The 1,134,420-nt window shown below is 50.9% G+C and overlaps 6 protein-coding genes and 1 long non-coding RNA gene across 19 annotated transcripts; 4 read left to right on the top strand and 3 right to left on the bottom strand.

Annotated features, from left to right (window-relative positions):
* Window positions 1-963: 963 nt before the first annotated feature.
* On the bottom strand, window positions 964-53,182 carry POLR2E (RNA polymerase II, I and III subunit E). The gene is made up of 8 exons (XM_085638865.1): window positions 53,003-53,182; window positions 46,232-46,406; window positions 29,993-30,108; window positions 25,926-26,006; window positions 25,610-25,668; window positions 24,555-24,633; window positions 4,815-4,883; window positions 964-1,439 (listed from the first exon to the last, which is right to left on the bottom strand). The coding sequence occupies exons 1-7, from the start codon at window positions 53,057-53,059 to the stop codon at window positions 4,818-4,820; spliced, it is 633 nt and encodes a 210-aa protein (XP_085494991.1). The 5' UTR covers window positions 53,060-53,182; the 3' UTR covers window positions 964-1,439; window positions 4,815-4,817.
* A 102,453-nt stretch (window positions 53,183-155,635) lies between these two features.
* GPX4 (glutathione peroxidase 4) lies at window positions 155,636-166,752 on the top strand. Its single transcript, XM_085638860.1, has 7 exons — window positions 155,636-155,789; window positions 158,164-158,258; window positions 161,505-161,649; window positions 162,576-162,727; window positions 164,773-164,797; window positions 165,184-165,243; window positions 166,488-166,752. The coding sequence occupies exons 1-7, from the start codon at window positions 155,703-155,705 to the stop codon at window positions 166,518-166,520; spliced, it is 597 nt and encodes a 198-aa protein (XP_085494986.1). The 5' UTR covers window positions 155,636-155,702; the 3' UTR covers window positions 166,521-166,752.
* A 79,645-nt stretch (window positions 166,753-246,397) lies between these two features.
* Window positions 246,398-748,618, bottom strand: SBNO2 (strawberry notch homolog 2). Of its 5 annotated transcripts, XM_085639189.1 has the most exons (32): window positions 748,491-748,618; window positions 691,381-691,607; window positions 663,702-663,793; window positions 532,728-532,857; window positions 486,076-486,234; window positions 463,799-463,888; window positions 463,421-463,511; window positions 462,472-462,632; window positions 445,767-445,900; window positions 444,676-444,766; window positions 442,562-442,705; window positions 435,321-435,438; window positions 433,290-433,395; window positions 432,844-432,997; window positions 430,378-430,554; window positions 429,050-429,147; window positions 428,734-428,816; window positions 428,125-428,328; window positions 427,575-427,753; window positions 424,344-424,475; window positions 417,393-417,528; window positions 416,576-416,688; window positions 384,178-384,249; window positions 345,778-345,886; window positions 345,049-345,123; window positions 330,328-330,471; window positions 329,742-329,836; window positions 328,944-329,036; window positions 328,643-328,774; window positions 269,838-269,914; window positions 262,847-263,037; window positions 246,398-247,181 (listed from the first exon to the last, which is right to left on the bottom strand). In XM_085639189.1, the coding sequence occupies exons 2-32, from the start codon at window positions 691,504-691,506 to the stop codon at window positions 246,550-246,552; spliced, it is 4,338 nt and encodes a 1,445-aa protein (XP_085495315.1). In that variant the 5' UTR covers window positions 691,507-691,607; window positions 748,491-748,618; the 3' UTR covers window positions 246,398-246,549. The 5 variants fall into 5 exon arrangements, with proteins under 5 accessions (XP_085495315.1, XP_085495316.1, XP_085495317.1 ...); XM_085639190.1 differs by lacking the exon at window positions 463,799-463,888; XM_085639191.1 differs by lacking the exons at window positions 532,728-532,857; window positions 663,702-663,793; window positions 691,381-691,607; window positions 748,491-748,618 and adding an exon at window positions 499,596-500,106.
* Window positions 748,619-785,855: 37,237 nt separating this feature from the next.
* On the top strand, window positions 785,856-906,324 carry STK11 (serine/threonine kinase 11). 4 transcript variants are annotated; one of them, XM_085639563.1, is made up of 11 exons: window positions 787,310-787,725; window positions 814,555-814,638; window positions 817,509-817,598; window positions 822,765-822,897; window positions 826,139-826,275; window positions 826,887-827,014; window positions 853,074-853,131; window positions 855,631-855,768; window positions 856,895-857,088; window positions 903,341-903,576; window positions 904,918-906,324. In XM_085639563.1, the coding sequence occupies exons 1-10, from the start codon at window positions 787,445-787,447 to the stop codon at window positions 903,550-903,552; spliced, it is 1,455 nt and encodes a 484-aa protein (XP_085495689.1). In that variant the 5' UTR covers window positions 787,310-787,444; the 3' UTR covers window positions 903,553-903,576; window positions 904,918-906,324. The 4 variants fall into 4 exon arrangements, with proteins under 4 accessions (XP_085495690.1, XP_085495689.1, XP_085495687.1 ...); XM_085639564.1 differs by lacking the exon at window positions 855,631-855,768 and having other exon boundaries at window positions 785,856-787,725; XM_085639561.1 differs by lacking the exons at window positions 903,341-903,576; window positions 904,918-906,324 and adding an exon at window positions 887,041-888,257.
* A 30,241-nt stretch (window positions 906,325-936,565) lies between these two features.
* CBARP (CACN subunit beta associated regulatory protein) lies at window positions 936,566-1,045,949 on the bottom strand. Of its 6 annotated transcripts, none has more exons than XM_085637802.1 (10): window positions 1,045,927-1,045,949; window positions 997,992-998,063; window positions 981,712-981,857; window positions 966,125-966,186; window positions 960,771-960,936; window positions 958,542-958,722; window positions 958,050-958,202; window positions 953,508-953,700; window positions 943,592-943,772; window positions 936,566-939,760 (listed from the first exon to the last, which is right to left on the bottom strand). In XM_085637802.1, the coding sequence occupies exons 2-10, from the start codon at window positions 998,037-998,039 to the stop codon at window positions 938,476-938,478; spliced, it is 2,415 nt and encodes an 804-aa protein (XP_085493928.1). In that variant the 5' UTR covers window positions 998,040-998,063; window positions 1,045,927-1,045,949; the 3' UTR covers window positions 936,566-938,475. The 6 variants fall into 6 exon arrangements, with proteins under 6 accessions (XP_085493928.1, XP_085493924.1, XP_085493929.1 ...); XM_085637798.1 differs by lacking the exon at window positions 1,045,927-1,045,949 and adding an exon at window positions 1,031,773-1,031,994; XM_085637803.1 differs by lacking the exon at window positions 1,045,927-1,045,949 and adding an exon at window positions 1,031,773-1,031,994 and having other exon boundaries at window positions 960,771-960,933.
* Window positions 1,045,950-1,097,455: 51,506 nt separating this feature from the next.
* ATP5F1D (ATP synthase F1 subunit delta) lies at window positions 1,097,456-1,109,245 on the top strand. The gene is made up of 5 exons (XM_085639374.1): window positions 1,097,456-1,097,935; window positions 1,102,623-1,102,776; window positions 1,103,273-1,103,361; window positions 1,108,529-1,108,656; window positions 1,109,151-1,109,245. The coding sequence occupies exons 1-4, from the start codon at window positions 1,097,804-1,097,806 to the stop codon at window positions 1,108,649-1,108,651; spliced, it is 498 nt and encodes a 165-aa protein (XP_085495500.1). The 5' UTR covers window positions 1,097,456-1,097,803; the 3' UTR covers window positions 1,108,652-1,108,656; window positions 1,109,151-1,109,245.
* A 4,379-nt stretch (window positions 1,109,246-1,113,624) lies between these two features.
* On the top strand, window positions 1,113,625-1,114,343 carry LOC146772147 (uncharacterized). Its single transcript, XR_014972333.1, has 2 exons — window positions 1,113,625-1,113,754; window positions 1,114,249-1,114,343. It is a non-coding gene; the product is annotated as an uncharacterized LOC146772147 (long non-coding RNA).
* Window positions 1,114,344-1,134,420: the final 20,077 nt, after the last annotated feature.

Raw genomic sequence — 1,134,420 nt, 5'->3', positions numbered from 1 at the left:
TTTATCAGACTTTTAGGAGACACTTTAATTCGCAAGTGTGGGCAGATACTTGCCGTGCCGGTAAAGGGATCTTCATTGCTGGTTGAGACCCCTTTAAGGGCGGCCTCCAACCAGTGACATTTAAACATATCCCAGTTCCAAACATTGCCATTTGACAAAGCCACGGAAACAGATAGTCTGCACCTCATGCCATTATAGGTGTGACAGAAATACTTGCAAATCCAGAAGGAACCCTTCTTGTACCCACTACAGCAGGACATTAAATACTACGAAGTCTTATTACTGTTTACGCATCCAAATTATTTTACAGCATACAAACTACACATACAAACATGTTATGTACACAGTCGCCAGCTCAATATATGACAAGGCAGTTACAAAACGTGTTACAGCAATCTAAATTTGTAAATTCAATTCTTCGTATACATGTCCCATTTATTACCTGGTTTGAGTGAGTGTGGGAAAGTGCTGCCCCCACCCTCTGAAGAGTACTGGGCCTACAGACCATACCCCACAGTCTGAGGAATGAATGTGGAAAGTGCTGCCCCCACCCTCTGAAGAGCACTGGGCCTACAGACCATACCCTACGGTCTGCAGAATGAATGTGTCTTGCGGCCATACCATCACTCTCCAGCATTCACCTTGCCTCACAGTGTGCTTCTATGCACAAAACTCTCCCATGGAAGGTACCACTTGACAGCCAAGGAACAATCGAGTAGCTATAATGCCTGCGTGGGAGCTGTGACGCAACAACGGTGCCAGGACAGAGGGTAACAGCATGCAGGTTCCAGTATTAGACTTTCAAGAGAAGTGACTGAGGTGCCAGAGATGGGTCTTAGCTCAAGATCAGCAGCGGGGGTGGGGGGCACAGTTGAGCTAAAGGTCTAGAATACACACACCAACGAGTAACAACCTGCAGAATTTTCCCTGTCACCTAGGAAACAAACATTAAAATAACAATAATTCACAGAAAAAATAACTTTATTTTTGCATCACAATGAATAACTAAAATCCCTTAAAGAGCAAATAACTGAAATAAAACACAAAAAGGGAGGGAACTTGCACAATGTCTCTCTAGCTGCATAGAAGCAGCTTTGACAGTAAAAATCAGAGGCATGGAAAATTCAGAATCCAAAACACAATCCTGAAGTGTAGCAAGAGCTCTGGTGCACACCTGAAGCTCTGCTACCGCTCCCTTCAGATGGGCTCTTGTAGGCCAACATCAAGGACAGGGGAGGTAGCAGAGTAGCTCGAGTCCCATGTCTTTGAGCGAGGGAGATGGCAGCATCTGGGCAACTTCAATCCGACAATGCCTAATGGTTCAATTCGAGGTGTGTGGAGGGCAGGCAGCCTGCAACAGGATTTTGATGGAAGATGACAGGGAAGCAAGGCCGAATCAGAAATCCAGGTAGTTTGATATTCTTGCAAATAAGGCAGGACTGGGAAAGGGAGAAAAAAAATAGTTTATTTGCTAGGAATCTGTCCATGGCCGCCTCTAAAAAGGCTGCTTGTGACACTAACCTCACCTTTTATTCTCGAGGATGCCCTAACGTGGCTGGAATCACAATTACTATGTTTCTGTTAAAAAGTGCTATACACTTGGGGCAAGTCAAAAGTGGAGATGTACACCAACTACAAAAATACCAGTAAAAGTGCATCTGGAGCAATTCACTGCCCTTTTCAACTTCTTTGCATTCTATCAGCTGCTACTACCAACACTGTTCTCCTTAAGCATCTCTGAGCGCAAGCCACTTCGAGGTAGCAACAATCAAGCCACGATGCCAAATTAGAGCTTTCCTAGAACACAATTTTTGGGCACTATCAGAGGCTTAGAATAGGTTTAGCTATTTTTAATACCAAGCAGGAAGATTTCTGCTTACCTTTCATGCAGTCTTATTCCTAGCTTGACATTGAGAATCGTAGGAGTAGGAATGGGCCTGGGGGCTTGGCCCTGCCTCGCTGCTGAAGCGGTTCAGCACGAAGGCAGTACCATTTCTATGCGCACTGAGGGGTGTTGGTGCTCAAGCCCGCGAAAGAGCGGGTAGTTCCGCCGCCAGCTCACGGCTGAAATAAATCAAGCAGCAGGCGTGAAGAACACTTAGACCGTAATACGGCCAGATTTGCTGACATTGCATCGACTTGTTGAGCACCTGAGCATAGTGATGCCCTAAACACATGGATGCGGTAATGGCTGCCATAATCTGACTGAGGATTTTCCTCCTGGTGGTAAGACGGCCCTCTTCCCTTCAGAACTTGTAGAATACAGTGTTCAGAAAAATGTGCAACCGGGGGGACGAGTGGGAACAGTAGTGCGAGATCAGAATCTTTGAGGTCCAAACAGACCATCCAACTGAGAGGTCGCAACAGATCCTGCAGTAGATGGATATCCTTCATCTTGAAATGCACGTCTAAGATCCCATCATTGCTCTCACAGATTCCAAACCAGCCTGTAACCCCCACTCTTCATCTGTACCAGAACTATGTTGCGTACCAACCCTCTGTGGTGGGCTTCCAAGACACAAATTGCATCCTTGGCTAGTACCTCAGCAATCCACTGCCTCAAGTAAGTACGCTCTCGTAGGAGGAAAAAAGTAGCTGTCTGGTCTCACAGACTGTCTCAGTGTGCCGTAGCAGAGTTCAAATCCTCTGTCTATCACACCTAAGCATCTCTTGTAAGCAACTTCCAATATGTGCACAAGATGACATATTCTGCCCCCCAGAACATGTGAATCCAGAGTCAGCAGTACCTGAATATCATGCAACGGCTCTTCTTGTCTGCACGCCTCTATAACTAAATCTGTAGTTGCGGCCTCGTCCTCTTCTGGACCATGAGGGAAAAAAGGTATTGCTTCTCTCCCCCTCATGCTACCCACTTTTTCTATTGGTGGAATATACTAATTGAGGGCACTGCGAGTATGTATGGCCTGGTAATTGGCCCCAATATCACCCAGCCTGCACAAAGGCCATACTGGAACACCTTCAAAAATACCTGGGCCCCATCTAGAGCCGTGAAGTTTGTTACAAATTTTCCTAAGTCTTTAACACGGGTCATCAAAGAGCAGTGTGGTCACAACTGGGGGCCCCTCTGCCAATTTCGGATCAAAGCAGGGCGCAGTTCGCGTTACCGAACTGACCAACAGCCCTCTGCACCCAGCCAATCAATGTGTCCAGATTAAGAGAGTCTCCTGACTCCTTAGCCTGGTAGGCAAGTTCAAGAATCTTAAGAGCCTACACTAATCCATGAGCTTATCATGGCACGCTTTCCATGCCCGTTCAGTTCCTTTTTTGGGGTCCCCACAGAGAGTATGCACAAATGTAATCATGTTGGTGGTCAACATCCAGGTCTCCCCCACCATCCTCTGTAAGATGGGCCGAGGACATTTTGCATAGAGGCTGTTACAGACCACTGAGAAACGTTTCCAAAGCCTTGCTTGGATTCCCTCACTTCATGTGTGGGCACCCACTCAGCAGAAAGCGGATGCACTATATCCTCAGGGTCGAATGACCATACCCCCAATTGGCATTGAGGTATCATCACCAAGTTATGCTCGGAGATTTCCGTCTGGACCCAGAAAGCAGCCCTGTCGAGGGATCAGAAGGTTTGTGTGTCTAAATCAGTGCCCGTAGTAGAATGCCCAGACTGGGCATCACACACTCTACTGTGTAGGGCACTACATTCATGGCCCTGTAAGTACGGCTGTGAAAGCTTCTCCAGAACCTCAGAGTGGGGCCATTGCTTCTTTCCCCGGGTGATAGTTGGGTTAGATCTCATGGTACTCTTTGAAAGATCTGATAAGCCTGAAGAACATTTGTCCTGATGCCTCCGCGTGTAGTGCTTACATTTCTGATTAATGGGCTTCAATCCCAATGCCAGCGCTTGACTGACAGACTGCTGGACTGAATTGCACAGTGCTTTAATGAGGTAATCCTCTACATAATCATTGGCACCCTTCCCTTCAATATAGTCATACTATTTGTCGGCGTTGTAGGGTTGTGAGGTCTCTACTTTAGTCTGCTCTTCAGAGAAGCACCCAATGGGATAATATCAAGTGTTAGAAAGGGCAGACTACAGTATTTTACAAGGTCTGAGGTGGAGGGAGGCTGTTCTGGCCCTAGGAGAAAACTCTTCAATCAGATTATGGCAGCCCTACCACATCCACGCTTATAAGGAGTAACTGGGTTAAGTAATCACAAACTTGATGAAGTGTCAACAAATTCAGGCAGTTTTCCTCACTCCTACTGCTCAACTTATTTCAGCCGCGAGCCGGCAGTGGAACTATCCACTGTTTTGCAGGCTCGAGCGTGAACACCAACACTCCGTGCGCATAGAAATAGGAATGCCCTTGTGCTGAACCGCTTCGGCAGCGAAGCAGTCCGAGGCCCTGCTCCCATCGCACCCGTGTTTGTTATCGAGCTAGCAAGAAGACCGCACAGACGTGAAGTTGAAATCTACCCGTTTGGTATTAAAAACAGCAAAGCCTAATCCTCAAATCAGTGTCTTTAATAGAACTGAAAATTCTTGACGCATAAGCTAGACATTTTTTTATTCACAAGCATAAGCAATCTAACAAAGCTTTCAAGGAATAAAAGTATTACGTGTTCTTTGCCTTCCTGAGTAAGTGCAAAAGGTGAGCCCCGAGGACTTGGCTCAAAGCGGAAGGATGAGAGAGCAGCAGTATTAGGAAGTACACAACAGGGCCACATTCTAGCAAAGGTGAGGGCTATCATCAAAGCACAACAGGTACTTATCACGGGGACACAAGAGCAGATACTAAAACATGCAGCAACACATCTACATGACTCCAACCACGTACCCATCATTGCACCAAGCGGTAGGTGATGTATCGCCCTGCAGTCTCACTGGGCCGGATAATCTTCACCACCTAGGACAGAAAGGAGAGCAATCTTTAGAGAAGGTTCCCAAATCCTTATCGAGAGGCAATCTCAAACAACAGAGAGGGAAAAAACTTGTCTGAACAGCCATTCTAAACCACTCCATCACTAAAACATAGTGTGGGTAAAAAACACGGCTGCTAAAAAACACTGAACATGAGTAAAGAATGTCTGAGTGTATATTGGGAGAGCTGCAGTAAGGTGGACATGAAAGAGCACTCGCAGCCCACCATGAACATTAATCGGGGCTGTCCCCCACAAAATGGAGACCTTGGACTGATATCTTTCTCCGGCACTGTAATGTGGTTTGGAAACAGCAGAGCTCAGCTACTTAAGACGCCTCTCTGACATGGGGAGGGTCGCTCTGTCACATGCCAGTTACTGGAATGAGCTAAGTTGTACAACGAGAATAGAATGGATTTTTCTTTTGTGCTTTTTGCACCATTTAGCAGTTGTGGGTGCTTTAGTGTCGACAATAAATCACTTTACCTTCCGACCAAAGGTCACAATCAACCACATTGTAGATGCCATCAACATTTATTTATTTCCTGCCACTGGGTTTACACACATTAGTGGCACCAGGAGAGAAACATCAAAGATGCTCGGGTGACTTAAAAGTAGAGGTCAGCACTTCAAGTCAAAAGAGACGGACTCCAATAATCTTCTGGTATTAAAGCCCTTTCCCCCAGTGTTATTACCGGGACTGGAGAAACCGCCTTCAGCTTTTATCCGGATAACATGAATCATTACCATGGACTGATTCCAGTCAACACTGGCTGATGGGCTGTCCTTGGGCAGTCTATCATCACGCAAATAGGGTGATTAGATGTAGAGGCTGCCCGGGCCGCACCGACTGCAAAAACTGCGGTTGTGGATTACAAACAATAGTGAAGATTTTAAGTCATTGTCGACTGATTTACAGAAAAGATTCCCTGCTTATGTTTATTAAAAAAGTCTAAGGAGATATGTGAAGCTTCTTTTGTGACACGAGCCAAAGAACTCAACAATGCAGCAGGCAACTCAATACCTTTGGCTATAATGCACTAAAATTAGTACCCTGTGGCCACAAGTACGTCATGAGTCCTACGACCAATAGGAGATCTTAAAAACACATCCTAGACCTAAAGTCAAAACAAGAGGAATCGTAATGTGGAAAAGACCAAATTCAAATCTTCTGGTTTCCATCATGAAAAACTCCCAAGTCACATGTGGGGAAAAAAAAAAACAAAAAAAAAAAACGGGGGGGAAAAAACGAGCCCATCATTTGAGGAGATAACTTTGCTAACACAGGAAAACAGGAGCAAGACACAAACAATATTCTGTACTCTGGGGTGAATTAGCCATTTAATCCCAGGCTTGTGTGTGTAGTCCAGACCATCCCAAGCAAACCTAAACTTTATTCCAACAGACTACACCATGCTTTACAATCCCGAGGAAAATGTAACAGCAGAAGGATCAGTATGATAACTAGAAAAACATCAAAGCACAAGTCCGATCAGTTATAGTGCATCCCCTGCAGACATGACAACTCACAATGCAACAATTCACACAGGAGGTTGTTTCCATTTGATAACAGTAGAAGAACACGTGAATGCATGCCGACTACCTCAAAATGTCACCAATCCTGCCACTGCTGGTCGGGCACTTCTAGAGCATGATGCCAGGTTGGACAAATTGAAATAATTTCAGTCCTCCATGCGATTGTCAAAAAAATATCAGTGAGTTAGCCATGATGTAGCGAACTCATTACCTGCTAGAGTATGCAGTTTGTTCATTTTTTATGACAGCTGGGGGACGGGGCACCACCCCAAAGCTCTCCCTCTCAGGATATAGAAGGGAGAAGCCACTGTGCCACCGCTGGGGTCCTCGTGGAGGAACTCACGATTCTTTCAAAGAATCTACCTGCCACACCCCAATTAACATACAAGCTTTCAGGAGCATGGTATATTCCAAGAATTCCTAAAAGCAACATGGAAATCACAAACCAAGGTAGATAGAACCCAGAATAGACCACATTGAATGCTTCATAAAATTAAACCCAATTGGGAATCAGAGCCAGTGAGGAAGTTCGAAACCTAACGAGAGGTGGGGGTCATTCCACCTATCCCCTAATCGGTCGTAGTACATAAGAGGCTTATGATTTATGTGGACCAAGACATGATACACTTTTTGAGGGAAGAGGACTTTCTTGCACCTATGGGCCTCGGAGGCTGGTACTGGCACAAGCCTGTGCACCAGAAGAACAAGTAACTTACCTTTGGTAATGCCTTATCTGGTAGAGATAGCATCGAGAAGAAGATTACGTATCTTAAAATCCTCCCAAGTTGACAGACTGGATCCGGAAATTTTCTCAGCTGTACCTCTGCTTGTCAGTAGAGGACATCGAGCGAATCCGCATCAACGTCCTATCTTGAATGTGACATCAACGGAGTCCATATAAGACCACCCCAAGGCACTGATAATTTCTTCTGTGACTATTTACGCGGACACGCCTAAGGGAACAGTCTCTGGAAACTGTGTGCCAAAGGAAAAGAACTGTAGTCATATGCAAAGAGGGGATCTTGTAGACAACAGGGCCCTCAGATCACAGAGCGGGAGGATGGATAAGGTATCTGCGGCTAGATCCGGACTCGACCAGATAAGGCGTAACCGAAGGTAAGTAACTTGCTCATCTGATAGAGACATCTAGCTGCAGATTCCTTATCTTAGAATCAGATACCCACGCAATACCATCTATGGAGGAGGGGCAGAGAAGTGACCTCACAACAGAACCCCAATAGGAGAGGTCGGTCCAAAAGATAGAAGGGACCAGAATATCCAAACAATGATAGGTGAAGCAAGATGCTCTCCAAAAAGACTGATCTCCAAGGACTGTGGGTAGCCTGTAGGGAGTGAAGACCGTGATAAACACGGTACAAATCAGTAAAAGAGGCAACCCCATAAAGGAATGCAAGCTAAGATCAGGGATGCATAAGGACCAAGGACAATCGTCCATGTAGTCCAGGCTCAAAACCAAAAGGAAGGAGCATACATAGCGTACTAAGCCGCAGAAAAACAGATAGAACGAATGAAAAGCACCCACCGATCGTCAAGCAAACTATCCTGAGAAACCGCTTTGAAAAAAGAGACATCTAATCATAGAATGATGGAGGAAAGTTATGAATGCTGAAGAGCATGGATAGAAAAACAACAAGAAAGGTAAAAGAAACCGCTCCTATACTGAGAACCTTGATGTGAGAAAGTGCCATCTTTCTTGCATGGTATGCCCCCACTTTTTGCTAAATTGCTGAATGTACTTCGATTGAGTGTACCCTGGGTTCCTGCCAATCAGGTGCCCAGGGCCTATGTTCCTTCCTTAAACCACACAAACTCCAAATTGGCAAACCCTAGCCACATGTCAGCCCCTAGTAAATGGTACCCTAGGTACCCAGGGCCTTGTGACCAGGGAAGGCCTCTAAGGGCTGCAGCACTCATTGTGCCACCCTCAGAGGCCCTGTACCCTTACACACACACACTGCCCTTGCAGGCTGAGTGTCTGGGTGCAGGACAAAACAAAGAGTCGACATGGCACACATCACTGTGTACCATGCCCATCACCTACACTGCCAAGGCATATGCCAGCCACCCCTCTAGCTGGGTGCATTACGCCTATGGTGTGGGCACAGGAGCAGGAGCCCTGTGCCCCTACAGTACCCGGGTCCATTCCTGGGCACTGTAAGTGCAGTGCTGTCATTTAAGGATACATGGTGCTGAGAGCTTGTCAAACACGAGCTCCACAGCACCATACTGGCAACACTGAAGCCTGGGAAGTTTGGTATCAAACTTCTCAGCACATTGAACCCACACTGATGCCAGTGTGGGATTTAATGTACTAAGCACCCCAGAGGGCATCTTAGAAGATGCCCCCTTACAGCTAACTTGCAATCCACGTCTGCTCTGAGGCTGCCCAGGCTGCCACACAGCAGACACGTTGCTGGACCCCTGGGTGGGAGAGCCCCTGCTCTCCCGGGCCTGCAACAATGCACATCCTGGGTGAGGTGAGAAATCTCCTCCCCCAGGATGAGCAAAGGGAAGCTTCAAAGGCATGCCGCCAGTTGGAGTTTCCCCAGGCCACTGCAACCCCCCACTCTGGCGGGAAGCTTGGCCGGAAACCCCATACAAGGACAGGGGATGTGCCAGCCTGCCCACCCCACCCCTCAGGTGGGGGAGGCGAGGTGAAGCACATCTCCGGGCTCTCGCCATCTTGAAGATGGGAGGCCCTACCCTATCAGGATTAGGCTGCTGCCCCCCTCCCACAGGAGAGAGGCAGGATAGGGGGTGTACCCACCCCAGGACAAGGACCCATTGGTCCCTGGCCTTCACCTACCTGTAACGCCCCTAAATCTAGTATTTAGGGGCCCCCTGAACCTTCCTTCCCCAGATTCCAGATAGAACAAGCATTTACAATGCAATGGTCTCGGCATTGGTAAAGTTTGAGCTATTGGCATTGCTCATGACATTATGTTTGTTTATGTTTTTGTTTTTAAAACATTTAAAGAAACGGCATTGTCATGAGCAATGCCAATAGCTCTAACTTTAACAATGCCGAGACCGTTGCATTGTAAATGCTTGTTAAATACAACTCAGAGATGGATTGGTAAAAAGAAAGTAGTGCAAATGTGCGATTGTGCATTTTTGTGTTGGAGAGGGTGGTGCCGTAAGGCTAACAATCTGTAAAGAGAACTTAAAAAAATATCAAAGGATAAGGATGAACACGAGATAACATACTAGAAACGGAAGTGGGGCGGATAGGTCGTGAAAACAAGCATTAGACGGTTTAGGTTAAACCCAGGAATAAAGGCGATGATAATCGAGGCGTGCATCGGAAACGTGGTGAGGGGGCTCAAATAATACGTGTCTGAAGACAGATGGAAAATATGTGTCTTATTGGAAAGATGGAGGTATTGGTCTTATCCCTTATAAATTTAAATTAAAAAAAAGAGGCGCCGGGTATGGATGTTCTACGTATAATAGAGGGGTAGGGGAGAGGTATGGGCTGGATAGCGAGGTGGGGTGCGATGCCCAACAATTAAGACAAGTCAGTCACAGCGGTTAGTAGGTGGGAAAGAGGCACTAGGCCCGGAGAAGTGCCTTTTTGGACGTCTGTGCTGCTCTACTGGGTGCCAGAGAATGGAACTGTCCTAGGATTGGGTGATAAATGTACCTCTCAGACTCACCTCCACTATCTTCTCACACTGTGTGCCTTTGCCGGCACCGGGCCCGCCAAGGACGAACACCACCAAAGGCTTCATGACAGAGCTTAGGATACAGCGAAGACTGGGAGGAATGCGGGACAGCGAGCCGAGGATACTGTACAACATGCAGAGGCTGGTGAAAGGCGGCGCAGGACACACCCGAGGGAGGGGCGGTACACCCGGCCTCAGTGGAACCAGGAAACCAGAACAGAAACCGGCAGGCAGGAGGGCTACTAACATAGAAGAAAGACTACCACGAATATCCTGATTCTAGTGTGACAACAGGTCGGAACTATGTAAAGTTAAAATAGGAAGTCTGATGCGAATAGGTTAGATTTCCGCGACTTGTTACTATGTGTCAACTCATATTTGTCAATACACAGTACATGCAAGTTAAATTCAAAATAAAAATCAATCACTTGAAGATGTCCGCCGCTTTTCAAATGTTCATTAAAGAACCTTTTACGGCCTCCTTCGAGTCAGCCATGTTGGGAAGTGGCGATTTTTAAGCCACTCCCATAGAGCTCTGAACTGTAGAATGTTCGACCGATGCAGGGATACAAACCCGCTATTAATAGCAAGTGGCAGCAAAAATAAGCATGGCATACAAAAACATGGCAGAAGCTTGCACGGCACACAACAATGACATTGAGGAAGCACTTAAGGAGCTGTGTATCACCAAACCCATTGTAGAAATAGCAACAGAAAGACTTCAGTTTTAAACTCCTTCCAGTAACCAAAAAAAAAAACGTGAACGGGAACAAAAACTGTAAACGAAACATAGTTGCAAATTATACCCCACATGTGAGTCAATATGCTGCCGATGGTTGATGAAGGTCCTTAATTCCCACAAGCAGTTCCATTCTTCACTTTTTTCACTTAGCGTAATGTTCTGCCTATACGTAGAGCAGTTGCGCGGCATTAAATAAAGTCTCTCTCGCCGATCTCACCAATTCTCCATGAAACACAGCATGTAATTAATCAAAGGCGTGTGGGTAGACGCTTCATGAATACAAAAACACTTCCTGGACTCAACAATGCAAGGCAGTTCGCATTCCAGTCTTCGCCATTCATGACATCACTATGCAACATCGCCGTCTTCTACAAGCGCTGAGTTTACGTTCTTGCCCTTGTGCCAAAGGCTTGCTGAGTCGACACTAAATCGTCGAGTTGCGCATGGCAGCCTCACGGTGGATTCAAATTTCGCACAAACTCCACAACACAACAGTAAGGAGGCACACGCTGTAATGTTATGCACTCGCAGCCGTTATCTCCGATGGCTGCAAATTTAAATAAACACTCAGTCAAAGTTTGTTGGGCGCATATATGGACAGCACACCGCATCTATGCCAAACCATACATCGCCGAGAACTCACCCATATGTTGACCTCTAGTGCGTAGGTGGGGGGGGCTTCTGATTGTGGTAGTCACCTGTGAGAGTGAGACACGCTGACTGAGTCAGCCCCCTAGGGAGGGCGGGAGTGAGTGTGCGAGGGAGCTGAATGTTCCAGCCTCCTGGGGGAGGGGGCGGCTGGAGTATCGATTGCGACGAGGCAACAGCGGGTCTGAAGCCTCTAGGGACAGCCGGGGTGCACAGGAGTACCCCCAATACCGGACATACAAGAGCCAAGCAAATGCAAAAAAAAGACTGGTGGCAGCACAAATGTGAGCTGGCGGGTGCTGCGGCTATAGAATATTTTGTTAGGAAATTCATTCCCACCCTCCCAACCGCACGTAGAGAATAAAAAATAAATTTCCGTTTACCAGGGAGAAAATGGAGGCTGTCGGCTGGCAGTATCGGGGAGAGATGGAGAGATGAGGTGGGCGGAGAGGGGAGGGCTGTGATGGCGAGGGAGGGGTGAACAGATGGGACGCAGAGGAGAGGGCCGCAGCGGGGATGCCCAGCCGTGAAAGATGAGGGGGGCGGGGTTCGAACAAGTGAGGAGCGGAGCGGAGATCTTGAATATTAATTTGGCGCTGCGCGTCAGAACAGAGTAGCCCGTTTTTGCTTCAAACTGTATTTTTTTAGGCCGGACTGAGAAGTCAAAGCAGCCCTGGCAAATGATACCAGTCCAGCCCCCATGTGGTGCATAGCGAACGGAGGGCCCGCATAACAAATTGGCAAAGCGTGCACAGAGTAACCCCTGACGGAATAGAAGGGAAGTGGATTCGGACACACGCCACTTACTTCAAAAGGTACTGCGGGATGGCGCAGCCTTCGAGCTAAAAACGAATCCTTACGGGGGAAAGTTCACAGGAAATAAAATATTTAAAGGGCAGGAGCCGAGAGCAGGGGGAGAGGACACGCACACCACCGCCTTTCTCCGAGGCACAGCAGAAAATGCCTCGGAGAAAGGGAGTGTCCTTTTCGGATTGGGGGGCGTGTTTTGCTGTTGTCTCCTCCCTGAGACTTCTCGCAAAAAACACGCCCCCCGATCCGAAAAGGACGGGGCAGGATCGGAGTGACGGGACCTCTTCTCCAATGGCTGGCCAGCATTTACTAGGCCAGCCAATGGAGAACAGGAGAGAAGAGGGGCGGGAGCAAGCCCCTCTTCTAAAAGTCACTCAAAATCATTAAATCTCGCGAGCGAGACTGCGCAAGCGCAGCCTTCGCTAGCCGAGACCTAAAAACGACAAGAAGAGCAAGAAGAACAAAGACCTGCCCTGCAGCTGCTAAAAAGAGAAGAAGACACCAACTGCTTTGGCCCCAGCCCCACCGGCCTGTCGACTCTCGAACCTGCACCAGCGCGGCATCCCACGTGGCCAGCAACCTCACCAACCCCGGAGGACCTGGCTACCCTTTAGCTCTAAGCCCCTGGGACTCCCACGAGTAGAGGCTCTACTCAAGAAACCTACTTGCTATCCCTGGCACCAGCCCGGGACCGCGGACCCAACACACTCTGCACCAGCCAAGCCTGGCCAGTGCCGGAGTGGACAAAGACCCTGAGGACGACCCCACGGCGACTGTGACCCCGAGTCCGGCACCCAAGGACCCCCCTCGACATCCCGGAAGAAGCCTGCAGCCTCAGAACCAAGTGCCACCCCAGCCGCGACCAACCAGAGGGTAAGATTCCCGACGTCAAAAGGCACCCCTGCACCCGGCGCCCTGCGACCCCCTGTGCCCAATCCCGGGGTACCCACCTAACCTACAACTACCCAACTTACCTCTCGAAGTGGTGGTGGCACCTGAAACATCCTCGTCCCCGAGCCTGCAGCCTCTTTCCAAACCGGAACATTCCCATTGATTTCCATTGAGCGCCCTAAGGCTCAAAAGCACCCTGCACCCAGCCGCCCGAGTGGCCCTGGCAGTGCCCTCTCTACTCTAACCTACTTCCCCACTTGCCCTGAGTAAGTGACCAGGAGCCCAGCTCCCACAGCCGCGTGGCTTGCCAGACAGCAGCCACCAACCAAGGCCCCCCTATCCCTCATAGGATAACATTGGGCCCAACTCTCTCTGCACCCGGCCGTCCTGAAACCGCTGAGGGTGAACCAACTGTGCTTACCTGACACTGGGGGACCCCTGAGTCCATGCCCGGAATTTCAACATTACCAGTCGAGTACTTACCCTTAAACCGCTAACTTCATTTTCCTCATAGGGTAACATTGACTGGCTTTTTCTTCAAAAATCTTCTAAGTGTGAACTTTTCAAAACTGCAAAAATTCACCAAAAATCAGCCAAGTGACAAAAACGAATTTACTCACCTGCTCCTAGGTGAGCTCCCAGTGCTGGATCTTGGTGCCCAGCCCTGACTCTGAAAAGTGTTCACAACTATACTTACTTCTAACTCATTTTTCTCCCATAGGAAACCATTGTCTGCTTTTCTGTGAAATTTCTTCTAAGTGTCTACTTTTGCAAATTTGAAATATTCTTTTAAAATCGTACCATTTCTGCAAACGAAATTACTTACCTGCTTTTGATAAGGACCCCAGTCCTGGGTCTAGGCACCCAGTCCTGGATTACTAAAGTAACGATAAAGTACTCTACCTGCAATTCGAATTTCTTGCCATAGAGATCCATTGAATGTTTTCTGTGAAATATTTTCTAAGTGCTAACTTTTGAAATAGCTAAATATTATCTAAAAATTCTTACAGTTATTAAGTCGACTTTCCTCACTTGATTCTGAATACTGACCCCAGGCTGGTTCTAGGATCCAGACCTGGAATTCCAAAAGTAATCTGAAAAGTAATTTATTACAAATAACCTGAATTTACCATTGAGCTCAATGCATTGTTATGTTTAGGAAATAGGATTGTTTATTGCAACCAACTGTGACTGTTTTACACATTTATTGCTTGAAACAAAAGTATTTATATTCAACCTCTCATTCTGAGAAAGTATATTTTTATCCCCTTGTGGTTCTAAAAATAAAACAAGCATATATTTTATATATACAAATCATTGGCCTAGAGTTCAGTTATTGAGTGTGTGAAACCATTTGCTGACTGAGTGTGTACAATAAATGCTTTACACTGTCCTCTGGTACTGCCTTACTGCTCGACCAAGCTACCACTTTTGAGAGTAAGGTCATACCTAACTTTGACCTCTATCAGCCTCTGGGGGACTGTGGACTCTGTACACCCTGTACCTATTAGGGAACAGTATATACAGAGCCACTTTCTCACACTTGATAAATACCTAAGGCATCCTCCGGGATATGTAAAAGACACTTATTGAAGAGAAGGAAGGAAACCAACAACTACAGCTAAGAAAGTTGAACCAGGCCACCAAGAAGAATGTAGGTAAAACGCAGCGACTAATACCGTATAGAAGGTAAGACAACCATATGTGCAAAATATACACATTGTTGGACAGGCCACACGAAGGGCTGGCTCCCTCCCCGCATGACAGGGCCCCAGCCCAGGCCCACCAGGCGTGACCCACGAGAATCACCCGCACCCCGTCTCCCGACGGAATTCCTGCCCTCGGACCTCCATGTATCACGGACCCAAGCCACCACCGGCTTCCCCGGCCGGGTCAAGCCGCCATCTTGGGCCCTGCGCCACGAGGCCGCGTGGCCTCCATCCGACCCTAACCCTGGGCCTGGCCGGCCCCGACATCCCAGCACCACCATCCACCCAGGAGGTGAGCGGACCACTTGGCAGGTCAATGGGAGAACGAAGCGCCAAGGACTCTCCCCCGCCAGGTGCCGATCGCCTCCGGCTCCCCCAGGCGCTGGCTCCACCCCCTGCTGGGTGTCTGGACACCTTCATCCCGGACCCTCCGACCTCCAAGTGCGAGGGTCCGGACATCAAAGGGCGCCTGCCCTATAACTGGGGCAGCTCCGGAGCAGGGGGGCAGTTGTATCCTGGAGTCGAGAGACACCGAGAGAACTCAGCCTTGACGGACTACTGGCGCTGCCGTAGCCCTACCTTGCGAACTATCGTCCTGCCTGCTGGCGCTGCCGCGGCCTTCTGCAACATCCATCCGCGTCGGGACCTGCTGGCGCTGCCGCGGACCGTTGTAACGACCACCTTCACCGGGACCTGCTGGCGCTGCCGCGGACCGTACCTCGACCATCTCCACCGGGACCTGCTGGCGCTGCCGCGGCCCGTACCAGCTAAACCACCAAGCTCGAGGATTGTGAACTAACCACCATATCATCCGAACTACCAGACTGGTAAACAGACTGTCCCGCTACCCCTTTTTCCTATCTTGAGAGACTTAATCGAGGGGACCCCTGAGTCCAGACCTCCTTGTACCATTTCATCGTACCTTAAGAAGTGCATATAAAGAACGCTAAATCTTATCCTTGTGTGGTATCTGTCTGTGGGGGGGAAGTTATTTGTCTGTACGATCGCTGGAGACGGCTCTCCCCGGAGACCTCTCCCCTTGTCCTCGGCCGACCCTCCCGGTCCGTCTAACATTGGTGGCCAGCGGCGCGATCCGAATCAACGCGTAATCGTACAGAGAGTAGCTCACCCCACGACAAAACCACGATGTCAGCCAAAGATAGCGGTTCCACTGAAAAGTTCCAAATGGATAAGTTGGAAGAGTATAACCACCGCGAACTTAAACAATTCTGCATGGAACTAGGCATTGCTACCACCGGCCTGAGTACCAAAGATGATTTGAAGCACGCCCTTGATTCGTGGACAGAAACTGGGATCGCCGGACCCTCCGACCAAAACAGTGTCGCACCAGAGGGGAACGCCACGGCTCCCGAGGAGCGGGGAACGGGCCTCTCGCAGGAGGAGATCCAGGAAAGAGAAAGAACCAGACTACACGAATTGGAAATGGCACGACTCAAGATGGACGGTGAACTCAAGTTAGCCGAGCAGAAAATAAATCTAGAGCATCTGCGGCTCCGAGAAGAGCGAGAAGAAAAGCAAAGACAGAGAGAGCTTGAGGAAAAAAGAATAACACTCGAACACGAGCGCAAACTGGCGGAAATAGAACTTCGGAAACAGAATAAAGAACCGGGGATGCCTGAGCGACCGCACACCCCGGGGGCAACCGAGAAAAAAGTCCACATCCCCAAGGATGTTGTCCGAGAGTATGTTCGAGAAGACGACATACAACAGTGGTTTAAAGCCTACGAGATCGCCATGACCTCCCACCGGATCGACCGGAGTGATTGGGGAGCCGGACTATGGGGGAGGTTCGTCAACGAAGGCCGCGATGCCCTGCTGCAGCTCCCAGATCACCAAATGTCGTCCTACGACCACATGAAGGCTGCCCCCCTCACCCGCTACGGCCTCACACCTGAGATGTACCGCCAGAGGTTCAGAGATTGCACCCGGATCCCGGGTACAACTTGGGTGGAGTACGTCAACTATTTCAGCCGAGCCTTCGAGGGTTGGATCAAGGGGAGCCAGGTAACAACCTACGAACAACTCTTTAACCTTATGGTATGGGAACACCTGTCGAACAACTGTTTCGTCGAGCTCAGGCAGCACCTCCTCGACAGTAAACTGACTGACCCCCGGCAGCTCGCCGCTGAGGCTGATCGATGGGAAAGCACCCGAGTGGGCCGGAGAGGACCACACGAGCAAAACCGAAGCAACCAAGGCCAGCACCGTCCCCGGGGAGGAGGAGGAGGCCAGGGGCGAGGGAGAGACAGCCCCCCGGCCACAACCGTGACCAGCACCCCGCCCCCGACCGGCCGGGGCAACCCCCCGATGCGTCCTGGGTTCCGAGCCAACGTCACGTGCCACCGATGCCAGCGAGTCGGCCACTACGCCAATGACCCGAGCTGCCCGCAGAACCAAACACCAAGGCCCCGCCAGGTAGCTGCCGCCGCCCTGGGGGAAGAACGACTATCAGAGGAACAGGACGAGTATGAGCCGGCCCAGCAAGAGTGGGAACCGGCCGCCATGGTTCTAGCGTGTCTAGGGGGAAAAGACATGGTCCCGCGGGCTCCCCTACCCGCCAACACCAGGAAATACGGTCAGTGGGTGACCATTAATGGGCATCGGGCCGAGGCCTTACGTGACACAGGCGCCAGTGTGACGGCCGTCCGCTGTCACCTGGTGAAACCCGAGCAGATCCTGCCGAACATTCTCTGCCCCGTCCGCTCAGCCGACAACTCCGAAAGTCTGTGTCAAATGGCCTGCGTCCCCTTCGAATGGGGAGGGGTCTCCGGCCTGTTGAAGGTGACGGTCCGGGATGATGCCCCCGTGGACTGCCTCCTGGGGAATGACCTTGAGAGTTCCCCGTGGGCCACCGTCGAGAGAAGAGAGCACCTGGGGATGCTGGGCCTCCCGGACTGGGCCTGCGTAACCACCCGGTCCATGGCCGCCCGTGCCGTCCCCCGATCCGAAGAACCGGAATGGCCAGCACCTCCGCCCCCGGTCGCCCCAGTAGAAGACAACGACGAGGCCAACCCCCCGGAACCAACGATCGAAGGGGACCCGCAACCCCAGGACTTACCCGGCCTGGCTCAATGGCGTCAAGAAGGGGGGCCCACCCAGGAGCAGTTCCGCCAGGAGCAAAAGACCTGCCCCTCCCTCGAGGGACTCCGCCAACAAGCCAGCGCCCAGAGCGCAGGGGACTCCACCGGAACTCACTGGGTCTACTGGGATAACGACCTGCTATACAGCGAACAAAGAATCGCGGAGCTAGGGGCCGGTCGAGTACTAGTGGTACCTCTCCGCTTCAGAGACTTTCTGCTCAACCTGGCCCACGATGTACCCCTGGCTGGACACCTGGGCCAGGACAAAACTTACAGTCGCCTAGTAACCCACTTTTTCTGGCCGAAGATGAGGAACGACGTCCTGAACCACTGCCGGTCCTGCCCCACGTGCCAAGCCAGCGGGAAGAGTGGCCGTAAGCTGAAAGCCCCTCTACAACCCTTCCCAGTGGTCACTACCCCGTTCGAGAGGGTAGGGATAGACATTGTGGGCCCCCTGGACCCCCGCACGGCGCAAGGACACAGGTTCATCCTAGTACTGGTGGACCACGCCACCCGCTACCCCGAGGCGGTGCCCCTATGAACTGTGACCGCTCCGGTGGTTGGCCGGGCCCTAATGGGGATCTTCTCCCGGGTGGGCTTCCCCCGAGAAGTCGTCAGCGACCGAGGGACGAACTTCATCTCCAAATACATGAAGTCCCTCTGGCAACAGTGCGGGGTCACCTACAGATTCACGACCCCCTATCACCCCCAAGGGAATGGACTAGTGGAGCGATTCAACCGCACTCTCAAGGGGATGATTGGGGGATTGGAAGAGCCCCTCCGTCGCCAGTGGGATGTACTACTCTCGTGCCTCCTCTTCCCCTACCGGGAAGTTCCCCAGAAATCCCTCGGTTTTAGCCCTTTCGAACTCCTGTACGGGCACCCTGTGCGAGGGCCCCTCAGCCTAGTCAAAGAAGGTTGGGAGATGGCCCCCCTAAAGACCCCTCCAGACGTCTTCAAGTACCTCCTGGCCCTACGCAACCAGACTCGGCGCTTCAGGGAGCTGGCCAAGGCGAACCTCGAGGCCAGCCAGGAAGACATGAAGAGGTGGTATGATCACAATGCCTCCTCCGTCGAGTTCGAACCTGGTCAACAAGTGTGGGTGATGTCCCCCACCGAACCATGTGCCTTGCAAGATAAGTGGACGGGGCCCTTCAAAGTGGTCGAGCGCAAAAGCCCCGTCACTTACCTCATCGACATGGGGACCCCCCGGGACCCCCTTCGGGTCCTCCACACCAACAGACTCAAACCACACTTTGTGCGCTCAGAACTTAGCCTCCTGATGGCTACGGACAGTGGGGCAGAGGAAGACTCCGAACCCCTCCCGGATCTACTGAAGGCCCAGGAGAACGACGGTTCCGTGGACGGGGTCCGGCTCTCCGATGCCCTCACCCCAGAGCAACGCCAGGGCTGCCGGGACCTCCTGCTGCGGTTCGCTACCCTGTTCTCCCTCACCCCCGGGGTCACCCCTTGGTGCTTGCACGACGTGGACACCGGGGACAGTCCCCCTATCCGACACCGGGCCTATCGCGTACCAGATCGGGTACGGGCTTGCATACAAGAAGAAGTAGCCAGAATGCTCACGATCGGGGTCATCGAGCCCTCGGACAGTCCCTGGGCCAGCCCGGTTGTATTGGTACCCAAAGCTGCTGCCCCCGGCACCACACCTGAACTGAGATTCTGCGTCGACTACCGGGGCTTGAACGCTGTCACCCGGACCGACGCTCATCCTATCCCCCGGGCGGACGAACTGATCGACCGGCTGGGGGCCGCCCGCTACCTCAGTATCTTCGACCTAACAGCGGGCTACTGGCAGATCGGCCTCACACCCCGGGCTCAGGAACGATCTGCCTTCTCTACCCCCGATGGCCACTACCACTTCAAGGTCATGCCCTGCGGCATGAAGAACGCCCCCGCCACGTTTCAACGTCTTGTGAACCAGGTCTTGGCGGGGCTCGAAGAGTTCAGCGCGGCCTACCTGGACGATATCGCTGTATACAGCCGCCACTGGTCCGACCACCTCCTCCACCTCCAAGAGGTCCTACAGGCCCTCCAGCGGGCCGGCCTCACGATTAAGGCCGGCAAATGCCAAATTGGTCAAGGGTCCGTGACCTACCTTGGACACCAGGTGGGAAGCGGGCTGGTGGCCCCGCTGCAACTTAAAATTGCTGCCATCCAGTCCTGGCAGCCCCCCGTCACCCAGACCGAGGTCCGAGCCTTCTTGGGGCTCACCGGCTACTACCGGCGGTTCGTGAGGGACTACGGCAGCATTGTGGGGCCCCTCACGGGTCTCACGTCCAAAAACCAACCGAAGCGGATTAACTGGACCCCCGATTGTCAAGCGGCCTTCGAAAAGCTGAAGTCCGCCCTGTGCACCGCCCCTGTACTCCAGGCCCCCGATTACAGTCGGGAATTCGTGGTACAGACAGACGCCTCCGACCACGGCATCGGGGCGGTTCTTTCCCAAGTGAACCCCGAAGGTCATGACCAGCCGGTGGCCTTCATCAGCCGACGTCTCCTGGCCCGAGAACAGCGCTGGAGCACAATCGAGAGGGAGGCCTTCGCAGTGGTGTGGGCCCTCAAAAAGCTCCGGCCCTATCTCTTCGGTACCCACTTCCGGGTACAAACCGACCATCGACCCCTGCAGTGGCTGATGCAGATGCGGGGGGAGAACCCAAAACTATTGCGCTGGTCCATCTCCCTGCAGGGAATGGACTTCACCGTGGAGCACCGACCGGGCCAAGACCACGCCAACGCGGATGGCCTGTCACGCTTTTTCCGCCTCGACGAGGAGAGTCCCCAAGGAGATGGGTGACTCTCCCCGCCTTCAGCTGGGGGGGACGCATGTTGGACAGGCCACACGAAGGGCTGGCTCCCTCCCCGCATGACAGGGCCCCAGCCCAGGCCCACCAGGCGTGACCCACGAGAATCACCCGCACCCCGTCTCCCGACGGAATTCCTGCCCTCGGACCTCCATGTATCACGGACCCAAGCCACCACCGGCTTCCCCGGCCGGGTCAAGCCGCCATCTTGGGCCCTGCGCCACGAGGCCGCGTGGCCTCCATCCGACCCTAACCCTGGGCCTGGCCGGCCCCGACATCCCGGCACCACCATCCACCCAGGAGGTGAGCGGACCACTTGGCAGGTCAATGGGAGAACGAAGCGCCAAGGACTCTCCCCCGCCAGGTGCCGATCGCCTCCGGCTCCCCCAGGCGCTGGCTCCACCCCCTGCTGGGTGTCTGGACACCTTCATCCCGGACCCTCCGACCTCCAAGTGCGAGGGTCCGGACATCAAAGGGCGCCTGCCCTATAACTGGGGCAGCTCCGGAGCAGGGGGGCAGTTGTATCCTGGAGTCGAGAGACACCGAGAGAACTCAGCCTTGACGGACTACTGGCGCTGCCGTAGCCCTACCTTGCGAACTATCGTCCTGCCTGCTGGCGCTGCCGCGGCCTTCTGCAACATCCATCCTCGTCGGGACCTGCTGGCGCTGCCGCGGACCGTTGTAACGACCACCTTCACCGGGACCTGCTGGCGCTGCCGCGGACCGTACCTCGACCATCTCCACCGGGACCTGCTGGCGCTGCCGCGGCCCGTACCAGCTAAACCACCAAGCTCGAGGATTGTGAACTAACCACCATATCATCCGAACTACCAGACTGGTAAACAGACTGTCCCGCTACCCCTTTTTCCTATCTTGAGAGACTTAATCGAGGGGACCCCTGAGTCCAGACCTCCTTGTACCATTTCATCGTACCTTAAGAAGTGCATATAAAGAACGCTAAATCTTATCCTTGTGTGGTATCTGTCTGTGGGGGGGGAAGTTATTTGTCTGTACGATCGCTGGAGACGGCTCTCCCCGGAGACCTCTCCCCTTGTCCTCGGCCGACCCTCCCGGTCCGTCTAACACACATATATATACCTGAAGTAAAAGACATCTACAAGAGATCCATTTGAGAGATAGGTAAATAAATGCAGACACATACATCCAAGAAAAATTTATACAAGGATAAACATGCATATGGAAAAAACATAAATAATCCTGTGGACGCACAAGTCATTCAGGGTACAACAAAATTATTTCCACTCTTCCGAAGGTAACCCAAGTTCTCCGCTAGTGAGTGGGAGCACAAGTAGTGAAGAAACGAAGGACACTCCAAGAACAGAGGTAACCAAGGAAGGACAGAGATTATACATCCTACCATCGTGAAGAAGAAGGTACGACAGTAACTGAGGTGGAGATAGAAAGTCAATCTGGAAAACAGCAACATCATGCCGCATAAGAGTAGGAAGTGGAAGGCATCACACAGTACAGGAAACAAGGGCACCTGTCCAAGAACCAATGCCACCGAGGAAGGATACCAGCAGGCAGGAACAGGCTAAACAAAGATTAAACAGAATGTGGATAGTCTACCATGAAGAAGAGGAAAAGGATGAAAACAAAGGGCTGGTGGAAGCTAAGGGTAACAGATAGTCAATTTTGACAATCGCACATTGTCCAAACCATGGAAGCTTGAGACACAGGTAAGAAACCTGGCCAACGCTCCACGGAAACTTGAGAAACAAGCAATAATCCTAACCAAAATTCTAGATGAAACCTGAGAGTACAGAGTATGAGGGGAGCAAACCCCAGGAAGGGGGAAAAAAACGCCCTTAACATTAGCTGACAATACAGAAGCAGCAGAAATACGTAGTTGGACAGAAGGCAGGATATGGCCAAAGAAAAAGTAATGAAATAACAAAAAGGGGGGTGGAGGGGAAACAGAGCCTCTCCCAAAAGAAGGACAGAAAAAAGAGAAATTAAGCCGCCACATAAAATATGATGCAACAAAAGGCAGAAGTGGCATATAGAGCTATGAGGGAGATGATATCTCCACCTAAGAGGACGAAAGAAGATGCAGGAAGAAAGGGAAACCTAGCATTCTGTGAAATAAAGACACTAAGACATGGATCCAAACAATCAAAAGGACTGGTGCCCCAGGGGAACAGAACAGCAGACAACAGCTACCCCATGGGTGCAATGACATATGTATAAACCCCCCAGACCCAGAAATAGAATGAAGAGATTGAGAATAAGGTCTCATCTGGGTCAAAGACGCCCAGGCCCCAGGATAGGCGGTGAGACGCGGGGCGGACTCATGCCCTGACACTTCATCAGAAGAGCGGGGACCAGCGGTAGGTGACGTAGTTGGGAAGCGCCACAACTGACTGCCTACGTCAAGACTTACTTCCGGACGTCTAAGGAGAATGATGCCCGCAGGAAAGGCTCCTACAGCAGATGCGCAGATGGTCCATAGGGTGCAGGATGTAGGGGACAACAAGAAGACTTCGATGACTGATATCTGCACAGCAAGGAGCTTCATGCAATGTTCTCTTTGTGCCTTCGGTAGGAGCTGGGGAGAAGAGTCATGGTGCTCACCCAGACCCAACATGCAAATCGAGTGAGGGTCTGTGGTGGACATTTGTCATCCACAGGACCCAAGGATTCAACTCCGAGGACAATGGAGAAGGGTAGAAAAAGGCACACTGCTCCGACGAAAAAACGCCAAGAAGGCTGAGAAACGGCCGGAGGAACTCCATTGCAGATCCGTGCTGCTAGTGCAGAAAAGAAGGAACTGAAGCCAGCGTGTCAGAGGAGGGCTTATTTGGACTGCGTTGTGTCACATTCAGGAGACGAATCCCTGGATCAAGTCTGGCGCCTGGGGAGGATTCGAAGTTAAGTAGTCTGTGGTTAGATTTCTTTATCAGATGCACTCGCATTCCTTGGTGGCTGCCAAACACAATGACCTTTCTCAAAGCAATTCCTCTTGAGTAGAGGCAAGCTAGGAGGTTTACATCATCTCTTCCAATCCTTGTCGCCCCCTACAGGTAATTTAGAAAACAGATGTGGCTCCACGTTGTAAGCAGACCTACAACATGGTCCCAAAAAACTTTTAAACTTCATTGAAAGTCCAGAAAATCTGGGTTACGACTACACAGCCTCCACCATTTTCTAAAATGTTAACATCTTCCTTTTCTTTTCTCAGTGGATTATCGTCATAATGTGACACAAAAACTACCTGGAATGGTAGGGTGATAAAATAAGTTGAATAAATCTCAAATTCAGTCTATGAAGCAAAACTAGCAGAGGCTGAGGTAGAAGAACTGCTATATGGGGTGCAAAGGCTTTAAAGGTTCAGACAAAAGAAATACCCCATAGGTAATGCTAATCCCACATGGTCAGGTCCTGCCAGCAGTTAGAATAGTTAGAATGTCCTAAAAAGCAATCAGTACAAATGCTGAAATGTTAGCCAAAGCAGCAAGTGCATTCTGCACAGTGAACAAGAGCATATGCTGGTGGCCACACCATGGTGAGACATCAGCTTATCTACTTGCAGGGCAGCCCGCAGTTACTCACACCCCATCCAACGCCTTCCAAACAGGCCATCCTGCACTGGGCCTTCATCGTCCGCCAGGATCATTAACACAACAATACAAGCCCTGACAAAATGGTGGATCTCATGCACGCCCTGCACAAAGCCCTGCAGCGCACCTTACCTGGCCACGCTTTATGCCAAAGTATCGCGCCACAGGATCTCCGGCCTGTATTCTGGGAAGCTGAGATTCACGCAACTTGCTGGGAGAAACAGTTAAGGAAGACGATCAGAGTCTGACAGATCTGAAAAAGAGGGTGGAGAAGGTGGAGCCAAAATAAACAGACCCTCTGTCCGAACAGCTGATGCAACTGGTTGTCGGCTAAACTGTGATTCAAGTAGAAGGGAGGGAGGAAAAGCCAAATGAATAATCCTTTACTCATCAAAGTAAGTGGTCTGAACAAAGACACTCAGCATATTTAGAAAACCTTTCAACATTCCTGTGAATCACATCTTAAAACTCTGTTGTAAAAAAGTAAAGGCTACGTAACAGCTCATAAAACCACGAGGAACCCAATGGTAACAAGACAGAGCTGTACTTCCAAAGCACTGTCATATTATGCCGTTCCCCGACTATGAAATATGCACCACCCAGAAGCAGATGCAAAACAAGCAACAATCTCTTGTGTCTTGGATGCAACAAGCATCATGGGTATCTCAGCAGAAGCTGTTTGATGCCAGTACTGCAGTCTCACTGCACCCACCCAGGTGCCCGAAGAACTGTCATGTTTAAATTACTGGACAATACCAAAACAAAGTAGTAAAACATGAACGATTGAACTGATTTCATTAGATTGACCCACCTTCAGCTTAACAATCCTCTTCCCTGGCGTCATTTTGCCAACCAATGGTCGGAGCAACATTTCTCAGCATCCACTGAACTGATTCATCACAAAACACCCATGTTTGGCTTGGGAGAGGAGGCAGACGGAAATAATGGTTACCAGGATAACGCATAAAAAGCTGAATGAAGTAATGGGTGGGAAAATCAGCTAATGCAAATTGAATATAAGAACTATAAATGTATACCAAAGAAATCACAGTAATTAGCTTACTAAGAAATTGAAAAAGAGCCAGGAGTTCACTGCCAATTTCTTCCACCGGGGCGAAGAAAAAACAGGGCCTTTGGTTGATTTGAAAGCAAGCACATCACACAAGTCTGCAGCCCAAAAAGGATACTATCTCGCCAATAACTCTGTTACTTCTTCCTTTGTCATGACAACATGTTCTGGAACCAGCTAGAAGGAGCGAACAGAAAACAATAGTAAAAAAAAACACACAACAAGCAAATCAGTTGCTTTGAAGGGTGGAGGCTCCAAAACTGGCCATTTTGACATCTGAAGTTGAAAGAGGTAAAGCGGCCTCTTCTGCTATGCTCTATAACAGGCATGTGTGCCTCTTTGACTAAGATGCAGATCACACAAGCAGGTACTTGTCCCAGTATCGAACTTGTTAATCGCAAATAGGCACTGTGTTCACCAGTGACCTCACTCACCTCGTGCTCTGTGATGTTAATGAGCAGCTCCTGCTGCAGAAACTGTTCCAGGATGTATTTGGGAGCCATGTCCACCAGCGACTGCAAAGGAAAACGAGGAGGTATAAACACATTCATGTAGTGCACACAACCTTATGTTCACTGAAGCACTACATCTCCTCGCCTCCCAGGACATATTCATGAAACGTGCAAACAATCTATTGCTGATCCGAAACTCAAGAAAACAGACGGGGCAAGAACACAGAACTGCACAAGAAAGGTTCCTAAACACTCAAGCTTAAACAGGCCACAGCAGGGTGCAAGGCATTTCTAAATCCCAACTCCCCCAGCCACTCCCACTCAAGACAATGGATTAATTCAGAAAAACACTGACAGGTCAAGATTACAAAAAGAATTGAGCCACTGTCAACACAGCTTGTGTGCTATGGAAGCCACAAGACTGATACAGCAGTTGGACCGAAAGCGGTCTGTAAAGAAATGCCTCGTCCTGTACAGTCTCCCGTAGGCTTTTGGGCTGATGCTGCAGGTTTTTCAACTGAGAGTGCGCTAAGTCCTGCTAAGCAGACCCCAGTGCCTGTGCCCTCACCCTTAAAACAAGTCTGTCAAATTGGTTCATACCGAATAGGCTAAAGTAACTTACCTGTAAGTCCCTAGTAAATGGCACCCAGGGCTTACAAGTTAGAAACCCCCCAGCGTGCGAAGTGCAAAACAAGACTCCCAGGCTGCCATTTGCAGGCTGGAAGAGCAGTTTAAACTGCTCACTCAACTTTGCCAGTTAAAGTAATGGCAAAGCCAGACTTACCACTGGAATTTGTGCAAGTCCCTCCTATGGCAGGCCTATCAAGTCCTATGGCATGGTACAATAGATCTCACAAGCAGAACATGTGTTTTACATGCTCGGATAGTAAAAACGCGAAACTAGCATTTTTACTGTGGAAAAGCTTGGTTGCACAACTGGCAAGTTACACGTTGACCCCTCAGTTGTGCTAGGTTTGCAACGGTGCGACTAAAGTGGGTTACATCGATCCAAGGGAGCAAACAAATCGTTACATTAAGCCGGACTTAATTAGAAGGGTCGAAATTAATGTAAGAAGACGCAGTGTGCAACATTAGCAAGGTTGCTAGTTGTGTGTCTTTAGTCCACTGTGCCCACACTGGTTGCACACGGGGTCCTGTCGCTGAGACCACTTTCTGCCCGCATGGGGATAAAAGCTAATAACTCCCAGGAATGGATACAAGAGAGGGCTGATCTGGAAGCAGGAGTCATCTCCCTTCTGCAGGAAGTGAGACTGGTGCTGGCCCAGAGGCGAGCTTCAAAGGAGAACACTTGGGAGAATGGCTGCTTCATTGTTCAGGTACAGCTGGCACTTGGGACTGGACGGGACAACTGTAGCCAAACTGTGTTCCCAGAGATGTGTAGCTCGTCTTGGTAGCCAAACCTCTGGGTTGGGCTAGAGATGCACACGCTGGAAAAGGGGTCCTGCTATATTGGAAGTAAGCAGAATGGTGCATCCTGGACTGCCATACTTCGCAGGACGTGGTCATCAGGAGAGGGGGAACCTGGCAGTCCATTAGCTACCAACTGCATCCTGCCCTACTAGCCATTTTCTGAGCATAAGCAGGGCACCCCGAACTCCGATCTCGACTGGACTGGAAAGAGGACCGAAGGACTGCCCTGCTGCACCATGGAACCAGCAAAGAGAGGCTGCATCGGCGTGGACTGCCCCGCTGCACCAAGGAACCAGCAAAGAGAGGCTGCATCGGCGTGGACTGCCCCGCTGCACCAAGGAACCAGCAAAGAGAGGCTGCATCGGCGTGGACTGCACCCGACGCACCTGGAACCAGCAAAGAGAGGCTGCATCGGCGTGGACTGCCCCGCTGCACCATGGAACCAGCAAAGAGAGGCTGCATCGGCGTAGACTGCACCCGACGCACCTGGTGGCTAGCAAAGGCGAGGGACTGTGCCTGTTGTGCTCTGCTCAAGGGCAAGTGGTCTATAGATCCCAAGAGATTACAAGAGTCAGAGTGCAGCCTCCTATTCATAGCACAGGGACACAACAGCAGAGAAGCCTGCTGGGGCATGTTGGTAGCCCGAAATCTTTAACCCGCAAGCAACAGTCGCTGTGTAGCACTAGGGACAAGGACATGATGCACAAAGTTGCATCTAAGTTTGAGAAGCTCAGGAGTATCGCTGAAGTACACCTGGAACCTCCAAAGGACGAGTTATCAACACAGGAAGGATTGGCCCGTGACTGCAATAGTGGGCGACAGTGAGTCCAGTGGCGACTGGACTTCTGACAGCACCAAGAGGACTTCGAGGGACGTTGACCCTGCGACCTGGACCGCCTCAACATCTTCGTGGGTCGAGTAGTAGTTGCAGCCAGAACCACATTGACCGCATTGAATCCCCAACTCCCTTTGAGCATCTTCAGCATCCTTCATCCCTTGTATCAGGACCACTAGAATAGAAAAGCCCTGCTAAAGGATGAAAAAGCCTCAAACTGACTGGAGACGGCTTCACCTGCTGAGGTAACAGCCTCAATACGATCTCCACGTTAGACAACTTCCAGTGATGGCTCTTAAAGATCAAACTGAGCTAAACCATTAACCACCAAAAAGCACAAGTGTATTTTCCCGGCGCTTGGCTTCTCTATGCAGTATGCTTTGATAAAGACACTCCAAATGTCTGAATACAATTCTTTATGCCTCTGCCCAAGGACAGTTATCTGTATTTCAAAGCACTATACGTGTTCTTATAGGGCACTCGTCCTCTATAGCTTGTTTGGCGTATACTTCTGTGTACATCACCAATACATCTTTGTTTAGCAGTTTTAATGTTTTACAGAAGCCGGTCAGATGTTTTCCTACCAGTCACTCTAAAGATGGGGGGTCTCAGCAGGATGAGTCTTAATAAAGGCAAGAGGGAAAAGCACTAGAAGTCGAGGTAAGTAACATTTAACTAAAAACATCATCTGTACAAAGAATTTAGCTTCGACATTTTGAAAGCAGCCTGTAAAAAGAAAATTGCGACAATCCATAGCTGCATGATATTCATTCACAAACCCAACAGCAATTATAGCTTACGATTCAAGAGGGAAAAACAAAAAAGTGCAGCGTTTGTCCTTCCCAAATCGGTTGTTGTTATCCAGCTCAGTCACAGCAGTAAGAAAACTGTTTAACGATCAACAAATGTACTGATGTGCAGTACAATTCAGTATGTTGTGCAGGTGTGGGCGAACGCAGAAAAAGGACTCTGCCACAACAAAACAACAGCGCCACTCTTCCAAGATGTCCACGACCCAGACACCATCTTCTTGTGGTCGCATAAAGTGGAATGAGCTGGACCGGGAACGCCTCCTGAAGGGCTTTTGCTGCTTAGAAACAACACCTTAAAAAGCCTTTTCCACTACGCTCCAGCGCTCGCAGCCTTCCCAGCGATGTTTACAGAGTAAATTAAATGCACACACTACCACCTGTACGCGTGACCGAACGGTCAGACTCGTGGCCATTTCCTTAGAAGGTGTTTCCACAGCAGTACGGTGGGCCTTGAGCACGAGAGCGCCCTCTGTACATTACACACTCAGGTGAAGAAGCCCAGTCCCTCAATACCCGTCTGATATTGTTGCTGATGGCAAGCAGCTCCCTTCCCCATGAGCTAAGGTACAACAACATGTTACTTTTACCCAATGTAGTGGCACCCCATTGAACAACACAGGGTGGAACAACCCAGGGTGTATCGAAGGCTGAGTTGGTGCTTCCAGTATAAGCAGCAGCAATCTGACGATTATACAAAAATCTCAGCTGCAGCAAAATAATTTACTGACTTGCCTTGAAGGGTTCTTACCCAGCCCCAGCAGTGAGTAAGTTATCATCTTCTCAAGCTGTCCTGCGTGTACCCAGAGTGATGCTTCTTCCCCGGCCTCCAAAGCCATCGAAGCAGAGCACGGCCTGGGAGCACTTGCTTTCTCTAGGTTTCCCCGAGGTGTGGCTTTGGAGAAGACCCTCTTCATGTGCTACTCCTTGTCCTCTCCTCTTGCTGTTGTAACGGGGCAGCTAGAGCCGGTTACCTGCTTTGCTGAGGGAGTCATGCCGGTCTGGACCACGATCAAAGCCCTGGTGATGTTCTCTTCTTGCATGCGCTGGCAGTACATCTTGATGGTTTTGATGCCGACCTTGGGCTCCTCTGTGGAGAAAACAAGAGATTTGGTTATAGCACTGTTAGCTAAAGGGTAAGCACCCCATTTACACCTTCTGGGGTTACAGGCGAGAACAAGACGTTCAAGCACAGAAACCCGGGGTTACTTATGAAGAAAGTGGGGCACAGGATGTGAACAGGAAAACAAGGAAGGAGAGACACACAAGAAGCCCATTCGCGAGTTTGATAATCAGCAGAGCAATTCAGCGATGGGCACCGGTCGAACACGGTCACCACTAGTCCAACACTGAAGGGAGCTGCTTTTAGCGACCACACTGGTTTCCTCTCTCCTAATCACAGAACTACTTTCACAGTAAGGTACTCAATTAATTTCTTTTCTTTAACAGAGTCCTTACTATCAAGCACGGTCGCTGTTTTTCTTGCAATGCCTCCCTCTCGCTTCTCCATCTCCCAGCAGTCGTGTATTCCGGTCATGATATTTTAGCACTGCCCCCCCACCCCCGCCCCTCCATGGCAATCCAGCGCACACAGATTTCATATCCACGATTTCTCCACGTTACACGGCAAAGCTTTCATCAATCTAGAGTTCAACGCCCTGGGCTGCTGCCACCTCCTTCCCCAGACACATTTCAGACTTTCATAACCACAAGGTCTAGAATTTTGCTTAAATGATTACAGTTCCACCCATTGGCTATCAGCAGCCGCAGACCCACAAACCCCAGTTCTTTAAAACCCATTTAACACTGGACGAACACTGGTGACAGACTGTGCCCCACGGTTTACAGTGTAAACCGTGAGGCAGTCGGTCACCAGTGTTCGTCCAGTGTTAACCATGCTACTCTTGAGACACCATCATCGCACTTTTGCGTGGAGTGGAGACTGCCCCAAACATTTCATGGTGGAAGAGATTTCATAAACAGATTGTGCTTCATGAATAAAGGGTCGAAGCTACCAATGTAACATGTAGGGCACGGACATCAGACAAACCTACACAATATTCTCAAACACAGATATGTGTGAACTAGCCTACATATGCACTTTTTTAAAACAAAAAAAGTGCAGGTTGCAAGTATCAGTGGCAAGAGACCTCCTTAAAAGTCAACATTAAGCGGACTAAAGGTCACAAGTGCATCAGAAAACGCAGTTGTCATATTCTAATGTTGATACTAAGTACCTGTCTCTTGCATCATTAACGCAAAAGTAGCCATCTCTCTCCCTCTCCTTTCACTCCCCTTTTTTCGTCTTAATGTTATTTGTAAACTGATACTTAAAATAAAATAAAAAGAGAGACCTCCTTAAAAGTCACTCAATGCGTAGAAGCTTAAGGACCTTTGGCTGACTTCACAAGTCCCTAAAAACAGCCATTTGCAAACAGAGGGAAACCAGACACTTTATCAGAGCTTCCAGGACTGCCTAACGCGTCTGGCTTCAATGTGCTAAAACAGGATTAATGAAGGCAAGGGGCCTTCAATAACGCCTTGGTTTCAGATCTATGAAAAGCTAGGTTGGGATCGGTGATAAGGATGCCTTCATTGTGTCCTGCTATTCTTTCCATTTTATTACGGATATCATGAAGGTTTCAAGCTACAGGACGTTTACTTCACAAACACAAACAGTACTGTAATGAGGCAATAGCGCCTTCAATAGTGGTCTGCTCTCATGTCTATACGGACAGAAGATGGTACAAGTTGGGGAGGGGCGTGATATTAGGAATCCAGCGTGAATACATATAGAGTTTGTTGCACGAATGCGAGGCCTCTATGCACCATGCCTCACGCTGACTTTTCCTATTAAATTGCCAGCCGTACACCAGAAATGGCTTTAAAGTAATTGAATGCTTTTCTTCACAAATGGTTTTACTGTATTGCAGAATATTTATGTTGTGGACTTTGAAAGAGGAGCCAGGCCTGGTGCAGCAGAGAAGCTCAACAGTGGAAAACAGCCTCTTTAATCCGACAACAGGCGCAGGGAGGCTGAGGGGACAGTCACTCTGAGCAGCCACTCGTCCTCTTCCAGGGGGTTGGATGCGCAGTTACATTTTGCCCCCACATCTCAGGTCCACATTCAGGGAATCAATAAACATGCACACACTTCGGGAAGGGCACAGCGCCTGCGTTCTCTCGTGAATGGCAATACCACCAGATGAGACACAAACCGCCAGAGAAGGGCAGCTTTGGTTTCTTGGACAGAGAGCGAGTGTGGGGATTTGATGCAATGGGGATACAGGTTTTAAAATATAACACTTCAAAGTATTTCATTTTGTTTTAATCTTTTTAATAACATTTTTTTTAAAAATCAGATTCAAACCAGAGCTTCTGATCTCTACCACACAAGGTGTTGCGTTTCCGACACCGAGGCATTTCTGTTACATACATTGAAAATAATTATTTACAACTCACAAGCATGCTCTATTTAATCTACAATTAAAACATTTAAAGAATAGTTTTGGCTAATGCAAGAAATGGTGCGTTGGATTCAGCTCACCCCTTCTTGTACCAGCTCCCCACTTAACTCCTAGGCCCGTTGTGTGCAGGTTTCCCATCTGAGCATGCACTGAAGGCTCAGCTCAGAGAGGTCGCCGAGAGCCGGTGGTGCGGTTCATCAATAGAAGAGAACTGCAGAAAGCAGTAACAGAAACAATTGTGGCGTGATATGACATGATGTGATTAAAAGTAAGCCGCTGCCTCAGTCAATATGTGGAAGAGAGTCCACATCTGGTCGGATGAGGAACCTACCCCCACCGCCAGGTGAATAAATGAATGTAATTTGTAAAGCGCAAACTCATGCCTGAGGGCGTCTTGGCGATATAGAGGGCAGGTATGGATGCACAGCTGTTGGTAAAAAGATTTCTTGCAGAAGGTCGGGTGCCTCCTAGTCTTGTGAAAAGGGGCAGGGCTTCAAGGCCTTTCTGAAGGCGAGTAATGAGGGGGCAGCTTTTAGTATCAGTGGTAGGCTATTCCAGAGCACGACAGTGGTCCTGAAAAAGCACGTACCACTCCAGGTGGTCCTCTTAAATGGGGGGACAGTCATGTTCATAGCAGAACCAGAACGAAGAGTCCTCCCTGGGACATACCATTTGAGCTTCTGCTTGAAACGGACTGGTCCCAGTCTGTGCAATCCCAGTCTGTGCAGTGATTTATAGGCCAAGCAGAGGGCCTTGAAACTGCAGCGTTGTCCGACTGGTAGCCAGTGGAGTTGAAGGCCTTCTAGCAGATGATGCCACATGGCCCGGTAGCTGGCGCTCTCCATCAAGGTCTTCTGGTGAGCACATTGCACATAGCAGTCCAGAGTGAGCTTCACACACCAGCACAGAACCTCCTTGATGCCACTCTTAGCATGGAAAGATGGACTACACAAAAGCGCCGGGCACATTACCACGGCCATCCTGAACTGGGACATTGATTGGATGGTAAATTCAGTTGTAATTTCCTGCTTGAAACAGATTCCCTGTAATGCACTTATTGTGTGTGTAGTTGCAGTGAAGGAAAGGGAGAGCTTTCAACTTGAAGATGGTGGTACCTCATGCTTCGCTGCCAAGTGCCCGGCTGCAGCTGGTCCATGCAGCACACAAAGAGGAGTTGAAGGGCTTTGGATTGTCTGTCTGGTTGCACTTACAAGCTGAAAATGTGCTAGAAGAAGTACTGAGTGAAAAGGAAAGCAAAAGCAACAGGGGAGCGAACCACAGGTGGGACCGCTGAAAGGAGAGGGAACACAAACTCATTGGAAGGCGATTGGAGAAGCAACACAGTTATGGAAAAGTTGGGAGGCAGAGCAAAGAAATTAAAAATGAATGTAGTAAATGTGCTGCTTTTAAAGGAAAAGCTGCTTTAACAAGAAAACCTTTCAGTTTACTAAAAACTTCCTTACATCTGGTGATGCCACTGAAATCACTGCACCCCATGCATTTCAATGCACAACTGACTAGAAGGTGGAAGGATACACAAACGATCAAAAGCAGTTACAATTAGATTACTTCATTCAGCTGAGCTAAAGCGTGACTGACGAAGTCTCCGGCCAAATGCTCAAAGAGTCTGACCGAAGAAAGACCATTTAAAAAAGATGCAAAACCTAAGCCCATTCTATGTACACTGTAATCAACAAGTTTAACAGCTCTGTTGACACAGCACACACCTAAACAACTGCTCAGAACTGGTGTGAAACTCAAAGCTGACTGATCTAGCAGAGCATCCACACCACCCCATGAACATTGACGTAAAGATGTGTCAAGAAATTAAAACTAATCTCCTCAAGCAGAGGTGTCACAACAGCGACCGAGTAACTGCTCCTACAGCACCCTCGGCTATCCCTTTAAGTCCTGTAGATCTGTGTCAAGGTGCAACTTCATAGGTGCTTGTGATGTAGGCTTCAGAGCACCCTCCGCTATCCCTTATGGTGCTGTAGTTCTGTTTCAAGGTGTTACCTCAGAGGTGCTTGGGATGCAGGCTCCCAGAGTACCCTCTGCTATCCCTTATGGTGCTGTAGTTGTGTGTCAAGGTGTAACCTCAGATGTGCATGGGATGCCGGATTCAATAAGCACAACACAGTCAACAGACAGAGTACTTGATTGACAAAGACAGATCCAACAGCAAAAATACAAGTGAACAGAAATGTAAAAAAACAAATTTTTTTAAAAGGGAGGAAGGTTGGGCAGAGGTGGGATTAAATAAAAATGAATCAGTGTTAATCAAAAAACGGCAAACATGAAAATGGACAAAAATTAACTATTTTATTGTACAGTTAAATAACAAAAAGAAATCCGTAAAAAAGTGAAGTCCTTAAAAAATGACAAGCATTTATCTGATGGTTCCATTCAGTCTGGGTTTTCAAACAGACTGGCCTGTGACTAGCAGTACAGATCTAAAGATTTAAGAAGTGACTTTGAGTGCTCAAATACCATGGGATCAAATAATCCATCCTTCAGGAGGTTCTCCAAGTTCAGGCCCTCAAAGGGGCCAGGTGGGCTCGCTACACACCAGCTTGCAACAGAAAAGTATGCCTCTCAGGTTGCTTTGCAGCACTTGAGCCACACACTGGTTCCAATCCGAATCAATGAACCTGTCTTTACCAGGATGCACTGAGCACCTCTGAGGTGGGCACAAGCCAGTGTAGGCGATCTGCTATTACAGCAGATGGAGTAATACTGGCTCCTAAGAAGAGGAGTGCCCCCTCTCAGAGCAGCCGCTGCAGTGCCTCACCCTCGGACTGGCATCTAATGGAAGCAGGAATTCTCTTGTTTAGACTCTGGATTCTTCCCTTTCTTTACCAGACAGGTAGTTGGCAGGGATTGCCTGGCGCTAGACGGTCAAGCAGTCTGTGCTAGGATGAGGCCAGTGCTCACTGTTTCTTTTTTAATGCAGCAAAAAGGATCTCAGGCGAAGAAATTAACATGGTTGGACTCTGTTGACTGCCGGAGAGGTGGCATCAATTACAAGCCTTCTCTTAAGCCACTGGGCAAACTGGCATCAACTTAGGTGTGGCGTTGGCCGCCAGCATTTTGAATTTGTCAATGCTTGGTTGGTTACCTTTTCTACAAAACTTTATTGTTGAGAATGCTTCTGGACACTCAATTAAAAAAAAAACTGGGTAAAAGCAAAAATATTTTTGTACTCAAAAAGCAGAAATTGCCAAATTAGTCAATGACACTTAAGGGAACTACTTTGTGTGCGGATGTGCTCCATGTGAAAGAGCTGAATGCTGTCACTTAAGTTAGCCAATGGCTTTAGTCGACTGATCCATTTCCTATGATGTAATGATTGGGAAGGTTTAAAAGATAATCACACAATGAACCCCATTGGACTAAGAGGGCTGGCTGAAGGCTCCTATAAAGTATATTATATGTATAATTTTAGTTAAATAAAAAAGTCTAGGCCAGTGGTTCCCAGACATTTTACAAGCACAACCCACTTTAAAAAACATTTGCAACCCACCTGCCTTTAATGGACATTAGGCGGGCGATATATATATATTCCACACTCTTTCCATCCACGTTACCTGCACTCCAGCAAAATTTAACATAATTCACTTTTAAAACTCCTCTCTTTTGGCAGTCAGAGTAAGAAAAGTAAAAACCAATCCCATGAGAAAAGAGCAAGCAGCGATTTGTCAATAGATAATGCCAGACATTCAACTCCGTCTTAGAAACACCCAGCAAATGTGGCAAGATAAACACAGAATTTAAAGGCATCTTTATTTATTGCTCGTACTTTCTCGACCTATCGAAAATCCGCTCACTACCCACCAGTGGGTTGTGACCCACAAATTGGGTAACAGTGAATAAGCTAATGCAAGACCTGAAACTTCAGGAAGTAAGACAGATGCCACATGGCCACTTGCACTGACTGCGGGTCAACGATACAACATCCCAAGTCAGACCATTTTCAAGACTGGTTTATGGATTCATCTTTGTCTTAAAAACCACTCATTGGATATGTGCATTTAATTTCTTGCATTGTGATAGTTTGATTTTTAAGCTGGGGGAAAAAATATGGAGAAGACCAATGGACACAAAGCAAACTATTGTCTGAAGCTCAGACTGTTGCGTAGATTCTGCTCAAGCACAGAACTAGGCGCAGGAAACCAGGACTTCAGTGAATTGTGGTGTAACAAAAAACTCACCTCAGTACCTAGAACCCCTATCCGACTAGCATCAGTGTCTCATTCGTTTTCCGTACTATATCGAAGCTACCAATGATAAGACAACCCAGAACAAGCGACTTAGAATACTTTCAGGAATGGTGGGAATCAAGAACACCTTTTCGTTATTATTCTCATCTCAGTCCACAACATGAGTAATCAGAGATACGGAAAAGTTTAAAATATTTATTTTTAACTACGCGCTCTAAGATGCAGTATCTTGGCTAACATAAGCAAACAAATGATTAGAAATAAAACCATCAGCATTGTTACAATTCCATAGAAAACAAAGGGAGAAATCATATTATAATGATAGTGGAAACAGGTCCTATAATACCTGGTGTACCACCCTCCCCTGGCCAATAAGCTAGTTTTATAATGATAATAGAAGGTCTCTAGGCTTGAATGGGGAACCCCATACATCCAAGATCAGCTTAGGTGAATCACATCACACGATCAGCACTGCTCTCTGTGTCTGGAAAGGTTTTCTCCAAGAGTGCCAGAATCATGCATGCAATGCAATATTAAAGGCACCAGAGTTTCAGATATTTGCAGCTGTGTGCTTGTTGTGTCTAGAGCGTGGGCCGATCAACCTGAATTCAAAAGCACATTGTTATTTGACCTTGACGGTTTCTGCACACAGTGTTCAGACTAAGGTCGCGGTGCAAGTCTAGGGATGTGAAAATTGGACCGTTCTCATATGAAGAAAAAGCAAGCAAGCAGTATTACTTATAATAACAGCTACCTGCAGTGTGGTGTACAAAAGCAGCAAAGTGGAAAGATGGCGTTAACATCTAAAACGCTTATGCTAACATAGCAATGTGTGCAGTCAAAGCCCTGCCTTCACTACAAGACGTCAGAGCTCCCCGCAGCTAGAGGGATCAGTAATCGCTGTACCAGATGTATAAAATTCAGCACATCCACCACTTCTGCAGACTCTGCAGTCACCATCGCATTAGCAGCCTCCCACCAAACACTAAAGTCCCCTAAAATAACCCTTAATGGAATTTAGGACAGTACGCATGTGGTCTTTGTAAAACGAAGAACTATAGATAAACGAGCTGTGGTTGACGTACACCCAAGATCTGTCTACTGTACTTCTGTAAGATTCAAAGCCTCTGAATAATGTCCCACTCCAGGGCCTCAGTCTCTATTCACCGGTGCAACCAACACTTAAGAGGGTCTTCTGCAATTAGCCGTTTCTATTAATCAAGCCGTACTTTGCCAATCAAAGATAGGGCATGAAGGGAGTCTCCTTCATTTTGTCGCCGCCTGGTCGGCCTACCCCACCTTGTTGTAACCATGTCTTGCTGCATCTTGGGGAAACTTCAATGAGTGCACTGGGGCAGGAAAGCGTAGACTCTGTCCCTACAGGGCGAGTAGGTCAGGACGGAAGGCTCCGATTATGCTTCTGTTTCTTTACAGCAGTCAATAAGAGACATTAAAGTGAAAACTCTACGTTTCCCATGCACACCCATCAACAGTCCCATGTACCAATCATAGAGCCCTCAGCCATAAATAATCGCAAACTGCCATTTCACGTCCTCTTTCTTTGCTGCTCAGAAGTCAGTTAAATGCCTCATTCTCTATATACATGTTGATGAGTTTGATTACTGTTAGGTTATTGTTTTACATATTTCATGGTTAACGCCGTGTGCTAGCTTTAGTAAACATTTGGTCTCCCTCCCTTGTGTTTTCAGTGTGCGCATTCGTTTTCTCTTCAGAGTGCTGCACGCCGTACTGCCTTAGCGGGCGCTTTACTTCTGTTCTCATTTATTCTTGGAAGCACTCTTTGTCTCCTGACTCAGAGGCAACACCCGAGTGGAGTGGGGAGAAAGGAGGCGCTGGACTCTTCGGCTGCACACTCGTATTTCACTTTCCATGCTCTTTATCCAATTGCTGGCTTAGTCAGCGTGGCTTCATAAAACGCATCTGCAGCGCTTAACTCTCCACTTGTACCCCAGGCTTCTCCCCAGAGACACCATGATTGCAGTTTTCTCCAGGGTTGAAATCATTTTAGTAGGCGTCAGCCTAGAGTGCAGCAGGCTGCTCCCTCCACTCTCTATGTGTGTATGTTTGGATTTATATAGGTTTCTCTATACATTTCTCTTGCTTGCCTGGGGTTCGATTCTTGTGCACTACTCATTCTCTGATATTTGGGCTCTGCTCTCTGTGGTACAGCTGCTCACTGCTCTGTGGCATTGTGGTCCTGGATGACCCTTTTGAAGGAGAGATGGACCAGTACTACGATGAGACAGAGGGTTGACTGGAGCAGGAGTTTGTTGTACGCTAGAGCCCAGCGATTCAACTGTCAGTGAACAAGGCCTCAGTTGGGGCCTTGGCGCCTATTACACAACTGCGTGGTTGTGCCCACCAGCAGGTACAGATCCCTGTTCCTCCATCTCCGAGGTTAATGGCTGTCCGTCTCCCTGACAGGGCAATTCCAAAGCCTCATCAGTAAAGGGTCCCCTCTCAGAGCCTTTGAGAAGCTAGCGGACTCCCTTTTGGGAGGGGAGGGGGGTGGGTCATGCATATAGGGCACCTCCTGCCAACGTCTCAGCTCCTTCTCAAATAGTTGGGAAGTCAGATTATTTGGGTTTCAGTAGCTCCGACCAGGACAATGAGCCTGGTCCCAGCAAAAGAATGCGCAAAACTCCCTACAGTTAGCCCCAAAAACAACCCAAGGTGCTTGATTTTGAACTCACCACAGTGAGCCCCAAAAACAACCCAGGGTGCTTGATTATGAGCCAGGTGACATCATTTACCGTTGTTCCACCAACTGGTTCACTTCGTAAGAGTTGGCCGAATATGTGCAGTCCCACATATGCCAAAGATTTCCTAGGTCCAGACTATGCTTGGAGTGTCCCAGGCCAGATCTCCTCAGCAAAGTGACCGAACCCCCAGAGGTGGACCCAACTATGGTTACATTCCTTAAAAAATATTTCAAGGACCCCAAAAAGGGACTGAACAGGGCCTGGTGCGATTATCAGGACAAATTATTGGACGTTACTGTCCCTCGCACCAAGATCTTGGAACTGGTCTTCCAGGCCAAGGATGCTGCGACACCCATCGATCCCGATATCTTAGTGGGATGAGCTCAAGAAGCCACGTCTCAGCTAGAGAACGCTAACTGTGCACTCTCGACAGACCGCAGCCGATCCAACATTATGAAGATTGTCCTAAGTAGAATGAGCTGCCAACTTTAGATGCAGGTCTGGGAGCACAGGGTCTCCTGTTTGGGGCACCTTTTCTTAAGAAACTCTTCAAGTTTGTAGCAATGTACAGTTCGCCCACATTGTCCAGGGGTCCCTCAAGGTGGTCTTCTGCCAATCCCTTTTTGGAAGGGCTAGACACTTCAGGGGGCGTGCGTTCAGCTGAGGTTACTACCAAGGCCAAGAGCGTAATTATTACCCAGGAGGAACGGCTGGTGGGCAAGAAGCCACCAACAAATACATCTTTTACCCTTCACGTGCCCATGGCGTGAGGAACCGGCTCAGGAGAGGGCAGTACAGAGCAGCACAAGGATCCTGCCAAGAATATGGAGCTACAGGCGAAACGTATTCCTCATTTGGAGGTTTCTTTGGGGGGCAGAACTAGACTTTTTCTACACAATTGGCAACAGTTGAGCTAAGACTCCTAGGTCCTCGGGTCCATACAGGGATTCAAGTTAGAGTTCTACAACTGCCCTTATCAAAGATCCCCACCCAAAAGAATGTATTTTTCCCAACCAGAGAGATATTTCTTCACATAAGAAATTCAAACTCTCCTAGCGAAAGGGGCTATAGGTCTATGGACTCCTTACTGGTTTCTCAGCTCAATTTTTCTAGTGGAGATGAAAGGGGGAGGAGCGCATCTAGTGCTAAACCCCAAAGATTTCAAGGTCTGGATTTTATACCGGCATTTCAAGATGGACGGCATCCATCTTCTGCGGAACATTCCTCGAAGGAAATGGATGGTGCATTTGGATTTTAAGGATGCATACTTAACCTTTCCATTTTTTCTTCTTTCCATCGTTTTCTGCACTCTCTGTGGTTAGGGCAATGTTACGAGTTCAAAGTCCTTACCTTTGGCATTTGCTGCGCACTGTGGTGCTTCACAGCGTTAGTGAGGTTGGTGGAAGAGACCCTTCGGGCGAAGGGAGTGCGCTTGATCGTTTGTCTGGACATTTTTCTTATGGCACAGAGTCCTCAGACCGTCATGACATCCAGAATGGACGATTCAACTCCTTCAAGACCAAGGTTTCAATATCAATGCTCAGAAGTCGGTTCTTGTCCCAGCTCAACGCCTAGACTTCCTGGGGTTTCAGGTGGACTAGGTCTTAGCAAAGCTAGTCCCTTCCCCTTCAGAAGGTCGGAATACAATGAAGGAGTGGAGGTCTGCTGTGTGCAGCAAGACAAGGTCACTGAGAGCGATAGCACAGCTTGTAGGGCTTCTAGCCTCTTTGATCAAAGCAACTTTACCAGGTCCTCTCCACTACAGAACCCTTCAATGACTTAAGTTTGAGCATCTCCAGAAGGGCCTGTGTTATTCAGAACAGGTCAGTTTGTCGAAAGAGGCCAGGACAGAAATATCCTGCTGGTTAGATAACATGGAGGCCTGGAACAGCAGGACGATCTTTGGTTCTGCTCCAGACGCGATTATCGAATCAGACACAAGCGGATGGGGCAAGATGTGGACCCATCTCCACGGGGGAGGGGGAAGAATGATGTGCTGGTCAGAATGGGAACTCTCTCTACACATCAATTGTCTGAAACTCCTAGCGGGTTCTTTGTAATACAGAGTCCCTCCCCAGGGAAGACAGACTGTTGTATCCTTCTGCGAATTAACATCTCAGCAGTTCGGTATGTCAACAAATTAGGTGCAACCAGATCACGCCTCCTCGTAGAGATAGCCAAAGACTTTTGCCATTTTTGCCCTCAACCTCGGATTTCGGTAGCGGTGGAATATCTTCCGGGACAATGCAATACCATTGCGGATGGCACTCTTGCCACCTTCGGGATTACAGCAACTGGAGACTTCACCCGAAGCTCTTCAATGCGGTTCATTGAGGACAGCCTCATCCCCTAATCCTCTTGCGACACCTCTCGCTATTGGCATGGAGGGTTTCCAAGACAGACGGAGTTTGGCTGGCATTTCACAGAATGCTGCAACCTTCATCAGACATGCGTGGTCTGATAGTTCTCACAAACGTTACATCTGAGCCTGTAAGCGCTTATGTGGTTGGTGCAGTGAACGAAGTGCAGATCCAGTCGGAGCGGACTGTTGTCTAGTTATAAACATCTTGTCTTCTTTAGCATCTCTGGGTTTGGCTCATAGATCAGTTGATAATTTTAGACGTGAGATTTCAGTGTGGCATCTTCCAGTCAAAGGTAGGCCACTGGTGAGCATCCAGTGGTGTGCGGAGCCCGTGAGAGGTATTCAGCTGGGCCCACTGGTGAGCATCCAGGGGTGTGTAAGCCCGTGAGGGGAATTCAGCTGGGCCAGTGGGGAGCATCCAGTGGTGTGTGAGCCCCCGAGGGGTATTCAGCTGGGCCCACTGGTGAGCATCCAGTGGTGTGTGAGCCCGTGAGGGGTATTCAGCTGAGCCCACTGGTGAGCATCCAGTGGTGTGTGAGCCCGTGAGGGGTATTCAGCTGGGCCCACTGGTGAGCATCCAGTGGTGTGTGAGCCCGTGAGGGGTATTCAGCTGGGCCCACTGGTGAGCATCCAGTGGTGTGTGAGCCCGTGAGGGGTATTCAGCTGGGCCCACTGGTGAGCATCCAGGGGTGTGTGAGCCCATGAGGGGTATTCAGCTGGGCCCACTGGTGAGCATCCAGCGGTGTGTGAGCCCGTGAGGGGTATTTAGCTGGGCCCACTGGTGAGCATCCAGGGGAGTGTGAGCCCGTGAGGGGTATTCAGTTGGGCCCACTGCTGAACATCCAGGGGTGTGGGAGCCCATGAGGGGTATTTAGCTGGGCCCACTGGTGAGCATCCAGGGGTGTGTGAGCCCATGAGGGGTATTCAGTTGGGCCCACTGCTGAACATCCAGTGGTGTGGGAGCCCGTGAGGGGTATTCAGCTGGGCCCACTGATGAGCATCCAGGGGTGTGTGAGCCCGTGAGGGGTATTCAGCTGGGCCACTGATGAGCATCCAGTGTTATGTAGAGCCATGAGGGGTATTCAGATTGTCCAGACCCCCTCAGCCAAGATATTCAGTTTTGTGGGACGTCAATATAGTCCTTAAGTTTAATGGTGAATGACCTTCCACCACCCACACAGCTGCAGCCAGATAATACAAGGGTCAGAGACCCAACTCACTAGTGGAAACTTCAAAGAAAGAATGGGCAGAGACTGTCTTTTAAAATCAAGTGCTATGCAGGTATGGTTGACCTCAAAGCAAGGGCTTTGACCCAGGACACGGAAACCTTTGAACATCACTACCACAGCCAGCTCACAGTGGAAAGTTACCCACTGCCATACAGCAGATGAACAATAAGACTACTGCCGCACCCAGTGGCATCAGTACTGAAGGCTGACCATCACCTTATCGTGTGACCACCACCAAGAAAACAAGCATTAGCAAAGCCAATGATGCACAATGGCGTGACTACAAAATTAAGTAGATGCGCACATGCACATGTCTACGAAAGGACGCAGGCACCTTTTTCTGGTCAAGCCTGGGCAGGGCATGCACTGCTGCAAGGCATGCGGTATTCGAGCATCGACTTGAAGCCCCGAACCACTCCCCACCCATATTTTTTATTGGTTTGTGTCATTGTCCTTCGTAAACGCTGGCTTCCGATTCGTTAGTAGGCTGGTTAGTCCCGCCTTGGTACCGCCTTGTCTGTATTTGTTACCTCTCACAACGACTGGACCTTTTACTTGTCTTGTTACACGGTCTGCATTATCTTGGCTGTGAGTACTATTTGGTTAACAATTTGCCCCTTTTCCACCCACTACGTCGCAGAACGCCGCCCGCTTTTATTTTATTTACTAATGGTGGTCCACTTTTAACTATAGCAGCAGTGTTTATTTATTTTTGCAGCGTGGTCAGCTTTATGTATAGGGGCCGTGCTTACTTATTTATATTTGTTTGTTTACTAGCGCCCTTGCGGCACTTTCACATTCATGGAGGCCGCGCCCCTTTCTTTAGACAAGCCGCGTCTAAAGAAAGGTGTGCGGCCACTATTAAAGTAAAAGCGCGGCCAGGCACTTTTACAAAAAAGCCACCTGTTTGTCAACTTGACAAACAGATGCTTTTTTTTGTCACACGAACCCCATGCCGCGGTTTCACTTTAATGTCGGCCACAGCACTTTCTTTAAACGCGGCTTGTCTAAAGAACGGGGCACGGTCTCCATGAACGTGACGGAAGGGCACTAGTAAACAAACAAATATTTGCAGCGCATTAGGTCTAAGTTTGTGGCCATTTCAATGTAAAATCTGAAGATTACAAATGACAGTGTGCTACCACTTCATGCTTTAATTATATATCTATTAAAAAAGTGATCGTTTTTAAACATCATTTTAGAAACAGTCCTCCCCCACACTGGTGATAATGCTGTTAATGTACTAAGAGGCAAGTCCGGGGTCATGTGTATCATGTGGCTAGATTTGTATTATATATGGAAAAGAAGTTTAGCCTATCAAATCAAACAAGAGTTTTTCGTACAGCAGACATGCTTAACTTGCACATTTGAAGGTGCTCTGATATGTGATAATGAAGAAAATGGTGGCTTCATGAATTAAAATAGTTGCCCACGTTCACATCATTTAAAACCAGTTTATGGGTCAAAAGCATTACAAATAGGTTGATTAGATGATATAAAGTCACTAGACCTGCAGGTCTAGTAACATTTTTATGATTTTTCGAGGCCTGGAAGAAGATGGTTGAAAAAAGCGCTATGAAGCGGTAAGTGCTGGCCACGTAATAGCACTTTTTTTCCTACTGTTGAGATGGGAGAGGATTAACAAGGAGGGGATGGCGGGTGGGGGCCTGGACAAACAAGCAACGATGGCGAGCAGGGGAGGAAATGGGTTTTGGGAAATGACAGATGACTGGGAAGCAACAAAGATAAAAAGATGCAAAGACAGAGGAAATGTGTGGTGTATGTGCAAGCACGGATGGCAGGGAAGGGTGGGTGTAGTGGGGGGGAAGCAAAACAGAAGTGGTGGGTGGGAGGGGAAAGAAGCAACACAGGAAAAGAAAATCTCAATCACAGTGCAGACAAGTAAAATATGTAGCTCAATCACAGCATGGGCAGTGGAAAGACATTAACTAAAAAGAATCCATCGGTGCTTGGTCCGTGTTCCAAAGAAATAGGAAGTAGTGCCTGGGCTGTGCAGTCCAAGAAGAGTGACACTGAAGCCCAACAAATGGTAAACAATGGGCGAGCTCCTAGCCCTTTGTGTAAACAATATGGTCTGGCAAGCGAGAGCGCATGCTGCTGCCAGAGGACCAACCCTAAAAAGCAAGAAAATAAAGTGGCAAAGGCCTATGCCAAAGCAAAATGCAAGTTCTTGATATAGTCCACAGTAGGCTTTTGCCTACTGACAGCTAAGAGCTGCCGAGTTGAAGAATCCCAATGACCACCATCACAAGGTTTGAGGACTATCAGAACACCAGCATACTGTGCCAAGTCACCACAGAAGGAAAGACCCGTTAGAATACGGATATCACAAACAGCGTCATCAAAGAAACCATCCCAACACGGTGGTACTGCCACTGCTAGTACACAGCTGAAGGTTGTCCACTGCCACACTGGAGGAGAACTATTACAACAGTGACCAAAACCACACTTTACAACCATTGCTACATGGGATCAGAACAATTCCAAAGATACTTCTACCATCACCATTTGGGCAATAATCATGAAAACACCGATTTCTCTTGGCCACCAACACGCAGGAGGCATCCATTAGAACACCACTAGGGGAGAGTAGCAGCAGAGATGGGAGACAGCTAGAAAACACACCCCCTCAAGGTGTGCTGAAAGAATAGGAACAAAGTTGTTTCTAAACGTGAACAGTGGAAGGATACAAGTCATCCATTAAAAGTGACAGTAAAGAGGTTACGCTCCAGCTGATGGACAAACAATGATGGGAAAGCAATGCCATAAAATTTCAAGCACTGGCGAAGCCAATAGATCTCGCCTAAGGGCAAGCTATTGGCTTTGGCAATCAGGAGGGTGCAGGCCTTGACAAATCTACTCGCCCAATTGCGATCGCCGATCCCACTTTGTGCAAGAATCATTAAAACACCGATTTCTCTTGGCCACCAACATGCAGGAGGCATCCACCAGAACTGGTCTCAACTACAGTCAATTTAATGTGTTTTGTGTGACCACTTCTTATACCAATTTTTCTAACTGTTCTACGGAGTTTTAATGAAAGACTAAGAACAAGTGAAGTTTATATCCAGTTTGCTGTGGTCTGAAGTTCATCTGTGAACGAGTGTGCTATTTTCCACAATACAATGAACCACGAAGAGATTCACCAGAGAACAATGTTGGGACAATGAAGAATGTATAAAGGATCTTACCTGGAAAAAAGACAAACATCTGGTCTGTTGGGTCGTCATTGTGGGCCACCAGCACTGTGAGGTCAGTTCGTCTGGGACGCCCTTCGCTGGGTTTATCCCCAAACTGACCCTTAAACTCATCCAGGGTCTGATCCAACTCGTCCTGAGTCACCAAATAACCACGATCATGGCAGAGCTGTGGGGACCAAAGGTATAGTTTCAAAGAAGGTTGTGGTTAGCAGCAGAGACGGTGTCTGTGTGCGCAAGTTCAGTAAGGGGATGCAGCAGGAGAGTGTCACACGCTTTAGGTGGGAGGCTGCGTTTGAGGTTTTGGGAGCACCCCGATGCAAACTAGAATTACATAATTCTACCACATTATCTGCATATATATGGCTCTTCTACATACGTTTCAGATTTCAACTAAAAAAGTACTCTGGCAACAAAGGATTTTAAAAATGCTGCATTCACTGTAATGCTTCTCCAGACACTTAAAGTCAACTTATCTCTTACCTGCTGATCGCTGCTTTCAGGTATTAAACAGATGACCATTTTGCCCAGATGGCGTTAATATCACTAATTAGGGGACGGTGTGCATTGGTTTATTCTTGAAAAAAAATGTGGGGAATGTTCTGTAGTGTGAGGGCAGGGTTTCCCCCAAAGTGAAAATGCTTCTAAAATTACAAAGCAGTATCACATTATATAAGTGTGCAGTTTATTACAAAAAGCGGGCACTTGTAGATTCAGTTAACACTGTACATATTTTACACAAACTATTTTACTAGGTAGAAGCAGCAGTGTTAATAGGGTTTCTAAGCATCAATGCTAAAAACAAAAAAATGTATTCGGTTGTGATGATTAGCTTTTTAAAGAAAAAAAATGTAATGGTACATTTTAAAGAACCCATTGTATTTTCAACAGCATCAGAGCTCATTATACCAACTACATTAAACAAGCATTGGCATAGCCAATAGGTCTCGCTTTTGGGACCGTATAAGTATTTAGATAGGCAGCACAATATCCTTTGTGCAACAACATTAACTGTTGCATGGTTAAACACTTATAAGGCACCAAAGGCGAGACCTATTGTCTATGCCAATCCTTTTTATTTATTTGTAAAGGACAAGCAGTGCGATCAGGCTCCGACTGCCACTTAGAGGTAGACAGAGAGAGGTGTGGAGAGAGAGAGAGAGGTGGAAAGAGAGAGAGAGAGAGAGAGAGAGAGGGGTGTGGAGAGAGAGAGAGGTGTGGAGAGAGAAAGAGGCGTGGAGAGAGAGGGAGGTGTGCAGAGAGAGAGGTGTGCAGAGAGAGAGAGAGGTGTGCAGAGAGAGAGAGAGGTGTGCAGAGAGAGAGAGAGGTGTGAAGAGAGAGAGAGAGGTGTGGAGAGAGCGAGAGGTGTGGAGAGAGCGAGAGGTGTGGAGAGAGCGAGAGGTGTGGAGAGAGCGAGGTGTGGAGAGAGCGAGGTGTGGAGAGAGAGAGAGAGGTGTGGAGAGAGAGAGAGAGGTGTGGAGAGAGAGAGAGAGGTGTGGAGAGAGAGAGAGAGGAGAGAGAGGTGTGGAGAGAGAGGTGTGGAGAGAGAGAGGTGTGGAGAGAGAGAGAGAGGTGTGGAGAGAGAAAGGGGTGTGTAGAGAGAGAGAGAGAGAGGTGTGAAGAGAGAGAGAGGTGGGTGGGTAGAGAGAGGTGTGGAGAGAGAGAGAGGTGTGGAGAGAGAGAGAGAGGTGTGGAGAGAGAGGTGTGGAGAGAGAGAGGTGTGAAGAGAGAGAGAGAGAGAGGTGTAGAGAGAGAGAGAGAGAGAGGTGTAGAGAGAGAGAGGTGTAGAGAGAGAGAGGGGTGTGTAGAGAGAGAGAGAGAGGTGTGTAGAGAGAGACAGAGAGAGAGAGAGAGAGAGGTGTGTAGAGAGAGACAGAGAGAGAGAGAGGTGTGGAGAGAGAGAGAGAGAGAGAGAGAGAGAGAGAGAGAGAGAGAGAGAGAGAGAGAGAGAGAGAGAGAGGTGTGTAGAGAGAGAGAGAGAGAGAGGTGTGTAGAGAGAGAGAGAGAGAGAGAGAGAGAGAGAGAGAGAGAGAGGTGTGTAGAGAGAGAGAGAGAGAGGTGTGTAGAGAGAGAGAGAGAGGTGTGTAGAGAGAGAGAGAGACAGGTGTGTAGAGAGAGAGAGAGAGAGAGAGAGAGGTGTGTAGAGAGAGAGAGAGAGAGAGAGAGAGAGAGGTGTGTAGAGAGAGAGAGAGACAGGTGTGTAGAGAGAGAGAGAGAGGTGTAGAGAGAGAGAGAGAGGTGTGTAGAGAGAGAGAGAGAGGTGTGTAGAGAGAGAGAGAGAGGTGTGTAGAGAGAGAGAGAGAGGTGTGTAGAGAGAGAGAGAGAGGTGTGTAGAGAGAGAGAGAGAGGTGTGTAGAGAGAGAGAGAGAGGTGTGTAGAGAGAGAGAGAGAGGTGTGTAGAGAGAGAGAGAGAGGTGTGTAGAGAGAGAGGTGTAGAGGTAGACATGGACTGCAGGAGAATTAATTTCCTTGGATGCTGGGAGGCATGGAAGGCATGGCAAAAGCATCCCACTATAAGTTGCAGAACTCCGTTTGCTATTGTCCCCAGTGACTCAGCCATCATGCGTATTCTTTTACTCCTTGAGGCAAGCCTACGTTTTAGCATCTGCGAAATTTTCATTTTGGCTTTTTCCTGAAAATATGAAAGTTTACCTGGCATAAGGGAACGCTTTTTAAGTACTTACAGAGAAAAATAATCACATCACCACCAAGTTGGACCCTGGGCACAGTCCAGCCAAATTTTTAAAGCCAGAATGAACTTAACCATTCCCAGAGACACCCAGCTTCCAAGGCTGAAACTAGACGGAGGACAGGACAGAGGAAGACATAGGCTTAAAGTAATGAAACTTACTGGTAAGACTAAAACACTCATTCAGCTGAAAATGCTTGACTTTGACGACTGTTAACCAGTGCCAACGTCTGTGAGCCATGGATTGCCTCTACTACCCCTTGCACTATGCACTGTCCTCTCAACCCCCTCTCTCAGGAGTCATGAAGGCAGCAGCGAAAACATAAATAACCCGGATCTCAGTGCCTGAATACTCTCTGTAGCTTCCACTTACTGCAGTTTCTTCAACTCTCAGAAGCACAAGCAGGAAGTGGGATAAGGGAGGGGGTGGCAAATGGTGATCACTTTCGCGGCCGTTTTGATGTTCTCAGTGGCCGCGCGGATCACTGAGAACATCAAAGCCGCCGCGAAAGTGATCAGCAGGCAGACAAATGGTGCGCGCGCCCGGCGCACATGCACTGTAGTTGGGGGCCTGTTTGCACTTCCAAATCTCGCTTTCTATAGCTCTCGCCAGAGCAGCGCTAAAGCGCTGGCCCAGGCGAGACCTAAAAACGGGGAAAAAAGCCAAAGAATGTAACATAGTTAGCCTTCTCCTACCACCAAAGACACACTTATTTCTTCTTTCACATAAATTAGTCTGCATGGTCACCTACTATGCTCCTTTACTGCACCACATGTATGAAACTATTTTGTGGTCGCAAACAGGCCGATTCGCAGAATCGGCCTGTTTGCGAACGCGAACGAGGCTTTTCCTATGTATCAATCGCTATTTCGCGATTCGGTAACCTGTACCAAATCGCAAAATGGGTTTGAGATTCGGTATTTGGAAGGGGCGGTGTTTAGGGCGTCCCTTTCAAATACCCAATCGCAGCGGTATGTATGAATGTTTTGTGATGGTGAATGCGGTCGCAAAATATTCACATTTTACCATCAACTTCAAGTTAGTGGTAACCCATTCGCAAACGGGAAGGGGTCCCTTCTACTTTGGGAATGGTGGCGAAAACTTTTTTAAGAGCAAGCAGTGGTCCCATGGACTACCGCATGCGCATAAATACTGTAAAGAAAACTTTTAATCTTTTTCCTATAAATGCAACCCGTTTACCTTTAATGAAAACAGGCTGCAATTTTTTTTACCGATTGCTTAATTCAAAAGCAGTCATGGTGGTCTGCTGACTTTAGCAGGGCACCATTCCCATGATTTTAGCGATTCCTAGGGGGGGTCGCAAATTGCGACCCACCTCATTAATAATAATGAGGTAGGTCGATATGCGAACCACTAGGAATCGCTAAACGAAACTCCGAGTTTCATACATTAGGAATAGCGATTACCTAATTGCAAATCTCAGAAAATCGCAATTAGGTGAGCGCTATTCCTAATGTTGATACATGTGGACCCATAATTCCAGTGAACTGTGCTATGGGAGGTTCTAAAAATAACAAATGGGTATGTGGCATGGTGAAGCTGCGAGGCGTGGGCTCAAACTTGGGGGTTGTTGGGGTACAGTCTTGTATTACCCTAGCTATAAGAACACAGATGAATGTATGAAGTCTATATGATTTTAAGGCAAAGTCTATAGTAGCGGATCACCTACAGTTAAGCGGTGCAGCCTGGGGGTAGTACGGTTTAGGATATAGTGGGTATTGACGCAGGTTGCTTGTTACGCTGTCTATGGGAGTCACAGACAAGCGTGTTGCGGGCACAGTATAAGGATACAGGGACACAAGCTGGAAGTGGGGTACAGGCTTGTGATGTGGGAGGCATAACCTATAGGTTGTGGGGATGAAAAGTGTTGGTGGGCAAAGTATGGGGTTGTTGGAAGCACAGACTGAATCTGGTGGGTATAAAAATATGAGGAGGCCAAAGCTGAGGATACTGGGGCTACTATTTGCATGTGGTTCAGGTAGTGATCTACATGATAGAGACACGCGGTGCAGGTGGTGGCACGCACAGGGTGATGGAGTTGTGGTACCGGCTGAGGATAAGGGGTAATTGGTGATGGACACAGGATGGAGGAGTTGTGGCACAGACTGGGGATAAGCGGTGCAGGTGATGGTGGGCACAGGATGGAGGGGCTGTGGTACAGGCTGGGGATAAAAGGTACAGATGGTGGTAGGCACAGGATGGCGGTGGTGCTGTACCCCTTAGACACAACCTCTCTATCTTGTGCCACCACCTGTATCACAGACCCCCCCGCCCCACCCTCTGCCCACCACCACCTTTACCGCAGCCTCTCCACCCTGTGCCCATCACCTCCTGGGCCCCTTATTCCCAGCCTAGGCCAACCATCAACTGTACCACAACACTTTCATCCTGTGCCCACCACCCCCTGTACCCACAACCCCTCCATTCAGTGCCAAACACCATCTGTACTACAGCTCCTCCCCCCTAAGTCCACCACCACTTGCACCACAGCCCCTCATACTGTACCACAGCCCCTCCACCCTGTGACCACCACCACAGCCCCTCCAAACTGTGCCCACAACCACCTGTACCACAGCCCCTCCATCATGTGCCCACCACCTCCTGGGTCCCTTATTCCTAGCCTGGGCCCACCAGTACCCACAACCCCTCCAACCTGTGTCCATCAACACTTGTACCACAGCCCCTCCACCCTCACCACCTGTCCCACAGCCCCTCATCCTGTACCACAGATGTACAGGTGGTGGTTGGCACAGAATGAGTGGCTGTGGTACAGGTGGAGGGGGCACAGGGTGGAGGGGCTGGGGCACAGGTTGGTGGTGGGCACAGGGTGGAGGGGCTGTAGTACAGGTGGTGGGCACAGGGTGGAGGGGCTGTGGTACAGGTGGCGGGCACAGGGTGGAGGGCTGTGGTACAGGTGGCGGGCACAGGGTGGAGGGGCTGTGGTACAGGTGGCGGGCACAGGGTGGAGGGGCTGTGGTACAGGTGGTGGGCACAGGATGGAGGGGCTGTGGTACAGGTGGTGGACACAAGGTGGAGAGGTTGTGGTACAGGTGGTGGGCACAAGGTGGAGGGGCTGTGGTACAGGTGGCGGGCACGGGGTGGAGGGGCTGTTGTACAGGTGGCAGGCACGGGGTGGAGGGGCTGTGGTACAGGTGGTGGGCACAGGATGGAGGGGCTGTGGTACAGGTGGTGGACACAAGGTGGAGAGGTTGTGGTACAGGTGGTGGGCACAAGGTGGAGAGGCTGTGGTACAGGTGGTGGGCACAGGGTGGAGGGGCTGTGGTACAGGTGGTGGGCACAGGGTGGAGGGGCTGTGGTACAGGTGGTGGGCACAGGGTGGAGGGGCTGTGGGACAGGTGGTGGGCACAGGGTGGAGGGGCTGTGGGCCAGGCGGCGGGCACAGGGTGGAGGGGCTGTGGGACAGGCGGCGGGCACAGGGTGGAGGGGCTGTGGTACAGGTGGCGGGCACAGGGTGGAGGGGCTGTGGTACAGGTGGTGGGCAAGGGGTGGAGAGGCTGTGGTACAGGTGGTGGGCACAGGGTGGAGGGGCTGTGATACAGGTGGTGAGCACAAGGTGGAGGGCTGTAGTACAGGTGGAGGAGGGCACAGGGGCTGTGGTACAGGTGGAGGAGGGCACAGGGTGGAGGGGCTGTGTACAGATGGGGAAGGACACAGGGTGGAGGGGCTGTGGTAAAGGTGGAGGAGGGCACAGGGTGGAGGGGCTGTGGTACAGGTGGTGGGCACAGGGAGGAGGGGCTGTGGTACAGGTGGTGGGTGGAGGGGTGGGGGCACAGGTTGGGGGTAGGCACAGGATGAAGGGGCTGTGGTACAGGCTAGGGGTGGGCACAGGGGGAGAGGTTTGGGTGGACAAATATTGGAGGACCTGTGGTACAGGTGGTGGTGGGCAGAGGAAGGAGGAGCTGTGGTACAGGTGGTGGGCACAGGGTGGAGAGGCTGTGGTACAGGTGGTGGTGGGCGAAGGGGCTGTAGTACAGGCTGGGGATGGGCAAGGGTGGTTCCTGTGAATGGGGCTCCCTCCAGCTCTTCCCCGCACCTGCATGACAGTCTTGCGGATCTTCCAGAGCCGGTAAGTTTCCTCCTCGTCGTCCATGCTTGCCTCGGTTTTCCCTCTGCGCAGGCGCAGTCCGAAAACAACAAGTCACAAAAGCTACCGCGCAGGCGCACTGCTGCACAAGAACTACTGCGCAGGCGTAACTCACAGTTTACTCGAGCCACGGCGCAGACGTCAGACCACGAAATAGCGGAAAAACTGGCCTGATCCCAACATGGCTGACGACAACGCCAGGCGCGTTTTAGTGACGTTGAAGAACGGCCATGTTGGAAGTGGCGACCACTTAGCGCTACTTGGAACTAAGCGATGAAGCGCTACAATTCAACATTGTAGCGCTTTATTGACAATATTACCATTCAAGCAGTGTTAAAGTTTTGTTTGTGTACTATTTCATTAAATATGCTTACGACAGTTTATAAATAAATAACATATAATTATATATTCAACACAACTAAAAGGGAATACCATTCTTTTAGTATAGGACTGTATAATGACTTTTATAATTTATGAGAGCAGGTTTTCTTTCGGGTTGCTTAATTACGTGTGACCTGTCCTCTGTTTTCAGTGTGCTAATGTGTGACAACTGAATGGCTCCTTGTGTGACACACTGAGTGATACTTTACCACGGGTTAAACAACATGAAAATAGTCATGTCCATGTAGTTAGATAAAGTTCAGCCATTACCACCACATGTCTAATAATATGATCTATAGATTATTTTAAACTATGGCCATACACCTGAAATACTTATGCAAGGTTACTAACCTATGTCTATTTTTTTAAATGGTTATGGTTATACTTGTTGCATACCTATCAACTCACCCAAATTTTTCTTGTTCATTCCCCATTCATATAGAGAGATTACCCTCTTACACTCCTGACTTCACCTGCATGTTTAATTCAAGAGGTTTAGTATGACCTCTGCATCTTGGTCCCTTTGAGGCCATTTTTTGTTTGTCTTATAGTGGGAAAAGTCAGAGGTAGACTGAGATGGCACAAGCAGCCACCAGAATGTAAACAGCTCTTGTCTAAAAAGCGGGGCCAGACATACTCGATACAGCCTTTACACGCCATTTCATGGTCTTGCCATAGAACGCCTGATCCCACCTCACACAATATGAATTATTTACAAACAAGGATTCCAGCGGAAAGATGTTCCTCATCCCCAGACCAAAGCAATAACAAATATACCTTTTTCTCTCTGTACTTACCTGTTTTTGACAATCATTTGGACCTGTGAAGTGCACTGTTTTGTACTTTGATAAAGTGCATTTTTTATTCTTAACGCAACAGGCCCATAAAAAGTCAGATCATGTACGAATTACTACCACAAGGACGTGAAAGTAGGCATGAAGTTTGGCGCTGCCTGTCCTTCAGCATTAAGTCACAAGCTGGTATCCTCCATGCACGCCAAGAGCAATCCATGCATGTATGAGAACTTCTGCCAGTCAAGCCTTTATGTTTAGCTAACAGCTTGTTGCATTGTGGAACTTGCAGTTTCTCTTTTAAAATTGACTTTTTTGAAGATGTCACCCATGACAATTTTGACTACGTGACTTACTGTTAATGTTAAAGGAATTTGTAAAGTCTAAAAGCTGCCGTAATGGCATCCTAGCACTAAACAGAGATGGACTGAAGTCAAGCTCATAAACTCTGCTGTGATGAAAATAGATGCCTCTTAAGAAACTTTCTGAAACAAAAGTTGTCAGTGTTTTGTCTGAGATGGGCAAGAAGTGCTTCCAGTGTTTGGCTGCTAAGATCCTGTAGTGTAGTTCCTATATCCCTGATAGGCTCTGCGCATTGGAATAATATACACTATAGATTTGACATAGGACTGAGGTCAGTACGTCTCTATTGAGTACATTAAACTTAATTACTTGTGTGTGCCAGCTAACTCAGAGGTCACTAGAAACTTCTCGAATATACAAGAAGGGATTAGTTTCTGACAACCGCACAAACATGACAACTTTGTTTCCCTTAGAGTCGGAACAATCTCAGAACTGTGGAAACAATGGATAACAGTTTCACTCAGACAATCGTGCATGCTTCGTTTCTACAGAGTTGCATAGAAATAGAGAGACGGGCGTTTCAATAAAAAAGGGTTTATTGAACAGTCTTATTTCTCGTGCAAGAGATATGAACTGCTACAATCGTAAGACAGGCTGCGAAGTACAATATGTACAGAGTTAGCAGTAAGATAAAATAATACTGCAATAGCATGGTATGTAGTTATGACATATATTCATAAAATAAATACATAAAAAACACAGGCTAAAATGTGAATACTCATCTGATGCTTCTAAATTGTTCTACCCCAGTGTACCTAACCTAAGTGTAGTACAAGGTAAGAAGTAGGTGCTGTTTTCTAAAGTATAGCTAGCTATAGTTTAGTTTTGCCAAGAGTTGCCAAAAGTTTCTCTAAGTTCTAGTCTGCTCGTCTGCTCCATACCTTAGAATGTGCAAGGTTGGATTCTCTTTCCGGGACTCGATATCGAACACCCCGCAAGGGGAGTCAGCAACACTGGAGCTGGATTCTCTGCGAGGAGGATAACAGCATCTGGTCAGTGCATCAGGCGGGAACTCTATCTCCTTCCGAACTTGCTGTGGCGAACCGCAAGTAGGCAGTCGAACTTGATCGTGCCGGAACTCGTGGTTTGCCAGGTGTTTAGGAATGTCTGTATTGACGTAAAAGTCAGGCATCGGAACGTCATGAATGAACCCCTAAGGAATAGACGTTCATGCATACTAAATGAGTTCTTGGAGAAATCAATATCCAAGCAAGGGAAATTCCTAAAGGCTTAAGAGTCTGGTTTTCCAAGAACTCGTTGTGACGTGGATTGACGGATGTAGGAGACCATGCCTGTATTTGGTTAGCATGGATAAGAGCTGGATTTTCTATGCCTAAATAAGGGCAATATGAATTGTACCTATATAAGGGCATAAATCGGGAAACCTATATACGGAATCTAAATCTACATACAACAATCCTAGCTCCAGTTCGCTCATGCTTACATGATGGCGCCTTTAACCTGGCAGAAGAGGATAAGTGCAGCGATCTGCTGAGTTGATAAACAGACAAGTTAGTCTGAAAATAGTGAGGGCCTGCAGTACAAGATGGATGCTCAATAGACAGTCAGTGTATTTGGAGTCTAATTGGGAAAAGGAGCGCCATTCTGTGCAGACCAAAACTGTCGCGCATCGCGCAGATCTGAATCAGCTGCAGTCCGTGGATTTGTTTCTGCGTTCAGGTCGCTGCAATGATTTAGTCTCGACCAAACAGTGGCTTAGAAAACAAGATTGTGCAATTCGAGAGGCCTAAAAGCTTTCAGTGTTGTTCAGAAGCAGAAGCGGGTAAGCTTGTTAACTTGCAGATTCAAGGTAAAATAATTTCCAGCCAGACACCCAGACTCTCAACACAAGAATCGGGAGCTTGAGGAGTCCCCAGTTTTTAGGGCCACTAGGTGCATGACCGGACTTCTGTCGGACAGCCTGTAACAAGTAATTCCACCGTGTTGAGATTCATTTTTAAAAACTGTTGCTCATCTTAAATACAACGTCAGAGAGGCATTTTTTTTATTTCAACATTCTTTATTAGTTTTACAAGAACACATTAGCAATACTGTTACCGGGTTAGCATAGGTAAATCCAATTGTGAAAGCTTCAATCTAAGAAAGGAACCTAAATGAACCCTACTGGCCACAGTCAATGTCAGAGAGGCATTTTTAAACTTGTCCTGAGTGTAGATGGGTGGACCGTCCAGTCGGAGGATGAGTTGTGTATCATCCGCGTATGTCATTAAGGAGAAACCATCTGACCCAATCAAGAGTGCCATAGGAGAGTAGATTTATACTACACAGCGTAGGGCTGAGAGAAGAACCCTGGGGGGTGCTTTGCTCTACAGGTCTGGGTGCAGCCGCAGATACCAATCTCATGAAATTGAGTCACCAAGCTATCATGGGAAATAGTATCACATGCGGCTGAGGGGTCAAGGTAATGGAGCACCACTCGCGCCACCATCCAGTTACCCATCGACCACCTCGATCCGGGGATAATCGCACAGAGAGCTTTGTTTAAAGACAGACGGCAGACAGACAGAACAACTTCTGTACATTTCAATGTGGAACTGTTCTTAAACAAAGGGTACTGCTAGCTTTTGTGGTGGACATTTGAACGATGGAGCGTGTATCCTTGGCTGGGAGTTGGACGTTTGAACGATGGAGCGTTTATCCTTGGCTGGGAGGTGGGACGTTTGAATGATGGAGCGTGTATCCTTGGCTAGGTCCAATAAGTAGAAGTCAGAATTGTACACTACACGGCTTTAAGGAATGACAGATGATTCTCAGAGGGCCCAACTTATAAGGGGTGCCTGTAACGTGAGCAGGGCTCACCACACTAACAATTGATACCCCAATCACCAATGAGCAAAAATGCAGCAGGGTTGTAATGGTGTCACAGAGGCCAAACATGTCCCAAAAAAGGGCTCAACAAATATCTGACATAAGTGGTCTGTTCATTTAAAATTGTCTTTTCTTCGCCAACAGAGTAAAAATGCATTTTTGGCATTGAAGTTTCATTTCTCATACAGGCTGGCAGCAAGAAGCCTCAAATCACTAAAGGTACGCCATATATTTCAATGAAGGAAAATATTTTCAGAAATCTCAACTGAAGATGAAGTTGAGAAGCTGGGAGGGTGGGGGAGTCAGGGTAGGACGTGAGATAAGGGTGGGGGTGGACTTTGAGCTGCGGCACCTGCTAGGATCTCGTGGGAGTTCACTGTGGTGCTCTGTTGCTCTTGTAAAAAACACTAGTGCACCGTTGTTCACTCTCGTCACCAATTACCATCACTGTGCTGCACTTTTTGGAGCACCTACTTTTGGATTTTGGGTATTTGACGTTCATGTGTTTCCTGCATGGCCCGTTGTAGTTTTCCCTATGTTTGCCTAATTGTATACGTTGTAGGCCACATTTTCTTTTTGCACACATTCCTTTATAAACACGCTTGAGTTTGTGCCACGTTGTACTTGCACACAAAACCTGCATATGTTTTTGTGTTCTGTTCTTTTCCTGGCATTTAGTCTGAGCACCACCGACAAGGTCAAACAACAACGCCTTTTGTTATTCTCTGTGGTCAGGCACAAGTACCTGGACATAACACGAGAATGCAGCTGCTGTTTATGAGCACACGTCTTGTCCCATAACCGAGCACAAGAGTTTAAGTAGACACACTGAGCGAGAGTTCTGGAACAAGACTGCTACGTCAGCTGAGATGTAGAACATCCATCTGTGTATACTAAGGTACGGGGTCCGCCACTAATCCCAGAGAGCTATACATAATCATTTAGATTCAGTAGATGGGGGGGGGGTAGGATATTCTGTCTTATAACATGGCAGGGCTTTTTATGATATATAGTTTACTCACCATGCTAACAGTATTTTTAGTAGGCATTTGTTTTCTAATTGTGGCACGTATTCTGCATTTTGGGACACAGTAGTTTGAATAAATATTCTAAACTTCCTTTGTGTCTCTTGTTTATTTTATTGTGGACGAGTACGAATGAGAGAGCGAAAGGATGTGTCCTATTCTTGCGATCCCTGAGAGGGCCGAGAGTGGGGTGCCAATTCACTTGTTTCTCTGGTAAGGTTAGGAGGGCAAGTGAGGCACTACAGCTAGTCAGACTCATGCTCATTGGTGGTATGGTGACTCGGTCCCTACACGCGGATGTTCTATGATCTCAAGCATAGTTCTGTTCCTGAGCAGAATCCCTGCAACATCATAACACTATGCAATGATTCAATAACTTTTTATCCTTGTCTGCATGATTACACATCTTTTATTTCAAGGGGAAATAGGCTTAATCAATCAATCAATCATTTGTAAAGCGCACTACATACCTGTGAGGGTCCCAAGGCGATGGGGGGGGGGGGCGCTACAGATCGAACAGCCAGGTCTTGAGTGTTCTCCTGAAGGTCAGCAGGTCTTGGGTCTGTCGTAGGCTCAGTGGGAGGGTGTTCCATGTCTTGGCGGCGAGGTGGGAGAAGGATCTCCCACCGGTGGTTGTTCTTCAGATGCGTGGGACGGTGGCGAGTGAGAGGTCGGCGGAGCATAGCTGGCGGTTGGGGATGTAGAAGGAGATCCGTCTGTTGAGGTAGGCTGGGCCAGTCTTGTGGAGTGCCTTGTGTGCATGGATGAGGTGCTTGAAGGATATCCTCTTGTTGACGGGGAGCCAGTGCAGGTTTCTCAAGTGGGGGGTGATGTGGCCGTGTCGTGGTACATCAAGGATCAGTTGTGTCGAGGCGTTTTGGATGCGTTGTAGTAGTTTGATGAGCTTGGTCGGGGCTCCCGTGTAGAGGGCGTTTCCGCAGTCGAGTCTGCTGCTGACGAGGGCCTGGGTGACTGTTCTTCTTGTATCTGTCGGGATCCACCTGTAGATCTTGCGGAGCCTGCGGAGGGTGTTGAAGAAGGAGGAGGAGATGGCGTTGACTTGCTTGGTCATTGAGAGCGTTGAGTCGAGAATGATTCCCAGGTTGCGTGTGTGGTCGGTGGGTGTCGGGGCTGCCCCCAGTGCCGTCAGCCCAGGCTGAAGGGTTGGAGCCGAGGATGAGGACCTCCGTCTTGTTCGAGTTCAGCTTCTGATGGCTGATCTTCATCCAGTCGGCGACGGCCTTCATTCCTTCGTGGAGGTTCGCTTTGGCGGTGATGGGGTCCTTGGTGAGGGAGAGGATCAGTTGAGTGTCGTCGGCGTAGGAGATTATGTTGAGGTCGTGCTGTCGGGCGACGTGTGCGAGCGGGGCCATGTAAATGTTGAATAGTGTCGGGCTGAGGTAGGATCCCTGGGGTACACTGCAGATGATCTTGGAGGGTTTGGAACGGAATGGGGGGAGGCGGACGCTCTGGGTTCTGCCGGAGAGGAAGGAGGAGGCCCATTCCAGAGCCTTGTCTCGGATCCCTGCGGCGTGGAGGTGTGCGCGTAGTGTGCGGTGGCAGACGGTGTTGAAGGCGGCGGAGAGGTCTAGGAGGATGAGTGCTGCGGTCTCTCCGTTGTCCAGCAGGGTCCTGATGTCGTCGGTGGCGGCGATGAGGGCAGTTTCGGTGCTGTGGTTGCTGCGGAACCCTGACGGGGAAGGGTCCAGGATTCTGATTTCTTAGAGGTATCGGGTTAGCTGTCTGTTGACGATTTTCTTGGTGACCTTGGCTCGGAAGGGGAGCAGAGAGATGGGCCGGAAGTTCTTGAGGTCTCTTGGGTCTGCCTTGGGTTTTTTGAGTAGGGCGTTAATCTCAGCGTGTTTCCAGCTCTCTGGGAAGGTCGCGGTCTCGAGGGAGAGGTTGATGACGTTGCGCAGGTGGGGTGCGATGGAGCTGCTTGCTTTGTTGAAGACGTGGTAAGGGAATGGGTCTAACGGAGATCCGGAGTGGATTGTGCTCATGGTCTTGATGGTGTCATCGACGCTCACGCTGGCCCAGGCTAGCACGGGGTCGTGGTCGATGGTGTGCGGAGGGTCTGTTGTGTTGCTGTCAGTTGGGTCTGTCTGGGTGTTGAAGCTGTCGTGGATGTCTGCTATCTAGCGGTGGAAGAAGGTGGCGAGGGAGTCGCACAGGGCTTGCGACGGCGGGATGTCGTTGGTGTTGGAGCTGGGGTTGGAGAGTTCCTTCACGATGTTGAAGAGCTCCTTGCTATTGTGTGCGTTGTTGTCGAGGCGGTCTTTGAAAGATGTCCATTTGGCCGCCCTGATGAGGTGGTGGTGGTTGCGGATGGCGTCCTTGTGTGCTGCGTGGCTGTCCGGAGTTTGTTCACTGTGCCGTTCCTTAAAGGCTTAAAGCTTCCGCCGAGGAAACCGTGGCGATTCTGATGATTTCAGGGCATTGACAGAAGCTGGGCGGTCACGGCTGGTTGAGGAAGATTTCCAGGATCTCTTCAGCAGAGCTGCCGAAGAGCGCCATTGTTGTGTTGTGTTAAGAGGATGAGTGTAGCACAACAATGAGCCATAAGGGTATCCAGGTGCTGAGCAAGGTGGGCGATCGGCGACGGACTCCCGGGAAAGTGATCGAGAAGCAAGGTCTTCACCTTCCTGCGGAGCTGGGGAAGCAGGGGGGCTGTGAAGTGGAGTCGGAGGTCGCTCCAGGCTTTGGGGGAGATGAGGGAGAGGTGCGATCTCCTGCCCCGTGGCTGTGTATGTGGGGTGCGCGTTCAAGTGCGCGTCCTGCCGCGCAGAGGTGTCCGGGGGTTGACAGAGGTGTGTGCAGAGGCTTGGCTGTGCAGGCCGATGTTGTGTAGTGCTTTGTGTGTGTGCCTGAGGAGTTTGAACTGGGTGCCTTTGTGTATGGGGAGCCAGCGGAGGTCTCGGGGGTGAGGTGAGATGCTGTGCGCTTGGTTTCTTTTGAGTCAGCCTGCGGAATAAACACTTTTGTGACACATACTTTCCATATGAAGCACTGGCGGGTGACCAGGCATGTGCTTCAACAGACAGTTGCGCAACAGAGAACATTACACAAGTCCAGGACTTCAAACTGCATCTGCACTCGGGCATCGCTCGGATATTGGTGGCTTCGCCCTTTCTTCCTCTTTAGCAGCCGCCGTGTGACTGCTCTTTCGCCAGCTGTTGTGTGTCAGAGGCTGAGCCCTTGTTCCTCCCTGGCAGAAGGAGGATGAAGGGTGTCAAGGCGCTAGGACAAGCATGCCTGAACAGCGCGACTGCCCTCATATGCAGCTAAGTCCCTTCCTTGTCCTGGTACTAGGCCTGGCACCCTGGACACTCCCGTGTGTGGGTACCGTAGAATCGGGGGTGCATGGGCCCCCCACCTAACACCAAACAGCTTTCACTCCCATCAGCATCTGGGGTACAGCTGCTGCTGCTGCTTCCGGTTGTTGGCGGCATCACCTTTCGCCTCCATATGCCTCGTGTCTGCCTGCGACCGGAACCCCACCCGCAGCCTCGCTCCCTACAGTTTGGGGGTCCCGCACCAATCTTCTCCATGTCCGAGCCCACCACACCCCGGCCTCCAGAAGCTCTGCTCTCTGTCACCACCAGCCACTGCTGCCCTTTCCTGTCTGGCTTTGTGCCACTGCTGGCCGTTGCCAGGCCTGCCAGGGCCCCCTCCTCTGCCCCCGCGACCACCCGAGGTTGGCAGGAGGCCTCCAGGCAGGCTGAGATCTCTGCGCCCTGACACTGTGTAGACAGGGTTTAAGTGGGAAGAAATAAACTAGGGGGGTCTCTCAAAGGGGCGTGGCAGATTAAATTAAGGGCGTGGCTTAAAAACAGGTTTTCTAAAAATCTGAACTTGGCATAGTGTGCAGCAGACTGGCACTTGCTGCTTCAGTCATTGCATCCAGATATAAAACAACAAGTCAGGCGCGCAACCCCCACAGGGCTCAAAGGGCTTCAGCCCCCCCCCTCACCCCCCCTCGTGTGTGCCAGCCTGGGCTGAGACAGCTTCCCGGCACCCACACAGACAGTTTTTGAGCTGTTGTGGTGCCCGTCTTATTGCAGCCGCACCCGAGTGCTTACTTCACAGGTCTTTAAAAGACCATTTACTTGTTAAAGAGGCTTTGTTGTTTTTTCCACCCCTTCTTAGAGCCCCTGAATCTCCACTCTGCCTTTTGCTGGAAGAATTACCCCCCCCCCCCCACGAAATTTGTAGTAGCCTCCCCCCCTCCCCCCCCCCCCGAAATTTGGCTCTAGTTCCGCCTCTGCAACAAGTATCATCACACCTACAACAAGCCAGGACTATTGGCTTTGTCAACGGTTGTTGCATACGAGAAGTAAGAGGCGACTATGGCTTCGTTGTGTAGAATACTGATCACGCTTCAGTTGTGAAATGATGAGACTGAAAGAACGAGTCTATTTGAAGATACATCAGAGGCAGAGGAGGGGGGGGGGGGCTCTGCTGCTGGGGTGATAGTTTGTTTCCACCCTGAGGGTGAGGGCAAACATGGAGAGTCCGAGGGGGACCTGTCTGAGCAGCTGCTTTCAAGCAGGGCCCCGCCCGCTTGCAGCCCTGTGTGTGCGTTCGCCTGCGGTGCCCTTGCTTCTGCGGGGCACAGAGCACAGCTCCTTGTTTGCATCCCTTGGTCCAGGTGTTTCTGTGGTGAAAAGTCTGATAATTATTGTTTACGGTGCAGGCTGTTGCTGTCTTGCTCACACATCACCTGCCAGAGCTTTCCGGGAATCCGTCGAAGTGTCACTTCAGTTCATATAACCAGGGCCGGCTTTAGCACTGGTGGCGCCCTGTGCGACAATGCTTGTTGGCGCCCCCCGCCCCCATGACTACCTCAGCCGCAGATTCCTTCAGTAACACCCTGTAGCAGCGCCCCTCAAGCCTCCATATCCACTGTCTCTCAGATTCTTTTAGTTTTATAGCGCCACTCATACGAGTGGAAGGTGTCAGAGCACTTTACATCACACACACATTGCACAGACAATCATATGAGTGTAAATAATCAGTGGTCGAAGTGGGGAACTGTGGGCGGAGAATCAGAGGGCGGGAATAACCCGAGGATTGGATCAGTGGGCGGAGCCAGAGGTGTGGCCAGAAAGCGCAAACATCCCAATTTTTAGTATTTGTTTGGCTTTTCACTGACCAGTTACAGCTATTGCGACATTTAATTCAACCAAAGGATACACTTGATTATTTAAGGTTTAATATGAGTTACTGACATTAAAATACATTCACAAAGTGGGATTTGTTTCCAATCACAGAATGTCCCAAATACGCTTAAAAGTGGAAGCACACGCCATTTGTCTCCGAGTCCTTGGAGTTTCTGTCATCAGCACTTCTCCTCCCTATTTCCACAAGAGCAGTTCAAACATGAATGGCAAAATATCCTAGTTTGCAAATGTTTTCTATATAATTATGGGTCTGCCATATTTGCCACATTATACATAAGGCTCCCTGTTTTCCGTTTGTGCTCATTTCAACAGATAAATGCAGACAGAAAACATTTATTTTCGTGTCTGTGTTTATTTTTAAGTGCTGATAAAAACGGAAATTGGTTGCTCTTTGAGTAATTCTAAATACTGTCTGCCATGACTTCCAGGCCCATAGCTGCGAGGATTGATAGGTAGGGAGGTTAAAAAAGAAATGGATTTTGGTAAAGAGGCTTTAACAGCGGTAGATAAATATACACAAAGTTGATACTGAAGTTTGCATATTTTCATATAAGTGCATTGATATATCTTCAGTGGGTGCTCACAGCATTGAAACATGGCAGGCATTCAAGCAGGAGTGCACATTTATTAATTAAATAAATGTGAAAATATACTAATTTCAGTTTAATTTCTTCACAAAACCCCAAATAAATATGGATAAATACAGATAAAAGTGTCATAAACGAAATGGGAATAAATACAGACGGAAATGTCCCAAAAATAAATACAATAAAACCGGGAGCCCTAATTATACAATATCTGCAGCATAATCTGACAATTTTAACTAATAAATTGCTTGTAGCTCAAACTGATCAAAAGCTACTAAAAATGCGACTTGTGTTGCTGCACAGTGGACGGCCGTTTGCAAAGGTTGACTGGTCACCTTTCTCACTGCTGCATTTGTATGTTCCACTGGTACTAATAAGGAAACATCTTTGCAGAGACTGTTAGCATGAGTACAAATGTCAAAATAATAAAGTATCAGAAAATATACTGCATTATACTGCAGCCTTTTTTTGCTGCATAATTTAGTCAATACTGTAGCAGAATATTGTCCTCCGTTGCTGCATAATTCCAGTGGCCCCAAAGCAGACAGCATATGTTAAAAGTGCTTGTGCATGAAGCAGAGAGACTGTGAAGTTTGCGAACTTAGTTTCATGTGCGTGCAAATCCTACATTGCCGATCCCTGGTAAGTTGCAGCTACTACTGCTGAAACAAGGCCAATGGAGGTACCAATGGGTGAGGCGGACTGGCCTCAAGGGCAGGGCCGGCTTTAGCTATGGTGGCGCCCCGTGCAACAATGTTTGTTGGTGCCCCCCAATGACCACGGATTACTTCACTTCCACCCTTTAACAGTGCCCCTTAAGTCTCCATAACCACACTCTCTCAGATGCATTTAATTTGATTTACAATGCGGTTCATTTCAGCACTTTACATCACACACATTACACAGAGACAATCAATTATACGTGTGTAAATCACTGTATAGGAAATGTTACATAATACAAAGGACTACAAGGTGTAGGAGTCACATGACAATCAGACTAGTAGGCAGTATAGGTTAATGGCTCACTGTTCTATGTTAGGATTTTAACTTATGAACTGCTAGTAACGAAAGGATTTCTCTGACAAGAGCAGTAGCCCACTGACCTATTTATATTATGTGCACTTGGTGATCAGCATGGTACACGTTCTTTGCATCAGACACATTAACCATCGGCGCTACCTTTCCATGACTGAAAACTTCCACTAGACAAAACTCCGATCTCTCTCTAGAAGAAAATTAATAACTGGAGTTATCATGACATTTTTATTGTTGCCAAAAATTGCTGGAGGTCAGGAAGGAGGCAGCATGGGCTTTTAAAACCATAATAGACTTGTAAACACGATGCCCCCACCCAAAGTCAGCGCCTGGTGCAGTCACATTGGTTGCACCGCCCTAGAGTCGGCCCTTCTCAAGGGTCCTGTGACCTAAGTGACAGAATCACTTTAGCTCTAGGCTGTGCTGCTTCAGAGGCCTGCCTGCAAGACTGGAGGTGAACTTCAGTATGGATTGTGGCGGACAGGCCTTCAAGGTCAACCTACACTTGCCGCCACTTGGGTCCATCTGCTCGTGCTAAGCCACCAGGCCTTCTAAGGTCTTGAGGGGGCCTTCTTAGGCCTAGCATGGAAATGTGCTCCCTCAGGAGAGTGGTCTAGGGGACTGGTCACGAAGGCTGAACCTGGTTCCCCAGTTCTAAATTCGGCAGCTCGGACCATAGTGCCACATCCTCTCCCCTACTGAACATCATACTGCCCCACTGAGAGAAACTCGCAGGGCCTTCAACTACAACCCAATTGTGCCCGCAATAAATACCTGGATGCGACTCAGTTCAAATTATGCACTAGACACGAGTAATATGCTGCCTGGAAAAAAGTAACAACATCCTGGAAAAAGCAAACACTCACAGGGAATGCAAAATCAAGTAAAGCATGTGAAATGTAAACAGGAACAACATGGTTACTTTAACGCTTTTACACTCACTATTCAGAAATCAGTGAGTGCTTGTGCCTGAAAATTTAAGGACATGACTACAGGGCCCGGAAGGGACACGCTTCAATGTCCATTGCTTATATCCTTACAAAACATAAGCAGTATGGTTTAAAAAGACCACATCCGTGAACACCGAGCCGCAGTAGGCATTTTGTTTTCCAATCCACCCATCAATCAGGCCTCGCAGAACCTCCAGGATTGGTGCACCTCCCCAACCGGGGAAAACAATGCAAAGTAAGACAAGAAAACAAAAGTAGCGCTTCACTGGCAAACTCTGTATAGTGGCGCTAATGTGATTGTGTGTGAATAAAATCAATCTGGCTGCTTTGGACCACTCAGTCTCGCTTTATTTAAAAAAAAAAAAAATCCCTTCATATTTTGAACCTTTTATTCCCGAGGCTGCACTTTGGAACGGAAAAAGGTCCGAAAGAGACGACATTGCCATCAAAAGTGTTCTGTATTTTTTAATCCATTTAACAAGGGAACAAATCGACGGAAGGAGGAAAGAGAGGGTGAGAACCGTTTCTTGAAGTCACTGTTTCAGTAGGTGAGGAGGAGCGAGACAGAGGGGGAGAGAGAAGGGGGGGGGCAGCTGCCAGCGATAGAGCAGAAGTGGGCGCTGTCCTTGTCTTCTCTGGGCAAGAAGGAAAAGACAGAGTCGTTTTCCTTCTTGCCCACCCCGCCCCTCCCCGAACAGCCATGAACGCCGACCCTTATCTATGGGCTTTGGCTATTTCTGCCATCCTGGGACGCACGTTTAAAATAACAAGCATTTGCAATTCAAAAGGTCTCGCATTATTGAAGTTTGAGCTATTGGCATTGCTAAATAATGCAACACCAATAGCTCAAACTTTAATAATGCGAGACCTATTGCATTGCAAATGCTTGTTCTGAAAGGTACTGTGTTTTGTCATGTCTCTTCTCCTAATGCTGATTGTCTTTTACAGATAGGCGTTGACATTTTGTGTCTTCCAGCATGTCGTGGCTAAAAGTAATTTTCAGATCATTTCGGAGGACCCGTAGTTACTGTACTAGAAGAGTCTGATTTGAAATATATAAAATTGTATTTTTATTTCATTTTACGAGTTTATATATTGCATATCGTTGTTTTTAATGGCTGCAATAAAGCGTTCTTTTACGCTTTTCCAATGTTTTCATTATTCAATGTACATTTGAGATTGTGTTCGACATTCTAGGGAGTTCTGTAAAAGTGGACATTTTCTGAAACATTTGCGGCAATTACATCAATTACAGAGAGCGATAAAGCGAGATGTCGCAAGTATGATTCATTGTTAAACAGGTATAAATAATGGAAACCCAACATCCCACAATTAACAGTTTAAACTGTATCAGTTTTACAGTGCTGTCAAATGTATTGTAGACATACTGAACTGTAAATCACCGTAAGCACTAATTCGGTGCAAAATAATGGCCATATTTCCAAAAGAATTGTAAACTAGTGACAAGTCTTCATTTTAGAAGTAGTCTTGGCGCTATTTGTGTGAGTTACACAATGCTGTGTTGTCTTTTATAAAGATGTTCAGTGTGGTGAAGTCTCTGCCATAGATTTGTATCTCAGTGACTTAGTATGTTCTATTTTCTTCTACAATATTAGTAGGGCTTTGATTATCAGCAGAAACTCATTCAGTTACAGAATGAAAGCCAGGATTTCGCTCCTTTGATGGAGACATTCACTGTATCCGATCTAAGGATGCCCTGTGTTTATCGGCTGTCTCTGCTGTGACCGTACTGTGACAGTGTGTCTTGTCCTTGTTCACTGTTTTCCTTTATGAAGGGATTTGTTGCAGTCCACAAAGATGTGACCTGTTGAATGACAGCTCAATAAAGAGACTTTCAATATAAACAGCTGTTCTCAATGTTTTCATGTGGACGGCTGAGACTTATGCACAATTCACCACGGGGGTACAGTGAGGGAATACAAATACCGCCACTTGTTAGTTTAAGCACATACAATCTGCAGAAACACGGTATAAAGCACTATAAGAAAGCACGTTGCTGATATTATTCCATTCATAAACTTTATTTCGGCCACGAAGGCCATAAAAGCGACAATACATTACAACAATACCATGTCAAAGAGCAGAACACGTTTTGAACACCAAGATAAAATAGAATAATCAAAATGGAATATTCAAGTAATTAACAATTGGTGGAAAATTTCCTATGCTGCAACCATGCAGCATTTAAAAAACGTGAAACTGAAAAGACAATTGGGGGGTGGGTGTCATATTTTAAAACTCGCAGGGCGTTAACACAGTCTCTAAAGCCAAGATTTCTACAAATAGGCTTTACCCAGCGTTTCCTATGGGTGAGGTACGTTGGACAAAAAAAGAACACATGGTTTTCATCCTCCAATTTGTAACCGCATGCTGGACATGAAATGTTTTTGTTAGTGTCCCATCTGGAAGTAAAAGACCTGATTGGTAAGGTGCCCATTCTAAATTGTACATATAACTTCCTAGCAGCAGGGGGGAAGATCAAATCCAGAAATAGCTCCCTCCCATAGTTCGGTTTAATCTGAAGGAACTGGGCAGTCAACCTACCTATATTTGGGTTCATGTGCAAGCGTGATAAATGGAAGTGTCTAAACCGATCGGCCAAATTAGTTTTTGATACAGCTAGACAAGAGCTTTCTGGAGTATCCCAGAGTTCCTGAAAGCCAATCTTGGCACAGGTATCCCTCACATAGATTAACCAGGGGATATTCATGTATTTGATTGTGGGCCAGAGCCCCAAAAATTCATCTCTGTAGGTTTCCAGATCCGGGTTGGACCAAAGTCTCTTCCAATAGTGGAGGGGCCGCGCAGCCACCACCTCTTCAATGGGGAGCAGGCCCAAATCGAGCCTAATAGGGACCAACGGGGAACTAGAGGGTAAACTTAACAAATTCCTTATGAAGGAGTTTTCGACCCTTGATAGACTGTCGATTTTGGAGTGACCCCATAGTTCCGCTCCATAAGTTGAAGCAGCTCTGGCCTGGGTTTTGAAAATTTCTACCACTGGTGCAGCTGGTTTAGAAGCCAAACCTTTGGACAATCTAGCCATACCTCCTGTGATTTGAGTCAGCTTGAGGGTGGAATTGACAACCTCACCTCCCCATCCCAGATCTTCTTGTAGTGTGATCCCCAAGTAACCAAACGTTTTCACCCGTTCGAGGGGGATACCATTCAGTACTGGGTTGGGGCGAGTATGTTTAGGAGGGTTAAGAATCATAAATTTTGTTTTGGCTAAATTGATCTCAAGGCCCCTATCGCTACAGAAGTCTACAAAGCCATCTAGGATACGCTGAATACCCATAGGAGTGCGTGACAACAACAAGGTGTCGTCAGCAAACATTAGGGCTGGTACCTTGCCCGAGGCAAGCCTAGGGACATCAGTATCTTTTATGGCTAAAAGATGTTTTATGAGCCCATTGATGTATAGGCAAAACAGCGTGGGCGCTAACACACATCCCTGTCGAACTCCTCGATTGACAGGGAAGCGTTCAGAAAGTTCGCCATGCTTTCCACATCTGACCTGAGCAAAATTGCCCTTGTGAAGGCTCTTCAAGACATCTAAGAAATAGGTGGGAACATTAAGCATCTGCAGGACTGCCCAGAGCTTTTCTCGCGGGACCAGATCAAATGCTGATCTTAAATCAACAAAGATGAGGTAGAGGCTGCCACCCTCCACACTCACTGACTTCCAGTATATAAGCTGGAGGCGAAAGATCTGGTCAAGAGTTGAAATACTCTTCCTAAAGCCAGCCTGTAGAGTGCTTAAAACATTATTTTCTTCTTCCCAGGCCTGTAGTCTATTCAAGATTATACGCCCGAATAACTTTTGGGTTGTATCAATTAAGCTTATCGGGCGATAATTCGAAGGCTGTAAAGGACAGCCTTTTTTGTGGATTGGCACTATCTCAGCACCTCGCCAGGATACTGGTGGTTCTGCGCCGAGTAGGATGGAATTAAACAGGACACAAAGATATGGTACCCATATCATGGGTTCAGACCTAAAAAGGTCGCCTAATTATATTATTAATATGTGCTGAGAGAGCTCCACGCACAATGTTTGAGAGTTTGCTTCACCCCTCGGGACCAGGTGTCCGAGTTAAGCTGATTGTTGTCTCGTGTGAGAGTGTGAGTGTGCCCCACACACAGCTGGGGGATCTGACACACTCCTGCAGGATACTCTCATACACGAGTGAGGTCTGAGAGGTCTGACACCACAGAGAGGAGGGCGGGGCACTGATCAGTGTGAGGGCTGGTGGAAGTGTGGGTGGCACAGTGTGCATGGGCATGCTTCGGGTTCGAGTTGCTGCATGCAACACTTTTTTTATTTACATGCATAGCTATTGTACAACATTCACCCTGTTAATAAACAGGGCCGGGACACAGGTCTGACTCTTCCATATAAATTAAGTTCGGGTGTAAATTGGCGCTGCATTGATTCCTATGCCCCCCCCCCCCGCCCCCTCTGTGACTCCTCCTCACAGCTGACACCTCTTGAAGGTTCTCTGAAGCGCGGATTTCACACACCAGCTGTTTTTTCACAGTTTTATAAAGCTCGAAGCCTCGAGCTCGCCCCGAAGGTCTTGGAGGCCGTACATGAGCACCAGTTACATAATCAAGGACACATTCATCTTTTGTTGTCACAGGGAGAATAAGTGATTTGCTCAGAATCACAGGATGTTAAGGCGACGCCCAGACTCGAAGCTCCCAGAGTCAAGGGGTGCCCCACCCTCCTCCTCGCCACAGAGGGCGCCTAGAAGACCCAGGCTCCCGGGGTCAGGGGTGCCCCGCCCTAATCCTTGCCATAGAGGGTGCCTAGAAGACCCAGGCTCGTGGAATCATGGGGCGTAATCTAGCAAGCTCTCCAGAAAGTTTTTTTTTCCTCTCAAGAATTGTGCAGGCGGTGGTTTCACAAGAGGAACAAAGGTCGCGTTTCATAACCAGGAGCTGAGAGGAGTGAGGGCTTGACAATCTCTGCCCAGAGGAGGCGCGGCTGCTGGGCCACGAAGGAGGGGGGGCCATGCCAGGCAGTGTCAGGGTACGACGAGATGCCTCACTACACAACACTGCACAACAGAGACGTTTTAAGGCATAGATGGGTATTCACACACATTTTCCCAAGGGCCACAAAGTTCGGGCTGTGATGTGACCGAGGACGGCGTCGATGCCAGCGGGGTGGCAGTTGGCGGTGGGTGCAAGGGAAAAAGAGCACGACGTGAAACCAAAAACTTGATTTTGATCTCAGCTTCTCCACTTAACTAAATTGTGTGATCCTAGGCAACTATTTTATTTCGCTTTCCCATCTTTTTCTTCATTATCGCATATGAGGATCTAGAAAAACATAAGCTCAGGATGTTCGCGGTACAAAACCTTCTCCTGTGTTTGATTTAATACACTTTAGTGTTGTTCATGTGTAACAGGAACCCAGGCCAGGCAAAGAGCGAGCGCACATAACAACTGACTTGTCTCTTAGTTCATTATTGGCATTGTTGTCAGGGTGGGGGAGAAGAAGGAAAGATTGTAAATTCATTTTTGAAAACTATCACTTAAAAAAAATACTTCTCAATGCACTGCTAATCAGATGTACTAAGGTGAAACGGTTCTGCATGTTAATGAAAATCACTTTTTCAATTTTGAACAAATGTTATCATACTTTTACACTTTTGCTGCAAGATGTCTTTAAAAATGAAGGTGTTTCTAAATTTAAGGGGTGCAGAACACATTAGTTTCTTCCTTTCTTTAACTTGAATGAACCTTTACATAAATGCTTGCCTGTTTATTTAACATCTTTTTAATGTTGTAAAGAGCAGTCCAGTGCTGCTGTTGACTATGGGGTCGCATGTGAAGGACAGGAGGGCCGCATGCGGCCCCCGGGCCGTACTTGGAGCATCACGGTTGTAAGGCATGGGCACGGTGGGCTATGGCCCAGGGCCCCAGCCTTTCTGCCCCCCTCATAGAGGCAGCTCTGGTCTGTAGAGAGTCTTGCTCTGATACCTTGAGGAATTCTAAAAACAGATTGTTTTTATTGTGAATGATGTGTGAGAGTCTATTACACACATTTTTAATGCAGTGTTTATATTTCATGCAACATCCATAAAAAAGTTTCTTTTAGATCAAAACAGGACTTCACATATGAGAAAGGGGAGGGTGTCACAGAGATTTTTTGCAGTAATATTAATGAGCTGCTGCTGTGTTACAATATTGGAAACACACATCACTCTCCCCGAAAAAAGATATAACAACTTTAGAATTTGGACTAGTGTGCCTGTGCGCTGTCAGCGAACTAACCATAGACGGTATGAAAGAGCTGAAATTGGATCATAAAGTCAAAGCTTTTCCAAACCGAGGCCCACTAAATAAGTTCAGTCCGGGCCCCCAAAATCCTTAAGATGCATCTGCTGCACAAGCATGCTTCCACTCTATTGGAAATGGAAGTCTCTACTTGGCAGTGGCTTGCACCCTGTCCAAGTAGGCACCCTTAGTCTAGTCAGGGTAAGGGGATTACACACCCAAGATAATCCCTGCTCACCCCCTTGGTAGCTTGGCAGGGGCAGTCAGGCTCATCTCAGAAGCAATGTGTAAAGCATTTGCACAAAACACACACAGTAACAAGAACGTAGGCGATGTGATAGTGTGATAGTGACGCGATGGGATCAATACATAATGAGAGGGGACCTGACCCCTTAGTACCCAACTTAACTAGCTAACGTGCTTATCACCCATTGTGAAATAAATAAATAAAAAAATGTTTTCCTTTCTCCTCCCCCTTTTTCTCTTTTCTTTTTTTCCCCTCCCTAAAAAAGAATATGAATTTCTAAGATTGATTTCCCATATTTCCAAGTCTCTCCTTTGTTTTTACTCAATGACAGGTAAGATTCCAGAATAAGGCGTGTGATTAGGCAGTTCTAGTGTGTTAGGGTCATTTGGTCTAATTAAGCTTTCTGTCTATTTTTTAGAGAGCGTTTGGTCCTGATGAGAATCCCCACAACTTGAGGGATTCGAAACGCGTAGACCCCTTCTTCGCCTTGGGCTAATCATGCACTAAACAATCAAATTCAATATTCTTCAACTATTTCAATTTTGTCAAATACCATTTCTTGATGGCCTTCTTTCAAAATTGTTACTGATTGTCACAATAAAGTGTCCTATATGTATGATTGACAAGTATGTTTGTGTTGTTGTTTGATTGACTTCAGTATGTTAGTGGTTGTGTCGTTTTCATATGTCCATGTAATGTAAATATCAATGGTGTACTGTTTTTTCTATTTCTTGAAATGTTACAATTGTCTTAATGAAACCGTGCAAACTAATGAGTTAATCTAGTACCGAAATCAATTTTGATTAAAATCAACGGAAAAAGTGGTTGAGAGTGTAACTGTTCTGTTCAGAGCATGGTGAAAATTGTTTTCTTAATCCAGTGCAGCACTGGCATTACTTCTGTTGTGTTGATTATATATGACTTGGCCTTGCTGCTGTTTGAGTCAAAACCCAAGGTTGTTCCTAAGATTGTTTTCACTCTGTCGCACCATCAGCAGAGCAGGCAAAACTCCTGGTCCTTTGATCGGACGATCCTAGTTGAAGAAGAGGAAATCTGCTTCCTTGTGGCTGAGGCATGCATGTTCTTGGACATCAACATAAACTCAGCTTCAATAGTCACTGTATGGGAAGCATTGAAAGCTTTCCTAAGAGGCTGCATAACAAACAGAGCGTCTTATAGGTGTAAATCTTATAGAAGTGCAGTCTCTAACATAGAGCAGGAACTCAGGCAGATAGAGTTAAAATTCGGGTCACTCTCGGTAGAGGAACAGGAAAAGCGGGCAGCGCTGAAGGTAAAGCTTGAAAACCTACTTCAGGGCAGGGTGGCCAAGAGATGGGAGGCATCTAAGCTCTCACATTTTGAATATGGAGAGGCGGCCGGGAAAATCTTGGCCTGGAAAATAAAAACGGATCAGGCCAAGAAATATATCAAGGAAATAATAATGGTTGGGGAAGCTAGGGTCAGATCCACCACCACAGAAATAGGGATCGCCTTTCAGGAGTTATTTCAAAACATCTACAAGGAGGATATCGTCAATGATCATTCGGCTAGGGAGGCCAGGGAGGCATGGTTAGACCAGGCCCACGTCCCTACCTTTTCGTCAGTCCAGCGTGATCATTTGGAGACCAAAATAACCGAGGCCGAAGTTAGTTACACCATCAAACAACTCAAGCGAGCGAAAGCCGCAGGCCCGGATGGCATTCCAGGGGAGGTGTATAGTGCCTTGGGTTCAGTTATAGTCCCATCTTTGACTGCCCTTTTTAATGCTATATTCGTAGATGGTATGGTCCCGCCAGAATCATGGAACGAGGCCACTATCGTGTTGATCCCTAAACCTGGCAAGGACCCGGCCGACTGCGGGTCCTACAGACCAATCTCACTCCTAAACAACGATTATAAGATCTTTGCGGCTATCCTTGCAGGAAGGTTGGGGAGTGAGATCGGTTCAGTAATCCATCAGGACCAGAAGGGATTTATAAGAGGGCGACAGCTAGCAGATCTTACCCACGACCTGGTCGGAGCAATAGACATTGCTACCTCATTCGGTCTCCCATTGGCCACCTTCACCCTGGACGCCACCAAAGCTTTTGATAGGGTCAACTGGCCCTACCTGGCCGCGGTGCTGAAAAGATTTAATTTAGGCGATAATTTTCGTCGTGCCATCTCGCTTCTTTACAACGACCCAAGGGCCAGACTTTTGGTCAATGGAGTTCTTACTGAACAATTTAAAATTACGAGGGGTACCAGACAGGGTTGTCCGCTTTCCCCCCTCCTATTTAATATGTATATAGAACCTTTAGCTCAAATATTGAGAGATGATAACAACATTCCCTCTTTTGAGTTCGGAGGTTGGGCTAAGCGGATAGGACTCTATGCTGATGACATAATAATCTATACATCGGACCCTGTGCAGGCTCTCCCCGCTATCATCAAGAGAGCTAAGGAATTCGGGCAGATTTCGGGATACAAAATCAACGAAGGAAAGACTGAGGTAATGACCTGGAACATCCAAAACTTAAACTTGGCCGTTACTCCATTTATGCGCTACCTGGGAATCAGGATCACCCAGGAATTAGGTAAAATCGCTTACACTAATTTGGAACGGGTTTCAAGAGAATGTCGGGCATTACTAAAAGCTTGGGTCTTTCTTCCATTGACAATTTTGGGGAGAGTCAGTCTAGTAAAAATGTCCATCCTTCCCAAGTACACCTTTATTTTTAATACCATCCCTCTAGCTTTTGACCAGAAACAAATTTATAAATGTCAACAAGACATAAACTCCTTCATTTTGAATTATAAAGCCACCAGACTAGCCTGGAAAAAACTGAGAAGGAGGAGGTAGAAGGGGGGGCTCACACTCCCAGACCTACAATACTATGCCTGGGCATTTCAGTTATCGTACTCCAGGATGTTGTTGAAGGCTCCATCAACTGCATCGATTGGTAAAATGTTTAAGGCCATGCTGAATGGGGCTGATTTGCCACCTGAATTTTTTTGTTTTTAAATTTGGAGACCGGAAATTCTTCAAGAAGGTGAGGTTAAAGATCTTACTATCCTTGGCCAAGGTGTGGAAAGCGATCAGAGAAAGGGTGGGGTTGCCTTATTATTCTCGGTTCGCTCCAATCTGGGACTCGCCGGGGCTTCCTTTGTGTTTGAGGGACAGTCTTGCAACACCTATTAGAGAGGCAGGGATAGAAAGGTGGGGGCCAGCTGTTGGTGGAGTGGGCCTTGGTGGGTTGGGAGGAGCTATACAAGAAGGTTGGCCCAACACTTTCCAGATTTAAATACATCCAGTTAGCCAGCTGGTCCCGGGAATTGATCAGGAAAAAGACACATTTGGGGACGAGCTGCCACCTGGAAGAACAGTTGGTAGAATTGATCAGGAAAAAGACACATTTGGGGACGAGCTGCCACCTGGAAGAACAGTTGGTAGAGAGGCAAGTGGGGGGGAAAGAGGTAGCCTTTTGGTACTGGGCCATCTTGGAGGAGGTGGACGGGGACTTCACTTTACCCGACGTACAGTGGGGAGGGCCCACGGGGATGCAGTGTGAGGACATATGGATAAGATCTTTCACTCTCCTGTATAAACTGGTTAAGCCGGCCTGGTTGAGGCGGAATCACCTATTCACCCTCCATCGTGCTTACCTATCCCCGCAAAGGCTATCTAAATACCAGCCCGGGAAATCATGTAACAAGTGTAATCTTCTTGCAGCCTCTGATGTACACATGTTCATGGACTGTCCATCTATCAGTACCTTTTGGGAGGAAGTTAAGATCACGTTGGACTCTATCCTTAAGAAGAATACCCCTATTACTCTGCCGTTAATTATATTTGGGGTGGACGACAAAACCACAGGCCAGGCAAAGAGCTTTCTGTTTTACGCAATTCTGCTGGCTAGACGGCAGATTTGTAAATTCTGGGTAGACCAGAAGGCACCATCACACGCAGGTTGGCTAGAGTCTATATATGACACATCAAAGGTGGATATGGCCAGACCATGTCAGCAACGCAACCTCTCCTTTTGGAACCTGTTGGTCCAGTGGAAATAATTGGCTCCGTTGAGCCTCCGGGGTTTTTTCTTTTTTTTTTTTTTTCTCCGGGTCCGATGATTATGCCATCATACTCCAGGTGCCTTGGTGGTCTCTTTCGGAAGGCCTTCCAATTTAAGATGGAGTTCCAAGGGGTTGTGAGCCCTCATATATTTTTCCCTTTCCTCCCACAACATCATCCTCGAGAACGTCTCTCGCCGGTTTATACTCGTTTGATGTCAGGGTTTGGGATGGAATAGTATCTAGTTCCAGACGACATCTAAGGGGAGTGGCGTTTTTCATGGAGATAGTGGGGCAGGCAAATGAGGACAAAAAAAACAAAAAAAAAACACACACAGTAACACATTGAAAGCACTACAAATGGACACACACTAGTTTAGAAAAATGACCAATCTTTATCTAAGTAAAACAAGGCCAGAACAACCAAAATCCAACATACACAAGCAAAGATATCACTTTTAGAAGGTTCAAACAGTACAGTTAATAGAAAACTATGGATGCGTTTCTTTTTAGTACAAAGTAACTGAGTTGCTTCAAAATCAAAAGATGAAAACAGGCGTAGGGGAGATGAGGCACCGTAAACAAGGAAAGTGTGTCCATTCCTTATTGCCAGAGGAGGTGATGCATCGATTCCTTGCTGCAGTGAAGAAGAGGTGATGCGTCGATTCCGTGCTGCAGTGAAGAAGAGGTGATGCGTCAATGTCTTGCTGTCAGGGGAGGAGATGCATCAATTCCCTTCTGCCAAACCACGGTGATGCGTTGGCTTTTCAACCGCACTGCAAGACTGCAGCGGGAAAAACAGGCGATGAATGTCAGTGTGTGGATTTTCTTCTCTTCTTGGAGCAGAAGCCACCTCCAAGGGACCAGAACTGGAATTGGTGCCACTTGGCAGGTCAGAACTCCCAGCAGAGGAGTTCAGAGGCTGCAGATGAAGTCTTAGATGGCCCTGAGACTTCTTAACAGGAGGCAAGCAGTGGGCCAGCACAATACAGCAGCAAGCAGAGTGGCAGTTCCCCTCCTCCAGCTTCTCCAGCTCTTCTTCTTGGCAGAACCTCCTCTGAGTTCAGAAGTGTTCTAAAAATGTGGGGTTTGGGGCGTGGCCGCGCTGACAATGGAGTAGGACGTACCTTGCTGTGTCTCCGCTCTCTCGCTGCCAGCTAATGCCAATCCTATGGCATCGGGACCCGGGAGGGACACATCGAAACCACTCCAACCCCCTTGCTGCCACCTGCTGCTATCCAAGGGTGCTGGGGGGCCATTGAGGAAGAGCGACAACCGGATGACGGCCACCCGATGAATGATTGCGTCCGGGGCCGCCATCTTGCGGACTGTGTGGCGATGGCATACCACCTCCTGAGAGCCCAGAACTGACTCGAGCCCCTCTCCGTGGACCTTTTGGGGCACCCAGTGCCTCACCGTAACAGGAGGGGTGAGTGCTGTGCTCCTCATCGCAGCCTCCCCCGAAACCCGGGAGGCGGCCCATCTGGCCAGAACCACGCCGCCATCTTGCTGGGCCTGGTGGCAGGCCCCATTTGAGGTACAACTGGGCGTTGCCTGCCGCCTACTGGGAGCCCAGAGCTGACTAACGCTCGCTCCCTGGACCCTGTGGGGCACCTGGTGCCTGGTAGCGGCCGGCGGGGAGAGTGCCGTGCCCCTCATCGTCACCTCCCCCGAGCTCCGGGAGGCAGCCTACTTTGAGAGAAGTACGCCAACATCTTGCTGTGCCTGGACCTGGTGGCGGGCCCTATCAAAGGTGGATTGAATGCCTGGATGGGCCTCATACGGGGGTGGCCAGATAACCACGCTTCTTCCCCTGTCCCTGGGGGAGCGGAGTCAGGCTGGCCGCATCGAGGTGCGGTGTGACCCTCGTGAGAACACGTCGGAGGCCTGCTCCTCCCATGTCGGGGACTACCACAACGATGTGCCCGCATCGCTCCTGGGACCTTCTGAAATAGAGGTGAGTGGCCGGACCTACATACCTTTCCACTCCGGACTTGTTGCAGCAGCCCCTGCTGCGCCTGGATGCCCACCCCCCCGTCGTGGCCCGTGGTGTGCACAGGGATTCTCCCACTGGGGCCGGTCCTGAGGGGCCTGTGGTGGCCCCCGCCTCCCTGAAGGGTGGGTAGGAGTACAGCACCCAAAGTTTCTAGATGAGCTGGCCGCCTGGCTTGAACTGCTACTCTACAGGGGTGTGAGCCTTGCAGATAATGTAGGGGGCAATCAGCTGCTCTGTCTTCTGCCTGCCGGGGGAGCCGCTCTGGGATCCCCCTCTTCCCTGCCTCCTCCTGTGTGCCCCTGGGCTCCCCACTTGACTGCATCCTACAGACGCCCTGCAGTAAGCCGACCCATTAGGCTGCTCCGGCCTAGATCTCTATCTGGGGCCCCTCACCTGCCCAACCTCCAACTTTGTTCGCTGGTAGGTGTTGGGGACCCCCCTGCCGGTCGCCCCTCTGTGCACTCTAACTTTGTGTTCTCGACGAGGGGGCGGGGGCTCCTCGGTTCTCCTGGGCTCCTCGCTTCGTCAGCATCCATTAGCCTTCTGGGCCCCGACCGCGAGTGCACCAATAATAATTGCCCAGACTCCTGCCCTTTGCTGCGTGACCTTCGCTGAAGGACTATACTCAGCGGAGCACCCTGCAGATCATGCCCTGCACCAAAGCTTGCAAGGAGGCGTTGGTTGCTACATCAACAGACACTACAGTCCCCTCCATGTGGCTCAAATCAAGCTCCTCAACCTCGGTCCCCATGGACCCTCCACAGGCATTGGCCCATGGGGAGCCCAGGATGAGCCCCCACACGCAGGCCTTTATGACCAACTTCTCACAAGAAATAAAAACAGAGATAGGCTCCATCAAATCCGAATTCAAAGCCTGCCTCTATGAACTCAGGCAAGATGTTGTAGAAATCGGAGGCAGGGTCGATGACCTGGAACGTACACTAGACACACGCGGAGAGGACCAGGAGAACTTATGGTGCAACATATTGACCTCCAACGAAAGCAAGAAGACCTGAAAAACAGGAGCAGGATGAACAACCTCTGTATCAAGGGGGATCCCTGGGAGCGGGGAGAGGCCACACATCATGATATTCACGGCAGACCTTCTCCAGACAATTAGAGGTGACGATGACGCCTCTCGGCTGGCCTTTGCTCTGATCTTCACCTGGGAGGGCAAGCGCAGAAAACTCCTCTCCCTACCAGATGCTCAACAGCTCCTCCATATTCGGCGGCCTCCCGAGAGGCCAGTCCGACCCCGCCGCATGCCTCACGCAAGGACTCCATACACCCGGAGTGGTCTACGGTGCCGCCCCCAAGCACAGGCTCAATGTCAAGGGAAATTCATCCCTCCAAAACAAAGAAGATATTATCCAACACCTTTGCTCCATGGACGCAGCCCAGTCTCCTGCCAAATCCCCCCGGCCTCTGAATAAACACTAAGATGCTCACCCAGTGACAGTTACTCAACACAATGACTTCACTTGCCCTGGACCATTGACATGGCGAACTCCCAGTCCTGACAATGCACAGACCAGAGTTGAATGAAAGAAGCCTCTGCAAGGACATTGTCGACCTTAAGGGGGATCTTGTGCCCCCTCTGGGTCGCCCCTGTGGTCCTCACTCTCCAACCACAGGGTGACTCGCCTGTGGAATTACCTCGATGCTTAACTGGGTCCCCCGGATGGATACCCTCCCACTATGTTGTACACTGGCTGCCATGTTCGAAGACCACAACACACACAATGCATTCTCCCGCTCCCCCCATTCAACCTGTCCCTATGGGGGGGAAGTGACTTCCTCAGAATGGTCTTGGTCCCGACTAATGGGCCGTTCCAGGACTTGAATAGAGCTCTTTGGCCCTGTTGGCCTTACTGTATTTTTGTTGCGGATGCTCCCTTTCACCACTCTTTCTCTCCAATGGGGAAATGCCACCCTGCACGCAGCCGGATACACCGTACTGACTTTTTTGCTACCCCTCGTTCAACCCTGTGCCCCCCTGTAGTAGGGCTTCCCCCTGGACACGTAACTCATGATCAGATGGTTGAGGGGGCTGGGTCCCCCTCTCCCTGTTGTGGTAAGCCACCCCTATATACCACACATATTATGGAGCTTGCTTACATTGCTCCCCACAAGGAAAACATAACACAGATTATATTTCTCTCACTCAATGTGAAGGGCCTTAATGCCCCCAATAAGCGATGCCAGATTTGGAGAGACCTTCCACTACAATATCAAGATGCCATTTTCTTGCACGAAGCGCACCTCTTACACTCAGATACACATCACAGGGGCCCACCCCAAATGCCCGACCCTGTACTCGGCATCCTCTTTGTTCAAGACAGATGGCGTTGCCATACTTTGCAAAGGGGGCTTCAGCCTACAGGGGGCTTGGGTGGTGTAAGACTGGGAGTGATGCTATCTTAAAATGAAACCCAACTGGACACACAACCCTTTACCTTGATTAACCTCTATGCCCCAACCAGTCACAGGATAAGAATCTCAGGAACCTCTTCAAAGAGCTCTTTACACAGGAGGAAGGTCATCTACTCATTGGGGGGGGGACTTTAATTTGGTCTGGGATCCTGAGCTAGATAGCAGCACGGCCTCCTTCCAGGGCACAGGGGTGATGTCCGCAGCATTGAAAAGAGATATCACAAACTTGGGCTTGGTGGACACTTGGCCATATAAATCACCGGACGCCAAAGACTATACCTTTTTCCCCCAAATCCACCTCTCATAGTCACGCATCAATAACTTCTTTCTTTCACACTCGCTTATTCGGCCCCTCGATTTGGCACATATCTCAGATATCTATATCTCGGACCATGCCCACCTCAAGATGACCTTGAGGAGAAACAATGCGGCGACCTGTCCTCCGCCGCACTGGCGGCTTCCTCACAATGGGCCTCATGTAGGAAGCCAAATACCGGTCGGTACTGGCCGAAATTCGGTAAATATCCCGTTACCGACCGGTATTTAGGCATTTGCGATGTAGGGGGCTGATTTTCTGGATTCGGTATTTACCGATTCGGAAATTAAGAAATCGGTAACATACCGATTCGGTAAATACCGAATCCAGAAATGCTATGTAGGGAGCACTCTGAAGAGTGAAAAATAGATTTAAGAATTCGTTATTTACCACCAAATACAGGTTGGTGATAAATAAAGAATACCTTGCAAACATTAATATTTTGCAGATTTAAGAGTACCATGTGGCAGACATACATGCCCTTAGGGCATGTATGTGCGCCACATGTGCACACATGCAAGATTCAGGGGTGCAACAGGGTGACAATGTGACACCCTGCCACCCTTGCATATGCTCCCCCCATTACCGAATCGGTATTTACCGAATCGGTAATGAGGCATACCTTCCCATTGATTCCTATGGGCCTCCAGGCCCATAGGAATCAATGGGAAGGTATGCCTCATTACCGAATCGGTAAATACCGATTCATAATTACCGAATTATTCCGATTCGGTAAAATTTACCGAATTATTACCTACATCACATTTACCGATTCATAAATACCGAATCGGTAAAATTCGGTATTTATGAATCGGTAAATGTGAGGCTACCTACATATGGCCCCATATCTTACGTGACCTGGTCAATGTCAAAGAGATCCAGCGAGAGATCCTAGACTACTTCGAAGTGAATGCCTTAACTGACACTGTGAGCCACACTCTGTGGGATGCCTTTAACGTGACTATCTGTGGCACCATCATCTCAATTGTAATCGCTCGCTCTTGGGAGGCCCGGCTAGTTGAAGCTGGCCTGACTGAAGGTATCAAGGCCTTGGAACGACTGGACGACACTGCACCCTCGCGGCGGCATAAGAAGCAGATGTCCAAACTCCGGGGCCAACTGAGGGTCCTCCGGGTAAATAAGGCGGATCGCTCACTCCTTATGCTGAAGCAAAAGTATAATAAAGGGGGGGGGGGGGTAAAGTGGGCTCGCTCCTGGCCAACTTGCTCCGCACTCGAGTCAGTCATGCCCACATCTCTAAGATCAAAAACGAAGATGGCAATAGGAAACAACCGAAAACGACAAACAACAGGCATTCCACTGATTCTACTCTGCCTTATACCACCAGGCCGATATTACCCAGGAAAAAGTTGGCCCATTCCTCGCATCCTGCTCGTGGGCGCCTCTTGACCCTACCCACACACAAAGTCTGGAGGGCCCGATCACGTTGGCTGAAGTCCACCGGGCACTGAAAGACTTACCAGTGGGCACATCTCCGGGCCCAGATGGACTCACTGTCTCCTTCTATTATATGTTCCTACCTTAATTGCAGGAACACCTCGTTAATCTTTTCAACTCCTTCTCTGATGACACAGGCCTTACCCCCACGAAGTGCATGGCAGAAATAGCTCTTATCCCGAAGCCAGGGAAGGACCCCTCCCTCTGTGAGTCTTAGCGCCCTATGGCCCTACTTAACACGTATGTCAAGATCTATACCAAGATCCTGGCAAACCCTCTGGAGCCATAGCTACCTGGTTCGATAGATCTGGACCAAATCGGATTTATATGCCAGCATCAAGAGGTGGGTAGTATCCGTCAAATAGTACCCTTGGTAGAGTAGGTCCAGCGGCAAGATATTCCGGCGTGTCTCCTTTTCCATTGACACTGAAAAGGCCTTCAATAGGGTGGACTGGGCTTTCCTTCGAGCAATTTTACAAAAGATCGGGCTGGGCCCGCTTATGGTCTCCCAGATAATGGCACCCTACATCGCTCCCACTGCGCATTTCCATGTTAATGGTCTTCTCTCTCCCTCCATACACATTCAAAGAGGAACCTGAAAAGGCTGCTTGCTTTCCCCCCTACTCTTCGCCCTGGCAGTGGAACCATTGGCGACAGCCATACACGGGACACCCACTATCAAGGGTATCGCTTTTGGCGGTGACGAAGATAGGGTCGTGCTCTTTGTAGACGACCTTCTACTAACCCTGACTGAACCTTGGGACTCCCTGTCAGCATTGGTCTCGCTCCTCCACATCTATGTGCAGATATCAGGCCTCAAGATCTATATGGCCAAGTCACAGGCGCTGAACCTATCGCTCGCACCACAGGAAGTTCTTGAAGTGCAATCACACACCCCGTTCCAATGGGCGACACCCTCATTCCGGTACCTGGGCTTAAACATGACCTCCACATTGGCCTCATGGTCCCAAGCCATTTAGCCGGAGTGCCGGCGCTCTGTTTTGGAAGACCTGAGGCGCTAGAAACCGCTTCCCATGTCATGGCTTAGTCGTATTAATGCAGTCAAGATGTCCATACTGCTAAAAATCATGTATCTATTCCAAACTCGCCCAACACCCATCCCCCAAACTGCCATTACTCATCTCCAGAGGGAAGTAAACTCCTTCATTTGGGGAGAGGGCCGTCCGAGATTCTCCAATAAGCTACTTATCCTGCCCAGGGACTTGGGGGGACTTGCCTGCCCTAACCTGCTAGTATACTATTGGGCGTCACACCTCCGCTACACTTTGGAATTGGTGGTACGCAAACGCAAAAAACACTGGTTTCACATGGATCAGGCAGTGGCCTGTAGATCTCTCTGGGATTTGGCCCCGTTCCTGAAACAGACTCGACCATGCAGCACCCACATAGCCACCCCCACAAAAACAGTCCTAGACATCTGGGACAAAATAGCGATCCCCAAAGGCCTCACATCCTTCCAATACCCCACTGGCCCGTAACCCCAGCTTCCCCCCGGCCTTACAACCCCACTCCTTTCCGGCCTGGGGTGAAGGAGAGTGTTGCACTATCCGGGACCTCTTCGAGGGGGAGGCATTTTAAGACCTTTAACCAATGCAAAAAGGACTATCATCTCCCTGACATGACAAGATTGCAATACTATCATCTCCGACACTGGTTACTTACGCCAACTAACATGCAAGGGGCAACGCGACGGCTTACCCCCTTGGAGACGCTAGTGCGCTACTTTGATGGCACACGGGGACTGATCTCTCGCACATATCGGGTTCTACAGCACTCCACCCCTACACCCGGTTACTCTTATCAAACTCAATAGCATGCAGACTCCCCAGAGAGCATCTCCCTGGAACAATGGGAACAACTATGGCGCAACGTCCCTAGGATCTATAGAAGCATCCCCCAACGAGAAACATGCCTATAAAGTCATGACCCGCTGATATTACACGCCGACACGTCTACAGAAAATGTTCCTTACTTCCTCACCCCTGAGCTGGTGTTTTAACCCATCAACAGGGACTTTCATTCATATCTGGTGGTCTTGCCCACTGCTAACTCTATGCTGGAAAGAGGTCCTGAGCCACATCAAAGACACCGTGGGGTTTCCCATACCAAAAACACCTACAGGAGTCCTCATGGGTATCGACTGCAGCATCTAAAAGCCATGACACACTCTGACTGGCACCTTATCATGCACATGCTGGGGGCAGCTAAACAAATCCTCAACCTCCATTGGAAAAAACCCTCGACCCCACCCACTCCTTCATGGTTTACACGCCTCTGGCACATCATGGCGATGGAACTTTTAACCTGCTGCATCTCACACTCTGAACCCAAATTCACGTACACTTGGAAACCACTGCTAGAACATTTTTCCAAGCTAGAATACACTCCCGCTTTACCCCCCCCCCCCCAACGCCACGCCCTTCAGCTCTTCGAGGACGCTCTTCTACCTTGCAGAGTGGAACTCCCACCGTGAAGTAGCCTACCCCACAACAGGTGAGCGACCTTCTATCCACTCTCTTTCCCCCCTTGCCACATTGTGCCAACCCCTCTGCCTCTCTCATAACCCCCCATAGTAGCTTGCCAGGCCATAAGATACAGTGCCCCTGAGCACCCCCCGCATTCCTCCCCAATATTCCCAGTTGCCTAGTTTTGTTGAAGTGTCTCCCTGTCTTTATAACGCAACCTTCACACTCCAGGGCTACGTAAACTTGCTGTGAGTTTTGTACTGTGATATTTATCTATGTTTTACTATGAAGGACTAATAAAACAGATTTTCAGTTAAAAATGTGAGGTCTTAGCTCCAGTACTTATACCAGTTTCTGCCTTTGAAGTATGGTAAAGCAAGAAAATGCCCACTTTCTAAAAGTAGAAAGGAAAAACAACAGCTGGGTTGCACTCTGAATAGACGAAAATATGATACAATATAAACTTGAGAAACAAAGTAGTTTTCTAAAGTGTGCAGCCGCAGAGGAGGCTCCGCCCGGCCGCCCAACTTGAAGGGAAAGAAAAAACTAGGACTGGTGTCCTAGACACAAGGTGCGCTACTATTGTTCACTGGAATAGTGTAAACCAGTTACATTGGCTAAGTTCACGAACTTCAATACTATATATACAAAAACTGAATCCAAGAGCAACACCACTGTGATTGTTTCTCTTGGATTCAGTTTTTGTAGATATAACATTGAAGTTTGTGTACTTAGCCAATGTAACTGGTTTACACTATTCCAGTGAACAATAGTAGCGCACCTTGTGTCTAGGACACCAGTCCTAGTTTTTTCTTTCACTTTTCAAAAGTGGCATTTTCAAACACACAATTTAAAGACCAACTTTACTAAAATAGGTATTTTTACAATCTGAGTTCAGGGTGCCCAAATTCCAAACCTCCATCTCTTCTCAATTGATAGAGATAGTTCTTGCAGTAGTGAAAATAAACAATTGACAGTATTACACTATCAGGACATGTAAAACACACCAGCACATGTCCTACCTTTCACATACACTGCACCCTGCCAATGGGGATACCTTAGACCAGAGTTCTTCAATCTGTGGGGCGTGCACATCTCTAAAATCTTACCTTTGTTGTCTCACTGTCACGCCTCGCAAGTCTTCACCCATTTCAAATGGGGTTTATGTTTCTTGTAGAACTTTGGTAACAAAGGGTTGGAGGGGGGAGGGAGGGTAAATTGAGGAGGCACTACGTGCCCGTGCCTTTGTTTTGGTAAGAGCAGATGCATTAACCGTCTCAGGAGGGGGTTAATTCATATAGCTGAAATGCTTCAGCTGAAGTGGGAGGCAGGAAGTCTCCCTCCTCTGCTAAAACCGAAAGCAGAGCAACAGACAGTCCCGTTCGTTTGCGTTCGATTTCACAGCAGAGGCTCCTTGCCTCCAACTGCAGCGGAAGCATTTCAGCTCTACGAATTAATGACAGCACTTGATTTGTAAAATAATAAGTGCCCTGCTAAAGATTTCTCAGAAGAACGTGGTCAGTGCTATCAACGGTCGAGGTGGTGAATACTGAGGCTGCGTTGTCTTGAGTTCACCTCATGCCTCCCGCATTCACCGCCAGAACTGCCTGCCCCTTTACCTCACACTTTCACATTCATTTTCCTCCTTTTTCTCCCTTTGTCACTATCTTTTCGTTTTTCTCTTCCTCCTTTTCCCTTTTTGTATTTTCTCTCTTACTTGGGATCAAATTATGTTAAGAATAAATAAGTGCTAGTACCTAAAATGTGTGTTTGTGGGTCCTACCGGCAAACACTGGCTTGAAATAAAGACTGCAAAACTTTAAATGGGACAGAACTGGTAATTTGCTATAAAACCTTATATATTCAAGTGCGAAGTGCCTGCCCTGTTCAAAAGCAAGCAATACTTTTAATGAACCGATTTTCAATATATCAGGTACTGTTCAGCAGAAGTACATTACTCTACGTGGGAACAGATACTTCAAACATAACTACTTTTAGTGGCGTAGCACTGACAGCAGCCATGTATGCAACGAAGAGTACGTCACTTCCCAGCAGAACAGCAGCTCTTCTTTCTTGTACTTTTGGGGGGCCGTACATAAGCACCTGGTGTATGTTTCTAACCTCATCTGTTTTTAACCCCCACCAGTGCTTATTCATGTATAAATTAGTCGCGTAAATCAGGTGTAAAGTGTGAGGATCGCTGATGATGGCGAGCATGAGAGAGAAAGGGAAAGAGCAACTAAGTGAGATAGAACAGTAAAGAGACGAACGGTAGACGAGACGGAGTGTGATAGAGATCAAATGAAGGAGAGCTTCAGAGAGAGAGATTGCTCTGTTTTCCTATGCAGCGTGAAATGACAAAACGTGCTGTAGCAACCGCTATGTAAAAGCAAAATAACAATGCACTCTTGATGGACAGAATGCAGAACAATGTCATACATTCACCCCAGTACAGAGATCTGGGCCTAAATCCATCGTTTTTTTGCTCACCATGCCATTCCAGTTTGAACCCAGCCATATGCAAATCAGTCTTGACCCTGTGCCTCATGGGAACAGTCCAGCCCTAACTACCAAGACAGGTCCTCCCTGGACTGGAAAAAAGCATCCTAGGACCGGTTTCGGGGTTTCACCCCTCTTCAGCCAGGATAGCTTGATTCCAGTGGCATGGAGAGCACGGGACTCACGTCTGAGCATACCCGTCCATCACCACCCCCTTTTGTACCGCTCTCTAATTTCATGCCCTGAAGGTACTAATTCAATAATTAACATTTGCATTGTTAGTAGGCTGAGTTATGTTGAGTAGTTATTTAATAATAAGGTTATTAACCACCCAGAAGCACTTTAGGTTGTGCCACGCAACATACAGTGGCCCATAGTAACATTGCGACTATAGAACACAAAAGGTCTGGGCTAGATATCCAGAGTTGTGTGTCTTAGCTGTCACACACTTGGAGGTGTTAGGAATTACAAATACTCGGTTATGCAGGCATGAATCTTGGCTCATGCTCTCACAGCCGCAACACTCACCGGGACTCGAGAGATGAGAACAACACTCTGCGCCTAGTCAGAGAGGTAATTATATCATGAATACCATATGTGATGTGCAGACGCGTGTAGACCCGGCCCTGATAAGTAAGTGCCGGTGCTAAGCAGCGGAAAGCACCGGCACAAATAAAGCACTGAATAATGAATGGTGTACAGTATAACCAATGAGACGTTGAAACAAATAAGATATGCAGAAAGAAAGACTGGAACAAATATAATAAACATTAATATGTACTTATTGTCTGTGTGACTAAAAAAGTGAACTATTAATAGGTGCCTATAGTCAGTGTAGCTAAAAAGGAAGGATCATCTGTGGCATCCACAAGAGCATGGGTAGGGGGAAAAAGGAAGGAGTCATTGAGTTAAGAATGTTATTAAAGGCGCACAATACAGAGCACATGGGGAGCTAAATACAGTATGGATGTGTTCTGGAAAAACGTTATGGGTTTTATATACTCAGGGTGGGCTCAACTTGAGCTATATAGATAAAGCAAAATCATGAGTTGCTTGCAGGTTTGGGGGTTGTACGTCTTCAGAAAACTAAATGGCTGCTTCAAGTCCTGTCTGTGAAAGGGGACCAACATTTTAAAGCAGGAGCTTCAAAGTTGATGCTGGCCTTTCCAGACTTTAACTTCTCTGTAGGAATGTTTGCAAGTTACACTGCAGCTAAAATGAGTCTGTTCCTTGTTTTCGGTTTTAGCAGAGGAGACATCCTGCCTCCCACTGCAGCTGAAGCGTTTCAGCTTTACGAATTTAACCCCATCCTGGGAGGGTCAGGCCTTCCCAGAAAGGAGACAACGTTTTTTTTTAAATTACACAAGCAGACCCGCAACGCCCACAGGGCTAAAAGGGCTTCAAGTTGCCAAAATAAGAATTCCAGCCATTCGTTTAAACAGCCTGCAAATTGCTTGTCTTGACACTAAATATGGTAATAAATAAGAAGTATGTATTCATTAGTAATGTGACTTTTCTGTCTTTGTTCCCTTTTATTATCAGTCATGGATCATTCAGGCAGCCCTAGAACACTATTAAAAGTGCTTTCTATTTATATGTGTGTCACGGGGTCATCACGGAGGAAGGACGGGGTGGAGACATTAACAATTGTTCGTTTCCACCCCGGCCACAGGACGCAGACGGACCCTTTAAATCGGACTGGAGCTTCCCGGAGGCGGGGTTCGCTGATCCGGCATCAGCAGCAGCGGGCCAATCAACGAGGGGGCTGGCAAGTAAAGGAAGCCCGGAAGAACACAACTGCACGAAAGCCGGTGGAGGAGTCAGAACTGGAGAAAGGGAGTTCGAGTCGGAGAGAGGAGACGGAGAGAAAGGAAGAAGGTCGAGTGAAGGTGGAGGAGCAGGAGAGAGTGGAGCCGAGCAGACAGAGGTACCAGGAGGCCAACGACCACGCGACTCGCCCCGCCACGTTTCAGGAGGAGCGTGGCTGGGAAAGGTACGGGATCGAGTCTTGCGTTTTTCTTTTGCACGGGGAGGGACCGGGTAGTATAGGTTGGGGAGGTCACGGGGTGTGAAGGATGGTATGGAGGGGGGGTTGGAAGCAAAACACCGTGACTCGTTAATGGGCTGAGTAATCTGGTTTTATTGAGTTCAAACGCCTTTCTTTCTTTCTCTAGAAGGGTTCTGGACGTTGCAGGGTCGTCTGGCTTGTGGAAGTTCGGGTCAAGGGTTCCACCGTAGGGTCCGTCTCCTCGTCCGTCCGTTGCCCAGGGAAGAAACACACAGGGACACAAAGGTAAGTAGGCTTGAAGGGGCCGTAGGCGATTTGAGGAGGAAAGGATTGTGAGGGATCACCGGGGCTACCACCAACTGCCGTGCCTCACTTAACACAAAAGAAATAACAAGAAGTTCCTAGGCACAGAGGTGTGGTTGTGGGGTGAGTTCTGTTAACCAAAAAGAAAACCCAACACTCAGGCTCCCCGCATCTCCGTGACCTCCCTCGTACTAATCACCCTGTCCCTCCCCGTGATTGTGAAAGGCTCAAGATACGATCACGTACCTTTCCCAGCCACGCTCCTCCAGGAACGTGGCGGGGCGAGTAGCGTATCCGTTGGCCTCCTGGCTCCGTCAGCGACGCACCTCGGATTCCGCTCTCCTCTTCCGTCGTGGTCTCTCGCTCTCTGCTGCTTTCTCGCTCCTGCGCCGTCTCCTTCTCTCTGCTCTCGCTGCTCCCTCCGGCTTTCGCACTCTCCTCTTCTTCCGGGTTCCCCTTACGAGGGCTCGGGGCCTCTGATTGGACGGCGGCCTCTGACGTACTTTTCGTCGACTCCTCCCCGAGGGATTCTCTGGTTGGGTTAAAGGGACCGTACGAGTCCTGTGGCCAGGGCGGAAAGGAGCAGTCAGGTATCCCTCCAGCTCGTTCGTCCGTAGCAGTGACCCCGTGACACGGGGCTGTGTGAGTGTGGATTATTTTTTTTTCCTGTCTTTTTCAACTCACACTTAGTCTTTCTACTGCAGCACATCCTTACGTTTTTGAGCACAAAGATACGGTGGTAGCCCCCGGTGACCCCTCACTCCCGTACCCCTTGCAAACCCTGGGCAGCAGAACAAACGTCTCATCCGTGTGTTCCCGTGTTTGTTGTTTCTTTTCCCCTGCCTTCGGAGCCTCGGACGGGAACCACAACGGGAGGAAGAAAACCAACGCAGGGCTTGCAAAGCGGGAAGACTCCAACCCCCTCGGCTACTGTGAAGGAAAGACTGTCCAGCACTGATACACAATAAAAGAAACCTACCGTACACTGGTGTGCCGCAGCTCATTGTCCCCCTACCCTTGGTAACATTCCACAAGTGGCGAGCCAGATAGGAGCGTCGGAACCCCCGTCCGATAAAGGATGGAGGCCCTTATACATCAGATGAAGGAGGGCCAGGCCAAACTCGAGTGGGCCGTAGAAAAGACCTCCAGTCAGGCGGAGGCGGATCGCGCCGTGTTTACCTCGGCGATCCAGAATCAGGCCGACAATTTGCTGAAACTGGCCAAAGGACATGCCCAGCTTTTAGCCACGCTAGGACAAGGCAGGGCAAGTAACCCGCCTGGAACCATAGTCCCACTACAAAAGTTCGTGCCGGGAGACGATCCTTTGGCATTTTCTCTCAACTTTGAAAGGGCCGCGAGGGCCAGTGCTTGGCCAGGGGAACGTTGGCCTTTCTATCTCGCTCCTCTCCTGACTGAAGAAGCACAAGCGGTATACCAGATGGTGAATAAAGACAGGGCCACCACCTACACAGTGGTAAAACAGTACATCTTGGACCGGTTGGGTGTGGATGAAGAAACACACAGGATACGGTTCCGTCAAGAACGTGGAACCGAGGAGGAGCCTAGCGCGCATCCAAGATGGTCGCGTGAGCACAGGGCTCCCCGGACCCTCGCTGCTCCTCGGAATTTATCCTGACAATATCCTGATTTGGTTTCTGGAATCTGGGAGATGACGACCGGCTGAGCACGTATCTCTTTTCAGAAATTTAATTGGACCCGGGAATCCTGAGTTATCGTTGTTTGAACTTTTGGGACCCACCCGACGGAGGTGCCCGGGGCGAAGGTGGGCCGTGGGGCCGTGTCGCAGTTGAACAACAACGGCTGCGGCGCGGTGCCAGGGGCCGCTCGGCCACTTTCGGTTTCACTTTCAGACCTCAGGGGGCTGGCCGGTGGAGCGATTGAGGTGGCGGGGGGTTTCCTGGACCTCTGCACAAGGCTTTGTCTCCACCTGCCACTAGAGTGCCTATCGCCTTGGGTCCCCCCGCACCGCCATATTGTGGCTTCGGGTGAGGCGCTGGTTTCCAGGGCCGGTATCCCGGCTACTTTTGATCGGCGGTCCCCCTCGGGTTCCGTGGCCGCATGGGGGGCAGGGGGGGCCCTGAGGGGCGTAAAACTAAGGCCTCCCTCCGTGGAGGATCGGTCCAGACCAACAACATGGACCGCTACACTCAGGGCAGAGGCTCTCCTGGACCGGCCGGTCCCCCCTCAGACGCTGCCGGTGGTGGCACATCCGTCTCTTCGGAACTTTCCCTACAGGACATCATGGGCGCCATTGATGGCATCAGGGAGACTATCGCCACGCAATACGAGGCCCTGGCCCGCAAGATCGATACGGTGGCGATTGATGTCACCTTAATACGGGCGGACCTCTCCAAAACAAACGAGAGGGTTCAAACTCTCGATGCGCGGACCTCCACCCTGGGTGCGGATGTGTCGGACCTGCAGGCCGCGCTTGGCGACATCAAGGTGGTCAATGATCAGATGGCCCGGCGGCTGGAGGACTTCGAGGGACGGGCCCGACGCAACAACATCCGTGTCATCGGCATACCGGAGTCCTCCGACGACCGCCCGGTTGACCTCCTGGTCGAGGAACTCATCCTCCAACAGCTGACCCCTGCGGGCTTGAGTAAATTTTTTGCTGTTGAACGGGCTCATCGAGTTCCGGGCGGGCGGCCACGGCCGGGGGCCCCCCCGCGGCCTATCGTGGCCAAACTGTTTTACTACAGAGACCGGGATGCGATTCTGCAGGCCTCACGGGCTCATGGCCCGGTTCGACATGAGAACTCATCCATTAACTTTTATCCGGACTTTACTCAACTTGTCCAGAAACAGCGGATGGGATTCCAGGGGGTGAAACGCCGTCTTCGTGAGCTGGGCCTAAAGTATTCTATGCTCTACCCTGCCAAACTTCGAGTGGAACATGAGGATCGGACTGCCTTCTTTGACTCTCCTGGGGCCGTGAGTGACTGGTTGGACTCGCTGCCGGACAGAGGTGGCCGTCCCGGGCCCTCTGCGGGTGCCAACGGTGACGGGTCCCCTTTGGAGTGACTCTTGGTCCTTGGTTTTGCTAATTTGCACTGCTCAGCTGGGTTGTACTTCTTTGGTTTAGTGTGTTTTGCTAGGACCAGTATGGGGGGCGGGCGGGGACGGGTCCCTTTCCTCCTCCGGGGTCTTTTTGTAGACTGGGGTTAGTTGGGCGACAGGCACACTGCAATTTGGGGGGGTTTTTTGGCCCGCAGGGGTGCAGGGTGGGGGGAGTTGGGTGTTGGGGGGGGTGGGGGGGAAGGAGGGGTTGTTTTGTAGTGTGTTTTTTGTTTGCAGGGCGAGGTATTGATTTTCTTCCACCTTTGGGACTTGTGCTACTTGCGGGGGGACCTTTGATCTATTGGAGGGGATGGGGGGGGACGGGTTGAAGTTGATGTCATGGAACGTCAATGGGTTGGGGGACCGTATCAAACGGGGTGTAGTTCTGCAGTATTTGCGTCGTCTGACTCCTGATGTGGTGTTCATCCAGGAGACGCATCTGGTTGGTAATGTCTGCCATGCAATGAACAGGGGGGGATACCGCCTCGTGGCTCACTCTGGTTTCACAACTGGCTCCAGGGGGGTGGGCATTCTCCTGCGATCCTCACTTCCGTTGGAGATCACGAGGGTAGTCTCAGATGACAGAGGGCGTTATGTTTGTCTGACTGGGAGGTGGGAGGGGCATCCCCTTGCCCTGGTCTCAATTTACGTCCCCCCGGGCCTCCAGAACTCCACCTTCGCGGACTTGGGTCGAATGCTGCTTGAACTTCCGGATGGCCTTCTGCTTATGGGCGGGGATTTTAATTCGGTGGTTTCGGGTGACCTGGATCGTCACCCACCCAGGGCCCTCCCCGCTGCCCAGGCGTGGCTAGGTGGTCTGTTGGAGACCTTCGGCCTGGTGGATAGTTGGCGATTAATGCATCCGACCCAATGTCAATACACCTTTCACTCTGGGGCACATGGGAGTCTTTCTAGGTTAGATTATTTCCTTATGCCCGCGGCGCAGACGGGTCGAATTCGAGAGGTCAGGCACCTGGCGAGGGGTATCTCCGATCATTCCCCGCTGTGGCTTCTCTTTGACACCGAGTCGCGGTCTGCCGGGCGGATCGCTCCCATTAACCCGTGGTACCTGCGAGACCCTACGACTCGCGAGAGTCTGGTTAAGGCTATGGACCAATACTTTCTTGAAAACGAGGGGTCGGTGTTGTCTGCAATGTCCCTGTGGGAAGCCTTTAAAACCGTAATCCGCGGACACGCCCTCTCCCAGATAGTGGTGGCTAAGAAGCTTAGGAGTGAGGCGGTGGTGAAGCTGGAGACTGACATCTCGGGGCTGGAGTCGGCCTTGGAGGTGGGTGTCACTCCGGACGGGCTCCATGCCCTCAACCTGAAACAGTTTGAATACAGATCTCTTGTCACTGACGCTGCCAAAACTATGTATAGGGAGCAGCAGGGTCGGTTGTATGATGCCGGGGACAAGGCGGGAAAGCTGATTGCGTGGCTGGACAAGAAGGAGAGAGTGAATCGTGTGGTCCCGGAGTTGCGTGTCTCGGATGGAGTGTGTGTGACTGAGCCTGGTGAGATAGTGGAATGTTTTGCCGACCACCTCCGGACCGTGTACTCCCCGGTGACTGATAGGGATGAGGAAGATTCTCGCCTTCTACTGAGGGACATTGCTTTGCCTGGCCTTTCTGCCGAGGACCGTGAGCAGCTGGACGCTCCCTTGTCGGTAGATGAAATCGCGACCGCGATTCGGTCCCTTCGCTCGGGCAAGGCCATGGGCCCCAACGGTCTACCTATCGAATTATATAAGTTGCGCCCTGATAAACTAGCGCCCTTCCTCCGTCGTATGTTTCAGGAGTCCCTTGAGGCCGGTTCCCTTCCGGTCGACCAGCGACTGGCCACGATAGTCGTGATCCCCAAGGAAGGTAAGCCACGGGACCGCTGTGCCTCTTACAGGCCTATCTCACTGCTAAATGCAGAGCCTAAAATCCTGGCTAAAGTCCTTGCCAATCGTTTGTTGAGCGTCATCTGCGATCTGATTCATCCTGATCAATGCGGCTTCATCCCACATCGCAACACCGCCCTCAACTTGCGGCGTCTTCATGGCGCCCTTGCCAGGGCAGAGTACCTCTCCGAACCGGCCGTGCTGGTTTCTTTAGATGCCACGATGGCCTTTGACACCATCGAGTGGCCATTCCTCTGGGCTGTCTTGACCAAATTCGGCTTTGGGGAGGGATTTCTTGGCTGGGTGAAGCTTCTCTACACGGGACCCATGGCTCAGGTGGTGGTTAATGGGCTGGTCTCTCGGCCCTTCGCTCTCGGTAGGGGTACGAGGCAGGGGTGCCCGTTGTCCCCTCTGCTCTTTGCTCTTGCCCTGGAGCCACTCGCCGCTTGGCTCCGCTGGGAGCCCTCGATCAGGGGGATCCGGTGGGCCCCGGGCTTTGAGGATCGGGTCTCGTTATACGCTGACGATATCCTCCTGTATCTTACCTCGCCGCGGCAGTCGCTTACCGTTCTCTTCGACGTTCTGACTTCCTACGGGAGAAATTCGGGTCTCACGATTAATTGGTCTAAATCCTGTGTCTATCCTATCTCCGGTGGCCCCCCTCTCCTGCCACGTCGGCTTCCGATCCAAATATCGCTGTCCGGCTTTAAATACCTGGGGATACACATCTCGCTGGACCCGGTGGCTCGCTATGAGCACAATCTCCTGCTTCCACTTCGGCGTTTGAGGGAAGACACGGCTCGGTGGTGTAGGCTGCCCCTGTCCCCACTGGGTCGGGCCGCATTGTTCAAAATGATGTCCCTTCCCAGGTTCCTATATGCACTTCAGAACTCCTTCGACACCATTCCAGTGGCCTACTTTCGGGAAGTGGAGAGCCTGCAGAGGAGACTGGTGTGGGACGGACGGGCACGTATCGCCCTGGCCAAACTCACTCTCCCCTGGTACGACGGGGGCATCGCGCTTCCCGACATTCGCAGGTATTATTGGGCCTCACAGCTATCAGCCATTAACCATGCCACGTATGCGCCTGGCTTGAACCCGGCGTACGAGATGGATAAATTCCTGCTTCCCGGCGGTAACTATAACAGGGCGCTTTACTCCCGCTCGGCTGGACGGACCCTGACGGGCCCCACTAAGATCGCGGTACGGATTTGGAAGGCGGCCAATGTAGCCATGGGCTGGAGCGAGCGACTAACATGCGCTACTCCTTTATTTGCCTCCGACCGACTGGGAAGCCTCTGGACAACGAAGGGGTTTGACCGTTGGGACACGATTGGCATCAGTAGAGTGGGAGACTTATGGATGAAGGGCACGGTTAAGACCTTCGCGGCGCTCCAGAGCGAATACGAACTCACGGAAAAGGAGTTCTTCCGATACGCCCAGGTTCGGCACGCCCTGCTCTCTGTCTTTGGGGAGGGGACCAAGATCCCTGCCTCTTCGCCCCTCGAGGACCGCATACTTGATGGTCATGTCCCCGACAGTACTATCTCCTTAATTTATAAAAAACTCATTAATAATCGGGCGGACCTATTGGTGCGCCTTCGGGAGGCGTGGACGGGGGACGGGGTGGAATTAGACGACGAAGACTAGCAGTCCGCACTATCGTCCCCCAAGGAAGTTGCCATTCCAGCCCGTCTCCGTCTGGTCCAGCTAAAGATTCTCCACCGGGTGTATGTGACGGGCCCCCGTTTGGTCGCGATGGGATTCTCGGAAGATGGGCTCTGCAAGCGGGGGTGTGGGCTTAGTGCCACCTTTCTCCATATCCTTTGGGAGTGCCGGGAGGTGGCGGAATACTGGCGTCGGGTTCATGGGGTCATGGGACAAGTCACCGGGGTGGCGCTGCTGCCGGAGGTGCGTCGATGTGTCTTGAATGTGTGGGAGCCCAATGACTATAACGCGGCGCAGACGCGGTGGGCGGCCCTGGGCTACATGATTGCCAAGAGGGATATAGCGCAGCTTTGGGGCTCCCAGCGGCCGCCCACCGTGTCAGTATGGAAGGAGAACATGGACTGGTGTATGTTCAGGGAGAAGACTGTATATGTGGCCCGCGGTAAACCCGGGGCATGGGGTAGAATTTGGGGGCAATGGAACGTGTATCGTGGGGGTATCTGTACGCCCCCCCTAGTGGACACCGATATTGCCTTGTCCCCCTGACCCTTGATGGTTCCTTGCAACTGATTGTAATAATCGAATATAGATGTTCCTCTCCCGTTACCCCCCCCCGATCTATCAGTACTCCCTCCTGTTGATAGCTAATTGAAGGTTTGGAGTAAAGTCCCCCGGATGTAGCCTGACCCACGCTTTTTGCCCTTATGCCTCGCCTTTTGTTTTTTGTTGTTATTTATGTTAAATGTACGTCTCCTGTTTCTTTCGAGCTATCCTGAGCCATTTACGGGGCTGGGCCCCAGGTGTCGCCTACGGCCTTAACTAATGTACGATCCTTTCTGAATCTAGCGGCCGGCCCTGGTGGTTGTAGGCCCATGCTTGTAACTGATTTATTGTTTAATAAAAATGTAAAAAAAAAAATAAAAAAAAAGAACGTGGAACCTCGGGGGACTTACCAAAGACACTGTTTTACAAACTAAAGGAAGCAGCAGACCTCTGGCTCAAACCACAGGAAGCCAGCATGGAGGAAGTCATGAACAAGATCTACCTCGAACAATTCCTTGAGGCACTACCCCATGCAACCCAGCGCTGGCTGAAACAACACGCAGGGTTAACCCTAGAGCAAGCAATTGAAATGGCGACCTCTTACGCCAGAGCACAAGGCCGACCCCCCTTAAGAGAACCAGAGAAAAATATCCGAACAGCCGCCCCAGGGAAGCCAGAAAAAAAACCCTGAGACCAATACCAGAACCCCTACGTCCCCGTGTGTTTCGATCAGAAACCCCGACGTACTCAGGCCCCAATGTTATGCGTGTGGAGAGTGGGGACACATAGCGCAGTACTGCCACAGGAAAAGGGAAAAGGAGGAAGAACCTATGGACGTGAGCTATGAACCCCGCTCTATCCTTTTCGCCCAAGAAACCGGGCCTGTGTTCTATGTAAGTGTGTCTCTCAACGGGAGGGTTGTAAGGCCTCTCCTTGACTCAGGATGTAAACACTTGGTTGTGAAGCAGGAGCTGATAAACCCTTCTTGTCTTTTACCTGGGAGGACCGTACATATTAGATGCATACATGGGGATGTGAAAGAATACCCTTTAGCTAGGCTTTCCTTTGGTACCGATTTCGGATTACAGTCAGAGGTGGTGGTGGGGGTATTAGAGAGTCTCCCCGAACAGCTAATTATAAGGATAGACAACCCGTGTTTTGGCCCCCTGATGCGTGACACCCTGAACCCAACAAGACACAACATTCTTCTCACCCCAGAGCCCTGGGCTAGGGACAACCACTTCCGGACGGCCCAATTGAATGATGGCAGCCTCACCCACGCTTGGCAAAAAGCACGAGACCACCAAGACCTCCTGAATAGGGCGTATCCCACATTCATAGAGCAGAAGGGTCTGCTGTATCGACTGGCTAAACCTGATGCGGTCCCTCAGCTGTTGGTCCCTTTGGGATTCAGGGACCAAATCCTTTTTTTTGATCACGCTCACCTGTTGGCAGGACATTCCGGAGCAGAAAAGACGGGACAGGCCATCTTACAACATTTTTTTTGGCCTGGGGTGTATGCACAATTCCAAAAATACTGTCAGGAGTGTCAGATTTGTCAGAGACGTAGCCCCCATGTCCCCCCTCCAATTCCCCTACATCCCCTGCCCATCATTGGCACTCCCTTCGATCGGCTGGGGATGGACGTTATAGGGCCATTACCCAAATCAGGACGCGGACACCAGTATGCCTTGGCATTGATAGACTATGCCACAAGATATCGAGAGGCCTTCCCCCTCAGAGCAGCCACCTCCGCCGTCATCGCCCAAAGACTCGTGGAGGTGTTTTCACGCATGGGGTTCCCCAGAGAGATCGTTACCGATCAGGGTACACCCTTCGTCTCTAGACTACTGAGACAGGTATGCGACCAACTACGGATTAAACATATAAAAACATCCGTTTACCATCCTCAGACAGATGGGTTGGTGGAGCGGTAAAATGGAAGTCTAAAGCTTACCTTAAAGAAACTTCTGTCTGGGGATGGGAAAAATTGGGACCAACCACTCCCGCTGGCCCTGTTCGTTCTCCGTAGCCAAACTCAAGCCAGCTTAGGGTCGTCTCCCTTTGAGTTGCTCTTTGGCCGCAAACCTCGGAACTTACTCGAAATCATGAAGGACAGTTGGGAACGGGAGGGACTGCAGGAAGCCGAAGCATTACTCGACTATACCCGACAACTACAAACTAGGCTACATAAGCTCCGATCGCTGGCTCAAACCAGTTAGCCGTAACACAAATCAGACAAAAAACCTTCTACGACCGTGGCACAAAGTGGAGAGAGCTAAACGTAGGCGACTGGACTCTGGTATTATTACCCACTTCATCCCACAAACTAAAAAAGGAATGGCAAGGCCCTTTTAAGGTAATCCGAAAAATAGTAAAAACCACCTATATACTACAACTAGCAGGGAACAAAACACAAATGTACCACATCAATCTTTTGAAAAAGTGGTTAGGACCCCCTCCGTCCATGGCTCATACTGTGTCTATGGCCTCCTACATACCCCACACCGTCAACGACATCCCCACTAATCCGGATCTCTCGGCCTCACAAGGCGAGGAAATCCACTCTCTACTTCTTCGCTACTCCGATGTCTTCTCCGATCAGCCAGGGAGAACTCGCCTTGCGGAACACTCCATCCCCACCCCATCAGGGGTCATAGTAAAACAAAAACCCTACCGGATACCCGAAGCCCGAAGGTTAGCATTTCAGGAGGAAATCTCCCGAATGTTGAAATCGGGAGAAATAGTCCCATCACACAGCAATTGGTGCTCCCCAGTGGTCCTCGTGCCAAAACCAGATGGCAGCAGCCGGTTTTGCATCGACTTCAGGGCCGTAAACCGAGTGTCTAAACAGGACGCCTATCCCCTTCCTAGGGTGGATGAATTGGTAGAACGCCTTGGTGAGGCCAGGTATATAACAATGATCGACCTCACCAAGGGCTATTGGCAGATCCCGTTGGCCCCCGCTGACCAGGAGAAAACCGCGTTTTCCACTCCTTCTGGCCACTACCATTTCACAGTCCTCCCTTTTGGATTGCATGGGGCACCAGCCACTTTTCAAAGAGCCATGGACACCCTCTTGGCACCTCACCTGAATTATTCGGCGGCTTACCTGGACGACATTGTGGTGTTCAGTAAGACCTGGGAGGAACACCTGATACACTTGGGCGACATCCTTGGTAGCCTCAGACAGGCAGGGCTACACATCAACGCAAAAAAATCGAGGCTGGCCTTTCGGAAAGTCAAGTATCTGGGGTATCTCTTGGGGGAGGGACACATCGCACCCCAGACCGAGAAAGTGGCCGCCATAGAAGCCGTCCCATATCCCAAGACCAAAAGGGACTTGCGGGCTTTTTTAGGGTTGGTGGGCTACTACCGCAGGTTCATAGCCCAATTCGCTAATTTAGCGGGACCCCTTACCGATCTCTTGTGTAAAACGCACACCTCTCCCCGATTACACGCCCCCTCCGATCAGGAAGCCTATGCCTTTCAGGCCCTAAAGGATGCACTTACCTCCTCCCCTGCACTGATGACCCCGGACTTTGGTAAACCATTTATTCTGCAGACGGACGCCTCCGGCGTTGGGATAGGGGCAGTCCTCTCCCAACAGGACGGGGATGGAGACGAGCGTCCCCTTCTTTATCTTAGTCGTAAATTGTTTCCGAGGGAACAGGCGTACTCAACGGTGGAAAAGGAATGTCTGGCAGTGAAGTGGGGGGTGGACAAGCTCCGTTATTACTTGGAGGGCAGGCCCTTCGTTCTTTATACGGATCACGCCCCCCTTACCTGGCTACAAAGGAACCGTGGCCATAATGAACACATCCTCCGTTGGTTTCTGGCCTTACAGCCGTATCAAATAGACGTCCGTCATCAGAAAGGGGTGAACCAGGGGAACACTGACTTTCTCTCCCGATTTCCTTGTTCCCCTGATCGGGGTACTCCAGGGGGAGGGATATGTCACGGGGTCATCACGGAGGAAGGACGGGGTGGAGACATTAACGATTGTTCGTTTCCACCCCGGCCACAGGACGCAGACGGTCCCTTTAAATCGGACTGGAGCTTCCCGGAGGCGGGGTTCGCTGATCCGGCATCAGCAGCAGCGGGCCAATCAACGAGGGGGCTGGCAAGTAAAGGAAGCCCGGAAGAACACAACTGCGCGAAAGCCGGTGGAGGAGTCGGAACTGGAGAAAGGGAGTCGGAGAGAGGAGACGGAGAGAAAGGAAGGAGGTCGAGTGAAGGTGGAGGAGCAGGAGAGAGTGGAGCCGAGCAGACAGAGGTGCCAGGAGGCCAACGACCACGCGACTCGCCTCGCCACGTTTCAGGAGGAGCGTGGCTGGGAAAGGTACGGGATCGAGTCTTGCGGTTTTCTTTTGCACGGGGAGGGACCGGGTAGTATAGGTTGGGGAGGTCACGGGGCTGTGTGAGTCTGGATTCTTTTTTTTTCCTGTCTTTTTCCCCTCACACTTAGTCTTTCTACTGCAGCACATCCTTACGTTTTTGAGCACAAAGATGCGGTGGTAGCCCCCGGTGACCCCTCACTCCCGTACCCCTTGCAAACCCTAGGCAGCAGAACAAACGTGTCACCCGTGTGTTCCCGTGTTTGTTGTTTCTTTTCCCCAGCCTTCGGAGCCTCGGACGGGAACCACAACGGGAGGAAGAAAACCAACGCAGGGCTTGCAAAGCGGGAAGACTCCAACCCCCTCGGCTACTGTGAAGGAAAGACTGTCCAGCACTGATACACAATAAAAGAAACCTACCTTACACTGGTGTGCCGCAGCTCATTGTCCCCCCTACCCTTGGTAACATTCCACAATGTGATGTTCGAAGTATGCACAGACAAGTGCTGACAATACAGCGTTAGGTGACTGCTTATATTTGTACGGCCTGGGACATCAAAATAATGAGATGGCGACCCTAATCACAAGACTGGAAGTTTTTTGTAAGATCAGCACATTTACTTCCTCCACCCTCGATCCCTGGTTAATGCCATAACAGCAAAAGTTTAACATATCTGAAACCCTACGCTGCCGTCAATAACATGCTGAGTTACTTCAAGTGTAGGGAATGCACCCAGCATTTAGACAACTCAGTCCTCATTCTCGCCCTTCACATTCGCCCTGCACTCACAGCGATCCCATTGCACTCACTCTGATCCCCATGCATTCACACTATTCACCCGCTCACCCTGCACTCACAGTGATCCCTCTCCACTCACAATGCACTTGCGCTGTTCACCCTGTACCTCACCCTGCAGTCACACAAGCACACTTCTCAACCTGCACTCATGTGGCACTTCACTCACCTGTCCCCCTCACTGCTTAATCTGCAGTCTCACTCAAATAAGCCCATCCCTAACCATTCATTCATTCATCCCACTCTGCACTTACATCCGCTCCCAAATTGATATGGTCACTTCACGCACCCTGCAGTCACTCCTCTTACCCTACTCTCAAACTGTCACATGGCTCACCCTGCACTCACATGGGTACTCCTACCACCCACACAGCGCAGAGGGTTAATGTGCATGCTACAAAGAACGTGTACCATGCAGATCAAAGAACTGAGTGTGAGTAAACAATGAGTAGTAGTATAAAAAAATGAAATGTTTGCCCGAAAGGTGCTATAGAGAGATGAGGTGTATTGTTGGTGAGTGGTAGTGAGGACCAGTGCTAGGACCTGCCCTGGCTGGGAGTGTTAGCCCCCACCTGAAGTTCGGGTCTAGTTACGCCCCTGTACACAAGTATGGGCATGTCGTGCCCCTGTACACAAGTATGGGCATGTCGTGCCCCATCAAGATTTTTGTCCTAAATTACAAAAGTACATATTTACATGCACTGCAATTCAGCCTTTCAGGGGGGCCCTCGATAGAGACAGCTCTGTTTTTGCACTGATGGCCTGGAATAACTCCTAAACAGATTCTTGTAAATACCGTTTTGTTTCATTTCTTTGTTATGTGATTGATGTGAGAGAGTCTATTACTATTTGCAGAGAATTGTATTTGTTTCATGCAACAACCATAAAAAAGTTCATTTTAATCAAAAGGGGTCCTCACATATGAGAAACTGGAGGATATCACAGATATTATGCGCTGTAAAATTATTGGGCTGCTGCTTTGTTACAACAGTGAAAACACACATCACTATCTCTGAATATTAGATGTAAACACTTTTAGAATTTCGACCATAGCGCCTGTGCACCGTTAGTAGCCTGGCTAAAGAGGGTATGGAAGAGCTGAAAGTGAATCATTTCAACTCAAAGCTGTTCTGAACAGGGGCCCCAAAATGTTTTGGCCCAGGTCACGCAAAATCCTTAACATGTACCTGCCACCACAAAGTCTGTCAGACAACATTGATCTGAAGTAAAATAGGTAACATCATTAATTTATTATTACTTCTATTTTTTTTAAACATAAGCCCGACGTGTACTAAACCCCCACTGCTTCAGGCAAGCGACTTATCGTACCACTAAGGAATTCCCAATTAGGTGTTCATTCAGCGCCCTCTCTGTGGACTTTCACCTTTGTTTTCGGATCCATAAGTGGTTGGTGGGCAATTATCCCATTATAATGCTGCCTAAAATGTTTGTTAATGATTTCTAGAGAAGAATTGTTTCTCTTGTATGAGCTCTGAGCTAGGGAGTGCTCGAAAAATCTAACACTGTCTCCCTTACAGTTACTTTTTTGGCTGAAAATGTCTGCAGAATATTCAGCTTTGAGAGAAACTGCGATCAAAACTCTCTTGCCTTTCAGCTCATCCTATTTATGTGAGATTGGGTTGGTTCTCAGCACTTGCGATATTAAAAACTGAGTACCGTTCAAGACTGGATGTGGAGCACAACCTGAGGATGGCAGTAGCAAAAATCCATCCACAGATTGACCATCTCTGTGGCAAAAAACAGGCACACCCGTCACATTTATGTTGGTGGTGATATTATCAATCTATGCCATGTGTAAAGCAAAGCATCCTAGTAAAAATAACTTGCGCACATTTTATCTTGGAAAATTATGTTTTGAGACGTGTAGTAGGCTTCTGTCATTTCACCACACCCACTCACAAACCTGCAGTTTACTAAACACTCTTATTGTGGAACATTATTTGCCGGATATGGCCCGGGATATGCGCGCGGCGGTCGATTATGTAGTGTACCAGATTCCAGAAATTTCTGTCAGGCGGTGGGTGGGCCCAACATCTAAAAAAATTCAGCTGGGGGGCTCAACTTCCAAAAGTTTGAAGACCTCTGCTTAGAACTACCTTAGGGGTGCCTTACATGTAGAACAAGCATTGGCATAGCCAATAGTTCTCACTTTTGGGACCTTATAAGTATTTAGTTTTGCAGCACAATATCCTTGGTGCAACAACATCAAGTGTTGCATGGCTAAACACTTATAAGGTCCCAAAGGCGAGACCTATTGGCTATGCCAATGCTTGTTAAAAATGTTATCTTTTAAACAGGTTTTGCTCATTTTCCACCTACTTTCCGCTCCTTTGTCTGCAAAACTATTTAAATATGTTACTATCTTCACACCGCTCGAAGTGTGACAATAGTCGTGAGAAAAAAGTGTAGCTTACGCTGTAAATTGGAGGATACATTTATTCCATAAATGTGGACATTAGCAAACTGATACATCCTTGTCCACGTAAATCAAGTACCAGAAGAAGAGAGTACACAGAGTAAAGTACACAATACAAGGTAAACGCAGAGCACGTGCTACACGTACAAAACCGAGGACACAGAATGGGTGAAGGAATGAGTGGGCGTGGGAGTTTTAGTATGATGGGGGAAAAGGGATGAGTGGATCTCAGTGGGAGAGAAATGGGGAAGAAAGAGGGCAAGAAGCCGGTGTGTTCGATGGCTGGCGGAACAAGGAATGAAGAGTAAAGGGGGTGAAGGTGAGTGAAGGAAGGAATGGGCGTGGCTACGAAGGATGTGGTGAGGTTGTAAAGGAGGAGACGAGGAATGAGGGAGGCGAAGTATCACGGTGAGGATGGGGCGGGTAGTAAAAGGAGGGCATGAATGCACGAGGGAAGAAGCGTATGAGGGGCATGGAAGTGAGATGGGGACCCACTGAGGGCAAACTGATCCGCAGTGGCAAACTGCCCAGTGTACTAAAACGAAATGCAGCCCCCAGTCAAAAACAGAAGGTCAGAAGCAAATGGACAGGGGAAAGACACGCCGAAGATGCCAGGTCTGACACCCCCAAACAACGGTGTGCATGGGAATCCTCTGTAAACATCGCTGCTCATGTGTGATGGCTCCACAAACAATGCTGTGAATGTCTTAAACTTCTCTCAACCATAACAACAGCATACCCAAGTAAAAGCAGCGTTTTTCAAAGTGAATTAAAAAAAATCATGCTTTACCTACAGTTTTATGATTTTTTACCAAAGTCCATCAAGTAACACGTGGGTGCACTGGTGAAAATTAGTGAACATTGATCAAGGATTGCAGAGTTCACAATAAGTCTTTGCTATCAGCTTCCAAACACTTTGGACACAACACATACAAAGAGAAATAACTCGAAACTGCAACAATCTCAAGGGTTGGCCAGGGCTAGAACATACATGAGCCAAAGATGAAATGTAAAAACATGAAAAACGAATCCAGCCACTTCAAAGACCAATACAACAATAAAGCCTACGGTTATCTACGGTTGAGCCTTGGACAGAGCAAAGTCCTGCCCGGTAATGCGCGTGATAAGAGCAGTATTTGCAGAGCCCTTACGCATGAATGTTCTGATGCTGTCGTGTTGTGTGGACCTGCAATCCATGCATCGCCCCTCTCCCGCATGGATACTGAGATAGCCTCCAGACTGGCCTCCTACCAAATTACACCCAGGGCCAGCAGGCACATCTGCTATGTGACCTGAAGCTGAAAGGCAAAGCCCCCATGATGTCTGCTCTGAGGGGCCTTTCCCTGAAGGCCAGACTGATCCTAAACCCCTCTGTCTTGTCCCCAAATCATCACAGGACTGCATCCAAAGGTGAAACCTGATCAGGTAACTTCTGCAAACTCTCGATAAAAGGGGAACTTAAAGGCTTTATAGAAAGAATAGGACTTTATTCGCAAAGGTGATCAGTAGAACAGTAAAATGAAGCATGTACAGCACAATGTTTACAACAAAGAGCCCTGGGGCCAAAATTAAAGCACAGTCCGAGTCGTGGGGGGCGACAGCAGTTCGCAGGCAGGGCAACTAACATCAGGTGTTTGTAAGCCTCAGTCTTCAAGAGCAGCAGCACATTTCACAAGAGACATAAACCTTCACTGGCAAAACCAAGGGATCAAAGGGCAGACAGGGAGAGAGCCCTGATTACTCACCGATAATGCTCATTATTCTTAGTCCTGCTCGTCCTCGGCCCAGCCCTCACTAATAAGATATTGTCCAATCAGAGACAGGAAACACTTGCTGACCCCACCCACTCTCCAGCAAAGGGCTATAACGAACTCAACCATACCTCAGCACACCCTGAAACACCAAGCACCACAAAGGCCTGATATTGCGAGAGTGCGCGGGAAGCATGACTGGGTCGAGGAGGAGTAGGGCTGAGAGTACTGAGGATTACCGGTAAGTAATCAGGGCGTTACCTCTACGTCCCTCATCCTTGACTCAGTCCTCATTAATGAGGCATACCAAAGCACACCCCACAGATGAGGGACTCGGTCAATGTCAGAACCTGAAAGAAAACATCAACAGGGATATAAGCACACCCAAGTGATTTAATGCCACATCCAGAGAAAGCAGCAGATTACACAGGGGTAGACCCTCCCATATCCACGTCCTGCAACCCCTCATATCCAAATTCTTGGGACTTAACTAAGCACAATTTAAACTATAAGGTCTAATAAAAGTCAGTTCCGAAGCCCACCAGACAGCTCTGCATATTTCATCCACGGAAACTCAGTTAAAAGCTGCACATGTAGTGGAGAGCCGCCTAGTGAATCTCACTTGAATATTAGACATACAAGGCAAACCACAGCCCTGCTATGCCAAGAAGATGGTGTCCTTAATCCAACAACTGAGACTCACTTTAGGTACTGCTTTTCCACGTCCTGAAAATTCAAAAGTCACAAAGAGACTGTCAGAAGACCTGAAAGCAGCCGATCTGTCTACATACGCAGTTAATGCACGTTTAACATCTACTGTATGTAACAACTGTTCTTCTGGAGATGAAGGGGAAGGACAGAGACCAGGTAAGAATAGTTCTTGTGAAGAATGAAAATTAGAATGAATCTAAGGAATAAACCCGGCATACAATTGCAACCCAACTGCATCCTCCATGAAATGTACAAATGGAGGGGAAACACTTTAAAGCAGTCAAGTCTCCCAAGCGTCTGGCTGATGTGATAGCCACCAAAAATGCTACTTTAAAGAAAGAAAACTTCAAATCCACCAAAGGTAAAGGTTCAAAAGGAGGAGACTGAAGAGCGTGAAGAGCCAATGAAAGATCCCAGGAAGGTACAGAGGGTTTCACCGGAGATGTAGTAAAAGAAAAACTGCGAAACAGCCTAGACACCAAAGGCTCAGAACTTGTGGAAAAAGAAACTGAGTCCCTAAATGCACGTATAGCTGCCCACTGACCCTTTAATACAGACAGTCCATATCCTTTCTCAAATCCATCCATAAAAAATGTAGACTAGATGAGATAGCACAGGTAACAGGAGAAATATCATAGCAAGTACACCAGGTGACACAATTAGCCCAGTGTTATAATAAGAAGAAAGGGTAGAAATCCTTTGAGAACCTAGCACCAGAAATAGGGTCAGTGGGTGAACCTTCCTTCTGTAAGATCTTCCGCTCAACCTCCATACCGCAAGAGTGGGAGGTACTGGAAAGTGAAGACTCAGAGACCGTAACTGAGATGGAATCCGAGGAAGGATCCATGGAGGAAGAATGCGCATGCTCTTCAACAACGGGAACCATGATCTTCATGGCCAAGATAGGAGAAGCGCCCCTCCTTGTGCCTTTTCTCACTGGCTCTTTACCGGTAGCGCCTGAATGGGAGGAAAGGGTGGGTATGAATGAATGAGAACTGGAGGGCAAGGAATTGACACGACATCCACTCCCAAGGCCCCACTTACAGAGTCTTGGACCAGAACAGAGGTAGGAGCACATTGGTTGGAGAAGCAAAGAGATCCACCTTCGGATAGCTGAACTTCCTGCAGATCAAATGAAACATCTGGCTAGAAAATCTCAGATGCTGAGAGGAAGGAAACTTTTGGCTCAGGGAATGCACCACAACATTGTCCATGCCCTTGATGTGTTGAGTGGAGATGGACTGAAGATTGAGTTCTGCTCAATATGCTATCGATCAGGTCAGCTGATTAAGCGACTGGCTGTTAATGCTGCCTTGATGGTTGATGTAAGCCACAGTCACTGCATTGCCCAAGCGTATCACCACATTCCATCTCAACGGATGGGACTCAAAATACCGACGGGATCTCTCTATCGCTGACAACTCCCTCCACTTAGATAATCGTCTGATCTCTGATGGAAGCCAAAGAGCATAGACCGAAACTTGATCCATCGTGGCCCCCCCATCACAAGGAACTCACATCCGTTGTCACCACTATTGGAGGAGAAGGATGCATCACCATCCCCTTTTTGAGAGTGGACGAGTCCACACACCACTGTAGATTGAAAACAACATCTAGAGACACTGGAATCTCCAAGGTCATATCCTGAATGGGAAAGGTCACACATTTGTGTAGATACCACAGCAATGGCCTCGGGTCGCCTGGCCCATTGCACCATGGAGACAGAGGCCACCATTTGACCCTGTACTTCCATCCACTGATACGGTGTGTCAGTCTTTTGAGATGAGAGTTGTGACAGAAGTGATTGTAGGCACTGGATCCTGGACTGCGGAAGAAAGACTCTGCCCAGAACGGTGTTGAATTCTGCCCCAATGAATGTCCTCGGAGTTGCAGGCTGGAGACTGCACTTTGGGATGTTCCGTAGAAAACCATGAGTTTCTAGCTTAACAATGGTCTGTGCCAGATGTTGCTGCATCACTTGGGCACACGGACTCTGGAGCAACCAATCGGCCAGATATGGAAAGAATGAAATTCCCTAAAGATGCAGATGAGCCACCACTTTTGTGGATACCGTGGGCAAGAATCGCAGGCCGAATGGCAGGTCATAATACTGCCAATGGTGGCCCTGGACAGAGAACCTCGGGTACTGTTGAAACTTTGGGGGCATGAAGATATGCATCCTTGTGATCCAGTGTCGTCATCCCATATCCCACCTGGGTCAATGGAATGATGCATTGCAAAGTTTCCATCTTGAATGGTATTTTCTGTACAAATATGTTCAATGACTTGAGATTGATCACAATCCAGAAACCCCCAGGAATATGATGGAATGGACCCCTTATCGCTGCTATGTCACGAGAACCGGAACAATCACCTTCTTCTGAAGAGAAGAGACTGGATACCTGCATTCAATGCCTTTCGCTTGAATGAATTCCTTGGCGGCGCTATCTGCACTGTCCCTGATGACTGTGGAAGGGACAAGAACTCGATCCGATATCCCCATGTCAGAATGTTCAACACTCATTGGTCAGTTGTCATGAGATGCCAGTTTTTCAGAAAGTGACTTAGTCTCCCACTAACCTCTAGCGCCTCTCCAGCTGCGTCCTTGGCAGCATAGTCTGGAACGCTGCAGGAGGCCGGCTTAGTATATGGTGTACACTTATGTAAGTGAAGCACCCTGCACTAATCCAGACAACCCTTGTGGTGATTTAAGAGGTCTTAGACAACCTTAGAACGCTCTCTAAGTGGTAGATGTGGAGAGCAGCCTTCTGGCTTAGTCCAGAAGGAGTGTAAAGCAGTTTATTTTACCAGTACTTAATCTTAGGGCATAGGTTAAGTGAAAAAGAACTGCACAGTATAGTTATAATTTTTTTTATTTATTATAAACACTCACTACCACATTGCAACATCCCCTCCCTGGAGACCACAATACAAACAATACTTTGGAATTAGAACACATCAGTAGCGCAAATACACAGTGGTCTCCAGGGGGAGACCAAACCAAATAGTGGAATGCGAACCATGACCTAAATCGAGAATGGACCCAGAAGACATAGAAGATCCGGGGACCCAAGGAATTACACAAGGCGAGTATCTAGGAACCCCACGGAGGCCGTGTACAGAGTGGGAACACGACCGCGTGCTCAATGCAAGTCAATGGGTCAGTTGTGGTTGCAATTTTAAAGAAAAAGGACCCTTCCCAGGTGATCCTGAAGACACCCCGTGGAAGATGGAAGGTTGGAGAGTCACCCCAGCCGTGTATACCCCAGGAACCAGGATACCTACACCAGGAAAGCCGGGTGCACAGGTGCGAAGTGACGTCAGAAACCGGCATAGGCCACAATGGAGGACTTCAGGAAAGATGTCACTGGCGAAGAAGATGAAAGAGTCGGGTAGAATCCAAGGGTGGAGTGAGGAAGAGAAGTACCTGCAAGCAGAGGGGACAGAGTCTATGCCATTCAGGAGTGACCAGGAGACACAGAAGACGAATGCCCACTGATGTCGGGGATGCAGGAGAGTTGATGGTGCCCTTGAAGTTGCAGCTGCGCGGACCAGGGGACATTGAAGAAGACCAGGAGCTGTTCACGAGCTGTCCTACATCGAATGTCAAGAGCCAAGGGGTCAGTGTCCGGCAGGGGCACCAACAAGCCTTGGCCACGGCAACCAATGTAGTTATCGAAGAAGGTGTAGTGTCGGGACCAGCAAAGTCCAAGTGATTCACCATGAGCAGGTTAGTCAGAGCAGGCCCCATGCTTTCAGAGGAGCCCACTGGAGCCAAAGAAGACCCTCAAGTGGACACATGGGTCAAAGTCACAGGAGTCGCAAGAGGACCTAGAGCAGCTCACCAAAGGAAGAAGGCCCACGGTGCAAAGGATGCAGTGCAGGCGAAGATCTTGGGTGCAGGAGATGCTTCAGGATGGAGCTTCTTGGAGCCCGAAGATCTCTGGAGGAGAGAGTTAACAAGCCCTGGCAACAGAAAGTCAACGCAGTGCACAGGGGTTCTGCTCCAGTGGTACTGACGAGGTATACTGGCTTCAAATTTGCTGTGAAGACCGTGCAGGCCCGAGGAAGTTGCAGAACCACCACCTGTGTTGCTGAACCTTTCGGAGTGCGTAGGAGCTCAGGAACAGCAGACCAGTCAGCTTTGTTGCGGTGCCTGCAGATGGAGGGGAGTGACGCCTTCATTTAAAGGGAGATTCTTCTGAGTGTCTTGGATGTCCACAGGCCTTGTGAAGAACTCGTATGGAGCACAGACGTTGCAAAAGACTGGCAGGACGACGAGACCAGGAGCAGCAGGAGTCTTCCCAGTTGCAGTCTCGGTTCCCAAAGCGAAGTCCAGTGAAGTCTAGAGTGCCCAGACAGTTGAAGATGAAGTGGTTTTGGATCTGAATTTTGTCCCACGACGAATCTAGGGACCCACCCACAGGTAAGCCCTTAAGTGCCCTAAGGAAAGGGTTGGGATGATTCAGGGGTCCCTCCCAGAGGAAGGGCAGGACAGTGGGGAGGATACTCCCATGTCCTTTGTCCAGTTTCTCTCCAGTGCGGGAGTCAACGGCTCCCTGAACTGGTTCCAACTGGAGTATGCAAGGAGGGCATCAAGAAAAAGGAGTACGTTGAGCCTGTTCCAATTGACCCCAGGTGGTTAGCCTTGTGTGAGGGTTGATTGAAAGAGAAGTTCAGATCTGTTTCAGAGTAAAAGCGGAATGGTAGCGTCGAAGGTTAGGAACATTTACCCCACCAGAATCCTTGGATTGCTGTAGACGATATAGCGAACTTCTAGGCTTGAGTTTATTCCATAGGAAGTTGATTGAGGAACGGTTAATGATTGTAAAGAAAGATAGTGAGAGGATAACCGGGAGCACGGATGAGTAGAAATTGATAATTGGTAGCAGCATCTTTTTAATCGTTGCTAATCTACCCCACCAGGACAGAAATAATGGAGACCAGCCTTCCGGTAAAACAGTGATTTTCGTGATCATCTCATTGAGGTTCAATCTAATGGTTTCTTTAATGTTGTTAGTATATAAGACACCTAAACATTTAATATATTTTGAGCTCCATGTAACCCCCATGTCTTTAAACATATCTGGGAGGCAATATTTATTTAGGGGCAGGACTTCTGATTTATTTATATTTAGTTTATATCTGGAGACTGTAGAGTATTAATTTAATAAAGAGAGAAACGTCGGTACAGAAGAGTTTGGATTAGAGTTATATAATAAGATGTCATCCTCATATGCTGTAAATTTGATGTCAATATTTTTAAATTGAAAACTAGTAAACAGTGGAGAACGACGATTTTTTTCCAAGAAGGGTTCTAAAGCTAAAATAAATAGAAGTGGAGACAAAGGGCAACCTTGCCTAGTACCTCTTTGGAGGGAAAAATAGTTAGATTGATGACCGTTAACCCAAATAGAAGTGGAGGGGGCAGAGTAAAATAGCTGGATATAATGAATAATGTGGGGGCTGAAGCCGTGCCATTTCAGTGCTCCGAAGATGAACCCCCAATCAACTCTATTGAATGCTTTCTCTGCATGCAGAGTTATGCCAGCAACTGGTGAGTTCAACCTGGAAGCCAGATAAATTGTGTCAAGAAAAGTTCTAGAGTTGTCCGCAATGGGCCGAATCCCTAGGTCTTTGCGATGCATGGCGTACATGGCACCCGCGTTGCAGACAATTCACTTATACCTCAGCCGCGCACCACACTCACGCGCGTATAGACATAATCTACATTCCCTTGACCGACTGCCTTAGGCTCCAAGACGTTGTTATCCTCCCGCGGGGTATATCCTATCACTCTCCGGTGATGCTCACAGTGGGTGCTCCTCCTGCCTCAATGTGTCAGACCTGGAGATTGAAAGCTTGGTTCCTCCAAGAGAAGGAATTCCAGAAAGTGGTAGGGCGGGAACTCCAACATTATTTTCAGACCAAAGAAGGGTCGGTGTCGTTGCCGGGTGTCCTGTGGGAGCCTGGCAAAGCCACAATCCGTGGAGTCGCCAAGGGGCAACTCAAAACCCAGCGGCGAATGCAGCTGGACCAGCTCACCTTCCGCGAGGCACAGGCCTTACGCCTTGAGCGGTCTACCGCCATGAACCCTGACGCCTCAGAAGTGAGACTCCTTGCTCACATACGCGAAGAGATCCGAGAATTGTCGATGGATGTGGCTAAACTCCTCTGGCGCTCCTCTATCGCTAGAGTGTAGGGTTGGGGAGACAAGAACGGTTCCCTCCTCCATCGACTGGCCACCTACCCCAGAGCGAACCGTATAATCCCTGAAATCATAGATCGTGACGGTTCGGTATGTAATTCCTCAGCCGACATCGCCCAGGCCTTTGCTCTGTATTATCGCCAGCTATACGCGGCCCGGGCTCCCTCCCTGTCTCTCACAGACATGTTGCGAGCGGGAGACAGTCAACTCCCTCATTAGGTTCGGCCATTCAGGAGGACCTGGACCGCCCCATCACCCGTGAAGAGATTGGGGAAGCGATTGCTCTTGTTTCGTCCGGCAAGACGCCGGGTACGGATGGCCTCCCCCAAGAATATTATGCCCTGTTCCGTGAGACGTTGACCCCACACCTTGCCCAGCTATTCAATGAGGCAGTGGAGAAAGGTTCCTTTCCAGCAGAGACTGATGTGGCGACTATTGTGGTCCTCCCTAAATCTCAGCCGCCCTCGCCTCGGTGCGCGGACTATCGTCCCATTTCACTTATTAATACAGAGCTAAAACTGTACGCCACGATACTCGCTCAGCGCCTCAAACCCCATTTACACACGTTGGTCCATCCAGATCAATGTGGGTTCATGCCATCACGTGGTACCCAACATTGCTTGCGGAGGATTCACTCCGCTCTGGCCCATCGCAACCCCCTACCTCACACTCCTTCTGGTAGATTTTGAGAAAGCCTTCGATTCGGTAGATTGGGGGTTTTTAGATGATGTCCTGGCGGAGATGGGTTTCAGACCCCGCTTTTGTGGTTTCGTCCGCGTGCTGTACGCTCATCCGAGGGCGCGTGTCTTGGTGAATGGGGTTCTATCTGAACCCTTCCAGATCTGCAGGGGTATGAGGCAGAGTCCTACATCATTTGGGTTTGATTCATTCTCCTACCAGTACTTATCGAGATCATTATCCTAAACGTGTGCACAGGACCTCAATCACTGTATGAGGCAGGGCTGCCCCCTTTCTCCCCTGCTCTCCGCTCAGGTGATGGAGCCCCTGGCGGTCCTGATATGCTCTAGTGGACAGGTGCGGGGCTGGGAGTGGCCCAATACAGAAGCAGACAAAATCGCCCTCTATGCGGACGACATCCTGATTTACTTGGCTGACTGTGGACTTGTGGGTAGGGCGGACCGGAATAACAGGCAGGGAGGCCGAATATAGTGAGCAATGTCTCTGCTTTAATCAACAGCTGAACAGATATACAACGTCAGAATGGAGGAAGGGACGGTTGATTTGGCTGGTGACCCGGGTCGGTGTGGTGGAGCCGAGGTCGATTCTTGCTTCTCCTTTTCTCCCACGGTCTCCTCGGAATGGTACTGGAGCTCCACGGAGGCTTGAAAAAGGGAGAGAAGCGTAAGGGCTTTTAATCCGAGCGACACCGTCAGAATACTTCCACCGACACCCGAGAGTGAGGGTTTACGAAGGAGGGTAGTGAGGGCGGGACGGACAGGGGCGATGGAAGAGGTAAGTAAGAGAGGGGAGGGGATAGAGGTGCAAGGTGTTGGGTAGTGATTGGAATTTATACAGTGCTCGTGAAAAGGGGGATAAGTATACAGTGTCTTAGTGCACGTGTCTCCTATGCTATGTACAGTTCTATATTTACAAGAGGGCCACGGAGAAAGGTGACGTGTACTCACGTGCCCCGCCGCAACTCTCATCCGAGTTGCGGCCGCTCTCCAGCCTCCTCCTGAGGATGCCACCAGTCTTCCGTCCAGACGTCCTCGTCCTCTTCCTTGCTTCGGGCCAGCCGGGCTATGCCGCTCTCAGTCGGGGGTTCGTCGCTCTCCGTTGTCTCCTGCCACGAGTCGGTTGCTCCGAACGCCTCTCCGTCGTTCTCGGGGCCTTTTCTACCTTCCGGGTTGTTGTCTGGTGGGTCCCTTCCGGGGTCAGGGTCGGGTGCTTCCGGGTCGATCGAGGTCGTCCAGTTTCTGCGTCCGGGATGACAGGCGAGTGTTTCCGGTTTACCCAGTCCAGGAGGCGGTACCTGCAGGGAACGAGAAAGAGAGGGTGTCCTGTGTGACCGGGACGTTAATCGACCGGGCGCGGGGGACAGGATCCCCGCGCCCGGACATCGCGGTAATGGGGTACTTGTAGCCTCCTTTCCACATCCCCTTTCCCTAGCTGTCTTTCTAGTAGGGGGGCTGGGGAATGGATACCGGGACAGATAATCAGCGTTGCCCTGTTGTAGTCCTTTCCTGTGTACGGTTTTAAATCTAAAGGGCTGTAGGGAGAGAAACCACCGAAGGACTCGGTCATTGTGACCCCTATTACGGGCCATCCATTCTAGAGGGGCATGATCGGTGTATAAAATAAATTCACGCCCCTCCAGATAGTACCTAAGGCTTTCCACTGCCCATTTAATGGCTAGGGCCTCTTTCTCTATCACTGCATAATTGACTTCTCTGGGAAAAAGTTTCCTGCTAAGGTATAGTATTGGTCGTTCGATCCCTGTCGAGTCCTTTTGGGAAAGAACAGCCCCTAAACCCTGATCAGAGGCATCAGTCTGCAGGATGAAAGTCTGGGTATAGTCCGGGCTGACTAACACCGGTTCCGAGAGTAGGGACTGTTTCAGTCGTTCAAAGGCGTGGACCACCAGGTTTGAGGGATGTCGGAGTAGGTCTTCAGTGTTCGTGGATTTCTTCAACAAGTCCGTTAAAGGGGCCGCGGTTTGGGAGAAATTCGGGATAAACCTCCTATAGTACCCTAATAAACCCAGAAAGGCACGAAGGTCCTTCCGGGTTTGGGGAAAGGGGATGGCCTGAATGGCTTTGATCTTATTGTTCTGGGGCCGTATGAGCCCTTCCCCCAACAGGTATCCGAGGTATTTCACGCTCTGGGCAGCTAGGGTGGTCTTGGAGGGGTTGATGGTAAAGCCACTGTTTCCCAGAGAGGCTACCACAGAACGTAAGTGGTGTAAGTGCTGCTCCCAATTGTCGCTATAAATGACGATGTCATCTAGGTATGCCCCGGCATACCTTAGGTGGGGTTGTAGTACCAAGTTCATGGCTCTTTGAAAGGTAGCCGGGGCACCGTGAAGCCCAAAAGGCATCACCCTAAACTGAAACAACCCCTCAGGGGTGGAAAAGGCGGTCTTGGGTTTATCTGTTTCTTTGAGGGGGATTTGCCAGTAACCCTTGCAAAGGTCCAGGGTGCTTATGTACTTGGCTTTACCTATGCGTTCCACCATTTCGTCTACGCGGGGTAAGGGATAGGTGTCGAAGGCCGATATTTTGTTCACTTCTCTAAAATCTATACAGAATCTGGTGGAGCCATCCGGCTTGGGTACTAGCACTATAGGGGAGTTCCAGCTGCTATTGGAGGGCTCTATGATGCCCATTTTCAGCATTTGATTTGTCTCCTCTTTGATGATGGCTCTTCGAGCTTCCGGAATGCGGTAGGGCCGTTGTCTCACGGTTTTTCCTGGTTCCGTGTGGATGGCATGTTCGACAACGGTGGAGTGTCCTGGAAGGGAGGAAAAGACCATTTGCACCGAGGACAGGGTCCGCCTGAGATCCTGTTTGTTAGATTCGGGGAGGTCAGGGTCAATGCACACTTCAAAGGGAGGGGGTATTGTATTAGACAGGACAGGACGGGGTCCCTCCCACTTCTTCAAGAGGTTCACGTGATATATCTGCGTGACACCTCGGGTGGGTTCCGTTTCCACTTCATAGGTAACAGGAGTCACAGCTCTTAGTACAGAAAAGGGGCCCTGCCACTGTCCTAGTAACTTGTGGTCGGAAGAAGGCAATAGTAACAGTACTAGATCGCCAGGGCTAAACTTCCGGACTTTGGTTCCTTTGTCGTACTGCCGTTTTTGGGTGTCTTGAGCGGCTACCAGGTTTTGTCTCACAATGACCCTTATCTGTTCCAAGTGTGTCTTTAGGTTGTCCACGTACTCAGGTAAGGGTCGGGTTCTGTCGGGCTCGGCTTCCCACGCTTCCTTAGCCATATCTAAGAGTGTCCGTGGGGCTCTTCCATACAATAATTCGTATGGGGAGTACCCTGTGCTGCTTTGAGGTTTACACCTAATGGCAAACAGTGCCAGGGGAAGCATCTCCTCCCATCTTTTACTTTCGAGGCCCAAAAGCTTCTTAAGGGTTGTCTTAAGGGTGGCATTGTATCGCTCTACTAGCCCATCAGTCTGGGGGTGGTAGGCAGCTGTTCGTATTTGTTTGATGCCTAACTGGGAGCAGACTTGACGCATCAGGGAGGACACAAAGGGAGTCCCCTGGTCAGTCAATATCTCGCGTGGGAAACCAACCCTCGAAAAAATGGATAGGAGAGCTTTGGCAATGTTTTGAGTGGTGGGGTGGCGTAAGGGTACCGCTTCCGGGAAGCGGGTGGCATAGTCCACTAGTACGAGAGCATATCTACATCCGGACCTTGAGGGAAGCAAGGGGCCTATAATGTCCATGCCCACTCTTGTGAAAGGGACATCAATGATGGGGAGGGGTTGGAGAGGAACCTTGGGGGGCCGATACCGACTATTCCGTTGGCAGACCGGGCACTCCCGGCAATACTGTTTGATCTGTCCGTGTACCCCAGGCCAGTAAAACTTATCTAGGATGGTATGACCGGTTTTTTCATCACTGAAATGCCCTCCCAGCAAATGGCTGTGTGCTAGGAACAGTACTTTCTCACGAAACAACCCAGGGATAACCAGCTGGGGAGGCTGTTGGGGTCCTCCCTTTCTGTAGAGGAGTCCGTTTTTCCGGAAGAAATAAGGACCTACATGTAGGGGATCTTCAGCATCCAGTGCACGCGCCCATGCTTCCTGCAACACCGGGTCTTCTTGTTGCGTGGCGCGGAATTCCCTGTCGGTTTCCCATGGGTGGATATCAACTTGGGCAGGAAAGGCCATAGCGAAGTCCTTCCTTTCGTTCCTCTTCTGTCTTTTGGTCTTGGATAGTTTGACCGCTGGACGGCCCGGAGGGGGTTCCCGGGAAAACGGAGCTTCGGCCCACCATTTCCTCAGAGATTCGGTGGTGTCTTGAAGGAGAGGGGGTAGACCACTATAATCACTTCCCAATATCGCTTGTTCAGGGAGGTTAGGTATAAGGCCCACCGTCAACAGACTACCCATGTCTGTGGGGTTTTGGACATGGACCTGTGTGGTCGGATAGTGCTTGGTGTCGCCATGGACGCATTTAATAGCCACGGTACCGGTCACTGGACCGACCGGGTTAGGTAGTTCTTGGGGTCTTAGAACGCTTTGTCTGCAGCCGGTGTCGGCCAGGGCCATCATTCTGTGTCCTTCAATCCGCACTGGGCATCGGAACGGAGGAGGGGTGGTGTCAGCGGTGAGACATACATAGTTTTTAGCCATCCCTATGTCCATGGGCTCCTCCTTTTGAGGACAGACGCGAGCAATATGTCCGTACCCACCACAATGAAAACATTGGGGTCCAGGTGGATGGGGGCGAGGCAAGACAGGATAAGGCATGAGGGGAACAGGCTCGGGTTTCCTGACCACCTGAGGGGGTCGTGTGATCCGGGGTTGATTCCCCGGAGGGTTGCGGGAATGGTGTTCCTCCTTGGGTCGCTGGGAGTCCTGGGCTCTGCTGTAGGCGCTTGCTATTTCCACCGCACTGTCGAGCGTTAGTCGTGAATGTTGGCGTACCCACTTCTGGGTGGCAGGATATAATGAAGCCAGGAATTGCTCCAAGTATATTTTGGCTAGAATGTCTTCCTTAGTGGCTGTAGCCGACTTCAACCACCGATTGGCCAGATCTTGAATACGGAAAGCCAGAGCCCTAGGAGTTTCTTGGGGTCCTTCCCTTGCTTGACGGAGTCGGACCCTATATGTCTCGTCGTCTATCCCTAGTCGTTCCAGGATGCAGGTCTTGATGTCGGCGTATGGTGTTTGTCCCTGGATATTAGCCTGCTGGTAGGCGGCCTGTAGCTCTCCGGTCAATAGGGGACCTAAGTAGTGGCCCCACCGGTTTTCGGGCCAGGCCGCTGCCTGGGCTAGGCGCTCAAAGTTCGTGAAGAAGTAGTCGGGGTCCTCTCCAGGTACATATTTCTGTACCACGACTGAGGGCAGGGAGGTGACGGGTCTTTGTTGCCCCATGACAGTGGTGAGTTTCTCGAGGGCTTGGTCCTGCGCGGTACCCTGGCCTTTCAGCACGTCATGCAGCTGCCCCCTATCGTCTTCCGCTGTCTTGAGGAATCTCTCCATCATCTTCCCCAGTTGCTCCTGGCATTCTGCCAATTGTTTGACTGCGGCCTCCATGCCTCCGGACGATCCCACTTCTGACACCACTTGTGGACTTGTGGGTAGGGCGGACCGGAATAACAGGCAGGGAGGCCGAATATAGTGAGCAATGTCTCTGCTTTAATCAACAGCTGAACAGATATACAACGTCAGAATGGAGGAAGGGACGGTTGATTTGGCTGGTGACCCGGGTCGGTGTGGTGGAGCCGAGGTCGATTCTTGCTTCTCCTTTTCTCCCACGGTCTCCTCGGAATGGTACTGGAGCTCCACGGAGGCTTGAAAAAGGGAGAGAAGCGTAAGGGCTTTTAATCCGAGCGACACCGTCAGAATACTTCCACCGACACCCGAGAGTGAGGGTTTACGAAGGAGGGTAGTGAGGGCGGGACGGACAGGGGCGATGGAAGAGGTAAGTAAGAGAGGGGAGGGGATAGAGGTGCAAGGTGTTGGGTAGTGATTGGAATTTATACAGTGCTCGTGAAAAGGGGGATAAGTATACAGTGTCTTAGTGCACGTGTCTCCTATGCTATGTACAGTTCTATATTTACAAGAGGGCCACGGAGAAAGGTGACGTGTACTCACGTGCCCCGCCGCAACTCTCATCCGAGTTGCGGCCGCTCTCCAGCCTCCTCCTGAGGATGCCACCAGTCTTCCGTCCAGACGTCCTCGTCCTCTTCCTTGCTTCGGGCCAGCCGGGCTATGCCGCTCTCAGTCGGGGGTTCGTCGCTCTCCGTTGTCTCCTGCCACGAGTCGGTTGCTCCGAACGCCTCTCCGTCGTTCTCGGGGCCTTTTCTACCTTCCGGGTTGTTGTCTGGCGGGTCCCTTCCGGGGTCAGGGTCGGGTGCTTCCGGGTCGATCGAGGTCGTCCAGTTTCTGCGTCCGGGATGACAGGCGAGTGTTTCCGGTTTACCCAGTCCAGGAGGCGGTACCTGCAGGGAACGAGAAAGAGAGGGTGTCCTGTGTGACCGGGACGTTAATCGACCGGGCGCGGGGGACAGGATCCCCGCGCCCGGACATCGCGGTAATGGGGTACTTGTAGCCTCCTTTCCACACTGACCCCACTAGTTCAGGGCCCCACTGTCTCCGGATTCTCCAGTCTTTTGAACAAGCCTCCTGCCTCTGGCTTAATCTGGATAAATCGGTCTTGGTCCCCCTCCACATCTCCAGAGAATGCTTTGAGTGGCAGTCCGCCATACCGCTCCGCTGCCAGTCCTTCAAGTACTTAGGGATATGGGTGACCTTACTCCCTGAACTCAGCTGGGTTCTCAATGTCACTCCCCTGGTGAAGCGGGCTAAGGCAGACCTGTCGAAATGGCAACCACTGCCCCTGAACCCCATGGGAAGAATAGCGCTTTTTAAAATTATGATTCTTCCCAGGTTCCTCTACATGCTTCAAAATACTCCCCTTAATTTTCCAAGAGCGTGGTTCCGGGAGATTGACAGCCTGGCTTCCAAATTCCTTTGGGGGGAAGGGCAGGTCCCGATTGGCTCTGGGCATCTGCCAGATCCCTTCTTTTGATGGGTGGCTAGGGATGACCCATTTATACCTCTATTACCTGGCTACGCGTTTGCTTTCGTTGCATGACTGGTTTAACTGGGGATGGTCTGATCCGGCCTACAGGTTGGAACTCAGTGAGTTGGGCTCGTCCAACCTCCTATCGATGATGTACAGGGTGCCTGTCCAGTCTCGTCTGCCGGAAGTGACGTGTTCTGTGTTCTTGGCCTGGCAGGCCGCACTCCACCACACCAAATGGACTCGCACACTGACACAACGCACACCCTTGTGGAAGGGTACCTGGCTCAGGGAAGTCAATGGGCTAAAGGGTTTCCGGTCGTGGGACCTAATAGGTATTTCACAGCTGGGTGATGTTCGGGTGGGTGACCACATGCGCTCCTTTCGGGACCTTCAGGCTAGATACTCTCTGCATCACTCGCAGTTTTACAGATATTTACAGCTGCGCCACGCCCTTCAGATGCACCTCACGACTGGTACACGTCTCCCGGATCACAGCCCGCATGAGGCACAAATCCTGCTGGGGGACCTGGGGAGGGGAGGTATCTCCCGCATCGACCGGACACTCATTAACAATACCCCCACCTCACTTGATCGGCTGCGGACTCAGTGGGAGGAATGGGTGGGCTCCCTGGAGGAGGAAGACTGGCGCGATACGCTTATGGCGCCCAGGACGGTCACTGCCTCTGCCAGATTGCGTATGATACAGCTTTACTTCTTATATGCCGCCTATTTGACACCGGCACGCCTGCACCGCGCGGGGTTACAACCGACCCCCGCTTGCACGATGTGTGGTCATGAGCCAGCCGACTTTTTCCATATGGTATGGTCGTGCCCACGCTTGGCGCGGTTCTGGGGAGACATTGAAGAGGAACTCACTGAGGTACTCGGTTGGGAGATCCCACACAACGCGAAACATGCGATTTTGGGTATCATGGACGGGTCCAGGAATTAAAAATTATTTTACACTACAGCGATGGTGGTGGCGAAGAGGGACATAGCTTCTGTCTGGAAAAGTCCTGACCCTCCCACAGTGGGGAAATGGCGGGCCGGGGTTGACTGGTGTGCCACGCAGGAGAAATCAATGTATGCAGTGCGTGGCTGCCCCAAGAAGTACCGTAGGGTTTGGGGGAAGTGGTTGGGGGGCCTGGCTTAGTTTTGTAGGGGATGCTCCGAAATTGTCCTTTTGATTCTGTACGTAATTAACCTTGGATTGTCCAGATGGTTACACGCATCCTTTTGTTATCATGGCATCTTGATGATTGGCTGGTATTTTGTTAAAATCAATAAAAATGTGTTTATCAAAAAAGAGTTGTCCGCAATGGAACGACCATTTCCAAACCCTGACTGATGTTTTTCAACCAATTCGGGGATGAACTGATTGATGCGAAGAGCCAGTAATTTAGCAAAGATCTTACAGTCCATATTAATAAGTGAGATAGGTCTGTAATTACCACATTTAGATGAGACAACGCATTGCCTGAGTAAAGGAGCCTTGAGTCTTTCCCAGATTAGAAAGTGGTTGATAAGAAGCAATAACTTAGGAACTAACAGATGTTTGAAGTGAAGAAAAAACATACAGCAAAACCATCAGGCCCAGAGGTTTTGTCTTTTGGAAGGTGTAGAATGGCATAAGAAATTTCTTGTTCCCTAATTTGACAATCGAGAGAAGACAAGTCAACCAACTTATCTGGGGGTTTGGGAATGGATTGGAAATAGGCATCAATTTGATCACTTGAAGGTGAGGATTCAGGAGTGTACAACGTTGTATGGTATTCTGTGAAGCATTCTAGTATCTTGGAGTCATTAACATGCCTGACCCCATCGCCGTCCATAATTGCAACAATCTTGGATTTTTGTTTTTTAATTTTAAGGCCGTTGGCCAGAGATTTAACAGCCTTATTATGACCGCCATACAACTTCGCATTAATCTTAAGCAAACTGCCGCAAGCGCTATTCCAGGACTGTGTATTATATTGCAATTTATTTTTAATGAGATTAGACAGGGTATCTGAGTGATTTGAGGAGAAATAATGATGTTATAGGGTCTTAGATTGTTTTAAGAGTAGTGTTGAATCTCCAAGTGCCATCCTCTTTTTATTTGCAACAAAGTTTATTATAAACCCCTTAGCCGTGGCCTTAAATGCATCCCAAATAAAATTCATCTGTGAGACCGAGGGAAGACTGTTCTCGAAAAATTCCTGTAAAAAGAATGCAAATTGCTCAGTGAATTGGTTGTCAAGTAGAAGAGCATTATTAAATCTCCATCTGCGTGAAGTGGATATAGGAGGGGAATAGTCCAAATCTATTATTACAGGGGCGTGGTCAGAAATGAGTATTGAACCTATCTCGGCATGTGTCAAGAATTGAAGAGTGGGTTGTGTGAGAAATATGTAATCTAATCTAGAATGGGAATTATGTACTGGGGAGAAAAAGGAGAACTCTAAAACATCTGGGTGTGAAAATCTCCAAACGTCCACCAGCCCCCTAGAAGATATAGCTTTATGAAAGGTCCTGTGCATTTTATTTGGAACAAATCTAATTTGAGATTTACGATCGAGAAAAGGGTCCATCAGTTAATTACAGTCACCACTCACTATAAGATTTTCTGTTGCATGGGACGAAAGGAGAATAGAAAATGAATTCCCAAATTTTAAATCTATACCATTAGGACCATAAACATTGCAGATCGAGAATTGGGTATCATGGATCTTAAGGTTTAACAGAAGCCATCTCCCGTTCTCATCCTTAACTTCGGTTAAAAATTGTGTACATAACGATTTATGAAATAATATTACAACACCATTCTTATTATTAATGGATGGAGAGGTGAAAACACTCCCAACCCAAGGTCTGCGTAAAGAGGATATATCTTGCTCTTTAAGGTGTGTCTCTTGTAATAAGGCCACATGACATTTTAACTTTGATAAATGAGACAACACTCTCCGCTTCTTGACTGGGTTACGAAGACCCTTAATATTCCATGAGACAATACGCAAACCATTAATCGAAGCAGTATATAATAATCTAATAAGAAGTTAATTGTGAAACTGTAAAAGGTAGATATCACAACCCACCATAACAAATATGAAAAAAAAGCGGTAGAGGTTTGAGTACGCATGACTTCCAATATACAACAGAATATGACAAAAAGAAGAAGAAAAATGCCGGAGAAAAAATAGAAAGAAGTGGAAGAGATAAACATAATCATCCACATCACATGGATTGAGTGGACAACAAGAACAACTAATACAGCTTTTGTGAAAATAAAAAAGTTTGAGGTATAGTAATAGAATATAGAATAGAAAAAAAGTGGAAAAGAAAGATAAGAAAAAGATTGATGAAAGGACAAGAAGATCAAGAGGAGAACACGGCCTCCTCTGGTGTATACAGAGTAGGGGGATGACAAAAAGCCAAAGAGCTTTAGCCATGAGAATCAAGAACAAAAAAGACAATAATAATGAGAAGGGGGGAACAAGAGTAGTAGACAGCGCTCTGGAAGAAACACAGAGAAAAAATATATTTAGTAACAAACATTGGAAGAAGAATATGAGAATGAAGAAAACGTAACCAACACGGTACCACCAAGACTTACCATACATTAAGACAACAGCGCAGCCGAACAAAACGTGGATATTTGGATAAATGAACAATGTTGAACATAGACAATTCTATCTGAACAAGGGGAGGGTAGAGACTTGCATGAGAAAATGAGAAAAAAGCATGTTTAATGAGAGATATGAGATGGGGGAACAAGTGGAGTAGACCGAGCTCTGGAAAGAACACTGAGAAAAAATACATTTGGTAACAACAAACATTGGAAGAACGATATGAGAGTGAAGAAAACGTAACCAACACGGTACCACCAAGACTTATCATACATTAAGACGACAACGCAGCTGAACAAAACATGGACATTTGGAGAAATTAACAATGTTGAACAGAAACAATTCTATCAGAACAAGAGGTGGGTAGGGACCTGCATGAGAAAAGGAGAAAAACACATGTTAAATGAGAGATATGAAACAATTAAGATTTACTAAGTTCCATGTCTTCTCCTTTGTGAATTTGAATACATTTCTTGAGCTCCGCAAAAGTAATTGTCCTGTCTTTATATGTCACTTTGAAGAAGCAGGGATAGATAAGACCATAACGAGCGTTCATGGATCGAAGCGTAGGTCTGAGATCCAGAAATTCTTTTTGACGATTTTCCATAGGTCTTGAGACATATTGACTGAAAAAGATCTTCTGACCCGACCACAGCATTTGTTTTCGTTGTTTAGCTGCAGTAAGAATCATCATTAGATCTGAGTAATGAAGAAAATAGGCAATAATTCCTCATGGTCTGTTCGAGTTTGAGGCGTTGAGGGGACCAATCCTGTGTGCCCTTTGGATGTTGAGGTCTGTAGGTTTCGGCAAGCCTACTATTTTTGGTATATGCAACTTTAAAAAACTGATCATATCAGGACCTTCCAAAGACTCCGGTATACCATAAATTCGTAAGTTATTGCGTCTATTACGGTTCTCCAAATCTTCTGATAATTATTTTAGTTGAAGAACCTCCTTAGACAGAGTCTCCACCTTAGCAGCAACATCCTGAGTGTCACTGATTCTTTGTTCAACCTCAGAAAGTCTTGAATCCAATCCTGACTACTTATCTTCAATTCTTTGAAGTGTGGCAGTAGTATCTGCCATAAAAGGTCGTATATTTCTCAATTCGTCCATAATATCCTCTAGCGCAGAGGTCTTCAAACTTTTGTAGGTTGAGCCCCCCAGCTAAATTTTTTTAGCTGTTGGGCCCCCCAACACCTGACAGAAATTTCTGGAATCTGGTATATTACATAATCGACCGCCGCGTGCATATCCTGGGCCATATCCAGCAAATAATGTTCAACACAATAAGAGTGTTTAGTAAAGTGCAGGTTTGTGAGTGGGTGTGCTGAAATGACAAATTATTACACAGCTCAAACCACCATTTCCTAGATAAAATATGCGCAAATTGTTTTTACTAGGATGCTTTGTTTTACACATGACATTGATTGATAACACCACCAACATACATGTGATGGGTGGGCCTGTTTTTCGCCACAGACGGTCAATCTGTGGATGGATTTTTGCTACTGCCATCCACAGGTTTTGCTCCACATTCAGGGTCAGATCTACAAGGCACTTCTGAAGCACAGGGATGCAACATATTTACAAGAATATGACGTATCTCTGTGCTTCCCCTTGCGCTGGTGCTCAAACTGAAGCCATGTGCTAACGTAGGCATCCTTGCACAATGGTGCAAGGATGCCTGCGTCATGGGGAGATTGTTTTTGTGCAGGAAGAGGCACCTTCCTGCACATAAACAATCACTACAGGCATTTCCCTCTTTCAATGCATGCTGTAGAATGCAGCACGCATTGAAAGAGGGAAAAACGAGGAGAAATGAAAACATTTCTCCTCGTTGCGGCTCGCTAAGCCATCTCTAGGGTGGCGTAGCATTCAGACGCATTTCCTGTTTTACGATTCCTCGTAAATCTGGAGATGTGTCTTGTTCCATGGGTGTTGCGTGGGAACACCCACAGCAATACCCATGGAACAACCCTTCAACACAAAGTGCTGCTTGTGAAGGGGCCGTATTTACAAGGAGAGGAAAAGTCACACAGGGTGGCTTTTCCCGTCCTTGTAAATATGGAGGAGCCCCCTGCGCCACCAGTACTGTGGCGCAGGGCGCTTGTAAATCTGCCCCCTAGTCTTTAATACCGCAAGTGCTGAGAACCCAATCTCACATAAATAGGACGAGCTGAAATGCAAGAGAGTTTTGATAGCATTTTCTCTCAAAGCTGAGTATTCTGCAGACATTTTCAGCCAAGACAGGGACTGTAAGGGAGACAGTGTTGTCAGATTTTTCGAGCACTCCCTAGCTCAGAGCTGGTACACGAGAAACAAATCTTCTCTAGAAATCATTAACAAACGTTTTAGGCAGCAGTATAATGGGATAATCGCCCACCAACCTGTTATGGACCCGAAGACAAAGTTGAAAGTCCACAGAGAGGGCGTTGAACGAACACCTAATTGAGAATTCCTAAGTAGTACGATAAGTTGCTTGCCTGAAGCAGTTGGGGTTAAGGACACGTCGGGCTTATGTTTAAAAAAAATAGAACTAATAATAAATGAATTATGTCTATTTTACTTCAGAGCAATGTTGTCTGACAAACTTTGTGGTGGCAGGGACATGTTAAGGATTTTGTGTGCTCTGGGCCAAAACTATTTTGGGGGGACCTGTTCAGTACAGCTTTGAGTCTAAATGATTTACTTTCAGCTCTGCCTTACCCTCTTTAGCTAGGCTACTATTGGTGCACAGGCACTATGGTTGAAATTCTAAAAGTATTTACATCTAATATTCATAGATAGTGATGTGTGTTTTCACTGTTGTAACAAAGCAGCAGCCCACTAATTTTACAGCGAATAATATCTGTGACATCCTTCAATTTCTCATATGTGAGGACCCGCTTGGATCTAAAATAAACTTTATGGTTGTTGCTTGAAACAAACATTTCTCTGCAAATAGTAATAGACTCTCTCACATCAATCACATTAAAAAGAAATAAAACAAAACGGTATTTACAAGAATTTGTTTAGGAATGATTCCACGCCATCAGGGCAAAAACAGAGCTGTCTATCAAAGGGCCCCCTGGAAAGCTGGATTGCAGGGCATGTAAATGTGTCCTTTTGCAGTTTACGTCGAAAATCTTGATGGGGCACGACATGCCCATACTAATGTACAGGGGCGCAACTAGACCCGAACTTCGGGTGGGGGCTAACACTCCCAGCCAGGGCAGGTCCTAGCACTGGTCGCACACAGTGCAACAGTATTTTTCGGTGCCCCATTCCACATTTCCTCCTTCTCCATGAACTCCCTCACTACCACTCATCAACGATGCACCTCATCCCTCTTCATTTTGTTATAGCGCTACTCATTGTTTACTCACAATCAGTTCTGTGATCTGCATGGTACACATTCTATGAAGCAGGCACATTAACCCTCTGTGCTGTGTGGGTGGCAGGAGTGCTCATGTGAGTGCACGGGGAGCCACGCGACAGTTTGCTGGTAGGGTAAGAGGAGTGCCTGCAGGGTGAGCGAGGTGACCATATGAATTTGGGTGCAGATATAAGTGCAGGGTGGGACGAATGAATGTATGGTTAGTGGTGGGCTTATTTGAGTGAGATTGCAGATTGAGCAGTGAGGGGGACAGGTGAGTGAAGTGTCCCTTGAGCGCAGGTTGAGTAGTGTGCTTGTGTGATTGCAGGGTGAGGTACAAGGTGAACAGTGCAAGTGAATTGTGAGTGCACAGTGATCACTGTCAGTGCAGGTTAAGTGGGTGAATGGTGTGAGTGCATGGGGATCAGTGCGAGTGCAGGGTGAGCGTGAAAGTGAAGGGCGAGAATGAGGAGCGAGTTGTCTGAATGCAAGGTGCATTCCCCGACATTTGAAGTAACTCAGAATGTTATTGACGGCAGCGTAGGGTTCAAATGTGTTAAACTATTGCTAATATGGTAGTAATCAGGGATCAGGGTGGAGGAAATAAATAATGTGGTGATCCTGCAACAAACCCCCCGTCTTGTGATTAGGGTTGCCAGCTCATTATTTTGATGTCCCAGGCGGTGCAAAAATAAGCAGTCACCTAAAGCTGTATTGTCAGTACTTGTCCATGCATACTTTGAACAGCAAATATAAACAGAAATAACTTTTACTTGTGTTCTAGGGCTGCCTGAATAATTCATGGCTGATAATAAAAAGAAACATGCTTCTTTATTTACAGACAAGCAATTTGCAGTCTGTTTAAAAGAACACATGGCTGGCTGGCATTTTACGTGCCTGCCTGTGTAGTTTTAAAATAAACTTTGTCTCCTTTCTGGGAAGAACTAACCCTCCCAGGAGGGGGTTAATTCATAGAGCTGAAATGCTTCAGCTGCAGTGAGAGGCAGGATGTCTCCACTGCTTAGCCCCTTCCCTGCTCATGACGGAACCACTCCGTCATGAGCCACGGTTGCGCCGTGCTCATGAAGGAGTGGTTCCGTCATGCTGCGGCCGTTGGCCACCGCTCCACCCACGCGGCGCTAATTCCCCGCCTGTGCGGGCGATTAGCGCAGTGGGCGGGGACGTGACGGAACCACTCCGTCATGAGCACAGCTCAACCGTGACTCATGACGGAGCGGTTCCGTCACGAGCACAGCGCCACCGCGCTGACCCCAAACCCCCCCCCCCAGCGCCGTGGCGGAATTCCTGCCGCGGCGAAGGGGTTAAACTGAAAGCAAACCATCAGACAGGCATTGCAGCTGCAGTGCGAGGCTAGGAGTCTCCTCTACTATAATATCGAATGCGATGGTGTGTTCGTTTACCTTCAGTTTTAGCAGAGGAGACTTCCTGCCTCCTCACTGCAGCTGAAGCATTTCAGCTCTATGAATCAAACCCCTCCTGGGACGGTTAACATAACAAAAGCATGGGATCTTCGTGCCCCGTTGATTTTCCCTCCGTCCCCCCTCACTGGAGTTCTCTAAAAAGGCTTGCGACTCAGGGAACAAAGGTAAAATTAGAGTGGAGTGCGCGTCCCCCTAGGATGGTGTTGCGCCCCCCCAGGGGGGTGTTACCCACAGATTGAAGAAGTCTGCTCTAGTGGCAGAGGTGATTTGTTTGGAGAAGCAGGGTCCTTCTTAACCCTTTTATTGGCATTGGCACTAGACTTCTTGCGTCCCTTGGCATGAGAAGTAGCAGAAGCCTGATCTTTACTTGAATATTTATGCTCCATAACGGAAAACGCCAGAGAGCGATTGTAGGAGAGTAGGGTCTGCTATCCTATGGTCACCCCAAATTTTTGCTTTTTGCTTCACTGGTTTTTGACATATTGAGGCTGTGGGCCTGCCAATCAGACCCCCAGCCTGCTGTTCTCTCTACTAAATTACAACTATGCACCCTAGGTGCATAACCAATTGGAAGTGGATCACCCTGTCAGCCCCTGTACCAGTGTAAACTAGGTACCCAGGGCATTGGTGTACCCAAGGCCTGCCAGGGGCTGCAGCATGTATTATGCCACCCCAGACTTGGCCTAACAATTTGACACAACTGGCTGATCACTCAGCTGGGGTAAGTTGGTGTAATCACCTCTTACTTAGGTGTAGTATACCTATACCTAACCTTAAATGGGACACCTGGTAACCTATAAGTCACTCCTATGGCAGGCCTTAACAATCCTGAAGGCAGAGTGCTTGGTTCCATGTGAGATGGTGCTCTGGCATGAGCTGAGCCTGTCTGCAGTGGTCGGAACAACTTCCTTCTACTGTTTCCAGATATCGTCATACCATATACTCTTAAGTGCATTATGAACCTCGCGGTTAAATGCTATCTTTGGTTTGGCTTTATCAAAACATGTCGAGTAAGGTGTCATACGAATTGGAATACTAACCCCTCGCCAATTCTGGCGACGGGGTTAGCATTCCACCCTTCTAGAGGGACACGACATGTACAGTACCTGAAACCCGGGTAAAATCAGACATAGCCTCAGCTCCACAAAATGGATGCTGCCACCAAAGACACAAGTCTGCCCTCCTGCTGCTGGGAGTCCTTCCAGCTTGGGAGTTGTGGACAAAGGGTTTCCTGCCAGGGGAGGTGCGTGCACCACCCCAGACAGGATTTTGTGTATTGGTCAGGTAGGGCTTGAAAGAAACCAGACATGCCTGTGGCTCACAAGGAGCCTCGGTGCATATGCCAGTTCAAACCGGTCCTGGGGCACACCAGTCCCGGGCCTGGGGCGAGCTGGACAAAGGATTGGGGGTGTAACCACCCCCCTTCCTGGTCCCACCCATAGGGAGGGACCTAGCAGGTAGTCCGGCCCCTAGAATCCGCTTAAAGGTAGGAGCTGTGTCCTAAGACTTCAGACATCCTGGAATCAACTTAACACTAAGAAGAAGACGGGAACTTCGACGCTCTGCTGCACAGAGGACTGAAGCCAATCTCCCCTGTGGTCAGGGAGTGACCACCTTGCTAACGCAAGCACCATCCAGCGAATCAACGTCTGCTTTGCCGCCGCCTCCCGCCGGAGCCCGAGCCCAGAGACTGACAAGACCTGGACCTCCAGACCTCTGACCGCCCGATCCACAGTCCCTGAAAAGAGGAGACCCGTGGAGGCACCGAGACACGTGGAGCCAGCCATCTTGGAACGACTACGACAAGCTGACAAGTGCAACAACCGAGGCTCCCTCCAAGTTGTGCTTTGGGATCTGAGAAGCCCAACACCCGAGCAGCATCTGCACCAAAGGTGAGCCCTCCAGCATCTCCACGATCTGCGTGGGGCCCTTCTGCATTTTGCCACTCGACGCGCCTAACCGGTTGCTGGCCCGCTGGCTAGTAGCCATCTTGGCGACGAACTTCAAGAAATACACCGCTGGTCTGGTTGCTCCAGACTGGCCCTTGCTCCCCTCCAAAGGAGCAGTCCTTCTGACCTTGCTGGTCAGAGCCATCAGCTTATTTCATCTCCTACAACAATTGCTTTTGCCAAGGCTTGTGTAGAAAGGATGGATTGTAGTCACGAGGTAGGTTCAAGTAGAGGTTTATTGGTAAGTTACAAGTTAGTTCAAGATGGTAGTTACAAGTTCAGGATCTCAAGATCCCACCAGGAGCTGCATCTTTGCTGCTCAGCCTACTCCTCCAACTGTCATTCCTCCAGTCCACCAGGCACACCAACATTCTACACAGTCATCACGCACTCCAACATTCCATACACACATACTCATGCATACTGGCTGAGCAGCAGGAAGTGTAAGTACAACATATCCTCTTCCCTTGAGAAATCAACGAACTAAAAAACAGAACAAACTTTTAAGAGGGTAGCACCCATATGCAGAGGGCTTGTTGAAACATTGCAACCAAAAGAATATTTTAGGTGAAGAAAGGATGCAAGATGAGGAAGAACATTGAAGCTGCAAGAAAATAGGTACGTATTGCAAAAGAACAGAGAATGGAAAAGTGAGTGAAAGTATACAGCAAGGAAAAGAGTGCAAATGAGAAAATACGAACATAACATAGCACATCCCCTTCCCTTGGAAACATAAAGAAGAAGAATCCAGAAATTGGAATAAATGAGAAACTGCAAATATGAGATAAAGAGGGAAACATATTAGCAATTAACATGGAAATAAGATTTTCAGATGGAAAACGAGAATAGGAAGAAGGCTATCCTCTAAACCACTATATTAAATTCAATTTTAGCATGGAAATACTGTGCAAGCTTGGGAGAAGAGTTGATACCAATAAAGAATATAACCCAACTAGTCACCCACTTCAACACACCACGCACAAAAGAGGACAAAGTGTAGAACTTGGAGAATGGAGGACACCCGCGGAGTGTAAATTCCAAACCAATCACACTGTTCTACACGCCACAACCATATAAGGAACACTATGGAAAACTCAATGCATTTACTTAAATGCATACAAAATAAACAATTATAGGGTACACTGCCCATTGCGCACCAAAAAAACAGACAAAATATATATAATATATAGGGAACACGGCCCATAGCGCACCATAAATTTTAGAAAAGGATACACTGCCCATTGCGCTCCAAAATATATAATGTATGGGAAACACAGCCCAATGCGCACTAAAAATTTAAGAAAAGGGTACACTGCCCATTGCGCACTACATGTTACAATACTTGGCTAAACCACCAACTGCACAAGTATGCAGGGAAAACAAAACAAAAATATAGGTGTAAAGGAAAAATAACCCACACCGCTAGAAATTATACGGGTAATGCAAGTGTAAAATGGGTAAACGACCCACACTACTAGGCAAACAATCTTCACAAAAATTAGGCACACATGCTGTAAAAGGTGAAATCAGTGTAAAGGGTGTGCGCACCACCCACACCGAAAGATAAAAACAAGTATATAGAGACCAGCTCTAATACACAACTACCCTAAAGGAAACATCTAAGCATAGTGCCCTGAAGATAACTAGATCGGCCATAACATTAGCAAATAAAGCTCACATTAAATGCATACCACATATGCAACAACTCAATTAAAATATGAGTAAAGATAGAACAAAACACAGTGTAAATAACAGATTACCTGGTGTACTAAATAAGATGAAACTGAAGTACACCTCCCCTTACACACACTTGTCAAACACCTTAGAATGTCATTAAAACAAAACATAAGCCATTACAAGCAAATTAAATCGTAGTTCAAAACTCATGGCAGATGACTATCTATAAGAAAGGAAGAACAAACGCCGGTGAGCGAACTCTCTCACCCGAAAAGGCACGAACTGTCCCACGCCGATTTAAGTCCAATTCGCCTCATCTAGACATTTCCGGTGAGTAGCGTGGCTTGACTTCAAAACATCAGTGTTCACAAAGACTGTCAAAATGCTGGATTGAACGTGGACAGCAGATCGAGAGCACAGCGCAAGAGTGCTAACTTTGAAAGAATGCGAAGAGCTACGGAGCAAGACAATGAAGCTGACAGCAATCCAATTCCTCGGTGTTGAATGGAGTCAACGGTCAAAATAACTTTATTGACACGCAAAAGAAACGTGGTTGGCAGACATCGCATTGTGCGTGAAATTGCTGGGCACGAAGGAGAGCGCCAAACACAAAATGGCGGCACGCACCGGTGACGCCGCGCAGGATGGCTCCCGGCACCACCGTGCTGCAAAGCGTAATGCATTAGAACCTTGGAAACCAGCAAACGTCACAGAGGAAGCACAGCAGCTTCGCTGGACACTGGAAAGCGGTAGGGCTGCACGCGCAATATCCACACACAAGGTGAGCGCGCGGTGTGGTGATTTGAACTGGGCGATTAAACTGTCACATGTAGAGGGAACAGCTGGGGCCTGAATTAAAATCCAAAATTGGGCTTACCTCCATATGTCTGTAACATCACGACTTCAGTACTCATGTGAAGTCGAACACTCGGCAAACAAAGATAAAAAAAAAACGTACAGTGCAGATCTCGCCTCACCCACAGCGTCGCATTAACACTCCTTACACGAAGTGCCCCTTGCAAAGTCCTTGGCAAAATGTACGTAGACCAGTGTCTTCTGTAGATAACGGTTGATGAAAACATTGCCAGACTTCATGCTCTGTACCACTGTATGACCTAGATAAAGTTGTCTCTGAATGTCCAAACATGTAGCTAGATTCTGCTGACAACAGTGGTCAAAAACTCGCCAGTCCCTGCAGTCTTCACAGATGCCAAGATCACACCATGGCAAACTGGTGTAAGAAAATATGCCAGTCTTTGACGTATACTGGTTAGCGCTATATCCTTTCTTTTTTTCTCTTTTTTTAAAGCAGAAATCCATAACCACAAGGAATGTGAAGCGCCCTGGGTAGGCTGTCCAGATGGTGAAGGACACTGGTGGGATTTACGAGGGCGTTCTTTTCCTTGATCTTTAAGTTTCTTTTCTTTGAGTAGTTTCTTGAATACAGTTCGATAAAAATGTAAATATCTTCACCTTCAGTAGTCTTGTCACGCAGGGTTTCTTCCAGATCGTCGCCAATGTAGAAAGGATGGATTGTAGTCACGAGGTAGGTTCAAGTAGAGGTTTATTGGTAAGTTACAAGTTAGTTCAAGATGGTAGTTACAAGTTCAGGATCTCAAGATCCCACCAGGAGCTGCATCTTTGCTGCTCAGCCTACTCCTCCAACTGTCATTCCTCCAGTCCACCAGGCACACCAACATTCTACACAGTCATCACGCACTCCAACATTCCATACACACATACTCATGCATACTGGCTGAGCAGCAGGAAGTGTAAGTACAACAGCTTGTTTGCTTCGATCAAGTCGCCGACACCGCCGACAGCGAGAGCCTGCGTGGGACAGCTCGTGAACCGACTCCTGGACGTCGTCGACCTCCAGGGACCACGTGGCTGCAGAGACAAGCTACACCTTTCTTCCTGTTTGCACCCGACATTGCCTGGTACCCACCTGGTGCCACGCTGGTCACGGGCTAGTGACTGTGAACACTGTCCCCTCTGCTTACAGGTCTTCAACATCTCCGATCCACTCTTGGATCCACTGCATCTCTCCCGGACCGACCGCCTGCAGCATCTTTGTCTTCAGGCTCCACGGAACAGATAGAAGAAACCCGACGCACTTCGAGGCCTATGCACCCGCTTCCTGTGGGTGAGGTAAAGCTGGCACACCTGTGCCCAAGTGTAGTATTACATCTCTAGTGCCTGTGTTCCAAATCTTGAGTTCCTAGTCCATCCGGAAGATCCTCCTTGCAGTAACTTTGTACTTTTTACGCACCCATTGAAACCTATGGGAGCACGCGTGTGACTATTTGCTCTGCACACGCCACCCGTGGACCTCCTGGTCACTAACTGAAGTTAGCTCCTTGTAGGCCCAGTGATTCTAGAGGCCCTAGGCCTTTTCCCTTTTCTGTTCGTGGTACTTATACCACTATTTTAGTATATGGTTCGAGTGGCCACCAGGGCCTATCCATATAAAGTGCAACTTCTGTGTATTCTACTGTAATCTTGTTTGACGATTTGTGCTCCTGTGCTCATAAAGAGACTAGGGGTTACTTTGAGAAATAAATACATATATATTTTGAATATATATCTGTGTGGTGTCCTTTCATTGGTATAAAAGGGGGTTGCATTTGGTAAAACAGCTGGCTTAACACGTTTCACGAGTTTAGCCTCAAAGACTGCTTAGCCTACGCTACCACTAGGGCAGCTAGTCCGAAAAGGTTGACTTACAACCACACCATAAGGGTTGCTTGGCATGGTACAAGGTGATCACTTTAACTAGTGAGCATCATATACCAGGCCAACTTCTCACATTGGTGAGCAGCGGTTGGATTTGAGCTTGCTGTGTTTTACCATTGTAATCTCTTGGTTACCAATTGAAAGATCACATAGGTACCTGTAGGTACATATAAAACAAGATTAGATATACATAAGTTCTACTGAACTTAGTTGTTGTAGAGCAAAGGGAGTAGCACACCCTGACTACAACTACTAGATAGGTTTAGTAGGTAAACCCAAGTGTAGGTAGATTGCAACACATCCACCCACACTTAAGAGCAATGGCCGGGGCAGAGGGGTCCACTGTACCCATCTCTGTTGAGAGTGACCCCCAGAGGGCACCATCCAGCTTTGCTACCCTTAATCAGAATGAGCTCAGGCATTTGGCAACTCTTAGAGGCCTTAAACAGCCCAAGAACCCTACCTCTGCTGAGCTCAGAGAACTCTTACAGAATGATGAGAATCAGAGAGAACTCAGGAAAGCTTCCCAGTTAGCCCCCTTAGGGTCAGGAACAGGAGGCCCCCCTTCTGAAGATGCTACAGAGGTACCCAGTTCCAATAGCCATCCCTTAGATGAGAATCATACTACAGGGGAGGAAAGTGGTGAGGATACAGAAAGTAGTGATGATGAAGGGAGAACTAGCCCAGTGCCAAGTATTATACTTGGCCCAGCTAAACTAAGGCTATTGGGGATTGACAATGGGTTTACCCCATTGGATCTCCCCAGTGGACTTAACACAGGGCTTGGGAGGCAAAGGAATCGCTCAGGTGACTCCAATGCTTCTCATGGCTCTAGAGGCTCTCAAGGTCACTCCAGGAAAAGGATGACCACCCCTCAGAGGAGGGAACATGAGGCCAGAATGCAGGAAGCCCAGCTGAGGATCAGGAAGCAGGAGCTAGAAGTAGCCCTGATGGAAGAAAAACTGAACAAGGCTAGGCAACCTAGAGAGAGTGGGTCTATACCCACTGGTGGCAGCATTGTCCCTAAGGACAAAGATAGGGTCTTTGATAATAGGAACCTGTCTAAGGTTGTGCCCCCCTACAAAAGTGGGGATGACATCCACAAATGGATAACTGCTCTTGAGAGAGCCTGCAAAGTACAGCAGGTTCCTGAAGACCAGTGGGCAGCAATCCTCTGGCTCTCCTTTGAAGGAAGAGGCAGAGACAGACTCCTCACTGTTAGAGAAGAGGATGTCAGAAACTACAGAGTCCTAAAGAGTGTTCTGGTAGATGGGTTAGGCTTAACCACTGAACAGTACAGGTTAATGTTCAGAGACACCCAAAAGACACAGACTCAGGACTGGTCTGAATATGTTGAATGTGCCACTAAGGCTTTGGAGGGTTGGTTGCTGGGAAGTAAGGTATCTGATTTTACAGGATTGTATAATTTGATGATGAGAGAACAGATTTTAAATAACTGTCAAAACCAGCAACTGCATCAACACTTGGTTGACTCTGATCTGACCTCTCCCCAAGAATTAGGAAAGAAGGCAGACAAATGGGTCAGAACCAGGGTTAAGCAAAAGAACCAGAACCAGGGCCAAGGGGGTGATCAGAAGAAAACAGACCAAAAGGGTGGAGATCAGAAATCTAAAGACCAGAAGTCTTCAACAGGGCCCCAAACTACTGCTAAGGAGGGTGGGTCCCAACAACAGTCCAAAAAGAAGAAAGAAGGTCAAAAGAAACCCTGGTGCAATCATTGCAAAAATACAACTCACTGGACTAGTGATTGCAAAAAGGGTGGAGCCCCCAACACTGTTGCCCCTAAGGCACCTGCTCCCAGTACTACTGTTAGCAGTGTTGGTCCCCAGACAAAGGGTGTAGTGGGAATCACTATGGGAACTGAAGGAGATTCTGACTTAGACAGAACCCTGACACAGGCAGTCTTGATCTGTGATGGGGACATTGATTTGTCCCTGACTGTGAGCCCCAGTAACCTGGGCAAGTACAGACAGACTCCTTTAATTAATGACAAAGTGGCTCAAGCCTACAGGGACACATGTGCCAGTGTCACTATGGTGACACCAGGCTTTGTGGACCCTGGACAGTACATACCAGGTGAGAACTACCTGGTGACCAATGCCAGCAATGCCACTACTTCACATAGTGTGGCAGTTGTTAACTTCTCATGGGGAGGGGTAACTGGCCTCAAAAGGGTTGTGGTTAGTGCAGACCTCCCAGTAGAATGTTTGTTGGGCAATGACCTAGAGAGTTCTCTATGGTCAGAAGTGGAGTACAGGACTCATGCAGAGATGTTAGGTATATCATCACATGTCCTTGCTGTGACCAGGTCACAGGCCAAAAAGTGCCTCACTGAACCTCAGGTCTTGGATCCTGGAACAATGGACCAAGCACCTACCAAGAAGAAGAACAGGAGGGTCAAGGCTGTGCCTTCCCCCCTGCCTCAGAGTGATGATCAGCCTTCCCAGGAAGCTGATCTAGAGGACCCTGAAGGAACTGTCCCTGAAGAGCTTGAACCTGATCAGGTTGAGTTTCTGGGGACAGGGGGACCTTCAAGGGCTGACTTGAGGCAGGCTCAGTTATCCTGTCCCTCTCTTGAACCCCTCAGACAGCTGGCTGCTGCTGAGGCTGCTGGGAATGCTCAAGGTACCCATAAAGTGTATTGGGATGAAGGGCTCCTTTATTCAGAGGCTAGAGACCCCAAGCCTGGTGCTACCAGGAGGTTGGTTATACCTCTGCAATTTAGGGGCTTCCTTCTTACCTTGGCCCATGACATTCCTTTAGCAGGACACTTAGGCCAGAACAAGACTTGGGACAGACTTGTCCCTCACTTTCACTGGCCTCACATGAATGAAGATACAAAGGAGTTTTGTCGCTCCTGTGTTACCTGCCAAGCCAGTGGCAAATCAGGTGGCACAACAAAGGCCCCCCTAATACCACTACCTGTGGTGGGGGTCCCCTTGGAAAGAGTGGGAATAGACATAGTGGGTCCCATGGATCCTCCCACTGCATCTGGGCACAGATTTATACTGGTGGTAGTGGATCATGCCACCAGGTATCCAGAGGCAATTCCCCTTAGGACCACTACAGCTCCTGTTGTGGCCAGGGCCCTGCTGGGAGTATTCTCCAGAGTGGGGTTTCCTAAGGAGGTAGTATCTGACAGAGGTACCAACTTTATGTCAGGATACTTGACAGCTATGTGGAAGGAATGTGGTGTCAACTACAAGTTCACCACCCCTTATCACCCACAATGCAATGGGCTTGTTGAGAGATTCAACAAGACCCTAAAGGGTATGATCAAAGGATTACCTGAAAAGCTCAGGCGAAGATGGGACATCCTTCTACCCTGCCTTCTGTTTGCTTACAGAGAGGTCCCACAAAAAGGAGTTGGCTACAGCCCCTTTGAATTGTTGTTTGGGCACCCTGTGAGAGGCCCACTGTGTTTGGTGAAGGAAGGATGGGAGTTACCTCTCAAAAAGCCTAAGCTAGACATAGTGGACTATGTACTTGGTCTCCGCTCCAGGATGGCTGAGTATATGGAGAAGGCATCCAAAAACCTTGAGGCAAGCCAGGCCTTACAGAAAGCTTGGCATGACCAAAAGGCTGTCTTGGTTGAGTTTCAGCCAGGACAGAAGGTATGGGTGTTGGAGCCAGTGGCGCCAGCAGCACTCCAAGACAAATGGTCTGGACCCCATACAATCCTGGAAAAGAAGGGAGAGGTCACCTACTTGGTCGACCTAGGAACTCCCAGGAGTCCCCACAGGGTACTCCATGTTAACAGGCTTAAAGCATATGTTGACAGGGCAGACATGGGCTTGCTCATGGCTACAGATGAGGGACAGGAGGAAGAGAGTGACCCTCTCCCAGACCTGTTGTCTCAGAACCCTGAAGATGGCTCAGTTGAAGGAGTGACCCTTGGAGGCAACCTCACTACCCATCAGCAGACTGAATGTAGACAGGTTCTACAATCATTTTCACATATGTTTTCCTTGATACCTACTCAAACTGACTGGTGTACCCATGTGGTGGACACTGGTGACAGTCTGCCTGTAAAGAACAAGCTTTACAGACAACCTGACCACGTCAGGGACTGTATAAAGGCTGAGGTACATAAAATGCTGGAATTAGGTGTCATTGAACCCTCAGAGAGCCCCTGGGCTAGCCCAGTGGTTCTGGTCCCCAAACCTCACACCAAAGATGGCAAGAGAGAGATGAGGTTCTGTGTGGATTACAGAGGACTCAATGCTGTCACCAGGACAGATGCACACCCTATTCCAAGGGCAGATGAGCTCATAGACAAACTAGCTTCTGCAAAGTTTTTGAGCACATTTGACTTAACAGCTGGCTATTGGCAAATCAGATTAGCTGAGGAGTCTAAGGCCAAAACAGCATTCTCAACCCCAGGTGGGCACTACCAGTTTGTGGTGATGCCCTTTGGTCTGAAGAATGCACCTGCCACCTTCCAAAGGCTGGTGAACCAAGTCCTTACTGGGTTGGATGACTTTTGTGCAGCATATCTGGATGACATTGCTGTCTTTAGCTCCACCTGGGAGGATCACCTGATCCACCTGAAGAAGGCTCTTGAGGCTCTGCAAAGGGCAGGCCTCACTATCAAGGCTACAAAGTGCCAGATAGGGCAGAGTAAGGTTGTATATTTGGGCCACCTTGTAGGTGGAGGCCAAGTTCAACCACTGGAGAGTAAGATACAATCCATCAAGGACTGGTCCCCTCCAACCACCCAGACTCAAGTTCGAGCTTTCTTGGGCTTGACTGGGTACTACAGGAAGTTTGTTAAGAACTATGGGTCCATTGTGACTCCTCTTAATGATCTGACATCCAAGAAGATGCCCAAAAAGGTTCAGTGGACAGTAAGCTGTCAAAAGGCATTTGATGACCTGAAGGAGGCCATGTGCTCTGCACCTATCCTGAAAAGTCCTGACTACTCCAAAGAGTTTATTGTCCAAACAGATGCTTCTGAGTTGGGTGTGGGAGCTGTGCTGTCACAACTTAATGTAGATGGTCAAGACCAACCCATTGCTTTTATTAGCAGAAGGTTGACCCCCAGAGAGAAGAATTGGTCAGCTATTGAGAGGGAGGCCTTTGCTGTGGTGTGGGCCCTGAAGAAGCTGAGGCCATACTTGTTTGGCACTCACTTCAAGATTCAGACCGACCATAAGCCCCTCTTGTGGCTAAATCAGATGAAGGGTGAAAACCCCAAACTGCTTAGGTGGTCCATTTCCCTACAGGGGATGGACTTTACAGTGGAGCACCGGCCAGGTACTGACCATGGGAATGCAGATGGTCTCTCCAGGTACTTCCACTTAGGACATGAAGACGAGACTGGTCAAGGCTAGTTTAATGTCCCAGCGTTTGGGGGGGGGGGGGGGTTGTGTAGGAGAGTAGGGTCTGCTATCCTATGGTCACCCCAAATTTTTGCTTTTTGCTTCACTGGTTTTTGACATATTGAGGCTGTGGGCCTGCCAATAAGACCCCCAGCCTGCTGTTCTCTCTACTAAATTACAACTATGCACCCTAGGTGCATAACCAATTGGAAGTGGCTCACCCTGTCAGCCCCTGTACCAGTGTACACTAGGTACCCAGGGCATTGGTGTACCCAAGGCCTGCCAGGGGCTGCAGCATGTATTATGCCACCCCAGGCTTGGCCTAACAATTTGACACAACTGGCTGATCACTCAGCTGGGGTAAGTTGGTGTAATCACCTCTTACTTAGGTGTAGTATACCTATACCTAACCTTAAATGGGACACCTGGTAACCTATAAGTCACTCCTATGGCAGGCCTTAACAATCCTGAAGGCAGAGTGCTTGGTTCCATGTGAGATGGTGCTCTGGCATGAGCTGAGCCTGTCTGCAGTGGTCGGAACAACTTCCTTCTACTGTTTCCAGATATCGTCATACCATATACTCTTAAGTGCATTATGAACCTCGCGGTTAAATGCTATCTTTGGTTTGTGTTGGAAGGCGGACCCCGAGGAGTCGGTGAGACCACCAAGGGGGGGCCCTCTCACTGCACGAAGTAGCCGAGCGCTGCCGAGAAGTCTCCTGAGAGATCCTTCTCCTATCACGTACTAGCACAGTAACACCACCACACCGGACTCAAGGAGGTTGTCTCAAGACAAGCAATTCTTTATCATCAATAAAAGGTTACGAGTTCAATATTTACACGAAGGGATCGAGGGATCCACCAAAAGTCTCAATGTCTCTTTGGAAGGGTAGGGGTAGCGGGACAGTCTTTGGCAGGAGTGTGGTACGAGGGTACCTGGGGCCCAGTTCTTATCCTCAAGCTGGAGGACCTCCGATCTCGGAGGGGTCGGGCCGCGACGGCGTCAGCAGGGCTCTGGCGTACAGTTCGTGGAGAGCCGCGATTCAATCAGCAGGGCTCTCAAGATGGTTTCTGCTCAGCTCGAGCCGCGACGTCGTCAGCAGGGCTCCGAGGAAGGTTTCAGCGAGGTTGGGCCGCGACAGCGTCTGCAGGGCTCCGATGTTCCAGGTGGTTCAGAAAGGGTTCACAAGAAGGAGCCGCGACGCAGTCAGCAGGGCTCGTGATGGTTCCGGCAAGAGTTCTTCTCCGTAGGGTCAGCCGCGATTCGATCAGCAGGGCTCTCGACTCCGGGATACAACTCCCGAGCTGTGGTGGGGTCGCCCCAGATATAGGTCTGGAGCCCTTTGATGTCCGGACCTATGCGCCCGAGGGGGCGGAGTGGCCGGGTGGAGGTGGCCAGACGCCCAGCAGGAGAGGCGCCAGGCCCATGGGAGTTGCAGGGCGATCACACCTCGAGAGGGGAGGACAGTTGGGGGTCCCATCGATACTGTCCTCCGCCGGGGGCGATGAATGGTTCCTGCGGCACCCCCTGGCTAGTTCGTGGTGCCTCGATGTCGGGGCTTCGCTGGGGTCGCGGCCGGGTTGAGCGGGGTCGCGCCGGCTGGGGCACGGTGTGACGTGGATGCCAACAAGATGGCGGAGCCACGAGGAGTATGCGACCACGTGCAGCTCCGGGTGAAGGGCCTTGGTGCAGTCCAGACGGGTGGCCCGTGACGGCCGGGGCGGGGAACGGCCACTATCCAGGGGGTTAAGGACCACGCCACGAGGCCGGGTCCAACAGTTTGGCTTTATCAAAACATGTCGAGTAAGGTGTCATACGAATTGGAATACTAACCCCTCGCCAATTCTGGCGACGGGGTTAGCATTCCACCCTTCTAGAGGGACACGACATGTACAGTACCTGAAATCCGGGTAAAATCAGACATAGCCTCAGCTCCACAAAAAGGATGCTGCCACCACAGACACAAGTCTGCCCTCCTGCTGCTGGGAGTCCTTCCAGCTTGGGAGTTGTGGACAAAGGGTTTCCTGCCAGGGGAGGTGCGTGCACCACCCCAGACAGGATTTTGTGTATTGGTCAGGTAGGGCTTGAAAGAAACCAGACATGCCTGTGGCTCACAAGGAGCCTCGGTGCATATGCCAGTTCAAACCGGTCCTGGGGCACACCAGTCCCGGGCCTGGGGCGAGCTGGACAAAGGATTGGGGGTGTAACCACCCCCCTTCCTGGTCCCACCCATAGGGAGGGACCTAGCAGGTAGTCCGGCCCCTAGAATCCGCTTAAAGGTAGGAGCTGTGTCCTAAGACTTCAGACATCCTGGAATCAACTTAACACTAAGAAGAAGACGGGAACTTCGACGCTCTGCTGCACAGAGGACTGAAGCCAATCTCCCCTGTGGTCAGGGAGTGACCACCTTGCTAACGCAAGCACCATCCAGCGAATCAACGTCTGCTTTGCCGCCGCCTCCCGCCGGAGCCCGAGCCCAGAGACTGACAAGACCTGGACCTCCAGACCTCTCACCGCCCGATCCACAGTCCCTGAAAAGAGGAGACCCGTGGAGGCACCGAGACACGTGGAGCCAGCCATCTTGGAACGACTACGACAAGCTGACAAGTGCAACAACCGAGGCTCCCTCCAAGTTGTGCTTTGGGATCTGAGAAGCCCAACACCCGAGCAGCATCTGCACCAAAGGTGAGCCCTCCAGCATCTCCACGATCTGCGTGGGGCCCTTCTGCATTTTGCCACTCGACGCGCCTAACAGGTTGCTGGCCCGCTGGCTAGTAGCCATCTTGGCGACGAACTTCAAGAAATACACCGCTGGTCTGGTTGCTCCAGACTGGCCCTTGCTCCCCTCCAAAGGAGCAGTCCTTCTGACCTTGCTGGTCAGAGCCATCAGCTTATTTCATCTCCTACAACAATTGCTTTTGCCAAGGCTTGTTTGCTTCGATCAAGTCGCCGACACCGCCGACAGCAAGAGCCTGCGTGGGACAGCTCGTGAACCGACTCCTGGACGTCGTCGACCTCCAGGGACCACGTGGCTGCAGAGACAAGCTACACCTTTCTTCCTGTTTGCACCCGACATTGCCTGGTACCCACCTGGTGCCACGCTGGTCACGGGCTAGTGACTGTGAACACTGTCCCCTCTGCTTACAGGTCTTCAACATCTCCGATCCACTCTTGGATCCACTGCATCTCTCCCGGACCGACCGCCTGCAGCATCTTTGTCTTCAGGCTCCACGGAACAGATAGAAGAAACCCGACGCACTTCGAGGCCTATGCACCCGCTTCCTGTGGGTGAGGTAAAGCTGGCACACCTGTGCCCAAGTGTAGTATTACATCTCTAGTGCCTGTGTTCCAAATATTGAGTTCCTAGTCCATCCGGAAGATCCTCCTTGCAGTAACTTTGTACTTTTTACGCACCCATTGAAACCTATGGGAGCACGCGTGTGACTATTTGCTCTGCACACGCCACCCGTGGACCTCCTGGTCACTAACTGAAGTTAGCTCCTTGTAGGCCCAGCGATTCTAGAGGCCCTAGGCCTTTTCCCTTTTCTGTTCGTGGTACTTATACCACTATTTTAGTATATGGTTCGAGTGGCCACCAGGGCCTATCCATATAAAGTGCAACTTCTGTGTATTCTACTGTAATCTTGTTTGACGATTTGTGCTCCTGTGCTCATAAAGAGACTAGGGGTTACTTTGAGAAATAAATACATATATATTTTGAATATATATCTGTGTGGTGTCCTTTCATTGGTATAAAAGGGGGTTGCATTTGGTAAAACAGCTGGCTTAACACGTTTCACGAGTTTAGCCTCAAAGACTGCTTAGCCTACGCTACCACTAGGGCAGCTAGTCCGAAAAGGTTGACTTACAACCACACCATAAGGGTTGCTTGGCATGGTACAAGGTGATCACTTTAACTAGTGAGCATCATATACCAGGCCAACATCTCACAGCGATAGCTTTTCTCCAGTCACTAAGTAGCCGCCAAGGCTCAATTGGAACTAAATGCACAGCAGATGACTCAACAATCCATTGAAATTAGTCTTATTATGTGAATACTAATAAAGAAAAAGTCATCATGTGTGTGTGTGAAATCAGAAGGAACCAATATGAGTCTAAATACTGAATCCTTGAGGAGAACAAGAGAGTGAGCAATATGTGCTTATAAATGCATGTGCTCTTATTTTTGCCTGTTAGTCAATGTCTCTGATGCAGGAAGGTAAGGAAGAATCTCAGGTGCCCCGGCTCCTGAGGAGACTCGAGCTCAGGAGCCCTCAGAATGGAGGGCGATATGAGGAGCCCACCGGGAGTGGCAAGGCAAAAAGGTATCAATTAGACCGAATTAAGGTCTAATAACCTACCTCGCCGCTCCCAGGAGCCTCCCACGTTGTGTCCCATGCTGTGCGGCCGCGTAGTGCCGAAACAGTGTCCCCTGACGAACAAAGGTTTCTCAGTGCCGGGGAGGGACTTCAGCGAGCGGCCATCTTGTCTCGCTGCTGCCCGGAACTCCATGGTCAAGTGTCCCTTGAGATGACTCATCCGAAGAATTGAAGATGGAACTATCTGAATAAATATCATGTCCCACTGCAGCATGAGGCTACCCTTTCTTTGTCTTTAAAGGGGATAAATCTATTTGTTTGCTTTTCCTCCTCTCTCCCTCCTGTACTTCTCTTCTGAGATGGTGGCGAAGGAAAATCAGAGGACATACCGCAATCCTCACCACAATCAGAATGCGGGCAGACCCTACCACTTTTTTTTTTTGTCAAAATTGTTTTTATTAGCATCAAAAAAGAATGACAAACAGAACAGACCATGGCATTTGCATTATAACTGAATGGACCAGCAAGCGATGATGGAGACAATAACAGAGTACCGACCCTAAACGAACCCAGAAGAGGCGAGCTTCCCCAATAGTAACATACGCTAATGGAGGGGTACAGTAGAGCTGAAATAGGGAGGGGAAGCATGCCCGGAAATTACGCCCCGGGGAACTCCAGTGGGCGTCAATCTGGCTCTAACAGTCCGGCGCCGTTGGGTACTCAAAAAGTGAAGTCCAAACATCCTGCTGACACTGTGCCATGAAACTCCAAATCCGTTTTATAAACACCCCCAACTCCCCACAATCCCTCCCGCCCCACCCCATAAATCATAAGAGAGAAAAAGAGAAAAAGGAGAGAGAAGGAAAAGCAAGAGAGAGAGAGACAGGGGAGGAACTCAGGGAGGGAGCCCGAAGGCCCGGTGCTGGGGAGAGGGAGGGGAGAGGCCCATCCAGAGCGGAGATAGGACAGGGTCTCACCCAGGTGACCCTGCAACTGCGAAACATACGATCAGGAGATGCCACCCATAGCCGCTTCGGCCGACTACAGTTGGAACAGCCGTAAGCCGCTGAGCTGGGGCGGACAAACCGCCGCCGGCAAACCTCTAGAAAGGAAAGTCACCAGTGGACCCCACTTGAGCTCAAATGCGGCATAGTCCTCCCTGAAGATGGCCGCCATTCTTTCTAGACTCAGGAGTCTCCAAAGGCGGGCATGCCACATCGAGGCCGTGGGTGCCGCCTGCTTCTTCCAATTGGCGGCGATAGCTACCTTCGCCGCCCCCAAGCACAGCCACATCACGGCCTTATCCGCTCTGGTTTGGTAGCGCAGGGATGGATCTCGAAGGCCCAACAGCGCTGTCGCAATGGAGGTGGGGATCGGATACCCCAGCATAGATTTAATTTGCGCCAGGATCTCTTCCCAGAAGGGGCGGATCGTAGGACAGGTCCACCAGATGTGCTGAAAGTCCCCCAGTAACCCACAACCCCTCCAGCAGCGGTCAGAGGTGCCTGGGAAAATACACCGCAGTTTAGCTGGATATAGGTACCAATCCACCATTACTTTCATGTGAGCTTCTCGTAATTCGATCGAGTGGTTGTGCTTGGAGATGTCCGACCACAGAGCCTCCCACTCCCGTTCCTCAATCGGTCTAAGCATCACCTCTTCCCATTTAGCGGGGACGGGGAGACCACAGTGGCCAGAAGGTGGCCATAAAGAAAGGAGATTGCCCCCTTCATGGTTGTGGTAGTGCGCACAAATTTTTCAAACGGTTTCTGGGGCCTGTGGATCGCTGCCTGAATCTCCTGTGAGTGAAGCCAGTGCCGGAGCTGGAGGTATCTTTAGTGTTCATTTTGCGGAAGGCTAAAGTAATTCCTACATTCGGAGAAAGTCATCAACCGAGACCCCCTAAGGAGATGTCCGATCATTAAACAGCCCCCCTCCTCCCAAGCTGCGAATGGCCCTCTAGTGAACGCCGGCGGGAAGGCCGCCAGCCCATGAATGGGGGTGTGAGGGGAAGGGAAAGTGGTCCACCGGTCGTCCGGAGACAGGGAGTCCCAGACCCGCAACGTTGTTCTGGTGGGCGTGCTGAGGTACGCGTTATCCGGTCTATCTCGTTTCGGGCGCCACGCTAAATCCCAAATAGTCCGTCCCGCCACCGATCTGTCCATATGCAGCCAATGTTTGTCCGATTCTCTTTTCGACCATTCTATCAACACGCGCAGTTGCGCCGCCTTGTAGTAGAGGTGGAAGTCGGGGAGGCCCGCCCCGCCCGCAGAGCGAGGCCTCCGCAACATGGAAAATGACAGACGGGCTCTTCCCCCCTGCCAGATATAGCGGGAACATAGGGAGCGCATAGTCGAGAAAAAGGAGAGGGGGACATCAATGGGAAGGGCTTGAAACAAGTGGAGCAGTTTCGGCAATATTGTCATTTTAAGCGAATAAATACGCCACAGCCAGGAGATGAACAATGGCTTCCAGCGCGCTAAGTCAGCCTTAATGTGCGCAAGAAGGGGGGGGAAGTTGGCCTTATACAGATCTTCCACGGATGGAGTGAGCTGAACTCCCAGGTATTGGAGCGATGTAGTCGCCCATCGGAAAGTCGTGCTCTGTTGGAGGCGCGAGAGCTCTTCCCCCTGAAGCGTAAGATTGAGGATGTATGACTTGTCCAGGTTGATCTTGAACCCCGCCACCCGTTCATAGCGCCGCAGCTCTGCATGGAGAGTCGGGAGCGACGTGGAAGGGGGAGTGAGGGAGAGGAGAACGTCATGAGCGAATAGGGAGATCTTGTGGTCCTCTCCCGCGAACGGAATACCCGTTATCTGTGTGTTGTGTCGAATGGCCATCGCCAGGGGCTCAATGCTCAGGGCAAACAAAAGGGGGGATAAAGGGCAACCCTGTCTAGTGCCCCTAGAAAGGGTAAACAGAGCCGAACAAGTCCCATTGACCTGAACACGTGACGTAGGAATCCGATAATTGGCCTGAATCATTGCGATAAAGGCGTCTGCAAAGTCCATCCGACGCATGGTGGAGAAGAGAAAGCCCCAGTCCACCCGGTCGAACGCCTTTTCGGCGTCAAGACCAACCAGGAGGGCTGCCAAGCGTCTTTTAGAGGCTTTTTCTATGAGATGGACCCTACCACTTTTAAACCAGTGTGCGCCAGCGACAGCACATAACAAAAACACCCAAAACTGTCACTGTGCATGCGCCGAAGTAAAAAAAAAAAAACAATTTAACCATTAAGCTGCCGCAATAATGCACATGTGCGTAATGCAGCGAAACACAGAAGAAAGAACGCACGCCTCTGGCAATGCTGAGACCTGCAATGTGCGAGACGGCAAGATGCCAGCTGCAATACTCAGTGAACATGTTCCCAATGCCTTCGTCATGGCCGCATGCGGGGTAATCAACACTCTGTGCTGAAATCGGTCGCCTTCTTACCTAACCACGAAGTCTACGGAGGCCATCAACGCGTCCCGACTTTGCTCTGCCACTCCCTCAGTGGATTCAGGGGTCTCTCAAAGTCTTGCAGAGAGACACCCCCGAACCGAAAGGTGTAGGCGAAAGCCCGGCAGTCAACTCTATGTCCCTTGTTCCTCCTGTTGGAGACAGAAAAAAAAACAGCAGAATATGCTACGATAAGGTTGAGTTAGTTATAGACCTTACCTGGAGTGTGGGTGGGGTCAACAAGCGTTTCATGTTTTGTTTCCTGCCTCTGATAGGACAATATCTCATTAGAGAGGACTGGGTCGAGGGACGTAGAGGTAATGCAAGACTCCTCTCTCTCCCTGTCCTGCTCTTGTCTTGAAGTGACCTCTGGAATACTGTAGGTTATTCAATTGTGTCTGCAAGTACCCACTCCCAGTGACATCTGTGCCCACAAGGAAACAAGGGCAGCCTAGAACAAGGTAGGTTGTTGTTGGCAGAGCGGGCTGATGGATCAAGGGACATGGCAGCAGAGAGCAGCAGTGGCTCTTTCGGGACTTCTGAAGTAGGAAGTCATGGGGCTAAGTGTGACCTGAGAGAGTAAAAAACAGAGGAGCCCTGGAACAGGGTGAGAAACAGGGTGCCTTTCCTACAATAGGAAAGCCGCACCTGTACACAAAGTATGCAAGTAGGGTTGCCATCCACCTATTTTTTTTTTTTTTACCAGCACGACTTGTATTTTAATGTGCTGGCTGGTACACAAATTAGGAAAATCACCTGTAGCCGGTATTATTTCCCCTTATCAGTACATACGTTTAACAGTAAATATAGGAAGAAAGCTCTTTAAAATGTGTTCTACAGCTGCCTTAATAATCTTCGACGGATTATGAAAGTAAACAAAGACAGAAAAGCTATGTCAAAAATGAATACAGAGAATTTTCTATAATGTTCTATTTAATTACCATGTCTGGGCCTTTCCACAATCGTAAAACATGAACAAATGGCTGGTATTTTTCTCTGGAAAAGGTGGAAATCCTATCTGCAAGAGCATCTTTGGGTGTGTTAATGATTCCCTGTAGCACACGCTCTATCGCAGTGTTACATGATGAACCTCGGGTCTATGTGCACACACTCCTGCACTAGCATAAATCAAACCCCAGGACTCTGCTTATCACGCAAGAATGTGCTCTGCGTGCTCTTTGGATATGAGATGTGGTTGGTTGTAATATATTTCATACAGATGAAGTAATGACAGAAGCATAGGTTCTTCGTTGCTGCCCTACATGGCAATCGGAATAATAGTACGTAAGATGAAGTAATTAATAGGAAGTAATTTTTCTTCCAGTAAAGAACACTTCAGTCACTACTGAAGTAGGCACATGTTTTGCAGAAGGGCAGAAGGTGTGTGTAAGTTTCCAAGAAAAAAACTGAATGGAGAGTATAAGCTGGTCTGCCATCTTTGCTACCGATCTGAATCTCCCTTCCACTAGCACTCTGACATCCCTTGCCTTTCTAAACTCTTGCTGCTAATTCCACGCTTTTGCTGATTCTGTTTAGCCCTTCTGCCTTGACATTCTGCTTGCTCCATTTGTTAGCATGGTCACCCTCGTATTTGCTCAAATGGCCCACCATTCTGGTCTGTCCCTAGTCTGTAGAGCAGGCCCTTTGGCTACCGACTGATCCTCATTCAGTTGTGCGCTACACTGTTCATTTTAGAATCCCATGACCTAAGAAGTGGGTAGAGAGCTGAGGAAGGACAGAGAGTACCAAAGAAGAAAAATGCATTGTGTGATGTGTGAGTGGGGCAACAAAGACTGTTGAACTGGGTCCATCCAACACTAAAGTTTGCCCTGTTCTGGCCCCAGTGATGCTTAGCTTTCCTGTGGTTTTCAGGAATCATTGGCAGCACAGGTGTGCCGTGTCTCCATGAAAAAGGGCTGGAAAGGTACTGGTGAGAATGTCTCTCTCTACAGTACTGAGGGTGACCTAAGATGAATGCCCCATCCTCAGGAAGAAATAGTGTCCGTACCAAGTCACCTTACACCATCAACTAGTGCACATGTGACAACATTTTGTACATAATACGTCTGGGGATGGTGGAAGGTGTGGCGGGGTCTTGAGAAATGGTAAAGCATAACTCCACTGAACAAATTGCAGGACCCATTTGTCGGACGTTACTACCTCCCACTCTGGCCTAAAGTGTGGGATCCTACCTTTGTCAGGGTGACTGTATGCCGTCAAGGGCACTTTAAAGAGGCTTGAGGCATCAGCTAGGGGGACAGCAGACTGGGCTCCATGCTGTCCCTGTTGCTGTCTCCTATGGATACTGCGGCCATGAAAAGGCTGGAGTGATTGCTGCATCTGCTGGGGAAGTTGGTGGTAATAGAAGCCACTACCATAGCCATAGAGGGAGCAAAACTGCGGGTGTGGCTGGCATAGAGGAGAAGACAGCCCCAAGGAGTGGGCGGTGTCCCTGCTATCTTTGTTGCACTCCAGGGCCGAGTCTGCTTTATCCCCAAAAGTTGGGAGCCATCAAATGGCATGTCCATAAGACTGGCCTGGACATCACCCACAAATACAGGCATCCCTGTGAATGGCCACACAGGTGCCAATAGCCCTGTAGTATCCAGTATTCAGCGGATGGTGAACATGGCTCCATCACGATCATCTTGCATCTCCTTCGAAAGTATGGCCGGGCTTGTTCCGGGACTATGGGCAAAACTTGGGTCATGGGGTGGGAGATGAATCCTAAGAGGCAGCTGGCATTCCCTGAGCAAAGGGCCATACTGGTAGAGGAGAAAGTGCGCTTACCAAATGTCTCTATCTCTATCTTTTTGATTTCCTGGCAGGAGAAGTATTTGGAAATAGTTTGGGTTTACTCTGCTGGCCGATGCCTGGCACCACCAGGCTCAGAGGAGTGAGGTGCTGGGTGAGGAAAGCTGGGCAATGAGATCTGGAGCTGCACATGCGGGTCTGTGCAGGATTAGGCCCGGGTACCCAAGAGCGAATCAGTGAGAGCCTCATTGACTAGGAGTGGAGGCTCAGAATGTGACTCTCCAGACTGCTACATCTCAATGAGAACATTTATTTTAACTTCCTGGGTAGGAAGTTGAAGATCAAGAACGTCCAATTCGTCAGCTTCAGCTTTGCCCTTTGGCTATTTGAGTCTCCTAAATATCTTTGGGATTTTAGCATACCATACAAAGCAATAACTGTCCATGCATGGGATCTCTTTGCCAGTACTGCTTTATTTTTTGCTGCACCCATTTATAACTTTATTAAAAGCCACCTGTGAAAGAGGTAAGGCCCATAGTTGTTCCACATTGAACGCATCTATCGCCAGTTTTGAAATATTCATGTGCCTGCTTATGTTTATTATCGCATATTGCCTCCCAGACCACTGTCATAAGCGAGGAATTATCCCTTCTGATTTTGTGGCAGAATTTTAAATAAGCCCCTAAGCTATTTAGGTTCTGTCATTTACGTACGAACTCAAGTCGGATTTGTGCCGGTGAAGAATGCAGCGGAAGATCAAACAGGCGTCGGTAGGTCCCTGTCACTAGCTTATCTATGGTGTTGTCAGCACAACCTCTTAAGGTCTCTACTCCATATGCAAGAGTTGGCACATGTTTAACTGACATAATTTGTAATAGTTGGTTAAGGGGAAGCCCTTTTAACTTATTCTGAAGTATGGAAAATGCAGCAATTAATGAGTTGTTTCTTCTCTGTAGTGCAGCGCACTGGTTTTTACCCGTACCCCAGCATCTATTATAACACCCAGATATCTGTATTCAGTGACCGATTCTAATACAGTACCTTCCATTCTCAATTTTGGTCTTACAGCCAACCCTTTAGTCACCAGCATTGTTTTTGTCTTTTTTAAGTTAATCTTTAGGCCATGAGTGGAGGCGTACTGTGAGTTGGTACCGAATTCAGACTGAAGCCCTGAGTGGATCCAGAGGGTCCAACTGGCGCCGAGTGGGGACTCACCAGAGGAAGCCCAGTTAAGAGGCTTCTCATCTCCTTAGGTCCCACTGGCACACCAGAGGGAGCAGGTAATGTGTCAAAAATCCACAGCATGGCTTTGCAGAATTCCTCTATTTGCTGTAGCATCCCCAAGATCCACGGAAAATCTGTTTGCCATGAAACAAGGGTTGGAATCAACTCAAAGGAATAATGGCTTTGGGAGAGCTAACTGAAATCATGATGACATCTCGCACCTTTAAGCGAGACCAAGAGTGGCGGGATGAGGCCGAACCCCACTTGGACTTCTTGCACTTTGTCTTAGATTTGCCTGAGGACTTACATTGTGAAGACAGTCTGCTGTGGGAGCGACCTCTGGAGCAGGACTGGACCTACCCTTAGACCTCAATCGATCCCAGCGCAGGGTATTGTGGTGCTTCGCAACAAAGAGTTTTTCTTCCCGGTCTTCAGTGGCCATGGGGTTGTCATCCGATACCAGGCACAGGGAAACCACATGTGGGTCAGTAAAAGACATATATTTGAGACATTCGCTACAGGGTTAAAACCCTGTAGATTTGTCAAGTGACATAGTTCCTTTGCATACTGAGAATTTTTAGAAGAAATTGTTGATAGAAAGAGTCCCAAAGAGACAAATGTTAGCTCCAGATCCACGTTTGTTGGTGCGAAAAAAAAGGATTTGATGTCATTGCGCATGGATGGCGCCTATATAGGCCTGCACATGCCACAACAGGCACGGAGTGACGTGGAGCTGCTGGTGTAGCTTCAGGAGGTTGTTTGGGGGTATTACACACCCCTAAAATGTATTCTGTAGTAAATAGTTGGGTACACGTGCTTAGCGTGAGGTGTCTGTCGTATTTCAACTGCAATTTTTACATAAACACAGACAAAAACACACACACACATGATATCTCCTCTCTGTTTCAGGGGTCTAAAAAAATGTTGGTTAGTTTGAAAAATATTGTGTTTTAAATTGCTAACAATACACACTGACCATTAAGCACCCCGTATGCCCTGCTGAAAACTTTCCAAATCCAATCTGGCGCCTGAGGGAGGTGAGGAATCTGCGATTAGAAGTCTCTATCAGAATGATGGACTGGGTGCTTATCAGGAATGGCGTACCCACCATAAGTGGAGTCCCCAGGCAAACCCTTACAGTTGATAGGTGTAGGAAAGTGGATTTCTGTTGCCTGGCTTTTGATGCAACTTTGACAGTAGAATACTGGGTCCCGACTAACCAGGTTCCCTGTACCAGTGTTCTTTCCCTAAAACTGTTCCACAATTGGCACAACTCCAGACCTCCCGGTAAGTCCCTAGGAATTGGTACACCTGGCATCCAGGGCATTGGGACTGAAGAGAGTTCCCTAGGGACCCCTCACCAAGGCCATGCAAACTGCCACTGCAGACTACACGCCTTGGTGCAGAGAAAAACGACAAAGTCGACATAGCATACTGGAATTCAAAGACTGTATGAAATTACTACTAGTGACCTCATCAATTATGCTAACTAGTCCTCAGTCTTAAGATTTTTCAAAACTTGAGAAATCTCTTTTATGCTTGCTGAGCCCCACCCACCAGGAGTGTGCCCTGTTAACTTGGCCCTGAGCCCCCACCTACCAGGAGTGTGCCGTTTACTTGGCCCTGAGTCCCACCCACCAGGTGTGTGCCCTGCTTACTTGGCCCTGAGCCCCACCCATCATGAGTGTGCTCTGCTTACTTGGTCCTGAGCCCCACCCACCAGGAGTGTGCCCTGCTTACTTAGCCATGAGCCTCATCCACCATGAGTGTGCCCTGTTTACTTGGCCCTGAGCCCCCGACCGCCAGGAGTGTGCCCTGCTTAATTGGCCCTGAGCCCCACCCACCAGAAGTGTGCCCTGTTACTTGCCCCTTTGCCCCCTCCCACCATGAGTATGCCCTGCTTACTTGGCAGTGCCCTGCTTACTTGGCACTGAGCCCTCCCCCACCAGGAGTGTGCCCTGCTTACTTGGTCGTGAGCCCCACCCACCAGGAGTGTGCCCTGCTTACTTGGCCCTGTGCCCCAGCCCCAGGAGTGTACCCTGTTTACTTGGCCCTGAGCCCCACCCACCAAGAGTGTGCCCTGCTTACTTGGCCCTGAGCTCCACCCACCAGGAGTGTGCCCTGTTCACTTGGCCGTGAGCCCCACCCACCAGGAGTGTGCCCTGTTTACTTGCCCTGCAGGGGTAGACTAGTCCTTCGTCTGTGTTTGTGGTTAGCCCTTGGCACCCAGCTTCCGCAGGCTAGCGGCGGATCCGCCCCCTATCCGGTTTAAACCCCGCCCCTGGGTTCGACCTCTCTTCTGATCAGGTTTGGAAGCTCTGCCTGCCAATCCCCTTGGCCCCGCCTCCTCGCTGGGATTGGTCCCTGCCTGTCGCTGGGGGCGGTGCTGTGCTGCTCCATGTTGTCTTCTGTGGCTCGCGCAGTGAAGAACGGCGTTCTGCTGCTGGGCGCGAGCACCGTCGGGAGCCGAGCAGCCGCGAGCATGGTGAGGGTCGCGAGGCCCGCGCCGGTCATAGAGAGCGGTCTGCGCGGAGGGTGTAGAGCGGGGCAATGGGTGTGGGTCATAGAGTGGACAGTGGGACGGAGCGGGTCACGGGAACGGGAATAAACTTCGACATGGCTACCCTTGTGTGTTACTAGAAGGTGTTGACCCCCTAGGTGCCTGGTGTGGTGTATACACGCAGTCCATCCCCTTTGTGCCTGGTTGTACCATTTTGACTCGCCCATATGTGCCTGTCTGAAAAGTTTGCCCCCTTACCCCCATGTGCCTGGCTGAAAGGTTTTCCACCCCCCCCCCCCCTTGTGCCTGTTTGAAAGGTTGGCCCCCACCCCCCATGTGTCTATCTGAAAGGTTGGCCCCCACCCCCATGTGCCTATCTGAAAGGTTGGCCCCCACCCCCCATGTGCTTGTCTGAAAGGTTTGCCAGACCCCCCCCCCCCATGTGCCTGCTTGAAAGGTTTGCTTGCCCCCCCATTGTGCCAGTCTGTTTGAAAGGTTTACCACCCCCCCCCATGTGCCTGTTTGAAAGGTTTGCCAGTCCCCCCCATGACAGGTTTATCAGCCCCCCCATGTGCCTGTCTGACAGATTTGCCAGCCCCCCATGTGCCTGTCTGTAAGGTTTTGCGACACCACCCCCCCCCCCCGCACCCCCATGGTCCTGGTTGGAAGGTATATTTCCCACTACAATGTACGTGGCTGAAATGTATAGACCCTCATGTGCCAGGCTGTAAGTTATATGCCCCCATGTGCCTGAGTATAACTATATATATATATATATGTTGGAAGTGTAGACTCTCTCCCTTGTGCCTGGCCGTAAGTGCTAGCCCCTCCCGTGTGCCTGCCAGTGTGTCCTAGCCCCTCCCGTGTGCCTGGCCGGGGTGTGGTGGGCATGGCTTGGCAGGAAGGGTGTGAACGGACGCTGCGCCCATCCCGGGGTTGTCCGAGCTCCAGTAGGGGGTGGTTAGTAATGGCCCGAGCCTGGGGTGGGGAGTGATGGAAGACATTTGATGGGGCACCTGCAGCCCGCACCATCCACCTGCAGCAGGGGTGGGTGATCTGTGGGGCACGTCCTGGCAGTGCAGTGGGCACTAACGCAGGGCGCCTAGAAGCGGAGCTGGCCCTGCTGCAGAGGGCCGCACAAGGGGCCCGAGAGACGCGCTGGATTTTCTGGGTACATCAGTTATAATTGCTTTGTGTGTCGCTCATGTCTGTAGTATTCAGTTTTAGTTTTGTTTCTCGCTTCTTTGGTTACAGTTCCTCTGTAGTTTTTTTGCTTCCCCCCCCCTCCCGCGGGGTCGGTCGAGGATCCGCCTGCGGGTCCGGATCGCATCGCAGTAATCCCTAAACCGAGATTACAGATAAAGTGATTATGCGAAGACGTGAGCAGCACCGCGCCTGGAAACCATCACTAAGCACAAGACGCCAGGGGAGCCCTGCATGAACCCCCCCCCCCCCGACAGCCGCAGCTGTACCCATCGTCGGGGGGAGGGGAGGGGAGGGGAGGGGGGGGTGATTAGGCCTCCTGGGGGGGGGGGGCAGATTGTGCAGCAGGCCGTGCCGCCCCCCCCCCCCCCATCTCTTCTAGAGTTCGTCTCAACTGTGCTGAATCCACGGGCGAAGGGCCCGGCCCAGCTGTAGGGACTGGGGGCCCACGCATACATGGAGGCGGGGGCCGCATCTAGGATGCTGCGGGGGGGCTCTGCCCCCTCCAGAGGGGCGCACCTGCTGACTTAGGAGGCACCAGGGCGGGGTATTGTTGGCTCCTCGGAGGCTTGGCTTTTCTTTAGACTTCTCGTGAAATACTGTGCTGCGAAGCGCGGGGCCTCGCAGCGCCACTTCTCCACAGCTCTAAGTTGCCGTTGGCTTCACAGGCGTGGAGCCCTCTTCTGGGCCTGTGTTTTCGGGGTTGGTCTCGGTACTGGGTCCAGGTCTGGGGTGGGGGTTCTTGCAAAGGCAGCCTGGCGGCCTCAGACAGAACTGCCCAAGTGGGGCACCGTGGGCTCAAGAGCCCAGGCCTGGCACTGAAGAGACTGTGCCACTGTGTGGCATTATCGCTCTTTTGCCCTTTGGGGGGGGGGGGAGTCCAGTGGGCTTGGAAGACCCCCACGTCTAGAGGCCGCGCTCTTGGGTTCATGTGAGCCCACGGCTCTGTGGCTGGCAGAGCTCTAGGGGCAGCGATGGTTGTCTTCGCCAGTCCACTGGCCCCCTTGGCGAGGCCTCAGTGTATGAGTGATGCGCCCCCAGGCCCTCGCCTGACAGGGGGTTACCTGCTGTGTGGTTTGTGGCATCTGTTGGTGGCTGGGCGCGTTTTGATTGCATTTCCTTAGAGGAGCAGTGACCCCTTTTCTCTCCCCCACAGTGTGCCCAGGTGGATGACTGGAAGGCGGCCAAGTCCATCTACGAGTTCTCAGCCAAAGACATTGATGGGAACGAGGTGTCCCTGGAGAGATACCGGTGAGTGGCCTGTCCCCTTCGTCTCCTTTGCTTGCATCTCGCGTGTGCCTGAGGTGGGGGGGCCCTGCTGCTCTGCGGGTCCCAGGGTCCCCAGAGGTCTTGCTTGTGCTGGAGCCCCCACCGCTTGCAGTGAGTCGCGGGGGCTGTCCCACAGCGCTGGTGCTCGTGGAGTGAATGGGCTCTGGGTGGCGGGTTCATGCTTGTGGGTGAAGCGGGAGTCAGTCGAAGCTAGAGTGGGGTGGCAGGGGTCCTCTCCACCCTTGCTCAGATGATGCGGTGACGGGCACTGCGGCTCTGGGGGTGAGGGGTCCGTGGCACCGGGCAGTGTGCCAGTCTAAGTTGGATCGGAAGAGCTGACGCTGCTGCGCTGAATTCTTTCGAGTTTTAGATCCGTGGGCGGTTCCGCGAAGCCTGCATCCTGCTGCCAAACTGCTCCCTTCACGGCTGTCTGTCAGGTTTTTAGGTCTCGCCTGACCCAGCGCACGCGCTGGACTGGCGAGACTTTTTGTGAGGGCAAAAAAAAATGCTACCATGGCCAGCCTAGAGCTACAGTGCATGGGCGCGGGCGCGCGCCGCGCTTGAGCGCGATCACTGTCACTTTTGCGGCCGCTTTCATGTTCTCCGTGAGCCAATGCTTAACAAGCATTGGCATAGCCAATAGGTCTCGCCTTTGGGACCTTATAAGTGTTTAGCCATGCAACAGTTGCATAGCTAAATACTTATAAGGACCCAAAAGCTAGACCTATTGGCTATGCCAATGCTTGTTTTAACTGCTGCAATCTATTGAAGCCTCAAGGAGAACATCAAAGCGGCCGTGAAAGTAAAAGTAATCGCGGTAAAGCGCGCGCTCCCGCGCACATGCACTGTAGCTCTAGGCTGGCCTGGTAGCACTTTTTGGAGCCCTCTCAATAAGTGTCGCCAGACCAGCGCATGCGCTGGGTCAGGCGAGACCTAAAAATGTGTCCACACCTCATAACAAATGAATGTGTTGCAGGTCCACACACATTATAAAAAGTAATCAGCCTCACTAATCGCAAAAGACGTGCATTGTAGGTAACTGGCTGCACAACAACGTTGCCACCCGGATTCATGAATAAGCATGAGTTGGGCATCTGCCGGGGTCCTGCAATTTCAAAGGACTAAACAGCCACAGTTTAGCAAGTGGAGAGGACAGCGGGTGAGGACCGACCTTTCATCTCCAGGCTGCACAGCAAGAATTCTGAAGACTGGTCACATAGGGTCTACCCGGTGCATTTTAACACATGCCAGGTACAACCAGGGAGAAAGATATGTAGCAAATCAGAGGGCTCGAAAAAAGTGGACTGTATAGCACTATGAGAAAGTAGCTGGCATGTGGATCAGGTTGGAGGAATGGGTGATTTGCCGAGGCTTGCGTTAAAGTGATGTAAGGATACATACATGCACTGCATCCTTTAGCGCATGTGTTTTTATCATGAACGAACACCATCAAACAAATGTTTCCCGCAAATGTGCAACTGCTGGAATCTGTTTACCTCCAAGTGAACATTTCAACTTTGACCCACACTGTTTCAGTTTTTATTTTGCGCTGTTTCACAAATTCACATTTACAGTCCGTGAACATCACAAACGTTAAGCTGTGGATCTTTCATGTGCCCAAAGTACTAGCTACATTTAGATGGAATTCGTATAAAAATCCCTCCAGAAAATGAACCAGGTTTGAGCCTCGGAGTCAGCTTAACATCCTGTGATTCTGCGAAAATCACTTCATCTCCAAGCGAGACCTATTGGCTATGCCAATGCTTGTTGTTTTTTTCCCCTAGAATTACGAGCAAACCTGTTGGGGCAGTTTCAAAGCAAGACAGGTGGAAATAACCATGTGGATAAAAGTGGCTTGAAAAGATTACAGTAGTTTGAGCTCGGCATCTTTTCGGCGTTCTTGTAAGACGTAACCGGCTGGGGTACCTCCATCATGGAGGGGGCGTGGGGCCTCTGCGTGCTTTCTGTCTCCGTGGGGAGGACCGCAGAAGGTCTTTACACATTACATTTGATAGACACTCCAACTGGAAGCATCAATTGTCCCAGAGTGCAGTGCGTTCCTGGCATGAGTGCCCCTGGCTGCTCCAGAGCGGGGGCCCTGAAGCCAAGGAAAGGATCGTGCGCCCCCCACCCATAGCTCCATTTAATGCAAACGCTCGCTATAACCCAATGACCAGAGCAAGGCTTGCAAACACCTTGTGTTTTACATGGATTGGTTCATAACATATGCTCAATGTACAGAGAGGAACATGTTTTGCCCACAGAGGCCACTATGGCGAACTCTGCAGGGCGGGGGTAGGTGCCCGCTGCAGATGTCACTACACTCCAGTAGTGTTCCTGGAAACCTGTGCCTGGGACATCCTTCCACCAGCACTCGGAGAATGGGGAAAAAAGCCCAGAAGTCGGTTGAGAGAGAAGTATGGGCGAGACTTATTTCTTTTTAATTTGGGTGTTTTTGTGTGCATAGGGCTCCGAGTGAATATACAATGATAGGAAATTATTGCGGATTTGGGGATGTCGCGTTGTTGGATGTTATATATTTTACAGAAGTGCGTGTGTTGGGGGGGGGGGGGGGGGGTGACCGTGGGAGGAGAAATCTAGGCCTCTGAGGTGGCTGAGCCCAGACTGGGGGAGGTTTAGTAGGAGCTGAGATATGATGTAGGAGCCTCTGACAGACAGGGCGTTCATTACTTGGTGTTTGTTGTGTCCAGATTTGGTGTTCGTATTTTGGAATACGAAATCGGCAGGGATAGCCATGCGTGCTGGCTGGTGGTTTTTATCTGACTTCAGAAACATGGCATGTGAGGCTCAGCTTGTCCACATAAAACATACTCAACCGTGTGAAAAACAATGAAAAGGGCCTTGAACGCGAAAGGGGGCTCCGTAGTGTTGCTACTGTGAATCTGACTTCAGAAAGTCAAGTTCCCATCTGGCTAGTCACACGTGGAGGGCTCAAATCGTCATTTTCTTCTTTGAAGTGAACATACATGTTGTCGTGACACATGTGCAGTAAGAGTCGGAGATGCTCTGGGCATCTGCAGAGCCGACTCTCTGGGGCTCCAGGGGTTCCTGGCAAGGGTGGTACTTGTAAGGGCTGATGGTTCTGAACCTGCTTGTCTCATTGGCCACCCTATCTTTCACAGAGTGCTTAGAAGGTCCTTTAAGTTGAAGACATGCGCTGAACAAATGAAGGTTTGCTCTGACCGTTTCCTTTCCGCTTCCTTCTAGGGGGTTTGTTTGCATCATCGTCAACGTAGCCTCCAAATGAGGAAAGACCCCCGTAAACTACACTCAGCTTGCTCAACTTCACGCCACTTACGCTGAGAAAGGTTTACGGATCCTGGGGTTTCCTTGCAACCAGTTTGGTAAACAGGTCTGTAATGGTTGATCTGTAGGAGGGGTGGGGGGCTTTGAGGAGCTTGAGGGCTCAGCTTATGCTTGAGACTTTGATTAACTTACGTAGGCACTACACAACGATGAGGGCACCAGAGGGAAGTAAAGGTTAACCTGCTACATAGTGGCTTCTAGCGTTACAACAAACAAATGATGGACGGAATGCTGACAATGCAGACATTCTCCCCCAGTCAAGAGATCTGGGTTAAATCCATCGTTCTTTTGCCCACTACGCCTCCCCAGTTTAGACATGGCCATATGCAAATCAGTCTTGACCCTGTGCCTCATGGCCGATGACGGCTGATAGCCAGAAACCGGTCCTAGGATGTGTGATTCCGGCCCAGGGAAGACATGGCTTGGCATTTCGAGCTTGACTGTTCCCATGAGGCACAGGGTCAAGACTGATTTGCATATGGCCATGTCTAAACTGGGGTGGTGTAGTGGGCAAAAGAACGATGGATTTAACCCAGATCTCTTGACTGGGGTAGAATGTCTGCATTGTCAGCATTCCGTCCATCATTTGTTTTTTGTAACGCTTTTCGCCTTAAGTGTGATGGGTATTCCCAGACGTGGGACCCGTGCTCACTACGCCACTGGAGTCAAGCTATCCTGGCTGATGACGGCTGATAGCCAGAAACCGGTCCTAGGATGCTTGATTCCGGTCCAGGGAAGACATGGCTTGGCAGTTCGAGCTGGACTGTTCCCATGAGGCACAGGGTCAAGACTGATTTGCATATGGCCATGTCTAAACTGGGGTGGTGTAGTGGGCAAAAGAACGATGGATTTAACCCAGATCTCTTGACTGGGGGAGAATGTCTGCATTGTCAGCATTCCGTCCATCATTTGTTTGTTGTAACACATAGTGGCTTCTAAGCACATTGACTGATGCTTTTCTTTCTCCCCCAGGAACCCGGGGACGAGGCGCAGATTAAAGCCTTCGCTGCCGGGTATAATGTGCACTTTGACATGTTCAGCAAAATCGATGTGAATGGAGACGGTGCCCACCCTCTCTGGAAGTGGATGAAGAAGCAGCCCAAAGGCGGGGGATCCTTTGGCGAGTGAGTATGCGCAGTCTGTCTGCTGGTGCTCAGCAAGACCTGTTCTATGTTCCTTAAAGCAGAGGTCTTCCGAGGGTCCCAAATGGCTCCAGCCAATAGAAGGATTTACTCTGCCCCAGATTGCTGTGTTTCTAATGAAAGCACAGAGGCAGAGAGCCGCTCTGCGATAGGCCATCAGTAACCTCTCTCGTCACTCGTTGAGTCAAGTTCCTCTCACACTGTGGCTACCTTAACTCTTCTAGGGAGACCAGCGCTGCTGCTAAGATGGCAATCTTGTATGTGGCTGCTTTTTAAATGGGTTAACTGAACAGTAATTGCAGTGTTTGAACTGTTAATTATGCTCAGATCTGCAGATTGTATGGAAATTTTCTTTAACATTGTTTTTTTCATTCTGTTAGATTGGATGAAAGTATTTTTTTTCCGGGGGGATGAGGGTGGAGCGGCTTTGGGGGAGGGTGCACTACAATGTTTGTTTGAGGATTGCCCTAAAGGCTGGGCAGTTCTGTGGCACCAGTGATGAGGGTAGTGCAAACCTGTGGCCCCTGCTCTCCTACATCCAGGGTTGAATTGGGGAGTGCTACAGCACTTTTTAACCCCTGCGAGGGTCGCGGTTCCACCCGCTGCGAGGGTCGCGGTTCCACCCGCTGCGAGGGTCGCGGTTCCACCCGCTGCGAGGGTCGCGGTTCCACCCGCTGCAAGGTGCAAGGGTTGCGGTTCCACCCGCTGCAAGGTGCAAGGGTTGCGGTTCCACCCGCTGCAAGGTGCAAGGGTCGCGGGTCCACTCGCTGCAAGGGTTGCGGTTCCACCAGCTGCAAGGTGCAAGGGTCCACCCGCTGCAAGGGTTGCGGTTCCACCCGCTGCAAGGTTCAGGGGTCGCGGGTCCACTCGTTGCAGGGGTCGCGGGTCCACTCGTTGCAGGGGTCGCGGGTCCACTCGTTGCAGGGGTCGCGGGTCCACTCGTTGCAGGGGTCGCGGGTCCACTCGTTGCAGGGGTCGCGGGTCCACTCGGTGCAGGGGTCGCAGGTCCACCTGCTGCAAGGTGCAAGGTGCAAGGGTCCACCCGTTGCAGGGGTCGCGGGTCCACTCGTTGCAGGGGTCGCGGGTCCACTCGTTGCAGGGGTCGCGGGTCCACTCGTTGCAGGGTGCAAGGGTCGCGGTTCCACCCGCTCACATACATCCTCTCTTTGCTGCAAGAGACTGAACTGCGGTTACTCCATGTTACGGGTGTCCAATTTTGGCGTGAGCAAATATGTTTGGTGCGATGGCAGCAGCTCATCCTGTTCAAATACATCTGTATGTTGTGGTTGTAGCTCTGTATACATATTTGTATTAAATGTCATCGAAAGATGACCTCCAAACATGACTCTACTCTTGAGTTCTGAGGCTTATACAACTGTGCTGTTGCCTCTATGATCTTCAAAAGAAGAGAGCCGAAGTGAGCTGAGAAGTAGGAAGTAGTCTCTTGAGAGGGCGGTGTGATACGGATGACCAGGCAGGCACATTGGCTGGGGGGGGGGGGGGGGGGGGGGGCACTTTGAAGCTGTCTCTGTTCCTGGCCACGAGGGAGAAGTGGGGCTGGCTTCTGGCTTCTTGATCCATCCGGGTAGCTTCACCTCCATATGTCTCGGGGACTCTGCTGCTGGTGAGCCTTGCTGGGGGTGGCTGCTTGTAAAGTCTTGGCACTTTAGTCTCTTCGACTGTAATCCCACCTCCCTTTCGATCAGCAGCACCTCTTTGCCGTGGTGTATCCTTGGGGCCCCGGCCTCACGGTCTTCTTCCTGTTTGCACCAGTTCCTCCAAGTGCAGCCACCGAGAAGTCTGATGGAGGGGAGCTATGCACGATGCTCAGTCTGGATACCCTTGGAGATATCCTAATGGACGCTCCCACCAGATGCCCCCTCAGTATAGTGTTTGCTGTGGTCCCATTTACGGAGTAGGCGGGTACCTGGTTGGGTTGCCATGGGAGTACGCTGCTCTGCTTCATCGTGGGTTTGTGAATTAACTGTTTGCTTGTCAATGACTCTTCTTTCTTTCTTCTCCTCCAGTGCCATTAAATGGAACTTCTCCAAGGTAAGATTCAGTCACCCTGCCGCTCTGCTCTAATGAGGCAACTACCCTCCAAAACCTGTTTGTAAACTGAAGAAAGAATCTGGAGTTCTGTTTGGAATTTGTGCACATTGAGGGCCAAAGAAGCTGGTAGAGCAGGTTCAGCAGGCCAGTCCCACGCGAGGCTCGAATGTTGTCTGTCTGAGCTGTCTCCAGTCTGGATGTTTGGGTTAAATGGGACTCGGTGCCACTAAGCGAGCATCCTGAGCCGTTGCTCTACTCCCCTGTCCAGCAAACTGGACTCTTATCTCTCTCTCCCCCTCCCCCCCCCTCCCAGGGCCCCACCAGGATATCTTCAACCCTCCCTGCGGTAACCCTGCTTCTTTAACCCCCCTTTCTTTGTTCCCCAGTTTCTCATTAACCGTGAAGGACAAGTAGTGAAGAGATTCAGTCCAATGGATGACCCGGTGGTGAGCTTTCTGTTTTTACATTTCTGGGGCTTTGGAACAGACTGTCTGCAGCTTAATTTTGGGTTGGTGTGGGGTAAGAGGCGCAGCTGTAGCGGGAGGGAGGGTGGGGGAGCGGTGTGCAGCTTTCAGCGGGGGTTTTGCCGTGCTTGGTGAGCATGCTGGGTAACCGCTCTCTAACTGTAGGGGTGCATTGCAGGTGTGCAGTGTTTCATGATGGGGACCTAGCTGATGCATTGAGTATCTTTGTGGAGATTTCCCTGGGTGCAGAAGGTTGGAGGGGCTCACCTTGTAGCGTTTGTTTGGGTCAAAGAGGTGAACATTTCACCTGCTGCCCGCCAGCGCACTGGATGCAGCTCTAGACCATAATCCTGGCCTGGAGGTGCATCCTCAGCTTTGCTGCCTCTTTCTCCTGACCGTGCAGGTCTACTGCCTACTCCCTCTTGCCCTGCTGCTCTTAGCTGCACCTGCTGCTCTTCTTGCTTCTCCCAGCTGCACCTGCTGCCTGCAGCATGCAGTCTCCTTCCTGCTTCTCTCAGATGCACCTGCAGCATGCACTGTCTCCTTCCTGCTCCTCTCGGCTGCACCTGGTGCTGCAGCATGCACTGTCTCCTTCCTGCTCCTCTCGGCTGCACCTGATGCTGCAGCATGCACGTTCTCCTTCCTGCCCCTCTCAGCTGCACCTGTTGCTGCAGCATGCACGGTCTTGTTCCTGCTCCTCTCAGCTGCACCTGTTGCCTGCATGCGCTGCCTCCTTCCTGCTCCTCTCAGCTGCACCTGTTGCCTGCAGCATGCAGTCTCCTTCCTGCCCCTCTCAGCTGCACCTATTGCTGCAGCATGCACGGTCTTGTTCCTGCTCCTCTCAGCTGCACCTGTTGCCTGCATGCGCTGCCTCCTTCCTGCTCCTCTCAGCTGCACCTGTTGCCTGCAGCATGCACTCTCCTTCCTGCTCCTCTCAGCTGCGCCTGGTGCTGCAGCATGCGCTGCCTCCTTCCTGCTCCTCTCAGCTGTGCCTGCAGCATGCGCTGCCTCCTTCCTGCTCCTCTCAGCTGCACCTGGTGCCTGCAGCATGTGCTACCTCCTTCCTGCTCCTCTCAGTTGCACCTGGTGCCTGCAGCATGTGCTGCCTCCTTCCTGCTCCTCTCAGCTGCACCTGGTGCCTGCAGCTCTGCCTCCTTCCTGCTCCTCTCAGCTGCAGCTCCCCTGCCTCGCCCTCCAGGTTGACCTTCCTGTGTTTGTCTCCTCAGGTGATTGAAAAGGACCTCCCCTCTTACCTGTAGTGCTGCTCTTCTGCTACCACAGCCTCTTGTCTGCTTGAAGCTGGAGTCTTCGTTCTGCAGTAATGAAAGTCTGTCTCCAAACCGATGCCAGGGTGGGGCAGACCGGATGGTGCGTGGCGTGCGCACAGCGAAGAAGACTCTTTGCAGTAGCCAGGAGCTGCCATTTTCTACAGAAAAGAACTGATCATGTGATGAAGATTAGAAATAAAATGTGAATTATGGAACCTCTAAAGCTGCTGACGAAGTTTTACTGGGACAGGGACGGGGCCTCTGGAGTCTGTAGGTACAGAGGAGCTCTTGATCCGTTAAGATCTGAAGTATTGCAGCTCTGTAACTGAACGCAAAACTCCATGGTTGGATAGAAATGGTTTTCGCTCTTTCCTTTACTTGACCATTTTGGTTTCTGACACCAGGCACTAAGTTCCAAACCTGGTCCAGTTAAGAAGATTCCTTCATTCCCAGAAGTCTCTGCTTTCATGACCCTGAGAGCCAGTTAAGCCCTTTTGTACCCACGAGAGAGAGTTGGACAGATTCAGGGGACCCTCCTAGGGGAGGGGCAGGATAGACGGCTGGCTACACCCATGTCCTTTGTCCAGTTTCGTGCCAGAACAGGAGCAAATGGCTCCTCCTACCAGTTTGAACTGGACTATGCACAGGGACACCAAATGTGCCCCCAGCGCAGACTTCAAACACTGAGTGCACCAACCCAGCCCCAACACACTCAAGCCTGTCTGGGAGGTGTCACACCTCCCTGTGACAGGAAACCTATTGTCCAGGCCTCCCCTGCTCTAGCTTGGCTCAGCAGCAGGAGGGCAGACTTGTGTCTGTGGCTGGCAGCATCCATTTTGTGATGCCCAGGTCGAGAAAACTGGCACTGGGTAACCCAGTGACCCACAGTAGTTACTGGTGTGGAGGTATGATTCCAAAGTGTTTGATACCAAACATGACATGTTTCTAAGCAGCCGTTTTAAAGTTGGCATTTACCGCGAGGTTATAAGCACTTAAATATATATATGGTTGGGTGCATCACAGACAACCCTGGAAAATAGGTTCCGAAGGCTGCAGAGGGGCGATGCTCATGCAGGGGCACCCTGCCTTCAGGATTGATAAGGCCTGCCATAGGGGTGACTGATAGGTTTATATGTGCAGTGATTTTAGAATAGATTCAGGGAACCCATATCTAAGTAAGGGGTGCATGCACCACCTTCCTCTGGCTGCAGTAGCAGACCTGTGGTGTCAGTTTGAATGGCCTTTCAGGGGTGGCACAATACATGCTTCAGCCCTTGGGAGGCCTCTGGGGTACCATATACTAGGGGCTGATATGGGTACCCTAGAACCCAATCTGGAGTGTACATGAAATCGATTTAGAGGGGAAAGCAGATAGACTGGGGTCCTGAATAGCAGATTCCCAGTCAGTCTAAGTTGATGAGTGATACATCAGCAAAAAGTGGGCGTAACCATAAGAGGCAGATCCTACTCTCCTACAAAGCCATTCTTAAATCCTGTGCGATCTCATCATGTGAATGGCGTTGGAGGCATTGCCAATGCTGGGCCTCCTGTGGTCCGAGGTTCCACTGCGGGGCCTGCATATGCCATTTGGGACGGAGATGATGCGAACTGTTCAAGAAGCCACAGCACCAGCCTCACTGAACCACAACTGAGCTGGGAAGGAAATCCTACAATGAATGTCCTGGGGTCGATGTGGTGGTGGGAAGGCTTTGAAGGGAATTTTCTGTGTGGGGCACAAGTGGCGCTTTTGCTCACTGATGTAAAAACCCCAAGGAGGTCAGGAGTTCGGTTATCGTCTGGAGGTGGTGTATGACTGACTGCGGCAAAGCCTACCTTTTACAGTCAGTCATTGCGGTGTGGAAACTAGTGAATTCCTAACCAGTACTTTTACGAACACCCAAGTAGCCGTGTAAAGTCTGAAAAGGAGCGATGCAAATTGAAAGGGTCACTGGCCCACCTTGAATCGCAGATAATCCTGGTCGGCCTGCAGGAAGAGCGTATGGAAATACACGTCCTGCAACTCCAGGGACAGCAGTCCGTCTCCTGGGTTGAAAGGACATCAAACATCTGATAGCTCATTCACGCTGTTGTGATTTCCTAGCACATGGGCCTTGAGCGGACTGAGGGTCAGAGACGGGTGTCTGGACCAAATCCAGGGCCAGCAGATATGGTGTTGGCATGGAAGGAACCAGTGTGCATCCTGGTGCTAGTCTAGAATCCAGGAACAGTCTGTGAGGGCTAGACAGCAGGTCCTGAGCAGGTAATGGTATTGAGGGTGAAATCATCACCAGAAGTCTAACCGGAGATCCCTGTCGTTCCATGGGGCCTGACGCGTGAGAGGGAGCTGGGATTTTGCTTAGGATCTTCGGTGTGACCTCTTCATGACCTCTTGGAAGCCTACTATCTGCTAGGTTTACGACGGCTCAAGGAATTTACTGGGATTGGGTTAGATTTGGGCTACACTAGAGAAGTGCACTCTCTGTCTTGTTGCATGTGTGCCGTCTTGCTAGATTTTGAGTAGAAAGATGGGGTTGGGTTCCAGTTCACCTACTTGCGCTTATGTCTAGACTTGGACTCACTGCATGACTACGACCATACTGTGACTCAGGTCAGTGCTTCAACTGGGACCTCTTCTTATGGTTAGCGACATAGAGCTTCGCCTCTCGCTCACTCTCCTTCGAGTGCAAAAGGACACACTTGCCGCACAAATTAGGAGTTGTGAACAGAGCTCAAGTCCTACAAACTTACCTCCTGTGGATCAGTGGTAGACATCTGTTTACTGCAAGCTCAGCATAGCTTGAAGCCTGTCGTTTATGTGGGTTGTGGAAATGTAGAAGTCGTCGTAAGACTGATAAAGATGGGGGCAGCAGTCTTTGTTGAAGGGTGTGGAACGAAAGGAACTGATCTCAGGTGGCACAAGCAGCTCCAATCCATGATGTCTGGGCTGGTATGGAGCCACCTGCTGGCGCACCCAAGCACTGCTACAAAAAAGAAAAAAAAACCCACTCCAGCCTGGCACCTGGAAATATTCTAAAGGCAGCAAATTTGCTTTTAGAAGTATCCATCGTAATATATATATATATATATATATATATATATTTTTTTTTTTTTTACAAGGGACACAATACCCTTAGGAATACTAACCGCATCGAGAATATTTTCAGATATGTTAAAAATCGCCACCAAGCAGCATTTGGTGGTGGAGCAGGAGGGGGCTTTGGATGGATAACTGGACCTTAAGTCTATCAAATCACTCAAGCGCGCCATCATATCATCTTTGCGCAAACCGTGCTATTCAAACTGATTAACTTTCTAAAGCAAATGGACCCCATTCCTCCTGCAGTTCAATCCGTGACCCCCTGCGAGTCCTTTCCCAAATGTCATCGTTCCAGTTGATATGAATGAACTCGAGCCGCCAGAGGGCTCCAGCCACTCGCTCTCTTTCCTGGTTTGTTATGCAAGATCCATCCTGGAAATCCACATTGATCCAAAAAAAGGCCTCCTATCACAATACAGGCGTTCTCTCCAAGTGCCTACCAGGCAGACCAGATGCTGACCAGGAACAAAGGTCCAGTGCCTGAGCACTGCTGGCTACTGCTTTGTGGGAGCGCCGGCTACAGTGTGATGCATCTGGACCCAGGCACCCTTGCGGTTCATTCCACGGTCTGCCAACATCCATCTTGGGGTCACACTGGACCTTTCACGATGGCAAAGGTTCTCAAACCCATCCAAGTAACAGACGACTCGTTCTTCTCCTGCTGATGGACTTCACGCCACACCGGACCTTCCATCTCAGAGACTTATATATCTGAGCGACCATTGTGCCCAGGCTTGACTATGCTAATTGACATATGTGCTTGTCTAATTCCTTGGTAAAATTCACACCTCCAACATAAGTAGTGTTCTCAACGTACCTCACAACCTCGAATGAGCGACAAAACCTGATGTTTGAGAGACATGTTACACTGAAATCCTGAGACAGATGTGTGCACACATCTCCAGGAAAAAGACCTTCTAACCTCGCTGTCCACAGATATTCAAACACTGGAATTTCAGTACCTCGAGATGTGAGCTGGCTGAACCTTCTACCAATAAACCCTTCCTTACAGGAATCGCTCGCCGCATGCCTCTGAGACAGACCTCACCATCTCGGGTTGAGAAAGTCCCACCTTTCCATCGGTATCCTGGGCTCACATCTGCATTCACCTTGTTTGTAAGCCCTCACCTTTAGACTTCCTCCACCAGCACCCCCCACGCAGTTTTTACACTTGACTACATATGACCATTAAGGAAAAAATAACTTATCTGAAACACTGTTTGTAGCTCATAGCACTGCGGACAGAGGTCCGCAGACTATTGTTGTCTAGCGATGGGCTCGGATGATTACAAGGTTTTTTTTGTAGGATGGAAATACGTTTTGTGGTGACTTCCACTCCCTCCTCAGGCACACAAAATGTATGAGGGTTCTGAATAAAGAAACTGAACTGGCAGAAAGAAGCCGGTCATTATCCTCACACCCCCAGCACATGGAGCAATATCTGTAGAAAGAACCTATTCCTCTTTCAGTGTCGACAGTGGGTTCAAGATCAATCTCACGGGTTGGATGACTCCACTCTTAACAGCATTGAGGAATCAAAATAATTCCTAGCCTCATCCTGACCCTGCGACGGCCCATATAGAACCGCCTAAATCGAAGCCTGGTGAGATAAAGGGGCTGGCGTTTGGTCGCAAAGCAAAGAGATCCCACTATAGCTCCCACAAAACGGACCCAGGTCTGCAACCCAGACCCTCCGAAGATACACCGAGCGGGGAGGCGGAAGGAGTCGAGGGTCTTTTGGGCCTCTGGCCTATATTACGGCCATCGCCAATGAAGCCTTTGCCCCGATAATGACACGACTGGACAAGACTGGAGATCTCCTTGACGCACAAAATGCCCTCAAATGATGCATCTTCCCCTTATTACAAATGAACAACTCTTCATTGTAACGAGGTGACCAGGTCAGAATTTAAACTTCCCAGAAGTTCTGGGCTCTACACAGCTTGGAGAGCAGCCAGGCAGACAAACGCTGAAATCCACTGTCAGCTGGAAACCAGAGGACTGGAAAACCCCCAAATTCTTTACTCTGAGCAGGGCGTAGGCGACACTTCATGGGCCCAATGTAATAACGCAAGTATAGTTCCAACAAGACTTTGTTAGCCCACACAAGAAACTAAACATTCTCCAGTTACCTGCACAAGCCACCCCTCACATTGTGATTCTGAGAGGCGTTCCCCCCCCCATTACGAGGTGGTTCAAGTGAAGATTACGACCAATTGAAAAATAAGGTGGTACACTGGTTAACTAAAAACTCATGCAGCCTAAGAATACATCATAAATATATTAACCATTTGCGGAGAGTGGACTGTGTGGGGACCACTCCAAAAAGGGGTGCTCTCGATTGTGTGGTGGTAAATTTGAGAAGCGAGGCCTTGGCAAGACAGACTTTAGCAAGTTTACAACATACTAAACACCCGCAAAGCAGAATTGAAGCTTTTAGGCCGACCAGGGCCATTCAACGTCGCTCCATTCCTCCAGTGCATCTTAGCCCTTTGGCAGTGCCAATTTCTAATAGATTGGAACCCATTGCCCACCTGGACCCAATAGACTGACTCACCGCGGCACCTGTTGAGTCCATTCAAACTCCAGGGATAATATGAGCTGGGCTGCTAGATTCTTCACAGGTGTGGTTTGTAACGTGGCCTCTTGGAACATTGCCGGACTGCGGAACAAGGTAAATAATACGAACTGGAACAATCCCATACAAAACTGGGACATTATCTGTCTACAAGAATCTTGGATACAGTGGGAGGTTCATGTCAAGGCTAAAACATCTGGACTGGCCAAGTCCAGCTGATGCAAACCAGTAAACGATGACGCTACCTACGGCTACTTGCCTTCGCTGCACTGCTTCTGACAACGAGTACTGCAAGACCAAATGGTTACTTACCAGCAGGAGTGGTTTACAGGCGGAATTGTCTTCTGGATTCACATGCTGAGCATCTATTCAGTCATCTAATGGTTGGGTTTAAAATCGTGTTTTGACCTTTTTAAATAATATTTAAAAAGTACGTTGGCGTCGTCGACCACCATTCAGTGGTAGGTCCATCGCCTGTGGGACATTGGTGCTGTGACTTCCATTAAAGTACTGTTGACCGATCCAGTTTGTCCACTGGGAGGGATTCCTGCCCTGTAGACCACTGTTGTGTGATGCTGAGGACGCCAATGGCCTCTGTAGTTCTTAAATGGGCGATGGAGAGAGCTTCCACTCTCCCAGTCTGGTGGGGCCGGGGGTCATAGGCGCAGTACTCAACTCCACTTCCTGAGGTCTTCTGACATGCTGATGGCATGATCACAAATCCCACACATGCCTCTAGGTGTCTTTTCTTCAGGGGCGTCTGGCACACTCCTTAAATGTGGACACAATAGTGAAAGGGGACGGGGGCTTCCAGCACACAGTGTGTAGGCAGCATATCAACATCTGCTTCTGAAGGGTAGGCTCTATACTCAGAGTGCAGGCATAATACTCAGGGGTACTTCTAGGTGCCATACATAGGGTGTGGGGACTCGCAGTACCCTGTGGTACCCGTGCACATGGCGTGGTCAGTATACCCAGGCACGCTCCTAGCTGTCTATATCTGCTGGGGGTGTTTGGAACGCTAGCGCCTCTTCTGGCACTCTAATGGTCTGGCTCATCGCCAAGGTGCCCCTCTGGGTGTCGTCAGGAGGATGTGCGCAGAACAACAACATCAGCTTCTAAAGTGTCTTCTGGCATACTGATGGTGGGCACAATACCCTCATCTACCTCTGGGTCATATGCGGCGTGTGGACACGCCAAACGAGCTTTATTCGAAATATTAGCCATAAAAGCACAATACAAAAATATATTATAAAACACCAAATAGGATGTTATACAAAGTCTGAATGGGGAAATAAATTAAAACACGTTAAAAACTGCTAAAATAAAACCGTTTGGAGAACCATTAAAAACTCAGATAATAAAAATCATCAACATTTTTGAGTTTCTTTAAATAAAAAATAAAAAAAGGGGTACAAATATCAGACCACGGTTAATTTGTAGAAGCACTTGGTTCTGCCTATTAACTACTCCTCATTCACATACAGATACACAGAATCTGAGTCAACCTTATTTAGAGAGAAGGGAACGTGATCTTATGGCCCACGACCATCCCAAAACTTTTGCCAGCGCTATAACAGTGGGAGCAGACGTATCCGTACGTAAGATTCTTTCTGCTTCGTTGCACCTTCTAGTTCCTAATAGTTTGCGCCAGCCAGGCACGACGTGGCACAACATATCCTACGCAGGCAAACAATAGGTGTGCCAACGATTCTTTGCTTGCCGGGCATACAGGGCACAGATAATCACCAGATTTGTCCCATCTAGCAGTGAAGACTCTTAATGGCAACGAGCCCACCCTGAACTGAGAGTATAGCTTCCAGTCATGTGATTTTCTGATTAAATCCCAATATTGCCCCAAACTAGGGATTCATTTGATTTCCAGGAAAGCTCCAGTTAGGGTAGACAAATCGCTGTTTCTCAATATTATGTGTTACCATTTCCCAGTATATTTCTTTTAAAATCTTTTTCGTGGGAAAGTGGGAACTTGATGGATCATTCCAAAATGCTACCATGCCAATGCTTGATAAAGTGTCTCTGACTTCCCGTAGACATTTTATTTGATGAAGATTGGCTGCCCTTATTCTATCCTGAAAGCCCGCAGCATACAATGCCAATTCTAGGGTGGACCGAATTCTCCGCCAGTTTAAAAGGGGGCGTAGTTTTGCTATATCTGCAACTGATTTCCTACCGAGGTCATTCAAGAGCGGGCGCATTGGGGCACTCTGTGGAAGATTAGTGATTTTTCTTAAGAACCTGTTTTCTGCAATAGTGAGCTTTGATAGGTTCTCATAACCCCATAGCTCTGACGCATAAAGGGCGGGGCTGATGACTCTCAGGTTATATATCTGGAGTATCGGGCTGATTGGTTTTGACAATGAGCTGTTATGTTCGGAATGTAACACTCCCGCCAAGTGCCGCTGCTTGAGGGTTGCCCGATCAATTTGTGATTCCATTTCAAGTCTTCCTGGATATTAACCCCTAGATAGGTAAACTCGTTAACTTGCTCTCGCAAACGGTCATCCCTTTGAATGCCCCCTTTGAATGCTCTGTGCGGGTTAAATGTCATAGATTTAGTTTTCGACACATTAACTTCCAAGCCTCGTTCGGAGCAAAACTCCTCGAAAATAGTCAAGGCCCTTTGAAGACCACTTGGGGTCTTGGAAATTATTAATGTGTCGTCTGCAAACATTAGTATAGGGATTTTATCACCTGCTAACGTTGGAGCGTCAGTGGCGATAAATCCCACCCAGTTCACTATTCCATTAATGAACAAAGAGAATAGCGTGGGTGCCAATACGCAACCTTGGCGTACGCCTCTCTCAATTGGAAAAGGACTAGTGACATTGCTGTGTGAGCCCCATCGGATTTTAGCATAGTTGTTCTCATGCTGTCTAATATGGACACAGTACCCACATCTACTTGCGGGTGACATGCTGAGTGTGGACACAGTACCCACATCTATTTCTGGGTGATATTCAGATGGTGGACACAGTACCCCTATCTTCTACTGGAAGATAAGCTGTGGCTGAACACCGTAACCACAACTACTTCTGGCTGACATGCAAAGGGTGAACACAGTAACCACCTCTACTTCTGGGTGGTATATAGAGGGTGGACACAGTACCCACCTCTTCTGGGTGATATACTAAGGGTCAACACTGTATGCAGATCTACTTTTGGGTGATACAATGAGGGTGGACACAGTACCCACGTCTACTTCTGGGTGACATGCTGAGGGTGGACACAGTACCCACACCTACCTCTGGGTGATTTCCTGAGGATGGACACATTATCCACATCTACTTTCAGAATGATACACTGAAGGTGGACACAGTAACCACATCTACGTCTGGGTGATACACTGAGGGTGGACACAGTACCCACATCTTCCTTTGGGTGATATGCTGAGGGTGTATGTAGTACCCGCATCTTTTACTCAGTAATATGCTGAGGGTGGACACAGTACCTACATCTGCTTCGGGGTGATATACTGAGTGGACACAGCAGCCATATCTACTTCTGGGTAACACGCAGAGGGTGGACACAGTACCCACACCTACTTCTTGGTGATACACTGAGGGTGGACACAGTACCCACATCTACTTCTGGGTGATCTGCTGAGGGTGGACATGGTACCCACATCTGCATTGGGGTGATATACATAGTGGACACAGTACCCACATCAACTGCTGGGTGATTTGCAGGTGGTGGATATAGTACCCACATCTACTTCCGCGTGATATACTGAGGGTGGATGTAGTACCCACATCTTCTACTCTGTGATATGCCAAGGGTGGACACAGTACCCAAATCTACTTCTGGGTGATTTACCGAGACTGAACACACTACCCACACCTAAGTCTGGGTGATATGCAGAAAGTGGACACCGTATCCACATCTGGGTGATATGCTGAGGGTGAACGTAGTACCCATGTATACTTCTGTGTGGCATGCAGAGGGTGGACACAGTACCGACATCTACTTCTTGGCGATCTGCGGAAGGGGATTCAGTACCCACATATACGTTTGAGTGAGATACTAAGGGTAGACACAATACCCACATCTACTTCTGGGTGATACGCGGAGGGTGGACACAGTACCCACACCCGCTTCAAGGTGATATATTGAGTATGGACAAAGTACCCACAACTACTTCTGGGTGACATTCTGAGATTGGACACTACCCTTAACGTCTGGGTGATGTTCTGAGGGTGGACACAGGACTCACATGTATTTCTGGGTGATATACTGAGGGTGGACACATTACCCACATCTGGGTGATATACTGATGTTGGACAAGGTACCTCCGACTACTTCTGTGTGATGTACTGAGAGTGGACACAGTACCCACATCAACTTCTTGAGTGATAGTCGGAGGGTTGACACAGTACCCATATCCAATTCTGGACCATATGCTCTTCGTGATATTATGAGGGTGGACACAGTAACGACATCTACTTCTGGGTGATACACTGAGGTTGGACACGGTACCCACATCTATTTCAGGGTGATATGATGAGGGTGGATGTAGTACCCAGATCTTCTGGGTGATATACAGAGAGTGGACACATTACCCACATCTACTTCTGGGTGATATGCAGAAGGTGGCACAGTACCCACATCTACTTCAGAATGATACACTGAGGGTGGACACAGTACCCACATCTTCTACTGGGTGACATGCGGAGGGTGGACACAATACCTACATCTACTTCTTGGTGATCTGCTGAAGGAGGACTCCGTACCCACATGTACGTCTGGTTGAGATAATGAGGGTGGACACAATACCCACATCTACTTCTGGGTGATATGCAGAGGGTGGACCCAGTACCCACATCCGCTGCTTGGTGATATACTGAGACTGGCACAGTACCCGCATCTACTTCAGTGACAGAATAAATAAAACCGCCAATTCACAAAAAGTACTTAATAAAATATTAAAAGAATTTACTAGTCCTGCTTCATGCCAGTCTGAATACCCTGCTTCACAGGATTAGGTGGACACATTGCCCACGTTCTTCGAGGAAAATATCAACACTAGCCTCAGCTTATTTCCTAAACAGATATGTGAATATCATGACTACCGGTCCGACTACGATGACACACCCATCTCAATTTCTCTAAATGAATTCACCATATTCACACAAGAGGATCTTAGCACGCCCTCTCCAAGGTCAAATCAGGATCCCCAACCGACCCAGTCTCACCTCATATTTTGTCCATCATTGGACCATCTCATTTGGAAAGCCTCACTGACCTTATCAATCTATCCTTAAGTCACGCAACGGTTCCCACAGAATGGAAAGCAGCTATGGTTAAGCCTATTTTTAAAAAAAAAATACCGCAGACCCTAAGGAACCCAATAACTATCGGCCCATTTCTCTTATCCCTTTTTTCGGGAAAGTACTAGAGTCTTTAATCAATAAGCAACCACCCTTTACCCCTGATTAGACTGACCGTTTCATCTTCTCTCCACATATGAGATTTTCTTTAAATCCCTCACTCGACAGATCGCTAGCCTCTCCACTTTTAAACCCTCGTTCTTTTCCTTTTGCTTTTCCTCCCCTCGTGTACCTCTCATCCTTACCTGCACACTGCACCCGGGGCTAACAGCTACTTCCAGTGTGCCGCCCCCTACTTTCCTTTCAGCCCCCCCTAGCGCGCTTCGCCCTTCATTGGGCTGTTCGCATCATGGAGCGCGCAGATACACACACCTACAGCATCATTTGTCCCCCTAACCTCACAAAACAATCAGCCAAACATTTCAAGTATAATTTTATAAAATTGCACCCCGAAACACTCTTCACAGACCCTTTTTTCTCACCTCTTAGCGGGTTTACTACCACTGATTTCATTTTCCACACGAAACGAAGAGCCCAATGGAGAAAAGCATTCCTAGCTTCTCTCTCGATCTCCTGCACGAGGAAACCCGCGCATGGGACAGCCTTCGGTATCTCCCCCTCCCAACTCTTTCATGCGACAGCCACCATCACCATATACAATAATGGTACTATCCTCATTGAAGCCACAGACCATAATTTAAATCTCTTGGACAACATCTTGCCCATCATTAAAAACCTGGTGTCTAAACCCCAGCTGGCTACTCAACCCACTCCCTGCGGCAACACAGAACTGATAATTCCTCCCACCCCTCTACCTCCCTGCCCTCTTCCGTCCCCCACACAATTTACCCCTCCCGCACACCGCACTTCACCTCATCCTCACCACCCTGCTCGCCTGACACCCCCGCCCTGCATACGCCCCGGCCACCGCTGGCACCGGTGCCTTACGGCACTCCCCCCTGTACACCCCTACCATCCACACACCTCCCGTCACTGCACCCGACCCATGCACTCTACTGCCTAGCACGACTGAGGCAGCCTGCGTGCCTCCCTTAGATGGGGAACCTATTCCTCTGAAGCCCGCCGTTCCTCTACCCCTTTACAGCTTATCTCCCACTGATTCCATCTCCTCCGTCACCTCCCCTTTGCCCCACACGGCCTCTCCTGACACATATTCCCCTCAGCTCACTCACCCCCCCCCCCCCCCCCCCCAGACTGCGGGCTCATAACATGTCATCTCACCATCTTTCTGAAACCATGCTTCCTTCTGAGCAAGCCACTCTCCATACTATCGCTCCCTCTATCCCCACTCCCACACAACAGCAAGCCACCCCCACTACACGACCTCCCACACAGCCATTCTCATGCATAACACACCCTCCAACCTCTCTCTCATCCGCACCAGACCCTAGACTAGATGAAATTATGATCGCACTGCACCAAATTAAAGCGGAGCTTCATTCTTTCAAGGTGATGTTGTCGAGACAATCACTGCGCTTCACTCCCTCAAAGACCTATAAATTAAACGAGCGCTCGGACCTCATTTCATCCACCTCTAAAATGCCTCCACCCAGCTGGAAAACAGTTCCTTCCCACAACACACTAACACGCCCAATGCGCAGCATCAATCCGCTCTCGGAGAGCGATCTTCTCTCTCTTCTGCACTCTTACGAACCCTCCCTCCCCAACTCCTTTACGTCCTCTCAGATGACCACCCCGACTAACCCCCTCAACCCCTGCAGACTCGCTACCCACAACAACAGAGGAGTCAGTGATAATAACCTAAGAAGAGTCCCTCTCACTCAGGACCCCTCCTCTTCCCTCATCTCACCCCGTCTTAAATGCACTCTGCTAAACTGTAGATCGGCCTCCAGACACGCAGCCGACAAAGCTGACCTCATCATCTCTCAGGAGCTGGACATGTTATTGCTAACTGAAACCTGGTTAACAGAATCCTGCATCCCTCTCCCCGACATCCTAGTACCACCCGACTACGACATCATTAGATTAGACAGAACGGACACGATAGGGGGAGGTATAGCCTGTATACATCGTAGCAGCATCACCATAAACAGAGCCATATCGCCTACTTTCCCATCGTGTTAATAATCATGCCTGGACATTAGCTGCAATGGCAAACCAGTTTGCTCACTCCACATCATCTATCAACCTCCTCTTCATCGAACACCTCATGGACCTGATCTCTACTAACAATGGGTGGCAAAATACGCAGATATTCCTTGGCGACTTCAATCTCCATTGGAACGACAACAATGACGCAGCGGTCAACAGCCTCAAAAACGTCCTGGAAGATCTAGCCCTCATCCAATCCAGCAACAGCCCGACACACAATAAAGGTTCAACCCTTGATCTTATAATCTCCAAAAATGACGTCATCCATTTGGGGTCGATCCAACCCTGCGACTGGTCGGACCATCATATTATCGCCTTCTATATCAAGGAAACTACAAAACTCAACACAGCGCAATCCACAAAACCAAAGATCTGGAAAAGAGACTTGAAAACACTCAACCCCAACACACTACCCTCATCCAGCTACAACCTCCTCCAGCCCCCTGTAGGCACCTCTGACGTCCATGATCTCACCAACCACTATCTCAACGCTATGACCACGATAATTAATGAGGTAGCCCCCCTGCAACTTAAGAGAGCTCCCACTAAAGACTCCAAGCCCTGGTACAACGTTCTGCTTAATGAGGACAGACGAGCCCTCAGATCCTTGGAACGCAACTGGTGATCAGCCCCATCTGCTGATCACCTTAAAGTACTAAGGAATAAGAGAAATGCCAACTACAAAAAGATTAGGGCGCACTAAAGCAGACTTCTTCAGCCACCAACTAGACCAAGCAAAAAATCGTCCTAAAAAACTTTTCGATTTAATAAAAAATCAATCCAAGGACGCACCCCAACGGCTACAAGACCTAGCTCGCCCACAATCCAACTGTGAAGAATTCTCTACCTTCTTTAATCTGAAGACCGACAACATTATGAAGGATCTCCTCAATGACCGGTTACTACACACTGCTCCTCATACGGAAATCACCACCTAATTTCCAACCGCACCATGCCAACTCCCCCCTAAGCCTGGCCCAAAAAAAGAGGCAGCATGGCCTTCCTTTGACATGTACACTGAAGACGCTCTAGGCAAGATTCTCAACGCCCTGAAACCGGCCAATCACCTCATTGACCCTCTCCCTGCCAATGCAGTCAAAGACCTTTCACCTTGGCTTCTTCCACTTTGGACCAAAATCATTAACAGCTCACTTCAACAAGGCTGCATCCCGGACTCCCTCAAAGTAGGTCAAGTTTCACCTATCCTAAAGAAACCTACAGCTGACCCTACGGACCTTAACATCTATCGTCCCATATCCAATATTCCCACCTTGGCCAAACTTCTGGAAAAGTGTGTACACCGACAATTGACTAATCACATTGATTTCCTAAATAAACACCAATCAAGTTTCAGAGCTGGTCACAGCACAGAATCAGCCATGACACACATTATTGATGATGCGTTACAAATCCTTGACCAGAACGGATCGTGCCTACTCATCCTACTAGACCTATCCTCAGCCTTTGATACGGTCAAACACGAGAATCTGATAGAGCTTCTGAACCATAGAATGGGTCTATCAGGCACAGTGTTAAACTGGTTCACCTCCTTCCTTCATAACCGTACACAAAAATTCAAGGTCAACAAGACGCTCTCCAATTCCTTACCTGTAACACTTGGGGTTCCGCTAGGGTCCTCGCATTCGCCGACATTATTTAACTTGTTCATGGAACCTCTCACCGAAATTCTTCAGGCATCTAACGTACAATTTCATATGTACGCGGACGACACACAACTATATCTCAAGATCAACTCCCTAGAAGACATTAAGGTGCTTAACTCCACACTCAGGAACTCCCAGTCCTGGCTATCAGAAAACCATCTCAAACCTAACGTGCTAAAAACAGAATTCCTCCTCATAGCTCCACCTGCCAAAGTCCCCTTAATGCATGACTTGATCAAACAGCTTACCGCCTTCAACGTTCAACCAATCATCGTGGACTCAGCGAAATCTTTGGGAATTACTCTTTACAGCAACCTCACGATGCAAAAACACATTAGTAACGCTACAAAGGGAGCAAATTTCCAGATAAACACATTGAGGAAGCTGAAACCCTTCCTGCCAGTCGATGACTTCAAGCTGGCAATACAAGCTCTAGTTATCCCTCAAGTGGAGTACGGAAGTGTCTCCTTATGTGGCCTCCCAAAAGCTGCAACAGAGCCCCTAAGAGCTTCTATCAACGCTGCAGCAAGACTCATCACTGGCTCGAAAAGAAGTTCACACATTTCCCCTGACTTAAAAGCCTTGAACTGGCTACCATTTGAAGCTAGAATCCACCTAAAAGTTGCGTGCATGACGCATAACGCCTTACATCATATACTCCCAGCTACCTCGCGCAGAAACAGACGATCTCTGGTGGTCTAAGATCCACAAGGAGTGCCGAAAACCTATTACTGAAACCGCAAAGGTTCAACAAAAAGAAAACTTATAAACGATCCTTCTCAGAGATGGTGCCCAAAATATGGAACACACTTACCCCTGAAACCAGACTGAATGCCTCTACCGCATCTTTCAAAAAAGAAGTTAAAGCGTTTCTCATGGCAAAATGTACATGAACACAATCTATTCAGTCCCCGAGTTCTTTAGATCCTGTTATAATATCCCTTACTATGTTTAAGCCTCCTTCTCTATTTGCACGAAATGTTGTTTTATACGAGTGTTACCTGCACATTCTTGTTTGTTTAACAGTTGGTTGTAATGTAAAGCGCTCTGATATCCGCAAGGATCTTGTTCACGCTCTATAAAACTTTCAAAATAAATAAAATAAAATAAATAGAGAGCAACAAATGGTTGGAACCCTCCCAATCGGGTTTCCGTGTGGCTCACAGCATGGAAACATCGCTGATAGAGGTAGTAGATAACATTAGACTCACACTGGACAGTCAGACATGTGAATCGACTGTGGGAGATGGGACTCAGGGGAACTGCCTTAAACTGGCTCAGGAGTTACTTAACTGACCGTTCCACGACGGTTCATATTGGTAGCTTCGTCTCTCGTAGCCAACTAGTAAGTAAGTAAAAAATGTTTTGTTTTTGATTGATTAAAACCATTACAAAAATATATTCTAATAAAACATTTTGGTAAATTGATCGTAGAAAACTGATTGATAAGGGCGTCCCCCAGGGTTCAATTCTAAGTCCTATGCTCTTCAACCTATACGTGGCACCTCTAGCAAGAGTGATTTGATCTCACGGATTCAACACCGTGTCATATGCAGACGACACGCAACTACTGATCACTCTCGGCCCAGATTTAACTGACACCAAACTCTGATTCATAAAGTGCATGACCGGCATCAATACCTGGATGTTAACCAATCATTTGCAGCTCAATGCTAGCAAGACGGAGATTATCCTTTTTGGGAAAAACCCAAGCTTTATGGTCCAGTGACTGGTGGCCTTCCAATCTCGGCCCCTGTCCTTCTCCCAAACTGGTGGTGCGTAACCTTGGTGTGCAGATCGACAGCAACCTGTCCACGAAAGACCATGTTAATCATGGGACGGGCATCTGCTATGTTCTAATGCGTAGTCTTCGTAAGATCTTTCAATGAATCACAGTTGCATCTAGGATGCCGCTGGTTCAAGGCCTAATTATCAGTTGGCTCGACTACTGAAACGCCCTGATGGCTTCCATTACTGAAGAGCTTCTTACCAAACTGCAAGTGTTACAGAACACTGCCGCCAGACTTGTATTAAAGCACACGTTACTTACCTTCGGTAACGATCTAAATGTAAGAGACATTAGTTAGTGATAGATTCCTTACCTTAGAATATCCCCAGGCGTCAGACTGGATCCGAAAAGTTTTTGTCAGCAGTACCCCTGCGCGTCGGAAGGTGGCGTTGTGCGGCTCCGCATCCTTCGTAGGCGTCGAGATCGCCGGAATGACGTCACGGCAGCTACTTAGACGCCGCCCTTGCGCGCTGACTTCAGTTCTGTACACGACTTTCCGCGCCAGGAACGCAGAGCCATGAAAGATACTGACCACTGGTGCCATGAAACTAGGGCCCTGAAAGGGATGACCTTAACCCTAGAAATCAGTTCGCAGACCAGGGAGGATGGGCGGGCGCTAAGGAAGCTATCACTAATTAATGTCTCTTACAGATATATCGTTACCGAAGGAAAGTAACTTGGGCATCTGAAAGAGACAGGTTAGTGATAGATTCCTTACCTTAGAATAGATACCCCAGCAATACCAACCCCGGGGGTGGGTCTGCGAACCAAGTTCACACCAGAAAGTCACGGAGAACGGAACGGCCAAAGAAGCCGTCTCTCCTGACTTGGCTGTCCAGGCAATAATGCTTAGTAAAAGTGTGCAGCGAGGCCCACGTAGCTGCCTGACAGATGTCTTGCAGGGGGACACCACGTCCCAATGCAGTAGTAGCTGCTGTCGCCCCGGTAGAATGGGCACGCAACCCCAACGGAGATTCATTTTTAGCCAGAGAATAGCAGGCTTTTATACACAAGAAAACCCAGCAGGAGTTAGTCCTCTTGTGTACAGCCCAGCCTTCCTTGGTGCCTACGTAGCAAACAAAGAGCTGGTCATCCATCCAGAACTGTTGTGTGCGATTCAGGTCAAATGAGAGCGCATGTTTTGGGTCCAGACGGTGGAGCCTCTCTTCCTCTCTGGAAGGATGCGGAGGCGGAAAGAAAGTGGGCAAGGTGATAGTTTGCCCGATGTGGAAGGCAGTAACGACCTTTGTCAAGAAGGAAGGACTAGTGTCCGGATGAACAGACAGAAAAGGAGATTTACAGGAAAGAGCCTGGAGCTCACTCACGCGCCTAGCGGAGGTGATGGCAACCAGGAAAGCAGTGTTCAAAGTCAATAAACGAGGAGGACAATTGTGCAGGGGCTCAAAGAGAGCGCACATCAAATAGGTAAGAACCAGATTCAAGTCCAACTGTGGCATCACAAAAGGAATAGGAGGGAAAAGGTGAGTAATGCCTTTGAGAAATCTATTTACAACAGGGGACTTGAAAAGAGAGGGCTGATCAGGGAGCCTGAGAAAGGCCGAGATGGCAGAAAGTTAGCCCTTAATAGTGCCCAGAGCAGAGCCCTGCTGGGCCAAAGACAGAAGGAACAAAAGGACTTCTGAAAGAGGGGCAGAAAGAGGATCCACAGCCTTTGCTGTGCACCATGCCACAAATTTGTTCCACCTGCAGGTGTATACCGATTTAGTGGAGGGACGCCTGGCTGCCAGAATGATATCACAGACTTCAGGAGGCAAGTCAAATGGAATCAACTGTCGCCGCGCAATCTCCACGCAAGGAGGTGGAGGCTGGACAGGTTTGGGGGGAAGACCGCCCCCTGCTGCTGCGACAGAAGATCCTCGCGAAGAGGCAGTCGGATCGGGGGATCCAAGCTCATACTGAGTAGCTCAGGATACCATACTCTTCAAGCCCAGTCCGGGGCCACAAGAATGACTTAGGCCCGGTTGCACCTGATCTTCTTAAGCACTCTGGGTAGAAGTGGTATAGGCGGTAAGGCGTACAATAGACCGCAACTCCACTCGTGACGAAAAGCGTCACCGAGTGAGTGCCGCCTTGGAAATTCCAAAAGAAACACAATAGATGGACGGAATGCAGAACAAATCAAAACATTCACCCCCAGTCAAGAGATCTGGGTTAAATTCATCATTCTTTTGCTCACTATGCCACCCCAGTTTAGACCTGGCCATATGCAAATCAGTCTTGACCCTGTGCCTCATGGGAACAGTCCAGCCCGAACTGCCAAGCCAGGTCCTCCCTGGACCGGAAACAAGAATCCTAGGACTGGTTTCGGGGTTTCACCCCTCTTCAGCCAGGATAGCTTGATTCCAGTGGCACATTGAGCCCAGGACCCACGTCTGGGCATACCTGGCGCACTTAGGGCGAGAAAGCAAAAGACACACAAAAGATGGACGGAATGCAGAACAAATCAAAACATTCACCCCCAGTCAAGAGATCTGGGTTAAATCCATCATTCTTTTGCTCACCATGCTACCCCAATTTAGACCTGGCCATATGCAAATCAGTCTTGACCCTCTGCCTCATGGGAACAGTCCAGCCCGAACTGCCAAGCCATTTTTGAATTTGTAACCCCGAGTGGGCAGGGTATGCTCAGACGTGGGTCCCATGCTCTCCATGCCACTGGAATCAAGCTATCCTGGCTGAAGAGGGGTGAAACCTCGAAACCTGTCCTAGGATGCTTGTTTCCAGTCCAGGGAGGACCTGGCTTCGCAGTTCGGGCTGGACTGTTCCCATGAGGCACAGGGTCAAGACTGATTTGCATATGGCTGGGTTCAAACTGGAACGGCATGGTGAGCAAATAAATTATGGATTTAGGCCCAGATCTCTGTACTGGGTTGAATGTATGACATTGTTCTGCATTCTGTCCATCAACTGTTATTTTTGCACTGGAGATTCCAATGCGCATTACTGCTGACGTTGCGCGTTCTCTTCGGTGGCGAATAGATCTAACCAAGGCTCTCCCCACTGTTGAAAGAGACCTTGTGCACACCTCTGAGTGAAGACCCCATTTGTGATCCATCCTGCTGCTGAGTTTGTCCGTCCTGGCGTTCAAAAACCTACCAAGTGTTGAACCACCAAGGAAATGCCAAGCTTGTCCAGAGACGCACAGCCTCCTGACATAGGGCCCACAACCCCACCCCGCCTTGCTTGTTGCGGTACCACATGGCGGTGGTGTTGTCTGTGAACACCTGCACTACTCTCCCCTTGACAGAGGGAAGGAAGGCCTTCAGAGCAAGGAGGATCGCCCGGAGCTCCAGAAGGTTGATATGGAGCCTGGACTCCGCCGGAGACCAGAGTCCTCTGATCTCCGCCTCTCCCATGTGGCCGTCCCATCCCAGGAGGGACGCATCCGTCACCACTGTGTGCTCCGGTTGGGGAACGGAGAGTGATCTGCCGCTGACCCAATGCTGGTTCGTTAGCCACCACTGCAACTGTTGTGTAGTGCCCTCCGAGATCTGGACGTACTCGGACAGGTTGCCCTGATGCTGCGCCCACTGGAACTTCAGGTCCCACTGCAGAGCCCGCATATGCCATCTGGCATGATTTGTCAGCAGGATGCAGGAGGCCATGAGGCCCAGCAGCCTCAAGGTCATCCTAACCGAAACCCAGTACTAGGGCGAAAGATCGGAATCATAGCCCGAATGTCTCAGACTCGCTGTTCGGGAGGATAAATCGAAACTGCGCCGTGTCCAGAACTGCTACTATGAAGAGGAGCCTCTGAGAGGGAATCAGGTGTGACTTCGGCACGTTGATGGAGAACCCCAGCAAATGCAGGAGGTCGGCCGTAGTCTGGAGCTGGGAGCCCGTCTACAACAACCAGTCGTCGAGATAGGGGAAGACTGAAACCCCTGTCTGCGCAGATGAGCTGCGACCACCGCCATCACTTTCGTGAGCACCCAAGGGGCGTTGGTAAGGCCAAAAGGGAGCACGTTAAACTGAAAATGCTCGTGGCCTGACGTGAACCGCAGGTAACGCCGATGGGACGGCAGGACGGGGATATGAAAGTAAGCGTCCTGCAAGTCCAACGCTACCATCCAGTCTTGCGGGTCCAGGGCAGACAAGACCTGAGCCAGGGTTAGCATCTTGAACCTCTCCTTCCGGAGGAAGCGATTGACATTGCGGAGGTCTAAGATAGGACGCAGGACTGTGTCCTTCTTTGGAACCAGGAAGTAATGGGAATAACAACCACGACCTACTTCTGGCGTCGGAACACGCTCGATGGCCCCCTTGGCCAAGTGTACTGCAACTTCCTGCTGGAGAAGTGCCAAGTGATGCCTGGACATGCGGTGGTACTGAGGTGGCATGGCTGGAGGGGTAGTCTCGAAGGGGAGGGAGTAGCCCCTTCGAACTATCTGTAAAACCCACCTGTTCGAAGTGATGGTGCGCCAGTGGGGGAGGTGATGGCAAATCGTGCCGCCCACTGGCGTTTGGTGGGCCTGAAACACTGGACTGGGAAGGTCTGGAGGCAGTGGTGGTATGGGAGGTGGTGGACTGACCCACCCGCTGGCCCCGTGATGCACCTCGGCAGGTCCCACGTCCGCGGCTGCGCTGAAACTGTTGCTGCGCAGGCTTGTGACTCTGAAACGAACGTGTTTGGGCGCCCCTTCCTTGACCACGGAAGAGGCGAAAGGCAGAAGCCGAAGGGTTGCATGTAGCCGACAGGCCTAAGGACTTAACCGTAGCTCGCGAGTCCTTAAAGCGCTCCAACGCACTAGCAACTTTGTTGCCAAAAAGGCGAGTGCCATCAAAGGGCATGTCCATCAGAATGTTCTGGACACCCCATGAAAAGCCAGTTGTCCTCAGCCAGGTGTGACGGCGTAGCACCACTGTCGTGGAAATCGCTCTACCCAGCGAGTCAGCAGTGTCATGGCCACAACGAATCGTGAACTTGTCTGCATCTCTCCCCTCAGCAATAGCTTGAGAGAGCACCGTCCAGGCCTCCTCCGGACACTGAGGCAGCACCTGCACCACTGTATCCCACACAGAATGGGAATAACGTCCCAAGAGACATGCGGTGTTCACAGACCGCAACCCTGAACTGGCAGAAGAGAAAATCTTCTTCCCAAACAGCTCCAGTTTCTTGGATTCCCTGACCGGAGGCACGGCAGGGAATGCGCTCAGGGACGCAGAGGCTTGGATAACCAAGCTCTCAGGGGTAGGGTGTTGGGAGAGGAAAATGGGGTCGCACAGGACCGGGCGATGGCGTCGGGCCACGTTCCTATCCACAGGAGCCCGTGTTGGGCCTTGACCAGGTGCCAAAAAGAATGTCAGTAAGTGCATCATTAAAGGCAGCAGCGGCTCCGCAGGAGAAGCCGCCGGCCGATGCACTTCTGTTATGAGGTTAGTCCTAACGGCCACTGTAGGAAGCTCGAGGTGAAGAGCCTCAGCTGCCCTACGCAACACCACTGAAAAAGTACCAACCTCCTCTGTAGCCATGGTAGAAGGAGACAGTGCGCCAGGTTCTGGAGAGAAATCCAGATCACCTGCGTCCTCCAATTCCTCTGCCCAGTCTGGTTCTAACTCGCAATGGGCTGCGAGAGGGTTTGCAGATCCCTCCCAGTCCTCCCCGTCCTCCATAACCTGCAGAGCAGGTGGGAAAGGAGGAGGATGGAGAAAGGGATAGAAATTCACCATCGGCGTCGGAATCGGCATCGGTTGACACCGGTCCGGCACCGTCTCCACGTCGGGGTGGAAGCCGGGGCCGGCGTCGGCCAGGGGGCCGGCCGGCACCGGTGGCGCCATAGGCATCGATGTCGGTGGAGGTCGTATGAGATCAACCGGCATCGGCTGTGATCCACGCATGGATCCACGGGGGTTCTTGCGGCGCCGAGGCCGGAGACGAAGGAAGGCGAGGACCCCCAGTCGGGCCCCCGGGGCCTGAAGGCACACCGGCGGGGCCCGACGAGCCAAATAGGCGGGCCATAGCAGACAGGAATTCCTGCAGCTGGGCAGGAGTCGCGTACGGTCCCAGGAAAGGCGGAGCCGCGGGGGTGGCACCACCCTCAGCCGTGGCGCGCGTAAGGCTGGGGGAAGGCGAAGAGTGACGCCGCTTCTTTGACTTCTTGTGTTTCGTCTTACCTGACCCGAGTGTGAAGACTTTGTTGAAAGATGGTGGCGGCACTGCGACCAGTCGCTCTACCTCCCACAGGACCGGGACCATGAACAGCGCGGAGCTGACTCCTAGTCCTTCAAGCAACTTTCGGGACCGCTCCTGCAAAGTTTTCGGAGCCATGGCCCGGCAGTCGGGGCACGACGAGGGGTCGTGCTCACGCCCCAGGCAGTAGAGACACTCGCGGTGTGGGTCCGTCACTGACATCATGCGGGAAAAAGCCTCGCAAGACTTGAAACCGGGCATCCCTATACACCAGGAGTCACAGGCTCAAAAGAACAGAGACAAAAAGTCCCAAAAAACTCAAGTCAAAAATTGACTGGGGGTACCGCTCTCTCTGGATCTGCGCTTGCTGGCGCGGAAAAAGAAAGAACTGATGTCAGCGCGCGAGGGCGGCATCTAAGTAGCTGCCGCAACGTTATCCCGGCGATAACGATGCCTTACAACGGACGCGGAGCCGCCACCTTCCGACGCGCAGGAGTACGGCTGACAAAAACTTTCCGAATCCAGTCTGACGCCTGGGGATATTCTAAGGTAAGGAATCTATCACTAACGTGTCTCTGTCAGCTGCAAGACTGAGAACTCTCCACTGGCTTCCCATCAGAAAACGTATCCGGATTAAGATTAACTGTCTTGTTCACAAAACCATTCATGGGAATGGGACACGCTATCTTGCCAAAAAGCTTATCTGGTACCAACCCACCAAAACCTTTAGGTCCTCAACCAAGCACGTCCTCTGCCCCGCCAGGAATGGTGGAAGATCATTTTCTTACCTTGCCCCACTCTGTGCAATTTGCTCCCACTGCACCTATGTATGGAAACCGATCACAGACAGTTTCGGAGAAATCTAAAAACCTGGCTGTTCTGATCTCTCTTCTTCAGGCCATCGTCGTTCCCTCCTTCCGTCTCTGAGACCCATGGGTGATATGCGCGCTTAATAAAATCCTATGACTAGGACTATGATACACTGTGGGTGAACACAATTCCCACATCTACTTCTGGGTGAGATGTGGAGGGTGGAGACAGTACCCACTTGTAGTTCTGGGTGATATACTGAGTTTGTGGTGTACGGCTCCACCGTGCTTCTGGGTGTCTTGATAGCCTGAGGGTGAGGAGCAACAGCCCTCTATCACCTTTATAGCCTTGGAACACCAGCCTGAGATATCGATAGAAGCGTGACAACAAGATCCTTTACTGGTCATTAAAAACCAAAAGTTGGAAGAAGGTTGTCCAGAAAAAGCAAGCGGTGGCCTTAATATAATAATTAAGAAACATCTGTGTGTCAGCCCAGTTGTCAGAGTAGGATTATAATCCCCTGTAGCTCGTTGGATTAATTCACCAGGCTGGCATGTTTTGATAGCCTACTTTTCAAAAAGTGAAATGACTGACAGTACTAAAACATATGTCACATGAACCCTCTGCATAGAATGGGATTGTCAGTTAGGGCATCAATGCATACGCACTGGACGTGAGCTTCAGCACATTAATATTGGGTTTGGTGTCCAGGCTTCTGCCAGCGGCATCAAAGGTTTAAGGCTCTACTTGACGCCGACACATCCAGAACAGGCATCTCCCAGTCAATATGCCTTCGCTAAGATCCTGGCGGTATTGTTATTGCTCAAGCTGGAGCTGCTGAGATCTGCAGCATGAAACCTTTATGGATGAAGTTTGCCATCAGAGCCACATCCTCCTCTGTTTGGGACAATAATCTTGATAAACCAGATTGTTGCTTTCCAGTTTTAGAGACCGTACTTGTGACTGAATCTCCAGATTTCTGATTGAGTCCTGTAATCTATATATGGGTATGAAAACAGACCAGATCCATATCAGCTACTTGTTCTTTTCAGCTGAGGCCTCCTTCCACGCCGCAAGTGGAAGCACCTGCTGGTCTTTTCCAGCCAGGCCTGTGTGAAAGGTCTTCTTTCCAATAAAAACATTATTGTTGGAAACTTGATGCAAACTATCTGCTCAGAACCTTTCAAGACAATTAGAAGTCAGACTAATTAGTGACAGCGAAAAAAAATAATTTACACTTTTCAAAAACTTGGAAAAAAGCTCACATGATGTCTTCATGGATGACACTGAAATAAAAAATAAAAGCAAAATTCAGTTTCTTTTGTACAATCTGTCCGCGCCTTGCGCAATATACAAGTCATTGCTGGTTAATTAACTGCCTTAAAGCTCACCACCAAACCGCTCTGAAATTCAGTTTTTAAATAATAAAGATGATGTTACTTACCCAGTAAGCATCTGTTGTTGGCATGTAGAGCTGTAGATTCACATGCTTTGCATACTCTTGCTATCTAGTGTTGGGTCCGGATGTTTGCAAGTTGTTTTTCTTCAAAGAAGTCTTTCCAGTCACGAGGTAGGTGACGACTCCTTTCGGATATAGTGCGCATGGGCATCAACTCTATTGTTAGACTGTTTTCCCGCAGAGGGTGGGAATGGAGTGTAAAGTGGCGCATGTTAATCTACAGCTCCACATGCCAAGGACAGATGCTTACTGGGTAACTATCCGTTCGAGGCATGCATTGTGTAGACTATACAGCAGTACCCTTACAAAGAGGTGGCTAACCTGTGGTTGTAGTTGTCTGAAACAGTGTTTTAAGTACTGCTTGGCCTACTTTGGCTTGTTGCCTCACTAACGCATCTTCACAATAGTGTTTGGTGAATGTGTGCGGTGTAGACCATGTTGCTGCCCTGCAGATGTCGGCTTGGGGAATATTCCCTAAGAAGGCCATAGTAGCTCCTATTTTGCAAGTGGAATGCACTATAGGGGTAGTTAGCAAAGTTCTTTTTGTTTTCCCAGAACATGTCTGGATACATTTTACGATCCTTCTTGCAATGCCGGGTTTAGATATGGGCTCGCCTTTGTGTAGTGGAGAAAAAGCAACAAAAGGTTGCTTTGTTTTTCGAAATTCTTTTGTTCTTTCAATGTAAAATAGTAGAGCTCTTTAAACATCAAGAGTGTGTAGAGCTTGTTCTGCTACTGAATCAGGTTGAGGAAAGAACACAGTTAACTCAACCGAATGATTGATATGAAAGGCAGAAACTACTTTACGGAGAAATTTAGGAATGCTGCGAAGAACCACTTTATCTTTATGAAGCTGAAAGAAAGGCTCCTGTATAGTTAATGCCTGGAGTCCACCAACTCTCCTCTGTGAAGTTATTGCGACGAGGAAAGCATCCTTCCATGAGAGGCATTGTAATTGGTGTAGGAAGCTGGGTTTCTGTTGCAGTAACCCCCCCCCCCTCCACACTTTTGCACTTTGACTTAATGTGCCCTAGGTTCCTCCCAATTAGATTCCCAGGGCCTAAGTTCTTTCCCAAAACTGTACCTTGTACCCCCAATTGGCACCTCTCTGGCCACTGGTCAGTCCCTTGTAAAAGGTACCATGGGTACCAAGAGCACTGTGACCAGGGAAGGCATCTAAGGGTTGCAGCACTTATTGTGCCACCCTTAGAGGCCCTGTACCTTTACACACACACACTGCCCTTGCAGGCTGCGTGTTTTGGTGCAGAACAAATTGAAGAGTCGTCATGGCACACAGCCCTGTGTGCCATGCCTACAACCCACTGCCCTGGCATAGGTCAGCCGCAACTCTAGCTGGGTGCTCTATGCCAGTGATAAGGGTACAGATGCATGAGCTCTGTACCCCATACAGTGTCTAAGCCAACTCATAGACATTGTAAGTGCAGTGCTGCCATTAAGAGTATATGGTGCTGGGAGCTTATCATTACAAATTACACTGCACCATAATGGCTTTACTGAAAACTGGGACGTTTGGTATCAAACTTCTCAGCACATCGACCCACACTGATGCCAGTGTGAGATTTAATGAAAAATGCACTCAGAGGGCATCTTAGAGATGCCCCCTGAAAACGACCAGCCTCTGGTGGGTTCCCTGACTGGTACACTATAGCCTGCCAAAACGAGACAGGTTTCTCGACCCCTAGGGTGGGACCCTTCGCTCCCCGAGGCCAGAAACAAAGCCTTTCCTGGGCAGAGGTGTTCACACATCCCCCACGCCAGGAAGAGCAATCTGTGGCAAGGGAGCTTCAAAGGCCTTCCAGCCTTTGTAATGCAACCCCAGCCTCTCCTGCTATCAGGAGCAGGCCCCCTTCCCGTCTCCCCTCCTTTTCAGCGGGAAGACAGGCGGGAAAAAATAGCCAGCCCAGAAGGTGTGCCTACCTCTGCCAACTCCACATCTCAGCTGGGGGAGGCGAAGTGAAGCCCACTCTTCAGTGCCCACCATCTTGCAGATGGCAGGCACTCCCCAATCAGGATTAGGGATTGTGCTCACTCCCCCACGTGGAGTGAGCACACCGAGGGTGTAGTCACCCTTAGCCTATTGGCTACTGACCTCGAGACCCCTTAAACGCCCCCTAAATACTGTATTTAAGGGGCATCCCTGAACCAAGAAGACAGATTCCCGCAACCTAAGAAGAAAAAGGATGAAAGAAGACGCCCAGCAGAGGAGACTGCAGAGAAACACTGACTTGGCCTCAGCCCTACCAGCCCGTCTGCAGTTTCCGGAGATCCTGTGCCAAAAATTGTCTTGTCCTGTAGCCAGTCACCTCCAGAACCCCGGGGAGGACTGACTGCCTTCAACAAAGACTGGATCTCCTGTGCACAGTAGCTCTGTTCAAAACAACACCAAACAAAGACTCGAGCCTGCTGAGGAAAAAGAAACCCGACGCCTGGAACCACCACTGCACCCGTCGCCCACAGCCCAAGTTCAAGTCGCTCACCGCTTCCAGCGAGGTCCCCCAGCGCTCCAGATTCTGAGTCCACCATGGGCTGACCCCTCCAGGACTCCCCGACATCGCCTACAGGTTCTGCACAGAGACCCCCCCCACCGCGAGTGGCCCAGTAAGGTGAAATCCCACCTCAAAATCCAGCCGCCCTGTGCCCTGGAGAAAAGAAAAAGAGGTGCACCTACTTTCCCGAGCCCTCCAACTTACCTGCCCAGCTGTTGGTTCCTCCGGAAGTCTTCCTGGACCGAGCCTGCAGCTAAAAACCAAAACCGAAAATCCCCATTGTAAACAACACGGCACCCGACGCCAAAACAGCACCCTACACTCAGCCGCCGCTGCGGGTTCAATTTGTGTGCTAAACAGGATACCACTTTGCCCTGAGCCTAACACCAGTCCTATGGCTTTGGGAGGCCCAAACGACAGTGCCCCAGCATCCCCAGGCATCCCAACTTACCTCTCCAACCAATGGTCACCTCCAGAAGATCTATGTCTCCGGGCCTGCAGTCTTTGTTGAAACCAGACACTTCCCATTGAAAACAACAGGGCACCTGACGCTAAAACAGCACCCTGCACCCAGTGGCCCATGTGCCGCTGCGGGTGTACTTTGGGTGCTTACTCGGTTCCCCTTTTGCCCTGAGCCTAACACCAGAAGCTTTGCTACCACAACCCAGTGGCCTGCTCGTAAGCAGCCACCAGCTGGAGGCCACCTATCCCCCATTGGATAATATTGGGCCTCAGCACTCTGCACCCGGCCGTCCTAGTGCCGCTGAGGGTGTAACAAGAGTGCATCCTTGACCCTGGGGGAATCCTTGTTCTAACCCCAGAAACTTAAAACATTTTTCAAAGAAAAAACAGTCAATGTATTCCTAATGAGAGAAGTGAAGTTTTTGATTACCAGGTAAGTACTCGGTTTTTGGGTTAAGTGTGGAGTTGATTTGTATGGAAACCTAAAACACCTACAGCTGTGCAAAACTGATTTTACTTACCTTTTCTCTAGGAAATGTCCCAGTGTGATATCTAGGCATATCACACTGAGTAGAAAAAGTAACTTAAAAAGTAATCTAAAAACTTAACTAAAAAGTAAACTGTACAGTAATTTCAATACCTTGACTTACCTGTATTTTAAACAACTGCATTTGAACTTGCATTCACTTGTAAACACTGCATAATATTTTGCAAAGCATTTATTTCACTTACCTGTGCCAGGCTTGGCTTTATTCTAGAAGAACAAATTCCTTACCTTTGGTAACAATATATCTGTAAGAGACATAGATTAGTTATGGATTCCACACCTGAGAATTACCCGCAGGCATCAGACTGGATCCAGAGAATTTTTTCCTCAGCAGTACCCCTGCGCGTCGATAGGTGGCGTGGGTCGACTTCACGTTCGCGGTTGGCGTCGTGGTCATCAGAATGACGTTGCGGTATCTACTTAGACGCTGCCCTCGCGCGCTGACGTCAGTTCTTTAGACGACATTCCATGCCAGAAGCACAGAGCCATGCAAGACACAAACCACTGGTGCGCAAAAGGGAGTGCCTTACTCTAAAAGTCAGTTCGCAGAACAGGGAGGAGGGGTGGGTGGTGAGGAATCCATAACTAATCCATGTCTCTTACAGATATATCGTTATCGAAGGTAAATGACTTGGTCATCTGAAAGAGACAATTAGTTATGGATTCCTCATCTTAGAATAAATACCCCATCAATACCAACCCCGGTGGTGGGTCTGCGAACCGAGTTCACACTTCTGGAAAACCGAACGGCCAAAGAAGCCATCTCTCCGGACTTGGCTGTCCAGGCAGTAATGTTTGGTAAACGTGTGCAGTGAAGCCCACTTAGCCGTCTGGCAGATCTCATGAAGAGGGACTCCACGTCCCAAAGCAGTAGTAGCTGCCGTTGCCCAGGTGGAATGGGCCCCCAACTCTACTGGAGGTTCCTTTTTCGCCAAGGAATAGCAGATTTTTATACAAAGAACGACCCATCGAGAGATGGTCTGTGTTTGTACGGCCCGACCTTTCTTGGTGCCCACGTAGCCAACAAAGAGTTGGTCATCCACCCGGAATTGTATTGTGCGATCCAGATAGAAGGAAAGTGCACGTTTTGGATCCAGATGAAGGAGCCGCTCTTACTCTTTAGAAGGATGCGGAAAGAAGGTGGGCAAAGTGATTGTCAGTCCTATGTGGAAAGAGGTAACCACTTTGGGAAAGAAAAAAAGCCTAGTGTGAAGGACAACCTTGTAATGATGATCAGCCAGGAAGGAATATGCTACTTACCAGTATGCATCTGTTCTTGGCATGTAGAGCTGCAGATCTACACACTTGTGCATAGATCGCCATCTGGTGTTGGGCCCGGATGTTTGCTTTTGCTTTTACTCTTGGAAAGTCTTTGGAAGTCACGAGGTCGGTGACTCCTCCTTTGGATCGTATTGCGCATGGGCTTCGGCTCCATCCTCAGATTGTTTTTCGCTAGCAGGGAAATGATGGAGCGTAGTAATAAACAGTGAAGATGCTCATGTGTGTTGTATCTAAACAAGATAAACTGGAACAGATAAGGGGAGGCGGGTGCCCGTGTGTAGATCTGCAGCTCTACATGCCAAGAACAGATGCATACTGGTAAGTAGCATATTCCGTTCGAGGCATATGAGCTGCAGATTACACACTTGTGCATAGATTATATAGCAGTACCCACCCTTAGCGGCGACACTCGTATCCTGTTGCAGTGGTTTGAAATAATGTTTTGAGTACAGCCTGGCCCACACTAGCTTGTTGCTTAGTTTGCACATCTACACAATAGTGTTTGATGAAAGTGTGCAGTGTTGACCATGTAGCTGCTTTGCAGATATCATCTAATGGGATGTTTCCTAGAAAAGCCATTGAAGCCCCTATTTTACGTGTAGAATGGGCTTTAGGGGGAACGGATAGCGTTCGTTTTGCCTTGTGGTAGCAAATCTGAATGCATTTGACAATCCACCTGGCTATCCCCGATTTTGAGATGGGGTTGCCCTTGTGTGGTGGAGAGAAAGAGACAAACAGTTGTTTGGTCTTACGGAAAGGTTGTGTTCTCTCGATGTAGTAGAGTAAGGCTCGTTTGACATCTAATGTGTGGAGAGCTCTTTCTGCAACGGTAGAAATTACTTGCGGAAGGAATTTGGGGTTGGTACGAAGAACAACTTTGTTATGGTGCATTTGTAGAAAAGGTTCTTGAATGGTAAATGCTTGTATCTCACTGACCCTTCTGAGGGAAGTGATGGCTACGAGAAAAGCGGTTTTCCCTGTTAAAAATTGGAGTTCACATTTGTGCAGTGGTTCGAAGTGAGGCCCACCGGTGATTGATGGGAACGTTTGGAGGCTGCTGCAGAGGGGGCGCTGGTGGACTGGCCCACCCACTGGCCCCGTGACCCACGGCGGTGGGATCCACATCCTCGGCCTTGCAGAGGCTGCACAGCTTGCACAGGCCTGTGGATCTGGGTGGAACATTGCAAGGCACCCCTTCCTTAGCCACGAAAGGGACGAAAAGCAGACTGTGCTGAGCGGGAGGTGGAAGCAAGGCCTAAGGATCTAGCCGTAGCCCTAGAATTCAGTCAGTCAGTCAGTCAAAACAGTCTTTATTTCGAGTATTTCATCTTAAAAGACATATAAAATTCATCAAATACAATTAAAAAGTTAATGTATTATTTATAACAATTGAGACTAAAAACTATTTAATAAATAACAGGTTAAGATTAATAAAAAAGTATTAAACATACATAGACTTTGACTTGAAATTCATTCTACAGTTGGGGGTAATGCTACGCTATAGTATGTATAACCAGTGGTAAAATTTCATCTTTTCCGTATAAGCCACGCCCAACTAATATATTTGGCTAGACCAATGACCACAAGAGAGGATGTATCAGTCTTTAGGATCCTTCTAGCGGCCTGGGCTGATCTGACACCTAGTTCACGACACACAGGTCGCAGCCAGACTCGCCTAGGTTGGTAATATGCCGGGCATACAAATAAAAAATGATCTTCTGTTTCGACCAAATTTTTACAGGATGGGCATTTATCAGTGCCATTTAAGGACCAGCTAGAAGTAAAGGAACCTAAAGGAAGGGTACCAATTCTGAATTGGTGGTATAATTTCCGATCCAGCTTTTTGGTTATTACGTCCCAATTTACTTCTAAAGATGATTGATCCTTAATAGACAAATAAATTGAGGTCAGGGAACCACCAGTAGAAGGAGTAAATCGTTTTTGTGAGGCCCAAAGCCAGTATGCATCCCTATATATTTTTTTAGGGGGAAACACAGCCGACACAGGGTTGGACCACAAGTCACCCATGCCCATTTCTGTCAGAATAAGTTTGATTTCTGTGAGCCAACGAATTCTATGGGAGCCTCTCATATCCTTTACCTCATGCAGCGCTTTAGCATAAATGGATAGCTCCGGGGTAGTCCATAGGCGTCGCCAAAACGCCAGGGGCCTATACCGGATCATATCCTCTATGGGTTGGCAGCCCAGATCGAACAACAAGGGGATACGTGGGGTAGAGGGGGGTAGCCCTATCAATGATCTCAAGAAGTTGTTTTGGCCACCCTCAAGGAGTCAAGATTACTAAACCCCCATAGCTCGGCGCCATACATGACTGCAGGGAGGATTTTAGAACCATAAATTTGTATCACAGGTGCAATGGGTTTAGTGCAGGAATGCATATGTTCCTTTAATAAGGCACCACCAAGTTGGGAGTGCTTTAACCTAAGCAATTCTATCTGGGGCCCCCAACTTAGGTTATCACTAAAGGTGACCCCCAAATATGTAAATGTAGAGGTCTGTTCCAGCCTTGCACCACCAACTTAGGTTATCACTAAAGGTGACCCCCAAATATGTAAATGTAGAGGTCTGTTCCAGCCTTGCACCACCCATTTCAACCCTAGCTTTAACGGGGCGTGGGCCACGAAGAACCATAAATTTGGTTTTCCCCACGTTGACCTCGAGCTCATGTTCGCGGCAGAATAACTCAAACCTAGAGAGGGCCAATTGAAGCCCCTGTCGGGTTTTAGAAATGAGGAGCGTATCGTCCGCAAACATGAGCAGGGGCACTTTCATTCCTGCCAACGAGGGGGCATCAGTCGGGCAGTCAGAAAAGTATCTAGTTACTCCATTGATGAACAAGGAGAACAGTGTAGGGGCCAGGACACAACCTTGCCTGACCCCTTTAGACACTTTGAATCTCGTAGTCACTTCCCCAGGCTTACCCCATCTAACCTGTGCATATGTGTTAGTGTGCAATTTAACTAAAAGCCTCAGATATTCGGCAGGCATGCCCATCTCCCGAAGACCCTAGAATTCTTAAAGCGCTCGAGCGCGTTGTCTGCCTTATTGCCAAACAGGCGATGGCCATCAAAGGGCATGTCCAAAAGCCTATCAGGTGCAGCGTTAGAGAATGCGCCTTTGGATGTTGAGGCTTGGACTACCAAGCTCTCAGGGGAAGGATGGGAAGAGAGGAAAATGGGGTCACCTGGGGACGGGCGGTGGCTTCGGGCAATCATGCTGTCCACAGGAGCCCCTGTGTTGGGCTTGCAGCAAGTGCCCAAGAGGATGTCCGTAAAGGCCTCATTAAAAGGCAGCAGGGGCTCCGAAGAGGCCACTGCCGGTTGAAGCACCTCTGTCAGGAGGTTAGTCCTGACCGCCACCATAGGAAGCTCGAGGTTTAGGGCCTCGGCTGCCCTACGCAACACCACTGCGTAAGATGCACTCTCCTCCATAGCCACGGTAGAGGGAGATAGCATGCCAAGGTTTGGGGAGGTGTCCAGACCACTGGCCTCACCCAGCTCCTCTATCCAGTACGGTTCTTCCAACTGGTCTGTAAGAGGGTCCACAGACCCCTCCCAGTTCTCCTCACCCTCTCCTGTGAGCCACTCAAGATGGTAGGAAACATCAGGAGAGAACAGGGGTACAAAAGTACCGGTTGGCGCCGGTCCCGACATCAGACGATGTCGGTCCGGCTCCGCGTCCTCCTCGAGGGGGAGGCCCGGGTCGACTCTGGCTGGGGACACAACCGGCGTCGGAGGCGGAGGGGTGTTGTCACTGGATTCGGCTGCGGTGGAGGTGTCACGAGGTCAACCGGAGCCGAAGCTACCGACATCGAAAGCCTAGAGCCCCCAACTGAGTCTGCGGCCCCCGAGGGCGCGCCGGCGTAGTTGGACTGCCCAAAGATGGAATGTAAGGCTTCATAAAAGCTTCGATGCTGGGCAGGGGTCGCTCCGGGTCCCGGAAAGGGAGGGAAGGCCGGAGTCGACCCAACAGGCTCTGCGGGCAGAGCCGGACTACCTTCTGCTTCCCGCGTCGCCTGACGGACGGGGAGAATGCGAAGATCGATGATGCTTCTTCGCCTTCTTCTTGTGCTTCGACTTACCTGAAGACGAAAACTTCGACGATGAGTGGTGGTGGTGGCTCCGCGACCGGTCCCGCGACCTCCCTCTTGACTGGGACCTCGAACGGCGTGGAGCGGACTGCCGGGCCTCGAGAAGCTTTCATGACCACTCCCACAAAGACTTCGGATTCAATTTGTGACAGGAGTCACAAGCCTTTTAGCCGGTCCGAAGTGGCATCCGTCCGTGCACCAGGAGTCTATCGACTCAAAAAAGGTGTCGACAAAAGTCACAAAAACGGGAGTAAAAAAGCGACTCGAGGTACCACTCTCTCTGGATCTGCGCTGGCTGGTGCAGAAAAAGAAAGAACTGAGTCAGCGCGCGAGGGTGGAATCTAAGTTGATACCGCGACGTCATTCTGGCAACCACGACGCCAACGCGGAGTCGACCGATGCCACCAATTGACACGCAGGGGCACTGCTGAGGAAAAAATTCTCCGGATCAAGTCTGACGCCTGGGGGTAATTCTTAGATGAGGATTCCATAACTAATTGTCTCTTTAAGATATAAAATACCCTAATATTTTTATACAAATAAAATTGGTCTGAGTTCCGTCTTTGAGTGTGTGACATCATTTCCTGATTGAGTGTGCACAACAAATGCTTAACACTACCCTCTGATAAAGCCTTACTGCTCACCCACACTACCACAAATAGAGAGCAAGGTGCTATCTACTTTACCTCTGCCTACCTTTTGGGTTCCACTGGACTCTGTGCACTCTATACCTCATTTTGGTATAGTATATACAGAGCCAGGTTCCTACAATTGACACCTATGCATTTGTTCGAATGGTGGACCCATTATTGTTTTAAGGACTATGTTTAAGTTCCATACTGGTGCAGGTGGAGCTCTTGGTGGTATTGCTCTTTTTAGTCCTTCCTTAAAGGCTTTAATCACTGGTACTCTGATCAGAGATAAGTGTTGTCTGTTTTATAAGTATGCAGCTACTGCTGCTAAATGCAAGCAAATGGATGTATAGGCTAGTCCAGATTGTTGTAAATCTAACAAGTAACAGATGATGTTCTGTACGGAAGCATCGAGAGGATTGATATTGTTATTATTACAATAGATTTTAAAAAATCACTTCCACTTTGCTGCATGACATGCCCTAGTTGTAGGTTTCCTAGCTTCTTTTAGGATGTTCACACAGTCTGGTGGTAATTGCAAATAACCAAACTCTGTGACTTCAGGAGCCAGATCGCCTGGTTGAGTTCTTTGGGATTTTGATGCCGGATTTCTCCATGGCTCTGAATGAGGAGACTGGAGGTGAGAAGCAGCTTTTGGTGTGGAACCACTGACAGCTCCAGTAGAGTGGTGAACCAGGGTTGACGTGCCCATGTTGGAGCTATGAGAAATAACGTGAGGGATGTTTGCCTGAGCTTCTGAACTACCGGTGGAATGAGTGGGAGAGGCTGAAAAGCGTAGGCAAATATCCATGACCAGTTCATCCATATGGCATTGCCTTTGGAGAGCGGGGGTGGGAACCTGGGGGCGAAGCTTAGACATTTTGCGTTTTCTGCTGAGGCGAACTGGTCTATCTGAGGAAATCCCCATTCCTGAAAGTAGGGGAGGAGAACCTGAGGATGAAGTTCCTACTCATTTGCTGCTTCTGTGTGCTGAGAAGGTCTGCAATCTGATTATTTACTCCTGGAAAATGTTCTGTTAGTAGATACATGTTGTGATGTATGGCCCATTTCCAAATGGCTTGTGCTAGGCGTGATAGTTGGAGAGAGTGCCCCCCCCCCCATCCTGTTTTTGTATATAGTACATAGCTATCATGTTGTCTGTGCGGACTAGGACAGTTTTGCCTACGAGGTGAGTTTCAAAGACTTTGAGCACTAGAAACACTGCTAGTAGCTTTAGGTGATTTATATGGAGACTTTTGTCCTTTAGACTCCACAATCCTTGGATTGTGTGATCCTGTAAGTGAGCGCCCCATCCAGTGAGCGATGCGTCTGCTGTTAGCACTGTCTTTGGAACAGGGTCGATGAAGGGCCGCCCTTTGGATACATTTTGTGGGTTCCACCACTGCAGAGAGCGATGTGTGTGGCCGTTTACCAACACTAGATCGATTAATTGACCCTACGACTTGGTCCACTGACTTGCTAAACATTCTTGAAGGGGACGCATGTTAAGTCTTGCATGGGGTACGATTGTGATGTAAGACGTCATCATTCCCATCAGTTGCATGAAGACTCTGGCTGGTAATGAGTGGATGGGCTGAAACTGAGTGAAAAGAGACCGAATACTGTGAATTCTGGCCGCATTGGGAGAGGCTAGAGCTTTTTGAGTGTCTATCGTGGCTCCCGGATAAGTTTGTGTGTTTGAAGGCTGCAGATGTGACTTCAGCGCATTCACTGTAAACCCTAGTTGGTGTAGTAAGTGAATTGTGGCTTTAGTGTGTTGGAGACACTTCTGATAAGTGCTGGCTTTGATGAGCCAGTCGTCCAGATAGGGGGAAGACATGGATATGCTGTCTTCTCAGATGAGCTGCGACTACTTCCAAGCATTTGGTAAATACTCTGGAAGCAGTAGTGACTCCAAATGCAAGTGCTTTGAATTGGCAATGTTGACCTGCTATCATGAATCTGAGGTATTTGCGATGAGCAAGATGAATTGGAATGTAAAAATATGCGTCCTTTAAGTCCAGAGTAGACATAAAGTCGTCCTGTTGTAAAAGTGGGAGCAGTTGTTGAAGTGTCACCATGTGACAATGTTCTGACAGTATGTAGAGGTTCAGTTCTCTGAGTTCCAGAATAGGTCTCAAGGAGCTGTCCTTTTTGAGAATGAGAAAATACAGGGAGTCAACGCCTGATCCTTGATATTGTAATAGTATCAGCTCTATGGCTCCTTTTAGCAGGAGAGACTGGGCTTCCTGTTTGAGGAGGTGTAAATGTTCTGGTGACAGTTTGTGAGAACGAGGTGGAATGTTTGGAGGATTGGTGGTAAACTCCAGGCAATAACCATGTTGGATTATTCCTAACACCCATTTGTCTGTTGTAGTTTGCCAAAGGGGGGGAATTGTAGAAGACGTCCCCCGATAGGTGTTAAATGATCGGGAAAAGGGTAGGTAAGTCATTGCTTGTTAGAGGGCGGGGGTTACGTGGTGTCGAACCCTTTCCTCTACCCTTGCCGTTGTTTGCTCTGTATCCTCCTCTTACGAAACCTCTTGTGGAGGAAGGTTGTTGCCTTTATAGGAGGAAACATTGGTGACGGAAGATGTGGTCTTAGAACCCCCACGAGAAAAGGAGCAAAGAAAGGAGCCCCGGTTTGAAGAAGACTAGGGCGCTCCCATAGACTTGGCTCCCTCTGTGTCTTTTTTCATTTCTCTAATGCCTGATCAACTTCAGGCCCGAAAAACATGCTCTTTATCAAATGAAGTGTTCAAGATGAATTGCTGGACTTCAGGTTTGAAACCGGAAATCCTTAACCAGGCGTGTCTCCTGAGAAACACACTAGTGTTCATCTCTAGAGCTGCAGTGTCGGCAGCATCAAAGGCACATCTAATAGGAGAGGAGCTTCCCTTCTTGTACTAAATCCTGGGCTTTAGCTCTGTGCTCATCTGGGAGATATTGGAGCAATTGCTCCATTTCGTCCCAGTGCGCTCTATCATACCTGGCTAAGAGGGCCTGGGTGTTGGCGATGCGCCAATGATTAACCGCCTGGGCAGCTATTCGTTTGCCAGAGGCGTCTATTAATTTTGACTCTTTGTCCGGAGGGAGGCATCCCAGAGGTTTGTGAATTAGCCGGTTTACGGGCATTAGAGACAACAAGTGAGTCAAGGGGTAACAGCCTCTTGACGAAGACTGGATCAGAGGGAGCAGGCTTACACTTGTGATCTATTCTGGGAGTCAGAATGCGAGCGCGAACAGTTTTTGAAATGCATGTGTCATCCTGCCTTTGAGCATAGGGAGAGTCTGACTAGATCCTTGTGTACTACTCAAAGTTTCTAACAAGAAATTTTCTTCTAGGGATACTTTGTGTAGTTGCACCCCGTGATATTGTGGAGCCATGGAAGCAACTCTAAATAACCTACATAGTCGTCAGGAGGGGAATGCTTTGCAGGGTAAAGGTCTGGGTCATTCTCTGAAGGTGGATCAATAGTGGAGTCTTTCCAGGGATCTACAGGTAGCTGAATATCTCCATCATCATCAGGCTGTGAGGGTGGATAATCGTGTGGTGTTTCAATGCTGGAGAAGGTGGTGAAGGTGTAGGAGGGTTAGTACTGACATACTTATTTTTTTAAAGGAATCTTATATATTTTATGTTCTTTGACACAGGTTTGCGTTTGTGAGGCAGTTTGGTAAGAAGATGTTAATGTAAAGTTCCTTTTGTTTAGGATCCGATTTGTGGGGTAGTAAGTCGAGAATCGGATCCTGCAGCTTCGAAGGACATTTTTCGGTTTCGGTGCTGAGATGGAATGACTTTTCAGCGCGGAAGGTTTGGGCTCCGAAGCCGTTTTAAATTTCGGCATTGAGGGTTTCAGTTCTGAAGCAGTCTTCGGCTTTGAGCTCGAAGTGCCAGACTTTGGACGACTCGATCCTGAGCCGGAAGGCTTGACAATGGGTTTCGGCGCTAAGACGGAAGGCGGGGCATCAGAAACATCGTCTCAGTGCCGACCTTGGCCCGGAGGTGGGCTCAAAGCCTTTAGCTTAGTTTGAGTTGGATTTCGGGGCAAGGCAAGTTCGGTACTCACTGGACCTTGGCCCTGTGGTATGCCCTCTTCTATCTCAGAGTCTGATTCAGGAATCGATAAGGGCTGCTCTTCCTGTTCCTCTTCGGCCCCTTGTGCATTGAATTTTTCTTGCTTGGATCCTTCGCCGAGGATGTCCAGCATGTGCTCGATGTTTTGGCTTTGCATTTCACGATGTCGAGCCCGACAATCGCAGATAGTTTTCTTGGATTGAAAGGATCTGCACATGTCACAGTCTTTTTCATTGCGCTCTGGAGATTGCGCGCATATTTTACGTGGAACCGAGGGAAGATTTTGAATGGAGTCCGTTCCATTGACTGCGCGGTGGACCGACACGGTTAGGCCTGACGGCCTTCCACGAGTCTCCCGATCAAAATTTTAATTTTCCTCGACCGATACGATATGCGGAAAAGTGGGATACGCTGCCGAAATAATACCGAAGTGGGTATAGTGGATTGCGCACCGAAGGGCACCCGGAGAACGGTTTCAAACCGGATCACAGCCCAACCCAATGGCGGAAAAAAAAAAAACAATGGTGTTGATGCCCGTGCAAACTATCACCGAAATGAGGAGTCACCTTACCTCGTGACTGGAAAGACTTCTGCGAAGGAAACCAACTTGCAAACATACAAACCCAACACTAGATGGCAGGAGTATGCAAAGCATGTGATCTACACCTCACATGCATCGAACATAATATTACTAAAATAGAAATAAAACTGCAGAGCACTAACACCTGAAATTAACACTACAGCATGTAAAGTCACTTAAATCTGGTGTTGTACAAAGGGGTTCACTCAACATAGTCGTTAAAGATACTATGTTTCAGTTAATGCCTTAACGGTTGTCCTTCAAAAGTATCAGAGTGAAGCCATACGGAACCCCTAGATGGCAGATGTAAGCAAAGCATGTACCGTATATCAATTACAGATCCATGCTACAAAACATGGATGCGACTGCAACACATTCCTACAAATATTTTCTTAAGAAAATGTGTTTATTTTACTAGTTTTCTTTCAATATCTAACTAGGTTTGTCTTTCTGTGTCAGAGCGAATCAGTGCGGGGCAAGGCTCCGTACTTGAACACCGACACAAGGCGAACACCGATGAACTACAGTTCCCATTAACCTTTGCGGCACGTGTGCATGCAGGCAAGGACGTTACGAGGAAGGTAGCTTATAGAGCTTCCTGGCTCTGATTCGGTGCCGTTTATTCTTGGAGTCGGAGCTACGTCGGACAGATACACGTCCGATAAGGGTGCTAGGTGCACCAAACTCATTGTTTTTACAGCGGCTTGCTGTATTACGTATTGGAGAACCTATGTTGTTAAAGAGCTGCTCAGAAAGTGAGCGAGCGCATTTGCTTGAACCACTCTAAGACTTAATTGGAGGAGCATTCCTTGCCTGTTGACTGCTTTTACTCGTGGTTGCGAGCCGGATATTCCTGGGGCTCTGGCCGAGTGAAAGATATTGCATGAACCACTCCTGTTTACTCGTGTTGGCGAGCTTACAAATCCGTGGCTCATGCCAAATTAAAAGGTGAGAATACGTTTGTTTCTGTAGTACTCAGGATAAAGGTATTCAGCGATACGCTTTTACCCGCTGGTGGTGACTTTCCTTGTTCTCCTGGATTGGGGATTCATATATCACGCACCATAGGAATTAAGGTGCTGATTATTGCGTTTCATGGGCAAGACTATAATCTGATGTGACATTAAAAACAAGAATCGGATGATTGCCTTTTGATGTCTATATGGAATGGGTGTTGCCAGTATTTTCTCTGTTTAGCAGCAGGGGTTGTTTGAAAGTTCTAAGAAGGCACTGTCTCTTCACCCGTTACGATTAGCAACCACACCTAATGGGTATGTGAAGGAATATGCTACTTACCAGTATGCATCTGTTTTTGGCATGTAGAGCTGCAGATCTACACACTTGTGCACAGATCGCCATCTGGTGTTGGGCCCGGATGTTTGCAGTTTGTTTTTCCTCTTGGAAAGTCTTTGGAAGTCACGAGGTCGGTGACTCCTCCTTTGGATCGTATTGCGCATGGGCTTCGGCTCCATCCTCAGATTGTTTTTCGCCAGCAGGGAAATGATGGAGCGTAGTAATAACAGTGAAGATGCCCATGTGTGTGTTATCTAAATAAGATAAACTGGAACAGATAACGGTAGCCGGGGAGGCGGGTAGGCGTGTGTAGATCTGCAGCTCTACATGCCAAGAACAGATGCATACTGGTAAGTAGCATATTCCGTTCGAGGCATATGAGCTGCAGATTACACACTTGTGCATAGATTATATAGCAGTACCCACCGTTAGCGGCGACCACCCGTATCTGTTGCAGTGGTTCGAAATAATGTTTTGAGTACAGCCTGGCCCACACTAGCTTGTTGCTTAGTTTGCACATCTACACAATAGTGTTTGGTGAAAGTGTGCGGTTGACCATGTAGCTGCTTTGCAGATATCATCTAATGTGATGTTCCCTAAGAATGCCATGGAAGCCCCTATTTTTCGTGTAGAATGGGCTTTCGGGGGAATGGATAGCGTTCGCTTTGCTTTATGGTAGCAGATTTGAATGCATTTACCAATCCACCTAGCTATCCCTGATTTTGAGATGGGGTTGCCTTTGTGTGGTGGAGAGAAAGAAACAAACAGTTGTTTGGTCTTACGGAAAGGTTGTGTTCTTTGAATGTAGTAGAGTAAGGCTCGTTTGACATCCAGTGTATGAAGAGCCCTTTCTGCAACGGTCTGTGGTTGCGAGAAAAATACTGGTAGTTCTGCTGTTTGGTTTAGGTGAAAGGGAGAAATGACTTTAGGGAGGAATTTTGGGTTGGTACGGAGAACAACCTTGTTGTGGTGCATTTGGAGAAAGGGTTCTTGAATGGTAAGTGCTTGTATCTCACTGACCCTTCTAAGGGAAGGAGTAGTTTCTTACCTGTAACTCCAGTTCTGTAGTAGGGGTATCTCTGTTATAGTCATAATCTATGAATAATCCCCGCCCATGTGCGGGGACCCCGGAGCAATCAAAAATATCTCTTAAGCTGTCCCGCATTTGCAAACCTGCAAAGACACTTAAGAGACAGACAAAATAATACAGCCTAATCACCACAAGGCTGCACTGGCCAGCACTTCCTCTGAAGTGAACACAAAAGCCAAAATAAAGTTGAAATGTCATTTTTATTCCCATTTGACATGTTCCTTTATTATCACAAACTCCCTTCACCAAAATCCCTTTAAACAATAGAGAGGAAGGGGTGGACAGACAAGCCCTATAGGCTGTCATTATGTGTCTGCTAAAGGGATACCGTGCCTTTAAGAAACTCTCCAGAGACCCCCGGTATCCCAGGATGCACAGCCAACACAAGTTACTTTCAGTTCTTTTTGAAGGTGTATAACAACAGGCCTGATACCGTCAGGTTACTCCACCGGGGAGGAGGGAGGGTCGCTTATGACTATAACAGAGATACCCCTACTACAGAACTGGAGTTACAGGTAAGAAACTACTCCTTCTGTAGTAGGGGATCTCTGTGTATAGTCATAATCTATGAATAGAATGGCAAGCCCATCCCAACCAACAAGAAGCGGTGGAGTAAGACCAACCACCAACAAATCACTGTGCAAACAAATTCCTTAGCGAAGCCTGTCCAACCTGCGCATCTGCCCTAGCATCAGAGTCCAGGCAGTAATGCTTTGTAAACGTATGGACTGACTTCCAGGTGGCAGCCTTACAAATGTCAGCAATGGGAACATTCCTAAGCAAAGCGGTGGTAGCCGCCTTTCCTCTAGTCGAATGTGCTGTAGGCTTACCCCCTAATGTTTTATTAGCTTTTTGGTAACAAAGCTGAATACAGGAAACAATCCATCTGGAAATGGACTGTTTTGAGGTAGCTAAACCAGTTCTTACCGAACCATAATTAACAAACAGTTGATCCGACCTGCGGATATCTTTTGTCTTATCCAGGTAGAATTTCAACACCCTACGCACATCAAGTGAATGCAGAGACCTCTCCGCCGGAGAGGAAGGATGCTGAAAAAACGTAGGCAAAGTTATCATCTGATTCACATGGAAATCTGATATCACCTTAGGCAAAAATTTAGGATGGGTACGCATCACTACTTTAGAAGCATGGAAAACAGTATACGGCTCTTGGCAACACAGAGCCTGAATCTCACTCACCCTCCTGGCCGATGTAATGGCTACAAGGAAGGCCGCCTTCCAAGACAAATGCTGCAGCGAAGCCTTATGGATAGGTTCAAAAGGCTCCCTCATCAATCTAGATAACACCACATTCAATTCCCAAGGTGGAGAAGGCCTTCTAACAGGGGGAAACACCTTACGCAAACCCTCCAAAAAATCCTTAATCACAGGGATTTGAAAAAATGAGGTTTGAGAAGGGCCCTTCCTATACGCAGTCAGAGCTGCGAGATGAACCTTAATAGATTGGAAATTAAGCCCAGACTGAGCTAACTGCAGCAGATAAGGCAAAATAACGTCTTCTTTACAGGATGTAGGGTCAAAGTCCTTCGCCTTGCACCATAAGCAGAATCTCTTCCACTTATAGGCGTAGGAGGTCCTCGTAGACGGTCTCTTAGCCTCTTTTAAGATCTCCATACAGTCCTGAGGCAGGTTCAAGTGTCCATACTGCACTAGCTCAGGAGCCATGCTGCCAAACTCAAGGACGAGAGATTGGGGTGAACCATCTGGCCTCCGAACTTCGTGAGGAGGTCCGGCCGGCACGGCAGGCGCCGGTGTGGCAGAACAGACCGGTGAAGAAGGTCGGTGAACCACCATTGCCTCGGCCACTCCGGAGCAATCAGGATCATTCTGGCTCTGGATTGCGACAGCTTGATCAGCACCGCCGGAATCAGGGGAATGGGTGGAAAGGCGTAGAGAAAGCTGTTGGACCAGCTGATCCATAGTGCATTCCCCAGCGTCCCTGGCTGGTAGTACCTGGACGCGAAGTCGCGGCATTTGCTGTTTTCTGCCGTGGCGAACAGATCTATATCCGGAGTGCCCCATTCTGCGAAGACGTCTCTTAGCACGTCGTCGTTTAGCACCCACTCGTGGTTCTCTTGAACGAGTCTGCTGAGCGCGTCTGCTTGGGCATTCTGCACTCCCGGCAGGTGGGTCGCCGTGATCGTCAGATTCCTGGCCACCAGCCAGTTCCAGATCGCCTGTGCCTCCCGAGACAGGGTGCGTGACCGGGAGCCCCCCTGCTTGTTGAGGTAATACATGGTCGTAGTATTGTCCGTCTGAACCAGCAGGGAGGACGTCCTGAAGGAGGGATGGAACGCCTTCAAGGCCAAGTGTACTGCTCTGAGTTCCAAAAAGTTGATATGGTAGGTCGTCTCCATCTGCGACCATATCCCCTGAATCTGAAGAGGGCCCGAATGCGCTCCCCAGCCCTGGAGAGACGCATCGGTCACTATGGTCTGGGCCGGAATGTCCTTGTGAAAAGGGGTCCCCTTGCAGACATTCTCTGGGGAACACCACCATTTCAGAGACTGCCGAGCGTGCTGAGACAACTGGATCTTGTCCTCCCAACGCCCCCTCCTCTGGTCCCATTGATCCTCCAGACATTCCTGCAGGGGCCTCATATGCAGACGTGCATTGGGGGTGAGGAAGATGCAAGAAGCCATCGACCCCAGTAATGAAGACACCGTCCTCACCGTAGGAGAGCGGGCTGAGATGAGATGCAGAGCCTTCCCACGGATCGATAAGCGTCTCTCCTCCGAAGGACACACGCTTGCGGTCAAGGTATTGACTGAAGCCCCCAAGTACTGGAGACACTGCACAGGGATCGGCACTGACTTCGTCATGTTGATGTGCAGCCCCAGACGGTGAAGCAAAGCCGCCGTCCTGTTGAAATGGCACTGGGCTTCCTGATAAGTGGACGCTTTGATCAACCAGTCGTCCAGGTAAGGGTACACAAACACCTTGGTCTTCCGCAGGTGTGCCGCGACCACTGCCATGCACTTGGAGAACGTCCGTGGCGCAGACTTCAGGCCAAACGGGAGTACGGAATACTGGTAATGGTTGTTGCCTACCAGAAACCTCAGGAACTTGCGATGCTTCGGTGCGATCGGCACATGAAAGTAAGCGTCCTGCAGATCTATGGCGCACAGCCAGTCTCCTCGATGCAACTGAGGGTAAATCTGATGCAGGGACAACATACGGAACTTTTCTCGGCGGATCCACCTGTTTGCTTGACGCAGATCCAGAATAGGCCTGAACTCGTTCTTGTCTTTTTTTCTTACGAGAAAGAACCGTGAGTAGAGACCTTTTCCTTTTTGCCTCAAAGGAACAGCTTCTATCGCCTTCTTTTTTAATAGAACGTCCGCCTCCCGCTGGAGCTCCCGCACCATGTAAAGGGAGCGCACTGGTGGAATCTGTGGAGGCGAACTGGTGAAACGAAGACAGTAGCCATTGCAAACAATATTCAGCACCCACTTGTCCTGTGTTATTGTCCTCCACTCTGCCAGGTAGTGTTGAATACTTCCCCCCACCGGAGCGGGTAACGGATGAGGGGGAAGTAACTTTTCAGGGCTTCGACCCGGACGGGCCTTTGTTCCCCGCCGAGGACTGATGCTGGCCTCTGCCCCTCTGGCGCTTCTGAAAGGGCTGCCTCTGGTACTGCTGCTGTTGCTGGGGCTGTTGCTGGGGGCCCGACTGACGCCCTTGGCCCCTCTGCTTGGTGTAGCGCCTGCCCGAGGAACGGAAGGACCTCCTCTGCTCCTTAGGCCGCTCCAGCCCCACCGCCTTCAGAGTCTCCGCCTCAGCCTTCATGCGGGCCATCTCGTCATCCGCATGCGACCCGAATAACGTCGTGCCAGAGAATGGTAGATTGGCGATCTTCTGCTGCGCTTCCGGCTTGAGCGGAGTCAGCCGCAGCCAGGAATGCCTCCTCATATGTATGCCGTGGCAGTACCCATGGGCCGCCAGCAACGACACGTCCCCCGCCGCACTGATGATCTGATTAGAGACCATCATGCCCTCGTTCAGCACCTCTTGAAAATCCTCCCTCTTGTCTCTGGGCAGGGAGGCCGCGAACTGTTGCAGGGAGTCCCAAAGAGACCTGTCATAGCGCCCCAACAGAGCGGAGGCGCTAGCGGCCTTCATTGTAGTAGCCGACGTGGAGCACATCCTCCTCCCCAAGGAGTCCATTTTGCGACTCTCCTTATCCGGGGGAGCCGTGGAGGAAGGCGTCGTAGAGTGTTGCTTACGAGCCGCCGCCACGATAACAGAATCCGGTGGGGGGTCCACTCTGAGGAACGCCGGATCCGAGTCAGGGGCCCTGTACTTCTTTGACAGTCTCGAGGGCGCCGGCTTCACCACAGCCGGCGTTAAGAACACCTCCATCGCAGGTTCCTCCAGTCCTGGGACCAGCGGGAGGAGGGGGCGCGACAGATGTACTTTATGCAAAGTCTCAAAAATCACAGACGTAGTGGGAATAGGGGTAGTCACTGATATCCCCAACTTCGCAGCCCCTCTCAGCAACACCTCCTGGAACGTGGCAATGTCATCCACTGGAGAGACGCGGGTAGGAGGCGTCTCTGACAGCGAGGGCGAATACTTGCCAGCCCCCGGAGAGTACGTGCCCCTCGACCCTCTGGAACGGGACCGATACCTCCGTCTACCATGTCCAGAGCGAGTGGAGGATCTGCGCCTACTCCGTGATCGCCTGCGAGGGCGAGAGCGAGAGCGAGATCTCTGCCGGTGAGGGACCCTCGGGGGAGGAGGCGGTGGCTGCGGTGGTGAGGCAGGCAGCTGAGGCACGGGCAGAGGCAGCGGAGGAGGTGGAGGTGGAGGAAGAGGAGGCGGAGGAAGAGGAGGAGGCTGAGGAGGAGGAGGCAGTGCAGGCACCGGTGGAGGCGCCGGCGGAAGGTCGGGCACCGGAGGCAAAGGAGGCCGCTGGGTACGCAGCGGGGTCAGATGGTCTGAAGCCCCATCACTTCTAGCCGGAGAGCCCCCATCATCATTGTCCGGGCTCACGGCCACTCTCCTCTTCTTGGCGGGCCTGTCCCGCGGGGAAGCCACCGAAGGCGAAGGTCCGCGCCTCCCCGATCCCCGACTGGAGATCGTAATCACCGAGGACGTATTCCCCGATGTCTGGGACGTCGAACTGTACCTTGACCTCGAACGGCGTCTCTTCGCCCTCGACGACGAGTGCCGCCCCGCAGTCGATCGTCCTCTCGACGTCGAACCAAGTCTCCTCGACGTCGACCCATGCCTCCTCGGAGTCGAGCCCCGCCTTGATCGCCGTCGCCGGGGTGTCTGCCTCGACGTCGACTGTCTCCTCGACGTCGACTTCTGGCGTCTTGACGTCGACCGCCGGTGCCTCGGCGTCGACTGCTGCGATCTTGACGTCGATCGTTGGTATCTCGACGTCGATCGTTGATGTCTCGACGTCGATCGTTGGTATCTCGACGTCGATCGTTGATGTCTCGACGTCGATCGTTGGTGTCTCGACGTCGACCTGCGTCTCGGCGTCGACCGCCTCCGCCTCGACGGCGGGCGCCGGGATCTCGGCGTCGACTCCGTCAGCGTCGAGCCGTGGGTAGACGGCGGCGAGTGCAGTCCATGGGGCTCGGTACGACGTCGATGTGTTGTCGACGTCGACCGTGACACCTGCGACGGCGACCCGGTCCCGGGTCTCGCCGGCCCCTCCCTCGACGTCGAACGCCGAGGCTGCCGCGACCCAGTGCCCTGGATCGACGGCGAACATACCGGTGCCTTCTCTCTCGCCGTCGACGTCGTCGCCTTCGACGTCGAACGCGACCTACCAGCCGGTAGGTGTCGTTTCAGCTCCTTTTTCTGCCCGGAGGTCCCTCCAGGGGCTGAAGCATGGGCGGAGGAGGGGGAATGGGACCCTCCATGCCCTGAAGTCTCACCGGTCCTCTGCTTCTCCTGTCCCTGAAGGCGAGTCTTCTCCCGGTCCCTCAGGGTCCTTTTCGAAAAGGTGCTGCAGATGTCACAGGCAGCTGGGACATGTGAGGGCGACAAGCAGAGGATACACACCTCATGTGGGTCCGTCTTAGCCTTCTTCCTCCCACACTCAGGGCATTTATCGAATAAAGCCATGCTGAGAGTGGGCCAAAACTGCTCCAGATTGCAGGCAGTAGTAGACAAAGGCTTTAGACGTCGAATGAAACCACTTTTAATCCAAAAAATCCGATTTTAATCAATTAAACCACCCAAAAGGGTAGAGCTCAAGCTCCAGGGTCCTGCTAGCAGGAGCCGGAAAAAAGAACTGAAAGTAACTTGTGTTGGCTGTGCATCCTGGGATACCGGGGGTCTCTGGAGAGTTTCTTAAAGGCACGGTATCCCTTTAGCAGACACATAATGACAGCCTATAGGGCTTGTCTGTCCACCCCTTCCTCTCTATTGTTTAAAGGGATTTTGGTGAAGGGAGTTTGTGATAATAAAGGAACATGTCAAATGGGAATAAAAATGACATTTCAACTTTATTTTGGCTTTTGTGTTCACTTCAGAGGAAGTGCTGGCCAGTGCAGCCTTGTGGTGATTAGGCTGTATTATTTTGTCTGTCTCTTAAGTGTCTTTGCAGGTTTGCAAATGCGGGACAGCTTAAGAGATATTTTTGATTGCTCCGGGGTCCCCGCACATGGGCGGGGATTATTCATAGATTATGACTATACACAGAGATCCCCTACTACAGAAGTGATGGCTACAAGAAAAGCGGTTTTCCATGTTAGGAACTGTAGTTCGTATTTGTGCAGAGGTTCGAAGGAAGGCCCCATTAGCCTTGTGAGAACGATATTTAAGTTCCACACAGGTGAGGGTGGAACTCGGGGGGAATTATTCTTTTAAGGCCTTCCATGAAGGCTTTGATGGCAGGCACTCTAAAGAGTGATAGATGTTGCCTGTTTTGTAGGTAAGCTGCAATAGCTGCGAGGTGTAGTCGAATGGACGTGTAGGCTAGATTGCACCTTTGTAGGTGGAGTAAGTAGCCTATTATGTGTTGAATGGACACGTCCAGGGGATTGATGGTGTTGTTATGGCAATAAACAACAAATCGTTTCCACTTGGCAGCATAGCAGGCTCTAGTGGTAGGTCTTCTAGCTTCTCTGATGACGTTCATACAGTCAGGGGGAAGATTTAGGTACCCGAATTCTAGGATTTCAGGAGCCAGATCGCAAGGTTGAGCTGCGTTGGGTCCGGGTGTTTGATCTCTCCATGGTTCTGGGTTAAGAGGTGTGGAGAGAGGTGTAGTTTTTGGTGCGGTACCACTGATAGTTCCAGCAGTGTGGTGTACCACGGTTGTCTGGCCCACGTTGGAGCTACTAGGATTAGTGTGAGGGAGTGTTGTTGTAGTTTGTGCACCACTAGTGGAATGAGTGGGAGAGGCGGAAAAGCGTACGCAAATCTGCCTGACCAGTTCATCCATATCGCATTTCCTTTGGACAATGGGTGTGGGTATCTGGCGGCGAAGTTTGGGCATTTGGCGTTTTCGTGGGTGGCGAAGAGGTCTATATGTGGATGCCCCCACATTTGAAAGTACGGGTGAAGAACTTGCGGGTGAAGCTCCCACTCGTGGATCTGTTGTGTCTGCCTGCTGAGCAGATCTGCTACTGTGTTTTGGACTCCTGGGACATGCTGAGCTAGGAGAAAGATGTTCTGGGGTATTGCCCATCTCCATATGCTCTGTGCTAGGTGAGAGAGCTGTGGAGAGTGTGTGCTGCCTTGTTTTTGAATATAATACATGACTGTCATGTTGTCTGTTCGGATCAGGACTGCCTTGCCTGAAAGTTTGAAAAGATTTTAGGGCTAAGAAGATTGCTAGTCGCTCCAGATGGTTGATATGGAGTAACTTTTGTTGAGCTGTCCACTTGCCCTGTGTGGTGAGATATAGTAGATGAGCTCCCCAGCCGGAGAGCGATGCATCCGTTGTCAGTACTATTTGAGGAACCGGGTCCAGGAACGGTCGACCTTTAGAAAGGTTTGTGGTGTTCCACCACTTCAGAGAGCGATGGGTGCGACCGTCTACCAACACCAGATCTGTTAATTGGCCCTGGTTCCATTGGCGCACTAAGCACTCTTGGAGAGGACGCATCTGGAGTCTTGCGTGAGGTACTATGAAGATGCAAGAGGCCATCATCCCTATTAGTTGCATAAACACTCGAGCTGGAAGGGAGTGTTGTGCTATAAATTTTGTGCGTAGAGCTTGAATGCTTGCAGTCCTGATGGGATTGGGGTAGGCGAGCGCTCTTGAGGTGTCTATGGAGGCACCGAGGTATTGTTTTATGTGGGATGGTTGGAGATGGGACTTCTGGTGGTTCACTGTGAAGCCCAGTTGGTGGAGTAGTTGAATGGTGGTAGACGTGTGTTGTACACACTGATTGTATGACCTGGCTTTTATCAGCCAGTCGTCTAAGTATGGGAAGACGTGGATGTGTTGTCTTCGCAAATGTGCTGCCACCACTGCTAGGCACTTGGTGAATACCCTTGGCGCTGTTGTGACTCAGAACGGGAGCACTTTGAATTGGAAGTGCTGTCCGTCCACTACAAATCTGAGGTACTTCCGGTGAGCTTTGTGCACTGGAATGTGGAAATAAGCGTCTTTTAGGTCTAAGGTGGTCAAAAAGTCGTTTTGGGAGAGGAGCGGAAGTACCTGCTGAAGCGTCACCATATGAAAATGGTCTTGAGTGTATGTATGTGTTTAGGGGCCGGAGATCTAGGATGGGCCGCAGAGTCTCGTCCCTTTTTGGTACGAGAAAATATAGGGAGTAGACTCCCATGTTTTGTTGGTTGGTAGGAACGGGTTCTATTGCCTGTTTCTGTAGGAGGGAGATTAACTCCTGCTTTAGGAGTATTAAATGTTCCTGTAACATTGGGCGCTGCCTGGGTGGACTGTTTGGGGGGGTAGATATTAGTTCTAGGCAGTAGCCTGACCGAATTGGTAAATGCTACTTACCAGTATGCATCTGTTCTTGGCATGTAGAGCTGCTGCAGTCACATTATTGCATTGGATCGCCGCCTAGTGTTGGGTCCAGATGTTGCACGTTGTTGTCTTGGAAGAGTCTTCGAGATCTCACGAGATAGGTGACTCCTCCCCTGGACTACAGTGCGCATGGACAGCTCCTCCATCGTCAGATTGTTTTTTCGCCATTGTGGCAAAGATGGAGGATAGTAATAGAAAGAAAAGGTGTCCATGTAAATGTATCTAAATAAGATAGTACTGCAACTGTGCCCGGCACCAGGGAGGAGGGTGGGCATGTGACTGCAGCAGCTCTACATGCCAAGAACAGATGCATACTGGTAAGTAGCATTTACCGCTTGAGGCATATGAGCTGCTGCAGTCACATTATTGCATAGACTGTATAGCAGTTCCTCCTCTAGTGGTGGTTACCGGTGGCAGTTGCAGTAGTTTGGAAAGTGTTTTAAGGACAGCCTGACCTACAGAAGCTTGTTGATTAGCTTGCACATCAACACAATAGTGTTTAGTGAAGGTATGTATGGTAGACCATGTAGCTGCCTTACAAATGTGTTCTAAGGGGATATTCCCTAGAAAAGCCATGGATGCCCCCATTTTGCGCGTGGAATGTGCTCTTGGGGGAATAGTTATGTGCGTTTAGCTTTTTGATAACATATTTGTATGCACTTAACTATCCATCTGGCTATCCCTGCCTTTGAGATAGGGTTACCCTTGTGAGGTTGACAGAAAGACACAAACAACTGTTTTGTCTTTCGAAATGGTTTAGTTCTGTCTATGTAGTAGAGTAGGGCCCTTCTGACATCCAGTGTGTGGAGTGCCCTTTCCGCTACTGACTGTGGTTTTTGAAAAAAGACAGGTAACTCAATTGATTGGTTAATGTGAAAACTAGTTATGACCTTTGGTAGGAATTTAGGGTTTGTTCTGAGAACTACCTTATTTTGGTGTATTTGCATGAAAGGTTCTTGAATTGTTAGTGCCTGCAATTCACTTACTCTTCTGAGTGAAGTGATCGCTATTAGAAATGCCACCTTCCATGTTAGGAACTGTAATTCGCAAGAATGTAGAGGCTCAAAGGGTGGGCCCATAAGTCTAGTAAGTACAATGTTAAGATTCCAGACTGGGGAAGGTGGAGCTCTTGGAGGGATTACTCTTTTGAGCCCTTCCATAAACGCCTTAATAGGTGGTATGCGGAAGAGAGACACGTGTTGTCTGTTTTGAAGGTAGGCTGCAATAGCAGCTAGGTGTAATCTGATAGATGAATATGCTAGATTACATCTTTGTAAGTGTAGCAGATAACAAGGAATATGCTACTTACCAGTATGCATCTGTTCATGGCATGTAGAGCTGCAGAGTTGTACACTTAGCATAGATCGCCATCTGGTGTTGGGCCCGGATGTTTGCAGTTTGTTTTTGTTCTTTGGACAGTCTTTGGAAGTCACGAGTTTGGTGACTCCTCCTTCGGTCCGTACTGCGCATGGGCTTCGGCTCCATCCTCAGATTGTTTTTCGCCAACAGGGAAATGATGGAGCGTAGTAATAACAGTGAGAAACCCATGTGTGTTGTATCTAAATAAGATGGACTGGAACGGATACAGGTAGCCGGGGAGGCGGGTGGGCGTGTACAACTCTGCAGCTCTACATGCCAAGAGCAGATGCATACTGGTAAGTAGCATATTCCGTTCGAGGCATATGAGCTGCAGATTGTACACTTAGCATAGATTATATAGCAGTACCCAACCTTAGCGGCGACCACCGGTATCCGTTGCAGCGGTTTGAAAAAGTGTCTTTAGTACAGCCTGGCCCACACTAGCTTGTTGCTTGGAATGCACGTCTACACAGTAATGTTTTGTGAAGGTGTGCGGTGTTGACCATGTGGCTGCTTTGCAGATGTCATCTAAGGGTATGTGCCCTAGAAAAGCCATAGAAGCCCCTAACTTTCTAGTAGAGTGGGCTTTAGGTGGAACAGATAATGTTCTTTTTGCCTTTTGATAGCAAATTTGTATGCACTTTACAATCCACCTAGCTATCCCTGATTTAGAGATGGGGTTGCCTTTATGTGGTGGAGAGAAGGAAACAAACAATTGTTTAGTCTTCCTGAAAGGTTGCGTTCTCTGTATGTAGTACAGTAAAGCCCTCTTAACATCAAGTGTGTGTAAGGCCCTTTCCGCAACAGATTGAGGTTGCGAGAAAAAGACAGGTAATTCCACCGATTGATTGAGATGGAAGGGGGAAATGACCTTGGGCAGAAACTTCGGATTTGTACGAAGTATGACCTTGCTGTGATGTATTTGTAGGAAGGGTTCCTGTATAGTGAACGCTTGTATTTCACCAACCCTTCTAAGGGAAGTGATAGCTACGAGGAAAGCTGTTTTCCAGGTGAGGAACTGTAGCTCACATTTATGCATTGGTTCGAAGGGCGGACCCATTAGCCGTGTAAGAACTACATTTAGATTCCATACAGGGGAAGGTGGTGCCCTGGGAGGAATTACTCGTTTAAGGCCTTCCATAAAGGCTTTAATAGCGGGCACTCTGAACAGTGATAAATGCTGTCTGTTTTGTAGATAAGCAGCAATCGCTGCTAGGTGTAGGCGTATGGATGAATATGCCAGGTTACACCTGTGAAGATGGAGCAGATAGCATATGATGTGCTGTATGGATGCATCTAAAGGGTTGATTGTATTGTTACGGCAGTAAACTACAAATCTCTTCCACTTTGCGGCATAGCATGCTCGAGTGGTAGGACGTCTGGCTTCCTTGATAATGTTCATGCAATCAGGGGGAAGGTTAAGGTACCCAAATTCTAAGATTTCAGGAGCCAGATCGCAAGGTTGAGCTGAGCTGGGTCCGGGTGCCTGATTTCTCCATGGTTCTGAGTTAGGAGGCATGGGGACAGGTGCAGTTTTTGATGTGGTACCACCGAGAGCTGTAGTAGTGTGGTGTACCACGGCTGCCTGGCCCATGTTGGAGCTACCAGAATGAGTGTGAGGGAGTGCTGCTGTAGCTTCCTTACCACTAATGGAATTAGCGGGAGAGGAGGAAAGGCGTATGCAAATTTGCCTGACCAGTTCATCCATATTGCATTGCCTTTGGACAATGGGTGTGGGTATCTGGCGGCGAAGCTTGGGCATTTTTTGTTTTCGTGGGTGGCGAAGAGGTCTATCTGAGGATGCCCCCACTTTTGGAAGAATGGGTGAAGGACCTGTGGATGCAGTTCCCATTCGTGCAGTTGTTGCGTTTGTCTGCTGAGCAGATCTGCCATGGTGTTTTGTACGCCTGGAACATGCTGTGCCAGGAGAAAGATGTTTTGAGGAATTGCCCATCTCCATATGCTCTGGGCTAAATGGGAGAGCTGGGGAGAGTGTGTCCCCCCCTGTTTTTGGATATAATACATTGCAGTCATATTGTCTGTGCGAATGAGGACTGCTTTGGCCGAAATCTGTTTTTGAAAGGATTTTAGGGCTAGAAAGATCGCCAAGAGCTCCAGATGGTTGATGTGGAGCGACTTTTGCTGTGGCGTCCATAGACCTTGCATTGTGAGGTGTAAGAGGTGCGCTCCCCAGCCGGAGAGCGATGCGTCCACCGTTAGAATCACCTGAGGAACCGGGTCCAGGAACGACCGCCCTTTGGAAAGGTTTGTGGTGTTCCACCACTGCAGAGAGTGATGGGTGCGGCCGTCCACCAACACCAGATCCGTTAGCTGTCCCTGGGCCTGGTTCCACTGTCGTGCTAGGCACTCTTGGAGTGGACGCATGTGAAGTCTTGCATGGGGCACTATGAAAATGCAAGATGCCATCATCCCTATGAGCTTCATAAACACTTGTGCTGGAAGAGAGTGTTGAGGAAGGAACGTTTGGCGCAAGGCTTGTATGCTTGCGATTCTGGCTGAGTTTGGATAGGCAATACCTTTGGAGGTGTCTATAGTGGCCCCGAGATATTGCTTTGTGTGAGATGGTAGGAGGTGGGACTTTTGGTAGTTCACCGTGAAGCCTAGCTTTTGGAGCAGTTGGATGGTGCTGTTTGTATGTTGCACACATTGGTGGTAGGACGCGGCTTTTATCAGCCAGTCGTCTAAGTAAGGGAAGACGTGAATATGTTGACGTCTGAGGTGTGCTGCTAGAACTGCTAGACATTTGGTAAACACCCGTGGTGCGGTGGTGACCCCGAAGGGGAGAACTGTGAACTGGTAATGTTGACCGTCCACCACAAACCTGAGGTACTTCCTGTGAGAAGGGTGTATTGGAATGTGAAAGTATGCGTCTTTCAGATCCAAGGTAGTGAGAAAGTCTCCCTGACAGAGGAGCGGGAGGACTTGTTGCAGGGTGACCATGTGGAAATGGTCTGAATGTATGTACGCATTTAGAGGCCGGAGGTCCAGAATGGGCCTCAGGGTCCCGTCTTTTTTCGGTATTAAGAAATACAGAGAGTAGACCCCTAGATTTTGCTGATTGACGGGGACCTGCTCTATAGCGTGTTTTTGGAGGAGGGAGAGCACCTCCTGTTTGAGCAGTGTGGAATGTTCTTGAGACATTGGACGGTGCCTTGGTGGGATATTGGGTGGGGTAGATGTTAGCTCGAGACAGTACCCTGACCGAATAATTTGGGTCACCCATTTGTCCGATGTTATGGATTCCCATGCGTGGATAAAGTTTTGTAGTCTGCCCCCGACCGGAGTGGGATGGTCTGGGGGGAGCGGAGGGAAGTCATTGTGCGGGCGGGGTGGCAGAACGGGTGGTGTTAGTTTTGCCCCTGCCCTTATTGTTGTTGCCTCTGTAACCACCCCTTTGGTAGCCCTTTTAAAAGGTATTTTGAGGAGGGGACTTGTAGGAGGTAGAGGCGCTATCGGTGGAGTAGCCTCTGCCTGTGCTGCGAAAGGATGAGCGTCGAAAGGAGCGTTTAGGAGTCTGTGATTGTAACGCCCCCATAGACTTTGCTGTGTCTGTGTCCTTTTTCATCTTTTCTAATGCTTCGTCCACCTTTGGCCCGAAGAGATTTTGTTGGTCAAAGGGGTGATTTAGGATGGATGCCTGGACTTCGGGCTTGAACCCTGAGATCCTAAGCCAGGCATGACGACGAAGCAGGACACTAGTATTTATGGCTCTAGAAGCAGTGTCGGCTGCATCGAGGGCACATTTAATGGAGGTGTTAGTAATCAGCTTACCCTCCTGTATCAGGTCATGAGCTTTGCGTTTGTGTTTTTCTGGGAGGTGCTGTATAAGAGCCTCAAGCTCATCGTAGTGTGCTCTGTCATAGCGCGCAAGCAGCGCTTGTGTATTTGCAATGCGCCAGATGTTCGCGGCTTGTGAGGCGGTGCGTTTGCCAGACGCGTCTAGAAGTTTGGATTCCTTATCTGGCGGTGGGGCTTCTCCTGAGGACTGGGAGTTAGACCGCTTTCTAGCTGTGGACACAACTAGGGAATCTAAGGGAGCAGGGCCCTTAATGTATGTAGGGTCTGTGGGTGCCGCCTTATACTTTTTTTCTATTCTAGGGTTCAATACCCTGGCCCTGACAGGGTCTTTGAACACCTCTGCAGCATGCTTGGTGACACCTTTAAGCATGGGCAAGATAGCTGTGGACTTATCCTGAATGTCAAATGTATCCAGTAAGAAGTCGTCTTCCACTGGTTCACTATGCATTTCCACCCCATGGTAGTGTGCTGCTCTCTGCACTAAGTGGTGAAACCCTAAGGAGTCCTCTGGGGGAGATGGCCTGGATGGGTATAGGTCGTCCTGAGGCACATCCGGTATGTCAGGGTTTTGGTAGTCTTCCCATGGGTCTGGGGTCCCCGGTGGAGTGGGGTCCATTGGGGCATCCGCCGGGTCATAATCTGGATCCCCGTAATCCGGATCTGGGGACGGGGTCGGGGAATGATGAGGCAAGGGTGGCGGAGACCTGGGAGGGGGAGGAGGAGGTGGAGGAGGGGGAGGAGGAGGTAGTGGGGAGGGCACTCTGAGAGGAGAAGTAGCAGAGTCCTTCCGCTTGGGCGGTGGAGGAGGAGCCGGTGTGTCAAGACGTCTTTTCTTGACGACTAAAGTCAATAGCCCAGTCTTTGGATCCTTAAATAAGGTCTTTTGCAAAGGGTCTGGTGTAAAGAGGTCCAGTGGCACCGAATCGTCTGCTGGCGCCGATGTTTTCGGCGCCGAGGATTTTGATGGTTTCTCTGCGCCATGCCTTTTTGGAACCTCCGTTTTTTTCGGCATCGCAGTAGTTTTCGGCGCCGGAGCGTCGGTGCCGAGGGATTTGTGTTTGTGTTTTGTCGGCACCGAGAGTCCAGGCTTCGGCACCGGTGGCTTCGGAGTCGAGCTGGGCGTCACTTTCTTCGGTGCCGGACGGTGTTTTTCGGCACCAGGCGTCGGCTGGCTCGAGCCCGAGCTGCCGTGAGACTTCTGAGGCTTTGACACCGGGCCCGAAGGTGGGGTGATAGAAGCTGTGTGCTTGGTTTTACCCAGGCCTGCAGGCGAGGGTGTAACCTGAGTCTCTTTGGTTTTGGGCGCGGGGGTGGGAGGGGGTACAGTACTCACGACCCGCTGCGCCGGTGTGATGTCCTCCACGTCGGAGTCGTCGGCCTCGGAAGCGCTGACGACGTCTTCCTCCTGCTCGGTGTGTAGTTGCCCCGAAGCTCCGGCGTCGTCTCCGAAGATGTCCGGTGGAGCCGCGGTCGATGAGTGCGCCATGGTGCGTCGAGCTCTTCGATCCCGGATGGTCTTTTTTGATCGAAAAGACTTACAGGCGGGGCAGTCTCTAGCCTCGTGTTCTGGAGAGAGGCAAAGGTTACACACCTGATGGAGGTCGGTGTGGGGAAATTTAGACCCACATTTTGGGCACTTTTTGAACGGAGTCCTTTCCATCGGCCGGGACCGGAGTCGAGGAGGGCCCGAAGGCCGGTGTCGATGTGTGGAATGGAGAAAAGTGCCGCTTCGAGAGATGAAGATAGATGAAGAAACTTGAAGAACGAGGATTTTCCGTCGAGGCTGGAACCGTAGAAGTTCGAAGCCGGAGCACGAAGTATCACATCCGAGCCCGATGGCAGAAAAAAACAATCTGAGGATGGAGCCGAAGCCCATGCGCAGTACGGACCGAAGGAGGAGTCACCAAACTCGTGACTTCCAAAGACTGTCCAAAGAACAAAAACAAACTGCAAACATTCGGGCCCAACACCAGATGGCGATCTATGCTAAGTGTACAATCTGCAGCTCATATGCCTCGAACATTATGTTTTGGACAGAAGCGTCCAGTGGATTGATTTGATTATTTTCGCAGTAAATAACAAATCTTTTCCATTTGTTTGCGTAGCAGGCTCTGGTAGTGGGACGTCTTGCCTCTTTGATGATATTCATACAATCAGGAGGCAGGTTAAGGTATCCGAACTCTAAGACTTCAGGAGCCAGATTGCTAGGTTCATTTGATTGGGGTCTGGGTGTTGTATCTCTCCATGGTTCTGTGTGAGTTGTTTTGGAGAGAGGTGTAGTCGTTGATGAGGGACGACTGAGAGTTCTAGGAGTGTTGTGTACCATGGTTGTCGTGCCCATGTGGGAGCAACCAGGATCATCGTAAGTGTTTGTTGCTTTAGTTTGCGTACCACTAATGGAATGAGTGGGGTTGGCGGAAAAGCGTATGCAAATCTGCCTAACCAGTTCATCCATATCGCATTGCCCTTCGACTGCGGGTGTGGGAACCTGGCGGCGAAGGATGGGCATTTTGCGTTTTCTTTTGTGGCGAACAGATCTATGTCTGGGTGTCCCCATGCTTGGAAGAAGGGGAGTAGGACTTCCGGGTGAAGTTCCCATTCGTGGATCTGTTGACTGTGTCTGCTCAATAGGTCTGCAATCTGGTTGTTCACTCCTGGGAGATGTTCTGCTAGAAGATGGATGTTTTGTGGAATGGCCCATCTCTATATGCTTTGCGCTAGGCGTGAAAGCTGCAGAGAGTGTGTCCCCCCTGTTTCTGTATGTAGAACATTGCTGTCATATTGTCCGTCCGGACTAGGACAGTCTTGTTGGCTATGTGTTTTTGAAAGGCCTTCATTGCCTGAAATATTGCTAGTAATTCAAGGTAGTTTATGTGGTGTATCTTTTGGTGCGGTGACCATAGACCTTGCACTGTATGTTGAAGTAGATGGGCTCCCCACCCTGTGAGTGATGCGTCCGTTGTCAACACCACTTGTGGAACTGGCTCTTGGAACAGTCGCCCTTTTGAAAGGTTTTGTGTGTTCCACCACTGCAGAGAGCGATGTGTACGACTGTCTACCAACACTAGGTCCTTTAGTTTCCCTTGAGCCTGGTTCCATGCATTCCTGTATGGGACACATTTGTAGCCGAGCATGTGGGACTATGAATATGCAAGATGCCATCATGCCTTTGAGTTGCATAAACACTCTTGCTGGCAAGAGAGTGAGGTTGGAATCTTTGGATCAGTGCTTGAATGTTCTGTATCCTGGCTGGAGCTGGGTAAGCCTTTGCTACTGTGGAGTCTATTGTTGCTCCCAGATACTGCTGTATATGGGAGGGTTGTAGATGGGATTTGGGGTAGTTGAGGGAAAATCCCAGATTGTGTAATAGATGGATTGTGGTCACAGTGTGCTGCAGACATTGGTGATGTGATTTGGCCTTTATCAGCCAATCGTCTAGATATGGAAACACATGAATATGTTGTCTCCGTAGATGTGCTGCCACTACTGCTAAGCATTTTGTGAACACCCTTGGTGCTGTTGTTACCCCGAAGGGTAGGACTTTGAATTGGTAGTGCTGTCCCTGCACTACGAATCTGAGGTATTTCCTGTGCGCGGGATGAATGGGTATATGAAAGTATGCGTCTTTGAGATCTAGCGTGGCGAGAAAATCGCCTTGCTGTAGTAGTGGTAGTACTTGTTGAAGTGTGATCATGTGGAAATGATCTGAGTGTATGTAGTGATTGAGGGGACGAAGGTCGAGAATGGGCCTGAGGGAGCCGTCTTTTTTGGGGATTAGGAAATAGAGGGAGTAAACTCCTTTTCCTTGTTGCTGCAGGGGAACCGGTTCTATAGCGTGCTTTTGTAGCATTGCTAAGACCTCTTGTTGCAACAGTATGGTATGTTCCTCTGACATTGGTCTGTGTTTGGGTGGTATGTTGGGTGGGGTAGATGTAAGTTCCAGACAGTAACCAGAATGGATAATTTGCTTCACCCACCTGTCTGTGGTGATGGATTTCCAGACAGGTAGGAACTGTGATAATCTGCCTCCGACTGGTGTTAAGTGGTCTGGAGGCAGGTGTAGGAGGTCACTGTTTGGGAGTGGTGGAGGTACGGTTGTTGTTGTTACCTCTGCCTTTAGTATTGTTTCCTCTATATCCTCCTCTGCCTCCGACTGGTGTTAAGTGGTCCGGAGGCAGGTGTAGGAGGAGGTCACTGTTTGGGAGTGGTGGAGGTACGGTTGTTGTTGTTACCTCTACCTCTGCCTTTAGTGTTCTTTCCTCTATATCCTCCTCTGCCTCTGTGAAATGTGTTTTGAGAGGTAGTTTGGAAAGTTTGAGAGGTTTGTGTGTTATTCCCTCTCCCTGTACCTCTATAGGAGGATCTACGAAAGGAACGTTTGGATTGGTAAGACTGTAGTGCACCCATAGATTTAGCGGTGTCAGTGTCCTTTTTCATTTTGTCTAGTAGGACATCTGTTTCAGGCCCGAACAGGAAATCGTGGTTAAGGGGTTGATTGAGAATAGTGGTTTGCACCTCAGGTTTGAAACCTGATATGCGAAGCCATGCGTGTCTTCTTAACATTACGCTTGTATTGACTATTCTAGAGGCTGTGTCAGCTGCATCTAGAGCACACTTTATCGAGGCATTAGTGATGAACTTTCCTTCTTGGATAGGATCAGTTGCCTGTTTATATGGGTCAGGGAGATGTTGTAGCAGCTCCTCTAGTTTGTCATAGTGTGCCCTGTCATATCTAGCTAACAATGCTTGTGTGTTAGCTATTCTCCAGGTGTTGGCTGCTTGTGAAGCCACCCTTTTCCCTGAGGCCTCCAGTAGTTTGGACTCTTTTTCTGGTGGTGCAGCATCGCCAGTGGTTTGTGAGTTTGCCCTCTTTCGTGCATTGGCAGCTACTAAAGAGTCCAGCTGTAGTTGACCCTTGATGTATGTAGGGTCGAAGGGTGCTGCTCTATATTTCTTTTCCAGTCTAGGGTTGAGTATTCTAGCCCTAATGGGGTCTTTGAATATTTCTGGTGTGTGTTTTAAAACCCCTTTGAGCATGGGTAAAGTGCGGGCACTTCTTTCTGTGGTTGGGAAGGTGTCCAGCAAGAAATCCTCTTCCAGAGGGTCAGCATGCATATTTACCCCGTGGAAACTAGCAGCCCTGTCCACTAACTGATGAAAAGCAATGGTGTCATCAGGAGGGGATGGTTTTGAAGGGTATGGTGTGGGGTCCAGAAGAGGTGTGTTATCTGGTGAATATGGGTTTCCCCATGTGTCCAGGTTGGGGTTTGGGTCATCAGGATCGTCATAAGGGTCCTGTGGATCATTATCTGTGTCGTCATATGGGTCCCCAATAGGCTGTGGAGGCATGGGGGGTGTGTATGGCACATAAGGTAGAATAGGAGAGGGAGGAGGAGGGGTGACAGGCCTAATAGGAGAGGTAGCAATGTCCTTCCTCTTTAGAGGAATAGGAGAGGGTAATGCAGGATGAATTTTCCTCTTGTGGAGCACCACATGACCTGTGTTAGGGTCTATGATGATTGTTTTCTGTTTTGGATCGACAGGATCCGGAAAAAACAGCTCCTCCTCTGTATTTGGTGGTTACGGCACCGAAGATTTGTGGTGTTTTTTGCTGGGAGTCGAAGGGTTTGTAGGCTTCGGCTTATCTGGCTCCGGAACCTTATTTTTGGTCGGTTCGGGAGCTTTCTTGACTTCGATGTCCTTTTTCGGATCGGCCGTTTTCTTGGGTTCGATCTGTTTTTTAGGCTCGGTGACCTTTTTGGAGTCGTTAGTCTTTTTCGGGTCGATATTTTTCTAGGGATCGACCTTTTTCGACTCGAGAAGCTTCGGCTCAACGTTTTTGGGAACGGCCGAGTCTTTCGGCGCCGGAGCCGGATGTGTTTTTCTCGGCGCCGAAGGCATTTTGGGTGTAGGGAGATACGGTTTGCTCGGTCCCGAGCTACCGGAAGGCTTTTCGGTTATCTTCGGAGCCGGGCCCGAGGGTGGGGCTTCCGAAGGGATATTTCGATCGTGACGAAGGCCTTGTGGCGATGTCTTGACAGGAGCCTTATGTGGGGTGATTGGGACAGGGGCATAGGTACTCACGTGCTGCCCCGATGGGATTGGGTCATCTGAGTCCGATTCTTCGACTGTGACGAGCTGTAGATCGTCCGAGTCCTTGGCATCCGAGGGGTCGTCGAAGATATCGTCCGGTTCCAGTGCCGCTGCTTGCCGATGCATCGCTTGTCGATGGGCCCTTCGGTTCCTGATTGTCTTTTTGGAACGGAAGAGTGCGCAGGCTGAGCAGTCTTCTTCTCTATGCTCCGGAGATAGGCATCTGTTGCACACCGGGTGATGATCCGTGTGTGGGTATTTAGCACCACACTGGGGACATTTTTTGAAGGGGGTCCTTTCCATGGGCCCGAGGCCCGAGTGGCGTCGATAGGCCCGGAGGCCTGCGTCGATGGAAATATGAGAAATAAAGTCTCGTAAAGTTCTAGGGTATCGACCGGAGAGCAACCCCGTCGAGATACTTGGATTTGCCGTGAAGAGAGGTGAAAACTTCGGAGTCGAAGTTGGCGTCGCAGAAGTACATCCGAACCCGATGGCGGAAAAAAACAATCTGACGATGGAGGAGCTGTCCATGCGCATTGTAGTCCAGTGGAGGAGTCACCTATCTCGTGAGACCTCGAAGACTCTTCCAAGACAACAACGTGCAACATCCGGACCCAACACTAGGCGGCGATGTAATGCAATAATGTGACTGCAGCAGCTCATATGCCTCGAACATTTGTGTAACCCATTTGTCTGAGGTGATGATAGGCCAGACAGGAAGGAAATGTTGGAGTCTGCCGCCGACCGGAGTGGAATGGTCTGGGGGGAGCGGGGGGAAGTCACTGGGTAGGCGTTGTGGCAGAGCGGGCGTTGTTTGTTTTGCCTCTGCCTTTATTATTGTTACCCCTATAGCCGCCTCTTTGATAACCCCTCGTGAAGGTGGACTGAGTAGGGGATTTGTATGAAGTGGACGCGGTGTCTGAGGAGTAGCCTCTAGATGTACTTCGAAAGGAAGAGCGGCGAAAGGAGCGTCTAGGAGTGTGTGACTGTAAGGCTCCCATGGATTTCGCCGTATCCGTATCCTTCTTCGTTTTTTCTAGGGCCTCATCCACTTTTGGGCCAAATAGATGTTCCTGGTCAAAGGGATGGTTAAGGATGGAGGCTTGTACCTCCGGTTTAAACCCTGATATTCTTAGCCAAGCATGGCGACGGAGGAGGACGCTGGTATTGATGGCCCTGGAAGCTGTGTCTGCTGCATCTAGGGCACAGCGTATAGAGGTGTTAGTAATAGTCTTACCCTCTTGAATTAGTTTGTTGGCCCTAGCTTTATATTTTTCAGGGAGGTGGTGCATTATGCTTTCTAAGTCGTCATAATGTGCCCTGTCATATCTGGCCAATAGCGCTTGAGAATTGGCGATTCGCCACATATTGGCTGCTTGTGACGCAGTACGCTTTCCTGATGTGTCCAGTAGCTTTGACTTTTTGTCAGGTGGTGGTGCTTCGCCTGACGCCTGGGAATTTGCCCTTTTACGTGCAGTGGATACCACTAGAGAGCGCTGGCCCTCTGATGTAGGAGGGATCTGTGGGGGCAGCTTTGTATTTTTTCTCGATGCGTGGGTTAATGACCCTGGCCCTAATTGGGTCCTTAAAAACATCTGGCCCATGCTTTACCACTCCTTTAAGCATAGGTAATATGGAGGTAGACCTATGAGTGGTGTCGAATGTGTCGAGGAGGAAATCTTCCTCCACAGGGTCGGTATGCAAGTCTACCCCGTAATAGTGTGCCGCCCTTTGCAGTAGATGGTGGAACCCCAATGAGTCTTCTGGTGGAGAGGGTCTGGAGGGGTAAAGATCATCTTGTGGGACGTTGGGGATATCAGGGATATTGTAGTCGTCCCATAGGTCTGGTGATCCTGTAGGGGTGGGGTCCCCTGTGGGTAGGTCCTGGGGCACATCCCCTATGTCATCATATGGGTCCCCGTGATCATCATCGTGTGGAGAAGGGGTGGGAGAACAATGAGGTTGGGGTGGAGGTGGGGAAGGTGGAGGAGGTGGGGAAGGTATTCTGAACGGGGAGGTAGCAGAGTCCTTCCTCTTTGGAGGTGGAGCAGGCTTCTCCAAATGTCTCTTTTTGGTAGAGTGTCAAATGTCCAGTTTTTGGATCCTTGGTGAGTGTTTTTTGCAAGGGATCCGGTGTAAATAAGTCCGGCGAGGCTGGTCGGTCCGTCGGCGTCGGGCCGATGGCTTTTTAGGCTTTTCTGTGCCGGTTCGTTGTTTGGAACCTGGTTTTGGGAACCTCCGGACGCTTGGTTGGCGCCGAGATGGGTTTCGGCCTCGAAGTGTCGGTGCCGGTGGCCTTGTGTGCTTTGGTCGGCACCGAAGGTGGTGTCGGAGCCGAAGAGCTGGGTTTCAACCCCGAGTGCTTCAGTGCGGGGCTCGGTGTCGATATCGAGGTCGGCTTCTTTTTCGGTGCCGAAGTGTGTTTATCGGCACCGACGATAGGCTGGCTCGAGCCCGAGCCACCGGAAGACTTGCTTGGCTTCTTTACCGGGCCCGAAGGTGCGGAGTTGGAAGCAGTGTCCTTGGTCTTGCCTAGGCCCGGAGGCGAAGGTGTGACCGGAGCCTTTTTCTGTGCCGGCAGGGGGGGGGGGGGGGGGGGGGGGGATCAGTACTCACGACCCTCTGCGCCGGGGTGATGTCCTCCACATCTGAGTCGTCGGCTTCGGAAGCGCTGACGAGGCCCTCGTCGGTGTAACGCTCTGGAGCGTCGATGCCTTCTCTGAAGATGTCGTCCGGAATCATCGTCGAGGAGTGCGCCATAGTTCTTCTGGCTCTTCGGTCCCGAATAGTCGGTCGACCTCTGGAAAGGTTTGTGGTGTTCCACCACTGCAGAGAGCGATGGGTGCGACCGTCTACCAACACCAGATCTGTCAGTTGTTCCTGGGCCTGGTTCCACAGGCGCGCCAAGCACTCCTGGAGTGGACGCATTTGGAGTCTTGCATGGGGCACTATAAAGATGCAAGAGGCCATCATCACTATGAGCTGCATAAACACTCTTGCTGGGAGAGAGTGTTGACAGAGGAATTTTTGACGCAGCACCTGTATTTTTGCAATCCTGGCAGGATTGGGATAGGCTATGGCTTTTGAGGTGTCTATGGTGGCACCGAGATATTGTTTTGTGTGTGATGGTACCAGGTGGGATTTTTGATGGTTCACCGTGAAACCTAGCTGGTGAAGTAGTTGGACCGTAGCGGCGGTATGTTGCACACATTGTTGGTAGGACGTGGCTTTTATCAGCCAATCGTCCAGATAGGGGAAGACGTGAATATGCTGTCTTCTGAGGTGTGCAGCCACTACTGCCAGGCACTTGGTGAAAACCCTTGGTGCTGTTGTTACCCCGAACGGGAGCACCTTGAACTGGTAGTGTTGTCCGTCTACCACAAACCTGAGGTACTTTCTGTGAGACTGGTGTACTGGGATGTGAAAGTACGCGTCTTTCAAGTCCAGAGTGGTGAGAAAATCGTTCTGGGAGAGAAGTGGAAGAACCTGTTGGAGGGTTACCATGTGAAAATGGTCTGAATGAATGTAGGTGTTTAGAGGTCTGAGATCTAAGATAGTTCGTAGGGTCTCGTCCGTCTTTGGAATTAGAAAGTACAGGGAGTAGACCCCTAAATTTTGTTGATTTATGGGGACCTGCTCTATTGCTCCTTTTTGCAGGAGGGAGATCACCTCTTGTGTTAGTAGCGCAGTATGTTCTTGCGACATAGGGCGGTGCCTGGGTGGAATGTTGGGGGGTGTAGACGTTAATTCTAGGCAATACCCCGACTGAATAACTTGTGTCACCCATCTGTCTGAGGTGATTGTCTCCCAGACGTGAAGGTAATGTTGTAGTCTGCCTCCGACCGGAGTGGAATGGTCTGGAGGGAGCGGGGGAAAGTCATTGGGCAGGAGGTGTGGCAGAGTGGGCGGTATTTGTTTTGCCTCTGCCCTTATTATTATTGCCTCTGTATCCGCCTCTTTGATAACCCTTCGTGAAGGTAGATTGAGGAGGGGATTTATAGGACGTGGATGCACTGTCCGAGGAGTAGCCTCTGCCCGTGCCCCGAAAGGAAGAACGGCGAAAGGAGCGCCTGGGAGTCTGTGTTTGTAGGGCTCCCATAGATTTCGCCGTGTCTGTATCTTTTTTCATTTTCTCGATGGCTTCGTCTACTTTAGGGCCAAATAGATGATCTTGGTCAAATGGGTGATTTAATATAGAGGCTTGAACCTCTGGTTTAAACCCTGAGCCAGGCATGGCGACGGAGAAGGACACTGGTGTTTATGGCCCTGGAGGCTGTATCTGCTGCATCTAGGGCACATCGTATCGAGGTATTGGTTATTGTCTTTCCCTCTTGAATAAGTTCATTAGCCCTAGTCTTGTACTTTTCAGGGAGATGGTGCATGATGATCTCTAGCTCATCATAATGCGCCCTGTCGTATCGGGCCAATAGTGCTTGCGTATTGGCATATATTGGCTGCATGTGACGCAGTGCGCTTCCCTGACGCATCTAGGAGCTTGGACTCTTTGTCAGGTGGGGGTGCCTCGCCTGACGCCTGAGAATTTGAGCACTTCCTAGCTGTAGATACCACTAGGGCATCTAATGGTGCAGGGCCTTTAATGTAAGAAGGGTCTGTGGGGGCGGCTTTGTATTTCTTCTCTATCCGAGGGTTTAGGACCCTGGCCCTGACTGGGTCCTTAAAAACCTCAGGGGCATATTTAATTACGCCCTTTAACATAGGTAGAATGGCAGTGGACCTATGTGTATCGTCAAAGGTGTCTAGGAGAAAATCCTCCTCCACTGGGTCGGTATGTAACTCCACCCCGTGGTAGTGTGCCGCCCGTTGAAACAAATGGTGAAAACCCAAGGAATCTTCAGGAGGGGATGGCCTAGATGGATAAAGGTCATCCTGTGGGACATCTGGGATGTCCGGATTGTTATAATCATCCCATGGGTCTGGAGATCCAGTAGGGGTGGGATCTTGTGGCACATCTGCTGGATCATAGTAAGGGTCCCCCAAATCGTCTGGGACAGGAGACAAGGTGGGGGAACGATGAGGTGGAGGGGGTGGAGGTGGAGAGGGTGGAGGAGGTGGGGAAGGCACCCTAAAAGGAGAGGTAGCAACGTCTTTTCTCTTTGGAGATGGAGCTGGCTTGTCCAAGTGTCTCTTTTTTGAAGACAATGTCAAGTGTCCAGTCTTTGGATCCTTGGTGAGGGTTTTTTGCAAAGGATCCGGTGTGAAAAGCTCCTGTGACACTGGTTGTTCGGTCGGCGCCGAAGGTTTCGGGGCCGACGGCTTTTTAGGTTTGTCGAAGCCGTGCTTCCTTGGAACCTCCGTTTTTTTGGTCGGTGCCGAAGAGGGTCTCGGCACGGGGGTGTCGGTGCCGAGGGCCTTGTGATGTTTGGTCGGCACCGGAAGGGCAGGTTTCGGCACCGAAGGCTTTGGTGCTGGGTTCGGTGTGGAGATGGAGGCCGATTTTTTCTTCGGTGCCGAAGGGTGTTTCTCGGCACCGGTGCTCGGCTGGCTCGAGCCCGAGCTGCCGGAAGGCTTAATAGGCTTCTTTACCGGGCCCGAAGGTGGGGTGTGAGAAGCAGTGTCCTTGGTCTTGCCTAGGCCCGGAGGCGAAGGTGTGACCGAAGCCTTTTTCGGTATCGGCGTGGGAGGGGGAATTGTACTCACGACCCGCTGCGCCGGGGTGATGTCCTCCACATCTGAGTTGTCGACTTCGGAAGCGCTGACGAGGTCGTCGTCCTCCTGTTCGATGTCCTGCTGTCCCGGAGCTTCGACGTCGTCCCCGAAGATGTCGACTGGAGCGGAGGTCGAGGAGTGTGCCATGTTGCGTCTGGCCCGTCGATCTCGAATGGTCTTTTTTGAGCGAAAAGACTTGCAGGCGGGACAGTCTCGGGCCTCGTGTTCAGGGGAGAGGCAGAGGTTGCACACCTCATGGAGATCGATGTGGGGAAATTTGGACCCACATCGAGGGCACTTCTTGAAGGGAGTTCTTTCCATCAGCCGAGACCGGAGCCGGAATAGGCCCGAAGGCCGCCGTCGACCACCGGAATCGAAGAAGTGCCGAAGAGAAGATGAGTAAGATGATTTATATCTTTGAAGAAGCTCGATGAGCGAGGATTTGTGTGTCGATCGGTGAACTGGGAAGTTCGGAACCGGAGCGCGAAGTATTACATCCAAGCCCGATGGCGGAAAAAAACAATCTGAGGATGGAGCCGAAGCCCATGCGCAATACTAACCAGAGGAGGACTCCCCGACCTCGTGACTTCCAAAGACTTTCCAAGAGGAAAAACAAACTGCAAACATCCGGGCCCAACACCAGATGGCGATCTATGCACAGTGTATAATCTGCAGCTCATATGCCTCGAACAAAACATTTACAAAAGACACTGAAAGGAGCCAATAAAATAGATGGGTGGAGCTTAATGCCTATATCCTGAATACTTTGTGGACAATCAGTTAAAGATCCTTAATACATATTAGCACAATCACAATAATTGAAGGCAAGGAGATGTCAGAAAGAGCTTGTCATTGTACCAGGAGAGACAGACAGGTGCAGTTCTCTCCTCGAGGCGAGAGTGATTCATCTCCGCAGCTGAACTTGGAGGCCCAGCATATTCAATTATCATCAACACATCGAATAACTAACAGATGGATTGGCTTCATGTCCTTTGTGAGGCTTACTTGTAAACCAGCCCCTTTACCACAGAAATTCATCACAACAACTTATCGCCCTTCTGAGCTTATTAAGACTTTCTATCTTAAACCATCCTGACTGCCAGTACCCTCCCCACTATAGGTGCCCGGCTGGGCCCTATGTGAGTACCCTCTTTCCTTTTTCACCGCCACACGGTGCACACCACGTTATCTGACAGTCATACCCAGGTGCCCCTTCATTGCTAGATCCTGATGAGATCCCACATTGTCAAGTGGGTCGAAACGTCGTTGACTAAGTGAAGCGGGCCATTTGTCAGCTACTATTCCTGTATTTGTAGGCTGCGAGCACTCATCTATTGATTTAATGGTCGCTTTTGTAAATTTTTGATGAAACCTTGTTTTTATGTCACATTGAGTCACAACCTTGAATGAATATGCTACTTACCAGTATGCATCTGTTCTTGGCATGTAGGGCTGCTGACATTCATATCTGTGCATAGATCGCCGCCTAGTGTTGGGTCCGGATGTTTGCACGTTGTTGTCCTGGAAGAGTCTTCGAAGTATCCTGAGATAGGTGACTCCTCCTCTGGACCACAGTGCGCATGGGCATCCTCTCCATCCTCAGATTGTTTTTCGCCATTGTGGCAGTGATGGAGTAGATACAGAAAGTGATGACCATGCTTATAGTAATTCTGAGAGCTGCAGCTGCTACAGGCGCCGGGGAGGAGGGTGGGCGATATGAATGTCAGCAGCCCTACATGCCAAGAACAGATGCATACTGGTAAGTAGCATATTCAGTTCGAGGCATGTGGGCTGCTGAATTCATATCTGTGCATAGAATATATAGCAGTACCCTCTATTAGCGGCGGCTACCAGTGCCAGCTGCAGCGGTCTGAAAAAGAGTTTTGAGAACAGCCTGTCCTACAGCTGCCTGCTGTTTTGATTGTACATCTACACAATAGTGTTTGGTAAATGTATGTGTAGTGGACCAGGTGGCTGCTCTACATATATCATGCAAAGGAATGTTTCCCAGGAAAGCCATGGAGGCCCCTAACTTACGTGTTGAGTGGGCTCGTGGGGGAATCGTTAATGTGCATTTAGCTTTTTGATAGCAAATTTGAATACATTTAACGATCCATCTGGCTATACCTGCTTTGGAGATGGCGTTACCTTTGTGGTGTGGGGCAAAGGCAACGAAAAGTTGTTTTGTTTTCCTAAAGACTTTAGTCCGGTCTATATAGTACATGAGGGCTCTCTTTACATCCAGTGTATGGAGTGCTCTTTCTGCGACAGTTTGTGGGTTTTGAAAGAAAACAGGCAGTTCAATAGTTTGATTCATGTGGAACTGCGATATCACCTTGGGCATGAATGTGGAGTTGGTACGTAGTACGACCCTGTTGGCGTGAACCTGTATGAATGGCTCTTGAACGGTTAGTGCCTGGAGTTCACTAACTCTCCTCAAAGAAGTGATCGCTACTAGGAAAGCTACTTTCCAGGTGAGGAATTGAATCTCGCATGAGTGTAGAGGTTCGAAGGGTGGACCCATCAGGCGTGTGAGGACCAAGTTGAGGTTCCACATTGGAGCTGGTGGGTGGCTTGGAGGAATTACTCGTTTGAGTCCTTCCAAGAATGCTTTGATGGCAGGCACTCTGAATAAAGAGAGGTGCTGCCTGTTCTGGAGATAGGCTGATATTGCGGTCAAATGGACACGTATTGAGGTGTATGCCAGATTGCATCGGTATAGGTGTAAGAGGTAACAGATTATGTTTTGGATGGATGCGTCTAGCGGGTTAATGTTATTGTTATTGCAATAATTGACGAACCTTTTCCATTTGCTGCATAGCAAGCTCTGGTAGTGGGTCTTCTAGCTTCCTTAATGATGTCCATACAGTCAGGTGGCAGGTTTAGGTAGCCAAACTCTAGGACTTCAGGAGCCAGATTGCCAGGTTCAACTGTTGCGGATCTGGGTGTTGAATCTCTCCATGGTTCTGCGTCAAATGCGCGGGTTTGATCCGCAGCCTTTGATGCGGCACCACGGAAAGTTCGAGAAAGGTGGTGTACCATGGTTGGCGTGCCCATGTTGGAGCAACCAGGACGAGTGTTAGTGAGTGTTGTCTGAGTTTGCGTGCCACCAGCGGTATCAATGGTGCTGGGGGAAAAGCGTACGCAAATCTGCTGGACCAGTTCATCCATATCGCATTGCCCTGCGACTGCGGATGTGGGAACCTGGCGGCAAAGCTTTGGCATTTTGCGTTTTCGCTTGTGGCGAATAGGTCTATCTCTGGATGACCCCACTGCTGGAAGTACGGTTGGAGTACTGATGGGTGTAACTCCCACTCGTGCATCTGGTGGCTGTGTCTGCTGAGCAGATCCGCCATCTGGTTGTCCTTGCCGGGGAGGTGTTCCGCCATGAGGAACATGTTCCTCTGAATGGCCCACTTCCACATGCTCTGAGCCAGATGAGACAACTGTGGAGAGTGTGTTCCTCCCTGCTTCTGTATGTAGTACATGGCAGTCATGTTGTCCGTCCGGATCAACACGACTTTGTTGCACAAGTGTACTTTGAATGCTTTCATTGCCAGGAAGATTGCCATCAGTTCTAGAAGGTTGATGTGCATCTTCTTTTGTTGTATTGTCCATAGTCCCTGCACTGTGTAATTGAGTACATGAGCTCCCCATCCCTGGAGAGACGCGTCCGCTGTCAGTGTTATTTGTGGAACAGGCTCTTGGAACGGTCGGCCCTTGCAAAGGTTTTGTGGATTCCACCAATGCAGAGAGTTGTATGCCCGACCGCTCACCAACACTAGGTCTTTTAGTTGCCCGTGAGCCTGATTCCATTGACGTGCTAAGCACTCCTGAAGCGGGCGCATATGTAGTCTTGCGTGTGGGACTATGAAAATGCAGGAGGCCATCATGCCTATCAACTGCATGAACACTCGCGCAGGAAGGGAGTGTTGGGGTTTGAACTTGGAAATCAGCATTTGCATGCTGTTGATCCTCACTAAATTTGGCTGAGCTGTGGCTGCCAGGGTGTCTATGGTCGCACCTAGGTACTGTTGTACGTGTGCGGGTTGGAGATGTGATTTTGGGTAATTTAGTGAGAACCCCAGACTGTGAAGAAGGTGAATGGTGCGGGACGTGTGGCTGGCACATTGCTGGGCTGACTTTGCCTGAACAAGCCAGTCGTCCAGGTAAGGGTAGACGTGAATGTGTTGCCTCTTTAAATGTGCAGCCACAGTAGCTAGGCACTTTGTGAAAACTCTGGGTGCTGTTGTCACGCCGAAGGGAAGAACCTTCAATTGGTAGTGCTGCCCTTGAATAGTGAACCTGAGATATTTTCTGTGTGAGGGGTGAATGGGTATGTGGAAATACGCATCTTTGAGGTCTAGCGTGGCCAGGAAGTCTCCCTGTTTGAGCAGCGGGAGGACTTGTTGTAGGGTGAGCATGTGGAAATGCTCTGAGAGAATGTAGCGGTTGAGGGGTCTCAGGTCTAGTATAGGTCTGAGTGACCCGTCCTTTTTTGGTATTAAGAAGTACAGGGAGTACACCCCCGTACCTTGCTCGTGGATGGGTACGACCTCTATTGCGCCTTTTTCCAGCATACTTAGCACTTCCTGCTGTAATAGCGCTAAGTGCTCTGAGGACATAGGACGGTGTTTTGGCGGTATTGTGGGTGGAGTGGAGGTTAATTCTAGGCAGTAACCGTGTTTGATAATATCTTTGACCCACCTGTCCGTGGTGATGGAGTTCCACGTGGACAGGAACCTTTGTAGCCTTCCCCCGACAGGTGTTATGTGGTCGGGAGGAAGGGAGAGGGCGTCACTGTTTGTTCTTGGGAGAGGACATGGTATTGCCGTATCCGCGTCCTCTGCCCTTTGTGCTTGAGCCACGATATCCACCCCGGGTGTTTTTATCGTAGGTACTTTGTGTGTTACCCTTGTTGTAGGTTTGCTGTGACCCCTGTCCTCTACCTGCTCCTCTATTTCCGGGGCGACGAAAGGAGCCACTCCGAAAGGTCTGCGTTTGGAGAGCCCCCATGGACTTTGCAGTGTCTGTGTCCTTTTTTATTTTTTCTAGGGTGGTGTCAACCTCTGGTCCGAATAAGTAGTCGGGGTTGACCGGCTGATTGAGGATGTTATTTTGAACCTCAGGTTTGAATCCGGAGATTCGTAACCAGGCGTGTCGTCGTAACATGACGCTGGTGTTTATTGCTCTGGCAGCTGTATCTGCGGCATCCAGTGCACACTTAATGGATGCGTTCGTGAGGAGTTGTCCCTCCCTGATGAGGATCTCTGCTCCCTCTTTGTATTGGTCAGGGAGATGTTGGAGTAAGGTTTCTAATGTGTCATAGTGTGCGCGATCGTAGCGAGCTAGGAGCGCCTGAGTATTGGCAATACGCCATATGTTAGCTGCCTGGGCTGCAACCCGTTTGCCGGAGGTCTCTAGCACCTTGGACTCTTTATCCGGGGGAGGAGCATCTCCAGTTGTCTGTGAGTGCGCCCGTTTGCGAGCATTAGCGACTACGATGGAATCCAGAGGCAACTGGCCTCTAATGTACGTAGGGTCCCCAGGCGCCGACCTATATTTTTTGTCGATCCTGGGGTTTATTACTCTTGCCCTGGTGGGTTCTTTGAAAATGTCCTTTGCTGGTTTGAGGACACCTTTCAACATGGGTAGAGTTTTGATATTCCTTTCTGAGGATGCGAAAGTATCCATTAGAAAATCGTCCTCGATTGTGTCAGAGTGGAGTTGCACACCATGATTGGCCGCAGCACGTTCAATGAGGGCGTTGAATGCGGCAGTGTCCTCTGTGGGAGACGTTTTCGCGCCATATAGCTGCGTGTCCTGTGTATCCATAGGTGCACCCGGGTCTACAGGGTCATCCCAAGCCTGGTCAGGGTCCTGTTGGCCTTCAGGGTCCATCTCTCCCGGGTAGGGGACGTCGTCACCCATGTAGTCCTCCAAAACGTCGGTTTCGGAGTGTGCCGGAGAGAAGGACTGTGGATCTGGGTAAGAGGTATGGAGACGTTCGTAAAGAACTGGTTCAGAATCCGCTGGCAGCTTTTTCTTTAGCGGGATCCGGTAGGAGTCCAAAGCTTGCTCGGAAGATATTCTCCGCTTGTGGAGCATCATTCTGCCGGTGTCGGCATCGATGATGTGGGATGGTGACGTCTCCGTAGGAGAGTGTTCGGCAGGTGTGATCCTAGTGTGGGTGACACGTGTTCTGATTTCGAACAGTTTGGGCGCCGTGGATGGCGGCAGGCCAAAAGTGATGTTGGCTGGTGCTGGAGAAGCTTTTTGAGCTTTTTTCGGCTCGGAGCCTGACGTGTCCTGGAGGGCTGCCTTTTCTTTGATGCGTTGCAAGGACGCTGCAACTTGCCGCACCTGGAACGCCGACGGTTCTTTGGCGCCGAGCGGTTCTGTAGAGGCAGGCGTGGACTTCTTTGGGGCCACGGGGTCATCGAGTCGAGGAGAGGTAGTAGCTGTCGACGGCGTCGATGAATGGGCCTTCGGTGCTGCTTTCGAAGTGGTGTGCGACGCAGCGGCCATTTTGACCTTCGTGGCCGGAGCCGATTGTTTCGGTGCCGGGGGCCGAGGCGGTTTGGTGGTACCGATGGCCTTTTTCCGTGTGTCGGCGCCGACGTCGGCTGCTGCGAGTTCGTCACCGAAGTCCCGTTTGGTGCGGTCGGTGCCGACGGGTTTGGCTGGCGTCGAAGGTGTAGTGGGCTTCGATCCGACCAGTGTCAGTTTCAGTTTCGGTTTCTGTGGAACCGATACGACTTTTGGTTTCGGTTTCGAGGAAGGGAAACCAGTCGTTTTGGGTACTAATGGCTGTCGCTGAATGTCCGAGGCCGGGCCAGAGGGCGGGGCCGAAGAACTGCGGGATAGGTCTTGGGTAAGGCCCGAAGGCGATCCCTCGACCGGAGCCATAGACTGACGCATTGGGATATCCTCCGTCTGTACGGGTAGGCCTTGCTCGTCACCGGAGCTACTTTCTTCGGCCCCTAAGGCCTCATCGTAGTCTCCTACCTCGGTGTCGGCTTCTTCCCTGTGAAAGAGTTGTTCTTCTATGTCTTCTGATCCGGAATCATGTTCGGAAGCGGGGCTGGAGGGTAGGTTCTCCACGCCTTCCACATGTTCATCCTCGGCGCTGAAGATGTTGGTCGGGGCCGGTGCCGCTTGCTGCGCTTCAAGTCTTGCTGCTCGTCGATTCCGGAGTCTTTTTGGATCGGAATCGGGCACAGGCCATACATGTGGATTCGTCGTGATCCGGTGAAAGACATTTGTTGCACACCGGGTGGACGTCGACATGGGGATATTTCGCATTGCAAACAGGACACCGCTTCAATGGTGTCCTCGATTCCATCGTCGATGTGGGGTCGATGGTCGGATATAATGCGAAAAAGTTGTTCTTGAATTCAGTAAACTAACAAGTAACTGTCGATAGCGATCGGGAACAGTACCGACGCGAACTAAAGGCCTTTTGGCCTGAAAAATGTTTTCCTAACTTGAGTCAAGATAAGCACATCCGAACCCAATGGCGGAAAAAAACAATCTGAGGATGGAGAGGATGCCCATGCGCACTGTGGTCCAGGGTAGGAGTCACCTATCTCAGGATACTTCGAAGACTCTTCCAGGACAACAATGTGCAAACATCCGGACCCAACACTAGGCGGCGATCTATGCACAGATATGAATTCAGCAGCCCACATGCCTCGAACATATTGATTTCACAATCCCTTGGGACACCATGCACTGGATTTAAAATAATGTGTTTACATGATATAAAGCAACGTATTTTCATACCATTTCGTGCTATATGTCTCATCTTTCCAACATCTCCTTGCGTTCAATTATTGTGATTGTGCCAATAGTTAGGTATCTTTGACTGATTGTCCACAGGAACCGTTGTTTTCTGTTAACCTGTAAAGTACCCTGGTTCCGTGTGAGTAGGGTGTCCCTTGTTTTTTTCACACACAACCTATATCCTGAATACAGCATGTCTCGAAGAGACAGCTCAAGCGCTGCCTAGGCGAGACCTAAGAGGGACTTCACATGAAAAATAAAGATGCATTGACAATTTCTTGCCACTAGCTGTGTGCTTACAGTGCACAAGCAAGACAGAGCACACGGAAAATAGTGCCCAGAAAAATACAAGGCGTGGGAAACAAAATAAGGACAGATGTAATGAAATCAATGGCTGCGTCTTGGTAGCCTGAGTTGTTGGTGGGATGAGGGGACAATGTACAGATACCAGTTAGGCTGGGATGGGCTTAGTGTGGTTGCACTTGAGTAGGCAGTAGAGTCAAAGAGTTTGAGTCAGTAACGACCATGGGTGAAAAGGTCTCATACACTGCCAAACGCTGACAGAACAGTGAAATGGGAGAAAACTTGGTTACGTTACGTTAACTGGCAATAGTCTCTACTGTTATAGGGCATATGTCTCAGAAACCTAAGACTGCTCAAAAAACAGACTTCTCACCAACACACGCCATTCAAATCTTTACTGGGTAGATGCAAAAACATCCTTTGGATACAAGTAGAAAATGTTGGAATTATTAGTCAAAGGCACAGTTCCTAGAAACAGACAAAAACCAGAAAACAACCTTTACATATTTACAGTTCAACTTAATTATAAATATGTCTCGAAGCAGGCAACGGGTTTAAAAAAAAAGTGCCAGGAGTCGCCGCACAGTGGGGAATCTTTGTGTCACATTCTTTTTTTTTTTATATATATATAAAAATACATCGGATCAGTAGGATGAAGAACTGCGTTAGAAATAATTTACACAACAGTGACTTGAGTTGAAACCTGAATTATAGCGACAGAAAGAAGACAACTGCGCTAACCCTGTGGGGACGGCGAGTGCAGGTGCGGCCCCTGACCCTCTCTTTGGAAACTTCGTGTGAAGCTGGAGCAGTCTCGAGGGGCCACACCTTTTGTTTCCTGAGTTTAAAGCCTGTGGGTCATTTATTATTTTCAATCCAATATTGGTACAATGTGTAACTTACCACTTTGTTTTTAAAACAGCACTCTGCACATAAATAGAAATAAAATTAAATATCGATCATTATTAAAACATCCTGAAGGTTTCCTGTGAGTGTTGGGGTCAGGGAAGCTTATACAAAAGGGCTGCTAGGCATGATTACCAAGGGTCCTATGTACTGAAGGCACAGACGATAGCTTTTGGGCACAGACAGTCAGTAGAGTATTGCCAAATCAAGCGGGCACTAAAATGCCAACGGCTACCAGGTGATTCTTGGCACCAGTCAACACGCAAGTCCCCTCTCCACCCCAGCAGGGTCTCGCCAGAAGAGACCTTCTGTAGCGCTCCTCAGCCTGATCCCTTGACGAATTGAAGATGATCTTTCATGCAGATGCCAGGGTGCAGCTGAGGCAACGGTCCAGGCTTGCTACAGATGAGGTCAGATATGCAGATTCCACTGCTGTCGAACTGTCTGCTACTGGATGCTCCGATGTAGCGGCGGCTCTCTGTTAAAATGTATTGGGGGAGCGGCAGCATCCCAGACAGGGTGTGGATGTTTAAGGGTTTCTCGCACAACAAAGAAGGTATGTCTCTGAGCATGGGCGCCTCTGGGAAGAGATGATGCTTGGGTGCCACCCAACCACCAGGGGTCAGCTTAGAAAGAAGAGTTTATCCAGAAGGCCATCTTTTCACAACAGTGCAGAAGCTAATGCAGTAAAGGGTGGCTACGCTTTGAGCGGATCCAGAGATTGCACAGATTCCCCGTGGCTCCTCTGCTCATGTCAGGGCTCTGGTGATCAAACACAGAAAGCGATCCTTGGAAGGTTCGACTATGAGGTAAAGAGGGCTGTGCGTCTAGCTCTGAGGCCGTGACGGGCTACAATAACGCACTGACACCAAGGCACAGTACGAAGACTCCTTACAAACACACAATAATAATGCTATGGCAAAGTAGTGATTCTCTCACTAGGCAGCACATCTGGTGTGTGCGACACACACACTCACGCGCATCCCTTTTAGCCCCTATGTCTCATGTTAAAGCAGCATCCATGGGATGGACAGGATATCAGCTCAGAAGATGGGCTGGAGATAGAAGTAAACAGATGGTGCACATTCAGACAAACTGTGATACTACACCCCCTCCCTCTGATGGACCAGTCTGCATGCCACCCAGCAGAGGCAGACCCTGCTGGTGCCAAAGAGAACGTATTGGTGGCAGAGATTAGTAACGGAACCTCCTGAGAATTTACATCTAAGCGGAACTTCAGCAGACTTCTTCTTCCAAAATTTGCCTAAATGTTCCCTTTATTTCAGTATTACCGCTGTTGAGCGGCATATCTAGGATTTGCCTCCAATCCAGCTTGGCTAAAAATGGTTAAACACTAACTCATCAGAGCCTCATCATATCCTGTCTCAGCCTATTGGAAAGGTAATCAATTTAAGATTACCGGATCAGGCTGAAGGACATTCTGAAGAATTCACCTGAGCATCAATCCAAGAAGCATCAACTTGGCCTAGGAGACCTCAGATGTCTCTAGGAAGGCCTAGGAGCCCTCAGATGTCTCCATGAAGGCTTAGGAGCACTCAGATGTCTCCAGGAAGGCCTAGGAGCCCTCAGATGTCTCCGGGAAGGCTTATGAGCCCACAGATGACTCCTGGAAAGCTTAGAAGCAAACAAATGTCTCATGGAAAGCTTAGGAACCCAAGTATATCTCCTGGAAGGCGTAGAAGCCCACGGATGTCTCCTGGAAGGCTTAAGAGTTCAAGGATGTGTCTAGGAATGCTAGCAGCCCACTGATGTCTGATGGAAAGCAGAGGAACCCAAGGATGTCTTCTGGAAGTCTTAGGAGTGCACGGATGTCTCCTGGAATGCCAGATAGGGTTTCCAAAGCAATTAATGGGCACAAAGGTGGACCGGCTTCACAGGGCACATAGAGCCAGGACCATGGCTGGTTTTCACATGGCACCTAGAGATACGCTAGGCGGCTAGGTGTCAGTCTGAACCTTACAGGGCCACAAAACAGTACACCGCGCTGGGCTTAACAGGACTATAAAACAGGAGAAAGGCCAGGGAATTACAGGACAGAAGACAGACTAGCTTTACAAGGATCCATGGGGCATGAACCTGACTGGCATTAACATGGGACCGGAAGTAGGCTGTGCTTCACAGGAGACTAAGAAGGCAGGAGCCTTAGGGGCGGGTGATTGCTGTCTGGCCCAGTCAAGCCTGCTCCTTCTATTCCAGAGATGGATTTCAGAAGGAACATCAACCCAAAACGGCTCAATCTTTTCCTGCCACACTCATTCATGACCACTCAGTCTAAGCTAGTGGTGGCCCTTTCTTTGCCACAATCACCCAAGGCTGCTCCAGCTACAGCTGAGTTAAGGGGCCCTGCTGACAGGGTGACCCGAGACTGCATCAAGTTCTTCCAAAGGACCAGGGCTCCTGATACCACATTCAACCAAGACATCACCATCTATTCCAAGGGTGGGGCTCCTGCCAACTGGCCCATCCAAAACATATCATTCTGTTGCAGGGGTGGGGCTCTACTTATCCCACACTGAGCCATGATTGCTCGTTCAATGTAAGGGGAGCAGCAGCTCTCCCTACCATGTTCATCCAAGATTGTTCACCTGTTTCAGTGCTCCCACTACCACATCCATTCAGGACTTTTCTGTCTGTGCAGTGTCCATCCAAGACTGCTCAGTTTATTTCAGGGCTCCCTCTGTTACACTCCTCTAAGAATGCACCATCTATTCCAGAGGCAGGGCTCCCACTGTGCCATGCTGAGCAAAGACTGCCCGAGCCATTATAAGAGCGAGTCAATGCTCCTTGTCATGACTAGTCGAGACTGTTCACTTTAGCCTGACAGCAGAGCACCTGTTGCTGCGCTCGTCCAAGACGGTGCAACCCATTCCAGACGTCAGCACCTCCCCTTGACTTGTCCATACAAGACTGCTCTGCCTACTCCAGAGGTCCGGGCTCGACCTACTCCAGAGGTCCGGGCTCGACCTACTCCAGAGGTCCGGGCTCGAACTACTCCAGAGGTCCGGGCTCGAACTACTCCAGAGGTCCGGGCTCGACCTACTCCAGAGGTCCGGGCTCGACCTACTCCGGAGGTCAGGGCTCAGTGTGGATGGTGCTGGGACCGAGTCTTGTGGACATCTGCTCCACTCGCCCATGAAGGTCGGAGACTGCTAAGTGTTCGGTCAGAGGAAGGGAAAGGAGCACTGCCATCTTGAAGCAGGCCCCTTGGACAGGGATTGTTTTTTTTACCATTAAGGATCTAGATACATTTGTATACATATATAAATATATATATGTATTCATGTGTTTAAGTATATATATATATTTATAAATAAATTTAAGGAGCTATAGGTCCCCCCCCAAATATACAAATAACGCTGTTCGAAAGACAAGTTCCTCTGGCTCTCCCCTTGAAACAATGGATGCCCGGGGCTGCTGCGCATGGAGCCCATGGCCCAGGGGATGTTGCTGTACGCGAGTGTCTCACGGGCACTGGAATCAGCCAGCATCCCAGAAGCTAGCTAGTGTTTCGCCCCCAAACTGAATGACACTCTGTCGATCCAGGGCATCGTCCTGAGGGGGGTCGTTTAGTGTCCTCAACATTTCCTCTAGAATTTCCTTAAAATTTATGTCCTGGTGCACCGCATCCTCCTCTGCTGGCGGCTGCACCAGGTCCAGCGGCATGGCCAAAGGTTCATTCGGGGCCTGGCTCGGGAAGGACGTGTGACCCAGAAGGGTCTGCTGCTGGTTCGTGTAGGGCTGCAGGAAGTTGTATGATGCTAGAAGTCCATGTGACGTTGTGTGGGTCATGGCAGCCTCAGGCAGGAACTGGGGTGCTCCTGGCTCAGCCTTCCTCACCACCTCAGATGTGCATTCTATTGGGGGGCTGTAGGTCAAGTCTAAAACCTCATTCTGCTGCAAAAAGTGCCGAGGGTAGTGTGCACCTTGCGCCGGCTGCATCAGTTCCACCGACTGAGGCTGGAAGAGATGTGCTGGAAGAAGCGGGTAAGGTGGGGGCTTTGCCTTTTCCTTGGCGAGAGCTGCCTCCTGGCGCTTGCGTTTCACATTGGCGTCCATTCGCTTCAGCTCTTCTAGAACTCTGTTCACGCAGTTCTCTGGGATTTTGATACCTGAGGCAGAAAACATCACAAAGGTTGTTAAACAGAGATTGGGTGGGGGCAAATATAGTTAAACCAACCCTAAAATAGAAACAGCTCGGACAAGTAGTGAAGAACACATTAATAACTGTAAGACAAATCCTGCAAAGGACACAGCGTATGCACAGAAGGAGTAGTTTCTTACCTGTAACTCCAGTTCTGTAGTAGGGGTATCTCTGTTATAGTCATAATCTATGAATAGTCCCGCCCATGTGCGGGGACCCCGGAGCAATCAAAATATCTCTTAAGCTGTCCTGCATTTGCAAACCTGCAAAGACACTTAAGAGACAGACAAAATAATACAGCCTAATAACAATATGGCTGCACTGGCCAGCACTTCATCTGAAGTGAACACAAAAGCCAAAATAAAGTTTAAATGTCATTTTTATTCACATCTGACATGTTCCTTTATTGTATCACACTCCCTTCACCAAAATCCCTTTAAACAATAGAGAGGAAGGGGTGGACAGACAAGCCCTATAGGCTGTCATTATGTGTCTGCTAAAAAGGATACCGTGCCTTTAAGGAACTCTCCAGAGACCCCTGGTATCCCAGGATGCACAGCCAAAGCAAGTTACTTTCAGTTCTTTTTGAAGGTGTATAACAACAGGCCTGATACCGTCAGGTTACTCCACCGGGGAGGAGGGAGGGTCGCTTATGACTATAACAGAGATACCCCTACTACAGAACTGGAGTTACAGGTAAGAAACTACTCCTTCTGTAGTAGGGGATCTCTGTGTATAGTCATAATCTATGAATAGAATGGCAAGCCCATCCCAACCAACAAGAAGCGGTGGAGTAAGACCAACCACCAACAAATCACTGTGCAAACAAATTCCTTAGCGAAGCCTGTCCAACCTGCGCATCTGCCCTAGCATCAGAGTCCAGGCAGTAATGCTTTGTAAACGTATGGACTGACTTCCAGGTGGCAGCCTTACAAATGTCAGCAATGGGAACATTCCTAAGCAAAGCGGTGGTAGCCGCCTTTCCTCTAGTCGAATGTGCTGTAGGCTTACCCCCTAATGTTTTATTAGCTTTTTGGTAACAAAGCTGAATACAGGAAACAATCCATCTGGAAATGGACTGCTTTGAGGTAGCTAAACCAGTTCTTACCGAACCATAATTAACAAACAGTTGATCCGACCTGCGGATATCTTTTGTCTTATCCAGGTAGAATTTCAACACCCTACGCACATCAAGTGAATGCAGAGACCTCTCCGCCGGAGAGGAAGGATGCTGAAAAAACGTAGGCAAAGTTATCATCTGATTCACATGGAAATCTGATATCACCTTAGGCAAAAATTTAGGATGGGTACGCATCACTACTTTAGAAGCATGGAAAACAGTATACGGCTCTTGGCAACACAGAGCCTGAATCTCACTCACCCTCCTGGCCGATGTAATGGCTACAAGGAAGGCCGCCTTCCAAGACAAATGCTGCAGCGAAGCCTTATGGATAGGTTCAAAAGGCTCCCTCATCAATCTAGATAACACCACATTCAATTCCCAAGGTGGAGAAGGCCTTCTAACAGGGGGAAACACCTTACGCAAACCCTCCTAAAAATCCTTAATCACAGGGATTTGAAAAAATGAGGTTTGAGAAGGGCCCTTCCTATACGCAGTCAGAGCTGCGAGATGAACCTTAATAGATTGGAAATTAAGCCCAGACTGAGCTAACTGCAGCAGATAAGGCAAAATAACGTCTTCTTTACAGGATGTAGGGTCAAAGTCCTTCGCCTTGCACCATAAGCAGAATCTCTTCCACTTATAGGCGTAGGAGGTCCTCGTAGACGGTCTCTTAGCCTCTTTTAAGATCTCCATACAGTCCTGAGGCAGGTTCAAGTGTCCATACTGCACTAGCTCAGGAGCCATGCTGCCAAACTCAAGGACGAGAGATTGGGGTGAACCATCTGCCCCCCGAACTTCGTGAGGAGGTCCGGCCGGCACGGCAGGCGCCGGTGTGGCAGAACAGACCGGTGAAGAAGGTCGGTGAACCACCATTGCCTCGGCCACTCCGGAGCAATCAGGATCATTCTGGCTCTGGATTGCGACAGCTTGATCAGCACCGCCGGAATCAGGGGAATGGGTGGAAAGGCGTAGAGAAAGCTGTTGGACCAGCTGATCCATAGTGCATTCCCCAGCGTCCCTGGCTGGTAGTACCTGGACGCGAAGTCGCGGCATTTGCTGTTTTCTGCCGTTGCGAACAGATCTATATCCGGAGTGCCCCATTCTGCGAAGACGTCTCTTAGCACGTCGTCGTTTAGCACCCACTCGTGGTTCTCTTGAACGAGTCTGCTGAGCGCGTCTGCTTGGGCATTCTGCACTCCCGGCAGGTGGGTCGCCGTGATCGTCAGATTCCTGGCCACCAGCCAGTTCCAGATCGCCTGTGCCTCCCGAGACAGGGTGCGTGACCGGGAGCCCCCCTGCTTGTTGAGGTAATACATGGTCGTAGTATTGTCCGTCTGAACCAGCAGGGAGGACGTCCTGAAGGAGGGATGGAACGCCTTCAAGGCCAAGTGTACTGCTCTGAGTTCCAAAAAGTTGATATGGTAGGTCGTCTCCATCTGCGACCATATCCCCTGAATCTGAAGAGGGCCCGAATGCGCTCCCCAGCCCTGGAGAGACGCATCGGTCACTATGGTCTGGGCCGGAATGTCCTTGTGAAAAGGGGTCCCCTTGCAGACATTCTCTGGGGAACACCACCATTTCAGAGACTGCCGAGCGTGCTGAGACAACTGGATCTTGTCCTCCCAACGCCCCCTCCTCTGGTCCCATTGATCCTCCAGACATTCCTGCAGGGGCCTCATATGCAGACGTGCATTGGGGGTGAGGAAGATGCAAGAAGCCATCGACCCCAGTAATGAAGACACCGTCCTCACCGTAGGAGAGCGGGCTGAGATGAGATGCAGAGCCTTCCCACGGATCGATAAGCGTCTCTCCTCCGAAGGACACACGCTTGCGGTCAAGGTATTGACTGAAGCCCCCAAGTACTGGAGACACTGCACAGGGATCGGCACTGACTTCGTCATGTTGATGTGCAGCCCCAGACGGTGAAGCAAAGCCGCCGTCCTGTTGAAATGGTACTGGGCTTCCTGATAAGTGGACGCTTTGATCAACCAGTCGTCCAGGTAAGGGTACACAAACACCTTGGTCTTCCGCAGGTGTGCCGCGACCACTGCCATGCACTTGGAGAACGTCCGTGGCGCAGACTTCAGGCCAAACGGGAGTACGGAATACTGGTAATGGTTGTTGCCTACCAGAAACCTCAGGAACTTGCGATGCTTCGGTGCGATCGGCACATGAAAGTAAGCGTCCTGCAGATCTATGGCGCACAGCCAGTCTCCTCGATGCAACTGAGGGTAAATCTGATGCAGGGACAACATACGGAACTTTTCTCGGCGGATCCACCTGTTTGCTTGACGCAGATCCAGAATAGGCCTGAACTCGTTCTTGTCTTTTTTTTCTTACGAGAAAGAACCGTGAGTAGAGACCTTTTCCTTTTTGCCTCAAAGGAACAGCTTCTATCGCCTTCTTTTTTAATAGAACGTCCGCCTCCCGCTGGAGCTCCCGCACCATGTAAAGGGAGCGCACTGGTGGAATCTGCGGAGGCGAACTGGTGAAACGAAGACAGTAGCCATTGCAAACAATATTCAGCACCCACTTGTCCTGTGTTATTGTCCTCCACTCTGCCAGGTAGTGTTGAATACTTCCCCCCACCGGAGCGGGTAACGGATGAGGGGGAAGTAACTTTTCAGGGCTTCGACCCGGACGGGCCTTTGTTCCCCGCCGAGGACTGATGCTGGCCTCTGCCCCTCTGGCGCTTCTGAAAGGGCTGCCTCTGGTACTGCTGCTGTTGCTGGGGCTGTTGCTGGGGGCCCGACTGACGCCCTTGGCCCCTCTGCTTGGTGTAGCGCCTGCCCGAGGAACGGAAGGACCTCCTCTGCTCCTTAGGCCGCTCCAGCCCCACCGCCTTCAGAGTCTCCGCCTCAGCCTTCATGCGGGCCATCTCGTCATCCGCATGCGACCCGAATAACGTCGTGCCAGAGAATGGTAGATTGGCGATCTTCTGCTGCGCTTCCGGCTTGAGCGGAGTCAGCCGCAGCCAGGAATGCCTCCTCATATGTATGCCGTGGCAGTACCCATGGGCCGCCAGCAACGACACGTCCCCCGCCGCACTGATGATCTGATTAGAGACCATCATGCCCTCGTTCAGCACCTCTTGAAAATCCTCCCTCTTGTCTCTGGGCAGGGAGGCCGCGAACTGTTGCAGGGAGTCCCAAAGAGACCTGTCATAGCGCCCCAACAGAGCGGAGGCGCTAGCGGCCTTCATTGTAGTAGCCGACGTGGAGCACATCCTCCTCCCCAAGGAGTCCATTTTGCGACTCTCCTTATCCGGGGGAGCCGTGGAGGAAGGCGTCGTAGAGTGTTGCTTACGAGCCGCCGCCACGATAACAGAATCCGGTGGGGGGTCCACTCTGAGGAACGCCGGATCCGAGTCAGGGGCCCTGTACTTCTTTGACAGTCTCGAGGGCGCCGGCTTCACCACAGCCGGCGTTAAGAACACCTCCATCGCAGGTTCCTCCAGTCCTGGGACCAGCGGGAGGAGGGGGCGCGACAGATGTACTTTATGCAAAGTCTCAAAAATCACAGACGTAGTGGGAATAGGGGTAGTCACTGATATCCCCAACTTCGCAGCCCCTCTCAGCAACACCTCCTGGAACGTGGCAATGTCATCCACTGGAGAGACGCGGGTAGGAGGCGTCTCTGACAGCGAGGGCGAATACTTGCCAGCCCCCGGAGAGTACGTGCCCCTCGACCCTCTGGAACAGGACCGATACCTCCGTATACCATGTCCAGAGCGAGTGGAGGATCTGCGCCTACTCCGTGATCGCCTGCGAGAGCGAGAGCGAGATCTCTGCCGGTGAGGGACCCTCGGGGGAGGAGGCGGTGGCTGCGGTGGTGAGGCAGGCAGCTGAGGCACGGGTAGAGGCAGCGGAGGAGGTGGAGGTGGAGGAAGAGGAAGAGGAGGCGGAGGAAGAGGAGGAGGCTGAGGAGGAGGAGTCAGTGCAGGCACCGGCGGAGGCGCCGGCGGAAGGTCGGGCACCGGAGGCAAAGGAGGCCGCTGGGTACGCAGCGGGGTCAGATGGTCTGAAGCCCCATCACTTCTAGCCGGAGAGCCCCCATCATCATTGTCCGGGCTCGCGGCCACTCTCCTCTTCTTGGCGGGCCTGTCCCGCGGGGAAGCCACCGAAGGCGAACGTCCGCGCCTCCCCGATCCCCGACTGGAGATCGTAATCACCGAGGACGTATTCCCCGATGTCTGGGACGTCGAACTGTACCTTGACCTCGAACGGCGTCTCTTCGCCCTCGACGACGAGTGCCGCCCCGCAGTCGATCGTCCTCTCGACGTCGAACCAAGTCTCCTCGACGTCGACCCATGCCTCCTCGGAGTCGAGCCCCGCCTTGATCGCCGTCGCCGGGGTGTCTGCCTCGACGTCGACTGTCTCCTCGACGTCGACTTCTGGCGTCTTGACGTCGACCGCCGGTGCCTCGGCGTCGACTGCTGCGATCTTGACGTCGATCGTTGGTATCTCGACGTCGATCGTTGATGTCTCGACGTCGATCGTTGGTATCTCGACGTCGATCGTTGATGTCTCGACGTCGATCGTTGGTGTCTCGACGTCGACCTGCGTCTCGGCGTCGACCGCCTCCGCCTCGACGGCGGGCGCCGGGATCTCGGCGTCGACTCCGTCAGCGTCGAGCCGTGGGTAGACGGCGGCGAGTGCAGTCCATGGGGCTCGGTACGACGTCGATGTGTTGTCGACGTCGACCGTGACACCTGCGACGGCGACCCGGTCCCGGGTCTCGCCGGCCCCTCCCTCGACGTCGAACGCCGAGGCTGCCGCGACCCAGAGCCCTGGATCGACGGCGAACATACCGGTGCCTTCTCTCTCGCCGTCGACGTCGTCGCCTTCGACGTCGAACGCGACCTACCAGCCGGTAGGTGTCGTTTCAGCTCCTTTTTCTGCCCGGAGGTCCCTCCAGGGGCTGAAGCATGGGCGGAGGAGGGGGAATGGGACCCTCCATGCCCTGAAGTCTCACCGGTCCTCTGCTTCTCCTGTCCCTGAAGGCGAGTCTTCTTCCGGTCCCTCAGGGTCCTTTTCGAAAAGGTGCTGCAGATGTCACAGGCAGCTGGGACATGTGAGGGCGACAAGCAGAGGATACACACCTCATGTGGGTCCGTCTTAGCCTTCTTCCTCCCACACTCAGGGCATTTATCGAATAAAGCCATGCTGAGAGTGGGCCAAAACTGCTCCAGATTGCAGGCAGTAGTAGACAAAGGCTTTAGACGTCGAATGAAACCACTTTTAATCCAAAAAATCCGATTTTAATCAATTAAACCACCCAAAAGGGTAGAGCTCAAGCTCCAGGGTCCTGCTAGCAGGAGCCGGAAAAAAGAACTGAAAGTAACTTGTGTTGGCTGTGCATCCTGGGATACCGGGGGTCTCTGGAGAGTTTCTTAAAGGCACGGTATCCCTTTAGCAGACACATAATGACAGCCTATAGGGCTTGTCTGTCCACCCCTTCCTCTCTATTGTTTAAAGGGATTTTGGTGAAGGGAGTTTGTGATAATAAAGGAACATGTCAAATGTGAATAAAAATGACATTTCAACTTTATTTTGGCTTTTGTGTTCACTTCAGAGGAAGTGCTGGCCAGTGCAGCCTTGTGGTGATTAGGCTGTATTATTTTGTCTGTCTCTTAAGTGTCTTTGCAGGTTTGCAAATGCGGGACAGCTTAAGAGATATTTTTGATTGCTCCGGGGTCCCCGCACATGGGCGGGGATTATTCATAGATTATGACTATACACAGAGATCCCCTACTACAGAAACACCTTACGCAAACCCTCCAAAAAATCTTTAATCACAGGTATTTGAAAAAATGAGGTTTGGGAAGGGCCCTTTCTATACGCAGTCAAAGCTGCGAGATGAACCTTAATAGTCTGAAAGTTAACCCCAGACTGAGCTAACTGCAGCAGACAAGGCAGAATAACATCTTCTTTACAGGATGTAGGGTCAATGTCCTTTGCCGTGCACCATAAGCAGAATCTCTTCCACTTATAGGCGTAAGAAGTCCTCGTAGACGGTCTCTTCGCCTCTTTCAAGATCTCCATACAGTCCTGAGGTAGGTTCAAGTGTCCATACTGTACTAGCTCAGGAGCCATGCTGCCAAACTCAAGGACGAGAGATTGGGGTGAACCATCTGTCCTCCGAATTTCGTGAGAAGGTCCGGCCGACACGGCAGGCGCCGGTGTGGTAGAACAGACCGGTGAAGAAGGTCGATGAACCACCATTGCCTCGGCCACTCCGGAGCAATCAGGATCATCCTGGCTCTGGATTGCGACAGCTTGATCAGCACCGCCGGAATCAGGGGAATGGGTGGAAAGGCGTAGAGAAAGCTGTTCGACCAGCTGATCCATAGTGCATTCCCCAGTGTCCCTGGTTGGTAGTACCTGGACGCGAAGTCGCGGCATTTGCTGTTTTCTGCCGTAGCGAACAGATCGATATCCGGAGTGCCCCACTCTGCGAAGACGTCTCTGAGCACGTCGTCGTTGAGCACCCACTCGTGATTTTCTTGAACGAGCCTGCTGAGCGCATCGGCTTGGGCATTCTGCACTCCCGGCAGATGGGTTGCCGTGATCGTTAGGTTCCTGGCCACCAGCCAATTCCAGATCGTCTGTGCCTCCCGAGACAGCGTGCGTGAACGGGAGCCCCCCTGCTTGTTGAGGTAATACATGGTAGTAGTATTGTCCGTCTGAACTAGCAGGGAGTTCGTCTTGAAGGAGGGATGGAACGCCTTCAGGGCCAAGTGTACTGCTCTGAGTTCCAAAAAGTTGATGTGGTAAGTCATCTCCGTCTGTGACCACATCCCCTGAATCTGAAGAGGGCCCGAATGCGCTCCCCAGCCCTATAGAGACGCATCGGTCACTATGGGCTGGACCGGAATATCCTTGTGAAAGGGAGTCCCCTTGCAGACATTCTCTGAGGAGCACCACCATGTCAGAGACTGTAGAGCGTGTTGGGACAGACGAATCTTGTCCTCCCAACGCCCCCGCCTCTGGTCCCATTGATCCTCCAGACATTCCTGCAGAGGCCTCATATGTAGACGTGCATTGGGGGTGAGAAAGATGCATGAAGCCATCGACCCCAGTAAAGAGGCCACCGTCCTCAGTGCAGGAGAGGGGGCTGAGAGGAGGTGCAGGGCCTTCCAACGGATAGATAAGCCTCTCTCCTCCGAAGGACACACGCTTGCGTTCAAAGTATTGACTGAGGCCCCCAAGTACTGGAGACACTGCACAGGGATCGGCACTGACTTCGTCATGTTGACGGTCTCTTCGCCTCTTTCAAGATCTCCATACAGTCCTGAGGTAGGTTCAAGTGTCCATACTGTACTAGCTCAGGAGCCATGCTGCCAAACTCAAAAACGAGAGATTGGGGTGAACCATCTGTCCTCCGAATTTCAGGATCAGCACCGCCGGAATCAGGGGAATGGGCGGAAAGGCGTAGAGAAAGCTGTTCGACCAGCTGATCCATAGTGCATTCCCCAGTGTCCCTGGTTGGTAGTACCTGGACGCGAAGTCGCGGCATTTGCTGTTTTCTGCCGTAGCGAACAGATCGATATCCGGAGTGCCCCACTCTGCGAAGACGTCTCTTAGCACGTCGTCGTTTAGCACCCACTCGTGATTTTCTTGAACGAGCCTGCTGAGCGCATCGGCTTGGGCATTCTGCACTCCCGGCAGATGGGTTGCCGTGATCGTTAGGTTCCTGGCCACCAGCCAATTCCAGATCGTCTGTGCCTCCCGAGACAGCGTGCGTGAACGGGAGCCCCCCTGCTTGTTGAGGTAATACATGGTAGTAGTATTGTCCGTCTGAACTAGCAGGGAGTTCGTCTTGAAGGAGGGATGGAACGCCTTCAGGGCCAAGTGTACTGCTCTGAGTTCCAAAAAGTTGATGTGGTAAGTCATCTCCGTCTGTGACCATATCCCCTGAATCTGAAGAGGGCCCGAATGCGCTCCCCAGCCCTGGAGAGACGCATCGGTCACAATGGTCTGGACCGGAATATCCTTGTGAAAGGGAGTCCCCTTGCAGACATTCTCTGAGGAGCACCACCATTTCAGAGACTGTAGAGCGTGTTGGGACAGACAAATCTTGTCCTCCCAACGCCCCCGCCTCTGGTCCCATTGATCCTCCAGACATTCCTGCAGAGGCCTCATATGCAGACGTGCATTGTGGGTGAGAAAGTTGCATGAAGTCATCGACCCCAGTAAAGAGGCCACCGTCCTCACTGCAGGAGAGGGGGCTGAGAGGAGGTGCAGGGCCTTCCAACGGATAGATAAGCGTCTCTCCTCCGAAGGACACGCGCTTGCGTTCAAAGTATCGACTGAGGCCCCCAAGTACTGGAGACACTGCACAGGGATCGGCACTGACTTCGTCATGTTGATGTGCAGTCCCAGGCGATGAAGCAAGGCAGCTGTCCTGTTGAAATGACACTGGGCTTCCTGGTACGTGGAAGCTTTGATCAGCCAATCGTCCAGTTAGGGATACACAAACACTTTGTTCTTCCGCAAGTGTGCTGCCACCACTGCCATGCACTTGGAGAACGTCCTTGGTGCAGACTTCAGACCAAACGGGAGTACCGTATACTGGTAATGGTTGTTGCCTACCAGAAACCTCAGGAACTTGCGATGCTTTTGCGCGATCGGCACATGAAAGTAAGCGTCCTGCAGATCTATGGCGCACAGCCAGTCTCCTCGATGCAACTGAGGGTAAATCTGATGCAGGGACAACATACGGAACTTTTCTCTGCGGATCCACTTGTTTGCTTGACGCAGATCTAGAATAGGCCTGAACTCGTTCTTGTCCTTTTTTCTGACGAGAAAGAACCTTGAGTAAAGACCTTTTCCTTTTTGCCTCAAAGGAACAGTCTCTATCGCCTTCTCATTTAACAGAATGTCCGCCTCCCACTGGAGCTCTCGCACCATGTAGGGAGAGCGCACTAGTGGGACCTGTGGAGGCGGGCTGGTGAAACGAAGACTATACCCATTGCAAACAATATTCAGCACCGACTTGTCCTGAGTTATTGTTCTCCACTCTGCCAGGTAGTATTGAATACATCCCCCCACCGGAGCGGGTAACGGATGAGGGGGAAGTGACCTTTCAGGGCTTCGACCCGGCCGGGCCTTTGTTCCCCGACGAGGATTGATGCTGTCCTCTGCCCCTCTGGCGCTTTTGAAAGGACTGCCTCGGGAACTGTTGTTGTTGCTGGTGTTGTTGTTGTTGACCAGACTGACGCCCTTGGCTGCGTTGTTTAGAATAACGCCTGCCATAGGAACGGAATGATCTCTTCTGTTCCTTGGGTTTTTCCAACCCCACGGCCTTCAGGGTTTCTGCTTCGGCCTTCATGCGGGCCATCTCGTCATCCGCATGAGACCCGAACAACGTCGTGCCAGAGAAAGGTAAGTTAGCAATCTTTTGCTGCGCTTCAGGCTTTAAAGAGGTAAGTCTCAGCCAGGAATGTCTCCTCATGTGTACTCCATGACAGTACCCATGGGCCGCCAGCAATGACACATCCCCCGCTGCACTGATGATCTGGTTGGAGACCATCATGCCCTCATTCAACACCTCCTGGAAGTCTTCCCGTTTATCCCTAGGCAGGGAGTCAGCAAACCGTTGCAGGGAGTCCCATAATGATCGGTCATAGTGACCCAGCAGAGCGGAGGTGCTAGCAGCCTTCATAGTCGAGGCCGACGTAGAGCACATCCTCCTCCCCAAGGAGTCCATCTTGCGACTCTCCTTATCCGGAGGAGCTGTGGAAGAGGGCGACGTGGAATGTTGTTTCCTAGCCGCAACCACAATGACAGAGTTCGGGGGAGGGTCCACCCTGAGGAACGCCGGGTCCGAATCAGGGGCCCTGTATTTCTTTTGCAACCGTGAGGGGGCAGACTTCACCACGGCTGGTGTCAAGAAGACCTCCATGGCTGGCTCCTCCAGACCTGGAACCAAAGGGAGGAGGGGGCGTGATAGATGCGCCTTGTGTAATGTCTCGAATATCACAGAGGTAGGGGGAACTGGTACTGTCACTGAGATTCCCAATTTTGCCGCCCCTCTCATCAGAACATCTTGGAAAGTGGCAATATCATCCACTGGCGAGATTCTAGTAGGCGGTGTTTCCGATAACGTGGGGGAAATCCGTCCAGTGCCAGAAGAGTCCGAATACCTTGTGCCTCTGGATCGAGATCTATACCTCCGTCGTCCATGCCTTGTGTGAGTGGACGATCTGTGTCTGCTCCGTGACCTCCGGCGAGATCTAGAGCGCGATCTCAGTCTGCGTGGGGTCTTAGGAGCCACTGGTAGCCGAGGAGAAGGCGGGAGCTGTGGCACCGGAGGCAGCGGTAGCGGAGGTGGCGTAGGCTGCTTAGGAGGCGCAACTGGGAGCCGGGGGTCAGGCGGAGGAGGAGGAGGAGGAGGAGGAGGAGGCGGAGGAGGAGGAGGAGGAGGAGGAGGCTTCTGAGGCCGCGGCTGAGGCTGAGGTTGCGGCCGCGGTAGAGGCAGTGGCAGGGGGTCCATTGGAGACTCTCTCCGCCCATCACCCCTTGCAGGAGAACCAGGACTAGCTCTGTCCGGACTTCCGTCTACCCTTCTCTTCTTTGCGGGTCTACCCCGTGAAGAGGCTGAAGTGAACGAGGGAGAGCGTCCTCCTCTCCTAGATCCACGACTGGATATCGTAATCACTGAAGAAGTGTTACCAGGTGATCTTGTCCCCGATGTCCAACTGTGCGCCGACCTCGTACGGCTTCTCCTCGCCGTTGAACGCAAACGGCGTCCCCTCGTCGTCGAACGGCGTCCCCTCGACGTCGAACGGCGTCCCCTGTCTTTCCTCGCCGTCGAGCGCCTTCGTCTCGACGGCGAGCCTCTCGACGTCGACGGTGAGCGATGTCGCCTCGACGCCGATCTCCTTCGCCTCGACGGCGATCTCCTTCGCCTCGACGGCGATCTCCTTCGTCTCGACGTCCTTCGCCGGTGTCTCTGCGTCGACGCCGATCTATGAGTCGATGGCGAAGGAGACGAGCGGCCTCGCTTCGACGGCGAGCGGCGCTGCCTGTGGGGCGCAGTACGACGTCGATGGTGTGTCGACGTCGACTGTGAAGTCTTCGACGGCGACCTAGTCCTAGGTCTCGCCGGCCCCTCTCTCGACGTCGAACGTCGAGGACGCCGAGATCCAGAGCCCTGGATCGACGGCGAACACACCGGTGCTGTACACTCTCGCCATCGACGTCGTCGTCCTCGACGTCGAATGGAATCTGCCGGCCGGTAGGCGTCGTTTCTGCTCCTTTTTCTGCCCGGAGGTCCCTCCAGTGGCTGAAGCATGGGTCGAGGATGGGGAAGGAGATCCTCCATGCCCAGAAGTCCCACCTGTTCTCTGCTTCTCCTGTCCCTGAAGGCGAATCTTCTCTCTGTCCCTCAGGGTCCTCTTGGAGAAGGTCTTGCAGATGTCACATGTAGCAGGGACATGTGAAGATGATAAGCAGAGAATACAGACATCATGTGGGTCCGTCTTGGCCATTTTCCTCCCACACTCAGGGCATTTATCGAATAAAGCCATGTTAAGTAAAATAGAGTGGGTCAAACTGCCCCAAACTACAGGATGCAGCAGAGAAAGGCTCTAGACGTCGAATGAACAAACTTTTATCTTCAAAAAACCAATTTTAGTCCAAAACATCCACCCAAAAGGGTAGAGCTCAATGCTCCCGGGTCCTGCTAGCAGGAGCCGGAAAAAAGAACTGAAAGTAACTTGCTTTGGCTGTGCATCCTGGGATACCGGGGGTCTCTGGAGAGTTCCTTAAAGGCACGGTATCCTTTTTAGCAGACACATAATTACAGCCTACAGGGCTTGTCTGTCCACCCCTTCCTCTTTATTGTTTAAAGGGATTTTGGTGAAGGGAGTGTGATACAATAAAGGAACATGTCAGATGTGAATAAAAATGACATTTAAACTTTATTTTGGCTTTTGTGTTCACTTCAGATGAAGTGCTGGCCAGTGCAGCCATATTGTTATTAGGCTGTATTATTTTGTCTGTCTCTTAAGTGTCTTTGCAGGTTTGCAAATGCAGGACAGCTTAAGAGATATTTTGATTGCTCCGGGGTCCCCGCACATGGGCGGGACTATTCATAGATTATGACTATACACAGAGATCCCCTACTACAGAACCCCACAAACAGAAAATCAGGAAGAACAACATATATTACAGAATGTCTGCACAAAATTCAGGTGTCAGGTGTGAGCAGTGCAAGATACAGGCAAAACAGCACAGAACACAGCAATGCATCAGCAGAGGGAGGCAGCTAAGGGTGGAAATATCAACGACAACACCAGAGGAACCAGCCAGGAGGTAGAGGTGAAACAGCAAAGGCTGAATGAGAGGAACAGACCAGACAAACAGGTGAACGGGGGTAACAACAGAGGGGAAACAGCACAGACTGCAACAGATAAACTAACCCGGCAACAGAGGTGAAGCAACACAAGCAGAGTAGAAACAGCTTAAGCATTAAAGGGAAACAGCACAGGCATCTCAGGGCGAAATGTAGTGATGGCAAGAGAGGAACAGACCAGGCAGCAAATGTGGAAATTGTACAATCAGCCACAGGGAAACAGCTTAGACAGAGGAAGACAGCAACATACTTCAGAGTGGAAGCAGCTCAGGCTGAGGCAGAGGAGCAGGCAAGGCAGCAGATGGTAAACAGCGAATATTACAACACAGGACTCGACCAGGCAGAAAGAAGGCAGCAAGCACAGACTGCAAACAAGGAGCAAACCAAGCTGCAGAGGGTAAACAGCACAGATGGCCACAGAGAAACAACACAGGCAGCAGAGGGGACACAGTACAGATTACAATATGTATAGAACCAAGGCAGGAGAGGGGAAAGAGCAATGTCAGCAGAGGGGAAGCAGCACAAACTGCAATAGAGGAGGAAGCCAGACGGCAGGAGGGAAGCAATATACATGACAATAGAAAAAACAACCCAAGTAACTGAGGAGAAACATCACAGACGGCAACACAGGAATAGACCAAGCAGCACAGGACAAAGACTGCACCAGAGGAACAGCACAGACAGGAGGGACTGCAACAGATAAAGAGCCAGGGTAGAAGAGGAAAGACAGCAAAGACAGTGACAGACATCAGAGGAGAAACAGAACAGGCAGCAGAGACTGCAACAGATACAGAACCAGTGTAGGAGAGGGGACACAGCACAGACGGTGACAGACACCGGAAGAGAAACAACACAGGCAGCAGAGACTGCAACAGATATAAAACCAGTGTAGAGAGGGGAAACAGCGCAGACAGTGATAGACACCAGAAGAGAAACAGACACCGGAAGAGAAACAGCACAGGCAGCAGAGACTGCAACAGATACAGAACCAGTGTAGAGAGGGGAAACAGCGCAGACAGTGACAGACACCAGAAGAGAAACAGACACCGGAAGAGAAACAGCACAGGCAGCAGAGACTGCAATAGATACAGAACCCGTGTAGGAGAGGGGAAACAGCACAGACGGTGACAGACACCAGAAGGGAAACAACACAGGCAGCAGAGACTGCAACAGATATAGAACCAGTGTAGGAGAGGGGACACAGCACAGACGGTGACAGACACCAGAAGAGAAACAACACAGGCAGCAGAGACTGCAACAGATATAGAACCAGTGTAGGAGAGGGGACACAGCACAGACGGTGACAGACACCAGAAGAGAAACAACACAGGCAGCAGAGACTGCAACAGATATAGAACCAGTGTAGGAGAGGGGACACAGCACAGACGGTGACAGACACCAGAAGAGAAACAGCACAGGCAGCAGAGACTGCAATAGATACAGAACCAGTGTAGGAGAGGGGAAACAGCACAGACGGTGACAGACACCAGAAGAGAAACAGCACAGGCAGCAGAGACTGCAACAGATACAGAACCAGTGTAGGAGAGGGGACACAGCACCGACGGTGACAGACACCAGAAGAGAAACAACACAGGCAGCAGAGACTGCAACAGATATACAACCAGTGTAGAGAGGGGAAACAGCACAGACCGTGACAGACACCAGAAGATACACAGACACCGGAAGTGAAACAGCACAGGCAGCAGAGACTGCAATAGATACAGAACCAGTGTAGGAGAGGGGAAACAGCACAGACGGTGACAAACACCTGCATAGAAACAGCAGCCGAGGTAAGGGTCAAACAGCTGAGGCAACAACAGAAAAACAGCTCCTGCTCCAGAAGCTGGATTCCTACTTATATGGAAATTAGCTCATAGTGACTAGATTCCTTCCCATTTTGGAAGCTCAACACCCAGCAATGGGATTCCTCTCTCGGAGAAGCAGAGTAGACAGTGGTTAGATTCCTACCCACGGGAGAGCGGAGGACATAGTGAGATGAATCTGATGACTGGGTTCAAAGAACCCAGAGACCAGGGTCCTGCTCGTGAGAACCGAGCACACAATGATGAGATTCCTACCCAGAGGGGAGATGAGGACCTGGTGACTGGATTACTACACGCAGCAGCCAGCGACTCGACCTCAGCACTCACCAACTTGTTTCCTCTTCTCCTTGGTCCTGAGCCGTACAATCTGCAGGTAGCTGTTGCTGGTGACGTCCGATATAACCCCTGCAATCTTGCTCCAGACACGCAGCAAGGCTCCGCACAGCATGTAGTAGTGACGCAGACGCATACCCACAAAGCACTGCTTGCCCTCCTCGTTCTGCTTGCAGCTTCCATGCCTGGGGGTGGGCCACGAAAAGACAAGACATGAGCTCTACAGACCTGTCTGCTGCAGTGTAAGACACAATGGTGGTCAAGCATTCTGCACTATCCCCAAGGTAGCACTGAACACTCTACAACACACCTACATGCACATATATGTATCTTTGGACACACCGCTGCACTGCAAAATCAGCTCTTGCTAACACATTGTCATTTCCGCGTGGGGCCAGGGTCCCAATTTCTACAGCCTCCCTGAGCAAGAAGCCACACTGCAGAGCTAGCTCTCTGAAACACTCGCAAACACCGAGCGGGGGCTCCTCATCTATGCACTCAGTTGCTGCACTGCAAGGCTAGCTCTCAGAAACATTCGCAAACACCAAGCGGGGCTCCTCATCTATGCATTCAGTCGATGCATTGTAAGGCTAGCTCATAGAAACACAAACACCAAGCGGAGGATTCCTCATCTATGCACTATCGTTGCACTGCAGAGCTAGCGCACACAAACACCAAGCCGGGGCTCGTCATCTATGTACTCAGTCACTGCACTGCAGGGATAGCTCACACAAACACCAAGTGCGGAATTCCTCATCTATGCCCTCAGTCACTGCACTGCAAGGCTAGATCATAGAAACACAACCACCAAGCGGGGGCTCCTCATCTATGCAATCAGTCGCTGCACTGCAGGGATAGCTCATACAAACACCAAGCGGGGCTCCTCATCTACGCGCTCAGTCGCTGCACTGCAGAGATAGCTCATACAAACACCAAAAGGGGCTCCTTATCTATGTACTCAGTCGCTGCACTGCAAGGCTAGCTCATACAAACACCAAGTGGGAGCTTCTCATCTATGCATTCAGTCCCTACACTGCAGAACTAGATCACAGAAACACTCAAGGACACCTGTGGGGGTTCCTCATCTATGGAGTCAGTTGCTGCAGTGCAGAGCTAGCTCTCAGAAACACTCACAAACACCAAGCGGGGGATTCCTCACCTATGCATTCAGTCACTGCAGTGCTAGCTCACACTAACATTCTAGGATTTAACACCTCATTTAATTAACAGAGAAATGCACCGCGGGTGTCATTCTACGTCAAAGCGAAATGTGGACAATGTCTTGAAAACTGCGCTGTGGCCTAACTCATGCAGGAGAGAGATGAAAACTGACGCCACAACACAGAGAAACAACAGTTAAGCACATCCCAAGCACTGTCATTGAGGAACTCGGGGCTCCTTCCACAAAGGGTGCGCACGACCAGTCTAGCAAACGGCGGCGCAGAAGGAACTTTAAACATTTTAGGAATAAAACACAGTGGGATGCCCGAGCCACCCACCCCATCATCCATCCAACCTGCAACTGACTGTGGTTCTATCCTCTCTTAACATGTTCCCATGCAGCCTGAGCCTCTCTTAGCATTAAAAGGATAATGTTACTTACCCAGTAAGCATCTGTTCTTGGCATGTACAGCTGTAGATTCACATGCTTTGCATACTCCTGCCACCTAGTGTTGGGTCTGGATGTTTACAAGTTGTTTTTCTTCGAGGAAATGTCTTTCCAGTCACGAGGTAGGTGACTCTACCTTTCGGCGACAGTGTGCATGGGCATCGACTACATTGTTAGATTGTTTTCCCGCAGGAGGTGAGAATGGAGTTAGTAAGAGTAGAATAGAGACGTCCATGCGTATGTATATAAAGTAAGAGAGAACTGCAACAGGTATAGGTACCCGGGGAGGCGGTGGGTGCATGTGAATCTACAGCTCTACATGCCAAGAACAGATGCTTACTGGGTAAGTAACATTATCCGTTTGAGGCATGTGAGCTGTAGATCACAAGCGTTGCATAGATTATACAGCAGTATTCTCCCAAAGCGGTGGCTAACCTGTAGTCGCTGGAGTTAAATGAAAGAGTGTTCCAAGTACTGCCTGGCCCACATTAGCTTGTTGTCTCGCTAACACATCTACACAATAGTGTTTGGTGAATGTGTGCGGTGTCGACCATGTTGCAGCTTTACAAATGTCAACTTGGGGATGTTTTCTAAGAAAGCCATAGTAGCCCCTATTATGCGAGAGGAATGCAGTCTAGGGAGTATTGTTAAGGTTCTCTTTGCTTTTGCATAACAAATGTGAATGCATTTGACAATCCATCTTGCAATACCTGACTTGGATATGGGATTGCCTTGTGTGGTGAAGCAAAAGCAACAAAAAGTTTAGTTTTATGAAATGATTTTGTTCTTTCAATGCAATATAAAAGGGCTCTTCGAACATCTAAGGTGTGTAGAGCTTGTTCTGCCACTGAATCAGGTCGAGGAAAGAATAGAGGTAACTCAACCGACTGACTGATGTGAAAGGCAGAAACTACCTTAGGTAGAAACTTGGGGTTAGTACGAAGATCCACTTTGTCTCTGTGAAGTTGGAAAAAAGGTTCTTCTATGGTTAGTGCCTGTAGTTCACCCACTCTCCTCAGTGAAGGGATTGCAATGAGGAAAGCAGTTTTTCAACAGAGAAACTGTGGTTCACATTTATGCACGGGTTCAAAAGGTGGGCCATTTAACTTTGTGAGGACTATGTTCAGATTCCACACTGGTGCAAGTCAAAGTCTTGGTGGTATGACTCTTAAGTCCTTCCATGAAAGCTTTGATTACTGGCACTTTAAAAAGAGATAAGTGTTGCCTATTTTGTAGATACGCATCTATTGCAGCGAGATGTAGTCTGATAGAAGTGTAAGCTAACCCCGAGTGCTGCAAGTGTAAGAGATAGCAAATTATATTTTGTATTGAAGCATCAAGAGGATTGATGATGATGTTATTGCAGTAGATAACAAAACGTTTCTATTTAGCACATAACAGGCTCTTGTAGTAGGACTTCTGGCCTCTCTAATGATTTTCATACAGTCTGATGGGAGATTTAGATAACCAAACTCTATGGTTTCAGGAGCCAGATCGCTAGGATCAGTTGTTTGGAATCTGGGTGTCTGATTTCTCCATGGCTCTGTGTGAGGAGACTGGATGTGAGGTGCAGTTTTTGATGTGGAACTAGTGACAGCTCCAACAGGAGTGTGAACCACGGTTGACGGGCCCATGTGGGAGCTACTAGGATCAGTGTGAGGTTTGTTTGGCTGAGTTTCCGAACCACTAATAGAATGAGTGGGAGAGGCGGAAAAGCGTAGGACAATATCCCTGACCAGTTCATCCATAGTGCATTGCCTTTGGAGAGCGGGTGTGGGTACCGGGAGGCGAAGTTTGGGCATTTTGCGTTTTGGTGTGCGGCAAAAAGATCTATTTGAGGGACTCCCCAACTTTGAAAGCATGGGAGGAGAATTTGAGGGTGAAGTTCCCATTTTTGGATTTTCTCTGTCTGCTGAGAAGATCGGCAATCTGATTGTTCACTCCTGGGAGGTGTTCCGCTAGGAGATAGATTTTGTGGTGAATCGCCCACTCCCAAATATCTTGAGCCAAGCCCGACAGCTGGAGAGAGTCTCCCCCCCCCCCCCCCAGTTTTTGTATATTCATGTTGTCGGTACGAGCTAGGACAGCTTTGCCGACCAGGTGAGTCTGAAACGCTTTGAGTGCTAGAAACACTGCTAACAGCTCTAGATGGTTTATGTGGAGAGTTTTTTGCGGTTGACTCCACAGGCCTTGCACTGTGTGATGTTGAAGATGAGCCCCCCCCCCCCCCCCCAACCAGTGAGAGGTGTGTCCGCTGTTAGCATTGTCTGTGGAACTGGGTCTTCGAAGGGCCGTCCTTTTGATAACTTTTGAGGGCTCCACCACTGCAGTGAGCGATGAGTACGGCCGCTTACCAACACTAGATCGGTTAAAAGACCCTGTGATTGGTTCCACAGACTTGCTAAGCATTCCTGGAGGGGACGCATGTGAAGCCTGGCATGGGGAACAATCATGGTGCAAAAGGCAGTCATTCCCACAATTGCATATGCACTCGAGCTGGTAGTGAGTGAGTGCGCTGAAACAGGAGAACTAGAGCCTGGTTATTGTGAATTGTGGCTGCACTGGGGAAGGCTAGAGCCCTTTGAGTATCTAAAGTGGCTCCTAGATAGTTTTGAGTGTTGGAAGATGCGATTTCAACACATTGACCGTGAACCCCAGTTGGTGCAGTAACAACAGTGTCCTGTAAGTGTGTTGGAGACACTTTGGATACGTACTGGCTTTGATGAGCCAGTCATCCAAGTAGGGGAAGACATGAATGTGTTATCTTTGTAGGTGAGCAGCGACCACTGCAAGACACTTAGTAAAGACTCTGGGAGCAGCGGTGACTCCGAACTAGAGTACCTTGAACTGGTAATGATGGCAGCTACCACATATCTGAGAAATTTGCAATGAGCGGGATGTATTGGAATATGGAAGTACGCGTACTTCAAGTCTAGAGTAGACATAAAGTCGCCTTGTTGTTGGAGTGGGAGCACTTGTTGAAGCGTTATCATGTGAAAATGGTCTGATTGTATGTAAAGACTCAATTCTCTGAGGTCCAAGATAGGTCTGAGAGAACCTTCCATTTTGGGTATGAGAAAGTAAAAAGAGTATACACCCGACCCGTGGAATTGTAGTGGTACAGGCTCTATAGCTCCTTTCATAAGGAGAGACTCAACCTCTTGTTTTAGGAGGTGTAAGTGATCCGGTGCCAGTTTGTGTGACCTTGGGGGAATGTTTGGAGGATTGTTGGTGGTCTCCAGGCAATAACCAGAATGGATAATTTCCAGTGCCCATTTGTCTGTAGTTATTGATTGCCAGACGGGTAGGAATTGTGAAAGACGCCCCCGACAGGTGTTAAATGGTCGGGCGGGGAGTGTAGGCAAGTCACTGTTTGGTATTGGAGGGGGAGGCACGTGTGTTGGAACCTCTACCTTTGCCATTGTTGCCTCTGTAGCCCCCTCTGAAGAAACCCTTTGCGTTTGTAGGTTGTAGAGGCAGTGTCTGAGGAGGTATTCTTGGACCCTCCACGATAGAAGGAGCGCCGAAAGGAACCACGGCTAGAAAGTGAATGAAGAGCTCCCATAGATTTTCCCACCTCTGTGTCCTTTTTCATCTTTGCTAAGGACGTGTCTACTACGGGGCCAAAGAGGTGTAGCTTATCAAAAGGCGTATTAAGAATAGAAGCTTGAACCTCTGGTTTAAACCCTGAAATTCGTAACCAGGCATGCCTTCACATAAGAGAACGCTGGTGTTGATGGCTCTGGCCGCGGTGTCAGTCGCATCTAACGCACACCTGATGGAATTGTTGGAGATGAGCCGTCCCTCCCGCAGTAGGTCCTGTGCTCTGGACTTGTGCTCATCAGGCAGGAATTGGAGCAATTGATCCACTTCGTCCCAATGCGCCCGATCGTACCTGGCTATCATGGTGTCCGCTGCATCGAGCGCGCACCTGATAGAATTGTTGGAGATGAGCTGGTGTTGATGGCGCTGGCTGCCGTGTCAGCTGCATCTAACGCACACCTGATGGAATTGTTGGAGATGAGCCGTCCCTCCCGCACCAGGTCTTGAGCTTTGGACTTGTGCTCATCAGGCAGGAATTGGAGCAATTGATCCACTTCATCCCAATGCGCCCGATCGTACCTGGCTATCATTGGTGTCCGCTGCATCGAACGCGCACCTGATGGAATTGTTGGAGATGACTCAATTCGGAGCCGGAAGGCTTTAGGGTGTGTTTTGGTGCCGAGCCGGAAGGCGGGGCGTCAGAAACATGTTCTCGGTGCCGACGACTGTGGCCTGAAGGCAGGGGTGGGACCAGAGTCTTTTTCTTGGGCTGAGTTGGACTTTGGGGCAAGGGAGGATCGGTACTCACGATGCGCTGCCCTTGCCGGATGTCTTAGTTAGGCTCCCTTTGCTTCTTCGGCTCCTATGGAATCGTCGGTCTCTTGTTCCGAATCTTCTCCAACGAGGTACGGAATGGAACCGGTGTGTTGGCTCTGCATGTCGAGACTTCTAGCCTGGCAGTCACAAAGAGTCTGCTTTGATCGGAAAGACTTACACGTGTCGCAGTCCTCTTCGTTGTGCTCCGGAGATAAGCACAAGTTGCACACTTCGTGTGTGATTTGGTGCGCGGGAACTTCGCGTGGCACCGAGGACAGAATTTGAGTGGAGTCCGTTCCATCGACTGCGAGGCAGATCGACGCGGGTAGGCCCAACGGCCTTCTACGGCCTACCCGATTGAAAGAGGGATTTTGTAGTAAATTCGATACACGGAGAACAGAAATACGCGATCGAAACAATACCGTCGAGGGTAAGTGGATTGCGCACCGAGGGGAACCAGAGAAACGGTGTCAAACCAGAGCACAGCAATTCACATCTGAACCTGATGGCCGAAAAAAGACAATCTAACAATGGAGTTGATGCCCATGCACACTATCACCGAAAGGAGAAGTACATACCTCATGACTGGAAAGACTTCTTCAAAGAAAAACAACTTGCAAACGTCCGGACACAACACTAGATGGCAGGAGTATGCAAAGCATGTGATCTACAGCTCACATGCCTCTAACAGGGCAATCAACACAGGGCAAACACAGACGGAAAGAGTTTGTCAGTGATAGTCCTGTGGTGAAATGTCGGCAAATCCCACAGGACTCTCTCAGTCTGTCATGTTTAGAACGCGCATACTGAGAGAATGTTGTACATGCTCCTAACTCTCACACCCATGGGATTGCAGGTATGCTCTATCTCATTCATTTGAAATACGTCTATGCTCCACACAAAATACATCCTCTGTGCTCTCTGGGCTTTTGAAAATCCTTCAAATATGGACAGGTCACACGAAATAGGTTCTCTTGTACAAAAACTCTCACACATGCAGGCGACTCACATACTCACCATACAGAGTGGATGCAGTTCTTGAAAGAGAAGTCGTACTGATTGTCCCAGTGTTCCTTAGCTTCGTCTGCTGTGATCTACAACCAAAAAAAGATGTCCATGACCCCCTGGGATAAATGCATACCCTCTAACACCCTTTATCTCTGCTGACTGTAACCAACTTCACCCCTCCCACCATCCTAATGAGACTCGGGTACACACTCTCTACCTCATACCAGTTCACGTTAATTCCGCCGGCACCCCTTTGTCTACTGCATCATACGAGGAACACATTTGGACGCATAGCTTTGTGCCAGAAGGGGCCACACTACTATCGATCCAGAGGGTACGCGAGCACTGCCGGCTGAAAAGCACTGCACATGCACAGTGCTGCCCACTTCCAAGAACGCACACCAATGCTAACCCTGCAGATAGCTGGTTATCTTCTTGTACACCGAGTCCACCCTCTAGCACACGAGTCTCCTGGCACAATGGTACTCGCCCCGTACCTCATGACCACAGTAGTGTGACCCTAAACCCACTTACCCTCGGAAATACACCAAGCTGTATATATATAGGGTTAGATGTCTTGGGATTTAGGTAGGATATGATAGCATCAAAATGCTGACCTGGAATGTCAATAACTTATTAAATCTGAAGAATGGGGGAAATGATTTATAAATTTAGGGCACACAGGGATAAAGCTTGATCACTTCCGGAGAAGCAGCTAGCAAAGATTCTGGTGGTTTCGGCAGGCCCCTTTTGGTATCTCAAGGAGTTACGTCTGAATCTCAGAGTTCGACCGGGAAGACCATTATCACAGATATTAAATGAAATCTGAGGATTGGGACAGTCATTAGTGACGCTGATGGTCATAACTGATGCTCTGAGGCGTAAGGGAGCACCTTTCTCTAGCTCTACTGTTCATGATGGGTTTTGTTTCTCAGATGCATTCTGGGGCAGATTCTTTTGCTGCTGGGACCCATAATTGGGATGAATATTCCATGAAAAGGCAGGGGCTGCGTCAAAAGATCATGATGTGCAAGGCTTCGATGTCTATGATACCAACATCTTATCTGCTGGACTCTTGGGCAGCGAGGCGCCGGCCACGCAGGCTTTTGCTCATGAGTCTCTTCCTTCTATGCCGCAGTGATTCTCATTGGTGTCTCCCCAGTGGTTTCCCGCCCTATCTTCTAAATTGGAGCATTGACTGCTGGCGTCAGCCTGATTCTCAAGCCTGGCTTGGCGTTCGCAGGCCTGCAGACCTTGGCTTGAAAATTACAACAGTCCTCCTCAAAAGAACATTTCATTTCTCAGAAGGCAAAACAAATTGGAAACTGCACTGCCCTCTGTGGCACTGTGCTTATTGATTCCCAACTTCAAATTACTTCAAGGGGGTTGGCCTATCCTGAGTAAGTGCTATTGTACATTACCTCACTCATTCCCTCCGGTGTCACGGTTGTCTCCACATTTTATTCATTCTGAAGCAGTCCTATTGGTTGGGATATTTCAGATGTTACCATATTGCAATTGTCCTGATGAGACCGATATAAGCTAGCTAGGGCAGCAACCTCATCACCAGAGATCAGTAACAAACAAACCAGCAAAGGAATTATTATTTAATGGACTGATTTGTAGAACTCTAGGTGGTAGTTTGTTATGTAGACTTTTTATATTTTTCCATTGATGTATATTGTTTTGTGCTGAGCGTCACACTAAGGTCAAATTGCACTATCTTGGTTGTCTGCTTTTCTGTCCTTGTACGGACTCAGTAACTCATGAGATTAATTGCTTTTCATTTCATTTGTGGTGGTCTTTTGTGAATGGTCATAAAAGCATTGACTGCATGAAGTTATCTAACCTTTAAAATAGAGATTCCTTTTTAAATGTTACATATGAGAACCAGTGTTGCATATAAAGTGCTTTAGACCCAGGTCTCCAAGGGTTTAAAGGTCGCTCTTGTTGACTACTAAGTTTACACATAAAGCTAGCAAGGTACCCCTGCAACAAGAGACCATTTTCCCCCTCTCACCATGCTCCAGTGTTCATGGAAATTGGACTGGGCATTGGGAGCGTGAACACTAGTTGTGGGCTCAGACAGGAAGTGGAGAGATGACGCCCGTCCAGCAAACATAAAAGCAGATACACTCAGTTTAAAACAGTGCAGCACAAAAAAGCAACTATATCTGCCAAGTTCTAATCCCCAATGCTCAGAGTTAAAAGTATAATTAAATATATCAGAAGGGTGGGGAAAAACAACTGGTTATGCAAGGAGACTGCATGGGAAGTTTATGTTGGGACTCTTTTACGATTGGTGGAATGCGAAGACCTCCCGCCTCACCAAACCCGAGGTTCTCCTGCCTCATTAGAGGTGAGGAACCAACAGATGTCAATCGGTGAAGGCTCAGCAGCCTTCTTTGTCGGAAATCTCTAACTCAGGGCCGTAACTGTATAAACGGCGGAATGCTGGCCATATTAAGGAGAATTTACAGAGGTGGGACAAGCTGTATTTTTCAGTGATGGACAAACAATGCTTGTCAAAATATTTGTCGTCTTATCTGAGTTACTACATTTATTCCACAATTTGACAATCTGAGTTCGGACAAAGTCGATCCAGAAGATTAAGTCTTTAAGATCGGATTCATATAAGAACTTATGAAGTTATTTATCCTAAGTGCAAAGTTGATGCAAAGCATTGTGCATAGTGCAGCTGCACTTTCCGCACCAACGTCTTTCCTGATGAAATAGCTTTGCAAAAAATGTTATGTTGTAAAGTTTTCTATAGCGCTCGTATACCCGAAGGTGTCTTGGCGCTGTGCTGCATACGGGCGATCAGCGAGGCAGGGTGGATACCAAGTGGCCTGGGATTAGAAGAGCCACGTTTTTAATGCTTTCCTGAACTGTAGAAGTGTCAGGGAATTTTTCGGTTCAAAAGGGAGAGAATTGCATAGGTACACAATTTTGATGTTCACTTATTGGAGCAACAACCCAGTGGTAAGTATTACAGTGCTGCCATCAAACTGGAATAATATCTGTACAGAGTCCCGGGGATTTGTCCTGGCTGATTAGTTACCGACCAGGGAACCTATTACTTATAACCAGTTTGACACTATAATAAGATTTGGAAGACTAACGTTTTTAACTGGACGGTTTTATCGGTGTCCACAGAACGGGACTTGTGCACTGCACAAAAGAATTTCTCAGCATTTTATAATACAGTTTTAGAGCGTGAAGAGCTGACCTAGCGCTTATAGTGTTGTAGGCACTACACACTTTATGACTACTGGATAAAAACTTGCGGATCTCCGAAGTTCCTGCCCACTGCCGCATATGCTTTTGAGAATGAAGGAGACAAAAGAAACAATGCATGTATTTTTTGTACTTCTACAGTAGCTCGTGGGGTACATTAGTTCAAAGGAAGAAGGCGGGGTTCCCCAAACATGGAGAGCATTAAAGGCGACTTTTAGAACATTTTAATCAAGACAGAATGATTTCCAGTGTTCACCGGTATATAAATACTTCTGGATTCAAGGAAAACGAGAATGGATATTTATATTCACGTCGTGATTCCGATAGTCAGGCTGCGTGTCAGCTCAAGGTTTATTACAATGAGCTCAGCACTGGCTTCAACTGTCTTTACCGCTGAAAACTATCTGACAAAATATCCCCCAGATGAAAAACCCTCTTATCAAAGTGTCAGAGTTGGTTACGTGCTCGGTTTTGTTCATACATAGTTTAAATTCTTCTTGCCAAAAGGCTCTGCTGCTTTTTGGCTAGGTTTGCGCTACACAAATACCAGATACAAACATTTATGCTAACACATCTACCTACCTTTGTACTTGATTGATAGTGTACTTTCAGATTAAATGGTATGCACAATTGTATTATTTCCAAGCAGAAGAGACACACGTCATGCGGGTCCGCCACCGACATGTTCTGACGGCAGTCCCTACAGGACTTAAACCCGGACATCTCATCTGCACCAGAAGTCGAGTACTCGACAAGCAAGAGAAACAAGTCTCAGAAGGAATATGCTACTTACCAGTATGCATCTGTTCTTGGCATGCAGAGCTGCAGATCTACACACTTTTGCATAGATCGCCATCTGGTGTTGGGCCCGGATGTTTGCAGTATGTTTTTCCTCTTGGAAAGTCTTTGGAAGTCACGAGGTCGGTGACTCGTCCCTTGGTCCATATTGCGCATGGGCTTCGGCTCCATCCCCAGATTGTTTTTCGCCAGCAGGGAAAGATGGAGCGTAGTGATAACAGTAAAGAAACCCATGTGTGTTGTATCTAAATAAGATAGACTGGATCAGATACAGGTAGCCGGGGAGGCAGGTGTAGATCTGCAGCTCTACATGCCAAGAACAGATGCATACTGGTAAGTAGCATATTCCGTTTGAGGCATATGAGCTGCAGATTACACCCTTTTGCATAGACTATATAGCAGTTCCCAACCCTAGCGGCGACCACCGGTATTGATTATGCTACTTACCAGTATGCATCTGTTCTTGGCATGTAGGGCTGCTGACATTCATATCTGTGCATAGATCGCCGCCTAGTGTTGGGTCCGGATGATTGCACATTGTTGTCCTGGAAGAGTCTTCGAAGTATCACGAGATAGGTGGCTCCTCCCCTGGACTACAGTGCGCATGGGCATCCTCTCCATCCTTAGATTGTTTTTCGCCATTGTGGCAGTGATGGAGTAGATATAGTAAGTGATGACCATGCTATACAGTAATTCTGAGTGCTGCAGCCGCGACAGGCGCCGGGGAGGAGGGTGGGCGATATGAATGTCAGCAGCCCTACATGCCAAGAACAGATGCATACTGGTAAGTAGCATAATCAGTTCGAGGCATGTGGGCTGCTGAATTCATATCTGTGCATAGAATATATAGCAGTACCTCCCCTAGCGGCGGCTACCTGTGCCAGCTGCAGCAGTCTGGAAAAGAGTTTTGAGAACAGCCTGTCCTACAGCTGCCTGCTGTCTTGAGTGTACATCTACGCAGTAGTGTTTGGTAAATGTATGTATAGTGGACCATGTGGCTGCTCTACAAATTTCGAGTAAAGGGATGTTTCCTAGGAAAGCCATGGATGCCCCTAACTTTCGTGTTGAGTGGGCTCGTGGGGGAACCGTTAATGTGCGTTTAGCTTTGTGATAGCAAATCTGAATGCATTTAACGATCCATCTGGCTATTCCTGCTTTGGAAATGGCGTTGCCTTTGTGTTGTGGAGAGAAGGCAACGAAGAGTTGTTTAGTTTTTTCTAAAATCCTTTGTCCTGTCAATATAGTACATGAGAGCCCGCTTTACATCTAGTGTATGGAGCATTCTTTCCGCGACATTTTGCGGATTTTGGAAGAAAACGGGCAGTTCGATAGTTTGATTAATGTGGAACTGTGATATGACTTTGGGCATGAACTTGGGGTTGGTGCGTAGGACAACCCTGTTTGCGTGGACCTGAATGAATGGCTCCTGAATGGTTAGTGGCTGGAGTTCACTAACTCTTCTTAAGGAAGTGATGGCCACCAGGAAAGCCACTTTCCAGGTGAGGAATTGAATCTCACATGAATGGAGAGGTTCAAAGGGCGGACCCATCAGTCTGGTGAGGACCAAGTTGAGGTTCCACACCGGTGCTGGTGGGTGTCTTGGGGGAATTACTCGTTTGAGTCCCTCCAAGAAAGCTTTGATGGCAGGTACCTTGAATAAGGAGAGGTGCTGCCTGTTTTGGAGGTAGGCTGCTATCGCGGTCAAATGGATGCATATTGAGTTGTATGCCAGATTACAGCGGTATAGGTGTAAGAGGTAGCATATGATGTTTTGAATAGATGCGTCCAGTGGGTTAATGTTATTGTTGTTGCAGTAAATGACAAACCTTTTCCATTTGGCCGCATAGCAGGCTCTAGTAGTGGGTCTCCTGGCTTCTTTGATGATAGTCATAAAGTCAGGTGGTAAGTTTAGGTAGCCAAATTCTAAGACCTCAGGAGCCAGATCGCCAGGTTCAGTTGCTGGGGATCTGGGTGTTGAATTTTGCCATGGTTCTGCGTTAAAAATGCTGGTTTTATCCGCAGTCGTTGATGAGGCACCGCGGAAAGTCCCAGAAAGGTGGTGTACCACGGCTGGCGTGCCCACGTTGGAGCAACTAGGATAAGGGTCAGTGAGTGTTGCCTTAGTTTGCGCGCCACCAGCGGTATTAATGGTGCTGGGGGAAAAGCGTACGCAAATCTGCCGGACCAGTTCACCCATATCGCATTGCCCTGCGACTGTGGGTGTGGGAACCTGGCGGCAAAGCTTTGGCATTTTGCATTTTCTTTTGTGGCGAATAGGTCTATCTCTGGATGACCCCACTGCTGGAAGTACGGTTGGAGAACTGATGGGTGTAGCTCCCACTCGTGCATCTGGTGGCTGTGTCTGCTGAGCAGATCCGCCATCTGGTTGTCCTTGCCCGGGAGGTGTTCTGCCATGAGGAATATGTTCCTCTGAATGGCCCACTTCCACATGCTCTGAGCCAGATGAGACAACTGTGGAGAGTGTGTTCCTCCCTGCTTCTGTATGTAGTACATGGCAGTCATGTTGTCCGTCCGGATCAACACGACTTTGTTGCACAAGTGTACTTTGAATGCCTTCATGGCTAGGAAGATTGCCATCAGTTCCAGAATGTTGATGTGCATCTTCTTTTGTTGTGTACTCCATAGTCCCTGCACTGTGTAATTGAGTACATGAGCTCCCCATCCCTGGAGAGACGCGTCCGCTGTTAGTATGATTTGTGGAACAGGCTCTTGGAATGGTCAGCCCTTGCAAAGGTTTTGTGTGTTCCACCAATGCAGAGAGTTGTATGCCCGACCGCTCACCAACACTAGGTCTTTTAGTTGCCCATGAGCCTGATTCCATTGACGTGCTAAGCACTCTTGAAGCGGGCGCATATGTAGTCTCGCGTGTGGGACTATGAAAATGCAGGAGGCCATTGTGAGAAAGTGCCATCTTTCTTGCATGGTATGCCCCCACTTTTTGCTAAATTGCTGAATGTACTTCGATTGAGTGTACCCTGGGTTCCTGCCAATCAGGTGCCCAGGGCCTATGTTCCTTCCTTAAACCACACAAACTCCAAATTGGCAAACCCTAGCCACATGTCAGCCCCTAGTAAATGGTACCCTAGGTACCCAGGGCCTTGTGGCCAGGGAAGGCCTCTAAGGGCTGCAGCACTCATTGTGCCACCATCAGAGGCCCTGTACCCTTACACACACACTGCCCTTGCAGGCTGAGTGTCTGGGTGCAGGACAAAACAAAGAGTCGACATGGCACACATCACTGTGTACCATGCCCATCACCTACACTGCCAAGGCATATGTCAGCTACCCCTCTAGCTGGGTGCATTACGCCTATGGTGTGGGCACAGGAGCAGGAGCCCTGTGCCCCTACAGTACCCGGGTCCATTCCTGGGCACTGTAAGTGCAGTGCTGTCATTTAAGAGTACATGGTGCTGAGAGCTTGTCAAACACGAGCTCCACAGCACCATATTGGCAACACTGAAGCCTGGGAAGTTTGGTATCAAACTTCTCAGCACATTGAACCCACACTGATGCCAGTGTAGGATTTAATGTACTAAGCACCCCAGAGGGCATCTTAGAGATGCCCCCTTACAGCTAGCTTACAATCCACGTCTGCTCTGAGGCTGCCCAGGCTGCCACACAGCAGACACGTTGCTGGACCCCTGGGTGGGAGAGCCCCTGCTCTCCCGGGCCTGCAACAATGCACATCCTGGGTGAGGTGAGAAATCTCCTCCCCCAGGATGAGCAAAGGGAAGCTTCAAAGGCAGGCCGCCATTTGGAGTTTCCCCAGGCCACTGCAACCCCCCACTCTGGCGGGAAGCTTGGCCGGAAACCCCATACAAGGACAGGGGATGTGCCAGCCTGCCCACCCCACCCCTCAGGTGGGGGAGGCGAGGTGAAGCACATCTCTGGGCTCTCGCCATCTTGAAGATGGGAGGCCCTACCCTATCACGATTAGGCTACTGCCCCCCTCCCACAGGAGAGAGGCAGGATAGGGGGTGTACCCACCCCAGGACAAGGACCCATTGGTCCCTGGCCTTCACCTACCTGTAACGCCCCTAAATCTAGTATTTAGGGGCACCCTGAACCTTCCTTCCTCAGATTCCAGATAGAAAATTACAAGAAGAGCAAGAAGAACAAAGACCTGCCCTGCAGCTGCTAAAAAGAGAAGAAGACACCAACTGCTTAGGCCCCAGCCCTACCGGCCTGTCGACTCTCGAACCTGCACCAGCGCGGCATCTCTCGTGGCCAGCAACCTCACCAACCCCGGAGGACCTGGCTACCTTTTGGCTCTAAGGCCCTGGGACTCCCATGAGTAGAGGCTCTACCCAAGAAACCTATTTTTAACCCCTGGCAGCAGCCCGGAACCGCGGACCCAACACACTCTGCACCAGCCAAGCCTGGCCAGTGCCGGAGTGGACAAAGACCCTGAGGACGACCCCACGGCGACTGTGACCCCGAGTCCGGCACCCAAGGACCCCCCTCGACATCCCGGAGGAAGCCTGCAGCCTCAGAACCAAGTGCCACCCCAACCGCGATCAACCAGAGGGTAAGATTCCCGACGTCAAAAGGCACCCCTGCACCCGGCGCCCTGCGGCCCCCTGTGCCCAATCCCGGGGTACCCACCTAACCTACAACTACCCAACTTACCTCTCGAAGTGGTGGTGGCACCTGAAACATCCTCGTCCCCGAGCCTGCAGCCTTTTTCCAAACCGGAACATTCCCATTGATTTCCATTGAGCGCCCGAAGGCTCAAAAGCACCCTGCACCCAGCCGCCCGAGTGGCCCTGGCAGTGCCCTCTCTACACTAACCTACTTCCCCACTTGCCCTGAGTAAGTGACCAGGAGCCCAGCTCCCACAGCCGCGTGGCTTGCCAGACAGCAGCCACCAACCAAGGCCCCCCTATCCCTCATAGGATAACATTGGGCCTAACTCTCTCTGCACCCGGCCGTCCTGAAACCGCTGAGGGTGAACCAACTGTACCTACCTGACACTGGGGGACCCCTGAGTCCATGCCCAGAATTTCAACTCTGCCAGTCGAGTACTTACCCTTAAACCGCTAACTTAATTTTCCTCATAGGGTAACTGTAGGAAGGTGGATATCTGACTATGGTTACCCCCAACTTTTTGCCTAGTGTCTAGCTGGTTTTTCGACTTAGTTGGCCTGAGATCCTGCCATTCAGGGTCTCAGGCTGTCTGCTCTCTCTTTAAAATGGACTCCATGTACCCTAGGTACATTCCCAATTGGTAAGGATCACCTTATTGGACCCTGTACAGTGTACCCTAGGTACCCAGGGCATAGGTGTACCCTAGGCCTCCCAGGGGCTGCAGCATGTATTATGCCACCCCTGGTCTGGCCTTCCAATCAGACACAACTGGCTGATCACTCAGCTGGGGCAAGGTCGTGTAATCACCCCTTGCTTAGATATAGTATACCTATATCTACCTTATATATAGACACATGTGCACCTATCAGCCACTCCTATGGCAGGCCTTAAGAATCCTGGAGGCAGAGTGCTTGGTAACATGTGAGATGGTGCTCTAGCATGAGCTGAGCCTGTCTGCAGCTTTCGGAACCATGTCCTTATAGCTGTTCTATGATATAGCCTACCATATACTCTTAAAGTGCCTTATAATCTTAAACGGTTATGGTAACTATGGTTTGGCTTTATCAAAACATGTCGTGTAAGGTGTCTAACACTTTGGAATAATACCCCCATACCATTTCTGGTGATGAGGATATTATTCCTCCCTTCTAGAGGGAGAGACATGTTAAAATCCTACTTTGCTGTTTAACTCTAACCAAAGCCTCAGCATCACAAAATGGATGCTGCTGCCACGACACAAGTCTGACCTCCTGCAGCTGGGAGTGATCCCAGCCAGGGAGGCCTGGACAATAGGTTTCCTGCTTGGGGAGGTGCTAGCACCTCCCCAGACAGCCTTTAGTGTATTGGGGCAGGGTGGGCTGAAAGGAATGAGACATGCCTGGGGCACACAAGGTGTTCCTTGCATAGTCCAGTTCAAACCGGCGCTGGGGCACTCCAGCCCCAGCTCTGGCGCGAAACTGGACAAAGGGAAGTGGGTGTAACCACCCCCTCCCAGGTCCCACCCATAAGGCGTGACCTAGCAGGTATCCCAGCCCCCCAGATTAGTATAAGAGTGGGAGTTGGGCCTCAAGACTTTGGATTATCCTGAACCTGCAACTCGAACAGAAACTCTGGACCTTCGACATTCGACGAAAGAAGAAGACTGAAGAATCTCCCTTGTGGCCAAGGAGTGGCTACCCTGTGCAAACAGGCACCATCAAGAGACTACCCTTTGCTTTGCCCACGTTCTACGAGGAACCGACTGCAGAGCCCGACCAGAGCCTTGACTTCCAGACTTCTCCGACCCTGATCCATATCCACAGCAAAGCTGAGATCCGTGGAGGCGACGAGCGACGTGGGACCGGCTACCTGGGAAAAGTGGCTAGTAACTTCAAGCGCAGCTTCTGAGGCACCCTCGAAGTTGTGCACCGGGGATTGAGAAGCCCCAACCCCAAGCACCATCTGCACCGAAGATCAGCCCCCCACACTCCACGAGTCCTGCGTGGGGCCCTTCTGCATTTTCCTGCTTGCCGCGTCTGTCCGGTTGCTTGCCCGCTGGCTAGTGGCCTTTGTGACGACGCACCCTGAAATCTTCTGCGCTGGTTTGGCTCCTCCAGACTGGCTCCCGCTTCTCTGCAAAGAAGAAGCACCCCAGACCTTCCTGGTCTGCACCAGAAGCAAGTCCTCCGTTCTTCGTGGGTTCCGCTTGCCTTGGCTTGGTGAGTCCTAGTCCAACTTCGACGCCGCCGACAGCAAGAGCCTTCGTGGGACAGCTCGCCTCCTGGTCCTGGTCGTCCTCGACGCTTCCTGGTCCTCCTGGCTGCAGCGACAAGCTTCACCTTCACCTGCAATCTTCACGACATCGCCTGGTTCCTTCCTAGTTCCACGTGGTCACTGGCTAGTGACCTTGACTCTGTCCCTTCTGCTTGCAGGTCTCCTCTCTTCTTGATCCCAGCCTTGGGATCCACCGGACACTCTTCACTGACTGCCTGTCAGCATCTTTCTTCAGGCATCCATAGGAGTCGACGACGAAAACCGACGCATCTTCAACCCTATGCACCCGCAGCCTGTGGGCTAGGTAACTTGGGTACTCCGGTGCTCATCAGGATAGTGACTATCCTAGTGTCTAGTTTTCCAGTCTCGACTTCCTAGCTACTCCGGAAGTGTCCTAAATCTATCATTTTCTAAACTGTACTATTGCTAGTGACTTTTACGCATTACGCGTGAGTGTTTCCACTCTGCACACGAATCCCGTGGGCCTCCCACTTCCTAACCCACGCTAGTGTAGTGTAGCCCCAGCGATTCCCTAGGCCTAGGCCTATTCTATTTCCGTGACAGTGGTCCTTATACCACTTACTTAGTATATGGTTTGCGTGGCCCCTAGGGCCTAACTGTATTACTTACCTGTGTGACTTAATGTATGCTTAAATAAGACTGTGTTGTACTTGCCTCTAATCTCATAAAGAGTGCTGAGGGTTTGCTTAGAATAAATACACTTTATTTTATATATATATCTGTTGTGGTGTCCTTTCATTTGGTATTCAAGGGATTATATATGGTATCACAGCTGGCTTCACATGCCATTCAGAGTTTAGCCTAAGACTGCTCTTGTCCATGCTACCACTAGGATAGCTGGTCTATAAGGTTGACTTTACAACCAATCACCATAAGGGTATTTGGACTGATATAAGGTGTACACTAGAACTAGTGACATCATACATCAGGCCAACTTCTCACAGTAACATTGACTGGCTTTTGTCTTCAAAAATCTTCTAAGTGTGAACTTTTCAAAACTGCAAAAATTCACCAAAAATCAGCCAAGTGACAAAAACGAATTTACTCACCTGCTCCTAGGTGAGCTCGCAGTGCTGGATCTTGGTGCCCAGCCCTGACCCTGAAAAGTGTTCACAACTATACTTACCTCTAACTCATTTTTCTCCCATAGGAAACCATTGTCTGCTTTTCTGTGAAATTTCTTCTAAGTGTCTATTTTTGCAAATTTGAAATATTCTTTTAAAATCGTACCATTTCTGCAAACGAAATTACTTACCTGTTTTTGATAAGGATCCCAGTCCTGGGTCTAGGTACCCAGTCCTGGATGACTAAAGTAACGATAAAGTACTCTACCTGCAACTTGAATTTCTTGCCATAGAGATCCATTGAATGTTTTCTTTGAAATATTTTCTAAGTGCTAACTTTTGAAATAGCTAAATATTATTTAAAAATCATTACAGTTATTAAGTCGACTTTCATCACTTGATTCTGAATACTGACCCAAGGCTGGTTCTAGGAGCCAGACCTGGAATTCCAGAAGTAATCTGAAAAGTAATTTATTACAAATAACCTGAATTTACCATTGAGCTCAATGCATTGTTATGTTTAGGAAATAGGATTGTTTATTGCAACTAACTGTGACTGTTTACACAAATTTATTGCTTAAGACAAAAGTATTTATATTCAACCTCTCATTCTGAGAAAGTATATTTTTACCCCCTTTGTGGTTCTAAAAATAAAACAAGCATATATTTTATATATATAAACCATTGGCCTAGAGTTCAGTTATTGAGTGTGTGAAACCATTTGCTGACTGAGTGTGTACAATAAATGCTTTACACTGTCCTCTGGTACTGCCTTACTGCTCGACCAAGCTACCACTTTTGAGAGTAAGGTCATACCTAACTTTGACCTCTATCAGCCTCTGGGGGACTGTGGACTCTGTACACCCTGTACCTATTAGGGAACAGTATATACAGAGCCACTTTCTCACAGCCATCATGCCTATCAACTGCATGAAGACTCGCGCAGGAAGAGAGTGCTGAGGTTGGAATTTGGAGATCAGCTGTTGCATGCTGTTGATTCTCACTAAAGTTGGCTGAGCTGTGGCAGCCAGAGTGTTGATCGATGCGCCCAAGTACTGTTGTACGTGCGCAGGTTGGAGACTTGATTTTGGGTAATTTAGTGAGAATCCCAGACCGTGAAGAAGGTGAATGGTGTGGGACATGTGGGTGGCACATTGTTGTGCTGACTTGGCCTGAACTAGCCAGTCGTCCAGATAAGGGAAGACGTGAATGTTTTGTCTTCGCAGATGCGCGGCCACCGTTGCCAGGCACTTGGTAAAGACCCTGGGTGCTGTTGTTACTCCGAAGGGGAGAACTTTGAACTGATAGTGATTCCCTTGAATAGTGAATCTGAGGTATTTCCTGTGTGAAGGGTGTATTGGTATGTGGAAGTATGCATCCTTCAGGTCTAGCGTGGCTAGGAAATCCCCCTGACTGAGTAGTGGGAGAACCTGCTGGAGGGTGAGCATATGGAAATGCTCTGACAGAATATATAGGTTTAGGGGTCGCAAGTCTAGAATAGGTCTGAGCGAGCCGTCCTTTTTTGGGATTAAGAAGTACAAAGAGTACACCCCTGTGCCCTGCTGGTCGATGGGCACTACTTCTATTGCCCCTTTTGCGAGCATAGCAAGCACTTCCTGCTGGAGTAAATCTAAGTGTTCGGCTGACATAGGACGGTGCTTTGGTGGTATGTTGGGTGGAGTGGAAGTTAGTTCTAGACAGTACCCGTGCTGCATGATGTCCCTGACTCACCTGTCCGTGGTGATGTTCTTCCACGCGGACAGGAACAGCTGGAGTCGTCCCCCGACAGGTGTTATGTGGTCGGGGGGTAAGGAGAGGGCGTCATTGTTGGTTTTTCGGAGAGGACCTGGTGTTGCCATAGCCACGTCCCCTGCCTTTAGTGCTGGATCCACGATATCCACCTCTGTTGTTTTTGTCATAGGTGCTTTGTGCGCCACTTTTAGCATACTTCTGTTGTGACCCCTGACCCCTTGTTGTTCCCATATTTCCAGTGCGACGAAAGGAGCCACTACGAAATTGCTGAGTTTGCAGAGCCTCCATTGATTTCGCAGTGTCAGTGTCTTTCTTTATTTCTTCTAGGGTAGTGTCAACGTCTGGGCCAAATAAGAATTCTGTGTTAACTGGTAAGTTCAGAATACTGTTTTGGATCTCGGGTTTGAAGCCTGAGATTCGTAACCAGGCATGTCGTCGTAGCATGACGCTTGTGTTTATTGCCCTAGCCGCTGTGTCAGCTGCGTCAAGGGCGCATTTTATGGATGCATTAGTGAGGAGTTGTCCTTATCTAATGAGAAGCTCCGCTGACTCTTTATACTCATCTGGTAGATGTTGGAGCAGTGACTCCAGCGTGTCGTAATGTGACCTGTCATAACGTGCCAGGAGTGCCTGTGTATTGGCAATGCGCAGGATGTTCGCTGCTTTCGCTGCAATGCGTTTGCCCGATGTTTCTAGTACTTTTGACTCCTTGTCTGGGGGAGGAACATCACCAGTCGTTTGTGAGTGGGCTCTCTTGCGAGCATTGGCAACCACCATGGAGTCTAATGTCAATTGACCCCTAATGTATTTAGGGTCACCGGGTGCAGGCTTGTATTTTTTTTCAATCCTAGGATTTAACACCCGGGCTCTTGTGGTGTCCTTGAAAATGTCTTTGGCAGGTTTGAGAACCCCTTTTAACATGGGCAGAGTTTTGACAGTTCTTTCTGAAGATGCGAAAGTGTCAAGCAGGAAGTCTTCCTCAATGGCATCAGAATGGAGTCCCACCCCATGATGAGCAGCAGCCCGTTCGATGAGGGCATTAAATGCAGCTGTGTCCTCTGTAGGAGACGTTTTTATGTTATAGAGTTGCGCATCTTGAGTATGTGGCGCGACACTTTGGTCTGTGGGGTCATCCCATGCCTGATCCGGGTCTTGTAGGTGCTCGTCAGGATCTACGTCCCCAGGGTAGATGGAATCTTCCCCGCCATAGTCCTGTATTGCGTCCGATTCGGAGGGGGTAGGAGAAAAGGACTGCGGATCTGGATGGAAGGGTTGGAAGTGTTCTTGGAGCACTGGTTCCTGCTCCGCTGGCAGTTTGTGTTTAAGAGGAATTTTGTAGGGCTCCTCTTCCCTAACTGGCGTTATTTTGCGCTTGTGGAGCATTAACCTGCCAGTGTCGGCGTCGATAAATTGTGGCCCCGAAGAGTCTTGTTCTGTAAGGCCAGAGGTGGTGGACTGTGTGTGGAGGACACATGTCCGAATTTGAAATAGTTTCGGTGCCGATGCCGGTGGCAGCCCAAACGTAATGTTGGTGGGCTCCGAGTGCACTTTACAGGGTTTGGGTGTGTCGGGACCCGAGATAGAGTGGAGGGTTGCCCGGTCACGGATGCGTTGCAAAGATGTGGAGACCTGCTGCACAGTGAACGCGGATGGTGGTTTGATGGGCACCTTAGTAGTAGACATCGAGGCCAGCCCCGACTTTTTTGTAGGAAGGGGGTCACTGGTGTGAAGGGATGTATCGACAGTCGACGTAGTCGAGGACTTAGTCGGCGCCGGTGCGCTAGGCGTTGACGTAGCCGGGGCGGCCATCTTGACTGCGGAGGTTATGGCCTTCGATGTCGGCGCCGAAGGTCTCGGTGCCTTGCGGTGCCCGAGGGCGTGCTTTTTCTGGGTGTCAACCGCATCCGCTGCGGTGAGCTCGGCGCCGAAGTCTCTTTGTACGCGGTCGGAGCCAACGACTTTTTTCGGCGTCGGAGCAGTGGATGGTTTCGACGCCTTCAATTCGACCACCACCAGTTTCACTTTCGTTTTTGAAGGGACTGGAGCGATGGATGGTTTTGGGTTTAACAACCCGGTCGTCTTCGGTAATAGTGGCTCTTTCAGAGTGTTCGAGGCCGGACCGGAAGGTGGGGCCGAGGAACCATGTGTTTGATCTTGGGTAAGGCCCGAAGGCGATCCCTCGACCGGAGCCTGATAACGACGTACAGTTTCGGCCTCCGTTTCGACGGATTGGCCTAGCTCCTCAGGAGAGCTGTCTTCTTCGGCCCCGTAGGCCTCGTCGAAGTCTCCTACCTCGTCGATGGTTTCTTCACGTCGAAAGATCTCTTCGTCGTCGTCGTCCGATAGGGAATCGTGTTCTGAAGCGGGGCTAGAAACTACTTCTTCCACGCTCTCGGCGTCCTCGTCCTCGGTGCTGAATATGTTGGTGGGAGCAGGCGCTGCTTGCTGCGCCTCCAGCCTCGCTGCCCGTCGATTCCGCAGAGTCTTCTTAGAACGGAACCGTGCACAGGCCATGCATTTCGATTCGTCGTGATCCGGCGAGAGACATTTATTACAGACTGGGTGGACGTCGATATGAGGGTACTTCGCGTGGCATAACGGACACCTCTTGAATGGAGTCCTCGATTCCATCGTCGATCGAACTTCGAACCAACTGGTCTGAAAGTTGGAAGAGGGTGCGGAGCACTAAAGGTAGTAGTCGACACCGAACGGTAACTGTACCGACGAAAACTAAAGGCCTTTTGGCCTAAAACTGAGTATTCCTAAGTTGAGCTAAGATAGTCACATCCGAACCCAATGGCGGAAAAAAACAATCTAAGGATGGAGAGGATGCCCATGCGCACTGTAGTCCAGGGGAGGAGCCACCTATCTCGTGATACTTCGAAGACTCTTCCAGGACAACAATGTGTAATCATCCGGACCCAACACTAGGCGGCGATCTATGCACAGATATGAATTCAGCAGCCCACATGCCTCGAACCTGTTGCAGTGGTTTGAAAAAGTGTTTTTAGTACAGCCTGGCCCACACTAGCTTGTTGCTTGGTTTGCACATCTACACAGTAATGTTTAGTGAAAGTGTGCGGTGTTGACCATGTAGCTGTTTTGCAGATATCATCTAAAGGGATGTTCCCTAGAAAAGCCATGGAAGCCCCTATCTTTCGTGTAGAGTGGGCTTTAGGGGGAACAGATAGCGTGCGTTTTGCCTTGTGGTAGCAAATCGGTATGCATTTTACAATCCACCTAGCTATCCCTGATTTAGAGATGGGGTTGCCTTTATGTGGTGGAGAGAAAGAGACAAACAGTTGTTTTGTCTTTCTGAAAGGTTGTGTTCTCTGGATATAGTAAAGTAAGGCCCTTTTAACATCCAGTGTGTGTAGAGCCCTTTCTGCAACAGTCTGAGGTTGTGAGAAAAAAAACGGTAATCCTACCGATTGGTTTAGATGAAAGGGGGAAATGACTTTGGGTAGGAATTTTGCGTTGGTACGGAGGACAACCTTGTTTGGGTGCATTTGGAGAAAAGGTTCTTGTATAGTAAGTGCTTGTATCTCACTGACCCTTCTAAGGGAAGTGACGGCTACAAGGAAAGCTGTTTTCCATGTGAGAAATTGCAGTTCACATTTATGCAAAGGTTCGAAAGGCGGTCCCATTAGCCTTGTGAGAACTATATTTAAGTTCCACACAGGTGAGGGTGCTACTCTGGGGGGAATTATTCGTTTGAGGCCTTCCATGAAGGCTTTAATGGCAGGCACTCTGAAAAGTGATAGGTGCTGTCTGTTTTGTAGGTAGGCGGCAATTGCTGCGAGGTGTAGCCGGATGGATGTATATGCTAGGTTACACCTTTGTAGATGGAGTAAGTGGCATATGATGTGCTGTATAGACACGTCTAGAGGGTTGATTATGTGGTTATGGCAATAAACAACAAATCTTTTCCACTTTGCCGCGTAGCAGGATCTAGTAGTAGGGCGTCTAGCTTCTCTGATGACGTTCATACAGTCAGGGGGAAGGTTAAGGTATCCGAATTCTAGTATCTCAGGAGCCAGATCGCAAGGTTGAGCTGAGCTGGGTCCGGGTGTCTGATCTCTCCATCGTTCTGGGTTAGGAGGCATGGTGAGAGGTGTAACTTTTGGTGTGGCACTACCGAGAGTTCCAGCAGCGTGGTGTACCACGGTTGTCTGGCCCATGTTGGAGCTACAAGAATCAGTGTGAGGGAGTGCTGTTGTAGCTTTCGCACCACTAATGGAATTAGTTGGAGAGGTGGAAAGGCGTACGCAAATTTGTTTGACCAGTTCATCCATATCGCATTGCCTTTGGACAATGGGTGTGGATATCTGGCGGCGAAGCTTGGGCATTTTTTGTTTTCGTGGGTGGCGAATAGGTCTATGTGTGGATGCCCCCACATCTGAAAGAACGGGTGAAGAACCTGCGGGTGAAGTTCCCACTCGTGGATCTGCTGCGTTTGTCTGCTGAGCAGATCTGCCATGGTGTTTTGGACTCCTGGGACATGTTGGGCTAGGAGAAAGATTTTGTGTGGAATTGTCCATCTCCATATGCTCTGTGCTAGTTGAGAGAGCTGTGGAGAGTGTGTGCCGCCTTGTTTTTGAATGTAGTACATGGCCGTCATGTTGTCTGTGCGAATAAGGACTGCCTTGCCTAAAATGTGAGTGTAAAAGGATTTTAGGGCTAGAAAGATTGCCAGTAACTCCAGATGGTTGATGTGGAGTAACTTTTGTTGCGGCGTCCATGTGCCCTGCACTGTGAGGTGTAATAGATGAGCTCCCCAGCCGGAGAGCGATGCGTCTGTTGTTAAGATTATTTGTGGAACTGGGTCCAGGAACGGTCGACCTCCGGAAAGATTCGTGGTGTTCCACCACTGCAGAGAGCTATGAGTGCGACCGTTTACCAACACCAGATCTGTCAGTTGTCCCTGGGCCTGGTTCCATTGGCGCGCTAAGCACTCTTGGAGTGGACGCATCTGGAGTCTTGCATGAGGCACTGTGAGAAAGTGCCATCTTTCTTGCATGGTATGCCCCCACTTTTTGCTAAATTGCTGAATGTACTTCGATTGAGTGTACCCTGGGTTCCTGCCAATCAGGTGCCCAGGGCCTATGTTCCTTCCTTAAACCACACAAACTCCAAATTGGCAAACCCTAGCCACATGTCAGCCCCTAGTAAATGGTACCCTAGGTACCCAGGGCCTTGTGACCAGGGAAGGCCTCTAAGGGCTGCAGCACTCATTGTGCCACCCTTAGAGGCCCTGTACCCTTACACACACACACTGCCCTTGCAGGCTGAGTGTCTGGGTGCAGGACAAAACAAAGAGTCGACATGGCACACATCACTGTGTACCATGCCCATCACCTACACTGCCAAGGCATATGTCAGCCACCCCTCTAGCTGGGTGCATTACGCCTATGGTGTGGGCACAGGAGCAGGAGCCCTGTGCCCCTACAGTACCCGGGTCCATTCCTGGGCACTGTAAGTGCAGTGCTGTCATTTAAGAATACATGGTGCTGAGAGCTTGTCAAACACGAGCTCCACAGCACCATATTGGCAACACTGAAGCCTGGGAAGTTTGGTATCAAACTTCTCAGCACATTGAACCCACACTGATGCCAGTGTAGGATTTAATGTACTAAGCACCCCAGAGGGCATCTTAGAAGATGCCCCCTTACAGCTAACTTGCAATCCACGTCTGCTCTGAAGCTGCCCAGGCTGCCACACAGCAGACACGTTGCTGGACCCCTGGGTGGGAGAGCCCCTGCTCTCCCGGGCCTGCAACAATGCACATCCTGGGTGAGGTGAGAAATCTCCTCCCCCAGGATGAGCAAAGGGAAGCTTCAAAGGCATGCCGCCAGTTGGAGTTTCCCCAGGCCACTGCAACCCCCCACTCTGGCGGGAAGCTTGGCCGGAAACCCCATACAAGGACAGGGGATGTGCCAGCCTGCCCACCCCACCCCTCAGGTGGGGGAGGCGAGGTGAAGCACATCTCCGGGCTCTCGCCATCTTGAAGATGGGAGGCCCTACCCTATCAGGATTAGGCTACTGCCCCCCTCCCACAGGAGAGAGGCAGGATAGGGGGTGTACCCACCCCAGGACAAGGACCCATTGGTCCCTGGCCTTCACCTACCTGTAACGCCCCTAAATCTAGTATTTAGGGGCCCCCTGAACCTTCCTTCCTCAGATTCCAGATAGAAAAACGACAAGAAGAGCAAGAAGAACAAAGACCTGCCCTGCAGCTGCTAAAAAGAGAAGAAGACACCAACTGCTTTGGCCCCAGCCCTACCGGCCTGTCGACTCTCGAACCTGCACCAGCGCGGCATCCCACGTGGCCAGCAACCTCACCAACCCCGGAGGACCTGGCTACCTTTTAGCTCTAAGCCCCTGGGACTCCCACGAGTAGAGGCTCTACTCAAGAAACCTACTTGCTATCCCTGGCACCAGCCCGGGACCGCGGACCCAACACACTCTGCACCAGCCAAGCCTGGCCAGTGCCGGAGTGGACAAAGACCCAGAGGACGACCCCACGGCGACTGTGACCCAGAGTCCGGCACCCAAGGACCCCCCTCGACATCCCGGAAGAAGCCTGCAGCCTCAGAACCAAGTGCCACCCCAGCCGCGATCAACCAGAGGGTAAGATTCCCGACGTCAAAAGGCACCCCTGCACCCGGCGCCCTGCGACCCCCTGTGCCCAATCCCGGGGTACCCACCTAACCTACAACTACCCAACTTACCTCTCGAAGTGGTGGTGGCACCTGAAACATCCTCGTCCCCGAGCCTGCAGCCTCTTTCCAAACCGGAACATTCCCATTGATTTCCATTGAGCGCCCTAAGGCTCAAAAGCACCCTGCACCCAGCCGCCCGAGTGGCCCTGGCAGTGCCCTCTCTACACTAACCTACTTCCCCACTTGCCCTGAGTAAGTGACCAGGAGCCCAGCTCCCACAGCCGCGTGGCTTGCCAGACAGCAGCCACCAACCAAGGCCCCCCTATCCCTCATAGGATAACATTGGGCCCAACTCTCTCTGCACCCGGCCGTCCTGAAACCGCTGAGGGTGAACCAACTGTACCTACCTGACACTGGGGGACCCCTGAGTCCATGCCCGGAATTTCAACACTACCAGTCGAGTACTTACCCTTAAACCGCTAACTTCATTTTCCTCATAGGGTAACATTGACTGGCTTTTTCTTCAAAAATCTTCTAAGTGTGAACTTTTCAAAACTGCAAAAATTCACCAAAAATCAGCCAAGTGACAAAAACGAATTTACTCACCTGCTCCTAGGTGAGCTCCCAGTGCTGGATCTTGGTGCCCAGCCCTGACTCTGAAAAGTGTTCACAACTATACTTACTTCTAACTCATTTTTCTCCCATAGGAAACCATTGTCTGCTTTTCTGTGAAATTTCTTCTAAGTGTCTACTTTTGCAAATTTGAAATATTCTTTTAAAATCGTACCATTTCTGCAAACGAAATTACTTACCTGCTTTTGATAAGGACCCCAGTCCTGGGTCTAGGCACCCAGTCCTGGATTACTAAAGTAACGATAAAGTACTCTACCTGCAATTTGAATTTCTTGCCATAGAGATCCATTGAATGTTTTCTGTGAAATATTTTCTAAGTGCTAACTTTTGAAATAGCTAACTATTATTTAAAAATCATTACAGTTATTAAGTCGACTTTCATCACTTGATTCTGAATACTGACCCCAGGCTGGTTCTAGGATCCAGACCTGGAATTCCAAAAGTAATCTAAAAAGTAATTTATTACAAATAACCTGAATTTACCATTGAGCTCAATGCATTGTAATGTTTAGGAAATAGGATTGTTTATTGCAACCAACTGTGACTGTTTACACAAATTTATTGCTTGAAACAAAAGTATTTATATTCAACCTCTCATTCTGAGAAAGTATATTTTTACCCCCTTTGTGGTTCTAAAAATAAAACAAGCATATATTTTATATATACAAATCATTGGCCTAGAGTTCAGTTATTGAGTGTGTGAAACCATTTGCTGACTGAGTGTGTACAATAAATGCTTTACACTGTCCTCTGGTACTGCCTTACTGCTCGACCAAGCTACCACTTTTTGAGAGTAAGGTCATACCTAACTTTGACCTCTATCAGCCTCTGGGGGACTGTGGACTCTGTACACCCTGTACCTATTAGGGAACAGTATATACAGAGCCACTTTCTCACATTGGTGGATCAGCGGTGGGATACAAACTTGCATTTGTTGGACTACTTGGTTACCATCTGATCACACGACAGAACTCTTAAAAATTGCCTTTAGAATTCTGATTGGTTTTTCCAAAATTACTAAAAGTCTTGCTAGGGCCTTGCTTAAGTCCCATTAGAATTTTAGAAAAATAAAAGTCACTATAGTCAGGGTAGAGGGTTAGAACTGTCAGGTTAGAATGTCTCAAACAAACCCAGCTATTAGTGATAATAATAACATGGACCTGGTGGAGGAGCTCGACCTCACACCTTACTTACACTTGTCTTTCAAGGAATTGAGGTCCTTATGTAAACTCAAAAATTTACAAATGGTTCAGCATCCAACCAAACAAGGGCTCCAGGAGCTCCTGGCTGAGTATGCTAAAGACCACCCATCTGAACATGGTGATAGCCAGTCAGATGGGGAAAGGGAATCGGGGGAGGAGGATAGCAACCTCCCCATACTATTCCCTAGGGAGGAGATGGCACCCATACCCTCCAACTCAAGACATAGCATCTGGGCACCTAGAGACCACACAGGTGGCTCTGGTCCCAGAGACAACACTGGGGGACCCCCCAGTGAAGAGGACAGCCTTGTGAGGCTGGCCAAAAGAATAGATCTAGAGTCCAGGCTCCTGGCTCTAGAAAAGGAAAGGAGAGAGATGGGTTTAGCACCCATCAATGGTGGCAGCAATAATAAAAACAAGGATAGGGAGGAAACTTCTGACCTTAAAATCCCCAAAGGGATTGTCCCTAAATTTGAGGAAGGTGATGATATCACCAAATGGTTCACAGCCTTTGAGAGGGCTTGTGATATCAGGAAAGTAAAGAAACCTCTCTGGGGGGCACTCCTGTGGGAACTGTTCTCTGGTAACTGCAGGGACAGGCTTCTGACTCTCTCTGGGCCAGAAGCAGGATCCTATGACCTCATGAAGAAAGCTCTGATTGAGGGATTTGGATTCACCACTGAGGAGTATAGAATTAGATTCAGGGGGGCTCACAAAACCCAGACCCAGTCCTGGATTGATTTTGTAGATTTCTCAGTGAAGACACTGGATGGTTGGTTAGCTGGACATGGTGTGCAGGATTTTACTGGATTGTACAATTTATTCATGAAGGAACATATTTTGAGTAACTGCACAAATGAAAAGTTGCATCAGCATTTGGTAGACCTAGGTCTAATTTCTCCCCAAGAATTGGGAAAGAAGGCAGACCACTGGGTCAAGACTAGGGTGACCAAGACAACCACTGGGGGTGACCAAAAGAAGGTGGTCACAAAACCTCCCCAGGGGAAAGGTGGTGAGAATCCCCAAGATAAAAAGTCTGAGTCTTCCAAAGGGCCCCAAAAACCTGTTCAGGTGGGTGGGACCCAAACTACTCCCTATGTGCCCCAACCATATAGGGGGAAGAACTTTGATCCCTTAAAGGCCTGGTGTAATACCTGTAAGAAGCAGGGACACCTAACTGTATCTTGCCCCCAAAACAAAGCCCCTAAGGCACCCAGTACAGCCACTCCTGGGGCAGCAAGTATACAAATGGGATCAGAGGTGTACCCTGAGCAAATCTGGGAACACACTGAAGCAAGTTTAGTCTCCTTGGGAGAAGTGGAGTTTGCCACTGTGGCTGTGTGGCCCCCCAACTTAAAGAAATACTTACAGTACCCCTGGGTAAATGGAACTAGGGTAGAAGCTCTGAGGGATACAGGTGCCAGTGTCACTATGGTGAAAGACACACTGGTTTCCCCTGAGCAATACTTGATTGGGAAGTCTTACCCAGTCACCAACGCTGACAGTGTCACCACTAGTCATCCCATGGCCATGGTAACATTAGGCTGGGGGGGGGGGGTTACTGGCCTGAAACAGGTAGTGGTCTCTCCAAAGTTGCCAGCTGCATGCCTGCTTGGAAATGATCTGGAAACCTCAGCCTGGGCTGAAGTTGAGTTAAAAGCCCATGCAGCCATGCTGGGCATCCCTGAATTGGTGTGTGTGCAAACCAGAGCACAGAGCAAGAGGAAGGGTGAAAAAGTAGGTTTGGAGCCTGGAATAATGGCCCAACCAACCAAGAGGAAGGGCAAGGAGACTGGGGGACCAGCTTCTGTACAGCCAAACACTCAGAACCCCTCTCCCCCTGGAGAGGATGTAGATACCCCTGAGGGAACTGAGTCCATGGAGCTTGACCCTTACCAGGTTGAACTCTTGGGCCCAGGGGGACCCTCTAGGGAAGAGCTGTGCCAGGGCCAGCGAGACTGTCCCACTCTTGAAAGCCTGAGACAACAAGCTGCTTCAGAAGCCAGGGGAGATGTCAGTGGTACCCACAGAGCTTATTGGGAAGAGGGATTACTGTATGCTGAGGCAAGAGACCCCACTCCTGGAGCCACCAGGAGGGTGGTAGTGCCACAGAAGTACAGGGAGTTCCTCCTAACTTTGGCTCATGACATCCCCCTAGCTGGCCATCTGGGGCAATCCAAAACTTGGGAAAGGTTAGTGAGTCACTTTTACTGGCCCCAGATGCACCAAAAGGTGAAGGAGTTTGTCAGCTCCTGTGTTACCTGTCAGGCCAGTGGCAAGACAGGTGGCCACCCAAAGGCCCCCCTCATTCCACTACCAGTGGTGGGGGTCCCCTTTGAAAGGGTAGGTGTGGACATTGTGGGTCCACTTGAACCTCCCACAGCCTCGGGGAACAAATTCATTCTAGTAGTAGTGGATCATGCTACTAGGTACCCTGAAGCAATTCCACTTAGGACTACTACAGCTCCTGCAGTAGCCAAGGCCCTCCTGGGTGTCTTCACCAGGGTGGGTTTTCCTAAGGAGGTGGTTTCAGACAGAGGTTCCAACTTCATGTCTGCTTACCTAACACACATGTGGAAAGAGTGTGGAGTGCAGTACAAGTTTACTACACCCTACCACCCACAAACCAATGGCCTTGTTGAGAGGTTCAACAAGACATTGAAAGGTATGATCATGGGACTCCCTGAGAAACTCAAAAGGAGGTGGGATGTCCTGTTACCATGCTTGCTTTTCGCTTACAGGGAAGTGCCACAGAAGGGAGTAGGTTTCTCACCCTTTGAACTTCTGTTTGGTCATCCTGTAAGGGGACCACTATGTCTTGTAAAAGAGGGCTGGGAGAGGCCTCTTCAGGAACCCAAACAAGACATAGTGGACTATGTGCTTGGCCTAAGGTCCAGAATGGCTGAGTATATGGAAAAGGCATCCAAGAACCTTGAGGCCAGCCAGGAGCTCCAGAAGCACTGGTATGACCAAAAAGCTGCACTGGTTGAATTTCAACCAGGGCAACAGGTGTGGGTTTTGGAGCCAGTGGCACCAAGGGCTCTCCAAGACAAATGGAGTGGCCCTTACCCTATCCTAGAGAGAAAGAGTGAGGTCACCTATCTAGTTGACCTGGGCACTAGCAGGGCACCCAAAAGGGTCATCCATGTGAACCGCCTTAAACTCTACAATGATAGGGCTGACATCACCATGCTGATGGTGACTGATGAAGAACAGGAAGCAGAGAGTGAGCCACTCCCTGACCTCCTATCCTACAGCCCAAAAGATGGGTCAGTAGATGGTGTGATTTTCTCAGACACCCTCTCTGCCCAACAGCAGACTGACTGCAAGCAAGTCTTGCAACAATATGCTAGCCTCTTTTCCCTGACCCCTGGTCTGACAAGCTGGTGTACCCATGATGTGGACACTGGGGACAGTGCACCTGTCAAGAACAAAATCTATCGACAGTCAGATCAAGTCAAGGAAAGCATCAAAGCTGAGGTCAGCAGGATGCTGGAGTTAGGGGTCATTGAGCCTTCAGAGAGCCCCTGGGCTAGCCCAGTGGTTCTGGTCCCCAAACCTCATCAACAGGGTGAAAAGAGAGAGATGAGGTTCTGTGTGGACTATAGAGGGCTCAACTCTGTCACCAAGACAGATGCTCACCCTATCCCAAGAGCAGATGAACTGATAGACAAATTGGGGGCTGCCAAATTTCTCAGTACCTTTGACTTAACTGCAGGGTACTGGCAGATTGGCATGGCCCCAGGAGCAAAAGAAAAGACAGCATTCTCCACCCCTGATGGGCATTATCAGTTTACTGTGATGCCCTTTGGGTTAAAGAATGCCCCTGCCACCTTCCAGAGGTTGGTGAACCATGTCCTGGCTGGGTTGGAGTCCTTTAGTGCAGCTTATCTTGATGATATTGCTGTCTTTAGCTCCACCTGGCAGGATCACCTGATCCACCTTGGGAAGGTTTTAGAGGCTCTGCAGAGTGCAGGTCTCACTATCAAGGCATCCAAATGCCAGATAGGGCAGGGCACTGTGGTGTACTTGGGCCACCTTGTAGGTGGAGGCCAGGTACAGCCCTTACAACCCAAAATCCAGGCCATCATGGACTGGATAGCTCCAACAACCCAGACCCAAGTCAGGGCATTCCTTGGCTTGACTGGGTACTACAGGAGGTTTGTGAAGGGGTATGGGTCCATTGTGACCCCCCTCACAGAACTCACCTCCAAGAAAAAGCCCAAGAAAGTTAACTGGACAGTTAGTTGTCAAAAGGCTTTTGACACCCTAAAAGAAGCAATGTGCTCAGCACCAATTCTAAAAGCTCCAGATTATGCCAAGCAGTTCATAGTGCAGACTGATGCCTCTGAGCTAGGGATAGGAGCGGTCCTATCCCAGACCAATGATGAAGGCCAAGACCAACCTGTTGCTTTTATAAGCAGAAGACTACTCCCTAGAGAGCAGCGTTGGAGTGCCATTGAGAGGGAGGCCTTTGCTGTGGTTTGGTCCCTGAAGAAGCTGAGGCCATACTTGTTTGGCACTCACTTCCTAGTTCAAACTGACCACAGACCTCTCAGATGGCTAATGCAGATGAAAGGGGAAAATCCAAAACTACTGAGGTGGTCCATCTCCCTACAGGGAATGGACTTTGAAGTGGAACACAGACCAGGGACTGCCCATGCCAATGCAGATGGACTTTCCAGGTTCTTCCACTTAGACAATGAAGACTCAATAGGACAAGGTTAGTCTCATCACCTTTCGTTTGGGGGGGGGGTTGTGTGAGAAAGTGCCATCTTTCTTGCATGGTATGCCCCCACTTTTTGCTAAATTGCTGAATGTACTTCGATTGAGTGTACCCTGGGTTCCTGCCAATCAGGTGCCCAGGGCCTATGTTCCTTCCTTAAACCACACAAACTCCAAATTGGCAAACCCTAGCCACATGTCAGCCCCTAGTAAATGGTACCCTAGGTACCCAGGGCCTTGTGACCAGGGAAGGCCTCTAAGGGCTGCAGCACTCATTGTGCCACCCTTAGAGGCCCTGTACCCTTACACACACACACTGCCCTTGCAGGCTGAGTGTCTGGGTGCAGGACAAAACAAAGAGTCGACATGGCACACATCACTGTGTACCATGCCCATCACCTACACTGCCAAGGCATATGTCAGCCACCCCTCTAGCTGGGTGCATTACGCCTATGGTGTGGGCACAGGAGCAGGAGCCCTGTGCCCCTACAGTACCCGGGTCCATTCCTGGGCACTGTAAGTGCAGTGCTGTCATTTAAGAATACATGGTGCTGAGAGCTTGTCAAACACGAGCTCCACAGCACCATATTGGCAACACTGAAGCCTGGGAAGTTTGGTATCAAACTTCTCAGCACATTGAACCCACACTGATGCCAGTGTAGGATTTAATGTACTAAGCACCCCAGAGGGCATCTTAGAAGATGCCCCCTTACAGCTAACTTGCAATCCACGTCTGCTCTGAAGCTGCCCAGGCTGCCACACAGCAGACACGTTGCTGGACCCCTGGGTGGGAGAGCCCCTGCTCTCCCGGGCCTGCAACAATGCACATCCTGGGTGAGGTGAGAAATCTCCTCCCCCAGGATGAGCAAAGGGAAGCTTCAAAGGCATGCCGCCAGTTGGAGTTTCCCCAGGCCACTGCAACCCCCCACTCTGGCGGGAAGCTTGGCCGGAAACCCCATACAAGGACAGGGGATGTGCCAGCCTGCCCACCCCACCCCTCAGGTGGGGGAGGCGAGGTGAAGCACATCTCCGGGCTCTCGCCATCTTGAAGATGGGAGGCCCTACCCTATCAGGATTAGGCTACTGCCCCCCTCCCACAGGAGAGAGGCAGGATAGGGGGTGTACCCACCCCAGGACAAGGACCCATTGGTCCCTGGCCTTCACCTACCTGTAACGCCCCTAAATCTAGTATTTAGGGGCCCCCTGAACCTTCCTTCCTCAGATTCCAGATAGAAAAACGACAAGAAGAGCAAGAAGAACAAAGACCTGCCCTGCAGCTGCTAAAAAGAGAAGAAGACACCAACTGCTTTGGCCCCAGCCCTACCGGCCTGTCGACTCTCGAACCTGCACCAGCGCGGCATCCCACGTGGCCAGCAACCTCACCAGCCCCGGAGGACCTGGCTACCTTTTAGCTCTAAGCCCCTGGGACTCCCACGAGTAGAGGCTCTACTCAAGAAACCTACTTGCTATCCCTGGCACCAGCCCGGGACCGCGGACCCAACACACTCTGCACCAGCCAAGCCTGGCCAGTGCCGGAGTGGACAAAGACCCAGAGGACGACCCCACGGCGACTGTGACCCAGAGTCCGGCACCCAAGGACCCCCCTCGACATCCCGGAAGAAGCCTGCAGCCTCAGAACCAAGTGCCACCCCAGCCGCGATCAACCAGAGGGTAAGATTCCCGACGTCAAAAGGCACCCCTGCACCCGGCGCCCTGCGACCCCCTGTGCCCAATCCCGGGGTACCCACCTAACCTACAACTACCCAACTTACCTCTCGAAGTGGTGGTGGCACCTGAAACATCCTCGTCCCCGAGCCTGCAGCCTCTTTCCAAACCGGAACATTCCCATTGATTTCCATTGAGCGCCCTAAGGCTCAAAAGCACCCTGCACCCAGCCGCCCGAGTGGCCCTGGCAGTGCCCTCTCTACACTAACCTACTTCCCCACTTGCCCTGAGTAAGTGACCAGGAGCCCAGCTCCCACAGCCGCGTGGCTTGCCAGACAGCAGCCACCAACCAAGGCCCCCCTATCCCTCATAGGATAACATTGGGCCCAACTCTCTCTGCACCCGGCCGTCCTGAAACCGCTGAGGGTGAACCAACTGTACCTACCTGACACTGGGGGACCCCTGAGTCCATGCCCGGAATTTCAACACTACCAGTCGAGTACTTACCCTTAAACCGCTAACTTCATTTTCCTCATAGGGTAACATTGACTGGCTTTTTCTTCAAAAATCTTCTAAGTGTGAACTTTTCAAAACTGCAAAAATTCACCAAAAATCAGCCAAGTGACAAAAACGAATTTACTCACCTGCTCCTAGGTGAGCTCCCAGTGCTGGATCTTGGTGCCCAGCCCTGACTCTGAAAAGTGTTCACAACTATACTTACTTCTAACTCATTTTTCTCCCATAGGAAACCATTGTCTGCTTTTCTGTGAAATTTCTTCTAAGTGTCTACTTTTGCAAATTTGAAATATTCTTTTAAAATCGTACCATTTCTGCAAACGAAATTACTTACCTGCTTTTGATAAGGACCCCAGTCCTGGGTCTAGGCACCCAGTCCTGGATTACTAAAGTAACGATAAAGTACTCTACCTGCAATTTGAATTTCTTGCCATAGAGATCCATTGAATGTTTTCTGTGAAATATTTTCTAAGTGCTAACTTTTGAAATAGCTAACTATTATTTAAAAATCATTACAGTTATTAAGTCGACTTTCATCACTTGATTCTGAATACTGACCCCAGGCTGGTTCTAGGATCCAGACCTGGAATTCCAAAAGTAATCTAAAAAGTAATTTATTACAAATAACCTGAATTTACCATTGAGCTCAATGCATTGTAATGTTTAGGAAATAGGATTGTTTATTGCAACCAACTGTGACTGTTTACACAAATTTATTGCTTGAAACAAAAGTATTTATATTCAACCTCTCATTCTGAGAAAGTATATTTTTACCCCCTTTGTGGTTCTAAAAATAAAACAAGCATATATTTTATATATACAAATCATTGGCCTAGAGTTCAGTTATTGAGTGTGTGAAACCATTTGCTGACTGAGTGTGTACAATAAATGCTTTACACTGTCCTCTGGTACTGCCTTACTGCTCGACCAAGCTACCACTTTTTGAGAGTAAGGTCATACCTAACTTTGACCTCTATCAGCCTCTGGGGGACTGTGGACTCTGTACACCCTGTACCTATTAGGGAACAGTATATACAGAGCCACTTTCTCACATTGGTGGATCAGCGGTGGGATACAAACTTGCATTTGTTGGACTACTTGGTTACCATCTGATCACACGACAGAACTCTTAAAAATTGCCTTTAGAATTCTGATTGGTTTTTCCAAAATTACTAAAAGTCTTGCTAGGGCCTTGCTTAAGTCCCATTAGAATTTTAGAAAAATAAAAGTCACTATAGTCAGGGTAGAGGGTTAGAACTGTCAGGTTAGAATGTCTCAAACAAACCCAGCTATTAGTGATAATAATAACATGGACCTGGTGGAGGAGCTCGACCTCACACCTTACTTACACTTGTCTTTCAAGGAATTGAGGTCCTTATGTAAACTCAAAAATTTACAAATGGTTCAGCATCCAACCAAACAAGGGCTCCAGGAGCTCCTGGCTGAGTATGCTAAAGACCACCCATCTGAACATGGTGATAGCCAGTCAGATGGGGAAAGGGAATCAGGGGAGGAGGATAGCAACCTCCCCATACTATTCCCTAGGGAGGAGATGGCACCCATACCCTCCAACTCAAGACATAGCATCTGGGCACCTAGAGACCACACAGGTGGCTCTGGTCCCAGAGACAACACTGGGGGACCCCCCAGTGAAGAGGACAGCCTTGTGAGGCTGGCCAAAAGAATAGATCTAGAGTCCAGGCTCCTGGCTCTAGAAAAGGAAAGGAGAGAGATGGGTTTAGCACCCATCAATGGTGGCAGCAATAATAAAAACAAGGATAGGGAGGAAACTTCTGACCTTAAAATCCCCAAAGGGATTGTCCCTAAATTTGAGGAAGGTGATGATATCACCAAATGGTTCACAGCCTTTGAGAGGGCTTGTGATATCAGGAAAGTAAAGAAACCTCTCTGGGGGGCACTCCTGTGGGAACTGTTCTCTGGTAACTGCAGGGACAGGCTTCTGACTCTCTCTGGGCCAGAAGCAGGATCCTATGACCTCATGAAGAAAGCTCTGATTGAGGGATTTGGATTCACCACTGAGGAGTATAGAATTAGATTCAGGGGGGCTCACAAAACCCAGACCCAGTCCTGGATTGATTTTGTAGATTTCTCAGTGAAGACACTGGATGGTTGGTTAGCTGGACATGGTGTGCAGGATTTTACTGGATTGTACAATTTATTCATGAAGGAACATATTTTGAGTAACTGCACAAATGAAAAGTTGCATCAGCATTTGGTAGACCTAGGTCTAATTTCTCCCCAAGAATTGGGAAAGAAGGCAGACCACTGGGTCAAGACTAGGGTGACCAAGACAACCACTGGGGGTGACCAAAAGAAGGTGGTCACAAAACCTCCCCAGGGGAAAGGTGGTGAGAATCCCCAAGATAAAAAGTCTAAGTCTTCCAAAGGGCCCCAAAAACCTGTTCAGGTGGGTGGGACCCAAACTACTCCCTATGTGCCCCAACCATATAGGGGGAAGAACTTTGATCCCTTAAAGGCCTGGTGTAATACCTGTAAGAAGCAGGGACACCTAACTGTATCTTGCCCCCAAAACAAAGCCCCTAAGGCACCCAGTACAGCCACTCCTGGGGCAGCAAGTATACAAATGGGATCAGAGGTGTACCCTGAGCAAATCTGGGAACACACTGAAGCAAGTTTAGTCTCCTTGGGAGAAGTGGAGTTTGCCACTGTGGCTGTGTGGCCCCCCAACTTAAAGAAATACTTACAGTACCCCTGGGTAAATGGAACTAGGGTAGAAGCTCTGAGGGATACAGGTGCCAGTGTCACTATGGTGAAAGACACACTGGTTTCCCCTGAGCAATACTTGATTGGGAAGTCTTACCCAGTCACCAACGCTGACAGTGTCACCACTAGTCATCCCATGGCCATGGTAACATTAGGCTGGGGGGGGGGGGTTACTGGCCTGAAACAGGTAGTGGTCTCTCCAAAGTTGCCAGCTGCATGCCTGCTTGGAAATGATCTGGAAACCTCAGCCTGGGCTGAAGTTGAGTTAAAAGCCCATGCAGCCATGCTGGGCATCCCTGAATTGGTGTGTGTGCAAACCAGAGCACAGAGCAAGAGGAAGGGTGAAAAAGTAGGTTTGGAGCCTGGAATAATGGCCCAACCAACCAAGAGGAAGGGCAAGGAGACTGGGGGACCAGCTTCTGTACAGCCAAACACTCAGAACCCCTCTCCCCCTGGAGAGGATGTAGATACCCCTGAGGGAACTGAGTCCATGGAGCTTGACCCTTACCAGGTTGAACTCTTGGGCCCAGGGGGACCCTCTAGGGAAGAGCTGTGCCAGGGCCAGCGAGACTGTCCCACTCTTGAAAGCCTGAGACAACAAGCTGCTTCAGAAGCCAGGGGAGATGTCAGTGGTACCCACAGAGCTTATTGGGAAGAGGGATTACTGTATGCTGAGGCAAGAGACCCCACTCCTGGAGCCACCAGGAGGGTGGTAGTGCCACAGAAGTACAGGGAGTTCCTCCTAACTTTGGCTCATGACATCCCCCTAGCTGGCCATCTGGGGCAATCCAAAACTTGGGAAAGGTTAGTGAGTCACTTTTACTGGCCCCAGATGCACCAAAAGGTGAAGGAGTTTGTCAGCTCCTGTGTTACCTGTCAGGCCAGTGGCAAGACAGGTGGCCACCCAAAGGCCCCCCTCATTCCACTACCAGTGGTGGGGGTCCCCTTTGAAAGGGTAGGTGTGGACATTGTGGGTCCACTTGAACCTCCCACAGCCTCGGGGAACAAATTCATTCTAGTAGTAGTGGATCATGCTACTAGGTACCCTGAAGCAATTCCACTTAGGACTACTACAGCTCCTGCAGTAGCCAAGGCCCTCCTGGGTGTCTTCACCAGGGTGGGTTTTCCTAAGGAGGTGGTTTCAGACAGAGGTTCCAACTTCATGTCTGCTTACCTAACACACATGTGGAAAGAGTGTGGAGTGCAGTACAAGTTTACTACACCCTACCACCCACAAACCAATGGCCTTGTTGAGAGGTTCAACAAGACATTGAAAGGTATGATCATGGGACTCCCTGAGAAACTCAAAAGGAGGTGGGATGTCCTGTTACCATGCTTGCTTTTCGCTTACAGGGAAGTGCCACAGAAGGGAGTAGGTTTCTCACCCTTTGAACTTCTGTTTGGTCATCCTGTAAGGGGACCACTATGTCTTGTAAAAGAGGGCTGGGAGAGGCCTCTTCAGGAACCCAAACAAGACATAGTGGACTATGTGCTTGGCCTAAGGTCCAGAATGGCTGAGTATATGGAAAAGGCATCCAAGAACCTTGAGGCCAGCCAGGAGCTCCAGAAGCACTGGTATGACCAAAAAGCTGCACTGGTTGAATTTCAACCAGGGCAACAGGTGTGGGTTTTGGAGCCAGTGGCACCAAGGGCTCTCCAAGACAAATGGAGTGGCCCTTACCCTATCCTAGAGAGAAAGAGTGAGGTCACCTATCTAGTTGACCTGGGCACTAGCAGGGCACCCAAAAGGGTCATCCATGTGAACCGCCTTAAACTCTACAATGATAGGGCTGACATCACCATGCTGATGGTGACTGATGAAGAACAGGAAGCAGAGAGTGAGCCACTCCCTGACCTCCTATCCTACAGCCCAAAAGATGGGTCAGTAGATGGTGTGATTTTCTCAGACACCCTCTCTGCCCAACAGCAGACTGACTGCAAGCAAGTCTTGCAACAATATGCTAGCCTCTTTTCCCTGACCCCTGGTCTGACAAGCTGGTGTACCCATGATGTGGACACTGGGGACAGTGCACCTGTCAAGAACAAAATCTATCGACAGTCAGATCAAGTCAAGGAAAGCATCAAAGCTGAGGTCAGCAAGATGCTGGAGTTAGGGGTCATTGAGCCTTCAGAGAGCCCCTGGGCTAGCCCAGTGGTTCTGGTCCCCAAACCTCATCAACAGGGTGAAAAGAGAGAGATGAGGTTCTGTGTGGACTATAGAGGGCTCAACTCTGTCACCAAGACAGATGCTCACCCTATCCCAAGAGCAGATGAACTGATAGACAAATTGGGGGCTGCCAAATTTCTCAGTACCTTTGACTTAACTGCAGGGTACTGGCAGATTGGCATGGCCCCAGGAGCAAAAGAAAAGACAGCATTCTCCACCCCTGATGGGCATTATCAGTTTACTGTGATGCCCTTTGGGTTAAAGAATGCCCCTGCCACCTTCCAGAGGTTGGTGAACCATGTCCTGGCTGGGTTGGAGTCCTTTAGTGCAGCTTATCTTGATGATATTGCTGTCTTTAGCTCCACCTGGCAGGATCACCTGATCCACCTTGGGAAGGTTTTAGAGGCTCTGCAGAGTGCAGGTCTCACTATCAAGGCATCCAAATGCCAGATAGGGCAGGGCACTGTGGTGTACTTGGGCCACCTTGTAGGTGGAGGCCAGGTACAGCCCTTACAACCCAAAATCCAGGCCATCATGGACTGGATAGCTCCAACAACCCAGACCCAAGTCAGGGCATTCCTTGGCTTGACTGGGTACTACAGGAGGTTTGTGAAGGGGTATGGGTCCATTGTGACCCCCCTCACAGAACTCACCTCCAAGAAAAAGCCCAAGAAAGTTAACTGGACAGTTAGTTGTCAAAAGGCTTTTGACACCCTAAAAGAAGCAATGTGCTCAGCACCAATTCTAAAAGCTCCAGATTATGCCAAGCAGTTCATAGTGCAGACTGATGCCTCTGAGCTAGGGATAGGAGCGGTCCTATCCCAGACCAATGATGAAGGCCAAGACCAACCTGTTGCTTTTATAAGCAGAAGACTACTCCCTAGAGAGCAGCGTTGGAGTGCCATTGAGAGGGAGGCCTTTGCTGTGGTTTGGTCCCTGAAGAAGCTGAGGCCATACTTGTTTGGCACTCACTTCCTAGTTCAAACTGACCACAGACCTCTCAGATGGCTAATGCAGATGAAAGGGGAAAATCCAAAACTACTGAGGTGGTCCATCTCCCTACAGGGAATGGACTTTGAAGTGGAACACAGACCAGGGACTGCCCATGCCAATGCAGATGGACTTTCCAGGTTCTTCCACTTAGACAATGAAGACTCAATAGGACAAGGTTAGTCTCATCACCTTTCGTTTGGGGGGGGGGGGTTGTGTGAGAAAGTGCCATCTTTCTTGCATGGTATGCCCCCACTTTTTGCTAAATTGCTGAATGTACTTCGATTGAGTGTACCCTGGGTTCCTGCCAATCAGGTGCCCAGGGCCTATGTTCCTTCCTTAAACCACACAAACTCCAAATTGGCAAACCCTAGCCACATGTCAGCCCCTAGTAAATGGTACCCTAGGTACCCAGGGCCTTGTGACCAGGGAAGGCCTCTAAGGGCTGCAGCACTCATTGTGCCACCCTTAGAGGCCCTGTACCCTTACACACACACACTGCCCTTGCAGGCTGAGTGTCTGGGTGCAGGACAAAACAAAGAGTCGACATGGCACACATCACTGTGTACCATGCCCATCACCTACACTGCCAAGGCATATGTCAGCCACCCCTCTAGCTGGGTGCATTACGCCTATGGTGTGGGCACAGGAGCAGGAGCCCTGTGCCCCTACAGTACCCGGGTCCATTCCTGGGCACTGTAAGTGCAGTGCTGTCATTTAAGAATACATGGTGCTGAGAGCTTGTCAAACACGAGCTCCACAGCACCATATTGGCAACACTGAAGCCTGGGAAGTTTGGTATCAAACTTCTCAGCACATTGAACCCACACTGATGCCAGTGTAGGATTTAATGTACTAAGCACCCCAGAGGGCATCTTAGAAGATGCCCCCTTACAGCTAACTTGCAATCCACGTCTGCTCTGAAGCTGCCCAGGCTGCCACACAGCAGACACGTTGCTGGACCCCTGGGTGGGAGAGCCCCTGCTCTCCCGGGCCTGCAACAATGCACATCCTGGGTGAGGTGAGAAATCTCCTCCCCCAGGATGAGCAAAGGGAAGCTTCAAAGGCATGCCGCCAGTTGGAGTTTCCCCAGGCCACTGCAACCCCCCACTCTGGCGGGAAGCTTGGCCGGAAACCCCATACAAGGACAGGGGATGTGCCAGCCTGCCCACCCCACCCCTCAGGTGGGGGAGGCGAGGTGAAGCACATCTCCGGGCTCTCGCCATCTTGAAGATGGGAGGCCCTACCCTATCAGGATTAGGCTACTGCCCCCCTCCCACAGGAGAGAGGCAGGATAGGGGGTGTACCCACCCCAGGACAAGGACCCATTGGTCCCTGGCCTTCACCTACCTGTAACGCCCCTAAATCTAGTATTTAGGGGCCCCCTGAACCTTCCTTCCTCAGATTCCAGATAGAAAAACGACAAGAAGAGCAAGAAGAACAAAGACCTGCCCTGCAGCTGCTAAAAAGAGAAGAAGACACCAACTGCTTTGGCCCCAGCCCTACCGGCCTGTCGACTCTCGAACCTGCACCAGCGCGGCATCCCACGTGGCCAGCAACCTCACCAACCCCGGAGGACCTGGCTACCTTTTAGCTCTAAGCCCCTGGGACTCCCACGAGTAGAGGCTCTACTCAAGAAACCTACTTGCTATCCCTGGCACCAGCCCGGGACCGCGGACCCAACACACTCTGCACCAGCCAAGCCTGGCCAGTGCCGGAGTGGACAAAGACCCAGAGGACGACCCCACGGCGACTGTGACCCAGAGTCCGGCACCCAAGGACCCCCCTCGACATCCCGGAAGAAGCCTGCAGCCTCAGAACCAAGTGCCACCCCAGCCGCGATCAACCAGAGGGTAAGATTCCCGACGTCAAAAGGCACCCCTGCACCCGGCGCCCTGCGACCCCCTGTGCCCAATCCCGGGGTACCCACCTAACCTACAACTACCCAACTTACCTCTCGAAGTGGTGGTGGCACCTGAAACATCCTCGTCCCCGAGCCTGCAGCCTCTTTCCAAACCGGAACATTCCCATTGATTTCCATTGAGCGCCCTAAGGCTCAAAAGCACCCTGCACCCAGCCGCCCGAGTGGCCCTGGCAGTGCCCTCTCTACACTAACCTACTTCCCCACTTGCCCTGAGTAAGTGACCAGGAGCCCAGCTCCCACAGCCGCGTGGCTTGCCAGACAGCAGCCACCAACCAAGGCCCCCCTATCCCTCATAGGATAACATTGGGCCCAACTCTCTCTGCACCCGGCCGTCCTGAAACCGCTGAGGGTGAACCAACTGTACCTACCTGACACTGGGGGACCCCTGAGTCCATGCCCGGAATTTCAACACTACCAGTCGAGTACTTACCCTTAAACCGCTAACTTCATTTTCCTCATAGGGTAACATTGACTGGCTTTTTCTTCAAAAATCTTCTAAGTGTGAACTTTTCAAAACTGCAAAAATTCACCAAAAATCAGCCAAGTGACAAAAACGAATTTACTCACCTGCTCCTAGGTGAGCTCCCAGTGCTGGATCTTGGTGCCCAGCCCTGACTCTGAAAAGTGTTCACAACTATACTTACTTCTAACTCATTTTTCTCCCATAGGAAACCATTGTCTGCTTTTCTGTGAAATTTCTTCTAAGTGTCTACTTTTGCAAATTTGAAATATTCTTTTAAAATCGTACCATTTCTGCAAACGAAATTACTTACCTGCTTTTGATAAGGACCCCAGTCCTGGGTCTAGGCACCCAGTCCTGGATTACTAAAGTAACGATAAAGTACTCTACCTGCAATTTGAATTTCTTGCCATAGAGATCCATTGAATGTTTTCTGTGAAATATTTTCTAAGTGCTAACTTTTGAAATAGCTAACTATTATTTAAAAATCATTACAGTTATTAAGTCGACTTTCATCACTTGATTCTGAATACTGACCCCAGGCTGGTTCTAGGATCCAGACCTGGAATTCCAAAAGTAATCTAAAAAGTAATTTATTACAAATAACCTGAATTTACCATTGAGCTCAATGCATTGTAATGTTTAGGAAATAGGATTGTTTATTGCAACCAACTGTGACTGTTTACACAAATTTATTGCTTGAAACAAAAGTATTTATATTCAACCTCTCATTCTGAGAAAGTATATTTTTACCCCCTTTGTGGTTCTAAAAATAAAACAAGCATATATTTTATATATACAAATCATTGGCCTAGAGTTCAGTTATTGAGTGTGTGAAACCATTTGCTGACTGAGTGTGTACAATAAATGCTTTACACTGTCCTCTGGTACTGCCTTACTGCTCGACCAAGCTACCACTTTTTGAGAGTAAGGTCATACCTAACTTTGACCTCTATCAGCCTCTGGGGGACTGTGGACTCTGTACACCCTGTACCTATTAGGGAACAGTATATACAGAGCCACTTTCTCACATTGGTGGATCAGCGGTGGGATACAAACTTGCATTTGTTGGACTACTTGGTTACCATCTGATCACACGACAGAACTCTTAAAAATTGCCTTTAGAATTCTGATTGGTTTTTCCAAAATTACTAAAAGTCTTGCTAGGGCCTTGCTTAAGTCCCATTAGAATTTTAGAAAAATAAAAGTCACTATAGTCAGGGTAGAGGGTTAGAACTGTCAGGTTAGAATGTCTCAAACAAACCCAGCTATTAGTGATAATAATAACATGGACCTGGTGGAGGAGCTCGACCTCACACCTTACTTACACTTGTCTTTCAAGGAATTGAGGTCCTTATGTAAACTCAAAAATTTACAAATGGTTCAGCATCCAACCAAACAAGGGCTCCAGGAGCTCCTGGCTGAGTATGCTAAAGACCACCCATCTGAACATGGTGATAGCCAGTCAGATGGGGAAAGGGAATCAGGGGAGGAGGATAGCAACCTCCCCATACTATTCCCTAGGGAGGAGATGGCACCCATACCCTCCAACTCAAGACATAGCATCTGGGCACCTAGAGACCACACAGGTGGCTCTGGTCCCAGAGACAACACTGGGGGACCCCCCAGTGAAGAGGACAGCCTTGTGAGGCTGGCCAAAAGAATAGATCTAGAGTCCAGGCTCCTGGCTCTAGAAAAGGAAAGGAGAGAGATGGGTTTAGCACCCATCAATGGTGGCAGCAATAATAAAAACAAGGATAGGGAGGAAACTTCTGACCTTAAAATCCCCAAAGGGATTGTCCCTAAATTTGAGGAAGGTGATGATATCACCAAATGGTTCACAGCCTTTGAGAGGGCTTGTGATATCAGGAAAGTAAAGAAACCTCTCTGGGGGGCACTCCTGTGGGAACTGTTCTCTGGTAACTGCAGGGACAGGCTTCTGACTCTCTCTGGGCCAGAAGCAGGATCCTATGACCTCATGAAGAAAGCTCTGATTGAGGGATTTGGATTCACCACTGAGGAGTATAGAATTAGATTCAGGGGGGCTCACAAAACCCAGACCCAGTCCTGGATTGATTTTGTAGATTTCTCAGTGAAGACACTGGATGGTTGGTTAGCTGGACATGGTGTGCAGGATTTTACTGGATTGTACAATTTATTCATGAAGGAACATATTTTGAGTAACTGCACAAATGAAAAGTTGCATCAGCATTTGGTAGACCTAGGTCTAATTTCTCCCCAAGAATTGGGAAAGAAGGCAGACCACTGGGTCAAGACTAGGGTGACCAAGACAACCACTGGGGGTGACCAAAAGAAGGTGGTCACAAAACCTCCCCAGGGGAAAGGTGGTGAGAATCCCCAAGATAAAAAGTCTGAGTCTTCCAAAGGGCCCCAAAAACCTGTTCAGGTGGGTGGGACCCAAACTACTCCCTATGTGCCCCAACCATATAGGGGGAAGAACTTTGATCCCTTAAAGGCCTGGTGTAATACCTGTAAGAAGCAGGGACACCTAACTGTATCTTGCCCCCAAAACAAAGCCCCTAAGGCACCCAGTACAGCCACTCCTGGGGCAGCAAGTATACAAATGGGATCAGAGGTGTACCCTGAGCAAATCTGGGAACACACTGAAGCAAGTTTAGTCTCCTTGGGAGAAGTGGAGTTTGCCACTGTGGCTGTGTGGCCCCCCAACTTAAAGAAATACTTACAGTACCCCTGGGTAAATGGAACTAGGGTAGAAGCTCTGAGGGATACAGGTGCCAGTGTCACTATGGTGAAAGACACACTGGTTTCCCCTGAGCAATACTTGATTGGGAAGTCTTACCCAGTCACCAACGCTGACAGTGTCACCACTAGTCATCCCATGGCCATGGTAACATTAGGCTGGGGGGGGGGTTACTGGCCTGAAACAGGTAGTGGTCTCTCCAAAGTTGCCAGCTGCATGCCTGCTTGGAAATGATCTGGAAACCTCAGCCTGGGCTGAAGTTGAGTTAAAAGCCCATGCAGCCATGCTGGGCATCCCTGAATTGGTGTGTGTGCAAACCAGAGCACAGAGCAAGAGGAAGGGTGAAAAAGTAGGTTTGGAGCCTGGAATAATGGCCCAACCAACCAAGAGGAAGGGCAAGGAGACTGGGGGACCAGCTTCTGTACAGCCAAACACTCAGAACCCCTCTCCCCCTGGAGAGGATGTAGATACCCCTGAGGGAACTGAGTCCATGGAGCTTGACCCTTACCAGGTTGAACTCTTGGGCCCAGGGGGACCCTCTAGGGAAGAGCTGTGCCAGGGCCAGCGAGACTGTCCCACTCTTGAAAGCCTGAGACAACAAGCTGCTTCAGAAGCCAGGGGAGATGTCAGTGGTACCCACAGAGCTTATTGGGAAGAGGGATTACTGTATGCTGAGACAAGAGACCCCACTCCTGGAGCCACCAGGAGGGTGGTAGTGCCACAGAAGTACAGGGAGTTCCTCCTAACTTTGGCTCATGACATCCCCCTAGCTGGCCATCTGGGGCAATCCAAAACTTGGGAAAGGTTAGTGAGTCACTTTTACTGGCCCCAGATGCACCAAAAGGTGAAGGAGTTTGTCAGCTCCTGTGTTACCTGTCAGGCCAGTGGCAAGACAGGTGGCCACCCAAAGGCCCCCCTCATTCCACTACCAGTGGTGGGGGTCCCCTTTGAAAGGGTAGGTGTGGACATTGTGGGTCCACTTGAACCTCCCACAGCCTCGGGGAACAAATTCATTCTAGTAGTAGTGGATCATGCTACTAGGTACCCTGAAGCAATTCCACTTAGGACTACTACAGCTCCTGCAGTAGCCAAGGCCCTCCTGGGTGTCTTCACCAGGGTGGGTTTTCCTAAGGAGGTGGTTTCAGACAGAGGTTCCAACTTCATGTCTGCTTACCTAACACACATGTGGAAAGAGTGTGGAGTGCAGTACAAGTTTACTACACCCTACCACCCACAAACCAATGGCCTTGTTGAGAGGTTCAACAAGACATTGAAAGGTATGATCATGGGACTCCCTGAGAAACTCAAAAGGAGGTGGGATGTCCTGTTACCATGCTTGCTTTTCGCTTACAGGGAAGTGCCACAGAAGGGAGTAGGTTTCTCACCCTTTGAACTTCTGTTTGGTCATCCTGTAAGGGGACCACTATGTCTTGTAAAAGAGGGCTGGGAGAGGCCTCTTCAGGAACCCAAACAAGACATAGTGGACTATGTGCTTGGCCTAAGGTCCAGAATGGCTGAGTATATGGAAAAGGCATCCAAGAACCTTGAGGCCAGCCAGGAGCTCCAGAAGCACTGGTATGACCAAAAAGCTGCACTGGTTGAATTTCAACCAGGGCAACAGGTGTGGGTTTTGGAGCCAGTGGCACCAAGGGCTCTCCAAGACAAATGGAGTGGCCCTTACCCTATCCTAGAGAGAAAGAGTGAGGTCACCTATCTAGTTGACCTGGGCACTAGCAGGGCACCCAAAAGGGTCATCCATGTGAACCGCCTTAAACTCTACAATGATAGGGCTGACATCACCATGCTGATGGTGACTGATGAAGAACAGGAAGCAGAGAGTGAGCCACTCCCTGACCTCCTATCCTACAGCCCAAAAGATGGGTCAGTAGATGGTGTGATTTTCTCAGACACCCTCTCTGCCCAACAGCAGACTGACTGCAAGCAAGTCTTGCAACAATATGCTAGCCTCTTTTCCCTGACCCCTGGTCTGACAAGCTGGTGTACCCATGATGTGGACACTGGGGACAGTGCACCTGTCAAGAACAAAATCTATCGACAGATCAAGTCAAGGAAAGCATCAAAGCTGAGGTCAGCAGGATGCTGGAGTTAGGGGTCATTGAGCCTTCAGAGAGCCCCTGGGCTAGCCCAGTGGTTCTGGTCCCCAAACCTCATCAACAGGGTGAAAAGAGAGAGATGAGGTTCTGTGTGGACTATAGAGGGCTCAACTCTGTCACCAAGACAGATGCTCACCCTATCCCAAGAGCAGATGAACTGATAGACAAATTGGGGGCTGCCAAATTTCTCAGTACCTTTGACTTAACTGCAGGGTACTGGCAGATTGGCATGGCCCCAGGAGCAAAAGAAAAGACAGCATTCTCCACCCCTGATGGGCATTATCAGTTTACTGTGATGCCCTTTGGGTTAAAGAATGCCCCTGCCACCTTCCAGAGGTTGGTGAACCATGTCCTGGCTGGGTTGGAGTCCTTTAGTGCAGCTTATCTTGATGATATTGCTGTCTTTAGCTCCACCTGGCAGGATCACCTGATCCACCTTGGGAAGGTTTTAGAGGCTCTGCAGAGTGCAGGTCTCACTATCAAGGCATCCAAATGCCAGATAGGGCAGGGCACTGTGGTGTACTTGGGCCACCTTGTAGGTGGAGGCCAGGTACAGCCCTTACAACCCAAAATCCAGGCCATCATGGACTGGATAGCTCCAACAACCCAGACCCAAGTCAGGGCATTCCTTGGCTTGACTGGGTACTACAGGAGGTTTGTGAAGGGGTATGGGTCCATTGTGACCCCCCTCACAGAACTCACCTCCAAGAAAAAGCCCAAGAAAGTTAACTGGACAGTTAGTTGTCAAAAGGCTTTTGACACCCTAAAAGAAGCAATGTGCTCAGCACCAATTCTAAAAGCTCCAGATTATGCCAAGCAGTTCATAGTGCAGACTGATGCCTCTGAGCTAGGGATAGGAGCGGTCCTATCCCAGACCAATGATGAAGGCCAAGACCAACCTGTTGCTTTTATAAGCAGAAGACTACTCCCTAGAGAGCAGCGTTGGAGTGCCATTGAGAGGGAGGCCTTTGCTGTGGTTTGGTCCCTGAAGAAGCTGAGGCCATACTTGTTTGGCACTCACTTCCTAGTTCAAACTGACCACAGACCTCTCAGATGGCTAATGCAGATGAAAGGGGAAAATCCAAAACTACTGAGGTGGTCCATCTCCCTACAGGGAATGGACTTTGAAGTGGAACACAGACCAGGGACTGCCCATGCCAATGCAGATGGACTTTCCAGGTTCTTCCACTTAGACAATGAAGACTCAATAGGACAAGGTTAGTCTCATCACCTTTCGTTTGGGGGGGGGGGTTGTGTGAGAAAGTGCCATCTTTCTTGCATGGTATGCCCCCACTTTTTGCTAAATTGCTGAATGTACTTCGATTGAGTGTACCCTGGGTTCCTGCCAATCAGGTGCCCAGGGCCTATGTTCCTTCCTTAAACCACACAAACTCCAAATTGGCAAACCCTAGCCACATGTCAGCCCCTAGTAAATGGTACCCTAGGTACCCAGGGCCTTGTGACCAGGGAAGGCCTCTAAGGGCTGCAGCACTCATTGTGCCACCCTTAGAGGCCCTGTACCCTTACACACACACACTGCCCTTGCAGGCTGAGTGTCTGGGTGCAGGACAAAACAAAGAGTCGACATGGCACACATCACTGTGTACCATGCCCATCACCTACACTGCCAAGGCATATGTCAGCCACCCCTCTAGCTGGGTGCATTACGCCTATGGTGTGGGCACAGGAGCAGGAGCCCTGTGCCCCTACAGTACCCGGGTCCATTCCTGGGCACTGTAAGTGCAGTGCTGTCATTTAAGAATACATGGTGCTGAGAGCTTGTCAAACACGAGCTCCACAGCACCATATTGGCAACACTGAAGCCTGGGAAGTTTGGTATCAAACTTCTCAGCACATTGAACCCACACTGATGCCAGTGTAGGATTTAATGTACTAAGCACCCCAGAGGGCATCTTAGAAGATGCCCCCTTACAGCTAACTTGCAATCCACGTCTGCTCTGAAGCTGCCCAGGCTGCCACACAGCAGACACGTTGCTGGACCCCTGGGTGGGAGAGCCCCTGCTCTCCCGGGCCTGCAACAATGCACATCCTGGGTGAGGTGAGAAATCTCCTCCCCCAGGATGAGCAAAGGGAAGCTTCAAAGGCATGCCGCCAGTTGGAGTTTCCCCAGGCCACTGCAACCCCCCACTCTGGCGGGAAGCTTGGCCGGAAACCCCATACAAGGACAGGGGATGTGCCAGCCTGCCCACCCCACCCCTCAGGTGGGGGAGGCGAGGTGAAGCACATCTCCGGGCTCTCGCCATCTTGAAGATGGGAGGCCCTACCCTATCAGGATTAGGCTACTGCCCCCCTCCCACAGGAGAGAGGCAGGATAGGGGGTGTACCCACCCCAGGACAAGGACCCATTGGTCCCTGGCCTTCACCTACCTGTAACGCCCCTAAATCTAGTATTTAGGGGCCCCCTGAACCTTCCTTCCTCAGATTCCAGATAGAAAAACGACAAGAAGAGCAAGAAGAACAAAGACCTGCCCTGCAGCTGCTAAAAAGAGAAGAAGACACCAACTGCTTTGGCCCCAGCCCTACCGGCCTGTCGACTCTCGAACCTGCACCAGCGCGGCATCCCACGTGGCCAGCAACCTCACCAGCCCCGGAGGACCTGGCTACCTTTTAGCTCTAAGCCCCTGGGACTCCCACGAGTAGAGGCTCTACTCAAGAAACCTACTTGCTATCCCTGGCACCAGCCCGGGACCGCGGACCCAACACACTCTGCACCAGCCAAGCCTGGCCAGTGCCGGAGTGGACAAAGACCCAGAGGACGACCCCACGGCGACTGTGACCCAGAGTCCGGCACCCAAGGACCCCCCTCGACATCCCGGAAGAAGCCTGCAGCCTCAGAACCAAGTGCCACCCCAGCCGCGATCAACCAGAGGGTAAGATTCCCGACGTCAAAAGGCACCCCTGCACCCGGCGCCCTGCGACCCCCTGTGCCCAATCCCGGGGTACCCACCTAACCTACAACTACCCAACTTACCTCTCGAAGTGGTGGTGGCACCTGAAACATCCTCGTCCCCGAGCCTGCAGCCTCTTTCCAAACCGGAACATTCCCATTGATTTCCATTGAGCGCCCTAAGGCTCAAAAGCACCCTGCACCCAGCCGCCCGAGTGGCCCTGGCAGTGCCCTCTCTACACTAACCTACTTCCCCACTTGCCCTGAGTAAGTGACCAGGAGCCCAGCTCCCACAGCCGCGTGGCTTGCCAGACAGCAGCCACCAACCAAGGCCCCCCTATCCCTCATAGGATAACATTGGGCCCAACTCTCTCTGCACCCGGCCGTCCTGAAACCGCTGAGGGTGAACCAACTGTACCTACCTGACACTGGGGGACCCCTGAGTCCATGCCCGGAATTTCAACACTACCAGTCGAGTACTTACCCTTAAACCGCTAACTTCATTTTCCTCATAGGGTAACATTGACTGGCTTTTTCTTCAAAAATCTTCTAAGTGTGAACTTTTCAAAACTGCAAAAATTCACCAAAAATCAGCCAAGTGACAAAAACGAATTTACTCACCTGCTCCTAGGTGAGCTCCCAGTGCTGGATCTTGGTGCCCAGCCCTGACTCTGAAAAGTGTTCACAACTATACTTACTTCTAACTCATTTTTCTCCCATAGGAAACCATTGTCTGCTTTTCTGTGAAATTTCTTCTAAGTGTCTACTTTTGCAAATTTGAAATATTCTTTTAAAATCGTACCATTTCTGCAAACGAAATTACTTACCTGCTTTTGATAAGGACCCCAGTCCTGGGTCTAGGCACCCAGTCCTGGATTACTAAAGTAACGATAAAGTACTCTACCTGCAATTTGAATTTCTTGCCATAGAGATCCATTGAATGTTTTCTGTGAAATATTTTCTAAGTGCTAACTTTTGAAATAGCTAACTATTATTTAAAAATCATTACAGTTATTAAGTCGACTTTCATCACTTGATTCTGAATACTGACCCCAGGCTGGTTCTAGGATCCAGACCTGGAATTCCAAAAGTAATCTAAAAAGTAATTTATTACAAATAACCTGAATTTACCATTGAGCTCAATGCATTGTAATGTTTAGGAAATAGGATTGTTTATTGCAACCAACTGTGACTGTTTACACAAATTTATTGCTTGAAACAAAAGTATTTATATTCAACCTCTCATTCTGAGAAAGTATATTTTTACCCCCTTTGTGGTTCTAAAAATAAAACAAGCATATATTTTATATATACAAATCATTGGCCTAGAGTTCAGTTATTGAGTGTGTGAAACCATTTGCTGACTGAGTGTGTACAATAAATGCTTTACACTGTCCTCTGGTACTGCCTTACTGCTCGACCAAGCTACCACTTTTTGAGAGTAAGGTCATACCTAACTTTGACCTCTATCAGCCTCTGGGGGACTGTGGACTCTGTACACCCTGTACCTATTAGGGAACAGTATATACAGAGCCACTTTCTCACATTGGTGGATCAGCGGTGGGATACAAACTTGCATTTGTTGGACTACTTGGTTACCATCTGATCACACGACAGAACTCTTAAAAATTGCCTTTAGAATTCTGATTGGTTTTTCCAAAATTACTAAAAGTCTTGCTAGGGCCTTGCTTAAGTCCCATTAGAATTTTAGAAAAATAAAAGTCACTATAGTCAGGGTAGAGGGTTAGAACTGTCAGGTTAGAATGTCTCAAACAAACCCAGCTATTAGTGATAATAATAACATGGACCTGGTGGAGGAGCTCGACCTCACACCTTACTTACACTTGTCTTTCAAGGAATTGAGGTCCTTATGTAAACTCAAAAATTTACAAATGGTTCAGCATCCAACCAAACAAGGGCTCCAGGAGCTCCTGGCTGAGTATGCTAAAGACCACCCATCTGAACATGGTGATAGCCAGTCAGATGGGGAAAGGGAATCAGGGGAGGAGGATAGCAACCTCCCCATACTATTCCCTAGGGAGGAGATGGCACCCATACCCTCCAACTCAAGACATAGCATCTGGGCACCTAGAGACCACACAGGTGGCTCTGGTCCCAGAGACAACACTGGGGGACCCCCCAGTGAAGAGGACAGCCTTGTGAGGCTGGCCAAAAGAATAGATCTAGAGTCCAGGCTCCTGGCTCTAGAAAAGGAAAGGAGAGAGATGGGTTTAGCACCCATCAATGGTGGCAGCAATAATAAAAACAAGGATAGGGAGGAAACTTCTGACCTTAAAATCCCCAAAGGGATTGTCCCTAAATTTGAGGAAGGTGATGATATCACCAAATGGTTCACAGCCTTTGAGAGGGCTTGTGATATCAGGAAAGTAAAGAAACCTCTCTGGGGGGCACTCCTGTGGGAACTGTTCTCTGGTAACTGCAGGGACAGGCTTCTGACTCTCTCTGGGCCAGAAGCAGGATCCTATGACCTCATGAAGAAAGCTCTGATTGAGGGATTTGGATTCACCACTGAGGAGTATAGAATTAGATTCAGGGGGGCTCACAAAACCCAGACCCAGTCCTGGATTGATTTTGTAGATTTCTCAGTGAAGACACTGGATGGTTGGTTAGCTGGACATGGTGTGCAGGATTTTACTGGATTGTACAATTTATTCATGAAGGAACATATTTTGAGTAACTGCACAAATGAAAAGTTGCATCAGCATTTGGTAGACCTAGGTCTAATTTCTCCCCAAGAATTGGGAAAGAAGGCAGACCACTGGGTCAAGACTAGGGTGACCAAGACAACCACTGGGGGTGACCAAAAGAAGGTGGTCACAAAACCTCCCCAGGGGAAAGGTGGTGAGAATCCCCAAGATAAAAAGTCTGAGTCTTCCAAAGGGCCCCAAAAACCTGTTCAGGTGGGTGGGACCCAAACTACTCCCTATGTGCCCCAACCATATAGGGGGAAGAACTTTGATCCCTTAAAGGCCTGGTGTAATACCTGTAAGAAGCAGGGACACCTAACTGTATCTTGCCCCCAAAACAAAGCCCCTAAGGCACCCAGTACAGCCACTCCTGGGGCAGCAAGTATACAAATGGGATCAGAGGTGTACCCTGAGCAAATCTGGGAACACACTGAAGCAAGTTTAGTCTCCTTGGGAGAAGTGGAGTTTGCCACTGTGGCTGTGTGGCCCCCCAACTTAAAGAAATACTTACAGTACCCCTGGGTAAATGGAACTAGGGTAGAAGCTCTGAGGGATACAGGTGCCAGTGTCACTATGGTGAAAGACACACTGGTTTCCCCTGAGCAATACTTGATTGGGAAGTCTTACCCAGTCACCAACGCTGACAGTGTCACCACTAGTCATCCCATGGCCATGGTAACATTAGGCTGGGGGGGGGGGGTTACTGGCCTGAAACAGGTAGTGGTCTCTCCAAAGTTGCCAGCTGCATGCCTGCTTGGAAATGATCTGGAAACCTCAGCCTGGGCTGAAGTTGAGTTAAAAGCCCATGCAGCCATGCTGGGCATCCCTGAATTGGTGTGTGTGCAAACCAGAGCACAGAGCAAGAGGAAGGGTGAAAAAGTAGGTTTGGAGCCTGGAATAATGGCCCAACCAACCAAGAGGAAGGGCAAGGAGACTGGGGGACCAGCTTCTGTACAGCCAAACACTCAGAACCCCTCTCCCCCTGGAGAGGATGTAGATACCCCTGAGGGAACTGAGTCCATGGAGCTTGACCCTTACCAGGTTGAACTCTTGGGCCCAGGGGGACCCTCTAGGGAAGAGCTGTGCCAGGGCCAGCGAGACTGTCCCACTCTTGAAAGCCTGAGACAACAAGCTGCTTCAGAAGCCAGGGGAGATGTCAGTGGTACCCACAGAGCTTATTGGGAAGAGGGATTACTGTATGCTGAGGCAAGAGACCCCACTCCTGGAGCCACCAGGAGGGTGGTAGTGCCACAGAAGTACAGGGAGTTCCTCCTAACTTTGGCTCATGACATCCCCCTAGCTGGCCATCTGGGGCAATCCAAAACTTGGGAAAGGTTAGTGAGTCACTTTTACTGGCCCCAGATGCACCAAAAGGTGAAGGAGTTTGTCAGCTCCTGTGTTACCTGTCAGGCCAGTGGCAAGACAGGTGGCCACCCAAAGGCCCCCCTCATTCCACTACCAGTGGTGGGGGTCCCCTTTGAAAGGGTAGGTGTGGACATTGTGGGTCCACTTGAACCTCCCACAGCCTCGGGGAACAAATTCATTCTAGTAGTAGTGGATCATGCTACTAGGTACCCTGAAGCAATTCCACTTAGGACTACTACAGCTCCTGCAGTAGCCAAGGCCCTCCTGGGTGTCTTCACCAGGGTGGGTTTTCCTAAGGAGGTGGTTTCAGACAGAGGTTCCAACTTCATGTCTGCTTACCTAACACACATGTGGAAGGAGTGTGGAGTGCAGTACAAGTTTACTATACCCTACCACCCACAAACCAATGGCCTTGTTGAGAGGTTCAACAAGACATTGAAAGGTATGATCATGGGACTCCCTGAGAAACTCAAAAGGAGGTGGGATGTCCTGTTACCATGCTTGCTTTTCGCTTACAGGGAAGTGCCACAGAAGGGAGTAGGTTTCTCACCCTTTGAACTTCTGTTTGGTCATCCTGTAAGGGGACCACTATGTCTTGTAAAAGAGGGCTGGGAGAGGCCTCTTCAGGAACCCAAACAAGACATAGTGGACTATGTGCTTGGCCTAAGGTCCAGAATGGCTGAGTATATGGAAAAGGCATCCAAGAACCTTGAGGCCAGCCAGGAGCTCCAGAAGCACTGGTATGACCAAAAAGCTGCACTGGTTGAATTTCAACCAGGGCAACAGGTGTGGGTTTTGGAGCCAGTGGCACCAAGGGCTCTCCAAGACAAATGGAGTGGCCCTTACCCTATCCTAGAGAGAAAGAGTGAGGTCACCTATCTAGTTGACCTGGGCACTAGCAGGGCACCCAAAAGGGTCATCCATGTGAACCGCCTTAAACTCTACAATGATAGGGCTGACATCACCATGCTGATGGTGACTGATGAAGAACAGGAAGCAGAGAGTGAGCCACTCCCTGACCTCCTATCCTACAGCCCAAAAGATGGGTCAGTAGATGGTGTGATTTTCTCAGACACCCTCTCTGCCCAACAGCAGACTGACTGCAAGCAAGTCTTGCAACAATATGCTAGCCTCTTTTCCCTGACCCCTGGTCTGACAAGCTGGTGTACCCATGATGTGGACACTGGGGACAGTGCACCTGTCAAGAACAAAATCTATCGACAGTCAGATCAAGTCAAGGAAAGCATCAAAGCTGAGGTCAGCAAGATGCTGGAGTTAGGGGTCATTGAGCCTTCAGAGAGCCCCTGGGCTAGCCCAGTGGTTCTGGTCCCCAAACCTCATCAACAGGGTGAAAAGAGAGAGATGAGGTTCTGTGTGGACTATAGAGGGCTCAACTCTGTCACCAAGACAGATGCTCACCCTATCCCAAGAGCAGATGAACTGATAGACAAATTGGGGGCTGCCAAATTTCTCAGTACCTTTGACTTAACTGCAGGGTACTGGCAGATTGGCATGGCCCCAGGAGCAAAAGAAAAGACAGCATTCTCCACCCCTGATGGGCATTATCAGTTTACTGTGATGCCCTTTGGGTTAAAGAATGCCCCTGCCACCTTCCAGAGGTTGGTGAAGCATGTCCTGGCTGGGTTGGAGTCCTTTAGTGCAGCTTATCTTGATGATATTGCTGTCTTTAGCTCCACCTGGCAGGATCACCTGATCCACCTTGGGAAGGTTTTAGAGGCTCTGCAGAGTGCAGGTCTCACTATCAAGGCATCCAAATGCCAGATAGGGCAGGGCACTGTGGTGTACTTGGGCCACCTTGTAGGTGGAGGCCAGGTACAGCCCTTACAACCCAAAATCCAGGCCATCATGGACTGGATAGCTCCAACAACCCAGACCCAAGTCAGGGCATTCCTTGGCTTGACTGGGTACTACAGGAGGTTTGTGAAGGGGTATGGGTCCATTGTGACCCCCCTCACAGAACTCACCTCCAAGAAAAAGCCCAAGAAAGTTAACTGGACAGTTAGTTGTCAAAAGGCTTTTGACACCCTAAAAGAAGCAATGTGCTCAGCACCAATTCTAAAAGCTCCAGATTATGCCAAGCAGTTCATAGTGCAGACTGATGCCTCTGAGCTAGGGATAGGAGCGGTCCTATCCCAGACCAATGATGAAGGCCAAGACCAACCTGTTGCTTTTATAAGCAGAAGACTACTCCCTAGAGAGCAGCGTTGGAGTGCCATTGAGAGGGAGGCCTTTGCTGTGGTTTGGTCCCTGAAGAAGCTGAGGCCATACTTGTTTGGCACTCACTTCCTAGTTCAAACTGACCACAGACCTCTCAGATGGCTAATGCAGATGAAAGGGGAAAATCCAAAACTACTGAGGTGGTCCATCTCCCTACAGGGAATGGACTTTGAAGTGGAACACAGACCAGGGACTGCCCATGCCAATGCAGATGGACTTTCCAGGTTCTTCCACTTAGACAATGAAGACTCAATAGGACAAGGTTAGTCTCATCACCTTTCGTTTGGGGGGGGGGTTGTGTGAGAAAGTGCCATCTTTCTTGCATGGTATGCCCCCACTTTTTGCTAAATTGCTGAATGTACTTCGATTGAGTGTACCCTGGGTTCCTGCCAATCAGGTGCCCAGGGCCTATGTTCCTTCCTTAAACCACACAAACTCCAAATTGGCAAACCCTAGCCACATGTCAGCCCCTAGTAAATGGTACCCTAGGTACCCAGGGCCTTGTGACCAGGGAAGGCCTCTAAGGGCTGCAGCACTCATTGTGCCACCCTTAGAGGCCCTGTACCCTTACACACACACACTGCCCTTGCAGGCTGAGTGTCTGGGTGCAGGACAAAACAAAGAGTCGACATGGCACACATCACTGTGTACCATGCCCATCACCTACACTGCCAAGGCATATGTCAGCCACCCCTCTAGCTGGGTGCATTACGCCTATGGTGTGGGCACAGGAGCAGGAGCCCTGTGCCCCTACAGTACCCGGGTCCATTCCTGGGCACTGTAAGTGCAGTGCTGTCATTTAAGAATACATGGTGCTGAGAGCTTGTCAAACACGAGCTCCACAGCACCATATTGGCAACACTGAAGCCTGGGAAGTTTGGTATCAAACTTCTCAGCACATTGAACCCACACTGATGCCAGTGTAGGATTTAATGTACTAAGCACCCCAGAGGGCATCTTAGAAGATGCCCCCTTACAGCTAACTTGCAATCCACGTCTGCTCTGAAGCTGCCCAGGCTGCCACACAGCAGACACGTTGCTGGACCCCTGGGTGGGAGAGCCCCTGCTCTCCCGGGCCTGCAACAATGCACATCCTGGGTGAGGTGAGAAATCTCCTCCCCCAGGATGAGCAAAGGGAAGCTTCAAAGGCATGCCGCCAGTTGGAGTTTCCCCAGGCCACTGCAACCCCCCACTCTGGCGGGAAGCTTGGCCGGAAACCCCATACAAGGACAGGGGATGTGCCAGCCTGCCCACCCCACCCCTCAGGTGGGGGAGGCGAGGTGAAGCACATCTCCGGGCTCTCGCCATCTTGAAGATGGGAGGCCCTACCCTATCAGGATTAGGCTACTGCCCCCCTCCCACAGGAGAGAGGCAGGATAGGGGGTGTACCCACCCCAGGACAAGGACCCATTGGTCCCTGGCCTTCACCTACCTGTAACGCCCCTAAATCTAGTATTTAGGGGCCCCCTGAACCTTCCTTCCTCAGATTCCAGATAGAAAAACGACAAGAAGAGCAAGAAGAACAAAGACCTGCCCTGCAGCTGCTAAAAAGAGAAGAAGACACCAACTGCTTTGGCCCCAGCCCTACCGGCCTGTCGACTCTCGAACCTGCACCAGCGCGGCATCCCACGTGGCCAGCAACCTCACCAACCCCGGAGGACCTGGCTACCTTTTAGCTCTAAGCCCCTGGGACTCCCACGAGTAGAGGCTCTACTCAAGAAACCTACTTGCTATCCCTGGCACCAGCCCGGGACCGCGGACCCAACACACTCTGCACCAGCCAAGCCTGGCCAGTGCCGGAGTGGACAAAGACCCAGAGGACGACCCCACGGCGACTGTGACCCAGAGTCCGGCACCCAAGGACCCCCCTCGACATCCCGGAAGAAGCCTGCAGCCTCAGAACCAAGTGCCACCCCAGCCGCGATCAACCAGAGGGTAAGATTCCCGACGTCAAAAGGCACCCCTGCACCCGGCGCCCTGCGACCCCCTGTGCCCAATCCCGGGGTACCCACCTAACCTACAACTACCCAACTTACCTCTCGAAGTGGTGGTGGCACCTGAAACATCCTCGTCCCCGAGCCTGCAGCCTCTTTCCAAACCGGAACATTCCCATTGATTTCCATTGAGCACCCTAAGGCTCAAAAGCACCCTGCACCCAGCCGCCCGAGTGGCCCTGGCAGTGGCCTCTCTATACTAACCTATTTCCCCACTTATCCTGAAGAAGTGACCAGGAGCCCAGCTCCCACAGCCGCGTGGCTTGCCAGACAGCAGCCACCAACCAAGGCCCCCCTATCCCTCATAGGATAACATTGGGCCCAACTCTCTCTGCACCCGGCCGTCCTGAAACCGCTGAGGGTGAACCAACTGTACCTACCTGACACTGGGGGACCCCTGAGTCCATGCCCGGAATTTCAACACTACCAGTCGAGTACTTACCCTTAAACCGCTAACTTCATTTTCCTCATAGGGTAACATTGACTGGCTTTTTCTTCAAAAATCTTCTAAGTGTGAACTTTTCAAAACTGCAAAAATTCACCAAAAATCAGCCAAGTGACAAAAACGAATTTACTCACCTGCTCCTAGGTGAGCTCCCAGTGCTGGATCTTGGTGCCCAGCCCTGACTCTGAAAAGTGTTCACAACTATACTTACTTCTAACTCATTTTTCTCCCATAGGAAACCATTGTCTGCTTTTCTGTGAAATTTCTTCTAAGTGTCTACTTTTGCAAATTTGAAATATTCTTTTAAAATCGTACCATTTCTGCAAACGAAATTACTTACCTGCTTTTGATAAGGACCCCAGTCCTGGGTCTAGGCACCCAGTCCTGGATTACTAAAGTAACGATAAAGTACTCTACCTGCAATTTGAATTTCTTGCCATAGAGATCCATTGAATGTTTTCTGTGAAATATTTTCTAAGTGCTAACTTTTGAAATAGCTAACTATTATTTAAAAATCATTACAGTTATTAAGTCGACTTTCATCACTTGATTCTGAATACTGACCCCAGGCTGGTTCTAGGATCCAGACCTGGAATTCCAAAAGTAATCTAAAAAGTAATTTATTACAAATAACCTGAATTTACCATTGAGCTCAATGCATTGTAATGTTTAGGAAATAGGATTGTTTATTGCAACCAACTGTGACTGTTTACACAAATTTATTGCTTGAAACAAAAGTATTTATATTCAACCTCTCATTCTGAGAAAGTATATTTTTACCCCCTTTGTGGTTCTAAAAATAAAACAAGCATATATTTTATATATACAAATCACTGGCCTAGAGTTCAGTTATTGAGTGTGTGAAACCATTTGCTGACTGAGTGTGTACAATAAATGCTTTACACTGTCCTCTGGTACTGCCTTACTGCTCGACCAAGCTACCACTTTTTGAGAGTAAGGTCATACCTAACTTTGACCTCTATCAGCCTCTGGGGGACTGTGGACTCTGTACACCCTGTACCTATTAGGGAACAGTATATACAGAGCCACTTTCTCACAGGCACTATGAAAATGCAAGAGGCCATCATCCCTATCAGTTGCATAAACACTCTTGCTGGGAGAGAGTGTTGAGGTATGAATCTTTGACGCAAAGCCTGAATGCTTGCAATCCTGGCAGGATTGGGGTAGGCTATGGCTTTCGAGGTGTCTATGGTGGCACCGAGGTATTGCTTTGTGTGGGATGGTAATAGCTGGGACTTTTGGTGGTTCACCGTGAAGCCTAGCTGGTGAAGTAGTTGGATTGTAGTGGCGGTGTGATGTACACACTGGTTGTAGGACGTGGCTTTTATTAGCCAGTCGTCCAAATATGGGAAGACGTGAATGTGCTGTCTTCTGAGGTGTGCCGCCACTACCGCTAGGCACTTGGTGAATACCCTTTGTGCTGTTGTGACCCCGAATGGGAGCACCTTGAACTGGTAGTGTTGCCCGTCCACTACAAACCTGAGGTACTTTCTGTGAGCATGGTGTATCGGAATGTGAAAGTATGCGTCTTTCAAGTCCAGTGTGGTGAGAAAGTCGTTCTGGGAGAGGAGCGGAAGTACCTGCTGAAGTGTTACCATGTGAAAATAGTCAGAATGTATGTATGTGTTTAGAGGCCGGAGATCTAAGATAGGTCGTAGAGTCTCGTCTCTTTTTGGTATCAGAAAATATAGGGAGTAGACCCCTAAATTTTGCTGATTGGCGGGGACTTGTTCTATCGCCTCTTTTTGTAGGAGGGAGATTACCTCCTGTTTTAGTAACGTGGAATGTTCTTGTGACATTGGGCGTTGCCTGGGTAGAATGTTGGGGGGGAGGTAGATGTCAATTCTAGGCAGTACCCTGAACGAATAATTTGGGTCACCCATCTGTCTGATGTGATGGACTCCCAGACATGAAGGAAATTTTGTAGTCTGCCCCCGACCGGAGTGGGATGGTCTGGAGGGAGCAGGGGGAATTCATTGGGTAGGCGGTGTGGCAGAGCGGGCGGTATTTGTTTTGCCTCTGCCTGTATTGTTATTGCCTCTATAGCCGCCTCTTTGATAACCCCTTGTGAAGGTGGATTGAGCAGGGGATTTGTAGGAAGTGGACGCGCTATCAGAGGAGTAGCCTCTGCCCGTGCCCCGAAAGGAAGAGCGGCGAAAGGAGCGCCTAGGAGGGTGTGACTGCAGGGCTCCCATAGATTTCGCCGTATCTGTGTCCTTCTTCATCTTCTCGAGGGCCTCATCTACCTTTGGACCGAATAGATGTTCTTGATAAGGATGATTTAATATGGAGGCTTGTACCTCAGGTTTAAAGCCTGAAACTCTCAGCCAAGCATGGCGACGGAGGAGGACGCTAGTGTTAATGGCCCTGGAGGCTGTGTCTGCTGCGTCTAAGGCACAGCCTATAGAGGTGTTAGTTATGGTCTTACCCTCTTGAATTAATTCATTGGCCCTATTTCTGTATTTTTCTGGGAGATGGTGCATGATGGTTTCTAGTTCATCATAATGCGCTCTGTCGTATCTGGCCAATAGCGCTTGAGTGTTGGCGATACGCCATATATTGGCTGCCTGTGACACAGTGCGTTTTCCTGACGCGTCCAGTAGCTTTGACTCTTTGTCAGGTGGTGGTGCTTCGCCTGACGCCTGGGAGTTTGACCTCTTCCGTGCAGTGGATACCACTAGGGAATCCAGTGGCGCTGGCCCTTTGATGTAGGCAGGATCTGTGGGGGTAGCTTTATACTTTTTCTCTATGCGTGGGTTAATGACCCTAGCCCTGACTGGGTCTTTAAAAACCTCTGGCGCATGTTTTATTACCCCTTTGAGCATAGGTAGTATAGAAGTAGACCTATGTGCGGTATCAAAGGTGTCGAGGAGGAAATCTTCCTCTACCGGGTCAGTGTGTAGCTCTACCCCGTGATAATGTGCCGCCCTCTGAAGTAGGTGGTGAAAACCTAATGAGTCTTCTGGTGGAGATGGCCTGGAAGGATAAAGGTCATCTTGTGGGACGTCTGGAATGTCTGGATTATTATAATTGTCCCATGGGTCTGGGGATCCTGTAGGGGTGGGGTCTTGTGGCACATCCCCTGGATCGTAGTATGGGTCCCCCTGATCATCATGGTCTGGAGACGGGGTCGGAGAACGATGAGGCAGGGGTGGAGAAGGCGGAGGTGGAGAGGGTGGAGGAGGTGGGGAAGGCACTCTGAAAGGGGAGGTAGCACAGTCTTTCCTCTTTGGAGGTGGAGGCGGAGCTGGTTGGTCCAAATGTCTCTTTTTAGAAGAAAGTGCCAAATGTCCAGTTTTTGGATCCTTGGTAAGTGTCTTTTGCAAAGGATCCGGTGTAAACAGTTCTTGAGACAATGGCTGTTCGGTCGGCGCCGAAGGTTTCGGGGCCGATGGCTTTTTAGGCTTGTCCGTGCCGTGCTTTTTTGGAGCCTCCGATTTTTTGGTCGGCGCCGAGGCAGGCTTCGGCGCGGGAGTGTCGGTGCCGAGGGATTTGTTTGGTCAGTACCGAGAGGCTAGGTTTCGACACCGAAGGCTTTGGTGCGGAGCACGGTGTCAAGGTAGAGGCCGGTCTCTTTTTCGGTGACGAAGTGTGTTTATCTGCACCGCTGGCAGGCTGGCTCGAGCCCGAGCCGCTGGAAGGCTTATTAGGCTTCTTCACCGGGCCCGAAGGTGGGGTGTTCGAAGCAGTGTCTTTGGTCTTGCCTAGGCCCGGAGGCGAAGGGGTGACCGAAGCCTTTTTAGATGTCGGCGCGGGTGTGGGAGTGGGTATTTTACTCACGACCCTCTGCGCCAGGGTGATGTCCTCCACATCCGAGTCGTCGGCTTCGGAAGCACTGACGAGGTCCTCTTCGGTGTGCTGCTGTCCCGGAGCTTCGACGTCATCTCCGAAGATGTCGACTGGAAGGGAGGTCGAGGAGTGCGCCATGTTTCGCCTGGCCCTTCGATCTCGAATAGTCTTTTTGGATCTGAAAGACTTGCAGGCGGGACAGTCTCGAGCCTCATGTTCAGGGGAGAGGCAGAGGTTGCACACCTCATGAAGATCGGTGTGGGGGAATTTGGACCCACATCGAGGGCACTTCTTGAATGGAGTTCTTTCCATTAGCCGGGACCGACGCTTGGATAGGCCCGAAGGCCGCCGTCGACGTCTGGAATCGAATGTGTGTCGAAGAGAAGGTGATTGAGGAGATCAGGATCTGAACAATACCGCAATGAGCGAGGATTCCGCTTCGATCGTCGAACTGGAAATGTTCGGAACCGAAGCGCGAAGTAGTACATCCGAGCCCGATGGCGGAAAAAAACATTCTGGGGATGGAGCCGAAGCCCATGCGCAATACGGACCAAGGGAGGAGTCACCGACCTCTTGACTTCCAAAGACTTTCCAAGAGGAAAAACAAACTGCAAATATCCGGGCCCAACACCAGATGGCAATCTATGCACAGTGTATAATCTGCAGCTCATATGCCTCGAACATAAAGTTAAAATATTAACTAGGAGTACCGCTCTCTCTCGGATCCGTGCTTGCTGGCGCGGAAAAGGAAAGAATTGATGGCAGCGCGCGTGGGCGCATCTAAGTAGCTCCGAAGACATCATCTCGGTGAATACGACGCCAGCGACGTACGCGGAGCCGCACGACAACGCCTACCGACGCACAGGGGTACTGCTGACGAAAACCGAAAACTTTCCGGATCCAGTCTGACGCCTGGGGATATTCTAAGCTAAGGAATCTATCACTAATGTGTCTCTTTCAGATTGTTATGCACAATTGTATGATTTCTTTATAATGACTGAACACTGATTTATTAGCAACGTGTAAATTTATGAAAGGGCATGTATGCAAAATCAATAAATCAATGAAGCCGCCGCGCCTGCACTTACTCGTTGATATCGCTTGCTCAGATTGTCCAGGCTTTCGGCGTTATTCTGCTTTCCGATGTTCGGCTTGTATACAATGCAGCTGTTCCCCCACCGTTGCTCTGCCAGCAGAGTCGTGTACATGGCACCTCGCACCTAAAAACCAACAATGAACTGTTAGCATATTACACACACAAGCATACACCCACTTAGCACTTCCCGCCACTCATCCAGCTTTGCCTCCTGTTTGCAGATAGTGTTCCCTCCTCTGGACCCCAGGCCCTGAGAGGCTGCACTGATCTGGAAAGCTGAAACCATCACTCACCTTGTAGGAAATATAGAAGCCATCATGGGCCCCCGTCAGCTGCAATGACTTCTCGTACGCCTCCTCCCACTTCAGGCCTCGATCCACACTGATCTACGCACAGAGAAGATCAGAACGCATGTCAGAGCTAGGAGCAGGACTCCAGCTTCACTATAACACACTGCAACAACTCGTAGAGCAAACCAGTGTCACTCTGCAACCTGAGATCGGCCTCTAGACAATATACTGACGAGCCAGGGACTAAACCAGTACACAAAGTCCAGAATCAAAGTAAAAAACACTTTTGTGTTCCTATAATCCCGAGTGAACCCCTTCTGTGTGGACCCCTTGATCATTCACAGGCCCCGAAATGCCTTCCCACATCCTCGAAGTAATTCCCACACTACCCTCTGAACTTTGCGGGCTCCCTCAGTCCTTCCAAGCCCACACAAGCCACGCAACTTAAATCCTTCCTACCCCTCTCATTACTTTCTTGGCCCCTAGGCCATTTCTATGCCCCTGCACTGCTTCACATGCCTCTTCCAGTACTTCCCCCATCCCACATTACTTTCCGTGCACCTATGCCATTTCTATGCCCCTGCACTGCTTCACATGCCTCTTCCAGTATTTCCCCCGCCCCTCATTACTTACCGTGCACCTATGCCATTTCTATGCCCCTGCACTGCTTCACATGCCTCTTCTAATCCTTCACCTGACCATCACAACTTTCCATGCCTGAGTCCATCCCACAATCGTTCACCACTAGTTAGTGGCCGCCCAACAGAAATTAGCTCCAAGAAGTCATGCGGCTGTTCCTACCTTATAAAGCACAACCTGCCCATCCTGGGGATGCCCCGGAGTTAGGAAGATCTCATGGCTCTCTTCATAAATCTCATCCACCCCGGGGGCCAAATCTAAGGTGTAAAGACAGATTATTGAACAACATCACAGTCATCAAGCGTACACAAATCTACGAGGCACAGAGCATGAACTATGTTGATGAGAGACATACGGCTTGAACAACAGCACACGAGAGGGCAGGCCCACAGGGAGTGGAGCATGAATTATTAGTATTTAGAGTTTTATATAGTGCTAGCTAGACCCAAAGGTATCAGTGCGCTTTACATGTTACGTTTACAAGAGGTACATGAGGGGATTCGTAAGAGTCATAGTTGAACAATACAGCATTAAGTGGTTATAAAGTCACACAAATATAACACAAGGACGCATGGGCAGGAGTCCTGAGGACTCGATGACCATCTCAAGTGAATATAATCGCCATGCTGAACCGGTAATCGGAAAATGTAGCTGTACTTGGAAAATACAGTTTAAACATTGAAGCAATATCTAATATTGACTTCTTGACCAGCCCTGCCCTGAATTTAGATGCAGGATCATTCCTTACCCAGAATGCCCAGGTCGTATCTCCCCTCCTTCTTGTCTTTCTCGATCAGGTAGTCGAAGGTGTCCGTGAAGTACTGGAAGAGGCTGTTCTGCTTGTGCACCTCCAGCCCCAGGATACGATTCAGGAACTTCGTGAGAGAGCAGTCTGAAAGAGCAATGGAGAGAGAGGAGACGACAGCGATGAAACAGCAGCTCTTGGAGCATGGAGACAGCACCCGCACAGAGCTAGGAGACAGCAGTACTGGTGAGAGAGAGATAAGACAGCAGCGAAGAAGGGAGAAGAGAGGACAGCAAGTGCAGGGCAACAAAGCAGGAGCAATGGAGAGGGACAAGGAGGCATCAATGGAGAGAGACGAAAAGGCACCAATGGAGAGAGACAAGAAGGCATCAATGGAGAGAGACAAGAAGCCATCAATAGAGAGAGACGAGAAGGCATCAATGAAGAGAGACAAGAAGGCATCAATGGAGAGAGACGAGAAGGCAGCAATAGAGAGAGACAAGGAGGCAGCAATGGAGAGAGACATGAAGGCATCAACGGAGAGAGACGAGAAGGCAGCAATGGAGAGAGACTAAAAGGCAGCAATAGAGAGAGACGAGAAGGCAGCAATAGAGAGAGACGAGAAGGCAGCAATAGAGAGAGACGAGAAGGCAGCAATGGAGAGAGACAAGAAGGCAGCAATGGAGAGAGACGAGAAACAGTAGGACTTGGATAGCCAGAAACAAAGGAGCAGCAACGAGATGGCTGCAGTAGGGAGACCACTCAGCAGTAATACTGGGAGACAAGATGTCACCAACAGACAGCCAACAATGGGCCCACCATGAGGCGGTAACGATGGAGGGAAGGACAGCCCAGGAGCCGGCTGCAACGGGGAGAACACAAGACAGCATTAATGGGAGGCAAGGAACAAGTTACTTACCTGGAACAATCATTATGCTGCTTCAAGCTTTTCTAGAAACACATGCTTTGCATTATCCCAAATCTAGAGGTTTGTTCTTGTAAGAAACTGGGTTATTAGTTGGAGGGGTGAGTACCAACCTCAAGGAATAATCACAACCCCTGCCAGGGTGACCCTCAAAGTCAATGAATGAACCTAAGCTCAGCCCCCTGGTGTCGATGGCACCGAGCAGGCAGGGTTAATCTAGGGCAACGTATAAAGTATATATGCAGCGCTAAAACAGTAATAACGTTGAAATGCAAAACAATAAAAATACCAAACCAAATTGGAAAACAAAGAGTAAAACTCAATCAACAAAATGAGACAAAAATGACAAAATTCTAATGAAGGGAACCGGAGAGGCACATTCTTTAATTCTGAGTCAGAATTTCGCCTAGAAGCATTAAGCGCCAATGTTAGTCAATGGTCGTGGTAGACATGAACCTCGGCACAATTTGGATACACCAGCCAGGTTCATCCTGATCAAAGATTCTGCCTTCGAACTTTAGTGCTATAAGTTCATATATGCAAGAGGAGAGCACTTCTAAAGCCCTCGCAGGACCTCTGAGGAGGCAGCTAAAGACTAATACGGTGTAAGGCAGAGAACAACAGGAGGACCCAGATCAGGTGGAGTTGCCACTGCTCATCTGGCAATTGCAGGAAAGGCCTATTGTACCATGTTGTGTCGCTGGAGATCAGCCTTACGACCCTTGGTGTCCACTTTTTTGTCCTGAGTACAACAGAAGAGAGCAGGTCCAGTCCTTCAGGGCTCTTCTCAAGTCGCAGACAGCAGGTTCCGTCTTCTTCTGATCCTCCTCAGGTCCAGGAGTGTTCTGAAGTGGGTGCCTGGAGATGCCACATTTATACCCGGCACAAGCTAGTGGGAGGGGGAAACGGCCTTTACAACGCAGCTTAACCGCGCGTGCCGTTCCTGCGCAAGCGGAACAGCGCTTTCCTTAACCACGCATATGCCTTAATCACACTTCTCCATGGTTAAGGCAGTCAGTGCTCTAGATGCAGAGCGGATGGCAGGGAGAGGAACCGGAAGGACAGGGAGAGGAAGGGTCAGCATGCGTCTTATTAAGTAGGGATGTGGAGGGTGGGGGGGGGGTACATGTCGGCGTCATTTTAAGGGCTGGGGGCCGGTTTTATGGCTCAGGTAGGGTGGCTGGGTTCGGGTTCGTTTTTTGCGCTGCGGGCCAAGTTTTAGGACTCAGGGTGTGGGAAGGGGCAGTTTTCAGGACTGGGGGAGAGTTTTATGGCTCAAGGCGGAGGGAGCTAGGGTAGGGGTAATTTTCTGGTCTGGGCTGCGTTTTAGGGCTTAGGGTGGGAGATTGGGGTAGTTTTTAGTGCAGATAGATTGCAAGGATTGGGCTGGGTTTTAGAGCTCAGGGCAGTGGCTGGGGTAAGATCTTTACCACACATATAATCTTGCCTTTACAACGAAGTTCATTGTAAAGGCATGTGTGGTAAAGACGTGGTTTTTGTTAAGACCACGTTAATGTATGCATGGTTTAGGGACTCGTGGTTCCGTTATACAACTAGTGGGAGGGAATGAATCATGAGCACATACTAACCTATGGGGTAACATTTCCCAGGGCCACCCCTACTTACTCGGAGCATTTTCAAGATGGTAAAGTTATTTGGCCATACTAATGGGGGCAGGGGATGTACTATAGCAAGCCTAGAGTGCTCCCACATTTAACTGTAAAATCCAGTTTGAGAAAGTGACTGTGCCCACAATAAACCCAGAGACATTAGCCAGGTAGAAGAAACGTAGGGTTTTCATTTAAAAGACAATGGGTGCAGAGGAATTGCTGTGGCATCCAGTTTCCCTTCCTATCAAGTGTGCCCCAAGGGTTATATGTAAACCCAGCAGACCTGCCAAGCAGGAATTGACACTGTAATGTCAAAAAGGATGCACGCATCGCTCACCCTGCATATTGTGGGAAGTTCAGAGAAGTCATCTCTTCCCATTCGTGTCTGCCGATCGTTTGCTCCTGGGAGGCCTTTCACACCTTTTTCACTCCTACTCAAATGCTAATCCCTGGCTGACAGAACTTATAGAGTAAATGCAGATTTAGCCTCCAGGAACTTAAGGCAGAGTAAAGGTAACTTTCTAAAAGGAATATGCTACTTACCAGTATGCATCTGTTCTTGGCATGTAGAGCTGCAGATCTACACACTTTGCATAGATCGCCATCTGGTGTTGGGCCCGGATGTTTGCAGTTTGTTTTTCCTCTTGGAAAGTCTTTGTAAGTCACGAGGTCGGTGACTCCTCCTTTGGATCGTATTGCGCATGGGCTTCGGCTCCATCCTCAGATTTTTCGTCAGCAGGGAAAGATGGAGTGTAGTAATAACAGTGAAGAAACCCATGTGTGTTGTATCTAAGTAAGATAAACTGGAACAGATACAGGTAGCCGGGGAGGCGGGTGGGCGTGTGTAGATCTGCAGCTCTACATGCCAAGAACAGATGCATACAGGTAAGTAGCATATTCCGTTCGAGGCATATGAGCTGCAGATTACACACTTTGCCTAGACTATATAGCAGTTCCCAACCTTAGCGGCGACCACCGGTATCTGTTGCAGTGGTTTGTAATAGTGTTTTAAGTACAGCCTGGCCCACACTAGCTTGTTACTTAGTTTGCACATCTACACAATAGTGTTTGGTGAAAGTGTGCGCTGTTGACCATGTAGCTGCTTTGCAGATATTGTCTAATGGGATGTTCCCTAGAAATGCCATGGAAGCCCCTATCTTTCGTGTAGAATGGCCTTTAGGGGGAACGGAAAGCGTTCGTTTTGCTTTGTGGCAGCAAATCTGGATGCATTTTACAATCCACCTAGCTATCCCTGATTTTGAGATGGGGCTGCCCTTGTGTGGTGGAGAGAAAGAGACAAACAGAAGATTTAGGTACCCGAATTCTAGGATTTCAGGAGCCAGATCGCAAGGTTGAGCTGAGCCGGGTCCGGGGGTTTGATCTCTCCATGGTTCTGGGTTAGGAGGCATGGTGAGAGGTGTAGCTTTTGGTGTGGTACTACCGAGAGTTCCAGCAGCGTGGTGTACCACGGTTGTCTGGCCCACGTTGGAGCTACTAGGATTAGTGTGAGGGAGTGCTGTTGTAGTTTTCGCACCACTAATGGAATGAGTGGGAGAGGCGGAAAGGCGTGCACAAATTTGCCTGACCAGTTCATGCATATCGCATTTCCTTTGGACAATGGGTGTGGGTATCTGGCGGCGAAGGTGTAATAGGTGAGCTCCCCAGCCAGAGAGCGATGCGTCCGTTGTTAGTATTATCTGGGGAACCGGGTCCAGGAACGGTCGACCTTTGGAAAGGTTTGTGGTGTTCCACCACTGCAGAGAGCGATGGGTGCGACCGTCTACCAACACCAGATCTGTCAGTTGCTCCTGGGCCTGGTTCCATTGGCGCGCTAAGCACTCTTGGAGAGGACGCAGCTGGAGTCTTGCGTGGGGCACTATAAAAATGCAAGAGGCCATCATCCCTATTAGTTGCATGAACACTCGTGCTGGAAGGTAGTGTTGAGGTATGAATTTTTATCGCAAAGCCTGAATGCTTGCAATCCTGGCCGGATTGGGGTAGGCTATTGCTTTTAAGGTGTCTATGGTGGCACCAAGGTATTGTTTTATGTGGGATGGTGTTAGCTGGGACTTTTGGTGGTTTACAGTGAAGCCTAGTTGGTGAAGTAGTTGGATTGTGGTGGCGGTGTGGTGTACACATTGTTTGTATGAAGTGGCTTTTATCAGCCAATCGTCCAAGTATGGGAAGACGTGAATGTGCTGTCTTCTCAGGTGTGCCGCCACCACCGCTAGGCATTTGGTGAATACCCGTGGTGCTGTTGTGACTCCGAACGGGAGCACTTTGAATTGGTAGTGTTGTCCGTCCACTACAAAACTGAGGTACTTTCTGTGAGCGTGGTGTACTGGAATGTGGAAGTATGCGTCTTTCAAGTCCAGTGTGGTGAGAAAGTTGATCTGGGAGAGGAGCGGAAGTACCTGCTGAAGCGTTACCATGTGAAAATGGTCTGAGTGTATGGATGTGTTTAGGGGCCGGAGATCTAGAATAGGTCATAGAGTCTCGTCCCTTTTTGGTATTAGAAAATATAGGGAGTAAACCCCTATATTTTGTTGACTGACAGGAACGAGTTCTATTGCCTGTTATTGTAGGAGGGAGATTACCTCCTGCTTTAGTAATGTTGAATGTTCTTGTGACATTGGGCGTTGCCTGGGTGGAATGTTTGGGGGGGTAGATGTTAGTTCCAGGCAGTAGCCTGACCGAATTATTTCGGTCACCCATTTGTCTGAGGTGATGGTCTCCCAGACATGAAGGAAATTTTGGAGTCTGCCCCCGACCGGAGTGGAATGGTCTGGGGGGAGCGGGGGAAAGTCATTGGGTAGTAGGTGTGGCAGAACGGGCGTTGTTTGTTTTACCTCTGCCCTTGTTGTTGTTACCCCTGTAGCCGCCTCTTTGGTAACCTTTTGTAAAGGTGGTCTGAGTAGGGGATTTGTACGATGTGGACGCTGTGTCTGAGGAGTAGCCTCTGGATGCACTCCGAAAGGAGAAGCGGCGAAAGGAGCGTCTGGGTGGGTGAGACTGTAAGGTCCCCATGGATTTTGCAGTATCCGTGTCCTTTTTCATCTTTTCTAAGGCCTCATCCACCTTTGGCCCGAATAGATGTTCCTGGTCAAAGGGATGGTTAAGGATGGAGGCTTGTACTTCTGGTTTAAAACAAGATACCCTTAACCAAGCATGGCGACGGAGAAGGACGCTGGTGTTGATGGCCCTGGAGGCTGTGTCTGCTGCATCTAGGGCACAACGTATAGAGGTTTTTGTGATTGTTTTACCCTCTTGAATTAACTCGTTGGCTCTACTTTTATATTTTTCAGGGAGATGGTGCATTATGCTTTCTAATTCGTCATAATGAGCCCTGTCATATCTGGCCAGCAGTGCCTGAGTGTTTGCTATACGCCAAATGTTGGCGGCCTGGGATGCTGTGCGTTTGCCTGATGCATCTAGCAGTTTTGACTCCCTGTCAGGTGGTGGTGCATCACCTGACGCTTGTGAGTTTGCCCTTTTACGTGCCGTAGAAACCACTAAGGAATCTAGTGGCGCTGGTCCTCTGATGTAAGAGGGATCTGAGGGAGCAGGTTTGTATTTCTTTTCAATACGTGGGTTAAGGACTCTGGCTCTAACTGGATCTTTAAAAACTTCTGCCGCATGCTTTACCACCCCCCTTTGAGCATGGGCAATATGGAGGTGGACCTATGTGAAGTATCGAATGTGTCTAGGAGGAAATCTCCCTCCACGGGGTCGGTATGCAAGTCCACCCCGTGATAATGTGCTGCCCTTTGCAGAAGATGGTTAAACCCTAATGAATCTTCTGGTGGAGATGGTCTAGAAGGGTAAATATCGTCTTGTGTGACGTTGGGGATATCTGGTATATTGTAATCGTCCCATGGATCTGGAGATCCTGGAGGGGTGGGGTCTTGTGGCACATCCCCTGTATCATCATATGGGTCCCCCTGATCATCATCGTCTAGAGACGGAGTAGGAGAACGATTCGCTTCAGTGGGGAGCTCGGTGTCGAGATGGAGGCCGGTTTCTTTTTCGTGCCGAAGTGTGTTTCTCGGCACCGCTGATAGGCTGGCTCGAGCCCGAGCCGCCTGAAGGCTTACTTGGCTTCTTCACCGGGCCCGAAGGTGGGGTGTCTGAAGCAGTGTCTCTGGTTTTGCCTAGGCCCGGAGGCGAAGGCGTGACCGAAGCCTTTTTGGGTGTCTGCGCGGGTGTGGGAGGGGGTAGATTGGTACTCACGACCCTCTGCGCCGGAGTGATGTCCTCCACATCTGACTCGTTGCCCTCGGAAGCGCTGACGAGGTCCTCTTCGATGCGATGATTTTCCGGATCGTCGATGTCGTCTCCGAAGATGTCGACTGGAATGGACGTCGAGGAGTGTGCCATGTTCCTTCTGGCTCTTCGGTCCCGGAAAGTCTTTTTGGACCGGAAAGACTTACAGGCCGGACAGTCTCGAGCCTCGTGTTCAGGGGAGAGGCAAAGGTTGCATACCTCATGAAGATCGGTGTGGGGAAATTTGGACCCACATCGAGGGCACTTTTTAAATGGAGTTCTTTCCATGAGCCGGGACCGGAGCCTGGGCAGGCCCGAAGGCCGCCGTCGACGACTGGAATCGAAGGTTTGCATCGATGGGAAGGCGCGTTGATTGAAGAGATCGTGATCGAAACAATACAGCGATTGGGGTGAGTATTGCGCGTGTATCGTCGAACTGGAAGCTGTTCGGAACCGGAGCGCGAAGATTACATCCGCGCCCGATGGCGGAAAAAAACAATCGGAGGATGGAGCCGAAACCCATGCGCAATACGATCCAAAGGAGGAGTCACCGACCTCGTGACTTCCAAAGACTTTCCAAGAGGAAAAACAAACTGCAAACATCCGGGCCCAACACCAGATGGTGATCTATGCAAAGTGTGTAATCTGCAGCTTATATGCCTCGAACATATTTTTTCCTTAATATCTACTAGTATTCAATCAAAATCAAACTCCACCATTGAATTGGATTTTTAAAACTACTAAAAATAGTTGTTTAATTATTTTTCTAGCAAGTCCCATTCCCGAGATACACTATTAGGATTTTCTATCTCTTTGGTTTTCTACATAGGACAGCTAGGCCTGCCACAGTAAATTATAGCTTTTGTGTGCTAGTCACTGTAGGGACATGAACTTTAAATTTCTACATGTCCTACTTTTAAGTACCATGCACTCTGCCTTGGGGGAGACGAGGCCTACATAGGGATGAATTATTCATATTTTAAAAAGAAGTCCTGGCCGGCCAAAGGGTTTGTTTGACATGTCAAACTGCAGTTTTTATTCTGTCAAAATCCAGCTACAATGGGAGGCCTAATGTCATGTTTCACACTACAACTGTAGTGGATGGCACAATAGCTGTTATAGTTCAGTAGTGGAGTTTAACTTCCAGGCACTGGGGATCTTGTACCATATACTAGGGACTTATATGTAAGTTAAATATACCAATTAGGACAATTCCAATTTGACCGTGTTTAAAGGAGGGCACAGGGATTTTACTACAGGTTAGCAAGGGAAAAGTGCACAGAATTCTAAAGATAGCAAAAATAGTCCAGCAAAAGCCAAACAATATGGGGTGACCACGCTGAAAAGGTGGATTTCCTACAGCACTGAATGTTATCCTTGGTATTAAAGTGATACATTTGTAGCCGTTGACCGCAGGCAGCGTCTGAGTGACCGTAAACGCTATCTTCACAATGTATTTAACTGAAGGTTCAAGTTCTGGGTTAAGACTCATTATCTCGAATCCATGTGGCTTTGCATTTGTGATGAAAAATGTAGTGTTTTCAGCCAGAAGTGAGAAATGGATCTGTAGTGATCAGACGGGTGCAAATATTGATGTCTTTGGATGGTGAGAACGGGGCGGCGGCGACCCAGTGTCCAGAGGGATTTTAATTTATGAGCAGCAGCAAATCTCAAGGAGATGGAGTAGTCCTGGGGTTTAGTGTGGGTAAAGAAGAGAAGGTCTGTTTTCAGCTAGCCACATCGGTGTTTGTTTGCTCAACTTGTGCTTTAGATGGAGATTATTTATTCATCTTCAAGTGTTTACAATCTTTTACGGCACGTTTAGAGAGCTTTGGAGTCTGTGACAGTTGAAAGGGAACCGCCAGATTTAGAGTCTCGAAATCTTGAAAGGATGAACAGGGCGTTGCCATTGTGGAGAGGGAACACATCTATGAAATACAGGGGAGAGGGAAAGGTGGGACTAGTGTGACAGGCCATGTGAGAGGGGAGGGCGGTAACTGTGGTAAGTAAGAGACTGTCGAAAAGGCAGAGAGAGACAATGTGGGAGTCAGGTAACAAGAGGAGTGGTCAGTGAGATTGCAAGTTTAACAGCTAACTGATGAACAAAGGTCAAAGTTGATAGTCAAAAAGAACAAGTTACTAACCTTCGGTAACGATGTATCTGTAAGAAACATTAGTTAGTTAGATTCCTCACCTTAGAATATCCCCAGGCGTCAGACTGGATCCGGAAGATTTTTCGTCAGCAATACCCCTTGCGCGTCGCTAGGCGTCGTCTGCGGCTCCGCGTCCGTCGTCGGCGTCGTGCGCCGGGATGACGTCGTCGGAGTACTTAGACGCCGCCCTCGCGCGCTGACGTCAGTTCTTGTACATAGCCTTCCGCGCCAGGAACGCAGAGCCATGCAAAGACCGACACTGGTGCCAAAAATAAAATCTAGGGGCCTGAAAGGACAACCTTAACCCTAGATGTCAGTTCGCAGAACGGGGAGGATGGGAGGGTCGGTGAGGAATCTAACTAACTAATGTTTCTTACAGATACATCGTTACCGAAGGTTAGTAACTTGTTCATCTGAAAGAAACACGTTAGTTAGATTCCTCACCTTAGAATAGACACCCAAGCAATACCATCCCCGGTGGTGGGTCTGCGAACCAAGATCACACCAGAAAGTCCTGGAGGACAGAACGGCCAAAGAAGCCATCCCTCCGGACTTGGCTGTCAAGGCAATAATGCCTGGCAAACGTGTGTAGAGAAGCCCACGTCGCCGCCTGACAGATGTCCTGCAAAGGGACTCCCCGTCCCAAGGCAGTAGTAGCCGCCGTGGCCCGAGTAGAATGGGCGCGCAGCCCAACAGGAGGGTCCTTTTTAGCCAAGGAATAGCAGATTTTTATACACAAAACGACCCACCGAGAGATGGTTCGTTTGTGCACAGCTTTCCCCTTCTTAGCGCCCACGTACCCAACAAAAAGCTGGTCGTCCACCCGGAACTGTTTTGTGCGGTCCAGATAAAAGGAGAGCGCACGTTTTGGGTCCAGACGGTGGAGCCTCTCTTCCTCTTTGGAAGGATGCGGAGGCGGAAAGAAGGTGGGCAAGGTGACAGACTGCCCAAGGTGAAAAGGAGTCACCACTTTAGGAAGAAAGGAGGGACGAGGCCGAAGGACAACCTTGTCCGGATGAACAGATAGGAAAGGAGGCTTTGAAGATAAAGCCTGGAGCTCACTCACCCGTCTAGCCGAGGTGATGGCTACCAGAAAAGCAGTCTTTAGAGTTAGAAGACGAAGAGGGCAATTGTGAAGAGGCTCGAAGGGAGCGCACATCAGGAAGGTCAATACCAGATTCAAGTCCCACTGAGGCATTACAAAAGGGACAGGAGGGAACGTGTGTGTAATGCCTTTGAGAAAGCGTGTAACCACAGGGGACTTGAAAAGAGAAGGCTGATCAGGAAGCCGCAAGAAGGCGGAGATGGCAGCAAGATAACCCTTCAGGGTGCCCAGGGCAGAGCCCTGCCGGGCCAGAGAAAGAAGGAAGAGGAGAACCTCAGAAAGAGGGGCGGAAAGGGGATCCACAGCCTTTGCTGTGCACCATGCCACAAATTTGTTCCACCGGCAGGCGTATACCGACTTCGTGGAGGGACGCCTGGCTGCCAGAATGATATCACAGACTTCAGGAGGCAAGTCAAATGGCATCAACTGCCGCCGCTCAATCTCCACGCATGGAGGTGGAGGCTGGACAGGTTCGGGTGGAGGACCGTCCCCTGCTGCTGCGACAGAAGATCCTCCCGAAGGGGCAGACGTATCGGGGGATCGGTCAACAGACTGAGTAGCTCGGGATACCAGTATCTTCGTGCCCAATCCGGAGCCACCAAGATGACTTGGGCCCGGTCGCGCCTGATCTTCTTCAGCACTCTGGGCAGAAGTGGTATAGGCGGAAAGGCGTACAACAGACCGCAACTCCACTCGTGACGAAAAGCGTCGCCGAGCGAGTGCCGCCTTGGAAATTCCAACGCGCAGAACTGCTGACATTGCGCGTTCTCTTCGGTGGCGAATAGATCTAACCAAGGCTCTCCCCACTGCTGAAAGAGGCCTTGCACCACTTCGGAGTTCAGACGCCATTCGTGATCCATCATGCACCGGCGGCTGAGTTCGTCTGCTCTGGCGTTCAGAGAGCCCGCCAGATGTTGAACCACCAGGGTGACGCCCTGGTGTTCCAGCCATGTCCAGAGGCGCAGAGCCTCCTGACAAAGGGTCCACGACCCCACCCCGCCCTGTTTGTTGCAGTACCACATGGCGGTGGTGTTGTCCGTGAACACCTGCACGACACTTCCCCTGACAGAGGGAAGGAAGGCTTTCAGTGCAAGCCGGATCGCTCTCAACTCCAACAGGTTGATGTGGAGACGAGACTCCGCCGGAGACCAGAGGCCTCTGATCTCCGCCTCTCCCATATGGCCACCCCAACCCAAGAGGGACGCATCCGTCACTACGACATGCTCCGGTTGGGGAAGGGAGAGGCTCTTGCCCTTGACCCACTCGCGGTCCGTGAGCCACCACTGCAGCTGCTGTGCAGTGCCCTCCGAGATCAAGACATGGTCGGACAGGTTGCCGTGATGCTGGGCCCACTGAAACTTCAGGTCCCACTGCAGAGCCCGCATGCGCCGCCTGGCGTGATGCACTAGTAGGATGCAGGAGGCCATCAGCCCCAGAAGCCGCAACACTAGCCTGACCGAAACCCGGGATAGAGGCCGAAAGATGGGAATCAGGGCCTGTATATCCCGGACCCGCTGTTCCGGTGGATGGACCCGGAACTGCGCCGAATCGAGAACCGCTCCGATGAAGAGGAGCTTCTGAGAGGGACTCAAGTGTGACTTCGGCACGTTGATGGAAAACCCCAGCAAATGCAGGAGATCCGCCGTAGTCTGGAGGTGGGAGACGACTGCCTGGGGCGAGCCCGCCTTCAACAACCAGTCGTCGAGATAGGGGAAGACTGGGACCCCTGATCTGCGCAGATGAGCTGCGACCACCGCCATCACTTTCGTGAACACCCGAGGGGCACTGGTGAGGCCGAAGGGGAGCACGGTAAACTGAAAGTGCTCTTGGCCCACCGTGAACCGCAGGTAACGCCGGTGGGCCGGCAGGACGGGGATATGGAAATATGCGTCCTGCAAGTCCAACGCTACCATCCAGTCTCCAGGGTCTAGGGCAGCTAAAACCTGAGCCAACGTTAGCATCTTGAACCTTTCCTTTCGGAGGAAGGCATTGACGTTCCGGAGGTCCAAGATAGGGCGCAGGCCCCCCTTGCCCTTCTTGGGAACCAGAAAGTAGTGGGAATAACAACCACGACCTACTTCTGGACTCGGAACGCGCTCGACGGCCCCCTTGGCCAGGAGAGCCGAAACTTCCTCGCGGAGAAGATCCAAATGATCCCCCGAGATACGGTGGTGTTGTGGTGGCATGGCTGGAGGGGTCGTCTCGAAGGGGAGGGAGTAGCCCCTTCGGACGATTTGCAGCACCCACCTGTCCGATGTGATGGACCGCCAGTGGAGCAGGTGATGGCGAACTCTGCCGCCCACTGGCGTGGTATGGGCCTGAAAGCTCGGACTAGGAAGGCTTTGAGGCGGATGCTGCCGGGGTGGATGTGGGCTGACCACGTCGGCCTCCATTTCCGCCACGGCGGAAGCCACGTCCGCGACCGCGCGCAGGTTGGTTCTGCGGCTGGTGGCTCTGCGGACGTGAGGAGGCGCCCCTTCCTTGGCCACGAAAGGGGCGAAAAGCGGAGGTGTGCGCCCGCGGAGCCGAGAGGCCCAAGGACTTGGCCGTAGCCCGGGAGTCCTTAAAGCGGTTCAGCGCACTGTCCGCCTTCTCACCAAACAGGCGAGTGCCATCAAAGGGCATGTCCATGAGGGTGTTCTGGACATCCCCGGAAAAGGACGTGGACCGCATCCAGGCGTGGCGGCGGAGCGCCACCGTGGTGGAAATCGCCCGACCTAGCGAGTCCGTGGTGTCAAGCCCACATCTTATGGCGTGCCGTGCTGCATCCCTCCCATCGGCCAGAGCCTGGGAAAGACGCGTCCGGACCTCCTCCGGACACAGGGGCAGCACGTCCTCCACCGTATCCCACAGAGAATGGGAATAACGGTCCAAGAGACAGGCGGTATTTAAAGACCGCAGGCCCAAACTAAGGGACGAGAACAGTTTCTTGCCAAACTGCTCGAGTCTCTTGGAATCCCGGTCCGGCGGAGCGGTCGGGAAGGAGGATTGGGAAGTAGAGGCCTGGATAACCAGACTCTCGGGGGTGGGGTGTTGGGACAGGAAGCTGGGGTCGCCCGGAGCAGGGCGGTGGCGCCTGGCAACGTTCCTATCCACAGGAGGAACTGTGGAGGGCTTGGACCAGGTGCCCTGCAGAACGTCAGTGAGGGCCTCGTTAAACGGCAGCAGAGGCTCAGTGGAGCTTGCTGAGGTTTGAAGCACCTCAGTGAGGATGTTGGTCCTCACAGCCACGGCAGGCAACTCGAGCCCAAGGGCCTCAGCCGCCTTGCGCAGCACCACAGAAAATGCTGCACCCTCCTCCGAAGCCACGGTCGGAGGAGAAGTGAATCCAGCGTCTGGCGAGGTGTCCAGCCCGCTGGCCTCCCCCAGCTCATCTGCCCAGTCCTGAGAAAGCTGTGACTGAACAGCCAGAGGGTCCTCGAACCCCTCCCAGTCGCCCCCTTCTTCCGATTCCTGATAAACAGGAGGAATGATCGGAACCGGACTGTAGAGATGGTAGGTCTCTAGCGGCGTCGGATGCGGCGTCGGCGGACGCCGTGCCGGCGTCGGGTCCGGATGAGGGCTAAACTGGGGCGTCGGCGTCACAGGCGTCGGCGTCGGCGGCGCCGGTGACGGCGTCGGTGGTTCAGGCGTCGGCGCCGGTGGAGGAGTGACAAGGTCAACCGGCGTCGACTGGGGCCCAGGCATGGGCCCCGCGGGGACCTGCGGCGTCGAGACCGGAGTCGTCGACGGCGCCGGGGCCGGAGCCGCCGGCACGCGAGGTCGCCCAGTCGAGCCCGCGGGGCCCGAAGGCGCGCCAGCGGGCGTCGACGGCGGGGCCAGGCTCCTCATGGCCGAGAGGAAGGCACTGATCTCCGCCGGCGCCGCGTCAGCCCCAGGGACCGGAAGGTATGGGGGCGGACGCGGCACCTGCGGCTCCGCCGGAGCCGCGGGGGTGGAACCACTTGGACCCTCGGCCGAGTCGCGCGACCGGCGAGGGGAGTCCGAAGAGCGATGTCGCCTCTTGGACTTCTTTGAGTGTTTGGACTTACCCGACGACTTGGAGCCAGACGATCGATGGTGGCGTCGGCTAGGGCTCCGCGAGCGATCCTTGGACCTCCTCCTGGACCGGGATCGCGCACGACGCGGAGCCGAGCGGCGAAGCTCGAGAAGCTTGCGGGACCGCTCCCGCCTAGCCTTCGAAGTCAGGGCCTGACAGTCGTTGCACGACTCCGCGTCGTGGTCGAGGCCTAAGCAATAGAGGCACCGGCGGTGGTGATCGGTCACCGACATCAGTCGATGACAGTCTTCACAAGCCTTGAACCCAGGCATCCTACCGGCACCAGATGTCGACAGACAGGGATCAAAAATGATCAAAAAGATTTAGTCAAAAAAGACTAAAAGGGGTAGCTCTCCCGGATCTGCGCTTACTGGCGCGGAAAAAAGAAGAACTGACGTCAGCGCGCGAGGGCGGCGTCTAAGTACTCCGACGACGTCATCCCGGCGCACGACGCCGACGACGGACGCGGAGCCGCAGACGACGCCTAGCGACGCGCAAGGGGTATTGCTGACGAAAAATCTTCCGGATCCAGTCTGACGCCTGGGGATATTCTAAGGTGAGGAATCTAACTAACGTGTTTCTTTCAGATACACCAGGCAAAGACTGAAGGAGCGACGAGTCACACCTACCCTTTTCCACAGTGACACATTTGTATTTGGGCTCCCTGCAGCAGATTCCAACAGAGATCAGGCCTTGCTTCATCTCTGGGAATAAAAGAAAAGGAACAAACAGGTATCAATGGCCTGTAAAGTCAGCTGCAAACTGCAGTCAGCACACTAGAGCCCACACACCGTATGCTGCAGCCCAGGGACTGCACTATCACATAATGAGGTCCACAGACTACAGCACATAACAGCCTGCACTGAAACACGCTTCATTCTAAAACACTACAGCCCACACCGAGCATGTTGCAGCCCAGGGATTTTACAGCCACATAATGTAGACCACAGACTGCAGCACACAGCAGCCTGCACTGCACCATGACGCAAGCACACATTACATCACCACACGCACTGTGACACAGGCACACATTACATCACCACACGCACCGTGACGCAGGCACACATTACATCACCACACGCACTGTGACACAGGCACACATTACATCACCACACGCACCGTGACGCAGTCACATATTACATCACCACACACACCGTGACGCAGGCACAAAATTACATCACCACACGCACCGTGACGCAGGCACACATTACATCACCACATGCCCTGTGACACAGGCACACATTACATCACCACACGCACCTTGACCCAGGCACACATTACATCACCACACGCACCGTGACGCAGGCACATATTACATCACCATACTATCTTGCATAGATCGGGGGTCCTTCTCTCACCGAGGAAGAAAGCAGCGTCCCCACCAGGGTAGTTCTTGGGAGGAGGCACTTTGTTCTCTGCCTGCTGGAGGATAGCTGCAAGGATTCTGCTGAGAGCTCTGGAGCCGTACTGCGGAGAGGCAACATACACATGGAATCCACATAGGTAAGGGCAATTTAGGTAATGCAAAAAGCAATAGTGTCTACCCAACTGCAATCAGAGTAATGAGCATTCTCAAAAAGATGCTGAGAAGTGTGTGGCCACAGCGCTACACAAAATGAACACACTGGTAATATTTATAGATTGAGAAGAGGTCGGCATTAATCTTTGTTCACATAAAATGTATAACCTGCCAAAGTGTGTTGGAGTCCAAATAAGAACTTCACTAGAAAGAGACCAAAAGGATTAGTTACTTGCCTGTAATCCTAGTTCTCTTCCAGGGGTATCCTCATCAAAGTCATAAGCATTAGAATATTCCCATGCGCGGGACTCCGGAAACACTATATTATATGTGCTATATATAAGGGTGCTATACATAAGGGTACGAAAACTATTACCGCTATGAAAATGACGGAACCCACTGAGGGAACTACATGATCCAGCATGCTCCTGGGCACTAAGCCACACCCACTAAGGGCGGGGACAATATGAAAAGGCATGCTGGGTGCTTCCTGATGATTTCTGTGCAGCCGCCCCTGAGGAAGAAGTTAACACTTTGAAACGCGACGGACATTGACACATTAAATCTGGTGTGAATCAGCTGGTCGCCAGGTTAATAAACTACCGACAGTAGCTGAGTGCATCCGGGCTTGCTTGGGCAACTTTGACGGATAATCTATACGCGGCAGCCGTGCCGCGCCGGTTTGCACCATCTCAACGAATCAAGAGAGGCTGTGGGGGAAACGATTCCCTACTGATACAGCACTGCTGTTGGGGTATAAATGGACCAGTATTCCAACCGGAGCCTGTGAGAAAGTGCCATCTTTCTTGCATGGTATGCCCCCACTTTTTGCTAAATTGCTGAATGTACTTCGATTGAGTGTACCCTGGGTTCCTGCCAATCAGGTGCCCAGGGCCTATGTTCCTTCCTTAAACCACACAAACTCCAAATTGGCAAACCCTAGCCACCTGTCAGCCCCTAGTAAATGGTACCCTAGGTACCCAGGGCCTTGTGGCCAGGGAAGGCCTCTAAGGGCTGCAGCACTCATTGTGCCACCCACAGAGGCCCTGTACCCTTACACACACACTGCCCTTGCAGGCTGAGTGTCTGGGTGCAGGACAAAACAAAGAGTCGACATGGCACACATCACTGTGTACCATGCCCATCACCTACACTGCCAAGGCATATGTCAGCCACCCCTCTAGCTGGGTGCATTACGCCTATGGTGTGGGCACAGGAGCAGGAGCCCTGTGCCCCTACAGTACCCGGGTCCATTCCTGGGCACTGTAAGTGCAGTGCTGTCATTTAAGAGTACATGGTGCTGAGAGCTTGTCAAACACGAGCTCCACAGCACCATATTGGCAACACTGAAGCCTGGGAAGTTTGGTATCAAACTTCTCAGCACATTGAACCCACACTGATGCCAGTGTAGGATTTAATGTACTAAGCACCCCAGAGGGCATCTTAGAGATGCCCCCTTACAGCTAACTTACAATCCACGTCTACTCTGAGGCTGCCCAGGCTGCCACACAGCAGACATGTTGCTGGACCCCTGGGTGGGAGAGCCCCTGCTCTCCCGGGCCTGCAACAATGCACATCCTGGGTGAGGTGAGAAATCTCCTCCCCCCAGGATGAGCAAAGGGAAGCTTCAAAGGCAGGCCGCCATTTGGAGTTTCCCCAGGCCACTGCAACCCCCCACTCTGGCGGGAAGCTTGGCCGGAAACCCCATACAAGGACAGGGGATGTGCCAGCCTGTCCACCCCACCCCTCAGGTGGGGGAGGCGAGGTGAAGCACATCTCCGGGCTCTCGCCATCTTGAAGATGGGAGGCCCTACCCTATCAGGATTAGGCTACTGCCCCCCTCCCACAGGAGAGAGGCAGGATAGGGGGTGTACCCACCCCAGGACAAGGACCCATTGGTCCCTGGCCTTCACCTACCTGTAACGCCCCTAAATCTAGTATTTAGGGGCCCCCTGAACCTTCCTTCCTTAGATTCCAGATAGAAAATTACAAGAAGAGCAAGAAGAACAAAGACCTGCCCTGCAGCTGCTAAAAAGAGAAGAAGACACCAACTGCTTAGGCCCCAGCCCTACCGGCCTGTCGACTCTCGAACCTGCACCAGCGCGGCATCTCTCGTGGCCAGCAACCTCACCAACCCCGGAGGACCTGGCTACCTTTTGGCTCTAAGCCCCTGGGACTCCCATGAGTAGAGGCTCTACTCAAGAAACCTATTTTTAACCCCTGGCAGCAGCCCGGAACCGCGGACCCAACACACTCTGCACCAGCCAAGCCTGGCCAGTGCCGGAGTGAACAAAGACCCTGAGGACGACCCCACGGCGACTGTGACCCCGAGTCCGGCACCCAAGGACCCCCCTCGACATCCCGGAGGAAGCCTGCAGCCTCAGAACCAAGTGCCACCCCAACTGCGATCAACCAGAGGGTAAGATTCCCGACGTCAAAAGGCACCCCTGCACCCGGCGCCCTGCGGCCCCCTGTGCCCAATCCCGGGGTACCCACCTAACCTACAACTACCCAACTTACCTCTCGAAGTGGTGGTGGCACCTGAAACATCCTCGTCCCCGAGCCTGCAGCCTTTTTCCAAACCGGAACATTCCCATTGAGCGCCCGAAGGCTCAAAAGCACCCTGCACCCAACCGCCCGAGTGGCCCTGGCAGTGCCCTCTCTACACTAACCTACTTCCCCACTTGCCCTGAGTAAGTGACCAGGAGCCCAGCTCCCACAGCCGCGTGGCTTGCCAGACAGCAGCCACCAACCAAGGCCCCCCTATCCCTCATAGGATAACATTGGGCCTAACTCTCTCTGCACCCGGCCGTCCTGAAACCGCTGAGGGTGAACCAACTGTATCTACCTAACACTGGGGGACCCCTGAGTCCATGCCCGGAATTTCAACCCTGCCAGTCGAGTACTTACCCTTAAACCGCTAACTTCATTTTCCTCATAGGGTAACATTGACTGGCTTTTGTGAGAAAGTGCCATCTTTCTTGCATGGTATGCCCCCACATTTTGCTAAATTGCTGAATGAACTTCGATTGAGTGTACCCTGGGTTCCTGCCAATCAGGTGCCCAGGGCCTATGTTCCTTCCTTAAACCACACAAACTCCAAATTGGCAAACCCTAGCCACATGTCAGCCCCTAGTAAATGGTACCCTAGGTACCCAGGGCCTTGTGGCCAGGAAGGCCTCTAAGGGCTGCAGCACTCATTGTGCCACCCTCAGAGGCCCTGTACCCTTACACACACACTGCCCTTGCAGGCTGAGTGTCTGGGTGCAGGACAAAACAAAGAGTCGACATGGCACACATCACTGTATACCATGCCCATCACCTACACTGCCAAGGCATATGTCAGCCACCCCTCTAGCTGGGTGCATTACGCCTATGGTGTGGGCACAGGAGCAGGAGCCCTGTGCCCCTACAGTACCCGGGTCCATTCCTGGGCACTGTAAGTGCAGTGCTGTGATTTAAGAGTACATGGTGCTGAGAGCTTGTCAAACACGAGCTCCACAGCACCATATTGGCACCACTGAAGCCTGGGAAGTTTGGTATCAAACTTCTCAGCACATTGAACCCACACTGATGCCAGTGTAAGATTTAATGTACTAAACACCCCAGAGGGCATCTTAGAGATGCCCCCTTACAGCTAACTTACAATCCACGTCTGCTCTGAGGCTGCCCAGGCTGCCACACAGCAGACACGTTGCTGGACCCCTGGGTGGGAGAGCCCCTGCTCTCCCGGGCCTGCAACAATGCACATCCTGGGTGAGGTGAGAAATTTCCTCCCCCAGGATGAGCAAAGGGAAGCTTCAAAGGCAGGCCGCCATTTGGAGTTTCCCCAGGCCACTGCAACCCCCCACTCTGGCGGGAAGCTTGGCCGGAAACCCCATACAAGGACAGGGGATGTGCCAGCCTGCCCACCCCACCCCTCAGGTGGGGGAGGCGAGGTGAAGCACATCCCCGGGCTCTCGCCATCTTGAAGATGGGAGGCCCTACCCTATCAGGATTAGGCTACTGCCCCCCTCCCACAGGAGAGAGGCAGGATAGGGGGTGTACCCACCCCAGGACAAGGACCCATTGGTCCCTGGCCTTCACCTACCTGTAACGCCCCTAAATCTAGTATTTAGGGGCACCCTGAACCTTCCTTCCTTAGATTCCAGATAGAAAATTACAAGAAGAGCAAGAAGAACAAAGACCTGCCCTGCAGCTGCTAAAAAGAGAAGAAGACATCAACTGCTTAGGCCCCAGCCCTACCGGCCTGTCGACTCTCGAACCTGCACCAGCGCGGCATCTCTCGTGGCCAGCAACCTCACCAACCCCGGAGGACCTGGCTACCTTTTGGCTCTAAGCCCCTGGGACTCCCATGAGTAGAGGCTCTACTCAAGAAACCTATTTTTAACCCCTGGCAGCAGCCCGGAACCGCGGACCCAACACACTCTGCACCAGCCAAGCCTGGCCAGTGCCGGAGTGAACAAAGACCCTGAGGACGACCCCACGGCGACTGTGACCCCGAGTCCGGCACCCAAGGACCCCCCTCGACATCCCGGAGGAAGCCTGCAGCCTCAGAACCAAGTGCCACCCCAGCCGCGATCAACCAGAGGGTAAGATTCCCGACGTCAAAAGGCACCCCTGCACCCGGCGCCCTGCGGCCCCCTGTGCCCAATCCCGGGGTACCCACCTAACCTACAACTACCCAACTTACCTCTCGAAGTGGTGGTGGCACCTGAAACATCCTCGTCCCCGAGCCTGCAGCCTTTTTCCAAACCGGAACATTCCCATTGATTTCCATTGAGCGCCCGAAGGCTCAAAAGCACCCTGCACCCAGCCGCCCGAGTGGCCCTGGCAGTGCCCTCTCTACACTAACCTACTTCCCCACTTGCCCTGAGTAAGTGACCAGGAGCCCAGCTCCCACAGCCGCGTGGCTTGCCAGACAGCAGCCACCAACCAAGGCCCCCCTATCCCTCATAGGATAACATTGGGCCTAACTCTCTCTGCACCCGGCCGTTCTGAAACCGCTGAGGGTGAACCAACTGTACCTACCTGACACTGGGGGACCCCTGAGTCCATGCCCGGAATTTTAACTCTGCCAGTCGAGTACTTACCCTTAAACCGCTAACTTCATTTTCCTCATAGGGTAACATTGGCTGGCTTTTTTCTTCAAAAATCTTCTAAGTGTGAACTTTTCAAAACTGCAAAAATTCACCAAAAATCAGCCAAGTGACAAAAACGAATTTTCTCACCTGCTCCCAGGTGAGCTCCCAGTGCTGGATCTTGGTGCCCAGCCCTGACCCTGAAAAGTGTTCACAACTATACTTACCTCTAACTCATTTTTCTCCCATAGGAAACCATTGTCTGCTTTTCTGTGAAATTTCTTCTAAGTGTCTATTTTTGCAAATTTGAAATATTCTTTTAAAATCGTACCATTTCTGCAAACGAAATTACTTACCTGCTTTTGATAAGGACCCCAGTCCTGGGTCTAGGCACCCAGTCCTGGATTACTAAAGTAACGATAAAGTACTCTACCTGCAATGTGAATTTCTTGCCATAGAGATCCATTGAACGTTTTCTTTGAAGTATTTTCTAAGTGCTAACTTTTGAAATAGCTAAATATTATTTAAAAATCATTACAGTTATTAAGTCGACTTTCATCACTTGATTCTGAATACTGACCCAAGGCTGGTTCTAGGAGCCAGACCTGGAATTCCAAAAGTAATCTGAAAAGTAATTTATTACAAATAACCTGAATTTACCATTGAGCTCAATGCATTGTTATGTTTAGGAAATAGGATTGTTTATTGCAACCAACTGTGACTGTTTACACAAATTTATTGCTTAAGACAAAAGTATTTATATTCAACCTCTCATTCTGAGAAAGTATATTTTTACCCCCTTTGTGGTTCTAAAAATAAAACAAGCATATATTTTATATATACAAACCATTGGCCTAGAGTTCAGTTATTGAGTGTGTGAAACCATTTGCTGACTGAGTGTGTACAATAAATGCTTTACACTGTCCTCTGGTACTGCCTTACTGCTCGACCAAGCTACCACTTTTGAGAGTAAGGTCATACCTAACTTTGACCTCTATCAGCCTCTGGGGGACTGTGGACTCTGTACACCCTGTACCTATTAGGGAACAGTATATACAGAGCCACTTTCTCACAGAGCCCTACTAAGGGTACGAAAACTATTACCGCTATGAAATCGACGGAACCCACCGAGGGAACTACATGATCCAGCATGCTCCTGGGCACTAAGCCACACCCACTAAGGGCGGGGACAATATGAAAAGGCATGCTGGGTGCTTCCTGATGATTTCTGTGCAGCCGCCCCTGAGGAAGAAGTTAACACTTTGAAACGCGTCGGGCATTGACACATTAAATCTGGTGTGAATCAGCTGGTCGCCAGGTTAATAAACTACCGACAGTAGCTGAGTGCATCCAGGCTTGCTTGGGCAACTTTGACGGAATATATATATATATATACACAAGCAATTGCAGCCTACTAAACACCAGAGCTGAATCATGCCATAAGGATTCTCTACCATACATGAAAAACATGCATTAGAAACAGGAGAAACAATAGCAAAACTTGTTTTAGAAACTGTTTTAATGCTCAGCACACAGTAGAAATCCTCACAAATCACTGAAAGCATAGGAAGCTCCCAGGCTGCATTGCAAACACCCAGTCTAAAAAGACTGAAAAGCTAACTTGTAGCTGCATAGCAATAAACTGACACCGTGCCTTTAAGGCACACCTGACCCCCAGCTTCCCATCATGCCTCAGGGGTGACAGTTAGGTCAGTTGTTCTTTGCGGAGACTGAAAAAGCCATGGCACAAAGAGTTAACAACATCTTCAAAAGATAACCATCCTTTGCCCGGGGAGGCGGGAGGGCTGCTTATGACTTTGATGAGGATAGCCCTGGAAGAGAACTAGGATTACAGGTAAGTAGCTAATCCTTCTCTTCCAGGGGATCCTCATCAATAGTCATAAGCACTGAATAGAATAGCGAGCCTCACCTCATCTCCCTGCGGGCAAAGGGGAAAAAAACAGAAACATGATCAGTAGGCTTAGAAAGAAAAAACTAAGCTACCCAAATAGATTCCTCAAGGAGGCCTGGCCTACTTGAGCATCAGCCCTGGAATCAGATTCTAGGCAGTAGTGCCTCGTAAAGGTATGAACCGATTTGCAGGTTGCCGCCTTGCAGATCTCTGACATTGGGACGTCATGCAAGAAGGCAACAGTGGCCACTTTCCCTCTAGTGGAATGCGCCTTAGGAGGCACCGGTAAGGGCCTTTTCGCCAGCTGGTAAGCTAAGGTAATGCAGGACACAATCCATCTGGAGATGGATCTCTTAGCGGCTGGGAAGCTTGATCTGTATTCCTGATGCCCTTGGTACTTTCTAAGTAGAACTTAAGTATCAATCAATCAATCAATCATTCGCATTTATAAAGCGCGCTACTCACCCATAAAGGGTCTCAAGGTGCTGGTGGGGGGGGGGGGGGTCAGTGCTCGAAGAGCCAGGTCTTGAGCTGTCTTCTGAAGGAGAGGTGATCAGGTATGGCGCGAAGGTGGCTGGGCAGAGAGTTCCAGGTCTTCGCTGCCAGGAAAGAGAAGGATCTTCCTCCGGCGGTGGCTTTGCGGATGCGGGGTACGGCTGCCAGGGCCTGTCCGGTAGAGCGTAGAGTGCGCGGAGGAGTGTAGAAGGAGACGCGGTTGTTGATGAGTTTGGGTCCGAGGTTGTGAAGGGCTTTGTGTGTGTGGGTGAGGAGTCTGAAGGTGATCCTCTTGTTGACTGGGAGCCAATGGAGTCTCTTCAGGTGTCCGGAGATGTGGTGGTGGCGGGGTATGTCCAGGATGAGTCGTGCGGCAGCGTTCTGGATCCGCTGAAGTTTCCTCTGCAGCTTGGTGGTGATGCCGGCATACAGAGTGTTCCCGTAGTCCAAGCGGCTGGTGACGAGGGCGACGGTCTTCCTGGTGTCGGTGGGGATCCAGCGGAAGATTTTGAGGAGCATGCGGAGGGTGTTGAAGCATGCCGAGGTCACCGAGTTAACCTGTCTGGTCATGGAGAGGGATGAGTCCAGGATGAAGCCGAGGTTGCGTGCGTGGTCGGTGGGTTGGGGAGTGCTGCCTAGGGCGGGGGGCCACCAGGAGTCGTCCCATGCGGTGGGAGTAGGGCCGAGGATGAGGACCTCCGTCTTATCTGTGTTCAGTTTCAGCCGGCTGTCTGTCATCCAGTTTGCTACTTCCTTCATGCCGTCATGTAGTCTGGTCCTTGCGGAGGTGGGGTTGTCGGTGAGGGATAAGATGAGCTGGGTGTCGTCGGCGTAGGATATGAGGTCGAGTCCGTGTTTGCGTGCGATGTTCGCCAGGGGGGTCATGTAGACGTTGAAGAGAGTGGGGCTGAGGGAGGATCCTTGAAGTACGCCGCAGATGATCTCCGTGGCTGTGGATCTGAAGGGGGCAGGCGGACTCTCTGAGTCCTTCCGGAGAGGAATGAGACGATCCATTTCAGGGCCTTGCCTCTGATGCCGGCGTTGCTGAGGCGGCGTATCAGGGTGCGGTGGCAGACCGTGTCGAAGGCTGCAGAGAGGTCCAGGAGTATGAGGGCCATGGTTTCTCCCTTGTCGGTCAGGGCTCTGATGTCGTCCGTGGCTGCGATGAGGGCGGTTTCGGTGCTGTGGTTGGCCCTGAAACCGAACTGTGTGGGGTCGAGGGAGTCGTTGGTGTCCAGGGCGCTGGTGAGTTGAGCGTTGACGATTTTCTCAATCACTTTGGCGGGGAACGGTAGGAGAGAGATGGGACGGAAGTTTTTGAGTCCGGTGGGGTCTGCTGTGGGTTTCTTCAAGAGGGCGTTGAGCTCTGCGTGTTTCCAGCTCTCCGGGAAGGTGGCGGTGGTGAGGGAGGCGTTGATGACGTCTCGGAGGTGTGGTGCGATGATGTTGTCGGCCTTGTTGTAGATGTGGTGCGGGCAGGAGTCCGATGGGGATCCGGAGTGGATCGAGTTCATGACGCGGGTGGTCTCCTCGGTGGTGGTTGGGCTCCAGGTGAGGATGGTGGTGATGTCGGTGGCGGGTTTCGGGGGGGGGGTTCGCGTTGGTGGTCGTGAAGCTGTTGTATATATCGGTGATCTTGTGGTGGAAGAAGGTTGCAAGGGAGTCGCAGAGGTCTTGTGAGGGAGGGATGGGGTTGTTTTCTGAGTCCGGGTTGGAGAGCTCTTTGACGATGCAAAATAGTTCCTTGCTGTTGTGGGCGTTGTTGTCAAGTCTGTTCCGGTAGGCTGTTTTTCGTGCGGCGCGGAGGTGTTGGTGGTGTTGGCGGGTGGCGTCCTTGAGAGCTGACATGTTCTCCTCGGTCTGGTTGAGGCGCCACTTCTTCTCGCGGGCGCGGCATTCTTTCTTGGAGTCCTTGAGGTCGGGGGTGAACCAGGAGTTTTTCTTGTGGTTGTTGGTGTTGGCTTGAGTCTTCAGGGGGGCCAGGAGGTTGGCGCAGTCGGAGATCCAGCTTGTGAGGTTGTTGGCGCCTTCGTTGGGGTCGGTGGTGTTGGTGGGTTGGTTCTGGGAGAGGGTTGATGCGAGCTGTTCAGTGGGGATACGATTCCAGTGTCTTCTTGGTGGTTGCTGGGTGTGGTGGTGCATGGTGGTCTTCTTGAAGCTGAAGGGGACACAGCTGTGGTCAGACCAGTTGAGTTCGGTGGTGTGGCTGAAGGTGATGTGTTTGCTGGAGGAGAAGATGGGGTCGAGCGTGTGTCCGGCGTAGTGGGTGGGGGTGTTGACTAGCTGTTTCAGTCCCAGGTTGGCGAGGTTGTCCAGTAGGGCGGTGGAGTTGTTGTCGGTGAGGTTCTCCAGGTGAATGTTGAGGTCTCCTAGGAGGATGTAGTCAGTGGATGAGAGTGCGTGAGGGTTGACGAGGTCTGCGATGTCTTCGCTGAACTTGGTGCGAGGTCCTGGTGGTCTGTACATGAGGGTGCCTCTGAGGGTGGTCTTGGGGTCGCTGTGGATCGTGAAGTGGAGATGTTTGGCGTCGGGGAGTGAGTCGTCGGTGTGGGTCGAGATGCGGATGGAGCTTTTGTGTGCGATGGCGATGCCTCCTCCGGTGCGGTTGGTGCGGTCTTTCCGGATGATTTTGTAGCCGTCGGGGATGGCTATGGCGATGTCGGGTGCCGAGGAGGGGTTCATCCAGGTCTCGGTGAGGAAGGTGATGTCAGGGTTCGTTGAGTTGATGGATCGGGTGTTGACCAGGATGCAGTGGAGATTGCTTCCGGGGGAGTCGTTCTTGACGGGAGCGGTGTGAGTCCGTTGGCAGGTGAAGCGGCAGTTGCTGCAGGTGAAGGGTCCGTGGGTTCGTTTCGGGGTGGCGCGGTGGCAGCCCGGCGTGCGGCCGGGGTTGAGGTTGGCGAGGGTGGCGGAGTCGTAGGTCAGGCAGGGGTTGCGGGGGCCAGGGGTTCGGGCGCTGGGCGCGGTCCGGGCGCGGACGGGCGCAGACGGGCTTGCCTTCTTGAGGTCCAAGGAATGCAGCGACCGCTCAGACGGGGTCGCTAAATTCGGAAAAAAAGAAGGAAGGGAAATGGACTGATTAATATGAAAATCAGACACTACCTTAGGGAGAAAAGATGGATGCGCCCTTAAGACCACTTTGTTATGGTGAAAAACAGTGTAAGGCTTACTCTGCGTGCCGATGTAATGGCTACCAGAAAAGCGGCCTTCCAAGACAAATGCTGCAAGGAAGCTCTATGGATTGGCTCAAAGGGCGGGCCCATTAATTTGGATAACATCAGGTTCAGCTCCCACGGAGGAGAAGGGTTTCGAACAGGGGGATACACCTTCTTCAACCCCTGTAAGAAGTCCTTGACCACCTGCCTTTAGAAAAAGGAGGGCTGACTAGGAGATCTCCTGTACGCTGTAATGGCCGATAAATGGACCCTGATAGAAGCATACTTTAAACCTGATCTTGCTAAGTACAGAAGGTAAGGGAGAATGACATCCTCCTGCCCCTTCGTAGGATCAAGGTGATGTTCTCTACACCAAAGAAAAAACCTCTTCCACTTGAACGCATACGGCGCTCTCGTGGAGGGTCTTTTCGCTTCTTTCACAATACGCATACAATCAGGAGGCAGATTCAAATGTCCGTATTGCAGGACCTCAGGAGCCATGCTGCCAAGTTCAGTGAGGGAAGGTTGGGATGAAGAATCCTCCCGCCCATCTTGGTCAGCAGGTCCGGCCTGAAAGGCAGTCTCCTGTGTGGAAGTACCGACAGATGAAGAAGGTCCGGGTACCATCACTGCTGTGGCCAGTCTGGAGCAATCAGAATCATCGTCATGCTGGATCTGAGTAGCTTGGACACCACCTTCGGGATCAGGGGCAGAGGAGGAAAGGCGTAGGCATATGTCCCTGACCAGTCCCTGACCAGTCCATCAAAAGCGCATTCCCCCTTATCCCTGGACGGTGGAATCTGGACGCGAAGGCGTGGCATTTTGTGTTTTCGTCGTCTGCGAAGAGATCTATCTCCGGACGACCCCAACGATGGAAAAGGTCCGCCACCACCTCGTCGTGCAGCACCCAGTCTGGCTGATCTTCGAAGTGCCTGCTGAGTGAGTCTGCCTTGATATTTAGCTCTCCTGGAAGGTGCACTGCCACTACCGAGAGGTTCCAGGCGAGAAGCCAGAGCCAGATCGCCTGAGACTCCAGGGAAAGAGGACGTGACCGAGTTCCACCCTGTTTGTTTAGGTAGAATATGGTCGTCGTGTTGTCGGTCTGGACCAGGACCGAATCGGACTCGATCGCCGGTAGGAAAGCTTTCAGAGCAAGGTGGACTGCTCGGAGCTCCAGCATATTGATGTGGTAGGTCTGTTCCTTCGCCGACCACCGCCCTTGTATCTGAAGGCACCCCATGTGTGCCCCCCAGCCTTGCAGAGGCGCGTCTGTCACCACCGATTGCACTGGAAGTGGCTGGTGAAAAGGGACTCCCACCATCAGATTCCGCTGCTGAGTCCACCACGTGAGGGAGGATCTCGCCGTCTGGGAGAGACATATCTGATCTTCCCAGCGACCTGTTGACTGATCCCACTAGTCCTCCAGAGTTTGTTGCAAAGGCCGAATCCTCAGCCGTGCGTTGGGGATAAGAAAGATGCAGGATGCCATGGATCCCAGCAGGGATGCCACCTGTCGGACTGACGGGTTCTGCACCTGGAGCAGGAGTCTGCACTTCCGTTTCATTGAGGACAGTCTCTCCTCCGAAGGATACGCTCTTCCCACGCTTGTGTCCAGAACGGAGCCAAGGTAGTGGATGGTTTGGGTGGGCTGCTGCACTGACTTCTCCATGTTGACATGAAGGCCGAGATCGTGCAACTGTTGCAGACAGATCTGGAAGTCTTGCCTCACCTGCTGCTGGGATGGACCTTTCAGCAGCCAGTCGTCTAAGTATGGGTAGACGAAGAGACCTTTTCTGTGAAGACAGGCTGCCACCACTGCCATGCATTTGGTGAAGACTCGCGGAGCCGACTTGAGTCCAAAGGGCAGGATCTTGTATTGGTAATGCTTGTGGCCGACCACAAACTGCAGGTACTTGCGATGACGCTTTGCAATGGAAATGTGGAAGTACGCATCTTGGAGGTCCACCGAACACATCCAATCCCCTACTTGTAGATGTGGACATATTTGATGAAGTGCCAACATGCGAAACTTCTCCTTGACTATGACCTTGTTCAGAAGACGAAGGTCCAGGATCGGCCGAAATTTGTGCTCCTGATCTTTTTTGGGGACCAGAAAGTACCGGGAGTACACTCCCTTTCTAATTTGAGAAGGTGGAACCTTTTCGATAGCCAGCTTTTGAAGAGGGCCCTCACCTCCTTTCGAAGCAGCTGTAACTGGTGAGGACGGGACTTTTTTGGTGGTATGCCCTTTGGAAGCGCACGGAAACGAAGCGCATATCCATTGCGCAGTATATTCAGCACCCAGCGATCTTTGTGATGCCGTCCCACTCTGCCAGATGTTGTGAAGCACTTCCTCCCACTGGAGTGGGCAACGGCGGCGGAGGAAGCCACTGCTCATGACTTCCCTCCTCTCGCCGTGGTAGAGGACTGCTGTTGGTGGCCCCCTCTACCTCTGCTGGACTTTCCTCCCCGATATTGTGACTTTCCCTGGGCCTTATTCTGGGACCACTGAGGGGTTTGAACCCTCTGTTGAGGCCCCTTGCGCTGGGTGGGTCTGTAGCGGCGTCTGAACTCTTTCTTTTTCTCCAACCCAACCGCCTTGAGGGTGTCCAACTCGGTCTTCATGCGACCCATCTCTTCGTCCGCATGCGTGCCGAAGAGCGAAGAACCAGAGAATGGAAGGTTCAAGATTCTCTGCTGCGCACCAGGTTTCAGCCCTGTTAGTCTCAACCAGGACGATCTCCTGGCGCATACTCCATGCGCGTAAGAATGCGCTGATAGCACCGCTCCATCCGCCGCCGTGCTAATCGTCTGATTAGCCACCAAGGATCCCTCAGTGACTATCTCCTCGAAATCCTTCTGGTCCTCCTTTGGGAGCTTGGATTTGAACTGCTCCAAAGAGTCCCAGAGAGCTCTGTCATAACGGCCGAGCAGCGCAGCCGCGCTGGAGACCTTAAGGGATGCAGCCGCCGACGTGCAGGCTTTGCGACCCCACGAGTCCTGAGCTCTGCTCTCTTTATCTGGTGGGACAGAAGAAGTGAATATGCTACTTACCAGTATGCATCTGTTCTTGGCATGTAGGGCTGCTGACATTCATATCTGTGCATAGATCGCCGCCTAGTGTTGGGTCCGGATGATTGCACATTGTTGTCCTGGAAGAGTCTTCGAAGTATCACGAGATAGGTGGCTCCTCCCCTGGACTACAGTGCGCATGGGCATCCTCTCCATCCTCAGATTGTTTTTCGCCATTGTGGCAGTGATGGAGTAGATACCGTAAGTGATGACCATGCTATACAGTAATTCTGAGTGCTGCAGCCGCTACAGGCGCCGGGGAGGAGGGTGGGCGATATGAATGTCAGCAGCCCTACATGCCAAGAACAGATGCATACTGGTAAGTAGCATATTCAGTTCGAGGCATGTGGGCTGCTGAATTCATATCTGTGCATAGATTATATAGCAGTCCCTCTATTAGCGGCGGCTGCCCGTGCCAGCTGCAGCAATCTGAAAAAGGGTTTTGAGAACAGCCTGTTCTACAGCTGCCTGCTGTTTTGAATGTACATCTACACAGTAGTGTTTTGTAAATGTATGTATAGTGGACCATGTGGCTGCTCTACATATTTCCTCTAAAGGAATATTCCCTAGGAAAGCCATGGACGCCCCTAACTTTCGTGTTGAGTGGGCTCTGGGAGGAATCAATGTGCGTTTAGCTTTTTCATAGCAAATTTGAATACATTTAACGATCCATCTGGCTATCCCTGCTTTGGAAATGGCGTTGCCCTTGTGTTCTGGAGAAAAGGCAACGAACAGTTGTTTTGTTTTCCTAAAATCCTTTGTTCTGTCTATATAGTACATGAGGGCCCTCTTTACATCTAGTGTATGGAGCATTCTCTCCGCGACATTTTCTGGATTTGGAAAGAAAACAGGCAGTTCAATAGTTTGATTCATGTGGAACTGCGATATCACTTTAGGCATGAAAGTGGGGTTAGTACGTAGTACAACTCTGTTTGCGTAAACCTGTATGAATGGCTCTTGAATGGTTAGTGCCTGGAGTTCACTAACTCTTCTCAACAAAGTGATTGCCACTAAGAAGGCTACTTTCCAGGTGAGGAATTGAATCTCACATGAATGTAGAGGTTCAAAAGGTGGACCCATCAATCTGGTGAGGACCACATTCAGGTTCCACACCGGTGCTTGTGGGTGTGTCGGAGGAATCACTCTTTTGAGTCCCTCTAAGAAGGCTTTGATGGCAGGCACTCTGAATAAAGAGAGGTGCTGCCTGTTCTGAAGATAGGCTGCTATTGCGGTTAGATGTATACGGATGGAGTTGTATGCCAGATTGCATCGGTATAAGTGTAACAGGTAACAGATGATGTTCTGAATGGATGCATCCAGCGGATTAATGTCATTGTTTTTACAGTAAATGACAAACCTTTTCCATTTAGCCGCATAGCAAGCTCTGGTCGTGTGTCTCCTGGCCTCCTTGATGATATTCATACATTCTGGAGGCAGGTTCAGGTAGCCAAACTCTAAGACTTCAGGAGCCAGATCGCCAGATTCAGCCGTTGCGGATCTGGGTGCTGAATTTCGCCATGGTTCTGTGTTAAAAGTTTGGGTGTTAGCCGCAGTCGTTGAGGCGGCACCACGGACAGTTCTAGTAACGTGGTGTACCATGGCTGGCGTGCCCACATTGGAGCAACCAGGATGAGTGTCATTGAGTGTTGCCGTAGTTTGCGTGCCACTAGCGGTATTAAAGGCGCTGGGGGAAAAGCGTACGCAAATCTGCCTGACCAGTTCATCCATATCGCATTGCCCTGCGACTGTGGATGCGGAAACCTGGCGGCACAGCTTTGACATTTTGCGTTTTCCCTTGTGGCGAATAGGTCTATCTCTGGATAACCCCACTGCTGGAAGTACGGTTGGAGTACTGATGGATGTAGCTCCCATTCGTGCATTTGGTGGGTGTGTCTGCTGAGCAGATCCGCCATCTGGTTGTCTTTGCCCGGGAGGTGTTCCGCCATGAGGAACATGTTCCACTGAATGGCCCACTTCCACATGCTCTGAGCCAGATGAGACAACTGTGGAGAGTGTGTTCCTCCCTGCTTCTGTATGTAGTGCATGGCAGTCATGTTGTCCGTCCGGATCAACACGACTTTGTTGCACAAGTGTACTTTGAATGCCTTCATTGCCAGGAAGATTGCCATCAGTTCCAGAAGGTTGATGTGCATCTTCTGTTGCTGTGTCGTCCATAGTCCCTGCACTGTGTAATTGAGTACATGAGCTCCCCATCCCTGGAGAGACGCGTCCGCCGTCAGTATTATTTGTGGAACAGGCTCTTGGAACGGTCGGCCCTTGCAAAGGTTGTGTGGATTCCACCAATGCAGAGAGTTGTATGCCCGACCGCTCACCAACACTAGGTCTTTCAACTGTCCTTGAGTCTGATTCCATTGACGTGCCAAGCACTCCTGAAGCGAGCGCATATGTAGTCTCGCGTGCGGGACTATGAAGATGCAGGAGGCCATCATGCCTATCAACTGCATGAACACTCGCGCTGGAAGGGAGTGTTGTGGTCTGAACTTTTTTATCAGCAGTTGCATGCTGTTGATTCTCGCTAAATTTGGCTGAGCTGTGGCTGTCAGAGTGTTTATGGTCGCGCCCAGGTACTGCCGTACGTGGGCGGGTTGGAGATGTGACTTTGGATAATTCAGTGAGAATCCCAGACTGTGAAGAAGGTGAATGGTGTGGGATATGTGGCTGGCACACTGCTGGGCTGACTTTGCCTGAACAAGCCAGTCGTCCAGGTAAGGGAAGACGTGAATGTGCTGTCTCCTTAAGTGTGCGGCCACTGTCGCTAGGCACTTGGTAAAGACTCTGGGCGCTGTTGTTACTCCGAAAGGGAGTACTTTGAACTGATAATGCTGATCCTGAAGAGTGAACCTGAGATATTTTTTGTGTGATGGGTGTATGGGTATGTGGAAATACGCATCCTTTAAATCTAGTGTTGCAAGGAAGTCTCCCTGACTGAGTAACGGCAGAACCTGCTGGAGGGTGAGCATATGAAAATGCTCTGACAGAATGTATTGGTTGAGGGGGCGGAGGTCTAGTATAGGTCGTAAAGACCCGTCCTTTTTTGGGATTAAGAAGTACAGAGAGTACACCCCTGACCCCCGTTGTTCTATAGGCACGAGCTCTATGTCTCCTTTTTGCAGCATACTTAGTACTTCTTGCTGCAATAATGTTAAGTGCTCTGCGGACATAGGACGGTGTCTTGGTGGTATGTTGGGTGGATTGGATGTTAATTCCAGACAATAACCGTACTGGACAATTTCTCTGACCCACCTGTCTGTGGTGATGGATCTCCAGACTGGCAGGAACTGTTGGAGTCTCCCCCTGACCGGTGTTATGTGGGCGGGGGGCAGCGACAAGATGTCACTGTTTGTTATTGGCGGAGGACCTGGTGTTGTTGTGTCCTCGTCCTCTGCCTTTGGTGCTGGATCCACGATATCCACCCCTATTGTTTTTATTATAGGTACTCTGGGTACCTCCTTTACTGTACTGCTGCTGGGACCCCTGACCTCTAGCTGCTCCTATATTCCCGGGGCGACGAAAGGAGCCACTCCGAAACTGCTGCGACTGTAGAGCCCCCATAGATTTCACAGTTTCAGTGTCCTTTTTAATCTTTTCCAGTGTAGTGTCAACCTCGGGGCCAAATAAAAAGTCTGGTTTGACTGGTTGATTTAAGATATTATTTTGAATCTCAGGTTTGAAGCCTGATACTCTCAGCCATGCGTGCCTCCGCAACATCACACTAGTGTTGATTGCCCTTGCTGCAGTGTCAGCTGCATCCAGTGCGCATTTGAGGGACGCATTTGTAATGAATTGCCCCTCTCTGATGAGGAGCTCCGCTCCCTCTTTGTATTCATCTGGTAGGTTTTCTAGCAGTGTTTCTAGTGTATCGTAGTGTGACCTGTCGTATCGGGCCAGGAGTGCCTGAGTGTTGGCAATGCGCCAGATGTTTGCTGCTTGTGCTGCTACCCTTTTGCCTGATGTTTCTAGCACTTTGGACTCCTTGTCTGGAGGAGAAGCATCACCTGTAGTCTGCGAGTTAGCTCTCTTGCGAGCATTAGAAACTACCATGGAGTCCAACGGCAATTGACCCTTAATGTACATTGGGTCTCCGGGTGCAGGTTTGTATTTCTTCTCCATTCTCGGGTTCAATACCTGTGCCCTGGTGGTTTCCTTAAAGATGTCCTTAGCATGTTTAAGAACCCCTTTCAACATTGGTAGAGTCTTGACCGTTCTTTCTGATGTGGAGAACGTGTCCACCAGGAAATCCTCCTCCACAGAGTCAGAATGGAGTTCCACTCCGTGATTGGCAGCTGCCCTTTCAATGAGGGCGTTAAAAGCAGCAGTATCTTCAGTGGGAGATGGTTTGATATTATAAAGATGAGTGTCAGGAGCATCTTGTGGGTCACCTTGGTCAGTAGGGTCTCCCCATGCTTGATCTAGGTCTTGCTGTTGGTCATCAGGGTCATTATCCACAGGATAAGTGGTATCATCCCCAATATCATCCCCAATATAGCCCTCTCCTGCATCCTGTTCTGAGTGTGTAGGAGAAAAGGATGGTGGTTCCTGATGATAGGTGTGGAATGTTTCTACAAGCACTGGCGTCGAACCTGATGCCAGTTTCCTTTTTAGTGGAATCTTGTAGGAGTCCAAAGCCTTCTCTGGAACAATTCTCCGCTTGCGGATCAACAGCCTACCAGTGTCGGCGTCGATAAACTGGTCCTGCGAGTCCTCGACATCGGTTCTTTCCGTGGACACTGTTCGTGGTTGTTCGAGACTCCTCCTAAGTTCGAACATCTTCGGTGCCCCCGGTGGCGGCAATCCAAACTTGATCGGTGCCGGCGCCGAGTGAGCTTTGGTGACTTTGTGTGGTTCGGGACCCGTTTTTGGTTCGAGGGTCGCCCGTTCCCTGATGCGCTGTAGGGACTCCGACACCTGTTGCAACGTGAATGCAGACGGTGCTTTGGAACCGATAGGCTCTTTGGAGACAGGCCTCGACGCGGTCTCCGGTTTCTTCCCAGCCTTCGGGTTTTCGATCCGAAGTTTGGGATCGACGCCTTGTTGATTCGATATTTTCGGTGTTGACGTAGTCGGATCGACCACCGTGACCTTGGTGGTCGGTGCTCCAACCTTCGGTGCCATAGGCCGTTGAGTCTTCTCGGGACCGAGGGCCTTCTTCTGTGTCTCGGTGCCGAAGCCCTTTTTTGGTTTCTCGGTACCGAAGTCCTTCTTTCTTTGGTCGGCTCCGATGTCCCTTTTCTGTGTCAACGGATTGGAGGGCTTCGATGCCTTCGATCCGACTTGAACTAGTTGCACTTTCGGTTTCGATTTGACCGGTGCTGGTTTTGGTTTCGCTTTCACTGAATCGAATCCAGTCTTTTTTGATAGTGTTGGCTCTTTTGAAATGTTCGAAGCCGGGCCTTCAGGCGGGGCTGTAGAACGATCCGACTGATCTTGGGTAAAGCCCGCAGGCGATCCCTCGACCTGAGCCTTATCAAGACTGTGTCCTTCGGCCTCCGCATCGACGGATTGGCCTAGCTCCTCGCCCGAGCTATCTTCCTCGGCCCCAAGGGCCTCATCGTCCTCTCCTACCTCGTCGACGACGTCTTCGTCCTCGAAGATCACCTCATCATCGTCGTCAGATTGGGATTCATGCTCCGAAGCATGGCTCGAGTCTATCTCTTCGACGCTCTCGACTTCTTCATCCTCGGTGCTGAATATGTTAACCGGGTTAGGCGCCGATTGTTTGGCCTCCAATCTAGCCGCCCGTCGATTCCGAAGTGTCTTCTTTGACCGGAACCGGGCGCAGGCCATACACCTCGACTCATCATGATCCGGTGATAAACATTTGTTACACACCGGATGGACATCGATGTGTGGATATTTCGCATGACATAAAGGACATCTCTTAAAGGGAGTCCTCGATTCCATCCTCGAACGTCGATCGATGTTCGGACCGAAACTAGGTCCGAGAAGTGTGAATAAATCCGAGAACAAGTATAATAGTTTGTCGATACCGAACGCAAACAATACCGACGATACCTAAAGGCTTTTGGCCTTAAATAAAGTTTTCCTAACTTGAGCTAAGATAAAAAAACAATCTGAGGATGGAGAGGATGCCCATGCGCACTGTAGTCCAGGGGAGGAGCCACCAATCTCGTGATTCTTCGAAGACTCTTCCAGGACAACAATGTGCAATCATCCGGACCCAACACTAGGCAGCGATCTATGCACAGATATGAATTCAGCAGCCCACATGCCTCGAACATGACGATACAGCGTGAGTCTTCCTTGCCGCCGCTACTATTACCGAGTCTGCAGGAGGGTCCATCTTAACAAAGACCGGATCAGAGGTAGCCGGCTTATATTTCTTAAGGATGCGAGCCGGCACCGCTTTGATGGTTGCTGGAGTTAAGAAGGTGTCCATGACAGGTTCCAGGATCCCAGGAACCAATGGAAGCAGCGGACGAGATGCAGTCTTCTGATGCAAAGTCTCGAAAATCACTGTCGTCGTGACTTGTGGGACTGACATCTCAATGTTGAGCTTCTGAGCCCCCCTCTGCAGAACCTCATGCTAAGTGTTGATATCGTCTATGGGAGAGACCCTGGACACCGGGCTGTCTGATAGCGTGGGGGAGTAATCTCTCTTTGAGGATCGGGTGGAGGAAGTCGAGGAAGTAGATGGTGTTCTTCTACCTCGTCGATGATCATGGGCCCGTGATCTGACTGCACGATCATCTCGCCTGAGGGAGCTCGATCTATGGCGCTGTCTCTCAGGTGACTTCTCGCGTGCTTGCTTGGGAGGGCTCACTCTGTCCACTTCGTCCACCAATATTTGAAGCGGGGATCTATGCGCCAGACTGGCATACTCTTGCATCCTCCTTGTAGCCCCTGAGTCCTGCCAGTGACGTACGGGCAGCAGCCATCTGGGCGACAGTGGAACCGCAGAAGTGGTCTCGCGTTGTCTTGAAGGAGACCTGCGGACATGGCTAGCCACTTCCCTCCGTGAGAGACCTTGCGGAGTAGCTGACCTTGGAGAAGCCCTGGATGAATGAGAGGACGAATGGCGCGAAGCTGACTCCGTCACTAGGACCACCGATCCATCCTCAGACCTCACCGAGGCCTGTTTCGACGTCGAGCGTGCTCTCGACGTCGATCTGGGCTCCTGCCTTCCTGCTGGTCGGGCCTCTCGTGTGCTCGACGTCGAAAGCCGTATCGACGGCGACCTGTGCCGAGAAGAATGATGCCTCGACGTCGACTTCTGTGCGACGACGGCTGAGGGGCATTTCTCGCCCTCGAAGCCGAACGCCGTCGAGACGGCGACGGAGACCTCATCCTCGACGCCGATCGTCGCCTGGTTGACGACGGCGGAGGAGTCTTCGCTCTCGACGTTGATTGCTGGTGGAACTGCGACGACGCAAGTGAGCCTGCCCTCGACAACGGAGGGGTGACACTCCTCGATGCCGATCGTCAGCGGGTTGACGACGACGGAGGAGTCTTGTCTCTCGACGTCGATCGTCGCCGGGTTGACGACCGCGGAGGGGTCTTGTCTCTCGACGCCGATCGTCGCCGGGTTGACGACGGCGGAAGAGTCTTCGACGTCGACGACGTACCTTTTCTCGACGGCGAGCCCGCTGTCGAAGGTCTTTTCTTGGAAATATGACCCACCTGAAGATCTTTTGTCAGCGCCGAGCCCGACGCTGAAGCAGAAGGACGCGAGGACTTGCTTCTAGAAGGCGTTCTAGACCTCTTGGAGCCTTCTTCACCGGAGATCTTCCTCTAGATGGTTTACCTGCCAGGCCATACAGCCGAATTCTTTCCCTGTCCTTCAAAGTTCTTCTGGACTGGTTCTGGCAGTGAAGGCAGGTCGTAGGATCATGGTCCTTCGGTAGGATACAGACCCTATGAGAATCAGTCTTGGCCTTCTTTTTGCCACAAGAAGGGCAAGGGTCAAAAAGAGATGACATTTTAAGATATTAAAAAATGCCCAAACCTGTCAAAAAGGACAGCCTCTTACTTTAACTGATGAAAAATGTCGAAGTAAGGAATAAAAGTTGTGAAAAGTGAAAATATTTTCTGACAAAAGTCAGAAAAGAGTGGAGCTGCGTTGCCAGGATCCTTCCTGAAGGAGCCGGAAAGAACAACTGACCTAACTGTCACCCCAGAGGCATGATGGGAAGTTGGGGGTCAGGTGTGCCTTAAAGGCACGGTGTCAGTTTATTGCTATGCAGCTACAAGTTAGCTTTTCAGTCTTTTTAGACTGGGTGTTTGCAATGCAGCCTGGGAGCTTCCTATGCTTTCAGTGGTTTATGAGGATTTCTACTGTGTGCTGAGCATTAAAAGTTTCTAAAACAAGTTTTGCTATTGTTTCTCCTGTTTCTAATGCATGTTTTTCATGTATGGTAGAGAATCCTTATGGCATGAGTCAGCTCTGGTGTTTAGTAGGATGCAATTGCTTGTTTTGTTATATATATATATATATATATATATATATATATATATATATATATATATAAATATAAATATATGGATATATTTGTGGGGCACATATAATATAGTGTTTCCGGGGTCCCGCGCATGGGCGGGAATATTCTAATGCTTATGACTATTGATGAGGATCCCCTGGAAGAGAACACTAATCTACAGGGGCTATCTGAACTCATCTGCTTTCATTATCTGTAAGAGAATGAATATGCTACTTACCAGTATGCATCTGTTCTTGGCATGTAGGGCTGCTGACATTCATATCTGTGCATAGATCGCCGCCTAGTGTTGGGTCCGGATGTTTGCACGTTGTTGTCCTGGAAGAGTCTTCGAAGTATCCTTGGATAGGTGACTCCTCCCCTGGACTACAGTGCGCATGGGCATCCTCTCCATCCTCAGATTGTTTTTCGCCATTGTGGCAGTGATGGAGTAGATACAGAAAGTGATGACCATGCTTACAGTAATTCTGAGAGCTGCAGCTGCTACAGGCGCCGGCGAGGAGGGAGGGCGATATGAATGTCAGCAGCCCTACATGCCAAGAACAGATGCATACTGGTAAGTAGCATATTCAGTTCGAGGCATGTGGGCTGCTGAATTCATATCTGTGCATAGAATATATAGCAGTGCCCTCTTATTAGCGGCGGCTACCCGTGCCAGCTGCAGCGGTCTGAAAAAGAGTTTTGAGAACAGCCTGTCCTACAGCTGCCTGCTGTTTTGATTGCACATCTACACAATAGTGTTTGGTAAATGTATGTGTAGTGAACCAGGTGGCTGCTCTACATATGTCATGCAAAGGAATGTTTCCTAGGAAAGCCATGGAGGCCCCTAACTTACGTGTTGAGTGGGCTCGTGGGGGAATCGTTAAAGTGCGTTTAGCCTTTTGATAGCAAATTTGAATACATTTAACGATCCATCTGGCTATACCTGCTTTGGAGATAGCGTTACCTTTGTGGTGTGGGGCAAAAGCAACGAAAAGTTGATTTGTTTTCCTAAAGGGTTTGGTCCTGTCGATATAATACATGAGGGCCCTTTTTACATCTAGTGTATGGAGTGCCCTTTCTGCGACAGTTTGTGGGTTTTGAAAGAAAACAGGCAGTTCAATAGTTTGATTCATGTGGAACTGCGATACCACCTTGGGCATGAATTTGGGGTTGGTACGTAGTACGACCCTGTTGGCGTGAACCTGTATGAATGGCTCTTGGACGGTTAGTGCCTGGAGTTCACTAACTCTTCGTAAAGAAGTTATCGCTACTAGGAAAGCTACTTTCCAGGTAAGGAATTGAATCTCACATGAGTGTAGAGGTTCAAAGGGTGGACCCATCAGGCGTGTGAGGACCAAGTTGAGGTTCCACATTGGGGCTGGTGGGTGGGTAGGTGGAATGACTCGTTTGAGTCCTTCCAAGAATGCTTTGATGGCAGGCACTCTGAATAGAGAGAGGTGCTGCCTGCTTTGTAGATAGGCTGATATTGCGGTCAAATGGACACGTATAGAGGTGTACGCCAGATTGCATCGGTAGAGGTGTAATAGGTAACAAATAATGTTTTGGATGGATGCGTCTAGCGGGTTAATGTCATTATTATTGCAATAAATGACGAACCTCTTCCATTTGGCTGCATAGCAAGCTCTGGTAGTGGGTCTCCTGGCCTCCTTAATGATATCCATACAGTCAGGTGGCAGGTTTAGGTAGCCAAACTCTAGGACTTCAGGAGCCAGATTGCCAGGTTCAGCTGTTGCGGATCTGGGTGCTGAATCTCTCCATGGTTCTGCGTCAAATGCGCGGGTTTGATCCGCAGCCTTTGATGCGGCACCACGGAAAGTTCGAGAAAGGTGGTGTACCATGGCTGGCGTGCCCACGTTGGAGCAACCAGGACGAGTGTCAGTGAGTGTTGTCTGAGTTTGCGTGCCACCAGCGGTATCAGTGGTGCTGGGGGAAAAGCGTACGCAAATCTGCCGGACCAGTTCATCCATATCGCATTGCCCTGCGACTGCGGATGTGGGAACCTGGCGGCAAAGCTTTGGCATTTTGCGTTTTCGCTTGTCGCGAATAGGTCTATCTCTGGATGACCCCACTGCTGGAAGTACGGTTGGAGTACTGATGGGTGTAACTCCCACTCGTGCATCTGGTGGCTGTGTCTGCTGAGCAGATCCGCCATCTGGTTGTCCTTGCCGGGGAGGTGTTCTGCCATGAGGAACATGTTCCTCTGAATGGCCCACTTCCACATGCTCTGAGCCAGATGAGACAACTGTGGAGAGTGTGTTCCTCCCTGCTTCTGTATGTAGTACATGGCAGTCATGTTGTCCGTCCGGATCAACACGACTTTGTTGCACAAGTGTACTTTGAATGCTTTCATAGCGAGGAAGATTGCCATCAGCTCTAGAAGGTTGATGTGCATCTTCTTTTGTTGTTGTGTCCATAGTCCCTGCACTGTGTAATGGAGTACATGAGCTCCCCATCCCTGGAGAGACGCGTCCGCCGTCAGTATTATCTGTGGGACAGGCTCTTGGAACGGTCGGCCCTTGCAAAGGTTTTGTGGATTCCACCAATGCAGAGAGTTGTATGCCCGACCGCTCACCAACACTAGGTCTTTCAACTGTCCTTGAGCCTGATTCCACTGACGTGCTAAGCACTCCTGAAGCGGGCGCATATGTAGTCTCGCGTGTGGGACTATGAAGATGCAGGAGGCCATCATGCCTATCAACTGCATGAACACTCGCGCGGGAAGGGAGTGTTGTGGTTTGAACTTGGAAATCAGCATTTGCATGCTGTTGATTCTCACTAAATTTGGCTGAGCTGTGGCCGCCAGAGTGTCTATAGTCGCACCGAGGTACTGTTGTACGTGTGCGGGCTGGAGATGGGATTTTGGGTAATTTAGTGAGAACCCCAGACTGTGAAGGAGGTGGATGGTGCGGGACATGTGGCTGGCACATTGCTGGGCTGACTTCGCTTGAACGAGCCAGTCGTCCAGGTAAGGGTAGACGTGTATGTGCTGCCTCCGTAGATGTGCCGCCACAGTAGCTAGGCACTTCGTGAACACCCTGGGTGCTGTTGTCACGCCGAAGGGAAGGACTTTGAATTGGTAGTGCTGCCCTTGAACAGTGAACCTGAGGTATTTCTTGTGTGAGGGGTGAATGGGTATGTGGAAATACGCATCCTTGAGGTCCAGTGTGGCCAGAAAGTCTCCCTGCTTGAGCAGCGGGAGGACTTGCTGTAGAGTGAGCATGTGAAAATGCTCGGAAAGAATGTACTGGTTCAGGGGTCTCAGGTCCAATATAGGTCTGAGTGACCCGTCCTTTTTCGGTATTAAAAAGTACAGGGAGTACACCCCCGTACCTTGCTCGTGGACGGGTACGACCTCGATTGCGCCTTTTAGAAGCATGCTTTGCACCTCCTGCTGTAAGAGCGTTAAGTGCTCTGAGGACATAGGACGGTTTTTTGGAGGTATTGTGGGTGGAGTGGAGGTTAGTTCTAGACAGTAACCGTATTTGACAATATCTTTGACCCACCTGTCCGTGGTGATGGAGTTCCACGTGGACAGGAACCTTTGTAGCCTTCCCCCGACAGGTGTTATGTGGTCGGGAGGAAGGGAGAGGGCGTCACTGCTTGTTCTTGGGGGAGGACCTGGTGTTGCCGTAGCCGCGTCCTCTGCCCTTTGTGCTGGAGCCACGATATCCACCCCGGGTGTTTTTATCGTAGGTGTTTTGTGTGTTGCCCTTGTTGTATGTTTGCTGTGACCCCTGTCCTCTACCTGCTCCTCTATTTCCGGGGCGACGAAAGGAGCCGCTCCGAAAGGACTGCATCTGTAGGGCCCCCATGGACTTTGCAGTGTCCGTGTCCTTTTTTATTTTCTCTAGGGTGGTGTCAACCTCCGGCCCGAATAAGTAGTCGGGGTTGACAGGTTGGTTGAGGATGTTATTTTGTACCTCTGGTTTGAATCCGGAGATTCGCAACCAGGCGTGTCGTCGCAACATGACGCTAGTGTTTATGGCTCTGGCAGCTGTATCCGCGGCATCCAGTGCACACTTAATGGATGCATTTGTGAGCAGTTGTCCCTCCCTGATGAGGATCTCTGCACCTTCTTTGTATTGGTCAGGGAGATGTTGGAGTAGTTGCTCTAATGTGTCGTAGTGCGCTCGATCATAGCGAGCGAGGAGCGCTTGAGTATTGGCAATGCGCCATATGTTAGCTGCCTGGGCGGCAACCCGTTTGCCAGAGGTCTCTAGCACCTTGGACTCTTTGTCCGGGGGAGGAGCATCACCTGTTGTTTGCGAGTGTGGTGTGCCCTCTTGCGAGCATTCGCAACGACAATGGAATCCAGAGGTAATTGGCCTCTAATGTAAGTAGGGTCCCCAGGCGCCGATCTGTATTTCTTGTCGATCCTGGGGTTTATCACTCTTGCCCTGGTGGGTTCCTTGAAGATGTCCTTTGCTGGTTTGAGGACCCCCTTTAACATGGGCAGAGTCTTTATATTCCTTTCTGAGGATGCGAAAGTTTCCATTAGAAAGTCGTCCTCGATGGTGTCAGAGTGAAGTTGCACCCCATGATTGGCCGCAGCACGTTCAATTAGAGCGTTGAACGCGGCAGTGTCCTCTGTGGGAGATGTTTTTGCTCCATAGAGTTGCGGGTCCTGTGCATCCATAGGTGCACCTGGGTCTACAGGGTCATCCCAAGCTTGATCAGGGTCCTGTTGGCCATCAGGGTCCATCCCTCCGGGGTAGGGGACTTGGTCACCCATGTAGTCCTCCAACGCATCCGTGTCGGAGTGTGTGGGAGAGAAGGATTGTGGATCCTGGTAGGGTGAATGGAAAGGTTCGTAAAGAACTGGTTCCGAAGCCACTGGCAGCTTTCTCTTAAGTGGGATCCGGAAGGAGTCCAAAGTTGGCTCAGAAGTTATTCTCCTTTTGTGGATAATCATCCTGCCGGTGTCGGCGTCGATGATATGCGATGGAGACGTCTCCGCAGAGTGTTCGGCAGGCGTGATCGTGGTGTGGGTGACCCGTGTCCTGATTTGGAACAGTTTCGGGGCCGTGGATGGTGGCAGGCCAAAAGTAATGTTGGCTGGTGCCGAAGAGGCTGTTGGAGCTTTTATTGGCTCGGAGCCCGACGTGTCCTGGAGGACATTTTTGTTTTTGGTGCGTTGCGCAGCAACGGGTGGCACCTGGAGCGCCCTTGATTCCTTTGCGCCGACCGGTTCTGTGGAGGCGGGCGTGGACTTTTTCGGCGCCGGTGAGTCGTGGAGTCGAGGGGCGGGAATGGCCGTCGACGCCTTCGATGAGTGTGGCTTTGGTGGTGCCGTCGAAGCGGTGTGAGACGCGGCAGGTAGTTTGACCTTTGGGGTCGGAGCCGATTGCGTCGGTGCCGGGAGCCGAGTAGGTTTGGTGGCACCGAAGGTCTTTTTCCGTATGTCGACTCCGACGTCGGCCGCTTCAAGCTCGGCACCGAAGTCTCGTTTGTTGCGCTCGGTGCCGACGGGTTTTGCTGGCGGCGAAGGTGTGGAGGGCCTCGATCCGACCAGCGCCACTTTCGGTTTCGGTTTCAGTTGAACCAATACAGCTTTTGGTTTCGGTTTCGAAGAAGGGAAACCAGCCGGTTTGGGCATTAATGGCTGCCGCTGAATGTCCGAGGCCGGGTCCGAGGGCGGGGCCGAAGAACTGCGGGATAGGTCTTGGGTAAGGCCCGAAGGCGATCCCTCGACCGGAGCCATAGACTGTTGCACTGGGATTTCCTCAGTCTGAACGGGTAGGCCTTGCTCGTCATCGGAGCTACTCTCTTCGGCCCCTAAGGCCTCATTGTAGTCTCCTACCTCGGTGTCGTCTTCATCTCTGCGAAAGAGTGTTTCGTCGACGTCTTCCGATCCGGAGTCATGTTCGGAAGCGGGGCTGGAGGGTAGGTTCTCCACTTCTTCGACATCTTCGGTCTCGGCGCTGAAGATGTCGGCCGGGGCCGGTGCCGCTTGCAGCGCCTCGAGTCTCGCCGCTCGTCGATTCCGGAGAGTCTTCTTGGATTGAAATCGGGCACAGGCCATACATGTAGATTCGTCGTGATCCGGTGAAAGGCATTTGTTGCACACCGGATGGACGTCGATGTGTGGATATTTCGCATTGCATACAGGGCACCGCTTGAATGGTGTCCTCGATTCCATCGTCGATGTCGGGTCGATGGTCGGGTAAGATGCGAAAAAGTTGGTTCTGGAAGTTAGTAAACTAACAAAGATACTATCGATACCGATCGGGAACAGTACCGACGCGAACTAGAGGCCTTTTGGCCTGGAAAGAGTTTTTCCTAACTTGAGTCAAGATAAGCACATCCGAACCCAATGGCTGAAAAAAACAATCTGAGGATGGAGAGGATGCCCATGCGCACTGTAGTCCAGGGGAGGAGTCACCTATCCAAGGATACTTCGAAGACTCTTCCAGGACAACAACGTGCAAACATCCGGACCCAACACTAGGCGGCGATCTATGCACAGATATGAATTCAGCAGCCCACATGCCTCGAACACATCTTTTTTTTCTTTTTAAATATTCTTTTTATTACAAACACAACAGCAGTACATCTGGATACCATCAGATTACATATAATCCGACCAGTGTGTTTGAGGTTATCTATTGTCATCGCAGAAGATACAATATCTTCCACGGGTGACCCACGTCATATCTTTAATATTATAGCCATAACCCTCGGCATCTTTGCCACTGTCCCCAAATCTTTTCCCATTTCTTAGGGCAGCCTCTAGTTTGGTAGATCGTATGTTCTGCCAGCCAACAGAAACATCTTTAGACCTGTTACACATTGACTCTTCGCCCTGAAGAAGACTTATCACCAACTACACCAAAAGAGTGGTGTCAACCACTTTGTCAAAAAACAAACAAAAAAAAAAAAGGTGACATCTGCACTATAAATGTATTGAGACAATAAAGTGACAACATTAAGGCGATATGATACCTCCTTTTACTGATGTTCACAGGAAGAGGTGAGGTGTATATGAAGAGACAGAGAAAACAAGAGAGTTGAGAAAGCTTGCACGCTGTTGCTTCCTGTTCTGTGCGTACGTGCGACAGACACACAAGCAAGTGCTGCCAATGTAGTGCAAATGATGCTCTGAGAGAGTAACTTGCCTGCTGGTGCTGTAGCACAAGGACAGGCACTTCTGTTTGTGCAACGGCTGTGTGGCGCTTTCCCTAAGAAACGAAACGTTGCTTGTGCTGACTGTGATGGAAGCAAGACTGCAGTGGTGCATGCTTGGGGGGGGGGATGTTATGGAAGTGTGTGTGTGTAGCTCATAGTATACTGGCCATGCTGTTCCTGGCTTTTGTATACAGGAAGCTTGAAATAATTGTCAGCCGTGGCATACCTCTTCTTAGTAGGGGTGCTTGTACTTTTTTTGCCTCTGCTGTGTGTGGGTGAAGCTTTGATGGTGTGTGTATATGTGGGAGGTGGTTGCAAAACACACGTGTGAGCACGCACTGTTGCAGCTGCCAAAACTCTTCTTGTGATACATGAAGGATGGTCACAGCTTAGTGGTGCCCCCACCCTTTAATTAAGGTATCTGAGAGAAAGCAGATAAACTCCAAAGAGAAAATTTACGTACAAAGGACAGGAAATGACTTGTGCTTTAATCTCAACCCAAGATACTAGGAGATAACTCCATTATAATTTCCTCCTTGCCCAGAAGGGTGATAACAATACACCTACAAGCAGGAGACCTGCTCCTTCTTTGGACACTACAAAACAACTGAACTGCAACTACTATTTTATGCAATTTCATTACTAATGGTGAGATGGGATGACATTGCGATCAAATCTATGGTCAATACATGAACGACACCGTTTACTTGTTTTGCTCAAGTCAGACAGGGGGCTCGAGTATGACAGAGAAGCAAAGAGGACACAAAAGACGCTGGGCTCATCAGTGTTGCCTGAGAGAGAAGAGCAAGAGCTGGAGCTGGAAGACACAAGCAGACAGGACAAAGGGGAGCACTGAGAGCGGAGTGACTGGATTATCAACAAGTAGACTGGACTCTTGCCACGAGACAATACTGGACAAGAGCCAGGCCATACTTAAGGTCTCTCAAGAGCATATACTGAGATGAAGGCGACAAGCCCTGCAACAACATATACTTGTCCAAAGTTCAGGAGGGAAGATGAAGAACAAGGAAGTAATGCAGTTGAGCTATCCCCTGCTGTGCTCGCTTAGAGGTAGAAGGAAGAGAAGGGAGGTGCCATCGTAGGCTTCCTCAGAAACCAAGAGTTCGCACTAGTGTGTCCATACTGTCATCTCCTGGCCGGACGGGTAAGCCAACAGACCATACGCCGCACACCTCCTGTAAAAGAGTTGGTGCCTGTGAGAAAGTGCCATCTTTCTTGCATGGTATGCCCCCACTTTTTGCTAAATTGCTGAATGTACTTCGATTGAGTGTACCCTGGGTTCCTGCCAATCAGGTGCCCAGGGCCTATGTTCCTTCCTTAAACCACACAAACTCCAAATTGGCAAACCCTAGCCACATGTCAGCCCCTAGTAAATGGTACCCTAGGTACCCAGGGCCTTGTGACCAGGGAAGGCCTCTAAGGGCTGCAGCACTCATTGTGCCACCCTCAGAGGCCCTGTACCCTTACACACACACACTGCCCTTGCAGGCTGAGTGTCTGGGTGCAGGACAAAACAAAGAGTCGACATGGCACCCATCACTGTGTACCATGCCCATCACCTACACTGCCAAGGCATATGTCAGCCACCCCTCTAGCTGGGTGCATTACGCCTATGGTGTGGGCACAGGAGCAGGAGCCCTGTGCCCCTACAGTACCCGGGTCCATTCCTGGGCACTGTAAGTGCAGTGCTGTCACTTAAGAATACATGGTGCTGAGAGCTTGTCAAACACGAGCTCCACAGCACCATATTGGCAACACTGAAGCCTGGGAAGTTTGGTATCAAACTTCTCAGCACATTGAACCCACACTGGTGCCAGTGTAGGATTTAATGTACTAAGCACCCCAGAGGGCATCTTAGAAGATGCCCCCTTACAGCTAACTTGCAATCCACGTCTGCTCTGAGGCTGCCCAGGCTGCCACACAGCAGACACGTTGCTGGACCCCTGGGTGGGAGAGCCCCTGCTCTCCCGGGCCTGCAACAATGCACATCCTGGGTGAGGTGAGAAATCTCCTCCCCCAGGATGAGCAAAGGGAAGCTTCAAAGGCATGCCGCCAGTTGGAGTTTCCCCAGGCCACTGCAACCCCCCACTCTGGCGGGAAGCTTGGCCGGAAACCCCATACAAGGACAGGGGATGTGCCAGCCTGCCCACCCCACCCCTCAGGTGGGGGAGGCGAGGTGAAGCACATCTCCGGGCTCTCGCCATCTTGGAGATGGGAGGCCCTACCCTATCAGGATTAGGCTACTGCCCCCCTCCCACAGGAGAGAGGCAGGATAGGGGGTGTACCCACCCCAGGACAAGGACCCATTGGTCCCTGGCCTTCACCTACCTGTAACGCCCCTAAATCTAGTATTTAGGGGCCCCCTGAACCTTCCTTCCTCAGATTCCAGATAGAAAAACGACAAGAAGAGCAAGAAGAACAAAGACCTGCCCTGCAGCTGCTAAAAAGAGAAGAAGACACCAACTGCTTTGGCCCCAGCCCTACCGGCCTGTCGACTCTCGAACCTGCACCAGCGCGGCATCCCACGTGGCCAGCAACCTCACCAACCCCGGAGGACCTGGCTACCCTTTAGCTCTAAGCCCCTGGGACTCCCACGAGTAGAGGCTCTACTCAAGAAACCTACTTGCTATCCCTGGCACCAGCCCGGGACCGCGGACCCAACACACTCTGCACCAGCCAAGCCTGGCCAGTGCCGGAGTGGACAAAGACCCAGAGGACGACCCCACGGCGACTGTGACCCAGAGTCCGGCACCCAAGGACCCCCCTCGACATCCCGGAAGAAGCCTGCAGCCTCAGAACCAAGTGCCACCCCAGCCGCGATCAACCAGAGGGTAAGATTCCCGACGTCAAAAGGCACCCCTGCACCCGGCGCCCTGCGACCCCCTGTGCCCAATCCCGGGGTACCCACCTAACCTACAACTACCCAACTTACCTCTCGAAGTGGTGGTGGCACCTGAAAAATCCTCGTCCCCGAGCCTGCAGCCTCTTTCCAAACCGGAACATTCCCATTGATTTCCATTGAGCGCCCTAAGGCTCAAAAGCACCCTGCACCCAGCCGCCCGAGTGGCCCTGGCAGTGCCCTCTCTACTCTAACCTACTTCCCCACTTGCCCTGAGTAAGTGACCAGGAGCCCAGCTCCCACAGCCGCGTGGCTTGCCAGACAGCAGCCACCAACCAAGGCCCCCCTATCCCTCATAGGATAACATTGGGCCCAACTCTCTCTGCACCCGGCCGTCCTGAAACCGCTGAGGGTGAACCAACTGTACTTACCTGACACTGGGGGACCCCTGAGTCCATGCCCGGAATTTCAACACTACCAGTCGAGTACTTACCCTTAAACCGCTAATTTCATTTTTCTCATAGGGTAACATTGACTGGCTTTTTCTTCAAAAATCTTCTAAGTGTGAACTTTTCAAAACTGCAAAAATTCACCAAAAATCAGCCAAGTGACAAAAACGAATTTACTCACCTGCTCCTAGGTGAGCTCCCAGTGCTGGATCTTGGTGCCCAGCCCTGACTCTGAAAAGTGTTCACAACTATACTTACTTCTAACTCATTTTTCTCCCATAGGAAACCATTGTCTGCTTTTCTGTGAAATTTCTTCTAAGTGTCTACTTTTGCAAATTTGAAATATTCTTTTAAAATCGTACCATTTCTGCAAACGAAATTACTTACCTGCTTTTGATAAGGACCCCAGTCCTGGGCCTAGGCACCCAGTCCTGGATTACTAAAGTAACAATTAAGTACTCTACCTGCAATTTGAATTTCTTGCCATAGAGATCCATTGAATGTTTTCTGTGAAATATTTTCTAAGTGCTAACTTTTGAAATAGCGAAATATTATTTAAAAATCATTACAGTTATTAAGTCGACTTTCATCACTTGATTCTGAATACTGACCCCAGGCTGGTTCTAGGATCCAGACCTGGAATTCCAAAAGTAATCTGAAAAGTAATTTATTACAAATAACCTAAATTTACCATTGAGCTCAATGCATTGTTATGTTTAGGAAATAGGATTGTTTATTGCAACCAACTGTGACTGTTTACACAAATTTATTGCTTGAAACAAAAGTATTTATATTCAACCTCTCATTCTGAGAAAGTATATTTTTACCCCCTTTGTGGTTCTAAAAATAAAACAAGCATATATTTTATATATACAAATCATTGGCCTAGAGTTCAGTTATTGAGTGTGTGAAACCATTTGCTGACTGAGTGTGTACAATAAATGCTTTACACTGTCCTCTGGTACTGCCTTACTGCTCGACCAAGCTACCACTTTTGAGAGTAAGGTCATACCTAACTTTGACCTCTATCAGCCTCTGGGGGACTGTGGACTCTGTACACCCTGTACCTATTAGGGAACAGTATATACAGAGCCACTTTCTCACAGTGCCTGGTCGAGAGTGCAGCGGGTGTAATGAACCGTAGTGGGTGACGCTCTCGGCACAGGCTTGAGGGTTCCTTACTGCTGCTCCAGCTCTGGCCTCAGCAGCAGACACCGAACTAAGAAGCAACAAATGTAAACAAACCAAGGGCCTTGTCTGAATCCCGCGGGTATCATCAAGGTGAAGGGGGTGTGTGCACCAGGGCTGACAATGACTGGAGGCATTGTTTGCAGACAGTGAGTGAGTGTGGTTTGTGTGTATGTACACTGCACTTTGTGCGTGTGGAGTGTGTGCTTGTGTGGAAGCTGTGTCTGTCCGGAGACTGCGATTTGGCTGTGTGTGCACAAACTGTATGCATATTTACGTGTGAGACAGTGTGTATGAAGGCTGTAGGTGAAGAGGCTTTGTGTATACGAAGGCTGTGTGTTGAGGTGGTGTGTGCACGACTGTATGACTATTTAGGTGTGGAAGCGGTGTGTGAGGACACAACGTGCAGAGTATTTGTGTATATGAAGACTGTGGAAGCAGGGTGCGTACAGATTATATGTATCTTTGGGTGTGGAGGTTTTGTGTGTATTGGAGGCAGTGTGTGAGGAGACTATGCATGGAGTGTTGGTGTGCAGGAAGACTGAAGGCAGTATGTGCACAGAGTGAATGAATATTTAGGTGTGAAGTGATGTGTGAGGAGACTGTGCAGAGACTCTGTGTACAAAGATTGGGGAAGCTGTATGTGCGTGTGTTTACATGTGGAGGATTTCTGTGTATGGGGATGAGGAGATTGTGTCTATGCACAGAGGCTTTGTGTATATGAACACTGAGTGTAGTCATTATGTGCAAAGACTGTGTATGCATTTAGGTGTACAAGGATGTGTGTGTGAAGGCTTTGTGTAAGCAAAATCTGGTTGGAGGCAGTGCGCATAGACAGTGTTTAGGTGTGGACGCTTTGTGAGTGTGAAGGTGGCGTGTGAGGAGGCTGTGGAGGTGGTGCGTGAGAAGGCTGTGGAGCTGGTGCGTGAGGAGGCTGTGGAGCTGGTGCATGAGGAGGCTGTGGAGGTGGTGCGTGAGGAGGCTGTGGAGGTGGTGGGTGTGGAGGCTGTGTGTGAGGAGCCTGTGGAGGTGGTGTGTGAGGAGGCTGTTGAGGCGGTGTGGGAGGAGCCTGTGGAGGTGGTGTGTGGGAAGGCTGTGGAGGTAGTGTGTGAGGAGCCTGTGGAGGTGGTGTGTGAGGAGGCTGTGGAGGTGGTGCATGAGGAGGCTTTGGAGGCATTTTTTGAGGTAACTGTGGAGGCGGTGTGTGAGGAGGCTGTGTAGGTAGTGCGGGAGGAGACTGTGGGGGTGGTGGTGAGGAGGCTGTGGAGGTGGTGTGTGAGGAGGCTGTGGAGGTGGTACGTGAGGAGGCTGTGGAGGTGGTACGTGAGGAGGCTGTGGAGGTGGTGCATGAGGAGGCTGTGGAGGTGGTGCATGAGGAGGCTGTGGAGGTGGCGTGTGAGGAGGCTGTGGAGGTGGCATGTGAGGAGGCTGTGGAGGCAGTGTGTGAGGAGGCTGTGGAGGCAGTGTGTGAGGAGGCTGTGGAGGCAGTGTGTGAGGAGGCTGTGGAGGTGGCGCGTAAGGAGGCTGTGGAGGTGATGTGTGAGGAGGCTGTGGAGGTGGTGTGTGAGGAGCCTGTGGAGGTGGTGTGGGAGGAGCCTGTGGAGGCAGTGTGGGAGGAACCTGTGGAGGTGGTGTGGGGGAAGACTGTGGAGGTGGTGTTTGAGAAGGCTGTGGACGTGGTGTGTGAGGACCCCGTGGAGGTGGTGTGTGAGGACCCCATGGAGGTGGTGTGTGAGGAGGCTGTGGAGGTGGTGCATGAGGAGGCTGTGGAGGCACTTTTTGAGGAGACTGTGGAGGCGGTGTGTGAGGAGACTGTGGAGGTGGTGCGTGAGGAGACTGTGGAGGTGGTGCGTGAGGAGACTGTGGAGGTGGTGTGCGAGGAGACTGTGGGGGTGGTGCGTGAGGAGGCTGTGGGGGTGGTGTGTGAGGAGGCTGTGGAGGTGGTGTGTGAGGAGGCTGTGGAGGTAGTGTGTGAGGAGGCTGTGGGGGTTGTGTGTGAGGAGGCTGTGGAGGTGGTGTGTGAGGAGGCTGCGGAGGTGGTTTGTGAGGAGGCTGCGGAGGTGGTGGTGAGGAGGCTGTGGAGGTGGTGCGTGAGGAGGCTGTGGAGCTGGCGTGTGAGGAGGCTGTGGAGGTGGCGTGTGAGGAGCCTGTGGAGGTGGTGTGTGAGGAGGCTGTGGAGGTGGTGTGTGAGGAGGCTGCGGAGGTGGTGGTGAGGAGGCTGTGGAGGTGGTGCGTGAGGAGGCTGTGGAGGTGGTGTGTGAAGAGACTGTGGAGGTGGTGCATGAGGAGGCTGTGGAGGGGGCGTGTGAGGAGGCTGTGGAGGTGGTGTGTGAGGAGCCTGTGGAGGTGGTGTGTGAAGAGGCTGTGGAGGTGGTGTGTGAGGAGCCTGTTGAGGTGGTGTGTGAGGAGCCTGTGGAGGTGATGCGTGAGAAGCCTGTGGGGGTGGTGTGTGAGGAGCCTGTGGGGGTGGTGTGTGAGGAGCCTGTGGGGGTGGTGTGTGAGGAGCCTGTGGAGGTGGTGTGTGAGAAGCCTGTGGAGGTGGTGTGTGAGAAGCCTGTGGAGGTGGTGTGTGAGGAGGCTGTGGAGGTGGTGTGTGAGGAGGCTGCGGAGGTGGCGTGTGAGGAGGCTGTGGAGGTGGCGTGTGAGGAGGCTGTGGAGGTGGCGTGTGAGGAGGCTGTGGAGGTGGCGTGTGAGGAGCCTGTGGAGGTGGTGTTTGAGGAGACTGTTGAGGTGGTGTGTGAGGAGCCTGTGGAGGTGGTGGTGAGGAGGCTGTGGAGGTGGTGTGTGAGGAGCCTGTGGAGGTGGTGTGTGAGGAGCCTGTGGAGGTGGTGTGTGAGGAGCCTGTGGAGGTGATGAGTGAGAAGCCTGTGGGGGTGGTGTGTGAGGAGCCTGTGGAGGTGGTGTGTGAGGAGGCTGTGGAGGTGGTGTGTGAGGAGACTGTGAATGCAGTGTATGAGGAGCCTGTGGAGGTGGTGGTGAGGAGGCTGTGGAGGTGGTGCGTGAGGAGGCTGTGGAGGTGGTGTGTGAGGAGACTGTGGAGGTGCTGCGTGAGGAGGCTGTGGAGGTGGTGTGTGAAGAAGCTGTGGAGGTGGCGTGTGAGGAGCCTGTGGAGGTGGTGTGTGAGGAAACTGTTGAGGTGGTGCGTGAGGAGGCTGTGGAGGTGGTGGTGAGGAGGCTGTGGAGGTGGTGTGTGAGGAGCCTGTGGAGGTGGTGCGTGAGGAGGCTGTGGAGGTGGTGCATGAGGAGACTATGGAGGTGGTGTGTGAGGAGACTGTGGAGGTGGTGTGTGAGAAGCCTCTGGAGGTGGTGTGTGAGGAGCCTGCGGAGGTGGTGTGTGAGGAGCCTGTGGAGGTGATGAGTGAGAAGCCTGTGGGGGTGGTGTGTGAGGAGCCTGTGGAGGTGGTGTGTGAGGAGGCTGTGGAGGTGGTGTGTGAGGAGACTGTGAATGCAGTGTATGAGGAGCCTGTGGAGGTGGTGGTGAGGAGGCTGTGGAGGTGGTGCGTGAGGAGGCTGTGGAGGTGGTGTGTGAGGAGACTGTGGAGGTGCTGCGTGAGGAGGCTGTGGAGGTGGCGTGTGAAGGTGGCGTGTGAGGAGGCTGTGGAGGTGGCGTGTGAGGAGCCTGTGGAGGTGGTGTGTGAGGAGACTGTTGAGGTGGTGTGTGAGGAGCCTGTGGAGGTGGTGGTGAGGAGGCTGTGGAGGTGGTGTGTGAGGAGCCTGTGGAGGTGGTGCGTGAGGAGGCTGTGGAGGTGGTGCATGAGGAGACTATGGAGGTGGTGTGTGAGGAGACTGTGGAGGTGGTGTGTGAGAAGCCTCTGGAGGTGGTGTGTGAGGAGCCTGCGGAGGTGGTGTGTGAGGAGCCTGTGGAGGTGGTGCGTGAGGAGGCTGTGGAGGTGGTGTGTGAGGAGCCTGTGGAGGTGGTGTGTGAGGAGGCTGTGGAGGTGGTGTGTGAGGAGGCTGCGGAGGTGGTGTGTGAGGAGCCTGTGGCTGTGGTGGTGAGGAGGCTGCGGAGGTGGTGCGTGAGGAGACTGTGGAGGTGGTGTGTGAGGAGACTGTGGAGGTGGTGTGTGAGGAGGCTGTGGAGGTGGTGTGTGAGGAGCCTGTGGAGGTGGTGGTGAGGAGGCTGTGGAGGTGGTGCGTGAGGAGACTGTGGAGGTGGTGCGTGAGGAGACTGTGGAGGTGGTGTGTGAGGAGACTGTGGAGGCGGTTTTTTAGGAGACTGTGAATGCAGTGTATGAGGAGACCGTGTGTGCAGGCTTTGTGTGTCTTGGGGGTCTAGTGTGGCTGTTGCGGAGGCAAAAGCCCTCAGAGGTCTAAATGCCATAGATTTAGGAGATCAAGGAAGTAAACTCTGTGGCCCAGACTCCTGAAAGAGAAGTCATTGTTGTTACAATGCAGATTTCCACACTTCAAGCAACAGCTTCATACCTTATTCTCAAAGTTGTACTTGCTGAAGTCCCGGGACTCCGTTGCACGACGGTCCCCATGTGTTAAGGCACCCTAATGAAAGAGAGAAGCAGATCTGTGAAGACCCCAGTAAAGGAAGGAAAGAACATAATCCCCTGGCTCCAACACAAAGACTTAGATAGGTAGGAACAAGAAAAGGGAGGAAAATAGCCCCTCAGTGAGGGAGAGTAAGAAGGGTGAGATCTGGAACAAACAGTAACGACAAGGAAGGAAAGAAAGACATGATGAGAGAAAGATTCATAGTCAGTGAAAGAGAGAACCAGAGAGAAAGGCAAAGAACGACATACAGTTACACAGAAAGAAATAGAAGAGAGAGGTTAAGATAAAGACTGAGAGAGGGAGAGAGAGAGAGAGAGAGACGCGGAGGGAAAAACAGCCTAAAGGGAGAAGCATAGAGAAAGAAGAATGAGCTGCTTTTAGAGGGAGGAAAAAAGAAAAAAACATTACTCAAGGAAAGGAAGATCTAAGGAAGACAGACAGCCACGGTGAGGCAAAGGTTGAAGATAGAGGAAAAGTGGTGAGGCAGAGAGACGTAGGAGAAGGAAAGAACTGTCACAGATACTAATGGAAGAAAGTTGCCTGGAGAAAGAGAAAGAGCAGGAAGGAAGAGAGTAACGCGAACGAAGAACATTTAGGAAGAAAGCAGCTTTTAGAGAGGGGAAGGAGTCACATTAGGGACAAGGGGGAAGACAGCCATTTGCAGAGAGAGCAAGAAGCCAGAAAATAACCACCCACCTACCAGAGAGGGAGATGGGGCCTAATGGCGTTTATAGAGTGCGAGGAGGAACAGAAACCCTCTCCAGAGAAGGTGAGGGAAGTTAGAGCGACCTTATGAGGGAAAAGGAATGAAGATGGCTAAGAGCATGAACACGAGTGCACTGCAACACTCAGGAAAGTGAGGAAATATATAAGATTTCATACATGAAGATTGGAACTGCAATCAACACTAAAACTAAGATGAAGTAATGGTCAAAATTTAAATTTCAAACTTTTTTGCCAAACTGTTATTTTAACTAAAAGTTTCAAACTAGATGCTCTCAAAACATGTTTCAAACTGTTAGTCTATTACCCTCCCAATCCCAAACACACCACAACCACAGGAGAGACACCACACACCGAGAATGCAGCATGCAAACTACCACAAACCGAAAATGTAAGTGACCTGCCACATACAGAGGTAATGGAAGGGAGCAAGAACCACACACACAGAAGGTGCGAGGCAAGTTACTACAAACTGAAAATGTAAGTGACCCACCGTCACACATGGAAAATGGAAGCAAGCAAGCAACCACGTACAGAGACAATAGAATACAAGCTATCACAAACCGAAAATGTAAGGGACCCACCACACATGAAGAACGGAAGGGAGCAAGGAACCACACATGCACAAACAAATAAAGAAGGGGGCATACGAGCTACCAAAATGAAAATGTAAGTGACCCACCACACGGAGAGAATGGAAGCACAAAAGCACCCACACAGACAATGAAATGAACAAATAAGAGTGATTGAAAGAAGGTAAGCTGGCACACACAAAGAATGGAAGAAACAGGCCACCAAACAGTAACTGAAAGGATCAGTCAATCAATCAGATTTGTGAAGCCCGCTACTCACCCGTGAGGGTCTCAAGGAGCTGGGAGGAGGAGGGGGGGGGGGGGGGAAACGAACAGCTCCATGTTACCCAAAGAGCCAGGTCTAGCAGGTTGCGGGAGGGGGGAGACGTCTGATGCCGAGTGGGAGTTTGTTACAGGTCTTTGCTGCGAACTCGGAGTAGGCTCTTCCATCCGTTCTGGATCTGCCGATGCGAGGGGTTTCGGCGAGGTTGGTGGATCAGAAGCTTCTCTTGTGTGCGTAGAAGGAGACTCTTTCATTGAGGTACTGGGGTCTGGTGTTGTGGAGGGATTGCTAGGCGTGAGTGAGTAGCTTGAAGGTCACACTCTTCTCGACGGGGAGCCCGTGGAGGTCTCTTAGGTGCTGGGTGATTTAATCTTGTCGTGGGATGTCAAGGACGAGTCTGGCAGCGGTGTTCTGGATGGTTTGGAGTTTTCGGAGCAGAGATTTGTTGATTCTGAATTAAGAGGGCGTTTCCGTAGTCCAATCCAATTGAAGCAAGTGGAGGAGACGGCGTTGATCTGTCGGGTCATGGTGAGGGAGGAGTCGAGTATGATGCTGAGGGGCAAGGGCCGTGGGTGTGGGGGGATTTCCAAGGGCGGTGAGCCACCAGGTGTTGTCCCATTCGGAGGGGGTAGATCTGAGGACGAGGACTTCTGTCTTCCCCGAAATAAGCTTCAGGCAGCTGCTGCTCATCCAGGAAGTGACGTCATTCATTCCTTCCTAGAAGTTGAGTCTGGTGGTGTCGGGTTCCTTAGTGAGGGCGAGGATGAGCTGGGTGTCGTCGGCTTAGGATACTATGCTGAGTCAATGCTGTCTGACGATGGCGGCGAGGGGGGCCATGTAGATGTTGAAGAGCGTGGGGCTGAGTAATGATCCTTGAGGTACCCCGCAGCTTATCTCTGTGGGTTCGGAGAGTAAGGATTGGAGTCTGGTTCTTTGGGTTCCACCGGTGAGGAATGAGCGGATCCAGTCAAGGGCGATTCCCTGTATGCCGGCGTGGATTCTGGCGTGAGAGTGCGGTGCGGTGGGATACGGTGTCGAAGGCTGCAGGGGGTCTAGTAGGATGAGAGCCGCCGTGTGGCCCTGGTCGAGGAGTGTGCAGACATCATCTGTGTCGGCTAGGAGGGCAGTCTCGGTGCTGTGGCTGCTGCGGAATCTGGATTGGGAGGAGTCGAGGATTGTGAGAAAGTGCCATCTTTCTTGCATGGTACGCCCCCACTTTTTTCTGAATTGCTGAATGTACTTTGACTGAGTGTGCCCTGGACTCCTGCCAATCAGGTGGCCAGAGCCTATGTTCCTTCCCCAAAACACACAAAACCCAAATTGGCAAACCCTGGCCACATGTCAGCCCCTGGTAAATGGTACCCTAGGTACCCAGGGCCTTGTGACCAGGGAAGGCCTCTAAGGGCTGCAGCACTCATTGTGCCACCCTTAGAGGCCATGTACCCTTACACACACACACTGCCTTTGCAGGCTGGGTGTCTGGGTGCAAGACAAAACAAAGTTGACATGGCACACATCCCTGTGTGTCATGCCCATCACCTACACTGCCATGGCATACATCAGCCACCTCTCTAGCTGGGTGCCTTATGCCAATGGTGTGGGCACAGGAGCAGGAGCCCTGTGGCCCTACAGTACCCAGGTCCATTCCTGAGCACTGTAAGTACAGTGCTGCCATTTAAGAGTACATGGTGCTGAGAGCTCGTCAAACACGAACTCCACAGCACCATAATGGCAACACTGAAGACTGAGAAGTTTGGTATCAAACTTCTCAGCACATTAAACCCACACTAATTCCAGTGTGGGATTTAATGTACCAAGCACCCCAGAGGGCATCTTAGAGATGCCCCCTTAAACCTAACCTACAATCCACGTCTTCTCTGAGGCTGCCTAGGCTGCCACACAGCAGACATGTTGCTGGACCCCTGGGTGGGAGAGCCCCTGCTCTCCTGGGCCTGCAACAATGCACATCCTGGGCGAGGTGCTAAATCTCCTCCCCCAGGATGGGCAGGGGGAAGCTTCAAAGGCATGCTGCCTCTGTGAGCTTCCCCAGGCCACTGCAACCCCCCACTCTGGCGGGAAGCTTGGCCGGAAACCCCAAATAAGGACAGGGGATGTGCCAGCCGGCCAACCCCTCCCCTCAGGTGGGGGAGGCGAGGTAAAGCACATCTCCGGGCTCTCGCCATCTTGAAGATGGGAAGCCCTACCCTATCAGGACTAGGCTCCTGCCCCCCTCCTACAGGAGAGAGGCAGGATAGGGGGTGTACCCACCCCAGGACAGGGACCCATTGGTCCCTGCCCTTCACCTACCTGTAACGCCCCTAAATCTAGCATTTAGGGGCACCCTGAACCTTCCTTCCCCAGATTCCAGATTCCGAAATGCAAAGAAGAGCAAGAAGAAAGAAGACCTGTCCTGCAGCTGCTAAGAAGAGGAAGACACCAACTGCTTTGGCCCCAGCCCTACCGGCCTGTCGACCCTCGAACCTGCTCCTGCTCCAACCCGGCATCTCTTGTGGCCAGCACCCTCACAAACCCCGGAGGACCTGGCTACCTTTTGGCTCTAAGCCCCTGGGACTCCCATGAGTAGAGGCTCTACTCAAAACCTACTTCTAATCCCTGGCAGCAGCCCGGAACCGCGAACCCAGCACACTCTGCACCAGCCAAGCCTGGCCAGTGCCGGAGTGAACAAAGACCACGAGGATGACCCCACGGCGACTGTGACCCCGAGTTCGGCACCCAAGGACCTCCCTCGACACTCCTGAAGAAGCCTGCAGCCTCAGAGCAAGGAGCCCCCCCTACCGCTATCAACAGAGGGTAAGATTTCCCGACACCAAAAGGCACCCCTGCACGCGGCGCCCCACTTCCCCCTGTGCCCAATCTCGGGGTACCTACCTATCCTCCAACTACCCAACTTACCTCTCGAAGTGGTGGTGGCACCTGAAGAATCCTCGTCCCCGAGCTTGCAGTCTTTTTCTAAACCGGAGATTTCCCATTGAAATCAATTGAGCGCCCGAAGGCTCAAAAGCACCCTGCACCCAGCCGCCCCAGTGGCCCTGGCAGTGCAACCTCTACACCTACCTACTTCCCCACTTGCCCTGAGTAAGTGACGAGGAGCCCAGCTCCCACAGCCGCGTGGCTTGCCAGTCAGCAGCCACCAGCCAAGGCCCCCCTATCCCTCATAGGATAACATTGGGCCTAACTCTCTTTGCACCCACCGCCCTAGAGTCGCTGAGGGTGAACCAATTGTACCTACCTGACCCTGGGGGACCCCCCGAGTCTATGCCCAGAACCTCAACTCTGCCAGTCGTGTACTTACCCTTAAACCGATAACTCGATTTTCCTCATAGGGTAACATTGCCTGGCTTTTTCCTGAAATTTCTTCTAAGTGTGGACTTTTCAAATCTTAAAATATTCACCAAAAATCAGCCGAGAAACGAAAACGAAATTACTCACCTGCTCTTAGGTGAGCTCCCAGTGCTGGATCTTGGTGCCCAGCACTGACTCTGAAAAATACTTACAACTGTACTTACCCGTAACCCAATTTTCTTCCATAGGAAATCATTGACTGTTTTTCTGTGAAATTTCTTGTGTCAATTTCTGAAATCTTTAAATATTCTTTAAAAATCGTATAATATCTGAAAGGAATATGCTACTTACCAGTATGCATCTGTTCTTGGCATGTAGAGCTGCAGATCTACACACTTGTGCATAGATCGCCATCTGGTCTTGGGCCCGGATGTTTGCAGTTTGTTTTTCCTCTTGGAAAGTCTTTGGAAGTCACGAGGTCGGTGACTCCTCCCTTGGATCGTATTGCGCATGGGCTTCGGCTCCATCCTCAGATTGTTTCTTTCCGCCATCGGGCTCGGATGTAATCTTCGCGCTCCGGTTCCGAACAGCTTCCAGTTGGACGATCGACGCGCAATCCTCACCCCAATTTGCTGTATTGTTTTGATCGCGATCTCTTCAATCAACGCGCCTTCTCATCGGCACAAACCATCGGTTCCAGTCGTCGACGGCGGCCTTCGGGCCTACCCAAGCTCCGGTCTCGGCTCATGGAAAGAACTCCATTTAAAAAGTGCCCTCGATGTGGGTCCAAATTTACCCACACCGATCTTCATGAGGTATGCAACCTCTTCCTCTCCCCTGAACACGAGGCTCGAGACTGTCCGGCCTGTAAGTCTTTCCGGTCCAAAAAGACTTTCCGGGACCGAAGAGCCAGAAGGAACATGGCACACTCCTCGACGTCCATTCCAGTCGACATCTTCGGAGACGACATCGACGATCCGGAACATCATCGCACCGAAGAGGACCTCGTCAGCGCTTCCGAGGCCGACAAGTCAGATGTGGAAGACATCACTCCGGCGCAGAGGGTCGTGAGTACCAATCTACCCCCCCCCCCCCCCCCCCACCTGCGCCGACACCCAAAAAGGCTTCGGTCACGCCTTCGCCTCCGGGCCTAAGCAAGTCCAGAGACGCTGCTTCACACACCCCACCTTCGGGCCCGGTGAAGAAGCCAAGTAAGCCTTCCGGCGGCTCTGGTTCGAGCCAGCCTACCAGCGGTGCCGACAAACACACTTCGGCACCGAAAAAGAAACCTGCCTCCACCTCGACACCGAGCTCCACACCAAAGCCCTCGGGGTTGAAACCCAGCTCTTCGGTACCGACGCCATCTTCGGTACTGACTAAACCACACAAGGCCACCGGCACCGACACTTCCAAGCCGAAGCCCATCTCGGCGCCGACCAAGAGACCGGAGTGTCCCAAGCCGGGTTCTAAGCAACAAACTGCCGCAGAAAAACCTAAAAAGACATCGGCCCCGACGCCGACGGACCAGATAACCTCACCAGAGCTATTTACACCGGATCCCTTGCAAAAAACTCTCACCAAGGATCCAAAAACTGGACATTTGACACTCTCTACCAAAAAGAGACATTTGGAGAAGCCTGCTTCGCCTCCACCTCCAAAGAGGAAGGACTCTGCTACCTCTCCGTTCAGAATACCTTCCCCACCTCCTCCACCCTCTCCACCTCTGCCCCCTCCGCCTTCTCCACCCCTGCCTCATCGCTCTCCGACCCCGTCTCCAGACCATTCAAACCAGCGTCTTTCAAGTCCAGAGTGGTGAGGAAGTCGTTTTGTGAGAGGAGCGGAAGTACCTGCTGAAGCGTTACCATATCAGGCAGATGGTGGAGGAAAAATAAACTGCAAACATGCGGGCCCAACACCAGATGGCGATCTATGCAAAAGTGTGTAATCTGCAGCTCATATGCCTCGAACAGGATGTTCCGATGTAATGACTGCGTTGTAAATGTAGCATTGTCTGTGGAATGAATATGCTACTTACCAGTATGCATCTGTTTTTGGCATGTAGGGCTGCTGACATTCATATCTGTGCATAGATCGCCGCCTAGTGTTGGGTCCGGATGATTGCACGTTGTTGTCCTGGAAGAGTCTTCGAAGTATCCTGAGATAGGTGGCTCTTCCCCTGGACCACAGTGCGCATGGGCATCCTCTTCATCCTCAGATTGTTTTTCGCCATTGCGGCAGTGATGGAGTAGATACAGAAAGTGATGACCATGCTTACAGTAATTCTGAGTGCTGCAGCCGCTACAGGCGCCGGGGAGGAGGGTGGGCGATATGAATGTCAGCAGCCCTACATGCCAAGAACAGATGCATACTGGTAAGTAGCATATTCAGTTCGAGGCATGTGGGCTGCTGAATTCATATCTGTGCATAGAATACATAGCAGTACCTCCCATTAGCGACGGCCACTAGTGCCAGCTGCAGCGGTCTGAAAAAGGGTTTTGAGAACAGCCTGTCCTACAGCTGCCTGCTGTTTTGAGTGTACATCTACACAATAGTGTTTGGTAATGAATATGCTACTTACCAGTATGCATCTGTTCTTGGCATGTAGGGCTGCTGACATTCATATCTGTGCATAGATCGCCGCCTAGTGTTGGGTCCGGATGTTTGCACGTTGTTGTCCTGGAAGAGTCTTCGAAGTAGCCTTGGATAGGTGACTCCTCCCCTGGACTACAGTGCGCATGGGCATCCTCTCCATCCTCAGATTGTTTTTCGCCATTGTGGCAGTGATGGAGTAGATACAGAAAATGATGACCATGCTTGCATTAATTCTGAGAGCTGCAGCTGCTACAGGCGCCGGGGAGGAGGGAGGGCGATATGAATGTCAGCAGCCCTACATGCCAAGAACAGATGCATACTGGTAAGTAGCATATTCAGTTCGAGGCATGTGGGCTGCTGAATTCATATCTGTGCATAGAATACATAGCAGTGCCCTCTATTGGCGGCGGCTACCCGTGCCAGCTGCAGCGGTCTGAAAAAGTGTTTTGAGAACAGCCTGTCCTACAGCTGCCTGCTGTTTTGACTGCACATCTACGCAATAGTGTTTTGTAAATGTGTGTGTAGTGGACCATGTGGCTGCTCTGCATATATCATGCAGGGGAATATTTCCTAGAAAAGCCATGGAAGCCCCCAACTTGCGTGTTGAGTGGGCTCGTGGTGGAATAGTTAATGTGCGTTTTGCCTTTTGATAACAGATTTGAATACACTTAACTATCCATCTGGCTATCCCTGCTTTGGAGATGGCGTTACCTTTGTGGTGTGGGGCAAAGGCAACGAACAGTTGTTTTGTCTTCCTGAAGGGTTTAGTCCTGTCGATGTAGTACATGAGGGCCCTCCGTACATCTAGTGTATGTAGTGCCCTTTCTGCAACAGTTTGTGGGTTTTGGAAGAAAACTGGCAGTTCAATAGTCTGATTCATGTGGAACTGCGATATTACTTTGGGCATGAATTTGGGGTTGGTACGTAGTACGACCCTGTTGGCGTGAACCTGTATAAATGGCTCTTGAACGGTTAGTGCCTGGAGTTCACTAACTCTTCTTAGGGAAGTGATCGCTACAAGGAAGGCCACTTTCCAGGTAAGGAATTGAATCTCGCATGAGTGTAGAGGTTCAAAGGGTGGACCCATCAAGCGTGTGAGGACCAAGTTGAGGTTCCACATTGGAGCCGGTGGGTGGCTTGGTGGAATGACTCGTTTGAGTCCTTCCAAGAATGCTTTGATGGCAGGCACTCTGAATAGAGAGAGGTGCTGCCTGGTTTGCAGATAGGCTGAGATTGCGGTCAAATGGACACGTATAGAGGTGTACGCCAGATTGCATCGATATAGGTGTAAGAGGTAACAGATGATGTTTTGGATGGATGCGTCCAGCGGGTTGATGTCATTATTACCGCAATAAATGACGAACCTTTTCCATTTGGGTGCATAGCAAGCTCTGGTAGTGGGTCTTCTGGCCTCCTTGATGATGTCCATACAGTCAGGTGGCAGGTTGAGATAGCCAAACTCTAGGACTTCAGGAGCCAGATCGCCAGGTTCAGCTGTTGCGGATCTGGGTGCTGAACCTCTCCATGGTTCTGCGTCAAGTGCGCGGGTTTGATCCGCAGCCTTTGATGCGGCACCACGGAAAGTTCGAGGAAGGTGGTGTACCACGGCTGGCGTGCCCACGTGGGAGCAACTAGGACGAGTGTCAGGGAGTGTTGTCGGAGTTTGCGGGCCACTAGCGGTATCAATGGCGCTGGGGGAAAAGCGTACGCAAATTTGCCGGACCAGTTCATCCATATCGCATTGCCCTGCGACTGCGGATGTGGGAACCTGGCGGCGAAGCTTTGGCATTTTGCGTTTTCGCTTGTCGCGAATAGGTCTATCTCTGGATGACCCCACTGCTGGAAGTACGGTTGGAGTACTGATGGGTGTAACTCCCACTCGTGCATCTGGTGGCTGTGTCTGCTGAGCAGATCCGCCATCTGGTTGTCCTTGCCAGGGAGGTGTTCCGCCATGAGGAACATGTTCCTCTGAATGGCCCACTTCCACATGCTCTGAGCCAGATGAGACAACTGTGGAGAGTGTGTTCCTCCCTGTTTCTGTATGTAGTACATTGCGGTCATGTTGTCCGTCCGGATCAACACGACCTTGTTGCATAGATGTACTTTGAATGCCTTCATGGCTAGGAAGATTGCCATCAGTTCCAGAAGGTTGATGTGCAACTTCTTTTGTTGTGTTGTCCATAGTCCCTGCACTGTGTAGTGGAGTACATGAGCTCCCCATCCCTGGAGAGACGCGTCCGCTGTCAGTACTATCTGTGGGACAGGCTCTTGGAATGGTCGGCCCTTGCAAAGGTTTTGTGGGTTCCACCAATGCAGAGAGTTGTATGCCCGACCGCTCACCAACACTAGGTCCTTTAACTGTCCTTGAGCCTGATTCCACTGACGTGCTAGGCACTCCTGAAGTGGGCGCATATGTAATCTCGCGTGCGGGACTATGAAGATGCAGGAGGCCATCATGCCTATCAACTGCATAAACACTCGCGCTGGAAGTGAGTGATTGGGTTGGAACTTGGAGATCAGCAGTTGTATGCTGTTGATCCTCACTAAATTTGGCTGAGCTGTGGCCGCCAGAGTGTCTATAGTCGCACCTAGGTACTGTTGTACGTGTGCGGGCTGGAGATGGGACTTTGGATAATTTAGTGAGAATCCCAGACTGTGAAGAAGGTGAATAGTGCGGGACATGTGGCTTGCACATTGCTGGGCTGACTTCGCTTGAACGAGCCAGTCGTCTAGGTAGGGGTAGACGTGTATATGCTGCCTCCGTAGATGTGCTGCCACTGTAGCTAGGCACTTCGTGAAAACCCTGGGCGCTGTTGTCACGCCGAAGGGAAGGACTTTGAACTGATAGTGCTGCCCCTGAACAGTGAACCTGAGGTATTTTTTGTGCGAGGGGTGGATGGGTATGTGAAAGTACGCATCCTTGAGGTCCAGTGTGGCTAGGAAGTCTCCCTGCTTGAGAAGCGGAAGGACTTGCTGTAGAGTGAGCATGTGAAAGTGCTCTGAAAGAATGTACTGGTTCAGGGGTCTCAGGTCTAATATAGGTCTGAGCGACCCGTCCTTTTTTGGAATTAAGAAGTAGAGGGAGTACACTCCCGTACCCTGCTCGTGGATGGGTACGACCTCTATAGCGCCTTTTAGAAGCATACTTTGCACCTCTTGCTGTAAGAGCGTTAAGTGCTCTGAGGACATAGGACGGCTTCTTGGTGGTATTGTGGGTGGAGTGGAGGTTAACTCCAGACAGTAACCGTATTTTACAATATCTTTGACCCACCTGTCCGTGGTGATGGAGTTCCACGTGGACAGGAACCTTTGTAGCCTTCCCCCGACAGGTATTATGTGGTCGGGAGGAAGGGAGAGGGCGTCACTGCTTGTTCTTGGGGGAGGACCTGGTGTTGCCGTAGCCACGTCCTCTGCCCTTTGTACTGGAGCCACGATATCCACCTCGGGTGTTTTTATCGTAGGTGGTCTGTGTATTGCCTTTGTTATATGTTTGTTGTGACCCCTGTCCTCTACCTGCTCCCTTGTTTCCGGGGCGACAAAAGGAGCCGCTCCGAAAGGACTGAGTTTGTAGGGCGCCCATGGACTTTGCAGTGTCCGTGTCCTTCTTTATCTTTTCGAGGGTGGTGTCAACCTCTGGCCCGAATAAATAGTCGGGGTTGACGGGCTGGTTCAGTATATTGTTTTGTACCTCAGGCTTGAATCCTGAGATCCGTAGCCAGGCATGTCGTCGCAGCATGACGCTTGTGTTTATGGCTCTGGCAGCCGTGTCTGCAGCATCTAGTGCACATTTGATGGAAGCGTTCGTGAGTAGCTGTCCTTCTCTGATGAGCATTTCTGCGCCTTCTTTGAACTGGTCAGGGAGATGTTGGAATATTTGCTCCAGTGTGTCATAGTGCGCTCTATCATAGCGAGCAAGGAGCGCTTGAGTGTTGGCTATGCGCCATATGTTGGCAGCTTGGGCGGCGACTCTTTTGCCAGAGGTCTCTAACACTTTGGACTCTTTGTCCGGGGGAGGAGCGTCACCTGTCGTTTGCGAGTGTGCCCTCTTGCGTGCATTCGCTACGACGATGGAGTCGAGTGGTAATTGGCCTCTGATGTAAGTAGGATCCCCAGGTGCTGATCTGTATTTCTTATCAATCCTGGGGTTTATCACTCGTGCCCTGGTGGGTTCCTTGAAAATGTCCTTAGCTGGTTTGAGGACCCCCTTCAACATTGGCAGAGTTTTCACATGTCTTTCTGAGGATGCAAAGGTGTCCATTAGAAAGTCATCTTCGATGGTATCAGAGTGAAGCTGTACCCCATGGTTATTTGCAGCACGTTCAATAAGAGCGTTGAACGCCGCAGTATCCTCCGTAGGAGATGTTTTTGCCCCATAAAGTTGTTGGTCCTGTGCATCGAGAGGTGCACTGGGGTCTGCAGGGTCGCCCCAAGTTTGATCAGGGTCCTGCTGGTCATCAGGGTCTGTGTCTACATGGTAGGGGACTTGGTCATCCATGTAGTCCTCCAATGCGTCCGTGTCGGAGCGTGTGGGGGAGAACCGGTGTGGAGCCTGGTAGGATGAATGGAAGGGTTCATAAAGGAGAGGTTCTGATTCTACAGGCAACTTCCTTTTTAGTGGGATCCTGAAAGGGTCCAGTGGCGGCTCCGAAGTTATCCTTCGGTCGTGGAGAATCATCCTGCCAGTGTCGGCGTCGATGACGCGTGCCGGAGACGTCTCAGCAGGTGTGACCGTAGTTTGGGTGACCCGTGTCCTGAGTTGGAACATTTTTGGGATTGTCGACGGAGGCAAGCCGAAGGTAATGTTGGCCGGCGCCGAAGAGGCTGCTGGAGCTCCGATCGAACCGGAACCCGACGTGTCCTGGAGGACAGCCGTGGTTTTGCTGCCTTGCGTCGCACCAGGTCGTATTTGGGGCGCCTTTGAGGCTTTAGCACCGGCCAGGTTCGTAGAGGCGGCCGTGGATTTTTTCGGCGCCGGCGGTTCTTCGAGTCGAGGTGCAGAGATCACCGTCGAAGTCTTCGATACGTGAGGCTTAGGTGTCGTCGAGGGAGCGACGCGAGACGCAGCAGGCGTTACGGCCCTCGGTGTCGTTGGTGCCGGTAGCCGAGCAGGTTTGTCGGTGCCGATGGCCTTTTTCCGTTTGTCGACTCCAACGTCGCCCGCTTCAAGTTCGGCACCGAAGTCTCTCTTGGTGCGGTCGGTGCCGACGCGTTGCGCTGGCGTCGAAGGCGTGGAAGGCCTCGATCCGACCAGCGCCACTTTCAGTTTCGGTTTCGGTGGAACTGGAGCAGCTTTCGGTTTCGGTTTTGCGGTAGGGAAACCAGCTTGTTTATGCAATAATGGCTGCCGCTGAACGTCCGAGGCCGGGCCCGAGGGCGGGGCCGAAGAACTGCGGGATGGGTCTCGGGTAAGGCCCGAAGGCGATCCCTCGACCGGAGCCATAGGCTGTGGCACTGGTGTTTCTTCGGTTTGAACAGGTAGGCCTTGTTCATCATTGGAGCTACTCTCTTCGGCCCCTAAGGCCTCCTCGTCGTCTCCTACCTCGGTGTCGTCTTCACCTCTGTGGAAGAGTGACTCGTCTACCTCGTCCGATCCGGTGTCGTGCTCGGAAACGGGACTGGAGGGCAAGACTTCTAATTCCTCGACTTCTTCGGCCTCGTTGAAGATGTCTGCTGGGGCCGGTGCCGCGTGCTGCGCCTCGAGTCTCGCCGCTCGTCGATTCCGTAGAGTCTTCTTCGAACGGAACCGGGCACAGGCCATGCATGTCGATTCGTCGTGGTCCGGCGAAAGGCATTTGTTGCACACCGGATGGACGTCGATGTGTGGGTACTTCGCATTGCATACCGGACACCTTTTGAATGGCGTCCTCGATTCCATCGTCGAAGTAGTCGATGGACAGGTAAATGCGAAAAAAGTCGGTGCTGAAAGTTAGTTAACTAACAGAATTGTATCGAAACCCGATCGATAAACAGTACCGACGCAAACTAAAGGCCTTTTGGCCTCGACAAAATATTTTCCTAACTTGAGCTAAGATAGCACATCCGAACCCAATGGCGGAAAAAAACAATCTGAGGATGGAGAGGATGCCCATGCGCACTGTAGTCCAGGGGAGGAGTCACCTATCCAAGGATACTTCGAAGACTCTTCCAGGACAACAACGTGCAAACATCCGGACCCAACACTAGGCGGCGATCTATGCACAGATATGAATTCAGCAGCCCACATGCCTCGAACATGTGTGTATAGTGGACCATGTGGCTGCTCTACATATATCATGTAAAGGAATGTTTCCCAGGAAAGCCATGGAGGCCCCTAACTTACGTGTTGAGTGGGCTCGTGGGGGGATCGTTAATGTGCGTTTAGCCTTTTGATAGCAAATTTGAATACATTTAACGATCCATCTGGCTATACCTGCTTTGGAGATGGCGTTGCCTTTGTGTTGTGGGGAAAAGGCAACGAAAAGTTGTTTTGTCTTCCTAAAGCTTTTGGTTCTGTCTATATAGTACATGAGGGCTCTTTTGACGTCTAGTGTATGGAGCATTCTTTCAGCGACATTTTGTGGGTTCTGAAAGAAAACGGGCAGTTCAATCGTTTGATTCATGTGGAACTGCGATATTACTTTAGGCATGAATTTGGGGTTGGTACGTAGTACGACCCTGTTTGCGTGAACCTGTATGAATGGCTCTTGAATGGTTAGTGCCTGGAGTTCAGTAACTCTCCTCAACGAAGTGATTGCTACTAGAAAGGCCACTTTCCAGGTGAGGAATTGAATCTCACATGAGTGGAGAGGTTCGAAGGGTGGACCCATCAGTCGGGTGAGGACCAAGTTGAGGTTCCACACCGGTGCTGGGGGGTGCCTTGGGGGAATCACTCGTTTGAGTCCCTCCAAGAAGGCTTTGATGGCAGGCACTCTGAATAAAGAGAGGTGCTGCCTGTTTTGGAGATAGGCTGCTATTGCGGTTAAATGGATACGTATTGAGGTGTACGCCAGATTGCATCGGTATAGGTGTAAGAGGTAACAGATTATGTTTTGAATGGATGCATCTAGCGGGTTAATGTCATTGTTATTGCAATAAATGACAAACCTCTTCCATTTGGCTGCATAGCAAGCTCTGGTAGTGGGTCTCCTAGCTTCCTTAATGATCTCCATACAGTCAGGTGGCAGGTTTAGGTAGCCAAACTCTATGACTTCAGGAGGCAGATCGCCAGGTTCAGCTGTTGCGGATCTGGGTGCTGAATTTCTCCATGGTTCTGCGTCAAATGCGCGGGTTTGATCCGTAGCCTTTGATGCGGCACCACGGAAAGTTCCAGAAAGGTGGTGTACCATGGCTGGCGTGCCCATGTTGGAGCGACCAGGATGAGTGTCAGTGAGTGTTGTCGCAGTTTGTGTGCCACCAGCGGTATCAACGGCGCTGGGGGAAAAGCGTACGCAAATCTGCCGGACCAGTTCATCCATATCGCATTGCCCTGCGACTGTGGATGTGGGAACCTGGCGGCAAAGTTTTGGCATTTTGCGTTTTCGCTTGTGGCGAATAGGTCTATCTCTGGATGACCCCACTGTTGGAAGTACGGTTGGAGTACTGACGGGTGTAGCTCCCACTCGTGCATCTGGTGGCTGTGTCTGCTGAGCAGATCCGCCATCTGGTTGTCCTTGCCTGGGAGGTGTTCCGCCATGAGGAATATGTTCCTCTGAATGGCCCACTTCCACATGCTCTGAGCCAGATGAGACAACTGTGGAGAGTGTGTTCCTCCCTGCTTCTGTATGTAGTACATGGCAGTCATGTTGTCCGTCCGGATCAACACGACTTTGTTGCACAAGTGTACTTTGAATGCCTTCATGGCTAGGAAGATTGCCATCAGTTCCAGAACGTTGATGTGCATCTTCTTTTGTTGTATTGTCCATAGTCCCTGCACTGTGTAATTGAGTACATGAGCTCCCCATCCCTGGAGAGACGCGTCCGCTGTCAGTATTATTTGTGGAACAGGCTCGTGGAACGGTCGGCCCTTGCAAAGGTTTTGTGGATTCCACCAATGCAGAGAGTTGTATGCCCGACCGCTCACCAACACTAGGTCTTTTAATTGCCCGTGAGCCTGATTCCATTGACGTGCCAAGCACTCCTGAAGCGGGCGCATATGTAGTCTCGCGTGCGGGACTATGAAAATGCAGGAGGCCATCATGCCTATCAGCTGCATGAACACTCGCGCAGGAAGGGAGTGTTGGGGTTTGAACTTTGAGATCAGCATTTGCATGCCGTTGATCCTCACTAAATTTGGCTGAGCTGTGGCTGCCAGTGTGTCTATGGTCGCACCTAGGTATTGTTGGACGTGTGCGGGTTGGAGATGTGATTTTGGGTAATTTAGTGAGAATCCCAGACTGTGAAGAAGGTGAATGGTGCGGGACATGTGTCTGGCACATTGCTGGGCTGATTTTGCCTGAACAAGCCAGTCGTCCAGGTAAGGGTAGACGTGAATGTGTTGCCTCCGTAGATGTGCAGCCACAGTAGCTAGGCACTTTGTGAAAACTCTGGGTGCTGTTGTCACGCCGAAGGGAAGGACTTTGAATTGGTAGTGCTGCCCCTGAATAGTGAACCGGAGATATTTTCTGTGTGACGGGTGTATGGGTATGTGGATATACGCATCTTTGAGGTCTAGCGTGGCTAGGAAGTCTCCCTGTCTGAGCAGCGGGAGAACCTGCTGTAGGGTGAGCATGTGAAAATGCTCTGAGAGAATGTAGTGGTTGAGGGGTCTGAGGTCTAGTATAGGTCTGAGTGACCCGTCCTTTTTTGGTATTAAGAAGTACAGAGAGTACACCCCTGTCCCCTGCTGGTGGACGGGCACGACCTCTATTGCGCCTTTTTGCAGCATACTTAGCACTTCCTGCTGTAATAATGCTAAGTGCTCTGAGGACATAGGACGGTGCTTTGGCGGTATTGTGGGTGGAGTGGAGGTTAGTTCGAGGCAGTAACCGTGTTGGATAACATCTTTGACCCACCTGTCCGTGGTGATGGTATTCCACGTGGACAGGAACCGCTGGAGTCTTCCCCCGACAGGTGTTATATGGTCGGGGGGAAGGGAGAGGGTGTCACTGTTTGTTCTTGGGGGAGGACCTGGTATTGCCGTACCCGCGTCCTCTGCCCTTTGTGCTGGAGCCACGATATCCACCTCGTGTGTTCTTATCATAGGTACTTTGTGTGCCCCCTTTATTGTAGGTTTGCTGTGACCCTTGTCCTCTACCCGCTCCTCTATTTCCGGGGCGACGAAAGGAGCCACTACGAAATGTCTGCGTTTGCAGAGCCCCCATTGATTTCGCAGTGTCTGTGTCTTTTTTTATCTTTTCTAGGGTGGTGTCAACCTCCGGTCCGAAAAAGTAGTCGGGGTAGACAGGCTGATTGAGGATGTTATTTTGAACCTCAGGTTTGAATCCGGAGATTCGTAACCAGGCGTGTCGTCGTAGCATGACGCTGGTGTTTATGGCTCTCGCAGCTGTGTCGGCGGCATCTAGTGCACACTTAATGGATGCGTTTGTGAGAAGTTGTCCCTCCCTGATGAGGAGCTCCGCTGCCTCTTTGTACTCGTCTGGTAGGTGTTGGAGTAGGGTCTCTAACGTGTCATAGTGTGAGCGATCGTAGCGAGCTATGAGCGCCTGTGTATTGGCAATGCGCCATATGTTTGCCGCTTGGGCTGCAATCCTTTTGCCGGAGGTCTCTAGAACCTTGGACTCTTTGTCCGGGGGAGGAGCATCACCAGTTGTCTGCGAGTGTGCCCGTTTGCGAGCATTAGCAACTACGATGGAATCCAGAGGTAACTGGCCTCTAATGTACATAGGGTCCCTAGGTGCAGGCTTGTATTTTTTCTCGATCCTGGGGTTTATTACCCGTGCCCTGGTGGTTTCTTTGAAAATGTCCTTTGCTGGCTTGAGGACACCTTTCAACATGGGCAGAGTCTTTACAGTCCTCTCTGAGGATGCGAAAGTGTCCACCAAGAAATCGTCCTCGATTGTGTCCGAGTGGAGTTGCACTCCATGATTGGCTGCGACACGTTCAATGAGGGCGTTGAAGAACAAGTTACTTACCTTCGGTAACGATGTATCTGTAAGAAACATTAGTTAGTTAGATTCCTCACCTTAGAATATCCCCAGGCGTCAGACTGGATCCGGAAGATTTTTCGTCAGCAATACCCCTTGCGCGTCGCTAGGCGTCGTCTGCGGCTCCGCGTCCGTCGTCGGCGTCGTGCGCCGGAATGACGTCGTCGGAGTACTTAGACGCCGCCCTCGCGCGCTGACGTCAGTTCTTGTACATAGCCTTCCGCGCCAGGAACGCAGAGCCATGCAAAGACCGACACTGGTGCCAAAAAGAAAATCTAGGGGCCTGAAAAGGATATCCTTAACCCTAGATGTCGGTTCGCAGAACGGGGAGGATGGGTGGGGTCGGTGAGGAATCTAACTAACTAATGTTTCTTACAGATACATCGTTACCGAAGGTAAGTAACTTGTTCATCTGAAAGAAACACGTTAGTTAGATTCCTCACCTTAGAATAGATACCCAAGCAATACCATCCCCGGTGGTGGGTCTGCGAACCAAGATCACACCAGAAAGTCCTGGAGGACAGAACGGCCAAAGAAGCCATCCCTCCGGACTTGGCTGTCAAGGCAATAATGCCTGGCAAACGTGTGTAGCGAAGCCCACGTCGCCGCCTGACAGATGTCCTGCAAAGGGACACCCCGTCCCAAAGCAGTAGTAGCCACTGTGGCCCGAGTGGAGTGGGCGCGCAGCCCAACAGGAGGGTCCTTTTTTGCCAAGGAGTAGCAAATTTTGATGCACAAAACGACCCACCGAGAGATGGTCCGTTTGTGCACCGCTTTCCCCTTCTTAGCACCCACGTATCCAACAAAAAGTTGGTCGTCCACCCGGAACTGCTTTGTGCGGTCCAAATAAAAGGAGAGCGCACGTTTTGGGTCCAGACGGTGGAGCCTCTCTTCCTCTTTGGAAGGATGCGGAGGCGGAAAGAAGGTGGGCAAGGTGACAGACTGCCCAAGGTGAAATGGAGTCACCACTTTAGGAAGAAAGGAGGGACGAGGCCGAAGGACAACCTTGTCCGGATGAACAGATAGAAAAGGAGGCTTTGAAGATAAAGCCTGGAGCTCACTCACCCGTCTAGCCGAGGTGATGGCTACCAGAAAAGCAGTCTTTAGAGTTAGAAGACGAAGAGGGCAATTGTGAAGAGGCTCGAAGGGAGCGCACATCAGGAATGTCAATACCAGATTCAAGTCCCACTGAGGCATTACAAAAGGGACAGGAGGGAACGTGTGTGTAATGCCTTTGAGAAAGCGTGTAACCACAGGGGACTTGAAAAGAGAAGGCTGATCAGGAAGCCGCAAGAAGGCGGAGATGGCAGCAAGATAACCTTTCAGGGTGCCCAGGGCAGAGCCCTGCCGGGCCAGAGAAAGAAGGAAGAGGAGAACCTCAGAAAGAGGGGCGGAAAGGGGATCCACAGCCTTTGCTGTGCACCATGCCACAAATTTGTTCCACCGGCAGGCGTATACCGACTTTGTGGAGGGACGCCTGGCTGCCAGAATGATATCACAGACTTCAGGAGGCAAGTCAAATGGCATCAACTGCCGCCGCTCAATCTCCACGCATGGAGGTGGAGGATGGACAGGTTCGGGTGGAGGACCGTCCCCTGCTGCTGCGACAGAAGATCCTCCCGAAGGGGCAGACGTATCGGGGGATCGGTCAACAGACTGAGTAGCTCGGGATACCAGTATCTTCGTGCCCAATTCGGAGCCACCAAGATGACTTGGGCCCGGTCGTGCCTGATCTTCTTCAGCACTCTGGGCAGAAGTGGTATAGGCGGAAAGGCGTACAACAGACCGCAACTCCACTCGCGACGAAAAGCGTCGCCGAGCGAGTGCCGCCTTGGAAATTCCAACGCGCAGAACTGCTGACATTGCGCGTTCTCTTCGGTGGCGAATAGATCTAACCAAGGCTCTCCCCACTGCTGAAAGAGGCCTTGCGCCACTTCGGAGTTCAGACGCCATTCGTGATCCATCATGCACCGGCGGCTGAGTTCGTCTGCTCTGGCGTTCAGAGAGCCCGCCAGATGTTGAACCACCAGGGTGACGCCCTGGTGTTCCAGCCATGTCCAGAGGCGCAGAGCCTCCTGACAAAGGGTCCACGACCCCACCCCGCCCTGTTTGTTGCAATACCACATGGCGGTGGTGTTGTCCGTGAACACCTGCACGACACTTCCCCTGACAGAGGGAAGGAAGGCTTTCAGTGCAAGCCGGATCGCTCTCAACTCCAACAGGTTGATGTGGAGACGAGACTCCGCCGGAGACCAGAGGCCTCTGATCTCCGCCTCTCCCATATGGCCACCCCATCCCAGGAGGGACGCATCCGTCACTACGACATGCTCCGGTTGGGGAAGGGAGAGGCTCTTGCCCTTGACCCACTCGCGGTCCGTGAGCCACCACTGCAACTGTTGTGCAGTGCCCTCCGAGATCAAGACATGGTCGGACAGGTTGCCGTGATGCTGGGCCCACTGAAACTTCAGGTCCCACTGCAGAGCCCGCATGCGCCGCCTGGCGTGATGCACTAGTAGGATGCAGGAGGCCATCAGCCCCAGAAGCCGCAACACTAGCCTGACCGAAACCCGGGATAGAGGCCGAAAGATGGGAATCAGGGCCCGTATATCCCGGACCCGCTGTTCCGGTGGATGGACCCGGAACTGCGCCGAATCGAGAACCGCTCCGATGAAGAGGAGCTTCTGAGAGGGACTCAGGTGTGACTTCGGCACGTTGATGGAAAACCCCAGCAAATGCAGGAGATCCGCCGTAGTCTGGAGGTGGGAGACGACCGCCTGGGGCGAGCCCGCCTTCAACAACCAGTCGTCGAGATAGGGGAAGACTGGAACCCCTGATCTGCGCAGATGAGCTGCGACCACCGCCATCACTTTCGTGAACACCCGAGGGGCACTGGTGAGGCCGAAGGGGAGCACGGTAAACTGAAAGTGCTCTTGGCCCACCGTGAACCGCAGGTAACGCCGGTGGGCCGGCAGGACGGGGATGTGGAAATATGCGTCCTGCAAGTCCAACGCTACCATCCAGTCTCCAGGGTCTAGGGCAGCTTGTAACGCCCTGAACGTCTCAGGATCGTTTAACAGACACGACAATGAGGACGCAACCACTTGTGAAGGGTTAGTTCTTTTAATGAAGGCAAATAAAATACAAAGAACAAACAAAAGTTATAGTCACTGGAATCCTCCAGGCTAAGTACGTTACCAGCCCACAGCACGGATGGTCCTAACCGTCCTCTGCATATACGCCGATCCCGGCGTATGCCAACAGAGGGCAGAAATGAAATGGCCGACAATGCCAATCGGTAGGCTGTGAGGGGCACGAAGAGTGTTGGGGAGAATCGAGGAGTCAGGGAAACACCCAGCCGGGGTCTCTACCTGAAGGGAGCAGCCGCTCAACCTCTTCCTCAGACTGCACCGGGACGCGGAGTCACCTCCTGGTGATGCGTCACCGATACCCCAATCACAAGCAAGAAGACTGAACCGAGAGCAGCCGCTCGATCGATCCTGTGGACTTCCGAGTCTGTAACGCGGCAAACACCTCCTGGTGTGCGTTACAGCTGGCAGTCCCTGTGTCTCTGGTCGGGCTGGGAGTTACGACTCCAACCAGCAAAAGCGCCACTGCGCTTGGACTCAGCCGAGTCAAAAAGCGAAGCTCAATGGTTGACCGGTAGAGCTTCCGGGTCCTTCACAGGTGACGATGGGGCAAGACACGGCCCAGGGAGTAACGACTCGACCTACCTCCGTTCTTGCCTTACTGGAGCACCACTCCGGAACACTGCTCTTCACGAAGCAGGTACGTCGGTGTAAACACAATATCCGACAGCCTTGTACCTCCCGGTTCCTCCCTTTATAGGGCGTGTTTTCCTTGAGTTATGTAACAGCTCTCCTGTTTACATAAGGGCGTGTTTCCCTTGAGTTATGTAACAGCTCTCCTGTTTACATAAGGGCGTGTTTCCCTTGAGTTATGTAACAGCTCTCCTGTTTACATAAGGGCGTGTTTCCCTTGAGTTATGTAACAGCTCTCCTGTTTACATAAGGGCGTGTTTCCCTTGTATGACAGGAATTCTTGACAGTACATCCTCCCTCTCAGCGGCTCCCCACGGGTCCAGCGCTGGCAGGAAAACGCCGATGGAACAAGGAGACCAAGCGCGGAGCATGAACCCCTTCAGCCGGTTCCCATGAATGCTCCTCCGGGCCATAGCCTTTCCACGCAACCAGGTACCACAGCTTCCCCCTGCGCCATTTGGACGCCCGTATGCCCGACACTTCATACTCCACCTCCGACTCCACGCATACCGGCCTAGGTGTCCCAGACGGCTTGGAGGGTGCTGGTTTGAGCAATGATACATGAAAGACAGGGTGTATCCGCAATGACTGGGGCAAGCACACCTTCACGTTCACGGGACCCATACACTTGGTAATTCGATAGGGGCCCATGTACTTGGGATGGAACACACTGTTCTTTCGAAACCTCATGTTTCTTGTGGATATCCAGACGTAGTCTCCAGTGCGGTACAGTGGCCCGGGCCTTCTCTTCCTATCTGCCGCAGCCTTGTATCTTCTCTTGGCCTCTATTAGGACAGCCCTTGAGCGCATCAACGTGTCTTTTATGTGTGCCACCCTGTCCGCTGTGGCGGGAATCCTGTCCTCTCTGAACGGATGTAGAAATGGCAAGAACCTGGGATGTTGGCCATAGTTGCTATAGAACGGAGATGACTGTGTGGAGCTGTGAGTGGCGTTGTTATAGGCTATCTCTGCAACCCATAGCAAGTCGACCCATTCTTCCCTGCCCTGGTCCACAACACATCGCAGATACTGTTTGAGCGTTTGGTTCAGGCGCTCGGTTTGGCCGTCCGTTTGAGGGTGGTAGCTGGTGGACAGGGCGGTCTTAACATGCAGCGCAGTGCACCAAGTCTTCCAGAATTGCGCAGTAAACTGCGACCCCCGGTCCGACACGATCACCCCAGGTAATCCATGCAGTCGTACCACATTCTTTAGGAGTAGTGACGCCAATTCCCCGGCCGTAGGGACTCTCTTGCAGGGGATGAAGTGCCCCATTTTCGTCAAGTAATCCACCACCACCAGTATTGCCGTCATCCCCTGGTCTACCGGTAGGCCCACCACGAAGTCCAGTGATATGCTATCCCATGGTCTATCCGGGGTCGGAAGTGGATGTAAGAGCCCTTGGGTTCGGCCATGGTCGGCCTTCATGGTAGCACACGTAGGACACTCCTGTCCCCACCTCCTGACATCCACTCTCATGGTTGGCCACCAGAAATGCCGTCCCATGCTAGCCACCGTTTTTTCAAAGCCCAAATGACCTGCGCATGGAGAGTCATGGCACCAGATGAATGCTTGTTTCCTTAGCCTAGGCGTGGGTATCAATAGGCACCTGCCCTTCAGGGGTATCCCGTCCTTCAGCTGCCATTCTCTGTGACTGAGGAGCCACCTCCGCCATGCGAATGACCTGATCCCTCTCTTTATTCCCCTCAGGAAAGTATCCGGTTGGATAACCCCCAATACCATCCTCGGGGAAATGATGGAACGCTCGGTTGCAGGCAATGGTTCCTTAACTGCAGATTGACGGGACAGGGCGTCCGCCTTCCGGTTTTCCGTCCCCGGCCGATATGTGATGCGGAAGTTGAACCCCGCAAAGAAGATCATCCACCGCAGCTGCCTGGGAGAAAGGTGTCTAGTGGCCGTCATGAACTGTAGGTTCCGATGGTCCGTGTACACCGATACCACATGTCTTGTCCCCATCAACCAATGCCTCCATTCGGTGAAGGCGTCCTTGATTGCGAGAAGCTCCTTCTCCGCAATATGGTAGTTGCGTTCGGCGTCGTTGAGTTTGCGGGACATGTACGCAACGGGATGAAGCACCCCTGTGTCGTGGTTGCGTTGGGACAAGATAGCCCCCAGCGCCACATCCGACGCGTCCGCTTCCACCACGTAGGGGAGATCCGGATCGGGGTGAGCCAACACCGGCGCCTTACCAAAGGCGCTTTTCAGGGCCTCAAAGGCTTTGTTCGCTTCAGGGGACCAGACAAACTCCTTGGACTTCCTCAGTAGCTGTGTGATTGGGGCCACCACTCCTGAAAATCCATCTATAAACCGCCTGTAAAAGTTGGCGAAGCCAATGAAACTTTGGACGTCCTTCACGCTTTGGGGCACCGGCCATTCTTTCACCGCCTTGATCTTTCGTTCTGCCATCTCCTGTCCCTCTGGACTCAGCATCACTCCGAGGAATTCCACGGATGTGACGTGGAAGTCACACTTGCTGAGTTTACAAAACAGCATGTTTTCCCTCAGCTTTTGGAGCACAGCTTTGACGTGGTGTACGTGCTCCTCCACACTGGACGAATAGATGAGGATGTCGTCGATATATACGACCACGTAGATATCCAACTCCTCTCTGAATACCTCATTCAAAAAGTACTGAAAGGCTGCCGGGGCGTTGCACAGACCGAACGGCATGACGAGGTACTCAAAAAGGCCGAACCTGGTCTTAAAGGCGGTCTTCCACTCGTCTCCGTCCCTCATGCGCACCAGATGGTATGCCCCTTTCAAATCCAACTTGGTGTAGATACGAGCTTTCTTGACCTGTTCCAGAAGTACACTGATGAGAGGCAAGGGGTACCGATTTTTTATGGTTATCGCATTCAATGCCCTAAAGTCCACACAGGCTCTCAGCTCCCCATTAGCCTTCGGGATGAAGAAGAGTGGCGAGGCGGCCGGAGACTTGGACGGGCGGATGAATCCTAGCTTGAGGAGTTTATCCAGGTACCCCCGGAGATGCACGTTTTCAGGCTCCGTCAGGGCATACAGCCTGCCGCTGGGAACGCTGGCCCCTGGCACCAGGTCGATCTGGCAGTCAAACTGTCTATGTGGTGGTAGCACTTCCGCCTTCACCTCATCAAATACATCCTCAAAACTGTGATAAGCCTGGGGGAGAGCCACATCTTTTTCTGCCGCTGTAGCCACCGTCTGACTCCCGCTCTCATCTGCGTCAAGGGATTCCGTTCTTATTCCACAATGCAGGATGCAATACGGTGACGTCATTTCGATGCGATGTGTTGGCCAATCCACAAAGGGGTTGTGTTTCTGTAGCCACGGCAATCCCAATATGACGCCATATTGGGGCGCTCGGATGATGTTAAAATCGATTTGTTCCAAATGGTTCCTCCCATATCTCATCGGAAGGACCCCCGTGTGCTGTCCGATGGGCCCGTCACCAATCGCCTTCCGTCTACCGCATAGACGTCTTCGGGTACTGCTTTGGGAAGAAGCACTAGCCCTAGCCTGCATGCCTCGTTGTGGTCCATAAACATGCCAGTGGCCCCTGAATCCACCATGGCCACAACGGGTATCCACTGGTCATGCACTCCCATGTGCACCGTGATAAACAGGTGTCGTTGTCCCTTAGTGACCGAGTTGGAAAGTGAAGGGATGGATGAGTGACTCCGAGATGCCCCTTCTCTGGTCTTGGAGTCCTCTAGTTTTCCGCCGGTATGTCCACCACGGCTGTTACCGACCGGTTGGCCCGATAACGTGACGTCTTCGGTTTGGCAGGGCATTCACGTACGTAGTGGCCTTTTTTGCCACAATATAGGCACAATCCTTGTTTACGGCGTGACTCTTTCTCCGTGGCTGTGAGGCTCGCTCGTATTGCGCTGATGTCCATGGGTTCTCCCTTGGATGCGGTGGAAGTTTCAGGACTTCCCACCGTCACATAGGATGGAAGGGATTTTCCTTTTCTCCCATGATCCCCCTTTCTTTCACTTAGCCTATGTTCCAGCCGTAATACCAGGTTGATAAGGCCCTCACATGTCTTGGGTTGAGGGTCAATATGAGCCACGGCGTCCTTGAGCTCATCGCACAGCCCTTGATGGAAGAGCGCCGTCTGTTTAGCAACAGGCCACTTGGTTTCCGCAACCAGCCTTCGGAACGCGTTGAGATACTGCACCAGGTCGTTGGATCCCTGTCTCAACTCAAGCATTTCACGGTCCGCCGTGTACGAGTCAGCCCTTCTGTCGAATACCTTCAGGAATTCCTCGCGAAAAGCACCCCAATCACATAAGAGGGGGTCGTCCCTGCTCACCAGAGGTACGGCCCATTGTGCCGCGTTTCCAGCCAAATAGGATATAAGGAAAGCCACACGAGCCTGACTCGTGGGGAACGCCTTTGGTTTGCACGATAAATGTAGCGCCACTTGTGTGAGGAATACCTGCACTGTGTTAGGATCCCCACTGTACCTCTCTGGTGTTGCCAAGGGGATGGCTACCGGCATTTCCACTACTACCGCAGGGGTCTGGTTCGTGAGGGAGGTGCTGGGCGTGAGCGGGTCCAATTGGATAGCATCCAGTCTGGCTTTTACATCGGCTGTTTCTTGCCTAGAGGCAGCCACTTCAACTTGCATGGCCGCTAAAGCAGCCAGCACATCATCAAGTGTTGCCATGTCTGTTATCGACCGGGAGACAGTTAGTGTTATTAAGGTCGGATATTTTGTAACGCCCTGAACGTCTCAGGATCGTTTAACAGACACGACAATGAGGACGCAACCACTTGTGAAGGGTTAGTTCTTTTAATGAAGGCAAATAAAATACAAAGAACAAACAAAAGTTATAGTCACTGGAATCCTCCAGGCTAAGTACGTTACCAGCCCACAGCACGGATGGTCCTAACCGTCCTCTGCATATACGCCGATCCCGGCGTATGCCAACAGAGGGCAGAAATGAAATGGCCGACAATGCCAATCGGTAGGCTGTGAGGGGCACGAAGAGTGTTGGGGAGAATCGAGGAGTCAGGGAAACACCCAGCCGGGGTCTCTACCTGAAGGGAGCAGCCGCTCAACCTCTTCCTCAGACTGCACCGGGACGCGGAGTCACCTCCTGGTGATGCGTCACCGATACCCCAATCACAAGCAAGAAGACTGAACCGAGAGCAGCCGCTCGATCGATCCTGTGGACTTCCGAGTCTGTAACGCGGCAAACACCTCCTGGTGTGCGTTACAGCTGGCAGTCCCTGTGTCTCTGGTCGGGCTGGGAGTTACGACTCCAACCAGCAAAAGCGCCACTGCGCTTGGACTCAGCCGAGTCAAAAAGCGAAGCTCAATGGTTGACCGGTAGAGCTTCCGGGTCCTTCACAGGTGACGATGGGGCAAGACACGGCCCAGGGAGTAACGACTCGACCTACCTCCGTTCTTGCCTTACTGGAGCACCACTCCGGAACACTGCTCTTCACGAAGCAGGTACGTCGGTGTAAACACAATATCCGACAGCCTTGTACCTCCCGGTTCCTCCCTTTATAGGGCGTGTTTTCCTTGAGTTATGTAACAGCTCTCCTGTTTACATAAGGGCGTGTTTCCCTTGAGTTATGTAACAGCTCTCCTGTTTACATAAGGGCGTGTTTCCCTTGAGTTATGTAACAGCTCTCCTGTTTACATAAGGGCGTGTTTCCCTTGAGTTATGTAACAGCTCTCCTGTTTACATAAGGGCGTGTTTCCCTTGTATGACAGGAATTCTTGACACAGCTAAAACCTGAGCCAACGTTAGCATCTTGAACCTTTCCTTTCGGAGGAAGGCATTGACGTTCCGGAGGTCCAAGATAGGGCGTAGGCCCCCCTTGCCCTTCTTGGGAACCAGAAAGTAGTGGGAATAACAACCACGACCTACTTCTGGACTCGGAACGCGCTCGACGGCCCCCTTGGCCAAGAGAGCCGAAACTTTCTCGCGGAGAAGATTCAAATGATCCCCCGAGATACGGTGGTGTTGCGGTGGCATGGCTGGAGGGGTCGTCTCGAAGGGGAGGGAGTAGCCCCTTAGGACGATTTGCAGCACCCACCTGTCCGATGTTATGGACCGCCAGTGGAGCAGGTGATGGCGAACTCTGCCGCCCACTGGCGTGGTATGGGCCTGAAAGCTCGGACTAGGAGGGCTTTGAGGCGGATGCTGCAGGGGTGGAGGTGGGCTGACCACGTCGACCTCCATTTCCGCCACGGCGGAAGCCACGTCCACGACCGCGCGCAGGTTGGTTCTGCGGCTGGTGGCTTTGCGGACGTGAGGAGGCGCCCCTTCCTTGGCCACGAAAGGGGCGAAAAGCGGAGGTGTGCGCCCGCGGAGCCGAGAGGCCCAAGGACTTGGCCGTAGCCCGGGAGTCCTTAAAGCGGTTCAGCGCACTGTCCGCCTTCTCACCAAACAGGCGAGTGCCATCAAAGGGCATGTCCATGAGGGTGGTCTGGACATCCCCGGAAAATGACGTGGACCGCATCCAGGCGTGGCGGCGGAGCGCCACCGTGGTGGAAATCGCCCGACCCAGCGAGTCCGTGGTGTCAAGCCCACAGCGTATGGCGTGCCGTGCTGCATCCCTCCCATCGGCCAAAGCCTGGGTAAGACGCGGCCGGACCTCCTCCGGACACAGGGGCAGCACGTCCTCCACCGTATCCCACAGGGAATGGGAATAACGGTCCAAGAGACAGGCGGTATTTAAGGACCGCAGGCCCAAACTAAGGGACGAGAACAGTTTCTTGCCAAACTGCTCGAGTCTCTTGGAATCCCGGTCCGGCGGAGCGGTCGGGAAGGAGGATTGGGAGGTAGAGGCCTGGATAACCAGACTCTCGGGGGTGGGGTGTTGGGACAGGAAACTGGGGTCGCCCGGAGCAGGGCGGTGGCGCCTGGCAACGTTCCTATCCACAGGAGGAACTGTGGAGGGCTTGGACCAGGTGCCCTGCAGAACGTCAGTGAGGGCCTCGTTGAACGGCAGCAGAGGCTCAGTGGAGCTTGCTGAGGTTTGAAGCACCTCAGTGAGGATGTTAGTCCTCACAGCCACGGCAGGCAACTCGAGCCCAAGGGCCTCGGCCGCCTTGCGCAGCACCACAGAAAATGCTGCACCCTCCTCCGAAGCCACGGTCGGAGGAGAAGTGAATCCAGTGTCTGGCGAGGTGTCCAGCCCACTGGCCTCCCCCAGTTCATCTGCCCAGTCCTGAGAAAGCTGTGACTGAACAGCCAGAGGGTCCTCGAACCCCTCCCAGTCGCCCCCTTCTTCCGATCCCTGATAAACAGGAGGAATGATCGGAACCGGACTGTAGAGATGGTAGGACTCAAGCGGCGTCGGATGCGGCGTCGGTCGACGCCGCGCCGGCGCCGGGTCCGGATGAGGGCTAAACTGGGGTGTCGGCGTCAAAGGCGTCGGCGGCGCCGGTGACGGCGTCGGTGGTTCAGGCGTCGGCGCCGGTGGAGGAGTGACTAGGTCAACCGGCGGCGACTGGGGCCCAGGCATGGGCCCCGCGGGGACCTGCGGCGTCGAGACCGGAGTCGTCGACGGCGCCGGGGCCGGAGCCGCCGGCACGCGAGGTCGCCCAGTCGAGTCCGCGGGGCCCGAAGGCGCGCCAGCGGGCGTCGACGGCAGGGCCAGGCTCCTCATGGCCGAGAGGAAGGCACTGATCTCCGCCGGCGCCGCGTCCGCCCCAGGGACCGGAAGGTATGGGGGCGGACGCGGCACCTGCGGCTCCGCCGGAGCCGCGGGGGTGGAACCACCCTGACCCTCGGCCGAGTCGCGCGACCGGCGAGGGGAGTCCGAAGAGCGATGTCGCCTCTTGGACTTCTTTGAGCGTTTGGACTTACCCGACGACTTGGAGCCGGACGAGCGATGGCGTCGGCTAGGGCTCCGCGAGCGATCCTTGGACCTCCTCCTGGACCGGGATCGCGCACGACGCGGAGCCGAGTGGCGAAGCTCGAGAAGCTTGCGGGACCGCTCCCGCCTAGCCTTCGAAGTCAGGGCCTGACAGTCGTTGCACGACTGCGCGTAGTGGTCGGGGCCTAAGCAGTAGAGGCACCGGCGGTGGTGATCGGTCACCGACATCAGTCGATGACAATCCTCGCAAGCCTTGAACCCAGGCATCCTACCGGCACCAGATGTCGACAGACAAGGATCAAAAATGATCAAAAAAGATTTAGTCAAAAAAGACTAAAAGGGGTAGCTCTCCCGGATCTGCGCTTACTGGCGCGGAAAAAAGAAGAACTGACGTCAGCGCGCGAGGGCGGCGTCTAAGTACTCCGACGACGTCATTCCGGCGCACGACGCCGACGACGGACGCGGAGCCGCAGACGACGCCTAGCGACGCGCAAGGGGTATTGCTGACGAAAAATCTTCCGGATCCAGTCTGACGCCTGGGGATATTCTAAGGTGAGGAATCTAACTAACGTGTTTCTTTCAGATTGCAGCAGTGTCCTCTGTGGGAGACGTTTTTGCGCCATAAAGCTGCGTGTCCTGTGTATCCAGAGCGGCACCTGGGTCTACAGGGTCATCCCAAACCTGATCAGGCTCCTGCTGGCCTTCAGGGTCCATATCCCTGGGGTAGGTGGTGTCGTCACCCATGCAGTCCTCTACTGCATCCGTGTCGGAGTGCGACGGAGAGAAGGACTGTGGATCTGGGTAAGAGGTGTGGAGGCGTTCATAAAGAACGGGTTCCGATTCCACCGGCAGTTTTTGCTTTAGCGGGATCCTGTAAGAGTCCAAAGCCTGCTCGGAAGTGATCTTCCGCTTTCGGAGCATGAGCCTGCCGGTGTCGGCGTCGATGAAGTGGGACGGTGATGTCCCAGTAGGAGAGTGTTCAGTAGATGGGGGCCTTGTCTGGGTGACACGTGTTCTGATCTCGAATAGTTTCGGCGCCGTGGATGGCGGCAAACCAAAGGTGATGTTGGTTGGTGCCGAAGGTGCCTTTTGAGCCTTTCTCGGCTCGGAGCCCAACGTGGCCTGGAGGGCTGCCTTTTCTCTGATGCGTTGCAAGGACGCTTGAACTTGTCGCACCTGGAACGCCGACGGTTCTTTGGCGCCGAGTGGTTCCGTAGAGGTAGGTGTGGACGTCTTTGGAGCCACAGGGTCATCGAGTCGAGGAGAGGTAGTAGCTGTCGACGGGGTCGATGATTGGACCGTAGTTGCTGCTTTCGAGGTGGATTGCGATGCAGCGGCCATTTTAACCTTGGTGGTCGGTGCCGATTGTTTCGGTGCCGTGGGCCGAGGCGCTTTGGCGGTACCGATGGCCTTTCTCTTTGGGTTGGCGCCGACATCGGCTGCAGCGAGTTCGGCCCCGAAGTCCCTTTTGGTGCGGTCGGAGCCGACGGGTTTGGCTGGCGTCGAAGGTGTGGTGGTCCTCGAGCCGACCAGTGTTATTTTCACTTTCGGTTTCTGTTGAACCGGTGCGACGATTGGTTTCGGTTTCGTGGAAGGGAAACCAGTCTTTTTGGGTAATAATGGCTCTCGCTGTATGTCCGAGGCCGGGCCAGAGGGCGGGGCCGAGGAACTGCGGGATTGGTCTTGGGTAAGGCCCGAAGGCGATCCCTCGACCGGAGCCGTAGACTGACGCACTGGGATATCTTCTGTTTGGACGGGTAGGCCCTGCTCGTCACCAGAGCTACCTTCTTCGGCCCCTAAGGCCTCATCGTAGTCTCCTACCTCATCGTCGGCTTCTTCCCTGTGAAAAAGCTCTTCATCTACGTCTTCCGATCTGGAACCGTGTTCGGAAGCGGGGCTCGAGGGTATGTTTTCCACGCTTTCAACATCTTCGTCCTCGGTGCTGAAGATGTTGGTCGGGGCCGGTGCCGCTTGCTGCGCTTCAAGTCTCGCGGCTCGTCGATTCCGTAGAGTCTTCTTGGATCTGAATCGGGCACAGGCCATACATTTCGCTTCGTCGTGATCCGGTGAGAGGCATTTGTTGCACACCGGGTGGACGTCGATATGTGGATATTTCGCGTGGCAAACAGGACACCTCTTGAATGGGGTCCTCGATTCCATCGTCGATGTAGGGTCGATGGTCGGATCTAATGGATCCGAAAAAGTTGTTAAAGTCGCTAAACTAACCAGTAAACTGTCGATACCGATCGGGAACAGTACCGACGAAAACTAAAGGCCTTTTGGCCTGAAAACTAAATTTTCCTAACTTGAGTCAAGATAAGCACATCCGAACCCAATGGCGGAAAAAAACAATCTGAGGATGGAGAGGATGCCCATGCGCACTGTGGTCCAGGGGAGGAGTCACCTATCTCAGGATACTTCGAAGACTCTTCCAGGACAACAACGTGCAAACATCCGGACCCAACACTAGGCGGCGATCTATGCACAGATATGAATTCAGCAGCCCACATGTCTCGAACAAGCAAGGTGCCCACTCACACAGAGAATGGAAGTTAAAAGAGAGCAAACACTGCAATGAAAGGTGCAAGGGTACGCTCACGGTGAATGGAAGAAAGGAACACTAGCAGATGACAAGTGATAAGAAGCTGACACAAAGTAAATTGAAAGGAGCAGGCAATCCACCAAACACAATGGAAGGAAAGATGCCATTAAACACACAGAGACAAGGATGGAATGGGACGGCTACACATACACTCACACGCAGGAAGCGAAGCCACAACACGCTGAGAGGGAAGACACGCAGGAAGCGAAGCCACAACCCACGGAGAAGGGAAGAAAGGGAGAAATGTTGGTCAGAAAGTGGAAGGAGGTGAGAGAGAGTGATAAGGAAAGGAAGTGAGCCACCTAAATGCAAATGAAACTGACCAGTGGGAAGGAATAGGTGGAAAAGAGCCTCAGAGCAAAAAGTGGAAATTTACAATGTTATGTGTCATAATGACAACGGTGGACGAAAAGTCATGAGCGTGAAGTAGGGTTGAAAGTCAGAATCAGATATGTGTCAAAAGGAGGCTGAAAACAGTCAGCGCTCGCTGCATACTGCAGTGTGTCAGAAACCAAACCAGTCTTATGATGGGAAGAACTTACAAGGCTCTCCAGGCGCTTTGCTACAATCGAAGCGAACCTCCGCTCCCCCGCCAGCTCGGAGATCAGGAAGACGTACTCTGGGGCAGATACCTGGTTGGAGCGGTGAGTTCGACCTGAAGTGAGAGATGACAGAACACAGTGAATAGCAGCAAAGAAGTTCAAATTTAGGAGCTGGGAAAAACACTAGTACAAAACCCTAGAATGGGAGGCACTTGTCCTGCACCTATGAGCTGAAAAGACGTTAGTACACAGTTCTGGAGGGAATGCATCCCTTGGAAAAATGTGGATTTACTTATTCATTTAAAGAAGTTAAAATTAAGCAACAGAATGACCAAACACTATATGACTAGTCATGGAAAATGACAAAGCCACGCAGATAAAGGTTGGAATGAAGTAGCTATACCCAGGCACTAGAAGGAAGCGATAAAGTGTACATTCAAGCGCACTGTAAGAACTCCATCACAACGAAAGGCTGGAATGAACCCAAGCATTTCTAGCCAGGCCACGGCCCATCTCTCAGTCCAAGGCTTGGAATGAACTGCAAATGACTAGGCACTGGAAGCCTTAAACCAATGATTCCAATGAAATAAAACAATTAAACACCACATTCCATGTAGCAAACTGTACGTTTCAAAGTATGAAAAAACTTACTTTATATTTCCAAGTTGACAGAAAATACTAACGTCCAAGTAAATGCAAGGATCATACAGTAATGCGATATCAAATGATGAGACGCAGTTTGTGGTTTACTACCCACAGCACTCACAGTTTAACATGAGAGTAATTGACAGCCCTGCAAGGGAACTTACAGACTTACCAAACTGCTGTATAGCTCTGTCCGCGCTCCATGGTAACTCCAGGGTCATGTGCACTCGACGCCTCTGGTTTGGCACCCGGCGGTCGGCCTGCAAGGAGATACCCGAACTCGAAGCTTCTGAGATTATTGCTACAAGCTGAGAGAAGAGAAAGGGTTCAATTAGAAGCTAGAGAAAAATGAAGTGAGCTGGCAAGGGTGAGGTACGTTCAGGAGATAGCATGCTATTTCTATATGAATGAATGAACGAATGAATACATGCATGAATAGCTAGTAATGCTTGACAATATCCCTCTGGCTGCACCCTAGCTGACCAGAGCCGCTCAAATGCCAGCTTGCTGTTTGATTCACCAGTCATGTGCCACTTATGTTTTATGTGTATTTGTAAAGCGCACCCTCAAGAGTATCCTGGCGCAATTATTTTCCAGAAACTAACACACGCTGCTCCCTGCATATTGATTATGCTACTTACCAGTATGCATCTGTTCTTAGCATGTAGGGCTACTGACATTCATATCTGTGCATAGATCGCCGCCTAGTGTTGGGTCCGGATGATTGCACATTGTTGTCCTGGAAGAGTCTTCGAAGTATCACGAGATAGGTGGCTCCTCCCCTGGACTACAGTGCGCATGGGCATCCTCTCCATCCTTAGATTGTTTTTCGCCATTGTGGCAGTGATGGAGTAGATACAGTAAGTGATGACCATGCTATACAGTAATTCTGAGTGCTGCAGCCGCGACAGGCGCCGTGGAGGAGGGTGGGCGATATGAATGTCAGCAGCCCTACATGCCAAGAACAGATGCATACTGGTAAGTAGCATATTCAGTTCGAGGCATGTGGGCTGCTGAATTCATATCTGTGCATAGATTATATAGCAGTCCCTCTATTAGCGGCGGCTACCTGTGCCAGCTGCAGCAGTCTGGAAAAGAGTTTTGAGAACAGCCTGTCCTACAGCTGCCTGCTGTCTTGAGTGTACATCTACGCAGTAGTGTTTGGTAAATGTATGTATAGTGGACCATGTGGCTGCTCTACAAATTTCGTGTAAAGGGATGTTTCCTAGGAAAGCCATGGATGCCCCTAACTTTCGTGTTGAGTGGGCCCGTGGGGGAACCGTTAATGTGCGTTTAGCTTTGTGATAGCAAATCTGAATGCATTTAACGATCCATCTGGCTATTCCTGCTTTGGAAATGGCGTTGCCTTTGTGTTGTGGAGAGAAGGCAACGAAGAGTTGTTTTGTTTTTCTAAAACCCTTTGTCCTGTCAATATAGTACATGAGAGCCCGCTTTACATCTAGTGTATGGAGCATTCTTTCCGCGACATTTTGCGGATTTTGGAAGAAAACGGGCAGTTCGATAGTTTGGTTAATGTGGAACTGTGATATGACTTTGGGCATGAATTTGGGGTTGGTGCGTAGGACAACCCTGTTTGCGTGGACCTGAATGAATGGCTCCTGAATGGTTAGTGCCTGGAGTTCACTAACTCTCCGTAAGGAAGTGATGGCCACTAGGAAAGCCACTTTCCAGGTGAGGAATTGAATCTCACATGAATGGAGAGGTTCAAAGGGCGGACCCATCAGTCTGGTGAGGACCAAGTTGAGGTTCCACACCGGTGCTGGTGGGTGTCTTGGGGGGAATTACTCGTTTGAGTCCCTCTAAGAACGCTTTAACGGCAGGTACTTTGAATAAGGAGAGGTGCTGCCTGTTTTGGAGGTAGGCTGCTATTGCGGTCAAATGGATGCGTATTGAGTTGTATGCTAGATTACAGCGGTACAGGTGTAATAGGTAGCATATGATGTTTTGGATAGACGCGTCCAGTGGGTTAATGTCATTGTTGTTGCAGTAAATGACAAACCTTTTCCATTTGGCCGCATAGCAGGCTCTAGTAGTGGGCCTCCTGGCTTCTTTGATGATAGTCATACAGTCAGGTGGTACGTTTAGGTAGCCAAACTCTAAGACCTCAGGAGCCAGATCGCCAGGTTCAGCTGTTGGGGATCTGGGTGCTGAATCTCGCCATGGTTCTGCGTTAAAAGCGCTGGTTTTATCCGCAGTCTTTGATGAGGCACCACGGAGAGTTCCAGAAAGGTGGTGTACCATGGCTGGCGTGCCCACGTTGGAGCAACTAGGATAAGGGTGAGTGAGTGTTGCCTCAGTTTGCGCGCCACCAGCGGTATTAATGGTGCTGGGGGAAAAGCGTACGCAAATTTGCTGGACCAGTTCATCCATATCGCATTGCCCTGCGACTGTGGGTGAGGGAACCTGGCGGCAAAGCTTTGGCATTTTGCGTTTTCCTTTGTGGCGAATAGGTCTATCTCTGGATGACCCCACTGCAGGAAGTACGGTTGGAGTACTGATGGATGTAGCTCCCACTCGTGCATCTGGTGGCTGTGTCTGCTGAGCAGATCCGCCATCTGGTTGTCCTTGCCCGGGAGGTGTTCCGCCATGAGGAACATGTTCCTCTGAATGGCCCACTTCCACATGCTCTGAGCCAGATGAGACAATTGTGGAGAGTGTGTTCCTCCCTGCTTTTGTATGTAGTACATGGCAGTCATGTTGTCCGTCCGGATCAACACAACCTTGTTGCACAAGTGTACTTTGAATGCCTTCATGGCTAGGAAGATTGCCATCAGTTCCAGAAGGTTGATGTGCATCTTCTTTTGTTGTGTTGTCCATAGTCCCTGCACTGTGTAATTGAGCACATGCGCTCCCCATCCCTGGAGAGACGCGTCCGCTGTCAGTATGATTTGTGGAACAGGCTCTTGGAACGGTCGGACCTTGCAAAGGTTTTGTGTGTTCCACCAATGCAGAGAGATGTATGCCCGACCGCTCACCAACACTAGGTCTTTTAGTTGCCCGTGAGCCTGATTCCATTGACGTGCCAAGCACTCCTGAAGCGGGCGCATATGTAGTCTCGCGTGCGGGACTATGAAGATGCAGGAGGCCATCATGCCTATCAACTGCATGAACACTCGCGCAGGAAGGGAGTGTTGAGGTTTGAATTTTGAGATCAGCAGTTGCATGCTGTCGATTCTAACTAAAGTAGGCTGAGCTGTGGCAGCCAGAGTGTTGATTGTGGCGCCTAAGTATTGTTGCACGTGGGCAGGTTGGAGATGTGATTTTGAGTAATTCAGTGAGAATCCCAGACCGTGAAGAAGGTGAATGGTGTGGGACATGTGGGCGGCACATTGTTGTGCTGACTTGGCCTGAACTAGCCAGTCGTCCAGATAAGGGAAGACGTGAATGTTTTGTCTTCGCAGATGCGCGGCCACTGTTGCCAGGCACTTGGTAAAGACCCTGGGTGCTGTTGTTACTCCGAAGGGGAGAACTTTGAACTGATAGTGATTCCCTTGAATAGTGAATCTGAGGTATTTCCTGTGTGAAGGGTGTATGGGTATGTGGAAGTATGCATCCTTCAGGTCTAGCGTAGCTAGGAAATCCCCCTGACTGAGTAGTGGGAGAACCTGCTGGAGGGTGAGCATATGGAAATGCTCTGACAGAATATATAGGTTTAGGGGTCGCAGGTCTAGAATAGGTCTGAGCGAGCCGTCCTTTTTTGGGATTAAGAAGTACAGAGAGTACACCCCTGTTCCCTGCTGGTCGATGGGCACTATTTCTATTGCCCCTTTTGCGAGCATAGCAAGCACTTCTTGCTGGAGTAAATGTAAGTGTTCAGCTGACATAGGACGGTGCTTTGGTGGTATGTTGGGTGGAGTGGAAGTTAGTTCTAGACAGTACCCGTGCTGGATGATGTCCCTGACCCACCTGTCCGTGGTGATGTTCTTCCACGCGGACAGGAACAGCCGGAGTCGTCCCCCGACAGGTGTTATGTGGTCGGGGGGTAAGGAGAGGGCGTCACTGTTTGTTTTTTGGAGAGGACCTGGTGTTGCCATAGCCACGTCCCCTGCCTTTGGTGCTGGATCCACGATATCCACCCCTGTTGTTTTTGTCATAGGTGCTTTGTGTGCCACTTTTAGCATACTGCTGTTGTGACCCCTGACCCCTTGTTGATCCCCTATTTCCGGTGCGACGAAAGGAGCCACTACGAAATTGCTGCGTTTGCAGAGCCCCCATTGATTTCGCAGTGTCAGTGTCTTTCTTTATTTTTTCTAGGGTAGTGTCAACGTCTGGGCCAAATAAGTATTCTGTGTTAACTGGTAAGTTCAGGATATTGTTTTGGATCTCGGGTTTGAAGCCTGAGATTCGTAACCAGGCATGACATCGTAGCATGACGCTTGTGTTTATTGCCCTAGCTGCTGTGTCAAGGGCGCATTTTATGGATGCATTAGTGAGGAGTTGTCCTTCTCTGATGAGTAGCTCCGCTGACTCTTTATACTCATCTGGTAGATGTTGGAGCAGTGACTCTAGCGTTTCGTAATGTGACCTGTCATAACGTGCCAGGAGTGCCTGTGTATTGGCAATGCACAGGATGTTCGCTGCTTGCGCTGCAATGCGTTTGTCCGATGTTTCTAGTACTTTTGACTCCTTGTCTGGGGGAGGAGCATCACCAGTTGTTTGTGAGTGGGCTCTCTTGCGAGCATTGGCAACCACCATGGAGTCTAGTGGCAACTGACCCCTAATGTATTTAGGGTCACCGGGTGCATGCTTGTACTTTTTTTCAATCCTGGGATTTAACACCCGTGCTCTTGTGGTGTCCTTGAAAAGGTCTTTGGCAGGTTTGAGAACCCCTTTTAACATGGGCAGAGTTTTGACAGTTCTTTCTGAAGATGCGAAAGTGTCAAGCAGGAAGTCTTCCTCAATGGCATCAGAATGGAGTTCCACCCCATGATGAGCAGCAGCCCGTTCGATGAGGGCATTAAAGGCAGCTGTGTCCTCTGTAGGAGACGTTTTTACGTTATAGAGTTGCGCATCATGGGTATGTGGCGCGACACTTTGGTCTGTGGGGTCATCCCATGCCTGATCTGGGTCTTGTAGGTGCTCATCAGGATCCACGTCCCCAGGGTAGATGGTATCCTCCCCGCCATAGTCCTGTATTGCGTCCGATTCGGAAGGGGTAGGAGAAAAGGACTGCGGATCAGGATGGAAGGGTTGGAAGTGTTCCTGGAGCACTGGTTCCTGCTCCGCTGGCAGTTTGCGTTTAAGAGGAATTTTGTAGGGCTCCTCTTCCTTAACTGGCGTTATTTTGCGCTTGTGGAGCATTAACCTGCCAGTGTCTGCGTCGATAAATTGTGGCCCCGAAGAGTCTTATTCTGTAAGGCCAGAGGTGGTGGACTGTGTGTGGAGGACACGTGTCCGAATTTGGAACAGTTTCGGTGCCGAGGGCGGTGGCAACCCAAACGTAATGTTGGTTGGCTCCGAGTGCACTTTACAGGGTTTGGTCGTGTCGGGACCCGAGATAGAGGGGAGGGTTGCCCGGTCACGGATGCGTTGCAAAGATGCGGAGACCTGCTGCACAGTGAACGCAGTTGGTGGTTTGATGGGCACCTTAGTAGTAGGCGTCGAGCCCAGCCCCGACTTTTTTGTAGGAAGGGGTCACTGGTCCGAAGGGCTGTATCGACATTCGAAGTAGTCGAGGACTTAGTTGGCGCCGTTGCGCTAGACGTCGACGTAGCTGGGGCGGCCATGTTAACTGCGGAGGTTATGGCCTTCGATGTCGGCGCCGAAGGTCTCGGTGCCTTGCGGTGCCCGAGGGCTTGCTTTTTCTGGGTGTCAACCGCATCCGCTGCGGTGAGCTCGGCACCGAAGTCTCTTTGTACGCGGTCGGAGCCGACGACTTTTTTCGGCGTCGGAGCAGTGGATGGTTTCGACGCCTTCGATCCGACCACCACCAGTTTCACTTTCGTTTTCGAAGGGACTGGAGCGATGGATGGTTTTGGGTTTAAGAACCCGGTCATCTTCGGTAATATTGGCTCTTGCAAAGTGTTCGAGGCCGGACCGGAAGGTGGGGCCGAAGAACCATGTGTTTGATCTTGGGTAAGGCCCGAAGGCGATCCCTCGACCGGAGCCTGATGACGACGTACTGTTTCGGCCTCCGTGTCGACGGATTGGCCTAGCTCCTCAGGAGAGCTGTCTTCTTCGGCCCCGTAGGCCTCGTCGAAGTCTCCTACCTCGTCAACGGTTTCTTCACGTCGAAAGATCACTTCATCGTCCGATCGGGAATCTTGTTCTGAAGCGGGGCTAGAGACTACTTCTTCCACGCTCTCGGCGTCCTCGGTGCTGAATATGCTGCCCGTCGATTCCGCAGAGTCTTCTTAGATCGGAATCGTGCACAGGCCATGCATTTCGATTCGTCGTGATCCGGCGAGAGACATTTATGGCAGACTGGGTGGACGTCGATATGAGGGTACTTCGCGTGGCATAACGGGCACCTCTTGAATGGAGTCCTCGATTCCATCGTCGATCGAACTTCGATGTTCGGACCAAACCGGTCTGAAAGTTGGAAGAAGGTGCGGAGCACTAAAGCTAGCAGTCGATACCGAACGGTAACTGTACCGACGAAAACTAAAGGCCTTTTGGCCTAAAACTGAATATTCTTAAGTTGAGCTAAGATAGCACATCCGAACCCAATGGCGGAAAAAAACAATCTAAGGATGGAGAGGATGCCCATGCGCACTGTAGTCCAGGGGAGGAGCCACCTATCTCGTGATACTTCGAAGACTCTTCCAGGACAACAATGTGCAATCATCCGGACCCAACACTAGGCGGCGATCTATGCACAGATATGAATTCAGCAGCCCACATGCCTCGAACCTTTTAAAAGGATGTTTGACCATGCACTCTCTCCATGTGCTTCAGCACGCACTCATGCTAAGGGCTTTACCTTGAAATCATGCTCCTTGCTCTGGCATGCACTCACGCTCTGGGCTCTGCCACAAACTCAAGCTCCGAGCTCTTCCAAGAACTAATTTGCCTTGCTCTACCACACATTCATGCTCGGGGCTCTTACAGGCACTCATGCTCCATGCTCATCCAAGCACTCCAAGGAGTGTTCAGTCCTCACCTTCTCTCCATTCATAAATCGCTCTTTCTCCTTGAGGTTTATATTGTCTATAGACAAACTCTGCTCTGCTCGAGACTCAAAGGTGATGGAGCCGTCCGGCCGGCGAACCACGCGTCCTTTCCTGCCAGTCATCTAAAATGAGCAAATAAAGAGAAGTGCATAACAACTCATTTTCCAATCAGGACAGAAGAAATACTATTCGATTATAAGAGTGACCACTATGGGACCAAGAGCACTAACAACACTCTCCTTCACAGGCAGGAGTGGATAGAAGACGTCGATACTTGGCATCTACATGAGACAGGGTGGAGGAACAGAAGACCTAGCCTGGCCTTGGAAAGTTGTGCAACACTCCCCTGCTCACATTGTCCTTCCTTCCTTAGGATTTTTGCCACTGGACTCCAAAACTCGGTGATTAGACAGGAAGTGCTCCGTGCTGTGTGATGACGACAATAGAGTCACTACTTTGATAGGAAGGGGGTGCACAAAAAGAGTAACTCCTAACTATAATCGAGATGGCAGCTGCCTCCTCATGCCAGGCTAAAGAGTCATTGGCCTCAGTTGAATAAGAGTTGGTGGGGGCGGGAATAAAGGATCTTTTACCTGAACCCCTAATGAGGAGACAGCCTTCTGGAACTATCAGAGCATACTGCACCCATTCCTAAACCCTGAGGCCCCTCCCAGCTCCACAGTGCGTGCAGTCTGTAATGTGTGGTGCTACTTGTTGGAGTGTTGTGGGAGCAGGTGTGAATGGATTCCATGGATGTCACAAGCAAGGGGGTCTAGTTTCCAAGCAGGCTGCCTTTGCCCTCTGTGGATGTTACACCATGCCTGTCCCTTGGTCTATGGGACCTGGCCCCGAAACTGTAGGTATGTGTTGGGCCAGGAGACAGATATGCTCTACTATTTGCCTTGTACAGTACCCGAACCTGCCTTACCCACGTTCCTATAGTCATCTGGGTGTTCCGCAGGAATCCGGGAACCCGGGCCAATGTCATCTACAGAGAATCTACAAACCACCCTGAATATATAGAACCAGCCATGCTTGAGCCTGCCAGCCCAAACTATAGGATGATAGTGGAAAATATTTTGAAATTCACTGTGTCCTAAATTAATGAGTTTGGGATTTTGAAAGAAGAATGTAGCATGACTGACTTGGAGAGATATTAGCTGCTGCTAATACTTCCCTCTCCTTGGGACTCTTTACTTTTATGTTACCAGAATCTGCCGGCATATTGTGACTTAGGGCACTGAGAAAACGTAAAGCGGTCTCCCAGTGCATCTGACCCTTAAACATGGTGACCAATGAGCTTGTTTCCACCTGTGTTACTTAACCTCTCGTAAGACCACGGGAACACAGCACAGAAGATGCACTTGCAGACAAAAGTGAAAATGGGGTCTGAGGGGCAGATCTGAACTCTCCACATTGTATTGTAATTGCATTTATATAGCGCTTACTACCCCTGATGAGGTGTTGAATCGCTTCTTCAGCGAGTAGCACGCTACTCCTGAACCCATAAAGGATTAGTGGTGAATTAATATAGTGAAATATGAAAGTAATTTGAGTGGTGGATATGTTAGTCAGTTATTTGGATTGTAAAGGATAGTGGAGGGATAGTAGAGGGAGAAGGGTTGCATTCATATAGCGCTTGCTACCCCTGATGGGGTGTTGAAGTCGAGGAAGTCTAAATGGCGGTAGCCGCACTGCACCAAGCACGTCAAGGGAAACCCAAAATGACATTTTGCAAAGCCTACTTTTCACATTATATAGGTCACCCCTAAGTAGTGCCTTGAAGCCAACAGTCCCTTTGTGCCTAATATGCAAAAGCAGGACAAGTCCAGCAAGTCTCCACGGCGACCAGATTAGGAGCACACTGTCACTGTGGAAGCCGTAGTAGCCTGTCCCTTTTGGATGCCCACTTTTGATTATGAGCAGAATTTCCCAAGTTGGACTACAAAGCAGCTACAGAGCAAGTTGAACCACTGTTGCAATTACAATTCTAATTCAGCAGGGAGCCTAGATTTGTTTTCTAATCAAGCGTCTTTGGTGGTTTGTAAAATATAATACACCTCTGCCTGGGAACAACAAGTACATTTGGTAGAAGCCTCTGTCCTCCACAGCGACAGCACCAGCCACATTGAAGAGGCGAGGAATACTTTCCTGGGGATTCACCAAAGGCCTGGCCTGATCCGACAGGAAGGATAAGTGGGGCTGATCACTGGTTAATGACCTCACGAGGACACCTTGCTCGACAAGGACACCGCGGCCCTGGGTAAAGGCAGTCTGCTCTACAAGGACACCGCAGCCCTAGGTAAAGGCAGTCTGCACTACAAGGACGCCGCGGCCCTGGGTAAAGGCAGTCTGTGCTACAAGGACACCGCAGCCCTGGGTAAAGGCAGTCTGCTCTACAAGGACACCGCAGCCCTGGGTAAAGGCAGTCTGCTCTACAAGGACACCGCGGCCCTAGGTAAAGGCAGTCTGCACTACAAGGACGCCGCGGCCCTGGGTAAAGGCAGTCTGTGCTACAAGGACACCGCAGCCCTGGGTAAAGGCAGTCTGCTCTACAAGGACACCGCAGCCCTGGGTAAAGGCAGTCTGCTCTACAAGGACACCACAGCCCTAGGTAAAGGCAGTCTGCACTACAAGGACGCCGCGGCCCTGGGTTAAGGCAGTCTGTGCTACAAGGACACCGCGGCCCTGGGTAAAGGCAGTCTGGTCTACAAGGATACTGCGGCCCTGGGTAAACGCAGTCTGCTCTACAAGGACGCTGCAGACCTGGGTAAAGGCCGTCTGCTCAACAAGGACACCGCGGCTCTGGGTAAAGGCCGTCTATCCTACAAGGTCACCGCAGCCCTGGGTAAAGGCCGTCTGCTGTACAAGGACACCGCGGCCCTGGGTAAAGGCAGTCTGCTCTACAAAGACACCGCGGCCCTTGGTAAAGGCAGTCTGCGCTACAAGGACACTGCAGCCCTGGGTGAAGGCCGTCTGCTCTACAAGGACACAGCAGCCCTGGGTAAACGCAGCCTGCTCTACAAGGACGCCACAGCCGTCAATAAAGGCAGTCTGCTCTACAAGGACGCCACAACCGTCGATAAAGGCAGTCTGCTCTACAAGGACGCAGTGCCCCATTGAGATGGAAACTTTGCTTTACATCTAAATTACAGACCCACTTAGGAGTGAGATGCCCTGTTCCAGGAGAAGATGGCTCCTGGGCTCAGCAAGGAGCTCACCTCTGCCACATAATCGGGACCCCCGAACAGATCGATGAGCTCGTCCAGGGTGTTGAGAGGCAGGTCCTTGCCCAGCTCCTTCACCTTCATGATGAGATCTTGCTTCATCCGCTCCACATGCTCCAATGTGCTAGGCAACGAGTAGAAGTCCTTTTGAAAATTCTGCGTTGGCAGTCTGACTGCAGGATAGAGGAAATAAATCACATTAGGAGTCCAGAAAGCAGCTGTGCAATCCACTTACCCCTCCAGCCCCAGCCATTCCTCAGACAAAGAATGACCCATAGCAGCCATGGTCAGGGAGGCGCACTCCCCGGAGGCAGTTTACCTCTACTCCTACTAGAGTCGGTGTTCCACAATCCCTGTACGTGTATAAATGGGGCGCCCAAATTCCATTTCTAGCAGAGCTAATGCTATAAACCCCCCACCTTGGACAGTCACCGAGCTGCAGGCAATAGCTGGCTCCTCCGGGTCAGCTGTTATCAGTGGGATTCATGTCACATTTGTCTCCTCCTCTTCTTTACACACCCCTACCTCACCAGCAGCGTGTTACCTGGCTCCTCCAGGCTGCACCCATTCACGGTGTGATCCACGAAGATGACATCGTCATTGTCAAAGAGCGATTCTGGTGAGGAGTTGAAATCACTGTCAATCCCCAGCTCGGAGTCACTGCTGCTGTCGTCGCTGATTTTTATCACCCCAGAGCTCAGCTCGAAACCACCTTTCAGAACCTTTGCACATCGCGCCTTCTGACGCCCTGCAAAAAAGAGACTCGTAAACCAAGGAGTCCTTAGGGGCATCGTGGCTGACTCAGTTATGCTACGCATTTTAGTGATACCGGCCCCTAGAAGGACACCCTGAACAAACAGAAAATAGACATACATGGAAGTCTGGCATGAGGAGACACACATCCAACACACCTGTGAAGGAGGGATTCCATAAACACAACAATCCTGCCAAGGTGAGGGACAAGGAAAGAGACAAGCATTTTATTTAAGCGGGACATCCGTAGAAAGCTCATCAGGGTAGACACAGAGGGACAAAAGGAAGCCTTAACAGGAAGGATAGTGACATGAGCAGCAGTGTGCAAGGACAAAGGATGAGAAATGGCAAACTGAGCCCAGTGGCACGTCAGAACCTGGGACAGCAAGAGATCACTTACGTTTCCGTTTTGTTGCCGCTCCTTTCTCTCGCTTTTTCTTTGTCAGCGGAAAGTGCTTCTGAATTAATGACAGAAAGACGCCCCTGAAAGGAAGTTGCACATTTTAGTTCTGTGGCCTAGAGACTATCAGCCATCCCCAAAGTTAGGAAATCCCCACTGTTCAGTGTCCCCGAAGCTGCAAAGAGCACATTCCTGGGGCAACAATTTGTTCACTGCAGTGTGGATGAACATGGCGCCGGAGCACCATCTACAGACCCCGCCTCTGCCTGCTCAGAACCCCACCACCTTTACACCGAGCAAGTGAGAGCCTACGTACTCCGCAGCGGACACAAAGCAGCTGAGCTGCCCGTCGTTCTCGTCCAGGACCTCGCGGGTGCGCGCCTCTCCTGTAGACTGAAGACCAATGACGATGCACTGCGAGCAAAGAGAAAGACAAAGCACACGGTGAGGATCGGCCTCTGAGCACCCACCAGGCCGCTGAACCCTACTAGATACCAGTGTGATCACAGAAATGATTACACAATGTTGTTACCATCAACCTTAAACAACAAGCAGGTTCTCCACCCAGCTAACTCAGAGTAAGGCATTCTGAAATGAGGGAATATATACGATCAAACTATTTACTTGCTCAAAAATGTACTCCTATGAAGCATGAGATCTGAAACCAGCTCAAAGGAGGGGAGGACATACAGTGCTGAGGGGTTTAGGGGGGTGGGGGGCAAGATGGCCAGGCTAAGCTATAAAAGTTGATGTAAAGTCCTTCCTCTTTCATTCACAATTTGTGACCAAGAAATGCGGGAAACTAAGTTAAAAGCCACAGCAACGCAGTGATAGACAATGCTGTGTCTGTCTAGGAGAAGTACAGAAAGGTTGGACCTCAAGTTGACCCGAGACGCCCATGGGTGTTTGTTAGCGCTCTATAAATGTCAATAAATAAATAAATAAATAAATAAATAATAAAAATAAATAGTAATAAGGTGGAGTTAAAGCCCGCTCTCTAGTACTTTTAAAAATTAGTGACACTTAGGGGCCGATTCCAATGCGGTTTGGACGGCCTCCTTACGGCATTTGCTCCATCCGAATTGGATCAGGAACGTGTCTTTCCCACCGAATCGGAAAGGTTTCCGACTGACCGATAACGATGCGAGTTAGGCGTTATGAATATCCTAATCCGAACCCGAAGGCATTCGGAATGACCGAGCCGTACGGAGCAGACTCGTACATCTCTATGGGCCGTGTTTCTGAACAACCGATTACGATACTGGATTCGGACTGCATTTCCGAATCGTGCCGTCCGTACCCATGGGTCCCCCCCTTATCAGCCATGCACAGTGTGGCAGGCACCAGGGGGTGCCCGCCACAGGGTGCCCGATTTTCCCCAGCCACCCCTTTCTTTAATGGGATCCTATGCATTCGGTCGGAACATAGGCTCCCATTGAAGTCAATGGGAGTCCGACCGAATAGTATCTCGAAGCATCCGGATGCATCATAATCGGTCGGTCGGACTCTCCCAAATCCGAGTCGGTCAGAAACCATTCCTAAACCGATTCGGCCACAATATTTTCCAAACCGCATTAGAATCTGCCCCTAAGTCTTCAAAAACATGCACTGTCAAGCCAGACCTAAAAATTATGGCATTCTCACCTTGTCCTTGGCGAGCTGTTGTTTGGCCAGGGACACCAGACGTCTTACTTTGGCAGCGATGCAGAGGTACTTGAAGAAGCGCTGATGGGCTGACCAGAACTGACCCCACAAGGACTTGCGGGACTCCAGGCCAATGAGGTCAGCTGCCTGCTGGAAGACTGTGAGCGCCTCTGCCCACTGCAACAACATAATGAGCATGTCTGTTAACTCCACTAAAGCACACAGCATGTGGCAATAATGCATGACCATGTCCGCAATGATTGCCACAGCTCTCCGTGTGCGGTAAACATTAGTACACAAGCAATACCCATCACAACCCACAGCTATTCCTGCTAAAGTCCACACCACCTCTGCAATGACCACACCCACAATGTTTGCCCAACTCTCAGTGTGCAGCAGACAATAGTACACCAGTAATGCCCATCGCAGCACACAGCTCTTCCTGCTGAAACCCACACCACCTCTCCGATGACCAAGTCCGCAATGTTTGCCACAGCTCTCAGTGTGCGGCAGACAGTAGAACACCAGTAACACCCATCACAACACACAGCTCTTCCTGCTGAAGCCCACTGCAATACACAGTACATGCTGGCAAACCCAAAACACCTCAGCCATTACCATGTCTGCCATAACTCTCGGTGTCTGGCACTAATGCCCACCACAACGAGCGTACAACAGTAGTGTCCACTACAATACACAAGACATGGCATCAGTAATACGCATCACAACACACAGCCTGTACCAGAATTCAGAAAACTGTGAAGCGCTACAAAGTCACGATAAGAGCACAGTTCCTATCTAGTGCTTATGCAATGCATACAGGGCGCAGGCAGCAGGAGAGAGTGAAGAGGCGCCGCGACATGGGAATGGCAAGATTCCCAACTAGTGCTCATGCAATACACACAGGTTACAGGCAGCAAAAGAGAGCGAAGAGGCACTGAGACATGGGAAGGTCACGGTTCCCATCGAGTGCTCATGCGAAGAACAGAGCCTGCATGCAGCAGAAGACAGTGAAGAGTCACTGAGACATGGGAAAGGCACGGTTCCCATCTAGTGCTCATGTGATGCACACAGGTCGCAGGCTGCAGGAGAGAGTGAAGAGGGACTGAGATATGGGAAGGGCACGGTTCCCATCGAATGCTCATGTGAAGCATACAGATCGCAGGCAGCAGAAGACAATGAAGAGGCACTGAGACATGGGAAAGGCACGGTTCCCATCTAGTACTCATGCGATGCACACAAGTCGCAGGAGAGAGTGAAGAGGCACCGAGACATGGGATGGGCATGGTTCCCATCTAGTGCTCATATAAAGCACAGAGGTTGCAGGCAGCAGGAGAGTGTGAAGAGCAACTGAGACATGGGAAGGGCATGGTTCCCATCTAGTGCTCATGTGATGCACACAGGTTGCAGGTAGCAGTTGAGAGTGAAGAGGGACTGAGACATGGGAAGAGCACGGCTCCCATCGAATGCTCATGTGAAGCATACAGATATCAGGCAGCAGTAAAGAGCTAAGAGGGACTGAGACATGGGAAGGGCACGGTTCCCATCTAGGGCTCATGCGATGCACACAGGTCGCAGGAGAGAGTGAAGAGGCACCAAGATATGGGATGGGCACGGTTCCCATCTAGTGCTCATGTAAAGCACAGAGGTTGCAGGCAGCAGGAGAGTGTGAAGAGGAACTGAGACATGGGAAGAGCAAGGTTCCTGTCTAGTGTGCATGCGATGCACACAGGTCGCAGGCAGCAGATGAGAGTGAAGAGGGACTGAGACATGGGAAGAACACGGTTCCCGTCTAGTGCGCATGCGATGGACACAGGTCACAGGAAGCAGAAGAGAGTGAAGAGGCACCGAGACATGGGAAGGGCACGGTTCCTGTCTAGGGTTCATGCGATGCACACAGGTCGCAGGAGAGAGTGAAGAGGCACCGAGACATGGGATGGGCACGGTTCCCATCTAGTGCTCATGTAAAGCACAGAGGTTGCAGGCAGCAGGAGAGTGTGAAGAGGAACTGAGACATGGGAAGGGCACGGTTCCCATCTAGTGCTCATGTAAAGCACAGAGGTTGCAGGCAGCAGGAGAGTGTGAAGAGGAACTGAGACATGGGAAGGGCACGGTTCCCATCTAGTGCTCATGCAATGCACTCAGGTCGCGGGCTGCAGGAGAGAGTGAGGAGGGACTGAGACACGGGAAAGGCACAGTTCCCATTGAATGCTTATTGGAAGCACACAGGTCGCAGGCAGCAGGATAGAGTGAAGAGGTGCTGATCCATGGGAAGGGCACAGTTCCCATCTAGTGCTCATGCAACACTCACAGGCAGCAGAAGAGAGTGAAGAGGGACCGAGACATAGGAAGGGCAAGGTTCCCATCTAGTGCTAATGCAAAGCACACAGATCGCAGGCAGCAGGAGAGAGTGAGGAGGCACCGAGACATGGGAGGAGGTTGGGGAAGTGACAGGCACATACTCACCAGCAGTGCTGCCTTGTTGTACGCCTGTTTGTACTCCTCCTCGAGTGGGATCTCTTCTATCTGGAAGGTGACTCCAGAAAAGCTGAGCTGCCGAGCGATGTACATTCCGTTGACTTTCATGTCCATTGCAACAATCTCCATCGCGCCAACACCCCTGTGGACGAGAAGGCCAAGAAACAAGCAAAATACCATTAAACTGTGGAACACCCCAGGCAACAAAAGACCTGAATTCCTCACACTGCTTAGAGTGATGGGCTCGAGAAAGCTCAGAACGACCTCGCCAGTGCTGGCATTCAAGCCCCATATGGGCTCTCGGAAGCATCACACTGAGCCAGACTCCCCCATGAAGATAGTGACTAATGGTTGACTAATGATTGTGGGCAAAATGACAGAGCCAATGAGACAGCAGAAAACCCACAGGCAAACATACAAAAGCAAAGACTCACCTCTTCTCGATGGCGTGAAGGAACTCATCGAATGTCCTAAACGGAGTGCCCTCACCCCAGATCCCCAAACGGCTCATGTAAATCATGTTTTTTGGTTCAGAGGCACCTACGACGCAAGACAGAGGGTAAGAAATCAGCTGCAAGCTGGAGAGCATTAACCCTCTCAAACATAAAAAAACCAAATCTACACAACTCAAGAGATGAACTCAAAGAACTGGAAGAAGGAGTATTCGATCCAACTCTTGTTAACTCAAACACATCGCTTGGTTTTGTACACAATCTTTCTTCCTTCACATAAATAAAATCATAAAACCCCATCAAAGCATTCTTCATTCAGTCAACGGCTTACCTCCTTTTAACATCCATCCTTCGAGAGCTTCCCTGGCTTCCAACAGAAGCTAAGATGACGTTTAAAGTGGATGCATGATGTACCCAGAGATCCGCATGCATCGTCCTCTGTACTACACCAATTATCTCGCACTATCAGGAAGTTAGAAACATCTGAGAAGCAAGAGCCCTCTAACCGTGGAGGATCCGAGGCTCTAAACATCTCAAGCCTTAAACCAGCCCTTCCCTGGAGCAGCTTCGATACTATGCAACGCTCTACCAGCAATCATCAGAACTTCCCCCACCCTTGTGAGTTTCAGGAAACATCTAAAAATGCACCTGTTTCTTCAACATCTGAATAGCTAATTATTTATTTCTTCTAAATAGACAATAAATCTCCAAAATGAAGTTATTGCAGAAGCGTCTACATGTTCAATGCTGTTATCCAGTCGAGTACGTTATGGCTGCGGTTAAAATACCCTCGAACAGGGCCAGTGAGACTGTCCTGGCACAAAGAAAGGGTAACCAGTGATGGGCAGCGAGGCAGGTTCCTTGGATGAGGCCACTGAGTGTCAGAGGATTTACTTCAGTATCAAGATGGGTCTATGAACTGGGTCAAGAAATAGCCAAACTGCTTTTTGAGGAGGTTTCTCCTTCCGAAGCTCCAAAAATCCCAGAATGGAAAAACTGTAGTCAATAGAGAACAGGGGGAAAGCTCAAGACCCCCTGCCACCAGAGCTCTGCTCCTCTGGGAGTGCTGAGTGTTGGTGTGGGGCTGCTGCCTCACTCTGGGAGTGCTGAGTGTTGGTGTGGGGCTGCTGCCTCACTCTGGGAGTGCTGAGCGTTGGTGTGAGGCTGCTGTCTCACTTTCAGACTGTCACCTCACTGTGGAAGCTTTGCAGGTCTGGGAGCCACTGTTACTTCACTCTAGGAACACTGGGGCATCTGCGTGGTGGCTGTCTGACCCTAGGAACACTGGGGCATCTGCGTGGTGGCTGTCTGACCCTAGGAACACTGGGGAATCTGCGTGGTGGCTGTCTGACCCTAGGAACACTGAGGCATCTGCGTGGCGGCTGTCTGACCCTAGGAGCACTGGGGCATCTGCGTGGCGGCTGTCTGACCCTAGGAACACTGAGGCATCTGCGTGGCGGCTGTCTGACCCTAGGAACACTGGGGCATCTGCGTGGCGGCTGTCTGACCCTAGGAGCACTGGGGCATCTGCGTGGCGGCTGTCTGACCCTAGGAGCACTGGGGCATCTGCGTGGCGGCTGTCTGACCCTAGGAGCACTGGGGCATCTGCGTGGCGGCTGTCTGACCCTGGACGTTTTGCAGGTCAGAGTGCAACATCCTCTGGCTGTAGAAGCATGGGGAGGGACTGTGTCCGCTCTGTCTAACTGGGAGTGTTGGTCTGTGTCCGACAGCATCTGTGAGTAAAAGCTTTGTGTTCCTGACATAGCACATGGGGAGCATTGCAGGTCTGTCAGGGATCTCTTCTCCGTCCATGTAACTGCAGCGGTGGGCAGGGCCTCTGCGTTAATGCACTGTGTTGTGGATGTCATTGTGGGATGTTATTGGTCGTGTATAACCTTTTCTTATGAGGAGTCTGCGTGTTCCTGCTTTCTCCCTCAGGAGGGACTGCACATCTATGGGTGGCTGCCTAAACTTTGACTTCATCAGAATCACTAAGCGAGTTGGGTGACTTACCTGTGGCACTAGCGTACACCACCCTTGCCAGGGGCAGCTTGTTCTGAAGATCAAGCACCGCTTTACCCATTTTTGTAGAACTGGCATTTTTGGCTTTGTGGCATTCATCAAATACAATCTAGGAAAAAGAAGATTAAGGAGAACAAGGGATAAAATGAAGGGTAAACAATGAAAAACATGAACCAGAAGATGAAGGAGAACGCTGAAGACAAATACAGGGTAGAAAAATAGAAGGAATATGCTACTTACCAGTATGCATCTGTTCTTGGCATGTAGAGCTGCAGATCTATACACTGTGCATAGATCGCCATCTGGTGTTGGGCCCGGATGTTTGCAGTTTGTTTTTCCTCTTGGAAAGTCTTTGGAAGTCACGAGTTCGGTTACTCCTCCTTTGGTTCGTATTGCGCATGGACTTCGGCTCCATCGTCAGATTGTTTTTCGCCAGCAGGGAAAGATGGAGCGTAGTAGTAACAGTAAAGAAACCCATGTGTGTTGTATCTAAATAAGATAAACTGGAACGGATACAGGTAGCCGGGGACGCGGGTGGGCGTGTATAGATCTGCAGCTCTACATGCCAAGAACAGATGCATACTGGTAAGTAGCATATTCCGTTCGAGGCATATGAGCTGCAGATTATACACTGTGCATAGATTATATAGCAGTACCCAACCCTAGAGGCGACCACCGGCATCCGTTGCAGTTGTTTGGAACAGTGTTTTTAGTACAGCCTGGCCCACACTAGCTTGTTGCTTGGTTTGCACATCTACACAGTAATGTTTTGTGAAAGTGTGCGGTGTTGACCATGTCACTGCTTTGCAGATGTCATCTAGTGGTATGTTTCCTAGAAAAGCCATAGAAGCCCCTATCTTCCTTGTAGAGTGGGCTTTAGGGGGAACCGATAGCGTTCGTTTTGCTTTGTGGTAGCAAATCTGTATGCATTTTACAATCCACCTAGCTATCCCTGATTTAGAAATAGGGTTGCCTTTATGTGGTGGGGAGAAGGATACAAATAGCTGTTTGGTTTTTCTGAAAGGTTGTGTTCTTTGGATGTAGTAAAGTAAAGTCCTTTTAACATCCAGTGTGTGTAAAGCCCTTTCCGCAACGGTTTGAGGTTGTGAGAAAAAGACTGGTAATTCTACTGACTGGTTTAGATGGAATGGAGAGATGACTTTGGGTAGAAATTTTGGGTTGGTGCGGAGTACAACCTTGTTCTGATGCATTTGGAGAAAAGGTTCCTGTATAGTGAGTGCTTGTAGTTCACTAACCCTTCTGAGGGAAGTGATGGCCACTAGGAAAGCTGTTTTCCATGTGAGAAATTGGAGCTCACATTTATGTAATGGTTCGAAAGGGGGTCCCATTAACCTTGTGAGAACTATATTAAAATTCCAAACAGGTTAGGGTGGTACTCTGGGTGGAATTACTCTTTTGAGGCCTTCCATAAAGGCCTTGATGGCAGGCACTCTGAAAAGTGATAGGTGCTGCCTGTTCTGTAAATAAGCAGCAATTGCAGCGAGGTGTAACCGAATGGAAGTATATGCTAGGTTACACCTTTGTAGATGGAGTAAGTAACATATAATGTGCTGTATGGACACATTTAAAGGATTGATTGTGTTGTTGTGGCAGTAAACAACAAATCTTTTCCACTTTGCCGCATAGCATGCCCTAGTAGTAGGGAGTCTAGCTTCCCTGATAATACTCATGCAATCAGGGGGAAGGTTAAGGTATCCGGATTCTAGGACCTCAGGAGCCAGATCGCAAGGTTGAGCTGAGCTGGGTCCGGGTGCCTGATCTCTCCATGGTTCTGGGTTAGGAGGCGTGATGAGAGGCGTAGCTTTTGGTGTGGTTCCACTGAGAGTTCCAGCAGCGTGGTGTACCACGGCTGTCTGGCCCATGTTGGAGCTACTAGGATCAGTGTTAGGGAATGCTGTTGTAGCTTTCGCACCACTAATGGAATTAGTGGGAGAGGTGGAAAGGCGTATGCAAATTTGTTTGACCAGTTCATCCATATCGCATTGCCTTTGGACAATGGGTGTGGATATCTGGCGGCGAAGCTTGGGCATAGGTCTATGTGTGGATGCCCCCACTTCTGAAAGAACGGGTGAAGAACCTGTGGGTGAAGTTCCCACTCGTGGATCTGCTGCGTCTGCCTGCTGAGCAGATCTGCCACGGTGTTTTGGACTCCTGGGACGTGTTGGGCCAGGAGACAGATTTTCTGTGGAATTGCCCATCTCCATATGCTCTGTGCTAATTGAGAGAGCTGTGGAGAGTGTGTGCCCCCCTGTTTTTGAATGTAGTACATGGCAGTCATGTTGTCTGTGCGAATGAGGACTGCCTTGCCTGAAATCTGCGTCTGGAAGGATTTTAGGGCGAGGAAGATTGCCAGTAACTCCAGATGGTTGATGTGGAGTAACTTCTGTTGCGGCTTCCATGTGCCCTGTACTGTGAGATGTAACAGATGAGCTCCCCAGCCGGAGAGCGATGCGTCTGTTGTTAGGATTATTTGTGGGACCGGGTCCAGGAACGGTCGACCTCTGGAAAGGTTTGTGGTGTTCCACCACTGCAGAGAGCGATGGGTGCGACCGTCTACCAACACCAGATCTGTCAGTTGCCCCTGGGCCTGGTTCCACTGGCGCGCTAAACACTCTTGGAGTGGACGCATCTGGAGTCTTGCATGGGGCACTATGAAGATGCAAGAGGCCATCATCCCTATCAGTTGCATAAACACTCTCGCTGGGAGAGAGTGTTGACATATGAATTTTTGACACAGAGCCTGTATATTTGCAATCCTGGCATGATTGGGATAGGCTATGGCTTTTGAGGTGTCTATGGTGGCACCGAGGTATTGTTTTGTGTGTGATGGTACCAGGTGGGACTTTTGGTGGTTCACCGTGAAACCTAGCTGGTGAAGTAGTTGGATTGTAGCGGCGGTATATTGCACACATTGTTCGTAGGACGTGGCTTTTATTAGCCAGTCGTCCAGATACGGGAAGACGTGAATGTGCTGTCTTCTGAGGTGTGCAGCCACTACCGCTAGGCACTTGGTGAATACCCTTGGTGCTGTTGTTACCCCGAACGGGAGCACCTTGAACTGGTAGTGTTGCCCGTCCATCACAAATCTGAGGTACTTTCTGTGAGACTGGTGTACTGGGATGTGAAAGTATGCGTCTTTCAAGTCCAGAGTGGTGAGAAAATCGTTCTGGGAGAGGAGTGGAAGAACCTGTTGAAGGGTTACCATGTGAAAATGGTCTGAATGTATGTAAGTATTTAGAGGTCTGAGATCTAGGATAGGTCGTAGAGTCTCGTCTCTCTTTGGAATCAGAAAGTACAGGGAGTAGACCCCTAAATTCTGTTGATTTATGGGGACCTGCTCTATGGCTTCTTTTTGCAGGAGGGAGATCACCTCCTGTTTTAGTAACGTAGCATGTTCTTGAGACATAGGGCGTTGCCTGGGTGGAATGTTTGGGGGGTAGATGTTAATTCTAGGCAATACCCTGAACGAATAATTTGGGTCACCTATCTGTCTGAGGTGATTGTCTCCCAGACGTGAAGGAAATGTTGTATTCTGCTCCCGACCGGAGTGGAATGGTCTGGAGGGAACGGGGGAAAGTCATTGGGCAGGAGGTGTGGCAGAGCGGGTGGTATTTGTCTTGCCTCTGCCCTTATTATTATTGCCTCTGTATCCGCCTCTTTAATAACCCTTTGTGAAGGTAGATTGAGGAGGGGATTTGTAGGACATGGATGCACTATCCGAGGAGTAGCCTCTGCCCGTGCCCCGAAAGGAAGAGCGGCGAAAAGAGCGCCTAGGAGTGTGTGACTGTAGGGCTCCCATGGATTTCGCCGTATCAGTATCTTTTTTCATCTTTTCGAGGGCTTCATCAACTTTTGGGTCAAATAGATGATCTTGGTCGAATGGGTGGTTCAATATAGAGGCTTGTACCTCAGGTTTAAAACCTGAAACTCTGAGCCAGGCATGGCGACGGAGAAGGACACTGGTCTTTATGGCCCTGGAGGCTGTATCTGCTGCATTTAGGGCACAGCGTATAGAGGTATTAGTTATTATTTTTCCCTCATGGATCAATTCATTAGCCCTGTTCTTGTATTTTTCAGGGAGATGGTGCATGATGGTCTCTAACTCATCATAATGCGCCCTGTCGTATCTGGCCAGTAGCGCTTGCGTGTTGGCGATACACCATATGTTGGAGGCTTGTGACGCAGTGCGCTTCCCTGACGCGTCTAGGAGCTTGGACTCTTTGTCAGGTGGTGGTGCTTCGCCTGACGCCTGAGAATTTGAGCGCTTCCTAGCTGTAGATACCACTAGGGAATCCAATGGTGCAGGGCCTTTAATGTATGAAGGGTCTGTGGGGCGGCTCTGTATTTTTTCTCTATACGGGGGTTTAGGACCCTGGCCCTGACTGGGTCTTTAAAAACCTCCGGTCCATGTTTAATCACTCCCTTTAACATAGGTAGAATGGCAGTAGACCTATGTGCATTGTCAAAGGTGTCTAGGAGAAAATCCACTGGGTCAGTATGTAACTCCACCCCGTGGTAGTGTGCCGCCCTTTGTAATAGGTGGTGAAAGCCTAAGGAATCTTCAGGTGGGGATGGCCTAGATGGGTAAAGGTCATTCTGTGGGACATCTGGGATGTTCGGATAGTTATAGTCGTCCCATGGGTCTGGAGATCCAGTAGGGGTGGGGTCTTGTGGCACATCTGCTGGATCATAATAAGGGTCTCCTAAATCGTCTGGGACAGGAGACAAGGTTGGAGAACGATGAGGCAGGGGTGGAGAGGGTGGAGGAGGTGGGGAAGGCACTCTGAAAGGGGAGGTAGCAGTGTCTTTCCTCTTTGGAGGTGGAGGTGGAGCTGGTTTGTCCAAGTGTCTCTTTTTTGAAGACAATGTCAAATGTCCAGTTTTTGGATCCTTGGTGAGTGTCTTTTGGAGAGGATCCGGTGTGAAAAGTTCTTGCGACACTGGTTGTTCGGTCGGCGCCGTGCTTGTTTGGGACCTCCGATTTTTTGGTCGGTGCCGAAGGAGGCTTCGGCACGGGAGTGTCGGTGCCGAGGGCCTTGTGATGTTTGGTCGGCACCGAAAGGGCAGGTTTCGACACCGAAGGCTTTGGTACAGGGTTCGGTATGGAGATGGAGGTCGATCTTTTCTTCGGTGCCGAAGGGTGTTTTTCGGTACCGCTGGTAGGCTGGCTCGAGCCCGAGCAGCCGGAAGACTTAACAGGCTTATTTACCGGACCCGAAGGTGGGGTGTGAGAAGCGGTATCCTTGGTCTTGCCAAGGCCCGAAGGCGAAGGTGTGACCGAACCTTTTTGGGTATCGGCGTGTGTGTGGGAGGGGGTATTCTACTCACGACCCTCTGCGCCGGGGTGATGTCCTCCACATCTGAGTCGTCGGCCTCGGAAGCACTGACGAGGTCGTCGTCCTCTTCTTCGATGTTCTGCTGTCCCGGAGCTTCGACGTCGTCCCCGAAGATGTCGACTGGAGCGGAGGTCGAGGAGTGCGCCATGTTGCGTCTAGCCCGTCGATCTCGAATAGTCTTTTTAGAGCGAAAAGACTTGCAGGCGGGACAGTCTCGGGCCTCGTGTTCAGGGGAGAGGCAGAGGTTGCACACCTCATGCAGATCGGTGTGGGGAAACTTGGACCCACATCGAGGGCACTTCTTGAAGGGAGTTCTTTCCATCAGCCGAGACCGGAGCCGGAATAGGCCCGAAGGCCGCCGTCGACGACCGGAATCGAAGAAGTGCCGAAGAGAAGGTGATTAAGATGATTTATTATCTGAAGGAGCTCGATGAGCGAGGATTTTTGCGCTGATCGTTGAACTGGAAAAGTTCGGAACCGGAGCGCGAAGTATTACATCCGATCCCGATGGCGGAAAAAAACAATCTGACGATGGAGCCGAAGCCCATGCGCAATACGAACCAAAGGAGGAGTCACCGAACTCGTGACTTCCAAAGACTTTCCAAGAGGAAAAACAATCTGCAAACATCCGGGCCCAACACCAGATGGCGAGCTTTGCACAGTGTATAATCTGCAGCTCATATGCCTCGAACAAATAAAAACTATCTTAATCTGACAAGCAGTACACTCATACTTGCTGTGCAAAAAAAGTACTTTTTCATCTGAAGGGAAGCGCACAGTTGAAAGAACGGAAGTGACTGGTACATGTTGTGATGTAGTGTTCTTCAAAGAGGTATATATTCAGATCTTTTTTGACTGAACCAGGATTGTGGCGTTGGTGCAGCTTTTCTGTATAAGGCTGGCCTCCCCTTGCTGAGCACTGGTCTGAGGCAGGTCACCATAGATATTCTGTAACGTCCAGACAGGTACGCCTGCGCAGGCAGAGATGCAACACTGTCCAGACAGGTGCTCCTGCACCCAAGCAGATACAGTGACGTCCAGACAGGTACTGTAATGCTCAGACAGGTACGCCTAAGCCCATGCATATGCAGTGATGTCCAGACAGATACTGTAATGCTCAGACAGGTACTCCTGCGCCCGCAGAGATTCAGTAACGTCCAGAAACGTACTCCTGCACGCGCGCAGATGCAGTAATGTCCAGACACGTACTCCTGCGTCTGCGGGGATGCAGGATGCAGTAATGTCCAGACAGGTACTCCTGCGTCCGCGGAGATGCAGTAAAGTCCAGACAGGTACAGTAATGTTCAGACTGGTACTCCTGCACCCGCGCAGATGTAGTAATGTCCAGGCAGGTGCTCCTGAGGCCACGGAGATGCAGTAATGTCCAGCTAGGTACTCCTGGGCTTGCGGAGATGCAGTAATGTCCAGATAGGTAGTCCTGCGCTCGTGGAGGTGTAGTAATGTCCAGACAGGTACTCCTGCACCCTTGCAGATGCAGTAACATCCTGACAGGTACCCCTGCACTTGTGCAGATGCAATAACATTAAGACATGTACTCCTGCACCCGCACAGATGCAGTAACATCAAGAGAGATACTCCTGCTCCTGCACAGATGCAGTAACGTCAAGACAGGCACTCCTGCACCAGCACAGATGCAGTAATGTCCAGGTAAGTACTCCTGCGCCCATGGAGATGCAGTGATGTCAAGGCAGGTATTCCTGCACCACTGGTGATGCACTAATGTCCTAACAGGTACTACTGTGCCTGCGCGCCCCTCCCCAATTTGTAACATATTTTGCACCACACCAGTCACCCCACCCTTACCACAAGGTAAAAGTTTGAGAATCAGACAAGGTCAAGCAGCCCAAAGGATACGACTCCATTGAAGTTTTCTCCACACCAGTCCAAGATCTGCTTAATGCGGGTCCGGTGCTGCCCTCCGGCCTGGCTCTCACCAATCAGGGCAGAATAGGTGGCGAAGAGGGCTCCCTCTGAGGTAGCTGTGTTGCCATATTTTATCTGCAAAAAAAATATACAGGATATGATGAAGTCTCACACTGCCAATATCCAAGAATTCCTTACCCTACAGCTCCCCTCTCCAGCATCAATCACGAAGGCAGCCCTCACCCGCTGCACTGCTCTTTAGAGAGAGTCACCCACTGTAGCACTCCCAGGGCCATATCTTACCCACAAGCGATCTAGCCCGCAGCAGCCCTCCTCTCCTACATCCCCTCAGACCAGCTTCTGTCACCCACTGCTGCCATGTTAAACAGCAGCCAGTGTTCAAGTCAGACCCCGCTGGTGGCAGGTCTCGTCTAGGACATCAGATACCCAACATCAGACCTTAAAACTGCCCTTCCCTTGGGCTCCAGAGTTAGTTTCCTTGCACCGTGCTCCCTAGAAGGACAGAACGGTGTGCAGGGATGTCACAAAATCATACTTTGTCCCACCAACAACTACATTCACAGACACAGCCTGCTGGGTTTAGCCTTCAGTCAGCTCCACCCTTGGTCTCACAGTATGTAGACCCTGGACAGGTGGAGACAACAGAAAGGCTCGCAGTTAGACTAATGGAGAAGTCAGTGATCCTCAGATGCAAATATCTCTCTAAGTCCCTAAGCATAGTCAATGCTCCCCAAGGGCACAACATGTAACGCCGCCTCAGTAGACTATGCACCCGGGATAGCCCGTGCCCCGAGGCGATGCCAGCGCACTCTAAGATTAGTTTATATGCCCAGAGGTGTTGTCAGGGCACCCTAGGAATAGCTTAGGCACCCGAATGTGGCACCAATGTAGTCGGAAGTTCTGCCACCCCCAGGAGTAGTGTATGTACCCAGAGATGCAGGCAGAGCCTCTCAGGATTAGTGTATGTACCGGGAGGTGCCACCAGTGCAACCCAGGATCAGCCTATGTTGGCGGCCCTCGGGATTAGTGTATGTACCGGGAGGTGCCACCAGTGCAACCCAGGATCAGCCTATGTTGGCGGCCCTCAGGATTAGTGTATGCAGCAGACGTGCCACCAGTGCAACCCAGGATTTTGGCGGCCCTCAGGATTAGTGTATGTACCGGGAGGCGCTGCCAGTTTTTCCCAGCGTTAGCTTGTGCGCCAGAAATGCTGTTAGCGCCCCCAGAATTAGCCCATGCGCTCAGAGGTGCATTCAAGGCACTCAGGAATTGTCTGCATCTGAAGTTATGCTCACCAGGAGTAGTCCATGCATCCAAAGGTGGTGTGTGTTCCCCCCATGATTAATCTATGCTGCCAGACGTCCTGTTAGTGCCCATAGCAACAAAAAGATGATTGACGGAATACTGAACACTGCCAGACACTCACCCCCAGTCACAGGTCTGGGTTAGATCCATCATCCTTTTGCTGACTATGCCACCCCAGTTTGGACCACCCAGATATGTGACTGGTGGAGAGTGTTTGAAATGTTTCAACATCCCGTCCATCATTTTATTTTGTGATGTTGTCCTATCAGGGCCCCCCAAGCCTTTAAGTCCAGAGATGCCACCAGTGTCTCGCTGACTCACTCAATGCCCCCAGAGGTGCCGCTAATGCACCCCAGAATTAGTTTATATGCCAGGAAGTGGTACTGGCCCCTCAAGATTAGTCCATGCACCCAGAGATCCTGACAGTGCCCCCAGTATCCCATTGGCGCCTTCAGGGCCCCAGGGTCTGTTTATAAGTCCAAATGTGTTTCAATTGCATCCCGGGATTAGCCTGGACCCAGACATTCAACCAGAGCATTCAAGGATTAGTCTGTGCACCAAAATGTGGCAACAGTGTCCCTCAGAAATAGTCCACGTGCCCAGGGGGCCGCCAGTGCCACCCAGGATTAGTATATGTGCCCAGGGGGCCGCCAGTGCCACCCAGGATTAGTATACGTGCCCTGAGGTGCCACTAGCGCCTCCTGGAATTAGTATACGTGCCCTGAGGTGCCACACAGGACTAGTCTATGCCCCCAGATGTGTTGTCTGTGTTGCCATACCTTATTTAGAGCATGGACAGGGATTCCGGCTGCATTAATGTCCTTCAGGTCTCGTTCCGCGTCGTACTTCAGATCATTGGAGACACTGAACCTGCAAAGAAGAATCAAGGCGGCATGAGAGGTGCCGAGAAGGTGCACTGAGGTGTTCAGGACACTCGGCATCACTCAATGTGCAAACGTGGCATGGTGCCACCAAGAGACGGAGATATCAGTGAGAAGGCACCAAAGAGAACTGTGCCCTGGGCATCACTCAATGTGGAATCTTGGCATAGTGCCACATACAGAGGGTGATATAAGACAAGGGGGTCCCAATGGGACAGGTACCCCAGGGATAACTCAATGTGCTTTTCCTGCATGGAGGAACCTGCAGAAGATGGTATGAGGGAGGCCGCATCCAGGTAAGAGGTTCCTGAGGGAATCCCTTCCGGATGTGATGTGCCTGTGCACTGCCCCTAGAGATGAGGAAGAGTTGTATGAGTGATAAGTACCCAGAGGACTCTCACCTGGAGATCACTTAGGAAACCATCTATGCATGGCGCCTCCTGGTATTCGATGCATGAGATGGGTGACAAACCACCCTGGGGATCCCTCAGAGGCACTCCAGGCATGGTGCCACCTGGTAATGGTTGAATGAGAGGGGTGACAGACCACCCTGGGGATCCCTCAGAGGCACTCCAGGCATGGTACCACCTGGTAATGGTTGCATGAGAGGGGTGACAGACCACCCTGGGGATCCCTCAGAGGCACTCCAGGCACGGTGCCCCTGATGGAGAGAGAATGAGATGGCAGACTATGCATAACGCTTCCAAGACTTCACTGCAGGCGGGGCCCAACCATGCAGAGAGCCCACGGATATCACTGGAGGGGGCATAGCACTCCTTGGAGGGCCCCTGGGAACATGGGGGTGGGTGAAGCCGATGGAGCCTGCTGCATGTTCCCATTCCATAGGAGGCCGACCCTGCTCGAATCCCCCCAGGGGTGGGATAATGGGAGCCATCAGTGTCTGGTGATACCTCGCGCCCACTGTGAGGGGGAAACCAGCACGATACCTCAGAAGATTACTACAGGAACGAGGTCAATAATCCACTTACCAAAGAGATTTCTTCCTCCCCCTCAGGTAGTTTTCAAAGATGATGCCGGCTACGGTCCTTCCCTTGCCCACACCAGCGCCGTCTCCAATAAGGAACCCTGCCCGCTGTCCGCTGGGCAGGAGAACCTCGTGTTGCTGCAAATCCAAACCACAGATTAGTTTAAGGGGTGATCCCGCACACACTAGTTATGAGGCATTTTACTGTCCCCTAGGCCAGACGGAAGTAAGCTGGTCGGCACCAGCCCAACCACAGTGGAGTAGGGCACTGCCAGTTTGACTAGGACAAGGCAGGCTCTGCCCGCTGACACAAGCGAGCCGTGCCTGGCCCTTGTAAACCATGCTCTGAAGGTCTGGTCAGGGTGAGCAAGGCCTGACCGCAGCAAAACCATCTCTGTCATTCCAGACAAAGAAGGTGCAGGTCAGCTGTGAGCATACTAGCACAAGTGACAACGCTATAGTAGTGACGTGACTAAAGACAGCATTATAATTAGTTCTGTTGGCTACTAGTACCAAGCATCGTAGAAGAAGTTTGAGCACTGCTTGTAGTACAAGCACTTGTAGCAGTAGCAGTCCTCATAGGGGCGCTTGCAGTAGAAGCACTCATAGTAGCAGGAGTACCCTCAGGGGAGCTTCTAGTAGAAGCACCCGTAGTGGTAACAGTACCCACAGGGGTGCCTTTAGTGGAAGCACTCGTAGTGGTAACAGTACCCACAGGGGTGCCTTTAGTGGAAGCACTCGTAGTGGTAACAGTACCCACAGGGGTGTCTGTAGTAGAAGCACTCATAGTAGCTGGATTACCCTCAGGGGAGCTTCTAGTAAAAGCACCCGTAGTAGTAACAGTACCCACAGGGGTGTCTGTAGCAGAAGCACTCATAGTAGCAGGAGTACCCTCAGGAGAGCTTCTAGTAGAAGCACTCGTACTGGTAACAGTACCCACAGGGGTGCCTGTAGCAGAAGCACTCATAGTAGCAGGAGTACCCTCAGGAGAGCTTCTAGTAGAAGCACCCGTAGTGGTAACAGTACCCTCAGGGGAGCTTCTAGTAGAAGCACTCGTAGTGGTAATAGTACCCACAGGGGTGTCTGTAGTAGAAGCACTCATAGTAGCTGGATTACCCTCAGGGGAGCTTCTAGTAAAAGCACCCGTAGTAGTAACAGTACCCACAGGGGTGCCTGTAGTAGAAGCACTCATAGTAGCAGGAGTACCCTCAGGGGAGCTTCTCGTAGAAGCACCCGTAGTAGTAACAGTACCCACAGGGGGGCCTGTAGCAGAAGCACTCATAGTAGCAGGAGTACCCTCAGGAGAGCTTCTAGTAGAAGCACCCGTAGTAGTAACAGTACCCACAGGGGTGCCTGTAGCAGAAGCACTCATAGTAGCAGGAGTACCCTCAGGGGAGCTTCTAGTAGAAGCACCCGTAGTGGTAACAGTACCCACAGGGGTGCCTTTAGTGGAAGCACTCGTAGTGGTAACAGTACCCACAGGGGTGCCTTTAGTGGAAGCACTCGTAGTGGTAACAGTACCCACAGGGGTGTCTGTAGTAGAAGCACTCATAGTAGCTGGATTACCCTCAGGGGAGCTTCTAGTAAAAGCACCCGTAGTAGTAACAGTACCCACAGGGGTGTCTGTAGCAGAAGCACTCATAGTAGCAGGAGTACCCTCAGGAGAGCTTCTCGTAGAAGCACCCGTAGTAGTAACAGTACCCACAGGGGGGCCTGTAGCAGAAGCACTCATAGTAGCAGGAGTACCCTCAGGAGAGCTTCTAGTAGAAGCACTCGTACTGGTAACAGTACCCACAGGGGTGCCTGTAGCAGAAGCACTCATAGTAGCAGGAGTACCCTCAGGAGAGCTTCTAGTAGAAGCACCCGTAGTGGTAACAGTACCCTCAGGGGAGCTTCTAGTAGAAGCACTCGTAGTGGTAACAGTACCCACAGGGGTGTCTGTAGTAGAAGCACTCATAGTAGCTGGATTACCCTCAGGGGAGCTTCTAGTAAAAGCACCCGTAGTAGTAACAGTACCCACAGGGGTGCCTGTAGTAGAAGCACTCATAGTAGCAGGAGTACCCTCAGGGGAGCTTCTCGTAGAAGCACCCGTAGTAGTAACAGTACCCACAGGGGGGCCTGTAGCAGAAGCACTCATAGTAGCAGGAGTACCCTCGGGAGAGCTTCTAGTAGAAGCACCCGTAGTAGTAACAGTACCCACAGGGGTGCCTGTAGCAGAAGCACTCATAGTAGCAGGAGTACCCTCAGGAGAGCTTCTAGTAGAAGCACCCGTAGTGGTAACAGTACCCACAAGGGTGCCTTTAGTGGAAGCACTCGTAGTGGTAACAGTACCCACAAGGGTGCCTTTAGTGGAAGCACTCGTAGTGGTAACAGTACCCACAGGGGTGCCTGTAGTAGAAGCACTCATAGTAGCTGGATTACCCTCAGGGGAGCTTCTAGTAAAAGCACCCGTAGTAGTAACAGTACCCACAGGGGTGTCTGTAGCAGAAGCACTCATAGTAGCAGGAGTACCCTCAGGAAAGCTTCTAGTAGAAGCACCCGTAGTGGTAACAGTACCCACAGGGGTGCCTGTAGCGGAAGCACTCATAGTAGCAGGAGTACTCTCAGGAGAGCTTCTAGTAGAAGCACCCGTAGTGGTAACAGTACCCACAAGGGTGCCTTTAGTGGAAGCACTCGTAGTGGTAACAGTACCCACAAGGGTGCCTTTAGTGGAAGCACTCGTAGTGGTAACAGTACCCACAGGGGTGCCTGTAGTAGAAGCACTCATAGTAGCAGGAGTACCCTCAGGAGAGCTTCTAGTAAAAGCACCCGTAGTAGTAACAGTACCCACAGGGGTGTCTGTAGCAGAAGCACTCATAGTAGCAGGAGTACCCTCAGGGGAGCTTCTAGTAGAAGCACCCGTAGTGGTAACAGTACCCACAAGGGTGCCTTTAGTGGAAGCACTCGTAGTGGTAACAGTACCCACAGGGGTGCCTGTAGTAGAAGCACTCATAGTAGCTGGATTACCCTCAGGGGAGCTTCTAGTAAAAGCACCCGTAGTAGTAACAGTACCCACAGGGGTGCCTGTAGTAGAAGCACTCATAGTAGCAGGAGTACCCTCAGGAGAGCTTCTCGTAGAAGCACCCGTAGTAGTAACAGTACCCACAGGGGTGCCTGTAGCAGAAGCACTCGTAGTAGCAGGAGTACCCTCAGGAGAGCTTCTAGTAGAAGCACCCGTAGTGGTAACAGTACCCACAAGGGTGCCTTTAGTGGAAGCACTCGTAGTGGTAACAGTACCCACAGGGGTGCCTGTAGTAGAAACACTCGTAGTAGTAGCAATACCCACAGGGGCACTCCTAGTAGTAGCACCCGTAGTAGTAACAGTACCCACAAAAGTGTCTGTAGTAGAAGCACTCATAGTAGCAGAACCCACAGGGGTGCCTGTAGTAGTAGTACCCTCAAGGGTGCTTGTAGTAGATCACGCTTTTGGTGACTTGATATCACTCTCCTTCTTTCTTATTGGACTATGACTATAACTCTCTTTTCTTACTGGAATTTGGACATAACTCGGTGGTGGATTGTTCTCACTCTTTTAATAATAGTGGGTTAAAACTTTGATAACCCACTTTTGCTCTGATATAGATATAGAATGGTTAAATAATTTGTGTTTCTTCTTGGGATTTCAGCCCTGAAGAAGTCATCAGTGCATTATATTGCACGACGAAACACGTGTTGGCTGTTTTTGCTGTGTATTTGAACATCTAGCTGTGCCTAGAAAAGTTTTCCTGGTCCTACATTGTGAATTGGAAAGATTGAATAAAGACACTGACCTTGGATCAAGAATCTGTTGAACTTTCTCAATATATTATGGACTACTAAGTTTACCAATCGAGCGCTCAGGGAAGTTCTTTGAATGTTTTCAGTGACCCTTCAGAGGAAGATACTACAAGATTGAATTGGGAACCAATCTTTTTTTCCCTTTAGAGCACCACCTAGATTTTACATTGAATGTATACTTAACCCTTGACAAGAGTGGAGAGAAAAAATCAAAAGGAGGGAGTGGAGAGGTGTAAGAGTAGAATCATCCTCCTATATAACGAATAGTTTCTTACCTGTCGGTGTAGTTTTGCAGCTTGAAGATCTTTCTGGATTCACTATGCTGTGCATTATTCCGCGATCTGGTAGTTGGGTCCGGATTCGTAGTCTTTCTTTTTTTTTTTTCGTAGCCCAGGTGGGCGTCGACGTCCCACCATGTGGTGTACCTCTCGTGACGTCGGCGTGCTTCCTGCGGAAGTCCCACCTTTGGGGCGCCATCTTCAGGTTCTTTTTTCCCTTCCTTTCTCTCTCTTTTTTTTTTTAACCCTAGGCGTTAAGTAACTTCCTTATATATCCTTTCAGTTTTATCTTGTTATTTCAGTCTTTGTCCTTCCACCCTTTTCTCTCCTGCCTCATCTTCCTGGCGGAGGTGGGTGGGTTCTGTAGTGAATCCAGAAAGATCTTCAAGCTGCAAAACTACACCGACAGGTAAGAAACTATTCGTTTTGCAGTGTGAATCTTTCTGGATTCACTATGCTGTGCATAGATTTTGTAGCGGTTTGTTATGTCTGTGGCGGCTGGGTGGAAGATGAGTGTTGTTCGTTGAATATATGTTGAAGCACCTTCTGTCCTACTTGTGCTTCCTTGTTCACCTGTATATCCACGCAGTAGTGCTTGGTGAACGTGTGCACCGAAGCCCATGTTGCCGCCAGGCATATGTGTTGAATGGGTGTATTTGCCAGGAAGGCAATTGTTGCTCCCTTCTTCCTTGTGGAGTGGGCCTGTGGCCCCTCGGCTAGTTCTTGCCCCACCTGTTTGTGGCAGAATTGTATTGTTAGTGCAATCCATCGTGCGATGGTGCTTTTTGTCACTGGTCTACCCAGGAAGCTGGTTGCGAAGGACACAAAAAACTGCTTGGTTTTCCTGTGTTCTTTTGTCCTCTCGATGTAGTGCATCACCGCCCTTCTAGCTTCTAGAGTGTGCAGTGCCCTTTCTGCGCTTGTTTCTGGGTTCTGAAAGAAACCTGGTATTTGAATTGTTTGATTTATATGGAATGCTGACACCACCTTCGGCATGAAGTGTGGGTCCGTTCTCATCACGACTCTGTCCTTGTGTATCTGGATGTAGGGCTCTTGCAGCGTTAGCGCTTGCAGCTCGCTGAATCTGCGCAGCGAGGTTATTGCCACCAGAAAGGCTGTTTTCATAGTTAGCATTTGAAGGGAGGCCTTGTGAATGGGCTCAAAGGGCGCCTTCATAAGTTCCGTCAGGACTATGTTGAGGTTCCATGCCGGAGGCGGCATCCTCTTTGGTGGCGCTATTCTTTTTGCCCCTTCCAGGAATCTCTTTACTACCCGTGACATAAAGAAGCTTCCTCCTGTCTCACCTCGTGTGTAAGCTACGATCGCCGCTAGGTGGACCCTCAGTGACGATGAGCAAAGTTTCGCCTTTAGAAGGTGTGTGAGGTATCTAAGCACCGTTGATTCCTTTGTCAATTCATCTTGCAGTTTATTTTTGCTGCACCACATTGTGAACCTTTTCCACTTTTACCCATAACATTTCCGTGTTGTTGGTCTCCTTGCCTCCCGCAGCACGCGCATAGTGCTTGGAGGTAGTTTAAGGTGTGTGAACTCTTTGTCTTCAGGAGCCAAGCTGCCAGTCCGAGGCTCTCTGGCTCTGGGTGTAGAACCTCTCCGTTCTGCATGGAGAGCAAGTCCCTTCTTTTTGCGAATTTGTGTGGCGGTCCCTGTGCCATTTCCACTATTTGTGAGTACCATGTCTGTCTCGCCCACTGTGGTGCCACCAGGATCATTGTCATGTTGCTGGTCTTGCACTTGTTGAGTACCCTGTGTATCAGTGGTATTGGTGGAAAAGCGTAGGCAAATGTCCTTGACCAACTTATCCATAGGGCATTCCCCTGCGATTGTTTTTCTGGTTGTCTGGATGCGAAGTTTGGGCATTTTGCATTCAGGTGTGTTGCAAACAGGTCTATTGTCGGTGTACCCCCACCTTTTGAATAGCCTTTGCGTTTCCTGTCCATTGAGCTCCCACTCGTGGGATGCCGAGGTCGCCTGCTGAGCCAATCGGCTTCCACATTGTCCTTCCCTGGTAGGTGTATCGCCAGCAGGTCTATCTTGAGTGGGATGGCCCATCTCCAAATCTCTTGTGCCAGAGTTGAAAGGGGGAACGATTGTGTCCTTCCCTGCTTGTTGATGTAGAACATTGTGGTAGTATTGTCCGTCTGTATCAACACTTTTTGGTTACATAGTTGCCTCTGGAAGGCCTTCAGGGCTAGCAGTACGGTCTTCAATTCCAGGTAGTTGATGTGTCTGACCGCATCTGCCGGAGTCCACAGACCCCTCACTCTGAGCTTGTTCATGTGCGCTCCCCATCCTATCTGGGATGCGTCTGTGGTGATGGGCACAGTTGGGCTTGGTGGTGTCAAGGGCTTTCCTATAGTTATGTTCTCCCTGTTCCACCATGCTATCTCCTCTTGCACTGCGTGCGTAACAACCACTAGATCCTCCCAACTTCCGTTCGCTTGTGACCAATGTTGTTGCAGCCATTCCTGGAACGGTCTCATGTGAAGCCGTACATTGGGGACTAGGTGAATGCTTGACGCCATCATGCCCATGATCTTGCTCGCTGTTCTCACTGTCAGAGCTCGCCCCTTCTGGTAGAGACGCGTCTCCTTCAGCAGGGCTATCGTTCTTCTGTCGCTGGGCATGACTGTTTTGTCTAAGGTGTTGATCTGCGCTCCCAGGAAGATCTTCACCTGTTCTGGTTCCATTGACGACTTCCCCCAGTGTATTGAGAACCCCAGGTTTGTTAGTGTTCTTGCCACCCGCTCTGCGTGCTCCTCGCACTTGTCGCGAGTACTTACTTTGATTCGCCAGTCGTCTAGGTAAGGATACACATGAATCCCTTCCCTCCGTAGGTACGCTGCTACTGATGCAAGGCATTTTGTGAAAACCCTTGGTGCAGACTTTAGACCGAATGCCAGGGTTGTGAATTGGTAATGATACTGGTTGATGTTGAACCTTAACAGGTTTTTGTGGCGCCTGTTCATCGGGATGTGCAGGTAGGCATCTTTGAGATCCACGGTGGACATGAAGTCTCCGCCTTGTATTTGAGGTAGCACTTCTTGTAGCGATGTCATTTTGAATTTTTGCGTCTTTATGAATTTGTTTAGGAATCGTAGATCCAGGATGGGTCTTAGTGTTTCGTCCACCTTTGGGACCAGGAAGTAGTTTGAGTACACTCCCTTGTTCCTTTCTCTGCATGGCACTGGTTCTATGGCCTCCTTTTGGAGTAGTTGTTGCGCCTCTTCCCTGAGTTGAGCAAGCTCTTGACCAGAGCGTTGTCTTCTCTTTGGTTTCCTGTTTGGAGGCCTTTTCTCCAACTCTATGCAGTATCCGTGCTGTATGACGTTGAGTATCCATTTGTCTGAGGTTATTTTTTGCCATTGTTGAAGGTAAAGCCCCAGTCTTCTGCCTACCGTTGTTGTATGCTCATAGGCGCTTGTTTTGTGTACCCCCCTCACTGTGCTTATTTTGCGCTTCACCCCTCGGGGTATGCTGGGGGTGAGCGTCTCCTTACGTGCGAAGTCACTTAGATGAGGGTTGGTCTCCCCCTCTTCTTCTTTGGCCACGTCCGTTTCCCCTCCCGCGAAAGGACTGGCCTCGAGGCCGGTACTGCCAGTTCTGCTTCTGCTGTCCTTGTTGGCTGTGACTGTCACCCTGCTGTCCTTGCTGGAATGCTTGGTGTGACGTTCCCTGCTGGTTACCTCCCCTTCCGTAGGGTCTCCGAGCTGGGGTGCCTCTTCTCATCCCTCTGAACTGCAGGGCCCCCATGGACCTTGCCGTCTCGTTCTCCTTCTTCAGTTGGGAGAGCTTCTCGTCCACCGGTGCCCCAAACAGCGTTTCACCGTTGAAAGGGGTGTTTGGTATGTTGTTCTGGACCTCTTGTTTGAATCCAGAAATTCTCAGCCAGGCCAGCCTCCTTTCAGTGATCCCAATGGCCATTAGTCTGCTCGAAGTCTCAGCCCCGTCCAATGCAGTCTTAATGCATGAGTTGGCGATATTCTTCCCCTCCTCCACTAGATGGGAAGCCCTTTGTCGGTACTCTTCTGGGAGATGCTTGACTAGTTCCCCCATCTCATCCCAATGCTGGTACTGGTGCCTGTTCAGTAGCGCATTAGAGTTTGCCATGCGCCAGTGCATTGCGGCGTTTCTTTCTACCTTCCTTCCAGTGAGGTCCATCCTTCTGCTCTCCTTATCAGGAGGTGGTCCCGAGGTCGCCGGCACATTGGCTCATTTCCTAGCCGTGGAAGCAATGATGGAGTCGGCAGTGACCGATTCCTTGATGTAAGGAGGATCCTGCGAGGAGTGCTTGTACTTCTTTTCCGTTCTGGGCGTGATGGACCGGCATGTTGCTGGGTCCTTAAACGCCTCCTTCCCTTGGTTCATCACGCTTTGGAGCATGGGGAGGAACTGTCTCCTCGTCTGGATGGGGAGCAGAGTCTCGAATAGGAAATCTGCTTTCGGCTTCTCCTCGTCCAATTTCACCCCAAAAGCTGCTGCAGCGCTCTTGACGACCATGTTGCATGCCCCGATGTCGTCTGGCGGCGAAGGCCTCGAAGGATAAGTCTCCACGGGCTCTTCGGGATTTTCGGTGTCGATGTCCTGCCATTCCAGCTCCTGAGTCGTCGACGCGCCGAGCCGTAGAACGACTGCTGATCCTCTTCTTCATCTTCTCCCTCATAGTAGGGGCCTTCTTCCTCCTCTTCCGGATCCTTCGACAGCTCTTCGGCGTCGAATTCTTCTTGTTCCTCGATCTCGACGACCTCCGTCGACGGGATTGTTGGGATCTTGAATTTCTTCATTTTTTCGTTGAACTCCTTCTTCCTCTGTAGGATGCTCTCCATCTCCGCCTCGGCCTTGTCTTTCGTCACCGAGCGCCCCACCTCGTGGGCCTGCTTCGACGAACTCTGTCTTTCGGCGGCCTTCGGCACCTGGGAGTCCTTCTCGAAGGATCCGCTGGGTCTTCTGCCCTTGGATCCACTCGTGGTCGTAAAATTTTTCGGCACCGGTGTTCCTTTTGAGGACTTTGGCTCTGTTTTTCGAGAGTCACTTTCAGATTTTCGGGGCCCTTTCGGGGGTTTCGTACTCGACGTGTCTCTTACCTCTTCAGGCGTTTTCTTATCGGTCTCTGCGACCGTGAAGACATCAGGTCCTTCTGCGATGTTGTACTCATCGTCGGTGGAGAGGCCCAGATCGTACAGCGACAGGGCCTTACCCTTGCCTTCCATGTTGAAGTTGGCTCTCCTCTGTCTTTCTCTCACCCGGAGTGTCTTCGGCGTGAATGCGGAACAGGCGTTGCCGTCCTTGCTCTCGTGGTCGATCGGCAGGCAAAGGTTGCATACCGGATATTGGTCCTTCTGCGCGTACTTGTGGTGGCAGTTAGGGCAGAATTTAAATGGTGTCTTGTCCATTGCGCTCAGAGTCCCTGAGTGCGCATTTTCCTATGGGCGTCGAAGGATTTCGAGGATCTTCTCCTTCTTCGCCGTCCCGACTGTAATTCCTTCCTCTCTGTAGTCTTCTGTAAATTCTCCTTCGATGAAACTTGCGTATTTTCCTTCTTCCTTCGTTTAAAACTCTGGAGCTTCTCGATGACGATCCAGACTCAACGGCGGAAAAAAGAATCTGAAGATGGCGCCCCAAAGGTGGGACTTCCGCAGGAGGCACGCCGACGTCACGAGAGGTACACCAAATGGTGGTACGTCGACGCCCACGTGGGCTACGAAAAAAGAAAGACTACGAATCCGGACCCAACCACCAGATCGCGGAATAATGCACAGCATAGTGAATCCAGAAAGATTCACGCTGCAAAACTTCAATTAAACAAAGAGATTCTACCAATTTCCTTGTGTAGAAACATTATAATGAAGGTGGTGGATAGTTTGTGTTTGACCCAGAAGTTTATCATGGGAATCACTGTTTGTTTTTAAAATACCCCTCACACACTAAGAATCCCTTAGTGTCATGCTTCATCAAGGGGGTCTTCCCGTCCCTCTACGGGGCGGGGCGTTTTGAAACCTACAGAGATGTGGGAGCACTTAATAAAGTGAAAAAGGCTATGTGTAGTGCAGGAGCAAGAGTGATAGGGTCAAGAGAAATTAGTGGTGCAAGGTTCAAAGTTGCCTGGCTAGTGGAAAAAATAGACTTTATTCACTTCCCTAGCTGCAAGTACGAGTTACTTACTTTCGGTAACAATGTATCTGGTAGAGACGTTGTTGAGCCGCAGATTCCTTAACTTAGAATATCCCCCGGCGTCAGACTGGATCCCAAAAACTCTTTTGCAGCAGCACCTCTGCGCGCCGGGGGACGGCGCCACACGTCACTGCCCTGACGTCGGCCACGTATGTGACGTCAGCGAGGTCATATAAGTCCCTCCTGGCGCGCTGACGTAAGTTTTCTTCGGAGAAGCTTTTCCGTGACACAACGCGGAGCCACCAATAAAAAACTGTGAAAGTATGGGAACAGTGTGCGATGGATGAAAATCCATAAATAAATAAGGAGGATGGTGCAAGACACCATCGTAAAAGACAGAATCAGACACTGCCTACATATAAGTGAAAAAGCTGTGAGAAAGAACCTCGCAAGCTAAGCGACGACCCTTCCCAAGTGCAACAAGGGAAGAATATCCCAAGAGACAGAAATAGACTTAATACTATGCAGAACAACAGACAAAAATAGACTGTCAGTACCATGTAGAACTGTGCTGTCCAGCAAGAACGGAGCACAGAGAGAACAGTCCACCACAGGAAGGTATGAAAGTCTGGCACTGCCCCTATAGTAATGGAGGTCTGAAACAGAGGTGAACAGATCCCCAAAGAAGACTACTGTAGAAGAGACCAGAACCCTGAGCCATTAGAGAAGACGGGAAGGCAGCAGGAGAGAATAAGAAATGAAGAGGAATCTCCTGGTGAAGGTCAATCAAAAAGGCATCATTTTACAGGTAATAAACCCCTGAGAGGGAGACAACTGTACTATGGTAACAGAACACCCTGAGAGGGAGTGAGCTGTATTATGGCAAATCTCAAAGAGAAGCAACAATATGAGCACCCATGAGAGAAAAACCAATACCAACTGTAAAAGGGGGGCCAACGGAGAACCCCACTTGGCAAGGTCCTTGCAGAACAGGGAGCTGGGTGGGCATTAAGGAATCTGCGGCTAGACAATGTCTCTACCAGATACATCGTTAACGAAGGTAAGTAACTAGCACATCTCAGAGACATCTAGCCGCAGATTCCTTAACTTAGAATAGGTACCACAGCCATACCCCAAAGGGGAGGTGGGTCTGCAACAGAACAACAGAAAGCGCGAAGCATTTGAGCCGGCAACAGAGTGACGGACAATGGGGAAGGCTGTGGCGGAACAGCCAGACAGCAACCCAAATAGCTCGGAAGAGCAAAAGATAACGGGATGCAAGACATCCCAAAAATGCCATAATGGTGCAACAACATACCTGTATAAGCATGAGAAGTAGAAACGGCACCAGCCATATACCAGAACAAAAAAAAGAGAGCGGAAGAGGACCACTCTCAGCGTAATGGCGCACTTTGTGAACACCGACCAAAGGTCGAGAAGAAACATGAAGAGATGCAACCAGAGCCTACCAGGCCAACCCACGGAAGGAAGGCCGGAGAGGCTACAGCCAAGAACCAAAGGTCAAGAGATAGAATTAGCAATGCTCTTGGAATTGTAGGTGGAGGCAAGAAACACGCCAAGCGCATACCCAGTCCCAAAAGGGGGAACAGGGGCAAACAGTACAATCTCAAGCCTGGTGATGCAGGCCACCACAGAAGCATGACCAGATCAAACAGCTACAGAGACCATAAGGTGGCGTAGCTAAAATAAGCATAAGGCTGCTCGACTAGGCCGCGGTAAGACCAAGGTGAGGACCAACACACGAAATACACAATGCAGGGTGTAGATCGAGGACGACTGACATTAGAAGAGCCATCCCGCATGCCCAGCTGATACAATATAGCACAGCCGAAGGAAGGTGCATCGGAGGCACCAAAGTACTAAGGCGTAGAAACTGAGAAATAATCGCAGAATGTTAGACCACACCCTCCGACTGGAAGGAAAGTAACCCTTGTCCAGAAGAGAGAATTGTTCAGTAACCGAACACGAAGAAGGGAGCAGCGTAAACCCGGGGCCCACCCCAGCAAGCGGAACGCAAAAAGGGGCCTTTTTGGTAATGCCGGATGCATCACTGGAAAGGTCCCTGAAACATGGAGACTTCAGACCAGACCTTACAGAGGCGAAGAGTTAGGAAGAAGAGTACCCATGGAACTGGTATATATAGCTAATTACAGAATATATATAGCAAAAACGGGTAAATTAGCCACGACTATACAACATCGTTGCAGAGGAACACATCTGGTACCGTAATGGCAGACAGAAGCTGCCGTTAAAGCGTGATGAACACCCTGAAAACCTCAGAGGGAGGAGAATGAAGCAAGATGAACAATGAAGCAAAGATGACGTCAAGGCACCACATTGAGCACCGTACAACGACAGAGAAGAGCACCAGAGGACACCTAGAGGCCAAAGGAACTCTTAGGCCCAGTTGACATAACAGAGCTATATAATAGCAAACAAGTACGCCACACCGAGTATGTACCCCCGAACAACGGGGAACACGTTCATAATGGCAAGCCACAGTCAGAGGAACAATCTGTGGAACACTGCCACAGCATGTTAACCGCCAGTTGAAAACGCATAATGCATCCAAAGGATGCTAAATGAAAGGGTAATCACTTCCGACCATGCAAAAGGAAGACCTGAGGCTTACTATCAATCTAAAACACACAACACATCAAAAGGATGCCAAATGAAAAGGTACCACCCCAGAACAAACGTCTGAGGAACACAGACCTAAGGGGGGGCGAAAACCCGCAAGGAGGCGCTGAACAGCCGAGTCGGCGTGTGCATCAAACAATAAAACCCCATCAAAGGTTAAATCAACAAGTCTCTCCCAGATATTTTCTGGGAAGACGCTATCCCGTAACCAAGCATGGTGCCGCAAGGCGACTGAACCATCCATAGCCCGGCCTAAGGAATCAGCAGTATCCAAGGTGGAGCGGATTGTAAACTCAGCAAGGTCATGGCCATCCCGGAGAAGATGAAGGAGGTCAACACGAGCGCCTTTAGTGCTGGTGGAGAGCAAAGACTCTGCAGAGTCCCACAGGGCAGAGGTAGCACGAGTCAGGACACAAGCAAAGATGTTCTGACCCCATGACTCAAGCCATCTGGTGTTCAAAATCCGAGTGGCCAAGGAGACCACTCTGAGAAAAGCCGCACCAGCCTCGGTAGCCCTCCGAGGAGGGGATAGTAGCTCATCAGTAGGTGAGGGCTGTAAGCTAACCCTCCCAAGACAGTGAGGGTGCGACCTATGCCCAACTGAAGGGAGCCCCATTGACAAATGGGCTTCCTGATGAGGCTCTTGAGGAGGCGAGGAGCCTGCCGGGTGCTCTTGAGGAGGTGGGGATCCTGCCGGATCCACATACTCTAAGGGAGGCACAGGCAAGAATACATCCGGCGTCGCCGGGCGTTAGGGCCACGCCAAACTCTCTCCGGACGCTTCCGGAGAAGAGTCAACAACCCGGCGTCGAAGCGGCGCCAAACCTACTTTAGTAGGCGCTGATCGAGCTTCGTCCGGCGCCGACTCGACTCCATCCGGCATCGAGTCGGCTTCGTCCGGCGCCGAATTCAGGATAAGCTCCCCTTCCGAAGAAGGACAAGGCGCTTGAGCCAGGGATGCAAGTCTCCGGCGCCGCACTGGCGCCTACTCAGCCTCAACCAGATCCGGTCAAAAGGACGAAGCGGAGGCAGAGCCGGGGAGGCGACAAGCCCTCCTTCCAAAGAAGGAGAAGGAGCCGGGGATGCAAGCCTCTGGCGCCGCACTGGCGCCGCCTCAGCCTCAACCACAACAGTCTCCGATTCCGGAGAAAGAAGCAGAGGCAGAGGAGAGTATACAGCACCGGAACGGCGCCGACCCCTGCTCCGGACAGAGGGCCACCTGCCCAGAAGGCCGAAGCATGCACAAAGCGAGGCTTTGAGCACCAGCAACCACCTGCGACGCCACAGGCAGCCCCACGGGACTATGCGGCGCGTCAGGAGTGCAATGGGCCGTAGAGGGGGACCCAGCTGGGCCGCACCCTGACAACGCCATATGGATCAAGGAGGGGGACCCAGCCGGGTTGCACCCTGACGATACCACATCTCCGACATCCCTGGAGGTCAAAGGCTGATTTGACGCCGGGGGCAAACCCACCGGCGAGTCCGTCGGGGACCCCACAGGTAGCGGAGGCCCCGTGGACACCCCAGGGATGGGACAGGACACAAGGGAGGCCTGCAAAGCCGTGTCATAAGCCTTCATTTGGGCCCGAGTAGCCCCTGCACCCGGATAGGGCGACTGACGGGGGCGCACGTCCGGAATATTCCAGGAACCAGTGCCCCTGACAACAGATGAAAGGGAGGTAGAGGACCTCGGCGACCTGCGCCACAACTTACCAAGAAGTGGTGAACGACGGCCTCGGGCCCCAGAGGGCGATCGACGGCGAAACTGCGTTGAAGAGGTCGTGGGACGAGACAACTCCGACCGGGACAGTCGTGCCGAAGAAGCTCCATCTGGTGCTCCCGCCGGGACTTCGGCTTAAGGTGTTGGCAGGCTTCACAGTCCGCGGAGTCGTGGTGCTCGCCCAGACACCACATACAAATAAGATGCGGGTCTGTCGCGGACATTTGCCGCGAACAGGAAGTACAGGATTTAAAGCCCGAGGGCATCGCACACTGTTCTCGATCGAAAAAGGAGAGAGGAACCGCAGGCCTGAAAACAGGCCAGAGGAACCACACACTCCGGATCCGCGTTGCACGTGGAAAAGAAGGAAACTGATGTCAGCGCGCCGGGAGCGACTTATATGATGTCGCTGATGTCACTTTCGTGCACGACAGCAGGGCGGGGTCGGGTGGCGCCGAACCCCGTATCACAGAGGTGCTGCTGCAAAAGAGTTTTCCGGATCCAGTCTGATGCCTGTGGATATTCTAAGTTAAGGAATCTGCAGCTAGATGTCTCTATCAGATATGTTAAAATACTGGGGAAATGTAGGTGGTCTACTGTTATGGGTAGCCTCCTACTTGGTCAAGATGTTTCAAAAGCCATCCCTCTGGCTTTCTCTTCAGGACCGTGAGTGATCCCTATGTCCCTAAGAGTAGAGCCCGACACAGAAGTACCTGGTTACCAATATCAACTTGTGTTGTAGTAGAAGCACTCCTAGTAAAATTAGTACCCACAAGGGTACTTGTAGTAGAAGCGCTTCTAGTAGTACCCAGAGGGGTGCTTGTAGTAGATGCACCCGTAGTAGTAGCAGTGCCCACAGAAGTGCTTGTAAATTAAGTACTTTTATTAGTAGCAGTACCCACAGGGGTGCTTGCAGAAGAAGCACATATAGTAGTGGCAGTGCCCACAGAAGTGCTTGTAGAAACACGCGTAGTACAAACCGTACCCACAAGAGTGCTAGTAGAAGCACTTGAAGTAGTAGCAGTACCCACAAGGGTGTTTACAGTAGAAGCACTCCTAGTAAAAGTAGTACCCAGAGCGGTGCTTGTAGGAGAAACACCCATAGTAGTGGCAATGCCCACAGAAGTGCTTGTAGAATAAACACTTTTAGTAGTTGCAGTACCCACAGAGGTGCTTGTAGTAGAAGCACCTATAGTAGTGGCAGTACTACCCAAAGAAGTGCTTGTAGAAGCACTCGTAGTACAAACAGTACCTACATGAGTGCCAGTAAAAGCACTTGTAGTAGTAGCAGTACCCACATGAGTGCTTGTAGTAGAAGCACCTATAGTAGTGGCAGTACCCCAGGGAGTGCTTGTAGTATAAGTACCCATAGTAGTAACAGTACCCACAGGAGGGCATGTAGAAGCACCCTTAGTAGTAGCCGTACCCATCAGGGTATCGGTATCAGTACTAATAACCATAGCAGTCATACTTCTCGAACCAGCAGTAGAACTCGCAGTGAGCACATGGACTGATCGCTGCAGTCCCTCTCTTGGATACGTTGCCTGCAGCACCTTCCATGGGTGACCCTCTCCCACTCGCCTCAATAAGTATGATGCACTGTGGTCTGTTATGTGAGCTTTATGATGTAAAGCTATTTATTGAGTGCAATGACTGCCATGGCCATGGCACCTTGATCTGCCAGAGGTAGGAGTTTCAGGTACTGAAGAGTAGAGTCCGCCTAACAAGCTTTTGGATTCTGGCATGTTTACTTTCCTCGAGTAAGAATGAGTGAAGATTCCAGCATGCAGTGACCTGAATGGAGAACGCCCGAACACCCAATGTAGCTTTATACCATGGACACCACCACCCCAGACTCACAGAGCCTACACAAAACACTCCCACCACAAAAGCACACTTAGCACACTCAAAGTAAGGGGTGCTCAAGAAGACACACACATGAGCATGTGAGGAGCACGGACACCACACACACACACCACTGTCTACAGATCTAGGCCCACAGTCAGTACCATCGCCTTTTGATGCCCTTGCAAGCTGAATGCATCCTACAGACCCTCCCACACTGGCTGTCAGTCACACCTAGAACCAGAGACAGGTGCTCCTACCTGGCAGGCGTACACGATGGCCTCTAGCTGCAGAGCAGAGAGCAAGGTTTGGTCGAAGGTGCTGCTTGGGAGGGCGAGCTCGTAGGTGATGTCTGGTGGGGGGACGCTGGACAGGGTGCTGGTTTCCACCACCCGGTCTGGGTGCTGCTTCCCGATTTTGGCTGCAACGAGGAGCAAAGAGAAAGACTTAGGCTTGAAGGTGTACTTAAGAAAGAAAAGCTACTTTCCTGCAACAGAACAACCTAACCATGACAAAATCCTTAATCAGAACACCGCTATGGCGTTCCCAGACATAAGGTTTGAGCAGTCAAGCGTTTTTAGAGCTGTACTATCAGGTAGGACAGGCTTGCGGGCTGCTCATCAGAACAGTCATATGTTCTTAGAGCTGTACAATCATGTAGCGCAGGCCGGTTGGCTGCTCAGGAGGGCAATCAAACATTCTTAGAGAGTGCTCAGGTAGTAGAGGCTTGGGGGCTGGATGGTACAGTACAGAAACATGGTTGGAGCTGTACCATCAGGTAGGATAGACGCTTCCACTGAAAAGCTGCCGGTGCCAAAGGATTTGTTGAGCAGTAGCCTCACGTCCATAGGTCAGGGGTCTGCTTCGACTAGAGGATGATGCTGCCGGGCCAGCCTTCCTAGAGCTATATCCTAAAGTCCAATGCATTTAGGGTCAGTGCCCACTGGTGGCAGCTGCTAACAGTTAATCCAGAGGGTGTGATGACTTGAATCAGACTTGGCAAACAGACTGCAAAAGGGGGTACAGAGCAGCACTCTCTACAATTGCTAACTCGCCAAATCAGGAAAACTCCTGGGCTTTGCCGACCTTAAGCTGGGACACCTTCCATTTCTTGTCTGAAACAGACATTTTGTTGTTCAGACTGTGAAGCAAACATTAGTACAGAGAAGCACAAGAAACGACAACAGTTCACCTGACTCCAGAACTCACATTTTGAGGGCACATAATCCGAGTATGTCTCCGTATGACCCAATTCCTCAGCTTCCTCCTCCTCTTCTTCCTCTTCTGGTTGATACTGTGTCTGGAAAAGCAAGAAAGGGCAGCTGTCAGTGAGAGATGGCCCAGGTTCTGCATACCAGCAAGAATGCAAAGTGCTCAACAAAAGCGCAGACTTTGCGCACAACTCTTGAGTACCAGCTTTTAGGGGAGTCCCCTGCCGGTCCCATGACGCACATACTGCCCCTGCTCAGTCTCCATACGTGTGCCCATGTACTCCTGCAAAGGAACTGGCTGCCTTGTGCAAGATACACACCAGCACCCACCGCACAGCTCGCCTCCCCCCACCGCCACAGCCCTGCACGGTCTCACCTGGTAGCTGGCCAGTGGGGGGGTGTTTATGATTGCAGCCAGATCTTCCAAACTTTCCAAGCCCGAGAACTGTCTGCTGGGCGAGAAGAGCTGAAGCGAAACACACGAGAGTGTAAGCAACAAAGGAAGCACACTTCTTTCACATCGCTAAAGCTGCTCCATCAGATTCTGCAGCCCAGGAACTGGCACTGTGCTGCCAACCCCGAGCCCAGCTATGTACAATCAGCCCCAGCAAACACACTTCAATACATACCTTCATTTATGAGAACGCCCCCTTCCCATAATGAAGCATGAATTTGCTATTCTAACTCCCCACGCCACTTGATACTAGGGTAAGTTATTCAGAGGCCCAAAGTGACTGTTTCTGTTTGCACTTGTTTAATAGACTCGCTCAAAAGTATCTAACAGACAGCACTGGCGGCCCTTGTAGGGCCATGGTCCTCACACCAATGGCACTTGTCTGAAATTGTCAATATCTTTCAACACTATGAGGACCAGTCTGGCTCCACACTGTAGGTAACACTGCCACTGAGAGGTAGAAGTATATACAGCCGCTATGCAAGGTTCACAGAGAGGTAGAGGTATATACAGCCACTGAGTTAAGGTTCACGGAGAGGTATAAGTATATACAGTCGCCGTGGCAAGGTTCACAGAGAGGTATGAATATATACAGCCGCTGTGGCAAAGTTCACAAAGAGGTTTGAGTAAATTCAGCTCCTATAGCAAGGTTCCCGGAGAGGTATAAGTATATTCAGCCCCTGTGGCAAGGTTCACAGAGAGGTATGAATATATACAGCTGCTGTGGTAAGGTTCACGGAGAGGTTTAAGTATCTACAGTCACTGAGTTAAGGTACAGAGAGGTATGAATCTATTCAGCCCCTGTGGCAAAGTTCACAGAGAGGTTTGAGTATATTCAGCTCCTATAGCAAGGTTCCCGGAGAGGTAGAAGTATATTCAGCCGCTGTAGCAAGATTCACAGAGAGGTATGAATATATACAGCCGCTGTGGTAAGTTTCACGGAGAGATTTAAGTATCTACAGTCACTGAGTTAAGGTACAGAGAGGTATGAATATATTCAGCCCCTGTGGCAAAGTTCACAGAGAGGTTTGAGTATATTCTGCTCCTATAGCAAGGTTCCCGGAGAGGTATAAGTATATACAGCCGCTGTGGCAAGGTTCACGGAGAGGTATGAATATATACTGCCACTGAGTCGAGGTACACAAAGAGGTAGAAGTATATTTAGCCCGTGTAGCAAGGTTCAAGGGGAGGTATAAGTACATACAGCCACTGTGGCAAGGTTCTCAAAATAAGTATCTTGTTCACTAAGTGCGGACTTTGCTCCGTCTCCTAAGCACGCCTCTTCGTTATGCTTGGTATCGGATATGCCAATAATAGATCCCTGTGTAGAGGGCAAGTCAGCAACATTACCTCAGTCCCAAAGAGAAGCATGAGGCATATTAAATGAGGATGTTATGCTCCTAGACATAGATTTAGATCTATGCAGGAAGTATCTATACAGAATTCATGGACTTAGCGTACGTTTTAGGATTCTGTTGAGGTTAGGTGTGCTTCCCTAAATCCCCTTATGGCTAAATGGTATGTAATACCTGCTGAATGTAACTTATGCCAAAATGGGATCCAAGACCGGAATCACGTCCTTTTTGTCTGTCTAGGGCTTTTACTACATGGGTGAAAATGGCTGAGGCCCATATGCGTGCAGTTACCTATACGACCTGCCTCGGATCACTTAATGATTCCCCTAAAGAGAGGTTCTGCTAAATAATTTTATAGTTTTTTTAATTTATATTATTTCTGTTGTGTTTGTAGCACTCCTGAATATCAAGTGCATTTGTTCTGCTTGATCAAGTGTAAAATTGTATGTATTTTGTGTGGATCTCTTCGGAGTTCTGTAACATAAATAAAATAAACTTGAAACTATTTGAACATTTTACTGCATTAATATTCTACTGTATGAATATTCTACTGTGTGAACCTTCTGCCGTATGAACACTTTATTGCATTAATATTCTACTGTATGATTGTTGTACTGCACTGCATTAATATTCTACTGTATGAATATTCTACTCCTTGAACATTGAACAGTATGAACATTCTGCTGTGTGAACATTCAACAGTATGAACATTCTACTACATTAATATTCTACTGTATGAATATTCTACAGTGTGAACATTGAACTGTATGAACATTCAACAGTATGAACATTCTAATGTATGAACATTCTGCTGTATGATTGTTGTACTGCACTGCATTAATATTCTACTGTATGAATATTCTACGCTGTGAAAATTGAACAGTATGAACATTCTGCTGTGTGAACATTCTACTCCATTAATATTCTACTGTATGAATATTCTACAGTGTGAACATTGAACTGTATGAACATTCTACTGTGTGAACATTCTAATGTATGAACATTCTGCGGTATGATTGTTGTACTGCACTGCATTAATATTCTACTGCATTAATATTCTACTGTATGAATATTCTACTCCGTGAACATTCAACAGTATGAACATTCTGCTGTGTGAACATTCAACAGTATGAACATTCTACTACATTAATATTCTAAAGTATGAATATTCTACAGTGTGAACATTGAACTGTATGAACATTCAACAGTATGAACATTCTACTATATGATTGTTGTACTGCACTGCATTAATATTCTACTGCATTAATATTCTACTGTATGAATATTCTACTCTGTGAACATTCAACAGTATGAATATTCTGTGTGAACATTCAACAGTATGAACATTCTACTGCATTAATATTCTACTGTATGAACATTCTACTCCGTGAACATTGAACAGTATGAACATTCTGCTGTGTGAACATTCAACAGTATGAACATTCTACTACATTAATATTCTACTGTATGAATATTCTACAGTGTGAACATTGAACTGTATGAACATTCAACAGTATGAACATTCTAATGTATGAACATTCTGCTGTATGATTGTTGTACTGCACTGCATTAATATTCTATAGTATGATTGTTGTACTGCACTGCATTAATATTCTACTGTATGAATATTCTACTCTGTGAAAATTGAACAGTATGAACATTCTGCTGTGTGAACATTCTACTCCATTAATATACTACTGTATGAATATTCTACAGTGTGAACATTCTACTGTGTGAACATTCTAATGTATGAACATTCTGCGGTATGATTGTTGTACTGCACTGCATTAATATTCTACTGCATTAATATTCTACTGTATGAATATTCTACTCTGTGAACATTCAACAGTATGAACATTCTGCTGTGTGAACATTCAAAAGTATGAACATTCTACTGCATTAATATTCTACTGTATGAATATTCTACAGTGTGAGCATTGAACTGTATGAACATTCAACAGTATGAACATTCTACTGTGTGAACATTCTACTGTATGAGTGTTGTACTGCACTGCATTAATATTCTACTGCAGTGCTTTCCAAACGGTGTGTTGTGACACGTTAGTATGTCAGCTGCTGTCTGTAGGTGTGTCACACAATGCAGTCTAGGCAACGCGGTTTAGGCATCATGGAGGACACTCAAGTAAAATCATATACTTTGCTAGTAAAACTCAATTACTGTGTCGCGAAATGATGAATGTCTAAAAAGTGTGTCACCAACATGAAAACTTTGGAAAGCACTGTTCTACTGCATGAGTATTCTACGTTGTGAACATTCTACTGTATTAATATTGTACTGTATGAATATCCTACTGCATTAATATTCTACTGTATGAATATTCTACTGTGAACATTCTAACGTATGAACACTTTATTGCATTAATATTGTACTGTATGAATATTTTACAGTGGGAAGATTGAACAGTATGAACATTCAACAGTATGAACATCCTACTGTATTAATATTCTACTGTATGAATATTCTACTGTATGAATATTCTTCTGTATGAACGTTTTACCGTATGAACAGTTAATTGCATTAATATTATACTGTATGAATATTCTACTGTTTGAACATTGTACAGTGTGAACAATGAACAGTATGAACATTCTACTGTGTGAACATTCGACTATATGAACATTCTACTGTATTAAAACTCCACTGTATGAATATTCGCCTGCATGTATATTCTACTACATTAACATTCTACTATATTAATATTGTACGGTATTACTATTCATTAATAAAACGCAAAACACCGCCCAGAGACCCAGAGGGCAGCATCAAAGGGAGGGCAAAGGGCTGTGACCTAGAAGAGTTCCTGCCAGGTAAGATGTCTACAGGACATCATCGAACTGGTGATGGTGTATGCGGTCTCTTGTTTACAGGCCGCCACCAGTGGTGAGGAGGGAGCTCCAGAACATGCCCCAAACCAGAGAGGGAATGTTGAGGCATCAGAACAGAAGGTCCCCACAAGCCCACTGTGCCATCTACTAGGCTGACAAGGAACATAGCTTCAGGCCTACATGTGTAGCCTGACTGCTGCAGCTTTCAAAACTGCAGGCAAACTTGTCAAAATAACCCTTTTTGACTTGAACTCTACTTTTAAATACAGAGTATGTCACCTCTAAGAAGGCCTGGTAGCCCACAAGGTAGGGGAACATGCCAGAATGTACGGTTGGCATGTTCCTATAGTGACCAGGAATATTTGACGGAAAACAGGCCTTTGGGTTACCATGTAGTACCAGAGTGTACACTTCCTGCATTCTGTGTGTTTGAGAGCCTGGACATACGGCCTCTTGCCCATGACAGAAAGATCGTTACCTTGTGACTAAAATCCTATCCTACAGGTACTGTGAAGGTATTGTACGATAACAAACTGCGTATAAATAGAAAATAACTACATAAATCTGCTTATTTTTTATATCTGGCCAATAGTTTACAAAAACATTTGTTCTGGGAGAGTTATTCCAATAACCTTGAAAATATGTCTTAAGCCCTATGCAACCGGCTCCGACGAGTGTCAGAAAGTAATACATGATCGTGAGCGCTGCACTTTAATAACCCCTGGGATCAATTAGTGACTTCAGTTGAGATCTTTTCAAAGGGACAAGTCATCTTGTCAAGTTATAGGAAGCTTTTGCTTTCTCAATTTTAAATAATGTATCTGGCCACAACAGGCTCTGACACAGACTTTGGGAGCCTGTATGGGGTGGAAAGGATGAATTCAGGTCACTGCTGCTTAGTCAGCCTGAACTTTTCGTTTTTTAAACATAATTTAAAACTGTTTTTGTCAAAGTTTCTGCCCTGCATGATACTGATGTCATTCAACCTGGAAAGGAATGCATACCTGTAATACAGACAATAGGCACTAGGTGGCATCAAATTTAGAAAATTACTTGAGTTACTACATTTTCTATCCGCATCAGGAACAACAAAGTAATTATCAGAGTAACCATCCGCGATATGCCGGGGTCATGTACTGTTCTCATGAGCAAACACAAGAGACAACTAAAGCTATCAGTATCCAAACACTAAACTCTGTTTACAAGAAGGTATTGCACAGCAATGTTTGAGTAACAAACTTAGGGTGCTTCGAACAAAGCCAAAGCATGGTACCTGGTCGTACATAATGAAAATGAAGCACATGCATGACAATTTAAGGATTTCTTTTGAAAAAGAAGTTTGAAAGATTTGCACATACAGTGTGGAGTTTTGCACGCCTTCCTTTCAGTTAAGCAGATGAAGCTGTATCCTTGCACCAGTGCAAGAAAGCTAGAACTATATTTTATTGTATAGAAAGCTTCACTCCCACTATATCTTTTTGTGTTAATCTGTCTTTAGAGCCTGCATTTTGTGCAACTTCGCTCTTTCCTAGATGTTTCTTAATGCAGCCCAGGGAGAGTGAGCTTCCTTACTAGAGGCTCAGACTGACTATGTCTCCAAGCCCTATATCTTGCAGAGAGCCGGGAATGGCATTATCTGAGTAAAGAGTTGGAATAACAGACACTACTTATGACCACAATGACAGCCGAGTCGTTCTCCAGTCAGTAGCCAATGTGACATCCAACACTGAAGGGTAGCAAGAATGGTCACAAGTGGCAGAGTTTTGAGGGCTGCCCGGGGAGAGCCCAGCCCTGGGATCTCAGTCTCTAAAGACAGTTTAGCTTAACCCAGGCAGTCCTGCAACTACCAATGCTAGTCTGATGACACCCCCAACCTTACCACGATCTGATGGATGTATTTGGTTATATTGTATTGTAATTGCATTTATATAGCGCTTACTACCCCTGACGAGACCTCAAAGCGCTTTTTTGGCGAGTTGCACGCTGCTCCGGAACCCATAAAGGATTAGTGTTCAGTTAGTATTGTGAAATATGAAAGTAATTTGAATGGTGGATATGTTAGTCTGTTAATTGGATTCAGAAAGATAGCGGAAGGATAGAAGAGGGAAAGAGGTTTGCATTTATTTAGCGCTTGCTACCCCTGATGGGGTGTTGAAACACTTTTTCGGCAAGTAGCACGCTACTCTGGAACCCATTAAGGATTAGTGTTGAATTAGTATAGTGAAATATGAAAGTAATTTGAGTGGTGGATATGTTTGTCAGTTATTTGGATTGAGAAGGCTCGGGGAGGGACAGAAGAGGGAAAAAGGTTTGCATTTATATAGCGCTTGTTACCCCTGATTGTGTGTTGAAGCGCTTTTTTGGCGAGTAGCACGCTACTCTGGAACCCATAAAGGATTAGTATTGAATTAGTTTTGTGAAATTTGAAAGTAATTTGAGCGGTTGACATGTTATTCTGTTATTTGGATAGAGAAGGGTAGCGAAGGGATAGAGGGAAAGTGGTTTGCATTTATATAGAGCTTGTGAGGTGTTGAAGCGCTTTTTCGGCGAGTAGCATGCTACTCTGTACTTTGGAACCCATAAAGTATTAGCGGTGAATTAGTAAAGTGAAATATGAAATTTGAGAAGTGGACATGTTAGCCTGTTATTTTGATCGAAACAGATAGTGGAGGGATAGAAGAGTGAAGCATTTAGACTTTTTGTTTTGTTTTGGACGTCATAGCAGTAGTGGGAGGCTTGGGATGAGTAAAAAGGGATGTGGAGGGGAAGAGTCAGAGGGAAGAGTTTAGAAAGGCTTGTTTTGGGGATTGGTATAGTAAAAGAGGTGTCAGGTGGTGCAAGGAGGGGTAGAGTAAGGGAGAGTCTAGAAAGGGCTATTTTGGGAGTCATAGTAGTGGTATGGGGTTTGAGATGAACGAGAGAGTGGATGTAGAGGATATATTGATAGAGGTATAGGGTGAGAAATAGGGTAGTGCATTGAATATGCTGAATTAGAAGAAAGTAATAAATATATAGATCCATAAGTAGATTTAAAGTTTATAGATGCATAAAGGCGGTAGGTATATGTAGATTAAAGATATTGATAGAGTTAGAGGGTGAGAAATAGGGTAGTGCATTAGATATGTTTTTTTAAAAGAAAAGTAATAAATATATAGATCCAAGTACAAAGAAGGTATATAGAAGCATAAAGGAAGGAAGCAGATTAAATATGCATTAGATAAACTCTGGTTTTCATGTGTTGTACTTAAAAAAAATATATTTTTTATTTTTTAACAACATGTATACTCTACATGTTTATACAAAGCAATACACAAAGATAGGTACATATCTATAGTACAAATAAATGATTATATACAGAGGGATATGCCGTATATTTCTGTTTGCGTATGGTGCTGATGTGGGGAAAAGCCAATTCTTGATTAGTTTTCTGAAGATAAGGTGGTTGTCGGTGGATCTTATGTTGGGGGGTAAAGAGTTCCATAGTTTGGCTGCTTGAACAGAGAAGGATGTGCCACCCATATTTTTTTCTTGTATCTTGGGAATTTGAGGCGTGGTGCCACTCTAGACCGGAAGGTGCTTTGTTGAATGAATGCATTTGGTGATTTTATTTCTGATGAAGAGCGGTCCCATTCCATGTATCGCTTGTGGGTGATACAAAGCAGCTTGAATGTGGATCTTCTGGCAACCGGTAACCAATGCAGGGCTTTCAAGGCAGGTGAGAAGTGGTCTCGCGGTTTGATATGAGAGACTAGTCTGGCAGCCGAGTTGTAAATCCGTAGGAGTATTTTCATGGTCGTTAAAGGTGATCCGTGGTAGAGGCTATTGGCGTAATCGAGTTTGGACAGAACAAGGACAGAACAAGGGAGATGGTAGCCTGGACCTTGTGTGGAAATCCCAAATAGGGGAAGATTCGTGGCAGAGTTTTTATAGTGACAAAGCTTGATCTTGCTAGTTTGTCCACTTTGGCATTCATCAATAGCTTGGAGTCCATGGTCATTCCGAGGTTTCTTACTTCCTTCGATACTTTAGGCGGTGATCCCAGTTCATCGGGCCAGGCGGCAAGCGTAACATAATGTTTACAATCGCCACACGTGAGTATTTCCATTTTGGAAGCATTCAATTTGAGATGGCTCCAAGTCATCCACTGATCCACGGCTCTGAGACAACTGAAAATTGCAGAGTTTCCATTGTCTTTGGGGCATTCTAGTTGGAGGAGTATTTGTGTATCATCTGCATAGTTATAGCACATGAGGTGAAATGTATTGATCAGTACCGGTAACGACTTCATGTAGATGTTGAAAAGCATGGGCGAGATGATAGAGCCTTGAGGGACCCCTGTTTTTGTGGAGTACAGTTTGGACGAGAAAGGTGGGTATGGATGACATTAGTACTGTTGCGAAGGTAGGACGCAATCCAGTCTAGAGCAGTCTCCTCTATGCCGGCTTCGTGTTTTTGTTTCAGAGTGTCATGGTCTACCGAGTCAAAGGCAGCCGAGAGATTCCGCCACGGGGTAGCACAGCAACCCCGTGGCGGTCAACTGTGTTCTTCAGGTCATCCCAGATGGCAATGAGGGCAGATTCCGTGCCTCTTCCGGAAGGAATCCTGTTTGGAAGTCTGAGAGTATGTCATTCTCTTCAATGAATTGAGACATCTGGGCGAACACTGCTCTTTCTAATAGTTTGCCCAGGAAGGGTCCATTTGTAATGGGTCTGTAGTTGTCAGGGTTCAGCGGGCCCAAGTTTATTTTCGGCAGTAAAGGGCGTATGTGTGACTTTTTGAGTTCTTCTGGAAATGTTCTGGTAGTGAAGGAATCTATTGAACGGCGCTAACCTATCTGGCTGGCAAAATATTCAGAGTATCATTGGCACAGATTTGAATGGCAAGCTCCCTTTTATAGAGTGGTCTCACACTTATAATAAAATGGTATCCCCCACATTCCGAAGGAGACACAAAGGAACCCCACTTCACTGTGGTGCGCAGTAAGGAGCTGTTCCTGGAGATCTGCATGACCATGGGGACGGAGCGGTTAAAAGACAGCTCTTGGCACCTCTCACCATTGGACATTAAACACTTACAGAACAAGCACTGACAAAGCCAATATGTCTTGGCAATCCGAGAGCTACAGATGTAGGCAATGTAAATGCATTTGTACAGCCCTGGGCTGTTTTTATTGATATACACAAATGCGCGAACATTGCCAATGCCTGGGGCTGCCGCTTGCATTCACCTTAAGTGACGGTACATACATGCAACATTGTCAAAGTGGGAGATTTTTTTGTAAAAACGAGGGAATGTAGTTTCCCCATTTGTTTATATTGAAGCAGAGTAAATTGTAGGTGGGAGGGAGCAAAAATTAAAATATACTCTGGAGTGTGGAAAAGCGCCTCGATTGTCCAGGTTGCAGGTGGCGCTGTGGGTGTTCTGCAGCACAGGCTGCTGTATGTGCTGGGTGGTGAAAGAGGCTGCGTGCTTTGTTAAATCACAAAGGCCGTTTCTTCTTTTAAACCTATGTGCAGTGCCACCAGAATTATGCGGCACATTATGCGGTAGAGGCAGCTAAATGATGTGGCATGAAAAGGCATTATCTATGGTCAACGGGGTTCTCAATTGCATATTTGTTTGATTCATCCTCCCCCGTTGTCCTTAACTGGATTGAATTCGTCTTTAAAAGAGGAAGTTACTGTGCCTAACGTACCAACCAGTGGCAGATGCAGCTATCGGGTCGTATGTGTCAACGTCAGAAAACACGCTAACCATTCACATGGCTGCATATCTCTGCCCATGTGCGGCATCCATCCACAGCTTTAAAACAGAGACGAAAGGGCTGACAAAAAAGCTAATATTTCTGTACATACGACGAGCAACATTTCCTTTACGTTTTTTATACTTTGTAAAAGGAAATATACAGGCAAAAATATATTTGAAAAACTCGTTCTAGAGCAGGGATGGACTAAAAATTGGGAAAAAGACGGCTTCAATGATGTAAAATGTTTTATTTCTTTCCAATTAAAATGAGAAGGGAATAAGTGAGAGGAACTGAAAAGATGTGGCATCCCACAGCTCTGGCACAGGGGGCTGAACCAGGAGGCTGCGCGCGCAGCGTCGCACTGGAGCATAAGCATTGACCCCTGCAGTGGACACAAAGATTGTCTAAACTGGGGATTCCTCCGAGAGTCCACAGACAGCATGAGGCAAACGATGGGGGGGAATCGCAGAAGGTGTCTGAGTAGAGAGGGGGTAACAGAGGACAAACACCATCCCAGTCGCGCATAGAGGGGGCGCTGTGCACCAAACGTCAATGAAAGGGGTATAGATATGGACGTGGAGGTATTCACTATTTAGAGTACCCGTGCGGGCACTAAAGGCCGGATAGTGAATGCTCACTTAAAGCACTCGGCAAGGCAGGGGAGGCAAACGAAGGGTCAGAGGACAAGCTGCGGCTGGAGGGAGCTGGGAACAGAGGGGTCAGAAACTGGAGAGCGCTACAGCGGGGGGAGTACGTGGCTGATACTGGGACAACAAAGGCGCGACCAGCGCCTGTTCAAGTCCTGCTGCTGCAGAACGCGCGCACACACACGCGCACACACACACACGCATCAGCAGCTCCTGAACCCGAGGAGGAGCCGTACAGCTTCAGCACTCATTCCAGACCGTAATCCTAGAAATGAGTCATTCTCGCAGAATGCACAAGAATATCAAAATATACTGTGGAAAAGAGCGGTCGTGACAAGCACTGGGAGCCTCGTGGAAAGCACCGTTAAAGAACAATAAAAATGTAGCTGTTAGAAGGGCGTTCTCCGGGGGGCTTCGGAATACGTTCCTGACCACCCTTTGACCCACCTCTCCCAGAGTTAGGCCGAGCAAGGGCGGGGAGGCCCTTCCTGGAAGGGTCTCGTTCCTAGGATCGCACACGCTGAGCTTGCACTACCTGACAGAGGGACACCACACAGTAGTTCTTCGTAAGACAGTATACTTTATCAATAGTTTCAGGGGATCTTTATGATCCGAGATGCATTTATTAAATCAATGCCACAAGCGGCGGCGGTCTCGGGATAGGGGTATCGGGGTAGCGGGCCAGTCTTTGAATTCAGTGTCTCTGCGGAGTGTCCTTCGCACAGCTCCCAATCCTCGGGCTGGGGGATGTTGTTTCTCTCGGCAATCTCTGCCGATTCTCCTGGAGGGGAGCGCTGCGAGTCACTCAGCAGGCACAGGTGGTTTCCGAGTCGGGGAGCCGCGACAGCGTCAGCAGGGCTCAGATGGTTCAGAGTTCGGGGAGCCGCGACAGCGTCAGCAGGGCTAAGATGGTTCAGAGTTCGGGGAGCCGCAACAGCGTCAGCAGGGCTCAGATGGTTCAGAGTTCGGGGAGCCGCGACAGCGTCAGCAGGGCTCAGATGGTTCAGAGTTCGGGTAGCGTTCTTCGGTTCAGGGATCGATCGAGCCGCGACCAGGTCAGCAGGGCTCTTGTAGGTCCAGGTCTTCTCTGCCTCCCGTCCCTTCAGCACCCCTTGTTATACTCCCCCTCCTCTTTGAAGTCCGGAGTCCTCGCTGAGAGGGGTCTTGGTGCCTGGGGGCGGTGTGTCGGGATTTCCTGTCGCTCGGCCCTTTGATCTGTTCAGGTGGGTCTGGGAGGGACTCCAGACGCCCAGCAGGCGAGGCGCCCGCTCACCGGGGGCCTGGTAGCCGATCGAAACCCTCCTTGGGGAGGAGATCAGAGGTGTGACCGAGACGGCGTCTCCTGGTCTTGCTTGGGGGTTTCCCGCTCCCTCGGCCGGGCATGCGCGGTAGTGTTGTGGGTTCGGCTGGGGCCCCGGCCGGCCATCGGGTTTGTTGGGTCATGGAGGCCGGAAGTCTGTGACATCGGGGATCAGGTGCAGTTGCAGGGTTGCTTGCTGGTCGGGAGGGCCCACGCCACGAGGCCGGTCTCACACGTGCCCCCCCAGCTGAAAGGCGGGGAGAACTACCCATCCCCTTGGGGGTTCTCCTCGCTGAAGCGGAAGAATCGGGACAGGCCGTCAGAGCTGGCGTGGTCCGTCCCGGGGCGATGCTCCACAGTGAAGTCCATCCCCTGGAGGGAGATTGACCATCGTAGCAGCTTGGGGGTTTCTCCTCTCATTTGCATCAGCCACCGTAAGGGTCGATGGTCCGTCTGAACTCGGAAGTGGGTTCCGAACAAGTAGGGCCGCAGCTTTTGAGGGCCCAGACTACTGCGAAGGTCTCTCTTTCAATGGTGCTCCACCGCTGTTCCCGAGGTAGTAACCTTCGGCTGATGAAGGCTATGGGCTGATCTATGCCTTTGTCGTTGAACTGTGAGAGGACTGCCCCGATGCTGTGTTCTGAAGCGTCCGTCTGGTCCACAAACTCCTGAGAGTAGTCGGGGGCTTTGAGTACCGCAGCAGTACATATAGCGGCTTTCAAGGCGTCGAACGCTTTCTGGCACGGGGGAGTCCACTGTATCTTCTTCGGGTGCTTTTTGGAGGTTAACTCTGTGAGGGGGCTTGCGAGGCTGCCATAGTTCTTAATAAACCTCCGGTAGTAACCGGTGAGGCCCAGGAAGGCCCGGACTTCCGTTTGGGTCGTGGGGGGTTCCCAGGACAAGATGGCGTCGATCTTCGGCTGGAGGGGGGCGACCTGCCCGCTCCCCACCTGGTGCCCCAGATAGATCACTGAGCCTTGTCCAATTTGACATTTGCTGGCTTTGATGGTTAGGCCGGCCTGGCGCAGGGCCAGCAGTACTTGTCGGAGGTGCTGGAGGTGTTCGGTCCATTGGGAGCTGAATACTGCTATGTCGTCTAGGTACGCTGCGCTGAACCCCTCTAGTCCAGCCAGGACCCTGTTCACCAGTCGCTGGAAGGTGGCCGGGGCATTTTTCATTCCAAACGGCATAACCCTGAAGCGGTAGTGCCCATCTGGGGTGGAGAAGGCGGAGCGCTCCTTGGCTCCCTCAGTGAGCGCAATCTGCCAGTATCCGCAGGTTAGGTCGAAGGTGCTGAGGTAGCGAGCAGCCCGAGGCGGTCGATGAGCTCGTCTGCGCGGGGGATAGGGTGAGCGTCCGCTCGGGTGACCGCATTGAGTCCCCGGTAGTCCACACAGAATCTCAGCTCGGGGGCGGCACCAGGGGCGGCCGCTTTTGGGACCAGGACTACCGGGCTGGCCCAGGGGCTGTCGGAGGGTTCAATCACCCCTAGAGCCAACATCTTGGTTACTTCGGTCTGGATGCAGGTTCGGACCCGGTCAGGGACCCGGTAGGCTCGGTGTCTCACTGGCGGGCTGTCGCCGGTGTCTACGTCGTGAACACACCAGTCGGTGACCCTAGGGGTTAGGGAGAAGAGGTCTGTAAATTGTCTTAGTAGCTGGCGGCAGTCGTCGGACTGTTGGGGGGTGAGGGTGGATGACAGTCTCACCCCCTCCACGGAGCCATATTTCTCCTTAGCACACAGGGGGTCCGGAAGGGGCTCTGTGTCTTCTTCAGTCCCATCGTCGGTGGCCAGGAGCAAACTCAACTCCGTCCTCACAAAGTGGGGTTTGAGGCGGTTCACGTGGAGGACCCTGAGGGGGTTCCGAGGGGACTGAACATCAACTAGATACGTGACTTGACTCTTCCGCTCGACCACTTTGAAGGGACCAGTCCATTTGTCTTGGAGGGCGCAGGATTTCACCGGGGCCATTACCCAGACCTGTTGGCCCGGTTGAAACTCGACCAGCGTGGCATTCTGGTCATGCCAGCGCTTCATCTATTCTTGGCTAGCCTCGAGGTTTGCCTCGGCGAGCTCTCGGAACTTCCGGGTCTGGTTGCGGAGCGCCAGGATATAGCCGAATACATCAGGAGGGGTTCCTCGGAGAGCCGTTTCCCAGCCCTCTTTGACCAGGCTCAGGGGTCCCCGGACGGGGTGTCCGTAAAGTAATTCGAACGGGCTGAACCCCAGAGATTTTTGGGGGACCTCCCGGTAGGCGAACAGGAGGCAAGGGAGGAGGACGTCCCATTTCCGGCGTAAGGGTTCTTCGAGGCCCATGATCATCCCTTTCAGGGTCTGGTTAAATCGCTCGACTAGGCCATTCCCTTGGGGGTGGTATGGGGTGGTGAACTTGTACGATACCCTGCACTGCTGCCATAGGGACCTCATGTATTTGGAGATAAAGTTCGTGCCACGATCACCCACGACTTCGCGAGGGAACCCCACGCGGGAGAAGATCCCCATCATGGCCCGGCCTAGGACGAGGATGAATCGGTGACCCTGGGCGGTCTTGGGATCCAGGGGTCCCACGATGTCGATTCCCACCCGCTCAAAAGGGGTACTAACAACGGGGAAGGGTTGTAGCGGAGCCTTGCGCTTCCCACCACTTTTTCCGCTGGCCTGGCACGTGAGGCATGACTTGCAGTGGGCCTCCACATTCGCTCGCATTTTGGGCCAATAGAAGTGGGTAACTAGTCGCTGATAGGTTTTGTCTTGGCCTAAGTGTCCTGCCAGGGGTACATCATGGGCTAGGCCCTGGAGGAGACTTCGGAAGCGCAGGGGTACCACCAGTACCCGGGCTGATCCCAGCTCGGCCGACTTCTGTTCGCTGTACAGGAGGCCGTTTTCCCAATATACCCAGTGGGTTCCGGCCTGGTCGCCTGCTGCCTGGCCTTCGGCCTGCTGTCGGGGTCCAATGAGGGAAGGGTAGGTGGCCTGTTCCCTGCAGAATTCTTCTCGGGAGGGACCTCCCTCGCAGTGCCACTGGGCCATCTCGGGCAGGTCCCCGAGCTCGGTCAGTTGCTCGGGATCTGGATGCACTGACCCGTCATCGGGAACGGTTTCTTCTTCCGGAAGAGGGTCGTCGGGCTCGGGTGGCGGGTCCCGGTCCTCGGGGACGGCGACTGGATTCAGGGGTAAGGCCTCAACTCCCTCGGAGGAAGGCGATCGGGTAGTCATGGAGCGCGTGGTGGCGCATACCCATTCGGGTAGGCCCATCATCTCCAGATGGGCTCTTCGTTCCACTTGTCCCCACGGGGAACTCTCGAGGTCGTTGCCCAGGAGGCAGTCTGCGGGTTGGGAGGTTCGGACTGCCACTCTCAATTTACCGGTGACTCCCCCCCATTCGAAGGGTACCAGGGCTATCCGGCAGAGGCTCTCGGAATTGTCCGAAGATATGACTGGACAGAAAGCGTCGGGCAGGATCTGGTCTTCGGAGATCAGGTGGCAGTGGACCGCTGTGACACTCGCCCCGGTGTCGCGGAGGCCCTCGACTCGGTGACCGTTGACCGTCACTTGCTGTCGGTACTTCTTCGTGTTGGCGGGTAGGGGTGTTCCAGGGACCATCTCTCGGTCCCCTAGGGAGACCAGGGCCATGGCGGCTGGTTCCTACTCTTCGGAGTCTTCCATCTCTTCTCCTAGGGCTACGGAGGCCATTTGTCGGGCCGGAGGGGTTGTCGTTGCGGGTCGTTGGTACATGGGACACTGGGGGTCACTGGCATAGTGACCCCCAGTCTGTTGGCAGCGGAAATAGGTGATCTTGACTCGGGGTCCCGGCCTCCCCGGGGGCCCGGTGCTGGCTGGAGGTGGGGCTGGAAAGTGCGGAGGTTGGCCTCTGTGGGGACTGTGCTGGGAGCCCCCCTGGAATTCTCTTGGTCGGCCTTGGTTCCCTCCGCCCCTCTGGCGGGGGGGTCCCTGACTGTGGCGACCGTACTCTCCCACGGGACCCCGGGAGGCCCGGGTGTTCACCCATCGGTCAGCTTCGATGGCCAGTTTCCGAGGGTCCGTGAGCTTGCTGTCCAGGAGGTGCTGGCGTAACTCCACAAAGCAATTTGCGGACAAGTGTTCCCATGCTATTAGGTCAAACAGTTCCTCAAAGGTGGAGACCTTGCTGCCCTTGATTCACCCGTCCAAGGCCCAGCTGTAAAAGTTCACGTACTCTACCCATGTAGTACCGGGTATCTTCTTGCAGTCTCGAAACCGTTGCCGGTACATTTCGGGGGTGAGCCCATATCTGGCTACTAGGGCCTCTTTCATGTGACTGTAGGAGTTCAGCATCGTGGAGGGCAGGTCCAGCAGGGTATCTCTCCCCTCGCTCAGGAACCGGCCCCACAAACCAGCCCCCCAATCTTTCTGCGGAACTCGGTGGGAGGTCATGGCGACTTCGTAGGCCTTGAACCACTGCTGGATGTCGTCGTTCTTGTAGTATTCCTTCACCACATCCTTGGGGATATGGACCTTTGGTTCCACGGTGGAGGAGGGTGGTTGATTTCCCGAGGTTCTTGACTCCTCACTTTTGGCCTTGAGTTCGATCTCTTTCAGGCTGCGTTCGTGTTCTAGTTGGGAGTTTTCTTTCTTCGTGTTCTCTCTGGCGTTTCTTTTCCTCGAGTTCTCCTTGTAGACGTAATTGTTCTACGGCTAACTTTTTCTCGGCCAGTTTTAGCTCTCACTCTGTTTTCAGTTTCGCTAGTTCTAGTTCGTGGTTGCGGCCCCCTCTCGGTCCGCTAGCTCCTCCGGGGATAGGCCCCCCTCTGGAGCGCTGCTCCTTACCGGGATGCTTCGTGGCTCGTTTGGCGGCTCTCCTTCTGTTTGGGCCAGGCAAGCTCCTGCCTCGACCCAGGTCTTCAATGCTCCCTGGAAATCTTCTTTCATGCTTAATCCGGTGGTAGCGATTCCAAGGTCTTTGCAGAATTGTTTTAGTTCTCGATGCGTATAATATTCCAACTGGTCCTCTCAGAATGTCGGGCTTGTGTTGGTGCCTGCGGCACCTAGGGAGGTTTCTCCTTCCATCTCTTTTCGGTAGTGCGTCAGCCGTTTACTGCACGATCTCTAGGTGTCGGCTCGGATCCCGTCGTCTGCCACCAAATGTTAGAAGGGCGTTCTCCGGGGGGCTTCGGAATACGTTCCTGACCACCCTTTGACCCACCTCTCCCAGAGTTAGGCCGAGCAAGGGCGGGGAGGCCCTTCCTGGAAGGGTCTCGTTCCTAGGATCGCACACGCTGAGCTTGCACTACCTGACAGAGGGACACCACACAGTAGTTCTTCGTAAGACAGTATACTTTATCAATAGTTTCAGGGGATCTTTATGATCCGAGATGCAGTTATTAAATCAATGCCACAAGCGGCGGCGGTCTCGGGATACGGGTAGCGGGACAGTCTTTGAATTCAGTGTCTCTGCGGAGTGTCCTTCGCACAGCTCCCAATCCTCGGGCTGGGGGATGTTGTTTCTCTCGGCAATCTCTGCCGATTCTCCTGGAGGGGAGCGCCGCGAGTCACTCAGCAGGCACAGGTGGTTTCGGAGTCGGGGAGCCGCGACAGCGTCAGCAGGGCTCAGATGGTTCAGGGTTCGGGGAGCCGCGACAGCGTCAGCAGGGCTCAGATGGTTCAGAGTTCGGGGAGCCGCGACAGCAGGGCTCAGATGGTTCAGAGTTCGGGTAGCGTTCTTCGGTTCAGGGATCGATCGAGCCGCGACCAGGTCAGCAGGGCTCTCGTAGGTCCAGGTCTTCTCTGCCTCCCGTCCCTTCAGCACCCCTTGTTATACTCCCCCTCCTCTTTGAAGTCCGGAGTCCTCGCTGAGAGGGGTCTTGGTGCCTGGGGGCGGTGTGTCGGGATTTCCTGTCGCTGGGCCCTTTGATCTGTTCAGGTGGGTCTGGGAGGGACTCCAGACGCCCAGCAGGCGAGGCGCCCACTCACCGGGGGCCTGGTGGCCGATCGAAACCCTCCTTGGGGAGGAGATCAGAGATGTGACCGAGACGGCGTCTCCTGGTCTTGCTTGGGGGTTTCCCGCTCCCTCGGCCGGGCATGCGCGGTAGTGTTGTGGGTTCGGCTGGGGCCCCGGCCGGCCATCGGGTTTGTTGGGTCATGGTGGCCGGAAGTCTGAGACATCGGGGATCAGGTGCGGTTGCAGGGTTGCTTGCTGGTCGGGAGGGCCCACGCCACGAGGCCGGTCTCACAGTAGCGCAGAAACAATGTCCGAAATTGGCCGCGGCGGAGGTACTTGGGCGGGTCACTTGGGGAGCCCAAAACACGGAAGCGGCATGACGTATGCATGTCCTTGACAAATGGAGAGAATGAGGAATGGAGCGACAAGGCTTTCAGCCAATGGGAAGCTCATAGTGGGCTGTCTGCCCAGAAGCAGATACAGCAGGCCCCGGCTCGAGACTAGGCTGACCCGGTGCAGCCAGTATACCAGCAGCAGCACGTGAGCAGCCATGATGAGCAGAGTGGGCCTCATCAGGGCAGATGTGAGTGCATAGGTCAGACTCGCCCTCCTGCGCGTGCTGGCCCCGGGGAGGAGTCGGCAGAGGTGTGTGCCAGGTGCCATGAGCAGGCTTTGGGATGGGTCAGGCCTTCCTTAATGAAAGTAACAGACTGAGACCTGCGGCACCTGTCATCCATGCCCCGGGAGGACCCTGTACCGGGGTACAGAGTTTAATAGGCACCCCTCTTTTATTGAACATGTAATAAGTCTCTCAAGCTTGTGCTCGGAGAACGCATTTCACCTTCATCATCACAGCCTAGGACATATGGGGCTGTCTACCTGTCGATTCCGTTTTCCGCATTGCTGGGCAGGCAGACCAGGGGAAGTGGATGTGGAGCAGCAAGCACCCTTTGCATCAATGGGGAGAAAACATTTTCTGATTTTAAAGCTCAAATTTAACCTCAGACATCAATGGAACCAGCTCTCGCATGCGCACATTTTTATAATATGTCCAAAGAGAAGACGTTGGGCGCAGACGGATGCGGATCACGGTACAGATTCGCAATTTGGGTGGAGTGCTCACGTCGTTGGCGTTCAGAGCTGCTAGGGACTCCGCATTTCACCTGCTCACGTCGTTGGCGTTCAGAGCTGCTAGGGACTCCGCATTTCACCTATCACCAACACTGCTGAGCGTACCAAGGATCAGCTGCAGCCAGCGCAGCTAAAGACGAGTGTCACCTGCAGCCAGCATGGATAAGGACACCGGGCCTCACCTACCAACAAAGGCTCACCTGTAGGCAGTGCAGCCAAGCACACCTGTCTCACCTGCAACCAGTGAAGTCTCAGCTGATAAGGACAGCACGCCTCACCTACCACTAACAATGCTAAAGATACCGAGTCTCACCTGAGTTGAGCACAGCTAAGGAGCCCACCTACATCCAGCACTGCCGAGTACACCTGGTTTCACCCGCAGCCACACATGCTGAGGATCACCCGCAGCCACACATGCTGAGGATCACCCGCAGCCACACATGCTGAGGATTTCATGTCTCACCTGCAGTCCTCACAGCCAAGGGCACCTTGAGTCCCCTACAGCTAGAAAGGCTACCAATGCCATGTCTCACCCGCAGACAGCACAGCTAAGGGACGCCATGTCTCACCCGCAACCAGCATAGCTAAGGGACGCCATGTCTCACCCGCAGACAGCACAGCTAAGGGACGCCATGTCTCACCCGCAACCAGCATAGCTAAGGGACGCCATGTCTCACCCGCAGACAGCACAGCTAAGGGACGCCATGTCTCACCCGCAACCAGAACAGCTAAGGGATGCCATGTCTCACCTACAACCAGCACAGCTAAAGGACGCCATGTCTCCCCCGCAGCCAGCACAGCTAAGGGACGCCATGTCTCACCTACAACCAGCACAGCTAAGGGATGCCATGTCTCACCTACAACCAGCACAGCTAAAGGACGCCATGTCTCACCCGCAGACAGCACAGCTAAGGGACGCAATGTCTCACCCGCAACCAGCACAGCTAAGGGACGCCATGTCTCACCCGCAACCAGCATAGCTAAGGGACGCCATGTCTCACCCGCAGACAGCACAGCTAAGGGACGCCATGTCTCACCCGCAACCAGAACAGCTAAGGGATGCCATGTCTCACCTACAACCAGCACAGCTAAAGGACGCCATGTCTCCCCCGCAGCCAGCACAGCTAAGGGACGCCATGTCTCACCTACAACCAGCACAGCTAAGGGATGCCATGTCTCACCTACAACCAGCACAGCTAAAGGACGCCATGTCTCACCCGCAGACAGCACAGCTAAGGGACGCAATGTCTCACCCGCAACCAGCACAGCTAAGGGACGCCATGTCTCACCCGCAACCAGAACAGCTAAGGGATGTCATGTCTCACCTACAACCAGCACAGCTAAGGGACACCATGTCTCCCCCGCAGCCAGCATAGCTAAGGGACGCCATGTCTCTCCCGCAACCAGAACAGCTAAGGAACACCATGTCTCCCCCGCAGCCAGCACAGCTAAGGGACGCCATGTCTCACCCGCAGCTAGCACAGCTAAGGGACGCCATGTCTCACCCGCAGCCAGCACAGCTAAGGGATGCCATGTCTCCCCCGCAACCAGCACAGCAAAGGAACGCCATGTCTCACCTGCAACCAGCACAGCTAAGGGACGCCATGTCTCACCCGCAGCCAGCACAGCTAAGGGACACCATGTCTCACCCGCAGCCAGCACAGCTAAGGGACGCCATGTCTCACCCGCAACCAGCACAGCTAAGAGACGCCATGTCTCACCCGCAACCAGCACAGCTAAGGAACGCCATGTCTCCCCTGCAACCAGCAGAGCTAAGGGACACCATGTCTCACCTACAACCAGCACAGCTAAGGGACGCCAAGTCTCACCTACAACCAGCACAGCTAAGGGACGCCATGTCTCACCGCAACCAGAACAGCTAAAGGACGCCATGTCTCACCCGCAGCCAGCACACCTAGGGGACACCATGTCTCACCCGCAACCAGCACAGCTATGGGATGCCATGTCTCACCCGCAGCCAGCACAGCTAAGGGACGCCACGTCTCATCCACAATCATAACAGCTAAGGGACGCTTTGTCTCACCCGCAGACAGCACAGCTAAGGGATGCCATGTCTCACCCGCAACCAGCACAGCTAAGGATTTCATGTCTCACCTGCAGCCACACATGCTAAGGATTTCATGTCTCACCCGCAGCCACACATGCGGAGGATTTTATGTCTCACCCGCAGCCACACATGCAGAGGATTTCATGTCTCACCCGCAGCCACACATGCTGAGGATTTCATGTCTCACCCTCAGCCACAGATGTTAAGGATTTCATGTCTCACTCGCAGCCACACATGCTAAGGATTTCATGTCTCACCCGCAGCCACACATGCTAAGGATTTCATCTCTCACCCGCAGCCACACATGCTAAGGATTTCATTTCTCACCCGCAGCCACACATGCTAAGGATTTCATGTCTTATCTGCAGTCCTCACAGCCAAGGGCACCTTGAGTCCCCTACAGCTAGCAAGGCTACCAATGCAATGTCTCACCCGCAGCCAGCACAGCTAAGGGACGCCATGTCTCACCCGCAACCAGCACAGCTAAGGGACGCCATGTCTCACCTGCAACCAGCACAGCTAAGGGATGCCATGTCTCCCCCGCAGCCAGCACAGCTAAGGGACGCCATGTCTCACCCGCAGCCAGCACAGGTAAGGGACGCCATTACTCACCCGCAACCAGCACAGCTAAGGGACGCCATGTCTCACCCGCAGCCAGCACAGCTAAGGGACGCCATGTCTCACCCGCAGACAGGACAGCTAAGGGACGCCATGTCCCCCCCGCAGCCAGCATAGCTAAGGGAAGCCATGTCTCACCCGCAACCAGCACAGCTAAGGGACGCCATGTCTCACCCGCAACCAGCACAGGTAAGGAACGCCATGTCTCACCCGCAAGCAGCACAGTTAAGGGACGCCATGTCTCACCCGCAACCAGCACAGCTAAGGGACGCCATGTCTCACCCGCAACCAGCACAGCTAAGGGACGCCATGTCTCACCCGCAACCAGCACAGCTAATGGACACCATGTCTCACCCGCAGCCAGCATAGCTAAGGGATGTCATGTCTCACCCGTAACCAGCACAGCTAATGGACACCATGTCTCACCTGCAACCAGCACAGCTAAGGGACACCACATCTCACCCGCAGCCAGCACAGCTAAGGGATGTCATGTCTCACCCGCAACCAGCACAGCTAAGGGACGCCATATCTCACCTGCAACCAGCACAGCTAACCATTCAAAACCTCACCTTGGCAGGGTTCGGCTGCGTGTTTACGTCCCATAATGTCGGCACCTGGTTCAAGCTGTCAGCATGCAGGAAATCCTGGGCATCAGCGATGTCAGACAGAGAATCGGCAGGTGAGGAGAAGATGGAGTGGTTGGACAGTTCATCAAGGTAGGAGGAATCCTGCAAGAGAGGAAGACATTAAAGACGTGGTGAGCGCTGTGCTACGAGGCAGAAATATAGGTTATACTGAAGTGGAGGCTATAATGTAAGGCATCAACATGTTACAGAGGCAGGAAGAATCTTACAAGAGGAAACTGTGTTATGAACATATCAGATATCATGCAATAATGTATTTCACGACTAAGGGGTCCTATGTGAGAACACAAATTACACAGGTATGACGGTCCTATAGGAGAAAATCCCATGACATGGCTAGAGATCACATAAGGATGGATGTACGCCAGGGAGGTAAGCGAGTTCCCTCAAGGGCTGACTCTTCTTAGGTAGGAAAAAGAGATCCCTCAAAGGAGAACACATCTCAGGGAGATCCTACAACTGTGCATTGTGGAGGGGGTGAACTAGAGAGATCACTAAAGAACGACAGAATATTACACAAGCAAGACAGATCCTAGAAGGTTAAGCATTGCCCTACATTCCCATTGCATTTCCCAACAACTGCAAGCTGGTAAGGCAGGATAGGGAATCAACACCAGGAGGCGGAGTAGCTTTTGCTTTCCGAGAGTACTTCAGAGTAGAAATCCTTAACACCCTTCTCACCGATTGGGTAGAGATGGTAATAGTCTCAATGGAAACCCCCCTCGGTGAGACTTGGAAAGGCGCTTTAGTCAACCCCCCTCCAGGTGTTCAGTCATAAATGAGCTGCACGACTAGCATCTGAAGCCCTGTCCACACAAAATGTTCCCTTGATAGGGGATTTCGACTATCATGTCGACATTGCCACCGACCCCGACGTACCCATCCTGCTGTCCAACCTCAAAATGCGAGATCTCCATTTGACCAAACCCGGCCCCTCACATTTGGGAGGCCATACACTTGAGCTTATTTTTTCAACCTCCAGGCCTCTTCAAGTTGACGTCCCACAACCTCTTACCCGGACTGACCATGTTTTGGTCAGCTTTCAGATTCCTAGCATGACCATTCCCATAAAACCCACAGCTCAGAAACGCCTTATTCGGAGGCTACGGAAACAGATCGCTTTGCAATGCTTTCAATCTGCCTTTCGCGCACCCACGGTAGATCATTCTCAGGAAATAGACTCTGCTTTAGCCCTGCTCCACCCTTTTGCCCATGCTCTTGACAACGTTGCTCCCTCAAAGCAACGTCCTCCTCAACTATGCAGACCGAAGGCTCCACATTAAACTGCGGAATTGAAATCGGACAAATTGAGCTGTAAAAGACTAGAACGTAATAGGAGGACTGCAAAAACTAATATGGATAAACAAACATACAAACTAGCATGAAGCGCCTACCATCGCAAAATAAGAATATATTGTCAACAAAAGAGACCAAGCAGGCAATTCCTCAAAGGAATCATTCAAAGACTTAAACAACTTTTTAAACCCCAAGCCTGCTCCTCAATCATTCCTCCCTCACAAACACTTTGTGATACCTTAGCTAGCCATTTTCAAACTAAAATTATTACATCTACCACAGCTTTCACGCCATGGCGGATCCCACAGCTCTTGGTTGTATCACGGATTCGCCTCAAATGACTGCTTCATAAGTACTTGAAAGGTTCAAGCCTTTTACTCAACCTCAGAGGCTCGACTTGCTAGCCAAAGCATAGCCTGGCTGCCCTTCAGAGATCTCTGTCCTCCGCATATTATCTCTGCCCTAGACCCTCTTCTTGCGCCAGCTACACCCCTGTATAATCAGTCTGTCCTGGGCCACCATCGAACGATTACGGAAGGTAGCAGACCTCACTCCTATCTTGTAAAAGCCTAATGTAGATCCTAACTAACCAGCTAACTACCGCCCCATCTCCCTTCTCCCTCTGTAGAGGAGGGTTCTGGAGACCAACATGAACAGACAGCTCTCCTCTTATCTGGAGAGCTGTAGCCTGTTGGATGCCTCTCAATCGGACTTCAGACCTCCCAACAGTACTGAAACTGCCCTACTAGCGGCAGCAGATACTGGCAGGTTATCCCTCGATGCGACACCGTGCGATGCTGGTCTTGATTGACCTGCCAGTGGCGTTTGATACCACCTTACATTCCAGCCTGATTCCACGTCTCTACCAGGGGGGCATCCAGGGTCCCGCCCAGGACTGGTTTACAGACTTCCTCAAAGATAGGGTCCAAACAGTTTCCATTGGCACTTATCACTCCAAAACTGTGCTGTGGAACAAATGGGAGCCTCAGGGCTCTTCCTTGAGCCCTACGCTTTTTAAAATCTACTTAGCCCCCCCCCCCGCCCATTTGTTAAAGTCCCGCGGATTTGATTGTCTTTCCTACACAGACAACACCCAACTGGTCATTTCGTTTGGGAGGAACATCGAGGACATCAAGCGGCGATTTGCCGTCTGCAGGAGGAAACTCGTCATTTGGCTGACCCTCCTGCCTCCAACTGAAGGAGGGCGAACAGAGATCCTTCCACTTGGCAAGGCTCAGCTCTTCAGGATGGATGACTGGTGCCCACATGAACTCGGCCCTGCCCGATACCCAGCAGAACAGCCACAAACCTGGGTAGACTTTTAGATAATACACTATCTATGAAAGGCCAGATTACTTCCACCTGCGGTACTTGCTTGGGCACACTGCCTTTTGACGAAAATCTTTTGCTATCTCCCTCTGAACTCCCAGAAGACATGCAACCAGGCATTAACCACCAGTTGCCTGGATTACGGGTCCTGCTCCTCACTTCAAATGGATCCCTTATATCTAAAATACCGCTGCCGCTTGGTGACCAGTCTGCCTCCACCCACACCGTCAGCCCCCATGCTCCGGGCCCTTCATTGGCTCCCTAATAAAAAAGAGAGCGCTGTTTAAACTGCTCTGCCTGACTTATAAATCCTTGTCAGGCACATATCCTAAATATCTACAAGACAGACATACTCCTTACTATCCAAACAGGGACCCTTATGTCTGAAGACCAACAACTTCTTTGTCCTCGTCGCATTCGCACTTCAAAACATGGTGGCAGGACTTTCTCCTACCTCGCCCCACACCACTGGAACAGCCTTCCACTCTCCATCTGAGCATGCTCCAGCTTTCCTGATTTAAATCAAAATCTCAAAACACGGCTGTTTTTAGTAACTATTCACCTGCCTACTGGGGCGGAGTCTTGCGCTATATTATGTACTGTTAACATAAGGTGGACACATCTGAGAGATGCAAACGCTCTCCCCAGACTCTTAAGCTATAAATGAAAATTACCTAATGCTTTACAACAGGGAGATGTCACCATGGTGTGAACAGTAATTAGTAGTAACTTTACTCTCGTAAATATGGCTTCACTTCATTTAAGGGAGTGTGGGCTGTGAATCTACACTTTGTAGTAAATATACACTTAGAGTGAAGAGCCATAAGTGGTACATTTAATACAAAGAGCAAGAGTACATTTCCATGTGTAGAGTTACTCACAGGTATATTAACCTTTGGGAATAGGCCCAAAGTGTACTTAGGTTGTGCACATCTAGTCCACATAGTAGTCAGATCATGGACCTTCTGCACCTGGAATACTGATGCTCAGCACATCTAGTCCACATCAAGGAGTACCAACGCCATACACATGTAGGCCACACTATAGACAGACAAACGGAAACCAGCCACCCGAGCTCATCCTGTATCTGGCAGGAGTATATCTCATCCTGGACACCAATCAGCCACAGCCAATGCTGTCTTGGACACCAGTCACCAACTGCCCATCCCATCCTGGACACCAGTCACCCCCAGTCCATCCAGTCTTGGACACCAGACACCCCCAGCGCATGCCATCTCAGACATCGGTCGCCCCCAGTCCATCCCGTCTCAGACATCAGTCGCTCCCAGTCCATCCCGTCTCAGACATCAGTCGCTCCCAGTCCAGTCGCTCCCAGTCCATCCCGTCTCAGACATCAGTCGCTCCCAGTCCATCCCGTCTCAGACATCAGTCGCTCCCAGTCCATCCCGTCTCAGACATCAGTCACCCCCAGTCCACCTCGTCTTAGATGTCGGTCGCCCCCAGCCCATCCCGTCTCGGACATCAGTCGGTCCCAGACAATATCGTCTCAGAATCAGTTAGCCTGAGCCCATCCCATCCCAGACATAAGTCGCCCCTAGCTCATCCCATCTTAGAATCAGTCGCCCCAAGCTCATCCCATTTTAGAATCAGTCCCCCCAGCCCATCCCATCTCGGACATCAGTCCCCCTGTGCACCCCGTCTCAGACATCAGTCACACACAGTGAATCCCGTCTTAGACATCAATTGCCCCAAGCCATTTTGTCTCAGATATCGGTCGCCTCCAGCCCATCCTGTCTCGGACATAAGTCGTCCCCGGCCCATCCTGGACATCATTCGCCCCCGGCCTATCCCGGACATCAGTCACCCCCAGATCATCCCGTCTCAGACATCAGTGGGTCCCCAGCCCACCCTGTCTCTTCATCCGTCGCCCCAAGCCCATCCAGTCTTCACGAACAGTGACACTCCGCCCATTCTGTCAACCTGCCGAGTAGATGTGAATCCACGTGCCCGAGTTAAAAAAATGCTTGTAAAGCTGATCTCTGTACTAATTATAAGCAAGACCACGTTTATATATATATATATATATATATATATATATATATATATATATATATATATATAGACCCTATATGAGGGATAGGCAGAGTTCGTCTGAGGGCTACAAAGATCCAGGTTTTCACTGCCTCGGTTTTTAACATCCTCAGGTGCGTTGGCAAAAGGTTCCAGGCTTTAGTTCCTAATGCGGCTACTGTTTTACCTCCCTTGTTTTGCGCTTGAAGTTGGGCGCTTCGAGGAGCTTTGCTGATGAGGATCTCGGAGTTCTGAATGTGGTTCATGGGGTGAATCTGGCTGAGAGATACGTTGGGCCTAGAGTTTGCGCGGCTCTGAGAGTGATTAAGAGGATCTTGCATAGGCTTCTCTAGTGCAGCGGGAGCCAGAGCAGGGTTTTAAGTGCTGCGGATGCTGAGGATCTTCGTGGTAGTTTCAGGACTAGACGGGCCGCAGCGTCTTGTACCACCTGTAGTCTTTTCAGTGTTTGTTTGTTGGCTCCCGCCAGCAGGCTGTTGCAGTGATCCAGGCGCGATAGGATCAGAGCCACCGCCACTGTTTTCCTGGCCATTAGTGGAATGAAGTCAAATAATTTTCTTAATGACTTAATGAGGTTAAAGCAGGTCCCACCACAGTCAGCGCGTGTTGTCGAAAGGAGAGAGATATTTACCAAATAGCATTAAAATAAACTTAGAAATTTAATGAAAAACAAAGGTTACAGGGATGTTATAGTTAGGCTCACAATTCACTCGTACAAAACCACAGAAATTCAGCAGCTATAGTTACCTGAACTAACAAACTTAGCCCGCAATGCACTGCTTATGACCTCACATATTACATCACTCATGACATGCTCAGTGACATCACTGATAGCATCACTGAAGACATCACTGGTGATCGCACATCTAACAGTAAGCGCCCACCAAGGAGCTGCCCTTCCAGGACAAGGACTGCTAAGGAGGGCTTGCACTGGTGATCACATACGTGTCCAGAGGAGGGCTTGCACTGGTGAACACATACGTGTCCAGAGGAGGGCTTGCACTGGTGAACACATACGTCATATAGTGAGCTGCTGTCCGGAGGAGGGCTTGCACTGGTGAACACATACGTCATATAGTGAGCGTCTGTCCGGAGGAGGGCTTGCACCGGTGGTTCCACATGTCATAGTGATCTGCTGTCCAGAGGAGGGCTTGCACTGGTGAACACATACGTCATATAGTGAGCGTCTGTCCGGAGGAGGGCTTGCACCGGTGGTTCCACATGTCATAGTGATCTGCTGTCCAGAGGAGGGCTTGCACTGGTGAACACATACATCATATAGTGAGCTGCTGTCCGGAGGAGGGCTTGCACTGGTGGTTCCACATGTCATAGTGATCTGCTGTCCAGAGGAGGGCTTGCACTGGTGAACACATACGTCATATAGTGAGCTGCTGTCCGGAGGAGGGCTTGCACTGGTCAACACATACGTCATATAGTGAGCTGCTGTCCGGAGGAGGGCTTGCACTGGTGGTTCCGCAGGTCATAGGGATCTTCTGTCCAGAGGAGGGCTTGCACTGGTGAACACATACATCATATAGTGAGCTGCTGTCCGGAGGAGGGCTTGCACTGGTGGTTCCGCATGTCATAGTGATCTGCTGTCCAGACGAGGGCTTGCACTGGTGAACACATACGTCATATAGTGAGCTGCTGTCCGGAGGAGGGCTTGCACTGGTGGTTCCGCAGGTCATAGTGATCTGCTGTCCAGACGAGGGCTTGCACTGGTGAACACATACGTCATATAGTGAGCTGCTGTCCGGAGGAGGGCTTGCAGTGGTGGTTCCGCAGGTCATAGGGATCTGCTGTCCGGAGGAGGGCTTGCACTGGTGAACACATACGTCATATAGTGAGCTGCTGTCCGGAGGGCTTGCACTGGTGGTTCCGCAGGTCATAGGGATCTGCTGTCCGGAGGAGGGCTTGCACTGGTGAACACATACGTCATATAGTGAGCTGCTGTCCGGAGGGCTTGCACTGGTGGTTCCACATGTCATAGTGATCTGATGTCCAGAGGAGGGCTTGCACTGGTGAACACATACATCATATAGTGAGCTGCTGTCCGGAGGAGGGCTTGCACCGGTGGTTCCACATGTCATAGTGATCTGCTGTCCAGAGGAGCGCTTGCACTGGTGAACACATACATCATATAGTGAGCTGCTGTCCGGAGGAGGGCTTGCACCGGTGGTTCCACATGTCATAGTGATCTGCTGTCCAGAGGAGCGCTTGCACTGGTGAACACATACGTCATATAGTGATCTGCTGTCCGGAGGAGGGCTTGCACCGGTGGTTCCACATGTCATAGTGATCTGCTGTCCAGAGGAGGGCTTGCACTGGTGAACACATACGTCATATAGTGTGCTGCTGTCCGGAGGAGGGCTTGCACTGGTGGTTCCTCAGGTCATAGTGATCTGCTGTCCAGAGGAGGGCTTGCACTGGTGAACACATACGTCATATAGTGAGCTGCTGTCCGGAGGAGGGCTTGCACTGGTGGTTCCACATGTCATAGTGAGCTGCTGTCCTATGGAGGGCTTGCACTGGTGACCACATGCCAAATATTGAGCTGGAATCCAGGGGTTGCCCTTATCAGATGTGGGTCGCCAAGGAGGGCTTACAATGGTGATCATGGACATCAAATAGTGAGCTACCTATCCAGGACGGGGGCTCGGAAAGGGGGTTTGCACTAGTGATCATATACCTCAAAGAGGGACTGGAGAGCTCCCGGCCACAGTCTGAGGGCTTGGCAGGTTGACCCTGCACTAGTGTATGTACACGTCAAGTAATAAACTGCTATGGAGGGGTCCCATCACAGGCCTGGGGTCTCCACAAGCTGGTCTTGCACTGGTGATCACATCCGTCATATGGTGAGCTGCCTCCCAGGGGACGCCCTTCTGGGGCGTAGGTTCTACAAGGTGGCATACACTGTGATCACACATGAAATAGTGAGCTGCCACCCAAGGTGCCCCCCTCCCCCCAAAAGCTTGGGGGCTACGCAAGATGAACTAGTGATCATACTCGTCCACTAGTGAGTTGTAGCTACGACTGGAGGGAGCTCATTCGAGTCACAATGTCCGATCTTTGACTGCCTTCTGAGCAAATGGCATGGGATTTCTACTCACAGCGAAATCAGATTTTTTCATCGAGTATTGTAAACACACGAGAAGTGATAAGACGGGCGGGGGTGAATGTCACTTCATGTGACGACAGGCAGAGCACCTTCCTCCCAGCTGTCTCTGAACTTCCCTCCAAGCTGCCTCTCTACCTGGAGAGGTACCGCCTCCCAGCTGTCTCTCCACCTCCCAAGCAGCTTTCTTTCCACCTCCCTCCCAGCTGCCTCTCTACCTGGAGGTGTACCTCCTCCCAGCTGTCTCTCCACCTCCCAAGCAGCTTTCTTTCCACCTCCCTCCCAACTGCCTCTCTACCTGGAGGTGTACCTCCTCCCAGCTGTCTCTCCACCTCCCAAGCAGCTTTCTTTCCACCTCCCTCCCAGCTGTCTCTCTACCTGGAGGTGTATCTCCACCCAGCTGTCTCTGAACCTCCCTCCCAGCTGCCTCTCTACCTGGAGGTGTACCTCCTCCCAGCTGTCTCGCAGCTATCTCTCCACCTCCTCCCAGCTGTCTCGCAGCTATCTCTCCACCTCCTCCCAGCTATCTCTCCACCTCCTCCCAGCTGTCTCTACACCTCCCAAGCAGCTATCGCCACACCTCTCCCCAGCTGTCGCTACACCTCCCCCAGCTGTCTCTTCACTTCCTCCTAGCTGTCTCTCTACCTGGAGGTGTACCTCCTCCCAGCTGTCTCTCCACCTGCAGTGAGAGCCGTCTGAGCAGCTCACCCTCCTGCCCCACCCCTCTGCTCCCACTTCCTCCTTTCGGTTTCAGGTTAAAGACAAGACTCCCGCTGGGAGGGGTGCGCGGGTGTGTGTGTGTGGGGGGGGGGCAGCGCAGCTGCGACCCCTGCTAACTCCGTGCGCCCAAGACACGGTGTGAAGGGTCTTCTGGGAACTTATAAAACACAAAGATGGAGCGGGAGTAACGAGGAAGCAAGGGGCGCTGCGTCCACCCTACCGGCCCCCAGCACCCACCCTACCGGCCCCCAGCACCAAGGAGTAACTAACCTGACGTCACACTCTCTGCCCCACCCCCGCGAGGTCACAGGTCCGACTCTTAACCCAGCTATCCCGCTTGCAGTTGGGATGGGACAGAGCAAGGGGCGATGAACACAAAGTAAACCGCGCTCTAGGAGTCCTGATGTGGCACTCAGGGCCCCCAGGGGCAGAGCTGGGGCAAACAGCGCAGGGGCAGACAGGGCAGGGGCAGGCAGGGCAGTGACAGCCATAGGAACCGCAGATACAGACGTGGGAAAGGCCGGGGCAGGGTGGGCAGGGGCAGAGCCAACATTAGGAACCGCAGGGGCAGAGGTAAGAAGGACAGGGGCAGGACGGGCAGGGGCAGACAGGGCAGTGCCAACAATAGGAACCGCAGGGACAGATGTAGGAAAGGCAGGGGCAGTCATTGAGGGGCTGTGCAAGAGGCGACACACCAAGATACAGACCCCACAGGGCCTTGAGAACCAGACCAGCCAGAGAGGGCAGAAGCATCACCAATGGGAAAGGGGGGGGGGGGTTTAAGTAAAGGGAACCCCCACTCCTTACCAGTCAAAGGATTCCTCGCCCGTGGGGCAGCAATGCCACAGTGCCCACCCCATAAAACAGAAAGTATCCCTCACCCGGAGGGCAGTGTATTGCCCACCTTACACCTCCCCCAAAGGACCCCTTACCCGGAGGGCAGTGTAGTGCCCACCTTACACCTCCCCCAAAGGACCCCTCACCAGGAGGGTGGTGTAGTGCCCACCGTACACCTCTCCCCAAAGGGCCCATCACCCGGAGTGCAGTGTAGTGCCCACCTTACACCTCCCCCAAAGGACTCCTTACCCGTGGGGCGGCTATGCCCCTAGAAGAGAAGCCCCCCGCCCCCTACGAAGACTCACGAGAAGTGCCCCCGGCGGCGTGGACATCCCCGGGCTCGGCCCTGGCTCCTGGGGGTGGGGGGGCCGCGACCCCTCCGAGTCCAGGGCGAGGCGGAGTGAAGCTGTCCGGGACGGAAGCAGCCAAGAGCAAAATCGAAAGGGAAAGCACCGGGTGACGAGGGGGAGGGCGGGCTGCTGGGGGGAGGGAGCGGCTGTGCTGGGGAGGACGACTGCCGTGGGGCGGAGGGGGAAAGGGAGGGGCGCCCGGGAGGAGGGAGGGGGCAATGGGACAGAGGGAAAGGGGTGCTGAGAGAGCTGCCAAGGGGAGGCAAAGGTGCGAGGGAGAGAGGTGATGAGGGGGCGAGCAGGAGGTGCCTAGGGGAGGGAGAGGTGCTCAGGAAGAGAGGTGCAAGTGGAGGGAAAGGTGCGATGGTGAAAGGAGGTCTGCTGGGGGGTGTCAAGGGGAGGGATAGAGGGGGTTTGCTGAGGGGGGGGGGGGGGGGGTGAGAGGTGCCGAGGGAGAGAGGTGCTGAGGGAGACAGGTCTGCTGGGGTGTGGGGGAAGAGGTGTCAAGGGGAGGGAGAGTGGGGGTTTGCTGGGGGAGAGAGGTGCAGAAGAGAGGAGGTCTGACACTTGTACACACAATCTCTCACATACATTCACAATCCACACACACCTGTAAACACACACTCAGCCTTTCACATACATTCAAACACAAGCACACCAGTACATACAAACACCTGCAAATACACATGCACATCGGCACACACAGCCTCTCAAATACATTCACACCTGCGCGCACACAGCCTCTCAAATACATTCACACCTGCGCACACACAGCCTCTCAAATACATACATTCACACCTGCGCACACACAGCCTCAAATACATTAACACCTGCGCGCACACAGCCTCTCAAATACATTCACACATGCGTGCACACAGCCTCTCAAATACATTCACATATGCGCGCACGCAGCCTCTCAAATACATTCACACCTGCGCGCGCACAGCCTCTCAAATACATACACACCTGCGCGCATACAGCCTCTCACATACATTCACACCTGCGCATACAGCCTCTCACATACATTCACACCTGCGCACACACAGCCTCTCAAATACATACATTCACACCTGCGCGCACACAGCCTCAAATACATTAACACCTGCGCGCACACAGCCTCACATACATTCACATATGCGCGCACACAGCCTCTCAAATACATTCACACCTGCACGCACACAGCCTCTCAAATAAATTCACACCTGCGCACACGCAGCCTCTAAAATACATACATTCACAGCTGCGCACACACAGCCTCTCAAATACATTCACACCTGCGCACACGCAGCCTCTCAAATACATTCACACCTGCGCGCACACAGCCTCTCACATACATTCACACCTGCGCACACACAGCCTCTCAAATACATACATTCACACCTGCGCGCACACAGCCTCAAAGACATTAACACCTGCGCGCACACAGCCTCACATACATTCACATATGCGCGCACACAGCCTCTCAAATACATTCACACCTGCACGCACACAGCCTCTCAAATAAATTCACACCTGCGCACACGCAGCCTCTAATAAACATACATTCACAGCTGCGCACACACAGCCTCTCAAATACATTCACACCTGCGCACACGCAGCCTCTCAAATACATTCACACCTGCGCACACGCAGCCTCTCAAATACATTCACACCTGTGCGCACACAGCCTCTCACATACATTCACACCTGCGCACACGCAGCCTCTCAAATACATACATTCGCAGCTGCGCACACACAGCCTCAAATACATTCACATATGCGCGCACACAGCCTCTCAAATACATTCACACCTGCGCACACGCAGCCTCTCAAATACATTCACACTTGCGCACACGCAGCCTCTCAAATACATTCACACCTGCGCACACGCAGCCTCTAAAATACATACATTCACACCTGCGTGCACACAGCCTCTCAAAAACATTCACACCTGCGCACATGCACACAGCCTCTCAAATACATTCACACCTGCGCACACGCAGCCTCTAAAATACATACATTCACACCTGCGCACACACACAGCCTCTCAAATACATACATTCACACCTGCACACACACACAGCCTCTCAAATACATTCACACCTGCGCACACACTGCCTCTCAAATATATACATTAACTCCTGTGCGCACACAGCCTCTCAAATACATACATTCACACCTGCGCGCACCCAGCCTCTCAAATACATTCACACCTGCGCGCACACAGCCTCTCATACATACATTCACACCTGCACGCACACAGCCTCTCAAATACATACATTCATACCTGCGCGCACACAGCCTCTCAAATACATACATGCACTCCTGCGCGCACACAGCCTCTCAAATACATTCACACCTGCGCACACACATTCTCTCAAATACATACATTCACACCTGCACGCACACAGCCTCTCAAATACACTCACACCTGCGCGCACACAGCCTCTCAAATACATTCACACCTGCGCACACGCAGCCTCTAAAACACATACATTCACAGCTGCATGCACACAGCCTCTCAAATACATTCACACCTGCGCGCACACAGCCTCTCACATATATTCACACCTGCGCACACACAGCCTCTCAAATACATACATTCACACCTGCGCACACACACAGCCTCTCAAATACATTCACACCTGCACACACACACACACACACAGCGTCTCAAATATATTCATACCTGCGAGCACACAGCCTCTAAAATACATTCAAACCTGCGCATACACCGCCTCTCAAATACTTACATTCACAGCTGAGCACACACAGCCTCTCAAATACATTCACACCTGCGCACACACAGCCTCTCAAATACATTCACACCTGCGCACACACAGCCTCTCACATACATTCACACCTGCGCACACAGCCTCTCACATACATACATTCACACCTGCACATACAGCCTCTCAAATACATTCACACCTGCGCACACACAGCCTCTCAAATACATTCACACCTGCGCACACGCAGCCTCTAAAATACATACATTCACACCTGCGCACACACACAGCCTCTCAAATACATACATTCACACCTGCACACACACACAGCCTCTCAAATACATTCACACCTGCGCACACACTGCCTCTCAAATATATACATTCACTCCTGTGCGCACACAGCCTCTCAAATACATACATTCACACCTGCGCGCACCCAGCCTCTCAAATACATTCACACCTGCGCGCACACAGCCTCTCATACATACATTCACACCTGCACGCACACAGCCTCTCAAATACATTCACACCTGCGCACACACTGCCTCTCAAATATATACATTCACTCCTGTGCGCACACAGCCTCTCAAATACATACATTCACACCTGCGCACACACAGCCTCTCAAATGCATTCACACCTGCGCACACACAGCCTCTCACATACATGCATTCACACCTGCACGCACACAGCCTCTCAAATACATACATTCACACCTGCGCACACGAAGCCTCTCAAATACATACATTCACACCTGCGCACACACCAGTACATACAAACACACCTGTTCACGCCTAGCATCTCACATACATTCACACAGACTGACACTAGTACATACACACACACCTGCAAATGCACACCAGTACAGACTGCCACGTACATTCACATGTGTACACACACACACACCTGCAAATACATACGCACACATGTACAGTCCCACATGCATTCACACGTGCACACACCTGTCAATACACCCTCACACCTGCAAACACAACTAATCACGCGCCCGAAGAGCGGCCACATGAGGGCAGGAACACTCACCTTATCTAGAGATGAGAACTTGAGCCAGAAACGCATCTTGGACATAGTGGGAGGCCCCGCGCCCTGGCACGATGACCCGGGCACGGCGGAGGAGCGCTACAGCTAAGCTGGCAAGGATCCTTCACCATGGCAGCAATCCACACCACGAGCATGAGCAGCAGGTCGGGCCCCACGGACTGGGCCGCGATCAGGGCCCCCGAAGCATTTCCATGAACCGCGATGACATGACAGCCGCGAGCATGAAGAGCAGGGCAGCCCCGCAAAGGAGAGGCCCGGGGGCTCAGACGCCAAGCCGGGGCAGAGCCCGCGCAGGACAGTCCCGAAGACACAGAGGAAAGAGAGCACCGGGCAGGCAGGGTCTCAGCACTGCCCCGACCATGCACAGCCTGCCCCCCGCCCGACAGGGACCCAGCAGAATCTGGACCCCGCACAGCCCGGGCCCGGCCCCGCCTGCCCCGGCTCCGCCACTTCCTCTAAGCGCCCGGCCTGACTTACAGGAAATGATGGCTCTGGGTAAGTCAGGGAAATTACTGGCAGTCTGATGAGAATTACAGTATGTGCTGTAACCCAACCACAGGCGCACTGTAAACACAGCGCCTCCCGGGGCCCGAGGCGCTGGGGGAGGGGGCACCCGGGGTGACCGGTGCCACGGGAGGGCACCGCACCCTGGGTGACCTGTGCCAAGGGGGGGGGGGCACTGTGGGGTGACCTGTGCCAAGAGGAGGGGGGCGACTCACGGGCGACCTGTGCCAAGGGGGGAGAGAAGGGTGTGCTGCACCCTGGGTGACCAGTGCCAAGGGGGAGCACTGTGGGGTGACCTGTGCCAGGAGGGGGGCCGACTCATGGGCGACCTGTGCCAAGAGGGGGAAAAGGGGGTGCTGCACCATGAGCAACTTGTGCACGGTGGGGGGTGGGGGCGGCGTGCTTCAGCCGGGCTGCCAAGGGGGGTGGGGGGGGTGGTGTTGCACCATGGGCAACCTGTGCACGGGGGAGGGAGAAGGGAGGGGTGTGCTGCACCCATGGGCGACCTGTGCAGTGGGGCGGTGTGGTGCACCCGGGGCGACTGGTGCCAAGGGAGGGAGAAGGGGGGCTGCACAATGGGCAACTGTGCACGGGGGTGGGGAGGAAGGGAAGGGGGTGCGGCACCACGGGTGACATGTGCAGGGGGCGGTGTGCCAAGGGAGGGTACCGCACCATGGGTGACCTGTACCGGGGGGGGGGGCAGGGTGCTACAGCATGTGTCACCTGTGCCAAGGGGGGTGCACGATGGAGTGACCTGTACCAAGGGGTCATCACAGCCTCGTACCGTAACCTAACTCCAACATCTGAAGGGGGCACCGCACCCTCAGGATGTAACCTGAATCCAAGACCTGAGGGGCCATGACACCCTGAGACTGTGACTGGAGACACGTCACATGAGGTATCATAGCCCTGGTACTGTAACTAGACACCAACACCTGAGAGGCACTAGACCCTGTTACTGTAACTAGACACCAACACCTGAGAGGCACTAGACCCTGGTACTGTAACTAGACACCAGCACCTGAGAGGTACTAGACCCTGGTACTGTAACTAGACACCAACACCTGAGAGGCACTAGACCCTGGTACTGTAACTAGACACCAACCCCTGAGAGGCACTAGACCCTGGTACTGTAAATAGACACAAACACCTGAGGGGCACTAGACCCTGGTACTGTAACTAGACACAAACACCTGAGGGGCACTAGACCCTGGTACTGTAACTAGACACCAACACCTGAGAGGCACTAGACCCTGGTACTGTAACTAGACACCAACACCTGAGAGGCACTAGACCCTGGTACTGTAACTAGACACCAACACCTGAGAGGCACTAGACCCTGGGATTGTAACTAGACACCAACACCTGAGAGGTAGACACTGGTACTGTAACTAGACACCAGCACCTGAGAGGCACTAGACCCTGTTACTGTAACTAGACACCAACACCTGAGAGGCACTAGACCCTGGTTCTGTAACTAGACACCAGCACCTGAGAGGCACTAGACCCTGGTACTGTAACTAGACACCAACACCTGAGAGGCACTAGACCCTGGTACTGTAACTAGACACCAACACCTGAGAGGCACTAGACCCTGGTACTGTAACTAGACACCAACACCTGAGAGGCACTAGACCCTGGTACTGTAACTAGACACCAACACCTGAGAGGCACTAGACCCTGGTACTGTAACTAGACACCAACACCTGGGAGGTAGACACTGGTACTGTAACTAGACACCAACACCTGGGAGGTAGACCCTGTTACTGTAACTAGACACCAACACCTGAGAGGTACTAGACCCTGGTACTGTAACTAGACACCAACACCTGAGGGGCACTAGACCCTGGTACTGTAACTAGACACCAACACCTGAGAGGCACTAGACCCTGGTACTGTAACTAGACACCAACACCTGAGGGGCACTAGACCCTGGTACTGTAACTAGACACCAACACCTGAAAGGCACTAGACCCTGGTACTGTAACTAGACACCAACACCTGAGAGGGCACTAGACCCTGGTATTGTAACTAGACACCAACACCTGAGAGGCACTAGACCCTGTTACTGTAACTAGACACCAACACCTGAGAGGCACTAGACCCTGTTACTGTAACTAGACACCAACACCCGAGAGGTAGACACTGGTACTGTAACTAGACACTAACACCTGAGAGGCACTAGACCCTGTTACTGTAACTAGACACCAACACCTGAGAGGCACTAGACCCTGGTATTGTAACTAGACACCAACACCTGAGGGGCACTAGACCCTGGTACTGTAACTAGACACCAACACCTGAGAGGCACTAGACCCTGGTACTGTAACTAGACACCAACACCTGAGAGGCACTAGACCCTGTTACTGTAACTAGACACCAACACCTGAGGGGCACTAGACCCTGTTACTGTAACTAGACACCAACACCTGAGGGGCACTAGACCCTGGTATTGTAACTAGACACCAACACCTGAGAGGCACTAGACCCTGGTATTGTAACTAGACACCAACACCTGAGAGGCACTAGACCCTGGTACTGTAACTAGACACCAACACCTGAGGGGCACTAGACCCTGGTACTGTAACTAGACACCAACACCTGAAAGGCACTAGACCCTGGTACTGTAACTAGACACCAACACCTGAGAGGGCACTAGACCCTGGTATTGTAACTAGACACCAACACCTGAGAGGCACTAGACCCTGTTACTGTAACTAGACACCAACACCTGAGAGGCACTAGACCCTGTTACTGTAACTAGACACCAACACCTGAGAGGTAGACACTGGTACTGTAACTAGACACCAACACAAGAGAGGCACTAGACCCTGTTACTGTAACTAGACACCAACACCTGAGAGGCACTAGACCCTGGTATTGTAACTAGACACCAACACCTGAGAGGCACTAGACCCTGTTACTGTAACTAGACACCAACACCTGAGAGGCACTAGACCCTGGTATTGTAACTAGACACCAACACCTGAGAGGCACTAGACCCTGTTACTGTAACTAGACACCAACACCTGAGGGGCACTAGACCCTGTTACTGTAACTAGACACCAACACCTGAGGGGCACTAGACCCTGGTACTGTAACTAGACACCAACACCTGGGAGGTAGACACTGGTACTGTAACTAGACACCAGCACCTGAGAGGCATCAGACCCTGGTATTGTAACTAGACACCAACACCTGAGGGGCACTAGACCCTGTTATTGTAACTAGACACCAACACCTGAGAGGTAGACGCTGGTACTGTAACTAGACACCAACACCTGAGAGGCATCAGACCCTGGTATTGTAACTAGACACCAACACCTGAGGGGCACTAGACCCTGGTATTGTAACTAGACACCAACACCTGAGAGGCACTAGACCCTGGTATTGTAACTAGACACCAACACCTGAGAGGCACTAGACCCTGGTACTGTAACTAGACACCAACACCTGAGGGGCACTAGACCCTGGTACTGTAACTAGACACCAACACCTGAAAGGCACTAGACCCTGGTACTGTAACTAGACACCAACACCTGAGAGGGCACTAGACCCTGGTATTGTAACTAGACACCAACACCTGAGAGGCACTAGACCCTGTTACTGTAACTAGACACCAACACCTGAGAGGCACTAGACCCTGTTACTGTAACTAGACACCAACACCCGAGAGGTAGACACTGGTACTGTAACTAGACACTAACACCTGAGAGGCACTAGACCCTGGTATTGTAACTAGACGCCAACACCTGAGAGGCACTAGACCCTGTTATTGTAACTAGACACCAACACCTGAGAGGTAGACGCTGGTACTGTAACTAGACACTAGCACCTGAGGGGCACTAGACCCTGGTACTGTAACTAGACACAAACACCTGAGAGGCACTAGACCCTGGTACTGTAACTAGACACCAACACCTGAGAGGCACTAGACCCTGGTATTGTAACTAGACGCCAACACCTGAGAGGCACTAGACCCTGGTACTGTAACTAGACACCAACACCTGAGAGGCACTAGACCCTGGTATTGTAACTAGACGCCAACACCTGAGAGGCACTAGACACTGGTACTGTAACTAGACACCAACACCTGAGAGGCATCAGACCCTGGTATTGTAACTAGACACCAACACCTGAGAGGCACTAGACCCTGGTACTGTAACTAGACACCAACACCTGAGAGGCATCAGACCCTGGTATTGTAACTAGACACCAACACCTGAGAGGTAGACGCTGGTACTGTAACTAGACACCAGCACCTGAGAGGCACTAGACCCTGGTATTGTAACTAGACACCAACACCTGAGAGGCACTAGACCCTGTTATTGTAACTAGACACCAACACCTGAGAGGTAGACACTGGTACTGTAACTAGACACCAACACCTGAGAGGCATCAGACCCTGGTATTGTAACTAGACACCAACACCTGAGAGGCACTAGACCCTGGTATTGTAACTAGACGCCAACACCTGAGAGGCACTAGACACTGGTACTGTAACTAGACACCAACACCTGAGAGGCACTAGACCCTGGGATTGTAACTAGACACCAACACCTGAGAGGCACTAGACCCTGGGATTGTAACTAGACACCAGCACCTGTGAGGCACTAGACCCTGTTACTGTAACTAGACACCAACACCTGACAGGCATCAGACCCTGGTACTGTAACTAGACACCAACACCTGAGAGGCACTAGACCCTGGTATTGTAACTAGACGCCAACACCTGAGAGGCACTAGACACTGGTACTGTAACTAGACACCAACACCTGAGAGGCACTAGACCCTGGGATTGTAACTAGACACCAACACCTGAGAGGCACTAGACCCTGGGATTGTAACTAGACACCAGCACCTGTGAGGCACTAGACCCTGTTACTGTAACTAGACACCAACACCTGAGAGGCATCAGACCCTGGTATTGTAACTAGACACCAACACCTGAGAGGTAGACGCTGGTACTGTAACTAGACACCAGCACCTGAGAGGCACTAGACCCTGTTATTGTAACTAGACACCAACACCTGAGAGGTAGACACTGGTACTGTAACTAGACACCAACACCTGAGAGGCATCAGACCCTGGTATTGTAACTAGACACCAACACCTGAGAGGCATCAGACCCTGGTATTGTAACTAGACACCAGCACCTGAGAGGCACTAGACCCTGGTATTGTAACTAGACACCAACACCTGAGAGGCATCAGACCCTGGCACTGTAACTAGACACCAACACCTGAGAGGCATCAGACCCTGGCACTGTAACTAGACACCAACACCTGACAGGCATCAGACCCTGGTACTGTAACTAGACACCAACACCTGAGAGGCACTAGACCCTGGTACTGTAACTAGACAGCAACACATGAGAGGCATCAGACCCTGGCACTGTAACTAGACACCAACACCTGAGAGGCACTAGACCCTGGCACTGTAACTAGACACCAACACCTGACAGGCATCAGACCCTGGTACTGTAACTAGACACCAACACCTGAGAGGCACTAGACCCTGGTACTGTAACTAGACACCAACACCTGTGTTGGACAGGCCTCACAGACGGCTCGCGCCCTCCCCGCTCGACAAGGCCAGGACTCCGGGCCACCTGGCATAACCCCGCGACCAGCACCTGTACCCTGTCCCCCGACGGACCCTCTGCCCTCGGACCCCTACTCATCACGGGGTCCAGCCCCACCGGCTTTCCCGGCCGGGTCAAGCCGCCATCTTGGACCCTGTACCACGCGGCCGCCTGGCCTCCCCTCGACCCTAACCCCGGGCCTGGCCGGCCCCGACATCCCGGCACCACTATCCACCCAGGAGGTGAGCGGACCACTTGGCAGGTCAATGGGAGACCGAAGTGTCAAGGGCTCTCCCCCGCCAGGTGCCGATCGCTCCCAGCTCCCCCAGGCACTGGCTCCACCCCCTGCTGGGTGTCTGGACACCTTCATCCCGGACCCTCCGACCTCCAAGTGCGAGGGTCCGGACATCAAAGGGCACCAGCCCTATAACTGAGGCAGCTCCGGAGCAGGAAGGCAGTTGTATCCTGGAGTCGAGAGACACCGAGTGAACTCAACCCTGACGGTCTACTGGCGCTGCCGTAGCCCGCTCTTGTGAACCATCGTCCTGCCTGCTGGCGCTGCCGCGGCCTTCTGCAACCTTCATCTTCCTGGGACCTGCTGGCGCTGCCGCGGCCCGTTGTACCGACCACCCTCACCGGGACCTGCTGGCGCTGCCGCGGCCCTCTGCAACCTACATCTTCCTGGGACCTGCTGGCGCTGCCGCGGCCCGTTGTAACGACCATCCTCACCGGGACCTGCTGGCGCTGCCGCGGCCCGTTGTATCGACCATCCGCACCGGGACCTGCTGGCGCTGCCGCGGCCCATACCACCTAACCACCAAGCTCGAGGATTGTGAGCTCATCACCATCTCATCCGAATTACCTGATTGGTAACTAGACTGTCCCGCTACCCCCTTCCCTACCTTACGAGACTCTAATCGAGGGGACCCCTGAGTCCAGACCTCCTTGTACCATTTTACCGTACCTTAAATAAGTGCCTATAAAGATCACTGAACCTTATCCGTGTGTGGTATTTGTCTGTGGGGGGGAAGTTACTTGTCTGTACGATCGCTGGAGACGGCTCTCCCCGGAGACCTCTCCTCCTGACCCCGGCCGACCCTCCCGGTCCGTCTACCTTTTCTAACATTGGTGGCCAGCGGCGGGATCCGAATCAACGCGTAATCGTACAGAGAGTAGCTCACCCCACGACAAAGCACGATGTCGACCAAAGATAGCAGCTCCACCGAGAAGTTCCAAATGGAGAAACTAGAGGAGTACAACCACCGCGAACTGAGACAATTTTGCATAGAACTTGGCATTGCTACCACTGGCCTGAGTACCAAGGATGACCTAAAGCACGCCCTTGAGTCGTGGACAGGAACGGGGGTCGCAAGACCCTCCGACCAAAGCAGCGTCACACCAGACCAAAACAGCGTTACACCAGAGGGGAACGCCACGACTCCCGAGGAGCGGGGAACGGGCCTCTCACCGGAGGAGATACGAGAAAGAGACAGAGTCAGACTGCACGAATTAGAGATGGCACGACTCAAGATGGATGGGGAGCTCAAGTTAGCTGAACAGAAACTCAACCTCGAGCATATGCGGATTCGAGAGGAGCGAGAAGAAAAACAGAGACAGAGAGAGCTGGAAGAGAAAAAGATAACGCTCGAGCACGAGCGCCAATTGGCAGAGATAGAACTGCGCAAACAGCATAAGGACTTGGGGGTGCCTGAAAGACCACACACCCCGGGACCAACTGAGAAAAAAGTTCACATCCCCAAGGATGTGGTCCGCGAGTATGTCCGAGAAGACGACATACAACAATGGTTTAAGGCCTATGAGATCGCAATGACCTCCCACCGGATCGACCGGAGTGATTGGGGAGCCGGACTTTGGGGGAGATTTATCAACGAGGGTCGCGATGCCCTGCTGCAGCTCCCCGATCACCAAATGTCGTCCTACGACCACATGAAGGCTGCCCTCCTCACCCGCTACGGCCTCACGCCCGAGATGTACCGCCAGAGGTTCAGGGATTGCACCCGGATCCCAGGTACCACTTGGGTGGAATACGTGAACTATTTCAGCCGGGCCTTCGAGGGTTGGATCAAGGGAAGTCAGGTCACCACCTACGAACAGCTCTTCAACCTCATGGTATGGGAACACCTGTCAAACAACTGCTTCGTCGAGCTCCGGCAGCACCTACTCGACAGTAAGCTGACTGACCCCCGGCAGCTCGCCGCCGAAGCTGACCGGTGGGAGAGCACCCGAGTGGGCCGGAAAGGGCCACACGACCAGAACAGAAGCAACCAAGGCCAGCACCGTCCTCGGGGAGGAGGAGGAGGCCAAGGGCGGGGGAGAGACGCCTTAGCAGCAACAACCGTGGCCAGCACCCCGCCGCTGGCCGGCCGGGGCAACCCCCCGTTGCGGCCTGGGTACCGAGCCAACGTCACGTGCCACAGATGCCAGCGACTAGGCCACTACGCCAACGATCCGAACTGCCCGCTGAACCAAACGCCCAAGCCCCGCCAGGTAGCTGCCGCTGCCCTGGGGGAGGAGCAGTCGTTGGAGGGTCCCGAGGAGTGTGAGCCAGACCAGCAAGGGTGGGAACCGGCCGCCATGGTCCTGGCATGCTTAGGGGGAAGAGACATGGTTCCGCGGGCTCCCCTACCCGCCAACACCAGGAAATACGGTCAGTGGGTGACCATTAATGGACAGAGAGCTGAGGCCTTGCGCGACACCGGCGCCAGCGTGACGGCCGTCCGCTGTCACCTGGTGAAGCCCGAGCAGATCTTGCCGAACATTCTCTGCCCCGTCCGCTCGGCAGATAACTCTGAAAGCATGTGCAAGATGGCCTGCGTCCCGTTTGAATGGGGAGGGGTCTCCGGCCTAATGAAAGTGACGGTCCGGGACGATGCCCCCGTGGACTGCCTCCTGGGGAATGACCTCGAGAGTTCCCCGTGGGCCACCGTCGAGAGAAGAGAGCACTTGGGGATGCTGGGCCTCCCGGACTGGGCCTGCATAACCACCCGAGCCATGGCCGGCCGGGCCGCCCCCCGATCAGAAGAAACCGAATGGCCGGCACCTCCGCCCCCGGTTGCCCCCGTAGAGGACAACGGCGAGGCCGACCTCCCAGACCCGGCCCCCGAAGAAAACGCGCAACCCCAGGACCTTCCGGATCTGGCTCAGTGGCGGCAAGAAGGGGGGCCCACCCAAGAACAGTTCCGCCAGGAGCAAAAGACCTGTCCCTCCCTCGAGGGACTTCGCCAACAAGCCAGCACCCAAGCCGCCGGGGACACCACCGGAACCCACTGGGTCTACTGGGATAACGACCTGCTCTACAGCGAGCAAAGAATCGCCGAGCTGGGGGCCAGTCGAGTTCTGGTGGTACCGCTCCGCTTCCGAGACTTTCTACTCAACCTAGCCCACGATGTCCCCCTGGCTGGGCACCTGGGCCAAGATAAAACGTACAGTCGACTGGTGACCCACTTTTTCTGGCCAAAAATGAGGAATGACGTCCTGAACCACTGCCGATCGTGCCCCACATGCCAAGCAAGCGGGAAGAGTGGCCGGAAGCTTAAGGCTCCTCTACAACCCTTCCCGGTGGTCACCACCCCGTTCGAGAGGGTGGGGATAGACATTGTGGGGCCGCTGGACCCTCGCACGGCACAAGGACACAGGTTCATCTTGGTACTAGTGGACCATGCCACCCGCTATCCCGAGGCGGTGCCCCTACGGACCGTGACCGCTCCAGTGGTTGGCCGGGCCCTGATGGGGATCTTCTCCCGGGTAGGCTTCCCCCGAGAAGTCGTCAGCGACCGAGGTACGAACTTCATATCGAAGTACATGAAGTCCCTCTGGCAACAATGCGGGGTCACATACAGATTCACGACCCCCTATCACCCCCAAGGAAACGGACTAGTGGAGCGGTTCAACCGCACTCTCAAAGGGATGATTGGGGGATTGGAAGAGCCTCTCCGTCGCCAGTGGGATGTACTGCTCCCGTGCCTCCTCTTCGCCTACCGAGAAGTACCCCAGAAGTCCCTCGGCTTTAGCCCCTTTGAACTCCTATACGGACACCCTGTGCGAGGGCCCCTCAGCCTCGTGAAGGAGGGCTGGGAGTTGGCCCCCCTAACGACCCCTCCAGACGTCTTCAAATACCTCCTGGCCTTACGAAACCAGACCCGGCGCTTCAGGGAGATTGCCAAGGCGAACCTCGAGGCCAGCCAGGAAGACATGAAGAGGTGGTATGACCACAATGCCTCCTCCGTGGAATTCGAGCCGGGGCAGCAAGTATGGGTAATGTCCCCCACCGAACCGTGTGCCCTGCAAGATAAGTGGACGGGGCCCTTCAAAGTGGTCGAGCGCAAAAGCCCCGTCACTTATCTCATCGACCTGGGGACCTCCCGGAACCCCCTTCGGGTCCTCCACACCAACCGGCTCAAACCGCACTTTGTGCGCTCCGAACTAAGCCTCTTGATGGCTACGGACAGTGGCACAGAAGAAGACTCCGAGCCCCTCCCGGATCTCCTGCAGACTCAAGAGAAGGACGGGTCCGTGGATGGGGTCCGGCTCTCTGACGCCCTCACTACGGAGCAACGACAGGACTGCCGGGACCTCCTGCTGCAGTTCGCTGCCCTGTTCTCCCTCACCCCCGGGGTCACCCCCTGGTGTTTGCACGACGTAGACACCGGGGACAGTCCCCCTGTCCGGCACCGGGCCTACCGCGTACCAGATCGGGTACGGGCCTGCATACAGGAGGAAGTGGCCAAGATGCTCACGATCGGGGTCATCGAGCCCTCGGACAGTCCCTGGTCCAGTCCGGTCGTACTAGTCCCCAAAGCCGCTGCCCCCGGCACCGCACCTGAACTGAGATTCTGCGTCGACTACCGGGGCTTGAACGCTGTCACCCGGACCGACGCTCATCCCATCCCCCGAGCAGACGAGCTGATCGACCGGCTGGGGGCCGCCCGCTACCTTAGTATCTTCGACCTAACGGCGGGCTACTGGCAAATCGGCCTCACACCCCGGGCTCAGGAACGGTCGGCCTTCTCCACCCCCGATGGCCACTATCAATTTAAGGTCATGCCCTTTGGCATGAAGAATGCCCCCGCCACGTTCCAACGCCTTGTGAACCAGGTCTTGGCGGGGCTTGAAGAATTCAGCGCTGCCTACCTGGACGATATCGCTGTGTACAGCCGCCACTGGTCCGACCACCTCCGTCACCTCCAAGAGGTCCTACAAGCCCTCCAGCGGGCCGGCCTCACCATTAAGGCCGGCAAGTGCCAGATTGGCCAAGGGTCTGTGACCTACCTTGGGCACCAAGTGGGGAGCGGGCTGGTGGCCCCCCTACAACTTAAGATTGCTGCCATCCAGTCCTGGCAGCCCCCCGTCACCCAGACCGAGGTCCGAGCCTTCTTAGGGCTCACCGGCTACTACCGGCGGTTCGTGAAGGAATACGGCAGCATCGTGGGGCCCCTCACGGGTCTCACATCCAAGAACCAGCCAAAGCGGGTCAATTGGACTCCTGACTGTCAAGCGGCCTTCGAGGAGTTGAAGGCCGCCCTGTGCACCGCCCCGGTGCTCCAGGCCCCCGATTACAGTCGGGAGTTTGTGGTGCAGACCGACGCCTCCGACCACGGCATCGGAGCCGTCCTCTCTCAGTTGAACCCCGAAGGTCAGGACCAGCCGGTGGCCTTCATCAGTCGACGTCTCCTGGCCCGAGAACAGCGTTGGAGCACCATCGAGAGGGAAGCCTTCGCAGTGGTGTGGGCCCTCAAAAAGCTCCGGCCCTATCTCTTCGGTACCCCCTTCCGGGTACAGACCGACCATCGACCCCTGCAATGGCTGATGCAGATGCGGGGGGAGAACCCAAAACTCTTGCGCTGGTCCATTTCCCTGCAGGGAATGGACTTCACTGTGGAGCACCGACCGGGCCGAAACCACGCCAACGCGGATGGCCTGTCCCGCTTTTTCCGCCTCGACGAAGAGAGTCCCCAAGGGGATGGGTGACTCTCCCCGCCTTCAGCTGGGGGGGACGCATGTTGGACAGGCCTCACAGACGGCTCGCGCCCTCCCCGCTCGACAAGGCCAGGACTCCGGGCCACCTGGCATAACCCCGCGACCAGCACCTGTACCCTGTCCCCCGACGGACCCTCTGCCCTCGGACCCCTACTCATCACGGGGTCCAGCCCCACCGGCTTTCCCGGCCGGGTCAAGCCGCCATCTTGGACCCTGTACCACGCGGCCGCCTGGCCTCCCCTCGACCCTAACCCCGGGCCTGGCCGGCCCCGACATCCCGGCACCACTATCCACCCAGGAGGTGAGCGGACCACTTGGCAGGTCAATGGGAGACCGAAGTGTCAAGGGCTCTCCCCCGCCAGGTGCCGATCGCTCCCAGCTCCCCCAGGCACTGGCTCCACCCCCTGCTGGGTGTCTGGACACCTTCATCCCGGACCCTCCGACCTCCAAGTGCGAGGGTCCGGACATCAAAGGGCACCAGCCCTATAACTGAGGCAGCTCCGGAGCAGGAAGGCAGTTGTATCCTGGAGTCGAGAGACACCGAGTGAACTCAACCCTGACGGTCTACTGGCGCTGCCGTAGCCCGCTCTTGTGAACCATCGTCCTGCCTGCTGGCGCTGCCGCGGCCTTCTGCAACCTTCATCTTCCTGGGACCTGCTGGCGCTGCCGCGGCCCGTTGTACCGACCACCCTCACCGGGACCTGCTGGCGCTGCCGCGGCCCTCTGCAACCTACATCTTCCTGGGACCTGCTGGCGCTGCCGCGGCCCGTTGTAACGACCATCCTCACCGGGACCTGCTGGCGCTGCCGCGGCCCGTTGTATCGACCATCCGCACCGGGACCTGCTGGCGCTGCCGCGGCCCATACCACCTAACCACCAAGCTCGAGGATTGTGAGCTCATCACCATCTCATCCGAATTACCTGATTGGTAACTAGACTGTCCCGCTACCCCCTTCCCTACCTTACGAGACTCTAATCGAGGGGACCCCTGAGTCCAGACCTCCTTGTACCATTTTACCGTACCTTAAATAAGTGCCTATAAAGATCACTGAACCTTATCCGTGTGTGGTATTTGTCTGTGGGGGGGAAGTTACTTGTCTGTACGATCGCTGGAGACGGCTCTCCCCGGAGACCTCTCCTCCTGACCCCGGCCGACCCTCCCGGTCCGTCTACCTTTTCTAACAACCTGAGAGGCACTAGACCCTGTTACTGTAACTAGACACCAACACCTGAGAGGCACTAGACCCTGGTACTGTAACTAGACACCAACACCTGAGAGGCACTAGACCCTGCTATTGTAACTAGACACCAACACCTGAGAGGCATCAGACCCTGGTATTGTAACTAGACACCAGCACCTGAGAGGCACTAGACCCTGTTACTGTAACTAGACACAAACACCTGAGAGGCATGTACTGTAACTAGACACCAACACCTGAGAGGCACTAGACCCTGGTACTGTAACTAGACACCAACACCTGAGAGGCACTAGACCCTGCTATTGTAACTAGACACCAGCACCTGAGAGGCACTAGACCCTGGCACTGTAACTAGACACCAACACCTGAGAGGCACTAGACCCTGGTACTGTAACTAGACACCAACACCTGAGAGGCACTAGACCCTGGTACTGTAACTAGACACCAACACCTGAGAGGCACTAGACCCTGGTACTGTAACTAGACACCAACACCTGAGAGGCACTAGTCCCTGGTATTGTAACTAGACACCAGCACCTGAGGGGCACTAGACCCTGGTACTGTAACTAGACACCAACACCTGAGAGGCACTAGACCCTGGTACTGTAACTAGACACCAACACCTGAGAGGCATCAGACCCTGGTATTGTAACTAGACACCAACACCTGAGGGGCACTAGACCCTGCTACTGTAACTAGACACCAACACCTGAGAGGCATCAGACCCTGGCACTGTAGCTAGACACCAACACCTGAGAGGCACTAGACCCTGGTACTGTAACTAGACACCAACACCTGAGAGGGCACTAGACCCTGGTATTGTAACTAGACACCAACACCTGAGGGGCACTAGATCCTGGTACTGTAACTAGACACCAACACCTGAGAGGCACTAGACCCTGGTACTGTAACTAGACACCAACACCTGAGAGGCATCAGACCCTGGTACTGTAACTAGACACCAACACCTGAGAGGGCACTAGACCCTGGTATTGTAACTAGACACCAACACCTGAGGGGCACTAGATCCTGGTACTGTAACTAGACACCAACACCTGAGAGGCACTAGACCCTGGTACTGTAACTAGACACCAACACCTGAGAGGGCACTAGACCCTGCTACTGTAACTAGACACCAACACCTGAGAGGCATCAGACCCTGGCACTGTAACTAGACACCAACACCTGAGAGGGCACTAGACCCTGGTATTGTAACTAGACACCAACACCTGAGGGGCACTAGATCCTGGTACTGTAACTAGACACCAACACCTGAGAGGCACTAGACCCTGGTTCTGTAACTAGACACCAACACCTGAGAGGCACTAGACCCTGGTATTGTAACTAGACACCAACACCTGAGAGGCACTAGACCCTGTTACTGTAACTAGACACCAACACCTGAGAGGCACTAGACCCTGGTATTGTAACTAGACACCAGCACCTGAGAGGCACTAGACCCTGGTATTGTAACTAGACACCAACACCTGAGAGGTACTAGACCCTGGTACTGTAACTAGACACCAGCACCTGAGAGGCACTAGACCCTGGGACTGTAACTAGACACCAACACCTGAGAGGGCACTAGACCCTGGTACTGTAACTAGACACCAACACCTGAGAGGCATCAGACCCTGGTACTGTAACTAGACACCAACACCTGAGAGGGCACTAGACCCTGGTATTGTAACTAGACACCAACACCTGAGAGGCACTAGACCCTGTTACTGTAACTAGACACCAACACCTGAGAGGCACTAGACCCTGTTACTGTAACTAGACACCAACACCCGAGAGGTAGACACTGGTACTGTAACTAGACACTAACACCTGAGAGGCACTAGACCCTGGTATTGTAACTAGACACCAACACCTGAGAGGTAGACGCTGGTACTGTAACTAGACACCAGCACCTGAGGGGCACTAGACCCTGGTACTGTAACTAGACACAAACACCTGAGAGGCACTAGACCCTGGTATTGTAACTAGACGCCAACACCTGAGAGGCACTAGACCCTGGTATTGTAACTAGACACCAACACCTGAGAGGCATCAGACCCTGGTATTGTAACTAGACGCCAACACCTGAGAGGCACTAGACCCTGGTATTGTAACTAGACACCAACACCTGAGAGGCACTAGACCCTGGGACTGTAACTAGACACCAACACCTGAGAGGGCACTAGACCCTGGTACTGTAACTAGACACCAGCACCTGAGAGGCACTAGACCCTGGTACTGTAACTAGACACCAACACCTGAGAGGCACTAGACCCTGGTACTGTAACTAGACACCAACACCTGAGAGGCACTAGACCCTGGTACTGTAACTAGACACCAACACCTGAGAGGGCACTAGACCCTGGTATTGTAACTAGACGCCAACACCTGAGAGGCACTAGACCCTGGTACTGTAACTAGACACCAACACCTGAGAGGCACTAGACCCTGGTACTGTAACTAGACACCAACACAAGAGAGGCACTAGACCCTGGTACAGTAACTAGACACCAACACCTGAGGGGGAGCTAGACCCTGGTAGTGAAACTAGACACCAACACCTGAGGAGGCATCAGACCCTGGTATTGCAACTAGACACCAGCACCTGAGAGGCACTAGACCCTGTTACTGTAACTAGACACAAACACCTGAGGGGCATCAGACCCTGGCACTGTAACTAGACACCAACACCTGAGAGGCACTAGACCCTGGTACTGTAACTAGACACCAACACCTGAGAGGCATTATACCCTGGTACTGTAACTAGACACCAACACCTGAGAGGCACTAGACCCTGGTATTGTAACTAGACACTCATACAGTAACCCCGTGCTGAGGACAGAGGGGTCAAGGCATCCTCATACTGTAACCACACACCAATGACATCAGGAGATGTCACCCTTGTACTGTAACCAAGAACAAATGATACAGGAGCACATCACCCTTGTACAGTGACTAGGCAGCAGTGGCAGAGGGTCACATAACCCTCATACAGTGACCAGGCAGAGATGGCGCATGGGCTCATCACCCTCATATTGTAACCAGGCACCAGTGACACAGGGGCCCGGTACGCTTCTACCGTAACCAGGCACCAGTGACACAGGGGCCCGGTAGGCTTATAGCATAACCAGGCACCAGTGACACAGGGGCCCGGTACGCTTATACCGTAACCAGGCACCAGTGACACAGGGGCGCGGTACCCTTACACCGTAACCAGGCACCAGTGACACTGGGCCCGGTACCCTTATACCGTAACTAGGCACCAGTGACACTGGGGTCCGGTACCCTTACACCGTAACCAGGCACCAGTGACACTGGGCCCGGTACCCTTATACCGTAACTAGGCACCAGTGACACTGGGCCCGGTACCCTTATACCGTAACTAGGCACCAGTGACACTGGGGTCCGGTACCCTTATACCGTAACCAGGCACAAGTTACACAGGTTGGATATGTTAGTCAGTTATTTTAAATGAGAAGGATATGTGGAAGGATAGAAGAGGGAAAAAGGTTTGCATTTAGATAGCGCTTGCTACTCCTGATGAGGAGTTGAAGCACATTTTCTGGCTAGTAGCAGGCTACTCTGGAACCCAAAAAGGATTAGTGATGAATTAGTATAGGGAAATATGAAGTAATTGAGCGGTGGAGATGCTAGTCAGTTATTTGGCTCGAGAAGAATAGCGGAGGGATAGAATAGGGAAAGGGTTTGCATTTATATAGCGCTTGCTACCCCTGATGAGGTATTCAAGCACTTTTCTGTGAGTAGCACGCTGCTCCGGAACCCAAGCAAGATTAGTGAGAATTAGTATAGGAAAATATGCAATTATCTTGAGTGGTGGACATGTTAGTCTGTTATTTGGATTGAAAAGGAATAGTGGAGGGATAAAATAGGGAAGGGTCTAGATTATTATTTTTTAGGTTATATACGTACGAGGGTGTTTGGGAAGAGTAAAAGGGAGGTGGAGGGGAGTTAGTATAGGGAAATATGAAACTAATTTTGAGTGGTGGACATGTTAGTCTGTTATTTGGATTGAAAAGGAATAGTGGAGGGATAGGAGAGGGAAGGAAGGATAGAAGAGGGAAGGGTCTAGAGTTTTATTATTATTTTTCTTTTTCTGGAGTCCATGGCAGCAGAAGGTTTGGGAGAAGTAAAGGGGAGGTGAGTGAGAAGAGTCGGAGGGAAGGGTTTAGAAAGGCTTGTATAGGAGATCTGAATAGTAAAAGAGGTACGAGATGATGCAAGGAGGGGTAGAGGAGGGAAGAGCCTAGAAAGGGTTATTTGGGGTTTACTAGTAGTGGTATGGGGTTTGGGATGAAAGAGAGTGGAGGTAGAGGATATATTGAGAGAGGTATAGGGTGAAAAATAGGGTAGTGCATTGGATACGCTGAATTAGAAGAAATGTAATACATATCTAGATACATAAGTACATGGAAGGTTTATATATGCATAAGGAAATGCACTTTAATTTTGTAACTCATTAAAGCAATGAAAGAATATAACGGAATGTTATTTTATACTTTATATATTGTGTCTGCTTATACTGACTAAAATTGTAATACAATATTGTTGTTAATAATGGAAAGGTTACTTACCAGTAGGAGTAGTTCTGAAGCTTAAAGAATTTTCTTGATTCACAACCTGTACATTATTCCGCCATCTAGTGGTTGAGCCCAGAATTGTTAGACCTTAAGTCTTTCTCTCTCTTTTTTAGGTCTTGCCTAGGCAGCGCTTACACTGTCTCGTCGAGACATGCTGTATTCAGGCATGGCCTTGAAGCTCCGCCAATTTTCTGCCCATCTTTTCAATTGGTCCTCTTACTGTCCTTTGTAAATGGTGGCTTTTGATTTGTGAATAGGCTTAGCAGTCTCTCCTTAGTACCACCTTTTCTCTTTTTGTAACCTCCCATGAGGACTGCCCCGTTACATGTGTTGTTACTCAGTATGTTTTACTTACAGTCTGTGAGCACTATTTTATTCATGCCTTTCTCCTAGCTGCTGTTGCAGGCACGATAAGCTCTCCTGCTTTATAAGCAGCGAGGCTCACCTTCATCTTTTTAACAATGGAGGCCGCGCCTATCTTTCCTTTGGTGTGGATTGCCAAATTCTATTTTTTCAATATTAAATGCTTTTACAAAGCAGCGCGTGCTGAGCCGCTTACAAAAAACATACAATATTGAAAAAATAGAGTTTGGCAATCCGCGCCTTTCTTTTCTTGGGCGTGACTCGCCAAACTCTATTTTTTCAATATTATATGCTTTTAGTAAACAGCGAGGCACAGGCGGCATGCTGCGCTGATTATGAAAAACTTAGGAATATTGAAAAGATAAGAGTATGGCAAGCCTCGCCTTTCTTTTCTTGGGGGCCGCACTCCAAACTCTATTTTTTCATTTAACGTTACTAATGGCGGCCACGCCTTTCTTTTCTTCAGCACGGCCGCCACAACTTTCTTCTATCCCTTTCTTGCCCCATGCACATTTGCAATGCAACAAGTCTCGTATTACTAAAAGTTTGATCTATTGGTGGTGCAAATAATAATGCAACACCAATAGCTCAAACTTTCAGTAATGAATGACCTATTGCATTGCAAATGCTTGTTTTAGTTTTCTTGTGGGTGTCGAGTCATTGACCATTTAGTTCTTTGTCCCTCAAATGATATACGCACGCCCTAGAAACTCTTTGACACAGTCGCCATCTTTAGGTTTTTTTTTTCCCCATTTGCACGGGTTCCTCTTTTCATAGTTTATTGTTTTTTTTTCCCTTATGCAAATGCACCTTGCCTAGGGAGATGGGCGGGTAGCATGTGAATGCAGAAAAATCTTCAAGCTGCAAAACTACTCCTACAGGCGAGTAACCATCTTGTTTTGCAGCGTGAATCTTTTCTGGATTCACATGCTGTGCTTTGATCTCGTAGCAGGCACCTCTCCCCTTGGGAGTCCGGGATTAGTAGGGTATGCATTTGCAAACAGCTGTTTAAACCTCTTTGTCACACGAGCCTCTTTATTGGCTTGAATGTCCACACAGTAATGTTTTGTGAAGGTGTACAGAAGGCCATGCGTCTGCCATGCAGATGCCACTTAAGGGTACATTCCACCAGCAGGCAAACGTTGCACCCTTATTCCTTGTTGTATGGGCTCTTGGGGTCTCTCCCGATGTTACTATTGCTGCCTAGTGGAAGTCTTGAATTGCTTGGACTATCCACCTGTAAAGAGACAGCTGCAGTCACGCATGAAGGTCGAGATAAATGGGACCCCGTGGATACCTTGTACTATGGAGTCACCATTCTAGGAGCTGACCTCGCTTCCTCCAATGAGGATAAGAGGGACGACAACGTCGGCAGTGACAGCAAGGACCCGGAAGAGAAGCTGAAGCAGAGACGAGGCGTGGAGAACAGCACGCGGGAGAGAGGAGTGTTGGCGAAAGGGAGCCGCTGGCTTTGAAGGACCACTGTGGGACCAGAGGACCCCTTCCGGAGATCCCTCCAATTGGGAGTTGACAGGTCGAGAGACCAGTCCCCAAGACGTAAAAACAGGCGAGGAGAAGGTGGTTGTGACCCAGGAGAAGACAGCTTTGTATCTGGTGGGAGTCAAGGAGCGGAAGGCTCTTCAGGGGAAAGTTGTTCTGGACTAGGGGACCGCGACTCTAATCCAGAGCCGTGGCCTCAGGAAAATGACAGCAAGGGCCACAAAGGGAAGGTCTTGGTGGGAGGTTGCAGAGGAGTTTGTGGCAGGGTTTTAGGTAAATTACTATGGGCTTCTCTGTTTCCACAGCCCCCTTTAAGTGACCACTGTCTCAAGCCAGTTCCCACACCAGTGCTGGCCTAAGAAGAGGTTAAAAGAATGACTTCAAGGTGTGATGTCGGGTTTGATATATATATTAGAACCAGATTATTGAGGGCTATGTCCTTTTCTCCCCGAGGGTATCCTCCGCCTGCAGATAAGAAGAAACTAAGCAGGGAGTAAGAGGAGAAGGTCCATGTGTGTCATAGTTTGACCCTATTGGAGGTTCAGTAAGCATTGTGTCAATAAAAATCAGTATACCTCTAAAACTTCTGTTGTCGAGTCAAGTCTATCCTGTTACACCATCTTTCACAGTCCCTTAAATCCTTACTGACTTGTGCAAAGGAGATTAAAAACTGATCCCCCTTTCTGATTGGTTCTTGCAAGTGATACATAATTGTCTCTCTTACATTCAATGTACATAGGTCTTTCTCAGCCTGTGTATTGGGTTGTTGGAAAAATACAGTTAAGTGTATCGCTTGGTTAACATGAAAATGTGATACCTCCTTCGGACTATGCTTTGTGTTTCTTCTCATCACCACTTTATCCCTGTCTAGATCTGGTTCCTGTGTTGTAAGGGCCTGTATCTCAATAACTTTCCTTAATGACCTAATAACAACTAAGAAGGATGCTCTCAGCATTAGATACTTGAGTTCTTGATTATGTCTGGGTCCAAAAGGTGTATTCGTCATTTGTGTCAGCACTAAATTTAGGTCCCACGTAAGTGCTTCTCTTGGAGGGCGAGGGTGGGGGAGGAAGACTATCCTCTTTGCTCTTTCCAGGACACATTTTATGACTGATGTGTGGAAAAAGCTTTTGCCTATTACTCCCCTTGTATACCACCAGTATGGCGGCTTAGTGCACTTTTAGTGACCTGCAGGGGAGCTTTTCGTCTACGACTGTGGGGCGTTGTGTCCAGCCTCTACCACAGCCTTTCCCTGTTAAACCACTGTATGAACCTTTCACCTGCCTATATAACACTTTCTTGCTGTAGGTCTCCAGGCTTCCTTAATTATCTCTGTGGACGTTGGTGGCAAGTCTAGAAGACTGGATGCTGTGTCCTCAGGAACCATGCTGCGAGGCTAAGGTAACAGGTTCTGTATTCAGTACTTGTTCTTCTGTGTTGTTAGTAGGTTGGGATGTTATGGAAGCTTCATGGCCTAGTCCTGCAAAATTTCCGCTAGGTGTGAGAACCATGTTTGTTCTTCCCAATAAAGGGCCACTAGGATTCGTTTCACGGGAGCCTGTTGGCATTTCTGTATCACATGTGATATCATTGGTATCGGTGGAAAAGCATAAGCAAAAATCCCTGACCATTCTATCAATAGGGCACTGTGGGCGGTGAACCCTGGAGGCGAACCTTTGGCATTTTACATATTCCTGGTTTGCAAACCGGTCTATGTGTGGTGTGCTCCAGCTTTGAAAGATGTCGTTCACCACTCTTTGTGTTCGCTCCCATTTGTGTCAGGTGCTTGTGTGTCTGCGTCTGTGTTCTATTCCCCCAATAGATTTTTAGCAAATTGGCATTAGTCTCCTTCCACTATCCTATCCTGAGCTAGTTTGGATACCATGTGTGATTCTGTTCCACCTGTTTGTTGAGACAGAATGCTGTAGTTATGTTGGCAGCTTGGAGTTGAAGTGACTTTCCCTCCACATGTGTCTGGAAGACTTTCAGGGCTAAGAAAACTGTCCTGAGTTTCAACACATGTATGTGCCGTTCTGCTTCTTTTGGGCTCCATAGCTCCCTGATGTTCAGCGCTCCCGTGTGAGCGCCCCACACTGTGTGGGAAGCGTCTGTTGCATTGATTACTGAGGGAGATGGTAGCTTGATTGTTCTGCCCACTGTCATCTTCCACCACGGCATCTCTTTCTGTACTACGTCTGTGACAACCACTAGATCCTCCCAACACTAGGTTGATTGTGACCATTCTTGTTGCAGTCTCATGCGCAGCCTCACCTGGGGTATTAAGAGATGCACAATGCCATCACGCCCCCATCTTTCCCGCTGTTCTCACTGTCAAATGTTGACCCATCTAGTAGACACAAGCTTACTCTGTTGTTGGGAGTACTCTCCGAGATGAGATGCTAAAAACCGGACACTATCTGTGAACCAGAACCGGTACACCTGTTATCAATATATTGCTAAAATCTGTTGTGTATACCGAGGCGGACTGCAGGATAAGATTGGTGACTTACACTGCGACTGGCATACTGGCCCTTGTTTCATTTATTTGGTGCAATACTATTTTGCAGCCCTGAGGAAGGTGAACGCTTGTACGCCTTAAGACGAAACGCGTTAGCTGTTCTGTTCTTGACTGCAAGTGCCTTGTGTCTACACCTGATGAAGCACAAGATGAAACTGGACTAAAGAAAACTTGAACTTTATCTTCTTCAAATACTGATGATGGAGTGCTCAGGACTTTTCTTCTGCTCATGCTTACTCTGCTAGGGCCGGGACTCTCTTTGGCACAGGGAAGCCCTTGTTCTTCCGTGTTTAGTACCATCCACTAGGAAACATTTTTCTCTTCCTGGGGTTGGCGATGAATTTTCTTCAAGTTGAGGGGGAATCCTAACTTGCGGATACCAACCGCGGCCCGTGCAGGTAAGAGCGGTAGGGCTGTATGGCCAGGTTGGGTGGGGGGGATTCAACGGACGACCACGATGGAAAATTAATAAATAAATATTTTTCACTTATCATCGTCTGTCGACATACCCCCTTCCCTCAACCCGGCCCAACTGCCCCACCACTCTTGCCTGCACAGGCCGAGACTGGCGGAGACCCGGCGTGTATGTTCTCTCGGCACCGTTTGAACGGCTTCCCCTTTACTAGCTAGTCATCAAGATAGGGATAAACAAGTATTTCCTTCCTTTTAGATGCACCGCCGCCATGGCTGGAGGCTTTATGAAAACTCTCGAGGCAGACTTTATCACAAAGTGTACAATGTCCGTGACGAATCTCAGGAATTTTCAGTGTCAATTTTTTCATATGTATGTGCGGGTAGCCATCTTTGAAGCCTATGTTTGCCATGTTCTCTCCTTCCTGCGTCAGCGGAATGCCTTCTTGCAGTGAGGTCATTTTGAAATATTGTGTAGTGATTGATCAGTTCAGCGCCCTGAGGTCTAACGTGGGCCTTGGTGTCTAGTCTGGTTTTTGTACCAGGACAGAAGTGCAATAGACTACTTGGTTCCTTTCTTTTGGTGCTGCTGGTTCTATGCCTTACAATTCAAGCTGCTCGCCCACGCGTACAGGACACTACACAACAAAGGACCGGCGTACCTCAACAATCTAATCACCTTCCATCAACCTACCAGGAACCTCCGCTCTGGACCCCTCTCTCCCTAGCACCCACCGGACAAGCAGCGGAGGCCGCTCCTTCTCCGATCTGGCGGCTAAGACCTGGAGCTCCCTCCCCTGCACCTCAGAGCCTCACCGTCGCTCCAGCAGCTCAGGAAGGACCTCAAGACCTGGATTTTTAACCAACAGGAGAACACGAAGGATGCTCTGCTAGTGCCCCGAGACCCTCACGGGGGATGCAGCCACGCACTACAAATCCTGATTGATTGATGAAGAGTGTGTTGACTTCTTGACGCAACCACAGCTTTTCTTCCTTGCTGGTTCACCTCGCTCAAGGTCTTATTGTAGGTGGTCTGTTTATCACTTCTATGCAGTGCCAGTATTGGATCCGGTTTAATATCTAGGGCAGTGTTCACGGTACCTGTCCTCTGGCACTAACAGAGAATGTTCAATATCTGCCTAGGTGTGGTGTTAACGATTCCTGTACTGTGGCCTGAGCACAGAAAGGAATGGTGCTGTGTGAGCGGTTATCACAATGTCTATGTTTGTGCACCAGCACAGACATCAACGGCCCCATGCTAGCCTAGGGGCAGCAGCGTCAAACTAGACTAAAGAGCAGCCTGGAGGCGCGTGAAGGGCTGGTCTGGCAGCGGAGGGCGTGGGCCAGGTTTCTGGCTGCCTTTTGTGCTTTTTCATGGCCTAGTGGACACTTTGGATTGTTGATGTCTCTGCTGTTACCACAGACTGTGCGTGCAGCAAGCACAAATGCACGGTCTGCCATACCTCGCAAAAGTCCGACAAAGTGTGACTTTACAAGTTCAAATCTGCCGCGGTTTACAAAGGGGGCCAATTTTGTAGCTGTCTGATTGGGTAATGGGGGCCAATTTAATTGGGTGCTGGGGCCTAATGTCTTTTCCAGTTAGATTCTGAGGGGCAGTATTCACGATTCCTGTGCTGTGAATACACACAGGAGGGCCCATTCTCAGCCTGTGGGGGCATTCACAATCCCTATGGAAGGAATGGGCCGATGTCATTTTAAGGGGGGAGGGGGTGGAAACCGCCTAATGCAGGTATGGACAAGCTCAGCGTTAATTCTGGGGGCTCTTTGGGCCCTGCCTCTCCCAGCAGGCGCCACATGGAATAGCTTCATGTTAGGCTAGGGGTGCTTTGGTAGCCAAACCCCCCCCCCCTCCTACCTCTCCCCGCTGAACGGCTCAATGTTACCCTATGGGGCCATGATCTATGGCCTGTAATCATCATGGGCAGGTCTGGAGCTACTGATAACATGTGTCTATGGGAAAGGCACAGGTTATGAAAACATGCCTCCTGTAGCGATCAGAGGGTCCAGATTTTACGGTCCCCTTTGTTTTCCAGACTGCCTAAAGGGAAGCTGCCTCTTGAAATGTGTGATCCTCTGCAGGTGTGTTCGGCCCGTCTAGGCCGACTGACAAACAATGCAGAGCATTTAAACTGACCTATAAAGGAGAACAATCCGACTACACACAGCAAGAAGTCCCAAAGTTTCCACCGGAAGTCCCAGTCTGGCCACACCCTCTGAATGGGGAGAGGGGTGGGGGTGCACAAAGAAGCAAGGCTCCAGGGCTGTGGGCGGGAGGCTGCAGAGCATGGAGGGGCAGTATGGGGTCACACTCTCCTAACCTGGAGGTGCAGGGGGGTCTGACACTGCAGAGCATGGAGGGGCAGTGTGGGGGTCACACTCTACTAACCTGGAGGTGCAGGGGGTCTGACACTGCAGAGCAAGACACCTCTATACCTGTGTCCACCATCACAGCGCCTTGAGTGGCCCTTCAGTATACAATATGAAGACACCTCTATACCTGTGTCCACCATCACAGCGCCTTGAGTGGCCCTTCAGTATACAAAGTGAAGACACCTCTATACCTGTGTCCACCATCACAGCGCCTTGAGTGGCCCTTCAGTATACAATGTCTAGACACCTCTATACCTGTGTCCACCATCACAGCTCCTTGAGTGGCCCTTCAGTATACAATGTGAAGACACCTCTATACCTGTGTCCACCATCACAGCGCCTTGAGTGGCCCTTCAGTATACAATGTGAAGACACCTCTATACCTGTGTCCACCATCACAGCGCCTTGAGTGGCCCTTCAGTATACAATGTGAAGACACCTCTATACCTGTGTCCACCATCACAGCGCCTTGAGTGGCCCTTCAGTATACAATGTGAAGACACCTCTATACCTGTGTCCACCATCACAGCGCCTTGAGTGGCCCTTCAGTATACAATGTGAAGACACCTCTATACCTGTGTCCACCATCACAGCGCCTTGAGTGGCCCTTCAGTATACAATATAAAGACACCTCTATACCTGTGTCCACCATCACAGCGCCTTGAGTGGCCCTTCAGTATACAATGTAAAGACACCTCTATACCTGCGTCCACTATCAAGGCGCCTTGAGTGGCCCTTCAGTATACGATGTAAAGACACCTCTATACCTGTGTACACCATCACAGCGCCTAGAGGTGGCCCTTCAGTATACAATGTAAAGACACCTCTATACCTGTGTCCACCATCACAGCGCCTTGAGTGGCCCTTCAGTATACAATGTCAAGACACCTCTATACCTGTGTCCGCTATCATAGCGCCTTGAGTGGCCCTTCAGTATACAATGTAAAGACACCTCTATACCTGTGTCCACTATCACAGCGCCTTGAGTGGCCCTTCAGTATACGATGTAAAGACACCTCTATACCTGTGTCCACTATCACAGCGCCTTGAGTGGCCCTTCAGTATCCAATGTAAAGACACCTCTAAACCTGTGTCCACTATCATAGCACCTTGAGTGGCCCTTCAGTATACAATGTAAAGACACCTCTATACCTGCGTCCTCTATCACAAGTGGTCACGAGTTTGTAAATATTAGATTTGTAAATATTGGATGTCTGAATGTATCGAAACCATACTATCCATACTATCCATAGATTGGCATTACGGCTGAATGCTTTCTCATCACGAGGACTCACATTAGGAAGCCTTTGGGTGTCCTTCACGAAGGAGCCGGTACGAGAGACCATGGCTCCACAAGGGTAATTGATATCTTTAATTAAGAGGAGAGATATTTTTGTTCCCTTATATAACGAGTTGTGGTAATGGTTAAGTTGTGTGTATCTTTGTTTTTTACTTTTGGCAGTCCCCTGATGAAACTCTAAGAAGTGTCTTTGACGTGTGCTTAGCGACTGTAGTTGCCCTGACGAAATCGCCCCAAATAAACCTGGCGATGAAACATGTTGGCACATACTAATGGTATGCATATTTAGCAACCTTTTTAAGCTTTGGATTGGGTGCACTCCTAAGGAAGAATAAAGTTGGAACCTATAGAGGGTGCATCCCTTTCATTTTTTAATCTTCACTATTTACTCGCATCACTTACCTTCAACAATTTCTTTTGGGGTTTACAGTGTGGACACTTTCTTTACTCTTCTTTTTGAGCGTGATGGTCACAGATGATGATAAAAGTGGGCATAGCTGATGAGTACCAGTCAGCAGGCTCAATTGGTGTTGCGCACGTGAGGTGCCATCACGTCTCTTTTCACATTTTTGTTGTCACGTTTCTTCTATTAATCGACTGATTAGAGAAACATCTGGTGTACTTCATACGAGTCTTTACACCAGGAGGCTCATTGGGGAGACTGCTTAAAGTAAAGTGTTTATGTATTGAAATTGAAGGTGGCGAATCTTGTGGTGAATACCCCAAAATTTGAAAATATGGGGAGCATGGAATAACCTAATTTAAAGGGTTCTGAACCATATTGTGTTTTGACCATTATACCTTCTAAAGACCTAGGTCTGTTGTGAAACATAATGATTGAGAGGAGGGCGACCTAGGTTTTATTCCCTCTATAGCTCCTTATTGTTGTCCACCATCACAGCGCCTAGAGGTGGCCCTTCAGTATACGATGTAAAGACACCTCTATACCTGTGTCCACTGTCACAGCGCCTTGAGTGGCCCTTCAGTATACAATGTAAAGACACCTCTATACCTGTGTCCACTATCACAGCACCTTGAGTGGCCCTTCAGTATACAATGTAAAGACACCTCTATGCCTGTGTCCACTGTCATAGCGCCTTGAGTGGCCGTTCAGTATACAATGTAAAGACACCTCTATACCTGTGTCCACTGTCACAGCGCCTTGAGTGGCCCTTCAGTATACAATGTAAAGACACCACTATGCCTGTGTCCACTATCACAGCGCCTTGAGTGGCCCTTCAGTATACAATGTAAAGACACCTCTATACCTGTGTCCGCTATCATAGCGCCTTGAGTGGCCCTTCAGTATACAATGTCAAGACACCTCTATACCTGTGTCCACTATCACAGCGCCTTGAGTGGCCCTTCAGTATACAATGTAAAGACACCACTATGCCTGTGTCCACTATCACAGCGCCTTGAGTGGCCCTTCAGTATACAATGTAAAGACACCTCTATACCTGTGTCCGCTATCATAGCGCCTTGAGTGGCCCTTCAGTATACAATGTAAAGACACCTCTATACCTGTGTCCGCTATCATAGCGCCTTGAGTGGCCCTTCAGTATACAATGTAAAGACACCGCTATGCCTGTGTCCACTATCACAGCGCCTTGAGTGGCCCTTCAGTATACAATGTAAAGACACCTCTATGCCTGTGTCCACTGTCATAGCGCCTTGAGTGGCCCTTCAGTATACAATGTAAAGACACCTCTATACCTGTGTCCGCTATCATAGCGCCTTGAGTGGCCCTTCAGTATACAATGTAAAGACACCTCTATGCCTGTGTCCACTGTCATAGCGCCTTGAGTGGCCCTTCAGTATGCAATGTAAAGACACCTCTATGCCTGTGTCCACTGTCACAGCGCCTTGAGTGGCCCTTCAGTATACAATGTAAAGACACCTCTATACCTGTGTCCGCTATCATAGCGCCTTGAGTGGCCCTTCAGTATACAATGTCAAGACACCTCTATACCTGTGTCCACTATCACAGCGCCTTGAGTGGCCCTTCAGTATACAATGTAAAGACACCTCTATACCTGTGTCCACTGTCATAGCGCCTTGAGTGGCCCTTCAGTATACAATGTAAAGACACCACTATGCCTGGGTACACTATCACAGCGCCTTGAGTGGCCCTTCAGTATACAATGTAAAGACACCTCTATACCTGTGTCCGCTATCATAGCGCCTTGAGTGGCCCTTCAGTATACAATGTAAAGACACCTCTATACCTGTGTCCGCTATCATAGCGCCTTGAGTGGCCCTTCAGTATACAATGTAAAGACACCTCTATACCTGTGTCCGCTATCATAGCGCCTTGAGTGGCCCTTCAGTATACAATGTAAAGACACCTCTATGCCTGTGTCCACTGTCATAGCGCCTTGAGTGGCCCTTCAGTATACAATGTAAAGACACCGCTATGCCTGTGTCCACTGTCATAGCGCCTTGAGTGGCCCTTCAGTATACAATGTAAAGACACCTCTATACCTGTGTCCGCTATCATAGCGCCTTGAGTGGCCCTTCAGTATACAATGTAAAGACACCTCTATACCTGTGTCCGCTATCATAGCGCCTTGAGTGGCCCTTCAGTATACAATGTAAAGACACCTCTATACCTGTGTCCGCTATCATAGCGCCTTGAGTGGCCCTTCAGTATACAATGTAAAGACACCTCTATGCCTGTGTCCACTGTCATAGCGCCTTGAGTGGCCCTTCAGTATACAATGTAAAGACACCGCTATGCCTGTGTCCACTATCACAGCGCCTTGAGTGGCCCTTCAGTATACAATGTAAAGACACCTCTATGCCTGTGTCCACTGTCATAGCGCCTTGAGTGGCCCTTCAGTATACAATGTAAAGACACCTCTATACCTGTGTCCGCTATCATAGCGCCTTGAGTGGCCCTTCAGTATACAATGTAAAGACACCTCTATGCCTGTGTCCACTGTCATAGCGCCTTGAGTGGCCCTTCAGTATACAATGTAAAGACACCTCTATGCCTGTGTCCACTGTCACAGCGCCTTGAGTGGCCCTTCAGTATACAATGTAAAGACACCTCTATACCTGTGTCCGCTATCATAGCGCCTTGAGTGGCCCTTCAGTATATAATGTCAAGACACCTCTATACCTGTGTCCACTATCACAGCGCCTTGAGTGGCCCTTCAGTATACAATGTAAAGACACCTCTATACCTGTGTCCACTGTCATAGCGCCTTGAGTGGCCCTTCAGTATACAATGTAAAGACACCACTATGCCTGTGTCCACTATCACAGCGCCTTGAGTGGCCCTTCAGTATACAATGTAAAGACACCTCTATGCCTGTGTCCACTGTCACAGCGCCTTGAGTGGCCCTTCAGTATACAATGTAAAGACACCTCTATACCTGTGTCCGCTATCATAGCGCCTTGAGTGGCCCTTCAGTATATAATGTCAAGACACCTCTATACCTGTGTCCACTATCACAGCGCCTTGAGTGGCCCTTCAGTATACAATGTAAAGACACCTCTATACCTGTGTCCGCTATCATAGCGCCTTGAGTGGCCCTTCAGTATACAATGTAAAGACACCTCTATACCTGTGTCCGCTATCATAGCGCCTTGAGTGGCCCTTCAGTATACAATGTAAAGACACCTCTATGCCTGTGTCCACTGTCATAGCGCCTTGAGTGGCCCTTCAGTATACAATGTAAAGACACCGCTATGCCTGTGTCCACTGTCATAGCGCCTTGAGTGGCCCTTCAGTATACAATGTAAAGACACCTCTATACCTGTGTCCGCTATCATAGCGCCTTGAGTGGCCCTTCAGTATACAATGTAAAGACACTTCTATGCCTGTGTCCACTGTCACAGCGCCTTGAGTGGCCCTTCAGTATACAATGTAAAGACACCGCTATGCCTGTGTCCACTGTCATAGCGCCTTGAGTGGCCCTTCAGTATACAATGTAAAGACACCGCTATGCCTGTGTCCACTGTCATAGCGCCTTGAGTGGCCCTTCAGTATACAATGTAAAGACACCTCTATACCTGTGTCCGCTATCATAGTGCCTTGAGTGGCCCTTCAGTATACAATGTAAAGACACCTCTATACCTGTGTCCGCTATCATAGCGCCTTGAGTGGCCCTTCAGTATACAATGTAAAGACACCTCTATACCTGTGTCCGCTATCATAGCGCCTTGAGTGGCCCTTCAGTATACAATGTAAAGACACCTCTATGCCTGTGTCCGCTATCATAGCGCCTTGAGTGGCCCTTCAGTATACAATGTAAAGACACCTCTATGCCTGTGTCCACTGTCACAGCGCCTTGAGTGGCCCTTCAGTATACAATGTAAAGACACCTCTATACCTGTGTCCGCTATCATAGCGCCTTGAGTGGCCCTTCAGTATACAATGTAAAGACACCTCTATACCTGTGTCCGCTATCATAGCGCCTTGAGTGGCCCTTCAGTATACAATGTAAAGACACCTCTATACCTGTGTCCGCTATCATAGCGCCTTGAGTGGCCCTTCAGTATACAATGTAAAGACACCTCTATGCCTGTGTCCACTGTCACAGCGCCTTGAGTGGCCCTTCAGTATACAATGTAAAGACACCTCTATACCTGTGTCCGCTATCATAGCGCCTTGAGTGGCCCTTCAGTATACAATGTAAAGACACCTCTATGCCTGTGTCCACTGTCACAGCGCCTTGAGTGGCCCTTCAGTATACAATGTAAAGACACCTCTATACCTGTGTCCGCTATCATAGCGCCTTGAGTGGCCCTTCAGTATACAATGTAAAGACACCTCTATACCTGTGTCCGCTATCATAGCGCCTTGAGTGGCCCTTCAGTATACAATGTAAAGACACCTCTATACCTGTGTCCGCTATCATAGCGCCTTGAGTGGCCCTTCAGTATACAATGTAAAGACACCTCTATGCCTGTGTCCACTGTCACAGCGCCTTGAGTGGCCCTTCAGTATACAATGTAAAGACACCTCTATACCTGTGTCCGCTATCATAGCGCCTTGAGTGGCCCTTCAGTATACAATGTAAAGACACCTCTATGCCTGTGTCCACTGTCACAGCGCCTTGAGTGGCCCTTCAGTATACAATGTAAAGACACCTCTATGCCTGTGTCCACTGTCACAGCGCCTTGAGTGGCCCTTCAGTATACAATGTAAAGACACCTCTATACCTGTGTCCGCTATCATAGCGCCTTGAGTGGCCCTTCAGTATACAATGTAAAGACACCTCTATGCCTGTGTCCACTGTCACAGCGCCTTGAGTGGCCCTTCAGTATACAATGTAAAGACACCTCTATACCTGTGTCCGCTATCATAGCGCCTTGAGTGGCCCTTCAGTATACAATGTAAAGACACCTCTATACCTGTGTCCACTGTCACAGCGCCTGCTGATGGTCATTGGCATTGGCTCGGGGGATCACGTCCTCCCACTTCCAACGGAGAAGGCACAGAATGCCCTGAAATGCCCAGAGACCCCCAGACTGTCTTCTGCTTCCTCAGAGATGAGCGGGCTGCCCGCAGAGGGAGTTGGGGTGGGGGTGTGTGGGGGAGGGGGGCTTGTCCACTCCCCTCTCCCACAGTCCCCCCCCACACCGACCCCTCACCACTCCTGCTGATTCTGCTCGGTTAGTAGTTGCCACTATCTGCTGAGAGGGCAGAGATCGCAGCAGCTGTGCACCAGCCAGACACACTATTTTTTTTTATTTTTTATTTTTTTACAAATTGTGGGAAGGCAAACAGTAAGAAATCATTGCGAAAGCATCTTCCGAGAAGTGACAAAAATATAAATTATGTAACGAGCAGAGAGGAAAAACACAGTAGGCAGCGTTTAAAAAAGCACAGCGAGCAGCAGCACAGGAAGGCCTTTCATGGTGCAGGGGCAGCAGGCAGGCCAATCTAGGCGCAAAGGTAGGATCGGAGGTCCCAGCAGGCCTATCAAAGAGCACTGGTAGGGTCAGAGGTCACAGCAGGCCTATCAAAGGGCACAGGTAGGGTCAGAGGTCACAGCAGGCCTATCAAGGGGCAGCGGTCGTGTTAGAGGTCACTGCAGGCCTATCAAGAGCACCGTTAAGGTCAGATGTCAGTGCAAGCCCATCAAGGGGCACTGGTAGGTTTAGAGGCCACAGTAGACCTCTGATTGGACAGAGCTAGCGCAAGAGGGTACAGCAAGCCTATTGCTGGCCAGGAGTGGGGTCAGAGGTCACAGTAGCCCTATCAAGGGGCAGAGGTAGGGTTAGAGACCACAGCAGATATATCCTGGGGCACAGGTAGGGTCAGAGTCCATAGCAGACATACCCTAGGGTACAGGTAGGGTTAGAGTCCACAGCAGACCTTTCAAGAGGCACACGTAGGGTCAGTGGCCACAGTAGGCCCATCAGTGCTCACAGGTAGGGTCAGAGGCCACAGCAGACCTTTCAAGAGGCACAAGTAGGGTCAGAGGCCACAGTAGGCCCATCAGTGCTCACAGGTAGGGTCAGAGGCCACAGCAGACCTTTCAAGAGACCCAAGTAGGGTCAGAGGCCAAAGTAGGCCCATCACTGGACACCGATGAGTGAGAAGTCACAACTAGACACCGATTAGTGGGTGGTCACATTTGGGCTGTAACTTGCCACAGGTAATGCTCAAGGCCGCAGCACTTCTATCCCTAACCACAGACAAGGGTGGACGCCACAGAAACCCACTCACTGGGAACAGACATGTTCAGAAGCCACAGCCAGGCCCATCGCTGGGTACAAGTAAGGGCTCTCACCTGCAGAAAGTCCACACTCCGTGGCGCCAGGCTGGACGAGCTCTCTGTTCCGGCATAGCTGGTGTCCTGAAAGGAGGGTCTGCTGATAGCGCCGCTCGAGAAGAAATCTGTGGAGCTGCCAAAGTATTGCCTGTGAGGAGCGAAGAAGAGAATTGTCTGAGCAGAGAAAGTACAGGATTAAGGCAAATCAGCTGTATCCCCCACGGCAAGAGAATGACTGCAACCCCACGACTGCAAGAGAGCCACTGCACCCCACCACTGCAGGGTCCCTGCACCCCACCACTGCAGGGTCCCTGCACCCCTCCACTGAAGGGTCCCTGCACCCCTCCACTGCAGGGTCCCTGCACCCCACCACTGCAGGGTCCCTGCACCCCACCACTGCAGGGTCACTGCACCCACCACTGAAGCAGGGCACTGATACACCACAGCAGGGTCACTGTACCCACCACTACCCACCTCCTCAGGGGACAACTACAGCCCATTACCGCACAGCAGACTACCACATCCACACCAGCACAACACACCAGAGGAGTGCAACCCACCATCACATTAGCACCACCACCTCAAGGAATTACTACAGCCCATCACCACGCATCAGCCCAACACACCATCTCAACAGGACGAGAGCAGCCCACCATCACATTAGCATCACCACTACCCACCACTTCAAGGGACAACTACAGCCCACTACTACATACCAGACTACCAGATCCACACAAACACAACACACCATCTCAACAGGACGAGTGCAGCCCATAATCAGATTAGCATGGCTGCATCTCCCCACTTATGCCTCGCAATACACCACTGCAACAGGACTACAGTCCCCTAACACAACAGCACCACTGCACCTCACCACTATAACTGATGCCCACTGTCAAATCAGCAATATGACTCTGTACCACCACATCAGCACCACAACATGCTGTCACCTTAGCATTGCCACCACATGACCGTCCCCATGGGAAGTGCATCCAAACACCTCAGCAAAGCCACTGTCCACACAACTTCACCGAGGCCACTGCACCTATGCCACCCTTTCCACATCAGCAGGTCTACAACAACCCGGCAATCAGCAGGGCCTTGGGCATCTAAAGACCTCAGAAAAGCCACATCTGGCTGTATCAGAGGGTCTGGGCCATGGTTGTGGATGTGGGGCTAGGCCCAGGACGAGTCTGAGGGGCTTGGACTCAGCTGGGCGCGGCTGTGTCTCGGATTGGACCCCTGGCTGTATCCGAGGAGCAAGGACCGGGCTGTGTCTGAGGGTTGCGTCCAGCAAAGTCAGGAGAACAGGTTTGTTTAGCTTGTACATTTTAAAGCCTCAACTCGGACTTATCATAATGACCATGGAATATAGTATTACGCAGGCATGCTATAGACAATTATCTCACAAGTAAGTGTGATACCAATAAAAGATGCAGTCATTACTACAAAACAGACTGGTATTAAATCTAAATTAACTGATTTCTTCAGATCAAAGAATGCATCATTACAATCTGAAATTATGGTATTAAGACGAAGACATCTTCTATGTATCCTCAGCTTCTCCTCCTACAAGAAGCCTTCATCGGATGCCAAACTTGTGGTAGAAACACTGGGGAAACTTTGAGACACATTGGACCTGGAAGATTGAAATGAAACGTCAAGAACGTTCTTTCCCAGAGAGGCCACTTCACAGGTAGCAAGAAAGCTGGAATCTTGTCTGGGAGGGTCAGAGAACGGTGCCGACCATCAAGACATCACTGCTAGATGGTTCCATCATAGACCTGGATACGGTCTTCGGATGTCTACACGAATGAGACATACCCTGCCAGCCGAACGCCAGTCCTAACGTCACGCAAGCCTTCCTGTGTAAGAGTCTGATATAATGCACTGTTGCCCATTCTCAAATCAAGGATGATCCGATGTCACATCAAGATCGAGTCTAGCCAACGTCACCAGCACTGTATCTTTTTAAGAAGGTCAAAGGTTTCCAACTCGACACCCCCCACAGCACCACAAGCAGTCAAGTCTTCAAAAACTAGAATGTGAAGTGTTACCAAAAATACTGCAGTAGGAATTTTATTTTTTTTAAAAATGGTCAATCGATCCCAAAGCTGTAAACTCTTTGTTTTCGGGACAGAAGTTGTCTGGTGAAATAAAAAGGTAGCAACTGAAAAATTAAGAAATTTAAAAAATAAAGTCTCTCAAAGCGTATTTCCTATTTTTAATTGCCTGCTTGTGAAATTAGTTAAAAGTAGCTGTTCCTTCTCCATCACTGTAATGGGTATAAAGGAAGAACCTGAAAAGGGGCCTCTTTGAGACGGCCAAACCAAGGAAGTAAATTCAACCATGGAGACTGTCGAGCCAGCACCCCTATCCTGCGAAAAACTCGAATGAGGTATCCTCATTGAACACAGATCATCTCTGAAACAGGAAATGATGACACCACCCATGAAGGGCAGCAGAGGATTTGAGAGCAAACAGCAACTCAAGTCCTGCAGTCTATAATCGCAGACATGCAGAGCTGTCCCCTACTCGTGATAGCGATCACCGTCGTGATCCAACCCACTCACTGGATTAGAATGAACAAATATGTCTCCAACAGATTTAAACTGAGTCGAAATACTGCAAGGATCGTTCCAGCGCCCCAAATAGGGTAATTCATTCAGCTGATATGCCTTTGATAACAATGATTTCTGTGATTCACATGGGTTCTGACATGGTATGCACAAATGTGATCTTAAAATTCATATATACGAAAGTGACTGAATTTTTCAACTTGCTGATCTGATGACCACTGCTCGTTTGGTGTTAGACCCGCCTGTAAGAATATTAGAATCCGCTGACGTTGCGCAATAGAGAGCTTAGTAACGAAGAGAACTACTGGTCTTCAACATCTAAAGAAGAACTAATGATTTACCAATTATCAAATCAGGCAAACACAGGAGCTCACTTATTGCTCATTCCTTAAACATAGTAATACCATAGCAGACTAGCGGCTACACTCACACCTACCAGTAGTCCATGCATTAAGCTGGTTTCGGAAGACATTACCTATGCTCTTATATTAGTGTGCACCCTCTATATAGTTAGTGCACTTGCAAAGCAAACAGTCCAAAAAGAAAATCTGTAGTCATCAGATTCATATATTATAATTAATGTTTTGTTTTTTTTAATTTCCAAATAATTTTTCCAGTCACCGCGTTTTGTTTCACTTGCATGAGAACTTCTTCAGGGCAATTCATTACTCTTATTCGTTACTGAACACATTAGTAAATTGAAAAATATTTTATTGACAGTTTCTTTGTCTGTTTGCAGCTAAGTACTAGCTTTGAAAATGTCTCTCTGTGGTGCAGCAAACAAAGTTCAATAACATGCGGAAGATGTAGTATCTTAAAGTTAAAGTTCTGATTCGGCCGTTTCCTTAGCTCTGCACGTGCGCATAGTATATAAACAGTGCATTCCATCCAATGAAATGAAAATGAATGAAGTATGCAGATTTCAGAAATGGTTGAGTTTGGCTTTAATAACTTCAAAATCCTACCAGGCTCCACAGAATACAAGATTATTTTAAGCTGACAGGCTGGAATACAGCTGGACTGGCAAGGCTGAGAGATGACCAGTTAAAGCAAATTGCCTCTGGGGGAAAGGTCCTTTGTAGACAAGAGGGGGTCGCCTTAGGATACCCCTTGACCTGGACCATCAAGTTTTCCCAAATCCAGATTATGCGGTAGGGAGCAAAGGCCATACTATGGGAAGCCTTGTGATATGCGTTTGACCTGATAACATGTTAGTGGTGGAAAAGCTTCAAACTAATCATCCTGTACCGGTGACTAACCAGGTTGTAAAGAACAGGTTCATGGGACACCAGGGCAGTCAGGGGCTACTGGGCTCCAGTCGTATAATTGTATCTGTTCACCACTGGTGTCCTGGGGCTACACTATAACTAGACCCCAAATAGATAACCAAGCCCTCCTCTCCAGCACTCTGTGCCCTCAGGGTAGCGAGACAGAGCTGGCCAGGGCTCACTCAAGCAGATGAGGTGACTACGACATCCAGAGTACAGGTTACGGCATAATACCAGCAAGTAAGGTCTCTGTCCAGTCAGTGCTTTACTTGATCAAAGATAAGTTCTTTAATACACACACAAGAAAAACATAGTACACATAAAACTAGGATACCCAGTGAAAACTAGAAATCTCTACCACCCACCCTCTGGGCCAGAGTTGTGACCACCAACAGTAATATAGTGGCTAGACCGAAAGCACTATAGGAACACCGTTAACATTGCGTTACACAGATCATGTTGCACAGGGTTACTCTTCACAGCTGGAACAATGGTACCAATACTTGAGTAACAGTGTTCGGGTTTTAGCAGTGCATATGAAGTCACATAATCCTGATCCACCCACTGTCCCACCACCCAAAACAACAGAAGTGCCCGGCCTTCCTTGGCGAGGACACCACTCTGGGGTGCCAGGGGTCTGAAGAGGGCTGCCTGTTGTCTTGGCACAGTTACTGGGGTCCCAATAGTGCAGTAGCCACTGGGCTGCTGTAGGAGGGTAGTGGCTGGCCAGAGTGCCAGTCTCACAGATACCAGATACTCTCAGATGACCCAAAAGAGGAGTGGTCCGTGCCAAAGAGCCCGCTGGTCACAGTCTAGGGTCTCCAATAGCAAGGCACCCACGGGGACGGTGCAGGAGAAGCAAGGATGAAGCTGAAGACTGCAATCCTGGGGCAGGGACCAAGGGTTCAAATGGTAAGTTCTTTAACAGGGCACTCTTCCGCAGCTACAGACGGTAGCTAGAAGTTTCCACAGGTTCCCACAGCACAGGGGAGGGGTTGGGGCAAAGAAGTTTCACCTTCAATGACAACAGGGGGCTTCCCGTCTCCCTTGATGTTGACATGCAGCAAGTTTCCTTATCTTGAGCAGCTGTCTGAAGTCTCCTTGTGTTCTGAAGGAAAGAATCGCCTCCAAAGCCCCACTCCTTCCTTCAGATTGGCAAATTCCTTTCATCTGTAATCCGTCACTGAGCCCCCATCTCAAGTTCAAACCATATAAAGGCGAACGGCAATCCAATCTTTGGACTCCCCTTCCTAGAGCTTGGCTTCCTCCATGAAGCTTTTCTGACACGCTTCCTTGTCAGAAAACAGAACCGCCTGAACAACCACCTAGTCATGCAAAAAACTAGAACTGAAACGGGTGTATATAGAAAAATATTCACAATTGTGGACACTTTTCCACAATTGTCACAGTGAAGGCTTTAAATTCTATATCGCTACCTAAATGTTTCATTGTCTGTATTTATAAGTACCCTTAATGATTTTTTGACATACAAAAAATTAATATTTTTCTATATACACCCGTTTCAGTTCTAGTTTTTTGCACGACTTTTCACTCATGATTTATACTCTATATGGTATATATTGTTTTTGCTTGCGATTTTGATTCACTGTATGAAGATACTGTGCAGTAGAATAAGCCACTGAAAGAAATTGAGTAAGGAAACCATTTATCTGTCCTTGAAATTTGATTATAAAAATAACTTAATTTAATATTCAAATAAATCCCTTGAAGGCACATTTACCCGTCCATTTGATTTTGCCCGAGCCCTCAAGGGTAGTTTGGGTTGCCCATTTTACTTAAGATTGGAATGGGGCCTTTTCTCAGCACAAGCGAGCTCGGCGGGGAGGACTCAGTCCTGTTTCTACTGCAGGCCGCGCATGTGTGTCTGAACACTCATTCTAAAATCACTCGAGCAGCTTGCAGGAGTGTTAGCCAGCCGCCGAGGGCATCAAGGGATCCCACTCTGTCTCCAGAACGCCGGGCGGGGCAGAAAAGGCGCATGTAGGGACCTTACCTAGGGGAGAGTGACAGGGTGCTCCTTCTTCATAGACAAACTCCCGGGTGGCACGGGCAGTGAGCTCTGCCTATAGTTGTGCATCTGTGGGGCCCCTCACCCTGCTAACTTTCTCCTTCAGGTATATCGACTTCCTTTTGTTGGTGTAATACACCATTATGGCCCAGTACTTTGATGGGGATGAGTCTGTGGGCCCTATACTGATGTCCCTTATGAACATCAGGTGGAGAAAAGGTTGGTGGAGGCACTGTGAGAAAGTGGTTCTGTATATTACTGTTCCCAAATAGGTACAGGGTAAGGATAGATATAACCTTACTCTCTAAAGTGGTAGCTTGGTCGAGCAGTAAGGCAGTATCAGAGGACAGTGTAAAGCATTTTTGTACACATTCAGTCAGCAAATGGTTTCACACACTCAATAACTGAACTCTAGGCCAATGGTTTATATACAAACGATATGCTGCCTCCTGACACAGATGTGTTCATTGATGTAGTGAACAGGAGACTGCTCCCTTGGGGTCAGCTGTTCAGTGATTTCTAACTTTCTCTGTGAACTGGCTACCCAAAGTTTAGCCTATAGGACAATTAATAATGTTCGGTCCGCTATTTCTGTGGGTCATCCACATTTGAAGGCAGATCTATAGGTAAGCACCCGTTAATTTGTAAACTCCTTATGGGTTTCAGGCTGGTTCGCTCCCCCACCCTCCCAATAGAAATATTCTGTATTGTGGGATGTGAATGTGGTCCTTTGGGTTTTGAAAGCTTGGCCAGCAAACGAGGACCTTATAAGGAAGCAGTTGTCAGCGAAATGGACTCCGCTTTTGTGCCTCCTTCCTTGTAGGTGAGTGTCCGATGTGAGAGCGCTGGATGTAACAGGTAGACTATTTATTCCTACAGGTGTATTAATGCAGTGTGTCTTACCCAACTTTTCCTGACAATCAGAAATCATGTGTGGTAAGGTGCGTTAGGGCCTATGAATATTACACCAGCCAATTTCATAGAGACCCTGGAGGTTAATTGCTTATTTCAGCACAAAAGCCTTTTCATCTGTGACTACCGCAATCTTGGCTCGTTGGGTCACATGGCTGTTGACTGAAGCGGGTATTGATGTGGCCCGTTTGGGGCCTATTCGCTCCGTGCTGCTATGGCTTCTAAAGTTTTTTTCCACTTGTTCTCAGTTAGAGGACCTAATGGCAGCGGCTGATTGGTCATCTGATTCTACATTTAAGATTTTATTTTAAATCTTAAAGAGATTGTAGATGTCGCTCGATTGGTGGCGGTGCACCTTTAAACTGGCATAATCAGAAGCCTCTGACCTGACAGAGAATAAAAACAATTCCAGCGAATGCACCAAGAATCTTCAATGCTATTAAGGACACGGAGGCGAGGATTATCCCAGCCATTGTTATGACTGACGCTGTGAATTATACACCAGATTGTTGATATTGTTACTATACACCTCGTTGTAGATATTGTTAACACACTTGTTATATATTTGCTATTATGTTGTATAGCCCACCCTTTGGTTTCCGTTTCCTGTTTGGGGAGGCATGGTGTTACGATTCTTTACTTTTTTTGGCAGGTGCAGATAACAAACCAGCATATACGCAGTTGGGACATGAGCGGTTGGAGGCGCAGTTGGGACATGAGCGGTTGGAGGCGCAGTTGGGACATGAGGTGTTGGAGTCGCAGTTGGGACATGAGCGGCTGGAGACGCAGTTGAGACATGACCGGTTGGAGGCGCAGTTGGGACATGAGTGGTTGGAGGCACAGTTGGGACATGAGCGGTTGGAGGCGCAGTTGGGACATATGCGGTTGGAGGCGCAGTTGGGACATGAGCGGTTGGGACATGAGCGGCTTGAGACGCAGTTGGGACATGAGCGGCTTGAGACGCAGTTGGGACATGCGCGATTGGAGGCGCAGTTGGGACATGAGCGGTTGGAGGCACAGTTGGGACATGAGCGGCTGGAGACGCAGTTGGGACATGAGCGGCTGGAGACGCAGTTGGGACATGAGCGGCTGGAGACGCAGTTGGGACATGAGCGGCTGGAGGCGCAGTTGGGACATGAGCGGCTGGAGGCGCAGTTGGGACATGAGCGGTTGGAGGCGCAGTTGGGACATGAGTGGCTGGAGATGCAGTTGGGACATGAGCGGCTGGAGACGCAGTTGGGACATGAGCGGTTGGAGAAGCAGTTGGGACATGAGGAATTGGAGGCGCAGTTGGGACATGAGCGGCTTGAGACGCAGTTGGGACATGAGCGGCTGGAGACGCAGTTGGGACATGAGCGGCTGGAGACGCAGTTGGGACATGAGAGGCTGGAGACTCAGTTGGGACATGAGCGGTTGGAGACGCAGTTGGGACATGATCGGTTGGAGACGCAGTTGGGACATGAGCGGCTGGAGAAACAGTTGGGACATGAGCGGCTGGAGACGCCGTTGGGACATGAGCGGTTGGAGACGCAGTTGAGACATGAACGGTTGGAGACGCAGTTGGGACATGAGCGGCTGGAGACGCAGTTGGGACATGAGCGGCTGGAGACGCAGTTGGGACATGAGCGGCTGGAGACGCAGTTGGGACATGAGCGGCTGGAGACGCAGTTGGGACATGAGCGGCTGGAGACGCAGTTGGGACATGAGCGGTTGGAGATGCAGTTGGAACATGAGCGGTTGGAGATGCAGTTGGAACATGAGCGCTTGGAGACGCAGTTGGAACATGAGCGCTTGGAGACGCAGTTGGGACAAGAGCGGCTGGAGACGCAGTTGGGACATGACCGGCTGGAGACGCAGTTGGGACATGAGGAATTGGAGTCGCAGTTGGGACATGAGCAGCTGGCGACGCAGTTGGGGCATGAGCAGCTGGAGACGCAGTTGGGACATGAGCTGTTGGAGACGCAGTTGGGACATAAGCGGCTGGAGACGCAGTTGGGACATAAGCGGCTGGAGACGCAGTTGGGACATAAGCGGCTGGAGACGCAGTTGGGACATGAGCGGTTGGAGACGCAGTTGGGACATGAGCGGTTGGAGTCGCAGTTGGGACATGAGCAGCTGGAGACGCAGTTGGGACATGAGCGGCTGGAGACGCAGTTGGGACATGAGCGGCTGGAGACGCAGTTGGGACATGAGCGGCTGGAGACGCAGTTGGGGCGGCTGGAGACGCAGTTGGGACATGAGCGGCTGGAGACGCAGTTGGGACATGAGCGGCTGGAGACGCAGTTGGGACATGAGCGGCTGGAGACGCAGTTGGGACATGAGCGGCTGGAGACGCAGTTGGGACATGAGCGGTTGGAGACGCAGTTGGGACATCAGCGGTTGGATGCGCAGTTGGGACATGGGCGGTTGGAGGTGCAGTTGGGACATGAGCGGTTGGAGGCGCAGTTGGGACATGAGCGGTTGGAGGCGCAGTTGGGACATGAGCGGTTGGAGACGCAGTTGGGACATGAGCGGCTGGAGACGCAGTTGGGACATGCGCGGTTGGAGGCGCAGTTGGGACATGCGCGGTTGGAGGCGCAGTTGGGACATGCGCGGTTGGAGGCGCAGTTGGGACATGAGCAGCTGGAGACGCAGTTGGGACATTAGCAGCTGGAGACGCAGTTGGGACATAAGCGGTTGGTGGCGCAGTTGGGACATGAGCGGTTGGAGGCGCAGTTGGGACATGAGAGGCTGGAGACGCAGTTGGGACATGAGCGGTTGGAGACGCAGTTGGGACATGAGCCGCTGGAGACGCAGTTGGGACATGAGTGGCTGGAGATGCAGTTGGGAAATGAGCGGCTGGAGGCGCAGTTGGGACATGAGCAGCTGGAGACGCAGTTGGGACATTAGCAGCTGGAGACGCAGTTGGGACATAAGCGGTTGGTGGCGCAGTTGGGACATGAGCGGCTGGAGACGCAGTTGGGAAATGAGCGGCTGGAGACGCAGTTGGGACATGAGCGGCTGGAGACGCAGTTGGGACATGAGCGGTTGGAGACGCAGTTGGGACATGAGCGGTTGGAGACGCAATTGGGACATGAGCGGTTGGAGACGCAATTGGGACATGAGCGGTTGGAGACGCAATTGGGACATGAGCGGTTGGAGATCCATTTGAAAGGGTCACGGTTGAAGTATGCCTCTGAGGTGCTGTGTTCGAATCAACCATTGACACAAAGTTGCAGTTGATTCCTGGTATCCAGGTTGGAGACAGGTCATTCATGCACAGTTGAAGTGAAATGTTTGGGAAGAAAGAGGACGGACAATCGTTTCAGGAGCTTATATAGGGGGACGCATGCCCTTGATTGGTAGAGACACTGAGTTCAGGGTTCATGGGATATGTAGGTTAAAGCTTTGTTTATTCTCACTGGCTGCTGTATTTTAACAGTAAAGAAAGAGAAGCATAATCCTCGCCTAAGTGTCCTTAATAAAATTGAAAAATGTTGATGTACTAGCTATAAATGTTGTATTCCCTGCATGTCAGCCACGTGCTCAGACTTCCTTCCTCCATGGGCATCTCAGCGGTACCCGCTTGTCTTTTTTCTCCAAAGACAGCGCTTGGACGCCTCCGTGTTGGCACTCTCACTGCTGGTGCCACAGCCGGTGCAGCACTTGCTTCATCTAGGGCAGGGCCCTAAGCTCATTGGCGTGCCATGGGCCACAGTGCAAGGCCTGCTGTGACCTCGGGCACCAACCTAGTCTGCGGCTGGCAAGCCTTCAACAGTGCCTTGAAGTTTAGGACCAAGAGCAGAGCAGTGTTGTGGGCTACAGCTGGGCTCAGAAGGTGGTCACTGCATTAGTGCCGAGGTGAGAGCACTGTCCCTGCTCAGAAGGGGGTCACTGCACTGGCGCAGAAATGAGGCCACTGGACTGGTGCAGCGGTGAGAGAGCTGTCCCGGGCTCAGAAGGGGGTCACTGCACTGCTGCAGAAGTGAGGCAACTGGACTGGTGCAGAGGTGAGAGCGCTGCCTTGGGCTCAGAGTGGCGTCACTGCATTGGTGCCGAGGTGAGAGCTCAGTCTTGGGCTCAGAAAGGGGTCACTATACTGGTGCAGAAGTGAGGCCAATGCACTGGTGCCGAGGTGAGAGCGCTGTCTTTGGTTCAGAGTGGGGTCACTGCACTGGTGCAGAAGTGAGGTCAAGGGACTGGTGCAGAGGTGAGAGTGCTGCCTTGGGTTCAGAGTGGAGTCACTGCACTGGTGCAGAAGTGAGGCCACGGGACAGGTGCAGAGGTGAGAGCGCTGTCTTCGGCTCACGAGCCCACTGCACTGGTGCAGAAGTGAGGCCACCGGACTGGTGCAGCGGTGAGAGCGCTGTCTTCGGCTCACGAGCCCACTGTACTGGTGCAGAAGTGAGGCCACTGGACTGGTGCAGAGGTGAGTGCGCTGTCTTGGGCTCAGGAGGCCACTGCACTGGTGCAGAATTGAGGCCCCTCTACAGGTGCAGAGGAGAGAGCGCAGTCCTGGGCTTCAGAAAGAGGGTGGCACTATCTTGGCGTGGAACAGAGATCCCTCTGTCTTGGGTCCCACTGACCTTGGTTCACAAGGCAGGCCCCCTGCCCTAAGTTCACAAGTAAGGCCCACTGGTCTGAGTTCACAAAGGAGGACCCCTGTACCAGTGTCACAGGGGTGGCCCTATGCCCTGGGTTCACACAAGGCCCATTGTCCTGGATTCAGAGAAGGTCCTTCTGTCCTGGGTTCACAAGGGAGGCCAAGTGTCCTGGGTTACAAGGGAGGTCCTGTGACCTGGGTTCACAAGGGAGGCCAAGATGACCTGGGATCACAAGGGAGGCCAGATGTACTGGGTTCACAAGGGAGGTCAGGTGCCCTGGGTTCACAAGGGAGGGTAAGTTTCCTGGGTTCACAATGGAGGCCCGTGTCCTGGGATCACAAGGAAGGCCCCGTGTCCTGGGTTCACAAGGGAGGCCCCGTGTACTGGGTTCACAAGGGAGGCCCCGTAGGCCCCCGTGTCCTGGGATCACAAGGGAGGCCCGTGTCCTGAGATCACAAGGGAGGCCCTGTGTCCTGGGAACACAAGGGAAGCCCCGTGTCCTGGGAACACAAGGGAAGCCCCGTGTCCTGGGATTACAAGGGAGGCCCCGTGTCCTGGGATAACAAGGGAGGCCCCGTGTCCTGGGATCACAAGGGAGGCCCGTGTCCTGGGATCACAAGGGAGGTCCCGTGTCCTGGGATCACAAGGGAGGCCCAGTGTCCTGGGATCACAAGGGAGGCCCGTGTCCTGGGAACACAAGGGAGGCCCGTGTCCTGGGAACACAAGGGAGGCCCCGTGTCCTGAGTTCACAAGGGAGGCCCCGTGTCCTGGGTTCACGAGGGAGGCCCCGTGTCCTGGGTTGACGAGGGAGGCTCCGTGTCCTGGGTTGACGACGGAGGCCCTGTGTCGTGGGTTCACAAGGGAGGCCCAGTGTCCTGGGTTCATATGTGAGGCCAAGGGTCCTGGGATCAAAAGGGAGGCCTGTGTCCTTGGATCACAAGGGAGGCCCCATGTCCTTGGATCACAAGGGAGGCGCAGTGTCCTGGGTTCATACTAGAGGCCAGGTTTCCTGGGTTCACAAGGGAGGCCCGTGTCCTGGGTTCACAAGGGAGGCCCCGTGTCCTGGGTTCATACATGAGGCCAAATATCCTGGGTTCACAAGGGAGGCCCGTGTCCTGGGTTCACAAGAGGGCCCAGTGTCCTGGGTTCATAGGTGAGGCCCCGTGTCCTTGGATAACAAGGGAGGCCCGTGTCCTTAGATCACAAGGGAGGGTCCGTGTCCTTGGATCACAAGGGAGGCCCCGTGTCCTTGGATCACAAGGGAGGCCCCGTGTCCTGGGTTTACAAGGGAGGCGCAGTGTCCTGGGTTCATACGTGAGGCCAAGTCTCCTGGGTTCACAAGGGAGGCCCGTGTCCTAGGATCACAAGAGAGGCTCCGTGTCCTGGGATCACAAGGGAGGCCCCGTGTGCTGAGAACACAAGGGAGGACCCATGTCCTGGGATCACAAGGGAGGCCCCGTGTCCTGGGATCACAAGGGATGACAAGGGAGGCCCGTGTCCTGGGTTCACAAGGGAGGCCCCGTGTCCTGGGTTCATACATGAGGCCAAATATCCTGGGTTCACAAGGGAGGCCCGTGTCCTGGGTTCACAAGAGGGCCCAGTGTCCTGGGTTCATAGGTGAGGCCCCGTGTCCTTGGATAACAAGGGAGGCCCGTGTCCTTAGATCACAAGGGAGGGTCCGTGTCCTTGGATCACAAGGGAGGCCCCGTGTCCTTGGATCACAAGGGAGGCCCCGTGTCCTTGGATCACAAGGGAGGCGCAGTGTCCTGGGTTCATACGTGAGGCCAAGTCTCCTGGGTTCACAAGGGAGGCCCGTGTCCTAGGATCACAAGAGAGGCTCCGTGTCCTGGGATCACAAGGGAGGACAAGGGAGGCCCGTGTCCTGGGATCACAAGGGAGGCCCCGTGTGCTGAGAACACAAGGGAGGACCCATGTCCTGGGATCACAAGGGAGGCCCCGTGTCCTGGGATCACAAGGGATGACAAGGGAGGCCCGTGTCCTGGGTTCACAAGGGAGGCCCCGTGTCCTGGGATCACAAGGGAGGACAAGGGAGGCCTGTGTCCTGGGATCACAAGGGAGGCCCCGTGTGCTGAGAACACAAGGGAGGACCCATGTCCTGGGATCACAAGGGAGGCCCCGTGTCCTGGGATCACAAGGGAGGACAAGGGAGGCCCCGTGTCCTGGGAGGACAAGGGAGGCCCGTGTCCTGGGATCACAAGGGAGGCCCCGTGTCCTGGGATCACAAGGGAGGCCCCGTGTCCTGGGATCACAAGGGAGGCCCCGTGTCCTGGATCACAAGGGAGGACAAGGGAGGCCCCGTGTCCTGGATCACAAGGGAGGACAAGGGAGGCCCCGTGTCCTGGGATCACAAGGGAGGCCCCGTGTCCTGGGATCACAAGGGAGGCCCGTGTCCTGGGATCACAAGGGAGGCCCGTGTCCTGGGATCACAAGGGAGGCCCGTGTCCTGGGATCACAAGGGAGGCCCCGTGTGCTGAGAACACAAGGGAGGACCCATGTCCTGGGATCACAAGGTAGGCCCCGTGTCCTGGGATCACAAGGGATGACAAGGGAGGCCCGTGTCCTGGGTTCACAAGGGAGGCCCGTGTCCTGGGATCACAAGGGAGGACAAGGGAGGCCCGTGTCCTGGGATCACAAGGGAGGACAAGGGAGGCCTGTGTCCTGGGATCACAAGGGAGGCGCTGTGTGCTGAGAACACAAGGGAGGACCCATGTCCTGGGATCACAAGGGAGGCCCCGTGTCCTGGGATCACAAGGGAGGACAAGGGAGGCCCCGTGTCCTGGGATCACAAGGGAGGACAAGGGAGGCCCGTCTCCTGGGATCACAAGGGAGGCCCCGTGTCCTGGGATCACAAGGGAGGACAAGGGAGGCCCGTGTCCTGGGATCACAAGGGAGGCCCCGTGTCCTGGGATCACAAGGGAGGCCCCGTGTCCTGGGATCACAAGGGAGGCCCGTGTCCTGGGATCACAAGGGAGGCCCGTGTCCTGGGATCACAAGGGAGGCCCAGTGTCCTGGGAACACAAGGGAGGCCCAGTGTCCTGGGAACACAAGGGAGGCCCCGTGTCCTGGGAACACAAGGGAGGCCCAGTGTCCTGGGAACACAAGGGAGGCCCCGTGTCCTGGGAACACAAGGGAGGCCCCGTGTCCTGGGAACACAAGGGAGGCCCCGTGTCCTGGGAACACAAGGGAGGCCCCGTGTCCTGGGAACACAAGGGAGGCCCCGTGTCCTGGGAACACAAGGGAGGCCCCGTGTCCTGGGAACACAAAGGAGGCCCCGTGTCCTGGGAACACAAGGGAGGCCCCGTGTCCTGGGATCACAAGGGAGGCCCCGTGTCCTGGGATCACAAGGGAGGCCCCGTGTCCTGGGATCACAAGGGAGGCCCCGTGTCCTGGGATCACAAGGGAGGCTCCGTGTCCTGGGATCACAAGGGAGGCTCCGTGTCCTGGGAACACAAGGGAGGCCCAGTGTCCTGGGAACACAAGGGAGGCCCAGTGTCCTGGGAACACAAGGGAGGCCCAGTGTCCTGGGAACACAAGGGAGGCCCAGTGTCCTGGGAACACAAGGGAGGGCCCGTGTCCTGGGAACACAAGTGAGGCCCAGTGTCCTGGGAACACAAGGGAGGCCGAGTGTCCTGGGAACACAAGGGAGGCCCCATGTCCTGGGAACACAAGGGAGGCTCCATGTCCTGGGAACACAAGGGAGGCCCCGTGTCCTGGGAACACAAGGGAGGCCCCGTGTCCTGGGAACACAAGGGAGGCCCCGTGTCCTGGGAACACAAGGGAGGCCCCGTGTCCTGGGAACACAAGGGAGGCCCCGTGTCCTGGGAACACAAGGGAGGCCCGTGTCCTGGGAACACAAGGGAGGCCCCGTGTCCTGGGAACACAAGGGAGGCCCCGTGTCCTGGGAACACAAGGGAGGCCCAGTGTTCTGGGAACACAAGGGAGGCCCCGTGTTCACAAGCGAGGCCCCGTGTCCTGGGTTCACAAGGGAGGCCCTCTGTCCTGGGTTCATACATGAGGCCAAGTGTCCTTGGATCACAAGGGAGGCCCCGTGTCCTTGGATCACAAGGGAGGCCCCGTGTCCTTGGATCACAAGGGAGGCCCCGTGTCCTTGGATCACAAGGGAGGCCCCGTGTCCTTGGATCACAAGGGAGGCCCCGTGTCCTTGGATCACAAGGGAGGCCCCGTGTCCTTGGATCACAAGGGAGGCCCCGTGTCCTTGGATCACAAGGGAGGCCCCGTGTCCTTGGATCACAAGGGAGGCCCCGTGTCTTTGGATCACAAGGGAGGCCCCGTGTCTTTGGATCACAAGGGAGGTCCCGTATCATTGGATCACAAGGGAGGCCCGTGTCCTTGGATCACAAGGGAGGCTCCGTGTCCTTGGATCACAAGGGAGGCCCTGTGTCCTTGGATCACAAGGGAGGCCCGTGTCCTTGGATCACAAGGGAGGCCCAGTGTCCTGAGTTCACAAGGGAGGCCCCGTGTCCTGAGTTCACAAGGTAGGCCCCCTGTCCTGGGTTTAAAAGGGAGGTCCCGTGTCCTGGGTTCACAAAGGAGGCCCCTTGTCATGGGTCCACAAAGGAGGCCCCGTGACCTAGGTTCATATGTGGGGCCAAGTGTCCTGGGTTCACAAGGGAGGCCCCGTGTCCTGAGATCACAAGGGAGGCCCGTGTCCTGGGATCACAAGGGAGGCCCGTGTCCTGGGATCACAAGGGAGGCCCGTGTCCTGGGATCACAAGGGAGGCCTGTGTCCTGGGATCACAAGGGAGGCCCGGTGTCCTGGGTTCACAGGGGAGGCTCCGTGTCCTGGGTTCACAGGGGAGGCTCCGTGTCCTGGATTCACAGGGGAGGCTGCGTGTAGGAGAGTAGGATCTGCTTCACATGGGTACCCCCACTTTTTGCTGGTGTTTCACTGTTTTTCGACTTTAGTCTGGCTGTGGCCCTGCTAATCAGGACCACAGCCTAGCTGCTTCCTCTCTAAAATGGTTTCCATGTACATTAGGTACATATCTAATTGGATTCTGGAGTGCCTTATAAGCCCCTAGTATATGGTATACTATGTACCTAGGGGATAGATACCTCAGAGGCCTACCAGGGGCTGCAGCATGTATTATGCCACCCCTGGGAAGCACTCCAAAATGACACCACAGGTCTGCTACTGCAAACTCGGTATGGGTGTGCTTGCACCCCTTACTGTGGTATAGGCTACCTATATATCTACCTTATACAGACACATATAAACCTATAAGCCACTTCTATGGCAGGCCTTGACAATCCTGAAGGCAGAGTGCTTGGTTTTATGTGAGAGGGTGCCCAAGCATGAGCTGAGCCCCTCTGCAGCATTCGGAAATACTTCCTTATGCCTGTTCTGTGATACAGCCATACCATATACTCTTAAGTGCATTATAACCTCGCGGTAAATGGTAACTTTGGAATGGCTGCATCAAAACATGTTGTGTTTGGTGTCAAACGCTTTGGAATACTACCCCCCCCCCCCCCTCCCGACCAGTCCTGGCATCGGGGGTAGCATTCCACACTTCTAGAGGGAGAGACATGTTCACGCTGGCTTAACCTGGTTAAATCCTGTCAAAGCCCTGGCATCACAAAATGGATGCCACTGCCACAGACACGGGTGTGGCCTCCTGCTGCTGGGGGAAACTCCGGCAGGGGAGGCCTGGACAATAGGTTACCTGTCGCAGGGAGGTGTAACCACCTCCCCAGACAGGCAGATGTGTATTGGGGCAGGGTGGGTGCATTCAGAGAATGCTTTTGAGACACTGCCTGGGGCACACAAGGTGTCCCTGTGCAAAGCCCGATTCAAACTGGCTGCAGGGGCACTCAGCCGCTGCTCAGGCGCGAAACTGGACAAAGGGGAAGGGGTGAACCACCCCCACCCCAGGCCCACCCATAGGTGGAGCCTTAGAGTTAGTCCATGCCCTAAACTTAGTATAAGTATAGGAATCCAGTCCTTATGACTTTAGATTTGCCTGGACGAACCTCTGAAACATATATCCTGGACCTTCGACTTTCTATCACGACTAGAAGATGGAAGAACTCTCCCTTGGGGTCTAGGAGTGACTCCCCTGCTTAGCAGGCACCAAAGAAGCAACTGACCGGTCTGCATTACTATAGCTCCCGCCGGACGCCGAAGTCTCTGCATCCCCAGAGGTGGATTTCCAGACTTCCCCAAGGCTACCCTGAGTCCACAGCAAAGCTGAGGCCCGTGGCTATCGTGGGTAACGTAGAACCGTGACCCCTGGACACCGTGAACTTTTGCAGCAACAACACCTTCCTGGTCATCCTCGAAGTTGTGCTTTGGGATCCGAGTAGCCCCAGCCTTGAGCAGCCCCTGCACCGAAGATTGTTGGCCTCCACTCCACGAGTGACCCGTGGGCCAGCTCCAAGTGCGACCGCTCGAGGCTCCTTCGCGATCACTAGCCCGTTGGCTAGCAGGTCCCAACGAATGCAACTCCACTTCTACTTGTGCTTTTCTGGTTGCTCCAGACTTGCTCTTACTTACCCTTGCTGGGTGAGTCCATCAGACCTTGCTGGTCTGCACCGCAGTCCTTTCTCTGATTTCCTGAGACTTGCCGTTGCCAAGTCTTGTTGGGTCCTTCCTGGTTGCCGACACCGCAGCACTCGACAGACTTCGTGGGACAGCTCGAATCCGGCTCGTGGACTTCGTCGACACCTCCTGGACCTCGTGGCTGAAGAGTCCACTTGACAACTCACCTGAAGCACCCGACATCTGTGGGCATTGGTCCATCCTGCCCTAGGTCACTGGCAAGTGACCCAGACTCTGTCCCCTCTACTTTCAGGTTCCTTACATCCTAGATCCAGGCTTGGATATCTCCGGACACTTCTCCTCTTCATGGCAGCAGCAGTTCTTTGCAGGCTTCCATTGAAATCGACGACGCGACCCGACACCAAAAGACACCTATGCACACGGCTTCCCTGGGTGAGGTAACTCGAGTACTCCGGTACTCTTGTGGGTGCTAGCCCTAGAACTTCCTAAGTCCAAGAGCGTTTGGTCCTAGTTCGATTTGAAGTGACCCTAATCTTTAAGATTCCAACTGCGACATTCCCCATAGAAAGTAATAGGAACCCGCGGTTTTGTTCTCACACTGCATACAGTCCCCGTGGGTCCCCTGTGTCACTACCTTGGGTGATTCCTTGGGGTCCCAGCGATTCTAGAGGCAATAGGCCTAGTGCCTATTCCAGTCGTGGTCCTTATACCACTTTTTTAGTATATGGTTTGGTACGCCCCTAGGGCTCAAACGTGTATTTGTGCTTTTACTGATGCTTAATCACTTGTAACTTTGGTACTTCGAACTCCAGCCTCATAAAGAGACTAGAGGGGTGTGTTTAACCGTAAATACATATATTTTGAATATATACCTGGTGTGGTTGTCTTTTCATTTGATCATTCAAGAGATTATAGACTGGTAAAACAAGCTGCTTTACATTCCTTCAAGACTTAGCCTGAAGGCTGCTCTCCATAGCTACCACTAGGATGGCTTTCAATAAAGGTTGTCTTTAACCTATCACCATAAGGGGTTGTTTGGACTGATACAGGGTGCCCACTAGAACTAGTGGACAGCATATATCAGGCCACCTTCTCACGCTGTGTGCCCTGGGTTCTCAAGGGAGGCCCGTGTCCTGAGTTCACAAGGGAGGCCCTGTGTCCTGGGTTCATACTGGAGACCAAGTGTCCTGGGTTCACAAGGGAGGCCCCGTGTCCTGGGTTCACAAGGGAGACCCCGTGTTCTGGGTTCACAAGGGAGGCCCCGTGTCCTGGGATCACAAGGGAGGCCCCGTGTCCTGGGATCACAAGGGAGGCCCCGTGTCCAGGGTTCACAAGGGAGGCCCCGTGTCCTGGGTTCACAAGGGAAGCCCCGTGTCCTGGGTTCACAAGGGAGGCCCCATGTCCTGGGATCACAAGGGCGGCCCCGTGTCCTGGGTTCACAAGGGAGGCCCCGTGTCCTGGGTTCACAAGGGAGGCGCCGTGTCCTGGGTTCACAAGGGAGGCCCAGTGTCCTGGGTTCACAAGGGAGGGCCCGTGTCCTGGGTTCACAAGGGAGGGCCCGTGTCCTGGGTTCACAAGGGAGGCCCGTGTCCTGGGATCACAAGGGAGGCCCGTGTCCTGGGATCACAAGGGAGGCCTGTGTCCTGGGATCACAAGGGAGGCCCGGTGTCCTGGGTTCACAGGGGAGGCTCCGTGTCCTGGGTTCACAGGGGAGGCTCCGTGTCCTGGATTCACAGGGGAGGCTGCGTGTAGGAGAGTAGGATCTGCTTCACATGGGTACCCCCACTTTTTGCTGGTGTTTCACTGTTTTTCGACTTTAGTCTGGCTGTGGCCCTGCTAATCAGGACCACAGCCTAGCTGCTTCCTCTCTAAAATGGTTTCCATGTACATTAGGTACATATCTAATTGGATTCTGGAGTGCCTTATAAGCCCCTAGTATATGGTATACTATGTACCTAGGGGATAGATACCTCAGAGGCCTACCAGGGGCTGCAGCATGTATTATGCCACCCCTGGGAAGCACTCCAAAATGACACCACAGGTCTGCTACTGCAAACTCGGTATGGGTGTGCTTGCACCCCTTACTGTGGTATAGGCTACCTATATATCTACCTTATACAGACACATATAAACCTATAAGCCACTTCTATGGCAGGCCTTGACAATCCTGAAGGCAGAGTGCTTGGTTTTATGTGAGAGGGTGCCCAAGCATGAGCTGAGCCCCTCTGCAGCATTCGGAAATACTTCCTTATGCCTGTTCTGTGATACAGCCATACCATATACTCTTAAGTGCATTATAACCTCGCGGTAAATGGTAACTTTGGAATGGCTGCATCAAAACATGTTGTGTTTGGTGTCAAACGCTTTGGAATACTACCCCCCCCCCCCCCCTCCCCACCAGTCCTGGCATCGGGGGTAGCATTCCACACTTCTAGAGGGAGAGACATGTTCACGCTGGCTTAACCTGGTTAAATCCTGTCAAAGCCCTGGCATCACAAAATGGATGCCACTGCCACAGACACGGGTGTGGCCTCCTGCTGCTGGGGGAAACTCCGGCAGGGGAGGCCTGGACAATAGGTTACCTGTCGCAGGGAGGTGTAACCACCTCCCCAGACAGGCAGATGTGTATTGGGGCAGGGTGGGTGCATTCAGAGAATGCTTTTGAGACACTGCCTGGGGCACACAAGGTGTCCCTGTGCATAGCCCGATTCAAACTGGCTGCAGGGGCACTCAGCCGCTGCTCAGGCGCGAAACTGGACAAAGGGGAAGGGGTGAACCACCCCCACCCCAGGCCCACCCATAGGTGGAGCCTTAGAGTTAGTCCATGCCCTAAACTTAGTATAAGTATAGGAATCCAGTCCTTATGACTTTAGATTTGCCTGGACGAACCTCTGAAACATATATCCTGGACCTTCGACTTTCTATCACGACTAGAAGATGGAAGAACTCTCCCTTGGGGTCAAGGAGTGACTCCCCTGCTTAGCAGGCACCAAAGAAGCAACTGACCGGTCTGCATTACTATAGCTCCCGCCGGACGCCGAAGTCTCTGCATCCCCAGAGGTGGATTTCCAGACTTCCCCAAGGCTACCCTGAGTCCACAGCAAAGTTGAGGCCCGTGGCTATCGTGGGTAACGTAGAACCGTGACCCCTGGACACCGTGAACTTTTGCAGCAACAACACCTTCCTGGTCATCCTCGAAGTTGTGCTTTGGGATCCGAGTAGCCCCAGCCTTGAGCAGCCCCTGCACCGAAGATTGTTGGCCTCCACTCCACGAGTGACCCGTGGGCCAGCTCCAAGTGCGACCGCTCGAGGCTCCTTCGCGATCACTAGCCCGTTGGCTAGCAGGTCCCAACGAATGCAACTCCACTTCTACTTGTGCTTTTCTGGTTGCTCCAGACTTGCTCTTACTTACCCTTGCTGGGTGAGTCCATCAGACCTTGCTGGTCTGCACCGCAGTCCTTTCTCTGATTTCCTGAGACTTGCCGTTGCCAAGTCTTGTTGGGTCCTTCCTGGTTGCCGACACCGCAGCACTCGACAGACTTCGTGGGACAGCTCGAATCCGGCTCGTGGACTTCGTCGACACCTCCTGGACCTCGTGGCTGAAGAGTCCACTTGACAACTCACCTGAAGCACCCGACATCTGTGGGCATTGGTCCATCCTGCCCTAGGTCACTGGCAAGTGACCCAGACTCTGTCCCCTCTACTTTCAGGTTCCTTACATCCTAGATCCAGGCTTGGATATCTCCGGACACTTCTCCTCTTCATGGCAGCAGCAGTTCTTTGCAGGCTTCCATTGAAATCGACGACGCGACCCGACACCAAAAGACACCTATGCACACGGCTTCCCTGGGTGAGGTAACTCGAGTACTCCGGTACTCTTGTGGGTGCTAGCCCTAGAACTTCCTAAGTCCAAGAGCGTTTGGTCCTAGTTCGATTTGAAGTGACCCTAATCTTTAAGATTCCAACTGCGACATTCCCCATAGAAAGTAATAGGAACCCGCGGTTTTGTTCTCACACTGCATACAGTCCCCGTGGGTCCCCTGTGTCACTACCTTGGGTGATTCCTTGGGGTCCCAGCGATTCTAGAGGCAATAGGCCTAGTGCCTATTCCAGTCATGGTCCTTATACCACTTTTTTAGTATATGGTTTGGTACGCCCCTAGGGCTCAAACGTGTATTTGTGCTTTTACTGATGCTTAATCACTTGTAACTTTGGTACTTCGAACTCCAGCCTCATAAAGAGACTAGAGGGGTGTGTTTAACCGTAAATACATATATTTTGAATATATACCTGGTGTGGTTGTCTTTTCATTTGATCATTCAAGAGATTATAGACTGGTAAAACAAGCTGCTTTACATTCCTTCAAGACTTAGCCTGAAGGCTGCTCTCCATAGCTACCACTAGGATGGCTTTCAATAAAGGTTGTCTTTAACCTATCACCATAAGGGGTTGTTTGGACTGATACAGGGTGCCCACTAGAACTAGTGGACAGCATATATCAGGCCACCTTCTCACGCTGTGTGCCCTGGGTTCTCAAGGGAGGCCCGTGTCCTGAGTTCACAAGGGAGGCCCTGTGTCCTGGGTTCACAAGGGAGGCCCCGTGTCCTGGGTTCACAAGGGAGACCCCGTGTTCTGGGTTCACAAGGGAGGCCCCGTGTTCTGGGTTCACAAGGGAGGCCCCGTGTCCTGGGATCACAAGGGAGGCCCCGTGTCCAGGGTTCACAAGGGAGGCCCCGTGTCCTGGGTTCACAAGGGAAGCCCCGTGTCCTGGGTTCACAAGGGAGGCCCCATGTCCTGGGATCACAAGGGAGGCCCCGTGTCCTGGGTTCACAAGGGAGGCCCCGTGTCCTGGGTTCACAAGGGAGGCCCCGTGTCCTGGGTTCACAAGGGAGGCCCCGTGTCCTGGGTTCACAAGGGAGGGCCCGTGTCCTGGGTTCACAAGGGAGGGCCCGTGTCCTGGGTTCACAAGGGAGGGCCCGTGTCCTGGGTTCACAAGGGAGGGCCCGTGTCCTGGGTTCACAAGGGAGGCCCCGTGTCCTGGGTTCACAAGGGAGGCCCCGTGTCCTGGGTTCATACATGAGGCCAAATATCCTGGGTTCACAAGGGAGGCCCGTGTCCTGGGTTCACAAGAGGGCCTAGTGTCCTGGGTTCATAGGTGAGGCCCCGTGTCCTTGGATAACAAGGGAGGCCCGTGTCCTTAGATCACAAGGGAGGGTCCGTGTCCTTGGATCACAAGGGAGGCCCCGTGTCCTTGGATCACAAGGGAGGCCCCGTGTCCTGGGTTTACAAGGGAGGCGCAGTGTCCTGGGTTCATACGTGAGGCCAAGTCTCCTGGGTTCACAAGGGAGGCCCGTGTCCTAGGATCACAAGAGAGGCTCCGTGTCCTGGGATCACAAGGGAGGACAAGGGAGGCCCGTGTCCTGGGATCACAAGGGAGGCCCCGTGTGCTGAGAACACAAGGGAGGACCCATGTCCTGGGATCACAAGGGAGGCCCCGTGTCCTGGGATCACAAGGGATGACAAGGGAGGCCCGTGTCCTGGGTTCACAAGGGAGGCCCCGTGTCCTGGGTTCATACATGAGGCCAAATATCCTGGGTTCACAAGGGAGGCCCGTGTCCTGGGTTCACAAGAGGGCCCAGTGTCCTGGGTTCATAGGTGAGGCCCCGTGTCCTTGGATAACAAGGGAGGCCCGTGTCCTTAGATCACAAGGGAGGGTCCGTGTCCTTGGATCACAAGGGAGGCCCCGTGTCCTTGGATCACAAGGGAGGCCCCGTGTCCTGGGTTTACAAGGGAGGCGCAGTGTCCTGGGTTCATACGTGAGGCCAAGTCTCCTGGGTTCACAAGGGAGGCCCGTGTCCTAGGATCACAAGAGAGGCTCCGTGTCCTGGGATCACAAGGGAGGACAAGGGAGGCCCGTGTCCTGGGATCACAAGGGAGGCCCCGTGTGCTGAGAACACAAGGGAGGACCCATGTCCTGGGATCACAAGGGAGGCCCCGTGTCCTGGGATCACAAGGGATGACAAGGGAGGCCCGTGTCCTGGGTTCACAAGGGAGGCCCCGTGTCCTGGGATCACAAGGGAGGACAAGGGAGGCCTGTGTCCTGGGATCACAAGGGAGGCCCCGTGTGCTGAGAACACAAGGGAGGACCCATGTCCTGGGATCACAAGGGAGGCCCCGTGTCCTGGGATCACAAGGGAGGACAAGGGAGGCCCCGTGTCCTGGGAGGACAAGGGAGGCCCGTGTCCTGGGATCACAAGGGAGGCCCCGTGTCCTGGGATCACAAGGGAGGCCCCGTGTCCTGGGATCACAAGGGAGGCCCCGTGTCCTGGATCACAAGGGAGGACAAGGGAGGCCCCGTGTCCTGGATCACAAGGGAGGACAAGGGAGGCACCGTGTCCTGGGATCACAAGGGAGGCCCCGTGTCCTGGGATCACAAGGGAGGCCCCGTGTCCTGGGATCACAAGGGAGGCCCGTGTCCTGGGATCACAAGGGAGGACAAGGGAGGCCCGTGTCCTGGGATCACAAGGGAGGCCCCGTGTGCTGAGAACACAAGGGAGGACCCATGTCCTGGGATCACAAGGGAGGCCCCGTGTCCTGGGATCACAAGGGATGACAAGGGAGGCCCGTGTCCTGGGTTCACAAGGGAGGCCCGTGTCCTGGGATCACAAGGGAGGACAAGGGAGGCCCGTGTCCTGGGATCACAAGGGAGGACAAGGGAGGCCTGTGTCCTGGGATCACAAGGGAGGCCCCGTGTGCTGAGAACACAAGGGAGGACCCATGTCCTGGGATCACAAGGGAGGCCCCGTGTCCTGGGATCACAAGGGAGGACAAGGGAGGCCCCGTGTCCTGGGATCACAAGGGAGGACAAGGGAGGCCCGTCTCCTGGGATCACAAGGGAGGCCCCGTGTCCTGGGATCACAAGGGAGGACAAGGGAGGCCCGTGTCCTGGGATCACAAGGGAGGCCCCGTGTCCTGGGATCACAAGGGAGGCCCCGTGTCCTGGGATCACAAGGGAGGCCCGTGTCCTGGGATCACAAGGGAGGCCCGTGTCCTGGGATCACAAGGGAGGCCCCGTGTCCTGGGATCACAAGGGAGGCCCAGTGTCCTGGGAACACAAGGGAGGCCCAGTGTCCTGGGAACACAAGGGAGGCCCCGTGTCCTGGGAACACAAGGGAGGCCCCGTGTCCTGGGAACACAAGGGAGGCCCCGTGTCCTGGGAACACAAGGGAGGCCCCGTGTCCTGGGAACACAAGGGAGGCCCCGTGTCCTGGGAACACAAAGGAGGCCCCGTGTCCTGGGAACACAAGGGAGGCCCCGTGTCCTGGGATCAGAAGGGAGGCCCCGTGTCCTGGGATCACAAGGGAGGCCCCGTGTCCTGGGATCACAAGGGAGGCCCCGTGTCCTGGGATCACAAGGGAGGCTCCGTGTCCTGGGATCACAAGGGAGGCTCCGTGTCCTGGGAACACAAGGGAGGCCCAGTGTCCTGGGAACACAAGGGAGGCCCAGTGTCCTGGGAACACAAGGGAGGCCCAGTGTCCTGGGAATACAAGGGAGGCCCAGTGTCCTGGGAACACAAGGGAGGGCCCGTGTCCTGGGAACACAAGGGAGGCCCAGTGTCCTGGGAACACAAGGGAGGCCGAGTGTCCTGGGAACACAAGGGAGGCCCCATGTCCTGGGAACACAAGGGAGGCTCCATGTCCTGGGAACACAAGGGAGGCCCCGTGTCCTGGGAACACAAGGGAGGCCCCGTGTCCTGGGAACACAAGGGAGGCCCCGTGTCCTGGGAACACAAGGGAGGCCCCGTGTCCTGGGAACACAAGGGAGGCCCCGTGTCCTGGGAACACAAGGGAGGCCCTGTGTCCTGGGAACACAAGGGAGGCCCCGTGTCCTGGGAACACAAGGGAGGCCCAGTGTTCTGGGAACACAAGGGAGGCCCCGTGTTCACAAGCGAGGCCCCGTGTCCTGGGTTCACAAGGGAGGCCCTCTGTCCTGGGTTCATACATGAGGCCAAGTGTCCTTGGATCACAAGGGAGGCCCCGTGTCCTTGGATCACAAGGGAGGCCCCGTGTCCTTGGATCACAAGGGAGGCCCCGTGTCCTTGGATCACAAGGGAGGCCCCGTGTCCTTGGATCACAAGGGAGGCCCCGTGTCTTTGGATCACAAGGGAGGCCCCGTGTCTTTGGATCACAAGGGAGGTCCCGTATCATTGGATCACAAGGGAGGCCCGTGTCCTTGGATCACAAGGGAGGCTCCGTGTCCTTGGATCACAAGGGAGGCCCTGTGTCCTTGGATCACAAGGGAGGCCCGTGTCCTTGGATCACAAGGGAGGCCCAGTGTCCTGAGTTCACAAGGGAGGCCCCGTGTCCTGAGTTCACAAGGGAGGCCCCCTGTCCTGGGTTTAAAAGGGAGGTCCCGTGTCCTGGGTTCACAAAGGAGGCCCCTTGTCATGGGTCCACAAAGGAGGCCCCGTGACCTAGGTTCATATGTGGGCCCAAGTGTCCTGGGTTCACAAGGGAGGCCCCGTGTCCTGAGATCACAAGGGAGGCCCGTGTCCTGGGATCACAAGGGAGGCCCGTGTCCTGGGATCACAAGGGAGGCCCGTGTCCTGGGATCACAAGGGAGGCCCGTGTCCTGGGATCACAAGGGAGGCCCGGTGTCCTGGGTTCACAGGGGAGGCCCGGTGTCCTGGGTTCACAGGGGAGGCTCCGTGTCCTGGGTTCACAGGGGAGGCTCCGTGTCCTGGATTCACAGGGGAGGCTGCGTGTAGGAGAGTAGGATCTGCTTCACATGGGTACCCCCACTTTTTGCTGGTGTTTCACTGTTTTTCGACTTTAGTCTGGCTGTGGCCCTGCTAATCAGGACCACAGCCTAGCTGCTTCCTCTCTAAAATGGTTTCCATGTACATTAGGTACATATCTAATTGGATTCTGGAGTGCCTTATAAGCCCCTAGTATATGGTATACTATGTACCTAGGGGATAGATACCTCAGAGGCCTACCAGGGGCAGCAGCATGTATTATGCCACCCCTGGGAAGCACTCCAAAATGACACCACAGGTCTGCTACTGCAAACTCGGTATGGGTGTGCTTGCACCCCTTACTGTGGTATAGGCTACCTATATATCTACCTTATACAGACACATATAAACCTATAAGCCACTTCTATGGCAGGCCTTGACAATCCTGAAGGCAGAGTGCTTGGTTTTATGTGAGAGGGTGCCCAAGCATGAGCTGAGCCCCTCTGCAGCATTCGGAAATACTTCCTTATGCCTGTTCTGTGATACAGCCATACCATATACTCTTAAGTGCATTATAACCTCGCGGTAAATGGTAACTTTGGAATGGCTGCATCAAAACATGTTGTGTTTGGTGTCAAACGCTTTGGAATACTACCCCCCCCCCCCTCCCCACCAGTCCTGGCATCGGGGGTAGCATTCCACACTTCTAGAGGGAGAGACATGTTCACGCTGGCTTAACCTGGTTAAATCCTGTCAAAGCCCTGGCATCACAAAATGGATGCCACTGCCACAGACACGGGTCTGGCCTCCTGCTGCTGGGGGAAACTCCGGCAGGGGAGGCCTGGACAATAGGTTACCTGTCGCAGGGAGGTGTAACCACCTCCCCAGACAGGCAGATGTGTATTGGGGCAGGGTGGGTGCATTCAGAGAATGCTTTTGAGACACTGCCTGGGGCACACAAGGTGTCCCTGTGCATAGCCCGATTCAAACTGGCTGCAGGGGCACTCAGCCGCTGCTCAGGCGCGAAACTGGACAAAGGGGAAGGGGTGAACCACCCCCACCCCAGGCCCACCCATAGGTGGAGCCTCGAGTTAGTCCATGCCCTAAACTTAGTATAAGTATAGGAATCCAGTCCTTATGACTTTAGATTTGCCTGGACGAACCTCTGAAACATATATCCTGGACCTTCGACTTTCTATCACGACTAGAAGATGGAAGAACTCTCCCTTGGGGTCAAGGAGTGACTCCCCTGCTTGGCAGGCACCAAAGAAGCAACTGACCGGTCTGCATTACTATAGCTCCCGCCGGACGCCGAAGTCTCTGCATCCCCAGAGGTGGATTTCCAGACTTCCCCAAGGCTACCCTAAGTCCACAGCAAAGCTGAGGCCCGTGGCTATCGTGGGTAACGTAGAACCGTGACCCCTGGACACCGTGAACTTTTGCAGCAACAACACCTTCCTGGTCATCCTCGAAGTTGTGCTTTGGGATCCGAGTAGCCCCAGCCTTGAGCAGCCCCTGCACCGAAGATTGTTGGCCTCCACTCCACGAGTGACCCGTGGGCCAGCTCCAAGTGCGACCGCTCGAGGCTCCTTCGCGATCACTAGCCCGTTGGCTAGCAGGTCCCAACGAATGCAACTCCACTTCTACTTGTGCTTTTCTGGTTGCTCCAGACTTGCTCTTACTTACCCTTGCTGGGTGAGTCCATCAGACCTTGCTGGTCTGCACCGCAGTCCTTTCTCTGATTTCCTGAGACTTGCCGTTGCCAAGTCTTGTTGGGTCCTTCCTGGTTGCCGACACCGCAGCACTCGACAGACTTCGTGGGACAGCTCGAATCCGGCTCGTGGACTTCGTCGACACCTCCTGGACCTCGTGGCTGAAGAGTCAAGACACTTGACAACTCACCTGAAGCACCCGACATCTGTGGGCATTGGTCCATCCTGCCCTAGGTCACTGGCAAGTGACCCAGACTCTGTCCCCTCTACTTTCAGGTTCCTTACATCCTAGATCCAGGCTTGGATATCTCCGGACACTTCTCCTCTTCATGGCAGCAGCAGTTCTTTGCAGGCTTCCATTGAAATCGACGACGCGACCCGACACCAAAAGACACCTATGCACACGGCTTCCCTGGGTGAGGTAACTCGAGTACTCCGGTACTCTTGTGGGTGCTAGCCCTAGAACTTCCTAAGTCCAAGAGCGTTTGGTCCTAGTTCGATTTGAAGTGACCCTAATCTTTAAGATTCCAACTGCGACATTCCCCATAGAAAGTAATAGGAACCCGCGGTTTTGTTCTCACACTGCATACAGTCCCCGTGGGTCCCCTGTGTCACTACCTTGGGTGATTCCTTGGGGTCCCAGCGATTCTAGAGGCAATAGGCCTAGTGCCTATTCCAGTCGTGGTCCTTATACCACTTTTTTAGTATATGGTTTGGTACGCCCCTAGGGCTCAAACGTGTATTTGTGCTTTTACTGATGCTTAATCACTTGTAACTTTGGTACTTCGAACTCCAGCCTCATAAAGAGACTAGAGGGGTGTGTTTAACCATAAATACATATATTTTGAATATATACCTGGTGTGGTTGTCTTTTCATTTGATCATTCAAGAGATTATAGACTGGTAAAACAAGCTGCTTTACATTCCTTCAAGACTTAGCCTGAAGGCTGCTCTCCATAGCTACCACTAGGATGGCTTTCAATAAAGGTTGTCTTTAACCTATCACCATAAGGGGTTGTTTGGACTGATACAGGGTGCCCACTAGAACTAGTGGACAGCATATATCAGGCCACCTTCTCACGCTGTGTGCCCTGGGTTCTCAAGGGAGGCCCGTGTCCTGAGTTCACAAGGGAGGCCCTGTGTCCTGGGTTCATACTGGAGACCAAGTGTCCTGGGTTCACAAGGGAGGCCCCGTGTCCTGGGTTCACAAGGGAGACCCCGTGTTCTGGGTTCACAAGGGAGGCCCCGTGTCCTGGGATCACAAGGGAGGCCCCGTGTCCTGGGATCACAAGGGAGGCCCCGTGTCCAGGGTTCACAAGGGAGGCCCCGTGTCCTGGGTTCACAAGGGAAGCCCCGTGTCCTGGGTTCACAAGGGAGGCCCCATGTCCTGGGATCACAAGGGCGGCCCCGTGTCCTGGGTTCACAAGGGAGGCCCCGTGTCCTGGGTTCACAAGGGAGGCCCCGTGTCCTGGGTTCACAAGGGAGGCCCAGTGTCCTGGGTTCACAAGGGAGGGCCCGTGTCCTGGGTTCACAAGGGAGGGCCCGTGTCCTGGGTTCACAAGGGAGGGCCCGTGTCCTGGGTTCACAAGGGAGGGCCCGTGTCCTGGGTTCACAAGGGAGGCCCCGTGTCCTGGGTTCACAAGGGAGGCCCCGTGTCCTGGGTTCACAAGGGAGGCCCCGTGTCCTGGGTTCACAAGGGAGGCCCCGTGTCCTGGGTTCACAAGGGAGGCCCCGTGTCCTGGGATCACAAGGGAGGCCCCGTGTCCTGGGTTCACAAGGGAGGCACCGTGTCCTGGGTTCACAAGGGAGGCCCCGTGTCCTGGGATCACAAGGGAGGCCCCGTGTCCTGGGATCACAAGGGAGGCCCCGTGTCCTGGGTTCACAAGGGAGGCCCCGTGTCCTGGGTTCACAAGGGAGGCCCGTGTCCTGGGATCACAAGGGAGGCCCTGTGTCCTGGGATCACAAGGGAGGCCCCGTGTCCTGGGATCACAAGAGAGGCCCCGTGTCCTGGGTTGATATGTGAGGCCAAGTGTCCTGGGTTACAAGGGAAGTCCGGTGACCTGGGTTCACAAGGGAGGCCCCCTCTTGTCCAAGCTTTATAAGTGAGGCTACCCTGTCCTAGCTTTTATGAGTGAGGCCCCCTATCCCAGATTTTATAAGCGGAGGTCCCCTGTCCTAGCTTTATAAGGGAGACTCCCTATCGTAGCTTTTATAAAGAAAGCCCCACTGTCCTAGCTTTATAAGCAGAGGTCCCCTGTCCTAGATTTTATAAGCAGAAACGCCTGTCCTACATTTATAAGGGACGTACCCTATTCTAGATTTTATAAGGAAGTCCCCAGTCCTAGCCACATCAGGGAGGCCCCCTGTCCCGGTTTTATACAGGAGGGCCCACCCATGCCCAAGCCCTGGCTTATAAGGAAGCCCCCTGTCTTAGCTTTTATAAGCAAGGCCCTAGTCCTGGCTTTATAAGGGACACCCCTGTCCTAGCTTTTATATGAAAGCCCCCTGTCCTGGCTTTATAAGTGGAGCCCCTGACCTGGCTTTATGAGGGAGGCCCCCTGTCTGGGTTCACATTGGAAACTTGGTTACCCTGGGCCAGAAGAGAGGCACAGTCACAAGTTCAGAAGGGAAGCCCGCTGCTCTGGATTTATAAAGGAGGCCCCAAGTGTGCCACAGCTCACAGGGCTCGTCAGAGGCAGCGCCAAGTACTTGCAGATTTGGGCAGACACAAAGGGAAATAAATAAGAGCCTCGAAGCAGAATCAATACCCGCTTGACCCTCGGACTCGGCGGCAGAAGCTCGGTTACTGCTCCCAGAGGTCTCCAAATTCTGATAAAGGCGGATTTACAGGAAGAAGACGGCCTGTCGGAAAGCAGCGTCACCAGAGGGGCCCTCCCCTTCCAGGCACTGCGTGGAGATGGACACCCTGCAGTCCGGGGAGGGAGAGAGACGTGGCAGGGAGAGGGTGAGCCAAGAGGCAGAGAGAGAGTGAGCGAATAGGCAGGGAGAGGGTGAGCGAAGGGTTAGAGAGAGGGTGAGCGAGAAGGGCCAGAGAGAGGGTGAGCGAAGGGAAGAGAGAATGGGAGCGAAGGGCCAGAGAGAGGGTGAGCGAAGGGCCAGAGAGAGGATGAGCGAAGGGCCAGAGAGAGGATGAGCGAAGGGCCAGAGAGAGGATGAGCGAAGGGCCAGAGAGAGGATGAGCGAAGAGCCAGAGAGAGGATGAGCGAAGGGCCAGAGAGAGGATGAGCGAAGGGCCAGAGAGAGGATGAGCGAAGGGCCAGAGAGAGGATGAGCGAAGGGCCAGAGAGAGGATGAGCGAAGGGCCAGAGAGAGGATGAGCGAAGGGCCAGAGAGAGGATGAGCGAAGGGCCAGAGAGGGGGTGAGCGGAGGGCCAGAGAGGGGGTGAGCGGAGGGCCAGAGAGGGCGTGAGTAAAGGGCCAGAGAGGGGGTGAACGAAGGGCCAGAGAGGGGGTGAGCGAAGGGCCAGAGAGAGGGTGAGCGAAGGGCCAGAGAGAGGGTGAGCGAAGGGCCAGAGAGAGGGTGAGCGAAGGGCCAGAGAGAGGGTGAGCGAAGGGCCAGAGAGAGGGTGAGCGAAGGGCCAGAGAGAGGGTGAGCGAAGGGCCAGAGAGAGGGTGAGCAAAGGGCCAGAGAGAGGGTGAGCGAAGGGCCAGAGAGAGGGTGAGCGAAGGGCCAGAGAGAGGGTGAGCGAAGGGCCAGAGAGAGGGTGAGCGAAGGGGAAGAGAGAGGGTGAGCGAAGGGGAAGAGAGAGGGTGAGCGAAGGGGAAGAGAGAGGGTGAGCGAAGGGACACAGAGAGGGTGAGCGAAGGGACACAGAGAGGGTGAGCGAAGGGACACAGAGAGGGTGAGCGAAGGGACACAGAGAGGGTGAGCGAAGGGACACAGAGAGGGTGAGCGAAGGGACACAGAGAGGGTGAGCGAAGGGACACAGAGAGGGTGAGCGAAGGGACACAGAGAGGGTGGGCGAAGGGCCAGAGAGAGAGTGGGCGAAGGGCCAGAGAGGGTGAGCGAAGGGCGAGAGAGAGGGTGAGCGAAGGGCCAGAGAGAGGGTGAGCGAAGGGCCAGAGAGAGGGTGAGAAAAGGGCCAGAGAGAGGGTGAGCGAAGGGCCAGAGAGAGGGTGAGCGAAGGGCCAGAGAGAGGGTGAGCGAAGGGCCAGAGAGAGGGTGAGCGAAGGGCCAGAGAGAGGGTGAGCGAAGGGCCAGAGAGAGGGTGAGCGAAGGGAGAGGGTGAGCAAAGGAACAGGGAGAGGGTGAGCGAAGGGGCAGGGAGAGGGTGAGCGAAGGGGCAGAGAGAGGGTGAGCGAAGGGGCAGAGAGAGGGTGAGCGAAGGGCCAGAGAGAGGGTGAGCGAAGGGGCAGAGAGAGGGTGAGCGGAGGGCCAGAGAGAGGGTGAGCGGAGGGCCAGAGAGAGGGTGAGCGGAGGGCCAGAGAGAGGGTGAGCAAAGGGCCAGAGAGAGGGTGAGCAAAGGGCCAGAGAGAGGGTGAGCAAAGGGCCAGAGAGAGGGTGAGCGAAGAGCCAGAGAGAGGGTGAGCGAAGGGCCAGAGAGAGGGTGAGCGAAAGGGCAGAGAAAGGGTGAGCAAAGGGGCTGGGAGAGGGTGAGCGAAGGGGCTGGGAGAGGGTGAGCGAAGGGGCTGGGAGAGGGTGAGCGAAGCGCTGGGAGAGGGTGAGCGAAGGGGCTGGGAGAGGGTAAGCGAAGGGGCTGGGAGAGGGTGAGCGATGGGGCAGAGAAAGGGTAAGCGAAGGGGCTGGGAGAGGGTGAGCGAAGGGGAAAGGAGAGAGTGTGCGAAGGGGCAGGGAGAGACGGAGCAAAGGGGCAGGGAGAGACGGAGCAAAGGGGCAGGGAGAAGTTGAGTGCAGGGGCAGGGAGAGCTTGAGCGAAGGGGCAGGGAGAGGGTGAGCGAAGGGACAGGGAGAGGGTGAGCGAAGGGACACAGAGAGGGTGAGCGAAGGGACACAGAGAGGGTGAGCGAAGGGACACAGAGAGGGTGAGCGAAGGGCCAGAGAGAGGGTGAGCGAAGGACCAGAGAGAGGGTGAGCGAAGGGCCAGAGAGAGGGTGAGCAAAGGGCCAGAGAGAGGGTGAGCAAAGGGCCAGAGAGAGGGTGAGCAAAGGGCCAGAGAGAGGGTGAGCAAAGGGCCAGAGAGAGGGTGAGCAAAGGGCCAGAGAGAGGGTGGGCGAAGGGCCAGAGAGGGTGAGCGAAGGGCCAGAGAGAGGGTGAGCGAAGGGCCAGAGAGAGGGTGAGCGAAGGGCCAGAGAGAGGGTGAGCGAAGGGCCAGAGAGAGGGTGAGCGAAGGGCCAGAGAGAGGGTGAGCGAAGGGCCAGAGAGAGGGTGAGCGAAGGGCCAGAGAGAGGGTGAGCGAAGGGCCAGAGAGAGGGTGAGCGAAGGGCCAGAGAGAGGGTGAGCGAAGGGCCAGAGAGAGGGTGAGCGAAGGGCCAGAGAGAGGGTGAGCGAAGGGCCAGAGAGAGGGTGAGCGAAGGGCCAGAGAGAGGGTGAGCGAAGGGCCAGAGAGAGGGTGAGCGAAGGGCCAGAGAGAGGGTGAGCGAAGGGAGAGGGTGAGCAAAGGAACAGGGAGAGGGTGAGCGAAGGGGCAGGGAGAGGGTGAGCGAAGGGGCAGGGAGAGGGTGAGCGAAGGGGCAGAGAGAGGGTGAGCGAAGGGGCAGAGAGAGGGTGAGCGGAGGGCCAGAGAGAGGGTGAGCGGAGGGCCAGAGAGAGGGTGAGCGGAGGGCCAGAGAGAGGGTGAGCGAAGGGCCAGAGAGAGGGTGAGCAAAGGGCCAGAGAGAGGGTGAGCAAAGGGCCAGAGAGAGGGTGAGCGAAGAGCCAGAGAGAGGGTGAGCGAAGGGCCAGAGAGAGGGTGAGCGAAGGGCCAGAGAGAGGGTGAGCGAAAGGGCAGAGAAAGGGTGAGCAAAGGGGCTGGGAGAGGGTGAGCAAAGGGGCTGGGAGAGGGTGAGCGAAGGGGCTGGGAGAGGGTGAGCGAAGGGGCTGGGAGAGGGTGAGCGAAGCGCTGGGAGAGGGTGAGCGAAGGGGCTGGGAGAGGGTAAGCGAAGGGGCTGGGAGAGGGTGAGCGAAGGGGCAGAGAAAGGGTGAGCGAAGGGGCTGGGAGAGGGTGAGCGAAGGGCCAGAGAGAGGGTGAGCGAAGGGCCAGAGAGAGGGTGAGCGAAGGGCCAGAGAGAGGGTGAGCGAAGGGCCAGAGAGAGGGTGAGCAAATGGCCAGAGAGAGGGTGAGCGAAGGGCCAGAGAGAGGGTGAGCGAAGGGCCAGAGAGAGGGTGAGTGAAGGGCCAGAGAGAGGGTGAGCGAAGGGGAAGAGAGAGGGTGAGCGAAGGGGAAGAGAGAGGGTGAGCGAAGGGGAAGAGAGAGGGTGAGCGAAGGGACACAGAGAGGGTGAGCGAAGGGACACAGAGAGGGTGAGCGAAGGGACACAGAGAGGGTGAGCGAAGGGACACAGAGAGGGTGAGCAAAGGGCCAGAGAGAGGGTGAGCAAAGGGCCAGAGAGAGGGTGAGCAAAGGGCCAGAGAGAGGGTGAGCAAAGGGCCAGAGAGAGAGTGGGCGAAGGGCCAGAGAGGGTGAGCGAAGGGCGAGAGAGAGGGTGAGCGAAGGGCCAGAGAGAGGGTGAGCGAAGGGCCAGAGAGAGGGTGAGCGAAGGGCCAGAGAGAGGGTGAGAAAAGGGCCAGAGAGAGGGTGAGAAAAGGGCCAGAGAGAGGGTGAGCGAAGGGCCAGAGAGAGGGTGAGCGAAGGGCCAGAGAGAGGGTGAGCGAAGGGCCAGAGAGAGGGTGAGCGAAGGGCCAGAGAGAGGGTGAGCGAAGGGAGAGGGTGAGCAAAGGAACAGGGAGAGGGTGAGCGAAGGGGCAGGGAGAGGGTGAGCGAAGGGGCAGAGAGAGGGTGAGCGAAGGGGCAGAGAGAGGGTGAGCGAAGGGCCAGAGAGAGGGTGAGCGAAGGGGCAGAGAGAGGGTGAGCGGAGGGCCAGAGAGAGGGTGAGCGGAGGGCCAGAGAGAGGGTGAGCGGAGGGCCAGAGAGAGGGTGAGCAAAGGGCCAGAGAGAGGGTGAGCAAAGGGCCAGAGAGAGGGTGAGCAAAGGGCCAGAGAGAGGGTGAGCGAAGAGCCAGAGAGAGGGTGAGCGAAGGGCCAGAGAGAGGGTGAGCGAAAGGGCAGAGAAAGGGTGAGCAAAGGGGCTGGGAGAGGGTGAGCGAAGGGGCTGGGAGAGGGTGAGCGAAGGTGCTGGGTGAGCGAAGCGCTGGGAGAGGGTGAGCGAAGGGGCTGGGAGAGGGTAAGCGAAGGGGCTGGGAGAGGGTGAGCGATGGGGCAGAGAAAGGGTAAGCGAAGGGGCTGGGAGAGGGTGAGCGAAGGGGAAAGGAGAGAGTGTGCGAAGGGGCAGGGAGAGACGGAGCAAAGGGGCAGGGAGAGACGGAGCAAAGGGGCAGGGAGAAGTTGAGTGCAGGGGCAGGGAGAGCTTGAGCGAAGGGGCAGGGAGAGGGTGAGCGAAGGGACAGGGAGAGGGTGAGCGAAGGGACACAGAGAGGGTGAGCGAAGGGACACAGAGAGGGTGAGCGAAGGGACACAGAGAGGGTGAGCGAAGGGCCAGAGAGAGTGTGAGCGAAGGGCCAGAGAGAGGGTGAGCGAAGGGCCAGAGAGAGGGTGAGCGAAGGGCCAGAGAGAGGGTGAGCGAAGGGCCAGAGAGAGGGTGAGCGAAGGGCCAGAGAGAGGGTGAGCGAAGGGCCAGAGAGAGGGTGAGCGAAGGGCCAGAGAGAGGGTGAGCGAAGAAAGAGGGTGAGCAAAGGAACAGGGAGAGGGTGAGCGAAGGGGCAGGGAGAGGGTGAGCGAAGGGGCAGGGAGAGGGTGAGCGAAGGGGCAGGGAGAGGGTGAGCGAAGGGGCAGAGAGAGGGTGAGCGACGGAGGGCCAGAGAGAGGGTGAGCGGAGGGCCAGAGAGAGGGTGAGCGGAGGGCCAGAGAGAGGGTGAGCGGAGGGCCAGAGAGAGGGTGAGCGGAGGGCCAGAGAGAGGGTGAGCGGAGGGCCAGAGAGAGGGTGAGCGAAGGGCCAGAGAGAGGGTGAGCGAAGGGCCAGAGAGAGGGTGAGCAAAGGGCCAGAGAGAGGGTGAGCAAAGGGCCAGAGAGAGGGTGAGCGAAGAGCCAGAGAGAGGGTGGGCGAAGGGCCAGAGAGGGTGAGCGAAGGGCCAGAGAGAGGGTGAGCGAAGGGCCAGAGAGAGGGTGAGCGAAGGGCCAGAGAGAGGGTGAGCGAAGGGCCAGAGAGAGGGTGAGCGAAGGGCCAGAGAGAGGGTGAGCGAAGAAAGAGGGTGAGCAAAGGAACAGGGAGAGGGTGAGCGAAGGGGCAGGGAGAGGGTGAGCGAAGGGGCAGGGAGAGGGTGAGCGAAGGGGCAGAGAGAGGGTGAGCGAAGGGGCAGAGAGAGGGTGAGCGACGGAGGGCCAGAGAGAGGGTGAGCGGAGGGCCAGAGAGAGGGTGAGCGGAGGGCCAGAGAGAGGGTGAGCGGAGGGCCAGAGAGAGGGTGAGCGAAGGGCCAGAGAGAGGGTGAGCGAAGGGCCAGAGAGAGGGTGAGCAAAGGGCCAGAGAGAGGGTGAGCGAAGAGCCAGAGAGAGGGTGAGCGAAGAGCCAGAGAGAGGGTGAGCGAAGGGCCAGAGAGAGGGTGAGCGAAAGGGCAGAGAAAGGGTGAGCAAAGGGGCTGGGAGAGGGTGAGCAAAGGGGCTGGGAGAGGGTGAGCGAAGGGGCTGGGAGAGGGTGAGCGAAGGGGCTGGGAGAGGGTGAGCGAAGCGCTGGGAGAGGGTGAGCGAAGGGGCTGGGAGAGGGTAAGCGAAGGGGCTGGGAGAGGGTGAGCGAAGGGGCAGAGAAAGGGTGAGCGAAGGGGCTGGGAGAGGGTGAGCGAAGGGGAAAGGAGAGGGTGAGCGAAGGGGCAGGGAGAGGGTGAGCGAAGGGGCAGAGAGAGGGTGAGCGAAGGGGCAGAGAGAGGGTGAGCGACGGAGGGCCAGAGAGAGGGTGAGCGGAGGGCCAGAGAGAGGGTGAGCGGAGGGCCAGAGAGAGGGTGAGCGGAGGGCCAGAGAGAGGGTGAGCGAAGGGCCAGAGAGAGGGTGAGCGAAGGGCCAGAGAGAGGGTGAGCAAAGGGCCAGAGAGAGGGTGAGCGAAGGGCCAGAGAGAGGGTGAGCAAAGGGCCAGAGAGAGGGTGAGCAAAGGGCCAGAGAGAGGGTGAGCAAAGGGCCAGAGAGAGGGTGAGCGAAGAGCCAGAGAGAGGGTGAGCGAAGAGCCAGAGAGAGGGTGAGCGAAGGGCCAGAGAGAGGGTGAGCGAAAGGGCAGAGAAAGGGTGAGCAAAGGGGCTGGGAGAGGGTGAGCAAAGGGGCTGGGAGAGGGTGAGCGAAGGGGCTGGGAGAGGGTGAGCAAAGGGGCTGGGAGAGGGTGAGCGAAGCGCTGGGAGAGGGTGAGCGAAGGGGCTGGGAGAGGGTAAGCGAAGGGGCTGGGAGAGGGTGAGCGAAGGGGCAGAGAAAGGGTGAGCGAAGGGGCTGGGAGAGGGTGAGCGAAGGGGAAAGGAGAGAGTGTGCGAAGGGGCAGGGAGAGACGGAGCAAAGGGGCAGGGAGAGACGGAGCAAAGGGGCAGGGAGAGACGGAGCAAAGGGGCAGGGAGAAGTTGAGTGCAGGGCCAGAGAGAGGGTGAGCGAAGGGGAAGAGAGAGGGTGAGCGAAGGGGAAGAGAGAGGGTGAGCGAAGGGGAAGAGAGAGGGTGAGCGAAGGGACACAGAGAGGGTGAGCGAAGGGACACAGAGAGGGTGAGCGAAGGGACACAGAGAGGGTGAGCGAAGGGACACAGAGAGGGTGAGCGAAGGGACACAGAGAGGGTGAGCGAAGGGACACAGAGAGGGTGAGCGAAGGGACACAGAGAGGGTGAGCGAAGGGACACAGAGAGGGTGAGCGAAGGGCCAGAGAGAGGGTGAGCAAAGGGCCAGAGAGAGGGTGAGCAAAGGGCCAGAGAGAGGGTGAGCAAAGGGCCAGAGAGAGGGTGAGCAAAGGGCCAGAGAGAGGGTGAGCAAAGGGCCAGAGAGAGGGTGAGCAAAGGGCCAGAGAGAGGGTGAGCAAAGGGCCAGAGAGAGAGTGGGCGAAGGGCCAGAGAGGGTGAGCGAAGGGCGAGAGAGAGGGTGAGCGAAGGGCCAGAGAGAGGGTGAGCGAAGGGCCAGAGAGAGGGTGAGCGAAGGGCCAGAGAGAGGGTGAGAGAAGGGCCAGAGAGAGGGTGAGCGAAGGGCCAGAGAGAGGGTGAGCGAAGGGCCAGAGAGAGGGTGAGCGAAGGGCCAGAGAGAGGGTGAGCGAAGGGCCAGAGAGAGGGTGAGCGAAGGGAGAGGGTGAGCAAAGGAACAGGGAGAGGGTGAGCGAAGGGGCAGGGAGAGGGTGAGCGAAGGGGCAGAGAGAGGGTGAGCGAAGGGCCAGAGAGAGGGTGAGCGAAGGGGCAGAGAGAGGGTGAGCGAAGGGCCAGAGAGAGGGTGAGCGGAGGGCCAGAGAGAGGGTGAGCGGAGGGCCAGAGAGAGGGTGAGCGGAGGGCCAGAGAGAGGGTGAGCAAAGGGCCAGAGAGAGGGTGAGCAAAGGGCCAGAGAGAGGGTGAGCAAAGGGCCAGAGAGAGGGTGAGCAAAGGGCCAGAGAGAGGGTGAGCGAAGAGCCAGAGAGAGGGTGAGCGAAGGGCCAGAGAGAGGGTGAGCGAAAGGGCAGAGAAAGGGTGAGCAAAGGGGCTGGGAGAGGGTGAGCGAAGGGGCTGGGAGAGGGTGAGCGAAGGGGCTGGGAGAGGGTGAGCGAAGGGGCTGGGAGAGGGTGAGCGAAGGGGCTGGGAGAGGGTGAGCGAAGCGCTGGGAGAGGGTGAGCGAAGGGGCTGGGAGAGGGTAAGCGAAGGGGCTGGGAGAGGGTGAGCGAAGGGGCAGAGAAAGGGTAAGCGAAGGGGCTGGGAGAGGGTGAGCGAAGGGGAAAGGAGAGAGTGTGCGAAGGGGCAGGGAGAGACGGAGCAAAGGGGCAGGGAGAGACGGAGCAAAGGGGCAGGGAGAGACGGAGCAAAGGGGCAGGGAGAAGTTGAGTGCAGGGGCAGGGAGAGCTTGAGCGAAGGGGCAGGGAGAGGGTGAGCGAAGGGACAGGGAGAGGGTGAGCGAAGGGACACAGAGAGGGTGAGCGAAGGGACACAGAGAGGGTGAGCGAAGGGACACAGAGAGGGTGAGCGAAGGGACACAGAGAGGGTGAGCGAAGGGACACAGAGAGGGTGAGCGAAGGGACACAGAGAGGGTGAGCGAAGGGACACAGAGAGGGTGAGCGAAGGGCCAGAGAGAGGGTGAGCGAAGGGCCAGAGAGAGGGTGAGCAAAGGGCCAGAGAGAGGGTGAGCAAAGGGCGAGAGAGAGGGTGGGCGAAGGGCCAGAGAGGGTGAGCGAAGGGCCAGAGAGAGGGTGAGCGAAGGGCCAGAGAGAGGGTGAGCGAAGGGCCAGAGAGAGGGTGAGCGAAGGGCCAGAGAGAGGGTGAGCGAAGGGCCAGAGAGAGGGTGAGCGAAGGGCCAGAGAGAGGGTGAGCGAAGGGCCAGAGAGAGGGTGAGCGAAGGGCCAGAGAGAGGGTGAGCGAAGGGCCAGAGAGAGGGTGAGCGAAGGGCCAGAGAGAGGGTGAGCGAAGGGCCAGAGAGAGGGTGAGCGAAGGGCCAGAGAGAGGGTGAGCGAAGGGAGAGGGTGAGCAAAGGAACAGGGAGAGGGTGAGCGAAGGGGCAGGGAGAGGGTGAGCGAAGGGGCAGGGAGAGGGTGAGCGAAGGGGCAGAGAGAGGGTGAGCGAAGGGGCAGAGAGAGGGTGAGCGAAGGGCCAGAGAGAGGGTGAGCGAAGGGCCAGAGAGAGGGTGAGCGGAGGGCCAGAGAGAGGGTGAGCGGAGGGCCAGAGAGAGGGTGAGCGGAGGGCCAGAGAGAGGGTGAGCGGAGGGCCAGAGAGAGGGTGAGCAAAGGGCCAGAGAGAGGGTGAGCAAAGGGCCAGAGAGAGGGTGAGCAAAGGGCCAGAGAGAGGGTGAGCAAAGGGCCAGAGAGAGGGTGAGCGAAGAGCCAGAGAGAGGGTGAGCGAAGGGCCAGAGAGAGGGTGAGCGAAGGGCCAGAGAGAGGGTGAGCGAAAGGGCAGAGAAAGGGTGAGCAAAGGGGCTGGGAGAGGGTGAGCGAAGGGGCTGGGAGAGGGTGAGCGAAGGGGCTGGGAGAGGGTGAGCGAAGCGCTGGGAGAGGGTGAGCGAAGGGGCTGGGAGAGGGTAAGCGAAGGGGCTGGGAGAGGGTGAGCGAAGGGGCAGAGAAAGGGTGAGCGAAGGGGCTGGGAGAGGGTGAGCGAAGGGGAAAGGAGAGAGTGTGCGAAGGGGCAGGGAGAGACGGAGCAAAGGGGCAGGGAGAGACGGAGCAAAGGGGCAGGGAGAGACGGAGCAAAGGGGCAGGGAGAAGTTGAGTGCAGGGGCAGGGAGAGCTTGAGCGAAGGGGCAGGGAGAGGGTGAGCGAAGGGACAGGGAGAGGTTAAGCGAATGGGCAGGGAGAGGGTGAGCAAAGGGCCAGAGAGAGGGTGAGCGAAGAGGCAGAGAGAGAGTGAGTGAAGGGGCAGAAAGAGGGTGAGCGAAGGGGCAGAAAGAGGGTGAGCGAAGGGGCAGAAAGAGGGTGAGGGAAGGGAGAGGGTGAGCTGAGGGAAGGGAGAGGGTGAGCTAAGGGGCAGGGAGAGGGTGAGCTAAGGGGCAGAAAGAGGGTGAGCGAAGGGGCAGAAAGAGGGTGGGCGAAGGCACAGGCAGAGGGTGAGCAAAGAGACACAGAGGATGAACGAAGAGACACAGAGGATGAGAGAAGGGACACAGAGGATGAGAGAAGGGACACAGAGGATGAGAGAAGGGACACAGAGGATGAGCGAAGGGACACAGAGGATGAGCGAAGGGACACAGAGGATAAGCGAAGGGACACAGCGGATGAGTGAAGGGACCCAGAGAGGGTGAGCAAAGGGGCACAGAGAGGGTGAGCGAAGGGACAGAGAGAGGGTGAGCGAAGGGACAGAGAGAGGGTGAGCGAAGGGACAGAGAGAGGGTGAGCGAAGGGACAGAGAGAGGGTGAGCGAAGGGACAGAGAGAGGGTGAGCGAAGGGACAGAGAGAGGGTGAGCGAAGGGACACAGAGAGGGTGAGCGAAGGGACACAGAGAGGGTGAGCGAAGGGACACAGAGAGGGTGAGCGAAGGGACAGAGAGAGGGTGAGCAAAGGGACAGAGAGAGGGTGAGCGACGGGACAGAAGCGGTGAGCGAAGGGGCAGAGAGGCAGTGAGCGAAGGGGCAGAGAGGCGGTGAGCGAAGGGACAGAGAGGCGGTGAGCGAAGGGACAGAGAGGCGGTGAGCGAAGGGGCAGAGAGGCGGTGAGCGAAGGGGCAGAGAGGCGGTGAGCGAAGGGGCAGGGAGAGAATGAGCGAACGGGCAGGGAGAGACAGAGCAAAGGGGCAGGGAGAGACGGAGCAAAGGGGCAGGGAGAGATGGAGCAAAGGGGCAGGGAGAGACGAGCAAAGGGGCAGGGAGAGACGGAGCAAAGGGGTAGGGAGAGACGGAGCAAAGGGGCAGGGAGAAGTTGAGTGCAGGGAGAGCTTGAGCGAAGGGACAGGGAGAGGGTGAGCGAAGGGACAGGGAGAAGTTAAGCGAATGGGCAGGGAGAGGGTATGCGAATGGGCAGGGAGAGGGTAAGCGAAGGGGCAGAGAGAGGGTAAGCGAAGGGGCAGAGAGCGGGTGAGCGAAGGGACACAGAGAGGGTGATCAAAGGGACACAGAGAGGGTGATCAAAGGGACAAAGAGAGGGTGAGCGAAGGGACATAGAGAGGGTGAGCGAAGGGACATAGAGAGGGTGAGCGAAGGGACACAGAGGGTGAGCGAAGGGACACAGAGGGTGAACGAAGGGCCAGAGAGAGGGTGAGCGAAGGGCCAGAGAGAGGGTGAGCGAAGGGCCAGAGAGAGGGTGAGCGAAGGGCCAGAGAGAGGGTGAGCGAAGGGCCAGAGAGAGGGTGAGCGAAGGGCCAGAGAGAGGGTGAGTAAAGGGCCAGAAAGAGGGTGAGCAAAGGGGCAGAAGAGGGTGAGCGAAGGGGCAGAGAGAGAGTGAGTGAAGGGGCAGAAAGAGGGTGAGCGGAGGGGCAGAAAGAGGGTGAGGGAAGGGACAGGGAGAGGGTGAGCTAAGGGGCAGAAAGAGGGTGAGCTAAGGGGCAGAAAGAGGGTGAGCGAAGGGGCAGAAATAGTTTGAGCTTAGTGAGAGGGTGAGTGAAGGGACACAGAGGGTGAACGAAGGGACACAGATGGTGAACGAAGGGACACAGAGGGTGAACTAAGGGACACAGAGAGGGTGATCAAAGGGACAAAGAGAGGGTGAGCGAAGGGACATAGAGAGGGTGAGCGAAGGGACATAGAGAGGGTGAGCGAAGGGACATAGAGAGGGTGAGCGAAGGGACACAGAGGGTGAGCGAAGGGACACAGAGGGTGAACGAAGGGCCAGAGAGAGGGTGAGCGAAGGGCCAGAGAGAGGGTGAGCGAAGGGCCAGAGAGAGGGTGAGCGAAGGGCCAGAGAGAGGGTGAGCGAAGGGCCAGAGAGAGGGTGAGTAAAGGGCCAGAAAGAGGGTGAGCAAAGGGGCAGAAGAGGGTGAGCGAAGGGGCAGAGAGAGAGTGAGTGAAGGGGCAGAGAGAGAGTGAGTGAAGGGGCAGAAAGAGGGTGAGCGGAGGGGCAGAAAGAGGGTGAGGGAAGGGACAGGGAGAGGGTGAGCAAAGGGGCAGAAAGAGGGTGAGCTAAGGGGCAGAAAGAGGGTGAGCGAAGGGGCAGAAAGAGGGTGAGCGAAGGGGCAGAAATAGTTTGAGCTTAGTGAGAGGGTGAGTGAAGGGACACAGAGGGTGAACGAAGGGACACAGAGGGTGAACGAAGGGACACAGAGGGTGAACGAAGGGACACAGAGGGTGAACGAAGGGACACAGAGGGTGAACGAAGGGACACAGAGGGTGAACGAAGGGACACAGAGGGTGAGCAAAGGCACACAGAGGGTGAGCAAAGGCACACAGAGGGTAAGCGAAGGGACAGAAGGAGAGGATGAGCGAAGGGGCAGATTGAGGGTGAGCAAAGGGAGAGGGTTACTGAAGGGGCAGAGAGAGGGTGAGCGAAGGGGCAGAGAGAAGGTGAGCGAAGGGACAGAAAGAGGATGGGAGAAGTGGCAGAGGAAGGGTGAGCGAAGGGGCAGAAAGAGGGTGAGCGAAGGGGCAGAGAGAGGGTGAGCGAAGGGAGAGGGTGAGCAAAGGAACAGGGAGAGGGTGAGCGAAGGGCCAGAGAGAGGGTGAGCGAAGGGAGAGGGTGAGCAAAGGAACAGGGAGAGGGTGAGCGAAGGGGCAGGGAGAGGGTGAGCGAAGGGGCAGAGAGAGGGTGAGCGAAGGGGCAGAGAGAGGGTGAGCGAAGGGCCAGAGAGAGGGTGAGCGAAGGGCCAGAGAGAGGGTGAGCGGAGGGCCAGAGAGAGGGTGAGCAAAGGGCCAGAGAGAGGGTGAGCGAAGGGCCAGAGAGAGGGTGAGCGAAGGGCCAGAGAGAGGGTGAGCAAAGGGCCAGAGAGAGGGTGAGCAAAGGGCCAGAGAGAGGGTGAGAGAAGAGCCAGAGAGAGGGTGAGCGAAGGGCCAGAGAGAGGGTGAGCGAAAAGGCAGAGAAAGGGTGAGCAAAGGGGCTGGGAGAGGGTGAGCGAAGGGGCTGGGAGAGGGTGAGCGAAGGGGCTGGGAGAGGGTGAGCGAAGGGGCTGGGAGAGGGTGAGCGAAGGGGCTGGGAGAGGGTGAGCGAAGGGGCTGGAGAGGGTGAGCGAAGCGCTGGGAGAGGGTGAGCGAAGGGGCTGGGAGAGGGTAAGCGAAGGGGCTGGGAGAGGGTGAGCGAAGGGGCAGAGAAAGGGTGAGCGAAGGGGCTGGGAGAGGGTGAGCGAAGGGGAAAGGAGAGAGTGTGCGAAGGGGCAGGGAGAGACGGAGCAAAGGGGCAGGGAGAGACGGAGCAAAGGGGCAGAGAGAAGTTGAGTGCAGGGAGAGCTTGAGCGAAGGGGCAGGGAGAGGGTGAGTGTGAGACCGGCCTCCCGGCGTTGCCCTCCCAATCATCCAGCCAACCTGCAACCACCCTCAAGACACGACATCTCCGACTCCGGCCGCGCCAGCCACCCAGATCCGAGGGCCGGCCAGAGCCCTGACAGACTCGACACCCTACCACGCATGTCCGACCGAGGGAGCGGGAACCCTCGAGCCAGACCCAAAGGCGCCAGCCCAGTCACACCTCGGGTCGCCTTCCCCGGGAAGACTCGATCGGCCACCAGGCCCCTGGGGAGCAGGCGCCTCCCCTGCCGAGCGTCTGGGGTCCCTCCCAGACCCACCTGAAAAGACCAAAGAAGTGAGCGGCAGGAAATCCCGACCAACCCCCTCCGTCACCTCAGTCCCCCCTCTGCGAGGACCCCGGACTTCAAAGAGCAAGCGGAGTATAACAAGGGGTGCCAGAGAAACGAAGGCAGAGAAGACCTGGAACCATCCGAGCCTGCTGACTCTGTCGCGGCTCCTGAACGCTGAAGTCACCTGGGCCTGCTGAGTGACTCGCGGCCTCTTGCTATCGAACCATCTGAGCCCTGCTGACGAGGTTGCGGCTCCCGAGCACTGAACCACCTGGGCCTGCTGAGTGACTCGCGGCCTCTTGCTATCGAACCATCTGAGCCCTGCTGACGAGGTCGCGGCTCCCGAGCACTGAACCACCTGGGCCTGCTGAGTGACTCGCGGCCCCCAGCTATTGAACCATCTGAGCCCTGCTGACGGAACCGCTGCTCCCGAACTCCGACCACCTGAGCGAAGGGACAGAGAGAGGGTGAGCGAAGGGACAGAGAGAGGGTGAGCGAAGGGACAGAGAGAGGGTGAGCGAAGGGACACAGAGAGGGTGAACGAAGGGCCAGAGAGAGGGTGAGCGAAGGGCCAGAGAGAGGGTGAGCGAAGGGCCAGAGAGAGGGTGAGCGAAGGGCCAGAGAGAGGGTGAGCGAAGGGCCAGAGAGAGGGTGAGTAAAGGGCCAGAAAGAGGGTGAGCAAAGGGGCAGAAGAGGGTGAGCGAAGGGGCAGAGAGAGAGTGAGTGAAGGGGCAGAGAGAGAGTGAGTGAAGGGGCAGAAAGAGGGTGAGCGGAGGGGCAGAAAGAGGGTGAGGGAAGGGACAGGGAGAGGGTGAGCAAAGGGGCAGAAAGAGGGTGAGCTAAGGGGCAGAAAGAGGGTGAGCGAAGGGGCAGAAAGAGGGTGAGCGAAGGGGCAGAAATAGTTTGAGCTTAGTGAGAGGGTGAGTGAAGGGACACAGAGGGTGAACGAAGGGACACAGAGGGTGAACGAAGGGACACAGAGGGTGAACGAAGGGACACAGAGGGTGAACGAAGGGACACAGAGGGTGAACGAAGGGACACAGAGGGTGAACGAAGGGACACAGAGGGTGAGCAAAGGCACACAGAGGGTGAGCAAAGGCACACAGAGGGTAAGCGAAGGGACAGAAGGAGAGGATGAGCGAAGGGGCAGATTGAGGGTGAGCAAAGGGAGAGGGTTACTGAAGGGGCAGAGAGAGGGTGAGCGAAGGGGCAGAGAGAAGGTGAGCGAAGGGACAGAAAGAGGATGGGAGAAGTGGCAGAGGAAGGGTGAGCGAAGGGGCAGAAAGAGGGTGAGCGAAGGGGCAGAGAGAGGGTGAGCGAAGGGAGAGGGTGAGCAAAGGAACAGGGAGAGGGTGAGCGAAGGGCCAGAGAGAGGGTGAGCGAAGGGAGAGGGTGAGCAAAGGAACAGGGAGAGGGTGAGCGAAGGGGCAGGGAGAGGGTGAGCGAAGGGGCAGAGAGAGGGTGAGCGAAGGGGCAGAGAGAGGGTGAGCGAAGGGCCAGAGAGAGGGTGAGCGAAGGGCCAGAGAGAGGGTGAGCGGAGGGCCAGAGAGAGGGTGAGCGAAGGGCCAGAGAGAGGGTGAGCGAAGGGCCAGAGAGAGGGTGAGCAAAGGGCCAGAGAGAGGGTGAGCAAAGGGCCAGAGAGAGGGTGAGAGAAGAGCCAGAGAGAGGGTGAGCGAAGGGCCAGAGAGAGGGTGAGCGAAAAGGCAGAGAAAGGGTGAGCAAAGGGGCTGGGAGAGGGTGAGCGAAGGGGCTGGGAGAGGGTGAGCGAAGGGGCTGGGAGAGGGTGAGCGAAGGGGCTGGGAGAGGGTGAGCGAAGGGGCTGGGAGAGGGTGAGCGAAGGGGCTGGAGAGGGTGAGCGAAGCGCTGGGAGAGGGTGAGCGAAGGGGCTGGGAGAGGGTAAGCGAAGGGGCTGGGAGAGGGTGAGCGAAGGGGCAGAGAAAGGGTGAGCGAAGGGGCTGGGAGAGGGTGAGCGAAGGGGAAAGGAGAGAGTGTGCGAAGGGGCAGGGAGAGACGGAGCAAAGGGGCAGGGAGAGACGGAGCAAAGGGGCAGAGAGAAGTTGAGTGCAGGGAGAGCTTGAGCGAAGGGGCAGGGAGAGGGTGAGTGTGAGACCGGCCTCCCGGCGTTGCCCTCCCAATCATCCAGCCAACCTGCAACCACCCTCAAGACACGACATCTCCGACTCCGGCCGCGCCAGCCACCCAGATCCGAGGGCCGGCCAGAGCCCTGACAGACTCGACACCCTACCACGCATGTCCGACCGAGGGAGCGGGAACCCTCGAGCCAGACCCAAAGGCGCCAGCCCAGTCACACCTCGGGTCGCCTTCCCCGGGAAGACTCGATCGGCCACCAGGCCCCTGGGGAGCAGGCGCCTCCCCTGCCGAGCGTCTGGGGTCCCTCCCAGACCCACCTGAAAAGACCAAAGAAGTGAGCGGCAGGAAATCCCGACCAACCCCCTCCGTCACCTCAGTCCCCCCTCTGCGAGGACCCCGGACTTCAAAGAGCAAGCGGAGTATAACAAGGGGTGCCAGAGAAACGAAGGCAGAGAAGACCTGGAACCATCCGAGCCTGCTGACTCTGTCGCGGCTCCTGAACGCTGAAGTCACCTGGGCCTGCTGAGTGACTCGCGGCCTCTTGCTATCGAACCATCTGAGCCCTGCTGACGAGGTTGCGGCTCCCGAGCACTGAACCACCTGGGCCTGCTGAGTGACTCGCGGCCTCTTGCTATCGAACCATCTGAGCCCTGCTGACGAGGTCGCGGCTCCCGAGCACTGAACCACCTGGGCCTGCTGAGTGACTCGCGGCCCCCAGCTATTGAACCATCTGAGCCCTGCTGACGGAACCGCTGCTCCCGAACTCCGACCACCTGTGCCTGCTGAGAGACTCGCGGCGCTCCCCTTGAGGACGACTGGGGGGGGCGCGTGTGAGACCGGCCTCACGGCGTTGCCCTCCCAATCATCCAGCCAACCTGCAACCACCCTCAAGACACGACATCTCCGACTCCGGCCGCCCCAGCCACCCAGATCCGAGGGCTGGCCAGAGCCCTGACAGACTCGACACCCTACCACGCATGTCCGACCGAGGGAGCGGGAACCCTCGAGCCAGACCCAAAGGCGCCAGCCCAGTCACACCTCGGGTCGCCTTCCCCGGGAAGACTCGATCGGCCACCAGGCCCCTGGGGAGCAGGCGCCTCCCCTGCCGAGCGTCTGGGGCCTCCCAGACCCACCTGAAAAGACCAAAGAAGTGAGCGGCAGGAAATCCCGACCAACCCCCTCCGTCACCTCAGTCCCCCCTCTGTGAGGACCCCGGACTTCAAAGAGCAAGCGGAGTATAACAAGGGGTGCCGGAGAAACGAAGGCAGAGAAGACCTGGAACCATCCGAGCCTGCTGACGCTGTCGCGGCTCCTGAACGCTGAAGTCACCTGGGCCTGCTGAGTGACTCGCGGCCTCTTGCTATCGAACCATCTGAGCCCTGCTGACGAGGTCGCGGCTCCCGAGCACTGAACCACCTGGGCCTGCTGAGTGACTCGCGGCCCCCAGCTATTGAACCATCTGAGCCCTGCTGACGGAATCGCGGCTCCCGAACTCCGACCACCTGTGCCTGCTGAGAGACTCGCGGCGCTCCCCTTGAGGACGACTCGGTAAGAGATCGCCCAGAGAATCGACACCCTCCAGCTCGAGGATCGTGAGCTATCCGCAGGGTATTTCGCAGAGACACTATCTTGAAAGACTGTCCCGCTACCCCCGTTCCCCCTGACCGATTTGTGGTACTTCGTGCCACTGCTGTACTACTTGCATCTTGGATCATAAAGATCCCTTGAAAATCATCGATAAAAAAAGACCTATCGTCCTACAAAGAATACGTGTGGTGTCACTCTGTTCGTAGTGTATATCAGGGTGTGCGCGCCTAGTTCGGCCTACGTGGGAGAGGTGGGTCAAAGGGGTGGGCAAGACGGGCATCGAACCCCCCTCCGGCGAACGCCTTTCCAACATTTGGTGGCAGACGACGGGATCCGAGCCGACACCGAAAGAGAGCGTGCAGTAAACGACTGACACACTACCAAACAGAGATGGAAGGAGAAACCTCCCTGGGTGCCGCAGGTACCGAAATAAGCTCACCGTTCCGAGAGGATCAATTGGACTATTACACACATAGAGAATTAAAACAGTTTTGCAAAGACCTTGGCATCGCTACCACCGGATTAAGCACAAAGGAAGACTTCCAGAAAGTATTGAAAACCTGGGTGGAGACGGGGGCGCCCCCGACCCAAACGGAAGGAGACTCTGCCCATGAACCACAAAGCATCCCAGTGAGAAACAACGGGCCAGAGGGGATCCTGTCCCCCGAGGAGCTAACGGACCGAGAGAGAAGCCGCAACCACGAGCTTGAACTGGCAAAACTAAAAATCGAGGGAGAACTAAAACTAGCAGAGAAGAAGTTGGCCGTCGAGCAGTTACGGCTACAAGGGGAACTCGAAGAGAAGAGACGCCAAAGAGAGCACGACGAAAAAAAGCTCCAGCTGGAACATGAACGCGGCCTGAAGGAGATCGAGTGGCGGGCTAAAAACGAAAAGTCACAGCCACCCGGGAATCCACCGCCCGCTCCCACCGGGGAAACCAAAGTCCACATCCCCAAGGATGTGGTAAAAGAGTATTACAAGAACGACGATATCCAGCAGTGGTTTAAGGCCTACGAAGTCGCCATGACCTCTCACCGAGTCCCGCAGAAGGATTGGGGGGCTGGCCTATGGGGCCGGTTCTTAAGCGAAGGAAGAGACACCCTGCTAGATCTGCCCTCCACGGTCATGAACTCCTACAGCCACATGAAGGAGGCCCTCGTGGGCCGGTATGGACTCACCCCCGAAATGTACAGACAACGGTTCCGAGATTGTAAGAAGATACCGGGCACCACGTGGGTAGAATACGTGAACTTTTACAGCCGAGCCTTGGACGGGTGGATCAAGGGCAGCAAGGTCTCCACCTTCGAAGAACTGTTTGATCTGATTGCCTGGGAACATTTAGCGGCCAACTGCTTTGTAGAACTGCGCCAGCATCTCCTGGACAGCAAACTCACCGACCCTCGGAAGCTGGCCGCTGAGGCTGATCGTTGGGTGAATACCCGAGCCACCCGAGGCCCCGTGGGGGACTACGGCCGCCACAATCAAGGCCCCCCCCGCCAGAGGGGCGGAGGGAACCTCGGCCGACCAAGAGACTTCCCCGGGGGGTCCTCAACCAGCCCCCCCAGCAGCCCACCAGCGGCGGGTTCAGCCCCGTCTCCAGCGAGCACCGGAGTCGCAGGACGGCTAGGTCCACGAGCTAGGATCACCTGCTTCCGCTGCCAACGACCCGGACACTACGCCAATGACCCCCAGTGTCCCCAGTATCAGCGAACCACAACGACCAACCCCCCGGCCCGGCAGATGGCCTCCGTAGCTCTGGGAGAAGAGATGGAGGACTCCGAAGAATGGGAACCGGCGGCCATGGCCCTGGTCTCCCTTGGTGATCGAGAAATGGTCCCCGGGACACCCTTGCCCGCCAACACAAAGAAATACCGACAGCAAGTGACCATCAACGGCCACCGAGTCGAGGGCCTCCGCGACACCGGGGCGAGTGTCACCGCGGTCCACCGCAGCCTAATTTCCGAAGACCAGATCCTAACCGGTGCCCTCTGTCCGGTCGTATCCTCCGACAATTCTGAGAGCCTCTGCCAGATGGCGCTGGTGCCCTTCGAGTGGGGAGGGGTCTCCGGAGAACTGAAGGTAGCGGTCCGGACATCACAGCCCGTAGACTGCCTCCTGGGCAACGACCTGGAGAGTTCCCCGTGGGGGCAAGTAGAACGAAGAGCCCATCTGGAGATGATGGGCCTACCAGAATGGGTCTGCGCCACCACGCGCTCCATGACCGCGCGATTGCCTCTCTCCGAGGGCAGTGAGGCCCTCCTACCGAACACTGTCCCCGAGAACCGGGACACTCTACCAGAAGCGGACAACCCTCCTTCGGAGGGAGAAGAGGACACTAACCCGGGAGAAGGGCCAGAACCTTCCGCCCCGGAGGTCCTGACTGAGCTCGGAGAACTGCCCGAGATGGGCCAGTGGCGCTGTGAGGGGGGGCCCTCCCGGGAAGAATTCTGCCAGGAACAGGCCATTTGCCCATCCCTCGTGGGACTCAGACAACAAGCCGAAGCCCAGGCCGCCGGTGACCGAACCGGAACCCATTGGATCTATTGGGACAATGGCCTCCTATACAGCGAGCAAAAGTCCGCCGAGCTAGGCGCAGCCCGGGTACTGGTGGTACCCCTGCGTTTCCGGAGCTTCCTCCTGGGCCTGGCTCACGATGTACCCTTGGCAGGACACTTAGGCCAAGACAAGACATATCAGCGATTGGTTACCCACTTCTATTGGCCCAAGATGCGAGCGAATGTAGAAGTACACTGCAAATCCTGCCTCACGTGCCAGGGCAGTGGGAAGAGTGGCGGAAAACGCAAAGCTCCCTTACAACCGTTCCCCGTTGTGAGTACCCCGTTCGAGCGGGTCGGCATCGACATCGTGGGACCCCTGGATCCGAAGACCGCCCAGGGCCACAGGTTCATCCTTGTCCTGGTGGACCATGCCACCCGCTACCCCGAGGCCATCCCCCTCCGCACCGTGACGGCTCCCGTGGTGTGCCGAGCTCTCATGGGGATCTTCTCCCGTGTCGGATTTCCCCGCGAGGTTGTGAGTGATCGCGGCACTAACTTTATATCCCGCTACATGAAGTCCCTGTGGCAGCAGTGCGGAGTCACGTATAAGTTCACGACCCCCTACCACCCCCAGGACAACGGCCTAGTGGAACGCTTCAACCGTACCCTAAAGGGAATGATCCTGGGCCTCGAAGAGCCCCTGCGCCGGAAATGGGACGTCCTCCTCCCTTGCCTCCTGTTCGCATACCGAGAAGTTCCCCAAAAGTCTCTGGGGTTCAGCCCTTTCGAACTGCTATACGGACATCCCGTCCGAGGGCCCCTGAGCCTGGTCAAAGAGGGCTGGGAGACAAGCCCCCGGGGGACACCCCCTGATGTGTTCCGCTACATCCTGGCGCTCCGCAACCAGACGAGGAAGTTCAGAGAACTCGCAGAGGCTAACCTCGAGGCCAGCCAAGAAGAAATGAAGCCCTGGTATGACCAGAACGCAACCCTGGTCGAGTTCCAGCCGGGCCAGGTTTGGGTCATGGCCCCGGTGAAGCCCTGCGCCCTACAAGACAAATGGACTGGTCCCTTCAAGGTGATCGAGCGGAAGAGCCAGGTCACGTACCTGGTCGATGTACAGTCCCCCCGGAACCCCCTCCGGGTCCTCCACGTGAACCGTCTCAAGCCCCACTTTGTGAGAACGGAATTAAGTTTGCTACTGGCCACCGATGATGGGGCGGAAGAAGACACCGAACCCCTGCCTGACCCCCTGTGCGCTAAAGACCTGGATGGCTCCGTGGAGGGAGTAAGACTTTCAACCACCCTCACTCCCCAACAGTCCGACGACTGCCGCCAGCTGCTCAAACAATTCGCAGACCTCTTCTCCCTCATTCCAAGGGTCACCGACTGGTGTGTCCACGACGTGGACACCGGCGACAGTCCGCCTGTGAGACACCGAGCCTACCGGGTGCCTGACCGGGTCCGCACCTGCATCAAGACCGAGGTACAGAAGATGCTCACCCTTGGAGTAATCGAACCCTCCGACAGCCCCTGGGCCAGCCCGGTGGTCCTGGTCCCGAAGGCGGCTTCCCCGGGGGTCGCCCCCGAACTAAGATTCTGTGTGGACTACCGGGGGCTCAATGCGGTCACCCGGGCAGACGCTCACCCTATCCCCCGCGCCGACGAGCTCATCGACCGCCTGGGGGCCGCCCGGTTCCTCAGCACTTTTGACCTGACCTGCGGGTACTGGCAAATTGCTCTCAAGGAGGGAGCGAAGGAACGCTCTGCCTTCTCCACACCAGATGGCCACTACCGCTTCAGGGTCATGCCGTTCGGGATGAAGAACGCCCCGGCCACATTCCAACGGTTGGTGAACAAGGTCCTGGCCGGACTCGAGGAGTTCAGCGCAGCATACCTTGACGACATCGCCGTATTCAGCTCTCAATGGCACGAGCATCTCCAGCACCTCCGACAAGTACTCATGGCCCTGCGCCAATCCGGCCTAACAGTGAAAGCCACCAAATGCCAGCTCGGGCAAGGCTCCGTGGTCTACCTGGGGCATCAGGTGGGCAGCGGCCAGGTCGCCCCCCTCCAACCGAAGATCGACGCCATCAAGTCCTGGGAGCCCCCCACCACGCAGACGGAGGTCCGGGCCTTCCTGGGCCTTACAGGGTACTACCGGAGGTTCATTAAAAACTATGGTAGTATTGCGGGGCCCCTCACGGAGTTGACCTCCAAAAAGCTTCCAAAGAAGGTGCAGTGGACCACCCCGTGCCAGCAGGCGTTCGACGCCTTGAAAACCGCCATGTGCACCGCCCCCGTACTCAAGGCCCCCGACTACTCCCAAGAGTTTGTGGTCCAGACCGACGCCTCCGAACACGGCATCGGGGCCGTCCTCTCGCAGTTCGACGACAAGGGCATCGATCAGCCCATAGCCTTCATCAGCCGAAGGCTGCTGCCGCGAGAGCAGCGTTGGAGTACTATAGAACAAGAGACCTTTGCCGTAGTCTGGGCCCTCAAGAAACTACGGCCCTACTTGTTCGGAACCCATTTCCGAGTACAGACGGACCACCGGCCCTTGCGGTGGCTAATGTAGATGAGGGGGGAGAACCCCAAGCTACTACAATGGTCCATCTCTCTCCAAGGGATGGATTTCACTGTCGAACATCGCCCCGGGGCGGGTCATGCCAACGCCGACGGCCTGTCCCGGTTCTTCCGCTTCGGCGAGGAGAATCCCCCAGTGGATGGGTAGTTCTCCACGCCTTTCAGCTGGGGGGGACGCGTGTGAGACCGGCCTCACGGCGTTGCCCTCCCAATCATCCAGCCAACCTGCAACCACCCTCAAGACACGACATCTCCGACTCCGGCCGCCCCAGCCACCCAGATCCGAGGGCTGGCCAGAGCCCTGACAGACTCGACACCCTACCACGCATGTCCGACCGAGGGAGCGGGAACCCTCGAGCCAGACCCAAAGGCGCCAGCCCAGTCACACCTCGGGTCGCCTTCCCCGGGAAGACTCGATCGGCCACCAGGCCCCTGGGGAGCAGGCGCCTCCCCTGCCGAGCGTCTGGGGCCTCCCAGACCCACCTGAAAAGACCAAAGAAGTGAGCGGCAGGAAATCCCGACCAACCCCCTCCGTCACCTCAGTCCCCCCTCTGTGAGGACCCCGGACTTCAAAGAGCAAGCGGAGTATAACAAGGGGTGCCGGAGAAACGAAGGCAGAGAAGACCTGGAACCATCCGAGCCTGCTGACGCTGTCGCGGCTCCTGAACGCTGAAGTCACCTGGGCCTGCTGAGTGACTCGCGGCCTCTTGCTATCGAACCATCTGAGCCCTGCTGACGAGGTCGCGGCTCCCGAGCACTGAACCACCTGGGCCTGCTGAGTGACTCGCGGCCCCCAGCTATTGAACCATCTGAGCCCTGCTGACGGAATCGCGGCTCCCGAACTCCGACCACCTGTGCCTGCTGAGAGACTCGCGGCGCTCCCCTTGAGGACGACTCGGTAAGAGATCGCCCAGAGAATCGACACCCTCCAGCTCGAGGATTGTGAGCTATCCGCAGGGTATTTCGCAGAGACACTATCTTGAAAGACTGTCCCGCTACCCCCGTTCCCCCTGACCGATTTGTGGTACTTCGTGCCACTGCTGTACTACTTGCATCTTGGATCATAAAGATCCCTTGAAAATCATCGATAAAAAAAGACCTATCGTCCTACAAAGAATACGTGTGGTGTCACTCTGTTCGTAGTGTATATCAGGGTGTGCGCGCCTAGTTCGGCCTACGTGGGAGAGGTGGGTCAAAGGGGTGGGCAAGACGGGCATCGAACCCCCCTCCGGCGAACGCCTTTCCAACAGTGAGCGAAGGGACAGTGAGAGGTTAAGCGAATGGGAAGGGAGAGGGTGTGCAAATGGGCAGGGAGAGGGTAAGCGAAGGGGCAGAGAGAGGGTAAGCGAAGGGGCAGAGAGCGGGTGAGCGAAGGGACACAGAGAGGGTGAGCAAAGGGACACAGAGAGGGTGAGCAAAGGGACACAGAGAGGGTGAGCGAAGGGACACAGAGAGGGTGAGCGAAGGGACACAGAGAGGGTGAGCGAAGGGCCAGAGAGAGGGTGAGCGAAGGGCCAGAGAGAGGGTGAGCAAAGGGCCAGAGAGAGGGTGAGCAAACGGCCAGAGAGAGGGTGAGCAAAGGGCCAGAGAGAGGGTGAGCAAAGGGCCAGAGAGAGGGTGAGCAAAGGGCCAGAGAGAGGGTGAGCGAAGAGGCAGAGAGAGAGTGAGTGAAGGGGCAGAAAGAGGGTGAGCGAAGGGGCAGAAAGAGGGTGAGCGAAGGGGCAGAAAGAGGGTGAGGGAAGGGAGAGGGTGAGCTGAGGGAAGGGAGAGGGTGAGCTAAGGGGCAGAAAGAGGGTGAGCGAAGGGGCAGAAAGAGGGTGGGCGAAGGCACAGGCAGAGGGTGAGCAAAGAGACACAGAGGATGAACAAAGAGACACAGAGGATGAACAAAGAGACACAGAGGATGAGAGAAGGGACACAGAGGATGAGCGAAGGGACACAGAGGATGAGCGAAGGGACACAGAGGATGAGCGAAGGGACACAGAGGATAAGCGAAGGGACACAGCGGATGAGCGAAGGGACACAGAGGATGAGCGAAGGGACACAGAGGATGAGTGAAGGGACCCAGAGAGGGTGAGCAAAGGGGCACAGAGAGGGTGAGCAAAGGGACAGAGAGAGGGTGAGCGAAGGGACAGAGAGAGGGTGAGCGAAGGGACAGAGAGAGGGTGAGCGAAGGGACAGAGAGAGGGTGAGCGAAGGGACAGAGAGAGGGTGAGCGAAGGGACAGAGAGAGGGTGAGCGAAGGGACAGAGAGAGGGTGAGCGAAGGGACAGAGAGGGTGAGCGAAGGGACAGAGAGAGGGTGAGCGAAGGGACAGAGAGAGGGTGAGCGAAGGGACAGAGAGAGGGTGAGCGAAGGGACACAGAGAGGGTGAGCGAAGGGACAGAGAGAGGGTGAGCAAAGGGACAGAGAGAGGGTGAGCAAAGGGACAGAGAGAGGGTGAGCAAAGGGACAGAGAGAGGGTGAGCGACGGGACAGAAGCGGTGAGCGAAGGGGCAGAGAGGCGGTGAGCGAAGGGGCAGAGAGGCGGTGAGCGAAGGGGCAGAGAGGCGGTGAGCGAAGGGGCAGAGAGGCGGTGAGCGAAGGGGCAGAGAGGCGGTGAGCGAAGGGGCAGAGAGGCGGTGAGCGAAGGGGCAGGGAGAGAATGAGCGAACGGGCAGGGAGAGAGAGTGCGACGGGGCAGGGAGAGAGGGAGCACAGGGGCAGGGAGAGACAGAGCAAAGGGGCAGGGAGAGACGGAGCAAAGGGGCAGGGAGAGACGGAGCAAAGGGGCAGGGAGAGACGAGCAAAGGGGCAGGGAGAGACGGAGCAAAGGGGTAGGGAGAGACGGAGCAAAGGGGTAGGGAGAGACGGAGCAAAGGGGTAGGGAGAGACGGAGCAAAGGGGCAGGGAGAGACGGAGCAAAGGGGCAGGGAGAAGTTGAGTGCAGGGAGAGCTTGAGCGAAGGGGCAGGGAGAGGGTGAGCGAAGGGACAGGGAGAAGTTAAGCGAATGGGCAGGGAGAGGGTACGCGAATGGGCAGGGAGAGGGTAAGCGAAGGGGCAGAGAGAAGGTGAGCGAAGGGACAGAAAGAGGATGGGAGAAGTGGCAGAGGAAGGGTGAGCGAAGGGGCAGAAAGAGGGTGAGCGAAGGGGCAGAAAGAGGGTGAGCGAAGGGACACAGAGAGGGTGATCAAAGGGACACAGAGAGGGTGATCAAAGGGACACAGAGAGGGTGAGCGAAGGGACATAGAGAGGGTGAGCGAAGGGACATAGAGAGGGTGAGCGAAGGGACACAGAGGGTGAGCGAAGGGACACAGAGGATGAACGAAGGGCCAGAGAGAGGGTGAGCGAAGGGCCATAGAGAGGGTGAGCGAAGGGCCAGAGAGAGGGTGAGCGAAGGGCCAGAGAGAGGGTGAGTAAAGGGCCAGAAAGAGGGTGAGCAAAGGGGCAGAAGAGGGTGAGCGAAGGGGCAGAGAGAGAGTGAGTGAAGGGGCAGAAAGAGGGTGAGCGGAGGGGCAGAAAGAGGGTGAGGGAAGGGAGAGGGTGAGCTAAGGGGCAGAAAGAGGGTGAGCTATGGGGCAGAAAGAGGGTGAGCGAAGGGGCAGAAATAGTTTGAGCTTAGTGAGAGGGTGAGTGAAGGGACACAGAGGGTGAACGAAGGGACACAGAGGGTGAACGAAGGGACACAGAGGGTGAACGAAGGGACACAGAGGGTGAACGAAGGGACACAGAGGGTGAACGAAGGGACACAGAGGGTGAACGAAGGGACACAGAGGGTGAGCAAAGGCACACAGAGGGTGAGCAAAGGCACACAGAGGGTAAGCGAAGGGACAGAAGGAGAGGATGAGCGAAGGGGCAGATTGAGGGTGAGCAAAGGGAGAGGGTTACTGAAGGGGCAGAGAGAGGGTGAGCGAAGGGGCAGAGAGAAGGTGAGCGAAGGGACAGAAAGAGGATGGGAGAAGTGGCAGAGGAAGGGTGAGCGAAGGGGCAGAAAGAGGGTGAGCGAAGGGGCAGAAAGAGGGTGAGCGAAGGGACACAGAGAGGGTGAGCGAAGGGGCAGAGAGAGGGTGAGCGAAGGGGCAGAGAGAGGGTGAGCGAAGGGGCAGAGAGAGGGTGAGCGAAGGGGCAGAAAGAGGGTGAGCGAAGGGGCAGAAAGAGGGCGAGCGAAGGGGCAGAAAGAGCGTGAGCGAAGGGGCAGAAAGAGGGTGAGCGAAGGGGCAGAAAGAGGGTGAGAGAAGGGCCCGACAGAGGGTGAGCGAAGGGGCCGAAAGAGGGTGAGCGAAGGGGCAGAAAGAGGGTGAGCGAAGGGGCAGAAAGAGGGTGAGCGAAGGGACACAGAGAGGGTGAACAAAGGGACACAGAGAGGGTGAATAAAGGGACACAGAGAGGGTGAACAAGGGGACACAGTAAGGATGAACAAAGGGACACAGAGAGGGTGAACAAAGGGACACAGAGAGGGTGAACGAAGGGACACAGAGAGGGTGAACGAAGGGACACAGAGGGTGAACGAAGGGACACAGCAGGTGAGCGAAGGGACACAGAGGGTTAGCGAGAGGACACAGAGTGTGAGCGAATGTTAGAAAGGGTAGACGGACCGGGAGGGTCGGCCGAGGTCAGGAGGAGAGGTCTCCGGGGAGAGCCGTCTCCAGCGATCGTACAGACAAGTGACTCCCCCCCCACAGACAGACACCACACAAGGATAAGATTTAGTGTTCTTTATATGCACTTCTTAAGGTACGATGAAATAGTACAAGGAGGTCTGGACTCAGGGGTCCCCTCGATTTAGGTCTCTTAGGATAGGGAAGGGGAAGCGGGACAGTCTGTTTACCAGTCCGGTAGTTCGGATGAGATGATGGTTAGCCCACAATCCTCGAGCCTGGTGGTGTAGCTGGTACGGGCCGCGGCAGCGCCAGCAGGTCCCGGTAGAGATGGTCGATACACGGTCCGCGGCAGCGCCAGCAGGTCCCAGTGAAGATGGTCGAGGTACGGTCCGCGGCAGCGCCAGCAGGTCCCAGTGAAGATGGTCGAGGTACGGTCCGCGGCAGCGCCAGCAGGTCCCGGTGAAGATGGTCGTTACAACGGGCCGCGGCAGCGCCAGCAGGTCCCGACGAGGATGGATGTTGCAGAAGGCCGCGGCAGCGCCAGCAGGCAGGACGATAGTTCGCAAGATAGGGCTACGGCAGCGCCAGTAGTCCGTCAAGGCTGAGTTCTCTCGGTGTCTCTCGACTCCAGGATACAACTGCCTTCCTGCTCCGGAGTTGCCCCAGTTATAGGGCAGGCGCTCTTTGATGTCCGGACCCTCGCACTTGGAGGTCGGAGGGCCCGGGATGAAGGTGTCCAGACACCCAGCAGGGGGTGGAGCCAGCGCCTGGGGGAGCTGGAGGCGATCGGCACCTGGCGGGGGAAGAGCTCTTGACACTTCGTCCTCCCATTGACCTGCCAAGTGGTCCGCTCACCTCCCGGGTGGATGGTGGTGCCGGGATGTCGGGGCCGGTCAGGCCCGGGGTTAGGGTCGGGGCGAGGCCACGCGGCCTCGTGGTGCAGGGCCCAAGATGGCGGCTTGAACCGGCCGGGGGAGCCGGTGGGGCTGGGCCCCGTGATGAGTAGAGGTCCGAGGGCAGAAGATCCGTCGGGAGACGGGGTACAGGTGCTTTTCGTGGGTTATGCCTGGTGGGGCGGAGCTCGGGCCCTGTCGTGCGGGGAGGGAGCAAGCCCTTCGTGTGGCCTGTCCAACATGCGTCCCCCCCAGCTGAAGGCGGGGAGAGTCACCCATCTCCTTGGGGACTCTCTTCGTCGAGGCGGAAAAAGCGGGACAGGCCATCCGCGTTGGCGTGGTCTTGGCCTGGTCGGTGCTCCACAGTGAAGTCCATTCCCTGCAGGGAAATGGACCAGCGCAAGAGTTTTGGGTTTTCCCCCCGCATCTGCATCAGCCACTGCAGGGGTCGATGGTCGGTTTGTACCCGGAAGTGGGTACCGAAGAGATAGGGCCGGAGCTTTTTGAGGGCCCACACCACTGCGAAGGCCTCCCTCTCGATGGTGCTCCAGCGCTGTTCTCGGGCCAGGAGACGTCGACTGATGAAGGCCACCGGCTGGTCATGACCTTCGGGGTTTAACTGAGAAAGGACGGCTCCGATGCCGTGGTCGGAGGCGTCGGTCTGTACCACGAATTCCCGACTGTAATCGGGGGCCTGGAGCACAGGGGCGGTGCACAGGGCGGCCTTCAGCTTCTCGAAGGCCGCTTGACAATCGGGGGTCCAGTTAATCCGCTTCGGTTGGTTCTTGGACGTGAGACCCGTGAGGGGCCCCACGATGCTGCCGTAGTCCTTCACGAACCGCCGGTAGTAGCCGGTGAGCCCCAAGAAGGCTCGGACCTCGGTCTGGGTGACGGGGGGCTGCCAGGACTGGATGGCAGCAATCTTAAGTTGTAGCGGGGCCACCAGCCCGCTTCCCACTTGGTGCCCAAGGTAGGTCACAGACCCTTGGCCAATTTGGCACTTGCCGGCCTTAATTGTGAGGCCGGCCCGCTGGAGGGCCTGTAGGACCTCTTGGAGGTGACGGAGGTGGTCGTGCCAGTGGCGGCTGTATACAGCGATATCGTCCAGGTAGGCAGCGCTGAACTCTTCGAGCCCCGCCAAGACCTGGTTCACGAGGCGTTGAAACGTGGCGGGGGCATTCTTCATGCCGAAGGGCATGACCTTGAATTGGTAGTGGCCATCGGGGGTAGAGAAGGCTGACCGTTCCTGAGCCCTGGGTGTGAGGCCGATCTGCCAGTAGCCCGCTGTTAGGTCGAAGATACTGAGGTAGCGGGCGGCCCCCAGCCGGTCGATCAGCTCGTCTGCTCGGGGGATCGGATGAGCGTCGGTCCGGGTGACAGCGTTCAAGCCCCGGTAGTCGACGCAGAACCTCAGTTCAGGTGCGGTGCCGGGGGCAGCGGCTTTGGGGACCAATACAACCGGACTGGCCCAGGGACTGTCCGAGGGCTCGATGACCCCGATTGTGAGCATCTTGGCCACTTCCTCCTGTATGCAGGCCCGTACCCGATCTGGTACGCGGTAGGCCCGGTGTCGGACAGGGGGACTGTCCCCGGTGTCCACGTCGTGCAAACACCAAGGGGTGACCCCGGGGGTGAGGGAGAACAGGGTAGCGAACTGCAGCAGGAGGTTCCGGCAGCCCTGGCGTTGCTCCAAAGTGAGGGCGTCAGAGAGCCGGACCCCGTCCACGGAGCCGTCATTCTCCTGAGTCTTCAGAAGATCCGGGAGGGGTTCGGAGTCTTCCTCTGCCCCACTGTCCGTAGCCATCAGGAGGCTGAGTTCTGAGCGCACAAAGTGTGGTTTGAGTCGGTTGGTGTGGAGGACCCGAAGGGGGTTCCGGGAGGTCCCCAGGTCGATGAAGTAAGTGACGGGGCTTTTGCGCTCGACCACTTTGAAGGGCCCCGTCCACTTATCTTGCAAGGCACATGGTTCGGTGGGGGACATCACCCATACTTGTTGTCCAGGCTCGAACTCAACGGAGGAGGCATTGTGATCATACCACCTCTTCATGTCCTCCTGGCTGGCCTCGAGGTTCGCCTTGGCCATCTCTCTGAAGCGCCGGGTCTGATTGCGTAGGGCCAGGAGGTATTTGAAGACGTCTGGAGGGGTCTTTAGGGGAGCCATCTCCCAACCTTCTTTTACTAGGCTGAGGGGCCCTCGCACAGGGTGCCCGTACAGGAGTTCGAAAGGGCTAAAACCGAGGGACTTCTGGGGAACTTCTCGGTAGGCGAAGAGGAGGCACGGGAGTAGTACATCCCACTGGCGACGGAGGGGCTCTTCCAATCCCCCAATCATCCCCTTGAGAGTGCGGTTAAAACGCTCCACTAGTCCGTTCCCTTGGGGGTGATAGGGGGTCGTGAATCTGTAGGTGACCCCGCATTGTTGCCAGAGGGACTTCATGTATTTGGATATAAAGTTCGTGCCTCGGTCGCTGACGACTTCTCGGGGGAAGCCTACCCGGGAGAAGATCCCCATTAGGGCCCGGCCAACCACCGGAGCTGTCACGGTCCGTAGGGGCACCGCCTCGGGGTAGCGGGTGGCATGGTCCACCAGCACTAAGATGAACCTGTGTCCTTGTGCCGTGCGGGGGTCCAGAGGCCCCACAATGTCTATCCCCACCCTCTCGAACGGGGTGGTGACCACAGGGAAGGGTTGCAGAGGGGCTTTCAGCTTCCGACCACTCTTCCCGCTGGCTTGGCATGTGGGGCAAGATCGGCAGTGGTTCAGGACGTCGTTCCTCATTTTCGGCCAGAAAAAGTGGGTCACTAGGCGGCTGTACGTTTTGTCCTGGCCCAGGTGTCCAGCCAGGGGGACATCGTGGGCCAGGTTGAGCAGAAAGTCTCTGAAGCGGAGAGGTACCACCAGTACTCGACCGGCCCCCAGCTCGGCGATTCTTTGCTCGCTGTATAGCAGGTCGTTATCCCAGTAGACCCAGTGAGTTCCGGTGGAGTCCCCTGCGTTCTGGGCGCTGGCTTGTTGGCGGAGTCCCTCGAGGGAGGGACAGGTCTTTTGTTCCTGGCGGAACTGTTCTTGGGTGGGCCCCCCTTCTTGACGCCACTGAGCCAGGTCAGGAAGGTTCTGGGGTTGCGCGTCCCCTTCGGTCGTCGGGTCTGGGAGGCTGGCCTCGTCGTTGTCTTCTACTGGGGCGACCGGGGGCGGAGGTGCTGGCCATTCCGGTTCTTCTGATCGGGGGACGGCACGGGCGGCCATGGACCGGGTGGTTAAGCAGGCCCAGTCCGGGAGGCCCAGCATCCCCAGGTGCTCTCTTCTCTCAACGGTGGCCCACGGGGAACTCTCGAGGTCATTCCCCAGGAGGCAGTCCACGGGGGCATCGTCCCGGACCGTCACCTTCAACAGGCCGGAGACCCCTCCCCATTCGAACGGGACGCAGGCCATTTGACACATACTCTCAGAGTTGTCTGCCGAGCGGACGGGGCAGAGAATGTTCGGCAGGATCTGCTCGGGCTTCACCAGGTGACAGCGGACGGCCGTCACACTGGCGCCTGTGTCACGCAAGGCCTCGGCTCGCTGTCCATTAATGGTCACCCACTGACCGTATTTCCTGGTGTTAGCGGGTAGGGGAGCCCGTGGGACCATGTCTCTTCCCCCTAAGCACGCCAGGACCATGGCGGCCGGTTCCCACTCTTGCTGGGCCGGCTCATACTCTTCTGGTTCCCCCGATAATCGCTCTTCCCCCAGGGCGGCGGCAGCTACCTGGCGGGGCTTGGGTGTTTGGTTCTGCGGGCAGCTCGGGTCATTGGCGTAGTGGCCGACTCGCTGGCATCGGTGGCAAGTGACGTTGGCTCGGAACCCAGGACGCCACGGGGGGTTGCTGGCAAGGCGTCTCTCCCTCGCCCCTGGCGCCCTCCTCCTCCCCGAGGACGGTGCTGGCCTGGGTTGCTTCTGTTCTGTTCGTGTGGCCCCCTCCGGCCCACTCGGGTGCTTTCCCATCGGTCAGCTTCGGCGGCGAGCTGCCGGGGGTCAGTCAGCTTACTGTCGAGGAGGTGCTGCCTGAGCTCGATGAAACAGTTGTTCGACAGGTGCTCCCATACCATAAGGTTAAAGAGTTGTTCGTAGGTGGTGACATGGCTCCCCTTGATCCAACCCTCGAAGGCACGGCTAAAATAGTTCACGTATTCTACCCAAGTTGTACCTGGGATCCGGGTGCAATCTCTGAACCTCTGGCGGTACATCTCGGGTGTGAGGCCGTAGCGGGTGAGGAGGGCAGCCTTCATGTGGTCGTAGGACGACATTTGGTGATCTGGGAGCTGCAGTAGGGCATCGCGACCCTCGTTGACAAACCTCCCCCAAAGTCCGGCTCCCCAATCACTCCGGTCGATCCGGTGGGAGGTCATGGCGATCTCGTAGGCTTTAAACCACTGTTGTATGTCGTCTTCTCGGACATACTCGCGGACAACATCCTTGGGGATGTGGACTTTTTTCTCGATTGGCCCCGGGGTGTGTGGCCGCTCAGGCACCCCCAGTTCTTTATTCTGTTTCCGAAGTTCTATCTCCGCTAGTTGGCGCTCGTGCTCGAGCGTTATTTTTTTCTCCTCCAGCTCTCTCTGTCTCTGCTTCTCTTCTCGTTCTTCTCGGAGCCGCATATGCTCGAGGTTGAGTTTCTGTTCAGCTAACTTGAGTTCCCCATCCATCTTGAGTCGTGCCATTTCCAACTCGTGCAATCTGGTTCTTTCTCTTTCTCGGATCTCCTCCTGCGAGAGGCCCGTTCCCCGCTCCTCGGGAGCCGTGGCGTTCCCCTCTGGTGTGATGCTGCTTTGGTCGGAGGGTCCGGCGACCCCAGTTTCTGTCCACGACTCTAGGGCGTGCTTTAGATCATCCTTGGTACTCAGGCCGGTGGTAGCAATGCCAAGTTCTATGCAGAATTGTCTCAATTCGCGGTGGTTGTATTCTTCTAACTTATCCATTTGGAATTTCTCGGTGGAGCTGCTATCTTTGGCTGACATCGTGTTTTTGTCGTGGGGTGAGCTACTCTCTGTACGATTACGCGTTGATTCGGATCGCGCCGCTGGCCACCAATGTTAGAAAGGGTAGACGGACCGGGAGGGTCGGCCGAGGTCAGGAGGAGAGGTCTCCGGGGAGAGCCGTCTCCAGCGATCGTACAGACAAGTGACTCCCCCCCCACAGACAGACACCACACAAGGATAAGATTTAGTGTTCTTTATATGCACTTCTTAAGGTACGATGAAATAGTACAAGGAGGTCTGGACTCAGGGGTCCCCTCGATTTAGGTCTCTTAGGATAGGGAAGGGGAAGCGGGACAGTCTGTTTACCAGTCCGGTAGTTCGGATGAGATGATGGTTAGCCCACAATCCTCGAGCTTGGTGGTGTAGCTGGTACGGGCCGTGGCAGCGCCAGCAGGTCCCGGTAGAGATGGTCGATACACGGTCCGCGGCAGCGCCAGCAGGTCCCAGTGAAGATGGTCGAGGTACGGTCCGCGGCAGCGCCAGCAGGTCCCAGTGAAGATGGTCGAGGTACGGTCCGCGGCAGCGCCAGCAGGTCCCGGTGAAGATGGTCGTTACAACGGGCCGCGGCAGCGCCAGCAGGTCCCGACGAGGATGGATGTTGCAGAAGGCCGCGGCAGCGCCAGCAGGCAGGACGATAGTTCGCAAGATAGGGCTACGGCAGCGCCAGTAGTCCGTCAAGGCTGAGTTCTCTCGGTGTCTCTCGACTCCAGGATACAACTGCCTTCCTGCTCCGGAGTTGCCCCAGTTATAGGGCAGGCGCTCTTTGATGTCCGGACCCTCGCACTTGGAGGTCGGAGGGCCCGGGATGAAGGTGTCCAGACACCCAGCAGGGGGTGGAGCCAGCGCCTGGGGGAGCTGGAGGCGATCGTCACCTGGCGGGGGAAGAGCTCTTGACACTTCGTCCTCCCATTGACCTGCCAAGTGGTCCGCTCACCTCCCGGGTGGATGGTGGTGCCGGGATGTCGGGGCCGGTCAGGCCCGGGGTTAGGGTCGGGGCGAGGCCACGCGGCCTCGTGGTGCAGGGCCCAAGATGGCGGCTTGAACCGGCCGGGGGAGCCGGTGGGGCTGGGACCCGTGATGAGTAGAGGTCCGAGGGCAGAAGATCCGTCGGGAGACGGGGTACAGGTGCTTTTCGTGGGTTATGCCTGGTGGGCCGGAGCTCGGGCCCTGTCGTGCGGGGAGGGAGCAAGCCCTTCGTGTGGCCTGTCCAACAGCGAAGGAACAAAGAGAGGGTGATCGAATGGTCTGGGAGAGGGTGAGCAATGGGAGAGGGTGAGCAAAGCGACAGGAAGAGGGAGAGTCAGGGCAGAGAGAGAGAGAGAGGGAAAGTCAGGGTAGAGAGAGGGTGAGCGAAGGGGTAGAGAGAGGGTGATCAAAGGAACAGAGAGAGAGTGAGCAAAGGGAGAGGGTAAGCAAAGGAACAGGGTGACTGAGAGTGGAGCCAGTCTTGGGGTCCCAATGCAGTGGTTACTGCAAGTGGAGCCAGTGTTGGGGCAATGAGGCAGTGGGTACTGAAAGTGGAGCCAGTTTCGGCACTGAGGCAGTAGTTAGTGAAAGTGGAGCCAGTCTTGAGGTCGTGAGGCAGTGGTTACTGAAAGTGGAGCCAGTCTTGGGGGCCTGAGGCAGTGGCTACTGAAAGTGGTGAAAGTGGAGCCAGTCTGGAGGCCCCAAGCCAGTGGTTACTGAAAGTGGAGCCAGTTTCTGGCCTAAGGCAGTGGTTACTGAAAGTAGAGCTAGTCTTGAGGCTGTGAGGCAGTGGGTGCTGAAAGTAGAGCCACTTTGGTGCCCATGAGGAAGTGGTTACTGAAAGTGGAGCCAGTCTTGAGGCCGTGAGGCAGGGTTTACTGAAAGTGGAGCGAGTCTTGGGGCCCGAGGAATTGGTTACTGAAAGTGGAGCCAGTCTTGGGGCATGAGAAAGTGGTTACTGAAAGTGGAGCCAGTCTTGGGACTGTAAGGCAGTCGTTACTGAAAGTGGAGCCAGTCTTGGGGCCCGAGGAAGTGGTTACTGAAAGTGAAGCCAGTCCTGAGGCCGTGAGGCAGTGGTTACTAAAAATGGAGCCAGTTTGAGGCCCGAGGAAGTGGTTACTGAAAGTGGAACCAGTCTTGGGGCTGTGAGGCAGTGGTTACTGAAAGTGGAGCCAGTCGTGAGGCTGTGAGGCAGTGGGTGCTGAAAGTAGAGCCACTTTGGTGCCCATGAGGAAGTGGTTACTGAAAGTGGAGCCAGTCTTGAGGCCGTGAGGCAGGGTTTACTGAAAGTGGAGCGAGTCTTGGGGCCCGAGGAATTGGTTACTGAAAGTGGAGCCAGTCTTGGGGCATGAGGAAGTGGTTACTGGAAGTGGAGCCAGTCTTGGGACTGTGAGGCAGTCGTTACTGAAAGTGGAGCCAGTCTTGGGGCCCGAGGAAGTGGTTACTGAAAGTGAAGCCAGTCTTGAGGCCGTGAGGCAGTGAGGCAGTGGTTACTAAAAATGGAGCCAGTCTTGGGGCCCGAGGAAGTGGTTACTGAAAGTGGAACCAGTCTTGGGACTGTGAGGCAGTCGTTACTGAAAGTGGAGCCAGTCTTGGGGCCCGAGGAAGTGGTTACTGAAAGTGGAACCAGTCTTGAGGCTGTGAGGCAGTGGTTACTGAAAGTGGAGCCAGTCTTGAGGCCGTGAAGCAATGGTTACTGAAAGTGGAGCCAGGCTCTGCATCCTGAGGCAGTGGTCACTGAAAGTGGAGCCAGTCTTGGGGCCCAGAAGCAGTGGTTACTTAAAGTGGAGCTAGTCTTGGGGCCCTGAGGCAGAGGTTACTGAAAGTGGATAGTCGCGGGTCCCCGAGGTAGTGCTTACTGAAAGTGGAGCCAGTCTCAGGGACCTGAGGAAGTGGTTACAGAAAGTGGAGTCAGTCTTGGGGCCATGAGGCAGTGGTTTCTGAAAGTGGAGTCAGTCTTGGGGCCCTGAGGCAGTGTTTACTGAAAGTAGAGGCAGTCTCGAGGCCGTGAGGCAGTGGTAACTGAAAGTGGAGCCAGTCTTGGGACCATGAGGCAGTGGTTTCTGAAAGTGGAGCCAGTCTTGGGGCCGTGAGGCAGCAGTTACTGAAAGTGGAGCCAGCCTTGGGGCCATGAGGCAGTGTTTACTGAAGGTGGAGCCAGCCTCGGGGCCCTGAGGCAGTGGTTACTGAAAGTAGAGCCAGCTTTTGGGCCATGAGGCAGTGGTTACAGAAAGTGGAGTCAGTCTTGGGGCCCTGAGGCAGTGTTTACTGAAAGTGGAGCAAGTCTCGGGGTCCTGAGGCAGTGGTTACAGAAAGTGGAGTCAGTCTTGGGGCTCTGAGGCAGTGTTTACTGAAATTGGAGCCAGTCTCGGGACCATGAGGCAGTGGTTTCTGAAAGTGAAGCCATTCTCCGGGTCCTTAGGCAGTGGTTACAGAAAGTAGAGTCAGTCTTGGGGCCCTGAGGCAGTGTTTACTGAAAGTGGAGCCAGTCTCGGGACCATGAGGCAGTGATTTCTGAAAGTGGAGCCAGTCTCGGGGCCCTGAGGCAGTGGTTACTGAAAGTAGAGCCAGCCTTGGGGCCATGAGGCAGCGGTTACTGAAAGTGGAGCCAGTCTCGGGCCGTGAGGCAGTGGTTACTGAAAGTAGAGCCAGCCTTGGGGTCATGAGGCAGTGGTTACTGAAAGTAGAGCCAGCCTTGGGGCCATGAGGCAGTGTTTACTGAAAGTGGAGCCAGTCTCAGGACCATGAGGCAGTGGTTTCTGAAAGTGAAGCCAGTCTCGGGGTCCTGAGGCAGTGGTTACAGAAAGTGGAGTCAGTCTTGGGGCCCTGAGGCAGTGTTTACTGAAAGTGGAGCCAGTCTCGGGACCATGAGGCAGTGGTTTCTGAAAGTGGAGCCAGTCTCGGGACCATGAGGCAGTGGTTTCTGAAAGTGGAGCCAGTCTTGGGGCCGTGAGGCAGTAGTTACTGAAAGTGGAGCAAGCCTTGGGGCCATGAGGCAGTGGTTACTGGAAGTGGAGCCAGTCTTGGGGTCCTGAGGCAGTGGTTACTGAAAGTGGAGTCAGTCTCGGGCCCTGAAGCAGTGGTTCCTGAAAGTGGAGCCAGTCTCAGGGCCCCGAGGCAGTGGTTCCTGAAAGTGGAGCCAGTGTTATGGCCATGAAGCAGTGGTTTCTGAAAGTGGAGCCAGTCTCAGGACCATGAGGCAGTGTTTACTGAAAGTAGAGGCAGTCTCGAGGCCGTGAGGCAGTGCTTACTGAAAGTGGAGCCAGTCTTGGGGTCCTGAGGAGGTGGTTACAGAAAGTGGAGTCAGTCTTGAGGCCCTGAAGCAGTGTTTACTGAAAGAAGAGGCAGTCTCGAGGCCGTGAGGCAGTGCTTACTGAAAGTGGAGCCAGTCTCGGGGACCTGAGGCAGTGGTTACAGAAAGAGAGTCAGTCGCGGGGCCCTGAGGCAGTGTTTACTGAAAGTAGAGGCAGTCTTGAGGTCGTGAGGCAGTGCTTACTGAAGGTGGAGCCAGTCTCGGGGCCCTTGGGCAGTGTTTACTGGAGGTGGAGCCAGTCTCGGGGCCCTGAGGCAGTGGTTACTGAAAGTAGAGCCAGCCTTGGGGCCATGAGGCAGTGGTTACAGAAAGTGGAGTCAGTCTTGGGGCCCTGAGGCAGTGTTTACTGAAAGTGGAGCCAGTCTCGGGGTCCTGAGGCAGTGGTTACAGAAAGTGGAGTCAGTCTTGGGGCTCTGAGGCAGTGTTTACTGAAAGTGGAGCCTGTCGGGACCATGAGGCAGTGGTTTCTGAAAGTGAAGCCAGTCTCGGGGTCCTGAGGCAGTGGTTACAGAAAGTGGAGTCACTCTTGGGGCCCTGAGGCAGTGTTTACTGAAAGTGGAGCCAGTCTCGGGACCATGAGGCAGTGGTTTCTGAAAGTGGAGCCAGTCTCGGGGCCCTGAGGCACTGTTTACTAAAAGTGGAGCCAGTCTCGGGGCCCTGAGGCAGTGGTTACTGAAAGTAGAGCCAGCCTTGGGGCCATGAGGCAGTGGTTACTGAAAGTGGAGTCAGTCTTGGGGCCATGAGGCAGTGGTTTCTGAAAGTGGAGCCAGTCTCTGGGTCCTGAGGCAGTGGTTACAGAAAGTGGAGTCAGTCTTGGGGCCCTGAGGCAGTGGTTACTGAAAGTGGAGTCAGTCTCGGGGCCCTGAAGCAGTGGTTCCTGAAAGTGGAGCCAGTCTCTGGGCCCCGAGGCAGTGGTTCCTGAAAGTGGAGCCAGTCTTATGGCCATGAGGCAGTGGTTTCTGAAAGTGGAGCCAGTCATAGGACCATGAGGCAGTGTTTACTGAAAGTAGAGGCAGTCTCGAGGCCGTGAGGCAGTGCTTACTGAAAGTGGAGCCAGTCTCGGGGTCCTGAGGAAGTGGTTACAGAAAGTGGAGTCAGTCTTGAGGCCCTGAAACAGTGTTTAGTGAAAGAAGAGGCAGTCTCGAGGCCGTGAGGCAGTGCTTACTGAAAGTGGAGCCAGTCTCGGGGCCCTGAGGCAGTGTTTACTGAAAGTGGAGCCAGTCTCGGGACCATGAGGTAGTGGTTACTGAAAGTGGAGATAGTCTTGAGACCGTGAGGTAGTGCTTACTGAAAGTGGAGCCAGTCTCGGCGACCTAAGGCAGTGGTTACAGAAAGTGGAGTCAGTCTTGGGGCCCTGAGGCATTGTTTACTGAAAGTGGAGCCAGTCTCGGGACCATAAGGCAGTGGTTACTGAAAGTGGAGCCAGTCTCGGGACCATGAGGCAGTGGTTACTGAAAGTGGAGCCAGTCTCGGGACCATGAGGCAGAGGTTTCTGCAAGTGGAGCCAGTCTCGGGGCCCTGAGGCAGTGGTTACTGAAAGTAGAGCCAGCCTTGGGGCCATGAGGCAGTGGTTTCTGAAAGTGGAGCCAGTCTCTGGGTCCTGAGGCAGTGGTTACAGAAAGTGGAGTCAGTCTTGGGGCCCTGAGGCAGTGTTTACTGAAAGTGGAGCCAGTCTCTGGACCATGAGGCAGTGGTTACTGAAAGTGGAGCCAGTCTCTGGACCATGAGGCAGTGGTTTCTGAAAGTGGAGCCAGTCTTGGGGCCGTGAGGCAGTGGTTACTGAAAGTAGAGCCCGCCTTGGGGCCATGAGGCAGTGGTTACTGAAAGTGGAGCCAGCCTTGTGGTCCTGAGGCAGTGTTTACTGAAAGTAGAGGCAGTCTCGAGGCCATGAGGCAGTGCTTACTGAAAGTGGAGCCAGTCTCGGGGTCCTGAGGCAGTGGTTACAGAAAGTGGAGTCAGTCTTGGGGCCCTGAGGCAGTGTTTACTGAAAGTAGAGGCAGTCTCGAGGCCGTGAGGCAGTGGTTTCTGAAAGTGGAGCCAGTCTCGGGGTCCTGAGGCAGTGGTTACAGAAAGTGGAGTCAGTCTTGGGGCCCTGAGGCAGTGTTTACTGAAAGTAGAGGCAGTCTTGAGGCCGTGAGGCAGTGGTTTCTGAAAGTGGAGCCAGTCTCGGGGTCCTGAGGCAGTGGTTACAGAAAGTGGAGTCAGTCTTGGGGCCCTGAGGCAGTGTTTACTGAAAGTAGAGGCAGTCTTGAGGCCGTGAGGCAGTGGTTTCTGAAAGTGGAGCCAGTCTTGGGACCATGAGGCAGTGGTTTCTGAAAGTAGAGGCAGTCTCGAGGCCGTGAGGCAGTGGTCACTGAAAGTGGAGCCAGTCTCGGGTCCCCAAGGTAGTGGTTACTGAAAGTAGAGGCAGTCTCGGGGACCTGAGGCAGTGGTTACAGAAAGTGGAGTCAGTCGTGGGGCCCTGAGGCAGTGTTTACTGAAAGTAGAGGCAGTGTTTACTGAAAATAGAGGCAGTCTCGAGGCCGTGAGGCAGTGGTTACTGAAGGTGGAGCCAGTCTCGGGGCCCTGAGGCAGTGTTTACTGAAGGTGGAGCCAGTCTCTGGGCCCTGAGGCAGTGGTTACTGAAAGTAGAGCCAGCCTTGGGGCCATGAGGCAGTGGTTACAGAAAGTGGAGTCAGTCTTGGGGCCCTGAGGCAGTGTTTACTGAAAGTGGAGCCGGTCTCGGGACCATGAGGCAGTGGTTTCTGAAAGTGAAGCCAGTCTCTGGGTCCTGAGGCAGTGGTTACAGAAAGTGGAGTCAGTCTTGGGGCCCTGAGGCAGTGTTTACTGAAAGTGGAGCCAGTCTCGGGGTCCTGAGGCAGTGGTTACAGAAAGTGGAGTCAGTCTTGGGGCCCTGAGGCAGTGTTTACTGAAAGTAGAGGCAGTCTCGAGGCCGTGAGGCAGTGGTAACTGAAAGTGGAGCCAGTCTTGGGACCATGAGGCAGTGGTTTCTGAAAGTGGAGCCAGTCTTGGGGCCGTGAGGCAGTAGTTACTGAAAGTGGAGCCAGCCTTGGGGCCATGAGGCAGTGGTTACTGAAAGTGGAGCCAGTCTTGGGGTCCTGAGGCAGTGGTTACTGAAAGTGGAGTCAGTCTCGGGGCCCCGAGGCAGTGGTTCCTGAAAGTGGAGCCAGTCTTATGGCCATGAGGCAGTGGTTTCTGAAAGTGGAGCCAGTCTCAGGACCATGAGGCAGTGGTTTCTGAAAGTGGAGCCAGTCTCAGGACCATGAGGCAGTGGTTTCTGAAAGTGGAGCCAGTCTCGGGACCCTGAGGCAGTGGTTACTGAAAGTGGAGTCAGTCTCAGGGCCCTGAGGCAGTGTTTACTGAAAGTGGAGCCAGTCTAGGGGTCCTGAGTCAGTGGTTACCGAAAGTGGAGCCAGTGTTGAGGCCTTGTTTACTGAAAGTGGAGCCAGTGTTGAGGCTGTGAGGCAATTGGGTACTGAAAGTGGAGCTAGTCTCAGGGTCCTGAGGCAGTGGTTACTGAAAGCGGAGCCAGTCTCGGGGCCCTGAGGTAGTGGTTACTAACAGTGGTGAAAGTGGAGCCAGTCTTGGGCCCCCGAGGAGGTGGTTACTGAAAGTGGAGCCTGTCTCGAGGCCCTGAGTCAGGAGTTACTGGAAGTGGACCCAGTCTTGGGGCCCTGAGGCAGTCAAAGGTTACAGCCTCTTTCCCTGTGTAGGTGATGTTGTTCAGCATTGGTGCCCGATAGTCATTGCAAAGCATCCCCTTTTCAGCATTTGACACTGTGAGGGCAGGAAGACTGAGCTGTACATGTTTTCCTACGGAGGATATTTCGGGTCAACTTGAAAACCTTGGAAGCAGCTGGGTTTTGGTATTTTTCAGAGAGTTTTGATTGAGGGAATGCTGGGATGTCAGCTTTACTTTGAAGTCCGACCCAGGTATTATAATAAAGCACAAAGAAAGCTAGTCACAGTCCAAAATACAGCCTTCAATATGGCCGTCGCAAAAAACACAGCACTCAAACAAGATTCCCACCGATGGGAGAAATCTTGGAGACTCCCAAACGTGACTTGGTGTTTGGTCACAGATCAGTCACTGAACTCCAAGAATCGGTGAAGGGCCCAGATGGGGGCAATGGAGCACAGTGGACAAGTCCCGAATCCTGCCCTCGCCAAGCAGTGTTATCAGCAATGATGTCATTTAAGATGTCAGTGATTTTATCAATGATGTCACATATGTGAGCTCATAAGTAGTGCATGGCGTGGGCACGAGTTATGGTTACTTGAAATAATTATAACTGGTTAAAGACAGTGGATTTTTTTAGTTAAAAATGTTACGTTTAAACCAACATTTTCGCCTAACTATAACATCACTTTAACTTTTTTTTTTGTTATTCCATAATAAGATATGACCATACCCAACTGAAATGAGGCTTTTACCTTTGTTTTTTTCCCGTGGATTTCTATATTTTTTTTTTTTACATAAAATAATATTTCATAACCATATGGAACCAACACTCACGCCCACCCCCCCCCCACACACACACACACACACACAAGCCTGCGTCCAACCCCTTTAATCTCCGTGACCTAAAATGGTGGATGTAACATTTCAGCCAGCCAATCAGAGAGCGAGCTCCAGCAGAAGCACGCTCGCCAAGAGGAAAAGAGGGCCAATCAAATCACCCGATTATTTGAAGTTTTATGCCCGCAGGCCTCCCGCGAGAGTCCGGCAAACACACCCGTTCAGCTACACATTCATTTTTAACCTAAATTTCATGAAAACTACTGAAATTCACCCAAAATCATAAAAAGCAAGCTTTCTGGGTAAAGATCCAATTGCGCTTTGGGACCCCCCCCTTTTTTTTTCCTCAGTCCCTGCTTGATGGATCCCCCTAAAACCTTCAAGGAAGGAGCTGAGGTGGATGAACTTTTTGTCTTGAAAGTTTTGTTAAGAATTATCAATCAGCGCCAAAGGAAGGAAGGAAGTATCCATCAGTGCCGGTGGAGATTATTACTGAGGTGGGCGCTTGTGGATAAAATACAGCTCCTCTCCCGCATTATCAGGGTGTGTGTCTGCACCCACGCCCATTAGTTTTCATGCATCCCTTCCTTCGCTTCAAGCTTAAATTCATTAACAATCTGCAAACACAGCATTGAAGGTTTACATAGAATTCCTGTGAAATAATAGCCAGGCGAGCAGGCTCTCTGCCAGCCAGGCCTCTCTCCCACAGCTGATCCCTGGTTGTGAGAGGGCGCTTGGGTGGACCCTGCCTCTCTGAAGCCGTGCCAGAGATACCAGCCACAGGTCCAAGAGGGCAAGAGAGGTGTCAGAAGTCCAGGAGAACTACCATGTCAATGAGGTCCATGTAGATTAACAGTATGTAAATATAACTTTTGAGGAAGTCCGTGCTTCTGAAAGGTTGTTGCTTATTCCAAGGGTTGCAGACCACTTCCACCCAATATTCTGCTAGAAAGGGCAGCAGAGGCTGTGCGTGAGTGGGAGCTGTGCAGAAACAGGAAAGCAGCTGGCACGTGCAGCAGGCATGAAGGTGCAGCTGTGGAGCCCCTTCTAAAGGATGGCTTGCTATTTAAAATACACTTCAACAATATTGTTGAAAAAAACTCAGTGGGTAGAGGACTGTGAGAGTCTGAAAGCAAATTAGTTGACAGTTAGCCTTTTTGGTCTCATTCTGGCTGGAGTTGCTTACAAACCCCCCAGCACGTCACTTGTGTCAATGTTCATGCCTTGCGTATGTTCTTTACATGGCTGCCTCGTGACTGACACCAGCACCAAGACCCTGCCCTGCTCTCTCCTCTTTCCTGTACTACCTGCTGGTCACATCGCCATGTCTGCTGCCCCGCAAATTACTCTCATCTCGTATATACACTGTTTTCAAACGTGACCTGCTAGGAATGTATCTGGTAATGTGGCAGCCGGTTTCGTTCAAGGACGCACTGCATTTGGAAGCAGAAATCAAATAGGTACAATCTGCTTTGTCTGAACTGTTCCCATAAAAAACATCAACATCCAACAAGATACATTAAATAGAATAGGTTACACACATCCAGCACATCACACGCGTGCCTTACTGGGGCTATCACGTTGTTCGTAATGAAATATCACAATCATACAACAGAACATGTTACACAGAAAGGTCTGCATACAGGAATCCAGATAGTGGGTTTAGTCAGCTTTCATGTCACTCTCAGCAGAACAAACCATCAAGACTCATAATGCCAAGCATTTGAATGCAGTAGGTCTCGCGTTACTGAAAGTTTGAGCTATTGGTGAACATCTACATGGCTCCGCTCGTCCCCATCGTCAGAACCTACTGACTCAACATTGTGTCATACGCAGACGACACCCAACTCATCCTCTCCCTATCCAACGAACCCAACACCGCCAGATACATCTTTCGAGAAGGCATGGAAGCCGTCGCCAAATGGATGAAAAACAGCTGCCTACAACTAAACACCAACAAAACGGAAGTACTCATCATGGGCCCAAACCCACACGCCTGGAATGACACCTGGTGGCCCCTGCCCTCGGAAGCCCGCCTACCCCCACAGACCACGCACACAACCTGGGAATCATCCTGGACTCTGAGCTCAAAATGGACCGCCAGATCAACTCCATCTCGTCCTCCTGCTTCCACACCCTCCGCCTCCTACGTAAGACCTTCAAATGGATCCCCCTCGAACACAGAAAGACCGTCACTCAAGCCCTGGTCACCAGCAGGCTCGACTACGGCAATGCACTCTATGCCGGAATAAACAAAAACCTCACCCGCAAGCTACAGAACATCCTAAACGCCACCGCAAGACTGGTCCTCAACCTGCCAAGACACTGCCACATCTCCCAGCACCTGCGAACAATCCACTGGCTCCCCATCGAAGCTAGTCACCTTCAAGATGCTGAGCCACGCTCACAAGGCCCTCCACGACACCGGACCAGCATACCTGAACAGCCGACTCAAATTCCACACACCCAAAAGGACCCTACGATCAGCCCAGCTCTCCTACGCTGTGGTCCCCTGCACCAGAAAGACCAGATCGGGAGGCCGCTCATTCTCCTTCCTCACGGCCAGAGCCTGGAACGACCTTCCGCTCCACCTCAGACAGATAACATCGCTCCCCGTCTTCGCAAGCAACCTCAAAACCTGGCTCTTCGACAGACCCCCTCCTTGATGGACTGGAACCTGAGAACCCCCCCCCCCCCCCACACCCCCAGCGCCTTGAGACCCTTACGGGTGAGTAGTCGCGCTTAACAAACACCTGATTTGATTTGATGTTGCAGATGTTAATGTTTTTTATTTTGTTAAAAAATATCCTAGCAGTAGCATAAGCAATAAAATTAAATCCACGAAGCAAGAAAAGGGTGCAGTACCACAGGCTGTTACTAGGTGTCTCTGTGGAGTTGTAAAGGGAACTCTATTAGCCACATAAGGTACTGCACCCTTACGTATGGTACTGCTGGGATATTTTTTAACAAAACAAAATCCAACAAGCATTATTATTTGTAATGTCAATAGCTCAATCTTTCAGTAATTCGAGACCTATTGCATTGCAAATGCTTGTTTTGTTAATGGAGACTGGATCCCCATAAAATGTTTAACTAATGCTGCCTAGTCCGCTGTTTAAAAATAGGGCTTTTTTGGTTCCAAATCCATAGTAATTTCATCATGTTACGTCTGACTATTTTATGTGATAAATGCTTCGGTGTAAAGATGCGACATGCGCATAAGTACATACAGAAACATAACTTAAGAAATGATATTTTGTAGATCACTGAATCTGGTAAGCATTCCCCCCCCCCAACCCCATCAAAAGTAGGACCGGTCCACAAAGCACTAGTTAAGAGTTACTTCTTGATCATAAATCCTAAGCTGGTGCAAATCAGAAGCCGATCATGTAAAAACGTATATAAGTATAAAGTATAAGTATAAAGAAATTTCTAAAGCGCTCTAATACCGGAGGTGTCTTGGCGCTGTGGTGTGTGTAGTGAGGCAGGAAAGCAAATAAAATTACGGTTGGGTTTTGAAAAGGTGATGTTTTAGCATTTTCCTGAAGAGGACATAATCAGGTTGAAGCCGTAGTTCCAGAGGCTGAAGGTTCCAAAAGCTGGCTACACGCCTACCAAATGAGCGACCACCCCATCTAGCCAATTTAAACCTGGAAATACAGATAAGACCCTGATTGGCAGACCGCAGGGCACGGGACGGGAGATAGGGTTTAAATCTCTCTCTGCCATCAGTAGCACCACCCCCAAAAAAAGCCCGGTGAACCAGACAGAGGGCCTTAAACTCTAACCTCTGCTGGACTGGAAGCCAGTGCAGGGATTTCCTCCCTTCAGAGGTAGGGCAGCCCCTAGGTAGATTAAGGATGACCCGAACAGCGGCATTCTGTAGGGACTGGATCTTTCCCACCTGAAACTTGTCTATCCCTAAGAACATGGCATTGCAATAGTCCAGTTTGGACATAAACAAAGCCGCCATCACCGTCTTCTGGAGTGTCTGAGGGATATAAGGGAGAATTTTCCGGAGCGTTTTTAACAAATAAAAACAGGATGATGTTAGGCAGTTAATCTGGGCAGACATATCCAATTTTCCGTCCAAAATCACACCCAGATTCCTAACCTTCGTGACTGGAAGGGGACATTGGCCAGCCGCCGCTGGCCACCAAAGGGAGTTCCAGATAGAGGGACCCTTTCCAAACTCCATCACTTCCGTCTTTTCCGTATTTATTTTTAGAAAACTCCGACGCATCCAGTCCATCACGTCAATCAGGCAGGCATGAAATTTGCCTGCGGTTTGGTCGGGGTGATCAACAGTTGATATTACTAGCTGCGAATCATCCGCATAAGATACCAGCGTGAAGCCGTGACGTCGGACCAGACTAGCCAGAGGTCTAACATAAATATTAGAAAGGGTCGGGGACAACGCTGACCCCTGCGGAACACCGCACGGGAGGGAAAAATTGGTCGAGAGTAACCCTGACCATTGTAGGCTTTGTGTCCGATTGTCTAAAAAGGACGCCAAAAGGGCCCACACACGGTCCACAATCCCAACTCCCTTCAGACGCTGGAGCAACACCTCATGATTGACGGTATCGAATGCAGCGGACAAATCTAGCAGGACGAGCACCGCTAGTCCCCCTGCGTCCACTGCATCCCTGATCCCCTCGGCTGTGGTGATAAGAGCCGATTCCGTAGAATGACTGGGACGGAAGCCATGCTGGGACCTATCCAGGATATCGTTCTTATCGAGGTATTGCATCAGATTCTGATTTATAGCCTTCTCAGCGATTTTTGCCACTAAAGGTAGGCCGGAAATGGGACGGTAACTAGAAAATTTCGCAGGATCAAGTGAAGATTTCTTCAAAAGGGGTTTCACGCTCGCCGTCTTCCACATGCTAGGTGTTAGACGGACCGGGAGGGTCGGCCGAGGACAAGGGGAGAGGTCTCCGGGGAGAGCCGTCTCCAGTGATCGTACAGACGAGTAACTTCCCCCCCACAGATGTACACCACACAAAGATAAGGTTTAACGTTCTTTATAAGCAATCTTTAGGTACGATAGAATGGTACAAGGAGGTCAGGACTCAGGGGTCCCCTCGATTCTAGTCTCTTGGTTGGGAAAGGGGGTAGCGGGACAGTCTTGTTACCAATCTGGTAGATGCTATGATATGATGGATAGCTCACAATCCTCGAGCTCGGTGTTCTAGCTGGATGGGCCGCGGCAGCTCCAGCAGGTCCCGGTGAAGGTGGTCGTTACACGGTCCGCGGCAGCGCCAGCAGGTCCCGATGAAGGTGGTGGTTACAACGGTCCGCGGCAGCGCCAGCAGGTCCCAACGAAGGTGGTAGTTACAACGGTCCGCGGCAGCGCCAGCAGGTCCCGACGAGGATGGAGGATGCAGAAGGCCGCGGCAGCGCCAGCAGGCAGGATGATAGTTCACAAGGCAGGGCTACGGCAGCGCCGGTAGTCCGTCAAGGATGAGTTCTTCGCGGTGTCTCTCGACTCCAGGATACAACTGCCTTCCTGCTCTGGAGCTGCCCCAGTTATAGGTCTGGCGCCCTTTGATGTCCGGACCCTCGCACTTGGAGGTCGGGAGGTCCGGGATGAGGGAGTCCAGACACCCAGCAGGGGGGTGGAGCCAGCGCCCGGGGGAGCTGGGGGGCGATCGGCACCTGGCGGGGGAGAGCCATCGACACTTCTTTCTCCCATCGACCTGCCAAGTGGTCCGTTGACCTCCTGGGTGGATGGTGGGGCCGGGATGTCGGGGCCTGGCCAGGCCCAGGGTTAGGGTCGAGCTGAGGCCACGCGGCCTCGTGGTGCAGTGTCCAAGATGGCGGCCGGGCCGGGCGAGGGAGCTGGTAGTGGTTCGGCCCCATGATACAGAGATGTCCGGGGGCAGGAGTCCCGTCTGGAGACGAGGTGTAGGTTGTTTCTGTGGGTAACACCTGGAGGGCCGGGGCTCGGGCCCTGTCATGCGGGGAGGGAGCAAGCCCTTCATGTGGCCTGTCCAACATGCGTCCCCCCCAGCTGAAGGCGGGGAGAGTCACCCATCCTCTTGGGGACTCTCCTCGTCGAGGCGGAAAAAGCGTGACAGGCCATCTGCGTTGGCGTGGTCTTGGCCCGGTCGATGTTCCACAGTGAAGTCCATCCCCTGCAGGGAGATGGACCAACGCAATAGTTTGGGGTTTTCCCCCCGCATCTGCATTAGCCACTGCAGGGGTCGATGATCTGTTTGCACCCAGAAGTGGGTACCGAAGAGATAGGGCCGGAGCTTTTTGAGGGCCCACACCACTGCGAAGGCCTCCCTCTCGATGGTGCTCCAGCGCTGTTCTCGGGCCAGGAGGCGTCTGCTGATGAAGGCCACCGGTTGGTCAAGTCCCTCGGAGTTCAGCTGGGAGAGGACCGCCCCGATGCCGTGGTCGGAGGCATCTGTTTGTACGATGAACTCCCGACTGTAGTCGGGGGCCTGGAGCACAGGGGCAGTGCACATGGCGGCTTTCAGCTTCTCGAAGGCCGCTTGACAGTCTGGGGTCCAGTTGACATTCTTCGGGTGGTTTTTGGATGTGAGTCCCGTGAGGGGCCCCACAATGCTGCCATAGTCCCTCACGTACCGCCGGTAGTAGCCGGTGAGCCCCAAGAAGGCTCGGACCTCGGTCTGCGTGACTGGAGGCTGCCAGGACTGGATGGCAGCGATTTTGAGTTGCAGAGGGGCCACCAGACCGCTTCCCACCTGGTGTCCGAGATAGGTCACGGACCCCTGACCAATTTGGCACTTGCTGGCCTTGATTGTGAGGCCGGCCCGTTGGAGGGCCTGCAGGACCTCTCGGAGGTGGTGGAGGTGGTCGGACCAGTGGCGGCTGTACACAGCGATATCGTCCAGGTAGGCGGCGCTGAACTCCTCGAGCCCCGCCAAGACCTGGTTCACCAGTCGCTGAAAGGTAGCTGGGGCATTCTTCATGCCGAAGGGCATGACTTTGAAGTGGTAGTGGCCATCGGGGGTAGAAAAGGCGGATCGTTCTTGGGCCCGGGGTGTGAGACCGATCTGCCAGTAGCCCGCTGTCAGGTCGAAGATGCTGAGGTAGCGGGCAGCCCCCATGCGGTCGATCAGTTCATCCGCTAGGGGGATGGGATGAGCGTCGGTTCTGGTGACAGCATTCAAGCCCCGATAGTCGACGCAGAATCGGAGCTCAGGAGTGGTGCCGGGGGCAGCAGCTTTGGGGACCAGCACGACCGGGCTGGCCCAGGGGCTGTCCGAGGGCTCGATGACCCCGAGCGTGAGCATCTTTGATACCTCCTCTTGGATGCAGGCCCGTACCCGATCTGGTACGCGGTACGCCCGGTGTCTGTTAGGGGGACTGTCCCCAGTGTCCACGTCGTGCAAGCACCAGGGGGTGACCCCTGGGGTGAGGGAAAACAAGGTAGCAAACTGCAGCAGGAGGTCCCGGCAGCCTTGGCGCTGTTCCGGGGTGAGGGCATCGGAGAGCCGGACCCCGTCCACGGAACCATCTTTCTCACGAGTCTTCAGGAGATCAGGGAGAGGCTCGGAGTCTTCTTCCGCTCCACTGTCTGTAGCCATCAGGAGGCTGAGCTCCGAGCGCACAAAGTGGGGTTTGAGTCTGTTGGTGTGGAGGACCCGGAGGGGGTTCCGGGGAGATTCCATATCGATGAGATAGGTGACGGGGCTCTTGCGTTCGACCACTTTGAAGGGCCCCGTCCACTTGTCCTGCAAGGCACATGGTTCGGTGGGGGACATCACCCACACTTGTTGGCCAGGTTCGAATACGATGGAGGAGGCATTTTGATCGTACCATTTTTTCATGTCCTCCTGACTGGCCTCAAGGTTCGCTTTCGCCATTTCTCTGAATCGCCTGGTCTGATTGCGTAGGGTCAGGAGGTACTTGAAGACGTCTGGAGGGGTCTTTAGGGGGGCCATCTCCCAACCTTCTTTGACTAGGCTGAGGGGCCCTCGCACAGGGTGCCCGTACAAGAGTTCGAAAGGGCTAAAGCCGAGGGACTTCTGGGGAACTTCTCGATAGGCGAAGAGGAGGCACGGAAGTAGTACATCCCACTGGCGACGGAGGGGCTCTTCCAATCCCCCAATCATTCCCTTGAGCGTGCGGTTGAACCGCTCGACTAGTCCGTTTCCTTGAGGGTGATAGGGGGTCGTGAACCGGTAGGTGACCCCGCACTGTTGATAGAGGGACTTCATATACTTCGAAATAAAGTTTGTGCCTCTGTCGCTGACGACTTCTCGGGGGAAGCCCACCCGGGAGAAGATCCCCATTAAGGCCCGGCCGACCACCGGGGCTGTTACGGTTCGCAGGGGCACAGCCTCGGGGTAGCGGGTGGCGTGGTCCACCAGTACCAGGATGAACCGATGTCCTTGTGCTGTACGGGGGTCCAGGGGCCCCACAATGTCTATTCCCACCCTCTCGAACGGGGTGGTGACAACTGGGAAGGGTTGCAGAGGTGCTTTGAGTTTGCGGCCGCTCTTCCCGCTGGCCTGGCACGTGGGGCAGGACCGGCAGTGGTTGAGGACGTCGTTTCTCATCTTCGGCCAGAAAAAGTGGGTCACCAGGCGACTGTAGGTTTTGTCCTGGCCCAGGTGTCCAGCCAGAGGGACATCGTGGGCCAAATTTAACAGGAAGTCTCTAAAACGGAGGAGCACCACCAGCACTCGACTGGCCCCTAACTCCGCGATTCTCTGCTCACTGTACAATAGGTCGTTGTCCCAATAGATCCAATGGGCTCCGGTGGTGTCCCCTGCGCTCTGGGCGAGGGCTTGCTGGCGGAGTCCCTCGAGGGAGGGACAGGTCTTCTGTTCTTGACGGAACTGTTCCTGGGTGGGCCCCCCTTCTTGATGCCACTGAGCCAGGTTGGGAAGGTCCTGGGGCTGAGCGAGCCCTTCGGGGGTTTGCTCTGGGGGGTCGGTATGGTCGGTGTCCTCTACTGGAGCGATCGGGGGAGGAGGTGCTGGCCATTCTGGTTCTTCTGGTCGGGGGATGGCACGGGCGGCCATGGACCGGGTGGTTACGCACGCCCAGTCCGGGAGGCCCAACATCCCCAGGTGCTCTTTTCTTTCTACGGCGGCCCACGGGGAACTCTCAAGATCATTCCCCAGGAGACAGTCCACGGGGGCATCATCTCGGACCGTCACCTTCAACATATCGGAGACTCCTCCCCATTCGAAGGGGACGCAGGCCATCCGACATAGACTCTCCGAATTGTCGGCTGAACGGACGGGGCAGAGAATGTTCGGCAGGATCTGCTCTGGTTTTACCAGGTGACAGCGGACGGCCGTCACACTGGCCCCCGTGTCACGTAGGGCTTCGGCCCGGCGTCCATTAATGTTCACCCACTGACTATATTTTCTGGTGTTGGCGGGTAGGGGAGCCCGCGGGACCATGTCTCTTCCCCCTAGGCACGCTAGAACCATGGCGGCCGGTTCCCACTCTTGTTGTCCCTGCTCGTATTCTTCCTGTTCTTCGGAGATTTGTTCTCCCCCCAGGGCGGCGGCAGCTACCTGGCGGGGTCTCGGAGTTTGGTTCTGTGGACAGTTCGGGTCATTGGCGTAGTGGCCGACTCGCTGGCATCGGTGACACGTGACATTGGCTCGGAACCCCGGCCGCATCGGGGGGTTGCCCCGGCTGGCCGGGGGCGGGGTGCTGGCAGCGGGAGCGGCCGGGACGGTGTCTCTTCCTCGTCCCTGGCCTCCTCCTCCTCCTCGGGGACGGTGCTGACCTTGGTTGTTCCGGTTCTGTTCGTGCGGCCCTCTCCGGCCCACTCGGGTGCTTTCCCACCGGTCAGCTTCGGCGGGGAGTTGCCGTGGGTCAGTCAATTTACTGTCGAGGAGGTGCTGCCTGAGCTCGACGAAGCAGTTGTTAGAGAGGTGCTCCCACACCATGAGATTAAAAAGTTGCTCGTAGGTCGTTACGTGGCTTCCCTTGATCCAACCCTCGAAGGCTCGGCTGAAATAGTTGACATATTCCACCCAAGTTGTACCCGGGATCCGGGTGCAGTCTCGGAACCTCTGGCGGTACATTTCGGGTGTGAGCCCATATCGGGTGAGGAGGGCAGCCTTCATGTGGTCATAGGATGACATCAGATGGTCTGGGAGCTGTAACAGGGCATCGCGGCCTTCATTGACGAACCTCCCCCATAGACCGGCTCCCCAGTCACTTCGATCGATCCGGTGGGAGGTCATGGCGATCTCGTAGGCCTTGAACCACTGTTGTATGTCGTCCTCTCGGACATACTCTCGAACGACATCCTTGGGGATGTGGACTTTCTTTTCTGTCGCTCCCAGGGTGCGCGGTCGCTCGGGCACCTCCAGTTCTTTGTTCTGCTTCCGTAGGTCTATTTCTGCCAGTTTGCACTCGTGTTCGTACGCTAATCTCTTTTCTTCGAGCTCTCTCTGCCTCTGTTTTTCTTCCCGTTCTTCTCGGAGCCGCAGATGTTCTAGGTTCAGTTTTTGTTCGGCTAATTTTAGTTCACCGTCCATTTTGAGCCGTGCCATTTCTAGCTCATGTAGTCTGCTTTTTTCTCTCTCTTGGATCTCTTCCTGCGAGAGACCCGTTCTTCGCTCCTCGGGAGCCGTGGTGTTCCTCTCTGATGCTGCAATGTTTTGGTCCGGGGATCTCGCGGCCCCGGTTTCTGCCCACGACTCAATGGTGTGCTTGAAATCGTCTTTGGTACTCAGGCCGGTGGTAGCAATGCCTAGTTCAATGCAGAATTGTTTCAATTCACGATGGCTGTACTCTTCCAATTTCTCCATCTGGAATTTCTCGGTGGATCCGCTCCCTTTGGTTGACATTGTGGTTTCGTCGTGGGGTGAGCTACTCTCTGTACGATTACGCGTTGATTCGGATCGCGCCGCTGGCCACCAATGTTAGACGGACCGGGAGGGTCGGCCGAGGACAAGGGGAGAGGTCTCCGGGGAGAGCCGTCTCCAGCGATCATACAGACGAGTAACTTCCCCCCCACAGATGTACACCACACAAAGATAAGGTTTAACGTTCTGTATAAGCAATCTTTAGGTACGATAGAATGGTACAAGGAGGTCAGGACTCAGGGGTCCCCTCGATTCTAGTCTCTTGGTTGGGAAAGGGGGTAGCGGGACAGTCTTGTTACCAATCTGGTAGATGCGATGATATGATGGATAGCTCACAATCCTCGAGCTCGGTGTTCTAGCTGGACGGGCCGCGGCAGCGCCAGCAGGTCCCGGTGAAGGTGGTCGTTACACGGTCCGCGGCAGCGCCAGCAGGTCCCGACGAGGATGGAGGATGCAGAAGGCCGCGGCAGCGCCAGCAGGCAGGATGATAGTTCACAAGGCAGGGCTACGGCAGCGCCGGTAGTCCGTCAAGGATGAGTTCTTCGCGGTGTCTCTCGACTCCAGGATACAACTGCCTTCCTGCTCTGGAGCTGCCCCAGTTATAGGTCTGGCGCCCTTTGATGTCCGGACCCTCGCACTTGGAGGTCGGGAGGTCCGGGATGAGGGAGTCCAGACACCCAGCAGGGGGGTGGAGCCAGCGCCCGGGGGAGCTGGGGGGCGATCGGCACCTGGCGGGGGAGAGCCATCGACACTTCTTTCTCCCATCGACCTGCCAAGTGGTCCGTTGACCTCCTGGGTGGATGGTGGGGCCGGGATGTCGGGGCCTGGCCAGGCCCAGGGTTAGGGTCGAGCTGAGGCCACGCGGCCTCGTGGTAGAGTGTCCAAGATGGCGGCCGGGCCGGGCGAGGGAGCCGGTAGTGGTTCGGCCCCATGATACAGAGATGTCCGGGGGCAGGAGTCCCGTCTGGAAACGGGGTGTGGGTTGTTTCTGTGGGTAACACCTGGAGGGCCGGGGCTCGGGCCCTGTCATGCGGGGAGGGAGCAAGCCCTTCATGTGGCCTGTCCAACACTAGGGTAGTGTCCAGCGGCCAGTACTTGATTGATCAGAACTGTAAGGGTAGGTATGATCTTATCAGCGGCCAAAAGTAGAATATGAGGCGGACAGGGGTCTGATACAGCTCCCGATTTTATGGAGCCCAAAAAGGTCTTAACCTGAACACAAGACAAGGGAGGGATAGTTGACAGACTGCAACTGGATATCTCGTGGAGGGGAGACGGAGGACCTACAGTGTTAAGTAGATCAGCATAGATGTTAGTAACCTTGTTTTTAAAGAAATCGGCTAGCTGATCACAAAACAACTGATCCGGTCTGAACTGACTCGTCTGCTGGGAAAGCGCCAAGAACGATACTGTTTTAAACAGTTCCTTGGACGAGTTACCTGCCTCCGAGATTTTCCGAAAGAAGTACTCCCTCTTAGCATTCTGAATGGCGAGTTTGTAATTAGTCAGTGCCAGACCATAGGCCTGCTTACAGATCCTGTCATAACTTACTCTCCACAAACGTTCCTGCCGCCTACATTCCACCTTGAGTCGTTTCAACTCCCGCTGGCCTGGCACGTGGGGCAGGACCGGCAGTGGTTGAGGACGTCGTTTCTCATCTTCGGCCAGAAAAAGTGGGTCACCAGGCGACTGTAGGTTTTGTCCTGGCCCAGGTGTCCAGCCAGAGGGACATCGTGGGCCAAATTTAACAGGAAGTCTAAAACGGAGGAGCACCACCAGCACTCGACTGGCCCCTAACTCCGCGATTCTCTGCTCACTGTACAATAGGTCGTTGTCCCAATAGATCCAATGGGCTCCGGTGGTGTCCCCTGCGCTCTGGGCGAGGGCTTGCTGGCGGAGTCCCTCGAGGGAGGGACAGGTCTTCTGTTCTTGACGGAACTGTTCCTGGGTGGGCCCCCCTTCTTGATGCCACTGAGCTAGGTTGGGAAGGTCCTGGGGCTGAGCGAGCCCTTCGGGGGTTTGCTCTGGGGGGTCGGTATGGTCGGTGTCCTCTACTGGAGCGATCGGGGGAGGAGGTGCTGGCCATTCTGGTTCTTCTGGTCGGGGGATGGCACGGGCGGCCATGGACCGGGTGGTTACGCACGCCCAGTTGTTAGAGAGGTGCTCCCACACCATGAGATTAAAAAGTTGCTCGTAGGTCGTTACGTGGCTTCCCTTGATCCAACCCTCGAAGGCTCGGCTGAAATAGTTGACATATTCCACCCAAGTTGTACCCGGGATCCGGGTGCAGTCTCGGAACCTCTGGCGGTACATTTCGGGTGTGAGCCCATATCGGGTGAGGAGGGCAGCCTTCATGTGGTCATAGGATGACATCAGATGGTCTGGGAGCTGTAACAGGGCATCGCGGCCTTCATTGACGAACCTCCCCCATAGACCGGCTCCCCAGTCACTTCGATCGATCCGGTGGGAGGTCATGGCGATCTCGTAGGCCTTGAACCACTGTTGTATGTCGTCCTCTCGGACATACTCTCGAACGACATCCTTGGGGATGTGGACTTTCTTTTCTGTCGCTCCCGGGGTGCGCGGTCGCTCGGGCACCTCCAGTTCTTTGTTCTGCTTCCGTAGGTCTATTTCTGCCAGTTTGCGCTCGTGTTCGTACGCTAATCTCTTTTCTTCGAGCTCTCTCTGCCTCTGTTTTTCTTCCCGTTCTTCTCGGAGCCGCAGATGTTCTAGGTTCAGTTTTTGTTCGGCTAATTTTAGTTCACCGTCCATTTTGAGCCGTGCCATTTCTAGCTCATGTAGTCTGCTTTTTTCTCTCTCTTGGATCTCTTCCTGCGAGAGACCCGTTCTTCGCTCCTCGGGAGCCGTGGTGTTCCTCTCTGATGCTGCAATGTTTTGGTCCGGGGATCTCGCGGCCCCGGTTTCTGCCCACGACTCAATGGTGTGCTTGAAATCGTCTTTGGTACTCAGGCCGGTGGTAGCAATGCCTAGTTCAATGCAGAATTGTTTCAATTCACGATGGCTGTACTCTTCCAATTTCTCCATCTGGAATTTCTCGGTGGATCCGCTCTCTTTGGTTGACATTGTGGTTTCGTCGTGGGGTGAGCTACTCTCTGTACGATTACGCGTTGATTCGGATCGCGCCGCTGGCCACCAATGTTAGACGGACCGGGAGGGTCGGCCGAGGACAAGGGGAGAGGTCTCCGGGGAGAGCCGTCTCCAGCGATCGTACAGACGAGTAACTTCCCCCCCACAGATGTACACCACACAAAGATAAGGTTTAACGTTCTGTATAAGCAATCTTTAGGTACGATAGAATGGTACAAGGAGGTCAGGACTCAGGGGTCCCCTCGATTCTAGTCTCTTGGTTGGGAAAGGGGGTAGCGGGACAGTCTTGTTACCAATCTGGTAGATGCGATGATATGATGGATAGCTCACAATCCTCGAGCTCGGTGTTCTAGCTGGACGGGCCGCGGCAGCGCCAGCAGGTCCCGGTGAAGGTGGTCGTTACACGGTCCGCGGCAGCGCCAGCAGGTCCCGATGAAGGTGGTGGTTACAACGGTCCGCGGCAGCGCCAGCAGGTCCCAACGAAGGTGGTAGTTACAACGGTCCGCGGCAGCGCCAGCAGGTCCCGACGAGGATGGAGGATGCAGAAGGCCGCGGCAGCGCCAGCAGGCAGGATGATAGTTCACAAGGCAGGGCTACGGCAGCGCCGGTAGTCCGTCAAGGATGAGTTCTTCGCAGTGTCTCTCGACTCCAGGATACAACTGCCTTCCTGCTCTGGAGCTGCCCCAGTTATAGGTCTGGCGCCCTTTGATGTCCGGACCCTCGCACTTGGAGGTCGGGAGGTCCGGGATGAGGGAGTCCAGACACCCAGCAGGGGGGTGGAGCCAGCGCCCGGGGGAGCTGGGGGGCGATCGGCACCTGGCGGGGGAGAGCCATCGACACTTCTTTCTCCCATCGACCTGCCAAGTGGTCCGTTGACCTCCTGGGTGGATGGTGGGGCCGGGATGTCGGGGCCTGGCCAGGCCCAGGGTTAGGGTCGAGCTGAGGCCACGCGGCCTCGTGGTGCAGTGTCCAAGATGGCGGCCGGGCCGGGCGAGGGAGCCGGTAGTGGTTCGGCCCCATGATACAGAGATGTCCGGGGGCAGGAGTCCCGTCTGGAGACGGGGTGTGGGTTGTTTCTGTGGGTAACACCTGGAGGGCCGGGGCTCGGGCCCTGTCATGCGGGGAGGGAGCAAGCCCTTCATGTGGCCTGTCCAACACTAGGGTAGTGTCCAGCGGCCAGTACTTGATTGATCAGAACTGTAAGGGTAGGTATGATCTTATCAGCGGCCAAAAGTAGAATATGAGGCGGACAGGGGTCTGATACAGCTCCCGATTTTATGGAGCCCAAAAAGGTCTTAACCTGAACACAAGACAAGGGAGGGATAGTTGACAGACTGCAACTGGATATCTCGTGGAGGGGAGACGGAGGACCTACAGTGTTAAGTAGATCAGCATAGATGTTAGTAACCTTGTTTTTAAAGAAATCGGCTAGCTGATCACAAAACAACTGATCCGGTCTGAACTGACTCGTCTGCTGGGAAAGCGCCAAGAACTATACTGTTTTAAACAGTTCCTTGGACGAGTTACCTGCCTCCGAGATTTTCCGAAAGAAGTACTCCCTCTTAGCATTCTGAATGGCGAGTTTGTAATTAGTCAGTGCCAGACCATAGGCCTGCTTACAGATCCTGTCATAACTTACTCTCCACAAACGTTCCTGCCGCCTACATTACACCTTGAGTCGTTTCAACTCTGGGCCGTACCAAGGGGCAGCCGAGGGACGTCTGTTCTGAGTGGCTACCTGAAGAGGGGCAGCCTGATTAACAGCGTTCGTAATCCAATCAGTAAACTGCGCAGCTGCTATGTCATTGTCAGTGTCCAGGGTAGGAGGAGGAGAACCTAAAGTCTCAAGAAAGGAAGAATGTGTGATTCTACTCCATCTCCTGAACATAATTTTAGCAGGTCTCTGCGGACCACCTCCAGATCTGACCTTAACTCCAACACTAAAAAGCACCGCCCGATGGTCGGTCCACGGAATCACTTCAGTTCCTAGATATAAAAGATCAGGATGACTGGAAAAAAGACCATCCAACGTATGTCCCCCAATATGGGTCGGATCAGAGACCAACTGCCTAAGACCATATCCCTCCATACTATCCACAAGTCTAGCAGTGTCCGAGAGATTCTTAGCCTCCAAATGAAAATTGAAGCCCCCAAGAATAATATACGACCCAAACTTGGTACAGGACTCCAAATGTTTTTGGAGGGCCCCCAAAAAGATGGCCCTTGGTCCAGGTGGTCTATAGACTAATAGCCCATGGGAGACAGTAATATCTTTAGAGAAGATACTAAATTGTAGTGCTTCCGCGTCCAAGTTTTCAACCACCTCCACCAGTAGCTTCAGGTGGTCCCTATAGATGATAGCTAAACCGCCCCCTCTGCCATCCTATATGAAGAATGTAGGGACTTTATTAGAACACGATAGAGCCATCTTTGTCAGCAACGTACTGATAACGTAGTAACTGTCCCGTCAAGGTAGTACAACAATGCTTTACAATAATTGCCATAGGTCCTGCCACACGAGTTATGCCTTTCCACGAGTATCTTGAACCGGGAAGACCACTTTCCTTTACCCCTCCTGAGTAGTAGGCCTGCTCGTGAAAAGCCCTTCAGACTCTGAATCACAATACCTATGGGTGATTATAAATTAGGGGGAGGAGTCTGATGCACTCTGGAGAGAACCAAATTACGAATACCACATGTAAGCCCACCCTTGCAGCCCATGTCCCACCATCTCTACCCTCCTCTGGGCATCGTTGAAAGGGCCGTGGATCGATGTGAGACTGCGGCTGACCAGGGGCACCGGTAGATGCTGCTGTCCCTCTCGGCATGGGGAGGTGAAGGACCCTCGAAGGAATCTATGAGAATATCTCAATACGACACTGTCAACAGGCACTAGGGAAATGTGAAAAGGGGACTAAAAGGCAAATGCTGTTCACATACGGCTGGACAACCTGTTCTGGTCTTGCACCAGGAGTACCGTTTAGGCATGCCACAGAACTTCAAGTAGGCATTAATTACCGCAGATGCCTAAAAAACATGATGCAACCAAAAGCCTACAGGGAAAGTCCTTCACCAGCATCACACAACGGAAACGTGTCTGCCTCGCAGCGGACACGGCTTCTCCTCACACACACCGCTCAAGACAACGGATTTAAAGAATTAAATAGAAAAACACATGGAACTTTGCAAAAAAGCAGCTCTTAGTCCCCTTTTAATAAAACGAAAAAATATATGCAGGCAGAAATAATGCGTGACGTATATTTTTCACGACGTTGCAGACAGCTCAACCACACGTGGAAGGAACGTGCCATATCTCAATGGACCGGAGTCCATTGAAAGAAACAAACCGCAATGTACTCATTACTTGATCGAGTGAAGGTCATAACGAAAAATGCACTATTTGGATAGTTTCAACATTTCGCAACAGGATAATATTTAAACAATAAAAACTTAGACATATTCAAAGGCATATGTTGAGATCCTCTTTACATGTTTTCCTCAAAATCAAATTCATTTTCGCTTAATAGTATTTTATGTCAAGCATCGTACATCATGCACCAACATAAATGTGGCTTGTTAAAATCCTTCTTTTATGTCTACTGGTTACAGTAACATAAACCTCGAGCTATAGAAAACCAAGTATTTGCAATGCAATGGGTCTCGCATCAGCAGGAAACAACAAGCAGTGTTGTGAGGATGCAGTACCACAGGCTGTCACTAGGTGTCCCTTGACAACTCTTTTAGCCACATATGGTACCGCATCCTGCAACATGGCCAAGGAAAGGATATGCCGCAGCGGTGAGAGCTACCGACTGGGGAGCTGGGAATCTGTGTTCGAGTCTGGTGTCAGCCACATTGTTTAATTTCTCCGAGTGCATGGATAGGTGAGGTATATAAATAAAAGCTTTAAATGTAAAATAACATAAGAATTCAATGGTCACGGTAGGCAAGGGCAAGCAGTGTCATGAGCAAAACAGCAGTGGCCTCCGAGGGGTAGTGGGGGCCTGGAGCAGTGTTGTGGGCTGGGTGAGGGTGAGGCATGGGCAGATTAAGGGACGGCAAGAAAATTAAGCAACAGAAGTTTCATTGCACAAGTAAACAGAACACTTAAGAAGCAAAGGCGCTTTCCCTTATGTTGGAACCGTTGGCCGCTTGGGTGCGGAGAGATGTAATGGTGAGGGGATTGAAATGGGCAGAGGATCATGACGACCGTATATCTCTCTACGCGGATTACATCCTGCTTTATCTTGCTTCTCCATATAGATCTATCCATGGGGTGTTAAATATCTTTACAAACTTTGGGAAATACTCCGGCTACGCCATTAATTGGAGCAAGTCGGTGTTGTTTGTGCTCCGGGGTCTGGTCCCGTGACTTCCTGAGGGGTGAAATGTAGGAGTAGCCACAGACGGCTTCCGGTATCTGGGAATATATGTCACCTCAAATCCCACCCTTTTTTATGACCGTAACCTGGCACCACCATTGGCCAGGCTGCGAGCGGACGTAAAACACTGGAGATCTCTACCTCTTTCGTTGGTGGGCCGTGCTGCCCTTTTTTAAATGTTGGCCCTTCCACGTTTTCTTTACATCCTGCAAAATTGCCCACATCGGGTTCTGGATGCTTACTTCTCGGGGAAGGTAAGTGAAGTCCGGACGCTGATATGGGACGGGGGAGCTCCACGTATTGCAATGAAAAAGTTGATGAAGGGGTGGTACGATGGGGGAATTGCCCTCCCAGACATTAGACTATCAATGGGCGTCGCAATTAGTGGTAATAAATCACTGGATATATCGCTCCCATATAGACCCTGCTTATTTATTGGACAGATATCAAACAAGAAGGTCGGGATACTTGGGGGCACTATACTCAAAAGCTAGTAGAAGGCGATATTTCGGGCCCACCTCAAACACTATAACAATTTGGCATCAGGCAAACTACCACCTGGGATGGTCAAATATAATTACAAAAGTCACACCCCTGTGGTATACCCAGAGACTGGTACTACTATGTCATCAACCTGGCTTTGATAAATGGGATATTATAGGGATTTCCACTGTCGGGATTTAATTAAAAAAGGTTCAATCCCCAGGTTTGAGAAGTTGAGGGAGAAATATGACATGGCCCAAGGGGAAATATTCAGATATCTGCAAGTTGGGCATGCCCTCTGTAACGCCCTGAACGTCTCAGGATCGTTTAACAGACACGATAATGAGAACGCAACCACTTGTGAAGGTTTAGTTATTTTAATGAAGGCAAAAATAATACAAGGAATAAACAAAGGTTATAGTCACTGGAATCCTCCAGGCTAAGTACGTTACCAGCCCACAGCACGGATGGTCCTAGCCGTCCTCTGCATATACGCCGATCCCGGCGTATGCCAACAGAGGGCAGAAATGAAATGGCCGACAATGCCAATAGGTAGGCTGTGAGGGGCACGAAGAGTGTTGGGGAGAATCGAGGAGTCAGGGAAACACCCAGCCGGGGTCTCTACCTGAAGGGAGCAGCCGCTCAACCTCTTCCTCAGACTGCACCGGGACGCGGAGTCACCTCCTGGTGATGCGTCACCGATACCCCAATCACAAGCAAAGAAGACTGAACCGAGAGCAGCCGCTCGATCGATCCTGTGGACTTCCGAGTCTGTAACGCGGCAAACACCTCCTGGTGTGCGTTACAGCTGGCAGTCCCTGTATCTCTGGTCGGGCTGGGAGTTACGACTCCAACCAGCAAAAGCGCCACTGCGCTTTGACTCAGCCGAGCCAAAAAGCGAAGCTCAATGGTTATCCGGTAGAGCTTCCGGGTCCTTCACAGGTGACGATGGGGCAAGACACGGCCCAGGGAGTAACGACTCGACCTACCTCCGTTCTTGCCTTACTGGAGCACCACTCCGGAACACTGCTCTTCACTAAGCAGGTACGTCGGTGTAAACACAATATCCGACAGCGTTGTACCTCCCGGTTCCTCCCTTTATAGGGCGTGTTTTCCTTGAGTTATGTAACAGCTCTCCTGTTTACATAAGGGCGTGTTTTCCTTGAGTTATGTAACAGCTCTCCTGTTTACATAAGGGCGTGTTTTCCTTGAGTTATGTAACAGCTCTCCTGTTTACATAACCTCTCAACCGCTAAGCATCCTGGGAGATGTAGTCCGTTTTCGCTGGTTACCGTTTTCCTCCCCTCGCATGACAGGAATTCTTGACACCCTCACCACGGCCTTACCGGTTCTCACAGACATACCGGAGTCATCACCGTTGGAAGATCGACTGCTCGATGGGCCGCTACATTCAAAAGCTGTATCTCTAACCTATAAAAAGCTCTGCAATAATCTACCTGACACATTCCACAGACGTAAAGAGCAGTGGCAGGACGACTTGGGACCCACTGATGATGAGGACTGGCAAACGACATTAATGTCCCCCAAAGAAGCAGCAATCACCCCCCGCTTTAGACTGATATAACTTCGAATTCTACATAGATCATACATGACCGGCGTCACCTTGGTAAAGATAGGTGCTAGCCTAGACACACTTTGTCTCAGGGGCTGCCAACAACCTGCTACCTTCTATCATATGATTTGGGAATGCCCCGAGTTAAGGCGAATTTGGGAGGGGGCCACGACTCACGTCCAGAGTGCCCTGGGGAAAGAAATAATTCTTACACTGCAACTAGGTCTCCTTAACATCTGGGCCCCGACTGACCTTACAGAGGTGGAACAAAAATTGACCACACTAGGTTACACCCTGGTTAAACGGGAAATTGCAAGAGGGTGGGGGGCGACAGAAACACCTTCTCCCCGAATGTGGTTAAAAGAGTTTGATAAATGCATGATTGCAGGTACAGAAGTATTCAAGTCACAAGGGTGTCCCAAAAAGTGGGATGGGAAATGGGGAAAATGGAATACGTATCGTGGTAATCTATGTGTATCCCCATTGGTGGAACTGGAAATGCATTATGATAGAGAGAGAGGTACTGAAACATTCTAATTGTGATTATTCTCTCCTGCGTAACTGTGCTGATGTATTAAGCAAGTATTTGACACATCATATGGAACATGTATGTGATTTTATTGTTACAACTAATAAAAAGATCAATAAAAAAAAAAAGCAAAGACGCAGCCCAACCCAAAAAAGAGTTCTCTCAAAGTATAAATAACCTGAACAGTAAGAACACATGTGAGAGGGCCAGTCCTCATGCGAGGATATAAAATTCCAAAAGGAGGGACTACTAAGTGTATTCACCAATGAAAATCCAGCATTTCTAAAGGACAGCGACATGAACCAATGAAAATGATGGGCTTTTTTCATGCCCATATATTAGATACAGCATGACTCAAAGAGACAGCACAATCGCTGCCTAGGCGAGACTTAAAACAATATCCTTAGGAGTACATAAAACCGAAGAGCTCACAAACTATTCAATCACAGCACAAAGCTAACAACACAAACCTGAGATATTTCCACCAGCAAGGCTACAGGTCCCGTTAGAATCCACTCCAGGGACAAACCTCACACGGTGCAAGTGGCCCCCGAGCAGAACTGCAGGGACCAGAATACCCTCGAGGTATCACTGCAGGATTCAGTCTGCAGCAAGACTGCTGGAAGGGCAGAGAAAGGACACCAAATACTGAACAGCATTACAAGACCATAGTAAGGGCAGATGGTGGCAGTGGTCAGCAGTCAATGACATCCTTGGTCAGACAAAACACCATTGTTTTACTCCCCCAACATAAAGGATGAAGACACTTATACGGTGACTCCTTGATAGGTACTCACAATCAACCTGTGGATGCCGCCCACCGAGAAGTGGGACGAAAATGGTGTCTACTGGTGTTTGTTTCATCGCAGCGTGCCCTGCCTCACCCCGGTGTCTCTTCATCAATTTTGATCTTTAAAAGGGAGTCAGTCGGTCGGGGTTCTGGTTTTTAATAGGAAGTCAGTCGGTCGGGGTTCTGGTTTTTAATAGGAAGTCAGTCGGTCGGTGTTCTGGTCTTTAAAAGGGAGTCAGTCGGTCGGTGTTCTGGTCTTTAAAAGGGAGTCAGTCGGTTGGTGTTCTGGTCTTTAAAAGGGAGTCAGTCGGTCAGTGTTCTGGTCTTTAAAAGGGAGTCAGTCGGTCGGTGTTGGGTTCTGGCTGACGAACGAGGAATTGGTGCGAGTATGTGATAACTGGAAAGTGCCTGCGGACTTAAGAATAACGAGGCGATCATAGGGATCGCTTCACATGACTCCTCCACAATGGCTCTTTCCCATGGTCAGCCTAAGTAGATTCTCTATCACTGTGAATCACAAAGGACGAGGAGGAGACAGGATTGCGAAGGTTAAGCTCCAGAAAAGGCATTTCAAAGAACTTCCTGATCCAACTGGAAGCATTAAGAGCAGTGTTCTCATATAACACACATGGGGCGGCCCAAGTGGTCATTTGAGCTATCTCTCTTCAGGTACATTTCTGGAGCATGCCAACACATTTTTTGTAGCTGTGGTGCAGTGAGGTCAGACACTGGACTGAGTGCCTGCCCCATACAGGATCTAGTCGAGAGGAGTACAGGGAGGGATGCAGCTTGCAACCATGGGCTTTGCTGGATAGACAGCTGCGACATTACAAACCCACCGAGTTGTGCAGCTTGGCACCCAAAGAGCCCAGGACAGACAGATCTTCTTGAGTGAGATGTTTATAAAGAGTTGAGTAGTGTCTGGTGCTTAAAGAATATAAATACACTTGGGGTTGTACTCTCGCCCATCAAGGAACTCAAACCATATATTTTTATTTACATGTATGGGAGTTGGAACTGCTCTGTTTCACTTCCCAGTGAATGCAGCCCTCTTGCCCTCCGAAGCTTGAGTGTCACTTCCAGGGTATGCCAGAGTATGGCACCAGAAGCCTGGACGCCCCATTCTGATACGACTCCAGAGCCAAGGACCCAAATGGAGTAACATGGTTTGCCAACAGGAGTGCCATGGTACTGTGGCCCGTGGCATCATCCACACAGAATACCGCACACAACCTGCTGGGCACCAGCTGCACCCCTGGAAAAGGCTGCAAACTGTGCAAAGTTAAAGAGGTATCTTCTTTCTGAAATGTTGTATTTCACAGGCACAGCAACATATCGCTATTACCCAAGGACAGAACAGATATGGAATTCATCTTCTGTACAATGCAAGAAATACAAAAGGTCATCAAGTTTGTCTTGAATGTCTGGGGCACCTTGGCTAATGCCAGAAAAGGTGAGAGGAAAGCCAAAAACAAGGCAAAAAGGCAGCAAATGCAACGTGGAAGGGAGTACTGGCAGCATCCAGGGGAATAGCTTAAGAGCTAAGGATACTGGCAGCATTAAGGGGTAGCAAGGAGTGCACTGGAAAAGTTAAGAGGGCACTGCTAGAGCAAAGAGTGCACTGGAAAAGTTAAGAGGGCACTGCCAGAGCAAAGAGTGCACTGGAAAACAAACGGGGCACTGTCAGAGCAAAGAGTGTATTGGAAGAGTTAAGAGGGCACTGCCAGACTGAAGAGTGCATTGAAGAGTTAAGAGGGCACTGCCAGAGTGAAGAGTGCAATGAAGAGTTAAGAGGGCGCTGCCAGAGTGAAAATGCATTGAAGAGTTAAGAGGGCGCTGCCAGAGTGAAGAGTGTATTGAAGAGTTAAGAGGGCGCTGCCAGAGTGAAGAGTGCATTGGAAGAGTTAAGAGGGCGCTGCCAGAGTGAAGAGTGCATTGAAGAGTTAAGAGGGCACAGCCAGAGTGAAGAGTGCATTGGAAGAGTTAAGAGGGCCCTGCCAGAGTGAAGAGTGTATTGAAGAGTTAAGAGGGCGCTGCCAGAGTGAAGAGTGCATTGAAGAGTTAAGAGGGCACAGCCAGAGTGAAGAGTGCATTGGAAGAGTTAAGAGGGCGCTGCCAGAGTGAAGAGTGCATTGAAGAGTTAAGAGGGCACTGCCAGAGTGAAGAGTGCATTGAAGAGTTAAGAGGGCGCTGCCAGAGTGAAGAGTGTATTGAAGAGTTAAGAGGGCGCTGCCAGAGTGAAGAGTGCATTGAAGAGTTAAGAGGGCACTGCCAGAGTGAAGAGTGCATTGAAGAGTTAAGAGGGCGCTGCCAGAGTGAAGAGTGTATTGAAGAGTTAAGAGGGCACTGCCAGAGTGAAGAGTGCATTGAAGAGTTAAGAGGGCACTGCAAGAGTGAAGAGTGCATTGAAGAGTTAAGAGGGCGCTGCCAGAGTGAAGAGTGCATTGCAAGAGTTAAGAGGGCGCTGCCAGAGTGAAGAGTGCATTGAAGAGTTAAGAGGGCACTGCCAGAGTGAAGAGTGCATTGAAGAGTTAAGAGGGGCACTGCCAGAGTGAAGAGTGCATTGAAGAGTTAAGAGGGCACTGCCAGACTGAAGAGTGCATTGGAGAAGTTAAGAGGGCACTGCCAGAGTGAAGAGTGCATTGAAGAGTTAAGAGGGGCACTGCCAGAGTGAAGAGTGCATTGAAGAGTTAAGAGGGCGCTGCCAGAGTGAAGAGTGCATTGAAGAGTTAAGAGGGCACTGCCAGAGTGAAGAGTGCATTGAAGAGTTAAGAGGGCGCTGCCAGAGTGAAGAGTGCATTGAAGAGTTAAGAGGGCGCTGCCAGAGTGAAGAGTGCATTGAAGAGTTAAGAGGGCACTGCCAGAGTGAAGAGTGTATTGAAGAGTTAAGAGGGCACTGCCAGAGTGAAGAGTGCATTGAAGAGTTAAGAGGGCGCTGCCAGAGTGAAGAGTGCATTGAAGAGTTAAGAGGGCACTGCCAGAGTGCAGAGTGCATTGAAGAGTTAAGAGGGCGCTGCCAGAGTGAAGAGTGCATTGAAGAGTTAAGGGCGCTGCCAGAGTGAAGAGTGTATTGGAAGAGTTAAGAGGGCGCTGCCAGAGTGAAGAGTGCATTGAAGAGTTAAGAGGGCGCTGCCAGAGTGAAGAGTGCATTGCAAGAGTTAAGAGGGCGCTGCCAGAGTGAAGAGTGCATTGAAGAGTTAAGAGGGCACTGCCAGAGTGAAGAGTGCATTGGAAGAGTTAAGAGGGCGCTGCCAGAGTGAAGAGTGTATTGAAGAGTTAAGAGGGCGCTGCCAGATTGAAGAGTGCATTGAAGAGTTAAGAGGGCGCTGCCAGAGTGAAGAGTGCATTGGAAGAGTGAAGAGGGCGCTGCCAGAGTGAAGAGTGCATTGAAGAGTTAAGAGGGCGCTGCCAGAGTGAAGAGTGCATTGAAGAGTTAGGAGGGCGCTGCCAGACTGAAGAGTGCATTGAAGAGTTAAGAGGGCGCTGCCAGAGTGAAGAGTGCATTGAAGAGTTAAGAGGGCGCTGCCAGAGTGAAGAGTGCATTGAAGAGTTAAGAGGGCGCTGCCAGAGTGAAGAGTGCATTGAAGAGTTAAGAGGGCGCTGCCAGAGTGAAGAGTGCATTGGAAGAGTGAAGAGGGCGCTGCCAGAGTGAAGAGTGCATTGAAGAGTTAAGAGGGCGCTGCCAGAGTGAAGAGTGCATTGAAGAGTTAAGAGGGCGCTGCCAGACTGAAGAGTGCATTGAAGAGTTAAGAGGGCGCTGCCAGAGTGAAGAGTGCATTGGAAGAGTTAAGAGGGCACTGCCAGAGTGAAGAGTGTAGAGTGCATTGAAGAGTTAAGAGGGCGCTGCCAGAGTGAAGAGTGCATTGAAGAGTTAAGAGGGCACAGCCAGAGTGAATAGTGTATTGAAGAGTTAAGAGGGCGCTGCCAGAGTGAAGAGTGCATTGAAGAGTTAAGAGGGCGCTGCCAGAGTGAAGAGTGCATTGAAGAGTTAAGAGGGCGCTGCCAGAGTGAAGAGTGCATTGAAGAGTTAAGAGGGCACTGCCAGACTGAAGAGTGCATTGCAAGAGTTAAGAGGGCACAGCCAGAGTGAAGACTGCATTGAAGAGTTAAGAGGGTGCTGCCAGACTGAAGAGTGCATTGGAAGAGTTAAGAGGGCGCTGCCAGAGTGAAGAGTGCATTGAAGAGTTAAGAGGGCACTGCCAGAGTGAAGAGTGTATTGGAAGAGTTAAGAGGGCGCTGCCAGAGTGAAGAGTGTATTGAAGAGTTAAGAGAGCACAGCCAGAGTGAAGAGTGCATTGAAGAGTTAAGAGGGCGCTGCCAGAGTGAAGAGTGCATTGCAAGAGTTAAGAGGGCGCTGCCAGAGTGCAGAGTGCATTGAAGAGTTAAGAGGGCGCTGCCAGAGTGAAGAGTGCATTGCAAAAGTTAAGAGGGCGCTGCCAGAGTGCAGAGTGCATTGAAGAGTTAAGAGGGCGCTGCCAGAGTGAAGAGTGTATTGAAGAGTTAAGAGAGCACAGCCAGAGTGAAGAGTGCATTGAAGAGTTAAGAGGGCGCTGCCAGAGTGAAGAGTGCATTGCAAGAGTTAAGAGGGCGCTGCCAGAGTGAAGAGTGCATTGAAGAGTTAAGAGGGCGCTGCCAGAGTGAAGAGTGCATTGAAGAGTTAAGAGGGCACTGCCAGAGTGAAGAGTGCATTGCAAGAGTTAAGAGGGCACAGCCAGAGTGAAGAGTGCATTGAAGAGTTAAGAGGGCGCTGCCAGAGTGAAGAGTGTATTGGAAGAGTTAAGAGGGCGCTGCCAGAGTGAAGAGTGCATTGAAGAGTTAAGAGGGCGCTGCCAGAGTGAAGAGTGCATTGAAGAGTTAAGAGGGCGCTGCCAGAGTGAAGAGTGCATTGAAGAGTTAAGAGGGCGCTGCCAGAGTGAAGAGTGCATTGAAGAGTTAGGAGGGCGCTGCCAGACTGAAGAGTGCATTGAAGAGTTAAGAGGGCGCTGCCAGACTGAAGAGTGCATTGAAGAGTTAAGAGGGCGCTGCCAGAGTGAAGAGTGCATTGAAGAGTTAAGAGGGCGCTGTGTCAAGAATTCCTGTCATACAAGGGAAACACGCCCTTATGTAAACAGGAGAGCTGTTACATAACTCAAGGGAAACACGCCCTTATGTAAACAGGAGAGCTGTTACATAACTCAAGGGAAACACGCCCTTATGTAAACAGGAGAGCTGTTTCATAACTCAAGGGAAACACGCCCTTATGTAAACAGGAGAGCTGTTACATAACTCAAGGAAAACACGCCCTATAAAGGGAGGAACCGGGAGGTACAAGGCTGTCGGATATTGTGTTTACACCGACGTACCTGCTTCGTGAAGAGCAGTGTTCCGGAGTGGTGCTCCAGTAAGGCAAGAACGGAGGTAGGTCGAGTCGTTACTCCCTGGGCCGTGTCTTGCCCCATCGTCACCTGTGAAGGACCCGGAAGCTCTACCGGTCAACCATTGAGCTTCGCTTTTTGACTCGGCTGAGTCCAAGCGCAGTGGCGCTTTTGCTGGTTAGAGTCGTAACTCCCAGCCCGACCAGAGACACAGGGACTGCCAGCTGTAACGCACACCAGGAGGTGTTTGCCGCGTTACAGACTCGGAAGTCCACAGGATCGATCGAGCGGCTGCTCTCGGTTCAGTCTTCTTGCTTGTGATTGGGGTATCGGTGACGCATCACCAGGAGGTGACTCCGCGTCCCGGTGCAGTCTGAGGAAGAGGTTGAGCGGCTGCTCCCTTCAGGTAGAGACCCCGGCTGGGTGTTTCCCTGACTCCTCGATTCTCCCCAACACTCTTCGTGCCCCTCACAGCCTACCGATTGGCATTGTCGGCCATTTCATTTCTGCCCTCTGTTGGCATACGCCGGGATCGGCGTATATGCAGAGGACGGTTAGGACCATCCGTGCTGTGGGCTGGTAACGTACTTAGCCTGGAGGATTCCAGTGACTATAACTTTTGTTTGTTCTTTGTATTTTATTTGCCTTCATTAAAAGAACTAACCCTTCACAAGTGGTTGCGTCCTCATTGTCGTGTCTGTTAAACGATCCTGAGACGTTCAGGGCGTTACACGCTGCCAGAGTGAAGAGTGCATTGAAGAGTTAAGAGGGCGCTGCCAGAGTGAAGAGTGCATTGAAGAGTTAAGAGGGCACTGCCAGAGTGAAGAGTGCATTGAAGAGTTAAGAGGGCGCTGCCAGAGTGAAGAGTGCATTGAAGAGTTAAGAGGGCGCTGCCAGAGTGAAGAGTGCATTGAAGAGTTAAGAGGGCGCTGCCAGAGTGAAGAGTGCATTGAAGAGTTAAGAGGGCACAGCCAGAGTGAAGAGTGCATTGGAAGAGTTAAGAGGGCACTGCCAGACTGAAGAGTGCATTGCAAGAGTTAAGAGGGCACTGCCAGAGTGAAGAGTGCATTGGAAGAGTTAAGAGGGCACTGCCAGAGTGACGAGTGCATTGAAGAGTTAAGAGGGGCACTGCCAGAGTGAAGAGTGCATTGAAGAGTTAAGAGGGCGCTGCCAGAGTGAAGAGTGCATTGAAGAGTTAAGAGGGCACTGCCAGAGTGAAGAGTGCATTGAAGAGTTAAGAGGGCGCTGCCAGAGTGAAGAGTGCATTGAAGAGTTAAGAGGGCGCTGCCAGAGTGAAGAGTGCATTGGAAGAGTTAAGAGGGCACTGCCAGACTGAAGAGTGCATTGCAAGTGTTAAGAGGGCGCTGCCAGAGTGAAGAGTGCATTGGAAGAGTTAAGAGGGCACTGCCAGAGTGAAGAGTGTATTGAAGAGTTAAGAGGGCACTGCCAGAGTGAAGAGTGCATTGGAAGAGTTAAGAGGGCACTGCCAGAGTGAAGAGTGTATTGAAGAGTTAAGAGGGCACTGCCAGAGTGAAGAGTGCATTGAAGAGTTAAGAGGGCGCTGCCAGAGTGAAGAGTGCATTGAAGAGTTAAGAGGGCGCTGCCAGAGTGAAGAGTGTATTGAAGAGTTAAGAGGGCACTGCCAGACTGAAGAGTGCATTGAAGAGTTAAGAGGGCACTGCCAGAGTGAAGAGTGCATTGCAAGAGTTAAGAGGGAACTGCCAGAGTGAAGAGTGTATTGGAAGAGTTAAGAGGGCGCTGCCAGAGTGAAGAGTGCATTGGAAGAGTTAAGAGGGCGCTGCCAGAGTGAAGAGTGCATTGAAGAGTTAAGAGGGCGCTGCCAGAGTGAAGAGTGCATTGGAAGAGTTAAGAGGGCACTGCCAGAGTGAAGAGTCCATTGAAGAGTTAAGAGGGCACTGCCAGAGTGAAGAGTGCATTGAAGAGTTAAGAGGGCGCTGCCAGAGTGAAGAGTGTATTGAAGAGTTAAGCGAGCACAGCCAGAGTGAAGAGTGCATTGGAAGAGTTAAGAGGGAGCTGCCAGACTGAAGAGTGCATTGAAGAGTTAAGAGGGCACTACCAGAGTGAAGAGTGCATTGAAGAGTTAAGAGGGCGCTGCCAGAGTGAAGAGTGCTTTGAAGAGTTAAGAGGGCGCTGCCAGAGTGAAGAGTGCACTGGAAGAGTTAAGAGGGCGCTGCCAGAGTGAAGAGTGCATTGAAGAGTTAAGAGGGCATTGCCAGAGTGAAGAGTGCATTGAAGAGTTAAGAGGGCGCTACCAGAGTGAAGAGTGCATTGAAGAGTTAAGAGGGCGCTGCCAGAGTGAAGAGTGCATTGGAAGAGTTAAGAGGGCACTGCCAGACTGAAGAGTGCATTGCAAGTGTTAAGAGGGCGCTGCCAGAGTGAAGAGTGCATTGGAAGAGTTAAGAGGGCGCTGCCAGAGTGAAGAGTGCATTGGAAGAGTTAAGAGGGCACTGCCAGAGTGAAGAGTGCATTGAAGAGTTAAGAGGGCACTGCCAGAGTGAAGAGTGCATTGAAGAGTTAAGAGGGCGCTGCCAGAGTGAAGAGTGCATTGAAGAGTTAAGAGGGCGCTGCCAGAGTGAAGAGTGCATTGCAAGAGTTAAGAGGGCGCTGCCAGAGTGCAGAGTGCATTGAAGAGTTAAGAGGGCACTGCCAGAGTGAAGAGTGCATTGGAAGAGTTAAGAGGGCGCTGCCAGACTGAAGAGTGCATTGAAGAGTTAAGAGGGCACTGCCAGAGTGAAGAGTGCATTGGAAGAGTTAAGAGGGCACTGCCAGAGTGAAGAGTGCATTGAAGAGTTAAGAGGGGCACTGCCAGAGTGAAGAGTGCATTGAAGAGTTAAGAGGGCGCTGCCAGAGTGAAGAGTGCATTGAAGAGTTAAGAGGGCGCTGCCAGAGTGAAGAGTGCATTGGAAGAGTTAAGAGGGCACTGCCAGACTGAAGAGTGCATTGCAAGTGTTAAGAGGGCGCTGCCAGAGTGAAGAGTGTATTGAAGAGTTAAGAGGGCACTGCCAGAGTGAAGAGTGCATTGGAAGAGTTAAGAGGGCGCTGCCAGAGTGAAGAGTGTATTGGAAGAGTTAAGAGGGCGCTGCCAGAGTAAAGAGTGCATTGGAAGAGTTAAGAGGGCGCTGCAAGAGTGAAGAGTGCATTGAAGAGTTAAGAGGGCGCTGCCAGAGTGAAGAGTGCTTTGAAGAGTTAAGAGGGCGCTGCCAGAGTGAAGAGTGCACTGGAAGAGATTAGAGGGCGCTGCCAGAGTGAAGAGTGCATTGAAGAGTTAAGAGGGCGCTGCCAGATTGAAGAGTGCATTGAAGAGTTAAGAGGGCGCTGCCAGAGTGAAGAGTGTATTGAAGAGTTAAGAGGGCGCTGCCAGAGTGAAGAGTGCATTGAAGAGTTAAGAGGGCACTGTCAGAGTGAAGAGTGCATTGGAAGAGTTAAGAGGGGCACTGCCAGAGTGAAGAGTGCATTGGACGAGTTAAGAGGGCGCTGCCAGAATGAAGAGTGTAGTGGAAGAGTTAAGAGGGCACTGTCAGAGTGAAGAGTGCATTGAAGAGTTAAGAGGGCGCTGCCAGAGTGAATTGGAAAAGTTAAGAGGGCACTTCCAGAGTGAAGAGTGTATTGGAAGAGTTAAAAATGGTCGTACATTGCACAACTGTATGCTCGTGAGAAGAGCCCTATGATGCAATTCAGGGACTTCCATGATTACAAAAATACTAGCAACTCACAGCTCCTGCCCTCCTTGAGCACATATTATTGTGCAACACTGCATTTTAGTACAAGTCAGTCCATGAAGAATAGCGTCCAAGTGCTTTTAACGCCTGTAGGCAAACAGATGGCAACAGAGCACAGGCTTCATAATAATCCCACGTGCTGGCATAGTGCACTGGCCAATGGACAGCACAGGCAGGTACCACACACTTGTAAAAGGGTAGCACATGTGCATGGTTTGCACAGGTTCCCAAGCACTAATGCTGCGTGCTTCTAAACAGATATCATAGGGCATGTGGTCCAGAGGTTCCCACACACTGTAACTTAACTCTGGCAAACAGCGAGCGGCCTGCAGTCCAGAAGTTCCAAGGGACAACTACAGGGTAGTGGCAAACAAATAGCACAGGGTCATAAGGTCCTGAGGTTTCCAAACACTGGCACTGTGCAGTGGCAAACACCACAGAGGCATGGGGTCCAGAGGTTTTCATGCACTGGTACTGTGCAGTGGCAAACAGCACATAGGCATGGCCCCCAGAGTTTTGAAAGCACTGGCACTGTGTAGTGGCAACCAGCATAGAGGCATGGGGTTCAGAGGATTCCATGCACTGGCACTGTGCAGAGCCAAACAGCACAGAGGTATGGGGTCCAAAGGTTTCCAAGCACTGGCACTGTGCAGTGGCAAACAGCACGGAGGCATGAGTCTAGAGGCTTCCAAGTGGAGATCATATGCATTTGTAAACAGCTGATACAAGGGGTCCTGAGGTTCCAAGAACAGATTCAGTATATCTGTAAACAGATAGACAATGCACGGGGCCAAGTGTTTCCCAAGCGCAGATACTCTGAGCATGTAAACAGAAAGTCGATGTACGGCGTCCAGAGGTTCCAAAGCACAAATACACTGCGCCTGTAAACAGAAAGCCGATGCAAGGGGTGCAGAGTTTCCCAATCACAGGTAACAAATAGTTTCTTACCTGTCGGTGTAGTTTTGCAGCTTGAAGACTTTCTGGATTCACTATGCAGTGCATTATTCCGCGGTCTAGTGGTTGGGTCCGGAATCGTAGTATTTTTTCTCTTTTTTTTGTGGCCCAGGTGGGCGTTGACGTCCCACCTTTTGGTGTCCTCCCATAACGTCAGTGCGCTTCCTCCGGAAGCTCCCACCTTTGAGCGCCATCTTCGGATTCTTTTTTTCTTGTCTCGTGCTATTCTCATTTTTCCTCTTCTTTTTTTCAAAGTATTTTTCCATTTTTAATCCTTTTCTTCCTGTCTCATCTTTCTGGCGGAGGTGGGTGGGTTCGCTAGTGAATCCAGAAAGTCTTCAAGCTGCAAAACTACACTGATAGGTAAGAAACTATTCGTTTTGCAGCGTGAATCTTTCTGGATTCACTATGCTGTGCATAGACTTTGTAGCGGTTTGCTAAGTTTGTGGCGGCTGGGTGGAAGATGAGCGTTGATTGTTGAATATATGTTGAAGCACCTTCTGTCCTACTTGTGCTTCCTTGTTCATCTGTATATCCACGCAGTAGTGCTTAGTGAACGTGTGCACTGAGGCCCATGTTGCCGCCAGGTAAATGTCCTGGATGGGTGTGTTTGCCAGGAAGGCTATTGTTGCCCCCTTTTTTCTGGTAGAGTGAGCTTGTGCTGCTCCTTGTAGTTCGTGGCCTGCCTGCTTGTGGCAGAATTGGGTTGTCTGTGTGATCCATCGTGCGATGGTGTTTTTAGTTACCGGTCTTCCCAAGAAACTGCTTGAGAAAGACACCAAGAATTGCTTTGCTTTCCTACAATCTTTAGTCCTTTCAATGTAATGCATCACTGCTCTTCTAGCGTCCAGAGTGTGCAGTGCCATCTCTGCGCTTGTGGATGGTTTTTGGAAGAAACTTGGTATCTGTATTGTATGGCTTATGTGGAACTTTGACACCACCTTTAGCATGAAATGTGGGTCTGTTCTCATTACCACCCTGTCATTGTGATTTTGAATGTAGGGTTCTTGTAGTGTTAGCGCTTGCAATTCGCTCACCCTGCGTAGCGAGGTGATTGCCACCAGAAAGGCTGTCTTTATGGTGAGCATATGTAGAGAGGCCTTGTGAATGGGTTCGAAAGGTGCCTTCATAAATTGCGTTAGAACTACATTGAGTTTCCATGCCGGCGGTGGCATCCTTTTTGGGGGGGCGATTCGTTTGGCCCCCTCCAGGAATCTTTTTACCACCTGGGATGTAAATAAACTTTTCCCTGTTTCTCCTTTTGTATAGGCTACTATTGCTGCTAGGTGTACTCTTAGCGAGGTGTAGCTTAGGTTACTCTTTAGCAAGTGTGTTAGGTATCTTAGCACTGTTGATTCCCTGGTGATTCTCTTCTGGAGCTTTTCCCTAATGCACCATTGGGTGAACCTTTTCCATTTTGCTACATAACACTTCCGTGTGGTGGTTCGCTTTGCCTCCTGCAGCACCGCCAGCGTGCTCTCTGGGAGGTTTAGGTGTGCGAACTCTAAGTCTTCAGGAGCCAAGCTGTTAGGCTGAGGCTCTCTGGTTCTGGGTTGAGCACCCTTCCGTTTTGCATCGAGAGCAGGCCTCTTCTTTTTGGGAACTTGCGTGGTGGCCCCTGTGCCATTTCCACTTTTTGTGAGAACCAGGACTGCCTGGCCCACTGTGGTGCTACCAGAATCAGCGTCATGTTGCTGGTTCTGCACTTGCTGAGCACCTTGTGCCTCAGCGGTATCGGGGGAAAAGCGCAGGCAAATTTCTTCGACCAGCTTATCCATAGGGCATTTCCTTGGGATTGCTGACCTGGCTGTCTAGATGCGAAGTATTGGCATTTTGCATTCTGGTGTGTTGCAAACAGGTCTATTTGTGGGGTCCCCCACTTCTTGAATAGCTTTTGCGTTTCCTGTGGATTGAGCTCCCACTCGTGGGATGCTGATGTCTGTCTGCTGAGTCTGTCTGCTTCCACATTGTCTTTCCCTGGTAGATGTCTCGCCAGGAGGTCTATTTGTAGTGGGATGGTCCATCTCCATAGCTCCTGCGCTAGACATGATAGCGCCACTGATGGTGTTCCTCCCTGCTTGTTGATGTAGAACATCGTTGTGGTGTTGTCTGTTTGTATTAACACCCTTTGCCCATACAGCTGTTTCTGGAAGGCTTTTAACGCAAGGAACACGGTCTTTAGTTCTAGGTAGTTGTTGTGTTTGATCACATCTGTTTGTGTCCACAAAACCCTCACTTTGAGCCTGTTCATGTGCGCTCCCCACCCCATTTGGGATGCGTCTGTTGTGATGCTCACTGTTGGAGTTGGTGGTGTAAATGTCTTCCCCCTTGTTATGTTCTCTTTGTTCCACCATGCTATCTCCTCTTGCACTGCGTGCGTTACAACCACTAGATCTTCCCAACTCCCTGTTGCCTGTGACAATTATTGTTGGAGCCATTCCTGGAATGGTCTCATGTGGAGTTGAATTTTGGGGACTAGGTGTATGCAGGAGGCCATCATCCCCATGAGCTTGCTCACTGTCCTCACTGTCAGAGCTTGCCCCTTCCGGTATGGCCATGTCTCCTTTAGCAGGGCGAAGGTTCTCTTCTCGCTGGGGAACACCCTGCCTTGAATGGTGTTGATCTGTGCGCCCAGAAAGATCTTCACCTGTTGTGGTTCTACCGAGGACTTTCCCCAATGTATCGAAAACCCTAGTTCTGTTAGCGTGTGCGTGACCCGCTGAGTATGTAGTTTGCATTGGTTGTAGGAGTTCGCCTTTACCAGCCAGTCGTCGAGGTAGGGATATACATGTATTCCCTGCCTCCATAGGTGCGCTGTTAGGCATTTTGTGAAGACTCTTGGTGCGGAATTCAGTCCAAAGGCTAGGGCCGTGAACTGGTAGTGCTCTTTGTTGATGGCAAACCTCAGTAGATGTTTGTGTTTTTGGTTCATGGGAATGTGTAGGTAGGCATCCTTGAGGTCTATAGTGGACATAAAATCCCCGTCTCTTATTTGTGGTATAACTTCCTGTAGGGATGTCATTTTTAATTTTTGCGTTTTTATGTATTTGTTTAGGAACCGTAGGTCTAGGATGGGTCTTAAAGTTTCGTCCACTTTTGGTACGAGAAAGTAGTTGGAGTACACTCCCTTGTTTCTTTCCTTGTACGGCACTGTTTCTATCGCCTCATTGTGGAGGAGTTCTTGTGCCTCCTGCAGGAGGAGCGAGAGCTCTCTTGTTGAGCGCGTTTTGTTGGTTGGCCTCCTGTTTGGTGGCGTTTTTTCCAGTTCTATACAGTAGCCGAACTGTATGATGTTGAGTATCCATTTGTTCTTTGTTATCTTCTTCCACTCCTGGAAGAAGTGTTTTAGCCTGCCTCCTACCGATGTTACATGATTTCTCCTTTGTGTGTGTCTAATAGCTTTTTGAGTCTTTTGTTGTGCCGCCCCTCTAGAGATGTTGTCTGGGTGGGCACGTTTGGTACAGCAGAGTCACTTGGAGGTGGGTTGATGTCCCCCTCTTCTCGTTTGTCCCCGTCCGTTCGATCGCCCCCGAAAGGACTGGCCCCTCGGTTGGTACTGCCAGCTTTGCTGTTGCTGACCTTGCTGCTGCGCCTGGTTGTTTCCTTGATAGGTTTGCTGGAAGGCCTGGTGCGATGCTCCTGGTTGGCTTCCTCCTCTGCCACCCAGTCTCCTTGAGGGTGTGCCCCTTCTCATCCCTCTGAACTGCAGTGCTCCTATGGACCTTGCAGTTTCATTATCCTTTTTGAGCCGTGTCAGCTTCTCATCAACTGGTGTCCCAAACAGTTGTTCCCTGTTGAAGGGTGTGTTCAGAATATTGCTCTGGACTTCCGGTCTGAAACCTGAGATCCTCAGCCAGGCATGCCTCCTCTCCGTTACTCCAATCATCATAAGCCTGCTGGATGTGTCTGCCGCATCCAGGGCCGACTTTAGACAGGTGTTGGCCATGTTTTTGCCTTCCTCCACCAGGTGTGTTGCCCTCTGCTGGAATTGTTCTGGGAGATGTTTGAGCAGCTGTCCGACCTCCTCCCAGTGTTGGTATGCGTGCCTGTTTATTAGGGCATTGGAGTTCACAATGCGCCAGTGAATCGCCGCATTCCTCTCTACTTTCCTCTCCATGAGGTCTATTCTCTTACTCTCTTTGTCTGGAGGTGGCCCTGAGTTCGAGGGAATGTTGGCCCTCTTTCTGGCTGTTGACGTTATAATGGAGTCAGCTGGTACGGATCCCTGGATATATGCTGGGTCCTCCGAGGAATGCTTGTATTTTTTCTCTGTTCAAGGGGTGACAGATCTGCAGGCTGCTGGCTCCTTGAAAGCTTCCCTGTCCTGGTCCAGCACACTTGGGAGCATGGGCAGGAATTGGCTCCTAGTTTGAGTGGGGAGCAGAGTCTCCAAGAGGAAACAAGCTTTTGGTTTCTCTTCCTCTAATTTAACCCCATATGTTGCTTCAGCGTTCTTGATGACCAGGTTGTAGATGCCAATGTCGTCTGGCAATGAAGGCCTTGACGGATATGACTCTACGCGCTCCTCCGGGCTTTCGGCGTCGAGGTCCTGCCATTCCAGGTCCTGCGCCTCCGAGGATGTCGAGCCCAAGTATGTTCGCTGCTCGTCCTCGTCTTCTCCTTCGTAATACAGGTCCTCTTCGTCCTGTTGCTCTGCTGGTTCAGGAGTTTTCGGCGGGTCGGCGGCACCGAACTCCTCTTCAACTTCTGTTTCGACTACCGTTGAGGGCTTCGTAGTCATGGTGTATCTGCTCATCCGTTCGTCAAAGTCCTTTTTCCCCTGGAGGACACTGTCCATTTCAGCCACGAGCCTGCTCTTCTTCCTCTCCATTTCGGCCGATTGTTCGGCGTCGAGAGTTTCGTTGCTTCTCTTCGAGGTCGTCGATGTTGACGTCGAAGTCACCTTCAGCTCTTTTTCCTTCGGCGTCGAGCGCGGCTTTTCGGGACGGTGCTTCGACGACCTAGGCTTTTGTAGAGCTTTCGCCGGCTGGGAGTCCTTTTCGAAGGATCCGCTGGTCTGTTTGTCAGTGGACGCAGCTGTGGCCGTCGAGTGCTTCGATGCCAGTGCTCCTTTCGAGGACTTTGGCTCAGTTTTTCGAGAGTCTGTCGGGGCTTTAAGGGTGGACGTCTCCCTTACCTCCTTTGTCGACTTCTTATCAGTCTCTGCGACCGTGGAGTCCTCTGGTCCCTCGACGATGTTGTCCTCTTCTCCGCTGGAGAGGCCCAAGTCCCGGAGCGACGGGTTTGGCCTTGCCCCTGCATGATGGAGTTCGCTATCCTCTGTCTCTCCCTCACTATGAGGGTCTTGGGGGTGAATGCCGAGCAGGCGTTGCAATCCTTGCTTTTGCAGACTGAGTGCTGGTCCATCTGCGCATACTTGTGGTGGCAATTACGGCAACATTTGAATGGGGTTTTGTCTATTCCTGCGCTCAGGGGACCCCCTGTGTGCGCATTCTCCGTTGGACGTCGAAGTACTTTATCTTTCTCACCCTTTTCGTCAACTGGCTCTGTGCTCCTGGTCGTGTGTTGAAAAACTCCAATTTTTAGTGTTTTCTGCTTGATTTTCCTCTTCTCTTTTCCCAAAAACTCTGGAACTCCTCGGTGACGATCTAGACCCAACAGCAGAAAAAAGAATCTGAAGATGGCGCCCAAAGGTGAGAGCTTCCGGAGGAAGCGCGCTGACATCACGGGAGGACACCAAAAGGTGGGACGTCGACACCCACCTGGGCCACAAAAAAAAACAAGAGAAAAAATACTACGAATCCGGACCCAACCACTAGACCGCAGAATAACGCACAGCATAGTGAATCCAGAAAGATTAATGCTGCAAAATTTGTGTCTAAACAGAAAGCTGATGCACTGGGTCCAGAGGTTCCCAAGCACAGATACTCTGCGCCTATAAACAGATAGCCGATGCATCGGGTCCAGAGGTTCCCAAGCACAGATACTCTGCGCCTATAAACAGATAGCCGATGCATGGGGTCCAGAGGTTCCCAAGCACAGATACTCTGCGCCTATAAACAGGTAGCCGATGCATGGGATCCAGAGGTTCCCAAGCACAGATACACGGCACCTGTCAACAGAAAGCCGATGCACAGGGTCCAGAGTTTCCCAATCACAGATAATCTGCGTCTGTAAACAGAAAGCCGATGCACGGGGTCAAGAGGTTCCCAAGCACAGATAATCTGCACATGTAAACAGAAAGCCGATGCTTGGGGTCCACGGTTTCCCAATTACAGATAATCTGCGTCTGTAAACAGAAAGCCGATGCACGGGGTCCAGAGGTTCCCAAGCACCAATACTATGCGCCTGTAAAGAGATAGCTGACACACGGGCCCAGACGTTTCCAAGCACAGATACTCTGCATCTGTAAACAGAAATTCGATGTACGGCGTCCAGAGGTTTCTAAGCACAGATACTCTGTGACTGTAAACAGAAAGCCGATGCACGGGGACCAGAGCTTCCCAAGCACAGATATTCTGCCCCTGCAAACAGATAGCTGATGCAGGGAGTCCAGAGGTTCCCAAGCACAGATACTCTGAGCGTGTAAACAGAAACTCGATGTACAGCGTCCAGAGGTTCCCAAGCACAGATACTCTGCACCTATTAACAGATAACTGATGTACGGCATCCAGAGATTCCCACAAGCACAGATACTCTGCGCCTGTAAACAGAAAGCCGATGCACGGGGTCCAGAGGTTCCCAAGCACAGATACTCTAGGCCTATAAACAGATAGCCGATGCACTAGGTCCAGGGATTCCTAAGCAAAGATACACTGCGCCTATAAACAGATAGCCGATGCTAGGGGTCCAGAGATTCCAAAGTACAGATACTCTGCAATTGTAAACAGAAAGCCGATGCACGGGGTCCAGAAGTTCCCAAACACAGATACTCCGAGTCTGTAAACAGCTAGTTTTATGTGCCCAGGTTAGGCACATGTAGCAATGCTGCACATTCTTAAATTGTCCTCTTTCTGCACAATAACATTTTACAGTGACGTTTTGCTCATATTTGCGTGGGTGACAATGTTGGATTAGTTTCTCTGAAACTGCTTTGCGCGCACATCTGGCTTCACGCAACATTCTCATGATGTCTCGAGTACAAGGCCTTTGCACACGCTTTACAAATGTCATTCTATCTTCATCCACGGAGCAACAGGGCTATCTGCACACCCAAGACAATGCTAATCTGCATACACATCGCAAGGATGCTTTTTATTATAAATAAGCATTTTCGGGGGTTAGAGAGAGGAGGCACTTCAGCTGACATCGAGAGGTCCCTGCATGCTGAGGCTTCACCAAGCAGCTGCCTAACATCTCTGTGAGGGGTGTCCAGTTCATAACCAATGCAGGGTCCTACATTCTGTCCCGCCAGGTAATGAGGTTAGATCATCCCGTGGGGGGATTCTTGGCTATACACTTACATACACACTCTAAATGCACAGATAAGAGATTGCATAGAAGGAATACACCTGAATACCACCTTGCTTTATATGCCTACATATAAACACTATTCTTAGCACCAAGGTGGAACTATACCTGCTCTTTACTATTTTGATGCTTGTAATCACTTTCATCTGCCTTTGTCACTATAGAAGCACATGTACTATATACAAGAATAAGTTGGCTCAATAAATATATTGAAGATCGTCCTATTGTGTATTCTCTGTATATTTCTCTGAGAACAAGACAGCATGAGTGACTGAGCGAAAGGGTTCTAGATCTGTTACCTCCATCCCTGAGGGGTCAGGGTTGTCATGATCAGTGGTTGCTATAAACCATTAGTCCCTGTTTGGGTTAAGGGGGCTTGTGGTGGCACTGTGAGCTAGCTGGTCTCTAGGCCAACATATACTGCGGGGTGCATGGAATCGGTCTAAGCACCCCACCCAAAGTTTATGTTGTCCACAAACGCACAGATCCTACGGATTAGTGGGAACTACATGACATGGTACCACCAACGTTGGTTGGGCTCTCATTTTATGGTTCTCCTGAGTAGTTCAATTGTGCCTTTTCAGGGACTCCTACTCACCTCCAAATCGAAGACGTGGTGGTGGTAGGTAAATCCGCCTCAGCTGAGTAGGTAGACCCTATGTGTTGGCTGTAAGTTGGTCAAGCTTGAAGGATAAAATGTCCCACATTGTGTTAACCCTCTTGGTAATTGATTTGTTCTATTATGTCTGGGAACGAAGATGACCAGGCGCTGAATATCGCGGAGAACTGCAGACATGCGGTTACTATTAAATCTTTACATTTTGGTCTCTTGGGTACATGTGGAAACGTTACCTTCGTGGTTGAGGCACACAAAGCATTTAAGACAGAGGTGTTCTATTCCTGGGTTAAACTCCAAGCTGCAAATGCTCAAACACAATTATTTCATACTTACATTGAAGATGAAACACCAAGGGAATACACTACATATGAGGAAATAGAGATTTCTCTATCTTACCAAGAACATTTTAATTGGTTTAAAGGCGCCATCCCACACAAAACGGAAAACTTGAGACTCTGTCCGCTCAGTAAAGAGGGAGCGACATGGCTGGTCTTAATAACATATACACCGAGTCCTGACACTGCTAATTTAACTTCAGCAGAAATGCGTACAAAACAGAGATTTCGTAGAAATATACAGAAGAACAAGTTACTTACCTTCGGTAACAATGTATCTGTAAGAGACATATATCAGTTATGGATTCCTCATCTTAGAATTACTCCCAGGCGTGACACTGGATCCGGAGATTTTTTCTTTAGAGGTACCCCTGCACGTCGGTAGGAGACATCGGTCGACTCAGCGTTTGTCGTTGGTGTCGTGGTCGCCAGAATGACGTTGCGGTATCTACTGAGACACCGCCCCGGTGCGCTGAGGCCAGTTCTTTCTTTTTCCGCGCCAACCAGAGCAGATCTGGAGAGAGCACTTTTTGACTGTCTTTTCGACTTTTTGTCGACTTCTTTTTGAGTCGTTTGACTCCTGGTGCACAGGGATGTCACATCGGCAAACCGACTTCAAGACTTGTGGCTCCTGCCACAAGCTGATGTCGGTGACGGACTCCCATCTCGTGTGCCTCTGGTGTCTGGAGCGCGGCCACAACCCAATGTCATGCTCCGACTGCTGGGCCATTGCCCCGAAATCTTTGCGGGAGCGGTCCCAAAAGATTCTGGAGGCTCGGCAGATGGCTCCGCGCCGCTCAGGGTCCCGGTCGAGAGGGAAGTTGCAGGACATGACATTCCACACCAGAAGCACAGAGACATGCAATACTCTGACCACAGGTGCACAAACACTAGAGCCCTGAAAGGAAGTCCCTTACCCTAGAAGTCAGTTCACAGAACGGGGAGGGTGGGTGAGGCGGTGAGTAATCCATAACTAATATATGTCTCTTACAGATATATCAGTTACCGAAGGTAAGTAACTTGTTCATCTGAAAGAGACTATTAGTTATGGATTCCTCACCTTAGGTGGGTCTGCTAACCAAGTTCACACCAGAAAGTCACGGAGAACAGAACGGCCAAAGAAGCCGTCTCTCTGGACTTGGCTGTCCAGGCAGTAATGTTTTGTGAACGTGTGCAATGAAGCCCACGTGGCTGCCTGGCAGATTTCATGAAGGGGGACTCCACGATCCAAAGCAGCAGTGGCTGCCATCGACCTGGTGGAATGGGCACGCAACCCCACTAGAGGTTCCTTTTTTAATAAGGAATAACAGATTTTGATGGAAAGAACAACCCATCAAGGGATGGTCTGCTTTGGCACGGCCCGACCTTTCTTGGCGCCCACATAGCCAACAAAGGGCTGATCATCCACCCAGAATTGTTTTGGGCGATCCAGATAAAATGAAAGCGCATGTTTTGGATCCAGACGGTGGAGCCTCTCCTCCTCTTTAGAAGAATGCGGGGTGAGAAGAAGGTGGAAAAAGTGATGGTCTGTCCTATGTGGAAAGAGGTGACCACTTTGGGAAGAAAAGAAGGTCGAGTTCGAAGAACAACCTTGTCTGGATGACCAGCCAGGAAAGGAGGTTATGAAGAAAGAGCCTGAAGCTCACTCACCCTGCGAGCATAGGTGATGGCAACCAAAAAGGCAGCTTTGAGTGTCAAAAGTCTGAGAGGACAGTTATGTAGCGGCTCGAAAGGAGCGCACATAAGGTAGGTCTGAACAAGGTTCAAGTCCCACTGGGGTATTACGAAAGGAATAGGAGGAAACAAGTGAGTAATGTCCTTAAGGAAACGATTTACAATAGGGGACTTGAAAAGAGAAGGTTGATCTGAAAGGAGAAGAAAGGCGGAAAGATAGCCCTTACGGGTGCCCAGAGCAGAGCCCTGCTGAGCCAAGGAAAGAATGAAGAGGAGAATCTCTGAAAGAGGGGCAGAAAGGAGATCCACAGCCTCTGCTGCGCACCATGCCACAAATTTGTTCCCTCTACAGTCGTATACTGTTTTGGTAGAGGGACACCTGGCTGCTAAGATAACATTACAGACTTCGGTGGGAAGGTCGAAAGCTGTCAACTGTCGCCGCTCAATCTCCACGCAAGGAGGTGGAGGCTGGACAGGTTCGGGTGGAGGACCGTCCCCTGCTGCTGCGACAGAAGATCCTCCCGAAGAGGCAGTCTGAGTGGAGGATCGATGGCCATACTCAAGAGCTCGAGATACCAGACTCTCCCTGCCCAAACCGGAACCACAAGAATGACTTGGGCCCGGTCGCGCTTGATCTTCTTCAGCACTCTGGGTATAAGTGGTATAGGCAGAAGGGCGTATAAAAGACTGCAACTCCACTCGCAACGAAAAGTGTCGCCTAGCGAGTGCCGCCTTGTAAATTCCAACACGCATAACTACTGACATTGCGCGTTCTGTTTGGTGGGGAAAATATCTAACCAAGGCTCCCCCCACTGCTGAAAGAGACCTGACGTTGACCCAATCCTGGTTTGTTAACCACCACTGCAATTGATGTGCAGTGCCCTTCGAGATCTGGACGCAATCAGAAAGATTCCCCTGATGCTGCGCCTACTGGAACTTCAGGTCCCACTGCAGAGCCCCCATATGCCACCTGGCATAGCCCACCTGCAGGATACTGGAGGCCATGAGGCCCAGTAGCCTCAGGGTCATTCTTACCGAAACCTGGGATAGAGGCTAAAGCACAAGTTACTTACTTGTGTAACGATATATCTGTAAGAGACATTAGTTAGTGATAGATTCCTTACCTTAGAATATCCCCAGGCGTCAGTCTGGATCCGGAAAGTTTTCGTCAGCAGTACCCCTGAGCGTCAGAAGGTGGTGTTGTGCGGCTCCACATCCGTCGCTGGCGTAATGGAAGCCAAGATGACGTCATGGCCGCTACTTATATGCCGCCCTCGCGCGCCGACGTCAGTTCTGTACACGACTTTGCGCGCCAGGAACGCAGAGCCATGCCAGAGACCAACTACTGGTGCATTAAAAACTAGGGCCTTGAAAGGGATGTCCTTAACTCTAGAAATCAGGTCGCAGAACGGGGAGGCTGGGTGGACGGTAAGGAATCACTAACTAATGTCTCTTACAGATATATCGTTACACAAGTAACTTGTGCATCTGAAAGAGACACGTTAGTGATACATTCCTTACCTTAGAATAGATACCCTAGCCATACCAACCCCGGTAGTGGGTCTGCGAACCAAAATCACACCAGAAAGTCACGGAGAATCGACCGGCCAAAGAAGCCGTCTCTCCGGACCGGACTGTCAAGGCAATAGTGCTTGGTAAAAGTGTGCAGCGAGGCCCACGTGGCCGCCTGACAGATGTCTTGCAGGGGGACACCGCGTCCCAATGCTGTAGTAGCAGCTGTCGCCCTGGTCGAATGGGCGTGCAATCCAACCGGAGGTTCCTTTTTAGCCAAAGAGTAACAGGCTTGAAAATACAAAACAACCCAGCGGGAAATAGTTCTCTTTTGTACAGCCCGGCCTTTTTTGGCACCCACGTAGCCAACAAAGAGCTGGTCATCCACCCGGAACTGTTGTGTGCGGTTGAGATAGAATGAAAGCGCATGTTTTGGGTCAAGACGTTGGAGCCTCTCTTCCTCTCTGGAAGGGTGCAGAGGCGGAAAGAAAGTGGGCAGAGTGACAGTTTGCCCGAGATGAAAGGCAGAGACCACTTTCGGCAGAAAGGAGGGACATGGCCGAAGCACAACCTTGTCCGGATGAACAGCCAGGAAAGGAGGTTTACAGGAAAGAGCCTGGAGCTCACTCACACGCCTTGCGGAGGTGATGGCAACCAGGAATACAGTCTCCAGAGTAATTAACCGCAAAGGACAGTTATGAAGAGGCTCAAAGGGAACGCACATTAAATATGTGAGAACCAGGTTCAAGTCCCACTGAGGCATCACAAAAGGAATCGGAGGGAAAAGGTGAGTAATGCCTTTGAGAAATCTATTGACAATACGGGACTTGAAAAGAGAGGGCTGATCGGGCATCCTGGGAAAGGCTGAAAGAGCAGAAAGGTAGCCCTTAATAATGCCCAGAGCTGAGCCCTGCTGGGCCAAAGGATACCAAACTCTTCGAGCCCAGTCCGAGGCTAAAAGAATGACTTGGGCCCGGTCGCGCATGAACTTCTTCAGCACTCTGGATAGAAGTGGTATAGGTGGAAAGGCGTACAATAGACCACAACTCCACTCGTGACGAAAAGCGTCGCCAAGCGATTGCCGCCTTGGAAATTCCAACGCGCAGAACTGATGACATTGCGTGTTCTCTTCGGTGGCGAATAGATCTAACCAAGGCTCTCCCCACTGTTGAAAGAGACCTTGCGCCACCTCCGAATGAAGACGCCATTCGTGATCCATCATGCAACTGCGGCTGAGTTCGTCCGCCCTGGAACCTGCCAAGTGCTGAACTACCAAGATAATACCCTGGCGTTCCAGCCATATCCAGAGGCGCAGAGCCTCCTGATATAGGGTCCACGACCCCACCCTGCCTTGCTTGTTGCAGTACCACATGGCGGTGGTGTTGTCTGTGAACACCTGCACTACTCTCCCCTTGACAGAGGGAAGGAATGATTTCAGTGCAAGTAGGATCGCCCTGAGCTCCAAAAGATTAATATGGAGCTTGGACTCCGCAGGAGACCAGAGGCCTCTCATCTCTGCCTCTCCCATGTGGCCTCCCCAGTCCAGGAGGGACGCATCCGTCACCACTGTGTGCTCCGGTTGGGGAAGGGAGCGGGATCTGCCGCTGACCGAATGTTGGTTCGTGAGCCACCACTGCAAGTCTTGTGCAGTGCCCTCCGAGATCTGGACAGAGACGGACAGGTTGCCCTGATGCTGCTCCCACTGGAACTTCAGGTCCCACTGCAGAGCCCGCATATGCCATTTGGTATGATAGATCAGCAGGATGCAGAAGGCCATGAGGCCCAGCAGCCTCAGAGTTTTCCTGACCGAAACCCAGGACAAGGGTAGAAAGATCGGAATCATAGCCCGAATGTCCCGGACTCGCTGTTCGGGAGGATAATCCCGAAACTGCGCCATATCCAGAACCGCTCCGATGAAGAGGAGCTGCTGGGAGGGAATCGGGTGCGACTTCGGCACGTTGAGAACCCCAGCAAATGCAGGAGGTCAGCCGTAGTCTGGAGATGAGAGACAAAAGCCTGGGGCGAGCCCGCCTTCAACAGCCAGTCGTCGAGACAGGGGAAGAATGGAACCCCTGATCTGTGCAGATGAGCTGTGACCACCGCCATCACCTTTGTGAACACCCGAGGGGCACAGGTAACGCCAAAGGGGAGCACGGTGAACTGAAAGTTCTCGTGGCCTACCATGAACCGCAGGTATCGCCAGTGGGTAGGCAGGACAGGGATGTGAAAATAGGCGTCCTGCAAGTCCAACGCTATCTTCCAGTCTCCAGGGCAGACAGGACCTGAGCCAATGCCAACATATTGAACGTCTCCTTCCAGAGGAAGCGGTTGAGGATCCTGAGATGTAAGATAGGATGCAGGCCTTTGTCGTTCTTGGGAACCAGAAAATAGTGGGAACAACCACCACGACCTACTTCTGAAGCAGGAACTTGCTCGATGGCTCCCTTGGCCAAGAGAGCCATAACTTCCTGGCGGAGAAGGGCCAAGTGATCCTCTGACATGCGATGGAGTGGCGATGGCATGGATGGAGGAGTAGTCTGGAAGGGGAGGGAGTAGCCCCTTCGGACTATCTGCAAAACCCACCTGTCCGACGTGATGTTGAGCCAGTGGGGTGGCTGCTGCTGAGGGGGCGCTGGTGGACTGTCCCGCCCACTGGCCCCTAGACCCACGTCCCAGGCTGAACAGCTTTCGCAGGCCTGTGGCTCTGGGTGTGGCGGGGTACCCCTTCCATAGCCACGAAGGGGTTAAAAGCAGACTGCACGGGGCAAGAGGTGGTAGCGAGGCCTAAGGAACTGGTCATAGCCCTAGAATCCTTAAAGCGCTCAAGCGCGTTTTCTGCTTTGTTGCCAAACAAGCAACGGCCATCAAAAGGCATGTCCAAAAAAGTAGATTGAACATCACCTAAAAAGCCAGTGGACCTCAGCCAGGCGTAGCGTCTTAGGGCTACCGAAGTGGAAATGGTCCTGCCCAGCGAGTCCGCGGTGTCCAGCCCACAACAAATGGCGAACTTCGCTGCATCTCTCCCCTCGGCAACTGCACGGGAGAGCACAGCCACGGCCTCCTCCGGGCACTGTGGCAGCACCTGCGTGACCGTGTCCCACACAGAAAGGGAGTAACGGCCCAAGAGATATGCAGTGTTCACCGACGGCAGTCCTAAGCTGGCAGAAGAAAACATTTTCTTCCCAAAATAGTCCAACTTCTTGGATTCCCCATCAGGTGGAGCTGCAGGGAATGCGCCCTTGGGAGTTGAGGCTTGGACCCGCAAGCTCTCGGGGGTAGGGTGTTGGGAGAGGAAAATGGGGTCACCCGGGGACGGGCAATGGCGTTGGGCAATCATCCTATCTGCAGAAGCCCCTGTGCTAGGCTTGGACCAAGCGCCCAGAAGGATGTCCGTGAGGGCTTCATTGAATGGCAGCGGGGGCTCCGAAGAGGCCACTGCGATTGAAACACCTCGATCAGGAGGTTGGTCCTGACCGCCACCGAAGGCCAAGGCCTCAGCCGCTCTACGGAACACCACTGCGTATGATGCACCCTCCTCCATAGCCACGGTAAGGGGAGAAAGCATGCCAAGGTCTGGAGAAGTGTCCAGACCACTGGCCTCACCCAACTCCTCTCTCCAGTCCAGTTCTTGTAACTGGTCTGCCAGAGGGTCCACAGACCCCTCCCAGTCCTCTTCACTCTCCTCTGGTAGCCACTCAGGGCGATAGGGAACACCAAGGGAGAACAGTGGTACAAAAGTACAGGTCCTGATGTCGGTCGACGCCGGTCCGGCTCCGTATCCATGTCGAGGGGGCAACCGGGGTCGATGTCGGTTGGGGACACAACCGGTGTCATAAGGGGGGGGGGGAGGTGTCACCACTAGATTCGGCGCTGGAGGTGTCGTAAGGTCGACCAGTGCCGATCCGGATCCAGGACTGGATCCCTGGAGGCCCTGCGGCGCCAGAACTGAACCCGCCGGCATCGAAGGCTGAAGGCGCGCTGGCAGAGACGGGCTGCCCAAAGATGGAGGGAGTGGAGGGCTTCGTAAAAACTACGAAGATGGGTAGGGGTCGCTCTGGCTCCTGGGAACGGGGGGGGGGGGGGGGGGAGTAGTCGACCCAAAAAGCTACACGGGCGAAGCCGGACGATTGCCATCCCCATCCCGCGTCGAGTTGGCCGACGGACGGGGTGAACGCGAAGTGGGACAGTGTTTATTCGCCGACTTTTGGAACTTCGACTTACCCAAAGACTTTGACGAGCAGTGGTGGTGATGACTCTGCAACCGGTCCCTCTCAACGGGGACCTTGAGTGGCACGGAGCCGACTACCGGGCCTCCAGAGCTTTCAGGACGGCTCCCGCAAAGACTTCGGGCCATGGCCTGGCAGTCGGAGCACGACTTTGGGTAGTGGTTGAGCTCCAGACACCAGAGGCACACGAGATGGGGGTCCGTCACTGACATCAGCTTGTGGCAGGATCCACAAGGCTTTAAGCTAGTTCATTGATGTGACACCCCTGTGCACCAGGAGTCACACGACTCAAAAAGAAGTCAACAAAAATCAAAGAAAAAAAATCTAAAATTGCACTCTCCGAATCTGCGCTGGCTGGTGCAGAAAAAAAAAAGAACTGACGTCAGCGCACCGGGGCGGTGTCTAAGTAGATACCGTGACGTCATTCTGGCGACCACGACGCCAATGACGACTGCGGAGTCGACCAACGCCACTTACCGACGAGCAAGGGAACTACTAAAGAAAAAATCTCTGGATCCAGTCTGATGCCTGGGGGTAATTCTAAGGGGAGGAATCCATAACTAATAGTCTCTTTCAGATATCTCACACAGTTCATAATGCGAACACTAACAGTAAACCCTGAGTGGACTGCTCAAGTCGCACAACCACAATTGGCTATTACAGGTATCAGCCTACAAATTCCTTTCTGGATAGAACAAAAAAAAAGCCAGTTTGAAGCAGTCTTCCATTATATGGGTCCGCAGGAAAAACACAGTATACTACCTATTTGCTTGGATGGGGATGGCTCCTATGGAGCAAGACTGAGCAACTTGGGGTACAGTCTTCGCTGCCATTTACACCAGAACAAATGGATCCCCCTTCTCTGGCTGTTTTACCTTGTGTATTGAAGCAGCTACAGAATGAGTACGGGACTGCAACTGCCCTGGACACAGGGATGAAACTGATGGGCAATTTTGCTGCAGTGTCCGCCATTATATTAAGCAACATAAAAGGGGAGGCAGCTGCATAGGCTATACACTAAAGTCCAGGGGATTTCACTCCTGCGCAGCAGGAGCGGAAATTACCTAAGATTATCGAAGAAACCTATTCTATATTAGGTAGAGATAATTTGGGAGCCAGACCTGGGAAACCTCAACTTAAGAGTAATTCTGAAAATGATAACTCTAAGCAAGCACCCGATTCTTAGATAAGGAAGAAATGGGATAATAAAAAAAGAAAAAGATCACAGGGTGGGTCTCCTCAGCAGGAAGCCACTGAAAAAACATATAATCTCAGAAAACCGTGATAATATTAGAAAGCCTGACAGGTATTACGATACTGATAAACGTTCAGCTCGTTCATTTCTGAAGTCTTCTGATGCACGCTCAGAGAGAGGTAAATGGTCAGAGCGCAGATCCGAAGAGCATGTAAAACAGAAGAAGGAATCACAACGCTCGTCTGATTAGATTACTAATAAAGAAGAAAAGTCAAAGCCTCTAAACCTCAATTCAAAAAGAAAAAGGTAACTGGGATTAAAATCAGGCATGCCCAGAACACTGAGGACTCTGCTTCTAAATGGGGAATGGGCAGTGACAATGCTGGACAGCGCGGCAGAGGCCACAATAGCTCGCCGGAACCTGATGGATTATCTGGTGGCAGTAGCGTTGAGTGAGCTTACCACAGTGGAAACACCGGATTCCAGGGTAAGTGTTCCCCATCGCTTATACGAAATTACACTCAAGATGGAGGGGGACATACCCATAAACATCAAGGCCCTTTTGTGGGAAAACTTAACGTATGGTTACAATATTCTTTTGGCTGAAAAATACTGGACACCTGATGTCGTAATGGAGTGCCCAAATGGGGAAACGGTAATTTTACTGGCTTTTTCTGACCTCGTTCCTGAATCAGTGAAATATTCTTACACCAAGGAGTGGGCTTTAGGGTCAGCTCCTTGCATTATACCACAATCATGGGGGGTGGGATGATGAGTCACCTCATCACGAGATCCCACTGAAATCAACTCCTCAACCCCAGCAACAACATCCATTTAAACATGAAGCTGAACAATAAGTTAGGGAAATCCTAGAACAACTTGAATACCAAGGGGTAATTGAAAATTGCACCTCATCAATGAATAATTCCTTGTTTCCTGTAATGAAACCAGACAATTCATACCGTCTAATATTAGATTACAGACACCCGAACACTTCTACTCGCACATTTGCAGTGCAAAATGCACACAGTGCTGCACTAATGATTAACACTGTGCGGAAAAAATACCAAACACTAGATATCTCAAATGGATTTTTCTGCCAAAATATAGCCCCTGGAAGGAGGTATCTTACAGCATTTTCAGCGCTAGGTCAAAATTAGCAATTTTGTCGATTGCCCCAGGGGTATACGTATAGCCCTAGGCTGCTCCGTTGCTCCAACATTTTGATGAGGAAGCATTGTCCTACGTTGATGATATGTATCTAACAGACAACAGAGCAGATAGCATAGTTCTGAGGTTTGCTCACCTGGGCTACAAATTTAATTTAAAAAAAATATTGGAAATTGCCCATCACACTGTCCTATTTTTAGGACATGAATTGTCAAGTGAAGTCAAAAGCCTAGGCACCCTTTTTTTTTTTTTAAAGAAAAATGTGCATTGCTGTATCCTCCAAAAATTTTGAAAAGACTACAATCCATTTTAGAATTTTTTTTATTTGGGCAGAAGATACATTTTGGATTACGCAGAACGTGTAAAATCATTTTACAACTTGATAAGACCAGCCTTTTCAAGCACACATTGGACATAGGAACACACTAACATTTTGGGTTCCGTACAAGCTGATATGATAACTTTGAAACACTTACACACACGTGTAAACACCACAAACCTGGTGATCCGCGTGGTCGCTGGACCAACCGTATACACGTATATCACGTTCCACAAAGGTGATACAGTACCTATAGCATACAAATCACATTTAAACACAAACCCAAATGTGTTTTGCTCCAACTAAGAAAATTCTCACAGCGGTACCAGCTGCTGTAGTGAGAAAGAGCACTAGCTCAGGGTAAACACATAATTGTCGTAACCCCGGTATCGACCACAGAGGCCGCCATCAAAGCAAGTGTTCCAAATGCCAAAGCTTTACATCCACGATGGATAAAATGAACTAACTCCCACTGCAACGGAGGCAGTTTAAAGATTTGACTCTACATTACAAACACAAGCGTTTTTACAGAATGAACAAGAATATCCTCTGCCGAATTAAATAATGCCTCTAGATCAATATAAATACATCATCTATACTGATGGGTCTGACCAGCCTGCCGTAGGAACAAACCACCAACTTTCCACCGCATGCACAACAGTAAAGGATGATGCATGATGATTGGAGGTTCCATACTTAAAAAACCCACACTCAGTCCCATGGTGACTGCACAGTGCAGCTGGCAGAACTCAAGGCCCTGATACTGGCACTGGAGTATACGGATAATGGATTCCCCACACTTACAGTGTGTGATTTGTATTATTGTGTCCAGTCATCTAATGAATACCTTCACTACTGGGGCAAAAATGGATTTTGATATTCTAAGGGTTGAACTATCAAGCAAAAGATGCTTTGGGAACAAGTAAAGTGAAAAGATTTCTTGCCACGGGCTCATGTGATACGTACATTGAGTCATCAACGTGTTGGAGTTCACGTTGCAGGGAATTCCATGGCTGGTTAAGCCGCTAAGGCAACAGCTCGTACTGCTGCAGTTGCTGCAATCACTCGTTCTAGTACGAGGATAGACAGAGACATCATAGCCGCTGTCAATGCTGCACACGACGACACACACCTGCCAAAAGGCTTTCCACTCAAGTACTCCTACAAGTTAGATGCACAGAACATACCATATGCTCACATTCCAGCAGTGGGGCTAGAGTCATATATAACACTGTTCGCAGACTGGGGTTAATACTATTTGCAAATGAGGGTCTGAGTTCAGCACAAGTGGAGATGACTGCTACAGTTTCATTAATGCAGCAGCGCTATTAGTGGCCAGGTCTTACTAAACAGACCAAGGACTTTGTCCTCAAATATGACATCTGCCAGCAGATGAAAGGCTCAACCATAGCACGCCCACCACAGACACCTCTTTTGATTTCAAACAAGCCTCTCGCTTCTGTCTATTTGGACCCCTGCAGCCCCTTACTGATTGGGTTTACAAGTATATCTTGGTGGCAGTGGATTCATGCTTTAGATTCCTGTGAGTATGGCCACAGCGGTCAACTGTTATCACAGACTGGCGAGTCTTCATTGGAACATACACAATTGCCACACTACGTTTCGATCAGGGTCCGGTGGTTTAGCTCTTGGGCTTACAAAGAGGCCATGAGAAGTTTGGGTGCGGCCTTGCGGTACTCTTCCCCCTATTAACCTGAGGGAAATTTGGTAGTCGAGAGTAAAAACGGTGACTTAAAGTAGTCTTTAACAGCAAGGGTACTAGGCTTAGGCCGCAGTTGGATCCATCATCTATATGGGGTCCAGAGGGCACTTAACAACATCCCGAGAACATCCCTGGGTGGTCGGACTCCATATGAAATCCTGTTTGGGGTATGAATGTGGGTCCCAGACCTCGATAATGTCGGCACAGTGGCGCAGACAGACAATTTGACATCAATGAACGTTTGACTGCTTTACTGGAACTAAATTAATTCGGAGATAAACAAAGGAAAATCCAAGTAAAAAGCACCACCACTGGGGAAGTGAAGGTTGTCCCGACAAGACCCGGCTGGGTCCCGACGATTGGGAATAGGGTACAAATAGTAGATTAAAAAAAGAGTTTGGGCTGTCCTACAGAGCGCCTGTACCTGGTTTGGCTGTTGAAGGTACCAGAACTGTACTTCTTCCACCCCCTGCGGGTCGACGAGACAAAAGGTTTGTCTCTATTGATCTGACCAAACCACATTATGTGGCCAATTCTCAACAGTAGGCCATGTGGACTCGTGGGTAGCCACCGCTCTCCTCTCGCTACCACTCAGGAGGTTCATATGGAAGCTTTGATAACTAAAGAAGATTCCTCTCTTCAACAAGAGTAAACAATGAAGTACTACTTCTCCCTGTTGCAACAACTACCACTGTATAGTCGACTAGTACAGAAATACAAATTTCAAAAACAAAACTCGATGCCAATAAGATCTACATCAATAAGCCAGAGATGGAGTAATCTTCCCGTTTTACAAAACCTACTGAGCTGACAAAAATAGATCTAACAGCACCTGGCTACTTCGTGGACTATGAGGAATTCTCATCTGATTCAACAGAACCTGATACACCGCTACCGCCGCCTTTCCCTTTCAAACTAGAAGTGCGTGCTCTCTATCTTTGGCTGAAAAAGACACACTCTGTTACTACCTGGTTACACCTTTGGATTACAATTGGATTACTTTTTCTGGTCTTCTGGATTGGTTTGGGGACTGTATTTTCCTTGCTTCTGAACGAAAATGATCTCCTAGAAGGCTCTGCAATACAACTTGTGAATTTGGTACTGAAACCACATGCATCACCACACACCGTGAACAAAGAGATCTGTCCCTGGTGAACAATACAGCAGTTCCAGTTCCTGAAGGAATAGTGTGGGGCAAGGTATTGTATGATGTGTATGGCCCAATTGAACTTTTGCAAATCCTGTATTTCTTTAGAATGTCTTTAAATGATATCATCACCGCTAGTACTATTTCTGATGATTGGGACATTGAACATAATTTACTAGAAGATCTAGAACAATCAACTGTATTTTCTTCTGATGAAGCGTATGATGGTACATCAAATGACGGTGATATGTTCTGTTATCAACATTACATTCACCACTTTTTGCATAAAGTAAGTATCCCATGTGCCATTTATAATTACACCCAATGGAAACACTGCCCACCACCACCAAAAAGACATTCAAAACTATTTGTACAGAAGTTTGGTTATTTTTCTGGTTTTTACATATCTGACACATCCTCATATTTTTACAGGCTTGCACCTACATCTGCAAAGAAAAATATGCCAACAAGCACCAAGCTGATATACTCTGCTTTCTTTCTTTCCGAGCTGTCTGTACAGGGTTATGTCTTTTGGAAAGACACAATAGATACAAAATCTGTTTGGGAGACAAAAGACTGGCAGGTTCAGGGAACTGAGGCCTTCTTTACAGCATGCCCGATACCAGACTAAATAATTTTCCTGAACAAAACTGTGCAGCAGACTTTACCGTTCGCTGCTTCTGTCGCGAGCACTACCTGGCTAGTGCTGCACATGTCCGTTGGCCGACGCGGCCCCGCCCACTCTTTAAAACCACTGCACCACGGCGGAATTTCCACCGCGGTAAAGGAGTTACTTTCTTGGAATAGCCAAGACGAAAGACTTGAACACACCGCATATTCCCACATTTGCACCTTGTGAAAATTGGGAACACTTTACGCGCTATGATGAGGATACACTAGATACCATGCTATGCAACGGCTCCTATAACTCATCAGACCACAATTGGAAGGGATGGTTGGTTTGGTCTTTAGACACTAACAGGTGTCAGTCCAGATTCCTGGGTGAAGCCGAAGGGTTTAAGATCAATAGATCTGACCAACGCTATGTACAATCAGAACACTCAGGGTGGTGACATCATACAGTGTTGGGAAGTAATGCCTTGATTTGCTAAAAACCTCGACACTCAGGTGAAACAACACTTGTCCCTTCTGTCAGAAGACGAGCATCTGAAGGATTTCTTGTTAGGTCCCAGGAGCCCACGTCAAAATTGCTTCTTATATGGCTTATACAATGAACTATAGAACGTTTCTCAACAGGAAGCTGCTGACAGGCTGCATAAGACTGACAGGATTAATCTAGAAAAGGCTTTGGCAGTGATTGACAATGGCATAACCACATTATCCTCAAGCCTATATTCATTAGGCAACATAGTATCATCTGCAATTGACATAATGTAGCAAGACGTATCTATTTTACAGCATGGACAATAGCAACTTCGGTCCATTGTGTTATTAAGCTAGACACTTAAAACCTTACGTTCCGGCCACGTGCCATGGAGTTATATTAACACCCTAAATCTGTTTTCTTCATACGATCTAACTGAACGACAGACATTAATGGCACGGAAAGATGCAAAGTATTCCATGGTGCACAATGAACAATTAGACCAATACCCTTTCACCATTGCTGAGACACCGTCCACAGATTGGATAATCCATGGATTTTCAGCTTTTTCCTGTCAAACCCAGGGCCTCGGGAGGGGGACCTACTGTTACGCCAGGGCCGTAACCCGACCTGCGACGCCTCCATCTACACATCCGAGGACTGAGGATCAGCCCACTGCGCCTGCTCCTTCCACTCGTGCTCGCCACAGTTTCTTCCTCCCATAATCCCACAAATCTTGTTCCCAGCATGCCTTGGGTGGATTCCTGAACCATTCTAAGATGGTGACCTTTCTTATCTTTTGGCACTATTGCTTCCTTATCCAAGATGGTTCCTGTGGGTTTCCTGTCGCAACACTTTCTATCCTTGGATATTTGGCTTAATCTTTCTATTTCCTTGCGTTGTAACACTCTTCGCTCCTGCTGGTGTATCTTCACTCCTGCTGTTGTTTTTTACTTCTATTCTGGATTCCCTTGTCCCGCGTTCCTTCTGGATTTTCCCTAGTTCCTGCATTAATCTCTCCGTTTTGGCCTTCTGTGTTCTTCTTCTGTGCCCTGGTCCTTTGTATTTTCCTTTCCGCTCACGGAGTCTCCGTGCATGTTCCGGAAGCCCTGGGTCCCAGGAGGGGGCCCGGGTGAAGGCAGGGAAGTGATGCGGTCGTTCAGCGGGGCTCCCATGTGCTAGGGAGAGCCCCGCCTTTGCCTACAGGAGTCCCAGGAGGGGGCCCGGGTGAAAAAGGAGAGGAGTCCGAGTCCTGCCTCCGCCCCCCCAGCCGGTGAGTGGTCTGAGTGAGTCCGGGTGGGGAGAGGCAGGGTCAGAGCGGCCCCGCATGGCAGCGGGCCGCTCCAACGGGGGCATGTTTATTTTATGAGCCCCAGCTGGCTCCAACGGGGGCATGTTTATTTTATGAGCCCCAGCTGGCTCCAACGGGGGCATGTTTTATTTTAAGAGCCCCAGCTGGCTCCAACGGGGGCATAATGCATTTCTGAGCCTGCGTGGCTCCAATGGGGCATTCCTGCATTTCTGAGCCTGCGTGGCTCCAAAGTGGCATTATTATTCTAGAGCCCCAGTTGGCTCCAACGCTGGGGGCAAGTTCTCTTTCTGTTGGCCCAATGACATATCGTTTTTAGAGCCTAGGTGGCTTCAACGTTTTGGACATTATTTCCAGGGCCATTGAGAGCCCATGCCTCATTTTACTTCCCCAGCTGCGCAGCACTTAGTGCCAGCTGCAGCCTTTAGGTCCTGTCCTTGTCCCCAGCTGCCCAGCAAGTAGTGGGCAGCTGCTACATTTAGGTCTGCGCAAAAGTGCGCACCCTTGACTTTCGCTGCCTTTGCAGCGCGCCCTGACTGTTGGGATACAGGGCCATTGAGCCCCTCCTTTGCGATGGCCAGGTGGCCAGGGGGGGCTGTTGGGATTGTTAGGTTTATAGGGCGCCAGGCCCTAATGTGATTTTGGTGCTAGGAAATGTATTTCAGATAGTATGTTTTACGCACCTTGTTTTATACCTCAAGATATTTCTGCATAGGAGGTTGTTTTACCTGTTTAGGTTTAAGTTAGGGAGATTATACTTCCCTGTGTGATGTACGCCCCTAGTGTAGTTATACTTAGGAGGTTAGGTCTAATGCGTTAGACTTATGAGAAATTGCATAATGTGTTTATGCCCCTGTGATGTATACAGGATAGGTTTGATACCTGATTCCATTATGATAATGCTGAGGTCATTATTGCGCCAGTAGTTACTGGTTGTGCTCTACCGTTATAATTTGTGTTACAGTTGGTATATGTTCTACATTTACAATTGGTGATTTGTGCTAATTCTGACAGTGGTCCATGTGGCCCTGTCTTGTGTAAATAGTCCCCTGTAAAATTCTGCCCAGTGCCTGTTGGCACAGTGTAAATTATGTGATTATCATCTAATGGGTTTATTATAATACAAAGGCTATTTTTTATATATAACCTTGTGTGGAGTTTCTTTTGTGGTGGGCCTAGGGGGTTGTTGCTGTGTGCGCGCGCAAACGCTTTACACATTGCCTCCGGGATAAGCCTGACTGCTCGTGCCAAGCTACCAAGGGGGTGAGCAGGGGTTATCTTTGGCGTGTAACTCCCCAGCCCTGACTAGAGTGGTGGTTTCTGCCTGGCTTTGGCGCAAGCCCTAGCCAACCAGAAATCCCATTTCTAACAGGACAGTATGTGGGACCCAGTCACAGGAGAACTGAGCTCTCCCTGCAGAGTCAAACGTGCAGTCTGTTGGACCCAGACCCAGGAGAATCGAGCCCTGCCCACAGAGTCAAAAGGGGCAGACTGTGGGATCCAGGAGAGCCGAGCCCTGCCTGCAGAGTCTAAAGGGGCAGTCTGTGGGACCCAGGAGAGCATAGCACTGTCCACAGAGTCAAAAGGGACAGTCTGTGGGACCCAGGAGAGCATAGCACTGTCCACAGAGTCAAAAAGGGGCAGTCTGTGGGACCCAGAACCAGGACAATCGAGCCCTGTTTCTAGAGGCAAAAGAGGCAGTCTGTGAGACCCAGGAGCGAATAGCACTGTCCGAAGAGTCAAAAGGGGCAGTCTGTGGGACCCAGACCAAGGAGAGCTGAGCCCTGCCTGCAAAGTCAAAAGGGGCAGTCTGTGGGATCAAGACCCAGGAGAGATGAGCTCTGCCCACAGAGTCAAAAGGGGGCAATGGATAAGATTGTTTTGTAGAGGCGCCACCCCTCTGCCGGTAGATGTGCCCAGGACTGTGTAAAGAGAAGCAGTGCTCAATTCTAAAAATGATAAGCTACTGCCCAAGAATATAACGGTGGATCTGAAAATTACTGTGCTTGTGTTAACTTATCGCCTCCACAAAACAACCAGCCTACCATGGGCAGACCTGGCTGAGTGGGATCTGTTTTAAGCAGGGTTCACATGTGTATGTGTACTTTTGGGATCAACAGCTGCTGCAGCTCCACTTTAATATTTCATTTATTCACAATATGTCAGCATTGGCAGTGCACGCATCCCATCTACCTTGAGAGAGCAAAGGTCAACAAAACGCATGGAAGCTTTAAACGTAAACAGGCCTCAAAGTTAACACTTGGGTCATTTGGGAAACACCCTTAAGATGCCATCCTCCTTAGTCTGCGTGTGCCAAGTCAATGTCATCCACAATCTCGCTGCACACATATGGTGCACACATTCCTGGAACACTAAAACCATCAAACCAGCCCAAAGCCCAGGTGAACTGCAGAGGGTATCTGTATGAATAAACTGTTTTCCTCACAGTATCTCCAGCACATGGCAATCACGCCTCAGCCAGTCTGACACACAGGAGAACACAGAGCAGATCCCCACACAGCCCTAGACGTGCCTACCAGAGCTGTGTGGGAATCCACCCATGCCCTGCTGTGTTAACTGCACATGCCTGAAGCACACACAACAAAAGCAAGGGATGGAGGGCAGCAATAAAGGAGTCACAAACCATAAGCAAAGGCTAAAATTAAAATAAAAATAGAAAAAAGCAGAGCAACTTACTGGTTTTCACTTGCAAAAGGTGCATGAGGCATGTAGGAGGAAGGGGTGGAGAATGGGAGGTGATTCCACACACTGGGAGACAGCATCGGGCTCTGAAAGCACAGCAAAGGAAGGTAAGACAACAGCAGCCCACGGCCATCAAACCGACAACCCTGTCCTCTACCACCCCAAAAACGTGCATCACCCTCCTGAACTCATGTCTTAGAAGGAGAAGTTACTCACCTGTAATAATAGTCCTTTCTCAGGCACTGGTTCAAATGCTTGGAATGATTCCCGCTGTCAGGAAAGAAATTGCAGCTTTTTTTTAACACACTATTAAATTCATTGAGAGTTCTGAGATACCCAGCTTTTCCCCTCTGAAAAGCTAAGCCCTGGTGAGACAGACAGCTCCTGCCATGCTCTGCTCCGTGGGACCACTCTACTTCACATTTTGATATTGGCTATTTCTGAAAAAATGGGATGATGAGATGCGAGATTGGAAAGGACAGCTGACTTGGAGCAGTCTAGTCAGGAGACTGTTCTACTCCAACCCGGAATCAACTCTGAGTTCTTGTATTTTGAATATTCATTCACTTTACATATTTCTGAGAATAAGGGAAGATGGCTTATATGTGTGTCTGGAAAGGATAGTCGCACAGGAGAGGTGTTTTTACAAGTCAGTAGATGAGTCCTGTCAGGAGTGATCCTCTCTAAGTTCTAGTATTTTCAATCTTACCTGATATTGCCAATTTCTGGAAATATGGAATAATGTCGCACCACTGAGTCTGGCAAGGATAGCTGCACTGGAGAGGTATTGTTATAGACAAGTAGATTCTCTGGTCAGTCATGGAAGCCTCTCTACATTTTCCTATTCTAGATCTTCCTTGACAAGGACACGGACGTGCGAGCCTATAAAGCATTGCTGCACTACTTGACACTGACATAGGTAAGTAGAGGACTGTCTTCACTCCCGGGATCCCTCTAGGTTCTGATCCTTTCAAAAGAACACCCACTCAACGAGGGCCTAATCCCTGTTGCGTCCGATGCAGGAAGGAACGGAGCTGTGGATTCCCACCTTGTGGAAGAGCTTGGGCCAATTAGACGTGTGGACTTCATAACTTATTGCCTCCCTACACAGAAAATACGAATATGGCTGTTTGCACCACGACCAACATGCGCTCGAGCACTGGAAATATAAGAATGTATGATTTCCAGGTTACTAATGTGTTGCGCTAAAACCCACAGATGGCGTCCTCACACCTCAACGCAGGCGCAAGGATGGAGTATGCCAGTGAAGGATGTTGGCCTACGACTGGGTCATCTTCTAAACCCTGCCTCAGCCTCGGGAGGTGGCTACCCATAGGTTGTTCACAGAGGAAGTTCAGGGAGCCAACATACTGGAACAAATTGTTTCGCTGGAGATCAATCCAGAGTTACAAAAAGAGAACAAGAATAAATTGTAGCTCATTGCAACAATAAGCAGAGCACACAAGCAGACGCTGCATCTGCTCACCAGAAAAGGACACGTCCTCAGGTGGAGAGCGGTCCACAATAGGCCAGTTATGTGCCACTGTATACTTTATTCATGGTTCCCTCAATCACTGCCCTCCAGCGCTCCCTGATGGACAAGACTCAGGAGAAGAGGATATATCATCAAGTGGAGCCTTCCTGAGACAGGCAATGTTCAACGGAAGGCTTCATGGAAGGCTTCCTCAACCTTCTTCAACCTTCGACCTCCAATGTTCCCAGATGGACTGAACTCAGGATAAGAAGATACGTCATCATCTTGCCTACAGCAATCAATGTTATTCAGAAGGCTTTAATTTGATCATTGTCCTCAAATGCTGCCTGAGGGGCAAGTCCTGAGACAGGCAATTTTCAACAGAAGACTTTCACTGAATGTTCCCTGAATCATAGCCCTCCAGTGCTCCATGATGGGCAGGACTCAGGAGAAAAGGATATAACATCAGGCAAGAAGGTCTAGAGTCAGGCAATATTCAACAGGAGGCTCCCTCAATCATCATCTTCCAATGATCTTGGATGGGCCAGACTCAGGAGAAGAGGTCATATCGAGCGGAGACGTCTCGAGTCAGGCAATGTTAAACAGAAGGATTTCATGAAGGTTCCCTTAATCATCAGCCTACAAACGTTTGTGATAGGCAGGGTTCCATAGCAGCAAAGGGGCTGGAAGGCTACATTCTGCTCAGGAGGGTCTGTGGCTAATGCTGTTTGACAAAAATGTGCAATTTTGGGAGGTGAATTCCCAAGATACAGAAAGCCCTATTTATTGCAAAGCTCAGTTTGCCACCAACGTTAAACCTATGTGAACAGAGGGTTTTCTGTCTGTAAGTCTATTCACATAAGAACAAATCAGATGGAAAAGGAGGTGTCTCGAGGAGAAAACATGAAAATAAAGACATTCAACAAACCTGCAAGCTGGACAAAGAAAGGCATTGAAAACAATCCGAGCAATGAAAACATTTCAAGAGGCCAGTAACCTCACAGAGAGAGGCCAGCAACCTCACAGAGAGAGGCCAGCGACCTCACAGAATGAGGAAACAAATATGAAGTAAAACCCTTCTGGCAGGCACGGCATTTTGGGGGCTCTCTTTCCTACTAGCGTGCACCCAAACATGAAGAAGGCAGGGAGTTCATGAAGTGTGCAAAGGGGTTCCAGAAGCTTTTCAAACGGTGGGAAGTTATTCTGAGTACAATTATCAGGCAAGGGTGAATTACTGGAAACCTGGAAAGAATTTTCCCATGGGCGACTAAGGCACCTCGGACAATGCCAGCCATTAACCCCTTTCCCCACTGTTACAACAGAACAGCTCAGTGATGTGAACGTTTCTCCACCTCCTCAAACATCTCTGACAAGGAAGCTCAGTGAAGTGTTAGTGAGAGTCCATAACTCCATGTAAACAAACTGGACCCCTTCATGCAGGCTGCATGTGACCGATCCCCTCCATGCAGACTGCAGGCGGCCTATCATCTCCTTGCAGAGGGCATGCGGCCTACCCTCTCCTTGCAGACGGCATGTGTCCTACGCTCTCCTTGCAGACGGCAGGCAGTCTACCCTCTCCATGTAGACTGCAGGCAGCCTACCCTCTCCTTGCAGACTGCAGGCAGCCTACCCTCTCCTTGCAGACTGCAGGCAGCCTACCCTCTCCTTGCAGACTGCAGGCAGCCTACCCTCTCCTTGCAGACTGCAGGCAGCCTACCCTCTCCTTGCAGACTGCAGGCAGCCTACCCTCTCCTTGCAGACTGCAGGCAGCCTACCCTCTCCTTGCAGACGGCAAGCGGCCTACCCTCTTCTTGCAGACGGCATGCGGCCTACCCTCTCCATGCAGACTGCAGGCAGTCTACCCTCTCCATGCAGACTGCAGACAGCCTACCCTCTCCTTGCAGAGGGCATGCGGCCTACCCTCTCCTTGCAGACGGCATGTGGCCTACGCTCTCCTTGCAGACTGCAGGCAGTCTACCCTCTCCATGCAGACTGCAGGCAGCCTACCCTCTCCTTGCAGACTGCAGGCAGCCTACCCTCTCCTTGCAGATGGCATGCGGCCTACCCTCTCCTTGCAGACAGCATGCAGCCTACCCTCTCCATGCAGACTGCAGGCAGCCTACCCTCTCCATGCAGACTGCGGGCAGCCTACCCTCTCCATGCAGACGGCATGTGGCCGGCCCTCTCCATGCACACTGCAGGGTGCTTTCTCTCTTCTAGCAGACGGCAGGCACCTTCTCCAAGCACACTGCATGCGCCTCAGTTATGGTGGCTCATGCCTAAGCAGGGATCAGTGTTAAAAGCCTTCTAAAGAACCTGATTCTGAGACGAAACATCAGTAATTTCTCTACACGCAAATGAAGTGTCCCTCTTGAAAGCAAAAAATATGTCAATGGAGGTTTGATGTCTCTCCTTCTGATTGCACCCCCATAAACCTCTCACCCAACCCTTCTGTAAACACCCATAACATGTGAGGAAGGTCTGTAGCATGCATTGCAGCAGCCCCTATTTGGAAGAAACCATTTAAAAGGAAGCAGCCTTTACCCTCCCTGTTCTGCACCCTTTAGCTGTACAAAGCTCTACCGCCTAGCAGCCAAGCCTGCGCTGTTTGCCTGATTTTTTTTGTTTGAATATCTTTTATTAGTACATTTTCTTTGTAATTTCCTGACACAACATATCTATTGTCTAGCATCAATAAGCATCACTTTCCAGATAACATCTCTTGGCCTCTGACTCTGTAGAAAGCCGTCAGCGTGCGCGTCTTTCACATAAACTTGGTGTCATCTTTAACCATAGTGCATGGATGCTAATCCAGCCGTTAATTATCTTGGGCATTACCTGCCCGCACATTCTATCATCTCCAATCGAGTGCAAGGATGGAAGTGTTTAGTGTGTCCATTGCCGACAACAGTCTAGAGTGCGACAGAGTTCAGGACATCTAAGCAATATACTAAAAAAGAAATAAGCAACTCTTGTATGAGAAGGCTATTCATTGCAAAACCCAAGTGTTAAAGTGTACCGTGAAACAGTCCTACGATAGATAGATCCATAGGAGTGGTGTGGCTCACTGGTTAGAGGCGGCAGACCCAGAAGCAGAGGTCGGCCCGGGACCAGGGTTCGAATCCCGACGCGGCAGGGTCTTGGGCCAAGGTCAGCGGACTCGATAATTCTCGCCTCGGTGCCTACTCTAACCATGGATCGCACTCAGCAACTCTGGGCAATAGCTTGCTTAATCTCTACTTACGGCCCCATCAGCGCCGGGGATGCTTGTCTTCACCTTGGAGATGCCCAGTAGGGACCATCTCACAGGGAAAGCCAGGATGGGTTCCCCAGCGGTATACAGCGCCGGGACGCCCCGTTGCTGGGGCAGCTGTGCGCTTTACAAGTATACAACATTTACATATACCTCTAAATGTCGCCTCTGTCCGCATACTATTTCCATTCTCTTTTCTATAATATTCAACACGAAAAAAATATTTTTCAATACCCAGTAATAAAACTAAACAAACCAAAGATGTCAATGGGCTGAGGGAATATGTATTCAGTGCCTGGTGTGTCTGTCATCTTTGAGTAGCCATGCCTCGATTGGTGTGCCATTAGTGAGCATGGGCTGCCACGACTATTGCTGTTGCGGGTGTGTAGCCGTCAGGGTTACGTCTACTTACGTTTAACATACCTAGGGAATGCAAGGTTTCGGTCTGTTCCAACCAGTCTGGGCGAGATAGCATACAGGTGTAGCGGCTCCTCTACTATCTGGTGATGTATCAAGTATTAGGTCCCACCTGTTGTGCGGGCGGTGGCTGTTGTGGGGTACTGGAGCACACTAGCTTTTTGAGCATATCATCCCAAGTCTGTGCAATGGGATGCTTTCTCAACCCCGCTGTCTCCTCTCTGTGTAGGGTGGTGCTCTCCGCCTGCGCCCACACTTCTAGGGACTTCTTCCAGTGTGAGATCTCTGGCGGTTCCTTGTGTTTCCATCGTTTGGTTATAAGTCGTTTTGCCTTTATGAGTCCCAAGTCTCGAAATCGGAAGCTCGCTCTATGTGTTTTATTTCTTTTATAGAACCCCAGGATACAGACCTCCCAATTGTCATGTACTTCCATGTTTGTGCATGCAGTGAGCGTTGCCAATATCGCACGCCAGTAAATGTGAAGCTTGGGGCAAGACCACAGCATGTGCAACAGGTTAGCACCCAGGAGACGGCACCGCGGGCACTCAAGAGGTATTAGTATTAAAATACTTATTCATTTTGTCTGGTGAAAGATACGCCCTATGCAATATGTATGTCTGTATTAGCTTGAATCTTGAGTTACATGGGACATGTGTGGCGCTGGCTAAAACTCGTTCCCAGTCTTTGTCCGTCCAGGGGCGGCCTCTGTCTTCAGTCCAATTGGCACAAAGCCTTTGTAACGGCTTCCATGTATGACTGAGAAGGGCCTGCACCAGCCAGTGTATTATATGTGACCCCTCCCCCATCACATGCAAATATTGCAGTAATTGATGCGCCGGCGGTTCATGCGTGATATCACCCCACGCTAGAGTAAGCGTCCGTGTGATAGTTGCATATGTGAGGAATTGGCCCCTTGGTAATCCAGTATCCGCTGTTAGCGCCTCAAATGTCAACAAGGTGCCTTCCACATACAGATCTCCAAGTGTCTCCACTCCCGCCTCCAGCCAAGGCATTAATGTCATGTCAGTGACATAATCTTTGCCCCTAGGTGTCCCTATAAGTGGTAATGTTGGTGCATATGGGAGTGTGCCTTTCGTGAGGTGAAGGCACCTCTTGTAGCATCTATGCGCCAGTTAGATGTGTATTTGCGTTGGCCGGGGAATCTTTGCCAGTGGGTGAAACAGTCCGCAGATCTGATTCTGGGTCCAGATTGCTGTCTCTGTCGCCTTGTCCTTTAGATTATTCCCACTTAGCCACTTCGCGACCCATTGTAGTTGCGCTGCTATGTAGTAGAGTTCCAGATTTGGTACTGCCAGCCCTCCACTCTCCGAGGGTGCATACAGTTTCTGCAGCGCAATTCAGGGGCGCCCTGTATACCAGATCAAGCCTCGGATTAACCCCTCCAATTATCTAAATAGCCTAACCGGGACATATACGGGGAGATTCGCAAAATTATACAGGAGTCTAGGCAGTACTATCATCTTTGTCAAGGTGACGCGGCTCATCACATTGAGCGGCAGCGTCCTCCAGAATTGCATCTGTGCTTTTATAGAGGAAATGGCTCTAACCAGATTACCTTCCAGCACATCTCCTGGGGATCGGTATATATATATATCCAGGTATCTGAACGTAGTTGGATACCAGTTTAGCGCAGTCCCGTTAATTACTATATCTGCCTCTGCCACATTCTCACTGACAGAATAGGCGCCCGATTTGGCCCAGTTTACCCTGAGACCCGATACTGCCTCAAATCTACAGAACAGTGCTGAAATTGCCAGCGGTACAGCGTGCAAGTCTCATATATAATAACAAATCGTCAGCATATAGTGATACCGCGTGTAATCCGTCGCTTAAAGGGATGCCCCAATCCTCGCCACCCTCTCGAAGGAGAGCTGCCAAAGGCTCCATAGCCAGGGAAAAGAGCAGCGGGGACAAGGGGCACCCCTGCCTAGTGCCTCGTCTCACCCTTATCTCATCCGACAGTAGCTTTCCCGTGCGAACTCTCACTGTTGGGCGTTGGTACAACAACTGCACCAACTGCAGATATTCATCACCTAGTTCAAACTTGCGCAGGACCGCCACTAGATAAGGCCATTCCAGTGAGTCAAATGCCTTTTCCAGATCTAATATCAGGCATCCGGATCAAGGCCAGGTCTCTGTTGCATATCTCTGGACTCTAAACAACTTGCGAATATTATATGAAGTGCTTCTGTTGGGAACAAATCCGTTCTGATCTGCGTGTACCAGAGACGGCACAAACGGGGCTATACATTTGGCAAGAGTGGAGGCTAGGATTTTGTAGTCTGTGTTTAACAGGGCTAACGGGCGATAAGAGCCTAAGTTCTCCAGGTTTCTGCCAGGTTTCAGTAGTGAGACCAACGTGGCCTCATTTTGTGCGGGTGTGAGAGTCGCACATTCCAGTGCCACCTCATATACCCGCAGCAGTTCTGGTATTAGCACGTCTGAGTATGCCTTGTAAAACTCGGCCGGCAGTCCGTCAGGGCCCGGTGTTTTTCCATTGGAAAGTGCATAAATGCTATCTCTTATTTCCTCCGATAGCAGAGGGGCACCCAAATCCTCCCTCTGCTGGTCTGTTAGCTGCTGCAGTGTTGTAGCTGATAAGAAGTCTTGTATGTCGGCATCTGTGGCTACAGAGTAGGACCTGTATACTGCAGTGTAGTGTTCCACAAAGGCGCGATGTATGTCTTTCTGCGCATGTACTTCAACCCCTTGTGTCGTTTGTATTGTCGTCACAGGTGCCGTTGTCACGTCCTGTCATAGCAGCCACATCAGCAATTTACCAGGTTTGTCACCCATATGATGTGTGCGTGCGGAATGTGCCACATAGTTTAAATTAAGGAGTCGATCGAGCAATCCCGAGTGTTCTACCCTAAGGTATTCTAGAGGTACAGTGTTACCTTCTAGTGCTGTGTCCTCCTCTCGGAGCAATGCATTTTCTAGGCGTGTCAGATCCGCCTCCAGTTGCCTCCGCATGCCCACTTGTGCTCCAAGGCAGTCCCCCCCGACGACAACTTTGAATGCATCCCACTCTATCTGAGGGGTCGTGGCTGTGCCGGCATTATCCTCAAAGTATCGTGCGACATTGGCCGCTAACAGGTTCCGGAAAGGTGCATCTAATAACAAGTCTGGTTGTAATCGCCAGGTCGGAACTGGCGGGTGTGGCTGATCCCAGAGCAGCTCTAGTATATGTGGGTTATGGTCGGAGTGCGTCCTTCCCAAATAGTAAACCGTTGATATGTGGGGGAGCAATGTGGCTGTGAGCATGTAGCGATCCAAGCGTACATGCAAGTCATGAGCCCCAGAATAATAGGAATATATCCTGTCTTGGGGGTGTCGGTGCCTCCAAGCGTCTGTCAGACGCCACTGTGTTGCCCAGCTGTTCAGTGCCTTCATAGCAAGGTGTGTGCTTGTACCTGGGAGGGGTGGAAATGAGCGATCAAGTGAGATGTCAAGTACACTGTTGTAATCACCCCCTAGTAACATTGGAGTGTCATGCCATTGTTTCTCTCTATAGTCTACCAGTTCTTAAACAGAAGAGATTCGTTTCTGGGGTATTGGCGAGCGAGTGGATACAGACCACCAACTATCATCTCCCTGTACCACCGTCTAGGAACAAATCTGTTGTTGATAAGTAAGCGTAAGCTATCTTCTTTATGGAGTGAGACTAACTTAGCTATGACTTATTCAAGATTAGAATAAAACTAGATATATATCTTTATTTACAGATTGAAAATCAACAGCGTTTCGGCCTCAGCCAATAAACACACCGGTTATATTAGACCATAGTAGAACGATGTGTGGGGAATTTGACTAAAGTGAGTATTGACCCCCTATCACCAACTGAGCATCCCAGTCCTACTATGTCAGTGTATTGGTAACTAGTGGAGTTTGCTTTTTCTGCTATTTGACAGATATGCCCACATCGATCCTTTTATCATTTGTGGATTAGCCGTACTACCAGGGATAGACTGCGAGTTTTCCACTAACTGTTACGGACTACGAGCAATTTACCAATCGCACATATTGAGGTATATTTTTGTATACATTTTTTTAATATTCTCTATAACAAATAGTCTAAATTTTTGGTGCCCACGAATTTAGGTTCCTTAAACATAACTAGCCTATTAGACGTAACAATAAGTATCCGTGTGAATATTTCATTATCATGAACCTTGTTATTGAGAGATAGGATTTGGGATTAGTATCCATGTGCTTTACCTATATACTAGGGAGAACATATATCCATGATAGATATAAGAAACAGGGAAAGGGTGATACATTCCAAAACGGACCCTCCTATATATCTTATAAATCAATATCCAATATCTTGAATGCAATGAGCATGTTTGTTAACTGCTCCTTTATTGATGAAAAAACAGATATGTCTGGCTGATCGTTCTGCATACCAGACGATGTTGACCATTTGGTCGGAAAATTAGCAGTAATGAGTTCTCTGATTGTCACCTATATGGAAATGAACTATCATGGTCCTAGAAGCCCTTGTGCAGTTAGTATCTTTTGTTTTGCTTATTGTTTAAAAAAAAAAGGAAATGAGTTTGTTTTGTCTTGATCCTTCTACAGCAATTAACAATATAGTGGGGAAACTTGATGTCCAAATATGAATTGTGAGATTAGCTCTCTCAGAATTTTGAGATATGATGTTCAGAAGATGTTTTATACAATTTTGTGATGTATATGTCTTTTTGTGTCAAGAATTCCTGTCATGCGAGGGGAGGAAAACGGTAACCAGCGAAAACGGACTACATCTCCCAGGATGCTTAGCGGTTGAGAGGTTATGTAAACAGGAGAGCTGTTACATAACTCAAGGAAAACACGCCCTTATGTAAACAGGAGAGCTGTTACATAACTCAAGGAAAACACGCCCTTATGTAAACAGGAGAGCTGTTACATAACTCAAGGAAAACACGCCCTATAAAGGGAGGAACCGGGAGGTACAACGCGGTCGGATATTGTGTTTACACCGACGTACCTGCTTAGTGAAGAAGCAGTGTTCCGGAGTGGTGCTCCAGTAAGGCAAGAACGGAGGTAGGTCGAGTCGTTACTCCCTGGGCCGTGTCTTGCCCCATCGTCACCTGTGAAGGACCCGGAAGCTCTACCGGATAACCATTGAGCTTCGCTTTTTGACTCGGCTGAGTCAAAGCGCAGTGGCGCTTTTGCTGGTTGGAGTCGTAACTCCCAGCCCGACCAGAGATACAGGGACTGCCAGCTGTAACGCACACCAGGAGGTGTTTGCCGCGTTACAGACTCGGAAGTCCACAGGATTGATCGAGCGGCTGCTCTCGGTTCAGTCTTCTTTGCTTGTGATTGGGGTATCGGTGACGCATCACCAGGAGGTGACTCCGCGTCCCGGTGCAGTCTGAGGAAGAGGTTGAGCGGCTGCTCCCTTCAGGTAGAGACCCCGGCTGGGTGTTTCCCTGACTCCTCGATTCTCCCCAACACTCTTCGTGCCCCTCACAGCCTACCGATTGGCATTGTCGGCCATTTCATTTCTGCCCTCTGTTGGCATACGCCGGGATCGGCGTATATGCAGAGGACGGTTAGGACCATCCGTGCTGTGGGCTGGTAACGTACTTAGCCTGGAGGATTCCAGTGACTATAACCTTTGTTTATTCCTTGTATTATTTTTGCCTTCGTTAAAATAACTAAACCTTCACAAGTGGTTGCGTTCTCATTATCGTGTCTGTTAAACGATCCTGAGACGTTCAGGGCGTTACATTTTGTTTTATTATTTATAAGATCTGATTGCATGTTATATATATTTTATTGCTAGGAATCGGTATATGTACGTTTGACTGAAGGAAGGATTATTATTACCCGTCCTGAAGAAGGTGGCTCTATAAATTTTCCCACCGAAACGCGTCGACGCTCAGAATTTGAGTTGTATTTGGCCTGGGATCAAGATTGCCAAGTAGTTGGGTAGAGTGAGCCCGGTGGTAATTGGTCCATAGGGAACACAAACTAACACTGTTAACCCCTTCCCCGCTCATGACGGAGCCGCTCCGTCATGAGCCACGGTTGCCGTGTGCTCATGACGGAGCGGTTCCGTCATGTCACGGCTGTTGGCGGCCGCTCCGCCTACGCGGCGCTGTTTCCCCGCCTGTGCGGGGGGACAACGCAACTGGGCGGAGTCATGACGGAACCGTTCCGTCATGAGCACAGCTCAACCGTGGCTCATGACGGAGCGGCTCCGTCATGAGCACAGCGCCACCGCGCTGCCCCCCCGCACCCCCCAGCGCTGCGGCGGAATTCCCGCCGCAGCGAAAGGGTTAAAGCACGATTGTGGTGCTTTATTGTATAATTTTTCCTTCCATTTGATTTGTTAGATAGATTGCTCTTCACTATGTGTATTTTGTTTTATAGATCTATGTAACAATTTTTATTGTGTATATTTGCGATTAGTTTTTTTTTAAAAACTGTTTTAATAAAATGTGTATTGATTTATTCAATTGATTTTATGTATGTTATTCTTATTGCTGTGTATTGGATCATTCATGTGATAGTTTGTGAAACAATTTTTTCCACTCCCTGCACTTATTTTTGTACTTTGGGTGTTCATCACCCCATTGGTCAACATATCTGCTCTTGGTAGACATTTCCATAGGTGACATTTCTCTTGGATAGGACACCCTAGGAGTGCCCTTGGTATCAATGTTAGGTAGTACAAAGGGAATCTTTTAAACTTCACAGTATATTATGGTGCTCTGTCCCTTTGGACTCTGTTGAGCCCCTCTCCTTGTTTTCACAAGGTTCACATAGGATCATGCCATTGAGCCAGGAGATGTGATATCCTATCAAAGAATGTAGCCTGCTCTGTGTTTGGGGCATATAGCGATGTAATTACTATACCTCGGCCATCCAGTGTACCCTTAATTATCACATATCTCCCCTCCGGGTTTATCAGTGACTGCGTGACTTGAAGAGGAACCCCCGACCTCACCCATATTAACGCACCTCGCGCATAAGCCGAATATCCCGTGGCAAACAACTGCCCTCGCCATCGGCGACGTAATCGCTGCGTCTCCGCTTTAGTCATGTGTGTCTCTTGCAATAAAGCTATTTGTATAGGATGTCTTTTAAGGTATGAGTAAATCTGATACCTGCGTGATGGCGAGTGCATACCCCTCACAGTCCATGTACCTATCTTAAATGAAGACATGGACCCTGCGACATCTTCAACTAGCATTTGCCAGTAGCAGCCCTACTGACACTCGCAGTAAGTATGACATTGTTTGGCACACCCTATCTGGCCCGCTGTATTCTTCTTGCAGCAGGAGACATTGCATGATTCCACACAGAACCTCTGACATCGCATAAACAAGCATTGGCATAGCCAATAGGTCTCGCCTTTGGGACCTTATAAGTGTTTAGTTATGCAGCACAATATCCGTGGTGCAGTAACATCAACTGTTGCATGATTAAACACTTATAGGGTCCCAAAGGCGAGACCTATTGGCTATGCCAATGCTTGTTTATTGTTGTACATCGGTGGTAGATTCACTGCGAGGGCCAAGGCTCATGTTTGGGTGGGCCAGGCTCATCTTTGGGTGGGCCTGACCCACCCGGCCCACCTGATAGAAGCCGGTCTGATTACACATATAACATAGGATCTCGCACAACAGTCCCATCACGCTGGTTGGCCTGAGCAGCAGCAGTATAACACCTGTGTTAATGGCGGCCACGACGTCCTTGATTCAGACCCCCCTCCCCTTTCCGATGCTTATACGTGTGCTCAAGTGCAGACAAATACTGTTATGCCAAGTTCGTATATTATTCGCGAGCAGTGGTAGAGCCAGCACTTGTACGGTCTGCTGTTCAGGTTTGGCCGACAGACATTGGTTTCTTGTATGGGTTACTGTGAGGTGACGTTGAAAATGTGCGCGCTGGTGTTTTGCAGCAATACGGAGACATTGCATTTGGAACCCGTGTTCTTCTTTTGTTGAAGTATAGTGCTGGGAGTTGGAAGCCAGGCTCCAATGGTTATTATTTCCATTGGCTGTGGGAGGAGGGAAGGCTGCTTGTATTTTCTTGTGGTAATCTTTTTGTTTTAAGGCTCGTGTGGCGGCACGGTGGGCTGTCGGTTAGTGATGTATAGGCACTTTGATGCAATTTTGAGATATTATTTTTCTTATGGGCTGGCGGGCACATGGGTAGATTTGGTGTCTTGGCGCTTGTTGCAGGCTTGGGGGACGCTGCTCGTGATTCTCTGTGTTGGTGGTGCTTCAAGGCAGTGTCCACAGATGCTGCAGGGCTGCTGGAATATGCAGACACTGTTGCTGATGTTGTGTGGCTGGTGAATTTTTTTCCTACTCTTCTCTTAATCATTTGGTAAGCAGTTTTCATGCTTATTCTGTCCTACATTTACTAAACCGTCTTCAATCCAATGCCGGAAGTGACGTCAGGGGAACAGTCCATAAAACGGAGAACAAACTAAGAAAAACATTGGTAAAGGTTTCAATAATATAAAAATGACAAATCTGAAAAAAATGTAAAACATTTTCCTCCAAGCACATTATATATATATACATATACTTTTTTTTAAGTGTATTCCTCCTTTAACACACAGGCTCAACCAATGAAACATTTCCCTTTTGTGGAAATATGGATTTTTCTGGTCAGTTATGTCCCCTATCTTGGACCCCAACGGTTCTATGTGCATGTTACAAGTACATGTATGTTTCCTCCAGTTCCAGTTATGAAGACGCAAATACATGTGCGTCCACCGTCAACATGTCCTCTGTCAGATCCGCCATGAATAGGCCGGATATTCCATTCCTAAATATGAAAGGCCACCGGCTTTATATGGCTCAGTTACTCCATTTTGCAGTCCAGGCAAGTAGGCCCTGATTCTGTCATCAAACTCTTCTTGCCTTCTGCCTCTGAAAGCTCCAGTCTGAGCCTGCATCTGTGACCATGAACTTTGTCTCATTCTCTGCACGGCTCACGAAGCCTGACATCAGCCTATTCTCTGCCAAGAACTGTATTTCACCTTCGAGTTATCTGCTTCCCCCTCAGCCAATGCATTCCTGCCTAGTAGTTTAAGTAAACATTCTTCCAGCTACCGAGCAAAAGGCCCGGCTTCTCTGTCTTTATGCAAGTAATTCATAGTCCTGTTACTATGGAAGATTCCTGCCCTCGCATTTAGTGTAGACACTTAGACGCTTGTACACGCACGCACAGTCAGTATAGAATAGATTCTGTCCGAGAGTCCTTCTTTCGTGGATAACATAGTTCTTTAAACATAGGATGTTAGATATGATTTGGGATTAGGTTGACTTGACCCCCCAGACTTCTTGTCTCCACATGTAGAGCTAAATGTCAAGTCCCCTTCACCCCCTAGTTACACGTCAATTACACGTCATGTTGCTGCGCGCGCATCTATGCCAAGTATTATCTTATGGATCCACCTATATGTGACATCATAACCAATTACGTTCCTTTTTACTCCTTATTACACCCATTTTTGGTTATGCAGATAAATCGTCATTTTCCTTATCAATTGTTACGCCTACTGCATTCGCCTCATTGTAATGTATGATCTATAAAAGTCATTTCTTGTCAATAAAGTATGTACTTCACTTCCTGAACCCCCGTGGTGATGGAACTTGGAGCAACCGATTATAATCGATCACTGGAATAAAGCCCATTCCGAACCTCTAATACCACGGATTCTGCCTCTCATTTTACTGAGCTATTTTATTATGTTTATATATCAAATTAAGTCCCGGTAAAGGAATTTTATTTACCACATGAATGGCGCCCGAACAGGGACACTTTCTCATCTCACGCGCCGGCGGTGAGTTGCAGGCCCGGTCTCCTGCCACAGCTGGACGGACAATAACGCGTACCAGCAGGATTTCCTGTATCTCCCTCCGGTCAAGCGGGGGCGACTGAGGCTGCGATCAACACCCAGACGAGGCGGTGAGAAGTGCGAAGTATCCCGACCAGAGCCTAGCTGAGAGAGCAAGATCCGAGGTATACAGAGGCCCACCAGTTCGAAGTCGAGTCCAGTTTCCAACGAGTCGAGTCGAGTCCAGTCCGGTCCAAGTCCGGTTTCCGAGGCCTTCCGTTTCCGAAGCTACCCGGTGAGTACCATTACTGGGGAGGCATTTCTGACGTGCACATAGGTTGTGCCGGTCAAGACGGGTTTGGGTACACAAATCCGGTCTGCACTGTTTCAGCAGTGTATCTGTACTGTTTAGCAGTATATCAAGTATTCCGAAGTATCTAGTTATTGTCAAAGAATTATGCTTGGTGATTAGTTATGCAGACGATCATCATTGTTGGTTATTTTAAAGGTTAAAAATATTTAATGTTTAATGTTTAATGTGTTAAACGTCCTGCATATTGTGGTATGAATGGTTGTTCATTATTGTGCTTTTGTATTAAATGTGTTCAAGATTAAGTATCGGATCAGTTGCCAATATGCCGCTCTTTTCGAAATTAAGACAGATCACTACTAGAAAAGGGGTTCTCGAAGAAGCCGTCCCTATTCCTCCTAGGGATACTCCAGGGCACTTCATGTATCACAAACATGGCTTAGACGCTATATTATTTCTTGATTTATGGGTAGACTACACCAAGGAATTACCAGAAAGTCAGAGGTGGCCCACAGCGGGAACCTGGGATGCAGAGTGCATCATGAAAGTCGAGGAAGAGTTATGGAAAAAGAAGGTCAGACAGTCACAGAAAGACGCCGTTGAGTTATGGCGTAAAGAATCTCATAGACGCACAGAAAAAGCACGTAGACAGGAAGAAAAGAATAAAGAGAGTTCAAATAAAGTTCGAGAGAATCCATTAATTGAGGAAGGTATCCGAGTGAAATCAGAACAAGTAGATAGGCAAAGAAATGCCCTTATGAATGGTATGTATCCCCTCCTGGCCGAAGGATTACCTAAGGCTACTCCAGAAAAACCGAAAGACTTGCCACCCCCATTGTTCCCAATAAAGGTACATCCTAAGGGGCATCCTAGAACCGCAGAAGATGTTTTTCTTTCCTCATATTTAGATGACGCAGCTCCCGAGTATGCTAATTCCGCCCCACATAGACCGCATACCAGGGAGATCCAACGCCAAGATCCAGTACCCGTATCCCTACAGCAACAAATCGAGTCACAAGTTCCGGCAAGCACATCTGTTTCTGCATCCGCTCCTACAGCTACTTCTATAGCTGTGTCCACACCTGTAGTTGCTGTGTCACGTTCGACGAATCCTTTCACACCCGACACCCCAGATGGGGCCACGGGAGGTGCTACCAATATTTTTTCTACGCCACCCAGAATGAATAAACTTACTTTTCAAGAGTCAGCACATTCACGTACACCCAAACTCATAAGTGCCCGTACGCTGAAGGAACTTCTTATAGATTGCAGATATGACCCTGTGCCCGGTAAAGAGGACGAAATGACCCTGGCATCATTGCGTATCAGACGAGCCGCAGTGTATTTAGGGAAGTTACCAGGAATGACTGCGCATCTAGATAAAATATATCATTTTGTCCAAACAGGGCGAGATCCAGAATGTATTAACAAAGCTATGGAATACCAGAAAGTAGAGATACAGGGGGAACTGTTACGTTTCCTCATAAATTGTGTGATCAGAAATCAAGACCGACCGGGGGTAAACCCGGAAGCAATGCAAATTCTTACCAGATGGAGCCAGAATATATCAGAAGGGAGACATGATAAGCAAAATTGTATAATAGCCATGTGCCGAAAGATCCGTAAAGAAATAGAACGCCTACACGAAGAGAGATTAGAGGTAGACGAGTTCGAACAAAGCGAGGAAGAAGGGTCAGGACTGCCCACAGGACAGTCAGACACCATAGCCTATGTAGGAAGAGGAAGATCTTGTAATAGTAATAGATGTCTTATTGACCCGATACGTCCGATATGTCCAGATAATAACAGGAATTTCCAAATACCTATAATTAATATAAGGTCTAACGAGCATTCGTTCCAAACCGCCGACAAACTACTCCGAGAACGAAGGGGTTATCATTTTCTCGATTCTATGGATGAACAAGATTTAGCCAGGGCAGCTGTCCATTGGGTGGACAGTCCCGGAAAATATAGTGATGATACAGTAGTACGCACATTTTTGAATCTCACCCCAGATGAACAGAGGTTAGTTGGGATTTATATGATTCAACAACTCATTATACTATATCGGAGTCAGCGTTCGGACCCTGGTCCCTTACCTGACATATTGACTGAATTGCTTATGAATAAATGGAGAGGTGCAGGTACTAAATTAATTAAAGAAATTCTAGAATCAAGAAAGCAGTATATTCTTTTTGTATGCGCAGAGCATGTCTCATTGCCCGTCAAGGAAAGAACCACGTATCACATGGATAGACAGAATCCCTTACGAGAAGTGCACCCAATACAAGGCGAGGACAATGAGTTTAAGCGCGTATTTGTATATACGCCCATATCAAAAATAGAATTGTTGCAAATGAAGAAAGTGGTACCCAGTCATGACAAAGACCCAGCGGGTTTTCAGCGAGAAATTAAAGACATGTTACTCATGGGAGAGTATACCTATCCCGACATTATGACAATATTAAAGGTATTGATGCCTGCTGGCATTTATGAGAAACTCAAGGAAAAAGAGTGGGAGGTAGGAGACCAAAAGATAGAATGGTCAGTGTTAGAAGCGGAAGAAAAGGCCCGAACTGCAGGAGCAGGACTTGGGGATAAAACTAAAGCACTACCAGGTTTATTAGTACAGGTACTGCCACGTTTATTAACTACGAAAAAGGAAGATTGGGGTACAATTTCAGCCTGTAAACAGAAGCAAGATGAAGACACTAGTGATTACTATGCCCGATTTGAAAAATGTTTTGGTATAAATAGTGGCATAAAAGCAAGTAGCGAATCATACCCACATCTGTTTGTAACAAAATTAGTAGAAAATGCCCTGCCCCCAGTAAAGAATAGAGTATTAAAATTCGAGAGTACCTGGCAAGGTAACACTCCATCACAAATGTTACAAATGTTACAGTACCATCACAATAGAATTAGAGAGGAACAAGAACATGAACACAGACGCATGAAAGACACGAAAATGAAAATGCTAGTTTCCCAGACAGTTCCAGCTGAAGGACATAAAAAGGGTATGACACATTCCGATTCAGCAGGACCTGTAAAAGGGACATGCAATTATTGTAAAAAGCCAGGTCATTACGTACACGACTGTCCAGTTTTAAAACATAATATCGCCATAGGTAAAACACAAGAAAGATCACGGCCACTCAGACAAGATCAGAATGAACAAGGAGCTCTGCAGCATGCCCAGGCCATGCCAGCCGCACAACAGCCAATACAGTTTGTGCCAGCTGCACCACCGTTGCCTGTTGCTGCCACACAGACAACAACACGACAAATGTATCAGACCGCACAGTATGACTATCCTGAGTATCAGCGTTACGCATGAACTAGCCTAGAGAGGGAAGTTGACTTACCCCTTATTGAAATACCTGTAGATCAAGAAGGACCTTATGTACATAGTGAATTATTAGGCCAAGATAGAAAATTTTTACTCGATACAGGGGCAAGTCGAACAACTATAAAACGTAGTGAAGTTCCAGGGGCACCCCTCTCAGGCTCACAGAATATTTCCCTTGGTTTTTCAGGAAAACCTATTGTTAATGAAGTATCACAGCCTCTTCCACTTACGATAGGACCTCTGACCCGAACTACAGATTTATTGCTTACTAAATCATGTCCAGAAAATCTGTTAGGAATAAAAACACTGAAAGCTCTAGGAGCTATAATATGTTGTTCTCCGGAAGGAGTAAGATTGTTTTTACGTGATTTTAAAGGTCATTATGTGTCTAGAGACATGGATCCCCGACTGCAGACTTTACCTACACATCTATGGGCACAAGGCCCTACTGATGTTGGATGCATGAATATTACACCATATCGAGTCACATTAAAGGCAGGAGTGGTGCTACCACGAATGCGACAATACAAGTTACCACCAGATGCTGTAGTGGCTTTACTATAAATCATTGACGAGCTCATTGCCCAAGGAGTAGTTGTGGAAACAGACTCCAATGTATGTAATTCACCGATAATTCCGATTCTTAAACGAACAGATCCAAAGGCCCCGCCAGTATATCGATTGGTTATTGATCTGCGCGAATTAAACAAGTGCATTGTGCCACAATTCCCTGTGGTCCCAGATATCTCGTCATTACTGACAGCCATTGATTCCGAAGCAACATTCTTTACTGTAATTGATCTCAAGAATGCTTTTTTCAGCGTCCCAATAGATCCGGAGAGCCAATATTTGTTCGGATTTAGTTTAAATGGACGTAGCTTTAAATTCTCACGCGCACCTCAAGGATTTACAGAAAGCCCCAGCATCTATAGCCAAGCACTGAAACGAGAACTAGATAGTATCCACATGCCAGTTAACACTGCTCTGCTCCAATACGTCGATGATCTGCTGATCACCGCAAGAAGCGAACCGGAATGTGAAAAAGCATCACTGACAGTTTTAAAATTTCTAGCCGAAAAGGGGCACAAGGTGTCCCCTTCTAAGCTGCAATTCTGTGTCCAGCGAGTTGTTTATCTTGGACACTCGCTGTCCAAGGAGGGAAGGCAGCTTACACCGGACCGCATTCAGTTAATAGCTAACATGCCAACACCCAAGACACAAAAGGAGGTGCGGGCTTTCATAGGTCTCACTTCATATTGCAGGCAGTGGATCCCTCAGTACGCATTTCTAGCAAAACCACTCATTCAGTTAACCACACAGGAGGCAGCCACATCGACTGTTCTCCCTTGGACTCAGGAACATACACAAGCTTTTGAAAGCCTAAAGAAAGCTTTATGTCAAGCACCTGTCTTAGCAACACCATGTTACAGAAAACAGTTTACACTCTTTGTTACAGAACGCGAAGGTACTGCCTTGTCAGTACTCACACAGGAACAAGCAGGAGCACACAAACCATGTGCTTATTTTTCTAGTACATTAGATCCCGTAGCTCAGGCTTTGCCTACATGCCTAAAATCAGTGGCAGCGACAGCTTTAGCAATCAGACAAAGCGATGCCATAGTGTTAGGACATCCATTGACAGTTCAAGTACCACATACAGTAGAGGTTCTTGTAAATAGAACGCAAACACAACACTTGACTATAGCGCGACTTACAGGATACGAGCTTACATTGTTTCAGCCACACATAGAAATCAGACGCTGTAACACATTAAATCCTGCCACACTTTTGCCAGTAACCGGAACAGACCCACTAGCCCATGACTGTATTGAAGTTATTACTATAACGACAAAACCCAGACAAGACTTAACCGATGTCCCATTGTCAGACCCAGACCTGACATTGTATGTAGATGGTTCATGTATGAGAACAAATACAGGAGAGTTGGTGGCTGCTTACGCAGTCACAACAGATACTGAAGTCATTGAAACTAATCGTATAAATACTTTGTCAGCTCAAGCCGCAGAGCTCATCGCTCTGACACAAGCCTGTATTCAAGCCACGAATAAAAAAGTCAACATATACACTGATTCACGTTATGCATTCGGAGTTGTACATGACTTCGGCGTGCTGTGGCGAGAGAGAGGTTATTTAACTTCCCACGGTGCCCACATTCAGCACGGACCCCTCATTCATGCCTTATTAGATGCAATACATCGACCCACTGCAATATCAATTATGAAATGTAAGGCTCATACGAAGGTTACTGATATCATTTCCCAAGGCAATGATCTAGCCGACAGAACAGCTAAACAGACTGCTCAAACTCAAACCCCCGACATGATAAAGACAATAGTCCCGACACCGACACAGTGTATGACAGTTAAAGATCCTACTCTTGACGTAATTGACATACAGACACATGCTACACCAGACGAAATAAAGAAATGGACTGAATTAGGAGGGATCCAAACGGACCAAGGATGGATGATGAAGGAAAAGTCTGTATGGTTCCTTCCTGATTCAATGGTCCAAGTTATAATTAACACTATACATAGTCCAGCACATCTAGGAGAAAAAGCTATGCTAGGCAGCATTCAACACATTTGGTTCAATAAACATTTACGAGCAGCAGCCAAACAAAAAGTCCGTACCTGTATGATCTGTTGCCAGTTCAACCCAGGAAAAAGCGTTCCCGTAGAACAGGGTGGATTTCATCCTCCTGATCACCCTTTTGAAGTGCTCCAGATGGATTATATCCAGATGGAACGATGTCGAGGATTCAAATATGTTCTCGTAGTTGTCTGCGCTCTGTCCCGCTGGACGGAGGCATACCCGGTTTCAGATTACACTGCCCCGACTACTGCCAAACAGTTAGTTCGAGAATTCTTCCCACGATACGGTTTACCACGTGTTGTTCACTCAGATAACGGCCAGCCGTTCTCATCCGAATTAATGAAACATGTCTCACTTCTGTTAGGTTATCAGTGGAAATTCCACTGTGTCCGACACCCCGAGGCAGCAGGTCTCGTAGAAAGACATAACCAGATACTGAAAATCAGATTGTCCAAAATATGCAGAGAGAAAGGTGTCGACTGGGTAGTAGCGTTACCCGTTGCACTCTTTTACATGAGAATGGTAGCACACTCTCGAACAGGGCTATCCCCGTATGAGGTGATCTTTGGCAGACCACCAAATATGTGGGGGACGCCTATACCACGCAAAATAACTGATGTTGACTGTAATATGCTGACAGTTTACTTGGCTTCCTTGATGTCTGCACTACAATCTTGTCGTTCACAGGTAGCTGCAGCCTTTCCCGACAACACTGAGGTGAAACCCCATGACGTAGTTCCGGGTGATCTCGTATTTGTGAGAAATTTCGACCGAAAGACTCAGCTGGAGCCCAGGTGGAAGACACCCAAGTTGGTTCTGCTCACTACAAGGACAGCCGTGAAGATCGAGGGCCGCAAGGGCTGGATTCATTCAAGTCATATCAAGAAATTTCATGGACTATCCTCGGATATAGACATTGTGCCCTGCACTCCCTCACAGACTGATTCAAAACTTCCTTTGGTTGAAAAGACTAAAACCGAACTCTATAAAGTAAAATTGAGGCCTAGAACGTCAGACAATTTGATTGTTTAAGTCCTCTCCAAGGTGAAGCGGTTGAATTTGTCTCTGACATGTATCCTCTAGACCTGAATCATGGACAGTCGCGGAAAATGTTGAAACGACAGGCGTATTGTAAATCACTGCGTAGCCATTGCATAGTGACATTAATAATCTTGTTTTCCTTAAGTCTTTTAATAATTACTGCAAGTATATTGTTGCACATATATTACCCTATTGCCAGAAACGTTTACAATGTTACCGCAGACCATTCTTTTAGTGACCTACCGCCGCATGAATTGTCTTATAGACTTGCGCTGCGCAATAACACTTTCATTAGTATGTTACATCATTCCCATCAGACTAGTAATGCCACCAATTGTTGGGTGTGTGGTCGGCTCCCTCCCTATCAGAATTATGAAGGAGTCCTGCCATTCTTTCCACACCCATTTACACATAATGGCTCCTGTGGAGCATGGTTTAGTTTAATCAATTCCATAGACTCAGACACAGCAGTTTACCAAGATCATTGGGTATGGGGAAACCTGAACCTAGTTTTACTCAAGGTCTGCTACCCTGACAAGGAGGGTCGCCCCAAAAGAACAGGAACTGATCTAGAAAATGAAGTATATGGATTAGGTAATTTTACACCTAATCTCATGATTCTAAATGTCGTATCCGAAGTTGAACTAGTCTTACCCACCATGTCAGTATTCCCAGCGAAGGGTGAATTGTGTGTAAGAAAGGTTGGTTCCATACACATGGGCCATAGTAAATGCACTACTATAGTAGAATTCAGTGATCAAGGCAAATCTTCATTTAGAGCTTATCGCCACTCCTACTTTATATGTGGTCAGACTGCATATATGCGTCTACCTCTAGATTGGGATGGTACCTGCTACATTGCATTCCTTTTGCCACCTGTTTTCCTAGCTCCTCCTGATTATTACAGAAATATTCATTTAGTACACAACAGAGAGCGGAGAGATCTCCCAATTGTCGATTACACTGAAACAGCATGGGAAAAATACACAGATTTCAATAAAGGCATCTTTCCTTATATAGGTACTGTTACTAATAGTAAACTGATACGTAGATTAACTAGAACCCTTGAAGCAGTAGTGAATGAAACTATTTCCGCCCTAGGCAATTTAACAGAAGAGCAGTCTGCTATGCGGATTGTTGTGCTTCAAAATCGTCTTGTCCTTGACGTCATCCTGGCTGATAGGGGCGGAGCTTGTAGGGTCATCGGATCAAGCTGCTGCGTATTCATACCAGAAAATTCGCCATCAGTATATAAAGCCATAACTCGCCTTCATAAGATTGTAAACCAGATACACCAGAACCCAGGCACTTGGACTTGGTCCAGTTGGTTTTGGAGTGTGATATCAGCCTGGGGATGGAGAGTTCTATCCTTCCTAGGTATTGGCCTTCTCATACTATTCAGTTGCTGTCTATGTCTACAATGTGGACCAGCGATCTGTGGTCTGTGTGCCACATCGTGCATTCCACATCAAGATTTTCATTCAAGATCCCGGAAGAAGAAAGAAGAACAAATGATGCTATATGAACAGATCAATGGATTAATGAAGATTGATATCTCTTAACGGGCAAGTAGGGGACAAGGAGGGAATGTGGAAATATGGATTTTTCTGGTCAGTTATGTCCCCTATCTTGGACCCCAACGGTTCTATGTGCATGTTACAAGTACATGTATGTTTCCTCCAGTTCCAGTTATGAAGACGCAAATACATGTGCGTCCACCGTCAACATGTCCTCTGTCAGATCCGCCATGAATAGGCCGGATATTCCATTCCTAAATATGAAAGGCCACCGGCTTTATATGGCTCAGTTACTCCATTTTGCAGTCCAGGCAAGTAGGCCCTGATTCTGTCATCAAACTCTTCTTGCCTTCTGCCTCTGAAAGCTCCAGTCTGAGCCTGCATCTGTGACCATGAACTTTGTCTCATTCTCTGCACGGCTCACGAAGCCTGACATCAGCCTATTCTCTGCCAAGAACTGTATTTCACCTTCGAGTTATCTGCTTCCCCCTCAGCCAATGCATTCCTGCCTAGTAGTTTAAGTAAACATTCTTCCAGCTACCGAGCAAAAGGCCCGGCTTCTCTGTCTTTATGCAAGTAATTCATAGTCCTGTTACTATGGAAGATTCCTGCCCTCGCATTTAGTGTAGACACTTAGACGCTTGTACACGCACGCACAGTCAGTATAGAATAGATTCTGTCCGAGAGTCCTTCTTTCGTGGATAACATAGTTCTTTAAACATAGGATGTTAGATATGATTTGGGATTAGGTTGACTTGACCCCCCAGACTTCTTGTCTCCACATGTAGAGCTAAATGTCAAGTCCCCTTCACCCCCTAGTTACACGTCAATTACACGTCATGTTGCTGCGCGCGCATCTATGCCAAGTATTATCTTATGGATCCACCTATATGTGACATCATAACCAATTACGTTCCTTTTTACTCCTTATTACACCCATTTTTGGTTACGCAGATAAATCGTCATTTTCCTTATCAATTGTTACGCCTACTGCATTCGCCTCATTTTAATGTATGATCTATAAAAGTCATTTCTTGTCAATAAAGTATGTACTTCACTTCCTGAACCCCCGTGGTGATGGAACTTGGAGCAACCGATTATAATCGATCACTGGAATAAAGCCCATTCCGAACCTCTAATACCACGGATTCTGCCTCTCATTTTACTGAGCTATTTTATTATGTTTATATATCAAATTAAGTCCCGGTAAAGGAATTTTATTTACCACACTTTGACCTGAACCACCCACCCTGACTCTCCTGCTGAAAAGGAGGGACCTGCGTTCTCAAGAGAGCTTAAAACTAACCGCTGCTTTAGCAAAGTGAGAGGTTTATTTCACTGTGGCCAGGTAAGGGCTGTTTCATCATTTGGGGGGAAAGAGGGGGGGTTAATCGAATGCACTTTTTGCCTGTCCTGCACAGAAACCTACTTACTTTTTAACACCCTAATGCTAGCAGGCATACAGGTGAACCCCAGACCGTACAGAGCAGGAAGTGCGAGCTGTCTGTGGCTCTAGAACTAGCACGTGTGGTGTAACACTGTTCACTAACGTTTGGAGGACACAAACCAAAGCACAGGGTCCTGGGAACCCATCTCACAGGAGCTGAACCCATCACACTGGAGCAGAAGGGAGCGGAACCTATCACAGTGGAGCTGAAGGGAGCACAACCCATCACACAGGAACTGAGGAGGGGGGTACCTGTCTCACTGGAGCTGAAGGGAGCAGAACCCAGCACACAGGAGCAGAAGGGAGCTGAATCCATCACACTGTAGGTGAAAGGAGCAGAGCCCATCACACTGGAGCTGGAGGAAGCAGAACCCATCACAGTGGAGCTGAAGGAAGCGTAACCTATCACAGTGGAGCTGAAGGAAGTGGAACCTATCACTGTGGAGCTGAAGGGAGCAGAACCCATCACACTGGAGCTGGTAGAAGCGGAACCAATCACAGTGGAGCTGAAGGTAGCGGAACCTATCACAGTGGCGCTAAAGGGAGCAGAACCCATCACAGTGGAGCTGAAGGAAGGGGAGCCCATCACAGTGGAGCTGAAGGGAGCGGAACCTATCACAGTGGAGTTGAAGGGAGCAGAACCCATCACAGTGGAAATGAAGGAAGGGGAACCCATCACAGTGGAGATGAAGGAAGGGGAACCCATCCCAGTGGAGCTGAAGGAAGGGGAACCCATCACAGTGGAGCTGAAAGGAGTGGAACCCATCACAGTGGAGCTGAAGGAAGCAGAACCTATCACAGTGGAGCTGAAGGGAGCAGAACCCATCACAGTGGAGCAGAAGGAAGCGGAACCCATCACAGTGGAGCTGAAGGGAGTGGAACCCATCACAGTGGAGCTGAAGGGAGCAGAACCAATCACACAGGAGCAGAAGGGAGCTGAACCCATCACACTGGAGCTGAAGGAAGTGGAACCCATCACACTGGAGCTGAAGGAAGCCAAACCTATCACAGTGGAACTGAAGGAAGCAGAACATATCACAGTGGAGCTGAAGGGAGCACAACCCATCACCGTGGAGCTGAAGGAAGCGGAACCTATCACAGTGGAGCTGAAGAGAGCACAACCCATCACAGTGGAGCTGAAGGGAGCAAAACCCTTCACAACAGAGCTGAAGGGAGCAGAACCCATCTTGCTGGAGCTGAAGGGATCAGAACCATGACACAGAAACTGAGGAGGGGGGTACCTGTCTCACTGGAGCTGAAGGGAGCACAGCCTTTCACACACAGGCTGAAGGAAGCTGAACCAGCCATACAAAGGGCTGAAGGAAGCGGAACACATTACACTGGGGCTGAAGTGGGGAGATCCACTCAGGCTGGCGGTGAAGAGAACAGAACTCATTACACAAGGCTACGGGGAGCGGTACCTGACACAATGAATCTAAAGAGAGCAGAGCCTTTCCCACTGGGACTAAAGGGGAGCAGAACCCATCACAATGGAGCTGAAGGAAGAAGAACCCATCACACTGCAGCTGAAGGGAGCAAAACCATTCGCAACAGAGTTGAAGGGAGCAGAACCAGTCACAACAGAGCCGAAGGGATCAGAACCCATCACACTGCAGGTGAATGGAGAGAAACCCGTCACAACAGAGGTGAAGCGATCAGAACCCATCGCACTGGAGCTGAAGGAAGTAGACCCCATGTGCTGGAGTTTAAGGGAGCGGAACCCATCACACTTAAGCCAAAAGGAGAAGAAAAAACACTTTGTGGGGCTGCAGGTATGGAACCCTGCCACACAGGGGTTGAAGCTCATACCTAGATTAAAGGAAATGAGCCCTGTGGTACTATGGCTAAAGGACAGATGCACGTCAGAGGGCCAGAAGGTGCAAAACCTGGATACCCTCTAGGGTGACAGACCGCGCTATACAAGTACTGCTTGACCGATTGATTGACATGTGTCACAGAAGCAAATATAAAGCTATCTGTCATCCAATATTGTAACCAAACATAGTTCTTCTAATGCGCCTCAATCCTGGCCTGCTGTACCCCTTCGAGTCCTGCACTGGGACCGACATACAGCTCTGCTTAGGCGCCTCAACCCTGACCTGGAGTGTCCAATGTTATTATAGCATTGGCAAACCACCCCCCCCCCCCCCATATATACACCTCAGTAAATGCGCCTCGTTCTTGGCCTGCAGCACAACATGCTGTTCCAGGACTGAGACCAACGAACAGCTCTGTCAAGACACTTCACTGGGCTGCATTGTCTCCTGCTACTCCGCCACTGCAATGAATGCACAGCTCTGCTGACGAACCTCAATCCAATCTACTGCACAGTGCCGAGGCGGCACTGGGACCCACGCACAGCACTTCCAATACATCTCCAGCCTAGCTTGCATTAGTTTTCTCTCTCTCCCAGCACTCACCTCCATGTCAGGCATGAAAAGCTGGGGTTGCAGGCTAGAAACACCACACATCATGGATCCCGGCCCCTGGCGCTCATACTGGGGGTACCTGTCCCCTCCTTCCATGGCAGGGTGCACAGAGGGCATCAGGCTGGCCCCAGGAGCATGCTGGCAGGAAGAGGCATGGGGCTCCTAAGCAGGGAGTCCATGCAGCGATTCTTGGTGGTAGTGTTGGTCCCAAGCATGGCCTGAGGAGAGAAAGAGAGAGGGTGTGAAGCCCTGAATAAGGACCAGATGGTAGAAACATGTCCGCTGTATGCCAAGCTAGGGCGAACGCAGAGTTCCCAGCTGGAACCCTGGGTGCTTCTATACTTAAATACAATTGTACAGCGGTAATCACTGACAGACATGTGGAAACCTTCATTGTCCGCACTGTCAATGTTTTGGAACAATAAGAAAGACTCAAGCAGTGTAGGCCTGAGTGCAAAAAGAAATGTTAATAGGGTTATTAGTTCTGGCCTAGAAAGACTTTAGCTGTCTATTTTTAAAGACCCATCGTCTACAACACAATACACCGAATGGGCTTTTGTTCAGCCCCTTACTCATTAATTTGATGGTTTTATTGTTTATCTCAGTTCCCTTCTCCTTTTTCAGTGGTTTTCCACCCCATGTGCCCCGCCGCTGTAGCATTTTCTCGTTACATTATTTACTATATTACTGAAATTACAACAGCATGGTTGAAATCACTACTATACGACTACTGAAATTACAACAGCATGGTTGAAATCACTACTATACGACTACTGAAATTACAACAGCATGGTTGAAATCACTACTATACGACTACTGAAATTACTACAGCATGGTTGAAATCACTACTATACGACTACTGAAATTACTACAGCATGGTTGAAATCACTACTATACGACTACTGAAATTACAACAGCATGGTTGAAATCACTACTATACCACTACTGAAATTACAACAGCATGGTTGAAATCACTACTATACGACTACTGAAATTACAACAGCATGGTTGAAATCACTACTATACGACTACTGAAATTACAACAGCATGGTTGAAATCACTACTATACCACTACTGAAATTACAACAGCATGGTTGAAATCACTACTATACCACTACTGAAATTACAACAGCATGGTTGAAATCACTACTATACGACTACTGAAATTACAACAGCATGGTTGAAATCACTACTATACGACTACTGAAATTACAACAGCATGGTTGAAATCACTACTATACGACTACTGAAATTACAACAGCATGGTTGAAATCACTACTATACCCCTACTGAAATTACTACAGCATGGTTGAAATCACTACTATACGACTACTGAAATTACAACAGCATGGTTGAAATCACTACTATACGACTACTGAAATTACAACAGCATGGTTGAAATCACTACTATACGACTACTGAAATTACTACAGCATGGTTGAAATCACTACTATACCACTACTGAAATTACTACAGCATGGTTGAAATCACTACTATACGACTACTGAAATTACAACAGCATGGTTGAAATCACTACTATACCACTACTGAAATTACTACAGCATGGTTGAAATCACTACTATACGACTACTGAAATTACAACAGCATGGTTGAAATCACTACTATACCACTACTGAAATGACTACAATACTATAGAAATGACACTGTGGCAACTGAATTCACTACCACCAAATAGCAATAATTTCTATAGCGCTAATGCACAAAAGAATGAACTGCTATACAACTACTGAAATGACTACAATACAATACTATAACATTACACAAATCGCTAGTAAACAATTGAAATCACCCCAACACAACTGACATCACTACAGGAGACTAGAAATGACCAATATATTACTAGTGAAACCACCACAGCACAACAGAAATCGATTACTGACATAACTACAACAGAACAGATATCACCAGTGAGACTATTAAAATCACAACACATCTCAAATCACTACTGTACTATCAAAATAACTGCTACACCTCATGTTCCACCACAACTATGAATACCCCCATTTCACAAAAATCTAACTCACCAAACACCCGGTTAGGATTATCCCTAGCACACAACTGTCGAAGCTTCTTCCATGCTATTGATATCACTACGACTATTGAACTGAAATAACTACTATGTGACTGTCACTACTTCACACCTCTTCTATACAAAAATCACTATTAGCACATACTGAAAAAAAACTCCCCATACCACTACTACCAAACCACCAACTGGGGAGCTGGTTACTGCAGCCTGAAAACCAGTGCATTACATTTTAGAGGAGCGCAAAAACTCAGCCATAACACAAATAACATAGTTGTAAAAAGGAAAAAAACGACAAAATAATCTGTATTTGCCCGTATGTAGTTGGGTTCGGCGTTAGCAAAGACCTTTTAATTTTACTAAAATTATATATATAAACTTAGTTACATGGACATTCAGCCAAACCTCTTCATTCCCATTTTCTGCCACCCACTACACAATAAGGAACGGGCAGCCCTCTTCCTCAACTATATAATTTCACTGTGAGTGAAGACACAGCTCTTTCACAGGAAGCACATCTGCACAGTGCAGTTCTCCCCAGTGCCAGGATTTACCGTCGCAATGTAATTACAATTGCGCTAATATATAGTGCTTGCTACCTCGGACGAGGCATTGAAGCGCCTTACGCCGGATAGCACGCTACTCCAGAAGCCAAGGGTAGTGGTTAGTCTACTGTCTGCGGGTATCGCTGGTCAGTGGGATTATTCTTGGGCACTCAAGATAAAACCAGCGCATGTATTCACAACAGTTTCTTTATGATAGGTTAAATTAATAGAGTTCATCACGCGGGCGTAATAGCTGAGCGAGGGGCGGTATTGTTAATGTGCCAGGGTATGAATTTTAAAGGAGAGGTTGTGACCTTTGAAAAGAGTTGTGGGCTGTTTGAAAAAATACACAGATTAAAGCATTTCTGCCCAAACTTGGAAATTAGACCATCTCAGTATCGTGCTATGCCGATGCCACGGTTTCATTGCATCCGACGCTGGTCGGCCTGCAGAGACCACTGGATGCATTCGTTGAGCATAGACGGCCCAACTTCTGGAAAATAAATGCGGACACGACTAAAGTAATGGTTTTTACGAAGGAGATGGGACAGAAGAGAAGGCCTAGGTGGTGGCTAAATAGAGTTCTAGTAGAGGAGGTAAAAGAATATCGCTATTTTGGCCTTCTTCGTGGCTATAATCTTAATTTTACATGCATATACATTTACAGGAAGGGAGGGTTAAGGCCAGTGCAGGAGCATTATCTAGGATGGATGTTGCATTGGGTCATAAATCCATCGAAGTGCTCAGAGAGAAATACAATGCAGAAATAGGGAGTTTGCGGTTGTGTGGGTGTGAGGTTTTTCTTAAGCAATGGAAATCATTTAAATGAATGTCTGAAAGAAATGGTTGGGGCTACCGAGAGGAGCTCTAAACAGTGCCCCGAGACTTGAATAGGGGCAACAAATGTCCTACTGAAGAATAAGCAACGGCTCCTTAGTTATTGACCTGGGCTTCTTAGAGCGGAAGAGGGCTCCTCAAGGCAAATTATAAAATCCAGCCTGCAGGATAAGTACGTAGGCAGGTGGGTGACTAACCTACTGGATGCTAAGGCTTCATCGGATGTTACAGTAGGGGAGAAACTCCAAGGGCCGCCCGCCACACAGCAGAAGCAAAGAGCAGAGCATTGAGTTAAGGAGGGCTCTAGGAGGAGCGATTTACAAGACGTGTGTAAGAAAGATAACATGTGCCATGTAAAGGATGTAAGGTACGGGGGCATATTCAGTCTTACTTTCTGGATATAAAGAGCACACACATAAGGAGGTGGGCATTAAAGGTAAGATTGGGGCACGTATCGGCTTTTATACAGTGGAAGCTGGTCCAGCAACCCGGGATGGAGAAAGCTATGTGTTCCACTGACCTTTTTGCATTTACTTATAATTTGCTCCAGTTTTGTAGCGAATAGAAGAACGTTGTTGCTACCAACCTTTAGACTGACTCAGATTCGACATACAAAGGTTTTCCTCCAATTAATTTTAGGATGTTATAATATACCTGTGCGCTATGCAGTATGGAAATTCTTGGCTGTTGTTCAGGATCAGTTAATTAAGACAAAAGGTTTACCGCATTAGAGAGATGGAATGGGTATAGGGAGGTTGTTCTGTTTTAGTTACACCCCCAGATAGAAGAAAGGGTATTGCAAGGAAAGGTCATTAGGTCTCGCCTGGCGTAGCTGCGCGCATGCGCAGTCTTGTTCGGCGAGATTTAATGTTTTGAGGGATTTTCTGTAAGGGGCATTAAGCCCCGCCCCTCTTTTCCATTGGCTGGCCTCGCCATTTATGCTAAACGGTGGCCAGCCATTGGAAAAGAGGTGTCGGTGACGTCTTTGCTTGGCTTTCTGAGCCGTCCCATTTGGACGGCCTCGCCTGCTTTGCGTTCGTCGCAAAAGGTTTCTTATCTTTATGGGGCCAACCACATGGCCCCATAAAGACAAGAAACCCATTAACAGGCGAGGCGAGGCCGTCCAAGTGGCTCGGCAGAGAAAAGCACGAGCAAATACGTCATGGCGTCATGCGATCTGCTCCGTACCCTGGGAGGAGCGAAGAGGAGCGCCGTGCTGCAGCTGAACGTTTCCACGTTCCCCAAACACGTGGTGCAGTACACGGACACTGGAAGGAGGAAACGCAGAGACGGCTCGTTTTTAAGGTGCTGCGGGTTTAGGAGCATTCTTTATTTAAACACGAGTGGGAAGAAACAGCTGGTTTAACATGGCCGCCTTACAGCTGTGCGAGCTGGCCTCTCCCACTCCAGCGGGCTGTTGATTCATGGCTAACAGGATCCGAGGCCTCTTTATGAAGAGATAAAATGCGAGGTGTGCTTGAACATCAGAGAGCTATGGAAGGCATGAGCGGCTGCCGCTTCCCCTCTAAAAGCATTCCGGTAAGACACCGTTGATTTCCAATAGACCAAATATATTGCTTTGCGGTCTCTTGAGCAGACCGTGCATACAGAGACTGCTATTTGTTAAAGGAATCTTTTCTTCAATTACCAATGTGAGCCTAACCCGCCAAAGTTGTGGGATTTGTTACAGTCCGATCTCTTTCGGACTTGGACCTTGGCGTGCGTTGGGGGTATCTAGTGTTCACGTCACCACCATCACTACTCTCCACAATTGCTGCTTTCCAAAACCAGTACCCTCCACCACAATAAGTGTTCACCTACCCCACTATGCATGACCACCTCACACTGCTGCCAACACCTGCCAAATCCACCATTTTTCACATCACAGCTCTGCAGTCCCGTCACATTCTGCTTCCATCACCCGCTACATGCGCCCCCACCCCTTTTAGCCGATGCGGTGTTACTATTTGTGATGGTAACCTCAGTACATCTAGTACCAGTGGGTCACCCTTGGATTTACAGCGCCATAGATTTCGATTGACTAGAATATGAAGGGCAAGCGTAACTGTTAAGATTGTGCCGTGCTTTTCCGGTACCGACTGTCATCACTGCTTAAGGAAGCCTCGGTTCAAACAAGTGAAATGTACTGAACAGTTATTTTGAGGAGACAACCAAAGACAGGACAGAATGATAAAGACGTTTACCACCATATATTTTAAGTAGCCCACCAGAGGAAACCCTTTGGAGTGGATGTCGTACGCCAGTGAAAATATACGGGGCAGGTTATTTCGAGCAAATGTAATACCAAACATGCATTCAGGCATTTACTACACCAAAGTAAATTCTAGTTTATTACCACAATGCCGCAAAATTTATAGGCGAAAACTCTTTTTTCTACTGCTTCGTGGACTTCAGGTAACAAATAATTTACACATTAAAACAAGACTACTAATACAAAGTGTAGTGGGGAGGGTTTTGTAAGTGAGAACTAATTGAAGCATTCATAAAAGATAATGAATTCAAATGATACAAAATTTTCACATGAAAGTAAAATGAACTAGTCTCCAGAGCAAAGAAAAAGAGTGCTTAAAAGCAAAGTTTCCAGAAGAGTTCATTGTCTCAGTCCTGAATGTGTTTTACGCTGCTGTTTGTGCTATCTTGGCCACTGGAATTGATTTGCTTGTCTCCGTCCAAATTCCAACATGCCGGATAGTGTCACTTTTTTTGTGTGCAGTTTCATGTAGCGCAAACTCGAACCTAAGGTATTGGAGTGCTTTACATGACCACCAGTTAGTTACATTACACAAGGACACATTCATTTTTTGGTAGGCACGGGGGAGATTAAGTGATTTGCCCAGAATCACAGGATCTTGAACCGACGCCGAGACTCGAACTTGGCTCCCCGGCACCAAAGTCGACAGCTCTGGTCATTATGCCACATCCCTTAACTTTATATACCCATGTCTATAGATGCACTTACATGTTACACCGGATTGAAGAGATAAGAAATGCCTCTAATGTGAAAATACGTTATTTCCGGCACTATTGAAAGTGTGGCATAGGCTACCACACATGCAGAAATGCATTCTGGCCATATAAATAATTGCTTGTTTTTCCATTGCGCTTCATAGCAAGCTTGAGCTTGTGTACGAATATGCACTAAATTCTATTAACAATACAAACCGCAGTTCTGTCGCATCTAGGCGGTGGGTGCCCCATTTAATGGCGCTCATTTCTCCATATGCGAAGGATGGAATGCTGTGGCTGCCGTGCCAGGATTCGGACTCGTGATCTGCAAGTTTCAGAGGTGATAATTCAGTTGACAAAGCCCCTTACTCCTCATCAATGTGCAAGGAAAAAACACCCTTTCAATTGACGGGGCCACGCCATGAAAACAAACAAGGAAACAATAGTTCTACGTAGTTTCACGCCCCAGCAATGACCAACAAAAATGGGTAACAGAATACCATGTGTATGTTGGGGTTCCATTGGGTAAGAACTGCTGTACCAGCTTTCCCTGAGCGGGCCCATGAGGGAAGAAGGGTTAGTGTATCATCTACATGTAACTGTATAAGGAGATCTGAACTTCTTAACAGGACACTGAGGGCAGGCAAACAGACCGTGCAGCTGCAAGCAGTCTGTGTGTTTATCTCCCGTCCTCTGCGTGCTGTGGTAAGGATGGCCACCTCGAATGAAAATATAAACAGGACAAGAGTCATCTGTTTATCGAGCAGCGCGCACCAGTGATACATTCGCCGTCAGGGATTCTTACAGCCTAGCCAATGTTCTCAGCGCATAGAGAACATGTGAAAGTTGTGTTTGAGCTAAACGATTTAGGTGAAATACAATGACCACGTTACACGGGTTTTTATTTTAATCTGAATTAATTCACACGAGATAAACATACTATAAAGTAAGCGATGGCTGATGAGCTTGCTATCTCTACTAACCCTGCGTGCTGTAGGTTTATTCAGCAGCAGAAACATCGGTGCTCGTTTAGCGCTGAAGGCACCAAGGGGCTGCGCTTTTAAAGTTTAATTCCCAAACTGAATCCAAAACATAACAACTGATTACATCGCTGGCCTTTTCAATTTGAATATCAGTACGTGCCTACATTTATCTATAATGTGCATTGGCTTTATAAATCAATAATAACTTCAACTTCCTTTCAGTACCTGCAGGACTTCCTTAGAAACTGCGGGGCAGATTTACAATATCCGGCGCATCCCTGCATATCAGCAGGGATGCGCCAGTTATTGTGCGCCATGGCTCGGCCGCCCCCTCAGCATCCTACCGATGCTGGGTCCCGGCGGGCACCCCAGGCTTGTCAGCACCCGCGCATAAGGTACCCCAGGACCACGTTCCCGGTGTGCAAACAACCCTCAAAGATCTGCGTGACGTTATCTGTGAGAAAATGGATTTACGACTAACCAGAACAAGCATTGACATAGCCAATAGGTCTCGCTTTTGAGAAAGTTTATGCTATTGGCATTGTAAATGACAATGCCTTTTTTTTTTTTTTTAAACCAACACATTAATAAAAGGCATTGTAATCTGCAATGCCAATAGCTCAAACTCTAGTAAATGCGAGACCTAATGCATTGCAAATGCTTGTTTTTCTTATTAGTAACAGAACAAGCACTTTACGGTCCAATCTTCTACAAAGGAAAAAGCATCCACAATACATTCATAAATGATTATTTTTGGACTGTTGAATTATAACCTCAGCCCTATTACCATGTAATTACCCTTTAAACATAGGAAACCGTTTTTTTTACTTGGTGATTCTTTCATCTAATGTTTTAGATTACAAGACTAACAGATGAAAATACTCGCATCCATGAATATCCAAGAATATGGAACTCACTCCCGCCCGCCATTAGAAGAATCCCATCTCTGGCAGCTTCAACGAGGAGGCCAAAACCTCCTACTCTCCTGCCCTGCAATCACCCTCAGTGTGTTTGATCTTCTTCCGTTTACGGCCACCCCTTTGGGACCTCCATTTTCTCGTAAAATGTTTTTACATGTTTGTATCCCATATGTTTTCCACCCCATCTTCTAAGTCACTTGTATACAGCCTTTTAATCCTGTAAAGCGCTCTGATACCCTAACGGGTCAAGTTCACGTTCGTGGCTCGATAAAACACAAATAAACAAACATAAAAATAAAAATGAAATTATTGCATTAGTTTGCACCGAATTGGACTCTATTTTGCATAGATATAATGTTAACCCTGGATGGATAGAACATGGAAGAAATTTTCGCCTGGTAAGGTCTGTCGTTTTATTATGTACAGGGGGAGATTTTATTGTTTTTAGACACAAAAGGTTCAGGGTTAAAATGAGTACTTGTTGATTTCAAATGTTTGTAAGTGGGCGGGTAAAAGTATTGTTGTATATTAGTACCACATACATTTTTTAGTTGAAAAACTTTACGTTTTAAAATATGATCTGAGCTATGTGTGTATATGAACTGTTTGCATGGCCTATTTAGAATAAACTAAAACTGAAAACAGATTAAAGTAAGCATGAAAGTGACTTAGAGAAAGAAGGCTGTGGTGCGGTAAGGAGGTATGCAAAGAATGGGAGGGAGGGCCATTTGAGAGCACAAAAGAGGCGACAATCAGAGGTTTTAAGAAAAGGTCACGTTTCATTCCGGGATTTAGATGTATAGATTATTATTTTTTTATGGCATGCAATTTGAGGATGCCAGACTGTAGAAAGAAGCCTTACTTGTATGTGGAGACACTGCGATATTATGCACTTTTGATAGCACTGGCTTCAGGTGAGTCGTCTGTACGCTGCTAATCTGGGCTACCACTAAACCACCGCTTCAGCAAAGACGGCTGATCAGTTCAGGGATTGAAAGCGTATAGCAACGGCTGGACGCATAAGGCGTACAGCAAATGTAAATTTGATACTTGTATAGCGCACTACTCACCCGCAAGGGTCTCAAGGCGCTTGTACGAATACCGCTGTGGCCTGGCTTTCCCTGTGAGGCGTCCACTCCTGAGCACCCCCAAGGTGGAGGCCAGGCATCCTTAGTGGGGGCCGTTGTGGAGATTAAGCAAGCTATTGCCCAGAGTTGCAGAGTGGGACTCCATGATTGGAATAGGCACCGAGGCGAGAATTATCAGGTCCGTGGAATTTTTTTGAGCCCAAGACCCGCCGAGGCGGGGAATTGAACCCTGGTCCCGGGCTAGACCTCTGCATCAGGGTCTGCCGCTCTAATCATTGAGCCACACTTCTCCACTAGCAAAGCCTAGAAGCTTAAAGCATACATCAACAGCTGGATGCATAAATCGCACACTTATGGCTACACGCATGCAGCAACAGCTAGATGCATAAAGGGTACAGCAATGGCTGGATGCATAAAGAGTACAGCAACGGCTGGACGCATAAAGCATACAACAGCTGGATGCATAAAGCGTAGAGCAACGGCTGGACGCATAAGGCGTACAGCAAAGCCAAGAAGCATAAAGCGTACATCAACAGCTGGATGCAACAATCGCACACTCATGGCTACACACATACAGCAACGGCTGGACGCTTAAAGAGTACAGCAATGGCTGGACGCATAAAGCATACAACAGCTGGATGCATTAAGAGTACAGCAATGGCTGGACGCATAAAGCATACAACAGCTGGATGCATTAATCGCACACTCATGGCTACACGCATACAGCAACGGCTAGATGCATAAAGGGTACAGCAACGGCTGGACGCATAAAGAGTGCAGCAATGGCTGGACGCATAAAGCATACAACAGCTGGGTGCATAAAGCGTACAGCAACGGCTAGACGCATAAAGCGTACAGGAATGGCTGAACACAATGCGCAACAGCTAGACGTATAAAGTGTACAGCAACGGCTGGACGCATAAAGTGTACAACAACGGCTGGACGCATAAAGCATACACCAACGGCTGGACCCATAAAGTGTACAACGACGGCTGGACGCATAACGCTCACAGTAACGGCTACACGCATACAACAACGGCTGGCGCATAAAGAGTACAGCACCAACTTGGCGCATAAAGAGTCCAACAACGGCTGGATGCATAAAGCGTGCAGCAACGGCTGGACGCATAAAGCGTACAGCAAAGCCTAGAATTATAAAGCGTACATCAACAGCTGGATGCATAAATCGCACACTCATGGCTACACGCATACAGCAACGGCTAGATCCATAAAGGTCACAGCAACGGCTGGACGCATAAAGAGTACAGCAATGGCTGGACACATAAAGCATACAACAGCTGGATACATAAAGCATACAACAGCTGGATGCATAAAATGTGCAGCAATACAATTAGGGCAGCAACGGCTGGATGCATAAAGCATACAGTAATGACTGGACATATATATAGCGAATATCGGGAGAATGAAGCTGCGCTCAAAGGAAGCAGTAACGTAAAGATCAAAGCAATTGGCATCCAATCCCAGCCCTGCAGGCTTACTGTAAATCTCAGCACTGAGGCAGGCGACGGGCAGACTCACTGGCGGGACTCTCTCCTGAATCCAATACTACGTGTTAGTTTAAGGCAGACAGACAAACATCAATAAGTGTGACGGCTGTACTCAACTGTACAGTGTCCCTAAGGTGGGAGGAGCTGCCTGCCGGAGAGTATCTTAAACTCACGGTGGGCACAGGATGCACAAGGTTCTTACTGACAGCTGTGCAACTGTGCTGTAGCAATGTAGAGATCGTGTTTGTGGTGGTGTGTCTTGGATTGCGGTGGGTATGCACACTGCGCTTCAATACTGTTCTTGTGCTGTCTCATTGTAGTGCCGCCCCATATGTGGTTTGAGGAGCAGCAACAGTGTTTAAGGCACGCAGGGATGTTTGTGGCTGATGTGGTGTTGTGGGAAGGCTACTGCGTTATGCTAGTTTAGTGCAACAGTCGGGCACCTGCATTACAGCGGCGTCAGTGCCAGGGCTGCGGTGGTAACCCTCACTGCAGTGCTCCAGGTGCAGTGCTGCGGCTGTGCTACAGGTATTACCATCATCGTTTGGACTCCAGAACCCCTCACTTTAACGGTCTACACTAGATGACACCACACTCCCTCACACATAGCCTCACACTCCCTCACTCTTATTGTACACTAGATACCTTTACGCAGCCCCACACTCCCATTGTATACTAGATGAGCACCCTTAATCTCACTCCCTCACTCTTAATGTACACTAGATACCTTTACGCAGCCCCACCCTCCCATTGTATACTAGATGAGCACCCTTAATCTCAGTCCCTCACTCTTATTGTACACTAGATACCTTTACGCAGCCCCACCCTCCCATTGTATACTAGATGAGCACCCTTAATCTCACTCCCTCACTCTTATTGTACACTAGATACCTTTACGCAGCCCCACCCTCCCATTGTAGACTAGATGAGCACCCTTAATCTCACTCCCTCACTCTTATTGTACACTAGATACCTTTACGCAGCCCCACCCTCCCATTGTAGACTAGATGAGCACCCTTAATCTCAGTCCCTCACTCTTATTGTACACTAGATACCTTTACGCAGCCCCACCCTCCCATTGTATACTAGATGAGAACCCTTAATCTCAGTCCCTCACTCTTATTATACACTAGATACCTTTACGCAGCCCCACCCTCCCATTGTAGACTAGATGAGAACCCTTAATCTCAGACCTTCACTCTTATTGTACACTAGATACCTTTACGCAGCCCCACCCTCCCATTGTAGACTAGATGAGCACCCTTAATCTCAGTCCCTCACTCTTATTATACACTAGATACCTTTACGCAGCCCCACCCTCCCATTGTAGACTAGATGAGCACCCTTAATCTCACTCCCTCACTCTTATTGTACACTAGATACCTTTACGCAGCCCCACCCTCCCATTGTATACTAGATGAGCACCCTTAATCTCACTCCCTCACTCTTATTGTACACTAGATACCTTTACGCAGCCCCACCCTCCCATTGTAGACTAGATGAGAACCCTTAATCTCAGACCTTCACTCTTATTGTACACTAGATACCTTTACGCAGCCCCACCCTCCCATTGTAGACTAGATGAGCACCCTTAATCTCAGTCCCTCACTCTTATTGTACACTAGATACCTTTACGCAGCCCCACCCTCCCATTGTAGACTAGATGAGCACCCTTAATCTCAGTCCCTCACTCTTATTGTACACTAGATACCTTTACGCAGCCCCACCCTCCCATTGTAGACTAGATGAGCACCCTTAATCTCAGTCCCTCACTCGTATTGTACACTAGATACCTTTACGCAGCCCCACACTCCCATTGTATACTAGATGAGCACCCTTAATCTCACTCCCTCACTCTTATTGTACACTAGATACCTTTACGCACCCCCACCCTCCCATTGTAGACTAGATGAGCACCCTTAATCTCAGTCCCTCACTCTTATTGTACACTAGATACCTTTACGCAGCCCCACCCTCCCATTGTAGACTAGATGAGCACCCTTAATCTCACTCCCTCACTCTTATTGTACACTAGATACCTTTACGCAGCCCCACCCTCCCATTGTAGACTAGATGAGCACCCTTAATCTCAGTCCCTCACTCGTATTGTACACTAGATACCTTTACGCAGCCCCACACTCCCATTGTATACTAGATGAGCACCCTTAATCTCACTCCCTCACTCTTATTGTACACTAGATACCTTTACGCAGCCCCACCCTCCCATTGTAGACTAGATGAGCACCCTTAATCTCAGTCCCTCACTCGTATTGTACACTAGATACCTTTACGCAGCCCCACACTCCCATTGTATACTAGATGAGCACCCTTAATCTCAGTCCCTCACTCTTATTGTACACTAGATACCTTTACGCAGCCCCACCCTCCCATTGTAGACTAGATGAGCACCCTTAATCTCAGTCCCTCACTCTTATTGTACACTAGATACCTTTACGCAGCCCCACCCTCCCATTGTAGACTAGATGAGCACCCTTAATCTCAGTCCCTCACTCTTATTGTACACTAGATACCTTTACGCAGCCCCACACTCCCATTGTATACTAGATGAGCACCCTTAATCTCACTCCCTCACTCTTATTGTACACTAGATACCTTTACGCAGCCCCACCCTCCCATTGTAGACTAGATGAGCACCCTTAATCTCACTCCCTCACTCTTAATGTACACTAGATACCTTTACGCAGCCCCACACTCCCATTGTATACTAGATGAGCACCCTTAATCTCACTCCCTCACTCTTATTGTACACTAGATACCTTTACGCAGCCCCACCCTCCCATTGTAGACTAGATGAGCACCCTTAATCTCAGTCCCTCACTCTTATTGTACACTAGATACCTTTACGCAGCCCCACCCTCCCATTGTAGACTAGATGAGCACCCTTAATCTCAGTCCCTCACTCTTATTGTACACTAGATACCTTTACGCAGCCCCACACTCCCATTGTATACTAGATGAGCACCCTTAATCTCAGTCCCTCACTCTTATTGTACACTAGATACCTTTACGCAGCCCCACACTCCCATTGTATACCAGATGAGAACCCTTAATCTCAGTCCCTCACTCTTATTGTACACTAGATACCTTTACGCAGCCCCACCCTCCCATTGTATACTAGATGAGCACCCTTAATCTCAGTCCCTCACTCTTATTGTACACTAGATACCTTTACGCAGCCCCACACTCCCATTGTATACCAGATGAGAACCCTTAATCTCAGTCCCTCACTCTTATTGTACACTAGATACCTTTACGCAGCCCCACCCTCCCATTGTATACTAGATGAGCACCCTTAATCTCAGTCCCTCACTCTTATTGTACACTAGATACCTTTACGCAGCCCCACACTCCCATTGTAGACTAGATGAGCACCCTTAATCTCAGTCCCTCACTCTTATTGTACACTAGATACCTTTACGCAGCCCCACCCTCCCATTGTAGACTAGATGAGCACCCTTAATCTCACTCCCTCACTCTTATTGTACACTAGATACCTTTACGCAGCCCCACCCTCCCATTGTAGACTAGATGAGCACCCTTAATCTCAGACCTTCACTCTTATTGTACACTAGATACCTTTACGCAGCCCCACACTCCCATTGTATACTAGATGAGCACCCTTAATCTCAGTCCCTCACTCTTATTGTACACTAGATACCTTTACGCAGCCCCACCCTCCCATTGTAGACTAGATGAGCACCCTTAATCTCAGTCCCTCACTCTTATTGTACACTAGATACCTTTACGCAGCCCCACCCTCCCATTGTATACTAGATGAGCACCCTTAATCTCAGTCCCTCACTCTTATTGTACACTAGATACCTTTACGCAGCCCCACCCTCCCATTGTAGACTTGATGAGCACCCTTAATCTCAGTCCCTCACTCTTATTGTACACTAGATACCTTTACGCAGCCCCACACTCCCATTGTATACTAGATGAGCACCCTTAATCTCAGTCCCTCACTCTTATTGTACACTACATACCTTTACGCAGCCCCACCCTCCCATTGTAGACTAGATGAGCACCCTTAATCTCAGACCTTCACTCTTATTGTACACTAGATACCTTTACGCAGCCCCATCCTCCCATTGTAGACTAGATGAGCACCCTTAATCTCAGTCCCTCACTCTTATTGTACACTAGATACCTTTACGCAGCCCCACCCTCCCATTGTATACTAGATGAGCACCCTTAATCTCACTCCCTCACTCTTATTGTACACTAGATACCTTTACGCAGCCCCACCCTCCCATTGTATACTAGATGAGCACCCTTAATCTCACTCCCTCACTCTTATTGTACACTAGATACCTTTACGCAGCCCCACACTCCCATTGTAGACTAGATGAGCACCCTTAATCTCACTCCCTCACTCTTATTGTACACTAGATACCTTTACGCAGCCCCACACTCCCATTGTAGACTAGATGAGCACCCTTAATCTCACTCCCTCACTCTTATTGTACACTAGATACCTTTACGCAGCCCCACCCTCCCATTGTATACTAGATGAGCACCCTTAATCTCAGTCCCTCACTCTTATTGTACACTAGATACCTTTACGCAGCCCCACCCTCCCATTGTAGACTAGATGAGCACCCTTAATCTCAGTCCCTCACTCTTATTGTACACTAGATACCTTTACGCAGCCCCACCCTCCCATTGTAGACTAGATGAGCACCCTTAATCTCACTCCCTCACTCTTATTGTACACTAGATACCTTTACGCAGCCCCACCCTCCCATTGTAGACTAGATGAGCACCCTTAATCTCACTCCCTCACTCTTATTGTACACTAGATACCTTTACGCAGCCCCACCCTCCCATTGTAGACTAGATGAGCACCCTTAATCTCAGTCCCTCACTCTTATTGTACACTAGATACCTTTACGCAGCCCCACACTCCCATTGTAGACTAGATGAGAACCCTTAATCTCAGACCTTCACTCTTATTGTACACTAGATACCTTTACGCAGCCCCACCCTCCCATTGTAGACTAGATGAGCACCCTTAATCTCAGTCCCTCACTCTTATTGTACACTAGATACCTTTACGCAGCCCCACCCTCCCATTGTATACTAGATGAGCACCCTTAATCTCAGTCCCTCACTCTTATTGTACACTAGATACCTTTACGCAGCCCCACCCTCCCATTGTAGACTAGATGAGCACCCTTAATCTCAGTCCCTCACTCTTATTGTACACTAGATACCTTTACGCAGCCCCACCCTCCCATTGTATACTAGATGAGCACCCTTAATCTCAGTCCCTCACTCTTATTGTACACTAGATACCTTTACGCAGCCCCACCCTCCCATTGTAGACTAGATGAGCACCCTTAATCTCAGTCCCTCACTCTTATTGTACACTAGATACCTTTACGCAGCCCCACACTCCCATTGTATACTAGATGAGCACCCTTAATCTCAGTCCCTCACTCTTATTGTACACTACATACCTTTACGCAGCCCCACCCTCCCATTGTAGACTAGATGAGCATCCTTAATCTCAGACCTTCACTCTTATTGTACACTATATACCTTTACGCAGCCCCATCCTCCCATTGTAGACTAGATGAGCACCCTTAATCTCAGTCCCTCACTCTTATTGTACACTAGATACCTTTACGCAGCCCCACCCTCCCATTGTATACTAGATGAGCACCCTTAATCTCACTCCCTCACTCTTATTGTACACTAGATACCTTTACGCAGCCCCACCCTCCCATTGTATACTAGATGAGCACCCTTAATCTCACTCCCTCACTCTTATTGTACACTAGATACCTTTACGCAGCCCCACACTCCCATTGTAGACTAGATGAGCACCCTTAATCTCACTCCCTCACTCTTATTGTACACTAGATACCTTTACGCAGCCCCACACTCCCATTGTAGACTAGATGAGCACCCTTAATCTCACTCCCTCACTCTTATTGTACACTAGATACCTTTACGCAGCCCCACCCTCCCATTGTATACTAGATGAGCACCCTTAATCTCAGTCCCTCACTCTTATTGTACACTAGATACCTTTACGCAGCCCCACCCTCCCATTGTAGACTAGATGAGCACCCTTAATCTCAGTCCCTCACTCTTATTGTACACTAGATACCTTTACGCAGCCCCACCCTCCCATTGTAGACTAGATGAGCACCCTTAATCTCAGTCCCTCACTCTTATTGTACACTAGATACCTTTACGCAGCCCCACCCTCCCATTGTAGACTAGATGAGCACCCTTAATCTCACTCCCTCACTCTTATTGTACACTAGATACCTTTACGCAGCCCCACCCTCCCATTGTAGACTAGATGAGCACCCTTAATCTCAGTCCCTCACTCTTATTGTACACTAGATACCTTTACGCAGCCCCACACTCCCATTGTAGACTAGATGAGAACCCTTAATCTCAGACCTTCACTCTTATTGTACACTAGATACCTTTACGCAGCCCCACCCTCCCATTGTAGACTAGATGAGCACCCTTAATCTCAGTCCCTCACTCTTATTGTACACTAGATACCTTTACGCAGCCCCACCCTCCCATTGTATACTAGATGAGCACCCTTAATCTCAGTCCCTCACTCTTATTGTACACTAGATACCTTTACGCAGCCCCACCCTCCCATTGTAGACTAGATGAGCACCCTTAATCTCAGTCCCTCACTCTTATTATACACTAGATACCTTTACGCAGCCCCACCCTCCCATTGTAGACTAGATGAGCACCCTTAATCTCAGTCCCTCACTCTTATTGTACACTAGATACCTTTACGCAGCCCCACCCTCCCATTGTAGACTAGATGAGCACCCTTAATCTCAGTCCCTCACTCTTATTGTACACTAGATACCTTTACGCAGCCCCACACTCCCATTGTATACTAGATGAGCACCCTTAATCTCAGTCCCTCACTCTTATTGTACACTAGATACCTTTACGCAGCCCCACACTCCCATTGTATACTAGATGAGCACCCTTAATCTCAGTCCCTCACTCTTATTGTACACTAGATACCTTTACGCAGCCCCACCCTCCCATTGTAGACTAGATGAGCACCCTTAATCTCAGTCCCTCACTCTTATTGTACACTAGATACCTTTACGCAGCCCTTCCCTCCCATTGTAGACTAGATGAGCACCCTTAATCTCACTCCCTCACTCTTATTGTACACTAGATACCTTTACGCAGCCCCACCCTCCCATTGTATACTAGATGAGCACCCTTAATCTCAGTCCCTCACTCTTATTGTACACTAGATACCTTTACGCAGCCCCACCCTCCCATTGTAGACTAGATGAGCACCCTTAATCTCAGTCCCTCACTCTTATTGTACACCAGATACCTTTACGCAGCCCCACACTCCCATTGTATACTAGATGAGCACCCTTAATCTCAGTCCCTCACTCTTATTGTACACTACATACCTTTACGCAGCCCCACCCTCCCATTGTAGACTAGATGAGCACCCTTAATCTCAGACCTTCACTCTTATTGTACACTAGATACCTTTACGCAGCCCCATCCTCCCATTGTAGACTAGATGAGCACCCTTAATCTCAGTCCCTCACTCTTATTGTACACTAGATACCTTTACGCAGCCCCACCCTCCCATTGTATACTAGATGAGCACCCTTAATCTCACTCCCTCACTCTTATTGTACACTAGATACCTTTACGCAGCCCCACCCTCCCATTGTAGACTAGATGAGCACCCTTAATCTCAGACCTTCACTCTTATTGTACACTAGATACCTTTACGCAGCCCCACACTCCCATTGTATACTAGATGAGCACCCTTAATCTCAGTCCCTCACTCTTATTGTACACTAGATACCTTTACGCAGCCCCACCCTCCCATTGTAGACTAGATGAGCACCCTTAATCTCAGTCCCTCACTCTTATTGTACACTAGATACCTTTACGCAGCCCCACCCTCCCATTGTATACTAGATGAGCACCCTTAATCTCAGTCCCTCACTCTTATTGTACACTAGATACCTTTACGCAGCCCCACCCTCCCATTGTAGACTAGATGAGCACCCTTAATCTCAGTCCCTCACTCTTATTGTACACTAGATACCTTTACGCAGCCCCACCCTCCCATTGTATACTAGATGAGCACCCTTAATCTCAGTCCCTCACTCTTATTGTACACTAGATACCTTTACGCAGCCCCACCCTCCCATTGTAGACTAGATGAGCACCCTTAATCTCAGTCCCTCACTCTTATTGTACACTAGATACCTTTACGCAGCCCCACCCTCCCATTGTATACTAGATGAGCACCCTTAATCTCAGTCCCTCACTCTTATTGTACACTAGATACCTTTACGCAGCCCCACCCTCCCATTGTAGACTAGATGAGCACCCTTAATCTCAGACCTTCACTCTTATTGTACACTAGATACCTTTACGCAGCCCCACCCTCCCATTGTATACTAGATGAGCACCCTTAATCTCACTCCCTCACTCTTAATGTACACTAGATACCTTTACGCAGCCCCACCCTCCCATTGTAGACTAGATGAGCACCCTTAATCTCAGTCCCTCACTCTTATTGTACACTAGATACCTTTACGCAGCCCCACCCTCCCATTGTAGACTAGATGAGCACCCTTAATCTCAGACCTTCACTCTTATTGTACACTAGATACCTTTACGCAGCCCCACCCTCCCATTGTATACTAGATGAGCACCCTTAATCTCACTCCCTCACTCTTAATGTACACTAGATACCTTTACGCAGCCCCACCCTCCCATTGTAGACTAGATGAGCACCCTTAATCTCAGTCCCTCACTCTTATTGTACACTAGATACCTTTACGCAGCCCCACACTCCCATTGTAGACTAGATGAGCACCCTTAATCTCACTCCCTCACTCTTATTGTACACTAGATACCTTTACGCAGCCCCACCCTCCCATTGTAGACTAGATGAACATCCTCACTCTTATGTTGTGGACTAGATGCCCACACATAGCTCCACCCTCCCTCGCTCTTATGGTGTACACTAGATGCCTTAACGCACTCACACTCTTTCCCTCGGGCACCCGCGCCGTCTTCTCAGCACACTGACACCTTCGGATGTGCAGAGAGCACTAGATAAGTACATCGTTCATGGGACAGGATCGAATGGACACACAATAAAGGTTTTGTTCTGAAATATGAGCGCGCTGAGACATGGGTTGGTTAGCCATAAAAAAGCCTCCCTGGGTAATGCTGGAGACCAGCTCCACATTACAAGGAGTAACGATGCTCTATAGGGGGCGGGGGTGCAATTACAACCAAGAGGAATTTTTCTTAAAGACGAAGGCCAAACAAGCGATTGTACAGCGCAGTTTAACAGGCGTGGTGCCAGGGGTGCGGACAGAGCTCTGGTGACAGAGGGCAGCTTTCAGAAGAGAGAATGCACAGATGGACACCTGAACTGGGTGAGATTGACTAACCAGACTGACCTATCAATCAGGCACCTGTGGGGCAGTTGAATCACACAGAGGACACATATGACAGATGCACGAAGCGGAGGAGAAGGCCTCTCTCTGGAAGAGGCAGGCCCTGTGAGACCACAGTCTGGAGCTTTCAAAGTACAGTGATGGGCTGGGCAACCGAGGATGGTCTGTACCCACTAACCCTCCACTGAGGGAGCTGGGGGGCCTCAATCCGAGCAAGGCCTCCTGACCACACTGTAGGCCTGCAGCAATTGACTAGGGGTGTGTGAGGGCATCAGTATGTCTCAAACCAAGCGGGTCTTCTAACCTGACTGGAGGGCAGAATCAGTGAGTGTCAGTCTGTATGTGGCATAACCAGTGGCTGAAAGGCTCTCTGTGGCACAACCAGTGACTGAAAGGCTCTGTGACATAGTCAATGACTGGCAAGCTGTCTGTGGCATAAACAGTGACTGACAGGCTGTCTGTGGCATAAACAGTGACTGGCAGGCTGTCTGTGGCATAACCAGTGACTGACAGGCTGTCTGTGGCATAACCAGTGACTGAAAGGTTACCTTTAAATTTCAGTGAGTAACAGGGTGTCCATGGCATTTCCAATAAGTGACAGGGTGTCTGTGGCATAACTAGTGATGGACAGGCTCTCAATAAAAGAACCAGTGAGTGACAGGCTGTCTGTTTCATAACCAGAGAGTGAAAGGCTGCCCCTGCAAGAATCAGCGAGTCTGTCTATGGAAGAATCAGAGTGTGACTGGCTCTCCATGGCATACCCAGCAGTGAGTGACAGGTTGTCTGAGGCATAACCAGTGAGTGACCAGCTGTCCGTAGTATAACCAGTGACTTACAAGCTGTCCGTAGTATAACCAGTGACTGACAAGCTGTCCGTAGTATAACCAGTTACTGACAAGCTGTCCGTAGTATAACCAGTTACTGACAAGCTGTCGGTGGTATAAACAGTGACTGACAGGTTGTCCATGAAAGAACTAGTGAGTGAAAAGCTGTCTGTTTCATTACCAGTGAGTGAAAGGCTGCCCCTGCAAGAATCAGTGAGTGACAGTCTGTCTATGGAAGAATCAGAGAGTGACTGGCTCTCCATGGCATAACCAGCAGTGAGTGACAGGTTGTCTGTGGCAGGATAACCAGAGACAGTCTGTCTGTGGCATAACCAGTGAGTGACAGGCTGTCTGTGGCATAACCAGTGAGTTACAAGCTGTCCTGATAAAATCAGTGAGTGGCAGTCTATATATGAACGAATCAGAGAGTGACTGACTGTCGTGATAGAACCAATGAGTCACAGGCTGTCTGTGGCATAACTAATGAGTGACAGGCTGTCCATGACCGAACCAGCGAACATCCTGTCTGCGAAAAACCCATGACTGAAAAGCTGTCTATTGCATAACCAGTGAGTGACAGGCTGCTGTGGCATAACCAGTGAGTAAGAGGCGATCTGTGGAAGAACCAGTGACTGACAGGCTGTCTGCGGAAGAATCAGTAGGTTACTGTCTGTCACTGAAAGAACCAGTGGGTGACAGTCTGTTTATGACAGAACCAGTGAGTGACAGTCTGTCGTGGCTCAAACAGTGAGTGGTAGGTTGTCCATGACCGAACCTGTGAGTGACAGAATGTCTACGGAAAAAGCAGTGAGTGACAGGTTGTCTGTGGAAGAACCAGTGAGTGACAGGCTGCCCGCGACAGAACCAGTGACTGATAGATTGTCTACGACAGAAACAGTGAGTGATAGACTACAACTCCCAGAATGCAGTAGGCTATCGCACCAAAGCCCAAGGCAGGAAACAGTGTCAGTAACGGACTGGAGGGAAAAGGTCCTCTTAACCTAAGAGTGAAAGGCTGAACATGATGAAACAAGCGAGGGTCAGGGCCTCAGGCAGATCCGGGGATAGCCAGGCCCTCAGGAAGCGGTGAGGGCCAGGCCCTCAGGTGGAAACGGGAATGGCTATGCCCTCCGGCATATCCGGGGAGGGCCAGGCCCTCATGCAGAAACGGGCAGGGCCAGGCCATCAGGCAGGAGCGGGCAGGGCCAGAGGGCCAGGCCCTGAGGCAGAAGCGGGGAGGGCCAGGCCCTCAGGCACAACTGGGGAGGGCCAGGCCCTCAGGTAGAAACGGGGAGGGCCAGGCCCTCAGGTAGAAACGGGGAGGGCCAGGCCCTCAGGTAGAAACGGGGAGGGCCAGGCCCTCAGGCAGAAGTGGGGAGGGCCAGGCCCTCAGGCAGAAGCGGGGAGGGCCAGGCCCTCAGGGGGAAGCGGGGAGGGCCAGGCCCTCAGGCGGAAGTGGGGAGGGCCTGGCCCTCAGGCGGAAGTGGGGAGGGCCTGGCCCTCAGGAAGCGGGGAGGGCCAGGCCCTCAGGCGGAAGCGGGGAATGCCAGGCCCTCAGGCAGAAGCGGGGAGGGCCAGGCCCCCAGGGGGAAGGGGAGGGCCTGGCCCTCAGGCGGAATCGGGGAGGGCCTGGCCCTCAGGCGGAAGTGGGGAGGCCCAGGCCCTCAGGCAGAAACGGACAGAGCCAGGCCATCAGGCAGAAGCGGGCAGGGCCAGAGGGCCAGGCCCTCAGGCGGAAGCGGGGAGGGCCAGGCCCTCAGGCGGAAGCGGGGAGGGCCAGGCCTCTTTGTAGGCTGTCCAACATCATGGAGGTGGTGTGGCACATCTGTGAAGAATGCAGCCATGATGGAAATGAACCCCTCCCCCCTCAGCCTCCATGGCGGACTCTAGTGCACAGCACTTCTCACGCTTGGGACTGAGTGAAAGGTGACTCGGGCCACACCCTGGCCCTTCAAGTAACAGCCTAGGAACAGCCCGAAGCCGAGCACGTGCGCTCTCGGAATCTGCGCTAGTACGGACAGCCTCTAGGCACTAGGCTTTTGGGGATTTCTAACTTCCTGCCGGAAGATCCTTCGAGCACAATATTAAACAATGCGACCCCCTCCCAGCCCGAAACCATGAAGTGCGCCGCCCTCGGCTGGATAATCCGTGCACACACTGAACCGGACAGGAACTGCTTCATGAGCAGGAAGGGAACCCCCGCTCCCCCCCCCCAATGCCCCCTGGACGGACACTGCAGATGACTGACGCTCTCACTGAAGACAGATGTCTGTCTGCCCCTCCCGCCGCTGCTCAGAGCAGGACGAGCAGGGGCGGGGGCCAAGTGTGAGTTTAACAATCACACCCAGGACAACTGCACCCTCTGCTGTCCAGAGCAGGCACAGCAGGGTCAGGGGGTGGAAGTGTGTTTATCAATCACACCCAGGACAATAGCACCCCCCCCCCCCCCCACACACAGACCAGAGAAGAACGAGCTGGGACCTGAGAACTACTGCGCCCTCTGCTGCCCAGAGCAAGACACGGGGGTCTGGGGACAACTGCGCCCTCTGGTGCCCAGAGCAGGAAACGGGGGTCTGGGGACAACAGCGCCATCTGCAGCCCAGAGCAGGACACGAGGGGCCTGGTGACAACTGCGCCCTCTGCTGCCCAGAGCAGGACACGCGGGGCCTGGGGACCCTCCTCGACCAATGCTCCTTTTGTGCACAGCTCTGCCTCACAGTACCATCGTCAAACGCCTCAAGGACCCTCCTCGACCAATGCCCTTTCTGTGCACAGCTCTGCCTCACAGTACCATCGTCAAACACCTCAAGGACCCTCCTCGACCAATGCCCCTTGGGTGCACAGCTCTGCCTCACAGTACCTTTATCAAACGCCTCAAGGACCCTCCTCGACCAATGCCCCTTCTGTGCACAGCTCTGCCTCACAGTACCATCGTCAAACACCTCAAGGACCCTCCTCGACCAATGCCCCTTCTGTGCACAGCTCTGCCTCACAGTACCATCGTCAAACGCCTCAAGGACCCTCCTCGACCAATGCCCCTTCTGTGCACAGCTCTGCCTCACAGTACCATCGTCAAACACCTCAAGGACCCTCCTCGACCAATGCCCCTTCTGTGCACAGCTCTGCCTCACAGTACCATCGTCAAACACCTCAAGGACCCTCCTCGACCAATGCCCCTTCTGTGCACAGCTCTGCCTCACAGTACCATCGTCAAACACCTCAAGGACCCTCCTCGACCAATGCCCCTTCTGTGCACAGCTCTGCCTCACAGTACCATCGTCAAACGCCTCAAGGACCCTCCTCGACCAATGCCCCTTCTGTGCACAGCTCTGCCTCACAGTACCATCGTCAAACGCCTCAAGGACCCTCCTCGACCAATGCCCTTTCTGTGCACAGCTCTGCCTCACAGTACCTTTATCAAACGCCTCAAGGACCCTCCTCGACCAATGCCCCTTCTGTGCACAGCTCTGCCTCACAGTACCATCGTCAAACACCTCAAGGACCCTCCTCGACCAATGCCCCTTCTGTGCACAGCTCTGCCTCACAGTACCATCGTCAAACGCCTCAAGGACCCTCCTCGACCAATGCCCCTTCTGTGCACAGCTCTGCCTCACAGTACCATCGTCAAACACCTCAAGGACCCTCCTCGACCAATGCCCCTTCTGTGCACAGCTCTGCCTCACAGTACCATCGTCAAACACCTCAAGGACCCTCCTCGACCAATGCCCCTTCTGTGCACAGCTCTGCCTCACAGTACCATCGTCAAACGCCTCAAGGACCCTCCTCGACCAATGCCCCTTCTGTGCACAGCTCTGCCTCACAGTACCATCGTCAAACACCTCAAGGACCCTCCTCGACCTATGCCCCTTCTGTGCACAGCTCTGCCTCACAGTACCATCGTCAAACGCCTCAAGGACCCTCCTCGACCAATGCCCCTTCTGTGCACAGCTCTGCCTCACAGTACCATCGTCAAACACCTCAAGGACCCTCCTCGACCTATGCCCCTTCTGTGCACAGCTCTGCCTCACAGTACCATCGTCAAACGCCTCAAGGACCCTCCTCGACCAATGCCCCTTCTGTGCACAGCTCTGCCTCACAGTACCATCGTCAAACGCCTCAAGGACCCTCCTCGACCAATGCCCCTTCTGTGCACAGCTCTGCCTCACAGTACCTTTATCAAACACCTCAAGGACCCTCCTCGACCAATGCTCCTTCTGTGCACAGCTCTGCCTCACACTACCATCGTCAAACGCCTCAAGGACCCTCCTCGATCAAGGCTCCTTCTGTGCACAGCTCTGCCTCACAGTACCATCGTCAAACAACTTCAATCCCCTCCTTGACCAATGCACCTTCTGTGCACAGCTCTGCCTCACAGTACCTTTATCAAACACCTCAAGGACCCTCCTCAACCAATGCCCCTTCTGTGCACAGCTCTGCCTCACACTACCATCGTCAAACGCCTCAAGGACCCTCCTCGACCAATGCTCCTTTTGTGCACAGCTCTGCCTCACAGTACCTTTATCAAACACCTCAAGGACCCTCCTCGACCAATGCCCCTTCTGTGCACAGCTCTGCCTCACAGTACCATCGTCAAAACACCTCAAGGACCCTCCTCGACCAATGCCCCTTGGGTGCACAGCTCTGCCTCACAGTACCTTTATCAAACACCTCAAGGACCCTCCTCGACCAATGCCCCTTCTGTGCACAGCTCTGCCTCACAGTACCATCGTCAAACACCTTCAGGACCCTCCTCGACCAATGCCCCTTCTGTGCACAGCTCTGCCTCACAGTACCATCGTCAAACACCTCAAGGACCCTCCTCGACCAATGCTCCTTCTGTGCACAGCTCTGCCTCACAGTACCATCGTCAAACACCTCAAGGACCCTCCTCGACCAAGGCGCCCTCAGTGCACAGCTCTGCCTCACAGTACCTTTATCAAACACCTCAAGGACCCTCCTCGACCAATGCCCCTTCTGTGCACAGCTCTGCCTCACACTACCATCGTCAAACACCTCAAGGACCCTCCTCGACCAATGCCCCTTCTGTGCACAGCTCTGCCTCACAGTACCATCGTCAAACACCTCAAGGACCCTCCTCGACCAATGCCCCTTCTGTGCACAGCTCTGCCTCACAGTACCTCTATCAAACACCTCAAGGACCCTCCTCGACCAATGCCCCTTCTGTGCACAGCTCTGCCTCACAGTACCTTTATCAAACACCTCAAGGACCCTCCTCGACCAATGCCCCTTCTGTGCACAGCTCTGCCTCACACTACCATCGTCAAACACCTCAAGGACCCTCCTCGACCAATGCCCCTTCTGTGCACAGCTCTGCCTCACAGTACCATCGTCAAACACCTCAAGGACCCTCCTCGACCAATGCCCCTTCTGTGCACAGCTCTGCCTCACACTACCATCGTCAAACACCTCAAGGACCCTCCTCGACCAATGCCCCTTCTGTGCACAGCTCTGCCTCACAGTACCATCGTCAAACACCTCAAGGACCCTCCTCGACCAATGCCCGTTCTGTGCACAGCTCTGCCTCACAGTACCATCGTCAAACGCCTCAAGGAACCTCCTCGACCAATGCCCCTTCTGTGCACAGCTCTGCCTCACAGTACCATCGTCAAACACCTCAAGGACCCTCCTCGACCTATGCCCCTTCTGTGCACAGCTCTGCCTCACAGTACCATCGTCAAACGCCTCAAGGACCCTCCTCGACCAATGCCCCTTCTGTGCACAGCTCTGCCTCACAGTACCATCGTCAAACGCCTCAAGGACCCTCCTCGACCAATGCCCCTTCTGTGCACAGCTCTGCCTCACAGTACCTTTATCAAACACCTCAAGGACCCTCCTCGACCAATGCTCCTTCTGTGCACAGCTCTGCCTCACACTACCATCGTCAAACGCCTCAAGGACCCTCCTCGATCAAGGCTCCTTCTGTGCACAGCTCTGCCTCACAGTACCATCGTCAAACAACTTCAATCCCCTCCTTGACCAATGCACCTTCTGTGCACAGCTCTGCCTCACAGTACCTTTATCAAACACCTCAAGGACCCTCCTCAACCAATGCCCCTTCTGTGCACAGCTCTGCCTCACACTACCATCGTCAAACGCCTCAAGGACCCTCCTCGACCAATGCTCCTTTTGTGCACAGCTCTGCCTCACAGTACCTTTATCAAACACCTCAAGGACCCTCCTCGACCAATGCCCCTTCTGTGCACAGCTCTGCCTCACAGTACCATCGTCAAAACACCTCAAGGACCCTCCTCGACCAATGCCCCTTGGGTGCACAGCTCTGCCTCACAGTACCTTTATCAAACACCTCAAGGACCCTCCTCGACCAATGCCCCTTCTGTGCACAGCTCTGCCTCACAGTACCATCGTCAAACACCTTCAGGACCCTCCTCGACCAATGCCCCTTCTGTGCACAGCTCTGCCTCACAGTACCATCGTCAAACACCTCAAGGACCCTCCTCGACCAATGCTCCTTCTGTGCACAGCTCTGCCTCACAGTACCATCGTCAAACACCTCAAGGACCCTCCTCGACCAAGGCGCCCTCAGTGCACAGCTCTGCCTCACAGTACCTTTATCAAACACCTCAAGGACCCTCCTCGACCAATGCCCCTTCTGTGCACAGCTCTGCCTCACACTACCATCGTCAAACACCTCAAGGACCCTCCTCGACCAATGCCCCTTCTGTGCACAGCTCTGCCTCACAGTACCATCGTCAAACACCTCAAGGACCCTCCTCGACCAATGCCCCTTCTGTGCACAGCTCTGCCTCACACTACCATCGTCAAACACCTCAAGGACCCTCCTCGACCAATGCCCCTTCTGTGCACAGCTCTGCCTCACAGTACCATCGTCAAACACCTCAAGGACCCTCCTCGACCAATGCCCCTTCTGTGCACAGCTCTGCCTCACAGTACCATCGTCAAACGCCTCAAGGACCCTCCTCGACCAATGCCCCTTCTGTGCACAGCTCTGCCTCACAGTACCATCGTCAAACACCTCAAGGACCCTCCTCGACCAAGGCGCCCTCAGTGCAAGTTATCTCCCTCAAGGCGGTGAGCTTTTTAATCAGGCACACCACTTCTGCTATCTGCTCCTCCAGCATGGGTTATAATTTTGTTTGTTTACCGAACACCTACTGTGGGTGCAAACAGGTCACTCGACTTCACCTCAGAAGTGAATTGTGGCCACAGAGATACAAGGATTGCACAAGCTTGTGTATGTTAAAAAGAATTCTTATGTGAATAGAGAAAAGATCTCTTATTGTCCAAGTAAGCATTTGTTCCTTTGGCACCGGTCGGCAGAGACCAAACCTGGACCTCAATCGGATGGGGATTAATTTACCCAGCAGCAGCCCAAAAAGAGGCTTGCACAAGCAAACCTGTGTGCTAGGGAATGCTTCACTGCACCAAACAGTTTGCATTCCAGGCAATCAGCAAGCTGAACTTGCCAAAAGATCCCTTCCTCAACCTGCAGCACCGCGACGATGCCAGAGCAGATCCTGCAGCCGAAGAACCCAGAGTCCAGCGCTCCTGGTCAGTATGTGGACAAACGCTGCTCTCCCGTGAACTGTCACAATGTCTTACAGCTGAAGGCGCAGACATGAACTAGAAGGACAGCAAACCCACTGCTGAGCTCGTCTGGAAAGAGCCGCCTGTCTTATAATGTTGCAGTGTAGCCATCACTTCCTTCACATCCAGTTGGACGCCAGGGGCTCTAGAGGGGGAACAATGAAGCGAAAACACAGAGGTTCTAGTGGAGCAGGACATTAAATCATTGACATGAAAGAAAGACTATTTAGAAAGAGAAATGAAGCAATGACCAAGGGGGATTGAGGGAAGATTTAGAAGGACAGATAATCTAACCATTACATGCAAACAACGTGATCTAAAGGCAGATAATCCAGTTACTGGAACCAAGGGGCATGTTATGTTATGCCTATCACCGGTGAAGGGATCCAGGCGAGCGGGCAGGTGTGTGTGGGAGTGTCCTCTCACAGGAACTCGAAGAGCCAGGCATTCAGCTTTTTGTGGCACTCAAGAAGTGCGGAGGAGGCTCCGATGAGCTGGGGAGGCTTCTCCGTGGTTTTAGTGCGATGTGTGAGAAAGAACGACCTCCTGTCAGCTTTTGTGACTGCGGGGGATGCGTGCGAGTGAAGCTGAGCGTACAGAGAGGCAGATAATTCAACAGGCAATATAAGGAATCCCTAAAGGCAGCTAATCCAAGCACAAATCCACAATATATTATGAAACTGGTTTTTATAGCGTGCATGGCTACCCAAACACGGGCTTCCTAGCGCTAGCAGACATAATAACAGGAGGTAAAGGAAAGACTTATTGAACAGCTGTGTCTTTGGTTGCTTTCTAAAGCTCAGAGTGCGGTTTGCTCTCATGTGTATGGGGGAAGGTATTCCACAGTTTAGGCGCCAAGTAGGTGAAGGACTGTCCACCACATGTCTCTTTTAATCTTTGGGATCACCAGGAGGGAGCAATTGCTTGCCCTCAAATCTCATGAGCTGTTGTGTGAGGCAATTGACTGGTTTAAAGTATGTGGGCCCTGAGAATATTTGATCTTGTGTGTAGCGAATGGGGCCTTCAACTCAATCCTTCTATTGGAGCCAGCGGAGACTCGCCATTGCAGTGCGTACAGAGTGAAATTTGGGAATGTTCAACAAAACACGAGCCGCAGCATTTTGTACAATCTGTAATGTTTTTCCCACACAGGCCGGACTGGCCACTGACAGCAAATTGCAGTAATCAAGTCGCGAGATTATGATGCCGTGCACCACAATTCTTCTTGATTCATCCGGGAGCCCTTTCAGCACCTTCGTCAAGGCTCTCAAGACGCCAAAGCATATCCCTGCCACTTTTTTGGGGCCTGGAAGACCATAGTAAGAAAAGAGTCCAGACTGACGCCCAGGCTCTTGACCTCCAGTGTGGGGGACGGGCGAATCCCCCAGACATGGAGGCCATGTAAGTTGATTCCACAAGAAAGGGTCATTCCCGACCGCCAAATGATTTGATTTGTATATTTATAAAGCGCGCGATTGCCCATGGGCGTCTTTGCGCTAGGAGGATGCAGAGAGACCTGAGAGCTGCCAAATCTATGTTTCTAGCCTGCGTTGATAGCCAGGTTTTTTTTTATCTCTTTGCTAAATGAAAGCATAGATGGGCTATTTTTGATTGCAATTGGAAGCAGATTCCACGCCTTAGCTGCGTGCAACAGAAAGCTCCCCCCCCCCACACACACACCCCCCCCCACCCCACCTGACCTGTTTGTATTTTGGCACCTGGATAAGTTTTGAAGACTTCCCTCTTGTCACCATTTCACTCAAGGAGGCTAGAGACCATCAGGTGTTCAAATTGTCCACAGCTTGATTGATGTATGGTGTCTGAGAGATGACAATTTGGGTGTCGTCAGCGTAGAACACCATGGCAAGGCCAAAAGAGCAGATCATGGCAGCAAAGGGTCGAATAGTGTTGGGTTCAGGGAGGAGCCCTGAGGCACGCCACATCTGAGCTGCTGAACGCCTGACAGATGAGGGCCTTCCCTAACCTGAAAGCATCTATTTCCTAAAAAGAATGGCAGCCATTCAAGTGCGTTTCCAGTTATCCCAAGCGCCTCCAATCTGAGCCGGGGGGCTGAGTGGGACACCATGTCGAAGGCCGCCTTTAGATCAAGAAGAATAAGCACAGCTACTCATCCTTGATCCAGGGTTCTCCAGAGATCCTCCGTGGCTAGTAGCATAGCCGCTTCAGTGCTATAGCCGGTCCTGAAACATGTTTGCGTGGGATGCAGCAAACTATGATCCTCCAGAAATGTGCTCAAATGTCAATCAACGAGGTTCTCTAGATTACTGCTGACCCCAGGAAGGGGAGATACAGGCCAGGCCACACAACTTTTGGCTTTAAAAAAAGAGGATACAATAACCTACATTTCTATTGACGAGTGCAGAGATTGGGCAATCCGATCTGCAAAATCAGCTACTCTGTGTTTCCGAAAGGAGTACTGATATTTTTTCTATTTTTTTTAAATATACGGCCGTTCCTTTATAATTTTTCCTTTATTTCCTCTCCCCTCTTTTGCACTCTTTCTTAAAGTCCCTGAGTTCCGATGTGCTTGCATTGTACCTAGAAATCTTCTGACTTCTTTTCGAGGTGTTTCTGCAGTGATTCGATCCATTTCACAAGAACCTGATAGGAAGTGTTAATATCGCCATCTTGACGATAAACTGAGGACTTGAGTGTCTTTATTCATGAAGCAACATTCCGTTTGGACCAAGGTCTTGACAGTCTGCATTGGCGAATTTCTGATTGAGGCGGCCCTGTTTTTATCATGGATAGATTGATCAACATGTGGTCAGACCAGAATATCGGTACAGGGTCAGCGGCAACTCGATTCGTTGAGTTGGTAAAAATGGGGTCCAATATGTGCAACACTTCCATTTTGCATAGGGAGCGTCACAAGCGGGAGAAACTGCACTGCTGCAAGGTCGTGGTTAAGATTGTCAGCTGCTGTGCAGCTATTAACATCAAAATGAACAGTGAGGTCTCCCAATAAAGTCAAGTTTGCTGAGTACAAACTATGAGAGGCCATGATCTCAGGAACGACTGGTGCAAAATCCGTGGCTGGCCCCGGAGCCCGATAGAGAAGAAGGCCTGAAAACGAACAGCTTCTGAGAGTTTAATTGAAAACAGCGGGTTTTTGCATCAAGTGATATTCATTCAGGAGGTTCTACATTCCAAGTTTTTTTTAAACAATCGCGATTCCACCATCTTTCTTCCCAATTCAATTGTTTCTAGCGATCGCATATCCACGGGGTGGGGCTGCCGCAGTAATCATTTGACCATGTTTAAGTAACAAACAGGACTGCGGGTTGCTGATCCTCCAGCAAGATAACGAGTTCTGCACAATGTTTCACGAGGGATCCGCAGGTTAGGAGGCGCATTGGCCAGGAAGCCTCCGCTATGGAGGATGTACTGACATTATCATCCACCGTAGACCCATAAAGGCCGCCTCCGGAAAGCCAGGACTATTAGAGCATTCTTGGCATTTGGTATGCAGGCTGACAGGGTCCAAGGTGTGAGCGCAGGTGTCCCCAAGAATTTTTTAGTGTTTCACTTGTATAATGAATGTTTTCTAATCTCATTAAGTAGAGGAGGAACCAGGTGTGAGCGAGAATGCGGAACTGCAAACAAAGATGAGGCCCGCTCTTGTGCGCTCAGTGCTGGCTCTAAACACAGCCAAACAACCTACCTCCTATTAAGCACCGAAGCACGCCATTCAATTGTGCAGGTGAGCAGTGAGTGCAAATATGCAAGTCTTAGAGTAAAACAGCTCACAAAGAAGTCAAAACGGAATAAAAGCTTAAGGAGACCCCAAAGCAGTCACAATGGTAGTAAATAAAATGTTTAAGCGCCTCTTACAGGTATGCTGCTTGACTCCGCGCCCCAAGCTTTGTTGAATATATCACAAGTTCAGTCTCCGAAAGCAGGCTGCCCTTTGGCCTTACATAGCCATCCACCTCTGAAATCAGTTGCTTTCTTGTTGTGGTTCGGTTGTTTGTGCAATAGACATACTAAACTCACATAACAGCACATGTATCAGTATTAGATATATTTTGACTGCCTCCCACAACATTTCCAGATTTCAAACTTAAATCTGATTCATTAAAGAAATAAGATATTGTTGTAGTGTAAAATTTCATTTATAAGTACTTTTATTTTATTTTATAAGTAACAAGTAGAGATACGCAATCCTAAGCACTAAGTGAGCAACTGGACATTGGCCCAGGGTTCTGAATTTCAATAGTGTAGGGTTTGAAGCCCCGTTCATTCACTTGGAAGGCAAGATGGGGCACACATCCTTCAGGTGTCCTCAAATTATTTGTAACCAATATATATGCATTACAACCAGTAGGTCCAAACTGCTCAAACGTCAGCTGCCTCACGTCTATTCCTCTCAAGGCTTAATAATACATTCACACAAGTATGTTCTCCGAAACGTAAAACCCCCGCTTCCGGTTCCTAAATGCCTTGCTGGCACTGCAGATTGCGCCTGCCTCTGCCGTCAGAGACCGACTTATAAAAAGTGCAAAGAGATTTGTATAATGGTGCTGCTTCCCTCTCATGAATCATTTTCTAGTCTGAGACCTGGGACTCCAGTAACTATGAAGACTTTCAGTAAGTCAACATGAAAGACAAGTATTTATTAAAAGTTCAAACAATACTCAGCCTTCTATTCATAGTATTTTATTGTCTCTTGTAGTTTGCTATCTTGGAGCCCCCTTATAGCAATTAATCTTACATGTTTGCTGGAAATATTTCACATTCAATCAAACATATCATGCCCATAATATTGTATTTAATACAGACCAGTGAAAGATCTAATATTACAATTTGCCCAATTATCTTAAAATAACTTCATTGCAAAGAATCTTTAAACTATAGATGGAGCAAAAGGAATCGATTGGTAAATATTCTGCTTTCTTCACTCTGGCTTTGTGAGAAGACTGAATAAAACTCTGTCTTGTTGGACTTTCAACACTGATTACAACGTATGTTACCTTTAATTAATAAGACATTATTAAATGTACAAGTTAACTCGGGAAGCTGCTCTAAAAAAACTTTTTTTAAAGGTTGAAAAAATAACGGGTTATTGCATTCAAGCCCTTGTTTGAAGATATTTCAAACTTGAAGACACTTCTTATAATTTAGAAATGAGTTTGAAATCTAGATGGTTTGATTGCTAGTTAGCTGCAACGGGTACACTATAGTAATAATTCCTTTTAGTACGTAATGTAAACCATTTTAAGGGGGCTGTAAATCATGCCAGGTAACAAGAATTATGTTTGTGTTTGAAATGTCTCTTGTTTGCATTAATGTGGTTAGCTAATAGCGTGCTCTGTTCTTTTCTGTTGTCTCTGACTGTTTTTTCCCAAATAATGTAACTGCTGAGACAGCCCTGATGAAGACACGCGTGTTGGCTGTTTGCCTTCACACAAAGATCAGGACAACGATCTTTAAATACATGTAACTGCTGTAAACATTGATGTAAATGGATATGAACTTTCAAATTGTTAGCTTTGGCATCTCTTCTTATTTGTCCTGAATGCACCAACAACATAAATAATTCAGAGAACTTAACATTAGTGCTTGCTTTGCTTTTGATGAATGAAATCTTTTTTGCTCACTAGCGAGTGCATTTTTGTTTTATTAAACAGAAGCTTGTTACTTAGTTTGCGTTACTAGCCAGACGGGCAGAAGCCATGCAGGGCCACTGGGTTTATTTGTGGTGCTATTTCTAAAGTGGTAAAAACGTGTCTACGATACGAATGTACCTTTTATTTGAATGCAGGAGCCATACAAGGTTGACGACATTACCCAGAACACATTTCGACACAAAGATGGCACAACAAGCAGAGGTTGAGATCAGCCTCAAACCTGGGAGTACGCAAACATTGTAAGAACTTTCACAGCCTCCAGAAACAAGCCTATCTTCAAGGAATCCAGGCAGAGCCTTCAGTCCGGGCCACCGAGCTCCAGGCTTTGGGAGCAGGCGGGGACACGGAGGAACCCCCTGTGGTTGCAGCAGATCCCAGGATCTCAGATCTGTAAGCGGAGCACTTGGGTGTCAAAAAAGGTTTGTAAGCAAGCAGGTTTCAGAAGATACCTTTCTCAGACCTAAAGCAGAGGTAGGCTGGATTGAGGCCAGTGCAGACTGCTGTGGGCAGCTGATGAGAATGACTGATGCCAGGCATGGTCTGCACTAGCGGAAGCATCCTCATCATGAGAAGCTGTGGCTACATACAGAGCAATCCTCTGGTTTAAGGGTGCCTCAGTGAGGTGCGGACCAGTGCCAGATTCACCCATCACAGGGATCAGTGCAGACATAGGACCTCCACATGGACTCAAGCTGCCATCCCAGGCCGCATGATGCAGTGCTCCGTCAGAACTGGAGGCTGTGGACAGAGCGATGAGCATCCTTCTCTTCATGGAGGCCTTTCACACAGAGCTATCACACCGCTGACAGCCACTCAGATACTGCCAGAGGGCAGGAATACCAAAGCGAGGCAGAGTGAAGCTTCTGCACCAAGGGGAAGGGTCTGGGAGGGGAGGCCTTCTCCCCGGTGACAGAGCAGGCAGGATCCGGGTGTGAATTACAGAGACACTGTTAGACCTGTCAGCCCTAGGGTGGTCTCCCCATCTATTTTTGATCGTGCCTCATTTTTTCCACCCTCATTTTTATGTTGGACTAGGTCTCCGGGCGCCTTTTCATTGCCAATCAGTGTTAAGGTGCAGGTGCTCCCTTCTCCCAAGATGGCTGCCACAGGCCCCTGCTACTGCAGAGTGGTCTTTATTAGTAGCACCCTAGCTGCCAGGAGCTGGCTGGAACCCCACAACAATGTTGCGACACCAGCCCGCCTTTTTTGTCCCATAGGTAGAATGGGAAAGATCCTGGAATGTGCTAGAACCTTCTAGAAGGGAGGTGTGGTTTTACTGTTGCCGCATTGGCTAGAGGTCACCTGACCTAGGGCTACTTAAGCGAGGGAGGGAACTTTTTCCAGTTAGTTGGCCAGTCAGGGTGAAGCAGAGCTGGAGAATCCATGCCGGAGTTTTAGGCAGTAGGGCCTAGCCAGGGACTTATGCCTCTGAGAGTGACAGGGCTTAGGTGCTGCCTCTTAAGTGAGTGAGGGATCCTGTGAAACCCACTGATCTTGCCCAGTAGTAGGAGGACCCAGGGGACCTCTGCCCAGCCTGACTAGGAAGGACCTAGTCGCCAACTCATCCCCTACCCCCCAAGGAACAGAACCCCAAGGGCACCAGTATCATCTGCGCCGCAAAGACTGAATACTGAAACTACAAAAGCGGAATCCTGAAACTTCATGCCAAAGCTGAGTATTGCAACTCCATGAAACGACTGATTGCCTGACTGCTGGGGATCGACCAGGTACTGGCGCTGTGTTTCTTGCGCTGCCAGACCTGACCTGGGACCCCCTGCACAAATCTGCCATCGAGCGCGGAGCTGGCCGAGCTCCCGCTTAATTTGTGACCCCCCCTGGTGCGAGGACCCGCAACCCGATCACCGCCGCGGCCCGTAGGCCTCAGGGACGTGTCAGAGCCAAGTCGGGGCCTGCGGAGAAGCCCCGGGCCCCGCCGCTGCCGTCGCAGCGTGAGAAGGAAGAGTGAGTGTCCGGGAGCGTCCCGCGCCGTTGCGCGCATCCGACGAAGGGCCCGGAGCGGAGCCGAGCGACGGGACAAAGGTAACCCCCGGGGGCTGGGAGGTAGCGCGGCTGTGTGGCGGCCTGAGACTCGCCCCCTGCTCCCCGGGAGTCTTGGGAAGGCACGGTGCGCCCCCTGCTGAGTGGGAGCGACACCGCATGCAGAGACTGTGACTTTCCCCCCTCCGTGGGATTTCCCTCCGTATTTGTGAGTCTCCCCTCCGTGGGATTACCCTCGCATGGGATCTGCCGTTCGCAGGACTCACCAGTGCTCCATGCGTTCTATGTCTAAGTAGCGCTGATCATTCCTTTGTAGTCCACAGTGCTCAATGCGTTCTATGTGGGAGTAGCGCTGATCATTCAATTGTATTTACCAGTGCTCAATGCATTCTATGTCTAAGTAGCGCTGATCATTCCTTTGTAGTCCACAGTGCCCAATGCGTTCTATGTTGGAGTAGCGCTGATCATTCAATTGTATTTACTAGTGCTCAATGCGTTCTATGTTGGAGTAGCGCTGATCATCCATTTGCATTTGCCAGTGCTCAATGCATTCTATGTCTAAGTAACGCTGATCTGTCATTTGTATGCATCCGTACTCAATGCGTTCTATGTCTAAGGAGCGCTGACCCCACATGGTGCATTCACAGGTGCTCAGGGCGTGCTAAGTCCAAAGAGCGTGTAACCTCAGTTTGTGGTCTCAAGCGCTCCATTCTCCAGTTGAGGTCCCAAGTGCAAGGCGCTCCGTGTATGAGCGGCGCCTCATCTCTAAAGGGTGTCCAGCAGGGCAGTACGCTCCGTGTGCCAATAACGCTTTATCCTCAGGGTAGGCTTGGAAGTGCTCATGGTAGTAGGCAAACACTATTCAACCTCAAGTTATGCTCATGTGCCTTTGTTTCTTCGTAGACACCAGTAGCGCCACGTGTGCAGGCCCCGGCCCGCAGCACTAGGGAAGTTCATACTGCAGGGATTGCTGAGGTAACCGTAATGAGATGCTGTAATGCAAATGTTAAAGTGTACAAGTTAAGATACATTGCCCTACAAGATTCCAGTGTGTGCTCCTTTGATTAGATAAATCTGATTATTTTGCATTCACCTTACTGTGTGGCGTCCATTATTGTGTGCATTTACTGCTTCAGAGGATGTGTGTGTTGTATGGTCGCTTAACACATAGGCCTTTGGGTGCCCAGCCGCTCGTGTCACGTTACCCCCTTAGGGCCTGGAGACCCCAGGTCTTACAGACACATATGAGCAGTAGCAGCATTCTGGCGCCATTGCCAGCCAGGCAACGTTTCAAACACAGCGATCAAAAGGAGACAGAATAGAACCCCCTACACTAAAGAGGAAATGGCATCACTAACCACAGAAGACAGCTCTAGGCCCTGTGAGAGCCACAGGGAACCAGCCCTGGTCGTCATATCTCCCCCACCCCCCCGTGACCTGCAAAACCCACTATATGAAAACCAACAGGCTTGGTATCTGTATAGAGCATGTAGAGAGGCACACACAACCTACAGGCACAAAAGAAGCAGGCACACAGACCAACACCATTACATACGCACAGTTTCACAATGTCCAGCAGGCATTCGGGCATCCATGTGGGCCAACCAACACATGTGAGACCATTACTGGACACAATCTGGGTCAGACATTACTTTGGTGATGTGCAGGACCAAGCTTTAGGTGCGACGGGGGAGAAGACTATAAGCATCAGAGTGACGTCATCGAGGCAGTGTGTCTGAGGAAGGTACCTGGCACCGAGTTTCATGGGGGCACTGCAGCCTGAGGAAGGTACCTGGAGGTACCTGGCACTGAGTCTCATGGGGGCACTGCAGCCTGAGGAAGGTACCTGGCACCGAGTCTCATGGGGGCACTGCGGCCTGAGGAAGGTACCTGGAGGTACCTGGCACAGAGTCTCATGGGGCACTGCGGCCTGAGGAAGGTACCTGCCACAGAGTCTCATGGGGGCAGTGCGGCCTGAGGAAGGTACCTGAACGTACCTGGCACCGAGTCTCATGGGGGCACTGCAGCCTGAGGAAGGTACCTGGAGGTACCTGGCACAGAGTCTCATGGGGCACTGCGGCCTGAGGAAGGTTCCTGCCACAGAGTCTCATGGGGGCACTGCGGCCTGAGGAAGGTACCTGAACGTACCTGGCACCGAGTCTCATGGGGGCACCCTAGCCTGAGGAAGGTACCTGGAGGTACCTGGCACAGAATCTCATGGGGCACTGCGGCCTAAGGAAGGTGCTGCCACAGAGTCTCATGGGGGCAGTGCAGCCTGAGGTAGGTACCTGAAGGTATCTGGCACCGAGTCTCATGGGGGCACTACGGCCTGAGGATGGTACCTGGAGGTACCTGCCACCGAGTCTCATGGGGGCACTGCGGCCTGAGGAAGGTACCTGGCACTGAGTTTCATGGGGGCACTGCAGCCTGAGGAAGGTACCTGGAGGTACCTGCCACTGAGTCTCATGGGGGCACTGCAGCCTGAGGAAGGTACCTGGCACCGAGTCTCATGGGGGCACTGCGGCCTGAGGAAGGTACCTGAACATACCTGGCACCGAGTCTCATGGGGGCACTGCAGCCTGAGGAAGGTACCTGGAGGTACCTGGCACAGAGTCTCATGGGGCACTGCAGCCTGAGGAAGGTACCTGCCACAGAGTCTCATGGGGGCACTGCGGCCTGAGGTAGGTACCTGAAGGTATCTGGCACCGAGTCTCATGGGGGCACTACGGCCTGAGGATGGTACCTGGAGGTACCTGCCACCGAGTCTCATGGGGGCACTGCGGCCTGAGGAAGGTACCTGGCACAGAGTCTCATGGTGGCACTGCAGCCTGAGGAGGGGACCTGGAGGTACCTGGCACCGAGTCTCATGGGGGCACTGCAGCCTGAGGAACGGACCTGAAGGTACCTGGCACCGAGTCTCATGGGGGCAGTGGGGCCTGAGGAAGGTACCGGAACGTACCTGGCACCGAGTCTCATGGGGGCACTGCGGCCTGAGGAAGGTAGCTGAACATACCTGGCACCGAGTCTCATGGTGGCACTGCAGCCTGAAGGAGGTACCTGGAGGTACCTGGCACAGAGTTTCATGGGGCACTGCAGCCTGAGGAAGGTACCTGAAGGTACATGGCCCTGAGTCTCATGGGGGCACTGCAGCCTGAGGAAGGTATCTGGAGGTACCTGGCACCGAGTCTCATGGTGGCACTGCAGCCTGAGGAAGGTACCTGAAGGCACCTGGCCCTGAGTCTCATGGGGCACTGCAGCCTGAGGAAGGTACTTGAACATACCTGGCACCAAGTCTCAAGGGGGCACTGCGGCCTGAGGCAGGTACCTGAACGTACCTGGCACAGAGTCTCATGCGGGCACTGCTGCCTGAGGAAGGTACCGGAACTTACCTGGCACGGAGTTTCACGGGGGCACTGCACGATGTATCAGTCAGGGACGTAGGACTGTGCATCAGAGCGTCACCTGGTGTTGTATCGTGGGTGATGTACGGGTCAGTGATGCAGCACTGTCAATTGGGGGACATCCAGTGAAGTGATGTGTAGCGGGTGGCCGGCGGCACTGTGTGATGTTTGGGTCAGGGGCCCAGCATTGCACTTTAGGGGGACACAGTGATGTATTGTGGGTGGTGGAGGCTCCCACTTATGTGGGTGGGGGGCACAGGGATGTTGTAGGGGTCCATGTACATTAGAGTGGTACCCAGTGATGTACTGTGGGTGGTAGAGGCTCCCACTTATGTTGGGGGGGGCACAGGGATGTTGTAGGGGTCCATGTACATTAGAGTGGTACCCAGTGATGTACTGTGGGTGGTGGAGCCACCCACTTATGTTGGGGGGCACAGGGATGTTGTAGGGGTCCATGTACATTAGAGGGGTACCCAGTGATGTAGTGTGGGTGGTGGAGGCTCCCACTTATGTTGGGGGGGCACAGGGATGTTGTAGGGGTCCATGTACATTAGAGGGGTACCCAATGATGTATTGTGGGTGGTGGAGGCTCCCACTTATGTTGGGGGGGCACAGGGATGTTGTAGGGGTCCATGTACATTAGAGGGGTACCCAGTGATGTATTGTGGATGGTGGAGGCTCCCACTTATGTTGGGGGGGGCACAGAGATGTTGTAGGGGTCCATGTACATTAGAGGGCTACCCAATGATGTATCGTGGGTGGTGGAGGCTCCCACTTATGTTGGGGGGGGCACAGGCATGTTGTAGGGGTCCATGTACATTAGAGGGGTACCCTGTGATGTATCGTGGGTGGTGGAAGCTCCCACTTATGTTGGGGGTGGCACAGGGATGTTGTAGGGGTCCATGTACATTAGAGGGGTACCCAGTGATGTATCGTGGGTGGTGGAGGCTCCCACTTATGTTGGGGGGGCACAGCGATGTTGTAGGGGTCCATGTACATTAGAGGGGTACCCAGTGATGTATCGTGGGTGGTGGAGGCTCCCACTTATGTTGGGGGGGGGGGCACAGGGATGTTGTAGGGGTCCATGTACATTAGAGGGGTACCCTGTGATGTATCGTGGGCAGGGAAGAAGCACCCAGTCATGTTTAGGGCAACAAGGACTGATGCACTAGACGGGTGCAGCTCTGCACATTAGAGGGCGCTCTAATGTCTAGTGGGGGGGGGGGGGGCTCAGAGTTGTATATGGAATGTTCCAAGTTGGTCTATTTAAGGAGTGAGCAGGTCCAACAGTCTTGTGGGAGGTTTTTGTTGCATTTTGGGACGTGTTGATCTAAAGTACAAGAAAGCATGGAAAGCGACATTGGGAGTTCATAAACCAATCACACCTGACATAACCAGAGACAAAGAGCGGCGTTTCAAGCCTTCCTTTCTAATACATTAAGGAGTTTGTTTAGAGGGACAGGGAGTTATTTGTAGGTAGGCACTAGTTTTAAACTGGCCTGTTGTTGGCACAAAAGTACACACAGAGGCGCACATACACACAGTTCATATACAGGTACACATCCATTCCAGCACATCTGCCAGGGCTCTCGTGTTATGTTATTTATTTAGAAATCGCGCTGGGTTACCCATAGGGTGTTATGGTGCTAAGACTGGTAGTTATTACTGAAAACAATCGTACCTTAAAAGTTAGGGTTTTAAGGGCCTTCCTGTGGGACAAGTAATAGGATACCATATAATAGTGGCTATCATGGCATTTCACTGGTTGGCCGCCTGGACAGAGAAAAAGCATTCCTTCTGGCGTCAATGACTCCGAGAAGTAACCTTCCTTGTTGAATACAGCAACCTCCTTCCCTCTGAGGCTGAAGCATTGTTCCGAAACAGAGCCGTCTCCTGGCCCCACAGGTGGGTCATCCAGGTGAGTGATCGCATGGGTATCATCTGCATATGTCATGAAGGAAGAGCTGAAAGACTGGATCAGGCCGGCCAAAGGAGACACACAGATGGGAAATAAGGTGGGGCTAAGCCATGACCACTGTGGGGTTCCATGCGGCACAGACTTAAAATAGTAGCATGAAACTTACACCGTTTCCCTTCTACTTCGAATGTGAGAAACAACCTAATCCCAAGCAGAGTCCCTAATACCTATCTCATGCGGACTACATAGCAAGAGGTCAGGGGAAATGGTAGGCACCAAAAGCAGCAGAGGTTCAACCTGGCTGGGACCCAGCGTCCATCCTCCAGCGTAGCAGGTCAACTGCGGCTACAAGTACTGATCCTGTATTGTCAAAAAAAGGAACGCTAGTTGAGCATGTCATGTGACTTCTTCAGCAGCCCTAGGCGTTTGTGTGATGGGAATTCCAGGCCTATATATAAAATGGTAAAGGTAAAACCACTAGCACCAAATTGAAAACTGTGAATAAAAAGGCACAAATATCTGTACGCCTTACACAGCATGGGCCACTTGCCACCCATGCACATGGATGGATATCAAAAAGAAAACTTTATTTTCATGTTGACAATTTCACTTGTTTTGTTTCCAGGGATCTCTGTTTTTTCAAGAACACTAAACAAAAAAGTGTATGCTAAGAAACAGTTTCAATTATTTTCATTTACAGAGATGTTCTCAAACATGTTTGCAGCAGGGGTTTACATGTGCATGAGAATGAAAGCTTCCGATGCAATAAATTGTTACAATGAGATGTGCTGGAAGGGTAGAGATTTGTTGAGAATTTTTACTGTCCGCAATGCACTGCCTGACTTGACTGAACTCTGGGAAGGATGGTTTTATTTCCAACAAAGCCCTAATGAAAATATCAGGCCCTGGGCCAAGCAAGTGGGATGTTGGGCTGAATAGGAAGAGCGACAACTAAAAGAAATGTCGTGATACCAGAACTTGAGACATTCATTAGAAGGTTAAGAATGGAGAACGGACATCAGCCTCAACCACGTACTTCCTCAAGGAACCCTGAACGGGGTTCAGCCTTCTGTGCACAGGAGGGCTCAAGAGACTACAACTCCTTCACCAACATGGCCGCAACACCACTTCTGAGATAGGCTGGATTTCGATAAGAATGAATTTACCTTGGTTACACCAAATGGCAATGCAGAGCAAAGTACACATGGATCCATTCACGTCCAGTAATATATTTCACTTATTGAAAGATACCTTTCCTATCGTTTACCCAAGTCCTGAAACGGAACCAGCACCCATGACCAACCGCCGCAGCGCACCGAAAAAAGCTACAGCCCAAGGTAAAGATCACAAAATTTCAAAGGCTAGAGAGCCAGACCGTTTAGCTACGCCTCAAAAAGTGGAAACAAAGCTAGGTGCTTTGTGCAACACTTGAATGAACAATGTAAACAGGAGCCTACAGACAAACCAAGGAAAGCAACTCCGCGGCTCCGAAGAGGGGGGTAAGTCTCTAACAAAACGATGCAAGCCCCAACCAGGCCCAGAAGATTCTGGGTCTCCAAAAAAACAGAAGACAATTGTTAACATCTCCTGTAAAAAGAACCCGGCCAGCAGTACTGCCAGACCCACCCTTGAACCCACGGGCAAGTGAACGGCAGGGAAGTAGCTTTGTTGCACTTTATCAAACACCACAAATAGGCAGCACCCAAGGCCTGTTAGGACAGAGCACAAAAGCCCAGAATGTCAGGCGGCTAGGGTCTTCTACACTTTCCAATTGTGGACACTTTGCACACAGCTTGAAGGCACAAACACTTTTACATTAAACATATCAGCATTTTAATGCACACCCTGGGGTGCAAACCCCTACACAAAAGCCCTATACAGCCCACTGAAGGACTGGCAGTGTGGAGAGGAAAGAGAAGGATCAAAAGTGTCAGCAAGTTAAATGATTACAAGAGAGCTTTTTAAAGCCTGGGCGTCACAAAACCTGTCAAGGGCAAACCTTGAAACGGGTAGCAGGGATCAGCTGTAGCACTAGCTCCCAAACATTCACCAGACAGAACAAGCGAATGAATTCACATCTACAAGCACTCAGACAAGTATGTGCACCAACATCTACCCAAACCAACAAATGTGAACACACACACCTGTGTCTTTCTTCAAATGGGAAATTGTGCCCACATCTGCCTCAAACCTTCAGACTAGAACCTGCACCAACACATGGCACACACACTTACACGTGAACTTGAGTCTACATTTTCCACACATTCTTACATGTGAACTCGTACTGACATCAACCCTACAACCAAAGACCCGAACCCATGTCCACATCTCCCCTACACCAAAGATGTAAACCTACATCTGTCCTACACAGGGACTACCACCAACATTTGACCCATATCCTTATATGTGAACCTGCAGCAACATCTACCTCAAACCTTACACATAACACTCCATTGACATCTGCCCCACACCCTTGCAAGTGAACCTGCAGCCACATATACCCAACACCCTTACATGTGAACTCATACCAACGTCTGCCTCATACCCTTCCAAGTGAACCTGCATCAACATATACCCAACATCCTTACATGTGAACTCATACTGACATCTGCCCCATACCCCTACACCTGAAACTGCATCCACATCTGACCCACACCCTTCAATGTGAGCTCGCACCAACGTCTGCCTCATACCCTTCCAAGTGAATCTGCATCCACATCTGGCCCATGCCCTTCCACATGAGCTCACACCAACGTCTGCCTCATACCGTTCCAAGTAAACCTGCATCCACATCTGGCCCTCACCCTTACAAGTGAACTCACACCCACATCTGCCTCATACCCTTCCAAGTGAACCTGCATCCACATCTGGCCCACATCCTTACACGTGGACTCAAACAGACATCTGCTCCACAACCAAAGATATGAACCTGCCTCTCCATCCGCCACACAGACTTTTACATGAACTCACAATGACATCTGTCCCATACCTACAAGAAAACTGCACCCACATCTGTGTCATCTGCTTAAACATGAACCAGCATCAATTCTACACCACACCCTCAAATGTGAAGCTGCCTCCACATCGGCCCCATGATCTTAGAAGTGAAACCTGTGTCGACATCAGTATCATACCCAAACATGTCCACATAACTTCACACCCAGACCTGCCTTACACCAAACACCTGAACCCATGCCCACATCTGAACCTCTCCCTCTATCTGCCAGAGCTCAGACAGGTATCAGCATCGTACTCATACTTCATCCCGCACCCACATCTGCCCTAAAGAGACGCTAAGACTAGTACCAGCAACAGAGATGTACCCCCACATCAATATTTACCCCAGACCTCCAGAATCCATACCCACATCTATCTCAGCCGGGCACAAAGACAAGCATCCAATCTGCCCTAGATAGACACATAGGACACAGATGACTGGTACCCATGTCAGGCGCAGGCTCAATGATGCCTGGCAGGGTCCACATTGCCCTAGATACATTCACAGGAGCACACCTGCAACCACATCAGTGGAGAAAGCAGCAACTGTTCAATTGCTGAAATACAGAGAAATTCACAAACAACCTTGTGTGCAACCACGCCATGGAATGAAGGCTTTGCCTTGAACCATGATGACAATGAGTAGGAAGTAGCTGGACAATGTTACCCATATATGTTTATCCAAGGGAATTCCACACAGTAAATCATCCTTCTCCACAGGACTCCCACAGTAGGCCACCCATCTGCATGCACCATACTAAGCACACCACAAGGATCAAGGGAACATCTCCACAGGGTTCCCACAGTAGACCACCCTCCTGCATTCTCTCCACTGAGCACACAGCAAGAATCAAGGGAAAATCTCCACAGGGTTCACACAGTAGAACACCCATTTGCATTCACTCTACTGAGCACACAGCAAGAATCAAGGGAACATCTCCACAGGGTTCACACAGCAGGCCACCCTCCTGCATTCACCCTACTGAGCACACCACAAGGATCAAGGGAACATTCCACATGGTTCACACAGTAGCCACCCATCTTCACGCACCTTACTAAGCACACCGCAAGGATCAAGGGAACATCTCCACAGGGTTCCCACAGTAGGCCACCCTCCTACATTCACTCCTCTGAGCACACAGCAAGAATCAAGGGAAAATCTCCACAGAGTTCACACAGTAGAACACCCATCTGCATTCATTCTACTGAGCACACAGCAAGAATCAAGGGAACATCTACACAGGGTTCACACAGTAGGCCATCCTCCTGAGCACACCACAAGGATCAAGGGAACATCCCACAGGTTTCACACAGTAGCCACCCATCTGCACGCACCCTACTAAGCACACCGCAAGGATCAAGGGAACATCTCCACAGGGTTCACAAAGTAGGCCACCCTCCTGCATTCACCCTACTGAGCACACCACTAGGATCAAGGGAACATCCCCACAGGGTTCACAAAGTAGGCCACCCTTCTGCATTCACCCTACTAAGCACATCGCAAAGATCAAGGGAACATCTCCACAGGGTTCCCACAGTAGGCCACCCATGTGCATGCACCCTACTAAGCACACCACAAGGATCAAGGGAACATCTCCACAGGGTTCCCACAGTAGGCCACCCTCCTGCATTCACCCTACTAAGCACACCGCAAGGATCAAGGGAACATCCCCACAGGGGTCACAAAGTAGGCCACCCTACTGCATGCACCATACTAAGCACACCACAAGGATCAAGGGAACATCCCCACAGGGTTCCCACAGTAGGCCACCCTCCTGCATTCACCCTACTGAGCACACAGCAAGAATCAAGGGAACATCTAAACAGGGTTCACACAGTAGGCCACCCTCCTGCATTCACCCTACTGAGCACATCGCAAGGATCAAGGGAACATCCACACAGGGTTCACACAGTAGGCCACCCTCCAGCATTCACCCTACTAAGCACACCGCAAGGGTCAAGGGAACATCCCCACAGGGTTCACACAGTAGGCCACCCTCCTGCATTCACCCTACTGAGCACACCACAAGGATCAAGGGAACATCCCACAGGGTTCCCACAGTAGGCCACCCTCTTGCATTCACCCTACTGAGCACACAGCAAGAATCAAGGGAACATCTACACAGGGTTCACATTGTAGGCCACCCTCCTGCATGCACCATACTAAGCACAGAGCAAATACCAGGGGACTTGAATTCACTGTTGCTAAAAAGTTTGATTGCTTAGTTATAATTTGTAATCATTTAATACAGGAAATAGGTGCACCAAGTACTAGTGATACTTGCTCTAGTATTCAATTTAGTAGCAACAGTGAGGAAATAAATAAGGTAGGTGAAGGAACATCAGGTCATACAGGTAGCAACTATACGTTTTTGCAAGAAATTAGAAGACTCAGGATTGGCAACAGACGTATAGACAAGAGAACAGAATTAAATAACAAAAGACAACGAGACGGGTTAAAAGAGGAGGGGGCATAAGTTTAAAAGAAAAGGAATGCAGACCAGATCCTGAAATCAAAAGAAATAAAGTATTCATGGAATAAAACTAATATAGAACAGGATAGAGGATTGAGCTTGGTGAATCTGGTAATCACAAAGTCTCCGTGATTGACTTATCTGAGAACACTTTCTCTAAGGATATGCTTTCAGTTCTTAGTAAAGGTATGGGGCTTTGCCCAACTGAACAATGTAATGTGCATCATTTGCAATAGATCTGTTCAAAAACTGAAATGAAACAACTGCTTGTGTGGCAGCACAACTCCTGTATGTTTTAGCAATTCTTCCATTCAGGATGTCTGTGATATGGCGATATTAATGTATTTTTTCGACCATGATAATGAAGCAACTGTTCTTGCGAATCTGTTACATGACCTGGAGATAAACACAAATGTGACAACTGGGGGTGCTCTGGAAAGGAGGTCTAACTTTGCCCCTCAATTGCAGAGAGGCAATAACGTTGATCTTTTTCTAATGTCGTTTTTCTTGATCTGGATAAGTGGTTGGGGGATTTGGAAAACAACAGAACTGGGAGAGATGACAATTTGACCAAACTGGAAAGCCAAGTTCTAAATGAAATTAAACAACACCGCTATGGAATCGGTAGGGAAGCTGATAAGGGAGCTAATAACATTATTACGGATAAGAGAGAACATGATGGTGAGGTTATGACCCTACTTTCTGACACACAACGTTACTCATGGCTGGACAACAACCCCATACCTAATCTGAGTCAACTGATTCATACAACGCTGAAATGCTGGTTCGATATCGGTTTATTCGATGGGGATTAGTACATGTACCTTAATGTGTATAGACCTAGGTACCTTTGCCTTTATACACCGCCCAAAGCCCACAATCAATTGCACTTTCCTCCTGGCCGCCTCACTCTTTCAGAGATTGTTTCACAAGACTGTCAGAATATGGTGATGTATTCCTAGACCCTTTACAGCTAATTTGCCACCATATGTACAGGATACTAAGCATATCTTGAATCTAATGAAAGATGTGACATGGGGTGAGGAGAAGACGCTGGTAACCCTTGATGTTGTGTCTCTTTACACAAATATAACTCACGATTTGGGGCTGGAGGTACTTTAGCATTTCCTCAATAGGACATTGTCACAACAACTTGGGAGTGGGGGAGAGAAGATAGAACTCTGCTCATTGCTTTTCACGTCTATTATCAAGCACTTTGATTTAGTTGGATATAAGTTCGTATTGAGAACTGGCATTCATATCGGGAAGATGCCAAGTTTTATTTGCCCTGAAGAAGTCTGTAAAAGACCAAACATGTGTTGGTAAGTATATGGCTAGAACATGAATGGAGGAATAAAGAGTATCTACACCAACCTGTGTCTTGGCCTGTTTGTTTTTTGGCGCTCGAGAGTTCAGTTTATAAATTGTAGGATCAAGGGGACCTCTACACCGCAGAGCGCCCTAGTCCATGCACCCTACTGAGCACACAGCAAAAAACAAAGACCAACATAAGCCCGTGATGGCTGGATCCTCGCAAATATTTACAATGATAACGCTTCTTCTATCTGCATATTTCATTATCAAATGTGGCCACCAGCCCACTCACCTCCCTGCACATTCAGTGTGTATATGAAGCCACTCTCTGACCTCATCAGGAACCACTGGCTGCTATTTCCATCTGACAACACCAAGCTTCGAAGTAAAACATTTGAACTCACAGTTACATATCACGTATTGCTAGAGTCCTGCGTGAGCAAGAGTCACTAAGACTCCCTAACACTTAGCTCATGCTTCCCAGTACGATGCCCCGTACTTTGGAGAGATGTGCTCTGGGGCTTAGAAACAGAAGCTATGGTTAAACCATATCACTTAGCTAAAAAAAGTGACTGAGAGCTCCCCTAAACCCCCCACTGCAAGCCCATGGCACAGGGCAAAGGGTGCAATGTCGATCTGGCAATGACTGCGCACACAAACCGGACCTGGGATCAGTTCAAAAGACACAGAGTAGCAACCACTGCTGTTAGTTCTCATAGTATGGGCACACAGCGGATGCACACGTTGAAATCATTGTTAACTCCTTCTGACTGTAGTCTCTTACACCCGATCTACTTTAAGAACCTGTTGCGCACATGCATTCACACCTGCCTTAAATTACAGGTGTGTGTATATCTGTCTAGTACTACCTTAGGACTCACTGTTGTGCACACATTTTCACTCTTACCATACACTTACAGTTGTGCACATCTGCTTAGAACTTTCTAAGTAGTCACAGATATGCACAAGTGTTTACACCTACCCTACACTCTCTGGTTTGTACATATGCCTAGAACGTCCTTAGGACTCACTGTTGTGCGGACAGGTTAACATCTGCCCCAGACTCACAGGTCTGCACATCTATTTAGAACTTCCTTTGGCCTCACTATTATATACAGGTGCTCACATCCACCCCAGACTCCCAGGTGCCCACATCTGTCTTTATCTACTTTAGGACTCACATCTGCTCCAGCCTCAAAGGAGTACACATCTGTTTAGAACTTCCTTAACAATCACAGTTGTGCACATTCGTTCACATCTGCCCTAGACTCTCAGCTGTGCAGGTGTGTACATCTATTTGTATCTACTTTACGACTCACTGTTATGTACATTGGCTCACATTTGCCTCAGACTTAAAGGAGTGCACATCTGTATAGAACTTCCTTAGCACTCACGGCTGTCTACATGCGTTCACATCTGCTCCAGAATCACAGGTGTGTACACCTGTCTTCATATACTTTAGCACTCACTGTTGTGCACGTGTTCACATCTGCCCCAGACTCTCTGGCGTGCACATCTTTCAAGAACTTCCTTAGGAGTCACTGAAGTGCACATTTGGTCACATCTGCCACAAAAAGTCCAAAAGACCAGTTCCACAAACCTGAGATAATTGTGCGTGTTTTTTGAGGTTCTTCCAACTCGAATGCATGACCAGAGAGGGGTTTAAAAATACTGAATATTAGATTGGTCATAATACGTTCTTGCTACAAGTTTCATAAATCCTAGCTTTCTCAAGACCAGGTGCTACATTGTTTACCACAAGACTGCGATCCAGGGTGCAAACTTTTGCATTAAGAAAAAACACACATTTGATGGGTTTCACAGTTTATATATGCGCTCAGTACACTATACCATCATCTAGAAGTGTAGCCAGTTAATGTTCCCACGCCCAAAGACATTGATTGCAAAGCATTCCTTCAACCTTTGACACCTCAATGGCCTAAAAAAACACGTAGAATATCATGCCCTATCATCACCCCTCTGTTTATAGTGCCCACCTCACACGTCAAAAAATAACTAATGATGGGCGGAATGCTGAACAATGTCAAACATTCCCCCCCAGTACGGAGATCTGTGCCTAAATCCATTGTTTATTCCTTACTACGCCATTCCAGCTTGGGCCCTGCCATATGCAAATCAGCCTTGACCCTGTGCCCAATGGGAACAGTCCAGCCCGAACTGCCAAGCCAGGTCTTCGCTGGACTAGGAACAAGCATCCTGGAACAGGTTTCGGGGGTAACACCCCTCATCAGCCAGGCTAGCGTGAATCCAGTTGCATGGTGAGGACGTCAGCAATGTCCCCCTCACTTCTTAATGTTATTTTCCTCTCCACAAATACTGAGCCTCCTTTCGGGTCAGTACTGTACTTCATTCTGACGACTCAGTGCTCCATCCCACTACACAGTATTGTCTTCTCCTTACTTAACCCCAGTACAGTGCCCACTCGCTCCTTTCAGAACTGTGTAATCTCTTCACAACTATCAGCAGTATGATCTCTTAACAACCACCTTGCTGTGTCCCCTCATCCTTCCCACTCATGACTCACTTCTTCAAGGATCAGTCCCTCAGAGAGGCTGCTCAACCCTTCCACTAGCTTTACCTCCTCCATCCGTCCATTCCCCCAATATGTACGCCACGGGCGCATGCCGCCAGTACAGCACTACAATGCTAGCCAGCTATGTTCACGCTTTGGAAATACCAAACCATACATACACAACTGCATCTCTTTGTCGCCCCTTTCAATACTGGGCCTCATAATGCAGAAATGCCATCTAGAGGACTAAGACTGCTTCACCACAGTATCCTTTATTTTGTCAGCCTTCGAATTTTGACACCCTCCATGCTCCCTAAAATAGTGTCCTCTTGACCCATGCCACCCCCCTCCAGTAAGGGTCCTTCTTCCGCCACAGTATTCAACCCTTCCCCTTCCAGGATACTCCTCTCATACTCGATCTTGTGTCCCCTCATCCGTCCCCCTCAGTGTTGTTCCTTCCACTATATGTTTCAACCTCTCTGTACAGTGTTCCGCCTCCTCTGCTCATTCCAATGCCCCTCAGTAAATTGCAACCTCCTATACCCCGATGTCAGGTTCTCTCCGCTCTGTGTAGTTTCCTCCCTACGACAGGTCTTGCATTCCCTCGACACCCCCCAATAATGTGTTATCCAAGTCTTCCTCTTCCTGTCTGGAGCATCCTCCAACCCACACTCATCCTCAGTATTGTCTCTCAGCCTCTTTCTTCTTACCTCAGTATTGTGTCCCAACAATCCCCCTTCATCCTCCTCCTCTCACTGTTGTGCCACCTCCTCTCCTCAGTTTTGTTTCCTCTCAACTCATTATTCTTCCTTCCACTCCCACTCATCAGTCCCGGTCTGAGCATTGTAATATGTTCTCATTACTGTTTCTTCTCAAGTTAGAAATGTCTCCTCCCCATCTCAAGCCCGTCCCAGACGCTGCGATCGTGACAGACAGACAGACTGGCCTCATCGCATGGTCTCCACTCCGGACCCCTTGTGACCTCACTACCCTCACCCCTTCACCACAGCCGGGACGGAAGTACAACCGGTTCTGAGGTCTGAATCCTGGACCACCCCAACACTGGGATCTTACCCTTTTACTTCAACCAGCCTGCACGGATGTATAACCGGCAGAGAGAATCAAGATCTTTGCATGCATTGTCTCATAGCCCTGAAGAAGTCTTGGGGTACTTCCCTAGACGAAACACGTGTTAGCTGGGCAACCGTTCAGGAGTAAAGAAGAATATAACACCCAAGACTTCAGAGTGTTTTAATTTGTGATCTTATGGATATTGAATGTTCTCTCCTAGATTAACATGACAAGGAGTACTCACTCTACACTTAACTCGGACGTGTGCACAGGCTTGCAGCACCCTCCGCTCCTCCCCCAGTCTTGTTCCCCTCCTGAGTAGTGTCCTCTTTTCCTCTCAGTAGCCTGTCTCCATCTTTCCCTTCAGTCTTGTTTCCTTTCATCTCAATATCATGTTCCCTCATCCCCCTGTATCGTGCCGACCCCTCTCCACCTCAGTCCTGTCCTCTCCTAACGCCATCACTATTGTGTCTCTCTCACTGTCCTCTCTTCTCCTCTTTGTCGAGTCTCTTCCCCTCAGTATTGTGCTCCCTCTGTGTTGTTTCCTCTCACTTCATCATAGTCTCCTTCCAATTCCTCGTTAGAATTGCGTTTCCTACTCTGATCACCAATCTTATGTCCACTCATCTATACTGTTTCTTCCCATTAGTATTTGTTCACTTCTTACTCTCTCAGTACAGTGCCCTCTCCTCTCAGTATTGTGCCTTCTAAGCGCCCCTGTTTTATTGCCACTCCTGTGAGTATTGTCGCCGTCTTGTAACGTGTTTCACACAGTCGGTCTGCACTGTGCCTCTCTGCCCTCCTCCCTCAGGTACTTAGCCCAAGGGGTGGGTACTCCTCACTGGACTGTACCTGACTCAGCCCCAGCTCTCACCTCACCCTCTCTACCACAAGTGTTGTGTCTAATGCCTGAGAATTGTTATCTGCTCCAGCAGCCTTATTTCTCCTTCTCCATGTTCCTCAGGGTTGTGTCCTCTCCTCTTGGTATTGGGACCCCCTCCTCCCTTAAGTGTTTTTTCTCCCTCAATATTTTCCCCTCCTCTTCTTCTGTCATATCCTCTCCTCACTCCCTCTCAGTATTGTGGCCCCTCTTCTCCCCTCAGTGTTGTGTTCCCTCCTCTTCACATGGTTTCCTCTCCTCCAAGTATTGTGACAACCTCTTCTCCCTTCAGTATTGTCCCCGCCTCTCCTTCTCTTAGTCTTATCCTCTCCTCGCTCCCTCACAGTAGTGTGACCTCCTCTTCTCCCCTCAGTGTTGTTTTCTGTCTCTGTATTGTCCCTCCAGTCTCCTCCCACTGTTTTTTTCTCTCCCCCAGTATTGTCGCCCTCCTTCTCTAAGTAATGCCTTCTCCTTTCCATCACGTCCGCTCCTCTCCTATTTGGGTCCCCTCCTGACCTCTCCCCCCCCCATTTGTGCCCCTTCTTCCCCCTGATTACGAGTCAAGGTATTTATCGCCCCAATATCTAGGAAAAGTACCACACAACCCCTGCACCTTTAGAGGAGAGTCTCAATTCTTAGACCCATGTCATCTAGCTCATTCTACAGAAGCAGTCGTCCTCTCATTGATGGTTGATAAGCGCGCAGATAGCAGTCGCACCCAGGCACTGGTGCTCCTCGATTTATCAAGGGCTTTCAACACGGTGGACCATAGGATCTTAGAAGACCGTGCTGGGGCCACTGGGATGAGGGGACCAGCACTCGCTGGATTACCTCCATTTTGAAAGACTGCTGTCATTCAGTCGACTTAACTCCATTTACTTCTTCCTACGTCCATTTACATTGTGGAGTGCCCCAGGGATCATCCCTATTCCCTCCCCCCCCCCCATCTATTCAACATTTATATTCGCCCGTTCGTCCCACTCTCAAAAAACTGAACTGTATCGTCTAAAACTATGTAGACAATATGCAACTACTCTTCAGGCTCGATAACACCACCAAATCCAATGTACAGTTTCAATCTACCATGCTGTATATCCGTGAATGGATGAACAGCAATCACTTGAAATTAAATGCGGAAAAAACAGCTCATCATCACCAAAAACAAGCTTGAATACTGGACCGACTCACTTTGGCCATCCGAGTTGGGAACCAAACCTAATCCAAAAAAAGCAGTACAAAGTCTTGGAGTGACTACTGTCGCTGAACTCGCTATGAAGCCTCAAATTGGCTCCGTAATTTCCTCATCCTTCCTAATTCTCCGCACAATTAAGAAAATTGACAAATTCCTCACCTTGGAGGACCTTATCGAAGTGGTCAGCGCCCTCGTCATTTCAAGAATTTACCACGCCAACTCTCTATTTGTTGGCCTTCCCAAACGCCTTACTAAAAGGCTCCAAATCTTTTAGAAGCAAGCAGCCTGTCTAATCTATAAACAACCAAGCAATGCCACATCACCCCTTTCATGATAAACGTCCACTGGCTGCCTGTAGAACAAAACTCGATCTTTAAAGGCTCAAGAATCATTTTCAAATCACTCCATAACAAAATCCCCTCTTTTATCACTTCTTGACTTAACAAGCACACTCCCAAGCACTTATTACGGTATGCCCACTTGAACGGCATGTCAGTCCTCAAGTTGAAGAGGTTGGGCGGCGCTAGATTTGAGGTCTTTGCCCCCTTAACCTATGCAATTCTTTTCCCACTGAAATAAGATCAGCACTTTGTTATTTAGAGTTCAGGAAAGCATTAAAAACCTGGGTATTCAGACTAGCCTACAACGAACTCCTCACTCACCTATATATTTATTCTCTGACAAACCTAACAAACTTAATTCTCTACACACCTGTATTCTGTTTTGTTCCCTCCTCAGTGCCATTAAACTGACTGCTGACGATGTGCTTTGTAAGCTTCATTAGCATAACGATACCACGGGGTGAGTTATTTATTGGCTGTGATAAATACCACCTATTACAAGTTCAAGAGGAATAACATGCAGATTTTGGTGTTTAATGCCCCAAAATTAGCATGATACAGTAAATACTGTATGTTTTCCCTATGTTAAATTTCGACAGGTTTAACCTGCTGAAATCTAATTAATGTTGAGTTATTTAACGCATCCGAAAATGATCAGATGTGCTAAATAAAACTAAACTCGTAATTCCAACCCATGCGTATACAGGAGTTTTTGCATGGGGTCAGAATATTAAGAGCAACTTGTAACCAGGCCTCAATTGTTGTTTCCTCCCCATCAATACTGTCAGTGGCGTGCCCACACTGCTTTGTATCATCTTCCTCAGTATTCTCGTCTTCCCTTCCTACAACAGTTTCATTTCTCCTCCTCAGTGTTGTGTCCCCTCAGCAATGTCTCCTCTTCTTTTCAGCCATGTCCCCTCCTCACTTCCTAAGAATTGTGATCTCTCTTCTCCCCTCAGTATATTATTTCTTCTTCTCTAACTGTTGTGACTCTTCACCCCTCAGTGTTGTTTATTCTCCCTGAGTATTGTCTCCTCCTCACTCCCCCTCAGTGTTATGAGGCATTCTCAGTTTCCTCCCCCTCAATATTGTCCCTCCCTTCTGCTTTTCTGTCATGCCCCCTCCTCACTCGCCTTAGTGCGTTGACCCCCTCTTCTTCCCTCAGTGTTATTTCCTTTCCCTCAGTATTGTCCCCCCTTCTCTCAGCCGTGTCCCCTAATCTACATCTCCCCTCTTAAGTGTTGTGACCCTTCATCGCTTCTCAGTGTTTTCTGCTCTCCCTCTGTATTGTTCCCCTTTCTCTTAGTCATGTAACCTTCACTCAGCCATGTCCCCTCGCCAACCACCCTCAGTGTTGTGCCTCTCTTCCCTATTAGTGTTTTTTCCTCAGTATTGGACCCTCCTCTTCTCTCAGTCCTGATCCCTCCTCTCCATTTAGTTGTTTCTTCTCCCTCTCTCTCAGTATCGTGACCCGTCTTCTCCCCACTGTTTCCTCTCCATGAGCATTGTGCCCCTTCATTTCTTAATCATGTCCCCTGCTCACTCCCCCTCAGTGTGTTGACCCCTCTTCTCCCCTCAGTGTTGTCCCTTGTCGTCCTCTCAGTAGTTTCCTCCTCTCTTTCTGACGCTTACTGCTTTGACGCCTCTTCTACCCTCAGTATTGTCCCCTGCTCCATCCCTTCAGTGTTGTGTCCACTTCCCTCAATGTTGTGTTCCCTCCTCTCCATGCAGTTTCCTCTCCTTCCAGCTCCTTCTGAGTCTTGTTTCCCCTTCTTACACCCCTCAGTTGTCCCATCTCAGCTCCGTATTTTACTCTCCTCTCGGTTGTCCCCTCCTGTCCTTATATCAGTCTTGTGTTCCCCTCCTCACCTCCCATCAGTTATTCTTCCTCTCTCCTCAGTATTGTCCCCTCCTGTCCTCCTCTCCGTTGTGCTCCATCTCACCCACCCACCCTTCAGTCTTATGTCCCCTCCTCACCCCTTCAGAGTTGGGCCCTTACTCTGTACTGCCCCCTCCTCTCCACCAGTCATTTGTCCACCCCTGCCAACCCACCAATTATCCCCCTCTCCTCTGTATTGTCCGCTCCATCAGTCTTGTGTCTCCTCCTCACCCTCAGGTATCCCTCCTCCCTCAGTCTTGTTCTCCCCCCTCAGTGCTGTGCCCCCCCCTCAGTGCTGTCCCCCCTCCCATGCACCTCTGTATTGTCCCCTCCTCTCTGTCAGTCTGGTGCCCTCTCCTCACAGCCTCAGAGTTGGGCCCTTCCTCGGTACTGTCCCCTCCTCTTCATCAGTCTTGTGTCTCCTCCTCACCCTCTCAGGTATACCTCCTCTGTAATGTACCCTCAGTCTTGTGCCCCCCCTCGCAGTACTGTGCCCCCCCAGTGCACCTCTGTATTGTCCCCTCCTCTCAGGTAGTTCGAGCCCTGGGGGTGGGGGGGGGGGTTGGCCGCCCCTCCCCGGACGCTCAGGCAGACGGCCCCCCTCTCCAGCCCTCACCCCTCTCCTCCCGGCTGCCCCCTGCCCCCTCCCTCGACGGGGCCCCCTCACCTGAGCCCCCGGGTCGCCGCTCCTCTCCCTTCTTCTCACTTCCTGGTTGGCACCGCCATCTTGGGATCGACGAACTTCCGGTCCGTGACGTCAGAGCGAGAGGGGGCGGGGCGGGGAAGCCCGGGGACTGAAGGGGCCAAGGGAGGCCCCGAGGAACACCATGGGGCCCCGAGGGGCTTCAGGGTCCACGAGACGGGCCGAAGGGGTTCGCAGAGAGCCGTGAGAGGACCCCAGAGGCATACAGGGCCCCAAGGGGCCAACAGAGGGCATGGGAAATCCAGGGGACCCAGGAGAGGATCTGGACCCTAAGGGGACAGCACCCAGCATTGCCTATCCACAGGGGCCCAAAGGGGCCAACAGAGGGTATGAGAGATCCAGGGGACCACACATGGACCCTCAGGGACAGCACCCAGCATTGCCTACCCACAGGGGTCAACAGAGGGCATGGGAGATCCAGAGGACCCAGGAGAGGACCTGGACCCTAAGGGGACAGCACCCAGCATTGCCTATCCACAGGGGCCCGAGGGGCCAACAGAGGGCATGGGAGATCCAGGAGAGAGCACCCCAGGTGGCTGAGAAGCCAGGAGAGGGCCCCAGAGACACACGTGGCCCCAAGGGGTCAAGAGAGGGTGTGAAAGATACACAGGACCTCAAGAGGCATCAGGGCCCCTTGGATACCCTGAGAGGGCCTGAGAAATACCATGAGCCCAAGAGCCAAGAAAGGAGCTTTGAGGTGCCCCTAGAGGAGACAGAGTGGACAATGAGGGGCAACAGGGGGCTTGGGAGACCCTGTGGTGCAAGGATAGGGCCTGAGGGACACAGAGGGAACCAGAGAGACCAACAAATGGCATGGTAGAGCCCGCAGGACCACGAAAGGATATGAAGGAGATATGGGGAGAGGATGTGGTCTCACGGCTAGACTGCCGACTTTGGTGCTGGAAACCAGGGTTCGAGCCTCGGGGTCGCGTCCACATCCTGTGATTCTGGGCAAATCACTTAATCTCCCCGTGCCTGAATGTGTGCTTGTGTAACGTAACCGATGCTCATATAAAGCGCTCCAATACCTTTGGGTCCAGTTTGCGCTATATAAATCTGCATTTAAAAAAAACCACAAACAGATGGACCCTGGGGGCAAAAAGATGGCATGTGAGACCCAGTGGTGCAATGAGAGGACCAGAAGGATACTGAAATCCTTCTGGGGGATCAACAGAAGGCATGATAAACCCTGAGGGGCCACGCGAGTGCATGAGGTACCAAAAGACGGTGTAGGAGACTTTGGGAGGCAATGAGAGGACCCGAGAGACACAGAAATATCTTGAAGGACTAACTGCGGGCATGGGAGTCCCAAAGATGCTATGTGAGGACACTTGGTACCCGGAGGAACCCTAGGGGGGAAAATCCATAGGTCGAAGAGGGGGGAAATTCTGAGGGGCACAAAGTGCCCCCTATGTTTTTAGTTTTAGAAGAACAGTTCCCCTACATTTTGTGAAAAGATAACTGTCCTGGGACGGTTAATTCCGACAGTTGAAATGCTTCAGCTGACGTGTAAGGCAGGGATTTCATTACAAGACCGGAGGCTACCATTATGCATATTTCTTTTAATGCAACTTCAAGCAACCACTTTGAAGTAATACATCATAAATGCTCATGTATTACAATAGCCACAAGCCTAGATAGATCTGCCTCTTTTAAATGCGGCTTCAAGCAGATAGGTGCTACTCTTTACTCATACTACTAACTTCTCAAGGAGGGCTTGAGTCTATGGACGAATATATCCTAGACCTTGATCCAGACGAGAATGATCCAGATTTTACTCTTTCAGAGGACGAACTTCCCTCTTCCTCTAAAGAAATAATATGCTGTGAAACCGAGGGAGGGGCAGACAGCTAAATAAGCCTTCTTGCCAGGGTGCCTGTTGCCTGAAAGAAATGTAAATGTGCGCAACTGGTCAGTCTGCAAATGGAAAGGGTGATTGGAAGCCGATATTGGTTTTAATTGATGGAATGACTTGAAGCTTCCTGTGGTATTGTATAAGGAAGCTACCAGCTAAACTGTGAGCTTTTAAAATACAGTTATAAAAAAAAAAATTAAACGTACAGTCTGGGTCTGGCTTTTGATAAAGTCTATATTTTGGTAGCATTTTGTAGCACCCTATCCTCTCCTGTGTGTAATACAAGTTTAAAATAATGACGTACATGTTCACTGCTTTCTGACACAAACTGAGACCTCATAGCACTTAACATACGCAAGCCAGTATTCTCAACTACACCAACCAGGATTCAATTCTGTGACTCTCTGGTGCAGTGCATTAACTAGTAGAGGCTTCATAATGTGCGATAGGGAATTTCCCACTGATTAACATAACTTGCATTTCCTTTTAATTAAAACTCTGCCTAATTTATGTAGTTATATGAAGGTAAAAGACTGAAAAAAGTTACAGAATTTCTTTTTTAGCCACGCCTTTGACCACACCCCGACGCTTATTAACCCCACCCCCATTACACGCAACATCACAGTTCCCATACTTTTTTTATGCACTCCAACCACTAGGTAAATCCCGAGGACCAACAGAGGCATGGCAGATACTGGGAACCAAGACACTCCTTAAGACATTTTAGGGTTCCCAAAGGGGCAGAGAGGGCACAGGAGATATTCACCTAAAATCAACCGAGTAACGAAAACGGAAATACTCACCTGCTATTAGGAGAGATCCAAGTGCTGGATCTTGGTGCCCAGCACTGACCCTGAAAAGTACTTACGACCGTACTTACCACTAACTCAATTTTCTCCCATAGGAAACCATTGACTGTTTTTCTGTCAAATTTCTTCTGAGTGTCGATTTTTGCAAACTACAAATATTCTTTAAAAATTGTGCCAACTGTGAAAACGTAATTACTTACCTGTTTTAGACAGATGTCCCAGTACGGAGCCTAGGAGCCCAGCATTGGATTACAAAAGTAACGAGAACATAGTTTACCCGTAACTTGAATTTTCTTCCATAGGAAACCATTGACTGTTTTTCTGTGAAACTTCTTTTTTAATTTCAATAGAATTTTATTGAGTTTTGTCATATACGAAAACCATACAAAACAACTACAAATACAAATAAACATAAACATAAAACATGCACTTTGTATCGCATAGGGACAGGGAAGAAAGGGCCAGAGAGGAGTGAGAAGAAGCTTGCTTGTCTTTGTCTAAAGGGTTGGTATCAGGTCGAAATGCTAGACATCTACAGGGTGGTTCAGGGTGGGTCATAGGGGTCTAAGTATTTGTCCAGGGATGCCCACATGTTCCTGGCGGGCTGTCTCCACGGTGAGTCTCGAAGGGCCACCGTATCTGCACCTCTAAGGTACGTCACCCAGTTGCGCCATCCCTTAAACGATGCCTTGGAGGTGTCTTTCCAATTACTTAGAACCATTTTTACACCTGCTGTTAGTAGAAGATCAAGGAAGTCGCTATCCTGTTGTGGGGCTGTCTCTGTCCTAATAGGGGCTGTTACTAGGGTGGCAAACTTGGTTTTGAGGGAATATCCTAACATGTTGTTTAAAAAGGCAAAGATCCTCTCCCAGTATGATTTGACTTTGGGACAGTGAAATATGAGGGGGGCCAGATCCCCCCCCCTTCCGCTATTACAATTCCAGCATTGGTCATTGGGGTTCAAGCCTAGTTTCGCCAGGCGTGCTGGGGTCCAGTGTAGTTTGTGTAGAGTCCAGAATTTTGTCTGCGCTAGTACCGGGGTTATCTTGTTTTGTGTGGGGGAGGACCAAAGAGCCTGGGTTTCATTCTCGCTCAGTGTAACTCCTAGTTGCGACTCCCAGTATTTACAAGTCTTCTCGTTAAGTTTAGATGAGTTCGGCCGTAGGAGTCTATATATGTGTGAAACTTGGTGCCCTATTTTATTGAGGTTGGAAATATACTGGATGATTGAGGGCTTGGTAGCAGAGAGTCTCGATTTGGTCAATGCTGTTTTGATTTTTAGGAAGTTATAAAGTTCAATGTCTGGTAATTTGTGCTTGGTTTTTAACGTCCTGAAAGTGGTGGGATTCCCTCCCTCTTCGAGTTGAATAGGGAGTGAGATCCCTGTTTTCCTCCACGCGTCCATAGAGAGCGGTTTGCCTTTGTATTTTATCTTATTGTTTGCCCATAGTGATTCCCATCTCTAGTTTTTTACGCTATATTCCATCTTCTGGTCTACCTTCAGTAGGGCACTTCTAGTATTTTTGAGTATTGGGTTTACTACCATTTTATGTTTACTGGCTGTTAATAGCGCTAAAGGTTCGAGGTTGTTCAGTATAGCTCTTGCTACTCGCAGCCAGGCTGGTGTGTATTCCTGGTCTGGTAGAATCCAGTGGCTACCCTGTTTTGCCAAAAAGGCAGTTTGGAAGGTTTAATCCTCCTATTTTTTTCCACAGTCTTAGTTTTTTAAGGCTTATCCTTGCTTTTTTGCCTCGTCAGATGAAGTTATTCAGCAACTTATCTATTTTGCGATGGAAGCCGTCAGTGAGAGTTAGAGGGAGCATATTTGCCAGGTAGTTGACCATTGGGGTAACCATCATTTTAATTGTCTCAATCCTTCCCCACCACATAATGAATTTAGGTGACCAGCCCTCCAGCAGCTTCTTTATTTTGTCCAGCATTGTTTTTTTCATTTTGTTCCAGTGTGTCTCTAAGGTCATTGCCAAAGTAAATGCCCAGGTATTTTACGAAACTGGTTTGCCAAGCGAGACCCGAATCCCCCAATATGTCCCTAGTATGTTGAGTGGTGTGCATTCTGACTTGCCTTTGTTAAGTTTATAACCGGAGGAAGCCGAATACTTGTCTATGGATTCCATGAGGGCCTTGATAGAGGGGCTAGGGCTTTCCGTGACAACAAGGATGGCATCCGCATACGCTGCTAGTTTGACTGTGACCTCATTGATGGTGAAGCCTCTCATCTCTTCATTGGTCTCGATGTCTTTAATCAAAGGCTCTAGTGCTAGTAAGAATAGTGAGGGGGACAGGGGGCAACCTTGCCTTGTTCCCCTTTGCAGAGTGAAGGGCTCAGAAACGGCCCCATTTACCACAATGCGAGCCGTAGGTTTATCGTATAGTGCAATAACTTTCCTTGTGAAGGAGTTACCCAAGTTGAAGGCCCGCATGCACTGTTCAAGGAAATGCCACGATACCCTATCAAACGCCTTCTCTGCGTCTAGTGTGATGGTCACTGCAGGTTTGATCGACTTGGTCGCTCTCTGAAGAATATGGCATAGAAGTCTGGTGTTATAGTGTGACATGCGTGTCTTGAGGAAGCCAACTTGTGTGTTGCTTATAAGTTGTGGAAGAACCTTATTAAGCCTAGATGCCAGGATTTTTGCATATATCTTACAATCTACGTTAATCAGAGAGATAGGTCTGTAGTTTTGGGGGAGCTGGGTGTTTTTGCCTTCTTTGGGGATAACTATGATATTCGCTTCGGACATGGTATTTGAGACCTTCCCTGTCCCCTCGCAATGGTTAAAAACTTTCCTCATAGTTGGTAGTAGCTGAGTTATGAAAGTCTTATAGAAAGTGGCTGTGTATCCATCTGGCCCGGGTGCCTTGTTAGCTTTAAGGGACTTAACTGCCATCTCAATTTCATCTGAACTAATCTCTTTTCCTAGGGTGAGAGTGTCTTCTGGTGTTATTTTTGGGAGATTTAGTCTGTTAAGGTATTCGGTGCAGCCCTTTTCGTCCAGTGTTTGGTCTTTGTTGTAAAGCTCCTGATAAAATCCAGTAAATGTGCGTAGAATTTCTTTATGTTGTGTGTGCGTGATGTTTTGTGAATCTGTGATTGTGGTGATGGTATGCTGTCTTTGTTTGTGTTTTAGGTAGGATGCCAGGATCTTCCCAGCCTTATTGGCCTCGCATAGGTTTATTGCTTTAAATTTGTTTATCCACAGACCCGCTCTCTCACTCAGAATTCTATTGAATTCGTATTTCTTCTTTGTGAGTTCTGTAAGTGCCCCTGCGTTCTTTGGTTCTGAGATATGGGTTGCCTCTAGTCTTTGGACATCCGATTCTAGTTGGTCTAACTGTGCTTTTGCATTCTTGTTCATCTTGCCTTTAATGTCCAAAATTGTCCCCCTAACTGTGGCTTTCAAAGCGTCCCACATGGTTTTGGGGTCTGTGTCTGTATTGTTATTAAAGTTAATATATTCTTTTATGGCCTCCTCTATTTTGGTTCTGTTGCTGTGGTCTGTCACCACATCGCTGTTGAATCTCCATCTTCGTGGATGGTCCTCATTGTGGCGACCGCACAGTAGGAGGCTGATACAGGAGTGTTCTGAGACAGTTCTCGTGGCTATGTCTGTATGCTCTATTAAATGGGTGTGTGTACCTGTGATCAGTATATAATCTATTCTGCTGTATGAATGGTGTGGGTTTGAGTAAAATGTGTAATCTCTCGTGTTCGGGTGTTGAAGTCGCCACGAGTCTTTGAGATTGAATCTGGTACATAGATTTTTCAGTATGGTGTGGGCCCCCGGGGGTAGTGTATGGCACTGTGATTGTTTGTCTATAGTGTAGTCTAACTCCATGTTAAAGTCCCCTGCCATCACTGTTAGGTCATTTTGCGGGAGTGACTTCAGCCTTTTCAAGATGCCGTCCCAGAAACCGGAGTCATCCGTGTTTGGTCCGTAGATGTTGAGTACATGAATGTTTTCTTCCCCCCTTTTCAGCCGTCTTAATAGAATTCTCCCTTCTCCATCGCATTGTTGATCTTCAATACTTATCTTGGATTTCCTATTTGTCAAAGTGATAACACCCCGTTTCTTACCCACGGCCGGAGAGCATGCCATCTGACCAACCCATCTCACCCTAATCCGTTCTGCATCGTCCAGGGATAGCCTAGTCTCCTGTAGGAGGAAGATGTCTGCCTTAGTTTTAGCTAGGTAGTCAAGTATTTTTTTCCTTTCAACTGGGTGATTGAGATCTTTAAAATTTAGTGAGACTATCTTTAAGTTGGACGTTAATGTTTTCATAGGGCTAGATGTCATTTTATTATGCTCGGTGGTGGTTAATAGATCATAGCCATTTTCCTTCTCCGTCCGGTATTACTCCTACTCTCACTGAGACTTCTTGTGTGTGAATTCTGTGGTAATCCTCTCTGGACCCACGTCCCCACTCCCTCCCGTGGCCTGATGTCCTTCCCTACAGTGCGTGCAGAAGTGTAGAATGAACGTTTTGAAGAGGAAAGGGTAGAGACAAAGCATGAGTGCCTGACAAACATTACTAACATGACGTAAAAAAGACAACAAAAAAAAAAAACTCCCTCCACCCCATCCCCCCGCAACCCACGCATAGAATTCTGGACGTGCGACAGCAAAGATCCAGCTCCACTTCCCCTGGGATTCTGTGGGACCGTATGTACATGCATCTGTGGCTTAATCACCCTCGATACAGAGCTAAGCTCATCCTGTCTAGCACGCCATGTAACCCTCTTGAGGAAAACTGGTGCTCCCACACAGCTAAAACAAGTACAAAAACACCTTATGTATATGCATCCGTGGCTTAATCACCCTAGATTCAAAGCTAAGCTCATCCCGTCTAGCACGCTGTGTTCCCCTCTTGAGGAAAACTGGCGTACACACACAGTTCAAAAAAATAAAAAATACAAAAACCCATTAGTGTAGTACTGTAGTAATTATCTTAGAAAGGATATTAGTTCTTAGGTTGTTCTCCTATCAGCCTTATTTGTTCGTCAATGTTTTATTTTTGGTGCGCACAGTAAGTGTTCCAAAACCGATGTGGCGGTTTTAAGATCCACGTGCAGGTCCTTCCCCTGAGGTAGTTTCGGCCGTCTGGCTATTGAGGTAGATGAGTGTGCGAAATTAGCGGCCTGTCTGAGGCAGTTTGTGAGGTAGATTGTGAGTGATTGAGTATTAGTGTAGATCGACCGCAAAGCCAGAATTTTTAGATGACATACACTTATTCATTCCCCCCTAGCTCTAGCGAGGCTCTCCTCTTGTTCACGCTTGCTTGGGAGACTTCCATTTCTTGTTGAGTCGGACCTTTTAGATAGCTGGACAGGTTGTTGGGGTCTCCGAAGATGTGCTTTCTGCCTTTGTCGGTGATTCTGAACTTGGTAGGGCCTATGAATGAGAAGAGGATGTTTTCCTTCCTTAATCTATCTCTTTGGGCTAGAAATCCTTTCCTTACCTCCACAGTGTGTTTAGAGTAGTCCTGGGTGAGGATGATTTTTTGACCGTTCCACATCAGATTCTGTTTTTTCCTTGCCACCGTGAAGATGGCTTCAGTGTGTTGTAATCTAAGAGGCTTGCAAATTGTGGGGCGTGGTGTAGTGTTATTTGGTGTTCTGAAGGCTGGGACTCGGTACACCTTGTCTAGCTCCAGCGGGAGGTCAAACTTAATGTTGGTAATTTTGGGGATCATGTCTTGTATGAACACAATGCACGACCCGCGTTTCTCCTCTTCCCCTTCGGCGACCCCTAGTATTCTGATGTTCACCCTCCTGTTGCGGTCGTCTAGTTCTGCAGTTTGTCTTCGGAGCATTGCTGTGGTTTTGGAAAGTTCTAACAAAGCCTTGTTTGCCTTTTGTTCGCTGTCCTCCACATCACTCACCCTCTGCTCTACTTCCGCTAGTCTATTGTTCGCTGCATGTATGCCCACTCTGACCGCAGCCATTTCCAGCTGGATAGCATCCGTGGTTTGTTTAGTCGATTTTTCTAGGTCATGTACTTCCGCCAGTTTTTTCAAAATCATGTCCAGCGTGCTGTTGATATCCGGTCTTTGTTTGATGGGGGAGTCAAGAGTATCACTCTTGTTCTTTTTTGGCTGCTGCGTGTGTTTCCCATCATTACCAGCCATGGCTACTAGCCCTCTTCTCTCCTGCTGTAGGCTGAGCCTTCCTCTGGCTTTCCGCTCTATGATTGTTTCTCCATGTGATCCTCCCATATTGACACTTAGTTAGCGCTTTTGACCTCCCTTGGTTACAGTACAAGCTCTGAGCCGATGCGCTGTTGTTGGGCTTTGCGTTCTTGCAGACTGTGTTTTACTCCCAAAAGCTCTTGCCCGTTCTGTATGTTGGTATTTATGTCGGCTGCCCTGTGCAAGTGAGTTGGTTGCTGCTATCCTTTAGACCACGTTGAATTATTTTCTTGTTGTTAGAGTTTGGCTGCTACTGGTTCATCCACGTTATGTACCCCGCTGAGTTTTGATGACCACGTTCACCTTGGTCATACCCTATTTAGCTATTTAGCTGTTTAGGAACACCGCCACCCCTTTCTTGGAATCGCGTTTCTGTGATATTATGAGCGGCCGCGACAGAGGAGTTGGGGTCTTTCAAATCTCTCTGTGGTTTGTGCGCCTGCCCTTGTAATGTTTCGTTATGGCTCACTAGGGGTTCTGCCCTTAAGTTACGTGTTTACCGGTATGCCAGCATGCCAATTGTGGAGGTTTTTATGATAAGTTTCTTTCCCCCTCTGTGTTGGTGGTAGTTACTGATGACTCTCTTTTGTTTCCTTGCTTCAGCTGCTTTCCAGTAGCCCCCTCACGATAGCCTCTTTAGCCTGGGTTGTGTCGGACCTCCACTGTTTGCATCCGAAGCTACAAAGGGTCGTGCTCTCCCCGTTCTGCTGAGCGCACATTGACAAGGACCTTGTATAGACCAAGTTGATTGTCTGGCAGGGCTAAGATGGCGGCACAAAGTATGAAGCGGCGGCTCCTGCTATAGACTGCGCTTTCGTTCTTTTTTTTTCCTTTTTCATTGTACACCCAGCATCCGTCCTCGTTAGTTTTCGTGCTTAATGGCATCCGTTAGACCAAACACGCCCTTGCGTTTGCCAAAGGCCGCACTTTTCACTCTTTCGCTGTGGTGACGCTTTATCGTGTCTCTAATCTCCCCCGTTGCACTCCGGCTGCAGACTTACTACCAGCCGCGTTGTTTTGCCAGCACTCACAAGATGGTGGCCCCCATCCCAGGTTTCAGTTTCGTTCTGGGAGATTATCGATCGTCTTACTTTCCCCACCCGGGCTCCTACATTGAGTATCGTTGCCTCCGTGAAGCCTCACGGGAGGTCCCCAGCACTAACCTGGTGAGCTAGCTGCTGGTCTCTCTGCGAGCGTAGTTATTATTCTCGATCGGCATGCGATTCAGGCATCGGCAAGGGGGTTTCACTTTGCAGGCACCATCTTGGGCCTGCCTTCTCTTTCTCGCCGGGAGTGTTCTTCTTCGCTAATTACTTCACTCTGTTGCTGGGGTTGGGCCCGATAAATGGCTCATCATCTCCTCCAATCGTTCCGACGTCATTTCGTATGCTTGCTTTAAGGTTCCTCAGCTCATGTGTGTTCTTTTTGTTGCTCGTTTCCAGGGATCAGCGGAGCGCTGGATTCAGACGTCTGCACCCATTGCCGTCCAAGCCACGCCCCCTGTGAAATTTCTTCTAAGTGTCGATTTTGCAAACTTATAAATATTCCTTAAAAATCGCCTGTATAACTTAAACACAGTTTCTCAACTGCTTACAGGTGGTACACTAGTGCTGGATCTAGGATCCAACACTAACCTAGAAAAAGTAACCATAACCCCACTTACCTGCTAAGTGAATTTCCTTCCATAGGTTAACATTGGTAATCTGATTAGAAAAAGTTTCTAAGTGTCAACTTTTAAAATAGCAAAATATTGCTTAAAAATCACAACAGTAACTAAAACGAATTTACTCACTTGTTTCCAAGAACTGTCCCAGGACTGAATCTAGGATCCAGTCCTGGAGTTAGAAAAGTAATCCTGAAAAGTAATCAATTGCATATAACTTAAAATTCCCATTGAGCTCAATGTATTGTTGTTTGAAATTGTGTTGCCTATTGCAACAAACTGTAACTATTACCTGCAAACGTCAATTGCCTATTGCAAAGTATTTAACTAAAGCATCTCATTCTGAGAAAGTATATTTTGATACCTATTGTTGGTTCTAAAATAAAACAACCATATATTTTTTATACAAACCAATGGCCTAGAGTTCAGTTCTTGAGTGTGTGAGACCATTTGCTGACTGAGTGTGTACAACAAATGCTTTACACTGTCCTCTGATACTGCCTTACTGCTCGACCAAGCTACCACTCTAGAGAGTAAGGTCATACCTAACTTTGACCTCTATCAGCCTCTGGGAACTGTGGACTCTGTACACCCTGTACCTATTTGGGAACAGTATATACAGAGCCACTTTCCTACAACATCTGACCATGTAGGTGAGCAGCAAGGTGGAAGGGCTAAGAGTTGATGAACTTGACTCTAACTGTGGGCAGGACATGCTTTCTGCAGCTGCACGTGTGGGCGGAGCAAGGGTCCAGGAGCCTTCATGTGTGGCTTATCCCCTGGCCCACACCAACGGAGGCTCCCATCCATGGTGAGTGAAGAGCGGCCAGCACAATTCGACTACTTTTGATTGGTGGACCAGGCAGATGTAGTGACGTTTCCAAGTGACCCACGCATCTTCATCCCAACGTGAAATGCTGGGTGGCCTACAAAATCCACAGTACTGCGGGTAGCAGAGAAAATGTTTCCAGTGAACTGCTGCAACTAAATGGATCAAAAGGGTGCCGGTGGGTCCCAAAAGCTCAAATCAACCGCTGCCAGTAATGTCCAGCACTTGGGGGCTGCCGCACAAAATGAGCAGTGCTCATGAGAACGCTGTCTACATGTTGCTCTTGGGGCTGCCTTCGCCACTTCTGAGGCCAGGGTTCGCAAGGTGTTGCAAATATATTCCTGTCAATAGGTGCACTCCGCCTTCCCCACCAGCTCTTCCTCGTTACCTTGACAAAACAAGCTAAGTAAGCATTGACCACTCCCACAGCTTGGCTGAAAGTTTTAAGCTTTCATGATGTCAAGGAGTTGGTACATTTTGCCTCTACATGTTCTACATTTATGGGGATGAGGGGCTGTGATCTGGGAGTGTTTCTGGCCTGTCTCCAATTATCCCGAGTTGTTTCAAGGCCCGAAGGACTGAACTGATGGAGGACTGTATGGGCTGGCTTTTTGGCTGTTAGTGGGCCTGTTTTATAGTCTGGTGGGTTTGGTTTTACTGTTGATTTCTCTGATAGTTTCACAAACATTTCCTGCAATAAGTACACATACAGTCTCCCACACCTTGGAAAACACTATAGAACATGTCTTTACATCTTCAAAATGTCCCTGATTTGCAAATGCGGGCCACTTTTTTAACTACTTAATTAATGGGGGCCACTTTTACCTTGGCACCCGAGCCTGTTTTCTATCCCAGTCCAACCCTGAGGGAATTTGACAGTCTGTGAGTCCTGTGCAGGTGCTGCAGGAGTTCTAAGGTTCAAAAGCCAATCAAGAGACCTACCAATTGTGGCGACCTAATGGCAGCAGATGGTGGCCACATCCCCCTCGTACCAGGCTGTGGTGTGATCAGAGCAGCTGGCTTCATGTTCATGAATCACTAAAGTGCCAACAGGATGGACCAAGATCTTCTGCATCAACACACACCAGAGGAGTGCACCAGAAACAGGGCAGATTGAGTGAATGCAGGAAAACTCCCCTCTCCTCAATGGCACTGCATTCAAAAGGAACACGTGGCCACTTACACCGAAAAACAATGGAAACATAGACATGTTTTTTTTTTCTAAATAAAAATGTTGTACGGCCTTTAGATTTCCAACTTGGCGTAAACCGCCTCCAAGCTATAGCGATGTATGAAACACTCCTTCTTGGCAAGTGCAACAAGGATATGATGGGGTTCACATCCATCTGTGGTAGGCACAACCCCCGTTCTGCTACCTTTAAAAATAACTCAAAATCCCACCCGATCTCCCCGGCTGTGGGGGATATAGATCGCAGGCCGTGAGCACGGTGACCTGTGGAGCAGGACTCTGGGCCATACAGATGTTGAAGATCTTGCACCCCTTTAGAATCACTTTGTAAGGTCGCTGCTGAGGTGGTCTCAGAGCACCTCTCTGCTGCCCCTGCTCCTAGATTTAGGCTTGCAACCAATAAGCAAGCTTGCTAGTTTGAAATCCATACAATTGTGGGTCAAAGTCTGGTCTCCCGCGTTAAAGCGTCTCTTGTCATACTAAGGTCGGAAAAAGTTTGGTTTAACCCAGCATGGATTCCCTCCAGCTTGCCTCATATATAAAGAAAAGCTTTTGGCGTCCAGCCCAGGCAAACAGAGTGAACCGCTCCTGTTCGGGGAGTTTAGCAGCTTCTTTTTTAAACATACACTCTGCCTACAAATGTGAGGAATTTTTACATTACTTGCAAATGCTGCTTTCCAGGAAATTGTACACGCAACTCAGGGTGGGCTCTCTTCTTTTAACATCTTTTACGAATATCTGGTCCCATCCAAAGTTAGAGCATGGTACATGTTCTGTCTGCAATGATAATTATGAAAATGTCGAGCATGTACCTTTCTTTTGTCCAGTATATACGCAGGAGACTTTAAAATGGGCCAAACCACTGTGCCTAGTCCGGTGGATCAGACATTACTGGGAAGCATTGAGGAGCTGTGAAACAGACGCCAGCCCTGCGGTGGTGTCTGCTGTGTCTAAATTCTCCAAGCAGTTTGGTGTAGAAGATTTTAAAAAACCTACCACTTGGTCGCGAACTGCACCTTTGGCACCTCTCCAGGCACTAACTCGCACGGGTCACTTTGTTTGATTGTTTATTGCTTCTGGGTGCTGGCTTGGACTTCAAATTTGTGGCCCATTTGTTCTAAAATCGAATGTTTTATTGAAAAGTTTTACCATTTTAATGTTTTTATGTCATGTGTTTTTTAAGTTATTGTTGTGTGTTGTCGATTAATTTAATTAATTCAAACTGACAAATAAATAAAGTAAAAGCACACTTTCAGATTCAGAGCGCCACACCTTATGCCCGTCTCCAAGTTCCATGGCCAACAGCTGCTGATTTGACTTTACTGTTCTGCTTTGGTGTTTAACTGTTTGTATATTTTTGATTGTTACTCTTGTCACTTGTAAAGCACTCTGATGCCCTTGGGTCATGTTTGTGCTCTAGAAAACCTCAAAAATAAACACCCTTCCAACTCCTCAGAGACAGTGGTATGCCAGGACAACTCCTGCTGTCTGCCTCTGAAGGGGCTGCTTCTATGGGCTGGCGGTGGACTTCTCAAGGTGGGTCCAGGGGTTTAACCTGTTGATTTGCCAGGTCTCCCGGAAAACAAGGAATTTGTGAGTCGCATACGCCTAATATGTACCTTCCCCCCCTGAGGGCGGGTCGCAGGCAGAGAGGATTCACTTCCTCCTTTCCTCACCCTGGGAATTCCCAGAGAACCGGTACAGAGAACCGGCGTGCCACCCACACTTCTGGGGCTTTATGCACCAGAGCTGTGTGTCCAGGCTCTTTCTGGTTGTATTCACCACAGGTGGTGTCCATAGCCACTCTAGGTGAGTGATGACTGCTGCTTTATGTCCACACCACCTCTGGGTCTGTCATCACCACAGCTGCATGACCACAGCACTTCTCAGTCTGTAATAACCACAGTCATGGGGACACACCACTTCTAGGTCTGTCACCACTACAGCTGTGTGTCCTCACTACTTCTGAGTCTGTGATCAACACAGTTGTGAGTACATGCTGCTTCAGTGTCTGTGATCACACTTGCATGCCCACACCATTTTTGGGTGTGTAGGCCCAACAACTATGTGTAGACACCGCCTTTGGTACTGTAATAACCTCAGTTGTGCGTATGTACAGGCCTCGAAAAATCTACTCGACCACTTGCTATGGCGAGTCAGAATTTATCAGGTCGAGCTATATTTAAGACCTACTCATCTGTTCTGGTGAGTTGACGGAGAACAGATGTTCTGTTCAGTCAGAAAGTGAAGGAGCAATAAAGATACCTCTAAATCTTGTTTTTATATTGTCACATTTGCTCTGTGTTCAGAGACTGAGGTTAGAAGTCAGTTTTCAGTTAATTTTCCTTCTCTGACTGCAGAGTTCCAGGATTTTGTGAAGCGAGCTGTCTGAGCTGCTGTACGTAGTGTGAAGCGAAAGGCTGTACGGTATAAGGTTTTTCGTAACACATTTAAATAGCTAATATGTCAACTGTACAAACGTTTTAAAATATATTTATGTAGTTGTGAAAGCTAATTTTTTCTACTTCTGTGTGATGAAAAAAATATTTTATTTGGATGGAAAACAAATCATAACACTTTACTTGGTGATGTGCAAATAATAAATATGTTTTTGGAAACCCAATTTTCACAGAATATTGTTAATACACTATATAGTTTTATCTGTAAAGCTGCATGGTAGTGGGAAGGTTTTTTCCCCTTTCTTGGAAATTTACTGTCTGTAATTGAGAGTGCGCTATCACATCATGCCTTTGTAATATATTTATTAAGAGTTAGTGTTTAAACATGAACTGAGAAGCACTCCTGCCCTGCCGGCAATGCTATTAGTAAACTGAGAGGCGAGCCGGGGATCACGTGTTCCCTATATGTAGGCTAGATTGTTATTACACTCGGAGCAAATGTTTAGTCAATTTAACCAACCAAATGAGGTTTTTTTGTACAGCAGAAATGCTGAACTCACATATTTGAAGCTGCAGTCATATGTGAGAATGAACAAAAGGATGACTGTAAAATAAAATGTTTGCCAATGATCACACACTTTGAGATCAGTTCATGGGTCAAGTACATTACAGTTGGGCCGAGTAGATTATGGAAGTACTCGACCTGCAGGTCTAGTAATTTATTTTTAATTTTTTGAGGCCTAATCTAACACTTCTGGGCCTGTGGATCATCACAGTTGTGTGTGCACGCTACTTCTGGGTGTGTAATCACCATGCCCATTCTGGGTCTGCCACCACCCTAGTTGTGTGTACACACCACTTCTGGATGTGTCAGCACCACAGTTGTGTGTCTATACCACTTTTGGATCTGTCCCAAACTCAGCTGCATGTCTGTACCACAGACACTACGCAAAAGATCACCACACCTGTGTGTCCTCAACACTTCTGTGCCTGTGATCATCACAGTTATATATACACGCTACTTCTGGGCATGTCATTACCACAGCTGGTTGGAGACACCACTCCTGAGACTGAGAGCACCACAGTTGTAAGTCCACGCCACTTCTGGGCCTGAGTTCACCAGAGTTGAGTGTTCACATGAGGGCTAGAGTGGGCTCCCTGCACTGTGCATTCACAGACACTTTTGGTGAGTGGTGACCACAGCTGTGTGTTCACACCACTTCTGGGCTTGACTTCACTACAGTTGTGTTTACACACTACTTCTGGTCTGTGATTTTGCTTTGTGTTCACAGACACTTTGGGTGAAAGATCACCCATGCTGCTTGTCCACACCACTTACAGTTGTGGATTCTCCACAGCTGTGTGTCCACACCATTTCTGGACTTGGAATTCCTGCAGTTGTGTGTAGACACCATTCGGATCCGTGATCACCACACCCTGTGCTTGCCGCAACCATGCGTGAAAGTTCACTCCAGCTGTTTATCCACACTACTATAATCACCACAGCTGTGCATTATAAACACCCTGGCTTATGGAAATCACCAGAACTTGTGAGCCCTAAGGGAGCAAGGAGAGATAGAATATATGCTTACATGGTGCACGATGGAGGGGTAAATTCACAGAGAAAGGCCCCACTGTAGAGGCCAACACCATTGTGTTGAGTTATGTTTTCTCCGTTGAGAGTGCCCTCCCTCCCACAAAAATGTGCACACTTACTTACAACTGGACAAAGACATCGTCTCAGATGACACCAGGCTAAGGTCGATGTCACTATATACTAGGATTGTACCCTCAAGGCTAGAGGCCACCCCGCACCAGGCCAGGTCACTCCTACACCAAGCTTGTCTCATACCAGGGCATGATCACCACCACGCCAAGATGGGTTCGTTGTACCAGTCCAGGTCGACTTCACATTAGGACAGGATCATTGTCGCGTCAGGTCACCACGGTGGTTTGTGTACCCTGTTGCTGTACGGCGTTAGGTTGAGAAGCCATTCTAGGGCAAATGCGCGTACATTAAGGCACTGAAGCCCTGCAGATAGTCCTAGTATTGGGCAGAACAGAGGGTGCAGTGGAAATTATACTGAGGACACCAGCTCTCCACTGTGCTGAAGATAGCATGAGCAAGGGTCGCACTCGCGTGTACTGCACAGATACCACCACCGAGAACATATATGTGGTGCAGGGCAAAGACTGCTTGAGCACATGCAATCGAAGAATGCGCTCAAAGGCTTCACTGGAACCTAACACAGAAGCATGGGATGACACCTGGACATGAAACAAGCAGGAAGTACAACTGGAGAAGGAAAAATCGAACTCTACCCAGAGAGGTTAAACTAAATGCAGACGGTCTGCTAGCCGCGGGAGAACCAGGAAATGCAGGAAGTTCAACCGGACTAGCAGAAGTCTAACTCTCCACAAAGCGACTACTACAAATGTAACCAGACTGCAAACCTTGGGGGAACCAGAAAAGGGGAGCTAGCAGGAAAGCTTCAGGGAATGCAGAGCACTGACCTTACGCAGCCAGGACTAATGAAGAATCTAGGAAAGGACTAGAGACAAGCATGGGCAGCCACGGGTTATTCAAGGAGTGCAGAAAAGCACTTAACTGGCTTCTCAAAATCTTGCCAGAGAATAAAATATTCCTCCTTAAAGAGCAGCTTTGGACACAGGTGAGAACAGCAAGGTATAGAGAGGACTGTCTGTAAAGAAAACAAAAATCACCATTGAACTCCAGTAGGGGACGACTCATTGACTTAGAGCAGTGGTGTTGAATCTTTGGACCTGGAGACACACACCCTCCAATATAGACTGACAGCTGTGTGTGTCAGGAACCAGGCCCCTGGCCATCCACACCAGGAGGATGCTCCAACCTGGAGCCTGGGGTAAGCCCCACTGCCAGCCGTGGAGTGGGCAAGGCGTCCCCCGCTTGCTCCTGAGGTCTCTCTGGCCTCTTAGGTTTCTCAGAGTGGCGGGCCGCACCCTCAGGAGCTAGACACCCTCTTTCCACTCTTGCTTCCGACATCTATAGGGTGGCACCCTGTAGATGTCCTTTCAGTTTGGGATCAGTACCCTGAGACTGAACACGCACCTGGCAGTCCAAAACTTCCGGGGGGAAACAGTCCCTCTCGATGTGACACACTGTGTCACGAGGGATCTGCCTGATGCAAGCCTCCTCTGTCTCTCTGAGAGCGCAGGCACAACCTCAAGGTCAGAAGTGCCTCATCAGGGTCCTCCCACTGTGGAAGGCATCCACCTCTTACCCCTTGCTCTTCGTCCGGGCCACCACACCCTCTGTTTATGGACAATACACCTAGAACTATGTGTTTTTGTGGTGCCCTGGGGGGAGCCTCTATGGCTCTTTTCTTGCCAATGCGAGTTCATTGCCAGTGATGCAGTCGGTAAGCATCTGGGGATGGAGAATGACTCTCCTCTGGGCAAGTGTCCGCTCCCATTTTAAGGATACTATGGTTATAGGGTGGAAAAATCCCTGCCCAGGTGTCTGGGTCACCCTCCAGACCTGTCCTGGCAGATACTGGTCTGAGGAAACCAGCCTTACTATCACCATGGGCTAGCTGGCACAGGCATCCCACAGAGCAATGACAGGGACCCCATTCACTGTGACCTTCTGGAAGTGACGGCTACCTCCCTCCGGGATCATCAGCTTACCCTCTGGGTCCATCTCCCAACGAAGGGATACTAGGGCATGCTCTACCCACTCCTCCTGGGGATAACCTGTGTCTAGGGCTACACTAGCCACCCATGTGGAGTACCCACCTGTGGGTAGCTTCCTGGGACACACTAAGTCCCCTCTCTGGAGGCAGTCATAATACTGGGTGGGTAAGAGGGCATCCTGGGCTTCAAATCCCTTCCCTCCAAACCCTTTTGGTCCCCCTCAGGGAATGTCTCTGTTTCATCCTGGCCTTCAAACACGTAACAGAAGGTCCTAAGTCTAAAGAAAAACAAACCGCTGCATGATGCTGTGTGTGCTGTACCTCTCTTCAAAGAATTACTGCATCACTACGCAGGGAGATTTAAGAGTCTATCAGCCCACCCTTGTTGGCGGAGCTTCGTCATATGAGACCCTAGGGGCTCAAAGTCAGGGCCCAACACTCTTGAGCCACCAGGCTCTACTGGGTACCCGTCACAATGATCCCCGATGAGGGAAATCTCCTGCCACAGTGTGCAACAATATTTCAAAGAATACAAAAAGTGCAGTGCAATAACGTGATAGTGCTTTAAAAATGACTACGTGGTCAACAAATATGTTTATTGGGAGTTGACCAGGTGTCATATCTAAAAAACCAAATTAGTCCGATAAATATATGCGACTAATTCCTGACTTGGTCTCTCAAGGTCGACATGTTTCAGCCGATCTGGTGGTTTCACCCAGCTTTCTTCAGGACCTAATAGTAATGATGTAAAAAGCTACTGCAGGATAGATTTGGTAAAAACGGTGTATATGACCAGTGCAACTCAAAATACAAAATAGTAATAAAGTTATGTGGCCATTGCCACCCTACCAGACTAGCACAATTTGTGCTTTACTACGAAGTTGTCACCTCTTTTTCTTTCCTAAAAGAGAAGATAGTAGGGGTCACAAAACAATTTTTTGTGGGTTTAGCACAGAACAAAACAGCATCAGCGACTAATGTTTAGTAGTGCCTTCTTCGCGCACTACATGGTTTGAAAAAGATGGCCAACATGTGGTCCATCATAAAAGAACATTCTCTTTAAAGAATAAGGAATTGTAACTCACCCAACGTTCTTTGGGAGAAAAGCCTCACCTCACCCGGCAGATTGCTCGGTTTAGGAGGCACCGCTCTGTTAAAAAATAAGGACACAGGAGGACGGGTTGTATATACATATACCAGTACTCAACGGTCCCTACATACAAGTTAACAGGATAAACCAATCAACTCCTGACTCTTAAACACAAAACACCAAGTCCTGGCTACACTACTCGGCCATGCAAACGATTTTGAGCCTGCTCTATTGCTGTACCTAATGTACCATTATCAGAATGGGGATTATGTAGCCATCCTATGTAATCAGTATGGAAGAATATCCCTTTATTTACTAATTGGGATATACAAAAAAGAAGAAAGAACGAAATGATGGTGCCACCCTCTTTTAATCCTGAATCGACATGCATGTTGGTTACATCTAAGGGTTCAGAGTGGACCAAGAGTCAGGCCCATGCCTATTTCTTGCCAAATATTTAAACTGTTCAAAAATAAATTGTTCACAACTAAAACGGCTCCCTGGTATTACCAGGAGTCCTACCTGTCCGTCGAGACCTCGAGCTGGACCCGGAGCAGTCTGGGAGGTATCGACAGTAAGGTAAACACTCCTTAAATAGTCGCTCCCAGTACTCCGAAACGGCGCCAAAATCTCAGGTGTTGTAAATGTGCTGTGGGTGTATCCTTAGATAAAGCGCATGCGTGAAGACACAGTCGTTATTCTCATCGCGCAAGCGCAGCCCCGAATCTCCACTATACATCGCGCATGCCCAGTGCCACCAATCAAATTGCGCATGTGCAGTGCAGAGACTAATCACTCGGCGAAAAAAGATTACGGATTCCTAAAGGTCCTAGCCCCTAGAGTACCGATGTGTTGCCAAGTCATAGTAAACAAACTACATACTCCCCCTCCTCTTTGAAGTCCGGAGTCCTCGCAGAGAGGGGTCTTGGTGCCTGGGGGCGGTGTGTTGGGATTTCCTGCCGCTCGGCCCTTTGATCTGTTCAGGTTGGTCTGGGAGGGACTCCAGACGCCCAGCATGCGAGGCGCCCGCTCACCGGGGGCCTGGTGGCCGATCGAAACCCTCCTTGGGGAGGGGATCAGAGGTGTGACAGAGACGGCGCCTCCCGGTCTTGCTTGGGGGGTTTCTCTCTCCCTCGGCTGGCATGAGTGGTAGTGTCTTGGGTTTCGCTGGGTCCCGGGCCGGTCATCGGGTTTACTGGGCCATAGTGGCCGGACGTCTGTGATAACGGGGGATCAGGTGGGGTTGCAGGGTTGCTTACTGGTCGGGAGGGTCCACGCCACGAGGCCGGTCTCACACGTGCCCCCCCCAGCTGAGAGGCGGGGAGAACTACCCATCCACTTGGGGGTTCTCCTCGCTGAAGCGGAAGAATCGGGACAGGCCGTCAGCGTTGGCGTGGTCAGCCCTGGGGCGATGCTCCACAGTGAAGTCCATCCCCTGGAGGGAGATTGACCAACGTAGCAGTTTGGGGTTTTCTCCTCTCATTTGCATCAGCCACCGTAAGGGTCGATGATCCGTTTGAACTCGAAGTGGGTTCCGAACAAGTAGGGCCGTAGCTTCTTGAGGGCCCAGACTACTGCGAAGGTCTCTCTTTCAATGGTGCTCCACCGTTGTTCCCGAGGTAGTAACCTTCGGCTGATGAAGGCTATGGGCTGATCTATGCCTTTGTCGTTGAACTGTGAGAGGACTGCCCCGATGCCATGCTCCGAAGCGTTCGTCTGAACCACAAATTCCTGAGAGTAGTCGGGGGCCTTGAGTACCGGAGTGTCAGGTACAAGGTCAGTGACCTGAAGGAATTACAGTCACTAACCTTGGTTGCGGAACTCAGCAGGAACGAAGGCAGTCGTGTGCTCCCCTTCTCCCAAAAGGCGCCCCCACTCACAGCGACATTACACTCGACTGCTTGAGGAGACCCCCAGGGGAAAAGGGGAAAAAAAGGGAAAAACAACAAGGGTAGTGCTGACAGGTGAAGCGTCCCACTGAGCTGTCGCGAGGACCTGATTTCCCGTGAATGGAGTTCTCTGGAGTGGGAACAAAACAACAAGGATTACTAATTCTCCTACTGTTCTGAACGCTAATGTCCCCTTGTGCTCTCACCCTAAGTGGTTCACCCCACTCACCGGAATTCCCCTGCACCCCGGACACAAGGCCTAGGTTCTAAGACAAGCGCCTAGGAGGCCGTGGTCTGATAACACCTGTAAGTGTCTCGTAACAAAAGGAAAATGAACGATGTCTGCAGTAGCCCTCCTCAGGGTCGGAAAGCTCCTGCAGAAAGTCTCGTAATATACACCAAAGGAAGGTTTCCTATTAACGGGTAATGGTCCCTTTAAGGCTCGCTAGGCATAGGAAGGAACCAGGCGTCAGGAATCAACGAAGCGGTTACAGTCACCGCTTCTCTGCTATTTTGCCCTTGAATTCGGTCCCGGTATCGGCAAGGGTATCGGAGGGTTCCAAGAGCGGAACACAGCGTGAGGACGCTTATTCGTAGCGTTCTGGAGAGAGACGGCAGGCACGGCTATCGGAAAGTTTAGCCGGGAAACAGAGCAAGCAGCGCGCTCTCAGTCCGTCCCCCAAATACCTCGGTCTTGACTTCGCTTCGGGCAGCTCCGCGGTTCCTCAGACTCGGCTGGCTTCGACGACAGGAACGACGCAGCAAATGCTTCTTGCTGGAATCCGGCGGGGAACACCTTCCGCCAACTCCTCTCGGTCCTCGATTGTCAAGCACTTTCCTCTGGAGGAGGAGGTGCTTATATAGGGTGTTCCCTGCTTCCTTTGGAGGCGGTCCCAGGCATGCTGGGACATGTAGTGTCCCGGACTCTTTCTCCACCGGCTGCCTGAAGGGTATATACCTAGTGCCTGTCTAACTGTGGCCCTCCGAGTGATCGCTACACGGAGCAGTACATATAGCGGCTTTCAAGGCGTCGAACGCTTCTTGGCATGGGGGTGTCCACTGCACTTTCTTCGGGTGCTTTTTGGAGGTTAACTCTGTGAGGGGGCCTGCGATGCTGCCATAGTTTTTAATAAACCTCCGGTAGTAACCGGTGAGGCCCAAGAAGGCCCGGACTTCTGTTTGGGTCGTGGGGGGTTCCCAGGAGAAGATGGCGTCGATCTTCGGCTGGAGGGGGGCGACCTGCCCGCTTCTCACCTGGTGTCCCAGATAGATCACTGAGCCCTGTCCAATTTGACATTTGCTGGCTTTGATGGTTAGGCCTGCTTGGCGCAGGGTCATCAGTACTTGTCGGAGGTGCTGGGGGTGTTCGGTCCATTGGGAGCTGAATACTGCAATATCGTCTAGGTACGCTGCGCTGAACCCCTCTAGCCTGGCCAGGACCCGGTTCACCAGCCGCTGGAAGGTGGCCGGGGCATTTTTCATCCCAAAAGGCATGACTCTGAAGCGGTAGTGCCCATCCGGGGTGGAGAAGGCGGACCGCTCCTTGGCTCCTTCGGTGAGCGCAATTTGCTAGTATCCGCAGGTCAGGTCGAAGGTGCTGAGGTAGCGAGCAGCCCCGAGGCGGTCAATGAGCTCGAAAGCCTCACCCCCTCCACGGAGCCATCTTTCTCCTTAGCACACAGGGGGTCGGGAAGGGGCTCTGTGTCTTCTTCAGTCCCATCGTCGGTGGCCAGGAGCAAACTCAACTCCGTCCTCACGAAGTGGGGTTTGAGGCGGTTCACGTGGAGGACCCGGAGGGGGTTCCGAGGAGACTGAACGTCAACTAGATACGTGACTTGACTCTTCCGCTCGACCACTTTAAAGGGTCCAGTCCATCTGTCTTGGAGGGCGCAGGGTTTCACCGGGGCCATTACCCAGACCTGTTGGCCCGGCTGGAACTCGACCAGCGTGGCAATCTGGTCATACCAGCGCTTCATCTCTTCTTAGCTAGCCTCGAGGTTTGCCTCGGCGAGCTCCCGGAACTTCCGGGTCTGGTTGCGGAGCGCCAGGATATAGCGGAATACATCGGGAGGGGTTCCTCGGGGAGCCGTTTCCCAGCCCTCTTTGACCAGGCTCAGGGGTCCCCGGACGGGGTGTCCGTAGAGTAATTCGAATGGGCTGAACCCCAGGGATTTTTGGGGAACTTCCTGGTAGGCGAACAGGAGGCAAGGGAGGAGGACGTCCCATTTCCGGCGAAGGGGTTTATCGAGGCCCATGATCATTCCTTTCAGGGTCCGGTTAAATCGTTCGACTAGGCCATTGCCTTGGGGGTGGTATGGGGTGGTGAATTTGTATGACACCCCGCATTGTTGCCACAAGGACCTCGTGTACTTGGAGATAAAGTTCGTGCCACGATCACTCACGACTTCACGAGGGAACCCCACGCGGGAGAAGATCCCCATCAAAGCCCGGCCCACCACGGGGGCCATCATGGTGCGGAGGGGAATGGCCTCTGGGTAGCGGGTGGCATGGTCCACCAGGACGAGGATGAACTGGTGGCCCTGGGCGGTCCTGGGATCCAGGGGTCCCACGATGTCGATCCCCACCCGCTCAAAGGGGGTACTAACAACGGGGAAGGGTTGTAGCGGAGCCTTGCGCTTCCCACCACTTTTTCCGCTGGCTTAGCATGTGAGACATGACTTGCAGTGGGCCTCTACATCCGCTCGCATTTTTGGCCAATAGAAGTGGGTAACCAGGCGATAATAGGTTTTGTCTTGGCCTAAGTGTCCCGCCAGGGGTACATCATGGGATAGGCCTAGGAGGAAACTTCGGAAGCGTAGGGGTACCACAAGTACCCGGGCCGACCCCAGCTCGGCCGACTTCTGTTCGCTGTACAGGAGGCCGCTTTCCCAATATACCCAGTGGGTTCCGGACTGGTCGCCTGCTGCCTGGGCTTCGGCCTGCTGTCGGGGTCCAATGAGGGAAGGGCAGGTGGCTTGTTCCCTGCAGAATTCTTCTCGGGATGGGCTCTTCGTTCCACTTGCCCCCAAAGGGAGCTCTCGAGGTCGTTGCCCAGGAGGTAGTCTACTGGCTAGGAGGTTCGGACGGCCACTCTCAATTTACTGGTGACTCCCCCCCATTCGAAGGGTACCAGGGCCATCCTGCAGAGGCTCTCGGAATTGTCCGAAGATATGACTGGACAGAAGGCGTCGGGCAGGATCTCGTCTTCGGAGACCAGGTGGCAGTGGACCGCTGTGACACTCGCCCCGGTGTCACGGAGGGCCTCGACTCGGTGACCGTTGACCGTCACTTGTTGTCGGTATTTTTCCGTGTTGGCGGGTAGGGGTGTTCCGGGAACCATCTCTCAGTCTCCTAGGGAGACCAGGGCCATGGCGGCCGGTTCCCACTCCTCGGAGTCTTCCATCTCTTCCCCTAAGGCTACGAAGGCCATTTGTCGGGCTGGAGGGGCTGTCGCCGCGGGTCGTTGGTACATGGGACACTGGGGGTCACTGGCATAGTGTCCGGTCTGTTGGCAGCCGAAATAGGTGATCTTGACTCGGGGTCCTGGCCTCCCCGGGGGCCCTGTTCTGGCTGGAGGTGGGGCTGGAAAGTGCGGGGGTTGGCCTCTGGGGGGACTATGCTGGGGGCCCACCTGGGATTCCCTCGGTCTGCCTTGGTTCCCTCCGCCCCTCTGGTGGGGGGGTCCCTGACTGTGGCGACCGTAGTCTCCCACGGGGCCCCGGGAGGCCCGGGTGTTCACCCATCGGTCAGCTTCGACCGCCAGTTTCCGAGGGTCAGTGAGCTTGCTGTCCAGGAGGTGCTGACGTAACTCCACAAAGCAATTTGCGGACAAGTGTTCCCATGCTATCAGGTCAAACAGTTCCTCAAAGGTGGAGACCTTGCTGCCCTTGATCCACCCGTCCAAGGCCCTGCTGTAAAAGTTCACGTATTCCACCCACGTAGTACCGGGTATCTTTTTACAGTCTCGAAACCGTTGCCGGTACATCTCGGGGGTGAGTCCATATCTCGCTAATAGGGCCTCTTTCATGTGGCTGTAAGAATTTAGCACGGTGGAGGGCAGGTCCAGCAGGGTGTCTCTCCCCTCGCTCAGGAACCGGCCCCCCAGGCCAGCCCCCCAATCCTTCTGTGGAACTCGGTGGGAGGTCATGGCGACTTCGTAGGCCTTGAACCACTGCTGGATGTCGTCGTTCTTGTAGTATTCCTTCACCACATCCTTGGGGATGTGGACCTTTGGTTCCACGGCGGGGAGGTCGGTTGGTTTCCCGTGGTTCTGGACTCCTCACTCTTGGCCTTGAGTTCGATCTCTTTTAGGCTGCGTTCGTGTTCTAGTTGAAGTTTTCTTTCTTCGTGTTCTCGCTGGCGTTTCTTTTCCTCGAGTTCCCCTTGTAGGCGTAATTGTTCTACGGCTAACTTCTTTTCGGCCAATTTTAGCTCTACCTCTATTTTTAGTTTGGCTAATTCTAGTTCGTGGTTGTGGCCCCTCTCTCGGTCCGCTAGGTCTTCCGGGGATAGGCCCCCCTCTGTGGCGTTGCTCCTTACCGGAATGCTTCGTGGTTCGTTTGGCGGCTCTCTTTCTCTGGCGTCTCCTTCGGTTTGGGGCAGGGAAGCTCCTGCCTCGATCCAGGTCTTCAATGCTTCCTGGAAATCTTCTTTAGTGCTTAATCCGGTGGTAGCAATTCCAAGATCTTTGCAGAACTGTTTTAGTTCTTGATGCGTATAATATTCCAACCGGTCCTCTCGGAACGTCGGGCTTGTGTTGGTTCCTGCGGTGCTCATAGCGGTTTCTCCTTCCATCTCTGTTCTGTAGTGCGTCAGCCGTTTACTGTACGCTCTCTAGGTGTCGGCTCGGATCCCGTCGTCTGCCACCAAATGTTGGAAGGGAGTTCTCCGGTAGGCTTCGGAATACGTTCCTGACCACCCTTTGACCCACCTCTCCTAGAGTTAGGCCAAGCGCTGGTGAAGAGGCCCTTCCTGGAAGGGTCTCGTTCCTAGGATCGTACATGCTGAGCTCACACTATTTGACAGAGGGACACCACACAGTCGTTCTTAGTAAGATAGTATACTTTATCGATAGTTTCTGGGGATCTTTATGATCTGCAATACAGCCGTTGGATCAATGCCACTAGCGGTGGTGGTTTCGTGATGGGGGTAGTGGGGTAGCGGGACAGTCTGTAGTTCAGCGTCTCTTGTGGAGTATCCTTCGCACAGCTCTCAATCCTCGAGCTGGGGGATTTGGGTTCACTCTGCACTCTCCGCCGATCCTTCTGGATAGAAGCGCCGCGTGTCTCTCAGCAGGCACAGGTGGTATCAGATTCTCGGGAGCCGCGACGGCGTCAGCAGGGCTCAGATGGTTCAGGGTTCGGGGAGCCGCGACTGCGTCAGCAGGGCTCAGATGGTTTCAGAGTTCGGGGAGCCGGGACAGCATCAGCAGGGCTCAAGTGGTTTCAGAGTTCGGGGAGCCGCGACAGCGTCAGCAGGGCTCAAGTGGTTTCAGAGTTCGGGGAGCCGCGACAGCGTCAGCAGGGCTCAGGTAGCGTCCTTGGGTTCAGATGTCGGTCGAGCCGCGACCAGGTCAGCAGGGCTCTCGTAGGTCCAGGTCTTTTTTCGCCGCCTGTGTCACGGTTCCTGCTTCCGACGTCCCCGGGGCTGTGTTGATGCTCTAAGGGGGTCCACCTCTGGATGACCCCAAGTCCGGCTAGTGAAACCACGGACTTTTGGGGTGATCGAGTGGGGGAAGGAAAGGGTGGGGACTGCAGGGAGGGAGATCTGTGAAGGCAAAAAAGACAACAGAACACAGCATAAGACCTTTTGTTTCCGCTTTCAGCGTGAACCACAGGCAGTACTTTTAACAGCGGTGTGTTTGACTCTAGCTTGCCCTCTCACCTGTAAAAAAATAAGGTATGCCCGGACTTATGGGGGAGAGCTACAGGCCATGGTCTTTGGTTGCAGGCACTAGTATAAATGACAAGGAAAATCACACGTATGGAGAATAACAGGGATCAACATGCATACGCACACACACCATGTAACTTCTTTGTTGTGCAATACCCACTTGTCATAGCCCCTCTAGGTCCATGCCATCAGCGTTGTGACCACCCCTCTATCCAGACTCTCTCATATGTCTAGGGAGATAAGCAGAAGAAATCAAAGAGGAAGCCTGGCCACCGCGTGGTGCCGTTACACACTGCTAGCGTCTGCCAGGAAACTGAAGTCAGGGAGGCTGAAGCACGCTTCGCTTACTTTCCTTGAAGCTTGATGCACGCCTGAGCTTCTAGGATATGTCTTTCAGCCAAAACCAAGTACAAACACACACGTTCGCGTTTTACTCAGTGCGGGTTTGTTTCAGATAATCGGGCTATATCACTGCCTGAATTGGACAGCGAGTCACGCCCCGTGGGTCTTAGTAACTATTTACATACAAGTTCGCTCCCCTGCATGAGACCAACCGGTCTCTCCAACAGAGGGGCGGATCAGGGTATCTCTGCTTGTTCGAATGGTGATAGCCTCCGGAGAGCGTGTCTCCGACTATGATGGGCCGAGTCCCGAGTGGAACCCTGCCAAAGCACTCCTACCTCGGTCTCGGCGACTTTGGGAAAGTACGGGCCGCTACCTGGGTGATGAGCTCTTCGGAATGCCACTGCCACTCCGCGTTACCTCGTCTCGTCTCCTGTTCCAAGAATTATCGGCTCCGTGTGAGGCGACCTTTCGCCTTTTGACGTACGGTGAGGGGCGTGGCGAGCGTTACGCAGCGCGCCTCCCGCAATGTCCATCGGGATTTGTGGTCCTGCTCGCGTTTCCCGTCCTTGCTCCGTTCCTGGCCGGCGTGTGCTGATGATCCTGACAGCACATCCCTCTTCCGAGGATCACCGCCGGCCGCTAGGCTTGCCTGGGTGCAACCTATGGAACCGTGCAATCAGTCTGGGCGCATGGACCGCCGAGGCGGGTTCCCATGAGTCGTCTTCCGGCCCATACCCCTTCCATGAGATCAAGTACCACAACCTGCCCCTCACTGTCTTTGCGTCCAGAATGGCTTTTACCTCGTACTCCTGCTCCTGTTGCACCAGGACCGTGGCTGGATGACAGGACCGGGGCTGCCGGGCAGGTTTCAGAAGGGAGACATGGAACACTGGATGGATCCGAAAGTGCGATGGTAAGCTAACCCTCACCGCCACCGGGTTTACATGTCCCAGTACTCGATATGGGCCTATGTATCTTGGGTTGAACACACTATATTTCTTAAATCGGATGTTCCGTGTTGATACCCACACCCAATCTCCCCGACTATACACTGGCCCTGGTCTCCGATGTTTGTCCGCCTGCCTTTTGTACTGTTCCTTTGCCTTCAACAGATTTCCTCTGGCTAACGCAAGTACCTTTCGCATAACCCTTAGCCTGTCGCGCAGTTCTGGGCGTCGCGTGTCAGTGTTGGGCATAAGTAAGGGAGTGAATCTGGGATGGAACCCGTAAGTACTAAAGAACGGAGTGAATTTCGTGGATGAGTGTGTGGCACTGTTGTACGCTATCTCCGCAGCCCATAACCACTCCACCCACGCATCTGTAGCCGAGCTCACATAACAACGGAGATATTGCTTTAAAGTCTGATTTAGTCTCTCGGTTTGGCCATCCGTCTGAGGGTGGAAGCTTGTTGATAGGGAAGAGGTGACCTGGAGTTTGGAACACCACGTTTTCCAAAATCCCGATGTAAATTGGGCCTCTTGGTCCGATACTATGACCTGCGGAAGTCCATGAAGACGAATGATGTGTGTAAGCAGGAGTATGGCCGCTTGCCCCGCTGTGGGTGCCTGTTTGCAGGCTACAAAGTGCCCCATCTTCGTGTAATAGTCGACCACCACCATGATGGCTGTCATTCCGTGATCCTTAGGAAGACCGACGATGAAGTCTACTGAAATCCGTTCCCACGGTCGCTCTGGCGTGGGCAGGGGATGTAACAAGCCCGGTGCTGGACGGTGATCTGATTTCATCTGGGCGCAGATGGAACAATCTTGTACCCATTGCTGAATGTCTGGACGAACCGAGGGCCACCAGAATTGTCGGAGCACTTTTTCTAGAGTCTTGGTGCGCCCTGTATGTCCGGCACAGGGAGAAGAGTGACACCACCCGAAGACCGGCTTCCTCTGCGTCTTGGTGGGAATAAGCAATTGTCTCCCTTTCAAGGGGAGACCCTGATGGATTCTCCATTCGGGGTGGAACCTAATCCAGGTTCTCCAAGTTGTGGTGCGGATCCCTCTCCGAACGCTGTTCAGGAAGTCATCGGTGGCCACGATACCCACCACTCGACTCGGTTCTATGATCGTTGCTTCCTTTACCTGTTCTTTCTGTGGTGAGTTTTCCTGTCGTGTGAGGGCGTCGGCCTTCCGGTTATTCACTCCAGGGCGAAAGGTCACTATGAAGTTGAACTCTGCGAAAAACAACGTCCATCGTAACTGACGCGGGGTAAGGTGTCGAGCTGCTCTCAAAAATTGCAGATTACGGTGGTCGGTATAGACTGTTATCTGATGCACTGCCCCCTTCAACCAATGCCTCCATTCCAGGAAGGCATCCTTGATCGCTAGGAGCTCTTTTTCCGCGATTGTATAGTTCAGCTCTGCGGAATTTAGCTTTCGGGACATAAAGGCAATGGGGTGCAGGTACCCGGTGGTCTCATGTCTCTGCGACAGTACCGCTCCCACCGCGATTTCCGAGGCGTCTGCTTTAACAAAAAAAGGCATCTCCGGTTTGGCATGCACCAGAATGGGAGCGGAGATAAACGCTTGCTTCAATCGCTCGAACGCCTCCTGGGTTTCTGCAGTCGAAACGAAGGGAACCTTGACTCGGGTCAACTTGGTCAGGGGTGCGACAGTGTTGGAGAAATGTTGTATAAATCTCCTGTAAAAATTTGCAAATCCCAGCAGGCTTTGTATGTCTTTCACGTTGTGTGGACGGGGCCAGTCCATCACCGCCTTCACCTTCCTCTCTGCCATCACTTGTCCAGAAGGGGTCAGCATTACCCCGAGGAATTCTACGGTGGTAACATGAAACTCACATTTTGTGAGTTTACAGAACAAACGGTTTGTGTACAAGGCCTGTAGTACTCTTCGCACATGGGTTATGTGTTCTTCTTCCGTGAGGGAGTAGATGAGAATGTCGTCTATATATACGACTACGAAGATATCCAGGAAGTCACGCAATACCTCGTTGAGAAAAAATTGAAAGGTGGCGGGGGCGTTACAGAGCCCAAAGGGCATAACGAGGTACTCAAACAGCCCATACCGCGTCTTGAATGCCGTCTTCCATTCGTCGCCTTCTCGCATACGCACGAGGTGATACGCTCCTTTCAGATCCAACTTGGTGTATATATTCGCAGCTCTCACCTGCTCCAAGAGAACCGGGATCAACGGGAGAGGATACCGGTTTTTCACCGTGATAGCGTTGATCGCTCGAAAGTCGATACAACACCTCAATTCACCATTGGCCTTCGGGATGAAGAAAAGAGGTGATGCGGCAGGTGATCTCGACGGACGAATAAAGCCGAGTTCCAGGTATTTGTCTAGGTAGGCGCGTAGGTGCAGGTTTTCGGGAATGGTTAGGGCGTATATTCGCCCACAGGGTATCACCGCTCCCGGTACCAGATCAATCCGACAGTCAAATTCCCTATGTGGAGGGAGTTCTTCTGCCTTGCTGTCGCTGAAGACCTCTTGGAAGGGGAGGTAGCAGTCCGGTAGCGTCATCTCTTTCTCGGCCGCAGTCGCTACCCCATGCCCGATGGCTAGCACTGCCGCCGGATGAACCGGTTCGCGGTTACAATGTGTTTGACAAAATGCTGACCTCAGCTGGAGAGTCTTCGAGTCCCCGTGAATCCTTGGTTCATGTTTCTGTAGCCACGGGAGTCCGAGAATTATCCCGTACTGAGGGGCGAGGATGACGTTGAACGATGCCCATTCATGATGATACCCCTCATACGTGAGTTCGTACTCAGCTGTGTGATATCGTATGGGGCCTGACTCCAGTTCTTTTCCATCTACGGCGTAGACCAGTTCAGGGGAGGCTTTGAGAAGGAGCTGTACGCCAAGTCTGGCGGCCTCCTGTTTATCCATAAAACAGCCAGTAGCTCCTGAATCAACCATGGCTCGAACCGGTAGGAGCACGTTATTGATGTCTATCTGCAGGGTTATAAAAAAATGCTCTTTTTCCCTAAAGGAAGAAAAGTCCACTGAAGGGATAGTATGTTTCCCTGAGACCTTTCCTCCATCCGGTCTCAGGTACGGCAGTTTTCCTCCCCTTTATCCGTTGTCACTGCTGCCATCTGGCCGAGACGTGGCCGTCCATGTGCCGGTTTCACGGGGCATTCTCTGATGAAGTGGCCTTTCTTGCCACAATATAAGCACAATCCCTGTTTGCGCCGATGATCCCTTTCGCTCACGGTTAGCGAGGCCCTCACCGCTCCGATTTCCATGGGTTCGGGTTTGGAAGGGGGCTTCTCAGGTGGTCCGGTACGATCACTCCACGGAGTAACCCTCTCTTTGCGGGTATGCTCTCCTTTCCGCTCCCTTAAGCGATGGTCTAACCGCAGAGTCAACTCGATGAGGGCCGTACAGGTACTTGGTTGTGGCTCGATTTGCGCCAGGACGTCCTTTAGTTCCTCGGTGAGGCCATGGTAAAAGACGACTGACTGTTTGGTTTCCGGCCAATCGGTCTCGGCAACAAGTCGTCGAAAGTTGTTCAGGTAGCTCACCAGATCTAGAGAGCCTTGCTTCAGCTCAAATAGATCTTTATCCGCCGAGAACGTCTTGGCTCGTCGATCAAAGGTTTTCTCGAAGGACAGGCGGAAGGCGTCCCAGTCATAGAGCAGGGGGTCGTCGTTCCTCACTATAGGGACGGCCCACTGGGCAGCTTCGCCCCCCAAATAAGATATAAGAAACACGACCCTAGCTTGGTTTGTGACAAACATCTTGGGTTTGCAAGTGAAATGGAGTAATACCTGGGTCATGAACACTTTGACTTTTTTCCGATTCCCGTGGAACCTTTCTGGGGGGGCCAAGGGAATGGCTGCAGGGACTTCTACCACTAAAGACGTAGGGGAAGATGCGCTACCCATGCTAAATGGGTTTCTTTGCATATAGTCAACACGAGAATGCAAGGACGCTGTTTTCTGTCGTGAGGCAGCTAATTCTACCTGCATCTGCGCTAACGTTGCCATTACGTCGTCTAAGGTAGCCATGTTAAGCGTTCAACACAACCAGGGGGAACAGAGAATTCTTGGGCCGATAATTCTGTCACGGTTCCTGCTTCCGACGTCCCTGGGGCTGTGTTGATGCTCTAAGGGGGCCCACCTCTGGATGACCCCAAGTCCGGCTAGTAAAACCACGGACTTTTGGGGTGATCGAGCGGGGGAAGGAAAGGGTGGGGACTGCAGGGAGGGAGATCTGTGAAGGCAAAAAAGACAACAGAACACAGCATAAGACGTTTTGTTTCCGCTTTCAGCGTGAACCACAGGCAGTACTTTTAACAGCAGTGTGTTTGACTCTAGCTTGCCCTCTCACCTGTAAAGAAAAATAAGGTATGCCCGGACATATGGGGGAGAGCTACAGGCCGTGGTCTTTGGTTGCAGGCACTAGTATAAATGACAAGGAAAATCACACGTATGGAGAATAACAGGGATCAACATGCATACGCACACACACCATGTAACTTCTTTGTTGTGCAATACCCACTTGTCATAGCCCCTCTAGGTCCATGCCATCAGCGTTGTGACCACCCCTCTATCCAGACTCTCTCATATGTCTAGGGAGATAAGCAGAAGAAATCAAAGAGGAAGCCTGGCCACCGCGTGGTGCCGTTACACACTGCTAGCGTCTGCCAGGAAACTGAAGTCAGGGAGGCTGAAGCACGCTTCGCTTACTTTCCTTGAAGCTTGATGCACGCCTGAGCTTCTACGATATGTCTTTCAGCCAAAACCAAGTACAAACACACACGTTCGCGTTTTACTCAGTGCGGGTTTGTTTCAGATAATCGGGCTATATCACTGCCTGAATTGGACAGCGAGTCACGCCCCATGGGTCTTAGTAACTTTTTACATACAAGTTTGCTCCCCTGCATGAGACCAACCGGTCTCTCCAACAGAGGGGCGGATCAGGGTATCTCTGCTTGTTCGAATGGTGATAGCCTCCGGAGAGCGTGTCTCCAACTATGATGGGCCGAGCCCCGAGTGGAACCCTGCCAAAGTACTCCTACCTCGGTCTCGTCGACTTTGGGAAAGTACGAGCCGCTACCTGGGTGATGAGCTCTTCGGAATGCCACTGCCACTCCGTGTTACCTCGTCTCGTCTCCTGTTCCAAGAATTATCGGCTCCGTGCGAGGCGACCTTTCGCCTTTTGACGTACGGTTAGGGGCATGGCGAGCGTTACGCAGCGCGCCTCCCGCAATGCCCATCGGGATTTGTGGTCCTGCTCGCGTTTCCCATCCTTGCTCCGTTCCTGGCCGGCGTGCGCTGATGATCCTGACAGCATGTCCCTTCAGCACCCCTTGTTATACTACCCCTCCTCTTTGAAGTCCGGAGTCCTCGCAGAGAGGGGTCTTGGTGCCTGGGGGCGGTGTGTTGGGATTTCCTGCCGCTCGGCCCTTTGATCTGTTCAGGTTGGTCTGGGAGGGACTCCAGACGCCCAGCATGCGAGGCGCCCGCTCACCGGGGGCCTGGTGGCCGATCGAAACCCTCCTTGGGGAGAGGATCAGAGGTGTGACAGAGACGGCGCCTCCCGGTCTTGCTTGGGGGGTTTCTCTCTCCCTCGGCCGGCATGCGTGGTAGTGTCTTGGGTTTCGCTGGGTCCCGGGCCGGTCATCGGGTTTACTGGGCCATGGTGGCCGGAAGTCTGTGATAACGGGGGATCAGGTGGGGTTGCAGGGTTGCTTACTGGTCGGGAGGGTCCACGCCACGAGGCCGGTCTCACACATTACTAATAAATGAGGAAATAATTCACTTCGTAATGTGTGCTATGTAAATAACTATTATTAGAATTACACACACACAGACACATACACATCTGACGTCCCTACATAGCACATATTTCTACATACACAGAGAGCCTGAGTCAGAAACACGTTTGCATTTCACTCCATCTTATTGAAACTTGGGAAAGTGAGACAGAAGTGCACCTTTGTTCTGTGCTGAATCTGGGGCAAAATGCCAGTTGGGCTCTGTTTGACCTCCAGCTCACAGCAAGGACACACAATTCTGACAGGGAAAATATGTATATACACAACTATCCTTCCTGCGTCGCAGACCCAACGTCACACTAGCTCATTCACACACGCAGTCATTGGTGGGGCCCATAACACCAACACTCAAACGTCTCTTACTCACGAGTCTACACACAGGAGGAATTATGATTTCGCGCTGGACATGTGGGGGGTACCTTATTACCTAAAGGAAAGAAAAGTTATTTTACATTAGCATTCACCACCTATAGATTCCTAATCCCACATCAAGGCACTCCACCCACTTGGTCGACGGACCAATTAGTTGGATTGGTTGATGGTGATTTAGAACCAGCTAAAACATATTGTAAGACTCAGAATCCTTTATGGAAAAAACCACAAACTCATAATTTCTGTTAATCAAATATTTGTTTATCAAAATATTGTTTGCAAATTATTTCGACATTTATGATTTATCAAAGTTTAGAAGTTTAGAAATGTAGTCAAGTAATACAGATCGCAGGACATTTATATTTACCTATTCTTGCTTTCTGGGTTTTTCTCTAATTCATTTGGCTCTGCATAACCAAATTTAGCCATTAGTTGTCCGAAATAAAGCAGGCCAAAGCTCAAAGTTCAAAGTTCTTTGCTCAGCACGTTACAGTCCCAAAGATCTCCAAAGGACCAGAAATCGTGCAAGCATCTGTCATCGTCTGTGGGGTCAAAGAGGGTGTGCAGTCATCGAAACTGCCAGCATAGATGTCAGGAAAATGGGTAATGGAAGAAATAGAGATGCCCCTACTATTCTACTGCTCTTTTTTATAATAAATGTTGGGATTACATGAAACATTTTTAGGCGACGAAAGTCTGTGATTGACTGATTGGAAAACGTCCGATTTTTATTCTATGAGGTTCCCATGGATTTTACTTGTTCATTTCCGTAGCTGTAGTTACCTTATGCAACAATGTTTAAGGTTTGCTTGCATGTCCCAATTGTTCATTTAGACCAGTTTTTACTGACTGAAGTTTGGCAGTCCACCAAGATCCAATCCTTGACCGGGGACATGGTGCACAGGGGTTGTCAGGAAGTTCACGGAGCCATCCGAGTCTGCGCAGTAGGCATCGCGCTCACGAGACGGTGGCCACTTCTGAACTCAATTTCGGTCGCCATTGTAGGGTAGGCCCAAATGTCAACTTAAGCGAAACAAACACAAAAGAATAATTAATACAAAGAAATTATGATCCTAATGTTAAACCCTCACTAATCCTTTTATATATTAGTATTTTCCTAGCATATAGCGACATTTAAAGCGATAATACTCACCATTAGGATCCAAACAGGAAGGCAAACATCACATAAGCAACATAAATCATGCGATATCTATTACCACATGTACTACTATTAATATGAGTACATATTTTAGTTATTAGAGTTATTTTGCCATGCAAATAGCAATTTCCCACGTGTAATTGGTGTATGTAATTAGTTGGTTTAGTATAACACAGCAATCCGTTAGTGAAATTATAATCAGTAGGTTATATAGTTAGTCTTTTCATGCAAAATAGAGGCGGTATACAAACATTTTTTCTACCTGCTCCATCACACCTAAGGAATAAGTACACTATTTAAATAAACAAACAAATAAATAAAATCATGATTTCCATCAGGGTGGTGACACTGTACTCTGGGAGGTGAGACATCCCCCCAGGGTGAGTGCAGCTGCCTCTGGACAGGTAAGCTTCACTTTATGCTGCTCTGGTTTATACAAGAGCAAGAAGTGTACAACTTTCTACTCTGAAGGCGGGGCTTCGTGATTGACAGGGGCATCCACCACTGCGCGGCCGGAGCACGGATTGGTCAAAGCGTGCGCAGCTCGCGGGGATAGAAAAACAAAATAAACGGCAGATGTCTCATATACACCACCTCGCCGCTGGCTGTCACACGGCCAGCCAATCAACAACCATTGCCTTGGGTGGGCCTGTCAAAGGCGCAGCCAATAGAGAGACAAGCTTCACGCTCGTGCCGGCTTCGCAGGGCGTCTCTGTGTAACCGGCCGGTCGTTAAGTCAGGAATTGATCGTCGTGGACATAGACGAAGGACGGATTTCTACCTCCTGAATGGGGCTTTGAGGTCCACTTAACGCAAACCTCGCAGCCATCTTTAAAAGGGAATATTGTTCCTGTTTTTGTGATAACAAGCAGACTAATGGTAAAACAGGCAAGATAAAATTAGACAGAACTTTGTAAATTAGTATAATAACACGTATTGTACCTCTTAATACAGAGTGGATAATACAATTTAAATTAAAATGTTTTATTTGTAAATATTCACAAATACAATTTTCTAATATTATCTAAGGATTTGAACGCATTGGTTAAAATGTGCTCTATCAAGCGCAAGAGTTTGATTGATATGTGGTATCACTATAACTGTAGGGTCATTTCACTTAGCGCACAGTTTGGGAGCAGCGGTTAGCGGCCGGTGGCGGCAGGGCCTCTTGGAGGCTGCGCGCACAGTCCGTCCTCTGTGTCTACCCGAAGGGGGCGGGTCCGCGTCAACAAGATGGCGACAGCCTGAACTCTGCAGCGGGAGGCGGAGGAGAGCCTGGGTGTCCGGGGATGTGAAACCCAGAGCCTGCCTTCAGAGCGCCGAGAGATGCCGGTGCCCAGCCTGATGGGCCCCAGCGAAGGCTGAGGGCGCCCCGGACCCGGGGTGTGGAGCACCCAGGGGCCTCCAGGCCACGCAGTGTCAACCGACTCCAGCAGCAGAGCCGGGTGTGGGAAGCAGCCAGGCCCCCGAGGGGGCACTGAGCGGGGGTGGGAGGGCGTCACCGAGCAGTACAGGGAGGGCAGTGGGAGGGGCAGTGCATTCCTGGGCAGTAGTGGGGGTAAGGGGCAGTATAGACCCTGTGCGGGGCCAGTGAGCCCATGGGAGGGCAGTATAGACACTGAGCGGGGTCAGAGAGTCTCTGGGAGGGGCTGTAGGGAGGAAGTGGCAGTACGGACACTTGGTGTGTTTATTGAGTGTCTGAGGGGACAGTAGGCGGGAAAGGGCAGTATAGACACTGAGTGGGGTCGGAGAGTCTATCAGAGGGCAGTAGGGGGAAGGGACAACATAGACACTGAGTGGGGTCAGTGAGCCTCTAGGAAGGGCAGTTGGAAGGGGCAGTATAGACACCGAGTGGGGTCAGTGAGTCTCTAGGAGGGGCAGTACAAACCCTGAGTGGGGTCAGTGAGTCTCTGGGAGAGGGAGTTGAAGAAAGGAATGAGTGAGGGGGCAGAACCTGTACTGGATGTCAAGGGGCAGAATCTGTAGGCGTTTCTGCTTGGGGGGGATACTCTAGCCATAGGCATCTGAGGGTGGCGGGAGAAGATATTTGAGCCTGACATTTGACTCCAAACCTACACGAGTCTCTTCTGTAGGTTAGTGGGACATCAGGGTGGGTAAGTTGTGGATTGTTTAGGGAGTAACCTCGTTTGCCTTTTTTGTGGTAGCCAAAAAGGATTTTCGTTGAGTGCTTGGTAGGTGTATCTTTATAGGGGTATAAGCATAGAGTGGTCTCTCATAAGCCCATAGTCTTCAACAGACCTCAAGAACCCCGGTGAACCGCTGTAACTTCAGAAAGCGAGTGCTTGCTGCACAGATCAGGCAAGTGAGGGCCATGATTTGGAGTACATTGTTCAAGTGCTGAACACTCTCCAACCTGTCGCAGCCATGGTAAAGGTCTGTTCCCTGCAGGAGGGGCAATAACAACCTGGAACATGACTTGCCTCTTGCTAAGAGTGGAGACTGGTTGAACATTGGACCTAGGACTAGCACCATCTCTACATTTTGTGACCACGTCCGGGTTTGTGCTTGCCCTTCTAACTGTTCTTTGTATTGGTGGACTAACTGGTACCGGCTGTGCCCATTTACCCCCTGTTGCCAAGAAAGTACTAACTTATGCTTGGCCAAAGCAAGACATTCTCTACAGGTTCTGCGATATTCCTTCAATAAGTGAATTTATAGGTACCTCTCACAAGTGGATTTTCAATTCTCTCCAAGAGTGGATTTATTGGCTTTTCCAAGAGTGGATTGGTCTTCTGTAGCCCGGAGTGTGCTGGGAGCTGAGCAAAGCCCAGCATGGATGAGGAAGAGACGACGGAAATGGGCTTTTTTGCAGAGGGTGAGCTGGGGATGGAATCTTTTATCCATCGAATTGACTCTACTGAGGTGATCTACCAACCCCGCCGTAAGCGAGCGAAGCTAGTTGGCAAGTATTTGATGGGAGATTTACTTGGGGAAGGTTCGTATGGCAAAGTGAAGGAGATGCTGGACTCTGACACACTTTGCCGAAGGGCTGTGAAAATCCTTAAGAAGAAGAAGCTACGTAGGATCCCTAATGGAGAGGCAAATGTAAAAAAGTAAGTTTGCTTTAGTGTGAAAATCATGCTCTGGTTGTGTGATGGCACAAGGTGGTGGGCAAAATTGTGTTAATACAAAATAGTTTTTTTTTATCCATGTTTAAATGTGCTTTTAATGGAATGTATGTGCAGATTTTAAAGCTAGTGGCGATGAATCAGTTAATGGTTGCATATGGTCTAGTCATGGACTATCCAACTTGTTCCAGGTTCGGGGAAAGTCAGGATAAAGATCTGAGAAAGTATGCTACTGCCTTTTGACTCTTATTAGTGCTCAGGTCACAAGGTTCACTAAATAAAGGATGTTGGTGCCACAGCTTTTCCAGGGTCTCGTAAGGATGTGCCTTTGCTACAGGCCTTCTTGCCCATTATACTTGTCTTCAAGATGAAACTGCCTCTGGTAGCTGATCATAGTAAGGCATGTTGAGGAAGTGGGAGTAACAGCACCTCTTTCATTGTAGAAGCTCAAGAAACTGGTCTCTTTGAATATTATACCTCCAGCTACTGAACTAGTTTGAAATAATGTATTCAAATACTTAAAGTACACAGTAGCTTATGGTGTGACTTATTAGTAGGTTTCAGAAATTGTAGAAGAAAGGTACTCCGTGCCGTAACTTCCTCTGTGTTGTATACAGTACATGTGGTTGGAGGTCCTCGCAGAGAACGTGTCCCGCCTCCAGTCTGCACTGGTCTGAAGATCTGAGGATTGTCAGGATTAGACGGAAATAATAATCACACTCCAAAGTGACACTTACTTCCCTGCTTCCTTCTTCATTACTAACTGATATGTTGCATACTCTTTATGGAAATATGCTCAATCTTTTTTTATAATGGTCTCTCTTTTTTATCTATACTTTACTTATTGTAACTGGAGGGGCGGAGGTGATTCTACATTTCTTCTGTCCGTACCAACTGAGATTTTACAGGACTCCAATGATGCTAACTTAGTTTTGCAGTTAAGAGAGTTTTTCCTTTCCTGCACGCTCGTTTTGACATTGCTTTCAGAGGTCTGTTAATCACTTATTTTATCTCCCAGTCTCTCGGCCTTGCCACCTGCCATGGTCATTACGTTTTCGTTTTGAAGAACCTCAAAGGTTTTTTTGGAAAGAGAACAGATGGACAGCAAAGGGTAACCTGCATGGATGGCAGCCAGATTTCAACAAGTTATTTTAATTGGGCAGTGCAGGAGCCCCTCACCAGTTCTTACTACTGACGATTCTAACCCCACCACTCAGTCTTGGGTCTGCAGTGCTTTGGAGGTGAGACGTTGAGCTGTTTGTTCCTGGTCACTGAGTACATACATGTGTTATATCTAATGTCCAAGGGGGGCATCAGGAAACTCAACCCAACACGTTTTTACATACTTAGAAGCTATGAGGTGCAGTGCTGTCTGTTTCCGGTCACTGGGACGTGAGCTCTACCTTATGCTCAAGGAGTCCCTCAGTAAGAACAGCCAGGAGGCTTCATAGTTGTAACTAAACAGTTGGGCAGGTCTCCTGATCCGTGTCATGTTCAGCACCCTGCTTTTTGGCCCTTTTTGTCTGCATCTCTGTTCATGGTGGTGGAAGGAAGGTGTTTGAGCGGGTGGGGTGTTTGTGGTTCTCCAGAGTCTCTGTTAAATTTTCTTCTAGGCTATGCCAGAGGGATTTTTTTCTGGTGGACTGGTCAGCTGCCTCGTAACTACCAGCAGGTGGTGGGTTCCATCCTCATCTCGAGCCATGGCTCTCCAGTTCATGCCCTAATAATAAACCATTTTAATAAGAGTTCTCGGATTTCACGTTTGCCTGCCTGACGACCCCCCCCCCTCTTATCTTCTGTTGTCAAGATTCAATTTTTTGATTTTTCAGCACACATTTCTTACGCCTTTTTGGTATTTTTTATTTTCATGCTGTCTGGTTCAGGTTTGCAATTATAAACACCTTTATATTTAATTTGGCGTTTGTTACTTCACCAAGTTCTGGAATGGAAGAGCCTGATTGCAATCTGTAAGTGGCGACTTGTACTTATTGGTCAGCTTTGTCTGTGGGTCTCTGCCAACAGTTGACTTGAACCCTGGCATCAACTCTGGTATTTACCAACTCCATTATAGCTCGCATTAGTGCTTGCGCAGGTTTTAGAAGGCAAGTCAATGAGTGAAATTAGCCCAAACAATCGGAGAACTAGTATTTCCTCCCCCCCACGCCTCCCCACGCCTCCCCCACTTTCAGTGAGCCTCCTCCTTTCTAAGGTGGGCATGGAGTTGCTTTTTGCTGGGAGTGTGGGCATAAAAACCTTGCCCAGGATTGAGGCTCTTTTTTGAAATAATACACTGAGTTAATATGCCCCTGCCGACTTGTTCTTTTTTAGATTCACAATCTTTTCAATTTCTAATGCAGTGAAAATAAGTTGCTCTGCCAAAGGTATATTAACTGGATTGAAACACTTATCCAATGCAGTCGAAGGAGGATGAATGCTATATCCAACATTTCGCAAAAACAACAATTGATGGACAGAATGCAGAACAATGTCATACATTCACCCCAGTACAGAGATCTGGGCCTAAAACCATCGTTTTTTTTCTCACCATGCCCTTCCAGTTTGAACCCAGCCATATGCAAATCAGTCTTGACCCTGTGCCTCATGGGAACAGTCCAGCCCGAACTGCCAAGCCAGGTCCTCCCTGGACTGGAAACAAGCATCCTAGGACCGGTTTCGGGGTTTCACCCCTCTTCAGCCAGAATATCTTGATTCCAGTGCCATGGAGAGCACGGGACTCACGTCTGAGCATACCCGTCCCACTCGGGGTGACAAATGCAAAAACAACAATTGATGGACAGAATGCAGAACAATGTCATACATTCACCCCAGTACAGAGATCTGGGCCTAAATCCATCGTTTTTTTTGCTCACCACATTTCCCCACTACATACCTGTAATATGTGATTTACTGTGGACTTCAGTCTAAGTAGAACCTTTTAGTTACCATATTTCGTGATGGTCTAGAGCCATCAACTCCCTGACCATATTTCCTCACCCCCTTGTGCCTTACTCCGTTCTTTTTTCCTTCTGTGTAAGTGGTACTACGCTGTCAATTCTAATCGATATGTACATCTGACATTGCTGTCCTAACGCTTAAATGCTTTCTAGGCACTTGGGTCCTTTGTTAGTGAAATCTTTGTTTAACCAGCTTTGATCTAACAAATCCAGTTGGCCGCACACTGCTCGTCACACCAGCATGTTGCCCCAAGGAACTCTGGTCGATGTAGTGGCTACGGCGAATACGCCTATGCCACAGTGTTGGAAAAAAAGTATGTGTCGCATTAGCCATCCCTGGACACGTGTTTCGAGGTAGTTGCCTCTCGTCAGCAGGGAGTAGGTAAGTGTAAGGGGGTGCTGCGTGGACTGCCAATAACGTAAAAACAGGTAAAGTACCTCTCATGGCGCGCAGGTGCTGGTCCAGAGCTCGTCAGCCCAAATGGCTCAAGGGAGCCTTTATATAACAAATCGAGTTGGCCGCACACTGCTCGTCACACCAGCATGTTGCCCCAAGGAACTCTGGTCGATGTAGTGGCGACGGCGAATACGCCTATGCCACAGTGTTGGAAAAAAAGTATGTGTCGCATTAGCCATCCCTGGACACGTGTTTCGAGGTAGTTGCCTCTCGTCAGCAGGGAGTAGGTAAGTGTAAGGGGGTGCTGCGTGGACTGCCAATAACGTAAAAACAGGTAAAGTACCTCTCATGACGCGCAGGTGCTGGTCCAGAGCTCGTCAGCCAAAATGGCTTTGATCTAACACAGGCTTTCTTGTTTTGTGAGTAAAATATCAGCACAGTCTCATTTTACAATCACATGTAGGGGTTTCCCTCATTCTTTTAGACTTTCTTTATTATTACACTTAAGTTATTTCAGAACCAAGTTAATGCAGTTCCACCAATCCTTTAGACTGCAGTTTTTTTATTTTATTGTGATAATCGTTTTGGCGGAGTTAACGTTTGACATGGGGCTAGTTGAGTCATGTTCAATGTAGCTAGTAGAGAGTTCACTGTTCTCCAGGACTCGATCAGGGACTTTCGTTAGAAGTACCCTACAAGTGGCTCATCTCTGTCACTCTATAGCTGGCAAATGAGGTAATGTAGCACTTGTATTTTTTTGTTTTTGCCAGCATCATGTATTCTGGGGGTTGTATTCCACACTTCGCTTAGTTTAGGCCTCCCAGTCCTTGCACATTGTTTTGTTTTCTGAATTTTGGAACCAGATGTTTGTGTTGCCCAACAAGGAACTGTTTGGCAAGTATTAATGTCGGGAAGGCTCTTGTACCTTGAGTCTATCCTGCAACAGCAAATTTATTCCTACAACTTGTATATTCTGTGTATGACAGTTGCTGTGCTTGATGTCCTGGAAGTGAACACTTCTGGCAAACCTGACATAACATTTCGGTTCATTACTTTTTGAAGACCAAGTTAACATGCATGCTTCTGCAAAGCAGCTCATGTATGTGAGGCTTTCTGTCTTACATGAACACCCCTGGGAAAAGGAGATTTTCAATAGCAGAGCAAGTTCTTCATCTTACTTCATGAGTTGGCAGTGAATCCTTTAAGTGCAGCTCAGTAGCTGCTTGTGATTTATGGCCTGCCCATCAGTCCTTACTTTTTATTCCAGAGCACTTGGGATGCTGGGACTTGCACCATTAACTAGAATGGCGGAAGCAAGAGTACAAGTTCCAGAATGCAACATGCTGTTTGCCAGAGCACCGTGATTGGCTGAAGGTGTGTGTGTGTATACGGCATCCATTACATTTATGACGTACTCTTTATTTCCAAAATTAAGGGGAGGAGGAAGGTCTCCACCCCATGGTTTTCAGAGAGTTTGAAAGACCTCCAAGGACCATGCCGTAAGCAGCAATGGAGGTGGAGATTGTTACATAGGCCAGAAGAAAAGGAAACCCACAGAGACCATTCGAAAATATAAGAATGCCGGTAAAGAGGCAAAATCTTCATACTTCTCTCTTAAAGTAAGATTTGCGATCCGTGTATCTAATGAACTGTTTAAGGTGGTTCGCGATCTGATATCGCTACCAGCTCAATAGGAGCTGGAAAAATCTCTAGATTTTACGAATAGGGAGGCCTCGTTTTTTGTGGATAAGATTTTGAAGATTCTCTCTGAATTTCAAGTTGCGGAGGATGGCCTAGTGCCTAAACCTATGGTAGATAACTTCTTAGAGAGGTCCCCCATTATTAGTGTATTGTCCTCCTTCTTCTCTAGTTTGCCAGCAGCTGAAAATAAAACTATTCTGGGACAAATTACATCAGGTTAGTCTTAACGATTCTTGCCCACCCATGGTGATGCAACTCACATCAGATGTCATTGCCCCTTTTCTAGAGAAGGTGTATGCCCAGGTGTTGGACTCCGGGGTGTATCCCCAATGCTGGAAAGAAGCAATTGCTGTTCCCCTGAAAAAGAAACCGATTGGGGATACAGGAGATTTGAAAAATCTTCAACATATCTCCTTGTTGCCCGTACCGGCCAAAATCCTTGAGGGGCACATAAATCAGTAAAAAACTGTTTTTTTTTTTTTAGTTTTTTTACATCTTCTGAGCTTCTAGACTCTTCTGAATGCCTTTAGGGGGAACCACTACACTCAATCTGCATTTATCGGAGTGGCAAATGCCATTTGCTGTCAAGTAGATCACGAACGCGCAGCTATTTTAGTTATGCTAGATTTATCCTCTGCCTTCGATACCATCTCTCCCATGCGATTGGTGCAGAGACTGCTTCAGGGTGGGCTGAGGGGTTCTGCCCTCAATCTTCTGGCATCCTTCACAAAAAGTGAGCTGCGGAAACTTCAGAGATAAATCTTTCCAGCTTCCCTGTGGTGTTCCACATTGTTTAAGCTTTGGGGCCACTCTGGCTAAACTGGTATGTTCCTTTCACCTTTCAGGTATTGTCATATTCGGCGATCACAAATCATTGTTTCGAAATCCGGTGATTCGGAAGGTGTTGCAGAAAAGTTTAGGTTGTGTATGGGGCAAACCAGTTCCTGGATGCTAGAGAACTGGCTCAAGATGAATGCCGATAAAACGGAGATTATGATCTTTACGGCAAAGAGCTCTGTTTGGTCTGACCTCTGTTGGCCAGAGACTTGTGACTCACTATTTCTTCCTAGAACCTCCGCTAAAAAACTGGGGTTAATCTTTCAGAACACCCCGACATTTGACCTCCAGGTTGAGAGAACTGGGAGTTTTTGTTTTTGGATCAGGTGCCTGAAATAGATCTTTCCCTTCCTCCCCGAGGAGCGTGAGTGTTGGTGGTCATTGCGCTAATTTGAACTCTCCTTGACTACTGTAACACTCTGTATTTGAATGCCAATCGGTATTCCCTTAATAAACCTCAGGTTGTTCAGAATGTGGCGGTGTGATTAGTTTTGGGCGTTCCTAAACATCTATCGGTGAGGAAGGGGCTGAGGACTCTTCGTTGGCTTCCAGTGACAACAAGCATTTACAATGCAATGGTCTCGGCATTGGTAAAGTTAGAGCTATTGGCATTGCTCATGACATTATTTTTGTTTATGTTTTTGTTTTTAAAACATTTAAAGAAACGGCATTGTTATTTACAATGTCAATAGCTTAATCACTTTCAAATGCGAGACCTATTGCATTTGCACCCACACACAGAGCCACCTACACACACACTGATTAAGCTATTGACATGGTAAATAACAATGCCGTTTCTTTACATGTTTTAAAAACAAAAACATAAACAAATGAGCAATGCCAATAGCTCTAACTTTAACAACACCGAGACCGTTGCATTGGAAATGCTTGTTAGGACAAGGGCATTGGATATCTCTGAGATAGTGGAGGCTCAGGGGCCTCTCATCTCATGTTTAAGGGGGCACCGCCATTTTGCGGCATGCCACTGAATGTACGGAAGAGCTGCCTTGGTGTGATTGGGCCTGGCGGAGCCCTCTTTCACAGAGCAGAGCTGTACATCAAACAGGCCTTTCATTTTCCACACTCTGCTGTGTCCTACCTTACAGCTGCGCAGCAGTCTGATGCAGCCCTTCGTGCAGCACTTCTGCGGTGCCGCCCTGGGGTGCTGGAATGAGAGAGCTTGGTTTCCATTCCCCTGCCATACACCACGCCGTGTGAAAATCGCCCCTTCTCACCCTTCAGGCTCAGTCATGTTGACTGCTGCAAAAAGAACAATTGATGGACCGAATGCTGAATGCCAAACATTCACCTCGAATACAGAGATCTGGGCCTAAATACATTCTTTTTTTGCCTACCATGCCATTCCAATTCTTTGACAGTCATGAATATGCAAATCATCTCCGTTAATCTAGTCTTAGTTTGTTTTTTTGTTGACAGGAGCTCTCCTGTTTCTTTCCTGGGTGCTATACAACTCCTCCCAAAGACAACCAGGCCGAAAAATGTGAGCCCGCATGACATATATAAAAATACCTAATGATATGAAATAGATTGCATATATAGGTTTCAGGCGAGGGGGTGCGGTGGGCGGTTGGATCTAATTTACCCAGATTGACTAAAAGCCTGATTAGAGCCCAGGTGCCAAAATCAGCAGTTTAGTCAATAAACACAACTCCTCTCGAGTCCCGAGGTGATTTAGCCGCATGCATTCTGGGAATTGTAGTCTTGGCCTAAGTCAAAGAGATAACAGTACAAAACTACAAGGAGTACCAAACGTGCCAGGGAATGAAAAAGATCGTCAGCTTTCCCTTCCGAGGGTAGAAGAGTTCCCCGAGTCCCTCCATTACAAATGCCTCGAGGTTATAAGATCCACTAGTTCTTAGGATTCTGGTAATGTGGGGGGGGGGGGGGGCGATGTCTCAGCGACATAACACTCACCTCACACATCTGAAGGGCAGAGCGGCAGAGACTGAACCCTGGCAAGGCAACCCCCCTTTTCTGAGGGGCTCCTTTAAAATACAGACACGTAAACTCTTTTAGAAATAAATGAAGGAGTAAGGCAGAAAGGCTACCCCACACCATGAAGGAGCGAAACAATCTACATGCTAAACTGACAGAGGTAGTCGCTGTCTTCATCAGTCAGTAAAAGTTTTTACAAAAAATTGAGATATGAGCACACAAACAAGTAAGAAGGCTTAGAATCGTTTGACCAAATTTACTTCAAATATTATATGGGGCAATCTATCCAATGGCTTACAACTCTAAAGTGGGCCAAGAGGCCATTTAAATAGGTTGGTTTTGCGCTATAAAATGCTTCATTAGATTAAACATTAAAATAATTGTGCTTTACCTTAACGTAAAAATATTTAAGTGCAAATGGTTAATCATGCTAGGTACATAGTTAAAGGTGACGGGTTCTTGAGATGTTGGGCAGTGCGTGTTGTAAATACTCACCCCTGTATCATTAGAAAGCAATGCGTTGCAACCGTTGATTCTGTAGTCGTTATTACATAACCACAAACTTCTAAACAGTGAAACAGCAGATCCACGTATCACTGCAAACAGTTAATTTGTCTTTGCTCTTGAAATAAACTCTTTCGCGCGCTCCTTTGTTCGCTCAGTTCGTGTAAACTGTATTAAGTAAAGAGGTGGCATTCTTAGGTAAATCGTGATAACAATGGCTCAGAGTCTCTTAGGGGCGCTCCTTCTTTCATGTCGGCGCCCTTCTGCTCCCACCAGTTATCAGGCCCGAAGGCGTAGTCATAAAATATAATTTGCATTGTCACTGTAGTTTGCTTTCTTTGTCTTTTTTTTTCCAATCCTCTTTTTTGCCCCCCACAAAACAGAAATCCTAGACCCCATAAATACCTTGCACGGTCCCCTTTTTAACTGTCAGGTAATTACACACAGTTCCTTGATAATTTAACCCGTCAAAGGTTGTCTCATTACTTTGTTCCTTTGGGTAGCGTCTCCCGCTTTGTGTCTGATGAACACTAAACAGGGCCGATATTAACTGTCAATTAATTACACACCATTTCTCTTCACTATTTACCCGATGAAATGGACAGGTAGGCCGCATCCCTGCCATCTCAATCACTGTCTCCCCGACAAAGGAACCAATAAAGATGAGTCACTCGGAGTCACCCGGTGTCTGGTGCGCAGAGCCGCCCATTGCTAATTGCCCTTAGAGACGGCTGATAATACAAACTTTGTATTGAAAATCAGCCTAATGAGCGCCATGCTGGGTAGGGAGATCACATGTCAGAGCAGTTTGCAGATGCTCGGGGGCAAACAACGCCTGTTATCCTTTAAGAGCTGAGAAACTTACTGCAAGTCTAGGGTCCGGATTCCGGCAGAGACAGGCACGCAGCAGGAGACCGCGGGCTCCTGTGAAATGGCGCTGCCCGTCGCTCTCACCCACGGCCCGCACTGTCTCTGAATGGTCAGTGAGAAAAAAGCCCTCGAGGTCTATCTAATATGGCGTACAAAGAGAGCTTAACCATGTAAAGTATGCTTGCAGAAGAACTCCATTAAAGAGATATTTTTGGGTGCAACATTGGAGGGAAGGGGGCAGCTGTGTGCAGCCTTCGTACAGACCTGCAAAAGCCGTAACGCGCATCTGAGATGGCGTCTCGGAGACGAGCAGACAAAGAGCCGCTGTGGCATATGCTCCTCCGGGAACAGGCGCACTCGGAATGCCTGTGCTCGTCATCACCCCTACCCATTGCCACCCCCCTCACACACAATCTGTCGGTTTGATTTCACCAGGCGCTCAAGAGGACACTTTCTCTTGCCCAAACACAAGCTCCTTATAGCGGCCCAGATATACGAGGGGGACACTGATTGCTTTATTTTACTACCCATCCAGCAGTCAGAAGGCCCTTTGTCCTTGCTTGCACTAGGGCCCAGGGTACCCTAGCTACACCACAAATGTCGAGTATTATTTACCAGCCATGGTCTTCTATTCAGCAGCCAAAGCATTGTGGGAATGGTAGTTCTGGTTTATCTCAACATGCTGCCCCATATCAAATGGAGCCATCGGTTAACATTAGATGGGGGCTAGAGATTCCTGCCAGCTGCAGGGCACAGCTGGCGGCTGACCAGGCACACACAGCCGGCCAGGGAACAGCAGCTTTCTGTCCCCGCCTCGGCTTCCAATAGTGAACCCTTGTGAACTGACATCCAGCTGAGCTGGGGGCTGTGGGGCGAGGGAGTGGGAGGGAGCGCTGAAATTTATTTCCCGACGTTTCTGGGAATGATGGAGGGGGTAGAAATATCAGACCAAGCAACTGAGGAGGGCATTTGATTCATTTTTGTGCTGGGTAACAGTGTTTTTAATGTGCTAATGTAGCGCAAAAAAGTCTCGGCTTTTCATCATTGACCACCGAATAATTAACAGAGACGAGGATGAAAGCGGAGCCTGGAAGCTCGCGACTGGCCCCTCTTACCGCAGAGTATTAAGACACAGAGGTGGGGGGTGAGACAGCGAGTGAGGGGGGGCAAGAGTAGAGAAGGGGAGGGGAGTGAGAGGGATAGGAAAATAAGTGAGCGTGACAGAGAGATAAAGTTAGAAAGGGAGAAAAGACGACAACCAGGTAAGGGAAGAGAAGGGAAGAAGAGACTGCTAAAGAGCGAAAATAGGGGGACGGGCAGAGAGGTACACCAAGCAAGGAATGAGACAGAGGAAACGAGGGCGAGCACGAAGTGCAGAGGAAGGAGGGAGGGAGCAAGCGGAGCTAAGAAAAGGGGGGAGGGGGGTGGGTGGAATAGCGGAAGGAAGAAATGGGAGCCAAAAAGGAGAGATTTATGGAAGCAATATGTGTACGCTTTCATCACGACTTTCATGTGTCTGAAAGCATGCTGCCTGGGAGCGCGTGAGCTCATGTGCGGCTTTACAATGCGCATACTGAAACTTGTTAAAACAAATGAAGAGCAAAAGGCAACGGGCACAGCGCAGATAACGGGAGAAACTTCAAAGGCAGGAGAGGGGCTCATTAGCATACTCGACAGCTTCATGCGTGTCTGGCGAGGGGGGAAGGAGGAGAGGCAGGATGCACTATTGAAATGTGCTTCCCCAAGGCGGGCCGCGTGCACAAACAATCAGGCGAGCTTTGACAAATCCTCTAGGTGGGACCTTTGGGACCTTTTGGCTGTGCCGTGACCGGGAGTTGTGTTGGGGGAGGGGGGGGGGGGGGAGACCTAACCACTGAAGGATAAGAAAGTTATCCGATTAGAAGCCTGAACAAGCCGAGGGCACCGGAAGACACCACCGCCTTTCTCCAAGGCAGAGTAGAAATGCCTCGGAGAAACGCAGTGTCCTTTTCGGATTCGGGGGCGTGTTTGTCTTTTCTCTCCTCCAGCCATTGGCTGGAGGAGAGAATGAGACTTTCTTTAAAAAACACGCCCCCCGATCCGAAAAGGACGGGGCATAATCGGAGTGACTGGACCTCTTCTCCAGTGGCTGGCCAGCATTTAAGAGGCCAGCCAATGGAGAACAGGAGAGAAGAGGGGCGGGTGCAAGCCCCTCTTCTCAAAGACATTAAATCTCCGGACTTCCGGTCTGCCGACCGGATGGTCCCGAGACCTAAAAAGGCTGTTGTTCAAAGCCCTGTGTCTGGTTTTTAAGGCCCTTAACCAGCAGGGCTCTTACTATTTAAGAACTGTTTTTAACTGATATCTTCCCTGCAGACAGTTATCTGCTGGTCAGAGGAACATGCCTGTTCCCCGCTTTAGGATGGCGAGATGGGGCGAGCGTGCACTTTGGGTGGCAGCTGCTAGTTTGTAGAACACTCTCCTGGTGCACACTGCTAATATTACTTCAGACTCTGCATTTCACAAGAATTTGAACACTTGGCTTTTTTCACAGCTATAATTGCCTTTGTTTGTCACCCCTGTAGGCTTTTGCTGGTTACATCGCTTTGATGCCTATGTTTTAATGGGCTTTGCAAATGTACATTTAGGCATAAGTGGGGTAGGGCAGGGCGAATGAAGCGTAATCTAGATGGTGCTTGACTGTTGCACCTTCTAATGTGCATGGACCCAGTTTTACGTTAATGGTCTGATTAGTCTTTTCGAGAGGATCTGTCCGTGGGCTCGTTCTTCTCTTCCAGGGCGTCTGTTGCACAAACCTTGCTTTTGGCAATGATAGCACTTAGGTGACATTAGCACTTTGAAGTTTGCTCTTTTTTTCATGTCTTGGAATGCACCATCTCAGATGATTTTCGTGGCTTGCTTTTCTAGGATTGTACCAACCCTCACTGTTACTAGGCTGTAGTCAGGTTCACTCATTAAAATCAGTTGCAATTGCAGAGGCAAAGTCACAGAAATATGCACCCCCCCCCCCCCCCCCCCCACTTCCAAGTGTGCCCTTGAGGAGGAGTCCTCTCCAAGCTCAGGTTGATGCAGGTTGTTTTTTTGCCTGAGGTCCTACTGCATCCCTGAAGCTCCTGCCATGCACGCCTCAGTGAATCTACTGCTTTTTAATCGCTCATGCCTTGTGATAGTAAGACCCCTTCAAGCCCTGGGTCATGAAAAACAGACCCAGCAGCTTCTCTTCATCCTTGCTCTGTCTTGTGTCCGCTCTGGTCTCTGCGAGTTATGATGGGGGTGAGAGTCGTCACAGCAGTATCTCCTGAGTCTTTACTCGATGAGCTGTGGCTCCATCCTGGATGCAGTTAATCGCTCCCTTCCTTGGCTGTGAGCGCTCGCTTCGCCCTGTCACCCCTCAAGTACACTCTGTCTAGCTGGACTCAGACCTGCTTTTGGTACAGGAAATAACGTTTTCCATCCATTGCTGTAATTCAAGTCATTACTTAGTGGGTTATGATTCTAGCAGGCGCGTTCTGATTGCAGGCTCCGAACCTGTACTCCGATTCCTTTAATTGGAATCGATCGAGCAGTCTTTGCACTTCCTGTCTCATTCAAGTTCGATCTGGAGAGATCTCATTAACTTGGTTTACCTCCGAAGTAAGGTTGGAGATTTTTGGATTCTGCTTTCCTAACCAAATAGTTGTCTGGCAGTCGGTCATTCAGTTTCCTCTGTCAGTTTAGTTCTCCCTGTGAAGTGGGGCCAACTCCGAGGTCGATGACCAGACTGTATTGAGCGGAGGTAGGTAAATAGTCGGCATTCTGCCTCACCTGTCTTCACCTACAAGCGTGGGTCTGAGCAAAAGGTGCAGTGGTATTTGTGTCAACCCAGTTTTGTGCAACTAGCAAATCTTTACTAGAATGAAAATAGCCCTGGCTAGATCTAGGAAATAAGCATTGGAAAGCCCATTGAGTCCCACTTTTCCAATGTTTTGTGGTTGTCAATATTGGCTTTGCCACATGCGTTTATATAATGCACCAGTATTGTCAAAGCCAGTAGTGACATCAGCCCATACTACAAATATAGACAACGTAGTTTTTATTTATCCTTTCAAGATGGCCACCATATTGCTTCAGACAATATGAGGGCTCACTTTGGTAGCAATGGTGGAGCTGAGGTAGGTTAACAATAAAGCTCCACCATCAGTAGGGCTATGAACAGAGAAATGCAGGCAAGCAATAGAAGGGGAGGTGTTTAAGAAGAACAAAAAGAGGGGTTAGGAAAAGCAGCGAGAAACCGACTAGAAGGGGCGTGGGAGAGCAACCTAGAGAGTGTGGTGGAGCGGCAGGGTGTGAAGTGGAAATCTGCGTACAGGGGAGAGAGCCTGCTCACTGGAGGACTCTCCCTGTGCATATCCAGTGGAGGCCTCTCCCTGTGTCTGTCCAGTGGAGATGGGTACCGTAGCCTTCTGGACAGTGCCACACAGGTCTCTGGCTTTGTTCAGCAGAGACTGGGGAAGTTGTATTAGTTGGATGTTCTTTCTACGGCGCCCTTGTTGTTTTGTGACCGCTTCACTGCATTGTTACTTCAAAGAACGTGTATCCATATTTATTACATAGATGCACTTTCTTCTCTGTAGTTACAGTAGCTCCTCGTTTTGATAGAAAATTCTGTTCTTGCATCCTTATTTACTTTAACTCCCACCATTCGAACAATCGGCAACAAGCTTGGCAGAAACGTAATTTAGTAGGAAATCTAAGAATGTGCCCAATTTGGTGCTCGTCAGTTTTTTGTTTGGTTTGTTTTGTTCATACTGGGGTCCCAACAATTTTTTTTACTTGCCAATAAAATGGGTTTTCTGTTGATGATTTTTCGCCAAGTTTAAATCCAGAACTGCTGAACTAATGCTAACCAGCATTCTTGGCGTGCACCCTTTATGTAAATCTGGTGCCTTTCATTAGTTTCATGGAAATCTGTTCGGCTGTTTTGGAGCGAGTGTCTATACTACTAATTGTTCACAATCTTGTAGGTCGTGTGAACATTAGTCTCCCAGTTTGGTCCCTGCAGCTTGACAATGGGCAAGATTTAAAGAAGGCTAGTTGTGTGATGGATGGTTGTAGTTGATGAACGAAGAGATGACGTGCACGGTCAATGCAGGCGCTTTAGGTCGTAACGTCTAGCGCCACACAAGGGCTTGTTTAACTATCTCCATTATAAGCTTCCTTGAAAAGTTGCTGTTTAACTGTGTGAGAAGTTGGCCTGATGTATGATGTCACTAGTTCTAGTGTACACCTTATATCAGCCCAAATACCCTTATGGTGATTGGTTGTGAAGTCAACCTTATAGACCAGCTATCCTAGTGGTAGCATGGACAAGAGCAGTCTTAGGCTAAACTCTGAATGGCATGTGAAGCCAGCTGTGATACCATATATAATCCCTTGAATACCAAATGAAAGGACACCACAACAGATATATATATAAAATAAAGTGTATTTATTCTAAGCAAACCCTCAGCACTCTTTATGAGATTAGAGGTAAGTACAACACAGTCTTATTTAAGCATACATTAAGTCACACAGGTAAGTAATACAGTTAGGCCCTAGGGGCCACGCAAACCATATACTAAATAAGTGGTATAAGAACCACTGTCACGGAAATAGAATAGGCCTAGGCCTAGGGAATCGCTGGGGCTACACTACACTAGCGTTAGTTAGGAAGTGGGAGGCCCACGGGATTCGTGTGCAGAGTGGAAACACTCACGCGTAATGCGTAAAAGTCAATAGCAATAGTACAGTTTAGAAAACGGTAGATTTAGGACACTTCCGGAGTAGCTAGGAAGTTGAGACTTGAAAACTAGACACTAGGATAGTCACTATCCTGATGAGCACCGGAGTACCCAAGTTACCTAGCCCACAGGCTGCGGGTGCATAGGGGTGAAGATGCGTCGTTTTCGTCGTCGACTCCTATGGATGCCTGAAGAAAGATGCTGACAGGCAGTCAGGGGAGAGTGTCCGGTGGATCCCAAGGCTGGGATCAAGAAGAGAAGAAACCTGCAAGCAGAGGGGACAGAGTCAAGGTCACTAGCCAGTGACCACGTGGAACCAGGAAGGAACCAGGCGATGTCGTGAAGAGTTGCAGGTGAAGGTGAAGCTTGTCGCTGCAGCCAGGAGGACCAGGAAGCGTCGAGGACGACCAGGATCAGGAGGCGAGCTGTCCCACGAAGGCTCTTGCTGTCGGCGGCGTCGAAGTTGGACTAGGACTCACCAAGCCTTGGCAAGCGGAACCCACGAAGAACAAAGGACTTGCTTCTGGTGCAGACCAGGAAGGTCTGGGGTGCTTCTTCTTTGCAGAGAAGCGGGAGCCAGTCTGGAGGAGCCAAACCAGCGCAGAAGATTTCAGGGAGCGTCGTCACAGAGGCTACTAGCCAGCGGGCAAGCAACCGGACAGACGCGGCAAGCAGGAAAATGCTGAAGGGCCCCACGCAGGACTCGTGGAGTGTGGGGGGCTGATCTTCGGTGCAGTTGGTGCTTGGGGTTGGGGCTTCTCAATCCCCGGTGCACAACTTCGAGGGTACCTCAGAAGCTGCGCTGTAAGATACTAGCCACTTTTCCCAGGTAGCCGGTCCCACGTCGCTCGTCGCCTCCACGGATCTCAGCTCTGCTGCAGATGTGGATGAGGGTCGGAGAAGTCTGGAAATCAAGGCTCTGGTCGGCCTCTGCAGTCGGTTCCTCGTCGAACGTTTCACAAAGCAAAGGGTAGTCTCTTGATAGTGCCTGTTTGCACAGGGTAGCCACTCCTTGGCTACAAGGGAGATTCTTCAGTCTTCTTCTTTCGTCGAAGGTCCAGAGTTTCTGTTCAAGTTTGCAGGTTCAGGATAATCTAAAGTCTTGAGGCCCAACTCCCACTCTTATACTAATCTGGGGGGCTGGGATACCTGCTAGGTCACGCCTTATGGGTGGGACCTGGGAGGGGGGTGGTTACACCCACTTCCCTTTGTCCAGTTTCGCGCCAGAGCTGGGGCTGGAGTGCCCCAGCGCCGGTTTGAACTGGACTATGCAAGGAACACCTTGTGTGCCCCAGGCATGTCTCATTCCTTTCAGCCCACCCTGCCCCAATACACTAAAGGCTGTCTGGGGAGGTGCTAGCACCTCCCCAAGCAGGAAACCTATTGTCCAGGCCTCCCTGGCTGGGATCACTCCCAGCTGCAGGAGGTCAGACTTGTGTCGTGGCAGCAGCATCCATTTTGTGATGCTGAGGCTTTGGTCAGAGGCTAACAGTTGAAGTATGATTTTAACATGTCTTTCCCTCTAGAAGGGGGGAATAATATTCTCATGTCCAGAAATGGCATGGGGGTATTATTCCCGAGTGTTAGACACCTTACACGACATGTTTTGATAAAGCCAAACCATAGTTACCATAACCGTCTAAGATTATAAGGCACTTTAAGAGTATATGGTAGGCTATATCATAGAACAGCTATAAGGACATGGTTCCGAAAGCTGCAGACAGGCTCAGCTCATGCTAGAGCACCACCTCACATGTTACCAAGCACTCTGCCTCCAGGATTGTCAAGGCCTGCCATAGGAGTGACTGATAGGTACACATGTGTCTATATGTAAGTCAGGTATAGGAATACTACACCTAAGCAAGGGGTGATTACACGACCTTGCCCCAGCTGAGTGATCAGCCAGTTGTGTCAAAATGGAAGGCCAGGCCAGGGGTGGCACAATACATGCTGCAGCCCCTGGTAGGCCTAGGGTACACCTATGCCCTGGGTACCTAGGGTACACTGTACAGGGGCCAATAAGGTGATCCTATCCAAATGGGTTATGCACCTAAAGTACATAGTATTAATTTAGAGAGAGAACAGCAGGGCTGTGGGTCTGATTAGCAGGCCCACAGCCACATCTAAGTCGAAAACCAGTAAATCAAAAGCAAAAAGTGGGGGTGAACATAGAAAGCAGACCCTACTCTCTACAAACTGTTTCCTGGAAACTAAGCAGTTAGAATCTGCCCTATTGTGTGGATGAAAAGAATTCCAGGGTCTGGCTTCCTGTGCCGCTAGCTGTACTCTGCTGTCATTTAAAGTCTTTAAGGTCATGGTTCGCTTTGGGGTGTAGATCTGATACTGTTTAAAGTTTCATCAGTGAAAGATTTGTACCTGAAATCCTTCACAGCGCTGCCCTATTACAGCATTCTCTTTTGCTTCATACGGACAGTAACCACCTGCGCAGCCCCGGGGTGGCTGCTCATTGAGCAGGTTGTGAAGATTCTTGTGAGTTTCTTTCTCAAGTTGGGGGCTGGGCAGATTCAGGTGAGGAGCTATGTACAAGGCTTAGTCTGGGCCAGGGGTGTCTGCTTAGACTTTAGAGAATCTGATCCTTGACAGATTTTCAGGATATGACCTAGTTTACATTTACAATAAATGCACCTAAATATGAATCCTTTACATAGCTGCTAGCTATCTTGAAAACCTGGCATGGATTGTCCTCTCATACACCACTTTTGCTCAGCCCAAAGAAATAATAAAGCTGTAGGGAAGGTCTCCTGTTCAAAAGAGTTGAGGTCCTAAAACGCTGTTACAGGTCTTTAGGTACCAGGTGAGTTCTGCTTCGGAGGAGTCTGTTCTTGACTAGTGTGCCAAGGCACCCTGTGGGCTTTGGGCCCCACGATATCACTAGTCATAACTTTAGGTAGAAGTGTTGTGCAGACTGAGGGAACCCCCAGGAGAATGACCCAATGGCAACACAGGTGAGGTATCCCCAACCTGTGACTCTTGCACTCTTATTCATCAGAACTCCGATCTACAATTAGTGCATTGTCACCGGGGGTGGTTGGGGCGCAGGGGGATGTCTGGATGATGTTAAAGTGTCTTACAAGGTAACCTACTCCTTGTATAGACAGCTGTGGTGAGGAATGTGACGGCTATGTCTGTCTGCAATGGCAGGCAAGTTCAGACGTGTCTTCTGGTCTGAACATGGTATGCTAGCTGTGATCCATGGCCCTGGATCATTACTGCTGGTCTTCTAGGTTTTTAATTTTTTGGGAGCCCCACCCTTGAGCACAATTCCTTCCTACCAGAAACCTTTGCTTTTTATTTCATGGATCCACCTCTTTTCTTTGATTGAGGTGTTCAACTGGAAAGAAACTCTGCAAGGTTTCCTAGAAATATAACTTAAAGCTAAGAGACACTGTGAGGTTTATTAGGAATATAATTTAAAGCACCTCTGTGCTATTCCTAGAGTTGTGAAGCTTCTGTGCACTACGTCCAGGGATTATATTGCTGCTCTGTGCCATGCTTTACTCTGGCAAGCATAACCGCTTTAATATCCAAGTTAAGAACTCGTGTTAAAGCTAATATGTGTTCATCCGTAAACAAAGCTATTGTAAAATAGGTCTGTGCCCTGCCTTGAGTCTATGGATTGCAAAGCTTTTTTGTGTGCCTTGCTTTAACCCACGGATTTGTAAAGCTGCCCTGTGCCCAGCCTTAAACCTGTGGATCGGAAAGCTGCATTTGTTCAGCCTTAAAATCCAGTGACTTTAAAACTGTTCCAAACCTGTGGATTCTAAAGCTGCTAGAAACCTGTATAATGTAATGCAACTTTAAACATGGGATTCTGAAGCAGATTTAAACTTGTGTATTGTAATGCAGCTCTGTACTCTGTCTTGAAACCCAGACATTGTCATTTCAGTTGTGCTCTGCTTTAAACCTGGGGATTGCTGGTTTGCTCTGCTCTCTCCCATAAACCTGTGGGTTGTAAAGCTGCTCTTTGTGCCCTCTCTAAACTTGTGGATTGTGAGGCGGCTTTTAAGCCTGCGGATTTTAATGTGTCTCTACTCTGTCTTGACACCCAGACTTTATAATTCTGTTGTGCTCTGCCTTAAACCCGGGGATTGCATATTTGCTCTGCTCTCTCCCATAAACCTATTGGTTGTAAAGCTGTGTGCTGTGCTCTAAACCAGTGGATTGTGAAGGTGCTTTTTTTGGTTAATTTCTGGGGTAAATTAAGGTGTCATCTGGGCATCCTTCTTTAGGTCGTAGTTTGTGAGGTCATCACTCTCTGGCCTGCATATGAAAATCTTAGACTTATTAACCCTCCAACTCCTGGATTTTAAAAGCACTTGTTGGTCCCCGATGTAAGCAGAGTGCTGCCTGGCTGTGTGGGCTTGGGGATCTCGCGTCTCTGGAGCCTCTGCTGGGCCTTCTGGGAGATAGGTGGTTATGGTACAGCATCGTTGACCTATGCAGCATGGCTCAGTGGAAGGTAAAAGTTGAACTAAATATTTTTCTTTTCTGTTTACTCTATTTTCTGTTTAATCGAGAGGCTCTTTGGTTATTCAGTAAACCTTTTTGTACAGAAGTCTAGACTCTGGTCCTTGAATGCAGTGTGAACCTGTCTGTTCTAGATTCCTAGTACCATATTGTAGTTTGAAATGCAACTCCACCTTGCCTTTGGTATTGGCTCCCAGTAGTCTCTGGGTGTGCAATAAAGCATCTGTTTGTTGTCGTTCTTGGTTCCTCGCAGGTTCTCTGGGTCTGGAATTAGATGCCACATCGTTTTGATTCCTAGCAGGCCTTCGCTTTGCGATGCGTAGTTGCTTGGTCTTCGCTGTTGGTTGCTAGTTTCTGTGTGGATTGTAGCATAGCCTGCTCTTTGCTCTTGGTTGCTGGTGGTCTCTAAGTATGGAATAAAGCATTGTTTTGTTTCGCTCCTAGTTCCTGGTGCTGTCAAGGTGTCGAATTAAGTGTTGCTTGGTCTTCGCTCTTGGTGGTATCTTGGTATGGAATAAAACATTGCTTGATTTTCACTCTTGTTTACTAGTGGTTTCTGTGTGTGTGTGGAATGAAGTATTGCTTGGTCTTAGCTGATGGTTTCTCTGGGTTCTCTGTATAAATTGAAGTGTTGCTTTGTCTTTACTCTTGGTCCTTGAAGATGATTTTTTATGCTTGGTCTTTGCTCTTGGTTCCTAGTGGGTTCTCGGTGTACAGAGTGCTGCTTTGCGTGCTCTTTGCTCTTGGTTTCTCGGGGTTCCTATGTGTGGTATGAAGCATTGCTTTGGCTCTGCTCTTGGTGTCTGTGTAGAATGAAGCGTTGTTTTGTCTTTGCTCTCAGATTTGGTGGTGTTGTGGTATGAAAATAAATGTTGCTTGGTCTTCATTCTTGGTTCCTAGAAGGTTCTTGGTGTGTGAAATGCTGCTTTGCCTGTTCTGTGCTCTCTGTTCCTCTAAAGGACTTTGTGCACGGAGTGCAGCATTGCCTTCTTTTCGTTCTTGGTCGATTATTAAACATGTAGAATGCAGTATTGCCTAATCTCTGCTATGTAGGCAGGCTTAAAGACCTTTTTGGTTATAGAATGTATTCTGTTCTCCTCTTGTGATTATATTCTAGAAAGGTATCTGGGTGCATACATCCTCACTGTCTTCTCTCCACTCTGAGATCTGTTCTGGAGAGGTTGCTGCAGGGGAGTCGTTACTTAAGCAGCTAGATCTGGGTGGAGTTATTCATGGGCCTCTTCTGTCTGCAACTTGGCAGACAAACGCTTCTAATTGATGCCAAAGAAAGATGTGTTGATAGAAAAAAGAAAGGAGATGGAGGGATGGGTGAAAGGATGCGGGGTGCGAGAAAGTGTGTGTGTGTGTAAGAATGCGTCAGTGAGTAAAAAGTGGGGGGAAGGTGAATGGGTAAAAGGATGGGTCAGTGTGGATGCGTGGGTCCAAGAAAAGATGGGTGAAAGGATAGGTGGGTGTAAGAATGCGTCAATGAGCGAAAAGATGGGGAAAAGGATGAATAGGTGAAAGGATGGGTGACAGTGTGGATGGGCGAAAGAATGGATGGGCAAAAGGGTGGATAGCTGAGAGAATGGTTTCATGGATGGATGGAGAAAGATTGAACTATGCCTGAATGAATGACGGAATGTAAAGGTGAAATGATGGGTATCAGCGGGTGGGTGGAAGAGTGAAAGGATGAATGGATAGAAACTTGAATGGAAAAGACGAGGTAGCTCTTCTAGGGAGGGGAGGGTTCACTTGCTTCAGTTGCCTGGTGCCATTAGAGGATTGGTCCAAAGGGGGGGATATTTACATTTTCTGGCTACCCCCAGGGTTAGCTGGGTACGGAGTGTGCGGTTAACACCTAACCCCTCCTATTGTTTGGTGTCTGATTTCAGCCAGCAACTGTTTGCCTCTTTTTTTAATTTGTTTACTTTTTTTTTTTTATTTAACCTAGTTTTTTTGATCGCGTTTGGTGATGCCTGGTTCATTCCAGGGCATCAGCCAAGTCCCAGCCTTGCAGTTGTGCTCATTTTAAACTAAGGTAGAGTGGATCTCATAGCTCCTACCAAGGGGGGGTTGTGGTTGGAGCTTGTTCTGAAGAACAGCCCAAAGATACTGCCTTGGGTGATTGTGCGTTGTACAGAGCTGCATAGCATAACAGAGATGGCTTAAACTTCCACCTGGCTGCTTTTCATTTTCACAGCTTAGCCTGAGATGGAATGAGGATGACGGTTTGAGCGGGGCCTGGCCTTGTTGACCTGGGTGTCTGTGTGATACAGTTGATCATATTATGCTCTTCAATGGGTCGGACACTGCGTGCATTACTGTGAGGTCCGACTGCTTTAATTTCTAGAGGAACTTGTCTACCTGGTGGCGCTTGCCCCATCCATGCCATCACCAGGAACTGACGTGCGAGGTGAATGAGGTTTAGCAGGTCAGGATTCCCTTCCACACAGATGTTGCACCACCAGCAGTAGAAGTCTGAGCTGCTTCTTTACATACGTGCCCCATGCACGTTACGGCACCAGCATCGCTGCAAGCTTTCCACACATGCTGGAAGGTGGTAAAACACGTCAAAGCCATCACACCAGCATGAAGGATGTTTAGGTGTAGAGTTTTTCAAAAAAGGTTGTTAGCATTGTACACATCTGTGGTATGGTGCTGTGTTCAGGAAGCGCCATCTAGAGTGTTGCATCCATTTTTGTGTCCTCCTCAGAACAGTTGTTGCATTTTGAAGGCCACTCCTGGCATTTGTCTTAACGTTTTTGGAATGGAGATTGGCTGTGGTATATTGAGTATGTGTGTGGCTACTTGGCGTATGTTGTATCCTGTGGTTTATTATCGGCAGTTCTGTGTTCTTTTCTTGAGTCTAGCTGTGGTATATTGTGCCATATGTGGTATCCACATTTGGGCACATTATGTGCAGTTGTAATCGTGTATAGAATCTTCCTTCCAGCGCTTGGGCCCACTGACTACGTCATCCAGAGTTGTAAAATCTCCTGACCCACTGAGAGAAATTGTGTTTAACATCAGAGACCGTACCTAATCAGTTTTTTAAAACGCGGACGTGTGAGATTATTGTTATAGAAGTGCACCAGGGAAATCTGAAAAGCAAGGTGACACTTATTCGAGTTGAATTTATAGATTAAGAGTTCATGAGTTGATAATAAAGCAATATATGTTCTTTGAACTCGTAAGTGCTCTTCGCAGTAAATGTGGTTTGCTTTACTTACAGACCACTGGTTAAGTGGCTCTGGTCTCTTGTTGCTTTTGTCAGAGCAGAGCCACCAAAACGATGGTTTAAGCTTTTAGTTGCAGCCCTTGTTATGAGTCCCAATGTACCCCAGTAGAGGCCTAGGTAGTTGTACGACCTTTTACCTTCATTTGTCCTGCCTTGCTCTACATAACGACTCTGGCTCTGACCTTTTACCTAGTTGAGCACCGAATAAATGTTGTGTGGTTTTCTTTGAAAACTAGCCTAACTTATTATGCGTGAGGAATCTTAGTATTGCAGCAGAATTACCATCTACTGCATAATAACTCTGTATTAAAGTCACCGCTGTAGCCATCTTTGGCCGACGGGCCCAAAGTACCATGACACATCTAGGTAGAACCTCTGAGGGTACCTTTTGGGTATGTAAGTACCACATCTGGTCAAACTAGAGGAGAAGCTTCCATGCTGACATGAGACGCTGAAGTCCCTGCACCCAGTGGTCTGACATCCCTTGCAGGGTGTCCAACTTGAGACCAAGACTGGGTCCTTCGTTTTCTCCCATCAGTTATTGGGGTTGGCTCTTTCCTCAGAGGATTCTTGGCTTTCCACCTACATACATGCTAGGTACACTTAGGTACACATGATAACTGCCATGCATCTATGTGCCTGCATATATTCACTGTTTTAGCACCGTGGTAGAATTCTACATTTTATTTACTTTGTTGGTGCTTGTAATCGTATATATCTGTTTCTATTTAATGGTTGTTGCAGCACACGTATTTTGACTCTGGTTCAATAAATGCTTATTGAAAATGTCCCCACCGTTTATTCTGTGTATCTCTCTGAGACATAGTGATCACGAGTGACTGAGCGAAAAGCACTGCGCTGTGTCCACGATCCCTGAGGGTTCAGGGTTGTCATGTTTGATAGTTGCCAGAAATTATTCGCGCCTAGGTGAAGCTGGGGGGGCTCATCGTGGCACTGTGAGCTAGCCGGTCTACAGACTAACATATCCTTTGGGGGTGTTTGGAATCTGTCTGAACACCAATCCCATAGCTTATATTGTATAAACGCGCCGATACTATATTGATTTGTAGGAATTACAAGACCCCCTCGTGTATGTCGTAGTTGGAGACTCTGGGGATGTTAAGCATCTCTGTATGAGGGATCCTTGGTCGGTGATGCATCCTCGCGTTGGCGATAAAGAAATTGAACCCTCCCCGTCTTGTAACTGTAATGATTAAGTAGACTGGCCCTCCAAATCTAGTCACATAATTGTAAACATAACTATAATCATGATGACATTATATATTTACAATTTAGTTTGAGTGCTAGGGGCTGGCATAGCCCTATAGCTGTTAGAACTTTGTAGGTTTTGTATCCAGTGCAGAATAACGGGTCTCTGGTTGAACCAGTGGCTCTGATTGTGGCTTCAGGAAGGAAGGTGTGGGACTTAACTGGGCAGTGGGAGACTGGTTAGTGTGAATGATTGGTGGTGTGAATAGTATAAAGGACGCTCCCAGCGGGGAGTTAGACGTCCGTGTGGTGGTATGTCCGTGTGTGTCAGTCATTGTGGTGAATAGATGATGTCGAGGAGGCTCTCCCTATGGAACTGAATGCCCGTACTCTGGAGAGGGAGGGGTCCCATACTTTTATGCGAATGGCAGATAAGGTGGACAGGAGGTTCCCACTGTGGAGTTGGATGTCCGTGCTAGCTTGCAGTTTGGGTGGGTACAGGGGGCAAGGGGTGTTGCTGGTATGTACGTTGGGGTGAGTAGACGGTGTAGTGGAAGTGCCTAAGATTGATTGATCTTTGTCATACCATTGTGTGAGCAGAAAGACCTGGGGTTACCACACAAGTTCATATAGTTATATAAGCAGGAGGGGTAAGGCTTTCTGTAGGACTCTGGTAAAACCATAGTTTTTATAATAAGTCTATTATGGGGGGAAGGCATGCAGAGGTTTGTAGGTATTCAAAGGTCATAAATCCAATTATTGTTTTATGGCTGGGTGATGCTGTATAATGGGATGATGCTTGGGGGATTTCATGCATTCATGAACAGGTGAAAGTAGTGCTTTCGTGTTCCATTTAGACCTGCAGGGCCTGGGTGAAGAGACCCTCCAGCAGGTAAGATTGACGGAGGGCTTGATACGGTCTAGAGGAGTTGACCAGAGCTTCTGATTGTGGCTTGGGCAGGACTGATTCTTGTTGTGTGACTGGTTCTGTAGGAGGTGGTGCATCCAGATGGTTGACGGAGGCACTTATTTTTGCCAGGAGGGCATTCCATAATTTGGCACCCTGTACGGAGAAGGTAGTGGTCAGAGAGAGTAGCACCAGGTCTGCATCTGCAGCTCTAGCCCTGGCTTATCAGCAAAAAGGGGAAAAAAGCATGTTCATAGTCAAAGGTTCGGGGTGGCATGTTCTAGGAAAGATTTATAGAAGTCATACATCATTGAAATGATATGAAAAAAGCATAAACTAGTATTTCTTATTCATACGAAGGAATGCCAAAAGAGGAACCGAATCCGGTTGCTGTAGCGGCCTCCCCTCCATCTTGACCAGCTTGCTCCTTCCTGAGTAGCACCGAGCGGCGTATGTGCTCCTTCCGTACAATAAAGGGGGCTCCCAAGCACTTTCGGCGAGGGTGCCATATGCTGCAGGTAGTCCCTTTTTCCCAGGATCCGTTCTTCTGTTCACACCAATAAAATAGTTTATAGAGGCACGGGTATGCTGCGACGCCAAAACTAGCAAGCAGTGGCAAAGCCAACGGGTCTGACCTTGGCAAGCTGGTGTAATAATTTTTTTAAAAAAATTCTATTGCAAACATGTGCACAAAAATAAAAGAACTGGCTCTGAATTTATGTCACCTAAAAACCTAGTTTAAAACACACTATGGCTACATAAAAATAAAGAATGGATAGAAAAAACTAGCAACGTTTTGTCAAAATGGGCATTTGGAGTTTTAAAGTGCATAAAAATGTCAGTTAAAGATAGCTGTTGTATGTTTGCCTATAGCAATAAGAAAAAAAAAATGACGAACTCAGAAGAAAATAAATAGGCAGATTTGCATTTCTAATCTGGGAAAATGCAGTCACTGGTAGTGCTCCAGAACGTGTGACTACTGTGCGTGACCCATTGCTTCATTCGTCTATGCTGCGGGCGTGCAAGCGAAATTTAAATTACAGTTGAGCAGGCCAATGGAATAAGAGGGCTGACCCAAAGGCCTCTGTGCATATCGTTATGTATGTGTGTAAATATGTAAAAGATGTGTATTTTATTAATGCATTTTTTAATTACATGAGGCTACGTTAAGTTGACGTTCTGTAGCCGGGCTTAAAAATGAAGGAATGCTCCCCGTGAACATACAAATGATAGCTTGAGTGCTACAGAAGTATTCATTCACGCTAGCCTGCCTATAACATTTCTCTTAAGTGCCAATACATTCATTATTGTCCGGACTTCCATCATCGTAGACTGTGAGGTGGAACACAAGCAAGCCCCCAAGGCAGCACAACATCTAAATATCAATAGGAAAGTCCTTCGTATCGGTTTCCTAATCTGCCACAGTCCAGAGAGGATGAGAACTGCAGCTTTAAGGGCTGTTCTGAGCAAGGCTCATCTCTTCACAGAACCTCCCAGAAGTCTACGGTGAGCTTGGCATTTCTGATCAGTATGAGTGTGTAAGAGATTCAGAATAGGCCCTGTCCTCGCACGTAAGTAAATGTTCAGATTTGTAGCTATCAGGAAAGGGTATGTATGGCTTCGCCTGCTCAAGCCTGCTTTGTGTGCTGCGAGTTTGTACTAAAATACAGAAGTAAAATACGGGTCCTAGTAAACAAGCTTTCAAATATCAAGAGTATTCCCATGGCACATTATTGCTTGTGAGTATAAAGATACAAACTCATCTGACAACCTAGTTGTATGAATTTGAAGTATGTGAACAACTGTGTTTGGCGTTTTCTGGTTATTTGGGAGTTGAGCTAGCTCAGAAGTAATCTAGGCTGAAGCTTTTTGAGACTGTTGCAGGCGTGTACCCTGAGCTGTATCTCTTTGAGGTGCCTCTGTGGTCCAGCGTAGAGTTGGATGGCGCCAAGTCCCTCTTACTAACTGTGTGCTCTTTATCTCTCCTTCAGGGAAATCCAGCTCTTGCGGCGGTTGCGGCACCGGAACGTCATTCAGCTGGTAGATGTGTTATATAATGAAGAGAAACAGAAGATATATCCTTTACTGCATGGTTGTGAGGAGGGCTTTGTGAAAAGTACTAAAGTAATGTTGTCCTTGCTCCGCCCTCATTGCTGCTTCTCCCTTTTAGTGAAAATTGTCAGAGGCTCAAGGCGCACCAAAAACAATCCTGCTTCAACACTTTATGATGGTCCTGTCGACTTGTGAAAAGTCTAAAGTCAAAGCTCGTTGTGGGATGTTCTAAGTGCAAAGGCTGCCCCTCTCCATCCCAGGTGTCCTGGCAAAACAGACTGACTCTTCCCGGACTTCTGTGTCTCCAGTCTCCCCTTCTGGTCTCTTCTCTGCACTAATCCCGCTGTTCTGCCAGTTTAGAGCTTTTTCTTTCACTTTTCAAAGAATAAAGCTTGCCCTATTTGTAAGTTATCCAACATGTCTTCTCTCATCCATGGTAGCAAGTTACAACATGTGACCTGCAATAATTGACGATGGAAAGACCTCAACAAGGGATTGCCCGATTCAGGAGCAGAGCAGTTTTTACAAATTGCTGAATTTAAGAGAACTTGGACATTACATATTGGCCTCCGAGGCAGGGATGGTGTCGTCCAGCGCCTGCTGTACAGCAGAAGTCTACCCCTTTCTCTGAAGCCACGGGGGCTGTGCTGCAAGTGCTCAAGCTCCACAAGGTGTAGTGTCTGTGCGCCCTTACCTTCTGACACTCTTCTGAGCCCCCTTCCCACACACTCCTTACACTTGACTGTGGTGCAGCAAATCTTACTTCCGGGGGACTTGGGAGCACAGGTATTAAAATGCAGGGTACCTTCTGTGGCAGTGTCTTTTGGAAGCTGCACTGTCTTGTCTAGTTCTTGTAATGTCTGACCTCACCACATTGCTGGGAAACTCAAATGACAAATTCAAAGCTGACGGCTTGATCCAGTGGGTGCATAAAACGAGCTTCGGAGCAGGGAGATGGTGGACCACACACAATGGTTGCATTGATCGTATAACTCAGTTTGAGGCACTCCAGCCTTTAGCGACCCCTTGTGGGGTTCAGAAGGCCTCCATTGGAGTTGATGTATTCAAGCTCAGTCACATGGTTGAGACTTGGTGGGCTATGAGAATCTCCACACGCATGCTTGAAGGTGAGAGGCAATGTCTTGAGGACTTGTATTTATTCCCCCCCCCCCCCCCCCCCCTTAATACCTGTGTAATGGCAGAAAATGTCATGGATTCAAACTAACCTCTGACTACCAGATCAGACATTTGCGAGTGAGTGCAGGCGTGTGCGTTCCTTCCATTGGAATGTAATGCGTGCAGCTCTTCTAGTTCCCAGCATGCCTGGTGTTGGTGGTAGTGATGACTGACGTAAAAACCTCTGCCCTGTCACCGATGTGTACATCATCCTACTTTTGCTGAGTTCTTTCTAACCTATGGAACTTCAGCGCCGGCGGACGCTACTGACTCTATTAGAAAGGAGGCCATAGAGGCACGGCTCTTACGGCCTCTGCTTGAGGCTGGAGGCGAACTTTAGGCACTTGTGTTTAAAATTAGATTTGTCCACTGTAGCCCGGTGATGGAAAGAAGCGCTTCGAGACACTTCCAGGATTGCAGCAGGGGCACTCCGCAAACACTAAACCACGACTACTTCTTAATTGTTTATGGAGTCCCGTAAACTGAGCGTTGGAAACTGGAATTTAGTAGCTTACTGGGATGAAAACTATAGGTTTTGTGACAATAAAGTGAACTCTTTACTATAACTTCTGTTTGTGGATTTACATTTGCATAGGAGCTGGTCACAGAGTTCATCGTGGGTGCAAAGTAATGTTTCAGTCGCACAAGCCAGGAATACTGAATGAAGTGGATGTTACCAAAATGATGGTTATCTTTGGAAAACCCAGTGCTGCAGAATCCGAGCACAGGTCTCAGATGGCTGCTTTGTCTTGCGTAAAAACAGCTTTGGTTCATTCGGCACAGCACTGTAATGGTCACACAGTCCTGCTCTGTCCTGCTCTGTCCTGAGCTGCAGGGCCAGCAGGGTCACGGGTCACGGTGGGTGAAAGATTGGAGCACAACTCTGACCACTCCCACATCCAACAGTTGACAAAGCATCATGGTGCAACCCCTTCTTTAAGTGGCCTTGCCTCACAGGTGCCCATGCAATACCTTTTATAGGCTAGCTGGACTTAGTGGACTAGCTAGGGAACCATGGTTTAGTCTGGTCACCAACATTAACCTCTGACTCTGAAATTCTTTCCAAATCAGTCCTGCAGAAGCAGTTTGGAGATTGTCTTGACGGCGACCCTTCCTTGGCAATGACCTGCTCCTGCTGGGGAAGCACCTGCAGATACAACGATAACTTATTGGGAGCTAGTTGTTTCTAAATCCAGCTGAGTTGTGGCTTTTCTTCGATCCTACTGGCTAGTCTTGATGGGCAGTGTTCACCTTCTGGCTCTGAGATGTCTGACTCTGCACTCTAGTTACTGTCCAATTTCAGTGAGTGATTCCCCCACACTGAGCCACTCGGAATATTGTATTTATTGTCCAACATTGGTGTTTAATCTCCCACGCTGACCCGCGAGAGTATAATGTCTCATCAGTGGTAACCTTTCAGACTGACCTAGTTTTGCATGTTCTGCCCACCATTTGCGGGGCAAATCCCCACACTGAGCCAAAAGGTGACTGCCACTGAGAGATCAAGACCTGGTCCTTCTGAGGCAGGGGCCCCTGCCCACTGCATATGACTTTGCTAAATACCTCTTATATTTTCATAATCTTTTAAAGACACCCTCCCACCCCACCCACCTCGGTCCCACAGTCTCAGCCCATTCATGAGCATGGTCTGTAGGAAGGCCTATGCGGTATGCGTTTATTGCTTCTTTGTGGCGAGTACTTCCTTAACTCTGCCCACGTATATGGTGATGGAGTACTGTGTGTGTGGCATGCAGGAGATGCTCGACAGCGTGCCAGCAAAACAGTTTCCTGTCTTTCAAGCACACGGGTAAGTCCTGCAGAAGGTTGTTGGTGGAGGGCGAGCTTTTGCCAGGGTAATAACATCAGACTGGGGGATTGGAGGGGGCACAGTTCTAGATCCAGATACAGTTCCCGCAGTGCACTCTGGTACTTGTCCCCGGCACCTCCAGCTCTTCCAGTGCATGAATCCCACACCACTTCGCAAATGTTATATTGACTTGTTTGTGCAATGTTTACACTTCCCAAAGTCACCTGCGGGGCTATGGAAAATAAGTCCCAGCAGAGAGGGCGTCTACCTGGAGAAGATAATGGACATGATTTGTGTAAGGCCTGATATCGTAAAAAGCATCGGGGGGGCGAGCTGCAGATAGCTGTTGTCTGACATCTTTAGGCCACTATATGTCAGGGTGCAGTACAGGAAATAAGGGAAATATGTGTCATCCAGGATTGAGGGGTATTCAATGAGAGTGCCTCATGCCCCTCATTTTGTGCACTGCGTTGGAGCTTTAGATGGGAGTCTGAAGGCCGTTTGAAGGTGCCCCAAATGTTTTCCTCTGTTGCACCCTGATAGGAGCGCTGGCATGCTGGGCTGAGGGGTGCAACCAAGTGAAAATTCACCTCTAGAGGAGGATCCTTCCTTATGATTTTGGGATTGTTGGGTTCACCTTTCTTGCATAGAAGTGAGCAACATATTTTGGTGACAAGTTTTAAGGGCTCCGCTTTTACCCAAGGCTTCGCAGAACCTCTGTTATTTTATGTGATTTCATGCGTTTTATTGCATGTGAGCTTTTTTTTTTTTAATATTGCTACGGTTTTAGATCACTTAAAACATTTTTTTTTTACTTGCTCTTATGTATTCACTGGGAAAGCTTGTTTCGTACCAACTGCATTTTGGACCTGGCTCCCAGCACCCCTGTCTGTGCCTGTTTGATTCCTTTTGGGTGGTGACATTTTGGTGGTCACAAACCGACTCTGTGACTTTGGACTTGGCTTCTGGGCTACCTCCCGATAGTGTGGCTGGGAACACCGAGAAACTGTTCCGAGTAAAACCCTCTAAAAGCTGCTCGCACACAGCCTGCTCCTTGTCATGCAAACGCTCATCAAGGGGATGCCTGACAAATTGTTACATTCTCAAAAATCTTTGCTGTGAGACAGATTTGTGTAACTTGGAATGCAAGTGAAATACTTTGATCTAGTGATCCCTGGCACTTCTCTGTGCCGCAGGGTCACAGCAGACTGAATGCTGGACATTTGCAGTTTCTGTACATTTCACATTGGTCAAATAATGTTCTAGCAAGGTCTGTTTGGTGCTGAACTCTGCCACAAAGGGTGCCAGCAGCTTTTCTTTAATGATTCTTTCTTTCACTATTCAATCTCTTTATTGATTGCCTAAAGACCAGTAACACTACTAAATTCTAGTTCTTGATAGGCATCGCCCTTTAGTGCATATTACTGGAATGTGCCGTACAGTACTTTGGTTTTAAACCATAAGTATCTCTTCGAATAAGCCTACAGGGCTCGACCTCCCAAACCTGAGAGTCAAGACCCAAAGGGAGCCTTGTAACACATGGGTTACTTCCTGCAGGGAGACCAGTAAGCGCTGACTGCCCCTGGAGCTGTAGAGCAGCCGGAGGTGATGTGGGGGGGCTGGCATTGGCTTGTAGGGAGCCATGATGCTGTGAGTAACCATCCGGGATACAGTGTGAAAGATCCTGTGGCAGTTCAGAGTCCCAAGGAGACTAGTAGAGTCCTCATCCTCTCCACAGTGTCAGACCTCGCACGCGGCCCTTCTGGAATCGATGCGTTTACCTGTGAGCCACAGCTCAAGAGGGGGGGTGCTCCACCCCTTGCTCTATACTTCTAAGAGGAATAAGGCATCATTTTCATGAAGTCCTGCACAGGTTGCTGAGGGCCTAGTCCCACTGCATCAAGTGTGGCCTAGACATAGCGTTCCCAGTGCTGACCCTAAAGTAGGGAACAGGTTGCTCTGTTGATCTAGGTTGACTGTACAACTGACTGCCACGAATGCGCTGCTTCAGAGCTCTACAGGAACAGGATAGTCTGAGAAGGGTGTAAGGAGGCCCTCATGCAGGTGAGGGGGGTGGATGGGATTGGATTGAGGAATGATGGTTTGGACCGGCAGGCACACGGACAGTGTAGCAGATATTCAGTCCTACTCTGCCTCGTCCCTTCGTCTCCATCACTGCGACCCCACACACAGCTCTTCCAATACTTCTCTGCCTACTCTTGCAGAAGCCCTGGTACGCTGGCACTGAGAGCCCACACAGTTCTGCCGTGCATAATCAGCCTTGCCCTGCGGTTTTCATTCATTCCTGGCCCTAGGATCCCACATACAGCTCTGCCATTGCCTGTACACCTTGTCCTGAAGCTGGTCTGGTATTCCAGCACTGGCATCCCACATCCAGCTTTGCCCGAGGCCTTGCATTTTGAACTGCAGCTCCCCCTGACATCAGCTCGGGGACCAACACAGAGCACTACAGTTGCCCATCGATTCCCATTTTTAGAAACACTCCTATTGTAATACAAAGCCTCACCCGCACATACACCAACACACAGCCACCTGCATACCTTTCTCTCTCACATCATGCCCTTGTGTTCTCACCCAGGTATGCAAGCAGTGTTCTTCCCACTCCATCTAGAGCATCCAAGATCTCCAGTTCTTTTACTCCTCCATATGCGATGGGTGCCCATGTAGCCCATTCTCCTCCTACATGCATAGCAGTGTTTCCCTTTATCGCGCAAGCTTTGTAGGGCTGCTCAGTGCCTGAATGCTTTTTTTTTTTTTTTTTTTTTGTTGTTTTTTTTGTTTTTTTAGTTTTGCCTTATTTCACCCCTGTGATATTGTCCCACACTCTCTTCACGTGTTCCATGCCTGAGCGTCCCCCATGTCTGACCTCTGCTCCCCCTCATGTGATTGACTGTCTGAATGTAGGAAGCTGGCTCTTTATATGATATATCAAAATGAGATGCTTTGTGTAGAGGGTCCAGGGGTTCCCTTATGAGTGGACGGGGCTTGCCATGGCAGTCCCAAGGTGCTCTCTTTGGGGCAGTGAGGTTGAGCCGCCTTAGGCTTATCACAGAGGAGTGCAAGGCATCTGAAAATACTCACAATGGTCAATAAATGTGACAAACCACTCAAGAAGTAGGTCCACGCAATTTATAAAATAGCAAGTATCTTTAAATGTTTAGGCATCAGAAGAAAATCGTTCAGGTAAGTACGTTTTTAAATGTGAATCCTTCTGCAGTTCAAAAACTCGACACTTTTTGAGTATGTGATTTTAACATATGGGAGAAAAATCCTATTTGGTTTACCAGTTCTTGTCAGTGACTTACAGGACCAGTGTCTGAAGTCAGTGGTGAGTACGTGGCAAGGTCCAAGGCAGCACCAACAGGTCACCTCCAGCGGCACTAGGGCAGCTGGGTGCAGTGGTACAGTACAGTGTTGGGTGTTCAATGCAAACCAATTTGAATCGATCTGGTCCCGAAGAGGCTGCAGGAGGAGACTGAGAGGCTAGTACGGTGAAACCAACAAGTGGCTTTGGTTCTTGCCTTGTTGTGGGGCATGGGGACACCTTTTATTCCTCTTCTCCTTGGGACAGGGCGTCGGGGCGCAGATGGTTTTTCGGGTGTCTGGTCTCTCTGTCTGACAACACTCGTGGTTGAGAGGCACCTGCCAACAGAGTCTGCAGGCAACTTGGGAGTCCACAAGGAAGCACTCCACAGTGGGCTCGGTACCTTGAGGGCTTGGGGACCACACTGACACAATTGGCCCACTTCGACACGGACTTTGAGGCTCGGATGCAGTGGTGCTTGGCGTGGCCCGAGTACTCTTCGTTATTATTTTGCGGCGTGCAGGATGCAGGGGAAAGTTCTGCTGTCACTCCGGAGGTCTTTGTTCCTGGGTGAAGGCTGGCAGGTCTCCCGGCTTTTTGGGCCTCAGCAGCTGCAGGACAAGTCAACTTTTGGTGCAATAGGCCAAGTCTGTTGCTGGGTCTTCTGTACTTGGTGTCCGGGTTGTTTTTTTCAGGTCGTCAGGATCTGCTCTTCTGGGGCCAGGGGTTCCCCTTAAAAACTCAATTTAGTGGCGTTAGGGGAATGTAGGGTAGTAGTCAATGGGCATAACCCTGTCCTGAGTTCAAAAGTATGCTATCACAAAGATGGCTACTTATGAAAAATGTTGTCCACTTTAGGGGTTGTACTAGCCTGGGAGTGGCATGCCTACCCGACTAGTTAATTTTACTGCCTGTCCAGGTGCCAAAGGGGGTCGGCTTCCTCTCCTGTGAAGGGAGCCAGATTCACATTTCAAAAGCTGCGGCTCTTAAAAGCTTGCTGGCCTCGGGAGGCTAATCAGCAGGTCCTGTGGGTGGGGCGGTGACACCATCCTCCCGTAGAGGCTTGTGTTCTGGGTCTCCTGAGAGCAAAAGGCTCTCGCCCGAGAAATCAGACAAGTGTCTAGGGTGGCATGCTGGCAGAAACCAGTCGGGGAGCGCTGGTAGGTTTTCAGGGGGCACCTCTAAGGTACCGTCTGTGTGCACGTATTGGTAAATCCAACACTGGCATCAGTGTGGGTTGATCAAATCGAGATGTTTGATACCAAACATCCCTATCTCCAGTGAAGCCATCATGTAGCTGGGGATCTCGTTTCACCAGTGTCCAGCACATGTTTTAAAATGGCTTCCCTGTTCACGTGTACTGACATTAATAGGACCGACCAGCACAGGGGCATATCTGCTCATGTAGGTATGCCCCCACATGTAATATTCAGCACCCTGCCTTAGGGCTGTCAGACCTGCTGTAGGGGTGACTTACAAATGTTCTATGCAGTGTAAGGGAGATGGCACACGGGGATTTGTGGCATGTTGTTTTTTCACTTTTGTCTGCACCAAGGCATGAATCCTGCAATAGTAGTCTGCATGCCCTAAGATACCCCCTTTAGTACTTCAGGCCCTAGGTACCAGGGGTACAATTTGCCAGGCATTTACAGAAGGGGCTAAAGGTTTTGCCAATTGGGGGAAACCATTGTACAGTTTTGGGAAAGAGATCTGGCACTGGGGCCCGGTTAGCAGGAACCGAGTGCACTTGCAGTCGCAATCACATCCGTTGCGCAGCAAAAAGTGGGGGTGACCATGTCAAAGGGCTGCTTTCCTACACTGACTATCTTCTTTTCTTGCAGGTATTTCTGTCAGCTCGTCGATGGGTTGGAGTATTTGCACTGTCAGGGTATTGTGCACAAGGATATTAAACCAGGAAATTTACTTCTCACAACTGATGGGACGTTGAAAATTTCTGACCTGGGGGTGGCAGAGGTATGTGTGTTCTTATGTGGTGGGGTCTGCAGAGATGTGCACAGTTGAGCACGGGTAGCATTTGTACATGTCAAAGAAATTGTTTGTTAGGAGGAGGTAACGGCTATAAGCATGCCTGTAGTATGTGTTTCAGGAGCAGATCACTGGGGTACAAGGTGGGAGGAGGTGGCGGGTACGTGAGCATCAGGAAAATATTACTGGGATTGGCATGTATGCTGAAGGGTACATGTGGCTCAGTGAGGAAGACGTGTCAGAAGTAAGAGGTATAAAAAGCGCACATCAGGAGGAGGTAACTGGTATGTACATGGATATCAGGAGAGCCTAGAATGTTTGATCAGTAGACGGTATAATCTCCTGAACCGCAAAGACCTTTTTTAGCCCTGCTTGTTGAATCCGAGCATCAAAATCTGCTCTCTCATTCCTTTTTTTTGAAAAGAAACTTCAAAAACATATGTGCATTTCTGTTTGCTGGACAGTCTCATTGGTCATGCAGGGTGAGGGTTGGAGAGCTTTCCAGGTCCATGCAAGTCGCCACATGTGGTGGGGTGTATAGCCCGCTTCTAGCTCACTGATTGTTATATCTCCCTTTTTTTCCCTCCCCTTCATCCATAGTGCAATTCAGACCTGAATGTTCCCCTTCTGACTGCAAATGTCGAGTATAATGCCCTCTTTTAAATACCTCTGGACACTTTCTGCAGAACAGCAGATTTTGTCCCATAACTAGACTCCTCCTTTAGGCTCCTGTCTCTAGCTCTCTGCAGCCAATCTTGAGGAAGCTATTGTGGTCTGTTGGACTCTGTCATTGTTTCCTCCCCCCCCCCCCCCCCCCCCCCCCCCTTCCCCTCTGATGCAGCGACAGTGGTTTAATTCCCTCCTGACCAAGGCAGTGTTGCTTAGAATTTTGCCTTTATTGACAATTCCTGACAGAGCGATAGATTGTGGTTCAGTAAGGGAGGAAGATAAATGCCTCCTGCACCTCGTTGTTGGGGTCCCCTGTCTGTTGAGCTCATCTAGTAACAGGTCGTTGCTTGCTTTGGAATCGAGCATCACATTTCTCACTAAATGAATACTATATTGGTAAAACTTGACAGGCCCCTCTTGAGTTTGCAAAAGTGCCAGGCCAGGAGCATGTCCCATAGGTGTCTGGGTGTGGAATGTCCTACAGAAAAAATATTTTATGTCTCACTTGGATATTGGGTGAAATTTTTGTTCAGTTCTTGTGCCAATTGGGGAAATCCAAGATGACGGAGTGCATGAGTGTACAGACCGTTTATAGCGTTATTCTATATATCCTTCATGGATAATTGTTTCACCACAGAAGATATTTAAGAATGCAAATCCTCATTTTAACATTAGAATACTTGGTTAACCCTGAGGGATATTCCAGTAGTATCCCAGTCTCGCTCCATACCTCCTGAAAGCATTGAGTCCTGCCTCTTCCGGCAACTTGAAAGTCGAAGTTAGACGAGCGGTAGTGCAGCACAGAAGCTGTTCAGTGGTAGGTGGTTAACGTGAGGTGTATGCGAAATCCATCAAATTCTCCAGGCTGATGTCAGGCAATGTTTTGCTTACTAATGCAATATGGGTTTGGTGCAAAGCGGACTGTCTGCATCCTTTGCATAGGAGCTCTTGAATCAGCACCTTTCTTCCAGTGGGATCCTGCTAACCAGTGGTTACAGCGTCCAGCTTGTTTCAACAGGCTCTGGAATAGCCCTTCGGGTCGCACCTTTCAGGCAGATTAGCAAGATCATTGCACCAATAGATGGCAAGGGTTGCTCCTGCACTTGGAGGTTCGCCCAGGATAAATGGGTGCTGGTGGCTGCTTCTTGTGGTTAATGCTTACGGCTCAACTGAATACCCCAAGATGTTTTTCCACTGGGACAGTCAGTCGAGGTGCCCTCTGCAGGTGTTTTAGCACAGTTTGCTGCTCTCTGGTAACTGATGCTATTAACATTTCCTGGAAGCTTTGATGCTCTGTTTCAACTACCTAATAACTGGAGAAGGGTAAAAATAAATTTCCTACAGATTATCGCGGCTCGTCTTCCTGGTGAATTTTTCACCATCGTAGTGCCCAGTTACCTTCAAAAGCCGATGAGGGGGGATTCCTGTTGGTAATTCAAGCAGCACTGTGAGTTGAAGCTGCTCGGTTTCCCTGAAAGTCACTCTGGGGACCTTCACAAATCGAATAGTAGTGCTGGAGGCAGCCATATCAAAGTCTCTTCTTACTTACTCCAATGCTACAGCGCATGAGCAAGTCTGTTATCTTATCATCGAGCGCTTGCAGAAGCAACCGTCCTGTTACATTAGTTTGTCTTGGGTTTGTTCTAAGAGGGGTATGAACGCAAGGCTACTGCCCACACCGCAGGGGTCTGTTTGCATGTACTAACCAACTGGCTTCTCTCAGTAATCTGACTGCTTCTTCCTAAAAAGAGGGTGTTGCAGGCAGATTTGTTCTGCGTGTACGTTCGTTTATGTAGATTAGGAATGCTCTGACCTAGAGGTTTGAAACGTTACTGAACTGTAACATTAATCTTCAGTAGGCTTAAAAAAAGCTGATTCATAACTGCCCATCAGTCTTCACTGTGTCCTTTTGTAGAGCACTTTCAGAAGACAGGCACTCCGAACAAGCCGAACTTCAGGCTTGTTCTATAAGCAGGAGTGCAAGGGTTGTGCTCGGACGACTGATCTGAATGGCTTCTGTCAGCAGTCTGTTTACTTATTACTGTTTGTTTATGAAGTCTAAGAAGATTCCACAGTGAAGAATGGGAGGTTACTGACCTGTAACGTCCGTCTTAGAAGAGTCGATATGACTCTGATTTATGACTGCTTATCATAGCCTTCACCAAGATTTTGTAAAAGGGGGTGGGGAGGTGGGGTCGAGTCGCTTTTGCTAACAAAAATGTACTGAAGTCATCCCTGTTGGATTCCTTTGATTGATGTAAACTTTTCTTAGAGGCAGTGTCTTTTTCACTTTTGCAAGACTTTTTTTTTTTTTTTTTTTTTATTTAATAAAAACGGGTTGGGAATGAAACAAATCTTTTAATGTGTTCTGCAGTTTTTCGAAGTGGTACATCTGAGGTTCTAAATATTGTTATTGGAATTTGGAAGTCATGGAGCACACAGTCCTTCATTAGTGGGCATTGCTTTCAGTGGTCTGGGGATGACCGCTCAAACTCCTCTGTACAAGGATCCGTAGTTGGAGCCGCTGATAGCGAGAAATAATTTTGCTCTCTCTTTGCAGGCGCTGCATCCGTTCGCAGAGGACGACACGTGTAGGACAAGTCAAGGCTCTCCAGCTTTTCAGCCCCCAGAAATAGCCAACGGCCTCGATACCTTCTCAGGCTTCAAAGTGGACATTTGGTCAGCAGGAGTCACCTTGTAAGTAGCCACATTCATACGCCTTGACCTCTGGGCTGCTCCCCCTTGCTGTAGACCATGACCCCTTGTCACCATGTTCTCCATTATAGGGTCTTTTGAAATGTTTTTATTAAAATAGCCTGCCTGCGGAATCCTTCCTGAGATCACACTCCATCCAGCGATATTCTAAATAAGAAAAACTCATGGTGACTCTGGTTCCAAATAAGTAGGTTTGTATTTCTATTCCCAAAGCATCAAGCAGAGTTGCATTTGAAGCACTGCACAACCATCAGTCTTTCTTCAATGTCAACCGCTGCACAATCATCAGTCTTAATTGCATTTGCTTGTACTGTAAGGTTAAATGTGTGTCTTGGTCCTTTACTGAGTTGAAGAGGTCTACATCCTCAGACTAACCTGGGCTGAGTTTGTCTTGATGTCTGCTCTCCTGGCTTCACTGCTGTGCAGGAGAGGTCTTCGCTCAGCCTGCAGCCTCGGTTAAAAGGAATGGTTCAGTCTTGTGGTGCATTCACCCTGACTCTTTGCTGGGCTTGGGTGACCCACTTTGGGCTTAGAAGTGAAGACCTGCTGTTGTCTCTTAGCAAACCACTTCTATAATTTCTCTTCCTTTGAAGGTACAACATCACTACTGGCTTGTACCCATTTGAGGGCGATAACATCTATAAATTATTTGAGAACATTGGGAAGGGAGACTACAGCGTTCCAGAGGACTGCGGCCCCTTGTTGTCTGACCTGTTAAGAGGTGAGTGTCTGCTTAATTAAAACTCTTGATTGCATGCGTGGGGCGGGGACAAGGTTCCTACTGACTTGCAGATGTCTGAGGCATGTCCCTGCCAGTGTATGATATTCACATGCACTAGTAGCCGTTGGGCTGAGGTGGGTTCTTCTTTTAAATGAGGCCATGGGATCATAGCTTGATTTTCCATCTGTGCTTCTTGCTCGGTTACGAGTGCTAGGGCAATCCATTAACCAGTTATGACACATTTGTCTTTTGGGTTGTGTTGCTGGACTTTTAGCCTAATTGCAGGGTCTGCACGTGCAGCAGTCGTGTATGATCGGTGAACGTGGAAGGGCTGCCATGGAGCTGCCCAGCAGCCCTGTTTTCCTTTTTTCCTACATATGACTAATACTGCAAATGTCTGGAAGGGAATATGTGGTTGAGACTGAGGGGAAGGAGGAACTTTGTAGAGGTGCTGGGAGAGTTTGCCTTTAGCTGGCGGTGAGGAGTCTCTTTCAAAGTCCAGGTTCTCCATGTTGGTTTGACTAGACGGGCCGGTTTGCAACTCTTGTTGACAGTGGTCAGAGAGCATCAGTTTGTGGTGTGAGACTAAACCGACTCTGATGGCAGCATGTGTGGCATGATGGGACAGTCTCTGTGGGGAAGCAAATTAATGAGATCAACTGTGGACTGAGCTCTTCGGCAACAGATCCTCCATCAAGAGACTGGACTCTATTCTAGTGCGGATCAGGAAACCCCCGGCCAGACGGGGCCGTCACTGCAAAGGCTTTCACCATCTTTTCCATCCGAGGACCCCTGGGTGTGAGTTAATCAAAATGATGGGGTAGAGGAAATGACGCTGCCCACGTTTTGATGCCAGTGATTCCTAGATTTGATGGCACTACTCTGCCCCAACCAGTCTCATCTTTTCCCTTCATTAGCCTCCTATTTTTGAGCGTTTCTCCCACCTCTAAAGGTCAAAACCACTTATCTCCCATCTGTGACTAGGGACCAGCTGTGAGAAAGTGCCCTCTTTCTGCATGGTTACCCCCACGTTTTGCTGAACTGCTGATGTGCTTTGACTGAGTGTGCCCTGGGATCCTGCCAATCGGGAACCCAGTGCCTGTGTTCTTTACCTAAAACTGCATTGAAACCAAAACCCAATTGGCATCTCTGGCCACAGCTAATAGGCCACCTTATGCTGGCCCGCCTATTGCCAGCTAGAGAAGCTATTATCAAGTGTGCAGTACACACATCCTTCAAAGATTTTCTCACGTGGGAATGTATTTTTAGATGGAGAAGCAAAAAGGATTGTGAATTACTGCCCACACCACAAGTCACCGAGAACATCAATAAAACGTGTTTTGATCCCAAATGTATTCGAGAAAGAAGACCTGTACATAAAAATGTGTGTGTGTGTGTGTGTACACACAGATGATGTTGACCAATAAACCTTGATTAGGCTGGCCCCTCGTAGTATCAGAGAAGGAGTCTAGGAGAGCATTAAAGAAAGGGGACACCCTGCCTTCAGGTGAAAGATGTTTAATCAACTAATACATGTTCTATGGTTTTCACTAGCGGTAACTCCCAATACTAAAGTGCACTCTGTCATCAGACACATCTCCAAGTGCCAGATGTGAACTTTATGCACAGGCGGGAATCTGGGTGTTCCAAGTGTGTGTCCTATTGACTGTATGGAGGGCCACCTCTCGGTTTTCTCAATATTGCTTTGTTTTGGGATACCAAACGTTGGCTGCATGATACTACTAGAGATTTGAGGCTTATGCTCTTTCGATATCTTAGAAACGTAAGAGAATAGATTCACGTATTTGCTGTTGCCAAGTGATCGAAATCAAACCACTCCCACAATCTTACAACTGCATCGTACCTATATCAGGAGGCTGCCTGAGATCTGCAACACAGCCATCTGGGTTTCTGCTCATCCCTGCAGTGAGCGCTAATCTTGTTCTGTTAGATAAAGGTGTTCTGTTGGACTTGCCTAAGTGTTCCTCTCCTCCCAGGGGTTCTCAACATTTTTATTGATTCCAATGCACCTTCCCTATGAACCCAACTGTAGAAAGATGGCTCTTCAGTGGACCAAAAAGAGGTACACTGTGTAAAGAGTCCAGGCAAACCCCAGTTGGTTTACAGTAGCACAAATCGTGGGAACCCACAGGAGCTCTGAGTCCTTGAGATGCTCGGGCACATGGGGACACCATTGCTCCACTTCTCCTCTGGCTGTAGGGCTCAGGTGCAGTGATGTCTTCAGGTGTCACGTCCGTGCTGCAGGAAACACTTGCACTTTGGGGGGTCCTGGACAAAGAGGCTGCAGGCGACGACTGGGAGTCCAGTCTAGCCAAAAAAAAGTTTGGGCACAGCCTTTGAGGGTCTCAGGATCCTTTTGGCATCATTACCTCCCTCAGACTCTGGCTGTGGGGCATGGGTGCAGGGGCACTTTGAGGTGTCAGGTGGCGGCGGTCAAGGTTACCTCTACATACAGGTTGTCCTCTTCGGTGTTGGTGGGCAGTCTGGACACAACAAGCCATGGTTGCTGCAAGGGGTCAAGTACCTCAGGTATTAGTGCTGTTCATTTCTGGTCGGTCCTGGTGTCCCCACACTTGGAGGGAGGATGGATCTGAGCTGTGGGAGCATGGTGACCTCTTCCTGTGCGGCTGCAGCATCGGTAGTCCTGGTAAGTGGCCGGACGGTTAACTGGCCCGTGCTTCTTTGCTGCCTGTGGCTGCAGGGGAGTAGCTCTTCTACTCTAAGGGAGTTCTCTGACTATTTGCTAAGCACTGGCAGCCATCTGAGTTTCTTGGAGTCGGCACAGTAGCAGGACAAGTTGGTTTCTCCACGAGGGTCGGGTGCAGCAGTCAGACCGGCAGGATTGGCGCCAAGTCAGTTGTTGATCCTCTTCTCGGGCCAGCAATCTTTTTCTGTCCACTTCTTCTATTTGTCTGTTGAAACTCAGGCCCTGGCTTCAGGGGTGCCACCTAAGTACTGTATGGAGGGGCATTACAGGGAGTGTTAGCTAGTAGCCAATGGCCTACCTAAATTTAGGGTAACTACGCCCTCTATTTTGACAGCTTTCTGTGGGAAGCGGAATAACCCTGACCCAGAGGACCTAATTTCACCAAAAAGCAGGATGGTGGAATTTTCGTGTGCACTTAAGGTAGCCCACCTTGGGGCTGGTACTAGCCTGGGGGCGAACACATCTTCGGACTGTACTTTTCTTGCCTGTCCTGGTGCCAGATGAGCCCAGGGCAGGTGGTGGCATTTCCCCTAACTGGAGAAGCATTGGCTTGCATATGAAAGGCAGCAGAGGTCTTTGAAGCCTTCTGCCTAGATATGCTGATATACTGGCCTTCCTGGAGAAGGTGGTGTAAATGCCTCCAGCCAGAGCAGGCATGCTTTCTGAGAGCGAGGCTCACTGTCCAGGCCATCAAACTAGTCTGTGGTGGCAGGCTAGACTGGACTGGTCAGCCAGCACACCAGAGGGCTAGTAGTGGTCAGTGGGAACCTCTATAGTACAATCAGGGTGCATGTATTAATAAATCCACTGGAATCTGTGTGGGTTTATTAATTTGAGGTGTTTGATACTAAACACCATAGGTTTCAGTGAAGCCCTAATGTAGCTGGGAATCTCGTTTTGAGCAGTGCCCAGTACATACCTTAAGCTGGCTTCCCTGTTTATTTGTACTGTCAGTAACTGCCCAGCACAGGGGCATATCTGCTCATGCATATATGTCCTCACATGTAATATAATGAACCCTGCTTTAGGGCTCTAAGGCATGCTGTAGGGATGCCCTACAAATATTACATGCAGTGTTAGGGGACATGGCACACCGGCTGTGCCATGTAATGTTTTCACGTTCTAGAGCACCTTGTCGCGCAGCCTGCGGTGGCAGTCTGCGTGAGTTTGGTGCTGTGTCCCTTAGAGTGGCACGAGATGTGCTGCAGCTCTTAGGGGCCCTCTTTAGTGCCTACGCTCTAGGTACCAGGGCTCCCACTTACTAGGGACTTACAGAGGGTGCTCTAGGTCTGGTCAGTTTGGGATCTACTGACCAGTTGGCTTGTTTTGGTGAAAGATCACTGGCACTGGGGACCTGGTTAACGGGACCCCAGGGCACTCCAGGCAAAGCTGCATCAAACACCAGGCAAAACGTGTGTGTGGGGCGGGGGAGACTACTGCTATAGAAACCCAGTTTACTACATCAACACTTTCATGTAAAAAGCTTTATAAGCGATTTCCAGTCCCTGGCACTAGGTGGCAGTGTTGCTTTGGTCGGCCATGCTGTTCTGTTCGCTGTCCATTAACTCTCCTTGTTTTGAGCCGCACGGGGAAGAGGTGTGCTTCTTTATCTGGGGTTTAGCAGGGTAGTTTTGTGTCTCACTGATTCGAGTAAGACTTGTATCTAGCAGCAATGAATGCTTCCTGCAGCCCACAAAGCCAGTCGGCAATGAGGAGTAATTCATAGAGACTTCTGGGACACCGCTGCTGATTCTCCCACCCGTCTCCGACATGGTTTACTTCACAATTTTGAATATCGTGTTAACATCAGTCTGATTCCATCGCTCTGTCCTACTCTCAGAAATGTGGTTATTAATTTAGAAGGGTGGCCATTACCAACCCCGTAAACGCAGCCTAGTTTGGTGACGTCTCGGCTCTGAAAGAATCTCTGCCCAGCCGGGCCAGGTCTGGCACAAGCAGCGGGCGAAGCCCAGAGAAGAGTGTCCAGCTCAAGCAGCACCAACCATTCTGAAGCACAGAACACTCCCAAACTAACGTACACCAATGTAAAGAGCGGAACAACACTAAAAGTATTAGGAGGATAAGGGGATCCGAAGGTTTTAAGTTTTAAATGAAAACGAGTCTTGAAAAAGTAAAGCACCATTTAAAAACACTTTGCTGTTGACTGGAACCTTAAGGCTATTTCAGGCCCACCTTGAGGGAGAGGAGGTCAGATACACCAAGCGGGTTGTACTGGTCAAGTGTTTACCATCACACCCGGAAATGAATGTCTGTGTTGCACTGCAGCAGGGTCCGCTGCTGGTGCTGCTGAGGGGCTTCAGTCTGGCAGGGTCCGCTGCTGAGGGGCTTCAGTCTGGCAGGGTCCGCTGCTGGTGCTGCTGAGGGGCTTCAGTCTGGCAGGGTCCGCTGCTGGTGCTGCTGAGGGGCTTCAGTCTGGCAGGGTCCGCTGCTGAGGGGCTTCAGTCTGGCAGGGTCCGCTGCTGGTGCTGCTGAGGGGCTTCAGTCTGGCAGGGTCCGCTGCTGGTGCTGCTGAGGGGCTTCAGTCTGGCAGGGTCCGCTGCTGGTGCTGCTGAGGGGCTTCAGTCTGGCAGGGTCCGCTGCTGGTGCTGCTGAGGGGCTTCAGTCTGGCAGGGTCCGCTGCTGGTGCTGCTGAGGGGCTTCAGTCTGGCAGGGACCGCTGCTGATGCTGCTGAGGGGCTTCAGTCTGGCAGGGACCGCTGCTGGTGCTGCTGAGGGGCTTCAGTCTGGCAGGGTCCGCTGCTGAGGGGCTTCAGTCTGGCAGGGTCCGCTGCTGACGCTGGTGAGGGGATTCAGTCTGGCAGGGTCCGCTGCTGGTGCTGCTGAGGGGCTTCAGTCTGGCGAGACGTCCTCGATCTGTTGTTGAAATTGTTGGTTTTGGTGTCAAGAGCTTTCAGTCGGAAAAAGCTGGATTTCGTGGCTGTTGGGGGTGCTTTAATGACTGGATAGATTTGGTGCCTCGTCTTGGTTCAAGGCTTTTTCTTCGGATGCTCTTTTGGAAGATAAAATCCTCCAGCGATGCAAGACTATAAGCTGTAGCTGCGCAGGGCTGCTCTGGGCTGGATGCCTTGACATAGCAGGCTCGCTTGAACATGTTTTCAGAGCAGCAAAAAGTTTCAAGTGGGATAAACCTGTATTTCTTGCCTGACTAGGGTGCAATGTCCTGACCAAGCCTCAGCATCTTGCACTGGTGGTCTCTAGGTGGGAAAAATCACTAAGTGCCTCTTTCCTCCAGCTGCTGGTAAAGTTCTTGCTGGTCAATCTTGCAGCACCTAGCTACCCTGACAACGCTTCTATGCATCATGTCTGTCTTCACCCAAGTTCCCTGCATGGTCCAATCCTTTGCTGTTCGATGGGCCCTCTTGGGATGCGATGTTTTGTTTTTTGTGTCCCTGAAGCTTGCAAACAGGAGGGCAACCACTTGATACTTGGAGAGCAGTTCCAGTCTGTGGGTACCAGCAGGAGTTAGAAGTCCTTTAGTGCGTTCTCATCTTCCAGCAGGAGTGTCTTTAGCTGCAGCCTGCCCTGGTCCAGGAATGTTTTGTGGTGGTCATTGAGGTGCTGGGTTTTTCATGTGCAATAGCCAGGGACTGGAGAAATACTGCCTCCCAATCCGAACTATTTTCTTGCAGCACTCCGTCTTAGCTTTTACTGTAAAAATTACCCGGAGTCTGCGTTGTTATGTGGCAGACACGTTTTGTGAACATGAGCATCTCTTTAGCACCTTAACCACTCCCATGTTTAGATGGGGTTTTCTCGCTCCTCACAAGGTCCAAACCACTTATCTCCCCACTGTGACTGCAGCAGGCGCACTGGGAAGATCTTAGTAAAGAATCGTAGATGCCCTCCCTGACATCGGAGTCGAGGTAGTCCTAATGCTGTCATTTGTTCTGCTAGCTGCTCGTGGACAGTAATCGGAGTCCAACAAAATAGTATAAAGGACTCCGCAGCTGAGGGCCTGTAGGACTGTTCAACCAAAGAGCTTTGCCCAGCTCATCAAATTGCAGGAGTAACAAGCCATTGTTGCACTCTGGGATTGTGACAATCTCCACTTCTGGACATTATACCACATTCTCATTCTACCGAGAGGCTGGACAGGCCTTCATTCCTTGTCATAGGCCATGGGCCAAGTCCTGGTTAGTTCCAGAAAACCCCGTTGTCATGGCTTCTGTTCCAGACTAGCTAGTCCTGCTCACCCCCTCCCCCCCACTTCTCCTATAGACTGAACCTGTCACAGTTGCAGACAGATTAAACAGGCCTATATCCTGTCTTCACCAATGACAAAACCTAGCTCCTCCTGTGGAATGTCTGTCTCTGTCCCAGAGTAGAGACGAGCTCTGTAGGAAGGTAGGATCCTTCTGAATGGTTACACCCACTTTTTGCCTGGTGCTAAGCTGACTTGCACTAGTCTGACTGGGATCCTGCTGATCAGGACCCCAGTCTCTGTGCTTTTTCCACTAAATTGGTTTAGTAAGTACTTGGGTACACCCCAGATTGGACACTGGTGTAACGTTATCAGTCTCTAGTATATGGTACTAAGGTACCCAGGGCATAGGTACACCATGTGCTGAAGCACGTATTATGCTACCCATGGAAGACCGCCAAAACTATAACTACAGGCCTTTCATTGCAGCCTGTGTACCCTGGTGCTAGCTCCACTTACGAAAGATATAGGTTTCCCTATATTTAGGGTCACTGCACTTAAAACCTATAAGTCACCCCTAAAGCAGGACTCTCCTACAGCCCGTTACGGAGTCCATTGTCCCGTGTTGCAGGTGAGACAGCCATATAACCTATAGAGGGGCACCGCGTTATTACACGATGACCATCTCGAAACTGGTTGTAATGAATCCTATTATGTTTGGTATAAAACATGTTGGAATCCTACCCCTACACCGTAAACAGTGTGGGAGGTATGATTCCATGCACTGTAAGGCTCCCTTGGGAGGCCCTCGGCTACTACTAAATACACCCAGCTAGTCTCTTTTTGAGGCTAGAGGTCAAAGTACACATGTTACAATTAAAATATCACAGTAAATTAGCACAATATACGATCGGCCCTAGGGGCGAACCAAACCCTATATTAAAGTGGTATAAGAACCACGACTTGACTAGACACAGTAGAATCGCTGGGACCCCAAGGTAGTGACACCGGGGACCCACTGGGGACGTGTGCAGTGTGAACACAGTCGCGAGCTCCATTAGCTTCTATGGGGAAGGTCGCGGTTGGAATTTTAAAGTTTAAGGCCACTTAGAGGTGGACTAGGAACAAACCCCTTTGGACTGAGATGGTTCTAGGGCCAACACCCACGGGAGCACCGGAGTACTCTTGTTACCTCACCCAGGGAAGCCGGGTGCAGAGGTGTCAAATGGTGTCGGGCGTCTTTGTCGATTTCAATGGCAGGATGCTGAAAAGTGCTGCTGCCGTGAAGATGAGAAGTGTCCGAAGAGATCCAAGCCTGGATCGAAGATGTGAAGAACCTGAAAGCAGAGGGGTCAGAGTCTGGGTCACTTGCCAGTGACCAGGGGCACGATAGACGAATGCCTACCGATGTCGGGGGCTTCAGGTGCGAAGAGGGGAAGCTTGACGCTTCAGCCACGAGGACCAGGAGGCGTCGACGATGACCAGGAGCTGGATTCGAGCTGTCCCACAAAGGATGTCGAGTGCTGCAGCGTCGGTGCCCAGATTGGACACAAAAAGCCTTGGCAACAGCAACCCACGCAGGAAGAGTAAAGATGCTTCGGTGCGGACCAGCAAGGTCCTGGGGACTCCCCAAGTGATTTGAGAGTCAGGGCACGTCTGGAGCAACCAGGGAAGCCCAATTAAAGTTAGTTCCCTTCACAGGGACCCACCAGTCGACAGACCAGGGATCGCGAAGGTACCTCGAGCAAAAACACAAAGGGCCGGCTCACGGAACACTCGTGAAGCGTAGGCCAGCAATCTTCGGTGGAAAAGGTGCTTGGGGGGTTGGGGTACAAGTAACCCAATGCACAGCCACAAGGAACGTCGAGCAGCTAATGCACTTGCAAATGTGCACGGTGTCCAGGGGTTCCGGTTCCCACGAGGTCTGGGGGTCTCCGCTTTGCTGGGGACTCGGGTCAGCCTCTGGGAAGTCTGGAAACCTACCTCATGTGTTGCAAATACTTTGGAGTCTGGCGGGAGCTTCGGAGATGCAAACAGGTCAGATGCGTCTTTGGTGCCTGCTTTGCAGGGGAGTAACACCTTTACTCCAAGGGAGATTCTTCAGTCATCGTGTAGATGGTCGAAGTTCCGGGATTTCTGTATCGAAGTTTTGTCCAGGTGTAATCTAAAGTTCTGTAATCGGGGGTTCCTTCTTTATACCCAATGAAGGTGTTGGACTAACTCAGGGGACCCACCTATGGGAGGGTTTGGCAAGAGGGGTGGCTACACCCATTTCCTTTGTCCAGTTTCACGCCAGAGCAGGGGCTGGTAGCCCTTGCAACCCGTTTGAACTGAACTATGCACAGGGACACAGAATGTGCCCCCAGTGCAGACTTCAAAGCACTCTTGGAGTGCACCCACCCAGCCCTAATCCACTAAAGCCTGTCTAGGAGGTGATAACACCTCCCTGTGACAGGAAACCTATTGTCCAGGCCTCCCCTGCCGGAGTTTCGGTCAGCAGCAGGAGCCCAGACTCCTGTCTGTGGCTGGCAGCATCCATTTTGTGATGCCAGGGTTCTGTTAGCTGGTACCGGGTATATCAGTGCTGTCAGGTCTCTCCCTCTAGAAGGGTGGGATCATACTTCCACACCAGTTACTGGTGTGGGGGTATGATTCCAAGGTGTTTGACACCAAACACAACATGTTTCCGTGCAACCAGTCCAAAGCTAGCATTTACCGCAAGGTTATAATGCACTTAAGAGTATATGGTCTGGCTGCATCACAAACAACCCAGGAATAAAGGTTCCAAAGGCTGCAGAGAGCCTCTGCTCCTGCATGGGCACCCTCTCAGATAAAACTAAGTACCCTGCCTTCACGATTGATGAGGACTGCCATGGGGTGACTCATAGGTTTATATGTGCAGTGATATGGTGAGATATAGTGAACCTATATCTCAGTAAGGGATGCATGCACCACCTTACCCAGGCTGCTGTAACAGACCTGTGGTCTCATTTTGGAAGGCTTCCCAGGGGCTGCATAATACATGCTGCAGCCCCAGGTAGACCTCTGGGGTACCTATACCCTGGGTACATAGTATACCATATACTAGGGACTTATATGGGTACCCCCAGAATCTAATCTGGAGTTTACCTAAAGTACATTGTACTCAATTTAGAGAGGAAGCAGCTAGGCTGGGGTCCTGGATAGCAGGGCCCCAGCCAGACTAAAGTCGAAAAACCGTGAAACATTAGCAAAAAGTGGGGGTAACCATAAGCAGCAGATCCTACTCTCCTACAACTCCTGAGTGGCATAGACTCTGTCCCCTCTGCTTGCAGGTTCTCCACATCTTGAATCCACCTTTTGGGTTCCACTGGTCACTTTCACCTTCTCCAGCAGAGGCATCTTTCTGAAGTCCTCTATTGAGTTTGATGGGGGTTTCCGACGCCAATTCACACCCATGCACTTTTGCAGGTAACCTGGTGGTATCCATGGGTGGGGTGGCTCTCAAACCTTTTGTCTTCCCTGGGGCTTCTTCAGGGTCCACTGGGAAGGAGCCTTCTTTAAAATTGCAATTGCGACTTACCCATTGACTTGTATTGATCCCACCGTCATGTTCCCACTCTGCACACGGCCTCTGTGGGGCTCCTGGTTACTCACCTCAGACTGGTCCGATTTATTCCTGATTCCTCTCTGTCTTCTGATGGTCATGTCCACCTCCTGCTATGGTCTACCCCTTTTGCTGTCCCAATGTGGCCTGTTGAGAGGTAGAGCACAACCCAGCACAAAAAAGAGAGCAGCAACACAAGCCTAAAAAAGCAAAAGTCCAGCCTACCCTGGTGTTCAGGCGCACCTCCACCCACCAACCCCAAAACACAGAAGGCACAAGAAAAACAGATGTCAAGCGGTAACCTGCTAACCAGTCTGGGCGCTCCACTGCTGCCGTCACAGTGGGAGGTCACCGCACTTCTAGAGGCAGGCTCACCGTACTAGCCGCCTCCACTGTGCAGGTCATGAAGATGATGATTGTGCCGATCTTCCCCGCTCAGCTGCAAGTTTGTTGAATCTATAATACCATTGGGCTGTTGCCTCGGTGCTTTCCTCGATTTACAGGTTGATCTGGAGTCCAAAACCGAATCGAGGGTATACTTGAAGTAAGAGGGATATCGACTTGCACACTGATCCAGAGCCAATCCCGGGGGCCATGGGGGCCTGCACCCGACCACGCGCCCCCTCTGTTATGGCCATAGCGGTTTCATGACTGAAGGACTGTCTGCGGGATCTACACCCCTGGCTGAGACTGAGCTTGTCAGTGGATTCTTGGTAGTTAAAACTCCTCCCTCAGCCCACAGTGGGCTCAAGAGATGGTGCTGGAGTGGGAGATTTAAAGGAAGCTTTTGTCTAAGCTTGCCTTAAAGTCCTTGAACTAGTATGTGGCCCTCCAAGCATGATTTACTCTTCTTGTCACTGGAACCCCCCCCCATGCTCAGCTAGGATTAGCTAACAGCCCCTGGGAATTAACGTATTCAGGCCTTGATAGTTTCACAAAATCTGTCTTATTAGCTAGCGCCATAGGGAAGATGTTAGTCTGAATTTAATGGAGTTACTGGATCCATGACGCGTCTTCCTAGTTTTGTTATTGGATCCATGACGCGTCTTCCTAGTTTTAAATTTTCTACCAGATTCCCTGAATGGAAAGAAGCTGGATCTTTGCTTCAGTTGATAAGTGATCAATAAAGTCCATTTGTGAGATCTACACCTACTTTGTTCCGGTTCTGAAATCTTTACTAGAAGAACCAGAGGTGTCTGAGCCAGCTTGATGTAAGTTCTGATAATGTCCCAAGAATATCTCTCTCACCCTCCTGTGACTGCTCTTTGGCTTAAATATCTAATCCTAAATGCTAGAAAATGTATTCCTGCCAGACTTCTTTCTACCCGACCGTGCTAATCACTTTTCAACAAACCTGCCTTCCTTGGAGTTTATCCACCTACTGTGAATGAGTTAACGATTCGTTTCAGAAAATGGTGATTACTCTGTTTCATGTAGATGATTCTCACCCAAGAACCGTCAAAGGAGAAAGCGGAGGCCGGTCTAGCCAGGACACTCTGTATAACATGCTTTTGCTTACTTTAAGTTGTGAAGCTTGTTACACAACTGGCCGCTGAGTCCAATCACTCTTGATGTAACCTCTATAGCTGGCGAATCCTGATTAGAAGAGGTGATTGGCTTTCCTCCGATTTGTCACCGATTGCCATGGGTAAGGTGGAAAAACCTCGGTTAGAGGTGTGAATGTAGGTGTGCATCACAATCGACTGTCCCCCCGCAGGCATCTGCCCAGATTGCCCTCTAGGGCTTTTTGGCAGAAGGAGGGCTTTCATAGACAGGATTTCTGTTGGAAAAAGGGGTAGTGTTCTAGAGGATCGGGGTCACCTAGACAGGGGGATCGTTGTCCCTCGAAAGGCTAACCTATAGGTGTGTTACACCCCTGAAAAACCACAATACACAGTAACCAAGGTTAGTTCTTTGTAGTATGTAAATCCCAAAACTTAGTTATTCTGAATACATAAATAGAAAGTAAGATTGATTCTTATATTATGGTATTTATTATTTCCTAAGCTGTTGGTGATCTTCAAACATCATTGACTCAATACAGGAATTTGTGAACTGTAACAGGCGGTCGTGTGTTTCGCTCATTGTGGCGCACAGGCCGGGGGTTCTTTCAAGGCGCGGTTAGACTGTCTTAGTGAAATTAATTGTATGTCAAGGTCCGTCTTACTGCAAAAGAACATCCCAGTCTGTCCAAAGCGAGGAGGTTGTAGACAATAGCAGTCTTCGTTCATCCATGGTACGTCGGGTAAAAAGTCACGTGGTTGCTTATTTTACCACAACCATCTGTTCTCTTCTTGGAAAGGCCCCAGACCTGCACCCCACAATGGGTGAAAAACGTGTCGGCTGCTCACAGTGAACACATTTCTAGATTATGTCAATGATGTTTGAAGATTACCAAGACCTTGTGAGAAAGTGGGTTTCTGTTGCAGTAACCCCCCCCCCCCCCCCCCCACACACTTTTTTTTGTTGTTGCCAGACTACTGATGTTCTTTGACTTGATGTGCTCTAGGGCCCTGCCAATCTGGACCCCAGGGCCTGTGTTCTTTCCCCAAAACACAACCCAATTGGCATCTCTGGCCGCAAGTCAGCCCCTGGTAAATGGTACCATAGGTACCCAGGGCACAGTGACCAGAGAAGGCCCCTAAGGGCTGCAGCACTTATTGTGCCACCCTTCGAGGCCCTGTGCCCTGACACGCGCGCACACTGCCTTTGCAGGCTGAGTGTCTGGGTGCAGAACAAAACAAAGAGTCGACATGGCACACATCCCTGTGTGCCATGCCCACAAACCACTGCTCTGGTGCATGAGCCCTGTACCCCTACAGTGCCAAGGTCCATTCCTGGGCTCTGTAAGTGCAGTGCTGCCATTAAGAGTATATGATGCTGGGAGGTTGTCATTACGAACTCCACAGCACCATAATGGCTACACTGAAGACTGGGCAGTTTGGTATCAAACTTCTCAGCACATTAAACCCACACTGATTCCAGTGTGGGATTTAATGTAAAATGCACCACGGAGGGCATCTTAGAGATGCCCCCTGAAAAACGACCAACTCCCAGTGACCTGACTGAGTGGCTGCGCAGGCTGCCACCACCAGACATGTTTCTGGACCCCTGGGTCGAGAGCCTGCTTCTCTCAGGGGCTTGAAACCATGCACATCCTGGGACGAGGTGCCAAGCCTCCTCCCCCAGGATGGACAGGGTTCACGAAGGAGAAGCTTCAAAGGCTTGCCATGCCGCCTTTGTGAGCCTCCCCAGACCATTTGCTGCTTTTAGCAACTGGTCCCCACTGGTTCTACCCCCCACTTTGGGCGGGAGAACTGGTGGGAAAAACAAGTGAGGAAGAGAGGTGTGCCCGCCTCTGCCAACCCTTTACCTACCTGTAACGCCCCTAAATTTAGTATTTAGGGGCACCCTGAACCTTCCTTCCTCAGATCCACCAACCACAAGCAAAGAAGGACGAGAAGTCGTGCAGAGCTAACAAGAGGACGACGCCCACTGGCTTCGCCCCAGCCCTACAGGTCGGTCTCCCCTCGAACCTGCTCCTGCGAAACCCCGGCGTGTCCAGCGGCCAGCAACCTCCACAACCCCGGAGGACCTGCCTGCATTCACTTTCCAAGCTGTTTCTCCCGGGAACACCGGACGTGTTTAAACTGCAGCTTCTGGTGCCACCTTCGAAGTGGTGGTCACTCCTGGAAGATCCTCGTCCCCGAGCCAGCAGTGTTTCTTTGTCCCGGAGAACCTCCATTGAATTCATCAGGGCATCCGACCTCAAAACTGCACCCGACCGCCCTAGTGCCGCTGAGGGTGCCCTTTTTGTGCTAACCTGGTCCCCAAATTGCCTCGAGCTTAACCCTAGGAGCTTTGCTCCCACAACCCCGTGGCTTGTTTGCCAGCCGCCACCAACCGGAGCCCCCCTATCCTACATAGGATAACATTGTGCCTCAACACTCTGCACCCGGCCGCCCTAGTGCCACTGGGGGTGCAACAACCGTGCATCACTGACCCTGGGAGACACCTGAGTCTAACCCCAGAACCCTAACTCAAAAGACCGATTACCTACCTGGAAACCGATAACCTCTTTTTAATCATAGAATAACATTGACACTTTGTCTCCCAAAAAGTTAACAAGTGTCGACTTTTGAAAACTAAGAATATTTCTTAAAAATAGCCCAAATAACCTAACCAAATTTTCTCAACTGTTTGCAGGAAAGTTCCCAGTGCTGAACCCAGGTGTCCAGCACTGAGTAAGAAAAGTAACTTACCTGTGAATTGAATATCCTTCCGTAGGATAACATTGGGGGTTCTTTGTGAAAAAAGTTTCTGTCAACTTTTGAAATACAAGAATATTCTTTAAAAATCGTACAAACTACAAAAACGTAATTACTTACCTGTTTTAAGTAGATGTCCCAGTGCTGATTCTAGGAGTCCAGCACTGGATTACAAAAGTAACGCAAAAGTAACTTACCTGCTAAGTGAATTTCCTCCCATAGGATAACATTGGTGATTCTAAGTGAAAATGTTCGCCAACTTTTGAAATACAATATTTTTTTAAAAACCGTACCTCTAACTAAAACACATTTATTCACCTGTTTTCAGGAAATGTTCCTGGGCTGAATCTAGGCTCCAACCCTGTGTTTGTAAAAGTAATCTGAAAAGTAATTAACTGCATTTTCCTTAAAAAGCACATTCATTTGAATGCACTCTCCCTGCAATGTGCCGCAAGCTGCTTTCTTAAACCTGTACAAGTTGTACTGCAATTTTGAACTGTGTTCATACAAGTAATTTACTACTGCAAAGTATTCATATGCTTACCTGTACCAGGCTTGCTCGGTTCTAGAACTAAAGCACCAGTATATTTTTTTATACAAAAACAGTTGGCTTAGAGTTCAGTTCTTGAGTGTGTGAGAGCATTTGCTGACTGAGTGTGTACAACAAATGCTTTACACTGTCCTCTGATACTGCCTTACTGCCTCGACCAAGCTACCACTTTTGAGAGTAAGGTTCTATCTAACTTTTAACCCCTGGAGACCCTTTTACTCTATATACACACACTGTACCTCACTTTGGTGCAGTGTATATATAGAGCCAGTTTCTTACAGACCTCACAATTTAATAAACAGTATTAAGATAAGAATCAATCTGCCTTTGTATTTGTGTTCAGGATAACCAAGTTAGGCTTTTTGGACCCGCATGCTGTATATGACTAACCTTAACCTTAGTTAATATTCGTAGACAGAGCTGAAGAGTTGGATGTACAGCCCTCTGCAGAACATCTTTGGGTGAGACGGTGGCTTGTTCCAGCGAGTAGTGTCCTGAGAGTGGAGGAACACTATCTCTCAAATGAAGACTCGCTGGACCATTACAAATGGGACATTGCTTCATTGCGTAGGAGTCAGCAGTCGCATCCCATTGGGCCAACGCTGGCAATAACCCCTGTTCATCAGTGCCAGAAATAGCCATTCTTGTCTGACAGGATTGAGTCACAATCCATTCCTCAACTGCACTTCATAGTGATGCTCCCGAAAGGCACCACAGGGAAGTCTGTTTTTAGCTCTCAGCCGCACGTTTTGGCTGGCGCAGCAACAGCAGTGACTCACATTTCTCTGAAAAGTTATTTTGATGATCTGTTCTCAACACATAGCTAATTTGTGATTTTCTTTCATTTTCTTTTTTGGGATGATTATGAAATTTGAATGCAAATAGTCAGACTCTTCTCTTTGTGCGAGGTGGTCACAGACTCCGGAACCTCCTGTGTACATGGTGACTGATGGGAAAGTTGGTTGTCACAGACTTGCGTTCGCCCTGTAAGCTCTTTACTAATAAGGTTCACAGGTCTCCAAACACAGCGCCTGCTCGCCAGCCTCTGAGCATCGACTGTTGCTCTCAACCTCCGGTAGTGATCGCAGACATTCATTGAACACTCTTTCCATCTAGAGACTGGACTCCACAATGTCGTATACATTCTGCTCGTCCTGTTCCATTGATGTGGAACTGCACATTCCCAGTGCACTTCGTGCTGCTCGTGTGAATGTGAGTTAAGAGACCCTTTTGGGCGGCATGTTCTACTCCTTGCCTCACGGAGTTAAACCAGTGCCGTGGCCTCAACTTCACAACCTTATTCTTAAAAACAAGATCTGTCACTTCTCCTAATTGCCGCTCATACTTTCAGGAACCATTAACACCCACCAGCTCTCTTCCCTGCCACCCTCTTCTCATTATTAACGCCCACTTCCCCATTAACACCAGCTAGGCATTCTTCCCTTCACCGTCCTGAGATTGTGGTTTTGAATTTGCTACTGCAGTTTTATTTGAGGCTTCCACTGCTGGCCCTGCTTACTGCTTATTTCTGTGCTTGGTGCCCCCTGTTCCATGTGTCTGCCACTGAACTAGCGCCTCCTAGCCATGAGGCAGGTGCAGCCTTTCTGGAACCCCTTTCATGTTTGAACTGACAGGACACTGTCTTCCTAGGTTCACTATCCACTTGCTGCCCTGACCTCACCGAGTGCCAGCTCTGCTTAGCATTCATTTGCAGTGGTTTGAGGAAGGGAGAGCAAGAACTCTAGGTTGAGTGGCATCCATCACAGACGAGGCCCACTGGGGCCTGCTTTTTCTTTTCAGATGGGACAGCGCAGAAAGCTTTCACCTGAGCAGTCCTCCCTCGGTAACGCCAATACTAATTTGCATTTGATTAGTCATCCTCTCTGGTTGCGTAGAGAAGCTAACCACAATGGAATGGAGTGTTACATAGACATGGCCTTTGGTTCTTAGTGATTCGGGCATCACTATAGTAATTTCCTGAGGACTGGCTCTACCAGGCATTTGTCTTCCAAGGTGGCACATGAAGTGGGCACCTCCAGATCCCGGTTTCCTGTCTCCTGTCCCGTCTTGGTGTATTCCATCGTCCCCGGTAATTCCCTGCAAGAGATCCGGGACTGGTCTCTGTAGTGAGATCCTCTCTGCTTGGAGCTTATCTCATTGTCTCTGTCCCTGCTCCTAAGTTACCTTTGCATCCATCCAGAGTTTGGCAAGGTTACTTTGTCATTTGGACCCATTTGCTTATTTTTGTGTGGGTTGCGTGACTTTTGTGTGTGTTGCACCTTATGGAGTGAATGTTGGTGTATGTTTGGACACCGCATACATGGTTGTGCAAGATGATGGCTCTCCTGCAAGCTGCATTTGTCCTTGGTGGACATGACCACCTGCATCTCCCTGTGCTGAAGATGCCTCCTGACACCAGTCTTAGTTTTTGAAGTTTTTGGTGGAGAGGTAGGGGTGATAGGACATTTTAATCATCCTTTGTTTAGTCCAGGTTTCCCCTGCCTTAATGAAATCCAATTCTGCAGAAGCACCCTGGGAGAGTTGACCCTCTGGCTTATCCACATCCTGACCAATTGGACTCTTCTGAATTGACCTCTGCTCTAGAAGACCTTGAAAACCAGACAGAAAGAAGAGGGATTCACTTCCACTTATCTCTCAATGAGAAATGAATGTTTTGAAAGAATTGGTGTTCTGGTTGGCTCTGGCATCCTAAACTAGCCAGACAAGTTGTGCATATGCCAGCGGTAAATATGCCGGGATCAAGGAAACCTCATCAGCCTAGTACAAACTTCTGGTCAGTCACAATGTCTGCTGATTGCTGCCTAGGATACACCTTAGTACCTTCCTGAAGACACCTGTGATGTGAGCACTGGAAGGTGAAGTGTTTCTAAAAGGGAGAAGCTGCCTAGACTGCCAGAAGACTGGCTCCTGGCTCGACTGTCTCCAGCAGATGTGTCATGGATCCCTCTTAGTCCTGTAGCTCATCTGTCCCAGCATCAGAATGACTCTTCCAGAGCTTGGCTGCAGATGCCCTTTGTTATCAGTAGTGCACATGCATGTCACGCACCCACCACTCCTCTGCCCTTCCCATGCCCTGACCAGGGAGCCTGCTCTTTCTCAGCAGTGTCCAGCCTGCTCCTCTTGCCATCGTTTTAACCCCTGGTTGGTCGATCTCCTGAAGTCCAGTTTTTAGCTTGAAGTGGTGTAGTCCTCAGCAACCAGTGGTCCCCAGTTTTGTGAATGTCCCTGCCACCACTGAGGGCCAGTCCTCTAAAGCTTGGTTCCTTGTTGTAGAAGGTCTAACGGACTGCAGCGTATCCCTGCTCACTGCCTGTCTGTGGTGAACAGGACATACCTTTCAGTTGTGGAGGCTTCCCTGCGCCTTCCTACGTTCAGTAAAGTTCTCTGTTGGCCTAACAGCTGCCACTCTTGCTTGTCTGATGGGTCTTGGATCGACAACCCCTTGACTAGTCCTTGAACTCCACGTGTGAAGCCCACAAAACTGGACTCTGAGAAAGAAGATACACTTCTACTTGATTTGCAGAAAATGTCACATTTTATTTTTGTTGCACGTGTCCAGTATCTTTGCAGCACTGGTGCGGCAGTCGCTGAATTCCAGAACAGCCTGAACCATCTCATGTTGAGTCGATGTCCGTTCCTAATGCTAAAATTCAGTTTCCAGTGAGAACTGGCTCTAGGGGTCCAGTGGATGTCACCTGTCCTGTGGGTGCCCCTGACAGTTTTACACACAGACCACCACTAAAGCCAGAGGTCCTTGGGCGGGGGCTGATCCACAGCTATATTTCTTCCCCTTTGAAAACTTTAAAACCACTTGTGGCCCGAACTGTTTTTGAACATCACTGTTTTTAACTGGATGCCAATTACAAGATACGTGACAGCCACCAGACCAGGCCACCGACTTTGGCCACCTCGCAGCCACTATGTTCCTGGCTCTGGGTGGTCCCCATGTTTGCTGATGGGTTTTTGGTTTTAGGGAAATATCTGATTTTTGTCAATTTACGACTGGTCTTCAACCCACTGGTTGTTCAGTGGTCTCCAGTGCCAGGAGGGATCGAAGCATCTTGTAGCAAGGTTACTTCATCGCTTTGTTTTTAGCCTCGCACCTTTCCATGGACTGGCTCACCCGTGATTATTTCTTAACACTATTAAGGGGGGGGGAGGGGGGGCTGTCCAAGTGTGGGCTGATTGGAAAATATTGTTTGTAGGGACAATGAGCTAAAATGCCTGATGCATAAATGATGCAAAGGGCTTGGTTTTGGTTCACTGTCTTTTCTTAGATGCAGCGGTGACTGATCATTGGATCGGTGTTTCTTCTCCTGCTGTATCTTCCTATCTGTATGAAAGTGCCCCTTTTGCATGGTTTCCCCCTAACTTTTTGCCAGATACCTGATGCCAACTTGACTGTGTATGTGCTGGGATCCTCCTAACCAGACCCCAGCACCTATGTTCCTTTCCCAAAGCTGTACCTGTGACCAGGGTAGGCCTCTAATGGCTGCAGCACCTATTGTGCCACCCTTAGAGGCCCTGTACCCTAACGCACACTCTCACACACACTCACACTCTCACACACTCACCTTGCAGGCTGCGTGTTTTAGTGCAGAGAAAAGTGAAGATTCGACATGGCACACATCCCTATGTGCCAAGCCTGCAACCCACTGCCTGTGGCCTAGGTGAGTCACCCCTCTAGCACGGTGCACTAAACCCCAAGTGAGGGCACAGTTGCATGAGCACTGTACCCCTACAGTGTCTAAGTCAATTCTTAGACATTGTAATTGCAGTAAAGCCATAAACAGTATATGGTCTGTTAGTTGGTCATTACGAACTCCACAGCTCCACAATGGTTTTACTAAATCGTGGGTAGTTTTGTAGCAAACATCTCAGCACATTAAACCCACACTGATGCCGTTGTGGAATTTATTATACCATGTACTCAGAGGGCATCTTAGAGATGCCCCCTGAAAACGACTATCCCTGGTGTGGTGCCTGAATGGCTACCCGCCATTTGCCGCCACCAGGCAGGTTTCTGGACCCCTGGGTAGAGGGCCTCCACTGTCTGGGTCCAGAAAAAGTCCATCCTGGGCAGAGGTGTCATGCTTCCTTTTCCAGAAAGGACTGAGTCCACTGAGGGGAAGCTTCGAAGGCCTGTCACCTTTGTTAGCTGACCCTGGCTTTTGCTGACCCCAGCTCCCACTGTTTCTGACCCCCCACTTTGGATTGGAGAATTAGTGGGAAAACCAAGTTGGGAACGGAGATGTGCCCACCCTTGCCAACCCTCAGGTTGGGGAGGAGAGATGAAGCACACATCTCAGTCCTGTAGGAGAGTAGGATCTGGTTCTTCTAGTTACCCCCACTTTTTGCTGATGTTTCTCTGTTTTTCGACTTTAGTCTGGCTGGGGCCCTGCTATCCAGGTCCCCAGCCTAGCTGCTTCCTCTCTAAATTGATTCCATGTACTTCAGGTACACTCCAGATTGGATTCTGGGGTACCCTTATAAGTCCCTAGTATATGGTATACTATGTACCGAGGGCATAGGTACCCCAGAGGTCTACCAGGGGATAACCAAATGGTAAATGCTAACTTTGGACTGGCTGCACGTAAACATGTTGTGTTTGGTGTCCAATAACTTGGAATCATACCCCCACACCAGTAACTGGTGTGGAAGTATGATCCCACCCTTCTAGAGGGAGAGACATGACAGCACCGTTATACCCGGTACCAGCCTAACAGAGCCCTGGCATCACAAAATGGATGCTGCAGCCACAGACACGAGTCTGGCCTCCTGCTGCGTACCGAAACTCCGGCAGGGGAGGCCTGGACAAAAGGTTTCCTGTCGAAGGGAGGTGTAACCACCTCCAAGACAGGCTTTAGTATATTGGGGCTGGGTGGGTGCACACGGAGTGCTTTGAAGTCCTGCACTGGGGGCACATTTGGTGTCCCTGTGCATAGTCCTGCTCAAACTGGTTGCAGGGGCTACCTGCCCCTGCTCTGACGCGAAACGGGACAAAGAAAATGGGTGTAGACACCTCTTTCCAAACCCTCCCATAGCTGGGTCCCCTGAGTTAGTCCAACCCCTTCCTTGGGTATAAAGAAGGAACCTCTGTAACAGAACTTTAGATATTCCTGGACGAAACTCTGAAACTGAATCCCGGACCTTCGATCTGTTCAACGCCAGATGACTGAAGAATCTTCCTTGGGGTAAAGGAGTTACTCCCCTGCTTGGCAGGCACCAAAGACCCATCTGTCGGGTCTGCATGTTCGAAGCTCCCGCTGGACGCCGAGGACTTTGCAACACCAGGATGGATGGATTTCCAGACTTCCCAGAGGCCTAACCGAGTCCCCAGCAAAGCTGAGATCCGTAGCCCTCGTGGGTACCGTGGGACCGGAATCCCAGGACACGTGCACATTTGTTAGTGCAATAGCTTTTCGACGTCCCGTGAGGCTGTGCATTGGGTTACTTGTAGCCCAGACTCCGAGCAGTGAATCCAACGAAGATTGCTGGTCTACCCACTCCGAGTGACCCGTGGGCTGCCATTTTGTGATTCCTCTCGAGGTCCCTTTGCGATTGGGCTTCCCTGTTTGCTCCAGATGTACCGTGACACTCCATCCCTTAGGGAGTCTCCAGGACCTTGCTGGTCCGCACCGAAGCATCTTTCTCCTTTCTGCGTGGGTTGCTGTTGCCAAGGCTTGTTGTGTCCAATCCGGGCACCGACACTGCAGCACTCAACATCCTTCGTGGGACAGCTCGAATCCAGTTCCTGGTCGTCCTCGACGCCTCGTGGTCCTCGTGGCTGAAGAGTCCATGTTCACCTCTTCTCACCTGAAACACCAGAAATCGGTGGGCATTCGTCTATCGTGCCCCTGGTCACTGGCAAGTGACCCAGACTCTGTCCCCTTTGCTTTCAGGTTCTTCACATCTCCGATCCAGGCTTGGATCTCTTCGGACACTTCGCATCTTCCTGGCAGCAGCACTTCTTCGCCAGCTTCCATTGAAAACGACCACGTTACCCGACACCATTTGACACCTATGCACCCGGCTTATCTGGGTGAGGTAACTCGAGTACTCCGGTGCTCCTGTGGGTGTTGACCCTAGAACTGTCGAAGTCCAAGAGGGTTGGGTCCTAGTCCATCTCGAAGTGTCCCTAATCTTTAAAAATCTAACCGCGACGTTCCCCATAGAAGCTAACGGGAGCTCGCGGCTGTGTTCTCACACTGCCCCGTGGGTCCCCTGTGTCACTACCTTGGGTGGTTCCTTGGGGTCCCAGCGATTCTACAGGCTCTAGGCCTTGTGTCTAGTTAAGTCGTGGTTCTTATACCACTTTCTTAGTATATGGTTTGGCTCACCCCTAGGGCCTAACGTGTATTTGTGCTACTTTACTGTAATATTTGAAGTGTAACTTATGTGTTTTGACCTCTAGCCTCATAAAGAGACTAGTTGGGTGTGTTTAGTAATAAATACATATATTTTATATATATATATATAGTGTGTGTGTATGTATGTATATGTATATATATATATGTGTGTGTGTGTATGTATGTATATATATGTGTATATATATATATATATATATATATATATATATATACCTACCTACCTAGTGTGGTCTCCTTTCATTTAGCCACTCAGATTATAGACTGGTAAAACAAGTTGCTTTACATTCCTTCAAGACTTAGCCTGAAGGCTGCTCTCCATAGCTACCACTAGGATAGCTTTCAATAAAGGTTGTCTTTAACCTATCATCAATAAGGCGTTGTTTGGACTGGTGCAAGGTGCCCACTATAATTAGTGGACAGCATATGCCAGGCCAAGTTCTCACAAGTCCCCTCCATCTTAAAGATGAGGGGACCCAACCAATCGGAGAGGCCCATGCCACTCTCCTACTGGTAGGTGGCATGATAGGGGGTGTATTCGCCCAAAGAAAGAGACCTATTGGTCCCGGCCTGCACACTCCTGTAATGCCCCTAAATTAAGTATTTAGGGACAACCCCCCCTAAACTTTGCCTCCTCGGATTCGATAAGAAGGAAGGACTGAAGAGCCGTGCTGAAAGAGGAAGAAGACACCAACTGCTTTGACCCCAGCCCTACTGGCCTGTCCCGACTAAGACCTGCAACCAGCAAAACCCCTTTGTGTCCAGCAGCCATCCAGAACCCGGAGGACCTGCCCTACCATCACCAAAAAGACTCTGTTTCCAGTAAGCAGCGGTTTTGCTCAACCCAAGACTCCAACCCAGACCCCAGATGCAGCTCACTCAGTTGTTCTGCACCACTCTACACCCAACACCTGGGGGCTGAGTTACAGTGGCCCAACACCACAAAGAAGTCTCCCCAGGGATTCTGACCTGGGATCTTGCGATCCCAGACCTACCACTATCTTCTACCAGACTCCTGCAGCCTCCACCTGAGAGGTCCCCCCCCCCCCCCCCCCCCCGACTGCGACCTGGTAAGAAAACCTGACACCCAAATACATCCCCCCCCCCCCCCCCCCACCCTCTGCACCCGATGCCCCCAGCTTTTGGTTGCCCATCTGACTGTGTCCAGGCATCCCTCAACAATCCAACTTCTCTCGCCGGTGGTCGCCCTCCGGAAACCTGCTTGCCCGAGCCTGCAACTTTTCTTCCAAACTAGAGATTTCCATTGGAAACACAGGGCTCCTGACGTCTCCTTGGCACCATGCCTCCATCCGTCTCAGCTCTGCTGGTGGTGCAGCTCCTGTGCCGATTTTTGACCACTGTAGTGCTGATCTTAATCCCAGGAGCTTTGCTCCCATAACCCAGTGGCCTGCTTGTGAGCAGCCCCTGACTGAAGGCTCCCTGGCCTCCTTTACTAACATTGGGCCACTGCACTCTGCAACCGGCCGCCCTAGTGGTGCAGATCGAGTGCTTCCTTGAACCTTGGTTCTAACCCCAGCACTGAAAGTCGTTTACTTACCTGCAAACCAATATCATTATTTATCTCCATTGGAACCCATGTTGTTGTTTTTCCTCTGAAATGTTGACCTGCTTTTTGTATGGAATTAAAGTAACTGCTTTGAAAAGTAAATTGCCTTACTTACCTTTGTAGTGTAGAACCCACGGTGTGATATCTAGGCAAATCACACCGAATAGTCGATGCAACACAAAAGTAATGAATATCAATTTCAAAGTATTCTACACTCACAAACCTGTAACAGTTTCATCTACAATTGCATTTCTTTGTACAGCCTTGCATTTGAAAGAATATTTTACCTACCTGTGCCAAGTCTGCCTAGTTGTAGAAATAAAACCGAAGTATACCTTGTTTATACTTACCTAATTGGTTTGGATTCCGTCTCAGAGTGTGAGCCATCAGTCTTGATGGAGTGAATACAAATAATGCTTCACACTCTCTCTGATAAGCCGAACTGCTCGACCACACTACCACAGAGGGCTGCTAGTATTATCTACTTTAGCCTCTGCTATACCTCTGAGGAGCCACTGGAATCTGTGCACACTACACCTTACTTTGTTACAGTGCATATATAGAGCCAGACACTATCCTAATTCACCTCAGGAGTAAGCTTTTCCTCTCGAGAGCAAGTGATCAAGTGCCTGTTATCAATAACCTAGTTTTCCAGTGCATGTGTTGTGATCCCAGAAGACCCATAATCAATGACAAAAACCACACCGGATACTGCCTGCTAACCCTCGATGGTTACAAGAAAAGGCCACCAACAGATTCACAGGAGCAGGTTGTTGAGACTGGATCTGCTGTAGTTGGAAGTCCTAGAACACGGCTGCCTATGGGGGTGCCTTGGAGCCCCATTCACTTCCAGTAGTGGACGTAGGCCTGCCTGGGGCTTACCTTGCTATAGCTTCCTCCCTCGTCCTGCATGTGGTTAGCTGGTACTGTGGCATAGATGCATCCGAGTGCTTGCTTCTTTACCCTCCTCGTGGGCCTCACAGGGAGTTTGTCCTCCCTTGTTATATTTACATGTTTGCATAAATCGCCCACACAAGCAGTTTACCTTTTGCATTGTGCTCCATCTGCTTGTTTTCACCTCGTGCATAGAAGCCCGAGCCATGTGGCAGTAGCACTACAATCTTCCATCACTGATCAGACATCGCAGCAATGACCGCAGCAGGACATGCTTCCTTTAACCACATAATGGTGCAACAGACAGTAGCTTGCAGGGCAAACTTCTTTCACTCACAGAATAGGGCAACTCACCCGGCAGCTGTGCAAGCTTCGCTTATTCAAAATAATTAGCCTAGGGAGCTGCAGTGCAAGTTTCTATTGGAGACATAAAATGTACAGTGCAGACACCATCAGTGCAGGTGTTCTTTACACGCGTACAATGTACAGTATGTCCAGCAGCAGTGAGAACTTCCCTTACACACATACACAGTACTGTACAGGCTGCAGCTGCGCAGGCTCCTCTGGTGAATAATCTACAGTACGGATGATAGCATTGCAAGCTTTCTATGGTATAAGTGCAGGCAACAGCTGTGCAAGACACACCCACACACACACACCCCACACACACACACTTCTCTTATGATTAATATACAGTACAGGCAGACTTGCAAGCTTCACACACATACAATGTCCAGTAGTTTCAGCAGCTGTGTAAGCTTTCATCATGAATAATACACAGTACAGATGGCATTATAATGTAGTAGAAGCACCCTCACACATGTACATAACAGGTGCTAGCAGTGCAGACTTGCATCTTGCACCCCCTTGTAAAGTCTTCTGGTGCGCGGACATTCACCCTCTTTGCCTTTTGCAGGGATGCTCGCCTACGACCCAGCAAAAAGGTTTTCTTTACAACAGATCCGGCAGCACAGGTGAGTGTTGCTACCTTCTCTCTTTATCTAACTGGCCTAACTCTGGTGTGACGCCCCTTCCACTCGCAGGTGTTTGTGATTGTAGATTTATTTCACTACATGGTGGTGGGGCACTCCCCTGCATGTAACTGGTGTTAGTTTGCCCCATCTTGCTGCCCCATCCATGTAACCTGCCACTTCATACGGCGATTGTCCCCTTGACTCCTTAGTGTTGAGAGGGTGGGGTGGTGGGTGTGAGGTCCTTCCTCTGCCTGCTGTTGGGCCCTCCGCCGCATGTCCTTCTAGCCAGCCTGGACACTTATCCCTAGGGGAAGTCTCGTTACATCTCTCTGTATTGTCAGCTGCCCCCATGTTTCTGCTGTCATCCTTTCTGCCTGCATTTCACTGTTCCCTAATTTCTCTGCCCCGATGTATCCTTTCACCTCTCCTGGGTCTCCGCAACCAGTCACCCAACCCTCTTGCCTCTCCCCTCATATCAGCCCTCCAGCACACACTCACTCCACCGTCCCTGCTCTCAGACACCTGCCTGCCCCTTTGCTGCCTCACCTGGTGTCTGCACAATACCCAGATCACCATCCAGCTTTTCAATGTTGTCAGCTTGACTGTCAGGCCACACTGCCCCTTCCCCATGTGTAGGGGCTGCTGCACCCACTGTCTTTATGCTGCTCGCCTAGCCCTCTTACAGGATGAAGGAAAGCGGCGCTCTCATGTGGGGTCAGCGCTGCCCCTTCCACCTGCCTTCCTTTACATTGTGTCAGACCACTCCAACTCACCTTTCCCTGGTTTGAGCACAACTTTGCATCTTCAGCAGTCAGCCCACCAATCTAGTCACTAACCAACTCTCCTCATTGTCCTGGTGTGAGCCCACATACACCATCCACATACACCATCCACCTCTCCTTGGTGTTGGCCACCTACATCTACTCCCTTTTGCTGGTGTAAGCTCCAAGCATCTACCCTCCTGTCCTTGCTCCTTCCCCGACCCCCGCCTATCCATAGCCACCGGTACCTTCTGGTCGCCTCCTCCTGCCCATCCTCCACTGTGGCCTTGCTCTGCCAATTCCTGTATGATATCCATGCACCACTCTGGCGTGAGCCCTCACTCCCTGCACAAACCCACTGGTGGGGTATGTGGAGATGAATTTCAGGAGCTCGTGCGTCAGCGCTGTCTGTCAGCGCCACTGACAGGTGCCTCCAGGGATCCTGCTGTAAGTAGAGTGGGATGAGGGAAAGTAGGGCAGCAGCCAGGAAGCTGGCACAGGCGTATACAAGAGGGCCAGAAACTGGAGCACCTCATTCTGTAGGACCGGAGTCCTTCTGTGGGGTCTAGGGGCCACCTGAGATGTACATGGGAGTCCCTGTTCCTCTTAGTGGGGCTCTGTTCAGGAGAAGGTGAGGCAGGATCTTTGAAGGGGTGGATGTGAGGTGCCAGAGAATGGTTTGTTCGAGAGCCTTCTGTTTGCACTAGGACGTCTCTACTTCAGGGTGAGTCCAAGCAGCCCTTTCTAGACCTGAACAATCGGTCGCCCGTGGCTTGCAGTTCTCTCAGTCCATCCTGGCCTTGTGCCAGTCATTGTGTTGGTACACAAGATTTCCGGGTGGGCAGTGCCTCTATCCTTGCAGTTCCCAGTTTTGCCTGTCTTTCAAGTACTACACCAGGGTGAGGGAAGCTGGGGTTCTGGATGAGCACTGCCTCTGTTCCTATCACTGCCCAGCTTTACCGTCTTGGACCAGGATAAGAGATGCTGCACCGCATGAGCACACCGTTTCCATGGCAACCACCTCCTTTCCTCAGTGTCACACTTCATTTGATCAGCCAAAGCTACCACAGCACTGCTGTCTAATGTGAGAAGGTGGGGGCACTGGGGTGTGTGTGCAATGTTACTGTAGACACTAAGGCACATCTGGAGAGGATGAGGCATGGGAGACTAACCCCCCCCCCCCCCCCCCCCCCCCTCCACACACACACACATTTTACACCAGACGCCTGGCGTCAGCCAGGATCCAGTCTCCGGATGCTGCAGTTTGCGGAGCAGTGGTGTTCTGTGTTTGTGAGTTGAGGTAGGAGACGGACTCCTCCTGCATTACCTCATGCAGGTTCCTGCCAGAGCCTGGGGCTTTGCACTCCTTGTGCTGTGTACTGGATTGAGGTGTATGGGGGCAGCTCCCTGTCGGTGCTAGGGCTATGGTGCTTTCCTCTAGTACAGCTGCACCAAGGAGCAGGAGAGGGTGATTTGTGCTATGTGCGTGGAGGTCCTGTTGGTGCTATATGATCAGATAAGCACTGGGTTCGAGGGGCTGTTAGATTGGTACTGGAAGATTAATTCTGCTTTGTTCAGGGAGTTAGGGTGGGTGGGTGGGTGGGTGGTTGAGTGGGTGGATATAATATACATTCCCTGTTTGGGTGCTTTTATGACACAAAATACAGTAGTGCTAAGAATCTATAGTTCACTGTTAAAAGTGTATCGCCTTAATTCGCCTCCAACGATCACTCCTTAGGGATTATGCAGCTGTGGAGGACAAAATTATGCAGCAGGATTATCTAAATTACTTATGCTTCAAAGGGGAAATTATGCTGCAGTATTACTTTGATCTATCTGTCGGAGCTAGAAATATTTTAGTGCTGAAATCTATGCGGTGAGTGCAGTCTCTTTTTTTAGGAGTGTGGTATGCGGCTGGGTGGGGAGGCTCACTATGTCTTTATAGGGGGGGGGCAATGTCTCTCCCAGTTAAAAGGATTCGTGGAGAAGTCCTTTCCTTTTTTTGGAGGGGGGGGGTGGGGCTTGGAGGGGGGGAAGCATCATCCTGATTTACTGAGTGCAGTGTGCTCTTTTGAGGAGTGTGGTACGGCGCTGTGTGGGGGTGTCGCTGTCTTTCTTGAAGGGTGCACTGTTGTTCCCAGTTGACAGGATTGTGGGGAGGAGACTTTCCCTTTTGGGTGGGGAGGGGAGAGTGCATCATCCTGAGAGCAGTGTGTTCATTTGTGACAATGGAAGGTCTTGTTGATTTGAGGAGGGATATGTGGGGTGGAGACCACCTTACTTGGGGTTTCATTCACAGGCTTGGCACAGAGCTGCCTTCCTTCATCTTTCCTACCTTGTCTCCTCTGTGGGTAATATGAGAAACTTGGAAGGGTTTGTGATCACGTTAGATACTAGCTGCAGGGAGGAGGTGAAACCATCTAGGATTGAAGAGGGGGGAAGAAAGGTCTACTGATGTCGGCAGGTAGCAGAGTTAAATTTTTCGCCTGCCTTCCCCTCCCCAAACTCCGCACAGAGGTTAGTGCCTCAGTGACCACTACAAACTGTAATTGCTCAAAAGCTTGTGCTAAACACTGTACTGCCTTCGGAAGTGTCTACGCTGAGGCTTGAAGGGTTTGGGTAGTGCATAGGAGAGGTGGCTAGAGACTGGGGCCTGAATAGGAGCACCCCACCATATAGGGGCTGCTGTTCACATATGAACATATATGGACTGATGGCAGCTTACGGAGCACCAAGGTAAATGTTTGATCTGGAGGCAGTATATTGAACAACCGACCATAGGGGCAGGTGCAGTTATAGGTCACATGAACGTACGTGGGCTGGTGGCCATCTGTAGAAGCTTTAGGAGTGGTCCATGCCGAGGAGCTGGGCCACGGTTAATGGTGATCTAGGGTATGGAGTAGTCAAGGAACTGGACCACACCTACTAATGATACTTCATGTTAACTGATAGTTTCAGTACTTTCTTAGTAAATTATTTGTTGCTGTTCATCCTTTCTACAGCTGGTTTCGAAAGAAACACCCTCAGACAGAAGCATGTGTCCCCATCCCCCCCAGCCCAGAGACGAGGGACCGGTGGCGGAGTATGACTGTGGTACCATACCTAGAAGACCTGCACGGGTACACCGAGGAGGAAGACGAAGAGCTCTTTGACTTGGAGGATGAGATAATCTTCACTCAGGACTTTACTGTGCCAGGTGAGAGCGGGGCTGAGAGTATGTGGGCCTGATAACACGATGCTGCGGCACTCTTTACTTCAGGAAAGTGCTAGACCTGGCAGTCTTCAAGGAAGACCTGGGATTCGCTTTTGTCATTTGTCCCAAGGTCGGGCATTAAGGTTATTCAGACACAGTTTAGCTCAGCATTGTATTGGGACTCGGTGCAGGAGTTGTTCACGGGGTTTGAAATGACTCTAGGAAACCTCTTGGCTAAGTGTATGCACTGAAGACAGTCACAACTCTATGCGCTGCAGCTCGATGGCATTCGCAAGTTTTTACTGGCTCTGTTGGTCTAGACCTTGCTACTTATGCTGCGCCATCTGCTTGGCCTTCAATTTTTCATGTCTTCTTGTAATAGATTTTGTGCCGAAGCCCTGATTTAGTAGAATGTCGCTAACTGCAAATCTGATTGGATGTGTTCTTTGTCCATGCACTGGGGAGGTGTCTTATCGATTATTCATAGTGCATGGGAGCAGCTCACGCCAGTCCTGTGGTCTAGAATGGACCGTAGAGTGTTAACATAGATACTGTCTGTGCAGGCAGTGTAATGGGCAGTGAGCCTCCATGAGGGAGGAATGCCTCTTGCCGTAGTGCACGTCTTCACAAATATTAATTAAGGTTGGTTCACACAGTCTGTGTTTCAACAGTAGCTTCAAGGTACAGAAAGAACCTCGCACGTAGTATCCCGATGGCCTCCAAGCTGCTATTTGAGGTTCAGGTGCTCTTTTAGAAGTCTGTTTTTGTCCGGGAAATCCACTCCTTCACCTTCTCCCTAGCCGGTGCTGTTCTTCAGAGCAAAGAAAGTCCAGCAAACATAGCTGTCTCCCAGGATTAAAGCTACATTAAAGGTATCCTGCATTGTCTCTTCTGTGACCCTCTGCCCTGCTGCACTATATTCATTATTTGTTCTTGGCTCTCTGTGGAGCTTATTAGGGAGGTGTTAATGAGGGGCTGTGGCAAATGGGTGGGATTTGAGACCCGTGAAGAGCTGGAGCATAGCTCCACCGTCCCTCAGTTCCTAACATTCTCCCCTCCACCAGTGCTTCTCTCGGGTGATTCCACCACAAGTGTGAGTCCACCACAAGTGTGAATCCAGATGATAGCAAGCAGTATCCCTTTTTGAATTCTACATTCTTGGGGGGGTGGGAGCATTGGATTTTTTCTAACATGCCCCAGAAGCACCTCCCTCGCCCAATTAAAACTTAACCCGTTTTTGTACTGTGATCGTTTAATTGCCAGCAGTGAGTGCCTGGAAGGATTATTATTATTTTTTTAAACATTTTACAAATTTTTTCATGCAGCTGCACATGTGAGCCTGGTGTTCAGCTGGCAGTCTCACGCTCTATTGCTCTGCAAAATAACACCATTTAATTTGTCTTCATTAAAACGACTTTCTGCGCCTTATGGGTTGAAGTCTGAGGTTTTATGCAAGTTGTCCCAAGGGGTCGCAGCGTTCTTTCCTCTACTATGCCTTGATGTCTGCGGCAGTGCCAGGTTGGTACTAATCATATTGCCTATACGGGTGGGCGGTGATACACCCCCCACCGACCCACATCCATCTGCTTGGCCCATACAGTGACACGCTTCCCCTTCTCGCCCAAGACTGTTGTCCTTTGCTTCATACAAGATCTGTTCCCTCACACCAGCCCACGCGTTTCAGAGAAATGGCGGGAACAAAGGTTTCTAGGAATGAGCGGAGTTCCCCAAAGAGCAGCGTGATCTGTGCTGCTGAGTGTTCCTTGCCATTCAGTACAGCTCATCTCTGCTTCTCTCTGTGTCATTGTCATGTCTTCACTCCTCTTATGTTCATTAGTGTCTCCTCCATTCTCTTCTCTTTCATTTCAAGTGGTTACTGCTCTCCTCATCTCAGACCTCCATTCGCATTTCACCTTTTCTGAAGCCGGCAGGTCTTTTCTCCTGCACATTCTGCTTTTGAAACTGTTTGACGTCTTCGGCTTCTGGCAGCCTATGCCACTGAGTGTGCCTGGGCTCGCCACTCGGTATGTAACACGCCTGAAGCTCTGAACTCTTTGTCTTAAGAAGGCTTTCCTGGAATGCTCCGCAAGTTGGGACAGGGTCGATCATAGCTATGTGACTGCGAGTCAGTCTATCTGTGTTGTGCTCAAAGCAGTAAATAAGCTCAAGCGAGGTGCCTTGGATTCTCTCTGCCTTTATCCATCATCAGTGACCGAGTCTGTCTCAGTGAGTGCCTTATTTGCCAACAAGCATTAGCACAGCCAATAGTTCTCTTAGGTCAAAACTTGGTGCAGAGCAATTCACTTTGCCAGTGCTCACTTTCTTCGGAATCAGACAAATGTAAAAAACATCCAAGAGGGCTGCCAGTAGGTTTGCTTGCACAGGCGGCTGTCATGAAATGCTTTACTTTCAGTTAATGAGAAGAACCATTCCAACAAAGTTATGATGCATGTATTGAAAAAGGTGCTCTTTAATGCAACCCATTAAGGGGTTGAATTCCTATCAATAATGCATTGGTAGAAGCAAAATTGTGAATATATTCCTGCTTTGTGTAAGCACTGTTGTACCGAAGATGCAACATAGGCAGGGGATAGTTTCTCCTATCTAAATTGTGACTTCCTCTGCAGAAACCTTGTATTTGGATCTAAATATATAAATGAAACTCCCCAAAATTAAAGCAAGAAGTGTCTCTGATGTGTCTCCTGAGGTCGGTTGAAGAGGGACTGATTGTAATGAATGGAGGAGTGAAAGAAAGGTAAAGAACGTGTTGTGAGCAGACACACTGTGGGAGGAGAGGGAAATTATCGTGAATGGAGGAGCGGGTTGATGCATAGAAAGATCCTGGAAGGAATGGAGAGACTGTGAAAGAAGAAGGAAAACTGAAAAATGATAAATTGAGAGTTAGGAGAGAATCCGAAAATAAAGAGAAACACAGAAGAGGTGAATGGACAGGACAAGCGGGTAGAGCTTAGGGAATAGTGGCAGCAAGCATGTGTGAATGGAGTTTCGGGAGGAGAACAGGGACTGCAGACTTGTAATTTAAGGGGTGATGGGATCAGCGCTGTTGGGTTTTGTGGCTCTGGCAATACTTGCAGTTTCCCAGGGGAAGTGATAAACTGAGCAGAAAGCAGCAGTACTCTTAGCCAAGGAGGGTCTCCTGTAGAGGGAGTGTTCCTGTAACCGTTGTTTCGTTGTGCCAGGGAGCTGGGCCTGGATGTTCTGCTGAGACTTGAGGTGCCGGCACCTGCACCAGAACGAGTCAGTCAAAGCACACATCTCTACCAATGTGCTAGTTAGTGCATGAACCACGGAGATCACCAGCCACTGCTGGGTAAGGTAGCACCACTGCAGTAGCGGGCATCCAGGCCCTGCCTGCACCCCCAGACTTTTATGCTGGCACTGCATGAATCCATACTTGCATTGCCCATGACTGACCTTGGACTAACTTGCCGCAGTGGGACCGCTAGAGGTGTGCATGGTGTGCCTCTGTTTGTGTTTATATGGTTGTGTGGGAGTGTGTGATGCGTGTCTTCCTCTCTACGTGTACATCTGCATGCATGCTCATTCAAAGGAGCGAAGATTCTGGGCGTGTTGAATTTGGGCTTTGTGTGAACCCTGGCTTAAAGTCTGGGCCCACAGTTTCTGATGCTGCTTCAGGTGTCAATAGTTAACCATTACTGTGCATGGAGGGCTCTGCAATGATCCAGTGTTTAAAAAGGCACCAACAGATGTGGGCACAATATGCAAAACAGCCATCTATTCCCCTGCTCACCCAGATGTTAACCACAGGCTGGTACTGTGCATTTTGCCCAACCAGTTAATCTTTAAGTCTCCTATCTTTTACAAGAAATAACTAAAGTTTTTACTTTTTATTTTCTCTGCTATCATTTGAGCAGCAGATAGAAAATAAAAATCTGGGTAGGTGTGGAAAACAATGGACGAGGTGGGGGAAGCAACATGTAAGAGGAGGCAGGGATGTGAGGGAGGCTCACACGGGAAGGAGCAAGAAAACACGTGCACTCCATGGAAAACTAAAAGAAAAGGTAGTTCCATTAATGTAAACAGCGTCAAGTGGAAGAATATAAGTCAAACAGTCAGAATATTGTGAGACCGTAATGCAAACAGGCATGCGAGAAACCAGAACAGGGAGGAAAGCCATTGAATAATGAGCTCACAGAGGAGGTCATCAAAGCCGTCTGATCATGAGAAAGGGACTCGTCCAAAGATGTGTGTAAAGCGATACCTTGAAATGACTTGGAACTGTACTCTTAGGATATATACTGCGGATGAAGCTTGGAGAAGGTGCCAGATGGCAGAGTTTTCAAGGTCTGCTGTCCCGAGACAAAAACTGAACTTGCCAGATATGAAGCCGGGGTTTACGCTCTTAAACCAGGGACCTGTACTTGGCAGCAGAGAATCCAGCATTTCAAAGAGTACAGTCCCTGGATGGTATCCTTGCTTGGACGTTTTAAAGCCAGCATCTCAAAGTGTGCTGTCTGTGGCCAGAATATAAACACGCTCTCCCCGTGCCAGCGTACAAGTCATAAAGCACTCTCCTATACCCAGACCTGTTCTAGCCATTTCTCCAACAATGCAATATATATATATGTTCGAGGCATATGAGCTGCAGATTGTACACTTAGCATAGGTCGCCATCTGGTGTTGGGCCCGGATGTTTGCAGTTTGTTTTTCTTCTTGGACAGTCTTTGGAAGTCACGAGTTTGGTGACTCCTCCTTCGGTCCGTACTGCGCATGGGCTTCGGCTCCATCCTCAGATTGTTTTTTTCCGCCATCGGGCTCGGATGTGATACTTCGTGCTCCGGCTTCGAACTTCTACGGTTCCAGCCTCGACGGAAAATCCTCGATTCTTCGAGTTCCTTCATCTTCATCTCTCGAAGCGGCACTTTTCTCCATCCCGTACATCGACACCGGCCTTCGGGCCCTCCGCGACTCCGGTCCCGGCCGATGGAAAGGACTCCGTTCAAAAAGTACCCAAAATGTGGGTCTAAATTTCCCCACACCGACCTCCATCAGGTGTGTAACCTTTGCCTCTCTCCGGAACACGAGGCTAGAGACTGCCCCGCCTGCAAGTCTTTTCGATCGAAGAAGACCATCCGAGATCGAAGAGCTCGACGCACCATGGCGCACTCATCCTCGGCAGCTCCACCGGACATCTTCGGAGACGACGCCGAAGCTTCGGGGCAAACACACACCGAGCAGGAGGAAGACGTCGTCAGCGCTTCCGAGGCCGACGACTCCGACGTGGAGGATGTTACACCAGCGCAGCGGGCCGTGAGTACTATGCCCCCTCCCACCCCCGCGCCGAAAACCAAAGAGACTCAGGTTACTCCCTCGCCTGCCGGCCTGGGCAAAACCAAAACCAAAACTTCGATCACCCCACCTTCGGGCCCGGTGTCGAAGCACCCAAAGTCTCATGGCAGCTCGGGATCGAGCCAGCCGACACCCGGTGCCGAAAAACAGCATCCGGCACCGAAGACTGCAAAATCCAGCTCGACTCCGAAACCACCGGTGCCGAAGCCTGGACACTCGGTGCCGACCAAACACAAACACAAATCTGTCGGCACCGACGCTCCGGCGCCGAAACATCATTCGACGCCGAAACACCCGGAGACCTCAAAAAAGCATGGCGCACACAGACCATCGAAACCCCCGGTTCCGAAATCACCGGTGCCGACAGACGACTCGACACCATTGGCTCTGTTTACACCAGACCCTTTACAAAAGACTTTGTCCAAAGATCCAAAGACTGGGCTTTTGACTTTAACTACCAAGAAAAGACGCCTTGATGCTCCGGCTCCTCCTCCTCCACCCAAAAGGAAGGACTCTGCTACTTCTCCCCTCAGAGTGCCCTCCCCACCACCGCCTCCCCTACCCACTCCACCTCCTCCACCGCCTCCACCTCACAGGTCTCCGCCACCTTTACCTCACTACGATCCGGCCCCATCCCCAGATCCGGATGATGGGGATCCGGACAATTACCCGGCGGACGCCCCAATGGATCCCACTCCACCAGGGACCCCAGATCCATGGGAGGATTACAATAACCCTGATATACCCAATGTACCTCAGGACGACCTATACCCATCAAGGCCGTCTCCTCCAGAGGACTCCTTAGGGTTTCATCATTTAGTGCAGAGAGCAGCACACTACCATGGGGTGGACATGCACAGTGAACCAGTAGAAGAAGACTTCCTACTGGATACATTTGATATACAAGACAAATCTACTTCCATTTTACCCATGCTTAAGGGTGTCACCAAGCACGCTACAGAGGTGTTCAAAGACCCTGTCAGAGCCAGAGTACTGAACCCTAGAATAGAGAAGAAGTACAAGGCGGCACCCACAGACCCTGCTTACATCAAGGGCCCTGCTCCCCTAGATTCCCTAGTTGTCTCCACAGCTAGAAAGCGGGCTAACTCCCAATCCTCAGGAGATGCCCCACCGCCAGACAAAGAATCTAAACTTCTGGACGCGTCTGGTAAACGCACCGCCTCCCAGGCTGCAAACATGTGGCGCATTGCAAACACACAAGCACTGCTTGCGCGATATGATAGAGCACACTATGACGAACTAGAGGCTCTTATGCAGCACCTTCCAGAAAAATACAAGCACAAGGCTCATGACCTTATACAGGAGGGTAAACTAATCACAAACACCTCCATTAAGTGTGCCCTCGATGCAGCCGACACTGCTTCTAGGGCCATAAATACCAGTGTCCTGCTTCGCCGCCACGCCTGGCTCAGGATCTCAGGGTTCAAACCTGAAGTCCAGGCATCCATACTCAATCACCCCTTTGACCAGGAAACACTCTTTGGGCCAAAGGTAGACGAAGCGCTCGAAAAGATGAAGAAAGACACAGACACAGCAAAGTCTATGGGGGCACTCCAAACACAAGCCTCCAAACGTTCCTTTCGACGCTCGTCCTTTCGTGGCACAGGTAGAGGCTCCTCCACCGATAACGCCTCTACCTCCTACAAGTCCCCTCCTCAAAATACCTTTTCAAAGGGCAATCAGAGAGGTGGTTACAGGGGTAACAACAATAAGGGCAGGGGCAAAACCAACAACACCCGTTCTGCCACCCCCCCCGCACAATGACTCCCCTCCGCTCCCCCCAGACCATTCCACTCCGGTCGGGGGCAGACTACAAAACTTTATCCACGTATGGGAGTCCATAACATCGGACAAATGGGTGACCCAAATCATTCGGTCAGGGTACTGTCTAGAGCTAACATCTACCCCACCCAATATCCCACCAAGGCACCGTCCAATGTCTCAAGAACATTCCACACTGCTCAAACAAGAGGTACTTTCACTCCTGCAAAAACATGCTATAGAGCAGGTCCCCGTCAACCAACGAAATCTAGGGGTCTACTCTCTATATTTCTTAATACCAAAGAGAGACGAGACCCTCAGACCCATTCTGGACCTCCGGCCTCTAAATGCCTACATACACTCAGACCATTTTCACATGGTCACTCTACAACAAGTCCTCCCACTCCTCTGCCAGGGAGACTTTCTCACAACCTTGGATCTGAAAGACGCATACTTTCACATTCCAATACACCCCTCTCACAGGAAATACCTCAGGTTCGTGGTGGACGGGCAACATTACCAATTCACGGTTCTCCCCTTCGGGGTCACCACCGCACCACGGGTGTTTACCAAATGCCTAGCAGTAGTAGCAGCACACCTCAGACGTCAACATATTCACGTCTTCCCTTACCTAGACGACTGGCTGATAAAAGCCGCGTCCTACGACCAATGTGTGCAGCATACAAACAGCACCATCCAACTGCTCCACCAGCTAGGCTTCACGGTGAACTACCAAAAGTCCCACCTCATACCATCTCACACAAAGCAATACCTCGGGGCCACTATAGACACCTCCAAGGGTATTGCCTATCCAAACTCAGCCAGAATCACAAGCATTCAAGCCTTACGCAAAACATTCCTTCCTCAGCACTCTCTTCCAGCAAGAGTGTTTATGAAGCTCATAGGAATGATGGCGTCTTGCATTTTCATAGTGCCCCATGCAAGACTCCACATGCGTCCACTTCAAGAGTGCCTAGCACAACAGTGGAACCAGGCCCAGGGTCAGCTGACGGATCTGGTGTTGGTGGACGGCCGCACACATCACTCTCTGCAGTGGTGGAACACCACAAACCTTTCCAAAGGGTGGCCGTTCCTGGACCCGGTTCCTCAAGTGACTCTAACAGCGGACGCATCGCTCTCCGGCTGGGGAGCGCACCTTCTACACCTCACCATGCAAGGTCTATGGACGCCACAGCAAAAATCGCTCCACATCAACCATCTGGAGCTCTTGGCGATCTTTCTAGCCCTAAAATCTTTCCAAAAACAGATTTCGGGCAAAGCAGTCCTCATTCGCACAGACAATATGACTGCAATGTATTATATCCAAAAACAGGGGGGGACACACTCTCCCCAGCTCTCCCGCTTAGCCCAGAGCATATGGAGATGGGCAATTCCTCAAAACATCTTTCTCCAGGCGTACAAAACACCATGGCAGATCTGCTCAGCAGACAAACGCAACAAATACACGAATGGGAACTGCATCCACAAGTTCTTCACCCATTCTTCCAACAGTGGGGGCATCCTCAGATAGACCTCTTCGCCACCCACGAAAACAAAAAATGCCCAAGCTTCGCCGCCAGATACCCACACCCATTGTCCAAGGGCAATGCGATATGGATGAACTGGTCAGGCAGATTTGCATACGCCTTTCCACCTCTCCCACTAATTCCATTAGTGGTCAGGAAGCTACAACAGCACTCCCTCACACTCATTCTGGTAGCTCCGACGTGGGCCAGGCAGCCGTGGTACACCACGCTACTACAACTGTCAGTGGTACCACATCAAAAACTGCATCTATCCCCATGCCTCCTAACCCAGAACCATGGAGAAATCAGGCACCCGGACCCAGCTCAGCTCAACCTGGCGATCTTGCTCCTGAAATCCTAGAATTCGGATACCTTAACCTTCCCCCTGATTGTATGAACATCATCATGGAAGCCAGACGTCCTACCACTAGAGCATGCTATGCCGCAAAGTGGAAAAGATTTGTAATTTACTGCCGCAACAATACAATCAACCCTCTAGATGCATCCATACAGCACATCATATGCTATCTGCTCCATCTTCACAGGTGTAACCTGGCATATTCATCCATACGCCTACACCTAGCAGCGATCGCTGCTTATCTACAAAACAGGCAGCATTTATCACTCTTCAGAGTGCCCGCTATTAAAGCCTTCATGGAAGGCCTTAAACGAGTAATTCCTCCCAGGGCACCACCTTCCCCTGTATGGAATCTAAATTTAGTTCTTACACGACTAATGGGTCCGCCCTTCGAACCAATGCACAAATGTGAGCTACAGTTTCTCACCTGGAAAACAGCTTTCCTTGTAGCTATCACTTCCCTTAGAAGGGTTGGTGAAATACAAGCGTTCACCATACAGGAACCCTACATACAAATGCATCACAGCAAGGTCATACTTCGCACAAATCCGAAGTTTCTGCCCAAAGTCATTTCCCCCTTCCACCTCAATCAATCAGTGGAATTACCTGTCTTCTTCTCGCAACCCCAATCTGTTGCAGAAAGGGCCTTACACACACTTGATGTAAAAAGGGCGTTACTATACTACATACAAAGAACGCAACCCTTCAGGAAGACTAAACAATTGTTCGTTTCCTTCTCTCCACCACATAAAGGCAACCCCATTTCAAAATCAGGGATAGCTAGGTGGATTGTAAAATGCATACAAATTTGCTATCAAAAGGCAAAGAGAACATTATCTGTTCCCCCTAAAGCCCACTCTACAAGAAAGTTAGGGGCTTCTATGGCTTTTCTAGGGAATATACCCTTAGATGACATCTGCAAGGCAGCCACATGGTCTACACCGCACACCTTCACAAAACACTACTGTGTAGATGTGCATTCCAAGCAGCAAGCTAGGGTGGGCCAGGCTGTACTAAAGACACTTTTTCAAACAGCTGCAACGGATACCGGTGGTCGCCGCTAAGGTTGGGTACTGCTATATAATCTATGCTAAGTGTACAATCTGCAGCTCATATGCCTCGAACGGAATATGCTACTTACCAGTATGCATCTGTTCTTGGCATGTAGAGCTGCAGAGTTGTACACGCCCACCCGCCTCCCCGGCTACCTGTATCCGTTCCAGTACATCTTATTTAGATACAACACATGGGTTTCTCACTGTTATTACTACGCTCCATCATTTCCCTGTTGGCGAAAAACAATCTGAGGATGGAGCCGAAGCCCATGCGCAGTACGGACCGAAGGAGGAGTCACCAAACTCGTGACTTCCAAAGACTGTCCAAGAAGAAAAACAAACTGCAAACATCCGGGCCCAACACCAGATGGCGACCTATGCTAAGTGTACAACTCTGCAGCTCTACATGCCAAGAACAGATGCATACTGGTAAGTAGCATATTCCATCTTTAGACTGGGATTCCTCAATACATTAAAACAGCAGCATACAATATAGAATATATAGCCGGGTCAGGTGGCTCAGTGGACTAATGTGTCCATTGCAGGGGCCGGTGTTTGACCTCATGGTCACGGGTTCAAATCCCGGCGGGTCCACTCAGCCTTTCATCCATCTGAGGTCGATAAAACGAGTACCATTGGGTTGGGTAACAATGAACATCTGTTGTTCAGCGCCAAGAGACCTCTGGGTGAACGTGCGCTTTACAAATACACTTTATGTTATGATGACATGTGGCCATATGCCTTAAACAATATACTATGTTTAGAAACACATCCACCTCATTTGACTTAACCCAAACTTCAGCCAATGAGGTGGAAGCTTAAGCGCTCCTTCTCTCCCCCCCCCCCCCCTGTGTGAGGGAGTCTCCTGTCAGTGCTGTGCTCTAGCCTTTCAGTGGACCTGAAAATGTGTCCATTTTGGTCGCCCTGGATTTGAACCAGCCCGATCTAAAGCACCTCTGTACTGTGAGGGGTTTGAGTTGTTTTTAGGAATGATTGTTAGTTCCTGGACGAGGGAGATCTTTGGTCTGACAAGCAACTATCACCAACCACCATGGCTGACAAAGAGAAGAGATCTCCATTTAAAACCAGTTTACCTCGTGGCAGCAAGAAGATGTACACTGGTGACCCCGACTCTCATTGTATTTATTGTCTTTATCTTAAACCTAAGTCAGCGGATTGCAAGATCTGTCAGTCTTTCTCCACCAAGAAAAGGGGGTTCCAGTATTTCTTATGAATAAAGGAAACGCTCCTTCTTCTAAAGGAGATGTCCCCTCTTCAGGGGAAAGATTCCGTGAGCCGTGCCCCCTCCAAGCACTTCAATAAAGTCAACACACTAAAGGAGACTGTTACATTTCCCTGTGCATGATCTATTTGGTCCAGTGCTTGTAGCCACCTCTTCTGCTGACAAACCAGAGTCTAAGCGCTACAGAGTCTCGCCAGTGACAAAAAAGAGGAAATCTACTAAGGAAACCATGTTGACTTCAGGACTCTAAACTTTAAGACGTTAACCCCATTGTTGACGATAAAGTTACTGTTCATGACAAGTCGATGGCACCATAGACGTACATGGTCCCGTCCATGTCAAGCATTCCGTTGATTGACACCGCCGATGGCAAAGAAGACGACAACGATACCATTATCGACGACAATACCACCACAGTCGACAAAGACCACTGCCATACCGTCGATTATGTTGATGGGAACGACCATATCAGTGACTGCCTCACCATTGGGATCTGCGAAGTCTGTAAAAAAAAATATGGATTTTTTCCCCCACCTTTTGAGGGTCACAGATGTGCTTTTATTGAAGTCAGACCTGGAAGAAGAGGCTAGTGATTTTATATCTTACTGACCGCTTAGAGCCCAACAGTTTGTCAGATCCGTCTCAGATTTTTAAGGGGATGCAATGGACGATGAGGAGTGCCACAGTGACTGTGTTTGTCAGCAGGCGTACAAGTCTGGAAGAACTAGGATGGATTTGAGCAGAAACTACCTAGATATTCTGGAGAGCCAGATGTGGTCCACGTGCAGATGGCCTTCTTATCAACATTGCAACAAACTAATACTTTTGCTAAGTTGTTACTTCAACAACCATCTATTATTCCTGACATGGGCTTGCCTGTTTCTCCCATTCTCCCACCTATAGGGAAGCGCCCTTTTTGACATGGTCACACTCAATGTTTGACTGGTATTTGATGTGATTTTGACTGGAAGTGCACTGCGTTCCTGCTAACCAGGTCTCCAGTGCTGGATCTCTTTCCCAAAACTGCACAATTGTACCCTAATTGGCAATACCTTCAGCGCCCTCTACGTCCCTAGTAAATGGTACCCCTGGCACCTAGATCCTGAGTGTGAGAGGTGGCCTGGTATATGATGTCCACTTATGTAAGTGGACACCCTGCACCAGTCCATACAACCCATATGGTTATTTAAGAGGTCTAAGAACACCTTAGAAAGCTCTCTTAAGTAGTGGCTGTGGAGAAAAGCCTTCAGGCTTAGTCCAGAAGGAGTGTAAAGCAGCTTGTTTTACCAGAATGCAATCTTGTAGGTATAGATTAAATGAAAAAGAACCACACAAGGTATTTATAAAAATATGTATTTATTATATAATACTCTCTAACCTGTTTAGATATCTCCTACCTGGAGATGAACACTGTACACAATACTTTGCATAGAAATAATCTAAATAGCACAGAATACACAGTATATTAAGTGGTATAAGAACCACAACTCGTGTCAAGACAATGTCTAGAGGACGTAGAAATGCTGGGGACCCAAGGAACCACCCATGGTGAGTGACAAGGCGCTGTACATAGAAATTCTCATGTTTCTATTCAAAGAAGTCACAGGAATTATTCAAATCTCAAAGTAATCAAGGCTTCTGTTCCAGGTTCTTGCTAATAAAAAAAGACAGGCCAATGGAGGCTGATACTGGATGTCAGAGCGTTTACCTTCCTGGACCTTCAGTATGATTACTTCCACATAATCATTTATTGAAAACCTTCGATCGTCGGTGGCGGGTCAGCACTACCAGTTCAAGGCACTCCCTTTTGGGCTCAAATCGGCACCAAGAATATTCACCAAATGGCTTGCACCAGTTGCAGCTTTTCTCAGGAGAGAAGGTCGCCAGCTGTTCCCAGACCTGGAGGACTGGAAACTACTGATATAAGCGCCATCCAGAGACCAATCTACCGGGAGAAACCATCGCTGCTACCCCAAGGATCTAATTTATGGGTGCAATACTGGACACTCAGCTGGGGAAAGCCCTTCCATCCGCAGAAAGAATGAGACCGTGCAGACAATATCGCAGACTATTGCTGGAAAACAATCCGAGTGAGGCAATACAAGTCCCTGATGGATAGGACGGCATCATGTACAGGTCTCAATAGGTTTTACAGGCTTCATATAAGACCTGTTCAGCAAGAGCTCGATTTGCAGTGGAAGCAGGTGGAAGGCTCATGAGACGATATGGGCCACTTCAAAAGGCGCTTGAAACCAGCTCTGATCTGGTGGATTATTCTGGAAAACCTAAGTGCAGGTCTTTCTCTTCTGCCAGTAACAGAAAGGTGGTTAGTTACGGTGGATGTGTCCATGTATGAATGGGGAGCCCACCTGCAGGAGCTTTCTACCAGAGGCCTGTGGTTAGCTGCAGAGTAAAACCTCACATTAATGTGTTGGAATTAAGCGCCACACGATTAGACTTGCGAGCGTTCCTCTCCAGATTGCAACGTCCGCTGGTCCGTCACACAACATCCATGTTCTACATAGCCAAGCAGGAAGGCAAAAGGTCCAATATTCTCTGAGAAGAAGCTCCGCTGATGTGAAACTGGAGCCTTCTCGCAGGATGGGCATTTCTTGTGGCACATCTGCCAGAACAATCCGGCGGATGCGCTCAGCCGGCAAATGACGGATTGTCACTAGTCACGAAATCAGTCATTTGCCACGAAAGATAGTCTAGGGGACTCTGGGTTCACTTGGCAGACGGGGCATATTAAATATCTAGGTATATATTTCGGCAGCGACCTAATAAACACGCTACACTACAATGAGAAGACACTACTAGAAAGAATTAGGAAACTCCTGCACTCTTGGTCCCCAAAATTCATAACCTGGTGGGGAAGAATCAAAACTATCAAAATGATGATCACCCCATTGATTAACTACCTGATAAGCATGCTTCCACTCCTACTCACAGACTACTTTCACCGGAAAGTCGATCATGCTCACTAAATTCCTCTGGCGCGGAAAGAAGGCAAGGATAAGCATTGATTGGATAAAACCCAAGGAGGAGTAAACCTAGCAGACTTTAAGCTGTTCTAAATAGCCTGTCTAGCAAAACAAGGATCATACTGGGTCTCCCCGCCGAGAGACTACATACCAGTATGGCTTCAGGTAGAGAAGGCCATCCTGAACAACCTGAGCCCACTGGCCCTACTAACGACCAATACATACCCCCACTCATCCAAACCTATCTTTAAAAACACAAAAATCGCATTCCTAAAAGTAGACAAAAAAAATGGAGGTCAGCATCAAAGGGTCTAAGACAGAATCACTATGGGCTAAAAACAAGGTGAAGTACAAAGGGAAAAGCCTTTCCTTCGACACCTGGATAGAGAAAGGTATTTACTACTCGCACCAACTCGAAAATGGGGAATACCCCATTACTTTCTCAGACCTCAAGGCAAGGCACCACCTAAAAGACATCAAACTTTATAAGTTTCTGAAAATAAGAGCGGCTTTATCAAAGGCAAAACTATCTCGCCCCCATCTTCCGATATGTGTCAAATATTAACTAACTAGGAAACCAAGTCTCGTAGCTCTACAAACTCTTAAGCCCCAAAGCCTCTAACTTGATGAAAAAACAGTCGCCTATTGGGATAAACAAACTAACACCCCACTAAACGAAAAGGAATGGGCAACCCTGTGGGCCTCGCATAATAAGATTACCCCAGTACTAGCACAAACTAAATTTTGGCTGCTTCACAAGGCACTTTGGACCCCAGCGCGACTATACTCATTAGGCCTCAGGGAGGATGCACTCTGCTGGAACTGTAACAAATGGAAGGGCGACCTAGCACACCGTATCTTCCAACGCCCAACACTCAAGGTATTCTGGGGGGGAAACGTTGATTTAATTAATGGTTTGTTTAAGTGCAAACTAGAAATGGAGTTCTCCACCCTCACTTCGGCATTTATACGCGCACATTTGAGAACTGAACAAGCTAAGGACCGAATGGACCTTCTACTGACCGCAGCTGTGAAAATGGTCCTAACCAACTGGAAAGACTCGAGCAAAACTAGCTACAAAGGATGGATCAACTGGGTCACGCATCTCAGCGGAGCGGACAATATTGCGCTACAGTACTCGCCCTGGAAAGCGTCCTCGAGCGGGATGTGGGAAGCTCTGGACACTTACCTAGACTCTTATGAACCCCCATAAACAGCTGGTATGCACAAACAGCCTATCGGTCCACGACCCCAAGAGCTGTTCACTAATATTACCAAGATGGCCTGCATGCAGACTCAAGCATCCTGAAGCTTGTCAGATGTAATGTAGCATGTAAAACTGAAGCCAAATGTAATGTACAACGATTGCTCCTTTCTCTGTTGATGTCCTACTTCTCGTTTGTCTCACCACAAACTTTTCTGTCCTTTCCTTCTTTCACTCTCAAAATACAAACCGTAAGGGTAGCTATATTAACACCAATGTATAATAAAAAAAGATCAGAAACCGGTGGATTATGTTTTTTTTAATCAGTGGGAAATGCCTGTGCTTTGCAACCAAGTTTTGCATCTGGGCCCGAGGGACAATGCCCTTTCGATATTTTGGTCCAAGATATTTGCCCACGCCTTTCCTCTTTTTCCCCTGATCTCCAGGGTGTTGAAGAAGGCGAAGACAGACCATTGCACACTGATCCTCATTGCTCCAGCGTGGCCTCGTCAATACTGGTCAGCGAGCTGCTGCGTTTGGCAGCACGTCCAGTCATTTCGTTGAAGGTGCATCTGTGAGAAAGTGCCATCTTTCTTGTATGGTATGCCCCCACTTTTTGCTGAATTGCTGACAGTGCTTTGACTGAGTGTTCCCAGGGCTCCTGCTAATCAGGTGCCCAGGGCCTATGTTCCTTCCCTAAAACCTAAAACCCCAATTGGCAAACCTTGGCCACATGTCAGCCCCTGGTATATGGTACCCTAGATACCCAGGGCCTTGTGACCAGGGAAGGCCTCTAAAGGATGCAGCACTTATTGTGCCACCCTTAGAGGCCCTGTACCCTTACACAAACACACTGCCCTTGCAGGCTGAGTGTCTGCGTGCAGGACAAAACACAAAGTCGACATGGCACACATCTGTGTGCCATGCCCGCAACCTACACTGCCCTGGCATACATCAGCCACCCCTCTAGCTGGGTGCCCTATGCCAGTGGTGTGGGCACAGGAGCATGAGCCCTGTGCCCCTACAGTACCTAGGTCCATTCCTGGGCACTGTAAGTGCAGTTCTGCCATTTAACCATTTAAGAATATATGGTGCTGGGAGCTCTTCAAACACGAACTCCCCAGCACCATAATGGCAACACTGAAGACTGAGGTATCAAACTTCTCAGCACATTAAACCCGCACTGATGACAGTGTGGGATTTAATGTACAAAGCACTACAGAGGGCATCTTAGAGATGCCCCCTGAAACCTAACCTACACTCCTCCTCTGGTCTGGGAGGTTGCCCGGACATGTTGCTGGACCCCTGGTTGGAGAGCCCCTGCTCTCCTGGGCCTGCAACAATGCACATCCTGGGTGAGGTGCTAAGTCTCCTCCCCCAGATGGGCAGGGGGAAGCTTCAAAGGCATGCCGCCTCTTTGAGCTTCTCCAGGCCACTTGCTGTACCCAGCAAACTGTCCCCCACCGGTTCTGACCCCCACTATGGCGGGAAGACTGTCCGGAAACCCCAAATAAGTACAGGGGATGTGCCAGCCTGCCAACCCCACCCTTCAGGTGGGGGAGGCGAGTTGAAGCAAATCTCCGGGCGCTCGCCATCTTGAAGATGGGAAGCCCTGCCCAATCAGGACTAGGCTACTGCCCCCCTCCCACAGGAGAGTGGCAGGATAGGGGGTGTACCCACCCCAGGGCAGGGACCCATTGGTCCCTGCCCTTTACCTACCTGCCCCTAAATCTAGTATTTAGGGGCACCCTGAACCTTCCTTCTCCAGATTCCGAACAAGCAAAGAAGAACAAGAAGAAAGTAGACCTGCCATGCAGCTGCTAAGAAGAGGAAGACACCAACTGCTTTGGCCCCAGCCACACCGGCCTGTCGACCATTGAACTAGCTCCTGCTAAATCCCGGCACCTCCTGTGGCCAGCAACCTCACAAACCCCGGAGGACCTGGCTACCTTGGGAATCTGAGCAATTGGGACTCCCACGAGCAGTGGCTCTGCTCAAAGCAAGTATCTAACCCCTGGCATCAGCCCGGAACCGCAAACCCTGCATACTCTGCACCCGCCAAGCCTGGCCTGTGTTGGAGCGGACAAAGACCCCGAGGACGTCCCCCCGGCGACTGTGACCCTGAATCCGGCACCCAAAGACCCCCCTCGACGCTCCTGACGACGCCTGCAGCCTCGGAACCAGGGACCCCTTTCCCCCCCAACCACGATCAACAGAGGGTTAGATTTCCCGACATCAAAAGGCACCCCTGCACCAGGCGAACTGCGGCCCCTGTGCCCCACTCCTGGATACCTACCTATCCCCCAACTACCCAACTTACCTCTCAAAGTGGTGGTGGAACCTGAAGAATCTTCGCCCCAGAGCTTGCAGCCTTTGTTCGTCCTTGAGCTTTCCCTTTGAAATCCATTGAGCGCCCGAAGGCTCAAAAGTACCCTACACCCAGCCGCCCGAGTGGCCCTGGCAGTGCAACTTCTACTCCTACTTACTTCCCCATTTGCCCTGAGCAAGTGACCAGGAGCCCAGCTCCCACAGCCGCGTGGCCTGCTAGTCGGCAGCCACCAACCAAGGCCCCCCTGCCTCCCATGGGATAACATTGGGCCTAACTCACTCTGCACCCGGCTGCCCCTGTGCCGCTGAGGGTGAACCAACTGTACCAACCTGACCCTGGGAGACCCCGGAGTCTGTGCCCAGAACCTTAACTCTGCCAGTCGAGTACTTACCCAAAAGCCGATAACTCACTTTTCTTCCATTGGAGAACATTGACTTATTTTCTCTGAAATTTCTTCTAAGTGTTGAGTTTCTAAACTTTAAAATATTCACCTAAAATCAACCGAGTAACGAACTGAAATACTCGGCTGCTATTAGGAGAGATACCAGTGCTGGATCTTTGTGCCCTTCTATTAAAGCTACCATATTATTCTGGAGTACACATTTAGAAAGAGTAAAACAAAATGTGTCAGAAAGATGAATTCAAGCTTTTGTTTGATTGAATCAATATTTTAATAATCTAATTTATAGATCTTTAGAACCTTCCTGTTGCCCGGGGGGCTGAATTTTTAGAAAAAGTAGAATATTTACAACATTTGTACATTCAATCCTAACATATCACAAACACATCTCATGCAATCACATCCATTCCTACTATCACACAGACTTAATTCACATTGAAACTCAGTTTTACAATCAAAGGACCACTGAGTAAGTTATAAGAGCGCCAAGTTTGACTGCAAACCAATCATAAATTTCAGTATTTTAGCCTCTTGTGGTCACAGTATAAGGTCTACGCGTTTCGAGACCCATAGATCATCGGGTCTCTCTTCAGGACCTGTAAAGTAATAAAAAACCTAAATCAGTTTGGGTGCTACCCCTTAGCCTCTCTCAGAGATCTTTTTAAGGAGCTCAATTCATTTACCTTGTGTCAGATGGAGACGGACGGGATTAGTCTAAACAAAGAAGAAATAGTGGAAGAGTGTAAGGACAACCATACCTTTTTTTTAAAAAAACAAGTGCATTCAGAAAGTGAATAGATTCGGAGTTGACTTACTGTTATGTGAGGTTGCTCAACCACCGTGAGGATGCTTGTTTGTTTAACAGGAAGGGAGCAGGTTGGGCTGGACCTGGTAGAGAAACTGGGAAGGCAACAGGCATGGCATCAGATGAAGCATTAATGTTTTGGAGGGAAACTCCTGGGTCCGTAGCGTGAAAAAGCCAGGGTTTACCTTAAGTAGAAGTCTCTTATAGGTGCGATTGAGTCTTGGCGTTCGGTGTGAGGACGCCGCTTTTCATCAGAAATGGTGATGGTCAACTCTGTGAAGAATCGGCACAATATTTAGAAACGGAGAAGGGGAAATTCGACAAAGGAACTGATCAGACCGTAGTCTAAATCTTCCGGCGCTTCATACCTGTCGAAGTCAGAGGGTTTCGCAAGGTATCCGTTCGTTTCCGTGTTGATCTGCCGATTTTCGTCGCCATGATATTCCCCGGTCGATGACGTTTTATGCGTCTGGTAGCCAATTGGTTGAGGGATTAGGCATAGAAAGAGGACTAATCGAGGCGGCTCATCTGTAATAGAATGTTGTTTGCTATACGTGTCTTATCACTAGGATAGCGTTTCGTACAACGCAAAAAAGGCGGCAAAAAAATGGTGAATCTAATTTCATTAATTGCGTTAATTGCGGTTTCCGCAGAATGATGATAAAACTGACAAACTTAATTCCAAGAAATAAAATTAAGTAAAATCCAACTCAGTCCGTGAATTTGGTGGTTCTCAAGCAAACATTTTAGATGTAGTCTGATGGAAAACAACATCAATGTTGTTTCAAAGGGTTTTATCTCTTTGAATGATGTGATTGGAGGGTAAACGACCCGGTTGAGATGGAGAATATAGTTCCAATAATGTAAGTTAACGTAACCTCGTGAGAGATGGTACAAAGAAAGAGGGGGGACAGGGTAACATAGTTAAACTCGCAAAGCGTCATTTGTCAGCCCGTGGATATTGGTTGTACTAATGTGTGTTGTTTCGTGCAGGTTGGTTGTCTATTGTGACACTCATTCTCTATAGGTGGTGGATTTGAAATGATGGTACTTTAGTTTAGAAGTAATACGGTCCTGTTAAAGATGACTCATAGTGTTCCAACTTTGTACTAAGTTAAGTTGTACAGTTCAGAAAGTTCATTCAGGCCTTTGGTGGCAGAGTTGAATTTGAGAATAAGCCTAGCTTCTGTTCTTGAGAGTTTCTGCTCCAGGTCGCCACCTCTTGTGTCTCTATTTACCTTGGCAATTACTGTCCATTTTAGATCTTTGATTTGGTGGTTGTTGGTTCGCCAATGGTTGACTAAAGGGGCTGATATAACATTGTTGTTGATCCTAGACTTATGTTGTGACATTCGAATTCGAATTTCTTGGCTAGTCTTGCCTATATAGACTAAATCACACGGGCATCGTATGGCATATATCACTGATTTACTTCGGCAGTTGGTAAACGATTCGTGTTTCCAGTAACTCTGATTGTATTCAAAGAGATCGCCTTCGATAGTCGTGTCACAACATGCACATGAGCCACATTTGCGATGGCCCTGAATGGGTTGTAGTCCTACATACTCCCGCACTGTCGGTGTTTTACTTTGTGGCATAGCTGCTCGGATGATTTGATTGGCAATATTGCGATCTTTTTTGAATGCAAATAAAGGATTTTGTTTCAGTGATACGTCCAGATTTTTTATTAGATGCCAATTCTGTATAATACATTTTCTCATTAGATTGGAATTAGGACAAAATGTCGAAACACAGACAATCCTTTCTAGTGGATGGCTCTCTTTCTTTTTGAGTAGATCTTCTCTGGGTGACCACCAAGCTCTTTTCATTGATCGTTTTAGTAGTTTCTTGGGGTATCCTCTCTTCTTTAGATTGTCACATAGTGTAGTAGCGTGGGCCATATATTCATCCTTGAATTGACAGTTCCTTCGGATCCGTAGAAATTGCCCGAAAGGTAAGTTGTCACGTAAATTTCTCGGATGATAGCTTGAATAGTGCAAGGTTTTATTCCTGTCTGTTTTCTTTTTGAACAAGGTAGTGGCCAAGCTGTTGTCAGAGGGGTAGATTTCTACATCAAGAAACGCAATTTTGGTTTGAGAGTGGTTAAGAGTAAATTGGATATCGGCAGTACGATTATTCAGCCAATGATGGAAATTTTTAAGGTTTTCAAGAGGACCTGTCCAAGTCATGAAAACATCGTCAATGTAACGAGTCCATTTGCCGATGTATTGTGAAAAAGGATTATCATTATAAATGAATTTCTCTTCGTATTTGGCCATGAAGAGTATCGCTAATTCCGGTGCAAATGGACATCCCATAGCCACTCCCTTGACTTGGAAATAGAATTCACCATTGAAGTTAAAGTAGTTCTTTTTAAGTGCAAAGGTGGCTAGTTTCATGATGAATTCTGTTGGTACTTTGGGGTTCACTCTTGTTTCTAGGTATGATTGAATCACTGAAAGGCCGTCATCCTGAGGTATTTGAGTATACAAGGAGACTACGTCCAAAGTTACTAGATGAAATGAATTAGGGATGTAATGTATAGATGATAATTTGTTGAGAAAATCTGTGGTGTCAGCTAGAAAAGATGGTACTCCAGCTATGAATGGTTTTAGGAAGTAGTCGACAAATTTTGAGATTGGTTCCAACAGAGAGTCGCAGCCCGATATAATCGGCCTGCCGGGGGGTGATGTTTCATTTTTATGGATTTTTGGGAGGACATAAAATAAGGGTGTCCTTGGGTTCTTGTTTTGCAAAAATTCCAGTTCTTTTTTAGAGAGATAACCTTCTTCGAAACCTTTTGATAAAATCGGAAAGAGTATGTGCTGAAGATCAGAAGTTGGATCTTTGTTCACTTTTTTGTAGCATTGGATGTCATTTAATTGTCTGGTCACTTCTTTTACATAGTCCTCTTTGTCTAGAATGACTATGGATCCGCCCTTGTCAGCCTGTTTTATCACGATAGAAGTGTCATTTTGAAGTGTAGAGAGGGCTTGAATTTGATTTTTTGTCGTGTTGAATTTTATCCCATGTTTGTTGTTTTCCATTTCTGTTATGGCTGAAAGTAGAGTTTTTTCAAAAATGGTAACTTCCTTGGGAATTTTGTTAGTGGGTGGGCAGAACGTAGATTTTTTCTTTAGGCCCGTGTCGATTGCAGGCTCCATGGGAGGGTTGAGTGAGAAAAATGTTTTAAGTCTTATTTTCCTGCAGAATTCCATAGCTTCCATTTTTAGTCGTACAAAATCAGTATGTTTGGCAGGGACGAAAGATAATCCTTTTTCTAGAATACTTAATTCGTCCTTTGTTAAGATTCTTCTAGATAGATTGAAAACAAGTGAAGTATCTAATTTTTGTAATTCTGTCGTCTGGTTGTCATCTCCCACGGTTGTGTATTGAACCGGACTCTGCCTCTTGACCGTTGCTGGCCTCTCCCTAAAAAAGGAGTTTGTTGTTAGAAACACTGATTAAGACAAACCATATTATTACGGACGCAAAAACATTACTTGAGAAAATTGAGAAGGAGATCCTTGAATTCAAGGACTACACGATTAATCAGAAAACTTTCAACTTTGAAAAAGATAAACGTAACTTCTCGCTATCTAAGATCTACCCATACCTCCAAACAGACTTCTACTCACAACCGGAATCCCGCAGATATCTATCAACATATCAGGGAAGATCGTCAAAAAATTTTATCACATTTTCTGAACCATCATCGTCATCAAGTGGCAGTGAAGGCGAACTAGAAGATAGGCAACGCAATATTAACCAACGTGGCAATTTTCAACGACCTCTACAACAAACTCCTTTTTTAGGGAGAGGCCAGCAACGGTCAAGAGGCAGAGTCCGGTTCAATACACAACCGTGGGAGATGACAACCAGACGACAGAATTACAAAAATTAGATACTTCACTTGTTTTCAATCTATCTAGAAGAATCTTAACAAAGGACGAATTAAGTATTCTAGAAAAAGGATTATCTTTCGTCCCTGCCAAACATACTGATTTTGTACGACTAAAAATGGAAGCTATGGAATTCTGCAGGAAAATAAGACTTAAAACATTTTTCTCACTCAACCCTCCCATGGAGCCTGCAATCGACACGGGCCTAAAGAAAAAATCTACGTTCTGCCCACCCACTAACAAAATTCCCAAGGAAGTTACCATTTTTGAAAAAACTCTACTTTCAGCCATAACAGAAATGGAAAACAACAAACATGGGATAAAATTCAACACGACAAAAAATCAAATTCAAGCCCTCTCTACACTTCAAAATGACACTTCTATCGTGATAAAACAGGCTGACAAGGGCGGATCCATAGTCATTCTAGACAAAGAGGACTATGTAAAAGAAGTGACCAGACAATTAAATGACATCCAATGCTACAAAAAAGTGAACAAAGATCCAACTTCTGATCTTCAGCACATACTCTTTCCGATTTTATCAAAAGGTTTCGAAGAAGGTTATCTCTCTAAAAAAGAACTGGAATTTTTGCAAAACAAGAACCCAAGGACACCCTTATTTTATGTCCTCCCAAAAATCCATAAAAATGAAACATCACCCCCCGGCAGGCCGATTATATCGGGCTGCGACTCTCTGTTGGAACCAATCTCAAAATTTGTCGACTACTTCCTAAAACCATTCATAGCTGGAGTACCATCTTTTCTAGCTGACACCACAGATTTTCTCAACAAATTATCATCTATACATTACATCCCTAATTCATTTCATCTAGTAACTTTGGACGTAGTCTCCTTGTATACTCAAATACCTCAGGATGACGGCCTTTCAGTGATTCAATCATACCTAGAAACAAGAGTGAACCCCAAAGTACCAACAGAATTCATCATGAAACTAGCCACCTTTGCACCTAAAAAGAACTACTTTAACTTCAATGGTGAATTCTATTTCCAAGTCAAGGGAGTGGCTATGGGATGTCCATTTGCACCGGAATTAGCGATACTCTTCATGGCCAAATACGAAGAGAAATTCATTTATAATGATAATCCTTTTTCACAATACATCGGCAAATGGACTCGTTACATTGACGATGTTTTCATGACTTGGACAGGTCCTCTTGAAAACCTTAAAAATTTCCATCATTGGCTGAATAATCGTACTGCCGATATCCAATTTACTCTTAACCACTCTCAAACCAAAATTGCGTTTCTTGATGTAGAAATCTACCCCTCTGACAACAGCTTGGCCACTACCTTGTTCAAAAAGAAAACAGACAGGAATAAAACCTTGCACTATTCAAGCTATCATCCGAGAAATGTACGTGACAACTTACCTTTCGGGCAATTTCTACGGATCCGAAGGAACTGTCAATTCAAGGATGAATATATGGCCCACGCTACTACACTATGTGACAATCTAAAGAAGAGAGGATACCCCAAGAAACTACTAAAACGATCAATGAAAAGAGCTTGGTGGTCACCCAGAGAAGATCTACTCAAAAAGAAAGAGAGCCATCCACTAGAAAGGATTGTCTGTGTTTCGACATTTTGTCCTAATTCCAATCTAATGAGAAAATGTATTATACAGAATTGGCATCTAATAAAAAATCTGGACGTATCACTGAAACAAAATCCTTTATTTGCATTCAAAAAAGATCGCAATATTGCCAATCAAATCATCCGAGCAGCTATGCCACAAAGTAAAACACCGACAGTGCGGGAGTATGTAGGACTACAACCCATTCAGGGCCATCGCAAATGTGGCTCATGTGCATGTTGTGACACGACTATCGAAGGCGATCTCTTTGAATACAATCAGAGTTACTGGAAACACGAATCGTTTACCAACTGCCGAAGTAAATCAGTGATATATGCCATACGATGCCCGTGTGATTTAGTCTATATAGGCAAGACTAGCCAAGAAATTCGAATTCGAATGTCACAACATAAGTCTAGGATCAACAACAATGTTATATCAGCCCCTTTAGTCAACCATTGGCGAACCAACAACCACCAAATCAAAGATCTAAAATGGACAGTAATTGCCAAGGTAAATAGAGACACAAGAGGTGGCGACCTGGAGCAGAAACTCTCAAGAACAGAAGCTAGGCTTATTCTCAAATTCAACTCTGCCACCAAAGGCCTGAATGAACTTTCTGAACTGTACAACTTAACTTAGTACAAAGTTGGAACACTATGAGTCATCTTTAACAGGACCGTATTACTTCTAAACTAAAGTACCATCATTTCAAATCCACCACCTATAGAGAATGAGTGTCACAATAGACAACCAACCTGCACGAAACAACACACATTAGTACAACCAATATCCACGGGCTGACAAATGACGCTTTGCGAGTTTAACTATGTTACCCTGTCCCCCCTCTTTCTTTGTACCATCTCTCACGAGGTTACGTTAACTTACATTATTGGAACTATATTCTCCATCTCAACCGGGTCGTTTACCCTCCAATCACATCATTCAAAGAGATAAAACCCTTTGAAACAACATTGATGTTGTTTTCCATCAGACTACATCTAAAATGTTTGCTTGAGAACCACCAAATTCACGGACTGAGTTGGATTTTACTTAATTTTATTTCTTGGAATTAAGTTTGTCAGTTTTATCATCATTCTGCGGAAACCGCAATTAACGCAATTAATGAAATTAGATTCACCGTTTTTTTGCCGCCTTTTTTGCGTTGTACGAAACGCTATCCTAGTGATAAGACACGTATAGCAAACAACATTCTATTACAGATGAGCCGCCTCGATTAGTCCTCTTTCTATGCCTAATCCCTCAACCAATTGGCTACCAGACGCATAAAACGTCATCGACCGGGGAATATCATGGCGACGAAAATCGGCAGATCAACACGGAAACGAACGGATACCTTGCGAAACCCTCTGACTTCGACAGGTATGAAGCGCCGGAAGATTTAGACTACGGTCTGATCAGTTCCTTTGTCGAATTTCCCCTTCTCCGTTTCTAAATATTGTGCCGATTCTTCACAGAGTTGACCATCACCATTTCTGATGAAAAGCGGCGTCCTCACACCGAACGCCAAGACTCAATCGCACCTATAAGAGACTTCTACTTAAGGTAAACCCTGGCTTTTTCACGCTACGGACCCAGGAGTTTCCCTCCAAAACATTAATGCTTCATCTGATGCCATGCCTGTTGCCTTCCCAGTTTCTCTACCAGGTCCAGCCCAACCTGCTCCCTTCCTGTTAAACAAACAAGCATCCTCACGGTGGTTGAGCAACCTCACATAACAGTAAGTCAACTCCGAATCTATTCACTTTCTGAATGCACTTGTTTTTTTAAAAAAAAGGTATGGTTGTCCTTACACTCTTCCACTATTTCTTCTTTGTTTAGACTAATCCCGTCCGTCTCCATCTGACACAAGGTAAATGAATTGAGCTCCTTAAAAAGATCTCTGAGAGAGGCTAAGGGGTAGCACCCAAACTGATTTAGGTTTTTTATTACTTTACAGGTCCTGAAGAGAGACCCGATGATCTATGGGTCTCGAAACGCGTAGACCTTATACTGTGACCACAAGAGGCTAAAATACTGAAATTTATGATTTGTTTGCAGTCAAACTTGGCGCTCTTATAACTTACTCTGTGGTCCTTTGATTGTAAAACTGAGTTTCAATGTGAATTAAGTCTGTGTGATAGTAGGAATGGATGTGATTGCATGAGATGTGTTTGTGATATGTTAGGATTGAATGTACAAATGTTGTAAATATTCTATTAATTACTTTTTCTAAAAATTCAGCCCCCCGGGCAACAGGAAGGTTCTAAAGATCTATAAATTAGATTATTAAAATATTGATTCAATCAAACAAAAGCTTGAATTCATCTTTCTGACACATTTTGTTTTACTCTTTCTAAATGTGTACTCCAGAATAATATGGTAGCTTTAATAGAAGGGCAGTTTTAGCACTACAATTGTTTATATATTACAGGCTCAGCTTAACTGCTCCCAGCCCTCCTCCATTAGTGTTCATCACGGATCTTTGTGCCCAGCACTGACCCTGCAAAGTACTCACAACCGTACTTGCCTCTAACTCAATTTTTTCACATAGGAAATCATTGACTGTTTTTCTGTGAAATTTAATCTAAGTGTCGATTTTTGCAAACTACAAATATTCTTTAAAAATCGTACCAACTGTGAAAACGTAAATGCTTAGATGTTCCAGCCCTGAGCCTAGGAGCCCAGCACTGGATTACAAAGTTAACGAGAACATACTTTACCCGTAACTTGAATTTTCTTCCATAGGGAATCATTGACTGTTTTTCTATGAAATTTCTTCTAAGTGTCGATTTTGCAAACTTATAAATATTCCTTAAATAACGCCTGTATAACTTAAACGCAGTTTCTCAACTGCTTACAGGTGGTACACTAGTGCTGGATCCAGGATCCAACACTGACCTAGCAAAAGTACCCATAACCCCACTTACCTGCTAAGTGAATTTCCTTCCATAGGATAACATTGGTAATTTGATCAGAAAAAGTTTCAAAGTGTCAACTTTTGAAATGGCAAAATATTGTTTAAAAATCACAGCAGTAACTTAACCAAATTTACTCACTTGTTTCCAAGAACTGTCCCAGGACTGAAACTAGGATCCAGTCCTGGAGTTAGAAAAGTAATCCTAAAGTAATCAGGTGCACCTAACTTAAAATTCCCATTGAGCTCTATGTATTATTGTGTTGCCTATTCTAACAAACTGTAACTATTACCTACAAAAGTCAATTGCATATTGCAAAAGTGTTTAACTAAAGCATCTCATTCTGAGAAAGTATATTTTGGTACCTATTGTTGGTTCTAAAATAAAACAACCATATATTTTTTTTATATAAACCATTGGCCTAGAGTTAATTTCTTGAGTGTGGGTGACCATTTGCTGACTGAGTGTGTACAACAAATGCTTTACATTGTCCTCTGATACTGCCTTACTGCTCGACCAAGCTACCACTTTAGAGAGTAAGGTTATATCTAACTTTAGCCTCTGCCAAACTTCTGGGGACTGTGGACTCTGTACACCCTGTACCTATTTGGTAACTGTATATACAGAGCCACTTTCTCACAGCATCCCAAGATACTGACTAGGCATCATGGAGAGATTCTAAACCACGACCCCAAGTTGCTGAACTTGACAGCATTCTACCTGTGGCATAACGAAACTTGAGGGGGCTCCCCTGCAAGGTACGCGGAGGGGCTCCCTTTGAGCTCAATCAGGAGCTCTCTGTCCGAAGTACTGTGTGGAGGAGGCCCCCTGCACCATGGGGCTGGGCAATCCTGTGTTGTGCTCCTGCATGGTACTTGACTACCGAGGATGTGGCCATCTGGATCTCTAATCAGAATGTAACAATCTGGTGCAGGCTCTTGCTCCGGTGAGCAGTAAGACTCTCAATGTTAAGTGGAAGCGTTTCTGTGTCTGAGGCAGGTTTAAGGGTCATCATCCGCTTCAAATAAAGCCTGTTCAGATCCTGCCATATTTGTTAAGTTTGGTCAAAAGTGGTCTGAAATATTTGTCAGTCAGGGTCCATCTGGCTGCAGTCTCGAGATTTAGACGGACCGACAGTTCGACGTCTGCTCTGTTTTCCCAAAGGATCATTTAGCAAGAGCTTTTCCACCTCTTCGACATCCTCCATTTCTGTGAGAGCTTCATACAGTCCTCAGTCAGCTGACATTCCCTCCTTTTGAGCTGGTATTTAGAGCGGACTTCAAGTTTGTTTCAAGGAAGACGGTGGTGCTCCTGGCTGTGATGTCCGCATGGAGATTGGGAGCGATTCAGGCATTCACTATCGGAACATTTTTCTCTGGTTCACTAAGAACAAAATGATATGCAGATCCAACTCTAAATTCATCCCTACGGTGCCCGCTGACTTCCACTTGAATGAGCTGGTCATCGTTAGATGTTCTTTTACAGTCCATCCTCGCCAGCAGAAAGATCATTCTATTATCGAGACTGGCGTAGATGTCTCAGTATCTCTGTAGAACAGACAAAAGACATGCGCACATCAGAACGGCTCTTTGTATCGTTTGCTCAACCACGAAGAGGTCAAGCCCTGTCCAAACGGGGTGTAGCTTGTTGGCTCTCAGCCTGTATTGCTTTTTGTCATGCCAAGCCAAGCCTCCTATTCAGGGGAGAGAGAGGACGCATTCAACCAGGCGTGTGACTTCAACCGCAGCTGGGTGCACTTGAAAGACATCTGTGGTGTTGCAGGCATACGTTCATGAAGCATTAATGCCTAAACGTGGACGCGGAAGCTGACACAGAAGTGGGACAGACTGTATTGAGAAATCATTTTCTTTATAGGCGAGTCTGCTTCCTGCTTTGTTCTACTCTGTAATGTGTCCTGCTTGCTATTCTGATTCAAGCATGCGTATCTAAAAAAAATCCAATGTTGGGGAAGAAATTCTTACATGTAGCTCCAGTTCTCCAACTTTACTATCTTTCATTTATTCACAAGCGGCCCTCCCTCCTCCCTGGTCAGCGGCTCATTGTATATACTATTCTCACACTTGTGCTTTGAAATCTGAGATATGGTGGCCTCTAGGGAAAGTAGGAATGCTTACACTTCCACCTCATTGGCTGAAGTTTGGGTTCTTTCAAATGAGGTGGATGTATTACTAAATATACTATGTTTCAGGCCTATGGCCTTTTTGCGTTCTATACTGTATGTTGTATATGTTTACACTATATACTTCTATATAATGGGGATTCCCAGCCTGACGACTGGGATTGATTGGCTCAAGCGAGCTGGAGTTAAAGGCCAGTAACTGATTACTTGTGGTGCTGAGTTTTCAGGAACATTGTCCAAAGCTAGACAGCTAGATGAATAGAAGGCAGTTTGGAAGTTGGGGTTATCACAAAGCGCTCATTTCTTCATTTTACAATCGGAGATTCTAAAATGATACGTTTTTATGGACCGGCTTGTAATGGCTATTTGTTCTTTGCTTCTTAGGTGATGAGGGATACCAGACCTTTGGGGTGTGGTCTAGAGGGAAAGCTGAGCAAAGGGAGCAGCGGTCTGCAGAAGGAGGTCAGCTTCCAGAGGTCAGAGAGCAGGAAGCAGCCTTTGAGGCAGATGCTGAGCAGAGGAGAGAGCTGCTGCATGTGCAAGGAGCTCAGTCAGCAGGAGGGAAGCTGCAGGAGACAGGTGCTGAGCAGAGGAGAGAGCTGCTGCATGTGCAAGGAGCTCAGTCAGCAGGAGGGAAGCTGCAGGAGACAGGTGCTGAGCAGAGGAGAGAGCTGCTGCATGTGCAAGGAGCTCAGTCAGCAGGAGGGAAGCTGCAGGAGACAGGTGCTGAGCAGAGGAGAGAGCTGCTGCATGTGCAAGGAGCTCAGTCAGCAGGAGGGAAGCTGCAGGAGACGGGTGCTGAGCAGAGGAGAGAGCTGGGGCCTGCACCTGCGGATGGAGCTCCGCCCTCAGGAAACAGACAGTGTGAGGCAGGCATGGGACAGAGGTCCTTACCAGCTTCAGTGTCAGTGCAGGAAGCTCAGTCAACAAGGGCCCAGCTGCAGGACACAGACACAGACGCTGAGCAGAGGAAGCAGCTTTGCTCTGTACAGGGAGCACAGTCAGCAGGTATCAGACTGCAGGAGACAGATAAACAGCTGCTGTCTCTACAGAGAGCTCACTCCATAGGGGTCACACAGCAGGAGACAGATGAAAAGCTGCTGTCTCTACAGAGAGCTCACTCCATAGGGGTCACACAGCAGGAGACAGATGAACAGCTGCTGTCTCTACAGAGAGCTCACTCCATAGGGGTCACACAGCAGGAGACAGACACTGAGCACAGCAGGGAGCTTCTATCTCTACAGGGAGCTCACTCCATAGGGGTCAGACTGCAGGCGGCTGATGCTGACCAGAGGAGGGAGCTGCTGTCCGTACAGGGAGCTCGGCCCACAGAAGCAATTCGTATGGAAGTACTTCACGATCTTATAACACAGCTGAGAGAGTTAGTGGCTATTCGTGGACATGAGCTTCAGTCACTGGACACCCAAGAGCCAGCCGCACCAAGTGATGAAGCAGAATAGGAAAATGAACCTCAGAGACTTAATGAAAAACAAGATTTCTGATCAGATTAAAGATTCCTATCCCACCACCTTTTTTAATAGAACTATGATTGCGTTATATTCCTAACTTCATTTGTGTTCAGAACCAAAAACGTCCCCCCCCCATCCCTCCACTATCTCTGTGCCTAGACTGGCCGACTGTAGTGTCCTTCCCCATCCCTCCGCTCTCTCTATGCCTAGTCTTCAAGACTGTCCTTCTCCCATCCCTCCGCTCTCTCTATGCATAGTCTTCAAGACTGTCCTCCATCTCTCCACTCTCTCTATACCTAGTCTTCAAGACTCTGTCCGCCATCCCTCCCCTCTCTCTATACCTAGTCTTCAAGACTGTCCGCCATCCCTTCGCTCTCTCTATACCTAGTCTTCAAGACTGTCTGCCATCTCTCCCCTCTCTTTACCTAGTCTTCAAGACTGTCCTCTCCATCCCTCCCCTCTCTCTATACCTAGTCTTCAAGACTCTGTCCTCTCCATCCCTCCCCTCTCTCTATACCTAGTCTTCAAGACTGTCCTCTGTCCCTCTCCCATCCTGCCACTCTCTCTATACCTAGTCTTCAAGACTCTGTCCTCCGTCCCTGTCCCATCCCTCCACTCTCTCTATGCCTAGTCTTCAAGACTCTGTCCTCTCCATCCCTCCACTCTCTCTATACCTAGTCTTCAAGACTCTGTCCTCTCCATCCCTCCACTCTCTCTATACCTAGTCTTCAAGACTGTCCTCTCCATCCCTCCACTCTCTCTATACCTAGTCTTCAAGACTGTCCGCCATCCCTTCGCTCTCTCTATACCTAGTCTTCAAGACTCTGTCCGTCATCCCTTCGCTCTCTCTATACCTAGTCTTCAAGACTGTCCTCCATCCCTTCACTCTCTCTATACCTAGTCTTCAAGACTCTGTCCTACATCCCTCTCCCATCCCTCCCCTCTCTCTATACCTAGTCTTCAAGACTGTCCTCTCCATCCCTCCACTCTCTATATACCTAGTCTTCAAGACTCTGTCCTCTCCATCCCTCCGCTCTCTCTATACCTAGTCTTCAAGACTGTCCTCTGTCCCTCTCCCATCCTGCCACTCTCTCTATACCTAGTCTTCAAGACTCTGTCCTCCGTCCCTGTCCCATCCCTCCACTCTCTCTATGCCTAGTCTTCAAGACTCTGTCCTCTCCATCCCTCCACTCTCTCTATACCTAGTCTTCAAGACTCTGTCCTCTCCATCCCTCCACTCTCTCTATACCTAGTCTTCAAGACTGTCCTCTCCATCCCTCCGCTCTCTCTATACCTAGTCTTCAAGACTCTGTCCTCCCTCCCCCATCTCTCCGCTGTCTCTATACCTAGTGTTCAAGACCCGTGTGCTCCCCCTTCCCTCCGTTATCTCTGTGCCTAGTGTTAAAGACTGTAGTTTCCTTCTCCCTCCACTCGCTGTACTTTGTCTTCGAAACTCTGGTTTCCTTCTCTAGCCCTCTTCCATCCGTTCTCTGTACCTCATCTTCAAGACTCTGACTTTCACTTGCGTTGCCTAAGTTGCTTGTGGAATAGAGAAGCATGTGAGAACGGAGAACTTTCATACCCTTGTCTTGAGCAAACACCATAGTATCTTTGAAGTTTCTTTTGGTTTTTCACGAGTCCTCCACAAGTTCAGTTTTCAGGCTACTTGTTTTGCAGGATGTCCTTAGGGTTTGTACATTTGGCACAGTGATGGGTTCCACGCCAGTATCTTTCGTGATGCCTTTTCCAGTCTTCCCTGGGAATCTTCGGATACATGGGTGTAATTCATTTTGTGGTCTATCTCTAGCAACGTGGGCATTCCGACTTTGTTTTTCTCTCTCTGACTCTGCAGCTTATTCTAAAGACTGGGGGCTGCTGCTTCTGGGTTCCGCAGACATTGTGTTTGATGAGATCTAGACCTAGAAATTGATTCTCCTTCTAGAAGGACATTTAAAGAGGTTGCACCTGCTAAGGTGCCCCTTTCCTTTCTAAAAGCAGCAGCAGGGGGGCACTGGCTCTGCTCCTTGTGCCTCCAAGAGGCTGACTTTTAGAGCTTGATCTAGCTCCTTCTCTGAGGTTCCTCCGCTCATTCGGCCTTTTGTCCTGAACTGTATTCTCAGAGCGTTCACCAAGCACAGGACCCGAGTAGCAGCAAACATCCTGTTGTGGAGGTACTTATCTCCTCTTACTCCAACTGTCTTGTAATAAACTGGCCCAGTTTAACTTGCAGACCATGCTCAAGTTAAAGTCTAACATGGAGTTCTGTCGTAAATGACTTCTGGTTTGAGGTTGGAGGGACAGATGGCTGTAGATGAGCTTTCATTCGCTGATGAATAAGATGCTAAAGTAAACACTTGTGCAATGAAACCCCAGACTTGTCCCATCTTTAATCTCTTTACCTCTCCTGGAAGCAAGGTGTTCCACCTCATGGCACCAGCAGCGATTGGGTGCAAGTGTCTGGAGGGATGAACTCTCCCCCCATGCTCTCAACTCGAGTGCCTTCGGCTCTCCCAGTCCTGGTGGGAAAGGTCTTGTAGCGGCGAGTGCATAGGGTTTGGCTTGATATGCTCAGTCCACGTCCCCTTGGGGTTCAGGAGTTGAAGAGCACCTTGTTGGATGTTGGTGATACTTCAGGCAGGCCCTTAATGCTCTAGGATCTGTCTGTAGCCGTTGGGTTGATGGCCGCCCTTTGCGGTGATTTAAAGGTGGCTGAACTTTGGTGATGGTAGCACGCTGCATGTAATGGCTTTAAACCTTTGGCCTTGCGTAGTCCCTCCCGCCCCTCTGTAGTTATCACAGGGGGCTGTGTTCACAGCTGCACATACTCTTCTGAGGGTCTGATCATATCAGAGCCCATCAGCCAGATATTTACATGTGCGAAGATGATGCCCAGCTCGCGCTGCACGGGGAGTCTGGTTCCATTGTTGGAGGTACATACTTGATCAGAAAGATCGTGCTTGGTCTCTGTATCCGTGCAGAAGAGGTGCTGGTGATGGATGCAGGAAATCCTGGGCCGGCGTCTGAAGGGGCTGATTGTGTCCTGTTCAGGGATAGTGTGATGCGCCTGTGACTGCTGGAGCCCATCACAACATCACCTTTGCCGGTTGCTGTTTGGGTGCAGCAAACTGTGCCAAGATAACTGAACTCGGGTGTGTGCACAATCGTGCTGGTCATTCTAGTTGAGTTGGGGGGCCAGGAGCATTTTAGTGAGACATGGGTGTGCACGAGTAACCACTCAAGGTTCCAGGTGGCCCAGATTGGAGAACCTCTACTTTTTCAGTCTTAGACCAGTTGGAATCCCTTTGCTCTTATTCCATGACATTCCCTTTATCTCTATACTGTTGCATTCCCTTTTCTGTGCTCCAGTCCCTTTGTATTCCCTTTTCTGTGCTTCAGTCCCTTTGTATTCCCTTTTCTGTGCTTCAGTCCCTTTGTATTCCCTTTTCTGTGCTCCAGTCCCTTTGTATTCCCTTTTCTGTGCTCCAGTCCCTTTGTATTCCCTTTTCTGTGCTCCAGTCCCTTTGTATTCCCTTTTCTGTGCTCCAGTCCCTTTGTATTCCCTTTCCTGTGCTTGGATCCCATTGAATTCCTGTTCTTGTGCTTGGATCCCTTTGTATTCCCTTTTCCGTTCACCTGTCCCTTTGTATTCCCTTTTCTGTTTTTGGATCCCTTTGTATTCTTGTTCCTGTGCTTGGATCCCTTTGTATTCTTGTTCCTGTGCTTGGATCCCTTTGTATTTCTGTTCTTGTGCTTGGATCCGTTTGTATTCCCTTTTCCGTGTACCTGTCCCTTTGTATTCCCTTTTCTGTGCTTCTTTCCCTTTGTATTCCCTTTCCTGTGCTTGGATCCCTGTGTATTCTTGTCCCTGTGTTTGGATCCCTGTGTATTCTTGTCCCTGTGCTTGGATCCCTGTGTATTCTCTTTCCTGTGCTTGGATCCCTGTGTATTCCCTTTCCTGTGCTTGGATCCCTGTGTATTCCCTTTCCTGTGCTTGGATCCCTGTGTATTCCCTTTCCTGTGCTTGGATCCCTTTGTATTCCCTTTCCTGTGCTCCTGTCCCTTTTGCACTGCCTTTTCAATGTTTTATGTCCTTTAACATTCCCTTTCTATTCTGTGTGTTATCCTGTGGCATTTCGTTTGTTGTGTTGTATCCTGCGGTATCCTCTTTGCTGTGCTGGTTTCCCTTGGCATTTGCTTTACTATGGTTGAACCTTGTTACATTCTCTTTGCAAGGTTCCTATACTGTTGCTTTCCCTTTACTCCATGCCCTATGCCATGTATTTAACCCCTTGCATTTGCCTTGTTTTTAGTCTCCTCGTGCATTGTTGCTTGCAATGTTCCAGTCTCGCGTGTGACTCCTGTGGTGGAAGCAGCTTCAGCCTTGGGCTGGGTTGAGTTTAGTTGCATTAAAATGTTGGAATCCGTGCCAGTGCATGACCTACTCTGTGAGGAGTGGGTGGGCTCATGAGGGCTCTGAGGTGTTGTGAAGGGAGTGCTGTGCAGTATGGAGGGGGGTGGGAGCCGTGTTCTGCTGCTCGTGGGAAGGGCGGATGAGTCACCCATGCAGGCCCACATTGGATTCTTAATGAACCCGTGCCATCTTTGCTGGCGGGAGCAAGGCAGTCCTCCAGAATTCAGAGCAGACAGCTGGCCCACGGTCTGTACTGTGTCGGAAGGAAATGTGCCTTCTGTCTCCTGTCGCTCCTCCAGGATGGGGAGACGGAGCAGGTGTGATGGGGAGACAGTCGCGTGACGCTCCCCGCACTGCTTTCTGCTGTCCGTCGTCTCATGGACGTTAAAATCCCTGACACTGGGTCCTTGCTAGGGTCTCCTCGTGTGGTTTCTGTGTCAGTGCATACCCTCGGGCCCCCCTTACAGGCTATCTAAGATTCCAAGGTGGTAGGCGGAGAGAGTTTGGCCACATTGGTCTTGTTGACGCATGTCGCGATGCCCCTCCCCTGCGCGGCGGTGTGAATGTGCCATGTGTGAGCAGCTCGGTGAGGTCTTCAGGTCATTTCACCCATCCATCCATCCATCCACTCACTCATCATCCACCTTTTCACTCATCCATCCAACTTTTTACCCATCCAGCTACCCTTCCACCCATACATCCAGCTATTTACCTTTTCTCTCATCCATCCTTCCACTCACTCATCAATCCATCCATCCTCTCTCATTCTCCATCTATTCAATCTTTCATTCATCCATTCGCCCTTTCACTAATTCATCCAGCCATCCACCCATCCCTTCGCTTACTCACTCGCCCACCTTTTCATATTAATTTTGAGCTGAGCCTTTTTGAGAAGAGGCCCATCAAGAACTTCACCCTTGCTGCAGGAGCCATTCCAGGACTGGGACAGAAGCCACCCAGGGCGGGGGACAGGAGCCATCACAGGCGGGGGACAGGAGCCATCACAGGAGGAGGAACAGGATCCACCAGGGTGGGCACAGGGGTGGGCATGCAGTATTCTAGTATCATCTTGGTCTCTTCCAGGGTGGGGTAGGGCGCCTCACCCCCTCCTGGACAGGACCACGAGATGACAGGCTCTCTTTCTAAAATGTTAGTTTTGCCATCCCCCACTGTGATGTACAGTACTTAAAGGAGATACTCCAAGAGAACTGATTTAACTGATTGTCCTCCATACTTTGTTAATCAGAGTGGGTGCGAATGTGCCCTTTCTTTTATTACATTATAGACTGCATGTTTGAAGAACCGAGGTTTGGGTTTGCTTACAATTTAGTGACAGTAATTAAGCTCTGTGAAGAGAACCACGTGCTGCCTTGGTGTAATCGGGGCCGGTTCAACGATTTTTGGGGCCCTGGGCAGGAAGGGAATGTGTGAGGCCCCTCTAAATTGCAGAGACCTGACGCATTCAGGGATGTTTGCATCTGAATAGATGCCCCTGCTCCTGACGCTGCAGCCCCTCCCTCTGTCACCTTCAAGCACCTCTTAGCAGCTCATCAAGGGCGGAAGGTGTGAGGGTCGCCGTCCCGCTGCGCCTCTCCAATGCTGCTGGGGATCTGAGCTTTGGTGCTGCACCGGAGTCTGTTACACCCGACCTCAACTGCATCGGAGTCAAGCAGGGAGGTGGGTGGAAGCTGTGCCGGCTTTAGGGTGGTGCGACCGGTGCCCGGTTAAAATTACGGACAAATGGCGTCCGTTAAAGAATCCTTCACGGACAACGGACAGACGGCCGAAATTACGGACTGTCCGTGAAATTTACGGACGGTTGGTCACCCTAGAAAGGAACCATGTCTACTTAAAACCAAAGGATTAAAATCCTGCGCCGGCTGTCGAGAGAGGGTGTCGGTGACTGAGCTGTACATGGCGTGTCTTTGGTGTCTGGGCTCTGGGCGCGCCTCGAAGTCGAGTGATGAATGCACCGTCTTGCACCCGGGGGTTTTCAGGCCTGTGAAGCAAATCCGTATAATGCTGAACCCCAACAAGAAATCCTGCGCCTCCTGTGATTCCAGGCTGAGGGCTCGCCCCGGTCTCGAGTCCGAGCCCACGACCACTCCGCTTCCTGGTCGAAGACATCTGGTAAGTCCAAGATCAAACGCAAGACGGTAAATCAACGCGCCACCTCCTCTGCCGATCCATCTTTAGGAAAGCTGCGAAGGTCCTACTCGAGCCGGATCTCCACGTGAGGCGCCGATGGATCCCACAGTTGATCCTGACGCTCCCCGAGTTATCTGGGCCATTGGCAGAGCCGCAGCTGTCGGCATCTGTTGCGGAGGCCCCGCTGCTTACTTTCTTGTTTGCGCTCTTCCCGCTCCTGGCATGGCTCCGGACCCCAGAGTCCGCAGGGCCTCTGCTTGGGCTACGGCTTGGGGATCTGTGCTCCGTGGCATCTGAGCTCCTGAAACCCACCTCGGGGACTGCTCCGACTCCGGTGCTGACGTCCACTCCAGCTCCAAGACCTGGGCAGTCTTCTTTCATACACCCCAGTCGCGAGGTTGCCGACATCAGCGGAGGATCCGCTGCCAACACCAGTACCCAACCCTGACCCAAATCATTCAATGGAAGTCACACTCCGACTCCTCTCGGGCACACCCGGCACCTGACGGCCACATTCAGGCAAAACACTCCTGCCCCAAGGAGAGGTCCGCAGAGGTCCCATCAGTTTGTGGCTCCGATTCTGACCAGAGTATGCGATGACCGAGGTGACGGGGATGATCGACTCCCACATCAGGAAGGGGAGTTTGTACCTGGATTCACGAGAGCCCAGGGGGCCTGATACACCCTCTGATAGTGGGTCACTCCTCCCCTGCACCCCCCCACCTCCAACCCCTGTACTGCCCCTCACCCCCAGGGGCTGCCAACGGAGGAGGGTACCTCCTTTGGTTGCTGAGGTCCTGGATCTACAGCACCTTCTGTTGAGATTAAAACAAAAATACTTGCGGAAGCGCTCCAGCCTGGGCCTGCTGCCTCGAGGCCTCGCTCTCATCCGGCAGGGCCCTTCTTTGCTCTCTCATCCGGCCTAAACCTGGGCCTTGTCCACCGGTCAGGAGACCAGGCACCAAAGACTGTGCCTTGCAACCTTGATTGTCTCTCGCAACATGCTACTCTCGAGAGTTTGGTGTTCCAAGCTTCCAGCTGGAAGGTGAACCCTAATGTTTCCCTCGACCCCCTGCATCTATCCCATAAGCCGCTCTAGTATGTCTTTAGCAGTGCCCAGCCAACATTTTCTCCAAGGTTGGCAGTGCATCACATCCAACGATGGGTCCTCCAGATCTTTCCAGCAGAGCTATGCCTTTGCGTTGCTTTCCGCTGCACCACGGGCTTGCAGGGCACGTATTTTCATGTACCTGCTCTGTAGTCCCATAGACATTACCTGCGGTTTAAGTTTGGCCATAAACAATTTTTTTGCCGTGCTCCACTACAGCCATCCCAGTACCCGCAGGATGTTAACGAGTGATGATGGCGATCGCTGCCTTTCTTCTGTCGCACGGAGTGTAGATTATTCAAATAAAAATCCCTGTGTGTGTCAACCTCTGTCCTGGCTCTTGGTGGGAGCAGCTCGGAGGTTTCTTGCCCTGAGGCATCCTACATCCTGCTCATCTGTTTCGCTAGATGCCACATGCGAGCCCTGCACTGGAATCCGAGGCATTAGTGGGTCCATTACCAAGGAAACCTGTCGGATGTCATCTGGGTTTCGGAGAAGACTGCTCGATCTCTGCAGTGGTGGCTGCTCGACCTAAATGTGACCTGTGGCACACACGGCTCCCTTCCCCACCAAGAGCTGACAGTGGTGACGGACATGTCCGTGCTGGGTTGGAGCGGTCATCTGGGTGAGGTGGAGATCAGAGATCCGCCTACTAATCCATCTGTTGTGGTTGCGGCCCCTTCACCTTCCATTTGAAGGCCTCCTGCCATCCATCCAAGGGTGGACTGTACAGGCTGTTGTAGACAACCCCATCCTCATGTGGTACTGCAAAAAGCCGGGTGTAATGGGGTGGGGGGGGGGGGCTCTTTTCGGGAGGCTCTGCACGTGCCGAGATGGTTGGAACGTGGGGGCATCTCCCTGATTGAGACCCTTTCCAGGACCATTTAAAGCAAAGGTGGGCGAGTTAATCCGGCGGTCCCTAGCGGATCACCAGTGACTGTTCAACTCGGAGGAGTCCCAGGGCACTTTCAGTGGGAACACCTGGCTAGATGTGTTTACCACCGCAGAGAAGGCACAGTGTCCAAACTTACCCGATAGAGTTCCCACAAGTTTTCCCCAGAAATACATTTTGACTGGGAAGTGACGGGGGCAGCTGTATACCTTCCTGCCTCTGCCCCTCCTGCCCAGAGCTCTGAAGTGACTGGGCCCAAGACACCCTAGCGGTTCCAGATTGAACCAGAACCGCGTGGTACCCACAGCTTCTGAGCCCGTGCGCCTGTCCTGCGATCAGGCTACCACTTCGGGAAGATCTTCTGGCGCAGCAGGGCAGGGCTCTCCTCCCGAGCCTTCGCACCCCACAGCTGCATGCATGGAGACCGAGGGGCTTTGGACTCCCCGACCAAAGTTGTGAATGTCATCCTGGCTCCTATGGGCCCTTCCACAAAGTCTGTTCACTCCGGTTGCTGGGACACATTTTGCTCCTGGTGTACAGCTGGGCGTTTTGCCTGCTGTTTACAGGACTCATTTGTCCGAGGCCGCTCCAATCTGAGAGGTGCTCCTGTGGTATCTATTACAGAGGTGCGGAACCTGGGGTCCGAAGCGTCCGTCGGAAGAACTCGCCACTTGCCGTGGGCCGCGCTCTTCTTGGTGTCCAGCCGCAGAGCGCTCATTGTCTGCCCCTTCTGTGGAAAGCTCTCTGCTTCCATCTTTAAAGGTCCCAGCGTGGAGGTCTGCACACTGGAGCATCCAGTGGTTTTGTGTTCCGCGTCACAGGGTGCGGACACAGTCGAGCAAGACTCTGATGTCGGTGCACAGGGGCGGCGCTTGTATGGATAGACCGTACTGGACGGAACCAAGGCCACACTTAGCCGCACGGCGTGCGGGAGCGCTGCTGTGAACTCCCAGCCCCAGTCTGGCGCCTGGGGAATATTCAAAGACGAGGAATCGGTGGATAGGGCACCCACCAGAAAGACCGTTACTGGAGGTACGTACTCCAGGTACTTACTGTGGGGAGGTACGTACTGAAGGTACTTACTGCAGGAACGGACTGGAGGTAAGTAGCGTGCTTGTCACATAGAGCTGGAATGTGCCTGATGGTTGAGACCCCCAGGGTCAGGCAGGTCTCGGCGTCTCACAGGTGCAGGAATGCACACTGAACATGTGTGCGGCTCTCGGGAATGGCTTCCTTTCCAGTGCTTACTGGCCATATTTGGGCTGTGCTGCTGAACAGCCGGGCCTTTCGGCTGGGAAGTGGCGTCGGACAGACTGCTCTGGACACAGCTCTCTAGTCTTTCTCGTGACCCCTCGCAGGCTTTGCAGGTGCGCCCTTTCTGGCAAGGTTCAGTTCGCAGCCAACGTGTACAATGCGCCACCACTGCCAGCAAAGGGCCAGGGGCCCGGCCACACATGCAGTGGGACAAAACCAACCCAAAATGGAGGGCACGTTTGTGGCATTGTGGGCCGATTGGCGACGTCCTGCAGTCAATGCGGACTCTGCCCTGTTCGACACCCAAGATTTAGATTAAAAGTCCCTTCTCGAGCACTGCGTGACCAGGCCATGCGCAGACTCTAGAGATGCTTCCGACCCCAGAGCATTAATGCGGGTCTGTAACCGGCCCCTCCGCGCCCGGCATCCTGCGCCCGGGACCGGCCTCTCCAGGGCCGGCGAGCTCCCTTCACAGCTCCCAGCCGCCGCTGCTGGTATTTTTAATCTCGGGGCGCTGCAGGTGACGGGCCGGACGTGGGCGCGGAGAGCAGAGACGTGTCCAATTCAATGCGCCTCGGGGAGAGGCTGAGTCACCGCGCGCCAGGGAGGGGCGCCGGGGCTTCTCGGAGCTGGAAGCCTGGACCAGTCTGTGGCGCTCCCTCTCGATGCATCTGCACGTCGCGTGGGTGCCATGGCAACCACGGGATGCTGCGTCTGCATCCCCAATTGTGCTGCCTCCATTGTGCTGAGCGCATCACTGGTTGTGACCCACACCACCTCTGCTTTCACTGGCAGCTCCCTCTGCCAGTGCTGTTCTCTTACTGTCGTCACAACTCTTTCTTTAACTTTAGCTTTGGGTTTCATTTCCGAGAACAGTCGCGATACATGTATGTCTCTCTTCGCCGGGTGCCTCGTCCTCCTCCTCTGCTGTGATGTGGCGACGCCTCGGTTCCTTGTCTCGGAGTTAAGATGTCCCCGTGTCTTAACTTTCTGCTGCTCCTGCAGCCCCGGCACCCTGCATCACTGGCTGTTGTGTATGGTTCCTGTTTTCAGTTTATTTTCTGTCAGTCTCTGCTACACTTTGCTCTTTCTCTTTTGCTGAATCTTTCAGCCCCCTTTCCCCACTAAGCGATCTTCCGTGCGCCTCTCCGCTGAGCGGACACTGGCACTCCCTGTACAGACGCGAGCCCTCCTCTGCCCGCGTGTTTACCTGATCTAGCGTTGCGTGCCATGGGCCAGAGTAAGTCCAAGTGCCTCGGTTCTTGCATGCAAGGCCAGGAGCCCTCCGGCGTAGGGCACGCGCTGCACATTTTTACTCACACTATCGATGCTGCGGAAGGATTGAACAGAACCTTTTACAACCCCGGGCACACTTACTCCAACCGGATACATCTAAATATTCGTTTCCTTCAGCTTCTGCCTCTAGTACCCTGGTGGGCCACTCGGAGGGGTGAAGAACCTTCTCAGCATCACCCCATCTGTGGCACCTCCACCCCTCCTGAACGGCAGTCGCTCATAAGTGTCCTACACCAACTCAACAGTGAGACAAACTGGTTTTGCTAATGGGTCCCCCTAAATGATCTCCTCTAGCCCCCCTATTGTCAGACTCTTACCAATAAACCCTAAAACAAAGGTGTAATTCCATGGCTTTGCCAATTATTTTCAGAAAAAAATGTCCTTTTAGTCACACAGTGCTCCTGCCACTTTTGGAACATGTGGGTCACGGGGCACAGACCCAGCCTGCTTTGCTCACCCTGAGATTTCAGAAGCAAGAAGTCTGCTTTGCATGATCTGGGCATTCCAGGGCCCATCTGACTACCAAAGCCCCTGTTCCCATAAGACTTGAGGAACAGGGCGTGGCTGGACCAGCCCTCCTCCCTGGTGGGTTCTCTTCCATAGTAAGTGGGAGCTCAGAGCCTCTGTTCCCATGAGACCTGAGGAACAGGGCGTGGCTGGACTGGCCCTCCTCCCTGGTGGGTTCTCTTCCATAGTAAGCGGGAGCTCAGAGCCTCTGTTCCCATGAGACCTGAGGAACAGGGCATGGCTGGACTGACCCTCCTCCCTGGTGGGTTCTATTCCATAGTAAGCGGGAGCTCAGAGCCTCTGAGACCTGGGTGTGGCTGGACCGGCCCTCCTTCCTGGTGGGTTCTCTTCCATAGTAAGCGGGAGCTCAGAGCCTCTGTTCCCATAAGACCTGAGGAACGGGGTGTGGTTGGACCGGCCCTCCTCCCTGGTAGGTTTTCTTCCATAGTAAGCGGGAGCTCAGAGCCTCTGTTCCCATGAGACCTGAGGAACAGGGCGTGGCTGGACCTGCCCTCCTCCCTGGTGGGTTCTCTTCCATTGTAAGCAGGAGCTCAGAGCCTCTGTTCCCATGAGACTGGGGCGTGGCTGGACCGGCCCTCCTCCCTGGTGGGTTTTCTTCCATAGTAAGCGGGAGCTCAGAGCCTCTGTTCCCATGAGACTGGGGCGTGGCTGGACCGGCCCCCCTCCCTGGTGGGTTCTCTTCCATAGTAAGCGGGAGCTCAGAGCCTCTGTTCCCATGAGACCTGAGGAACAGGGCGTGGCTGGACCTGCCCTCCTCCCTGGTAGGTTTAAGCGGGAGCTCAGAGCCTCTGTTCCCATGAGACCTGAGGAACGGGGTGTGGTTGGACCGGCCCCCCTCCCTGGTGGGTTCTCTTCCATAGTAAGCGGGAGCTCAGAGCCTCTGTTCCCATGAGACTGGGGCGTGGCTGGACCGGTCCTCCTCCCTGGTGGGTTCTCTTCCATAGTAAGTGGGAGCTCAGAGCCTCTGTTCCCATGAGACCTGATGAACAGGGCGTGGCTGGACCTGCCCTCCTCCCTGGTAGGTTTAAGCGGGAGCTCAGAGCCTCTGTTCCCATGAGACTGGGGCGTGGCTGGACCGGCCCCCCTCCCTGGTGGGTTCTCTTCCTTAGTAAGCGGGAGCTCAGAGCCTCTGTTCCCATGAGACTGGGGCGTGGCTGGACCGGCCCTCCTCCCTGGTGGGTTTTCTTCCATAGTAAGCGGGAGCTCAGAGCCTCTGTTCCCATGAGACTGGGGCGTGGCTGGACCGGCCCCCCTCCCTGGTGGGTTCTCTTCCATAGTAAGTGGGAGCTCAGAGCCTCGGTTCCCATGAGACCTGATGAACAGGGCGTGGCTGGACCTGCCCTCCTCCCTGGTAGGTTTAAGCGGGAGCTCAGAGCCTCTGTTCCCATGAGACTGGGGCGTGGCTGGACCGGCCCTCCTCCCTGGTGGGTTCTCTTCCATAGTAAGCGGGAGCTCAGAGCCTCTGTAGCTTGTGAAGGGGATGGGCTTTACACGGTGTGCCTAGGGATGCACTCTTCTTTGGTTTCACTGGAATTCCCACAGGAAGTTCTTGAAATGTTGTGTCGGATGGCTCTCCTGCCGGCTAAAGATGCTCACCAAAGTCATGGCAGCGACCACCTCCGGCGCGGGGGTCCCTGGATGCGTGACTAGCGAAGGCCCTACTGAGGGTCTTTCGACCTTGAATTGAGGGCATCAGGTTTTTTCGGTTTGAGCTAAGCCGCAGTCGGTTCAAGACGCACATTTCTGAGATACAGTTGTGGCGGCAGCCTTGTTGCTTCGTGTAATTGCCTTCAGTGATTCGACGCTCAGGCCTCTGGCGGTCTTGTATGCCCGACGTGCTCCATGGGGTTGACTTCACATTGCTTCGATGCACGTCTCAGGATGAGGTGATTTTGAATACCTCTGACTTGCTCTGTGCAATTGACTGCTCAGTGCTTTGATCCACAAGTCTCAGGATGAGGCAATCTTGAACAGCTCTGACTTTCTCTTTGTAATTAACTTCTCAGCGCTTTGATATCTTTCCTACTTGCCCCATATGAGTCTCACCAGAATTGGACAAGTTAGGGCCCAGGATGAACTTAAAGCACGTAGTTTGCCCCTCAATCACTTGAACCCATTTTGCTTTCAAAGGGCAATGCCCTCACACCCTCAGATGCCCAGGACCATCACCATGGGAACCACTCAAGGATGCAGGCTAATGCTTGTGGAAACACTTTGACTTGATCTGTCGAGTTTCATAAATTCTGGTACTGGTGGTAGTGGTTCATCTCATCCTACCAGCTAAGGGCTACCTCGGGCTCCAGCAGACGGGTCTTGCGCTTCACCACCTGGTTTCTGAAGGCTAGGTTTGTGGTAATCTCTGCCTTTCGGTAGCCAGTTTAGGCGTCCTGGCATCGCCAAGAAGAGATGAGGGTCCATTGGTCCTAGGGCAAGGAATGGCCTTTCTTGACTTGTCTGGCCATCGGTTCCACGCAGGCAGATCTCACGACATCTGTGCCATCGATGAACGCCCGCCAGAGCAGTTAATGGAGTAAAAATGCATACATGGGCGGTGTTCCTACACTCTAGGTTTGCAACAGGACCCATGACGAGTGTTGTGGTTCACTGCTGTGTGGTCTGGAGCACTTTGTGGCACGGATATCTCTTGACAGGCAGTACTTACTAACGGTGAATCTTTTGCCATTCATGATACTGAGGTGTGCATGCCCCCACTGGCCTTCACTAGCCTTTTTTTGTTTCATAAGCTGTTTGTGCGGTGCGCGTTGCATGGCCACTGCGCCTTGTTCCCTGTGTCAGGATGCCTCAAGCAATTTCACATGTGAATGCTGTTCGAGCCCTTGGTCATGAGTGGCGACGGAGGGGACTCTGTGGGGTGCCCGGGTGCTGCTGTGGGGTGCCCGGGTGCTGCTGTGGGGTGCCCGGGTGCTGCTGTGGGGTGCCCGGGTGCTGCTGTGGGGTGTCCGGGTGCTGCTGTGGGGTGCCTGGGTGCGAACCTTCCGATGACTGCCTTGTGAGGGTCTGGTGAGAGCCTTCTGCAGGCTGCATTGTGAGGGTCTGGTGAGAGCCTTCTGCAGGCTGCATTGTGAGAGTGTAATGGAGTGTCTGTAGAGAGCTGTAACTCTAGAACTGCTGTTTCCCAAACATCTCCTGTTTGTCTAAGCTTTAAATAAGACTGTTAAATCCTTTTTTTTCTTTTTATTTTAATCCATCCTTCTGCCTGAGGCCTCAATGAAATGTCGGAGCATTTATTTGAAGAAATGGTTGATAGATTTCTCCTGAGTAGGACAATTGTTTGAAGGGAAGCCTGTGTGTAATATCTCTTCACCTCTTCCTTCGAGGCAGCTACTTCTGTGATTGTCGGGGGTTTTGTTTCTCAGGTTTTTAGCTCAAGTAGATGTGTTTGAGGGGCTGGTGCTTCTGGTGGGTGCTGGTGGATGCTGGTGGCATCAGAGACTCCTTTAGGGGATCTTGGCTGTCTCGCTCGCAGGGCCCCAGCCTGCTCCCCCTTGGACCCTCCATGATGTCCGCATGGGCTTCCTCCAGGCGCTAACCTGGCCTCCGCCTTCTCTCCTCTCCAGGACAAGTACCAGAGGAGGACACTGGGCAGAATGGACAGGACCGGAGCAGAGGGGCCAGCAGCAAGCCGCTATGCATGAACGGCACAGAGACGGCGCAGATCAGCACCAAAAGCAAGACTGAGCGGAGGGCGAGCGCCGCCTCTGGCGCGCAACGCAAGGCCCACTCTGCCAGCAGCAAGATCCGCAAGCTGTCCACCTGCAAACAGCAGTGAGCAAGGGCACAGCAGCGCCTGATGGTAAGTGCCCGCTGGGCGCGCCCAGTGGCTGTTCAGGGCGGAGAGGAGGGGCCTGTAAATTTTACTGTTTGCTGAAATAGACCAGCTGAGCCTACAGGAGAAGGCGTGAAGTGACTGCAACTGTTGTAGAGTCCTGAGGGTGGAGTACGGACAGCAGGCTGTCTTACTATGTTGAGATGCCACACGGAGGACTGCGCCCTCAACTATAGCACTGCCCCCCCTTGTGCACCGCTCCTGCCATACCTGTGTTGGCACGACCACTGAGATCCGCCAGTTCACCTTCTGCGGGCCAAGTCCCACCCCTGTATGTGGTTGTGCACTGCTCCTGCCATACCTGTGTTGGCACGACCACTCAGATCAGCCAGTCACCTTCTGCTGTGCCAAGTCCCGCCCCTGTATGTGGTTGTGCTCCGCTCCTGATAAAGGGGGGCGGCGGGGGATTGATCGTAGCCTGCTTCCCTTCAGGGGGCTCTGGTAGAGGGACAGTAGGTGTATGTGCCCTTGCAGTCCTGCCCTGGGGTAGTGCATGTAGATGTGCCTATTGGTAATGCTGCCCTGGTACAGGGTGCATACTAGTCCTACTGCCCTGGTATAGTGTGCGTACCAGTCGTACTGGCCATGTACAGCGTATGTACCAGTGCATCGAGTCTTATCTGACCGTTGTTTGAGTACATAATAGTACTGCTGCTGTAGGTTTACGTACTGGTGACGTTGCCCTGGTAGAGTGACTGTACATGCCCCTGCTGGTCATTGTGCTATTGACTGTTGACAGGGAATGTACACAGTGGTGGTGTTGCCCTGGTAGGGAAGATTATGTTGTATGGGCTGGGTAGAGTAGAGTAGAGTCGAGTCGGGTCGGTTGGTAGGTAGGTTTAGGACCGTCACTGGTCATGCTGACTTGGGTAGAAACCAGAAGTTGTGTCTACTGGTGGCTCAGCCATGGAAAGTGCACAATCGTGGTTTTTCCCTGGTATGGTAGATCTTGGCATGTGGGTAGGGTAGATCTTGGCATGTGGGTAGGGTAGGTTAGGGTAGATCTTGGCATGTGGGTAGGGTAGGTTAGGGTAGATCTTGGCATGTGCGTAGGGTAGGTTAGGGTAGATCTTGGCATGTGGGTAGGATAGGGGGGATCTTGGCATGTGCAGTGGTCAAGCTTACCTGGGTATACGGCTGCAGTCGTGTCTGCTGGTGATTTGGCCGTGGCCTCTTAGCCATGAAGGTACGCAGTCATGGGGTTGCCCTGGGAGTCTCTCTAGGGGTGTCAGTGGGGTTCTTGCTTTGGACGGTTGATCTTGGCCTGTACAGTGTGTTCCTGATGACCTTTTTTTCTATCTGTTGTAGATTCTCTGGATTCCTTTGGGTCTTTGCCTTTTTAGCCCCAGTTGGAGACCCCTTTGGACCCGTGCTCAGGAGAACACTTGAAAATCCAAAAAGTTCTTGAAACCGAGTGACGTGACGTTGTGTAGAGTGGGCTTGGTGTGAAGGTGTAGACCCGGGACCAGTGCAAGAGCTCCCGCCACACTCTAGCTCAGCTCTTTAATGGATGACGCGCTCTCCAACGGCATCTCCCCCTGAAGATTGGGGAGACAGAACCCCTATGTTCATTCTTTCATGGAGACCAGAGGGGAGCGGACAGGACATGTCTTTTGGAGATATTTATTTTGCATCCACTTGTTTCCTGTGTCTAGGGACGAGTGTTCAGTATTGGACTCGTTTTTTAATCACCCCATCTGGCGCACCCGGCTCTTAAGTCCCATCTGATCCCTTGAACACTTGACATCATAACTCTGTACCACTGTGGCTTCTGTGGCCCCCGTTCTGCCTGTGGCCCCCATTCTGCCTCTTTCTCCCTCGCCTTCACCCTCTGTCCTTTGCTGTCTTGGGTTTTCACCTCTTTTTATCAAAGATGAGGCCTCCTCTCCTTACCTCGCTCATATGTCCCCGGTGCCAAGCCTTGCACCTTTATTGAGAAACTGCGCCCCCGCTTCAGTCCTGCATGTGACGTCTTACCTCTGGATTCTCTACATGCAGTACTTGGCCTCCTCTGGCTGCCCTCTGACCCCTTAGTCTGCAACAAATCCAGTCCTTCTGTCTGCGCTTGTGACTTGTTGTTCTGCTGCCCGCATCTCTGGTCTTCAAGACCTCACCTTACTTTCCACTGAGACCCCCTGCCCTAGTCCAGTCTCAGACCCATTCCCTTCCTTGCTGCCTGCCACCCCTGCTCCTGCATGACCCTGACCCGGAGGCCTCCTCACGCTTCCCTCGCCCTCTTCCTTTTATGTCTCCTGCTTCTTTCATCTTCTCTTGATCACAGGAGGTTCTCTGCATCCTCCTTCACCCCCAAGTTTCTTTGCTTGCCACAATGCCCACCCCAACTTCTGGGTTCTTTTCTTGCCCGTAGAAGCCTGCAGTCTATCCTTGACCGCCTCTCTTGGTTCTTTGCTCGCCTCTTGACCCTCCGATTCTCCTGGTTTTTAAACACCCCTTGACCGCTAGGTTCTCCCCGCTCTCCGTTTCACCCCAGGATCCGCTGGAAGCGTGAAGTTGTGGAAGTGCACTTTATGGTTCAAACTCGTGTCCTGTGCTGGTCCCGTTGGGTGTCCATCCCTGGTGCGCACTGCGATGCGTTTGAAAGACGAACCCAACGAGCAGATGGTATTAAATCCTATATGCTCGCATGGGAGCTGGCACCAGCGCTCGCCTGGAGGACTTTAATTATGGAAAGAATAAAATTTATTGGTGAATGTTTTCATGTCGCAAAGATAATCTGAGTTGGATGGTAGCCTTGCTTAAGGATGGAGTCCAGTCGCGAGGGGGGTGGGGTAGATTGGTGGAAGGAGGGGTGCTGCTGTACCCAAAGATGGAGCCAATCTGTAAGGATGGGGGATTTGTGGAGTGTATGTTACGGCATCGAGGAATGGGGGCTGGAGAAACTGGAATGCGTCCTGTGGAGCGCCGCAAGGGTTCCTCAGGATGGTGGGCTGCTTCATCCAAGATGGAGCCCAGCTGCAGCGAGGATCAGATGGGAACAATCCTCTGTCGATAGCTGCAGCCTCGCCAAAGGAAGGATGCCCCCCCTGCATGAGGAGGGATGTCATCCCGCCAAAAAGGGAGGTAGCGCAGGACGCAAACGCCCCTGCTGCTCGAGGGTTACTCTATCCAACGCAAGATACCATGATACCATGCATTATTTATGTCCAGAATGCTGCGGTGCATGTGGTGGGCTGTGGCCAGTTCGATGAGAGTGGTGCTGTGCCTCGGCAGGAATGCTGCGGCATCCGTGGATGGAGAGGTGCCATGCCCGGGAACCACAGTAGAGCCAAAGGAGAAAGGTTTGAGTTTAAAGAGGGATGTGGAGACCTCCGAGGAGGGAGGGGCATCCGAGGAGGGGAGGGGACCTCAAAGGAGGGAGGGGCCCTCAAAGAGGGGAGGGGAGGGACCTCAAGGAGGGGAGGGGCCCTCAAGGAGGGAGGGGCCCTCTGCTGTAGGATGCCTGAGTCCGGCGATAAAAGTGAATGCTCTGCACTGGCTCCTAATGCTGGGAGAGCCTTTTAAATAACAAATGAGGGCATTTTACGTCAGGTCTGGGGGAGGGGCACAGGGGGAGTTTGTGCAGTGCACAAGGGTTGTTTGGGGATCAGGACTGAAGTAGTGTGGGGTAGAAGCAAGCCTTGGGTCTAGATGGGATTCATGCAGTATTGGGGTAAACGGACCCCAGATAAGCCAGTGGAGTATTAAATAAGATGTATGTAATGAAAGGTATATGCTATGATGAATTTGTGTATGTATAGATTGCAGGGAATGTTATGGCCATCCTATCCAAAGTTCTAAAATAAACAATTTTTTCAATTCCATTTAAACACTGGGAGACGCGTTCTGGCTGCAGTGAGACTTCATCTGCACTGTTTCCTCCCATCAGTTGGAGGAAACTGTGTCAGGAATGTGCACAGGGGGCCATGCTTGTGCACGGGGGGGGGCCATGCTTGTGCACGGGGGGGCCATGCTTGTGCACGGGGGGGCCATGCTTGTGCACGGGGGGGGCCATGCTTGTGCACGGGGGGGGCATGCTTGTGCACGGGGGGGCCATGCTTGTGCACGGGGGGCCATGCTTGTGCACGGGGGGCCATGCTTGTGCTACCATGGCTGTGCAGACTGTGGTGCGCTCATCGGCTCCCGCTGCTCCGGTGTAGTCCTCTCCTGCTCAGGTCTGGCCTCCTCTTACAGTGGAAGCGACCGGTCTTCCATCCGAACCGCCCAGTCTACACCTTCCTGGAGATGGAGCGGGGTGGCCCGGCTCGTTCAACCTGCTGCTTAGGTGGAGGACGCCACTGTATGAGCTCTAGGTGCAGCTTCAAGCTCTGTTTATTCTGGTTGATGCTTTGCCACGTCACTTGGTGTGACAGAGAAGACATGGACCCTCTTGGGTGCGTTCATCAGATGTGTTGAGCTATCCTTTGACTGGCAATACTGTACACCCGTGAGGCCGTGCAGCAGGCAGCAGAGGGCGAATCACAGAGAGCATGCAAGCCAGAGGAGGGCGGGGAGAAGCGACACAGGAGCACGCTGGTGGGAAGATGCCTGGAGGGCGCGGGTTCAGAAAGCAGCACTTAAGGCACCGGGAGGGAGCACATGGAGGCTGCAGCGGTGAGAGGGTGGAAGTGAACGGACAGGAGAGCACAGCATGGAGTGAAAGCGCGTAGTTCGAATGGCCAAGCTGTATAAAAGTGAAAGTACACGCAAGAGCAGCTCAAAGGACAAAGAGACGGAAAATCAACTTTTAATAATGTTAGCAAAAGAAATGTGCTGGGGGAAGGGGGGGGACAGATCAGAGTGACCGCGTGCACTCTCATGAAGTGCTTTAAGTAACAGAAAAAAGTTCCTAAAAAGCAAACCCTTCTGCAAGGCTAAAAGGAGCCAATCAGAAAGATGGTAAATAGGCAACGTGCCACAGTAGGGACCAAGTCTACACGGACGGCCTAAAACAAACATTATTGAATAGAAAGTAAGTGTGACCAAAGAGAAGGCAAGTGGATAGCAATGGGATTCTCCATGTCTTTCACAACCAGACCGCTTTACTGTCAGGCTTAGAACTAAACAATGAGAAGAACGCATTCTTGCGTCCACGCCTTGCGAACCACCAAACCTGATCACGGATCGAGCTGGATGTGTGCACTCGTGTTGTCAGTGAGTAGCAATGACATTAAATTAAGAGCAGGTTCAGCAGTCCCCTCTGCCTCTTTGAGGCTGCAGTACCCACAGACGAAGCCTGGTCTTCCACCCCACCCACTATCAGCGCTAAGCCTTTCATAAATGCCCTTGACCGCACACAGCCACCCTTCAAAGGCAGAATCCGGTATTTTGTGCCAGCGTGGCAAGCAATAACTTCAGACAAGTGGGATCCCTGAAAATTGTAAGCCAGGTTGTGCCTTAATATTCCTCCATACCGCACCATCCACAGAACGGCTTACGGAGAACCATTTGTCCCTGAAGCAGTAGGAAGTGGAAGCTCTTTTGACGAAGGGAGCCATACAGAGGGTATTGATGCAGAAGTGAATCATGGTTGCTATCCCCCCTACGTCTTGTTTAGACCTTCAAACTCTCCATGCCTTCCTGAGGAAGGACAAATTCAAGATGTTCACCCTGGCCCAGGTCATATGGCTTGACCCTGGAGACTGGATGGTAGCGCTGCACCCACAGGATGCTTATTTTCACATCCCTGTCCTCCACATAGCCATTATCTGAGGTTCAACGTGAGCCAGGAGCATTTCCAGGTCACTGTACTCTTCGGCCTCGCCACTGCCCCTACGGTGTTCACAAAAGTGATAGCAGATGTTGAGGCACACATTCGGGGGTCGTTGGCTCCAGTCATCCCCCCATGTCGATGACTGGCTGCTGAAGGCGAGCTCTCCTAAAGCATTGATCACCGACCTCCAGGCTGCTGAATACATAGCATCGTTGGCATTCACTATAAACATGCTGAAGTCATAGCGGACTCCTTCGCAGAAGCTCCCTTTCATCTGAGCCGTTCTGGACATGGTGCAGTTTCAGCTCTAACCCCTGGAGCGGGGAGTTCTGTATTTCAACGGGGTTGACTCTAAGGCTGCTGGGACTGATGGCTTCCTGCATCCTTCTGGTCAAGTACGCCAGGTGGCATACTCGAGCTCTGGAGTGGGATCTGAAGTCCCAGCGGAGGTGGTACCTGGGTTTCTCTCTGATCAGCTCTGAAATTTGGTGAGACTGCGAAAGCTCTATAGTAGTGGCTATTGGACCACGATTGGGTCAGTGGGAGACCCCTCTTCCCTACCCCACCCAGAGCTGACGGGGGTGACCGATGCATTGCTTCTGGGATGACCAGCATTTGGAAGAGGTGGAGCGAAGAGGCCTCTTTTGGAGGCTCGATCCACATCAACCTGTTGGAGCTGCAAGCCATTCACTTCCTGTTGACTGCCTTCCTGCCATACATGAAAGGGAGTTTGGTTCACTGTTTCCAGACAACACCACTGCCATGTGGTACTGCAGCAAGCAGAATGGGATGGGGTTGTGTACCCTGTGCCAGGAGGCCCTGTGTCTCTGGACATGGCTGGAATGCCAGAGGATTTTCCTGGAGGTGCAGTACCTGGCAGGATCTTCGTACGCCAGCGCAGACAAACTCAACTGTTGACGCCGTCGGGACCACGAATAGCAGTGATGCTCGGAGGTCTCTTCCGTGACTGGGGAGAACCTTGGCTCGAGCTGTCTGCCACCGTCGAGAATGCACAATGTCCGCACTTCTGAACGTTTGAGGTTCCAAAGCCGTTCTCGCTTGGAGACACATTCCACTTTAAGTGGGACTCGCAACTCCTGCACGCGTTGATGCTGATACCTCTTCTGCCCAGAGTTCTGCACAAGACCAGGAGGGACCAGACCCAAGTCATCCTAATGGCTCTGGATTGGACACAGAGTGTGTTATTCTGGGCATTAGCACCTGTCCTCCAGTCAGACTGCCTCTTCGGGAGTGTAGGAGAGTAGGATCTGCTTCTTATGGTTACCCCCACCTTTTGCTGAAGTATCACTGTTTTCAACTTAGATTGACTGGGATCCTGCTATCCAGGACCCTAGCCTAGCTGCGTTCTCCTCTAAATTGATTGCATGTACTGTAGGTACACTCCAGATTGGATTCTGAGGTACCCTTATCAGTCCCTAGTATATGATATACTATGTACCCAGGGCATAGGTACCCCAGCGGCCTCCCAGGGGCTGCAGCATGTATTATGCCACCCCTGAGAGACCATTCAAACTGACACCACAGGTCTGCTACTGCAGCCTGTGTAAGGTGGTGCATGCACCCCTTACTTAGATATAGGTTCACTATATCTATCCATATCACTGCACATATAAACCTATCAGTCACCCCTATGGCAGGCCTTATCAATCCTGAAGGCAGGGTCCTGGGTTTTATGTGAGAGGGTGCCCATGCATGAGCAGAGCCCCTCTGCAGCCTTCGGAACCTATTTTCCAGGGTTGTTTGTGATGCAGCCAACCATATATACTTAAGTGCATTATAACCTCGCGGTAAAGGCTAACTTTAAAATGGCTCCATGGGGGAGCGCTAGGTGGCGCCTGACCGACATGGCTGCTCTGCCGTGAGGCTCCGGCCGTGAGACCCCGCCGATCCTTTCTTCTTCGCCTGATCCTGCCCTGGCCGGCTGATTTCGGCAGTTTTGGGGCCCGGGCCCGCCTGGCTGTCCCTGGTGCGAGTTTGGAGCGCGACCGCCCCCCCGGAGCTGTGATTGCTGCCTGCTGTCGGCGCCCGGCGGGAGGCGGCTTTGATCCCTGACGCTGGCTGCGGGCGCGCGGCTACTCGAGACCGCGGCGCCCACGAGGGTGCTGGGCCTGAGAATCCTGGCGGCCCGGTGAGATCGTCGCTGCAGCAGTGGCGGCCCCCCCCTCGGTGGGGCCCCGACCTGGGATCCTGTGGCCGGCGGCGAGGTGCTGTGGAGCCCATTCCGGGCTGTGGTACCAGACGGAGGGCCGGGCGGTGAGTGGGGCACTCCCTGGTGGGACGACCTGAGCTGCTGTGGGGCTGGAGGTGGTGGGGGCCCTCCCCTTCGGGCCGGGTGTCGACGGCCGGGGCACAGTCTCCCCCCACTCTCCCCCACCAACGCTGCTGGACCTGCCCTGGTGTCCCGAGGCCTGCGGCGGAGAGCTGGTGCACCGGCTGGGTGCTGTCCTACCTCGCGGCTGCAGCCCGAGGCCCCCTGGAGGGCTGCGCTGGGACCCCCCCCGAACGGAGCCTGAGAGCAGGAATAGGCGGTGAGTGCGGCGGCGGAGGATCGTTTCTGAGAGAGGCCCGCGGCCACGGCCGAGGCGAGGGATCGGACTCGTTGCCCCGCTGGGGACCCCGCCGGAGGCTGACCACTGGGGCCGGCCGTGTCGGGCCCTGTCCGGCTGCGGGCTCCCCCCGCCGCCCCCGTGCTGGGCCCCTGTCCGCTCGAGCGCCCCTTGACGCTCTGCGGGTGTGACGTTCGCTCACTGCCCTGATTCACGGACGGCCGCCACAGATATGGGCAAAGACAGGGCCGGCAAGCCAGCGTCCGGGGCCACCCAAACCAGGATGGACAAATTTACTACTACCGACAAGGGGCCCGGCTCCACGGCCGCGCCGGCCCCGGCCCCTGCCACGGACCTTGCTGCCATCCTGCAGGCCATCAACTCCTCCCGCGCCTCCCTCGAGGGCATGGTGGGAGAGGTCAAAGTGGACGTTGCTCTTCTCCGACAGGATCTGCGGAATGCCACCGCCCGCATTTCCGAGGCCGAATCCCGGATCTCCACCGCCGAGGACGACATCCGCCACCTACAGGACCAGGTTCGGGAGTTGACCACCCACTCTAAGGAACTACACCGCCGGGTCGAGGATGCAGAAAATCGCGCCCGGCGCAACAACCTGCGCTTAGTGGGATTTCCGGAGGGAGTTGAATCGGGCCGAGCGGACGACTTCCTGGAGCGATGGTTCCGGTCCTGGATGCCGGCGGACAGCCTATCTCCCTCGTTCGTGGTGGAGAGAGCCCACCGCTCCCTGGCCCCCAGGCCCCCAGGTGCGCCTCCCCGGCCGTTCATCCTCAAACTTTTGAACTTCCGCGACCGGGACGCCATCCTCCGCGAGGCCCGCTGCCAGGGCGCCCTCCTTTACCAGAACCACAAAATCATGATATTTCCGGACTACACCCGCGAAGTCCAAGAGCAACGCCGCTCCTACACGGAAGTGAAACAAAAGATGCGCTCTCTGGGACTCCAGTATCAGCTCCAGTTCCCGGCCCGCCTCCGGGTCGTCTTCCAGCACAAGACTTTGTTCTTCGATACCCCGCGGGCGGCCTGGGCCTGGTTGACGGAGGAGCACCCCCTGCAGTGCTCTGGGCGCGGCTCGCCTGTGGGTATGCGGAGGGGACGAGGAAGACCCCGGACATCGAGGACCCGTCGGCGGCACCGCACGTTACCCCGGGAGCGCACAGCGGAGGAGGTGATCACCACGCGCTCTGGGAGAAGGTCACGCCGAGGGTCGAGAGCCTCCTCTGCCTCTTCGGCCGCACATGCCAGTCCCGGGGCAGATGGACGGCGGACCGTGTCGCCCCGGCCCACGGGCCCTGCAACTCAGCCGGTCGAATTGGTGGACTCTTCGGACCTCTCTCGCAGCCCCAACATTTGACTCTCTTTGTTTCCTTTGGGGGGAGGGGGGGCTGGGGATGCCTGGACGGGGATGGGATGCCCCGTTATCAGTGTTGCTCTTAGCCAGGGCAGGTAACTCGGGTCTGAATTCATCGGTCTCAGGGGTCCACTAGCGCTCAAGCCCAAGCGTTTTAGCTTGGTGGTTCTTCCATTTGGTTCGGGCGACAGATGCTTCCGTTTTCGAAGTGTAGGGTGGGGGGGGGGGTTGGGGTTGGTTTGGGGTTGTTTCTTCCCCGTTGGGAAGACTTTGTTGGTGGGGGATGACTCCCTCTTAATTGTTGTACTAAGGCATCATGTGCTGTCTGGCTTGCTCTCCTGCCCGATGTCCCGTTGTCCTTCCTCTCTGGGGGCCTGCTCAGCCGCGCCCCTACTGGCCCCCTCTCCTGTCCTAGACCATGGCTGACCCGCCTGTCCCTAGGGCCGCCATGCGCATACTATCCTGGAACGTCAATGGTCTTCTGGACCGTTTTAAACGTATGGCGGTCCTCAAATACGCGCAACGCGCTGAGATCGATGTACTCCTCCTCCAGGAGACTCACCTGTTGGGTAACAACTGCCCCTTCCTTGGCCGCTACGGTTACGACAGGGTATGGCATTCCGGTTTTGTGCGGGGATCCCGAGGGGTGGCCATTTTGCTCCGCAAGTCCTTCCCCTTTGTCCTGTCCCGGGTGCATTTGCACCCCCAAGGTATGGTAGTGGTGGTTTCTGGCAATCTGGAGGGGCGACCCCTTACCCTGATGTCCCTTTATGCGGCGCCATCCCTCTTGCAGTCGGCCCTCTCCCACGCGGCGGGTCTCCTCCCGACACTTCCGGCGGGCTCCCTCATTCTCGGCGGAGATTTCAACGCCGTCTACTCGCCTCCCCTGGACTCGACGGGCCCGGTCTCCCTGTCCCGCGTCGCCCGCGCAAAACAGCTCTCATCCTGGGCCGAAGCGCAGGGCCTCTGCGATGTCTGGCGGATCTGGCACCCACAGGCACGCCAATACACCCACACATCGGCGGCCCATCACTCCCATGCCCGGATCGACCTCATCTTCGTACCATCCACCGACTGCGCGGGGGTGCGAGATGTACGCATTCTTCCGAGGGGCCTTTCGGACCACTCGCCTGTGCTCCTCGCTCTTGGTCCCCCACCCCTCTCTGCCCGTCCGATGTGGCGTCTGAACGCCTGGTTCCTCCACGACAAGGCTTTCCGGAAGGCGGTCGGGGGCGAGATCGCCGACTACTACTCCCATAACGAGGGCTCTGTCACCTCCCCTGCCGTCTTGTGGGAGGCCGGCAAGGCGACTGTCCGGGGCGCCGCTAAGGGGCATCTGCAGCGCCAACGGCGGGCACAATCCCAGAAGCTCGCGGAATGCGAAGCCCAAGCCGTGGAATTAGAGCGCGGTCTGGGGGAGTTGGACGATGCCGCCCGATCTCGTCGCTTGGCCTTCCTGCGGGAGGAGATTCGCCTCCATTCCCTGGAGGCGGCGAAGATTCTATGGCGCTCCTCGGTGGCCCGGGTCTACGGGTGGGGAGACAAAAACGGCACTCTTCTCCACCGGCTGGCGACCTATCCCCGGGCGGGACGGATCATTCCGGCCATCGCGGACCCAGCGGGTGGTACTCACACAGCCTCGGTGGCGATAGCCCAGGCGTTCGCTGACTATTACTCCCAGCTATACCGCCGCAGGCCGTCCACGCTCTCCCTTGAGGAATTGCTGGGGACGACCGCGGTTACACTTACGCGGTTGCAGCCCGAGGTTTCCGAGACCCTTGATTCACCGATCGAGCTGCAAGAGATCGAGGAGGCCATAGGCCGCTTAGCACCTGGGAAGACCCCGGGACCCGACGGGTTCCCCCAGGAGTACTACGCTCACTATCGGGAGACGCTGGCCCCGAGGCTTCGGGACCTGTTTGCAGCCGTGGTGGACACGGGCTCGTTCCGGCCCGAGACGGACACGGCAACCATAGTTGCCCTCCCCAAGACTCAGCCTCCCTCGCGGTCCTGCTCTGACTATCGGCCGATATCCCTTATCAACACCGAACTCAAAATCTATGCTACGGTCCTAGCACAGCGGTTGCGCCCGTCGCTCGCCTCCTTGGTCCATCCGGATCAATGCGGCTTTATGCCGGAGCGGGGGACCAGACACTGCCTGCGGCGCCTGCATCTTGCGATGGCGCACCGCGGCCGCCTTTCTCCCTACCTGGCCCTCCTTCTGGTTGACTTTGAAAAGGCCTTCGATTCCGTGGGATGGGCGTACTTGGCCGACGTCCTGGAACGCATGGGTTTCGGCCCCCGGTTCCGTGCCATGGTAGCGGTCCTATACGCGCACCCGCGGGCCCGGGTGTTGGTCAACGGGGCTCTCTCTCGCCCGTTTCCCATAGGTCGGGGGACGCGCCAGGGTTGTCCGCTCTCGCCCCTCCTTTTTGCGTTGGCCATGGAACCCCTGGCAATGCTGATTCGCGCGGATCCCGTTCTTCGCGGTTGGGAATGGCCAGCTGTGGCCCCCGATAAGATTGCCCTATACGCGGACGATGTCCTCCTCTATCTTTCCGACCCAGCGACCTCGGGGCCCCGGGTCCGCCGGATCCTCCATCGGTTTGGCCAGGCGTCGGGTCTCCATCTGAACCCAAAAAAATCTGTTCTAGTCCCGCTACACCCGTCGCGGGAATGTTTCGACTGGCAATCAGATATTCCCCTCCGGAGACTCTCCTTTAAGTACCTGGGGATCTGGGTCACCCTCCTCCCGGAACTCTGCTGGGCACTCAATGTGGCTCCAGTAGTAAACAAAGCCAGATCAGATATGCTCCGGTGGCAGGCCCTCCCTTTGAATCCGCTAGGGAGAGTCGCCTTATATAAGATGATGATCCTCCCCAAGTTTCTTTACATGCTGCAGAACACTCCATGCCCCTTTCCGCGCCCGTGGTTCCGGGACCTGGATAAGATGGTGACCAAATTCCTTTGGGGCGGTGGTCGACCTCGGCTGGCCTTGGACCGCTGCAGGGTCCCCTCCTACGACGGCGGCCTAAGCATGACCAACCTCTACCTCTACTATCTGGCCACCCAACTACTGGTGGTCCACGATTGGTTCTCAGGGGGCTGGGGCGACCCGGCTTATCGACTCGAGGTGAACTGCCTCGGGTTCCCCTCCATCCAAAACATGCTCTACGGCACAACGATCCCCCTGTCGCTCCCCGGCGTCGTGCGGGCTCCCTTTCTCGCGTGGCGCGCGGCCTTGCGACACACCAGATGGTCGGGGACGTCCACGCAACTCACTCCGCTTTGGCACGGGACGTGGCTGCGGGAGGTGGTGGGACTCACGGGCTTTCGGCAGTGGGATCTTCTCGGTATCTCCTGTCTGGGCGATATATGGCGTGGAAGCCGCATGTGTTCTTTCCAGGAGCTTCGGACCCGCTTCTCGCTGCAGCCTTCTCAATTCTACCGCTACCTTCAATTGCGCCACGCGGTTCGGGCTCACGTCCCTCTAGATTCCAGACTGCCTTCCCATAGTCCGCCTGAGGCCCAGGTGATGTTGGGGTATCTTGGGAGGGGGGGCATATCCCGCATTTATAAATCCCTAATTAACAATACACCGGTGGATTGGAGCGGGCTAAAGCAGCGATGGGAGGCTTGGGTGGGACCCCTGGATGAGGCGGACTGGAGGGACGCCCTTATGGGCCCTCGGTCGCTTACCACCTCCGCGAGGCTGCGGCTTATCCAACTTTATTACCTCCACACTGCCTATTTGACCCCGGCCCGCCTGTATCGTGCGGGACTCCGCGCGGACGCCTCTTGCACTCGCTGCGGGGAGGTTCCGGCAGATTTTTTCCACATGGTGTGGTCTTGCCCTCGTCTGGGGGACTACTGGGCAGCGATCGAGGCCGATCTAGCGGAGGTCCTGGGTTGGGAGGTCCCCCACGAGCCTAGAATGGCCCTGCTGGGCATCATGGACGGGATGGACGGGTCCCGCAATGAGAAGTACTTCCTCACCACTGCCCTTATGGTGGCTAAAAGAGACATAGCGGCGGCGTGGTCACAGCCAGACCCGCCCAGAGTGGCTACCTGGAGTAGAGGGGTGGATTGGTGTGCAGCTCAGGAGCGGTCGCTATACACTGCACGGGGCTGCCCAAAAAAATTTCGCAAGATATGGGGGAAATGGTTGGGGGGCCTGCTTTGAAGGGTGGGTGCGCAGGGGGGGGGGGGGACGGGGGATGGGAGGGGGCGGGAGGGTTTTTGCACTTGCCTGTTGATGCTTTCCTGATTGCCGATACTGATGCCTTGTTCACTGCACTGCTGTATATTATTCCTGATATTGTTCTTTATGCCGCAAAACACAATAAAAAGAAGTTTATCAAAATGGCTCCATGGAAACATGTTGTTTGGTGTCAAACACCTTGGAATCATACCTCCACACAGTAACTGTTGTGGGAGGTATGATTCCACCCTCCTAAAGGGACATATGCGACACACCGGGCTACCCGGTACCAGCTTTCTCGACCTGGGTATCACTAAATGGATGCTGCCAGCCACAGACACGAGTCTGCCCTCCTGCTGCTGAGCCAAGCTTGAGCAGGGGAAGGCTTGACAATAGCTTTCCTGTCACAGGGAGGTGTGATCACCTTCCAGACAGGATTTAGTGTATTGGGGCTGGGTGGGTACACTCAGAGTGTTTGAAAGTCTGCACTGGGGGCACATTTGGTGTCCCTGTGCATAGTCCAGTTCAAACCGGTTGCCGGAGCCATTGGCTCCTGCTCTGGCGCGAAAATGGACAAAGGACATGGATGTAGCCACCCTCTGTCCTGACCCTCCCATAGGTGAGGTCCCCAGAGTTTGTCCCACCCCTTCCTTGGGTATAAGTAGGAACCCCTGACTACAGGACTTTAGATTTTACCTGGACTAAACTCGGATACAGAAACCAAGTACTTTGACGATCTACACTACGCTGGATGACTGAAGAATCTCCCTTGGAGTAAAGAAGTTACTCCCCTGCAAGGCAGGCACCTTTAACGCATCTGACCTGTTTGGATCTCCCGAGCTCCTGAGGACTCCAAAGATTTCTGCAACACAGGAGGTGGGTTCCTGAGCTTCCTCGAGGTCGATTAGTTCTCTCAGCAATCCTGAGACCCGTATCTCTCGTGGGGACCATGCAACCCGAACCCCTGTGCACCGTGTACTTTTGCAGCAGCATATGCTTTTCGGCAAACCCGGAGGCTGTGCTTTGGGCTACTTGTAGTCCTGACCCCGAGCAGTAATTACACCGAAGATTTCCGGCCTACACTCCACGAGTGTTCCGTTGGCTGGTATTTTGTGATTCAGCTCGAGGTCCCTTCGCGATCCCTGGTCCGTTGGCTAGTGGGTCCCTGTGAAGGTAACTTTGACTTTCAGTGGGCTTTCCTGGTTGCTCCAGATGTGCCCTGACTCTCCATTGCTTGGAGAGTCCCCAGGACCTTGCTGGTCCTCACTGAAGCTTATTTACTCTGCCTGCATGTGTTGCAGTTGCCAAGGCTTGTTGGTGTTCCATCTGGACACTGATATCCCCCCCCCCAAGCACTCCACATCTTTCGTGGGACAGCTAACCTCCGGACTTTGGTCATTGTCGACGTCACCTAGTTCCTGTGGCTGCAGAGTCTAGCATCGCATCATCTTACCTGAAGCACCCGACATCGGTGGGCATTTGTCTATTGTGCCCCTGGTCACCCTAAATTGTCCCAGACTCTGTCCCCTCTGTTTTCAGGTTCTTCTCACCTCGTATCCAGGCTTGGATCCCACCGGACACTTTTCATCTTCCCGGCAGCAGCACTTTTTCGCATCACACCATTGAAAACGACTAAGGTTTCCGACATCAGTTGATCCTAATGCACCCGGCTCCTCTGGGATAGGTAACAAGAGTATCTCGGTACTCTCAAGGGTGCTGGCCTTAGAACCTTATATGATTGAAAGGGTTTGCTTAAAGTCTTCTCCAAAGTGTCCTTAATCTTTAAAATTCCAACCGTGACTTTCCCATAGGATTGTACGGAGCTCGCGCCTTTGTTCTCACACTGCACACGTCCTCTGTGGGTCCCCATGTGTCACTACTTTGGGTGGTTCTTTGGGGTCCCAGCGATTCTACGTCCTCTAGGCACTGTCTAGTTCCCCCGGGAGCCCACTTTGTATTGTGCTATTTACTGTTGTTCTAGTGATTTAATATTGTGCTTTGTGCTCTAATCTCATAAAAAGTTAGTAGAGAGTGTTTAGTAATAAATACATATATTTTATATATCTCTTGTGTGGTTCTCCTTTCATTTGGTCATTCAGCAGGTTCTGATCTGGTAAAACAAGCTGCTTTACATTCCTTTGAGACTTAGCCTGAAGGCTGCTCTTCATAGCTGCCACTAGGATAGCTTTCAATAAAGGTTGTCTTTAACATAATCATCAATAAGGGTTGTTTGGATTGGTACAAGGAGCCCACTGTAATTAGTGGTCAGCATATACCTGGCCAACTTCTCACATTGGTGTGCAGCGGTTGGGATTCAAGCTTGCTATTGTTTTACCAGATAAATTCCATTGAGTGATTAACTGAAAACCACTAAAGGTATTGGGTACATATAAATCAAGACTAGAATAAGTAAGTTCTACTGAACTTGGAGTTGGGTAGCCAAGGGTCTAGCACACCCTTTCTCCAACTCAAAGTTTAGTTCCAACTAGGTTAGGTAGGTGCCTACACCACATAACACTAGTATGCCTTCTAGGGCAGAAGCCAGTGGCTCCCTGCCAACTAAGTATGACCATCTCTCATTTCAGGAATTGAGAAATGTGTACATCTAGAGAACTGAGGACAGGGAGAAATGCAAGCACTCAACGTCTCATAGAGGCGTTGCTCTTGGATGACCTCCGATGAGGACAGACCAGGAAGTGAACACTTCTATGAGATGGATTCAAATGCTGACCAGGAGGATCAGGATGATTCCAACCTGGAGAATCCAACTCTTCCTTCCGGTGGGGGAGAAGGCCCCAGTGGTCCTCTTTACTCCACCAGGGAAAGTAAACAGTTTACCAAGAAGATCAACATCTCCTTCTCAGGAATCTAATCATTCTGGTACTTCTGTAGGGACCTCTGCTTCTCATAAAAGGGACTCTTCTAATGAGAAGAAGTGTCTGTTACTTGAGTATGAGAGGACCAAACTCGGAATCAAGAGGAAACAGTTGGCCTTAGACAGGGAATCCCTAGAGAGCTACCAGAAGGTTGGGGCTAGAGCCCCATGGTGGCAGCAACAATGTCCCTAGAGGTAGAGAACATACTCATGACCATAGAAACTTGAACAAGATTGTCCCTCCCTATCAGAGTGGGGATGACCTCCACAAATGGATAACTGCACTAGAGGGCCTGTAAAGTACAGGGGGTCCATCAAGAGCAAAGGGCAGCAATCTTGTGGCTCTCCTTTGCTGACAAAGGTAGAGACAAGCTCCTCACCGTAAGAGAAGAGGATGCTGATAATTCCACAGTCTTGAAGAGTGCTCTCATTGATGGGTTTGGCTTAACCACTGAACAATACAGGATTAAGTTCAGAGACACCCAGAAGGCACAGACTCAGGACTGAGTAGACTTTGTAGATTGTGCTACTAAGGCTCTGGAAGGATGGTTACTAGGCAGTAAAGTGTGATATTTTAAAGGATTGTACAATTTGATTATGAGGGAGCAGATCCTTAATAATTGTCAAAATCAGCTGTTGCATCAGTACCTGGTGGACTCTGATCTGACCTCTCCCCAAGAATTGGGTCAGAAGGCAGACACATGGGTCCGAGCCAGGGTGAGGCAGAAGGCACAGAACCAAGGTGGGGACTCCAAGAAGCAAGATTCTAAAACCTCAGATAAGGGTGGGGAGAAGGGTAAAGACCAGAAGTCTTCTCAAGGGCCCCAATAATATTCATTTGGCAGGGAGTCACAATCAAACAAGAATAAAAGCAAGAAGAAGCCAGGGTGTCATATCTGTAAACAGAAAACCCATTGGAAATATGATTGTTCAAAGTCAAAGGACTCCACTCCAGCCACCACTGCCCCTAAGGCAACTGTTCCCCCTAGTTCAGCTCAAAGTGGTGGTACTCAGAATAAGGGTGTAGTAGGGTTAACCCTGGGATCTGAGATGAACTCTGGCCTAGTCAGTTCCCACTCAGGCTGTGTTGGTCTGGGATGGAGGCATGGATATGGCCTCCTTATTTGTCAGTCCCAGAAATCTGGGCAAATACAGTCAACAGCCTTTGATCAATGGAAAGGAGGCCTTGGCATTCAGGGACACAGGTGCCGGTGTCACAATGGTGACAAAAGATCTTGTGGCCCCTGAGCAAATCATATGTGGTGAGATGTACCTGGTGACCAATGCAAGCAATGTCAAGACAGACCATTCCTTGGCAGTTGCGAATTTCACCTGTGGAAGGGTAACTGGCCCTAAGAAGGTTGTGGTAAGTGCAGACCTCCCTGTTGAATGCTTATTGGGCAATGATTTTGAAACTTCAGCTTGGGCTGAGGTGGAACTCAAGACACATGCAGAAATGTTAGGCATCCCTGCAGATGTGTTTGCTATGACTAGGTCACAGGCAAAAATGTCTTCGACTGAACAGGCCCTGGATCCTGGAATAATGGACCTGGCGCCTTCCAAGAGAATGGAGCAGTAGGGGTAAGGCAGTGTCTTCCCCCTGCCTCAGAGTACAGATCAGTCTCTTGAGGGAGATGATATTAGTACTGAAGAAGGAACTGTCTCAGAGGAACTTGAACATGATCAGGTTGAGTTCTTGGGGACAGGGGGCCATTCCGGGGCAGATCTGAGCCAGGAGCAGCTGAGCTGCCCCTCTCTTGAACCCCTCAGACAGCAAGCTGCTGCTGAGGCTGCTGGGAGTGCCAGTGGGTCCCATAGTATCTACTGGGATGATGGACTCTTATACTCAGAGAGTAGCGACCCTAAGCCTGGTGCTACCAGGAGGTCGGTTATACCTCTGAAGTTTCTGGGCTTCCTAGTGACACTGGCACATGGTATCCCATTAGCAGGTCACCTAGGCCAAAACAAGACTTGGGACAGGCTTGTCCCTCACTTTCATTGGCCACACGTCAGAGGACACAAAGGAGTTTTGTCGCTCCTGTATCACCTGTCAAGCCAGTAGTAAGGCAGGTGGTACTACAAATGCCCCCCCTGATACCACTACCTGTGGTGGAGGTTCCCTTTGAGAGGGTTGGGATTGACATTGTTGGTCCCATGGATCCTCAAACTGTATCTGGGCACAGATTTATACTGGTGGTGGTGGACCATGCCAGTAGGTATCCAGAGGCAATTCCCCTTAGAACTACCACAGCTCCTGTTGTGGGTAGAGCCCTCCTGGGAATCTTTTCCAGTGTGGGTTTTCCTAAAGAGGTAGTATCAGACAGATGCAAACTTCATGTCTAGTTACTTGACTGCTATGTGGAAGGAGTGTGGAGTAAATTACAAATGTACTACCCCTTATCCCCCACAATGCAATGGGTTAGTTCAAAGGTTCAACAAAACCCTCAAGGGCATGATTAAAGGTCTCCCAGAAAATCTTAGGCGCAGATGGAACATAATTTTGCCCTGCCTTCTCTTTGCCTCCAGAGAGGTTCCACAGAAGGGGGTTCGTTACAGCCCTTTTGAATTTCTGTTTGGACATCCAGTTAGGGGTCCTTTATGTCTAGTGAAGGAGGGATGGGAGTTATCTCTCAAACCCCCTAAAAAGGATATTGTGGACTATGTACTTGGTCTCTGCTCCAGGATGGCTGAGTACATTAAGAAGGCATCCAAAAACCTTGAGGCTAGCCAGGAATTGCCAAAGGCCTGGCATGACCAAAAGGCTTTGTTGACTGCTTACCAGCCAGGACAGAAAGTATGGGTGTTGGAGCCTGTGGCCCCAGCAGCCCTCCAAGACAAGTGGAGTGGCCCTCATACAGTTGTTGAGCAGAAGGGAGAGGTTACCTACCTGGTGGACCTTGGATCTCCCAGGAGCCCACATAGGGTGCTCCATGTGAACAGGCTCAAACCATATGTTGACAGGGCAGACATGGGCTTGATCATGGCTACTGATGGGGGGACAGGAGGAATAGAGTGATCCACTCCCTGACCTGGTCTCACTGAACCCTGATGATGGTTCAGTAGATGGTGTACCCTTGGCAGGCAGCCTCACTGACCAGCAGCAAACTGATAGCAGAAAAGTTCTTAATCAGTTTAGACATATGTTCTCACTGACTCCAAGTCAGACTACCTGGTGCACTCATGAAGTGGACACAGGTGACAGTCTGCCTGTTAAAAATAAGATTTCCAGCAACCTGACCATGTCAGGGACTGCATCAGGACTGAAGTCCAGAAAATGTTGGATTTGGGAGTAATTGAACCCTCCGATAGCCCTTGGGCTAGTCCAGGTACCAAAACCTCCCACTCAGAATGGCAAGAGAGAGATGAGGTTCGGTTTTGACTACAGGGGTCTCAATGCAGTCACTAGGACTGATGCCCATCCAATACCCAGGGCAGATGAGCTTATAGATACTTTGGCCTCAGCCAAGCTTCTGAGCACATTTGACCTGACAGCTGGCTACTGGCAAATCAGATTAGCTGAGGATGCAAAGCCAAAAACAGCATTCTCCACCCCTAGTGGACACTACCAATTTGTGGTAATGCCCTTTGGTTTGAAGAATGCACCTGCCACTTTTCAAAGGTTGGTGAATAAAGTCCTTACAGGCCTGGAAGCCTATAGTGCAGCTTATCTAGATGATATTGCTGTCTTTAGCTCCACCTGGAAGGATCATCTGGTCCACCTGAGAAATGGTTTGGAGGCCCTGCAGAAAGCAGGCCTCACTATCAAGGCCATCAAGTGCCAGATAGGACAGAGTCAGGTTGTGTACCTGGGCCACCTTGTGGGTGGAGGTCAGGTTCAACCATTACAGAGCAACATCCAGACCATCATAGACTGGGTTGCTCCAACCACCCAGACTCAGGTCAGAGCTTTCTTGGGCCTGACTGGGTATTATCGGAGGTTTTTCAAAGGATATGGATCCATAGTGACCCCTTTGAATGACTTAACTTCCAAAGGAATGCCTAAGAAAGTTCAGTGGACAGTTAGCTGTCAAAAGGCATTTGATCAAATCAGGTGTTTGTTAAGCGCGACTACTCACCCTTCAGGGTCTCAAGGCGCTTGGCGTGGGGTGGGGTGTGGTGGTGGTGGGGGGGGGGGGGGTTTGAGGTTTGCAGGATACAGTCCATCATGGAGGGGGTCTGTCGAAGAGCCAGGTTTTGAGGTTGCTTGCGAAGACTGGGAGCGATGTTATCTGTCTGAGGTGGAGTGGAAGGTCGTTCCAGGCTCTGGCCGCGAGGAAGGAGAATGAGCAGCCTCCCGATCTGGTCTTTCTGGTGCGGGGGACCACTGCGTAGGAGAGCTGAGCTGATCGTAGGGTCCTTTTGGCTGTGTGGAATTTGAGTCAGCTGTTCAGGTATGCTGGTCCGGTGTCGTGGAGGGCCTTGTGAGCGTGGGTTAGCATCTTGAAGGTGACTCTAGCTTCGATGGGGAGCAAGTGGAGTGTTCACAGGTGCTGGGAGATGTGACAGTGTCTTGGCAGGTTGAGTACCAGTCTTGCTGCGGCGTTTTGGATGTTCTGTAGCTTGCGGGTGAGGTTTTTGTTTGTTCCGGCATAGAGTGCATTGCCGTAGTCGAGCCTGCTGGTGACCAGGGCGTGAGTGACGGTCTTTTTGTGTTCGAGGGGGATCCATTTGAAGGTCTTACGTAGGAGGCGGAGGGTGTGGAAGCAGGAGGATGAGATGGAGTTGATCTGGCGTTCCATTTTGAGCTCTGAGTCCAGGATGATTCCCAGGTTGCGTGCGTGGTCCGTGGGGGTAGGCGGGCTTCCGAGGGCGGGGGGCCACCAGGTGTCATTCCAGGAGTCTGGGTTTGGGCCCATGATGAGTACTTCCGTTTTGTTGGTGTTTAGTTGTAGGCAGCTGTTTTTCATCCATTTGGCGACGGCTTCCATGCCTTCTCGAAAGATGTATCTGGCGGTGTTGGGTTCGTAGGATAGAGAGAGGATGAGTTGGGTGTCGTCTGCGTATGACACAATCTTGAGTCCGTAGGTTCTGACGATGGGGGCGAGCGTAGCCATGTAGATGTTGAAGAGCATAAGGCAGAGGGAGGACCCCTGGGGGACTCCGCAGGAGGTAGGTGTAGGGTGTGAGAGGAAATGGGGGAGTCTGACCCGCTGTGTTCTGCCGGAGAGGAAGGTGCTGATCCAGTCGAGGGCCTTGTCTTGGATCCCTGTATCGTGGAGTCTGCGTATTAGGGTGTGGTGAGAGACTGTGTCGAACGCTGCTGAGAGGTCGAGGAGGATGAGGGCTGCTGTTTCTCCTTTGTCCAGTAAGGTACGGATGTAGTCTGTTGCGGCGTGGAGGGCGGTTTCCGTACTGTGGTTTTTTCGGAAACCGGATTGGGAGGAGTCGAGGATGTTGTGCTCTTCGATGAATGTGGTGAGTTGGCTGTTGATGGCTTTCTCGATGACTTTTGCTGGGAACGGGAGCAGGGAGATGGGTCTGTAGAGTTTTTGAGGTCGGTGGGGTCCGCCGAGGGTTTCTTCAGGAGGGGGTTGAGCTCACCGTGTTTCCAGTCGTCAGGGAACGAGGCGGTTGCCAGGGAGGAGTTGATGGTGTGGCAGAGCATGGGTGTGATGGTGTCGGTGGCTCTGTTGAAAATGTGGTGGGGGTAGGGGTCCGTGGGGGCCCCGGAGTGGATTGACTTCATCGTCTTCAGTGTGTTTTTGGTGGTGAGCGTTGTCCAGTGGTCGATCGTTGGCTTCAGGGTGTCGGGGGTGGTTGGTGAGGGTTCAGTGTGTTGGTTGTCTTCGTCGAAGTTGTCGTAGATGCTCTTGATTTTGTGGTGGAAAAAGGTGCTGAGTTTGTCGCAGAAGTCTTGTGAGGGAGGGATGTCGGTGGACTCGCTGGTGGGTTGGGTGAACTCCTTGATGATGTTGAAGAGTTCTTTGCTTTTGTGTGCATGAGTGGAGATTCTGTCTTCAATCGCTTTTTTCCTAGTTTTTCTGATGAGTTGGTGGCGTCTCTGAAGTTGTTGTGGGCTTCTGTGGATTTGGTGTTCCTCCAGGCCTTTTCGAGGCGGCGGCAAGTGCGTCTGGACTCTCGAAGTTCAGTGGTGAACCATCTAGCTTTCTTGGCGTGGGTGTTGTTGTTTTTCTTGAGGGGGGCTATGGTGTTGGTGCTGTCGGAGAGCCATCTGTGCAGGGTTCGGGCTGCGGTGTTGGTGGCGTCGTTTTCCGCGATGGTTGGGGTGGAGTTGCTGAGTGATGAAGTTAGCTGGTCTTCGGTGATTCTTGTCCAGTTTCTTTGTGGAAGCAGGTGCTGGTGTCTGTGGATGGTGGGTGTTCTGAAGGTGAAGTGGACGCATCGATGGTCTGTCCATGGGAGTTTGGTGGTGTGGCTGAAGGTGATGGAGTTTCCTGTTGTGAAGAGGGGGTTGAGGGTGTGTCCTGCTGAGTGCGTGGGTTTGGTCACTATCTGGTAAGATGTTTTCTTCTGCCAGTTTAGGACTTGTGTGTATATGTATATATATATATGTATGTACGATATTGCTTAATTGGCAGGTGAAGACGACAATGCGCTTATTAACTGCATGACCCCTGGAGGAAGAGGATAACTCGAAACGCGTTGGGCTGCGGTTAGATGCTCAAATGATTGGAAAGCGCTACTGCCTGTACCTGAAATAAAAGCTTTATGGGGAAAAGCATACCTGTTTACGAGAGCGGCTCGATCTTTGGACACCCCACTGAGCGTGATATTTAGCGGCCGTCCTGCCGCTGAGCCTGCACCACCCCTAGGCAAGGGGGCAACGGAGTTCCTGATCGAGGGGCTCCTCTCGTTGGCTGCAGGTAAAGGATTAATGGCAGCAGAACTTTCCGGGGCTCATGGAGAGCCTTAATACAGCAGAGAATGTTAGCGCATCCATTTGGGGATATATTATGGACTTCACTCCCAGCAAGCAACGTAAATCTCATTTAGAGGCGTCCAATCATGGCGTACGATATTGCTTAATTGGCAGGTGAAGACGACAATGCGCTAATTAACTGCATGACCCCTGGAGAAAGAGGATAACTCTAAACGCGTTGGGCTGCGGTTAGATGCTCAAATGATTGGAAAGCGCTACTGCCTGTACCTGAAATAAAAGCTTTATGGGGAAAAGCATACCTGTTTACGAGAGCGGCTCGATCTTTGGACACCCCACTGAGCGTGATGTGTGTGTGGGTGTGGGTGTGGGTGTGTGTGTGTGTGTGTGTGTGTCTGTGTATATATATATATATATATTGCCAAACACCACGTCTCTGGAAAAAACGTGCGGCGCACTCCGGCTCAATCAAAAGAAATTTGCTTTATTCGTTCTTCTCCGTGAAGACTAACACACGCGTTCCGGCACCCTGGCCTTAGTCAGTGTTAGTTTGTCATGTTCAAAACACACATATGGACATGACAACAACAGAGCCGGATGGACTCCCGCATCTTGGGATTGGACAGACCAGTGGTAGAAGCAAATTTAAAAAGAAATCGAGGTTTATCCCTAGAATGCCCTTTGATGCAATTGACTGCTTTCACGATTCCATGATTAAGGACAACACACTAACAAACGCTTCTTTAATCTATCGAAAGCCCAATGGACAGCAGTCAAGACCCTCAGAGATGACACTGGCATCGTCATCAAACAGTCCGACAAGGGCGGCAATGTAGTGGTGATGTCCAAGGATTTTTACCGAGGTGAAGCATTACGTCTTTTAGGTGATTCTTCCAGCTATCTAAAAATCCAAAGGGAGAGATACAACACCAGTGTGTTAGCACTTTACAATCTGCTGGATAAATGGAGGAACAGTGGCATCCTGGAGGAAGATGAATTTCAGTTCCTTAAAGTGGACAGTCCGGTATTACCCACATTTTACCATTTACCCAAAATCCACAAGGATACCCTGAGACCTCCAGGACGTCCCATTGTTTCTAGCAAAGAGAGTCTGCTTGAAAAAGTATCTATTTATGTTGATCATTTCTTGTTCCCCCTGGTGAAAGATTTAAGTTCTTACATCCAGGACACTACAGATTTTATTAAACGCATTCAGGAAATACAGTGGGAACCGGACTTCGTGCTTATCACTATAGACATAACCAGTCTATACACTTGTATTGCACATACTGACGGGTTGGGGGCACTCCAATACTTTCTCAAAGCCAGACCCCTGAAATATCAGATGCACAACACTATGCTTTTCGAATTTGCTGAATTTTGTCTGCACAATAATATTTTTATGTTTGGTGGGCAACTGTACCTGCAGACCCAAGGTACCGCGATGGGCACGTGCTTCGCCCCCAGCTACGCGAACTTGTTCGTGGGCTGGTGGGAGAAGCACGTGGCCTGGTCGGAGAGCAACGAGGCATGGGTCGACAAAATTGCCCTATGGGCACGCTACATCGATGACCTGTTCATCGTGTGGAAGGGTACTCCTGAGGAAGCCACAGAATACATTAATATTCTTAATACCAACTCTTTGAATCTACATTTTACCAGCTTGATTAGTAAGATTGAAGTACCCTTCCTAGACCTCTCAGTATTTGTAGCAGATGGGAAAATCTGCACCAAGCTCTACCGCAAACCCACCGCAGGGAATTCAGTTTTACATTTTACTAGTCAACATCCACGGTCACTCATTAACAGCATTCCCTATGGGGAGTTGTTGCGTCTTAAAAGGAATTGCACACTCCCCATAGATTATACACAGGCAGCAAGCGAATCGCTCAGAAGGTTTAGACAAAGAGGTTACACCAATACTCTCCTGAGTGAAACTGCCCTTAAGGTGCAATCAATTGAGAGACACTCCCTCCTTGGTTTGGAACAATCCAAATTGACCCAAGCAGAAGATGATCCGGGTGGTCCCCGACTTATACTAGGCTTTTCAACCAAGGCTGGGATTATAAGGAGGCTAGTAGAAAAGAATTGGAGTATACTGCAGACCGACAACATTATTGGTCAAGATACACCATGCAAGCCTGAGGTGACTTATCGTAAAAGCAAGTCATTGAAAGACTTGCTGGTACGCAGTCACTTTACTGATAAGGTTCCCAAAAACACTCAGTTAGGTTTTTACCCATGTGCCTCTTGCAAAGCATGTAAAAATAGCAAAAAGGTAAAAGAATATACTGTTCCAGGCAGAATAGGAATACGCAGCATTAACAAATTCCTTAACTGCAATACCAGTTTTGTTGTTTATTGCCTGGTGTGCCCGTGTGGTCTCCAATACATTGGGAGTACTATTCATCCTGCTAAGAAACGTGTTTTGGAGCACACACGGGCAATCACTAATCATGACACAACATATCCTGTAGCCAGGCACTTTGCAGACAAGCATGAATCCCGTAGTGATAAACTCAGCTATTTTTGTTTGGACCATGTCCCCGTCACTGAAAGAGGAAGAGACAGAGTAAGAGAGCTACGCCAATTAGAGGCGCGTTTCATTATCGAATTACAGACCCGCACCCCTGGGGGCCTCAACATGGAGGAAGAATTATGGTCCTTTATTGGCTGAGTTTCTCTCACATTTTTCAGTTTCCATTTTTCTGCATACCATCATTATGCAGTTATGAAATGCCTGTGGACTGAGTGTATACCTCGCATTTCCTGTTTATTTAGTGTTATTAGGTATTATGCCCATTGGAGGGCTCAATTTTGCGTTCTTTGAATTACTGAGTAATTTTTGCACACACTCTTTGTAGATTGAGTGAATGCCCTTCACTTTTTCTTCTTTCTCTTTTCTATCATTCAGTTTGATGTAGCACCATTGATGGGACCGGTAGCCAATGAATTTAGGTCTGTACATTGTGTATCTTAGCTGTGGCTCCGCCCATTGGTGGGCGTAATTTTGTATTTCATGATTTTTGGAGCCAGGCCTTTTTTGCCACTGACACAGCAAGTCATGTCATTGTATGGTCATAAAAATAATCTGTTAACAATATTGCATATGAATTACACATATTTGATTTCTTGGATAGTTATCATCATTTTATTGCATTTATGCAGATGTTCACTGGGATCTAATGACGTGTTATAATGTATTATACATGATTTCCGTGTCTGTGTGGCAATTCAAATATGGCCGCTGTGGTTACGATGAATTGTGGTTAAACCTCTGCGAAGTCCCTTGTCGATGTTGCTTGCTAGTCCTGTCGACCAATGACTGTACTTATTATTTATATGTGTGTTTTGAACATGACAAACTAACACTGACGAAGGCCAGGGTGCCGGAACGCGTGTGTTAGTCTTCACGGAGAAGAACGAATAAAGGAAATTTCTTTTGATTGAGCCTGAGTGCGCCGCACGTTTTTTCCAGAGACGTGGTGTTTGGCAATAATTATTTGCGCTATCGCCCGCGCAATTGGTGCACCCGCACTGCAGAGAGCAAAGGAGTGGGGCGGTGTTGTTTTTGCATATATATATATATATATACACACACACACACATACTCACTCACTCTGGCTTCTCTGGGGATGTCTAAACTACCCTTTTGGACATGTCCTTTGATAGCTGTTGCCTGTTTGGTGACAAGGCGTTCAACGTGCTCGAGCGTTTCAAGGACTCTAGGGCTACGGCCAGATTGTTGGGCTCCGCGACAACTTCTCGCCCCATGCAGTCTGCCTTCAGCCCCTTTCGTGGCTATGGAAGGGGTGCCCCACCACGTTCAACCCAGAGACACAGGGCTGTGCAAGCTTCCCAGCCTCTGCATGTTTGGGTACGTGGGACCCAGTGTCATGGGTCAGGGAGCCAGCCTCCAAACCTTCCTGGTTTGACCTTGCAGGGCCACCAGTTGCCAGTGGGTGGCAGGATCTGCCATCACCTCCTCCACTGGCATATGTCAGACAGGTGGGTTTTGCAGATAGTCCGAAGGGGCTACTCCCTCCCCTTCACAGTCAACGTGCCGAAGTCGCACCTGATTCCCTCCCAGAAGCCCCTTTTCATCAGAGCGATTCTCGACACAGCACTGTTTTGGGTTTATCCTCCCGAGAAGCGAGTCTGGGATATTCAGGCTATGATACTGATGTTTCAGCCTCTATGCTGGATTTCGGTCAGGATGACCCTGAGGCTGCTGGACCTCATGGCCTCCTGCATCCTGCTGGTGGATCATGCCAAATGGCTTATGCGGGCTCTGCAGTGGGACCTGAAGTTCCAGTGGGCACAGCACCAGGGGAATCTTTCCGATTGCATCCAGATCTCGGAGGGGACTGCAGGTCAATTCCAGTGGCGGCTCCAGAACTAGGATTGGGTCAACTGCAGATCCGTCTCCCTTCCCCAACCAGAGGTCACAGTAGTGATGGATGCCTAACTCCTGGGATGGGGCAGCCAAATGCGAGAGGCGGAGATCAAAGGCCTCCGGCGGAGTCCGGGCTCCACATCATCGTTCTGGAGCTCCGGGCGATTCGTCTTGCACTGAAGGCATTCCGTCCTTCTCTCAAAGGAAGAATGGCACAGGTGTTCACAAACACCATCGCCATGTGGTACTGCAACAAATAGGGAGGGTGGGGTCGTGGACCCTTTGTCAAGAGGCTCTTCGCCTCTGGGCATGGCTGGAACATCAGAGCATATCTCTGGTGGTTAACACCTGGCAGGTTCCCTGAACGCCAGGGCGGACGAACTCCGCCACAGGTGCATGATGGATCATGAATGGCGTCTTCACTCGGAGGTGGTGCAAGGTCTCTTTCAGCAGTAGGAAGAGCCTTGGTTAGATCTATTCGCCACCTAAGAGAACGCGCAATGTCAGCAGTTCTGCACGTTGGAATTTCCAAGGCGACACTCGCTAGGCGACTCATTTCTTTGCGAGTGGAGTTGCGATCTAATATACGCCATTTTGCCTGTACCACTTCGGCCCAGAGTGCTGAAGAAGATCAAGCGCAACCCGGCCCAAGTCGTCCTTGTGGCTCCGGACTAGGCACAAAGAGTCTGGTATCCCGAGCTCTTGAGCATGGCCATCGATCCTCTGATCAGACTACCTCTTTGGGAGGATCTTCTGTCGCAGCAGCAGGGGACGGTCCTCTGCCCGAACATGTCCAGCTTCCACCTCCTTGCGTGGAGATTGAGCGGCGGCAGTTGATGGCCTTTGATCTTCCTCCCGAAGTCTGTGATGTCATCTTGGCAGCCAGGCGTCCCTCCACTAAAACGGTATACGCCTGTAGATGTAACAAATTTGTGGCATGGTCCACAGCAAAGGCTGTGGATCCCCTTTCTGTCCCACTTTCTGAGGTTCTCCTCTTTACTCTTTCTTTGACCCAGCAGGGCTCTACTCTGGGCACTCTTAAAGGCTATCTTTCAGCCTTCCTGATCAGCCTTCTCTTTTCAAGTCCCCTATTGTTAACAGATTTCTGAAGGGCATTACTCATCCCTTTCCTCTTCCTTTCGTAATGCCCCAGTGGGACTTGAATCTTGTTCTCACTTATCTTATGTGCGCTCCCTTTGAGTCACTGCATAATTGTCCTCTTTGCCTCCTTACTTTAAAGACTGCTTTCTTGCTCGCCGTCACCTCTGCTTGCTGGGTGAGTGAGCTTCAGGCCTCATCTTCCAGACTTCCCTTTCTTGCTATTCATCCAAAGTGGTCCTTCGCACTAGACCCTCTTTTCTGCCCAAAGTGTTTACCTCTTTCCACATTGAACGGACCATCACATTACCCACCTCCTTCCCGCCTCCGCACCTTTCCAAAGATGAGGAGAGACACCACCGTCTGGACCCAAATTGTGCGCTGTCCTACCTTGACAGCACTAAAGAATTACGGGTGGACGATCAACTCTTTGTGGGTTATGTGGGCACCAAGAAAGGTCAAACTGTGCACAAACGCCATCTCTCAATGGGTTGTCCTATGTATCAGGATCTGTTATTCTTTGGCTAAAAAGGATCCTCCACTTGGGGTGTGTGCCTACTGTACTAGGGCAACGGCAGCCACTACTGCTTTGGGACTTGGAGTTCCGCTGGTTGTCATCTGTGAGTCAGCCTCACGGTCATTCCCTGCACACGTTCACAAAACATTACTGCCTGGACAGTCAAGTCTGGAGAGATGTTTTTTTTCTGCACTTCTGTTCTCTGTGACTTTCTGGTGTGAACTTGGTTCGCCGACCCTCCTCCGGGGTTGGTATTGCTGGGGTATCTATCCTAAAGTGAGGGATCCATAAATAATAGTCTCTTTCAGATGAACAAGTTACTTGCCTTCAGTAACGATAAATCTGTAAGACGTATATTAGTTATAGATTCCTTACTGCCCCCACCATCCTCTCCGTTCCTCAAACTGACTTCTAGAGCAAGGGACTCCCCTTTTCAGGGCTCTAGTTTTGTGCACTAGTGGGCAGTGTCTTGCATTGCTCTGCATTTCTGGTGTGGAAAGTAGTGTCAGAACTGATGTCAGCGTGCGAGGGCGGTGTCTAAGTAGACACAACAACGTCATCCCGGCGCCACGACGCCGACTGACGCGGAGTCGACCAATGCCACCTACTGACGCGCAGGTGTACTGCTAAGATAACATTTCTCCGGTCCCAGTCTGACGCCTGGGGGTAATTCTGGGGTAAGGAACCTATAACTAATATATGTCTCTTACAGATACATCGTTACTGAAGGTAAGTAACTTGTTCGTTTAAAATCAATGTTCCACATAACGGGCTGAAGTTAGAGTTGAGGATTTTTTTTAACTTAGTTTGTATACCTTTAAGAAAGCTATGGTTACCTACTGGGTGTGCGCACGAGAGTAGTGTTATTAAAGGGTGAGCAGTCAGTGCAGTGGAGGTGAACAGAGTAAGGTGGACCCCTAAGGCCTGAGTTCCGAGAAGTACTTCCAGGTCATCCACTATAAAATGAGACCTGGCTTCCTGCCTTCACCTGGAATGATGAGATGGTCACCTGCGGTGGAGAGCCTCCGAATGCCCTTTTGTCACATTACTGCAAGGCGTGCGCCTACTACTGGAGCCACAGTGTTTCCTGGTGTAAAGCAAGTGTGGAACATAAGTCCTGAAGCCCCGATGATGCTAGTTTCAAGACCTCGATAGAATATAAAAAAATAATTTTCTATTTATGTTAATTGGATGTCAATGTTGCTTCTGTGATTCTTTTGAACATATTAGTTTGGATCTAAATACTACTGTTTTAATGGAACCCTTAGCTTAGAGACCGCTCTGGGGTATCCCTAGCCGGAGGCTGCTAGTAAACCCAGTGCTACCGTCCATCGAGAAGCCGATCGAGGCAGCTGTCAGAGAGTCCTGCAGATCATCTCTCATGGATCCATCTTGGGTCTGTGTCTGGCAGTATTTACACAATGATAAAAGTTGCCGTCCTGTTTTTTTTATTTTTTATATTTAACAAATAGATCTGGAGCGAAATTGTGAATAAAGCATTATTTGATAGCATCCTTCAGCTGTAGTAAATCTACAACATTTCAGTAGATTCCTCCTTTGTGCCCTAGTCTTGAGGTTCTGAGAAACTCTTGGGGCTTGCGTGACATTTTCAACCAGTTTGAGGGTTTTCATCTGCTCCTGTGTTCTTGAGCCCTGACTTTGAGAGAGAACTTCTTGGATTGTCCACCAGCCGAGCACTAGCGTTCAGACAAACCTGCTATCTAGTGTATTTGAGTCTTGTTTGACATTGCAGACCAGCTCCAGGGTTTTCGACATGTTCAGGTGTCTATAGCCCTAACTTCAGGAGAGAACTTTGTCTCTGGAGACTTTTACAACCAGTTGATGGGTTTTTCTTCACATTCTGTGTGGCCGAGGCATGTTGTTCGGAGGGACCTCCTATCCATTGTATCTGAAGGTCAGTGGGATATTGTCAACCAGTTCATGGGTTTTCTATCAACTCTTGTATACACAAGCCTTGATGCGAAGTTAGTGGTTGGGCCATTTACGGTCACACTACGGCATCTGCAAAATGCAAATAAAGTGGCTAATTTAGGTTTGTGGGCTGTCAGGTGATAGGTACAGTGTGCCCACTTCTTAACCTGTCGGGGATCTTCAGCAATTTACTGAACAAAAGTTCTAATAAAAATGTACCAGAAGTCACTCTCTAGACCTGAAAAACCTTGAAACTGATGAACAGCAAAACCACATGTTCCTGTATAGTGGACATGGTGACTTCTGTAGCTAGGAGCAGCGACAACCGAATGTTGTGCTGCAGAGATTTGCCGCCTTGTCGGAGTTTGGTTGCCTTCACATCCTGTAGTCGGATTGGGTCTGAAGGCAGATGTCATCTCCTCACGTAAAACTCCCCCATGGTCCAAAATGCCTGTCTCCGGTTCCAGTAAGGTTTGAACTGCCTCATTGCTGGGTGGGGGCAGAGACCAGTTTGAGCTGGCCCACTCTACAAGACCAACAAAAACCTACTTTAACAACAGACCACCTCGGCCAAACAGCTGTGAGCCAGATTAAGCGCAACATCAAGTTAATGAAAAGTCTGCTAGGGGAATGTGGGTAGATATAAACCAGGAAGCTGTGCTTTTTCGAGGGTCTACTGTCCTGCACAGGACCTGAGCTCCTAAGGGGCAGCGGCTGGAAGGGGGTCACATCCAAGAACAAGTTCTGCATCAAGTCAGCAAGAGCACATATTTCATTGGTGAAAATTATCATGGTTCCCACTCACCTTTTTGAATATTCTCTACCAGATGTTCTAAACCTTTGTAAAAAGACATTGTCTCTAATTCCAGTTACTCCAGAGTGCCTGTTTTCTAAAGGTTTGTGGGAGGGGAGGTCACTGCCACCTATAGTAAAATATGTGTATTTTATTTTCCTCCACTTTAAAGAGTAAAATGTGCTTGTGTGTGGTTAGGGTCCAGATTGTGTTTGTACACTTCGCAGGCCGCTCCATCTTCGGTGTGGTGCTCGGACACGCCTGAAACTTTGTGTCCGTCCTTCCTGTGGCGCATGTGGAAGGAGATGGAGGACCTGCTGGAGTTTTTTCCCTTTTAATTGTGAAGGTGCAATTAGCTAAAAACATGAGCGCTCCAGGCTGGGGTCTGCAAACCTATAGTATGTGGCAGATGGCGGCACGTGCTGCCCCAGAGGAGCATGGGAGAGTTTTCTGTAGGAGCTGCCACCAAGTATGGGGCTATTCTTCAAAAAAGGACATTCTCAGTATGGGAGGGGCACCAGTGGTGCTAATGTGATATCGCTCTTTACTTCTCATCGCCACACTGTACCGGAGCATTTAACGCTTCTCGCGGAAGGGTTACGGATGGGTTGGCAGAAGCCGGCACAGTTTCTTCCCAGATGAAAGTCTTTGAGTCACACACATAGCTTTCATGTTTATTTTTTGAAAAACTTCACAGAAATGAAAAAGTGAATGATAGATCTGAAAATACAATAATAATAAATAACCTGAAAACAACAAATAAGCCTCTGGGGTGTTGTCCGCCCCGTAGGAAGACTCCTTTCCAGACAATGTTCAAAGCGGCGGCTCTCTGATGCCCTGAAGGGGGGCCACAGAGAGGGTCTCATGAGGGAGTGGCATGAAGGGAGATCAGCGTAGGTTTCTCATGCCCTTATGAGGTGTGGACCCACAAATGGTTAACTAAGCTGCTACATTCTGATGAGCCCCAAGAGAATCCCTCTACTTGCCCCGATGAGCTCCAAGCTGGGGCGGAAGTTTTGCGATGAGAAGCCCTCAAGTGTAGGACACAGTGATGCAATGACAGGGATTTATCCAGAGTGGGGACAGCCCACGAGGGGGTGGTGAGACTTCAGGACAGGAAAGAGTTGGTGATGTAGGTGAAAGGCTAATGTATGCACTGCCCTGGCTTTCAAGGCCACTGGCCTGACATGTAACTCCCTCAACCCAGGCCAGCTGGCCTTACTCAGACACTGAACTGTCCTGAATCTCTCTTTTAGATGACCCATCTCTAGACTGAACCGTCCGGCTCATTCGTTAACAAGAACAGTGGATTCGTTTGGTGATTCAGAGAGAGCTCTGTAGATAACTGGGGTGAGGGGGCTTGTTGGTGCTTCAAAGAGATGGTGTTCGGAGTAGGAGGTATTGGAGCAGAATCTTAAGTGTGTGCGAGTCGTTCTTGCCTCGGGGACACCCTGAAACCCACAACCACGGAGACCCTCATTCAATCCGTGTGGCAGCAGCGTGGCGATGTACTATTGGCTAGCATGAGGGGCCTGGACTCCCGCTTATATCTGCACACACCTGCCCATGACCTCCCAAGTACATCATCCGACATCACGCAAGTGGGGCTAGACTGGGAACACCCTATGTGCGCTAGTGCAGACCAGCTCGCGTCCTCCCATAGGAACAAGCCATGGCCGTTCATTGTCTCATGGGGCTTCCAACAGACCTCAAGCCTGAATGCCCCACATAAGTTAGCACCGACCAACCCATGACCTCCCACCGACTCAAGCACTGGACCTCCCATGGGTTGCGGCTGCACAGAGAGCTCTCTAGCAGTGATGTGCACGTTGGACAGTGAGTTGGGGGAGGATAGCATAACCTTTATTGCTTGAAAATATTTTCCAGGAGAGAGCTGGTGTGAGCACACAAGTGTGTCTGCATGGTCACACCAGTCGCTCTTTGTGTTGTCATGTGGTCTTGCCTGACTCTATGGTTATTTCATTTCCTGTGAGACGTGCATGGCTGTAGATGCTTGTAAGAGTGTGCAAGACAGTGCAAGTGAACTGCTGTGTTCGTGTGTGCTAGTGACAGTGGCTGTAGGTGTCTGTGTTAGGAACTGCAGGCGTGTCCACATGTCTGCGTGATTGCAGAGATGTAGACTGGTGTGTCAGACTGTATTGGAATATGGTGATGTGTGTGTCTGTGTGCGGGTGCTGAAGGTATGTGTACTGGTGTCAGACTGTATTTGCCCAATTGTGTGTGAGCGTGTGATTGCATATGTGCAGTGGTGTTTGTGCATGTGTCTAACTGCCTGTGTGCATTGGCAGTGCATGCATGATTGCGTGCAAAGATGTAGACAGATTGTCAGGTGCGGGGAGCCCAGTGCCTGCCCCACCTTCTCTCCAAGAGGCCTCTGATAGGTTCTGCGGTTGACACGATTCTCTGGTCATGCAGCGTTCCTAGTGCCTACATTTCCCTCCATACCCACTGACGCCTTTGTTGGGCAGTAAACCCCAGGCAGATGGCCGCTTGGCCACCTCAGACGCTTCCAGCCTAACATACAGGAATCATAGCTTGCCAGGCCCCTCTTAGACAGGGCTGTGGTCTGGGGAGATGTGTGCCACTGTGACCAGGTACTCTGTGGTGTCCCGGGACTTGCGTAGATTGCAGTAGATCCTGTCCTCGATGCTCGTGCTTAGTTTGTCCATCAACTCTGCCCCGGTGGTCTGGGGCCCATAGCCCAGGTGCTCGTCAGACCCTGGAGAGCTGCTGAAGGTGCCGAGGCCTTGCCTGGTGCTGTTCAGGTCGGTGGTCTCTGCAGAGTCTGTTAAGCTTGCGGGCTCGCTGGGCTCCTCTTCGATGACTTGGATCTTCTCTTCCAGCTCCAGTCCTTGTGTCAAGGGTCGTGACTCTGTTTTGCAGTCACTTGGCCGCAGAGGAAGCTCGATGGAGCCGCCTCCGTCCCCAGATTCCTCGTCGGCAGTGCTGACTATGCGAGGCAATGTGCTGTGGTACCGATTGTCCAAGGGGTAATTGACGCTATCTCCCCTGCGCAGGGGAGTGCGGTGCCTCTCCAGTGCTGGGGGATAGCGGACCCCAGGGTCACTGTACTGCTTAGTCCGCTGCCACTGTTTGCGCAGATGGACACGTGAGCGGTGCTTGGACCGCAGTGGCGAGTCGTCGAACTGTGGGTCATGCCTCAGGAACTCGTTGAATAGAGCGTCTGTCTTCTCATCTATACTGTAGTCCCGCCGCTGCAACGTTTCTCTGGGCGGCAGCATCTGCCCATATGGCGACAGCCCCATAGGGGCATCCGTGCCACCTCCCGCCGCACCTTCATCTTCCAGCTCCTCGTTCAACACCTTGGAATCAAAGCTGGCAAATACTGTGCCCTTTCGGCCGGCATGGGTGAAGAAGAGCCTCTTCTCAGAAGCGGTCCTCTCCTTTGCCCCCAGGACCCTGATGTCCTCGGGAAGGCGGCTTGGGGTCTCGATGGATGCATAGCCACTGTCCATTTGTAGAAGCTTACGCGTGCTAAGGTCGCCATCACTGCCTCGCTCCGACTCAAGGCTCTCTTGCTTGCATGACCGTTCTGATGGTGGGGCCTTCTCCAAGAATACTTCCCCATCATCAGCAGGGTCCTGGGAAGCGAAGCTAGGGACTCCGCTGAGCGAACTGATGCTCTCTGCATCACTGCGCACGGAGTCCCTGTCGTTGTTGCTGCTGCTCTGGTCAGACGTGGCATTAAGCTCCAGGGAGGCCCGCAGACTCCAGATATCGCGATAGGTGGTCGGTGGCTCGGCTGCTCCCCCACCACCTCTCTCTGCACCATCACTGCTTCCACTGCTCCCCACCGTCTCCGCTCCTTCTAACCTGCAAGAGATATCATGCGCATGTTCAGTCAGTAAAACAGTCAAAGCCAACAACTGGATTTATCCACCATGCAGGTATCATGACAGCGGATAAGAGGCGTATCCCGGAAGACTCGTACAGAGCTGGCTCAACGCGGCAGGTCTCTTGCTGCCTACCTTGCCCCTTAGGCGCTTTGATAGGATCCCTTGTACATGTGTGATCCGAAACTGGACTGAGCCCGGCGTAGATGTATGAGCACCCTCAGGGCATAGGCTACCCTGCTGAACCAGGCTTACTCGCTCGATTACTGGAAGACTTTATCTGTCTGCGTGCCTCGGGAGTCTGGCTTTTACATCTCCCTGTTTAGTTTCCTTTAGTTATTTACTTTGTCTGAGCTTTTACTTCATCTGCATTTACAGATACATTCAGTTGTGTTGCACAAAACCGCAGGAAAACAACACAAAAGCTACAGATAATATAGCAGTAGGGTTCCAAAATCTTACTGCCTGACTAGAGACGTGTAGTGTCACCATTAAGGCTCACATTATTATGAGTAACTAAAAATGCATTTAATTAAAATTGATCAAATATTAATTTTGGCGTTAGAATTACAATAGAGTTACTTGTAAAAAGTGCAATTTATTTGGCTAACATTTAGAGCTGGGGTTCGAATTTATATAATTAAATTGAATGAAAATGGGGTTATTGAGCTAAATATAGGATTAGGGTTTTTATAAAGGTGAAATTTAAGTTCATACATATTGTATTTTAAATGAATTTAATTTAGATGTATAATGAATTAGATGTACCATAGGTTAATGTAATTTCATTGACGTTTTATAAAAGTTACCAATTGTGAGGTTAGGGCTTTCGTAAGCATTACAGCAAACTTTTTATTTATTCTCGACTGTCTTCCAGCAGTAGAGGAAATTTGCTAGAAGGACACCTCTGAAGCAGGTATTAATCAAATCTAAAGCCCTCAAAGTACTCCCATTCGTGAAGAATGCCACGTCACTAAACAAACTCTCTTGACTTACCCGGGGTACTGTGCTTGATCTTGGGGAGTTTATAAGAGACTTTGGTTAGTGGCTACTACACGATTTACAAACATTTAAATATCAGTGCTATCCCATTTCATGTAAATAAATGGAGATTGAATTAGGATTAAAGAACCACTTATCAGGGTGAAGTCCGGTTTAGCGTCAAGGATGAAGTCCAGTCCGGACAGGGCAAGGTAACGGTAATCTCAGTGCTATGGACAGGGTCGAGGTAACCATCGGACCAAGTAATGGAGACGTAGTAAAGGGCGAAGTACAAACACATAACCTTTCTGTGTTCTCGTTTCTGTACATTCACGTGGGATTTGACTTTATACATGTTTGTCAATAGACTTCTCGAAGAGTCATTCTGGCCTTTTTTCTGTGCAGCGTGTTTCCCTTATCAAGTTTTTGGCTCCTGGTTTTGCCCCAGCGGGTCTTGGCCCATTTCTGATTTGCAGAGTTAGGTTTAAACTCTGCCTGTGTGGCCCTACAGTCTTCGCTTTGGAAAGCACTTATCTACCACCACCTGGTGGACCCCCAAACCGCTCAATAACAACAGCCCGTCCGTGCTGGCTCGGCTGGGAAATGTCACCGTAAGTGCACAAGACTATACGGTTTCAGTGAAGAGACGCTGGCTGGGGGCTGTCATGGCTGCCCACTTTTCTTTCTTTCTCTCCAAAAACAAATCACATCTCTGAAAGAGAAAGAAATGTCTGGGACATCTCTGCGCGGTTATTTTTGCAACCACCATGTTCAACATGAAGGTCGCAAGATCGGTGGGAGGATACAGGGTGGCTGGTGGCCTTGTGGTGGGCGGGCCAATCGCTAATCAAATGCCAATGACCGCGGCAGCTTCTGACATGAGAAAGAGAGTGGTGTCCCTCTTCTAACAGGGGCGGGGACTTGTAGGTGTGGGTGAAGCAACATCTGCTGGGTAACAGTTGACTTCTCTCTCTCCTAACAAACCCTAAATAACTCTTTTATCTTGAGTAATGTTTAGTTTGAATTCTGCACCTGTAATCCAGAGAGAAATGGCAGCCGGGAGCTCTCTTCCTGAGTAGGTACCCCAGAAGGGCAGCTGTCCATTTTGGGAAACAAAGTCCCTCCTAGCCAATGAGATCTCAGTGCGGATAGCAGCGCAGTGTATGTACTGATGCCTGACCTCTGGCAGAAGAGGTGAGCTGACCCTGGACTATCCTGCGCTTCATTTTAATACAGCTATTAATGAAAATCTTGGCTAAAATACAAAGAATAAGTGTGAACTCCCAATCGGCTGCACAACTTCCAGGAAGTGACATCATTATGGGCGGAAGTAGTGTGGTTCTTCCTTAAAAACTGCTATTTTATCAAGTGATGTCTTATCTCTTGGTCCTCCGCTCTCTGCCCTAAGTGCACACGGCTACCCACAACCATGCCTGCCTGTGTGAACACTGCGCTGCTCCAAAACCCGTCTACAGCCCAGCAGCATCGAGACCCTGTCAGGCTGAGCCAACCCCGCGGAACTCGAACAGATCTGCATGCAGTCTACGTGTGACACCAAAGCACATCCACTCCATTCACTCATTTATTCATTTATCCATTCATTCTGGGGTTGTCTGAGGTCTGAGCACACCTGATCTGCTCTCAGAGAGTTACACACTCTCACCTGCCCCATAGAGTTCCTCAGGATGGCGCCTGCGGGGACAGACGCCGGGGTTGTAATGGGTGGTGGGCCCTGGCTTAAGGCAAGCCAGGTTTGGGGAAGTCAGTTTCGCCACATACAAGCCCTGGATGACAAGCGGACCAAAGTGACTTGTTGATTCCCTGCATTCCCCACCTCAACACGATGGGAAGGCTGAGGGTGTAGACACCCTGCCAAGCCGCGTGGACCTGAGACTGTGCGGAGTTTTCTGAGAGCAGATCTGGCAGGGCGTAGAGCAGAGTTTGTCGGAGAGCAGCTTGGGACCCTCCATTGGCAGGTGGAGGGTCGGTGGATGGCATGACACTCATTCAGCAGAAATGTGCTAGAGCCGTGATTTGTACAAGGAGTACCACCCTGCTGTGTTGTCTCGTATGCTTTAAAGCATCTCTTCTGATCAGTGTTGAACAGTAGAGAATTGGTAAATAAGACAACAGTGCACCGCTGTCCATTGTAGGGGGGCCCGGACCCATAGGGAAGAGGTGTGGTGCAGCGGCCAGGGCGGCTGACTCCGGAACACAGGGGCTCACGGTTCGATCCCTGGTGCCAGTGGCAGGTTAGCCCATTACCTTGTGTATCTGGGCAATAGCTCGCTTAACGTTCCCGCCTGAGGTAGCTGCGCGCTTTACTAATGCTGGTATTATTAATATAGCGAATTATCTGAATAACCGTTTGGTGTGTACATGAGTTCCATCTCAATGAAACATATTTTTGCATGGATCCAGACCTCCTGGTGCTATGTTGGCGACCGCAGCAATAGAAAGATATCCGGACATGTCAATGTCAGTCCAACAGCAGGCCCAGGGAAGAGGTGCGCACACGTCTGGATGTACCCAATTTCTCACCTACTCAAGCCCAGCATTTCTACCCTTTCTGACATGTTACTGCAGCCCTACTGTCTTCAATAGGTGTATGCCAGACATTTGACGTCATTGTGTCCCAGCCCAAAAGGGCTTCCAGAGATGCAGACCCAGCCCTTCCTGCACAGCGGTCCACCTCAGGTGGGTCCTGTTATGTGGAGAAATTGATCTCACTCCAAAGCCTGATGTAAAACTCTGCTCTAGGCCGTCTCCTTGGGGAAGGGAGGGTGGGTACAACTTTCATCCACATCACCTCTTATCTAATGAAGAATACCTGCCGAGAGAGGGTGGGGGGCTGCTGGGGCGTGGCAGGAAGGGTGCGTCCAGGGGGCGGAAGGCCACATGCTCGGTCCGGGCGATGAACTGGATGATGTCATTCTGGTGGGGGTCGCGGTCCTGCTCCATGCTCTCACTGGCTGCCCGCTGACGCTGAAACTGGTGCCTCTTGGGAGACCCTGGATGAGGGGAGAGAAGACAGGTGAGGGTGGACTCCAAGCAGTAGGTGGGCACGTCCTGTACGTGAGGACTTCTGTCTCGCTCATCACCGCCTTGGCTATCTGAAACAACTGCTGCCTCTTGCTCACCTGAGATGGCCCTGAGTTTTTACTGAACAAGACCCCTGTCTTACGTTAGTCTCAGGTGGTGTCTGCTTTTTAACGGGACCACAGCCTTGGAGATGTGTCTCAAAAAGATCCCTACCCTGTTTATGAGAGAGAGAACGCTGACATGTTTAATAATGGGGCCCCTGCCATGTTAATTAGTCGGGATGTTGCCATGTTTAATTTTGAGAACTGCGCTGTGTTAAATTGAGAGGATTACTGCCATATGTATGAGATAAAACCACTGCCCTGTTTATCAGAGAGCACCTCTGCCGTGTTATTTAGAATGGCGACTGCCATGTTTAATATTGAGAACCCCTGCCGTGTTTGAGAGAGAACCGCTGCCATGTTTATTTAGGAGGAATGCCGCCATGTTTATGAGAGAGAAATACTACCATGTTTATGAGAGAGAACCGCTGCCATGTTTGAGAGAACCGCTGCCATGTTTACGAGACAGAACCGCTGCCATGTTTATTTAGGAGGCAGCTGCCATGTCTGAGAGAGAACAGCTTCCATGTTTACGAGAGAGAAACGCTGCCATGTTCATGAGAGAAACGCTGCCATCTTTATGTGAGAGAAACGCTGCCATGTTTATGTGAGAGAAACGCTGCCATCTTTATGTGAGAGAAACGCTGCCATGTTTATAGGAGAGAACAGCTGCCATGTTTAACAAAGAGGACAGGTGCCGGGTTTAATATTGGGGCCCACTACCACCCTTGTTAGAGAAGCCCGCTGCCATGTTTATTAGAGTGGCCTCCAACCATGTTTTATGGGAAGAACCGCTGCCATGTTTAGTAAAGGGCACTGCTGCCACGTTTATTAGAGAACCGCTGCCATGTTTATTTAGGAGGACGGCTGCCATGTTTATTTAGGAGGACGGCTGCCATGTTTGCTAGAGAGGATCCCAATGTAGGATGACAATAGCAATCTGGCCACGTTTATTTGATGGACTTTGTCACGTTAAATAGAGAGAGCCTCTGTCTAGTTTAACAGCGTGAATGCTGCTGAGCCGCTGGGTCGCTGCCATGCTTTTTTTAGGCCGAGCATTCGAGGCCTCTTGTATATACTTTAGTATACTTATACGTGTATGTACTTTGTGGGCTCTGGAGATCAGCCCTAGGACTTGTCTGCTTCCGATTAGGGACTTTTTTTCTGTTTAATTGCCTCTATTTAACTGTCTTGATAGAAAACGACCATCAGGGGTCAGTAAAATACCAGAATCACTTTAGCATTCTCTAGATTCCAGTCCATAGGAACTGTCTTACACGAGCACCCGTAGACAATAATATTTTTTTCAAATTTTGTATTGTCAATGATATGATCACTGAAGGCCCTGCTTTTATATTAAAAACAGAGCTTTGGACTATACCATTTCCAGATGAGAGGCAATATTTCTCTCCATGTGTTCCCATATCTGGCGTGTCACCCAGTTTGGTGCTAACTTTCCACCATGTTAAAGAGCAGTAGATGTTTCAGCACCCAGGCTAATGTGCTGCATAGCTAAATACATATAAGGTTCCAAAGGCGAGACCGATTGCATTGCAAATGCTTGTTTCTTTTGCAAAGGACTGTACCATGTTTAACCGAGAGGACCAGTGCCATCTTTTATAGAAACAAATGCTGCAAGATTGACCAGCGAGGACCACCAGCGTATTTATCTTATTTTTCCACAGTGCCCCTCATCCTGTTGTTTTTGATAGAGTCCTCCGTTATCTTGCTCCCTGTGCCTCTGTCTATGTGGAAAGTGTGCTGGACCGTGTAAGGCGGAGAGGACGCCCTGCTGGTGAAGCTGTCAGGGTTTTCAGTCCTGCCGTTTGGGCTGCAGGCCTCCACCCTGTAGCTAAGGAGGACCCCGAGGGATACACCCCAAACAGGAAATGTGCAGAGAAAAATCTCCTGAGTGTGATGCTTCAGAATGGGAAAGATGTGGCCATACCACGGTACACAGGATTATACAGCAGAGTCAGTGAGACCCCCCACACTCTCCGCCACAGACTCCAACCAGCTGAACAGGCAACGAAGAGCCGCCGTTCGATATTGCGACATCAAGTGATGAAATGGCAACAATGCAGAGTGCAGGATGTCCACTACCACGACATCCAGTCCAGTTACGTATGTGTGCGTACGAATATCTTTACTGTTTTTAACTCCGCATCTATGTCCCTTCAAGATTGGTCTCTTCAAGATGCAGGGATGTGGAGCTCAGTGTATTAATATTGCATTAATGTAAACAGCCTTACCTTGACGAAGTAGTGGTAGCCGATATACTAAAAATCATATTTGCAGGTCAATATCCTACGTTCGAAGTGATGCACCCACACTGTAAGTAGCACTGCGTTCCGTGAACATCTGTGCACGCTGAGATCAGCACTACACCCTGTTACCACCAGCATTTTCTTACTAAGCAGCACTGCACTCCCTTGAGTAGCACTGTATGTTCTTAGCAACACATCACACTTGTGTGCAGCTCTTTGTATCATATGCAGTGCTGCACCACACAAGCAACACTGATCCCTGAGAGCAGTGTGTTGACTTAGGGTCTGGGTAGCACCTCTGCTCCTCAGAGAGCAACACTGCTCTCTGAGGGTAGCAAGTTCCCTCAGTGTTCATGCAACAGCAATGTACCCTGACAGCAGCAGCGCATCTCAAGAACAGCAATGCTTCCTGAGGGCAGCATCTAACCCTGGGTCCAGGCAGCAGCAATGTACCCTGAGTGCAACAGTGAATCGCAGGAGCAGCACTGCTTCCTAAGGGCAGAGTCTACCTTCAGGTCTATGCAGAAGCAATGCACCCTGATAGCAACATTGCATCCCAACAACAACACTGCTTCCTGAGAGCAGCATCTACTCCTCGACCCAAGCAGAAGCAATGCACCCTGAGTGCAACAGCGCATCCGAGGAGCAACACTTCTTCCACAGGGCAGAGTCATCCTCCAGGTCTGCACAGAAGCAAAGCACCCTGACAGCAGCAGCGCATCCCAGGAGCAACACTTCTTCTTCAGGACAGACTCTACCTCCAGGTCTATGCAGAAGCAATGCACCCTGAAAGCAGCAGCGAATCCCAGGAGCAATACTTCTTCCTCAGGGCAGAGTCTACCTCCGTGTCTATGCAGAAGCAATGCACCCTGAGTGCAACAGCGCATCCCAGGAGCAACACTTCTTCCTCAGGGCAGAGTCTACCTCCAGCTCTGCGCACAAGCAATGCACCCTGACAGCAACAGCGCATCCCAGGAGCAACACTTCTTTCTCACGGCAGAGTCTACCTCCATGTCTATGCAGAAGCAATCCACCCTGAATGCAACAGCGCATCCCAGGAGCAACATTTCTTCCTCAGGACAGAGTCTACGTCCAGGTCTCTGTAGAAGCAATGCACCCTGACAGCAGCAGCGCATCCCAGGAGCAACACTTCTTCCTCAGGACAGAGTCTACGTCCAGGTCTGTGTAGAAGCAATGCACCCTGACAGCAGCAGCGCATCCCAGAAGCATCACTTCTTCCTCACGGCAGACTCTACCTCCAGGTCTGTGTAGTAGCAATGCACTCTGACAGCAGCAGCGCATTCCAGGTGCAACACTGCTTCCTCAGGGCAGAGTCTACCTCCAGGTCTGTGCAGAAGCAATGCACACTGACAGCAGCAGCACATCCCAGGAGCAACACTTCTTCCTCAGGACAGAGTCTACCTCCAGGTCTGTGTAGAAGCAATGCACACTGACAGCAGCAGCGCATCCCAGGAGCATCACTGCTTCCTCAGGGCAGAGTCTACCATCAGGTGTACGCAGAAGCAATACACCCTGACAGCAGCAGCGCATTCCAGGCGCAACACTGCTTCCTCAGGGCAGAGTCTACCTCCATGTCTATGGAGAAGCAATGCACCCTGACAGCAGCAGCGCATCCCAGGAGTATCACTGCTTCCTCAGGGCAGAGTCTACCTCCAGGTCTGTGTAGAAGCAATGCACCCTGACAGCAGCAGCGCATCCCAGGAGCAACACTGCTTCCTCAGGGCAGACTCTACCTCCAGGTCTGTGTAGAAGCAATGCACCCTGACAGCAGCAGCGCATCCCAGGAGCAACACTGCTTCCTCAGGGCAGAGTCTACCTCCATGTCTATGCAGAAGCAATGCACCCTGAGTGCAACAGCGCATCCCAGGAACAACACTTCTTCCTCAGAACAGAGTCTATCTCCAGGTCTGTGTGGAAGCAATGCACCCTGACAGCAGCTGCGCATCCCAGGAGCAACACTTCTTCCTCAGGACAGAGTCTACCTCCAGGTCTGTGTAGAAGCAATGCACCCTGACAGCAGCAGCGCATCCCAGGAGCAACACTGCTTCCTCAGGGCAGAGTCTACCTCCATGTCTATGCAGCAGCAATGCACCCTGAGTGCAACAGCGCATCCCAGGAGCAACACTTCTTCCTCAGGACAGAGTCTACCTCCAGGTCTGTGTAGAAGCAATGCACACTGACAGCAGCAGCGCATCCCAGGAGCATCACTGCTTCCTCAGGGCAGAGTCTACCATCAGGTATACGCAGAAGCAATACACCCTGACAGCAGCAGCGCATTCCAGGCGCAACACTGCTTCCTCAGGGCAGAGTCTACCTCCATATCTATGGAGAAGCAATGCACCCTGACAGCAGCAGCGCATCCCAGGAGCAACACTGCTTCCTCAGGGCAGACTCTACCTCCAGGTCTGTGTAGAAGCAATGCACCCTGACAGCAGCAGCGCATCCCAGGAGCAACACTGCTTCCTCAGGGCAGAGTCTACCTCCATGGCTATGCAGAAGCAATGCACCCTGAGTGCAACAGCGCATCCCAGGAACAACACTTCTTCCTCAGGACAGAGTCTATCTCCAGGTCTGTGTGGAAGCAATGCACCCTGACAGCAGCTGCGCATCCCAGGAGCAACACTTCTTCCTCAGGACAGAGTCTACCTCCAGGTCTGTGTAGAAGCAATGCACCCTGACAGCAGCAGCGCATCCCAGGAGCAACACTGCTTCCTCAGGGCAGAGTCTACCTCCATGTCTATGCAGCAGCAATGCACCCTGAGTGCAACAGCGCATCCCAGGAGCAACACTTCTTCCTCAGGACAGAGTTTACCTCCAGGTCTGTGTAGAAGCAATGCACCCTGGCAGCAGCAGCGCATCCCAGGAGCAACACTTCTTCCTCAGGGCAGACTCTACCTCCAGGTCTATGCAGAAGCAATGCACCCTGACAGCAGTAGCTCATCCCAGGAGCAATACTTCTTCCTGAGGGCAGAGTCTACCTCCAGCTCTGCGCACAAGCAATGCACCCTGACAGCAACAGTGCATCCCAGGAGCAACACTTCCTCACGGCAGAGTCTACCTCCATGTCTATGCAGAAGCAATCCACCCTGAATGCAACAGCGCATCCAAGGAGCAACACTTCTTCCTCAGGACAGAGTCTACGTCCAGGTCTGCGTAGAAGCAAGCACCCTGACAGCAGCAGCCCATCCCAGGAGCATCACTTCTTCCTCACGGCAGACTCTACCTCCAGGTCTGTGTAGTAGCAATGCACCCTGACAGCAGCAGCGCATCCCAGGAGCAACACTTCTTCCTCACGGCAGAGTCTACCTCCATGTCTATGCAGAAGCAATCCACCCTGAATGCAACCGCGCATCCAAGGAGCAACCCTTCTTCCTCAGGACAGAGTCTACCTCCAGGTCTGTGTAGAAGCAATGCACACTGACAGCAGCAGCACATCCCAGGAGCATCACTGCTTCCTCAGGGCAGAGTCTACCTCCAGGTCTGCGCAGAAGCAATGCACCCTGACAGCAGCAGCGCATCCCAGGAGCATCACTGCTTCTTCAGGGCAGAGTCTACCATCAGGTATATGCAGTAGCAATGCACCCTGACAGCAGCAGCGCATTCCAGGCGCAACACTGCTTCCTCAGGGCAGAGTCTACCTCCATGTCTATGGAGAAGCAATGCACCCTGAGTGCAACAGCGCATCCCAGGAGCAACACTTCTTCCTCAGGACAGAGTCTATCTCCAGGTCTGTGTAGAAGCAATGTACCCTGACAGCAGCCGCGCATCCCAGGAGCAACACTTCTTCCTCACGGCAGACTCTACCTCCAGGTCTGTGTAGAAGCAATGCACCCTGACAGCAGCAGCGCATTCCAGGCGCAACACTTTTTCCTCAGGGCAGACTCTACCTCCAGGTCTATGCAGAAGCAATGCACTGTCCTCGCCCTACCGGGTCCAGGGGCCAGGACCCCTGGTCGTAAATTGATCTACTCCATGGAGGAACTTTGCAAACTAAAAGGTACACTCTACACGCCGGCCCTTCCTGTAGCATTAGAAGATAAGCTTCTATTAGACAACCAGTTATTGGACAAGGGGGGCCAGAGAAGAGTGGTACTCAGGCTCAGAGGGCTATAGGAGTGGGGTCGGATGACCCCTCTAGCTTAAGGACCACCTTGCTGAACACTCGGTCCCTTCAGAAGCATCATCTGGACATTTTTGGGCTGCTCCAGGAGAAGGAGCTAGATATCCGTGCACTAACGGAAACGTGGCTAGAGGATGCCTCAGGGCCTGACATAGTGGCTTCCCTTTCCCCAGACTATGATGTCCTGACATTTAATCGACAGGGGAAGACAGGAGGGGGGGGGTGGGGGGGGGGGGGTGGGGAGTCACGGTATTTTGCTGCAGGGCCCTGACCATTGAGAAGATAGTAGAAGAGAGCCTGGATGGGGCGGAGGTCTTTCGGACTCTTCTTCCCTGATAGTGGTGGTAGCATTCTGCCAACCTCGGTCAACCCCTGCGTTTAACGATCTGCTCAATGAAGTGGTTAGTGATCTATGCTCTAGATGCCAACAGATTTTAGTAATGGAGACTTCAATTACCCCTGGGATCAGGCACCAAGAGAACATGTGACCAGTGGGTTTGGAGAGGCCATGACCATACTGGGGTTGAAACAAATTGTGGAGACCCCCACTCACGAGAAGGGTCATACCTTGGACTTCATTTGGACTGCATCTCCTGCTGCACTAGTGACAGAGTGTGGACCAAGCAGCTGGTCAGATCACTGTCTGATCAGTTTCGAGATCCCTGTGCCCAGTCGACCAAACCTCCTACCTCTAGTGTGGAGGATGGTACGGAATTGGCACAAGATAGAGGACGTCAGTTTAAGGGAGGCATTATACGAGACAGTGCACCCAGGGAAACAGTCCGGGGACCCGGATGTGGAGTACGAGAAATTTACTTGCCGGTTGAGGACAGCCATGGACAAGGTGGCTCCTGCCCGGAGGGAAAGGATAATGAATAGAACGAAGGGTGCCCCGTGGTATTCGGAGGAATTTAGAGGGGAAAAAAACAGGCCCTATGCCAGTGTGAAAGGCACTGGCGGAAATTATGTGATCCGAAGGCCCGGGAGGAATACAAAGCAAAACTAGCCCTGTATAAAACATCGATCATTGTAACGAAATCCGCGTATTATGAGCTGAAGATTAAGGAGGCCACGGATACTCGGAAGGACACGTACAATGTGCTTAAGGAGCTGAGTCAAAAGAAGAAACAGAGGACGGCCGCCAACTTGGATGACTGCAACAAGATACAGGACTTCTTCCTAGCTAAAGTTAAAGATATCCTTACAGAAATGGGTGAAACTGGCATTAGCCCTTGCCCTCCTTTAGTGGTACCGGACTTTTTAGGTCGGTATTTTCTCAGTGTTTCCTGCTCTGGATTCAAACGGGTTAGCGCATATTATGGCCAAAGTAAAATCAGGGTCACCGGAAGACCCTTGCCCTCCCAGGGTGTTCAAAATGGTCCTCCCTGTGATAGGGCCAGAAATGCTTTCCCTACTAAACCTGTCCTTGGCAAAGGGGAAGGTTCCTCTCTAATTTACGGAAGCTATGGTGACCCTACAGCTGAAGAAGGCAGGGGAGGATATCAACAACCAGAAGAATTTTCGACCTATTTCCAGACTTTCATTTCTGGCTAAATACTTGAGCAGCATGTGCTCAGAACACTTTTGTTCTTTTTGGAGGAACATCAGCTGCTCCATGCACGGCAAGCAGGATTTAGGGCCCACAACAGCACAGAGCTGGTGATGCTCTCGGTGCTGGACGAGCTGAGTCTTGCAACCGACAAGAAGATATCGTCAGCACTGATCCTATTGGATTTTTCAGCGGCGTTCGACACGGTGAACCATGCTAAGCTGTTGGCCTGTGTTTGGCGGCTGGGAGTTACTGGCGTTGTCTTCCAATGGACTGCATCCTTCATGAAGGATTGGTCACAAAAGGTCCAACTAGGGGAATGCATGTCCAGGAAAGACGCTTTGCCATGTGGGGTCCCGCAGGGCTCTGCGCTATCCCCCCTGCTCTTCAACATCTACCTCCAGCCACTGGTAGAACCACTGGCAAAACTTGAATGTCAGGTGTTGAACTATGCCGACGTCACGCAGTTAATCATGAGGATTGACAGCTCCACACAAGCACAGTCCAATGTGCAGAACATTCTTCGGTTCACTATGAACTGGATGACCATAAATTCACTGAAAGTAAATCCTGACAAGACGGAGGTGCTTGTCATTACCGCAGGGGCCAACCCCTGGTCCAATTCCTTCTGGCCACAAGAGCTGGGCACAAACCCGACACCGGTGCCAGTTGTGAGGAGCCTGGGCATCAGCCTGGACACCAAGTTAACACTGAACGATCAGATGACCGATGTAGTGGGGAGTTGTGTGGGTCTTATGAGGCAACTCCGGAAACTTGTACCCCTGTTGTCATTTTCCATCATGCGTACTGTTGTGTCGGCCCTAATTGTGTCGCACCTGGACTACGGTAACGCAGTATACATAGGGCTACCTGACAAACTATTAGGGTAACTTCAGGTGGTTATGAATGATGTTTCAAGACTGATTTTCAAACTTCCGAGAAGAGCACGTGCCACACCTCTGCTACAACAACTGCACTGGCTGCCAATTAAGCAGAGGGTTAGGTTTAAGGGTCTGCGCATTGCACATAAAGCCCTCCATGGAGCAGCACCTGTTTACATCAAAGACTGTTTGAAGAAATACGTGCCAGGACGATGCCTCCGATCGTCTGAGGCAAGCCTGCTGGCATGCCCATGTTTTGACAAAGACACTTTGTGGGGGGTGAGCTTTTTCAGTTGTGATTCCCCAGCTTTGGAACAAGCTTCTGGATAGCTTGCCCAGGGAAGTCACCCTGCTCCCGTGTAGGAGGAAACTTAAGACCATTCTGTTCACTCAGGCATTTGGATAAACTCATCTAGACTCGCTGAGCTCCAGGAGTCATGCTAGGTTCTAGGTTTAGGGTCTTTTTTTTTTTTTAGCGCTTAGAGTCCTCTTGGTGATTTGGCGCTATATAAATATAAATTAACATAACATAACATAACCCTGAGAGCAGCAGCGCATCCCAGGAGCAACACTTCTTCCTCAGGGCAGAGTCTACCTCCAGGTCTACGCAGAAGCAATGCACCGTGACAGCAGCAGCGCATTCCAGGCGCAACACTGCTTCCTGAGGGCAGCACCTACCCCTGGGCTCAGGTAGAAGCAATGCACCGTGACAGCAACAGAGCATCGGAGGAGCAGTGTCTCCCTCAGGGGCAAGGTGGTCCTTACCTCTCATGTCCAAGCTTGATGCCCGCTGGCTGCTCTCAAACTTCCATTTCTTGATTTTGAAGTAGGGGCTGGCCCCCTCCAGGCTGGCATGGCGTCGGAGCCGGGTGAAGAACTGCAGCACAGCTCCCTGGCTCGGGGATGGTGAGGTATCACTGACTGCTCCGCTGCCTCCTTTCCTACCGTTGGCACCTGCCTGAGAGGGAAGGAGCGCAGGCAGGTTAGCCAAAGGAAAGAAGAGCCTGGGAAGTGATGCGATGGACAGGAGGTGAGGCGGGAACAACTGAGAGGAAGGCGCGCTGAGGTATGAAAAGGGTAAAGTAGAGTGGACAGAAGACCGGCGGAACTGGAGCAGACTTGGGAAGGGGTGGAATGAGAAAGGTTAGAGAGGGTGGAATGAGTGGTGACCAGACACACCTGTGGGCCCTTGTGGCTGAGGTGATGAGGCTTCCCCCTAATATTGGGAGGCTGTGACCCCCTTCCCTAAATCCTGTCACCCCACCCAAACTTAAATTCTTGAACTTGTCCATGTTTAATGTTAGTCCAGCTAAATGCAAACCACTGAAAAAATCTAAGTGATTTAACAGAATGTTGATCACACAGAAAATGTGAGCACAGCCTGTGAGTTTCATTTCAGACAAACCAAAGATGCAACAGATGAAGCGGACACTCTCTTTTTATTAGTGTCTGCACGCTTTGCACAAGCTGGAGTCTGATCTGCTTTATGTTTCCCCAGTGACCCAGCAATATGGGAGCCACGTGGAAGCGCTCCGCCTTTCAGCAAGAGATGTTCGACAGCAGAGCCTAGCACTGCTGAAAGGAGTAACATCCAGGATATATGGACAAAGCATACCAGATGTTGCTGCATCTGCCTCATGTGAGGCTACGAGTGACTGTCGGCGGTGCTCCCTCTTGCCTAGATGGCCTATTGGCTCTCTCCTACGAAGTCTGGAGCCCTGTGATTGGGTTCACGATCTGTCCTTTTGCAGTGAACATGTGGGACACCAGGGTCTCTGTTTCACCTCTGTTCAGCCTGAGTGGGAAACGTCCATTTAAAACTGGGCCACTGGATTAATGCGACAGGAAAGAAGCAAATTATGGGACAGAGTTGACTAAATTATGAGGCAAATTATGCCGTGTGATAGTGTTACTTTATAATTTTGCCGTTAACACCATTCAGGCAAAGATTTCACATAAGTACCAGTTCAACACCCAAATACAGCAGTAAGCTACAGAAGGGTGACCCATCAGCCTTTGCAATGGGCCTTCTACGGCACGGATTTACATGTAGATGTGCTTTTAGTAATTGCTGAACCATCTGCACTTGAAAAAGAAATTGTTAAAATCTGAAAATTATGCAGCAAATTATGGATTATGTGGCAAAAGCAGCAAATCCATAACTATGCAGAGAAGACTGCAGCCGCAGAATCATAATTCACGTGGCCTTGGTTTAACGCGGTGTGTTCATGACCCTACAGCCGAGGATCGCAGTACCTTGCGCGGCTCTACTGGTCCCGGGTCTCAAGAACCCCTGCTTGAAGTCTAACGTGTATTTGTGTTGGAAGCTGGCTCTGTATATACTATACCAAAGTAAGGTATAGTGTGCACAGAGTCCAGTGGATCCCCAGAGAGTAGATAATACCTTACTCTTCTTTTGTGGTAGTGTGGACGAGCAGTCAGGCTTATTCGAGGGCAGTGTTAGGCATTTATTGTACACACTCAGGCAAGAAATGATATCACGGTTCAGTCTCGGGCTGGTGGCACTTACACAGGGCAGGGATCGGGTAGGTAAAGCGAGTGCACCACCAGCGGCACAGGGGCGGCCAGTGCAGAGGTCAAAGGAGAGGTTGGGCCCAAAGTAGTGCTATGGAGACAGGGCATACTCATGAAGGTAGGTACCTGCGGTTCCTGGGTCCGTGCCAGGGAGTCAAAGGTAAGCACAAAGGGGGCCACAAGTAGGCCCCGAAAGCGCAACTCGAGCGGCACTCGGGTCGCAGGCAAAGTAGGCATCAAGCTCCCAATGTAAACCAATGGAGGATGTCGGTCAGGAAAAAATGCTGCAGGCTTGGACCAGGAGGTGGAACGAAGGCGGACAACGGCTGGACAGGTAAGTTGGATAGCTGGATGATACTGGGGCACCATCAGCTGGGCTCTCCAAAGTGGGAGAGCCGAGGATGCAGGGGTGCCTTTAGATGTCGAGGTTCCTTAGCTGGGTCCGTCGTGGTCGGGGGGACCCTTCGGACAGAGGCTGCAGGCATCAGGGAAGGGTCTTGGAGATGTCAACCACCGGTGCAGAGGAGATCAGGATCGCTGGGGAGACATATCGGGGTAAGTGGTTGACTCAAACTTGCGCCGTGGCGTCGGGTGCAGTGTTGTGCATCTGCCTGGATCCGGAGACTGGTGCTGGTTTCTTTGCTGAACAAATCCGATGTCCATGGGAGACAGGAGTCTTTGTCGAAGACAGCACAGGTCCTGTAGGGTTCTTGAGGTTGTTGGCTGCAGGCCACGCCGATTTCTGGAAGCAGGGCTGCTGGAGGAGGAGACAGGCCGGTAGGCCTGGGGCCAAGTCAATCATTTTAGTCTTCTCCACTGCTTCTTTTCTTCTTTTTAGGTCTTCGAATCTGAAGAGGCAACGTTCAGGGTGCCCCTAAATACTAGATGTAGGGGTGTTACAGGGGTGTGCAGGTCAGGACCAATGGGTCCCTTCTGTGTGGTGTCTACACCCCCTATTATGCCACCCTCCAATGGGAGGGCAGCATAGGCATCTTCCTGAGTGGCTGAGTCCCCTTATCTTCAAGATGGGGGGGACTGAGATGTGCGCTTCACTTCACCTCTCCCACCTGAGGGGTGGGATTGGCAAAGGTGGGCAAACCTTCCTTCCTGGCTAGGTTTTCCCACCTATTCTCCTGCCCAAGGTGGGGTTCAGAAGCAGTGGCACCAGTTGCTGATAGCAGCATATGGCTGGGGGTAGCTAGCAAAGGTGCCTTTGAAGCTGCCCCTTCGTAGACCCAGCCTATCCTGGGGGAGGAGGCATCACACCTCAGCCCAGGATGTGCATTGTTTCAGGCCCCCGAGAGCAAAGGCTCTCGACCCAGGGGTCCAGAAACTTGTCTGGTGGTGGCAGATGTAGGGTCAGGAATTACACCAGGGCTGGACGTTTTTCAGGGGGGGGGGTATCCCTACGATGCCCTCTGAGTGCATTTTACATTAATTCCCACACTGGCATCAGTGTGGGTTGAATGTGCTGAGAAGTTTGGTACCAAACTTTCCAGTTTTCAGTGGAGCCGTCCTGGAGCTCTGGAGTTCGTAATGACAAACTCCCAGCCCCTATACTCAAAATGGCTTCACTGCACTTACAATGCATGTGAATGGCACAGGCAGTGTAGGGGCATATTGCTCAAGCAGCTATGCCCTCATCCTCATGCCTTTAGGGTTGTAAGACTTGTAAGAGGGGTGACTTACCCATGCTACAGGCAGTGTTGGTGGGCATGGCACCTAGGGATGGGTGTCATGTCGACTCTTCAGTTTGGTCTGCACTAGAACACGCAGCCTGCAGTAGCAGTGTGTGGGTGTTAAGGTGAGGGTCTCCCAGGGTGGCATAATACATGCTGCAGCCCTTAGAGGCCATCTCTGGTCACAGGGCCCTTGGTACAAGGGGTACCTTTTACAAGGGACTTACATATGGCCCAGAGGTGTTCCAATCGTAGAAACAAAGGTACAATTTTAGGAAAGAACACAGGCCCTGGGAACTTGATTTGCAGGGACCCAGGGCACACTCAGTCAAGTTGGCATCAGATATCTGGCAAAACGTTAGGGGCCAACCATGCAAAAAGGGGCACATTCCTACAATTTGTAAAGTACGCGATCTTGGCTCTGTATAACAGATGTGTATTGTTACTCAACTCAACGGACTCCTTTTATCGACCTCAGAAGCACGAAAGGCTGAGTGGACCTGCCGGGATTAGAAGCTGTGACCATAAGGTTGAGCACAGGCCCCTACAGTGGATGCATCAGTCCACTAAGCCTCCCCACCCGATTTCCAAGTCCAAGTCTACAGCTGCAGGTTGTGAGTTTCACTCCCGTGGGGCTGCCTTCCCTGGGACCCCTCCCTTTTTTCACCAAAATATGGGTACTTGGCAGGATGGCTCCCAGTAAATGCTGTCCTCGAAAAACTGAACTGTGTCCCGGTGGACACCGTTTACTGTATGCTCTGTAAGCATTGAACTGTTCCGCCCCCACAAACCTCTCTCTTGGAGCCACCCATTAGAGAGGTCTCTAGCTCGTCGAGCCGACTCTTTCCTATTGTTATTGGTGCCTTTACCTGGGCTACCTGGGCTGCCTGGCCTCGCTTCTACCTGCCCGTGCAGCCACCTCTGAAGAGCATAGACAGAGGCCCCTTTTCACAGAACTGGACATCAGAAAGGAGGGCGATGGGTTGGGGTATTTGTGGTTTCAGAAAGGGAAATAACAGTTTTAAGGGGAGGGATTGCATTCAATGAGGAAAGGTTGCTTTGATATGGGGAGGGATGCTGTCCGCTGACTTACCGACATGCCATCTTCAGAATGGATGGAAGTTCCAGGACTGACCTCCAGGAAGCTGGTGTCCACTGTGGAGTTGAAGGTGTCACCGGGGAGGGCAGAGCTAGGGCTCATGGTGTGAGTGGTAAGGGCCGTCTGAGGTAGAGAGCTCACTGGAGGCTACAGGAGGAAAGAGAACAATGAGACATACAGAAATCTCCCTCCGTCCCACGCTAGAGGGGGCTCATCTTGTGCCACTCACACAGATCCCACTCTCTCACTCGATACCACACTGGAGGGGCAAGTCTCTGTCACCGACACACTCATCTCCTCTATTCCACATTGGACGAAGGTGCACTCACCCACTCATGCGTCCACTCACACACCCACAGAATCACACACACACCCATCTAGTCTCACACCCACTCACAGACCCATACAGCCACTCCCACACCCAAATAACCAATCACACACTCAGGAAGTGTCGGGTGCAGCTGCTGGCTTGGGCTTGCCACTCACCTGGAAAAGGAAGAGCTTGGCGTTAGGTGTGGGAGGCCTGCGGGGGGTCATGGCAATGCTGTTGGTGTCGCCGGTGTCACCCTCGTGGATAGTGACAATCTTCAGGGTGGGCGACGGGATGTGCAGGTGCGTCAGGCGGGCGTTCTTTAAATGGTGGAAGTCGCCCTCCGTCAGCGTGTATCTACAACCAGGCAGGCAAACGAGACAGCAGACACAGGTCAGTGGTGGAAGCCCTGCCCATCCGTGCCCAAATATGGAGTCTCCACCATCACCATGTCGAGATATTGATGCTGCCCATGTATTCGCAGCTACAGTAGACCCCACCACATGCCCATGACAGGTCCAGCTGTGGAAGCTCATGTGCCATATTATGTGGAGCTATGTAGGCCCCTCCCCCATTTCATGCCAAAAGGTGGGCTCCCCTCACATACGTCCAGCTGCAGAGGTCATATCTCCTTCAGATGTGAAAGCCCCTCCCCATCTCTTGTCCAGTTGTGGAAGTACCTGCCCCATTGTTACATCCAGCCATGAAAGCTCCTCTTTAATGTCACCCACAGCTGTGGAAGTGAATGCCCCATGTTCTTCCAGCTGTGGAAGCCCCTCCCCCATGTCACATCCAGCTGTGGAAGCCCCTCCCCATGTCACATTCACCTGTGGAAGCCCCTCCCCCATGTGACATCCAGCTGTGGAAGCCCCTCCCCCATGTGACATCCAGCTGTGGAATCCCCCCATGTGACATCCAGCTGTGGAAGCCCCTCCCTATGTGACATCCAGCTGTGGAAGCTCTCCCTTGTGTCACTTCCAGCTGTGGAAGCCCCTCCCCCACGTCACTTTCAGCTGTGGAAGCCCCTCCCCATGTCACATTCAGCTGTGGAAGCCCCTCCCCCATGTCACATTCAGCTCTGGAAGCCCCTCCCTCATGTCACATCCAGCTGTGGAAGTCCATCCCCCATGCGGCTGTGAGAGCCCCTACTACATCACATTCAGTTGTGAAAACCCCTTTCCCATGTGACATCCAGCTGTGGAAGCCCCTCCCCCATGTGACATCCAGCTGTGGAAGCCCCTCCCCATGTCACATCCAGCTGTGGAAGCCCGCCCCCATGTGGCTGTGAAAGCCCCTACCACATCACATCCAGCTGTGGAAACCCCTACCCCATGTCATATTCAGCTGTGGAAGCCCCTCCACCATGTGACATCCAGCTGCGGAAGCTCTCCCTTGTGTCACCTTCAGCTGTGGAAGCCCCTCCCCCATGTCACATTCAGATGTGGAAGCCCCACCCCATGTCACATTCAGTTGTGGAAGCCCCTCCCCCATGTCACATTCAGCTCTGGAAGCCCCTCCCCCATGTCACCTCCAGCTGTAGAATCCCCTACCCATATCACCTCCAGCTGTTGAAGCAACTACCTCATGTCATCTCCATCTGTGGATTAAATACGTCATGTGACATGCAGCTGTGGAAACCCATCTCCCATTTCACATCCGGCTCTGAAAGCCCCTCCCCCATGTCACATCCAGCTGTGGAAGCCCCTCCCCATGTCACATCCAGCTGTGGAAGCCCCTCTCCAGCTCTCTTTCAGTTCTTGGAAGCCCCATCCCAATGTCACATCCAGCTGTGGAAGCCCGTCCCCCAGCTATGGAAGTCCCTCCCCAACTCTCATGTGGAATTCCTCCCCCCCCAAGTCGCGTATAGCGGTGGAAGTCCACATCCACCATTCACATCCATGTCCATCCCCTGTGTTAATGTCTCAGTAACACTCTCCTTATCAAGTGTTTCATCCAAGTGTTGATAACCCAACCCTGAGCCGCCGCCCCAGCACTCGTCCTGCTTCTCCTGCTGCGCTTTCTAGCTGTGGACCTCCAATCTATCATCCGCTGGTGGACTTCACTCCCACCGTGTGGTCTTTCAGTAGAATGCCCCCGCACAACCCTCCTGCAGTAGCCCCCACCCATATATGACCCACTCCACCTGAACCTGCGTGTTCTAATAGAAGAGGCCCCCTGCACTGCCCTCCCATATGTATGGTCCTGACTTGAAGACCACTAACAAGACAGACAGCCTCCCGGGACAGCGTCTTAGCCCTCTCCTCTACCCTCACCTGTCAAAGTCCCCAAACCCCCCACACATCACCCCCAGCACTGTCCGCCTGGGGAAGCTACTCTCTTGCTTAAAATGTGAAACTCCACTCCCTGCACCATGTGAAGTGGTAAAGTTCCTGCACTCTTCTTACCTCCTTCCCTTCTCCTGTGCCTTCTTGCCCTGGTCAAAGAGGGCAGCTTCATTGAAGGAGACGCGCCGACCAGTGGAACAGGTGGACAGGAAGCGCTCAGACTCAGCATCGTGGTAGCTGGAGGCAGACAGACACTCCACCTCATCCACCCGGATGGTGATCTCTGCTGGACAGGAAGGAGTAAAGGAGAAAAAAAATCAACATATCTGTAAACAAGAAAACCGCCGCCAACATCCTGGGAACGGGAAGCCCAGTAGCAGCCCAGGCAAACAGAAAACCTCCGGCGGCCCGACAATGAGAAACTAGCAGCAGCCCAATGAGAAACCAACAGCTGCCTGGAAAATGAGAAACCACCAACAGCCTAATGTGTAATCACCAACCGCCCAATGTGAAACCACTAGCGGTACAGACAACACAAAACCAGCAGCAGCCTAAGCAAAGAGAAGACCACCAGCATCCCAGACAATGAGGGGCTGCAAACAGCCGAAATAACAAGAAAATGGCAGGAGCCTAGACAAAAAGAGGGCCACCAGAAGTCCCAACAATATGAAACTAGCAGCAGCCAAGACAATGGGAAGACCACCAGCAGCCCAGGCAACGAAAAGACTACCAACAGCCCAGACAATGATAAGTTACAGATAGCCAATACCATGAGAAAGCACCAGCAGCCTGTAAGAAACCAGCTGCCCAGACAATGAGCAGACCACTAGTATCCTAGGCAATGCAAAACCACTAACAGGCCTGACAATGAGAAATCAGCAGCACCCTAGACAATGAGAAATCAGCAGCACCCCAGACAATGAGAAACCACCAGCAACCCAGACAATGAGAAACCACCAACAGCCCAGGCAATGAGAAACCAGCAGCAGCCTAGACAATGGAAAGGCCACCAGCAGCCCAGACAACGAGAAGACTTAGAACAACCCAGACAACGAAAAACCACCAACAGCAGCCCAATGAGGAATCAGCAGCAGCCCTGACATTGGGAAACCACCAACAGCCAAGACAATGAGAAACCAGCAGCAACCTAGACAATGGAAAGGCCACCAGCAACCCAGACAACGAGAAGACTTGCAACAACCCAGACAATGAGAAACCACCAACAGCAGCCTAATGAGGAACCAGCAACAGCCCTGATAATGGGAAACCACCAACAACCCAGACAATGAGAAACCAGCAGCAGCCTAGACAATGGAAAGGCCACCAGCAGCCCAAACAACAGACTTACAAAAACCCAGACAACAAGCAACCACCAACAGTAGCCCAATGAGGAACCAGCAGCAGCCCTGACAATGGGAACCCAACAACAACCCAAACAATGAGAAAACCCTGGTAGCCTAGACAAAGAGAAGACTGCCAGCATCCCAGACAAACAAAACCACCAACAGCCCTGATAGGAGAAACCAAGCGCAGCCTAGACAATGAGAAACAAGCAGAAGCCCTGTAAACAGGCACCCCACTAGCAGCACAGTCAACCAGAAGACCACAAGCAGCCTAGAAAATCAGAAACCACCACCTGCCTAGAATCCACCAGCAGCCCAGGCTATGTGAAGACCACCAGCAGTCTAGACAATGAGAAACTACCAGCAGCTCAGACAGTTAGATAGCAGCAGCAACAGCCGAGACAATGAGAAATCACCAGCAGTCCAATAAGAATCCACCTACCACCCAGATAACGAGAAAATACCAGTTCGCATGAGTGAAGACTACCAACAACCCAGACTATTTGACTTAACCAGAAGCCTAGACCAGAAGATCACCCAGACAAAGAGCAACAGGCAGCAGCCCAGACAGTGTGAAGCCACCATTAGCCCAGGCAATGTGAAGACCACCAACAGCTTAGAGAGTGAGAAATCACCAGCAGCCTAGACAATGCGGAAGCACCAGCAACCCTGACAGTGGCAGGCCCACCAGCAGCCTAGGCAATGGGAAGCCTAACAGCAGCCCAGAGAGCGAGAAGATCGCCATCCACTCAGGCAATATGAAACCACTAATAGCCCAGACAAAGAGAAGACCAGCAACATCCAAGACCGCTGGGAGACCAGACAATGACAAGATCAGCAGTAACTGAGGGAACGAGAATTCCACTAGCAGCCACGGCAATGCAAAGAGCCCTATCCATCCAAGCAAAGACTATCACATTCCAACCAGTGAGGAGTCGACTAACAGACACGGCAATGTAAAGACCCCTAGCCACCCAGACAACAGAAAGACCATCACGTTCCAAGACCACTCAAATCCCAAGTAACAAGGATTCCACTAGCAGCCAAGGCACTGTGCAGACCATCAGCAGCCTAGACACATTAAAGAGCACCAAGGCCACAAGCATGCTATCCTCAGCAGCTTGTGAAGCTGGAAGATCACCAGCAACCCAGATATTGAGAAGCTATCCAACATCCGAGGAAATGAGAACCGCCGGCAACTATAAAAAGATCACCTGCAGCGCGAGCAATGAGAACACAATCAACTGCCCGGACAATGAGCTCACTAGCAGCACCAGCAATGGGAAGACAAACTGCCAACAGCCAAGGAAATTGGAAAGCTGTGAAGCCCAGTGACAGCTCAGGGACTGGAAAGACCACTGGCAGCCCAGGCCATTGAGAAACGATCAGTAACCTAGGCAATGGAACTGCTACACAGCCCAGGCAGTGGAACCATCAGCAGGCCAGGCAATGCAGTGGCCACCAGTCACGCAGGCAACTGAGCCACTGGCAGCCTGGGCAATGCAACAGCCACCAGCAGCACAGGAAATGGAACCATCGGAGTCTCAGAAAATGCCACAACTACCAGTCACACAGGCAGCTGAGCCACTGGCAGCCTAGGCAATGCAACAGCCACCAGCAGCACAGGCAATGGAACCATCTGCAGCTCAGACGGTGCAACAACCACCAGTCACACAGGCAGCTGAGCCACTGGCAGCCTAGGCAATGCAACAGCCACCAGCAGCACAGGCAATGGAACCATCTGCAGCTCAGACGGTGCAACAACCACCAGTCACACAGGCAGCTGAGCCACTGGCAGCCTAGGCAAAGCAACAGCCACCAGCAGCACAGGCAATGGAACCATCTGCAGCTCAGACGGTGCAACAACCACCAGTCACACAGGCAGCTGAGCCACCGGCAGCCTAGGCAATGCAACAACCACCAGCAGCACAGGCAATGGAACCATCGGCAGCTCAGACGGTGCAACAACCACCAGTCACACAGGCAGCTGAGCCACCGGCAGCCTAGGCAATGCAACAGCCATCAGTAGCACAGGCAATGGAACCATCGGCAGCGCAGACAATGCCACAACCACGTCTTGATCCAATATGATCACACTCTAACAAATGTGCCTATCCCAAATTGGTTCATTTTGTCCTTTTTGTTTAGGTCTTTCTTTCAAAGGTCCTATTTCTTCTTTCACGTTACAACTAAAAACTGGTAACGTCACATGTGGAAACCCTTCAGTGCACTTCCTTTATTTATGATTGTTTCCAATGGGGGTGAATGCTGCAGGATGAGCCTAAAACATGTGCTGCGCTTTAAGTATTTGCACTGCAGGATGAGTTTACAGCACACACTGCTCTTCCAGTGCTCGCAGTGCACCATCAGTCTACCAGAAGTGCTGCTCTCCCAGTGCTCAGACTGCACGATGAGTTTACAACACGAGCTGCTCTTCCAGTGCTCTCGCTGCCGCATGAGACTACCAGAGGTGCGTCTTGCTCACAGCGCTCACATCGGAAGACGGGACTAGCCTAGGAGTTGCTCATGCAGTAATTGCAGTGCAGGATGGGACTAGTAGAGGAGCCGCTCTTGCAGTGCACACACAGAGGAGCTGTTCTTGCAGTGCTCGCAGTGCAGAATGGAACTAGCAGAGGTGCGGCTCTTTCATTGTTTGCAGTGCAGGATGGAACTAGCAGAGGAGCTGCTCTTGCACAGCTCGTATTGCAGGTTGGGAGTAGCAGAGGAGCTGCTCTTGCGGTGCTCACACAGAGAAGCTGCTCTTGCAGTGCTAGCAGTGCAAGATAGGACTAGCAGAAGAACCACTCTTGCAGTGCTAGCAGTGCAAGATGGGACTAGCAGATGAACCACTCTTGCAGTGCTCGCAGTGCAAGATGGGACTAGCAGAAGAACCACTCTTGCAGTGCTAGCAGTGCAAGATGGGACTAGCAGATGAACCACTCTTGCAGTGCTCGCAGTGCAGGATGGGATTAGCAGAGGAGCCGCTCTTGCAGTGCTCACAGTGCAGGATGGGATTAGCAGAGGAGCCGCACTTGCACAGCTCGCAGTGCAGGATGGGACTAGCAGAGGAGCTGCTCTTGCAGTGCTTGCAGTGCAGGATGGGACTAGCAGAGGAGCCGCACTTGCAGAGCTCGCAGTGCAGGATGGGACTGGCAGAGGAGCCGCTCCTGCAGTGCTCGCAGTGCAGGATGGGACTAGCAGAGGAGCCGCTCTTGCAGTGCTCGCAGTGCAGGATGGGACTGGCAGAGGAGCCGCTCCTGCAGTGCTCGCAGTGCAGGATGGGACTGGCAGAGGAGCCGCTCCTGCAGTGCTCGCAGTGCAGGATGGGACTAGCAGAGGAGCCTCTCTTGCAGTGCTCGCAGTGCAGGATGGGACTAGCAGAGGAGCCGCACTTGCACAGCTCGCAGTACAGGATGGGACTAGCAGAGGAGCTGCTCTTGCAGTGCTCGCAGTGCAGGATGGGATTAGCAGAGGAGGCGCTCTTGCAGTGCTCGCAGTGCAGGGTGGGACTAGCAGAGGAGCTGCTCTTGCAGTGCTCGCAGTGCAGGATGGGACTAGCAGAGGAGCCGCTCTTGCAGTGCTCGCAGTGCAGGATGGGACTAGCAGAGGAGCCGCTCTTGCAGTGCTCGCAGTGCAGGATGGGACTAGCAGAGGAGCCGCTCTTGCAGTGCTCGCAGTGCAGGATGGGACTAGCAGAGGAGCCGCACTTGCACAGCTCGCAGTGCAGGATGGGACTAGCAGAGGAGCTGCTCTTGCAGTGCTCGCAGTGCAGGATGGGACTAGCAGAGGAGCCGCACTTGCACAGCTTGCAGTGCAGGATGGGACTAGCAGAGGAGCCGCTCTTGCAGTGCTCGCAGTGCAGGATGGGACTAGCAGCGGAGCCGCTCTTGCAGTGCTCGCAGTTTAAGGCAGGACCCAGTGGAGTCCTTTCAGTGCAGATCCTGTGGGGCAGAACTAGAGGAGGTGCAGCTGGCAGTGACTCTGGTTTGAAGGATCAGGTCATAAACACGTCCCGCCATCTTGTGTGGGGCAGGTGGAATTCTCTTGGTGGGTGGGGAGGGGGTAAGTTCTACTCTCTCTTGGTGTGGAGTGGGCAGATATTATCCTGGGGGAGGGGCAAGTGGTACTCACCGTGGGGAGGGCCTGCCTCCTCCAGATAGGTAGTGTTGGTTTTCTCCGGATCGTCACTGGCTCTAGAAAGAATGAGAGAAGGTGCAGAAGGGGTCAGAAGGAGGCGTAGGAAGGAGAGATCAAGAGTGGGGCATGGAGAGGGGAAGGGAGGGAGAGAGAGGAGAAGGAGAGGGGTACGTGGGGATAGAGGGAGAGGGCGAGCTGCGAGGGTACAGTGACAAAGAGAAGAGAGGAAGGGAAATGAGAGAATTAGAGGGGATGCTTAGGGATAGAGAAGGGGGAAATAGGTGGCAGAGAGGCAGGGAAGGGGCATTTTTTTGGCTTAAATCTGCAGATTATGCGGCACATGATGTATTATGTGGCAAATGCGACAGATCTCTAACTATGCAAAAATTACCGCAGCCGCACAATCGCATTATTCCAGTGGCCCCGCCTATATGCAGCAAAGACTGGGGAAAGTAGGGGACCACCAAAAGCTTTCTTAAATTTGGATAGCCCCCCCAACTGTAGATCGAGCCTTGGCATCCACCATTTCATGATGCAATCCCCAATTCAATTTCTCAGAAAATGTCATCCTAAGTCCTGATATGAGGTCGCCCTTCTTCAGGCTCATTCTCCGAAACCCACAATTTGGATTTCTTACCAAATTTGACAGCTTGCGTCTTATCCATTTTTACGGTCAGTTCTATGGCGGGACTGTATTTACTAAACCACTCAAGCTTTCTGCGGAGCCGCCCCTGCGTTGGGTCAACCTTTGGAAGGCACGATATAGGTCTCCCCCTCACTGTCGGGAGGAAAGCCCTGGCTTCCGTTAGGACCTGAGGCCGGCCAGCGAGAGGAAAGAAGTACAGGGGCAGCAGCGCTCCCCGTCTCACCCCTTCTCCAAGGTGATGTTCCTTGCTCAGGACCCCCTGGGATCTGGGACCCCCGGCACCCAGTTACCATCCAGCAATTCGTCAAGAGTCCTCAAGAGGTTTTCGGGAGACCCATGTCACTCAAATTGGACCATAACATGTTTTGATTTACTAAGTCGAACAAGAGTCCATAAAGCAAGAAAGTGAGGTACCAGTGGTCCCCGTCGACTTCTGACCCACTGCCGGGAGCTGAAGCAGCGGCCGATCGTAGAGTGACCTCAAAACCATCTTGTTCGATCGGAATCAGGTTATTGCGTTCAATCCATTCCTTCACCGGCTCTAAAATAGCCTTTGAGTATAATTTGGTCCCAATATTAATTAAACTCATCAAGCGGAAGCTGTTGGGGTCTGCGGGATCATTTGTTTTTATGGATTGGTTTGATTACCACCCCTTTCCAGCTAACTGGTACAATCCTAAATTAGTTATTGAAATAAACAGTTTGGAGAAACTAAGTAGGCCCAGCAGTTAACAGCAGATTATTAGAAGCGCCGGTAAGCTACCTGGACCAGCTGCTCTCGTCTACTTTAGGAAGGATATTATTGCAATCAAGGTTCGAGGAGCTCTTCTCTGGGGGAAGCCGGGGCATCTACTTGGATGATCAGGAGAGCTATATAAACTAGTTGCGTGAGAGACCCAAGCCTCCTCCCGAACCCTGCACCTTATTGCCTCTTGGACTACCTGACCGCCCATCTGGACAAGTTTCCGTATTTTGTGTTGCATCCTTGGTGGTTAGGGCTGATATCATTTCTTCTCGATTTTCTGTACTTGTAAACAGTCTCTGCGGCACTCTGCGCCTTCTCTCTTTACTGCGTAACAAATGAATACTTACCCAAATAGGCCTCATAGACTCTATTGACTAACATGGGCCAGCTTGACACACACACACTTTAACGCCTACCCCTTTATAAAAGACCCCCCCCCCCGCCCCCCCCGCTACACCTGACTCCCCCTGGCAAAGCTACAGGTCTTACTACAGTTGCTATACAGGAATTAATGGATTGTAGTTGCGATGCAGCCTCCTCTGGTAGATTTCCTTGGGATTTCGAGGCGTCGCTTGTCGTTTCCATGGATCCCAGGGCGCATCGCCCTCGCTTCGCCTCCGCCCCGTCACTGAGGAGTCTCCGTTAGGAGCGGGCAGGCTTGGATCATACTGTGTGTGTTTAGGGGCCTCTCTTCACTCAAGGAAACATCTCTGCGAGATGGATCTAAGTTATTGGAGGATGAATCAAGGAACGGACCCTGACTACCCCCCCCCCCGCCCCCCCCTCCCCCCCTCAGTGATCCCAGTCCCTCGGACGGGGCCAAGCTCTACCTCGGGGGGGACATGAACTTAAAAAGGGTAAATGTGAAAAACGTAGCGAGGGAGAGAGGCGAGGCCTCGTGAGCACAATAGTGTCCGGTAGGTCAGGACTCCCCAATTCCTGCCGCAAACGCACGCATATTAACGAGGGTGGGGCCGCTACCACCGAGCGCGTCATCAACTGGGTCGATGAGTCGAGTAATCGTGAGGGCTTAACATGTTTCCCGACAAAGTCCTTCAGCGATGAAGCCGGCGACTTAGCCGAGGTGTGTACCACGGGGGGAGCTGGACGAAGCGTCTCCCAGAGGCTGGGGGCAGAGAGGTTGACGCTCCAGCGGCGCCCACTCAGGCCTTCGCGAAGAGCCCCACGGTCACGGGCCAGGACCTTAGCCCGCGACAAGCTGAGGGCACGAGTAACGTCTCCGCCCACTTCAGTGGAGCACAAGCTGAACAGCAGCAGAGGGCCTCCTCTTCGAGCACTGCCCTCACCCCACCCTCCTCTTTGGGCACCAGCCTTCGTCGCCCTCCCCGGCTCACAGGACGGTCCGCCCTCGTCCCTCCCTTCCCATGGGCACTAGCCTTCGTCGCCCTCCCCGGCTCACAGGACGGTCCGCCCTCGTCCCTCCCTTCCCATGGGCACTAGCCTTCGTCGCCCTCCCAGGCTCACAGGATGGTCTACCCTCATCCCTCCCTCCTCCTGGGCACTAGCTTGCGTCGCCCTCCCTCGCTCACAGGACGGTCAGCCAGCGGCGGTGCGTCCATTGGGGCGTGGGGGCGTAGCCCCCCCGCCCGCGCCCGCTCCCGCAGCTCTCCCTCCTCTGTGAATGTCAGTCAGCATGACGTAGGACCGTGGGCGGTCCGGCGTCATGTTGACTGACATCATTGTCACACGCCTTTGGGAACGGCAGCACAAGTGCGCATGAGTGGGCATGGAGCTTAATTTTTACTCCGTGCCCAGTCATGCGTACTTGTGTTTTTGCTGCCTTGCGCATGCCCATTAGGAGCCCCTCGGTCTCCTAATGGGCAGGCGGCGGGCGAGGAGTAGGCGGTGCCGTCAGCCAATCCTGGTCCTGCTGCAGCGCCAGGATTGGCTGAGGGCCGGGTGGCAGTCACTTGCGTCACGTGGTGTTCCGGACCGTTTGAAGGGGCAGAGAGGCGCCAACGCGGGCCAGGAGAAGAGGCGGTCACTGGTCAGGTAAGTGTTTTTTAATTTTATGGTGGTTTGGCTGGGTTGGGGTTGGTCAGATTTGGCTGGATAATCTGGCCGGGTTGGCGCCTCGGCAGTGCTGGGCTTTCCTGTCCTGACAGGCACGTTTAAATGCGTCAAAATGATGTTGGCTTCTTTCATTCTGTAAATGTTATCAGATCTTTTCATAAATATTCCTCCTCACGTTTGAAAAAAAGATATAGGGGCTGATTTAGAGTTCTGACCCTCGCTGTGTCAGACACAGAGACCACTGCGTGTTTAGCTGTTGAGTACATGTTTAGAGTTAACACTTGGGAAAGTTATAGATGTTTGCTGACACAGTTTATATCCCTCCTTTCTGTGCATGTGGCTGAACTTTCTGTTTGCGCCAAGACGGGGTGTTATTTGTAACTTTATCCCATATTTCTGATGCTAATTTGTCTGGAGTCATTTCTGTGGACACTGACCAGACGCCCTTTCCATTCTGGGATTGTGTATGTCAGCCCAATGTTGGAAGTTGAGGGTGGCGCTGGCGCTACAACAGCTCCCCAATATTTCGAACGAATCGTGCACACCTGGCACCGGAGCACTGGATTGAGGGGGGCTGAGGGCTCGATGGATGCTAGGCTCAGTCAGGATGCGGTGCAATCTGTCGGTTCCTGAAAGTCTCACGTGGCCCTGCTCGCCGTGGTACGCTTTGCAGCTTTGATTCCTGCAGAGCCCACATAGAGCACCCCATGGGCTAGAAGGCAACATTCAGAGTGAAACCAGACCTATTCAGGGTACAACGTCGGGCATTTCATGCAACTTGCTGCGTTGTGTTCCTTGGCATGCCAGTGGGCTTGCTTGCAGTTTTGCTGGTACTAGTAATGTTGGCCTCCATGTTTAAGACTGTCTTTGCTCTGCATTGCTGCCAGGGCCTAAGTTCGATCTTGGCAGAGGGGGGGTTCTACCTTATGACGGTCGGGCTTGCTCGCCGTGCGAGCACACCAACAGCCACTCATCCCAAACCTTTACGCCCCACTAATTTCAAATGTCACCAGCCGCGCCTGCGGTCAGCCCTCGTCCCTCCCTCCACCTGGGCACTAGCCTGCGTCGCCCTCCCTGGCTCACAGAATGGTCCGCCCTCGTCCCTCCCTCCCCCTGGGCACTAGCCTGTGTCACCTCCTTGGCTCACAGGATGGTCCGCCCTCATCCATCCCTCCCTCCGGACACTAGCCTGCATCGCCCTACCCGGCTCACAGGATAGCCTGCCCTCATCCCTCCCTTCTCCTGGGCACTAGCTTGCGTCGCCCTCCCCGGCTCACAGGATGGTCTGCCCTCACCCCACCCTCCTCTTTGGGCACCAGCCTGCATCGCCCTCCCTGGCTCACGGGATGGTCTGCCCTCATCCTTCCCTCCCTCCGGGCACTAGCCTGCATCGCCCTCCCCGGCTCACAGGATGGTCCGCCCTCATCCATCCCTCCCTCCGGGCACTAGCCTGCATCGCCCTACCTGGCTCACAGGATAGCCTGCCCTCATCCCTCCCTCCTCCTGGGCAATAGCTTGCATCGCCCTCCCTGGCTCACAGGATGGTCTGCCCTCATCCTTCCCTCCCTCCGGGCACTAGCCTGCATCGCCCTCCCCGGCTCACAGGATGGTCCGCCCTCATCCATCCCTCCCTCCGGGCACTAGCCTGCATCGCCCTCCCCGGCTCACAGGATGGTCCTCCCTTGTCCCTCCCTCCCTCCCTCTGGGCACTAGCCTGCGTTACCCTCCCTGGCTCACAGGACGGTCTGCCCCCGTCCCTCCCTCCCCCTGGGCACTAGCCTGCGTCGCCCTCCCTTGCTCACAGGACGGTCAGCACTCGTCCCTCCCTCCCCCTGGGCACTAGCCTGCGTCGCCCTCCCTGGCTCACAGGACGGTTTACCCTCGTCCCTCCCTTCCCATGGGCACTAGCCTTCGTCGCCCTCCCAGGCTCACAGGATGGTCCGCCCTCGTCCCTCCCTCCCCATTGGCACTAGCCTGTGTCGCCGTCCCTGGCTCACAGGATGGTCTGCCCTCGTCCTTCCCTCCCCCTGGGCTCTAGCCTGTGTCATCCTCCCTGGCTCACAGGATGGTCTGCCCTCGTCCCTCCCTCCCCCTGGGCTCTAGCCTGCGTAGCCCTCCCTGGCTCACAGGATGGTCTGCCCTCGGCCCTCCCTACCCCTGGGCACTAGCCTGTGTCACCCTCCCTGACTCACAGGATGGTCTGCCCTCGGCCCTCCCTACCCATGGGCACTAGCCTGCGTCACCCTCCCAGGCTCACAGGACGGTCTGCACTCGTCCCTCCCTCCCCATGGGCACTAGCCTGCGTTGCCCTCCCTGGCTCACAGGATGGTCTACCCTCGTCCCTCCCTTCCCATGGGCACTAGCCTTCATCGCCTCATTGGCTCACAGGATGGTCCGCCCTCCTCCCTCCCTTCCCATGGGCACTAGCCTTCGTCACCCTCCCAGGCTCAGAGGATGGTCTGCCTTCGGCCCTCCCTACCCCTGGGCACTAGCCTGTGTCGCCCTCCCAGGCTCAAAGGACGGTCCGCCCTCGTCCCTCCCTCCCCCTGGGCACTAGCCTGCGTCGCCCTCCCAGGCTCACAGGACGGTCCGCCCTCGTCCCTCCCTTCCCATGGGCACTAGCCTTCGTCACCCTCCCTGGCTCACAGGATAGTCCACCCTTGTACCTCCCTTCCCATGAGCACTAGCCTTCGTCGCCCTCCCAGGCTCACAGGATGGTTCGCCCTCGTCCCTCCCTCCACCTGGGCACTAGCCTGCGTCGCCGTCCCTGGCTCACAGGACGGTCTGCCCTTGTCTTTCCCTCCCCCTGGGCTCTAGCCTGCGTCGCCCTCTCTGGCTCACAGGATGGTCTGCCCTCGGCCCTCCCTACCCCTGGGCACTAGCCTGCGTCGCCCTCCCTAGCTCACAGGACGGTCCGCCCTCGTCCCTCCCTCCCTGTGGGCACTAGCCTGCGTCGCCATCCCTGGCTCACAGGACGGTCTACCCTCCTCCCTTCCTTCCCATGGGCACTAACCTTCGTAGCCCTCCCTGGCTCACAGGATGGTCCGCCCTTGTCCCTCCCTTCCCATGGGCACTAGCCTTCGTCGCCCTCCCAGGCTCATAGGATGGTTCGCCCTCGTCCCTCCCTCCCCGTGGGCACTAGCCTGCAACACCATCCCTGGCTCACAGGACGGTCTGCCCTCATCCTTCCCTCCCCCTGGGCTCTAGCCTGCGTCGCTCTCCCTGGCTCACAGGATAGTCTGCCCTCGTCCCTCCCTCCCCCTGGGCACTAGCCTGTGTCACCTCCTTGGCTCACAGGACGGTCCGTCCTCTTCCCTCCCTACCCCTGGGCACTAGCCTGCGTCGCCCTCCCAGGCTCACAGGACGGTCCGCCCACGTCCCTCCCTTCCCAAGGGCACTAGCCTGTTTCGCCCTCCCTGGCTCACAGGACGGTCCGCCCTCGTCCCTCCCTATCCCTGGGCACTAACCTGCGTCGCCCTCCCTGGCTCACAGGATGGTCCGCCCTCGTCCCTCCCTCCCCGTGGGCACTAGCCTGCGTCGCCCTCCCTGGCTCACAGGACGGTCTGCCCTCGTCCTTCCCTCCCCCTGGGCACTAGCCTGCGTCACCCTCCCTGGCTCACAGGATGGTCCGCCCTCGTCCCTCCCTCCCCCTGGGCTCTAGCCTACGTCGCCCTCCCAGGCTCACAGGATGGTCCGCCCTCGTCCCTCCCTCCCCGTGGGCACTAGCCTGCGTCGCCCTCCCTGGCTCACTGGATGGTCTGCCCTCGTCCCTCCCTCCCCGTGGGCACTAGCCTGCGTCACCCTCCCAGGCTCACAGGACGGTCAGCCCTCGTCCCTCCCTACCCCTGGGCACTAGCCTGCGTCGCCCTCCCAGGCTCACAGGACGGTCCGCCCACGTCCCTCCCTTCCCAAGGGCACTAGCCTGTGTCGCCTTCCCTGGCTCACTGGATGGTCTGCCCTCGTCCTTCCCTCCCCCTGGGCACTAGCCTCCGTCGCCCTCCCTGGCTCACGGGATGGTCCGCCCTCAAACCTCCCTCCCCTGGGCACTAGCCTGCGTCGCCCTCCCTGGCTCACAGGATTGTCTACCCTTGTCCCTCCCTTCCCATGGGCACTAGCCTTCGTCGCCCTCCCAGGCTCACAGGATGGTCCGCCCTCGTCCCTCCCTCCCCATGGGCACTAGCCTGTGTCGCCGTCCCTGGCTCACAGGACGGTCTGCCCTTGTCCTTCCCTCCCCCTGGGCTCTAGCCTGTGTCACCCTCCCTGGCTCACAGGATGGTCTGCCCTCGTCCCTCCCTCCCCCTGGGCTCTAGCCTGCGTCGCCCTCCATGGCTCACAGGATGGTCTGCCCTCAGCTCTCCCTACCCCTGGGCACTAGCCTGTGTCACCCTCCCTGACTCACAGGATGGTCTGCCCTCGGCCCTCCCTACCCATGGGCACTAGCCTGCGTCACCCTCCCAGGCTCACAGGACGGTCTGCCCTCGTCCCTCGCTCCCCATGGGCACTAGCCTGCGTCGCCCTCCCTGGCTCACAGGAGGGTCTACCCTCGTCCCTCCCTTCCCATGGGCACTAGCCTTCATCGCCTCATTGGCTCACAGGATGGTCCGCCCTCCTCCCTCCCTTCCCATGGCCACTAGCCTTCGTCACCCTCCCAGGCTCAGAGGATGGTCTGCCTTCGGCCCTCCCTACCCCTGGGCACTAGCCTGTGTCGCCCTCCCAGGCTCACAGGACGGTCCGCCCTCGTCCCTCCCTCCCCCTGGGCACTAGCCTGCGTCGCACTCCCAGGCTCACAGGACGGTCCGCCCTCGTCCCTCCCTTCCCATGGGCACTAGCCTTCGTCACCCTCCCTGGCTCACAGGATAGTCCGTCCTCGTCCCTCCCTTCCCATGGGCACTAGCCTTCGTCGCCCTCCCAGGCTCACAGGATGGTTCGCCCTCGTCCATCCCTCCACGTGGGCACTAGCCTGCGTCGCCGTCCCTGGCTCACAGGACGGTCTGCCCTTGTCCTTCCCTCCCCCTGGGCTCTAGCCTGCGTCGCCCTCTCTGGCTCACAGGATGGTCTGCCCTCGGCCCTCCCTACCCCTGGGCACTAGCCTGCGTCGCCCTCCCTAGCTCACAGGACGGTCCGCCCTCGTCCCTCCCTCCCTGTGGGCACTAGCCTGCGTCGCCGTCCCTGGCTCACAGGACGGTCTACCCTCGTCCCTTCCTTCCCATGGGCACTAGCCTTCGTAGCCCTCCCTGGCTCACAGGATGGTCCACCCTTGTCCCTCCCTTCCCATGGGCACTATCCTTCGTCGCCCTCCCAGGCTTACAGGATGGTTCGCCCTCGTCCCTCCCTCCCCGTGGGCACTAGCCTGCGTCGCCATCCCTGGCTCACAGGACGGTCTGCCCTCATCCTTCCCTTCCCCTGGGCTCTAGCCTGCGTCGCTCTCCCTGGCTCACAGGATGGTCTGCCCTCGTCCCTCTCTCCCCCTGGGCACTAGCCTGTGTCACCTCCTTGGCTCACAGGACGGTCCGTCCTCTTCCCTCCCTACCCCTGGGCACTAGCCTGCGTCGCCCTCCTAGGCTCACAGGACGGTCAGCCCACGTCCCTCCCTTCCCAAGGGCACTAGCCTGTTTCGCCCTCCCTGGCTCACAGGACGGTCCGCCCTCGTCCCTCCCTATCCCTGGGCACTAACCTGCGTCGCCCTCCCTGGCTCACAGGATGGTCCGCCCTCGTCCCTCCCTCCCCGTGGGCACTAGCCTGCGTCGCCCTCCCTGGCTCACAGGACGGTCTGCCCTCTTCCTTCCCTCCCCCTGGGCACTAGCCTGCGTCACCCTACCTGGCTCACAGGATGGTCTGCCCTCGTCCCTCCCTCCCCCTGGGCACTAGCCTGTGTCACCTCCTTGGCTCACAGGACGGTCCGTCCTCTTCCCTCCCTACCCCTGGGCACTAGCCTGCGTCGCCCTCCCAGGCTCACAGGACGGTCCGCCCACGTCCCTCCCTTCCCAAGGGCAATAGCCTGTTTCGCCCTCCCTGGCTCACAGGACGGTCCGCCCTCGTCCCTCCCTATCCCTGGGCACTAACCTGCGTCGCCCTCCCTGGCTCACAGGATGGTCCGCCCTCGTCCCTCCCTCCCCGTGGGCACTAGCCTGCGTCGCCCTCCCTGGCTCACAGGACGGTCTGCCCTCGGTCTTCCCTCCCCCTGGGCACTAGCCTGCGTCACCCTACCTGGCTCACAGGATGGTCTGCCCTCGCCCCTCCCTCCCCCTGGGCACTAGCCTGTGTCACCTCCTTGGCTCACAGGACGGTCCATCCTCTTCCCTCCCTACCCCTGGGCACTAGCCTGCGTCGCCCTCCCAGGCTCACAGGACGGTCCGCCCACGTCCCTCCCTTCCCAAGGGCACTAGCCTGTTTCGCCCTCCCTGGCTCACAGGACGGTCCACCCTCGTCCCTCCCTATCCCTGGGCACTAACCTGCGTCGCCCTCCCTGGCTCACAGGATGGTCTGCCCTCGTCCCTCCCTCCCCCTGGGCACTAGCCTGTGTCACCTCCTTGGCTCACAGGACGGTCCGTCCTCTTCCCTCCCTACCCCTGGGCACTAGCCTGCGTCGCCCTCCCAGGCTCACAGGACGGTCCGCCCACGTCCCTCCCTTCCCAAGGGCACTAGCCTGTTTCGCCCTCCCTGGCTCACAGGACGGTCCGCCCTCGTCCCTCCCTATCCCTGGGCACTAACCTGCGTCGCCCTCCCTGGCTCACAGGATGGTCCGCCCTCATCCCTCCCTCCCCGTGGGCACTAGCCTGCGTCGCCCTCCCTGGCTCACAGGACGGTCTGCCCTCGTCCTTCCCTCCCCCTGGGCACTAGCCTGCGTCACCCTCCCTGGCTCACAGGATGGTCCGCCCTCGTCCCTCCCTCCCCCTGGGCTCTAGCCTACGTCGCCCTCCCAGGCTCACAGGATGGTCCGCCCTCGTCCTTCCCTCCCCGTGGGCACTAGCCTGCGTCGCCCTCCCTGGCTCACTGGATGGTCTGCCCTCGTCTCTCCCTCCCCCTGGGCACTAGCCTGCGTCGCCCTCCCAGGCTCACAGGACGGTCCGCCCACGTCCCTCCCTCCCCGTGGGCACTAGCCTGTGTCGCCTTCCCTGGCTCACTGGATGGTCTGCCCTCGTCCTTCCCTCCCCCTGGGCTTTAGCCTGCGTCGCCCTCCCAGGCTCACAGGATGGTTCGCCCTCGTCCCTCCCACCACGTGGGCACTAGCCTGCGTCGCCGTCCCTGGCTCACAGGACAGTCTGCCCTTGTCCTTCCCTCCCCCTGGGCTCTAGCCTGCGTCACCCTCTCTGGCTCACAGGATGGTCTGCCCTCGGCCCTCCCTACCCCTGGGCACTAGCCTGCGTCGCCCTCCCTAGCTCACAGGACGGTCCGCCCTCGTCCCTCCCTCCCTGTGGGCACTAGCCTGCGTCGTCGTCCCTGGCTCACAGGACGGTCTACCCTCGTCCCTTCCTTCCCATGGGCACTAGCCTTCGTAGCCTTCCCTGGCTCACAGGATGGTCCGCCCTCCTCCCTCCCTTCCCATGGGCACTAGCCTTCGTAGCCCTCCCTGGCTCACAGGATGGTCCACCCTTGTCCCTCCCTTCCCATGGGCACTAGCCTTCGTCGCCCTCCCAGGCTCACAGGATGGTTCGCCCTCGTCCCTCCCTCCCCGTGGGCACTAGCCTGCGTCGCCATCCCTGGCTCACAGGACGGTCTGCCCTCATCCTTCCCTCCCCCTGGGCTCTAGCCTGCGTCGCTCTCCCTGGCTCACAGGATGGTCTGCCCTCGTCCCTCCCTCCCCCTGGGCACTAGCCTGTGTCACCTCCTTGGCTCACAGGACGGTCCGTCCTCTTCCCTCCCTACCCCTGGGCACTAGCCTGCGTCGCCCTCCTAGGCTCACAGGACGGTCCGCCCACGTCCCTCCCTTCCCAAGGGCACTAGCCTGTTTCGCCCTCCCTGGCTCACAGGACGGTCCGCCCTCGTCCCTCCCTATCCCTGGGCACTAACCTGCGTCGCCCTCCCTGGCTCACAGGATGGTCCGCCCTCGTCCCTCCCTCCCCGTGGGCACTAGCCTGCGTCGCCCTCCCTGGCTCACAGGACGGTCTGCCCTCTTCCTTCCCTCCCCCTGGGCACTAGCCTGCGTCACCCTACCTGGCTCACAGGATGGTCTGCCCTCGTCCCTCCCTCCCCCTGGGCACTAGCCTGTGTCACCTCCTTGGCTCACAGGACGGTCCGTCCTCTTCCCTCCCTACCCCTGGGCACTAGCCTGCGTCGCCCTCCCAGCCTCACAGGACGGTCCGCCCACGTCCCTCCCTTCCCAAGGGCACTAGCCTGTTTTGCCCTCCCTGGCTCACAGGACGGTCCGCCCTCGTCCCTCCCTATCCCTGGGCACTAACCTGCGTCGCCCTCCCTGGCTCACAGGATGGTCTGCCCTCGTTCCTCCCTCCCCGTGGGCACTAGCCTGCGTCGCCCTCCCTGGCTCACAGGACGGTCTGCCCTCGTCCTTCCCTCCCCCTGGGCACTAGCTTGCGTCACCCTACCTGGCTCACAGGATGGTCTGCCCTCGCCCCTCCCTCCCCCTGGGCACTAGCCTGTGTCACCTCCTTGGCTCACAGGCCGGTCCGTCCTCTTCCCTCCCTACCCCTGGGCACTAGCCTGCGTCGCCCTCCCAGGCTCACAGGACGGACCGCCCACGTCCCTCCCTTCCCAAGGGCACTAGCCTGTTTCGCCCTCCCTGGCTCACAGGACGGTCCACCCTCGTCCCTCCCTATCCCTGGGCACTAACCTGCGTCGCCCTCCCTGGCTCACAGGATGGTCCGCCCTCGTCCCTCCCTCCCCGTGGGCACTAGCCTGCGTCGCCCTCCCTGGCTCACAGGACGGTCTGCCCTCGTCCTTCCCTCCCCCTGGGCACTAGCCTGCGTCACCCTACCTGTTTCACAGGATGGTCTGCCCTCGTCCCTCCCTCCCCCTGGGCACTAGCCTGTGTCACCTCCTTGGCTCACAGGACGGTCCGTCCTCTTCCCTCCCTACCCCTGGGCACTAGCCTGCGTCGCCCTCTCAGCCTCACAGGACGGTCCGCCCACGTCCCTCCCTTCCCAAGGGCACTAGCCTGTTTCGCCCTCCCTGGCTCACAGGACGGTCCGCCCTCGTCCCTCCCTATCCCTGGGCACTAACCTGCGTCGCCCTCCCTGGCTCACAGGATGGTCCGCCCTCGTCCCTCCCTCCCCGTGGGCACTAGCCTGCGTCGCCCTCCCTGGCTCACAGGACGGTCTGCCCTGGTCCATCCCTCCCCCTGGGCACTAGCCTGCGTCACCCTCCCTGGCTCACAGGATGGTCCGCCCTCGTCCCTCCCTCCCCCTGGGCTCTAGCCTACGTCGCCCTCCCAGGCTCACAGGATGGTTCGCCCTCGTCCCTCCCACCACGTGGGCACTAGCCTGCGTCGCCGTCCCTGGCTCACAGGACAGTCTGCCCTTGTCCTTCCCTCCCCCTGGGCTCTAGCCTACGTCACCCTCTCTGGCTCACAGGATGGTCTGCCCTCGGCCCTCCCTACCCCTGGGCACTAGCCTGCGTCGCCCTCCCTAGCTCACAGGACGGTCCGCCCTCGTCCCTCCCTCCCTGTGGGCACTAGCCTGCGTCGCCGTCCCTGGCTCACAGGATGGTCTACCCTCGTCCCTTCCTTCCCATGGGCACTAGCCTTCGTAGCCTTCCCTGGCTCACAGGATGGTCCGCCCTCCTCCCTCCCTTCCCATGGGCACTAGCCTGCGTCGCCCTCCCTGGCTCACTGGATGATCTGCCCTCGTCCCTCCCTCCCCGTGGGCACTAGCCTGCGTCACCCTCCCAGGCTCACAGGACGGTCAGCCCTCGTCCCTCCCTACCCCTGGGCACTAGCCTGCGTCGCCCTCCCAGGCTCACAGGACGGTCCGCCCACGTCCCTCCCTCCCCGTGGGCACTAGCCTGTGTCGCCTTCCCTGGCTCACTGGGCGGTCTGCCCTCGTCCTTCCCTCCCCCTGGGCTCTAGCCTGCGTCGCCCTCCCAGGCTCACAGGATGTTTCGCCCTCGTCCCTCCCTCCACGTGGGCACTAGCCTGCGTCGCTGTTCCTGGCTCACAGGACGGTCTGCCCTTGTCCTTCCCTCCCCCTGGGCTCTAGCCTTCATCACCCTCCCAGGCTCACAGGACGGTCAGCCCTCGTCCCTCCCTACCCCTGGGCACTAGCCTGCGTCGCCCTGCCTGGCTCACAGGACGGTCCGCCCACGTCCCTCCCTCCCCGTGGGCACTAGCCTGTGTCGCCTTCCCTGGCTCACTGGACGGTCTGCCCTCGTCCTTCCCTCCCCCTGGGCACTAGCCTTCATCGCCTCATTGGCTCACAGGATGGTCCGCCCTTCTTCCTCCCTTCCCATGGGCACTAGCCTTTGTCACCCTCCCAGGCTCAGAGGATGGTCTGCCTTCGGCCCTCCCTACCCCTGGGCACTAGCCTGTGTCGCCCTCCCAGGCTCACAGGACGGTCCGCCCTCGTCCCTCCCTCCCCCTGGGCACTAGCCTGCGTCGCCCTCCCAGGCTCACAGGACGGTCCGCCTTCGTCCCTCCCTTCCCATGGGCACTAGCCTTCATCACCCTCCCTGGCTCACAGGAAAGTCCGCCCTCGTCCCTCCCTTCCCATGGGCACTAGCCTTCGTCACCCTCCCAGGCTCACAGGATGGTTCGCCCTCGTCCCTCCCTCCACGTGGGCACTAGCCTGCGTCGCCGTCCCTGGCTCACAGGACGGTCTGCCTTTGTCCTTCCCTTCCCCTGGGCTCTAGCCTGCGTCACCCTCCCAGGCTCACAGGACGGTCTACCCTCGTCCCTCCCTTCCCATGGGCACTAGCCTGCGTCGCCCTCCCTGGCTCACAGGATGGTCCGCCCTCGTCCCTCCCTCCCCCTGGGCTCTAACCTGCGTCACCCTCCCAGGCTCACAGGATGGTCTGCCCTCGTCCCTCCCTCCCCCTGGGCTCTAGCCTGCGTCACCCTCCCTGGCTCACAGGATGGTCTGCCCTCGTCCCTCCCTCCCCCTGGGCTCTAACCACCGTCACCCTCCCAGGCTCACAGGACGGTCAGCCCTCGGCCCTCCCTCCCCCTGGGCACTAACCTGCATCGCCCTCCCTGGCTCACAGGACGGTCCGCCCTCCTCCCTCCCTTCCCATGGGCACTAGCCTGCGTCGCCCTCCCTGGCTCACTGGATGATCTGCCCTCGTCCCTCCCTCTCCATGGGCACTAGCCTGCGTCACCCTCCCAGGCTCACAGGACGGTCAGCCCTCGTCCCTCCCTACCCCTGGGCACTAGCCTGCGTCGCCCTCCCAGGCTCACAGGATGGTCCGCCCACGTCCCTCCCTCCCCGTGGGCACTAGCCTGTGTCGCCTTCCCTGGCTCACTGGACGGTCTGCCCTTGTCCTTCCCTCCCCCTGGGCTCCGGCCTTCGTCACCCTCCCAGGCTCACAGGACGGTCAGCCCTCGTCCCTCCCTACCCCTGGGCACTAGCCTGCGTCGCCCTGCCTGGCTCACAGGACGATCCACCCACGTCCCTCCCCGTGGGCACTAGCCTGTGTCGCCTTCCCTGGCTCACTGGACGGTCTGCCCTCGTCCTTCCCTCCCCCTGGGCACTAGCCTTCATCGCCTCATTGGCTCACAGGATGGTCCGCCCTTCTCCCTCCCTTCCCATGGGCACTAGCCTTCGTCACCCTCCCAGGCTCAGAGGATGGTCTGCCTTCGGCCCTCCCTACCCCTGGGCACTAGCCTTCGTCGCCCTCCCAGGCTCACAGGACGGTCCGCCCTCGTCCCTCCCTCCCCTGGGCACTAGCCTGCGTCGCCCTCCCAGGCTCACAGGACGGTCCGCCCTCGTCCCTCCCTCCCCTGGGCACTAGCCTGCGTCGCCCTCCCAGGCTCACAGGACGGTCCGCCCTCGTCCCTCCCTCCCCTGGGCACTAGCCTGCGTCGCCCTCCCAGGCTCACAGGACGGTCCGCCCTCGTCCCTTCCTTCCCATGGGCACTAGCCTTCGTAGCCCTCCCTGGCTCACAGGATGGTCCACCCTTGTCCTTCCCTCCTCCTGGGCTCTAGCCTGCGTCGCCCTCCCTGGTGCAGAGGGTGGCGGTCTGGCGGAGGGTCTGCCCAGTCCACTCACCTGGAGTAGCGGCGATCGGCCTCGCAGCACCGGCGGCAGATGATCAGCAGCCCCGAGAGGATGACCAGCGTGCCCCCGATGAAGACGGAGAGCAGAACGAGGAGGAGAACGTAGCCATCCTGCGTGCCTTCGTCGCTGGGGGCGGCCTGCGAAGAGAGAGAGGGGGAAAGGGATCAGCGCACTGCCACGCAGCACTGCATGCCACGGGGGCCACTGCACTGCCAGAGACATCTCGCAGCGTAGGAAGGTCCGGTACCGAGAGAGACACTGCACTGCATGCCAGTGCCCGGAACTACAGCAGACACTGCACTGCGCATCAGTGCCTTGAACTAAGGGAGACACTGCTCTGTGTGCCAATGCCTGGAACTAAGGCTGGCACTGCACTGCATGTCAGTGACTGGAGCTAAGGCAGACACTGCACTGTGTGTCAGTGCCTGGAACTACAGCAGACACTGCACTGTGTGTCAGTGCCTGGAACTACAGCAGACACTGCACTGTGTGGCAATGCCTGGAAGTAAGGCTGGCACTGTACTGCATGTCAGTGACTGGAGCTAAGGCAGACACTGCACTGCGTGCCAATGCTTGGACCTAAAGCAAACACTGCACTGCATGTCAGTGACTGGAGCTAAGGCAGACACTGCACTGTGTGTCAGTGCCTGGAACTATAGCAGACACTGCTCTGTGTGCCAGTGCCTGGAACTAAGGCTGGCACTGCACTGTGTGGCAATGCCTGGAAGTAAGGCTGGCACTGTACTGCGTGCCAATGCCTGGACCTAAAGCAAACGTTGCACTGCATGTCAGTGCCTAGAGCTAAGGCAGACACTGCACTGAGTGTCAATGATTGGAACTAAGGCAGACACTGCACTGTGTGCCAGTGCCTGGAACTACGGCAGACTCTGCTCTGCATGCCAGTGCCTGGAACTAAGGCAGACACGGCACTGCATGCCAGTGCCTGAAACTAAGGCAGACAATGCACTGTGTGCCAGTTCATGAAACTAAGGCAGACACTGCAATGTGTGCCAGTGCCTGGACCTAAGGGAGACACTGTTATGCGTGTCAGTCCTTGGAACCAAGACAGACACTGCACTGCATGTCAGTGCTTGGAACTAAGGCAGACACTGCACTGCGCATCAGTGCCTTGAACTAAGGCAGACACTGCACTGCATGCCAGTGCCTGGAACTAAGACAGAAACTGCACTGCGCACCAAGGGATGCGCTGCACTGCAAGAGACACTGCACTGCACGCAAAGGGGTGGTGCTGCACTGCAAGAGACACTGCGCTGCATGCCAATGGGTGGGTTCAAGGGAGCAACTGCACTGCATGCCAGTGCCTGGAACTAAGGCACACAGTGAACTGCATGCCAAGTGAGACGCTGCACTGCAAGAAACACAGTGCAGCTTGTCAGGGTCTGCAAATAAGGCAGACCCTGCACTGGACGCCAGGAGTCTCAAGCGATCTTCAGGAGTACAGAGCAGAGTTCAGGAATCTAAGGAGATCTTCAGGAGAATAGAGCAGAGTTCAGGAATCTAAGGAGATATTCAGGAGTAGAGAGAAGAGTTCAGGAATCACTGGAGATATTCAGGAGTATAGAGCAGAGTTCAGGAATCTAAGGAGATATTCAGGAGTAGAGAGCAGAGTTCAGGAGTCTAAGGAGATATTCAGGAGAATAGAGCAGAGTTCAGGAATCACTGGAGATATTCAGGAGTAGAGAGCAGAGTTCAGGAGTCTAAGGAGATATTCAGGAGTAGAGAGCAGAGTTCAGGAGTCTAAGGAGATATTCAGGAGTAGAGAGCAGAGTTCAGGAATCTAAGGAGATATTCAGGAGTAGAGAGCAGAATTCAGGAATCACTGGAGATATTCAGGAGTAGAGAGCAGAGTTCAGGAGTCTAAAGAGATATTCAGGAGTATAGAGCAGAGTTCAGGAGTCTCAGGAGATATTCAGGAGTAGAGAGCAGAGTTCAGGATTCACTGGAGATATTCAGGAGTAGAGAGCAGAGTTCAGGAGTCTAAGGAGATATTCAGGAGTAGAGAGCAGAGTTCAGGAGTCTCAGGAGATATTCAGGAGCATAGAGCAGAGTTCAGGAGTCTAAGGAGATATTCAGAGTATAGAGCAGAGTTCAGGAATCTAAGGAGATATTCAGGAGTAGAGAGCAGAGTTCAGGAATCTAAGGAGATATTCAGGAGTAGAGAGCAGAGTTCAGGAGTCTAAGGAGATATTCAGGAGTAGAGAGCTGAGTTCAGGAATCTAAGGAGATATTCAGGAGTATAGAGCAGAGTTCAGGAATCTAGGGAGATATTCAGGAGTAGAGAGCAGAGTTCAGGAATCTAAGGAGATATTCAGGAGTAGAGAGCAGAGTTCAGGAATCTAAGGAGATATTCAGGAGTAGAGAGCAGAGTTCAGGAGTCTAAGGAGATATTCAGGAGTGGAGAGAAGAGTTCAGGAATCACTGGAGATATTCAGGAGTAGAGAGCAGAGTTCAGGAGTCTAAGGAGATATTCAGGAGTAGAGAGCAGAGTTCAGGAATCACTGGAGATATTCAGGAGTAGAGAGCAGAGTTCAGGAGTCTAAGGAGATATTCAGGAGTATAGAGCAGAGTTCAGGAGTCACAGGAGATATTCAGGAGTAGAGAGCAGAGTTCAGGAATCTAAGGAGATCTTCAGGAGCATAGAGCAGAGTTCAGGAATTAAGGGGCATATTAACAAGCCAGGCGTTAAAATTATCGCCACTTTAGCGGCAGAAAACTGCCGCTAAAACGGCGATAATGGGCTTGATAATATGCTCTATGGAATTCCAATTGAAGCCCATGTTAAATGTGAAGGACATCTAACATGGGCTTCAATTGGAATTCCCTAGAGCATATTATCAAGCCCATTATCGCCGTTTTAGCTGCCGCTAATGCGGCGATAATTTTATCGCCTGGCTTGTTAATATGCCATGTTGGACAGCCCACGTGAAGGGCTTGCTCCCTCCCCGCATGACAGGGCCCGAGCCCCGGCCCTCCAGGTGTTACCCACAGAAACAACCCGCACCCCGTCCCCAGACGGGACTCCTGCCCCCGGACCTCTCTGTATCATGGGGCCGAACCACTACCGGCTCCCTCGCCCGGCCCGGCCGCCATCTTGGACACTGCACCACGAGGCCGCGTGGCCTCAGCTCGACCCTAACCCTGGGCCTGGCCAGGCCCCGACATCCCGGCACCACCATCCACCCGGGAGGTGAACGGACCACTTGGCAGGTCGATGGGAGAAAGAAGTGTCGATGGCTCTCCCCCGCCAGGTGCCGATCGCCCCCCAGCTCTCCCGGGCGCTGGCTCCACCCCCCTGCTGGGTGTCTGGACTCCCTCATCCCGGTCCTCCCGACCTCCAAGTGCGAGTGTCCGGACATCAAAGGGCACCAGACCTATAACTGGGGCAGCTCCAGAGCAGGAAGGCAGTTGTATCCTGGAGTCGAGAGACACCGTGAAGAACTCATCCCTGACGGACTACTGGCGCTGCCTTAGCCCTGCCTTGCGAACTATCGTCCTGCCTGCTGGCGCTGCCGCGGCCTTCTGCATCCTCCATCCTCGTCGGGACCTGCTGGCGCTGCCGCGGACCGTTGTAACTACCACCTTCACTGGGACCTGCTGGCGCTGCCGCGGACCGTTGTAACTACCACCTTCACTGGGACCTGCTGGCGCTGCCGCGGACCGTTGTAACTACCACCTTCACTGGGACCTGCTGGCGCTGCCGCGGACCTTTGTAACTACCACTTTCACCGGGACCTGCTGGCGCCGCCGCGGCCCGTCCATCTAGAACGCCGAGCTCGAGGATTGTGAGCTATCCATCATACCATCTTAGCTACCAGATTGGTATCAAGACTGTCCCGCTACCCCCTTTCCCAACCAAGAGACTAGAATCGAGGGGACCCCTGAGTCCTGACCTCCTTGTACCATTCTATCGTACCTAAAGATTGCTTATAAAGAACGTCAAAACCTTATCTTTGCGTGGTGCACATCTGTGGGGGGGAAGTTACTCGTCTGTACGATCGCTGGAGACGGCTCTCCCCGGAGACCTCTCCCCTTGTCCTCGGCCGACCCTCCCGGTCCGTCTTACATTGGTGGCCAGCGGCGCGATCCGAATCAACGCATAATCGTACAGAGAGTAGCTCACCCCACGACGAAACCACAATGTCAACCAAAGAGAGCGGATCCACCGAGAAATTCCAGATGGAGAAATTGGAAGAGTACAGCCATCGTGAATTGAAACAATTCTGCATTGAACTAGGCATTGCTACCACCGGCCTGAGTACCAAAGACGATTTCAAGCACGCCATTGAGTCGTGGGCAGAAACCGGGGCCGCCAGATCCCCGGACCAAAACATTGCAGCATCAGAGAGGAACACCACGGCTCCCGAGGAGCGAAGAACGGGTCTCTCGCAGGAAGAGATCCAAGAGAGAGAAAAAAGCAGACTACATGAGCTAGAAATGGCACGGCTCAAAATGGACGGTGAACTAAAATTAGCCGAACAAAAACTGAACCTAGAACATCTGCGGCTCCGAGAAGAACGGGAAGAAAAACAGAGGCAGAGAGAGCTCGAAGAAAAGAGATTAGCGTACGAACACGAGCGTAAACTGGCAGAAATAGACCTACGGAAGCAGAACAAAGAACTGGAGGTGCCTGAGCGACCGCGCACCCCGGGAGCGACAGAAAAGAAAGTCCACATCCCCAAGGATGTCGTTCGAGAGTATGTCCGAGAGGACGACATACAACAGTGGTTCAAGGCCAACGAGATCGCCATGACCTCCCACCGGATCGATCGAAGTGACTGGGGAGCCGGTCTATGGGGGAGGTTCGTCAATGAAGGCCGCGATGCCCTGTTACAGCTCCCAGACCATCTGATGTCATCCTATGACCACATGAAGGCTGCCCTCCTCACCCGATATGGGCTCACACCCGAAATGTACCGCCAGAGGTTCCGAGACTGCACCCGGATCCCGGGTACAACTTGGGTGGAATATGTCAACTATTTCAGCCGAGCCTTCGAGGGTTGGATCAAGGGAAGCCACGTAACGACCTACGAGCAACTTTTTAATCTCATGGTGTGGGAGCACCTCTCTAACAACTGCTTCGTCGAGCTCAGGCAGCACCTCCTCGACAGTAAATTGACTGACCCACGGCAACTCGCCGCCGAAGCTGACCGGTGGGAAAGCACCCGAGTGGGCCGGAGAGGGCCGCACGAACAGAACCGGAACAACCAAGGTCAGCACCGTCCCCGAGGAGGAGGAGGAGGCCAGGGACGAGGAAGAGACACCGTCCCGGCCGCTCCCGCTGCCAGCACCCCGCCCCCGGCCAGCCGGGGCAACCCCCCGATGCGCCCGGGGTTCCGAGCCAATGTCACGTGTCACCGATGCCAGCGAGTCGGCCACTACGCCAATGACCCGAACTGTCCACTGAACCAAACTCCGAGGCCCCGCCAGGTAGCTGCCGCCGCCCTGGGGGGAGAACAAATCTCCGAAGAACAGGAAGAATACGAGCAGGAACAACAAGAGTGGGAACCGGCCGCCATGGTTCTAGCGTGCCTAGGGGGAAGAGACATGGTCCCGCGGGCTCCCCTACCCGCCAACACCAGAAAATATAGTCAGTGGGTGAACATTAATGGACGCCGGGCCGAAGCACTACGTGACACGGGGGCCAGTGTGACGGCCGTCCGCTGTCACCTGGTAAAACCAGAGCAGATCCTGCCGAACATTCTCTGCCCCGTCCGTTCAGCCGACAATTCGGAGAGTCTATGTCGGATGGCCTGCGTCCCCTTCGAATGGGGAGGAGTCTCCGGCATGTTGAAGGTGACGGTCCGAGATGATGCCCCCGTGGACTGTCTCCTGGGGAATGATCTTGAGAGTTCCCCATGGGCCGCCGTAGAAAGAAGAGAGCACCTGGGGATGTTGGGCCTCCCGGACTGGGCGTGCGTAACCACCCGGTCCATGGCCGCCTGTGCCATCCCCCGACCAGAAGAACCAGAATGGCCAGCACCTCCTCCCCCGATCGCTCCAGTAGAGGACACCGACCATACCGACCCCCCAGAGCAAACCCCCGAAGGGCTCGCTCAGCCCCAGGACCTTCCCAACCTGGCTCAGTGGCGTCAAGAAGGGGGGCCCACCCAGGAACAGTTCCGTCAAGAACAGAAGACCTGTCCCTCCCTCGAGGGACTCCGCCAGCAAGCCCTCGCCCAGAGCGCAGGGGACACCACCGGAGCCCATTGGATCTATTGGGACAACGACCTATTGTACAGTGAACAGAGAATCGCGGAGTTAGGGGCCAGTCGAGTGCTGGTGGTGCCCCTCCGTTTTAGAGACTTCCTGTTAAATTTGGCCCACGATGTCCCTCTGGCTGGACACCTGGGCCAGGACAAAACCTACAGTCGCCTGGTGACCCACTTTTTCTGGCCAAAGATGAGAAACGACGTCCTCAACCACTGCCGGTCCTGCCCCACGTGCCAGGCCAGCGGGAAGAGCGGCCGCAAACTCAAGGCACTTCTGCAACCCTTCCCAGTTGTCACCACCCCGTTTGAGAGGGTGGGAATAGACATTGTGGGGCCCCTGGACCCCCGTACAGCACAAGGACATCGGTTCATCCTGGTACTGGTGGACCACGCCACCCGCTACCCCGAGGCTGTGCCCCTGCGAACTGTAACAGCCCCGGTGGTCGGCCGGGCCTTAATGGGGATCTTCTCCCGGGTGGGCTTCCCCCGAGAAGTCGTCAGCGACAGAGGCACAAACTTTATTTCGAAGTATATGAAGTCCCTCTGGCAACAGTGCGGGGTCACCTACCGATTCACGACCCCCTATCACCCTCAAGGAAACGGACTCGTCGAGCGGTTCAACCGCACGCTCAAGGGAATGATTGGGGGATTGGAAGAGCCCCTCCGTCGCCAGTGGGATGTACTACTTCCGTGCCTCCTCTTCGCCTATCGAGAAGTTCCCCAGAAGTCCCTCGGCTTTAGCCCTTTCGAACTCTTGTACGGGCACCCTGTGCGAGGGCCCCTCAGCCTAGTCAAAGAAGGTTGGGAGATGGCCCCCCTAAAGACCCCTCCAGACGTCTTCAAGTACCTCCTGACCCTACGCAATCAGACCAGGCGATTCAGAGAAATGGCGAAAGCGAACCTTGAGGCCAGTCAGGAGGACATGAAAAAATGGTACAATCAAAATGCCTCCTCCATCGAATTCGAACCTGGCCAACAAGTGTGGGTGATGTCCCCCACCGAACCATGTGCCTTGCAGGACAAGTGGACGGGGCCCTTCAAAGTGGTCGAACGCAAGAGCCCCGTCACCTATCTCATCGATATGGAATCTCCACGGAACCCCCTCCGGGTCCTCCACACCAACAGACTCAAACCCCACTTTGTGCGCTCGGAGCTCAGCCTCCTGATGGCTACAGACAGTGGAGCAGAAGAAGACTCCGAGCCTCTCCCTGATCTCCTGAAGACTCGTGAGAAAGATGGTTCCGTGGACGGGGTCCGGCTCTCCGATGCCCTTACCCCGGAACAGCGCCAAGGCTGCCGGGACCTCCTGCTGCAGTTTTCTACCTTGTTTTCCCTCACCCCAGGGGTCACCCCCTGGTGCTTGCACGACGTGGACACTGGGGACAGTCCCCCTATCAGACACCGGGCGTACCGCGTACCAGATCGGGTACGGGCCTGCATCCAAGAGGAGGTATCAAAGATGCTCACGCTCGGGGTCATCGAGCCCTCGGACAGCCCCTGGGCCAGCCCGGTCGTGCTGGTCCCCAAAGCTGCTGCCCCCGGCACCACTCCTGAGCTCCGATTCTGCGTCGACTATCGGGGCTTGAATGCTGTCACCAGAACCGACGCTCATCCCATCCCCCGAGCGGATGAACTGATCGACCGCATGGGGGCTGCCCGCTACCTCAGCATCTTCGACCTGACAGCGGGCTACTGGCAGATCGGTCTCACACCCCGGGCCCAAGAACGATCCGCTTTTTCTACCCCCGATGGCCACTACCACTTCAAAGTCATGCCCTTCGGCATGAAGAATGCCCCAGCTACCTTTCAGCGACTGGTGAACCAGGTCTTGGCGGGGCTCGAGGAGTTCAGCGCCGCCTACCTGGACGATATCGCTGTGTACAGCCGCCACTGGTCCGACCACCTCCACCACCTCCGAGAGGTCCTGCAGGCCCTCCAACGGGCCGGCCTCACAATCAAGGCCAGCAAGTGCCAAATTGGTCAGGGGTCCGTGACCTATCTCGGACACCAGGTGGGAAGCGGTCTGGTGGCCCCTCTGCAACTCAAAATCGCTGCCATCCAGTCCTGGCAGCCTCCAGTCACGCAGACCGAGGTCCGAGCCTTCTTGGGGCTCACCGGCTACTACCGGCGGTTCGTGAGGGACTATGGCAGCATTGTGGGGCCCCTCACGGGACTCACATCCAAAAACCACCCGAAGAAGGTCAACTGGACCCCAGACTGTCAAGCGGCCTTCGAGAAGCTGAAAGCCGCCATGTGCACTGCCCCTGTGCTTCAGGCCCCCGACTACAGTCTGGAATTCATCGTACGAACAGATGCCTCCGACCATGGCATCGGGGCGGTCCTCTCCCAGCTGAACTCCGAGGGACTTGACCAACCGGTGGCCTTCATCAGCAGACGCCTCCTGGCCCGAGAACAGCGCTGGAGCACCATCGAGAGGGAGGCCTTCGCAGTGGTGTGGGCCCTCAAAAAGCTCCGGCCCTATCTCTTCGGTACCCACTTCCGGGTGCAAACAGATCATCGACCCCTGCAGTGGCTAATGCAGATGCGGGGGGAAAACCCCAAACTATTGCGTTGGTCCATCTCCCTGCAGGGGATGGACTTCACTGTGGAACATCGACCGGGCCAAGACCACGCCAACGCAGATGGCCTGTCACGCTTTTTCCGCCTCGACGAGGAGAGTCCCCAAGAGAATGGGTGACTCTCCCCGCCTTCAGCTGGGGGGGACGCATGTTGGACAGGCCACGTGAAGGGCTTGCTCCCTCCCCGCATGACAGGGCCCGAGCCCCGGCCCTCCAGGTGTTACCCACAGAAACAACCCGCACCCCGTCCCCAGACGGGACTCCTGCCCCCGGACCTCTCTGTATCATGGGGCCGAACCACTACCGGCTCCCTCGCCCGGCCCGGCCACCATCTTGGACACTGCACCACGAGGCCGCGTGGCCTCAGCTCGCCCCTAACCCTGGGCCTGGCCAGGCCCCGACATCCCGGCACCACCATCCACCCGGGAGGTGAACGGACCACTTGGCAGGTCGATGGGAGAAAGAAGTGTCGATGGCTCTCCCCCGCCAGGTGCCGATCGCCCCCCAGCTCCCCCGGGCGCTGGCTCCACCCCCCTGCTGGGTGTCTGGACTCCCTCATCCCGGACCTCCCGACCTCCAAGTGCGAGGGTCCGGACATCAAAGGGCGCCAGACCTATAACTGGGGCAGCTCCAGAGCAGGAAGGCAGTTGTATCCTGGAGTCGAGAGACACCGTGAAGAACTCATCCCTGACGGACTACTGGCGCTGCCGTAGCCCTGCCTTGCAAACTATCGTCCTGCCTGCTGGCGCTGCCGCGGCCTTCTGCATCCTCCATCCTCGTCGGGACCTGCTGGCGCTGCCGCGGACCGTTGTAACTACCACCTTCACTGGGACCTGCTGGCGCTGCCGCGGACCGTTGTAACTACCACCTTCACTGGGACCTGCTGGCGCTGCCGCGGACCGTTGTAACTACCACCTTCACTGGGACCTGCTGGCGCTGCCGCGGACCGTTGTAACTACCACCTTCACCGGGACCTGCTGGCGCCGCCGCGGCCCGTCCATCTAGAACGCCGAGCTCGAGGATTGTGAGCTATCCATCATACCATCTTAGCTACCAGATTGGTATCAAGACTGTCCAGCTACCCCCTTTCCCAACCAAGAGACTAGAATCGAGGGGACCCCTGAGTCCTGACCTCCTTGTACCATTCTATCGTACCTAAAGATTGCTTATAAAGAACGTCAAAACCATATCTTTGCGTGGTGCACATCTGTGGGGGGGAAGTTACTCGTCTGTACGATCGCTGGAGACGGCTCTCCCCGGAGACCTCTCCCCTTGTCCTCGGCCGACCCTCCCGGTCCGTCTAACATGCCCCCTAAAGAGATATTCAGGAGTATAGAGCAGAGTTCAGGAGTCACAGGAGATCTTCAGGAGTAGAGAGCAGAGTTCAGGAGTCACAGGAGATATTCAGGAGTAGAGAGCAGAGTTTGGGAATCTAAGGAGATCTTCAGGAGCATAGAGCAGAGTTCAGGAATCTAAGGAGATATTCAGGAGTACAGAGCAGAGCTCAGGAGTCTAAGTAGATATTCAGGAGTATAGAGCAGAGGTTAGGAATCTAAGGAGATATTCAGGAGTATAGAGCAGAGTTCAGGAATCACTGGAGATATTTAAGAGTAGAGAGTAGAGTTCAGGAGCCTAAGGAGATATTCACGAGTAGAGAGCAGAGTTCAGGAATCTAAGGAGATATTCAGGAGTAGAGAGCAGAGTTCAGGAGTCTAAGGAGATATTCAGGAGTGTAGAGCAGAGGTCAGGAATCTAAGGAGATATTCAGGAGTATAGAGCAGAGTTCAGGAATCACTGGAGATATTCAAGAGTAAAGAGCAGAGTTCAGGAGCCTAAGGAGATATTCAGGAGTAGAGAACAGAGTTCAGGAGTCACAGGAGATATTCAGGAGTAGAGAGCAGAGTTCAGGAATCTAAGGAGATATTCAGGAGTAGAGAGAAGAGTTCAGGAATCACTGGAGATATTCAAGAGTAGAGAGCAGAGTTCAGGAGCCTAAGGAGATATTCAGGAGTAGAGAGCAGAGTTCAGGAGTCTAAGGAGATATTCAGGAGTATAGAGCAGAGTTCATGAGTCTAAGGAGATATTCAGGAGTAGAGAGCAGAGTTCAGGAGTCTAAGGAGATATTCAACTGTAGAGAGCAGAGTTCAGGAATCTAAGGAGATATTCAGGAGTAGAGAGCAGAGTTCAGGAGTCTAAGGAGATATTCAGGAGTAGAGAGCAGAGTTCAGGAATCACTGGAGATATTCAGGAGTAGAGAGAAGAGTTCAGGAATCACTGGAGATATTCAGGAGTAGAGAGCAGAGTTCAGGAGCTAAGGAGATATTCAAGAGTAGAGAACAGAGTTCAGGAATCTAAGGAGATATTCAGGAGTAGAGAGCAGAGTTCAGGAATCTAAGGAGATATTCAGGAGTAGAGAGCAGAGTTCAGGAGTCTAAGGAGATATTCAAGAGTAGAGAGCAGAGTTCAGGAGTCTAAGGAGATATTCAGGAGTAGAGAGCAGAGTTCAGGAGTCTAAGGAGATATTCAGGAGTAGAGAGCAGAGTTCAGGAATCACTGGAGATATTCAGGAGTAGAGAGCAGAGTTCAGGAGTCACAGGAGATATTCAGGAGTAGAGAGAAGAGTTCAGGAATCACTGGAGATATTCAGGAGTAGAGAGCAGAGTTCAGGAGTCTAAGGAGATATTCAAGAGTAGAGAGCAGAGTTCAGGAGTCTAAGGAGATATTCAGGAGTAGGGAACAAAGTTCAGGAGTCAGAAAATTTGAACAAACACCCACAGGAAGATTTATATTGTTTATCTATTGTAGTGTGCTTCTTTTTTTCTTATTTCAAATTCATTGCTATTTGTTGATAGAAACATAATCAAGTTGAATTGATGTCTTCTGTTGATTTATGAGGGGGTGTGACAGACTGAATAAATGAGGGTGTGTGATGGGAATTGATGAGACTTAGTCTGAATACATCCATTGCATAATTGTTTACTATAAAAGAATGAACTGAACATTACTAATAAAAAATAATTTATGTAGTAATACCCTCTGTGCAATTGCTATTTGTGCCCTCGGTCTTGTGTAGTGAATTTTGGATTACAAGCACTCACCGTGACATAGGCCCCATTCACAAGCACTCACCATGACATAGGCCCCAAGTCACAAGCAATCACTGTGACATAGGCTCCAAGGCACATGCACTCACCGTGACATAGGCCCCATTTACAGGCACTCACCGTGACATAGGCCCCAAGGCACAAGCACTCACCGTGACATAGGCCCCATTCACAAGCACTCACCGTGACATAGGCCCCAAGGCACAAGCACTCACTGTGACATAGGCCCCAAGGCACAAGCACTCACCGTGACATAGGCCCCAAGGCACAAGCACTCACCGTGACATAGGCCCCACTCACAAGCACTCACCGTGACATAGGCCCCATTCACAAGCACTCACCGCGACATAGGCCCCATTCACAAGCACTGACCATGACATAGGCGCCAAGGCACAAGCACTCACCGTGAAATAGGCCCCATTCACAAGCACTCACCATGAAATAGGCCCCAAGTCACAAGCAATCACTATGACATAGGCTCCAAGGCACATGAACTCACCGTGACATAGGCCCCATTTACAGGCACTCACCGTGACACAGGCTCCAAGGCACAAACACTCACCGTGACATAGGCCCCATTCACAAGCACTCACTGTGACATAGGCCCCAAGGCACAAGCACTCACTGTGACATAGGCACAAGCACTTACCGTGACATAGGCCCCAAGGCACAAGCACTCACCGTGAGATAGGCCCCAAGTCACAAGCACTCACCGTGTCATAGGCCCCATTCACAAGCACTCACCGCGACATAGGCCCCATTCACAAGCACTGACCATGACATAGGCCCCAAGGCACAAGCACTCACCGTGACATAGGCCCCGAGTAACAAGCACTCACCATGACATAAGCCCCATTCAGAAGCACTTACCGCGACATAGGCCCCAAGGCACAAGCACTCACCGTGACATAAGCCCCAAGGCACAAGCAGTCACCGTGACATAGGCCCCAAGGCACAAGCACTCACTGTGACATAGGCCCCAAGGCACAAGCACACACCATGACATAGCCCCAAGGCACAAGCACTCACCGTGACATAGGCCCCAAGGCACAAGCACTCACTGTGACATAGGCCCCAAGTCACAAGCACTCACCGTGACATAGGCCCCAAGGCACAAGCACTCACTGTGACATAGGCACCAAGTCACAAGCACTCACCGTGACATAGGCCCCATTCACAAGCACTCACCGTGACATAGGCCCCATTCACAAACACTCACCGTGACATAGGCCCCAAGGCACAAGCACTCACTGTGACATAGGCCCCAAGGCACAAGCACTCACTGTGACATAGGCCCCAAGGCACAAGCACACACCGTGACATAGGCCCCAAGGCACAAGCACTCACCTTGACATAGGCCCCAAGGCACAAGCACTCACCGTGACATAGGCCCCATGGCACAAGCACTCACCGTGACATAGGCCCCATTCACAAGCACTCACCGTGACTTAGGCCACAAGGCACAAGCACTCACCGTGACATAGGCCCCAAGGCACAAGCACGCACCGTGATGTAGGCCCCATTCACAAGCACTCACCCTGACATAGGCCGAAAAGGCAAAAGCACTCACCGTGACGTAGGCCCCAAGGCACAAGCACTCACCGTGACATAGGCCCCAAGGCAAAAGCGCTCACCGTGTCATAGGCCCCATTAACAAGCACTCATCGTGACATAGGCCCCATTCACAAGCACTCACCATGACATAGGCCGAAAAGGCACAAGCACGCACCGTGACATAGGCCCCAAGGCACAAGCACTCACCGTGACATAGGCCCCAAGGCACAAACACTCACCGTGGCATATGCCCCAAGTCACAATCACTCACCGTGACATAGGCCCCATTCACAAGCACTCACCGTGAGATAGGCCCCAAGGCACAACGCCTCACCATGACATAGGCCCCAAGGCACAAGCACTCACCGTGACATAGGCCCGACGCACAAGCACTCACTGTGACATAGGCCCCATTCACAAGCACTCACTGTGACATAGGCCCCATTCCCAAGCACTCACCGAGATATAGGCCCAAAGGCACAAGCAGTCACCGTGACATAGGCCCCATTCACAAGCACTCACCGAGACATAGGCCCCAAGGCACAAGCACTGAGGCAGAGGTATTTCCCTTGCTAAGGCACAGTTACACAGGCACTTCAGCACAGGGACAATGGCACAGGCACTCACCATGAAGTAGGCATTTGAGGTGGGACAGGCACACACCGTGGCACAGGCGCTCACCGCAGCACAGGCACTTGCAGCAGCACAGGGGCTCACCTCAGCACAGGTGCTGATCATGGCACAGTCCCTCAGTGGGGTATAAGCACTCACTATGACACAGGTGCTCAGCACAGGCACTCACCGTGGCACAGGCATTCACCGTGGCACATGCGCCCACCTAAGCACAGATGCTCATCATGGCACAGGCACTCAGTGGGGTGTAGGCACTCACTATGGCACAGGTACCCACCGTGGCACAAACACTCACTGTGGCACAGGCACTCACTGTGGCATAAGAGCTCACCGTGGCACAGGCACCTACCGTGGTGTAGGCACACCCCGTGGCACAGGCACTCACCATGGCACATTCACTCACCATGGCACAGGCGCTCCCAGTGGCACAGGTGCTCCCCATGGCACAGGCTCTCTCTGTGGTACAGGCACTCACCGTGGCATTGGCGCTCACCATGGCATAAGCACTCACTGTGTCATAAACGCTCACCGTGGCACAGGCTCTCACTTTGGCATAAACGCTCACATTGGCACAGGCGCTCACCATGGCACAGCCACTCACTGTAGTACAGGCACTCACTGTGGCAAAGGCTCTCACCGTGGCACAAGCGCTCACATTGGCACAGGCACTCACCATGGCACAGGCACTCACCGTGGCACAGGCGCTCACCATGGCACAGGTGCTCACCATGGCACAGGCGCTCACCGTGGCACAGACACTCTCTGTGGCACAGGCACTCATTGTGGTGCAGGCACTCACCATGGCACAGGCGCCCACCATAGCACAGGCACTCACCGTGGTGCAGGCGCTCACCATGGCACAGGTGCTCACCGTGGCACAGGTGCTCACCAGGGCACAGGCACTAACCATGGCACAGGCACCCACTGTGGCACAGGCACTCACTGTGGTACAGGCACTCACCATGACACAGGCACTCACCATGGCATATGCGCTCACATTGGTACAGGCTCTCACTGTGGTACAGGCACTCACCGTGGCATTGGCGCTCACCATGGCATAAGCACTCACTGTGTCATAAACGCTCACCGTGGCACAGGCTCTCACTTTGGCATAAACGCTCACATTGGCACAGGCGCTCACCATGGCACAGCCACTCACTGTAGTACAGGCACTCACTGTGGCAAAGGCTCTCACTGTGGCACAAGCGCTCACATTGGCACATGCACTCACCATGGCACAGGCACTCACTGTGGCACAGGCGCTCACCATGGCACAGGCGCTCACCGTGGCACAGACACTCTCTGTGGCACAGGCACTCATTGTGGTGCAGGCACTCACCATGGCACAGGCACCCACCATAGCACAGGCACTCACCGTGGTGCAGGCGCTCACCATGGCACAGGTGCTCACCGTGGCACAGGTGCTCACCAGGGCACAGGCACTAACCATGGCACAGGCACCCACTATGGCACAGGCACCCACAATGGCACAGGTGCCCACCGTGGCCTAAGTGCCCACTGTGGCACAGGCACTCACCATGGCACAGGCGCTCACCGTGGCACAAGCGCTCACCATGGCGCAGGCACCCACCATGGCACAGGCACCCACTGTGGTGCAGGCACTCACCGTGGCACAGGCAGGCACTCATCGTTGGCACAGGCACCCACCATGGCACAAGCGCTCACCATGGCACAGGCACTCACCGTGGCACAGGCACCCCCCGTGGCACAAGCGCTCATCATGGCACAGGCACCCACTGTGGCACAGGCACTCACTGTGGTACAGGCACTCACCATGGCACAGGCACTCACCATGGCATATGCGCTCACATTGGTACAGGCACTCACGTGGCACAGGCACCCACCATCGCACAAGTGCTCAGCATGGCACAGGCACTCGCCATGGCACAGGCACCCACATTGGCACAAGCGCTCACCGTGGCACAGGCACCCACATTGGCACAAGCGCTTACCATGGCACAGGCACCCACTGTGGCACAGGCACTCACTGTGGTACAGGCACTCACCGTGGGACAGGCACCCACTGTGACACAGGCACTCACTGTGGTACAGGCACCCACTGTGACACAGGCACCCACTGTGACACAGGCACTCACTGTGGTACAGGCACCCACCATGGCACAAGCGCTGACCATGGCACAGGCACTCACCGTGGCGCGGTCAGTTATGTTCTCCCAGGAGCCCGATTCATTGTTCATGATCCGGTCTGACACAGACAGGCCCTGGGGAGAGAAAGAGCATTGTAAGTACTGAGTGTGTCCTCAACGCGCCCCTCCCACAGACCCTCCCAGTGGGTGCACTAAAACCGTTCCTGTCAGCACTAGGAGCAGAGGGAACCCCAGCCTTAGCACTGAAACAGGAGCCCCCCACCTCCAAGCACTAACAACCGGGAGCGCCCCGCCCTCCCTCAACACTTAAAGGTAGGAGGAACCCCTCCAATGTCACATAAAAAAATAGGAACAACCCCATCTCCCTGTGTTAAAACACAAGCCCCACCCCACCCCACCCTGAACTAAGGAGCAATGTCACCCCCACTGCCTGAAACAAAGAACAATCTCATCTTAGTGCTAAAAAACAGGAGCACCCCAACCTACAAAACGAGAAACCAGGTGCACGCCACCCGCCCAAAGTGGCAAATGCATTTGTTCTGGCCTTGGTTGCCAGACTTCTGGCTTTGTCAATGTTTGTTTTGTCATTTTTTGTAAAACGTTATTGTTTGGGGAGCTGCCAAGCCCAAACCCATATTTAAAAAAAACGCAAAAGGCTAAAAGCAAAACATCTTTTTGGATCTTGAAAAGTACTTATTGCCATAGTAGTTCCTGGCACCTAAGGGAACTACCTTGTGTGTGGGTGTGCCCCTTGTGAAAGGGAAGAATGCCGTCACTCACAGTGAAGTCAGCCAATGGCTGAAGTGGGCTCACCCTGTATCCTAATCTGTTGGCTGCAACGGATGGTAGAAAAATGGGAATTATCATACAGCAGTCCCATGTAATCAAAAGGTCTGGGCAAATGCCAGATTTACAGGCACCCTCATCTACAGGCCACCCGGACCCCGACCACAATTCTGCAACGCCATCGCCGACTTCACCAGCACGCACGCACTGACCTCCACCAACTACATCATCCTTGGTGACCTGAACTTCCATCTGGAGAACAACAACGACAGCAACTCCTCCACCCTGATAGAAAACTTCGACAACCTCGGACTGAAACAGCTCGTCACGACGCCGACCCACAGCGCCGGACACACTCTCGACACCATCTTCTCCTTAAGCCCCCATGTCTCCTTCAGGCACGTCTCCGAACCCACCTGGACCGACCACCGCTGCATCCACTTCACCTTCTGGAAACCCGTCGCACATCACCGCACCCTACAGATCCCCCGTCGCTGCTGGGGCAAAATCACCGAAGTACAACTACAGACAAACCTTGCACTCAACCCACGAACAACCCCTCCAACCCCGACGATGGTGCGCGCACCCTCAGACGATGGATGGACGACTGCGCCAACACCTTAGCCCCGCTGAAAAAACAAACCCTCAAAGACACCAGCAAGAGAGCCAACTCGTTCACCTCGGAACTCCTAGCGTCAAAGCGCGCCTGCCGGAAGTTGGAGAACATATGGGACAGCGAGAAGTCGCCGGGCAGCCACGCGGCCCACAAAGATGCCATCCGCAACCACCACCACCTCATCAGGACCGCCAAGAGGACCTCCTTCAAAGACCGCCTCGACAACAATGCACACAACAGCATGGAGCTCTTCAACGTCGTGAAGGAACTCTCCAACCCCAGCTCCAACGCCAATGACATCCCGCCGTCGCAAGCCCTGTGCGACTCCCTCGCCACCTTCTTCCACCGCAAGATCGCCGACATCCACGACAGCTTCAACCGCCGGATGACCCTAACAGGCCCCAACACGCCGCACCCACCACACCCCACCGACAACGACCCCCTGACTACCTGGGCCAACGTGAGCATCGAAGACACAATCAAGACCATGGGCACAATCTACTCTGGCTCACCGTCTGACCCTTTTCCTCACCACATCTTCAACAAAGCCGGCAGCTCCATCGCACCCCACCTGCGCAACATCATCAACCTCTCCTTCGAGACCGTGACCTTCCCTGAGAGCTGGAAACATGCCGAGATCAACGCCCTACTGAAGAAACCCAAGGCGGACCCGAGCGAACTCAAAAACTTCTGGCCCATCTCCCTGCTTCCGTTCCCAGCTAAGGTTATCGAAAAGATAGTCAACATCCAGCTCACCCGCTACCTCGAAGACAACAGCATCCTGGACCCCTCCCAGTCAGGATTCTGCAGCAACCACAGCACCGAGACCGCCCTCATCGCCACCACAGACGACATCAGGATCCTACTGGACAACGGCGAGACGGCGGCCCTCATCCTTCTGGACCTCACTGCCGCCTTCAACACCGTCTGCCACTGCACACTACGCACACGACTCCACGACGCAGGGATCCGAGACAAGGCCCTGGACTGGACCTCCTCCTTCCTCTCTGGCAGAACCCAGAGAGTGATTGGATAAGTACATGGTGCTGGCTGGGTGATTGGGGAGGATCCGGCAGAACTCAGAGAGTCCGCCTCCCCCCGTTCCGATCTGAAGCCTCCGAGATCATCTGCGGCGTCCCGCAGGGATCCTCCCTCAGCCCGACTCTGTTCAACGCACGCATCGCATCGCCCGACATCATGACCTCAACATAATCTCCTACGCCGACGACACGCAACTGATCCTCTCCCTCACCAAGGACCCCCTCACCGCCAAATCCAACCTCCACCAGGGAATGAAGGCCGTCGCCGACTGGATGGAGTATAGCCGCCTTAAGCTGAACACAGACAAGACGGAGATCTTCATCCTCGGGCCCAACCCCTCAGCATGGGTCGGCTCCTGGTGGCCCGCATCGCTGGGGACACCCCCGCACCTACCAACCACGCACGCAACCTGGAAGCAGACGCTTGCTTAGAAGTAAAAGGTAAAAGTGTATACCAAAGTGAATGGTTACCCGGCGGGCTGGAAGCGGACCCTTGCCTGGAGTAAAAGGTAAAAGTGCAACCCGGAAGTGAATGGTCACCCAACGGGATGGAAGCAGACGCTTGCCTGGAAGTAAAAGGTAGAAGTGTACACTAGAAGTGAATGGTCACCCGGCTGTCTGGAAGCAGACGCTTGCCTGGAAGTAAAAGGTAAAAGTATACAGCGGAAGTGAATGGTCACCCGGTGGTCTAGAAGCAGATGCTTGCAGTAAAAGGTAAAAGTGTATACCGGAGTGAATGGTCAACCTGTGGGCTGGAAGCAGACACTTGCCTGGCGTAAAAGGTAAAAGTTTACACTGGAAGTGAATGGTCACCCGACGGGCTGGAAGCAGACGCTTGACTGGAAGTAAAAGGTAAAAGTGTAGACCGAAGTGAAAGGTTGCCCGGCGGGCTGGAAGCAGATGCTTGCTTGGAAGTAAAAGGTAAAAGTGTAGACCGAAGTGAATGGTCACCCAGCGGGCTGGCAGTAGATGCTTGCCTGGAAGTAAAAGGTAAGAGCGTATACCGAAGTGAATGGTCAACTGGCGGGCTGGAAGCAGACGCTTGCCTGGAGTAAAAGTAAAAGTGTAGACCGAAGTGAATGGTCACCCGGCGGGCTGGAAACAGACGCTTGCCTGGAGTAAAAGGTAAAAGTGTACACCGGAAGTGAATGGTCACCCGGCGGGCTGGAAGCAGACGCTTGCTTGGAAGTAAAAGGTAAAAGTGTATACCGAAGTGACTGGTCACCCGGCGGGCTGGAAGCAGGCGCTTGCCTGGAGTAAAAGGTAAAAGTGCAACCCGGAAGTGAATGGTCACACGACGGCTGGAAGCAGATGCATGTCTGAAAGTAAAAGGTAAAAGTGTAGACCAGAAGTGAATGCTCAACCGGCGGGCTGGAAGCAGACGCTTCCCTGGAGTAAAAGGTAAAAGTGTACACCGGAAGTGAATGGTCACCCAGCGGACTGGAAGCAGACACTTGCCTGGAAGTAAAAGGTAGAAGTGTAAACCAGAAGTGAATGGTCACCCGGAGGGCTGGAAGCAGACGCTTGCAGTAAAAGGTAAAAGTGGATACCAGAGTGAATGGTCACCCTGTGGGCTGGAAGCAGACACTTGCCTGGAGTAAAAGGTAAAGGTTTACACCGGAAGTGAATGGTCATCCGTAGGGCTGGAGGCAGATGCGTGCCTGAAAGTAAAAGGTAAAAGTGTAGACCGGAAGTGAATAGTCACCCGGCGGGCTGGAAGCAGACGCTTGCCTGGAAGTAAAAGGTAAAAGAGTACACCAGAAGTGAATAGTCACCCGGTGGGCTGGAAGCAGACGCTTGCCTGGAAGTAAAAGGTAAAAGTGTATACCGGAGTGAATGGTCACCTGGCGGGCTGGAAGCAGACGCTTGCCTGGAAGTAAAACGTAAAAGTGTACACCGGAAGTGAATAGTCACCCAGTGGGCTGGAAGCAGACGCTTGCCTGGAAGTAAAAGGTAGAAGTGTACACCAGAAGTAAATGGTCACCCGGCGGGCTATAAGCAGACGCTTGCCTGGAAGTAAAAGGTAAAAGTATACACCGGAAGTGAATGGCCATCCAGCGGGCTTGAAGCAGAGGCTTGCAGTAAAAGGTAAAAGTGTATACAGGAGTGAATGGTCACCCTGTGGGCTGGAAGCGGACACTTTCCTGGAGTAAAAGGTAAAAATGTACACCGGAATTGAATGGTCACCCAACGGGCTGGAAGCAGACTCTTGCCTGGAAGTAAAAGGTAAAAGTGTACACCAGAAGTGAATAGTCACCCAGAGGGCTGGAAGCAGACGCTTGCTTGGATTAAAAGGTAAAAGTGTACACCGGAAGTGAATGGTCACCCGGCACGCTGGAAGCAGACGCTTGCTTGGAAGTAAAAGGTAAAAGTGTATAGCGAAGTGAATGGTCACCCGGCGGGCTGGAAGCAGATGCTTGCCTGGAAGTAAAAGGTAAAAGTGTACACCAGAAGTGAATAGTCACCCAGCAGGCTGGAAGCAGACGCCTGCCTGGAGTAAAAGGTAAAAGTGTACACCAGAAGTGAATGGTGACCTGGCGGGCTGGAAGCAGACGATTGCTTGGAAGTAAAGGTAAAAGTGTATAGCGAAGTAAATGGTCACCCGGCGGGCTAGAAGCAGACACTTGCCTGAAAGTAAAAGGTAAAAGTGCACACCAAAGTGAATGGTCACCCGACGGGCTGGAAGCAGATGCTTGCTTGGAAGTAAAAGGTAAAAGTGTACACCGGAAGTGAATAGTCACCCGAAGGGCTGGAAGCAGACGCTTGCCTGGAAGTAAAAGGTAAAAGTGTATACCGGAGTGAATGGTCACCCGAAGGGCTGGAAGAAGATGCTTGCTTAGAAGTAAAAGGTAAAAGTGTAGACCGGAAGTGAATAGTCACCCGAAGGGCTGGAAGCAGACGCATGCCTGGAAGTAAAAGGTAAAAGTGTAGACCGGAAGTGAATAGTCACCCGGCGGGCTGGAAGCAGACGCTTGCCTGGAAGTAAAAGGTAAAAGTGTACACCAGAAGTGAATGGTCACCCAGAGGGCTGGAAGCAAACGCTTGCCTGGAAGGAACAGTAGAAGGTTTCAAAGCAGGGGTGGCTCCTCCGCTAAAACGGAGGAGCGTCGGCCCACTGAGCAGGTCAAAAAAAAAAAAATCATTGTTATCATCATTTTATTTTCCCGTCCTTGCTCACCTGGGCGGGGCTGCTCTTCTCAGAGCAGGGCAGGGGAGGAGTCGTTTGCCCACTCCAAGTGCGAATGAGGCTTTGGCCGGCCATCTCAGGCCAGCTAAACGCCATGCGCACTTTGCATGTTCCCATGCTCCCATTTCCTGACGGGGCTCAGACCAATAACAGTGCTGCATTGTAGTGTTGTGATTGGCTATGGGGAGCCTGGGAGCTGGGTGCTTCCTGCCCTGGAGTCCTGGAGGTGGGCAAATGGGACCAAGAGGCCATGGTTGCTAGACTTCTGGCTTTGTCAATGTTTGTTTTGTCATTTTTTGTAAAACGTTATTGTTTGGGGAGCTGCCAAGCCCAAACCCATATTTAAAAAAAACGCAAAAGGCTAAAAGCAAAACATCTTTTTAGATCTTGAAAAGTACTTATTGCCATAGTAGTTCCTGGCACCTAAAGGAACTACCTTGTGTGTGGGTGTGCCCCTTGTGAAAGGGAAGAATGCCGTCACTCACAGTGAAGTCAGCCAATGGCTGAAGTGGGCTCACCCTGTATCCTAAGCTGTTGGCTGCAACGGGTGGTAGAAAAATGGGAATTATCATACAGCAGTCCCATGGAATCAAAAGGTCTGGGCAAATGCCAGATTTACAGGCACCCTCATCTACAGGCCACCCGGACCCTGACCACAATTCTGCAACGCCATCGCCGACTTCACCAGCACGCACGCACTGATCTCCACCGACTACATCCTCCTCGGAGACCTAAACTTCCATCTGGAGAACAACAACGACAGCAACTCCTCCACCCTGATAGACAACCTCGACAACCTCGGACTGAAACAGCTCGTCACGACGCCGACCCACAGCGCCGGACACACTCTCGACGCCATCTTCTCCTCAAGCCCCCATGTCTCCTTCAGGCACGTCTCCGAACCCACCTGGACCGACCACCACTGCATCCACTTCACCTTCTGGAAACCCGTCGCACATCACCGCACCCTACAGATCCCCCGTCGCTGCTGGGGCAAAATCACCGAAGTACAACTACAGACAAACCTTGCACTCAACCCACCGAACAACCCCTCCAACCCCGACGATGGTGCGCGCACCCTCAGACGATGGATGGACGACTGCGCCAACACCTTAGCCCCGCTGAAAAAACAAACCCTCAAAGACACCAGCAAGAGAGCCAACTGGTTCACCTCGGAACTCCTAGCGTCAAAGCGGGCCTGCCGGAAGTTGGAGAACATATGGCACAGCGAGAAGTCGCCGGGCAGCCACGCGGCCCACAAAGATGCCATCCGCAACCACCACCACCTCATCAGGACCGCCAAGAGGACCTCCTTCAAAGACCGCCTCGACAACAATGCACACAACAGCAAGGAGCTCTTCAACGTCGTGAAGGAACTCTCCAACCCCAGCTCCAACGCCAATGACATCCCGCCGTCGCAAGCCCTGTGTGACTCCCTCGCCACCTTCTTCCACCGCAAGATCGCCGACATCCACGACAGCTTCAACCGCCGGATGACCCTAACAGGCCCCAACACGCCGCACCCACCACACCCACCACACCCCACCGACAACGACCCCCTGACAACCTGGGCCAACGTGAGCATCGAAGACACAATCAAGACCATGGGCACAATCCACTCTGGCTCACCGTCTGACCCTTTTCCTCACCACATCTTCAACAAAGCCGGCAGCTCCATCGCACCCCACCTGCGCAACATCATCAACCTCTCCTTCGAGACCGTGACCTTCCCTGAGAGCTGGAAACACGCCGAGATCAACGCCCTACTGAAGAAACCCAAGGCGGACCCGAGCGAACTCAAAAACTTCTGGCCCATCTCCCTGCTTCCGTTCCCAGCTAAGGTTATCGAAAAGATAGTCAACATCCAGCTCACCCGCTACCTCGAAGACAACAGCATCCTGGACCCCTCCCAGTCAGGATTCTGCAGCAACCACAGCACCGAGACCGCCCTCATCGCCACCACAGACGACATCAGGATCCTACTGGACAACGGCCCTCATCCTTCTGGACCTCTCTGCCGCCTTCAACACCGTCTGCCACTGCACACTACGCACACGACTCCACGACGCAGGGATCCGAGACAAGGCCCTGGACTGGACCTCCTCCTTCCTCTCTGGCAGAACCCAGAGAGTGATTGGATAAGTACATGGTGCTGGCTGGGTGATTGGGGAGGATCCGGCAGAACTCAGAGAGTCCGCCTCCCCCCGTTCCGATCTGAAGCCTCCGAGATCATCTGCGGCGTCCCGCAGGGATCCTCCCTCAGCCCGACGCTGTTCAACGCACGCATCGCATCGCCCAACATCATGACCTCAACATAATCTCCTACGCCGACGACACGCAACTGATCCTCTCCCTCACCAAGGACCCCCTCACCGCCAAATCCAACCTCCACCAGGGAATGAAGGCCGTCGCCGACTGGATGGAGTATAGCCGCCTTAAGCTGAACACAGACAAGACGGAGATCTTCATCCTCGGGCCCAACCCCTCAGCATGGGACGGCTCCTGGTGGCCCGCATCGCTGGGGACACCCCCGCACCTACCAACCACGCACGCAACCTGGAAGCAGACGCTTGCTTAGAAGTAAAAGTGTATACCAAAGTGAATGGTTACCCGGCGGGCTGGAAGCGGACCCTTGCCTGGAGTAAAAGGTAAATGTGCAACCCGGAAGTGAATGGTCACCCAACGGGATGGAAGCAGACGCTTGCCTGGAAGTAAAAGGTAGAAGTGTACACTAGAAGTGAATGGTCACCAGGCTGTCTGGAAGCAGACGCTTGCCTGGAAGTAAAAGGTAAGAGCGTATACCGAAGTGAATGGTCAACTGGCGGGCTGGAAGCAGACGCTTGCCTGGAATAAAAGGTAAAAGTGTAGACCGAAGTGAATGGTCACCCGGCGGGCTGGAAACAGAGGCTTGCCTGGAGTAAAAGGTAAAAGTGTACACCGGAAGTGAATGGTCACCCGGCGGGCTGGAAGCAGACGCTTGCTTGGAAGTAAAAGGTAAAAGTGTATACCGAAGTGACTGGTCACCCGGCGGGCTGGAAGCAGGCGCTTGCCTGGAGTAAAAGGTAAAAGTGCAACCCGGAAGTGAATGGTCACCCGACGGCTGGAAGCAGATGCAAGTCTGAAAGTAAAAGGTAAAAGTGTAGACCAGAAGTGAATGGTCAACCGGCGGGCTGGAAGCAGACACTTCCCTGGAGTAAAAGGTAAAAGTGTACACCGGAAGTGAATGGTCACCCAGCGGACTGGAAGCAGACACTTGCCTGGAAGTAAAAGGTAGAAGTGTAAACCAGAAGTGAATGGTCACCCGGCGGGCTGGAAGCAGATGCTTGCCTGGAAGTAAAAGGTAAAAGTATACACCGCAAGTGAATGGTCACCCTGTGGGCTGGAAGCAGACACTTGCCTGGAGTAAAAGGTAAAGGTTTACACCTGAAGTGAATGGTCATCCGTAGGGCTGGAAGCAGATGCGTGCCTGAAAGTAAAAGGTAAAAGTGTAGACCGGAAGTGAATAGTCACCCGGCAGGCTGGAAGCAGACGCTTGCCTGGAAGTAAAAGGTAAAAGTGTACACCAGAAGTGAATAGTCACCCGGTGGGCTGGAAGCAGACGCTTGCCTGGAAGTAAAAGGTAAAAGTGTATACCGGAGTGAATGGTCACCTGGCGGGCTGGAAGCAGATGCTTGCCTGGAAGTAAAACGTAAAAGTGTACACCGGAAGTGAATAGTCACCCAGTGGGCTGGAAGCAGACGCTTGCCTGGAAGTAAAAGGTAGAAGTGTACACCAGAAGTAAATGGTCACCCGGCGGGCTATAAGCAGACGCTTGCCTGGAAGTAAAAGGTAAAAGTATACACCGGAAGTGAATGGCCATCCAGCGGGCTTGAAGCAGAGGCTTGCAGTAAAAGGTAAAAGTGTATACAGGAGTGAATGGTCACCCTGTGGGCTGGAAGCGGACACTTTCCTGGAGTAAAAGGTAAAAATGTACACCGGAATTGAATGGTCACCCAACGGGCTGGAAGCAGACGCTTGCTTGGAAGTAAAAGGTAAAAGTGTATAGCGAAGTGAATGGTCACCCGGCGGGCTGGAAGCAGATGCTTGCCTGGAAGTAAAAGGTAAAAGTGTACACCAGAAGTGAATAGTCACCCAGCAGGCTGGAAGCAGATGCTTGCCTGGAGTAAAAGGTAAAAGTGTACACCAGAAGTGAATGGTCACCTGGCGGGCTGGAAGCAGACGATTGCTTAGAAGTAAAGGTAAAAGTGTATAGCGAAGTAAATGGTCACCCGGCGGGCTAGAAGCAGACACTTGCCTGAAAGTAAAAGGTAAAAGTGCACACCAAAGTGAATGGTCACTCGACGGGCTGGAAGCAGATGCTTGCTTGGAAGTAAAAGGTAAAAGTGTACACCGGAAGTGAATAGTCACCCGAAGGGCTGGAAGCAGACGCTTGCCTGGAAGTAAAAGGTAAAAGTGTATACCGGAGTGAATGGTCACCCAAAGGGCTGGAAGCAGATGCTTGCTTGGAAGTAAAAGGTAAAAGTGTACACCAGAAGTGAATAGTCACCCGAAGGGCTGGAAGCAGACGCATGCCTGGAAGTAAAAGGTAAAAGTGTAGACCGGAAGTGAATAGTCACCCGGCGGGCTGGAAGCAGACGCTTGCCTGGAAGTAAAAGGTAAAAGTGTACACCAGAAGTGAATGGTCACCCAGAGGGCTGGAAGCAGACGCTTGCCTGGAAGGAGCAGTAGAAGGTTTCAAAGCAGGGGTGGCTCCTCCGCTAAAACGGAGGAGCGTCGGCCCACTGAGCAGGTCAAAAAAAAAATCATTGTTATCATCATTTTATTTTCCCGTCCTTGCTCACCTGGGCGGGGCTGCTCTTCTCAGAGCAGGGGAGGAGTCGTTTGCCCACTCCAAGTGCGAATGAGGCTTTGGCCGGCCATCTCAGGCCAGCCAAACGCCATGCGCACTTTGCATGTTCCCATGCTCCCATTTCCTGACGGCGCTCAGACCAATCACAGTGCTGCATTGTAGTGTTGTGATTGGCTATGGGGAGCCTGGGAGCTGGGTGCTTCCTGCCCTGGAGTCCTGGAGGTGGGCAAATGGGACCAAGAGGCAGTGTCACACAGGTGTTTACATTTTTGTTTAATTCCCCCCCCCGCGACTCACCCCCGCCATTAAATACCAGCCGCCACTGGTTAGAAGGTCATTGCGGAAGTAAAAGGTTAGCCGGCTGGGATGAAGGCAGATGATACCCTTGCCCATTGGACCAGGGCAGACGCAATAGCGAGCACTGAACGTAGGGCACAGTGCCCGTGGGTATACTAAGGGGGGGCACAGGCTCCGAGAGTAAGGAAAGGAAAATTGTGTAAGGATCGCTTGTACACTGGACATTGACCAAATAAACTGTGGCCTCGGTTTTTCCATAAAGATTAACCGGTGTGGTCTGATTTTGTGGGACCCTAGAGGGCGACCAAGTGGGGAGTGCCTCCGCTATGCCAACGCTGGCGCAACGCAGTGGGGGTAGCCGGGGACGAGGGGAGGGCGGGAAAGGCAGAAGTGAGGAGAGAGAGACACTGATCTGTCCGCAGTGCTGGTAGCAGAGGGAAGAGGAGAGACCAGTGAGTAGGCAGTGGAGGGAGGGGCAGGGATGGGCAGGGAGGGGTGTGGGGATAGACAGGCAGCAGGAGAGACTGGGAAAGAGATACAGCTGGAGAGAAAGTGCAAGGAAGGGAGAGTGAAGGGGGAAGGACAGGCACTCCCATAGCGCAGGAAAAAGCAACATTGAAACAGTTCCCAAATTTCAGCAGTGTAGGGATACACTCGAACAATAAATTGTGTGAAACCTTAAGCTCCAGGGGGTGTGGCTAACCCAGGAGCACAGAGGGATGGTATCCAATCAAGAGCAGGAAACTGAAATAGACATGCGAGCCAGCCACTCGGAGGACGACGCAGACGCAGAGCCCCCTTTCTGGATCTGTTAAGGGATTTGTTGCGGTGCTGCCTGTGACAGACGGCTAGACCCACTCCACTTCCGGCACTGACAACCAGAAGCACCCCACAAGAAGGACTCAATCACCCCAAACCCAGAACACTCCACGCCTTTCAACATTACACACCAGTATTATTTCTTCACAACTTTTAACATTAGAAAGCAGGAACCCTTCACGCTAGACAGTGCTGAAAACGAAGAGAGCTCTACTCCTTTTATCTTTAGAAACCAGAAACACTTCACCCCTTTTATCTTTAGAAACCAGAAACACTTCACCCCTTTTAACATTAGAAACCAGAAGCACGCCACACCTTTTACCATTAGAAACCAGAAGCACGTCACGCCTTTTAACGTTAGAAACCAGAAGCACGCCACACCTTTGAACATTAGAAACCAGAAACACGTCACACCTTGGAACATTAGAAACCAGAAGTACGCCTGACCTTTCAACATTAGAAACCAGGAGCACGCCACACCTTTCAACATCAGAAACCAGAACCACGCCAGACCGTTGAACATCAGAAACCAGAAGAACGCCTGACCTTTCAACATTAGAAACCAGGAGCACGCCACACCTTTCAACATTAGAAACCAGAAGCACGCCACACCTTTCAACATTAGAAACCAGAAGCACGCTTCACCTTTCAACAATAGAAACCAGAAGCACGTCAGACCTTTTAACGTTAGAAACCAGAAGCACGTCAGACCTTTGAACATTAGAAACCAGAAGCAGGCCACACCTTTCAACATTAGAAACCAGAAGCACGTCTCACCTTTAACATTAGAAACCAGAAGCACGCCACACCTTTCAACATTAGAAACCAGAAGCACGCCACACCTTTCAATATTCGAAACCAGAAGCACGCCACACCTTTCAACATTAGAAACCAGAAGTAGGCCACACCTTTCAACATTAGAAACCAGAAGCACGTCATACCTTTCAACAATAGAAACCAGAAGCAGGGCACACCTTTCAACAATAGAAACCAGAAGCAGGCCACACCTTTCAACATTAGAAACCAGAAGCAGGCCACACCTTTCAACATTAGAAACCAGAAGCAGGCCACACCTTTGAACAATAGAAACCAGAAGCAGGCCACACCTTTCAACATTAGAAACCAGAAGCACGCCACACCTTTCAACATTAGAAACCAGAAGCACGTCACACCTTTAACATTAGAAACCAGGAGCACGTCACACCTTTCAACATTAAAAACCAGGAGCACGCCACACCTTTCAACATTAGAAACCAGAAGCACGCTACACCTTTCAACATTAGAAACCAGGAGCACGTCACACCTTTCAACATTAGAAACCAGAAGCACACCAGACCTTTAAACATCAGAAACCAGAAGCACGCCAGACCTTTTAACATCAGAAACCAGAAGCAGGCCACACCTTTCAACATTAGAAACCAGAAGCATGCCAGAAGCACGTCACATCTTTAACATTAGGAACCAGAAGCACGTCACACCTTTCAACATTAGAAACCAGAAGCATGTCACACCTTTTAACATTAGAAACCAGAAGCACGTCACACCTTTAACATTAGAAACCAGAAGCACGCCACACCTTTCAACATTAGAAACCAGGAGCACGCCACACCTTTCAACATTAGAAACCAGGAGCACGTCACACTTTTTAACATCAGAAACCAGAAGCACGCCAGACCTTTTAACACCAGAAACCAGAAGCACGCCACACCTTTCAACATTAGAAACCAGAAGCACACCACACCTTTAACATTAGAAACCAGAAGCACGCCATACCTTTGAACATTTGAAACCAGGAGCACGCCAGACCTTTGAACATTAGACACCAGGAGCACTCCACACCTTTCAACATTAGAAGGCAGGAGCACGTCAGACCTCTGAACTTCAGAAACCAGAAGCACGCTACAGCTTTCAACATGAGAAACCAGGAGCACGTCACACCTTTCAACATTAGAAACCAGAAGCACACCAGACCTTTGAACATTAGAAACCAGGAGCACGCCCGACATTTCAACATTAGAAACCAGGAGCACGCCACACCTTTCAAAATCAGTAACCAGAACCACGCCAGACCTTTGAACATTAGAAACCGGAAGCACGCCTGACCTTTCAACATTAGAAACCAGGAGCACGCCACACTTTTCAACATTAGATACCAGAAGCACGTCAGACCTTTCAACATTAGAAACCAGAAGCACGTCCGTCACACCTTTAACATTAGAAACCAGAAGCACGTCACACGTTTAACATTAGAAACCAGAAGCACGTCACACCTTTAACATTAGAAACCAGAAGCACGTCACACCTTTGAAAATTAAAAACCAGAAGCACGTCACACCTTTCAACATTAGAGACCAGAAGCACATCACACCTTTCAACATTGAAAACCAAAAGCACTTCACACCTTTAACATTAGAAACCAGAAGCACGCCACCCCTTTCAACATTAGAAACCAGAAGCACGTCACACCTTTCAACATTAGAAACCAGACACACGCCACACCTTTCAACGTCAGAAACCACAAGTACGCCACACCTTTGAACATTAGAAACCAGGAGCACACCAGACCTTTCAACATTAGAAACCAAAAGCACTTCACACCTTTAACATTAGAAACCAGAAGCACGCCAGACCTTTGAACACTAGACACCAGGAGCACGCCACACCTTTCAACATTAGAAACCAGGCACACGCCACACCTTTCAACGTCAGAAACCAGAAGTACGCCACACCTTTGAACATTAGAAACCAGGAGCACACCAGACCTTTCAACATTAGAAACCAGGAGCACGCCACACCTTTCAACATCAGATACCAGAAGCACGCCAGACCTTTCAACATTAGAAACCAGAAGCACTCCACACCGTTAAACATTAGAAACCAGAAGCACGTCAGACCTTTTAACATTAGAAACCAGAAGCACGCCAGACCTTTTATCATTAGAAACCAGAAGCACGCCAGACCTTTTATCATTAGAAACCAGAAGCACGCCAGACCTTTGAACATTAGAAACCAGAAGCACGCCAGACCTTTAACATTTGAAACCAGAAGCGCGTCAGACCTTTAACATTAGAAACCAGAAGCACGTCACACCTTTTAACATTAGAAACCAGAAGCACGTCACACCTTTTAACATTAGAAACCAGAAGCACGCCAGACCTTTTATCATTAGAAACCAGAAGCACGCCACACCTTTAACATTTGAAACCAGAAGCACGCCACACCTTTAACATTTGAAACCAGAAGCGCGTCAGACCTTTAACATTAGAAACCAGAAGCACGTCACACCTTTTAACATTAGAAACCAGAAGCACGTCACACCTTTTAACATTAGAAACCAGAAGCACGCCAGACTTTTCAACATTAGAAACCAGAAGCACGTCAGACCTTTGAACATTAGAAACCAGAAGCAGGCCACACCTTTAAGATTAGAAACCAGAAGCACGTCACATCTTTAACATTAGAAACCAGGAGCACACCAGACCTTTGAACATTAGAAACCAGGAGCACGCCACACCTTTCAACCTTAGAAACCAGGAGCACGCCACACCTTTCAACATCAGATACCAGAAGCACGTCACACCTTTCAACATCAGATACCAGAAGCATGCCAGACCGTTGAACATTAGAAACCAGAAGCACGCCACATTTTTTACCACAATGAACCGGGAGCACTTCGCAGCTTAGATCCGGGGGTCTCTGCACCCCTTAACCCTAGGAAGCAGGAGCCCCGCCCACAAACATCAACAGTCAGCAGGACGGACCCCAATAATACGAACGGGAAAACCCGCCACATTGAAGCCCAGCTCACAAGCTAGGAGCATATATTAGGAACCCCAACATAGTAAAAACGAGCACGCCCACAGCAGCACCCCCAGATTAAAAAGGGCATGGCCAGGACACAACATTAAAAACAAAAGTAACCCCCACCACAGAAACCTGAAGCACCCCACATCAGGATCAAGGGACAACAAACAACGACAACACGAAGAACTAAGATCAACCCCGCCCCCAAATACTGGGGAGCAGTGACACCCACATTTCTTAATATTTAGAACCTCAACTTTGAGCACCCGGCTCACCCTACACCTCAGTACTGGAAATTAGGCTTACACCGTAACATTAGTAACTAGGTACACCACACACCCCAAAATTAAAAACCAGGACCACCCAGCACCCCAACATTAGGAGGTAGGTTCAGCACACACACCAACGTGGAAACCAGGCATACCCCGTGCCCCAAGATTAGGAATACAAAGGCATTAAATAAACTAGTTTCATCCCACACTCCGACATATTGAACCAGTTCGCACCCCACACCCAATACTGAAAACAGTAAACAATAGCAGTAAACAAACAGGCGTCACCCCAAAGCCCCGAAGCCTCAGAAACAGGCCTGCCTCATCTGACTCCAACCACTGAGGGTCCCCAGAACTCCTTCCAACCCCAAACACTGGACACGTGAGCCCGACCCCAGCTCCACCCCTTACGGAGGTGGTTAAAGGAACAAAGGTGGGAAGACACCCCGAGAATGGACAGATCTGACCCCACGTACCCCCCACACCCCCACGGAGGACACGGGCAGCGACCCCTCCAGGCACAGGGCACCTCGCCATTCTGGCTCCCTGTATTGGAGACTCCGGAGCCCCCCACATAGGGGGAGGGGGTCCACACCGGCAACCCAACACCCCGACCCCAAGGAGGAGGGGTCTGTCCTCCCGAGCTCACCCCCACAACCCCGCCCCATTGGAGGGGTCTGTCCTCCCGAGCCCCAAGGATGGGGTGGGATCTCCGTGGGCAGAGGGACAGGATCGGGGGGCTGTGTCCTCCTCGGACCCCAGCCAGGCCTCTCCTGCCCCCACCCCGTCTCCAGCCCCAGCCGTGCCCCTCTTGCCTGCTCCGCTGCCGCTGCCTCTGCTCCTGCGCAGCCGCCCGCTCCATGCTCGGGACCCGGCGGCAGCCGGGGCCTGGGGGCCTAGGGGGGGCCTGGGGAGAGGGGGTGCCCGGGGGCCCTGCCCTGGGACTGTGTCTGAAGACCAGCCTCTCTCTTTTGTCTTCTTTCCCTGCCTCGTGCCCCCTCCGCAGCAGTGACAGCCCCCCCCGTCCTCACGCCCCCACCCCCACCCCCACATCCACACCCACCCGCAGTCCCACAGCACCCCCAGAGAGAGCTGCCTGCCTGCGAGGTGTGCCCACGTGTGTGGTGACTCAGAGATGGAGAGAGCAGTGTGTGTGTGTGGGGGGGGGGGGGGACTGGAGTGGTGTGGGTCTGCATGTATGTATGTGTCTGTGGTGAAGCAGTGTGTGTGTTGGGACTGTGTGTGTGCATGCTCGTGTCTGTGTTGGAGCAGTGTGTGCTTATGTGTGTGAATGTTGGAACTGTGTGTATGTGTGTGTGTACCTGCTTGTATGTATCTGTGATGGAGCAGTGTGTGCATGTCTGCATGCATGTGTTGAAGCAGTATAAATCGAAGACAATGGACCATACACAAGTTGCAGCACTCGCACCGTAAATCCCCCACACAGTGTCAACAATAGACACTGCCCAGGAGCACCTCCCCACTGAGGGGGATACAACGCAAACCAGCACAAGTGTGGTTCAGCACCACAGTCCATCGACGCAAAGAGTAAAGAGATGCGTCATTATGCGGGGCCAGTGGCAGGAAGAGCAAATCACTGCCGATGCAAAGCCTTCTCGTTCCGCTCTTCTCTTTTATTATTTCTTTTAATCAGATTCTCCATCAGCCAACGCGTTTCGTCCTTTTGACTTAGGACTTCTTCAGGGCAAAGTTGTGGCACACCAGCCACAGTTGAATTACGGTATGTTATTATCCATATAACCGGACCTGTTTTCTACGTCAATCTATTATTACCAAAGGTTTCTAAATGAATTTTTCAAGATCTTTTTCACATCCAAACGGAATAGAGTCGGCAGACGTCCAATCACCATCTATCTACACACAGTTATGCCCAAAAAGTAAGGTAGGCTTGATAACCATAGACTTCAAGAGATGTGGGGCCAAAGGGTTCCATTAAGAACCTAGGGCAATAAGCATGTATTTGGAACGGAGGCAGTCTTCCGCCCGGTCATCATGTGTTGAAGCAGTGTGTGTGAATGTTGGAGCTGTGTGTCTGTGCATGTGCGCATGCTTGTGTGTATATAGGTTGAAGCAGTGTGTGTGTTTCTGCATGCATGTGTATGTGCTGAAGCAGTGTGTGTGAATGTTGGAGCTGTGTGTGTGTGTGTACCTGCTTGTTTGTATCTATGATGGAGCAGTGTGGTTGTGTGTCTGCATGCATGTGTCTGTGTTGGAGCACTGTGTGATTCTTGGAGTTGCGCATGCTTGTATGTATCTATGTTGGAACTGTGTGTGTGTGTGCGCATGCATCTATTTCGGAACTGTTTGTGTGTGAGTGCATGCTTTTATGAATCTATGTTGGAGCTGTGTGTGTGTGCATGCTTGTATGTATCTATGTTGGAACTGTGTGTGTGTGCGCATGCATCTATGTTGGAACTGTTTGTGTGTGAGTGCATGCTTTTATGAATCTATGTTGGAGCTGTGTGTGTGTGCATGCTTGTATGTATCTATGTTGGAACTGTGTGTGTGTGTGTATTCACATGCTTGTATGTATCTATGTTGGAGCAGTGTGTGTGTGTGTGTGTGCATGCATGTATATATCTATAATGGAGCAGTGTGTATGTGTGTAAATGTTGGAGCAGTGTGTGTGTGTGCATGCATGTATATATCTATGATGGAGCAGTGTGTATGTGTGTATGTTGGAGCAGTGTGTGTGTGTGTGCATGCATGTATATATCTATGATAGAGCAGTGTGTATGTGTGTGAATGTTGGAGCTGTGTGTGTTCTTGTATGCATATATGTTGGAGTGTGATTATGTAGGGATATTGGCGCAGTGTGTGTGTGCTTGTATGTATTTATGTTGGTGTGTGGGTGTGTATATGTCACGTTTAGAGCAGTGTGTGTGCCTTTAGGAATCCACTTTGGATCAGTATATGTGTGCATGTAAGTATTTTGGAACAGTGTGTGTGTATACATGTATGTATATTGGAACTGTGTGTGTGTGCACATGTATTTATATTGGAACACTGGGTATGTGTATGTATGTATATTGGAGCAGTGTGTGTGTATGTGCGTATATGTATCTAAGTTAGCGCGTTGTGTGTGAGTGTGTGTGTGCATGTATGTATATTGGAGCAGTGTGTGTTTGTATGTATGTGTATTGGAGCAGTGTGTGTGTATGTGCTTGTATGTATCTAAGTTGGAGCAGTGTGTGTGTATGTATATCGGAGCAGTGTGTGTGCATGTATGTATATAGCAGCAGTGTGGGTGTGTGCATGTATGTCTATTGGAGCAGTGTGTGTGTATGTATGTGTGTACATTGGAGCAGTGTGTGTATGACAATTGGAGCAGTGTGTGTGTGTGTGTGTACATGTATGTATATTGGAGAAGTGTATGTGTCTGTGCATGCATTGATATTGCAGCAGTATGTGTGCATGTATGTACCTATGTTGGAGTAGTGTGTCCGTTTGTGTATGTATATTGGAGCAGTATTTGTGTCAGTGTGTGTATGTATATTGGAGCAGTGTGTGTGTGTGTGTGTGTGCTTGTATGTACCCATGTTGGGGCAGTGCGAGTGTGTGTGTATGTCTACTGGTACAGTGTGTGTGTATGTGCTTGTATGTATCTATGTTGGAGCACTGTGTGTGCATGTGTAAGTGTGTATATGTATAATGGAGCTGTGTGTGTGTGTGTGCATGTATGAATACTGGAGCAGTGTGTGTTGTGTGTGGTTGTATGTATCTATATTGAAACAGATTGTGGATCTGTGAAGCCAGTGTGTGCTGGGAGCATGTGCGTGTGCTGGGGTGACTGTGACTGTGTTTTTTTTTTTTTTTTTTTTTTAAAAACCTTTATTTGTGCATAGTAAAAGAACAAATACGGGCCTACAACCATCAGGCCGGCCACAATACGGTTGAGCACAGAGACAAACAATACATCCCCTGTGCGTCAAGGTCAAGATTAGCAACGATTCAGGATTCATACACTGGAGGGATCCTTGACACCGGGGGAAGGAGAAGTGAAGGTTAATTTTAAGGTTTTCAAAAAATTTTTTATCGGGAAAAAAGTCAGTAAAGGATAGAAACAAGGAGATTCGAGTCCGCAAGTCGGCTTCATACACTGGAGAGCAGCAGCATCATTAAAACAGCCATAGAAAATCTCATACAGTAAGGCGATGCAATTAGATAACAGGATCATCACAGTAGTAAATACGCACCCCCTAAAAGCCGCCCCCACTCAATCCACCCCACACCCGGACCCCGAGTCGAAACAAGTATAACGCAGAGACATGAAAGAAAGAGGCCCATAGAACTAAAAAAGAAACAGTAAATTACCCCCCCACCCTACACCAATGCGGAGGCTATGGCCTACCCCCCCCCCCAGCATAGTGCCTGTCGCCCAATGAACCCGAAATATAGACGAGAGAGAAAGTAGGAATAGAGTAAAGAAACTAAGAGAAGAAAGAAGAAAGGAGGCGGGGAGGAGCCCACGTATCCTCAGGAGCGCCCGACACCACCGGCCAACCAAGCCTCCACACACTGAAACCCCACTACACCCAAAGGCGGTCGTGGGAAGATAGCATGTAACACCACGGAAATGAAGGCAGACAGATCGCGACGAGTGCGCACAACATAAGTAGACAATTCCAGTCCCAGTCCAGCCCGGCCGTGAAGCCATGATGATAGAAAGTAATCTAGCCCTGGCCCGATCGCGGGCGTACGATTAGACCCGCCCCCTCGTGAATGCCCCGCATCCCGAACAGACAAAGACAATATGGCCACTTGGGAGAAGATGGAGAAGTAGAGTCACAAAATGGCCGCCGATCATCTATTGAGGTCCCCTTGCACACCATATAAAATCCAGACCTGGCTTGTAAAGTACATGAGTTCCACATAAAAGGAGTCGTAGGCCACCGTGAACAGTTCCTCGAGGTCGCCAGGTGTAGTTCAGCTGGAAACTCCTGCGGGCACGGTGAGGCAGGCAACAACAAAGCAGGCAGCAATGACCGGGGAAACAAAGTATCTGCCATTGAGCAGGAGAGCGATTGATCCTGAGCGCCGGGAAAGCCAAATGCAGACACCAGTGTAGCACCGTTATACCCAGTCGTTGCTTCCCCGCAGGAGGACCACAGCACTGGCAGACTCACGTCTTGTTGATCACAAGCGGGGCGCTCACGGCCCGCAGCAGACAGTGTAGAGTCGAACCGCTCACTCAGCGTTTGCAAGCCGACACACAATTGCAGACGAAAGTCCCGCAGGGCAGCCAGAACGGAGCCGTATGTCAGCGGAAGCTGCGTCCCCCCAACGGCAGCAATCCGGGACGGCACTGGGGAGCTGGAGTCTGGTAGAGGGAGGGCGAAGCGGGCAGCGGGCGAGACCGGAGCATCACCCCCCAGCAGCGAGCAGGCAATCAGCGCCATGTTTTACCGTTGAACGGTACCGTGGCCAGGGGGGGGATCGTGACAAGGAGGCAATTCCCAACAGGTCTGCGCCGCAACAGGTGAAAGCCAGCAGTCTCTTCCCCTCCCTCAGGCTCTCTTTGCAGCCGACTAGACCATAGAAGAAGGGGGTCTGCAGCCTTCTACAGCGTGGTCCACAGAGCGGGGCAGGAGACCCGCCACACCGGGGCTTACCCTCTGGCTCCAGCCCATCAGATGCAGGGTACAGGAGGTGTCCGGGCGTCTCTCTCCCGGCTCTTCTGGCGACCGTGCGTGGCGTGAGGCGGGATCGGGACCTCGGGCTCAGATTTGCACCAGCGGGTCCGGTGACTGCAACGATTCCAGGGGGCCGGCCGAGGCCACAGTAGAGCAAGGGTCCAGGGCGGGGAACAAAGGCACCAAAAACTCCGGCATCCGGGCGGGCTAAGACTTCGGGAAAGCAGCGGCGCAGTCAGCGCGTCGTCGCACGCGTTGCACCTCGAAAATCGGCAAGGATAGGAATCAGGATGATAGTTCGAGGCCAAGGGCCGACGGAGCCGGGCGCTCAAGCGACTGCTCCGGACGCCATCTTGGCTCCTCCCGACTGTGACTGTGTTGATTGTGTCTGGTGTGTGTAAGAAGTGTATGAGAGGCCAGAGGAGAAAAGTAAAGCAAGCACTTGCAAAGCCTGTAGAGCTCATCATTCAAACGCGTGAGATGACATTTTGGTGTTGCCACTGCTTGTTGTCCATATCGAACAGCATTGGTGAGAAGAGAAACAAGCATTGGCAAAGCCAATATATCTCGCCTTTTGGCTTTGCCAATGCTTTTCACTGACTGTTCAGCATTTAAACAAACAATGGCGTGTCGCAGGGGTTGAGGAGGGGTGGGTCGGTAATGTACCTCACGGGCCGCTGCAAGTGAAGGGGAGAGGGTGAGAGCAGCAGACTCGGCCCCTCCTCCGAGCATGTAGTGGCACCTGTGGACCACCGGTTTGCGACCGGCCTTCCGTGGGCTATGATATAACGCAGGGAACAAAGGGAATGTGGACAACGGGAGGGGGGTGGGAGCATGGTGAACACGGACAACGGGAGGGGGCGGGAGTATGTTGACCAGGGACAACAGGAGGGGGCGGGAGCATGGTAAACACATACAACGGGAGCAAAGTAAAACATTACAGGAATTTAAAAACAAGCCGAGGCAACAGAAAAAGTAGTGTGGGTACCAGAACATATGGCCCGTATCGAAAGGATACATGCAGCAGGGGCAAATGCCAGGGCCAAAACGAAACAGCCACAAGCCGGGGCAAATTTACTCCATCCACAAATTAAAACCATGGCATTTAGAAAGGCGGACTAAGTAACCAATCACAAGCGGTGGGCGTGTGGTGGGTGTCTTCTAACTTCAAAGAGAAATTAAAGCATGCCTCGCAGAGCAGCGCATTCACGCTGCCGCTAGGCTCGACCTAAAAACGTTTGTTGCTGATGCTTAACCCCTTCCATGCTTATGACGAGCTCAGCTCGTCATGAGTCACAGTGAAGCTGTGCTCATGACGAGCTGAGCTCGTCATAACGGCCGCGGCTCGCCCACGCGTGATAAATTCCCCGCCTGTGCTGGAGAATTAATCAGAGGGCGGGGTCGTGACGAGCTCAGCTCGTCATGAGCACAGCTCCACTGTGAGTCATGACGAGCACAGTGGCACCGTGGCCCCCCCGCACCGTGGGGAAATTACCCCCGCAGGGATGGGGTTAAAAAGAAGCTCATATCGTCACCAGTGTGATGACGTATGTGCTCACGTGACAACAGCATGGGGGTATAAAAGAAGCTGTGCAGGATGCCTAGGCATGGGTTATGTAAAAGGATGATCTGGTTCTGAGGGAAACAGAGCATGCGGGGGGCGAAGATGGCAAGAGGGAAGCAGCAAGCCTTCAAAACAGTCACCTTTGAATGGGATTTGTAAATAAAGCAAACACATTCCTAGGTGCTCGCAGCATCTGCACGCGCATCCAAGCGCCGCCATCTTGCAATAGTCAAAATGATGTTACGATGGCCGTCCACCACTAGCATGTTGTGGAAAGAACCTAAGTGAGCAGCAGGGGAAAGAGGCCATTGGGTAGAGGGGCGAGAGAACTGGGGGAAGAGATGAGATGGGGTGCATGGAAAGAAAATAGTCCCTTCCAGCCACTGCAAAGCAGAGTCTGACATCAGCAGTGGAAGGATACATCATCCAATCAGAACACTGTGAGACGGAGTAGCTCCCGTGAGCGGCAAACACAACAGGGAGGAAAGACATTGAATGAAGCGAAATAGACATTAAAACATAAAGGGTGCGCGGAGCTCGCAGACGCTTTGGCGCTGTTGAGGGAGGGCTCCCTCTCTGAGGAGGCTAAAAATCCTGAAGACCCTACCCTGGCCATGTGCTTGTCACATCCCCCCTTCGATCACTTTGGAACTTCGGAAGCCATCCAATCATGAGCGAGGGGCTAACACGCCCATTCTAAGAATATGTCATGTATTTGGCAAAATAGGTCTCACCCACCGACTGTCTGCAGCCGAGACCTAAAATAGTAGTTCCCTGAATGTAAGAAGTGGAAGAATACATGCCATCCAATCAAAAGGATGGTAAAGAGGTTATGCTCCAGGGCAGGGAAATGACAAGAAGAGGGAGGAAAGGAAGCAGCAAATAACAAGCACTGGCAAAGGCATTAGGTCTCTCCTATGCAAGATCTATTGACTTTGCCAATGTGTTTTAGTCATGTTGTGCACCAGAGTGGCTGTTGTTCAGCATGGCTAGTAGTTTGTGGCGTAGAGGAGAGTGCCATATGGAGTGGCGTAGAGTGGAGTGCAGTAGAGTGGAGGGGTATAGAGTGAAGTAGAGGGACATAGAGTGTCGTGGCATAGAGTGGCGTAGAGTGGAGTGCATTAGAGTGGAGGGGCATAGAGTGAAGTAGAGCGACATAGAGTGTCGTGGCATAGAGTGGAGGAAAGTGCTGTAGAGTGGAGTAGAATGGAGTTAAGTGTTGTAGAGTGAAACAAAGTGTCGTAGAGTGTTGTGCTGCAGTGTCATAGAAGGGCGTGGAGTAGAGTTTTATATAGTGTCGTGGAGGGTCATAGAGTGTCGTGAAGTGGAGTTGAATGGAGTGCGGTGCAGTGAAGTAGAGTGACGGAGTGGAGTAGAGTGTTGTGTCGTAGAGTGGAGGGGCGTGAAGTAGAGTGGCGCAGACTGGAGTGTCATAGGGTGTAGTGCAGTAGCATAGAGTGGAGTAATGTAGAGTGGAGGGACTTACAGTGGTACAACATAGAGAGGAGTAAAGTGCGTAGAGTGGAGTTGAGTACCTTAGAGTGGAGTGGCGTAATGTAGAGTGGAGTAAAGTGTCATTGAGTCAAGTGGCATAGAGTGGGGGAAAGTGGAGTAGAGTGGAGTGGCGTGGAGTGTCTTAGAGTACAGTGTTGTAGAATAGACTGTCGTAGAGTGGGGTAGAGTGTCATGGAGGGTCGTGGAGTGGAGTAGAGTGGCCTAGAGTGAAATGCCATAGAGTCTTGTAGAGTGTAATGGAGTAGAGTGTCATTGTGTGGGGCATTGTGGAGTAGAGTGGAGTGGAGTGTCGTAGAGTAGCATGGCCTACAGTGAAGTGGTATAGAGAGCTGTGACATGGCATAGAGTTAAGTGGAGTGGAGTGTCATAGAGTGGAGTCTCGTAGAGTGGAGTGGCGTACAGTAGAGTGGCCTAGAGTGAAGTACGGTGTTGTGACGTGTAGTGGAGGGGTGTAGAGTGTTGTGGAATGACATAGAGTGGAGTAGAGTGTCATGGGGGGTCGTGGAGTGGAGCAGAGTGGCCTAGAGTGAAATGCCATAGAGTCTTGTAGAGTGGAATGGAGTAGAGTGTCACTGAGTGGAGCATTGTGGAGTAGAGTGGAGTGGAGTGTCGTAGAGTAGAATGGCCTAGAGTGAAGTGGTATAGAGAGTTGCGGCATGGCATAGAGTTAAGTGGAGTGGAGTGTCATATAGTGGAGTATTATAGAGTGGAGTGGCGTACAGTAGAGTGGCCTAGAGTGAAGTAAAGTGTCGTTGAATGACATAGAGTGGAGTGGCGTAGAGTAGAGTGGACGGACTTAGAGCGGTGTAGCTTAGAGTTGAGTAAAGTGGAGTGCCATAGAAGGAAGCAGAGTGGAGTGGAGTGCCATAGAGAGGAGTGAAGTGTAAGAGTAGACTGGCATTGCGTAGAGTGGCATAGAGTGGAGTAAAGTGATGGAGACTGGCATAGCGTGTCATAGAGAGGAGTATTGTGGAGTGGCCTAGAGTGAAGCATCGTAGAGTGGAGGGACGCAGAGTGAAGTACAGTGTCATAGAGGGGAGTAGAGTAGAATGTCGTAAGGTGGAGTAGAGTGGAGTGGTATGGCGTAGAGTGTCATAGAGGGGCGGGGTGTAGAGTGGAGTGGCAGAGAGTGGCCTAGAGTACAGAGGAGTAAAGTAGCATAGAGTGGAGTATCGTAGCGTGGAGTGGAGTGGCATATGGTGGAGTGGCGTGGAGTGGAGTCGAGTGGAGTGACATACAGAGGTGAAACTGCAATAAGTGCAGTAGAGTAGAGTGGAGTAAACTTGACTCCATGATGATCCACACTATGGCACTCCACTCCATGACATTCTATACCCCTGCCATGTATGCCCCTCGACTCTAGTACACAACACTCTACGTCACTCAACTCCACTCTATGTCACTCTACTCCACTCTAGAGTGGTGTGTCAGAGTGGAGTAGAGTTGTGTGCAGTGTCGTAGAGCGGATTAGCGGAGAGTGGTGTGGCATAGAGTAGTGTGGCATAGAATTGACTAGAGTGGAAGAGAGTAGAGTGTCATAGAGTGGAGTATAATGGAGTGAAGTAGAGTGGCGTAGAGTGGAGTAGAGTAGATTGGACTAGAGTGAAGTGGCATACAGTGGCTTAGAGTGTCATAGTGTGGCGTAGGGTGGAGTGGCATAGAGTACAGTGCAGTGGTGTATTGTAATAGAGTGTCGTACAGTAGAGTGGAGTATCATGGATTGGCGTAGAGCAGAGTGGCGTAGAGCAGAGTGTCATGGAGTGGAGTGGAGTACCACAGAGTGGAGTATCATAGAGTGGAGTGGTGTAGAGTGGACTGGCGTAGAGTGCAGTAGCGTTGAGTGGAGAAAAGTGGCATAGAGTGTGGAGTAACGGAGAGTGGTGTGGCATAGAATTGACGAGAGTGGAATTGAGTAGAGTGTCATCGAGTGGACTATCGTGGGGTGTCGTAGAGCGGAGTAGATTGGACTAGAGTGAAGTGGCATACAGTGGCTTAGAGTACCATAGAGATGCGTAGGGTAGAGTGGCATAGAGAAGAGTGCAGTGGTGAATTGTAATAGAGTGTCATACAGTAGAGTGGAGTATCATGGAGTAGCGTAGAGAAGAGTGGTGTACAATAGAGTGCCATGGAGTGGAGTATCATAGAGTGGAGTGGTGTAGAGTGGAGTGGCGTAGACTGCTGTAGCATTGAGTGGAGAAAAGTGGCATAGAGTGGAGTAGAGTAGAGTGTCATGGAGTGTTCTAGAGTGGAGTAGTGTGTTGTGCCGTAAAGTGGGTTGTGTAGAGTGTCATGAAGTAGAATAGAGTGGAGTGGGGTGTCACAGAATGGAATGGTGTGGAGTGAAGTGTCATAGAGTGGAATGGCATAAAGTGACATAGAGTGGAGATGCATAGGGTGGCATAACACAGAGTGTAGTAGTGTTGAAGAGTTGAGTGTCGCAGAATGGAGCAGAGTGGAGTTAAGTGTTAGAGTGAAGTGGCACAACGTTGAGTGGCGTAGAGTGGCAGAGTGGCATACAGTGGAGTGCAGTAGAGGTGAGTGGCTAGAGTGAAATGGCATAGAGTGTTGTAGAGTGAAGTGGCGTTGAGTTAAGTAGAGTAGAATGAAGTAAAGTGTCATAGAGTAGAGTGTCACAGTGGAGTGCCGTAGAGTGGCGTGGAGTATCGTAGAGTGGAGTGGAATAGGATGGAGTAGAGTGGAGTGGTGTAGAGTGGAGTAGTGAATTGTAGAGGGGAGAGGAGTAGAGTTTCATAGAGTAGAGTATAGCGGAGTGGCATGGCGTGGCTTGGAGTGGCATAGAGTGGAGTGGTGTAGAGTGGCGTGGAGTAGAGTGGAGTGGCATAGAGTGACGTAGAGGGGAGTACAGTGTTGTGGAGTAGACTGTTGTAGAGGGGACTAGCGTGGAGTTGTGTAGAGTGGAGTATGCATGGTGTGGTAGCACACTGTCATTAGAGACAACGCATTTTCAATTGAAATGACCATCACATATGCACAGACAATAATGTGTGGAAATGGCATCACTAAGTTATTGATTTATTTTGATCCTATTAAAATATTTGATTCCACCACACTTGAAAATTACAAAAAACTAAGTGCTTCTTTTGTGCTTTCCTAATTCTGATATATTCTAAAAATATTTGCACAGTTCATTTACAGGCATTTAAAAGTTGTTCTATGCTAGTAAAAAGACCACCCTACATCCTTTCCTCTCACATGGGTATGGGTACCCAGCAGGATTGTCACATAAATCAAGTCAGAGAAAGAAAAGTAATCACCAAGCTCCCTCGGAAGACAGAGTCTGATATTTAACCTCTGTCTGTGAATGCACAGAAAATGTGACAAGATAAGAACAAAAGTCCCTCACTGGCATCTCTGACACGTTCCTCACTGGCATCTCTGACACGTCTCTCACTGACATCTCTAACACATTCCTTACTGGCACCTCTGACACGTCCTTCACTGGCACCTCTGACACGTCCCTCACTGGCACCTCTGACACATCCCTCACTGACATCTTTCACACATCCCTCACTGCCATCTCTTACACGTCCCTCACTGGCATCTCTCACACATCCCTCAATGGCATCTCTCACACATCCCTCACTGGCATCTCTCACACATCCCTCACTGGCATCTGTCACACGTCCCTCACTGGCATCTCTGACACATCCCTCACTGGCATCTCTGACACGTCCCTCACTGGCATCTGTCACATGTTCCTCACTGCCATCTCTGACATCTCCCTCACTGGCATCTCTGACGAGTTCCTCACTGGCATCTCTGACACGTCCCTCACTGGCATCTGTCACACGTTCCTCACTGCCATCTCTGACACTTCCCTCACTGACATCTGTTACACATCCCTCACTGGCACCTCTAACACGTCCCTCACTGGCATCTCTGACACGTCCCTCACTGGCATCTCTGACACATCCCTCACTGGCATTTCTCACACGTCCCTCACTGGCAACTCTGACACGTCCCTCACTGGCATCTGTCACACGTCCCTCACTGGCATCTCTGACACGTCCCTTACTGGCATCTCTGACACATCCCTCACTGGCATCTGTCACATGTCCCTCACTGGCATTTCTCACACGTCCCTCACTGGCATCTCTGACACGTCCCTCACTGGCATCTCTGACACGTCTCTCACTGACATCTCTAACACATTCCTTACTGGCACCTCTGACACGTCCTTCACTGGCACCTCTGACACGTCCCTCACTGGCACCTCTGACACATCCCTCACTGACATCTTTCACACATCCCTCACTGCCATCTCTTACACGTCCCTCACTGGCATCTCTCACACATCCCTCAATGGCATCTCTCACACATCCCTCACTGGCATCTCTCACACATCCCTCACTGGCATCTGTCACACGTCCCTCACTGGCATCTCTGACACATCCCTCACTGGCATCTCTGACACGTCCCTCACTGGCATCTGTCACATGTTCCTCACTGCCATCTCTGACATCTCCCTCACTGGCATCTCTGACGAGTTCCTCACTGGCATCTCTGACACGTCCCTCACTGGCATCTGTCACACGTTCCTCACTGCCATCTCTGACACTTCCCTCACTGACATCTGTTACACATCCCTCACTGGCACCTCTAACACGTCCCTCACTGGCATCTCTGACACGTCCCTCACTGGCATCTCTGACACATCCCTCACTGGCATTTCTCACACGTCCCTCACTGGCAACTCTGACACGTCCCTCACTGGCATCTGTCACACGTCCCTCACTGGCATCTCTGACACGTTCCTCACAGGCATATGTCACACGTCCCTCACTGGCACCTCTGACAGTCCCTTACTGGCACCTCTGACACGTCCCTCACAGGCACCTCTGACACATCCTTCACTGGCATTTCTCACACGTCCCTCACTGGCACCTCTGACAGTCCCTTACTGGCATCTCTGACACATCCCTCACTGGCATCTGTCACATGTCCCTCACTGGCATCTTTCACACATCCCTCACTGGCATCTCTGACACGTCTCTCACTGGCATCTGTCACACGTCCCTCACTGGCATCTCTGACACGTCCCTCACTGGCACCTCTGACACATCCCTCACTGGCATCTCTCACACGTCCCTCACTGGCATCGCTGACACATCCCTAACTGGCATCTCTGACACGTCCCTCACTGGCATCTCAGAAACGTCCCTCACTGGTATCTCTGACACGTCACTCACTGGCATCTCTGACACATTCCTCACTGGCATCTCTGACATCTCCCTCACTGGCATCTCTGACACGTCCCGCACTGGCATCTCTGACGAGTTCCTCACTGGCATCTCTGACACTTCCCTCACTGACATCTGTTACACATCCCTCACTGGCACCTCTAACACGTCCCTCACTGGCATCTCTGACACGTCCCTCACTGGCATCTCTGACACATCCCTCACTGGCATTTCTCACACGTCCCTCACTGGCAACTCTGACACGTCCCTCACTGGCATCTGTCACACGTCCCTCACTGGCATCTCTGACACGTCTCTCGCTGGCATATGTCACACGTCCCTCACTGGCATCGCTGACACATCCCTAACTGGCATCTCTGACACGTCACTCACTGGCATCTCTGACACATTCCTCACTGGCATCTCTGACACGTCCCTCACTGGCATCTGTCACATGTTCCTCACTGGCATCTCTGACACTTCCCTCACTGACATCTGTTACACATCCCTCACTGGCACCTCTAACACGTCCCTCACTGGCATCTCTGACACGTCCCTCACTGGCATCTCTGACACATCCCTCACTGGCATTTCTCACACGTCCCTCACTGGCATCTCTGACACGTCCCTCACTGGCATCTTTCACACATCCCTCACTGGCATCTCTGACACGTCTCTCACTGGCATCTGTCCCACGTCCCTCACTGGCATCTCTGACACGTCTCTCGCTGGCATATGTCACACGTCCCTCACTGGCATCTCTGACAGGTCCCTCACTGGCATCTCTGACACGTCCCTCACTGGCACCTCTGGCATGTCCCTCACTGGCACCTCTGACACATCCCTCACTGGCACCTCTGACACGTCCCTCACTGGCATCGCTGACACATCCCTAACTGGCATCTCTGACACGTCACTCACTGGCATCTCTGACACATCCCTCAATGGCATCTCTCACACATCCCTCACTGGCATCTCAGAAACGTCCCTCACTGGTATCTCTGACACGTCACTCACTGGCATCTCTGACACATCCCTCACTGGGGTCTCTGATACATCCCTCACTGGCATCTCTAACACATCACTCACTGGCATCTGACGCGTCCCTCACTGGCATCTGTCACACGTCCCTCACTGGCATCAGTCACACGTCCCTCACTGGCATCTCTGACACGTCCCTCACTGGCATCTCTGACACGTCCCTCACTGGCATATCTGACACGTCCCTTACTGGCATCTCTGACACGTCCCTCAGTGGTACCGTTCCCTGCAGAGGAATCTTATATCGAACAGCAGCCTAGGCAACCCCCAGCCCTGCCCCCTGCAGTACCATATGCCCGCTATGCCATACCAGATTGTGCCCTCCGATCCCCAGCAACATATTTTCATCGCACACAACATGAAAGCAAACTTAAGTAGGGTAAAGGCAGGGCTTCCAGGCAGAGTGGAGGCATGGTGGGGGGAGGGGTTCCAGGAAGAGTGAAGGCAGGGGTTCCAGGCAGAGTGAGGGCAAGAGTGCCAGGCAGAGAGTGGAGGCATGAGTGCCAAGCAGAGAGAAGACAGAGGTGTCAAGCAGAGTGAAGGCAGGGATGCCAGGCACAGTGAAGAGAGGGGTGCCAGGCAAAGTTAACGCAAGGGTGATAGACAGGTGGCGGCATGAGTGCCAGGCAGAGTGAAGAGAGGGGTGCCAGGCAGAATGAAGGCAGGGATGCCAGGCAGAGTGGAGGCATGAGTGCCAGGCAGAGTGAAGAGAGGGGTGCCAGGCAGAATGAAGGCAGGGGTGCCAGGCTGAGTGGAGGCATGAGTGAATGGCAGAGTGAAGAGAGGGGTGCCAGGCAGAATGAAGGCAGGGGTGCCAGGCAGAGTAAAGAGAGGGGTGCCGGGCAGAATGAAGGCAGGGGTGCCAGACAGGGAGAAGGCAGGGGTGCCAGGCAAAGTGAAGGCATGGGTGCCAGGCAGAGTGAAGGCAGGGGTGCCAGGCAGAGTGAAGGCAGGGGTGCCAGGCAGAGTGAAGGCAGGGGTGCCAGGCAGGGTGAAGGGAGGGGCACTGGGCTATAAGCAAGAGTGCCAGCATGTGCCAGGGAGAGGCCGAGCTGTAAGGTGGGGGAAGTTGCCAATCTTTTGAGGAGAGGCGTTTGCTTAAGGGAAGAAAATCAAGATGTCCGGGGGATGGGGGGGGGGGGTTCATGGACGTCATGGTGGGAGGGGTGGGTGCCAGGTGGGTGAGAGGAGGAGGGGTGTTCGAATTTTGGAAGAGAGACTGCTGGTATAAAAGGCGGGGGGTCGGGCTGTGAGAAAAAGATGGATCTTATGTTTGATGGGTGTGACCTCTTGGACGGAGGGCAGGTGTGAGGAGGGGCGCCTGGCTGTGGGGCAGTTTACTAGGTTGTGGGGAGCCGTGGGCTACAGGGAGAGCTCTGAATTTGAAGGGGGGCTGGTACCAGGCTGGGGTGAGGGATGCCAGGCTGTTGGGAGATTTACCAGGCTGTAAGGAGGGGTGCCAGGTTGTAGAGAGGGGTACCGGGCCGTAGGGACGGGTGCCAGGTTGTAGAGAGGGGTGCCAGGCTGTAAGGAGGGGTACCAGGTTGTAGAGAGGGGTGCCGGGCTGTAGGGACGGGTGCCAGGTTGTAGAGAGGGGTGCCGGGCTGTAGGGACGGGTGCCAGGTTGTAGAGAGGGGTGCCGGGCTGTAGGGACGGGTGCCAGGTTGTAGAGAGGGGTGCCGTGGTGCTGTGGGGAGGGGATTCCAGGCTCGGTGACGTGGTGCAGGAATGTGGGGACAGATGCCAAACTGTGGGGCAGAGTGCAGGGCTCTGGAAAGTATGCCATGATGTGGGGCAGTGTGCAGGCTCTGAGAAGCGATGCCAGGTTGTAGGGCAATGTGCAGGGCTCTTGGAAGTGATGCCAGGCTGTGAAGCAGTATGTGTTGCCAGGCTGTGGGGCAGTGTGCAGGCTCTGGGAAGTGATGCCAGGCAGTGGGGCAGTGTGCAGGCTCTGGGAAGTGATGCCAGGCCGTGGGGCAGTGTGCAGGCTCTGTGAAGTGATGCCAGGCCGTTGGGCAGTGTGCAGGGCTCTGGTAAGTGATGCCAGGCCGCGGGGCAGTGTGCAGGCTGAGAGGCGATGCCAGGCTGTGGGGCAGTGTGAAGGGCTCTTGGAAGCGATGCCAGGCTGTGGCACAGTGTACAGACTGAGAGGCGATGCCAGGCTGGGGGGCAGTGTGAAGGGCTCTTGGAAGCGATGCCAGGCAGTGGGACAGTGTGCAGGCTGAGAGGCGATGCCAGGCTGTGGGGCAGTGTGCAGGGCTATGGGAAGTGATGCCAGGCCGTGGGGCAGTGTGCAAGCTGAGAGGCGATGCCAGGCTGTGGGGCAGTGTGAAGGGCTCTTGGAAGTGATGCCAGGCCGTGGGGCAGTGTGCAGGCCCTGGGAGGTGATGCCAGGCTGTGGGGCAGTATGCAGGCTGAGAGGCGATGCCAGGCTGTGGGGCAGTGTGAAGGGCTCTTGGAAGCGATGCCAGGCTGTGGGGCAGTGTGCAGGGCTCTTGGAAGCGATGCCAGGCTGTGGGGCAGTGTGCAGGGCTCTTGGAAGCAATGACAGGCTGTGGGGCAGTGTGCGGGCTCTGGGAAGTGATGCCAGACTGTGGAGCAGTGTGTGATGCCAGGCTGTGGGGCAGTGTGCAGGCTCTGGGAAGGTATGCCAGGCTGTGCGACGGGGTGGAGGACTGTGGCGAGAGTTGTCTGGTTATTGGGGGAGATGCCAGCCTCCGGTGCGGGGTGCCAGGCTGTCGGGAGGGCTGCTACGCTTTAGTGGTAAGAGAGGGCGTGTGTTGGGGGGTGCCAGGTTGTGTGATGGGGTGCCAGGCTGTCGGGAGGGCTGCTACGCTTTAGCGCTGAGAGAGAGCGTGTGTTGGGGGGTGCCAGGTTGTCTGATGGGGTGCCAGGATGTGGGGAGGTGGATGCCAGCCTGAGGGGCGGGTGCAAGGCTGTGGGGCGGGTGCCAGACTTTTGAGAGGGCATGTGGGGTGAGGTGGCAGGCGGGGTGCCATGCTATCTGGGGGCTGCAAGCTTCGAGGAGAGATGGCAGGCTGAGTGTGTATGGGGTGACGCTATAGTTGCACGGGGGGTAGTTGTGGGAGGGGGGACGGGTTGCAGGGATCCCCCATGGGTTGAACATCCTTCCCCGATGCCCGGGGGTGGTTTGGGGGTACAGGCGCCTCGCACTCACCGGGTGTAGCCCCCTCTGCTGTCGGTCCCGGAGGGAGGGGGGTTCGGGCTCCGATCGCCGCTCCCGGGGGGGGCCGGCTCCAGGATGGGGCTGCAGTCTCCGCTCCCGGGGGGGGGGGGAGGTCAGCTCCGGGGGCTCCGATCGCCGCTCCTGGATTTTGATTTAAAAGCCCAGGATTTATGAATGAAATCTGCAGGTATTGGGTCCGCCCCCAGCCCAGGCGAGCACGTGACCCCCGGGGGGAGGGGGTGACAGGGCGCGGTCTGATTGGGCGGTGGGGGGTGGGGGCTGACGTCAAACAGGGACCTGTACTGAATATTAATACTCATCATTGAGAAATATATGGGGTACCGAGGGGAGGGGCGAGTGAGACACCCTCCACCCCCCACACTGAGGACGAGTCATGAATACTAAGCAGGACGAGCCAGGGACCGCCCATCATTCACAAGATAACACTGGGGGCGGAGGGGGGTGCGGAGATGTGAGAAAAACAAGAGCCCCCCCAGCCCCACAGGAGTACCACCCACGCCTCTGCAGGATTGTAATACTGGTGGGCAGTGCCAGCACCCGGTACCAGGAGTGCAGTCCTGCACCGGGACAGTACCAGTACTTGACAACAGCATTAAAATACTGTACCTGGACAGTACCAGTACTTTTCTGTAGCATTACAGTACTTAAGATGGACAGTACCACTACTTGTCAACGGTATTAAAATACTTCAGCTAGCCAGTACCAGTACTTGACAACAGTATTAAAATACTGTGCCTGGACAGTACCAGTATTTCTCTGTAGCATTACAGTACTTAAATTGGACAGTACCACTACTTGTTAACGGTATTAAAATACTTTAGCGAGCCAGTACCAGTACTTCTCTGTAGCATTAATTAATCAATCAATCAATCATTTGTAGAGCGCACTACTCACCCGTGAGGGTCTCAAGGCACTGAGGGGGGGGGGGGGGGCTGCTACTGCTCGAACAGCCAGGTCTTGAGGAGTCTCCTGAAGGTCAGCAGGTCCTGGGTCTGCCGCAGGTGGATGGGGAGGGCGTTCCATGTCTTGGCGGCGAGGTGGGAGAAAGATCTGCCGCCGGTGGTCGTTCGGTGGATGCGTGGAACAGCGGCGAGGGCGAGGTCAGCAGACTGAAGCTTGCAGTTCGGGGTGTAGAAGGTGAGTCGTTTGTTGAGGTATGTTGGTCTGGCGTTGTGGAGTGCTTTGTGGGCGTGGGTGAGGAGCTTGAAGGTGAACCTCTTGTTGACCGGGAGCCAGTGCAGGTCTCTCAGTTGGGCAGTGATGTGAGTGTGGCGTGGATGTCGAGGATGAGGCGCGCGGAGGCGTTCTGTATACGTTGGAGTCGTTTCTGGAGTTTGGCCGTGGTTCCTGCGTAGAGGGCGTTGCCGTAGTCCAGTCTGCTGCTGACGAGGGCCTGGGTGACCGTCCTTCTGGTTCCGGTAGGGATCCATCTGTAGATCTTGCAAAGCATGCAGAGGGTGTTGAAGCAGGAGGAGGAGACGGCCTTGACTTGCTGGGTCATTGAGAGCGATGAGTCCAGGATGAACCCCAGGTTGCGAGCATGGTCTTTTGGGGTCGGTGCAGCTCCTACCGTGACCGGCCACCAAGAGTCGTCCCAGGCGGAGGGGGTGGAGCCAAGGATGAGGACCTCCGTCTTATCAGGAGTTCAGTTTCAGGCGCCTGTTTTTGATCCATTCGGCGACGGCCTTCATTCCTTCGTGGAGGTTGGCTTTGGCGGTGGCGAGGTCCTTGGTGAGGTAGAGGTTCAGCTGGGTGTCGTCGGCATATGAGACGATGTTGAGGTCGTGCGATCGGACAATGTTGGCGAGCTGTGCCATGTAGACGTTGAAAAGGGTCGGGCTGAGGGCTGATCCCTGGGGTACGCCGCAGGTGATCTTGCAGGCTTCGGAACGGAATGGAGGGAGGCGGACTCTCTGGGTTCTGCTGGTGAGGAAGGAGGCGATCCAGTCCAGGGCTCCGTCTCGGATCCCTGCGTCGTGGAGCCGTGTGCGTAGGGTGTGGTGGCAGACGGTGTCGAAGGCGGCCGAGAGGTACAGGAGGATGAGGGCCGCGATTTCGCCGTTGTCTAGCATGGCGCCGATGTCGTCGGTGGCGGTGATGAGGGCGGTTTTCGGTGCTGTGGTTGCTGCGGAAACCGGATTGGGACGAGTCCAGGGTGTTGTTCTCCTCGAGGAAGCGGGTCAGTTGCCTGTTGACGATCTTCTCGATGACTTTCACCGGTAATGGGAGGAGGGAGATGGGCCGGAAGTTCTTGAGGTCCTTTGGGTACACCTTGGGTTTCTTGAGTGGGGCATTGAACTCGGCGTGTTTCAAGCTCTCCGGGAAGGTGGCGGTGTTGAAGGAGCTATTGACGATCTTCCGGAGTTGGGGGCTGTAGCATGATGGAGCTCGCTTTGTTGAAGACGTGGTGAGGGCAGGGGTCAGATGGTGAGCCGGAGTGGATGGTCTTCATGATTTTGATGGTGTCGTCGTCGCTGACGTGGTCCCAGGAGAGCAGGAGGTTGGTGTAGCTGGAGGGCGGTGAGTGTGGGGTGTCAATGGCTGTCGGGGGGTCTGGCTGTTCAAGCTGTCATGGATGTCTGCAATCATGCGGTGGAAGAAGGTGGCTAGGGAGTCGCAAAGGTCTTGCGACGGCAGGATGTCGTTGGAGCTGGAGCTGGGGTTGGTGAGTTCCTTAAGCTGGACAGTACCAGTACTTGTCAACAGCATTAAAAAACTGATAGCTGGACAGTACCTATTATTCTCTGTAACATTATAGTAGTTCATCTGGACAGTACCAGTACTTCTCTGTAGCATTTAAGTACTTCAGCTGGACTGTACCAGTACTTGACAACAGTATTAAAATACTTCAGCTAGCCAGTATCAGTTCTTCTCTGTAGCATTATTTATTTATTTATAAAGTTTTATATAGCGCAAACTTGACCCAAGAGGGTATCAGAGCGCTTTACATTTAGGATCGTTGCGTTAAAAGTTACATCAGATACAAGAGCATAGTAAGGTACAGTACACATAAAGAATGTCACAAGAATTCGTAGGAGGTGGGGGAGGAAGGAGTAATAGAGGGGAGATGAGGAACTGTGCCCAATGTCTGGCTGGGTAGGTGACGGTCAAGGGGGAAACCAGGGCCAATCTCCTCATTAGCTGTCTAGCAGCTCCACCGGTCATCAGCCATGTTGCTCAGGTCTCAGCGTTCAGGAAAACCAGTTTTTAGTTTATTTGATTTGCGAAGGTTATATAGCGCTGTCTATACCCGGAGGTATCAGAGCGCTTAACCAGAGGATCGTTGCATTACAAGGTACATCAAAAGGATTGTATAGTGCTGGCTAGACCCGGAGGTATCAGAGCGCTGTAACAGAGGAACATTGTGCTACAAATTACATCAGTTACAATAGCGTAGTAAGGTACAGTAAACAAACAACGAGGTTGAGAGAATTTGTAGGAAAGGAGGGGAGGAAGGAGCCATAGCAGGGAGACGAGGAAGAACTGTGTCCAATGTCCGGCTGGGTAGGTGACGGTCGAGGGGGAAACTAGGGCCAATCTCCTCATTAGTTGTCTAGCAGCTCCACCGGGTATCAGCCATGTTGCTCAGGTCTCAATGTTTGGGAAAAACATTTTTGAATAGATACATTGGCTACGAGGATAGAGGTAAAAGAAGGAGGTGGGGGGAGTAAAAACAAGCCAGAGAGGGAGCTAGGGCTACCATATAGGCCTATGAGGGATGTGATCAAGGTCTGGTCGGAATCCGGTGGTAGGGAAAACTGTGGCAGCCATCTTGGGGTCAGGCAAGGGATTCTGACCTTGGAGGTAGATACATCCGGTAACCATTTACCGTTAACTCTCCAAGTGCAGGGGCGCCCCGCCACCATTTGAATTCTCATGGGCCGATTTAAAGCCCCCCCCCGCTCACCGGTCATTAGGTCATGGAGGGCCTCCGCCGCAGTGCTCCACAGTTCAGTCACAGTACCCTCAGGCCGATGCGACTTGCCGCGCTCCGGTCACCAGTGCTGTGCGCTTGTAAGGGATGGGGTGGCCTCCCCTGATCTGCTAAGACCAAGCGGAGTTGTCGTCCGTTGCTTAATGGCCCCTCACCTCTATTTGAAATGACAGCCGACATTTTGCACTGTTCCTCCGCCGTGCTCCCGGACCTTGGCAGAGCCCACCAGGGTGTCTGTTCCATGCCGCGACACACCCGTTCTCGCTCTACTTGCTCCAGAGTTTCAAGTGCTCTATTTGGAAATGTTTAGTGCGCTTAAGAGCGTGGGAGTGTTGCGCGGACCGGGATCCGAAGCAAAAACATTACAGTACTTAAGATGGACAGTACCAGTACTTGTCAACAGTATTAAAATACTATACCTTACCTCGACAGTACCAGTACTTCTCTGTAGCATTATAGTACTTCAGCTGGACAGTACCAGTACTTGACAACAGTATTAAAATACTTCAGCTAGCCAGTACCAGTACTTCTCTGTAGCATTATAGTACTTAAGCTGGACAGTACCAGTACTTGTCAAGAGTATTAAAATACTGTACCTCGACAGTGCCAATTATTCTCTGTAGCATTACAGTACTTAAGCTGGACAGTATCAATACTTGTCATCAGTATTAAAATAGTGTACCTGGACAGTACCAGTACTTCTCTGTAACATTACAGTACTTAAGCTGGACAGTATCAATACTTGTCAACAGTATTAAAATACTGTACATGGACAGTACCAGTACTTGTCAACAGTATTAAAATACTATACCTTACTGCGACATTACCAGTACTTCTCTGTAGCATTATAGTACTTCAGCTGGACAGTACCAATACTGGTCAACGGTATTAAAATACTTCGGCTAGCCAGTATCAGTACTTCTTTGTAGGATTACAGTACTTAACCTGGACAGTACCAGTACTTGTCAACAGTATTAAAATACTGTAGCTGGACAGTACCAATTATTCTCTGTAGCATTATAGTAGTTCAGCTGGACAGTACCAGTACTTGTCAACAGTATTAAAATAATGTAGCTGGACAGTACTGGTACTTGTCAACAGTATTAAAATACTTCCGCTAGCCAGTACCAGTACATCTCTGTAGCATTACAGTACTTGAGCTGGACATTCCCAGTACTTGTCAACAGTATTAAAATACTTCAGCTAGCCAGTAGCAGTACTTCTCTGTAGCATTATAGTACTTCAGCTGGACAGTACCAGTACTTGACAAAAGTATTATAATAATCCAGCTGGACAGTACCAGTACTTGTCATCTGTATTAAAATACTTCAGTTAGACACTAGCAGAACTTCTCTGCAGCAATACAGTACTTTAGCTGGACAGTAACAAAACCTCTCTACAACTGTACAATACTTCAGCTGGACAGTGCCAATACTTCTCTGCAGAATTAAAGTACTTCAGCTCGACAGTACCAATGCTTCTCGCCAGCGTCACAGTACTTCAGTGTCTATACTTCTGTGCAGCATTAAACTACTTCAGCTGGACAGTACCAATACTTGTCAACAGTATTAAACTAATTTAGCTGGCCAATACCAGTATTTCTCTGTAGCATTACAGTACTTCAGCCGGACAGTACCTATACTTGTTAACAGCATTAAAATACTTCAGCTAGACAGTAGCAGAACTTCTCTGCAGCAATACAGTAATTCAGTTGGGCAGTAACAAAACCTCTCTACAACTTTACAATACTTCAGCTGGACAGTGCCAATACTTCTCTGCAGGATTACAGTACTTCAGTTCAACAGCACCAATACTTCTCGCCAGCGTCACAGTACTTCAGTGTCTATATTTCTCTGCAGCCTTACAATATTTGAGCTGGACCAAATCAGTACTTTCCTACAAGACTACAAATTGTGATTCAGACAATATCAGTACTTCAATGCTTAATACTTCAGCTGGACAGTGCCAGCAATTCTCAGCAGCATTGCAACACTTTATCTGGACAGTACAAGAAACTCTCTACAGCATTACAGTACTTAATCTGGACAATACCAACACTTTCGGCAGCATTACAGTACTCCAGCTGGACAGTGCCAATTCTTCTCAGTGGTATTACAATGCTTTAGCTGGATAGTACTAGAACCTTTCTCCAGCATTACAATACTTCAGCTGAACAGTACCAACCCTTCTTGGGATCATTACAGTACTTCAGCTGGACAGTACGAGAATCTTTCAACAGCATTACAATACTTAATTTGAATAGTACAAATGCTTCTCGGCAGCATTACAGTACTTCATCTGGACAGTGCCAGTACTTCTCTGCTACATTCCAATACTTTAGCTGGACAGTACCAGAACCTCTCTCCAGCACTACAGTACTTCGCCTAGACAGGACCAACACTTCTCAGCAGCATTACAGTACTTCAGCTGGACAGTGCCAGTACTTCTCTGTAGTATTACAACACTTTAGACATTTTAGAACCTCTCTCCAGCATTACAAACTTCATCTGGACAGTACTAACACTTCTCGGCAGTGTTACAGTACTTCACCTGGACAGTGCCCATATTTTTCTGCAGCATTACAATGCTTTAGCTGGACAGTATTAGAAACTCTCTCCAGCACTACAATACTTCAGTTGAACAGTGCTAACACGTCTCAGGAGCATTACAGTACTTCAGCTGAACGATGCTGGTACTTCTCTGCAACATTCCAATACTTTAGCTGGACAGTACTTGAACCTCTCTCCAGCATTACAGTACTTCAACTCGACAGTACCAACACTACTCGGCAGCATAACAACACTTTATCTGGACAGTACCAGAACCTCTCTCCAGCATTGCAGTACTTCAGCTGAACAATACCAACGTTTCTCGACAGCCTTACAGTACTTCAGCTGGACAGGGTCAGTTCTTCTCTGCAGTATTACTACGATTTAGCTATACCGCGTCAGTACTTTCTGACTGGACTACAAAATGTGATTGAGATAAGATCAGTTCTTCTTTTTTACTGGATGTTAATACTTTGGCCCCAGAGTACCAGTACTATGAACACACCTGACGGTACTCAATGCAAAATGACAATACTGAGCGTCAGAGGTCTTGGGGCCAGTAACAGGAGTAGACACCATTAACCGATGTCCAACAGTGTCCACATCTGGTGGAAGGGCATGGAATGTGTTTACTTAGCAACAAGGAAGCCTCTTTTTGTATCAAAGTATGGATGTGGTACAGAAGGCAGAGTCTTCAACTCTTTCCTAAACTGGAGCAGCGTTGGGGCGGTCCTGATGGATGCGGGGACGTGTGGGGCGGTCCTGATGGATGCGGGGACGTGTGGGGCAGTCCTGATGGATGCAGGGACGTGTGGGGTGGTCCTGATGGATGCAGGGACATGTGGGGTGGTCCTGATGGATGCGGGGACGTGTGGGGCGGTCTTGATGGATGCAGGGATGTGTGGGGTGGTCCTGATGGATGCGGGGACGTGTGGGGCGGTCTTGATGGATGCGGGGATGTGTGGGGTGGTCCTGATGGATGTGGGGATGTGTGGGGCGGTCTTGATGGATGCGGGAACGTGTGGGGCGGTCCTGATGATGCGGGGACATGTGGGGCGGTCCTGATGGATGCGGGGACATGTGGAGCGGTCTTGATGGATGCGGGGATGTGTGGGGCGGTCCTGATGGATGCGGGGCTGTGTGGGGAGGTCCTGATGGATGTGGGGATGTGTGGGGTGGTCCTAATGGATGCGGGCATGTGTGGGGTGGTTCTGATGGATACAGGGACACGTGGGGCGGTCCTGATGCATGAAGGGATGTGTGGGGTGGTCCTGATGGATGCGGGGACGTGTGGGGCAGTCCTGATGGATTCAGGAAACGTGTGGGGCAGTCCTGATGGATGCAGGGCCGTGTGGGTTGGTCCTGATGGATGAGGGGATGTGTGGGGTGGTCCTGATGTATGCGGGGATGTGTGGGGTGGTTCTGATGGATACAGAGACACGTGGAGCGGTCCTGATGCATGCAGGGACGTGTGGGGCGGTCCTGATGGATGCGGGATGTGTGGGATGGTCTTGATAGATGCGGGGACATGTAGGGTGGTCCTGATGGATGTGGGGATGTGTGGGGTGGTCCTGATGGAGGTGGGAACGTGTGGGGCGGTCCTGATGGATGCAGGGACGTGTGGGGCAGTCCTGATGGATGCGGGGATGTGTGGGGCGGTCCTGATTGATGCAGGGACACGTGGGGCGGTCCTGATGGATGCGGGGACATGTGGGGCGGTCCTGATGGATGTGGGGACATGTGGGGCGGTCCTGATGGATGCGGGAACGCGTGGGGCGGTCCGGATGGATGCGGGGACGTGTGGGGCGGTCCTGATGGATGCGTGATGTGTGGACGGTCCTGATGGATGCGGGGATGTGTGGGGCAGTCCTGATGGATGCGGGGATGTGTGGGGCGGTCCTGATGGATGCGGGGACGTGTGGGGTGGTCCTGATGGATGCGGGAACTTTGGGGCGGTCCTGATGGATGTGGGGATATGTGGGGTGGTCCTGATGGTGGGGGACGTGTGGGCGGTCCTGATGGATGCAGGGATGTGTGGGGCGGTCCTGATGAATGTGGGGACGTGTGGGGCGGTCCTGATGGATGCGTGACGTGTGGACGGTCCTGATGGATCTGTGACATGTGGGGCGGTCCTGATGGATGCGGGGACGTGTGGGGCGGTCCTGATGGATGCGGTGACGTGTGGGGCGGTCCTGATGGATGCGGGAACTTTGGGGCGGTCCTGATGGATGTGGGGACATGTGGGGTGGTCCTGATGGTGGGGGACATGTGGGCGGTCCTGATGGATGCAGGGACGTGTGGGGCGGTCCTGATGAATGCGGGGACGTGTGGGGCGGTCCTGATGGATGCGTGACGTGCGGACGGTCCTGATGGATCTGTGATGTGTGGGGCGGTCCTGATGGATGCGGGGACGTGTGGGGCGGTCCGGATGGATGCGGGGACGTGTGGGCGGTCCTGATGGATGCGGGAACTTTGGGGCGGTCCTGATGGATGTGGGGACATGTGGGGCGGTCCTGATGGATGCAGGGACGTGTGGGGCGGTCCTGATGGATGTGTGACATGTGGTCGGTCCTGATGGTGGGGGTGTGTGGGGCGGTCCTGATGGATGCGGGGACGGGACGTCGTTCCTGATCCTGGACACACAGATGGAACAGGCCTCTTGTCTTGTTTTTTATGTCTGCGCTTCTTGGCCTGCAGGCTGACGGCGCCCGGGTTGCGCCTAGGGCAACCAGAGATGGTGCGCTGGTCTGCAAGAGAAGCAGGGGTGCTGGCCCTGATGGCTTTGTAAATGATTCAGCTGGGTTTGAAGGTGGTCGGCCAACAAGGAGAGCCAGTGGCGTTCCACCAGGACGGGGTTCATGAGATCATATTCCTTCAGGTCCTAAATTCTTCTGATCCAGTACCCTTGTGGTGACCACAGCGGGGTAACTGACAGGCACGCATGCATACAGGCAGCCATGAAGGGGTAACTGGCAGGCGCTCACTGGGTGCAGACAGCCATGAAGGGGTAGCAAACAGGCACACACTGGGTTCAGACAGCCATGAAGGGTAACTCGCAGGCACACTGGGTGCAGACAGCCATGAAGGGTAACTCGCAGGCACACTGGGTGCAGACAGCCATGAAGGGGTAACTGGCAGGCACACTGGGTGCAGACAGCCATGAAGGGTAACTCCAGGCACACTGGGTGCAGACAGCCATGAAGGGTAACTCGCAGGCACACTGGGTGCAAACAGCCATGAAGGGGTATCAAACAGGCACACACTGGGTTCAGACAGCCATGAAGGGATAACTTGTAGGAACACCGGGTGCAGACAGCCATGAAGGGTAACTCGCAGGCACACTGGGTGCAGACAGCCATGAAGGGTAACTCGCAGGCACACTTGGTGCAGACAGCCATGATGGGGTAACTCGCAGGCACACTGGGTGCAGACAGCCATGAAGGGTAACTCGCAGGCACACTGGGTGCAGACAGCCATGAAGGGTAACTCGCAGGCACACTGGGTGCAGACAGCCATGAAGGGTAACTCGCAGGCACACTGGGTGCAGACAGCCATGAAGGGTAACTCGCAGGCACACTGGGTGCAGACAGCCATGATGGGGTAACTCGCAGGCACACTGGGTGCAGACAGCCATGATGGGGTAACTCGCAGGCACACTGGGTGCAGACAGCCATGAAGGGTAATTCGCAGGCACACTGGGTGCAGACAGCCATAAGGGTAACTGGCAGGCACACTAGGTGCAGACAGCCATGAAGGGATAACCTGTAGGCACACCGGGTGCAGACAGCCACGAAGGGGTAACTCGCAGGCATGCACTGGGTGCAGACAGCCATGAAGGGCTAACTCGCAGGCACGCACTGAGTACAGGCAGACATGGATGGGTAACACGCAGTGTACAGGTAGCCTTGGACGGGAACTGGCAGGTATACACTGACTACAGGCAGTCATTGAAGCTTAACTCGCAGGCAGGCAGTGAGTACAGGCAGCCATTGAGGAGTAACTTACAAGGCAGACAGTGGATACAGGCAGCCATTAGAGGCTAACTGTCAGGCATGCACTGGGTACAGGCAGCCCTGGAGGGTAATTGTCAGGCAGGCACTGGGTACAGGCAGCCAAACAGAGGTAACTTGAGTAACACACAGGCATGCACTGGGTGCAGGCGGCCATGGAGGTGTAAAACACAGGCATTCATTGGCTGCAGACAACCATGATGGGGTAACTCGCAGGCACACACTGGGTACAGGCATCCATGAAAGGATAATTCGCAGGCACGCACTGGGTGCAGACAGCCATAGACGGGTAACACACAGGCACACACTGGGTGCAGACAGCCATGAAGGGTTAACTCGCAGGCATACTGGGTGCAGACAGCCATGAAGGGGTAACTCGCAGGCACACACTGGGTGCAGACAGTCATGAAGAGGTAACTCGCAGGCACACTGGGTGCAGATAGCCATGAAAGGGTAACTCACAGGCACACTGGGTGCAGACAGTCATGAAGAGGTAACTTGCAGGCACACTGGGTGCAGATAGCCATGAAGGGGTAACTTGCAGGCACACTGGGTGCAGATAGCCATGAAAGGGTAATTTGCAGGCACGCACTGGGTGCAGACAGCCATAGAGGAGTAACACACAGGCACACACTGGGTGCAGGCAGCCATGAAGGGTTAACTCGCAGGCACACTGGGTGCAGACAGTCATGAAGGGGTAACTTGCAGGCACACTTGGTGCAGATAGCCATGAAAGGGTAACTCACAGGCACACTGGGTGCAGATAGCCATGAAGGGGTAACTTGCAGGCACACACTGGGTGCAGACAGCCATAGAGGGGTAACACATAGGCACACACTGGGTGCAGGCAGCCACGAAGGGTAACTCGCAGGCACACTGGGTGCAGACAGCCATGAAGGGGTAACAAACAGGCACACACTGGGTTCAGACAGCCATGAAGGGTAACTCGCAGGCACACTGGGTGCAGATAGCAATGAAAGGGTAATTTGCAGGCACGGACTGGGTGCAGACACCATAGCGGGGTAACACACAGGCACACACTGGGTGCAGGCAGCCATGAAGGGTTAACTCGCAGGCACACTGGGTGCAGTCACGAAGGGGTGGCTCGCAGGCAAGCACTGGGTGCAGACAGCCATGAAGAGGTAAATCGCAGGCACACACTGGGTGCAGACAGCCATGATGGGGTAACTCGCAGGCACACTGGGTGCAAACAGCCATGAAGGGGTAACTTGTAGACACACTGGGTGCAGACAGCCACCAAGGGGTAACTAGCAGGCACACTGGGTGCAGACAGCCATGAAGGGGTAATTTGCAGGCACGCACTGGGTGCAGACAGCCATAGAGGGGTAACACACAGGCACACACTGGGTGCAGGCAGCCATGAAGGGTTAACTCGCAGGCACACTGGGTGCAGACAGTCATGACTAGGTAACTCGCAGGCACACTGGGTGCAGACAGCCACGAAGGGGTAACTCGCAGGCACGCACTGGGTGCAGACAGCCATGAAGAGGTAACTCGCTGGCACACTGGGTGCAGACAGCCATGAAGGGTAACTCGCAGGCACACTGGGTGCAGACAGCCATGAAGGGGTATCTCACAGGCATGCACTGGGTACAGGCAGCCATGGAGGGGTAACTTTTAGACATGCAGTGGGTACAAGCAGCCATTTGGGGGGATATTTGTCAGGCAGGCACTGTCTAGTATAGGCAGCTTTGTACGGGTAACTCGCAGGCAGGCACTTGGTACATACAGGCAGTCATGGAGGGGTAACTATCACAGGTATGCACTGGGTGCAGGCAACCATGGAGGGGTAACTATCAGGCATGCAGTGGGTACAAGCAGCCATGGAGGGGTATTTGTTAGGCAGGCACTGGGTAGTATAGGAAGCTTTGTAGGGGTAACTGTCAGGCATGCACTGGGTGCAGGCAGCCATGGAGGGGTAGCTTTCAGGCATGCTGTGGGTACAGGCAGTCATGGAGAGGTATTTGTCAGCCTTGCACTGGGCACAGGCAGCCATGGAGGGATAACTCACAGGCACACAGGGTGCAGTCACGAAGGGGTAGCTCGCAGGCAAGCACTGGGTGCAGACAGCCATGAAGAGGTAACTCGCAGGCATACACTGGGTGCAGACAGCCATGATGGGGTAACTCGCAGGCACACTGGGTGCAAACAGCCATGAAGGGGTAACTCACAGGCACACTGGGTGCAGATAGACATGAAAGGGGTAACTTGTAGACACACTGGGTGCAGACAGCCACGAGGGGGTAACTAGCAGGCACACTGGGTGCAGACAGCCATGAAGGGGTAATTTGCAGGCACGCACTGGGTGCAGACAGCCATAGAGGGGTAACACACAGGCACACACTGGGTGCAGGCAGCCATGAAGGGTTAACTCGCAGGCACACTGGGTGCGGACAGTCATGAATAGGTAACTCGCAGGCACACGGTGCAGACAGCCATGAAGGGGTATCTCACAGGCACGCACTGGGTGCAGACAGTCATGAATAGGTAACTCGCAGGCACACTGGGTGCAGATAGCCATGAAAGGGTAATTTGCAGGCATGCACTGGGTGCAGACAGCCATAGAGGGGTAACACACATGCACACACTGGGTGCAGGCAGCCATGAAGGGTAACTCGCAGGCACACTGGGTGGAGACAGCCATGAAGGGGTATCTCACAGGCATGCACTGGGTACAGGCAGCCATGGAGGTGTAACTTTTAGACATGCAGTGGGTACAAGCAGCCATTGGGGGGATATTTGTTAGGCAGGCACTGTCTAGTATAGGCAGCTTTGTTGGGGTAACTCGCAGGCAGGCACTGGGTACATACAGGCAGTCATGGAGGGGTAACTATCACAGGTATGCACTGGGTGCAGGCAGCCATGGAGGGGTAACTATCAGGCATGCAGTGGGTACAAGCAGCCATAGAGGGGTATTTGTTAGGCAGGCACTGAGTAGAATAGGCAGCTTTGTAGGGGTAACTGTCAGGCATGCACTGGGTGCAGGCAGCCATGGAGGGGTAACTTTCAGGCATGCTGTGGGTACAGGCAGTCATGGAGGGGTATTTGTCAGGCTTGCACTGGGCACAGGCAGTCATGGAGGGGTAACTCGCAGGCATGCACAGAAGTGTCCACAGCAGGCGTTCTCCAGCCTCTCCCAAGGGCGACAAGGCAGCAGTGCAAGAGGCTCATGGTGCAGGCAGCCAGGGTCCTTGAAGTCGGGGCCGGGTGAGCAGGTGCACAAGTAAAACTAGGCACCCCGTCACGGGAGGAAACGGGGTGTCTGCTGCATTGGGACTGACCCCCGGTACAGCAGGAATCCATCGGCAGGGTGGGTGCTTGTGCAGGCGGTGGTGTCTGCAAAGGTTGTGCCTGCCCTGCTCGATGGTAGAGGGGTCGTTTTGCACCGGGTAGAAATGTCGCTCGTGCACGGGTGGGTCAGTGAAACATCGCACTGCAGCCAGTAACCTGCCGGACAACCCCTGGGGTGACCCACTGTCCCAGCTTCCAGGGCTCTGGGCCTGGGGGCGGGTGTCACACCTCTCCAAAGTGGAGGGGGGGGGGGGGTCCCAGAGTGGACTTCAGCCTGCACGCTGGTGCCTCACGGGCTGGGGCAGGGGGGCTCACTCACCTCTTGTCACTCATCCTTCCGACGACCTCCCACCCCCAGGGGCCGCCCGCCTCCCTCAGTTTCTTTTCATAGACCCCCGCACCTATCACCGATGTGCGATCTGCCCCCCCCCCCATTTATAGGATGTGGGCGTGATCATGTATCCCCCCCCCCCGCGCCCCGGGATGTGCTGGTCCTATATGTACAATGCCCCCCACCCCCACATGTGGTCCATGCCCCCTTCACCGACGTCTTTGGCTAGAAGCCCCTCCCATGTCTCAGTGCGTGCAGTCCTTTGAAGTGCCCCCCAACCCCCTCGCCTGCACGTCTTCCCCTCCGGTGTGCTCCCGCCCCCGCATGTGCCCCCCCAGGGCCTCTCTTGCTGCTGTGTGTGGGTGTCTGACGTCATCGAGGCTGAATGACAGCAGCTCGTGGCTGAGCGCTGCCCCCTCCCTGTGCCCCCCAGGGCCCCTCCTTCTACCATCTTCATTCTTCCTTTATCTGCCCATCGAGGCCTTTTCTCTCTCGCCATCCCCGCCCCCCTCTGCCCTCGCACTGCCTCTCTCTTCTGCATCCTTTGCCCCACACCCCTCTCTCCTGCCCTATCATGTCCCTCCTGCCCTCTCACCGCCCCTCTCTTCTGCATCCTCTGCCTCGTGCCCCTCTCTCCTGCCCTAGCATGTCCCTCCTGCCTACTTGCCCCTCTCTTCTGCATCCTTTGCCTCGTGCCCCTCTCTCCTGCCCTATCATGCCCCTCATGCCCTCGCACTGCCCCTCTCTTCTGCATCCTCTGCCCTCGCACTGCCCCTCTCTCCTGCCCTATCATGTCCCTCCTGCCCTCTCACTGCCTCTCTCTTCTTCCATCCTCTGCCCCATGCCCCTCTCTCCTGCCCTATCATGCCCCTCCTGCCCTCGCACTGTCCCTCTCTCCTGCCCTATCATGTCCCTCCTGCCCTCTCACCGCCCCTCTCTTCTGCATCCTTTGCCTCGTGCCCCTCTCTCCTGCCCTATCATGCCCCTCTTACTCTCGCACTGCCCCTCTCTTCTGCATCCTCTGCCCTCGCACTGCCCCTCTCTCCTGCCCTATCATGCCCCTCTTGCCCTCGCACTGCCCCTCTCTTCTGTCCTATCATGCCCCTCTTGCCCTCGCACTGCCCCTCTCTTCTGCATCCTCTGCCCTCGCACTGCCCCTCTCTCTTGCCCTATCATGTCCCTCCTGCCCTCTCACTGCCCTTCTCTTCTTCCATTCTCTGCCTCGTGACCCTCTTTCTGCCCTATAATGTCCCTCCTGCCCTCTCACTGCCCCTTTCTTCTTTTCTTCCATTCTCTGCCTCGTGACCCTCTTTCTGCCCTATCATGTCCCTCCTGCCCACTAGCCCCTCTCTTCTATATCCTCTGCCTCGTGACCCTCTTGTGGAAATTTAGTTCGTAACTGAACATTATCTGCGCCATCTTGTCTCTCTCCAGCGCCGCACGCAGAAACACACGGCGGCCATTTTAGACAGCATGGTTCCTCTCCCCGCTCATTGCCGATCGCCAGCGCGTCCCTCTGGCGCTGCGAACATCCCCCCGCGCGCCGGCCACCCCCGCTCTCTCATACATGGGCCATAAACCCTCTCCTTCTGCGTGACCCTGCCATGGAACCACATCCCGCGCCTGACCAACATCTCCTTTCATCCCATACATGGTCATACATCCTTTTGATAACCCCCTTCCTCTGCGCCCGATTGTCCGAACCGATCCCAGGCCATCACCCAGCCCTGCGGATGCAGTTTATTGCCCCTACCATAAGGGAACCACCTCACATCAAAGGGATTACAGTAGATCAAGGCCCCCACCCCCTGAGACCCGACCAGTCGCACACACCCCCAGGAATTGGCGGAATGTCCAGCTGTGTGATAGCCATCTCCTACTGTGGGTGGGGTGGGGACTTCTACTGTAGATATGTGTGGGAACAAGCTTGAAGTGGGGATTCCAAGGATGTCTTTCCGTACATCAAAGTCTCAACAAGAATGTATCACATGTAATAAAGCAATAAACCTGTGTATAAGAGGTGTTGGACCCGGCCTCGTAGAATGGCCCGACGTGCCCCCGCACCACCGAAACCTGGCACCTGCAGCCCCAAGCACACGGCCCAGCCGACCCTCCCCACCAGGACACACGCACCGACCCGGACATCCCCGTCCATGGCCTCTCCCCTTTCGGCCACCCCGGGCCCGCGTGCCCACTTCATGCACCAAGATGGCCGCCCGGCCCCAGCGCGACCCGGGCCTAGAGGCGCCACTCCGGCTGGAGGACATCACGCTTCCAGGGGATGAGAGAGGGAGGAGCAGTTTCTATCGCACCTCTGAACTCCCCTGGGACGATGGGTTTCGATCGGCCCTCCGGCCTCCCTGAGGGCTGGCTCCGTGCCTGCTGGGTGTCTGGGACTCCTCCCGACCCGGCCCTGAAAGGATCAAAAGACAATAGCAGGAAATCCCGACAAGCGACCCCCAGGTGACAAGACCCCTGCCTGCACAGACTCCGGACATCAAAGAGGGGTCGACCTATAACAAGGGGTGCTCTGGGTCTGTCCGGCAGATTCGACGCTGGAACAACAAGAGCCTGCCGACGCGGTCGCGGCTCCTGAAACTTGGACCCTCCTGAGCCCTGCTGAGTGACTCGCGGCTCCCTGAAGATCGTAAGACCTCCTAACTTGTACCTGAGCCTGCTGAGTGACTCGCGGCTCCCTGAAGATCGTAAGACCTCCGAACTTGTACCTGAGCCTGCTGAGTGACTCGCGGCTCCCTGAAGACCGTAAGACCTCCGAACTTGTGCCTGAGCCTGCTGAGTGACTCGCGGCTCCGTGAAGCTCGTAAGACCTCCGAACCTGTACCTGAGCCCGCTGAGTGACTCGCGGCTCCAACAGACTCTCACGGTCCCGCCGGACCCCGACTACAACAACGTATCCCCCAGCTCGAGGATTGTGAGCTGTGCGCCGGATACGTCCCTGCCTTGAACCTTTACCAGAGACTGTCCCGCTACCCCCTACCCCTTCCGAGACTCATTGAGCCCGTGCTCACCGTGTACATATTTGCAGTGATAACCTACTTGATAAAGATTGATTTCTAAGAATAACCGGTGTGGTCACTCTGTGTCGTGTGGTGCCAGAAGTACGATCCTAGATACGAGATTCTTCCCCCTGGGGAGTCTCCCGCCAGTGCCCGGCTACGATACTTCGAGGGTGGGTCTCAGGGTAATCAGAACCCCTTCCAGGCTCCTCTGAGGTCGCCATCTAACAAGAGGCCAGGCCCCAGAGATGTGGTTAGAGCACCTCGAGACGATACCTTGCTGTCCGATCTGACGTGTTCTGCTCCGACGGAATAAAACTTTGTTTCCTGCCTTCCAGTCTCCGGCGCCTGCCTCTTTTGTTGGTTAATCATCGAATGGTATAAGAGGCGATTACCGCCGGGCAATACTTGAAAGGTTATCGACTGAAACTGCCGCTACCATTTAACAATTGGCATCCCAAGCGTGGGGCCCATCAGCGACACGTGGATCCAACGGGAGAGGTCCCAACGACAGAGTGAACGACTGCAACGATCGGGAAGAGCTCCTGCCCGATAGACCCTCGTCTGGCAGCCGATCATCCGAACTTCACTGGTTCCGAGCAGACCTCTCTCGAGTGATCTACGGTCCTGATTGGGAACCATCAGGAGTGCCGCGGCAAATACGGAGAGTAGAGGACGATCGGGCGCTGGAGGCGGAAGACGAGAAACTGTACATGCGGTCCGGGTAAGGTCGTGTAACACGACAAATTGCGAAACAATTGATTGATTGAAAATACTAGTATTGCTTATTTGATTGTTCTTTTTGAGATATTCACTGCCTACAAACGGGGAAGAGTAGAAATACTCTCTCTCCCTTTGCAGATAGTGAAGGGTAGGTAACGCGGACTTTTGTCCCCCTTTGTAATCTGTCGTGCCTATTTTTCTCCCCACTGATTGATTGTCCGAACATTGATTGTTTTGAAGAATATTGGCTCTTTGAGATATTCTCTGTTTGCAAATAACGTAGAATAGAAATATTCTGTCTAGTCTTTGCAGATAGTGAAGGGTAGGTAACGCGGACTTTTGTCCCCCTTTGTAATCTGTCGTGCCTATTTTTCTCCCCATTGATTGATTGTCCGAACACTGGTTGTTCGATATTGGTTCTTTGGAGGTATTCTCTGCTTACAAATAACGTGGAATAGAGATATTCTGTCTAGTCTTTGCAAGCAGTGAAAAGATAGGTAGTGCAGACTTTTGTCCCCGTTGTAACCCGTCATGCCTATCTTCTCCCCACTGATTGGTAGTTGGTTCTGCCCGGACCGCTTATTAGAGATGAACCATCCGGCTCCACTGGAAGGCACCCCTAATAAGGACATGTTTACTAAATATGGACTAGTCGCTGTAGCTTATAGCAAACTATGGCATAAATATACAAAGAAGGACTCCGAAAGTCAGGGGCCACTGATGGGATCCTTTGATGACCATAAAATAGAAACGCTAGAAATAGCTCTACGTAGCAATAAAACGACGCCCACTATGCTCGACAGTATCGGCATGTGGCGCAAAGAAACAACGCAACGGAAAAAGAGAGAAGAAGTAAAGGCAGAAAAAGAACTACGAAAGGCAGCTCACCTTGCCACCAGAAAGTTAGAGGAAGAAATAAAGGAGAGAAAGCAAGCTAAACAAAAACAAGAATCTGAAACGTCAGGCCAGTGCCCTGTTAGGACCCCCTCTACGCTCTACCCTGAGTTGCCTTCCAAGCAACGGGCGAACGATGAATTGCTATTAGGTCCTCCGATCATCTACATGCCCCCTCCATACGCTCCCTCCCAGCCTATAGTGCAGCACCCACAACCCCCGAACGCAAACGAAAGCAGTACCAGGGCCTCGGTCCTCGCGGCCTCCGCGCCGGCCGAGCCTCTTGTACTAAACACAACGTTAGCAATAACGTTAGATGACCCCGAGACGAGAAAGAAAGATTCCGCCAGAATGAATCGGCTAACAAAGGGTGAACGAGCCGGAATCGATAAGGTAGTGAGAACACTAGTAGAACGGAAGGAAAGTGAGGAATATGTGACAGATATTTATAACTCATATGCCGACAACCACAGACGATACCTTGTCGTACGACTTTGTTATCACACTCTGAATGCCTATGAGGATAGGTACCAGGATAGAGGTCCCGAAGGCTTAGCAACCTTGTATAGAAAGGTTGATATTGGGGAAGAGGGAGAGGGCGATGTTGAGGAAATATGAATTTTGTGATCAGTTATGTCCCCTATCGTAGACCCCAACGGCTCCATGTGCATGCTATAAGTACATGTATGTTCCCTCCAGTTCCAGTTTTGAAGACGCAAATACATGTGCGTCCACCGTCAACATGTCCTCTTTCAGTTTCGCCATGAATGGGTCAGATATTCCATTCCTAAGTATGAAAGGCCACCGACTTTATATGGTTCACTTTCCACATTTTACAGATTCAGGCGAGTAGGCCCTGAATTCTGTCATCAAGCCTTTTCCTGTCTTCTCCAGTCTGAGCCTGCATCTGTATCCATGAACTTTGTCCTACTCCCTGCGCGGCTAACGGTGCCTGATCCAGCATATTGCCTGCCAAAAACTGTATTTCACCTTCAAGATTATCTACTCCGCTCCTCATCCGATGCATTCCTGTCTAGCAGCTTAGGTAAACATTCCTCCAGCTACCGTGCAAAGGGCCAGGCCTCGCTGTCCACGTGCAAGTAATTCATAGCCCCCGTTACCATGGAATATTCCTACCCCCTCGCATCTCATGTAGACACTTAGACGCTTGTACACGCACTAACAGTCAGTATAGAATAGATTCTATCCTAGAGACCTTTCCTTTTGGATAACACAGTTCTTTAAACATAGGATATTAGATATGATTTGGGATTAGGTTGACATGACCCCCAGACTTCTGTCTCCACATGTAGAGCTAAATGTCAAGTCCCCTTCACCCTCTAGTTGCACGTCAATCACACGTCATGCGGCTGCGCGCGCATCTCTGCCAAATATTTCTGCTGACATTGCAGGATTCTTTTATGGATCCACCCACTTGTGACATCATGTATAATGACGTTTATTAAATTACGCCCATATGACTGCCTCTATTAGTTACGTATGCATAGTTTATCTGTATTATCAGCTGTTACGCCTCTTGCATCTGTTTCACTGTAATGCATTTTCCTATAAAACCGATTATCTGTCAATAATGTATGCCCTTCTTTCCTGAACTTTCGTGGTGATGGAATAGAAAGCCTACAATTCGAATTGTATTCCTTTGTATAGGAATAAAGCCTTTTAAAAACCTCTAATACCACGGATTCTGCCTCTTATATTTACTGAGTTATTCTTACTAGACTTTACCGCATAAAAAATAGTACCGGTAATGAAATATTTACCACATAAATTGGCGCCCGAATAGGGACACTTTCTCATCTCACGCGCCGGAGGTGCGTTGCAGGCCCGGTCTCCTGCCACAGCTGAACGGACAAAAACGCGTACCTGCAGGATTTCCTGTATCTCCCTCCGGCCAAGCGGGGGCGACTGAGGCTGCGATCAACACCCAGACGAGGTGGTGAGAAGTGCGAAGTATCCCGACCAGAGCCTAGCTGAGAGAGCAAGATCCGAGGTATACAGAGGCCCACCAGGTTCCGAAGTTCCGAGTCCAGTCGAGTCGAGTCCAGTCCGGTCCAGTTTCAGTTCCGTTCCGAGGCCTTCCGTTCCGAGCTACCCGGTGAGTACCATTACCGGGGAGGCATTTTACGTGCACATAGTCTGTGCCGGTCAAGACGGGTTTGGGTACACTAATCCGGTCTGCACTGTTTCAGCAGTGTATCTGTACTGTTTAGCAGTATATCTAGTATGTCTTGCATATAAATAAGTATTATCTAGTGTCAGTATTATGTCAGTAACTAGTTTTCTATTAGTTATCATTGTTCGTTAAAACTGTTAAATGTTAAATGTTTTTAATACGTTCTATACATTGTGGTGTGAATGACTGTTCATTATTGTGTTCATTGTATAAAGTGTGTTCTAGTAATAAGGTCTAAAAAAATGCCGCTCTTTTCGAAACTAAGACAGATCAAAACTAGAAAAGGTGTACTCGAAGAAGCTGTTCCCATCCCACCAAGGGACACTCCAGGGTATTTTATGTATCATAAGCATGGTCTAGATGCCGTATTATTTCTTGATTTATGGGTGGACTACACCAAGGATTTGCCAGAAAATCAGAGATGGCCCGCAGCAGGGACCTGGGATGCAGATTGCATCATGAGAGTAGAAGAAGAATTATGGAAAAAGAAAGCCAGACAGTCACAGAAAGATGCCATTGAATTATGGCGTAAAGAATCATACAGACGTACAGAAAAAGCACTCAGGCAGGAAGAGAAAGGTAGAGAGAATTCAAATAAAACTCGAGAAAATCTATTACTTGAGGAAGGTACCCGAGTAAACTCAGAACAAGTAGATAGACAAAGAAACACTCTTATGAATGGTATGTATCCTCTTCTGGCCGAAGGGTTACCTAAGGCTATCCCGGAAATACCAAAAGACTTAACTCCTCCATTGCTCCCGATAAAAGCGCATCCCAAAACACATCCCAAAACAGCAAAGGACGTTTTCCTTTCCTCCTATTTAGATGACGTAGCTCCCGAGTATGCTAATGCCATGCCACCCACACCGCTTGCCGATGGTGTTCAACACCAGGAGCATCCGTCTGTATCCCCGCAACTACAACCTCCTACACAAGTTCCCACAGGTCCGTCCGTTTCTACAGTTTTTCCCGCATCCACAATCTCTATCCTACGTCCAACGAATCCTTTCGTGCCTAGCGCCTCAGATGGTGCTACAGGAGGTACGGCAGACATGTTTGCCACCCCGCCGCGAAATAAACAGACCCTTAGAGATTTAGCACTCCAACGTACACCCCAATTAGCGACATCCGACATGTTTAAAGAACAGCTTGTGGATTGTAGATACGACCCAGTACCAGGTAGACAGGACAAATTGCTCATATCATCACTACGTATACGACGAGCTACATTATATTTAATGACGATACCAGGAATGGTTGAACACCTAGACAATATATATCGCTTTGTCCAAACAGGGCGAGGTCCAGAAAGTATTAACGAAGCTATGGAATACCAGAAAGTGGATGTACAAAGACAACTACTACGTTTTTTCATAAATTGTGTAATTAGGAATCAAGACAGGCCCGGGGCAGATCACGATACCATGCAAAGACTTGTCAAATGGGGTCAGAACATATCAGAAGAGAAACATGATAGACAGGCGTGTATAATCGCCATGTGTCGAAAGATCCGCAAGGAAGTAGAACGAATACATAAAGAAAGACGAGAAACTGACAGAGTAGAATCAGAAGAGGAGGAGGAGCAAGAATCAGAACAATTAGAAACGATAGCTTATGTAGGTAGAGGAAGACCCCATAATAATACTAGAGGTTTTAATGACCCGATACGTCCGATACGTCCAGAATATAATCGACATTTTCAAACCCCCATGTTAAATACAAAGTCCCCCGAACACCTATTCCAAGCCGCTGATAAATTACTCCGAGATCGAAGGGGGTATCATATGCTCGATTCCATGGACGAACAAGAATTAGCCAGGTCCGCAGTACAATGGGCTGATAGTCCCAGCGAATACAATGATGATGCACTAGCGCACACGTTTCTGAATCTTGACCCCTACGAACAGCGTTTAGCTAGTATATACATGATTCAACACCTCCTTATATTATATAAAAGCCAACACTCCGATCCAGGACCCTTACCTGACATATTGACAGAACTACTCACGAATATATGGAGAGGGTCAGGTACTGATTTGATTAAAGAAATTCTAGAATTTCGAAACCAATATTTAACTTTCGTATGCCCAGAACACGTTCCAATTCCCATTATGGGAAGAAAAATGTATCACATAGATAGACAGAACCCGTTACGCGAAGTACACCCAATCAGAGGTGACGGTAATAACTTTACACGCGTGTTTGTGTACACGCCTATAACTAAACTGGAATTATTAGAAATGAAGAAAGTAGTACCCAGCCATGACAAGGATCCAGCAGGTTTCCACCGTGAAATAAAAGACATGTTACTCATGGGAGAGTATACCTACCCCGACATTATGAAAATATTAAAAGTCCTATTACCCGCCGGTGTTTACGAGAAACTCAAAGAAAAGGAATGGGAGGTGGGAGACCAAAAGATAGATTGGACAGCATTAGAAAACGAAGAAAGGGCCCGAGCTGCAGGAGCAGGACTTGGGGAAAAGACTACAGCACTAGCAGTACTACTAGTGCAGGTACTGCCACGTTTATTAACTACGAAAAAGGAAGACTGGGGTGCAATCTCAGCCTGTAAACAAAAGCCAGATGAAGACACTAGTGATTTCTATTCCCGATTTGAAAAATGTTTTGGTATAAATAGTGGTATAAAAGCCAGTAGTGAGTCATATCCACATCTGTTTGTGACAAAATTAGTTGAAAATTCTCTGCTACAAGTCAAGAATAGAGTATTGAAATTCGAAAGTACCTGGCAAGGTAATACCCCATCACAGATGTTACAGATGTTACAATATCACCACAATAGAATTAGAGAAGAACAAGAACACGAACAAAGACGTATGAAAGATACAAAAATGAAAATGCTTGTTGCCCAGTCAGTTCCAGCCGATGGTCATCAAAAGGGTGATTCCGCAGGTCCTACGAAAGGGACATGCAACTATTGTAAACAACCAGGTCATTATATACACGATTGTCCAGTCCTGAAACATAATATTGCTACAGGTAGAACCCAGGAGAGACCACGTCCACCTAGACAGGATCAGAATCAACAACAAATCTCTCAGCATGCACAACCTAGGTTAGCTCCGCAACAACTAGCTCCGCAACAGGGAGCTCCACAACAGACCGTAGCACCACCACAAACGCAGCCTATTGCTGCAACACAAGCAACAACACAACAGATGTATCAGTATGCACAAGCAGATTATCCCGATTATCAGCGATATACATGACATAGCCTAGAGAGGGAAGTTGGCTTACCCCTTATTGAGGTTCCTGTAGACCAAGAGTGTACATAGTGAACTATTAGGGGAAGACAGAAAGTTTTTACTTGATACAGGGGCGAGCAGAACAACTATAAGACGCAGTGAAGTTCCAGGGGCACCCCTCTCAGGCTCACAAAATATTTCCCTTGGATTCTCAGGAAAACCTATAATAAATGACGTAACACAACCTCTTCCACTTACGATCGGTCCATTGACACGTACTACAGATTTATTGCTTACTAAATCCTGTCCAGAAAACTTGTTAGGTATAAAAACATTGAAAGCTCTAGGAGCTATAATATGTTGTTCTCCGGAAGGAGTACGACTATTTCTACGTGACTTCAAAGGTCACTACGTGTCCAGAGACATGGATCACCGACTGCAGAATTTACCTACACATTTATGGGCACAAGGCCCCACTGATGTTGGTTGCATGAATATCACACCATATCGTGTCACACTAAAAACAGGAGTAATACTACCACGAATGCGACAATACAAGTTACCACCCGATGCTGTTGTGGCTTTGCTGCAGATCACTGACGAGCTCATCGCACAAGGAGTGGTTGTCGAAACCGACTCCAATGTATGTAATTCCCCGATAATTCCGATTCTTAAAAGAACGGATCCAAAAGCATCACCAGTATATCGATTAGTTATTGATCTGCGCGAATTAAATAAATGTATTGTACCACAATACCCTGTGGTCCCAGATATCTCGTCATTACTAACAGCTATTGACTCAGAAGCAACGTTCTTCACTGTAATTGATCTCAAGAATGCTTTCTTTAGCGTCCCAATAGATCCGGAAAGTCAATACTTGTTCGGGTTCAGTTTAAATGGACGAAGTTTTAAATTCACACGCGCACCTCAAGGATTTACAGAAAGCCCTAGCATCTATAGCCAAGCACTGAAACGAGAACTTGACAGTATCCACATGCCAGTTAACACTGCCTTGCTTCAATATGTCGATGATCTGCTGATCACCGCCCGAAGTGAACCTGAATGTGAAAAAGCGTCACTGACGGTTTTAAAATTTTTGGCTAACAAGGGACACAAGGTGTCCCCTTCTAAGCTGCAATTCTGTGTCCAGCGAGTTGTTTACCTTGGGCACTCGCTGTCCAAGGAGGGAAGGCAGCTTACACCCGACCGCATCCAGTTAATCGCTAACATGCCACCACCCAAGACACAAAAGGAGGTGCAGGCTTTTATAGGCCTCACTTCATACTGTAGGCAGTGGATCCCTCAATATGCATTTCTAGCAAAACCACTCATCCAGTTAACAACACAGGAGGCAGCCACATCGACTGTCCTCCCTTGGACTCAAGAACATACACACGCCTTTGAAAGCTTAAAGAAAGCTTTATGCCAAGCACCTGTTTTAGCAACACCATGTTACAGTAAACAGTTTACACTCTTTGTTACAGAACGCGAAGGTACTGCCTTATCAGTACTCACTCAGGAACAAGCAGGATCACACAAACCATGTGCTTATTTCTCTAGTACATTAGATCCAGTAGCTCAGGCTCTTCCTGCGTGCCTGAAATCGGTGGCAGCAACAGCTTTAGCTATCAGACAAAGCGATGCCATAGTGTTAGGACACCAATTGACAGTACAAGTACCACATGCAGTAGAGGTTCTCTTGAACCGCACACAAACACAACACTTGACTATAGCGAGACTCACTGGTTACGAACTGACATTGTTTCAGCCACATATAGAAATCAGACGTTGTAATACGTTAAACCCTGCCACACTGTTACCAGTGGGCGGAACAGATCCATTGGCACATGATTGTGTCGAAGTCATTACTATCACGACGAAACCCAGACAAGACTTGACAGATATCCCTTTGTCAGATCCAGACTTGACATTGTATGTAGATGGGTCATGTATGAGAACAAGTACAGGAGAGTTAGTGGCCGCTTACGCAGTCACAACAGACACTGAAGTCATTGAAACAAATCGTATTAACACTTTGTCAGCTCAAGCAGCAGAGCTCATCGCTCTGACACAAGCCTGTATTCAAGCCACAAATAAGAAAGTCAACATATACACAGATTCACGTTATGCATTCAGAGTTGTCCATGACTTCGGCGTACTGTGGCGAGAGAGAGGTTATTTAACTTCTCACGGTGCCCACATCCAGCACGGACCCCTCATTCAAACCCTATTGGACGCGATTCATCTACCTACTGCAATATCGATTATGAAATGCAAAGCCCATACAAAAGTTACCGATATCATTTCTCAGGGTAATGACCTAGCTGACAGAACAGCTAAACAGACTGCTCAGAATCAGACTCACACAACTGACATGACAAAGACAACAGTTCTGACACCAAAACATTGCATGACAGTTAAGGATCCCGCCCTTGATGTAATTGACATACAGACACATGCTACACCAGAAGAAATAAAGAAATGGACTGAATTAGGAGGGATCCAAACGGATCAAGGATGGATGACGAAGGATAAATCTATATGGTTTCTTCCCGACTCTATGGTTCAAGTCATCATTAACACAATACATAGTCCAGCTCACCTAGGAGAAAAAGATATGCTAGACAGCATTCAACACATTTGGTTCAACAAACACTTGCGAGCAGCAGCTAAACAAAAAGTTCGTACCTGTATGATATGTTGTCAGTTTAATCCAGGTAAAAGCATCCCCGTAGAGCAAGGTGGATTTCAACCTCCCGATCATGCTTTTGAAGTCCTCCAGATGGATTATATCCAGATGGAACGATGTCGAGGATTCAAATATGTTCTCGTAGTTGTCTGTGCTCTTTCCCGTTGGACAGAAGCCTACCCGGTTTCAGATTACACTGCCCCGACTACTGCCAAACAGTTAGTTCGAGAATTCTTCCCACGGTACGGTTTACCACGTGTTGTCTACTCAGATAACGGCCAGCCGTTCTCATCCGAACTAATGAAACACGTTTCCCTTTTGTTAGGCTACCAATGGAAATTCCACTGTGTCCGACATCCCGAGGCAGCAGGTCTCGTGGAACGTCATAATCAAACCCTGAAAATTAGATTGTCCAAAATATGTAGAGAAAAAGGTGTCGATTGGATAGTAGCCTTACCAGTTGCGCTCTTTTACATGAGAATGGTAGCACATTCTCGAACTGGGCTATCCCCGTACGAGGTGATCTTCGGTAGACCACCAAATATGTGGGGGACGCCTATACCTCGCAAAATCACTGATGTTGACTGTAATATGCTGACAGATTACCTGGCTTCCTTGATGTCTGCACTACAATCTTGTCGTTCACAGGTAGCCGCAGCTTTTCCCGATAATACTGAGGTGAAGCCCCATGACGTGGTTCCTGGTGACCTGGTTCTGGTCCGGAATTTCGACCGGAAGACCCAACTGGAGCCTAGGTGGAAGTCACCGAAGCTAGTTCTACTAACCACAAGGACAGCCGTGAAGATCGAGGGACGCAAAGGGTGGTTGCACTCGAGTCATATCAAGAAATTTTATGGACTACCATCCAGTGTGAATACTCAACCTTGTATTCCCTCACAGACAGACTCAAAGCTCCCCTTGGTTGAGCAGTCAAAACCAGAACTGTACAAACTAAAATTGAGGTCTAGCAAGTCAGACAATTTGATTGTTTAAGTCCTCTCCAAGGTGAATCGGTTGAATTTGTCTCTGACATGTATCCTCTAGACCGGAATAGAGAAAGAAATCAGCAGATGCAGCTTAAAAAGCATGCGTATTGTAAATCACTTCGTAGTCACTGCACAGTAACACTATTAATTTTGTTTTTTCTAAGTCTTCTAATCATTATTTTCAGTATACTATTGCATATGTATTACCCTATTCTTAAGCGTGCTTACAATGTAACTGCAGAACATTCTTTTAGCGAATTACCTCCGCATGAGTTGTCCTATAGATTTGCGCTGCGCAACAACACATTCATTAGTATGTTACATCATTCCCATCAGACCAGCAATGCCACAAATTGTTGGATATGTGGCCGACTCCCTCCCTATCAAAACTATAAGGGAGTTTTGCCCCTCTTTCCCTATCCGTTCACACACAATGGCTCCTGTGGAGCATGGTTTAGTTTGATTAATTCCTTAGATTCGAATTCCGCAGTTTATCAAGACAACTGGGTATGGGGAAACCTGAACCTAGTTTTGCTTAAAGTCTGCTACCCTAACAAGGAGGGACTCCCCAAAAGAACAGGAACTGATCTAGAAAATGAAGTATATGGATTAGGTAATTTTACACTTAACCTCATGATCCTGAACGTTGAATCTGAAACTACACCAATCTTGCCCGCCATGTCAGTATTCCCAGTAAAAGGGGAATTATGTGTAAGAAAGAATGGTTCCATACACATGGGCCATAGTAAATGCACCACTGTAATAAAATTCAGTGATCAAGGCAAGTCTACATTTAGAGCTTCCCATCATTCCTACTTCATATGTGGCCAGACCGCATATATATGTCTACCTCTAGATTGGGATGGTACCTGTTACATAGCATTCCTTCTGCCACCTGTTTTCCTAGCCCCGCCTGATTACCATAGAAATACTCATTTAGTACACAATAGACAACAGAGAGATCTCCCAATTGTCGATTACACTGAAACAGCATGGGAAAAATACACAGATTTCAATAAAGGGTTCTTTCCCTATATAGGTACAGTCACTAATAGTAAGCTGATACGTAGATTAACCAGAACCCTTGAAGCAGTAGTGAACAAGACTATTTCCGCCTTAGGCAATTTAACAGAAGAGCAGTCTGCTATGCGGATTGTTGTGCTTCAAAATCGTCTTGTCCTTGACGTCATCCTGGCCGATAGGGGCGGAGCTTGTAGGGTCATCGGATCAAGTTGCTGCATTTTCATACCAGAAAATTCGCCGTCAGTATATAAAGCCATAACCCGCCTTCATAAGATTATAAGCCAGATACATCAGAGTCCAGGCACCTGGACTTGGTCCGGTTGGTTCTGGGGCGTGTTGTCAGCCTGGGGATGGAGAATCCTATCCTTCCTAGGTATTGGCTTTCTCATACTATTCAGTTGCTGCTTATGTCTACAATGTGGGCCAGCGATTTGTGGTCTGTGTGCCACATCGTGTATCCCACATCCACGTTTTCGTTCAAGATCCCGGAAGAAGAAAGAAGAACAAATGATGCTATATGAACAGATCGATGGATTGATGAAGATCGATATCTCCTGAGGGTCCGTAGGGGACAAGGAGGGAATGAGGAAATATGAATTTTGTGATCAGTTATGTCCCCTATCGTAGACCCCAACGGCTCCATGTGCATGCTATAAGTACATGTATGTTCCCTCCAGTTCCAGTTTTGAAGACGCAAATACATGTGCGTCCACCGTCAACATGTCCTCTTTCAGTTTCGCCATGAATGGGTCAGATATTCCATTCCTAAGTACGAAAGGCCACCGACTTTATATGGTTCACTTTCCACATTTTACAGATTCAGGCGAGTAGGCCCTGAATTCTGTCATCAAGCCTTTTCCTGTCTTCTCCAGTCTGAGCCTGCATCTGTATCCATGAACTTTGTCCTACTCCCTGCGCGGCTAACGGTGCCTGATCCAGCATATTGCCTGCCAAAAACTGTATTTCACCTTCAAGATTATCTACTCCGCTCCTCATCCGATGCATTCCTGTCTAGCAGCTTAGGTAAACATTCCTCCAGCTACCGTGCAAAGGGCCAGGCCTCGCTGTCCACGTGCAAGTAATTCATAGCCCCCGTTACCATGGAATATTCCTACCCCCTCGCATCTCATGTAGACACTTAGACGCTTGTACACGCACTAACAGTCAGTATAGAATAGATTCTATCCTAGAGACCTTTCCTTTTGGATAACACAGTTCTTTAAACATAGGATATTAGATATGATTTGGGATTAGGTTGACATGACCCCCAGACTTCTGTCTCCACATGTAGAGCTAAATGTCAAGTCCCCTTCACCCTCTAGTTGCACGTCAATCACACGTCATGCGGCTGCGCGCGCATCTCTGCCAAATATTTCTGCTGACATTGCAGGATTCTTTTATGGATCCACCCACTTGTGACATCATGTATAATGACGTTTATTAAATTACGCCCATATGACCGCCTCTATTAGTTACGTATGCATAGTTTATCTGTATTATCAGCTGTTACGCCTCTTGCATCTGTTTCACTGTAATGCATTTTCCTATAAAACCGATTATCTGTCAATAATGTATGCCCTTCCTTCCTGAACTTTCGTGGTGATGGAATAGAAAGCCTACAATTCGAATTGTATTCCTTTGTATAGGAATAAAGCCTTTTAAAAATCTCTAATACCACGGATTCTGCCTCTTATATTTACTGAGTTATTCTTACTAGACTTTACCGCATAAAAAATAGTACCGGTAATGAAATATTTACCACAATGTGACGGACCTCTTCACACGTACACTCAAAGTCTTCCGACATCTTAAAGAACACAGACAGACGACCAAGACAGAAACCCCCATAGCGACTGAACCCCAGGCAGGGAAGGCTGATACCATGATGCCCATCAAGGAAGCCGCTCCTTACTGGGTCCCCCCACGAGGTCAGGGAACACACGATGACATCAACCACCAAGATGCGAAGGGAAGGGTTGTATATAACTGGGTCTATCAGCCATGGGACCGACAAGACATCCTGACCTTTAGAAAAACCCTACCCGACTTAAGAAAGAACCCGACTGCCTTTTACACAGAACTAGGTACGGCCTTAGGTTCAACTATAATGACCTTGGCGGATATCGATTTGTTCTTCGGGTTATGTCTGCCGGCGGATGTGTGGAAGCAAATCCGGAAAGTCGACCACGCTGAGCCGTTCGGATATACCTGGGTACAACTCGATACCATAGACAAGCAGCGAGAACCTGGACAGAAACCTCTAAAGGCCATATTGGAACTCCCAGACAAGATTGTTCAGAAATTAAAGACCCTAATCCCAGAAAGGAAGGTAGACTGGTCGATAGTGACGGCTTGCCGCCAGAAACCCCAGGAGGATGTATCCGAATACTTCTCTCGATTCGAGACAGTGTTTTCCGATTATAGTGGCCAGGACATGACCACTGCAACCGGACATCACCTCTTTGTCCAGAATTATGTGAAGGGTCTGTCACAGGAAGTCTCCCAGAAGTTACAGACCAGCGAGAGTAGTTGGGCAGCCTCCAAACCCGCGGCTATCCTCCAGATGTCCCAGTACTACGAACACCAAAAGACTGAGAACGATAGGGCGTCCGAGAGAAAGAAAAAGGAGCTGAAGGAAAGGGTAATGATCGCACAGTTGCAAGGGGTGACCATAGGAAGGGAACATCCCAAGGGAAACTACCAACCGACTGCTCCTAGAAGACTACCCCCTAGAGACCATGCACCCACACCCTACGCTGGACGCAGGGACTTAGACGAGAATCAGTGTGCGTTCTGTAAAAGGTTCGGACACTGGAAATCCCAGTGCCCGGTCCTTCTGGATATGAACAAGAATAGGGACACAAGAGACATAGCAAACAGCCCCAGAAATAGAGGACAGGGACGAGGGTACACGAACGACACCACCAACGACAGGCCGGACAGACCAAACACCTTCGACCGCCCCCGACAGAACCAGTGCCAGCAGTCCGACTACGAAAACACCCATGACTTTGCATAGGACCGCCAGGGGCAAGGGAGGGATCCAGTCGAACTCCGTGTTGACCAGCAAGGTCCTTACGTCACTGCTAAGGTCCTGGGCACAAAGTCTCCATTTTTGGTAGATACTGGGGCGACACGTAGTGCGCTATCTAAACGGCTGATCCCAAGGGCACCCTTGTCTGGCTCACATGTAACATCAATAGGCTTTGATGGAACGCCCTCCACTAATCCCTTGTCCGCACCAATCTCCTTTGACTTGGAAAATAACACCACTGACACGACATTTCTGCTCTCTTCCAACACCCCCGACGCCATTATGGGTCTTGATTTACTAAAACATTTCCGGGCTACCATCAGATGTTCCCCAGACGGAGTTCGAGTCATACTGCACGATAACCCAGATCTGTTCAGGCCTTGTCCCGCACGACGTATGTTCTCCATTACCGATGCTGACCTGTCCCTACTTGACACGTTACCCACACATCTATGAGCTAAAACCGACTCAGACGTAGGACGCATGGTGATCAACCCTGTACACATAACTGTCCGACCGGACGCAGTGCTCCCAAAGCTTCCACAGTATCGGATATCACCCGAAGGCGAGAAGGCATTGGTGGAAATCATCCAGTCCCTAGTCGATGCAGGAGTGGTAGAAGAAGTAGTTAGTAATGTTTGCAACAGCCCTATCTTACCCATTGTCAAGAAGCAAGGCGAGGGAGATGAGAAAGCATACCGCTTCATTATCGACTTACGAGAGGTTAACAAAGTGGTCATACCTCAGTACCCCGTAGTCTCAGATATCACCACCATCCTCACCCTGATTCCGTCCACTGCCACTACCTTTCCCGTTATTGATCTCAAGAACGCATTCTTTTCCATCCCCATCCACCCAGACAGCCACTACCTTTTCGGCTTCACCTTAAAAGCCAGTTCGTACAGATTTTGTAGGACACCACAAGGCTACACTGAGAGTCCCAGCATATATAGCCAAGCCCTCAAAAGACAGCTGGATGCAGTTCAACTACCGGACGGAGTGGTGTTAATACAGTACATCGATGATATTCTTTTGGCGGCCGACACCCCTCCACTTGCAGTCACAGCCACCATCCACCTCCTCCACTTCCTCGCGGAGAACGGTCACAAGGTCTCCAGGAAGAAGTTGCAATTCTGCCAACCCCAAGTGACATACCTAGGCCACCTCCTATCCAAAGATGGGAGGAAGCTTACACCTGACCGAATTCAGACCATCCTAGAGACCCCTGTTCCCAAAACTCAGAAGCAAGTGCGGTCTCTGGTAGGCCTCACCTCCTTCTGTCGACAGTGGTTGCCAAACTTCAGTCTTATTATAAAACCTCTGCTTTCCCTGTTGGCTAAAGATGTCCCCTTCCCCCTCCCCTGGACACCCGAATGCCAATCCTCCTTCAAAGAATTACGAGATGCCCTTTGCTCAGCACCAGTCCTAGGAACCCCAGACTACACTAAACCTTTCTCCCTCTTCACCCACGAAAGAGAGGGATGCGCGTTGTCTGTTCTAACCCAGTCCATAGGTCCCAAGCAACGCCCTTGTGCCTACTTCTCTGCCACTCTTGACCCTGTAGCCAGAGCTTTGCCCGCATGCCTTCGAGCGGTAGCCGCCACTGCTGTCTCTATCCGACAAAGTAAGGGGATCATGCTTTCGAACCCCCTCACCGTGCTAGTACCCCGTGCAGTTGACACCCTCCTGAACCAGACTAAGACTCAACACCTGACTAGCGCACGACTGACTGGTTATGAACTGACTCTGCTTGCACCCCACATCACGTTGAAACGATGCACCACTCTGAACCCAGCCACTCTGCTACCTCTCCCTGACAATGACCCCAATGCGTCCCCTATACATGACTGTGTGACCCTCACCGACGAACAGACCAAGAGTAGGGTTGACCTCCGAGATACTGCCTTCCCAGATCCTGACGGAGATCTGTGGGTAGATGGCTCATGCATCAAGCTCCCCGACGGCACCACTTCAGCCGCCTATGCAGTCACCACGGCCCGAACAGTTGTTGAGACAGCCCGCATCACACAGCGATCCGCACAGGCGGCTGAACTGATTGCTCTCACACGAGCATGCATCCTAGCAGCGGGGACAACCGCAAACATTTACACCGACAGCCAGTACGCCTTCGGGGTGGTTCACCACTTTGGACTTCTATGGAAGGAGAGGGGATTCCTGACTTCCCATGGCACACCCATCCTACATGGAGATCTAGTCTCCGCTCTGACCGAAGCAGTCCTCCTCCCCACACGGCTAGCTGTGATCAAATGCCAGGCACACAAAAAGGTGACGGACATTATAGGACAGGGAAATGCGCTGGCTGACATCACTGCCCGAACCACAGCCGAGAAGAGGTCAACAACACGCATGTACGTGACCAGGTCACAAACTGAAAAATGGAAGGATGCTAGGGAAACCATTAGAGACATACAATTGGCCAGCTCACCACACAAATTGATTGAATGGGCACGGGTGGGATTGAAAGATGATGAAGGCTGCTGGCGAACTAGAGACACGAACAAATGGTTGCTACCTGACTCATACCTGATTCCCATGCTGACCATGACACACTCCCCCGCACACATAGGGTCTGCCCCCATGATTGAACTCATCTCCAAAGTCTGGCACAACGACAAAATCCCAGACTCAGCTAAACGCCTAGTCCAACAATGTCTGATATGCCTCCAACACAACCCTGGTAAAGGAACTGCTGTACCCCGGGGAGGGTTTGGGGTTCCTAGTCACCCCTTTGAAGTCCTACAGATGGACTACATTCAGTTAGAAAGGTGCCAAACCCTGAAGTACGTGCTTGTCGTTGTGTGCGCCTTCAGCAAATGGGTGGAAGCCTACCCAACCCGCGACAACACTGCTATGACTTCCGCAAAGGTACTACTGAAAGAATTCTTCCCCCGCTACGGCCTTTGTCGAATTTTGTGGAGCGACAACGGCCCCCACTTCGTAGCCGAAGTTATCCAACTCATCTTAAAAGGGTTGGGTGTAAAACAGAAGTTTCATGCGGTCTTCCACCCCCAATCTGCAGGCTTGGTTGAGCGACATAATGCCACATTGAAACTCAAACTAGCCAAAATAGTTGCCACCACAGGACTGAAATGGCCAGACGCTCTCCCACTAGCATTGCTATCAATGCGTTCCACTCCTACCAAACACCACTTAACCCCCTACGAGGTCGTCTTCGGGCGACCCATGAACCTTTGGACTGCACCAAAACCAGCATCCATTCACGACGTCCCGGACGTCCTCATGTCTGACTATCTGTACAATCTAACTAAAACGTTGTCTGTTATCCATCAGCAGGTGCTGCAAGCCATTCCCGATGCTTCCAGGGGCCCCGGACACGACATCCAACCCGGTGACTTTGTCCTAGTGCGCAACTTCCAGCGCACCAAGAGTCTGGAGCCCCGGTGGACGGGCCCCCTGCAAGTCCTGATCACCACCCGAACAGCTCTTCGAGTGGAGGGGAAACGTAATTGGCTGCATGCACACCACTGCAAGAAGGTATCATCGACCCTGACGACCACCGACAACATCACCGCCCAAGAGAAACTTCTGGACAAAGACCGACCATCCCTGAGCTGCTACCCGAATACAGAGACACTTGAATTGACTGAATATCCCGATCCCACTGTGCCATCCAAAGAAGGGTATAACCTACGACGAAAGGAGGGAACTTCGGCTAAGCAGACCACGAACTAGGTTGAAATCTCAGAGCGGTAGCCTAGTCACCTCAAAGGCCTCCAGGAGAGAAACTAAACAAAGTCTGTGGTCCTGCCCGCTACCGAGTCCCTTGAAGGTGATGGAAGCGCCCGACATGAAGATGATGGAAGCAACCGGACGTCCGAAGATCCACCACAAAAACCCAAAGACTGACAAAATGCACAGCTCAAAGACTATTGCACTTTTTATTACCCTTCTCCTTTGCCTCCTTCTCATGGTCACTTTCTGGATCATGGAAGAAAACGCACCCGCTGATAAGACATTGCTGACCACTGCTCAACCCACCACCATGAAAGAACACCATCTGATTTCACTTTCACCCCAACTCCGAGAAAGACGTAAGGAGTTCTGGAATAACTCTTTTGTGCAACTGCTCCACCAACACAATCTTGCCGCCAATGCCACTAACTGCTGGATCTGTGGATTGCTACCACATGCCACTGGACATTCTATCCCTTTCATCCCTTCGCCCTTCTCTGTCCATGGCTCCTGCCTCGCTTGGCTAATCCTCCTGCAAGAAAGTTACAAGGACAATGCCATTTCCGGCAAAACTGTGTCGCACTTCTATCATGGGTTCTGGCTGAACCAAACTGGAAAAACCTCTGCCCCCTTTTGTCCGCTGAGATCAAACACCTCTTTCCATATGGACATCCCTGCCAAGGAGCGAGTTGAAATGCAGGTGTTCAACAACCCAGCCAGACCCACCTTCTCTTACCTCCGGAAACGAACGGCCGCCACCCTAACAGTGGCCCTATCCGTCGTCAACATCACAGGTCTGGTGTGCCTCGAAGGCCTAGGGACACAGCCGGTAGGCCACAGTTCCTGTCTCATTACCCGAACATTGGACTCAGTTGACCCACCCTCCTTTGTTGCCTCCCCAAATATGTACTTCGTCTGTGGTACTAATGCCTACACCTGGCTTCCGAAGGGTTGGGGAGGCACCTGCTACATCGCTTTTATCCTTCCTCCAACATATGTGGCTCCAGCAAACCATCACCGGCAGAAACGTGCAAAGGACATTGTACAAGCTGACTCCACTGGAGCACAGTTCATGGATGCAGTAAAGGGACTTGTTCCACTATGGGGTCCAATGGCAAACAGCCGTGCCATCCGGCACCTAACCCAGGCAGTCGAAACCACAATGAACATTACAGCCGGCATCCTCACCAACAACACCGCTGAGCTTCAGGCCGTCCGCCTGGTAGCTCTTCAGAACCGCCTCGTTCTAGACGTGGTTCTGGCTGATCGTGGAGGAGCATGCCGCATCATTGGGTCCAGCTGTTGCACCTACGTACCGGATAACTCACCCTCAGTTTACAAGGCGATTGAACACCTCCACAGACTTTCCGCAGAGGTTCATCAGGAGCAAGAAGGATGGTCGCTTGGGAGTTGGTTTTGGGACACTATTAAAAGTTGGGGGTGGAGGTTGTTTACGTTTATCCTAATACCGATTGTGGTACTGTGTGGATGTTGCCTGGGGATTCAATGCTTGCCACCTCTATGTTCACTTTTCACGAACTGCATCTGCCCTAAGACTCTGAACTTTGAAGCAGAACATATGAAAGCTCTGTACGAGGTAGAAGTACGTGGTATTATGGGGATAGATCCGAACTAAACAAGCTGGCGAGATATGTTAAAAGGGAGGACTGTGGAAATTTAGTTCGTAACTGAACATTATCTGCGCCATCTTGTCTCTCTCCAGCGCCGCACGCAGAAACACACGGCGGCCATTTTAGACACCATGGCCCCTCTCCCCGCTCATTGCCGATCGCCAGCGCGTCCCTCTGGCGCTGCGAACATCCCCCGCGCGCCGGCCACCCCCGCTCTCTCATACATGAGCCATAAACCCTCTCCTTCTGCGTGACCCTGCCATGGAACCACATCCCGCGCCTGACCAACACCTCCTTTCATCCCATACATGGTCATACATCCTTTTGATAACCCCCTTCCTTTGCGCCCGATTGTCCGAACCGATCCCAGGCCATCACCCAGCCCTGCGGATGCAGTTTATTGCCCCTACCATAAGGGAACCACCTCACATCAAAGGGATTACAGTAGATCAAGGCCCCCACCCCCTGAGACCCGACCAGTCGCACACACCCCCAGGAATTGGCGGAATGTCCAGCTGTGTGATAGCCATCTCCTACTATGGGTGGGGTGGGGACTTCTACTGTAGATATGTGTGGGAACAAGCTTGAAGTGGGGATTCCAAGGATGTCTTTCCGTACATCAAAGTCTCAACAAGAATGTATCACATGTAATAAAGCAATAAACCTGTGTATAAGAGGCCAGGCCCCAGAGATGTGGTTAGAGCACCTCGAGACGATACCTTGCTGTCCGATCTGACGTGTTCTGCTCCGACGGAATAAAACTTTGTTTCCTGCCTTCCAGTCTCCGGCGCCTGCCTCTTTTGTTGGTTAATCATCGAATGGTATAAGAGGCGATTACCGCCGGGCAATACTTGAAAGGTTATCGACTGAAACTGCCGCTACCATTTAACACTCTCTCCTGCCCTATCATGTCCCTCCTGCCCTCGCACTGCCCCTCTCTCCTGCCCTATCATGCCCCTCCTGCCCTCGCACTGCCCCTCTCTCCTGCCCTATCATGTCCCTCCTGCCCTCTCACCGCCCCTCTCTTCTGCATCCTCTGCCTCGTGCCCCTCTCTCCTGCCCTAGCAAGTCCCTCCTGCCTACTTGCCCCTCTCTTCTGCATCCTTTGCCTCGTGCCCCTCTCTCCTGCCCTATCATGCCCCTCATGCCCTCGCACTGCCCCTCTCTTCTGCATCCTCTGCCCTCGCACTGCCCTTCTCTCCTGCCCTATCATGCCCCTCCTGCCCTCGCACTGCCCCTCTCTCCTGCCCTATCGTGCCCCTCCTGCCCTCTCACTGCCCCACTCTTCTTCTTGACCCTTCCTGGCTTATCTATTCTTTGCCCGCTTTCTACACTATCCAATGTCACTCTGCTTCTCTGCCCCTCTGTACTACCCTACCCGCAAATCTACTCATTGCTACTCTTTACCCCTACCCCGTTACCCCTCTCTCCCTTTACCCGCTCTCTTCCTCTACCTCCTCTAACCTCTCTTTTCCTCTACCCACCTCGCCCAGCCCCCTGGACACCAGGCATGGTGTCTCCACATGGCAGGCTTCTCCTCCGGTCGATGCCATCAACACTTTCCTTTCACCAACAAGTTGTTCCAACACCTCAAGGAGTCTGCAGCTCTCCTGGCTGTGTCGCCACCTGGAAGGAAGCCAGAAATCAAAGCGCCTGGCTCCGTCCCCACACATACCGGGTTACTTATTCTTGCGCTGCTCAGTGACAGCCCGGGCAGACTGGCCTGGGTTCCAACCAGTGTCCTAGGACTGCAAATGCAGGTGGAAGCCCGGACACAGCTCCCTAGAGCTGGTTCCAGACATCTCCTAATATTTATTCTCCAGTCCCAGGAGGGGCCGGCTGGAATCTGTCACTCACACTTGGCAGGAGGCGCTGGATTGGCTGCGCACTGACAGTACTCTGAGACAAAGGCACAAAGAGAGCCCTTTTGACTCCCCTATGAGATGAAACAGTCCACAGTGACACCTCTGAGGAGGAATGAGGCGAGAAGGGGGCATGGACTGCTCCTGCGCTCCAAAAGGGTCTCTTTTCGATTGTTCCTGCACAGGCCGAGTCCACTTCCAAGGACCTCAGGTGTGCGCGTGTGATTACACCTGAGCCTGGCAGGCTCTCTGCCTCCTCCAAGCTGTGCACCGTCCATACACAGGAGATGGATGCCTGCCCTCATACAGAAAACCCCAAGCCATACTCCATGCAGATCCTAACCTTATATACAACGAGCACTCGCTGTGCATGCCCCTTGCAAGCAGAGCCGCTAACCCTAGCTGCCCACGGGCACCTGACCCTCCATCCAAAGGGAAGCCCTACAGGCCGCTCCTCGGGATCCGGTATGACCAGAGCTTGCGGTGTGTGCTGGCCCACAAGGGAGGCTCAGCTCAGGAAGCAAAAACCTGGGAGTTTTCACCAGTTGGAACCCAAGTCTGGGGGTCAGAGGGAGGGCAAGGGTTGGTTTGATGTAGGGTCAGGCCTAAGCTCATGGACGTCAATTCAGCAAAATGCCAGGGGTAGCGGAAGGGACATCGCACACCCTTTGACCTTTACTTTGTCTCACACACACATGCTTACACATACTAGCACCGTTTTTTTACTTACCTTAGCTTCCAGATAGGGTCACATTCCTGGTAGTGTGCTCCGTTCTTTATTACACTAACAGTGAATAATAATACTCACTATTTGTATCATAAACAAATTGACAGAAACCAGGAAAGTAGAGCTCCAACCTGCGTCCATTAGGAAGAGCCGCCCCTGTGATCCACGCAGTGATTTTGCCACCCCTGATGCCAAGGGTTGTAAAAGCAGTGCCAGGAGTCGCAAATGGCAAGCCAGGGGTCGCAGCTGTGACCCCTGGCAACCCCTAAATGACGTCCATGCCAAAGGTTTCAGGTATGGTCAGAGTCAACTTTAAGATAAGACTTAGGGTGGGGGCTCCTGGAGAGGGTCAGAGGTTATCATTAGGGTTGGGGTTCGTATTAGGGAGTTAGCGCTGGTGTGTGTGAATGGTTTCAGGTACCTCTCAGCGTGAGTGAATGCCTACAGCAGCAAAATATAACATCTGAAAAAGGGACAACAGTTCAAACTTTTGGATTTCGAGCGAAATGCCAATTACAATCATTTGGGTCGATTCACAAAGGTAATTTAAAACATGAGTGAATCTACATGTGCAAAGTTACTCTTGCAGGTTGGAGTAAATTTACCACTTTTGCTGTTCACTATTCCAGAATGTAAATTCACTCCAAAGTGTGGAGTTGCATGACTCCACCCCCTGAAACTAGGAGGTGGGGCCAAACTTACAACTGTACAGTTACTACTATAGTAACTATAGTTACTACTTGTAACACCATAGTTACGACTTGTAACATTTTACACCTAGGCAGAGTTCTCTGCCACCTTGGTGTGAATCTCTGCCTCTGTGGAGATTTCGATATGGGGAAAAAAGGAAAATACAGTAACACAATAATCTTACCATTATTTACTACAGGGTGTTTATTAAGTCCCAGCCTCCATTATCTTCTATGCGAGTGTGTTGTATTACCTGTGAGTGGCCTTGTGTGGCAGTAGACTTACTGCAAGCTGTTGCTGCATCACCTTTGGGACAGTAGTTACTTCAGAAGTGTAGTCAAAGTCCCTCATCGGCAAGGACAAGAGGGATACTGCTGGTCTCAGGGTCAGGATCACTACACGTCTGCAAGCACTTGTGAGGACTGCTGCTGGCCTCCGTGGCAGGATCACTACACGTCTGCAAGCACAAGAAGGATGCTGCCGGCCTCCGGGTCGGGATCACTACACATTTGCAAGCACTTGTGAGGGATGCTGCCGGCCTCAGTGTGTTGGAACGGAAAATGTTTTTGGTTGATTTCCCTTTAGAATTGTATGAATTAAATTAGCATTTGCTGCACCATTTTCTATTAGCCGCCATTCTGAGCCTTGATTGAAACTAACTTCTGTCTCACTTTGTGTCTGCCTCACCGGAAAGCAGCTGCCAATGTGTCCTCTGTCCGTGTATTTTTTCAAGGCTGAGTTTGCTGTGCTAATTAATAGAATGTTTTATTAGTGCATACCTTTCTGACTAGATAGGCCTGCTCCTACCGCTCAGAGCGGTGAGGGCAGGCAGAGTAACCTTGAATACAAGATAATGTGTGCCCGGGAGTAGTATGTTGTCTGAGGTCAGTCCCCTCTGCAGCAATCCAAGGAGGCTGGTCAGACTGGACTACGCTCAAGTTTATGACTAATAAATCACTTTGGTTTGTATTCTCTACTGTCTGACCGACTCTTCATTTGTATGGAAGGCTGAGAGGTGGTCGCAAGGGACCCAGGTGGCCCTAAACGGGTCACATCCTTCAGTTGACGCCCGAACAGGGACCCCATCGGGTAAGTGACCCATCCTTGCCTGCGGACGGGCGAGGAGGTCGGGGCCACGTCGGGTCAAACAGGTGGAGCAGGGATCCCTGCATGAGAGAGTCTTGAACTCGCAGCTGCTCCGTCTGTCTGACCGGGCGGTGCCTCGTCCAGTGGTCATCTTGACTGGGGTCCTGAACAGCGAAACCCTTGGATCTGACCGTTTGGTCCGAAGAATCAGCAGTGGAGAATAACTTCGTTTGACCTGTGTGCACCAGGTGAGTTTGCTTTGGTTATTTGTGGATATGGCGCCATTTTGGTTTGTATTTGGCATGGTCCGAGGACCGTCTTTGGACAAGCGCTTGAATTTGTTTGGGTTCTTTATGAACATGGTACCACTTTAATTTGTATTTGATGAGGTCAGAGGACCAACTTGGGTAAAGATGTATTTAAATATCTGCCAGGCATAAATAGTGAACTTGTTACTCTCTTAAAAGGCCTTGTTGTAGGAAATTGCTTTGTTTGAGCTGTTGTTGTTCTACTGATGCTCAATTGGAGAAGAGTCAGCCAGCGCCTCCAGAAGGCACCCCAAATTTTGACTTGTATGTGAAGCATGGCATTGGCCCTATTATGTTTAGTATACTATGGCACAAATATACGAGGGACAATTCCGAGTTACAGTGGCCGCTGACGGACACTTTTGATGGACAGAAAATTAATTTCCTGCAGGAAAAATTGTTTGTGACAAGAAGTAGGCAGTCTATGTTTTATTCCCTGAGAACGTGGCAGAAGAAGGCTAAACAGAGACGAACGAAGGCAGAGAAAGAAGTCAAGAAGGGGAGAATGCAGACATTGACTCAAAAAGCTATAGCGCATGATGGGGAGAACATAGAAAAAGGAATATAGTTTGCTGCTAGGAAGTTCTGATTACAAGGTGATAAGTCTTATGTTGCCCGAGATGAGAAAATACTTTTGTGGAGGAATTGTCAGATGCTCAACCCTCGCCTCCGTATGCCCCGCAGAGGGTATACCCCGTTCTTCCCCCGCAGCCCCAGCTATCCGGTCCTTTTGTCTCTGTTGTCCCTGTCTCTGCTACTGTTGCTCTGTCTGCCTTGGCCACGGCACCTTCTGTCCTTTTTCTGTAACTGTGGCAACTACATCTGTTGGCATTCCGGTGACACCTATTGCTTCGGCATCCCTCTCGCCAGCTCTTACGCCCACCACCCAGACATTAGTAACTTTATTGCCCGGTATCTCTATTATCACTCCCACTGCTTTCCCCTATTCCCCTATATCACAAAATATTGAGACGCCAGTACGTGGCCCTGAGGATAGGGACTTGACGAAATTCAAGGATCAGTTAGGACGGACGTTGATATGATCCAATGTGAGGGAAGCCGAGAAAAAGGTGGTGGCTAATAAGGCAGCTCAGCGGGCTCATAACCCCATTTACAGCATGGAGGATGTGTGGGAAGTGATGAAAGATTATGAACCTTTTGTCCAGCAGCATACCCTTAAGCACATTTCGGCTACTTTGATTGGGCTTTGGGAGCAGTGTTTTAATGAGGCAGCGCCGCAGATTATCTAAGATATTAAGGATCATATCTACGTAGCAGATATGGCCCCTGGTCAGGTGTTTGGTAATGTTGCATCATTGGTTGCCTATCGGAGTAGGCTGCTTGATAAGAGCCTGAAAATGATGTCTCAGTTTCGGATGAGGGAGGTGCACCCCATATATCACCCTGAAATATCAGAGCAACGGGACCAGCACGATGTTGTTATCAGACCAAGGGTAGAGGCCCGGTTCCAAGAACAGTGGGTTTATACTCCATGGAAGAGGAATGAGGTTTTATCCCTTAAGACTCAGCTACCCGATCCTAGGAAAAATCCTACTGCATATTCTAAGGAATTGACAGAGGGTATTGAGATGTTCTTTGGTTTATTGATGCCCGTTGACATTTGGAGACAGGTGCGCACACAGGACCACGTTGTGGAATTGGGTGGTTCCTGGGATCAGATTAAAGCATGGGCTGAGTTATTAGCTTTGCCGGGTCGAATAATTACATACATGCACTCTCTCATCCCACCAAGAAGGGTAGATTGGTACAAGTTAACAGCATGTTGTCAGAAGAAAGATGAAAATGTGTCAGATTTCTTCACCCGGTTTGAAGGAGTATTTTTGGATTTTAGTGGACAAGATTTGTCGGTGGAAGGGGTTGTCCGATTGTTCATTAATAGATTTGTCACAAACTTGCTTCCTGAGATAGCAAGTCGGTTGCAGGCTTTGGAGAGCACTTGGACAACCCCCTCCCCTTCTGTAATATTGAGTATGGCACAGTATTATGAGCATAGGGAGAACTAGGAGAAGGTGGAGAAAAAGCATAAGGAATTGAAAACAAAGGTGTTGTTGCAGCAGGCTTCTAAGGGGACTGGTAGAGGACGTGGTGGTTCGGACAGGCAGCTTCCGCGTACTAGCCGGACTACTACGCCTGTAGGGCTGAATCAGTGTGCATATTATAAAGAGGAGGGACACTGGCATAGCGAGTGTCCAGTGTTGTTGCAGAAAGTCACGGCCCCTAGAGGACGAGGTTCTGGTGGATGGGGTCATGGAGCTGGTGGACAGGACAGAGCTCAGCATCCCGCGGCCTCACAGAATAGTTCGGGTGTTAACTACTTTGACGACACTAGGGGTGGACAGTATTATCATGATGATTATGACATGGATGAGGTGACAGGGATATCTCACAGTTAGGACAGCCAATGGCAGAGTGAGGGACCAGTTCCGATACCTGTAGATCAGCGCGGTCCTTATGTTACGGCGGATTTGCATGGCTCAGCTAAGGAATTTCTGGTGGATACAGGTGCAATGAATAGCTCCATTTCTTGTTCACTGGTCCCCGGGGCGGCTCAGTCTTGCCAAAATAATGTTTCGGTAGGCTTTTCTGGTGTGCCGGTTGTGAGCCCCATTTCCAAACCTCTTGTACTGACTATAGCTCCTTTTACTGTGGATTCGCCGTTTTTGTTGACATCCAATTGTGGAGAAAATCTGATGGGTTTAGATTTGTTAAAGAAGTAGCATGCAACAATTTTTTGTTACCCTGAAGGCGTATACATGACAGTGGGCCCTAATGTGGTTAACGCTAAACAGTGTCTGTCCAAGGATGCGCCACTCTCTGCTAAATTCAAAGACGTGCCACCCATGTTGTGGGCAACGGGTGATACGAACGTAGGACTATTGCAGATTCCCCCGGTTTCCATCAAAGTAAAAGACAATGCCATCCTGCCCCGTATTCCTTATTACAAGATACCGCAGGCTGGGGAGCGAGGCTTGTTGCAAATAATAAAGGACTTGATTAAGTCAGGGTTGTTGAGGAGACAACTGCAAATGTTTGCAATAGCCCTATTCTTCCCATCCTTTAGAGGGCCGATTTTTTTATTTTTAGTTTTTTACCGGTGGGTCAGGCCTGTCACGAACTATACGGGCTAGCAGTGTGCCAGATCTATCTGCCTCAGTGTGTTTGCGTTGCAGGAAAGCCCTATGATCAATTATTCGTAATGTTTCTAGAGTTTTGGCGTGTTCAATACGGGCGGACTGCAATTCCTCTTTTTTGTCATGGTCTGTCACTGCTTCCCGCTCTAGCGTGCCCATCCGGTTTTCGACCCTGAGTAATTTTTTGTATATTTCCTGTCGGGCCCCTACTAATTGTCCAATCGATGCACCCCGCACCACCCCCTTCAATGCATCCCATTCGATCAAATTAGAAGAGGCAGTGTTCCAGTTTTCAGCTATATAAGTTGTGATAGTGTTGGAAATGGCTGTTCGAAATGGGATATCCTCTAGTAGTTCCGGGTGTAGTTTCCAGGTGGGCACAGGAGTGGGTACCGTACCCCAGTTAAGTGTAAGCTCTAGGGGGTTGTGGTCTGAGAAGGTCTTAGCTAGGTATAAGGATTGGCTGGCCTGAAGACATGGGATCTAGAGCAGAGAATTCTGTCAATTCTCGTATGGAGACCATGTACTGGGGAATAAAATGAGTATTCCTTTTGAGTAGGATGTAGACATCGCCACACGTCTGAAAGCGCCCAACCATCAGCACAGGTAGCAAACAGTTCAGTCAGTTTACTGGCATTCGTACCATGAAGGGGAGGATGAGATCTGTCAAGGGTAATGTCCAATATAGCGTTCCAATCCCCTCCCAACACCCAGGGGATGCCATCCCAGTCTACCAATGTAGCGCCCAGCCGGTGTAGGAAACAGTCCTGTTCAAAGTTAGGGGCATAAATACTGCGTAGAATCACCAGGGAACCGTCTAGTGTGCCCTTTAGCAGTATGTGCCTCCCCTGGTCATCGACCCGGCGTTCCAGTTCAACGAATGGGACCCCATGGCATACCCAAATAGTTGCTCCAGTGGCAAATGCCGAGTAGTTAGTGGAGTAAATCTGTCCCCTCCATTTTTTCCGAGTTTTTAGTGTTTCCAATTCGGTTAAGTGGAATTCTTGTAGAAACACTATGTGGGCACTACGCCTAAGGAGATACGCATGGACCCGATGTCGCTTCTGGACCACCCCCAATCCCCGTACATTCCACGTAATTAGGTTGTAAGACCCTAAGGTAGTATTTGTACTTGGCATGTCACTGTGTATAGAAAGCGGCTCCCGTTTGTATTGAGCCAGTAAACCAGCATCGACCAGGAGCCCCCTCCCCTATGAACAAAAACAAAACATGGCTCAGCGCCTGAACTACACTGGCCCCAACAACAATTCACCAACGTCTTAGAACAAATAACGGTGCATACGCTGTTAGGGGGTTCGTCGCCACCGGTCATGGACGTGCTTACAGCAAGAGCGGTTGCCTGGCGGCTCTACTGTGCCCAATCTAGGGGGGAATTTACAATTAGTCCTGTCATAGACAGTAGTGCCGCAGTAAATGAACATATAGAAACGACACTAAAGCCGGAGTACCTGCAAAGCAAAACGCATTGGTCTGTAGAGATAAGTAATCCAATTATGTATTACTAACCCCGCTCTCAACTCACAACATTAGTTATACAGATCAAGACATGATGACAGTGATCAACTGAAGGATTACAGAAAAAAGGATATGGAGGACCCTGGGAGTTGCGGTCTATGTCTTCAGCATAAGTACTTGTCGAGGCTCTGTACAGGGAGTATTCCAAAGTCGTCGGGCGGACACTGTGGCGATCAAGTATCAAGGATCTCGTCCGCTGCCCTGGGAGTGACCGTGGGAAAAAGAGTTAAGCTGTGTTCGGAATCCGAATTCAGTGTGCTGTCCTCCGAGTCCGTAGGGGTTTTATTGGAGTCCTCACGAAAAGCCCCGGCAACAGCCAGAGCCTCTTCCTGGTCCTGACGTTGTTGTTCCCGTGAAGGTCCTGCACTCCCCCTACCCTGGTTGGAAGACTGAGATCGCCGGGATCCTGCGTGTGAGAGTTTGCCGGAGCCCTGCGAGGAGGACCCCGAGCGGCTGCGCTGACTAGCTACAATGCACATAACCTCGAGCCATTCTTCAGCATCCGCGGGGCTCTCGAAGAAATGAGTCTTTTTATCGTAAATAACCTTCAGCTGGGCGGGGTACAGGAGTGCATATTTGAGTTGCGCTTTTTGGAGTTTCTTCTTTACTGCTTGATAGGATGACCGCTGCCTCTGGACCAGGATGGTGTAAACAGGATATAGCGAAATGCGGTGATTCTCAAACTGGATCAGGGATTTTTCCCTCGCCTTCTGTAACAGCACATCGCAGTCCCTATAATTCAGGAGTCTCATTATCAATGGTCGAGGTGGCGCACCCTGTCCAGGGGTTCCGGTTGGTATTCTGTGGGCCCGTTCGACACAAAAGAAATGGGAGAGCCCCTCAGGTGCCACATTGTCTCTGAACCATGCCTCCATGAAGTCTACCGCCCTGGCACCCTCACTACGCTCCGGCAAACCAATGACGTGGATGTTGTTGCGTCTATTGCTGCCCTCCGCATCTTCCACCCTGTCCAGGAGGCCTGTCATCTGTTGCTGTATTTGCCGGATTGTCGTGGAGTTCGCAGTGACTCGGGGGTTCAAGTCCGTGAGTGATTGTCCGTGGTCTTTGACGGTGTCGGCCAATTTACCGTGGTCCGCTCTAAGTAAGGTAAGGCCCGTGGTGAGCATACCAATCTGCAGTTCAAGTGCAGCCCTGGAATCGCGGATTTCCTTGAGGATTAGATCCAATTTGTCAGGAGCGCCCTCCATAAGCTCCGAAGTCGCAGCCCTTGGTGAGGAAGGCCTGCCGGAGGGCTCCGCCGTGGCAGAGGAGGGGCCCGGTCCACGTTGGCCCTCCAGCGTCCTGGCCTTGACCCTGCCCATGATGCGATTCTGCAGCGTTGGGGTATGATAATCTCCTCCAGGTGGGCAATTAGAAGGGGATGTTATCTGTGCTCTGTGTGGCTATGGGGGAAATTCAAGCCCCCTGCTGGTGGGTCGGAGATGTATGACCCTGCCAGGAGACCGGGCAGTCCATTAGACAGGTTCCACAGGGATGGCGGTGAGGGTACACTCCCAGCCGAACCACCAGCCAAGGTGACACGCTATAGCTGGCAACGTCCAGCTGTCCAGTACAGGTCTCAGATCCAGACACTAGCCCGGAAGGGGCATCCCGCCGATGGCGTTGTTTGACCAACCCTGTCGGTCTTTTCCTCTCATGTGCACAAATCAGGGAGTGTAAGGGGGATTCCCTGTGAGTTGTAGCCAGCACCGAGTCCCAGCACTGGTAGTGTAGGCCCCAGCTCCGGGCACTTTCAGTCCACCAATCTTGCAGCAATGTGGGGCCCCAGTAGTGGCATCGCCTGCCGTGGGGGGGAACCATCAGAGGCAGTGGGGCGAAGTCTAGGACACACAGTCACTCCGAGTGGAGCCGTCGGCCCACGTGCAGCACCACGAGGCCGCCCCAGGTCCCCGTGCGCGAAAGCAGGACTCAGAGGCGTCCCCCCGACTCAGAACACAGTGGCAGAGCGCTCACTTCAGCACGGCCACAGCAAGCATCGCCACTCACCAGCCAGATCGTGATGGATCCCTCCGGGGCACCGGCGAGATATGCAGGCTGCCGGGTGCTTCAGGGGCGATCCGGGCCCTGGGCTGCGCCTATATCTGCGATCACCTCGCGGGAGACACTGCGCGGTGCATCAGCCCTCTCGCAGTGCCTCCACAATGTAGCTCGAGTCCCACAAGAGGCAGGGCACCGATTAAGGGCAATATTCTTCAGCCAGCACCATGCTCGGCCCGGTCCCTCCGCTCACAAGATGACTTTGCTCTGCGGGCGGGCCTCGCCCCACAGCGCGCCGGGCTGGTCGCACCGCACAGGAGCCCGCCCTGTACTCAATGCCCCGGCACCCGCCCGTGCACCACGGCAGGCCGGCCCGGTCTCCAACCTCACCGCGCCCCTGTCCGACGGCCTCTCCCGGGCACTCAGCGAAGCAAGGGACTCCGGAGTGTCCGTCTCGCGGTCCCCGGTCGGCAGGCGCCCGGGGAAGGCGGCTCAGGATACGTAAACCCCCCCCCAAGGTTCCGGAGCTCTACCAGGACTTGTCCGCCATCTTAGACGGCTAGCCACCTGGGTTCCTCCGATGACCATCCAGATGTTTATCGTTTTGTGATTGACTTGCGCGAAGTTAACAAAATAGTGGTTCCTCAGTTTCCGGTTGTCCCTGACATTACTGCCCTTCTGACGATGATACCTTCCTATGCTGAATACTTTTCTGTCATTGATCTGAAAAATGCATTCTTCAGTATTCCGATCCATCCAGATAGCAGGCACTTGTTCGGTTTTACACTAGCTGGCATATGCTTTAGATTCTATCGCGCTCCTCAGGGCTATACGGAGAGCCCTAGTATTTATAGTCAAGCTTTAAAAGCCCAATTAGATTCCCTCGCACTTCCCTCAGGTAATGTGTTGCTCTATTACGTCGATGATCTTCTCATTGCTTTTGACACTGAAAAGGGTTGCAAAGACAGCACAGTCAAATTGTTATTGCATTTGGCACATCATGGACATAAAGTGTCCCTCTCCAAATTTCAATATTGTCGACAGGAGGTCACCTATTTAGGTCACCATTGTAAAAATGCCTATCCCTCACACTCAAAAGGATATGTGTGCTTTTATTGGCATTACTTTTTACTGTCGCCACTGGATCCCAAACTATTTCCTACTACTCAAACCCCTGCTTGCTTTGATTACTAAAGATGTGCATGAACCCTTGTCCTGGATGCATGAATGTCACCAGTCTTTTGAGCAATTAAAAAGTACGCTCTGCTCTGCACCTGTACTTGGTACACCTGACTACACGAAGCCGTTCATGCTGTACGTACACAAGATGGCCGGTTGTGCCCTTTTTTGTCTTAACACAGGCCTTTGGAGGTAAGCAACGGCTGTGTGCTTATTTTTCTGCTTTGGTTGATCCCGTCGCCAGAGCCCTCCCGAGCTGTCTAAAAGCGGTCGCGGCTGTATCAATAAGGCAATCGGCTGGGCTCGTACTTGACACTGACCTCACAGTCATGGTGCCCCATGCTGTGAACACCCTTTTGAATAAGACCAAGACGCAGCACCTTACCAGTGCACGTCTGGCCGATTATTAACTAACTCTCTTTGCCCCGCATATCACGATAAAAAGATGTGCCAGTCTGAACCCAGCCATGTTACTACCCCTCCCTTCTGAGAGTGAGAAAATTAATATACATGGTTGTATTTTCTGAACAGAGGAAGAGACTAAAGGACGGGTAGACCTCACTGATGTTCCCTCATCTGACCCCCAAGGGGAACTATACGTTGATGGCTCTTGTTTTAAGTTGCCAGATGGCACTACGACTGCAGCATATGCGATGAAAACACTACACACAGTAGTTGAGATATCACAAGTTCCCTATCAGTCCGCCCAAGCTGCAGAGCTCGCTGCCCTTATTCGAGCCTGTGACTTGAGTGAGGGACAGGCTGTCAATATCTATACTGACAGCCAGTATGCCTTCGGAGTCTCCCATAATTTCGAACGGCTCTGGGCAGAGAGAGGGTTTCTCACTACCCATGGTATGAGGATCCAGCATGGCCCCTATACATAGGCTTTTGTCAGCTTTGACACTTCCGGAGAAATGAGTGGTAGTGAAGTGTAGCGCCCACAAGGCAATAACTGATGACGTGGGCAGAGGGAATGCATTTGCAGATCAGACAGCTAAAGAGACAGCACGAACGAAGATGAGAAGAATGTTTGTAGCAGGTCCCGCTAGGTGGGTGCCCAAGGTTACCATGTTTGAGGACATGCTGGCAAATGTCAAGGAGATACAGAGTGTCAAGGAATTAGCAGCATGGCAGGAAAGCACAGCACGTTTGTATGATTAGGAGTGTTGGACTGATAAGTCACGGAAGCAGAGATGGATGTTACCAGATGCATATGTTCTTCCCGTAGTCACTATGGCGCACGGGCCAGCTCATATCAGTGCTAAGGGCATTTGTAAGTTGTTAGACCCTGTATGGCAGAATGTCAACATCCCAAAGTTGGCTTGCACCCCTCAGAGAGCGTTGGGAAACTGACTTCCGCAGACCCCTACATGATAGAGAATGGACCAGGGCCCTGGAGCATATCAAAAAAGTGTCCCGCAATTACCGTTTTAAGAATATACAACTGCACATCCTGCACAGGGCGTACCTCACTCCCGAAAAACTACAGAAATACTTCCCAGACAGTTCGTTTGCCTGCCCCAGATGCCTGGAACCCGCTGCCTCATTTATACACATGTTTTGGGACTGCCCGACACTGCATAGTTATTGGCACGCGATCCATACCGCTCTCCGCACGATCACGGGGCTACAAGACCTGTACACATGGGAGGCGAGCGCCCTGGGTATACACAAGCGGCACAAACACAATAAGGTACTTCTCCTAGCCAAACGGTGCATCACCATGCACTGGAAGACACCGGAGGGGCCCCCCCTAGCGGCATGGGTAGGCGCAGTCAAAAAATGGGGTAAAGTGGAGGAAACACTACTCAGAACGGAGGAAGCCCAAGGGATGCGCAAACACCTGATCTCCCTGCCATAGGCCATGTTAATGCACTCCTTTGCGCACGAAACCACAGCTGTGGCGGGTCCACGAACAATCGATCCCACAGCCGCGAGCAAGGAGCCCACCCAGGGAGACACACGAGAAGACCAGGCACCCGGTGGGTCGCGGACATAGACATCATCTGTCCCGCTACCATGCTTCCATATAGGCGGTAACTGGCGGCCCCACATCCCCCTCCTCACCCGACTATCCTCCCCCCCATCCCCGCACCTGCAAAAACCCCGACATCATCCCACGCGATGGTCCAGCTCTCAGGCACAAGACTACTGTTGATCACTACCCGCGGCATAGTGCAATTCCCCCCCCCAGTTTCTATATCCCCAGTTGGTTGAAGGTTAGTTTATGGCTGCAACCCCATAGCTTGATGATACACCTCACAGGGGAATAGACACGCTACATGGCTCCTATGCGGCGCAGTGACCACGGTGCGCATTGGTGGGGCAAGCCCAGACGCAGACCCTGGGCGTCTGTCTGCAGCTTAAAAAGAGTAACGACGCGCATCCCCGCGGGTCCCCGAGCTCGGGGGTCCGCCCGGGATGCGGCTGGGCGTTCCTGCCTTGTGTAGTTCAGCATCAATAGTAACTCCAAATGTGCCTCTGTATGTAATGTTTATACAAATGCCAATAAAAAAGAATTTTCAAATTTTTTTTTTTTTTTTAAAACATGTAATTTCCAGAGGCAGAAGGCCTTGGAGCCGAGGTGGAAGGGGCTAGCCAGGTGCTCCTTTACACCTGCACCGCTGTGAAGGTCACCGGCCGAAAGAACTGAATTCACTGCCAGAATTGCTGAAAAGTACCTCTTCCTCTGCCTTACGACCAGTGGGTCCATGACGGCATCGGGGATTCAGAAGGAGAGCAGGTGCCCCTCTTTGTCCCTTTTTCGGATGCTTAGCTAACGTGGACCCAAACGGAGGGTGAAAAAGATGCAGTGTTGAATGCAGCAGCGCCCCCTGAGGTCTGGGCCTTTCAGGAGCCCCATTTTGCTGGCCCGCCTGAGCCCCAGTCCATTGGCCCCTCTGAATCTGAGCCCCTTCTTGTTGACCCCTCTGTGCCTGGAGTAGCTAGGTACAATCTGCGCCCTCGACGGAGGAACAGTGCACCAATGGTTAAGTCAGATTAGTAAGAATTTTATTTATTTATTTGAAAAGTTTTATATAGCACTGGCTAGACCCGGCGGTATCAGAGCGCTTTACATGAGGTAGGACATTGGTTTCAGAACACTGTGACATAGTTACATCAGTTGCTGGAGCGTCACATAACATAGAAAGGGAAGCAGTATAACATAGTTACATGAGTAACAAAAGCATAGCATAACATTAGGTTAAAAAAAAACAACAAGGGGGAAAGAACTTCAAGAGACAGCGAAAAGTCCGTCTGGAAGAGGAGGAAGACAAAGAATCATGTAGGGAGGAGGTGGGAGGGGAGAGAGACACAACGGGAAGACGAGGAAAACAATGTCCGATGTCCGGCTGGGTAGGTGACGGCTGAGGGATGAACCAGAGCCAAACTCCTCTATAGCTGCATGGGACAGCTCCACCGGGCAACGGCGAAGGTTGCTCGGGCACTGCGGTGCATACAAAAGCATAGCCAAAAATAAGAAAAGAAAAAAAAATGTATTTTCCCCTTTGCCGTTTTTTCCCCTTTTCTTTTCTTTAAAAAAAAAAAAGTTGCTGGCCTACTTTTCACCGGATGCCTATGCATACATTGTCTCCCTGTTTGCTGTGCTCATTGTGCAAAGGCTCTAACACCCAAACCGAAGGGTTTAGTATCTGACACTAAGACAACCGCCATGATGAAGCAGGATCTACAAAATATCATGTCAATGGATGAAGGTATTTTTCAGTATTGATAACGCATATATTAGCTTGCAATTGGTAGTCCTTTCGTTCAGTGGGGAGTTGATTGCTCTAGACCACAGCTTTCCAAACTTTTCATGTTGGTGACACACTTTTTGGAGATGCATCATTTTGGGACACAGTAAGGCAGTGTAGTGAGCGAGCGAGCTCAAACCACTTAAGGGGGAGTTCGGGGGGAGGAGGGGTTTCTTCCCCTGGAAGAAATTTTTGAAATAAAAGTGGGCAAATGGTGCATTTTCAAGCAAATTTGAGACCATGAGGTTGAACACAGGCCCCTGCAGCGAATACCTTTGTCCACTGAGCCACCATACCCGGCATTCTCATTCTCTCTCACTCACTCACTCTCTCCCTCTCTCTCACCCTCTGTCTCTGCCTCCCTCTCTTGCTGTCTCCCTCTCTCGCTGTCTCCCTCCCTTTCTCGCTGTCTCCCTCCCTCTCTCGCTGTCTCCCTTCCTCTCTCGCTGTCTCCCTTCCTCTCTCACTGTCTCCCTTCCTCTCGCACTGTCTCTCTCTCTCGCTGTCTCCCTCCCTCTATCGCTGTCTCCCTTCCTCTCTCACTGTCTCCCTTCCTCTCGCACTGCCTCTCTCTCTCGCTGTCTCTCACCCTCTCTCTCTCTCTCCCCCCCCTCTCTCTCTCTCTCTCCCTCTGTCTGTCTCCCTCTCTCTCTGTCTCCCGCTCTCTCTGTCTCCCGCTCTCTCTGTCTCCCTCTCTCTCTCTGTCTCCCTCTCTCGCTGTCTCCCTCTCTCGCTGTCTCCCTCTCTCGCTGTCTCCCTCTCTCTGTCTCCCTCTCTCTCTCTGTCTCACTCCCTCTCTCGCTGTCTCCCTCCCTCTCCCGCTGTCTCCCTCCCTCTTTCGCTGTCTCCCTCCCTCTCTCGCTGTCTCCCTCTCTCTCGCTGTCTCCCTCTCTCTCTGTCTCCCTCTCTCACTGTCTCCCTCCCTCTCTGTCTCCCTCTCTCGCTGTCTCCCTCCCTCTCTCGCTGTCTCCCTCCCTCTATCGCTGTCTCCCTTCCTCTCTCACTGTCTCCCTTCCTCTCGCACTGCCTCTCTCTCTCGCTGTCTCTCACCCTCTCTCTCTCTCTCCCCCCCCTCTCTCTCTCTCTCTCCCTCTGTCTGTCTCCCTCTCTCTCTGTCTCCCGCTCTCTCTGTCTCCCGCTCTCTCTGTCTCCCTCTCTCTCTCTGTCTCCCTCTCTCGCTGTCTCCCTCTCTCGCTGTCTCCCTCTCTCGCTGTCTCCCTCTCTCTGTCTCCCTCTCTCTCTCTGTCTCACTCCCTCTCTCGCTGTCTCCCTCCCTCTCCCGCTGTCTCCCTCCCTCTTTCGCTGTCTCCCTCCCTCTCTCGCTGTCTCCCTCTCTCTCGCTGTCTCCCTCTCTCTCTGTCTCCCTCTCTCGCTGTCTCCCTCTCTCTCTGTCTCCCTCTTTCGCTGTCTCCCTCCCTCTCTCGCTGTCTCCCTCCCTCTCTCGCTGTCTCCCTCCCTCTCCCTCTCTCTCTGTCTCCCTCTCTCACTGTCTTTCTCCCTCTCTCGCTGTCTCCCTCTCTCGCGGTCTCCCTCTGTCTCTCTCTCCCTCTCTTGCTGTCGCCCTCTCTCGCTGTCGCCCTCTCTCGCTGTCTCCCTCTCTCGCTGTCTCCCTCTCTCACTGTCTCCCTCCCTCTCTCGCTGTCTCCCTCCCTCTCTCTGTCTCCCTCCCTCTCTCAGTCTCCCTCTCTCGCTGTCTCCCACTCTCTCGCTGCCTCCCTCTCTCGCTGTCTCCCTCTTTTGCTGTCTCCCTCTCACTGTCTCCCTCCCTCTCTCGCTGTCTCCCTCCCTCTCTCTGTCTCTCTCTCCCTCTCTTGCTGTCTCCCTCTGTCTCTCTCTCCCTCTCTTGCTGTCTCTCTATCTCGCTGTCTCCCTCTCTCTCGCTGTCTCCCTCTCTCTCGCTGTCTCCCTCTCTCTCTCTCCCTCTCTCTGTCTGTCTCCCTCTCTCTGTCTGTCTCCCTCCCTCTCTCTGTCTGTCTCCCTCTCTCGCTGTCTCCCTCCCTCTCTCGTTGTCTCCCTCCCTCTCTCGCTGTCTCTCTCCCTCTCGCTGTCTCCCTCCCTCTCGCTGTCTCCCTCTCTCTCGCTGTCTCCCTCTCTCTCGCTGTCTCCCTCCCTCGCTGTCTCCCTCCCTCGCTGTCTCCCTCTCTCGATGTCTCCCTCTCTCGCTGTCTCTCTCCATCTCTTGATGTCTCCCTCCATCTCTTGATATCTCCCTTCCTCTCTCGCTGTCTCCCTCCCTCTCTCGCTGTCTCCCTGTCTCTCTCTCCCTCTCTTGCTGTCTCCCTCTCTCGCTGTCTCCCTCTCTCTGTCTGTCTCCCTCTCTCTCCCTCGCTGTCTCCCTCTCTCGATGTCTCCCTCTCTCGCTGTCTCTCTCCATCTCTTGATGTCTCCCTCCATCTCTTGATATCTCCCTCCCTCTCGCTGTCTCCCTCTCTCTCGCTGTCTCCCTCTCTCTCGCTGTCTCCCTCCCTCGCTGTCTCCCTCTCTCGATGTCTCCCTCTCTCGCTGTCTCTCTCCATCTCTTGATGTCTCCCTCCATCTCTTGATATCTCCCTTCCTCTCTCGCTGTCTCCCTCCCTCTCTCGCTGTCTCCCTGTCTCTCTCTCCCTCTCTTGCTGTCTCCCTCTCTCGCTGTCTCCCTCTCTCTGTCTGTCTCCCTCTCTCTCCCTCTCTCTCGCTGTCTCCCTCTCTCTCGCTGTCTCCCTCTCTCGCTGTCTCCCTCTCTCGCTGTCTCCCTCTCTCTGTCGGTCTCCCTCTCTCTGTTGGTCTCCCTCTCTCTGTCTGTCTCCCTCTGTCTATCACCCTCCGTCACCTCACCCCAGCTTCCCGGGCACACACACAGCCGCACCCGAGTACTTCTCAGGTCTTTAAAAGACCATTTACTGGGAGACCTTATGCAATAGATGAGGCATAGTGAGAACAAGGCTTTCAAAGGAATGCCTCTTAATTAGCAGCAGTTATGTGCTAAGTGCCCCTTAATACCAGTGTCATCCCGCGACACACCCACCATTTGCAGGCGACACAGTACTGTGTCGGGACACACAGTTTGGAAAGCTCTGCTCTAGACAGTAACAAAATGTTAGCAAATGCTAAAAGGAGGGTCTGTTGGAATGGAAAATGTTTTTGGTTGATTTCCCTTTAGAATTGTACGAATTAAGTTAGCATTTGCGGCACCGTTTTGTATTAGCCGCCATTTTGAGCCATGATCGAAACTAACTTCTGTCTCACTTTGTGTCTGCCTCACCGAAAAGCAGCTGCCAATATGTCCTCTGTACGTGTACTTCTTCTAGGCTGAGTTGCTGTGCTAATGAATAGAATGTTTTATTAGTGCATACCTTTCTGACTAGATAGGCCTTCTTCCACTGCTCAGAGCGGAGAGGGCAGGCAGAGTAACCTTGAATACAAGATAATGTGTGCCCGTTCCCAGGATTGTAACTTGTCTTTCTGTATCTCCTTTGTTCATTAGCTACCAACTGGAAAAATCCAGTCTGGGCGTGTTTTTAGGGGTAATGGAAATGTACTTTATGCCTTACCGTGTTGTCTGAGGTCAGTCCCCTCTGCAGCAATCCAAGGAGGCTGGTCAGACTGGTCTCCGCTCGAGTGTATGACTAATAAATCACTTTGGTTTGCATTCTCTACTGTATGACCGACTCTTCATTTGTATGGAAGGCTGAGAGGTGGTCGCGAGTGACCCGGATGGCCCTAATCGGGTCACTTCCTTCAAGTGTAAGGATCACTACAAGTCTGCAAGCACTTGTGAGGGATGCTGCCGGCCTCAGTACCAGGATCACTACACGTCTGCAAGCACAAGAGGGATGCTGCCGGTCTCTGGGTCAGGATCACTACACGTCTGCAAGCACAAGAGGGATACTGCTGGTCTCAGGGTCACAATCACTCCATGTTCGCAAACACAAGAGGAATACTGCTGGTCTCAGTATCACTACACGTGTGCAAGCACTTGTGAGGGATGCTGGTCTCAGTGTCAGGGTCATTACACGTCGGCAAGCACAAGAAGGATACTGCTGGTCTCAGGGTCAGGATCACTACAGGTCTGCAAGCACTGGTGAGGGATTCTGGCAGCCTTAGTGTCAGGATCACTACACGTCTGCAAGCACAAGAGGGATACTGCTGGTCTCAGGGTCAGGATCACTACAGGTCTGCAAGCAATGGTGAGGGATGCTGCCAGCCTTAGTGTCAGGATCACTACACGTCTGCAAGCACAAGCGGGATGCTTCCGGCCTCAGTGTCAGGATCACTACACGTCTGCAAGCACTTGTGAGGGATACTGGTCTCAGTATCAGGGTGACTACACGTCTGCAAGCACAAGAGGGATGCTGCCAGCCTCAGTGTCAGGATCACTACACGTCTGCAAGCACAAGAGGGATACTGCTGGTCTCAGGGTCAGGATCACTACACGTCTGCAAGAACAAGAGGGATGCTGCCGGCCTCAGGGTCAGGATCACTACACATCTTCAAGCACAAGAGGGATACTGCTGGTCTCAGGGTCAGGATCACTACACGTCTGCAAGCACAAGAGGGATACTGCCGGCCTCAGTGTCAGGATCACTACACGTCTGCAAGCACAAGAGAGATGCTGCCGGCCTCTGGGTCAGGATCTCTACACATCTGCAAGCACAAGAGGGATACTGCTGGTCTCAGGGTCAGAATCACTACATGTCTGCAAGCACAAGAGGCATACTGCTGGTCTCAGTATCACTACACGTATGCAAGCACTTGTGAGGGATGCTGGTCTCAGTGTCAGGATCACTACACGTCTGCAAGCACAAGAGAGATGCTGCCGGCCTCAGTGTAAGGATCACTACACGTCTGCAAGCACAAGAGGGATGCTGCCGGCCTCAGTGCTAGGATCACTACACGTCTGCAAGCACAAGAGGGATACTGCTGGTCTCAGGGTCAGGATCACTACACGTCTGCAAGCACAAGAGGGATACTGACGGTCTCAGTGTCAGGATCACTACATGTCTGCAAGCACTTGTGAGGGATGCTGATCTTAGTGTCAGGGTCACTACACGTCTGCAAGCACAAGAGGTATGCTGCCGGCCTCTGGGTCAGGATCACTACACATCTGCAAGCACAAGAGGGATACTGCTGGTCTCAGTATCACTACACATCTGCAAGCACTTGTGAGGGATGCTGGTCTCAGTGTCAGGATCACTACACGTCTGCAAGCACAAGAGAGATGCTGCCGGCCTCAGTGTAAGGATCACTACACGTCTGCAAGCACAAGAGGGATGCTGCCGGCCTCAGGGTCAGGATTGCTACACATCTGCAGGCACTTGTGAGGGATGCTGGTCTCAGTGTCAGGGTCACTAAACGTCTGCAAGCACAAGAGGGACACTGCTGGTCTCAGGGTCAAGATCACTACTCGTCTGCAAGCACAAGAGGGATACTGCTGGTCTCAGTATCACTACACGTCTGCAGGCACTTATGAAGGATGCTGCTAGTCTCCGTGTCAGGGTTACTACATGTGGGCAACCACAAGAGGGATGCTGCCGACCTCAGGGTCGGGATCACTACATGTCTGCAAGCACTTGTGAGGTATGGTGCTGGGTTGTGTGTCAGCGACACTCTAAACCTGCAAGCAGACGAAGGATTCTGTGAGCCTCAGTGCCAGATTCATGCCCCTTGTGCAAGAACATGTGAAGGAAGCTGCTTGCCAGAGTGTCAGCAGCACTTCAAGCATGCAAATGTGTGAAGGACGCTGCTGGCCTCATGGTCAGCGTTACAACAAACAAATGATGGACGGAATGCTGACAATGCAGACATTCTCCCCCAGTCAAGAGATCTGGGTTAAATCCATCGTTCTTTTGCCCACTACGCCACCCCAGTTCAGACATGGCCATATGCAAATCAGTCTTGACCCTGTGCCTCATGGGAACAGTCCAGCCCGAACTGCCAAGCCATGTCTTCCCTGGACCGGAATCAAGCATCCTAGGACCGGTTTCTGGCTATCAGCCGTCATCAGCTAGGATAGCTTGACTCCAGTGGCGTAGTGAGCACGGGACCCACGTCTGGGCATACCCATCCCACTTAGGGCGAAAAGCGTTACAACAAACAAATGATGGACGGAATGCTGACAATGCAGACATTCTCCCCCAGTCAAGAGATCTGGGTTAAATCCATCGTTCTTTTGCCCACTACGCCACCCCAGTTCAGACATGGCCATATGCAAATCAGTCTTGACCCTGTGCCTCATGGGAACAGTCCAGCCCGAACTGCCAAGCCATGTCTTCCCTGGACCGGAATCAAGCATCCTAGGACCGGTTTCTGGCTATCAGCCGTCATCAGCCAGGATAGCTTGACTCCAGTGGCGTAGTGAGCACGGGACCCACGTCTGGGCATACCCATCCCACTTAGGGCGAAAAGCGTTACAACAAACAAATGATGGACGGAATGCTGACAATGCAGACATTCTCCCCCAGTCAAGAGATCTGGGTTAAATCCATCGTTCTTTTGCCAACTATGCCACCCCAGTTCAGACATGGCATATGCAAATCAGTCTTGACCCTGTGCCTCATGGGAACAGTCCAGCCCGAACTGCCAAGCCATGTCTTCCCTGGACCGGAATCAAGCATCCTAGGACCGGTTTCTGGCTGTCAGCCGTCATCAGCCAGGATAGCTTGACTCCAGTGGCGTAGTGAGCACGGGACCCACGTCTGGGCATACCCATCCCACTTAGGGCGAAAAGCGTTACAACAAACAAATGATGGACGGAATGCTGACAATGCAGACATTCTCCCCCAGTCAAGAGATCTGGGTTAAATCCATCGTTCTTTTGCCCACTACGCCACCCCAGTTCAGACATGGCCATATGCAAATCAGTCTTGACCCTGTGCCTCATGGGAACAGTCCAGCCCGAACTGCCAAGCCATGTCTTCCCTGGACCGGAATCAAGCATCCTAGGACCGGTTTCTGGCTATCAGCCGTCATCAGCCAGGATAGCTTGACTCCAGTGGCGTAGTGAGCACGGGACCCACGTCTGGGCATACCCATCCCACTTAGGGCGAAAAGCGTTACAACAAACAAATGATGGACGGAATGCTGACAATGCAGACATTCTCCCCCAGTCAAGAGATCTGGGTTAAATCCATCGTTCTTTTGCCCACTACGCCACCCCAGTTCAGACATGGCCATATGCAAATCAGTCTTGACCCTGTGCCTCATGGGAACAGTCCAGCCCGAACTGCCAAGCCATGTCTTCCCTGGACCGGAATCAAGCATCCTAGGACCGGTTTCTGGCTATCAGCCGTCATCAGCCAGGATAGCTTGACTCCAGTGGCGTAGTGAGCACGGGACCCACGTCTGGGCATACCCATCCCACTTAGGGCGAAAAGCGTTACAACAAACAAATGATGGACGGAATGCTGACAATGCAGACATTCTCCCCCAGTCAAGAGATCTGGGTTAAATCCATCGTTCTTTTGCCCACTACGCCACCCCAGTTCAGACATGGCCATATGCAAATCAGTCTTGACACTGTGCCTCATGGGAACAGTCCAGCCCGAACTGCCAAGCCATGTCTTCCCTGGACCGGAATCAAGCATCCTAGGACCGGTTTCTGGCTATCAGCCGTCATCAGCCAGGATAGCTTGACTCCAGTGGCGTAGTGAGCACGGGACCCACGTCTGGGCATACCCATCCCACTTAGGGCGAAAAGCGTTACAACAAACAAATGATGGACGGAATGCTGACAATGCAGACATTCTCCCCCAGTCAAGAGATCTGGGTTAAATCCATCGTTCTTTTGCCCACTACGCCACCCCAGTTCAGACATGGCCATATGCAAATCAGTCTTGACCCTGTGCCTCATGGGAACAGTCCAGCCCGAACTGCCAAGCCATGTCTTCCCTGGACCGGAATCAAGCATCCTAGGACCGGTTTCTGGCTATCAGCCGTCATCAGCCAGGATAGCTTGACTCCAGTGGCGTAGTGAGCACGGGACCCACGTCTGGGCATACCCATCCCACTTAGGGCGAAAAGCGTTACAACAAACAAATGATGGACGGAATGCTGACAATGCAGACATTCTCCCCCAGTCAAGAGATCTGGGTTAAATCCATCGTTCTTTTGCCCACTACGCCACCCCAGTTCAGACATGGCCATATGCAAATCAGTCTTGACCCTGTGCCTCATGGGAACAGTCCAGCCCGAACTGCCAAGCCATGTCTTCCCTGGACCGGAATCAAGCATCCTAGGACCGGTTTCTGGCTATCAGCCGTCATCAGCCAGGATAGCTTGACTCCAGTGGCGTAGTGAGCACGGGACCCACGTCTGGGCATACCCATCCCACTTAGGGCGAAAAGTGTTACAACAAACAAATGATGGACGGAATGCTGACAATGCAGACATTCTCCCCCAGTCAAGAGATCTGGGTTAAATCCATCGTTCTTTTGCCCACTACGCCACCCCAGTTCAGACATGGCCATATGCAAATCAGTCTTGACCCTGTGCCTCATGGGAACAGTCCAGCCCGAACTGCCAAGCCATGTCTTCCCTGGACCGGAATCAAGCATCCTAGGACCGGTTTCTGGCTATCAGCCGTCATCAGCCAGGATAGCTTGACTCCAGTGGCGTAGTGAGCACGGGACCCACGTCTGGGCATACCCATCCCACTTAGGGCACAGGGTCAAGACTGATTTGCATATGGCTGGGTTCAAACTGGAATGGCATGGTGAGCAAAAAAACGATGGATTTAGGCCCAGATCTCTGTACTGGGGTGAATGTATGACATTGTTCTGCATTCTGTCCATCAATTGTTATTTTTGCATTTGTCACCCCGAGCGGGAAGGGTATGCTCAGACGTGAGTCCCTTGCTCTCCATGCCACTGGAATCAGGCTATCCTGGCTGATGAGGGCTGAAAGCCCGAAACCGGTCCTAGGATGCTTGTTTCCAGTCCAGGGAGGACCTGGCTTGGCAGTTCGGGCTGGACTGTTCCCATGGGGCACAGGGTCAAGACTGATTTGCATATGGCTGGGTTCAAACTGGAATGGCATGGTGAGCAAAAAAACGATGGATTTAGGCCCAGATCTCTGTACTGGGGTGAATGTATGACATTGTTCTGCATTCTGTCCATCAATAGTTATTTTTGCAATTGGCCTCATGGTCAGCGGCATCTCAAGCTACACTAGTACTGGCAAGGAGTGCTGCTAGTCTCAGCAAACCTTCAAGCTGCACAAGAACATGAGGGAGCTTACTGGTCTATGAGTCAGTGACAGTGCAGGCCTGGAAGCACATGTGAAGGGTGTTGTTTGTCTCAGCAGAAGCCATCTGAGCTTGCCAGCACATGCAGGATGTTTGTGGCCTGTGTGATAGCAGCACTCCAAGCTGGACAAGTAAATGTGAGGGATGCTGGTGTGTACATGTCAATTTATGGGAACTCCCAATAGGGAAATATTGATACAGAAAGAGAAACTAATGGCCATAAGTACGAACAGACTGTCCATAGACACAGAATGGGTAAAACTCTTTGATACATCAGGCCCTCAGTAACATGCCAAAGTCAAATGTATTCAAATGTTCGGTCTTTTAAAAAGATTACACTAAATAATATCATTACATTACTTAAAGCATCCTATATATACAAAAAGAACATTTATAAAAAAGAATAGAATCTTCATTCATTATTATACACTTCATAAAATCAAAGACCAAAGTAACACGCAGTTTTCCTCCATTTGAAATGTGTAAGAGCAGAGTTGTGCAAACTCTGGGCTATCGCCCTCGGGGGTCTCTGTGCTATAGTGGGGTGGACAACACCAACAGAGAAAGACAGAAGAGATTAATATAACCATGAGGCCCATCTTCCTGTGAACAGCCTTTACTAGGAGGCTGAGCGTCCTGCTGGACATTCGCAAATAGACACATTCACACCCAGGCAGCAACAGCAGAGCAAAGATGCACACTGTGTAGGAGGGGGGTTCATGGCTGGGAGCAGGTCATCAGCAAGGGGTAACAGCTTCAGATAGGGATCACTACAACAGACAGGGAGTACAGAAGAGATATACAAGGCGGGAGAGACGGAACGCTGCATGAACCCAGAGGAAGAGAGTGCCTCAAGAGTCCATAGAGAGAGACAGTGCTACCAGAGTCAGAGTGGAGTAGTGCAGAAGGCGCTCATAAGTCGTGCTGGAGCACTTGCGATGGAGTGGGGTAGCAGCCAGGCGAAGCGGAGTTCTGCAGTTCAATGGAAAGGATCCTGAGGTTGAATAGATAGGGAGTATGACGCGAAGTTAGAGAGAGGGCGATGCCGTAGGAGCCTTGTAGTAGGAAGCACTGCAGAAGACTAGGTAGAGCGAGTGCTTTAGGGCCACTGTAAAACGTGTGCTAATGCAACCTTAAGGGGAGGGATGTTGGCAGGAGACTGGAGGGAGTATCGGCAGACGTTTCACAGCATGGAAAGAGGCTGCGGAAAGTGATTACCATTGGGACGATTCTTCCCAAAGATGGGAGCAGTGATGTTCCCAACAGTGTCAAACATGAGCAGAATAAAGAGACGCTGCCAAACATCCATTCACTGTGAACTTAGCAGCTATGGGTTTAGAGAAAAGAATCAGGGGAATTTAATAACCCCATTTACTTGAATTCAAGCAGATGAAGTTCTACGCAAGAGAGAGCATAAATAACATCTTTTTTTCACCTACAAAAAAAGTAATACGCCAATTAATTGGGATTGCTGGCAAGTATGAACAACAGGGAGTGAGGAGACCACCCTCTATATAGACCCTTTATACACAGTGTGATCACTGAAAGGGGTGAGGAAAGGTCATGTTTATCACGATAACTTGGTTTCTGTGCAGCACTGGCTGTGTCCTACTGCTCCTACCCAGGCCGACTTGTGTCCGACTGCTCCCACCCATGCCAGCCTGCTTCACTCTACTCCCTTACAGGCCAACCTGCGTCAGACTGCTCCCACCCATGCCAACCTATGTCAGACTGCTCCCACCCATGCCAGCCTGCTTCACTCTACTCCCTCCCAGGCCAGCCTGCGTCAGACTGCTCCCACCTATGCCAACCTGTGTCAGACTGCTCCCACAAATGCCAGCCTGCTCTCTCCCATGTCAGCCTGCTTTAGACTACTCCCTCCCATGCATCTGTGCCACTTGTTGTCCTGTGAGACTAAACAAACCGGTATAACAAGTGACAAAGTCCCAAGCGTGCAAAGCACTTATGCAGCATAGTCATGTATAAAGGTCTTGGGACTGAAGCACGCTGGGCACTTTTCTCGCCTGAGACAACACACAGTTCCATCTTGTGCCAGACCATGCCGCAGTGTCCTCAGCACTATCAGCATGGCCCCCACAAGCTGAAACTGGTAGGCCCACCTATGAGACGCCCACTCCACCCGCCCCGTATGCAGCTGTGAACAGTGACTGAGTTGTTGGCGCCAGGGCCTACTGAGAGTCCAGGTGGGCTAAGGTGAATTCTAACCTGGAAGTTGTGTTATAAAGGCATTGTAGCAGGGCATTAACACTTCTTAAAGCTTATGACCCATTGACGTTGTTTAAGACTTAAGGACCAATGATGCTGGTCACAACAGCTTGGGCCATTGAGTGGCATTAATGCATCACTTATGCATTTACCTCCTCGGTTCGTAGACTTCATGCAGTATATACTGTCGCCTTCATTAATACATATAGTACTAATGGATTTTGACGTATAGGGTTTGTGAAACTGTTATTACTGCCTGAGAGAGTACTTTTATCAGCTAGGGTGCAATACATTTTGCGCATTCAATATAGATGTCTTCACCACGTTGAACTGCTAGCGAAAAACAACATGACACACATATGCCTACTGAAAACTCGGCAGCTACCTATTATGTCGGTATTTATCAATTATAAATTGAAAAAATAACATAAAAAGAGGTGCAATAAACCACCACGGGTTGGGACGCACTAAGAAAGCAGTATTGTGTTGGGCTGGTATTATTTCAGGAAGTACAGAGCAGCATGAGCCGCTTGCATGCTGGGAGTTGTGGTTCCACGGCTGTGATCTGCGCTGCGCAGACTGATGACTTGGCGGCTGCGCACAACCCGCCGGGACATGTGGTTCTCTTCTCCGCATGAACCGGGCTGTTTGGGAACAAGGAACTATATTCCCAGAGTGCTCCGCGCTCGGCCTTGCTCTCCCGGGAGGCGCTTGCACGCTGCCCTTGAAGCTGTTTCCGGGCACGCTTGGCTGGCCGGGAGGTGTAGTCGTCTTTTAGCTCGCGTCTACGTACCGCTGGCCTCTGAGACCACTTCCGGTACCGTAGGCCGCTAGGTGTTGTATTCCGCCCATGGTCCTTCTGCCCTACGCAGTTCTGTGACGTCACTGCCGGTGGCGCGCGGATCGCCGGGGGTTGTAGTCTAGTGTACACTCTTCTCCCAGGGATCACCGCGTCTGTTCGGCCGCTCTTGCCCTTGGTGCTGTTTCCGGTGCCGGTGTTCCCGTGTCCGCCATGCAACTGTCAGTCGTCCGCCGCCTGCTCCGGCTCCGCGCCCCGCTCTGCCAGGCCCGGCGAGCGCTGGCGGCAGAGGCGGCAACCGGGGGCCCGCAGCCCATGAGCTTCACCTTCTGTTCCCCGGCAGAGGTGAGGGCAGAGGGAGGCCTCGGGGGCAGCGCTGGGGTTCATGGGGGTGTAGGAGCAGCGCTGGGGTACATGAGGGGGGTGTAGGGGCAGTGCTGGGGTATATGGGAGGAGTAGGGGCATTGCTGGGGGCTGCGGTACACGATGGAGGTGTAGGAACAGTGCTGGGGTACATGAGGGGGGTGTAGTGGATGCTGGGGTACATGAGTACGGGAGGTGCTGGGTTGCTGAGAGGCTGCGATACATGGGGTAACGGCAGTGCTGGGGTACATGATGGGGTGTAGGTACAGTGCTGGGGTACATGATGGGGTGTAGGTACAGTGCTGGGGTACATGATGGGGTGTAGGTACGGTGCTGGGGTACATGATGGGGTGTAGGTACGGTGCTGGGGTACACGATGGGGTGTAGGGACAGTGCTGGGGGTTCATGATGGGGTGTAGTGGCAGTGCCGGGGTACATGGGTGTAGGGGAGGTGCTGGGGTATATGGGAGGAGTGTAGGGGCATTGCTCTGGGGCTGCATTACATGGGTGTAGGGGTAATGCTGGGGTACATGATGGGAGTATAGGGGGTTCCGGATGTAGGGACGGTGCTGGGGTACATGGATGTTGGGGTATATGGGATGAGTGTAGGGGCATTGCTGGGGGCTGTGGTACATGGGTGTAAGGGCAATGCTGGGGTACATGATGGGAGTATAGGGGGTGCCGGATGTAGGGACGGTGCTGGGGTACATGAAGGTGTTGTATGGGCAGTGCTGGGGTACTTTGAAGGTGTAGGGGAGGTGCTGGTGTACATGATGGTGTAGGAGCAGTGCAAGGGTACATGGGTGTAGGGGAGGTGCTAGGATATATGGGAGTAGTTTAGGGGCATTTCTGGGGGCTGCGGTACATGATGGAGGTGTAGGAGCAGTGCTGGGGTACATGATGGAGGTGTAGGATCGGCGCTGGGATACATGATGGTGTGTAGGGGCAGTGCTGGGGTACATGGAGGTAGGGCAGTGCTGGGGTATATGGGAGGCGTGTAGGGGCAGTGCTAGGGTGCATGGGGGGCTCTGCATGCCAACACACAATTCAGTGGGTAGACTCCCGATTTTTAAGACAATGTAATTTAAAGCTTTCTCATTTGATATCTCCACTTCGTTGAAAGTCTATGGGGACAATTCACCTCCCATATTAATTTTTCAGAATCTTTCCTGCTTCCAGTTGTGCGCCATGTATGTTCCTGGTGGGGTACAACTAAATGTTAATGAAAGATAAGGCCTGCCCCTGCAGAGGCCAAACTGGAGGCTGCTGAGAGGGCGTAGGGGAGGTGGGCAGTGTTATTACATAACTGTCACCAGGCTCCAACCTTGAGCTTTCCATTTTCAAATCCTTGTTTTCAGCTGTGATAGTCTAAATTGTTTATATAATGATCACCAGGACAATAACTCTCGACTGCTGTGGTTTAAACAAATTCACAATTTTAGAGACTGGTGTCGCTGAGAAAATGGATCTATCTGATGCAATTAGATGTGGGGGGACATGAAAGGAATCAAGAAGAACTTTGGGGGTGGGGGACGGAGGTCGTTTGGGCTATAAATCAACATCCGATTCCATTTAGAGGCGATCTTGAGATAGATGCACTCAGCCTTGAGAATTGGCTTGAGTGCCGCGCCTCAGAGCTGGCTCCCCTCACCGCTCGAGTGGCTAAATCTACTCACGTCTCTGCTTCGTGGTTTACTGAAACTTAAAATTGTCAAGGACTTCTCATCCCCTAGTGCGTTGGGAATTCCGTTTACCTCCACGTCTGCCTGGGTTCACCATATCGCTAGCTTCTTCTACGGTAAAATTTGTACTGTCCAAAAGTCTTTTGTGACTCTCTCCTCAGCTAAGGAAGACGAGGCGAGGTTTTTGCGCCTGGCCAGCTCTGGGGCTGGATCTTCTTTTACTCAATTTCCTCCCATCTCCTTACAGAAATCCCTTGAGATAATGAACACCTTGAAGTCAGGCTCTCCTTCGGACCCCTGTCCAGCAAAAATACTGTCGGTCATTGCTGAGACCATAAATCCAGCTGTCAATTTGGTCTTGAATACTTCATTACAAAGGGGGAAGGTACCTAGTAGCTGGAAAAAGGCCAAAATTATTCCCCTATTGAAGAAACCTTCTGCAGATCCAACAGTAGCCTCTAACTACAGGCCTATATCATTGCTGCCTTTCTTCTCCAAAGCCCTAGAAAAGTACGTCACTCTAGTATTGACTGAGTACGTGGAAGCTAACCACGTACTCCATGATAGTCAGTCTGGATTTAGAGCCCCTCTTAGTACTGAAACAGCTTTATTGGAAGTCTCAGGAACCATCAAAACACAGCTAGATAAAGGGGGAAGTGCAGTGCTGATACTACTGGACCTGTCCGCGGCCTTTGATACCGTGCCCCATGACCAGCTTTTGCAGAGGCTACTTGATTGTGGCATCGGGGGGGGGGGGGGGGGGGGGGGGCACAGTACTCAAGTGGTTTGCTTCTTTTCTGAGTGATCGTCGGCAGGCAATTTGCCCCCCCCCTTCTCAGCCCCCCATTCTGCCTATAAAAGTGGGGGTTTCGCAGGGATCTATTTTGAGCCTGTCACTCTTTAATATTTACATGGCCCGTCTCACACTTTTAGCAGAGTCACATGGCGCCAAGATAGTATCATATGCCGATTATACTCAACTGTTCTTTACGTGCGTCAAAGGCACTGATTTTAGAGGCAACGATATCGTCTGTCTGACTGAGGTTTTCTCTTGGTTACGGCATAAAACCCTGAAAAGTCAGAGGTTATCTTCTTTGTTTGTACGCCCTGTGAATCATGGCACCAATGGTGGCCTCGTGATATGTCCCCTCCCACAGCTCCATTGAATACGGTGAAGAACTTGGGGGTCAAGCTGGATGCCACTCTAACAATGAAGGCCCAAATTCAAACTGTCACTGGCACTTGTTTCAGCATGTTAAAAATGCTAAAAAAAACTTTCTTCCCCTGCTACCGGTCGAGTATCGAAATATTATTGTACAAGCCTTAATAATTTCCAGGCTGGATTACGTCAATGTTTTGTATCTGGGCCTACCTGAGTACTTACTGAATCGCCTGCAAATGGTTCAGAATGCGGCGGCCAGAGCCATTCTCATGGTGGGACCCAGAGAGCGTATGACAATCCACCGGAAGACCTTACACTGGCTACCGGTACAGAAGAGGATCCAGTTTAAGGCTCTGGTTTTGGCTTTTCGGGCCACTCATGGCACCGGTGCTGTATATCTCAGGAGAAGGGTCCAGCACTATGAGCCGCAGCGTGCCCTGAGGTCCTCAGGGCAGTCTCTGATGTGCATTTATAAATTTGCCCGCTCCCGGGTAGGTGGTCGCTCCTTCCAAGTGCTGGCAGCCCGCTTATGGAATTGTCTGCCTCTTCATCTCGGGCAGGCCCTGGACCTGCTCACCTTTAGGAGACCTCTAAAAACCTGGCTCTTCCAGCAATAATTTTCTTTGGGCGGCACGGCCTTTGGGCTATGGTTTCCCGTCATGTGGTGGGTCTTAAGCGCCAGGACACTCTGCGGAGTAGCCGTGCACTTTATAAGTGCCTATTGTCATTTAATTTCATAAACCGGATTTATAGTCGGGATTCTAGGTTTGAGTGGTTGTGCGCTTTATACGTTTATTTATTTGATGTTTTATAGAGCGCTAACGTGACTCGTTAGGGTATCGGAGTGCTTTACAGGGATAAACATGTTACAAACAGGTTAGGCATAGGCAAAACACAAGGAATGGGGGTTAGGGAATTGAACACAATAGGACCAGCAGAGATGTATTCAATAATCAGTGCACAACCAAAATCAGCAAGCGACATGTCCGCGATTTAAAAAAAAAAAGGAAAACCAGCAATTGTATACAAGGGGACAAATGATGGCAAAAGGCAGAGAGAACCGGCAGAACATTTGAAGGAGTGAGTTGGTACACAGAGAGGGCCGAGCAGGACAGGAGATAATGCACAGAAATAAAAGCCATGATAAAAGGTATGCGCGACAAGATTTATTGAAGGAATTAGCTCATTAGGAAGGTTTAAGTTCTGATTTAATCCATTGATCCAATTTCAGGGCGGGTGAATTAAAAAATGGTGTTCAATTCAGCGGAAGGATAACATCATGGTCCTTCATGGGCGGTGATGCCTCGGAACTGCTGGTGGCCTCATCAGGAGTGTTTCGGGTCTCAACACTTTATTTAGCTCTGTCTGCCAGACCAGGAATATACGTGCATGTTTAAGGTCACATCTGGAGTGTATGTACCTGAAACTGGAGGCCATGTATGGCGTGTATGTACCTGAATCTGGAGGCCATGTCTGGCGTGTCAGTGCTAGAGGCCATATCTTGAGGGTGCGTGCTTGGGGCTCGAGGCAGAGTCTTGAGTGCCCGTGCCCCGATCTGGACACATTGTCTGGAGTGTATGTTCCCAGACCCGAAGGTCCTGTCTGGAGTTTACCCCCTTTTCTGAAGGCCACACATAGTTTGGTTTTGTTCAGACCCGGAGGTTATATGTGCCTGTGGTTGTTTGATGTTAGAATGTTTGTACTTAGCTTTGGTTGCCAACAATACATCAGATAGAACAACAACTTGGAGAAAGTCCAAAGCCGGCGCTGTGAGTGACGCACAACTGAGCCTTTGAGTGTAATAATGTTTCCTCTTTTCCTCCAGGTCTTCTTTAGTGGTGCAAGTGTGAAGCAAGTGGATGTCCCCACCATGACGGGAGCCTTTGGTATCCTTCCTGCTCATGTCCCAACCCTCCAGGTCCTGGCCCCTGGCGTTGTTACCGTGTTCAGTGATGAAGGGGTTGCTTCCAAGTACTTTGGTGAGTATGTTGGTTGAGATGGAGTGCTTTGGTATGTGGTATATTGCGTGTGTTACCCACATGCTCTTGTGTATTAACCAGTCTGGAGGCGAGAAGACTACTAACTCACGACCTCTGCTTCTGACATTGGTCATCCACCGAGAACCAGATTCACCCGGGGATTGGAGATTAGTCTTAAAAAAACACTAAGTAGTACTAGACACTTTTGTCTTTTTTTTACTCTGCTAAATGTGTGATGGCCCAGTTTGTCTGGGGTATTTTCTCTCATACATTTGTCAGTTTGACCCTCAGTGGTCTTAAGCAGTTTTTTGTAAGGTAGATGTTTCCATGCACATTTACTGTAGTCATTGCTGTATGTAGTGACTCTGTTCTTTCTAATCCCCTTTCTGGTTTAAGGTTTCATGTTCTTTGAACAGTTAGCTTGATGTAGACGGGGTTTCATGGGCTGGAGGTGTGCTGGTAGCTCACCTTGTTTCCTGCTGTTTGTTTGTTGCAGTGAGCAGCGGCTCGGTTACAGTCAACCCAGACTCCTCGGTGCAGCTGCTGGCAGAGGAAGCATATCCTTTAGACATGCTGGACATCAACGTAAGTAATGCCCAGCTCCTTGGAATGAGCTTGGGGGATAAGTACTACAGTAGAAGTAGTGTTCCTGTTGTATGGTCTGGTGGACGCAGCGCAGACGTTGCTGGGGTTGGTTAGTGTTGCCCCAGCAGCCTTCGCTCTCCTCTCATCCCTGGCATGGCTCGTAGGGGCTGGAGACCTGTCTCGGGGCAGTGGAGGGCTCCTGAATTGCTGCTGATTCTTCAGCGTTGCATCTTTGACTTCATCAGACGGTTTCTGCTGTGAGCCGGTCGATCCCAGAACCGCTTTCAGCTGATCTAATGTTCAGTTCTTTGGATGATCTCATAACCATGCACAACAATTTCTTTTTAAATAAATACATTAGACACCTTAAAATCCCCAGGCTGAAAGGTGCGCTGTAAAGTGCCACTGTGAACTCTCTTTTCACCTGAAGGAATGTTAACACGACTAGCTCGGGGTCCGGCTCACTTGCTGCTTCCCTCTATATGGCACTGGCGGCAGATGTTGTAAGACAATTTTCGTTTCTTTGTAATATAACACAATCCTTACTTGTGTGGAGGGCGGATCATGGCACTTGTCAGAAGGTTATGCTAAAAAACGCGTCGGAAAGCTTTCAGAGTTTGGGTCTAGGCCCATTCCATGAGGAGTGACTAGCAGCCACCCCGTGCAAGTTACCTGTGCCTTCTGCCACCTTTGAGCAGAACGGATGCAAAAGCATATTTGTCTGAAGGCATGAACGGTTCTAAACCCCAAGGATGTCTGTAGCTGCAGAAAACCACTAATCTGAGGGTAAATAGGTGACAACTACTCTGGTCTTCGTGGATTTGTGTAGCTTCGTAGTCCCTGTCACCATACAAGACCTAGGTAAGTGCGCTACTCTAGTGTCACTGGCAGGCGATACAACCAGTTGGTGTTACTTGAACTGATTGCCAAAATCGAGAGCCCTTGAAGGTAGATGAGAAAATTCGGCGTTTTGTTGTCACAGAATCTCCAGATAACAGCAGGTCATCTGTTGGGTTTCAGAACAGCTCCGCAGACCTGCTGAGGCCTCGTTTGGAAGGCCTTGAGTGGGTGCTGAGCAACTGTGTGTTCAAAGACATCCTCTCTAAGCGGAGAATCTAAAATCTTGACCTTGTTACCACCAGAAAGCAAAGATCGTTTGTTTCCAAGGTCTCGGATACATTAATGACATGTTTGCTCTTTCCTGCCATCTCCTCTTCTCCCATAATGACCTTCAACCTGAAGTAACAAAGGACAGAGGTAACCACCTTCACCAGACCCGTTGCACCATCATTGCGCTTAACTTTCTTTCGCTGTCTCAAGCGCTACTTGAAGTTTCTGTGAAGGCAGAATGGCCTGTCCGGGAGGGTGAACAAGAACCCACACCTCAGCCCTCAGTCTTTGAGGTGGATCCGTGGCTTCAGAGTACCTGCTGGGGACTCCTCAGGTGGCCTTGCAAGAAGAAGAGGGTGAAGGTGTAGGGACGTTTCATGAGATAAATGTTCCTTCAAGAAGCTTGGGTTCTGCATTTGGTGCCTCGAATGGCTGACTGGCTCACGGCCTTGTTAATAATAAACTCGCCACCGACCTTTCATAGTGGGCGGAATCCCGGCTTCATATTTCATCTGATAAATAAAATACGTCCAACCCAAAAAGATCGAGCGTTTTGTTTTTACTGCCCCAGAGCCTAAAGATTTCGTAAAGGGCTTTAGTTGCCTCACTCGCCCAGTCCAAAAATCTTTCCTCCAGACGAGCTGTACACCTTTCTGTCCAGAGCCGGCGGAGCTGAGTACTGGACGGTGTCCTTTCTAGTGCCAGTGACGTCAGAGTGAAAGGGGTCCATGCTTTATACTCTCCTGGGCCGCAGGTCCTCCGTATTCCACCACAAAGTGCTGTTTAAAACTAACTCCATCTGCCCAAAGATCGTATCAATTGTTCACATTAGGTGCACGGTTTTCTGCCAGCGGTGCTGTAAAATGATTGATATGTGCAAACCACTCGGTTTTATATTGTTGTAACAGACTGCCAGTTGACATCCTCGAAACAATCCATTGCCGCGATGGATACCTGCTGCCAAAAAGCCAGACGGTGGTTGCTATAGAACCATACCCCCCCGCCCCGGGATGACTGTGGCCCTTCTGGAAAATGCCTGTCTGACGTCTGCAGAGCGGCGCCCTAAGAAACCGATTCACATAAATCGATTTAAAAAATAAAATACATTTTTATTTGCATCCCCATTATAGTTATTACATCAGTGTCAAGATACATTTACATTGACCGTGTGCCCACCCCTTAACTAGTATTGGCATACATCGTGCAGAGATTGGTGGGGGTCTTTGGGATGTAAACACCAGAGCTCATGCGGCGGCGCCAGTGCCCCCTTCAGTGCAAGCACCACCACTGACGCGAGTCCTGTCGAGATCTGCACCGCTCTCCCTGGTGTTTAGTGTTCAATCTGAAATGGCAGCAGAGGTCACTGCAGCCTCCTGCAGAAACATCACATCATGCAATGGTGGGGCGGGGGGGTCGCGCATTGTGGGGGTAGTGTTGCGCATTGTTGGGGGCGGTGTCAGGCATGTAGGAGAAGGCAGAGGATACCATCCGTATGAGAAAACAGGAAGTGCCGTAAACACGTACAAGCTAGCAAGCACAGGGAGGTGAGACCAGGGGACCGCAGCATCTTAGACCCACAAGGGGTTGCATGAGTCTACGAGCATGAGGGCCTGTGCTGGTCAGCCAGGTCCTCACTGGAGCTTTCCAAGTCGACCGGCCGCGCCTCCCAGTCCGCCACCATAGGATACCTGCACAGACAACAAGCTTCAGTCATTTGAGACCCACCTTGCGCCAGTGAGCTTTACCTGGTGGTGTCCAAGCTTTCCATTGAATGGTTATGAGTCGATGTGCGATCTGCAACACCAACACAACTCCACGGTATGACCCTAAAACACACCTCGGTGGACCAGAGTTACATGGCTTACAAATTATACATTGTTATTTAAGGTACAACAGTTACATAAGATGCAGGATCCCTCCCCAACAAGGGGAGAGGAGTGCTTTGGTCACGGGCACACTGAGGAATGAAGGAGGGAAGAGGTGGGGGAGGGGGTGGGATACCCGGCAGGAACACAGAGTCCGACGTCCGGCAGGGTATGGTAAGGGGATCCGTCCCATTCCTCCACTAGTTGTCACCCTTGTCACGGTTGACTCTCTCAGCGGGGTCGCTGAGACTTCATGGCATAAGATGCTGGATCCCTACCCAACAAGGGGAGGGGAGTGCTTTGGTCACAGGCACACTCTGAGGAATGAAGGAGGGAAAAGGTGGGGGAGGGGGGAGGAAACCCAGCAGGAACACAGTGTCTGACATCAGGCAGGGTAGGAGACGGCTCCCAGTGGTAAGGGGGTCAGTCTCAGTCCTCCACTATGTGTGACACCCTTGTCACTGTGGACTCTCTAAGAGGGGTCTCTGAGACTCCAGGGCAAAGATGCTGGATCCATCCCAAACAAGGGGAGTAGGAGCGCTTTGGACAAGGGCATAGTTATGGGGGCCATTTAAGGAGTCAAGCAGGTGTAGAAAGGCGTTCCCTGTAAAAGGGTCTAATGGTATTGTCTCTTCCCACTTGGCAGATGATTCGGAGCGCTTAACATGAGGAACTTTACATTACAAATTGACATACAATATCAGAGCGCAGAGGAACATGGGTAGAGATTCTTTATTTGCCTGGACTTTCCAATAGAAATCTGACCTTGTGATACATTCTGGGACGCCGGAGGTCTTACACCCGTAAAACTGCGAACGGCATTCATCAGTTAACAATAATGTGTCTATGCACTACCCTTGCTTTGTTTTCGTTTTTTGGGGGCCCAGTCCAGTTTTATTTTCATCCAAATTAATTTTGTAGTGCTAAACTGCATTGCTAATTGGCTTTGTTTAAAAATACAATGTATCAGTTGTATGTCGGTTTCTTTCGTAAGATAGTTTTCAAGAATGAAAAGCTAATGTAAGGAAATGTGCAGTGGGATGCTGCTTGCAGGCAGATATGTGTAGTTAGGAAAACATGCGAGTACGTATCCTCCTCCTCCGAATGTTGGTATCCTTTTGATAAAGAAACTTCGAGATTCCAATTGGTATTCTTGTATTTATATTTATTCTTGATTTATGAATTTCCATCAATCTCCAGACTCTTACAGGGATTACTTCTAGACATTCGACAGCCGACACGTGTTTCGCCCTTTGGCAATCATTCGGACGAGGGCTTTCTCAAGGCTGTAATGGATGTAAAGAACATCATGAGTTTAGCTGTAATTCGGGACCAGTCATAGCCACCACTGAGTGCTATGTAACAGGAGTGCAGCAAATTATTTTTAGAGAATTGAGTGATGGGTCCTGAGAACCCGGAAAAGGTGAAAAACTAGTGTAGCGAGTTTGAAATTTAGAAAAGGGAGTGAAAATAGACTACAAGAGTGCTGGCACAATTGAGATAAACTGCAATGTGCTATAGTGTGTGTGACTTAAAGTAAATGAAATAGCAGTGTTTGTAAAGTGCACAGCTACCTCCGGAGAGGTGTCCCGGCGCTGGGGGCCGTCGGGAAGATTAAGCGAGCAATTGCCCAGAGTCACATGGTGCTGGGCTAACCTGCCGCCGGCACTGGGGATCGAACTGTGAACCCTGTGGTCTGGAGTCGGGCACCCTGGCCGCTGCGCCACACCTCTTCCACCTAGTAGCCACTTCATACACTGAGTTAAGTTAGTAATCTGTGTGACACCTTTTGAGACGTGCACTTCGCCTATAGTTTGGCTGCAGGTGTCTGAGGCTCCAAGCGTTAAAGAAGAGGAGTCATTACTGTTGCAGAGTACATTACTACCATGAGCTCATTTTCGTTTCTAATTGTGTGTTTAGTTCTACGGTAAAAAGAGTAGAATATGCGAAGATTTAAAACCAGTAACTTTTGTAATTTTATCAGCAACACTTATTATGTAGCTTAGATTAGACAAAATACATTGCATCAGGGAAATCGAGGGAAAACAAATATGAGGAAAGAAGAAAAAAGAAAAAGTAATGTTGCATTTTAAACGTAGGCTGCTTTAGGGTGCCGATAGTGTTTATTAATTCAAAAATATGTTCATGAAGGAGGAATAGGATTCCAATAATAACTGTTCGTTCTTCCTCAGACTGCAAAGGCAAACTTGGAGAAGGCGCAGACGGAGCTGTCGAGCGCATCGGACGAGGTGGCCAAAGCGGAGGCCCTGATTGCTCTGGAGGCGACCCAGGCCATCGTGAAGGCTCTGGAGTGATCTAGGTGCGTCCCGGGTGTGGGTTAAGGGAACCAGAATGGTGAATTCAGTGTAGCTCAGCCCCTGGTGCACAACTGTTGTCACCACAATGCAGGCACTGCCTGGAAGCTTTGTTGCATACGGAGCATTGCTGGGTGACTAGTATGTGCCTCTTTATTGAGTACAAATAGGACCTGGAAACACTTTCCAAACGTGCCGCATGACTCGATGAGTGGAAGATTTAGAAGCATTGTGTGTTTGCAGTATTCGTTGGGCGTATGTGGGACTTGGACAATGCGTGTGCTATCTTCTGGGTACACGCTGGACCTGGAAGAAACCTTGCGCTTTCTGTCTTGAACGTTACCAGCCTCACCAGGTTCCTGCCTTCCTGCTTTTTGTATGCATGCAGGAGCCTAGTCCATGCCATTCCCATGCTGCACATGCCATCTGTTGGTTACTCTTGTATGATATCTGGGCACAGACCTTCGACACTTAACCCTCTCTTTTGTTTATTCCTCAGGCTCCTCAATCCCAGATGTGCCCTCCACGTCACCCCCTTTGTACAGAGTATTATATTGTAGACTGACGAGAGACAATAAATGGAAAAAACAACCACTTCAGTCTGGTTTATTTTGTCTTTGTGCGTGTTTCAAGGTTTACTTACACAGCACTGGTCTCAGGGTGTGGACAGTGGAGCACAGTCCTCTCGTCTCGCTCCTTCTTGTGATTCCTGTTGTGATCCTGTGCCGCCTCCGTGCTCTTACTGCTTGCTGTGCTCATCCTGCTTCCTCTTCAACACTTTTTGTTCCTTCTCTGTGCACTTACTGATGCTCCCTCCTTCCTCTTCCTCACTGCTCATGTGCCTCCTTGCTCCCCCATGTCCTAGTGTTCCCCATTCCCACCCCCATGTCCTGGTGTTCCCTGCTCCCCACCCCCCATCTGTCCTGGTGTTCCCCACTTCCGGTCTGTATCCTCATTGTGTTGGCAGTTGAAACTGCCTTTCTTTATTCCCTAAAACTTTGATGCAGATTCTTTTTTAATCTAACGGAGTTATGATGCTTGTACTTTTTGTTGGTATCCAGTGAATGAGAAGACACGTTGCAGCCTTTCCATTGGGTAGAAGGTGCCCCTTGGGACGGACCTCATTGGCATGTGGTATCGGGGACAGATCCTAGTCCGTAGTTAGGTTTCTCAGTCCTCTTGCCACAGCTAGCGGGGCATCGAGTTCCTTCGGCCATATGTTGGTCGCTGGTGTCTGTGCCATGGTCTGCTGGTCGTGATCCGTCTTTGCGGTATTTGACCTATAGGTGGTTAATCATCATTCCTGCACCCAAGGCGCACAGGTGATCACTACATCTTAACATGTAGAAGTTTTCTGGGCCTCATTTGAAATGCTCATAATTGCAACATGTAAGTTTGAACAGTCCAATCAGGTGTGTTAAGGGATAACAAAGATGTGGAATAGGAGAAGAGAGGTGATAGACCACTGGTGGGCGCCATAATGTTGGGAGGGGGTAGAAACGAAAGCTTTCCTTCTTTGAGGTATGAGTCAATCCATTTTATGGCGTCTTCACATAATCCGTGATGGAGTCTCTGTAGAAGGGTCTGGACATGAGCAGAGTCAAATACTAGAAGTCCAGACGCTGGATGGCAGTCACTCTCTTATTGTCCACTGTGATTGTTTGTGCATCTCATGTGGCTATGAGGGCTGACTGCATCCAGTAAGGTATCTTTAAGCTCTGCGTTTCCAGGGAGGCGGTCTACAGGTGAAAGGAACAAGCGACGGTTGCAGTCGGGTGAGAACTTACCAGCAAGGATTCAGTGGCGCTCTGGGTGGCGTCATGGGACGGGGAGGAGTGGCTGGGGGAGGTGCAACCTGGGAATGTGGTGATTATGTGCTCACACCGTGACCTAATCTTTAACTTCCTCCTGTCACATGACTTGGTTGGTGTCTGCTGTTTTTGTTGAGTTCTTCCTGTGGTGGATTGTCCTGGGTTAAATTATTCCCCAGAGCTCAGTGTGTTTTTCCTCACCCTGTGGATGTGTGAGGTTTGTACCCTTGAGTGCTGGTCTCCTTCGATCAGTGACAGCTCTCGCCTCATTGGCTCTATCTGAGGTTTGTCCCCAGAGGTGCTAATCCTGTGCAGTCAGTGACAGCGCTCCCCGTTATGGACCTACATGAGGCTTGCACAATGAAGCTCTATTCTGTCCCCTCTTAGGCTGTATGAGGTTTGTCCCCAGAGGTGGTAGTGTTGTACAGCCAGTGACCGCTCTCCCCGGTATGCATCTACATGAGGTTTGTACCATGAAGCCCTATTCTGTCCCCTCTGTGTGTATGAGGTGTGTCCCCAGATGTGCTAGTCCCCGACATCCAGTGACCGCTTTGCACTGCAGTCGTGAGTGGCTGCTGAAGGTCCAGAGGAGGATGCAGAGTTTCTGACCCTAGCTCTTTCCAGGCCCAAACGGGCAGCAGCCGTAACCTGTCGCACTGTACCGGGTGCTGTAATGGTTCTGTAGCCTCTGAGGGAATTACTTCTGAGCAAAGGTCCTACTCAGACCTTGTTCTCCAGGAGAACCTTTAGTGTCAGCGCTGGTTTCATTTCGGGTCAGACTTCACTTCCAAAGTCTGTCAGAGCTTCTAACTGCCCTTGAGCTCGCCCTTTGGATGTGGAGTGTGGTCGCCTTCCGCATGGACCTTTAGTAGTGACTATGGGGTAGAGTCATGGGTGCAGTCCTCTTTCTGTTGCTATTCCTCTTTTATTGATTTATGATCGCGGGGTAGCATTGCCATCTCATGGTGCGCATGAACCTCGACGCTTCCCTCCAGCCCCTGTACTGTGGCCCACGCACAGCCACTGGATGGCACCACCCCTTGGGTGCATCTCTGCAGATGTCACAGAGGTGACCCTCTTACTTTGGGCTGTGCTTGACAGACTAACCCTGTAGATCTTTGAAACCCCTGCCTCCCCCTCAGCCACTGGACAATCACTACCCCATTCCTCCACTAGTTGTCACCCTTGTCACGGTTGACTCTCTCAGCGGGGTCGCTGAGACTTCATGGCATAAGATGCTGGATCCCTACCCAACAAGGGGAGGGGAGTGCTTTGGTCACAGGCACACTCTGAGGAATGAAGGAGGGAAAAGGTGGGGGAGGGGGGAGGAAACCCAGCAGGAACACAGTGTCTGACATCAGGCAGGGTAGGAGACGGCTCCCAGTGGTAAGGGGGTCAGTCTCAGTCCTCCACTATGTGTGACACCCTTGTCACTGTGGACTCTCTAAGAGGGGTCTCTGAGACTCCAGGGCAAAGATGCTGGATCCATCCCAAACAAGGGGAGTAGGAGCGCTTTGGACAAGGGCATAGTTATGGGGGCCATTTAAGGAGTCAAGCAGGTGTAGAAAGGCGTTCCCTGTAAAAGGGTCTAATGGTATTGTCTCTTCCCACTTGGCAGATGATTCGGAGCGCTTAACATGAGGAACTTTACATTACAAATTGACATACAATATCAGAGCGCAGAGGAACATGGGTAGAGATTCTTTATTTGCCTGGACTTTCCAATAGAAATCTGACCTTGTGATACATTCTGGGACGCCGGAGGTCTTACACCCGTAAAACTGCGAACGGCATTCATCAGTTAACAATAATGTGTCTATGCACTACCCTTGCTTTGTTTTCGTTTTTTGGGGGCCCAGTCCAGTTTTATTTTCATCCAAATTAATTTTGTAGTGCTAAACTGCATTGCTAATTGGCTTTGTTTAAAAATACAATGTATCAGTTGTATGTCGGTTTCTTTCGTAAGATAGTTTTCAAGAATGAAAAGCTAATGTAAGGAAATGTGCAGTGGGATGCTGCTTGCAGGCAGATATGTGTAGTTAGGAAAACATGCGAGTACGTATCCTCCTCCTCCGAATGTTGGTATCCTTTTGATAAAGAAACTTCGAGATTCCAATTGGTATTCTTGTATTTATATTTATTCTTGATTTATGAATTTCCATCAATCTCCAGACTCTTACAGGGATTACTTCTAGACATTCGACAGCCGACACGTGTTTCGCCCTTTGGCAATCATTCGGACGAGGGCTTTCTCAAGGCTGTAATGGATGTAAAGAACATCATGAGTTTAGCTGTAATTCGGGACCAGTCATAGCCACCACTGAGTGCTATGTAACAGGAGTGCAGCAAATTATTTTTAGAGAATTGAGTGATGGGTCCTGAGAACCCGGAAAAGGTGAAAAACTAGTGTAGCGAGTTTGAAATTTAGAAAAGGGAGTGAAAATAGACTACAAGAGTGCTGGCACAATTGAGATAAACTGCAATGTGCTATAGTGTGTGTGACTTAAAGTAAATGAAATAGCAGTGTTTGTAAAGTGCACAGCTACCTCCGGAGAGGTGTCCCGGCGCTGGGGGCCGTCGGGAAGATTAAGCGAGCAATTGCCCAGAGTCACATGGTGCTGGGCTAACCTGCCGCCGGCACTGGGGATCGAACTGTGAACCCTGTGGTCTGGAGTCGGGCACCCTGGCCGCTGCGCCACACCTCTTCCACCTAGTAGCCACTTCATACACTGAGTTAAGTTAGTAATCTGTGTGACACCTTTTGAGACGTGCACTTCGCCTATAGTTTGGCTGCAGGTGTCTGAGGCTCCAAGCGTTAAAGAAGAGGAGTCATTACTGTTGCAGAGTACATTACTACCATGAGCTCATTTTCGTTTCTAATTGTGTGTTTAGTTCTACGGTAAAAAGAGTAGAATATGCGAAGATTTAAAACCAGTAACTTTTGTAATTTTATCAGCAACACTTATTATGTAGCTTAGATTAGACAAAATACATTGCATCAGGGAAATCGAGGGAAAACAAATATGAGGAAAGAAGAAAAAAGAAAAAGTAATGTTGCATTTTAAACGTAGGCTGCTTTAGGGTGCCGATAGTGTTTATTAATTCAAAAATATGTTCATGAAGGAGGAATAGGATTCCAATAATAACTGTTCGTTCTTCCTCAGACTGCAAAGGCAAACTTGGAGAAGGCGCAGACGGAGCTGTCGAGCGCATCGGACGAGGTGGCCAAAGCGGAGGCCCTGATTGCTCTGGAGGCGACCCAGGCCATCGTGAAGGCTCTGGAGTGATCTAGGTGCGTCCCGGGTGTGGGTTAAGGGAACCAGAATGGTGAATTCAGTGTAGCTCAGCCCCTGGTGCACAACTGTTGTCACCACAATGCAGGCACTGCCTGGAAGCTTTGTTGCATACGGAGCATTGCTGGGTGACTAGTATGTGCCTCTTTATTGAGTACAAATAGGACCTGGAAACACTTTCCAAACGTGCCGCATGACTCGATGAGTGGAAGATTTAGAAGCATTGTGTGTTTGCAGTATTCGTTGGGCGTATGTGGGACTTGGACAATGCGTGTGCTATCTTCTGGGTACACGCTGGACCTGGAAGAAACCTTGCGCTTTCTGTCTTGAACGTTACCAGCCTCACCAGGTTCCTGCCTTCCTGCTTTTTGTATGCATGCAGGAGCCTAGTCCATGCCATTCCCATGCTGCACATGCCATCTGTTGGTTACTCTTGTATGATATCTGGGCACAGACCTTCGACACTTAACCCTCTCTTTTGTTTATTCCTCAGGCTCCTCAATCCCAGATGTGCCCTCCACGTCACCCCCTTTGTACAGAGTATTATATTGTAGACTGACGAGAGACAATAAATGGAAAAAACAACCACTTCAGTCTGGTTTATTTTGTCTTTGTGCGTGTTTCAAGGTTTACTTACACAGCACTGGTCTCAGGGTGTGGACAGTGGAGCACAGTCCTCTCGTCTCGCTCCTTCTTGTGATTCCTGTTGTGATCCTGTGCCGCCTCCGTGCTCTTACTGCTTGCTGTGCTCATCCTGCTTCCTCTTCAACACTTTTTGTTCCTTCTCTGTGCACTTACTGATGCTCCCTCCTTCCTCTTCCTCACTGCTCATGTGCCTCCTTGCTCCCCCATGTCCTAGTGTTCCCCATTCCCACCCCCATGTCCTGGTGTTCCCTGCTCCCCACCCCCCATCTGTCCTGGTGTTCCCCACTTCCGGTCTGTATCCTCATTGTGTTGGCAGTTGAAACTGCCTTTCTTTATTCCCTAAAACTTTGATGCAGATTCTTTTTTAATCTAACGGAGTTATGATGCTTGTACTTTTTGTTGGTATCCAGTGAATGAGAAGACACGTTGCAGCCTTTCCATTGGGTAGAAGGTGCCCCTTGGGACGGACCTCATTGGCATGTGGTATCGGGGACAGATCCTAGTCCGTAGTTAGGTTTCTCAGTCCTCTTGCCACAGCTAGCGGGGCATCGAGTTCCTTCGGCCATATGTTGGTCGCTGGTGTCTGTGCCATGGTCTGCTGGTCGTGATCCGTCTTTGCGGTATTTGACCTATAGGTGGTTAATCATCATTCCTGCACCCAAGGCGCACAGGTGATCACTACATCTTAACATGTAGAAGTTTTCTGGGCCTCATTTGAAATGCTCATAATTGCAACATGTAAGTTTGAACAGTCCAATCAGGTGTGTTAAGGGATAACAAAGATGTGGAATAGGAGAAGAGAGGTGATAGACCACTGGTGGGCGCCATAATGTTGGGAGGGGGTAGAAACGAAAGCTTTCCTTCTTTGAGGTATGAGTCAATCCATTTTATGGCGTCTTCACATAATCCGTGATGGAGTCTCTGTAGAAGGGTCTGGACATGAGCAGAGTCAAATACTAGAAGTCCAGACGCTGGATGGCAGTCACTCTCTTATTGTCCACTGTGATTGTTTGTGCATCTCATGTGGCTATGAGGGCTGACTGCATCCAGTAAGGTATCTTTAAGCTCTGCGTTTCCAGGGAGGCGGTCTACAGGTGAAAGGAACAAGCGACGGTTGCAGTCGGGTGAGAACTTACCAGCAAGGATTCAGTGGCGCTCTGGGTGGCGTCATGGGACGGGGAGGAGTGGCTGGGGGAGGTGCAACCTGGGAATGTGGTGATTATGTGCTCACACCGTGACCTAATCTTTAACTTCCTCCTGTCACATGACTTGGTTGGTGTCTGCTGTTTTTGTTGAGTTCTTCCTGTGGTGGATTGTCCTGGGTTAAATTATTCCCCAGAGCTCAGTGTGTTTTTCCTCACCCTGTGGATGTGTGAGGTTTGTACCCTTGAGTGCTGGTCTCCTTCGATCAGTGACAGCTCTCGCCTCATTGGCTCTATCTGAGGTTTGTCCCCAGAGGTGCTAATCCTGTGCAGTCAGTGACAGCGCTCCCCGTTATGGACCTACATGAGGCTTGCACAATGAAGCTCTATTCTGTCCCCTCTTAGGCTGTATGAGGTTTGTCCCCAGAGGTGGTAGTGTTGTACAGCCAGTGACCGCTCTCCCCGGTATGCATCTACATGAGGTTTGTACCATGAAGCCCTATTCTGTCCCCTCTGTGTGTATGAGGTGTGTCCCCAGATGTGCTAGTCCCCGACATCCAGTGACCGCTTTGCACTGCAGTCGTGAGTGGCTGCTGAAGGTCCAGAGGAGGATGCAGAGTTTCTGACCCTAGCTCTTTCCAGGCCCAAACGGGCAGCAGCCGTAACCTGTCGCACTGTACCGGGTGCTGTAATGGTTCTGTAGCCTCTGAGGGAATTACTTCTGAGCAAAGGTCCTACTCAGACCTTGTTCTCCAGGAGAACCTTTAGTGTCAGCGCTGGTTTCATTTCGGGTCAGACTTCACTTCCAAAGTCTGTCAGAGCTTCTAACTGCCCTTGAGCTCGCCCTTTGGATGTGGAGTGTGGTCGCCTTCCGCATGGACCTTTAGTAGTGACTATGGGGTAGAGTCATGGGTGCAGTCCTCTTTCTGTTGCTATTCCTCTTTTATTGATTTATGATCGCGGGGTAGCATTGCCATCTCATGGTGCGCATGAACCTCGACGCTTCCCTCCAGCCCCTGTACTGTGGCCCACGCACAGCCACTGGATGGCACCACCCCTTGGGTGCATCTCTGCAGATGTCACAGAGGTGACCCTCTTACTTTGGGCTGTGCTTGACAGACTAACCCTGTAGATCTTTGAAACCCCTGCCTCCCCCTCAGCCACTGGACAATCACTACCGCAAGTCACCGTGCTCCACGGCCCCACCCTCAGACCTCCCCTGTGGTGCCTCATGGCTCTTCAAAGAGTGTTCAGAGTTGACGCTGTACCACTCTACCTGACGTGCTCTTGATAACCCTGAAGCCCGCTGGACGGGCTCCACCTTTCAGCAAGCTATGGATGCTGAAAGGAAGCACAACCAGTTTGCTCTCACCCATAGTGATGGTGTGTGAGAAGCTGGGTTTCTGTTGCAGTAACCCCCACTTTTTGCCAGACTACTGATTCACTTTTGACTTGTTGTGCCCACAACGCAACCACAATTGGTGTATCTGGCCACAGGGCAGCCCCTGGTAAATGGTACCGGTACCCAGGGCACTGTGACCAGAGAAGGCCTCTAAGGGCTGTAGCACTTATTGTGCCACCCGTAGAGGTCCTGTACCTTTACGCGCACACACTGCCATTGCAGGCTGCGTGTCTTGGTGCAAAACAAAGCGAAGAGTCGATATAGCACCCTTCCCTGTGTGCCATGCCTACAACCCACTGCCCTGGCATAGATCAGTCACCCCTCTAGCTGGGTGCACTATACCAGTGGTGAGGGTACGGGTGCATGAGCCCTGTACCCCTACAGTGTCTAAGTCCATTCTTAGACATTGTAAGTGCAGTGCTGCCATTAAGAGTATATGGTGGTGGGAGCTTGTCATTACGAACTCCACAGCACTATAATGGCTACACTGAAAACTGAGAAGTTTGGTATCAAACTTCTCAGCACATTAAACCCACACTGATGCCAGTGTGGGATTTAATGAAAAATGCACACAGAGGGCATCTTGGAGACGACCCCTGAAAAACGACCCGCCTCTGGTGGGTTCCCTGACTGGTATACACCAGCCTACCAGCCGGAGACATGTTTCTGGACCCCTAGGGTTTGAGCCTTTGCTCCCTGAATCCAGAAACAAAGCCTTTCCTGGGTGGAGGTGTTCACACCGCCCCCCAGGCCAGGAAGAACCATCTGTGGCAGAGGAGCTTCAAAGGCCTGGCAGCCTTTGTAATGCGACCCCAGCCTCTCCTGCTCTCAGAAGCGGGTCCACTTCCTGTCTCCCCTCCTTTTTGGCGGGAAAAATTAGCCAGCTTAGAAGGTGTGCCCACCTCTGCCAACCCCACTCCTCAGGTGGGGGAGGCTAGGTGAAGCCCACTCTTCGGTGCCTGCCAATCTTGCAGATGGCAGGCACTCCCCAGTCAGGATTAGGGATTGTGCTCACTCCCCCATGTGGGGTGAGCACACCAAGGGTGTAGTCACCCTAAGGCCAGTAGCCTATTGGCTACTGACCTCGAGACCCCAAAAAAGGCCCCCTAAATACAGTATTTAGGGGGCAATCTGTAACAAAACTGGTGCTCATGTAAAGCGCTCTGATACCCGTGCCGAAGCTAACAAGAGGACGCCCACTGACTTGCCCCTGGCTCTACTGGCCTATCCCCACCTCGATCCTGCTGCAGCAAAATCTCGGTGTGTCCTGCAGCCAACAACCTCGAGAAATCCGGGTGACCTGCCTGCCTTCAATCCCAAAGATTCTGTCTCCCGTGAACACCGGATTTGTTCAAACGGACTCCAGCTCCGCAAGGATCTGCGGGTCTGCACCCGACGCCCACGGCCCGAGTTCGAGTGGCCCAACACCAAGAGGTGGTCTCCCCGGCGATCCTGACCCGAGATCCGGTGACCCCTGACCTGCCTCCAACTGACGCCTGCAGCCTTAAACCGGAAGGTCCCCCCAACCGTGACCAGCAGCTGATAAGATCCAACCCTAAAAGGCACCCCTGCACCCGACTCACCATGGCCTTGGGTAGCCCAACCAACGGTGCCTAACCAACCTCCAGCATCCCAACTTAACTCTCCAAGTGGTGGTCACACCCAGAAGACCTTTGTCCGCGAGCCTGCAGTGTTTTTGCAAGCAGGAGACTGCCTATTGAAAGCTACAGGGCACCCGACGCCAAAACAGCACTCTGCACCCGGCCGCCCCTGAGGGTGCACCTTTTGTGCTGGCCTAAACCCCCATTTGACCTGAGGTTAAGTGCAGGAGCTTTTCTCCCACAACCTAGTGGCCTGCTAGTCAGCATCCACCAACCGGAGGCCCCCTATCCCCCATTGGATAACATTGGGCTTTAGCACTCTGCACCCGGCCGCCCTAGTGCCGCTGAGGGTGTTACAAGAGTGCATCCTTGACCCTGGAGGACCCCGGAGTCTAACCCCAGAACACCAGCTCCCACAACAAAGTACTTACCTGCTAACCGATAACACTATTTTCCCCCATAGGATAACATTGACTGTTTTTCTATGAAAAGTTGGAAAACCTAAGAAATCCTTTAAATTGTACTAAATAACAAAAACGCGTCGACTCAGCTGTTTACAGGAAATGTTTCAGTGCAGTATCCAGGTATACTGCAATGTTAAAGAAAAGTAATCTGCAAAGTAATCTACTGGTCATTTTACTAAAAAGCCTATACAAAGTATATGTACTGTATTATCAAAGCATCGCATTTTCAGTAACAATACTGTAATCAAAACAAAGTGCATATACAATTGCAATCCAAACCGTGCTACAACTGCATTACTACTGTAAAGTATTCATTGCTTATCTGTGCCAGGCTTGCTTGGTTCTGAAAATAAAATAACTAAAAATATTTGTATTCAGAAACAATTGGTCTGAAGTTCAGTCTTTGAGTGTGTGAATTAATTTGCTGACTGAGTGTGTACTACAACATGCTTAACAACGTCCTCTGATAAAGCCTTACTGCTCGACCACACTACCACAAATGGAGAGTAAGGTTCTATCCAACTTTACCTCTGCCTACCTTTGGGGTTCCATTGGACTCTGTGTACGCTATACCTCTCTTTGGTATAGCATATACAGAGCCAGCTTCCTGCAAGGTGTCTATTGCCTCTTATCACCAGGTGGTATGTTGACTGGATGTGTTTGTAGCAGATCAGAGTCCAGGGGATACACGGTTTTCCACTCCTGATCCCCTTGCGAGAACGCAGTGTACTGGCTCTCCCCTATGAACGTCCAACGGTTGCTCATAAACAGGGCGCCTGCCTTTCCTTGTCTGGACGGGCATCTGTGTGTGCTTGATTATATTAAACATAAGGACTGAAAGATGATTGTGTTAGTTCGCCTGCAAAGCATCTCTCCTGTCTGTGTGTTCATGGTGGATGTGACAACCAGCCCTTTGCTTCTTTTGTTCAAATGTGTCCCTTCAGGGCAGTAAAAGCCCCTCTTCCTGTGCGGCGAGCAGCAGGAGCTCTGGCTTGCCGAGTCTGGCTCCATTAAAACAATAAATGACCTTCTCTTTTCCAGGTCTGACCGGCTGCAGTAACATCATTATAAGAAAAAATGGTGAGATGCAGTTTCTCAGGAATGCGGAAATATTTTGAGCTCTTTAGAAAACTGTACTTGAAGACCTTTCACATCCGCTTTAGTTTGCAAGCAACAAAGGCATTGCTGGCCAGAAGCAAACCTTGGGCCCTGCGACCCACCAGGAGAATTGAATCATAGTGTGTATAACAGCGAGACTGTCAAAAAAAGACCGTTCTACGGCCAAGATGATGAAAGATCTACTTAACGGTGGCCTTGCTGCAGTGGACCCAGAGGGTCTGCATACAGCCCTCCTGGTTGAAAATCTGAGTGGATGTCGCCCGAGTGGTCTGAGCCAAGAGGACCTTCATAAAGCCCAGCTGAGTGAAGATCTGCACGGAGGTCACCTCAGAAGAGTGGGCGGAGATGACCGGAGCACAGTCCAGCTGAGTGAAGAGCTGCACGGAGGTCACCTCAGTAGAGTGAGCGGAGATGACCGGAGCACAGTCCAGCTGAGTGAAGATCTGCACGGAGCTCACCTCAGTAGAGTGAGCGGAGATGACCGGAGCACAGTCCAGCTGAGTGAAGATCTGCACAGAGGTCACCTCAGAAGAGTGGGCGGAGATGACCGGAGCACAGTCCAGCTGAGTGAAGATCTGCACAGAGGTCATCTCAGAGTGAGCGGAGATGACCGGAGCACAGTCCAGCTGAGAGATATGCACGGAGGTCACCTCAGTAGAGTGAGCAGAGATAACCGGAGCACAGTCCAGCTGAGAGATCTGCATGGAGGTCACCTCAGTAGAGTGAGCTGAGTGGACCTCTACAGGAAGGTAGGCTCCTTCTGCATGGTTACCCCCACTTTTTACCTCAAGCTATGCTGGTTTTTGACTAGTCTGACAGGGATCCTGCTGATCAGGAAACCAGTCTCTGCTTTCTCCCTTAAGTTGCGGTTAGTACTTGGGTACACCCCAGATTGGATACCGGGGGTACCCTTATGTCCTTAGTATATGGTACCTATGTACCCAGGGCATAAGTACCCCAGAGGCCTCCCATGGGCTAAAGCATGTATTATGCCACCCATGGAGACTATTCAAATTTGAACTACAAGCTTGCCACAGCAGTCTGTGTAATTTGGTGTTTACACCACTTACTAAAGATATAGGTTTTAAGTCCAGTGACCCTAGATATAGGAAACCTACGTCACCCGTATAGCAGGCCCTTGTAATCCTGAAGCCAGGGTGCTTAGTTCCAAATGAGTGTGCCCCTGCATGAGCAGGACACCCCTGCAGCTTACGGAGTCCATTCTCCCGGGTTGTCAGTGAAGCAGCCTTATACTATATAGAGGGGCACTGCGTAATTACGCGATGACCATCTCCAAAATGGCTGCAGCGAATCACAGCTGCAGAGTCACGGTCATCTTCATCCATCCTGCACCACCCGATATTGGAGGGCATTCATCTTCCAAGCCTCCTGGTCACTCCTGAGTGACAGACACTTTCCCCTCTGCTTGCAAGTACCTCTCATCTAGAATCCACCTTTGGATTCAACCAGACACTTTCTCCTTCTGCAACAGCGGCACTTTCCTGAAGTCCTCAATTGGGTTTGGCAGTTGTTTCCGACACCACTTCTCACCTATGCACCGGCTTCCCTGGTGTAGGTAATGTGGGTACTAGGGTATCCATGGGTGGGGTGGCTGTCCAACCTTCTGTCTTCCACAGCGTTTCTTCAGGGTCCGCTGGGAAGGGCCCTTAATCTTTAATAATCCAACTGTGACTTACACGTTGATTTGTACAGAGAACGCGGTCGTGTTCCCACACTGCACACGCTCTCCGTGGGATCACTTTCTACTGACCTTGGATTGTTACGTGGGTTCCAGCCCTTCTATGTCCTCTCAACATTGTCTTGACCCCTGTCATGGTTCTTATACCACTTTTAGTATATGGTTTGGTCCCCCTGGGGCCCACTGTTTATTTTGTGCTATTTACTGTGTTTCTTTGCTAAAGTATTGTTTATCTCAGTGTAGGAGATATTTGATTGTACTAGAATGTATTTTATAATAAATACATATTTTTATAAGTACTTGGTGTGGCTCTTTTTTACTTAATCTATAAGATTGTATTCTGGTAAAACAAGCTGCTTCTGGACTAAGCGTGCAGGCTGCTCTCCAGAGCTACCACTTAGAGAACTTTCTAAGGTTGTCTGAGACCTTTTAAATCGCCATAAGGGTTGTCTGGACTGGTGCAAGGTGCCCACTTTCATAAGTGGACATCATATACCAGCATCTCACAACTTCCATAAAGCCCGGCTGACTAGATCTGCACGGAGGTTGCCACAGAGGACCACGCTAGAATTATTATTATTAGATTTTGTTACACGCTGCCAAGGCACGAAGATAGGTTAACACTAACCTGGTAAGCCGGATACAGCGGGAGCGATGCAAGATGCTAAGTTACCTTTTCCCCCTATATGAAACCACCTGCTGGTATGTATGAGACCACTCAGCAGATCACACCACAATAGGGGAAAGGGAAAAAAGGGACAAACGAAACAAAGTTGCAGCAGCGAAAACACCCAGGGGAGCGCTGGCTTGGAGTTGTAGACCTCACTCCTATGATCGCCCCGTGTGTCCTGTATGAGACACAACACAACAAACATGATCTTCCACACTTATCCTTCAGTCTTTATCAATGTTAACTATGTGATGCACTGCACTTACACTCAAAGCTGCTGCACGCATTCCACTTAAGAAAAAAGGCACAAAAGGAAAAAATGAAAGAAAACAAGATATGTTGGAATCTTGAATCCTCCGTGTATAACGTACTCTGTAGCACTGATGCAAGTTAGATACTCAGCAGACAGTCAATACAATGGACTTGTCTGTAACCAGATAGTCCTCTGGTAATGTCTGTATCTGTAAGGTTCCAGTGTGAGTTACTTCTTCTTCACACTATTTGTGTGTGTGAACAGACAAAAGTAATAAAGAAAATGGTGCTGAAACAAACACAAGCATGTAGAGCCTTTCAACAGCTCATGAGAACCGTTGGTAATCCTTCTGTGTCAAAACCAACTGAAACGCATCCGTGCCCCAGCGTGAAGGTGTGCTCAAGTGAAGTGACTCCGTGCGCTATCAAGATCAGTAATCGCGCTACAGCGAGATTGTATTTTCAAGTGAAGCGCCTCCGTGCGCTTTCAAGGACAGTAAACGCGCTCCAGCCCGAAGATGAAAAAACAAAAGGAAACTCGTCCGAGATTGGCAGCGCGTAGTATTTTAAGTGTGCCATCGAAATCTTAACATACATGTAAGATTCAAAAAAGCCATTTCTTTAACAGCTTTTGGGAGACCGTAAAAGACAGGCCCAGTGTCAAAACACCTGGCAAGGTATTCCACATTTAAAGACCTAAATAGGAGAAAGACCTACAGCCTTGGTGGGTTCTTCTCACTCTGGGAACTGCAAAAGATTGTTATTGGATGATCAAAAAGGTCGATTGGGGTGATGGGGTGTCTCCAGGGATCCCAGATAAAGTGGACTTGTGTTTGACAAAGCCTTATGCATGCAACACATGACTTTGAAATGGATACGCTTCTCAACTGGAAGCCAGTGCAGATCTCGGAGGAGACGAAAATTCAGGCAAGTGAATAATCTTGCAGCCGTCTTTAGAAAGGCCTTAGGGGCTCTTTATTGACGGATGTTACTGTAATCCAGTCTAGAGATAATTGGTGCTTGAATTACTGGAGTGGGGTTGGGCAGTAGTGGGCAACAGCCTAAGTATTTATTTTTACCATCTTAGAACACCGAAGCAGGTGGCATCTACCATGGGGATTTGGTAGTTTACTAAAAGCTTTTAATCAAGCCAGAATCCCAGGTTCTTAACTACGGAAACTGGAGTGGGGGTGCCCTGAGGACATCGGCCCAAATGTTTGGACCCCACAGATGGGGTTGATTGCTTACCAATAAGACTTCAGTCAGTTTAAAGCAGATTCTGTTCATCGATGCAGCCACTTTCCAGAGACATATTCAGGACGTCCGAGCTGCAAATCTCCTTAGATGATGGACATTGATCTGAGTATCGTCTTCAAAGGAAATAAACGTTTGGCCACAGCTTTCCAGTGTGTTCGCCAGCGGTCAGAGATAAATGATAACGTTGGGCTGAACCTTCGGTCACCAGAAGTCAAGTGGACAGAACCTGGCAGGAGCCGGCCTGTCGGAAATAGCAAAGCCAGATGAAGGCCGGCCATGAACACCTGTGTTCTTCAGTCTTCGAAGCAATAGTTTGAGATACCGTATCAAACGCAGCACTCAAATCTCGTAGAATCAGAGCAGCGGTACCAGCCGTGTCCAGTTGGAGTCTTAACTGTCCGGAGACTCCAAGTGAAGTGGTCCCGGTGCAGTGAACCGCCCTGAAACCAGATCGAGAGGCCTGGAGGAGACCATTGGATTCAGTGAATGTAGACATTTTTGGGTTTGCGTGTTTCTCAAGGATTTGAGAAAATATTGGTAAAAGCAAGGATGGTCTGTAATTGGACCAGTTAAAAGGGTCTAGAGATGGTTTCTTTATGAAGGCATTACTATTGCGAACTTCCAACCTTTGGGAACATAACCTTCTGTTAGTGAGGAATTCACAACTTGTATCACTATGCCCATGAAAACAGGGCATAGTTTATCGAGAGATGCCGGAGGAAGTGGATCGAAAGGGGAGCCAGGTTTAATGCAATTAAGCAGTGTGGTAAAGGACAAAACGTCACCGGCAGGAAGGTGCAGAGAGTAGGAGATGGAGCAGAAGGAACAGACGTCTCTGGCTTCTAACTGAAAACAGCCCATCGTCTCATAAGTAGTATGTCTGCCTGTTTGTCACTGAGAGCATGAAGGTGGGAATAGGCTGTAAAGCGGCCTAGACGTCAGTTATTGTCTTACAACAGAAAGCCACCAATTCTATGCATTGTAACCGCAAGAGGGATATAGCGGGGGGGGATGGTGTGGTCAGATAAAGATTTGACCGCTTGAAAAAAAGCTTTTGAGCAATTTTGTGCCATAGTGACGTTCTCTGTGTAGTAAAGGGCTCTAGTAAAACAGCAGTTTTTATGATATTCTTATAAGGGCAGTCTACAGTTCCTTTTGTTGTCCTTACTGTAAGTTTTTTTGCCAGATTCATTTAAGGCTCTTGCAGCTTTTTTTCTTCAAGTAATGCGTAACTAAACCACGGGGCTTGGGGGAGAGATCTACTTAAGCGACATGTTTAAAGGGGAAGAGTAGAGTCAAGAGAAGACCGGTTCCAGGCGTCGATAGTATGGGAATCCGAATCCACTGAGTGACTCAACTCTGCATATTTGCCCGAAGAGCAGAACTGAGAGTGAGTGTTGAATTTATGCCAGTTCCTGGAATAGTGAGCAGGGCCACAAGCCAGAGCAGTGGAAATGGAAGAAAACGAGATGGATAAAGGCATAACCAAGTGGTCCGACAATAATAGAGGAATTGGGCGGTCCGTTTGTAGATCCTTCAAGAAGACATGGGTATAGTCCAGTTTAGTGAAGATATGAATGGAGGCAGTGCTTAACTTGAGCCAGTGGTTTCCTGTGCTTGTACCAGTACTTAATTGTCAACACTGGCACTTATAACAGTCTGCCACATGGTGGTGCTGTTTGTCTAATTTAGAGATCAGCACAACAGTAGTTTATAATTCAATATACATTAAAAATTACTAATACCTGCCACACAAGCCATTCTTACAGCTTTGGGGGCCTGGAATAGTTTAAAATGTCACACTTGTGGGTGTACAATGGTTAGTAATTGTGTTGGTACTGGCCGTGCTGGTAGGGGCAAAGGGTGGTGCAAGCTGCAGTGGCCACCTTACGAGAGCCCTGGCACTTATTTATTTAAAAATGAAGTACTCCGTGGAGGTCGCCTCCGAGGGCCTGAGTACAGTCCTGTTGACAGAAGATCTGCATGGGTGCCGTGCTCCTCCGTCCAATTCCTCGGGGTCGTGCTGATGCTCAAAGGGGCCCCACCTCTGAACTACCACAAGTCCGGAATAGCGATACGTACACAGACTATTGAGGTAATTGAGCGGGGGAAGGATAGGAACTGCGGGGAGGGAGATCTGTGAAGGAGACAAGAAAACAGCGTAAGACCTCCTACTTTATTTCTTCCTCACAATCATTTCTATGTGGCCTGTTCTTCTATATGACAACCCCTACCTGAAGTAAAGAGAAAAGGAGTCGTAACATCAGAAGAGAGCAGAGGGTGATGGCATATTCAGAACACCTTCTAGGCAAAAGAGAAGACGACAGAGAATACAATGTTAGGGTAATTTCTTGTTTCACTTCCCCTCCCCTCCCCTCCTTGAGCCTTCACTATATACCTTTGAATTAAGTGCCAGACAAAACACCTATCCAGGCTATCTGTCCTATTTCCTGTTAGCCAGGTTCTACCCTCTCCGAACTATCTCTCTCCTGATGACACTAAAGAAAGGATAACCAAATGACACTACATCAGAGGGTTACTCTGGACGACATCATTAATATAGCTTGATCCCAAACCATTGGGGTAAGGTGTCCATAAATGTTTGTTAAAGGAAGTTCAAACACCAAGCTATCACAACTTGATCATGTTATGTACAAGGTCTTAATATATAGGATAACAAAACTATACAAAGCAAAGTGTCACTTGATTCCAAGCTATTAGGTCATAGCTGAAATATCGCGGGGCATCTATTTCCCTGCATGAAACTGAAGGAGCTTAACGGTTTCTCCAACAGGGAAAAAGGCAACCCAAGCGCCGTTAGGCACCTAAACTCCCCTGCAAGAGACAGCAATACCCGCGTGTCTCGTCCAACACGGAAGTCCGAGGAAAAGCGCGGTTTACTCACCGCCGTGTCACTGCTGCGACGGGCTGAGATACAGAGAAGAGTGTGAGCACTCACTAGAGCTCCCCAGTGTAATGAAGTCAGCAGTCTAGTAGTTGGGGGGCGGAGCGAGTAGAGTGAGGGGAAGAGGAGGAGTCACGATAGGAAGAGGCAGTTAGTGTAGGGACAAGGCAGAGACAAGAGGCTGATGAATAAAGCTCCTGTTAAACCACCAGAAGTGTCCGTGGTTCTTTGTAGCGCGATGCTACAACTGGCGACGAGGGTGGGATGAGCAAGCCCCACTGTCCAAGGAGCCCCAGAGATTGTTGAAGAGCCGGGAGCAGCCACAGGAACAGGTGTGGACCTGCCTGAAGTGACCGATCGCTCCGAAGCGCGATTCACGCTGGATGCGTGAGATTTGAATGCCACCAGTGAGTACAGAAGTCGGGAGCCCACCCCGACCCTGCCTTGTGCCCCAGAGCGAAGAGTGGAGTGCCTCTACGTTGGAGACGCTGTCTCCGAAAGCCTGCCAGCGAGCGCCGTTGAGCGCGTTGAAATGCGAGCTGAAAGCCCGTCGATGCCGGCTGATCTCACGCCCGATGCGTGAGCTTTGGCACGCTGTCGCGAGGGAAAAGCGGGAAGCTGCAGAATAAGGCGGGAGCCCACCCCGACCTCACCTGATAGCTGTCGCCGTCGAAAATAAGCAGAGCCTGAAGAGTGCCACCCTTGAAGCTGCCCGCCGGTGAGTCCAGCATGGAAAGGACTGAATGAGCCAGGAGAGAGAGCCTCGTGTGTGTGTGCAGGGAGGGTGGCCATCTTGGAGTCAGGCAGCTTTCGAGACAGTCCCCTTGAGTGTTGCAGAGCGGCCATTTTGAAGTCAGGCACGCAGCAAATAAGCAAGCCTTGTCAAGTGCAAATAAACAAGCATTGGCGAAGGGACGTAAAACAAGCATTGTCAAGTACAAGTAAACAAGCATTGATATGTGCGAACAAACAAGCATTGGCAAGAAGAAATAAACAAGCATTGTCGAGTGCAAACAAACAAGCATTGTCAAGTGCAAATAAACAAGCATTGACGAGAGCAAGTAAACAAGCATTGGCAAGAGCAAATAAACAAGCGTTGGCGAGAGCAAGTAAACAAGCATTGGCAAGAGCAAATAAACACGCATTGGCGAGAGCAAGTAAACAAGCATTGGCAAGAGCAAATAAGCAAGCGTTGACACGAGCAAATAAACAAGCATTGACGAGAGCAAATAAACAAGCATTGGCGAGAACACATAAAGAAACAAGCACCAACGAAGGAGTGGAAAGAAAACAACGACACAATGGCGACCTCACCACAGCGGAAGCTCCTTGTTGCGGGAGGATCACACCTGCGAGCTCCGGAACCTCTGACCGTGACCACAGGAGGGAGTATGGGCCCCAAGTGGCAAGAATGGTTAGAAGACTTCGAAGATTAAATCGAGGGATCCAGAGTGACGGAAGACAAAGAGAAGTTAATTGCCCTTCGCAACCTAGCAGGCCGGGAAATAAGTAAAATCATCAAGGATTTCTCACCTGCAGATAGTGGAACATATGACAAGGTGCGTGAGGCACTAAACAAAAAGTTTCTACATAAAAGAAACGTGGACTATGAGCGCCACGAGTTTCACCAAGCACGTCAAGGAAAAGAGGAGGCAATGAGTGCATTTATCACCCGGTTACGACGGCTGTCGAGACACTGTGAGTTCGAAACCTTCTCGCCTGACGCTGCTATCAAATCACAAATCATAGTTGGCTGTCACTCAGAAGCTCTCAGGAGACGGCTACTGAGGAAACCCCACGAATTGGAAGAGATAGAAGAAATGACTCGTATATACGACGAAGCGGAGGAACACACCGCTACCATCGAAACGGGACACAACGGCCGTCAGGAACAAGCGCACCGTGTTCAAGACCGACCTCGTAGCAGAAGGAAGTATTCGCGGGAGAATAAATGGAGACAGAGACCGTCGTCTCACCAACGACGCCCGCAGTACAGGAGAAGAGAAACGGGGCGAAGGGACCAAAAGCCAGAGAGGACTAACCGATGTTATCGGTGTGGTTATGACTATCCTCATATAGACATCTGTCCGGCCATGGGTCAGCGATGCAGGAAATGTGGGCGATCCTACCACTTCGAAGCCATGTGCGGGGACTATCACAAAGAAAGGCGAGGTGAGACAACGAGATCGTCCCGCTCTGACACAAGGAAACATCACATTAGAGCTGTTCAAGGAGAGCCCAGGCGGTCCACAGGCTCATCACATTCCAGCCGGGAATCATGCCGGTCACGTTGGGGACGCCGATCCCCATCTTGGGACTCGAGATCATCGTCCTCCAAAGACTCGACCTACACCGTGGAACACTTGAACATGATTGCGGACCCTGATCAACTGAAGAAGTATCCACGCCTAGATATTAGAGTGGGGAATTACGACACCAAATTTATATGGGATAGCGGAGCCTCGCTGAACTATATTCCAGTTACGGAACATGAGAAGATGGTCCCGAAACCCCCACTAACTTTTGCACCAGTCCGCGTCTTCACGTGTATGTCCAAAAAACCGCTCCCCTGTCTGGGTAAATTCCACACAACTCTCACCCATGACGGCATCACTGTACCGGCGGTCATACATGTCATCAAGGGGCCGGACGCCGACTGTCTACTGAGCCTCCCCACTGCGGAGCGTCTTCATCTGGTGAAAGTCTTATTCACAGTCAACGACAATAAGAACTGTGTTAGCAAGCTTCCCAGATTACGTCCCAAACCGGGGAAGGCGGAGAACCCGGCTGACTACATGCCCCGTCACCCTCTGCCGTCGGACCAAATGGTGGAAGCTACACTGAAGGATTGCCATCTCTGTCAGGTGACCAGCAAAAGCAATCCACCGGCACCATTACAAATGACCACCCTACCCAGGGGAGTGTGGCAAGAAGTTGCCATGGACTTCTATGGACCGCTGCAGTCTGGAAAATATGTGGTTGCCATAATTGACGAATATTCACGATTTCCCATCGCACAAATAATATCGTCTACAAGCGCCTCCTGCACTCTCAAGGTGCTAGATGAGATATTTGCAACATGGGGTGTCCCCAAGAAAGTCAAAACAGACAATGGGCCCCCATTCAATGGACACGAATTCAGTGCTTTCGCGAAACACATGGACTTTGAGCACAGAAAAGTTACACCACTCTGGCCACAAGCGAATGACCTCAGGTACTTTAAATTGGCAAAAACCCAGATTTGCCAACAAAAGAACAAGGAACATAAAAGATATCTTGGTACATACACGACCACCTCCTCCCTCCCCAAAAACGACCAACACCCTGTGGGACCTACAACCAGTCACAGGACATTACCCTTGTGGACAGTGCTCAGTTTGTCACATGACTACACCAACAAAGATTATCCAATTAACGCCAAATCTGAAGTGGACCATAAGACAACACACAAACTGTAATACTTCCTTTGTTGTCTACATGATCACATGTCCTTGCAACCTTAGATACATCGGCATGACATGCAGGAAAATCAAAGTAAGAATTTGCGAACATAGGAGCAACGTAAAATGCAAACGAGAAACCACAAAGATGAGCCGACATTACATCGAACAGAAACACTCAGTGGATGATTTGAAATGGATTGTAATTGAAACACTATTGGGATCAAAGACCAATGCTGAAAAAATCCTATTCGAAAGAGAACAAAGATGGGTACACCGTCTATGCACAGATACCAAAGGATTGAACGATAACATACCCTGTTTAAGTTTCAAATAACTTGGTGCAAGGTCTTGACCCTCGACACCCACATGTGAGGAGTCCTTCCCAAACTAAGTCAGATGCAATCTCATGTTGTACCTATGATGCGATGGACAATATCATGTTTAACACGATATAATCATAATATTCTGACCCCAACTTGCTCTCAACCTTCTCAATGCCATAGAGATAATTACATTCATAAGAACATCGTAAGGCTTTTGCCGTGAAAAAATGAAAACAAACAAAAATACGTGTAAAAACACATCACTAGCACATATAAAATATTTATACTTATTAAAAGTAAGCCTTATGTAGATACAGCGTCTTTTTCAAATCAAATCCTACTTTATAGCGCATAAAATATTTCAACTTTTTTAAAAGTAAGCCTTTTGTAAATACAGCTTCTTTTTCAATTAAAACCCTACTTTATAGCGCATAACACGTCATATACAGAGCGAGTCTTTCTTCGATTCATACAAACAATGACGGATAGAGTCCTTCCTCTATCTTCATGAAGAACGAGCACAAAATGGCAAGAACACGGGATCTCGGTCAGTACGAGCCCTGCAAGCCAGCGTCAGCACAAGTCGTGCATAGCCCACAAAGGAGGTACGAAGGAAGAACCCTGTAAACGGCAACCAGTCCTGCAGCCTTCAACAACTACACGGTATTTAAAACCACCCTACCCCCACCCATCCCAGCCCTATCCCGTTTCTAATTACAGGCTACGCACTCACGGTGGCAAGGCAGCAGCCGCAACACGGATGCGCCCAAAAGGTAACTGACGATGTTTTCTTCCCGTCTTTGTTCTAAAGTGTATAAGCATACCGCTTTTTAGATTTACAATCTTGGCGATGTGATCTGTCATTCTAAATGCCGAATACTCCAACTATCGAAATTGAACATTAACAGACCACTGCACTGCCTCAACTCCCGCTGCGACAGCGAGATCTACATACTGCCTCCCCCAACCCCAGCTCTATATTCAGGCTCTGTGCGCTTAAATAGTAAAAAGGTTCGAACTTCTGAGATCGCTCTCTCTGATTACAGTGAAGATTTGCCATTTTTGACATTGCTTTACAGTACAGTATTTTAAAGAATTGCCATTTTCTACAAAGATATCTGCTGTATAATCACCCTGATTGGTGTGCATTTCATTGTACTGTCTCTTTTACTTTATTTTATTTTATTTTATTTTATTGTACTTGTTCTTCCTTTCTGTAGGAAAAGAATAACCTTAAGATACTGATATATTCATTGTTTATGGAAATTACCATAAACCCCCTTCTCTGAACTGGAGAATACCGGTTCACACATTCACTAGGTCCTGAAGAATGCCCTACGACCCCCTCCAGGGGCGCTAGAAGGGCAGAAACATGTCGACCATTTTTTGATTTGGACACCTTAAAGTGCTGGGGTTACATAATTTGACCTACTGCACCACCATTTTTTAGAAGTCTACCAATACACCTGACAGAATAAATTTTGCTTTTTGAAGGTAGTACCGGTAAGACATTTTTAACGTCAACTTTTCACGTTATTTTGCACCTTTTTGCACCAATATCTCTGATCACTACTGCGAATTAGCGGTTGCCTCCAGGTGGAGGAAGCATAACATACAAGAGACCCGATGATAATGCTTACACGTATTCATAAGGCGGAGAACCAAGATACACCGCCAATACCACCAAAAATACGTGATTGAGGGTTCTACCTATTTAGGTATTAGTGGTTCAGATAACGACCCAAAAGACCCCTATTTCCAGTTACAAGTGATCCATTCCCTTATGATTCAAGATATACAATTAGGAAGAAGAATGGATGACTGCTCCTTCTAGCTCCCTTTTTTTGATTATAAGACACAAGCGAATGACACCATTGGGAGATTTATGGCCACGCTCAAAAAGACATTTCAGCAAGCCACTGCTGGGAGGAGAGAACTGCAAGCAGCTCTGAATGAAGTTCTCAGAGCCTACAGGACAACTCCCCACTCAACAACCGGACAATGCCCTGCAACCCTAATGCTAGGGCGGCCAGTGAGAAATCGTTTCCCGACAGAGGAAGGTGCTCTGCAAGCGGTATCACCAAAGTACATGCACCAGAAAATAGCTGTGACTGACAAGCATAACAAGGACAGACTGAAATCGCATGCCGATGCCAAAAGGAGGGCGAGGTCTCCATCCTTGCACGAAGGGGATCATGTCTTTGTTAGACAGGAGCAGCAGAGAAAGACTGATTCCCGATTCCGTGACGAGCCATTATTAATTACCCAGCAGAAGGGCACGATGCTGACGGCGGAATCTGAACAATGCAGAATCACCAGGAACATATCCCACTTCAAGAGGTGTCCGCGGGACATGAAAGGACCTGGGGTGGACCCGACTGACACTCCCGCACCTGAAGAACCTGATCCTAGTGATACAGGGGGCAGAGGTCAGCAGAGTGAGTCTGTGCCGAGTGTGTCCACTGGGAACACGTCGTTGCGGCCGCGTCGCGATATCCAGCCACCAAAGAGACTCATTGTAGAGATAGACTGAAGCACTGTTTGTTTGTTTTTTTTATCAAGAAAAGGGGAGATGTAATGAAGTCAGCAGTCTAGTAGTTGGGGGGCGGAGCGAGTAGGACAAGGCAGAGACAAGAGGCTGATGAATAAAGCTCCTGTTAAACCACCAGAAGTGTCCGTGGTTCTTTGTAGCGCGATGCTACACCCAGCAAGAGACCGCGAGTCCTGCGCGTTTCCACCAACAGGGGAGTCCGTAAAGGAAAACACGGTGAGCTCGCCACCGTTCTGAGCAGAAGCAGGCAGTCGAAGAGGAGTTGTCTGAGGAGCCCGACTCTGTGAAACCGGAAGAATAATCGGCAGCGTCTCCAGGCGGCTGCCCTTCTTATTCTTCCCCGGCGCGACGTCCGCGTCACTTGACACGTGTTGAATGCCGGCAAATGTAGTTCATTCATATGTGCCTTCCCGTGCAGAAAGGGCAGAGAGTGTAACCCCGCCACGATTCTGACAATGGGATTCACCTCAGAGGACAGTAGTACAGTCCAGCTGACAGAGGACCTGCATGGACCGAGGCCCCAATGCCCTCCTTGCGTTCCTCTTTACACTATGGATGTACACAGTATTTAGCCCCCCCCCCTTACTACCCCGTGTCTGTCACGGCCTGCACCCCTCTGCCCTTTACACTGCAACTGCACACGATCTCCTGTGCCTGTCACCGGCCTACACCCCTCTGCCCTTTACACTGCGACGGTACACGGTCTCATATGCCTTTCACTGGCCTGCACCCCTCTACTCTCTACACTGCGGCTGCACATGACCTACTGTGCCTGTCACGGCCTGCACCCCTCTACTCTTTACACTGTGACTGCACACGGCCTCCTGTGCCTCTCACCGGCCTGCACCCCACTACTCTTTACACTGCGACTGCACATGGCCTCCTGTGCCAGTCACGGCCTGCACCCCACTACTCTTTACACTGCGACTACCTCCTGCGACTCTCACCGGCCTGCGCCTCTCTGCTCTTTACACTGCGACTGCACACAGCCTCCTGTGCCTGTCACAGGCCTACACCCCCCTGCTCTTTAAACTGTGACTGCCCCTTAAACTGTGACTGCGCCTTGCGCCTCTCACCGGCCTGCACCCCTCTACTCTTTACATTGTGCCTGTGCACGGTCTCCTGTGCCTCTCAGGGCCTGCACCCCTGTACTCTTTACACTGCGACTACATTGTCTCCTGTGCCTGTCACA

Source organism: Triturus cristatus, chromosome 12 (genome assembly GCF_964204655.1).
Source record: "Triturus cristatus chromosome 12, aTriCri1.1, whole genome shotgun sequence".
Lineage (NCBI taxonomy): Eukaryota > Metazoa > Chordata > Amphibia > Caudata > Salamandridae > Triturus > Triturus cristatus.
The sequence above is the reverse complement of the archived record's forward strand: the minus strand, read 5'-3'. Positions and strand labels throughout refer to the sequence as shown.

Bases quoted from the DNA above. Each gene is read 5' to 3' on its own strand.
- POLR2E (XM_085638865.1), bottom strand. From the start codon at position 53,059: ATGGACGACGAGGAGGAAACTTACCGGCTCTGGAAGATCCGCAAGACT. The intron at 46,407-53,002 runs GTGCGGGGAAGA...TGGTCCCCACAG, and splicing joins TCCGCAAGACTGTCATGCAG to CTCTGCCATGATCGTGGTTA. The intron at 26,007-29,992 runs GTAACCGGCTCT...TTTCCTTTGCAG, and splicing joins TGACTCCCTCAGCAAAGCAG to TCGCTGGTGGACATGGCTCC.
- ATP5F1D (XM_085639374.1), top strand. From the start codon at position 1,097,804: ATGCAACTGTCAGTCGTCCGCCGCCTGCTCCGGCTCCGCGCCCCGCTC. The intron at 1,097,936-1,102,622 runs GTGAGGGCAGAG...CTTTTCCTCCAG, and splicing joins CCTTCTGTTCCCCGGCAGAG to GTCTTCTTTAGTGGTGCAAG. The intron at 1,103,362-1,108,528 runs GTAAGTAATGCC...GTTCTTCCTCAG, and splicing joins TAGACATGCTGGACATCAAC to ACTGCAAAGGCAAACTTGGA.
- STK11 (XM_085639561.1), top strand. From the start codon at position 787,445: ATGGATGAGGAAGAGACGACGGAAATGGGCTTTTTTGCAGAGGGTGAG. The intron at 817,599-822,764 runs GTAAGTCCTGCA...CTTTTCTTGCAG, and splicing joins CCTGTCTTTCAAGCACACGG to GTATTTCTGTCAGCTCGTCG. The intron at 855,769-856,894 runs GTGAGTGCAGTC...TCCTTTCTACAG, and splicing joins TTAGTGCTGAAATCTATGCG to CTGGTTTCGAAAGAAACACC.
- SBNO2 (XM_085639189.1), bottom strand. From the start codon at position 691,506: ATGCCCTCTGTGCACCCTGCCATGGAAGGAGGGGACAGGTACCCCCAG. The intron at 430,555-432,843 runs GTGAGTATGTGC...ATGTTGTTGCAG, and splicing joins ACAACAAGGCAGCACTGCTG to TGGGCAGAGGCGCTCACAGT. The intron at 417,529-424,343 runs GTGAGGACTGAA...CTCTTCTCTCAG, and splicing joins GATTTATGAATGGAGAGAAG to CTTGTAGCAATAATCTCAGA.
- CBARP (XM_085637802.1), bottom strand. From the start codon at position 998,039: ATGAACAATGAATCGGGCTCCTGGGAGAACATAACTGACCGCGCCACG. The intron at 960,937-966,124 runs GTGAGTACCACT...CTTCCTGTCCAG, and splicing joins GGAGGCAGGCCCTCCCCACG to CAGAGATCACCATCCGGGTG. The intron at 958,203-958,541 runs GTGAGTGGCAAG...TTCCTCCTGTAG, and splicing joins CCAAGCTCTTCCTTTTCCAG to CCTCCAGTGAGCTCTCTACC.